This window comes from Plecotus auritus (genome assembly GCF_963455305.1).
Source record: "Plecotus auritus genome assembly, chromosome: X".
Classification (NCBI taxonomy): domain Eukaryota; kingdom Metazoa; phylum Chordata; class Mammalia; order Chiroptera; family Vespertilionidae; genus Plecotus; species Plecotus auritus.
The window spans coordinates 84,632,826-85,786,258 of NC_137784.1; the positions used below are offsets into that span (position 1 = coordinate 84,632,826).

General features: G+C 40.0%; 6 protein-coding genes and 1 pseudogene across 10 annotated transcripts; 2 read left to right on the forward strand and 5 right to left on the reverse strand.

Annotated features, from left to right (window-relative positions):
* Positions 1 to 380: 380 nt before the first annotated feature.
* PSMD10 (proteasome 26S subunit, non-ATPase 10) lies at positions 381 to 7,889 on the reverse strand. Of its 2 annotated transcripts, none has more exons than XM_080653964.1 (5): positions 7,690 to 7,889; positions 5,164 to 5,262; positions 3,787 to 3,933; positions 3,526 to 3,692; positions 381 to 1,330 (listed from the first exon to the last, which is right to left on the reverse strand). In XM_080653964.1, the coding sequence occupies exons 1-5, from the start codon at positions 7,801 to 7,803 to the stop codon at positions 1,177 to 1,179; spliced, it is 681 nt and encodes a 226-aa protein (XP_080510090.1). In that variant the 5' UTR covers positions 7,804 to 7,889; the 3' UTR covers positions 381 to 1,176. The 2 variants fall into 2 exon arrangements, with proteins under 2 accessions (XP_080510090.1, XP_080510091.1); XM_080653965.1 differs by having other exon boundaries at positions 3,605 to 3,692; positions 7,690 to 7,879.
* A 69-nt stretch (positions 7,890 to 7,958) lies between these two features.
* ATG4A (autophagy related 4A cysteine peptidase) lies at positions 7,959 to 91,725 on the forward strand. 2 transcript variants are annotated; one of them, XM_080651976.1, is made up of 13 exons: positions 7,959 to 8,110; positions 51,607 to 51,717; positions 54,303 to 54,374; positions 56,815 to 56,913; positions 59,859 to 59,960; positions 60,134 to 60,206; positions 81,575 to 81,654; positions 82,418 to 82,605; positions 82,727 to 82,805; positions 87,389 to 87,534; positions 89,054 to 89,110; positions 90,558 to 90,666; positions 91,178 to 91,712. In XM_080651976.1, the coding sequence occupies exons 1-13, from the start codon at positions 8,101 to 8,103 to the stop codon at positions 91,246 to 91,248; spliced, it is 1,197 nt and encodes a 398-aa protein (XP_080508102.1). In that variant the 5' UTR covers positions 7,959 to 8,100; the 3' UTR covers positions 91,249 to 91,712. The 2 variants fall into 2 exon arrangements, with proteins under 2 accessions (XP_080508102.1, XP_080508103.1); XM_080651977.1 differs by lacking the exon at positions 82,727 to 82,805 and having other exon boundaries at positions 7,987 to 8,110; positions 82,418 to 82,498; positions 91,178 to 91,725.
* Positions 91,726 to 94,018: 2,293 nt separating this feature from the next.
* Positions 94,019 to 598,303, reverse strand: COL4A6 (collagen type IV alpha 6 chain; the record flags this gene model as incomplete). Its single annotated transcript, XM_080653123.1, has 46 exons — positions 94,019 to 94,699; positions 96,919 to 97,205; positions 98,497 to 98,688; positions 100,707 to 100,823; positions 101,754 to 101,900; positions 103,410 to 103,508; positions 103,698 to 103,859; positions 104,191 to 104,307; positions 109,427 to 109,552; positions 109,856 to 109,927; positions 110,710 to 110,817; positions 110,911 to 111,018; positions 111,534 to 111,608; positions 112,213 to 112,276; positions 114,123 to 114,304; positions 114,764 to 114,889; positions 115,331 to 115,474; positions 116,209 to 116,379; positions 117,989 to 118,150; positions 118,544 to 118,765; positions 121,103 to 121,210; positions 121,526 to 121,597; positions 125,878 to 125,931; positions 128,645 to 128,828; positions 129,359 to 129,538; positions 130,320 to 130,480; positions 132,183 to 132,281; positions 133,284 to 133,433; positions 134,565 to 134,672; positions 135,722 to 135,791; positions 137,013 to 137,066; positions 137,564 to 137,608; positions 138,904 to 138,963; positions 146,871 to 146,924; positions 147,992 to 148,084; positions 149,102 to 149,143; positions 149,326 to 149,361; positions 150,138 to 150,200; positions 152,920 to 152,955; positions 154,610 to 154,678; positions 181,453 to 181,569; positions 187,123 to 187,167; positions 188,719 to 188,853; positions 377,493 to 377,576; positions 598,041 to 598,092; positions 598,293 to 598,303. 46 exons carry the CDS (start codon positions 598,301 to 598,303, stop codon positions 94,439 to 94,441), a joined length of 5,124 nt encoding a protein of 1,707 aa, XP_080509249.1. The 3' UTR covers positions 94,019 to 94,438.
* On the reverse strand, positions 317,237 to 318,380 carry LOC308239445 (sorting nexin-15-like; annotated as a pseudogene). Its single transcript has one exon. The product of its transcript is annotated as a sorting nexin-15-like (transcript).
* Positions 598,304 to 599,951: 1,648 nt separating the features above from the next.
* COL4A5 (collagen type IV alpha 5 chain) lies at positions 599,952 to 965,110 on the forward strand. 2 transcript variants are annotated; one of them, XM_080651978.1, is made up of 51 exons: positions 599,952 to 600,373; positions 717,624 to 717,683; positions 740,412 to 740,501; positions 753,887 to 753,931; positions 757,585 to 757,629; positions 758,438 to 758,500; positions 760,498 to 760,551; positions 761,657 to 761,683; positions 764,195 to 764,275; positions 766,683 to 766,745; positions 771,789 to 771,824; positions 771,913 to 771,954; positions 772,112 to 772,204; positions 772,679 to 772,732; positions 772,830 to 772,886; positions 773,178 to 773,222; positions 775,362 to 775,415; positions 777,115 to 777,156; positions 779,167 to 779,299; positions 788,721 to 788,894; positions 789,233 to 789,316; positions 793,125 to 793,217; positions 794,907 to 794,977; positions 796,748 to 796,939; positions 797,732 to 797,900; positions 801,706 to 801,798; positions 801,897 to 802,001; positions 803,001 to 803,098; positions 804,361 to 804,511; positions 816,810 to 816,923; positions 825,456 to 825,623; positions 826,518 to 826,607; positions 829,652 to 829,801; positions 841,850 to 841,948; positions 843,305 to 843,394; positions 844,025 to 844,164; positions 863,725 to 863,851; positions 871,192 to 871,272; positions 873,112 to 873,210; positions 873,703 to 873,753; positions 874,995 to 875,184; positions 892,259 to 892,406; positions 895,006 to 895,078; positions 895,214 to 895,285; positions 896,121 to 896,249; positions 950,658 to 950,756; positions 952,245 to 952,457; positions 959,708 to 959,885; positions 961,808 to 961,922; positions 963,718 to 963,890; positions 964,997 to 965,110. In XM_080651978.1, the coding sequence occupies exons 1-51, from the start codon at positions 600,293 to 600,295 to the stop codon at positions 965,076 to 965,078; spliced, it is 5,076 nt and encodes a 1,691-aa protein (XP_080508104.1). In that variant the 5' UTR covers positions 599,952 to 600,292; the 3' UTR covers positions 965,079 to 965,110. The 2 variants fall into 2 exon arrangements, with proteins under 2 accessions (XP_080508104.1, XP_080508105.1); XM_080651979.1 differs by having other exon boundaries at positions 874,995 to 875,180; positions 892,273 to 892,406.
* Positions 639,627 to 640,085, reverse strand: LOC308239692 (ubiquitin-conjugating enzyme E2 N-like; the record flags this gene model as incomplete). Its single annotated transcript, XM_080652506.1, has 1 exon — positions 639,627 to 640,085. The coding sequence occupies one exon, from the start codon at positions 640,083 to 640,085 to the stop codon at positions 639,627 to 639,629; it is 459 nt and encodes a 152-aa protein (XP_080508632.1).
* Positions 965,111 to 1,003,944: 38,834 nt separating the features above from the next.
* On the reverse strand, positions 1,003,945 to 1,008,541 carry IRS4 (insulin receptor substrate 4; the record flags this gene model as incomplete). The annotated part of the gene is made up of 2 exons (XM_080652910.1): positions 1,003,945 to 1,004,000; positions 1,004,746 to 1,008,541. The coding sequence occupies 2 exons, from the start codon at positions 1,008,539 to 1,008,541 to the stop codon at positions 1,003,945 to 1,003,947; spliced, it is 3,852 nt and encodes a 1,283-aa protein (XP_080509036.1).
* Between the last annotated feature and the right edge of the window lie 144,892 nt (positions 1,008,542 to 1,153,433).

Below are 1,153,433 nucleotides of genomic sequence, written 5' to 3' on the forward strand. Positions count from 1 at the left end.
AGCTACTGGTCATGAAGTCTATGACCCCAAATTAATGTAAGTTTGTGGGCTCACTTACTTTAAGCAATATTTGAAGCACAAAGTTCAAAATTAAAAAAATAATTTGAAGAGTCACTTGGAGGTCATTAGATTTTATGACTAGTAATCATTTAAGAGCATTTCCCTAAATTGAGATCAAGTTTACACTTATTAATTTCCTTTGACTCCATATTTAATTAGCAATTCAGAAAATTACTGTTTTTTTTAAAGATTTTAAAATGCCTCAGTTCAAGCTTCACTAATTTTATTGACTTTAGAGCTACCAAAAACTGAGAAATGTTTTTTATGGAGGACTTTAAGGTTTTAGTGGGTGTTTAACTGATTTGAAAGAAAAATTGGGAGATTCTCTCAACATTTTATTTTTTTAGTTTCTGAAATACAAATCAAAGTACATTTTTTGTAACAAAGCATGTTAACTAGCTTTACATTCTTTTCAATACAGGATGACTTAATATAGGTACTTTAAAACTTCCTTTTTAAAAATAACACATTTTATGGAGGGAAACAGCTTATTAAAAAGATACATGGGTACACAGGCTACCATTTTATTATTTTAGTGCTTCTGAATACCAAACTTGGAATAACAGGCCCTCCAACTGAAAATTTGGTCCTCTAAAATATATAAGTATTCCTCCCATAACAAAAATAAATTAAACGTACTGCTGAAAAAACAGCAATTTTTGGTATAGGCCTCTGAGTGAGCTTGCAAAACAAATTAGGATGTGTTTCAACTAGACAGAAGGAACATTCTAGAATCCACCTTAAAACATTCCGCAGAACAACTGGCCTGAGGCTACTGGGGTTGTTCTACCTCAGAGGGGGACAGAGGGTGCAAGTGAGAGTGCTAAAGTTTCACAATAGCCACAGAATCACTTACTCAAAATTAACCAAAATTCTATATAGACTATACAACAACAGTAGAACAATTTCAACAGTTATTACAAGCCTAGAAAGCAAATTGTAAACTCAGAAGAACAAATATCTCAGCAGGAACAATATTCAAAATGTTTTTAAGACTTTTTGAAGGTGAAAAAAACTTCATCATTCATAGATGATGTCTTATGCACAAAGTACATTTGTTTCCAGGACACTGGGGACAACCACAAAACATACAAAGTAAGAATAAATCCAAGCTGTTTAACCTTCCACCATTCCCTTGAGTGTTAAACCCAGCCCACCTTTGGCCACTTGCAGGGGTGTCTTTTCTTCTTTATTCTCAATGTAAATACTTGCTCCATGGGACACCAGCAGTTTTGCTTCTTCTACTCTCTCCTCATCACAGGCTAAGTGTCTGAAATTGAGGACCACAAAGACTGATAAATCACTACTACTTCTACATAATGCTAGGACTTACTGATGGGTATTCTATAGCACATATTATTAGGTAGTGTGATATTAGAAAGCTATTTAATCAGGAAAGCAAAATCAACTTGCATGGGGAAGAGTGTTTATAAGTTAAAATTCAGTAAAATAGTCTTAGAATACCAGATCATAAATCATAATTCTGGTCCTAAGGCAATAAAAGAAAGGATCTAAATGTCAGCCTAAGAAACAACTTCCTTATTCTACTGAGATTAGAAGTAATTTTCATCAAACACATGCAATCACATTCATGGTTGGAATTTAGAAAAGTCCCCATTCATAATCTTCTTAAAAGGATTTTATATGGTTTATATTTTGGAAAAGCATTTTGAAAGAGTTTATCTCATTTGATCCTTATAACTACCTTGGTATTACTATTAACATTTTACAGTTGAATTGTGATAGTAGTTAAAGTCCTTGCCTATGATGACATGACTGAGGAGTAATTGAAAGAACTTTTCTGGGCATTTATAGTTTGCCAGGCAGGGTATTAGACACTTTACCTGTTATTTTATTTAAACCTCACAACAATCTACTGAGGAAGGAATTATTATCCTCATATTATAGATGAGGAAGTTAAGACTCAGGAAGGTTAAGTAACTACTCAAAGTTACTTAATATAAGTATTTAATATAGCTGGTAAGTGGCTGAGTTTGTAAATCCTAGGCTGTTCCCAGACCCTATACTGCTTGACTTCTAGATTTCTCCAGGCCACTGTGCCTTTCTTGTTATGGAGAAAAGAGCTATATGCAAGTATTTCTAAATGGAGACACTCAGAACTACAGAAAAGATTTTTAAAACTAAGAGTTAAGAAAACATTATTTTTTTATAAGTTGCTTTAAAGTCAAATTAGAAAAGGTTGAGTCTCACTTTAGACTAAAAAGAAGACATTTCTGGTTCAAAAAAGTCACCATTCAATAAAGAAGAAGAAAAATGGACAAGAATGCAGAAAAAAATATCAAGGTAGATGATGGCTTCAGGCCTTAAACAAAAATCAGTTACAAATGGATTTGAGTTAAATGAAAAACAATGACAATAAATATCAACTACAACCTATGGTACAATAAAATACCGGTGAATATTTAACTAATTTCAGGGTGAGGAAAGACTCTCTAGTCATGAGGGAAGATTAATAGGTTTGACTACATAGTGACTTCTGTTATTTTAAAAAAAAATCATGAACAACATGAAAAGACAAACTGGAAAAATATTTTCAACTAACATGGCAGAAGGCATATTTTTACTATGTCAAGTCAAAGGTACTTAAAAAACCAGTAAAAAAATTTAATTCCCCAAAAGGAAATAAAAAGGGACACAAAGTTATAATTTATAAAAGAAATGGCATTAGTTGTAGGCATTAAAAATGTTTCTATTCACTGTTAATAAAAATGTATTGCATAAAAATGGTAAGTGGCTGAGTTTGTAAACTATGAAATACCATTTTTCATACAAAAAAAAGGATATTTTCGGTGTTGGTGAGGGGGTAATAGGCACTCTCAAACTTCTGTTGGGAAGGTACAATGATACTCCTCTGGAAGCAATTTAGCAATATATAGCAATAATCTTAAAATGTGTGTATTTGTTGACCCAGCAATTCTACTTCTAGGAGTCTATACTAAGGCAATAATCAGCAATATGGCCAAAAACTTTTGTATATAGTTGGTCAATGTAGCATTATTTATAACAGTGGAAAACTAAAAAAAACCCTTTAAATATACAGTAATATAGGAATGATTAAGTTATGAACATCCATAAAATTGAACTGTACATGTGACAAGCAACCATTCAAACATGTTTTAAAAATACTTAATAACACTAGGTGAAAAGAACAAGATATAAAATTACACGCACAGTATGATCCCAATAAAAAAAAAGTAAAATATGCAATTGCATATAAAAGACTGGGTGGAAATACATAAAAATGTTATCAGTGGTTGATTCTGGGTGGCAAGATGATAGGCATTTTTAAATTTTATCTTTATATTTTTGTGTACTTTCAAATGTTTTTGCTATAAACATGTATTACATTTATAAGCACAATAAAAAAAAGGAAACGATGTGTAATAATTAATGCAAGGGGGCTAATATCAGGTAGAATACAAATGACTGGTACTTGTCACTTACAGAGGAGTGTTACCCTCAGTGTCTTGGATGTTTGTGGATGCTTTGTAGTACAGAAGGATATGAATCATCTTCAAGTTACCCTTGGCTGCCGCCCGGTGCATAGCTGTAGCCTCATAATGGTCCTTAGCATCTGGATTAGCCCCGCCTTCCAGTAACATGACAGCAATCTGGAAAGAAGGAGAAGAAAACAATGCAGAGATATATTTGTGTTTGCGTAGAGGTTCAGAACTCAAAAGAAGTTGCCTAGGAATAAAACCCTACCTCATGCCTGTTTTTGGAAGCTGCATAATGTAGGGGAGTACAGCCATTTTGATTGACAGCATTCACTTGAGCACCTCTTCCCAGAAGGGCTCTTACAATCTCATCCCGGCCAGCAGAAGCGGCAATATGAAGAGGAGACCAACCAGCCTGTAAAAGAGGTGGGCCATACAAAACCAGGGGAGAAAGGCACAGGGATTAATACTAACATTTAGGCAGGGTTTACAAAGAGCTGAAAGACAATATAAAAAAAATTATGGGTGGGGTAAACCCAAATTAATTTAATAAAACAACCATGTAATGACAAAAACAAAACAAACAAACAAACAAACAATAACATTCTTCCTTTTCCCCTCATTAAGCACTGTAGAAAATTTGGAAAGCAGATGTATACAAAAGAAAAGAAAAACCACCCATAATCCCATAATATAGAGGTGATTATACTTAAGACTAATTCTAATGTATTTTCAAATTGGGATCATAGAATATCAAGTTCTGTGAGTTGCATTTTCCACAATTTCCACTTATTATTTTGTTGTGAGAATTTTTCTGTCATTCTTTAGAATCATAACTTTATTGGTTACATATTATTTTATCATATGGACACACCTACAGCATCCAACTGTTCCTCTATTAAATTGTTCTTATTTCTTTGCTAATATAAGTATTACTTCAGGTAGCATCCTTGAAAAGGAATCTCTGCCTACAAAAAAGTTTGCATCCTTATTATTCACAAGTCTTATCCTAATACTAGAAGCCTGGTACACAAATTTGTGCACAGGTGGGATCTGGCCAGCCCACCCCAATTGGGGCCAGCCGGCCAGAGGGAGGGGCCGTGGAAGGTTGGCCAGCTGGCCCCACCCCTGATTGGGGTGTGGGGGGGCAATCAGGGGCGGGGCTGGCCAGGGGGAGGGGCCAAGGGAGGTTGGCCGTCCCTGTCCCCATCAGGCTGGTTGGCCGGCTGCAGTGCGCATCATAGTGACCAGTTGTTCCAGTCGCTTGGCTTTTATATATATATAGATAACCAAAATCATTACATAAATCTCTACATAACAAAAGAGATATCTAGGTCCTCATAATTCAGGCACTATTTACCCCCCAGAAATTTCCAACATAATAAAAACGGTCTGTAGTCTATTAGAGGTCATTGTAATAAGCCTTGATCTGCATGTTTACCTTAAATTACAGGGTATTAGTAGCAAAACTAATATTTTAAAATAATGCAACCACTAGTCCTGTGCTTGGTCACCAGGACCATACTGTAATTTCCTAGTAACAAAGGTTACAATTTTATTTGTAAGCTTAATACTCAGGCTTCAGTAAACAACAGTCTGGAGTCTACAGATAACTGGGAATTTATCAACTCTATCTAGTACTCACATCATCTTTATCATTCACTGGCACTCCAAGTTGCAGCAAGAATTCAACAATTTCTGTATGTCCCGCTGAGCACGCCCAGTGCAATGCAGTTCTGCTATCCTACATGGGAAAGAGAGAAGCAATAAGATCAACATTCTTGAAGAGAAATAGAAGAATTAAGGTAAGAAAGCAGAAAACGGTAAGATTGGGCCCAGCAAATCTATAGTTTGGAAACTAGAAGTGGAGATCACTGGATCCTCAGGTAGGTAACCTTAAACCATATTATTACTAATATAAGACAGACCAAGGTTTTAGTTAACATGGTGAGAAACTGATTTGAATGCTTGTGGCAGAAATAGAGCTTTGACTGTTTACTATTTAATTATGTACACTTTTATGTCAGACACTTTGCTAGATGTACATATGTCTCATTTAATCCTCGCGATCCTATACAGTGGATATTATCCCCATTTTACAGATGAAGAAACTAAGACTCCTCAGGGTAAGCAACTAATCCAAGGTCACACAGCTAGTAAATGGTGAAAGTGGGACACAAATTGCTGTCTGAATCCAAAATTTCGAGATTCTCTAGAAAGAACAAATGTATCTTGTGGGGAAGAAATGTTAATAAATAGTTGAGATTATCTGCATATCCATCTAAAAACACACACCACACACAGAATTTATTTTTTTTAAAAAAATAAGCTGGGAGTTAGTCATATTTTTCTAAGGGAATCCCTTTTTGCATTGACTTCTATATTTTTAGCCCTAGGTAAAAGAAAATGATATTTTAAACTTTATGGCAAGAAGTTCCAACACATAAAAATAGAGGGAATATAATAGCAACCCATATGCCTATCACCTAGATTTAATATTTTGCCATATTTGCTTCATCAAATATTTTCCTTGCTGTTTTTTTTTTTAAAAAAACAAATCCTAAATATCATAACTTTTCATCCCTAAGCATTTCGATATCTAAAAAACAAAGATACTTTCCTACATAGCTCTGAGACCGTTATTATACCTATTAAAATTAGCACTAACTCTAAAAAATTAAAAAATTAACACTAACTCCTTTATAACATGTAATACCCAGTCTGTATTCAATTGTCCCCCAAATGTCTTTTTTGTTGTTGTTGTTGTTAATCCTCACTCGAGGATATTTTTCCATTGATTTTTAGAGAAAGTGGAAGAGAGAGGGAAAGACAGAGAAATATCAGTGTGAGAGAAACACATTAATTGGTTGCCTCCTGCAACTGCCCCAACCAGGGCCAGGCCACGGAGGAGCCTGCAACCGAGATATGTGCCCTTGACCTGAATCCCGGGACCCTTTGGTCTGCATGCCAATGCTCTATCCACTGAGCCAAACCGACTATGGCCCCCAAATGTCTTTTCAAAGTTGGCTTGTTTCAATCAGGATCCATACAAGGTCCACAAGTTGCATTTGGCTATGTTTCTTATGTCTCTTGATCTTGAATAGCTCCCCCCTTTTTATGCCACTGACTTGATGAAAATGGTTGGAAGTACTATTTGACCTTAATTTAACATTATTAAATTAAAATATTAAATATTGCCAGACCATATGAAGATAAATTAGGCAAAGGTAAAACCATTTTTCAGGTTAAGCAATAAAGGAAAGTTCCAGGAAAAAAGGTCTCCTGACTTCTAATTCTCTTCCCAAAGACACAAAAAGGAGATCTCTAAGTATGTGACACTGTCTCACTAGTGCTTAGCATGGTGCCTGTCAAATAGGAGGCAATCTATAAATATTGTTGGCTTACTAAGGGCACTGTGAATCTTGCTTGGAAACAGGGTGAATGCATGAGGGTCCTTTGAGCAGGAGGGCAGAAAGAAATACTTCCCAAAGTCCATTCACTTTTGTTCTGCCTCTGCCTAGCATGCCCATTTCATCCTCCAAGGAAATCCCACTCATCCTGCAAGGCCTCACAACCTTTGCAAAGCCTTTTCAATTACAACATTCGGCTTTTTAAAGGGAGATTAAAGCAGGTTCTCCCATTACATGTTCTGAAAGTTCTACGTAAACTTCTCTCCCGAGTTTTTAACCTCAATTTGTAATCGGACATTTGATTTGGGAGTACTATATGCATCTCCTCTTCTTCCACTCCACTGTCTCCTCAACTCTAAGCAAACTGTCTAGCACTGAAGAGGCGTTCGGTTACTCGTGTTTCGTTGAATAAAATCACTTGTAAAAGTAAAGGCACCCATATTTTTTAAAGCTTTCCTCCTCAGGGACATCTCAAAAGATTGGGCATTTCTGAGAAACACAGTAAACGTTCTAGAAATATCCAAAATTCAGGGAGCTAAGTACCGGGCTAAAAATAAAAGAAAAGAAAATAAATCTGAGGATTGCTGGACTAGTTCCAATCGCCCAATTCTGAGTCCTGAGGTGACCCAGGGTGAGGATGGGGCGACAGGGGCGGGGATCTGGCCCTCAGGAAATCTGCCTCCGCTTGGGCCGCGCCAGGCAGCCACGTTGGTCTCTACGTCACCGCTGCCGCCTGAGAAAAGGCCCCAGCGCTGCTTTACCTGGTCAGTTCTAGTAGCCAGGGATTTATCGGCCAGGATCTCCTCCTTCAACTCCTGCAGCTTTCCGCTGTAGGCCAGATTGCAGACCATTAGGTTAGACACAAACCCCTCCATTTCGTTTTCCCAGGATCTCCGTACAGTAGGACCTAGACCTCACGTAGCCGCCTCCTATTGCCAATCAAAAGAACTGACAGAGCTCCACCAATCACCGACCTTCCCCGTTCCGTCCCTCCTTTCCCCATCGCAGGGTGCCTCTGGGAGTTGCAGTTTGAGCTCCATTCCAGGCCGGGAGGCGCCTTTGCCGCTCTTATCAACTCTGCCCCTAGCAGCACAAAACTACAAGTCCCAGGGTCCTTCGCGGCCACCTTAGTCAAGTGGCCAGTGGAATTGGCCCAGGATGACAGCTGGAGAATGGAGTCAGGTACTGGGACCCGCTTCGTGGGGAACCGGGGTGGGTGGTCGCTGAGGGGCATTGAGTTGGCGGCGCGAAACGGGTGCAAAATCATGGCAAGAGAGTTATGGGAGCCTAGAGGTCCTGGCGGACGGGGAGCCTGACCTGCAGTGGCAGGCGGAAGGGACAACAGTAGGAGCTGAGTATTATCTCCTGAGTTCTTACTGGTGGCTTTGGCCACCCTCCCCCTCTCTGCCGCTAGCATAGGACTGGAAAGAAGTCGGGATTAATTATTTTGACATCTTGTCGGAGAGACATCAGGACAGAATTCTGTCACAGCAGTGATAACATTTGGCACCACAGTAAGGTGATGAGCCAGGGTGATGCCAGAGGCAGGGTGTGATGCCATAGGAGCCCTCAGTGAGTTCATGGCCTGGTAACATCACAATTTGATGAGGGTCATCTTGATACTGTGGTATGGTGTTGGCCCTTTAATATTGTGGTTATAACGATGACATCGAGGCTTTGCTAGAACTATGCTAATAGTGTTTCTGTTTATGGAAATCCCAAATAATGCCATAGCAGAAGAGATGCAAGGCTTATCCTTTATAGGGCATATCCAGAAGGACAGTATGTCAAAACTAGTTAATGATACGAGTACACTCAAGAAAGAGAATGATTGTATTTATCTTGTTATGGTGTAGAACACGGCTTTGGCAAACTTTCTGTAAACAGCCAGATAATAAATATTTTAGGCTTTGCGGGCCAAAAGGCAAAATCCTGGATAATTTGTAGGTACTTATATAACGAGAGAAAACAAATTTTAACAAATGTTTAGTTATGAATTTCAAAATATAATAGTAATAATAGAGTACTTTTTGGTAATACAGGACTACTAGTGTGAATAATGGAATGGGGGGGGGGCTAAATTTGTTTAATTGGGGCTCACAGTAAGTGTTCCCTATTATCAAAATTGTTCCAAATGTTCATCTGTTAATACTGATAGATAATGATATTTTACCCATTTCATTTTGTAAATGTCTTTTCACATAGATAGGGACTTCCAAATACTGATATCAATCCAGAAACATATTCTTGTTAACTTTTGAATACATTTTTATTTCAGAATAACTTTAGATTTGTAGAAAAGTTGCAAAGATAGTAGAGTTCCTGTGTACCCCTCACCCATTTCCCCCTATTGTCCTTTTCCTATTTTTAACAGCTTTTTTTTGTGATATATTTTACATATCATAAAATTCATCCATTTCAAGTGTATAATTAAATTATTTTTAGTAACTTACTGAATGGCTCAGCCATCATCATAATCAGTTTTAGAACATTTTCACTCCCCCAGTAATATCCCTCATGCTCATTTCACTCGCCCAGTAATATCCCTCAGTTAATCCTTATTCCCACTCCCTGCCCCAGGTAACCAGTAATCTTCTTTCTGGCTCTATAAATTTGCCTATTCTGGACATTTCATCTAAATGAAATCATACAATATGGGTCTTCTTTGCCTGGCTTCCTTCACTTAGCATAATATTTTTGAGGTTCATCCATATTATAGCATGTATTTGTACTTTATTGCTTTTTATTGCCGAACAGTATTCCATTTTATGGATATAATGCATTTCGTCTATCTACTCACTAGTTGATAGATATGCAGGTTGTTTCCAATTTTTGGCTATTGTGAATAATGCTGCTAAGTGCATTTGTGTGCAAGTCTTCATGTAGACATATGTTTTCATTTCTCTTCAATATATGCCTAAGGCTGGAATTACTGGATCATATGGCAAATTTATGCTTAAATTTTCAAGAAACTGCAAAACTGTTTTCCAAAGCAGCACCACTATTTTGTATTTCCAACAGCAATGTATGGGGGTGTCTATATCTACACATCTTCACCAACATTTCTTATCATCTGTCTTTTTATTATAGCCATGCTAAATGTGTGTAAAATGATATCTCATTGTGGTTATAACTTGCACCTCTTTAATGACTAATTATAATGAGCATATTTTTGTGTGCTTATTAGTCATTCGTATATCCTCTTCAGTGCAGTATATGTTTATATATTTTTCCATTTTTAAATTGAGTTTTTGTCTTCAGTTTCTTTTTATTGTTGAGTTGTAAGAAGTATTTATGTATTCTGGATATAAGTCCCTGTCAGATATATGAAATGTAGATATTTTCTCCCAGTCTGTTGCTTGTCTTTTCATTTTCTTAATGTTGTCTTTTGAAGTGCAAAAGGTTTGAATTTTGATGGGGTTCAATTTATCATTTTTTCTTTTATGGACCATGCTTCTTGTTGTACACTTTTTATAAGTGTGCAATTTAATAACTATTAGTATACTTTAGAGCTGTGTTATCATCACCACAATCTTATTTAAAACATTTCCATCACCCCAGAAGGAAACCTCATGCGCATTTTCAGTCACTTCTCATTTCCACTCCCAGCCCTAGGCAACCACTCATCTGTTTTCTGTCTCTATGGATTTTCATTTTCTTGACTAATATAAATAGAATGATACAATATGTGATCTTTTGTTTTTGGCTTCTTTCACTTTATCCAATTTTTATTTTTATTTCTTTATTCATTTTTATTTCCTTTTATTGATTTTTAGAGAGAGGGAGAGAGAGAGAGAGAAAGAGAGAGAAAGAAATATCAATCGATTGCCTCCCATATATACCCTGACCAGGGATTGAACCCGCAACCTGGGTATGTGCCCTGACTGGGAATCGAACCTCCCACGTTTTGGTGTATGGGATAATGCTCCAAGTTAGCTACATAGTCCAGGGCAATTTTATGCAAATTTTACTATGTATCAGTACTTTGTTCCTTTTTATGGCTGAATACTATTCTATTGTATAGCTATACCATATTTTATCTACCCATTCATCAGTTGATGGGCATTTGGGTGGTTTTTACCTTTTATTTATTATTAATAATTCTGATGTAAACATTCATGTACAAGTTTCTGTGCAGACATATGTTTTCATTTCTCTTGGTACATATCTAGGAGAAGAATTGCTGGGCTACATGGTAAGTCTGTGTTTTGCTTTGTGAGGGGTTGACAGATTCCTTACCAAAGTGACTGTACCATTTACCCCTTCCACCAGCAATGTATGAGGGTTTGAATTTCTCCACATCTCTCCCAATACTTGTTAATGTCTATCTTTTTTTACTATAGCCATTCTAGTGGGTATGAAGTGATATCTCATTGTGACTTTGTTGCTTTGACTTTTGACAACTATAGGAATTGTAGAAAGCATGTTGTAATCATTTGTGATTCAATGTTAGTTGTTGAAATGACTTTCCTACAGTATAAGTTTCACATGTAAGTGCTGTTTTGCCTTGTAATTCTAGGTTGAATGAATTAAGAAACATTATAAAGTCTGCAGCAAAAGCTACTTATCAGAGGCATTCAGTGTTTGATAATAGTGGTTGAGGGCTCTTCTAACAGTTTAAAAATGTAAAAGTCATTCCTACCTTACTTACCATACAAAAAACACAAAATGGACTTAATTTGACCTGCCAGATGTAGTTTGCTGATGATTGGTATAGAACAAAAGTGTCTTGTATGTAGTAGGTGTTCAATAAATATTTATCCAGTTGATTACAGAGGTACAGCAGGCCTATTGTGTGGTATTCACAAAAGATTGGATATAGTAATATATCACCATAATAGCACTTCAAGGAATTGGATTTGATTGTTAGAAACAGCTGGAAAAACAACTCTAAGTGCCTCACCTACTGAGCGACTTGTTTGGGTAATCTTGTTTTATAGACAGGGTGTTGTGCTTTTATTTTATTTGATATGACACGGTGGTTAACTTTCAATTCTGAGTTTCTTAAGTTCAAGGGTGAGGTACCCCTTGACTTTTAGAAAGCTACAAGACAAAAGGATCTCTAAGGGAGAAGTCCACTTCTTTTTGTCTCTAGCCCCAAGTCTTGGAGGAATAGCAATCCCATATTTTATTTATCTATCCAGAGTCAATACGATTGAATTTTCCCTGTTGCCTTTTCTACTGCTCACCTACATTTGAGGTGGTAGTTCAAATGAAGCCAAGTTCATTTTTGTGACTTCCTGAATAATTTTAACACGTTAAGCCCCATGTCAGTCACTGGTGAATGACACTATATTTTCCGTCTGGAAGACAAAACAGGTTGGGCGCTTAACGTGCTAAGAATAGTTAACATTTATAGATTACATATTCAGATATTGGGCTTATCTCATTTAATCCTATGAGGTAGGTACTATTTATTATCCTGCAGGCCCAACTTTTAAAAAATGAGAATACAGGTACACAGAAGTGAAGGAACATGACTAAGTTCACATGATTTAGTAAAAGTTAGAGCTAAACTGGAAATGCAGGACTATTCTGCCCCAAAGCCCTAGCATTTAACTACTCCAACGTACTGCTCAATTTTGCCAAAGATGAAATTATGTATAAATGCAAACCTCAAATAATACAATACTAGTTCCTGTAAGAGCTCTTTGGGCTTTTAATTCTGCCTGTGATTGTGGGGAAATTACATGTTTTTCATATTCTAAAACAATGCTGTCCAATAGAACTCTGTGTGATGATGGAAAAGTTCTATATCTAAGTTGTTCTAGTATGGTAGCCACTAGTCACACTGTGCACTTGAAATGTATCTAGGAACTAAAATTCTAGTTGTATTTAATTTTAATTATTTTAAATTTAAATAGCTTAATGTGGTTAGTGGTTATCATTTTGGACAGTGCAGAGAGAGACAATTTCTCCCCATTTGCTCCTTTCTAATTATTACGAAATATTTTATCCAGTGCAAATATTTTTCCCCATAGCACAACTGGAAATGAATATATTCTCCAGTGAAACAAATGTGAGGACACCCCACAGAGTGCATATGGAAATCAATGACCTGTATGACAGTTATAGGAATAGATTCTGGGTTATCCAGAATGAAACTTCTCTATTCCCACCACTTACTAAAGTTTGAACAACTGGCCCAAAGACCCTTCACAATTGACATTTTATTGTGCGCAGATGTAATTTGTTTATGTGGCTTTTTGCAAGTACTCCACAATCGCCAGTTGCCTAGTTTAAGATGAGTTGTTTTAATCAGTGGCTCTAATATTTTAAGCACATATTTGATGCTACAAATTAATGTACTTGGTATTGTATGTCACTGGCTTATACAAACCTTCCCCATTTGAAAGCTATCCTTTCATAAAACTGCCATATTTTTACAGGCAATTATAATAAAACATTTTATTTACTTCTTGGGTTTTAGCTTCCATGCTCTTGTTTCTGAGCCATTTGCTTTATAAGTGTTTTATTTTTCAAAAAATTTTAATCCTCACCTGAGGATATGTTTCCATTGATTTTAGAGAGAGAGGAAGGGAGAGAGAGAGAGAGAGAGAGAGAGAGAGAGAGAGAGAGAGAGAGAGAAACATCAATGTGAATGAGAAACATTGATCAAATGTCTCCCACACATGCCCCAATCAGGGATGAAACCCGAAACCTGGGTATGTGCCCTGACCAGGAATTCAACCTGCCACCTTTTGGTGTTCAGGATGGCGCTCCAACCAACTGAGTCATCCGGCCAGGGCTCTTTTTAAACTTTTTATTTAGAATAATAAAATATTTACAAGAAATTGCAAAAATAGTACTGAAAGGCTCCATATACTCTTCATCTGGTTTACCCCAAACATTACATTTCACATAATTATGATATGATATGGGAACCAGGAAATTGACATTGGAATTATGTGTGTGCACTTCTATGTTATTTTATCAGATATATAGATTTGTGTAACCATCATTGCAGTCAAGATACAGACATATTTCATCACTAGAAAGCTACCCTTTTATAGTCACACCCACCACTCACCCCACCATCTATAATGACAAATACTGATTTGCTCTCTATAATTTTGTAATTTTATATACATTGAATCATAAAGTATATTACTTTCTCCAATATTTTGCACTTAGCATAATGATCTTGACGTCCATCTAACTTGATATGTTTATCAATAGTCTTGTTCTTTTTTTATTACTGAGAAGTATTGCATTCTATGGATATACTACACTTTTAGTTATTTCCAGTTTTGGAATTTACAAATAACACTGTTATGAATATTTGAGTATAGGTATTTTGTATAGCTGTAAATTTTCATTTATCTGATATAAATGCCCAGGAAACTGATTGCTAGGTCATATGGTAAGTTTATCTTCAAATTTTATAGAAACTGACAGACTATTTTTCTGGAGTAGGTATACTGTTTTACATTCCCATCAGCAACGTATGAGAGATCCAGTTTCTCTGCATCCTCACCATCGTTGTCATTGTTTTTTATTTTAGCTGTTCTAATAGGTGTATAATGATAGCTTATTATGATGTTATTTTCATTTCTCTAATGGCTAATGATGGTCAACATCTTTTCATGTATTTATTTGCCATCCCTGTATCTTCTTCAGTGATACTTCATGTCTTTCAATGTGTGTATTACTCTGATTGATTTTCAAATATCAAACCAGCTTTGCATTCTCAGAATAAATCCACTTGGTCATAGTATATAAATTTGTTTATAGATTACTGAATTGTAATTTTGAAAAGCTATTATGTTGTTAAGGATTTCTGTGCCTCTAATTGTTAATGATAGTGGCTTATTATTTATTTTTGGTACTGTCTTTGTCTGATTTGGGTATCAATGAAATATTGGCCTTATAATAAGAATTGGGAAGTATTCTCTCCTCTTTTATTTTCTGGAAGAGAAAATATTGCTGTTGTAATCAAACCTGCAACCTGGGTATGTGCCCCGACTGGGAATTGAACCAACGACCTTTCAGTGCACAGACAATGCTCAACCAACTGAGCCACATAAGCTTTGTAATATTGCTGTTGATTCTCTTTTAAGTGGCTGAAAAATTCTTCTGTGTAACCATTTGGTCCTGGAGATTTCTTTTTGGGGAGTTTTAAAAATACAGAGTCATTCAGTGGGTATTATTTTCATTTTGTTGATGGTTTCCTTTGCTGTGCAAAAACCTTTTAGTTTGATGTAGACCCATTTGTTTATTTTTGTCCTTTGGTTTTCCTTGCCTGAGGAGATATGACAGAAAAAAATATTGCTATGAGAAATGTCTGAGATTTTACTGCCTATGTTTACTTCTAGGATTTTTATGGTTTCAAGTCTTAATCCATTTCGAGTTTATTGTAGTGTATGGTATAAGAAGGTTGTCTAGTTGTATTTTTTGCACATATCTGTACAATTTTCCCAACACCACTTATTGAATAGACTACCTTTACCCCAATGTATGTTTTTGCCTCCTTTGTCAAATATTAATTGACCATAAAGGTGTCGATTTATTTCTGGGCTCTCTATTCTGCTCTATTGATCTACATGTCTGTTTTTATGCTAGTAGCATGCTGCTTTTTAAATTTTATTTTTCATTGAATTTATTGGGGTGACATTGTTTAATAAAATTATACATATATTTTTAGGTATACAATTATATTATATTGTGTTGTGTGATCACCACCCCAAGTCAAGTCTCCTTCCATCACCATTTATCTCCCTTATACCCTCCTCTATGGCCTTGTAATATAGTTTGATATTAGATAGCATGATGCCTCTAACTTTGTTCTTCTTTTTCAAGATTGCTGTGACTATTCTGGGTCTTTTGCAGTTCCATATAAACTTTGGGATTATTTGTGCTAGTTCTGTGAAATATGTCATTGGTATCTTGATAAGAACTGTGTTGAATCTGTATATTGCTTTGGATAGTATGGACATTTTAATGATGTTAATTCTTCCTAACCATGAACACAGTATATGCTTCCATTTATTTGTATCGTCTTCAATTTCTTTCTTCTGTGTCTTATAATTTTCTGAGTACAGGTCTTTTACATTCTTGGTTAAATTTATTCCTTTGTATTTAATTTTTTAAAAAAGCAATTGTGAATGAGATTGTTTTCTTAGTTTCCCTTTCAGATAGTTCATATTGGTGTATAAAAATGCAACTGAGCCGTGGCTGGTGTGGCTCAGTTGATTGTCTGTGCACTGTAAAGTCGTCAGTTTGATTTCCGGTCAGGGCACATACCCAGGTTGCAGGTTTGACCCCAATGCCTAAGCAACCAATCCATGTTTCTCCTCTTCCCTTCCCTTCCCTTCCCTTCCCTTCCCTTCCCTTCCCTTCCCTTCCCTTCCCTTCCCTTCCCTTCCCTTCCCTTCCCTTCCCTTCCCTTCCCTTCCCTTCCCTTCCCTTCCCTTCTTCCTCCTCCTCCTCCTCCTCCTCCTCCTCCTCCTCCTCCTTCTTCTTCTCTCTCTCTCTCTCTCTCTCTCTCTCTCTCTCTCTCTCTCTCTCTCCCCCCCCCCCGCCTGCCCCCTCTTGCCCCTCTTCTTCCCCCTTCCTCTCTTTCTCTCTGAAAAAAATATTTTAAAATATGCCACTGATTTCTGGATATTTACTTTGTATCCTGCTATTTTACTGAATTTATCCGTTCTAGTATTTTTTTGGTGGAATCTTTAGGGTTCTTTATATATAGTATCATGTCATTTGCAAGTAATGACAGTTTTACTTCTTCCTTTCCAATTTGGATGCTGAAAAGCATTGAACTTTGTCAAATGCTTTTTCTGCATTTATTGAAATGATTATGTGATTTCCCCTCTTCATTCTGTTAATGTGGTATGTGGTATATCACATTGTTTGATTTACATATGTTGAGTCATCATTGCTTCCTAGGGATAAATCTCACTTGGCCATGGTGTGTGATCTTTTTAATGTTCTGTTGATTTGGTTTGCTAGTATTTTGTTGAAGATTTTTGCATCTATATTTATAAAGGATATGGGCCTGTTGTTTTCTTTTCTTGTTTTTTTTCTGGTTTTGTATCAGGGTAGTGCTGGCTTCACAAAATGAGTTTGGAAGTGTTCCCTCCTTTCCAGTTTTTTGGAAGGGTTTGAGAAGGATTGGCTTCTAAAGTTTTTCAGAAAGAATAAAGTTAATTCTTTAAAAGAAGTTATTTAAATGTTTGATAGAATTCACCAATGAATTTACTTGGCCTTAGGCTTTTCTTTGTTGGTAGATTTTTGATTACTGATTACATCTCCTTAGTAGTTATAATTATCTTCAGATTTTCTGTTCCTTCATGATTTAGTTTTGGTAAGTTGTATATTTCTAGCAATTTATCCATTTCTTCTAGATTATTCAATTTGTTGACATATAATCAATTGTTCATGTTTGTCTTTTATAATTCTTTTAATTTCTATGGCATAAGTTATAATATATCCTCTTTAGTTTCTGATTTTATTTACCTGAGTATTGTCTTCTTTAGCTAATATAGATAGCTAAAGCTTTGTCATTTTTTTTTATTAAAAACAAATTAGTATTATTTTTAAATTTTTTTTCTATTCTCTATTTTGTTTATTTCTGCCCTAATCTTAATTATTTCCTTCCTTTTGCTAACTTTGGACTAAGTGTGTTCTTTTTTTTTTTAGTTCCTTGAGGTATGATGTTATATTGTTTATTTGAGAACTTCCTTCTTTTTAAGTGTAGGCATTTATCAGTACATGCTTCCCTCTTAGTACTGCTATTGCTGCATTCTATAAGTTTTGGATTGTGGTGCTTTCATTTTCCTTTGTCTCAGGATATTTTCTAATTTCCCTTTTGATTTCATCTGTGACTGGTTGTTCAAGAGTATGTTTTTAAATTTCCACGTATTTGTGAATTTTCCAGTTTTTCTTCTGCCATTAATTTCTAGTTTCATTCCATCGTGGTTGGAAAATATTGTTGGTATGATCTCAATCTTTCAAAAATTGTTAAGAATTGTTTTGTGACCTAATGTGATCTTTCCTGTAGAATGTTCTGTGTTCACTTGAGATGAATATGTATTCTGTTGCTATTGGGTGGAATGTTTTATATGTGTCTGTTAGGCTCATTTGATCTATAGTGTTGCTCAAGTATTTTCTTTCCATATTGATCTTCTGTCTGAATATTCTATTCATTTTTGAAAGTGAGGTGTTGAAATCCTCTACTATGATTGTGTTTCTGTCTCAGGGGCCACTAGGCATCTAATGTATGCCAGCTCCCCATCAGCACCCAATTCGTGTGAGACAGATACCAGTCCCTCAGGCAGCCCTCCAAAAAATCAGAACATTGGATACACATTCCACTCCTCTTCTTCCCTCTTGAGGGGTAAGTTTCAAGTTGTGCACCTTCTGATTGCACTGAGCCATGCAAGCCCCGGTAAACTGCCCTCTGCTCTTTATTTTCAGTGGTCCCCAGGCATCCAAGCTATATCAGTTCCATTAGTTCTTTGAGGGAAGTGAGACAGATACCATTTCCTTGGGCAGCTCTCTGAAAAGCCAGAATGTTGGAGCCATGCTCCTTTCTTCACTTTCTTCCTGGAATTGTGGGCTGGGGCATTCTCTTCTGGCATTGAACTGTACCAGCTTGGGGGAGGGCTGATGTGAGTAAAATTAAATTGCTCTTACCTGTTCCAACGTGGCTGTTCTCAGCTTTTTGTTCATCTTGGGTTCTGTAACTTCCTAACTGGATTCTAGAAATCTTATATAAGTGCTTTGGTCCATATATTGTTGTTAAATTGGTATTTCTGTGGTGGGAAATAAGGGCTAAGATATGCTATTCTGTCATCTTGCTTGCATGCAACATATTTTGATATGTTGTATTTTTGTTTTCCTCCAGTGCAATGTATTTTTTTTTTACTTCCTTTAAGACGTCCTTTTTGACCAATGGATTATTTAGAGGTGTGTTGTTTAATTTCCAAGCCAGACTGTCTTCTTTCTCTCTTTCAAAGTTTTATATATATATATATATATATATATATATATATATATACACACACACACACACACACACACACACACACACACACACACACACACTAGAGGCCTGATGCATGAAGATTCATGCAAGAATGGGCCTTCCTTCACCTGGCTGCTGGCACCACCTTCGCTCAGGCCTGAGCCGCCTTTCCACCTTCCCACGCTGCCCAGAGGCCTGGAGCAGCTGGGGTGGTGCGAAATGCCTGCGTCATCTCCATGGTGATGACACAAGCGTCCCACCCTGCCCCCCGCCACTTGGCGCCTGCATATGCAAATTAACCCACCATCTTTGTTGGGCTAATCTGCATACTAACTCCTGATTGGCTGGTGGGTGTTGTGAAGGTACGGTCAATTAGCATGGTACTCTTTTATTAGGTAGATATATATCTCCTATATAATAAAAGCCTAGTGTCCAGTCGACTGGTTGGCCATTCAACCAATCAAAGCATAATATGCTAATGATATGCTAAGGACACTCAACCGCTCGCTATGATGTGCATCGAACAGTCACTATTATGCTGAGAACCAAGATCAACAGTAATTAATATAAATGTGAGAAGCCTGGTCAGAAGGCTGAACTGGGTTCCTTTGATATTCCAGGGTGAATATTTGCATTTTATTACCTACTGCTGACTCAATGGCCTAAAGCAAACTCCCCCAACCTGATAATCTTACTGTTTACTAAACATTACCATTGATATATCTGTTTGCATTCCTAAAAGGCAATTGTGTATTCTAGTAAATAAAAGCAGATGGGAATGGAGACTCAGTGGAATTTGACTATTACAGTTAAGCTTTCCCTGGCTTCCCCCATAATTTCAAATTTATATTTCTTGTCTTGTGTATCAATTTGCACGTCAGCTCTTTCTTCAAGCCTTTGAACCCGAGGCCACACTGGCCGGGCTTTTTACACTATTATGTGCACTGACCACCAGGGGGCAGAGAATCGACTGGTCAACCAGTTGCTATGATGTGCACTGACCACCAGGGGGCAGACACTCTGACTGGTAGGTTAGCTTGCTGCTGGGGTCTGGCCAATCAGGACTGAGCGAAACAGGCCAGACATGCCCTGGAGCTCTCCTGTAGTCCCTCCGCGGCTGGCCAACCTCCCATGTCCCTCCCCTGCCCCAATCATACACTGATGGAGTCCCTCAGCCTGGCCTGTGCCCTCTTGCAATCCGGGACCCCTTGGGGGATGTCAGAGAGACGATTTCAACCCGACCCCACAGGCCAGGCCGAGGGACCCCACTGGTGCATGATGGTGAATGAATTTGTGCACTGGGCCTCTAATATATATATATATATATATATATATATATATATATATATATATATATATATATATATATTATACCAGTGTTATATACAGTATACCAGTGTTCTTAGCTGTACTTACTGGGAAGAATAAAAAAGGTGTATCTAGTTTATCTTTTCTTAGAACCAGAACTTGTATAAGTGGTTCCTTAAAGAAAATATGGGTGGTGTGTCAGTTATTGCCTTTCTCCCTATAAAAGTCTAGTTAAGAATGGGTAAAATCAACCTGGCTGCTATTTCTCAGTGATTGAGTGTTGACCTATGAACCAGGACATTAAGTTCCCGGTCAGAACACATGCCAGGTTGCGGGTTTGATCCCAATAGGGGAGTGTGCAGGAGTCAGCCAATCAATGATTCTCATCATTGATGTCTCTCCCTCTCTCTCTCTCTCTCTCTCTCTCTCTCTCTCTCTCTCTCTCTCTCTCTCTCTCTCTCTCCCTCTCTCTCTCTCCCCCCTCCCTCCTTCCCTCCCTCTCTTTTCCTCTCTGAAATCAATAATAATGTATTTAAAAATGGGAATATCACTTTGACCCCCTAAAATATAGGCATACTTATATTTTACACTTTTTAACTGTTTTTGTAAACACATAACAAAAAAATTACCATCCTAACTAATTTTAAGTGCCCAGTACAGTGGTGTCATGAAACAGATCTCCAGAACTTTTTCATCTTGCAAATCTAAAACTCTATAGCTATTAAACAACAACTTACCTATTCCTTAGTCCCTGGTAGCCACCATTCTGCTTTCTGTTTCTATGAATTTTTTTTTTTTTTCAAATTTTTATTAAGGTATTATATGTGTACATATCTTACCATTGCCCCCCACCCCCACCCCACTCCCATACATGCCCTCACCCCCCAATGTTTTGCATCCGTTGGTTACTCTTATATACATGCATATAAGTCCTTCAGTTGATCTCTTATTTCCCCCACCTCTCCCTAACCTTACCACTGTAATTTGACAGTCTGTTTGATGCTTTACTGCCTCTGTAACTATCTTTTTGTTCATCAGTTTATAATGTTTTTCATTATCCCCAAATGAGTGGGATCATGTGGTATTTTTCTTTCATTGACTGGCTTATTTCACTTAGCATAATGTTCTCTAATTCCATCCAAGTGCCTACAAATGGTAGTAATTCCTTCTTTTTTACGGCAGCATAGTATTCCATTGTGTAGATGTACCATAGTTTTCTGATCCAGTCATCTGCTGATGGGCACCTAGGCTGTTTCCAAATCTTAGCTATTGTAAATTGTGCTGCTATGAACATAGGGGTGCATATATCCTTTCTGATTGGTGTTTCTGGTTTCTTAGGATATATTCCTAGGAGTGGGATTACTGGGTCAAATGGGAGTTCCATTTTCAGTTTTTTGAGGAAACTCCATACTGTTCTCCACAGTGGCTGCACCAGTCTGCATTCCCACCAGCAGTGCACGAGGGTTCCTTTTTCTCCGCATCCTCGCCAACACTTGTCGTTTGTTGATTTGTTGATGATAGCCATTCTGACAGGTGTGAGATGGTATCGCATTGTTGTTTTGATTTGCATCTCTCGGATAATTAGTGACTTTGAGCATGTTTTCATGTGTCTCTTGGCCTTCCTTCTGTCTTCTTTCGAAAAGTTTCTATTTAGGTCCGTTGCCCATTTTTTTATTGGATCATTTATCTTCCTTTTATTAAGTTGTATAAGCTGCCTGTAGATGTTGGAAATTAAACCTTTATCAGTGATACCATTTGCAAATATGTTCTCCCATACAGTGGGGTTTCTTGTTGTTTTGTTGATGGTTTCTTTTGCTGTGCAAAAGCTTTTTATTTTGATGTAGTCCCATTTGTTTATTTTCTGTTTGGCTTCCATTGCCCTAGGGGCAGTATCACTGAAAAAGTTCTTTTGGCAAATGTCTGAGATTTTGCTGCCTGTGGATTCCTCTAGTATTTTTATGGTTTCCCGTCTTATATTTAAGTCCTGTACCCATTTTGAGTTTATTTTTGTGTATGGTGTAAGTTGGTGATCTAGTTTCATTTTTTTGCATGTATCTGTCCAATTTTCCCAACACCATTTATTAAAGAGACTGTCTTGACTCCATTGTATGCTCATGCCTCCTTTGTCAAATATTAAGTGCGCATATTGGTTTGGGTCGATATCTGGATTCTCTATTCTGTTCCATTGATCTATATGTCTGTTCTTGTGCCAGTACCAGGCTGTTTTGATGACAGTGGCTTTGTAATACAGCTTGAAATCTGGTATTGAGATCCCTCCTACTTTATTCTTCTTTCTCAGGATTGCTGTGGCTATTCGGGGTCTTTTTTTATTCCAGATGAATTTTTGGAGAGTTCTTTCTAGGTCTGTGAAATACGCCGTTGGTATTTTAATGGGGAGTGCATTGAATCTATAGATTGCTTTGGGTAGTATGGACATTTTAATGATGTTGATTCTACCAATCCATGAACATGGTATGTTCTTCCATCTGTTTACATCTTCCTCTATCTCTTTTTTCAGTGTCCTGTAGTTTTCCGCATATAGGTCTTTTACCTCCTTGGTTAGGTTTATTCCTAAGTATCTTAATTTTTTTGGTGCGATGGAAAATGGGATTGCTTTTTTAGTCTCTCTTTCTGTAAGTTCATTGTTGGTGTATAGAAATGCCATAGATTTCTTGGTGTTAATTTTGTATCCTGCTACATTGCCGAATTCATTTATTAAGTCTGTTAGTTTTTTGATGGAGTCTTTCGGGTTTTTTATGTACAATATCATGTCATCTGCAAATAAGGACAGCTTTACTTCTTCTTTTCCAATTTGGATGCCTTTTATTTCTTCTTCTTGTCTAATTGCAGTGGCTAATACTTCCAGTACTATGTCAAACAGGAGTGGTGAGAGTGGGCATCCCTGTCTTGTTCCTGTTCTTAGGGGAAATGGTTTTAGTTTTTGCCCATTGAGTATGATGTTAGCTGTGGGTTTATCATATATAGCTTTTATGATGTTGAGGTATGATCCTTCTATTCCCACCTTGTTGAGAGTTTTTATCAAGAAAGGGTGTTGGATTTTGTCAAATGCTTTTTCTGCATCAATTGATATGACTATGTGATTTTTATCTCTCAATTTGTTTATGTGATGTATCACATTTATTGATTTGCGGATATTGAACCATCCTTGCATTCCTGGGATAAACCCTACTTGGTCATGGTGTATGATCTTTCTGATGTACTGCTGGATCCTATTTGCTAGAATTTTGTTGAGGATTTTGGCATCTACATTCATGAGGGATATTGGCCTGTAATTCTCTTTCATTGTGTTGTCTTTATCTGGTTTTGGTATTAGGGTGATGCTGGCTTCATAGAAGGAGCTTGGAAGTGTTCCTTCCTCTTGAATTTTTTGGAATAGTCTGAGGAGGATAGGTTTTAGTTCTTCCTTGAATGTTTGGTAGAACTCTCCTGTGAAGCCATCTGGCCCCGGGCTTTTGTTTGCCGGAAGCTCTTTGATGACTGCTTCAATTTCTTCCATAGTTACTGGCATGTTGAGCTGTTTAGATTCTTCCTGATTGAGTTTTGGAAGGTTATATTTTTCTAGGAATATGTCCATTTCCTCCAGGTTGTCCAGTTTGTTGGAATAGAGTTGTTCGTAGTATTTTTTAACAATCCTTTGTATTTCGGCGGGATCTGTTGTTATTTCACCTCTTTCATTTCTGATCTTGTTTATTTGGGTCCTCTCCCTTTGCTTCTTGGTGAGCCTGGCTAGAGGTTCATCAATCTTGTTTATCCTTTCAAAGAACCAGCTCTTGGTTTTGTTGATCTTTTGTATTGTTTCTTTGGTCTCTATGTCGTTTATCTGTGCTCTGATCTTTATTATTTCCTTCCTTCTGCTTACACTGGGCTTTTCTTGTTGCTCTTTTTCTAACTCTTTGAGTTGTTGGGTTAGGTAATTTATTACCCCTGTTTCTTGTTTTTTGCAGTAGGCTTGTAGAGCTATGAACTTCCCTCTCAAGACTGCTTTCGCTGTGTCCCATAGATTTTGGATTGTAGTGTTTTCATTGTCATTTGTTGTCATGATGTTTTTTATTTCTTCTTTGATCTCTCTGGTAACCCAGTCATGGTTTAATAGCATGCTGTTTAGTCTCCATGTGTTTGATTTCTTTGGGTTGTTTTTATTGTAGTTGATTTCCAGTTTTATGCCACTGTGGTCTGAGAAGATGCTTGATATGATTTCTATCTTCTTGAATTTGAAGAGACTTTGCCTATGTCCCAACATATGGTCTATCTTTGAAAATGACCCATGTGCGCTTGAGAAGAATGTATATTCTGTGGCTTTGGGGTGAAATGTTCTGAAGATGTCAATTAATTCCATCTGGTCTAGTGAGTCATTTAGGATTGATGTTTCTTTGCTGATGTTTTGTTTAGAGGATTTGTCCAATGGTGATAGTGGGGTATTAAAGTCTCCTACTATGATTGTATTGCTGTCAATGTCTCCCTTGATATCCTCCAGGAGTTTTTTTATGTATTTGGGTGCTCCTGTATTGGGTGCATATATGTTTACCAGAGTTATTTCTTCTTGTTGGATTGCTCCCTTTAGTATTATGAAATGGCCTTCTTTATCTCTTGTTATGTCCTTCAGTTTGAGATCTAATTTGTCAGAAATAAGTATTGCTACCCCAGCTTTTTTTTCAGTTCCATTTGCCTGGAAAACCTTTTTCCATCCCTTCACCCTCAGTCTGTGTGCGTCTTTTTTTCTGAGGTGGGTTTCTTGTAGACAGCAGATATATGGGTCGTGTTTTCTTATCCAATCTGTTACCCTATGTCTTTTGATTGGGGCATTTAATCCATTTACATTTAAAGTTATTATTGATAGGTACTTATTTGTCGCCATTCCTATTCTTTACCCCTGTGTTACTTCTTCGCTTCCTGTTTCTTTCTTTCTTTCTTTCTTTTTTTTTTTTTTTTTTTACAGTAGACCCTTTAGCATTTCTTGCATTGCTGGTTTGGTGGTAATAAATTCCCTTAGTCCTTTTTTGTCTGTGAAGCTCCTGATTTCACCTTCAATTTTGATTGACAGCCTTGCTGGGTACAGTATTCTTGGATTCAGCCCCTTCCTTTGCATGACTTTGTATATTTCATTCCATTCCCTTCTGGCCTGATGAGTTTCTGTTGAGAAATCAGTTGCTAGTCTGATGGGGGTTCCTTTGTATGTAACTTTCTGTCTCTCTCTTGCTGCTTTTAAGATTCTTACTTTGTCGTTGGTGTTTGCCAATTTAATTATAATGTGCCTTGGCGTCGGTCTTTTGGGGTTCATTTTGCTTGGGACTCTGTGAGCTTCTTGGATTTGTGTGGGTTTTTTCTTCCCTATATCTGGGAAATTTTCTGTCATTATTTCTTCAAAGAGGTTTTCTATTCCTTGCTCAGCTTCCTTTCCTTCTGGAACCCCTATTATGCGGATGTTGTTTTGTTTCGTGTTGTCCCAAAGTTCCCTTAGACTCTCCTCCTGCCTTTTAATTTTTTTTTCTAGAAGTTGCTTTTCTTGGGTATTTTTTTCCATCTTGTCTTCTAGCTCACTGATGCGGTCCTCTGCTTCTTCTAGTCTACTCTTGATGCTTTCTATTGAGTTCTTTACAGCAGCGATGTCATTTTTCATTTCTTCTTGGTTCTTCTTCATTTCCTCTTGGTTCTTGCTCATATTGTCGAATTTGTCTTCCATTCTTTTCAGCCACCTTATGACCATTTCTCTGAATTCTTTTTCTGGAAGGTTGCTTGCCTCCATTTCGTTTACTTCCTTTTCTGGTGATGCCTGCTTTTCTTTCATATGCGGGCTGCTTCTTTGTCTCCCCATGGTCTCTCTTCTCTGGGTGTCTGGTTATGTAGTTCTCTCTCTCCTTTCCGTGGTGGAGTGTAGAGCTTCTCTGAACCCGTGTGCTTGCGCCAGTTGGGGAGCGTTGTTCTGGGGCTCGCAGCTGTTCCTGGGGTGCCGCAGTTGTGGATTCTCAGGTTTCAGATAAGCTCCACTTTCCGGATCAAGATGGCGCAGACTCCGCGTCCAAGCCCGCAGCTCCGGGAGGGGACCCAGCCGCAGTTCTTGCTGCCAGGTCAGGGGAACCCCGTTCAGCAGTCCCCCACCTCCTTCTGGAATTCAGCTGTCTCCCAACCAGCCAACAAACACTCCTTGCGCGACCCTCAGCTGTTCTTTCTTTCTGCTCCGGGACAAGGCTCGGAACACGTCTGTCTATTCCGCCGCCATTATTCTCCTCTCTATGAATTTTTACTAGTTTAGCTATCTCATATAAGTAGAATCACATAGCATTTGCCATTCTGTGACTACCTTATTTTACTTAGCATAATGTCCTCAAGTTTCATCCATGTTGTAGCATATAACAGGATTTCCTTCCTTTTTAAGGCTAAATAATATTCCATTGTACATATATACCACGTTTTGTTTATTCATTCATCCATTGATGGAATTTGGATTCTTTTCTACCTCTTGGCTACTGAGTATCATGCTGCTATGAACATGGTGTTCAAGAATCTCTTTGAGACCTTGATTTCAATTCTTTTGGATATATACCCAGAAGTGGAATTGCTGGATCATACAATAGTTCTTTTAATTATTTGAGGCACCACCATACTACTTTCCATAGTATTTACAGCATTTTACAGTCCTAGCAACAGTGCAGAAGGTTTCCAGTTACTCCACAACCTTAATAACACTTGTTATTTCCTATAGTCATCCTAATGGATATGAGGTAGTAGCTCATTGAAGTTCTGATATACATTTCCCTGATGATTAGTGATGTCGAGCATCCTATTATATGCTTGCTGGCCATTTGTATATCATCTTTGGAGAACTGTCTATTTAAGTCCTTTGTTGATTTTTAAAAATCACGTTATTTGATTTTTTGTTTTTGAGTTGTAGGAGTTCATTATATATTCTAGATATTAACTCCTTATCATATATTATTTACAGATATTTTCTCCTATTCCATAGGTTGCCTTTATACTATGTTGATTGTGTTCTTTAATATAGAAAAGTTTTAAAGTTTGATGCTACCCATTTGCCTTTTTTTTCCTGTTCTTACGTGCCCTTTTGGTATCATATCCAAGAAACATTGCAACATCCAATGTCATGAAGTTTTTTTCCCTTTGTTTTTTTCTAGGCATTTTATAGTTTTAGGCTTTATGTTTAGGCCTTTAATCCATTTTGAGTTAATTTTTGTATATGGTCTATGGTAAGGTTCCAACTTCATTCTTTTTCCATGTGGATATCCAGTTTTCTAGCACCATTTGTTGAAGAGACTCTCCTTTTCCCATTAAGTGGTCTTGGCACCCTTGCCAAAGACCATTTGACCATATACGCAAGGGTTTATTTCTGAGCTCTCCGTTCTATTCAGTTGTTCTATTTATCTGTTTTTATGCCAGTACCACACTGGTTTGATAACTATAGCTTTGAAATATATTTTGAAATCAGAAAATATGAGTCCTTCAACTTTTTTCTTCTCTTTCATTTTTTTGGGGGGAGTGTCTGGGGTCCCTTGAGATTCCTTATGAATTTTAGAATGGATTTATCTATTTTTGCAATAAAATGCCATTGGGATTTTGAGGTATGGCATTGAATATGTAGATCACTTGATAGTGTGGACATCTTAATATTAAGTCTTTCAATACATGAACACAGATGTCTTCCCATTTACTTGTGTCCTCTAATTTCTTTCAGTAATGTTTTGTGGTTTCCCATTGGTATACTTCTATATACTACATTAAAAGTTGACAATCAAGTAAAATTCTTTGTTAAACCATGCTTTTCCAGTAATTTAAGAGTGCAGAACTATGGATGGGGTACCATTCATTGTTCCCACAAATTTTTTGCTGCTTATTACAATGGCTGCTCATATGAAAATCTCTGCTGTTTCAGGCATTGAAGCTTTAGCTAGCTTCTTTATGGCTCCTTTATGGGGCCAGGGTCTGCATCCTGTCCTTCCCTTTATTCACTATAATTAAATTTACCTTAAGACTAGTCCTCTTTAATAGTGATTCTGAATCTGAGGTCCTGGCAGGACTGCTTAATGGTGAAAGTCAGGAAAGGCGGAACCAGGTTTTGGATGGAGACACTTCAATGGAAAGTAATCATGAGCTCTGCCTCCTCCATGATGCCTTCTCTGACTATGCTATCATCTTTTTCAGAATTCCTATAACACTTTTATCTACTGTTACATCTCAACATTCAACTTGTCTTACCAAGTAGAGTAAAACCTCAGTTACTGGACTTTCTTAGAATAATGCATTTTTAATAATGAGGGTTTCCAAATGGCTCATGATTTCCTCTATTTAAGCACCATAAGCTTTTAGTATTTTATCCATCCTGAATGGAATTTTTCAAAAAAATTTAAACAAAGAAACAATCTACTCCTCTGGCACCTTATTTAGCATTTATGGACATAACAAACTTTTTTATTAAGAATCATGATTGCCCTAGCTTGTTTGCTCAGTGGTTAGAGCGTTGGCTGGTGGACTGAAGGGTAATGGGTTCGGTTCCAATCAAAGGCAGGTACCTCAGTTGCAGGCTCAATCCCTGGCCCCTATCGGGGCACTATGGGAGGCAACCAATTGATGTGTCTCTCTCACAGTGATGTTTCTTTCTCTGTCTCTCCCCCTTCCTTCCACTCTCTCTAAAAGTCAACGGGGAAAAATATCCCTGGGTGAGGATTAACAGCAACAAGAAAAAGGATCATGATTATGACTATCTGTTGTTATATTATGGCATAATACAGTGGTAGTCTAAGGCCTATTGAAATGTGATTTAATATTTGTCCCTGCACTAAATGGTTCCAGACCATTTATAGCCTCTCTCTCTCTCTCTCTCTCTCTCTCTCTCTCTCTCTCTCTCTCTCTCTCTCTCTCTCTCTCTCTCTCTCTTCTCCACATTAGATTTTCATGATTTTCTGGTCAGTTGCTCCATCTTTCTGCTGTCAATCTACTTTTGTAAAATCCAGCCCCATTCCCTATCTAAGTAGGCTCAACAAACACTTTTTAACTGGGACTTGATCCCTGAATGTAATGTTTCTCAAGGATCTTGAGCAGTTAAGGATTTATTTTCTCTAGTCTGTTTTGTTTGTTTATCTACAGGCTTGCTCTAGTTTGGATAGTTTCTCTGTGGGACTAAGAACAAAATATCCAGGAAGAGAAACCACTGGTGCTCTTGAAATCAAATGACTCTAATTTTTCTTTCTGTTAATCTCTTCTCACACTGCATGGCTCTCCAGTCAGGGCTTTCCTGCTGTGCCTTCTGGAAAGAATAGTTGGTGACAGGAAGCATTTTGAGGCAGAAATGAACTTCAGAGAAATGAACTTCAAAAGTTGACACAAGAAAAGGCATCCTCCATTTGGGGCTCTCTGATGGAGTATTCAGGGCTCTGACAAGGAGTTTAGAGTCAGGAGCATTTAAAAATTTTGCTATAGTTGTCATGATGGATGGCAGAGGATAAAAATGGGAGTAGCCTTCAGGGGTAGTTACTGTGAAATTCATAATGGAGAGGGAAAACTATTGTTACTGAAGAGGTCCAAAGTTCTAGAAGTGTGAACTGAATATAATGGATATTACATAGCTATAGATATGTCTAAATGTCATAATTATGAAAAGCAAGGAAGGTAGTTATTAATTGTACTAGTATTTCCCTGCGTATAGCTATTTTGAATATTTACCATATTGGAATTATTTTAACTTTTCAGAGGTGATAGAATTTGAGTGTACTTGTTGATCCTGACTCTCTGGTGAAATATAAGATATGTGAAACTAAAGTATAAGCTTTGCAATTTAAGTATATTTTCTGTTGGCCACACCCAAGCACAAATTCTAATTAAACACTTAGCTTTGGGGTTATTAACACTTCTTTAAAGTTTACAAACCACTTCCACATCCATTCTCTCATGTGATCTCACTATAGACCTGTGGGGAAGTTATATATCCATTTTGTGGATAAGGAAAGGGAATCTTAGCTTAAAAGACTGGGCCAAGGTGACTTGGTTAGTAAAAGGCAGAGCATAAATAGAAGCCAGCTCTTCCATTTCATAAGCCAGTATTCTCTTCAGTCTAGTATGCTTTCTCTCATTATATTAGGGGAACAAATTCAATATATTTCTCTGATGAAAACCAACTAATGCTATAGTAGTAAATAAGAATTAATAAATTTGTGAACTTATAATCAAAGTGAGCCTATAAAATAGATAACATTTTGGAATGCTATAAGTTGAAAAAACCAATAAATTGGCATTAAATCTAAGTAATATTTGAATCCACAAACTGCTTGCACTGGGATTTGAAGTGTGTGTATTCAGGGAGGTGGAATAAATTCAGAAATATATCTCTACTCCTGATAACAAAAGAATTTTTGTTGTTAGCATAATTTTGACCTGTATTGCCAATCTGTATAAGAAATAAATCCAATATGGAGACTTACTTTTTTTTTCTTAAATTGAGATATACCTTATAGACTTTAAAGTGTAGAAACCTTGAGTGTACAGCTCAATGAAATTTTATACATGTGCAACCTCTACCCAAATCAAGATATGGAAATATTCCTGGCCGCCCAGAAGGTTCCCTCTTGTGTCCTCGTAGTCGACACACCCTCCCAAGGGTTACAGCTATTCTGACCACTATCATCATAGATTAGTTTTACCTGATATCAAACTTTATATAGATACTATCATACCTTAATGCAGGGGTCCTCAAACTTTTTAAACAGGGGGCCAGTTCACTGTCCCTCACACCGTTGGAGGGCTGGACTATAGTTAAAAAAAACACCTATAAACAAATTCCTATGCGCACTGCGGGCCCGGGATGAGCCAGCTGCTAAGCAGGACAGGCAGCGGCACCCGGCAGGCTGGATAAATGTGCTCGGCGGGCCGCATGTGGCCCGCGGGCCGTAGTTTGAGGACCCCTGCCTTAATGTAATAATTTGTCTCTGTCTTTTTTTGATTAAAATATCTATGAGATTCATCCCTGTGTTTTGTATAGTATTAGTTTGTTGTTGTTGTTATTGTGTACCATCCCATCTGCGATTCCCCACAGTTAGTTTATCCATTGACCTGTCTTAGTTCAAGCTGCTGTGACAAAATTTCATAGACCATATGGCTTAAACAACAAACATTTATTTCTCACAGTTCTGTAGGCTGGGAGGCTCAAGATCATGGCACTGTGAGATTCAATGTCTGGTGAGGTTCCCCTTTCTGATTTTTAGACAGCCACCTTCTTACTGGGTCCTCACATGTTGGAGAAAGTTCATCAATCTTGTGCCTCATTTTTAAAAATTTATTTATTGATTAAGGTATTACATATGTGTCCTTATTCCCCCATTACCCCCCACATCCCATTCATGCCCCCACCCCCCTGTTGTCTGTGTCCATTGATTAGGCTCATATGCATGCATATAAGTCCTTTGGTTGATCTCTACTCCTTACCCCCACCCTCCCCTACCTTCCCTGAGGTTTGACATTCTGATTGATGTTTCTCTGTCTCTGGATCTATTTTTGTTCATCAGTTTATGTTGTTCATTATATTCCACAAATGAGTGAGATCATGTGATATTTATCTTTCTCTGCCTGTCTTATTCACTTAGCATAATGCTCTCCATCTCCATCCATGTTGTTGCAAATGGTAAGAACTCCTTTTTTACCACAGTGTAGTATTCCATTGTGTAGATGTACCACCGCTTTTTAATCCACTCATCTGCTGATGGGCACTTAGGCTGTTTCCAAATCTTAGCTATGGTGAATTGTGCTGCTATGAACATAGGGGTGCATATATCCTTTCTGATTCGTGTTTCTAGTTTCTTGGGATATATTCCTAGAAGTGGGATAACTGGGTCAAATGGGAGTTCCATTTTCAGTTTTTTGAGGAAACTCCATACTGTTTTCCACAGTGGCTGCACCAGTCTGCATTCCCACCAGCAGTGCACTAGGGTTCCTTTTTCTCCGCATCCTTGCCAGCACTTGTCATTTGTTGATTTCTTGATAATAGCCATTCTGACAGGTGTGAGATGGTACCGCATTGTTGTTTTGATTTGCATCTCTCTGATGATTAGTGACATTGAGCAGGTTTTCATATGTCTCTTGGCCTTCCTTCTGTCTTTTTGAAAAGTGTCTATTTAGATCAGTTGCCCATTTTTTGATTGAATTATCTTCTTTTTGTTAAGCTGCTTGAGTTCCCTGTAAATGTTGGAGATTAAACCCTTATCGTTGATATCATTGGCAAATATGTTCTCCCATTTAGTGGGCTATCTTGTTGTTTTATTGATGTTGTCCTTTGCTGTGCAAAAGCTTTTTATTTTGATGTATTCCCATTTGTTTATTTTCTCTTTAGTTGCCATTGCCCTAGGAGAAGTATCAGTGAAGAAATTGCTTTGGCATATGTCAGAGATTTTTCTGGCTGTGGATTCCTCTAGTATTTTTATGGTTTCTTGTTGTATGTTTAAGTCCTTGATCCATTTTGAGTTTATTTTTGTGTATGATATAAGTTGGTGGTTTAGTTTCATTTTTTTTGCATGTATCTGTCCAATTTTCCCAACACCATTTATTGAAGAGACTGTCTTGACTCCATTGTATGTTCATGCCTCCTTTGTCAAATATTAATTGAGCATAGTGGTTTGGGCCAATTTCTGGGTTCTCTATTCTATTCCATTGATCTATATGTCTGTTCTTGTGCCAGTACCAGGCTGTTTTGAGAACAGTGGCTTTGTAATACAGCTTGATATCTGGTACTGAGATCTCACCTACTTTGTTCTTCTTTCTCAGGATTGCTGAAGCTATTCGGGGTCTTTTTTTTTTATTCCAGATGGAGAGTTCTTTCTAGGTCTGTGAAATATGCTGCTGGTATTTTAATGGGGAGTGCATTGAATCTATAGATTGCTTTGGGTAGTATAGACATTTTAATGATGCTAATTCTCCCAATCCATGAACATGGTATGTTATTCCATCTGTTTACATTTTCCTCTATCTCTTTTTTCAGTGTCCTGTAGTTTTCTGCGTATAGGTTTTTTTTACCTCCTTAGTTAAGTTTATTCCTAGGTATCTTAATTTTTTTGGTGCAATGGTAAATAGGATTGCTTTTTTAGTCTCTCTTTCTGTAAGTTCACCATTGGTGTATAGAAATGCCATAGATTTCATGGCGTTAATTTTGTATCCTCTTACATTGCCGAATTCATTTATTAAGTCTATTAGTTTTTTGATGGTGTCTTTCGGGTTTTTTATGTACAGTATCATGTCATCTGCAAATGAGGACAGCTTTACTTCTTCTTTTCCAATTTGGATGCCTTTTATATCTTCTTCTTGTCTAATTGCAATGGCTAATACTTCCAGTACTATGTCGAACAGGAGTGGTGAGAATGGGGGCATCCCTGTCTTATTCCCGTTCTTAGGGGAAATGGTTTTAGTTTTTGCCCATTGGGTATGATGTTAGCTGTGGGTTTATCATATATAGCTTTTATTATGTCCAGGTATGATCCTTCTATTCCCATCTTGTTGAGAGTTTTTATGAAGAAAGGGTGTTGGGTTTTGTCAAATGCTTTTTCTGCATCAATTGATATGACTGTGATTTTTATCTCTCAATTTGTTTATGTGATGTATCACGTTTATTGATTTGCAGATATTGTACCATCCTTGCATTCCTGGGATAAATCCTACTTGGTCATGGTGTATAATCTTTCTGATGTAGTGCTGGATCCGATTTACTAGAATTTTGTTGAGGATTTTGGCATCTATGTTCATGAGGGATATTGGCCTGTAATTTTCTTTCATTGTGTTTGTCTTTATCTGATTTTGGTATTAGGGTGCTGGCTTCTTAGAATGAGCTTGGAAGTGTTCCTTCCTCTTGAATTTTATGGAATAGTCTGAGGAGGATAGGTTTTAGTTCTTCCCTGAATGTTTGGTAAAACTCCCCTGTGAAGCCGTCTGGCCCCGGGCTTTTGTTTGCTGGAAGCTTTTGATGACTGCTTCAATTTCTTCCATAGTTATTGGCCTATTGAGATGTTTAGATTCTTCCTGATTGAGTTTTGGAAGGTTATATTTTTTTAGGAATATGTCCATTTTCCTCCAGGTTGTCCAGTTTGTTGGAATAGAATTGTTCATAGTATTCTTTAACAATCCTTTGTATTTTGGTGGGGTCTGTTGTTATTTCACCCTTTAATTTCTGATTTTGTTTATTTGGGTCCTCTCTCTTTGCTTCTTGGTGAGCCTGGCTAGAGGTTCATCAATCTTGTTTATCCTTTCAAAGAACCAGCTCTTGGTTTTGTTGATCTTTTGTATTGTTTTTTGGTCTCAATGTCGTTTATCTCTCCTCTGATCTTTATTATTTCCTTTCTTCTGCTTACACTGGGATTTTCTTGTTGCTCTCTTTCTAACTCTTTGAGTTGTAGGTTTAGGTAATTTATTACCATTGTTTTTTGTTTGTTTGTTTGTTTTTGCAGTAGGCTTGTAGAGCTATGAACTTCCCTCTCAAGACTGCTTTCGCTGTGTCCCATAGATTTTGGATTCTTGTGTTTTCATTGTCATTTGTTTCCATGATGTTTTTCATGTCTTCCTTGATCTCTCTGGTAACCTAGTCATTGTTTAATAGCATGCTGTTTAGTCTCCATGTGTTTGATTTTTTGGGATTGTTTTTATTGTAGTTGATTTCCAGTTTTATGCCACTGTGATCTGAGAAGATGCTTGATATGATTTCTATCTTCTTGAATTTGAAGAGACTTTGCCTATGACCCAACATATGGTCTATCTTTGAAAATGACCCATGTGCACTTGGGAAGAATGTATATTCTGTGGCTTTGGGGTGAAATTTTCTGAAGATGTCAATTAATTCCATCTGGTCTAGTGAGTCATTTAGGATTGATGTTTCTTTGCTGATTTTTTGTTTAGAGGTTTGTCCAATGGTGATAGTGGGGTATTAAAGTCTCCTACTATGACTGTATTGCTGTCAATTTCTCCTTTGATATCCTCCAGGAGTTTTTTTATGTATTTGGGTGCTCCTATATTGGGTGCTTGTATGTTTACCAAAGTTATTTCTTCTTGTTGGATTGCTCCCTTTAGTATTATGAAGTGGCCTTCCTTATCTCTTTTTATGTCCTTCACTTTGAGATCTAATTTGTCAGATATAAATATTGCTACCCCAGCTTTTTTTTTCATTTCCATTCGCCTGGAAAACCTTTTTCCATGTCTTCACCCTCAGTCTGTGTGTGTCTTTTTTTTCTGAGGTGGGTTTCTTGTAGACAGCAGATATATGGGTCGTGTTTTCTTATCCAATCCGTTACCATATGTCTTTTGATTTGGGCATTTAATCCATTCACATTTAAAGTTATTATTGATAGATACTTATTTGTCGCCATTTTTATTCTTTACCCCTGTGTTCCTTCTCCGCTTCCTATTTTTTTTTTTTTTTTTTTTTTTTACAGCAGACCTTTTAGCATTTCTTGCATTGCTGGTTTTGTGGTAATAAATCCCCTTAGTCCTTTTTTGTCTGTGAAGCTCCTGATTTCACCTTCAATTTTGATTGATAGCCTTGCTGGGTACAGTATTCTTGGATTCAGACCCTTCCTTTGCATGTATATTTCATTCCATTCCCTTCTGGCCTGATGAGTTTCTGTTGAGAAATCAGTCACTAGTCTGATGGGGGTTCCTTTGTAGGTAACTTTCTGTCTTTCTCTGGCTGCTTTTAAGATTCTTTGTCGTTGTTTTTTGCCAATTTAATTATAATGTGCCTTTGCATCAGTCTTTTGGGGTTCATTTTGGTTGGGACTCTGTGCACTTCTTGGATTTGTGTGGGCTTTTTCTTCCCTATATCCGGGAAGTTTTCTGTCATTATTACTTCAAACAGGTTTTTTAATTCCTTGCTCAGTTTCCTCACCTTCTGGAACCCCTGTTATGCAGATGTTGTTTTGTTTTGTGTTGTCCCAAAGTTCCCTTAGGCCCTCCTCCTGCTTTTTAATTTTTTTTTCTAGAAGCTGCTTTACTTGGGTATTTTTTTCTACCTTGTCTTCTAGCTCACTGGTGCGGTCCTCTGCTTTTTCTAGTCTACTCTTGATGCTTTCTATTGAGTTCTTTACAGCAGTGATGTCATTTTTCATTTCTTCTTGGTTCTTCTTCATTTCCTCTTGGTTCTTACTCATATTGTCGAATTTGTCTTCCATTCTTTTCCGTCACCTTATGACCATTTCTCTGAATTCTTTCTCTGACAGGTTGCTTGCCTCCATTTCATTTACATTTTTTTCTGGTGATGACTGCTTTTCTTTCATATGCGGGCTGTTTCTTTGTCTCCCCAGGGTCTCTCTTCTCCAGGTGTCTGGTTATGTAGTTCTCTCTCTCCTGCATTGATTTAAAGGCACAAATTACAACACAACAAGGCACAACGCACAAGGTACTGGACACAAATGTATTCACAATACTAATAACCCTAAATAAAGGTGACCACCAGAGAAAGGCAATTTAGGGGATAGGAGAGAAAGAAAAGGAGAAAAAAATAATAATAATAAAAAAGAAAGGAATGCCATTATGAAACTGGGAAAAGGAAAAAAAAGTAAGAGAGAAAAGAAAGAGAATAAGAAAGAAAAGGGGAAAAAACTATATATATGGGGAGAAAACTCGGATAGAACAGCCACTAATCCCAGCAAATGCCAGCAACAAGTACCTGGAGATGAATACAAACTACAAAGAACAACTAATATCAAGTGAGGCAAGGGAAAACAGAAACAAAAAACAAACAAAAACAAAGCAAACAAAAAAACAAAAACAAAAAAAGAATAAGCAAAACAATCTCACAAACAAGCATAAAAAATTGATATAATCAACATTCAAGCAAACAACAAAAGGACAGAGAGAAAAACAATTTTTTGGATAGTGAAGACAGAGAAGAGAGAGGTGTGTATGAACTTGGAGCAGGGGATTGGAAATTAGATATATAACTGGGTAAAATTTTAACAGAGGGTAAAAAGAAAGAATGGGGAAAATCTAAAGCAGGAGAAGGGTAAGAGAACAAAAGGGGAAAAGTTAGGAAGAGAGTGATGGCATGAAGGTATAGTTGAGATAGAGTAGAATGATGCTAAAGGAAAAATGAAAATAGAATGTAGAACACTAATCTCAAAGTCAAATAAAGAGAAAATAAAATGACACTTTTTTTTAAAAAAAAGGTAAAATAGTAGTAGTAATGATACTGATTGAAAATAAAAATGTAATAATTAAAAAGTTAAAATCAAGTGAGGAAAAAAGAAAAAAATTAGTTTCTTAAGTAAAAGATGAAAAAAAATAAAATAAAAATAAAATGTGCAGTAGTGAAGGTCATTCACTTCCTCTATTGTTCTGTTTGGCAGGCCTGTTTCCAAGTCAGGACAGTATTGAAGTTCCCTGAGTTCCACTGCTCCTCAGTGTTGTAAGCCAGTCCTGATTTTTAAGCAGGCAGTGTGTCTTGCTTTTTGTATTCCTTTAATTGTGATTACACAGAGTCAATTTGTGATTCAGCCCCTGGGTGGCAGTGTTTCTGGATTGACCTCTGGGTCTATAGGTCCTCTCTAGCCTGTGCTTAGATCCTGCTTTCCCTGTGGCACTCAATACCGGTTTGTGGGAGTGGGCTGCCCCAGAGCTGGTTCTCCGACGGTCACTCCCAGCTCTGATCCCCAGGTTCCAGAAAAACAACTTTCCCCTGCAGTCTCCAAGGGTGTCCCCAACTGTGTGATCCCATGCACTGGGCTCAGCAATCAGAAGCAAGGATTTAAAGAGGAGAAAGCGCAAGTGTGGGAACTCCGGGGCTGTGCACAAGTCTGCGCAGTCCTTCCTCCCCCCCCCCCCGACCCCTGTGCCCAAGCAGCCAGCACACTTTTAAAATTTTTAGGCTGTCCTTCTGCGTCAGATCAAAATGGGTTGCTTTTTAGAGATCCCCTCTGTTAGCAGCTCTGAGGACCCTCTTCCACATTCACGGATCACGCCAGCCCCAACAGGCATGGATTTTTATAGGCGCAGACTTCCCCCAGACCTCCAGCTCCCACAGTGCGTGCGTTTCTCTGTCCTGCTGGGACCAGAGACCTCACCCTATCCCAGGCGAAATCTGACCTTTCTGTGGTGGAATGTAGAGCTCCTCTGAATCCGAGTGTTTGCGCCAATTGGGTGCCGGTGCTCTGGGGTTTGCAGCTGTTTGGTGGGTGCCGCAGTTGTAGATTTTCAGGCTTCCGATAACATCCACTTTCCCCTTCAAGATAATCTTGTGTCTCTTATTAGGGCACTAATCCCATTTATGAGGGCTCCACCCTCATGACCTAGTTACCTACCAAAGGCCCCACCTCCTAATACCATTACATTGGAGATTAGGACTTCAACATAAGAATTTTGGGAGGTTACAAACATTCAGTCTATAGCACCTGTGTTCATAGACATTTGAGTTGTTTATAGGTTTTGGATATCATGAATAAAGCTGCTATAAACATTCATTTGGTGGACATAAGCACTCATTTTTATTAGATATAAACGTAGGAGTGAAATCTTTAGAGTAGGTGGAATAGCAAGACATTTTATTTATTTTTTTTTTTTATTATTTTTTTTTAAATATATTTTATTGATATTTTACAGAGAGAAAGGGAGAGGGACAGAGAGCTAGAAACATCGATGAGAGAGAAACATCGATCAGCTGCCTCCTGCACACCCCCCACTGGGGATGTGCCCGCAACCAAGGTACATGCCCTTGACCGGAATCGAACCCGGGACCCTTCAGTCCGCAGGCCGACGCTCTATCCACTGAGCCAAACCGGTTTCGGCAGCAAGACATTTTAAACTGAGAATTACTTTAACTTAGGGTAATTTAACTTAGCATTAATGAAAGAACTGAAGGCTGAGTTTCTTATAAGAATACCTACTTTATGAAGAGCCATAATTGGAGATTAATGTGAATCTCGGTTTTGTTTAGCAGTTCAAGATTCTCTGCTTGCCAGATATTAGAGAGCATTTTTGCTATGGTTGTTGGGTTGGGTCTTTCATGCTTGTGGGTAGATAGATATTTATTTTTCTGGTGTCTGGTACATTGAGTACTCATCAGGGATGAGGAGCCATTATATTGCAAACTATCTTTTTTTGGATGGAGTCAAATTGTCTTTTCTTGGGCAGTTTGGCTCAAGGGATAATAAAATAACATAGGAAAATGAAGTTCACTTTACAGAAATTTGCCTTAGGGCCAGGGTCAGCAAACTGCGGCTTGCGAGCCACATGCGGCTCTTTGGCCCCTTGAGTGTGGCTCTTCCACAAAACACCACGGCCTGGGCAAGTCTATTTTGAAGAAGTGGCATTAGAAGAAGTTTAAGTTTAAAAAATTTGGCTCTCAAAAAAAATTTTAATCGTTGTACTGTTGATATTTGGCTCTGTTGACTAATGAGTTTGCCGACCACTGCCTTAGGGTTAACTTTAATAAATCTTTTGTTTTGAAAGTGAAGATTCACATGTAATTTTATGTTATCACAAAACTTAACTCTGGCAGTGTAATTTTACATTACATCAAAGGTAAAGAGTTTTAAAACATCGTATGTCTGCTGGCAACATTTACTAATGAAGTGTGATATTGAAAGGGTATGGGCAAAATTCCTGTGGTCTAGGAGGCGGGTGAGGTGGTTGTAAATAGAGGAGAAAACTGGGAAAGTGCTTCAATGAAGAATAAAGTTTCTGTAAAGGACTCAGAATTTTTCCCGTTCTACTATACTACTGAGTGTGCCAAAATACAGAGACCCACCTTAACCCCTTCCTTGATAAAGATGGTTACTTCAGGTTGTTGTTTTTTTTAACAGAATTTTATTTGATAATGAATATTAAAAAATACCCTAGGTTTTGCATTACTGGCAATTACTTGTTGTATCACTTCTGTTCTAAAAATAGTGAAATACCTAGTCTTCCTCCTGGGTGCTTTTGAAACTCTTTGGGGACTACATGAAGCCTGGGAGTAAGCCCAGAGTCCTTACCAAGGCTTCCAAGACGAGCATCTACTATCTCTTCCTTTCCAGCCTTAGCCCTTGACAGTCTCCATGCAGCATCACTATTCCATAGTCTCTCAGCCCTTGGTATTTTGGTACAAGCTTCTCTTCTGCCTGGAATGTTCCCCCCGCCCCCTGCCCAATTCACTTAACTCTAATCCTTTAAGGCCATCACCTTTCTTCCCAAAGCCTTCTCTGTACCCCAGACTGGCTTAAATGAATGACCCTCTTCTATGCTCCCTTATCCCCCTGTGCATATAGGTACTGACTATACTATATCAAAATGAACTTCCTTTCTCTCTCTCTTCCCATTAGACTTGAAATTGCTTAAGATATGTTGCTATCCTCAGGGCCTAGCATAGTGCCATTCATAGGATAGGCACTCAGTAAAGGATTGTTAAATTGATGTTTGGATGGACATATAAATCAGCTTTTAGACCTTTGTTAGTGTGCCTACTCATTCCATAAACATTTGATAGGTATTAAAGGACTACTAATGGCAGGCGCTATGATCAGAGCTGTAAAGGATACAGAGATGAACACTACATGGACTGAGATGGGAGTTTGTTTCAAGAGCAGACAGATAACATGCCTGCAAATAATAATAATCTGAAGTACAAAGTGCCCAGTGCCATAAAGGAGATATAAATAAAGGACTATAGTGGCTTAGAAGAAGGAGCAAGTACTAAATTGAGGAAGAAGTGTTCATAGAGAAAGTGGCATTTGAGGTAGGATAGGTGCAAGAAGGACATGAATGAGCAAAGAGCCTCCAGTGTATCATGTGATTTGTTTTGTCTGAAAAGAGTAGCTTTTATGAAGGAATAATGAGCAGTGGGGAACAACTAGGAATGTGGGAAGTGGCCATATTGGAGAGGACCTTAAATGCCAGGCTGATGAGTTTGTATTTGATTTTTATCAGTTGGAGCAATCTCGGAAGCCCATGGAAGTTTTTGACGTGGGTAGAGATATGCTTTAAGAGTCTGATAATGGTGTATTTTAGTATTTTCTTAGTAAATCATTATTAACTAATTAATTGCTAACCTTATAATTACTTTTACTATAAACAATGTGGAAAAACCCCAAGGTCTGTAGCTCCTTGACTTTTTTGCATTAGTCTTTTCTCACTGGAAATCTAGATGAGGTAAAAAAAATTATATGACCCATTAGTTCTGAGAAATGATAATTGAAATTGACAGAGGAAAGAAACACTAGCAAGACATAAATGGCTCATAAAAATACATAAACATATAAAGTGTTTGCTTAGGAACCGTGTCCAAAATGTTGCCTTCAGCTGTCTGGAAAAATCCAGACACAGTATATGAATTATATTGTTAACATTTATTCCTTTGGGGTAGTTTAGATCACTTCCAGTTAAAAATAACTATACTGTTCTAACCTCAGGCTGTCTACTCTTACTCCCCCGCTTGAACAGTGGGTACCGCATTGTCAGTTTGTTTTATAGTATGTTATATAACCAGAGCATCTGGTTTCTTGCTGCCTTAGGCCAGGCAGGCCTTCACTGTTTCATGCCTGGATTTTTACAACTTTCTCATTGTTCGCTCTGTCTCCAGTGCCTCTAATCTAGCTATATGACCTTGGGCAAGTCATATAACCTTTCTGATATTCTGTTCTGTTAACTCTAAAATGGAAGTAATGATTCTTGCCCTGCCTATCTCAAGGAGCTGTCTTGTGAAAGCAGTTGAAAACTGTCAGTGGCTTTACTAAGACTTGGACTCTACTGATTGGCTTTATACCCTGTACAATCTAGTCCCAAGCCACCTCTCTAATCTCATTTCTCAACATTCTCTAGGATCTACTCCTCCTCTCAGACACACACAAACTTAAGGTGTTCTCCTCATCTGGAACATTCTCCCTCTTATCTCTGCTCATCCAAATCTAAGCAATAATTTAAGGGCCAGTTCAAATACTACACCCTCTTTGAAATATTCCCTGATGACTCCAATGCTCATCGGTTTCCACCTTTGCTGAATTTTGACAGCATTTAGTTATTATCAGTATTTGCTTATTTGTTGTTTTTTATTATAAGCTCTTTATTTACCCAAGGCTCATTTCTTTACCTAAGTTGTGATTTTATGATGCTTTAGTTTGTTCATTTAACATTTAGTGAATGTTTGAGGATGTTTCCTCTATTCCTCACAGGACCAAGTGTAGAACTTAGAAATAATAGTTGGCTCATTTATTTAGAAGTTTACATAACACACTCTCTTAAGAGAGAGACAAGAGAACCCATCTTTTCTTCCTAGTGCTTGGAGTACCCCTCCTAACAATTTACCCTATTTCCACCTCCTACAGAACCATAGAAAAGCCATTAAGATGGGACTGTCAATAGGAATTTCTGTGATTATAGATCTCTTTTATAGCTGTGCTATCCAATATAGTAGTCATTAGCCATATATGGTGATTCAGTGCTTGAAATGTGGCTAGTGCAACTGAGTAACTGAATTTTAGTTGTATTTAACTTTAATGTAAATAGCTGCCTGTGGCTAGTGGCTACTGCATTGGACAGCGTAGGTCTAGATCAGTGGCTTTCCAACTTCTTTTATCTAACAGTACAATGAGAAATACATTTTATATAGCAATACAGTTTACATATACACAAATTTTATGAAACAATAATCATACTATTATGTATACTATATTATTATATTTTCTGTTCTATTAAATTCCATTTAAAAAATTCTGTTTGCAATCCACTATAGATTTCCTAGACCATTGATGAGTTATGGTTTGCTCATTGAAAAACACACTGCACATTTTATAGGTGGAGAACCTGAGGCCTAAAGAAGTACAGTAGGTTCTGCAAGGTCACATAGCTAGTTTTAGAGTGGAACTAAAAATTAGGGTTCATAGGCTAGAGATACTTTTAAGAGGGGTGAAGAGTGATTCTTCCTTCTGTTAACCATGCCCCCCAATTTTATTTTGATATTGGACAAAAATCATTTGACACACTCTTTATTTTGACTAAATATTATCATGGTGTCTTGCTTCCTGCATGAATCATGAGTTCTATATTTGAGTATTGGTGCATTTGGGTTTGAAAAATGCCCAAAATCAAAGTTACAATATAATGGAGGCTTACTTTGGACCCACTACATGACTTGGCAGGGACACTAATATGAAACTACCTCCTGGGGAATAAAACCATGCTTTCTACTAGCAGGTTAATCCTTAAGGACAACAAAACCTATTGATTAAGAATCAAGGTGATTCTCACCTCAGTTTGTAGAATAGTTGCCTTGAGTCTTGAATTGTAAAGCCAAGCAAGTAATTTTTTCTCCATCCGTCCATTCTTTGTATGCCTTATCAACAAAGAGAATCTTTACAAAAGTGGTATCTTCTTGTTTTTCTGAAAATGCATTACTCCAAAAAGAGCAGTTATCCTATCAAAAGAAAAAGAGACAGCAATTTAGAATTCAGTGGTCTTCATGTTAGGTGCATTCCTGACCAGTTTGTGAATGGAATCCCTTTTCCTTATGGATATATCTCAATGCATTTCAGTCAGCAGACAGGAGGCAATAACTTGTCCTTAAATGAAAACAACAAAAATATATGCTAAGATCTGGAAACAGCCAAAGTGCCTATCAGTAGATGGATGGATAAAAAAAATCCGTGGTACATTTATAAAATGGAATACTATGCAGCTGTGAAAAGGAAGGATCTTTTATACTTTGAGACTGCATGGAGGGACCTGGAGATGATTATGCTCAGTGAAATAAGCCAATCATAGAAAGACAAATGTCATATTATCTCACTTATATGTGGAATATAATGAACATAATAAACTGATTTATAAAATAGAACTAGAGGCATAGAAACATGGAACAGACTTATGAATCTCAGAGGGAAAGGGGAGAGTGGGGTGGGAAGAGATTAACCAAAGAACTTATATGCATATATTTAATGCCCATGAACTCAGACAATAGGGTGGTGAAGGCCTGGGATGGAGCTGGGAACTGGGTGGTGTGGATCAAAGGGGAAAAAGACACCTGTAATACTTTCTTTTTTTTAAAATATATTTTATTGATTTTTTACAGAGAGGAAGAGAGAGGGATAGAGAGTTAGAAACATTGATGAAAGAGAGACATCGATCAGCTGCCTCCTGCACGCCCCCTACTGGGGATGTGCTCGCAACCCAGGTACATGCCCTTGACCGGAATCGAACCTGGAACCCTTCAGTCCGCAGGCCGACGCTCTATCCACTGAGCCAAACCGGTTAGGGCATACCTGTAATACTTTCAACAGTAAGTGTTTTTTAAAAGGCAATAAGCTTTTCAAAAGCATCATTTTAAGGGAAAATAAAAAAGTCCAATTTTGCATTACATTTGATTCTTACCACCATAGTCAGTAGCATGAATTGACTGAAATCTCTAAGAAATGTTGTATTTTGTGGTGTCAAGTTGAAAACCAAAGGGCCTTATCACTTAATAATTGTTGCTTGACAAAAGGACTGGTTATCCCTTTGCTGACTTGCCCGGCAATTTGTCAGGTGCATGCAGCCTCCTGTGCTCCACCACCACTAGTACTAGACAGTTAAATAGAATTTCATAAAGTCTAGTTGAAAGCTAACCCTTTGGTTGAGATTCTCAGGTAAGTCAGAAAATGATAATGTTCTCTTAGGACAGTGGTCGGCAAACTCATTAGTCAACAGAGCCAAATATCAACAGTACAACGATTGAAATTTCTTTTGAGAACCAAATTTTTTAAACTTAAACTTCTTCTAATGCCCCTTCTTCAAAATAGACTCGCCCAGGCCGTGGTATTTTGTGGAAGAGCCACACTCAAGGGGCCAAAGAGCCGCATGTGGCTCGCGAGCCACAGTTTGCCGACCACTGTCTTAGGATATCAGAGTATATCATGGCCTACAGAGAAATCATTTGTGTATTTTGCATTATATGACAACTTGGCATCATTAAGCTATGACTTGCTAAATACGTTCAAGAAAATGTGCAGTTTTGAACATGATAATCCTCCTTGGGAAGCTAGGAATTGTTGTCCCATCTCTTTTTTAAGTTCTTGGTTTTCAGAAAAGCACAGCACTGGTAGGAAGAGAAATGACGATGGACAGGGCCTGTGTGCAGGCGAGTAGAGGCTGAGAAGACCAGGACACTAAGTGGTCCCAGGAGGAAGGGGGTGAAGCCACATTTTAGGCTGAACTTTGTTCTTCTAGATTCCTCTTGCCTTTCTAGCCTCTGCTAATCAACCTACTATCTACCATGCCCCTCTTCACAATCTCTGTGCTGGTTGACTTCTTCACTTTTTTTTAAACCTTTCCTTCCTTTGTTGACCAAGTCCAGGAGTGTAGCATGTTCTAGCTAGACCTAGCTTATTATCTCCCTACCCCACACTATGTTTTTCTGCTACCATCTCATTACCCACACTTGAAAACTTCAAGTCATTTTTGACTCTCATTCTCCTCGGCCCCACCCCACACTTAGTTGCTTGCCAAATCTTTTTGGTGTTTCCTCAACCAGGAATTTCCTCCCTTCCCTTTTCCCACCTATGTCTTATTTTCATTAAGGCTCAGCTCTGATGCCACCTTTTCTAGGTTGTAGAAGGCCCATTCATCCCCAGTTGGAATGAATCATTTGTTGCCTTCTATATCACTTAAAAATATTACTTATGTTACCAAATGCAAGGGGTTTGTCTCTTGGCGATCATAACCTAATGAATCTAGACCAAGACAGAATATGAACAAGGAAAGTTTATTTGCAGCAAGTAAGAGAGCACTGGGGATGATTCCCAAAGCAGTGTCTCCAAATACACAAGGTTAATTGCTTTTATTGGGACTAGTTATGTATATTCATTAAAAAGAGACAGGTCATTATATGCAGAGGCTAGGTCATTCTAGCATAGGGGCAGTAAGGGAGCATGCTTTCTCTTTTATCACATTTATAGAAAATGGTAGGTAAGCTCTGCTTGGGGAGGGTAATTTAGTATTATGATTAAGCAGGATCAGTATTCCGTTTAGGCATCCTTATCTGGTTTCAATAGGAAAAGGGTGTTATTGTTTTGTGGTCAGTCAGGGAACATCCTTTTCCTGCAAGACAGCTCAGCAAAGATTGTTAGTTTCACAATTGACCAACCCTTTTAACCCCATTCTGATTACACTTATTTGTTTATTAGAGAAGAATGAAGAAGAATACCAACTATAGTGACCTTCTTGTTGGCCTGAGAGGGGCTGAAGATCAAGAGGAAAATTCTTTGACTACCATTTTGGCCAGAGCCATCCCAAAGGAAGCAGCACAGTTCTCACAGGCTTTAAGGGGCGGTATTAATTTGACAAGATGGCTGGGTAGTGACTCATTGAGACAGGGTTGGTGATAGAGAAATACTTTTTATTTTTTCAGCCAGTACTAAAAAAAGATCCAAGGATTATATGCATAAATGTTGTACATTCATCCAATGCCACCTTTCCTCACCCCAACCAGGGGAATGCCAGAGAGGCTGCCTCTTTCTCACACTTCTCTCAAGCTACTTCTTTTCTGATTTTCTTTCTCTTTCTAAGCTATACTGGGCATTCATTTTAACCTGATTTCTCCTGCATGTGAAGGGTAGAGAGTAGGGTGGGAAGGTACACAGTGTGATTTTATGCCACCTCAGTCCACCACCTCCTGGGGATGGTCTGACCTGGGTGATCATTTTTAGCCTGGTATGTCTTGGACATAGTCCAGGGACTAAGGCCAGTGACAGAAAGGCTAAGATAGCACTGGCTCTCTGGCAGTTTCAGCAGTGATGAGTTTACACTGGTGAACAAAATGGCTTTCTCATTTCTAACTTCTTCAGGTTTGCTATACTGCCAAGACTATACCTTTAATAATTAAAACATCTTGAGGAGAAAGGCTATTTAAATCCCTGAAAAATTGGATTTCTGTAATATGTTTCAAGAAAGGCAGTATCCCTGGGTAGATGTGTTTCTAAAGTTATAACTACAAACAAATTATAGCTTCAACTTGTAAAAATTATGCAAAATGTAACTTCAACCTCCAACTAAATGTTCTGAGCAGATGAACCTGTTTTCATGACCAGATATGGCTCATTTATTTTTGGGAACATTTATTTTTATGAAAACAGTATGCTCCTGCCTTAGAAAACAAAGCCAAAAGAAAACAATTTGTTCTTTCAAGTGAGTTAAACATATCTGACAATGCCATTTTTACAGGAAACCATGAGGCTTTTAGGGACTGCTTTGGGAGAGACCCTGCAGCTACTTGTAGCTGCACAGAAGGACCCCTGCCTTCTCTGAGCTCCTCTTCCATAGGGTATGAGGAGACTTCAAGAGTTGAGAGGAGAAGGTATGTGCTGGGTGTCTTAGCATTGAAGTTGATGTATTGTTCTCATAGAAATAACCATCAACTGTAAAATATACTATCAATTTGATTTTTCTGGTTATAATTTAAAATAGTATTTTGGGCGCTGGCTGGGAAAACTATTTATTGTCTGCAATATTATTTCCCTCAGAAAATTTATTTAAAGAGAATTTTTAAAAAATTCTTTATTATTTAAATTATTACATACTAGAGGGGCCCGGTGCATGAAATTTGTGCACTGTGGTGGTGGGGGGGGGGTTGCCCCTCAGCCCAGTTTGCACCCTCTCCAATCTGGGACCCCTCAGGGATGTCTGACTGCCGGTTCCCAACTGCTCGCCTGCCTGCCTGCCTGCCTGATTGCCCCCAACCACTCCCCTGCCAGCCTGATCGACACCTAACTGCTCCACTGCTGGCCCGATCGCCCCCAACTGCCCTCCCCTGCTGGCCTGGTCACCCCCAACTGCCCTCCCCTGTCGGCCTGGTTGCCCCCAACTGCCCTCCCCTGCAGGCCTGGTCGCCCCCAACTGCCTTCCCCTGCCAGCCATCTTGTGGTGGCCATCTTTGACCACATGGGGGTGGCCATCTTGTGCAAGGGTGTGAGGGTCAATTTACATATTACCTCTTTATTATATAGGATAGTATTACATACATCTTCTTTTCCCCCCATTGACCTTGCCCCGGCCACCCCACCCCTCAGCACATGCCCTCATCCCCCTGGTGTCTGTGTCCATTGGGTTATGCTTATATGAATGGATACAAGTCCTTTGGTTGATCTCTTACCACCCCCTCCCCATGAGGTTTGATGGTCTGTTTGATGCTTCTCTGTCTATGGATCTATTTTTGTTCGTCAGTTTATGTTGTTCATTATATTCCACAAATGAGTGAGATCATGTGGTATTTATCTTTCTCTGACTGGCTTATTTTGCTTAGCATAATGCTCTCCATGTCCACCCATGCTGTTCCAAATGGTAAGAGTTCTTTCTTTTTTAAAACAGCATAGTATTCCATTGTGTAGATGTACCACCGCTTTTTAATCCACTCATCTGCTGATGGGCACTTAGGCTGTTTCCAAATCTTAGCTATGGTGAATTGTGCTACTATGAACATAGGGGTACATTTGTCCTTTCTGATTGGTGTTTCTGATTTCTTGGGATATATTCCTAGAAGTAGGATTACTGGGTCAAATGGAAATTTCATTTTTAATTTTTTGAGGAAACTCCATACTGTTTTCCACAGTGGCTGCACCAGTCTGCATTCCCACCATCAGTTCACGAGGGTTCCTTTTTCTCCACAACCTCAAGAGCACTTGTTGTTTGTTGATGATAGCCATTCTGACAGGTGTGAGAAGGTACCTCATTGTTATTTTGATTTACATCTCTCAGATAATTAGTGTCTTTGAGCATTTTTTCATATGTTTCTTGGCCTTCTGTAGGTCCACATTCAAATAGTGTCTAAGTCCTTTGCCTATTTTTGATTGGATTATTTATCTTCCTTTTGTTATGATGTATGAGTTCCCTGTAAATTTTGGAGATTAGGCACTTATCAGATATAACATTGGCAAATATGTTCTCCCATGCAGTGGGCTTTTTGTTCTTTTGTTGATGGTTTCTTTTGCTGTGCAGAAGCTTTTTATTTTGATGTAGTCCCATTTGTTTATTTTCTCCTTAGTTTCCATTGCTGTAGGAGCTGTATTGGTAAAGATATTGTCTGCTATTTTGGTGCCTATGGATTCTTCTAAGATTTTTATGGTTTCCAATCTTACGATTAAGTCCTTTATCCATTTTGAGTTTATTTTTGTGTATGGTATAAGTTGGTGGTCTGGTTTAATTTTTTTGCATGTATGTGTCCAATTTTCCCAACACCTTTTATTGAAGAGACTGTCTTGACTCCATTGTATGCTCTTGCCTCTTTTGTCAAATATTAATTGAGCATAAGGGCTTGGGTTGATTTCTGGGTTTTCTGTTTTGTTCCACTGGTCTGTATGTTTGTTCTTGTGCCAGTACCAGGCAGTTTTGAGAACAGTGGCTTTGTAATATGGCTTGATATCTTGTATTGTGATCCCTCCAATTTTGTTCTTCTTTCTCAAGATTGCTGGGGCTATTTGGGGTCTTTTTTATTCCATATGAATTTTTGGAAAGTTTGTTCTAGGTCTGTGAAATATACCATTGATATTTTAATGGGGATTGTTTTAAATCTATAGATTTCTTTGCGTAGTATGGACATTTTAATGATGTTGATTCTACCAATCCATGAACATGGTATATTCTTCCATCTGTTTATGTCTTCCTCTATCTCTTTTTTCAATGTCCCATAGTTCTCCCATTGCAGGTCTTTTACCTCTTTAGTTAAGTTTATTTCTAAGTATCTTAATTTTTTTTTGTGCAATGGTAAATGGGATTTTTTTTTGTTTCTCTTTCTATGAGTTTGTTATCTATATATATATAAAAGCCCAGTGACCAGAATGGTGGAACGACCAGAATGACTGGTGGCTATGACTCGCACTGCGGCAGCCAACCAGCCTGATCTGGACCCCAATTGGCCACCCTTCAGCCGGCCTGGCCCCTGATCAGCCCCCCACACTCCAATCGGGTGTGGGGCTGGCCAGCCAACTGCCCACAGCCCCTCCTCCCAGCTGGCCCTGCCCCTGATCAGGGTGTTGGGGGCTGATCAGGGGCCAGGCCGGCTGGCCAACCACCGGTGGCCCCTCCCCCCTGCCAGCTTGGCCTGATGGGCCCCCATCGGGGCAGGCCGGCTGGACCCTACCCATGCACGAATTCATGCACTGGGCCTCTAGTTGGTGTATAAAAAGGCCATAGGTTTCTGAGTGTTAATTTTGTATCCTACTACATTGCTGAATTCATTTATTAAATCTAGTAGTTTTTTGATGGAGTCTTTAGGGTTTTCTATGTACAATATCATGTCATCTGCGAATAATGACAGTTTTACTTCTTCTTTTCCAATTTGGCTGCCTTTTATTTCTTCTTCTTGTCTGATCACTATGGCTAGCACTTTCAGTACTATGTCAAACAGGAGTGGTGAGAGTGGGCATCTCTGTCTTGTTCCTGTTCGTAGGGGAAATGGTTTTAGTTTTTACCCTTTGAGTATGATGTTGGCTGTAGGTTTGTCATATAAGGCTTTTATTATGTTGAGGTATGATCCCTCTCTTCCCACCTTGCTGAGAGTTTTTTAAAGAGAACTTTTGAGATAAAAATCCTTCATAGGTCAGTCTTGACTCTTTTGGCAGATACCAGTGGTACAAAAGTGAATTTTAACCCCTCCTACATTACATGGTCATAAACTCTGAGACTGTGGCCTATGTCTTACAAGGTTTAATTATATTTTATTCTGTTACTTTATTTTGATAGATAACCATAGTCATTTGTGAATCCCAAGAACTAGTTATACAGAGTAGGGCAAAAGTAGTTTTACAGTTGTTCATGTCTAAAATAATACAAAAGTTAATAAATAATAATGCAAGAATAAACTGTTTTGCATACTCACAACTGTAAAACTATTTTTGCCCCACCCTGTATTTATCATCAGCTGCAAGATCCTACTTTGCAGAAGTCATATATGAATAAAATAACAAATAAAAGTACCATTAAAACATTCAGTCTTCCAGCTAAAATATTACATTTTCACAGTTGTATAAACTTTGAGGCTTGTCATAGCCCCTTCCAAGTCATTGGCCACTAGAAACCTTACAATATTCCCTGTGACGTGGGTAAGAGTTATGTATTAAGGTATTATTGTATTATCTTGATAAACTCATCTTAGGAGAAGCTAGATAAGTGGCTATTTACTAAGAAGGCCCCATGAAAGAAAAGGTTTTGAGTTAACTATAGCCAAGTAATTATTAAGATGGGGCGCTAAATAGGGCCTTGATAAAGGGAAGGTCAAAAAAGGTGGTCAAGAGGAAATCCCTTTACTAAAGGATTTTGTGGTCTGTGATTGTCTCTGTTCCTCAAAGAAAAGGATTTGCTTCTATTACTTTGGAGCTCAGCTCATGACCTTTCACCTTCAGGACAAAGGTAATAATCAGTAGACTACAGAAGCAAGCCCCTTCTGTTAAATTTTGCCTGAGTTTCTTCCCTTTAATTTCAGTTTTATGCAAGTATGAAAACCAAATTACTATTTTTGCTGACTACCTAGAAGAATTTCCAGATACAAATGACCTGGTATGGATCTTGGGGAAACAGCATCTCCTTAAAACAGGTAAGGTTTGGTTGCATTTGTCTGTGAGAACCCAAATGAAGTGGGTGCTGAGGTCAAGGTGTTATATGGTTTTCCTCCTTGGGTTAGCAGAACATGACCTTGATAACTGTTAATCCTACTCTCTAGCTGACTTACCTGGCAGTCAAAGAAGTTTAAGCTTCAGGCCCTTCCCTTGTAGAGGCCTCTTTCAAGACCTTAAGAGGCCCTTGCAGCATGTTCATATGGTCGTGTTTGTACAATTTGAAAAGGTCATATATTTGTCTTCTTTCCCCTAAAGGAGAACCCCTGAATTCTATAAGACTCAGGTTTCAAAAAGCATGGACCCACTCCTGGTATCAGTAACCAGTATCTAGTCTTTGATGTCTGGGCTACATACTTTTCATTCCTCACATGTCCTTTTCTGTCTAGATTAAAGCACTGGGGACTTCTAAACAGCCCACGGCTGTCAGAAACGATATCAGACACCTAGAAGTACTGTAGTTTGATATATTTTGCTGATTGTAGCCCTGTTTTACTTTATTCTGATTGTGTATAGAACATACAGCTAGATAGATGGAAAGGAAGCTTGAATTTGTCTTTTTGTTATTGTTGTTAACCCTCAGCCAAGGATATTTTTTCCATTGCTTTTTAGAGAGAGTGAGAGAGAGAGAGAGAGAGAGAGAGAGAGAGAGAAACATTGATGTAAGGGAGACACATTGATTGGACACATTGATTGGTTGCCTCCTGCACAGGAACCGACTGTGGCCATGGATTGAACCCACAACCCAGGTATGTGCCCTTGACCTGGAATCACACCTGAAACCCTCCAGTTCACAGGCCAATCATCTAACCACTGAAATACACTGGCTAGAGCTGAATTTGTCTTTCTTACCCTTATATTCTCATAGATTGGGAAAGACCTTTAAACCTAAAACTGCTAATGGCCCTATACCCAGATAAAGCCTGAGCTTGGAGAGAGGCAACTCTGATTTTGTATCTGTCTGAGGAGAGGCCCCAGCATGGAGGGAAGAACAGGAAGCTCATCAAAAAGCAGGAAAGGAAGTTAGGCATTTTGTAGCTCCTCCTGAGTCTGGCTTCATAATTTTGTTGGGAGAAGACTGAACAGTGGAGAATGACCAGGGTTAGCCATTAGGAGAATTTTTCTATTCAGACTCTTCTCCTACCTTAGATAAGTCATTTTCTCTTTCTGGAGCTTAACTCCCTTCACTAGCACATAAAATGAAGGGACTGAAGCTCATCTCTTCTAGTTCTGCATTCCATGACAACAGAAATCACTAGGTTGTCTAGGTTGTCAAACATACCCATATTCAAATGTTAAGTTGCAAAATGACTTTCAAAGTGAAATTGTTAAAATGTCCATACAACTTCCCCAAACTTTGTAGCATATAGGGAAGGTGGGAGGTGTAGAAAATATCAGAGGAAGGAGTGACTGGTCTTTACATTTTAAGAGGAGGCATATATAATAGCAGCTAACATTTATGCAGGCTTACTACATACTGTAGCATCTAAGCACTTTCATGTGTTATCTTGTGGAATGCTCACAACTCTATGAAGTAGGTGCTCTCCCCATTTTATGGATGATAAAAATGAATCTCAATGATAGGGCTACACAGTTGGTAAGTAGAATAGTCAGGGTTCAAACCCAGGCAGAGTTTGACTCCAGGAATCTTACTCTTAACCATTATATAGCTGCTTCCCAAAATGTGCCAGACACTGTGGACATGAAGGGGAAGGAAAATCCAGACAGTAATTTTCTGATTAGTTAAAAGGAAAGGCAAGGGAGAAAATAGAAACTATAGACTGATACTGAATTTCATTTTTTTCTTTTAAAATGCAATGGCTATAAGTACTATACAGAATACAAACATGGATATGTTGTTGAAAAAGGGGAGATAGAAGACTAAGAAAGATAGAACCACATCTAAATATTGATGGGAACATGGAAGCCATATTTGTGGCCATCGAAATAAATTTGTCATAAAATACAAGAAAGCATGCTTTCAAAATAGACAGACATTTATGATGTTACACATCCATTTAGATTGCAAATGCTAGTTGTACTAGGTGGTATTGACACATTGCTTACATAATTAATTTGCTTAACGGGGCACTTTCATTTTAGTTAAACATGTCCACATGTGTACACCCCACCACACACACACCCATACCCAGTTTTAGATAACAGAAAGTGAGTACTGATAACAGATTCAGTCAAATGTTATCAATTAGGCAGGGCTGATTGCCTTGTTAGTTGGTTATCTAGGATTCTTGCTTTCCCTATTCTTTGTCTTATGGCCATGACCCCAGTGTTGGTACCTGCCAAGACCATGGAGTTCAATGGAAAAGTGACAGAAGCCACCCAGCATCATTGTACTAGCCAGTGGCTCTTGTCAAAACATAGGCAAGGGGAAATGTTGAGATTATTTGGTTAAAATGAGATTGGGTTTCTTATGAATTTCCCTAGCCTCATAATAATGGAATTATCTGGTTATTTGAAAATGAGTTTGCTGCTGGATCAGAAATCAAAAGCAGATATCTTTAGATGGGATGTGGTGATTTAATTTGAATTTCACATTTAATTACAGAAAAATCTAAGCTGTTGTCTGATATAAGTGCTCGTCTATGGTTTACATACAGAAGGAAATTTTCACCAATTGGTAGGTATATGATTTGTTATACTGTGCTTTCTTCCTTGTACATAGCTTGCCTGAAGTTTTCAGTGAGTTCACAGAAATTCCAAATTAGCAGCTCACTATGATTAAGAATTTTATTTAGGAGAGTATTTAAGTCTTACACTTTATGCAAATGTTTCATTGCCAAGGAACCTCATCATGTATGGCTCCATAGTGTTAATGTGTGATGCCAGGATACTTTTGAGTCCACCTCCAAGTGTTCGGGATCTGGGTGGTATAATTTATTTTACTTCTGAGAGTAAGGAAAAAGTCAGACTTTTAATTTGGGCAATATTTATTAAATTATAATCTACTGCTTTGTGTAGCTACTTGATTATTAAAGGCAATTGTACCTGAAGAAAAGAAAGTAATTCTTTTGATTGTTTCCCCCTATGAACTGAGAACACCTTGCCACTGGGAGATGAATTAAGATAGATTTCTTTGGCCCTAATTCTAGGTTTAGAGTACCAGCTGCTGTCTAGAAAGAAAGAAAAAAAAAAAAAGGACAGTTCAATAAGCTAAGTGAACATGCTCCCTGTAGAGAAAATTTCTAAAATGTTTTCAAGTAGGGTGACGTATTCCTGGTATCATGGCCCTGTGGGAAAAGATTACCAAAAACCCAAATGGTGGAAGCTATTCTCCTAACAGGAAACCTGTCTGACCAATTTTGATGTAGGACTGGACCTATTAATTGGCTTCAGATCAATTTTTCTGATAAAGTACCATAGATGAAGTCCACACAGACATTTTTTAAAATCTCTGCAGGAAGTACCTGAGCAGTAAAACAAATAAAATAGCTATTTTTTAGTACCCAGTGATTCTAAACTGTTAACTTTCTCTGGTGAAGAGGTCTTCGTAAGACTTGAAGACATTTGCAATTCAACTCTGGCAATGTTTTGGCATTCGATGCTCTCTTCTTTATGTGAGCTTCACTGAATCTTTTCCATACTAATCTGGCTGGTAATCCCAATATGAGCAAGAGCCAAGGGCTCCTCTTCCAGCTCCCAAGTTGGCTCAACCTTTCTCTTGTTACTGTAGCAACTCTCATTCAATCCCCACAGCAAAAGGAAAGGGGCAGCCACCTTGGCTCACTTGTCTTATAAGGTTGATGGCCCCCTTTAAAGTTACTTTTGTGAGATCATGCTTATAGTATACTTGTTCACTTCCATATTGGGATATGAAAGCAATGAAAGCAGAATGTCTCCTCTGCCATCCAAGTTATCTGATTTCATTGGTACCATGATAAAGGATAGTGAGCTCACCCTGGCCACATTTGTGGGATTTTTGTTACATCAAGTGTTCTTAAAATGGAACTCTTTGTATTATTTCATTTATTAACTGGTTTTGTGCCTTTTTAAGATATAGTACATTTTAATTTATTAATAGTATTCTTTTAATATATATTATATATATAATGTATTATATATATAATGTATTTATTGTCAAAACATAGGTAGGGAAATGTTGAAATTATTTGGTTAAAATGAAATTGGGTTTCTTATGAATTCCAGAGAGAGGAAGGAAGAGGGAAAGAGAGATAGAAGCTGCCTCCTGCATGCCCTACACTGGGGGGTTGAGCCTGGAACCTGGGCATGTGCCTTGATCAGAAATTGAACCATTACCTCCTGGTCATAGGTAGATGCTCAACCACTGAACAACACTGGCTGGGCTATTAATAATATTCTTAATTGTGACCTTACTCATAACACCAAATATTTCCATTATCCTGAGTGGGTTGTAGAGCACTTTCCCAGATACTCTCTCACTTAATTCTTATAATACCCACTGGTAATAGCCAGGGTATATGCTATTATCCCCAGTCTATAGTTGAGATTTAGATTTAGAGACTGGTCTGATGCCCAATTTAAGACTCTTTCCTCTATTTTACATTGTCCTTCTTGCTATTCAGATCTTTATAATGTACATTTAGAACAGTCAAAAGTCTTCCAGATATCTTTGACCATTTTGATGATTGCCTTTGGTAGCATTTATTTCTTAAGTAAGGTAAGATGGGTTTCCCTGAAAGGTGAGCTGTGCAAAGCCAGGTTTGGTCAAACAGATGATTATATGGCATAGACTAAGTGTTGGTGGTCATACATTGCACTCGTCTACCAAAATTGCATGCATACCTAGAAGTCTCCAAGCAGAAAACATAAGGGGCAGGTTCTGTTCATTTGTTTATTTTGTTTTTGACCATAGAACCCATTTTAGTTAACTTAGCATTAACTTTGCAAGTTCCACCCTATAACAAACGCTGTTTGATATCTGGCTATACCTCTTATCTCTTTTCAGAGTGTGTGTGTGTGTGTGTGTGTGTGTGTGTGTGTGTGTGTGTGTCTGTCTTGTATGATTCCCAGATATGCTGATTGTTTTGGGAAAGGGTAATTTCAGGAACTCATATTTATTGCCATCCATTTGCCAACAGGAGGAACGGGCCCTTCATCAGATGCTGGCTGGGGATGTATGCTACGCTGTGGACAGATGATGCTGGCTCAAGCCCTTATCTGCAGACACTTGGGAAGGGGTGAGTTAAATTTGTTCTCTAAACTGCCTTAGAGACCTCTTCAGTAGCGCTTACTGCTGGTGTTTTCATATTTGTGGTGAAATTGAGGAATACTCACTAACGGAGCTACAGGTCCTAAAAGTGCTCCATGTAAGCTCAAGTGGTGTGGTTGACAAGTTGACAAAGTCTCCCATGAGAAGGAAATAGGCGACATTTCCTTGTGAATCACCAAGCCAGAGGGACAGGTGTGAACATTGTACGTTGAGGCAGGTGTGTCATTTAGTTTCCATATTCGTCATTGTTTGACTGAGTCCTTAAACGGGTCACATAACAAAGGGAGCAGGAGGAAGGGCGTGGTGGTAGGTCTGTTTCTTGACCTCATTTAAAATATCTGCCTGGCAAAGGATGTAAATGACATAAAGGAAATGCCTAATGAGAGAGCGGGTGCTATTTTGGTTTTGGTTCACTGAAGATGTCCATTTGATGATTAAGGGATCCTTAAATTACCTTCGTCAATAAACTATTTTATTAAAATCATTTCAGTAATCATTGTTGGAACTCTTGAGTGTTGCTTTCTTTTTTAAAAATATGTCTTTATTGATTTCAGAGGGGAAGGGAGAGAGAGAGAGAAACATCAACAATGAGAGAGAATTATTGATCGGCTACCTCCTGCACGCCCCACAATGGGGATCGAGCCCACAACCCAGGCAAGTGCCCTGACCAAGAATCAAACCATGACCTCCTGGTTCATAGGTTGATGCTCAACCACTGAACCACACTGGCTGGGCAATTCTTGCTTTCTTAAGATGAGTGCTTCCCTGTGGGCATCTGTAGGGTAACCCTGACTGGATGCCAGTTTTGGCAATTGAATGAAAGACCAGTTTAACTTGAGGATGAAGGAGTGAAAGGACACCTTAAATGAGATTTGCTGCTGAAATCATTGAGATTCAGAGAATGGAAACATTATTCCTTTTCCCCACTGTGCAACCTCACACACCCTGCTGCCATTATCACAAATGATTGTGGAAGGGTCTGGGGAGATTTGAGGGCCTAATTCCTTCTTTTTGGGGTTTAGGATATCTTGTGCCTGCTTTTTGTTTATCAGATGAAGAAACTGAGGCTCAGGAAGTAAGGTGACTTGCCCAGGGTCAAACAGCTAGAAAACATAGATTTGCGAATATAATGCAGGACTTCTGACTCCTTGTTCAGAGATGACTCTATGGTACACTTACTTCTTGAAGAAGATTCATTCTTACTATTTAACTTTTTCTCACTTATAGTATGTTTTTATTGATTTCAGAGAGAGGAAGGGAGAGGGAGAGATAGAAACATCAATGATGAGAGAGAATCATTGATCAGCTGCATCCTGCACGCCCCACTCTGGGATTGAGCCCACAACCCAGGCATATGCCCCAACCAGGAATCAAACTGTGACTTCCTGGTTCATAGGTCGATGCTCAACCACTGAGCAATACCGGCTGGGTGACTTTTTTTCATTTATAAATGAGAAGATGTTTCTTCGGGGGTGGGGGGTGGGGATAAGATATCAACCAAAGAGCTTGTATGCGTATAAGCACAACCAATGGACACAGACGATGCAGGGGGTGAAGGCCAGAACTGAGGGGCAGGGGCAGGCTGGGAGAGGACAATGGCGTGGGGGGGAAGGGGACATATGTAATACTTTCAAGAATAAAGAATTTTTAAAAAAGATGTTTCTTCTGCAAGTAAATTTTGTGAAAAGCAAACTGGGAAAAAAAAATCCCAGTAAGCAGTCACAATTGTTTTAATGTAAAAGCAAATAGCAGGAAGGATTTGGGAATAGATTTTGTAGCAAAGATGAATTAGAAGATGTAATTTGTGAAGAAGTATTTTGTTGTGTTTCCTATTTAGTTATTGAGGTGGATTCACTTATCACCATCATCAGAAACTATTTAGTGGTACTTAGCAGCCATCTAATCAGGATTTCCCCAGACTTGGACAATTTGATAGCTGATGAAAAACAGTTGGATACAGATAACCCTCTGAAGTCTGTGCTGAATATGAAGTTTAAGACTTTGGTTTCAGAAATCCTCAAAGCAAAGAGAATGGGAAGACTCTGGAGATAATGGCCATTGGCTTCAAGTAAATTTAAGTTGTGAATTCAAACTCTTTCTAAAACCTCAGGAGATAAATCTATGTCTTGGAAGCAAACCAAGCCTCAGAATTCTGTCCCATTAGACAGAGTTCCTAGAGCGGAGGGATGGGAGCAGTGCATCCTGTCCATAGCAGTGATTATGGCAAGTTTTTGCAGTTGTCCTCAGTAGCATTGGGGGTTGTGCCTAAGTCATGGATGGGATCCCTACAGATGTGATTATTTTGGTTTTGGTCATAAGGAAACCTTGAACACTGATAGCAAAGGTATTTGTTTTTGCAAAGCTCAGTGTGGACTTTTTAAATGGCAGCATGCAATTTTTTAAAGCTTCCTTAGCTCTGAATTTTGTATATTCCCCTGTGAACTGTTGTGTGTCAGAATAGCACTTCCCCCATGAAACTCTTTTGGTAATGCTGCCAAAATATAAGGACAAAGCCATTGCTGTCTGTGTGGTGATGAGACACTGGCATCTAGGTGATATACAGATATGTTGCTGGGTTTTGTGTGACCCCCTGGTCACTGAGTAGCTGACCAGAAAGGCCTTTATGAGACTGTTTTCATATAATATTTACCCACCTCTAGCCCTGGGGCTAAGTCAATTCCTTGGTCAACTTCTTGTTTTGCTTTTACTTTACACCTATCGAGTCTTTAAAAGTAATCAGTTTCCAGATGCCTTTGTCATCAAAATTGAAGATATTTAGGAATGATCAAAGTTGGTCATTCCTGCCATTAAGATATAACTTCTTTGTTGTCCTCCTAACCTCATGGTTATAATAAGAGTTCAGAGAAGTAATAAGAAATTATAACAATAACTTAACTCTTTTTTTTCTAAAAGACTGGAACTGGGAGAAACAAAAAGAACAACCCAAAGAATACCAGCGGATCCTACAGTGCTTCTTAGATAGAAAAGACTGTTGCTACTCTATCCATCAAATGGGTAAGGTCACATCAGTGGTTTAAAGACAATGCTTGTACCTGTTCTTCTTGTCCCCTGCCTTGTATGTGGCTCCACTAAGTTGTCCACCTGTTTATTTATGCAGAAAGTTTGGATTTTGTGGCATGCTGGGAGACCTTTTTCTAACATGTTAATTTTTTTCCACATAAAAACAGCGCAAATGGGTGTAGGAGAAGGAAAGTCAATTGGCGAATGGTTTGGACCAAATACAGTTGCACAGGTGTTAAAGTAAGTAAGAGTCTGGCATTCACTTTATTATACTACTAGAGGCCCAGTGCACGAAATTCATGCATGGGGGTATGTGTCTCTCAGCCCAGCCTGCACCCTCTCCAATCTGGGACCCCTCGAGGGATGTCCAACTGCCCGTTTAGTCCCAGGTAGGATCGGGCCTAAACGAGCAGTTGGACATCCCTCTCACAATCCAGGACTGCTGGCTCCCAACTGCTCGCCTGCCTGCCTTCCTGATTGCCCCTAACCACTACTGCCTGCCAGCCTGATCACTCCCTAACCACTCCCTTGCCAGCCTGTTTGCCCCTAACTTCCCTCCCCTACAGGCCTGGTCCTCCCCAACTGCTCTCCCCTGCAGGCCTGGGTCCCCCCCAACTGCCCTTCCCTGCAGGCCCGGTCGCCCCCAACTTCCCTCCTCTGCTGGCCTGGTCACCCCTAACTGCCTTCCACTGCAGGCTTGATTGCCCCCAACTGCCCTCCCTTGCAGGCCTGGTCCCTCCCAACTGCCCTCCCCTGCTGGCCTGATTGCCCACAACTGCCCTCCCTTGTAGACCTGGTCCCTCCCAACTGCCCTCCCCTGCAGGCCATCTTGTGTCCACATGGGGCAGTCATCTTTGACCACATGGGGACAGCCATCTTGTGTGTTGGAGTGACGGTCAATTTGCATATCATTCTTTTATTAGATAGGATTAGTTAGGATAGAGGCCTGGTGCATGGGTGGGGACTGGCTGGTTTGCTCTGAAGGGTGTCCCGGATCAGGGTGGGGGTTCCCTTAGGGAGTGGGGTGGCCTGGGCGAGGGGCCTGTGGTGGTTTGCAGGCCGGCCATGCCCCCCAGCGACCCAAGCGGAGGCCCTGGTATCTGGGATTTATTTATCTTCTATAATTGAAACTTTGTAGCCTTGAGTGGAGGCCTGGGCCCGCCAGGGCAGATGGAAAGCTTGGCTTCCTCCATTGCCAGGGGCAACCCAAGCCTCCTGCTCTCTCCAGCTCTGTGGCTGCTGCCATTTTTGTTGGGCTTTATTTATCTTCTATAATTGAAACTTTGTAACCTTGAGCGGAGGCCTAGGCCCGCCAGGGCAGGTGGAAAGCTTGGCTTCCTCCATTGCCGGGGGCAACCCAAGCCTCCTGCTCTCTCTGTGGCCGCAGCCATCTTGGTTGGGTTAATTTGCATACTCGCTCCTGATTTGCTGGTGGGCGTGTCTTGTTGGGTGTAGCAGCAGTACGGTCAATTTGCATATTACTCTTTTATTATATAGGACTAGTATCTCTTATGCCTTCCTCCTCCGCCAACTCAATGTGTCATCAACCTATCTATTCTTGCCATTCCACTAAGTAAGCCATCCCACTAAACCAGCAAACATCTATACCATTTCTTAGACAGTTTTTTGAAATGTGTAACTGGGCATAGCTGTCTTGGTATATCAGAGGTATAGTCATTGGTACCAGTATATGTAGAGGTACCTCAGGATACATTTGGTATCCCCCACACTCCACAGATTGGTGCTCATGTGCCATCAGCATGAGGGTCACTTTGAAGCCAAAGTATTCATACTAAGTGGGGGAGACTGAGCCAGCCTAGGCAAGACATGGACTCCCACCCTATATAGTATTATAAAAACCCCACTCATTTATTTATTTATTCATTCAACATTTACTGGGTGCCTTTACTGTGCTAAGTGCTTGGTGTACAGAAATGAACTAGACACACTCCTTGCCTCAAGGAACTCATGACTTATTGGAGGAGGCAAACCCCAAGGGAGTCTTGGAATCAGTCTGTCATCTCTTAGCAGACTTCATGTGCCCCAGTTTAGTAATTTTGCACTTGTTCTGTTAAATTCCAAAATTTACCTCCCACAGCAAGAGGCAAGGTGGAGAAGCCTGGACCAATGTTTAGGAAGTGAATGAAGTGAGTGGCATCAGGACCTACACCTGCAGGCCACCTCGCCTGTTATCACTCTCCTTCCTGACAACATATCACCAAATGAAAACTCCATGAGGGCAGAGCTTGTATTTGTCTTGTTCACTGCTGGAACACTAGCACATAAAACTGCCTGGCACACAAAGTGCTCAATAAATATTTGACGAATGAATGAAAATGGTAGCCAGAATCTGGGGTTGGATTTAGCATCAGAAGACTAAAATCATTGGGCCTCCTTTGGTGTAACCTATTTCAATTCTGGGCTCTCTGGAGCATGATGGAGGGACCTGATCCATGCAAAGTACAGATGGGGTACTGATTCAATTATTAGTCAGTCTTCAATGAACTAGAACACATTGTAAATGTGCTTGCTATGGGAGTTGGATTTCCTGGGGACCTAAGTGAAACCTATATCTTGGCTTTACTTTTTGCTAACAATATAGTATGTCTGAGGCCACTTTCTTACCTTAGTCTGTAGTACCTTTTGGAGCATCTTTGACTCTGCTGAGGTTTTTGCAGTATTTCGGGAGCCACTGTAGGAACCCAGAGTAGAAAGTATAGACGATTAGAATGGCTGTGCTGAGTCCAAAACCCAGCTTGAAATGGTTGGTTTTTAAGTGATATCCCTCAGAATTTGCTTCTTTATTCTAAATATTGAGGTTCCCAACAACAAACAAATGGAAACATACATTTTTAAAAGTATTTAACTAGGTTCTGATACATAATTGTTATCAGTAACAGCAGTGTGTAGTATCATTATTATTATTTTTAAAAAATTATTTATTGTTTAAAGTATTACATATGTCCCCCTTTTCTGCCATTGACCACTTCCGGGCCACCCCCATGCCCCAGGACATGCCCTCACCCCTCCTAGTGTCTGTGTCCATTGGTTATGCTTATATGCATGCATTCCAGTTTTTCGGTTGATCTCTTATCCTCCCTCCACTGCCTTCCCTCTGAAGTTTGACAGTCTGTTCGATGCTTCTCTGTCTATGGCTCTATTTTTGTTCATCAGTTTATGTTGTTCATTATATTCCATAAATGAGTGAGATCATGTGATATTTATCTTTCTCGGACTGGCTTATTTCACTTAGCATAATGCTCTCCATGTCCATCCATGCTGTTGCAAATGGTAAGAATCCCTTCTTTTTTACTGCAGCGTAGTATTCCGTTGTGTAGATGTACCGCCCTTTTTTAATCCACTCATCTGCTGATAGGCACTTAGGCTGTTTCCAAATCTTAGCTATGGTAAATTGTGCTGCTATGAACATAGTGGTGCATTTGTCCTTTCTGATTGGTGTTTCTGCTTTCTTGGGATATATTCCAAAAGTGGGATTACTGGGTCAAATAAGAGTTCAATTTTTAATTTTTTGAGGACACTCCATATTGTTTTTCACAGTAGCTGCACCAGTCTGCATTCCCACCAGCAGTGCACGAGGGCTCCTTTTTCTCCGCATCCTCACCAGCACTTGTCGTTTGTCGATTTGTTGATGATAGCCATTCTGATGGTTGTGAGATAGTATCTCACTGTGGTTTTGATTTGCATCTCTCAGATGATTAGTGACTTTGAGCATGTTTTCATATGTCTGTTGGCCTTGTATATGGCCACTTTTGAAAAGTATCTGTTTAAGTCCTTTGCCCATTTTTTTTTATTGGATTGCTTATCTTTCTTTTGATAGGATGTACGAGTTTCCTATAAATTTTGGATATTAGACCCTTATTGGATATAACATTGGCAAATACGTTCTCCTATGCAGTGGGCTTTCTTGCTGTTTTGTTGATGGTTTCTTTTGCTGTGCAGAAGCTTTTTATTTTTATATAGTCCCATTTGTTTATTTTCTCTTTAGTTTCCATTGCCCTAGGAGCTATATCGATAACGATATTGCTAAGACATATGTCTGATATTTTGCTGCCTATGGATTCTTCTAAGATTTTTATGGCTTCCCATCTTACGTTTAAGTCCTTTATCCATTTTGAGTTTATTTTTGTGTATGGTGTAAGTTGGTGGTCTAGTTTCATTTTTTTTGCATGTATCTGTCCATTTATTGAAGAGACGGTCTTGACTCCATTGTATGCTCTTGCCTCTTTGTCAAATGTTAATTGAGCATAATGGCTTGGGTCAATTTCTGGGTTCTCTGTTCTGTTCCACTGCTCTATATGTCTGTTCTTGTGCCAGTACCAGGTAGTTTTGTGAAGAGTGGCTTTGTAGTATAGCTTGATATCTGGTATTGTGATTCCTCCAACTTTGTTCTTCTTTCTCAAGATTGCTGGGGCTATTTGAGTTCCTTTTTTATTCCATATGAATTTTTGGAGAGTTTGTTCTAGGTCTGTGAAATATGCCATTGATATTTTCATGGGGATTGCATTAAATCTATAGATTTCTTTGTGTAGTGTGGACATTTTAATGATGTTGATTCTACCAATCCATGAACATGGCATATTCTTCCATTTCATTATGTCTTCATCTATCTCTTTTTTTCAATGTCCTATTGTTTTTCTGGTTGCATGTCTTTTACCTCTTTAGTTAAGTTTATTTCTAGGTATCTTAATTTTTTTGGTGCAATGGTAAATGGGATTGTGTGTTTGGTTTTTTTTTTTTGGTTGTTGTTTGTTTCTCTTTCTGTGAGTTCATTATTGGTGTATAGAAAAGCCACAAATTTCTGGGTATTAATTTTATATCCTACATTGCTGAATTCATTTATTAAATCTACTTGTTTTTTGATGGATTTTTTTAGGGTTTTCTATGTGCAATATCATGTCATCTTTGAATAATGACAGTTTTACTTCTTATTTCCCATTTGGATGCCTTTTATTTCTTCTTCTTGTCTGATGGCTATGGCTAGCACTTCCAGTACTGTGTTGAACAGAAGTTGTGAAAGTGGTCATCTTTGTCTTGTTCCTGTTCTTAGGGGAAATGATTTTAGATTTTGCCCATTGAGTATGACATTGGCTGTAGGTTTGTCATATAAGGCTTTTATTATGTTGAGATATGATCCCTCTATTCCCACTTTGCTGAGAGTTTTTATCAAGAAAAGGTGTTAGATTTTGGCAAATGCTTTTTCTACATCAATGGATATGATTATGTGATTTTTCTCTCAATTTGTTTATGTGATGTATTACGTTTATTGATTTGGGGATATTGTACCATCCTTGCATCCCTGGAATATATACCATTTGGTCATGGTGTATGACAGTGGTCGGCAAACCGCGGCTCGCGAGCCACATGCGGCTCATGATCCGCGGTTTGCCACTCTGTTGACTAATGAGTTTGCTGAACACTGCCTTAGGGAAAAACACTTTAAAAACATTTTAATAATGTACTAATGTCTTTAACCTGAAGTCAAAACTTCTGGGTAAGGGTAATGACTTACAGCAGTGGTCGGCAAACTCATTAGTCAACAGAGCCGCAGTTTGCCGACCACTGGTGTATGATCTTTCTAATGTAATGCTGGAACCAATTTGATAGGATTTTGTTGAGGATTTTATCATCTATGTTCATCAGAGATATTGGCCTGTAATTTTCTTTCTTTGTAGTATCTTTATCTGGTTTTGAGATTAGAGTAATGGTGGCTTCATAGAAAGAACTTGGAAGTGTTTCTTCCTCTTGAATATTTTGGAATAGTCTGAGGAGGATAGGTTTTAGTTCTTCTTTGAATATTTGGAAGAACTCCCTTATGAAGCCTTCTGGCCCAGGGCTTTTGTTTGCTGTAAGTTGTTTGATTACTGCTTCAATTTCCTCCATAGTTATCGGCTTATTCAGATTTTTTTATTCTTCCTGATTGAGTTTTGCAAGGTCGTATTTTTCTAGGCATATGTTCATTTATTTTTGGCTGACCAGGTTGTTGGAATAGAGTTCCTAATTTTTTTTTTACAATCTTTTGTATTTCTTTGGGGTCTGTTGCTATTTTACCTCTTTCATTTCTGATTTTGTTTATTTGGTTCCTCTCCTTTTGCTTTGTGGTGAGTCTGGGAAGAGGTTCATCAATCTTGTTTATCCTTTCAAAGAACCAGCTCCTGCTTTCATTGATCTTTTGTATTTTTTTTTTTTTTTGTCTCTGTGTCATTTATTTCCACTCTGATTTTTATTATGTCCTTCCTTCTGCTCACTCTGGGCTTTTCTGGTTGCTCTCTTTCTAATTCTTTAATTTGTAGAGTTAGATAATTTATTACCAGTTTTTCTTGTTTTTTTTGAGGTAGGCCTGTAATGATATGAACATCCCTCTCAGGACTGCTTTCAATAAATTTAGGATTGTTGTGTTTTCATTGACCTTTGTTTCCAGGATGTTTCTAATTTCTTCTTGGATCACTTTGGTAACTCAATCATTCTACATAATAAAAGGCTAATATGCAAATCGACTAAATGGTGGAATGACTGGTCGCTATGACGCACACTGACCATCAGGGGGCAGACACTCAATGCAGGAGCTGCCCTCTGGTGGTCAGTGTGCATCCACAGGTGAAGCGCTGCTAAGTCAGAAGCCAGGCTCATGGCTGGCAGGCGCAGTGGTGGTGGCGGGTGCCTCTCCCACCTCCACAGAAGTGCTAAGGATGTCCAACTGACAGCTCCTGGACTGCGAGAGGGTGCAGGCCAGGCTGAGAGATGCCCCCTAGTGCATGAATTTCATGCACTAGGCCTCTAGTTGTTTAATAACATGCGATTTAGTCTCGAAGTGTTTGAAATATTTTTATTTTTATTGTAGTTGTTTTCTAATATGCCATTGTGAGTTGAGAAGATGGTTGATATGATTTTAATTCTTGTGAATTTGAAGAGACTTTGCCTGTGTTCCAATATGTGGTCTATCTTTGAAAATGTCTCATGTGCACTTGAGAAGAATGTATATATTGTAGCTTTGGGGTGAAATGTCCTTCTGATCTAGTGAGTTGTTTATGATTGCTGTTTCTTTGCTGATTTTTTTTGTCTAGAGGATTTATCCAGTGATGTCAATGGGGTATTAAAATCCCCTACCATGATTGTATTGCTGCCAATCTCTTCCTTGATATATTCCAGAAGTTTTTTTTGTTTGTTGTTGTTGTTTGTATTTGGGTGCTCCTGCATTGGGTGTATATGTGTTTACCAGAGATATATCCTCTTGTTGTAGTTGATCCCTTTAGTATTATGAAGGGGCTTTCCTTATCTTTTCTTATGGCCTTCACTTTGAGGTCTATTTTGTCAGATATAAGTATTGCTAACCCAGATTTTTTTTTCATTTTCATTTGCCTGAATAATATTTTTCTGTGTCTTCACTTTCAGACTGTGTGAGTCCCTTGTTCTGAGGTGGGTCTCTTGTAGACAGCATATATTTGGGTTATGTTTTCTTATCCATTCAGCCACTCTATGTCTTTTGATTGGAACATTTAATCCATTTATGTTTAAGGTTATTATTGATAGGTATTTGTTTGTAGCCATTTTTATTCGTTTTTAAATTTTTTTTCTTAATTGATTAAGGTATTACATATGTGTCCTTATTCCCCCATTGTGCACCACCCCCCACTCATGCCCTCACCCCCATGGTGTCTGTGTCCATTGATTAAGCTTATATGCATGCATACAAGTCCTTTGGCTGATCTCTCGTCCTTACCCGCACCCTCCCCTACCTTCCCTCTGATGTTTGATGGTCTGATCGATGCTTCTCTGTCTATGGATTTGTTTTGTTCATCAGTTTATGTTGTTCATTATATTACATAAATGAGTGAGATCATGTGATATTTATCTTTCTCTGACTGGTTTATTTCACTTAGTATAATGCTCTCCAGTTCCATCCATGCTATTGCAATTGGTAAGAATTCCTTCTTTTTTACCACAATGTAGTATTCCATTGTATAGATGTATCACAGTTTTTAATCCACTCATCTGCTGATGGACACTTAGGATGTTTCCAAATCTTATCTATGGTAAATTGTGCTGCTATGAACAAAGGGGTGCATATATCCTTTTTGATTGGTGTTTCTAATTTCTTGGGATATATTCCTAGAAGTGGTATCACTGGGTCAAATGGAAATTCCATTTTTAGTTTTTTGAGGAAACTCCATACTGTTTTCCACAGTATCTGCACCAGTCTGCATTCCCACCAGCAGTGCACGAAGGTTCCTTTTTCTCCACATCCTCGCCAGCACTTGTCGTTTGTTGATTTGTTGATGATAGCCATTCTGACAGGTGTGAGATGGTACCGCATTGTCGTTTTCATTTGCACCTCTCAGATGATTAGTAACTTTGAGCAGGTTTTCATATGTCTCTTGCTTCCTTCTGTCTTCTTTCAAAAAGTATCTATTTAGGTCCATTGCCCATTTTTTGATTGGGTTGTTTATCTTCCTTTTGTTAAGTTGTATGAGTTCCTTGTAAATGTTGGAAATTAAACCCTTATCGGTGATAACATTTGCAAATATGTTCTCCCATGCAGTGGGCTTTCTTGTTGTTTTATTGATGGTTTCTTTTTCTGTACAAAAGCTTTTTATTTTGGTGTAGTCCCATTTGTTTATTTTCTCTTTAGTTTCCATTACCCTAGGAGCTGTATCTGTGAAGAAATTGCTTCAGCATATGTCTGAGATTTTGCTGCCTTTGGATTCCTCTAATATTTTTATGGTTTCCCATCTTATGTTTTTTTTTTAATTTAATAAATATTTATTGTTCAGATTATTACAATTGTTCCTCTTTTTCCCCCCATAGCTCCCCTCCACCCGGTTCCCACCCCACCCTCTGCCCTCATCCATAGGTGTATGATTTTTGTCCAGTCTCTTCCCGAATCCCCCACACCCCTTTCCCCCCGAGAATTGTCAGTCCACTCCCTTTCTATGCCCCTGATTCTATTATATTCACCAGTTTATTCTGTTCATCAGATTTTTTTATTCACTTGATTTTTAGATTCACTTCTTGATAGATATGTATTTGTTGTTCATAATTTTTATCTTTACCTTTTTCTTCTTCTTCCCCTTCTTAAAGAATTCATTTCAGCATTTCATATAATACTGGTTTGGCAGTGATGAACTCCTTTAGCTTTTTCTTATCTGTGAAGCTCTTTATCTGCCCTTCAATTCTGAATGATAGCTTTGCTGGGTAGAGTTATCTTGGTTGTAGTTTCTTACTATTCATCCCTTTGAATATTTCTTGCCACTCCCGTCTGGCCTGCATAGTTTCTGTGGAGAAATCAGCTGACAGTCGTATGGGTGCTCCCTTGTAGGTAACTAACTGTTTTTCTCTTGCTGCTTTTAATATTCTCTCTTTGTCTTTTGCTCTTGGCATTTTAATTATGATGTGTCATGGTGTGGTCCTCTTTGGATTCCTTTTGTCTGGGATTCTCTGCGCTTCCTGGACTTGTAAGTCTATTTCTTTCACCAGGTGGGGGAAGTTTTCGGTCATTATTTCTTCAAATAGGTTTTCAGTATCTTGTTCTCTCTCTTCTTCTGGCACCCCCATAATTCTGATGTTGGTACGCTTGAAGTTGTCCCAGAGGCTCCTTACACTATCTTCATATTTTTGGATTTTTTTTTCTTTTTGCTTTTCTGGTTGAGTGTTTTTTGCTTCTTTGTATTTCAAATCTTTGACTTGATTCTTGGGATCCTCTAGTCTGCTGTTAGATCTCTGTATAATATTTTTTATTTCAGTCAGTGTATGTTTAATTTCTAGTTGGTCCTTTTCATATCCTCGAGGGTCTCGCTAAATTTATTGGCCTTTTCTAGAAAATTCTTGAAAAACCTTATAACTGTGGTTTTGAACTCTATATCTAGTCATTTGCTTTCCTCCATTTCTTTCATTTGTGATCTGTTTCTTTGTCTCCGCATTTTGGCTGCTTCCCTGAGTTTATAGAGTGGCTTTGTGTGCTAGGTGTCCTATATGGCCCAGTGGCACAGCCTCCCCAGTTACCTGACGTGAACACTCTTGTGTGCTGTGTGCACAGTCTTGTTGTAGTTAAGCCTTGATTGTTGTTGGTATCACTGGGAGGAATTGACCTCCAGGCCAATTGGCTGTGAGGATCAGCTGTGCCTATGCTGGGAGAACTTCTGTGCTGGAGACACTCTTATGAGAAAAGACTTGCAAAAGCCTCTGTGCTCAGCTTGGATGGGGCCGAGTCTCACGGTAGAGCAGACAGCATTGGTTTCCCGTAAGCCCTTCCTAACTGGCCCCTGTGTCTCAGTGTCCCGTGGTAATCGCTGCAAGCACCTCTGAGAGAAAGTTGCTCTTGAGTTCCACCCGCTGCCAGACAGTCCAGTTTCTCCCCGAATGAGTCTGGGTCCCCAGAGTCTCACCTGGAATTGGATTTCAGTGCAGTCGGGAGCTTTTGTCTCCCTCCCACTTGAGAAAGCCAGCCGTGCACTCAGATGTCAGTCCTCTCCATGCACGCGTCTCAGTACTTCTGTCTCCTGCAGCCCCTCTGAGTCTCAGTGTGCTTTTCTCTTTCCTTCTAGTTGTAGAATTTCCACTCAGCCAGCCTTCCTGTGGTTCTGGATGATGTCCGTTTTGTCTTTTAGTTGTAGTTTTGAAATTGTTGTGGGAGACAGCAGTTTAGTTGTTTACCTATGCCACCATCTTGGTTTCTCCCTCCTATCTTATGTTTAAGTCCTTTATCCATTTTGAGTTTATTTTTGTGTATAGTTTAAGTTGGTGGTCTAATTTCATTTTTTTTTTTGCATGTATCTGCCCAATTTTCCCAACAGTATTTATTGGAGAGACTGTCTTGACTCCATTGTATGTTCTTGCATCCTTTGTCAAATATTAATTGAACTTAGTGGATTGAGTTAATTTCTGGGTTCTCTATTCTATTTCATTGATCTATATGTCTGTTCTTGTGCCAATACCAGGCAGTTTTGAGAACAGTGGCTTTGTAATACAGCTTGATGTCTGGTATTGAGATCCCTCCTACTTTGTTCTTCTTTCTCAGCATTCTTGCAGCTATTCGGGTCTTTTTTTTATTCCAGATGAATTTTTGGAGAGTTCGTTCTAGGTCTGTGAAATATGCCATTGGAATTTTAGTGAGGAAAGCATTGAATCTATAGATTGCTTTGGGTAGTATGGGCATTTTAATGATGTTTATTCTACCAATCCATTTACACGGTATGTTCTTCCATCTGTTTATGTATTCCTCTATCTCTTTTTTCAATGTCCTGTATTTTTCTGGGTACAGGCTTTTACCTCCTTAGTTAAATTCATTCCTAGGTTTCTTAATTTTTTTGGTCCGATGGTAAATGGGATTGTTGTTTTAGTCTCTCTGTAAGTTCACTATTGGTGTATAGAAATGCTATAGATTTCTTGGCGTTAATTTTGTATCCTGCTACATTGCGGAATTCATTTATTAAGTCTAATAAGTTTTTTTTTTTGCTGGAGTCTTTAGGGTTTTCTATGTACAGTATCATGTCATCTGCAAATATGGACAGTTTTACTTCTTCTTTTCCAATTTGGATGCCGTTTATTTCTTCTTCTTGTCTGATCTCAATGGCTAGTACTTCCAGCACTGTGTAGAACAGGAGTGGTGAGATTGGGCATCCCTGTCTTGTTCCTGTTCTTAGGGGAAATGGTTTTAGTTTTTGCCAATTGAGTATGATGTTGGCTGTGGGTTTGTCATTATGGCTTTTATTATGTTGAGGTATGATCCTTCTATTCCTACCTTGCTGAGAGTTTTTATCAAGAAATGGTTTTGGATTTTGTCAAATGCTTTTTCTGCGTCAATTGATATGACTATGTGATTTTTATCTCTCAATTTGTTTATGTGATGTATCACGTTTATTGATTTGCGAATATTGTACCATCCTTGTATCCCCGGGATAAATCCTACTTGGTCATTGTGTATGATCTTTCCGATGTACTGCTGGATCCTATTTGCTAGAATTTTGTTGAGGATTTTGGCATCTATGTTCATGAGGGATATTGGGCTGTAATTCTCTTTCATTGTGTTATCTTCATCTGGTTTTGGTATTAGGGTGATGCTGGCTTCATAGAAGGAGCTTGGAAGGGTTCCTTCCTCTTGAATTTTCTAGAATAGTGTGAAGAGGATAGGTTTTAGTTCTTCCTTGAATGTTTAGTAAAACTCCCCTGTGAAGCCGTCTGGTCCCGGTCTTTTGTTTGCTGGAAACTTTTGATGACTTCTTTAATTTCTTCCATAGTTATCAGCCTATTGAGATTTTTAGAATCTTCCTGAGTGAGTTTTGGAAGGTTGTATTTTTCTAGGAATAAGTCCATTTCCCCCAGGTTTTCTACTTTGTTAGAATAGAGTTGTTCATAGTACTTTTTTAAACAATCCTTTGTATTTCTGTGGGGTCTGTTGTTATTTCCCCTCTTTCATTTCCAATTTTGTTTATTTGGGTCCTCTCTCTTTGCTTCTTGGTGAGCCTGGCTAGAGGTTCTTCAATCTTCTTTATCTTTTCAAAGAACCAGCTCTTGGTTTCATTGATCTTTTGTATTCTTTTTTTTTTTTTTTTTGGTCCCTATGTCATTCATTTCTGCTCCTTCCTTCTGCTCATTGTGGGCTTTTCTTGTTGCTCTTTTTCTAATTCTTTGAGTTGTAGAGTTAGATGATTTATTACCATTTTTTCTTGTTTTTTTTTTTTGAGGTAGGCCTGTAGAGCTATAAAATTCTCTCTCAGGACTGCTTTCATTGTGTCCCATAGCATTTGCATTGTTGTGTTTTTATTGTTATTAGTCTCCAGGATGTTTTTAATTTCTTCTTTGACCTCATTGGTAACCCAGTCATTGTTTAATAGCATGCTATTCAGCTTCCAAGTGTTTGAATTTTTTGGAATGTTTTTATTGTAGTTTATTTTTAATATTATGCCATTGTGGTCTGAGAAAATACTTGATATGATTTCAATCTTCTTGAATTTGGGGAGACTTTGCTTGTGACCCAATATGTTGTCTGTCTTTGAAAATGTCCCATGTGCTGTTGAGAAGAACATACATTCCGTGGCTTTGGGGTGAAATGTTCTGAAGATGTCAATTAATTCCATCTGAGCTAGTGAGTCATTTAGAATTTCTGTTTCTTTGCTGATTTTTTGTTTATAGGATTTATTCAGCGATGTCAGTGGTGTATTAAATTCCCCTACTATGGTTGTATTGTTGTCAATCTCTGCATTGATATCTTCCAGGAGTTTTTTTAATGTATTTGGATTGTCCTGAATTGGGCGCATATATATTTAGGATGGTTATATCCTCTTGTTGTATAGATCCCTTTATCATTATGAAGTGGCTTTCCTTATCTCTTGTTATGGCCTTCACTTTGAGGTCTATTTTGTCAGATATAAGTACTGCTGCTGCAGCTTTTTTTTTTCATTTCCATTTGCCTGAAAGATTTTTTCCATCCCTTCACTTTCAGTCTGTGTGAATCCCTTTTTCTGAGGTGGTTCTCTTGTAAACAGCATACATATGGGTCATGTTTTTTTTTATGCATTCAGCCACTCTATGTCTTTTGATTGGAGCATTTAGTCCATTTACATTTAAAGTTATTATTGAAAGGTACTTGTTTGTAGCCATTTTTATGTTTTGTGCCTGTGTTCCTTCTTACCTTTTTATTTCTTCTTTTTACACCAGTCCTTTTAGCATTTCTTGCATTGCTGGCTTGGTAGTGATAAACTCCCTTAGCCTTTTTGTTTTCTGTGAAGCTCCTTCTTTCCCCTTCATTTTTGAATGATAGCCTTACTGGATACAGTATTCTTGGATTCAGTCCCTTGCTTTGTATCACTTTATAAATTTCCTTCCATTCTTTTCTGGCCTGGTGTGTTTCTGTTGAGAAATCATTTCATAGTCTAATGGGAGATCCCTTGTATGTAACTTTCTGTCTCTCTGTGCAGCCTTTAAGATTCTCTCTTTGTCCTGAATGTTTGCCATCATAATTATGATATGTCTTGGTGTGGATATTTTTTTGATTCATCTTGTTTAGGACTCTCTGTACTTGTGTGACTTGTTTCTTTCCTACATCAGGGAAGTTTTCTGACATTGTTTCTTCAAATAGGTTTTCTAACCCTTGTTCCTCTTCCTGTCATTCTGGCACCCCTATTATTCGTATGTTGCTTCATTTCATGTTGTACCAAAGGTCCCTTAGGCTCTCCTCCTGTCTTTTAATTTTTTTCTCCAATTGCAATTCAGTTTGGGTGTGTTTTGCTTCCCTGTCTTGTAATTCGCTAATTAAGTCCTCTGCTCTCCTAGTGTACTGTTGAAACTTTCCATGGTGTTTTTTACTGCAGCTATATCACTCTTTATTTCTTCTTGATTCTTATATAAGTTGTTGATTTTTTCATCCATCTGGTTTATGAACTATATGACCCTTATTCTAAATTCTTTTTCTGACATATTGCATGCCTCCATTTCACTTAGCTGCTTTTATGGTGATTCCTTCTTTTCTTCCCTTTGGGGGTTTCTTTGTCTACCCATTTTTGTTCTTACCAAAGGATCTAGGTGTCGAGTCGTGCAGGGGCTGAACCTTGGGTGGTAGTAGCTCCTATGGTGGCAGCTGCTCCCTGGGTGGTCACGGCAGCAGCTGCTCCTCAGTTGTCAGCAGCTCCTCTGGCTGCTGGGGGCAGGCTGTTCATGCAGCTGCTGCTCCTCAGATGGTTGTGGGCTGCTCACGAGGCTGCTGCTCCTTGGATTGGGGCAGATTGTGTGTGGCTGCTGCTCCTCGGATTGGGGTGGGCTGCTCATTTGGCTGCTCCTCCTTGGACAGGGCCAGGCTGCTCACGGAGCCACTGCTTCTTGGATGGGGGCATGCTGCTTGTGGGGGCTGCTGATCCTTGGATGGTGCAGGTTGTTCATGAGGCTGCTGCTCCTTGGACAGGAGCATGTTGCTCACAGGGCTGCTGCTCCTCATATGTGTGCAGGCTGCTCGTGTGGCTGCAGCTCCACAGATGGGGTATAGCTGCTCATGGGGCTGCTGCTCCTCGGATGGGGGCAGGCTTCTCACATGGCTGCTGCTTCTTGAATGGGTGTGGGCCGCTTGTGGAGCTGCTTCTCCTCAGATGGGGGCGGATTGCTCACGTGCCTGCTGCTCCTCAGACAGGTGTGGGCTGTTTGTGAGTCTGCTGCTCCTTGGACAGGGGTTAGCTGCAGTCAAGGTTGCTGCTCCTCGGATGGGGTGGGGCCGCTTGCACAACTCCTGCTGTTCAGATGGGGGCAGGCTGATCGCGGGGCTGTTGCTCCTCAGACAGGTGCAGGCTGCGTGGGCCTGCTGCTCTTTGGATGTGGGCGGGCTGCTTGTGCGGCTGCTGCTCCTTGGGTGGGGGTGGGCTGCTCCTTGGATCAGGTTGGGTTGCTCTATGCAGCTGCTGCTCCTTGAATGGGGGCAGGCTGCTTGCAGAGCTGCTGCTCCTCGGACAGGGGTGGGCTGCTCACTTGGCTGCTGTTCCTCGTACAGGGGCGAACTGCTCATGCAGCTGCTTCTCCTCAGTCAGGGGCGGGCTTCTTGTGTAGCTGCTGCTCCTCAGACAGGGTCGGGCTTCTCCTGAGGCTGCTGCTACTCAAATGGTGTGAGTTGTGCGCGTGGTTGCTGCTCTTTGGACGGGTGCAGGTTGTGTGCCGCTGCTGCTCCTTGGACAGGGGCGGGCTGCTTGCACAGCTGCTGCTTCTCATATGGGGCCAGGCTGCTTGCATGGCTTCTGCTTCTCTGATTGGTGTGGGCTGCCTCTGGCTGCTGCTCCTTGGATGGGGGCAGGCTGCTCATGTGGCTGTTGCACCTTTGATGGGGGCAGGCTGCTCACGAGGCTGCTGCTCCTCAGATGGGGGTGTGGGCTACTCACACAGGTGCTGTTCCTTAGACAGGGGCAGGCCATGTGAGGCTGCCGCTCTTGGGCCTGGGGTGGGCTGCTCGTGGGGCTGCTGCTCCTCGGATGGAAGTGGGCTGCTCATGTGGCTGCTGTTCACATGATCGCAGTGCCCTGGGCTAAAGCATTGGGCCCTTCAGAGGGGAGTGCACTTTGGAACTCACAGGAGACTGCACCCGGGGTTGCTGGAGTCTCAGTGACTGTGGGACCACAGCTGAGGCAGAAGGTCCCTGGTGGGTGTGGCTGTAGACTCCTGGGTGTTATCTGAGGGCACCCTGGCTGGAGATGAGGCTGGGCTCCCAGTCCCAGCAGCTCTCCCCTTCAAAATGGCAAGGCCTCTGAGGAAGAGCTGGCCGCTCTGGGACTGTTTGCAATGGTAGTAGAGGCTGCCTGGTTAGGCGAGCCTGGTTAGCCTGCCCCCAAAGGTCCTGTGGGATCTAACTGTGCCTCACTCACACACACACACACACACACACACACACACACACACACACACCCTCCACATGACTACACACTACTCTTTTTGCTCCCTCCCTCCCTCACGCTATCTCCCTCACTGCCGCCTTCTTCCTGCCTCTGTAGTTGCATCTGAAGTGTTATTGACCCATTCATGGATGGAGTCTCCTCTCTGGGTGTCTGGTTATGTGGCTCACTCTCTACCACATTGGCCAAACAGGTTAAAATTCACCTCGACAAGACATGACACAAAGGGAGCAAAACATGAATGTACTCATGATACTGATAACCCAATATAAGTGACCACCAGAGAAATTAGGGGAGAGAGAAGAGCACAAATGATATCAAAGAGAGAAAAAAATGGTATGAGGGAAAAGAAAAAGAAAAAAAAGGAAGAAAAAGAAAAAAATATATATATGTGTAGAAAACACCAGAGAACAAACAGATAAACCAAAACATACAAACATCAAATTCCCAGTAAAGAGGGTGGGGGCAGAATCTTATATACAGAAAGTAAGGGTAAGAATTGGATGAATATGCAGAGGACCTCACTTCAGTATAGAGGAAGTAGAAAGAGGATGAGTGGATAAGAAGAAAAAGAGAAGAAAAAAAATAATAAAAATTTTAAAATAATTGATTAAAAAATAGGATAAAAAATAAAATAAATTAGAATGATGAAAAAATAATGTGAAAAGAAATATGAAATAAAGAAACAAATGAAGAAAGGAAAATAAAGAAAAAAGAGATAACAAAATAATAATAAAATAAAATAAAAATGAAAAAGTGAAGTGTCATTCCTTTGGCTGGTTTAAGATCCCACTCTTTTGTACTGTCTGCGGCTTCTCAGTTTCCTGGGACTGAAGGCCTCTCTTTGTGACAGTCCCTGTGGACTCTCATGGACTATTCAAATTTTTTTGTATCCTTTGTGCCACTCAGTGTGTAGTCTGGGTGTGCCTGGAGACTGGAGGGAGGGGCTAGCTCTTCCGGAGAAAATGGCTGCCTTGGTCCCGCATGTCCGTTATGATTCAGCGCCAGATTTGTGGCAACCACTCCCAGACCCTCTCCTCACCTCAGCCTCTCCCCAGACTCCACAAGTCTTCACCTCCACCAGCACCTCAGCCACAGGTGAGTGTCCGTATCCAAAAGGTCCTATGAACTAGGTTCAGTGAAGAAAAGCAAAGACCAAAAAGAGGGGAAAGAGCTGTGCCACTGCGAGCCCCTCTCCTTTTGGCACAGCACGGCCTGGGCAGCCATCCAGAATGCCCCCTCTGGGATCAGTCTCTCATGACTGTGGACCCATTCTAGAATCCTCTGCCACCAGCAGTCCTGCAGACGCTATGCCTGTGATGTGGCCTCGGTGCTGTGCGGTTTCCCTCTTACCCTCTGGGCTCGGAGGTCTCGCACTTCTCTCCAGCCCAGATCCCTGATTTTACCATTCTCCAGGTGTCCTCTGCCTTTCCTGGCTGCGAACTGTCTCACCAGCTGTGTTTACTTTGCCAATTTGGGATGGATGTTATTCGATTTAGTTGCTCATTCTATCTGCTCTGGGACAAGGATTGGGACACGCCTATCTATTCTGCCGCCATTTTGTCTCTCCCATTTTATTCTTTATGCATGTGTTTCTTCTTCACTTTCTATTTCTTTTTTTTACACCAGTCCCTTTAGCATTTCTTGTATTGCTGGCTTGGTAGTGATAAACCCCCTTATCCTTTTTTTGTTTGTGAAGCTCCTCATTTCCTTTTCAATTTTGAATGATAGCCTTGCTGGATAGAATATTCTTAGATTCAGTCCCTTGCTTTGCATCACTTTGTATACTCCATTGCATTCTTTTCTGGCCTGATGTGTTTCTGTTGAGAAATCATTTGATAATATAATGAGAGGTACCTTGTAGGTAACTCTCTGTGTCTCTCTTGCAGCCTTTAAGATTCTCTCTTTGTTGTTAATGTTTGCCATTGTATATGACGGGGTTTCTCTTTTTCACGTCCAGCATGGAAAGAGAGATGATCCGGTTCTTCGAGTAGAGGCGGCTGGGGATTGAGAAATAAAAGAAAAAAAGAGACAAGACACAAAGATAGAAGGAAAAATCTGGGAACCGGGTGGGACCGCTGCCCTCTTCTGCTGGAGAGACAATGACCCATAGCCGATGCAGCATGTTTATTTTATACCCCCACATACCAGGAAGTTTCACCAAAAGTCAAGACAAAGGAGATTATTTGCATTCTTGAGTAGGCCCGAGCATTCTTGGTGCTTGACTGGATTTACATATCAAAAACCCACTACCCCACCTGGGCTGAAATGAAGGTCAAGCTGATAACACCCTTGCCTTTTTGGCAAAGCGTGTTCCTAGGGTGTGGCTTTGCCTGTCGCCTTCGGTTCAGCTGACAATAATTAAAGAATGCCCATGTGCCTTCCCAGGTGCTGTCTACAATTGTAATTATGACCTTTTTTGGTGCGGGTCTTTTTGGGTTCATCTTGTTTGGGACTCTCTGTGACTCTTTTCTCCCCCAAATCAGGGAAGTTTTCTGTCATTATTTCTTCAAATAGGTTTTGTAAACCTTGCTCCTCTTCTTGTCCTTTGTACAACCCTGTTATATGGAAGTTACATCTTTTTATGTTTTTCCAAAGCTCCCTTGGGCTCTCCTTCTAGGCTTCCTAATTTTTTTCTCTAATTGCTGTTCAGATTGTGTTTTGTTTTTTTCTGCCCTGCCTTCTCACTCACTAATTCAGTTTTCCACTTCCGGTCTACTGTTGAAACCTTACATTGTGTTTTTTGTTGTAGCTATATCATTTTTATTTCCTCTTGATTCTTACATAAGTTGTTGATTTTCTCATCTATCCGGTTTATGAACTGTATGACCCTTACTCTAAATTCTTTTTCTGAAATACTGCATGTCTTCATGTCATTTAGTTCCTTTTCTGGCGATTCAGCCTTTTCTTTCCTTGGGGGGTTGTTTTATTGTCTCCCCATTTTTGCTGTCTCTTTCTGGCCCTGGGTACTTTGCTTGGAGTTTGAGAGGTTAAAGACCCTATCAGGGCAATGGTCTGGAAATCGTTAGCCCAGTGGCTGGGACTGCCTTGAGTCTCACACCTTTATTGTTTAGGCTCTGAGTTGTATCCCCTTCTCCCTCAGATCTGGACCCTCAGTTGTCTGTTTCAGATGCTTGTGGTGGTGGGAGCACGTGCACAGTTTCTCTGGTGTTTGATTCCCAGTGAGGACCCAGAGCCATCTGGCATGCAATTCATGGTGCGGCCCTGGCATCCATAGCAGGGTGGCACCCTAGGTCCCTCTGGCAGCGCTCTTGCAGCGAGGTCCTCTGGCAACTGGCTGGGCACACCAGTTTGCTCTGGGTCACCCTGGCAGCACTGTTATGTGGTCTGAAGTGAGGTGTGTGCTCTGGGTAGGCCCTACAGGACTGTCCCAGGGGCGGGGAGAAAGCAGGTGTGGGTTGCTCTGGGTCCCACAATCAGAGCTACCCTGTGGACCTAAGTGAGGCATGCACTGGGTTGCTGTGGATCGCCCCTCCCAGGCTGAGGTGAAGTGGGCATGCATTACCTGGGTCACCCCATCAGGGCTGTCCAGGGGCCTGGGATGAATAGGATACCAGTTGCTCTGGGTCACACAGGTTGCTTTGGGTCACACAGTCCCTGCTCTCCTGTGTCCCGGAGTGGGGCATGCTCTGGGTTGCTCTGGGTTGCCCTGGCAGCAGGTCCTGGGGTTTGGGATTGAGCAGGTGCTGGGTGGCTGTGGGTCAGGCTAACAGCACAGTTCTGGGGTCCCAGGCATGGGTGGGCCACAGGATTGCCCCAGGCTTGCATTTACTGTGAGGTCTTGGAGCTGGATCTTAGGATTCTGGATCCCTGCAGGCTGGTGAGGAGGCCTGGTGCGGGAGCTCACTCTGGCGGTGCACGCTCCCTGCAGACCCCTGGAAGCCTGCTGGTAGGTACTGCACCACTCACTGCCTGGGCATGGTGGTGGTTCCATGCATGTTATGGATGGCAGGTGGCATTCTCTAGGCATCTTCTGCCCTTCCTTATTGACAATTGTCTCCTCAGCTGTTCTAATTTGTTAATTCAGGGTGGATGTTCTCCAATTTAGTTGCTTTTTTAGCCTGGCCCTAGGAGGAGGTGGAAAACACTGCTGCCTATTTGGCAACCATTTTCTATTCTCCTCATCATTATTTTTGAGGAAGATAATATGTTAAAATGAGTAAAATAAAAGTATAATAGTAATTAACCTCTTTCTGATAGCTACCGTGGTTTGGGAGAGAATACTTTTTCTTTTGTCAAGTGAGACTGGACTTTACCCAGGAATCTCAGAGTAGCCAGGTTAAACTTGTTTTCTTTCAAACTGGCAAGAAGAGAAGATAAAGGAGAAATAATCATGGTACTTTTTTGCTCAGACCTCAGATATGCTCTCAAAGGGGCTTTCTTTCTAATCTCTTGGGTCATGCAACTCAACATGTTCTCTCTCTTCAGCCATGCACCCAAAACCACTTGCAGCACAAATGTTCTTAAACAGCATTCTTATGGCATGTGGGGATGGATATGAGCAATCACCTGTTTCTCTGTCTCTCTCTGTCTCTCTGGATTTTTCTGGGTTGTATTCTCTGTATTATCTATCATCCCAAACAAATATATATATATATATATATATATATATATATATATATATATATATATATGTATATATGCATATATGTATATATATATGTATATATGCGTATATGTATATATGTATATATATGCGTATATATGTGTATATATGTGTATATATGTGTATATATGTATATATATGTGTATATATGTATATATGTATATATATGTATATATATACATATATATACACATATATATATATATGTATATATATATAATGACAGTTCCCATTTACTGAATAAAGCAATAAATCAGAATATCTTTTATTTAAGGAAAGAAAACAAAACTTATTGGGAGCAGATGCATCGGTAACTCTTCTCTTTAACCCAAGAGGAGTAACATCATCCTGTGAGGTAGACTTTTCCATTTTGTAAAGTAGGGCTTCCTTTTCAAGGTTCAGAAACTGTGACTTTGTGGCATACTCAAGGTCCCTAAACATGGAGTGTTCCAGCGCTCACTTGAAGGATCCAGAGCTAACCTGAACCCCAACCTCTCTGAGGCTCAGTGTTCAGTGACTTCAGGAACACTGGGCATGGATTATATTGCTTCCTGCTGATATTTCTATCTTCCTCAATTGTGACTTCATTGTACATTGCTTTGCAGAAAACTTGCTTTATTTGACGAATGGAATTCCTTGGCTGTTTATGTTTCAATGGATAACACAGTGGTAATTGAAGATATCAGTGAGTCCGCAGTCTGTTTACCTTTCTGGGTTGTGGGTGATGAGGTCCTTCCTCACCATTCAGAAATCAGGGGTGAGAGATAGAAATATAGATAGATATGCAGGAAGATAGAGGCACAGACAGAGGCAGAGAGACAGATAGACAGACAGACACACACACACACACACTCACACTCACACATGCGCACTGACTCTGGCCTGCCCCATTAGGGCAACGGAGCTTAGGGGAGCACAGGACCCTGGGTAATCATCCCCTGCACCCCTTTTTTCTCTTTCCTATCAGCTTTATGAAAGGAAGAAAACAATTAGAGGATCTTTGCTGCTCCTCGGTGCAGTACCAGACCTTTTCCTTGCAGGACACCTCAGTGTGGATAATTAGTTAAACCACCAACATGTCTTCTGTGGAGACTGTCCCCTAGTCTAGCCCTGTGCTCCCCATCATGGATTTAGAGAAACCAAAAGACACAGTCCCTCTCCCAAAGGCCCTTGCAGACTAGTTGAGAAATGAGATTCTCTCAATGAACCCATGATATCTGACAGAAGGTAAAGGAGTGCTCAATTGCAAGAAAGAAGAGAAGTAAGGGCTGGAAGAGTGGCCTGGGCTTCCTGTGGGAAGTGGGACGACCTGGGTCCTGGTGGCAGACAGAGACAAAGGCCTTCTAGGCAGGGGGTGTCATGTGAGGTCTCCCTTAGTTTTGACCTTGGCATACCTGTTAGGGTTGGATACCCCTAATTTACCCAGCTCTATTGTCTTCTGTTTCTAGAAAAAATGTGCCGCATCCTTCCCTTGAGTACTGATACAGACGGTGGGAGTCCCCCCGACTCTCTGAATGCTTCGAATCACAGTAAGGCCACCTCTGCCTGCTGCCCAGCCTGGAAACCCCTGCTGCTCATTGTGCCCCTCCGCCTGGGCATAAACCAAATCAATCCTGTCTATGTAGATGCATTCAAAGTAAGTCGCTCCTTTTTCCGAGCCCATTGTTGCCTGCCCATCACATCGCCATGTGAGCACAGAGATCCGTGAGCAGCAGTCCACAAGTGAATTGAGAATCTTACATTCTCTTTCCCTCTAGGAGTGTTTTAAGATGCCACAGTCTTTAGGGGCATTAGGAGGAAAACCAAATAATGCCTATTATTTCATAGGATTCTTAGGTAAGAAAAGAGGAATCACAAGTAAGTCATTATGGGCTAAGGGAGGGTGGGCAGAAAGTTTGCATGGGAGACCAGGCAATTCCAATTAGGGGGCCTAGTCCAGCTTGGAGACGCTGTGGTCTCTGGTCAGCTCTTTCTGTCTCTGGCCTGATCAGTGGAGAGTAATACTTCTGTATGCCTGACATAGAGCAGATCCCCCTTGAATGTCTCCACTTCCTTGACTGTTTATAAGATGATTTCACACTGCTTTCCTACGGGACCACCTCAAGGTCACAACATTGCTTCAGCTCATCTCTCTTTTTCCTGTGGGGCTCAGGGTGGTAGAGTGTCACTCTTCTGGCCTTGTTGATCTCTGTCTTACTAGGGCTCAGGCATTTAGTCCAGGGGCCATCCTCTTCCGCCCCAGCTCCATGCAGCTGGGCCTGCAGGCTCATTGTTCAGAGCCATGACTCAGTGGGAATTAGAAGAGGAAAAGACAGATATCCCTTTTCTGATAATGGGGGCTAAGCTTTAAAACCACTAATCTGATATGGACCCTAACAAGTAGACTGACATTCCCTGCCTAGGTTGACACCTCTGGAAACCGAACCACCTTATCCACTAGTTGTGACCAGAGACACTTAAGGCTCTTGGCACACAAGGTGAGCTAGTCCAGTGCTTCTCAAATTTTAATATGCACAAGGTGTTGAGAGCTTTTTAAAATACATGTTTGGTAGGTCTGGGGTAGACCCTGAGATTCTGCATTTCTAGTTAGGTAGTGCTGGAGCTGCTGGTATACACACTACATTTTGAGTACCAAGGGCCTAGACACCTGATTAGTGCTGAAGAGCACCAGGAAGGGAGTGATGTGGTTAGGGAAATTTGGTACAGGACACCTCTCACAAGAGTGGAGTGGTCTGAAACTGGACCTTGAAGGAGATTGCAAGGGACAGCCTTACTTTGGCAAGGGAGAGCCAGAGCAGGTATGGGGGATGGTATGAAGGACATACAGAGGACAGGGTGAGGTGGGCTTGGTCATCCTCCAGCATCTCCTTGGAGATTCAGGGAGGTGATGTGGAGTGAAAGCAGACATACCTGTTGTTGTATGCTAGTCTCCCACTTGCTAGCTGTGTGACCACCAGAAGAGAACAACTCTTTCAGTCTCAGGTTCCTATTAATGGAAAATGGGGCTAACATCTCACTCACCATGTTGTCACATCAGGGTAGAGCACTCAGCAAAGAGTTGGGCATGTAGTATATACTCAATAAAAGGTGGCTCCACCCTGCCTGACCTCAGCATCTCTTTCCTTTTTCTTTCTTTAAGGCTAGTGTTTCTATACAGTTGCCTCAGCTCTCTCTAATGCTGCTATCTATTGGCCAAGCCTAAGAACTACAGCTTGATGGAAAATTGGGGGGCCTTATATTTTTCTAAGTACAAAAACTTAGTTATATAAATTTCAATGTCTCCTGTTTCTAAGTTTTTGGGTTACTGTCAAAGAAATGCTGCAAAAAGCTATTTCTTATTATTTGTGTTTGAGGACAATGTTGACACAGATTGGAAAATAATTTTGGAAGGATCTCAGTGAATAGTGTATACAACTCCTGGGTTTCCTGGCCTCCCTTATCCCAACTTTCCCAGACAGAATTTGCCAAGATAGAGAAGCTTTTCTGTTTCCTAAGGCCACTGGGGTGACTTTGTGTAGTTTGACTACTCATGGAAGAGGTGTGGACAATCCTCAGTGCCAAAGATAGAGGTTTACATGGTGCCCACTAACTCTCAAAAATCTTTTGTTTAACCTTCACTCCACAGTCCCCTCAACTCCCCTTTTCTGACTTACCCCCTTAGTGTATTAGTTGGGGGGGTGTCCATATTGGTAGAATGTCTGAAGGGAGGGAACAGATGAGAACTGCCATTTTCTAAACAGCTGTTTTATGCCAGAGACTCTGCAAAGTGTTCTCTCTCTCTCTCTCTCTCTCTCTCTCTCTCTCTCTCTCTCTCTCTGTAGATAGATATGGATATAGACATAGACATATAGATAGTTATATATAGATACATAAAATAGGTAGATAATTATATATAGATGTATAGATATATAGTTATATATGGATATAGATAGATGGATATAGTTAGCATAACACCCCTGTGAGATAAAGATTTTTATTTCCATTTACACCTGAAGAAACTAAGATTTAGAGGGGTTGTGTTCTTAAGATCACCCAACTAGAAAGTAGTGAAGCTAGGATTTGATCCCAGTTTGGTCATCCTTGTCTACCATACCACATTGCTTCCCTGGTGCTCTCTTGCCTGATGGGAAGCTGGGAGAAGCTCTTGCTGTGAGAAACTCTGGCCAAGGTGAGACTCTGACTGTCAGATTTTTCCTGCATAGAGGGGAGATATTTGTCTCCTAAGCTTTAGTAGGGGTTGCTAAAGGAGATCTGTAGTGTGAACTCTGTGTTTGCAGTTGGTTGAATAGCCTGCCTCTTCTGTTCAGGCCTTGTGAGAGACCTTAGTTTAGTTCCCACATCATTTCTAGGACTTTTTAGATTTTATTTTCTTTCTTTTTTAATCCTTATCTGAGGAAATTTTTCCATTGATTTTTAGAGAGGGTAGAAGAAAAAAGAAAGACAGAGAGAAATATCCATGTGCGAGAAACACATCGACTGGTTGCCTCCTGCACATGCCCTGATCAGGGCCCTGGCTGGGGAGGAGCCTGCAAATGAGATATGTGCCCTTGACTGGAATCAAACCCGGGACCCTTGGGTCCACAGGCTGATGCTCTATCCCCTGAGCCAAATCGGCTAGGCTAGATTCATTTTCTCTCTCTCTCTCTCTCTCTCCCCCCCCCTCTTAAATCTAGTCTTTTTTATTTTTATTTTTTAATTTCAGAGAGTAAGGGAGAGGGAGAGAGGATAGAAACATCACGCCCCCCACTGGGGATCGAGCCTGCAACCCGGACATGTGCCCTTGACTGGAATTGAACCCAGGACCCTTCAGTCTGCAGGCCGACGCTCTATCCACTGAGCAAAACCAGCTAAGGCTGCTATATCTCAAGTACTCTTGGAAACAGGGCACACAGGCAGAGAGGACACTGCTATTATTCTCAGAACCTTAATTAGAAACATTCTGGAAGAATGATGCTTAATTATAACCCTGCTTTGGATTTATATTTTCTTGTGCACAACTTCATTCTCTTCTTACCTCTTAGGCTTCCCTCTAAACATCCTGGTTGTTGCTCTTCATTGTAACTTGAAGCCTTTTTTATATAATCAATGTCACCCACCTGTAGTCTGAGGGAACATGTACCTTGACTTTCCTAAAATAAATCATATGGCAGCATTGAGTTTCATACACTCTCCAACATTTATTTATAGAGAAATACTTTTGGATCTAAGCAAGATACTTCTATGACTTGTATTTGTATTGTGTTTTAGGCATTTCACAGAGGTGAATTCTTCTCATTCTTATAATACCCTATGAGGTCACTGGAGCAGGCCCAATGACCCCAGTTTAAAAACAGAAAAATTAAGACAGTGATTTAATAGGCTTGTCCTAGGTCTGTGATAGAGACAAGTTGAGCTTTCATCAGACATCAGAAACACATTCTTTTCCAACAGAAGCACTTAGATGTGCCCAATACACTCCTGGATGCCATTCTAGGAAAGGTCTTTATGGCATCCCTTCCCAGCCCATCCTCCTGCTATATGCAGGTCTTTCTTTGGTTGCCTAACTCAGTTTAAAACACAGAAGCCTAGGTGGTTCTCAGGTCTGTACAGTGAGGTTAGGGTGTTCCCTTAGACACTTTTGCCTACTCAGTATGCCACTAGTGAGCATTAGGGAAACTCTCAGCCCTTTGAAAAATAGAGATTTTATTATCCTAAACCCCTCCTAGGTAATTATTGGGCTGGACTTTTTCAATTTAATGAAGTATGGTATTTCTCTTATTTGTAAACATTGATCATCTCAAAGTGAGTTTTCCCTGCAAGGTATATCTGTAAAGATGTTAATGTGACCAAGGCAATGCTTTCCAACAGGGATTACTAACTTGCTAACAGGGACTAACTTGCTAGCTAATCAATACCAGAAGTCAGCTTCCTGGTATCTCATCCATAGCAAAGCTAGCATTCCCATTTCTTTTGGAGGCCAAGGCCTTTCTCCTTACCAGATGTGCTCTCTGACTATAGCTCTGAGAACCAATGGTTTCGAACTAGATGCTTTCCAATGTTGAAAGAGGCAGGAAACCCCCAATGGCACCTGAACTCACAGCCTGGTGATTCTACCTACCACCTCTTTGCTACTGCTGCTCACAGAGCTTGCCATGTCATCTGTGATCTCTCATCCCCACCTTTTCCCAAACTTGTCGCTTTCCATTTTTGGAGTTGGACTTTGAGGAGATGTGAATGCTAGGGCAAGTCTTCTCATTGAATGTTTAGATTTGGGTGTGGGTGGCTTCTTAGGTATGCTCACCTTAACTCGGGCTTTCTATCATCTCATTTTCATTGTCACCAAGGGAGGGGTTAGGGAAACCAGAGCGCCTCCTCCCAAGGACAACAGTGGAGCCAGGGCAGGTGGTTCTCTGAAGGTTAAACATGCCTCATTTCAACAGGTGATGAGCTCATTTTCCTGGACCCTCACACAACCCAGACCTTTGTTGACACTGAAGAGGATGGAACCATTGATGACCAGACTTTCCATTGTCTGCAGTCGCCACAGCGAATGAATATTCTGAACTTGGATCCTTCCGTGGCATTGGTGGGTGTCTGAAGGTTGGGTGGGCCATGAGATACACTGCCGCCCTATTACAGATTGGTTCCCTGGGTATTTTCCAGGTATCTAGGTAGGGTGGCCAGAGTATATTAACTTACCACCCTCATGAGAGGTAGTGTGGAATAGTGAGGAATGAGTGGACCTTGAAGCCAAACTGCTCAAGTTGGAATTCAGGCCCTGCCACTTGCTAGCAATGGGCTTAGGGGGAGTCTCTATACCTTTCTGAGTCCTTTGTAGGGTTGTGTGAGGTATGCTGTGCATAAAGCACTTAACACAGTGCCTGGGGCATTGTGACTATTCTATTAATGTTAGTTATTATTAGTGTTACCATCTTTCACACTTTTCCTTCTCACCCTCTAATTATTGCCACACAGGCCAAGGGAATAATGTAGGGCCATGGTCGGCAAACTGCGGCTCGCGAGCCACATACGGCTCTTTGGCCCTTTGAGTGTGGCTCTTCCACAAAATACCACGGCCTGTGCAAGTCTATTTTGAAGAAGTGGTGTTAGAAGAAGTTTCAGTTTAAAAAATTTGGCTCCCAAAAGAAATTTCAATCGTTGTACTGTTGATATTTGGCTCTGTTGACTAATGAGTTTGCCGACCACTGATGTAGGGTATCAGTAGGGAGGGAGAAGGGGGCAAGATACGCTGGGTAGACAGTGCCAGTTTCTCTGGGCACACAATCCAGGAAGTTGCAGCCCCTCCCGCCCCCCAGTAGTATGACTGCTGTCTACATACATTGAGGGGGCAGCCACTGTGAAGTACCAGTGGTTCTGAGGTCTGTCTGCATCCTTTCTTCTAATTGTTAGGGCACCAGAATCCAAAAAGTCCTCCTTTTTTCTTGGACCATTCTTTTACTACTATATGATAGCTCTGAGGATGGAGATCGAGGCTGATGGTTCTCTTTATTCTAATAATTTCCTTAAAGTAAAATCACCTTATTAAAATTCCCTAGCTAAAAGTGCTATTTGGATTTTGTTTACTGGTTTAATTGACTTTTCTTTATAGATGTGTATATTTTTACACTAAATGTAATGGAATTAACCTCACACTGGAGATTGGGCTTTAAGTTACTATATCTCACAATATGAGGGGAGAGTATATCTCACAGTATGAGGGGAGAGGGATATGGAGGGAAAGGGACAGGGAGAAAAAGAAAGGGACAGAATAATAGAGAGAAGCAGAGATACTGGAGAAACAGAGGGAGAGGGAGATGGAGAGACCTAAGGAGAGAGAGAGAGAGATAGAAAGTGGGATGGGAGAGAGAGAATGAGGGGGAAGGGAGAATGAATGAGCAAATGTTTGTGTCCAATTGAGGCAATGATCTAGGAGAGAGATAAGCCCAACCAATATTCCTCCTAACTGTTGGGAAATCACATCCAAGGAGAGTGGCCCACATCCCACATTGTAACTCTGGGCCAGTGGCTCCATCTTGCAGTACAGGGAGGGCCTTCCTTGGTGCCCCTGACCAGTTCTAAGTTGTGTTCTTTTGCTTTTCTCCAAGGGATTTTTCTGCAAAGAAGAAAAAGACTTTGATAACTGGTGTAGCCTTGTTCAAAAGGTAAAGGTATATGTTTTTCTTAGTCTTAAAAACAAAAGTTATTTAATGTGATTTCTTTTCAAGACTTTTTCATAGTAACATAAACCTAGCCTGAGATGACTTTACTGCAAGAGAAAGAAACTAAGATGTGTTAAATTGCATATAACTTTGGGGAACCAAAGAACATCTTTTGTTAGAAATATGCTTAGTAAGTCAAGTGAGCAACATTTTTAGCTTCTTATTGTTTTATCTCATTAAGCCTACGAGTCATGAAATATTTAACTAATATTCTACCATTTTAACCTAAAAGTGCCAATTTCATATGGCTTAGCCTAAGTTTTTTTTAATCTGTTCAGAACATTGAGATGATTGAAGAAACTGATCTACTTTGCTATTTATTTAGTTTAATGTACTGTATTCCATTTACAGTTTAATGTACTATATTCTATTATGGTTTAGGGGTCTTGCCTTTCTATTCACTGTCTTATTTATATAAAATATAGCCATGCTGCTACTTAAAGGAAAGACAATTTGGAGAAATCTGTGTAAATACTAAAGCAAGCTATTCTTTTTTTTTTGTTGATATTTTGTGTAAAAGGGTAGTTATTGTTTTGCTGGATCACCAATCTTTGTATCTGCTTCCCTCATTCTGAGCTTCTAACACATACCAAATATGTGAAAGACATTGATAAACACTTATTGAAAAAAATGAAGGGAGGTAATAGGGAGTAGTTTAAAGGGCCCTGGATGGGATAGCAGGAGACACAATGTTCTCCTATTTACAAAACAAAGAGATTGGAGAAATGGGAGCCCAGAGCCTCTTGTAGGTGTAAGGAGGGAAGATTTTTCTTCACAAGTAAGCAAATAATTAACACTGATGTCCCTAGCTGAATCTAAAACCCCAGTTAATAGTTAGCTGAGACATAATGGATACTTATTGTCTAAAAGCAATACTTATATTTCACGATGCAGCAAAACTATATATCACATTTAAAGTTAGAAGAAAAATTTTCTGATAAGACTGTACCATTTAAATTAGGACATATACTGTAAGTGTTGGACTAAATGGAAACCATGCCAATATGTATCAGTATTTCTCTTGGGCCAGATTTTATTTGATTAATTAACATTTCTTTGGAGCCAACACTTCAGGAACATCTCACCCCTAAATTGAGTTGAGTCCATGAAACTGGCATATGACCTGAACCTCATGATGGAGTTTGGTCAGTGAGTACTGGCCTTCTATCAGATACTCCCTCCATTGACCTTCCCTCCTGGCCAACAGTTTTAGAATTGAAGAGGGCTGGGTCTTTAGATGGGTCAAATAGAGGATGGGAATATTTGCTAGTTCTTTGCTTTCACCTTTCAACAATCAGGCTACTCTCTTGGGCCTTGGGGTCATAGGTTGCCAATTGGACAGAAATAAAGTGACTCTGCAGTGTTTATAACTAGTTCTATGTCTCCTCAGGAAATTCTAAAGGAAAACTTAAGGATGTTTGAATTAGTTCAGAAACATCCATCGCACTGGCCTCCCTTTGTACCTCCAGCCAAACCAGAGGTAACAACCACTGGGGCAGGTAAGTGGTTGTTCAGGAGCTCTTCAGCCAGCAGACCCACGTGTAGCAATTGGTTTATGACATAGAAGCAATCATCTGACAAGTCAAGGAATGGTGCTTCTGATTATTTAAATTCTCTGATGAACTGATACTGATGTCAAAGAATGATAATAGCAGAAAATGAGCTTAGTGCAAAAGTTCCATATAAAATAAAAATGACTAGACATATTTTTTAATAGTCTGGTTCAGAATAACAAATCAGAGGCCATGGGTGAGTCAAAAGGTGCCTCCAAGTTGTTACAGAACCTCCTCATCATCACGTGAATAGGACTATGAAACAAGTCTGGTTATTTTGATTCTTTAGAGAGAATTTCTAATACTTGGCAGTGATCCTATCTGTAAGTCTCCTCCACCAAAGCTTTTCTTTAGAAAAAAAATTTAAAAATGCATAGTCTTCCCTACTGAGTAATGTATTGATTGTTTTAACTTAAGCATCAAGCTTTTCTTCTTTCTCATTTCTGTATTCTCACAGAATTCATTGACTCTACAGAACAACTAGAGGAGTTTGACTTGGAGGAAGATTTCGAGATTCTGAGTGTATAAAATAGTAGGAACTCAACCTTAAGATTTTTCTTCCATCTGGCACCAGAAGAACATGAACTCATTACATAAAACTTTTGTAGTCAGCAAGTGCCTGTTATGCCAACAGCATACAAACTTGATAGCAATCAATCATGACTGAGCCAATCACCACTTCTCAGAAAAAGACGTTTAACAATCCTCCCCCAGAAAGAACTAGAACAATCATGGGATCTAGGAGCAGAAAGATTAGGAGCCATTCTTTGCTTCCCAGCTTGTCTTACTTGGCCATAGCGACTCTGCCGCTACTGAAATGAGGAGGTGGACTTCTGGAAGATAGACAGCAACTCCCACCTTGCTTCAAGCACCAGCAGATGAGAGATGGTTACCTGTGTTTCTGCACCCTTTTAGGTGTGACCTCTTTTGGGCTAAATACTAAGAAGCAGTCTGTTCTTTTGCTCTAATAATAAAGTGATTACACCAGGGAGAAAAAGTTCTTGTTAAATTATTTGAATATATATTTTAATTAATTATAATTAATATCAAAAAGTTTGTCTAAGAAATTATGTCAGATGTGGACTTGTTGATCTCCTGACTCTTTGGGGGAACCTTATTTTAATGAGTCACTGTTCCCTTCTTTACTGATACTTTTGTCAGTAAAACAAAAGTATTTTTTAAAACCTGCCCTTAAATGAAATCATGATCGCTTAGGTCAGGGGTCAGCAAACTTTTTCTGTAAAGGCCAGATGAATGTTTCAGGCTTTGTAGGCCATGTCGCCTCTGTCTCAGCTACTTAACTGTGCTGTTTGAAGTACAAAAGCAGCCATAGACAATCTGAGCCTGGCTGTAAACCAATAAAACTATATTTACAAAAATAGATGGATGGCAAATTTAACCTACAGTCTGTAGTTTGCCAATCACTGACTTAAAATGTTGACTTTTGTTTGGGAAATTAAAAATCGTGTTTGAATTAGACTCCATTTTGCTTGACAGCCTTATTAGAAAGGATTATTCATGTGGTGACCTTTAATCTGTGTATCATATACAATTCCAAACCTTTTAAGGACTAGTGACATACTAAATTTTAAAGCACATTTTCCTATTGTCTTTGCCACCAACTCTCCTGTGTGGTTGCACCTCAAGTCCCAGCGGTGTTTTCCCCGTTTCTTCTTGCCCACTTAACCTGTATGCATTTCACTTGCATCCTCAACCAAGTTGTGAGGAAGACCAGCAACTGGGGTTTGAAAGCTAGCACCAACCCAAGGTGTGTTTCTTGTATATTTAGAAATATTATAACACTTGTTTTCTTAGATTCCACATTTTCCTTTTTTCCCCCCAGTAGGTAATATATTCCAGTGGTTCAAAATTCAAAATATTCAAAATGGTATTCAGTGAAATGTTGCTTCCTCCCAAGTTTCAGTTCCATTTCCTGATGCTCCTGTTATTATTTTTATCTTTCCAATGGATATATTTTATACTATACAAACATACGCATATATATCTTAGATTTGATTTTAATGACTTTAGCATTTCTCTACTGTTGATTTATTTGAAAATGATCCTGAGGTACCAGAAGTATGGGAACTCCTTTCTTGAATTTTAGCATGGGACGAAAAGCAGTTATAGGCTTATTTGAAACAGGTTTTGGGTTTATTGCCTATTAGAGGACTCTTTCTGTTCTTTGACTTTACTTGTATTTTTTCCTGTCTCAATGTTTTGTTATAAAGCTCAATTTGTAGTAACAGGAGCCCCCATGGCCCTAAGGGGGACTCATGAATTGCAATGAGATGTACTTTAGAAAAGTTTTCATCAAAGAACATCAAGAGTCAATTGTTCATGTTAAATTCCTTTTATTTGCTATGTACAGAGCTGACAACCATGTATTTTACTCAGAGAGGAGGTGAAGATAACAATAATTCAGATTATACTGATTATGTTTTGTTTATGTTGGCACTGTTTACATATTTAAGGAAACAGAATCATCTGGAAGGAATTGCCTCATGTCAACATATCTAAGTGTTCTGGGAAACTGATAAAGAAAATGGTTTAAAAAAATCTCCCCAGACAGAACACAATGCACTTTATAGTCCACTCAGGCTTGCTTTAGGTCTACTAACTGCTAAAGAGAGGTGTGTGTTAGATTTTTATGAGGTTTTAAAAATATTAAAATAGCTTAACAGGCTACCTCTAAAAGAGCAATTGGAAGGACATTTTAATGGAAAGTCTCTTACAGTCTCAAAATGCAAAGGAATCAATAAATTGCAAGCTTCTGCAAGCTTCAGTTTGCCACATTACACACATCTGCATGGCATTTGGATGAAACAAGGACTTCTGAGAAATTGGGACAAGGGATTTACCTTTTTGTTCCTGGAGTCAAAAGTAAAATTCATACCTCCTTACCCACCCACCCTTCTATCCCTGGCCTGGGAGAAAGGGCTGTGGTTCTCATTTCCCTTTTTGGGCCTGGCCATATTTGGTGCATCCTCCACTCTACTCTGGACCAGGCCAAGTAATAGGTCTCTGCCTGGAGAGGGAGCTGGCAAGAAGGATGTGATTTGTCTAGGACCATATTAAGTTAATTAGCCCTTCTTGGCTTCTGGCCTTCAAACCTCCCTAAGCAATATGGGGTCCAGTCGTGTTTACTCTCGAAGGAGTCAAAGCTCATCCTAGACTACTGGCTAGCACCTCATTCCAGCTCTGCTGCCTGCCTAGTGGGTTTTCTTGAAGGGTGAAGGCTTGCTCTATGCAGGCCCGACTCATCCATGAATACTTAGCCAGGTAATTTTTTTTTTTTCATGTGGAAACACTTGGTTCTGGTTTAAGCCAAATAATGTGTTGTGACCTCTAGACATAAAGAAATTACTTAACAGTTATAGAACCACTTTGTGATCAAGATGGTGAAGAAAGCTAGCAGCTTTCTAAGAAACTGGCAGTCCAGCAGGTCTTTCTGAGGTCATGCAAATATCCGAATCAAACAGTAGCTCCAGGTTTACTGAAATGGGACAGCAGATCTCAGCAGGGTGGGTTCACCCATTAGGCCTCCAATATCCATTAGGTGGCCAGTATCCAGTAGTCCAGCCCAAATGAAACTCCAATGTACAACTTTCCAGATAGGAAAATGCGTTTAGGCCTTTCTTCTTCAAATGGTTTGGGTTTGTGAGGTGACCGTTCTGTGGAGGAAGGGACAGCAAGGGGCAGAATGGCAGGGGCCACCCTACAGGCTTTTCATACACACCTGGCAGCGGCTGACTCGTGTGTGGAGCTGCCCAGCTTTCAATGTTTCTGGTACAGGTTCCTCCCCAAACTGCTGCTTCTCCTCCACTGTCGTCAGCCAGAAACTGTACTTGTTGGCAAAGTAGTGGCAGGTACCCTGGGCACCACTGCACTCAATGAAAGGAGTGGCTCGAAAATCCTCTAAGCAGGAGCCAGGTGAGACCAGGGACTGGCCTCCACCCTCGGTGCCAGCAGCAGTGTGCTGAAACAGATAGGGGTGAAGTGTGAGCTGGGCCCATGGCAGATGATGGACACTGTTGCTCCAGGAGGAACATGTGCTTCCTTCCTAAGCTCAGGCCCCTTGGCTCATCCCTAATGTCTAGCCAGATGACCAAAGACTGTATTTCTGGACCTAGACTGCTCATCCTCCCTTGTAGTAGCCTCAGGGCTAGTAGATCCCTCCAAGATTCCTGGTGCCCACCCAACCCACTGTGCATGGCTGCGACCACATCTCAGCCAGTTTCCCAAACTGCTGCTGCCTCACAGAGTTCTGAGGTGTGCTCGGTGTGCCCCCCACCCCCAATTCCATGGGCAAATAAGTGTTTGGCTGAATTAAGGGGAAAAAAATCAATAGGTTTCGGAATGCAGTTCTTCTCAGAGCCTGTCTACTTCAAGCCCCAGGTGGTGTACACCAAGAAGGAAAAAAGCATGCAATACTCCACAAAGTGGTTAAACCATCGGTCCTTCCCCCAAACATATCTATTAATAGCTCTGAATTTACCTTCATTAGAACTTATATTTTCAATCTGTACCACGACCTTTAGAGTGAGATATAGTGTTTGTTACCTGCTATGTACATGTAGGCCTCAGATTTAGCCTAATATTCTGGTCCTCACTTCAGGAAGCTCCTGCAGCACTCAGTTTCAGTATTTCCTCATCAGTATCACTCATGAGCCAATAATCTTTGGTCACAATACCCGTAGACAAAAGATTCTCTCTCCACTCCATCCCCTTCTCCATCACTTCAGCTGGGTTATTATCTGGACCACAGGAGGTGGGGAGGCCTCATACACACCCAGGTCAGGAAATGGCCAATGGGACAGATGCCCAGGTTGGATACACAGTAACACCTTACTTTGCAGAACTTTGGGGAAGTGTGTCTCTATAAAAATGACCTTTCCTAATAAATGAAGTATCAAAGTGTTCCTCATTTTGATCCTCAGGTAGGGCTTTCTAGCATGAATGACACATTACCCTGCCTTACTAAACAGCAGACACTGTATTTTACACTTTACAGATGACCCAGGTTTGTTGCTATGAGTGTTGGCTTTTGTTTTGGAGGAAGGATAATGCAGGGACCCTGTACCAAGAGACACAAATTGTAGTTTTTGGGTGGCCTTTGAATTGTTTTCTCCCTCTTTTCTCCCTTTTAGTGGGCATGTCTAATTGCTTCAAGATGCCCTACTAGGCACTCCAAATTCCCACCCTTACACATTTTCAGAAAAATATAACATTCTAGTATGTTACAATTAAGTTTACAGTAAGAGTAAAGAAATTCTGAATAAGGGTTTAAGAGCACACCCATGAGCAAAGCACATGATAGTTCATACATAACTTTTCTACCATTCCTTGTGGAAGCTCAGTGGACAGAACTAAGATTGATGGGTGAGTAATTCTGTATTACACTGGGACAAACTGCCCAATTCACAAAGACTGCAGTTTGGTAATTCTTTGAAGATACTCTCTTACCACCTCACCCCTGGTGATTTAGCGAAGACGCTCTGGCGAAGCAGGTACTTTAGTGGGTTCACATTGATTTGCCCTGGGAGTTATCCTGTCCCTAAACCTGATCTTTAACTCATTTAATGTGCCCACTTATTCATGGAATGTCATGTGAAGGACTTAATGCTGTCTTGGATTTACTGATGTTCTCAGCTCTTTGTTATCAAGATACAGCGTGGCTGGCCATTGCCTTCCCATCAAAATGGCAAGGCAGCAGAAATCCCATCAAGGACATGAAAATACAACATGCCCTCATCTGAGCTTTTTTGGAGGAGGTGGCTAGAGGGAGTGTGGGCACAAGAATGGGAGTGGAATGCCCAGACTGACCAGTGAGAGTGTGTCCCAGCCCTAAGTAGGGACAGCCTGTCCCTCACTGTCCATCCAAATTGTGTGGTTCCTCCTCCTTCCCTTGCTTATGGCATAACTGAAGGAAGCATAAAGATGCCAGGGCTTATGCCTGTGAAGCATTCTCACCCTGAACCACTGGGTGCAAACTGTTCCTTTCTGCTCACACTTGTAATTACCTGTCACTCATGCAAACGTGGGCTCTCTGGTCTTTGGCCAAACCCAGGCCAAGCATTTCCCTTCCTTCCAAACTCTGTGGTTTCTACTCTGTGTCCCTTAAAACTGGAAATCAGTCTGAGAGACTCTCCCAGAGATCCCTGCCCTCTGCCTCTACAACAGAGACAGAGGCCTTACCATGAGAAAGGAGTACCCCATCCAGAGGCTGTGCCAGCCAAGGGGGCACTGCGGGATGGTGACATCCTGGCTGTGTACAGCAATGGCTTGCGAGGGTGCCTCACACACAGAGCAGCGGCTGATATACTGGGGGATCTTGGTCTGGCCGATGGGCATCATGGGGATGGGGGCGGTGGTTGAGAGCCAGTAGGACTTATCATTGCGCCTGGCATAGTGACACACTTCATTGATGTTGCAGTAGATGAAGGGCATGGTGCTGAAGTGGGGCAGACAAGAGCCAGCAAACCCTGGAAGGAGAGAAGGTGGACAGGAGCAGGGCTGGGGCTATGTCCAGGGCTACTAGGACTTGGCTGGATGGTGGTTTGTGTTTACATCCAACTGTTTGTGCCAGAACAGGGACACCTCTCCTTACTATCCTGGAACACTGTACACACACTAAAATCTGTTGATCAAATCCTATTTTCAATGCATCAGGGAAGTTTGATAATGAAAATAATCTATACTAATAAAAGCCTAGGTGGCCCTTGCGCCCTTGTGTCATCACAAGATGGCCGCCCCCCATGTTGTCACAAGATAGCTGCCCCCACATTGTCACAAGATGGCCACCACAAGATGGCTGGCAGAGGAGAGCAGTTGTGGGCGATCAGGCCAGCAGGGGAGGGCAGTTGTGGGCGATCAGGCCATCAGGGGAGGGCAGTTAGGGGTGACCAGGCCAGCAGGGAGGGCAGTTGGGGGCGACCAGGCCAGCAGGGGAGGGCAGCTTGGGGCAACAGGGCTGGCAGGGGAGGGCAGTTGGGGGTGATCAGGCTGGCAGGGGAGCAGTTAGGAATCAATCAGGCTGGCAGGGGAGCAGTTAGGGGGCGATCAGGCTGGTAGGCAGAAGCGGTTAGGGGCAATCAGGCAGGCAGGCAGGCAGGCAAGTGGTTATGAGCCAGCAGTCCCAGATTTTGAGAGGGATGTCTGACTGCTGGTTTAGGCCCAATCCCACAGTCAGACATCCCCCGAGGGGTCCCAGATTGGAGAGGGTGCAGGCTGGGCTGAGGGACCCCCCCCCAGTGCACAAATTTCATGCACCCGGTCTCTAGTATTTTTATAAACTGAATAATGACTCCTTAATTAATCTGCTTTATAAAACCAGCATTTAATAGAGTGAGTCTACTTTTCAGAGTTAGCATACCTGTAGAAAATACAATTAATTCTTGGGTAAGCATCATTGCCCCACAGGTCATCTTATTGTTACTACTAATAATCACTAACATTTTTGAATATTTAATATGTGCCAAGCATTGTTCTAAACATTTTACGTTGGGTGATTCATGTAATCCTTACACCACCTTATGAGATAGGTACTAGAATGAGCCTTGTTCCATTCAGGAGGGAACAGAAGCTTGCAGAGGTTTAATAACTTGTCCCCAGGTACATAGCTAGTGTTAGAACCCAGACCTGTCTGACTCTAGAGCTGGTGCTTGTAACCCACTACCCAATAGTGGCCCACCAAGGGCTGGGGGTAGTGAGGAGCATGACTCTTATTTTTTGTGGGGCAGATGGCCAGGTCTGGCTGTCAGAGTCAGTACCTACCCAAGTCTTGGTTGTGGGCTTTCTCCTGCCCCTCCACAAATAGCAAGCTGTAACCCACCCATAGCTGGGTCATCTCAGCAGGGCACAGGGGCACCTGTTTCGACTGGCTGTGTTTCACCAAGGTGTAACCCACTCTCACGCTCTGTCCAGGCAATCCAGCCCTTCCAAAGGGGCCCTGTTTTCCTGGAGGACCTGAGAGACAAAGAGTGGAAAAGGGTGAGCCAAGTGCAGCCAATAATAACAGCAGCTACTCACTTTTTGCCGAACGTTGAGCACGGCACAATTTCATCACCTCAATTTGTAGATAGGTAAATTGAGGCTCAGAGGTCCGACAACTAGCAAGTGGTGGAGCTAGAACATCAACTCAGATGTACAGTAGTCCCCCCTTATCTGGGATTTTGCTTTATGCAGTTTTGGTTACCCATGATCAACCACAGTCTGAAAATATTAAATGGAAAATTTGAGAAATAAGCACTTCATAAGTTTTAAGCAGTTGTGCGTCATTCTGAGTAGTAGCATGATGAAATATTGTACCATCCAGCTCTGTCATGCCCAAGATATGAAGCATCCCCATGTACAGCATCTCCACACTGTATATTCCTTGACCATATTCACTTAGTAGTACTCTCAGTTATCTGGTCAACTATCAAGGTATTGCATTATTTGTGTTCAAGTAACCTCTATTTTGCTTAATCATGACCCCAAAGCCATTCACATAACTTTTATTACAGTATCCTATATAATGAAAGCCTAAGTGGCATCACACCCTTGCACAACGCCCTTGTGTGATGTTGTCACAAGATGGCTGCCACAAGATGGCTGCCACAAGATGGCCACCACAAGATGGCCACCACAAGATGGCCGTGCGCACAGCGGAGGTAGGGTCAGGTGGTCACTCCATGCAGTGAGGCTTGGGGGTCCCACGGCTCTGAGCAGCGCAGAAGAGGCCGGTCCTGGTGTCTCCACTGCCTCATGCGGAGGAGGCATGTCTGGGCGGAGGAGGCAGGTCACGGCAGGGAAGGGCAGTTGTGGGTGATCAGGCCAGCAGAGGAGGGCAGTTGTGGGTGATCAGGCTGGCAGGGGAGGGCAGTTGGGGGTGATCAGGTTGGCAGGGGAGGGCAGTTGGGGGCGATCAGGCTGACAGGCAGAAGCAGTTAGGGGCAATCAGGCAGGCAGGCAGGCAGGTGAGCAGTTAGGAGCCAGAGGTCCCAGATTGTGGAATCGGGCCTAAACTGGCAGTTGGACATCCCCCGAGGGGTCCCAGATTGAAGAGGGTGAAGGCTGGGCTGAGGGACCTCTTCCCCTTGCATGAATTTCATGCACCAGGCCTCTAGTATTGTTATAATTGTTCTATTTTATTATTAATGTTGTTAATCTCTTACTGTGTCTAATTTATAAGTTCTACTTTATCATTGGCATGCATATAGGAAAAAAACAGTATATATAGAATTCAGTACTCTCTGTGGTTTCAGGCATCCACTGGGGGTCTCAGAATGTATTACCCACAGATAATGGGGACTACTGTACCCAGTTACAGAATCCCCATTTTAAAAAGCATACTGTCCAGCTTCCCTCCCATAGTCACCTGGCTTTGGTTCTCTAAGAGGGGGCAAGGGAGGATTCTTCTTGGGCCAGCCTTGCAGACTCTTATAGTAGGTAACCAAGTACCTTTACCTGATGAATCAGAGGCAGCAAAAGCAGAGTTGGGATTATGGGGCAAATTGCACCCTCCTCTCCTGCCTGAGGAAAATGATCATACTACTTTCCCACCGAGCCTCAGAACTGTTCTCTACTCAGGACAACTGATTTGCTATCTCTGATATAAAGATGGGAAGTAAGTAGAAAAACAACCATACCTGGTCTCAAATTTTCTTATCTCTTGTTCCACCCCCCTCCCACCCACATCACAATCCCTAGGTAGAAAAGGGGAGATGCGGGACAGGAGGCCATGCTATACAATAGAGTCAGGGGTCTTAAGAGCTGGAAGACAACCCAGAAAAGTATTTGGAACATACCTTTCTCTTTAGGAATATAGGGCTCTAATCCTTCACAGGCTCAGAGGGAATGAATTAGAGTTAAGTTTTCTAGTCTCTGGGTAGTGTCAAGCTTTACCACTAAGTTCCCTAGTTCTCAGATTTGAGATTTTAACTCACCACCAAGCCTTAAAACCTCACAAAAGCCCTCTGCCCCTAGTGCTGACATTGCCAGACCTTCAAATCCTGGAGGTCCTTGCAGTCCAGGGAGACCGGGATCACCAAGAGCCCCAGGTGGGCCAGGGAGCCCACTCAGGCCATCTTTGCCAGGGATGCCAGGTAAACCTTTGGAGCCTACAAAGAGAGAAGACCCACAACAGGTTACTCATTATGGAGGGTCTGAAGGAGGGGACTCATATGTCATTCCCAGGACTCACCAGGAGAGAACGCTCTGTCCATAATGTTTGCACTCACATTGAGCTCAGGGCTGAGCTTCCCGGGCTAGTCCTTAGTTCATGGTGGGGCATCTAGGCCCTGGGACTGCACTCTAAACTTAGCCCTTCTGAGCTGCTTCACACCTATTTCCTCCTTCCTTCCTTTTATACTCCCAACAATGCTGGGAAGAATGCAGGGCCACTGCTGGCATCCCATGCCAGAAATGAGGACATTGAGGCTCAGAGAGACTGCTAACTTACTCCAGTCAAGGGGAAAACTGGGATTAGAAGCCGGGTTTCCTGTTCCCCAGCCCTGGGCTTTCTCCATTGCTTTTCACCCCCCTCCAGACTCCTTCCTCTCAACAGCATGTTAGTGAGGGTCAAGCTGTTTTGAGTAGCTGTTATGCTCTGCCCAGACAGTTTCTAAACCAAGTACAACTGCTGGTTCTGCTGGCCATTCCTCCTAGCAAGAAGTTTGGCAACTTGCCCTAACTGGTTTGGCTCAGTGGATAGAGCATAGGCCTGCGGACTGAAGGGTCCCAGGTTTGATTCCGGTCAAGGGCATGTACCTTGGTTGCAGGCACATCCCCAGTAAGGGGTGTGCAGGAGGCAGCTGATCGATGTTTCTCTCTCATCGATGTTTCTAACTCTCTATCCCTCTCTCTTCCTCTCTGTAAAAATCAATTATATATATATATATATATATATGTTTGGCAACTCTTTGAGGAGCAAAGGAAATGCTTGAGGAAGGTGCCCCCTGGAGCTGGGCTTTCCAGCCAATTTGTTCAGCCTCTCACCCAAGACTGTCTTAGTTACCAGAGAAGTCATCTTTCTCTTGAATTATCCTTACCTTGTAGGCCTACAGGGCCTTGAACTCCAGGATCCCCCGTGAGACCAGGGATGCCATTGATGCCCGGGACACCCATGGGTCCAGGAGGAGCCTGGATGGCTTCTGCAATTGGTGTTTGGCCCAGAGCACCTTGGGGGCCAGAAAAGCCTATGGGCAGGTGGGAGGAATGGAAATGTCAGGTGGAGGCTAAGGAGGCAGCCTTCCTTCTGCCTCAAAATCACCAGCTTTCTGCCCTTCCTCTTTGTCCCCACAATCTCCACTGAATGCCACCAGAATGGCTCTCACCACACTTTACATAATGTCCTATTTACCCATCTACCTTCCCAGTGGACTGGTAGCTCCTTGATGACAGGGGCTAAATTGTATTTATCTTGTCTTCTCAGGGCTCAGCACAGGGCCTGGTATATGTTGTAAATATGGTAATCTGAGGCTTGGCTTGGGACTGGGGTAGTTAGTTTACTCACTCACTGGTCAGAACACAGTGCCAAGGAGGCTGAGGGGATGCCTTTAATTCCTGAGGTTCAGTTGGCATCACAGCCTAGGGCCCCAAATGCAGGCAGCTGGCTTACTATTAAAGCCAAACAAGCCAATTTGCTTACTAATTCATTGAACAAGTATTTCTTGAGTGCCTACTGTGTAAATCAGGGACTAGATCAGTGAATAAGACAGATGTTTATGGAGGTTATGGTCTGGTGATAAAGATGAAAAATATATAATCTGACAAATACCATTAATATTACGGCAAATCGTGAGAAGTGCTACAAAAAAATGAACAGTGCAGTGACAATGGGAGGCAGGAAGGGGGCTATGAAGTAGAGAACCTGCTTTAGAGAGAGTAGTAAGTGTCATCTAATAAGCATTGACATTTAAACTGAGACCATTGAAGCATTAGAAAGAGCTGTGGTGGGGGGCAAAAGTATTCCAGGAAGTAGAAGTAGTGTGTACAAAGCCCAGGTGTTTTTGAATAACTGAGAGAGGCTAGTGTGGCAAGAGCACAGTGAGCTACGAAGGGAAAGGGCTGGTGATGAGAATAAGGAGGGAGGCATCACATAGGGCTTTGTGGTCATAGTTAATTTATTTATATGCCATAGAAGTCAGTGGATGATTTAAGTTTTTATAAGATCTCTCACCACTGTGTGGAGAAATGATCACTAGTGGAGGTGCACAATGGAAATAGGGAGACCAATGAGCAGGTCACTGCAGTGATTCATGTGGGAAATGTTGATGGCTTGGACCTGGGTGGTAGTGGTGGAGGTGATAAGAGGTGAGTGGATGCAAGGCACATTTAGGTGACACAATCCTCAGGGCTTGCTATGTGTGTGAGTGCCAGAGGTGGTGGTAAAGGATGGGAAAGATGGTTCTTCATTTCTGGATTGAGCAAATGGGTGGGTGGTAATGTGAATACAAATCCAATACCCACTAATGTAGAATGAGGAGACCAGTGGCAGGATCCATGGGGGCAAAGCAGCAGTGGCTTTCAGTCCTGGTAGCTGATGGAAGCAGAAATATTGTTAACCTGCCCACCGGAGGATCTTGATCCAACTGTTTTAAGCATCCAAGCTTTCTTGGCATGGTGTGCAGTGACTTCTGAAGGAAAAATAACCCCAGACCCCTCCCTCGAGCTTATGATCAGCTTAGCACATACTCTCAACTCACCTCTTCGGCCTGCCTTTCCCTTCATCCCAGGAAATCCTGGGTCTCCAGGTGGGCCAACCTTGCCTGGAGTCCCCATGAAGCCAGGCTCACCTCTTATGCCTGGCAAAGTCCAAAGGAAAGCAAGTCAGAACTTGGCATGAATGCTGGGTGTGGGGAGTAGAGACTAGGCAGAGATGAGGGTGGGAAGAGTATTATCAGCTGGTCTCTCTTCAGAGGGCTATAGGAAGGAGCCGTGTCTGACTGTAGAGTGGGAAAGGGCCCAACAGCCAGCCAAGCAAGCAATCATACCTTTCAGTCCTAGCTCTCCAGGGAGGCCAGAGAAACCTGGAATTCCTTGGTCTCCCTTCAGCCCTTTAGGACCAGGAATTCCAGGGAAGCCAGGGTCTCCAGGGTCACCTTGATTCGAAGATGGCCCAGGGGAGCCTGGGGGGCCTGGGAGGCCTGGGTGGCCTAGGAATGAGATGGGAAGAGGAATAAGTAAGGCCAAGTGAGCAGGAAGTGACCACTGCTGAAAGCCTTGGGACTGATAGGAATTCAAAGCTTATCCCAGGGCAGAGAATGTTCTCTGGCGTCTGTGGGGTTCCAGTGCCCAGACCTTCCCAAACCCTTTTAGCAAAAAGCAGCCTGTTCCAGTCCTCCATGTTCCTGCTAGGGGAGGGAAGTGAAGCTGAGCAGGCCCATGCAATCCAGCCATAGAGATGGGGCTGGACTGTATATGGGACCACCCCAAATTCCAGACAAAAGGTGATGGCCAGCCCTCTTTTGGGCTTCCTGTCTTTACCTCTTTCTCCATCTAGGCCTGGTCGTCCAGGGTCTCCAGGTTGTCCTGCTATGATTGACGGCAAGGAGAGGCCTGGGGCACCAGGGGGACCAGCAGGGCCTTGGGGACCTGGGAAACCTACAAAGGACAAATAAAAGGAGCTGCATGGACTTTGTGTGCCCAGGAGAGGGCCAGGCTCTCTCAGAGAAAATGGATATTTACACAGAAATTGGGAGACCTTAGGTCAGGGGTGGGCAAACTTTTTGACTCGAGGGCCACAATGGGTTCTTAAACTGGACCGGAGGGCCGGAACAAAAGCATGGATGGAGTGTTTGTGTGAGCTAATATAAATTCAAAGTAAAGGAGCGGAGGGGAGAGCAAGAGAACCGGATAGAACAGCCGGATGCGGCCCGCGGGCCGTAGTTTGCCCAAGGCTGCCTTAGGTAGTTGCCAGAGGAACAGATGCCAGCAGAGGGCTCTTCTCCCTTCATTCTATTTTGGCAGTCAGCAGATGAAGTAGCTGACAGGGCTCAGAGAGCCCCCTTCCCCTCCCAGCAGGTGCTACATTTAACTGGGATAAAGCTTTGAAAATTTCTAGCTCCCCAACTTCACTAGAAATGAAAATATTTTAATTTCCCTCAAGTCAGGGAATAAAATGCATGACTGCAGCACATGGAATCGATGTTTCCCAAAGTGTTTTTAAATCTACTCTTCCTGTAGCACATTTCATTAAGTTAGCCAGTTATGTCTGATGTTGTTCAGAAAAGCTTATAGATGGAAGCACAGTCCCCAACCAGTCAGAATAGACACCTGCTGGGTCAGAATGGAGGCGCCCAGGGTGCTGTGCTTCCTGATGTCTTCTAGAGCTAACTTCTAGAGCTTCTAGGCAAACCAAAAAACACTTTTATAGGTAATTCATATTAACTGAATGCTTGCTTAATTGAGCTTAGAGAACCAATTTCTCTACTAAATCCCTTTCTCATTTTTTGGCCAAAGAGAATAGTTATTTATTAGAGTAGATACAGAATACTTGTTTGCTACATTTTAATACTGCCTTACAAGTTTTCTGTTTGTGAAATGATCTCTATTATAATATGTTCAAAACAAAAAAGTTTAACTGGTAACAGATTTATTTAATATATACACATTGAATATGTAGATGGTACTCTTGATGGAAAAACACATCAAAGTCATACAAATGTAGAAGTTCACTTACTTTTAGCATGGAAGAAATGTGCTTATTACTTTGGTGTATTCTAGAAGATATTCAATAAAGAGAAGTAGATTTAAACTGGTTGATAAGATATCCTGGTGGTTGAGATTATTTTTTGTTTATGACAAGAAAATTCAAAAATATTAGTTGCATTTTATTTTTTGACAAGCTGACTATATTAATGCTGAATTTCTCATATTTAGTAAGGAATAGTAAAAGTACACCCATAAAAACTTGTAAAGAAAGATAGCAGACTGGTTAATTTAGGTGTTTTTAATTGAATGCTGAGGAAATATAAAGAAAGAAAAATAAATTTCAAGAAAAGTCTCCAATTATTACAAGTCTGAAAAAGAAACAAAATAAAAATACAAAGAACAAACAACTAGTTGCACAGCCACATGGTACTACTTTTAATATTCTCAACTGTTTCTTGATAAACCTTGGAAGTTATTTTCATTTTCACAAAAGTAAATATCTGAAAAGCAAGAAATATTGTTTTTTTTTCCTGAAAAAATTGCTGAAATTGTGCAAAACCAGTAAATGAGACAACATATATAGTAGACTAAGTGTGGGCAGCACACTGATTATAAAAATTCCCATTTCAGTTTTTGGAGCCACCTCCTTTTTTTTAACTGTTTCTTTATTTTATAATTATATAAATTTACCATTAAATCTGAAATAAAATACTATTAACCTCAAGAAGTAGAAAAAACAACCACTTAAATCAGCATATGAAAACTCAAGATGGCATATTTTCCCAACTCATTCCTGTGTCAGAGCATTAAAAAAGCCTAAACATACAAATTCAGCTTCTAAATATTTAGTACAAATATAAAAATGAATGATGTAATTTGAAGTTATTTATATTATTACTAGAGGCCCGGTGCATGAAATTCGTGCACTGGGGGGAGGTGTCCCTCAGCCCAGCCTGCACCCTCTCCAATCTGGGACCCCTCAAGGGATGTCCGACTGCCCTTAAACGGGCAGTCAGACATCCCTCTCACAATTCAGGACTGCTGGCTCCCAACTGCTCGCCTTCATACCTTTCTGATTGCCCCTAACCGCTTCTGCCTGCCAGCCTGATCACCCCCTAACCACTCCTCTGCCAGCCTGATTGATGCCTAACTGCTCCCCTGCCAGCCTGTTTTCCCCTAACTGCCCTCCCCTGCAGGCCTAGTCATCCTAACTGCCCTCCCCTGCAGGCCTGGGTCCCTCCCAACTGCCTTTCCCTGCAGGCCTGGTCACCCCCAACTTCCCTCCTCTGCTGGCTTGGTCACCCCTAACTGCCCTACCCCTGCAGGCTTGATCGCCCCCAACTGCCCTCCCTTGCAGGCCTGGTCCCTCCCAACTGCCCTCCCCTGCTGGCCATCTTGTGGTGGCCATCTTGTGTCCACATGGGGGCAGGATCTTTGACCACATGGGGGCAGCCATCTTGTGTGTTGGAGTGATGGTCAATCTGCATATTACTCTTTTATTAGATAGGATAGAGGCCTGCTGCACAGGTGGGGGCCAGCTGGTTTGCCCTGAAGGGTGTCCCAGATCAGGGTGGGGGTTCCCTTGGGGCATGGGGCGGCCTGGGCGAGGGGCCTGTGGTGGTTTGCAGGCCGGCCACGCCCCCTGGTGACCCAAGTGGAGGCCCTGGTATCTGGGGTGTATTTATCTTCTACAATTGAAACTTTATAGCCTGGAGCGGAGCCAAGCCTTCTGCTTGCTCTGTGGTGGCAGCCATTTCTGTTGGGATTTATGTATCTTCTATAATTGAAACTTTGTAGCCTTAAGCTGAGGCCTGGGCCGGCCAGGGTGTGCAGAAAGCTTGGCTTCCTCCATTGCCCGGGGCAACCCTAGCCTCCTGCTCTTTCCAGCTCTGTGGCTGCCCCCATTTCTGTTTGGGTTTATGTATCTTCTATAATTGAAACTTTGTAGCCTTGAGTGGAGGCCTAGGCCAGCAAGGGCAGGCGGAAAGCTTGGCTTCCTCCATCGCCGGAGAAATTCAAGCCTCCCTCCTGCTCTCTGTGGCCGTAGCCATCTTGGTTAGGTTTATTTGCATATTTGCTCCTGATTGGCTGGTGGGTGTGGCTTGTGGGTGTGGCTTGTGGGTGTAGCGGAGTGATGGTTAATTTGCATATTACTCTTTTATTAGATAGGATAGGGTCCAGGGTTGTTTTAACAAGTTTCCTTAGGGGTAAACCCTCATTTTACATGGATTTCTATGATCAAATCAGAGATAAGTTCCTATGGGTGGAGGAATTATAATATTTGCTTTTAAAACAAATTGTTTTTATTAGATATTGAGAAAAGCAGAAGAAAATTTATAAATAATCTGTAAAAAATAATCCAGATACAATGAACATCTGTTCCAACCCCCCAATTATTTAAGAAAAAGAAGATAGCATTACTTTTCCTTCAAAGATCCCACCAACTTCCCTCCCAATTAGAGGCACTCACTCCTGAATTTTGTGTTCATTGTTCCTTTTTCATCACTGTTTGACCATGCTTATTTGCATTCTAAACAATATTTTGGTTGTTTTTGCTTAGTTATGAACATTTAGCAATGGAATTATACCAAATGCTTTCCTCTGGTACTTACCCTCCCCTTCCCCAACATTATGTTACTGAAATGTATCCATCTTGTCATGTGCTGTTTACTGTCTTTGTAATTGTGATTTTATTACCTCAGATAGCTAAAGGAAATTAATAACTTAATGACCAGGCATTCAGAGTCCAGATTTGAAAACAGAAGAGGCAATGCCCCTGTGCTTCTATTCAGGTTCCCTCTTCTCTATTTCCTGTGAAAGAAGTCAATCTCCCTATAGGCCTAGACCCTGTTTGAGCCCTCATTTTGGAGAACCTGCTGGCTTTTAGAAAAGAACAGGTTGGTCCAGACCAAAGGAAAGAATAAACAGGAACAGCAGACGCACCAATATAAAATAAAGCAAGAAATGAATTAATGTATGAATGAATATAGATCCTGGAAAACATATGCACATTATACAAACATACACATTATACAAACATGCACATTATACAAACATGCACATAAGTAAGTAAAATATGGGACCTCGGACCCCAGAACTATGAGGAATAGAACAGTTTGCAAATATTTTCCCTCAGTTAACATATAATGATATAATGGCCAACATTTCTTGAGCAACGACTATATGCCAGATGCTGTGCTAAGTGCTTTTGTATACATTACCTTACTCCTCATTGATTCCTCATCAAACCTCTGCTGTGGATTCTCTTATTATGTTCATTTTATAGAAATGGAAAACTGGGGGTCCATTTGGAACCAAGGGGCAAGTAACTTCCTTGTTCAAGTTCATATAGCTAGTAAGAGGTAGAGCTGGAATTTTAATTAATCGGTGTGACAACAGAGCCCATACTCTTAGCCATTTCCTGTTTTGTACTGAGTGGGATATATATGGGTCTTCAGAACATTCCTAAGGAGAGTACAATGATCAAAACTCACTCTCACTATTTGAGAGGTGAGGAAAGGGAGGCTCAGAATGAAACTTCAGACAATGTGTGAGTCAGGGGCTGAGATTAGGGAAAAATCTGCTTTTTAGTAAACCCAACAAATCCTAATTGTGTGCCTGTTGTGTGCTTGTCATAGAGATACATTTATCCTCTTAGTCTTGGACTCCTTCCAGCAGCCACACTATCTTCCTAGGGCCTTGGGATTTCCATTCACACTGGACACTGAGGAATTTCTGACAAACCACTAAGTGGACAACCCTGTCCCTCAGGACCATTAAATTCAGGCTCTGGGCCAAGTGTGCAAGAGAGGCCCTTAGTTTAAATAAGGGAGGGTATCTGGAGGCTAGAGAGCACTCTATCAACTCCTCCCTCAAACCACTTCCCAGGATAGCCCTAGGCATGCCTACCTTATTTTCCTCAGCAGTCTGCTCCACTGGATTCTGAGATTCCCAGAGATGTGAAGACATGCACAGCTCAACCCTGTGAGCTGCATGGCCCTGACAAAACCCAACCCTGGCTCCCCAACCAGGCCTTAGCTTCTACAAGGCCTGATTTGGGGCCACTCACCTTGGTCACCTTTTTGTCCTTTCATGCCTGGCTTGCCTGAGGCTCCAGTGCCAATTCCTGGAGAACCTTTTTCTCCTTTGGGACCAGGCAATCCAGCTGGACCTGGCACACCAGTTATACTAGGTCCTAGGAGGAGAGGAGAACAGAACTCAATGTGTGTGTGTGGGCGGGGAGGGGGATGAGGCCCTCATGTATAGCTCAATTATTAGGGGCCTGCCTGAAATAAGAGGAAGGAGAGCTCATTTAAGTAGAGGGACAAACCCTATCCTCTTTCATCCACATATCAAGGCAGTCCAAATTGCGGACTAACAAAAAAATCTAGAAGTCCAAGCATATGGGATACACCACAGTCAAGAGCTCATGGCCAGCCCCTGACAGGCTTCTATTAGAGCTGATGTTCTCTTTCTTGCCCTTGAGGATCTTCCTTACCTGGAGTTCCATGGGTACCCTTGGTTCCTGGAAGCCCATTTAGCCCATGTAAACCAAGAATTCCAGGATAACCTAAGGGGAAAGAATATCAGAAATGGCTTTAGCAACTCTAAATCATGAAGGGCCAGCAAAAGGTCTTGTCCCCAAGGGCATTGCAAAGTCCTCATTTAAAAAAAGTGTGAGAGGGAAAGAGAAACATGGAAGAGAGAGAAACATTGATTGGCTGCCTCCTATACGCCTCCTTCTAGGGGTCAAGCCTGTAACCCGGGCATGTGCCCTGACAAGGAATCAAAGTTGCGACCTCCTGGTGCATGGGACAATGCTCAACCAACTCAGTCACACCAGCCAGGCTGCAAAGTCCTCATTTTAAAGGTCATGGTCTTTCTTGAGGCATTGCTTAATGCCGTAAGCAAGACTAGACCACTCTTCACCTATACACTCCACCCTAAGTTTTCCTGACTCTTATTAGAAACCTGTATAGCTTTAAGAACTGAATGATAGATAATTAGGTTTCTTTAAGAAGAATTCAGAGTAGCAATGCCAATACCTTGAATTGCCAACTCCCAGAGACTCACTGCCCAATCTCTAAGTCAGGGAAAGACTTTTATATGCCATGGCATTGACCTTCCCTGATAATTCTTCTCTCCATGAATTCTATGTTCTTATGTTCCCATGTATACTTGTCCTCCTTTCTTCCTCTTCATCTTCCTTTCCCATTATCCCTCACGTGGCCCAGTAAATGGCTCTTCTGAACATGGCTTAACCTGAGCTAGTGTCTCCTAATAAAAAGTAGTTGCTGTCCTTTTTTGAGGGAAGGACACCTTACTCCACTGGCTTCTCCGAAATACACATACCTTTAGTTCCTATTAGGCCAGGTGGTCCCAGGGGCCCAGGTGACCCTGGGTGGCCTGGAGAACCTGGAAGTCCTGGATTTCCTTTTATGCCTGCAATCCCAGGGAGTCCTAAAAGTGAAACCAAGGCAGAAGTTCAAAATGGGTCATGCCTTGAAGGTAATCCTATTTTTTTCATAATAAAGTTGTCATGTGGCATGGTACCTGGGGAGCCAGGAAGGCCAACATCTCCAGAAATACCAACTTTCCCATCTTCACCTTTAATTCCAGGAACACCCATATCACCAACTAGTCCAGATTTTCCTTTCATACCTACAAATCAAGAAAAATGCTGAGTGATCAGGTCAAATTTTGGGCAGTGCGTTCCTCCTTTACAGAGGGAGAGGAAGAAGTTGAAGCCACTTGAACTGTCAAGATGGCTAGATCCAATGAAGAAACTCTGAAAAGGATCATAGCAGCTGTCTTCACATTTGAAAAGTGCTGCCCAATTGAAAAGTAAGTAAACTTGTTCTGAGTGCCCCCAGAAGTAAGATCAACAGGTGGAAATGTTCGAGAAGCAGTTTAGATAACTATAAACTAAAGGGGTGGGTACCATTATTTCACAGATCTTAGACTTATCCCATATAAGGCTACAAATCTTGAAAAAAAGAGTAGGCTGGTTTGCTTGGGGAAAACTGTGTGCTGCCTGTGAGTGGATACATGTCAGGTAGGAATTTTTCTGCACTGGATAGAAGTTGTAGAACTTGGGGCTGACCTCCAAAATTCCTTTCACTCCTAAGTTTTTAGGAGTCTGTGAGACACATGAGACAAAAGCACAGCAACCTTACCTTTCGAGCCAGGTTCCCCAGGTTGTCCCTTAGGTCCTGGGCTACCAGGAAGTCCAAGTGTCTGGCCTTGATCTCCTGGGGATATCAAAACATTGTTCAAATGTTGAGGAGAAGTTATAGCTCATTTTATCAAAAGGAGATCTTTTTAAGGCAAAAATCTTTCCAGATTCAGTATAGCCAGAAGAGCTCCTTAACAAAATTACCCATTGGGTTAAAAGTGACCAATCATCAACAAAGGGCTGAGATGCTACCAGGCTGTTGGCATGAAATGATGATACACACAGCATATCTCCATTGGAAAATACATCACTAGACCCAGTTCGGGCAGAGAAGATAATGGAAAGGGCCCTAAAACATCACCAAAATGGAACAGTGATGACAGCAAGAATGGGAATTATCCTGCTCAGTGGATTGGGTTCAGTAAGGGAAGAGACACTTAGAGCCTAGGTTCCCCTCTGCTGCTGAGTCTGGAAGGCAGGAGAGTTGAACGCACTGTTTGTCACATGTCTTTGAGGAACAAAGACTGAAAAGGGGGGGTTGGCCGAAGGAGAAATGTAAATCAACTCACTTTCTCCTAAACACAGAATATTACCCCCCACACACCAGGAAAGCCCTAGGACTACTAGAAATTCACCTTGCTCTGGAATAAAAACACATTAAAAGAGAAAGCACTCCTTACCTTTTGAACCTGGGAGGCCAGATACTCCTGGGAGCCCAGGAGCTCCACTGAGACCCTGCAAACCCTTCAAAGCAATATAGGGATCATTATTTCTGCCCATAACTCAGGGCCTTCCATTCTTACACCCACTCCCCTCCCTGAGCCACTGCCAGAGGTGTCTATCATGTACTCTGTGGCAGGAGTGGACTGGTGGAAGAGGGGTGTGACATCCTGCAGAGGGGAATATTATGAGCAATGGATTGAAATTCATCCTTGGGGTATTTTTTAGGGGAGGGATTTGATCTGTGATTAATCTGGGTCTTATCATTCATAACTTCCTAATGCCTATTAAAGTTGGAATCTTGGCAAATCAAGGTGTTATAGCAAGTCTCTTAGAAAATACAGAACATGACAGTCAGGCCTGGCTCTAGGTGTGCTATGCAGACAGTTGGCTACCACTGCCCATGACAAACCTCTGGAGCCATTATGCACAAGAAAAGGTATTGCTTCACTATGCGAGGCTAGCCATCTGCCATAGGTTCAGCAGGGAACATAACGTCTTTCTGTCACCAGGTAACAAGCTGTATATGTGTAGGTTCACAGAAAAAACTGCTTCATTAGCTAATGTCCAACACACTCTGAATCTGGGAAGTGGCATGTCAGCTGCCACCAATACTATTCTCCTGGTATCTGGTATGGTTTTGATTCATTTTGAGATGTACCCAGTAAAGAAATGTGCTACCTAGTGCCTTGGGTGGAGTCTGAGTTCTATACTGGGTCACTGTGGTCACCAAACTACTGCTTAGGACATCCCCTCCATTTGCCTGGCTTTTTCCTGCACATTGCATGTCTACTAATTCTAGCCTTTGCTTATGCTCTGACTCCTCCCGGAATGCTTTCCACTTTGATGCCATCCCTCCCAGTGTGTGAGTAGTCAGGACCACCCAGTTGAGAACTATTTGTTTTGAAATTGCTTCAGGTGTGTGTGTGTGTGTGTGTGTGTGTGTGTGTGTGTGTGTGTGTGTGTGTGTTCTCTCTACCAGATGGACTGATTCTTTTAAAGGACAAGGACTTTGCCTGCATGGAGCATGGGTGTTCTGTGATTCAATTCATTTAGTCCCTTCAATACTACTCCTATTATTGCTACTATTTATTCATAGTCTGTCATGCACCCCAGATGCAATGCTAAGTGCTTTACGTGTACCATCTCACTTGACCTTCACTTCTGTCTGAAGGAGGTATGATTATTCCCATTTCTTACAGATGAGAAAAGTGAGGCTTGGGCAAGTTAAGCAATATGCATAAAATCACAGAGCTAATAAATGATGGAACTAAGATTTAAACCCAAGTCTCATTGTTAAGCTTACTCTACCACTCTGCCTTTTAAGAACCCAAACAAACTAGATTTGATTATTTGCCAGCTGTTGTCTCTTGTGGAGGCAACAAAGACCTTTCTGAAATCAAAACATCATGAAGCCTGTACCAAATTCTTATGATGTACCAAACTCAATGGATGTGGGCAGTGGGGTGCAGACTAAAAAGCACGTGAGGCAGTTCTTGTTCTCAAGTCCCAACAATCTCACATAAAATCAGACCCACACAGGGCCAATAAGTAATGAGAAGGATAGTGTGCCAGCATGGTGGAAGCCCAGGGACTTCTGGAGGAGCAGGCACCTGGGATGGAGCCTGAAGGATGGGCAGGTATTAGGCAATTGCAGAGGAGGAAGTCAGCCTTGTGGGGGAGATAGCATGAACAAAGGCCCAAAGGAGCGGATGTTCAGGAAAGGATGGAAAGACCTATGAAACTCAGAGGGCTTTGTCTAGGGTGACCTGGGAAAGGGGTCAGGATCAAAATGGTAGGCAAAGGAGACATATCCTCTTGCTGCAGAGGACCTTTCCTGGTGGGGAGAGAAAAATCTGTGCACACATACACTTTCTCCTGGCATTCCTGGGAAGCCCGAGATTCCAGGTAAGCCTTTCTGGCCGGGTAATCCCCGCAGTCCTGTGGAGCCAGGGGAGCCTGGTTTCCCAATAAGTCCTTTGATGGTATTGGGGAATCCAGGAGCTCCAGGCAAGCCTGGTGGCCCATGGAGACCAGCCTTTCCTTTCTCACCTGGGAAAAAAGCAAATGGCTTGGAATGAGACTCTGGGCAAGAGAAAGGTGCAGGTGCCCTGGGTTGCAGACAGGCAAAGTAAAGCTTGGGGACAGCATGGAGGTAAAGGTGGGGGTGGGGTGGTGTCTTCAGCCTTATGAAGCACCAGTAAGGTCCAGCCCTGCTCTAGTATTGGGAAAGCTATTCAGTGCCCATGCCCTACCATCTGCAAGGCTCCTCCAGGGGTACAACAGTCTGTGGTTCAAAAACTCAGTTAAACAGTGACAGTGAAAATTGGCAGTCTCAAAGTCCAGGTGCCCCTCAGGCTCATGGAAGGTATCCTCTTAGGATCCCCTGCCAGCACCCACACTGACACTCTGGGGAGTCTTGGAGAGCAGGGCCTTTTCTCAGGAAGGGATTTGAGTTTGGTTCTAAAATCTTCCTGGGGCATTTCTCCTGCCCAGTCCCTGCCCCAGCACCTCTGGGTCCAGAAAATCCATCCAATCCAGCTGAGCCTCGAGAGCCTTTGTCTCCTTTGAATTGAAGGTTCAGCATTGGAGGTCTTAGACTGGGAATTCCAACTGGCCCCGGATCGCCTCTGTCTCCTGCAGGGATGGAGATCATGAGATCCTCATGAGTGGAAGCTCAGACAAGGGGTTAGGCATGAGCTGACTTTTCATATCAGCTCTTCCCTCCACCACACCCAAGCACCATTTCTGGGCCCTTCCAGCTTCTTCGTGCCCCTGTTTTCCCAACTTTGCATTTATGTGCATGCTCTATCCTTTCATAAGCCCAAACTCCACAAGCAACTTTAGACTGTACTCAAAACCATCCTCTGTTGAGCATCTGGGAATGTATGACAAGGCCTCTAACATGCAGTGGTAACAGAAGAAATTAGGTCTTTTGATTTAAAAGAATTTCATTCAGAAGCCTTAAATCTTATCTAACACAGGATTGGTACAAGCCACATGGATGACAAAGCTGACAAACAAAATGTACCTTGGGAAGCATGAATGGCAATTCCAGAATTCAATTCCCCTGCTCACCTTTTTCACCAGGGCTACCAGCCCTTCCAGATGGTCCCATTTTTCCAGCCAACCCAGGAATTCCCTTTAATCCACTTGCACCAGAAATCCCGGGGAGACCTGGCATCCCTGGAAAACCTATCAGTCCAACAGACCCCTTCTCACCTGTTAAGAAACAAGAACTTCTATTATTATCCCTGTTTTAGTGCATACAAGGAAATAGAAGCTCAGAGAAGTTAACTAACTTACCCAAAGTCACACAGCTAGGAAGTTGCAGAAAAGAGATTCAAACCCAGGTTTCTTTAACTTCAAAGCTTCAACTCTTAGTCATTACACATTATACCATTTCCCTGAACAGGGACATGACACTAAGCAACAAAATGGAAAGACGAGGTGGACACCTGTTTTATGATTTGTCAAAATAAAGCTCATGTGTGGAACACACACAAAAAAGCCCAGGGCCAGGAGGCAGGAAGATTAGCTCTAGTCTGGCACTGTTACTAACCAGTTGTGTGACATTAGACCACTCACTTCTCCCTGTATAAAACGGAAATGCCTCTCACCCAACCTCTGGTGTCTAGCAGGATATGAGAACAGAAAATGAAAACTACCGGGCTCTGTGGTAGGGGTGATCCTACCACAGATGAGTAAACAATGAGTAAACCCAATGTGGCTACGACTGTCTTGGGCTTTGCTGACTATGCTATTCAGGCCAGTGTCCCAACCAGCAGGCAGTGAGTGTGACTCTTAGCACTAGCCTTGTCCAACTATCTTGTCACTAAAAGCCCTGCCCACCTCCCTCCTCATCCCCCTTTCCTAGGCAGAAGGGAAGGGCAATCTGGGCAGCATGGATGCTCCTTTGTGACACCCACTAGTGCCTTTCTGATCACTTCACTTACCCTTCCAACCTGGCAGGCCTGGCAGTCCAGTATCCCCTGGCAACCCTGAGTTCCCCAGGAAGCCAATTAACCCTGTAGATCCTGGAAGGCCTTTCAGCCCAGGCAGACCTCTCTTTCCAGTTGATGCAGGGGGACCTGTTTCACCTTTTGGACCTTTCTTTCCAGGATGTCCTGAATCACACAGGAGAGAACACAGGACAGCTGTGAAGTAAGACTGTTCATATCTGGACCACTGCCTATTCTCATGGCTTCTGATTATTTTAGTAAATGGTCCTTTAAGAATGGATTATGAAGGCTGCTAACAGGCAGAGGTCTTAGTTGGCCAACACATTAGCACCTACCACCCAGAGTGTCACACCATGGCTATTAGTTCCAGCATGGCACTGTAGCTGGCAGGGCACACAAACCCCTTTTGATTATAACTTCTTCACCCTTTATGAATGTGGTTTAAACTTTAGCCTCTGAATGGAGCTCTCTAAAGCCAGGGTGGCAAATGGACTCTAATTTCCTGGATCTTCCAGTCTGAATCACTCCACAATGGCTGTTTCCTGAGCCAATCGGTGAAGTAGAGGTTAAAGCTGATTCATTGTGTTAGCTTCCTAGGGAGCCGTGGATTCAGGGATGCCCTTTTAATCCCTCATTCAAGCAGTTAAATCAACCAGTTACTTGGCATTAAGGTTGAAAGACCTCCTAGTGCCAAGTACTGTAGAAATCCCCAAGGCCCATTTGGTTTTCTAGGTATTCTGAGACTTCTTTCACCATGCATTATGTTGACCAATGAAATTAATCTCCTGAGCCTCTGCCAAAGTGGAATGTTCAGGTACAAAGCAAGGAAATTAAAAAACCAAAGGATTAAATCAGTGTCGACAGAGGTATTTGGACCTCTGAGGATCTAAATGAATGGCTGACTTGGCTTTCTATGGATTGAAAAGCATCAAGTCGCTGAAAGCCCCAAGATTCTAATGGGAGGCTGTGAAGGGGATTCCATAACAAGAGAAGGAAATTCAATGGGGTCCAATCCCACAGCATGAGTTCAGGGACCCCTGGCTTTGCCAGGTTATAGTGTATACTAAGATAATTCCTTGAGTACAAAGCAAAGTTGGTGGGGATGTTAGTCTGTGAGCTTAAGTGTCATTTTCTCACCTGGAAAACCTATGTGAAGACCCCAGAAACCAGAGGACAAAGGGGATAAAAAGCATATTAGTGGTCCTGTACTTCGACTTCAATCATTTGGACAGGAGTAAGGAGAGATGATATAGTCACTGAGGTAGGGTAGGGAGGGTGGTGCAAGAAGAAGACAAGCTGCAAACACTAGGCTGGAACCAGCAGTGTCAGATCCCACTGCCCAGTGAAAGACACTGTGGCCATGGTCTTCAGAGACATGCTCCCCTGAGAGGGAGGCCACCATGCAGTCACACTACGCTTGAGCTTCTCCTTCAACCCAATGACTCCCCAGGTCCCCAGTGAAGGCAATGGAGATGGCTAGACACCCCTCCACAGCAAGGGGAAGGCAGGAGGGAGACTGAAGCATGATAAGGGAGTAGGAGGTCATGGGGAGAGCCAGGGTGGGATTTGTGGCAATATTTTGGAACCTAAACTGCAGAAATCTGTTCTGCTTGGTATTTGAGGGCAACTTGAGATTTGAAACTTGAGAGGTTAGGAAAGTGGTCTCCTTCTCAACTCTGTCCATGTCACACTGCTGCTATTGACCTTCAGGGCACCAGGAGCCAGGGCCTAGCTTAAATCTGGCAAGCTGGGTCTTCATCTCCAAAGGACCTACCTGAAGTGCCTGGAAAGCCTGGTGCTCCTGGTAGCCCAGGTTTGCCCTTGATGCTGGGTAAACCAACAGTCCCGGGGATACCTGGCTGTCCCACGTGGCCTGGTGTTCCAGGGCTGCCCTGCTCACCTTTGGGACCTAGCGAGCCCGACTTTCCAGACAAACCTAATGAAAGGAAAAGGTAGATGAGCATAGCCTGTTTCAATGATGGCAGGGCCACGTTACCAAACCAACTGCCAGTGGAAAAGCTGGTCCCAGATATATCCCAGGTGCCACTGTAGTCTCAACTCCAGCATTGTTGCTATTCCCAGCAGTTAATAAGAGGATTTGCAAGAGACCTGACTATTGATTATGGTTACTTCTGGAATTACTAAGACAGGAGAATAAATTCAGGCAATTTAATAAAAACATTCCCCAAAGAGGACAGAATAAAGTGACTTTTCATTTTAATCCCCTCATTAACCCATCGCCCCAGATTCATGCAAATGTTCATGCAAGTATACTGGTTACAGAAAGGCTTTCTGTTAATTGTTAAATAAGTGAGGCAATAAGAGTCACCCTTGGGTCCTGGAAGGCCAGAGTCTCCAGGAAATCCTCTGTCCCCTGGCAATCCCTGTAAGCCTTGCTCCCCCGGAGCACCAATTTCAGCACCAAAGATGTCACCAGGGACTCCCTTGGAACCTGGTAAACCTGGATTGCCAACTTTGCCAGGCAAGCCATCTTTTCCAGGGAGCCCAGGAAACCCAGGCAAGCCCTTATCACCACGAGGTCCAGGAAATCCTAAACGTAAACAGGCAAAAATAAAAGGCCATGGAGATTTAGAAGCCATAGATCTGGGTAGAGGTATCTGAAACAGATTTTTTCTACTATGAAAGTGAACATATCAATAGTGTGTGTCATGAATCTAAAAAAACAAAACAAAAACAAAGCCAACAAATAAATCAAGTTAAAACAGACAAAAACCCCCAAGATACAGAGATCAGATTGGTGGTTGCCAGAAATATGGGGTAAGGGATATGGGAAATGGGTGAAGGGGGTCAAAAGGTACAAACTTCCAATTATAAAATAAGTCATGAGGATGTAACGGATAGCATGGTGACAATCGTTAATATTACTGTATTGCATGTTTGAAAGTTGTTTAGAGTAAATATTAAAGGTTTCATCACAACAATAAAAAATATGTAAGTATGTATGATGAAGGATAGTAACTAGACTTATTATGGTGATCATTTCACAACATGTACAAATATTGAATTATTATGTTATACACTTGAAATTAATATAATGCTATATGTCAATTATACCTTAACTAGAGGCCCGGTGCACGAAATTCATGCACTGGAGGGGGGTGTCCCTCAGCCCGGCCTACACTTTCTCCAATCCGGGACCCCTTGGGGGATGTCTGACTGCTGGACCATAGGGATTGGGCCTAAACCAGCAGTCAGATATGCCTCTCTCAATCCAGGACTGCTAGCTCCTAACTGCTCACCTGCCTGCCTGCCTGATCGCCCCTAATGATCTCTGCCTGCCTGATCACCCCTAACCGCCTTTGCCTCAGCCCTGCACCTGGGACCCAGGCTTCCTTCCTCCTGCCAGCTGCAGGAACCCAGGACCTGGGCTTCCCTCCCTCTGGCCAGCCGGAGGCACCCGAGACCCGGACTGATTTCTCCCAGGACCACGGGCGGGTGGCTTCTCCCGGGCGTCAGCTGCTGGTGCCTGGGACCATGGGTGGGCAGCTTCTCACAGGCCCAGCTTTGTCAGGAAGGACAACCAAAAGACGTCCAGTCTAATTAGCATATTACCCTTTTATTAGTATCCTAATATATAAAAAGCCAGGGGCCGTCATGACCAAAACAACCTGACGGATGACTGAATACAGGCTGTGTGGGGCAACAAGGCTGGCAGGGGGGTTAGTGAGGGATGACCAAACAACTGAACAGCAGGCTGCATGGGGCGAGCAGGCCGGCAGGGGGGGCAGTTGGGGGTGACCAGGCTGGCAGAGAGGGCAATAAGGGGAGACCAGGCCAGCAGGGGGGCAGTTAGGGGCGACCAGGCTGGCAGGGGGGCAGTTAAGGGCAGTCGGATATTCCCTGAGGGGCCCGGATTGGAGAGGATGCAGGCTGGGCTGAAGGGACCCTCCCATGCACGAATTTTGTGCACTAGGCCTCTAGTAGATAATAAAAAAGAAACATATTTAAAAATAATAATAGTGTGTCTCATATTTCTCTTGAAGATCAGGAGTCTCTGGTCCTGGGAGGACTTGCTTAGAGACAGGGACTGCACCATATAACCTGGAGGAGATTCTAACTCATTGAGGCCAGGCCTTGGGCAGAACCCAGAAACTCAGGGGCTCCTACAGTAGCTAAAGTGACGGGTTACACCCATGACCTCATTCAAAGGCCCAGTCTCTACTGGAGTTGTCAAACTCCTGCTGTCATGCTTCCCTCTTTTCTGGGTCATGGAAGGAACTGAGGCACCGATAAAACTCAGGGCACATAGCCCAAGATGATCTCTGTGCTGTAGAATAGAAATGGGTCTTAAACCAAGTCCCCTGGGGCAGAGTTACTTGGTAAAACTCAGATCGCTGGGCCCACCCCAGAGCTTCTGATCAGTAGCTCTGCCAAGGGGCCAAGAATCTGCATTACTAACAAGTTTCCAGGTGATGCTGATGCTGCTGGCCCAGGTTTGAGAACCACTGGTGCAGTATAGAACAATGACACTCAGGTTGAAATATCAGGGTATGAGTTAAGGGATAGAAATGGAAAACTTCCCTCTGACTCATTTGAATCTCTCTGACCTTTAAGGAGTTGATCCAGGAAACTGCCATAGATCTGGTAGCCAGATAAACTAATAGAGTCCTAGCTCTGTCACTAGTGGCTTTGTAATCACAGACAATTCACTTTTCACTTTTTCCCCAGTTTCCTCATCTGAAAGTGAAGGTATTGTCTATTGCCCTCATATGCTGTGATGTTGCAGCTGTAACCTAACTTCCTGCCACTGGTAGATGGCTACTATACCAGAGCACAAACCTAACTTCCTACAACTGGTAGATGACTATTACAGTCCAAATGCACACACACAAAAGCAGAAGCAGAGTGGAGAAGCTTCTTTCCTTACCTGACAATTCAGGGAGGTGAAGTGATCCTGGATTTCCGGACTCTCCTTTATTTCCATGTGGTCCAGGCTGGCCTGGAGTTCCAGGGAGGCCGGGGGCCCCTTTAGGACCTGAAAACCCAAATAGTGAGGGGAAAGGTGAGTTAGTGTGGTTAGGTAGGATCTGTGGTGTTCATTCAAGAATCCTAGAGTCTTGGAGGGCATCTCTTTTATATATTTTTAAATTTGAATTTTAGAGAAAGAATAAGGGAGAGGGATAGAAACATTGATGAGAGACTCTCCAGCAGCTATTCTATTTTCTCAATCTTCAAGGCTGCCCTCTCAGGAGAGATGTGGACCCCAAAATGCTACTGGGCTACACTCTGCTTCCTTTGGCTTATGACGCTGGCAAGTGTGCTCATGGCTTTCTCTGGTCTCATTCCATACCTGGGAATCCGGGAGCTCCTGGGAATCCGGATGGACCATATGGCCCAGGAATAATACAAGGCAAGGTGATACCTGTAAATGGTAACAGGTAAACATTTGGTGATCCCACTGAGTCAGGAATGATTCCCGCCCTCCCCCCCCCGCCCCGCGAATGCTCCTTTACTTCCATTCCATCAAATGGGACAACCAAGTTCTTCCCACCCAGAAACTGGAGGCCATGCAGAAGAATCCTGACATCAGAGGCTCTTGGGAGTTACCCCTAATGCAATTGCTTTCAGATAAGAATGTCCCTAGTGTCCAGGTGCCAGGATGTCACTTCCAAAACCATCAGTGTCCAGTGCCAGGCAGTCATCTCTGTAGCAGATGTTACCTATAAAGATTTCCTAGCAGTGGCCTGTGCAGGAACAGTAACAAATGGAAATGGCCTGCTCACCCTGCCCTCAGATGGAGCCTCTCCCTAAGATGGAAGCTTAGGGTTAATCCTAAGTATCCATTATGCCCACATTACAAGGGTTTGAAGCCAAGACCCTCAAGTTCACATGTCTTCCCAATTTTTGGAATGAGTTCTTTTGACACACCTCATTTGGAATCTGTTGAAGTCTTTTGACTGTCCTTGGTGAGATATACCTATAGATTTGTACCAGGCAAACACTGAAGGCCATTCTCTTGCCCACACCAAACACTGACCCTTCCCTCAGCTCATTTAAAACCGCAAACTCTGCCACAGAGGGAGAAGGGGCAGTCAATATTAATATTCAAGACATTAAAATTGGCATGCATAGCCCTTCTAGCAAATTATTCATTGCTCATTCATAATGCAAATATAAAGAGTCTATAAGATCACAGAGGGGAGGTTTAATAAAATATTGGTGAACAAATTAAGTGTTGGTTCCCTCAAGTTCCATTTACAAACAATTGCTATGCTAATTAAAATTAGTCTTGCCTATTCATTAAAAGAATCCCTCAAGGTCTGCTTTAAGCCATGGAGCCAACAGTTCTAACAAACTTCTATATCTTTTGCCTGTACTTAAAATCAGTCTTAAACTTCATTTCTTAAAAGACATGTATACAGCTCTAACCAGTTTGGCTCAGTGGATAGAGCATCGGCCTGCAGACTCAAGTGTTCCAGGTTCGATTCCAGTCAAGGGCATGTACCTTGGTTGTGGTTAATTGAATTTTAGAGAAAGAAGAAGGGAGAGGGATAGAAACATTGCAGGAGGCAGCTGATTGATGTTTTTCTCTCATTGATGTTTCTAACTCTCTCTCCCTCTCCCTTCCTCTCTGTAAAAAAATCAATAAAAATATATATAAAAAGACATGTATACAACCTATGATTCAGACTGCTTACTCAACTGGCTGGCATTTCCCCTCCAATCCCACTTCTATTTTCTACTATGAAGACTTGATGGCATTTTTAGCCTACTTGTTCTATTCCTAAATCAAAATTGAAAATTAAACAATATAATATACTAGAGGCCCAATGCATGAAATTCGTGCACGGGGGGGGGGGGGGGTTGTCCCTCAGCCCAGCCTGCACCCTCTCCAATCTGGGACCCCTCAAGGGATGTTTGACTGCCCGTTTAGGCCTGATCCCACTGGGATCGGGCCTAAACGGGCAGTCGGACATCCCTCTCACAATCCAGGACTGCTGGCTCCCAACTGCTCACCTGCTTGTCTTCCTGATTGCCCCTAACCGCTTCTGCCTGCCAGCCTGATTACCCCCTAATCACTCCCCTGCCAGCCTGATTGATGCCTAACTGCTCCCCTGCCAGCCTGTTTGCCCCTAACTGCCTTCCCCTGCAGGCCTGGTCACCCCCAACTTCCCTCCTCTGCCGGCCCGGTCACCCCGAACTGCCCTCCCCAGCAGGCTTGATCACCCCCAACTGCCCTCCCTTGCAGGCCTGGTCCCTCCCAACTGCCCTCTCCTGCTGGCCTGATCACCTACAACTGCCCTCCCTTGCAGGCCTGGTCCCTCCCAACTGCCCTCCCCTGCAGGCCATCTTGTGGTGGCCATCTTGTGTCCACATGGGGGCAGGATCTTTGACCACATGGGGGCAGCCATCTTGTGTGTTGGAGTGATGGTCAATCTGCATATTACTCTTTTATTAGATAGGATAGAAGCCTGGTGCATGGGTGCGGGCCAGCTGGTTTGCCCTGAAGGGTGTCCCGGATCAGGGTGGGAGTTCCCTTGGGGTGTGGGGCGGCCTGGGCGAGGGGCCTGTGGTGGCTTGCAGGCCGCCCACGCCCCCCGGTGACGCAAGCAGAGGCCCTGGGATCTGGGATTTATTTATCTTCTACAATTGAAACTTTGTAGCCTGGAGTGGAGCCAAGCCTTTTGCTCACTCCGTGGCAGCAGCCATTTCTGTTGGGATTTATGTATCTTCTATAATTGAAACTTCGTAGCCTTAACCGGAGGCCAAAGCAGGCCAGGGCTGCAGAAGCTTGGCTTCCTCAATTGCAGTGGGCAACCCTAGCCTCCTGCTCTCTCCAGCTCTGTGGTTGCCGCCATTTCTCTTGGGCTTTATTTATCTTCTATAATTGAAACTTTGTAGCCTTGAGTGGAGGCCTGGGCCAGCAAAGTCAGATGGAAAGCTTGGCTTTCTCCATTGCCAGGGAAACCCAAGCCTCCCTCCTGCTCTCTGTGGCTGCAGCCATCTTGGTTGGGTTTATTTGCATATTCCCTCCTGATTGGCTGGTAGGCGTGGCTGGTGGGTGTAGCGGAGGCATGGTCAATTTGCATATTAGTCTTTTATTAGATAATATTAGATAGGATTGGCTTAAGAGGTGGACTCTGAAGCCAGACAGACCTTTTTGTATCCTAGTTGTGCTACTAACTAGTTGTATGGGCAAGATACTTAACCTCTCTAAGAATCATGTAAATTAGAGCTATTTGTCTCATATGGTGTTTATGAGGATTATTTGAAAAAAATGCTAATAGTGCCTAGAATCCTGGTATGTGCCTAATGAATAATAGTTTTTATTATCTTACTTAAGAAAAAGTACTTAGAACAACTCCTGCAAGGTCATCCCTGGTTTCTATCACCGGTCAGGTTAATGACACTACTTTCTAGCCTGGGCAGCAACTTTCTGTCTTCTAAACCTCAGGTTCTTATAGCCATATTTCCATAGGTGGAGAGATGGCCATAGGCCTGACCTTCCTCCATAGGTGGCCACACCCATCGCAATCCTGCCAGACACTGAGATGATGGACCTATTTCTGAGGGTTATTTCCACTATGGAAATATGCTCCATGGGCAAGCACCTCAGGATGACATACCAATCCTATTCTTGCCTCCAGCCTAAGTCCTTTGGACTAGACTGAAAAACTGCCTCCTAGATGGTATCATGAGAGGGATTCTGCAGAAGACTCTCTTGCCCCAATAATTTCAATAGACTTCAATGTGTCAAACACTGCAATTTCATTGCTTTATGTCTTAATAAACAAAATGGGTAAAATACAGTTATCTCTGGATTGACTCCAAACATAAATCAATCCATCCTTAATTTATCAGATCAGTTTCATAGATTTTTTTTCACTTGTGACAGCCAGATAAAGACAAAACCTTTAGAGGACAGGACAGAGGACAGGCACTTGGATAGGAAAAATAATGATAAAAGGGAAGATGAATAGAAACCAGAAGAAATTAAAGACATACTTCCCTTTTGCCTCAGGCCAGTCCTGTACACCACACAACACATGTATTGAAGCAGAGGGTCAACATCCTGAGAAGGTAAGGACTTTAAGTCATACTGGCATCTGGTTCTTTTACTTTATGTCCCCGTCTTCTACTTTACATTCCTGAATTCAGAGCCTTCTCCCCAACAAAGCAAAAATTGGTTTTACCCATATTCTGTTTTATAATTGTAACAAATGACCTAATTATTCAGACTTTTCCCAATTAATGCCAAAATTCTCAGAATAAAAAGCACCTTTGGTTACCAAGATTCTAACATCTTAATTTACTCTGGACCCAATGAATAAATATCAGACATACATGGGTCCTTTGAGGTACCTCTCAAGGCAAGTTATAGCCCCAGCTAAGTTCAGAAAATGAAGGTGCTCCAGGTAGAGAACAGCAAGCCATCAACATGCATGGTGAAGGAAATCAGCCCCTCTGGAGACTGCATGCCTGCTTACCCCTGTACTCCCTCCCAGAAGGTATGTGCCAAGAAGCCTCTGAAGCAGTTTCATGTTAGCCTTTGCACCCCAGCCTTAGGATCATCTTTCCCCAACCAGGGGCTGCTCAGTGTAGTGCTCAAGCCATTGTGAGTGTGTGAGATAAAGGTGAACAAAAAGGAATTTTTTTTCTAACATTGATGTTTGAGAACCTCCTGACCTAGCTAGCTCTCACCTCCCTCAGTGTCTAAGTCTCCTTTACCAACCTTCCTTCTGCAGCAGCAGTCACCTAGACCAATCAAGTAAAGAAGAAAATTAAACCAGGACAGAAGTTCCTTGAGACCCAAGGGAAGTCTTATCTGCAGCCCAGGTATATCCACCAATCAAATTCCCTGTCTGGATTGAGTGGAGAGAGCTGGCACCCTCACAAGTCAAGGGCACACTTCAATAATAATGAGGGTGATGTATTACTATGAGCATCTGGATCAGAGCCTCTTTGGAAACAGCCCATGTTTTTGTTAGCCCAGGGTTTGTAATAATTCACACTACAAGGTTGAAAGGCTTCTGATGACTACATCCCCTTTCCTGGCAAGGCAGTTGTCCTACCCTGGGCCACCACTGGCTGAAATGAGTACATTTAGAAACAGTATCTTCATTTTTCATGGCAATAGCTACAATGCAAATGTCTGGGGTGCACAGGTTATATGTTGGTAAAATGGTGTGGAAAGAAAGCTAATGCTCTTAATTTAAGTAATTTGGCGGCGGGAAGGGAAGAGGGGAGTCTTGGTACTGCAACAAGAACATTTTCTATATAAGATGTCTCATAGACTATAATTTACTATATCACTATATTCCTAAGAACTTTCTGTGTCCAGTGACTAGTGAAGTTTGGGATAGAAATGGTCCCATAAGCTTCCTTCTGTTGACTCAGAATGTTGAGAATATCCAAATTTGGGTGTGTGTAATTTTATAACTAAATCAATCAACTAAAGAAGAAAATTAGGGGGAATAAGGACACATATGTAACACCTTAATCAATAAAGAAATTAAAAAAAAAACAAAAAAGAGAAGAAAATTAAACCAGGACAGAACAGAAGTTCCTTGAGGCCCAAGGAAAGTCTTATCTGCAGCCCGAGTATACACACATGTTATTATAATTCAGTTTAAAACCTAGTTGCCTGCAAAATGTGTTGACTTAGAATCAAGATCCAATTGTTGGAGGGGTAGTGGAATGATCATGATTAATGTCTCTGAGAACAGAGCTGGAAGCAAAGCTATAGGTAACACCAAAACTTCCAAAGGGAAGAATGATTTTGTTTTATAAAATATCTCACAGCTTTCATAGGAATGTGTGACCTGAAACGATTTGATTTTTAATAATCTTGAATTGTCCATTTTAACCTGTACTATTATTGTTCTTATACAAATTCACACAATTAGATTTTAAAATAAATATAATTTTTCTAGACCTGGTGTCTTTCTCCCTTTTTTTAGGTATTTATTCAATGTGACAAGGTGGAAAGAGGAGAAACAGGTCTAAGAAATAGCCCCTTGGTTATTGAGAAGGCCCTTTCTTTCGCAAATATATATTAGTCTCCTATAGAACAATTCTACTATAAGAGGGACGTTGAGAAATGCTAAAAAGTATTACTCACTTTTCCTAGTATCCAGAGGCTTATAATTCAGTTGGGAAAAGTGAAAGCATAAATGGAAGTAATTATATAATTTAAGTGGCAATGACATCTGTGGAGGTCAAGGGAAGGCTTAGTAGAAGAAGTAGGGATTATATTGAACCCTGATAAATGGGTAGGATCTGACCATATAGAGAAAAGAGGAAGGGCAGTCTAGAAAAAGGCAACATGGACAAAATCTTGGAGTTAGAATTGAACATGTGTTTGGGGATAGTGAAAAATACTGTTGTTTTATTTTAAATCATGAAGAATGTGAATAAGGTAAGGCTAGAAAGGAATTCAGACATTATTCAGTAGAGATCACTTGTGGCTTTGGACTAGGGGGGTAAAATGATGTTATCAGTACTTTATAGATATTAAATTGGCAGCAGTGTTCATAGTAGTATTGGGTAGGAAAAGTCTAGATGTAGGCGATGAGAAACTACTTAGCAAGTTGTTGTCATTGAGTCTCCTAACTATCCACCCACTTGTTCATCCATCCATCCTTCCACCTGTCCTTTCAACCATATATTTATTCCAACAAGCATATAGGTGTTTAATAAGTGAGGCATGAAATAATGACATCGTAATAGCAAGAAGAGGAAGGGAAGAATATGAAAACATTCCAAATGAATAACAGATAAATGTTAAGTTTTCAAACTTCAGATGACTATAAGGAGTGTGATACCACTAATGGAAGCACAAAGGTTGTGGAAACATAGAAGTTGGGACAAAGAGCTATTCTGACTGTCTGGAAGAAGGCATTATATTAACATAGTACCTTTAAAATCCATAAGCAGGACTGTCACTCATTATATTTCCTGAAATTCTAGTAGAAAAAGAACTTACATAAATGGGAGGAATTTAAGATATAAAATGGAGGTTACACTAGATACAACTATGTTCTCTTCTCAATCTGAGATCTCATGACTTAAGGAAAGGTTCTTCCCTGCTGATGATATTACCACACAATGTATGGGCCACCTTGTCCAGTATCCCACTCATTACTACAATGCATTCGTAATAAATGGTCATTCAGCTTCTGCTTGAAAATTTCCAGGGATTATGAGGTCATAACTTCTCAAGGCAGCTCTGTTACATTTTTAGACTGCTCTGTTAGGAAGTTTTTCACTAAGTAGAGCTGAAATCCATATTGTTCTGCATACCACAATACAATTACAATACTTTTTCCACATGAAAACACTTAGAAGACTAAAAGTAGTGATTATAACCAAGTCGCCTCTTCTGACCCATTTCATGCAGCTGGGTTATTTGTATTCTCTACAAGGGGTTAGTTTCTTAAGTCCAAAGCTATCTGACTCCCTGACTCACCTGGAGGCCCAGGGAGGCCCATTTCCCCTGGTAATCCATCTATTCCTTGATCTCCAGGAGGTCCGCGAGGTCCAGGAGACCCTGGTAGCCCAATTCCTGGGGGGCCAGGAGAACCACTATGACCTTTTTCTCCAGGAAGCCCTGGGAACCCCTTTTCACCTGGGAATCCCTGTCCAGCATCACCCTAGAATAAAAGCCCAATTTAGAGATTTATCTGGAGAGTTCTCTAACAATAAGAAAGAGGTAGCCAGTGTGGCTAATACTTTTTGGGGGGTTAAAGTTCTCTACCACTCTATCAATTAAGTCCTCTGAGTATAGGTAGTGGAGATGATGAAGCTTGTCAATCCTGGGTGATCTGATAATGCAAAATGATCTAGATCAGTGGGGGACAGGGGCAGAAAACAGGAGCAGGATAACAATCCATGGGGTCACAAAAAGCAGCTGGATTACTTGCAAGGGAAAGCTACTGAGAAGCTGAAGCCTTTTAAGTGATATGGTCAATTGTTACTGGCATTTATCAAATGAAACAATGACCAATACTTAGAAAAAAAGATTTCCATTTTAAAGAAAAGAAAAACACAGAGCAAAAAGTGTCCATGGCAGAGGAAGAGATGTTTTACCCTGTCTCATGGTCTAGTGTCCATCAGAATAACCCTTCCCCCAAGTCAGGTGTGAGGATTTATAGAGCTAATTACCCAGAAACAATCAACTTACCGGAAAGCCTGGCAGACCTAGTAAACCTGGTAATCCGTCCTTGCCTGGTACTCCTGTCTCTCCAGGGAGCCCCTGAGGGCCAGAATCACCCTGCTCTCCTGGCTTCCCTGATCTTGTACTGAGGGTTGATTCTCCTTTCTCTCCTTTGGGACCTGTAGGACCTTGAGGCCCAAATAAACCCTGACAAATAGACAAAGGGAAAGATCAAGAGACAAAAGGGAATGAGCACACTTCATAGAATTCTAGCACCTAGCATTAGTCTGACCTAAAGCAGGTCCTTGGGTACATTTTGATACTGTTCTGGGTACTTGGTTATGTTGTCATTTTGTATTATAATTGACTTTATTTTCTTATCCTTTCTAAATTTTGAAATCTTTGAGGATGGTAACCTTGTCTAATTCCAATTTTATCTTCAGGGCCAAGCACAGTGCTAGGCAAATGCAAATGATTTTGTGGAAGGAAGGGAAGGATTAAGAGAGGGAGGAAGGGAAGGAATAGGTTAAAGCAGAAAGGAATTTGAGATCATCTACCCAAATACTTCACATTACAGATAAAGCTTTGTTATATCCCCACTAGAGGCCCAGTGCACAAATTTGTACATGGGTGGGGTCTGGCCAGCCCACTCCATTGGGCTGGGCTGGTGGGAGGGAGGGGCCATGGGCAGTTGGCCAGCCAACCCCATCCTTGATTGGGGTGTTGGGGGCCAACTGGGGGCTGGATCTCCTCTGGGCCAGCCAGGGAGAGAAGGGGCCGATTTGGGCCCGGATCGGACTGGTTGGCTGCCACAGTGCACATCATAGCCACCGGTGTTTCTGGTCGTTCTGGTCATTCAGCCGTTCTGTTATCTGGGCTTTTATATATATAGATTTTTTTATGTGTTTTAGAAAAGTGATTGTTGAGGAGTGAGGGGCATTTGAGAGCTCTCATTGTGCCCTTGGGGCCAAAGTTTGGCCAGACTTACTGGAGACCCTGATGGGCCCTGTGTGCCTCTAGAGCCTGGATCTCCTCTGGCTCCTTTAAGGCCTGAAAGGCCTATATGACCTGGTGGCCCAGGTGGGCCTGGCTCCCCTGGTGGTCCACTGTTGGAGATAGCACCATCACAAGCACAAAATCCCAAGTCCCCTGGGAGAAAATAAAAGACAATATTAAACAAGTGAGCCTTCTTTCCAAAAAGAAGGAAGACCTGACTGTGGTAATTCGTGATTTAAGTCCATGGAGACAATAAAAAGGCCTGTGAACAGATTTAAATAAACTAAGTTCCCTCTTTATCAAAGTACATCTGTGCTAATGATTTGGATTTAATTAGTCTGGAACTAATTAAACATCAGTGTGTGTAATGTGTAGCAGATTTGGGAACCGCTGACCCACACTAACCAGCTAACGGTCTGGAATCCAAGCCACTTAAAGATTCTCTTCACAAAAATGTCTTTTTCCCCTGTCTTTTGTACACAGAGATAAATGTCAAATAAATTAACAATAGAGATTGCAGCAAAGCACCTTTGAATAGGTATCAAGGAGTCACTAACCCTACAGCCCAGCCACCTATACCTTCCATGCTTACAGTCAGGAAAATAAGAATCTGGGCCAACATGGGTGACTTTTGAGTTCCCTTAAGATCCCAAATGGTCTTTTCTTACATTTAGAAAAGTGATAATTCCTGAAACTCTGAGAGAACAGTCTGTTCTCCAAATTAGCATTCCTCAAGTATGATCTATGGACTTTCTGCCTAAGCCACCTGTGATGCGTGTTTATAAGGCAATTTGCTGGGCCTCAACTCTGCTACACATGAGACACACTGATGTTTAATTAGTTCCATACCTAGTCAATCAGACCCTCAGAAGGTCAGACCAAAGAATGTAATTTTTAGTAATTTCCCCTAGGTGATTCTCATGTACAATGAAGGTTGAGAATCACTATCACTGTTAGAGAAATCCTTCTGAACCCATGGGAATATAGAAGGGGAAGCATTAGAGTTGTCCCTCTTTTAGGAGGGAGAATGGTATCAAGAAGTACACCAGCTCTATAGTGAGTCAGGGTAGGGCCAAAGTTAATATCCTAAGTAAAGTCTTGCAATTTAATGTCCTTGTCCCCAAATAACAGGGCAACAAGAAAAGAGAGGAGTAAATTGGAACCTGTCTGTTTGAGCTTGAGGAAAGCTGTGAATTACTTGAGAGAACAAGAACAATTTTAGATACCTGAAACCAGTAGGCCATCCCCAAACCTCTCTTGAGCCAGTCGTTTCACCTCTTCCTTCATCTCTTCCTCTACCCTGGCCTGGACTGGAACTATAGTGAATTGATTCAACTAAGCTTTAGCATCTCCCCTCAGAGTATGAAACAAAGGAATAACCCAAAGGCATCAAGAAGATGAAGAGAGGCATGCAGCTGAATCAGTCAGTCCTTCAATATCAGTTGGGGGCTGAAGTTGTTTTTATGGAGCCAGTTGGCTTTTTCAGAGTGCCAGGTCTTGACCTGTTCAGAGTTTTTTTCATTCAGGCTGAAGGTAATACATGACTTCTAGCCTTGGCCTTGCAAACTGGGAAATGTTGCATCATGTGCTAGTTAACACCCTGGGCTGCTAGCATAGTTTCTGCAGGTGGGTGAGTAAGAGTAGCCTCTAAGTCACTTTTTCCTATGTGATCTCAATTGTCAACCTCTGTCTTAGAAGCCTAAATCTAACACTTCTAATAATCCTATGCTCAAATCCCCAGTCAAGATCCAAAATTGCTTCTGTTCAGGTATTTAAGGCTGTTGGTTTGCTCATTCCCTGGAAAGTCTTCTCCAGGGAGTTTGAAGAACAAATAAACCCAAGGGGACAGAATCACCTTTTACTCCTTTGAGACCTTGGTTTCCTTTTGGACCTCGTTCTCCTCGGAGACCAGGAAATCCTAGCTCTGTGCTCTGTAGGGTTCCAGGCTCAAATGCTGGACCTTCAGAAAAAAAGAAACATAAAATATTGGCACCTTACATGAGCCTGGGCTCATTTGAGTCAGCACAACAGCTCAGTCACCAAGGCTTGGGTTCTCAAGGCTCAAAAAATGATATTAAAAAAAAATCCAAGACAGGGACCTAAAGTCTACAGTAAGTCCATCTTCTGTTGGTTTGATTAACTCTACTACTAGTTATAAAATGTCTACCAAATTCTAGGCACTGGACCAGATGCGAGGGATACGGGAATGTACAAGGCAGTTTCAGTAACTCAGAAGTCCCAATGTCTATTCCAGAAAGGGCTCTTAGGACAAAAGAGGAAATGGGTGCAAGCTGCAGTGGTCATGGGATTTAGGTTTCAAAGAGACATGCTGGGCATATTTCCATCCTTTCTCTTAGAATCTAGAATCCCATACTCAAGTATAAGATCTACAGAGAATAAGCCCTGTGGAGGCTTTTAGCAGCCACCTTAAGATTCAAGCTCGGCTTCCCATATCTCAAGCCCTCAGTCTACCCTTGAGGACCAGAAAAAGTTTGAAAGAGTCAATGCTTCTTCTTTGGGAACTGCAAGCCTCTGCCTAGGGACTGAGGACAGTGAAGAGTAAATGAGTACAGGACAAATATGTAATACCTCAATCAATAAAGAAATTAAAATAAAAAAATTAAAGGAAAACTCCATGCTGAAAATAAAAATAAATAATAATAAAAAAAGAGTAAATGAGTACAAAAGTCGGAAGGCATTAGGTAGTGTTTGGTCATCAAGGTGGCCCAAGTTTGCTTGTTCCTTGATGAATATTGTGACTGCTGTGGTTGCTAACTTGTAGAGGCAAGGCTCTGACTCAGAAAGAATGGGGCCTTCATCACTGCAGCTCTGTAGTTATCACGTGTCCTGGCTTAGCTACTACACCTGTGCAATGCTCCTTCCCTCAAATGTCATGACTGTTTTGCAGTCTGGATCACACCTGAGTCTCAAGACCAAAGAGAAATGAACAACTTACCAGGTGAGCCTGGTAGGCCTGGTAGACCTGGTAGGCCTGGCAAACCATCTTTGCCAGGAAGGCCAGATGCCCCAATTGTGGTTTGGCCTGGGTTTCCTTTGTTCCCTTTCAGGCCTGGAACTCCCTGCGGCCCTGGATCACCTGACACACCTGGAAAAAACAAGCGCACACAAAAATACTAATCACATCACCCCACTTACTTTTTAGGGGTATTCTACTCAGTGGCATAACATTGGAAACTAAACTATAAGGGAAGAATTTGGGAAAGCATTTGCCCTTCTCTTGCATCGAAGTTAAAAAGGTCCTTGAGAATCACCTAACCTAACCTCTTGAGAAATTAAGGCCCAATGACATGAGAAAAATTGGTCAGGGTGCAGAGCTTCTTAGTATCAAACCTCAGAGGGAAACCTGGGTCTCAAGCCTCTCATTTCTTGATTTTTTTTTTTCCAGTTTGGTGCTGCGATCAGCTGTACTTCTTCCAAGTGGCTGCTTTAAAAGCACAGGAATCTTTACAGAAGCTCATCCCCAAGGAATTTAGAAACTGGTGCCTTTAAAGTAATGTCGGAGCCCTAGCTGGGTGGCTCGGTTAGTTGAACATTGTCCTGTACACCAAAAAAGGTTGCAGGTTGGATTCCCAGTCAGGGTACATATCTAGGTTACAGGTTTGATCACTGGTTGGGGCTCTCACATTGAAATTTCTCTCTCTCTCTCTCGCTTTAAGATAAAATAAATACAAGTAATGTCTGAGTATTTATATTTGGAACATCATTGCCTCCCAGACTCTGGCATGCCAGTTCTATTTTTGTTACTATAGAATGCCATATGGGTGTGCCCCTCAGGTGATTGCTTTATGGGTACTATCCATAGGATGCTGGGGCCATTTAGTGCCTGAATTATGCACAGAGTAAGGGTCTGGGTACCAACTTTCCTCTGAGCTTTTGTTAGGGCCTTCTGTCAAGCATCAACTGGATGGCACATCCTCAGAAGAATGACAGGGCTCCAGCAGTCTAACCCAGGTTTCTATAGCTGCTGAAAACCTCAATGACAGTCTGGATTGCTTATTTAGCTATGGCACATTATTGAGGCCAAAGGAAAGTTGTCCACCCAGGCTTACTCCTCATATACATTAGCCTTGGGCTGGCAGTGAGAACCTAACTGACTAGTCAACCTTTCCTTTGACTTTGGCTAGGTATGTAGTAGACCAGAGATATAGAAGGGGATACTGGACACCAGAGTAGAGAGATAACTGATCTGTGCAGGAGGTGGGTTAGTTTGTTTTACCTGGTAAAGCTGGTAATCCGGGGATTCCAGAAGAGCCAGGCAGGCCCTGGATGCCTTCATCACCTTTAAGTCCTGGGAGGCCTGGCATACCAGGGTCTCCAGGATAACCTGGCATTACAATGAAATAAGAAAGAAGTAAGCAAACCCAGAGGACACTCACAAATGCCACAAAATGCCTAAGAAGAGATACAAGGAGATGTCTTCAGGTAGAGGTGCCTTTCTTGCCCTTCGTACTAGTAGGTCTCTCCCAGATGCTAATTGCCTCATGTGATAGTGGGTCTACTTGAACCAAAACTCAACTAGTGTTCAGAACTGCTCTGGCCAGAGTTTGCCTCCCATGGTAAGATTTGGCAAGTACTATGAAGTTCCTTCTACTACTAGTAATCTGCTATAATGCCTCAAATGTCTACCATTTGGGTTAAGGGGTTGAAGTCTATTATTCATGTTATACACATAGGTTTTTTGGGAGAGGAACAGAGGAAGACACTGTTAACTGTTAACGTTTCAGCTTCAATGGGTTTATCAGACAGAGCTTGAGCCTGAGAGGATGAGGGGATAAAGATAAGTTAGGAGACCCAGATTGAAGAGGCACAATAGTAGAAGCCTTTGGTCAAACAAGAAGTAGCTGGAGAGAGTGGGCATCTGGATTTTTGGAGAAGGCAAAGGGAATAGTTAGGCACATACAGTAACTAGAAAAAGGAGAGGTGAAGACAAACTTTCAAAGCATCATACTCAACCAGTTGCTCCCCCAAGAATACATTTTTATTTACAATGAAATTGTCAAGCTCAAGCATGCATGGGATCATGTAGCTGAGAACCTGTGTCCCATAGTATCAGGCTGAAGTCAGCCTAGCTGGGGAGGATATCAATCCTTCCCTAAGCATCACTAAAATAACCATTTTAGCAAATCCAGGCCCAACTAACTCAAACCCTAGCCTTGGTAGACCTAACACAAAAATGGAGTAGGGTTTGGCTTGTTTCCCCAAGACATTGGAGTTAGCTTCACTCCCCAAGTTCAGGACCCAGGAGGAACCCTTGGGAGTGTTGGGTTTAGCAGCAATCTAGTGGCTAACAAAAAATTCTTTAAATAATTACAAGGGATATAGAATTTAACTCTCTGTCTTTTCTTCTCTGCTCAAATCAATGAAAAATTGCACCTGAGATCACAGCACCATCTGTATCGATGTAAACATCTGGGCCTGGCAGGCCAACACCACCCTTTTCGCCCTGCAGGGATTAAATACATTAAACACGAATATTTATGTGACCTCATCACCCAAGACCTATGTGTCCTCAAATCCATTCCCCAGAAAAGTTAAAGGTTTCTCCTTCTTTAAACCCTGATTTCTAGGGTCAACTAGTCCATAGGTTAATTTCAAAGTCCTATCAATTTAAGATGAAGGCAACACAAGTCAGGTCAGAAGTCTGATACTCAATTGCAACCCTGTCAAGAACAAGGGATCCCAATTTTATTTTGCAAACTGACTCCAGGAAAACCTGCCTTGGGCCTGGCAAATATATCACAGAAATAGATAACATGGCTGCACTCAAGAGATGCCAAGGGGGGAGCAGTGTTTCAACATTTTTCCCACTCTCAGCAGGCCTGGGACTTTGCTATTGTCACTGCTCTTGTTAGTGAATGATGTCAGGCAGAAGAAGTCAAAGGAGTCCTAATTGTAACCCCAAAGGGACTCAGGTACCATAATCAGATACAGTGGCATATTCAGAGTGGGGTGGTGGGAATTCTCTGTCCTAGGTGCAGGCAATAAGGGGATGCACTGTCAGTAGAGAATTTAAGAACAATAATAAAACTGAAAAGTTGGCAATTCTAAGCATTGTCAATAAAAAATATTCCTCCTTGAAGGGATGGATTTGCTACCATGTTCCCCTCCCATTTAGTCTACCACTTATCAAGTAATATTAAATAATGCTATCAGCTTTGTGTATTAAAGTAGGATGCATGCATTTCATGTGAAAAGGATGACACCTAAAATGTTAAAATACTTTAAAAATACTTTATTTCATATGTAGGCTTTTGCTATGGTCTGAATGATTGTGCCCCCTTCCCAAATTAATGTTGAAAACTTAATGCCCAAGGTGATTGTATTTGGAGGTGGGTCATGAGGGCAGAGCTGCCCCAATTAGGATCAGTGCCATTATATAAAAGGCCCAATAAGAGCTAGCTCACTCTTTCCATCATAATAGGACACAGGAAAATGTAGGCAGTTTGCAAGCTGGAAGAGGGCCTTCACCAGAACTCAACCATACTGGCACCCTGATCCCAGACTTCTAGTCTCCAGAACTGTGAGCAATAAATTTCTGCTGTCTATAAGCTACCCAATCTATGATATTTTGTTATAGTAGCCTGAATGGACTAAATAGCATTTTTGGTAATTCTTTACTCTTTCTTCTCCCCAATCCTGGATTTTTACTTCCCAACAACATTACCTTAATTCCTGGCAATCCATTAAGCCCAAGGAAACCTGAGGACCCCTTCTTGCCCTGTGACAGAACATAGTTACAGCTAAGTTGAATGTCTACATAAGAGGGGCTGGTGTTTGGATTAGACCAGTGCAAATGGCACAGGGACGTTGGCTGGCATTCAAGGGTATGTATGGATCCTACCTGACTCTGTAATCTGTTACAGAAGGCCATATGGCACACTAGGTAGCCAACTTGCATGCTTGGAGGTACAAGGGCCAAAAGACTAGAGGTAAATATAAGCAGGCTGGCCTTGCTAAGCACTGATAACATGTTAAAGAAGTATGGCCGTACCATATAGCATGCCATGGCATGGCACCAAACTTGACACTGGATACTCATCTTCTTGGTTGCAAACAAAGAAGAGAGTGGTTGAGTTTATACCAATCAAAGCAGGTGGAAAATTTGCATTATAGGCAATGTCTTCCTTTTAGATTGGTGGGCATGTTAAGAAAAGTGATGGGACCTTTTGATTCAGATTTTATGCACCAAGGCTTTAATAATATTAACCAAAATACCTGACTCCCTGGAGGTCCTTGGTCTCCTTCTAAACCCATGGGACCCTGTAAAGAGAAAAAAAGGCACGCTAGAGAAAGCCACTAGATTTACATAACAAAGCTATCCAACTGAGTTCAGGATTTAGCAGCTCCTAAATCAGGTGAGAGAATGTTCCTAGACCTGGTCCAATGACTTCTTTCTAAGTACTAATCCATCAGGCTGAATAGCCACACAGAGCATTTTTAAAGAGCTAAATAAATGGAAACATTTTAAGCACTAGGTGGAATTTGGTAAAAGGGCTGGGTGGTCTTATACTTAGTCTGCATTAGCTTCAAGTCATTAGATTTTTAAATAGATTGTGGGAGGGCCGCTTGTCTCTCACTCCAAACGCATAATTTGTTGGTGATTGTGCCTTTTTCAGATAAGGGAGTAGGGAAAAGAAGATAAAGAAATGGCAGGGTAATGGATGAACATTGCTGAAAATTCTAAAGACTCTTTAACAAGCTTCATGATGAAGCTAAAACACAATTCTTTAAGGCTAAGGTTGGACATTTGCTTACAGTGTAAGACCCAAGTGTGTGAAGTTTTTTTTCCACTTGAAGTGAGATTATTACTGGAAACTGTTGACTCAAAACATCACCACAATCTAGAACTTCTCAGGCTTGTTTCTGTTCTATAAAAATTGCACTTGGACCTCTTTCTCCCATTTCTGCACCCCCCCCCCCCCAACTCTCACCCTTGCCCATATTCCCACAGAATAGAATGGAATTAAAGCAAGACAACAGTCACATAATTCTTTAGCCCAGAATGGGAACAAGGGGAGCAAATAGTCTAAGTAGTCACCTATATAGGGGGTACATCATTCTTTATTCAAAGGAGCCATTACTTCAAGGGAATGGGTAAAAGTGGAGAGAAGGTAATCTTAGGGGCCTGCCAGAAGGCTGAGGAAGAGAAAGAAAAGCTTAAGTGGCCCTATCAGGTTTGGCTCAGTGTACTGAAGGGTCCTGGGTTCGATTTTGATCGAGGGCATGTACCTCGGTTGCAGTCTTGATCCCTGACCCTGGTTGGGGTGCATGTGGGAGGCAACAAGTCGATGTATTTGTCTCACATTGATGTTTCTCTCTCTCTGTCTCTCCCCCTCCCTTCCACTCTCTCTAAAAATCTATGGAAAAATATCCTTGGGTGAGGATTAACAACAAAAAAAGTGTCTAAAACAAAAACTAATAAAAATAATTATTAAAAAAGAAAAGCTTAAGTGGCCATAAAGTTACATAACATAAATATGAAAACAGGAAATAAAATGGATCAGGTGACTTAACAGACCCAGATAAGCAACATTCGAGGTTCCTACCTTACTTACCCTAGGTCCTGGCAAACCAGAGATGCCTTTTTCTCCTTTTTCTCCTGCAGTTCCAAATCTCTAAAGGGAAAAAGAAACCATAAGTTATAACATTCATTTCCTCATAGGTCTCCTGGTTCCATCCAAAGCACAGTGGTCATTTCAAACCATCTCCATTGTTCCACTGGGGAGGCTCACAATGCTGAGTTTCCTGTCACTTCTTGAGAAGCACATAGACCTGAATATAATTTGGACCATTCATTCAAGGTTACATTTTGGTTCTAGAAGTAATGTCTTATCCCTCAAACAATATTGCATATATTTATAGTAACATGGACTAACAGCATAGAAATGATAAAATATCTGACCCCATTGATTTTGCAGATGGGGAGAATAACACTCAGAAGGGCTAAGCATCTTGTATGGGTTACATAATCAGAAAGCCAGGTTGTCAGACTTCCATTCCAGGACCCTTGTCATGAGAATAGGCTTCCTTCCACCATCTAGGAACTTGGTTCTTTGACCCTCAAATAAAGAATTGTGTTAATTCTTGGTGGTCAATACTAGAGGAGATATGATGATTACAATATCCTTCTCAGTGGGAAGTCTTTCTATCTTGGTGTGGTCTAGAGTCCTGCAGGCCCTAGGAGCATTCCAAATGGAGACTGTGACATGGTTTCCAATCCCTCTTGCCCTGCTTACAAGAGATGAGGGCTTACAGACTTGGGCATGACTGGAGGATTCTCTATGAAGAGGCAGAAATCAAAAAAAGCAGAGTGAGTGAGAAAGAGCTTTCTCTGCTCTGAGTCTAAGGCAAGCACCTTCTGAGCCCCAAGATACAGAAGAGTTGATTACATAAGTGGGTGAAGACTTTCCCAGCAAACTGAATCAAAGCCATTTTGTTATTGCTTAAAATTGGACTTTCTGGAGTATAGATTTTGGCAAACAAAATTTAAGCCTATTATGAGAGTAAAAGAGGCAGTGAAGCGTTCTTACATGTAAGCTTGTGAAAGACACTAAATGTTGTGGCACATTACCTGCTGTCCTCTTGATGTGACCTGGCTCAACTGGTTGAGAAGGCACTGTACAAATCCTGTTTGTCGTTTTCTTTCTCTTATGTACTAAGAGTATTCCCACAGGTACTGAAAACTAGCTGAATAGCCCTTAGCTTTATAGGCCCAAGGTTTTTTTGTTGTTTTGTTTTTTAATGTGGATTGTTTTGTTGTGTTTTTATTGGGGGAGAGTGTGTGTCTGAGAATGGTCTGATTCAAAGCAGGCTTTGGTTTCTATTTGTCTTTCTCTACATCTGCAGTTGTGTGTCAAATAGCTCAGACTGCATGCTGAATAGGATTTCTATTCAAAAGGCCTGCAGGTCAAACTGAATGCAAAACTTATTTGAAATCTCAGTTCTGGATCTCAAATTGGAAACCAATGCATGCTGCCACCTGGTAAAATGTGTCTATTGGCCTCTGAAGTGAAGTACTAGTACTTCATGCAATGTTCTCTGTCCTGTCTATGGAAGCTATGGCAACTCAGGATGCCCCAAACTGTAAAAGCACTAAGATGGGTTTTATAGTTGGCAAGCAGAAGGTTGATACCACACTCACTTCTGTCTCCTCAAGGCACATTACTACAGGCTGAATGCATACAAGGTCCCATACATACTTGTTGAATTAAATGGAATAATTGCCCAGAGGACAAAACTGTTTCAAAAGGTGAAGGAGTGTCTAGGAACTGTCTTGTGCTCCCCCCACACACATATCTTGCCACAGTTTTAAAGACAAGGGGGCCTTGTTTTCCCTTCTTCCTGTGGTCTACAAATCTTTTTCTCAGAGAGAAGATCTGAGAACTTGCACTACAATGTGAAAAAAATAAACACATAAGTTTAAAAAGGAAAAAAATAATTTGTGAGTGTGAGTTAAAGCCCATACAAAATAGATGACTTGGCAAGATATTGGGCTGTAGGCTCAGCTTGTCTCCAGCACAGGGAGGCATCATACAGGGCCCTGCTGAACAAGCTGTTCTAGCAAGAAGTCCTAGGACCTGTCCCTGTCACAGCTAGTCCTCTTCATGAGCTTTCCTTTATCTACTGCTCCCTCACTCCTTCTCACCATTGGCTCATTAGCACACTATCTTGACTATTTATAGATCTGCTCTCCAGGGCCCTGATATACTGGTATTTTTGGTTTAAGGATATTAGTCAATTTTAGTCACTTGGCCAGAAATAAGGGGGAACGACACAGTCACTCGGTCAGGGTGGGAAGGATGGTGAAAAAAAGGCAAGCTGACTTACAAAATTAGTCACAGTGATGTAAAGTACAACACAGGAAATATAGTCAATAATAAAAATATGTATGGTGACAGATGGTTCCTAGACTTATGGTGGTGATCACTTTCTAAGGTATACACACATCTAACCACTGTTGTACACCTGTAACTAATGCAATATTGCATATGAACTTAATTTATAATCCTATCTAATAAAGAGGAAATATGCTAATTGACCCTCACGTCATCACAAAGATGGAGGTGCCCACAGCCAATAAGGAGGGAATATGCTAATTAACTGCCCTGCCCTCAAAGATGGTGGTGCCCACAGCCACAAGATGGTGGTATCCAGTCCCCTCAGTTCTGCTGGGGCGGCAGGTGCTCCCCACACCTGCTCCAGAGTTCCCCAGTCCCCTCAGCCCCCCAGCCGCCCAGGGCCAGCCCAAGGCACAGCCAAGCCTCGGATGGTGGCTGCCCAGCCACCCAGGGCCGCCCGAGTCTCAGATAACCAGGGCCGGCCAAGGCTTGCACTGCCTGCAGTGGCAACAGCAGAGGTGTGATAGGGTGTCGCCTTCCCCTGATTGCTGGGTCGCCTCCTGCCCCTGAGGGCTCCCAGACTGTGAGAGGGGGCAGGCCTGGCTGAGGGACTCCCCCTTCAGTGCATGAATTTTCATGCACTGAGCCTCTAGTTAGATATAAAAATAAAAGTTAAAAATGGGTACAGTAAAAAGAAAACAAAGAAAATAAATAAGCAAGGTACAAACACTAGGCTGGAACCAAGAGGTGTCAGACCCCACTGCCCAGTGAGAGACACTGTGGCCATGGTCTTCAGAGACATGCTTCCCTGAGAGGGAGGCCACCATGCAGTCACACTATGCTTGAACTTCTCCTTCAACCCAATGACTCCCCAGGTCCCCAGTGAAGGCAATGGAGATGGCTAGACACCCCTCCACAGCAAGGGGAAGGCAGGAGGGAGACTGAAGCATGATAAGGGAGTAGGAGGTCATGGGGAGAGCCAGGGTGGGATTTGTGGCAATATTTTGGAACCTAAACTGCAGAAATCTGTTCTGCTTGGTATTTGAGGGCAACTTGAGATTTGAAACTTGAGAGGTTAGGAAAGTGGTCTCCTTCTCAACTCTGTCCATGTCACACTGCTACTATTGACTTTCAGGGCACCAGGAGCCAGGGCCTAGCTTAAATCTGGCAAGCTGGGTCTTCATCTCCAAAGGACCTACCTGAAGTGCCTGGAAAGACTGGTGCACAATTGAAGGAGAACACCATCTACCTAGTAGCTGCCTCAGATCCACTCAATAGGTACCTCAGGATTTACCAGTTTCTTCTCTCTCTCCTCATCTCTTCCATTTTGCCCTGCCGTGTGTTTGCTAGTTCCCTGGACAGACAACACACAGGTGCATGATTCTGACAATATTCATGGTAGTATCTGTGGTCTATGAGTCTGAGTATGCTTCTGGGGACACTGGGGTGAAATGGGTGAAGCTGGGACTGAGCCAAAAATCAGGGATATTTGGTTACTGCAAAGGGTGCAGGAGAAAAAAGGTGAGGCATACATATGTCAGGTTGGCCACTTGTCAGAAATTGCTGCAAATATTTAGGATCATATGAAAGGGAAACAAATTGTTAAAGAGAACAATTTGGATTCCCTAAAGATTTCCATTCTCAACTCTGCCTTGTGTGGATAATTGGAAGTTTATGTGTGGGGTTTGGATTTCAGAAGTGTGTTTCCTCTGAAAAGCCCAAAGTATCTCAAACATATTACCACCTTTCTTCTCACAAATTTTCTCTTATAAGACACATAAGGTACCTATGAATGTTCTCATTAAGCAGGTAGAGATGATAAGAGTGAAGGAATTACATGATTTGGCAAGTTTTCATATCAAATCTATTCCAAAGTGGGCTGAAAACTCTGGTTTCTTGATTCTCAACATCTGAAAATAGGTGTGTTATATACAGAGAGGCATTTTTCAGCTTGGGATGTATTTACAATCAACTGGAGTTTCTATTTTTCAGCCCACATTGTGAAACACTGGAAATGCTGAGCTTCAAATGGTATTGCAATCTATCACCCTGCATTGTTGTCAGCCAGTCTCTTTTTATTTTACAGGACAAAAGGGAACAGGGTGAAAATGAAGCAGGGAGAATTATTTGAGGTAGACCCTGGAAGAGAATGAGAGGGAGGGAGGAAGAGTGAGCCAGTAAAGCCAGTAACACCAAAGATCCACCACCATAATGACAAGAATGAACTGGACTGTAGGTGGCAGTGTGGTATGGGGGAAAAGTTCTGAGTTGGATAGAAGTAAAGAAAGCTGAATTTCTGTCTCAGTTCTGCTAATAATTTGCTGTGCGACTCTGGACAATCAATCCTCTTCATCCGTTCAGGCCATGGTTTCCTCATTAATAGAAGGAGATAAGCCCAGCCCACCTTGCATACCTCACAGGCATCACTGGAGGTGACTAGAATCTATGTGAAATGCTCACAAAGGAAGGTTCAAACCTTTCTTCCTAGCACACTTGCAAAGTACTTTATATCTGTGCTGTCCAATGAGCTACTATGTTATTTTAAATTTTTAGTAGTCACCTTAAGAAAGTAAAGTAAGCCGAAACCGGTTTGGCTCAGTGGATAGAGCGTCGGCCTGTGGACTGAAGGGTCCTGGGTTCTATTCCGGTCAAGGGCATGTACCTTGGCTATGGGCACATCCCCAGTGGGGGGTGTGCAGGAGGCAGCTGATTGATGTTTCTCTCTCATCGATGTTTCTAGCTTTCTATCCCTCTCCCTTCCTCTCTGTAAAAATATCAATAAAATATATTAAAAGAAAAGAAAGTAAAGTAAGTAGGAGATATTAATTTAGTAACATTTTATTTAACAAAATATATGGTAAATATTGTCATTTCAACACTGAAGTAAAAATTGTTAATGAGACATCTTAGATTTTTTTCTCATACCCAGTTTTTAAAATCGGGTGTGTATTTCACACTTATGGCACATCTCATTTCAGACTAGCCACATTTCAAGGGCTTAGTAGCCATATGTGACTAGTGGTATCATTTTGGACAGCACAGTGTTATATACTTTGCAAAGGAACTCTACATACATTGAGAGTTGGGCCTCATTGAGAGTATGCCCAGTGCTATATTACAGATATACAAAGAGCTTCAGAGACTTGAAAAAGTCCCAAAACTGGAGCTGAGTCTTAAGCCCAGATGTCTTGTCTCCAACAGTAGGGTTCTCTTCCTTTCTGATTTATTAGATGCTGAGCTGATTATAATCAAGGACATTGAACACGTGATTCTCTGCTCTCCTGTGTTTCTACGGAGTAATAGGATCATCATGGAAACAACCTGTGACACTGCCTCTACTGGCTCTGTTTTCTGGCCTCCCAGAGAGACACAGTGTTTCAAAGAAATGTAGAGAAGCAGTACAGTCATCCATCCCCACTTTGCCAGCAAGCAGTCATGTTCATTCATCTTCGATTCGTCCATTTCCTTCCCTACCCCTTCATCCAACCCATGAAAATCTTGTCAGCTTCTCCTTCGAAATACATCTTATGATTTAAGAGCCATATCAACCAGATGTAATGTGTGGGCCTCATTTGGATTCTAATTCCAGTGAGGCAATTATAAATAATATATTTATGAGACAACCACAAACCTGAATTCTTTCTTATTAACTGATATTAAGCAATTACTAATAATTAATTACTGATGATTATATTGTCATTATGCTTTTAAAAAGCCCTTATCTCTTAGAAATGCTGAGGTATTTATGATGAAATGATATGTCTGTTATTTGCTTCAGACTGGCTATGAGTTGGCAATTATTGACTTTTGTGCCATTATGCCATTCTCTCTACTCTGTATATGTTTAAAATGTTCTATAGTAAAATATTTAGCCCTAGCTGGTTTGGCTCAGTGGATAGAGCGATAGCCTCTGGACTGAAGATTCCCGTGTTTGATTCTGGTCAAGGGCACATGCCCGAGTTGCACGCTTCATCCCCAGTAGGGGGCGTGCAGGAGGCAGCTGATCAATGATTCTCTCTCATCATTGATGTTTCTATCTCTTTCTCCCTTCCTCTCTGAAATCAATAAAAATATATTTTTAGAAAGTTTAAACTTTTTACATTTTGAATGCATGCACTTCTTTCCATTTTCATTGTTATCACCCTAGTCCAAGCCACTGGACTGCTGTAATAGCCTCTGTTTGCCACCTCACTCTCCCCACTTTCTCCACTCCCCCATACCCTCCAACCAGAGTGATCTTAAAAATACAAGTCAAAGACTTCTAATAGATTCCTGCTACATTTAACATAAATGCCATACTTGACCAATAAAAGTCTCCATGATCTAGATACTCTCTGCCTTCTAATGCCTGGTTCTTGGCCTTGCTCACTCAGCTCCCATTCGTTCAACTTCTTGATGTTCCTCAAAAGCTCTGAGCTTTTTCCAAACTTACGGTCTTCATACTTATGGTTCCCTCAGCTAGAAACAAACTTCCTGATCTTCACATGATTTGTTCCCTTATAATATGCATTTCCTCAGAGAGGCCTTTCTTGATCATTGTCCAAAGTAGCCCAACCCATTCCCCATCCACATTCCATCACTTTACTTTTTTTATTGTCTATGTATCCCTTACCATTTGTTTACTTGTTTATTGTCTGTCTCTTCCCTCATTTTCCCATTAGAATGTACTTTCCTCAAGGACAAGGACTTTTAATTATTGAACTGTTATTACTCTTATAGCCTCAGAGTCCAGCAGAACGCCTAGCACATATGGGCCCTCAAAAGGTTTTTTGAGTGAAAGATACAAAGGCAGACAGGAAAGTGAAGATACGATTACTAAATTTAACTCCCATTTACTGAACAATTGATAAATGCCAGACATGTGTTAAGTCCTTTTCATTAAGTTAAGAAATTTGTCCAACCCTAGCCAGTTTGGCTCAGTGGATAGAGCATCAGCTTGCAGACCAAGGGGTCCTGCGTTTGTCTCTGGTCAAGGGCACGTACCTCAGTTGCAGGCTCCTATCCAGTCTGGGCCCTGGTCGGAGCTCTTGCAGGAGGCAACCAATCAATGTATTTCTCTCACATTGACATTTCTCTCTGTCTCTCCCCATCTCTTCTACTCTCTCTAAAAATCAATGGAAAAATATCCTTGGGTGAGGATTTAAAAAAAAAGAGAGAAAGAAAAAGAAACTTGTCCAACATCACATAGCTAGAAACTGGTGAAACCAGAAGTCAAGCCTAGGTCTGTTTTAACTCTAGAGCTTGAGATAATAAACTCTAAGATATATATTCTCATGAAGAGTCATGATAATGTTCCCATGGGTTCAAGAAACAAGAACATTTCAAATGGTCTGACTGGAGTGGCTTAGTGATTGAGCGTCGACCTAGGGACCCAAGAGATCACGGTTCGATTCCCTGTCAGGGCACATGCCTGGGTTGTGGGCTCGATCCCTAGTGTGAGGCATGCAAGAGCCAGCTGATCAGTGATTCTCTCTCATCATCGATGTTCCTATCTCTCTCTCCCTTCCTCCCTAAAATCAGTAATAAAAATATATTTAAAAAAACATTTCAAATGCCTTCTAATAATGAAGATGGTGGAATTCTCTACAATAACCATAGGAAGAAGTCTTCCTGTTAGCCTTCTATTGCTATAGCTTTTGTCCAATCAAACACTATATAGATATTGACCAAATAAAAAGACTTACCGGAAGTCCTGGAGGGCCAATTGTTCCTGGGGAACCCTGAAGCCCTAGTTCCCCCTGAAAAAATAAGCAAAGCTTAGTGAGTAGCAGCAGGAAGCAGTGAACTTGAAGGAGATAGCTCTCTTGAGCTACTTGGGCTGGGCTGTGGGAAACCAATGGGGTATCAGGATTGGGGCACCAAAGGGTGGTGCAAATTACAGACTGAAAAAAATCAATGGTTTTGGGAGAAAGAGTAACAATTACATGCTATTTTTCCTATTGTGCCCTGGAAGGGATCTCTAAAATTTGGGAATGATCAGGATGCAGGTAATCTTTCATATGCTCATAAACTGTTTCTAATCAATGGATACTTCCTATAAACCTGGAGAAAACCTGGAGCTATTGTTTGCACAAAGACAAACTTAAAGAAATGGGACTAAACACCTTCTCCTGGCTGGATGCATTGACCACAGGCACAGAATCATAAAACTTAAGAAAATCCCAGGAAAGAAGGGAATGCAGATTACTGAAAGATATCTCGACAGTTTAATAGCATACAGCCATTTAAATACACCCATATGCACACTCACTCATATCAAAATACAGAGTATAACACATATTGGCAATAGGTCTACAGCTTCAGCCTTGATAGTTCAGATCAGGTAAATTAGGGCATCTACTGCCAGTTGGTGACAATATATCCTTTTTGGTATGCTCAAGTTTTAAGGAAAAATAACAAAAAAAGATACTGCAAAACAACAATTTATATTGTATGTGCTCTGTCACAATCTTTGGGAACAACATAAGTATTGGGAAAGTTGGGAGTTAGGAGGAAAAACCCAACTATTCAATATTTAAGTTATTTAGCATCTTGATAATTGGATCTGCAAAACTGAAACACAGAAAATAATCACTTAAATGAATAATCAGAAACCCAAGCACACTCATATCCACATACCAAAAAACAACCTTTTAAAAAAGCCTTTCATGAGGGACAAAACAAAGAAGGCTTTACCTTCACTTCCAAACAAAAATCCATTGCTCAGGACCCACTACCCTTCTAGTGTGGTCTGGTTATTTGAATTGAACTTTGGTATTAATAGGAAAAAGCTTATTAACTTTTCCTGTTCTTAAATATTCACTACCTTAGATCCTTTCTTCCCTTTGGGAAACCCCATGAATTCCAGTTCTCCGGTAGATGGTGGGGGTCCTGCAGGGCCAGGGAGACCAACACCCCCCTGTAAGATCAAAAGGAACTTTAAGTAAAGCAGAACCACACAGACCATTTCTCCAGAGGGTGGGTTTGTCCTCTGTATGTAACTAACAAATAAACTGTCCATTACTTTGGTCTCTTCACCCTCACCCTTGCATCAATGAGGAAACAAAACTATCAGTGCCAAGGAGTGAGAATAATTATAAGCCTGTCCAAATGCATTTTGTACCAGCACTGCAGAAGAAGGAAGCAAGATAAAGGAAGCTGCAGGTTCATGCTTGCCATGGTCATGCATAAGGGTGTTTAGAGGAGAGCAAAAAAGGGGTTTGAACAAGGTGAATGAATGGACACTTCTCTGCAACTGTGATCAGACTGTTATTGGTCTAATCTTTGTCAAAAGAACAAGCAGAGGCAGTGAAGCTCATGTTAGAACATTGGCAGCTGAATTTGCTCATTGGAGGCAGTGCAATCTACAAGAGGCACTCATGAAGAGGGGAAAGAACAATCTTGCAGTCTCTCTTGAGGCTCCCAAATCACTATAGAGGCAAATAGAATGAGGAAGGGGAGCTACAAGAGAATGGTGAAAGCATGGTTAAGGAAGCAAGAGAGAGGAGATGGAAAGAGAGAGGAAGAGAAGAGGAAGCAAGAGGAGGAAGAGGAAAGAAGAAGGAAGAAGAAAAGGAAGGAAGGAGATAACAAGCCAAGAAAAGAAAAGAGAAGGTCACACAGTACACAAATACCCCGGTGGAAGGAAGAGGTAATATATTTCAAGAAAGTATATTTGTAAGACATCCCCACTTCACAGGTAGGGAGCAGGAAGACTACAATATTTTAAAGGAGAAAGACCACAATATCCTATGTGTGGCATGTGCACATGCAGCCCTCAAGGGACCCCACCAGAAGATCCATGTGGGGTGCAAAATGCTCATTTCCCAAGGCAAAGATTCAAATCCCCTTACACAAGCAGGCACAAGGTTGTAGCCAGAGACATTTTTTTTGGAGCATATGGAATACAGATTGTATTTTGCGAAAATCTATTTACCTTTTCTCCTTTCTCTCCTTGGAAACCTAACCCCATATTCCCCTGGGGTATGAGCACAGGGAGGAAAAACAAAATCAATTACTAAACAAGTTCCAGGAACTTTAGTAGGAATGGAGTCTTTTTTCCCGCCCCAGAAAGTGCATTTAATCAAACCAGAATATCTCTGGGGAAACATGATTACTTAATGGTAGGAGGCCAAATGTCCCAAGACAAAGTATACTTACGTCAAGACCAGGGAGACCAGGGGGGCCTGGAGGACCCTATATTAAAAATGAAAGGAAACAGCACTTTTTAGTTTCAGACATGAAGAATGTGGGCCTGTTGAGAGTCTTCCACCCACGTTGGTATAGCCTGGCATTGGTGAAGCAAACTCTAGCTCCCTCTCTCAAGGTTCCAATCTCCCAAATTGACCCAATAATCACATTCATGTTAAGATAGTGAAGGTTTCATGTGTCATTCCTCCCAATAGGCCAATGGTGACCTTTGGTGAAGGTAAACCAAAGTAATCAGTGGTAGGATTTCATGCACGGGAGAGGGAAAAATCTGGGGCAGGGCTTTCCCAGAACCACACAGATGACTCTGTGCTTTTCCTATGCCAGCTATGATAAACAAGATTGGTATCAAAAAGATAGGTAGGTAGAGCTTTCCAAGTTGCAGTGTTGAAAAGGATTTTGAAAATTCTTCTGTGCTCAGGGTAGGTGATGCTGGTGGTAGTATGATTAATTAGCAGCATCAGGGGAGTGGATGGTAACAATAGATATGCCAGGTATCTGCCATCTCTGGGCTATACTTTAGGTTGATCCAGACTAGGTGACTTTGGAAGCACAGAGTGAATAGTCAGATTGACTCTAATAAATAAAGACAATACATAGCTCCTTATAAAAGCATACTTTATTTTAATCCTCCAGGAAAGGAAGTTGCCTTCTCCACTAGAAGAACCTACATTTACACAGGTGCACATTAAATCAATAGCCTAGTGGGTAAAGCATTCATGTGAATGAATTCTATGATCACATGGTAGATTTAGGTTACTTACTTGAAATCCTGGTGATCCTTTAGGTCCTACAGCTCCTGGAGCGCCGGGTGTTCCTCGTGGGCCCTAGAGAGACAAGTTTTTACTAAGGTCATAAAATCAACACAGTTTCTCAATGAAAATGAAAACATTTGCCCACAAAAACTGCACAAGAATTCTCATATTAATTTTATTCATAGTACTAAAATATTGGGAATGTCCTAGGTGTCCACTGATACAAGAATTGATAAGTGAACTGCAATACATACAATAAGATAAATAATAGTAAAGCATAACAAACTACTGATATATGAACCAATGTGAATGAATCTCAAAAATAATGTGCTAAGTAAAAAAAGTCTGACCCTAAAGGCTACATATTATATATTATTCCCTTTATATGATGCCCTACAATAGAAAAAAAAAACTGATTTAGGATGGAAAAAAAATCACAATAGTGGTTGCCTTTGGGCTGAGGTGGGGGCAGGGATTGACTAGAAAGGGACAGGAAAGAACTTTTGAAGGTGATGGGAATGTTTTATACCTTAAGAGGGCTTTGGGTTACACAAGGGTACACATTTGTCAAAACTCATCATATGCACACTTAAGATTTGTGTATTTTATTGTATGTAAATTTTACATAGAAAGAAAAACTGTAAACAAATTTTGAAGTCTAGCTAACGATAGGCATGCAATTTACTTTAACATTAGTAAAAATGAGATGGAGTGATGGATGGATAGATAGATAGAAATGGGATAAAAAAAGTATAGTAATATATTAATGGTTAAGATGTTCACTGCAAAATTCATCCAATTTTGCTGTATATTTGAAATTTTTTCATATTAAAGTGATGTAAAAAAAGGAAAATTTAAAAAAGGAATCAAAACAATTACATTAATATCAGGTAAACTAGAATTCAAGGCAAATAATATTACCAGAGATAAAAGGGGGCATTTCATAATGATAAATAGGTCAATTCATCAAGAAGATATAATAATCTTAGATGTGCATGCATCTAATAGCAGAGCTTCAAAATATATGGAGCAAAAACTGACAGAAATAGACAAATCCACATTATAGTTGAAGATTTTAATATCCTTCCATCAGTAATTAATATAAGTTAGACAAAAATTATCAGTAAGAATATAGAAGATCCAAAATACATTAATACCTTGACCTAGTGGGGTTTTTTTAGATCACTATACCCTAAACCAGCTGAATACATAGTCTCTTCAAGTGCATATGGCACATTCAGCAAGATAGGTCCATATTCCAGACCATAAAACAAACCCCAACAAATTTAAAAAAGATTGAAGTCATACAGAGTGTGTACTCTAACTGCAAGGAAATCAACTTGAAATCAATAACAGGAAGATATCTAGAAAGCTGCCAAATGTTTGGAAGTTAACACATATTTGAAAGGAAAAATCATAAGGAAAACTAGAAGATATTTTGACGTGAATGATAATAGTGATGAAATTAAAAACAAGACAATGAAATCTGAAGAGAAAGATGGTATGGGGAAATGTATAGCCTAATTAAAATTAGGAGCAGTAATAAGGTGATATGTGCTTAGGTAAGGGATGGAGAGGCCAAGTGAAATCAAGACTTAGATAGGTGCAAGAAAAACCAGGGCTTTGAAGTTTCCCAGGGATGTATGATAATAGAACATTGCTTTGACAATAATTAATAACCTGTGATCTCCTTACTGATCACAAATCTCGTACTCAGTCACCAAACTCCCCTCCTCAAATCTACATGGTTTATTTATCATGCCTGTGTATGTACATAAACATTGTACCTTTGCAGGTAGGGAAATGATTTCTAAGAGAAGCTATGCAGCAAATATAGTTATTCTACAAATTTAGTTAACACACCACCTAAACCAACTGTTTAGCTGTAGGGGACTGGGTGTCCTTGGTCCTTACTCATTCATCTATGCTTGCATGTGTACTTGTATACATCTTATTTATTGCCTATCTTTTCTCACACTGCTCTCTGTTTAGAAAGCTTCCTCCCATTGCCAGTCAGCCTAAACATCATCCATACTTCGCAGAGGCTATCTTCTCTATCTTAAATATAAAGTCTTTCATGATGTATGCTTAGGTGGACAGCATCTCTTTCTCAAAGCTTTTGTGGAATTTTTATGCCACATTCCTAATAGTGTTTCACATCCTGGGTCAGGGAGGGGGCAGATACCATATCTGCATTGTCTCAGGGATCACTCGTAGAATTTTTTTGAGAGTACGTGCTTAGTATCTGTTCTGGAATAAAGCAGAAAGGAAGGAACCCTGATATAGGCAATAACAAAGAAAGGAGGGGCTTTTCTTAAGCCACTTCAAAGGAAAATGATGACAATGTAGAAACTCAAGGAAAGCAGAAAGCTCTTATTAATACAACTCACGGATTTTCATGGACTCACTATTATTTAGAGTCCCTAAAATTTGTTTTATACAGAATACTTTTTAAGAATAGTGTTGTACTTTTGTTTTACCGACGACACTCTCAACACACAGGAAACACTTAGTAAATGCTTGCTGAATGAAATGCAAAATTCTGTACCAGGGAGTATGCAGTTTCCTGGTCTAAAGGTCTAAAAGCCTGCCTGCTGTGTAACTTTGAGGTGGACAGTCCATCCTATCAGTACTTTCTCATCTGGAAAAAGACAATAATGTGACCCATTTTCTATGGATTTTTATTGAGAAGGTCTACAAAGACCTTCAAACACTGAAGGGAAGAATGAAAAGGGACAATCAGTAACTGTTGACTAAACATTGAGAACTCAACACATAAGTAACAACTTACAGTGATTCCGTCTAGTCCAGGCAGCCCAGGATCCCCCTGAGAAACAGAAAAAGGCAGAACAGTGAAGAGATTAATAAACCAAGTCTGTGGTATTTCATAGATAACTAACCTAAAGTGCATGGGCATAAAAACGCTTTGCTGAAGCTTAGTCCTCTTCTGTCAGGTCCTGTGTCTTAAATAATGTATGAATTGGACATATTCAACCATTTACTTTTTTCCTGAGAAAAGTCTAGACTCTAAAAGGCAAATATTATAGCCTTGGTTGAACAGGATTTCATATTTTACTTGGATTAATTAATTTTTATTTTTTTCTAGGAACTTATCAATTAGAAACTGCTTCTGTGGGCTGGTGATTTCCCTTCTCTTTTGGAGGAAAACAAGCCACCTTCCCATGTGCCCTCATCCCCAGAGAATCTATGCCCATATATATACAATGTAAATCAGACATTTCAAGAGAGAATCCACAGAGTATACAGTCTTTGATTACATTTTAATTACTTTGCACCATCTTAAGTCACTGTATAAATCTATAATATAACCATCTTTGAAAATTGCTGCGTTCTACTGGGTCCAAGGTCTCTTTTATTTTTGGCCAAACTAATCAATGTTTGCTGTGACAATGGCCATATTTTGATACCTGCTAGTCTTACTGCACTTGGCTTATGGTAAAAAATCAGCTCTCTGCAGCATGGAAAGAACACTAACTGGCTGTGTGAATCTGAGCAAGTCACATAGCCTCAGTATACCTCAGTTTTTCTATCTATAAAATGAGCAACATGAATCTAACAATCATGAGGTCTTTCCCAACTCTTACATTTTATCTTCTGCTGTGGCATCTACAGCCAAGAGCTTGAATACTGTGCCTTTGTCAGCTCTCATCCACCCACCCCCATCACTCCATTCCAAAGTGACTTCCAATGTTCCAATGTTCTGGGTTCTGTGCGTGGATGGAAGACAGAAAGGTGCCATCCTCAGCTGAATGTGCTTGGATGCATCTTCCTCTCATGTTGGACACATAGATTCTGATTTCCTAGCAAGGAAATGATGGGCTCCCTTCCCACTCTTTAAGGGAAATAGGGTCAATCATTTGTCAACAGAGTTTATTGAGGGCCCATAGGATACCAGGCAGTACAAACCAAGAATTCAGTCACAAGAATACAGAAGGTTTTTATCAATGAAAAGATGAAAGTTTTTAACCAGCTGCAGAGTTGATGGGCAATTTTTGCAGACAGCCAGGGGCCCAGCTAAGGGTGATGGGCCTGGGTTCAGGGACAGAAAAGGGCAGGGCCAGGATCCTGGGCTGGTGGCCATGCTGAGATGGGCAGAGACATACATGGCTTCAAACCAAGGTATGCAGACATCAAGGATTCTAGAGCAGACAAAAGGTATCTGCCTCCAGGAAATGTCTCGGCTTGTCAAAGAAAATGATATGCATGCAAACTGTTTGCTGATCTGTCTCTTATTTTTGGTCTAGATCCTATATAGCAAATATCTTTAACAGTATGGTTACAAACATTTCTGTCAGTGTTTCTACCACAAAATGCTCAGGGTCCTTTTTAAATACAGCTTGGTCTGCTCCTTAAATAGAGACATAGATGCTAGTTCTGGAAATGTTTTTATTGGAGCTGGGGCCCAATCTGGGGGAGCTCAGCTTGTAGCCCACTCAGTGGTCTGCCTTAGAGGCTCTTACCTTCATTCCTTTGAAACTACCTTGGGTATGGACAGGTTCACCTTTAGATCCTTTCTGACCAGGAAGCCCCTGAGTAAAATCAGAAAAAAACTTGTGAAAACATACACACACAGAGTTTTGTTAATAGGATGTGTTTCATCCTCTGATCGGATAGAGGATGAAACAGCAAGAGGCTGAAATTATATGGATTATTTTATGGCAGAATTGGCTATGCTAAGGGCCAAAGTACATCCCCCGAACAGCTGCTGTGTCTCAAAATCATATGCCCACTCTCCTAATTCCAAAATCTCTAAAGGGATTAGAAAGGAGGAGACTTTGAATCTATTCAGAGCAGTCAACTTTTTCTGTAAATAACCAGATAGTAAATAATTTAGGCTTTGCAGGCCATATCTGGGTTCTGTCCTATATAGTTTATCTTTACAATCTTTTAAAAATGTAAAAAGAAACCACAGGTCAAGGGTCACGTTAGCTGGTTTTCTGACCCCTGGTCTAAGAGATATCTACAAAACTATCTTCATCTTGTGCTGCTACCACACAACTTCAACTTCAACACCTGTCTAAGAGGCCAGTGTGTCTCACTAACACAGAAAACAGTTCCAAGTATGCCCAACCCATCTATCAACCAGAAATTTACTGTCTCATTGGCAGATGCCAGCTAACGTCTGCTAGATGTTGTCCTGTTGGGGCAAGTCAATGTCCCCATACTTAATGGGAAGTCAGGATTAGTACTGGGGGTAAGGTTAAACTTTGGGTACTGAATCATTGAGTGAATGATGATTTTTTGAACTCAAAATTACAGATATATTAAAAAGAACAATGTGGTCCCAAAAGCACAAACCAGTTTCTTTCCTAATACTTCCTGTTTCCCCTTATACTTGTGGCTACTACTTTCATCAAAGAAATGTCAAATAATATCCACTCAGGATTTAGCAGGGTTATTAAGGTTCTGTTTAGTAAAATACATGTCCAAGTTCCTATTTAGGCTTGAAGAGAGGTTTAGGGACAGGATTAGGTTTTACTTTTTTCCTTTGACTCTCAGATGTTCATTACCTCAGGATTTCTTTTCCTACTGTTGGGGGTAGCACTTCCTTTATTTCCTGGATATTCACTTTACTCACACATATGTGATTTGCTCTCCTCTCCTGTTGCCATGGCAGTGTTTGAAGAACTTTGTGACATAAACAACTCATACTATGTTGGTAATACAACCCTCCCACCAATTGCTGCATATTGGTTTGATCCTTAGATGTCTAGGCTCTTTATGACAAGCTAGGGCTTGTACTTTGTATGTATGTCTCACTTTCATATTTTATTTTATTAATTTTATTTTTCCCATCACCATTTATTCCCCCTATAACCTCTTCCACCTCCTCCCACTCCTTCCCTACATTATCACCACACTGTTGTTCCTGTCCATGAGTTCTTCCTCTTTTTTTCCTTAATCCCTCCCACTCCCGCAACACTCTCCCCCATCAGAGCTGTTTGCCTTCTATCTATAAATCTGTTTCTATTTTGCTCAGTAGGTCAGTCTGTTCATTAAATTTCACATATGAGTGAAATTGCATGGTACTTATCTTTCTCTGACTGACTGATTTCACTTAGCATAATGGTATCCAGGTCCATCCATGCTATCACGAAGGGTAACATTTCCTTCCTCTTCACAGCCGAGTAGTATTCCATTGTGTAATGTACCATAGATGTTTTTAAATTTAATTTAATTATTTAAATTGTATTTTATTGTTTAAAGTATTACAAATAGTAGTACATATATCTCCTTTCTCCCTCCCCATTGCTCTTCCCCCAGCCTCTCCTACCCCCTGGCACATGCCATCAACCCCCAACCCCCGCCCAGTGTATTGTGTCCATTGGTTATTCTTATATGCATACATACAGGTCCTTCGTTTGATCTCCTACCTCCCCTCTCCAACACTCCCCAGCCTTCCCGCTGTAATTTGACAGTCTGTTTGATGCTTCTCTGCCTCTGTATCTATCTTTTTATTCATCAGGCTATAATGTTCTTTATTATCCAAAAATGAGTGCGATCATGTGGTATTTTTCTTTCACTGCTGGGCTTATTTCACTTAGCATAATGCTCTCCAGTTCCATCCATGCTGCCACAAATGGTAAGAATTCCTTCTTTTTTATAGCTGCATAGTATTCCATTGTGTAGATGTACCATAGTTTTTTAATCCACTCATCCGCTGATGGGCATTTAGGCTGTTTCCAAATCTTAGCTATTGTGCTGCTATGAACATAGGGGTGCATATATGCTTTCTGATTGGTGTTTCTGTTTTCTTGGGATATATTCTTGGAAGTGGGATTACTGGGTCAAGTGGCAGTTCCATTTTTAAATTTTTGAGGAAACTCCATACTGTTCTCCACAGTGGCTGCACCAGTCTGCATTCCCACCAGCAGTGCATGAGGGTTCCTTTTTCTCCACATCCTCTCCAGCACTTGTCATTTGTTGATTTGTTGATGATAGCCATTCTGACAGGTGTGAGGTGGTACCTCATTGTTGTTTTGATTTGCATCTATCGGATGATTAGTGACTTTGAGCATGTTTTCATGTGTCTCTTGGCTTTCTGAATGTCCTCTTTCGAAAAGTGTCTATTTAGGTCCTTTGCCCATTTTTTGATTGGATTGTCTATGTTCCTTTTGTTAAGTTGTATGATTTCCCTGTAAATGTTGGAGATTAAACCCTTATCAGAGATAACATTGGGCAAATATGTTCTCCCATGCAGTGGGCTTTCTTGTTATTTTGTTGATGGTTTCTTTTCTGTGCAGAAGCTTTTTATTTTGATGTAGTCCCATTTGTTTATTTTCTCCTTAGCTGTTCTTGCCCTAGGATCTGTGTCTGTAAAGATATTGCTATGACATATGTCTGCAATTTTGCTGCCTATGTAGTCTTGTAGGATTTTTATGGTTTCCTGTCTTACATTCAAGTCCTTTAGCCACTTTGAGTTTGTTTTTGTGTATGGTGTAAGTTGGTGATCTAGTTTAATTTTTTGCATGTATCTGACCAAATTTCCCAGCACCATTTATTAAAGAGGTGGTTTTGGCTCCATTGTATGCTCTTGCCTCCTTTGTCAAATATTGAGAATAATGGCTTGGGTCAATTTCTGGGTCCTCTATTCTGTTCCATTGGTCTATATGTCTGTTCTTGTGCCAGTACCAGGCAGTTTTGAGAACCATGGCTTGGTAACATAGCTTGATATCTGGTATTGTTATCCCTCTAACTTTGTTCTTCTTTTTCAGGATAGCTGTGGCAATTCGGTGTCTTTTTTTATTCCATATGAATTTTTGGAGAGTTTGTGCTAGATCTTTGAAATATTCCATTGGTATTTTAGTTGGTGTTACATTGAATCTATAGATTGCTTTAGGTAGTATGGACATTTTAATGATGTTGATTCTACCAATCCATGAACGTGGTATGTTCTTCCATTTGTTTATGTCTTCCTCTAACTCTTTTTTCAATGTTCTGTAGTTTTCTGAGTACAGGTCTTTTACGTTCTTGGTTAAGTTTATTCCTAGGTATCTTAATTTTTTTTGGTGCAATGGTAAATAGGATTTTTTTTTTCATTTCTATTTCTGTGAGTTCATTATTGGTGTATAAAAAGGCCATAGATTTCTGGGTTTTAATTTTGTATCCTGCTACATTGCCAAATTCATTTATTAGGTCTAATAGTTTTTTGATGGAGTCTTTGGGGTTTTCTATGTATAGTATCATGTCATCTGCAAATAAGGACAGTTTTACTTCTTCTTTTCCAATTTGGATGCCTTTTATTTCTTCTTCTTGTCTGATTGCAATGGCTAGTACTTCCAGTACTATGTCGAACAGGAGTGGTGAAAGTGGGCATCCTTGTCTTGTTCCTGTTCTTAGTGGAAATGGTTTCAGTTTTTGCCCATTGAGTATGATGTTGGCTGTAGGTTTGTCATATAGGGCTTTTATTATGTTGAGGTATGATCCTTCTATTCCCACTTTGCTGAGAGTTTTTATCAAGAAAGGGTGTTATTTTGTCAAATTCTTTCTCTGCATCAATTGATAACATTATGTGATTTTTGTCTCTCAGTTTGTTTATGTGTTGTATCACATTTATTGATTTGCAGATATTGTACCATCCTTGCATCCCTGGAGTAAATCCCAATTGGTCATGGTGTATGATCTTTTTAATGAATTGCTGAATCCGATTTGCTAGAATTTTGTTGAGGATTTTAGCATCTACGTTCATCAAGGATATTGGCCTGTAGTTCTCCTTTTCTGTGTGATGTCTTTATCTGATTTTGGGATTAGGGTAATGCTGGCTTATAGAAAGAACTTGGAAGTGTGCCTTCCTCTTGATTTTTTTGGAATAGTCTGAGGGAGGATAGGTTTTAGTTCTTCTTTGAATGCTTGGTAGAACTCCCCTGTAAAGCTATCCAGACAAGGGCTTTTGTTTGCTGGAAGATTTTTGATTGTTATTTCAATTTTTTTGGTAGTTATCGGCCTATTCAGGTTTTTTGATTCTTCTTGGTAGCTTGTATTTTTCTAGGAATATGTCCATTTCATCTAGGTTGTCCATTTTGTTGTAATAGAGTTGTTAATTGTATTTTTTGATAATCGTTTGTATTTCTGTGGGATCAGTTGCTATTTCGCCCCTTTCATTTCTGATTTTATTTATTTGGGTCCTCTCTCTTTGCTTCTTGGTGAGCCTGGCTAGAGGTTCATCAATTTTGTTTATCCTTTCAAAGAACCAGCTCTTGGTTTTGTTGATCTTTTGTATTGTCTTTTTGGTCTCTATGTCGTTTATCTCCACGCTGATCTTTATTATTTCCTTCCTTCTGCTTACACTGGGCTTTTCTTGTTACTCTCTTTCTAACTCTTTGAGTTGTAGGGTTAGGTAATTTATTACCATTGTTTCTTGTTTTTTTGAGGTAGGCCTGTAGAACTATGAACTTCCCTCTCATGACTGCTTTCACTGTGTCCCATAGATTTTGGATTGTTGTGTTTTCATTGTCATTTGTTACCATGATGCTTTTTATTTATTCTTTGATCTCTTTGGTAACCCAGTCATTGTTTAATAGCATGCTATTTACCCTTCGGAGGTGTTTGATTTTTTCATTGTTTTTGTTGTAGTTGATTTCTAATTTTATGCCATTGTGATTTGAGAAGATGTTGATATGATTTCTATCTTCTTGACTTTGAAGAGAGTTTGCCTGTGACCCAATATATGGTCTATCTTTGAAAATTTTCCATGTGCACTTGAGAAGAATGTATATTCTGTGGCTTTGGGGTGAAATGTTCTGAAGATGTCAATTAATTTCATCTGATCTACTGAGTCATTTAGGATTGATGTTTCTTTGCTGATTTTTTTTGTTTAGAGGATTTGTCCAATGGTGATAGTGGGATATTAAAGTCCCCTACTATGACTGTATTGCTGTCAATCTTTCCATTGAAATTCTCCAGAAGTTTTTTTTATGTATGTGGGTACTCCTGTATTGGGTGCATATATGTTTACCAGAGTTATACCTTTTGTTGGATTGCTCCCTTTAGTATTATGAAGTAGCCTTCCTTATCTCTTGTTATGTCCTTCACTTTGAGATCTAATTTGTCAGATATAAGTATTGCTACCACAGATTTTTTTTTTCATTTCCATTGGCCTGAAAAACCTTTTTCCATCCCTTCACCATCAGTCTGTGTGAGTCCTTTTTTCTGAGGTGGGTTTCCTGTAAACAGCTGATATGTGGCTCATGTTTTCTTATCCACTCTGCTACCCTATGTCTTTTCATTGGGACATTTTATCCATTTACATCTAAAGTTATTATTGATAGGTACTTGTTTGTTGCCATTTTTATTCTTTACCCCTGTGTTCCTTCTTCACTTCCTCTTTCTTCTTTTTACAGCAGACCCTTCAGCATTTCTTGCATTGCTGGTTTGGTGGTAATATACTCCCTTAGTCCTTTTTTGTCTGTGAAGCTCCTGATTTCACCCTCAATTTTGATTGATAGCCTTGCTGGGTACAGTATTCTTGGATTCAGACCCTTCCTTTGCATGACTTTGTATATTTCATTCCATTCCCTTCTGGCCCGATGTGTTTCTGTTGAGAAATCAGTCTGATGGGGAATCCTTTGTAGGTAACTTTCTGTCTCTCTCTGGCCGCTTTTAATATTCTTACTTTGTCATTGGTGTTTGCCAATTTAATTATAATGTGCTTTGGCATCAGTCTTTTGGGGTTCATTTTGTTTGGGACTCTGTGAGCTTCTTGGATTTATGTGAGTTTTTTCTTCCCTATATCAGGGAATTTTTCTGTCATTATTTCTTCAAACAGATTTTCTATTCCTTGCTCAGTTTCCTCTCCTTCTGGGACCCTTATTATGCGGATATTGTTTCATTTTGTGTTGTCCCAAAGTTCCCTTAGGCTCTTCTTCTTCGTTTAGTTTTGGAAAATTGTATGTTTCTAGGAATTTATCCAGTTTTTGCAGATTGTCCAATTTGTTGGCAGATAGTTGTTCATAATATTTTCTTACATTCCTTTGTATTTCTTTGGTGTCAGTTGTTACTTCTCTTTTGTTTCTGATGTTAATTATTTGGGTCCTCCCTCTTTTTTTCTAGATTAGTCTGGTTAAATGTTTGTCAATCTTGCTTATCTTCTCAAAGAATCAGCTTTTGGTTTCATTGATTTTGGGGGGATTTTTTTTAGACTCTCACTTATTTCTGTGCTGATCTTTATAATTTCCACCCTTCTCCTCAGTGTGGGTTTTGTTTGCTGCTCTTTTTCAAGTTCCTTTAGTGTAAAGTTAGAATGTTTATTTGAGCTTCTTCTTGTTTCTTGAAATAAGCCTGTAATGCTATGACTTTACCTCTTACGACTGATTTCCCTGAGTCCTATAGACTTGGGTTGCTATTTTTTTAATTTTCATTTGTTTCCAGGTATTTTGATTTATTATTTGATCTCTTTGTTAACCCATTCATTATTTAATAACATGTTATTTAGCCTCCATGTCTTTGTGTGTTTTTCAGTTTTCTTCTTGTGATTGTGTTCAAGGCTGTTTGTGTTCGCGAGTTTCAGTTTTATATCCCACATATGAGTGAAATGATATGGTTCTTAGCTTTTCGCAACTGACTTATTTCACTTAGCATAATGTTCTCAAGGTCCATCGATGTTGTTGTAAATGGCACTATTACATACTTTCTTATGGCTGGGTAATATTCCATTGTGTATATGTAGCACATCTTCTTTATTCAGTCCTCTATAGCAGAACATGTTCGTTGTTTCCATGTCTTGGCCACAGTGAATAATGCTGCAATGAACACAGGGGTGCATATATCTTTGTGATACATGTTTTCAAGTTTTTTTGGGTATATAACCAGGACAGGGATTGCTGGGTCATAGGTAGCTCTATTCTTAATTTTTTGAGGAACTGCAGACTGATTTCCATACTGGTTAAACCAGTCTACATTCCCACCAACAGTGAATGGGGGTTTCTTTTTCTCCACAACCTCTCCAACACTTGTTATTGCGTGTCTTATTGATAATAGCCACTCTAACAGGTGCGGTGTGGTATCTCATTGTAGTTTTGATTTGCATTTCTCTAATTGCTAGTGAGGTTGCACATCTTTTCATATATCTACTGACTGTTCATAAGTCTTTTGGGGAGAGGTATATTTTCAGGTCCTCTACCCACTTTCTGATTGGGTTGTTTGTTTGGTATTGAGTTTTATGAGTTCTTTATATATAGTTCTTTACATATTTTGGAAATTAAACCTTTGTCAGAACTACTGTTTGAAAATATCATCTCCTATCTTGTTGGTTGACTCCTTGTTTTATTATCAGTTTCTTTTGCTTTGCAGAAGTCTTTTAGTTTTATATAATCCCATTCATTTATTTTTGCTTATTACTTTCCTTGCCTTTGGGGTCAAATTCACAAAATGTTCTCTATGACCAAGGTTCATAAATTTGGTACCTATATTTTCTTCTATGTAACTTACTGTATTGGGTCTTATATTTAGGTCTTTGATCCATTTTGAATTAATTTTTGTACATGAGGATAAACTATAATACAGTTTCATTCTTTTTGTTTTTATTTTTTTAATTTCTTTATTGATTAAGGTATCACATATTTGTCCTCATCCCCCCATTCCCATCCAAAACCCCTCCCCACGCATGCCCCCACCCTCCTGTTGTCCGTGACCACTGGTTAGGCTTATATGCATGCATACAAGTCCTTTGGTTGATCTCTCCTCCTTACCCTCACCCTGCCCTACCTTCCCTCTGAGGTTTGACAGTCTGATCGATGCTTCCCTGTCTCTGGGTCTTTTTTTGTTCATCAATTTATGTTGTTCATTATTTCCCCCAGATGAGTGAGATCATGTGATACTAGAAATACACTTATAAGAACCGAAAATGAGATAAGCAATAATGGTTATGTTGAGAGGCAAATGAATCATTCTGTAGAGAGTTTCTTTCTGGGCCAACAGTTCTTTTGAGTCCCAGTTTCAATGTCAAACAGTTCCTTATGTGTACAGCAATGATATTTCAGTTCTGGATGGTGGACAAATAAATGGTGGTAATGCAGGTCCGACCCTCTCTGGTTTGGTCCTGGGCAACCTGCAGAGATGCACAGCTGCTGACTGCTAGTATGGCAAGGCGTTGTCAGCGTCTTCCATCTCTGGACTGTTTCTCTTCTGTCTTCATGGCTGGAGCAGTCCTGTCAATTCCTCTCTGTTGCAGGAATCCACATGGTCTTGGAGTTGTTTTCTGAAAATATACAAACATATTCTCAACCAAAAGTTAATAAAGGAATCTTTTCTATAAATTTGACTTGGGATCCTTTTTCATTTTTTGTCCAAATGATTTTCCCTTGGCTTGTTTTGACACCATGTGTGTTTTTCATGGATGTCTTGCTGTTAGCATTACAAATTTGCATGTGGCTTTTCAGTTTTCCCAGCACCATTCATTGGAGATACTATCTATACTCCCTTATGTGTTTATGACGAAAATTATCTGTCCATATACATATGATTTTATAGCTAGGCTCTATATTCTGTTCCATTGATCTTTGTCTGTTTCTCTGGGAATAGCATATTCTTTTGATTATCATAGCTCTGTAGTATAATTTGAAGTCAGGTAGTATGATAGCTCCAGCTACATTTTTTTATGATTTTTTTGTTCTATTTCTTTAAAAAATGAGTTGAGATTTGATGGGGATTGCATTAAATCTGTATGTTGCTTTGGGTAATATGGCCATTTTAACTATGTTGATTTTTCCAATCCATGAGAATGGGATATTTTTCCATTTTGTTGTGTCTTTTTCAATCTCTTTAAATAATGCTTTGCAATTCTCGGTATATAGGTCTTCCATGTTCTTTGTTAAGTTTGTTCCTAGGTATTTTATTTTTGGTTGCAATTGAAAAATAATTTTTTTTCATTTCTTTTTATGAAGTTTTGTTGTTAGTGTACATGAAGGCAATGTATTTTTGTACATTGATTTTGTATCCTGCAACTTGACTGTATTTGTTTATTGTTTCTAATAGTTTTTGGTAGAGTCTTTAGGGTCTTCTATATACATAATCATGTCATTCATACAAAGTGACAGTTTTACTTCTTCCTTTCCAATTAGGATGCCTTTTATTTCTTTCTCTTGCCTTATTGCTCTGGCTAGGACTTCTAGCACTATGTTGAATAAAAGTGGCGAGAGTGGACATCCTTGTCTTGTTCTTAATCTTAGAGGAAAAGCTTTCAATTTTTCACCTTCAAGTATGATATTAGATGAGGATTTATCATATATGGCCTTTATTATGTTGAGGTACATTCCTTCTATTCCTATTTTTATTGAATGTTTTAATCATAACTGGGTGTTGTATCCTATGAAATCCTTTTTCTGCACCTATTTTTAAGATTATATGTTTTTTGTCCTTTTAATGTGGTGTATTACATTGATTGATTTGTGTATGTTAAACTATCCTTGTGCTATAGAATGAACCCCTCTTAATTGGGATACATAGTTTTTAAATGTATTATTGTATTCCACTTGCTAGTATTTTGTTTAGCATTTTTGCATCTGTAGTCATTAGATATATTGCTCTGTAGTTTTCATTTTTTTGTGTTATCCTTCCTAGATTTTGGTAAATGGGGTATATTGGCTTCATAAAATGTGTTAGGAAGTATTGCCTCTTCTTCGTATTTTTTTTGGAAAATTTTGAGAAAGATAGGTTTTAAATCTTCTATAAATGTTTGGTAGAATTCACTAGCAAAGCCATCAGTCCTGGACGTTTTGGGAGGGGAGGTTTTTGTTGGTTGTTTCAATTTCCTCACTGCTGATTGGTCTATTTAGATTTTCTAATTCTTCATGACTTAGTCTAAAAATGTTATATATTTTGAGGAACTTATCCATTTCTTCTAGGTTGAATTTGGTGGCATATAATCTTTCATAATATACTAGTATGATGCTTTGTATATCTGTAATATCTGTGGTGACTTCTCCAATCTCATTTATGATTTTGTTTAATGGGTCTTTTCCACTTTTTCCTTAGTGAGTTTAGCCATGGGTTTGTCAATTTTATTAATCTTTTCAAAGAACCAGCTCTTAGTTTTATTATTTTTTGTATAGTCTTTTGTTTTCTATTTCACTCAATTCTGCTCTAATTTTTATTATTTCCCTTCTTCTGCTGACTTTCGTTTGCTTTTGTTATTCTTTTTCTAGTTTTTTAAAGATGTGATGTTAGGTTGTTTACTTGGGATTTTTCTTGTTTCTTGAGACAGGCCTGTAATGATATAAACTTCCCTCTTATTAATGCTTTTGTTGCATCCCAGAAATTTTGACATGTTGTACTGTCATTCTCATTTGTCTCTATATATCTTTTGATCTCATCTTTTATTTCTTCTTTGACCTAGTCATTTTTTAGTAGTATGTTGTTTAATCTCCACATATTTGTGGGTTTCTTTAATTCCATTTTGCAGTTGATTTCTAATTTCAAGGCATCATAGTCAGAGAATATTCTTGGTGTAATATCAGTTTTCTTGAATTTGTTTATGTTAGTTTCCAACATATGGTCTATCCTTGAGAATGTTTCATGTGCATGGAGAAGAATGTACAATCTGATATTCTGGGATGAAAAGTTCTGTAAGTGTCAATTATGTTCATTTGGTCTAGTGCGTTATTTACAGCTGGTATTTCTTTATTGATTTAGTGTTTGGTGGTTCCACTAGAGCTGTAAATGAAGTATTAAGGTCCCCAATCATGATTGTGTTTTGATATGTTTCTCCTTTTAGTTCTGTGAGTAGTCGTTTTATATATTTTGGTGCTCCCTGGTTGGGTACATATATTTTAAGGAGTGTTACGTTGTTTTTGTTTTTGTTGATGTAGTGTTCCTTTTATCATTATAAAGTATCCATCTTTGTCTCTTGTTATCTTTATTCTGTCAGATATAACTATGGCTACCCCTGCTTTTCTGTGGATGTTATTTGCTTGGAGGATCATTTTCCACCCTTTGAATCTACCTTTGTCTTTGCAGCTTAGATGTGTCTTTTGTAGGCAGCATATGGTTGGGTTTTGCTTTCTTGATCCACTCTGTTACTCTGTGCCTCTTTATTGGTGAATTTGGACAATTTACATTAAGGGTAATTATTGATGTACGAGGATTTCCTATAGCCATTTTATCTTTTGTCTTCTGGTAGCTCTGTGCCTCCATTGGTTCTTTTCCTTTGTGTTTCTGTCTGTTGTTTTTATTTGGTTGCTATTCCATACTTCTTTCCTCTGTTTCCTCTTTCTTTAAGCTATGTGTCCTGGTTTGGGGATTTTTGTGTGTGGTTAGCATTAGGTTTTTAAAAAATAAACTTGCATATATACAGCATTTTTTTGTTTTTGTTTTGAGTGCATCTGATCTTCATCCTCCTTTGCCAGTTCAGACATTTTTATGTTTTTGTTGGTTACAAATCCCTTTTTATGCTGTAAGTTTTTTTGTTGTTATTAATAGTAGTGTTATGACCTTACGTTCTTTGTTTCAGGAAGAATAACTCCATTGAGTATTTCCTGCAATGGAGGTTTTCTGGTGATAAAATCCTCCAGCTTCTGTATGTCTTGGAACGTCTTTATTTCTCCTTCATATTTAAAGGATAATTTTGCTGGATATTTTATTTGCGCCTGGTAATCTCTCTCTTTCAGATGTCTGAATATTTGGTTCTACTCTCTTCTGGCTTTAAGAGTTTCTGCTGAGAAGTTGGATGAAATTCCGATGGGTTTTCCTTTGTATGTCACTTCCTTCTTTTTCGGCCTGCTTTGAGAATTTTTTCTTTGTCATTATTTTTTGATAATTTTAATGCAAAGTGCCTTGGAGAGGGTTTCTTTGGATTTAGGTAACAAGGTGTTCTGTTTGCTTCTTGGATTTGAGGATCTAGTTCTTACCATAGGTTTGGGAAGTTCTCATCCACAATTTGTTTGAATAGACCCTCCTTTCCCTTCTCTCTCTCTTCCTCTTCTGTCATGCTTATTATTCTAATATTGCTTTCTCTGATGGAATAATATAGTTCTCATAGACCTCTTTCATTTTTCTTTATGTTCAGGTCTCTTTCTTCTTCCCTCTGAGTCATTTGTATATTCCTATCTTCAATATCACTAATTCTTTCCTCTATCTGTTTGGCTCTGTTCTATGCTCAGTAGTTTACTCTTAATCTCCTTAATTACATGCTTCATTTCCAGGATTTCTGATTGGTTCCTCTTTAAAGTTTTAATCTTTTTAGTAAAGTATTCATTTTGTTCAATTTGTTTTCTGATGCATTGAATTACCTGTCTATATTTTCTTGCATCTCATTGAGTATTTTCATAACTGCAATCTTGAAATCTCTGTCATTTATATCACATATTTCCATGTGCACCAGCTTGCTTTCTGCAGATTTATTTTCTTTCTGATCATCATCATTACTGTGGTTATTAATTGTATTTGCTGTTCTCCTTTGTCTAGACATGTATATCTGTATATATTAATGGCTTATAACAGCTTTCTCTGAAGATGTCTTTCTACTATTTTCCAGTAGATGGTGTTGAATCACACTATATATATATATATATATATATATATATATATATATATATATATATATATTTTACCTCTGTGATCTCCCAGACTACCTCCATGGCTTCTGTAAGATAGTGCAGCCATGTTGCTGGGGTTGGGTTTTGTTTTGCCCTCACCATATTGGCAACCCTGGATCTCTTGGGGTCCTACCACAAGCACCCCAGCTGAGGATCTGTCACAATGGAAAACAGTGGTTCTCCTGCAATAGCTCTTCATTTACAGATAATATGCTTTTAAACATGCACCAAGGGCAACAGAAGGTGAGTTTTGGGAGTCCAAGTGGCGGATGGCAGGGCTCTGTGGTTCTTTTTCCTTACCTGGTACACCACCGCCCAGCCCTACAGTGGAGAGCCACATGGCAGAACCCTGTGCTTTGTCAGGCCTCTGCTGGCTCAGTCACTGTTTGCTCTACTCGCCTTGCTGGACTGCCCCCTGAATCTCTCTGTTCCTCCCAGCGTGAGCTCTGCCCTTTCTTCCTTTCTTGTCTCCCCATTTATTCTTGGTTGCCCAACTTTAGATGTTTCAATATGCAGGTCTCTCAGGTATGGCTCTGTACCAAGTAGGAAATTATTTGTTGAATTATAGTTGGTTAATGTGTTAAAATTTCAGTTGGAGAAGCCAAGGGGTTCTCTCATGCTGCCATTCCTCTGATGTCACTTTGTCTTTAACTTTTGTCATTTTAATGATGATGTGTCTTGGTGTGGACCTCTTTGGGTCCACATTGCTTGGGGCTGTGCTTCCTGAACTTGTATGTCTTTTTCCTTCACCAGAGTAGGGAAGTTTTCAGTCATTATTTCTTCAAATATGTTCTCGATCCCTTGCTTTCTCTCTTTTCCTTCTGGTTCCCCTATGATGTGGATGTTGTTACGGTTCATGTTGTCCCAAAGTTCCCTTAAATTATCCTCATTTTTAAAATTCATTTTTATTTTTGCTGCTCTGGTTGTTTATTTCCACTTTGTCTTCTAAATCGCTGATGTGATCATCTACTTCATTGTGCCTACTGTTTTTTCCTTCCAGTGTATTCTTTATTTTAGATATGGCATTCTTCATTTATGAGTGGTCCTTTTTATGGATTCTATGTCCTTTTTAATGCTGTTGAACATCTTTATAATCATTATTCTTCACTCTATATCTGATAAATTGCTTACCTCCATTTCATTTAGCTTTTCTTCTTGAGAATTCTCTTGTTCTTTCATTTGGGTCCTGTTTTTTGTCTCCCCATTTTGGATGCCTCTTTGTGTTTGTTTCTATGTATCAGGTAGATCTGCTATGACTCTCAGTCTTGGTAGGGTGGCTTTATGTAGTAGGTGACCTGTGGGACCCAGTGGCATAGTCTCCTTGATCACCTGAGCTGGGTGCTCTAATAATGTCCCTTGTGCCTGTTATGTGGGCCCTCCTGTTGTAATTGAGTCTTGATTGCTATTGGCCTATTCATGCATGTTATTGACCCTCAGGCTGGTTGACAGTGAGGCTCAACTCCCAACACATTGTACAAGATACTATGCAGATGCTGATCATATGAAGAGGAATCTATCTCAGCAAGGTTTGGTGCCTGCTTAGATTTCCCTGGATATGCTGCTTGTGAAGCCTATTGGATCTTGCTCTGTTATTGTCTGAATATGGCCACTGGGTGTATTGGTTCTGGGCCTCTTCAGAGGGACTCTGGTGCAGGCCAATGTCAGAAGCTTTTTTTCATTGTCCTTGGGCAAACTGTTTGGAGCTATCAGTGATTCATAGCTTGTGGCTCCCTCTGATGGGCCTGGGTGCATATGGAAAGGAGTAAGATGCACACCAAAGTTTGCTTTTATTAGCACTGGGTCCAGAGGCAGGTTGGCAAAAGTCTCAAAGCACTCAGATATCTGCTTCCAACTGTAAGCTGTCTGGCTCAGTCACTAAAAGAGATTCTGGCTGTACTCCTCAGCAAGGTGTATGCTCCACAGGGTGAGGTGAGAAGCATTCCAGCTGATGGGGCTATTACTTCCTCCCAGTGTGATGTTGCATGTAGGGGAATGCTCTGCCCAAGAAATATGGCTTCTGTGGTATGGGGGAATGACTCAGCATGAGGATCCTGGTGTGTGACCTCTTAGCTCTCTCCCCAGAGCCACCAAAACGAGACTTTCCTCACACAACTCTAGTCTACTCTTCCCTCTCTCCATTGGAGCCCAGGGTGAGTGGCATTTCTAGCTGTTTTTCTATGGTAGAGAGAAGCTCCACTGCTTTTCACAGCCAGATGTTATGTGGGTGCCTGTTTTGGTGCTGTGGCCTCGGGAGCCCAACTTGTGGTTTAGACCCCACACTTCTCTGGACCCCCTGAAGCTGATATATCCCTTCAGAACTTCAACTGCTGCCCATGAGTGCCCAGCCAGCCTCCTCATCCCTCCACACCTCCTACCAGTCTCAATGTGGCCACCTCTGTAAGTCCTTGGTTATAAAGATTCTCTCCAGCTAGTCTTTAGTACATTATTCAGGATGATTTTTCTATGCTTTAGTTGTAATTCCAGTTTGGTTCTGGGAGGAGGTGAGTGTAGCTTCCATCTACTCCTCTGCCATCTTGGATCTCTCTGTATATGTCACTTTTTGACATATATATCCACACCCATAACATGGTCACTGAAGATAAGGGTGCTGATCTTTTAGTAAAATGCCAATCAATTAATGCAGCTTGGTTCTGTCTAATAGTATTATTTATAGCTTAATATACTATATCTGTATACTCATTAGCTTAGATTATTTTAAATGAAGTTGAGAATGGCCTAGAAATGTGCTATTTTTCTCTATCCAGCCACCTATAAAAGCAGCCTTACAAGGACACAGTATTTATTAGAAATCCCTTAGATTCTAATATTTGATCTCTATCTGGATAAAAGAATTAAATAAAAGTGACACCAGAATCCAACAAATGCTTTATCAATCCCAGAATCAAGGGTTTGATGTGCAGTGGGAAGGGGGAGGGGAGTAACTGTAGGGAGTGGCTATAGGGTTAAGCCTCAGACTGACCAGGGCAGGGCCACAAACAAGTCCTAGCTTAATTAAGCTTAATTAGTATAATTAAGCTTAACCTTATAGCCCTCCCTAGTTCCTTCCTAGGTAGCTAATGGGCTATGGGAGGTGCAGCAAGTGCTGCCAAAACAAGGTGAAACTCACAAAAACATTGTGAACATGTTGACCACTACCCTTGTTTTGATCTCACTATAAAATAAAGCCTCAGCTTGCAGGCTGGGTCTTTCTGTGTCCTCATCCAGGCATGGGAGATCCGCCAAGCTCCAGCTGTACTCTCTTGTCTCTTTTCTTTAATCCTTCACCACCCCACCTCAGGCTCACCGAACTCATGGCTGTGCTGGTGCAGCACAAGTAACTATGTCATAGAGTAGGATTTTTCAAACTATTTCTCATTAATGATACTTTGGGACAGATCATTCCTTCATGTTGGAGAAAGGATTGTCCTGTGCCAGTAGCACACATCCAGTTTTTGATAACCAAAATGTCAACAATAACTGTCAAATGCTTCCTGAATGGACAATATCACCCCTGGTTAAGAATCACTGGTATATACTAAGCTTGCCAAGCCTTTTGGGCCATTGTTAGTACTTCTATGATCCTACATAAGTCTTCCAAATACTGCATTTCCCAAAGTTGCCTTATATGGGAACATATCAAGTAGCACAAGTGTGTACTTTGCTCTGAAATTTACTAGTTTTAATAATCTTGCCAACTCTAAAAATATTATTAAAAAATAACCCTGAGAGGAATCTACAACAACACCACCCAGGAAATAGCTGCAAACCCAGGAACACCAGAATCCAAGCAGCACGAATACGTGGACTTGGAGGAGCTCTGCATCTTCTCACGGAAACATCAGATTTCACCTAGGATAAGGAGAGAGAGAACTACATAACCAGACACCCGTAGAAAAGAGATCATGGGGAGACAAAGAAACAGCCCGCATATGAAAGAAAAGCAGGCATCACCAGAAAAGGAAGTAAACGAAATGGAGGCAAGCAACCTGTCAGAGAAAAAATTCAGAGAAATGGTCATGAGGTGGCTGAAAATAATGGAAGACTAATTCAACAGTATGTGTAAGAACCAAGAGGAAATGAAGAAGAACCAAGAAGAAATGAACAATGACATTGCTGCTATAAAGAACTCAATAGAAAGCATCAAGAGTAGACTAGAAGAAGCAGAGGACCGCATCAGGGAGCTAGAAGACAAGGTAGGAAAAAATACTGAAGCAGAGCAGCATCTAAAAAAAGAATTAAAAACTAAGGAAGAGAGCCTAAGGGAACTTTGGGACAACATGAAAGGAAACAACATCCACATAATAGGGGTGCCAGAAGGAGAGGAAACTGAGCAAAGAATGAAAAACCTGTTTGAAGAAATAATGACAGAAAACTCTGATATAGGGAAGAAAAAACTCACATAAATCCAAGAAGCTCACAGAGTCCCAAAGAAAATGAACCCCAAAAGACCAACGCCAAGGCACATTATAATTAAATTGGCAAACACCAACGACAAAGTAAGAATCTTAAAAGTGGCCAGAGAGAGACAGAAATTTACCTACAAAGGATCCCCCATCAGACTAGTGACTGATTTCTCAACAGAAACACATCAGGCCAGAAGGGAATGGAATGAAATATACGAAGTCATGCAAAGGAAGGATCTGAATCCAAGAATACTGTACCCAGCAAGGCTATCAATCAAAATTGAGGGTGAAATAAGGAGCTTCACAGACAAAAAAGGACTAAGGGAGTATATTACCACCAAACCAGCAATGCAAGAAATGCTAAAGGGTCGGCTGCAAAAAAGAAGAAATAGAAATTTCTAAACAAAAAATCAGCAAAGAAACATCAATCCTAAATGACTCACTAGATCAGATGGAATTAATTGACATCTTCAGAACATTTCCCCCCAAAGCCACAGAATATACATTCTTCTCAAGTGCACATGAGTCATTTTCAAGATAGACCATATATTGGGTCACAGGCAAAGTCTCTACAAATTCAAGAAGATAGAAATCATATCAATCATCTTCTCAGATCACAATGGCATAAAACTGGAAATCAACTACAATAAAAAAATCCAAAAAAAAAAAAATCAAACACCTGGAGGTAAATAGCATGCTATTAAACAATTACTGGGTTACAGGAGAGATCAAAGAAGAAATAAACATCATCATGGCAACAAATGACAATGAAAATACAACAATCCAAAACCTATGGGACACATAGAAAGCAGTCATGAGAGGGAAGTTCATAGCTCCACAGGCCTACCTCAAAAAACAAGAAACAATGGTAACAAATTATCTAACCCTACAACTCAAAGAGTTAGAAAGAGAGCAACAAGAAAAGCCCAGTGTCAGTAGAAGGAAGGAAATAACAAAGATCAGAGTGGAGATAAACGACATAGAGACCAAAAACAAAACAAACAAACAAACAAAACAAAACAAAACAAAACAAACAAACAAAAAAAAAACAAGAGATCAACAAAACCAAGAGTTGGTTCTTTGAAAGGATAAACAAGACTGATGAACCTCTAGCCAGACTCACCAAGAAGCAAAGAGAGAGGACCCAAATAAACAAAATAAAAAATGAAAGAGGGGAAATAACAACAGACCCCACAGAAATACAAAGGATTGTTAAAAAATACTATGAACAACTCTATTTCAACAAATTGGACAACCTGGAGGAAATGGACATATTCCTAGAAAAATACACCTTACAAAACTCAATCAGGGAGAATCTGAAAATATCAATAGGCCAATAACTATGGAATAAATTGAGGCAGTCATCAAAAAGCTGCTAGCAAACAGAAGACCAGGGCCAGACGGCTTCACAGGGTAGTTTTACAAAACATTCAAGGAAGAACTAAAACTTATCCTCCTCAGACTATTCCAAAAAATTCAAGAGCAAGGAACACATCCAAGCTCATTCTATGAAGCCAGCATCAATCTAATACCAAAACCAGAAAAAGACAACACAATGAAAGAGAATAATAGGCCAATATACCTCATGAACATAGATGCCAAAATCCTCAACAAAATTCTAGCAAATCAGATGCAGCAGTATATCAGAAAGAGCATACACCATGACCAAGTAGGATTTATCCCAGGAATGCAAGGATGGCATAATATGTGCAAATCAATAAACGTGATACATCATATAAACAAATTGAGGGAGAAAAATCACATAGTCATATCAAGTGATGCAGAAAAAGCATTTGACAAAATCCAGCACCCATTCTTGATAAAAACCCTCAGCAAGATGGGAATAGAAGGATCATACCTCAACATCATAAAAGCCACATATGACAAACCCACAGCCAACATCACACTTAATGGACAAAAACTAAAACCATTTCCCCTAAGAACAGGAACAAGACAGGGATGCCCACTCTCACCGCTCCTGGTCGACATAGTACTGGAAGTACTAGCCATTGTGATCAGACAAGAAGAAATAAAAGGCATCCAAATTGGAAAAGAAGAAGTAAAACTGTCCTTATTCGCAGATGACATGATACTGCACATAGAAACCCCTAAAGACTCCATCAAAAAACTAACAGACTTAATAAATGAATTCAGCAATGTAGCAGGATAAAAAACTAACACAAAGAAATCTATGGCATTTCTATACACCAAAAGTGAACTTACACAAAGAAAGACTAAAAAAGCAATCCTATTTACCATGGCACCAAAAAATTTAAGATACTTTGGAATAAACTTAACTGAGGAGATAAAAGACCTATAGGCAAAAACTACAAGACACTGATAAAAGAGATAGAGGAAGACATAAACAGGTGGAAGAACATACCATGTTCATGGATTGGTAGAATCAACATCATTAAAATGTCCATACTACCCAAAGCAATCTATAGATTCAATGCACTCCCCATTAAAATACCAACAGCTTATTTCACAGACCTAGAACGAACTCTCCAAAAATTCATCTGGAAAAAAAAAGACCCAGAATAGCCACCGCAATCCTGAGAAAGAAGAACAAAGTTGAAGGGATCTCAATACCAGATTTCAAGCTGTACTACAAAGCCACTATTCTCAAAACATCCTGGTACTGGCACAAGAACAGACATATAGACCAATGGAATTGAATAGAGAATCCAGATATTGACCCAAACCACTATGCTCAATTAATATTTGATAAAGGAGGCATGAACATACAATGGAGTCAAGACAGTCTCTTCAATAAATGGTGTTGGGAAACTTGGACAGTTACATGCAAAAAGATGAAACTAGACCACCAACTTACACCATACACAAAAATAAACTCAAAATGGATACAGGACTTAAACATAAGATAGGAAACCATAAAAATACTAGAGGAATGCACAGGCAGCAAAATCTCAGACATATGCCAAAACAATTTCTTCACCGATACTGCTCCTAGGGCAATGGAATCTAAAGAGAAGATAAACAAATGGGACTACATCAAAGTAAAAAGCTTTTGCACAGCAAAAGAAACCATCAACAAAACAACAAGAAAGCCCACTGTATGGGAGAACATATTTGCAAATGTTATCAACGATAAAGGTTTAATCTCCAACATTTACAGGGAGCTCATACAACTTAATAAAAGGAAGATAAATTATCCAATAAAAAATGGGCAATGGACCTAAATAGAATCTTTTCGGAAGAAGACAGAAGGAAGGCCAAGAGACACATGAAAACATTCTCAAAGTCACGAATTATCTGAGAGATGCAAATCAAAACGACAATGCGATACCATCTCACACCTGTCAGAATGGCAACCATCAAGAAATCAACAAACAACAAGTGCTGGCAAGGATGCGGAGAATAAGGAACCCTCGTGCACTGCTGGTGGGAATGCAGACTGGTGCAGCCACTGTGGAGAAAAGTATGGAGTCTCCTCAAAAATACTAAAATGGAGCTCCCATTTGACCCAGTGATCCCACTTCTAGGAATCTTTCCCAAGAAACTAGAAACACCAATCAGAAAGGATATATGCACCCCTATGTTCATAGCAGCACAATTCACCATAGCTAAGATTTGGAAACAGCCTAAATGCCCATTGGCAGATGAGTGGATTAGAAAACTATGGTACATCTACACAATGGAATACTACACTAATATAAAAAAGAAGGAATTCTTACCATCTGGAGAGCATTATGTTAAGTGAAATAAGCCAGGCAATGAAAGAAAAATACCACATGATCTCACTCATTTATGGAAAATAAAGAACATTATAACCTGATGAATAAAAGACAGATACAGAGGCAGTAAAGCATCGAACAGACTGTCAAATTACAGTGGGAAGGCTGGGGAGTGTTGGGGAGGGAGGGATATAGATCAAACAAAGGACTTGTATGCAAGCATATAAGCACACCAATGGACACAAGAAACGGGGGTGGGGAGGGGGATGAGGGCATGCTACAGGGAGTAGGGGAGGCTGGGAGAAGGTCAATGGGGAAATGAAAGGAGATATATGTACTAATATATGTAATATTTTAAACAATAAAAAAATATAAAAAGGACCCCAAATAGCTGCAGCAATCCTGAGAAAGAAGAACGAAGTAGGTGGGATCTCAATACCAGATTTCAAGCTGTATTACAAAGCCACTCTTCTCAAAACAGCCTGGTACTAGCACAAGAACAGACATATAGGTCAAGGGAATAGAATAGAGGACCCAGAAAACCACCCAAACCACTATGTTCGATTAATATTCAACAAAGGAGGCATGAACATACAATGGAGTCAAGACAGTCTCTTCAATAAATGGTGTTGGGAAAATTGGACAGATACATGCAAAGAATGAAACTAGACCAATAACTTACACCATACACAAAAATGAACTAAAAATGGATAAAGCACTTAAACATAAGATGTGAAACCATAAAAATACCAGAAGAATCCATTGGCAGCAAAATCTCAGACATTTGCCGAAGGAATTTCTTCACTGATACTGCTCCTAGGGCAATGGAAACTAAAGAGAAAATAAACAAATGGGACTACATAAAAATAAAAAGCTTTTGTGTAGCAAAGGAAACCATCAACAAAACAACAAGAAAGCCCACTACATGGGAGAACTGATTTGCCAATGTTATTACTGGTAAGGGTTTAATCTCCAACTTTTACAGGGAACTCATACAACTTAACAAAAGGAAGATAAACAATCCCATCAGAAAATGGGTAATGGACCTAAATAGAAACTTTTCGAGAGACGACAGAAGGAAGGCCAAGAAACATATGAAAACTTGCTCAAAGTCACTAATTATCCGAGAGATGCAAATCAAAACTACAATGTGGTACCATCTCACGCCTGTCAGAATGGTTATCATAAACTAATCAGTAAACAAGTGTTGGCAAGGATGCAGAGAAAAAGGAACCCTCGTGCACTGCCAGTGGGAATGCAGATTCGTGCAGCCACTGTGGAGAACAGTATGGGGTTTCCTCAAAAAACTAAAAATTGAACTCCCATTTGACCCAGTGATCCCACTTCCAGGAATATATCCCAAGAAGCTAGAAACATCAATCAGAAAGGATATATGCACCCCTATGTTCGTAGTAGTACAATTTACCATGGCTAAGATTTGGAAACAGCCTAAGTGCCCATCAGCAGATGAGTGGATTAAAAAATGGCGGTATGTCTGCACAATAGAATATTATGCTGCACTAAAAAAGAAGGAATTGCTACCATTTGCAACAAATGGATGGAACTGGAGAGCATTATGCTAAGTGAAATAAGTCAGTCAGAAAAAGATAAAATTCACATGATCTCACTCATCTATGGGAAATAATGAACAACATAAACTGATGAACAAAAACAGATCCAGAGACAGTGAAGCTTCGATCAGATTGTCAAACCTCAGAGGGAAGGTAGGGGAGGGTGAGGGTAAGGGGGAGAAATCAACCAAAGGATTTGTATGCATGCATATAAGCCTAACCAGTGGACACACTCAACAGGGGAGTGAGGGCATGAGTGAGGGGGCGTTTGGAAGGTAATGGGGGGATGAGGACTAATATGTAATACCTTAATCAATAAAGAAATTAAAATGTAAAAAAAAAAAACCTTCCAGCAAACAAAAGCTTGGGGCCAGATGGCTTCACATGTGAGTTTTACCAAACATTCAAGAAGAACTAAAACCTATCCTCCTCAGACTATTCCAAAAAATTCAAGAGGAAGGAACACTTCCAAGCTTATTCTATGAAGCCAGCATCACCCTAATACCAAAACCAGGTGAAGACAACACAATGAAAGAGAATTACAGGCCAATATCCCTCATGAACATAGATGCCAAAATCCTCAACAAAATTCTAGCAAATCAGATCCAGCAGTACATCAGAAAGATCATACACCATGACCAAGTAGGATTTATCCCAGGCATGCAAGGATGGTACAATATCCACAAATCGATAAACATGATACATCACATAAACAAATTGAGAGATAAAAATTACATAGTCATATCAATTGATGCAGAAAAAGCATTTGACAAAATCCAACACCCTTTCTTGATAAAAACTCTTAACAAGGTGGGAATAGAAGGATCATACCTCAACATCATAAAAGCCACATATGACAAACCCACAGCCAACATCACACTCAATGGGCAAAAACTAAAACCATTTCCCCTAAGAACAAGAACAAGACAGGGATGCCCACTCTCACCGCTCCTGTTCGACATAGTACTGGAAGTACTAGCCATTGCGATCAGACAAGAAGAAGAAATAAAAGGCATCCAAATTGGAAAAGAAGAAGTAAAACTGTCCTTATTTGCAGATAACATGATACTGTACACAAAAAAACCCGAAAGACTCCATCAAAAAACTAATAGTCTTAATAAATCAATTCGGCAATGTAGCAAGATACAAAATTAACGTCAAGAAATCTATGGCATTTCTATACACCAATAGTGAACTTACAGAAAGAGAGACTAAAAAAGCAATCCCATTTACTATCTCTCCAAAAAAATTAAGATATCTAGGAATAAACTTAACTAAGGAGGTAAAAGACCTATATGCAGAAAACTGTAGGACACTGAAAAAAGAGATAGAGAAAGACATAAACAGATGGAAGAACATACTATGTTCATGGATTGGTAGAATCAACATCATTAAAATGTCCATATTACCCAAAGCAATCTATAGATTCAATGCACTCCCCATTAAAATACCAACAGCTTATTTCACAGACCTAGAACGAACTCTCCAAAAATTTATTTGGAATAAAAAAAGACCCCAAATAACTGCAGCAATCCTGAGAAAGAAGAACAAAGTAGGTGGGATCTCAATACCAGATTTCAAGCTGTATTACAAAGCCACTCTTCTCAAAACAGCCTGGTACTGGCACAAGAACAGACATATAGATCAATGGAATAGAATAGAGGACCCAGAAATTGACCCAAACCACTATGTTCAATTAATATTTGACAAAGGAGGCATGAACATACAATGGAGTCAAGACAGTCTCTTCAATAAATTGTGTTGGGAAAATTGGACAGATACATGCAAAGAATGAAACTAGACCACCAACTTACACCATACACAAAAATTAATGCAAAATGGATAAAGGACTTAAACATAGGCAGGAAACCATAAAAATACTAGAGGAATCCACAGGCAGAGAAATCTCAGACATATGTAGAGGCAATTTCTTCACCGATACCGCTCCTAGGGCAATGGCATCTAAAGAGAAAATAAACAAATGTTTTTTTGAAAAATATATTTTATTGATTTTTTTCAAAGAGGAAGGGAGAGGGAGAGAGAGTTAGAAACATCGATGAGAGAGAAACATCAATCAGCTGCCTCCTGTACACCCCCTACTGGGGATGTGCCTGCAACCAAGGTACATGCCCTTGACCAGAATGGAACCTGGGACCCTTCAGTCCGCAGGCTGACACTGTATCCACTGAGCCAAACTGGTTAGGGTATATTAAAAGCAGCAAGAGAAAAACAGTTACCTACAAGCGAGTGCCCATACGATTGTCAGCTGATTTCTCAACAGAACTATGCAGGCCAGATGGGAGTGGCAAGAAATATTCAAAGTGATGAATAGCAAGAACCTACAACCAAGGTTACTCTACCCAGCAAAGCTATCATTCAGAATTGAAGGTCAGATAAAGAGCTTCACAGATAAGAAAAAGCTAAAGGAGTTTATCACTGCCAAACGAGTATTATATGAAATGCTGAAAGGTATTCTTTAAGAAAAGGAAGAAGAAAAAAAAGGCAATGATAAAAATTATGAACAACAAATACATATCTATCAACAAGTGAATATAAAAATCAAGTGAATAAAAAATCTGATGAACAGAATAAACTGGTGAATATAATACAATCAGGGGCATAGAAAGGGAGTGGACTGACTATCCTTGGGGGGATAGCGGTGTGCTGGAGGGGTTGGGAAGAGACTGGACAAAAATCATATACCTATGGTTGAGGACAGTGAGGGGGGGTTAAGGGGATGGTGTGGGGTGGGAACTGGGTGAGGGGAGCTAAGGGGGTAAAAGGAGGAACAACTGTAATAATCTGAACAACAACAACAACAAAAAAAACCCAAAACAGAACAACAGGGAAGCCCACTGTATGGGAGAACATATTTGCCAATGCTATCACTGATAAAGGGTTAATCTCCAACATTTACAGGGAAGTCATACAACATAACAAAAGGAAGATAAACAATCCAATAAAAAAATGGGCAACGGACCTAAATAGATACTTTTCGAAAGAAGACAGAAGGAAGGCCAAGAGACATATGAAAACCTGCTCAAGGTCACTAATTACCCGAGAGATGCAACTCAAAACAACAATGCGGTACCATCTTACACCTGTCAGAATGGCTATCATCAACAAATCAACAAATGACAAGTGCTGGCGAGGATGCTGAGAAAAAGGAACCCTCGTGCACTGCTGGTGGGAATGCAGACTGGTGCAGCCACTGTGGAAACAGTATGGAGTTTCCTCAGAAAACTAAAAATGGAACTCCCATTTGACTCAGTAATACCACTTCTAGGAATATATCTCAAGAAACTAGAAACATCAATCAGAAAGCATATATGCACCCCTATGTTCATAGCAGCACAATTTACAATATCTAAGATTTGGAAACAGCCTAAATGCCCATCAGCAGATGAGTGGATTAAAAATCTATGGTACATCTTCACAATGGAATGCTATGCTGCTATAAAAAAGGAGGAATTCTTACCATTTGCAGCAACATGGATGGAACTGGAGAACATCATGCTAAGTGAAATAAGCCAGGCAATGAAAGAAAAATACCACATAATCTCACTCATTTATGGAAAATAAAGAACATTATAACCTAATGAATAAAAAGATATATACAGAGGCAGTGAAGCATTGAACAGACTGTCAAATTACAGCAGGAAGGCTGGGAAGTGTTAGTAATGGGGGAAAGAGTTCAACCGAAGGACTTGTATGCATGCATATAAGCACAGCCAATGGACACAAGACACTGGGAGGGGTGGGATGAGGGCATGTGACAGAGGGTAGGGGAGGCTGGGGGAAGGTCAATGGGGAAAAAAGGAGATATATGTACTACTATTTGTAATACTTTAAACAATAAAATGAAATTTAAAAAGAAGGAAAAAAATAATCCTAAGTAGTGTAGCATGTATCACCCTTCTGCAACTGGTATTATTCTTTAGACTTCTAATGTTGTGGTGCTGCCAGCACAGACTTCTAAATTAGACAAGGGGCTACAGTGTTTTCCCCATAGATGCTTAATGAGATCTCCAGATTGGATAAAAGGGCACACTTTGAGGAAAGCAAAACCATTTGAAATAATATACAAAGATCTGGAAGCATACAGGTGGTCCGAGCAGCCCATGATAGCCATCAGGGCCTGGAAATCCAACAGCTCCTTGAGTTCCATTACAGCCATCCAGGCCAGGTGGGCCTCTGGGCCCTGGCTGTCCAGGGTGTCCCTGTTTAAGGAGAAAAGAAGGGGTCAAGTCAGGCACAGGACTCTCAGCTACTCTCTAATAAACTCATCAGTGAGAGGATCCAAGCATGCTGCCAAACTCTGGCCCTTGTTCATTCTTAGCCCCTTCACTGATGTTCTCATAGCTTTCCTTTATACTCAGGTGTATGTTGCTTATAACAGTTCAGTGTTATCCCTTCCAAAAGTGGTAATGCTTTATAGGATCCAAACTGAAACCAAAGGGATCAAGAACGAAGCGATGGCACACTCAGGGCATTGCAACCTCACCTTCCCTGTGTACAAAAATATACTAAGTTGGGGCTTAGCTCTCTGGAAGCTGAACTGTTACCAACATGGAATCATGACAGGCCTTAGGACTCCTCAGAACAGAATGCAGCCTGGGAAACCTGGGATGGCTTTCTGTATTGAAAGCTTTGCATAAGAAATTATGCTGAATTTTGGTCAACTGAGCAGAAGCAATTTTCACAGCAGCACCTCTCCTGAAAGCAGCTTGTTAAAAAATAAGCTGGTCCTGGAAAAATTACACTTTCAATCGTATTTTATCATCATCACATATCAAGCTATTGCTTCAGTTAGGACAGTGGTCGGCAAACTCATTAGTCAACAGAGCCGCAGTTTGCCGACCACTGATACGGAATGCTGTCTTCCCCTCTTCTCCATACTCACCAATGCGGCAGTTGATTTGCTGGGCTATTAGTAATCATTTATATACAGTTGGTATGATTTCAATAATTTTTCAGAGTTGGTCTTTCTTGGTGCATAAAGCATACTTTTTTGGTAGGAAATATCTTTTTTAATCTATCAAAAGCAGGTTGGGTATTGGGTAAGCAGCAAAGAGATGACATAAAAGACCAGAAATCTAGATAGGTCAATAAAAGGTAGACTCCCACCCTCTCTCACACACTTTTTAAATCCAAGTATATATACAAAGATTTGAGGGAAATATGTCACGAATTCAAAAGTCAACTTTTCAAATTATTAGAGAAAACAAACTTTTATTAAATTCTTATTGAGAAAATGCTCCATAGAATTGTTTCATTTTTATTAAGTTGTAGGAGACAAACAGTCTGTTAATACAAAAGTACGATTTTATACTGCTAGACTCATAGACTACTAAGTCTAAAAGAGTGGTCAGTAAACTTATCTTTTCAGTAAACTTGCTGTAATCTGTGCTTTCCAGACTCATGTGATGATTTTTACTTGCACTGGGGAAACTGAGACAACTTATTAAGTCATCATTTTATTACCAAATGAGATGGCTATTCTTATTTTCCCCCTGAAGATCTACATTCTACCTTCCCCAAATCTGTGCCTTGGGAGGCTGACTTTTATGGACAGCACTGTGTAAGCTCCATTTCCCTTTGATTCCTAGTTTTATTTGGCACTAGAGCAGGAGGAGAAAGAGCACATGCTATTTATTTCCCTTATGCCTTCCTTGGCTATATCTCTGGAAATGGCCACATTTCTGTACGAGCTTAGCTCCTGTTGGAAAACCGTTATTTCATGGCTCCAGGTCACACAAGGTTCCAGTATTACCATTGCTTCTTTCCCCTTTGGTCACAGGGGTGATAACAGCATTTTGTTAGTTGCTTCACCATCCATTGTTGTTTCCGTTAATCCTGACCTTTAAATCCTTTAAATATACCCTTTACTCAACTCTTGTGTTAACTTTTTCAAGTGTAGTACGTATTTCTTCCTAGGATCCTGGCCACCACTTTAAAATGTCCCAGCTAAGCTTGCTAGAAGCAATCTCTCAGGTGAGTAACAGGGATGAGTTAAGGCAAGACAACAGGCTGGCTCAGTATTAGGGGTTTTACAGTAGTTCTGTTTGACACCAAAATCTTTGTTTTATTCTTGCACATTGGTATCCACATTTTTTTCTTATTCCCAATCCTTCTGTAGTTTTCTTGCCTGAACTACTGATATCTCCTATCTGCAGGATTCCAGGGACACCTGTTCTCTCTTTTCTACCTTAGCCAAATTCTCTGGGATTAATCTCTGACTTCTGACAGACCTGTCAACCCTTTCTTATTCAGCTGACACCATGGGATGGTGGATAAAGCGTTTGAGTCAGTCAGACTTATACTACAATCCTAGCTTTTCCACTCCCCAAATTAAGCCTCAGTTTCCTCATCTATAAAATGGAGATGAATAATACTATCTCATAGGGTTGTTGTTAACATTAAAATAAAATTTAAAATTTATGGTTAAAATTCCATGAGACTGTTTACTACACAGGAGCTGAATAAATAGTAAGTCTTCCTCTCTCAAGCAAGTCAGCAAGGATAAGCCACTAGGCTGAGTTCTGTCTCCTCTCAGCTCTCAATACCACAACATTTCTGGCACTTTGACCTTTCTGGTTATTGCTAGTGATTTTTCATATGTGTGTGCCAGCTCTTCATGAGAATGTAGCTTTACTAGTAGCTTTTTTAAGGGAGAAAACAATGGTTTTATATAACCACAAGTGTCTGGGCACATAGAATAGGAGGATCTGCTGTATTCCAGAAAAGCAATGCTCTTCAGAACCCATATTTCAAAGGAATAGTTTCCATTTGGTGAGCACCATGTGTTCACTTTGAAGATATAAATCTGGTGTGTTCATTTATGAATCTTTAGGCAGAATGTTTAAGATTGACTCCATGGGAAAAGCTAAACATAAATTTCAAAGGAAGACTTGAAAACTTATTCTTTCAAATTATCTGAACTAAAAACACTTGAAAATCATACATTTCTTGAAGGTGCCAGCAGCCTCAAACCACAGCTCTGATATCATTAAAAGCCACAGCCCTACTATCCCTAGTCTATGTTGTTTTAATGTCGAATATGTTGATGAATGCTTATTTGTCCACTCTCTCAATAGGTTGCTGTGCCCCTCAGTGAACAAAATTGGATGATCATGAAATGACTACTTGATCCTTCATGTTGAAATTGTCTACATGACAGCAAAAATGGAGTTTTGGGAGTGAAACCAGTGGCATACATGTTAGCGATCAGCCATTATTAAGATGAAAATCAGGTCTTTGCAGTGATCCAGTTTAGTAAGATGTGTTTGAGAAGCTGTTGGTTTCAGCCAAATTGCTTAATAAATGCCACTGGAAGTTGAGAAAAATAATGTCTGAGTAGGCCAAAGTTGTCTGTTTTATTCCTCTGTTTGAGGGAGTCCTGTCAGTCTGAGAACTGTTGCTTTTATAGGTTCTGGAGGTTGGAATCCATTCCCCAAATAATTTTAGAGTTCCTGGTATATGCTGAATTCAGCCCCGGGGTCTCTGAGGCCCCAGAGAGGAGCAGAAAACATATTTGTGTTTTCAAGGAGCTAAATAATACTATTACACAAGACAATCAATATCATTGGCCATATGTAATAAGGAGCTAGAGGGTGTGGGGCAGATATCAAGGACTCCTGGAAAATTGCAGATGGAAGGAAGAGGTAAGCAGTAAACATAAGGTGCTTAATAAATTCACCATGAATAGCTGGAAGAGAGAGGATGAATGGAGAATAATTTCATGGAGTAAGTGAAGCAATCAAAAGTCAAAAGTAAAGGTATAAAACCTTTGGTCAAGGGAAGGGCCAGTGAAGGTCCAAGGGAGTGGAGGCTTGTACTGGGAGCAGCATGCTTATCTGGAGGAATCTGGACACCTGCAACTCATTCTCCCAAGCAGTGAAGTCCCAAAGAGAAGTGATCAATTCCTGCAAGCCTTAGTGCTCTCCAAGTTATGAGTTGCAGGCAGGAATGTCCAGATGGACTCTGGGGCAGGTTCCAGCTCAGAATTGCAATCAGCCTCTGCATCACAGGATTCACTTCCTTCCATCCCCCATTAAAAAGAGACTACAGGAGGAAGGGGATAGTACCACTGAGATCTCTAAATCTCCCCACTCATCTCTGGTGAAGCCAGCTCCACCAGGATGAACGGAAGAGGCAGCCTCCAGTTTGCTAGTTTCCCTTACCCACTAGCTTCTTAAAGATACACATTCTGAGTGGAGACTATGCATAAAGTGGCTATAGGAACACAGGCATGAGACAATGCCAGGGGACATCACAAAAGAATGACCAACCCCATACACTTACAGTATTTCCCCACTGGCCTATTTCTGTGCATTTGGCAGGGTCTGCACTTAAATAAAATGCAGATATCTGATGGCTGGTTTGTTGATACATGTAACAAATACAAGGTAAGTGACCCTTCTATTCTCAAAATTCATAAATGTATACTAGATCTGGAGAGGAAAGGGATTAGATGATTATATCTTTACTAGAGGCCTGTTGCATGAAGATTCATGCAATAGGCCTTCCTTCCCCTGGCTGGCGGCACTGGTTTTCCTCCAGCACTCGGGACCCAAGCCTTTGCTCTGGCCGGAGCCTTCAGTCTTTGCTGTGGCCAGAGCCTTCAGTCTTCACTGCGGCTGGAGCGCAGCTCCTGTAGTTCCCTCTGCCCCATGCCCACCCCCTCATAACAGGCATCCTGCCCTGCCCGGCTGCTCCGTGCCTGCATGTGTGCTGCCCAGAGGCCCAGAGTGGCTGGGGGGTGGGGCTGCTGCTGTCTTTGTTGGGTTAATTTGCATACTCACTCCTGATTGGCTGGTGGGCATCGTGAAGTGATGGCCAATTTGCATATTTCTCTTTTATTAGTGTAGATGGGTAGAGCTATATATTTTTTCTGTATCCTCATAGTAGAGTGTTAGTACATATAGCAGGTGCTCATGAAATACCTATAGACTGGCACAAAGAGATTTGAACCTCCTTCCCTAATACTAGATGATTATGTAGTGTCACACAAGAAGCTGTTTTGTCTAGGGCTTCCACACAAGATTTGGTTCTTCTCTTAAATAAGGTTGAAAACCATTGCTATAGACAAACAGCCCAGGCTAAAGTTTAAATATATAGAGAAGTGCCAAAGGACATAACTAAAAAGTGAAGTAACAAGTACAAACACTGTATTTTAAAGGTTGACAAAATGTTTCCATGTGATCTCCAGTGGTGAGATGAGTAGGGATATGAGATGAAAATGAAGAAACTATGCAATTGGGTTGGATGAAATGGGAGAAGATGTCTGCAGGCACCAAACTCCCCACTTATCTCCAGCAAAGCCAGTTGTTCAGGATGGATGAAAGAGGCTGATCTTTGGAGTAGTCATTTTGTACAAACTAAAGGGAAATTCACTCTGAAATGAGAGGAGTCTGAAGAGAATAAATTATCGGAACAAAATGTATCAAGATATTTTTCTACCCAATTTCATGTACTTTCTTAAATTTCTTATAATGAGTATGTTCGTGCTCTAATGTGACACTGACTCTACACTTCAGAGCCAGTCTCTTATTCCCATTTAAAGCTTCCCTCAACCTACAATACCTATCTCATTTTGCTAAGATATTGGTGGCTTCTTATATTTTCACATGTCTCAGCACCCCCAACTGTTTCATTTGGTGCTGCTTATAACTGAATCCCAGGGAAACTGTGCAACCACTGCCCAAAGGTGCTTAAGTTATGAGGCAGAACCTAGAGGTGATATTTTAAAATGCCTTTGTGGACACACTCACCGGAATCCCATCAATGCCAAGAAAACCAGGAACTCCCATAGGACCCTAAAAATAGGAGTAAGGAGAGGAAAGTTAAAGACAATCCAATTGACCTCCATTTTATTTAATGAATTTTTCATGTAATTCATGACCTAAGTTGTTAAGAAGCATTTTATACCTCCTCTTCCACATTGCTTCCTACTTCAGTTTGAAGTGATCACTTGCCTCTACCTGAAGTCTCAGACCCATGTGTATTATGAGATCAGTTCTTGTCTTAGGCAATGTGGTGTAAGACCTAAAAGTATATGCTGCCCTGACATCTGGGCAAACCAGGACGTCCTCAAATGTTCTAACCATAAGTCCACCTCTCCACTCTGCTCCTGTAGATAGGGTCTCCTAGGCAAATGACCATCCTAATCAAACAGACCAGATGCAGTTTCTGCTTATCCCTGAGCAGTGGGTTTAGTTCCCTGCTGGCCCATTGAATTAGTCAAACAAGCCAATCACATTCTCCCTCAGGAACCAAGGGATATCTCACCTTCTTGACCCTACAACATCTGTCTCCCATAGCCACTTCTGGTTTATTTTGATCCCAATGGCAACCCTTGTGTGGCCCTACAGTGTAGTTCTCCCCTGTGCTGGGAATATACACTGATTGGCCAGATTATTATGATCTCTGAACCCATAATAATCTGGCCACTCAGTGTATATCCTATAGAATAAAAGGCTAATATGCAAATTGTCCCCTCGACCAGGAGTTCGACCAGCAGGCAGGCCGGCCAACCGCCCATGTCCCCTCCCTCTGGCCAGGCTGGCTGGATCCCACCCATGAACGAATTCATGCACTGGGCCTCTAATATATATATATATATATATATATATATATATATATATATATATATATATATGTACACACACACATATATATATACTTAGTGGCCAGATTATTATGCATTCAGAGATCATAATAATCTGGCCACTCAGTGTATGCAGCTAATAAACCTGTTGTACATCCCTTCTGTTCAATGTCAGGTGTCATATTTTTGGCCATCCCCAGAACCCTAGGGTGAGAGTCCCTCCCTCACCAGTGGGGTGAAGAGGAGGTGACAAAAATCAACAGGGTACATAAACTGAACACTAATCTCAGTCAGTCAGCCACCATGACAAGACCAATCTCCTTAATTGCATATATTTTCCTATATTTGTGGCCCAGATTGCTTCTAAGCATTGTGAGCCCTTGCTTCCAAATGGCCTTGCTTTGAATTCCTGACCTCTACTGCCCAGATGATTGGAGTTTTGACTCATATCCACTTCAAACCAACATGACTTCACAACACAGTGAGCCCATTTGTCTAGCAAGTAGTTAATACATCCACTTTATTGTTTGCTTCTCATAAGAGTCTCTCCAGAAATGGGCTGATCCATTAGTAGCACACCACTCAACCGGCTGATCCATTAGTAGTACACCACTCAACCTGTCTCTTATTAAAACATGTAGCCCAGCACCATAGTATTCAGGATTAGTGTTATTTCCACAACAGAACTGAGATTTAGAACCTTTCACCTTCATACTTGTGACCCATAAGTCAAAGAAAAATCAAGCTTTGGTGCTCTTACCTTATCTCCTTTTGGTCCATATGCTCCCAGAGGGCCTGGGGAGCCCCTTTCTCCTTTGAACCCTGATAAACCACTAGGGCCAGCAAATCCTTGAGGACCTGTTTGACCCTGAATTCCAATGGGTCCTGGTTGCCCCTACGATGGACAGAAGGAGTATAATTAGTTACCAAAGGACTTAACATCAACACTGCTCATTTTCCCATGCACAAAAAACACTGTCATCACTTCATTAAATAATTTTGGCTTAGAGATCTGTGAAGTATGCCAAAGTTCCAGACACAGATCAGAAAAGGCTATTTTAGGGGTTGCTAAAATTATTTTGATAGAACATATTTTATAAGCACATTTAATAAGATTCATGTGCACCAATATCCTTCAACTTTGTACTTCTTAGGAGATTAGTTATTCAAGCTGGATAATAATGTCTGCTTCATAGTTAATGCCAGGTCATCCATCAGATTGTCAAAATAACAAAAGAACAGAACGCTGGAGAGTATCATGACATTTTGTAACTCACATCCAAATGGCCAACCACATGCTTTCTGTGAAATCCATAAACAGCTGTGCTTTAAAGAACACTGTCTCCAGGGTCAGAGAGGGGGAACCCAGAAACCCATGGGCTGACCAATATGTCAGAGCACATCTTTGTTGGCAGACTTTAGGACCCCATCAGTGCAACTGGAAACAGATGCTCACAGGGAACACACACACACACACACACACACACACACACACACACACACACTGTTTATTTGCTTCCTCCCTATCTCCCTTCCCTTTACTCCTGCCAACTGCACATTGTAGAAGGTGTAATATCCAAGGAGGCTGAGAATATGCATCAAGTACCAATTATGATAGCGAGAGGAAGCAGCTTGAAGATTTTGAATGCCCTGGTTATAAAGTATCTGTAGCCATGAAGTCTGAGAGTTCAGGCTGACATTTTAAAGCTGACTGAGACAGAGAATTAACTCCAGTGGGTGCCACACAGTGGACTAGTCTATCATTTAGAACAAACACCAGCAGGGACTGAATTTTCTTGGCAGAAAAATGAAAACCATTAGTAATGTTCATTACCTTTCAGAGAACACAACACCATATCAGTTAGAAAGCCTATTTTCATAAATGTTTTCCATCACCACCTCTCTGTGCCTTTACTGACTGCCTGCAATTTCCTACATATCTGTGAAAAGCTCTGAGAAAAACCCATTAAACATGCCCTTTAATATTCACCTTCAAGTTTTACTTTTTAAAAGCCTGAAAAAAGGACAGACCGTTTATGTGGTGGCTAGAGTCATATACTGGAGATGCAAGTCAACACCAGCTGTATAGGGCTTTTAGAGTACAATTTCCAATGTCAATTAGGTCCATGAAGATCTAGGACTCTTGTAAAAAAGTAAAATATGCTCTTCCCAAGGAGATGCAGTTCCCCAATATCCAACATACACACAGCCTACAAATGACACTAGGGTTCAGACTTTTTAATGAGCTCATCTCTGGGAATGATGGGGTGGGAGTTGAGCTTTCACTTTTTATGCTCTTACTCTCAGTTGTTGAAATTTTATTTACAACGATTCTGTTATTTATTACTTTTGTGAATATACACTGAGTGGCCAGATTATTATGATCTCTGAATGCATAATAATCTGGCCACTCAGTGTATATCCTATATAATAAAAGGCTAATATGCAAATTGTCCCCTCGACCAGGAGTTCGATCAGCAGGCAGGCCGGCCAACCGCCCATGTCTCCTCCCCCTGGCCAGGCTGGCCGGACCCCACCCATGAACGAATTCATGCACTGGGCCAGATATTGAGTATATATACTGAGTGGCCAGATTATTATGCGTTCAGAGATCATAATAATCTGGCCACTCAGTATATATATATATATATATATATATATATATATATATATATATATATGAAACTAAAAAGAAAAAGAACAATACTTTAAAAAAGTAGTGCGGGGATGCTGTTGAGAATTCAAAGTCTAAAATGTAGGCCTAAGCTTTCAAGACTAATGTACTCATCAAAACCATAACAAACAGTACATGTCTGGAACCTAGCATAAATGGTATAAGAACACAAGGAAAGTGTTGGACATGCAGTTGGTAATGCTTACATTCTGTCCATGACTCGGGTGGGGAGGGTGTGTTGAGAGGGAGTCATAGGCCACACTGGAAAGGCTGAGTGGGCCCCAGCTGGAGTGGGCCTGGAAAGCAAGGCAGGAAAGTTAACAAATTGATGTGGTGGGAAGTAGGGAACCCTTAGAAGATTGGGGTCAGGGAAGGATGGGAGGAAGGCTTTGTGTTTCAGGGCTGAAACTCATCAAGGAGCATTCAGGAGAACATGTGTGTGTCAGCATGAGGCCAGGGCAGCCTGCCTGAGGCTGGAACAAGGGAAACAGATAAGAAGCAGCTGTTGGGGGAGGAGGGGACTATTTGGTGGGAGGATTGGGGGGGGGGTGCAGGACAAGCTTCTCAAAACCATGTTATTACTAGCAGAGAGGTTGCAGTCGGGGCACAGAATGTTTGACCCTGCTCAAAGCTTTCCTGCATCGAAGAAAGGAGGTGGAGTGCATGATAAACCATTGAACAGCTACTAAGAGAGAAGATTGTGGTGTCACCCAATTCCCATCTTGCTCACATCACTACAGCTTGAGCAGTGCCTGGCATGGGCACATGGGCTGGCACACTCCAGCTCTGGTCTCTTGCCTTTTTTGAGTGCATGATCAGCAAGAGTAAGCAATGAGACTTAGGAGTGAGGCGATTCCAGTGCTGGACTTAACAGGAAATCTGATTCCATCCAGAAAAGGCAGGGTTCCATGGCCCATTTCCTTTCCCTTTGCTGGGTGTGCATGGTGAATTTGCCACAGTTGCAAATCTGACTCCTCAGTTCCAGCCAGAGAACTTAAAGTGAGTCTCTTAAAGAACTCATGGGTACTTTGAATTCTAATTCTTTTTCCAAAAAGGTATTTGAAATGGCACTCCTCAAAGGAAGGTGTACTTCTGGGCTGTCCCCAGCTAGAAACCTCTCAGACTGACCAAAGGGCCAGAAGCAGGGCTTGTGGGATGTCTTGAGGCCTCTGGGGCACTGCTCGGAACTGCCTTCTTAGAGTGGTTTCAGGCCCTTCTAGAGCCTACAGTCATAAGATATGAGACAAGGAGCCTTCCCACCTCCTGAGGTCCTTTCATTCAGTGGTACAGAGCACCACAAATAATTGAAGATGGCAAAGAAAAAAATAAGAGACATTTCTTTTTTGTGTTGCTTTGTCAACCATTTCTAGATATGCAGAGTTTGTACTTATAGCTATATGATCTTTTTATCATATCTCTAATGCATAGGGTTTCTGTTTTAGTGCCCAGTGTACTGCTGAAGCTTAATACTGTACTAAATTGGGGGGATTTTCCTCCAAAAAGCAATCAGTGTCACTTTTCATATTGGCCAGCAGAGGTCAGTGTGAAAACATAGTGGCTACAGATAATGAGGTGGGTGGGCCTCACTACAGAGAAAAATAAATCAAATCTGTGTCACAGAAGTCACAGAATGTTCAAGCAGGAAGGGCCCTTAGAGACCATTCGATCCAGCCTCTATTTTATACATTTTGAAAAAAAGAAGCCAAGAGAAATTACTTGTTTAGGTCACATAGCTACTGAGGAACAGTGTGGGTCTCTAACCACATTGCCCCTGCCAGTTTGTGGCTCTTTCCCTGTTTGCCAGTGGCAGATGTCCTAGGGGGTCCTTGAGTCTGGCTCCCTAATCCCAGGCCCGCCCCTGGGACTTTCCCCATCAGTAGGCTGCAGCAGCCAGATGCTCACACATCATTTCTCTCTTCCTAACACTGATCATTTCACAGAAACAATCTGAAACACAATCACTGTTTGGGCTGCTAGCAGAATATCAATGGGCTTGGACCAATGCCCTACACTGATACATGTCATTTATTTTGGCAAATAGACCCAAAGAGGGCAGAAGGGACACCCCCAAGTCTTTCCAATAAGCTCTTCTGACTCCATCTGCTCAGGATTTTTCATATACACATCAGGGTCTAATTCTCCAGAGAATGAGTTGGGACTTGTGCCCAAGGCCAGAAACTGCAGGTTCACAACTGCAGCCAGGCTGGCTGCCTTCTGATGACTACAGTGGGTTGAGGTCAGTATATATATAATTAAGGTATTAGATCAGACCACACACACCCATAGCCCTAGTCCCAGCCCCAGATAACTGGAGTAACAGGCCCAGAAATAAGTCTGCATATAAAGTACTACACATATGCAGAAATAGCATCTAAGAATCTGAAAAATACATGCCTCAAATTAGGTAGGACTGTGAAACTGATAGGGGGCTGACTTTTCATTATGAGGGCCTTTCCTGCCTTTTTATCCCTCCCCCAACTTTCCAGTGTCCTCTTATAAAACTAAAATTTGTTTCTAAGGAAGAATTTGAAACTCATTCCCACTGAGGCATAAATGACTGACAACAACTTAGACTCTAAGTCTTAGAGCTTTACTTCTCAGGGGGATTTGCATTTTAATGGAGAGTAAAGCATTAAACTAGGGGATGCAAATGATATTTATAAAGCATAACAGAGACAAGTGGTGGGCACAGGCTTTCCTATGGATCCAGTTATATTAAGGAGGTGGTGCAGTGCTGTTAGGTGGTATCATGGGGTAGGCTCTGGAGTCAGACAGACCTGGAATCAAATCTGCTTACTGCCATTTCAAAACTATGTGACCTTAGTGTAAGGAGTTAAAGCAGAATTAGGTAGACAGGGTAAGGGGTTGAAGAAAGAGGAATCATGGAGCTAGCTGAAACCACAAAATGTTTTGCAGAAAAACAGGGTGTTTTGAGACAAGGATGTTTTTCTTGCAAGAGCAAAATGAAATGTTGCAAAAAAGGCCAGGAACCAATCAGAGAGTGGCACAAACAGACAAAAAGCAGGCCTTTAGCAGGCATAAGGGGAAGAGCAGAATACTTCTATAGCAATCCATGTAGGTCCCCTCCCGTCCCGAGTGGGAAGCATGTGTTTGCTTGCAATAAATTCCTGCCTTGTTTGAACTCCTCTGGTCTGTGGCTTCATTTTTAAAAATATGTTTTTATTGATTTCAGAGAGGAATGGAGAGAGTGAGAAAGTTAGAAACATCAATGATGAGAGAGAATCATTGATCGGCTGCCTCCTGCATGCCCCCTGCTGGGGATTGAGCCTACAACCAGGTATGTGCCCTTGACCGGAATCGAACCCGAGATCCTTCAGTCCAGGCCAATGCTCTATCCACTTAGCCACACTGGCCAGGGCAGCAGCTTCATTCTTTGATTCCGTAAGACATGACCCTGGGAAGAATTCCTGCTCACCAGTTCTGGTATCATTATGCAAGTGACTTAACTACTCCAAGTTTCTAGAGCTCTGAGCAATAATAGCTCTGGTGTAGGGTTATTGTGAAGATTTGAGTTAATGAATTTAAAACACCTGGTAGATGGCATAAAGTATCTGTTCCATTTCCTCTTTAGATATCATTTATGATAAAATGGAGAAATTAAGATTGGGTACTTAATGCTCCTCTTAAGCAGAAGATGCACAGACATTATTGAGAAACCATCTTTGGGACAGAGATGTGTGCCTAGGAATGAGAAGTATCTGTGAGAGCATTTTCCCTTTTAGCCCTGGTGTTTTTGCTCTATAGGCACTTGGCTCTTCAGCATCTGCTCATTCTCCTAACAGGACCTCATCTACATGTTAATGACTCCCAAATCTGAACCTCTAAACCAGATTTCTCTTCTCAGCATGCCTGGTCTTACAGACAATTGCTTATCAGACCTCTCCTACTGGATATTCCAAGTCAAACCCAAAATGACCAAAGCTGAACTCATAATCTTCCCCACCCCCATTCCCCAAACCAGCTCCTTCCTTTTGAGTTAATGGAATAAACTCAGTAAATGTCAGTCCATCCATAAAGTTGATTAAGCTAGAAACCCACAAAGTTGATCAAGCCAGGAACCCAAGTGTCCTCCATGACCTCATCTTTTCCTCATCTTCCACATCCAATCTACCAGCAGGAACTATCAATTCCACCTCCAAAATGTAACTAAAACCTGTCCATTTCTCTCTGTCCCTATGGCTTTAGTTCATGGTCTTCCTCACCTCTACTCTAGGGGCTTTCAATAGCCTCCCAATTGGTCTGCCATCTTCTAGTCTTACTTTAATCTCTCCTGGCATCCTGACCCAGGGCCTTTGTACATGCATGCCTCTGCTTTCCTGGATATCTCCTGTTTATAATTCAGGCTCCAATAAAAATACCGGCTACTCCAGGGAGTTTTCCATAATTACTCCCACCCACAATATGTGCTGGGTTGCCTGTTTGTATCCATACCCCTGAACAGATTGAGCTTCTTGAGGATAAGACCCATGTCTTTCTCCCCACTGAATCACCTGTACTACATACAATGCTTAGTACACAATGAGTACGCAGTAAATGTTTTCTGAATGAATGGAAAAATGAAAGCGTGAATATACACACTGAGAATCCAGTGGCCCAGGTATAGCAATATCTTCTTTGGAAGTCTAGATAGCTGAGCACGAGTGCAATAAAGAACATTCTGATCATAGAACCACAGAAAAGAGAGATGCACATGACAGGAAATCATCCAGTTCAGGATGCAGAAGCTGAAGCCTAAAAAGGGAAAGAGACTTACCCAAGTTCATGTAGTATTAACTCTCTCTCTATATATCACAACAGGAAGAGAATGGAATACCAGACACAGAGAACCCAGTGAAGAGGCTGTTATCTCCAGAAGAGAAATAATGGTGACCTGCTTTAGATTCATGGAAGTGGAGATAGGTAGAAGATAGATTTGAGAGATAGCTCAGAGGCTAAAAATGACAATACTTAGTGCTATATTGGAATTGATAGGTAAAATAGAGGGAGGTGTGAAAGATGACTTCTAGGTTTCTTGATTGGGAAACTGAATGGATTTCTTGACTGACATAAGGAAGCCTAGGAGAAGAGTTTCATGTGAAAGATGAAGAGATGGGGGCTAAGATGCATAGGGACCATTTAGGAAAATGTTCAGTACCCGTTTCTCCCACCAGACTGGAAGTTCTGAGAGGGCAGGGAGTTCAGTTGACTTGTTTGCCATGGTATCTCTGGAGCTGCAGTGTCTGCTGTGCAGTAGACAGTCAAAAGATAATTGTGGGGGGTAAAGCATAACTATATAATGAATGAAAATACAGAATTAAATGTACATTTGGGTATCTTTGACAAGGACACTTCCAAGTCTCATTAGCTAGGCAATGGTGGGCAATGTCTTGCCCACAGGCCATATAAGGCCCACAAAATCATTTGGTTTGGTCCTTCCAAGGTATTAGGGGTGAGTTAATTAATGTTTGACCAAATATAGCAGCCTAATTTTTAAGTTGATAATTTTGTATGGCCCGTGAATGATGTTATAAATATCCAAGTGGCACTTGGTAGGAAAAAGTTTCCCCATCCTGAGCTAGGGGAAAATGAGATTAAAAGACTTTGTTGTTATCCTGACAACTCCCTTGTGGTCTTTGGGGAAAGGGGAGCAGAGATCCCTGACCTCCAGCCTAGGAACTAGGTGACTTAAATTCTATAATTCGTTCCTACTTTCCAACTAGAATTCCAATCTGAGCTATGGGGCCAGGGTGGAGGGGATACAATAACTTAACAAATTCTGGCCTAATTTGTTGTGGTCTCTCTCCTAGCCATGAAATATATTGTAAGAAAGAAATTAATGATAACACCCATAAGGGCAGAGTACTTAAGAAACTTCAAAACACTTTTCCTTTTGACTTCCTTTAGAGCAGTGGTCAGCAAACTCATTAGTCAAGAAAGCCAAATATCAACAGTACAATGATTGAAATTTCTTTTGAGAGCCAAATTTTTAAACTTAAACTTCTTTTAATGCCACTTCTTCAAAATAGACTAGCCCAGGCCATGGTATTTTGTGGAAGAGCCACACTCAAGGGGCCAAAGAGCCGCATGTGGCTCGCGAGCCGCAGTTTTCCAACCACTGCTTTAGAGTATCACAATATACTTGTGGGCACCAAACTGAAAAGTGGTTTAGTCATAGGGCTTGGAAATGTCACACAGTTGGTCAGTGGCAGAGTTGGAGTCAGGGCCTCCCAATCAACTCTGTGCTCCATCTGTTGGAACAAATGGAGACAACCATTAATGGAACCCTACAATCCACTCCCCTAGTAACAGCACTAATGAGCTATAATTGTCTGCAGAATAAGGAAGAAAGGACACTAGTAGGTGAAGAATATGTCTAGAGTATGTCAGATAAAGACTCATATCATACAGATATACAGACCCGTTTCATGACCCAGGAAGACCGGTTCAGCTTGAAGCTGTTAGCATCATCTGCAATTTGACTTTTCCTCTATCAATAAAAAAGCAATCAGTGTTTATCAAAGAGTGAACCCCCTAAATTCTCAGTGTCTACCATAGCTAAGAAGCTATATAAAAACTTGCTCTCAACATCCAAGTGAAAACACATTTATTTTCTGTTTTTTTTTTAATTTAAATTCTTTATTGTTTAAAGTATTACATAGGTCACCTTTTCCCCCCTTGACCTCTCCCTGGCCACTCCCCCCAACCAGCACATGCCTCATTCCCTACTGTTTATGTCAATTGCTTATACTTATATGCATTCATACAAGTCTGGTTCTTAAGCTATAATCAGTGTTTGAAGCAGCCAGCCCAGGCATGAAGACATGCATCTTCATGTCTTGTTTGCAAACACACACACACACACACACACACACACACACACCTATTCCACTGGCTACTGTCAACATGTTGAAATTTTTAGAAAGACACCTTCCAGAATGATAAAGTTAATTCTTGCTGGACAGCACTCTACATCCCTCCCTTCTATCTGTTTATTCACATGTCTCTCTAAAACATAATAGTGACCTTTTTTATTTTTATTTTTTTAATTTAATAAATCTTTATTGTTCAGATTATTACAATTGTTCCTCTTTTTCCCCCCATAGGTCCCCTCCACCCGGTTCCCACCCCACCCTCTGCCCTTACCTCCCCACCACTGTCCTCATCCATAGGTGTACGATTTTTGTCCAGTCTCTTCCCGCATCCCCCACACCCCTTTCCCCATGAGAATTGTCAGTCCACTCCCTTTCTATGCCCCTGATTCTATTATATTCACCAGTTTATTCTGTTCATCAGATTTTTAATTCACTTGATTTTTAGATTCACTTGTTGATATGTATTTGTAGTTAATAATTTTTATCTTTACCTTTTTCTTCTTCTTCCTCTTCTTAAAGAGTACCTTTCAGCATTTCATATAATACTGGTTTGGTGGTGATGAACTCCTTTAGCTTTTTCTTATCTGTGAAGCTCTTTATCTGACCTTCAATTCTGATTGATAGCTTTGCTGGGTAGAGTAATCTTGGTTGTAGGTTCTTGCTATTCATCACTTTGAATATTTCTTGCCACTCCCATCTGGCCTGCATAGTTTCTGTTGAGAAATCAGCTGACAATCGTATGGGTGCTCCCTTGTAGGTAATTAACTGTTTTCTCTTGCTGCTTTTAATATTCTCTCTTTGTCTTTTGCTCTTGGCATTTTAATTATGATGTGTCTTGGTGTGGTCCTCTTTGGATTCCTTTTGTTTGGGGTTCTGTGCGCTTCCTGGACTTGTAAGTCTATTTCTTTCACCAGGTGGGGGAAGTTTTCAGTCATTATTTCTTCAAATAGGTTTTCAGTAACTTGCTCTCTTTCTTCTCTGGCACCCTTATAATTCGGATGTTGGTACGCTTGAAGTTGTCCCAGAGGCTCCTTACACTATCTTCAAATGTTTGGATTCTTTTTTCTTTTTGCTTTCCCAGTTGAGTGTTTTATGCTTCTTTGTATTTCAAATCTTTGATTGATTCTTGCATTCCTCTAGTCTGCTGTTAGGTCTCTGTATAATATTTTTTATTTCAGTCAGTGTATGTTTAATTTCTAGTTGGTCCTTTTTCATATCCTCGAGGGTCTCGCTAAATTTATTGGCATTTTCTAAGAAATTCTTGAAAAACCTTATAACTGTGGTTTTGTACTCTATATCCAGTCGTTTGCTTTCCTCCATTTCTTTCGTTTGTGATCTGTTTCTTTGTCTCTGCATTTTTGCTGCTTCCCTGAGTTGGTAGAGTAGCTTTGTGTGCTAGGTGTCCTATATGGTCCAGTGGCTCAGCCTCCCCAGTTACCTGAGGTGGACACTCTTGATGCACCACTTTGTGGACTGTGTGTACAGCCTTGTTGTAGTTAAGTCTTGATTGTTGTTGGTATCACTGGGAGGAATTGACCTCCAGGCCAATTGGCTGTGAGGGTCAGCTGTGTCTACACTGGGAGAACTTCTGTGCTGGAGACAGCCTTATGAGATAAGACTTGCAAAATTGCAAAAGCCTCTGTGCTCAGCTTGGATGGGGCAGAGTCTCAGGGCTGAGCAGACAACCTTGGCTTCCTGTCAGCCCTGCCCTATGAGGCCCATGGGTCTCAGTGTCCCGTGGTAATCGCTGCAAGCACCTCTGAGAGAAAGCCGCCCTCGAGTTTCACCTGCTGCCAGACAGTCCAGTTTCTCATCCAATGAATCTGGATTCCTAGATTCTTGCCTGGAACTGGAGTTCAGCGCAGTTGGGAGCTTCTGTCTTCCCCCCGCTAGAGAAAGCCAGTGGCACACTCAGCAGTCAGTCCTCTCTGCGCACACTCGAGCGTGCGTCTCCAAACCTCTGTCTTTTGCGGCTCCCCTGAGTTTCTGTGCGCTCCACTCTTTTCTCGACAGTCCAGACTCCCCCCGTATGAGCCTGGGTCCCTTAGGTCTTGCCTGGAACTGGGGTTCAGTACCGTCGGAACTGGGGTTCAGTACCGTCAGAACTGGGGTTCAGTGCAGTCGGGAGCTTCCGTTTCCCTCCCACTAAAGAAAGCCAGCCAGGCACTCAGCTGCCCGTCTTCTCTGCGTGCGTGTCTCTGTACCTCAGCCTTTTGCAGCCCCTCTGAGTCTCCATGTGGCCCTCTTTTTCCTTCTAGTTGTAGAATTTCCACTCAGCCAGCTTTCCTGTGGTTCTGGATGATGTCTGTTCTGTCTTTTAGCTGTACTTTTGAAATTGTTGTGCGAGGCAGCAGTTTAGGTGTTCACCTATGCTACCATCTTGGTTTCTCCGTCACCTTTTTTTTAGCTAAGCACTTACTAAGTTCTATATATTTTAATCCATCTCCTTTAATCCTCTAACAGCCCCCAAAAGGTGGTTATTAGTCTCATTTTAAAAAGAATGAAACTGAAATATAGAGAGGATAAAGAACTTGCCTGGGGTTACACAGTAAGCAATTAGTGAAGCTAATTTTGGTGATACCAAAGCCTCTGTTTCTTCCACCAAGCTACATTGTCGCTCTGGGTTGAATAATGTTCAGAATATAGAAAAACAAGCCCAGTTGATGAGGGACAGTAAGAGGTATTCTGGGCATAAAATGTTATTTTCATTGATAACAGAAAAATTTATCTCAATTTTCCCAATCTTTTCATTGGAATGGTAACTATTAATAGAAATTCAATTAATGGAATTAATAAATTAAGTCATAAAAGGCACTTCAAGAATGGCACTACCTAGAACTTAAAATGATAAATTTATTTTTGTTCCACAATCAAAGTAGCCTCCTTAATTGGCCTGTGGGCAATGGATAGTTTCCTAGGCCTTTGTAGACAAATTCTGGTGTGCAATGAGTTCCCCAATGCTAGCATATTAAGTTAGGTGCAGAAAAGGGTATACAGGCACAGTGTACTAATTTGATGCTCATTCTGCTGAGCAAAAATTGGAGAATTTTGTCTTTAAACATGTTATAGTTTCCCATACCCCTGGGAATGCCAATAATTGTTAAAAATAGGATGAAGCAGCGATGTCTGCTAGATAGAGCTATAGCAGATGATGAAGAATTTTTAGGTCTTCTTTTGCTCTATAACATGTTCATAAAAGCACATCAGAAACCAGAACAAATATGACTTTTGTGATAACATTATAATTGGGGATTAAAAGAAACAAAAATCAAATAAAAATGTAAACATGACTAATAGCCATAAAAATAAAATAGAACAACCAAACACCTCTGTAATCATTACAAATGTTTCAATGAGCCCCCATATTCCTTCAAATGTGCATACAGTCTACACAGAATGCCAATGTGCTACAAAGTGTATACTGAGTTTTCAGAATGAGAAAATAAATATAGCTCTACTTGAAATGAATTTAACTTAAAACTAATATATGAGTTGAAAAATTTGCAACACTTAATTTGCCATAATTTTCTTTGACTTCTTAGAATTTATTTATTTATTTATTTTAATATATTTTATTGATGTTTTTACAGAGAGGAAGGAAGAGGGAGAGAGAGTTAGAGACATTGATGAAAGAGAAACATCAGTCACCTGCACACCCCCCACTGGGGATGTGCCCGCAACCAAGGTACATGCCCTTGACTGGAATCGAACCTGGGACCCTTGAGTCCGCAGGCCGACACACTACCCACTGAGCCAAACTGGTCAGGGCCACTTCTTAGAATTTAAAAGGGCAATAAGCATGTGATTTGATTGCACAAGCCTTTTTTAGTAAACTTGGATTGATGTTGCCTTTGCCTCTCAAAATTCTCCTGTTTAATGAAGAATCATAAGGTTTAGGTCCCATTTCTTGCTCTCATTTTCTAACTGTATGATCTTGAGAAAGATAATCTCAAGATCATACAGTTAATCAGTTAATCTCCAGGCCTTCGTTTTTTTCATCAGCAAAAGGGGAATATTACTTGTCACCTTATGTTCTGGATTGCTTTGAGCATCAATTGAGACAATGTATGTGAAAAGGGGCTGAGGCATCATTCCATTTGCAAATATTTGCTTTTGGAGAAAAAATTCTACTAAACAAACCCCCAATTTTCAAAATACTCTCCACAAACCTCATTTTTTGGGCTCATAAGGCAGTAAGCCCTTAAATGAGGGGGAGGTTTCAATAGAAAAAAAAATTGAATGAAAAGAGGAGAATTTTTAAAATTTAATTTTATTATTGACAGTATTACAGGTATCCCCCAACTCCCCCCCTTTTTACCTTCCTCCTTCTAGCTCCTGCCACAACCTAGGCCTTCACCAAACTATTGTCTGTGTCCATTGGTTATGCATATATGTATACGAGTTCTTTGGTTAATATCTTTCCATACCCCCCTTCCCTCTGAGATATGTCAGTCTGTTCCATGCCTCCATGTCTCTGGACCTATTTTGTTCATCAATTTATTGTGTTCATTAAATTCCACATATAAGTGATATCATGTGATATTTGTCTTTCTCTGACTGTCTTATTTTGCTTAGCATAAATGCTCTCCAGGTCCATCCATGCTGTTGCAAAGGGTAAGAAATCCTTCTTTTTTACAGATACATAGCATTCCATTGTGTAAATGTACCACAGCATTTTTTTTATCCACTAATCTACTGAGGAGCTGAATTTAAAGCTGTTGAAGGTGGGGGCACATTGTCTAGCACAGGAATCTCATTATAGTTTAAAAATGATTGGCCCTACATTATTATCCTATTATTGTAGTTTTAAAAATATGTGGCTTATTCTACTTAATTAAAAAAATCATTGATTGTTTGATTTTAGAGGGAGAGGAAGGGAAAGAGAGAGGTAGAGAGAAATATCAACTAGTCTTTCTACCCATTTATGCATTCACTACTTGACTCCTGCATACACCCTCACAGGGGACTGAACCTACAACCCTGGCACATTGGGACGCTCCAATCAACAGGTATCTGGTCAGGGCCTGCAGTTTATTTTAAAATACACGGTTTAATTATGACCTGGAGCCAATCTTTTTTTCTTTTTCTAGCAAAACATAGCCATGGCTTTATAATAAAAATCAAAGTGAAACAGGAATTGACAGAAATTCACTTCACAACAATTTTTGCTATAGTGTATCTATTCCATTAGACAAGGAATACTTGTAGCATTTTTCTCTGACATAATAAATTACCCACCATTGATATACTGAACAACCTTTGGTCTAATACTGAGCTGGCATGAACTGATTGCTTCTGGATCAATGTTGGATCCCTGAGTCTCTGGTGAGAAGCCATCAAGTTTTGCGAATGGAAGATAACAGGGAGTAACCAACTACTGCTCCTTAAGCAGAATGAGAAAAAGAAGGATAAAATCAAAGAACTTCCCTGTCAGGACTCCTTTGCCAAAGAAGTCAGGGAGCTCTAAAAGTGGAGGGGAGAGAAGTACAGGGAGGAGAAAAACTTACATATTCTCAGTGGTGTTCTCTTGAAAACCGACACCCCTGTATTCATTTAGAACCAGAGGAGTATGCATATACACACCCATGCAGATAAAGAGATACACATTCCAACCCAAATACATGTGTGCATAGGCACAGGAGTCGGCTAAAATGGTAGGACCTGCTGGTATTCTCTTATAGCCCACCATACACCTCCCAGCCAGCCATGAATTTGAATTCAAGAAGTTGGGATAATTTACAGCTTCTCCCATCAAATATATGCAATGATCCCTATGGATAAGCAAAGTCATCTACACAGATAGATGCAGGCCAAAAAGGACATGAAAAGGGGGTCTGGAGGGTGAGGACTGAGGTGAAATTAATCTCTTGGTGCAAAAGATAAGATGGGCTATGGTAGTGGGAGCAGATGTGGTATAGATCCGTGGTCGGCAAACTGCGGCTTGCGAGCCACATGCAGCTCTTTGGCCCCTTGAGTGTGGCTCTTCCACAAAATACCACGGCCTGGGCGAGTCTATTTTGAAGAAGTGGCGTTAGAAGAAGTTTAAGTTTAAAAAATTTGGCTCTCAAAAGCAATTTCAATTGTTGTACTGTTGATATTTGGCTTTGTTGACTAATGAGTTTGCCGACCATTGGTATAGATGAAAATAAAAGCTCCATAGCTATTAGTGGCATCAATAAGAGCTACAAGCTTGCCTTGGAGAAGTGCTTCAGATTTTAAAGTATTTGCATATCTATGACTCCATTCAATGTTCATAATAATCCTATCCACAATGTACTAGAGCAAGTAATTAAGGCCCAGAGATTAATTAACTTGTCCATGGCCACACAGTTTATGACCAGCAGAGCCAGATTTTCTTATTCTATATGGTACTCTTTCCACTACTCCCTTTTTTTTTATAATATATTTTTATTGATATTTTACAGAGAGGAAGGGAGAGGGATAGAGAGCTAGAAACATCGATGAGAGAGAAACATCGACCAGCTGCCTCCTGCACACCCCCTACTGGGGATATGCCCGCAACCAAGGTACGTGCCCTTGACCGGAATCGAACCCGGGACCCTTCAGTCCTCAGGCCGACGCTCTATCCACTGAGCCAAACCGGTTTCGGCTCCACTACTCCCTTTTTAAAGTAACAGGTCAATTCTAGGTCAAATGTTTCCAAAAAATGTAATAAAACTCCAACAAAAACCCTAGGTCTGGAGCTTACTGAATGCTCTTGACCCTTCCCATCCTCCTCCTTGCTGTCCAGTGGCACTTTAAAAAAATCTAGGTTTGGTATCATGGGCTTTTAGCCCAAGTGAAGCCATTTTGGGCCTGTGGTTCTCTCTTTATTTTTTATTTATTTATTTATTTATTTATTTATTTATTTATTTATTTTTCTTAGTCTTCACTGAAGGTTATTTTTCCATTGATTCTTTTTATTAGAGAGAGAGTGAAAGGTAGGGAGGGAGGGAGAGAGAGAGAGAGAAACATTGATGTGAGTGACATATTGATTAGTTGCCTCCTGCATGCTCCCCCAACTGGGGTCGGGGATCAAACCTGCAACCCAGGTACATGCCCTTGACTGGGAATCAAACCCATGACCCTTTGGTGCACAGGCCAATGCTCTAACCACTTATCGACACTAGGCAGGGCCAAGTGGTACTTTTATTAACCAATTAAGTAGATGTACAAAGGACAAAGAACTGAAGTCAATCCACTCAGTCCCTTCATAAGTCATCAATTCAGTAAATATTGTACCAGCCATGGTGCTACATGTTGTGAGCACAGAGATGAATGTAACATGGGCCTTGACTTCCCAGTCTGAGACAGAAAGATGAATTATGTACACACAAGGCAGAAGACAGCAGGAGGGAGATAATTCTGAACCCAAGGAATGTTCATAGGTTTGTCTTAGAGACAAAGGAGGGTCCACTATTCCTCCAAACTATAGAGTGAAGGAGAATGAGTAAAGAACAAGACCCAAGCCGAAACTGGTTTGGCTCAGTGGATAGAGCGTCGGCCTGCGGACTGAAAGGTCCCAGGTTCGATTCCGGTCAAGGGCATGTACCTTGGTTGCGGGCACGCCCCCAGTAGGGGGTGTGCAGGAGGCAGCTGATGGATGTTTCTCTCTCATCGATGTTTCTAACTCTCTATCCCTCTCCCTTCCTCTCTGTAAAAAATCAATAAAATATATTTTTTAAAAAAAGAACAAGGCCCAATACAAGTTTTGGTAAGTCTGAAACACTGGAGAAAGTCCATTTCAAATTGACCTCAATTTTCTCAATAAATGTAGAAAGTCAGGTCACAGATAGAGAGTGAAAGTAGTTGAGGTAGAGAATGACTGGAATTGGCCAGGAGGAGATGCTGTGGAGAACATGGCAGGAAGTCAATTATTAGAAACGTGTGAAAGGCTGCCAAGCAGCCCTGAGAGCTCTGCTGACACTGGAAAACATGTCTTTGTGGGGGAAACTTCCTCAAACAATACTTGGCAGCTCAGGAGCAGGAGCAGGCAAAGCAGGTGGGGTTTTCCAGAGTTAGGCACTAGCACGTATGTTAGAAGTACTGGGGTTGAGGTAAAGGGATAATTCCAATAGAAGAACATGAGAGCATTGTTGACATAGCTAATCTAGTGGTCCAGGCTGGAGAGTGATCTGGAGAGGAGCTAGCAATTCCTGATAAACGAATGATTAGAAAATTTGGCATTGTTCAAAGTGAGAAGTCAGAACTAGTTATAGATATGAATTAGTACAGCATTTAGTACTCGAGTCAACTCTGTCAAGACAAATCTGAAGCTAGAGAGAGTAACCTGGGAATCCACACATAGAAAAAAATCCAGCAGACTGTTAACAATGTGAGGCCACATCTCCCCCAGGTTGAAGCCCTTGTAGTTGGGTCTAGTATCCAACTCAAAGGGAGATGCAGAGATAATGGTGCCAAGTCCCAGGGCAGAGTCAATGGCATGTGTAGGAGGGGAGCAGGTAGCTCACATGTTCACAGCTCACTAAAGACTCCCATTTTGTCAGAGTTTTTGGTTCTCTTTACCTTCCCCAATTCCATAGTGTCATTTACATTTTTGTTATATCTCACTCTGCCCAACTGTTCCCTTAGAGATAGTAGCAGGTAAAGCACTTTAAACAACTTAAAACAATTGTCTGGAGCCCAGAGAAAGCAGAATTAGGGATAAATCAGGAAACTATTCTGAGAGGAATCCAGGTGGAAAGTTGGGGAGGAAGGGAGTGGCAGCTGGAAAAGGAAGCTAAATGAGACAAACCCTTGGACCTGGGGGAGAAAGAGATGAAAAGGGAGCTGGCCTTTCCAGGGATCTGGTTTGGGAGGTTATCTAGGCAGGAGGCTCCACGAATTCCTTATCTTTCTATTCATCACACTTTTTTCATTCTCTGATTTTAAGGGGATTTTAAAAGCTTCTAGATCTGGTGCTGGCAATCTTTCAGAAAAAGTTAACAGAATTCTATAGAAATAAAGTCCCCAATGAAGCCTGCCATAGCCAAGAGTAGCACCAATTGTCTTCTAAAGCAGAGTGATAAAAAAATCTTCAAGTACTTTCTCTTTCAAAGCTTTGAGTGCTTCAGGTCCTTTGGCCTGAGAACCTAGCAGCTAATTGCTTCTCTTGACTTGCTGACTGACAAAGAGGTTTCTTTGTTAGTCCAGTTTCACCCAGTCTCTGGAAGCCAGAAGAAAAAGTGAGGGAGTGTAATGTGCGGAGGGAAACTCTAGTAAGTAGATCTTGGAGGGGGAAGATCTCCCAAAGGCAAAGCAAATGAGCATGATTAGGGGAAAGGTGTGAATCAAGGCACAGCAAGGCTAGCTTTCAATGACAGGTAGGCTTCACCAGGGCTTAGAGGAGCCCTCCTAACCCTTGGGACCCTACTTGGTAACTCTCCTCCCTCTCATTTACATCTTCTGGACTGGTTGCTTTTCTTTGGTCTTTAAAATGTGCTCTGTTCTGCCAGACACTAAAATTTAAAATAGCCCTGGCTGGTTTTCTCAGTGGTTAGAGTGTTAGCCTGAGCACCAAATGGTGGTGGGTTCAATTCCTGGTCAAGGGCAGGTACTTTGGTTGCAGGTATGATCCCCAGGCCCTGACAGGGCATGTGCAGGATGCAACCAATCGATGTATCTCTCTCAGATCCATATTTCTCGCTCCTCTCTCTCTCCCCACCTCTCTCCCTTCCTCTCTTTCTAAAAATCACTTGACTACAATTCCCCACAGGCGATAACCATATCTCTTTACCACCCTCCCAGAACAAACCTCTTGATAGACTAGCAACACTCACTGCTTCCACTTTCTTCTACCACTTTCTCCAACCCCTGGCAATCTGTGCCTACATACTTCTCTCGCTTGAAAGTACTCTCTGAAACAACCAGTGACCTCTGCTAAATTCTAATCCCATAGACTTTCTTTATGGCATTTGTCATTGCTAATCACTCGTTTCCCTTCTGAAACCCTCTCCTTGGCTTTCATTGCACTATACTACAAGTTCTTCAGTCTTTTTATTATTTCACAATCCTCTTCACTTGCCCCTTCCATTCTGCCCAAAGGGTATTGCTCCTCTCCTGTTAATTTCATCCACCTTCTACAGCTTCTAATAAATCCTCTATAAAGACCAGACACCACTGTAATTTATTTCTAAGGTCCTGTCTATTTCCCAAATCCATGTCCACACCACTCTTATTGGTTCTCTTTGGGACCAATAACTAGAGCTTAGCTCAGTCCCTCATTACTTGTCACCCACATAGTGACAATAGCCACTGGAAGTTATCTATGTGTCCAGTTAAACTTTGCTGCAATCTATCTAACATTCTGGACAGTAATCGTCCCATATCTGATCCTATTGCTTCTCTGTGCAAAACTGTAAATCATTCCCTACTACTTTTGAAATAAAACCTATACTCCTTATCCAGGCATTGAAAGTCTTTCACTATTCAACATCCACCTGTTTTTGCAGGCTTATTTTCTACTAAACACCCATAGCTGCCCAACCAGGCATAATAATCTCCTTGTTGTTACTTAAATTCATCCTGCATTCTTTCACCAGCTGGCTTCCAACAGAGTGGTTTCTTTGCCAAAATTAACCTTTCTTCCAGAATGCTCTACCAAGGCTCTGTCCATCCTTCAAAGTTGAGCTCAAATCTGACTTCTTCCAAAAAGACTTCTCATATTTCTCTGGTTGGAACTAATGTATCTTTATAATAAGACAATTTTTTTCTTTGGAATTCAGCTGTAGAGAGCTGAGTTAATTATACCCCTCATTTTATAGCAAAATATCATCATTAGTCCATATAAGACCTCTCCTTTTATTATTTTCCTTCATCCAAATCTCCCTCTCTCATTCCTGTTCCATCACAGGAACCTTCTGCAATGTATTTGATGGAAACATGTAAGTTCAGGAGATATATATATATATATATATATATATATATATAACCAATAACAAATATATATATATATATATTTGTTATTGGTGTGCGTGCGTGTATTTAAATTGATGCAAATTTTATTGAAATATTTTTATTCTATTTCTTATTTTTTCAAGAGAATATTTTTAAGATCTATATTGCTATTTGCACAGCTACTTTATTGCTTCTAATTATTATTAGTATGCATAATATGCATTCACCATACTTTATTCCCTCACTGGTGGACAACGTAGTTTGCCTCCAATCCCTTACACAAATGATTCTTTCGTAAATATCCTCATAAGCCGCCAATTTTAGAACCATGGAGAAGTTCTCCAAGATACATAGTCAGGAATGAGATTGTTGGGTTGTAGTGATATATACATAGTTACTGTCAATAAGTGCCATCATATTGCTCTTTAAAAAGTTATCCCAGTTGATACTCCCACCAACAATACACAGGAGTTTCTTCCCCCCCTGCAACATGCTCACAAGCACTGGTATTATTTGACTTTTTAATTTGTGTCAATTTGGTGAGTATAACTGGGTATCTCACTGTTATTTTAATTTCTATTTCTCTGAACACTAGTAAGATTGCTCATCTCTTCATATGCTTGTAAGTCAAGCCGATTACCCCTTCTGTGAGTTTTCCATTCTGTGAATATACTTTGCCCATGTTTTCTTTTGTATTCTGTCTTTTTTGTTGTTGTTAATTTACCAGATATCAGTGCCTTGTTAGTGTCAGACATTGCAACTATCTTCTAGTCTATCATCTGTCTGTTAACTTTGTCTATGGTGTCCTTCATTGAATTGAAAGTCTTAAGTTTGATGTAGTAAACTTCATGACCTTTTTACCTTATGTTTTGCATTTTGGGGTCTGATTTATAAAGTCCTACAACATTTCAAATTATAAAGAAATTCTTCTACATTGATAGTTTTATCTTTCACATTTAGGCTTTTAATCTACCTGGAGGTCATCTTCATATATGATATGTGGTAGCAATCCAACTTTATTTTCTCCATATAGCAGTGTTTCTCAATCTTTTCCAAGTCATTACATAGAGATTATATGATAGTATGTTCTCGGCATCATGTGGTAAACTGATGGGGCTGCTTAGGGCCAGAGGTAGAGACCATCAGCTCAGAGCTTTGGCCACTTTAGGTCTCTCTTGACTATCCTAAGAGTTAAGGGTATCAAGAGCTCCACACTCCATAATCCATTTATGACTTGCAGTGTGACAGACTGATTGGGAAGCTCTGTCACATTGTGATCCACTCTTTCCAATACCAAACAATCCATCCATCTTTTGCTGTGAGATTGCACTGATCTTATCGTCTGTTTTTGAGCTCTAAATTCCATTTCTTTGGTTTATTTGCCTTTTACTGTGCTGGTCCTACAGATGATGATGATGGTGGTGGTGGTGATGATAATGATGATATCTTTGCAGCATGTCTCACACTGTAGAAGGGCAAATCTCTCATCTGTTCTTTTCCAAAACTGACTTAGATATTCAGACAATTACTATTTTTATAAATTTTAGAATAAGTTTTTAAAGTTCCTTAAAATACCCCTGCTGGTATTTTTATTGGAATGACTTTGAATTGATAGACTTGGGAAAAATTTACATCTTTAAATGATAAGTCTGCCAACATGGTGTATCCCACTACTTATTTAGAACTTTTATGTCTATTAGTAGAAATTAAAATTTTTATTTGTAAAATGTTTGTTAAGTGAATTACTAACAAAAAAGATATGTTACAGGTTTTCATTGTTGTGGCTGTTACTGTGAATGGTGATTTTACATACAGAATTTTGTACTTCTATTATTATATTTAGAGTGTGCATTGAAGTAGAATTCTATGTCTAAGGAAATGGTTCCCTAATTGGGCTTGGAACCGCTAAAGACAGGTCTTTAGTCCACCTTTCTTTCCACTACTGTGCTTTTTGCATTAGTATGTGCTCACTTAATATTGGCTGAACTGAATGCGTCAGAAATTACCATTCATGTAATTTTCTGGCAAAAGTGACATGTGATTCTTATTTTAAAATAAACTACATGTTACTTCAAATTAGATATTAGAGGAAAGACATTACTAATGTACAGTTTTGACTTTTGAACCACATTAATGTTTTATATACCCCCCAAATTATATTCAATTATGAATGATAGAGGAAGAAGGGTCTCTGAAACTGAATAGAAACAAAAACAAAATATGTTAATTGTGGTAGGTAATACCTGGGAGTAGGCATATGGGAGACTTCTGAAGTGATGATACTAGTAAATGTTCTATATTTTTATCTGATTGTTGATTATATGGATGTATTAACTTTGTAAAATTATTTGTGCTGTATACTTATGATTTAGGGACATTATATATGTAATATATAATTTAAAGTTGTAAAAAATAAAAAAATGAGACTTATTACAGAGGTTTACAAGTAACCTAAATGTAAAAAACATTTATTATAATGCCTATGCATACTAACTTCTAGAGTTCATTGTATGTCAAGTCTGTGCTAAGCATCTCACAAAGATGGTATAATTTAATGCTCAGAAAACTCTTATGAAGGAGGCACATTATCATTCACACTTTATATATAAGGGAAATGAGTCAAAGACAAGTTAAATTACTACTTACAGTTATTAACTTGGAAAATGTGTATCACAGTGAATATATAACAGCTTAAAACCCTGAAAGAAAAGCACCCTCTGAACAAGTCACTTTCAAAGTATCATAATCATGGTGAGGGGGTGCTCTATTGTATCTTAGCTGTCATCATTTCTAAAGGCTCAATCTAGGAGCTCTGAAGAAGAAAAGGGTTCTAGCTCTTACTATCTTCAGTCAAACTGTTCAGTCTTTCCAACCTTCTTTCTAAAAGAATGGGTCATAATATAATCAATATTTTATTTTTTAGTAAACCTTTTATTTTGGAATAAACTTAGATTTCCCATATACACCATACCTCCATAACCTGGTTTCCCCTAATGTTAACATCTTACATAACTATTGTACATTTATCAAAACTAAGAAATTAAATTTGCTATGATACTATTAACAAAACATACTTTATTCAGATTTCATCAGGTTTTATATTAATGACCTTTTCTGTTACAAACCAGGATACTTCATAACATTTAGTAAAATGCACTACATTTAAAAATTTGTGGTAAGATTAAAAATGGCAGCAGAGTAAGTGGATGCTGCACCAAGGAACAAACTGGAATTACAACTAAATTACAGAAAAACTTCCTGAATAATCAATGGAAAACTCGCAGGAGAGAACCCTGATACTCGAGGACCAAAAGTGGAGACTGCATAGAGACTGGTAGGAAAGGTGGAGGCGTGAAAGGCCTAGCTGGGTGCCCACAGACAGCAACTGAAGTCCTGGAGAGATATCTCAGCTGTGGGGGTTGCCACTTAGAACTCTCAGATCTAATACCCAAGCTGGGCCCCCCAGCAGAGCACCAAAACTGAGAAGGGTACCCACATAACATCTGGCTGTGAAAAGCAGCCAGGTGCTGTCTGCCAGGGAGTGGCAGCTGAAAATTCAGGAACCCTCTTAAAGGGCCAATGCACAAAATCCCCTGTGGAGCCACATACCTTGTGCTCCAGCAGAGGAAGGGTGAGGTGGACTGGAGCTGTGAGAGCAGAAGCTAGGACTAGGGACTCAGGGGATAGAGCTCAGAAGGCAGACACCTCAAGTTTCCTGGGCTGAGTCATTCCCTCATGCAGCAGGGGACATCTTTCTTTCTTTTTTTTTTTTTTAATATTTTATTGCTTTTTTACAGAGAGGAAGGGAGAGGGATAGAGAGTTAGAAACATCGATGAGAGAGAAACATCGATCAGCTGCCTCCTGCACACCTCCTACTGGGGATGTGCCCACAACCAAGGTACATGCCCTTGACCGGAATCGAACCTGGGACCTTTCAGTCCGCAGGCCGACGCTCTATCCACCGAGCCAAACCGGTCAGGCTAGCAGGGGACATCTTTCCTCACATAGACATCTGCCTTGCCTGGGGGGAAGACAGTTGATATACCCTATTGGAAAACACCTTACCCTGAGGCCACTTAAGAGTTTAAAAATAACAGACTCCAGGCAGAAGCAACTGCCCCACCCTGTTGAAAAAACTCTCACCACAGCTGAGGACAATTTCCTGGGGGACAATTCAAGTCAGAATCCTAACAGTCTGTAGGCAGAGGTGGTCTCTGGAAGCTTTGATTCTTTGCCTGAACTAATTTATAAGAGACAGCCTTAAACACAGGCCTGCACTAGAAATTGAGAGGTGTAGAGGATCTACCTAATACATAGTAACAAACTCAAACAGACAGCCAAAATGAGACAAAGAAACAGCCCCTAAATGAAAGAACTAGAGAATCCTCCAGAAGAAGCAATAAATGAAGCAGGGATAAGAAATTTATCTGGAACAGAGTTCAGAGTAATGATGGTAAAGGTGCTCAACAGCATGAAAAAAGATATAGTAACTATGAAAAAAGAACAGTCTGAGATAAATAATGACATAACACAAATAAAGAACACATTGGAAGGAACACACAGCAGATTAGGGGAAGCTGAGGATTGAATCAATGAATTAGAAGACAGAGCTGAAAATATTACTCAATCAGAGAACCAAAAAGAAAAAACAAATAAAAACAGGAGGACAGCTTAAGGGAGCTGTGGAACAATGTGAAACGTAACAATAATAGAATAATAGGTGTGCCAGAAGAGGCAGGAAAGGAGAAAAGAATAGAGAACGTATTTGAAGAAATAATGGCAAAAATCTTCCCTAACCTGGTAAAGGAAAAAGTCAAACAACTTCAGGATGCACAGAGAACCCCAAATAAGAAGAACCCAAACAGGCCCATGCCCAAACACATCATAATTAAAATGCCAAAAATAAAAGACAAAGAGAGAACCTTAAAGTCAGCAAAAGAAAAGAAAACTGTTACCTACAAAGGAGTTCCCATAAGGCTGACACCTGATTTCTCATCAGAAACTCTACAGGCCAGAAGGGAATGGCATAAAGTACTCAAGGTAATGGAAAGCAAGGATCTGAGACCAAGGTTACTATATCCCACAAGGCTATCATTCAAAATAGTCAAATAATGAGCATACCAGACTAAAAAAGGCTAAAGGAGTATATCACCACCAAGCCTGCATTACAATAAATGCTAAAGCGACTGCTATAATGAGAAAAAGAAAGAGAGAAACCTAGCCATATAGAATTAAAATGGCAATAAATAAGTACCTATCAATAATAACCCTAAATGTAAATGGATTAAATGCTCCAATCAAAAGGTGTAGGGTAGCTGAATGGATACATAAACATGACCCAACTATATGTTGTCTACAAGAGACCAACCTCAGTACAAAAGACTCACACAGGATGAGAGTGAAGGGATGGAAAAAATTTTTTCCATGCAAATGGAAAAGAAAAGAAAGCTGGAGTAGCAATACTCATATCTGACAAAATAGACTTCAAAATGAAGGCCATCACAAGAGACAACAAAGGTCATTACATAATACTAAAGGAATCCATCCAACAAGAGGATATAACCCCGGTAAACATATATGCACACAACATAGGAGCACCTAAATATATATATATATATATATAAATCCTCACATAGACATCTGCATATATATATATATATATATATATATATATATATATATATATATATACTTCTAGAGGACTTTAACAGAGAGATCGACAACAACAATATAGTTATAGTAGGGGACTTTAACACCCCTCTGACTGCACTGGATAGATCTTCCAGACAAAAACTTAACAAGGAAACAGAGACTCTAAAGGACACACTGGATCAGATGGATGTAATCGAGATTCATAGAACATATCACTCCAATGAAGCAGAATACACATTCTTCTCAAATGCACATGGATCATTCACAAAGATAGACCACATGTTAGGACACAAAACAAGTCTCTACAAGTTCAAGAAGATTACAATCATATCAAGCATCTTCTCAGATCACAGTAGAATGAAATTATAAATCAATTACAGTAAAAACACCCTAAAACATTCAAGCACATGGAGGCTAAATAGCATTTATTAAGCAATGAATAGGTTACCATCAAGATCAAGAAAGAAATAAAAAACAAATGAAAATGAACACACTATGACCCCAAATCTCTGGGACACAGCAAAAGCTGTCTGCAGAGGGAAATTCATAGCACTATAGGCATACCTCATAAAATAACAAAAATCAGCAATAAACTTTTTAACCCTACAACTTAAAGAACTAGAAAGATAACAGCAAAAAAACCCAGAGTAAGTTGAAGCAAGGAAATAAGATTAGAGCAGAAATAAATAACAGAGAGGCTAAAATAAAATACAAAAAATCAATGAAACCAAGAGCTGGTTCTTTGAAAGGATAAACAAAATTGATAGTTAGCCAGACTGATCAAGAAACAAAGAGAGAGGACACAAATAAAAAAAAATCAGAATACAAAGTGGATAAGTAACCACTGACACCACAGAAATACAAAGGATTGTAAGTAAATACTATGAACAACTATATGCCAACAGGCTGGATAAAGTGGATGGAATAGACAAATTCCTATAAAAATATACTCTCCCAAAACTAAGTCAGGAGGAATCAGAAAACCTAAATAGGCCAATAACAACTGATGAAATAGAAGCAGTAATTAAAAAACTTCCACCTAACAAAAGCCCAGGTCTGGACAGGTTCACAGGGGAGTTTTACCAAACATTCAAAGAAGAACTAACACCTATACTCTGCAAACTATTTCAGAAAATCCAAGAGGAAGGAACACTTCCAAACTCTTTTTATGAGGCCAGCATTATCCTAACTCCAAAACCAGATAAAGACACTACAAAGAAAGAGAATTACAGGCCAATATCCCTGATGAACATAGATGCTAAAATCCTCAAGAAAATATTAGCAAATCATATTCAGCAATATATTAAAAAGATTATACACCATGATCAAGTAGATTTATTCCAGGGATGCAAGGCTGGTACAATATTCACATATCAATAAACGTGATAAATCACATAAACAAATTGAAAGACAAAAAATCAAATGATCATATCAATAGATGCAGAGAAAGCATTTGACAAAATCCAACACCCATTTTTGATAAAAAAAAAAAAGAAAACTCTCAGCAAAGTGGGAACAGAGGGAGCATATCTCAATATGGTAAAGGCCATATATGACAAACCTACAGCCAACATCATAGTCAATGGGCAAAAAAATAAACCATTTCCCCTAAGAACAGGAGCAAGACAGGGGTGTCTACTTTCACCACTCCTGTTCAATAGACATAGTACTGGAAGTGCTAGCCATAGCAATCAGACAAGAAGAAGAAATAAAAGGCATCCAAATTGGGAAAGAAGCAGTAAAACTGCCATTATTCACAGATGACATGATATTGTACATAGAAAACCCTAAAGATTCCATCAAAAAATTCTAGACTTAATAAATGAATTTGACAATGTAACAGGATACAAAATTAATACCCAGAAATATGTTTTTTTATACACCAATAATGAACTTACAGAAAGAGAAACTAAAAAATCAATCCCATTTACCACTGAAACAAAAAATTAAGATATCTAGGAATAAACTTAACTAAGGAAGTAAAAGACCTGTCCTCGAAAAACTACAGGATGGAGAGACCCAAGATAGTGACCAGCAAGAAAGTAGGGAGGGAGAGTTTGTGAGAGAGTGAGGGATTGATAGAGGAGTGTGTGGACAACTATATGGTGTGTGTGTGAGTGAGAGCTAGGGACAGATCCTGCAGGTCTTCCAAGGGGCTGCCAAACTAGGCAGTCTTAGATGGCAAGACTCCACTGCCACTGCAAACACTCCAGGGACAGCCAGCGTGGGCACAGAGACCATGCCAACTTGAAGAACATAACTGCTTGAGACTAGGATCCTAAACTCACCACTACTCAATCTGGTCTCAGATGCAAACTGGAAGCCTACAGCCACTCAGGTCTCAGACGCAAACTGGGAGCCTACAGCCACTCAGGTAAAAGACCTACAACCACAGCTGCAGACACAAGGACACAAAGACCCCAGGCACCCCGACTGCAGATTTCTGAGAGTCACAGAGCCAATCCCCATCCCTGCTGGTTCTAAGGCAGTGGCCTAAGAACTGCCAGCCCCTCTCCACTCAAACAGGCCTCCTGCCCACACACAGCAGTGGCAGCTCTACCTGAATTTGAGCCTGGGTGTGCGGACATGGAAAGTTTGTTTCCCATGCCCACACAGGGAGGCTGTGCTAAATTTGAGCCGGGGAGTGCCAACTTGGGGAGTTTGTTTCCTGTGACCATACCCTGGACCCGCTCAGGGAGGCAGTGCTGAATTTGAGCCTCAGAGCATGAACTTGGGGAGTTTGTTTCCCGTGACCAGACCCCGCACCTACGCAGGGAGGCAGTGCTAATTTGGAGCCTGGGTGCGCGAACTCAGGGAGTTTGTTTCCTGTGACCAGACCCTGGGCCCACGCAGGGAGGCTGCACTGAATTTGAGCCTGCGTACATGGACACGGGGAGTTTGTTTCCTGCAGTGCACACCTGCGGGACCAGGCCACATGCCCACACAGGACAGCAGAGCCACCTGACCTTGATTCAGGGCAAGCGCACATGGAAGGCTGTTTTCCACAGGGCAGGAGTGGACCTCCTGCCGACACAGTGCGACTGTACAACCTGGTCCCCCAAGAAGACTGGAGACCCTGATTCTCCATGTGAGAGGCAGCACTGAGCACCAGGGACTTGACTCTCTTTCTCATCGCATGCACCTGGGACCCCTGATTCCCAGTGCATTCACACTAAGAGCCAGTGACTCCAATTCTTGGTGAATGCGCACACAGGGAGCCTGATTCTTGGCACAATGCCACCCCAAGCAACAGAGACTCTAATACTCAATTCTTGGCACAGGCACAGGGGGTCTCTGACTCTTGACATGCGCTAGGGGATTCTGATTTTCAGCACATGCCAGCGGGGTCTCTGTTTCAGCATGGCACAGGCGGGGCCCCTGATTCTAGATGCACACACGAGGCCACACTAAGCACCTGTGACTCTGATCCTGGGAGAGCATGGCTCCCACAAACCCACAGCAGCCACATGTCTTGGTGTCAGAGCTCTTCAGTGACACCCTGGTGGTGCAAAGCTCCCACTGCACATGGCTCAGGCCCCCACAACTTGAGATTTGAACCTTCTAGTGATAGTTAGAGTGGGGCGACAATGAAACAATCCCCAGAGGAAAGAAAATGAGGAATTGCCAAGAAATTAAATAAGTGAAAAAGAAGCATGCAACATGATAGAAAAAGAATTCAGAGTAATGGTCGTACAGTTCATACACCAGATGGATGAGAAATGAACAACCTATGCAAAAAACCAGGAAGAAATCAAAAGTGATATAGCTACAATCAAAAACACCATGGGAGGTTTCAACAGTAGACTAGAAGAAGCAGAGGAGCAAATTAGTGAGTTAGAAGATAAGGTAAAGAAACAAGCCAAATCTGAACTGCAACTGGAGAATAAAATTAAAAAGCAGGAGGAGAGCATAAGAAAGCTTTGGAACAACGCAAAACGAAGTAACATACGTATAATAGGACTGCCAGAAGGACAAGAAGAGCAGCAAGGATTAGAAAATCTATTTGAAGAAATAATGACAGAAAACTTCCCTGACATGGGGAAGAAAAAAGTTACACAAGTACAGAGAGTCCCAAGCAAGATGAATCCCAAAAGACCCACACCATGACAAGTCAAAATTACAATGGCAAATGTTAACGGCAAAGAGAGAATCTTAAAGACTGCAAGAGAGAGATAGATAGTTACCTACAAAGGATCCCCCATCAGATTATCAAATGATTTCTCAACAGAAACACATCAAACAGAAGGGAATGGAAGGAGGTATATACATTGATGCAAAGCAAAGGACTGAATCCAAGAATATTCTATCCAGCAAGACTATCAATCAAAATTGAAGGGGAAACCAGGAGCTTTGCAGGCAAAAAAAGGCTAAGGAAGTTTATCACTACCAAGCCAGCAATGCAAGAAATGTTAAAGGGAATGTTGTAAAAAGATGAAATAGAAAGGGAGGAAGGAACACAGGCATAAAATACAGAAATGGCTACAAACAAGTACCTATCAATAATAACATTAAATGTAAATGGATTATATGTTCCAATCAAAAAGACATTGAGTGAATGAATGGATAAGAAAACATGACCCATACATATGCTGTCTACAGGAGACCCACCTCAGAAAAAGGGACTCACACAGACTGAAAGTGAAGGGATGGAAAAATATCTATCAGGCAAATGGAAATGAAAATAAAAAGCTGGGGTAGCAATAATTATATCTGACAAAATAGACCTCAAAGTGAAGACCAGAACTAGAGATAAGAAAGGCAGCTTCATAATTCTAAGGGGATCGATAGAAGAAGAGGATATAATTCTGGCAAACATTTATGCACCCAATGCAGGAGCACCCAAATACATAAAAAAACTTCTGGAAGATATAAGTGGTGAGATTGACAGCAACACAATCATAATAGGAGACTTTACTACCTCATTAATGTCACTGGATAAATCCTCTAGATAAGAAATTAGCAAAGAAGCTTCTATAGTAAATGACTCACTAGATCAGATGAACTTAATTGAAATATTTAGAACATTCCACCCCAAAACTACAAAATATACATTATTCTCAAGCACACATGGAACATTTTCAAAGACAGACCACATATGGGGACACAGGCAAAGTCTCTCCAAATTCAAGAAGATTGAAATCATATCAAGCATCTTCTCAGGTCACAATGGCATAAAATTAGAAATCAACTACAGTAAAAACAATCACAAAAATTCAAACAGTTGGAAGCTGAATAGCACACTATTAAACAATGAGTGGGTTACCAAAGAGATCAAAGAAGAAATAAAACACATGCTGGAAACAAATGAAAATGAAAACACAACAATCCAAAATATTTGGGACACAATGAAAGCAGTCCTGATAGGGAAGTTCATAGCATTACAGGCCTACCTCAAAAAACAAGAAAAAAAGATAATAAACCATCTAATTCTACAACTTGAATAATTTGAAAGAAAGCAACAAGAAAAGCCCACAGTGAGAAGAAGGAAGGAAATAAAAAAGATCAGAGTGGAAATAAATGACATAGAGACAAAAAAAAGATTGATTATCCTCTAGCCAGGCTCACCAAGAAGCAAAGAGAGGGGACCCAAATAAACAAAATCAGAAATGAAAGAGTTGAAATAACAGCAGACCCCAAAGAAATATGAAGAATCGTAAAAAAATAAATAAATAAATAAATACTATGAGCAACTCTTCTCCAACAAACTGGTCAACCTAGAAGAAATGGACATATTCCCAAAAGAACACGACCTTCCAAAACATAGCCAGGAGGAATAAAAAAATCTGAATAGACCAATCACTATGGAGGAAATTGAAGCAGTAATCAAAAAACTTTCAACAAACAAAAGCCCTGGGCCAGACGGCTTCACAGGGGAGTTTTATAAAACATTCAGAGAAGAAATAAAACCTATCTTCCTCAGACTATTCCAAAAAATTCAAGAGGAAGGAGCACTTCCAAGCTATTTCTACTAAGCTAGCATTACCCTAATACCAAAACCAGATAAAGACAATACAAAGAAAGAGAATTACAAGCCAATATCCCTGATGATCATGGACGCCAAAATCCTTAACAAAATTCTAGCAAACCAAATACAGCAATACATTAGAAAGATCATACACCATGACAAAGTGGGATTTATTCTGGGGATGCAAGGATGGTACAATATCCGCAAATCAATAAATGTGATACACCATATAAACAAACTGAGGGATAAAAACCACATAATTATATTCATTGATGAAGAAAAAAAAAACAAAACATTTGACAAAATCTAACTCCCTTTCTTGATAAAAACCCTCAGCAAGGTGGGAATAGAAGGATCATACCTCAGCTTAATAAAAGCCATATATGAAAAACTCACAGCCAACACCATACTCAATGGGCAAAAACTAAAACCATTTCCACTAAGAACAGGAACAAGACAGGGATGCCCAATATCACCACTCCTGTTCAACATAGTACTGGATGTACTAGTCATTGCGATCAGACAAGAAGAAGAAATAAAAGGCATGCAAATTGGAAAAGAAGAAGTAATACTGTCCTTATTCATATATTACATGATATTGTACATAGAAAACCCTAAAGACACCATGAAAATATTACTAGACTTAATAAATGAATTCAGCAATGTAGCAGATAAACAGCAGCAATGATGCAAAATAAACACCTAGAAGTCTATAGCTTTTCTATACACCAATAATAAACTCACAGAAAGAGAAATTAAAGAAACAATCCCATTTACCATTGCAACAAAAAAATTAAGATACCTAGGAATAAACTTAACCAAGGAGATAAAGAACCTGTACTCAGAAAATTCCAGAACGCTGAAAAAAGAGATAGAGGAAGACATGAACAAACGGAAGAATATACCATGTTCATGGATTGGTAGAAGCAACATCATTAAAATGTCCATACTACCCAAAGCAATCTATAAATTCAATGAAATCCCCATTAAAATACCAATGGCATACTTCAAACACCTAGAACAAATTCTCCAAAAATTCATCTGGAATAAAAAAAGACCCCGAATAGCTGCAGCAATCTTGAGAAAGAAGAATAATGTTGGAGGGATCACAATACCAGATATCAAGCTATACTACAAAGCCATTGTTCTCAAAACTGCCTGGTACTGGCACAAAAACAGACATATAGACCAGTGAAACTGAACAGAGAACCCAGAAATAGACACAAGCCATTATGCTCAATGAATATTTGACAAAGGAGACAAGACCATACAATGGAGTCAAGAAAGGTCTCTTCAATAAATGGTATTGGGAAAACTGGACAGATACTTGCAAAATGAAAATAATCTAGACCACCAACTTACACCATACACAAAAATAAACTCAAAATGGATAAAGAACTTAAACATAAGATGGGAAACCATAAAAATCTTAGAAGAATCCATAGGCAGTAAAATAGCAGACATTTGTCATAGTATTATATTTAACGATACAGCTCCTAGGTAATGGAAACCAAAGAAAAATAAACAAATGGGACTATATGAAAATAATAAGCTTCTGCACAGCAAAAGAAACCATCAGCAAAACAACAAGAAATCCCAGTGCATGGAAGAACCTATTTGCCAATGTTATCTCCGACAAGAAATCCCACTGCATGGGAGAACCTATTTGCCAACATTTACAGTGAACTCATACAATTCAACAAAAGGAACATAACTAACCCAATGAAAAAATGGGCAAAGGACCTAAATAGATACTTTTCAAAAGAGGACATTCAGAAAGCCAAGAGACATATGAAAACATGATCAAAGTCATTAATCATCTGAGAGATGTAAATCAAAACAACAATGAGGTACCACCTCATACCTGTCAGAATGACTATCACCAACAAATAAACAAACCACAAGTGCTGGAGAAGATGTGGAGAAAAAGGAACCCTCCTTCACTGCTGGTGGGATTGCAGACTGGTGCAGCCAGTATGGAAAACAGTATGGCGTTTCCTCAAAAAATTAAAAACGGACCTTCCATTTGACCCAGTAATACCACTTCTAGGAATATATCCAAAGAAATCAGAAACACCAATCAGAAAGGATATATGCACCCCTATGTTTATAGCAGCACAATTTACAATAGCTAAGATTTGGAAACAGCCTAAATGCCCATCAGCAGATTAGTGGATTAGAAAACTGTGGTGCATCTACACAACGGAATACTGCTCTGCTATAAAAAATAAGGAATTCTTACCATTTGCAACAGCATGGATGGAACTGGAGAACATTATGCTAAGTGAAATAAGCCAATCAGTGAAAGAAAAAATACCACATGATCTCACTCATTTATGAATAATAAAGAACATTATAAGCTGATAAACAAAAATAGATACAGAGGCAGAGAAGCATCAAAAAGACTGTCAAATGACAATGGGAAGGCTGGGGAGGGTTGTGGGTTGGGAGGAGGAAAGAGATCAACCAAAGGACTTGTATGCATGCATATAAGCATAACCAATGGACACAAGACAATGGGAGTTGGGTGAGGGCATGTGCCAGGCGGTAGGGGAAGCTGGGGGAAGATCAATTGGGTAAAAAAGGAGACAGAGGGGAAAAATATGGCAGCGGAATAGACAGACGTGTTCTGAGCCTTGTCCTGGAGCAGAAAGAAAAGAACAGCTGAGGGTCGCACGAGGAGTGTTTGTTGGAAAGTTAAGGGACAGCCAAACTCCAGGAGAAGGTGGGGGACTGCTAGATGGGGTTCCCTTGACCGGGCAGCCCCCACTGTGGCTGGGTCCCTCCCAGAGCTATGGGCTCGGATGCGGAGACTGTGCCATCTTGAAAGGGAAAGTGGAGCTTATCAGAAGCCTGAAAATCCACAACTGCAGCACCCACCGAACAGCCGCAAGCCCCAGAACACCGGTCTCCAATTGGCGCAAACACGCAGATTCAGAGGAGCTCTACACTCCACCACAGAAAGGTCAGATTTCGCCTGGGATAAGGTGAGGTCTCTGGTCCCAGCGGGAGGGAGGAACGCGCGTTTTGCGGGAGCTGGAGGACCAGGGAAGTCTGTGCCTAGAAAAACCCGTGGCTGTTGGGGCTGGCGAGATCCGTGAATGTGGAAGGGGGTCCCCAGAGCTGCTAACAGAAGGGATCTCTAAAAAGCAACCCATTTTGATCTGATGTGCAGGGACACCCTAGGAATTTCAAAGGTGTGCTGGCTGCTTAGACTTGCGCACAGACCCATTGTTCGCAGACTTGGGCTTTTTCCTCTTCAAATCCTTGCTTCTGATTACTAAGCCCAATACATAGGATCACCCAGTTGGGAACACCCTGGGAAACTGCAGGGGAAAGTTGTTTTTCTGGAACCTGGGGATCGGAGCGGGGAGTAACCATCGGAGAGCCAGCTCTGAGGCAGCCCACTCCCACAAACCGGTAGTGAGTGCCACAGGGAAATAAGGCTCTAACACTGCCTAGAGAAGCCATATATAGACCCGGAAGTCAATCCAGAAACACTGCCACGCAGGGGCTGAATCACAAATTGACTCTTGTGTAATCAAAAATAAAGAAAGAGGAGAGAGAAAAATGGCGGCAGAATAGACGGACGTGTCCTGAGCCTTGTCCCGGAGCAGATAGAGGGAGCAGCAGAAATGAGTGGAATCCAGACTGAATTGGCGAAGGAGGCGCAGCTGGTGAGACAGTTTGCAGCTGGGAAGGGCAGAGATCCCCCTGATAGAGGTAAAGTCAAAGATCTAGGCAGTAGAATCTCCTGGACCTCTGAGCCCAGGTCAAGGAGAAACTACACAGCGCCAAGCCGCATCCCTGAGGACAGGCAAAGTGTCTGACTAAAAAAAAAAAAAAAGGGTCCACAGGACTGCGGGAGGTAGGGGATTTTAGACCTTGGAGTCCGGATTTGGGATCTGAGCTCTAAGGCAGCCCTGAAGAGCTTCCGGACTGCGCAGTGCCGGCAAGAAAGGAACTTGCAGAGAAGTGATCCCTCCTCGCGCTGGGGCCTGCGCCTTTCTTCACTGAACCTGGTTCGTAAGACCCTTAGGATACAGACCCTTACCTGTAGTAGTTGAGGTGCAGAAGAGAAAGTGGGGTTGTGGAATCTGGGGAGAGTAGGCAGTGGATGGTCCAGGAGAGGTGGAAGCGAGTCTGGTGCTGAGTCATATCTAGGCCCTGTCACCATTTTCTCCTGAGAGATAGCCCCTCCCTCCAGTCTCCAGGCAACCAATATAGCCACACCCAGATCCCACACTGATTAACACCATGGAATATGAATACTCCCTGAGGCCATAGGATCTGCCCTAAAGAGAAATCTTTAGAAGTTAAGCACCTCAATTACACAGCTACACTGCCAGAGCCCTTCAGAGTACTTCAGTGTGCCTCACTGGCAAACTTACCGCGGGTGCTCCTGCGAGCTGCCACTGGGAGTAAGCACCTATCCACCACAGGTGCAGCAGTGAAAGCTGAGTCTGCCCACCCCATAACTACAGAACTCTGGGCATCACAGTCACACCTTTACAGAGTGCAGGCTCCCTGAGCCACATCACCCCAACAGACAGTTCCTTGGTGCCACTGTGAGTCCCCACTGGGCACACGTGGTTTCAATTAAGGGTGCAAGACAGCAAAAATTGGGATATTCCCCTCCATGGCTGCTGACTTCTAGACACTGCAGTTGTGCCTCTCAAGCTCGCAGGCCTACATCAAGAGAACCCAAATAGCTCAAGTAGGGAGCTACACTAGATTACCAAGCCCAGGAGAACTGAGAGATTACACCACTAGCACCATCACCAAAAGAACCAGGGTAGCAAAGCAATTGGATCTACAATTAAAACATTACAGGAAAACATGGGGAGACAAAAAAGCAACTCCCAAAGGAAAGAAAAAGAGGAATCACCAGAGAGGGAGTTAATGAAATTGAGGCTAGCAGCTTAACAGAGAAAGAATTCAGAGTAATGGTTATAAGGATGTTTAAATGGATGGATGACAAATACACACAACTCAATGAGAACTATAAGGAGCTGAATGAGAATGTCACCAACATGAAAAGAAACAAAGAAAAGATGAAGAATGACATAGCTGCAAAAAGAACACAATGGAAGGCTTAAACAGTAGACTAGAAGAGGCTGAGAACCGCATCAGCGAATTAGAAGACAAGGTAGGAAAAAACACACAAACACAGCAGCAACTGGAAAGAAGACTTAAAAAGCAAGAGGAGAGCCTAAGGGAGCTTTGGGACAACACAAAACGAAACAATATTAGAATAATAGGGATACCAGAAGGAGAGGAAGAGAAGCAAGGAACAGAAAACCTGTTCGAAGAAATAATGACAGAAAACTTCCCTGATATTGGCAAGAAAAAAACTATGCAAGTCCAAGAAGTACATAGAGCCCCAAACAGGTTGAACCCCAAAAGACCGACACCAAGACACATCATAATTAAATTGGTGAACACTAACGACAAAGTAAGAATCTTAAAGGCTGCCAGAGAGAGACAGATAGTTACCTACAAGGGCTCTCCTATTAGAATATCAAAGGATTTCTCAACAGAAACAAACCAGGCCAGAAGAGAATGGAATGAAATATACAAAGTGATGCAAAGCAAGGGTTTGAATCCAAGAATACTATACCCAGCAAGGCTATCATTCAAAATTGAAGGTGGAATCAGGAGCTTCACAGACAAAAAAGGGCTAAGAGAGTTTATCACTACCAAGCCAGCAATGCAAGAGATGCTAAAGGGACTGCTGTAAAAAGAAGAAAGATAAAGGCAAAAAGAAACACAAACACTAAGGAAAAATATGACAACATACATGTACTTGTCAATAATAACATTAAACGTAAATGGATTAAATGCACCAATCAAAAGACATAGAGTAGCTGAATGGATAAGAAAACATGACCCATATATTTTCTGTCTACAAGAGACCCCCCTCAGAGCAAAGGATTCACACAGACTGAGAGTGAAGGGATGGAAAAACATTTTTCAGGCAAATGGAAATGAGAAAAAAACTGGGGTTGCGATACTTATCTCTGATAAAATAGACCTCAAAGTAAAGGCCATAACAAGAGATAAGGAAGGCCACTACATAATACTAAAGGGAGCAATTCAACAAGAAGATATAACTCTGGTAAACATATATGCACCCAATGCAGGAGCACCCAAATACATAAAAGAACTCCTAGAAGATATCAAGGGAGAGATTGACAACAATAAAATCATAGTAGGAGACTTTAATACACCACTGACATCACTGGATAAATCCTCTAGACAAAAAAATCAGCAAAGAAATAGCAATTCTAAATGATGCACTAGATCAAATGGACCTAATTGACATCTTCAGAGCATTTCACCCCAAAGCCACAGAATATACGTTCTTCTCAAGTGCACATGGGACATTTTCAAAAATAGACCACATACTGGGTCACAAGCAAATTCTCCCCAAATTCAAAAAGATTGAAATCATATCAAGCATTTTCTCAGACCACAATGGCATAATATTAGAAATAAACTATAATAAAAACATTCCAAAAAATTCAAACACTTGGAAGCTGAATAGCATGCTATTAAACAATGATTGGGTGATCAACGAGATCAAAGAAGAAATTAAAAACATCCTGGAGACTAATGACAATAAAAACACAACAATGCAATTGCTATGGGACACAATGAAAGCAGTCCTGAGAGGGAAGTTTATAGCTATACTGGCCTACCTCAAAAAACAAGAAAAAATGCTAATAAATGATCTAACTCAACAACTCAAAGAATTAGGAAGAGAGCAACAAGAAAAGGCCACAGTGAGCAGAAGGAAGGACATAATAAAGATCAGAGCAGAAATGAATGACATAGAGACCAAAAAAAAAAAACAATACAAAAGATCAACAAAACCAAGAGCTGGTTCTTTGAAAGGATAAACAAGACTGATGAACCTCTAGCCAGGCTCACCAAGAAGCAAAGAGAGAGGACCCAAATAAAAAGAAATCAGAAATGAAAGAGGTGAAATAACAACAGACCCCACTGAAATACAAAGGATTGTTAAAAAATACTATGAACAACTCTATTCAAACAAACTGGACAACCTGGAGGAAATGGACATATTCCTAGAAAAATATAACCTTCCAAAACTCAATCAGGAAGAATCTAAACAGCTCAATATGCCAGTAACTATGGAAGAAATTGAAGCAGTCATCAAAAAGCTTCCAGGAAACAAAAGCCCGGGGCCAGATGGCTTCACAGGGGAGTTTTACCAAACATTCAAGGAAGAACTAAAACCTATCCTCCTCAGACTATTCCAGAAAATTCAAGAGGAAGGAACACTTCCAAGCTCCTTCTATGAAGCCAGCATCACCCTAATACAAAAACCAGATAACGATAACACAATGAAAGAGAATTATAGGCCAATATCCCTCATGAATATAGATGCCAAAATTCTCAACAAAATTCTAGCAAGTCGAATCCAGCAGTACATCAGAAAGATCATACACCATGACCAAGTAGGATTTATCCCAAGGATGCAAGGATGGTACAGTATTTGCAAATCAATAAACATGATACCTCACATAAACAAATTGAGAGATAAAAACCACATAGTCATATCAATTGATGCAGAAAAAGCATTTGACAAAATCCAATACCCTTTCTTGATAAAAACTCTCAGCAAGGTGGGAATAGAAGGATAATACCTGAACATAATAAAAGCCATATATATTACAAACCCACAGCCAACATCATACTCAATTGGCAAAAACTAAAACCATTTCCCCTAAGAACAGGAACAAGACAGGGATGCCCACTCTCACCACTCCTGTTTGACATAGTACTGGAAGTATTAGCCATTGCAATTAGACAAGAAGAAGAAATAAAAGGCATCAAAATTGGAAAAGAAGAAGTAAAACTGTCCTTATTCGCAGATGACATGATACTGTACATAGAAAACCTTAAAGACTCCATCAAAAAATTACTAGACTTAATAAATGAATTCGGCAATGAAGCAGGATACAAAATTAACGCCAAGAAATCTATGGCATTTCTATACACCAACAGTGAACTTACAGAAAGAGAGACTAAAAAAGCAATCCCATTTACCATCGCACCAAAAAAATTAAGATACCTAGGAATAAACTTAACTAAGGGGGTAAAAGACCTATACGTGGAAAACTACACGACACTGAAAAAAGAGATAGAGAAAGACATAAACAGATGGAAGAACATACCATGTTCATGGATTGGTAGAATCAACATCATCAAAATGTCCATACTACCCAAAGCAATCTATAAATTCAATGCACTTCCCATTAAAATACCAATGACATATTTCACAGACCTAGAACAAACTTTCCAAATATTTATCTGGAATAAAAAAAGACCCCGAATAGCTGCAACATTTCTTAGAAAGAAGAACAAAGTAGGTGGGATCTCAATACCGGATATCAAGCTGTATTACAAAGCCACTGTTCTTTTTTTTTTTTTAAATATATTTTATTGATTTTTTACAGAGAGGAAGAAAGAGGGATAGTCAGAAACATCGATGAGAGAGAAACATCGATCAGCTGCCTCTTGCACACCTCCTACTGGGGATGTGCCTGCAACCAAGTTACATGCCCTTGACCGGAATCGAACCTGGGACCTTTCAGTCCGCAGGCTGACGCTCTATCCACTGAGCCAAACCGGTTTTGGCCAAAGCCACTGTTCTTAAAAGAGCCTGGTACTGGCACAAGAACAGACATATTGATCAATGGAATAGAATAGAGAACCCAGAAATTGACCCAAATCACTATGCTCAATTAATATTTGACAATGGAGTCAAGACAGTCTCTTCAACAAATGGTATTGGGAAAATTGGACAGATACATGCAAAAAAATGAAGTTAGATCACCAACTTACACCATACACAAAAATAAACTCAAAATGGATAAAGTGCTTAAACATAAGACGGGAAACCATAAAAATACTAGAGGAATCCACAGGCACAAAAATCTCAGACATATGCCGAAGGAACTTCTTCACTGATACTGCCCCTAGGGCAATGAAAACTAAAGAGAAAATAAACAAATGGGACTACATCAAAATAAAAAGCTTTTGCACAGCAAAGGAAACCATCAATAAAACAACAAGAAAGCCCACTGCATGGGAGAACATATTTGCCAATGATATCAACGATAAGGGTTTAATCTCCAATATTTACAGGGAACTCATGCAGCTTAACAAAAAGAAGATAAACAACCCAATCAAAAAATGGGCATCTGATCTAAATAGACACTTTTCGAAAGAAGACAGAAGGAAGGCCAAGAGACATATAAAAACCTGCTGAAAGTCACTAATCATCAGAGAGATGCAAATCAAAACAACAATGCGGTACCATCTCACACCTGTCAGAATGGCTATTATCAACAAATCAACAAATGACAAGTGCTGGCTAAGATGCGGAGAAAAAGGAACCCTCGTGCACTGCTGGTGGGAATGCAGACTGGTGCAGCCACTGTGGAGAACAGTATGGAGTTTCCTCAAAAAACTAAAAATGGAACTCCCATTTGACCCAGTGATCCCACTTCTAGGAATATATCCCAGGAGACTAGAAACACAAATCAGAAAGGATATATGCACCCCAATGTTCATAGCAGCACAATTCATCATAGCTAAGATATGGAAACAGCCTAAATGCCCATCAGCAGATGAGTGGATTAAAAACCGTGGTATATCTACACAATGGAATACTACGCTGTGGTAAAAAAGGAGTTCCTAGAATTTGCAATAATATGGATGGAGATGGAGAGTATTATGTTAAGTGAAATAAGCCAGGCAGAGAAAGATAAATATCACATGATCTCACTCATTTGTGGAATATAATGAACGGCATAGACGGATGAACAAGAACAGATCCAGAGACTGAGAAACGTTGAACAGCACGTCATACCTCAGGGAAGGTAGGGGAGGGTGGGGATAAGGGGGAGAGATCAACCAAGGGACTTGTGTGCATGCATATGAGCCTAATCAATGGACACAGACAACAAGGGGGTGGGGCATAAGTGGGGGGTGGGGGGTTATGGGGGAATAATTTGTGTTTTTGCCTCCCTGACAAAGTTTATATAAAGTTACAAAAATAAATTGACAGCCAGTTTGAAACTGAATTGCCATGGCCTAGAGCAAAGAATATCCTTACATGATATTATTCTACAATGTCATTATAATTTTAGATATTTTACAACAGCATATTGTACAATTATCCCAAACAAACTTACAAACTAATTTTTGGAATGTTTGGCAGCAATTTAAAAAAAATAAAATAAAGAGGACATGAAAGGACTTAATCCCTTTCAGAAGGAATTAAGGCACTGGGAAGGCACCTGAGCATTCTATATTGGCCCCTCTTGCCTTTTGTGCCAAGAGGGACACTCTTCTCACAATCCAATTGCCCTCAGCTGTTGCCTGAGATTTCTTTTCATGCTGAGCTTGAAGCCTCATGGTGGCTGGTACCATGGATCTGTCTCTCGCCCAATTGTGTGAGCTGGGCCCTCCCTGGAGAAGAAACCTGAGTTCCCCGAGATATGTGATCAGTTCTGGGGCCCCGCCAGCAGGCCAGGGGATCCCAAGGCAGGTGCTGGGCGTGGAGGCCATGGGGGCATAGGCTACCAAGGAGACAGAACTGAACCTCACATCATCCTGCTTGGCCCCAGAGGATGACTGGTTAGCCAGAGACGGGTAAGATTCCTCAGGGAAGGAACAACCTAAGACAGGCACAGTCGCAGAGGGACCATCAGGAGAGAACTTGGGGATCATCAGAGGTGGGGCACAGACCCCCACCCTCCCAACCTTGCAGGGGCCTGAACCCTCGCCCCGTCTGAGGGAGGTCTCCTGCTCCCATGGCTGCTTTGCTTCCCACGCCCAGCTCAGATCGGGACACAGGTGACAGACAGTGTGACTTGGCCCAGCTCAGATTGGGACCCAGGTAACAGACAGAGACTTGGCTGACAGCAGCTGCCCTATATCTAAATCCAGCCTAGCACCAGGAATGCTCAGGGCCTACTCAAGAATGCAAATATTCCTTTCCACTAATATTTACAGGGTAAACTAAGATTGTTGGTAGAGTATTAAATTTGACAGTAAAATAATAATCAAGTTTTCAGATTAAATTAAATAGGCCAATTCAAATAAGTGAATATTCAAGAAAATTTAATTGTACTGGACAAAAAGCTGTTCCTAAAGTGTTAACTAAAATTTCTATTGGTAGTTCATCTCATGGTAAAATTCCTGAACATGCAATGAAACTGAAGCAGCCATATTTTTGTGCAAAAAATTAAAATTTAAAGTTATCAAGACTGCATTATAAAATTTACAAAAGCCTCCATTAATCAAAAAAGGGGGGGTAGTAGGGTAATATCATGTAAGGAAAAATATCCTATAAGTAAATTACATCTAGAAAATTTTTACTTTACAAAATTAATTTTTATTTGTAATGCTAACAGCAAGACACCCATGAAAAATACACATGGTGTCTAACTAAGACAAAGGAAAATCGTTTGGGCAAAAATAAAAAGGATCCCAAATCAATTATATAGAAAAGATTCCTTTATTAACGTTTGGTCGAGAATATGTTTGTATATTTTCAGAAAACAACTCCAAGACCATGTGGATTCCTGCAACAGAGAGGAATTGACAGGTCTGCTCCAACAACGAAGACAAGAGGAGAAACAGTCCAGAGATGGGAGACGCTGACGACGCCTTGCCACGCTAGCAGTCAGAAGCTGTGCGATGCAGCAGCTTGCCTAGGACCAAACCAGAGAGGGTTGGACCTGCATTGCCACCATGTGCTCACCATCCAGATATCATTGCTGACATGTACACATAAGAAACTGTTTGACATTGAAACGGGGACTCAGAACTGCTGGACATTGAAATTGGGACTCAAACATTTTTTGTTATTATATGTTTATTTCTAGTCTGCAGAGGCAAGATTTTTTAAAGGAAAGAAAAGGGGGAAAATAGATACAGAAGCAAAGAAGCATTGAACAGACTGTCAAACTACAGCAGGAAGGCAGAGGAGGTTTTGGGGGGGGCTGTAAGAGATCAACTGAAGCACTTGTACGCATGCATATAAGCATAACCAATGGATAAAAGACACTGGGGGGGCAGGTAAAGGCATGTACTGGGGGGAAGGGGAGGCTGGGGGGAGGTCAATGGGGGAAAAAAGAGACATAGGTACTACTATTTGTAATACTTCAAACAATTAAAAAAATTTAAAAGAAAAAAAATAAAGGAATACGAAAAATTAAGACACAACGCCTGCTTAAAAATCAGGACTGCATTACAACACTGAGGAGCAATGGAACGCAGGGAACTGCTATACTCTCTGGACTGAGAAACAGCCGGGCCAAACAGAACAATAGAGGAAGTGAATGACCTTCACTACTGCACATTTTATTTTTTTTATTTTTTATTTTTATTTTTTTATTTTCATTTTTTGCATCTTTTACTCAAGAAACTATTTTTTTCTTTATTCCTCACTTGATTTTACCTTTTTAATTATTACATTTTTATTTTCAATCAGTATCATTACTACTACTATTTTACCTTTTTTTTAAAGTATCATTTTATTTTCTCTTTATTTTACTTTGGGATTAGTGTTCTACATTCTATTTTCATCTTTCCTTTAGCATCGTTTTACTCTATCTCAACTCTACCTTTATACCATCGCTCTCTTCCTAACTTTTCCCCTTTTGGTATCCTGTTCATCTTACCCCTTTCCTGCTTTAGATTTTCCCTATTTTTTCTGTTTATCCCCTGATAAAATTTCACCCTACTTATATATCTAATCTACAATCCCCTGCTCCAAGTCCATACACACCTCTCTCTTTGCTGTCTTAACTATACAAAAAATTGTCTTTCTCTCTGTCCTTTTGTTGTTGTTTGCTTGAATGTTGATTATATTGAATTTTTATGCTTTTTTGTGAGATTGTTTTGCTTATTCTTTTGTTCGTTTGTTTGTTTGTTTGCTTTGTTTTTGTTTGTTTTTTGCTTCTGTTTTCCCTTGCCTCACTTGATATTAGTTGGTGTAGTTTGTATTAATCCCCAGGTACTTGTTGCTGGCATTTGCTGGGATTAGTGGTTGTTCTATTGGAGTTTTCTCCCCATATATAAAGTTTGTTCCCCTTTCTCTCTTAGTCTCTTTCTTGTCTCTCTTACTTTTTTTTTCCTTTTCCCAATTTCATTTTGACACTCCTTTTTTCTTTCTTTCTTTCCTTTTCCTCTTCTTCTTTCTATCCTATCCCCTAATTTGCCTTTCTCTGGTGGTCACCTTTATTGGAGGTTATTAATATCGTGAATACATTTCTGTTCAGTGCCTTGTGTGTTATACCTGGTTGTGTTGTATTTTGTGCCTTTAAATCAATGCAGGAGAGAGAGAACTACATAACCAGACATCTGGAGAAGAAAGACCATGGGGAGACAAAGAATCAGCCCGCATATGAAAGAAAAGCAGGCATCACCAGAAAAGGAAGTAAACGAAATGGAGGCAAGCAACCTTCCAGAGAAAGAATTCAGAGAAATGGTCATAAGGTGGCTGAAAAGAATGGAAGACAAATTCAACAATATGAGAAAGAACCGAGAGGAAATGAAGAAGAACCAAGAAGAAATGAAAAATGACATCACTGCTGTAAAGAACTCAATAGAAAGCTTCAAGAGTAGACTAGAAGAAGCAGAGGACTGCATCAGTGAGCTAGAAGACAAGATTGGAAAAAATACCCAAGTAGAGCAGCTTCTAGAAAAAAAATTAAAAAGCAGGAGGAGAGCCTAAGGGAACTTTGGGACAACACGAAACAAAAAAACAACTGCATAATAGGGGTTCCAGAAGCAAAGGAAACTGAGCAAGGAATAGAAAAGCTGTTTGAAGAAATAATGACAGAAAACTTCCATGATATAGGGAAGAAAAACCACATAGAAATCCAAGAAGCTCACAGAGTCTCAAGCAAAATGAACCCCAAAAGACCGACGGCAAAGCACATTATAATTAAATTGGCAAACATCAACGACAAAGTAAGAATCTTAAAAGCAGCAAGAGACAGACAAAAAGTTACATATAAAGGAACCCCCATCAGACTAGCAACTGATTTCTCAACAGAAACTCATCAGGCCAGAAGGGAATGGAATGAAATATACAAAGTCATGCAAAGGAAGGGTCTGAATCCAATAATACTGCACCCAGCAAGGCTATCAATCAAAATTGAAGGTGAAATCAGGAGCTTCACAGACAAAAAAGGACTAAGGGAATTTATTACCACCAAACCAGCAATGCAAGAAATGCTAAAGGGTCTGCTGTAAAAAAAAAAAAAAATAGGAAGCAAAGAAGGAACACAGGGGTAAAGAATTAATATGGCGACAAATAAGTACCTATCAATAATAACTATAAATGTAAATGGATTAAATGCCCCAATCAAAAGACACAGGGTAACGGATTGGATAAAACAATAAGACCCATATATCTGCTGTCTACAAGAAACCCACCTCAGAAAAAAAGATGCACACCAATTGAGGGTGAAGGGATTGAAAAAGTTTTTCCAGGTGAATGGAAATGAAAAAAAAAGCTGGGGTAACAATACTTATATCTGACAAATTAGATCTCAGAGTGAAGGACATAAGAAGAGATAAGGAAGGCCATTTAATAATACTAAAGGGAGCAATCCAACAAGAAGAAATAACTATGGGAAACATATACACACCCAATACAGGAGCACCCAAATACATAAAAAATCTCCTGGAGAATATCAAGGGAGAGATTCACAGCAATACAATCATAGTAGGAGGCTTTAATACCCCAATATCACCATTGGACAAATCCTCTAAACAAAAAACCAGCAAAGAAACATCAATCCTAAATGACTCACTAGACCAGATGGAATTAATTGACATCTTCAGAATATTTCACCCCAAAGCCACAGAATATAGATTCTTCTCAAGTGCACATGGGTCATTTTCAAAGATAGACTATATATTGGGACATAGGCAAAGTCTCTTCAAATTCAAGAAGATAGAAATCATATCAAGCATCTTCTCAGACCACAGTGGCATAAAACTGGAAATCAACTAAAATAAAAACAACCCAAAGAAATCAAACACATGGAGACTAAACATCATGCTATTAAACAATGACTGGGTTACCCGAGAGATCAAGGAAGAAATAAAAAACATCAGGGCAAAAAATGACAATGAAAACACAACAATCCAAAATCTATGGGACACAGCGAAAGCCGTATTGAGAGGGAAGTTCATAGCTCTACAAGCCGACTGTAAAAAAACAAGAAACAATGGTAATAAATTACCTAACCCTACAACTCAAAGAGTTAGAAAAAGAGCAACAAGAAAAGACCAGTGTAAGCAGAAGGAAGGAAATAATAAAGATCATAGCAGAGATAAATGACATAGAGACCAAAGAAACAGTACAAAAGATCAACAAAACCAAGAGCTGGATCTTTGAAAGGATAAACAAGACTGATGAACCTCTAGCCAGGCTCACCAAGAAGCAAAGAGAGAAGACCCAAATAAACAAAATCAGAAATGAAAGAGGTGCCGAAACTGGTTTGGCTCAGTGGATAGAGCATCGGCCTGCGGACTGAAGGGTCCCGGGTTCCATTCCGGTCAAGGGCATGTACCTTGGTTGCGGGCACATCCCCAGTAGGAGGTGTGCAGGAGGCAGCTGATCGATGTTTCTCTCTCATCAATGTTTCTAGCTCTCTATCCCTCTCCCTTCCTCTTTGTAAAATATCAATAAAATATATTTAAAAAAAAAAGAAATGAAAGAGGTGAAATAAAAACAGACCACACAGAAATACAAAGGATTGTTAAAAAATACTACGAACAACTCTATTCCAACAAACTGGACCACCTGGAAAAAATGGAAATATTCCTAGAAAAATATAACCTTCCAAAACTCAATCAGGAAGAATCTAAACAGCTCAATATTCCAGTAACTATGGAAGAAATAGAAGCAGTCATCAAAAAGCTTCCAGCACACAAAAGCCCGGGGCCAGACGGCTTGACAAGAGAGTTTTAACAAACATTTAAGGAAGAACTAAAACCTATCCTCCTCATACTATTCCAAAAAATTCAAGAGGAAGTAACACTTCCAAGCTCCTTCTGTGAAGCCAGCATCACCCTAATACCAAAACCAGATAAAGACAACACAGTAAAAGACAATAACAGGCCAATATCCCTCATGAACATAGATGCCAAAATCCTCAACAAAATTATTGCAAATCGGATCCAGCAGTACATCAGAAAGATCATACACAATGACCAAGTAGGATTTATCCTGGGGATGCAAGGATGGTACAATATCTGCAAATCAATTAACGTGATACATCACATAAACAAATTGAGAGATAAAAATGACATAGTCGTATCAACTGATGCAGAAAAAGCATTTGACAAAATCCAACACCCTTTCTTGATAAAAACTCTCAACAAGGTGGGAATAGAAGGATCATACCTCAACATAATAAAAACTATATATGCTAAACCCACAGTTAACATCATACTCAATGGGCTAAAACTAAAATCATTTCCCCTAAGAACAGGAACAAGACAGGGATGCCCACACTCACCACTCCTGTTTGACATAGTACTGGAAGTATTAGCCAGTGCAATTAGACAAGAAGAAATAAAAGGCATCCAAATTGGAAAAGAATAAGTAAAGCTGTCCTTATTTGCAGATGACATGATATTGTACATAAAAAACCTGAAAGACTCCATCAAAAAACCAATAGGCTTAATAAATGAATTCGGCAATGTAGCAGGATACAAAATTAACACCAAGAAATCTATGGCATTTCTATACACTAATAGTGAACTTACAGAAAGAGAGACAAAAAAGCAATCCCATTTACCATCGCACCAAAAAAATTAAGATACCTAGGAATAAACTTAACCAAGGAGGTAAAAGACGTATACACGGAAAATTAAAAGACACTGAAAAAAGAGATAGAAGAAGACGTAAACAGATGAAAGAACATACCCTGTTCATGGATTGGTAGAATCAACATCATTAAAATGTCCGTACTACTCAAAGCAATCTATAGATTCAATGCACTCCCCATTAAAATACCAATGGTATATTTCACACTCCTCGAAAGAACTCTCCAAAATTCATCTGGAATAAAAAAAGACCCTGAATAGCCACAGCAATCCTGAGAAAGAAGAATAAAGTAGGAGGGATCTCAATACCAGATTTCAAGCTGTACTACAAAGCCACTGTTCTCAAAACAGCCTGGTACTGGCACAAGAACAGACATATAGACCAATGGAATTGAATAGAGAATCCGGATATCGACCCAAACCACTATGCTCAATTAATATTTGACAAAGGAGGCATGAACATACAGTGGAGTCAAGACAGTCTCTTCAATAAATGGTGTTGGGAAAATTGGAGAGATACATGCAAAGAAATGAAACTAGATCACCAACTTACACCATACACAAAAATAAACTCAAAATGGATACAGGACTTAAACATAAGACAGGAAAACATAATAATACTAGAGGAATCTACAGGCAGCAAAATCTCAGACATATGCCGAAAGAACTTTTTCACTGATACTGCCCTTAGGGCAATGGAAACTAAAGAGAAAATAAACAAATGGGACTACATCAAAATAAAAAGCTTTTGTACAACAAAAGAAACCATCAACAAAACAACAAGAAACCCCACTGTATGGGAGAACATATTTGCAAATGTTATCACTGATAAAGGTTTAATCTCCAGCATGTACAGGCAGCTTATATAACTTAATAAAAGGAAGATAAATGATCCAATAAAAAAATGGGCAATGGACCTAAATAGAATCTTTTCGGAAGAAGACAGAAGGAAGGCCAAGAGACACATGAAAACATGCTCAAAGTCACTAATTATCCGAGAGTTGCAAATCAAAACGACAATGCGATACCATCTCACAGCTGTCAGAATGGCTATCATCAACAAGTCAACAAATGACAAGTGTTGCGAGGATGCGGAGAAAAAGGAACCCTCGTGCACTGCTGGTGGGAATGCATACTGGAGCAGCCACTGTGGAGAACAGTATGTAGTCTCCTCAAAAAGCTGAAAATGGAAATCCCATTTGACCCAGTAATCCCACTCCTAGGAATATATCCTAAGAAACTAGAACCACCAATCAGAAAGGCTATATGCACCCCTATGTTCATAGGAGCACAATTTACAATAGCTAAGATTTGGAAACAGCCTAGGTGCCCATCAGCAGATGAGTGGATCAGAAAACTATGGTACATCTACACAATGGAATACTATGCTGCCATAAAAAAGAAGGAATTCTTACCATTTGTAGCAACCTGGATGGAGTTGGAGAACATATTGCTAAGTGAAATAAGCCAGTCAATGAAAGAAAAATACCACATGATCTCACTCATTTGTGGATAATAAAAAACATTATAAACTGATGAACAAAAAGATAGATACAGAGGCAATAAAGTATCAAACAGACTGTCAAATTACAGCGGGAAGGTTAGGGAGAGGTGGGGGAAATAAGAGATCAACCGAAGGACTTATATGCATGCATGTAAGAATAACCAATGGATGCAAAACATTGGGGGTGATGGCATGTATGGGAGTTGGGTGGGGGGGCAATGGTAAGATATGTACACATATAATACCTTAATAAAAAAAGGAGACATATGTACTACTATTTGTAATACTTTAAAGAATAAAAAAAAGGGGGGGGGAAAGACTGAAATAAACTGAAAAAAAAAAAGAAAAACTACAGGATGTTGAAAAAAGAGATAGAGGAAGACATAAACAAATGGCAGAATATACCTTGTTCATGGATTGGTAGAATAAACATCATTAAAATGGCCATACTCCCCAAAGCAATCTATAGATTCAATGCAATCTCCATTAAGATACCAATGGCATATTTCACAGACCTAGAATAAACTCTCCAAAAATTCATATGGAATAAAAAGACCCTGAATAGCAGCAGCAATCCTGAGAAAGAAGAACGAAGTTGGAGGGATCACAATACCAGATATCAAGCTATATTACAAAGCCACTGTTCTCTAAACTGCCTGGTACTGGCACAAGAACAGACATATAGACCAATGGAACAGAACAGAGAACCCAGAAATTGACCCAATCCATTATGCTTAATTAATATTTGACAAAGGAGGCAAGACCATACAATGGAGTCAAGACAAATCTCTTCAATCAATGGTGTTGGGAAAATTGAACAGATACATGCAAAAAAATGAACCTAGATCACCAACTTACACCATACACAAAATAAACTCAAAATGAATAAAGGACTTAAATGTAAGATGGGAAACCATAAAAATCTTAGAAGAACTCAGGCAACAAAATATCAGACATATGTTATAGCAATATCTTTATGATACAGCTCCTAGGACAATGGAAACTAAGGAGAAAATAAATGGGACTGCATCAAAATAAAATGCTTCTTCACAGAAAAAGAAACCAACAAAACCAGACAGCCCACTGCATGGGAGAACATATTTTCCAATGTTATCTCTGATAAGGGTTTAATCTCCAAAATTTACAGGGAACTCATACAACTTAACAAAAGGAAGATAAAGAATCCAATAAAAAAATGGGCAAAGGACCTAAATAGACACTTTTTGAAAGATGACATACAGAAGCCCAAGAGACATATGAAAACATGCTCAAAGTTACTAATCATTCAAGAAATGCAAATCAAAATGACAATGAGGTATCATCTCACACCTGTCAGAATGGCTATCATCAACAAATCAACAAATGACAAGTGCTGGTGAGGATGCGGAGAAAAAGGAACCCTCGTGCACTGCTGGTGGGAATGCAGACTGGTGCAGCCACTGTGGAAACAGTATGGAGTTTCCTCAAAAAGTTAAAAATGGAACTCCCATTTGACCCAGTAATCCCACTTCTAGGAATATATCCCAAGAAAACAGAAACACCAATCAGAAAGGATATATGCACCCCTATTATGGTAACCATGCCAGGTCCCAGGAGAGTCAAGGCTGGTAGGAGCACAGAGGCCTTGTTATCAATACTACAGAATGCCTAAAGGCTGCTCTGGGCATGTGCCTACACAGAATGTTTAAGGACTCTCAGTCCGAAGAGCTCAGATGGGACTATGATGTTAGGCCGTTAAGTCTAGGAGGCAGCGTGTGGCTGCTCAGATAATAGCTTTGGGTACAGAGACTGATGCTGCTTTATGGGAAAGATATATGTTCACCAGCCAGTGTCTGGCTGCCTGCCTGTATGGACTTTGCTGTGACTACAGTTCTTGTCTGATGGCTATATGGCCATGGGCTTCAGCAATAAAGACGCATTTTTATATACCCACAACCTCTCATGCCTTCTCTGTCTAAGACCTGGTGTCCTATGAGGTCCAGCCCCAGGTAGAGGGGCTCGGATCCAACACCTGTTACTAGTGAGCAGAGGATAAAGGAGGAACTTGGACTAAGTTCCCAACAGTTAGTACAGTGGGCAGGGTTCCAGAAGAACAGCCCTGGTGTAGTTGGATAGGATAATTTAGAAGAATACATGAACTCAGAACAACTCCGATGTACTCAGAGCACCAGAGCTTGTGCAGGGATCCTGCTGTGTGCTCCTGACACCTATGTTCATAGCAGCATAATTTACAATAGCTAAGATTTGGAAACAGCCTAAGTGCCCATTAGCAGATGAGTGGATTATAAATCAGTGGTACATCTACACCAAGCATGTCAAATTCGCAGCCCAGGCCGCATGTGGCCCACAACAAAAATTTTTGTGGCCCAACCAATGTAATGGTATGTAAAAACGTTTTAATAAAATTTTCATAACTTAATTTTTACTATATTCTGTTATACATAATTATTAATAACGAACTACAATGTTCGCTAATGACTTATTACTATAATCGTGTTGCATTCATTTCCCTTACGCGCCTTATGCGCAGGCGCACCATTTCTCTCCACTAATTCTAGCAGCAAATATTTTAGCAGCTGATTGCAATGTCATTAGTCTTGGACTGACTTGTTTGGTGTGTGCAACAGGAAATATTTTCCTTTTGGAGAAGAAAAATAGGTTTATTTGTGTTACACTTATTAATTTGTGCAGTTATTCAGTGTCTGGTAAGTTAATGTTCAAGGAAAAATATTAATTTTTATTAAAATGTTCTATTATTTTATGTTAACAATTACTTATTTCAGCTCTTTGTATTCAGTATGTCTCTATCAAAATAAACTTACATTCCTATGAAAATTGAATCTTTTGTTTTTTTGCAGCCCACATAAACTTAAAACTTGTTTATTTGGCCCGTGTTAGCCTTTGAGTTTGACATGCTTGATCTACACAATGGAATACTATGCAGCTGTAAAAAAGAAAGAACTCTTAACATTTGCAACAGCATGAATGGATAAGGAGAGCATTATGCTAAGTGAAATAAGCCAGTTGGAGAAAGATAAATATCACATGATCTCACTCATTTGTGGAATATAATGAACAACATAAACTGATGAACAAAAATAGTCAGAAAAAAATGTTTTAGAATAAAAGTAATTCTGGTTTTTGCAGATTTTTAATATTGCCTACATCTTTTGCGATATTATACTATGTTAGTACAGTTTTGGTAATATTATTATATTTAAGATCTTTTTATTGAGATATTAATGTTTATTGCATGTAATATTACCATATTCAAAATCGTTTTTTTAAATAAAGCCTAAAAAATTTAAAACTACATAACAAAATTTACCAGTTCAACTAATTTTCAAGTATACAGTTCTTGTGATTGTCTAACCACTATCGTATATACCAAAACTAATAAAATATAAACTGTAATTGAAAAATAAAATTAAAAAAGAAAAGTGTACAGTTCTGTGGCATTAAGTAATTTACATTGTTATGTGACCATCATGACCATCCATCTCCAAAACATTTTCATCTTACCCAATTGAAACTAATATAAGACATTTTTACAACAGCAAAGAACACCTTTGTCCAGAGTAGCTGGAGTCAAAGGAAAGATTTTCTACCGTGCAATTAACAACAACCTTGTAACAAGACAAAGAGGTTGTTATATATGGAAACCATGGAAAAAGCTAAGCATGAACAGTATGAGCAATACTTATAGAAAACATCTAGATTGGGTTAGTAGTAAACCCTCTTCATAAACAAAAACTTTCGCAATAAAAAACTAAGCAACCCATTTCAGTGAAATACATAGCCTGACCAAGGAGCTGCAAATGGTTTTGAGAGAAAATAATTCTGTGAAACCAATCCAAAAGCAAACCAATCATCAGAAAAAAGGGACTTATCTATACCTGTTTTCAGAAGAGAATCTGTGGTTACCCAGCAATGTGCATGACAACTGAGAAAGTGATCAGACTCTAGTTCACTACCTCATGTACTCTGTTCTGTATCATCAAGCAATTGTCAGAAGATTGAATAGTCAAGCACCTGGTATTGGAGATAATCCAATAGTATGTAAAGAGCTCACAAAACTATTGTTGCAAGTATTTGACTATATAAGGAAGAAGATTCTCTAGAATAGAAACATGTTAGATGCTCTCAATCAGTGCTTCTCAAACTGTAATGTGCATGTGAATCACCTGGGGATCCTATTACAATGCAGTCTCTGATTCAGCAGGTCATGGATGAGACCCAAGAGTGCATTTCTCATGACCTCCATGGTGATATTGATGCTGCTGATCTATGGGCTGCAATTTTAGTAGCAGAGTTCTAAATTAGTAGTTCTCAACTTGGCTGCATATTGGAAACACCTGAGGATCTTTTAAAACGACTGCTGTCAGGGTCCTCTTTTCAGAGACTCTGATTTAATTAATTGGTTTAGGGCAGGGGTCCTCAAACTTTTTAAACAGGGGGCCAGTTCACTGTCCCTCAGACCATTGGAGGGCTGGGCTATAGTTTAAAAAAAAACAACTATGAACAAATTCCTATGCGCACTGCGGGCCCAGGACGAGTCGGCTGCTAAGCAGAACAGGCAGCAGCACCCGGTGGGCCGGATAAATGTCCTCGGCGGGCCGCATGTGGCCCGCGGGCCGTAGTTTGAGGACACCTGGTTTAGGGTATCCAATGGACTGAATTGTATTCCCCTAAAATTAATATGTTGAAGCCGTCATCTCCACCACCTGACTGTACTGGAGAAAGGGTCTTTGAGGAGTTTATTAGGGTTAAATGAGGTCACAAGGATGGAGCCCTGATTAGAAAAAATTGGTGTCCTTATAAGAAGATGAGGAGATATCACTGTTTTCTCTCCATCATGTGAGAACACAGCAACACAGCAAGAAAGTGTCCATTTGCAAGCCACAAAAGACCTCTCACCAGGACCAGACCATGCTGGGATCCTGATCTTGGGTTTCCAGCCTTTAAAATTGTAAGAAAATAAATTTCTGTTGGTTAAGCCACCAACTCCATGATATTTTGTTCTGATAGCCCAAGCTAAAACAGGGTGAGGCCTGGGTACTGAGAGTTTAAAGAGCTCCCCAGGTGATTCTAATGTGCAATCAAGGCTAAGAACCTGTGCTCTAAGTTGTAGTTGAAGTGAATGCAACATCAAAATTGCATCACCCTCGCACTCATGTGAACACAAAACCTACTCCATATGCTTGGAGAAGCATCAACACACATCGCTGATTCATTACAGAATAGGCAGGAGTCCCTCTCCTGCTCAAACAATTTAGTCATATTCATCAAAGACATGAATGTCCAACCCAAAAGTTGGGGGCAGCTTTTGTGACATTTAATAAAATGTCAGCTGTCATATTTTTTTCTTATAGTTCTCTTCAGGAGAAAGGACAATATAATGATTTGTATTTTCTGTTTATGGGCTTAACTAAGACATATAGTCCTCTTACTTGAATGGGCATATGGTAAGTCCTGTGAAGAATGAGCTCTTCAGATATGTTCATCAACATTTTTTGCTTCCTTCATAGGAGACTGAAAGGAGAGCTATCAAACACTGTCCTTTGATGACACCAAGCAAGGCTGCACTGGTATAATGTGTTATTTAGTGTTTGCTTTTAAGCATTTTTAGAGTTAGAGTGTTTGGAATCAATATTGCATTTGTTCAGAAAGTAATAAACTTGAAAGACTTTTACAACAAAGTCAAAGAATTGAGAGAGATGAATTGAAGTATTTTGTTGGTTATCTACTGTGCATTTGGGGTCACCAATCATAAAAAAACCAAAACATACAACTGTGAGGTCACTTTGCTTTGGCTCTGTTTATCTTTGGCTGAACCAATAATACTCCAATTCCATAAACCTCAGGGAACCTGGAAACACACCTAAGCAATTGACCTGACCAAAACACACCTAAAAAATTGGCATGGCTGTTGACAAACTGATCCATAGGGCAGTCCCTAATCATTGGAACTTCCACTGGATTCTTGGGAGGGTTCAATGAGAAATCTTCAATAGGAAACTGCTTTGAGAAAGGATTCAGTACTAGGTGAATATGATCACAACATGGTGATTAGGTTGTGGGAATATTTGATTGTGCTGAAATGGTTGGTATGAGTAAACTTTAGGCTGGTTCAACAGTCCTATCACTCCTTTCCCACATGCAGATAATAAAGAAATATTAATGAAAGTTCCTAATGGTGTCCCTGGATTTACTCTTTCGCTAGTTAGCTCCAGGCACTCATCCAAAAAAGAGCCAGCTTGAATGGCCACAAAGCTGGGTTTGACCCACAGCAAAGAGATGTCTGTTTTCAGATATCATTCAGGTGTTCCTTGGCCACAGTAGCAGAGAGTAAAAAGAAGACCTTCCTGGGGTACCAGTCACATGCTACAAAATGCAAGAGCCTATAGAAATTCTCTTCCAACCAACAACTTGGCAGAAGTAGGGTTTTCTTCTTTAACTGAGAAATGGGCTGGGAGTAAAATCACAGAGGAAACACTCCATCTGTACACGTGACAGGACAATAAAGCAACTCTGTCAAAACTTTCCCAACTATCTTAAAATAAGCAGACTATTTAAAATTGATTTCAGAGAGGAAGGGAGAGGGAGAAGGAGATAGAAACATCAATGATGAGAGAGAATCATCATTGGCTGCCTCCTACATGCCCCCCCCCCCACCGAGGATTGAACCCGAAACCCAGGCATGTGCCCTTGCCTGGAATCGAACCCAGGACCCTTCAGTCTGCAGGCTGGCCCTCTATCCACTGAGCCAAACCAGCTAGGGAAGAAGTAGACTATTTTAACAGAAGGGTGCTGTATGCACCCACACACAAGAACAGGTCAGTCCAATTATACTGCAAATGTTTTTGTCCAAGAAGCCTCCTTCAACTGTCTACGTATTGATTCTCTCAGTCTTCAGACTCTTTCAACAGAAGGCTCAACTGTGAGGTGTTTACTTGTCATTAATTAGCTCAATTAAATGGTTCACTGAGAGGAGAGAAGACCATGTTATTGTAAGCATTCACAGGAGTCCCACTGAAGGAACTCCAGGCCTAGTGGATAAGACTGAAAAGCTGTATATGCCCAAATGTTCTCCTATCCAACCCCAGAAAATCTTGGCCATTGTCCTCTGCATTTACTAGTAGCAAAACAAAAGTTCCAGACTGCTGAGCTCTGTGTAAAAGTGATCATTTGTCCTAGCCACAAGATGTGGAAGTTGCCTATGAAATAAGCTTTTGTGATCATCTGCAGGTGAGCCATCTCAAAAAAGGAAGGCACAGACTACATATTTGTATACGTAGGTGGAATTAGTGAGCAAACCTTATACCCTGTCCTCAAAAGGCACACATTTTAGCACAGGAAACAATGTAGTACTTTGGTCACTGTTGGTTGGATCCAGTTTAGGTCCCAGTGACATGAATAGGGAATTCAAACTCCACAGTCTAGTATAGTTCTGGGCAACATGGTAAATGTATTCTAGATTTCTTAGCAATCAAATAGCTGGCAGAGGATCTAAGAATTGAGAGGTCAATGTAACCTTTCAACAGAGGCTCAAACAAACACTTTAATGGACTACACAGAAGCAATCCAAGAGGGAGATAAACATGTCAAATCCAAGCTACTGTTGTCTCTATTCCTTTTTCTTTTTTAAAAATATATTTTATTGATTTTTTTACAGAGTGGAAGGGGGAAGGAGAGGTATACAGAGTTAGAAACATTGATGAGAGACTGAAAAGGAAGATGGCTGCTGATGGGAAGGCAGACTGCAAGATAGTGCGTGAGTGAGAAAACGAAGGGAGAGTGTGTGGACCCACGGGGAGTGTTTGTGAGTTGAGGGACAGCTATACTTCAGGGGACAGTGGGGGATTGCTGGACGGGGTTCCCCTGACCAGGCAGCCTCCACTGCTGCTGGGATCCCTCGCAGAGCGACCAGCTCTGATGTGGAGACAACGCCATCTTGAAGGGGAGAGTGGATGTTGTCAGAAGCCTGAAAATCCCAGGAATATACAACAACGGGCACCCAGCGAACAGCTGCAAACCCGGGAATACTGGTCCCCAAGAGGCACGAGCACATGGATTCGGAGGAGCGCTGCACCTTCTCATGGAAAGGTCAGATTTTGCCTGGGATAAGGTGAGATCTGTGGTCCAGGAAGGAGAGAGAAATGTGCACAGCAGGAGCTGGAGGACCTGGGGAAGTCTCCGCTCAGAAAAGTCCCCCGGCCTTTGAGGCTGGCATGATCCATGAATGTGGAAGGGGATCCGCAGGGCTGCTAACAGAAGGGAACTCTAAAAAGCAACCCATAGCTGAACTGGGCGCAAAGGCCAGCTTAAAAATTTTAACAGTGTGCCGGCTACTTAGACCCAAGGGGAGAAAAGACTGCACAGTCTTGTGCCACAGCGCTGGAGTTTGTGCACTTACTCTGGCTCTTTTCTCTCTCTCTTTCTTTCTTTTTCCTCTTTAAATCCTTGCTTTTGATTACCAAGCCCAACTCTAAGAGACTGCAGGGGAAAGTTGTTTTTGTGGAACCTGGGGATCAGAGCAGAGAATAACAATCAGAGAACCAGCTCTGGGGCAGCCCATTCCCCCAAACCGGTATTAAGTGGCACAGGGAAAGAAGAATCTAAGCACTGGCTAGAGAGGACCTATAGACCCAGAGGTCAATCCAAAAACACTGCCACCCAGGGGTTGAATCACAAATTGACTCTTGTGTAAACACAAATAAAGGAGTATAAGAAACAAAGAAGTACTGCATGCTTGAAAATCAGGACTGTGGCCTACAACACTGAGGAGCAGTGGAATGCAAGGAACTTCAATACTGTCCTGACTAGGAAACAGGTGAGCCAAACAGAACTGTAGAGGAAGTGAATGACCTTCACTACTGAACATTTTTATTTTTATTTTTTCTTCATCTTTTACTTAAGAAACTATTTTTTTCTTTTTCCTCACTTGATTTTACCTTTTTAATTATTACATTTTTATTTTTAATCAGTATTATTACTACTACTATTATACCTTTTTTAAAAAAGTATCATTTTATTTTATCTTTATTTTATTTTGGGATTAGTGTTCTACATTCTATTTTCATTTTTCCTTTAGCATCATTTTACTCTATCTCAACTTTACCTTTAAGCCAACACTCTTCCTCACTTTTCCCCATTTGTTGTCTGTTTCTCTTACCTTATTCCTGCTTTAGATTTTCCCTATTCCTTCTTTTTACCCCCTGTTAAAATTTCACCCTACTTATATATCTAATTTCCAATCCCCTGCTCTAAGACCATACACACCTCACTTATCTTTCTTCACTATCCAAATATTTTTCTCTCTCTGTCCTTTTGTTGTTGTTTGCTTGATTGTTGATTATATTGTTTTTTATGCTTGTTTGTGAGATTGTTTCACTTTTTCCTTTTGTTTATTTTTTTGGTTTTGTTTTTGTTTGTTTTTTGCTTCTGTTTTCCCTCACCTTGCTTGATATTAGTTGTTTGTAGTTTGCATTCATCTCTAGGTATTTGTTGCTGGCATTTGTTGGGATTAGTGGTTGTTCTATTGGAGTTTTCTCCCCATATAAATAGTTCTTTCCCCTCTTCATTTTTATTCTTTCTTTTCTCCCTTATTTTAATTTTTTCTTTTCCCAACTTAATTTTGGACTCTTTTTTTTTTCTCTTCTTCTTTCTTTCTTATGTCCTAAATCTCTTTATTCTGGAGGTCACCTTTATTTTGGGGTTATTAGTATCATGAATATATTTGTGTTCAGTGCCTTGTGCGTTGTGCCTTGTTGTGTTGTAATTTGTGCCTTTAAATCAACACAGGAGAGAGAGAACTACATAACAAGATACCCAGAGAAGAGAGATCATGGGGAGACAAAGAAACAGCCCGCATATGAAAGAAAAGCAGGCATCACCAGAAAAGGAGTAAATGAAATGGAGGCAAGCAACCTGTCAGAGAAAGAATTCAGAGAAATGGTCATAAAGTGGATGAAAACAGTGGAAGTCAAATTCAACAATGTGTGCAAGAACCAAGAGGAAATGAAGAAGAACCAAGAAGAAATGAACAATGACATCGCTGCTATAAAGAACTCAATAGAAAGCATCAAGAGTAGACTAGAAGAAGCAGAGGACCGCATCAGGGAGCTAGAAGACAAGGTAGGAAAAAATACCCAAGTAGAGCAGATTCTAGAAAAAAAAATTAAAGAGCAGGAGGAGAGCCTAAGAGAACTTTGGGACAACACAAAATGAAACAAAATCTGTATAATAGGGGTGCCAGAAGGAGAGGAAACTGAGCAAGGAATAGAAAACCTGTTTGAATAAATAATGACAGAAAACTTCCCTGATATTGGCAAAAAACAAACAAACAAAAAAAAAACTCACACAAATCCAAGTAGCTCACAGAGTCCCAAGCAAAATGAACCCCAAAAGATCAATGCCAAGGCACATTATAATTAATCTGGCAAACACCAACGAGAAAGTAAGAATCTTAAAAGTGGCCAGAGAGAGACAGAAAGTTACCTACAAAGGATCCGGCATCACACTACTGATTGAATTCTCAACAGAAACAAATCAGGCCAGAAGGGAATGGAATAAAATATACAAAGTTATGAAATGGAAGGTTCTGAATCCAAGAATACTGTACCCAGCAAGGCTATCATTCAACATTGAGCGTGAAATCAGGAGCTTTACAGAAAAAAAAGGACTAAGGGAGTTTATTACCACCAAACCAGCAATGCAAGAAATGCTAAAGGGTCTGCTATAAAAAGAAGAAATAGAAAGTGAAGAAGGAACACAGGGTTAAAGAATAAAAATAGCAACAAACAAGTACCTATCAATAATAACTTTAAATGTAAATGGATAAAATGCCCCAATCAAAAGACATAGGGTAACTGAATAGATAAGAAAACAGGAAACCCACCTCAGAAAAAAGGACTCACACAGACTGATGGTGAAGGGATGGAAAAAGGTTTTTGAGGCAAATGGAAATGAAAAAAAGCTAAGGTAGCAATACTTATATCTGACAAATTAGATCTCAAAGTGAAGGACATAAAAAGAGATAAAGAAGGCCACTTCATAATACCAAAGGGAGCAATCAAACAGGAAGAAATAACTCTGGTAAACATATATGCACCCGATAAAGGAGCACACAAATACATAAAAATACTTCTGGAGTATATCAAGGGAGAGATTCACAGCAATACAATCGTAGTAGGGGACTTCAATACCCCACTATCACCATTGGACAAATCTTTAAACAAAAAATCAGCAAAGAAACATCAATCCTAAATGACTCACTAGACCAGATGGAATTAATTGACATCTTCAGAATATTTCACCCCAAAGCCACAGAATATACATTCTTCTCAAGTGCACATGGGTAATTTTCAAAGATAGACCATATATTGGGTCACAGGCAAAGTCTCTTCGAATTCAAGAAGGTAGAAATCTGCCGAAACCGGTTTGGCTCAGTGGATAGAGCGTCGGCCTGCGGACTGAAAGGTCCCGGGTTCGATTCCGGTCAAGGACATGTACCTTGGTTGCGGGCACATCCTCAGTGGGAGGTGTGCAGGAGGCAGCTGATCGATGTTTCTCTCTCATCGATGTTTCTGGCTCTCTATCCCTCTCCCTTCCTCTCTGTGAAATATCAATAAAATATATTAAGAAAAAAAAGAAGGTAGAAATCATATCAAATATCTTCTCAGATCACAATGGCATAAAACTGGAAATCAACTACAATAAAAAAATTCCCCAAAAATCAAATACCTGAAGATTAAATAGCATGCGATTAAAGAATGACTGCGTTACCAGAGAAATGAAAGAAGAAATAAAAAACATCATGGCAACAAACGACAATGAAAACACAACAATCCAAAATCTATGGGACACAGTGAAAGCAGTCCTGAGAGGGAAGTTCATAGCCCTACAAGCCTACTGCAAAAACGAAGAAACAATGGTAATAAATTACCTAACCCTACAACTCAAAGTGTTAGAAAGAGAGTAACAAGTAAAGCCCAGTGTAAGCAGAAGGAAGGAAATAATAAAGATCAGAGAGGAGATAAATGACATAGAGACCTAAAAAAACTATACAAAAGATCAACAAAACCAATAGCTGGTTCTTTGAAAGGATAAACAAGATTGATGAACCTCTAGCCAGGCTCACCAAGAAGCCAAGAGAGAGGACCCAAATAAGCAAAATCAGAATTGAAAGAGGAGAAATAACAACAGACCCCACCAAAATACAAAGGATTGTTAAAAAATACTATGAACATGGAGAAACCAAGATGGTGGCATAGGTAAACACCTAAACTGCTGCCTCGCACAACAATTTCAAAACGACAACTAAAAGACAAAATGTCTGTCTCCCAGAACCACGGGAAAGCTGGCTGAGTGGAAGTTCTACAACTAGAAAGAAAGAGAAAGGAGCATTTAGACGTGCACAAGCACTGAAAAGCTAAGGTATGGAGGCACACGAATTGGGCTGGCGGCAGGTGTCTGGGTGTGCTGCTTCTTTCAACCTGAAGGGAGACAAGCTCCTGATTAATCTGAACTCCAGTTTCTGGGGAGATGCTGGGGACCCAAACTCCTATGGGGAGAAGCTGGACTGTCTACCATCGGGTTGGAAAGTGAGGGTGACTTTCTTGCAGAGGTGTGCCCAGCAATTATTGTTTACTGCACTGGGGCGCGGGACACGGGGACTTGGAAACGTGGAAATGCAGAGACAGCTGACTGGCAGCCATTGCTGTTTGCCACTCCCTAGCCTAGTGACTCCCTGAGACCCCGCCCAGCACAATCTACAAACCCACCCAAGCTTCACACAGCGGCTTTTGCATATAAATAGCCTGCACTATCACAGCTTAACCTAACAAACTGCAGCTCTGGTCAGACAGCTCCAAAACATCCAAACCCCAAGTAAGGAGGAGAAAACTGTAGTTCTCACTATAGCTCCTGCTGGGTGGTCTCAGTCAGTAGCTGACCAGAACCCCATTGGAGATGCAGAAGCAAGTGTATCTAGGGGTCAACGTGAGATGACACCAGATTTCAACTACTCACATCCATAAATGACACATTCAAGAGGCAGAATCAGTGAGCACCAAAGCCCCACTGATGCAAGTCCTGCCCCCTAAGCATGTCTCCAGGGCAGCAGTTCTTCCATTATAGAAACAGCGGGTCCTGACAGTCATTGGCCTGGAGGTCAATTCCTCCCAGTGACACCAACAACAATCAAGACTTAACTACAACAAGGTCGTACACACAGTCCACAAAGGGGTGCACCAAGAGTCTCCACCTCAGGTAACTGGGAGGCCAACCTACTGGCCCACATAGGACACCTAGCACACAAATCCACCCTACCAACTCAGGGAAGCAGTGAAAATGCAGAGACAAAGAAACAGATCACAAACGAAAGAAATGGAGGAAAACAAATGACTGGATATAGAGTTCAAAACCACAGTTATAAGGTTTTTCAAGAATTTCCTAGAAAGGGTCGATAAATTCAAGGAGACCCTCAAGGATATGAAAAAGGACCAACTAGAAATTAAACATACACTGACTGAAATAAAAAAAATATTATACAGAGACCCAACAGCAGACTGGAGGAACACAAGAATCAAGTCAAAGATATGAAATACAAAGAAGCAAAAAACACTCATCCGGGAAATCAAAAAGAAAAAAGAATCCAAACATTTGAAGATAGTGTAAAGAGCCTCTGGGACAACATCAAGCGTACCAACATCAGAATTATGGGGGTTCCAGAAGAAGAAAGAGAGCAAGATACTGAAAACCTATTTGAAGAAATAATGACTGAAAACTTCCCCCACCTGGTGAAAGAAATAGACTTACAAGTCCAGGAAGCGCACAGAACCCCAAACAAAAGGAATCCAAAGAGGACCACACCAAGACACATCATAATTAAAATGCCAAGAGCAAAAGACAGAAAACATTAAAAGCAGCAAGAGAAAATAGTTAATTACCTACAATGGAGCACCCATACAATTGTCAGCTGATTTCTTAACAGAAACTATGCAGGCCAGACGGGAGTGGCAAGAAATATTCAAAGTGATGAATAGCAAGAACTTACAACCGAGATTACTCTACACAGCGAAGCTATCATTCAGAATTGAAGGTCAGATAAAGAGCTTCACAGACAAGAAAAAGAATTCATCACCACCAACCCAGTATTATAAAGGAGTTCATCACCACCAACCCAGTATTATATGAAATGTTGAAAGGTATTCTTTAAGAAGAGGAAGAAGAAAAAGGTAAAGATAAAAATTATGAACAACAAATACATATCTATCAACAAGTGAATCTAAAAATCAAGTGAATTAAAAATCTGATGAACAGAATAAACTGGTGAATATAATAGAATCAGGGGCATAGAATGGGAGTGGATTGATAATTCTTAGGGGGAAAGGGGTGTGGGGGTGCGGGAAGAGACTGGACAAAAATCGTACACCTATGGATGAAGACAGTGGGAGGGAGGTAAGCGCAGAGGGTGGGGTGGGAACCGGGTGGAGGGGCGCTATGGGGGGGGGGGGAAGGAGAAACAATTGTAATAATCTGAACAATAAAGATTTATTAAATTAAAAAAAATACTATGAACAACTCTATTCCAACAAACTGGACAACCTGGAGGAAATGGACGTATTCTTAGAAAAGTACAACCTTCCAAAACTCAATCAGGAAGAATTGAAAAATCTCAATAGGCCAATAACTATGGAAGAAATTGAAGCAGTCATCAAAAAGCTTCCAGCAAACTAATGCCTGGGGCCAGACGGCTTCACAGGGGAGTTGTACAAACCATTCAAGGAAGAACTTAAACCTATCCTCCTCAGACTATTCCAAAAATTCAAGAGGAAGGAACACTTCCAAGCTCACTCTATGAAGCCAGCATCACCCTAATACCAAAACCAGGTGAAGACAACACAATGAAAGAGAAATATAGGCCAATATCCCTCATGAACATAGATGCCAAAATCCTCAACAAAATTCTAGCAAATCGGATCCAGCAGTACATCAGAAAGATCATACACCATGACCAAGTAGAATTTATCTCAGGGATGCAAGGATGGTACAATATCCGCAAATCAATAAACGTGATACATCACATAAACAAATTGAGAGATAAAAATCACATAGTCATATCCGTTGATGCAGTAAAACCATTTGACAAAATCCAACAGCCATTTTTGATAAAAACTCTCAACAATGTGGGAATAGAAGGATCATACCTCAACATAATAAAAGCCATATATGACAAACCCACAGCCAACATCACACTCAATGGGCAAAAACTAAAACCATTTCCCCTAAGAACAGGAACAAGACAGGGATGCCCACTCTCACCACTCCTGTTCGACATAGTGCTGGAAGTATTAGCCATTGCAATTAGACAAGAAGAAGAAATAAAAGGCATCCATTGGAAAAAAAAAAAAAGAAGTAAAACTGTCCTTATTTGCAGATGACATGATATTGTACATAAAAATCCCGAAAGACTCCATCAAAAAAATATTTGACTTAATAAATGAATTCGGCAATGTAGCAGGATACAAAATTCATGCCAAGAAATCTATGGCATTTCTATACACCAATAGTGAACTTATAAAAAGAGAGACTGAAAAAGCAATCCCATTTTCTATCACACCAAAAAAATTAAGATACCTAGGAATAAGCTTAACTAAGGAGGTAAAAGACCTTTACATGAAAAACTACAAGACACTAAAAAGAGTTAGAGAAAGACATAAACAGATGGAAGATATACCATGTTCATGGATTGGTAGAATCAACGTCATTAAAATGTCCATACTACCCAAAGCAATCTATAGATTCAATGCACTCCCCATTAAAATACCAATGGTATATTTCACAGACCTAGAAAGAACTCTCCAAAAATTCATCTGGAATAAAAAAAGACCCCGAATAGCCACAGCAATCCTGAGAAAGAAAAACAAAGTAGGGGGGATGTCAATACCAGATTTCAAGTTGTATTACAAAGCCACTGTTCTCAAAACAGCCTGGTACTGGCACAAGAACAGACATATAGACCAATGGAATAGAATAGAGAACCCAGATATTTACCCAAACCACTATGCTCAATTAATATTTGACAAAGGAGGCATGAACATACAATGGAGTCAAGACAGTCTCTTCAATAAATGGTGTTGGGAAAATTGGACAGACACATGCAAAAAAATGAAACTAGACCACCAACTTACACCATACACAAAAATAAACTCAGAATGGATAAAGGACTTAAACATAAGACAGAAAAATACTGGAGGAATCCACAGGCAGCGAAATCTCAGCCATATGCCTAAGCAATTTCTTCACTGATACCACTCCTAGGGCAATGGAAATTAAAGAGAAAATAAACAAATGGGACTACATCAAAATCAAAAGCTTTTGCACAGGAAAAGAAACCATAAAAAAAAAACAACAAGAAAGCCCACTGTATGGGAGAACATATTTGCAAACGTTATCACTGATAAAGGTTTAATCTCCAACATTTACAGGGAACTCTTACTATTTAATAAAAGGAAGATAAATGATCCAATAAAAAAGTGGGCAATGGACCTAAATAGATATTTTTCAAAAGAAGACAGAAGGAAGGACAAGAGACGTATGCAAACATACTCAAAGACACTAATTATCTGAGAGATACAAATCAAAACGACAATGTGGTACCATCTCTCACTTGTCAGAATGGCAATCATCAACAAATCAACAAATGACAAGTGCTGGGGAGGACGCTGAGAAAAATGAACCCTCGTGCACTGCTGGTGGGAATGCAGACTGGTGCAGCCACTGTGGAAACAGTATGGAGTTTCCTAAAAAAAACTAAAAATGGAACTCCCATGTGACTCAGTAATACCACTTCTGGGAATATATCTCAAGAAACTAGAAACACCAATCAAAAAGATATATGCACCCCTATGTTCATAGGAGCACAATTTACAATATCTAAGACTTAGAAACAGCCTAAATGCCCATCAGCAGATGAGTGGATTAGAAAACTATGGTACATCTACACAATGGAATACTACACTGCTATAAAAAATAAGGAATTTTTACCATTTGCAGAAGCGTGAATGGAACTGGAGAGCATTATGCTAAGTGAAATAAGCCAGGCAATGAAAGAGAGATACCACATGATCTCACTCATTTATGGAAAATAAAGAACATTATACCCTGATGAACAAAGAAATCGATACAGAGGCAGTAAAGCACTGAACAGACTGTCAAATTACAATTGGAATGCTGGGGAATGTTTGGGAGAGGGGGAAAGTGATCAACCGAAGGACTTGTATGCATGCATATGAGCACAACCAATGGACACAAGACTCTGGGGACATGGGATGAGGGCATGCGACAGGGGTAGGGGAGGCTGGGGGATGGTTAATGTCGGAAAAAAAGGAGATATATGTACTACTTTGTGTAATACTTTAAACAATAAAATAACACTTAAAAAAAGTAAAATTAATGAGAGAGAAACATTGATTCAGCTGCCTTCTGCACACTCCCTACTGGGGATGTGTCTCCAACTAAGGTACATGCCCTTGACTGGAATCAAACCTGGGACCCTTCAGTCCGCAGGCCGACACTCTATCCACTGAGCCAAACTGGTTAGGGCTCTATTCCTTTTTCATAACTGTTTCCATGGTACTAATCACTTTAGTGCCTCTAAACAAGTTGGGGGAATATTTTTCCCTTTTTTAAATTTAATAAATCTTTATTTTTCAGATTATTACAATTGTTCCTCTTTTTTTTTTCCCCATAGCTCCCCTGCACTCGGTTCCCACCCCACCCTCTGCCCTTTCCTCCCCACCCCACTGTCCTCATCCATAGGAGTACGATTTTTGTCCAGTCTCTTCCCGAACTCCCCACACCCCTTTCCCCTCGAGAATTGTCAGTCCACTCCCTTTCTATGCCCCTGATTCTATTGTATTCACCAGTTTATTCTGTTCATCAGATTTTTATTCACTTGATTTTTATATTCACTTGTTGATAGATATGTATTTGTTGTTCATAATTTTTATCTTTACCTTTTTCTTCTTCTTCCTCTTCTTAAAGAATACCTTTCAGCATTTTATATAATACTGGGTTGGTGTTGATGAACTCCTTTAGCTTTTTCTTATCTGTGAAGCTCTTTATCTGACCTTCAATTCTGAATGATAGCTTTGCTGGGTAGAGTAATCTTGGTTGTAGGTTCTTACTATTCATCACTTTGAATATTTCTTGCCACTCCCGTCTGGCCTGCATAGTTTCTGTTGAGAAATCAGCTGACAGTCATATGGGTGCTCCCTTGTAGGTAATTAACTGTTTTCTCTTGCTGCTTTTAATATTCTCTCTTTGTCTTTTGCTCTTGGCATTTTAATTATGATGTGTCTTGGTGTGGTCCTCTTTGGATTCCTTTTGTTTGGGGTTCTGTGCGCTTCCTGGACTTGTAAGTCTATTTCTTTCACCAGGTGGGGGAAGTTTTCAGTCATTATTTCTTCAAATAAGTTTTCAGTAACTTGCTCTCTTTCTTCTTCTGGAACCCCCATAATTCTGATGTTGGTACGCTTGAAGTTGTCCCAGAGGCTCCTTACACTATCTTCAAATGTTTGGATTCTTTTTTCTTTTTGCTTTCCCGGTTGAATGTTTTATGCTTCTTTGTATTTCAAACCTTTGACTTGATTCTTGCATTCCTCTAGTCTGCTGTTAGGTCTCTGTATAATATTTTTTATTTCAGTCAGTGTATGTTTAATTTCTAGTTGGTCCTTTTTCATATCCTTGAGGGTCTCGCTAAATTTATCGGCATTTTCTAGGAAATTCTTGAAAAACCTTATAACCATGGTTTTGTACTCTATATCCAGTCTTTTGCTTTCCTCCATTTCTTTCGTTTGTGACCTGTTTCTTTGTCTCTGCATTTTCGCTGCTTCCCTGAGTTGGTAGAGTAACTTTGTGTGCTAGGTGTTGTATATGGCCCAGTGGCTCAGCTTCCCCAGTTACCTGACATGGACACTCTTGGTGCACCACTTTGTGGACTGTGTGTACAGCCTGGTTGTAGTTAAGTCTTGATTGTTGTTGGTATCACTGGGAGGAATTGACCTCCAGGCCAATTGGCTGTGAGGGTCAGCTGTGTCTATGCCAGGAGAACTTCTGTGCTGGAGACAGCCTTATGAGATAAGACTTGCAAAATTGCAAAAGCCTCTGTGCTCAGCTTGGATGGGGTGCAGTCTCACTGCTGAGCAGACAGCCTTGGCTTCCTGGCAGCCCTGCCCTATGAGGCCTCTGGGTCTCAGTGTCCCTTGGAAATCGCTGCACGCACCTCTGAGAGAAAGCTGCCTCGAATATCGCCTGCTGCTAGACAGTCCAGTTTCTCCCCTGATGAATCTGGATTCCCAGATTCTTGCCTGGAACTGGAGTTCAGCGCAGTCAGGAGCTTCTGTCTCGCTCCCGCTAGAGAAAGCCAGCGGCACACTCAGCAGTCAGTCCTCTCTGTGCACACTTGCACCTCCAGACCTCTGCCTTTTGCAGCTCCCCTGAGTGTCTGTGTGCTTTTCTTTTTTCCTGACAGTCCAGATTCCCCCCTGTATGAGCCTGGGTCCCCAAGGTCTCACCTGGAACTGGGCTTCAGTGCAGTCAGAACTGGGGTTCAGTGCAGTTGGGAGCTTCCGTCTCCCTCCTGCTAGAGAAAGCCAGCCAGGCACTCAGCCCCCCATTCTCTCTGTGCGCGTGTCCCCGTACCTCAGCCTTTTGCAGCTCCTCTGAATCATCGTGTGCTTTTCTCTTTCCTTCTAGTTGTAGAATTTCCACTCAGCCAGCTTTCCTGTGGTTCTGGATGATGTCCGTTTTGTCTTTTAGTTGTAGTTTTGAAATTGTTGGGCGAGGCAGCAGTTTAGGTGTTTACCTATGCCACCATCTTGGTTTCTCCTCATTTTTTCCCTTTTTATATCAAAAGAATTCTGGGACCACTAACTGTTCCATCTCCATTTTCTTAATTTCTTTCAAGTATAATAGAGTTAGGTAGATCTGGGTTGAAATTTCAGCTGCTTCACTAGCACCTACTATCTGTATAATCTTGGGTCAGATAACCTATCTACATCTCCATTTTATCTTCAGTTCAAAATTAATAATAGCATCTACTTGTCTGGGTTCTTGTAAGGATTGGATGAGATTCATTTGTATCTGTTAAAGTTCTGAGCTACAAGCAACAAAACTTAGTTCTACATATGATCTAGAAATCAGGTGTCAAATGGTAAAAAGCTTAAGCAAAAAAAAAAAAATTCTGTCCAGTCACCCAGAAATATTTGCACTTCTGGTCCATTTTCCCAGGTATCCCACTTTTCTGTTGAGATTAACTTGATAAATTTATTTGAAGGGTAATGTATTAATGGCTGATAATGTATTTAATGCCTGACTCCATTCCTACATATTAATGGCTGAAATAGAGACCTTCAGTGGAGTGATGAATGATTGTCAGTGTAGACACTAACAGGTTTGGCTGGGGAGATCTGGGTTTGATACTTCTTCATGTCTTTCATATCACAATCCAAAAATGAATAGGAAGAAAAGGAAAAATGAGGCATCAGGGTTTTTCACCATACAATGAGGTCAAGTGCCAGTTCGAGGTCAGAGTAGTCACTACAGCCCTGTTCTCTGCATTCTTCTGCAGTGCTATTTGTCTTCCATGACACTCTGCCTCCTCCTTTTTTGGAGCCTGCAGTGTATATGTAATATATAATCCGTGATTAAAATGCCTTCCATAGCAGTTACATTTTGGTTGCAGTGACATAAAAGACAGGGAGCTTAAAATACTTCAAAATTCTAATAACTCTGAATTTGAGGATATATTTGTAGCAATGGGCCAACCTCCCTCAGGCTGTGAAACTTCAAATGAAACTCCAGGAACACAGAATGACATTCCATTCCAATCTCTGTTCAGCAGGAAGTCTGGAGGATCAGTGAGAAAGCCAGCTGGCTAAGCCAGGAAACCATAAATTTCCAAACAATTTCTATAGAGCTCTACCTTTTACTTAGTCTTTTGGGTGGTGGTAAAGGAGCTATGACAGCTGGAGGTAAAAATTAAGACCCCTGAAAACTCCCTGAGAAGGGATCAAATGAAAAGCAACAACAAAAATGTCCCAGGACTCTTAGTGTTAAAAACTTCCCTCCATAACAAAGTGGTGGATGCTCATTGGGCAAACATCCTGAGATGAACTCGTTACCTATCTCAATTTCTCTAGGCTAAAATCTATGAAATAATTAATTCCATCCCCCTTGTCATCAATTGCATGATGTAGAGAAGTTCATGTGCATTGATGACAAGGCTGTCAACCTCTTCATAAAGCTCCATTCCTTTGTATCCATAGGCTCCCCTTCTAGTCTGCTTATTCTCTGGAGGACAATACAATCAGGGCTTAAGTGATTCCCAAGGCCCGTAGAACCCCTCACAATGCCCCATGCTTCCTGCCCTGAGAGCCCATAATTCATGACCATGCAGATACATGAATTATACACTTGGCCAGAGATTAAGCCTGGTCTTTTGTACAACAACCTCTGAGGTCTGGGGAAGATTTGACTTGTCGGGATCTGTGTTCATTCTGCCTTGATGAGAGGCAGAGCAAAGTGGTTCTGGCTGTACAATCCCACACCTCAGGGTGTGATAATCAGCAAATTGCAGACAAGGAATTGGCTATTGTCCCATTCTCATTGTCTGGGGCCCAGGCTGAACTGTTCAGTGGCTGGCAGGCTGTTTTTCTGGCTCCAGATGGCAAACCGTCTCTTGCCAGGCAAGCCAAGGAAGAAGAGCATCCTGAGCTGTGTTGCCAGCTGCAAAGGGGTCATGGAGGAATTTTCAAGAGGCCAAATGCACAGAGCTAAGTCTACCCAGAATCCCACATGGGGAAGCGAGGAGAGAAGGATCTGAACTCAGTTTCCTTGGATTTAAAATCAAATATTTAGGTAGAGCTGGGAGACTGAGACAATCTTTTAAACAAGAAAAAAACCAAATAGCCACTTCAAACCCATTCCTTAACATGTCAATTGAGTAGCCTACATATGTGAGTCACTTAAAAATCAGACATGTTTAGATTTACAGGGGCTTTCGTATGCTAAATGTGAGCTGTCTATTGTCTGAAGGACAATACTCTTGTCTTGGTTAACCCCTGATATCTCTGCTCAGATATCTTTTCCGCAGAGAGACCTATACTGATGCCATGACCTACTTTAGATCCCTTTGTTATTATTTCTAACTATATGTATTATTTTTCTTTCATGGTACTTATGGTGATTTTTAATTATCTATATTTGCTTTGCTCATCTGTTCAACAAACATTTATTACACCTTTACTGGCTTGGTTCTAGACTCTGCAGATACACAGTGAACAAAACAGACAAAAGTCCCTGCTCTCATATAGCTTATAATATAGGAGGAGAGATAGATGTACAAAGACAATGTTATGTTATATAGTAAATAAAGGCCACAAAGTGAATTCTCATGCCAAAAAATTTTGCAAGAAGTTTTATGCTGGTCAGTGTATATACCTATAATGCACAGTAATGAGCTAATTATCTTTCTCATTTTTTCCTAGTTCAGATAAATATGATCTTAACCCATAATAACAAAGTTGTCATCAGCAAAGGAAATAATCATCCTTAAAGTTATTTCCCTCTGTTAAATAAGAAAAGTGCTCATACTGTATTATGTTTATACCTCTATAATAACATTTACCTCTTAGAATTGTGATTGTTAATATCTTGGTTTCCATCTGTCACTGGGTATTCATGTGCTTGAGGACAGAGATTATGTCTTATTCATCTTTGTATCCCAAGAACCTAGCCAGATAGTCAAGAAATATATGAGAAATGAGAATCTGGACTTTATCATAGGTACTGAGACCACCGAATGATTTGTGTGGAAAAGTGCAGGAGCTGCCCTAGCCGGTTTGGCTCAGTGGATAGAATGTTAGCCTGCAGAAGGGCCCTGGGTTCCATTCCAGTCAAGGGCACGTACCTTGATTGCAGGCTTGATCCCTGGCTGGGAAGCAACCAATCAATGTGTCTTTTTCTCTTTTCTCTGTGTCGCTCTCTCTCCCTTCTACTCTTTCAAAAAAAATCAATGTAAAAATATCCTTGGGTAAGGATTAACAGAGAGAGAGAGAGAGAGAGAGAGAGAGAGAGAGAGAGAGAGAGAGAGAGAGAGAAGTGCAGGAACCAAGTAAGAATAGAGGATGTATCCAGCTCTGTGGAGTCCAGGCCAAGCTGGAGTAGAACTAGAACCACCACTTCTTTCACAAGCTAGAGAAGGTACTCCTTTAGTGCATGGGAATTTTGTTTTAGGACTTGTGGGCTCCTATGGGCCTGGTCTTTCAGGGAACTTAATTTATTAAGGCATTTATTGGAGAATATATCATATCTTTTATGTAATGATACCTCTTGGAATATGGACTATACAAGTTTACAAAACTGCATGGTTCATTGAGGCCTAAGGGGAAAGACATTTTTCTTTTTTTATATATACTTTTTTATTATAGAGGCAAAACATACACAGTGTAGAAAATTTAAATATTTAATACATTTTCAAGATAATGTTATAGTGATGCAAATCTTTCTAAATTATCAGAGGCAAATATCCTACCTCACAAGATAGGGTCACGTGGAGATGACAGAAAATCTTTCTTTGGACTAGATGGGCCACTGAGTCTTTTTTCCAGTAGATAATTTTTCCATGTCCTGAGACTGTAGTTGTTGGAGGTGTAGAACATTGACTAAATTAGTAGGGATCCCTGAATGCTACCTAGAGGCCTCCCCACTCTCTCCTGGGATATATCCCTGACTTCTCAGATAATTTTCCTGTCATATATGATTCTTCCTAACAAAAGAAAAGTCATAAATATCCAAGTAAAGGTTCTGGCCTATCAAGATTTTACTGAGCATTTCAGTGGAATATCTGTAATCCTATGGGATCACTTAATTTAAAGGAACTGATTTTCACTCTACAGTCTACTTCCCTAAGGTGACTGCAATAAGGCTTCAACAGAAGCACTCCTAGATATCAGGGGACTCTTATAGTTTGATTTAAGTTAACACACTCCAAGTCCCAAAGAATGTGACACATTGATATGCTAACATGCAAGGTGAAAAATTGGTTCCTGTCTAGGAAAGAAAAAAAAGAAAATCAACCAATTGTACATGATAAATGTACATTGATTTGAGGCTAGAATGGCCACTTTATACAACTCACAAACTTCTCTAAATCTTGTATCAATAGTTGTGGTAACAGCAGTGGGCACTCTGAATATACCTACATCTATTAGTTTTGCTTATCGTGGGAGACTGTGCAGAATGGAAGAGGGGTCAAAGGGTGGTATATGACAGAATCAGGGAGACTGGGGAGGAAAGACTGAAGGGCATGGGGAAATTAAGCTTGAAGAAACCACCAGTAAGGTAAAGAATTTTGTTTACTTTATCTTATCTGGGCAAATCCTGAACTTCTTAACTCCAGAGATTAAAAAGCAACAATGGAAAATGGTGCTTCAGGGAAGAAGCAAACCCTAACCAAGTTTTGTATAAACTCTTCCCTAGATCTGCCAGGAAAGCTTTCTGAAAGTAGAAAGCCTTAAGAAGGCTCTATCCCTCTTGAGAGCACACTTACAAAAAAACCCCTAGTGTTGGTTTTGCTGATTGCTCAAGCCTTTCTCAGTCTCACAGGGAAAAAGAAAAAGGAAGGGCACCCCAGAATGGAGGGGGAGGACTACTTACTGAAGTCAACTGTCTGCAATGTTCTGCTCTGATGGCCTGCTGTTTGAATTGGACCAAATAGAGGGTCTGTGTTACCTAGAAGAGTCTGTGTTAGTGCTCCATACTTGAGTGATACTAAAATTTAGAGCAGCATTTCTCAAAATGAGGGCCAGGATGCCCTTGGGAATCAATGGAACTTAAAAAAAATGACTGTTGGTTCAATAAAGAGACTTGGTAACAAAATATACTTTTTTGCTTGACCACAGCCTACCACAAACAATACAGCATTTAGAGGCTCTTTTATTTTCCATGCCCTTCTCCCTACTTTCCCTTAACTTTATTAAAATCAAAGTTTTGTATGTACTGGAATCTGTTTTTCAGTTGTCCCTTGTCACACTGCTCTGCCAACCTCACCCTGCTAACAAGCCCTGACTCTTTTTCTTGCCCACATTCATTTTTTTTCATTTATTATTATTATTATTATTTTTTAATTTCTTTATCGATTAAGGTGTTACATATGTGTCCTTACATTCATTTTTTACATTTTCTCCTAGTTATCTGGCAGCTAGCACATTCAGCCTCTCTTCCAGTTCTAAGCTGTTCGGACAACAATGAATCATGGCCCAAACCCAAATAACATACTCACAGATGCCGTCACAAAGCCTATAAAATTAGGTTAAATGACAAAGCCTTCATAGGAAATTAAGTGTCTTCAGTATTAGAGATAAAGTTGCTATAAAGTCATCATAAGGCAGGAGGAGGGGGTAGTGGGATATTTCTTCCAAGAAGCAGTAAGTAAAGTATCCTAGCCAGTGAGGTAGAAGACTTACTCTTAGTTATACCATCAACTTTCTATGATCATAAGTGAGTACCTCTATTTCTTTGTATCTCAGTTTCAATATTTGAAAAAGGCTTATTAGTGAAGTCAGCCCTCTTTCAAGGACGGATACCCAAACCATGTTTTGAGGTGATGCCTGGATAATTTTTTTTATTATAATAGTTTTATATACATTCTATATTACATTTGGAAAATACTGATTTTCCATTTCCAGTTTCATTTAAAAATAAGTTTAGCTTGGTAAAATCACAAACCAACTTAAAGAAAAGCATTTAGTAAAATAATGAGTACTACATATAGCAATAGTGAAGGTATTTTGTGAATTTTCATTTGGATTTGGTGAAGAATGGGCTAAACTACTCCTACTGACTCTAGTATTCTGAGTCAATTAAACAATAACAACTAATACTTTACAACATTTATTATGTGCCAGCCATGTGCCAATGTTCTAAGAAATATATATATATATATAATCATGTAATCTTCACTACAACCTTATGAAGTAGACACTATTATATCTGTATTTTACAGATGAGGAAACTGAGATATAGAGGGACTAAAAACTTGTCGAATGTCATACAATTTAAGAGTCAGAGCCAGAATTTGAACTTGAGCAGATTTGATCCAAGAAACTACACTGTTTAACTGCTACAACCAGTGTTTCAAAAAGTGTGGATGCTGAATGAGCAGCATCACAATTATTTGGGAGCTTGTTCTAAAGTCAAATTATCAAGTCCCTACCTCAGATCTACTGAATCAGAAAATCAAGGGAGAGGAGCCCAATAATCTAAGTTTTAACAAGCCCTATATGTGATTCTGACACACACATTTGAGTGTGCACTAAACTGCAATGCACTATATTGAGACAATGCAACAAGTGTGGATTGATGGAAAAGTGATTTGGATGGAAAATTGAGGTAGAATGAAGGTTTATGCAAGACCGAAGAGAAAAAGGAGCCAGATTAATGAAAGATTATGGAAACAGAATGGAATAGGAAGAAAGCAGAGTAGCTTGGGGTCACAAAGAAAAATGAGGATAGATATCTCTCAGAGGACTGGAAGAAAAAGAAATGGACCCAGGCAAGAAGAAGCTGATACCTTGAACTTTCCCCCATATGATAAAAATTTGATTAATAGCTTTTAGTGATGGTTGAGAGGAACGAACCAGGTTTTGAAGAAAGAGGTATTTGGTTTAAACTGCTGTGAGCCACACCATTGACATGAGTGAAATAATATTTACTTAAAGTGCTTAGATCAGAGGAGCAGCTGGGGATGAAGATTTTCCAATGAACCAAGCCCAGTGTTTATTAGGATATTGTGGCAACCATGAAAATATGCAACTCATATATGCATAGACAATGGACAAACATTAGTGCGGGGAAGGCCTGGGGAGGGGGCAAGAATGGGGTGGGGGGAGTCAATGAGGGGGGATGGGAGACATTTGTAATACTTTGAGCAATAAAGTTTAAAAAGAAAGAAAATGTGCAACTCAGATCTCTTGCTTTGGGGAACATAATTGAGAGAGAGCCGTAGCTGCTGACCCTCCAAACCCATCACAGCATTTGAGCTGAGGCCACACTTCCAAAGGTCAGTTCCCAGCCAGTGACTGAGTGTGGCTCATTCCTGAGGGTCTCTTCTAATGGGTGACTTTGGCTTGAGGCCTTACTACTTGGCTTGGTCAAAACTTTTCTTAGAACTGTGCTGCAATCTGAGACTCTACTTGTCTAACCTTCTTTCCTTCCCTCTCTTCTTCACAGGCGTTGAAACTGCACTGTGATCTGACAGCCCCTATTTCCTTTGGCTCCCTTCCCTTTTTTCTACACAGTCACATAACTCAATTAATCTCTTACATATAATTCTGTCTTGGAATCTGCTTTATAGAGGTCCCAAACTAATAAAGTGTTCTTCCCAATCATGATTTTCTGTATTAGTGAAGATGTGGATTCTGAAAGTATCTCAGGGTTGGGTTTGAGATTAAGAGTAATATGCATGGAAGGAAGTACATGAGAGTAGACATGGGGATTCTGATAGTGTTAATCCTGGACCTTTACAACAGGAGATCTGCTTCATTCAGATTTCCTCAGAAATGTAAAGACAAATGTCAGGCATTAATGAATTAGCATTTGTAAGGCTCATCTTTATACTGGTTTTGTTCTTTTATGTGGATTCCACAGGAAAAGAATAAATTATATGAATGAAATGGTGGATCCTAGTGTGGGATGAGCTATCTTTACTCTTAAATGATTAGGAGATTTCTGATTTCATGGGAAAATGAGTATGGCTGTAACAGCAAGATTGAGAAAGAAAAATGATTTGTCAGAAGTTGAAGGGGCCAATGTTGGCAGTCAGATTTTCCTTTTCAAAGAGTGTACACATACTACATTAACTCTATGGAGGAGGTAAATATCCCTTAGAGAAGTAATAACTTGGGAGCCAGCATCTTATAAGAGAAGATATGTACACATATAATACCCTAATAAAAATTTGAAAAAAAAGCTAAAACACAGCAAAAAAAAAAAAAAAAAAAAAGAAAAGAAAAGAAAAGAAATAGATCTCATTAGGGATAAACTGTGGGGTCTCACTGAAAAAGGAACTGAGATTACATAGGAAAAACCCGAACTATTACAACTTTACCTTTTACACTTTTTCCCTGCTGGGAGGACACTCAGACCCTCTTCTCTGTCAAAGCCCCCTGGTGTCTGGCCCACTTTTACTAAGATCCCAGGGTATGGCAGGAACCAAGCCAATCTTGCAAATGTATAAGTCACTAAACTGAAGGTGCATCTTCCTATGGAAATTGGGATTTCAGGCGCCTCTTACTCATGCTTCAGAAGAGCTGAGCATCTTCAGACACATTGATATTTAATTTACCTAAAAAATTATAAGAAATCAATTGTAAAAAAAGGAATCTTTGAAACACAACAAAAAGTTAAAAAAGGAAGGAGGTTAAACTACTATAATACAACTTTCTGCTTAGTGGGAATTTTCAACAGCAGGGGAAACTTCAGGATATAAACACATTTCTAAATAAAGGCACTGAATATTTATTCAGAAATAGATATAACTGGCAGTCAAATGATAATACCATTAACCAGAATCAGACCTTTCTCCTGATTGTTCATTTAGAGTAATTATATTATTTAATAAATAATAATAATGGCTCTCATTTTGTGAATCATTTAATTGCCAATATAAAGAATCATTTAGATCATAAAGACAATCTCAAGAACTGGTAACCAAGACTACAATGTTCCCGCTGTTGCTTCTGATTAGAATAGTAGGCTTCTCTCCTCTCTACTGAAACAGTGAGGGCTCAAGTCTTAGATACTTTCTGACAATAATATCAATGTTATTAGACTTAATAAACACAGTTTTGGCATAGGAGCAACCTCTATTGAAGGCACAGACCATAAATAAGAAGAGCAAATTATTAGGTGGAGAGCAATACACTAACAAAGGCAATTTGCTAGTGGTAACAATAAAAGTCATATTTGTTAATCAGTACTACTACACACTCTAGCAGGTCCTGCTAAGGTAGGATTGTTATTTCAATTAATGGGCTACTATTTCTTCCTTTCAATCAGGTGGGACTGGACACAGATATCTGGAAAACATGCAAGACCAATTTATTGGAAAATATACCAAATAACCTGTTTGGATATGGCTATCCCACACACCAATAGATTAACCCTGTTTAATAGCCAGGCCAATGCAGTCAAATAAAAATTATTTCCAGTAAACTCAAGAGTGATGATAATCCTGCACCAAATATCCAAGGTACAATTAGCACATGGTGGGCTGGAGGCAGTGTCTTGCTGAGTCAGGAGCCTGGAATTGAGTCCCATTTTTGCCACCAACTGACTTTGTAACCTTGTACAACTCCAACCGCCCACCCCGCCCTTATTTAAGCCTCAGTATTTTCATCTATAAAATAAGATTCAGTGATCTTTAGGGTTCCTTTCAGCTCTAGAGATATATGTATTTACTATGTTGTTGTTTCTTACAAATTGATCATGGCCATATGGCAAAAATTAGAGAGGGGAAATAAGTTTCATCTTAAACATTTTCAGTTAGTTGCCTTAATTGTTGGATACTGGCTGCCTAGAACACTGTGTGGAGAATTCTGAGGCTAGGTCCAAGCTCAGCAGGAAAGAAAGACAAAGACAAAGGAACAGGTGGGGAGTGATAGATTTCATGCCATGGATTTACCATCCCATACATAAATAATGCCATTTAGGTAACTGGATCATATTAGTTAGAAGCCTCCCATTGTAACCCATGGAAGTGGATATAGCCAGTACCATTGTTAATCATCTAGAATTTTACTGCCCTATATGGTAGCCACTGATCACATGTGGCTGTTACATTTAAGTTAATAAAGTAAAATAAAATTTAAAATTCAGTTTCTCAGCCACATAAGCCACATGTCAAGTGCTCATAGTTACACGTGGCTAGAGGCCATATTATCTACACCACAGATAAATAACTTTCCATCATTATAGAAAGTGATATTGGATGATACTTCTCCAGAGAGTTTAAATATTACAACTGGAGTGGGTAGGAGTTTCAAAATGGCTTAGAGAATGCTTCCATGAAAATTCAGAGCTGGAAGAAGTTTTAAAATTTGAATTCATAACCTTTATCTTATAGTTGAGGAAACTGAGGCCCAGAGAAGGTCACACAGCTAATTTGTAGCAGAGTTGGGGATAAAATCCAGGTTTCTTGATTCTGAGGCCCCTGCTCATTCCATGATCCTGGTAACATACCTAGAGTATTTCCTAATTACTCTAGTATCTCACGGTAAACTCCCACCAATATTAGTAACTCTAGTACAGTAGCCAGATGTTCCCATCATCTCCCCTCTGCCACTTATATTTTAGAGAGGAAACATCAGGAGAACACTGAATGGGGTTGGAGGTGGGAGGAGTATGCAATTATGCAAGTAAATACCTAGCTCCAGAATTAAGAGTAAACATTCCAACTGTTGTATAAATATTTAACCCAAGTCATACATCTGGGCCCCAAAGAAGGTTTGTTCTTGGCATTTACAATTAAGATGGATACATCCCCTGACACAATGTTAATACTAATCTTTCTTGAGTGTAAACACATCCGAGGATATTCCACACTGAATGTAAATGTATAGGAAGAGATTATATACTGGAGAGCCAGATCTTGGCGAAACTACAATTGTCTATGCTCAGAGCACATGGATGGAGACATTGGAACAGCAAAGGGTTTGTTGGGTCCTGTTTTCCATGGGTGTGGGAAAGGAAATAGTCTTGTTTACGAGGGTGATTAGCCTGTCCTCCAGAGAATTGGCTGTTGGGATGCATTTGGATGGGTCCAAGGTTGGATCCAACCTCCCATGGCAGTTCTAGGATGGTATATTTTCATTGGCTACCATTCCCTTGATTACCCCAAATCAGATGCTGGAGCTACAGAGATGGTGAGGCCCCAGTTCACTACTCAAAGGACTCACATTGCTCTTCAAAGCAGGTTACCTTTACGAGGAAGTCCTATAAAGGAACTTCAAGGAAAAGCCAACTTGTATTAATGAGAGGGGTTAGTCTTCTAAACCTCAGACTCTCTTTGTGAGATCATATTTAACTCTCTCTTTTGGTGTAATTTCTCCACCAAAACAGTCATGGCTCTTCCTTCCTGAGAATATTGGAGGTATCAGTCCTGTAAGTTCTGTTTATATCCCAAAAGGGAATTTTGAAATCAAATACATTAATCATTAATGATGGAAATTTAAGGCTCAGTGAGGAAAGAAATGTTATTTTTGAAAAAGCATTTTGAGGATGAAGATAAGTTCTGTTGGACTCTGAAAATCTCACCATTTTTGGTGTGACTGAACTGCAAGACTGACTGTTGTTGTCTGTCTGTCTTACACAACTAATGTAAGGCAGAGAAATATAAAGGCAAAGTTTCTAAAGAAAAGGAATCATATATCTTCCATTTGCTTCAAACGGGACCAACAAGTTGATGGGTTTCAGGACATGCTACCCCAAAATATGGCACCTTGACATATTCAATATTTTAAGCTTAAGGAATTTGAGAAGACAACAGAAGGAGGAAGGTCACTCTGACTTTCTCCCATTTTTCTCTCCTAAAACAGGTCAGAAAACCCTCCTGTGAGAGGTACCCTCCCTGTACCTGGAGGAAAGGAACATCTTGTCTCTGAAGACTAAGGGACACTAAGAAGAATCGAAACAAAAGGGCCTTGTTAAATTTTCCCCAGTACTACACTTACCTCATACTTAGCCTATCCTATTCCTCCACAACTGCCCATTTTTTATCAAAACTAGTATTAAAATACACAAGTCTTATCATTTCTTCATGTCTTAATTTCATAATGAAGGCTCCATTGTCATGTAAAACTTACATTAAATACATTTGTATGCTTTATCCCTGTTAATCTGTCTGATATTTTAATTTGCAAACCCAGCCAGGGGCACTAAGAAGGTCAAGAAAAACTTTCCTCCTTCACAAGAGCCAATCATGGGTAGGCAGTTAAATTGTATATTTGCTCCTATTAATACACAGTGAGGGGCCTTACAGACCTCTAGCTTTAAATACAACTTTGTCTTTATAACAACTCTGTTTCTTAAAGGCATCAATCACTGGATTGATTGGAATCTACATTTTATAAACACTGTGATGCATTCAGTAGCTACTTGTTTGGAAAAAAAAGGTGAATGATTACAGCCAGTGTTTACTAAGTCCAAGAAGACCCATAAGAAAAGCACAACCATCATAAATGATATATTCTGGTAGGTAAACAAGATTTGGGAAACAGAAGCACTACCTAACATCAAGCAAAAATGCTAGACAAAGTCAGGGACTAAATCCATAGGAAATCCATACGGAAACAGAAATTAAATCCACTGTATGAATGTTATGATATTTCTGCGTCACACTTCATAGAGCATCAATTCTTAGTTTTAACTGCACATTAATATCATCCATGTTTCACCCTAAAGAGTCTGACTTAATAGATGTGGAGTTTGCCCTAGACACTGTTGTTTTTTATTTTTATTTTATTTTAATTTTTTAAAAATCTGAACCCAAGGATATTTTTCCATTGATTTTTTTTTAGAAAGGGGGAGGGGGACAGAGGAGGAGGAGGAGGAGAGAGAGATAGAGAGAGAGAGAGAGAGAGGAACATTGATGTGAGAGAGACACATCGATTGGTTGCTTCCCATATGGTCTCCGACTGAGGCTGGGGATCTAGCCTCCAACTGAGGCACATGCCCTTGATCTGGAATTGAATCCATGACCCTTTGGTCCATGGACCGATGCTCTAACCACTGAGAAAACTGGCCAGGGTAGCACTGTTGTTTTTGTTTATTAAAATATATATATTTTTTGATTTCAGAGAGTAAAGAAGAGGGAGAGAGAGATAGAAACATCAGTGATGAGAATCATTGATCGGCTGCCGCCTGCATGACCCAAGCATGTGCGCTGACTGGGAATCAAACTACGACCTCCTGATTCATAGGTTGAAACCCAACCACTGAGTCTCACAGGCCGAGTGACACTGGTGTTTTTATTTCATTTTTTTTCCATTTATTTATTTTTATTTTTTTATTGTTTAAAATATTACATATATTAGTACATATATCTCCTTTTTTTCCCCATTGACCTTCCCCCAGCTTCCCCTACCCCCTGTCACATGCCCTCATCCCACCCCCCCCCAGTGTCTTGTGTCCATTGGTTGTGCTTATATGCATGCATACAAGTCCTGTGGTTGATCTATATCCCTCCCTCCCCAACACTCCCCAGCCTTCCCAGTGTAATTTGACAGTCTGTTCGGTGCTTTACTGCCACTGTATCTATCTTTTTATTCATCAGGTTATAATGTTCTTTATTTTCCATAAATGAGTGAGATCATGTGGTATTTTTCTTTCATTGCCTGGCTTATTTCACTTAACATAATGCTCTCCAGGTCCATCCATGCTGCTGCAAATGGTAAGAATTCCTTCTTTTTTATAGCAGCGTAGTATTCCATTGTGTAGATGTACCACAGTTTTTTAATCCACTCATCTGCTGAAAGGCATTTAAGCTGTTTCCAAATCTTAGCTATGGTGAATTGTGCTGCTATGAACATAAGGGTGCATATATCCTTTCTGATTGGTGTTTCTAGTTTCTTGGGATAAATTCTTAGAAGTGGGATTACTGGGTCAAATGGGAGTTCCATTTTTAGTTTTTTGAGGAAACTGCATACTGTTCTCCACAGTGGCTGCACCAGTCAGCATTCCCACCAGCAGTGCACGAGGGTTCCTTTTCTCCACATCCTCGCCAGCACTTGTCGTTTGTTGATTTGTTGATGGTTGCCATTCTGAGAGGTGTGAGATGGTACCGCATTGTTGTTTTGATTTGCATCTCTCGGATAGTTAGTGACTTTCAGCAGGTTTTCATATGTCTCTTGGCCTTCCTTCTGTCTTCTTTCTAAAAGATTCTATTTAGGTCCGTTACCCATTTTTTTATTGGATCATTTATCTTCCTTTTATTAAGTTGTATAAGCTGCCTGTAGATGTTGGAGATTAAACCTTTATCAGTGATAACATTTGCAAATATGTTCTCCCATACAGTGGGGTTTCTTGTTGTTTTGTTGATGGTTTCTTTTGCTGTGCAAAAGCTTTTGATTTTGATGTAGTCCCATTTGTTTATTTTCTCTTTGGCTTCCATTGCCCTAGGACCAGTATCGGTGAAGAAATTGCTTTGGCATATGTCTGAGATTTCTCTGCCTGTGGATTCCTCTAGTATTTTTATGGTTTCCTGTCTTATGTTTAAGTCCTTTATACATTCTGAGTTTATTTTTGTGTATGGTGTAAGTTGGTGATCTAGTTTTTTATTTGCATGTATCTGTCCAATTTTCCCAACATCATTTATTGAAGAGACAGTCTTGGCTCCATTGTGTGTTCATGCCTCCTTTGTCAAATATTAATTGAGCATAGTTGTTTGGGTTGACATCTGGATTCTCTATTCTATTCCATTGGTCTATATGTCTGTTCTAGTGCCAGTACCAGGCTGTTTTGAGAACAGTGGCTTTGTAATACAGCTTGAAATCTGGTATTGAGATCCCACCTACTTTGTTCTTCTTTATCAGGATTGCTGTGGCTATTCAGGGTCTTTTTTTATTCCAGATGAATTTTTGGAGAGTTCTTTCGAGGTATGTGAAATATGCCGTTGGTATTTTAATGGGTAGTGCATTGAATCTATAGATTGCTTTGGGTAGTATGGACATTTTAATGATGTTGAGTCTACCAATCCATGAACATGGTATGTTCTTCCATCTGTTTACATCTTCCTCTATCTCTTTTTCAATGTCCTGTAGTTTTTGCCTATAGGTCTTTTACCACCTTGGTTAAGTTTATTCCTAGGTATCTTAAATTTTGGTGCTATGGTAAATGGGATTTTTTTTTTAGTCTCTCTTTCTGTAAGTTCACTATTGGTGTATAGAAATGCCATAGATTTCTTGGCATTAATTTTGTATCCTGCTACATTGCCGAATTCATTTATTAAGTCTATTAGTTTTTTGATGGAGTCTTTCGGGTTTTTTTTATGAATAATATCATGTCATCTGCAAAAAAGGACAGCTTCACTTCTTCTTTTCCAATTTGGATGCCTTTTATTTCTTCTTCTCGTCTAATTGCAATGGCTAATACTTCCAGCACTATGTCGAACAGGAGTGGTGAGAGTGGGCATCCCTGTCTTGTTCCTGTTCTAAGGAAAAATGGTTTTAGTTTTTGCCCATTGAGTGTGATGTTGGCTGTGGGTTTGTCATATATGGCTTTTATTATGTTGAGGTATGATTCTAATATTCCCACCTTGTTGAGAGTTTTTATCAAGAAAGGGTGCTGGATTTTGGCAAATGTTTTTTCTGCATCAATTGATATGACTATGTGATTTTTATCTCTCAATATGTTTATGTGATGTATCACGTTTATTGATTTGCAGATATTGTACCATCCTTGCATTCCTGGGATAAATCCTACTTGGTCTTGGTGTATGATCTTTCTGATATACTGCTGGATCCGATTTGCTAGAATTTTGTTGAAGATTTTGGCATCAAAGTTCATGAGGGATATTGGCTTGTAATTCTCTTTCATTGTGTTGTCTTCAGCTGGTTTTGGTATTAGGTTGATGCTGGCTTCATAGAATGAGCTTGGAAGTGTTCCTTCCTATTGAATTTTTTGGAATAATCTGAGGAGGATAGGTTTCCGTTTTTCCGTGAATGTTTGGTAAAACTCCCCCTTGAAGCCTTCTGACCCCGGGCTTTTGTTTGCTGGAAGCTTTTTGATGACTGCTTCAATTTCTTCCATAGTTATTGGCCTATTGACATATATAGATTCTTCCAGTTTGTGTTTTGGATGTTTATATTTTTCTAGGAATATGTCCATTTCCTCCAGGTTGTCCAGTTTTTTGGAATAGAGTTGTTCATAATATTTTGAACAATCCTTTGTATTTCTGTGGGGTCTGTTGTTATTTTTCCTCTTTCATTTCTGATTTTGTTTATTTGGGTCCTCTATCTTTGCTTCTTGGTGAGTCTGACTAGAGGTTCATCAATCTTGTTTATCCTTTCAAAGAACCAGCTCTTGGTTTTGTTGATCTTTTGTATTGTTTTTTTTGGTCTCAATGTCATTTATCTCTCCTCTGATCTTTATTATTTCCTTCCTTCTGCTTACACTGGGCTTTTCTTGTTGCTCTTTCTAACTCTTTGAGTTGTACGGTTAGGTAATTTATTACCATTGTTTCTTTTTTTTTTCCTTCGGCTTGTAGAGCTATGAACTTCCCTCTCAATACTGCTTTCGCTATGTCCCATAGATTTTGGATTGTTGTGTTTTCATTATCATTTGTTGCCATGATGTTTTTTATTTCTCCTTTGATCTCTCTGGTAACCCAGTCATTGCTTTATAACATGCTATTTAGTCTCCATGTGTTTTATTTTATTTTTTTGGATTGTTTTTATTGTTGTTGATTTCCAGTTTTATGCCACTGTGATCTGAGATGATGCTTGATATGATTTCTATCTTCTTGAATTTGAAGAGACTTTGCCTATGACCCAACATATGGTCTATCTTTGAAAATGACCATGTGAACTTGAGAAGAATGCATATTCTGTGGCTTTGGGGTGAAATGTTCTGAAGATGTCAATTAATTCCATCTGGTCAGTGAGTCATTTAGGACTGATGTGTCTTTGCTGATTTTTTGTTTAGAGGATTTGTCCAATGGTGATAGTGGGTTATTAAAGTCTCCTACTATGATTGTATTGCTGTGAATCTCTCCCTTGATATCCTCCAGGAGATTTTTTATGTATTTGGGTGCTCCTGTATTGGGTGCGTATATGTTTACCAGAGTTATTTCTTCTTGGATTTCTCCCTTTACTATTATGAAGTGGCCTTCCTTATCTCTTATTATGTCCTTCACTTTGAGATCTAATTTGTCAGATATAAGTATTGCTACCCCAGCTTTTTTTTTTTCATTTTATTCGCCTGAAAAACCTTTTTCCATCCCTTCCCTTCAGTCTGTGTGTGTCTTTTTTTCTGAGATGGGTTTCTTCTAGACAGCAGCTTTATGGGTTGTGTTTTTTTTTTATCCAATCTGTTACCCTATATCTTTTGATTGGTGCATTTAATCCATTTACATTTAAAGTTATTATTGATAGGTGCTTATTTGTCACCATTTTTATTCTTTACCCCTGTGTTCCTTCTTTGCTTCCTATTTCTTTATTTTATAGCAGACCCTTTAGCATTTCTTGCATTGCTGGTTTGGTGGTAATAAATTCCCTTAGTCCTTTTTTGCCTGTGAAGCTCCTGATTTCACCTTTTGTTTTGATTGATAGCCTTGCTGGGTACAGTATTCTTGGATTCAGACCCTTCCCTTGCATGACTTTGTATATTTCATTCCATTCCCTTCTTGCCTGATGAGTTTCTGTTGAGAAATCCGTCACTAGTCTGATGGCGTAACTTTCTGTCTCTCTCTGGCTGCTTTTAAGATTCTTACTTTCTCGTTGGTGTTTGCCAGATTAATTATAATGTGCCTTGGCATTGGCCTTTTGGGGTTCATTTTGCTTGGGACTCTGTGAGCTTTTTGGATTTGTGTGGGTTTTTTCTTCCCTATAGCAGGGAAGTTTTCTGTCATTATTTCTTCAAACAGGTTGTCTATTCCTTGCCCAGTTTCCTTTCCTTCTGGAACCTCTATTATGCGGATGTTGTTTTGTTTTGTGTTGTCCCAAAGTTCCCTTAGGCTCTCCTCTTGCTTTTTAATTTTTTTTTCTAGAAGCTGCTCTACTTGGGTATTTTTTCCTACCTTGTCTTCTAGCTCACTGATGCGGTCTTCTCCTTCTTCTAGTCTACTCTTGATGCTTTCTATTGAGTTCTTTACAGCAGCGATGTCATTTTTCATTGCTTCTTGGTTCTTCTTCATTTCCTCTCGGTTCTTTCTCATATTGTTGAATTTGTCTTCCATTCTTTTCAGCCACCTTATGACCATTTCTCTGAATTCTTTCTCTGGCAGGTTGCTTACCTCCATTTCATTTACTTCCTTTTTCTGGTGATGCCTGCTTTTCTTTCATATGTGGGCTGTTTCTTTGTCTCCCCATGGTCTCTCTTCTCCAGGTGTCCTGTTGTGTAGTTCTCTCTCTCCTGTGTTAATTTAAAGGCACAAAATACAACACAACCAAGTGCAATGCACAAGGCACTGAACAGAAATGTATTAACAATATTAATAACCCCAAGTAAAGGTGACCACCAGAGAAAGGCAAATTAGAGGATAGGAAAGAAAAAAGAAGAAAATAAAAAAAGAAAGAAAGGAGTGTCTAAATGAAATTGGGAAAAGGAAAAAAAGTAATAGAGAAAAGAAAGAGAATACGAAGAGGGGAACACATTATATATATGGGGAGAAAACTCCAATAGAACAGCCACTAATCCCAAAAAATGCCAGCAACAAGTACCTGGAGGTGAATACAAATTACAAACAACAACTAATATCAAGCAAGGAGAGAGAAAACAGAAGCAAAAAACAAACAAAAACAAAACAAAAAGAAACAAAAAGAACAAGTGAAACAATTTCACAAACAAGCATAAAAATCGATATAATCAACAATCAAGCAAACAACAACAAAAGGCCAGAGAGAAAAACAATTTTTTGGATAGTGAAGACATTTAAGAGAGAGGTTTGTATGGACTTGGAGCAGGGGATTGGAAATTAGATATATAAGTAGGGTGAAGTTTTAACAGGGGGTACAAAGTAAGAATAGGGAAAATTTGATGCAGGAAAAGGGTAAGAGAAACAGCACAACAAAAGGGGAGAAGTGAAGAAGAGAGTGATGGCATAAAGGTAAATTTGAGATAGAGTAAAATGATGCTAAAGGGAAGATGAAAATAGAATATAGAACACTAATCCCAAAGTAAAATAAAATGATACCTTTTTTAAAAAAAGGTAAAATAGTAGTAGTAATAATACTGATTGAAAATAAAAATGTAATAATTAAAAAGGTAATATCAAGTGAGGAGAAAAGAAAAAAATTAGTTTCTTAATTAAAAGATGAAAAAAATTAAAAAAATAAAAATAAAATGTGCAGTAGTGAAAGTCATTCACTTCCTCTACTGTTCTGTTTGGCACGCCTGTTTTCTAGTCAGGACAGTACTGCAGTTCCCTGTGTTCCACTGCTCCTCAGTGTTGTAAGCCAGTGCTGATTTTTAAGCAGGCAGTGTGTCTTAATTTCTTGTATTCCTTTATTTTTTATTACACAAGAGTCAATTTGTGATTCAGCCCCTGGGTGGCAGTGTTTCTGGATTGACCTCTGGCTCTATAGGTCCTCTCTAGCCAGTGCTTAGATCCTGCTTTCCCTGTGCTATTCAATACCAGTTTGTGGGTTGCCCCAGAGCTGGTTCTCTGATGGTTATTCCCTGCTCTGATCCCCAGATTCCAGAAAAACAACTTTCCCCTGCAGTCTCTTAGGGTTTTCCCAGTTGGGTGATCCTATGTATTGGGCTTAGTACTCAGAAGCAAGGATTTAAAGGGAAAAGAAAAAACAAAAACAAACAAACAAACAAAAGAGGCAGAGTAAGTATGCGAACTCTGGGGCTGTGCGCAAGTCTATGCAGTCTTTTTTTCCCCCTTGGGTCTAAGCAGCCGCCACCCTTTTAAAATTTTTAGGCTGTCCTTTTGTGTCAGATCAAAATGGGTTTCTTTTAAGAGTTCCTTTCTGTTAGCAGCTCTGAGGACCCCCTTCCATATTCACGGATCACACCAGCCCCAACAGCCACAGATTTTTCTAGGCGCAGCCTTCCCCAGGTCCTCCAGTTCCTGCAGTGTGTTTGTGTTTCTCTCTCCTGTTGGGAGCAGAGAGCTCACCTTATCCCAGGCGAAATCTTACCTTTCTGTGGTGGAGTGTAGAGCTCCTCTGAATCCGCGTGTTTGCGTCAGTTGGGGACCGGTGCTCTGGGGTTCGCAGCTGTTCGGTGGGTCTGCAGTTGTAGATTTTCAGGCTTCCGATAACATCCACTTTCCCCTTCAAGATGTTGCGGTCTCTGCATCCGAGCCGGTCACTCCGGGAGGGAACCCAGCAGCAGTGGGGGCTGCCCTGTCAGGTGAGCTCAGTCCAGCAGTCCCCCACTGTCTCCTGGAGTATATCCCTCAACTCACCAACAAACACTCCCCATGCAACCCTCAGCTGTTTCTATCTGTTCTGGGACAAGGCTCGGGACACGTCTTTCTATTCCGCCGCCATTTTTTCCTCCCTGCCCGACCCTGGTGTTTTTAAAGTTCTTCCCAGGAAATGATGATGTGCAGTCAGGGTTGAAAATCACTGTTCTAGACTACAAGGTTATACTCAAAATTCTCATTAATTTGAGGCATCAAGTATAGTTTAGTGCAGTGGTTCCTGTGAATTAAAAAAATATATATATAGGAGAAAAAGATGACGGCTGGCAGGACGGAAGTGAGGGAGAGGATGTGAGTGAGTGAAGGGATGAAAGGAGAGTGTGTGGATGTGTGTGGTGTGTGTGTGAGTGAGTGAGGGACAGTTAAATTCTGCAGGAGCAGCAGGGGCTTGCAGACCAGGCTCTCTTGAACAAGGAGAGACTACTATCACTGCAGGCACTCCCCAGAATGCGGGACTGGGGCACGGAGCCCACACCATCTTGAAGGGAAGAGTGGCTTCTTCTAGGAACTCATCAACACCAACAGTCACCCAGGCCTTGGACACTACCTGCAACCGGGCAGCCACTCCAGCCAAAATGCTGCTGCCTCACCCACAGACTGGTGGACCCTGGGACCTCCACCTTCAAAGGTGCACTGCTCCCACAGCAGTGAGTGTGACTTCCCCCTCCCCAGCGGCACACCTCCTGACACCACAGTCATGTGTTTCCAGTGTGCAGGCCTCCTGGGCACACCACTCCACTGGCAGCTCTTGGATGCTGCTGTGAGCCCCCACTGGGTGTGATTTTGTACAGACAAGGGCATGCTGCCCTGCAGTAGAAATTTTGAATCCCCTCTTCCTGAATAACTGCCAACAGACACCCCAGCTGCTCAACGTCAGTGCCAGAGCACCTCAGAGTGCATCAGAGCTCTGCGCTGGCAAACGCACTGCCACAGTCGTGCATTTTCAGTGCACAGGCCATCTGAGCCCATTGATCCAAAGGGCGCACTTGGGAGCCGCTGTGAGCCCCCACTGGATACGATCTTGGACAAATAGGGATGCACTCCCCCAGCAGTAGAAATTCTGAATTCACTCATCCTGGATACCTGCCCACAGATACCTCGATTGAGCTGCTTCAGTGCCAGGGCCCTTCAGAGTGCATAAGTGCACCATGCTGGCAAATGCACCACAGGTGCCCCTGTGAGACACCACTGGGAGCGCCCGTGTAAACAATCACAGGCGCAGCAGCAACAAACTGAGTCTTCCCACCCCACAGCTGCAGAACTCTGTACACTACAGTCGCCTGCTTTTCCAGCGCATGGGAGTCCCAAGCCCACCGCTCCACGGGAAGCTCTTAGGTGCCACTGTGATTACTGCTGGGTGTGCACTTATACAAACAGGGGCACACTTCTGGGCTGTAGAAACTCTGAATTCCCTCTTCTGGGATAACTGCTCACAGACACCTCGATTGGTGGCTTCAGTGACAGGGCCCTTCAGAGTGCATCAGTACACCCTACTGGCAAACACACAGTGGGTTCCCCTGTGAGCTGCCACTGGGGGTGCATGTGTTCAACCACGGAAGCAGCAGCAAAAGCTGTCTGACCACTCCAGAACTACAGAACTCTGGACACCACAGTCACGCATTTCCAAAGTGCAGGTCTCCTGAGCCCAACCACCCCAACAGATGGCTCCTGGGTGCCACTGTGAGTCCCTGCTGGGCATGCGTGATTTCAACCAAGGGCACAGGACAGCAAAAATTGGGACACCCCCCTCCATGGCTGCTGACTTCCAGACACCACAGTTGCACCTTTCCAACTCGCAGGCCTACATCAAGAGAACCCAAATAGCTCAAGTAGGGAACTACGCTAGATTACAAAGCCCTGGAGACCTGAGAGATCACACCAATAGCACCATCCCCAAAAGACCTTGGGTAGCAAAACAATCAGATCTACAATTAAAATGTTACAGCAAAACATATGAAGACAAAAAAGCAATCCCGAAAAGAAAGAAAAAGAGGAATCACCAGAAAGGGAGTTAAATGAAATTGAAGCAAGCAACATGTCAGAGAAAGAATTCAGAAAAATGGTTATAAGGATGCTCAAACAGCTGGATGACAAATACACACAACTCAATGACAAATACACACAATTCAATGAGAATTATAAGGAGCTGACTAATAATGTCACCAACATGAAAAGGAACCAAGAAGAGATGAAGAACGACATAGTTGCAATAAAGAACACAATGGAAGGCTTAAACAGTAGACTAGAAGAGGCTAAGGACCACATCAGCGAATTAGAAGACAAGGTAGGAAAAAAGGAACAAACACAGCAACAACTGGAAAGAAAATTTAAAAAGCAAGAGGAGAGCCTAAGGGAGCTTTGTGACAACACAAAATGAAACAACATTCGCATAACAGGGGTACCAGAGGGAGAGGGAGAGAAGCAAGGAATAGAAAACCTGTTTGTAGAAATAATGACAGAAAACTTCCCTGATATTGGCAAGAAAAAAACTATGCAAGTCCAAGAAGCACACAGAGTCCTAAACAAGATGAACCCCAAAAGACCGACACCAAGACACATCACAATTAAATTGGCGAACAACAATGACAAAGTAAGAATCTTAAAGGCTGCCAGAGAGAGACAGAAAGTTACCTACAAGGGATCTCCTATTAGAATATCAACTGATTTCTCAACAGAAACACACCAGGCCAGAAGGGAATGGAATGAAATTTACAAAGTGATGCAAAGCAAGGGACTGAATCCAAGAATACTATACCCGGCAAGGCTATCATTCAAAATTGAAGGTGGATTCAGGAGCTTCACAGACAAAAAAGGACTAAGGGAGTTTATTACCACCAAGCCAGAAATGCAAGAAATGCTAAAGGGACTGCTGTAAAAAGAAGAAACAGAAAGGCAAGAATAAACATAAGCATTAAGAATAAAAATGACAGACAAGCACTTATCTATAATAACATTAAACATAAATGGAATAAATGCTCCAATTAAATAGATAGGGTAGCTGAATGGATAAGAAAACATGACCCATATATTTGCTGTCTGCAAGAGACCCACCTCAGAACAAAGGATTCACCCAGACTGAGAGTGAAGAAATGGGAAAAAAATTTTTAGGCAAATGGAAATGAGAAAAAAACTGGGGTTGCAATACTCATATCTGACAAAATAGACTTCAAAGTAAAGGCCATAGGAAGAGATAAGGAAGGCCACTACATAATACTAAAGGGAGCAATTCAACAAGAAGATATAACTCTGGTAAACATATATGCAACAAACACAGGAGCACCCAAATACGTAAAACAACTCCTGGAAGACATCAAGGGAGAGATCAATAGCTACATAGTCATAGTAGGGGACTTTAATACCCACTGACACCACTGGATAAATCCTCTAAACAAAAACTCAGCAAAGGAACATCAATCTTAAATGACTCACTAGATCAGATGGACTTAATTGACATCTTCAGAATATTTCACCCCAAAGCTACAGAATATAAATTCTTCTCCAATGCACATGGGACATTTTCAAAGATAGACAACATATTAGAACACAGGCAAAGTCTCTGCAAATTCAAGAGGGTAGAAATCATAACAAGAATCTTCTCAGATCACAATAGCATAAAACTAGAAATCAACTACAATGAAAAAATCAAACACTTAGCATCTGATTAAATAATGATTGGGTTATCAAAGAGATCAAGGAAGAAATAAAAAGCATCCTGTAAAGAAATGACAATGAAAACACAACATCCAAAATCTATGGGACACAATGAAAGCAGTCCTGAGAGTGAAGTTCATAGCTCTACAGGCCTACCTCAAAAAACAAGAAAAAACGGTAAAAAATTATCTAACCTGCAACTTAAAGAATTAGAAAGAGAGCAACAAGAAAAGCCCACAGTATCGAGAAGGAAGGAAATAATAAAGATCAGAGTGGAGATAAACAACAAAGAGACCAAACAAACAAACAAACAAACAAACAAAAAACACACACAAAAAAACAAAAACCAAAAACTAATAAAAAACACCCCAAAACAATACAAAAGATGAATGAAACCACGAGCTGGTTCTTTGAAAGGATAAATAAGATTGATGAACCTCTAGCCAGGCTCACCAAGAAACAAAGCGAGAGGACCCAAATAAACAAAATCAAAAATGAAAGAGGTGAAGTAACAATTGACCTCAATGATAAACAAAGGATTGTAAAAAAAAAATAGTATAAAAACCTCTACTCCAAAAAACTGGACAACCTCTAGATAATGAACACATTCCTAAAAAATATAAGCTTCCAAAACTCAATCAGGAAGAATGAAAAAATCTGAATAGGCCAATAACTACTGATGAAATTGAAACAGTAGTCAAAAAGCTTCCAGCACACAAAAGCCCTGGACCAGATGGCTTCACAGAGGAGTTTTACCAAACTTTCAAAGAAAAACTAAAACCAATCCTTCTCAGGCTATTCCAAAAAATTCAAGAGGTAGGCACACTTCCAAGCTCTTTCTATGAAGCCAGCATTACCCTAATCCCCAAACCAGATAATGACACCACAAAGAAAGAAAACTACAGGCCAATATCCCTGATGAACATACATGCTAAAATCCTCAACAAAATTCTAGCAAACAGGATCCAGCATTACATTAGAAAGGTCATACACCATGAACAAGTGGGATTTTTTCCAGGGATGCAAGGCTGGTACATTATCCACAAATCAATAAACGTGATACATCACATAAACAAATTGAGAGACAAAAATCACATAGTGATATCAATTGATGCAGAAAAAGCATTTGATAAAATCAAACACCCTTTCTTGATAAAAACCCTCAGCAAAGTGGGAATAGAGGGATCATCCCTCAACATAATAAAAGCCTTATATGACAAAACCACAGCCAACATCATACTCAATGGGAAAAAACTAAAACCATTTCCCTTAAGAACAGGAACAAGACAGGGATGTCCACTTTCACCACTTCTGTTTGACATAGTACTGGAAGTGCTAGCCAAAGTGATCAGACAAGAAGAAGAAATAAAAGGCATCCAAATTGGAAAAGAAAAAGTAAAATTGTTATTATTCACAGATGACATGATACTGTACATAGAAAACCCTAAAGACTCCATCAAAAAATTATTAGTCTTAATAAATGAATTTGGCAATGTAGAAGGATACAAAATTAACACCAAGAAATCTATGGAGTTTTTATACAGCAATAGTGAACTTACAGAAAGAGATATTAAAAACCAATCCCATTTACCATTGTACACAAAAAAAATTAAGATACCTAGAAATAAACTTAACTAAGGAGGCAAAAGACCTCTACTCAGAAAACTACAGGATGCAGAAAAAAAGAGATAGAGGAAGACATGAACAGATGGAAGAAAATAACAGATGGATTGCTAGAATCAACATCATTAAAATGTCCATTCTATCCAAAGCAATCTTTGGATTCAATGCACTCCCCATTAAAATACCAACAGCATATTTCACAGATCTAGGAAGAACTCTCAAAAATTCATCTGGAATAAAAAAGACCCTGAATAGCTGCAGCGATCCTAAGAAAGAAGAACAAAGTAGGAGGGATCTCAATACCAGATATCAAGATGTATTACAAAGCCACTGTTCTCAAAACAGCCTGGTACTGGCACTAGAACAGACATATAGACCAATGGAATAGACTAGAGAACCCAGAAATCGATCCAAACCACTATGCTCAATAAATATTTAAGAAAGGAGGCAAGAACATACAATGTAGTCAAGACAGTCTCTTCAATAAATGGTGCTGGGAAAATTAATTGGTCAGACACATGCAAAAAAAAATTAAACTAGACCACCAATTTACACTATACACAAAAATAAACTCAAAATGGACAAAGGACTTAAATGTAAGACGGGAAACTAAAAATATTAGAGGAATCCACAGGCAGCAAAATCTCAGATATATACCGAAGCAATATCTTCACCGATACAGTTCCTAGGGCAATGGAAACTAAAGAGAAAATAAACAAATGGGACTAGAAAATAAAAATCTTTTGCACAGCAAAAGAAACCATCAACAAAACAACAAGAAAACCCACTCCATGGGAGAACATATTTGCTAATGATATCTCTGATAGGGGTTTAATCTCTAACATCTACAGGGAACTCATACAACTTACCAAAATAAAGACAAACAACCCAATCAAAAACTAAAAATGGAACTCCCATTTGTTCCAGTGATTCCACTTCTAGAAATATATCCCAAGAAACTAGAAACACCAATCAGAAAGGATATATGCACCCCTATGTTCATACCAGCATAATTTATAATAGCTAAGATTTGGAAACAGCCTAAGTGCCCATCAGCAGATGAGTGGATTAGAAAACTATGGTACATCTACACATCTACTCTGCTTTAAAAAAGAAGGAATTCTTATCATTTGCAGCAGCATGGATGGACCTGGAGAGCATTATGCTAAGTGAAATAAGCCAGTCAGTGAAAGAAAAATACCACATGATCTCACTCATTTATGGAAAATAAAGAACATTATAACCTGATGAACAAAGATAGACACAGAGGCAGAGAAGCATCGAACAGACTGTCAAATCACAGCGGGAAGGCTGGGGAAGCAGGGGAGGGGAGTTAAGAGATCAACCAAAGGACTTGTATGCATGCATATAAGCATAACCAATGGACGCAAGACACTGGAGGTTAAGGGCATGTATGGGAGTGGGGTGGGGGGGGCGATGGGGGGATATGGACACATATGTAATACCTTAATCAATAAAAAAAAGGGCAATGGACCTAAATAGAAACTTTTTGAAAAAAGACATAAGGAAGGCCAAGAGACATATGAAAACATGTCCAAAGTTACTGATCATCCAAGACATGCAAATCAAAATGACAATGTGGTACAATCTTACACCTGTCAGAATTGCTATCAGCAACAAATCAACAAATGACAAGTGCTGGCGAGGATGCGTAGATAAAGGAACGCTCGTACACTGCTGGTGGGAATGCAGACTGGTACAGCCACTGTGGAGAACAGTATGGAGTTTCCTCATAAAACTAAAAATGGAGCTTCCATTTGACCCAGTGATCCCACTTCTAGGAATATATCCCAAGAAACCAGATACACCAATCAAAAAGAATATATGCACCCCTATGTTCATAGCAGTACAATTTACAATAGCTAAGATTTGGAATCAGCCCAAGTGCCCATCAGCAGTTGAGTGGATTAAAAAACTTTGGCACATCTACACAATGGAATACTATGCTGATGTAAAAAGGAATGAATTCCTACCATTTGCAACAGCATGGATGGAGCTGATCAGCATTATGCTAAGTGAAATAAGTCAGTCAGAGAAAGATAAATATCACATGATCTCACTCATTTGTGGAATATAATGAACAACATAAACCAATGAACAAAAACAGATCTAGATACAGAGAAGCATCTATCAGATGGTGAAACCTCAGAGGGAAGGTAGGGGAGGGTGGGGGTAAGGGGGAGTGATCAACCAAAGGACTTGTATGCACTCATCCTAATATATAAAAACTCAGGGTCTGAAACATACAAAACGACCGAAGGCTCGACTAACCAGAAGTCAGTGCTGGATTGCTGTGACGACCCAGCACTGACTACCTCAGTTGCAGGAGCCCGAACCCAGTACTGACTGCCGAGGGGGCTGTGGATCAGGTCCAGAGAGAGACCTGGGGAGAGAAGCATGGTCTGATCCAAAGCCTCGGTGGCAGCTGTTGATCAGCACTTGCCTCTCTCTTTCGCTCCGGCCTGGCCAGCAGCCGTGCCTCTCTTTCTCTGGGTCTCCGCTAGAGCTGCTGATTAGCCCCGCCTCTCTGATCAGGCCCGTTGATAGGCCTAGAGACACTGACTGGCATAGAAACTGACCAATCAGAATCAAAGCTGGGTCAAGTGTGAGGAGCCAATGGCTGCCTAGGAGGCAGAGCTTTTGACGCTGACTGGCATAGAAACTGAGCAATCAGAACCAAATCAGGGTGAAGTGCGAGGAGCCAATGGCTGCCTAGGAATGGGAGCTTTTGATGCTGATTGGCATTGAAACTGACCAATCAGAACTAAATCTGGGTGTAGTGCGACGAGCCAATGGCTGCCTAGGAATGGGAGCTTTTGATGCTGGCTGGCATAGAAACTGACCAATCAGAACCTAATATGGGTGAACTTTGAAGGCAGAACCTAAGGTGGAGGCTGAGGAGGGGTTTTAAGGGCAATAGCTGTTTGGTGTAAGGTGTAAGAAAGCAGTTCAATTTTTTAATGACCAGTTTGGCAGTATAGTGCATATGGCTGGCTATCAGTCCAGATATAGGGATTATGTATTTTTGTCTGCCAAGAGCATCTCCTCCTGATGAAAAAAGCTTCCTCCTCCCCATTTAAGCAATCCTATTCTGTATAATCTATCTATACTACTAAAAGGGTAATATGCTAATTAGACCAGGTCGACTGGCCATCTTATGGAAGTCCAACTTCCTTCTGGACAAAGCCCTGGTGGTGGGGGCTGAGGCAAAGGCCATTAGGGGAGATCGGGCTGGCAGGGAAGGGCAGTTGGGGGCAAGATCAGGCCAGCAGGGGAGGGCAGTTGGGGGCAAGATCAGGTCAGCAGGGGAGAGCAGTTAGGGGCGATGAGGCAGGCAGGCAGAGGCAGTTAGGGGTGATCAGGCAGGCAGGCAGAGAGGTTAAGGGTGATCAGGCAAGCAGGCAGAGGGGTTAGGGGCAATCAGGCAGGCAAGCAGAGGCCGTTAGGGGTGAGTAAGCAGGCAGGCAGGTGAGCGGTTAAGAGCCAGCGATCCCAGATTGTGAGAGGGATGTCTGACCATAGGGATCAGGCCTAAACCGGTGGTTGGACATCCCCCAAGGGGTCCCCTATTGGAGAGGGTGCAGGCTGGGCTGAGGGAACCCCCCCCCCAATGCACGAATTTAATGCACTGGGCCACTAGTATAAGCATAAGCAATGGACACAGACAACAGGGGGTGAGGATGAGGGCAGGACTTGGGGCATGGGGGGACAATGGGAGAATAAGGACATATTTGTAATACCTTAACCAATAAAGAAAAAACAAGAAAAAAATTAGGGACAGAGCGTCGTGTGTATGTACAAGAAAAGATGCAGAAGAGGTTATTGTTATTTTGAAATAAACAAAAAAATATATATTGGGACCTATCACCATACTTCCAAATTAAAATTTTTAGCAGTTGATCCCAGGAATCCACACTTTTACAAGCTCCCTAGATCATTCTTATGCAGCCAGCTTGTCAGGACCTTGGTGGAGGAAGTTCACTTAAGAACTACTGAGTTAAGTTATTTGCATGTCTGTGATGGTACAAAGCAGTAGCTCTCAACCCTGGATGATCAGATGCCTGAATCTCACCTCCAGAAAACCTAATTTAATTCATCTGGCCGGACCTCTGGACCAGTATTTTTTCAAAGCTCCCAGTAATTTGTATGCAATCAGGTTAAGGAACCAGTTGCTTCAAGCAAGAGTGGCAAAAAAAAAAAAAAAATAGTAGCCCTTGGACATGTAATTTCATGTCAATGGCAGACATCATTAATCTATTCTGGCATTCTTTCTTGCAGTGCCTATATGTGGCCTCACAATTCTTCTCACTATATTATCCTAGGCACACTTCAATGCATAGTGTGGGCAGGCAACTACTGTTTGCCATCTTTATCTTAGAGCCTGCCTGGCAGAAATCTAATAACCTGTGGAGAGCCTTTACTGGCTTTTGTTTCTAGGTATAGTACTTAAGTGTCTTGGTTGTTTCCCAGGGCACAGTTTTTTTTTTTTAATTTCTTTATTGATTAAGGTATTACATATGTGTCCTCATCCACCCATTACCCCTCCCACCACCCCCCGCCCAAGGCACTGTTTTGAAGCAGGAGGAGTGGAAGCCAGAGGAAGGTATAATAGAGATTATCATATAGCTACCTGTACTACCCAGTGAAGTACTTTTAATCCTATCTTCTGCTACAAGTAGAAAGCTTTATGTAGAGTAATTTATCTATTCATGTTGGGATAATGGAGGACCTCTGTATGACCTTCTAATATTAAGTGCATAGGAAACACTAAGCATAAAGGGAGTTCACTCAATATTTACAATCAAGATGAGAATTGTTTGTACATTCTAATCTACTTTCCATAAACATTCTTCCTATTGATGGTTGTCTTATCACAGGACTCATACCCAGCCCGCTGAACCTTTGTTCCAAGTTATGGTTTATGGGAGAGCACTTGAGCTTCAGAATGAAACTTCTCTTGCTATGCTGCTTCCTATTTTGGAGAAGACAGTCTAAGTGGGCCTGAGGTTTCAGCAGTTTCTTCTGCAGCTGATAATTAATGTGGTATGTGAGGAGGGCAGAAATAACATATTTTTTCATCTAAGAAAGGGCCTCTTTCCCTGGGGCCTTTTGTTTCAACAATGCAGAACAAAGAACAGCAGGAATACAGAGCTTTCCCCCTTGGTAACCTGCAATAAAGCACCTTTAAAAGCAATAGATCATAATTCTGATTAGGACTGGAGAGATAAGTGTACGTTGAGCATGCCAAGGATCCAGAGTCTATAAATAAGGAAATCTCTGTGAGAGGCAAGTAGCCTGGAATTTAAGGGAAAGAGGAGGGGCTTTGGAGTCAGAATATGTTGAGTGGTTCTACCACTTAATAGCTGTGTGACTATAAAATGGAGGACTATAATAATATCTTTCTCATAATGTGGTGGAAAGATTAAGTTAGATAGGGATAGCTTTCTAGAAAGCCTCTTAGAACAGATCAGTGGCTGACAAACAGTAGCACTCAATTAATGGTAGCTAGTATTATTATTTGATCAGGTCACTATAATGCTTAGATACACAATTCAAAATCCATACTAGCTTTTCTTAAGGGTGACTCCTAGACAATCAGCATCAGAATGACATGGAGGAGCTCATTAAAATGCAGATTCCTAGGTGACATTCTGGGTCTAAAGAATCAGAATTGGGCTTGGAAAGGAGCCATTTTATAGCAAACACTTTGAGCAATTCTGCTTCATATTTAACTTTAAGAACCACTGATCTGCATAATAGGACCAATTTTATCTGACTTGTTTGTCTCACAAAAATTACAACTAATTCATATTGGGAAAATTGTGTATAGGTGCTTCAGACAAACAACATTATAAACTTTCAAAGTGGTATTAACTAACATAATTTAGATGATAGGAAAAGAGATGAAGTGAATTTTAGGATTTCAGGTTCAGGAGAAATACTTTTTCTCTGCCTTAGTTATTTCCCTCTTTATCTAAAGTATGTTTTGAATGGATTCCACAAAGATTGTTTAATAGTGTTGTTTAATATATATATATGTATATATATGTATATATATATATGTGTATATATACTATAAGCTAGGCACTGGTGACATTTTGGCAGTCAATAAGAGAAGGCTTCTGCCTTCACTAAACTTACATTTTAGTTGGAGAACACAGATAGTAAACAATTTAAAAAGTTGTGACTAAAAGATCATTCATTTATTAATTTATACACCCACTCACTCTTTTTCAATAAACATGGAATTTATATCTAGAGGAAGACAAAAATTTCAAGTAATTACAAGTCAATAATATATGGGACTACAAAGAAATGCATGGTGCTAAGGGATTGTGTCAAGGAAAATCAAGAAGGCCTAATACAAAGGTGATTTTTATAGAGAGTGATATTTGAGTTGTCAACTGGAGGATGAATAAGATGTGGGAGAAGAAACAGTAGATGATAAGCATTTCAGGAAGATGCAGTGTGCTGAAAACCCAGAAGTTGAAGAGAACATGATACATTTGAAGATATTGAAATGGCTGCTGAGGACAGTGCTATAGACTGAATGTCTGTGTGCCTTTCAAATTAATATGTTAAAACCTACTTCTCCAATGTGATGGTATTTGGGGTGGGACTTTTGGGAGGTAATTAGCTCATAATAGCGGAGCTTTCATGGATGGGATTAGCACCCTTATAAAAGAGATGCCAGAGAGCAACCTCACCCTTTTCACCATCTGAGTACATAGCAAGAATATAGTCAGCAAACGTGCTCTCATCACACACCAATTCTGCTGGTACCTTTATCTTGGACTACCCAGCTTCCAGGACTATGAGTAATAAATTTCTGTTGCTTATAATCCACCAAGTCTATGGTATTTTTGTTATAACAACCCAAATGGACTAAAGCAGATTGGAGGGGAGGAAGAATGTCACTAGAATATGGAGAGGAAGACAGGGTCACCAGATCTTGGTGGCCCACAGTGCTATGATAAAGAGTCCAGATGTTATTCTTAGGACAATGGAAAACAATTGAAGATGTTTGGAAGAGGTTTCTAATCAGAGGAGTAATAAAACCCATATGCCACATTAATAGGCAGAATAATACCTCCCCTAACCCAAAGCTGTGCACATCTTAACCTCCAGAAAATGAGAGAACAAAATGGCATAAATAATAAGGGCATTTCTAAGGCATGACTCAGAACTATATGTACTATAGTGGCAAAGGTAAGCTGCTATGGCTAGAGAAGAGATTGTTGAAGGTAGACATGAACTGAACCTGATGAATGGGAGAGATTTGGAGTTAATGAGGTCATTCATTTTGGATGGAGGGAAACACATGAGTGGGGTGGAAAGCTTAAAATGAACATGAGCACGTAGGAAAATGGATCATGAGCAACCTATACTTCTCTTTACTCAGTGGAAATACCTGTTTTGTTGCTAGTATTTTGATGTTGGAAAGCCATAATAACAAGCTATTGCTGAAAAATCACTTTGTGGGATGGGTGAATGGGTGAAAGAGGAGATACAATAGTCACAAATCAAAGGCAATCTGAGGAAAAAGGTTAGAGGAAAAATGAAGTTAGTAATGGCTTAAATATTCTGTATTACAAATGAACAAAGAGCTAGGTGTTCCTGAGTCCAGAAACAGGAATATGTTGAGAAGCCCCTGCCCAGAAAGTACAGCTTTTGAAATGGAAAGAGATAATAGAAATAGCCTGAGAGCTTTATGAAGACACCCTATATCTGTGCTGTTCATCAGTGTGGCCTTAGTTTAGCATTTGGTATACTGCAGGTGAAATGGTAGCAACATAAATATGATGCTTCTCAGACTAGTCCCAGATATTAAGTGCAAATCTTGTGTCTAGGGTACCTGAAAGTATAAAGGGCTCAGATTTCCTATAAGCACAGTTGCAGGTGGGTGGTGGTTAGGGATTTGTTGTTTGTAATAAACTTGGTTCAACCTCTGCCTTAGTTTCCTATTACTGCTGTAACAAATTACTTCACACCTAGTAGCTTGACAACATACATTTATTATCTTACTCTTCTCTAGGTAACCAAGTCTGAAATGAGTCTCCCTGGTCTAAAGTCAAAGTGTAGGCAGAATAGCATTTCTTTCCAGAGGCTTTAGGGGATAATCCATTCCTTTGCCTTTCTAGCTTCTGGAGGTTGCCCCTATTCCTTGGTTCATGTTCCCTTCCTTCATCTTCAAAGCTATTAACATCAGCCAAGTCTTTCTCACCTCAAGTCATTCTGAAACTTTCTCTTCAGCCTATCTCTTCCATTTGCCTTTGTGATTACATGATTACATTGGGCCAACCCAGATAATTTAGATAATCTTCCCATTTCAAGGTAAACTGATTAGCAACATTACTTCCATTTTCAACTTAATTCCTCCCTACCATATAGCCTTACATGTTCACATTTTCTGGAGGTTGAGATGTGGACACCTTTGGGATGGGGTAAGCATTATTCTGCCTATACAAGCTCCCATCCATAAAACTGTTAAATATACTCTACTGGATAATGTTCCCTTCTTGCAAGCCCACAACATATAAAGTACTTAACACAATACATTAATCACATAGTAAAAAATCTGTTGTATAACACTATCAGAACAAGTAATTGAATGCTTAAAATGAAGAATCATATAGTAAAATAATATATATGATCCTTAAGCATTTTATGTCAACCTAAAACATACAAATGTATATCCATTCACAAACCTGGTCATGTGATGTCAGGCCAAGGCCCCCTTTTTGTGTGTGGATGCTCTGGCTGGAATTTCAATCTCTTTCTTCTATAAGTTACATCCCTAATATATCCTATTTGACTTCCAGCTTCAGGTTTTCTTTTTTTCTACTATAAGGAAGTTTTTATTTTTTTTAATATATTTTATTGATTTTTTACAGAGAGGAAGGGAGAGGGATAGAGAGTTAGAAACATTGATGAGAGAGACACCAATTCAGCTGCCTCCTGCTCACCTCCTACTGGGGATGTGCCCGCAACCAAGGTACACGCCCCCGACTGGAATCGAACCTGGGACCCTTCAGTCCGCAGGCCAACGCTCTATCCACTGAGCCAAACCAGTTAGGGCTATAAGAAAGTTTTTAAAAGCAACTTTATTAATTTTTTCCCAAAGCATTGCACTTAGTTTCCATGGAAGCAGTAGATTCCATTTTATACTCATATTTAATAAATTTACATTGAGTTACTTAATTATATTAGCAAGTAAAACTGGCATAAATGGGTTTGGCAACAAAACAACTAATTCTTGGTAAGTGCCAACTCAACACATTTGAGCAGAAATGTAAAGGTCGACCAGAAGGTAGCTTATTACACATGAGTGTTCCTTGTGCCCTAAGCATTGTCAGTATACACTGAGTGGCCAGATTATTATGATCTCTGAATGCATAATAATCTGGCCACTCAGTGTATATCCTATATAATAAAAGGCTAATATGCAAATTGTCCCCTTGACCAGGAGTTCAACCAGCAGACAGGCCGGCCAACCGCCCATGAACCCTCCCCCTGGCCAGGCTGGCCGGACCCCACACATGCACGAATTCATGCACTGGGCCTCTAGTATATATATACTGAGTGGCCAGATTATTATACTTTCAGAGATCATAATAATCTGGCCACTCAGTGTATATTTCAGTAGAAAAGAAAAGCATTAACTTAATCCAAGTCAGGTAAGTGGAGGTCAGTGAAGGGAGCTTTTACTATATTTAAAAGATATTACAAGAAAAGGACAATCAATAGATACTATGTAGTCTCAATTACTCTTATACTCAATTCCTTTCTGAAAGTCCTCCCCAAATGTGCATCAGCTAATATTAAAAGTAGTTGATATTTATTTAGTGCTTATTATGTGCCTAGCATTATGCCAAGTACTTCAGTAAACATTTATTTAATACAACAACCATATGAGGTGGGATTGTGCCCATTTTATAGATGAAATAACTAAATTTTAGAGTTAAGAAACTTGCCAAATGTCATACATCAAAAAAACATTGAAGCCCAGAAGTCCAGATTTAGAACCCAGATTTATTACTATTATACTATGTTGCCAACTATCAGATGAGCAAGTCAGGAATTGTAGCATGTTATACCATACTGTCAGCTGCCTCCTTACTTCCTCTTCATAGTCCAGTGATGGATCATTCAAAAACAGGAGGCAAAACATCAATGGCAATGTCCCTAGGCAAACTTCTTTGTTTCCTTAGCCCCTCAGACATGGTAGCTGTATAGCTCTCTTTTCCTGGTGATGAGTCCAAAAGGTACTCAAAAACCAAAAGCAGACACTGAATTTATTGAGGGTCTTTATCAGCAACAGCTATTTTTTTTCCCCCAGCAGCACCTTTTTTTTTTTTCCTTCAAAATTTTCCTTATTTACTTTCCCTCTCAATTCAGTAAGGGCAACCATCATTCTATCTTGGGTTCTCCACTATAAAGTGACATTCATTTACCTTCTGCCTCCAGAAATCATTCCATGGGTCTTTGGAGAAAGAGGTCAGAACTCAATCTCCTTGTTCTGGCTGAGCAACATTAGCCCTTAGAAATCAAAGATATTAGGCAAAGCCTCCGTGAATGTTAGAGCTGGACAGCCATGTCAGTGAGCTTCTGGAAGTTATGCTGCAGGGGGAAAAAAGACCAGGAAAAAGAACTGTGCTAAGGAAAAAGATGGGGGTGTGCTTTCAGAGAATGGGTTCATTAGACCTCTGTCTAGAAGGTTCATGTGAAGCAAACACACTGTCAGTGCATGGTGGCCAGAAACCCAGAGGAGGAGAATTTAAAGTCAAATAGTACTTTCTACCTTTAGGATACCAATTTTACAAGTGTATCAAAAGCCAGAGGCCTAGGGTTGCCATGGAGACTCACAACTGAAAAAAATCTTGCAGGCTATATCAGAGATACCATCTCAAATTTCTTCAGGCTAGGTTTGAGCAGCTTGGACTAAAATTATACCCAGACGAGACTGGACAGGATGGAGCAGTTTCATGATTTGTCATGATTTGAGGGCCACTAAAAGAACTCTCTACAGAAGGCAGACAGGGAAGGGCTAAAAGAAAACTAGCCTAGACCTATTAACATCTAAGTGAAGCTCAGAGTCAGCTATAAGCATGTTGACAGATTCAGGTGATTATAATACTACCATTATTTAAAAAATCATAGTATGTTGGGGTGTGAGGTCACTCTGGTCCAAATACAATGTGACCTTTGAATTTAAAAAAATGATCTATTTTTATTAAAAGTGGAGAGTTGTTATGTCTGTGTCAGGGATAGGAGAATTTGTGTCTGTGTTTCAGTAGGTGGAATTTCATCCATCTTCCAGCCCCAGCCAGGTCCAGGTGGAAGAGTAGATGGTAATGACTCTGATGACATTCGCCAAATCCCAATGCCATAAGGGAGAACAAAAGAAGAACATGCCATGCAGGTTCATCCTTGAAGAGAAATGAGCCATAGACCTTCAACTAGCTGAAAGAGCATATTAGTATGCAATAGAATCATGGAATTCAGTATGGCAAAAAAGCAGATAGCATTAGAATTCACGGGAATTTGGTTTACATTCCAGCACTACCCAAATTTTCTGTTGACTTTGAGCATATCATTTCATTTCTCTGGGTCTCAGATTTCTCATCTGTAAAATGAGAACAGTCATATCTGCCCTACCTACCTGTGGAAGACTGCATTATTGACCCAATTCTTTGCTCCTTCCACTATCTGTGCCAGCTGACTCATTTCTTCCTTAAAATAAGTGGAGCATAACTCCCATTCATTGACTCCGGGTTCAATGACATAATTTGCTTTGACAAATTGGATGTGGAAGTAACAGTGAGCCAATTCTACTTACTCTTGCATCTCTGCTTTAACCATGAAAATAACATGCTCAGGCTAGCCCATGGTTCTAGAAGGAGAGTGAAAAACACATGAAGCACAGCTACTCCCAGCCTAGACCAAGCAACCCCCAGCTTGCCACAGACTCATGAATGGCCAATGCCCAGCAAACCTACAGACTGGCAAGAAATAAATGTTGTTTTAAGCCACTGAATTTTGGGGTGGTTTGTTACATAGTGGCAGCTAACTGATATGATAACTTGGAGAGGCTATGTGAGTTGTAAATATGATGAGATATGAGAGTACTTTTCAAAATTTCTAAGGTTTATACAAATTCTATGGACTGTTCTAAGAGTGACCAACTAGCTTGAAGGTTAGAAAGCTAAAGTAAAGTGGAATTTTGTCAAGTTCTGTTACTGTAGGTTTTAATTGACAGGGTCCCCCTTGATATAAGAAAACTAGGAGAGCTAAGTCCCAAGGTTTCACTCCAGTTAACTCATCCTGAGGCCATGGTCCCTCCTGAGTTCTTGTTCGGGCACTTGCAGAAGAACAAAGCATAGAGTAAAAGGAGATAAAAAAGGAAGATTTAATGAGAAGCCTTGCAGACCTCTTCAGACAGCAGAACAGGATACCAACAGCTCTTCACTCTGCCTCTTCAAATACTTGTTCTGTTCACTGAATCGGCCATAAAATTAATCAGTGTTGATGGAGTCTTGTGGGTTGTGGCCAACAGCCTTGCTGGGCAATAATTCTGTCAGCTCTCTATTCCAAGCAACTGTCTCTAAGAGTTCCAAAAGCTAAACACAGGAAAACCACACCAGCCACAGGCTTCATTAACCAATAAACTCTTGATGGAAAGCAGGATCTCACACAGTTGTTTCTGGTATAAAACTCACCCAAGGAAGGGGGAACAGTTGTACTTAAAAATCCCATTGGGCTGACTAAAGATGCTCCTATCCTTTACAATATACTTCAGAGTTTGGGTCAGATCAGTATTTGTACCAATAAAATAAATAGCAGAAATGATATTTAGAAGGCCTTGGCAAGAAAAGTATAAGTAAATATAAGAGCATAGGCAGTGATATTTTGAGAAGTAATATTAACTGTGCTCTGTAGAATAGAAAGTAAATTATTTACACTCCTAAGGATTCAGAGCAGACTTAGCCATTTAAGGGAGGGAGGAACGACCATCTGCTATTCTAGCTACAAATGATTAGCTTACATGTCACATTCCAAAGCTTAAACCACAGCCAAAAATATGAACCAGATACAGACCCAGAAAGTTCCATTGAAGGGGCCTATAATGGGGGAACAAATTGTGTGCTCTGTATACTGGCAGCTGGGATTGCTAATTCTCATATCATGCAACTTTCCAAAGGGAGTTCTTTCCTTAATAAAGAGTGAGAAACAAGCGAAAAACTTTATTTCCACCATGTTTCCCTTGTGAAACTCATTCTTCATCCATTTACCATGGGCAAAGGAAAGTCTACAGTGGATGGATTCCCTAATCAGCTGCCTTCAGGGATACCCAAGAACACCTGAAATCTAATTAACCAGTTTACCCTTCCTATAATTGCAATGTCAAAATAGACTCTTTTTGACCAAATTCCTTATTACCATTATACCATACCCAAAGCTTGAAACCCTTCCCATATTTTACTCCCACATCTGGTAAGTCCTTCAAATTTGCCTTTTCTTCAGGTACATCTCTTGATTTGTCCTGCTCCTCTACCATTCCTCTGCTCTGCCCTATGAAAGGCTGTTTTTCCTCATGCTTGGTAACTGTAACAACCTCTAAACTTCATGTCTTCTAGACTTTCTCTAACTTTTCTTCATGTTGCACTCAGGTCATCTTCCTAATCTACCATTTTTTTTAACATTTTTTAAATTTTATTTTATTGTTTAAAGTATTACATATATTAGTACATATATCTCCTTCCCCCCCCACATTGACCTTCCCCCAGCCTCCCCTACCCCCTGTCACATGACCTCATCCCACCCCCCCAGTGTCTTGTGTCCATTGGCTGTGCTTATATGCATGCATACAAGTCCTTCAGTTGATCTCTTCCCCCCTCTCCCCAACATTCCCCAGCATTCCCGCTGTAATTTCACAGTCTGTTCGGTGCTTTACTGCTTCTGTATCGATCTTTTTGTTCATCAGGATATAATGTTCCTTATTTTCAATAAATGAGTAAGATCATGTGGTATTTTTCTTTCATTGCCTGGCTTATTTCACTTAACATAATGCTCTCCAGTTCCATCCATGCTGCTGCAAATGGTAGGAATTCCTTCTTTTTTATAGCAGCGTAGTATTCCATTGTGTAGATGTACCATACTTTTCTAATCCACTCATCTGCAGATGGGCATTTAGGCTGTTTCCAAATCTTAGTTATGGTGAATTGTGCTCCTATGAACATAAGGGTGCATATATCCTTTCTGATTGGTGTTTCTAGTTTCTTGGGATATATTCCTAGAAGTGGGATTACTGGGTCAAATGGGAGTTCCATTTTTAGTTTTTTGAAGAAGCTCCATACTGTTCTCCATAGTGGCTGCACCAGTCTGCATTCCCACCAGCAGTGCACGAGGGTTCCCTTTTCTCCGAATCCTCACCAGCACTTGTGGTTTGTTGATTTGTTGATGATAGCCATTCTGACAAGTGTGAGATGGTACCACATTGTCATTTTGATTTGCATGTCTCTGATAGTGACTTTGAGAATGTTTTCATATCTCTTGGCCTTCCTTCTGTCGTCTTTTGAAAAGTTTCTATATAGGAACTATTTTTCTACGGGATCATTTATCTTCCTTTTGTTAAGTTGTATGAGTTCCCTGTAAATGTTGGATATTAAACCTTTATCAGTGATAACATTTGCAAACATGTTCTCCCATAGGGTGGGCTTTCTTGTTGTTTTGTTGATGGTTTCTTTTGCTGTGCAAAAGCTTTTTATTTTGATGTAGTCCCATTTGTTTATTTTCTCTTTAATTTCCATTGCCCTAGGAGAGGTATCGGTGAAGAAATTGCTTTGGCATATGTCTGAGATTTCTCTGCCTGTGGATTCCTCTAGTATTTTTATGGTTTCCAGTCTTATGTTTAAGTCCTTTATACATTCTGAGTTTATTTTTGGGTATGGTGTAAGTTGGTGGTCTAGTTTCATTTTTTTGCATTTATCTGTCCAATTTTCCCAACACCATTTATTGAAGAGACAGTCTTGGCTCCATTGTATGTTCATGCCTCCTTTGTCAAATATTAATTGAGCATAGTGGTTTGGGTTGATATCTGGATTCTCTATTCTATTCCATTGGTCTATATGTCTGTCCTTGTGCCAGTAACAGGCTGTTTTGAGAACAGTGGCTTTGTAATACAGCTTGAAATCTGGTATTGAGATCCCACCTACTTTGTTCTTCTTTCTTAGGATTGCTGTGGCTATTTGGGGTCTTTTTTAATTTCAGATGAATTTTTGGAGAGTTCTTTCTAGGTCTGTGAAATATGCCATTGGTATTTTAATGAGGAATGCAATGAATCTATAGATTGCTTTGGGTAGTATGGATATTTTAATGATATTGATTCTACCAATCCATGAACATGGTATGTTCTTCCATCTGTTTATGTCTTCCTCTATGTCTTTTATCAGTGTCCTGTAGTTTTCTGCGTATAGGTCTTTTGCCTCCTTAGTTAAGTTTATTCCTAGGTACCTTAATTTTTTTGGTGCGATGATAAATGGGATTGATTTTTAATCTCTCTTTCCATAAGTTCACTATTGGTGTATAGAAATGCCATAGATTTCTTGCTGTTAATTTTTTATCCTGCTACATAGTTGAATTTATTTATTAAGTCTAATAGTTTTTTGATGGAGTCTTTAGGTTTTTTTTGTGTACAGTATCGTGTCATCTGCAAATAAGGACAGTTCTACTTCTTTTTTTCCAATTTGGATGCCTTTTATTTCTTCTTCTTGTCTGATCGCAATGGCTAGTAATTTCAATACTATGACGAACAGGAGTGGTGAGAGTGGGCATCCTTGTCTTGTTCCTGTTCTTAGGGGAAATGGTTTTAGTTTTCGCCCATTGAGTATGATGTTGGCCATGGGTTTGTCATATATGGCTTTTATGATGTTGAGGTATGATCCTTCTATTCCCACCTTGCTGAGAGTTTTTAACAAAAATGCTGTTGGATTTTCTCAAATGCTTTTTCTGCATCAATTCATATGACTCTGTGCTTTTTATCTCTCAATTTGTTTATGTGATGTATCACGTTTATTGACTTGCGGATATTGTACCATCCTTGCATTCCTGGGATAAATCCTACTTGGTCATGGTGTATGATCTTTCTGATGTACTGATGAATCCGATTTGCTAGAATTTTGTTGAGGATTTTGGCATCTATGTTCATGAGAGATATTGGCCTGCAATTCTCTTTCATTGTGTTGTCTTTATCTTGTTTGGTATTAGGGTAATGCTGTCTTCATAGAATGAGCTTGGAAGTGTTCCTTCCTCTTGAATTTTTTTGGAATAGTCTGAGGATGATAGGTTTCAGTTCTTCCTTGAAAGTTTGGCAAAACTCCTCTGTGAAGACGTCTGGCCCCAGGCTTTTGTTTGCTGGAAGCTTTTTGATGACTGCTTCAATTTCTTCCATAGTTATTGGCCTATGGAGATGTTTAGATTCTTCCTGATTGAGTTTTGGAAGGTTTTATTTTTCTAGGAATATATCCATTTCCTCCAGGTTGTCCAGTTTGTTGTAATAGAGTTGTTCATAGTATTTTTGAATAATCCTTTGTATTTCTGTGGGGTCTGTTGTTATTTCTCCTCTTTCATTTCTGATTTTGTTTATTTGGGTCCTCTCTCTTTGCTTCTTGGTGAGACTGGCTAGAGGTTCATCAGTCTTGTTTATCCTTTCAAAGAACCAGCTCTTGGTTTTGTTGATCTTTTGTATTGTTTCTTTGGTCTCTATGTCGTTTATCTCCGCCCTGATCTTTATTATTTCCTTCCTTCTGCTTACACTGGGTTTCTATTGTTGCTCTCTTTCTAACTCTTTGAGTTGTAGGGTTAGGTAATTTATTACCATTGTTTCTGGTTTTTTGCTGTAGGCTTGTAGAGCTAGGAACTTCCCTCTCAAGACTGCTTTCGCTGTGTCACATAGATTTTGGATTGTTGTGTTTTCATTGTCATTTGTTGCCATGATGTTTTTTTATTTCTTCTTTGATATCTCCTGTAACCCAGTCATTGTTTAATAGCATGCTATTTAGTCTCCATTTGTCTGATTTTTTTGGATCGTCTTTATTGTAGTTGATTTCCAGTTTTATGCCATTGTGATCTGAGAAGATGCTTGATATGATTTCTATCTTCTTGAATTTGAAGAGACTTTGCCTGTGTCCCCATATGTGGTCTATCTTTGAAAATGACCCATGTGCACTTGAGAAGAATGTACATTCTGTGGCTTTGGGGTGAAATATTCTGAAGATGTCAATTAATTCCATCTAGTGTAGTGAGTCATTTAGGATTGATGTTTCTTAGCTGATGTTTTGTTTAGAGGATCTGTCCAATGGTAATAGTGGGGTATTAAAGTCTCCTACTATGATTGTATTGCTGTCAATCTCTCCCTTGATATCCTCCAGGAGATTTTTTATATATTTGGGTGCTCCTGTATTGGGTTTGTATGTGTTTACCAGAGTTATTTCTTCTTGTTGGATTGCTCCCTTTAGTATTATGAAGTGGCCTTCCTTATCTCTTTTTATGTCCTTCACTTTGAGATCTAATTTGTCAGATACAAGTATTGCTACCCCAGCTTTTTTTACTTTCCATTTGCCTGAAAAACTTTTTTCCATCCCTTCACCCTCAGTCTGTGTGCGTCTTTTTTTCTGAGGTGGGTTTCCTGTAGACAGCAGATATATGGGTCATGTTTTCTTATCCAATCCGTTACCCTATGTCTTTTGATTGGTGCATTTAATCCATTTACATTTAAAGCTATTATTGATAGGTACTTGTTAGTCACCATTTTTATTCTTTACCCTTGTGTTCCTTTTCTTCACTTCCTATTTCTTTCTTTCTTTCTTTTGTTTGTTTTTTTGTTTGTTTGTTTGTTTTTTTACAGCAGACCCTTCAGCATTTCCTGCATTGCTGGTTTGGTGGTAATAAACTGCCTTAGTCCTTTTTTGTCTGTGAAGCTCCTGAATCCACCTTCAATTTTGAATGATAGCCTTGCTGGTATAGTATTCTTGGATTCAGTCCCTTGCTTTGCATCACTTTGTAAATTTCATTCCATTCCCTTCTGGCCTGGTGTGTTTCTGTTGAGAAATCAGTTGATATTCTAATAGGAGATCCCTTGTAGGTAACTTTCTGTCTCTCTCTGGCAGCCTTTAAGATTCTTACTTTGTCGTTGGTGTTTGCCAATTTAATTATGATGTGTCTTGGTGTCAGTCTTTTGGGGTTCAACTTGTTTGGGACTCTATGTACTTCTTGGACTTGCATAGTTTTTTTCTTGCCAGTATTAGGGAAGTTTTCTGTCATTATTTCTACAAACAGGTTTTCTATTCCTTGCTTTTCTTCCTCTCCTTCTGGTACCCCTATTATGCGTATTGTTTCGTTTTGTGTTGTCCCAAAGCTCCCTTAGGCTCTCCTCCTGCTTTTTAAGTCTTCTTTCCAGTTGCTGCTATGTTTGTGTGTTTTTTCCTACCTTGTCTTCTAATTCGCTGATGCGGTCCTCAGCCTCTTCTAGTCTACTGTTTAAGCCTTCCATTGTGTTCTTTATTGCAGCTATGTCATTCTTCTTCTCCTCTGGGTTCCTTTTCATGTTGGTGACGTTCTCATTCAGCTCCTTATAGTTCTCATTGAGTTGTATTTGTCATTGAGTTGTGTGTATTTGTCATCCAGCCATTTAAGCATCCTTATAGCCATTACTCTGAATTCTTTCTCTGATATGCTGCTAGCCTCAATTTCATTTAACTCTCTTTCTGGTGATTCCTCTTTTTCTTTCCTTTGGGGATTGCTTTTTTTGTCTCCCCATGTTTTGCTGTAACATTTTAATTGTAAATCTGATTGTTTTGCTACCCTGGTTCTTTTGGGGATGGTGCTACTGGTGTGATCTCTCAGGTCTCCTGGGCTTGGTAATCTAGCGTAGCTTCCTACTTGAGCTATTTGGGTTCTCTTGATGTAGGCCTGCGAGTTGGGAAGGCGCAACTGTGGTGTCTAGAAGTCAGCAGCCATGGAGGGGGGTGTCCCAATTTTTGCTGTCTTGCACCCTTGATTGAAATCATGCATGTCCAGCGAGGACTCACAGTGGCACGAGGAACCATCTGTTGGTGTGATGGGTCTCAGGAGGCCTGCTTTCTGGAAAGGCATGACTGTGGTGTCCAGAGTTCTGTAGTTGTGGGGTGGGAAGACTCAGATTTTGCTGCTGCACCTGTGGTGGATATGTGCACACTCCCAGTGGAGGGTCACAGGTGCATCCGAGGTGTGTGTGCTGGTGAGGGGCTCTGAACTACACTGAAGGGCCCTGGCACTGAAGCTACGTAATTTAGGCATCTATGTGTAGGTATCCAGGATGAGTGAATATAGAATTTCTACTGCCAGGGGAAGTGTGTCCCTTTTTGTCCAAGATCACACCCAGCAAGGACTCACAGCAATTCCCATTAGCACCCTGTGGATAGATGTGCTCAGGGTGCCTGCCCATTGAAAATGCATGCACAGACTGGTGGTGCATTTGGCATAGAGCTCTGATGCACTTTGAGTGGCCCTGGTGCTGAAGTTAAGCAGCTGGGGTGTATGTGGGCAGTTATTCAGGAGGAGGAAGTTCAGAATTTCTACTGCGGGGCAGCGCATCCTTGTCTGTACAGAATCACACTCAGCAGGGGCTCAAAGCAGCTCCCCAGAAGACCCTGTGGATATATGGGCTCAGGATGCCTGCCCTTTAGAAATGTGTGCATCTCTGGAGGTGTGTTTGCTGGCGTAGAGCTCTGATGCACTCTGAGGGACCCTGGCACTGAAGTTACACAGCTGGGGTGTCTGAGGGCAGTTATTAAGGCAGAGGAAATTCAGAATTTCTACTGTGGGGCAGTGCGCCCTTGTCTGTACAGAATCACACCCAGCAGGGTCTCCCCATGGCTCCCAGGTGCTGCTTATGGAGTGGTGTGCCCTGGATGCCTGTGCAGCTGGAAACGCGGGAAAGTGGTGTCTGGAGTTCTGCTGCTGGGGAGGGGGAAGATGCACTTACTGCTGCAAGAAAGGTGCACCTTTAGAGGTTGAGGTCTCAGGGTCCGTGGGTCTGCAGCTGTGGCAGCAGGATTTTGGCTGGAGTGGCTGCTGGGTCACGGGCAGTGTCAAAGTCCTGACTGGGTGGTGGTGCTGATGAGTTCCTAGAAAAGGCTGCTGTCCCCTTCAAGATGGCATGGGCTCCATGCCTGAGTGCTGCAGTCCAGGGAGTACCCTCAGTGGTAGTAGTCTCTCCTTGTCCAAGAAAGCCTGGTCTGCCAGCCCCTGCTGTTTCTGCGAGATTTAACTGTCCCTTACTCACTCACACACATACCACACACATCCACACACTCTCCTTTCATACCCTCACTCACTCACTTCCTCTCCCTCACCTCTGTCCTGCCAGCTGCCATCTTTTTCTCTCCCTCATCTACCATTTTGAAGAATTAATTCATCCTCCTTTTCAAGGAATGGGAACAACTCCTGGTTTCTTATGGCATAAAAATCCCTGTGTTGCAGCCCTGTTACTCTAATTTACTGTATCAACCACCAACTTCAGGCTGGTGCCTGGAATACTAATTTCCAGTTTTGAAACTTCTCAAGCCATTTCTTTCACTTGGAATGCTCCTTGAGACCTTCTCAATACTCCTAGCACCCCATGTATGCAGACCCAGCCTCAAGTTTGTATATCTTATGGAATACTCTAATAATACTAATTAGATAACTGGAAATTTAATTAAAAAACAATGAAAAAACCCCAAACAACAACAAAAACAAGATAAGCAGGAGGATTCCCATTCTTCTTACTGGTAGTCTTCCTATTGGTGGTTTATTCAGCAATGCATTTTTCACACATCCTTCCTTTTCTATTTCAATATGACCACTTTTATTCAAGATGGTACTCTCTACCTCTATCTTCCAGAAGTTTTCAACATTGACTGTTTATTAGAATCACTAGAGGTCCGGTGCACGAAATTCGTGCACGGAGGTGTGTGTCCCTCAGCCCAGCCTGCACCCTCTTCAATCTGGGGCCCCTCTCACAATCCAGGACTGCTGGCTCCCAACTGCTCGCCTGCCTGCCTTCCTGATTGCCCCTAACCGCTTCTGCCTGCCAGCCTGATCACCCCTTAACCACTTCCCTGCCAGCCTGATTGATGCCTAACTGCTCCCCTGCCAGCCTGTTTTCCCCTAACTGCCCTCCCCTGCAGACATGGTCACACTTAACTGCCCTCCCTTCAAGCCTTGTCCCCCCCAACTGCTCTCCCTTGCAGGCCTGGGTCCCCCGCAACTGCCCTCCCCTGCAGGCCTCATCACCCCTAACTGCCCTCCCCTGCAGGCCTGGTCCTCCCCAACTGCTCTCCCCTGCAGGCCTGGGTCCCTCCCAACTGCCTTTCCCTGCAGGCCTGGTCACCCCAAACTTCCCTCCTCTACTGGCTTGGTCACCCCTAACTGCCTTCCCCTGCAGGCTTGATCGCCCCCAACTGCCCTCTCTTGCAGGCCTGGTCCCTCCCAACTGCCCTCCCCTGCTGGCCTGATCACCCACAACTGCCCTCCCTTGCAGGCCTGGTCCCTCCTAACTGCCCTCCCCTGCTGGCCATCTTGTGGTGGCCATCTTGTGTCCACATGGGGGCAGGATCTTTGACCACATGGGGTCAGCCATCTTGTGTGTTGGAGTGATGGTCAATCTGTATATTACTCTTTTATTAGATAGGATAGAGGCCTGGTTCATGGGTGGGGGCCAGCTGGTTTGCCCTGAAGGGTGTCCCGGATCAGGGTGGGAGTTCCCTTGGGGCGTGGGGCGGCCTGGGCGAGGGGCCTGTGTTGGTTTGCAGGCCAGCCATGCCCCCTGGTGACCCAAGCGGAGGCCCTGGTATCTGGGGTTTATTTATCTTCTACAATTGAAACTTTATAGCCTGGAGCGGAGCCAAGCCTTCTGCTTGCTCCATGGCGGCAGCCATTTCTATTGGGATTTATGTATCTTCTATAATTGAAACTTTGTAGCCTTAACCGGAGGCCTGGGCCAGCCAGGGTGTGCGGAAAGCTTGGCTTCCTCCATCACCAGGGGCAACCCTGGCCTCCTGTTCTTTCCAGCTTTGTGGCTGCTGCCATTTCTGTTTGGGTTTATGTATCTTCTATCATTGAAACTTTGTAGCCTTGAGTGGAGGCCTAGGCCCACAAGGGCAGGCAGAAAGCTTGGCTTCCTCCATTGCCAGGGAAACCCAAGCCTCCCTCCTGCTCTCTGTGTCCATGGCCATCTTGGTTGGGTTTATTTGCATATTCGCTCCTGATTGGGTGGTGGGCGTGGCTTGTGGGCACAGCTTGTGGTGTGGCGGAGTGATGGTTAATTTGCATATTACTCTTTTATTAGATAGGATTCTGGGTAACTTTTAAAACACTAGATACTCAGGTTGTACCCAAGATAATTAAATCACAGATTGTGGGGTTGGTGAATCTCAGGTATCAGTATTTTAAAAATTGTTCCAGGTAATTTTAAGGTTCAGAACCACTATATTCTCCTGCCAGGTTTTCCCCACCTTTTGGTTCTCTCAACTGTACCATATTTTACTACTGTTTAAATTATCAGCTCTAAGTGTTTCGTTCTTTTATTCAAGATCTTTCAATGATATAGCTCTCTCTATCTCTATCTCTATCTCTATCTCTATCTCTATCTTTCTATCTGTCCCTCTATCTGTAAATCATCTATATAATCTATATTTATACCTCTATCATATATATATATATATATATATATATATATATATATATATATATATGAATATGTATGCTGTATTAAATGAAAAATGTAGGATAGAGAAGAATATATGGTATGTTTAATTGTAAATTTTACATGGGTATTATTTTTCTTTTGCTATACAACAAATTTCCACAAACGTAGCTATTTAAATTTAGCGTAAAACAACACAAATTTATTGACATAATTTTTAGGAGTCCAAACATGATTTAACTGCTGCTAAGGGTCTCTCACTGTTTTAAGATGTAGGTTTTATGATCAATCAGGTATGGTTAGGTCAACAAATAGGGGATGACAATTATTGAAAAGATAATTTGTTACTACAGGCCCCAAGAGGAGGGGCACAGCATGCAACATGGGAAAGCAACAGGATCTGTCAAGAGGCAGAAGTGAGGGGGAAAACATGGGCAAGAATCTTTATTGTAGTTACCATGGGAAAGGCAAGGCAAAGAAGAGTAAGCGGATTTAGAACTGGCCAGTTTAAACAAATTCAGAGGGCTCTGGGTTATAGAAACTGTCACTAGTTGTCTGGTACCTGGGCTTGGGATAATTAAGGCAGAGGAATATTGCCTCCTGGAGTGTAAGATTCAGATAGATAGGGTAGTTCAGATATGGGGTCTGGATTTGTTGGTTTGCATATGAAAGGAACCCTCCTGGGCAAGTTATTTTCTCTCTCTAAGGACTGCCTAGTACTGAGAAAGGGAGTATTTTCTCAGATAGCAAATCCCAAAGATCAAAGCATCAAGAATATAAAAAGTAAGAATATATAGTTAAATACATTCACCGGATTGAAATCTCGGTATCAAACAAGGCTGTGACCCAAGCTCACTACTTATTGGCAGAATTCAGTTCCTTGTTGTTTTAGGATGGAGGTCCCTGATATCTTGCTAACTGATTGCTAGGGGTCACTCTCAGCTCCTAGAGACTGCTCTCAGACCCTAACTACATGGTCCTATCACAAAACAAAGATTCTTAAGACAAATACCATATGATCTCACTTATATGTGGAATCTAATGAAGAGAATAAACTGATGAACAAAATAGAAACAGAGGCATAGATACATGGAACAGACTGACAGCTGTCAGATGAGAGGGAGAAGGGGAAGACTGGATGAAAGAAGGTGAAGGATCAGCCAACGAACATATATGCATAACCCATAGACACAGGCAACAGTGTAGTGATGGCCAGTGGGAAGAGGGATGAGGGCTGGGTGGAGGTAGGCAAAGGGAGAGAAAGTGGGGAGCATCTGTAATAGTGTCAACAATAAAAAAAAAACAGTTGGAAATTATTATATAATGCAACTTAAGTATCTCATCACCTTTCCCATATTACATAAGTTAATCAAGACTGACAGAACGTCATATTTACAGGTCTGCAAAACTCAAGGGAAGAAGATTATATAGGACATATAGGCAGGGAAAAGGCGTCTTAGAATTCTGCCTTCCATAATTTGGAATTATTTATATGTATATATTTGCATTGCAGAAAAGTTTGGAAAAAGTTCATTAATCATCTCTTTTGAGGGGTTTTCAGATGGTATTATTTTTAGACATTAATTTTTATTCTACAAAGCACATATTATTTAGGAGGCAAGGAAGAAAATTGTAAAGGAAGAATGGAAGGAAGGAAGGTAGGGAGGAAGGAAGGAAAGAAAGAAAAAAGAAATCAAGAGCCTTCAGCTGCTTACTGAACTAAGCATAAATTCATTGTCAAAAAAGGTTCTCCATAACATAATGCCAACTCTGTAAAAGGAGTCATTTTCTATTACTCCTTCAAATGATCCCTTATTTAAGCTAAACGAAGTACCCTGGCCCTCATTTTACCCTGTCCTTTTTTCTACATATGGCACACTCATATTACTCTACTGTTTTCATTTCTGTCAAAATTCTACCCATCCCTCAAAGCCAATTGCTATCTCCTCTGCACTATCATTTGTGATCCCACTAGCATGAGGTGATCCTTCTTGCTTTGCAATTCCTGAGCAATAGATCATAGGGGTTAAGCTCCCAAACTCTAAGGTCATACATAGCTTAGGTTCTACTCCTGGTTCTTGTTACTTTCTAGCTGGGAAATCTGAGGTAAATTGCTTAACCTTTAATAAGTCAAGACCATTGCTCAGACGAGATAAATCAATTGGGAAAAGAGCTTTAAGCCAAGGGAAATTAGCAGAGTTGGAACACTGGAATTGAAGCATCTAAGTCAGAAATCCAAAGGAAACAACATATGCCTTTAGAAGGAAATAAACTGTGTGGGACTGAGATTGGGATGAGGATCCAGATGAGTGGAGCTTTGAAGTTCAAGCCCAAAATGTAACCTTTGCCTTGGAAAGTTACCCAGCCAAAGTCACAGACACTAAATATAAAGCAAATGTTCCATGAAACCAGGCAACATCATCAGTAATGCTTTCAGACTCTTTCTACAAAACAGAGGGTTCTTCCTATTTAGATGTCTTTGTGGTAATGTATGAGAATGCTAACTCCAGGTAAAGAAATTTCATTTGTGTTTTTTTGAGAGTTGAATTTACCCCCAAAAAACCAACCATCCCTTTTGACATTTTTTCCTCCAAACATGCTAGTCAGATTATGAGAGGCAAAGCAAAGAACAGTATTTTCCAGCCCTGTACTTAAAAGAAACCTAGTACCAAACTCCCTGTTCTGGTAGAGTGGGGCATATTGTCAAACATTGCCAGGCTGCCAGGGAAGTGAAGGCTGTGCCTTGGCTCCACCATACGATATATGAAACTGACATTACTCTGGTAAACCATGTTAATACACCCTGGACCTGGATTCTAATTAACAAATTCTCATTTTCTTTGGCTATATAATAATTGGGAGCCACATCATTAAAATATACCACTTTATTAAGATGTACCCTTTAATTAGCACCTAATATTTTACAGATACTTTACACACATGATCTCAATTAATTCTTACAATTATACAAGTTAGGTATTCTTATCTCCTTGTTGAAGGATAAGGGCCCATTTGTGGGTAGCAAAGTGCAAGGCTGAACAGTATCACCCATTGATCTTACCTTCCTCTGGTCCCCCTGCAGTAACTCAGGATACCGCAAAGCAACTTCCTTCTGCTCCTAAGACAAGTGGCTTTTCCAAAGACAGCAGGCCACTGTGGCATTTTAGCAGTGTCTGCTGATAGTTTGATTGGCAGTATGGAGAAATGGATCACTAGAATCAGAAAACTGAGGGTTTGCAGCTTCTAATTATATGTGGAGCCTCAACCAAGTTCCCTTCCTTTTCTGGGGCTCTGCTTTCTCATCTGCAACATGATAGGATAGGACTAGATTTATGGCTTGAAAATGTTTGAAAACTATGGAACCTTTGTTACATAAACAAAATCTTATGTAAAGTCAAATCAGTGACACTGGTTAAAAGGGGTGGAGGCAAGAAGAGCAGAGAGGCAGGCTTTGTAGCACTCTGCTGTATCTCAGGGCTTGAGGGTTGACTGTTTGAAAACACAGTTGTACTAGTTTATAACTAAAGGTCCTTTCCAGCTCTAACATTTGATGGTTCATAAGGTGAACAGTTTACTCTTAGGTTTTCCAGTGCATTTTCGCTTCCCTAAGCTGAAAATAGATCATCATCCAAGATGGGGACCATGACATGCTCCCCTTATATTTCTAATCCAGTAGACAATTTTATTAATGCTCTTCACTTCTAAGATTCATTTACACCTCTGGAGACAGGGAGAGCAGACTTAAAGGCTACAGGTGTGGCTATCAGATAAAGACAGTTGCCAAAGTCTTATGCTTTGTTACTTAGCTCAGTGCTGTACACTTAATAGGAGATGTTAATACCCCATTAACATCACTGGATAAATCCTCTAGACAAAAAATTAGCAAAGAAACATCAATCCTAAATGACTCACTAGATCAGATGGACTTAATCAACATCTTTAGAACATTCCACCCCAAAACTACAGAATATACATTCTTCTCAAGCGCACATGGGACATTTTCAAAGACAGACCACATATGGGGACACAGGCAAAGTCTCTCCAAATTCAAGAAGATTGAAATCATATCAAGCATTTTCTCAGATCACAATGGCATAAAATTAGAAATCAACTACAGTAAAAACAATCACAAAAATTCAAACAATTGGAGGCTGAATAGCATAGTATTAAACAATGAGTGGGTTACCAAAGAGATCAAAGAAGAAATAAAACACATACTGGAAACCAACGACAATGAAAACAGAACAATCCAAAATCTATGTGACACAGAGAAAGCAGTCTTGAGAGGGAAGTTCATAGCATTACAGGCCTACCTCAAAAAACAAGAAAAACTGATAATAAACCATCTAACTCTGCAACTTGAAGAATTAGAAAGAGAGCAATAACAAAAGCCCAGAGTGAGAAGGAAGGAAATAAAAAAGATCAGAGTGGAAATAAATGACATAGAGACCAAAAAACAAAACAAAACAAAACAAAACAAAACAAAAAACAATACAAAAGATCAATGAAACCAAGAGCTGGTTCTTTGAAAGGATAAACAAAATTGATGAACCTCTAGCTAGGCTCACCAAGAAGCAAAGAGAGAGGACCCAAATAAACAAAATCAGAAATGAAAGAGGTGAAATAACAACAGACCTGACAGAAATAGGAAGAATCATAAAAAAAATACTATGAGCCACACTACTCCAGCAAACTGGTCAACCTAGAAGAAATGGACATATTCCTAGAAAAATACAACCTTTCAAAACTCAACCAGGAGGAATCAAAAAATCTGAATAGGCCGTAACTATGGAGGAAATTGAAAGAATAATAAAAAAACTTCCAACAAACAAAAGCCCAGGACCAGACACCTTCACAGGGGAGTTTTATAAAACATTCAAAGAAGAAATAAAAACCTATCTTCCTCAGACTATTCCAAAAAATTCAAGCGGAAGGAGCACTTCCAGGCTCTTTCTACAAAGCCAGCATTACCCTAATACCAAAACCAGATAAAGACAATACAAAGAAAGAGAATTGCAGGCCAATATCCCTGATGATCATGGACGCCAAAATCCTCAACAAAATTCTAGCAAACCAAATACAGCAATACATTAGAAAGATCATACACCATGACAAAGTGGGATTATTCTGGGGATGCAAGGACGGTACAATATCCGCAAATCAATAAATGTGATACACCATATAAACAAACTGAGGGATAAAAACCACATAATTATATTCATTGATAAAGGAAAAAAACAAAACATTTGACAAAATCTAACTCCCTTTCTTGATAAAAACCCTCAGCAAGGTGGGAATAGAAGGATCATACCTCAGCTTAATAAAAGCCATATATGAAAAACTCACAGCCAACATCATACTCAATGGGCAAAAACTAAAACCATTTCCACTAAGAACAGGAACAAGACAGGGATGCCCAATCTCACCACTCCTGTTCAACATAGTACTGGATGTACTAGTCATTGCGATCAGACAAGAAGAAGAAATAAAAGGCATCCAAATTGGAAAAGAAGAAGTAATACTGTCCTTATTCGCATATTACATGATATTGTACATAGAAAACCCTAAAGACACCATGAAAATACTACTAGACTTAATAAATGAATTCAGCAATGTAGCAGATAAACAGCAGCAATGATGCAAAATAAACACCTAGAAGTCTATAGCTTTTCTATACACCAATAATAAACTCACAGAAAGAGAAATTAAAGAAGAAATCCCATTTACCATTGCAACAAAAAATTAAGATACCTAGGAATAAACTTAACCAAGGAGATAAAAGACCTGTACTCAGAAAATTTCAGAACGCTGAAAAAAGAGATAGAGGGAGACTTGAACAAATGGAAGAATATACCATGTTCATGGACTGGTAGAAGCAACATCATTAAAATGTCCATACTACCCAAAGCAATCTATAAATTCAATGCAATCCCCATTAAAATACCAATGGCATACTTCAAACACCTAGAACAAGTTCTCCAAAAATTCATCTGGAATAAAAAAAGACCCTGAATAGCTGCAGCAATCTTGAGAAAGGAGAACAATGTTGGAGGTATCACAATACCAGATATCAAGCTATACTACAAAGGTATTGTTCTCAAAACTGCCTGGTACTGGCACAAAAACAGACATATAGACCAGTGAAACAGAACAGAGAACCCAGAAATCGACAAAAGCCTCTATGCTCAATTAATATTTGACAAAGGAGGCAAGACCATACAATGGAGTCAAGACAGTCTCTTCAATAAATGGTGTTGGGAAAACTGGACAGATACTTGCAAAAAAATGAAACTAGACCACCAACTTACACCATACACAAAAATAAATTCAAAATAGATAAAGGACTTAAACATAAGATGGGAAACCATAAAAATCTTAGAAGAAGCCATAGGCAGAAAAATAGCAGACATTTGTCATAGCAATATACAGTGTTTAACGATACAGTTCCTAGGGCAATGCAAACTAAGGGAAAATAAATGGGACTACATGAAAATAATAAGCTTCTGCACAGAAAAAAAAAAAAAAACATTAGCAAAACAACAAGAAATCCCACTGCATGGGAGAACCTATTTGCCAATGTTATCTCCAATAAGGGTTTAATCTCCAACATTTACAGGGAACTCTTACAACTTAACAAAAGGAACATAACCAACCCAATGAAAAAAATGGGCAAAGGACCTAAATAGATACTTTTCAAAAGAGGACATTCAGAAAGCCAAGAGACATATGAAAACATGCTCAAAGTCATTAATCATCTGAGAGATGCAAATCAAAACAACAATGAGGTACCACCTCACACCTGTCAGAATGACTATCATCAACAAATCAACAAAGGACAAGTGCTGGAGAGGATGTGGAGAAAAGGAACCCTCCTTCACTGTTGGTGGGAATGCAGACTGGTGCAGCCACTGTGCAAAACAGTATGGCATTTCCTCAAAAAATTAAAAATGGAACTGTCATTTGACCCAGTAATACCACTTCTAGGAATATATCCCAAGAAATCAGAAACAGCAATCAGAAAGGATATATGCACCCCTATGTTCATAGCAGCACAATTTACAATAGCTAAGATTTGGAAACAGCCTAAATGCCCATCAGCAGATTAGTGGATTAGAAAACTGTGGTACATCTACACAATGGAATACTGTGCTGCTATAAAAAAGAATGAATTCTTACCATTTGCAACAGCATGGATGGAATTGGAGAGCATTATGCTAAGTGAAATAAGCCAGACAGTGAAAGAAAATTATCACAGGATCTCACTCATTTATGGATAATAAAAAACATTATAAATTGATGAACAAAAATAGATACAGAGGCAGAGAAGCATCGAATAGACTATCAGCGGGTAGGCTGGGGAGGGTTAAGCAGGGGGAGGTAAGAGATCAACCGAAGGACTTATATACATGCATATAAGCATAACCAATGGATGAAAGACATTAAGAGGTGGGTGAGGGCATGTGCTGGCGGGTAGAGGAGGCTGGGGAAAGATCAATTGGGGGAAAAAGGAGACATATGTACTACTATTTGTAATACTTTAAACAATAAAAAGTAGGTGTTTAGTAAATATTTGTTATGTACTTGTTTTCTCAAAGGGAATGTTAGCCCTGTGGTATCAGTACCTTAAAATGAACATCCTCATTTGGCCATAGGTCCTCTAAAATTCCGAGAGGAAGGCAAATCTCAAATACTATCATTTTATTCTCATCAATATCTACAGCTGACCACTGTGTAATCTGACATTCTGATTACAGGGAATGGCAGGACACAGTGCTTTATAGCTGGAGTCCTTTAAAAAACACATTAAAATCTACAATGACAATCATACAAAGTAACAAGAACATATTAGAGGCTTCCAAGAAAAAGAGGTCTGGAGAGGAAGATAGAGCTTCTTTATTATTTCTTTTTAAAGAATATGTTTTAAAATTTTTTATTGATGAGAGAAAGAGAGAGAGAGAGAGAGAGTTGTTGTTCCACTTATTTATGCATTCATTGGTTGCTTCTTATATGTGCCCTGACTAGGGATCGAACCTTTGACCTTGGTGTATCGGGACAGCACTCTAACCAACTGAGCTCCCCAGCCAGGGCTGATAGAGCCTCTTTAATCGAGAGTGCTGGGCAAGGAAGATTGTTAGATACTAATTTTCTCTTTGAAAAGATGTTTGGGTTATACAAGACAACATCTGAAGAAGAGCTGCACTTGAGAAATGTGAGTGAGATGAAGAAGTCCAAAATGCAGAACCAGAAAGAATTGTAACATGTTCAATAGGTTTAGTGTTATATTTATTGATTTGCTAATACTAGTACTGCTCTATTGCCTTGCTTGACTAGTAGAGGACAAGTAGCTCTTGTGCTTTAGGTTTAATCCACTAAAAAGAAAGATACAAAGACATAAAGCTGAATTGTCCTTTTGAATATTACTGGGTGAAATTCCCAAGAAAATTTTTCTTAAAGACCACAGAAAAACTCTTTGATTTGCCTCATTTGGGGTAAATCACGATTTGGATCCAAACACTTTAGAGATCTGGAGCCAATCAATTCAAAGGATGTTATGTTTTCAAAATAATTAAAAGAGGGGTCAGAAAGACAGGCACACAGGTAGCAAAAGTTTGCAATTTACAGTCATTGATGGTCATGTATTCACTCTGATCTTTTGATAGTCATGGTCAGTGAGAGGTTAGTTAAAATAAATGGAACAAAATTCTAGTTTTCAGAGCTCATAAAGCATGGAGATTCAAACAAATCTCCACACCTAACAAAGGTTTACTTCTCACCTTCACCTGGAAAACAACTTAACCTCTTCATATCCATTTCAAATTGGGTGAGAACACCAACCCAAGCCAATGAGTTATCTTCCCTTTACATCAAGGCTCCACCCCTACCCTCCATTGTATCCAAACAGCAAGGTCTCACTGAAAAAAAATGGTACCTGAAAAATAGAATTTTGTCAAGTCAAAATCATCTGTTCTTTCCCATGTGGCCCAGATGGTATATACTCTGGGTCTACTGAATGCCTAATGAGAAGTCAAATTAGGCAGGATACAGAAGTAAGTGACTGTGTTCACTGAATTTACTCCATTGTAACTTTTATGGACAGATTCATATTAGCAGAACCCAAAGGGAAAGAGTCTTTGCTTGAGGTCACAATCTGTCCAAATCAGCATTTAAGTTGCATCCCAACCTCTTCCACCAAAGCAATTCTCTAGGTTGTTAGTTTGCTGTACAAAACCCCTATGATTTTTTTAAATCTTTATTGTTAAATGTATTACATATGTACCCTTTTTTTCTCCCATTGATCCCTTATAGCCTATCTCTACCCCTACAAAATCCCTATAAATGGTATACTTTAAAAATCACTATTATTTGATGTAAAGAATACTGATGGTGGTGATACTAATAATAGAGAACAGTGTGATTACAGGAGGCAAAAGCTTATATGGGGGCAGGGGGAAGCAGACATGTAATACTGCAGTGTCTGAGCAAAGGTTGTTAAAGCAACCAAAGCCATTAGCAACTAGAAAATGCTTAGCCCTGAATTCCTACATATGTTTTGGTCTGATTTGTTTAAGACAGGATACAGAGATAGTGCAAATGCTCTGTTGGAATATTCAGTGAGCCAGCCATACACTTGGTTGGTATCTTGAAAAACAAAATGCCATTTTTCAGCAATACTTTCTTGTCTGACTAAAACAGATTAATTGCGTGTCCACCTACAATCTCTTAAAAATTGTGGCATCCACTTTGGCATTATGAGAGCAACCATACCCCCAGAAATACTGTTTAAATTGATCAACAAGTGTAATAACCAAGGTATTTGAGATTTAGGAACTGTTGTATGGCCAACCAAAAGAAAATCTGGGTAGGAGTTACATGGTCTGTAGAAAAGATTGCATCTACCATGTGCCAATTTTTTTTCTTCACCATGGAGAAGGGATTAGGATTCCAGAGCATGTGATAGGGATTTCCTCATAAAAGCTGTTTTCAGCTGCAGGTGTTGTAATTTTATTAGGAAAGAAAGTTAGCTGTTTCAGGACTAGGGCATAAACACATTGAATGACCCTGGTTTTTTGGCCAGGATAAACATAGGCATAAGTTAAACAAAATGTTAAACTCCAACTCTAGCTTGGTGTCATTGATTGGGGAAATGGAGCAACTCTGGCAGGTTGAGATAAACTCAAAAGTATATGGAGGTATGAGGGCTGAAAGTCAAACAACACCAAAAAATTAGACAGATTTTTAATTTTTGACAACCAAAAACACTGAGGTGCAATCTCATTATTTTTGTGTGTGTTTTAATAACATTGTATTTTTAGATACTTAAATTTCATATCATTTTCAACAGCCACAGGACATCATTCTTTTGATTTTTTTTCAACTATTAAAAAAGGATAAAACCATTCCAGCTCATGGACCTTACAAATAAAGGTAGTGGGCCAGATTTGGCTGCAGGCCACAGTTTGCAGACCCCTGTTCTAAGTGGAAAAACAGAGAATTTAATGACCAGACCTATTACTCACACAGCAAGATAGAGTCAGGCAGGGATAGAAGTGTGAGTCCCTGATTTCACAGGAGTGGTCAGAGAGCTTAGAAGTCATTATTTTTCTCATTCTTGGTCCATTTACATACAGAAATGGCCTCTGGAATTACAAGACCTGGAGATAGGGCCAGGCCCCAGGGAAAGAAGTGAGTGGCTGATAGTGCTGGGGCACCTGTCCTGGGGAAGTGTCCACTCCCTCCCAGGGTGGGACTTTGTATAAGGTGCATGTGCAGGATTTCCTCTACCCACTTAGGTACTCGGCTGCTTTCTTTACACCTTCTCAGTGGGCATACGATTTGTTACCAGGAACTCCCCGAAGCAGGATGTGCACACCTCCTGGTTACCCTGCAGAGCTGAAGGGTAGTCACCTACATTCTGATCCTGCAGGGCCTGAGTGATGAGCACTGTGGCTTGGCTCAGGTAGGCAGGCTTGGCCCTCCTTCCTCATCATCTTCCTCCTCCTGGCTTCCAGGGTTCCTGGTCCAGACTCTCAGACTGCCTCCATTGTTGCCAGGTCACCTATGTGGATAGGATTGGGGCCTTTGACCCCTTCCTTGGAGAAAGGGTCAAAGAAGGCAAGCTCATCTCAATGAGACAGGAGAACTAGACACCTCCTTAGTGCTCCCACAGTTAAAGAAAATATCCAGGTTCTCCTGAGAAGGACTGGATGGCAGGATGTCTGCTGACACCTCCAACTTATCAAGGCCCCTTTTCTCTGCAGAGAGTGTGGGGCAACCAGTAAGCATCAGGTGGCATCTGGGGGGCAGTGTGGGGAATAGAGGGGGGTGGCAGAATATGTAAGTCTCTGGATACTTTGGAGGGCCATATCACTTCCCCACCACAGAAGAACTTGAGTTGAGGGCTGCTGTTGAGTGCAGAGATATGCACAGTAAAGTGAAGTAAGTTCTCTTCCTGCTTTCACAGCTCCTCAATCACAGAGGCTTCGAATCTGCCAAACACCTGAGCCCTGGGGGAACTCCTCCAGGTGGTGGTTTCAGTGTGTGTAGGCCAGGTCTCTGTGCAACTTGCAGAAGTCACTGTACTACTTCCAGACCACCACCTTTTTTGACATCCTCTGGGTCCCTCTTTGAGATGGACTGTGCAGTCGGTCATTTTGTACTCAGTGTAGCCCTTGGAGTGGGTCCAAGGATCAGAGACTATGTAGTGACACAAGAAGTTGTCCCTTGTCATGGCAACCTAGCCAGGGCAGAGCTAACCACTAGCCAGTCTCACTATTTTTAAGCTGGAAGCCATAATGTTATTCAAACTGGATCAGAACCTCTCCTGCATTGATATGGGTTTCAACTTGAAAAGTGATGGCTACTTGTTCCCCTATTTTAATTCTCCCATTTTTTGCTAAGTGATAAATCTGACATTTTAGCTGGGCACCTAGCCACACTGAATAAAAACTACAATTCTTGTTCTCAATTTCAGATGAGTATGACCCTGAAACTAAATTCTGGCCTGTGGAATATGAGGGAAAGTGATGTCATGTGATAGAATTTTAAGTGTCTTTAAATGGAGGGACATACTGTTTTCACCTAGTTTCCAATCCTTCCAGTTGGAATAAACATATGATGGCTGGAGCTAGAGCAGCCATTTTGCACCATAAATTGGAAATTATATGTTGAGAATGATAGAGCAACAAGACCTAAGGAACCTTGTTATCATGGAGCTGCCATAAAAGTCTCAACTGCCTACATTGACTTTTATATCATCTCAGGCATTGAGTTTTTCATTTCTAGAAGTTCTATTTGGGAATTTTTAATGTTTTTCATGTCTTACTTAACATGTTCAATCTTTCCTCTAGCTTCTTAAACATTTGGAAAACAGTTAAATAACGTTTGGAAGTCTTTGTCCACTAATCCTATAATCTGTATTATTTCTGAGTTGGTTTTGATTGATTTTTTTCCTTATTATTTCTTTCCTTCTTCTTTTGAATGCCTAGTAGTTTTCAATTGGATGTCCTATGTGAATTTTATCTTATTGGATAATGGATATTTTGTATTTCTATAAATAGTCTTGGGCTTTTTCTGGAACACAGTTAAATTACTTGCAAACAGTGTGGTCTTTTCAAGGCTTTTAAAAAATCTTTATTGTTGGAAGTATTACATATGTCCCCATTTCCCCCCCCCCACCCCGCTATTGACTTATTCTAGTCTGCTCCTGTCCCCTGTTTCAGGCCTTCACCACCCTATTGTCTGTGTCTATGGGTCACGCATATATGCATACAAGTTCTTTGGTTAATATCTTCCCATTCACCCACCCTCCCCTGCATTCCCTCTGAGGTTCCACAGTGTGTTCCATGCTTCTAAGTCTCTGGATCTATTTTGTTCATCAGTTTATTTTGTTCATTACATTCCACATATGAGTGAGATCCTGTGATACTTACTAGTATCTTTCTCTGACTGGCTTATTTCATTTAACAGGTCAATCCATGCTGTTGCAAATGGTAAGAGTTCTTTCTTTTTTATAGCTACATAGCATTGCATTATGTAAATGACCTATAGCTTTTTTATTCACTCATCTGCTGATGGGCACTTGGGCTGTTTCCAGATCTTAGCTTTGTAAATTGCGCTGTTATGAACACAGGGGTGCATATATTCTTTCTGACTGGTGTTTCTGATTTCTTAGGATATATTCCTCAAAGTGGGATCTCTGGGTTAAATGGGAGTTCCATTTTTAATTTTTTGAGGAAACTCCATGCTGTTTTCCACAGTGGCTGCAACAATGTGCATTCCCACCAGCCGTGTACTAGGGTTCCCTTTTCTCCACATCCTTGCCAACACCTGTTGTTTGTTGATTTGTTGATGATAGCCATTCTGACAGGTGTGAGGTGATACCACATTGTCGTTTTGATTTGTATCTTTCAGATGATTAGTGACTTTGAGAATTTTTTCATATGTCTCTTGGCCTTCTGTATGTCCACTTTGGAGAAGTATCTATTTAAGTTCTTTGCCCATTTTTAAATTATATTGTATTGTATGTCTTCCTTTTATTAAGTTGCCTGAGTTCCCTATATATTTTGGAAATTAACCCCTCATCAGATGTATCATTGGCAAATATGTTCTTCCATACAGTGGGCTCTCTTTTTATTTTGTTGATAGTTTCTTTTGCTATGAAGAAGCTTTGTATTTTGATGTAGTCCCATTTATTTTCTCCTTAGTTTCCTTTGCCCTAGGAGATGTATCGGTAAACATATTGCTATGAGAGATGTCTGAGATTTTGCTGCGTATGGTTTCTTCTAAGCTTTTTATGATTTCACCACTAACATTTAAGTCTTTTATCCATTTTGAGTTTATTCTTCTGCATGGTGTAAGTTGGTGGTTTAGTTTGATTTTTTTTTTTGCATGTATGTGTCCAATTTTCCCAACACCATTTATTGAAGAGACTGTCTTGACTCCATTATATGCTCTTGTCTCCTTCGTCAAATATTAATTGAGCATAATGGCTTGGGTTGATTTCTGGGTTCTCTGTTCTGTTCCATTGATCTATATGCCTGTTTTTGTGCCAGTACCAGACTGTTCTGAGTACAGTGGCTTTGTAGTATAACTTGATATATGGTATTGTGATCCCTTCAACTTTGTTCTTCTTTCTCAAGATTGCTGTGGCTATTTGGGGTGTTTTTTTTTTTTTTTTGGTTCCATATACATTTTTGGAGAGTTTTTTTCTAGACCTGTGAAATATGTTGTTGGTATTTTAATAGGGATTGCATTGACTATAGATTGCTTTGGGTGGTATGGACGTTTTAATGATGTTGATTCTACCAATTCAAGGCTTGTTTTTAAATTCATTAGGCAAATCTAGAGCAGCTTTGAATGTAGGACTAATTTGGCACCACTATTGAAGCAAGACCTTTTGAGTACTCTGATGATCTGTGAATTGAGATTTTCAATTTTGGCTAGTAGGAACCGGCTATTCCTTATGTGATCTCTGAGGAGTTTTTCTTCCTGCTCATTTTGGGTGGTACTTTTCCTGGTCTTATATACATGTGTTGATTAAAATTCAGCAGAAGATTCAAGGAGAATTCTGCAGATCTCCAGAGTTCTCTTTCTGTTGCAGCTCTTTGCCTCAGTACTCTGTCTTACAAATTTTAGCTGCCTTGGTTTTCCCACCTTCTCGCTCCTTCTCCTAATCCACCTGGCCCGACCTAGGTTTCTGCTCCCTGCATCACTGCCTGGGACCTCTCTCCAGGCAGTAAACTGGGATAATCCTAAGGCTCACCTTGTTTCTTTCCTACCTCTCAGAGATCACTGTTTTTGTTGCCTGATTTACAATGTCTGAAGACTATTGTTTTCACTTGCTTCAGGCAAGAGGGTAAATCCAGTCCCTGATACTCCATCTTGGCTAGAACAATGGGTTTTTACACCAGAGAGAAATAAATGGCTGTATTGTCTAACCCACTATTATTTTGCATTTTCTGTCATTTGCAACCAGCCTAATCCTAACAAATATAGAGCCAATCCTTGATTTATTCAGAGCAGTTTCTGACTTTAATATAGAGAAGCTAATATTTTTAGAATAACCAGAGACTTGATTAGCATCCAAGTAAAGTCAAATACCTGGATGAAAACTGAAAGCTCTGTCGTTTCCTAAGAGAAGAGTGGTGCTTAAGCAGCCAAATCAATTCCAGTGGTGCCAGTTGACATAATAAAGTAAAATTTTTGCTTAGTGAGGTTATTTTTTCATTCATTCAGACAAAACAATTGGAGAGAAGCTTATTCAATAAACTTTCCTTGGACACTTACTGTAGTCTAAGCAGCTATATTCTAGGGATATAAATATGTTTAGGCTGGGACAGAAGTCTTTATCAGCAGTTCACAAGTTAGATAAGAAACCCCTTATTTAGAATAGCTCATAAATTTGGCTAAGAGGCTTAGTGCCAACTTTTTAAAAATATATAAATATCATCTTCTATTTTTTCTTTTATTTAGGGAAAATGCCTTTTCAACCCATGGTTTCTCAGTGAACCATATAAATTATGCTTTCAGTAATAAAGTAATTTATACTTTCAGCATAAAGTAGTTTCTCCTGGAATAGGATATTCACACAAACTGAAAGTTTTACTAGTATCAATGTAGTGGAGAAATAAGTTGGACACCACCCTAACCACATGATTAAGGTGAACATTACCAATAATGAAAAAAATGACATCATGTTCCTACTGTTGGGAGGCACTGGGAAGGACATAGCATTGTAGGAAAAAAAAAACACACACGTTTAACCTTAATGCATTAATGAGAAATAATCAGACAAATCCAACTGAGACATATTCTGCAAAACAACTGGCGTGAACTCTTAAAAATATTGGTCATAAAGAAAAACAAAAGAAAAGATGGGATCTGGGGTTCTAGATTAAAGGAAACCAAAGAGACTGATAACTAAATGCAATGCATAGTATTTTATTAGATTTTACATTAAAAATACCCAAAGCTATAAGGACATTTTTGAAACATTTGCGAAGTTTGAATGTAGACATTATATCTATAAATTAGAGGCCCGGTGCATGAATTCATGCATGGATGGGATCCCTCAGGGTGGCCTGAGATTGGGCCCCAGCTCCTGCCCCCAAACTCGCATCCCTGCAGCCCCGCCTGGCACCCCATCTTGGCCTGGTGTTGCCCCCTCACCTGCTCCACCATCTCGCCTGCAGGGCAATCAATTGGTGCCAGGCCCCTCGCCCAGCTCCCTCAGTGCCTGGAAGCCAGGCAGCAGCCCCGCCCCCTGCTGTCGCCACTGGTCGCCAACTGTGGGGCAATTGGCTGGGCGATCACGCCCCCACTAGTACCCGCCTTGCCTTGGCACCGTCTGCTCACCTGCTCCACCATCCCATCGTGGTCCTGCTCTCGTTGGGGCCCATCAGGGCCGGCAGTGCCTCCACTGCCCCCCGCTGCCAGCGCCAATGTTCCACGTCACCGATGCCCACCATGTTCTGCGCCACCCCCCTAGTGGTCAATGCACGTCATAGTGAGCAGTCAAACTCCTGGTCTCCCGGTTGAACGACTGCCCGAGGGGACAATTTGCATATTAGGTTTTTATTATATAGGACTAGAGGCCCGGTGCACAAAATTCATGCATGGGGGGGTCCCCTCAGCCCAGCCTGCACCCTCTCCAATCCGGGACCCCTTGGGGGATGTCTGACTGCCAGTTTAGCTGGGCCTAAACCAGTAGTCGGACATCCCTCTCACAATCCAGAACCACTGGCTCCTAACTGCTCACTTGCCTGCCTGCCTGATCGCACCTAATTGACCCCCATGCTGGCCTGGTCACCCCCAACTTCTCCCCTGCAGGTGTAGTCACCCCCAACTGCCCCCCCCACCCACCGGCCTGGTTGCCCCTTAGTGCCCCCCCCCCGTCGGCCTGGTCACGCCTTACTGCACCCCCTGCAGGGGTGGTTGCCCCCAACAGCCCCCCACCAACCTGGTCGCCCCTCACTGCCCTCCCATGCCAGTCAGGTCACCCTCAACTGCCCCCCCCCTGCGGGCCTGGTAGTCCCATGCAGCATGCTGCTCAGTTGTTTGGTCACCCTTCGCTAACCCCCTGCCGGCCTGGTCGCCCCACACAGTCTGCTGCTCAGTCGTTTAGTGATCCCTCACTAACCCCCCTGTAAGCCTGGTTGCCCCACACAGCCTGTTCGGTCATCCGTTTGGTTGTTTTGGATGCAATGGTCATTTATATATATATATATATATATATATATATATATATATATATATATATATATAGAGAGAGAGAGAGAGAGAGAGAGAGAGAGAGAGAGAGAGAGAGACTAGAGGCCTGGTGCACAAAATTCGTGAATGGGGGGTGTGTCCCTCAGCCCAGCCTGAACCCTGTCCAATCTGGGACCCCTTGGGGGATGTCTGACTGCTAGTAGGATCGGGCCTAAACGGGCAGTCGGACATCCCTCTCACAATCCAGGACTGCTGGCTCTCAACTGCTCACCTACCTGTCTGCCTGATTGCCCCTAACTGCTTCTGCCTGCCAGCCTGATCACCCCAAACCACACCCCTGCCAGCCTGATCGACGCCTAATTGCTCCCTTGCTGGCCCGATTGCCCCCGACTGCCCTCCCCTGCTGGCCCGGTCACCCCTAACTGCCCTCCCTTGCCAGACTGGTTGCCCCTAACTGCCCTCCCCTGCTGGCCTGGCCCCCCACAACTGCTCTCCCCTGCAGGCCTATTCCCCCCAACTGCCCTCCCTTGCAGGCCTGGTCCCTCCCAACTGCCCTTCCCTGCTGGCCTGATCGCCCACAACTGCCCTCCCCTGCTGGCCATCTTGTGGTGGCCATCTTGTGACCACATGGGGGTGGCCATCTTGTGTGTTGGAGTATGGTCAATTTGCATATTACCTCTTTATTATATAGGATTATATAGGATTGTATCAGTGTTATACTTACTGAGTGTGTTGACTATACTGTAGTTATATAGGAGAATGCCCCTTTATTCAGAAGATTCTCACTCAAGTATTTAGGGGTGAAGAGTCAAAGTATCTGAAATTAACTTTCAAATAGTTCATAAAAATAAAGTAATAAAACAAATATGAACAATATTAAGAATTCATATATATAGGTGAAGGGTATTTATGGATGCTTATTGTTCTACTATAGACCCAGTGCATGAAATTCATGCCCCGAGGTGTGGGAGTTCCCTCAGCCCGGCCTGCGCCCTCTCACAGTCCAGGAGCCCTTGCCAACCGTGAGCCAGCTTCTGGCTGAGTGGTACTCCCCCTGTGGGAGCGCACTGACCACCAGGGGGCAGCTACTGCATTGAGGGTCTGCTCCCTGGTGGTCAGTGTGCATCATAGCGACTGGTCATTCTGCTGTTCAGTTGATTTGCATATTAGCTTTTTATTATATAGGATTCTTCTAACTTTTCTGAAGATTTGGAAATGTTTAAAATTGAAAGTGGGTGTGAAAATGAAAAGCTTGTGACAAGTACAACAAAGTTTCTTTAATCCCTATTATAGATGTTACCTTTGGCTTTACTGAGAGGTTTCATGGGAGGCCAGACCAGGACTTGCAGGCAGTAACCGGAAGCTTATCTGTTCCTCTGAGCCTTTCTTTAAGTTGTCCCATAGTCTGGAATATCCTAAACCATTACTTTGCATACCATCTCCCTCCCTTTTTCATTTATTAAAACCATGCTCCCTGAATAATGTCCATACTTTAATTCTCACTGAATTTATATAAACTTAAGAAAACAACTGAGTCAAAGTTAGTATTCTGCTTCTAGTGGTGTGTTGGAACTGGTATACACTGGCTTGTACTGGCTAGCACTGGTTTACAGTAGCCCATCATATTGGTAGTTTGAAATCAGCCCTAGCAGAAGTATTTACAACATGGATACCTGTGCATGCTACAGGGCCCCTCTCACCCCTCTCCCAGAGCCAGTGGTTAAACATTTACCAGAACACTACTGAGTTTAATTCTTAACCTGTGAGAGGTGTCATTCAGACCTTATAACTGTTTTACAGCCTTTCCAAAGGATCCTGAAATCATCTGAGAACTGCTAACTAAATATCTATAATAATAAAAGCATAATATGTTAGACTGGACAGTGGAAAGACCTTCTGGACAACCTTCCAGATGAAGCCAGGGCTGTGAGGGCTGAGTCCCTTGCATGAATTTCATGCATCGGGCCTCTAGTCCCATATAATGTTCCTTGGTAGCTGCTATTTAGTCCAAGAGTAGGCTTTGACTATACTGAATATGTAGGTAGGAAAAAGGTAATTTACAGTAAAAAGAAAAAAATAAAAGTTAGCTATACCCTTATCAAAAAGGCTTTTTACTGGGTGGCAACTTAATGAAGTGGAAAAGAGTGCTGGACCAAGAGACAAATAGCCCTATCACTTAGTGACTAAATTTAACCAAGGCAATTAACCTCTCTGAGCCACAATTTTCTCATCTGTAAAATGGGAGCATTAATAGAAGTACTTATCTCACAGAGTTGTTATTAGGTGGTGTGGTATTTTCTAATTGAGACAAGAAATCAATCACATATAACCATCAGTGCTAATTTTTAATGAGTATTTACTAATTTATTTAGACATATAATCTTACTTAGACTTTACCACAATTCTATAAATTTGGACTTATTAATACTCCCCTGATCTTAGAACTGTGTCCAAAGCAATGTAGTATGTACCCAATAAAAGTTTATTTTTACTGTAATCCCTTGTGTTTGTGAATAATTGAATTTAGTCTGCATAACAACATGGTGAACAAGCAAGGTAAGTGTATATAGCCTTAACTAAGCCTTAAATTATCTTAATAAACAGCAGAGCAGGAAGAATAATTACACCCTTTGAACTCGCAGTTTAGTCTCTGCTTCTTGAGTTACTTTGCTTATGATACTACCTATTTCCCAGGCTCCATTTTCTTGAGTCGGGGTGACCAACTCATATCAGTTTGCACAAGAATTTTCGTTTTAATTGTGTCTTGGGAAACTCCTTAGTACTAGGTAAATCAGGATAATTGATCACCTAATTTGAGATTACCTTCCCATACACAGAACACACTCAGGAATCTTCCTAAGAAAATGTATCTGGCTCTGCTACCCAACTGTCACCTCATTCCTTCAGGTCTCATTAACAGCTTATTTAAGAATACTTTCTTTTTTTCATTGATGAGAGAGAGAGAGAGAGAGAGAGAGAGAGAGAGAGAGAGAGAGAGAGAAATATAACAAAAAACATAAACTGATGAACAAAAATGGATCCAGAGACAGAGAAACATTGATTAGACCATCAAACCTCAGAGGGAAGGTAGGGGAGGGTCAGAGTAAAGGGGAGAGATCAACCAAAGGACTTGTATGCATGCATATAAGTCTAACTAATAGACACAGACAACAAGGGGGTGAGGGCATGAGTGAGGGGGTTGGGGGGTAATGGGGGGGTAAGGACACATATATAATACCTTAATCAATAAAGAAATTAAAACAAAAGAAATATCAATGTGAGAGAAAAATATTGGTCAGTTGCAACCTACAACTTGGGCATGTGCTATGACCAGGAATCCAACCCATGATGTTTCGGCACTTGGGATGATGCTCTAACCAACTGAGCCACAACAGCCAGGGCAAGAATACTTTCTCATTTTTGTGGGCTCCTCTTCTTTTGCCTGTCCAACATTTCCCCCATAATTTTACAACTTGGTGATAGCCAATGGTAATTTTTAGTGTATGCTCTTTCAGTCTTTTTAAAAAGTTGAATATGTTCTGTTTAATGTGGAAATAAAGAATCTTTTTATTGAAAAAAAGTTGGCTATGTACTGTAATTATCATTACAAACTGTCATCATACTGTATAAATACTTGTTTCCCATAATTCTCATTTAACATTATATCATAAGAATTTTTCCAATTCATTAAACATTTTTAAAGAAATATCATGTTAATAACTATATGATATATGATATATGATATATGATAATAACACTGCAAGGGATATAATATATCTATACTAATAAAAGAGTAATATGCTAATTAGACCGGGGGACCTTCCGGAGACTTTCCGGACATCCTTCCGGACAAAGCCAGGGGCTTGGCGGGCCTGCAAGCCACCCCCAAATGGCCCTCAGCCCCTCACCCAGGCTGGCCACACCCCCCAGAGGGGAGCCTCACCCTGATGGGGGCGTGGCCAGCCTGAAAATGCCCTTAGCCCTTTGCTCAGGCTGGCAACACCCCCACAAAGACCCCCCCACCCCAATGGGGGCATGGTTGGCCTGCAAACCGCCCCAGCCCCTTGCCCAGGCCAGCCCCACCCCCCAAGGGGACCCCCACCCTGATCCGGGACCCCCTTCAGGGCAGACCAGCTGGCCCCCACCTGTGCACCAGGCCTCTATCTTCTATACTAATAAAAGGGTAATATGCTAATTAGACCCGGAGACCTTCTAAGAGACCTCCTGGATGTCCTTCCAGACAAAGCCATGGTGGCAGGGCTGAGGCAGAGGTGGTTAGTGGTGATAAGGCCAGAAGGGGAGTGCAGTTGGGGGCAAACAGGCCAGCAGAGGGGCAGTTGGAGGTGACAAGTCAGCAGGCAGAGTGGTTAGGGATGAACAGGCAGGCAGGCAGGTGAGTGGTTAGGAGCCAGCAGTCCTAGATTGTGAGAGGGATGTCCGACTGCCGAGGGACCCCCCCCCCCATGTACAAATTTCATGCACCGGACCACTAGTATATATATAAAATATCAATGTGCCTATATAATTGATTTCAGAGAGGATAAGAGAGACAGAAACATCAGTGATGAGAGAGAAATTGATTGGCTGCCTCCTGCATGCCCCATACTGGGAATAGAACCACGATCTTTTGGTTCATAGGTAGATTCTCAACCACTGAGTCACAGTGACCAGGCCATATATTGTTTTACTTAACCATTCCCCTATTATATGACATTTAGGCCTTTCCCATCCTATCTAATAAAAGAGTAATATGCAAATTAACCATAACTCCATTACACCCACAAGCCACGCCCACCAGCCAATCAGGAGCAAGTATGCAAATTAACCCAACCAAGATGGCTATGGCCACGGAGAGAGCAGGAGGGAGGCTTGGGATTACCCGGCAATGGAGGAAGCCAAGCTTTCCGCCTGCCCTGGCCAGCCCAGGCCTGCACTCCAGGCTACAAAGTTTCAATTATAGAAGATAAATAAATCCCAACAAAAATGGCAGCAGCCACAGAGCTGGAGAGAGCAGGAGGCTAGGGTTGCCCCGGCAATGGAGGAAGCCAAGTTTCCGCAGCCCTGGCCTGCCTTGGCCTCTGCTTAAGGCTACAAAGTTTCAATTATAGAAGATAAATAAATCCCAACAAAAATGGCTGTGGCCACGGAGCAAGCAGGAGGCTTGGCTCCACTCAAGGCTACAAAGTTTCAATTATAGAAGATAAATAAATCCCAGATACCAGGGCCTTTGCTTGGGTCACTGGGGGGCATGGCCGGCCTGCAAACCAACACAGGCCCCTCGCCCAGGCCACCCTATGCCCCAAAGGAACCCCCACCCTGATCCAGGACACCCTTCAGGGCAAACAAGCTGGCCCCCACCCATGCACCAGGTCTCTATCCTATCTAATAAAAGAGTAATATGCAAATTGACCATCACTCCAACACAAAAGATGGCTGACCCCATGTGGTCAAAGATGGCTTCCCCCATGTGGACACAATATGGCCATCACAAGATGGCCAGCAGGGGAGGGTAGTTGGGAGGAACCAGGCCTACAAGGGAGGGCAGTTGGGGGTGATCAAGCCTGCAGGGGAGGGCAGTTAAGGGTGACCAAGCCGGCAGAAGAGGGAAGTTGGGGGTGACTGGGCCTGCAGGGAAGGACAGTTGGGGGGGACACAGGCCTGCAGGGGAGAGCCCAGGCCTGCAGGGGAGGGCAGTTAGGGGTGACCAGGCCTGCAGGAGAGGGCAGTTGGGGCAAACAGGCTGGCAGGGGAGCAGTTAGGCATCAATCAGGCTGGCAGGGGAGTGGTTAGGGGGTGATCAGGCTGGCAGGCAGAAGCGGTTAGGGGCAATCAGGAAGGCAGGCAGGTGAGCAGTTAGGAGGCAGCAGTCCTGGATTGTGAGAGGGATGTCCGACTTCCCAGATTGAAGAGGGTGCAGGCTGGGCTGAGGGACACCACCGCCCCCCCCCCCCCGTGCATGAATTTTGGGCACCGGGCCTCTAGTTTTTTAATAGTAAAAATAGGGTTCTGATGAATACTTTAATTCATTAATATTTCTATACTGCGTTGATTATTTCTTTCAATTAAATTTATGAGAGTGAAATTACTGGTTCAAAGGATTTGAACATTGTTTTGTTGTTGTTAATTTTCACCCAAGGATATTTCCCCCCATTGATTTTTAGAGAGACTGGAAGGGTGTGGGAGAGACACAGAGAGAGCAACATCAATGTGAGAGAGACACGTCAATTGGTTTGCTCCTGCACACCTGCAACTGAGGTATAAGTGCCCTTGACTGGATTCAAACCTGCTACCCTTCAGTTCACAGGCTGATGCTCTAACTACTGAGCAACCAGCTAGGACAGATCTGAACATTTTTAAGACAATTGATACATACTGCCAAAATGCAAAGAGGATTAACTGGGAAAGAAAATTGCCAGTATTAGATTTGGAGACATATTTGGAAATGGTTTGAAAAATATGTCGTTAATTGTGGCCCTTCATTTTATAAATGGCTCTGTGGAGAGGACTTAGATTACTTTGGAAAGCACTTTAAGGTTAAAATATAAGAAGGTGAAAATCTATAGTAGTACATATAAAAGCCTAAGCGACTGACCAACCAGCTGACCCGCCAACCAGCTGACCATCTGGTAGTTATGATGCACACTGACCACCAGGGGGCAGATGCTCAACACAAGAGCAGAAACCACAGGTATGGAAACATGGAACAGACTGATGAATCTCAGAGGGAAGGGGGAAGAGGAGAGGGCAGGAAGAAATTAACCAAAGATCTTATATGCATACTAGAGCCCCGGTGCACAGATTTGTGCACCAGTGGAGTCCCTTGGCCTGACCTGCAGGGATAAGGCCAAAACTGGCTCTCTGACATCCCCTGAGGGGTCCCGGATTGCGAGAGCATAGGCCAGGCCGAGGGACCCACTGGTGCATGAATCCATGCACCGGGCCTCTAGTATGTTAATAAAATATTTAATCAATGTGTATTATATTATTTGTTTTTGATGGCATTTCATCTTTAGATGAAAAAGATGATATAGCAGAGACCCTTTTTATAATCATTATATAGAATATATCTGTGTCCATTATAAGGTGTATGCCTTAATTTTATTATTTAGAATTTTTATAGACCTACTGTAATTGTATTTTTGCTAATATGACAAATTGTTTATCATATTTTAATTTATTTTATACAGTGTCCTTGGTCTGAAATATAGCTGCGATTATAACATTGTTCTTAAGGAAGCAATCTTCTTTGGATGTTACTTTTAGGGTTGCATTTACAGTAAAAAGTGGGCACCACTTATACCACCATTCTTTCATCCTCCCAGTGATCACTAGAGGGGGAAAAACATTCAGAGGTAGCTCAGAGCATCTTTCCATCCTCCAAAAGGACCAAGAAAGTTTCTAACAGAGGCTACCCACTTAACACTATCACACTCTTCAGTTATTTCCTGCTTAGGCTAATTCTATAGCATCCAGACTCCATCCTTGCAAAATGGGGCCATCTCTTAGAATTATCCTTTAATTTACCAGAAAGTTACAGAGGCCTTTAAGAAAGAAAGAGGCATCTCCTCCTGCTTGTTGCATTTTCTTTATAGATCAAGGGAAGCAGATATGAAATTTAAAGGTAGGAGCTATTATTATATTTGTGACCACTGAAAATTAGACTATGTAAGGTAATCAAGATAAAATTTCCAGGACACACGTATCTATAGGACAAAGTAAACTTTTGTGCAGCAGCAAGAGAAATAAAAACCAGGGAAAATCTTTGCAGTAACCTTCTTCAGTACAACCCAGAATCTCTCATAGCCCCTCCCTGATAGTGTCAGTCCCATCTCAGACTCTTAGTGTAATCCTGGCTTCATACAGTAGAAAAATCTATGCCCCTCACTTCAATAATTCTCTGGCTAAGCAGCAAGTCAGCTTTATGGCTGGGATCATTTTATCCTTGTCTCCAAGTCTCCAAGTATGTGGTCTGTGGTTACCAGCAGCACTCTAGTGGAGTGGTTAAGGGTATGAATGTTGGAAACAAACAGATCTGAGATTTAATCCCAGCTTCACCACTATCCAGCTCTGCTACCCTTGGTTTCCCTAAAATGGGGAGGATAATAATAACTCACCCTTATAACATTGTTGTAAGAATTAAATTAGATAATTAATGCATAGTAAAGCCCTTAGCAAAGTGTCTGGTATACAGCAAATACTACTAATTAATGGCAACTATTAGTATTAGTCAAGTTCAGGTCTCTGTTACTTGCTCTTAGATTGTGAAGTGGCATCCTGTGGTTTGGACCTTTGCTGACTGGTCAACCTGCTCGTGTTTGGATTGGGTGTTGGAATTGATGTAAACCCTAAACTGATAACCTGGCCTGAAATCTATATTCCAAATTCTCATCCCAATCTGCTAAGTTTAAAATAGACCATCATACTCTCAAATATATTTATTTGGGTCTTTGGTCTCTAGCCAACCACACAGGACTGCCAGGACTACCTGACACTGGACAACTCCTGGGTATGCTCGATATACTATAGGTCAAGTGAACTTTTGCTTTTGTTTTTTATTAAGGTATTATATGTGTACATATCTTACCATTGCCCCCCGCCACCCCACTCCCATACATGCCCTCACCCCCCAATGTTTTGCATCCGTTGGTTACTCTTATATGCATGCATATAAGTCCTTCAGTTGATCTCTTATTTTCCCCACCTCTCCCTAACCTTTCTGCTGTAATTTGACAGTCTGTTTGATGCTTTACTGCCTCTGTATCTATCTTTATGTTCATCAGTTTATAATGTTTTTCATTATCCCCAAATAAGTGAGATCATGTGGTATTTTTCTTTCATTGACTGGCTTATTTCACTTAGCATAATGTTCTCTAATTCCATCCAGGTGCCTACAAATGGTAGTAATGATTGTATTGCTGTCAATCTCATCCCTTCCTTCTTTTTATGGCAGCATAGTATTCCATTGTGTAGATGTACCATAGTTTTCTGATCCAGTCATCTGCTGACGGGCACTTAGGCTGTTTCCAAATCTTAGCTATTGTAAATTGTGCTCCTATGAAAATAGGGGTGCATATATCCTTTCTGATTGGTGTTTCTAGTTTCTTAGGATATATTCCTAGGAGTTCCTAGGGATTTCTGTGTCAAATGGGAGTTCCATTTTCAGTTTTTTGAGGAAACTCCATACTGTTCTCCACAGTGGCTGCACCAGTCTGCATTTCCACCAGCAGTGCATGAGGGTTCCTTTTTCTCCACATCCTCGCCAACACTTGTCGTTTGATTTGTTGATGATAGCCATTCTGACAGGAGTGAGATGGTATTGCATTGTCGTTTTGATTTGCATCTCTCGGATAATTATTGACTTTGAGCACGTTTTCATGTGTCTCTTGGCCTTCCTTCTGTCTTCTTTCAAAAAGATTCTATTTAGGTCCATTGCCCATTTTTTTATTGGATCATTTATCTTCCTTTTATTAAGTTATATAAGCTGCCTGTAGATGCTGGAGATTAAACCTTTATCAGTGATACCATTTGCCAATATGTTCTCCCATACAGTGGGGTTTCTTGTTGTTTTGTTGATGGTTTCTTTTGCTGTGCAAAAGCTTTTTATTTTGATGTAGTCCCATTTGTTTATTTTCTCTTTGGCTTCCATTGCCCTAGGGGCAGTATCAGTAAAAAGTTCTTTTGGCATATGTCTGAGATTTTGCTTCCTGTGGATTCCTCTAGTATTTTTATGGTTTCCCGTCTTATATTTAAGTGCTGTATCCATTTTGAGTTTATTTTTGTGTATGGTGTAAGTTGGTGATCTAGTTTCATTTTGTTGCATGTATCTGTCCAATTTTCCCAACACCATTTATTGAAGAGACTGTCTTGACTCCATTGTATGCTCATGCCTCCTTTGTCAAATATTAATTGCGCATATTGGTTTGGGTCGATATCTGGATTCTCTATTCTATTCCATTGATGTATATGTCTGTTCTTGTGCCACTACCAGGCTGTTTTGAGGACAGTGGCTTTGTAATACAGCTTGAAATCTGGTATTGAGATCCCTCCTACTTTATTCTTCTTTCTCAGGATTGCTGTGGCTATTCGGGGTCTTTTTTTTATTCCAGATGAATTTTTGGAGAGTTCTTTCTAGGTCTGTGAAATATGCTGTTGGTATTTTAATGGGGAGTGCATTGAATCTATAGATTGCTTTGGGTAGTATGGACATTTTAATGATGTTGAGTCTACCAATCCATGAACATGGTATGTTCTTCCATCTGTTTACATCTTCCTCTATCTCTTTTTTCAGTGTCCTGTAGTTTTCCACATATAGGTCTTTTACCTCCTTGGTTAGGTTTATTCCTAAGTATCTTAATTTTTTTGGTGCAATGGAAAATTGGATTCCTTTTTTAGTCTCTCTTTCTGGAAATTCACTGTTGGTGTATAGAAATGCCATAGATTACTTGGTGTTAATTTTGTATCCTGCTACATTGCCGAATTCATTTATTAAGTCTGTTAGTTTTTTGATGGAGTCTTTTGGGTTTTTTATGTACAATATCATGTCATCTGCAAATAAGGACAGTTTTACTTCTTCTTTTCCAATTTGGATGCCTTTTATTTCTTCTTCTTGTCTAATTGCAATGGCTAATACTTCCAGTACTATGTCAAACAGGAGTGGTGATAGTGGGCATCCCTGTCTTGTTCCTGTTCTTAGGGGAAATGGTTTTAGTTTTTGCCCATTGAGTATGATGTTAGCTCTGGGTTTATCATATATAGCTTTTATTATGTTGAGGTATGATCCTTCTATTCCCACCTTGTTGAGAGTTTTTATCAAGAAAGGGTGTTGGATTTTGTCAAATGCTTTTTCTGCATCAATTGATATGACTATGTGATTTTTATCTCTCAATTTGTTTATGTGATGTATCACATTTATTGATTTGTGGATATTGTGCCATCCTTGCATTCCTGGGATAAACCCTACTTGGTCATGATGTATGAGCTTTCTGATGTACTGCTGGATCCGATTTGCTAGAATTTTGTGGAGGATTTTGGCATCTACATTCATGAGAAATATTGGCCTGTAGTTCTCCTTCAGTGTGTTGTCTTTATCTGGTTTTGGTATTAGGGTGATGATGGCTTCATAGAACGAGCTTGGAAGTGTTCCTTCCTCTTGAATTTTTTGGAATAGTCTGAGGAGGATAGGTTTTAGTTCTTCCTTGAATGTTTGGTAAAACTCTCCTGTGAAGCCGTCTGGCCCCGGGCTTTTGTTTGCCGGAAGCTTCTTGATGACTGCTTCAATTTCTTCCATAGTTACTGGTATACTGAGCTGTTGAGATTCTTCCTGATTCAGTTTTGGAAGGTTTTATTTTTCTAGGAATATGTCCATTTCCTCCAGGTTGTCCAGTTTGTTGGAATAGAGTTGTTCGTAGTATTTTTTAACAATCTTTGTATTTCGAAGGGATCTGTTGTTATTTCACCTCTTTCATTTCTGATTTTGTTTATTTGGGTCCTCTCTCTTTGCTTCTTGGTGAGACTGGCTAGAGGTTCATCAATCTTGTTTATCCTTTCAAAGAACCAGCTATTGGTTTTGTTGATCTTTTGTATTGTTTCTTTGGTCTCTATGTCGTTTATCTCCACTCTGATCTTTATTATTTCCTTCCTTCTCCTTACACTGGGCTTTTCTTGTTGCTCTTTTTCTAACTCTTTGAGTTGTTGGGTTAGGTAATTTATTACCATTGTTTCTTGTTTTTTGCAGTAGGCTTGTAGAGCTATGAACTTCCCTCTCAAGACTGCTTTCGCTGTGTCCCATAGATTTTGGATTGTAGTGTTTTCATTGTCATTTGTTGCCATGATGTTCTTTATTTCTTCTTTGATCTCTCTGGTAACCCAGTCATGGTTTAATAGCATGCTGTTTAGTCTCCATGTGTTTTATTTCTTTGGGTTGTTTTTATTGTAGTTGATTTCCAGTTTTATGCCATTGTTGTCTGAGAAGATGCTTGATATGATTTCTATCTTCTTCATTTGAAGAGACTTTGCCTATGTCACTACATATGGTCTATCTTTGAAAATGACCCATGTGCACTTGAGAAGAATGTATATTCTGTGGCTTTGGGGTGAAATGTTCTGAAGATGTCAATTAATTCCATCTGGTCTAGTGAGTCATTTAGTATTGATGTTTCTTTGCTGATTTTTTGTTTAGAGGATTTGTCCAATGGTGATAGTGGGGTATTAAAGTCTCCTACTATGATTGTATTGCTGTCAATCTCTCCCTTGATATCCTCCAGGAGTTTTTTTTATGTATTTGGGTGCTCCTGTATTGGGTTCATATATGTTTACCAGAGTTATTTCTTCTTTTTGGATTGCTCCCTTTAGTATTATGAAGTGGCCTTCCTTATCTCTTGTTATGTCCTTCACTTTGAGGTCTATTTGTCAGATATAAGTATTGCTACTCCAGCTTTTTTTTCAATTCCATTTGCCTGGAAAACCTTTTTCCATCCCTTCACCCTCAGTCTCTGTGCATCTTTTTTTCTGAGGTGGGTTTCTTGTAGACAGCAGATATATGGGTCCTGTTGTCTTATCCAATCCGTTAACCTATGTCTTTTGATTGGGGCATTTAATCCGTTTACATCTAAAGTTATTATTGATAGGTACTTATTTGTCGCCATTCCTATTCTTTACCCCTGTGTTCCTCTTGGCTTCCTATTTCTTTTTTTTTTTTTTACAGCAGACCCTTTAGCATTTCTTGCATTGCTGGTTTGGTGGTAATAAATTCCCTTAGTCCTTTTTTGTCTGTGAAGCTCCTGATTTCACCTTCAATTTTCATTGACAGCCTTGCAGGGTACAGTATTCTTGGATTCAGACCCTTCCTTTGCATGACTTTGTATATTTCATTCCATTCCCTTCTGGCCTGATGAGTTTCTGTTGAGAAATCAGTTGCTAGTCTGATGGGGGTTCTTTTGTATGTAACTTTCTGTCTCTCTCTTGCCGCTTTTAAGATTCTTATTTTGTCATTGGTGTTTGCCAATTTAATTATAATGTGCCTTGGCGTTGGTCTTTTGGGGTTCATTTTGCTTGGTACTCTGTGAGCTTCTTGGATTTGTGTGGGTTTTTTCTTCCCTATATCAGGGAAATTTTCTGTCATTATTTCTTCAAAGAGGTTTTCTATTCCTTGCTCAGCTTCCTCTCCTTCTGGAACCTCTATTATGTGGATGTTGTTTTGTTTGGTGTTGTTCCAAAGTTCCCTTAGGCTCTCCTCCTGCCTTTTAATTTTTTTTGTAGATGTTGTTCTACTTGGGTATTTTTTCCCCATCTTGTCTTCTAGCTCACTGATGCAGTCCTCTGCTTCTTCTAGTCTACTCTTGATGCTTTCTATTGAGTTCTTTACAGCAGTGATGTCATTTTTCATTTTTTCTTGGTTCTTCTTCATTTCCTCTCGGTTCTTACTCATATTGTTGAATTTGTCTTCCATTCTTTTCAGCCACCTTACGACCATTTCTCTGAATTCTTTTTCTGGAAGGTTGCTTGCCTCTATTTTGTTTACTTCCTTTTCTGGTGATACCTGCTTTTCTTTCATATGTGGGCTGTTTCTTTGTCTCCCCATGGTCTCTCTTCTCTGGGTGTCTGGTTATGTAGTTCTCTCTCTCCTTATTCCAGGAGAAATCTGACCTTTCCGTGGTGGAGTGTAGAGCTCCTCTGAGCCCGTGTGTTTTCGCCAATTGGGGAGCGATGTTCTGGGGCTCTCAGCTGTTCCGTGGGTGCCACAGTTGTCGAACTTTTGCTTTTTTGATGAAAGCAGGGAATCACTGTAGTTTCTTAAAGATGGAAATTCTGTGACTGCTGTGAGAAAAGCAGTCAGAGATTTAATGCCAAAACTAATCTTTATGCTTTTAGTTAATTAAACTGGCAAGAATTTGCAGCAACCATGTAACTTGATTGGTATACTAGCTCTCACACTATCATTCACTTTCTTGCATAATAAATACTTTTTATCAAATTTTGCCTTGTGGGCAGGCAGCCTAGGGAGATTGTAAGTGATATAACTTGATGGGTACTCTATAATTCCTCTTCCTACATATTCACTGATGTCACCAAAGTAACTACCACCATTTACTGAGCATGTACTGTCTTTCAAGGTATTGCATTATATCTTTAGCATACATATGCAACTTAGCCTTAATAGCAGTCCTATGATGTATATACTATTATTATTTCTATTTTATAACTGAGGAAAGTGAGGCTTGCATGGGGTTAACTGCCTACATTTAGCTTTGGGAAACCAAACCAGAACTTAAAATCTAAGCTTGCTGCCAAAGTTTTGTTCATATAACTATGCTAAATAAGTCTTACTGTTAAACAAAAGACATCACATGATCTCACTTATATGTGGAATCTAATAAACAAAATTAACTGGCAAATAAAATAGAACCAGAGGAATGGAAACATGTAACAGACTGATGAATCTCAGAGGGAAGGGGACAGGGGGTGGGAAGAGATTAACCAATGAGTTTATATGCATATATGTATTGCCCATGGACACAGATAATAGGGTGGTAAAGGCCTTGGGGGGGTGGAAGCTGGGTAGAGGAGGTCAATGGGGAAAATGGGGGCAACATCTATAATACTCTTAACAAGAAAGATAATTTTTTTTAAAAGTAAGCCTAAAAGGAAATAAGAAATTAAGGTTTTATAAGTCTTTTAGACCTTCACTGCAAATTAATGTCACTAGCTGAGAGCAGATTTTGCCTGGGAACTGTATGCTGTGTATTAGTGTGTGTAGGAAGGAGGTAGAGGCAGGAGGAGGGTGGTTGCACTGAAGTCATCAACCCCTTTAGGGACAAAGGATAGGAAGGCAGGAAGAGAAAAACAAGAAAGTTATAATTTTTCCCATGGGTGTCCCTAGTAATGAAAATGATAATGAACCATGGTACCAGTAAAAGACCATCAGGATCAATAAAGGGATGTATGGGATTGGGGGCAAGAGAGATCTGCTTTGATTCTTAGCTCCACCACTTATGTGCTGTGGGAACTTGGCAAATCATTTAACCTCTCTAAATCTTGGTTTACTCATTTGTAAAATGGGATTTAAAATAAATACCTACTCTCCAAGGCTACTGTAAAAATTAAATGAGACAGGGTGATGAAATATAATGGAAATAGATAGTTGTGATGGTTGGGCAACCTAGTGAATATACTAAAAACTACTAAATTGTCCACTTACAAAGGGCAAAATTTGTGGTATAATATTTATATCTCACTAAAAATATTAAATGAGACAGCATATATAAAATACCTAACACAATGCCTGGCACAAAGTACTGTATAAATGGTACAACTATTATTCTCTCATCCTATATAATAAAAGGCTAATATGCAAATCGATCGAATGGCGGAATGACTGGTAGCTATGACTCACACTGACCACCAGGGGGCAGACGCTCAATGCAGGAGCTGCCCCCTGGTGGTCAGTGCGCTCTGACAGGGATAGCACCGCTCAGCCAGAAGCCAGGCTCACAGCTGGCAGGTGCAGCAGTGGTGGCGGGAGCCCCTCCCACCTCCGTGGCAGCACTAAGGATGTCTGACTGAGCAGGCCTAAGCCATCAGTCAGACATCCCCCAAAGACTCCTGGACTGCAAGAGAGCACAGGCTGGGCTAAGAGGACCTCCCCCCCTCCACCCATGCACAAATTTCATGCACTGGGCCTCTAGTTGTTATATATTATCCTTGTAATTTTGATGATGATGATGATGATGATGATGATGATGATGAAAAAGATGACAATCATTATGTCTGAGAGCTCTGAAAGCAATACCTAGAAAAATAATACATCTCTGTGAGCAAATTAATCAAAGGAGGATATGAGTGGGTGGTTTCTGGATACATTTAGGTCACAGATGGGATTACTAGGCTAGGAGCTCATTTGGCATCTATAGGAGGCTCAGGGGAGCCAGGCAGCTAGCTCACCTTTCCAGAATGAATAACAATTTCCCCCTGGGCTCTATCAACACTTAATTCAGGAGCCTTGGCTATTTGTGGATCCATATGGATATTAGAGAATCTTTGACAAATAATAGAGCTTCCAAAAGCCACCAACAGCATAGTCAGTTGGAAAATCACAGTGGCCTTTATGTCACCTCTGTATTTATTAAGCACCTACTGGAAGGCTTAAAAAATAAGATTGTTGTTAAAAATACATTTACAAACTTTAGAAACAAAGTTAATTTTTAAAAGTACTTTGACTTGATGGCAAGTTCAAACTCAAAGAAAATAAATGCTGAATTGCAAATAGTAGTATTAACATAATTCTTTTTGAACTCAATTATTTGGGTTTTGTACATTTGAAATATTATTTGGTTATTTATGTTAGCCAGATGAAAATTGTTCTCTGCACTTGGGCAGGTCCCATCTGGCAATTTTCTGATAGGCTGACCTATCTGAAACAAATATTGGTTATTGCATATGGGCTGTAATGTAAGTAAGCAGGACTGTAGGTTTTGGATGCTCAGGGTTTTTTATTTAATAACATTTCTTAGTCTGGGCCCAAGCTGTGGACATTTTGTTTGGAGTAGGTGGCGAAGAAGAGAAAGGAAAATCTAGCCATCATTTAATGCTCCAGTTGGCAGTACTTAGTGACATGGATATTACAAATACTAGGTATTCTATTTTTAATGGAAAAAATCTGGTTCAAATAGCCTGAATGGTTATTACCTCATTTTCACTCAAAATCCTACCTCATTATGTTATTAGAATGATCAGTGACAATGAATGTTTTCAATGTTTACAAGTTTTCTAATAAAACTTAAGTTGCTTGCTTTTTCTAATGGCTATCCCCAAGGGATTAAATTCTCAGGCTAATATAAATACCACTTGCAAATTCTTAAAGATGGTGGTAGAAACTGATTTGTGTACAAAGTTGCTCAAAGTTCAAGATGACTAAAAATGAAGTTCAACCAGTACTGTAAGTAAAGTGAATTAATGTTTCTCACTCTGTCAAACCTAACAGATAAGCTCTGATGATGCTATTTTGGCCACGGTCCCACTTCTCTCCCATACCTGGGAAAGGAGGAATTGGAATGATTAATGGGTGATTACTGCTACTCCCTACTTTTCATAGTCCCATCATTTATGAATAGGGGAGTGAAAATGGCTAGGACTCCTTTCTGGATACCGATTCCTATGAGCCTCTAGTCACCAACCCCTACCCCCAATCAAGCTCTTCTAAACCTATTGCTCCTCTAAGATCTTGTTCCAGTCTCATGCTCTTATCAACTACTCTTGTTTGTAGCAAACTGTTTTTATATTATCTGGACTTGAATATATAGTCTTCTATTGAATAAAGCTCTATACAAGGGAAGACCAAGATAAGTTAAAGATTAGTTCCACACTCAAGGGACTCATAGTCTAGTAGGGGAGAATAATAATATCAATAACATCAATGATAACAGTTGTAGTAGTGGTAATGATGACCACTTATTAAGTCCTTAAGGTGTGCCAAGCATTTTACACACATGATCTCATTTAGTCCTCACAATAAATATAATTCATTCATTTAACAAAGCAAAACAAATCAGATCAAATTCATCTCTTCTTAGAGAAAAAGATATTGAGAAGCTTTCTCCATTGAGGTAGGAGAATCAAAGAAGTGGTATCCTGAAAGTCTAGCAAAGAAAAATTTTCAAGAAAGAAGGAATGAAAATCCATTTCAATTGCTGATGGCAAGTCAAGTAAAGTGAGGACCGAGACAGCTCTGGTATGTGTGAGAATATTGGGGTGGTGGTGGAGGGATTGAGCAAAAAAGAAAAAAAGAGAGAGAAGTCGTGGATATGGACAATAGTGTGGTGATGTGGGTGGAGGGGGTGGGTAGAGGTGGAAGAGGGCATACAGGGGATAAATGGTGATGGAAAAAGATGAAGACTTAGAGATGATCATTGAAATTAACAAAGCAAATGTTATTGGTGACCTTTATAAGAAAGGAGTGGTGCCAATGAAACCCAATTGAGAGATAATGGGAAAAGTGAAGATTTTGAGTATAAACAACTGTTTTAAGGAGTTATACTGTAAGGGGAGCAGAGAAATGGGACAGAAAGTATAGGAGAAGATGGAGTTAATGGAGGTATTGATAATACTAATAGGCAATAATTAATAGAGCACTTATTTTGTGCCATAAACTATGCTAATTGCTTTATATTTATTATCCTATTGAATTATCATAATAACCCTGTGAAATAGATGCTATTTATTACTTCAGGTCACAAGCGAAGAAACTGAAACTCAGTATGGTTCAGCTGTTTGTTTAACACAGGGTTTCTGAACCTAGACACTATTGGCATGTTGGGCTGGATAATACTTTGTTGTGGGGGTCAGTCCAGTGCATTATAGGATGTTTAGCAGCATCCCTGTCCTCTATCTACTACCGTGTTTCCCCAAAAATAAGGCATCCTCCGAAAATAAGACCTACTTACAGGTTTCCTTCTGAGTGAAATATAAGGCATCCCCAGAAAATAAGGCCCCCAGGCTCTGTCTCAGAATGAAATTTAATTTACCATAAACTGGTCGCTAGGGCCACCCCAACTGGCGTCTAGCAACCAGTGACGTTACGCGGAGTCCTGACGTCACTGCTGTGTGGAGGCGGAGCGGAGGTCGGAGTGAGCGGTGAGCGCGGGGCGGGAGAGAGGAGGAGACTTTCGCAGATGCATGTAGAAGAACAGGAGGATTAGAGCGGACGGGACGCGGCGAAGGTGGTGAGTGCTGGTCTGTCTCTGGTGACACTACCTGATGCTTGCGGCCGCCTTCATGATGACTGAAGGTTCTCAGTCAGTGGCAGACCCTGCTCCAGCCCAGATCCAGGCCCCAGAAAGCCCAGTGACAGTCCCCAGGCAGGCCCCAGGGGGTAAATGTCTGATAAAGGGGTAGGGGGGATGTCTGGTGAAGGTGTTCAGTGGCACAGGGGTGGGGGGAGGGGGATCACTTAAAATGACACAGGAGAATCAGAGGGGGCAATCAAAATGACACAGGAGGATCAAAAGGGGTTACTAAAATGGTAATCCCCCCTCTGATCCTCCTATGCCATTTTGATTCCCCTCTCTGATCCCCCCTGTGTCATTTTGAGTGATCCCCCTCCCCTCACCTTGATACCCCAATTCTTTTTTTTTTGCCCCTAGAAATGAGCGCAAAAAGAAAAAGCTACTCCGTGGAGTACAAGAAAGGAATCGTGAAAGACTCTTGGGGCCAAAATCTTACTGCTTTCTGCAAAGAGAAGATGTTGAGTATCCGATTGGTCCGAAAATGGCAAGCAGAGTATGGTAACCTCATTGAACAAGTGGACAAGGGAAATGCTAAAAAGCGCAAGTGTGGATCAGGTCGGCAACCATTATTTTCTGAGCTGGAAGACCTGATCTGTGAATGGGTTGTTGACAGGAGAGCAAAGGCTTTGGTTGTGAATAGGGCTCAGATTCAAGAATTTGCCCTTGCAATGGCACCACAGTTTGACATAGCCCCCGAAGACTTCAAAGCATCACAACACTGGCTGGATAATTTCCTTCAGCGAAGTGAACTGTCTTTAAGAAGATCTACAACATTGTTTAGGTTGGAAGATACTCAAGTTATTAAGCGAGCACTTGCATTCAAGTCCTTTATTGATGATGCTGACTTCTCTAAATACAATCTTTCCAACATGATTGCTATGGATGAAACTGCAGTGTTTATGGGCCAATCATCTCAAACAACAATTGAACAGCGGGGTGCCTCCTTAGCGTACATTCCCTCCACTGCTTACGAAAGTGCACGTGTTTCCTGTATTTTGGCAATTCATCTGGATGGCACTAAAATCCCACCTTTAATCATTTCTAAGGGCAAGAAGGAAAAGATTGAACGTGTTTTGGGCGTTTTTATTCTTGAAACTGAAAAAGCCTGGGCCACACAAGCAGTTATAAGGAAGTGGGTTGATTTAATGCTGCCGCTTGTTATGCGAGGGAGCCAAAGAGGTCTGCTAGTCTGGGATGCAGCCAGCACTCACCACGCTAAAGACATGAAGACATTTCTTCACGAAAGAAAAATAGATCAGATAATGATTCCTGCAGGAATGACGGCCTATCTCCAGACTCTTGATATTGCAATAAACAAGCCATTCAAAGACAATTTGCCCATGGAAATTAATGACTACATTGAAAATAGAATGGAGAGAAATCAGCGTGGAAACTTTGTGAAACCTAAACTGCAAGAAGTTGTGACTTGGGTGAAGAATTCATGGGAGAAAATCACTGACAGTTGATTTTCAACTGTTGAAAATCACTGCGAGCAGGCTACCTTGACAAGAATTACTCATTTAAAGACAGTGCTATTGCTAAACATGACAGATTTGGTCCACTGATTCTGAAAGAAATGGAGTCACAAGAAATTCACCAGGAAATTCAGGAATTGGATTGTTATGATGATGTTCCAAAAGATGATGACATGATTGTCATTGAATAAATGAGTAAATTCTTGATACTGTAGGATTCACAGTTTGTCTGGTTTGTGTTGACAACTACCGTACTACCGTAGCATATACAGGTAATAAATTTCCTTTATTTTCATTTAACAATAAATGTGTACCGTATTCTTCTTCATGGAAAAATAAGACATCCCCTGAAAATAAGACCTAGCGTGTCTTTGGGGGCAAAAATTAATATAAGACACTGTCTTATTTTTGGGGAAACAGGGTAGCTGTCAATAGGATCCCCCCCCCCCCACCAATTATGGCACCCAAAAACATTTTCAGACCTGGCCAAATATTCCCTGGAGGACAAGATTGCTCCTGATTGAGAACCTTTGGGTAAAGATCACACATCTAGTAAGTGATGGAGCCGGGCCTTAAAGGATTGTTTTATCTGGCTCTAAAACAAATGCTCTCAGCCACAGTACATATTTGTACTACGAAGATGGCACATTTTTTCCTACCCTGTTCTGGGTACCTGTGAATCCCTGGGAACTATTTCTGCCCACTTGGGGTTAAGGGAATTTCTGCTCACACATTCCATGGTTCAGGCTTGCATAAAATCTATCTATCTATCTATCTATCTATCTATCTATCTATCTATCTATCATCTATCTATCTATATCTATCATCTGTCTATCATCTATCTATCTATCTATCTATCTATCATCTATCTATCTATATCTATCTATCTATCTATCTATATCTATCTATCTATCATCTGTCTATCATCTATCTATCTATCTATCTATCTATCATCTATCTATCTATCTATCTATCTATCTATCTATCTATCTATCATCTCTTTCCTCTCTCCTTTCCTCTCCTCTCTCTCTCTCTGTCTCTCTCTCTGTCTGTCTCTCTCTCTGTCTGTCTGTCTGTCTCTCTCTCTCTCTCTCTCTCTCTCTCTCACACACACACACACACACACACACTCACACACACACACTCACACACACATGGCTTTTATAATCGAGAAAGGGGGTTAAAAAAACAAAACTTCATAGAGTTATATCTCTACCTCACTCTGGACTCCCATATGGAAGATGAAATGGTATAACTGGATGATCCCTGGGGTGTCTTCTGGCTCTGTCATTCTGGAGTCTAATACCCTCACTTTTTCCCTAAGTAAACACTCATTTGGGGGTGGAGAAAGAGACATTTGAGGGTTTTCAGTTTGGAAGGTGGTCCTAAGTTCCCAGGCTGTGTTTGTTTTTGTGTTGTGTTTGCTTCTTCCCAACTGCATCCTCCCATCACTAAGGACCAATGACCACTCTCATTTGGGCCATGAACATGGCAGGGTGGCAGATCAGTGGTTCATGACTGCCCTGAGCCACTCCATTAAAGGTGGCCACCTCCCCCTTGGGTTGCAGAAGAAATTCTGTCACCCCTGCTAGAGACACCATCTCCTTCCTAGCCAGGCAGGGTCCCCTTCTCTTAGTGGCAGCCTTGGGAAGTGACCCTAAGAGGGCCACTCTGAGACCCCCACCAGCCAGGTGCTTTGGGGCTGGTTGGGGTGGGAGTAGTCACTGTGCTTGGGGATCCTATGAGGGAATTTCTGGGGATGATGTGAAGAGCCCTTGAGGTGACTGCCCCTGGGATGGATCAAGTTCCCCTGAGGAATCTGGGAAACTGGGACTGATGGAGGCCCTGTGGGGGCTGGTCAAACTATGGGCCTGGGGGCAGTTTGCCAGTAGGCTGTAAGTGAGCCTGGGGGAAATGAGGGGACAGGGGTTGTGGGGGCTCTGTGACACTTCACTGTTTGGTTTTCCCTAAGGACCTTGGAGGACTTCAAACCAGGCTCCTTATTTCATGAGGGAGGGTGGAGACAGGTTTCTATCCTGCTCTCATAGCTCGAGCTGGGTTTGGACTAGAGTTGGAAGGTAAAACTCAGAAAGAAGTTTTTCTTACTCTGGGACCAATCACTTGGAGCCATGGACCCCCACTTCCAATAATGAATTTTTCAGGAGATTAAACTCAAAACCCAGCCTCTGTTAGGCATCATGAAACTTCAGGTGTTTTTTTTGCTGGTGAGCCTCTATGAATCTCTATGTTTCTATCCATGTAAAGGTGGGTACCTTTGGGGTTTGTGGGGATAAATATTAGTATGTTTGGATATATAGGTTTAGGTATATTTCTGAGTTCGTGGAGTGGCTGAATGAGTTTTAAGAATAATAAATGTTGCTCTAAATGGACATGTGTGGCTTTTCTCTCTAGGTATGCTCAGTTAATAATTCTTCAACCTATTTGCAAAGGCTATGTTTAACCCCTGGCGCCCTTCCCTCCCAGAGCTTTGTGAAGTTTAAGGCTCTGTTCTTACAGCAAAGGGGCCCTGTCTAGGGAGCCTGTTCAGACCTGTTTCTTCCTTTTGTTTGCTTTCTTTTTGTCTCTCTCTTGGGAAACCTGGCTCCTGAACCCTGGTTACCCCTCATTCCATTCTGGGCCCCACAGCATGTTTCTCCACAGCTCTCTCCTTTGCACATAGCTTTACTGGCATTCCCCCAGCAACATGTAAAGTGGGCAGAAATCACTGACTGGTGTCAGCTCCAAGCAGGAACCCAACTAAAACAGTGGAATGCCAAGTCACTACAATTACTTGAACTAGCAAAGACTTGTACAGGGACAAACACCACAGTTTCTTTGATATGGATGATAACCAAATATATATCCCTGGGGGTCTAAAGAAATGAACATTTTTCTTTGTTTTTCAAAAATTAAAGAGTAAAACTAAGCTTGTAAAACTGAGGATACAAAGTGTAAAAGCTATCACAGCAAAGCTAAGTGCACAGTAAGAGTCTGCTATGGTCACAGTGGATAATTCAGGGTAAGGGCACAATTCTAAGGTACTCTGTAGATTTATCCACTGACCATGTTTAAAAATCTGTTTTATGTGAAACAATGTCTTCCTTCTTTAATAATTTCCCACCCCCCCTTTCACTCATAACTTCCAAAACAAAATGTGTCAAGTAGGAAGGAAACAGATGCTCTTTCAGAACCCATTGAGTTGGTTTTCTCACTGGGCACTATAGTATCTGCAGGAGCTTTTAGCATCACATGGAGAGAAGCATCTCATAGTCCTTTCTGTAATCAAGACAGGGTTACCTCAGTTCTGCTGATTCCACTTGGGTTTGGGCTGAATTTTCATCAGTTGGGATCAGTAGGGACGAACCAATGAACATAGTGGTTTCCAAGGAGCTACAGGAATGTGAAGGAAAAGAACTAGCACAATCTTGCAGTTAATTAAAAAATAGAAAGGTGACACATCCATCTAAAATGAAGACAAGCCCTGATCATCAAATCACTATATTAGGTAAATGTGTCTGTGTATGTGTTCAAGATCAGAAAGAATCATTTAAAGAAAGATAGGAGCTGAGCAGCAGAAAATGCAAACTTTCCATTTTGTTGTGTTAGGAAATTTTGGACATGGCAAGCTCTAAAAATAAGGAGTGTTCTATTTGCCTATCATGTCTCTTCCTCCTATCCACTCTGCTCAACCCCCACCAAGTTAATTTTCCTAAGAAACAATTTTGCCATAGTGTTTTAAAAAAGAGTTTCTTAATCATGCTAGTCCATACCAATCTCTCCTTTTGAGAACTTGTTCTTTACCATTCAGACTTTCAGTCCAGATGCAGTGCTGTATAGTTAAGTGTGTGTGTGTGTGTGTGTGTGTGTGTGTGTGTGTGTGTGTGTGTTTGGTCTCCATAAATAGAGGTCTAGGGTCTAGTGCTTATAACCTTTGCATTCCCCACAGTGCCTGCACCAATATGTAGCCCCCAGAATGCTTTTTTGTTGTTCTTACCAGTAATCCTCACCCGAGGATATTTTTCTACTGATTTTTAGAGATAGTGGAAGGATGAGGGGGAGGGGGAGAGAGGGGAGAGGAACATTGATGTGGGAGAGACACATTGATTGGTTGCCTCCTGCATGCACCCCAAACCAGGGCCTGGGATCAAACTTGCAACCCAGGTATGTGCCCTTGACTAGGAATCAAATCTGAGACCCTTTGGTGTGTGGGCTGATGCTCTACCACTGAGCCACACATGCCAGGGGTCAGAATGCTTTTTTAAATGTTTGTCTAGTGGGCTTGAAAGTCACACAACACAGTAAGAAAAATAAAATGTAGAGCATAGCCTAGGACCTGTATCTCTAAAAGTAAAGGTAATCATTAAGTATTGGCCATGTGCCCCACTTGTTAAAATAAAAGCTTTTTAAAAAAGATGATAATGAAGCAAATTTCTGCAAAGCAATGCACATTTTCACCCACTGACTCGTATTATAGCTTAAGAGAAACACCATGCAATTAATTTTGTTAAACATTCTTGGAAGACTTCCATTAATAGAAGTCTTCTCAGAATAGACACCAAATTACTTTCCTGACATACACTTGGTAAGTTCATGTACACACATTTTTAACTCCATTGCAGTATAGTTCATATAGTGAGTGGCCTACATACAGGAACAGACACGAATCAGAACTGTAAAAAACTGATATGACTCCTCACAAAACTTAAATCACAGATGAAAACTGGCCTTTCCATATGCATGGATTTAATTTTCTTAAAAGGCACTGATATTAGGAAAACATTTTAACAAGGATATGAACAGATGTTACACATGCAGCCTAAGTTACTTCTCACTGGGGCAGGGATAGGATGATTAATTTGTTGATATCTGGTCTACATCTTCTTAGCAGATTTTATTCACTACAAGTATTTCTCCATTCACAACAATGCAACCACAATGAGTTTAACTGATTATGATAATGGGATTAAAAGCCCATCCCACATGGTATAAAGAACAGTGAGTAGGAGAATGGAATATTTGGTTCAATCTCAGCAATGAGACCTACACGGGACCTTGGGAAAGTATCTTAAACTCACTGAAATTGAGCCTTCTAAGTATTTTCATATTTAAGGCAAGGGAAAGGGAATTCACAAGCATGCTGGGAAATCCTTTTGTAAACTATACTAGAGGCCCGACGAAATACATGCAAGGGGCTCAGCCCACGCAGCCCCGACTGCCTTGGCCAGACCTTGCAGCCCCTCCCAGCCTGGGCCAGCCCTCACAGCCCTGGCTTCATCCCGAAGGTCATCTGGACGGCTGTTTTGCTGTTCAGTCTACTTAGCACATTAGCTCTTTATTATATAGGATAAGCCACTTGGGGCTTGGATTCAACCTCCCAAGCTTGAGATTTTATGGTTTTTAAATTTCTTTGCTGTCTCACTTCTCCCAACTTCTGAGATCACCATTGCTTGATTTTATATAAAGTTGTCAAGGTGAAGCTCCAAAGTTGGTGGCATGGCTGTTCTATAGGGAAAGAGCAGAAGTTTATGAATATTTATTTTATTTTATTTTTTAGAATAGCTATGCTTTATTTTTTAAATTCTTTATTGTTGAAAGTTTTACATATCTCTCCTTTTCCCTCCATTGACCTCTCCCTGCCTGCTCCCACCCCTCACCACATGCCCCCAGTAGAAATATTTTTCCCTTCTTCAATGTTGTTTTGCCTCTGTTTAGGGATACCCATCTATTTAAATATGGTCTAGGCCAGTGGTCTCCAAATATTTCTGATTGAACACACTTTTCTTGTTAATCATGATGGCTTTATTATATTATTAGGTAGTATTTCAAGGCATAATATACACTTAAGGAAAGATCTTTCCTATTTAGAATGGTTGTAAATCCATATTTCATACAGTCTTATTGACTATTTTTGCATTCCCCTTTTGCCAACTTCTTGTCAAGTATAATTAGATTGTTGTGGGTTTTGCTTCATAATGAAGCTGATGAAAATACTATAGGAGTAGGAGAAGTGTGAGCACTGACATTTCCATATACTTATATTGTCAGTATTATCTTCAATATGTGGTTTATTTGCATGAATCTTAAGTTAATTGTCCATTTTGTGAGGGTTAATGCAGTTAGATAATATAATATACTAGAGGCCCAGTGCATGAAATTCATGTAGGGGGGGTGTCTCCTCAGCCCAGCCTGCACCCTCTCTAATCCGGGTCCCCTCGGGGAATGTCCAACTGCTGGTTTAGGCCCTCTCACAATCCAGGACCACTGGCTCCTAACTGCTCAACTGCCTGCCTGCCTGATTGCACCTAACTGCCCCCCCTGATGGCCTGGTCACCCCCAACTGCCCCCTCTGCAGGCGTGGTCACCCCCAACTGCCCCCCCCACCAACCTGGTTGCCCCTCATTACCTCCCTCTGCCAACCTGGTCACCCCCACTGTCCCCCCTGTAGGCCTGGTAGCCCCATGCAGCCTGCTGCTCAGTCATTTGGTCGCCCCTCACTAACCCCCTGCTGGCCTGGTTGCTTTATGCAGTCTGCTGCTCAGTTGTTTGGTCGCCCCTCACTAACCCCCTGCTGGCCTGGTTGCTTTATGCAGCCTGCTGCTCAGTTGTTTGGTCGCCCCTCACTAAACCCCCTGCTGGCCTGGCTGCCCCACGCAGCCTGCTGCTCAGTCATTTGGTCACCCCTCACTAACCCCCCTACTGGCCTGGTAGCCCCATGCAGCCTGCTGCTCAGTCATTTGGTCGCCCCTCACTAACCCCCTGCTGGCCTGGTTGCTTTATGCAGTCTGCTGCTCAGTTGTTTGGTCGCCCCTCACTAACCCCCTGCTGGCCTGGTTGCTTTATGCAGTCTGCTGCTCAGTTGTTTGGTCGCCCCTCACTAACCCCCTGCTGGCCTGGTTGCTTTATGCAGCCTGCTGCTCAGTTGTTTGGTCGCCCCTCACTAAACCCCCTGCTGGCCTGGCTGCCCCACGCAGCCTGCTGCTCAGTCATTTGGTCACCCCTCACTAACCCCCCTACTGGCCTGGTCGCCCCATGCAGCCTGCTGCTCAGTCATTTGGTCACTCCTTACTAACCCCCCTACTGGCCTGGTCGCCCTATGCAGCCTGCTGCTCAGTTGTTTGGTCATCCCTCACTAACCCCTCTGCCAGCCTGGTCACCTCACACAGCCTGTTCGGTCATCCATTCAGTTGTTTCAGATGCGATGGTCACTTAGCCTTTTATATATATAGATGAGTCCACTTAACTGAGATGAAGGGAAATAGCAACATCTCTGGTACACATACAGAAAAAAGATGAGGGCCTCATGGTCACCCCTTCCATTTTGTGGGCTCCCACTTTTCCCTCAGAATATCTTACAAATCATATGTAACAGGAAAGCCAGGAACAGACCCAGCGGAGAGGATGTCAGTGGCAATATGTATTACATATTTGAAAGGCTTAATAATAGTAATTAGTAATAATTAATTAGTAATAATAATTACTATTATTTTTACATAGCACTTAGTGTACTACACTGTTTGAACCACTTTACATAAATTAAATAATTTATTCCAAATTTTAATTTATTTCTATATTTTATCAATTTAAATAGAAGTTGTAATATTTTCTTTTGTTATCCAAATAGATTGACTCACATGGTAGCACATATTACAACTTCTATTTGAACACACTTTTTAGTTAAAAAAAAACTGAGCATGCCATTTTGAAGACTATTAATCCAGGTTCTGAGATTTAGAATCTCTGGATAAGTGGGATGCTTCTATAAAGTACAGTGCAGCAACTCTTTCCAATATCCTGCTGCTGTGGTTTAATACCTGCTGACAAATGGCAAAAAAATGGATTAGTGACAAGTCTAGTCAACTGGAAGCAGAGGGGAGAAACTGGGTGAGGAGGGAAATGGAAATGAGGGATGGAGAGCTAAAAGTGCTGGGGCAAGAGGGAGGAAAGCCTGGAAGGAGAAAGGAGGAAGTTAGACACAGGAGGAAAGAAAGAACAAGGAGAGGAAAGGAGTAAACAGCTGGAGAAAACAAGGAGAGGAAAGGATATGTCACACATTGACATGCAAGATGTTTGGTGGCCCATATCTTAATAGCTAATGTCTCTGACATATGGATAAGCAGGGCCAATACAAGGAAAACAGATTTCCCTAAAGATTTATGCACACAATTTCCCCCCAGGTATGCAGAGTGAACCTGCCTCTTCTCATCAGAGAGGCACATGACAATTATTCATTCAATGCAAGGATAAGACAATACTAAATCTAAATAATGGGTCTCTAGAACTATAGAGAGAATAATTCCTAGGCAGGGAAGATATTTTGGGAGTATGGATGATAATATATCCTCATGATTCTTTTCAAATCACACCAGCCATAACCAAGGACAGAGAGCACTCCACATTCCTGAAGGATTGCAGGACCTGTTAGGACTTTAGCTATTAGGAACTTCCAGCATCAGCAGTAAAAAAGCCATAGCAAACAATTTACATCTGAGGCAGCTGCCAAGATACCACTCCAGAGGGTAGAACACTGTCAAACATTGCCCTCTACATCTCACTGAAACACTAGAAAGCATGATAAGACACTCTAAGGGTAAGGAGCTGTCATGGTACAGTAACATGGAGTCTGACTTAAATAATCAGAACTGGTGTGTTCTTCAAGATCATCCATCCCAAACCCTTCATTTAATAATGGGCAAATTGACACCCTGAGAGGAGAAAGAACCAGTCCAATGTCATCCAGTTGTCAGAGCTCAGATATGGCACTTATGTTTCTGGATATCTAAAGAAGTACTCTTAACTCTATACCTGTGTATTTATCTCCTCTCCCAGATGCTTGGCTCCTCTATAACTGAAGCCTCCCTCACCAGCACAGATAACATATCCTCCAAATCCCAAACTGTCCCATTATGATCAAAGAAGGGATTAAGATAACCATGAACATCTGTTGGGCTACAATTGCATCTTGAGTCAGTGCCGAGACACTAAGTTTTAACATTATCATCAATTCTTGACAACTTAAATAACTATATTTAAATACACAGGGACCCGAGAGAGAAAAAATGGCGGCGGAATAGACAGACATGTTCGGAGCCTTGTCCCGGAGCAGAAAGAAAGAACAGCTGAGGGTCGCACTAGGAGTGTTTGTTGGCGGGTTGGGGGACAGCTGAACTCCATAAGAAGGCGGGAGACTGCTAGACTGGGTTCCCCTGACCTGGCAGCTCCCACTGCGGCTGGGTCCCCTCCCGGAGCTGAGGGCTTGGACTCGGAGTCTGCGCCATCTTGGACCGGAAAGTGGAGCTTATCAGAAGCCTGAGAATCCACAACTGCGGCACCCACAGAACAGCTGCGAGCCCCAGAACAACGCTCCCCAATTGGCGCATACACACGGGTTCAGAGGAGCTCTACACTCCACCACGGAAAGGTCAGATTTCGCCTAGGATAAGGTGAGGTCTCTGGTCCCGGCAGCGCAAGAGAGGAACGCGCATTTTGCGGGAGCTGGAGGACCAGGGAAGTCTGTGCCTAGAAAAATCTGTGGCTGTTGGGGCTGGTGTGATCTGTGAATGTGGAAGGGGGTCCTCAGAGCTGCTAACAGAAGGGCTCTCTAAAAAGCAACCCATTTTGATCTGAAGTGCAGGGACACCCTAAGAATTTCAGGGGTGTGCTAGACTTACACGCAGCCACGGAGTACGCACACTTGGGCTTTTTCCTCTTGAAATTCTTGCTTCTGATTACTAAGCCCAATACATAGGATCACCCAGTTGGGGACACCCTGGGAGACTGCAGGGGAAAGTTGTTTTTCTGGAACCTGGGGATTGGAGCGGGGAGTGACCATCGGAGAGCCAGCTCTGAGGCAGCCCACTCCCACAAACCTGTAGTGAGTGCCACAGGGAAAGAAGGCTCTAATACTCCCTAGAGAGGCCATAGATAAACCCGGAAGTCAATCCAGAAACACTGCCACCCAGGGGCTGAATCACAAATTGACTCTTGTGTAATCAAAAATAAAGGAATACGAATTAAGACACACCGCCTGCTTAAAATCAGGACTGGCTTACATCACTGAAGAGCAGTGGAACGCAGGGAACTGCAATACTGTCCGGACTGAGAAACAGGCGTTCCAAACAGAACAACAGAGGAAGTGAATGACCTTCACTACTCCACATTTTATTTTTATTTTTTATTTTTTTATTTTCATTTTTGGCATCTTTTACTCAAGAAACTAATTTTTTTTTTCCTCACTTGATTTTACCTTTTTAATTATTACATTTTTATTTTCAATCCGTATTATTATTACTGCTATTTTATCTTTTTTTTTTAAGTGTCATTTTATTTTCTCTTCATTTTGTTTTGGGATTAATGTTCTACATTCTATTTTTATCTTTCCTTTAGCATCATTTTACTCTATCTCAACTCTACCTTTATGCCATCACTCTCTTCCTCACTTTTTCCTTTTCGGTGTCCAGTTTATCTTACCCCTTTCCTGCTTTAGATTTTCCCTATTCTTTCTGTTTACCCCCGTTAAAATTTCACCCTACTTATATATCTAATCTCCAATCCCCTGCTCCAAGTCCATACACACCTCTCTCTTCGCTGTCTTAACTATCCAAAAATTGTTTTTCTCTCTGTCCTTTTGTTGTTGTTCGCTTGAATGTAGATCATATCGAATTTTTATGCTTTTTTGGTTGATTGTTTTGCTTATAATTCTTTTGTTTATTTTTTTGTTTGTTTAGTGCTTCTGTCTTCCCTTGCCTCACTCAATATTAGTTGGTGTTGTAGTTTGTATTAATCCCCAGGTACTTGTTGCTGGCATTTGCTGGGATAAGTGATTGCTCTATTGGAGTTTTATCCCATATATATATAGTCTGTTTCCCTTTCTCTCTTAGTCTCTTTCTTGTCTCTCTTATTTTTTTTATCTTCTTTTTTACCCTTTTCGCAATTTCATTTTGACATTCCTTTTTTTTTCTTCTTCTTTCTTTCTTTTTCCTCTTCTTCTTTCTCTCCTATCCCCTAATTTGCCTTTCTCTGGTGGTCACCTTTATTGGAGGTTATTAATATCGTGAATACATTTCTGTTCAGTGCCTTGTGTGTTGTACCTGGTAGTGCTGTATTTTGTGCCTTTAAATCAACGCAGGAGAGAGAGAACTACATAACCAGACACTCAGAGAAGAGAGACCATGGGGAGACAAAGACACAGCCCACATATGAACGAAAAGCAGGCATCACCAGAAAAGGAAGTAAATGAAATGGAGGCAAGCAACCTTCCAGAAAAAGAATTCAGAGAAATGGTCATAAGGTGGCTGAAAAGAATGGAAGACAAATTCGACAATATGAGCAAGAACCAAGAGGAAATGAAGAAGAACCAAGAAGAAATGAAAAATGACATCGCTGCTGTAAAGAACTCAATAGAAAGCATCAAGAGTAGACTAGAAGAAGCAGAGAACCGCATCAGTGAGCTAGAAGACAAGATGGAAAAAAATACCCAAGTAGAGAAACTTCTAGAAAAAAAAATTAAAAGGCAGGAGGAGAGCCTAAGGGAACTTTGGGACAACACGAAACAAAACAACATCCGCATAATAGGGGATCCAGAAGGAAAGGAAGCTGAGCAAGGAATAGAAAACCTATTTGAAGAAATAATGACAGAAAATTTCCCTGATATAGAGAAGAAAAAACCCACACAAATCCAAGAAGCTCACAGAGTACCAAGCAAAATGAACCCCAAAAGACCGACACCAAGGCACATTATAATTAAATTGGCAAACACCAACGACAAAGTAAGAATCTTAAAAGCGGTAAGAGAGAGACAGAAAGTTACATACAAAGGAACCCCCATCAGACTAGCAACTGATTTCTCAACAGAAACTCATCAGGGCAGAAGGGAATGGAATGAAATATACAAAGTCATGCAAAGGAAGGGTCTGAATCCAAGAATACTGTACCCAGCAAGGCTATCAATCAAAATTGAAGGTGAAATCAGGAGCTTCATAGACAAAAAAGGACTAAGGGAATTTATTACCACCAAACCAGCAATGCAAGAAATGCTAAAGGGTCTACTGTAAAAAAAAAAAAAAAAAAGAAATAGGAAGCGAAGAAGGAACACAGGTGTAAAGAGTAGGAATGGTGACAAATAGGTACCTATCAATAATAACTTTAAATGTAAACGGATTAAATGCCCCAATCAAAAGACATAGGGTAATGGATTGGATAAGAAAACATGACCCATATATCTGCTGTCTACAAGAAACCCACCTCAGAAAAAAAGACGGACACAGACTGAGGGTGAAGGGATGGAAAAAGGTTTTCCAGGCAAATGGAACTGAAAAAAAAGCTGGGGTAGCAATACTTATATCTGACAAATTAGATCTCAAGCTGAAGAACATAACAAGAGATAAGGAAGGCCACTTCATAATACTAAAGGGAGCAATCCAACAAGAAGAAATAACTCTGGTAAACATATATGCACCCAATACAGGAGCACCCAAATACATAAAAAAACTCCTGGAGGATATCAACGGAGAGATTGACAGCAATACAATCATAGTAGGAGACTTTAATACACCACTATCACCATTGGACAAATCCTCTAAACAAAAAATCAGCAAAGAAACATCAATACTAAATGACTCACTAGACCAGATGGAATTAATTTACATCTTCAGAACATTTCACCCCAAAGCCACAGAATATATATTCTTCTCAAGTGCACATGGGTCATTTTTAAAAATAGACCATATGTTGGGACAGAGGCAAAGTCTCTTCAAATTCAAGAAGATAGAAATCATATCAAGCATCTTCACTGACCACAGTGGCATAAAACTGGAAATCAACTACAGTAAAAACAACCCAAAGAAATCAAACACATGGAGGCTAAACAACATGCTATTAAACCATGACTGGGTTACCAGAGAGATCAAAGAAGAAATAAAAAACATCATGGCAACAAATGACAATGAAAACACTACAATCCAAAATCTATGGGACACAGTGAAAGCAGTCTTGAGAGGGAAGTTCATAGCTCTACAAGCCTACTGCAAAAAACAAGAAACAGGGGTAATAAATTACCTAACCCAACAACTCAAAGAGTTAGAAAAAGAGCAACAAGAAAAGCCCAGGGTAAGCAGAAGGAAGGAAATAATAAAGATCAGAGCAGAGATAAACGACATAGAGACCAAAGAAACAATACAAAAGATCAACAAAACCAAGAGCTGGTTCTTTGAAAGGATAAACAAGATTGATGAACCTCTAGCCAGGCTTACCACGAAGCAAAGAGAGAGGACCCAAATAAACAAAATCAGAAATGAAAGAGGTGAAATAACAACAGATCCCGCCAAAATACAAAGGATCGTTAAAAATTACTATGAACAACTCTATTCCAACAAACTGGACAACCTGGAGGAAATGGACATATTCCTAGAAAAATATAACCTTCCAAAACTCAATCAAGAAGAATCTAAACAGCTCAATATACCAGTAACTATGGAAGAAATTGAAGCAGTCATCAAAGAGCTTCCGGCAAACAAAAGCCCGGGGCCAGACGGCTTCACAGGAGAGTTTTACCAAACATTCAAGGAAGAACTGAAACCTATCCTCCTCAAACTATTCCAAAACATTCAAGAGCAAGGAACACTTCCAAGCTCCTTCTATGAAGCCATCATCACCCTAATACCAAAACCAGATAAAGACAACACAATGAAGGAGAATTACAGGCCAATATCCCTCATGAATGTAGATGCCAAAATCCTCAAGAAAATTCTAGCAAATCGGATCCAGCAGTACATCAGAAAAATCATACACCATGACCAAGTAGGGTTTATTCCAGGAATGCAAGGATGGTACAATATCTGAAAATCATTAAATGTGATACATCACATAAACAAATTGAGAGATAAAAATCACATAGTCATATCAATTGATGCAGAAAAAGCATTTGACAAAATCCAACACCCTTTCTTGATAAAAACTCTTAACAAGGTGGGAATAGAAGGATCATACCTCAACATAATAAAAGCTATATATGATAAACCCACAGCTAACATCATACTCAATGGGCAAAAACTAAAACCATTTCCCCTAAGAACAGGAACAAGACAAGGATGCCCACTCTCACCACTCCTGTTTGACATAGTACTGGAAGTATTAGCCATTGCAATTAGACAAGAAGAAGAAATGAAAGGCATCCAAATTGGAAAAGAAGAAGTAAAGCTGTCCTTATTTGCAGATGACATGATATTGTACATAAAAAACCCGAAAGACTCCATCAAAAAACTAACAGACTTAATAAATGAATTCGGCAATGTAGCAGGATACAAAATTAATGCCAAGAAATCTATGGCATTTCTATATACCAACAGTGAACTTACTGAAAGAGAGACTAAAAAAGGAATCCCATTTTCCATTGCACCAAAAAAATTAAGATACTTAGGAATAAACCTAACCAAGGAGGTAAAAGACCTATATGCAGAAAACTACAGGACACTGAAAAAAGAGATAGAGGAAGATGTAAACAGATGGAAGAACATACCATGTTCATGGATTGGTAGAATCAACATCATCAAAATGTCCATACTACCCAAAGCAATCTATAGATTCATTGCACTCCTCATTAAAATACCAACAGCATATTTCACAGACCTAGAAAGAACTCTCCAAAAATTCATCTGGAATAAAAAAAGACCCCGAATAGCCACAGCAATCCTGAGAAAGAAGAATAAAGTAGGAGGGATCTCAATACCAGATTTCAAGCTGTATTACAAAGCCACTGTCCTCAAAACAGCCTGGTACTGGCACAAGAACAGACATATACATCAATGGAATAGAATAGAGAATCCAGATATCGACCCAAACCAATATGCGCAATTAATATTTGACAAAGGAGGCATGAGCATGCAATGGAGTCAAGACAGTCTCTTCAATAAATGGTGTTGGGAAAATTGGACAGATACATGCAACAAAATGAAACTAGATCACCAACTTACACCATACACAAAAATAAACTCAAAATGGATACAGCACTTAAATATAAGATGGGAAACCATAAAAATACTAGAGGAATCCACAGGAAGCAAAATCTCAGACATATGCCAAAAGAACTTTTTCACTGATACTGCCCCTAGGGCAATGGAAGCCAAAGAGAAAATAAACAAATGGGACTACATCAAAATAAAAAGGTTTTGCACAGCAAAAGAAACCATCAACAAAACAACAAGAAACCCCACTGTATGGGAGAACATATTTGCAAATGGTATCACTGATAAAGGTTTAATTTCCAACATCTACAGGCAGCTTATACAACTTAATAAAAGGAAGATAAATGATCCAATAAAAAAATGGGCAACAGACCTAAATAGAATCTTTTCGAAAGAAGACAGAAGGAAGGCCAAGAGACACATGAAAACATGCTCAAAGTCAATAATTATCCGAGAGATGCAAATCAAAACGACAATGCGATACCATCTCACACCTATCAGAATGGCTATCATCAACAAATCAACAAACGACAAATGTTGGCGAGGATGCGGAGAAAAAGGAACCCTTGTGCACTGCTGGTGGGAATGCAGACTGGTGCAGCCACTGTGGAGAACAGTATGGAGTTTCCTCAAAAAACTGAAAATGGAACTCCCATTTGACCCAGTAATCCCACTCCTAGGAATATATCCTAAGAAACCAGAAACACCAATCAGAAAGGATATATGCACCCCTATGTTCATAGCAGCACAATTTACAATAGCTCAGATTTGGAAACAGCCTAGGTGCCCGTCAGCAGATGACTGTATCAGAAAACTATGGTACATCTACACAATGGAATACTATGCTGCCATAAAAAAGAAGGAATTACTACCATTTGTAGGCACCTGGATGGAATTAGAGAACATTATGCTAAGTGAAATAAGCCAGTCAATGAAAGAAAAATACCACATGATCTCACTCATTTGGGGATAATGAAAAACATTATAAACTGATGAACCAAAAGATAGTTACAGAGGCAGTAAAGCATCAAACAGACTGTCTAATTACAGCGGTAAGGTTAGGGAGAGGTGGGGGAAATAAGAGATCAACTGAAGGACTTGTATGCATGCATATAAGAGTAACCAACAGATGCAAAACATTGGGGGGGGAGGGCATGTATGGGAGTGGGGTGGGGGGGCAATGGTAAGATATGTACACATATAATACCTTAATAAAAATTGGAAAATAAATAAATAAATAAATACACAGGGACCCTTGGTTTTTTACCTCCTTCCCCTACTGCCACCCAATGGTTACTTCCATGCACAAACACTATTCTCTCCCCGCAAGGAAGAGGAATAAGGGAAACTCAAGACTATTAACTTTGCTTAAGGTTAAGAGTTTTTAAATAAAGGTTTGGTGTAGAGAAGGGTGAAATTAATGTCAAAAGAGAAAGTTTGTGATTATCCTTGACTCACAAGTGTTCATAAATGTTCTCATCTTGGAGGAAGAACAAATTGCTGGGGGTAAAACAAAAACATTTTGCCAACTCCCTCCATGGGTAGGCACAGAGTAAGAATCAACCAGACAAAAGAGGAAGTCAGGTTCAAAAACTCAGAGAAGTTAGGCAGAGCAGATTCACAAAGTAATCTGTTGGAACCAGAGTGTGGGAAAGAGCTATGGCCTTTACAGCTAACAGGGTCCAAAGAAATATAAGAAAATAGCTTCCATTGCTCTTTGCCTTCTTTTGGTAGAAAGGAATCCTCCTTAGACAGGAGACTTGCATTTGCTTCACAGTGACCTAACAGCTAATCCAGGATGTGGAGAGTATGACTGGAACCATCCAAATTAGCTTTTTGGTTGCTCAGTCCTTCATGAAACAGTTTGTAGTGCTTAGTGTTTCGGCATCTAAGAAGACCTAGTTTCTGCCCTTTAGTTCTTAAGATTGTGGAGCACAAACAAGTCAATAGACTGCTGTAGTTCAGCATTAGAGAAATAAGAAAAAGTGTAGATAACCTGAGCCTTGCAGGTAGTGGAAAGTTACATAAGGAGGTGAAGTCTGTTCAGTTTTAAAGGATGGGTAAATAGAAGCAAGTCAGAAGAGAAAGGGTAAAGTGAGTGATGAAGAGTAAAGGAGTAGCAGGTGTAAAACCTGGAACATATTAAGAAAACAGCAGATTTGGTGAATTGTGAATAGTTCACTTCATGTATATGGTTTTGTTTTGTTTTCTGAAGGAGGAGTCTCTTAGTGATGACAGATAATGTTGGAGAGGTGGTAAAGGGCCAGGCCATGGAGGACTTTGTAAGTGCACTAGAGTTAAGATTTTATTATGAGATTTATGGGAAGCCATTGAAGGATTTTAAGCAAGAGTTTCATGATTATATTTGTGTTTTAGCAAGATTATGACAGCAAAGTGGCAAGTGGATGGGAAAGAGTGAGACTGGAGGTTAAGGGACCAGTCTGGAGGCTATTATGGTTGTTCATGCAAGAAATTATACAGGCCTGGATTGGAGCAATAAGTATGGAATAAAGTGGATGGATTTGAGCTCTATTTATGAAGATGAATGGACAGAATTTGATGAGTTAGAGATAATTGCGGGAAAAGGGGAGAGAAGACAAGAATGATTCCCAGGATTCTGGCTTGACCAATGGCATGCATGGTGCTAAAATGGGGAAGAAATAAGTAGGACGTGGGAAGGAACACATCTGGTGGGGGTTGATGGTTGAATTCTGTATGAGACATGTTTATGGTGCCAGTGAAAATCCAAGCAGAGATGTCCAGAAAGAAATTGACAATCCTGACCACAAGATAAGGAGAAAGGTCTAAGCTAGAGATGAATATTTAATATTTGTCATTGTATGTGTGGTAGCTTAAATCCCTGGAATGTATGAAACCCCACTGTGAGAGACCTACAGTGAGAGGTGGGATGAGGCCAGAACCCTGGGAAGTCCCATCAAAATAGAAAAACAACTAAGAGAGAATAGCATTATGACATCCATAATTTAAAAATCCAGCACTGCAAACTGTTTCATGAAGGACTGAGCAACCAAAAAGCTAATTTGGATGGTTATGGTTCCAGTTGTACTCTCCACATCCTGAATTAGCTCCTAGGTCACTGTGAAGCAAATGATAGTCTTCTGTCTAGGAAGAATTCCTTTCTGCCAAAAGAAGGCAAAGAGCCATGGCAGCTATTTTCATATATTTCTTTAGACCCTGTTATCTGTAAAGGTCCTAGGTCTCTCCCACACACTGATTGCAACAGATTACTTTGTGAACCTGCTCTGCCTAAATTCTCTGAGTTTTTGAAACTGACTTCCTCTTTTGTCTGATTGCTTCTTACTCTGTGCCTAGCCATACAAGAAAGTGGGCAAAATGTTTTTGTTTTACTCCCAGAAATTTGTTCTTCCTCCAAGATGAGACCATCCTATATAATAAAAACCAATATGCTAAGTGTCTGACCATTCATTCGACCATTCGACCAGTTGCTATGATGGGCACTGACCACCAGGGGGCAGACGCTCCGACCAGTAGGTTAGCTTGCTGCTGGGGTCTGGTTGATCAGGACTGGGCCAGACAGGCTGGACACAACCTGGAGCCCTCTTGTGGTCCATCCCTGGACGCAGTTGTGCACTGGTGGGGTCCCTTGGCCTGGCCTTCGCCCTCTCGCAATCCAGGACCCCTTAGGGGATGTCGGAGAGCCGGTTTCAGCCCAATCCCCACGGGTCAGGCTGAAGGACCCCACTGGTGCATGAATTCTAGTTTATGAATAATTGTGAGTCAAAGGTAATCACAAACTTTCTCTTTTGACATTGATTTCAGGAACAGATAGATTCAGGAAATAAGGAGGTATCTCTTGCAGCAGAGAAGTCAAGGAATATATGAATGAAAAATTTCCATTGGATTTGGCAACAAGCAAGTTAGTGGTGACCAGTGTTAGCAGTGAGGCCAGCTCATAGAGGGCTGAAAAGTGAGTAGGCAATAAAGGGAAGAAGCTTTGTGCAGGCAACTGGAGCAAGGCCTAGCCACCCAAAGAGGTCATGTGCAATATAGTCTATCACTTTGAAGCAGTAGAAGATAAGGACATTGGTGTGTGTGGTAGTGGTTTGGCAGGACAGGTGTTTAGGGATACAGAGGGAGGAGGGAAAGATGTACACAGAAATTGCCTAATTCAGAAAAAAATGGAAAGGCCTCTTCATAGCCATGGCAGCAGTCAGCTGACACAGGGAATGCCAGCTGTTTGCAGGAAGAGAGTAAATTGAAGGCCTAGTGTTGTCTTTTTTATTGGTCGTCTTTTTTTTTTATTGATTAAGGTATTACATAATGTGTCCTTATCCCCCCCATTGCTACCCCCCCTGCTCGTGCCTTCATTCCCCTAGTGTCTGTGTCCATTGGTTATGCTTATATACATGCATACAAGTCCGTTGGTTGATCTCTTCCCCTTTCCCCCACCCTCCCCTACCTTCCCTCTGAGGTTTGACAGTCTGATAGATGCTTCTCTGTCTCTGAATCTGTTTTTGTTCATCAGTTTATGTTGTTCATTATATTCCACAAATGAGTGAGACCACGTGATACCCATCCCTCTCCAACTGACCCACCTGGCCTAGCACAATGCTCTCCAGGTCCAGCCATGCTACTGCAAATGGAAGGAGTTCCTTCTTTTTACAGCAGCATAGTATTCCATTGTGTAAATGTACCACAGTTTTTTAATCCACTCATCTGCTGATGGGCATTTAGGCTGTTTCCAAATCTTAGCTATGGTTAATTGTGCTGCTATGAACATAGGGGTGCATATATCCTTTATGATTGGTGTTTCTAGTTTTTTTGGATATATTCCTAGAGTGGGATCACTGGGTTAAATAGGAGGTCCATTTTTAGTTTTTTGAGGAAACTCTATACTGTTCTTCACAGTGGCTGCACCAGTCTGCATTCCCACCAGCGGTGCATGAGGGTTTCTTTTTCTCTGCATCCTCGCCAGCACTTATCATTTGTTAATTTGTTGATGATAGCCATTCTGAGATGTGTGAGATGGTACCTCATTGTCGTTTTGAATTGCATCTCTCAGATGATTAGTGACTTTGAACATGTTTTCATATGTCTCTTGGCCTTCAGTATGTCTTCTTTCAAAAAGTATCTATTTAGGTCTGTTGCCCATTTTTTGATTGGATTGTTTGTCTCCCTTTTGTTAAGTTGTATGAGCTTCTTGTAAATTTTGGAGATTAAACCCTTATCGAAGATAACATTGGCAAATATGTTCTCCTATGCAGTGGGCTTTCTTATTGTTTTGCTGATGGTTTATTTTGCTGTGTAGAAGTTTTTTATCTTTATGTAGTCCCATTTGTTTATTTTCTCTTTAGTTTACATTGCCCTAGGAGTTGTATCGGTAAAGATATTGCTTCAGCATATGTCTGCGATTTTGCTGCCTGGGGATTCCTCTAAGATTTTTATGGTTTCCCGTCTTACATTTAAGTCCTTTATCTATTTTGAGTTTATTTTTGTGTATGGTGTAAGTTGGTGGTCTAGATTCATTTTTTTTGCGTGTATCTGTCCAATTTTCCCAACACCATTTATTGAAGAGAATGTCTTGATTGCATTGTATGCTCTTGCCTCCTTTGTCAAATATTAATTGAGCATAGTGGGTTCTCTATTCTATTCCATTGGTCTATATGTCTGTTCTTGTGCCAGTACCAGGCAGTTTTGAGAACAGTATGAAGGCCTAGTGTTTAATGCACCTGGGCTCTGGAATTCATGAGAAATACATTTTGTGACAAGGAAGCAGCAAAATGCAGGTAGGAGATAAAGAATTAAGAAACCTAGGCTCTTTCACATTAAACTCAGGCTTGTCTTATAAACTGTCTAGCAAGTACATAGCTTCCCAAGCTATAAATCTGGGGCAAATGGTCCTTATCTAAGGGACAATCCAAACATTCCTTGTGGTTGGGTGTTATCCGATCTAATGAAAGAGTAATATGCAAATTAACCATCATTCCGCTACACCCACAAGCCATGCCCACCAGCCAATCATGATCAAGTATGTAAATTAACCCAACCAAAATGGCTGCAGCCATGGAGCGTGCAGGAGGCTTGGGTTTCCCTGGCAATGGAGGAAGCCAAGCTTTCCGCACACCCTGGCGGGCCCAGGCCTCCACTTAAGGCTACAAAGTTTCTATAGAAGATAAATAAATCCCAACAAAAATGCTGGAGAGAGCAGGAGGCTTGGGTTGCCCTGGCAATGGAGGAAGCCAAGCTCCTGCAGCCCTGGCCTGCCTTGGCCTCCGCTACAAAGTTTCAATTATAGAAAATAAATAAATCCCAACAAAAATGGCTGTGGCCAAGGAGCAAGCAGGAAGCTTGGCTCTGCTCAAGGCTACAAAGTTTCAGTTATAGAAGATAAATAAATCCCAGATACCAGGGCCTCTGCCTGGGTCTCAGGGGGGGCAAGGCCGGCCTGCAAACCATGACAGGCCCCTCGCCCAGGCCACCCCACGCCTCAAGGGAACCCCCACCCTGATCCAGGACACCCTTCAGGGCAAACAAGCTGGCCCCCACCCATGCACTAGGTCTCTATCCTATCTAATAAAAGAGTGATATGCAAATTGACCATCACTCCAACACACAAGATGGCTGACCCCATGTGGTCAAAGATGGCTGCCCCCATGTGGATACAAGATGGCTGCCACAAGATGGCCAGCAGGGGAGGGCAGTTGGGAGGGACCAGGCCTGCAAGGGAGGGCAGTTGTGGGTGATCAGGCCATCAGGGGAGGGCAGTTGGGAGGGACCAGGCCTACAAGGGAGGGCAGTTGGGGGTGATCAAGCCTGCAGGGGAGTGCAGTTAGGGGCAACCAGGCCAGCAGGGGAGGGCAGTTAGGGGCAACCAGGCTGGCAGGGGAGCAGTTAGACATCAATCAGGCTGGCAGGGGATTGGTTAGGAGGTGATCAGGCTGGCAGACAGAAGTGGTTAAGGGCAATCAGGAAGGCAGGTAGGCGAGCAGTTGGGAGCCAGCAGTCCTGGATTGTGAGAGGGATGTCCGACTGCCCGTTTAGGGCAGTCCTAGTAGGATTGGGCCTAAACGGGCAGTCAGACATCCCTTGAGGGGTCCCAGATTGGAGAGGGTGCAGGCTGGGCTGAGGGACACACACCCCCATGCACAAATTTTGTGCACTGGGCCTCTAGTCTATGATATTGGTCCTTTACATGGCATGGATAATTAGGAGCTCACCATGCTGTATATTAACACCAGAACACTGTTAAAATAGGGAAAATCTAAAATAGTATTAAGGAATAGTAGGCTCAGAACAAAACAAACAGTCCTACCTGCTCCCAACTCAGACAAACATGCACTGATGAAACATAATGCTTTCAAATCCAGTAGGGGAAACGGGAAGGGATAGAAATGTCAAGCTAAAATGGTTTGTTTAATCCAATGGCAGAAAAAAAATACCAGGGAAGAGAACAACTCAGAAGAGTTGTAGATAAGAACACCTACTCCAAAAAGAAAACTGAAGTCAAATATTAAATCAAAATTTAAATATGCAGGGGAAAACCCCTTTATTTAACATTACCAGGTATGCCATTTTTTTAATGTTGACATTTTCCTAATGTACATTAATAAGGTTGAGTCGTTAACAGGCTAGTGATCTTGGACAAATCACTTACCAGATTATTTGTAGCATACAGATAATAATACATAACTTGGGAGGAGAAGATGCTTTGGAAAGTACAAAGCAGTGTACCAACACTAGGAAAGGGCTTTTACAGGTAAAGCATACCTTTGAGAAACCAGTTCAAGATAGCTTAAGCCAAAAAAAGTTGGATTGCAGGTGTTCAGGAGTGCTAGGTGTTGTGTAAATGTCATAGTCAGTTCAAAAGGATTTTGGCCCTGATGTAATTGGGAAATAGGACATCCCTACTCTTGACTCATGAAATAGTTTGGTCTGGTTCAATAATTTGAACCCAGAAACTTCAGACTTCACAAATAAGCTTTTGGAAAACATGTTCAACTGTGTGGACTCTTAGTCTTTTAAATATTGAAAAACAATGTGTGGTGATATTTTATTTTCTTCATGCCATGCTCCTTCAACCACTCATGTTTTCAAAGGAGAAGCCAGACTTGGGATCCAGATGTTGGGAACCCAAACAAGGGCTCCTCGCAGAAGAAACCCATTGACTTCCATCTTCAAAGGCCAAAATCTCAACCAGGGGTTAAACCATGAGGTCGTTATAGGCACGTTTGCCTGCTGTAGGACTAACCTCCATTTAGCAATATATTAAAATTTTCTTTTAAAGTCTCCTGAACCCAACAAACAGTCCAGAGCTGCTTCTCATTTTCCTGCCAGTGGGGTCTGACCAACTACTTCCTGCCCCAACAATCAATCAGGAAATGCCCTTTGTATCAAACTTGAAATCTCATGTGTTTCCACTTGGGCCATTTTTATTTGCCATATCTTTGCAGATGTAAAGTAAGTCAATAAGAATCACCCCTTAGTAAAGTGGACAGAGGATATGTCCAGGAAATTCACAGAAGACATACAAAAGTGGGGAAGAAAAGATGATGGCTGGCAGGACAGAGGTGAGGGAGAGGAAGTGAGTGAGTGAGAGGATGAAAGGAGAGTGTGTGAATGTGTGGTGTGTGTGTGTGTGTGTGTGTGAGTGAGTAAGGGACAGTTAAATCCAGCAGGAGCAGCAGGGGCTGGCAGACCAGGCTCTCTTGGACAAGGAGAGACTACTAACACTGTGGGCACTCCCTGGACTGCAGAACTCAGGCATGGAGCCCACGCCATCTTGAAGGGAACAGTGGCCTTTTCTAGGAACTCATCAGCACCACCACCCAGTCAGGACTTTGACACTGCCCATGACCCAGCAGCCACGCCAGCCAAAATCCTGCTACCCCAGCAGCAGACCCGTGGACCCTGAGACCTCCACCTCCAAAGGTGCACCATTCTCACAGCAGTAAGTGCATCTTCCCCCTCCCCATCAGCAGAACTCTGGACACCACATTCGCACTTCTCCAGCCATGCGAGCATCCAGGGCATGCCATTCCTTAGGCAGTGCATGGGAGCCACTGGGAGCCCCTGCTGGGTGTGATTCTGTACAGAGAAGGGCACGCTGCCCCGCAGTAGAAATTCTGAATTTCCTCTGCCCGAATAATTGCCTGCAGCAGACACCCCAGCTGTGTAACTTCAGTGCCAGGGTCCCTCAAAGTGCTTCAGATCTCTGTGCCAGCAAAGGCACAAGCAAACGCACCACCAGCCACAGTCCATGCGCATTTCCAACGGGCAGGCACCCTAAGCCCATCTATCCAAGGGGCACCTGTGGGAGCTGCTGTGAGTCCTTGCTGGGTGTGAACTTGGACAAACAGGGACACACTCCCCTGGCAATAGAAATTCTGAATTCACTCATCCTGGAAACCTGCACACAGACACCCCAGGAGCATAACTTCAGTGCCAGGGCCCCTCAAAGTGTGTCAGAGCTCTGTGCAGGCAAAAACACCACCACAGTCCACATGCATTTCCAGTGGGCAGGCACCCTGAGCCCATCTATCCACAGAGTGCTTGTGGGAGCTGCTGCGAGTCCTTGCTGGGTGTGATCTTAGACAAAGAGGGACACACTCCCCCTGGCAGTAGAAATTCTGAATTCACTCATCCTGGACACCTGCCACAGATGCCGCAATTATGTGGCTTCAGTGCCAGGGCCCTTCAGAGTGCTTCAGCACCCCTCACTGGCAAACGCACCACAGGTGCCCCTGTGAGCATCCACTGGGAGCGTGTGCATATCCACCACAAGTGCAACAGAAAAGCTGAGTCTGCCTGCCCCACAACTACGGATCTCTGGACACCACAGTCATGCCTTTCCAGAGGGCAGGCTTCCTGAAACCCATCACCCCTACAGACAGTTCCTGGGTGCCATTGTGAGTCCCCACTGGGCACATGCAATTTCAATCAAGGGCGCAAGACAGCAAAAATTGGGACACTCCCCCCGCTCCACGGCTGCTGACTTCTAGATACCACAGTTATACCTTTCCAGATCACAGGTCTACATCAAGAAAACCCAAATAGCTCAAGTAGGGAGCTACACTAGATTACCAAGCCCAGGAGACCTGAGAGATCACACCAGTAGCACCATCCCCAAAAGAACCAGAGTATCAAACCAATCGGACCTACAATTAAAATGTTACAGCAAACATGGGAAGACAAAAAAGCAATCCCCAAAGGAAAGAAAAAGAGGAACCACCAGAAAAGGAGTTAAATGAAATTGAGGCTAGCAGCGTATCAGAGAAAGAATTCAGAGTAATGGTTATAAGGATATTTAAATGGCTGGATGACAAATACACACAACTCAATGACAAATACACACAACTCAATGAGAACTATAAGGAGCTGAATGAGAACGTCACCAACATGAAAAGGAACCAAGAGGAGATGAAGAATGACATAGCTGCAATAAAGAACACAATGGAAGGCTTAAACAGTAGACTAGAAGAGGCTGAGGACCGCATCAGCGAATTAGAAGACAAGGTAGGAAAAAACACACAAACACAGCAGCAACTGGAAAGAAGACTTACAAAGCAAGGGGAGAGCCTCAGGGAGCTTTGGGACAACACAAAATGAAAGAACATTCGCTTAATAGGGATACCAGAAGGAGAGGAAGAGAAGCAAGGAATAGAAAACCTGTTTGAAGAAATAATGACAGAAAACTTCCCTGATATTGGCAAGAAAAAACTATGCAAGTCCAAGAAGTACATAGAGTCCCAAACAAGTTAAACCCTAAAAGACCGACACTAAGACACATCATAATTAAATTGGCAAACATCACCAACAAAGTAAGAATCTTAAAGGCTGCCAGAGAGAGACAGAAAGTTATCTACAAGGGATCTCCTATTAGAATATCAACTGATTTCTCAACAGAAACACACCAGGCCAGAAGGGAATGGAATGAAATATACAAAGTGATGCAAAGCAAGGGACTAATCCAAGAATACTATACCCAGCAAGGATATCATTCAAAATTGAAGTGGAATCAGGAGCTTCACAGACAAAAAAGGACTAAGGGAGATTATTACCACCAAACAAGCAATGCAAGAAATGCTGAAGGGTCTGCCGTAAAAAGAAGAAATAAGAAGCGAAGAAGGAACACAAGGGTAAAGAATAAAAGTGACCACAAAGAAGTACCTATAAATAATAACTTGAAATGTAAATGGATTAAATACCCCAATCAAAAGACACAGTGTAATGGATTGGATAAGAAAACATGACCAATATATCTGCTGTCTACAGGAAACCCACCTCAGAAAAAAAGACGCACACAGACTGAGGGTGAAGGGATGGAAAAAGGTTTTTCAGGCAAATGGAAATTAAAAAAAGCTGGGGTAGCAATACTTATATCTGACAAATTAGATCTCAAAGTGAAGGAGATAAAAAGAGATAAGGAAGGCCACTTCATAATACTAAAGGGAGCAATCCAACAAGAAGAAATAACTCTGGTAAACACATACGCACCCAATACAGGAGCACACAAATACATAAAAAAACTCCTGGAGGATATCAACGGAGAGATTGACAGCAATACAATCATACTATGGGACCTTAATACCCCACTATCACCATTAGACAAATCCTCTAAACAAAAAATCAGCAAAGGAACATCAATCCTAAATGACTCACTAGACTATTTGGAATTAATTGACATTTTCAGAACATTTCTCCCCAAAGCCATAGAACGTATATTCTTCTCAAATGCATATGGATCATTTTCAAAGATAGACCATATATTGGGTCACAGGCAAAGTTTCTTGAAATTCAAGAAGATAGAAATCATATCAAGCATCTTCTCAGATCACAATGGCATAAAATTAGAAATCAACTACAATGAAAACAATCCAAAAAAATCAAACACATGGAGACTAAATAGCATGCTATTAAACAATGACTGGGTTATCAGAGAGATCAAAGAAGAAATAAAAAACATCATGGCAACAAATGACAATGGAAACACAACAATCCAAAATCTATGGGACACAGCGAAAGCAGTCCTGAGAGGGAAGTTTATAGCTCTACAAGCCTACTGCAAAAAACGAGAAACAATGGTAATAAATAACCTAACCCTACAACTCAAAGAGTTAGAAAGAGAGCAACAAGAAAAGCCCAGTGTAAGCAGAAGGAAGGAAATAATAAAGATCAGAGTGGAGGTAAATGACATAGAGACTAAAAATAAAAAAATACAAAAGATAAAAAAACCAAGAGCTGGTTCTTTTTAAGGATAAACAAGATTGATGAACCATTAGCCAGGCTCACCAAGAAGCAAAGAGAGAGGACCCAAATAAACAAAATCGGAATTGAAAGAGGAGAAATAACAACAGACCCCACAGAAATACAAAGGATTGTTAAAAAATACTATGAACAACTCTATTCCAACAAACTGCACAACCTGGAGGAAATGGACATATTCCTAGGAAAATACAGCTTTTCAAAACTCCATCAGGAAGAATCTAAACATCTCAATAGGCCAATAACTATGGAAGAATTTTAAGCAGTCATCAAAAAGCTTCTAGCAAACAAAAGCCCATGGCCAGATGGCTTCACAGGGGAGTTTCACCAAACACTCAAAGAAGAACAAAAACCTACCCTCCTCAGATTATTCCAAAAAATTCAAGAGTAAAGAACACTTCCAAGCTCCTTCTATGAAGCCAGAATCACCTTAACACCAAAACCAGATAAAGACAACACAATGAAAGACAATTACAGGCCAATATCCCTCATGAACATAGATTCCCAAATCCTCAACAAAATTCTAGCAAATCGGATCCAGCAGTACATCAGAAAGATCATACACCATGACCAAGTAGGATTTATCTGAGGGATGCAAGGATTGTACAATAGCCACAAATCAATAAACGTGATACAACACATAAACAAATTGGGAGATAAAAAGCACACAGTCATATCAATTGATGCAGAAAAAGCATTTGAGAAAATACCGCAGTCATTTTTGATAAAAACTCTCAGCAAGGTGGGAATAGGAGGATCATACCTCAACATAATAAAAGCCATATATGACAAACCCACAGCCAACATCATACTAAATGGGCAAAAACTAAAACTATTTTCCCTAAGAACAGGAACAAGACAGGGATTCCACTCTCACCACTCCTGTTCGACATAGTACTGGAAGTATTAGACATTGTGATTAGACAAGAAGAAGAAATAAAAGGCATCCAAATTGGAAAAAGTAGAAGTAAAACTGTCCTTATTTGCAGATGACATGATATTGTACATAAAACCCGAAAGACTCCATCAAAAAATTATTAGACTTAATAAATGATTTCGGCAATGTAGCAGGATACAAAATTAACGCCAAGAAATCTATGGCATTTCTATACACCAATAGTGAACTTACAGAAAGAGAGACTAAAAAAGCAATCCCAATTACCATCGCACCAAAAAAAAATTAAGATACCTAGGAATAAGCTTAACTAAGGAGGCAAAAGTTGTATACGCAGAAAACTACAGGACACTGATAAAAGAGATAGAGGAAGACATAAACAGATGGAAGAACATACCATGTTCATGGATTGGTAGAATCAACATCATTAAGATGTCCATACTACCCAAAGTAATCTATAGATTCAATGCACTCCCCATTAAAATACCAACGGCATATTTCACAGACCTAGAAAGAACTCTCCAAAAATTCATCTGGAATCAAAAAAGACCCCGAATAGCCACAGCAATCCTGAGAAAGAAGAACAAAGTACGTGGGATCTCAATACCAGATTTCAAGCTGTATTACAAAGCCACTGTTCTTAAAACAGCCTGATACTGGCACAAGAACAGACATATAGACCAATGGAATAGAATAGAGAACCCACATATCAACCCAAATCACTATGCTCAGTTAATATTTGACAAAGGAGGCATAAATATACAATGGAGTCAAGACAGACTCTTCAATAAATGGTGTTGGAATAATTGGACAGCTATATGCAAAAAAATGAAACTAGACCACCAACTTACACCATACAGAAAAATAAACTCAAAATGGATAAAGGACTTAAACATAAGACAGGAAAACATAAAAATACTAGAGAAATCCACAGGCAGAGAAATCTCAGACATATGCCAAAGCAATATCTTCACTGATACTGCTCCTAGGGCAATGGAAACTAAAAAGAAAATAAACAATTGGGACTACATCAAAATAAAAAGCTTTTGCACAGCAAAAGAACCATCAACAAAACAACAAGAAAGCCCACTGTATGGGAGAACATATTTGCAAATGTTATCACTGATAAAGGTTTATTTTCCAACATTTACAGGGAACTCCTACAACTTAATAAAAGGAAAATAAATGATCCAATAAAGAAATGGGTAAGGGACCTAAATAGAGTATTTTCGAAAGAAGACAGAAGGAAGGCCAAGAGACATATGAAAACTTGCTCAACGTCACTAATTATCTGAGAAATGCTAATCAAAATGACAATGCGGTACCATCTCACACCTGTCAGAATGGCAACCATCAACAAATCAACAAATGACAAGTGCTGATGAGGATGAGGAGAAAAAGGTACCCTCGTGTACTGCTGGTGGGAATGCAGACTGGTGCAGCCACTGTGGAGAACAGTATGGAGTTTCCTCAAAAAACTAAAAATGGAACTCCCATTTGACCCAGTAATCCCACTTCTAGGAATATATCCCAAGAAACTAGAAACACCAATCATAAGGATATATGCACCCCTGTTCATAGGAACACAATTCACCATAGCTAAGATTTGGAAACAGCCTAAATGTCCATCAGTAGATGAGTGGATTAGAAAACTATGATACATCTACACAATGGAATACTATGCTGCTATAAAAAGGAAGGAATTCCTATGATTTGCAGCAGCATGGATGGAACTGGAGAGCATTATGCTAAGTGAAATAAGCCAGGAAATGAAAGAAAAATACTACATGATCTCACTCATTTATGGAAAATAAGGAACATTATATCCTGATGAACAAAAAGATCAATACAGAGGCAGTAAAGCATGTAACATACTGTCAAATTACAGCGGGAAGGCTGGAGAGTGTTGGGGAGGGCGGGAAGAGATCAACCGAAGGACTTGTATGCATGCATATAAGCACACCAATGGACACAAGACACTGGGTGTGGGGTGGGATGAGGGCATACCACAGGGGTTAGGGGAGGCTGGGGAAGTCAATGGGGGGATAAAGGAGATATATGTACTACTATATGTAATACTTTAAACAATAAAATAAAATAAAATAAATACAAAAGTGCAATGGATATATGAAAAGATGCTTAACTTCACACATATTCTGTGAATTGGGATAATTTTAGTCCACATTAGCAAAAATATCAAGTGCTGGCAAGGGTGTAGAAACATGGGCACTCTTCTACAATGCTGATTCCAGTGTAAATTATAATAGCTACTTTGTGGGGTAATTGAGCATTAGCTTTGAAAATTAAAAATGCCTATTGCACTTACATATGGTAATTCTAATTTTTAGTATCTATGCTTGAGATCCATACAATGTTGCCTGTTCAAGGACTTCCACTGCTGCACTACCATTTTTTAAAATAGCAAAAACTTTATAACAACCTAAGTGTTCATCAAAAGGGGAATGGCTGGACTAAACTATGGGGTAGAGAAGAAGATTTTAAGGACATATTAAGTGGAAATCAACAATAATAAGGCACAGAAGATACACATATGATTATATTTTGAGGGGAAAAAACAGAAAATGAAACTTTTTAATACATATTTGTACGTGTCTCTGATTATGCACAGAAAGAGACCAGAAAGACAATAGTGGGACTGAGAGAGCATCAAGGGAGACTTTTGTATTGTCTTCATTGCTTGCTGTGGAAGATGATATGACTTTCGGTGGTGGGGACACAATGCAATATGCAAGGGTTGGCAAAAGTTTACAGTTGTAATACATATACATAATCCTATATAATAAAAAGGTAATATGCATATAGACCAAATGGCAGAACAACCGAACAAACAATCAAAGCATAATATGCTAATGATATGCTAAGGCTGCTCAACTGCTCGCTATGACATGCACTGACCACCAGGGGACAGACAGTCAACTGGTTGACCAGTCGCTATGATGTGCACTGACCACCAGGGGGCAGACAATCGACTGGTCGACCAGTAGCTATGATGTGCACTGGCCACCAGGGGGCAGATGCTCCAACTGGTAGGTTAGCTTGCTGCTGGGGTCTGATCAATTGGGACTGAGCAAGATGGGGTGGACATGCCCTGGAGCCCTCCCGCAGTCCCTCCCTGGCGTGATCCTGCACCTGTGGGGTCCCTCAGCCTGGCCTGCACCCTCTTGCAATCTGGGACCTCTCGGGGGATGTCAGAGAGCCAGTTTCAGCCCAATCTCATAGGCCACTTCCCTTGGGAGGGCACCAAACCCAGGGCTCATGGCTGGTGAGCGCTGCTATGGCAGCACGAGCCTCTCCCAACCGGGACTGATTGGGCGCGAGCCAGCGGCACGCACAGTGGGTCCAGGGTGAGTGGGAGCAGCAGGTAGGAGCTGCAGGCGGCGTTGGACTGCGGGTTTTGGCCCGATCCCTGCAGGCCACCCAGAGGGACCCCACCTGTGCATGAATTTGTGCACCGGGCCTCTAGTACAAGAATAAACTTTCATGTAATCATAACTGTAAACCTACTTTTGCCCTTCCCTATACAGTTCATGTATCATAGAAATGTACACTTAAAACGTATATAATCTATTAACCAATGTCACTCCAATACATTTAACAAAAAATATAAAAGAATGTATTCATATATTTATTGCAGAATTATATTTTATTTTTTTAAATTATAGAAAGATGTTTCCCCCCCCCCCCCAATGTTTTTATTGATTTCAGAAAGAAAGAAAGAAAGAAAGAAAGAAAGAAAGAAAGAAAGAAAGAAAGAAAGAAAGAAAGAAAGAAAGAAAGGGGGAAGAGAGATAGCAACATCGATGAGAGAGAAACATCTATTGGCTGCCTCCTGCATGCACCCTACTGGGGATCGACCTTGCAACCCTGCAATTTGGGCATGTGCCATAACTGGGAATTGAACCGGGGACCTCTTGGTTCATGGGTCAATACTGAGCCTCTAGAATTATTTTTCCTAAAGTATTTCCTGGTTGTAGATCAGAGACAAGGGCATGGGTCTTGGTGGCTACAGTGAACATAACTTACCTGGGAGGCAGTAGTGAGTAAAGTAAATAGGGGAGAAATCAAAGGACCCAGAATTACAAATAGTACAAATTTGTAATCAATTTTCTGTATGACCCCAGAAAGTCATTTTCCCTTTCAGAGTCTTTGTACAATCAGTGGATAAGTTGAGAAGCTCACTACGTTACCTTCCTTTTCTGATATTTTATGATTCTCTAGGTCTATGCTTTTAATGTAAAATGGGTCTGGTTATTTTTTATGACAAGATGGCTTTTTTATTTTCTTCTTTTAATTCTGGCACAGTTTGACATTTCACTTTACTGCAAATGGAAGATGATTAAAGAGAAGGTGGAATAGTCACTCTGTTCCCCATTTGGCTGTTTTTGAGGGTTTTGTTGACCTGTTTGTGTTACCTCCCTTTGACTGAGTAAGCTCTTAGGCTTGTTTGAGTGGTATGAAAGTGCAAATACAAGGCTGAAAGTTGAAAGATCTGAATTCTATAGTGTGGCCATAAATTCTGGAAACATTTATTTTTTTTACAGATTGAACCTCCCTTTGAATAGTTTCCTGAGTTACACTAGGGATGCAGATTTATTCCGTAAAAATCAGAAATACAAATAACCACACATGTATATACAAGTATTGATGGAAATGCTGCATCAATGCACTGTGTTTGTTGCATTTGCACATCAATTTGAACTGTGCATTGCTAATAGGGGACACTACATTGAATATATTACATAATATTTTAAACATATTCTGTTTTAATATAATATTTATAAATCACTCTTTTTCTATACTCACTTATATTTTTGGACTTTGTAGCTACCATGCATTCTTGATATTGGATGAGTCATATTTTTACTCTGAAGATAACAATTGGACCACTTAGTCCCCAGAGTGATAGGAAAGAACCACATGGATATAAATGAGCTATAACAACTTTACATATCTAAAAACATATCATAATCTGGTTCTGTACAACCTAACTGGCTTTTGCAAATACTCCAGATGAAACCTCGAGGAAACCTTGGCATTGAGTCAATAAAGGAAACCTCTTCCTGGTCCCTCAGAGACTTTGACCAATTTAATTCTGCCTATCATTAGTTAGCAAAGCTTCTTCCAGCTGGTCATCATCGCTTTGCTTGTTCCATAGTGTCATAAGAGGAAATTCTAAGCAGTTTAATTCTAAAGAAAACACACACACTTCAGATAACAGTTACTGTAACTGTTTGTCTTTCAACAATGAAAGAAGCAACTTACTCTCACTCCTTTCTCAGGATAGCATTTACAGCCCCAACTGCAGTCTTGGCCTCCACATGGCTTTCCATAGGATTTCTTCTCTCCCTATTGAAAAAAAAAAAGAAAGTTAGTAAACCATGTGAAACAAGAATCAATGTTGCCCCAAGGAACTTAACCCTTGGCCACACTTCTTCTAACCAATTAAATTTATTTGATGGTGTCATGAGTTACATGAAATAAAAAGTCATCTTAAGTTTGCACCCTTTTAGGTCAGGTTTATACCTCACTCAATAGCTAGTTTGGTAGCTGGTTTGTGGCTCAGATACCCCCTCATTGGTAGAAATTCTAGTCACAAAATACAAGAGAATTTCTTTACATGCAGCTCAAAATATTAGTAGACCCTTGACATAGCCTTGTGCCTCACTGGACTTACGTATTTTCAATTATTGAGAAAACAGTGGCTGTAACAGAGAATTTGAAAAAAATCAAGTGCTAGAAACACTTGCAGTGATAGATAAAAATGGGCACTCTGTATTCTGGTCTCAGAATTGTTCTCCTCAGGCTCTACTTTTAATACACAATTCAAATTTTACAATGACACCCCTATGCCCAGTTAGTCAGATCCAAATTCCTCAGGTGATTTTGTACAGTATCCTTCAAATTATATAACTTCCTTTTTTCTTCTGTGTTAATATGTTGTTGTTGTTGTTATTATTATTATTATTATCTGAATTTCTACAAGACCCCCTGCATGCTCCTGACATGTGTTGACCATCTCCAACTTCATCTTCTCACTATCTCCCTGGCTTACTTTGCTTCAATTCACTGGTATTCATTCTCTTTAAAAACTTAAGCCTGTTTCTGCCTCAGGGCCTTTGCCCTAGCTGTTACTTCAGCCTGGAATGTTCTTCCTTAGATGTTTTTATTGCTGGCCTCTTTTCATCATGCTGGTCTCAGTTCAATCCTGACCACTCAACCTAAGGTAGCCCCTAGTTACTTGCAATCATATTCCTTATCTTTTCCACATTAAGCATTCTGTCTGCCCCACTAGAATGCAAGCTCTCTGTTAGTAGGGACTTTATCTATTTTGTCCAACACTGTATCCCCAATGTCTAAAACAGTGGATGGCGCATAAGGAATGTTTGATGACCACATGAAAAGAGCTGGAATTTGAACCAAGGTCTAACTCCAGGGTCTTAACCTTAGCCCTTAGTGTTTTCTATGTTCTTTATCTAGCAGACACTTAATGTGAAAACTCAAAAATGAGGAAACTGCCATTCTGACACTAGCCACTTTGAAAAAAAAATCAAAACATAAATTTTAACTATTACCTGTAATAAGAACTTTATCGCTGGGATGGATTTAGTATCATCTAACCTTTTGTTTAATTTTTGCTGTTTATTTTATAAAAAAGAAGGGAATATTTATGAGCCAGCCTCACACTTAATCATTCTTGCCTCTTTATTGTGAGCTCTTTCCTAATTTCCAAGGAACACTGTGAATTTCTTAGATGGTCTCTTATATCTTTAGATATTCCCACAGCACTTTATTACCACAATACCTCAGTAATAAGGTAATGATGGCAGAGCTATGACAAAATATTGCTATTTTAAATTCCAAAAATCTTCCTGATAACAGAGAACTTGAAAAACAACTTTGATATGTGACATGATAAGTGCTATTGTACACTTTGCAGTTTGCCCTCCATTTTATGGTATATAGGATAGGCAAGTTTTCATAAGGTGAGATCAAGAGGTACTGTAGGAGTAGGAAAATGGGGGCTGGCAGAGAAGAGAAAATAGAAAGAGTAGCATTCAATTTAGCCTTTACCTATGTTGTCATTTTCTCTAATGTTGAGTGCTACATTTATTCAGATAATGTATAATTTGTATTTGTTTTCCAAATATTTCTGTACTTTTCAAATAGCCGTCAATGAGCATATATCATTAGTAAGAAGAAAAAACAATATGTTACTAAATGATAAAAGTCATCCACTTGAAACAAAGAGGACTCAACAGGCACTGCCAAAGTTGAAGTGGTATCTGTTTTGAACTTTGGCCAACTTCCAAACAATGACTTTTAGGTGTCCCATAAAATCTGTCTGTCATGAATCAAAAGTTTCCTGATCTCTAGCATGCAGCTAACAGACAGGAAATCATCACTGTCCTCTGTCACTGAGGAAAGTAACCAGAGAAACCTCACAGGCCACAAACAATTTCCTGTAATGCCAGCTCTGGCAGTTCTCCCAGGAGTCTTTAGTTACAGTGAGGGGGAGAGGCATAAAAGGAGTGGCTTCCAGGGAACATGACAGGGCCAGGCTCCTGGGACATCTCTGCCCTAACTTGGTTTGTCTGGGTTCACTCCAACCCCTGTTTAGCCAGGCCATGTTACTGGTGTCATTCCCATGCTGGAACGCTCTGCCCCTTCCTCTCAAAATCCAAGCCCTCTTTATACCCTCAGATGCTAGTATCAGTAGGTCCTCAGGTTATGTCGGAGATCTGTTCCTATGGCGAGACATAATGCGATTTTCGCCCACCTACATAAGCACCTATGTCACTCACATGGAGCACATACACAGCAATAATGAAGTGAAACAGTAAAAAAATTTTAAAAGAAAGATAATGATTCCTGACCTTTACTTGTGGTAAATAAATAATAAACATAAAGCACATATGTATATATGTCAAAATGATGGAACTTTTTTTTTTTATAAATAAATAGGAGATGGCAACGTAACCATGAAACAACGACGTAGGTCAAGTCCAACGTAACCCGAGGACTGCCTGTACGTGTTCTTAATTGCCCGTGACTGTGCTTATGTTCCTCTTAACAAGAACTACATACATTGGGCAACCCAATAGCATGGAAAGTAGAACAGAACAGGGCGATTTGGTGAGCACTATCTTTGCCACCACTGCTATGTAAATAAACCTACAAAACTAGATGAGATCACCAAGGAAGTGAATGTGGATAAAGGGAAAAGAAGACATTCTAGAATTGAGCAGTGTGGCACTTCAATGTTAAGAGAATGGCAGGAGGTACCAGAGAAGAAGTAGCCCTTTTGGTAGAGAGAGAAGCAACAAAGAAGGGGGAACTAGGCAAAAAGTGATAAACTGTGCTAAATTATTGATAAGTCGAGTAGGATGAGGTATAAGAACACTCCAATGGATTTAGCAATATGCTGACCTGGACCTGAGCAATTTCAGGAAAAAACAAACAAACAAAAAACTAGAGAAATTTGGTAGGACTCCAAGGGTCCACTTGAGGGTAATAAATTTAAAGGAACACCATTTATAAACATTGTGAGGTTTCCTTTAGCTTCTTCAGCCATGTGGGTACACATGCACATTAGCAAAGGGTTGGATTTAACCAGGGTTGAGTTCTGCTAGATGAGAATGATAAAGGAAGAGAGGGGCAAGGGATTAAAAGGTATATGGAAACAAAGTAATTATAATGATAGACCATGGAATTTAGGTTTCCTAAAGAGGAAACTGAGCATAGGCAGTGGATCAGAGGCAGTAAACAAAGGTAGTCGATCTTTTGCCTATTTTTTAATTAGATTATTTTTTTTTTTTTTGGTGTTGAGCTGTACAAGTGCTTTATAAAATTTGGATATTAATGCCTTCTCAGATGCATCATTGGTGAATATCTTCTCCCATTCATGGTTTGCCTTTTCATTTTTATGATGATTTTCTTTGTTGTGCAAAAACTTTTTAGTTTGATATAGTCCCATTTGTTTTTCTTTTGTTTCCTTCTCCCGAGGAGATTTATCAGAAAAAATATTATTAAAAGAAATGTCTGAAATTTTTCTTCTAGGATTTTTATGGTATCTAGTCTTACATTTAAGTCTTTAATCCATTTTGAGTTTATTCTTACATATTATGTAAAAAATGGTCTACTTTCATTTTTTGCATGTCTGTCCAATTTTTCCCAAAACATTTAGTGAATAGACTGTCTTTACCCCATTGTATGTCCTTGCTTCTTTTTTCAAATATTAATTGACCACATAGATGTGGGTTTATTTTTGGGTTCTACTCTGTTCCATTGACATGTAAGTTTGTGTGTGTGTGTGTGTGTGTTTTTTTTTTTTTTATGGCAGCACCATGTTGTTTTGATTACTATGGCACTGTACTATAGTTTGATATTAGGTAATGTGATTCCTCCAACGTTGTGCTTCTTTCTCAGCATTACTGTGGCTATTTAAAAATAATCTACAGCATAGGAAATATAATTAATGACATTGTAATAAGTATGTACAGTGCCAGTTAGCTACTGGAAATATCAGGGGAAAAACTTTTTAAAGTATATGATTGTCTAACCACTATACTGTATACCTAAAACAAAATAATACTGAATGTAAACTGTAATTGAAATATTTTTTTAAAAAAATTTAAAAAGGTAGTACAATAAATGGATGATTGATTCTGGTGAGGTTGAAGAAATATATGGGTTTTAGGATTGTAACCAAGTCTCAGAAGAAAGACGAGGGGGTGCTGTAAAGAGGCAAGGGCTTGTGAATACTCTACCTAATACAAAACAAGACAGTCCTCAGAATATAAGAACTTCTTGAATTAGCTCAATAAATGGCTGTTGAAATGGACACTCCTTACAATTTTCATACAACATAAAATTATGCTGTTTCAATAACATCAGGTTTCTTTAAGACACCTAGACACCTTTCACACCAAATACCATTTGATTTTCTACCACAAAACTGAAATAGGTACTTTAGATATATGGGTATTTGTAGAGACATTCACAAAACCACAATGATTTCATTATCCCTTCACCTACCCTCCTAGACAGTGAATTCTTCTGAGGAGACCTTGGTATGTTCACTGTAAGGAAAATCTAAGCCTCAATTTCCTTAACTATAAAATAGGAATAAGACTATTTTAACTCCTAGGATTTTGTTGGGTTAGAGGTAATGCCCCTAGCAAAATGATTGGCAAATATAGTATTCTCAATGTATGTTAGCTGATATTATTTATAATTACAGCATCTATAGTACTGTGCCTGAAAATATATAATAGATGCTTACCCAATGACTGATTCATATTTTAAGAATGAGGAAATGGAGTTCCAGCTGTTGATTACTTCCTCAACATAAGAAGTTAAGTAACAGAGTTGTGATAAGAAACCAGGTATCCTCATTCTCTGCTTATTGTTTTTTTTTTCCCCACTAGATCTACTCCCACTAGCTTCAGAAATTAGCCTGAAAGTAAGAAGTCAGGAAAAGAAGCATCTCAAGAGAAGTTCCTTTTTCCTTTTGCCTTTTAAAAAATATCAACATTGGAAGAAACATGGCTGCCGACAGGAAGGCAGACTGCAAGATAGTGTATAAGTGAGAGAATGAAGGGAGAGTGTGTGGTCGCACGGGGTGTGTTTGTTTGTGAGTTGAGGGACAGCTATACTCCAGGGGACTGTGGGGGATCACTGGAAGGGGGTCCCCTGACCAGGCAGCCTCCACTGCTGCTGGGATCCCTCCTGGAGCGACCAGCTCTGACACGGAGACCACTCCATCTTGAAGGGGAGAGTGGATGTTGTCAGAAGCCTGAAAATCCCGGGAATATACAACAAAGGCACCCAGGGAACAGCTGTGAACGCGGGAACACAGACCCCCAAACAGCGCAAGCACACGGATTCAGGGGAGCTCTGTGACTCCTCACGGAAAGGTCAGATTTTGCCTGGGATTAGGTGAGGTCTGTGGTTCCAAAAGGAGAGAGAAATGCGCATGCTGGGAGCTGGAGGATCCGGGAAGTCTGCACCCAGAAAAGTCCATGGCCCTTGGGGCTGGCATGATCCGCAAATGTGGAAGGGGAGGGCTGCTAACAGAAGGGAACTCTAAAAAGCAACCCATAGTTGAACTGGGCGCAAAAGGGCAGCCTAAAAATTTTAACAGTGTGCCGGATGATTATACCCAAGGGGAAAAAAGACTGCACAGACTTGCACTGAAGTGCCAGAGTTTGCGCACTTACTCTGGCTCTTCTCTCTCTCTCTCTCTCTCTCTCTCTCTCTCTCTCTCTCTCTCCTCTTTAAATCCTTGGTTTTGATTACTAAGTCCAATACATAGGATCACCCAATTGGGGACACTTTAAGAGACTGCAGGGGAAAGATGTTTTTGTGGAACCTGAGATCAGAGCAGGGAATAATGATCAGAGAAACAGCTCTGGGGCAGCCCATTCCCCCAAACCGGTATTAAGTGCCACACGGAAAACAAAATCTAAACACTAGCTAGAGAGGACCTATATTACCTGAGGTCAATCCAGAAACACTGCCACCCAGGGGTTGAATCACAAATTGACTCTTGTGTAAACACAAATAAAGGAGTATAAGAAACAAAGAAGTACTGCATGCTTGAAAATCAGGACTGTGGCCTACAACACTGAGGAGCAGTGGAATGCAAGGAACTTCAATACTGTCCTGACTAGGAAACAGGCGAGCCAAACAGAACAGTAGAGGAAGTGAATGACCTTCACTACTGCATTTTTTTTCATCTTTTATTTAAGAAACTATTTTTTTTTCTTTTTTCCTCACTTGATTTTACCTTTTTCATTATTACATTTTTATTTTTAATCAGTATTATTACTACTACTATTTTACCTTTTTTTAAAGTGTCATTTTACTTTCTCTTTATTTTATTTTGGGATTAGTGTTCTACATTCTATTTTCATCTTTCCTTTAGTATCATTTTAATCTATCTCAACTTTACCTTTATGACAACATTCTCTTCCTCACTTTTCCCATTTTGATGTCCTATTTCTCATACCCTATTCCTGCTTTAGATTTTCCCTATTCCTCCTTTTTACCCCCTGTTAACATTTCACACTACTTATATATCTAATTTCCAATCCCCTGCTCTAAGTCCATACACACCTCTATCTTCTCTCTTCACTATCCAAAATTTTTTTCTCTCTGTCCTTTTGTTGTTTGCTTGATTGTTGATTATATTGGTTATTTTATGCTTGTTTGTGAGATTGTTTCACTTTTTGTTTTTTGGTGTGTGTGTTTTGTTTCTGTTTGTTTTTTGCTTCTGTTTTCCCTCGCCTCACTTGATATTAGTAGTTGCTTGTAGTTTGCATTAACCTCTAGGTATTTGTTGCTGGCATTTGTTGGGATTAGTGGCTGTTCTATTGGAGTTTTCTCCCCATATAAAAGGTTTTTCCCCTTCTTCTTTTTTATTCTCTTTCTTTTCTTTCATACTTACTTTTCCCTTTTCCCAATTTCATTTTTGCACTGTATTTTTCTCTTCTTTCTTTCTTATCCCCTAATTCTCTTTTCTCTAGTGGTCACCTTTATTTGGGGTTCTTAGTATTGTGAACACATTTGTGTTCAGTGCCTTGTGTGTAGTGCCTTGTTGTGTTGTATTTTGTGCCTTTAAATCAACACAGGAGAGAGAGAACTACATAACCAGACACCCAGAGAAGAGAGATCATGGGGAGACAAAGAAACAGCCTGCATATGAAAGAAAAGCAGGCATCACCAGAAAAGGAAGTAAGTGAAATGGAGGCAAGCACTGGGTCAGAGAAGGAATTCAGAGAAATGGTCATAAGGTTGCTGAAAAGAATGGAAGACTAATTCAACAATATGTGTAAGAACCAAGAGGAAATGAAGAAGAACCAAGAATAAATGAAAAATGACATCACTGCTATAAAGAACTCAATAGAAAGCATCAAAAGTAGACTAGAAGAAGCAGAGGACCACATCAGTGAGATAGAAGACAAGGTAGGAAAAAAATATCCAAGCAGAGCAGCTTCTAGAACAAAATTTAAAAAGCAGGAGGAGAGCCTAAGATAATTTTTGGACAATGCGAAACAAAACAACATCTGCATAATCAGGGTGCCAGAAGGAGAGGAAACTGAGCAAGGAATAGAAAATCTGTTTGAAGAAATAATGACAGAATACTTCCCTAATATAAGGGAAAAAAATAACACAAGTCAAAGAAGCTCACGGAGTCCCAAACAAAATGAACCCCAAAAGACTGATGCCAAGGCACATTATAATTAAATTAGCAAACACCAATTACCATGTAAGAATATTAAAAGCGGCCAGAGAGAGACAGAAAGTTACCTACAAAGGATCCCCCATCAGACTAACTACCGATTTCTCAACAGAAACACATCAGGCCAGAAGGGAAAGGAACGAAATATACAAAGTCATACAAAGGAAGGGTCTGAATCCAAGAATACTGTACCCAGCAAGGCTATCAATCAAAATTGAGGGTGAAATCAGGAGCTTCACAGACAAAAAAGGACTAAGGGAGTTTATTACCACCAAACCAAAAATGCAAGAAATGCTAAAGGGATTGCTGTAAAAAAAAGAAATAGGAAGCGAAGAAGGAACATAGGGGTAAAGAATAAAAATGGCAACAAACAAGTACCTATCAATAATAACTTAATATGTAAATGGATAAAATGGCCCAATCAAAAGACATAGGGTATTGAGAGGATAAGAAAATATGACCCATATATGAGCTATTTACAGGAAACCCACCTCAGAAAAAAGGATGCACACAGACTGATGGTGAAGGGATAGAAAAAGGTTTTTCAGGAGAATGGAAATGAAAATAAAGCTGCGGTAGCAATACTTATATCTGACAAATTAGATCTCAAAGTGAAGGACATAAAAAGAGATAAGGAAGGCCACTTAATAATACTAAAGGGAGCAATCCAACAAGAAGAAATAACTCTGGTAAACATATGCACACCCAAAACAGGAGCACCCAAATACATAAAAAACTTCTGGGGGATATATAGGGAGAGATTGACAGCGATACAATCATAGTGGGGGACGTTAATACCCCATTATCACCATTAGACAAATCCTCTAAACAACACATCAGCAAAGAAACTTGAATCCTAAATGACTCACTAGACTAGATTGAATTAATTGACATCTTCAGAACATTTCACCCCAAAGCCACAGAATGTACATTCTTCTCAAGTGCACATGGGTCATTTTCAAAGATAGACCATATATTGGGTCACAGGCAAAGTGTCTTAAAATTCAAGAAGATAGAAATCATATCAAGCATCTCTCAGATCACAATGGCATAAAATTAGAAATCAACTACAAAAAAAAAAAACAATCCAAAAAATCAAACACATGCAGACTAAATAGCATGCTATTAAACAATGACTGGGTTACCAGAGAGATCAAAGAAGAAATAAAAAACATCATGGCAAAAAAACGACAATGAACACACAACAATCCAAAATCTATGGGAAACAGTGAAAGCAGTCTTGAGAGGGCAGTTTATAGCTCTACAAGCCTACTGAAAAAAAAAAACAAGAAACAATGGTAATAAATTACCTAACCCTACAACTCAAAGAGTTAGAAAGAGAGCAATAAAAAAGCCCAGTGTAAGCAGAAGGAAGAAAATAATAAAGATCAGAGTGGAGATAAATGACATAGAGACAAAAAAAAAAATACAAAAGATCAAAAACCAAGAGCTGGTTCTGTTTAAGGATAAACAAGATTGATGAACCATTAGCCAGGCTCACCAAGAAGCAAAGAGAGAGGACCCAAATAAACAAAATCAGAAATGAAAGAGGAGAAATAACAACAGACCCACAGAAATACAAAAGATTGTTAAAAAATACTATGAACAACTCTATTCCAACAAACTGGACAACCTGGAGGAAATGGACCTCCTAGAAAAATACAGCCTTCCAAAACTCAATCAGGAAGAATCTAAATATCTCAATAGGCCAATAACTATGAAGGAATTGAAACAGTCATTAAAAAGCTTCCAGCAAACAAAGCCCAGGGCCAGATGGCTTCACAGGGGAGTTATACCAAACATTCAAGGAAGAACTGAAACCTATCTTCCTCAGACTATTCCAAAGAATTCAAGAGGAAAGAACACTTCCAAACTCATTCTATGAAGCCAGTATCTCCCTAATACCAAAATCAGATAAAGACAACACAATGAAAGAGAATTATAGGCCAATATACCTCTTGAACCTAGATGCCAAAATCCTCAACAAAATTCTAGCAAATTAGATCCAGCAGTACCTAAGAAAGATCATACACCATGACCAAGTAGGATTTTTCCAGGGATGCAGGGATGGTACAATATCCGCAAATCAATAAACATGATACATCACATAAACAAATTAAGAGATAAAAACCACATAGTCATATCAATTGATGCAGAAAAAGCATTGACAAAATCCAACAGCCATTTTTGATGAAAACTCTCAGGAAGGTGGGAATAGAAGGACCATACATCAACATAATAAAAGCCATATATGACAAACCCACAGCCAACATCATACTCAATGGCCAAAACTAAAACCATTTCCCCTAAGAACAGGAACAAGATAGGGATGTCCACTCTCACCACTCCTGTTTGACATAGTACTGGAAGTATTAGCCATTGCAATTAGACAAGAAGAAGAAATAAAAAGCCTCCAAATTGGAAAAGAAGAAGTAAAGCTGTCCTTATTTGCAGATGACATGATATTGTACATAAAAAACCCGAAAGACTCCATCAAAAAACTAACAGACTTAATAAATGAATTCGGCAATGTAGCAGGATACAAAATTAACGCCAAGAAATCTATGGCATTTCTATACACCAATAGTGAACTTACAGAAAGAGAGACTAAAAAAGCAATCCCAATTACCATCTCACCAAAAAAATTAAGATACCTAGGAATAAACTTAACCAAGGAGGTAAAAGACCTATACAGGGAAAACTACAGGACACTGAAAAAAGAGATAGAGGAAGACGTAAACAGATGGAAGAACAAACCATGTTCATGGATTGGTAGACTCAACATCATTAAAATGTCCATACTACTCAAAGCAATCTATAGATTCAATGCACTCCCCATTAAAATACCAATGGCATATTTCACAGACCTAGAAAGTACTCTCTAAAAATTCATCTAGAATAAAAAAAGACCCCGAATAGCCACAGCCATCCTGAGAAAGAAGAACAAAGTAGGTGGGATCTCAATACCAGATTACAAGCTGTATTACAAAGCCACTGTTCTCAAAACAGCCTGGTACTGGCACAAGAACAGACATATAGACCAATGGAATAGAATAGAGAATCCAGATATTTACCCAAACCACTATGCCCAATTAATATTTGACAAAGGAGGCATAAACATACAATGAAGTCAAGACAGTCTTTTCAATAAATGGTGTTGGGAAAATTGGACAGATACATGCAAAAAAATGAAACTAGATCACCAACTTACACCATACACAAAAATAAACTCAAAATGGATACAGGACTTAAACATAAGACGGGAAACCATAAAAATACTAGAGGAATCCACAGCAGCAAAATCTCAGACATATGCCGAAAGAACTTCTTCACTGATACTGCCCCTAGGGCAATGGAAGCCAAAGAGAAAATAAATGGGACTACATCAAAATAAAAAGCTTTTGCACAGCAAAAGAAAGCATCAACAAAACAATAAGAAACCCCACTGTATGGGAGAACATATTTGCAAATGTTATCACTGATAAAGTTTTAATCTCCAACATCAACAGGCGGCTTATACAACTTAATAAAAGGAAGATAAATGATCCAATAAAAAAATGGGCAACGGACCTAAATAGAATCTTTTTGAAAGAAGACAGAAGGAAGGCCAAGAGACACATGAAAATATTCTCAAAGTCACTAATTATCCGAGAAATGCAAATCAAAACGACAATGCGATACCATCTCACTCCTGTCAGAATGGCTATCATCAACAAATAAACAAACAAGTGTTGGCGAGGATGTGGAGAAAAAGGAACCCTCATGCACTGCTGGTGGGAATGCAGACTGGTGCAGCCACTGTGGAGAACAGTATGGAGTTTCCTCAAAAAACTGAAAATGGAACTCCCATTTGACCCAGTAATCCCTAGGAACTCCTAGGAATATATCCTAAGAAACTAGAAACACCAATCAGAAAGGATATATGCACCCCTATGTTCATAGCAGCACAATTTACTATAGCTAAGATTTGGAAACAGCCTAGGTGCCCGTCAGCAGATGACTAGATCAGAAAACTATGGTACATCTACACAATGGAATACTATGCTGTCATAAAAAAGAAGGAATTATTACCATTTGTAGCAACCTGGATGGAATTAGAGAACATTATGCTAAGTGAAATAAGCCAGTCAATGAAAGAAGAATACCACATGATCTCACTCATTTGTGGATAATAAAAAACATTATAAACTGATGAACAAAAAGATAGATACAGAGGCAGTAAAGCATCAAACAGACTGTCAAATTACAGCAGGAAGGTTAGGGAGAGTTGGGGGAAATAAGAGATCAACCGAAGGACTTATATGCATGCATATAAGAGTAACCAATGGATGCAAAACATTGGGGGGTGAGGGCATGTATGGGAGTGGGGTGGGGGGACAATGGTAAGATATGTACACATACAATACCTTAATAACAATATATATAAAAGAAAAAAAAGAAAGTAAATACCACATGATCTCACTCCTTTATGGAAAATAAAGAACACTATAACCTGATGAACAAAAAGATCGATATAGAGGCAGTAAAGCATTGAACAGTCTGTCAAATTATAGCTTGAAGGCTGGGGAGTGTTGCGAGTGGGAGAAAGAGGTCAACTGAAGGACTTGTATGCATGCATACAAGCACAACCAATGGACACAACACACTGCGGGGGGGGGGTGGGATGAGGGCATGCAACAGGGGATAGAGGAGGTTGGGGAAGGTCAATGGAAAAAAAAGGGAGATATATGTACTACTATGTGTAATACTTTAAACAATAAACTAAAATTAAAAAATAAATAAATAAACAAAAACAAAAACAAAAACATATAAAAATCTACATTGCTTAACTAACTTATTATTTATACTGTTTGTACATTTCCTGAACAACCTTTATAGATGATTTCATAACTGCTTTAGAAACTGACAAATTTATGTCCATTTTTCAGATTTAAAAAGAAAACTTGAGTCTTAGAGAATTGGTGTCACTTGCTATTTAAGTGACAAAGCAAGGACAATTATTCTCTTTACAGTGCACAGCTAAACTTCTAAAATAAAATGCCAATACAAAATGATAAGTTGCCCTTTAATAACTTTTATTCCCTGCCAATGGCCTCAGGATGCAGAAACGCAGAGACGCCTCTTTGGCTAGAAGCCAGTTCATGCGGCCACATTCAAAATATTGGCTACCACTTAATGAGCATCTACTATGTGCCAGGTTAAGTACTTCACTTTTGTTACCTCCCAGAACTGACCCAACTACATTGTGAGGTAGGCACTATTACAACCATCATTTTACAGATAAGGGAAATGAAGCTTAGAGGGGTTAAATAGTTTGCCAACCTAAGGCCAGATAGCAAATGAGTGGCATAAATTGAAACCCAGTTTTGACTGAACATCTTAGTGATCCAAAATGGCGGTGAAGTGGAAGCTACAATGACACTCTCCCAGGAGAAAACTGGAATTACAACTAAAATACAGAAAAACCACCCTGAAATATCAACTGAATATTAGCTGGAGAGAACCCTGATAATCAAGGATGAAAAGTGGAGACTGCATAGAGACTGGTAGGAAGTGCGGAGATGCAAAAGGGCTGGCTCGGTTCCCACATACAGCAGCTGGAGTTCCATAGGGATATCTCAAATGTGGGGGGTTCCCCCTGAGAACTCTGGGGTCTAAACCCAAAGCTAGGCTCCCCAGCCCAGAGCACCAGAACTGAGAAAGGTGCCCACATAATATCTGGCTGTGAAAAAGAGCAGGGTTGCTATCTGCCATCGAGAGATGACTGGAAATGCAGACAACCTCTTAAAGGGCCAACACAAAATTTTGTGTTCAGCTACTCATCTTGGGCTATGGCAGAGGGAGGGCAGAGTGGACTAGAGCTGTGTGACCAGAATCCAGGTTTGGGGGCTCTGGTATTAGAGCATGGAAGGCAACTACTCCAGTTTCTTGTGCTGTGTCATTCCCTCATATTTTAGAGGACATCTTTCTCGGGCAGACCTTTACCATCCAGGCAGCTTTTGCCTGGAAGGGAAGAAATTGCCCCACCCTGTTGGAAGACCTCTTGCCCCATCCTGTGGTCAATAGTCTGAGGTCAATCAAGGCTCATAACAATCAGACTGCAAGCAGAAGCGGTTCTCTGGAGGCTTTTGAGTCTTTGCCTGATCTCCTTCAAGGCCCAGGACTAGAAAAAGTAGACCCTGGTGAACATCTTGGTCTTTCCCGAAGTCATTCAGCCCCAGAGGAGTGAGCCACTAGCTACGAATTGTTAATAGCCCCAAACAGGGTACTCAGGGTCAGTTAGAAACAGCATTTCACATTGTCCTGAACTAAATATTGGGAGTAGTAACAGATCCACCTAATACATGGATACAAACACACAAACAGCCAAAATGGGGAAACAAACAAACAAACAAACAAACAAAAAAAACAAGCTCCAAATGGAAGAAGAGAATTCTCAAGAAGTGGAGCTAAATGAAATGGAGATAAGAAATGTATCAGATATAGAGTTCAGAATAATGATGGCAAAGATGTTCAGCAGCATGAAAAAAAATATACAGTAACTATGAAAAAAGACCAGTCGGAAATGAAGAATGACATAGCACTAATAAAGAACACAGTGGAAGGACTATACAGAAGATTAGGGGAAGCTGAGGATCATATCAGTAAATTAAAAAAAAAAAAACAAGGTGGAAAAAATCACTCAATCAGAGAACCAAAAAGAAAAATAATACTTTAAAAATATATTTTATTGATTTTTTACAGAAAGGAAAGGAGAGGGATAGAGAGTTAGAAACATCAATGAGAGAGAAACATTGATCAGCTGCCTCCTGCACACCTCCTACTAGGGATGTGCCCACAACCAAGGTACATGCCCTTGACCAGAATCGAACCTGGGACCTTTCAGTCTGCAGGTTGGCACTCTATCCACTGAGCCAAACCAGTTAGGGCAAGAAAAATAATATTTAAAAAATGAGGACAGCTTAAGGGAGCTGTGGGACAACATGAAAATGTTACAATATTCACTTAATAGGTGTCACATAAGGTGAAGAAAGTGAGCAAGGTAGAGACAAACTGCTTGAAGAAATAATGGCAGAAATATTCCATAACCTGGTGAAGGAAAAGTCATACAAATTCAGGAGGCACAGAGAGTCCCAAACAAGAAGAACCCAAAGAGGCCATGCCTAGGCATGATTAAAATGCCAAAAGAGGCCATGCTCAGGCCTAATTAAAATGCCAAAAATTAAAGACACACAGATAATCTTAAAGGCAGCAAGAGAAAAGCAATTTGTTACCTTCAAAGGAGATCCTAAAAGGGTTTCAGCTGATTTCTCATCAGAAACTCTAAAGGCCAGAAGGGAATGGCATGAAGTTTTCAAGGTAATGAAAAGCAAAGATCTGAAACCAAGATTACTATATCCAGCAAGGCTATCATTCAAAATAGATGGTAAATAAAAAGCTACCCAGAAAAAAAAAAAAGGCTAAAGGAGTTTATCACCATCACACTAGGACTGAAAAAGTGCTAAAAGGACAGGTATAATGAAAAGAAGAAATACATATATAGAGAAACATAGGCAAAAAGAATTAAAATGGCAATAAATAAGTACTTATCAATAATAACCTTAAATGTAAATGTAGTAAATACTGCAATCAAAAGAATGGATATAAAAATATAACCCAATTACATACTGTCTACAAAAGAACCACCTCAATATAAAAGACTCACAAAGGATGAGAGTGAAGCGATAAAAAAAAAAAATTCACATGCAAATAAAATGATAAAAAAGCTGGTATAGCAATACTCATATCTGAAAAAATAGATTTCAAAATGAAGGTTATCGCAAGAGACAACAAAGGTCACTACATAATACTAAATAAATCGATCCAATAAGAGGATATAACCCTGGTGAACATATAAGCACACAATATAAGAGCAACTAATTATGTAAAAAAAAAAAAAACACAAAAAACTTCTAGAGGACTTTAAGGGAGAGATTGACAACAATACATAGTAAGGGACTTTAACACTCCCATAATTTCACTGGATAGATCTTCCAGACAAAAACTTAACAAGGAAACAGAGACTCTAAATGACACACTGGATCAGATGGTTTTATTTGAAGTTTACAGAACATTTCACCCAAAGCTGCAGAATATACATTATTTGCAAGTGCACATGGGTCATTTTCAAAGATAGACCACATGTTTGGACATAAAACAAGTCTCTACAAGTTCAAGAAGATTGAAATCATATCAATAATCTTCTCATATCACTAGGGAATGAAATTAGAAATCAAGTACAGTAAAAACACCCCAAAACATTCAAACACATGGAGACAAATAGCATGTTATTAAACAATGAATGAGTTACCAACGAGATAAAGGAAGAAATCAAAAACTTTATGAAACAAATGAAAATGAGCACATAACAATCCAAAATCTCTGGAACACATAAAAAGCAGTCCCGAGAGAAAGTTCATAGCACTACAAGCATACTTCAAAAAACAAGAAAAATTAATAAACTATTTAACCCTACAACTTAAAGAAATAGAAAGAGAAAAACAAGAAAAGCCTGGAGTAAGTAGAATAAAGCAAATAATAAAGATTAGAGCCAAAATAAATGACATAGAGACTAAATAAATAATAAAAAATATCAATGAAACCAAGAGCAGGTTCTTTGAAAAAATAAACAAGACTGAATAACCATTAGCCAAATTAATCAAGAAAATGGAGAGGACCTAAATAAATAAAATCAGAAAGTGGTGAAATAACAACAGACACCACAGAAATGCAAACGATTGTAAGAAAAAGCTATGAACAGCTATATGCCAACAAGCTGGGCAACCTGGATGAAATGGACAAATTCATAGAAAAATACAATCTTCTAAAACTGAATCAGGAAGAATCAGAAAACCTGAATAGGCCAATAACAACTGATGAAATTGAAGCAGTAATTAAAAAACAAAAAACAAAAATAAACTCCTAGCAAACAAAAGCCCTGGTCCAGTTGGCTTCACAGGGGAGTTTGACCAAACTTTTCAAGAACTAACACCTATATTCCTCAAACTCTGGTAAAAAATCCAAGAGGAAGGAATACTTCCAAATTCTTCTTATAAGCCCAGCATTATCCTAATTCCAAAACCAGGTAAACACACTACAAAAAAAAAAAAAAAAAAAAGAGAGAGAGAGAGAGAATTAAAGGCCAATATCGCTGATGAACATAGATGCTAAAATCCTCAACAAAATATTAGCAAATCACATCCAGCAATACATTAAAAAGATTATATAACATGATGAAGAGGGATTTATTCCAGGGATACAAGGCTGGTACAATGTGCACAAATGAATAAATGTGATACGTCACATAAATAAATTGAAAGACAAAAATCACATGATCATATCAATTAATATAGAAAAAGCAACAAAATCCAACACCCATTTTTTATTTTAAAAAATCTCAGCAAAGTGGGAATAGAGGGATCATATCTCAACATAATAAAGGCCATATATGGCAAATGTACAGCAAACATCACATTCAATGAACAAAAACTAAAACCATTTCTCCTAAGAACAGGAACAAGACATGGATGTCCAATTTCACCACTCTTATTCTACATAGTACTGGAAGTCCTAGCCACAGTGATCAGACAAGCAGAAGAAATAAAAAGCATCCAAATTGGCAAGGAGGAGCTAAAACTCATTATTCACAGATGACATGATATGTACATAGAAAACCCTAAAGACTCCACCAAAAAAACTGCTAGAGTTAACAAATGAATTTGGCAAAGTAGCAGGATATAAAATAACAGCCAGAAATCGATGACATTTTTTATACACCAATAATGAATTGTCAGAAATAGAAACTAAATAAATAATCCTATTTACCATTGTAAGAAAACTTATGATACCTAGGAATAAACTTAACTAAAGATGTAAAAGAGTGGTACTTAGAAATCAACAGGATGTTGATAAAAGTGATAGAGGAAGATATAAACAAGTGGAAAAATATGCAGTGTTCATGGATTGGTAGAATTTACATAATTAAAATGTCCATACCACCCAAAGCAATCTATAGATTCAATGCAATCCCTATTAAAATACTAAGAGCACATTTCACATATCTAGAACCAATACTCCAAAAATTTATATGGAACCAAAAAAAAAAAGACCCTGAATAGCAACAGTAATCTTGAGAAAGAAGAGCAAAGTTGAAGTAATCACAACACCAGATATCAAGTTATACTACAAAGCCACTGTAATCAAAAGAGTCTTGTACTGGCACAATAATAGACATATACTGTAGATCAATAGGACAGAATAGAGAACCCAAAATTGATCCAAGCCATTATGCTCAATTAATATTTGACAAAGGAGGCAAAAGCATACAGTGGAGTCAAGAAAGTCTCTTCAATAAATGGTGTTAGGAAAATTGGACAGATACATGCAAAAAAATTAAAACTAAACCACCAACTTAACACCAATAATAAACAAGAATAAATTCAAAATGGATAAAGGACTTAAATGTAAGCCATGAAACCATAAAATATCTAACAGAAACTATCATAGCATTATGCTTGTGATACATCTCCTAGGGCAAGGGAAACTAAGGAGAAAATAAATAAATGGGACTACATCAAAATAAAAGACTTCTGCACAGCAAAAGAAACTATCAACAAAATGAAAAGGTAGTCCAGTGTATGGGAGAACATATTTGGCAATGATACATCTGATAAAGGGTTAATATCCAAAATATATAAGGGAATGCATACAACTTAATAAAAGGAAGATAAACAATCCAATTAAAAAATAAGACAGGGATCGAAATAGACACTTCTCCAAAGTGGACATACAGATGGCCAAGAGACATGAAAAAATGCTCATAGTCACTGATCATCAGAGAGATGTAAATTAAAACAACAATGAGGTATCACCTCACACCTGTCAGAATGGCTACCATCAACAAATCAACAAATGACAAGTCCTGGCAAAGATGTGGAGTAAAGGAAACCCTAGTACCCTGCTGGTGGGAATGCATACTGGTGCAATCATTATGGAAAACAGAATGGCATCTCCTCAAAAAATTAAATATGGAACTGACATTTGACTCAGTGATCCCACTTCTAGGAATATATCCCAAGAAACCCAAAGCACCAATTAGAAAGAATATATGCACTCCTATGTTCATAGCAGCACAATTTACAATAGCTGATATCTGGAAAACAGCCCAAATGTCCACTGGTAGGTGAGTGGATGAAAAAGCTGTGGTACATTTACACAATGGAATACCATGCAGCAGTAAAAGGAAGGATCTCTTACCATTTGAGACAGCATTGAGGGACCTGGAGATTATTATGCTAAGCACAATAAGTCAGAAGAACACCAGTATCACATGGTCTCACTTATATATGGAATCTAATGAAGAAAATAAACTAATGAACAGAATAGATCCAGAGAATAGAAGCGTGGAATAGACTGTGAAATATCAGTGGGAAGGCGGGTTGGTTGGCTGGGTGGGAAAAGATCAATGGAAGAACTTGTATGCATATATACATAACCCTGGACACATATAATAGGGTGGTGAAGGCCTGGGACAGGGCTTGGGGGTGGGCTAGAAGGGGTCAGTGGGGGAAAAATGGGGACACATTTTAATAGTAAAGATTTAAAAAAATCTTAGTGCTCTTCCACTTAACCAGGCCCCCATTAACTTCATCCTAGGTTTCTGAACTGGGTTGTAATAATACAGAAAGTATGGTTTCGCTTTGAGCAAATTCTACAACAAAAACCTTTTAATTAAAATTTAAACACATGCACATATTTAATGTGCACTTACCTTTCAAGAACAGCTCCCTATGAGTTTATGAATGAAAGGCTCCTGATAGAGAAGGAAGTGAATGATCTGTGGGAGCTGGCTCCCTACCAGGTGGAACTTGTACTCACACTTTATTTTAAGGTTGAAACTGACACCAGACATTGCTGAATAGTTCAGGAAGGCATATCCCTCCAACGTCTGACTGTGATCACACACATACACAAATACAACTGTCAGGGTCAGCAGTTGGGTAGAAGAACAGGCATGCTATATTTCACTTGGTAAAGCCCTTCCAGCCAGAATGAACCAGGGACAAACCACTGTTCAATTAGACATTAAAGTGAATTTCCCAAGCAAATGCTTAACACACAAATAGACAAACTAAATGTTGACCATAATGTTCTTAAAATAGATGCTTCCCTTTCCTTTGCCAGCTAATACCTAATAAACAGCTATGAAAGAACAGCAATTTCTAAGATCAGTTAATGGGAGCAAGTGCAGAATCTTTACACTTTAAGGCTAGAAGGGGCCTGAGGCCCAGAGGCCCAGTTCACACTTAGAGTGAACAAATTTAGCAAATAAAAATTCAGGGTGCCAAGTTAAATTTACATTTCAGAGAAACAACAAAGAAAATTTTAGCATAACTATGTCGCTATTTAGCATGCAATGTTTGGGATATACCTACACTAAAAATCCACTTTAGTTTTGTATCTGAAATTCAAATTTATCTTGGCATCCTATATTTTATCTGGAAATCTTACAGTAGTACCATGACACACATGTGACAAGTTTAGTTGTTAGGTGTATCAAAAGTAATTATTAGCAAAAATATTCAGAGTACAAATTCTGCAAATTTTTAGAGGGTATTTAAGTTTCTTTCTGTAATTTACAATCTTACTCATTTGCATTCTGATATGCTCTCCAAAGCAGGATGGGAAGGTAGAGTTATATTTAACATTGTAAGGATTAGATCCATTCATTTTTGTCAACAAATATTTATTGAATGACTGCTGTGTGTGCCAGGCACTGTGCTAGGTGTTCCAGATATGATGATAAAAAATTGAATACAACTTGTACATGAATGTTTGTAGCAACTTTATTAATAATAAACCCAAAGTGAAAAGAGCCTACATTTCCATCAGTAGGTGAATGGATAAACAAGTTGTGGCATCTTATCTAATAAAAGAGGAATATGAAAATTGACTGTCACTCCAACACACAAGATGGCCACCCCCATATGGTCAAAGACGGCTGCCCCCATGTGGACACAAGATGGCCTCCACAAGATGGCTGGCAGGGGAGGGCAGTTGTGGGCAATCAGGCCAGCAGGGGAGAACAGTTAGGGGCAACCAGGCTGGCAGGGGTGGACAGATGGGAGTGACCAGGCTGGCAGGGGAGGGCAGTAAGGGGTGACCGGGCTGGCAGGGGAGGGCAGTTGGTGGGGACCAGGCCTGCAGGGGAAGACAGGGGCGACCAGGCTGGAAGGGGTGGGCAGTTAGGGGTGACCAGGCCAGCAGAAGAGGGCAGTTGGGGGGGCAGGTCTGCAAGGGAGGGCAGTTGGGGGGGGGTACCAGGCTTGCAGGGGAGGGCATTGGGGGGGGACCAGGCCTGCAGGGGAGGGCAGTTGGGGGGGACCAGTCCTTCAAGGGAGGGCAGTTGGGGGGGGGGACCAAGCCAGCAGGGGAGAGCAGTTAGGGGCAACCAGGCTGGCAGGGGTGGGCAGTTAGGGGTGACCAGGCTGGCAGGGGAGGGCAGTAGGGGTGACTGGGCTGGCAGGGGAAGGCAGTTGGGGGGACCAAGCTGGAAGGGGTGGGCAGTTAGGGGTGACCAGGCCAGCAGAAGAAGGCAGTTGGGGGGACCAGGCCTGCAGGGGAGGGCAGTTGGGGGGTACCAGGCCTGCAGGGGAGGGCAGTTGGGGGAACCAAGCCAGCAGGGGAGAGCAGTAAGGGGTGACCGGGCTGGCAGGGGAGGGCAGTTGGGGGGAATCAGGCCTGCAGGGGAAGACAGTTAGGGGCGACCAGGCTGGAAGGGGTGGGCAGTTGCGGGGGGACCAGGCCTGCAGGGGAGGGAAGCCGGGGGAACCAAGCTAGCAGGGGAGGTCAGTTGAGGGCGAGATCAGGCAGGCAGAGGCAGTTGGGGGTGAGATCAGGTGGCAGGGGAGGGCAGTTAGGGGTGATCAGGCAGGCAAGCAGAGGCAGTTAGGGGTGATCAGGCAGGCAGGCAGAGGCAGTTAGGGGTGATCAGGCAGGCAGGCAGGTGAGCAGTTAGGAGCCAGTAGTCCCAGATTGTGAGAGGGATGTCTGACTGCCAATTTAGGCCCAATCTCACAAGGATCGGTTCTAAACCGGCAGTCGGACATCCCCCAAGGAGTCCCCGATTGGAGAGGGTGCTGCCTGGGCTGAGGGACCCCCCCCTCCATGCACGAATTTCGTGCATGGGGCCGGAAGTATTTCTATAATGGGACACTATTAAGGAATTTAAAAAAAAAACACAAACGATTGAGACATGTAACTATATGAATGAATCTCACAAACGTGTTTTTGAGTGAAGCAATCCAGATACATAAGAGTATATTCAGTATGAATCCACTTATATTTGCTCTAGAATAGGTAAAGTGAATACATGATGATAGAAATCAGAATAGTAGTTACTCCAGGGGTGGGGGGTGAGGTTCACTGAGGGTATAAGGGGCTTTCTGAGATGATGGACATATTCAAATCTTATTTAGGATGATATTTATGAGTATATACATTTATCAAAACTTATGAAACTATACAATTATAATCAGTACATTTTATTGTTTACAAACTATAATTCAATTAAAAATAACTATAAGCCATCATGGAGCTTACATTTTTGTGTGGGATACAGATAAATATAGAAATATTTAAAGAATAATAATTGTGAAAAGTGTGATGGAGAAAAATAGGATGCTATGAAAGTTTACAATGTTTCAGTCATCAAGATGTAAGGATTATTCTTTCATTCATTAAATATTTAATGAGTGCCTACTCTATGCCAGGCACTGGATTATATGCTGTGGATATACTGTTAAGTAAAATAGATTAGATACCCTGCTTTATATTCTTGTAAAGGAGATAGGCATTAGAAAAATATTTTTTTATTTATAATTGTGCTATATGATACAAAGGTGACCAATGGAAGAATATGAAAACATAAAACGGGGGCATTTGGACTCCTTGGTGGGATCAGAAGAAGTTTATGTAAGCAAGTATGGTTAAACTGAGGTCTTAAGAATGAGAAACTGTAAGTGGATGCTGCAAGGACATGCTCCCAGGAACAAACTGGAATTACAACTAAAATACAGAAAAACTTCCTGAATAATCAATGGAAGACTCACAGGAGAGAACCCTGATACCCAAAGACCAAAAGTGGAGACCACATAGAGACTGGTAGGAGGAGTAGAGACACAAAAGGGCTGGCCGGGCACCCACAGACAGCAACTGAAGTTCCAGAGAGATATCTCAGCTGCAGCAGCTTGCCACTGAGAACTTTGGAATCCCTAAACTGGGTCCCCCAGCAGAGAGCACCACAACTGAGAAGGGTACCCATATAACATCTGACTATAAAAAGAAGAAGGGTTGCTGTCTGTCAGGGAGTGATGGCAGAAAATTCAGTCACCCTCTTAAAGGGCCAATGCACAAAATTCACCTTGTGCTCTGGCAGAGGGAGGGCAGAGTGCACTGGAGCTGTGTGAGCAGAAGCCAGGATTGGAGTCTATGGGGTTAGAGCTCAGAAGGCAGATACCCCAAGTTTCCTGTGCTCAGTCATTCCCTCACACAATGGAGGACATCTTTCCCAGACATTTTTCTTGCCTGGGGGAAGATAGTTGACTCACCCAATTGGAAAACACCTTTCCCTGAGGCCACTTAAGAGACTAAAATTAACAATTAGACTCCAAGTAGAAGCACTGCCCCCGCCCTGTTTAAAAAAAAAAACCTCTCACCACACCTGAGGACCATTGACTGGAGGCATTCAAGACAGAATCCTAGCAGTCTGTAGGCAGAGGCGGTCTCTGGAGGCTTTGAGTCTTTCCCATTCTAGTTAGTTAGAAACAGTGTTTGACAATGTCCTGTACTAGAGATTGAGAGGAGTACATCTACCAAGTATGTAGACACAAACCCAAACAGACAGCCAAAATAAGGAGACAAAGAAACAACCTCCAAATGAAAGAACAAGAGAATTCTCCAGAAGAAGAGATAAATGAAGCAGAGATAAGAAATTGATTTGAAACAGAATTCAGAATAATGATGGTAAAGATGCTCAACAACATGAGAAAAGATATAGTAACTATGAAAAAAAGAACAATCAGAAATAAAGAATGACATAACACAAAGAACACATTAGACAGAATGCACAGCAGATTAGGAAAAACTGAGGCTCACATCAGTGGATTAGAAGACAGTGTTGAAAAATATCTCTCATTCAGAGAACCAAAAAGAAAAAAAAATTTAAAAAGCAGAAGGACAGTTTAAAGGAGCTGTGGGCCAATGTGAAACAACAATATTAGAATAGCAGGTGTGCAGAAGATGCAGAAAGGGAGAAAGGGATAAAGAACTTTGTTTGAAGAAATAATGGCAGAAAACTTCCCTAACCTGGTAAAGGAAAAAGTCACACAAGTTCAGGAGGCACAGAGAACCCCAAGCAAGAAGAACCCAAACTGGCCCACCTGCAAACACATCATAATTAAAATGCCAAAAATAAAAGACAAAGAGAGAATTTTAAAGGAGCAAGAGAAAAGAAAACTGTTACCGTGTTCCCCGAAAATAAGACATCTTCTGAAAATAAGACCTACTTACAGGTTTCCTTCTGAGTGAAATATAAGGCATCCCCAGAAAATAAGGCCCCCAGGCTCTGTCTCAGAATGAAATTTAATTTACCGTAAACTGGTCGCTAGGGCCACCCCAACTGGCGTCTAGCAACCAGTGACATTACGCGGAGTCCTGACGTCACTGCTGTGTGGAGGCGGAGCGGAGGTCGGAGTGAGCGGTGAGCGCGGGGCGGGAGAGAGGAGGAGACTTTCGCAGATGCATGTAGAAGAACAGGAGGATTAGAGCGGACGGGACGCGGCGAAGGTGGTGAGTGCTGGTCTGTCTCTGGTGACACTACCTGATGCTCGCGGCCGCCTTCATGATGACTGAAGGTTCTCAGTCAGTGGCAGACCCTGCTCCAGCCCAGATCCAGGCCCCAGAAAGCTCAGTGACAGTCCCCAGGCAGGCCCCAGGGGGTAAATGTCTGATAAAGGGGTAGGGGGGATGTCTGGTGAAGGTGTTCAGTGGCACAGGGGTGGGGGGAGGGGGATCACTTAAAATGACACAGGAGAATCAGAGGGGGCAATCAAAATGACACAGGAGGATCAAAAGGGGTTACTAAAATGGTAATCCCCCCTCTGATCCTCCTATGCCATTTTGATTCCCCTCTCTGATCCCCCCTGTGTCATTTTGAGTGATCCCCCTCCCCTCACCTTGATACCCCAATTCTTTTTTTTTTGCCCCTAGAAATGAGCGCAAAAAGAAAAAGCTACTCCGTGGAGTACAAGAAAGGAATCGTGAAAGACTCTTGGGGCCAAAATCTTACTGCTTTCTGCAAAGAGAAGATGTTGAGTATCCGATTGGTCCGAAAATGGCAAGCAGAGTATGGTAACCTCATTGAACAAGTGGACAAGGGAAATGCTAAAAAGCGCAAGTGTGGATCAGGTCGGCAACCATTATTTTCCGAGCTGGAAGACCTGATCTGTGAATGGGTTGTTGACAGGAGAGCAAAGGCTTTGGTTGTGAATAGGGCTGAGATTCAAGAATTTGCCCTTGCAATGGCACCACAGTTTGACATAGCCCCCGAAGACTTCAAAGCATCACAACACTGGCTGGATAATTTCCTTCAGCGAAGTGAACTGTCTTTAAGAAGATCTACAACATTGTTTAGGTTGGAAGATACTCAAGTTATTAAGCGAGCACTTGCATTCAAGTCCTTTATTGATGATGCTGACTTCTCTAAATACAATCTTTCCAACATGATTGCTATGGATGAAACTGCAGTGTTTATGGGCCAATCATCTCAAACAACAATTGAACAGCGGGGTGCCTCCTTAGCGTACATTCCCTCCACTGCTTACGAAAGTGCACGTGTTTCCTGTATTTTGGCAATTCATCTGGATGGCACTAAAATCCCACCTTTAATCATTTCTAAGGGCAAGAAGGAAAAGATTGAACGTGTTTTGGGTGTTTTTATTCTTGAAACTGAAAAAGCCTGGGCCACACAAGCAGTTATAAGGAAGTGGGTCGATTTAATGCTGCCGCTTGTTATGCGAGGGAGCCAAAGAGGTCTGCTAGTCTGGGATGCAGCCAGCACTCACCACGCTAAAGACATGAAGACATTTCTTCACGAAAGAAAAATAGATCAGATAATGATTCCCGCAGGAATGACGGCCTATCTCCAGACTCTTGATATTGCAATAAACAAGCCATTCAAAGACAATTTGCCCATGGAAATTAATGACTACATTGAAAATAGAATGGAGAGAAATCAGCGTGGAAACTTTGTGAAACCTAAACTGCAAGAAGTTGTGACTTGGGTGAAGAATTCATGGGAGAAAATCACTGACAGTTGCATTGCAAATGCACTGCGAGCAGGCTACCTTGACAAGAATTACTCATTTAAAGACAGTGCTATTGCTAAACATGACAGATTTGGTCCACTGATTCTGAAAGAAATGGAGTCACAAGAAATTCACCAGGAAATTCAGGAATTGGATTGTTATGATGATGTTCCAAAAGATGATGACATGATTGTCATTGAATAAATGAGTAAATTCTTGATACTGTAGGATTCACAGTTTGTCTGGTTTGTGTTGACAACTACCGTACTACCGTAGCATATACAGGTAATAAATTTCCTTTATTTTCATTTAACAATAAATGTGTACCGTATTCTTCTTCATGGAAAAATAAGACATCCCCTGAAAATAAGACATAGTGTGTCTTTGGGGGCAAAAATTAATATAAGACACTGTCTTATTTTCGGGGAAACATGGTACCTACAAAGGAGTTCCCATAAGGCTGACACCGGAATTCTCATCAGAGTTCACAGTAATAATGGAAAAATGCTCAATAGCATGAAAAAAGATATAGTAACTATGAAAGAAGAACAGTATGTTATAAAGAATGACATAACACAAATATACCATGTTCATAGATTGGTAGACTCAACAGCATTAAAATGTCCATACTACCCAAGTCAAAATACAGATTCAATGCAATCCCCATTAAAATACCAATGGCATATTTCACAGACCTAGAACTAATACTCCAAAAATTTGCATGGGATAAAAAAAGAACCCGGATAACTGCAACAATTTTGAGAAAGAAGAACAAAGTTGGAGGAATCACAATACCAGATTTTAAGTTATACTACAAAGCCACCATAATCAAAACAGCCTGATACTGGCACAAAAACAAGCATATAGATCAATGGAACAGAACAGAGAACCAAGAAATCAACCCAAGCCATTATGCTCAATTAGTATTTGATAAAGGAGGCAAGAGCATAAAAAAGAGTTAAGACAGTCTCTACAATAAATGATGTTGGGAAAATTGGACAGATACATGCAAAAAAAAAATGAAACTAGACCACCAACTTACACCATACACAAAAACAAAATCAAAATGGATAAAAGACTTAAATGTAAGTGGTGAAATAATAAAAAGCTTAGAAGAAACCATAGCCAGCTAAATCTCAGGCATAGCTCATAGCAATATATTTACTGATACATCTCCTAGGGCAAAGGAAACTAAGGAGAAAATAAACAAATAGGACTATATCAAAATAAAAAGCTTCTGCAGAGCAAAAGAAGTCATCAACAAAATGCAAAGATAGCCCAGTGTATGGGAGAACATATTTGGCAATTATACATCTGATAAAGGGTTAATATCCAAAATGTATAAGTAACTCATACAACTTAACAAAAGGAAGACAAACAATCCAATTAAAAAATGGGCCAAGAAGACGGTGACCTGAAAGAAGGTAGGTAGGGAGAGTGTGTGAGAGAGTGTGGGAGCAATAGAGGAGTGTGTGGATGTGTGTAGTGTGTGTGTGAGTGAGAGCTAGGGACAGTTAGATCCTGCAGGTCTTCCAAGGGGCTGCCAAACCGGGCAGTCTTAGACGGCAAAACCCCACTGCCACTGCAAACACTCTGGGGTCAGCAAGTGTGGGCACAGAGACCACGCATCTTGAGGAACAGAGCTGCTTGAGACTACGATCCTAACCTCGCCACAACCCAATCTGGCCTCTGATGCAAAACGTGATGCTACAGCCACTTGGGTAAAAGACCTGTGACCACACCTGCAGACTCACGGACACCAAGACCCCAGGCACCCCAGCCACAGATTTCTGTGAGTTACAGAGCCAATCCCCCTCCCCACCAGCCCCAAAGCAGTGGCATAGGAACTGCCAGACCCTCTCTGCTCAAACAGGCCTCCTGCCCACACACAGCAACAGCGGCTCTACCTGATTTTGAGCCTGGGTGTGCAGACATGGGAAGTTTGTTTCCCATGGCCAGACCCCATGCCCATGCAGGGAAACTGCACTGAATTTGAGCCTGAGAGCGTGGACTTGAGGAGTTTGTTTCCCGCAAACGGACCCTGAGCCTACACAGGGAGGCAGTGCTGAATTTGAGCCTGAGAGCGTGAACTTGGTTTGGTTGTTTCCTGTGATCAGACCCTGCACCCACGCAAGGGGGATGCACTGAATTTGAGCCTGGGTACACAGACACGGGGAGTTTGTTTCCCTCAGTGCACACCCGTGGGACCAGATGCCATGCCCACACAGGACAGCAGAGCCACCTGATTTTGATTCAGGGCAAGAGCACACGAAATGCTGTTTTCCGCAGGGCAGGAGTGGACCTCCTGCTGACACAATGCTACTGTGGAACCCAGCCCCCATGCAGACCTGGGACCCTGATTCTCCGTGTGAGAGGCAGCACTGAGCACCAGGGACTTGACTCTGTTTCTCATTGCATGCACCTGGGAACCCTGATTCCCAGTGCATTCACACTAAGAGCCAGTGACTCCAATTATTGGCACATGCACACACAGAAATCCTGATTCTTGGTGCCAGGCTGCCCAAGCAACAGAGATCTGATACTCGATTCTCAGCGCAGGCACAGGGGGTCTCTGACTCCTGACATGGGCTAGGGGATTCTGATTTTTAGCACACACCAGCAGAGTCTCTGTTTCAGTGTGGTGCAGGCAGGGACACTGATTCTAGGTGTCCACACAGGCCACACTAAGCGCCTGTGACTGTGATCCTGGGATAGCGTGGCTCCCACCAACCCACAGTAGCCACACATCTTGGGGTCAGAGCTCTTCAGTGACACTCAGGGGGTGTGAAGCTCCCACTGCACATGGCCCAGGCCCCCACAAGTTGACATTTGAACCTTCTGGTGATAGTTAGAATGGGGCAACAATGACACAATCCCCAGAGGAAAGAAAATGAGGAATTGCCAAGAAAGGAAATAAGTGAAAAGGAAGCATGCAACATGACAGAAAAAGAATTCAGAGTAATGGTCTTACAGTTGATATATTGGATGGACGAGAAATTAAACAACCTATGCAAAAATCAGGAAGAAATCAAAAGTAATATAGCTACCATCAAAAACACCATGGAATATTTCAACAGTAGACTAGAAGAAGCAGAGGACTGAATTAGTGAGTTAGAAGATAAGGTACAGAAACAAGCCCAATCTGTACAGCAACTGGAGAAAAAAATTAAAAAGTAGGAGGAGAGCCTAAGGGAGCTTTGGGACAACGCAAAATGAAGTAACATACAGATACTAGGGCTGCCAGAAGGACAAGAAGAGCAGCAAGGATTAGAAAATGAAAAAATAATGACAGAAAACTTCCCTGACATGGGGAAGAAAAAAGTGACACAAGTAGAGCGAGTCCCAAGCAAGATGAATCCCAAAAGACCCACACCAAGACAAGTCATTATTACAATGGCAAATATTAACAACAAAGAGAGAATCTTAAAGGCTGCAAGAGAGAAACAGAGAGTTACCTACAAAGGATCCCCCATTAGATTATCAAATGATTTCTCAACAGAAACACATCAAGCTAGAAGGGAATGGAAAGAGGTATACAAAGTGATGCAAAACAAAGGACTGAATCCAAGAATATTCTATCCAGCAAAACTATCAATCAAAATTGAAGGGGAAACCAGGAGCTTCACAGGCAAAAAAAGGCTAAGGGAGTTTATCACTACCAAAGCAGCAATGCAAGAAATGCAAAGGGAATGCTGCAAAAATAAGAAATAGAAAGGGAGGAAGGAATAGAGGCATAAAATACAGAAATGGCTACAAACAAGTATCTATCAATAATAACATTAAATGTAAATGGATTAAATGTTCCAATCAAAAGACATCCAGTGAATGAATGGATAAGAAAACATGATCCATATATATGCTGTCTACAAGAGACCCACCTCAGAACAAGGGGCCGACACAGACTGAAAGTGAAGGGATGGAAAAATATCTGTCAGGCAAATGGAAATAAAAAAAAGCTGGGGAAGCAATACTTATATCTGAAAAAAATAGATCTCAAAATGAAGACCATAACAAGAGACAAGAAAGGCCAATTCATAATTCTAAAGGGATCGATACAAGAAGAGAATATAACTCTGGTAAATATTTATGCACCAATGCAGGAGCACCCAAATACATAAAAAAAAAAAAAAACACAAAAAACTTCTGGAAGTGATCAGGGGTGAGATTGACAGAAACACAATCATAGTAGGAGACTTTAATGCCCCATTAAAATTAATGGATAGTTGCTCGAGACATAAAAATTAGCAAAGAAACTTCAATCCTAAACAACTCACTAGATCAGATGGACTTAATACACATCTTTAGAACATGCCACCCCAAAACTAGAGAATATATATTCTTCTCAAGTGCACATGGGACATTTTCAAAGACAGACCACATATTGGGACACAGGCAAAGTCTCTCCAAATTCAAGAGGATTGAAATCATATCAAGCATCTTCGCAGATCACAATGGCATAAAATTAGAAATCAACTACAGTAAAAACAATCACAAAAATTCAAACACTTGGAGGCTGAATAGCATAGTATTAAACAATGAGTGGGTTACCAAAGAGATCAAAGAAGAAATAAAACACATCCTGGAAAACAACAACAATGAAAACAGAACAATCCGAAATCTATGGGACACAATGAAAGCAGTACCAAGAGGGAAGTTCATAGCATTACAGGCCTAACTCAAAAAAAAAAAAAAAAAAAGAAAAAAGAAAAAAAAAAAGAAAAAGAAAAACTGATAATAAACCATCTAACTCTGCAACTTGAAGAATTAGAAAGAGAACAACAAGAACAGCCCAGAGTGAGCAGAAAGAAGGAAATAAAAAAGATCAGAGTGGAAATAGATGACAGAGACCAAAAAAAAAAAAAAAAAAAAAAACCACAAAAAAACACAAAACCAAAAAAAAAAAAAAAAAAACAATACAAAAGATCAATGAAACCAAGAGCTGGTTCTTTGAAAGGATAAGCAAGATTGATGAACCTCTAGCAAGGCTCACCAAGAAGCAAATAGAGAGGACCCAAATAAACAAAATCAGAAACAAAAGAGGTGAAATAACAACAGACCCCACAGAAATATGAAGAATTGTAAAAAAATAATTTGAGCAACTCTACTCAGGCAAACTGGTCAACCCAGAAGAAATGAACATATTCCTAAAACTCAGACAGGAAGAATAAAAAATCCGAATAGGCTGATAACTATGGAGGAAATTGAAACAGTAATAAAAAAATTTTCCAACAAACAAAAGCCCTGGACCATATGGCTTCACAAGGGAGTTTTATAAAACATTCAAAGAAAAAATAAAACCTATCTTCTTCAGACTATTTCAAAAAATTCAAGAGGAAGGAGCACTTCCAAGCTCTTTCTACGAAGCCAGCATCACCCTAATCCCAAAACCAGATAAAGACAATACAAAGAAAGAGAATTACAGGCCAATATCCCTCATGAATGTATATGCCAAAATCCTCAACAAAATTCTAGCAAATGAGACCCAGCAATACATTAGAAAGATCATATACCATGACTAAGTGGGATTTATTCCAGGGATGCAAGGATGGTACAATATCCACAAATCAATAAATGTGATACATCACATAAACAAACTGAGAGATAAAAATCACATAGTCATGTCAATTGATGCAGAAAAAGCATTTTGACAAAATCCAACACCCTTCTTTGATAAAAACGTTAGCAAGGTGAGAATAGAAGGATCATACCTCAACATAATAAAAGCCATATATGACAAACCCACAGCCAACATTATACTCAATGGGCAAAAACTAAAACCATTTCCAATAAGAACAAGAACAAGACAGGGATGCCCACTCTCACCACTCCTGATCGACATAGTACTGGAAGAACTAGACATTGCGGTCAGAAAAGAAGAAGAAATAAAATACATCCAAATTGGAAAAGAAGTAAAACTGTCCTTATTTGCAGATGTGTGGTTGCACAGGGAGTGTTTGTTGGTGAGTTGAGGACAGCTATACTCCAGGAGACTGTGGGGGACTGCTGGACAGAGCTCCCGTGACCGGGCAGCCCCCACTGCTGCTGGGTTCCCTCCTGGAGTGACTGGCTCAGACACGGAGACCACGCCATCTTGAAGGGGAAAGTGGATGTTATAAGGATCCTGAAAAACCTGGGGAATCTACAACTATGGCACCCACTGAACAGCTGTGAACCCGAGCACACCACACCAGTCCCAAAGTGGTGCAAGCACGCGGATTCAGAGGAGCTCTACATTCGCTCATGGAAATTAGAGAGAGAACTACATAACCAGACTCCCAGAGAAGAGAGATCATGGGGAGACAAAGACACAGCCCACATATGAAAGAAAATCAGGCATCACCAGAAAAGGAAGTAAACGAAATGTAGGCAAGCAACCTGTCAGAGAAAGAATTCAGAGAAATGGTCATAAGGTGGATGAAAAGATGGAAGACAAATTTGACAATATGTGTAAGAGCCAAGAGGAAATGAAGAAGAACCAAGAAGAAATGAAAAATGACATTGCTGCTGTAAAGAACTCAATAGAAAGCACCAAGAGTAGACTAGAAGAAGCAGAGAACCACATCAGTGAGCAAGAAGACAAGGTAGGAAAAAATACCCAAGTAGAGCAGCTTCTAGAAAAAAAATTAAAAAGCAGGAGGAGAGCTTAAGGCAGTGGTCGGCAAACTCATTAGTCAATAGAGTGGCAAACCATGGCTCGCGAGCCGCATGTGGGTGTGAGCTGCAGTTTGCCGACCACTGGCCTAAGGGAACTTTGGGACAACATGAAACAAAACAACATCTGCACAATAGGGGTGCCAGAAGGAGAGGAAACTGAGCAAGGAATAGAAAACCTGTTTGAAGAAATAATGACAGAAAACTTCCCTGATATAGGGAAGAAAAAACCCACACAAATCCAAGAAGCTCACAGAGTCTCAAGCAAAATGAACCACAAAAGACCGATGCCAAGGCACATTATAATTAAATTGGCAAACACCAATGACAAAGTAGGAATCATAAAAGAGGCCAGAGAGAGACAGAAAGTGACCTACAAAGCATCCCCCATCAGACTAGCGACTGATTTCTCAACAGAAACACACCAGGCTAGAAGGGAATGGAATGAAATATACACAGTCATGCAAAGGAAGGGTCTGAATCCAAGAATACTGTACCCAGCAAGGCTATCAATCAAAATTGAAGGTGACATCAAGAGCTTCACAGACAAAAAAGGACTAAGAGAGTTTATTACCACCAAACCAGCAATGCAAGAAATGCTAAAGAGTCAGCTGTAAAAAAGAAGAAATGGGAAGCAAAGAAGGAACACAGGGGTAAAGAATAAAAATGGCAACAAACAAGTACCTATCAATAATAACTTCAAATGTAAATGGTTTAAATGCCCCAATCAAAAGACATAAAGTAACTGATTGGATAAGAAAACGTGACCCATATATCTGCTGTCTACAGGAAACCCACCTCAGAAAAAAAGACGCACAAAGACTGAGGGTGAAGGGATGGAAAAAGGTTTTCCAGGCAAATGGAACTGAAAAAAAAGCTGGGGTAGCAATACTTATATCTGACAAATTAGATCTCAAGCTGAAGAACATAACCAGAGATAAGGAAGGCCACTTCATAATACTAAAGGGAACAATCCAACAAGAAGAAATAACTCTGGTAATCATATACGCACCCAATACAGGAGCACCCAAATACATAAAAAAAAACTCCTGGAGGATATCAAGGGAGAGATTGACAGCAATACAATCATAGTAGGAGACTTTAATACCCCACAATCACCATTGGACAAATCCTCTAAACAAAAAATCAGCAAAGAAACATCAATCCTAAATGACTCACTAGACCAGATGGAATTAATTGACATCTTTAGAACATTTCACCCCAAAGCCACAGATTATACATTCTTCTCAAGTGCACATAGGACATTTTCAAAGATAGACCATATATTGGGTCACAGGCAAAATCTCTTCAAATTCAAGAAGATGGAAATCATATCAAGCATCTTCTCAGATCACAATGGCATAAAACTGGAAATCAACTACAATAAAAACAATCCAAAAAAATCAAACACCTGGAGGGTAAATAGCATGCTATTAAACCATGACTGGGTTACCAGAGAGATCAAAGAAGAAATAAAAAACATCATGCCAAAAAACGACAATGAAAACAAAACAATCCAAAATCTATGGGACACAGTGAAGGCAGTATTGAGAGGGAAGTTCATAGCTCTACAAGCTTACAGCAAAAAACCAGAAACAATGGTAATAAATTACCTAACCCTACAACTCAAAGAGTTAGAAAGAGAGCAACAAGAAAAGCCCAGTGTAAGCAGAAGGAAGAAAATAATAAAGATCAGAGTGGAGATAAATGACATAGAGGCCAAAGAAACAATACAAAAGATCAACAAAACCAAGAGCTGGTTCTTTGAAAGGATAAACAAGATTGATGAACCTTTAGCCAGGCTCACCAAGTAGCAAAGAGAGAGGACCCAAATAAACAAAATCAGAAATGAAAGAGGAGAAATAACAACAGACCCACAGAAATACAAAGGATTGTTAAAAAATACTACGAACAACTCTATTCCAACAAACTGCACAACCTGGAGGAAATGGACATATTCCTAGAAAAATATAACCTTCCAAAACTCAATCAGGAAGAATCTAAACATCTCCATAGGCCAATAACTATGGAAGAAATTGAAGCATTCATCAAAAAGCTTACAGCAAGCAAAAGCTCAGGTCCAGACGGCTTCACACGGGAGTTTATACCAAACATTCCAGGAAGAACTTAAACCTATCTTCCTCAGACTATTCCAAAAAATTCAACAGGAAGGAACACTTCCAAGCTCATTCTCTGAAGCCAGCATCAACATAATACCAAAACCAGATAAGACCAACACAATGAAAGAGAATTACAAGCCAATATCCATCATGAACATAGATGTGAAAATCCTCAACAAAATTCTAGAAAATCGGATCCAGCAGTACATCATAAAGATCACACACCATGACCAAGTAAGATTTATCCCAGGGATGCAAGGATGGTACAATATCTGCAAATCAATAAACGTGATACATCACATAAACAAATTGAGTGATAAAAATCACATAGTCCTATCAATTGATGCAGAAAAAACATTTGCCAAAATCCAGCACCCTTTCTTGATAAAAACTCTCAACAAGGTGGGAATAGAAGGATCATATCTCAACATAATAAAAGCCATACATGAAAAACGCACAGCCAACATCATACTCAATGGGCAAAAACTGAAACCATTTCCCCTAAGAACAGGAACAAGACAGGAATGCCCACTAACACCACTCCTGTTCTCCATAGTACTGGAAGTATTAGCCATTGCAATTAGAGAAGAAGAAATAAAAGGCATCCAAATTGTAAAAGAAGAAGTAAAGCTGTCCTTATTTGCAAATGACATGATAGTGTACATAAAAAACCCGAAAGACTCCATCAAAAAATTATTAGACTTAATAAATGAATCCGGCAAGGTAGCAGGGTACAAAATTAACGCCAAGAAATCTATGGCATTTCTATACATCAACAGTGAACTTACAGAAAGAGAGACTAAAAAAGCAATCCCATTTTCCATCGCACCAAAAAAATTAAGATACCTAGGAATAAACTTAACTAAGGAGGTAAAAGAAGTATACGCAGAAAACTACACAACACTGAAAAAAGAGATAGAGGAAGATGTATACAGATGGAAGAACATAGCATGTTCATGGATTGGTAGAATGAACATTATTAAAATGTCCATACTACCCAAAGTAATCTATAGATTCAATGCAATCCCCATTAAAATACCAACGGCATATATCACAGACCTAGAAAGAACTCTCCAAAAATTCATCTGGAATTAAAAAAGACCATGAATAGCCATAGCAATCCTGAGAAAGAAGAACAAAGTAGGTGGGATCTCAATACCAGATTTCAAGCTGTATTACAAAGCCACTGTTCCCAAAACAGCCTGGTACTGGCACAAGAATAGACATATAGACCAATGGAATAGAATAAAGAACCCAGACATCAATCCAAACCACTATGATCAACTAATATTTGACAAAGGAGGCATGAACATACAGTGGAGTCAAGACAGTCTCTTCAATAAATGGTGTTGGGAAAATTGGACAGATACCTGCAAAAAAATGAAACTAGACCACCAACTTACACCATACACAAAAATAAACTCAAAATGGATAAAGGATTTAAACATAAGACGGGAATCCATAAAAATACTAGAGGAATCCACAGGCAGAGAAATCTCAGACATATGCCGAAAGAACCTCTTCACTGATACTGCTCCTAGGGCAATGGAAACTAAAGAGAAAATAAACAAATGGGACTACATCAAAATAAAAAGCTTTTGCACAGCAAAAGAAACCATCAACAAGGCAATAAGAAAGCCCACTCTATGGGAGAACTTATTTGCAAATGTTATCACTGATAAAGGTTTAATCTCTAACATCTACAGGGAACTTATACAACTTAATAAAAGGAAAATAAATGATCCAATAAAAAAATGGGCAACGGACCTAAATAGAATCTTTTCGAAAGAAGACAGAAGGAAGGCCAAGAGACACATGAAAACATGCTCAAAGTCACTAACTATCAGAGAGATGCAAATCAAAACGACAATGTGGTACCATCTCACACCTTTCAGAATGGCAATCACCAACAAATCAACAAACAACAAGTGCTGGTGAGGATGTGGAGAAAAGGGAACCCTCGTGCACTGCTGGTGGGAATGCAGACTGGTGCAGCCACTGTGGAGAACAATATGGAGTCTCCTCAAAAAAACTAAAAATGGAGCTCCCATTTGACCCAGTAATCCCACTTCTAGGAATGTATCCCAAGAAACTAGAAACACCAATCCTAAAGGATATATGCACCCCTATGTTCATAGCAGCACAATTCACCATAGCTAAGATTTGGAAACAGCCTAAATGCCCTTCAGCAGAAATAAAAGTCATCCAGTTATCTGCAAATCAATAAACGTGATTTATTGATGTATAGAAAAGCAATAGACTCTTGGGTGTTAATTTTATATTCTGCTACATTGCCGAATTCATTTGTTATGTCTAATACCTAACCCTACAACTCATATCTCCTCTTTTTTTGGTACATCTACACAATGGAATACTACCCTGCTATAAAAAAAGAAGGAATTCCTACCATTTGCAGCAGCATGGATGGAACTGGAGAGCATTATGCTATGTGAAATAAGCCAGGCAATGAAAGAAAAATACCATGCCGAAACCAGTTTGGCTCAGTGGATAGAGCGTTGGCCTGTGGACTGAAGGGTCCCGGGTTCGATTCCGGTCAAGGGCATGTACCTTGGTTGGGGGCACATCCCCAGTGGGAGGTGTGCAGGAGGCAGCTGATCGATGTTTCTCTCTCATCGATGTTTCTAGCTCTCTATCCCTCTCCCTTCCTCTCTGTAAAAAATCAATAAAATATATTTTTTTAAAAAAAGAAAGAAAAATACCACATGATCTCACTCATTTATGGAAAATAAAGAACATTATAACCTGATGAACAAAAAGATAAATACAGAGGTAGTAAAGCACCGAACAGACTGTTAAATTACAGCGGGAAGCCTGGGGAGGGTTGGGGAGGGGGGGAAGAGATCAACCAAAGGACTTGTATGCATGCATATAAGCATAGCCAATGGACAGAAGTCACTGGTGGGGGGGCTTGGGATGAGGGCATGCGACAGGGGGTGGGGGAGGCTGGGGGAAGGTCAATGGGGAAAAAAGGAGATATAAGTATTACTATATGTAATACTTTAAACAATAAAAAACAATTAAAAAAACTACTAGATATAACAAATGAATTCGGCAATGTAGCAGAATATAAAATTAACACCCAGGAGTCTATGGCTTTTCTATACACCAATAATGAACTCACAGAAAGAGAAATTAAAAAAGCAATCCCATTTACCATTGCAACAAAAAAATTAAGATACCTCGGAATGAACTTAACCAAGGAGATAAAGGACCTGCAATCAGAAAATTTCAGAACGTTGAAAAAAGAGATAGAGGAATACATGAACAAATGGAAGAATATACCATGTTCATGGACTGGTAGAATCAACATCATTAAAATGTCCATACTACCCAAAGAAATCTATAAATTCAATGAAATCCCCATTAAAATGACAATGCCATACTTCAAAGACCTAGAACAAATTCTCCAAAAATTCATCTGGAATAAAAAAAGACCCTGAACAGCTACAGCAATCTTGAGAAAGAAGAACAATGTTGGAGTGAATCACAGTACTAGATATCAAGCTATACTACAAAGCCATTGTTCTCAAAACTGCCTGGTACTGGCACAAGAACAGACATATAGACCAGTAGAACAGAACAGAGAACCCAGAAATCGACACAAGCCATTATGCTTAATTAATATTTCACAAAGTAGGCAAGACCATACAATGGAGTCAAGACAGTCTCTTCAATAAATGGTGTTTGGAAAACTAGACAGTTACTTGCTAAAAAAAAATGAAACTAGACCACCAACTTACACCATACACAAAAATAAACTCAAAATGGATAAAGGACTTAAACATAAGATGGGAAACCATAAAAATCTTAGAAGAAGCCATAGGCAGCAAAATAGCAGACATTTGTCATAGCAATATATTTGATACAGCTCCTAAGGCAACAGAAACTAAGGAAAAATAAACCAATGGGACTACATGAAAATAAAAAGCTTCTGCACAGCAAAAGAAACCATCAGCAAAACAACAAGAAAGCCCACTGCGTGGGAGAACATATTTGCCAATGTTATCTCCGATTAGGGTTTAATCTCCAACAATAACAGGGAACTCATACAACTTAAAAAAAGAAGAAGAAGATAAATAACCCAAACAAAAAATGGGAAAATGACCTAAATAAACACTTTTAGAAAGAGGGCATTCAGAAAGCCAAGAGATATATGAAAACATGCTCAAAGTCACTAATCATCTGAGAGATGCAAATCAAAACAACAATGAGGTACCACCTCACACTTGTCAGAATGGCTATCATCAACAAATGACAAGTGTTGGAGAGGGTGCAGAGAAAAAGGAACCCTCCTTCACTGCTGGTGGAAATGCAAACTGGTGCAGCCACTGTGGAAAACAGTATGGCATCTCCTCAAAAAATTAAAAATGGAACTCCCATTTGAACCAGTAATACACCTTCTAGGAATATATCCCAAGAACCTGAAACACCAATCAGAAAGGATATATGCACCCCTATGTTCATAGCAGCACAGTTTACAATAGCTAAGATTTGGAAACAGTGTAAATGCCCATTAGCAGATGAGTGGATTAAAAAACTGTGGTACATCTACACAATGGAATACTATGCTGCTATAAAAAAGAAGGAATTCTTACCATTTGCAACAGCATGGATGGAACTGGAGAGCATTATGCTAAGTGAAAGTAGCCAGTAAGTGAAAGAAAAATACCACATTATCTCACTCATTTATGGATAACAAAGAACATTATAAACTGATGAACAAAAATAGATACAGAGGCAGAGAAGCATAAAACAGACTGACAAACGACAGTGGAAAGGCTGGGGAGGGTTGGGTGGCTGCAGGGGGGTGGTAAGAGATCAACTGAAGGACTTGTATGCATGCATATAAGCATAACCAATGTACACAAGACACTGTGAGGGGGGTGAGGGCATGTGCCATGGGGTAGGGGAGGCTGGGGGAAGGTCAATTTGGGAAAAAAAGGGACATATGTACTACTATTTGTAATACTTTAAAAAATAAAAAAAAATTGGCCAAGGGCCTAAAGAGACACTTCTCCAAAGAGAACATATAGATGGCCAAGAGACATATGAAGAAATACTCAAAGTCACTAATCATCTGAGAAATGCAAATCAAAATGAAAATGAGGTACCATCTCACACCTGTCAGAATGGCTACCATCAACAAACCAACGAAAGACAAGTGCTGGTGAGGATGTGGAGAAAAGGGAACCCTAGTACATTGCTGGTGGAAATTCACACTGGTGAAACCATGATGGAAAATAGTATGGAGTTTCCTCAAAAAATTAAATATAGAACTGCCATTTAATTCAGTGATCCCAATCTTAGGAATATATCCTAAGAAACCCGAAGCACTAATCAGAAAGAATGTGTGCATCCCTATGTTCATAGCAGCACAATTTACAATAGCTTAAATCTGTAAACAGCCCAAGTACCCATCAGTAGATGAGTCAATAAAACATTTGTGGCACATTTATACCATGGAACACTATGCAGCAGTAAAAAAGAATAATCTCTTCCCTTTGAGACAGCATGGAGGGACCTGGAGAGTATCATGCTAAGTGAAATAAGTCAGTCAGAGATAGACAAGTATCACATGATCACACTCATATGTGGAATCTAATTAATAAAACAAACTGATGAATGAAGACAAAGTAGTAAAATGGAATAGCTGAAAGATAGATCTCTTTAAGTAGAATATTGGAGGCAATAGGTGGATCTTAATGGTATAGAGAGACTGATTTAGAGGGGCTCTTAAATGATGTGCTTGGATTTTGGAATTTGCAGGTAAGAGTCATCACAGGTATTTGAAAGGAGATCCAGATACTTGGAAGCATGGAACAGAGTACAGAATCTCATAGGGAAGGTGGAGGAGGGTGGGTGGGTAGGAGATAATCAACCAAAGACCTTATATGCATATATGCATAAACCTTGGACACAGACAATAGGGTGCTGAAGGCCTGGGGCAGGTGGGGGGGAGAATGTGGGGGATGAGTGGAGGGTGTCAATGGGGGAAAAAGGGGACATATGTAATCCTTTCAACAATAGAGAATTATTTTTAAAAAGAATGAGAAAGCAACTAGATTAAGAAATGAGAGTGAGGTAGAGGATCTTCCTTGCACAGGGAAAAATATATACACATGCCCTGTGGTGAGAGAGAGCATGGCAAATAGGAGAAACTAAAAGAAAGCTAGAGTGACTGAAAAAAGAAAGTAAAGGGGAAAGTGACAGTAGATGATACTGTATAGGCAGGCAAAGACCTACTCATGCAGAGTCTTGTATGCCATGTTAGGGAGGTGGGTTTTTATCCTCAGGGCAACAGGAATAGAATAATTTTAAGAAAGGAATAACATGATCAAATTGATAGTTTAAAAAATTTTTTTCTAGGTGCAGTGTGGACAATGGACAGGAGAGGGTGATAGTGAGGTGGAAGACCAAGAAGGAGATTGTTGCAGTGAGAGAAGATGGTAGGCTGAACAATGATTATGGCAGTTGGATAGGGAGAAATGAATGGAAGCAAGATATATTTAAAGAGAATGGATGTGACCAGAAAGGGACAAGACTAGAACGAACGCTTTCTCACACAAAGTTCACATTATTGAGTATCTTTAGCTGCTGAGAATAAAGGTACTGTGTTGGCCACTATAGAAAAAAAGGCAAATCTTTAGAAAACATTTATTGTACTCAAGGAACACAAGGCCTAATGAAGGAAATAACTACAATAAAAAGAATTGTCATTGGAAAAGGTATTGATACCTTTATAAAACTTAGATGTGATTATGTCCTGTCTCCTTTCAAAAACCTTTGATGACTCTTACCTGCAAATTCCAAAATCCAAGCACATCATTTAAGAGCCCCTCTAAATCAGTCTCTCTATACCATTAAGATCCACCTATTGCCTCCAATATTCTACTTATAGAGATCTATCTTTCAGCTATTCCATTTTACTACTTTGTCTTTCATGGCTCATCCATTTCTCTGGAAACCCTAGCCACATTCTTTCTTTTTCCTTTTTCATATATGATACCTTCTCACATCCTTTATTAAATGGCACCTTCCCCCTTCCAATAATATAACTGTTTATGTTTTATTATGGTATTCATTGTCATTGTCCACTGTAACATCCTCCCTTTTAACGACTTCAGAAAAATTGTGATGGTATTTTTATAATAAAAATATATGTTTTTCTGAGTGATTAGTCTGAGTGTCAGTTTCCTTAGCTGTGCAATGCATGGTGGGGCTGTATGTTATTCTATGTGCTGTGTCTACTCTTGCTACTAGACTTCAGGTATATAGTGTCATGGGCTTTAGAGGCTTGACCCAAAGCCTTTTCACTCATTTGCAATGTGATGCCTTCAGGAAAATAATCCCAAGTTGAAAACAAAATCCTTTAGGGTTTATATCTGGGAGCCTAAGTTAGAATGAAAGACTTGATAAGCTTTCTACAACTTGAACCTACAGGAATAGGAAGAATTAGGGGAGAAACCAAGATGGCAGCATAGGTAAGCACCTAAATTGCTGCCTCGCACAACAATTTCAAAACTACAACTAAAAGACAGAACAGAAACCATCCAGAGCCACAGGAAAGCTGGGTGAGTGGAAATTCTACAACTAGAAGGAAAGAGAAAAGCTCACAGAGAATTGGAGGTATGGCAAAGGGTCTTTGTGTGCACAGAGAGGAAGGGCAGCTGAGAGCCTGGCTGACTTTCTCTGGCGGGAGGGGGAAGGAAGCCCTCGACTGCACTGAACCCCAGTTCCAACTGCACTGAACCTCAGTGGACCCAGGCTCATACAGGGGGAGTCTGGACTGTCAGGTAGAGAGAAAGGCACCCGGAGACTTGGAGACCCGGGGGAGACCCGGGGGAGCCCCGGCGGGCAGGGGTCTGGAGGCGCATGTGCCAGTGTGCACAAAGACTGCGGAGGTTGCCACAGGCTTTCCCTAGTGGAAGGGAGTTGAAAGCTCCTGACTGCACTGAGCCCCAGTTCTGACTGCACTGAACCCCAGTTCCAGGCAAACCCCTGGGGACCCAAGCTCTTGCGGAGGGAATCTGGACTCTCAGGTGGAGACTCGGGAGCCGGGGAAGGCAGAGGTCTGGAGGTGCGCGCATGCAAGGGCAAGGCTGACGGGAAGCCAGACAGTCTGCTCCGCCCTGAGACTCCACCCTATCCAAGCTGAGCACAGAGGCTTTTGCAATTTTGCAAGTCTAATCCTAAAAGGCTGTCTCCAGCACTGAACCTCTCCCAGTGTAGACACAGCTGATCCTCACAGCCAACTGGCCTGGAGGTCAATTCCTCCCAGTGATACCAACAACAATCAAGACTTAACTACAACAAGGCTGTACACACAGTCCACAAAGGGGTGCACCAAGAGTATCCACCTCAGGTTAACTGGGGAGGCCGACCCACTGGGCCATATAGGAAACCTAGCACACAAAGCTACCCTACCAACTCAGGGAAGCAATGAAAATGCAACGACAAAGAAACAGATCACAAACGAAAGAAATGGAGGAAAACAAATGACTAGATATAGAATTCAAAACCACGGTTATAAGACTTTTCAAGAATATCCTAGAAAAAGCTGATAAATATAATGAGACCCTCAAGATATGAAAAAGGACCAACTAGAAATTAAACATACACTGACTGAAATAAGAAATATTATACAGAGACCCAACAACAGACTAGAGGAACACAATAATCAAGTCAAATAATTGAAATACAAAGAAGCAAAAAACACTCAACTGAAAAAGCAAAAAGCAAAAAAAAATCCAAAAAGTTGAAGATAGTGTAAGAAGCCTCTGGGACAACTTCAAGCGTACCAACATCAGAATTATGGGGGTGCCAGAAGAAGAGAGAGAGCAAGATACTGAAAATTTATTTGAAGAAATAATGACAGAAAACTTCCCCCACCTGGTGAAAGAAATAGACCTCCAAGTCCAGGAAGCGCACAGAACCCCAAACAAAAGGAATCCAAAGAGGACCACACCAAGACACATCATAATTAAAATGCCAAGAGCAAAAGACAAAGAGAGAATATTAAAAGCAGCAAGAGAAAAACAGTTAATTACCTACAAGGGAACACCCATATGATTGTCAGCTGATTTCTCAACAGAAACTATGCAGGCCAGACAGGAGTGGCAAGAAATTTTCAAAGTGATGAATAGCAAGAACCTACAACCAAGATTACTCTACCCAGCAAAGCTATCATTCAGAATTGAAGGGCAGATAAAGAGCTTCACAGATAAGAAAAAGCTGAAGGAGTTCATCACCACCAAACCAGTATTATATGAAATGCTGAAAGGTATTCTTAAAGAAGAGGAAGAAGAAAAAAGTAAAGATAAAAATTATGAACAACAAATACATATCTATCAACAAGTGAACCTAAAAATCAAGTGAATTAAAAACCTGAGGAATAGAATCAGGGGCATAGAAAGGGAGTGGACTGATAATTCTCAGGGGGAAAGGGGTATGGAGGCGTTCAGGAAGAGACTGGACAAAAATCATACACCTATGGATGAGGACAGTGGCGGGGAGGTAAGGGCAGAAGGTGGGGTGGGAACCAGGTGGAGGGGAGCTATGGTGGGAAAAGGAGAAACAATTGTAATAATCTGAATAAAGATTTATTAAAAAAAAGTATTAGGATTCCAGGATGGCTTCAGCTTGCTGAAAACATCTTAACAGACTGTTTATCTATTATTGAGTCCAGATAATCAAGGACACTGCTCTTTCTGTCTTTTGTACCAGGGGGAGGAAATCTAACAAATGCTCAGTTGTGGTGGACAGTGAGTCCATGTAGAGTTCCACCAACAGTAGCAACTATAAGAAGGAGACAGAATAGGAGACAAATACGGGTTGTTTCCACAAAGAATATTCATCTAGATATTTAGCTCATGATATGGGTTTACTGATGTAGATAAGGCTAAAGATGTTTTGCTTTGTTCAGAGATAAGGAAAGATAACATGGGATGGAGCCTCTAAACTGGAAAAATAGAATGGCTCATAGCAAATCCATCCCTCATGACTAGAAGAAAAATGAAGGAATCCCCCCTCCCCGCCAGTACAAAACCCAATAAATAGCAGACTAAGATCTCTTTCTTCATTTGCCAAGAACAGCATGATACTTTTACCTAATTTTATGGCAGCAATTTTAAACTCTAAATTCTTTCACAAGTTAATTTTAATTTTGCTCACATGGTGAGCAAGACAAACCAACTTGTCACGTATGCCTGCATTTCTATAAATAGGAGAAACAGCCCTAATCCCTTTTTATATGCAGAAAATAGAAACTAGTCAAATAGTCTACTTGGTTGGTGGGAACACACTTTTAAAAGTATCATGATAAAAACAAAACACTAAAGCATTGTATATCATAAGCAAATTTCAAGCTTCAGTCCAAACTTTTTGTCCTTAGCCAAAGTCCACAAGCAAAAGAGTGGTCTAGTACTTCTGTCTGGCATTGAAACTCATGTACTTTCTTTTAGTTTCTAGGCAAAGTGACATGCAAAACTGATTTCAGAAAGCCCATTTGTAGCAAGGCCTAAGCTATATCTTTGGTAATTTATTTATAATATACAAATTAACAAAGTTCACTGAAGAAGAAATAGATAATCTGAATAGTCCTATATTGATTTTAAAAACAGAATTTATAATTAAGCTCTCCCCACAAAACAAAACAAAATAAATAAACAACCCTAAGCCAGATAATTTTTCTGGTGATTTCTACCAAGCAATTAAGGAATAAATAATACCTTGTACACAAACTCTTCCAGAAAATTGAATATGAGAGATTGCCTCCTAACCCATTCTATGAGTTAAGTATTGCCATTACAGATTACTATCATTCAGGAATATAGACACAAAAATTCTTAACAAAAATTTAGAAAATTGATTCCAATAATATATAAAATGATGATATATTATGACCAAGTATAGTTTATCCCAGGAATGGTAGGTTGGCTTAACATTGAAAAATTCATATATTAGCAGGCCAAAAAGGAAAAAAAAAACACTATCTCAACATTTATTCCTGACAAAAACTCAAAGCAAAGTAGAAACAGAAGAAAACTTCTTCAATCTTCTAAAGGGCATCTATGAAATCTCTTACAATTATACCTAATTGTGAAAGTCTGAATGCTTTCTACATTAAGTCTTAGAACAAGGAAAGATGTTCACATTTATACTTCTATTCAACATTGTGCTGGAGGGTCTAGCAAGTGTGATAAAGCATAAGAAAAAACAGGGCTTGAAAGGAAGATGTAGATTCATCTTTTTAAAAAGTGATCTGTATTGTTGAAAGTATTACAGATATTTGCCCCTCTCAGGCCTTCACCACACTATTGTCTGTGTCCATGGGCTATACATAAATGCATATAAGTTCCCCAGTTAATCTCTCCCTACCCCCACCTTCCCTCTGATATTTGTCAGTCTGTTTCATGCTTCTATGTCTCTGGATCTATTTTGTTCATCAGTTTATTTTGTTCATTAGATTCCACATATGAGTGAGATAATGCAATACTTCTCTTTCTCTGACTGGCTTATTTATATCTATTTTAATTCACAGATGACAATGTAAAAACTTCTGCAGCTACCAAAAAAAGCTGTTAGAACTAATAAAGTGAGTTGAGTAATGTTTGATGATGCAATATTAATATTAAAAATCAATTATATTTCTATATTTAACCACAAACAATATTAAATTGAAATTTAATATTGATCATGATAGTAGCATCAAATATAGGAAACACTAGAGACAAATCTGACAAAATATGTGCAAAACCTGCACACTGAAAATTTAATAGTTAAGAAAATTGAAGATAAATGGAAAGCTATTGCTAAGATAAAATTTTCCCCCAACTGATCATCATAGATTCAATGCAATTTAAAAATGCATAGGAAATGCAAAAGAATTAGAAAAGCCAAAACAACTTTGAAAAAGAAAAAAACCTTAGAGACTTATAGGACTTAATTTCAAAGATGCATTATGAAGCTACAGCAAACAAGACAGTGTATTATTGACATAGAAATAGACAAATATATCAATGAAACAGGATAGAGAGTTCAGAAATAGACCCACACATACATGGTGAATTGACTTTTGACAAAACTTCAAAGGCAATTCAGCAGAGAAAGGATAGTCTTCAACAAATGGTGCTGGAATAATTGGACATGCATATGCTAAACAAACAAACAAACAAACAAATATACCAATTTGATCTGTGCCTTACACCATATACAAAAGTTAACTGAAAATTGATTGTAGATCTACTAGTAAATGTAAGCCCAAAACACTAAAATTTTCAGTGGAAAAATTAGGAGAAAATCTTTGTGCCCTTAGATTAGGCAGATATTTCTTAGATACAACACCAAAAACTTGATGTAAAAAGGGAAAAGATGAGATATTGAACTTCATCCAAATTAAAAACTTCTACTATTTGAAAGATATTCTTGAAAAAAAATGTAGACAAACTCTGGACTAAGAGAAAATATTTTCAAATTATATATCTCCTATTGGAATATTATTATAGGCAATATCATGAATGAATATCAAAATTATAATGCTAAGTAAAGAAGCCAGTAAAGAAAAGCATATATATTCTATATTTCCATTCTCATAGCATTCTGGGAAATGTAAATTAATCTATAGTGATGGACTGTAGATTGGTTATTGCCCAGGAATGTGGGCAGTGAAGTATGAGGGGAAGGATTACAAAAGATCATGAGAAAATATTTAGGGGTGGTGGATATGTTCATTATCTTTATTGTGGTGATGGTTTTATGGTTGTACACATATGTTTATACCTATTAAATTGCACACTTATAGGTCTTAATTTTAAAGATATATTATGAAGCTACAGTAATCAAGACTGTAATTTATTGTATGTCAATTATACCTTAGTAAAGCTGTTTTTAAAAACTAATAAGTTATTTGAAGAAACTCCATACTGTTCTCCACAGGGCATGAGTGGGAGGTGGGGAGTGGGGGAGCAATGGGAGGATAAGGACACATATGTAATAACTTAATCAATAAAAAGAGAGAGAAAAAAAACCTAATAAGTTAGCCCAGCTGGCATGTCTCAGTGGTTGAGTGTCTACCTATGAACCAAGCGGTCACAATTCAATTCCGGGTCAGGGCAAATGCCTGGGTTGCGGGGCTCAGTCCCCAGTGTGGGATGTGCAGGAGGCGGCCGATCAATGATTCTCGCTCATCATTGATGTTTCTGTTTCTCTCTCCCTCACCTTTCCTCTCTAACATAAATAAAAATATATTTAAAAAAACAAGCAAAACAAAACAAAACTAATAAGTTACTCAAAAGGATTCAAGAGATCATCTGAACAGGCTTTCACTGGCAAAATTAAGTGGTGAATTAGCATCAATAATGATAACTGCAATGAATTAAATGCTTAAAATATTTAGAACTCCATGAGTCCATAATGGTACTTTACCCCAAACCTCCCAAATAAAAACCCTTCACTGGTCACCTTTGGAGGATGCTAGGAAAATAACTAATTGTTTTTAAAATTGGTTAAAATAAAAGGAAGTGGTGGTGGAATCAAGCATTTAACCTGCCTTTCCTAAATGAATTTAGGGTAACCATAAAATTTAATGAAATAATATTTCTACTAAATGAAAAGACAGATTTATAGAATATTATTAACAGATGCTAACATCATGGAAAGAGAAACAAGCAGACATTGCAGACATTCTATGCCTCATGATGAAAGAATGAAACATCATCTGATGAAATAATCTTGGAGAGAGAGAAATGGAATATGATCAAGTCTCAGATCTAACTACCAATACTGTAAAATAGTATTATAGTAAATGTACAGGAACAGCAACCAACAACCAAAACTGTGGGAAACTCTTACAGCACAAATGATAAAGTTCTTTCAACAAAATATTGCAGGGAGAAAAACAGAGATTACGTGGAAACCAATTATTAAGGTGGTTTAAGAGAGTTACCATTCAATTGCAATGTAGGAATTTATTTGGCTAGTCAAATATAAGAAAACAAAACCATTCATAAAACAATAAGGAAATATGAACACTCACTAAATGTTTGATTACATTATGGAATGATTGTTAATTTTTTTGTGTGTGTGATAATAGAATTTTGGATGTTTTTATAATTTATTTTTAAGCGATAGATAATGAAATACAGATGAAATGAAATGATCTTTGGGATTGGTTTCAAGTAATTGAGATTGGTGAGAAGTGGGGATGCATAAAACAAGATTGTATGAATTGGCAAATTTGGAGCTGAACAATTGGTATGTGGAAAGAGTTTCATTTGCTATTCTATTTTGTATATATTTAAAATTTTCTATTAAAAAGCATTTCAGAAAAAGAATTTAAGTTTCTGAGTTGGTGAATGGATGTATGAAGGTGAATGATTAGATGTGAGAGGTGAAAGAGAAAGAGGAGTCAACAGAGAGTAACAAGGAGAATGGTAATGTTATTTGCTGAGAATGGGAAGCATGGAATAGGACCAATGTGTGTGTGTGTGTGTGTGTGTGTGTGTGTGCATGTTTGTGTAGAGAATGAGGTTAGTTCTGGACACAATGAGTTTGAGGTATCTTTGAGCAGCCAGGAAAACATGTTTAAGTAATTAGATATATATGGAATTGGAGCTTAGAAAAGATAGTTGGGCTGAAGAATAGAATTTTGTACATGGATGACATTGTGTACAGAAAGAATAGGTCCTAGGACAAAGGCTTGAGGAACACCCACATTAAAGAACTGAGTAGGGCCTGAATTTTAAGAATACAATGCACAATGGGACAAAGAGTGCTCACACTTTAGCTAGGGAGATAGATTTAGGTAAGTGCTATAGGCTTGGTACTAGCTCAGATACAATATTTTTTAAATAGTTATATGCTTTTCACTTCCCTCCAATACCCCTCCCTTTTGGTGACCACCAATTTGTTCTCTATATCTATGAGTTTGTTTCTGTTTTATTTGTTCATTTATTTTGTTTTTTAGATTTCACATATAAGTAAAATCATATTGTATTTGTCTTTACCTGACTTATTTCACTTAGCATAATACCCTTTAGATCCAATAAATGCAAAGATTTTATTCTTTATATGGCTGAGCAATATGTCCTTGTATATAAGGTGAATGGGATTAAGAAGTACAATTTACCAGTTATGAAAATAGCCTTAGGATGTAAAGTACAACAAAGGAAACAGCCAATAATCTCTACAGTATATATAAAAGCCTAAGCAACTATTCGACTGGTACCTATGATGCGCACTGACAACTAGGGGTCAGACGCTCTGACCGGTAGGTTAGCTTGCTGCTGGGTCCAGCCGATTGGGACTGGGCCAGATGGACTGGACACACCCTGAAACTCCCCCGCAGTCCCTCCCTGGCCTGCCCTGATTGGCCCCTCCCCAGCTGGCCAACCTCTCATGGTCCCTCCCTGGCTGGCCCTGATCACCCTGATCAGGACTGGGCGAGACAAGCCGGACATGCCCTGGACGAATCTGTGCACTGGCAGGTTTCGGCCCCATGCCCATAGGCCAGGCCGAGGAACCCCACTGGTGCATGAATCCATGCACTAGGCCTCTAATATTAAAAGAACTATGTATGGTGTCAGGTGGGTACTAGATTATTCGTGTGATAACTTCATAAAGTATATAAAGGTCTAAGCACTATGCTGTACACACAAATCTAATGTAATATTGTATGTCAACTGTGATTGAAAAGTAAACTAATGTAAAATGAAAAATAAAATTTTTAAAAAATAAAATAAAAGTCATATGCTGCTTTGTGTGGCTTTGCAAGTATTCTATGGGCATTAAATAGTCTTTCTGCCAAGATTATAAATTACTCCAGTGCAGGGAGTCAGAAGAGAACTTGCATCTTTAGGAATATGTGGAATTCACATTTTCAGCCTTCCCCAAAATACTTCCCAGGGTCAGCCTTTTTGACGGGTGGTACATACAAACTAGGCATTCATAGAGCTTGAACAATGAGGAGGCAAGTCTCCAGGAGGTAGAAGGCTGGGGACAGGTTACTGCCATAGCTTATAAGTACATTGTCTAACTGAGCCCCAAACAGCTGTCAAAGTGAAAATTGGGATGATCAGAGGCTTTCATGTGCTTGGTTTTCACTGCACAGCTACATCAAGCAACTTCTCCATCCCTAGACTGGTTCCAGATATTAGGCCAATATTAAGGAGAGGCCCTGGTAACCTTGGGGTTTCTTACACCATCACCACTTTGTCATTACGCACTGTGCACAAGGCCAAGATTCAATAAATGTTTGTTGGATTAATACATTCAATCAATAGGTTTAAAAATCAGGGTAGTCTAAAGAGAGGAGGTTAATCTATTTTTGCCTAGTGTCAAGATTTCCCCTTCAGAATTAAGTAAATTTTCCATTTAAAGACAAACTTTGAGTGCCAGTATGTTGGTAAGTGTTAAGGGCATTAGGTGGTTTCCTTTTTTATTTTTCAATTATTGTTTATATTCAATATTATTCTGTATTAGTTTCATGTATGCAGCATAATGGTTACACAATCATATTTCAAGTACCTATCTGGCCCCATACACAGTTATTATAATATTATTGACTCTATTCCCTATGATGTAGTTTACATTACAACTGGGTGTTTTTCTTGTGGCTTTGTTTTCCCATTTTGTCCAACCTTTTCCCATGTACTTTGTCATATTTTGCCACATTGTACAAATATATATAACAAGAGACCTCTTCTCTATATTTCCAGAGCCTAGCTCTGTGCCTGGTACATTATTAGCAGGTGGTTGAATTAGTCAGGGTTCTCCAGAAAAATAGAACTAAAAGGATGTGTGTGTGTGTGTGTGTGTGTGTGTGTGTGTGTGTGTGTGTGTGTGAGAGAGAGAGAGAGAGAGAGAGAGAGGCAGAGAGAGATTACTTATCTATTTATCTTCCTATTTATTTACAAGAAATAATTGACTCACAAAATGTGGGAGCTGGCAAGTCTACATACTTCAGGGGTGGTTGGCAGAATGGAGACCCAGGGAAGAGTTTATGGTGCAGTCTCAAGTCCAAAGACAGGCTGGAGGCAGGATTTCATCTTCCTTGGGGAACTGCAGTCTTTCTCTTAAGGCCTTCAATTGATTGGGTGAGGTCCACCAACATTATGGAGGGTAATCTGCTTTACTCAAACTCTACCGATTTAAAAGTTAATCATATCTAAAAAATATATTCACAACATCTATACTGGTGTTTGACCAAACATCTGGACACCATAGCGTAGCCAAGTTGACTCATCGCATATTTACTTCTGAACAGCAAGTAGAAAATACAGAGGGCAAACAAACATCATGGAACACCAAGTCGCTGGTTCCTTTCTAACTAGACAAAATAGATTTTCAGCAAAGTGAAATATGAAATGGATGTAATGGTGGTACAGAGGCAATAAAGTAACATGAGCTGGCATTCTTTGAATGGGATTCTTGTCCTTGCTTTATCATTAACTGACTAAGTGGCCTTGGGCAGCTCACTTTACCTTTCTTGTTTTTGCTTTACCAACAGGAAAACATGACCCCAGAAATTCTTTAAAGTAAGGAGAGTATAGAAAATTGAAGACTTCAGATATATCTCAGTTCAAATCTTGGTTCAAAAACTTACTAGTTATGGGTAAGTTACTTCTGAACTCCAGTTTTTCCAGCTGCCAGATAGTAATAGGGATAATTATCTCACAATGGGATGTTTATGAAAATAACTAAGACAAATCGAGTGCACAATATACAATAGATGTTAATTCTTTTCTCTGTCCCTCTCCCTTTAGACTGAAATACTATATGGTTCTGTGTAAGTGGAAAATTAATCTCTCTTAGGAAAATATAACTTCCAACAGATATACTAATCATAAGCAGGAAACTCAGAAGATCCATTAGAGATTATAATCTCAATATGCTCTTATTATGAGGGAATTTCAATTCATTTGGAAAGAATATTTGATATTCTTTCAGATAAGGCTAAAGTCCCTTGGCTCATTAACTCCCATGGGCCATGTGGATGGCTTGTGGATTGTGGGAAAGCAGGAAGGTCAAAGCCATGGGCATCTCTGTAGTAACAGACAGAGGGTTGGTTGTTTACTATGTGTTTAGCACTGTGCTTGCATTGTTTCATTTAATATTCACAACAAACTAACAAAGACAGGTAGTATTATTAACATCCCAGTGTTTACAGATGAGGAAACTGAGGCTCAGAAAGATGGGACAAATTTCCCAAGATTACACAACTAATAAACACAGAATTGGAATATAATCCCATGTCTGTTTTGAATAAGATCATACAGTTTTAACTACTCCATTGAATTTCCTATTCTTGAAAAATGTCTCTTTTAGAATCCAAAATGGTGGTGGAGTAAGTGGAAGCTACACTGACACTCTCCCAGGACCAAACTGGAAATACAACTAAAATACAGAAAAACCACCCTGAAATATCAAGTGAAGACTAGCTGGAGAGAACCCTGATAACCAAGGATGGAAAGCAGAGACTGTATAGAGAATCGTAGGAAGTGCAGAGGAACAAAAGGGCTGGCTGAGATCCCACAGATAGCAGCTGAAGTTTCTTGTGGATATCTCAGCTGTGGGGGGTTCCCATTGAGAACTATGGGGTCTAAACTCCACGCTGGGCTCCTCAGCCCAGAGCACCAGAACTGAGAAAGGTACCCATAAGACATCTAGCTGTGAAAAGCAACAGGGTTGCTGTATGCCAGCAAGAGATCGCTGGAAAAGGAGCACCCTCTTAAAAGGCCAACATATAAAATTTCATGTGCATACACACACCTTGGGCTCTGGCAGAGGGAGGACAGAGTGGACTGTAGCTGTGTGAGCAGAAGCCAGTTTTGGGGGTTCTAGGGTTAGAGATTTGAGGGTAGCCATCCCAGTTTCCTGTGCTGAGTCATTCTCTTATACTGCAGAGGACATCTTTCTCCAGCAAACCTTTGTTATTTAGGCAGTTTCCCCACCCTGATGGAAAACCTCTTGTCCCACCCTGTGGTCAATATTCTGAGGTCTATAGAAACTGAGTGTCAATGGGACTGCAGGCAGAGATGGGTCTCTGGAGGCTTTAAATCTTTGCCCGATTTAATCCTGGGCCCAGGGCTATGAAAAGCAGACCCTAGTGCACATCTTGTCCTTTCCAAAAGCACCCAGCCTGAGCAGAGAGAGCCACAAGCTGTGGACTGCTGATAGCTCCAAACAGGGTACTCAGCGCCAATCATAAGCAGCATCTGACATTGTCCTGCACTAGAGATAGGGAGTCATAGCAGCTCTACCTAATACACAGACAAAAACCCACAGGCAGCCAAAATGGGGTGACAAAAATCAAGCCCCAAATGAAAGAACAAGAGAATTATCACAAAGAAGTGCTAAACGAAATGAAGATAAGAAATTTATCAGACAGAGAGTTCAGAATAATGATGGAAAAGATGTTCAACAGCAGGAGAAAATATATAGTAATTATGAAGAATGGCATAGCACTAATAAAGAACACAGTGGAAGGACTGCATAGCAGATTAGGGGAAGCTGAAGATCATATCAGTGAACTAGAAGACAGGGTAGAAAAAGAAATCTCTCAATCATAGGACAAAAAAGAAAAAAAACAATTAAAAAACAGGACAGCTTAAAGGAGCTGTGGGATAACATGAAACGTAACAATCCTATATAATAAAAGCATAGTATGCACATTTTCCTCTTCATTGGGAGTTTGATTAGGGGGTGGGGCTGGCCGGGGAAGGAGGGAGGCCCCGGCCTGTAGCTGGAAGCTGCTAGGGACCCTACTAGTGCATTAATTTCATGCACTGGTCCTCTAGTATTCACATAAGAGGCGTTCCAGAAGGTGAAGAAAATGAGCAATGGAGAGAGAACCTGTTTGAAGAATAATGGCAGATAAATTCCATAACCTGGTGAAGGAAAAGTCACACAAGTTCAGGAGGCACAGAGAGTCCCAAGCAAGAAGAACACAAAGAGGCCCATGCCTAGACATAGCATAATTAAAATGCCAAAAAAGAAAGACAAACAGAGACTCTTAAAGGCAGCAAGAGAAAAACAATTTGTTACCTTCAAATGAGATCCTAAAAGGGTTTCAGCTGATTTATCATCAGAAACTACAGGCCAGAAGGGAATGGCATGAAGTACTCAAAGTAATGGAAAGCAAGGATCTGAAACCAAGATTACTATACCCAGCTAGGCTATCATTCAATAGAGATGGTGAAATGAAAAGCTACCCAGAAAAAAAAAGACTAAAGGAGTTTATCACCACCAAACCAGCACTGCTAGAAATGCTAAAGGGATAGAAATGAGAGAGAGAGAGAGAGAGAGAGAGAGAGAGAGAGAGAGAGAGAGAGGCATAAACAATTAAAATGGCAATAAATAAGTACCTATACATAATAACCTTAAATGTAAATGGATTAAATACTACAATAAAAAGAGATAGGGTAGCTGAATGGATACAAAAACATGAATCAATTGTATGCTGTCTACAAGAGACGCACCTCAGAACAAAAGAGTCACACAGGATGAGAGTGAAGGCATGGAGATTTTTTTCTTTTTCTTTTTTTTAAATTTCTTTATTGATTAAGGTATTACATATGTGTCCCTATCCTCCAATTACCCCCCAACCCTCCTACTCATGCCCTCACTCCCTTGTTGTCTGTGTCCATTGGTTAGGCTTATATGCATGCATACAAGTCCTTTGGTTGATCTATCCCCTTTACCCTCACCCTCCCCTACCTTCCCTCTAAGGTTTGACGGTCTGATCGATGTTTCTCTGTCTCTGAATATGTTTTTGTTCATCAGTTTATGTTGTTGATTATATTCCATAAATGAGTGAGATCATGTGATATTTATCTTTCTCTGACTGGCTTATTTCGCTTAGTATAATGCTCTCCAGTTCCATCTATGCTGTTGCAGATCGTAAGAATTTCTTCTTTTTTACCGCAGCATAAAATTCCACTGTGTAGATGTACCACAGTTTTTTAATCCACTCACCCGATGATAGGCACTTAGGCTGTTTCCAAATTTTAGCTATGGTGAATTGTGCTGCTATGAACATAGGGATGCATATATCCTGTCTGATTGGTGTTTCTAGTTTCTTGGGATATATTCCTAGAAGTGGAATCACTGGGTAAAATGGGAGTTCCATTTTTAGTTTTTTGAGGAAACTCCATACTGTTCTCCACAGGTGCTGCACCAGTCTGCATTCCCACCAGCAGTGCAAGAGGGTTCCTTTTACTCTGCATCCTCGTCAGCACTTGTCATTTGTTGATTTGTTGATGATAGCCATTCTGACATGTGTGAGATGGTACCACATTGTCGTTTGATTTGCATCTCTCAGATAATTAGTGACTTTGGGACTACATCAAAATAAAAAGCTTTTGCACAGCAAAAGAAACCATCAACAAAACAACAAGAAAGCCCACTGCATGGGAGAACGTATTTGCCAAAGTTATCACTGATAAGGGCTTAATCTCCAACATTTACAGGGAACTCATACAACTTAACAAAAGGAAAATAAACAACTCAATCAAAAAATGGGCAACTGACCTAAATAGATACTTTTCAAAAGAGGACAGAAGAAGGCCAAGAGACATATGAAAAATTTTTTTTCTATGAAAATGGAAATGAAAAATAGGCTGGGGTAACAATACTCATATCTGGCAAAATAGACTTCAAAATGAAGGCCATCACAAGTGACCATAAAGTTCACTACATAATAATAAAATGATCAACAAACAAGAGGATATAACTCAAGTGCACGAGTCATTCTCAAAATAGACCACATATTAGGACACAAAACAATTCTCTAAAAGTTCAAGAAGATTGAAAATATAACAAGCATCTTGTCAAATAAGAAGGGTATGAAATTAGAAATCAAGTACAGTAAAAACACTCACATTCAAACACATGGAGGCTAAATAGCATGTTATTAAACAATGAACGGGTTACCAAAGAGATCAAAGAAATATAAAAATCTTCCTGGAAACAAATGAAAATGAATAAAAAAACCCTAAAAATATAGAACACAGCAAAATAGTCCTCAGAGGGAAGTGAATAGCAGTACAAGCCTACCTCTAAAAACAAGAAAAATTAAAAATAAATTATTTAACCATACAACTTAAAGAATTAGAAAAAGAACAACAAGAAAAGCCCAGAGTAAGCAGAAGGAAGCAAATAATAATGATTAGAGCAGAAATAAATGACACAGAGGCTAAAAAATATACCCCCCCAAATCAATGAAACCAAGAGCTGGTTCTTTGGAAAGATAAAATTGATGAACCATTAACCAGAATCTTTAAGAAACAAAGTGAGAAGACCCAAATAAATAAAAGCAGAAAGTGGTGAATTAACAACAAACACCACAGAAATACAAATGGTTGTAAGAAAATACTATGAACAGCTATACTGCAAAAAAGTGGACAACGTGGACAAAATGGACAAATTCCTAAAAAACAAAAAAACAAAACAAAACATGACAATCTTCTAAAATTGAATCAGAAAAAAATCAGATATCCTGAATAGGCCAATAACAACTGATGAAAATAAAAGCAGTAATAAAAAAAACAACTCCTAGCAATCAAAAGCCCTAATCCAGGTGGCTTCACAGGGGAGTTTTACCAAACTTCCAAAGAACAACTAACACCTACCCTCCTCAAACTATTCCAAAAAAATTCAAGAGGAAGGAACACTTCCAAATTCTTTTTATGAAGCCAGAATTATCTTAATTCCAAAACCAGATAAACACACTACAAAGAAAGAGAATTACAAGACAATATCCTGAGGAACATAGATGTTAACATCCTCAATCAAATGTTAGCAAAATGGATCCAGCAATATATTTAAAAGAGCATACACCATGACCAAGTGGGATTTATTCCAGGGATGCAAGGGTGGTACAATATTCACAAATGAATAAATGTGGTACATCACATAAATTGAAAGACAAAAATCACATGATCATATCAATTGATATAGAAAAAGCATTCAACAAAACCCAATATCTATTTTTGATTTTTAAAAATCTCAGCGAAGTGGGAATAGAGAGATCATATCTCAGCATAATAAAGGCTATGTGACAAACATACAGCCAACATCACATCCAATGGGCAAAAACTAAAACCATTTCCCCTAAGAACAGGAACAAGACAGGGATGTCTGCTTTCACCAATCTTATTCAACATAGTACTGGAAGTCCTAGCCACAGTGACTAGACAAGAAGAAGAAATAAAAAACATCCAAATTGGAAAGGAGGAGCTAAAACTCTCATTATTTTCAGATGATGTGATATGTACATAGAAAACCCTAAAGACTCTACCAAAAAACTGCTAGAGTTAATAAATGAATTCAGCAAGGTAGCAGGATACAAAATTAACATTTAGAAATCAGTGGCATTTTTATACGCCAATAATGGATTCTAAGAAAGAGAAACGAAATAAACACTCCCATTTACCATTGCAACAACAAAAAAATTAAGACACTTAGGAATAAACTTAACTAATGAGGTAAAAGACTTGTACTGGGAAAACAACAGGGCCTTGATAAAAGAGATAGAGGAAGATATGAACAAGTGAAATAATATACTTTGTTCATGGATTGGTAGAATTAACATCATTAAAATGTCTATACTACCCAAAGCAATGTATAGATCCAATGGAATCCCTGTTAATATACCAATGGTCTATATCACAGATATTGAACCAATACTCCAAAAATTTATAAGGAACCAAAAAAGACCCTGAATAGCTGCAGCAATATTGAGAAAGAAGAACAAAGTTGGAGGAATCACAATACCAGATATCAAGTTATATTATAAAGCCACTGTAATCAAAACTGTCTAGTACTGGCACAGGAATAGGCATATAGATCAATAGACCAGAACAAACATCAACCCAAGCTATTACAGTCAATTAATATTTGGCAAAGGGGGCAAAAACATACAATGGAGCCAAGACAGTCTCTGCAATACATGCTGTTGTGAAAATTGTATAGATACATGCAAAAAGAAAATGAAACTAGACCACCAACTTATACTATGCACAAAAACTCAAAATAGATACAAGATTTAAATGTAAGTTGTGAAACCATAAAAATTCTAGAAGAAACCATAGGCATTAAAATCTCAGACATCTGTAGTATGAGCAATATGTTTATTGATACATCTCCTATGGTAAGGGAAAATAAGGAGAAAATAAATAAATGGGACTACATCAAAATAAAAAGCTTCTGCATGGCAAAAGAAACCATCAACAAAATGAAAAGGTAAACCCAGTGTATGGGAGAACATATTTGGCTATGATACATGTGATAAAGGGTTATTACCCAAAATATATAAGGAACTCATACAACTTAACAAAAGGAAGACAAACAATCCAACGTAAAAATGGGAAAAGGACCTAAATAGATACCTCCCAAAGCACACGTACAGATGGCTGAGAGATATATGAAAAAATGCTCAAAGTCACTGATCATCAGAGAGATTCAAATTAAAATGATAATGAGATTTCCCCTCACATCTACCAGAATGGTTACCATCAACAAATCAACAAATGACAAGGGCTGGTGAGGATGTGGACAAAAGGGAACCCTAGTACACTGCTGGTGGGAATGCACACTGGTAACAGCCATTATGGAAAACAGTATGGAGTTTCCTCAAAAAAGTAAATATTGAACTGACATTTGACACAGTAATTCCATTTCTAGGAATATATCCTAAGAGAACCAAAACACCAGTCAGCAAGAATGTATGCATCGCTCTATTCATAGCAGCACAATTTATAATACCTAAGACCTAGAAACAGTCCAAGTGCCCATAAGTAGATGAGTAGATAACAAACAAACAAACTGTGGTACATTTACACCATGGAATACTATGCAGCAGTAAAAGGAAGGATAGTTTACCTTTTGAGACAGCTTTGAGGGGCCTGGAGAATATTATGATAAGTGAAATAAACCAGTAAGAGAAAGGAATATATCACAAGATCTCACTTATATGTGGAATCTAATGGACAAAATAAACTGATGAATAAAATAGATCCTGAGACATAGAAGCATGGAACAGACTCTGAAATCTCAGAGGGAATGTGTGGGAGGGTGTATGGGTGGGAAGGGAACAACCAAGGAACTTGCATTCATATATGCATAACCCAAACAACCTTATTCCACAGATGAGAAAACTGAAGCTCAGAGGATCATACCCACAATCAGGATCATACAACAAGTAACTAGCAAAGGCAGGATTCAACTCAAATTTCAAAGCCCTTGTTTGTAACCACTATGCTGGGGGGTCCCTCAGCTCGGCCTGCCCCCTCTTACAGTCCAGGAGCCCTCAGGGGCAGGAGGCGACCTGGTGATCAGGGGAAGGGAATGTCCCATCACACTTCTGCTGCTGCCACTGCTGGCAGCACAAGCCACGGCCTGCCCTGGTTACCTGCACCTCGGGCTGGCCCTGGGCAGCTGGGCAGCTGCCATCTGAGGCTTGCCTGCGCCTTGGACCAGCCATGGGCAGCTGGGCAGCCACCATCCAAGGTTTGCCTGTGCCTCGGACCAGCCCTGGGCGGCTGGGGGGCTGAGGGGACTGGGGGACTTCAGAGGCAGGCCCATGGAATGTCCGAGCCCACCTGGGGGCAGGCCTGGCCTGGCCATGCACCTGCCACCCCAGTGGGGCTGAGGGGACTGGGAGCCACCATCTTGTGACTGTGGGCGCCACCATCTTTGAAGGCATGGCAGTCAATTAGCATATTCCCTCCTTATTGGCTGTGGGTGCCGCCATCTTTGAGGGTGTGACAATCAATTAGCATATTCCCTCCTTATTGCTTGTGGGCCCCGCCATCTTTGAAGGTAGGGCAGTCAATTAGCATATTCCCTCCTTATTGGGTGTGGGTGCCACCATCTTTGCGACGGCGTGAGGGTCAATTAGCATATTCTCTCTTTATTAGATAGGATGGCATTATTCAATAAATTTAACATATAATTACCATATGACATAGCAATTCCATTGCTAGTTATATGTCAAGAAGAACTGAAACAGAATCTTACACACCAATATTCATGGAAGTTCTAGTCACAATAGACAAAAAGCAAAAACTACCCAGATGTCTATCAACAGATGAATGAATAAACCAAATATGGTATATATCCATACAGTGGAATATTATCGAGCCATAAAAAGGAATGAAATTTTGATATAGACTAAAATATGGATAAATCTTAAAAATATTATGCTAAGTGAAATGGGCCAGACACACAAGGCCACACATTATATTATTCAATTTACATGAAATATTAATAATAGGCAAATTTATAGATTCAAACAGAGATTAGTGGTTCCAGGGCCTGAAGAGATGAGAAAATGGGGAATGAGTGCTTAATGGGTATGAGGTTCCCATTTGGTGTGGTGAAAAAATTCTGGAACTAGATAGTTGTGATAGTTGCACAACGTTGTGAATGTACTTAAATGCCATGGAATTGTACACTTAAAAATGGTTAAAATGGTAAATTTTATATGAATTTCACCACAGTACAAAGCAGTCAAGTCGTTTATTGGCCACTGATTTCCCCTGTGCCTAAATTTGTGGGTTTTGCTCTTTAAAGCATTTATGAGTGTCTCCTCTCTGCTAGCCCATAAACACTCTACCAGGGGTGGGCAAACTTTTTGACTCGAGGGCCACAATGGGTTCTTAAACTGGACCAGAGGGCCAGAACAAAAGCATAGATGGAGTGTTTGTGTGAACTAATATAAATTCAAAGTAAAGGAGCAGAGGGGAGAGCAAGAGAACCCTCCGCTCTTTCGGCTCCGCGGGCCGGATAGAACAGCCGAACGGGCCGGATCCAGCCCGCAGGCCGTAGTTTGCCCACGGCTGCTCTAGGCTCATCTCCCCCTCTCTACTGTAACTCCTACTGTCCTTTCCCTATTCCTCTTGGACCTGGTGTCTCTTCCCTCCTTCCTACCAAAATAAATTTTAGCCATCCTTCACAATCCAGCTCTATCCATGAACTTCCCTGATTATTTATTCTCTTCCGCTTCTAATCAGGAAACCCAGATTGACCCACTTTATTTTTAAATTAACATTAAATGTTAACATTACACAACTGTTTCTAAAACAATGCTTTTTGGTTCTCAGGCCAATGTCCTATTTAACACCTCACTGTCTCCTACAGCACTTAGAGTTGTCAGATAAGTTGGCATATATATTCTGGGAAGGGTTCCTGGAAATTAGCCTTATTTCTCCGGTAAGACTGTCACTTCTTGATGATAATATCCATTTCTTATACATCTTTGAATCACCCAACATGTGTTGGCATATAATAGATGCCCAACAAATTATTATGATGAATGATCTACAAATTTTTACAACCTCTCTCAAACCTGTTGTTTGCATTAAAATAGGACAATATAAACCATCACTTCATCGGAAAGGAAATATCTATTTATTCTACTGTGTTTTACTTTCTAACAAATTAAAATCACATGAGCTCTTACTACTAAAGCAAGGAGTAGACAGACGCTTCAAAAAGAGCCAATTTGATGTAGTAATTAAGAGCATATGTTCTAAATCAGAACAGACACAGAAATAAATCCCATGCTCACTATCTTTGAAATCTTGGACAAGTTACCTTACTTCTCTGAGCCTCAGTTTCCTCATCGGTAAACATGGGATATTTATAATAGTATCTATCCTTGTCTTTTTGTTGTGAATATCAAATTAGATAAGGAAGCATAGGGCCAGACACATATGTTAGTATTTATAATTAACAATTGCTTTCCCCAAACCTCCTTCTTAAGGAAACAGTTTATTCATTGACCTTGTGTTCAGGGAAGCATTCAGCGTAGTCATCTATAGTATGGTAGGTTCAACCATTGGGCTGTAAATAGTGGCATCAGGACCCAAATATATACATTAGGAAGGTTCAATAATCAAATCCAGGAAAATGTAGGCTGATGCTTTGATACTCTAATTACAATCTATTAAGTCCAATTAACTGTGCCAGCCAGATTCCTTTTGGAATAACTACAGTGTTCCTAAGCCTGAGAACAAATTGGAACTAGAATGAAGGGCTAGTTTGCATCCTGGAAGATGAACAAGCGTCTGTTCATGGCTTACCAACTGATAATAGAGAAATCAGTGGATGGGAATGAGATGATATTCTCAGTGTTTAACAATAAGAATAAGCCTTTTATGTCCCTAAACTTTATGGGTCTCCTGGACACATGGTTGTTCATCAATTTTCTTCAAACATCTGATTGCCCATGCATGCCAAGACAACTGCCCATGTTTCGGTAGACTGGCTCATGCCTAGGCACAGGAATTTGAGGCTGAAGAGTGAAGTTACATGAGTTGGAAAGAAGTAGGAAATTCAGAACAAGAAATGGCCTGGGGAATTGAAAAGCTGTTATCTTTGTAAAGAATTAGCAATGGACACACACCCCTCTTTTAGACTGGTCTTGCTCAGGAATCCAAACCTGTGTCAGCATAACTAGAGGATATAGAAAGCCATTGGGAATGATTTGGGATTGTAAACCCCACAGTTGGTAGATAGTTGGCTGCTCTCATAATGTATTATATTCACTTGAAGGATTACTTTCCTAAGGTCAGATAGTTTTGTTTGCCCCTTTGGATGAACTCTCTCTAGTCCTTCTGTGATAGGCTGTGATTCTCAAAAGCCATGGTTAGGAATGAGTTTGCCCTATTGTAAGCAAGTAAATAAGAACCTTTCTTGGTCTGGTATTAGAAATGGTTATACCTGTATTTGTTTTGAAGGTAGACACTAATCTGATTATTGAGTTTTGAAAATAATAGAAATCTTGACTGAATTTGGACTGTTGATAGTATGCAAAAGGACAAAGGATGGGCAGGAGAGATAGGATTTTTATTTTCTAGCTAAGCTTCACAAGAGTGATACAGAACATCTTGTTTGACTCGTGCACAAATAGATGTCTCTGATTTTCCACTCATACTGAACTTCCCCTGTGGCCATGTATCTGTTTCCTCCCTTCCAAAAATGTTGGGAACCAGAATTCGTTAATCACTACCTCTCACTTGTGGAAGGTAATGTAGTTGATGTGAAGAGCTAGAGAATCTTTCGGGAAAACCAGGAATGGTTGACAGAGAACCTCAGAGAGTTTGGCAGAAGCCTGAGTCCAGAACTGTACTTTCTGTCTAAATTAGACCCATGGCTTTTGAATTCCACACAACATTCCTGCTATGTTGTTTTAATTTATAGAAATAATTCTACAAGGTTCCTCTCCAAGGTCAGGGCGGTTTCCATGGCATCCTGAGTTTTGTCCACTCATCTCAGGAGGCTTCATTCAGCACGTCCTGGAAGAGAATATGGCCACCACGCTGGTTTTGCAATTTTAAGAGACACTTAGCGCCCTTGAGCTTCTTCTCTGCCAACTCGCAGAAGAAGTGGCCCACGTCGTTGAGAGGCACATCGTCCCAGTTGAAATGCAAGCCCAGAGAGAGTTTCTGGCAAGATTCTGAAAGGACTGCTTTGTGACCTCCCAAGGCTGGTTTACCATCTGAGTGGAGTGAACTAACTAGAAACAGCTCTATAGCCCGGCACCACAGGGAAGGTGCTCTTGAGGAGGAAGACCTGGAGGAGCAGCAGCTGCATGCAGCCCAAACCCTGCACCTGTCTGAAGAGCAGCAGCTGTGCCGCAAGAGCAGCCAACCGCCTTCCAAGGAGCAGCAGCTGTGCAAGCAGCCCACCCCCTTCTGAGGAGCAGCAGCTGTGTGAGTAGACCATCCCTTTCTGAGGAGCAGTAGCTGCATGAACTGCCTGCCCCCATCCTAGGAGCAGCACCTGTGTGAGCAGCCCACCCCCTTCTGAGGAGCAACAGATGTACGAGCCGCCAGCCCACATCCGAAGGGCCGCAGCTGTGTGAGCATACCACCCACATCCGAGGAGCAGCAGCTGTGTGAGCAGCCCACCCCCTTCTGAGGAGCAGCAGCCACATGAGCAGCCTCCCCGCATCTAAGGAGCAGCAGCCACATAAGCAGACTGCCCACGTCCAAAGAGCAGCAGCCCTGTGCAGTCCTCACTGGTCTGAGGAACAGCACCCACACACAGCCTGCACCTGTCTGACGAGAAGGAGCTGGGTGAGCGGCCCGTCTCTGTCTGAGGAGCATCAACAGCATGAGAAGCTCACTCCCATGCGAGGAGCAGCAGCCGCATGAGCAGACCACCCCCCGTCTGAGGAGAAGCAGCTGCACGAGCAACCCGCACCTGTACAAGGAGCAGCAGCCCTGCAAGCAACCTTCCCCTGTCCAAGTAGCAACGGCATCACGAGTAGCCTGTCCCATCTGAGGAACAGCAGCAGCATGCAGCCAGTCCCCATCTAAAGAACAGCAGCCACATGAGCAGTAGCAGCAGCCACACGAGCAGCTGGCCCTTGTCCAAGGAGCAGCGGACACAAGCAAACCCATCCCCATCCAAGGAGCAGCAACCTCATAACCAGCCCACCCCCGTCCAAGGAACAGCAGCAATATGAGCAGCCTCCGCCACCAGCCAGAGGAGGCACCACTGCTGCGAACAACACCCACCAGAGGAGATGCTGCCAACTGAGAAGCAGCTGCTACCGTAACCGCCCAAGGAGCAACCGCATCCAGAGAAGCCACTGACCCCAAAGGAGCAGCACCTGCACAGCTCGACATCTAGATCAGTTGGTGAGACCAAAAATGGGTAGACAAAGATACCCCCAAAGGAAAGAAAAGGAGGAATCACCAGAAAAGCAGCTAAGTGAAACAGAGGCATGCAATATGTCAGAAAGAGAATTCAGATTAAGGGTCATAGAGTTCATAAAAAAGATGGAAGAAAAACTCAACACCTTATGTAAGAATCAAGAAGAAATGGATGAAAAAATCAACAACTTATGTAAGAATCAAGAAGAAATGAAGACTGATATAGCTGCAATAAAAAACACCATGGAAAGTTTCAACAGTAGACTAGGAGAAGCGGAGGACCGAATTAGTGAACTATAAGACAGGGAAGCAAAACACAGCCAAACTGAATTGCAACTGGAGAAAAAAAAATTAAAAGACAGGAGGAGAGCCTAAGGGAGCTATGGGACAACATGAAATGAAGCAACATACGAATAATAGGGGTGCCAGAACAACAGGAAGAGGAACAAGGGTTAGAAGAACTATTTGAAGAAATAATGTCAGAAAACTTCCCTGATGTGGCAAAGAAAAAAGTCACATAAGGACAGAGAGTCCCAAACAAGATGAACCTGAAAAAACCAACACCAAGACACATCATAATTACTATGGCAAATATTCAGGACAAAGAGAGAATCTTAAAGGCTGCAAGAGAGAGACAGAAGGTTACATACAAGGTTGCTCCCATTAGATTATCAAATGATTTCTCAACAGAAACACATCAGGCCAGAAAAGAATGGAAGGAAATTTACAAAGTGATGCAAACCAAGGGACTGAATCCAAGGATACTCTATCCAGCAAGGTTATCATTCAAAATTGAAAGGGGGAAATAAGGAGCTTCACAGACAAAAAAAATGCTCAGGGAGTTTATCACTACCAAGACAGCAATGCAAGAAATGCTAAAGGGACTGGTGTAAAAAGAAGAAATAAAAAGATAAGAAGGAACACAGACACAAAAAATAAAAATGGCTACAAATAAGTACCTTTCAATAATAACTTTAAACGTAAACGGAATAAATGCTCCAATCAAAAGACATCGAGTGCCTGAATAGAGAAAAAAACATGACCCATATATATGCTGTCTACAAGAGACCCAACTCGGAAAAAGGGACTCATACAGACTGAAAGTGAAGGGATGGAAAAACATCTTTAAGGCCAATGGAAATGAAAAAACAGCTGGGGTAGCAGTACTTATTTCTGACAAAATAGACCTCAAAGTAAAGGCCATAACAAGAGATAAGGAAGGCCACTTCATAATAATAAAGGGATCGATACAACAAGAGGATATAACCCTGATAAACATATATGCACCCAATGCAGGAGCACCCAAATACATAAAAAAAACTCCTGGAAGATATCAAGGGAGAGATTGACAACAATACAATCATAGTAGGGGACTTTAATACGCCATTGACATCAGTGGATAAGTCCTCTGGACAAAAAATCAGCAAAGAAACATCAATTCTAAATGACTCACTAGATCAAATGGACCTAATTGACATCTTCAGAGCATTTCACCCCAAAGCCATGGAATATATGTTCTTCTCAAGTGCACACGGGACATTTTCAAAAATAGTCCACATATTGGGTCACAAACAAAGTCTCCCCAAATTCAAAAAGATTGAAATCATATCAAGCATTTTCTCACACCACAATGGCATAATATTAGAAATAAACTATAATAAAAACATTCCAAAAAATTCAAACACTTGGAAGCTGAATAGCATGCTATTAAACAATGATTGGGTGATCGATGAGATCAAAGAAGAAATTAAAAACAGCCTGGAGACTAATGATGATAAAAACACAACAAATGCAAATACTATGTGACACAATAAAAGTAGTCCAGAGAGGGAAGTTTATAGCTCTACAGGCCTACCTTAAAAAAAACAAGAAAAAATGGTAATAAATCATCTAACTCAATAACGCAAAGAATTAGAAAGAGAGCAACAAGAAAAGCCTACAGTGAGTAGAAGGAAGGAAATAATAAAGATCAGGGAAGAACTGAATGACATAGAGACAAAAAAAAAATACAAAAGATCAATGAAACCAAGAGCTGGTTCTTTGAAAGGATAAACAAGATTAATGAACCTCTAGCCAGGCTCACCAAGAATCAAAGAGAGAGGACCCAAATAAACAAAATCAGAAATGAAAGAGGAGAAATAACAACAGACCCCACAGAAATACAAAGGATTATTAAAAAATACTGTGAACAACTCTATTCTAATAAACTAGACAACCTGGAGGAAATTGACACATTCCTAGAAAAATACAACCTTCCAAAACTTACTCAGGAAGATACTAAAAATCTCAATAGGCTGATAACTATGGAAGAAATTGAAGCAGTCATCAAAAAGCTTCCAGCAAACAAAAGCCTGGGGCCAGACGGCTTAGGAGGAAAGTTTTACCAAACATTCAAGGAAGAACTAAAACCTATCCTCCTCAGACTATTTCAGAAAATTCAAGAGGAAGGAACACTTCCAAGCTCCTTCTATGAAGCCAGCATCACGCGAATACCAAAACCAGATAAAGATAACACAATGAAAGAGAAATATAGCCCAATATCCCTCATGAACATAGATGTCAAAATCCTCAACAAAATTCTAGCATATTGGACCCAGCAGTACATCAGAAAGACCAAACAACACCATGATCAAGTAGGATTTATCCTGGGGATGCAAGGATGGTACAATATCCGCAAGTCAATAAATGTTATACATCACATAAAAAAATTGAGAGATAAAAATCACATAGTCATATCAATTGATGCAGAAAAAGCATTTGACAGAATCCAACACCCTTTCTTGATAAAAACTCTCAGCAAGGTGGGAATAGAAGGATCATACCTGAACATAATAAAAGCCATATAACCCACAGCCAACATCATATTCAATGGGCAAAAACTAAAACCATTTCTGCTAAGAAGAGGAAAAAGACAGGGATGCCCACTCTCACCACTCCTGTTCAACATAGTGCTGGAAGTACTAGCCATTGCAATCAGACAAGAAGAAGAAATAAAAGGCATCCAAATTGGAAAAGAAGAAGTAAAGCTGTCCTTATTTGCAGATGACATGATACTGTACATAGAAAACCCGAAAGACTCCATCAAAAAATTATTAGACTTAATAAATGAATTCGGCAATGTAGCAGGAAACAAAATTAATGCCAAGAAATCTATGGCATTTCTATACACCAATAGTGAACTTACAGAAAGAGAGACTAAAAAAGCAATCCCATTTACCATCGCACCAAAAAAATTAAGATACCTAGGAATAAACTTAACTAAGGAGGTAAAAGAAGTATACGCAGAAAACTACACGACACTGAAAAAAGAGATAGAGGAAAACATAAACAGATGGAAGAACATACCATGTTCATGGATGGGTAGAATCAACATCATCAAAATGTCCATACTACCCAAATCAATCTATAAATTCAATGCACTTCCCATTAAAATATCAATGGCATATTTCACAGACCTAGAAAGAACTTTCCAAAAATACATCTGAAACAAAGAAAGACCACGAATAGCTACAGCAATCCTGAGAAAGAAGAACAAAGTAGGTGGGATCTCAATATCAGATATGAAGCTGTATTACAAAGCCACTCTTCTCAAAACTGCCTGGTATTGGCACAAGAACAGACATATAGGTCAATTGAATAGAATAGAGAATCCAGATATCGACCCAAATCACTATGCTCAATTAATATTTCACAAAGGAGGTATGAACATACAATGGTGTCAAGACAGTCTCTTCAATAAATGGTGTTGGGAAACTTGGACAGTTACATGCAAAAAAAATGAAACTAGAACACCAACTTACACCATACACAAAAATAAACTCAAAATGGATCAAGGACTTAAACATACGATGGAAAACCATAAAAATACTAGAGGAATCCATAGGCAGAAAAATCTCTGACATATGCCAAAGCAATTTCTTCACTGATACTGCTCCTAGGGCAATGGAAACTAAAGAAAAAATAAATAAATGGGACTACATCAAAATAAAAAGCTTTTGCACAGCAAAAGATACCATCAATAAAACAACAAGAAAGCCCACTGCATAGGAGAACATATTTGCCAATGATATCAATGATAAGGGTTTAATCTCCAACATTTACAGGGAACTCATGCAGGTTAACAAAAAGAAGATAAACAGCCCAATCAAAAAATGGGCAAGTGATCTAAATAGATATTTTCAAAAGAAGACAGAAGGAAGGCCAAGAGACATATGAAAACCTGCTCAAAGTCACTAATCATCAGAGAGATGCAAATCAAAATAACAATGTGGTACCATCTCACACCTGTCAGAATGGCTATTATCTACAAGTCAACAAATGACAAGTGCTGGTGAGGATGTGGAGAAAAGGAACCCTTGTGCACTGCTGGTGGGAATGCACACTGGTGCAGCCACTTGTGGAGAACAGTATGGAGTTTCCTCAAAAAACTAAAAATGGAACCCCCATTTGACCCAGTAATCCCACTTCTAGGAATATATCCCAAGAAACTAGAAACACGAATCAGAAAGGATATATGCATCCCTATGTTCATAGCAGCACAATTCCCCATAGCTAAGATTTGGAAACAGCCTACGTGCCCATCAGCAGATGAGTGGATTAAAAAACTGTTGTAACCTGCTGCGATGCACAGCTGCTGACTCCTAGCGTGGCAAGGCGTCGTCAGCGTCTTCCATCTCTGGACTATTTCTCCTCTTGTCTTCGTGGTTGGAGCAGACCTGTCAATTCCCCTGGTTGTCTAGGACCATACCAGAGAGGGTTGGACCTGCATTGCCACCATGTGCCTGCCATCAAGATATCATTGCTGACATGTACACTTAAGGAACTGTTTGATATTGAAACGGGGACTCAGAACTGTTGGACATTGAAATTGGGACTCAAACATTTTTTGTTATTATATGTTTATTACTAGTCTGCAGAGGCAAGATTTTTTAAAGGAAAGAAATGGGGAAAAAATAAATACTGCGGCAAAGAAGCATTGAACAGACTGTCAAACTACAGTGGGAAGGCAGGCGAGGTGGGGGGGGCTGTAAGAGATCAACTGAAGGACTTGTACGCATTCATATAAGCATAACCAATGGATACAAGACACTGGGGGAGCAGGTAAAGGCATGTACTGGGGGGTAGGGGAGGCCGGGGGGAGGTCAATGGGGAAAAAAAAGGAGACATATGTACTACTATTTGTAATACTTTAAACAATTAAAAAAAATAAAAACAAACAAACTGTGGTACATCTACACAATGGAATACTACACTGCGGTAAAAAGAAGGAGTTCTTACCATTTGCAACAACATGGATGGAGATGGAGAGCATTATGCTAAGTGAAATAAGCCAGGCAGAGAAAGATAAATATCACATGATCTCACTCATGTGTGGAATATAATGAACAACATAAACTGATGAACAAAAATAGATCCAGAGACAGAGAAACATCAGTCAGAACGTCAAACCCCAGGGAAGGTAGGGGACAGTGGGGGTAAGGGGGAGAGATCAACCAAAGGACTTGTATGCATGCATATAAGCCTAACCAATGGACACAGACAACAGAGGGGTGGGGGCATGAATGAGAGGTTGGGGTAATAGGGGAATAAGGACACATATGTAATACCTTAATCAATAAAGAAATAAAAAAATAAATAATTCTACAATTAAGTAAAAACCAATATTAAGACCTGTATAATGTCACTTCTCATTGTATTGTCTCCACCTGACCCTTGCCCTTTTCATCACCCTTTCCTTTTAAAAAAATATATTTTTATTGATTTCAGAGAGGAAGGGAAAGGGAGATAGAAATACTAATGATGAGAGAAAATCATTGATTGGCTGGCTACTGCATCAATCTGCAACCTGGCATGTGACCAGAATCAAACCCTGACCTCCTGGTTCCTAGGTCAATGCTCAACCACTGAGCCACGCTGGCTGGGCTTTATCACCCTTTCCTTTTTGATCTGTTCTTATACCACACTAGCTCCCTTCCTAGTCTCTTACTCTTCCCAGAGTAATTACTCTCTCCAAAATGTGGTTCTTAGCAGCCTTGTCCAAGCCCCACCCTTCCAAATGTATGCAGCTATTTACAGCGGGAGTCAAAATCCTAATTTTTATCCACATTCTTACAGATAACCTTCTCCTAACCATAGCTTTCACTAAAAGTAAACAGTCTTCTTGTGGGTGATGCAATCTGCTTAGGAAATGAACAGGTTTTTACCTCAAAGCCGGGAGCACAGGCTTCAGAGACCTTCATATTTTTCATGGCCTCTGTCCTGAACTGCTCTCTTAGACCTACCTTGCACTCCACATCTTGGCCTCCTTTTAATCTTTTTGGCTTCTGCCCTCATGACTCATTTTCCCTACACAGTCTTGCTTGAATCTGATTCTTGTTTAAACTTCTCTGTTTTTGAGCTATCTGATTTCTTCCATAATAATGATTCCAACTCATTCTCCTGCTATGTTGCAGTTGAGTGTCCTGGATAAACATCTTATTCAATTATCCTCCAAACTTATGCACAGGGCCCTGAAACTCTGTTCAAATCTTACCCCCTCTGAACTTCTTTGGCTACTGTTCCTGGACCACATTTAACACTTACCATATGTAGCTTTGTAATGTAATATTTTGATATTAATTTATTTCATAGATATTAAGTGCTTTTCATATTATGGTATACTAGGAATGTGCAAAAAAAGTTATTCTCCAAGGGAAAATTGGATAATTCAATAGAACTTCCTGCAATGCTAGAAATGCTCTAAATCTGTGCTGTTCGGTTCAGTAGACACTAGCTGTATGTAGCTATTAAGCACCTGAAAAGTGGCTTGTTAAACTGAGGAACTAACATTTGAATTTTACTTAACTTTAAATCATTAAAAAATTTTTAAAATATATTTTATTGATTTTTTACAGAAAGGAAGGGAGAGGGATAGAGAGTTAGAAACATTGATGAGAGAGAAACATCAATGAGCTGCCTCCTGCACACCCCCTACTGAGGATGTGCCTGCAACCAAGGTACATGCCCTTCACTGGAATTGAACCTGGGACTGTTCAGTCTGCAGGCCGATGCTCTATCACTGAGCGAAACTGGTTAGGGCTCATTAAAATTTATATAGACACATGTGGTTAATGGCTACCATGCTAAACAGTGTTGATATCATGTATATATTAGGAATGGATTCCTTGGGTTGAAGAGTGTGTGCATTTTAGTTTTACTAGATATTGCCAAATGTTTTCCAAAATGGTTGCCCCCAAAATGGAAAAAAAAACCATAAAAATATTCAACAACAGACAAAAACACATTATGATTATATGCATACAATGGAATACTATTTAACAGTTAAAATGAAAGAAACAGACCTATAACATAGATAAATCTTCAGAAATAATGTTGAATGAAAACAGAAGGCTGTAGAATGTTGTCTCATATAATTTACATTAAATTTATGAACATGTAAAACAATACTCAAGGAGAAACCAAGATGGCGGCATAGGGAAACACCTAAACTGCTGCCTCGCACAATTTCAAAACTACAACTAAAAGACAAAACGGACATCATCCAGAACCACAAGAAAGCTGGATGAGTGGAAATTCTACAACTAGAAGAGAAAAGCACATTGAGACTCAGAGGAGCTGCAAAAGGCTGAGGTACCGAGATGCACGCGAGCAGAGAGGACTGGTGGCTGAGCATGTGGCTGGCTTTCTCAAGCAGGAGGGAGATGGAAGCTCCCGTCTGCACTGAACTCCAGTTCCAGACGAGACTCTGGGAACCCAGACTCATTCGGGGAGAATCTGGACTGTCAGGAAAAGAAAAAAGCACACTGAGACTCAGGGGAGCTATGGAAGGCAGAGGTCCGAAGGCGCTCGCGTGCGCGGAGAGGACTGCTGAGTGCGCGGCTGGCTTTCTCAAGTGGGAGGGAGATGGAAGCTCCCGACTGCACTGAACTCCAGTTCCGGACAAGACTCTGAGAACCCAGACTCATTCGGGGAGAAACTGGACTGTCTGGCAGTGGGCGAAACTCGAGGGCGGCTTTCTTTCAGAGGTGCTTGCAGCGATTACCAAGGGACACTGAGACCCAGGGGCCTCATAGGGCAGGGCTGATGGGAAAACAAGGCTGTCTGCTCCTCCCTGAGACTCCGCCCCATCCAAGCTGAGCACAGAGGCTTTTGCAAGTCTTGTCTCATAAGGGTGTTCTCCCAGTGTAGACACAGCTGATCCTCACAGCCAACTGGCCTGGAGGACAATTCCTCCCAGTGATACCAACAAAAATCAAGACTTAACTACAACAAGGCTGTGCACACAGTCCACAAAGGGGTGCACCAAGATTGCCCACCTCAGCTAACTGGGGAGGCTGAGCCACTGGGCCCTATAGAACACCTAGCACACAAAGCTACTCTGCCAACTCAGGGAAGCAGCAAAAATGTGGAGACAAAGAAACAGATCACAAATGAAAGAAATGGAGGAAAGCAAACGACTGGATATAGAGTTCAAAACCATGGTTATAAGGTTTTTCTAGAATTTCCTAGAAAAGGCCGATAAATTTAGCGAGACCCTTGAGGATATGAAAAAGGACCAACTAGAAATTAAACATACACTGACTGAAATAAGAAATATTATACAGAGACCTAACAGCAGACTAGAGGACTGCAAGAATCAAGTCAAAGATTTGAAATACAAAGAAGTAAAAAAACACTCAACCGGAAAAGCAAAAAGAAAAAAAGAATCCAAAAATTTGAAGATAGTGTAAGGAGCCTCTGGGACAACCTCAAGCATGCTAACGTCCAAATTATGGGGGTGCCAGAAGAAAGAAAGCAAGATATTGAAAACCTATTTGAAGAAATAATGACTGAAAACTTCCCCTACCTGGTGAAAGAAATAGACTTACAAGTCCAGGAAGCGCACAGAACCCCAAACACAAGGAATCCAAAGAGGACCACACCAAGACACATCATAATTAAAATGCCAAGAGAAAAGACAAAGAGAGAATCTTAAAAGCAGCAAGAGAAAAACAGTTAATTACCTACAAGGGAGCACCCATATGATTGTCAGCTGATTTCTCAACAGAAACTATGCAGGCCAGACAGGAGTGGCAAAAAATATTCAAAGTGATGAATAGCAAGAACCTACAACCAAGATTACTCTACCCAGCAAAGTTATCATTCAGAATTGAAGGTCAGATAAAGAGCTTCACAGATAAGAAAAAGCTAAAGAAGTTCATCACCACCAAACCAGTATTATATGAAATACTGAAAGGTATTCTTTAACAAGAGGAAGAAGAAGAAAAAGGTAAAGATAAAAATTATGAACAACAAATACATATCTATCAACAAATGAATCTAAAAATCAAGTGAATAAAAAATCTGATTAACACAATAAACTGGTGAATATAATAGAATCAGGGGCATAGAAAGGGAGTGGACTGACAAGTCTTGGGGGAAAGGGGTGTGGGGGGTGCGGAAAGAGACTGGACAAAAATTGTAAACCTATGGATGAGGACAGTGAGGGGGGGTAAGGGCAGAGGGTGGGGTGGGAACTGGGTGGAGGGGAGCTATGGGGGGAAAAAAGAGGAACAATTGTAATAATCTGAACAATAAAGATTTATTAAATTAAAAAAAATACTAGATCCTTTTGAGGAATGTATTGGAAGTATAACAACAATCATCAGAATGACAAGCATCTGAAATAGTTCACTAAAAATAAAGTTCCTTCTCTTCTGGGAGCATACAACTTACTAGTAGGGAGGAAGGACAGGAGGGAAGGTGATATCTGTATATTTGCACAAGTGACCATCTTATCTAATAAAGACAGAATATGCTAATTGACCATCATGCCCTCACAAAGATGGCAGAGCCCACAGCCAATAAGGAGGGAATATGCTAATTGACTGCCACACCCTCAAATATGGCAGCACCCACAGCCACAAGATGGCGGAGCCCAGTCCCCTTAGCCCCACCGGGGTGGCAGGTGCGTGGTACGGCCAGGCCTGTCCCCAGGCGGGTCCTGCTGCTCCACGTGCCTGTCTCCAGAGTCCCCCAGTCCCCTCAACCCCCCAGCCGCCCAGGGCCAGCCCAAGGTGCAGGCAAGCCTCAGATGTTGGCTGGCCAGCCAATGCCCAATGCGCAGGCAAGCCTTGGATGTCGGCTTCCCAGCTGCCCAGGGCCGCCCAAGGCTCAGGTAACCAGGGTCGGCTGAAGCTTGCACTGCTGGCAGTGGCAGCAGTAGAGGTGTGATGAGGGTGTCGCCTTCTCCTGATCCCTGGGTCACCTCCCACCCCTGATGGCTCCCAGACTGTGAGAGGAGGCAAGCCGGGCTGAGGGACCCCCCTCCCTCCAGTGCATGAATTTTCGTGCACCGGGCCTCTAGTACTTTATAAAGGCCATGAGAGGAGAAAACTATTCAGAAGCTTATAGGGGAAGGATTCTCATATTTGTCTTTGCATACTTAGAACAGATTTTGACAGTTCGAGGGTCAAGGCTTTTAGACAGAAAGGTCAATAGTTACTAAGTCACAGGGTTTGTGAGGCTGATTGAGAGCCATGGGACAGGGGATGTATCAGAGTTCTCTACTATTAGACCCATTTAAACTCTCAGTAGGTTGTGTTTTATGCACCCTAATATACAACAGTGTCTTAAATGTATGCAATAATATTTATACAAGTTGTTCTCTCTACTTGGAAGTTACAATATTCTTCACGCCACCCTTAAAATATCTAATTGTAGATTCACCTCTAATGTCACTTCTTCTGAAAAGCCTTTTCTACATGACCCAGACAAAATTAATCACTCTTACCACTGAACAAACATTCTGAAAAAAATGGCAGTGACTTGGGGTCAGAAATGCATTTTTCTCTTCCATTTGAGAGTTGTACTAGGTTATACAAAACATCCAAAGAAGACCCAGGAATGCACCCCCCCCCCGACTTAAAAAATATGATAAATAAAATTGAAGCACATTAGATAAGATTAATGAGATTTGAAGTCACCTTAAAAGAGACAGCAGAGTCTCTAGGTTGAGAACCAGTTCGGACAGTAACCCAGTCAATGTTATTATCATATCTTTAAAAAGACAGTCTATTGGGAAGAAAAAGGTCAGTTGAAAATATTGAGAATCAGGATTTTCTAAAGACTTATTTTTAAAAAGAAGGGAAAAAATAAAGTGTACCTTGAACATTTTCTTATGACAAAAAAAGAAAATCAGGATTTTCAAAAGGAAATCCTTAACAGTGCAGCATTGCCAAGATCAGCAAGATCCTCTGGCTTAAGAATTCTACTTTTCATTCACTGAGGTCAGCATAACCTCATCCTGAAGATGAGTGGATCTGCCCATTAGATATGGTTGTCAGAAAATATTAGTAATATACAACCTACTCCCCTTGCTGCAGTGGCATACACACCAAGTAACTTTCCTGTTATCTTTTGGCTTCCCACATAGATTTTCCCACAGGCAGAAGACTCATTCATGTGACCATCTGGTTCTTCTCAGGAGTTATTTTTTCTTATGCTAAATGAATAAATTAATTTTCTAGTTTATGTGTCCACCTCTTGTGAACTTGGCTAGTCTTGGTGTATCCTAAGAAGATTATGTACTCCCCATGGACTGACAACATTAAGTTCCCAAGAGGGAAAATCTTAGGGCCAGGTTTAGAAATGTGGGGAAGTAAGGTGCCAAACAAAGGACCTTGTAATCTTTCCCTAAGAAAACTACTAAGCTGAAATGTTAGGCTCCAAATCATAAAAATACTAGAAGAAAACAAACAGTAAAACTTTGGACATTTCTCATAACAATATTTTTTTCTGATTATCTCCTCAGTCAAGGGAAACAAAAGAAGAAATAAACATATGATATTACATCAAATTAAAAAGTTTTTGCACAGCAAATGAAACAAACCATCAATAAAATGAAAAGACAACCCACTGAATGGACGAACATATTTGCCAATACATCTAATAAGAGGTTAACACCCAAAGTTTATTTTAAAATTTATAAAACTCAACACCAAAAATTCAAAACAATACAATTAAAACTGTGCAAAGGATCTGAATAGACACTTCTCCAAAGAGGAGACACAGATGGCCAATGGACACATGAAAAGATGCTCAACATCACTAATCATCAGAGAAATGCAAATTAAAACCACAATGAGATATCCCCTCACACCTGTCAGAATGGCTATCATCAATAAATCAACAAACAAGTGTTAGCCAGGATGTGGAGAAAAGGGAATCCTCTTGCACTGCTGGTGGAATGCAGATTGGTGCAGCCACTGTGGAAAGCAGTATGGAGTGACCTCAAAAAATAAAAACTGCTGTCCAGCTGGAATAGTTCAGTTGGTTGAGTGTCAACACATGCACCAAAAGGTTGCTAGTTCGATTCCTGGTCAGGGCACATACCTGGGTTTCTGGTTTGTTCCCCAGTTGGGGAGCTTAGGGAACTCAACTGATTGATGATTTTCACATTGATGTTCTCTCTCTCTCTCTCTCTCTCTCTCTCTCTCTCTCTCTCTCTCTCTCTCTCTCTCTCCCCTCTCCCTCTCCCCCTCTCTCTCTCTCCTCTCCTCTCCTCTCCTCTCCTCTCCTCTCCTCTCCTCTCCTCTCCTCTCCTCTCCTCTCCTCTTCCTTCTCTCTATGCATGTCCTTGGATGAGGATTAAAAAAAGAAAAGAAATAGAACTGCCTTATGACCCAGCATTTCCACCTTTGGGAATTTATCTGAAGAAGCCTGAAACACTAATTTGAAAGAATCTATGCACCCCTATATTCATTGCAGCACTACTAACAATAGCCAAGATTTGGAAGCAACCCAACTGTCCATCAGTAGATAACTGAATAAAAAATTTGTGATACATTTACATAATGGAATACTACTCAGCCATAGAGAAGAAGGAACTCTTACCTTTGCAACAGCATGGATGGACCTGGAGAGCATTATACTAAATGAAATAAGCCAGTCAGAGAAAGACAAGTACCATATGATTTCACTTATATGTGGAATCTAATGAATAAAATGAAATAACAAGTAAGATAGGGACAGATTCATAGATAGAAAGCAGGCTGACAGCTGTCATGGGAGTGGGTGGCTGGGTGTCAGGAGTGGAGAGATTGAGCAAAAAGAAAAGAAAAAGAAAAAATGCATGGACGTGGACTACAGTGTGGTGATTACCAGGGGAAAGGGCATGGTGGAAAGAGAGAAGAGGGTATAGGGGGGATAAATGGTGATTTATGGAGACTTGACTTGGGGTGGTGAACACACAGTAGTGTACAGATGATATATTATAGAATTGTGCACATGAAGCCTGTATAATATTGTTAATCAGTGTCACCCCAATAAATTCAATAAAAAGGAAAAAAGAACACTGCTAAGCTATCACCCCCTTTGAACCTAAAATACACTGCATTCTGTGAGTGGGAACAGCAATGGCACATTCTATGGATGATTTAATCCAGAGATTTTGGGGAAGGCATCTTCTGCTAAATTCTTTGGGCCTATAGTAGGGCAAAGCATAGCACTTGGCTAGGTAAGTACCCAATGGTTACGTATTAAATGAAACTGACTCTATGTTCCCTCTAAATGGTGGAATTAGAGAGTTGTATGAAGTTGGTTTAAGAGGAAGAAAAGTGGATTTTTTTCATTTATTCAAACAAATATTTAAGAGTGCCTAATGTATGCTAAATGCTATATTATGTGCTGAGGATACAGTGGGAAACAAGATGGATGTGGCTTTTGTCTTCATGGAATTTACATGACTCACAGAGCTATTTCATGTGACCAGCTTATAGAAAAGTACTACACAGTAGTTTTGTATGTATGTAGATATGCCCTAGGTGTCTTATCAATCTATAAATTTCAGAATTGTAATAAACACTATGAAGAAAAGAAGGATTAATATAAAAGCTAAATTAGATGAGTATTCAGAATGGTCAGCCTCCTTGCTTAATGTTATTTAAACTAGGCCTGAATTAGTAGTTAGCCATAGAAACAAATGGGAGAAAGAGCATTCCAGGAAAGGGGAATAAGCAATATGTAGGTTCTAAGTTGGGAAATAGTTTAGTGTAGTCGAGGACATGAAACTGTAGCTAGAATGTAATAAGCCAGGAAAAGATGGGTTGAGCTGAGCTTAGAGATAGAAGCCAAGAAAGTCTGTACAGAACTTTGTGGGCCATCCTGATATTTGTGGGAAGCAGTGGCACTGACTTACGCAGATCTGTATTTTGAAAAAAAATTATTCTAACTGTTCTGTAGAGGATATACTAGAAGAGGACAGTGGGTAGGGGAGACCATTAAGAGGTTGATGTAGAAATTAAAGCTAATGATGATGGTTACATAAAATAATGAGTAGAGATAGAGAGACAAGGACAGATTAGATAAATGTAATATGAGATAGTAGTCAAAAGATTTGGTAAGGAATGTGATATGGGGAATGGAGAGGAAGAAATCAAGGATTATATTCAGGTTTCTCCTTGAGCAAACAGGTGGATGATAATATCATTCACTGTGATAAAAGGATAACGGAGAAGGGCCAGGTTGGGTTTATATGGGGAGGGGAAAGGAGAATGTTTTTTGTTGAGTTTGAGATATCTTTGAGAGATCCAAAATGAGCTATTAAGTAGGTAATCTATATATGTAAAAGGCTAATATGCTAAGTGTCCAGCCGACCAGTATCTATGATGCACATTGACCACCAGGGGGCAGCTGCTCAACGCAGGAGCTGCTGAGCTGCAGTGACTTGGCAGCAGTGTTTCTCGGGTGATGCACCCTGAAACCATAGGAGCCCTATTCCTCACGGGGCTGCACAATTCCACCTTCGGCTGTGGGTTATGTTATTGCTGGAGCACTGTCGGCCCCGAATCTGGTTTATTGCACACTTGCATTTGCGTTCCACACCCTGTATGACAGCAACTTTGCAGAGTGCCTTCTTGCACTCCAGGATCCCTCAGGGGATGTCAGAGAGCTGGTTTTGGCCTGATCCCTACAGGCCAGGTCGAGGGACCCCACCTGCCGGAGGGAACCCGCTCACTCTGCAGATGCTGGGGAGGGACCATGGGAGGTTGGCTCCAGGACATGTCTGGCCCGTCTCACCCATTCCTGCCCCGTTGGCCACCTTCTAATTAATTTCCTTTCAATGTGCACAAATCCATGCACCAGGTCACTAGTTCAATATATAATCTTCTAACTGCTCTTCCTCCTCAGTTTTGCCCCCTCCTGGCAGTGAGTCATCCTTTGTAAAACATAAGTTAATAATGTCTGTCCTCTGCTTAAAATTCTCCAAAGCTTCCTCATTTTATTCAGAGTAAAGGCCAAAGTCCTTACAATAGCCCACAAGATACTACATGATCTTCTCACTCCCTTTTAAAACTCTAACCTTATCTACAACTCTATCTTCTATTAATTTTAATCTAGCCACATTGGCCGCCTTGTCAAACTCTCACTGTTGGACCTTTGCATTTGTTGCTCTAGGGACATTTTTCTTCTATAATTCCACAAGGCTAGTTTTCTCATTTTCTTCAAGTATTGGCTCAGATCTCACCTGCTCAAAGAAGCCTATGCTGCCCACATTATTTAATATTGCTACTTCCTTCCCAGCACTTTCAACCCCTCTTACCCTGTTTTAACTTTCCTTTTTACTATATATAGATAGCACTTACAACCTCCTGGCATACTATATAATTTACTAATTATATGTATTGTGTTTTTTTCCTCCCAATGTAAGTGAAATAAATGCTATTATATGTTTTGTTTAATGATAAAACCAAATTGCCTAGAACAGTGCCTGGCACACAGCAGGTACTTGATAAATGTGTTTAAGGAATGAATGCAAAAGTGGGTTTGGAACGCAGAGCAAAGTTCTGGATTAGAGATATAACTTTGGAAGCCATTAGCATACATGAGATTACTAAACCCATGGGGATGATTAAAATGGACTATGGCCCTAACCAGTTTGGCTCAGTGGATAGAGCATCAGCCTGTGGACTCAAGGGTCCCAGGTTCGATTCTGGTCAAAGGCATGTACCTTGGTTGCAGGCACATACCCAGTAGGGAGTGTGCAGGAGGCAGCTGATCAATGTTTGTCTCTCATCGATGTTTCTAACTCTCTGTTTCTCTCTCATCAATGTTTCTAACTCTCTATCCCTCTCCCTTCCTCTCTGTAAAAAATTAATAAAAAAAAATAAAATGGACTATGATATAAAGAAAAGAGAAGGCAGCTTAGGACCAAGCCCTGAGAGACTACACCATTTAGATATCAGAGGAAGTGAGGTTACTAAAGTGAATAGGAAGGAACTTCCAGAGGGGAAGGAAGAAGATAGACAACTTTGTTGAGTGCTGATGAATAATAAGAGGGACAGAAGTTACCACTGTACTTAGGAACAGTTTATTCAGTGTTAGTTCAGGCTCCTAACTTCTTGTCTAGATCTTTGCAGTTGCTTTGCAATAACACCCTGCCCTTTGATTCTCCCTTTTCCTTTATATCCAGTATACCAAAATCAGAGTAGTATTCCTACAAACAAATTGATCAATATTTACTGAAAACGTGGAAAGAACAAAAGAATTATAATCTGAATAATTATCGACTAATAGAAGTATGTTCTTGTGCAAGCCAAATTAATCTCATTGTTACTCTGTTTATCCAACTAGAAAGTAGGGATAAGAACAACTGCTGTTTCATGGGATTAGCATGTAGAGCTAATGAAATGATGAATACATAACATCTGGGTATTGCATCCATGCAATTTGACAATATTTTCATGGAATGTGGTCAGATTTGGTCTAGGCCTGCCATCCTTTACCAGGATTCCTAGGGACATCTGAAGTACAAACACTGTTTATCCCACAAAATTGTATTTACAGGCATAATTAACAAAATGTTACACAGTGCACACAAATGATAGGTGAGGGAACGAACTGCATCGGGACCATGAAAATCCCCATGTAGTATTATCCTTTACAGCACACTCCACCCACCATCCTTTTACTATCTACCAATTACCATGTTTCTCCCTTATGCTAACCTGCAAGACTGTGAGGTGGTGGTAACATCTTTGCTGGAAGCTCCTGGTTGGAACTGACCTGAAGGAGCTGACTTTGTTTTCTTCTAAGACCTTCAAACGAGGTTGAAGTTTGTTCTTTCCCCAGATCTCCCTGCAGCACCTACCAAATCTTGAAGGCAGGCAGGAAATATTTATCTTCTTTCCAAAGCCATAGCCCAGTTGCCCAGGGATGAGAGTGGTCTGAGTGGAGTGGGATTATGGGAACTCAGGCTGAGATCAGATTGTCTCTGCTTTCATAGGCCACACAGTGATTTGCAGACCGCCCCCCCCCCCCACCCCACAGCCTTGCACAAACCTCCTGGTTTAGTCTATAGCTAAGGCTTAGAAGTTGTTAACCCTCACTAATTTCTCCAGAGGGAAGGAAGATCATTCTCTTTGCTTGACAGTTGTTTCTTTTCTTCTTTCCCTCATTCAGAGTGTCACAGCTTCTTCTGGGGACTACCTTTCTCCACCTCCTGACACCTCCTATAAATCTTGGCCTTGGGTTTTAAATTTATGTTAATACTAGAGTTAACATTCAGGGTGTTGCTTTGGTAAATATAAAGCCCAATTTAAAGGCACTATTATTGGCTACTTATTAGGAGCATGACACTGTGCTAGATGTTGTCTTTGAAGACCAAGATTCACTTACCCACAGAAGTGTATGTGTCAAGGGAGCAAAAATTGCACATATTTATTCAGCAATTATTTATTTAACACCTACTTCATGTCAGGCATTGTTTGGCATTGGAGATATAACAATGAACAAAGCAGACACAGATTCCTACCATCACAGAGTTTACATTAAGTTGAAAATAGAATTAAGTTTAATACACATATCAGAATACAGAATAAAGTACAAAGACAATTCTGTATTCAGATGTAGCAATAACTGAAGAAATAGCAACACAGTGTGAGGGGTCAAGCATAAGTTTTAGGGTCAACCTGGATCTAAGTTCCCCTTAATCTACTTTATTACCTGTGTGCCTTGGAGAAGTAACTTAACTTTGCTGAGCCTACTGTTTATGCACCCCTATGTTAATAGCAGTGCTATTTACAGGAGCTAAGATCTGGAAACAGCTCAAATGCCCATCAGTAGATGAGTAGATAAAAAAGCTGTGTTACATTTACACAATGGAGTACAATGCAGCTGTTAAAAAGAAGGATCTTTTCCCCTTTGAGACAGCATGGAAGGCCCTGGAGAATACTATGCTAGCAAAATAAACTGGTCAGAAAAAGATGAGTTTCACATGATCTCACTTATATGTGGAGTATAATTAACAAGATAGATTCAGAGACATGGAAACATGCAGCAGACTGATGAATCTCAGAGGGAACTTATATGCATACTAGAGGCTCGATGCATGAAGATTCGTGCAAGAATGGGCCTTCCTTCCCCTGGCTGCTGGCACCACCTTCACTCTGGCCAGAGCTGCCTTTCTGCCTTCCCACGCTGCCCAGAGGTCCAGAGCTGCTGGAGCAGTGCAGAACGCCTGCGTCATAGCCATGGTGATGACGCAAGTGTCCAGCCCCACCCCTAGCCGCACGGTGCCTGTGTATGCAAATTAACCCGCCATCTTTGTTGGGTTAATTTGCATACCAACTCCTGATTGGCTGGTGGGCATCCTGAAGGTATGGTCAATTTGCGTCTTACTCTTTTATTAGTGTAGATATGCATAACCCATGGACACAGACAATAGTGAGGTGAAGGCCTGGAGAGGGGGCAGGAGTAAGGTGGAGGGAGTCAAGAGGGGGAAAAAGGAGACATCTGTAATACTTTTAACAATAAAGATAATTTTTTTAAAAGAATCTAGATCAACCAAAGGACTTGTATGTATGCATATAAGCCTAACCAATGGACACAGACACCGGGGCGGGGGGAGGTGAGGGCATGAGTTGGGGGGTGGGAGAGCAATGGAGGTATAAGGACACATATGTAATACCTTAATCAATAAAGAAAAAAATAAAAAAGAATCTAGTCTTTAAATTGAAGATAAATATACATATCTTACAGGGTTTTAGTGAGAATCTATGATAAATTATGCAGAATAAGCTTAGAACATTTAGTTTCTTTCTTGTTCTAGATCAGGGGTGGGGAACCTTTTTACTGCCAAGGGCCATTTGGGTATTTATAACATCATTCCCAGGCCATACAAAATTATCAACTTAAAAATTAGCCTGCTATATTTGGTCAAACATTTAATTAACTCAACCCTAATGCCTTGGCAGGGCCAGACCAAAGGATTTCATGAGCCTCATACAGCCTGTGGGCTGTACTTTCCCCACCACTGTTCTAGACACTAACTCTACGCATATTTCATGCCTATGGATCTTTAGATGTTTGAACTGAAAATCAGAAAAATAAGCAAAATACTTAATATCTCTGACTCTCAGTTTCTTTATCTGTAAATTTTGGGTTAGAATAATTATCTCCTAGGGTTATTGAGAGTTAAATAAAATATGAAAAGCCCATAGTATAGTACCTGTCTCATAGCAAGTTATCAAAAAATGGTCAATGGCTACATAGACTCATATCTAGTGTCTAAAAGTGACTTTAATAACTCAACTATCAAGTATTTATTGATAAAATCTACTTGGCAGAATATTGTGAGTATTAAAGAAGGCAACTCATATGCCTGGCCCAATATCCACACACACATAAAGCTCATATTACCTATTCCCAAGAAGTCTAACTGAAAAAAAAATCCAAGCCCAAGACCCCACAATGGGTGATTCAAAAGTGTTGGTCATACTCTACCAAAAACCACATGCTCTCTCTCTCTTTTTTTTTTTGTGGAAGCAAAAGAGCAGAGTAGAAGAAGCTAAATAAAGGTGAACTAGGACAGTGGCAAGAAGTATTTCAGTATATAGAAGTTGGGAACTTTGGGTAATGTTCAAGAACATATAACTTAAAATATATGGCTGTTAAATTTTGCAGTTGTGATAACTGTATTGTAGTTATTCAAAAAGACTCTTTATCTGTTAGAGCTAATACTGAAATATTTATGGCTTAAATTTTTAAATGTTATATTTTTATTTAAATTGCATTAAACTTTTAAATTTAGGAATATAAATACTTTAACAGTAACCTGGTTTTCTAGCAAAGATATATGGCACAATTGATACATCATAAACACATACATTTATTTACAAGTTATATTTTAACCGAGGTTATTCTTCTATTCCTACCCTATTACAATTCAAACAAACACTATCAACTCAATTAACCAAGATTTATTGCATACCTATTATATATGTGTAAAACTGGTTGTTGACAATCTCTCTATATAAAACCCTAATATGCAAATAGACCAAACAGTGGAACAACCAAACTGAACAACTGAACAACTGGTTGCTATGACATGCACTGACCACCAGGAGGCGCATGTGGAACCTGGGGGCATCAGCAGCAGGCGGCAGAGTGTGGAATGTGGCAAGATGGTAGAACAGGTGAGCAGGGCGGGGCGGGGGGGTGCGCGCCAGACCAAGGCGGGGCGCTGGTCACTGTCATTTGGGCGAGCCTCTGGTGGTTACTGAAAATTCGTTGCTCCTGCACACTGCAGTCCTGCCCAGTACTCACAAACACTGCTGGTGCTAGAGCTGCCACTCACACCTGCTGCTGGCGCCCGGCACTGGACCCAATGGCTTGGCGCCATCAGAGGGTGAGAGCAGTGGCTGCCGGCCCTGATTGCCCCTCAGAGGTTCTCCACCTCCCCCTGCTCCTGAGGGGCAATCAGGGCCAGCAGCCACTGCTCGCACACACTGCTGGCAATGGCCCCACTCACACCAGCCTTGCTCACACCCACAGCTGGCGCTGGAACCATGGCTCACACCTGCTGCTGGTGCCTGGTGCCAATCCTGATCACTTGGTGCTGTCAGCAGGTGCAAGCAGTGGCTGCTGGCCCCGATCACCCCTGAGAGCTTCTTCACCTCCCCCTGCTCCTGAGGGGCGATTGAGACAGCAGCCACTGCTTGCACCCGCTGATGGCACTGGCTCCACTCACACCTGCTGGCACTGGCCCCAATTGCTTTGCACTGTCAGTGGGTGCCAGCAGGGCTAGCGCCATCAGAGAATGGGAGCGGGGCTTCTGGCAGACAGGGGACTGATGGCCAGGTGGGGGCAAGGAGGATGGGCCGAGACCAGCCCTTGTGCCCACCATAGCCTCATGGCCCATAGTTCCTTTCAAGGTGCACGAATTCGTGCACTGGGCCCCTAGTATGTGCATAAAAAAGGTAGACTCAATTCAATTTAACAAACATCTTTTATGTGTAAGTCACTAAAATTTGGCTCCTGCCTTCATGCCATATAAACCAAGGGGACAGTAGCATGGTGAGATTGGGGATGTGTAGATAAAAATTTAGGGCAGTAAAAAATTGGTTGAGCTTCTCAAAGTTCATTTTTGTTTAGATGGGATGTCTAATTACAGAATTAAAGTTACTGCTGTTAATACAGCTGCTTTCTCTCAAGAAAACAAATAAGCAAACATTACCTAAGAAGAATAAATATTCTTAGCCATGGTGGCATATAGGTTTGAGATCAGAGATGAATAGAATTTGGGGATTGGAAGAGACCTTAAATTTGAGATTTGGTTCCACTGATGAATTAACCCTTAATTGAAATAGAAAACAGTACATTCATTATCCAGACACTCAATAAATGTTCAGAGTGACTGAGACACCAAACAGATTATAATAAACTTTGGTTTTATTCTTCTATTCCAAATTAGGATGAAAATGAACATAACTTACCAGTTATTTTTGGCTGCAAAGGCAAAAAGCCAAAAAAGGTAGAGTTGGGTGAGGGAGGGAGGACAGGGCAGAGTTAAGTTGCCTACCATTTAAACATAACTAGCCATTAACCAAAGATGGCCCAATCAAGCAGTATGAAAGAGCAACAAAACAAACAAACAAACAAACAAGTATCCTCCCATCTGCTTTCTTCATTCTACTTGGCAGAATCTCAGCATTGGAGAAGATTTTAGAATATAAAAGATTTGTGAGGCTAAGCACAAAGGATACTTTAAACCTTTCTTCAGCAATTTAAGTCACACATTTAAAACTATATTATCGATAATTCATTTCCAGTTAATCTTTATGAGAAAAGAATGCTTTAAATTAAAACAGTATTGTATGATCAACCATGATTTGTTTCTGATTCAAGATCTTTTGATTTTGGATTGACAAATTTATTTACAAATGGGCTTTCTGGGGTTCAGAGAGTTACTTCATAAATCATGTCCCTATGTGAAGACCATATCCATTTTCTTCCATCAAGAGCACTGAGACTTTTACAGGTAAGAATCCAGACATAAACGCACATGTGGGTGGGCATAATTTATATTTCCATTTTACATATAAATTAACTGCAAACTGGGGGTTACTTAGTTGAATACTAACCATGGGGAATAAGTGAGGGGATTATTGTGCCCCATTTATTAATATTAATGTTAGTAATAGGCCCCACCCTGGATTAAGTGTCTACACTAAACTAGAATGTATCATATAGATAGGCCGGAGATATGTTCCTAACTGCTGCCCACTCAAGTTAGGATTTTATTGCTTGACTTTGAGCCCTCTAAGCAAACAAAAGTTGTCCTACTTGTTTTTAATCTGCACTTAACCAAAACTTCAAGTACTATGATCCTTCCCCCATCTCTCCCATCCCACAAGACTTCATTAACCAAGCAAATTTGTTTTCAGATGATTTTTAATGTGTAATAATGAAGAGTGGATTTTAGCACTTATTATCCACAAATGGGTTAAAATTACCAAAACAGTTGAAAGTCAGCATAATTACTATTTATCTAGATAAAACACATGTAGTCATTTTCTGGAGCTTACAGAAGGGCATGAGTTATAGGACAATCTGGAATTGTGGACAAGGTACTTACATGTTGAAGCCTAAATTAATAAAAGCTGAGCAATAGCTAACAGCTCAAACATAGGAGATCAGCATTAATAAGATTAATTCTAAGACTACTGTTGTACATTTACTCAACTTGGTTACAAGGAGAGGTGTGTACATTTTATCCCCCTTTATGCATATGGAACACATTAAATGGAGAGGGGCAACGGCAACATCTGGTAAGTACAGGTGAGGCTAATACAAATTGTATGGATTAGCGATTATTGCCCTGAGTCAAGAGATTTGGGAGGAATGCATGATCAAGACTGTGATAGCAGTAGTGGTACTCTACTTGCTATCTTCAATGGCATGATGTTAATTTTCATCATCTTTGTCACAGATGTGAAGCATCTGTCTAAAACAAAATGGTTCTCAACTCTTGATGAACATTAGAATCTCTTGGGGAGCTTTGAAAAATCCCATTGCCTAGGTGCCATCTTAGAGGAATTAAATCAGAATCTCTGGAGTTGGGACTCAGGTATCCATATTTTTTAAAGCTCCCCAGGTAATGCCAATGTGCATCCAAACTTAACAGCCACAAAGTTTAAATGTGATTCACAAGGATTAAAGCAACACAATAAGGGGAATCAGGGACACCTTTGCTTTGGCACTGACATTTAACTGGAAGGTCTGCTGTCTCTCTGCCTTGGGATCACTACCTTACAACTGGAACCATAAGGACACTGCCTTCCCCGTGGTGAAAATAGCCAACATTTAATGGGCATTTACTTTGTGTCAGGCACTGTGTGTGAAGCACTTCATGTGCTCTTTCTTATGACATGCCTATGAGGGATATATTATCGTTATTGCCCTTTTACTGAGAAAGAAACCAAGGCACAGACAGTGGAACTGATTTTCCTAAGGTCACACAGCTAGTACTCTCAAATCCTCTAAAACTAAAAAATAAATCTGTTGTCTGTCACAAACTGTCCAGAGGCCTTGGTTCTCCTTTGTCACATTGTTTTCCCAACTAAAAAGATAACTTCTCTCTGGAGGGAGCCTGACAGTCTACCTTTATTAATAACGATGTGCCATGAAAAATGTCAGCATAAATCAAATATCCCCTATTTATATATATGCAATTTACTGCAACTTTAAGCAACTCCTAATTAAGAGGTACATTTCCCAAAACATTTTGTGTTTATTAATCTTTAAACTTTGGCCTTCAAGTAGGGCATCAAACTCAGAAAAAATGGCAGAAGAAGATCTGTCAAGAAAATCTATAGTTGAGACTAAGAGACAAAAGCAAATATTCTAGAAAGGTCAGCTACTTTACCTCACCTCTTGGCAATTTCTACTGGCTACTCTTCCCAAACTTAATAATGAGCATCTATTTCAAAAAGAATCATGAATTTCCCAGTGATCTAGCATTTTTATTGACTGTTAAATTTTTCTAGGGCATTGTTTCACTAAAATCAAGACTGAGTAGAGGGAATGAACAAATTCCATTTCTAACAGTGCCCCACTGGGCTGGACATGTGTGAAGGATGGATAGCCCCAGGACACCAGATCAGACTGTTGTATGGTGAGCTGCAGTGAGGCAACCCCAAGCAGGGAGGCCAGAAGAAAACCCATTAAAACTGCTCTGAAGCCCCACTTCAAACAATAGGTCTGAGCTTCAGGCAGCAGGAAACAAGCAGCAGGCAGGCCAGGCTGGTTAGAGCAATAAGGGAGTATAGGAGGGGGTTGTTTTCTGAGCTCCAAAATGACCTCAGGTCTCACAGACAGAGTCCCAGTCAACCACCATATCAGCACAGCTGCAACTGTATCTCAAAAACAGTCTTTGTGTATACAGTGATCTATGAACTGAAAAGGGCTGAGACTATCACTCTGGTCTTTTTAGCCCCATTTGTACTCACAGATAAAAATCCCTATGTATAGTATTATCTTCAAATGTGTGTATAACATCAGCATAAATATAGCTAACATACCATTTCCCTGAATATAAATAGAATAGTGGGACCTGTACATAGAAGATAATAATTTGTGATATCTTTTTATTTTGTAAATTTTCTTTACAGTAGAGCCATTTTTGTTAAAAATCTATCTGAATAAAAGAAGAGAAAATATTAGAATTATGTATACTAAAATGTTAGCCAAGTTTATTATCTCTTGATCTTGGAATAACAGATGAATTTTTAAAAACCCATTTTGTTTTATTTGCTTGTATTTTTAAAATTTCCTAAAATAAACATGTTTTAAAATAAATTTTATAAGGGTTTTGTTATATAATTTTTTTAAAATATATTTTATTGATTTTTTACAGAGAGGAAGGAAGAGTGATAGATAGATAGTCAGAAACATCAATGAGAGAGAAACATCGACCAGCTGCCTCCTGCACACCTCCCACTGGGGATGTGCCCGCAACCAAGTTACATGCCCTTGACCGGAATCGAACCTGGGACCTTTCAATCCGCAGGCTGACGCTCTATCCACTGAGCCAAACTGGTTTTGGCTGTTGTATAATTTTAAAAGTGAAAACAAGCAACTTCTAATAAATGCTTTAATTTATCCTCAGTTTCAAAAATATTATTTGAGAAAAAGAATTTGCATTTCTAAATATAGAATATAACAATATATTTATGTACCATTTGGGGGAAAAGAGTCTATAAATAAGTCACAAGAGGCCCCTGGCAGGGGCTTTCTCTGTAATAGAGCCAGTGCTAAACTCTAAAAGAAAAGTTGGCCAGAATATCAATTCTACTAAATTTCAGAATCCTGGCATTTAAGAAAGGCTCATTTTTCCCTTGATTATTGGCATCTTACCTTGGAACAATACTCTGACTTTGGTTCCTCATTCTCTTCAAAGATGGAGGCAGTGTTAGAGCCAGCTCACATCAGTTCAAGACTATGGACTGTGCACATTTCTTCCCAACCTTTCATTCAGTGACATCACATTGATGCCTTGAAATCAGTCTTAGTGGGAGTATTTATACTGTGGAAATTGGCAAATGCTACAAATTATGAATTTCTCCTCCTCCCATAGAGAGCTAGTTGTTAAGCATGGGAATATTTAATTTCCTCCTAATTTAGCAGAGCCATTGTTTGTCCAATGCTTGAACTGGAGAGTGAAAACTTTTATTTGTATCAAAGGAAATCTTTATTACTGTAAAAAATGCAGAGGTTGGATTCAATCTCTTGGCTCTGTCATTAGTAAGCTGGGGTATTTCACTCTCCCTCCTGGTCCTCAGTTCTTTCATCTCTACAATGGGAGCGCTAGACTATATCTAAGGTCCCTTCCAGACATGGAGAGCTTATGATTCAGTGTGGAAAGGCAGTGGTTAAAGCCTCCGACTTGGGAGAAAAGGCAGCTCTTGGATTAAATCTTGGCTCTGCATTTACTAGCATTTGTTATTGTTGTTGTTTTTGTCCTTTTTACAGAAATGGACACTGATGGTCAGAGATGTTAGGTCACTTGCTCAAGGATCTACAGCTAATAATTATTGCAAAGCCAGAAAGCCTCTCCAAAAGAGACCAACCCAGATACCACCTGAAGGTATCAGACTATATTTTTTTCAGAAACATGAGCGACAGAGCAATTCTGTTGATTAGACAGTACAAGGGTAGTTAAAAAGGAACTCTGGAACAAAAGCGCTCTCATAGATTTATATATATATATATATATATATATATATATATATATATATATATATATATATAATGCAATAAATATGGAGTAATGGTGGCTAAATCCAAAAATTTTCTACAGAAATTAGCCTAAATCAAGAATAATATTTTGGAAAATATACAATTTTATCTTCTCCCTAAATATTTTGGAATAGGACCAATCCTATACATTCTTGTAGAGCAGTGGCTCTCAAAATCTAGTTCCCAAACCAGTAGCATCAACATCACCAAGGAACTTGTAAAAAATGCAAATTTTTAGGCTGCTATCCCAAACCTACGGAGTCAGAAAATTGGCAGCAACCACCTTCTCTCAAGCCCTATATGTGCTTGAGAACCAGTTTGAGAACGAGTTGTAGGGATAGGTGGAAACAATGAAAAATATGATTTCATTTCAGGTGTCTAAATATATAAATATATTGCTCTGACATGTTTATGGGTGGATACAATATAAGTGAATATTTGAAATGCTACAGTTTAAAGAAATATTTAAATCATTCTTCTTTCTATAAGCAACAACTACATCTTACAAAACACTAAGCTCCATTACTTTCTGCCACACATCCAACCGTCTCCCAAAACACTGAAAAATAAATGATGTTCAAAGGACCTTAGTACTTAGCATTGATTTTGTTTCTGGTTTGGAAACAGTGAGGGTTTGGATAGTTGACTGGTTTTGGTAGTTGATTCCCAAAATCTAGCCCATTTCTTATCAAGAGCCAGAACTCACAGTTTTAGCCAACAATGAGCTTATATTACAGAGCCTCAGCAAGGATAGTCAGTCCTTCAGAATGAAGTCTGTTCTAGTGCATAATTGTATGTTTTCTCCACAATTAATTCTTCTGCAGCCAAGAGGAGCCTCAGAGGGTCCCAATCAGCTCTCAGGGGCACATCCTAGTACTCTGACTTTGCTTCATTTCAAGACACATTACCGTCATTCCCAAAAGAATTGGGTCTTATTGACAAGTTATTTTTAATTACTAAGGTGAAATTAAATAAATTTGTGTTCTGGAAAGATGTAATAGCCACTGTTATAAATGTTAACACTAGTTCTTTTTGGGGTTGGCATGGGATATTTTTTTCTTCTTTATATCTGTACTTTTATTTAAAAATAAATTATTTTGTAAGGACTATGATTTACATTTTCAAGTACCATATGATTTCACTTATATGTGGAACCTAATGAACAAAATAAACTAACAAAATAGAAACATACTCATAGATACAGAAACCAGGCTGACAACTCTGGGGGCTGGGTGAAAAAGGTGAAGAGATTAAATGAAGACAAAGAACTTCACAGACACAGACAACAGTATGGTGATTACCAGGGGAATGGGGGCTAGAGGGGATAGAATAGGGTATAGGCAGATAAATGGTGATGGAAGGAGACTTGACTTGGGGTGGTGAACACGCAATACAATATACAGTTGATGTATTATAGAACTGTACCATTGAAACGTACATAATTTTATCAACCAATGTCACAACAAATGTAATAAAATTTTTTAAAAGGAAAAAATTTGTTTTAAACTTTGTGTATGTGTGGGTTTGTGTATCTGTGAACGTGCTGGAAGCATGAGTAGGGAGAACCTCACATCCACACCTTGAGCAAATAAAACCTGTGGTTGTGATCTACTGCTAAAGCACATGGCTGCATTGCCTCTGTGACAGATCCCAGATAGTAAAACCCTTACAAGCTGTACCTTGATTTCAAGGCAGATATTTTAAGATGCTAATGGAAGCTTTGCTTATTGTGGGGCAGAAAGAAGGGGGGAAAACAAGAACAAAGAAATAAAATTATTTCCAACTGGGACAAATAGTGAGGTTATATGCTAAGGAAAACATTTTAAGCTGTTTTCCTTCAGGCAGTAAGAAACAAATTAAACACACACACACACACACACACACACACACACACACACACACTGGCAAGATAGTGAAACAAGCTGTCTATATATTCACTGCATGAGGCTTGTAATCAAAGATAATTTCTGACTGAGAGCATACTGGTAGGTAAAATATCCTTTACAAATTGCCTGGGTAATTACCATCATATTACAAAACCTCTTCTTCCCCCATCAACGTGGCAAGGTCTTTGGTACATAGGAATCTTAGAACACTTTTAGTCTGCAGTCCTTGCTTTCAAGTTAGGTGAACACAGGCAATAGGAGGAGTATTTGTGAAGCTGTCATGAAGTGTGTGTGTGTGTGTGTGTGTGTGCGTGTGTGTGTGTGTGTGTATGAGCATGCATGCTAGGGAACTTGTACACATGCTTCTTACCTGGTTGTTCCCTCCAGTTTCTTTCCTCTGTCTCCAGATAGAAATGGAGAAACACAGCTAACCCATAAGATGCAAATCCTAAAAATGGGTTTAACGTGAATACAACTCAACATTTTACTCTTAAAGGTGTAAATAGCAAAGAGCTCCTCTCAAAAGTGGGCTTTTACTTTGCCAGAAGCAAGGAGTCAACATGCTTTGTATACATGCTTCACAAAATCCTCTTGACAAACTTTTAAGGTATTAATCTCTTAATGAACAAAACCTGTACTCTGGGAGTCCCATATATTGAACTCTTATTATGTGTCTAGCACTGGGTTACATTCTTTCTATGTATTATCTCACTTAACCCTCACTACATGAAAATAAGGTTGAGAATACTTCTGAAATATTTAGTGGTGTGGTAGGTAGTCCTTGAAAGCTACAGCATATACCTGACACTAATTTTTGGAGCATCAACTTTAACTTAAAACAGTATTTTTGAAAAAATATATTGTAATTGATTTCAGAGAGGAAGGGAGAGGGAGAGAGATAGATACATCAATGACGAGAGAGAATCATTGATAGGCTGCTTGCCGCATGCCCCACACTGGGGACTGAGCCCAAAACCCAGGCATGTGCCCTGACCTGGAATTGAACCGTGACCTCCTGGTTCATAAGTTGATGCTCAACCACTGAGACATGCCAGCCAGGCTAAAAGAGATCAACCAAAGGACTTGTATGCATGCATATAAGCATAACAAATACACTGAGTGGCCAGATTATTATGATCTCTGAACGCATAATAATCTGGCCACTCAGTGTGTGTGTGTGTGTGTGTGTGTGTGTGTGTGTGTGTGTGTATTAGAGGCCTGGTGCATGAATTCGTGCATGGGTGGGGTCCGGCCAGCCTGGCCAGGGAGAGGGGACATGGGCGGTTGGCCGGCCTGCCTTCTGGTCGAACTCCTGGTTGAAGGGACAATTTGCATGTTAGCCTTTTATTATATAGGATATACACTAAGTGGCCAGATTATTATGATCTCTGAATGCATAATAATCTGGCCACTCAGTCTAGACACAGACAGTAGGGGGGTGAGGGCATGTGTTGGGGGGTGGGAGTGGCCGGGGAGAGGTCAATGGGGGGAAAGGGAGACATATGTAATACTTTAAATAATAAATAATTTAAATTAATAAAAAATTAAAACAGTATTTTAAATATTCAAACACAATTACATTATGTGTTGTAATAATGTAATTATTTTTGAAGAGTAAGCATGAGAATGGAACTTATGGTAAATCCTTTGGGCCACCATGCTAAGATCACTAAGGAGTAGGTGCTTACTGCTCTCTCACTGGCATCATGCTATGTTATACTGCGTCTAAACAAGGTAGCAGGCAATTCTTACCTATCGTCTTGTGAGATTTACTAGAACTTGAGGCTCCTTGTGAGAATGTCTTAATTAAGGGAATGTGTATTTTTTTTCCTCTTATCAATTCCCCATTTGTGGAATTTCATTATATTGTTTCCTTGGCCTCAGGGTAATAGGCCACTGCTTCAAAGAGGGGATGGTGAGGGCACTGAGTTTTCTGACAGGGTAGCTGAGCTATGCAGGGGAGTGGTGCCAAGAAATAAGAAAGGACAGACAAGTCCGCAGTCTTCAGCGTTTTGTATCTTATTTTTATCACGACAAAACACACGAGAAAACAGGCTTCATTATATGGAATACCTCTTGACCAGCCTTGCCAGATACATCTGTCCTTTCCGCCTCTATGGCCTTGTGAGATATGTGAATCAACCTACAGTTCATTTGTGATTCTACAACTATTTGAATACCTACATGGAAGTTTTGTGTGAAGCCTCAGGAAGATGAAAAAAAGATTAGGAAAAAAGGCTAAAGGAATTCCCAACCCCAAAAGATAACTTCCCACTGAGGTGGTATTTAAATTGGCTTTTAAAGATGGGAAGAATTTCATTAGTTTAAAATTATAGAGCGAGGCAGAGGCATTCCAGAGGGAAGGAACAGCATAGCAAACATTCGGTGGGGGAAGGTGTAGTGGAAAAGATTGAGTCCAAAAGGCACAGGGACTTACCAAGGAAATACAAGATTAAGCACTGCAGGATATCTGAGATTAGAGTAGATTATGGAAGTGGTGGGAAAATAAACTAGAAAGAGATCTTGAAAGGGTTTTGCTGTCAGACTAAAGGGCATGGCTTTATTGAACTGACAGGAAAGTACCATTAAATGTTTTGATAGAAAGTGATGCTATAAGACAAGTGATTTAGAAAGATTAATACAAGGGAACTGGAAAATGAGAGAATCCTTACAGATAAGATAGATTAAGGTGCTATGCAGAATGCAAAAGTAATGTTAAGTTATAGTCTTTTCCCTCTAGAACAGCCGTGGGCAAACTACAGCCCGCGGGCTGGATCCGGCCCGTTCGGCTGTTCTATCCCGCCTGCGGAGCCGAAAGAGCGGAGGGTTCTCTTGCTCTCCCCTCCACTCCTTTACTTTGAATTTATATTAGTTCACACAAACACTCCATCCATGCTTTTGTTCCGGCCCTCCGGTCCAGTTTAAGAACCCATTGTGGCCCTCAAGTCAAAAAGTTTGCCCACCCCTGCTCTAGAAGCATCTCTCTATGTAAAAGCCTAAGAGGCCATTATGGCAAAATGACCAGGATGACCGGTCGCTATGACACGCACTGAGCAAGCAGGCAGGCAAGTGGTTAGGGGTGAACTGGCAGTCAGACATCACCCGAGGGGTCCCAGATTGTGAGAGGGCGCAGGCTGGGCTGAGGGACCGCCCCTCCCCCCGCTGTGAACAAATTTCATGCACTGGGCCACTAGTATATTCATAAAAACTACAAACAACAAATACATGAAACAATTCTGTGCTGCTCAGGGCAGTTCTATAAGAATTTTATACTAGAGGCCCGGTGCACAGATTCATGATGCACCAATGGGGTCCCTCAGCCTGGCCTGTGCCCTCTTGCAATCCGGGACCCCTCAGGGGATGTTGGAGAGCCAGTTTTGGTCCGATCCCCACAGGCCAGGCCGAGGGACCCCACCGGTGCATGATGCCTCTAGTATGCATATAAGATCTTTGGTTAATCCCTTCCTGCCCTCCCCCTCCTCCCTTCCCTCTGAGATTTATCAGTCTGTTCCATGTTTCCACGCCTGTGCATTGAGCGTCTGTCCACTGGTGGTTATTGTGCATCATAGCTACCTGTCGAATGGTCAAATGGCTGCTTAGGCTTTTATATATATAGATGACAATGACAACTGACTAATGAGTTTTGAAAATTTGTATTTTTTTTCCACAAATGATACTTTCTGTGACAACTACTCTTACAGACATACTGCAGCCCTGAATTTTCAACCCTGTAACCTGGACTTCCTTCTTTCCTCATATTAACACACCCTCATTCACCAGAAGGTAAAAGAAAAGGCTTTCCAACAATAGCCTTTTTCTTAGTGTAGTCTTTACATTCTCTTTCCTCACTTCATTTAACAAACTGATCTTTATAGGGTAGCAAGGCCTCAAAGCTCATTGACATATAAAGTTGTGAGGCTAAAGAAAAAGAAATTTATTCATATAGGGGACAAATATTGGGTACCTGCTGTGTGAAAATGACTGCAAAACGCTCTAGGGATACTATAATAAACATGGCAACATCATACCCTTTGAGATATCAACATCTATCCAGGGACACCCTTGGGAACAGAGAAGAGAGTGACCAGCATTATAAGGTACCCATTTTGCAATGACCACTATAGGAGTCACTAGCATTGGATTTTCCAAGCAAGTGCTAATGGCATTCTCTGTCCTATCATACATAAACTATTAAAAATGTGCAATTTTTTCACATTAATGAAATATTGGCAATGTAATTTTAGGTCCAAAGATCAACACATATTAATTGAATACTGCCATGGGTTATGCACAACTATATGGATACATTGGTGAACAGGGCAGAGAAGGTCCCTTGTCTCATGGAGCTTATGTTCTGGTGAGAATACTCAGATAATATATTAATAAGCCAGATAATTTTAGAGAGTGGACATAAACAATGGATGAAATTACAGGTGATATGATAGACCATGGCAGGAAAGAACCTACTTTAGATTGGGTGGTCACTGAAGGAATGACATTTGAGTGAACATCTTCATGATAGTAAATAGTTAGCCAGGAAAATCTCTTAGGGAAGAAAGTTATGAATAGAGGAAACAGCAAATATGGAATTTCAGAGGCAAATAATAATATTAACTATGTGACCAGCACTGATCAAATGCTTTACAGATTAAAATAATTTAATTTGCACCACAACCTCACAAAATATATATTATTAATAATTCCAATTTTCAGAGGATGAAACTGAGACAAAGAGAGGTTGCAAGACTAGTCTAAAATCAATATATATAGTAAATGGCAGGTGTAGACAATCTTGCTGGAAAGTCCCTATCTTAACTATATTGTAGGGAGGAGTTACTGAAATACAATAATCTTTCCTTAAGGGCTAGAATTGTCACAGAACATACTAAAAAGTCTTAGAAAACACCTAGGAAGTTTTGGGGCTAACTTATTAGACGGGCTGCTAGGAAGCAGGTAATTATGAGCAGTGAATGAACTCTGAGTATGGAGTGAGTATGCAAATTAACCCCAAAGATGGCAGGTTAATTTGCATATGCAGGCATCCAGTGGCCTGGGTCCTAGGAACATCCTCGGGACCCAGGCTGCTCCAAGCCTATAGGCCTGCACGTAGGCCCTGAGCTTCTGGGGTCCCAGAATGCCCCTGGCCACTCTTAGCCTACCAGCCTTGGCACAGATTGGCCTGGGACAGGGCAGCAGAGGCTTGAGCAGGGCCTGAGCAGAGCCTGGGGGGCCCTGCACAACGCACGGCAGAGGCTTGATCGGAGTGGGGGTGGGGGCTGCCCAAGCCATGACGGAGGCTTGAGCAGGGCCTGAGCGGAGCCAGGAGGCCCTGCCCAAGCTGTGGCAGAAGCTTGAGCAGAGGTCGGGGGGGGTGGGGGTGCCAGCCTTGGTTTGCCAGCAGTCCTGCCTCTGTGCGTGAGCTGCAGAGGAAACACCTTTTCTGACTGCTCATTGGCTAAGCTCCCTGTACACCACTGATAATGTTCTTGGTAGCTTGGGTAATAAGAATCCAAAAAGGTGCCGAAACCGGTTTGGCTCAGTGGATAGAGCGTCGGCCTGCAGACTGAAGGGTCCCAGGTTCGATTCCGGTCAAGGGCACGTACCTTGGTTGCGGGCACATCCCCAGTAGGAGGTGTGCAAGAGGCAGCTGATCGATGTTTCTCTCTCATCGATGTTTCTAACTCTCTGTCCCTCTCCCTTCCTCGCTGTAAAATATCAATAAAATATATTAAAAAAAAAAAAAAAGAATCCAAAAAGGTGATCTAGGGTTTTTCCACCACACTCCTGGAGGAAAAAACGAAGGTCCACTGCTGGAGGGCTAAGAAATGTCATATCCTGCTCTAGCGGGTTTGGCTCAGTGGATAATGCCTCGGCCTGCCCACCGCAGGGTCCGGGTTAGATTCTGATCAAGGGCATGTACCTAGGTTGCAGGCTCCTCCCTGGCCGGGGCCCAGGTCAGGGCTCATGCAGGAGGCAACCAATCAAAGTGTCCTTCTCACATTGATGTTTCTCTCTGTCTTTCCCTCTCCCACAGTCTCTAAAAATAAATGGAAACATATCCTCAGGTGAGGATAAAAGAAGAAAGAAAGAAAGAAAGAAAGAAAGAAAGAAAGAAAGAAAGAAAGAAAGAAAGAAAGAAAGAAAGAAAGAAAGAAAGAAAGGAAGGAAGGAAGGAAGGAAGGAAGGAAGGAAGGAAGGAAGGAAGGAAGGAAGGAAGGAAGGAAGGAAGGAAGAAATGTCATATCCTATGAAAGATACATCTTGAAAATGCCTAAAGAAAGTTGTCATTTTTTCATGGTGAAGGGACTGGAGTCTGTGTTGATGAAAACACCTTGGGGGCTGCAGTGGCTGGCAGTGGCTGCAGCAGCCAGGTGATGGGGCTGGCACCTTCCCCTGATCAGCCCGGTCGCCTTCCATGGGGGAGCGGGCCTAAGCCATCAGTAGGACATCCCCTGAGGGCTCCCAGTCTGTGAGAGGGGGCAGGCTGGGCTGAGGAAACCCCCCCCCCAGTGAACGAATTTCGTGCACCGGGCCCCTAGTCTATTAAAATAATAAGAGCAGTAGTAGCACATTTCATCTGAAAAAAACAAAAAAACTAAAAATACCAACACTCATGAACTCATTACACTTATGCTATAAGAACAAAGTGTTCTTTTCAATTCCTTTTAAGGAGAAAAAAAGGATTTTGAAGTCTGAATAATTTTTGCCCACCCCAACTCATTTTAGACTGTCCTTTATTCCTTCCATGGTTTTCAATATTATCTTCTCTACATACATACATATGTACAAACAGGCAAGTATAGATAATTCATTCAGTGAATGCTTACAATGATGAACAGAGAGCTTGAAAATACATAGGACTGGGGCAAAAGTGAAAGAAATGTTTGAGCTGGAAAATAACTGGTAGAGTTTTATCATAGTACACACTGGGAACAGGACTATACTATACAAGATTCAAACAGCTACAGCGGATAGGTTACAACTCCTCTACCTGTTATTTCACAGTTCCTAGCACAGAGCTAGGTGGCTTCTCAGTGAAAACATGAAACAATATATATTTTTTATTCTTTGTTGTTGAAAGTTTTACATATGTCTCCTTTCCCCCCATTGACCTTTCCCCGCATGCTCCTGCCCCAGCACATGCCTCCACCCCTATTGTCTGTGCCCATCGGTCATGCTCGTATGCATGGATACAAATACTTAGGTTCGTCTCCCCTCTCCCTTGCCCCTGCCTTCCATCTGAGGTTTAATGGTCTGTTTGATGCTTCTATGAATCTGGATCTATTTTTGTTCATCAGTTTATGTTGTTCATTATATTCCACAAATGAGTGATCATGTTATATTTATCTTTCCCCAACTGGCTTATTTCACTTAGAATAATGCTCTCCAGGTCCATCCATACTATTACAAATGTTAAGAGTTCTTTCATTTTTACCACAGCATAGTATTCCATTGTGTAGATGTACCACAGTTTTTTAATCCACTCAACTGCTGATGGGCACTTAGGCTGTTTCCAAATCTTAGCAATTGTAAATTGTGCTGCTATGAACATAGGGGTGCATATATCCTTTCTGATTGGTGTTTCTGATTTCTTGGGATATATTCCTAGAAGTGGATCACTGGGTCAAATGGGAGTTCCAACTTTAATCTTTTGAAGAAAGTCCATACTATTTTCCACAGTGGCTGCACCAATCTGCATTCCCACCAGGAGTGCATGAAGGTTTCTTTTTTTCCACATCCTTGCCAGCACTTGTTATTGGTTGATTTGTTGATGATAGCTATTCTGACAGGTGTGAGATAGTACCTCACTGTCGTTTTGATTTGCATCTCTTGGATGAATAGTGACTTTGAGCATGTTTTATATGTTTCTTGGCCTTCTGTATGACCACATTCAAAAAGTGTCTATTTAGGTCCTTTGCCCATTTTTTGAATGGATTGTTTATCTTCCTTTTGTTAAGTTGTATGAGTTCCCTGTAAATTATAGAGATTAAACCCTTACCAGATGTAAAAATGGCAACTATGTCCACCATGCAGTGGGCTCTCTTGTTGTTTTGTTGATAGTTTCCATTGCTGTGCAGAAGCTTTTTATTTTGATGTAGTCCCATTTTTTAATTTTCTCCTTAGTTTCCATGGCGCAAGGAGATATATCATTAAAGATATTGCTATGAGATATATCTGATATTTCGCTAGGTATAGATTCTTCTAAGATTTTTATGGTTTCCCATCTTATGTTTAAATCTTTTATCCATTTTGAGTTTATTTTCCTGTGTGGTGTAAGTTGGTGATCTGGTTTCATTTTTTTGCATGTGTCTGTCCAATTTTCCCAGAAAAATTTATTGAGGAGACTGTCTTGACTCCATTGTATGCTCTTGTCTACTTTGTCAAATATTGAGTATAGTGGCTTGGGTTGATTTCTGGGTTCTCTGTTCTGTTCCTTTGGTCTATATGTCTGTTCTTGTGCAAGTATCAGGCAGTTTTGAGAAAAGCTGCTTTGTAATATAGCTTGATATCTGGAATTGTTATCCCTGCAACTTTGTTCTTTCCAAGGATTGCTGTGGCTATTCAGGGTCTTTATTTATTCAATATAATTTTTTAAAATATATTTTATTGATTTTTTTACAGAGAGGAAGGAAAAGGGATAGAGAGTTAGAAACATCGATGAGAGAGAAACATCGATCAGCTGCCTCCTGCACACCCCCCACTGGGGATGTGCCCACAACCAAGGTACATGCCCTTGACGGGAATGGAACCTGGGACCCTTGAGTCTGCAGGCCAACTCTCTATCCACTGAGCCAAACCGGTCAGGGCTCGATATAAATTTTTGGTGAGTTTGTCTTAGGTCTGTGAAATATGGCTTTGGTATTTTAATGGGGATTGCATTGAATCTATAGATTGCTTTGGGTAGTATGGACATTTAAATAATGCTGATTCTACCAATCCATGAACACGGTATATTCTTTCACTTGTTATATCTTCCTCTAGTTCTTTTTTCAACATCCTGTAATTTTCTGAGTACAGGTCTTTTACCCCCTTAGTTAACTTTACTAGTATTCCTAGGTATCTTTTTTTTTTTTTTTTTTTTTTTTTTTTTTTTTGCTGCAATGGTAAATGGGATTGTTTCCTTAGTTTCTCTTTTTGTGAGTTCATTATTGGTGTATAAAACTGCCATGCATTTCTGGGTGTTAATTTTGTTTCCTGCTACATTGCCGAACTCACATATTAAATCTAGTAGTTTTTTGATGGAGTCTTTAGGATTTCTTATGTACAATATTATGTCATCTGTGAATAATGACAGTTTTACTTCTTTTCCAATTTGGATACTTTTTATTTCTTCTTCTTTTCTGGTTGCTATGGCTAACACTTCTAATACTATGTTGAACAGGAGGATTGAGAGTGGGCATCCCTATCTTGCTCGTGTTCTTACGGGAAATGGTTTTAATTTTTGCCCATTGAGTATGATGTTTGCTCTAGGTTTGTCGTATAATGCTTTTATTATGTTATGTATGATCCCTTTATTCCAACTTTGTTGAGATTTTTTTTTCAAAAAAGAGTGTTGGATTTTGTCAAATGCTTTTTCTGCATCACTTGATATGATCATGTCATGATCATCACTTGATATGATCATTTGAACATTAAGTTTTCTTCATTAAGATAAATATCACATGATCACTCATTTGTGGAATATAATGAACAACGTAAACCAATGTTTATGTGATGTCTCATGCTTATTGATTTTTGGATATTGTGCCAGCCTTGCATCCCTGGAATAAACCCCACTTAGTCATGGTGTATGATCTTTTTAATGTATTGCTGGATGGTATTTGTTAATATTTTCTTGAGGATTTTACCATTTCTATTCATCAGGCATATTGGCCTGTAATTCTCTTTCTTTGTAGTGTTTTTATCTTGTTTTGGGATTAGGATAATGTAGGCTTCATAGAAAGAACTTAGAAATGTTACTTTCTCTTGAATTTTTTGAAATAACCTGGGGAGGATTGACATTATTTCATCTTTGAATATTTGGTAAAACTCCCCTGTGAAGCTGTCCAGACCAGGATTTTTGTTTGCTGGAAGTTTTTTGATTACTGCTTCAATTTCATCCATAGTTATCAGCCTATTCATGTTTTCTGATTCTTCCTGATTGAGTTTTGGAAGATTGTATTTTTCTAAGAATATGTCCATTTCTTCTAGGTCATCCAGTTTGTTGGAGTAGAGTTTTTCGTAGTATTTTTTTACAATCCTATGTATGTCTGTGGGGTCAGTTGTTGCTTCACCTCTGTCATTTCTGATTTTGTTTATTTGGGCCCTCCCTCTGTGTTTCTTGGTGAGCCTGGCTATAGATTCATCAATATTGTTCATCCTTTCAACAAACTTGCTCTTGGTTCTATTGACCTTTTTTTTTCTCTATGTTATTTATTTCAGTTCTGATTTTTATTATTTCCTTCCTTCTACTTACTCTGGTCTTTTATTGTTGCTCTCTTTCTAGTTCTTTCAGTTGTCAGGATAGATAACCTTTTTTTTTTTTTTTTTTTTTTAGGTGGGCTATGAACTTCCCTCTTAGGACTGCTTTTATTGTTTCTCATAGATTTTGGGTTGTTGTGTTTTCATTTTCATTTGTTTCCAGAAAGTTTTTAATTTCTTCTTTGATCTCTTTGATAACCCATTAATTGTTTAAAGCATGCTATTTAGCCTTCATAATTTTGACTGTTTTTCTTGTAGTTGATACCTAATTTTATGCCATTGTGACCTGAGAAGATGCTTGATATGATTTCAATCTTCTTGAATTTGTAGAGACTTAGCCTGTGTCCTATAATGTGGTCTATCATTGAAAATGTCCCATGTGCACTTGAGAAGAATATATATTCCTTAGCTTTGGGGTGGATAGTTCTGAAGATGTCAATTAATTCCATCTGATCTACTGAGTCACTTAGGATTGATGTTTCTATGCTGGTTTTTGTCTAGAGGATTTATCTAGTGGTATTAATAGGGTATTAAAGTCCCCTACTATGATTGTATTTCTGTCCATCTCTACCTTGATATCTTCCAGAAGGTATTTTATGTATTTGTGTGCTCCTGTATTGGGTCTATACATGTTTACCCAAGTTATATCCTAGTGTTGAATCAATCTCTTTAGTATTATGAAATGGCCTTACTTATTTCTTGTTATGGCCTTCACTTTGAGGTCAATTTTGTCAGGTATAAGTATTGCTACCTCAGCTTTTTTTTTTTTTTTTTTTTCATTTCCATTTGCCTGAAAAAAACTTTATCCATTCTTTCACTTTCAGTTCTATGTGAGTCCTTTGTTCTGAGGTGGGTCTTTTGTAGACAGCATATATATGGGTCATTTTCTTATCCATTCAGCTACCCTATGTCTTTTGACTGGGACATTTAAGTCATTTATGTTTAAGGTTATTATTTATAGGTACCTTTTTGTTGTCATTTTTATTCTTTATGCATGTGTTCCTTCTTCCCTTTCTATTTCTTATTTTTACAAGAGTTCCTTTAGCATTCTTTGCATTGCTGGCTTCATGGTAATAAACTCCCTTAGCTGCTTTTTTTTTTTTTTTTTTTTTTTTTTGCCTGTGAAGCTCCTGATTTCCCCTTCAATTTTGACTGATCACCTTGCTGGATAGAGTATACTTGGATTAAGTCCCATGTCTTGTGTCACTTTGTATACTTCATTTCATTACCTTCTGACCTGATCTGTTTCTGTTGAAAAATCAGGTTATAGTCTAATGGGAGATCCCTTGTAGGTAACGTTCTGTCTCTCTCTGGCAGCCTTTAAGATGTTTGTCATTGATGTTTGCCAATTTGATTATGATGTGTCTTGGTGTGGGTCTTTTTGGGTTCATCTTGTTTGGGACGATGTGCTTTTTGAAATTATGTGACTTTTTTCTTCCCCAGATCAGGGAAGTTTTCTGTCATTATTTCTTCAAACAGGTTTTCTATTCCTTGATCAGATTCTTCTCCTTCTGGTGCCCCTATTATATGGATGTTGTGTCATTTTGTGTTTTTCCAAAAGCTCCCTTAGACATCCCTCCTGCTTTTTAAGTGTTTTTTGTTTTTTTTTCAGTTGCTGCTCTGCTTGGGTGTTTTTTTCTACATTGTCTTAAAACTTGCTGATTTGGGCCTCAGCTACTTCTAGTCTACTATTGAATCCTTTCATTGTGCTCTTTATTTCAACTATGTCATTCTTCATTTTATCTTGATTTTTACACATGGTGAATTTCTCATCCAGCCTTTTCAGCATCCTTATAACCATTACTTTGAATCATTATCTGACATATTGCTTGCCTCCATTTCATTTATTTCCTTTTCTGGTGATTCATCCTTTTCTGTCATATGGGGGTTGTTTCTTTGTCACCCTATTTTTGCTGTTACTTTGTGATTGTTTCTATGTATTATATCAAACTTCTATGTCATCCAGATTTTTTGAATTTGTCTTATGTAGTATATATTTTGTGGGACCCAGTGGTTTAGTCTCTCATGTCTTCTCAACTGGTTATTCTATGGATTCCCCCTACTTGAGATATTCAGGTTCTCTTGATGTATTTGGGTCTTGAATGTTGTTGTCCTGTTCATGGATGGAGTCTCCTCTCAGGGTGTCTGATTATGTGGTTCGCTCTCTACCTTGTTATGCCAACCATTGTAGAGGTGCTGACTGAACAGCACAAAATACAACACAAGACATGACACAAAAGGAACAGACACAAATGTACTCAAGACACTTATAACACCAATGGAATTGACCACCAGAGAAAAGAGAATTAGGAAAGAGAAAGGAGAACAAAAATGATAATGAGAAAAGAAAATAAGGTTAAGGAATTGGATAAATAGGGGAAGGGTCATGGTTTAGTATTGAGGAGGGATTAAGAGAATGAGTGGATAAGAGGAAAAAATTTAAAAAAAATTATTGAAAAGGAGAATAGAGGAGAGAGCATATAGGCATAAATTTTGGAAGTGAAACTAATTAAAAAATTATGAGCGGAAAAGAGCAAGAAAGGGGAGGAAAATAAATAAATAAATTGAGTAGCAAAGAAAGAGAAGAGGAACTGGAGTAAGAGCAGGGGAGAGGTAATTAGATATATGAATAAGCCTACAGAAACTACAATAATAATAAAACATCAATTAAGCAGATATAGAAGATCACCTTTAATAAGGGGTAAAAAGAAAAAAATGGAATAACTAATGCAGGGAAAGGAGAAGAGAAACAGGACAAAAAAGGGAAAAACTAGGAAGAAAAAGGTGAAAATAAAATAAAATAACAATAACAATAAATAATACTAAAAGTTTAAAAAAACATTAAAAAATAAAAAAGTGAAGTTTAGTTCACTTCAGTTGCATTTTAATACCCCATTTGGGCTGGTTTAAGACCCCATTCTTCTGTTCTGACTGCCTATTCTGGGCTCCCTGTTAGGTATTTAGGTGCTGACCAACATCAGGCACTGTCTTGGGTGATGCACCTCTCTTCTTCTTGTTTCTGTCTCCACAGGCCTTGTCTGCAAGCAGGCGGGACCAATCTGCCTGCTTTGCCTCTCTGCCAGCTGTCAATCTTAATTACTTAAGCGTCTGTTTCTGTCAGGGCTTTAGGTGGGGCTGGTGTTGTTTCACTATCCAGGGATCAGATGGATGTATTTTCCCAAACCCAGGGCCACTCCTCTGTAAATGTCCCAAAATATAACTCTGGCCTTGGTTGGTCAGAGATCCTTGTATGAAGACTGGTGGGGTTGTCTGGCAATCTGGAGCTTTTATCAGTCTGATTCCCAGAATAGTGGAGTGGACTGACCCCTCTTCCAACCCAGACACTGAGGGCTCTTTGGGGCTATTCAGAGCCTTTGTTTCCTTTGTATAGCTCAAAATGCAGGCAGCGTGTGGCAGGCTGTATTCCCTGCCTTTAAACCACTGGGAGGGACTAGCTCTTCTGGGGAGAAATGGCCGCTTAGGTTTGGAGGATTAGGAAGAGTCTTGGCCAGTCTTGCTGCCCTCTTCCCTCCCCAGCCTCTCCTCAGGCTCCACAAATCCATGACTTGCCCTGCATGAGAAACTTAGGTGAGTTTTTGCAGCTGAAAAGTGCTATATTCTGGGTTTAGCGAGTAAAAGCAAAGGCAAAACAAAATGGAGGCAAGCAAAAACACCACGAAACTGCGGATTTCTCTCTCTCCGGCACCAAGCCACTCAGGCCGCTTTTCAGGCCGTCTTTTGGGGAACAGCACCCCGCAGCTGCATTCCCAGGTCTAGATTTCCTGGGCGCCAGCAGCTCTGGGGTTTTCCTTTTCACAATTGGGTATTATGCCTATCACCAAGTGATGCGGCTTTGGTGCAATGCAGCCTGCACCTCAAGCTCTCAGCCTGGGGGCTGGGCATCCCTTTCCAGTCCAGATCCCTGCTCCTATCATTCTTCAGGCGTCATCTGCCCTTCCTTATTGAAAATTGTCTCCTCTGCTGTGTCTAATTTGTTAATTCCAGGTGGATGTTCTCTGATTTAGTTGCTTTTTCCAGCCTGGTCCCAGGAGGAGGTGCACAATATGTCTGCCTATTCGGCTGCCATTTTTTCTCTTAATGATACAATATTTTGACTCCATTGCAGTTCGGGCCCTAAAATGTCATTTAAAGTTGGAATTTGTTAAAATTTGACTTTCATTCCTTGCCTCAGTTTTCATAGGCGACTGCCACTGATATAAGACAATGACAACATATAGATGGTCATTCTTTCATAAAACTGCTTCTGGGGTTACTCATTCCCTTACAGGATGAAGTCTAACTTCCTTACCATGACATGCAAGGCCCTGTATGTATGCTTCTCTGACCTTCTCTTGTTACCTCCACCAACCGCCTTTTACACTAAAAGTCCCTCTATTTCATCTCCTTCTTTTTGCATACATTGTTACTTTTCCATGCAATACCACCATTTCTTCCTTTCCTTTCTCCTCCCTCTGCCCTTTCTCCTGGATAACTCCAACTTGTCAAATCTTCCTTGGGAATTTTTAGAAGAGTAACTCTGGAAGTTAAATATATGATGGGCCAGAGCAAGGTTAGCTAGGGACTGAGAAGTTCCCTAGTTAGAAAGGTATTTTATAGACTTTCAACCTCTTAAAATCACTTGTAACTATGTCTAAAAAAAACTGTTATAAATAATTGATAAAGTACCAACTTTTACAAATGATGGAAAGCAGATTCAAAGTTATTTCTATGTAATATCACTTGCACTCAGGTTCCCCAAGAAGTCTTGTTTGACACTTCCCACACAATTTAGGGCATTGTAGACTCCTGCAGCACTCCAACACATATAATTTATAGCTTTGTTTTGGAACTACCAGTTTTCTTGTCTGTCTCCCTTACTAGACTGTGAGTTCCTCAAGAGCAGGGAGAATATATTATTCATTTCTGTATTTCCAGGTCCAGGCACAACATGTGGGACAAAGTAGACATTTGCTAAATGGGAGCATGAATTTGACAGGTAAATGAAAAAACAATAGTAAAAATTCCTTTAAGATTTAGTATGGCACCCTGGCTGGTGTGGTTCAGTTGATTGAGCATTGTCCCAAGCACAGGTTCAATTTCAGGTCAGGGCACACACCTGGGTTGTGGGCTCAATCCCCAGTAGGGAGTGTGAAGGAGGCAGCTGACTGATGGTTCTCTCTCATCAATGTTTTTCTCTCTCTCTCTCCCTCCCACTTCCTCTCTTTCTTTCCAAAATCAATAAAAAACATTAAAAAAAAAAAGAATTAGTATGGCTTCACCTTGTTTTACCTGTAACATCTAAGTAGACCTAAGTTCAATGTATAATTACTCTTAATAAATTGTCTCATTTCATTCTATTGGTTATCATAAAACTCAATCAATATTTTTTTTATTTTAGAGACTGCAGACAAAATAGGCCAGAAGAATTTCTTCATCACTTGCATTTTGAATCCCATGAGCTGACAACATAGTATAACATAAGGTATGGGTAGAATAAAGTAGCTGAAATAGAAAGTTGGGAGTTCAGATCCTTTCCAAAGAGTGGCATTTCTAGACCAGGCATGACAAGAGGGCATAAGTTGTAAAGAGCTTCAGAGTCCTAGGGTGTGGCAAAATTAGGTTTACAGTTGTGAGTACATGAAACAGAGTTTATTCTTGTATTATTTATAAACTAGAGGCACTGTGCACTGGTGGGGTCCCTCGTCCTGGCCTGCAGGGATCAGACTGAAACCAGCTCTCTGATAGCCTCTGAAGGGTCCTGGATTGTGAGAGGGCACAGGCCAGCCCAAGGGACCCCACAGGTACATGATCAGGGCTGAGGAGAGCTCTAGGGCATGTTCAGCCTGTCACACCCAGTCCTGATTGGCCGGACCCCAGCAGCAAGCTAACCTACGGGTCAGAGTGTCTGCTCCCTTGTGGTCAGTGCACGTCATAGTGACTGGTCTAATGGTCGAACGAATGGTCTGACACTTAGCATATTAGGCTTTTATTATATAGGATTATGGTATTATTTTCCCTATGGACAACTGTAAACCAACTTTTGTCCAATGATTAGTTTCAACATGGTCCAAGACAGAGCAGAACCGCAAACCTGCTTTGATCTATCCACAGCATTCAAAAGATGTTATCCCCAAGTCCTTGTTAATCAGTGATCCCCCCCTTTTCCTGTATCATCAACCCCTTAATGTCTACTGACTCCTTCCCCCTCCTTAAAAAAATGTACAAGTTTCCTGCATCATTTAATTTTATCTTCAACCTAACACCATAAAGTATCCAATATCATTACCCTCATTTCAGAAACGAGAAAATTGAGGACCAGAGAAAGAAGTAAATTATCCAAGAAAACACAGATAGTAAGTGATCAGATCTGGCAGTCTTATCGATATATGTTTGACACCAAAGTCCTTGTTTTTAACCACTATGCTAATATTACCTTCTTATCTTACTCAGGGAAGTTGCAATTGTAGGTTTTCCCCTAATTACCATGTCTTCCAAGTTTATGGAGGACAACTGTCTCCACTATCCATATAATACTCTACCTTGTACTAGGAGATTTATGATCATGCCTATCCCCAATCATCTATACTAATAAAAGGGTAATATGCTAATTAGACCGGATGTCTTCCAGACGTCCTTCCTGACAAAGCCAGGCCCCAGCAAATGCAGTCCCGGGCGCCTGTGGCTGCAGCCAGCCTGTGCGAAGCCGCCCGCGGTCCCAGGCGCCTGCAGCTGGTCCAGGTGAAGTCGGCTCGGGTCCCAGGTCCCTGCGGCTGGCCAGAGGGAGGGAAGCCCAGGTCCTGTGTGCGGGGGCCAAGACAGAGGCAGTCAGGGGCGATCAGGCAGCCAAGCAGGCGAGCGGTTAGGAGCCAGCAGTCCTGGATTGCGAGAGGGATCAGGCCTAAACCAGCAGTCAGACATCCCCCAAGGGGTCCCAGATTAGAGAGAGTGCAGGCTGGGCTGAGGGATACCCCCCCCCACACACACACCCATGCATGAATTTCATGCACTGGGCCTCTAGTTTCTTCTTAAAATTCAACACATGGCTCAGGTATTAGAGTCTATTTAGCATATCTTTAGGTAAATCAGCTACATTCAGAAAATGTTATTAAGTGCCTACTAGGTGCCCATACTGTGTTTCAGAATTCAAAACAAGTTTTTGGTTTAAAGTTGAAGCAATATATAAATATTAAATACAGGATACTGGGGAGTAGGCATGAGTAAGCAAAAGTACAGTATTCATTTTAAATGTTCACATATTCAGGATAATTAAAGGACAGAGGCTGTCATCATTTGCTTTTGGGCAGTATAGATTTCAGGGAAATACCACCTGCAGAACATATTTATAGTTAAGGAAATAAAAAATTTACCCTGTGTACATATCTTATTTGTGTAGAGTCAACAGATGCAATCTAGAATTCCTATATTCAGAGCAGCTGCTAAAAGGCTAGACCCAGATGGATAAAAGTCATTAACTTCAAGAAGGAAATATTTCTAAGCACACCAACAGCCATGTCAGGAAGGCACCAAATGTTTTGGTCTGTATGGTGGCTGCCATCAAATAATCCCAAATTCCAGAGATCTATCCAGTTTTCTTTCATTTCAATTGCTAGGATCCCCACATCCTTTCATTCATGCCAATATCAAACTGTCTCACTTTTCCATTCTGTTCAACTATGAGCATACTCTACATGAAGTTATCAACCCATTAATCTAGTGTGTACTATGTACATAGTACTGTTGGGTACACAAAGACATATCGTATAAGGCAGCTTTGGGCTCCATGTCTAGGGAGCTTACAAACTACTAATGTTTGGGAGATAAGAATAACTCACATGTAAAGATTACAGTAGTCCCCCCTTATCCATGGTTATTGCTTTCCACAGTTTCAGTTTCCTGCAGTCAACCATGGTCTAGAAATATTAAATGGAAAATTCTAGAAGGGAACAATACATGAGTTTTCAGTTGTGCACTATTCTGAGTAGTGTGAAGAAATCTCATGCCGACCTGTGACTTCCCTCTAGGATGTGAATAGTCCCTTTGTCCAGTGTATCTATGCTATGTATGCTACCTGCCCATTCATCACTTATCCATCTGGGTTATCAGATTGACTGTTGCAGTATCATAGCTTGTGTTCAAGTAATCCTTATTATCCTATATAATAAAAGCCTAATATACAAATCAACCAAACAGAGGAAGGACTGGTGGAACAACCAGTCGCTATGATGCACACTGACCACCAGGGGGTAGATGCTCAACGCAGGAGCTACCCTTAGCCTGCACTCCCCCTGATCGCCCCACTGGTCACCCCACAGATCAGCCCTGATCATCGGCCAGGCCTAGGGACCCTACCCGTGCATGCATTTTGTGCACTGGGCCTCTAGTACTTAATAATGTCACAAAGCAAGAGTAGTGTTGCTGGCAATTAGGATATCAAAGAGAAACTTCCTTTAAGTAGAAAGGTGAAATTTTTGACTTAATAATGAAATATTAAACTTATATGTTGAGGTTGCTAAGATCTATGATAAGAATGAATATTTTATCTGTTAAATTGTGAAGAAGGAGGAAAAACACATATGTATTTTTTGCAGTTGTACCTCAAACTGCAAAAGTTATTACCACTGTGTGTGACAAGTTCTTAGTTCAAATGGAAAAGGCATTAAATTTTTGGGTGTGTAAGACATGAACAGAAAGTGTGTTCCAATTGATGGCAACATGTTGTACCAGAAAGCATTGAACTTATACAAAGACATAAGCAAAGGATCTCCTGAAATGAGTGAAACCAAGCCATTTACTGCAAGTAAGGGATGGTAACACAGATTCAGGAATAGGTTTGACCTGAAAAATATAACACTTACTGGAGAGATTGTGTCTGCTGATGATTCAGCTACTGCCACATTTCTGACAGTTGAAGAAGTTGAATAAGGAGAAAGGCATATATAAGGAACATTAATAGTATATATAGGGTTTGGTACTCTCTGCAATTTCAGACATGCACTGGGAATCTTGAAATTTGTCCCCCACATTTAAGTGGGGGCTACTGTACTACGATATACTGTCCTAATCTATCACATGCTAAATGAGAATATAGATAGGCATATAAGATTTCAGAAGAGGGAACAGAGGTAGGTGTTTGGGGATAAGCATATTGAGGGCAGTTTAATGAAGGTGTTGTCACCTGAACTCTTTTTAAAAATATATATTTTTATTGATTTCAGAAAGGAAAGAGAGGGAGAGAGAGAAAGAGAGAGAGAGATCAATGATGAGAGAAAATCATTAATTAGCTGCCTCCTGCATTCCCTCCCCACCACCACCCACTGGGGATCGAGCCACAATCTGGGCATGTGCCCTGACCGGGAATCAAACTGTGACCTCCTGGTTCATAGGTTAATGCTAACCACTGGTCCATGCCTTGCTGGGTTCACTCAAATTCTTGAAGGACCAATGGGTTATGATTAAAGAAGGGGGGGGTCTTTATAAGCAATGGCAGATGAAAATAATTCATTGGAAAGAGAAGGAATGAATTTGGAAAACTAGACTCGGGCTAGATCAGGGAGGTCTTGTGTTCTCAGTACATAGTCTATCTGTCATCCTATACAAACCTGAAAGCCAGATCTATCATGATGATAGTCTACAGGATATCTAAAACATTGATTTACCTTTCAAAAGAATGTTTTTATTGATTTTGGAGAGAGAGGAAGTGGGAGAGAGATAGAAACATCAATTGGCTGCCTCCTGTGCCTTGACTGGGAATTTAACCAGTGACCTCTTGGTGCTTGGGGCAGCACTCAATCCACTAAGCTACAGCAGCTTTGCTGATTTACCATTTTTAATTTTGTGGAAACCATTCCCCATGACCTCTCCATGTAATATTTAATTATTTTTCTGCTATCACTTTTAATTCTCTTTTCAATTATATTTTCCCCTCTGGTTGATTAAAAATATATTTATGTTAAGAACCCTCAGCTTCAATGCCTTTATCCCTTAGCAGTCACAACCTGAAAAGATACTAGTGCCAATCACATTGTACTCAGCTTAACTGCACAAATAGATTATTTTTCTAACACAAAAATTATCTGGAGAGATAATGAAAAGGATAGGGGAGGAAGTTATGAGAAATAGAATCCAGAAGACAACTTTATATCACTAAGGAAGCTATACTGGTTATCATAATAATAGCAGATATTTATAGAAGGCTTTTATCCTGAAGATTCCCAGAGCCCCAAAACAATGAACACTTGGGGTAAATATATTAAAGTAGCTACACAGACATCTAAGAGAGGAAGCTCTCTCTCCAAAGCCCAGTGCACTAAGTCATTCCTGAGATAGCATTCAATTTTAGCAAAGCGATTTTAAAGGAAGCTGGATGGAACTTCCAAGTCATAAATCTGGACAGCATGCATAAAGAACACCCCAAAATCTTTTCACAGGAGAGAGTCTGGGAACAACAGGTTGCCCATAGTCATCTTAAGTCTCATGCATTAAGATCACAGCAACTTTGGAATGCAGTGAAACCTCACTGATTTGAGATAAAATAAGTTCAAAATACCATCAGATATTGTTTTATATCTTGAAACCACAAATTTAACATACTAACACATACTTCTAAATAAATTTATTCAATAAATATTTAGTCAGAGTATATAAGAAGAGAAGAAGGGTTTACAATCTCTTCAGAATTTCAAGCCACTCCATTAATAATAAAGAGTATGGTTTTCCTGTTCTAGTCCTGGATCTAACATTAAGCAGCTCTATGATTTGGACATGTAATTTGGCATCTCTGGATTCAATCTCATCAAACTTGGTGTGAGTGTGTGTGTGTGTGTGTGTGTGTGTGTGAGAGAGAGAGAGAGAGAGAGAGAGAGAGAGAGAGAGAGAGTTGTATGGTATATAACAACTCTTTAGTAAATCTTTTGCCTGTGTGGAATAGCCACAGGTAATTTGGCTAAAGGTCGCCATTTGGTTATAAAACCTGAGAAATACAATCTACTAGACAGCATGAAGCTTCCCACTTACAACAAGTTTAAGGGAAAAATAAAAAATGGAGCAGATTCCAAGATTTCAGAACTTGTACAAATGGGTAAACACTAAAGAAATATTGATGTATATTCATAGAGGTAAGCTAGATGTTACAGGTCATCTAGTCTAGTTTTCAAATGATTCCTTGGACCATCAAGATTTCTTGAGCACATATCAAGAAAAAACATTCAACTTATGCTGGTATAATTACAGTTACTGGGAACTCTCTCTCTCTAGGTGGCCTATTGTACCTTTGGAGAGCTCAGACTATTAGATGGCTTTTCTTCATATTCAGATTAAATTTATTTTCTATATATTAAACCTATTTATCTTAGCTCAAGTCCTTGTGGCAATATAAATTAAGGTTAATCTCTTTTCCCAATGACAGTACTTCAAATATTTAAAGATAGCTAACCTGTCCCAGAAGTGTCCTCTTCTCCAATCTCAATAGCCACAGTTCCTTCATCTGCGCTTTCACTTCCCAAGCCAGTCTCTTATGAAGACAAGTCAGTTACCTTACATATGTAAGTTACTACTCATAAACTACACAGGACTACTCATAAACTTTGAGGTACCATCTAACCATTGCAGAAAAATGCAGAGCAATCATATCTCATGGTCTGGAGACTAGACTGTATTTACTTCTTTGGATGCAATGTGATAGTACCACAGTTCAAAACAAAGATGAACCTCCTTAAACTCAGAGTGGCTCAAGAGACTTGCAGTAGCACACAAGAGAATAAACTATAGCTGGAGGCAACATGGACCTATTGGAAGAATGTGAACACAAAGCAGGGTTGGTATTGTAGGCATTTTGTAGAGGGGTTTTGGTGGGGCAGCAATATTTTCCTCATTTCTTCTGAGTTTTGAAAGTCTACGACTTCGTGAACCAACTGACATCCTATAATATTTCATAAATATTTGCATCTGGGATTATCAGAACCTCTTTAGAGTTTCCTCAAAAGTTGAATCAGCAAATCAAGTTCCTGCAAGGAATCTAGTGCCCTAGTGGTTTCATATAGGAAGATCTTTCCCAAGTAGGGAAGCAGGTGAGAAAAATAAAATGTAGCTGGGGCCTATTTTCAGCTCCCAGACATTGGCATAACTTATAGAAGAACAAGGCTTGGAATTTGGGTGTCCAGATCCCAAACTACAAGTCTTATCTACATAGGTACAAGCTTATCGCAATACCAAGCACACATACTTGAACCTTCAATTTTCAGACACCTGTATGACTGCTATCTGTGAAGGGGGCCTTCAAGGGTTCTTCACTCATCTGAAACATTCTGTCTGTGTATAGATAACACAGATCAATTGGTTCAGAGCCTTTAAAGTTGTGTTTTGATTTTGCCATTCTGAGAGAGAGGTTTTTCAGTTGGCACATTTTCCTCCCTCACCATAGTAGCTCCTTGACAATTCTAATCAAGACTGCAAAATCCAGAGCAAATTAAAAGACACTTTGCATATACCTTGAAGAAACAATTTTGTTTCTTTCCACAGTCAATTTAAGGAAGTTGTATTGAGTGCATGCTATAACATAATAATATCTGAAAATCACTAAGAACTCCTATTTTATAATTAAAAGAAAAAAAACCTTAAGTTTCTTAGTGTTATACGAATTATATAGAACCTTTTGTATTGTGATTTTCAGCCTAATTTTGATCCTTATCTCCAGCCATCCAGATTCCTCTGCCCCCCACCCCAGCACACACATATATCCTACATAATGTAGCCACAGCAGGCTACTTTCTATTCCCTAAATATATTGTGCAGTGTGTGTGTGTGTGTGTGTGTGTGTGCGCGCGCACACACACACACACACGCACTCATGCTATTCCCTCTCTGTGAGAGACCCCTGTCTACCTGGGAGTTCAAACTCAACTTCCAAATTTAATCTTAATTTCTTTCTGTAACCATTACTATCTCCTCACTTACCAAATTAGTCAATCACTCAACTGCAAATTCAAGGCAACACTGTTATAACATTGACTAAAGTTTATTAAGGTTACTTGCTTATGGTCATATTTATTTCCACTAGTCTATTAGGCAGAGGATCTCTGTCTTAGCTATCCTCATATTTCTAATAACTAGTGAAGTGTCTGAAACAGAGTAATGTTTGGGAAATGTTGAAGAATGAAAGGAAGGAAAGAAGGAAAGAAGGAAGGAAGAGAGGAAGGGAGGGAGGGAACAAACAAACATAACCCTCCCTTTACTAGACCCTGAGCTTCTTTAGGATACTATATCTTACTCATTTTTATACCCACAGTGGCTTGTACCCACAGCAGATCCACAATACAACTCTGTGGAATTTAAAGCAGGTTAAAAATATTCCTAAATACAAAATCATTAAATATATGGCTGCCCCCAAGTGCTTACTGTCTCAAAATTTAAAAGAATAGTTTAACTGGGAAGTAATTCAGTAATAAGACAAACAACCCCAAGTGCTCTAGAGGTTCAGAGAGGGAAGAAGTGAGTGAGAGATGGAGTTGTGTAGGATAACACTTATCAAACTGTATTGTGCAGTGGGTAATTTGTTAAAATTCAGAAGCTGATTCAGTAGGTCTGGGAGGACCAAAATGTTAGCTGCATTAAAACTCTTTTGAGATCATGTGATACTTGTCTTTCTCTGATTGGCTTATTTCGCTTAGCATAATACTCTCCAGGTCCCTCCATGCTGCCACAAAGATTAAGAGATCCCCCCCCTTTTTTTTACAGCTGCATGTGGGTGTGGGGTGGAGGGGGTCAATGGGGAAAAAGGGGACATCTGTAATACTTTCAATAATAAAGACAAATTTTAAAAAACCTCTTCCAAGAAGTTTGGACTTTCCATTGTGATTTTTAAAAAATTCTTTATTGTAGAAAGTATTACCTAAACATTGTTAATTCTTAAGCAAGAACTTCATGTATCATCTTCACACTTTATATTGTTACAAATATGTTCTGTTTATAAAACTCATTTTCTTATGTATAATTGTTGTCTGATCTTCAAAACAACCTGAGAGTTAGGTCAAGTGTTTTGTTTTCATTCCCATTTTACAGGATGAGGAAACTGAGGCTCACAGAAATTAAGTTACTTCCCCAAGGTTATCCAAACTTGAATTAAAGACAGAATTCAAACCAAGGTTTTATGACTCCCATTCCAAAGTAATTGTTCATTACATCATGCTGCAGATTGCCACTTTAAACCAGAGGGTCTTATAAAGGGGCACTTGTGAAATTATCTTCACATTATTCCAATCTCTAACTTCAGCTCATTATCTGGTTCAGGAAAATCTGCCTTTAGAATTTTAATTCTCTTACCCAAAGGGCTATTGATTTTCTTCTAGTTATTGAAGGATTTCTCCCTGCCCTCTCCATTTCCAGGTTAAAGAAGAATAAAATTATTTGAGTAGGAATATGTGGAGGGACATGCTAATCTACTTTGTTTGAGAAAATGAAGTGGAACCAGTTTGAGTCTCTCTTTTTTTATAATGTTTTTTCTTTATTGATCAAGGTATTACGTATGTGTCCTTATTGCCCCATTACCCCCCCCACTCATGCCCTCACCCCCCTGTTGTCTGTGTCCATTGGTTAGGCTTATATGCATGCATACAAGTCCTTTGGTTGATCTCTCTTAAAAACAGCATCACCCTCCTCCCAGAGGCCTTGCTACTGTAGTTTCACTTGTGATGCATCTTTATTTATATCTCTTAGTCTGGAGAATTGATCACTCTGTTATTGCCTATTGTGATCTTACAGGAGTCTATTGTTCCCCAAATTTCCATTCTTTAGAGATTCTTTTTGGGGGGGAATTTGCAGGGCTAGGGGACTAATAGTGTGACACTGTGTCATACTTTCTGATGCCTTCTCTGTAGTTGCAAAGAAAAAAATATGCCATCTTGGAATTAAATGGGTTCAAATTCTATCTAAGCAGGTCACGAATGAGGAAATACTTTTTTCTACAAAGGAGAAGAGAGAGATGGATTCAACTGAAAGGTCTACAGAACTTGTTTCATCATACAGGTCAGAGAAACCTAGCAGGTTATCACCAGCATTTCACATCTGATTCATTTCTAACATATCTTTTGATCATTAGACAGTACCAAATTGAGTTTGTGTTTATCTTGTTACAAATTATTTAGGAAATTAAAGTTATTAAAGATATGTGACCTTGGGTTAGTCCCTTAACCTCTCTTAGTCTCAAATATCATTATTTGAAAAGGGGATAATGAATTATATCTATCTTGTAGAAATGTTGTCAGGAGTAAATGGGTTAATTTACACAAGGCGCATTGAACACTGTCTGGCACCAGAGTAGGCAGTCAGTAAATGGTGGCTAGTACTCTCCCACTCATTCTCATGGTTTCTCTGAAAAGAACATGAAAGGAAACTTAGGAAGATCTGAAAACTCATTCCTCTGCCTTTATAGAGAGGAAACTGGAGAACAGAGGTGTTATCTGATAAATTATAATTGCAAAGAACCAAAGTAGATCATTTGGATCAGTGATTCTCACTTTCTGGACTGAAACTCACAGTAAGAAGTAGATTATAAATAACTTTACAAAACATGTATTTCCAGTAATGCAATTGGAAATTTTCATTTTATTCAATTCGTGTCTTATACATCCCATTCTATTGCATTAGGAGGAAAATGCTGGTCAGGATCCATATAATTAATTTTAATAAATAGAAATGGGTTTTGTTCAATCTACAGTTTGAAAAATACTGATTTAGATGCTCCCAAACTCCATTTCCATCAACCAAGAAAAAAATAGTTCTTGCTCATACTATTTAGATTATTGATCTTACTTGTCCTTCAAAATTTAGTCTACATGCCTCCTCAGAAATCATTATCTGATCATTATGGTCAATATCATGTTCCTTTCTTGTATGATGCCATCTGAACAATTTCTTTTCTTCAAAAGACTTATTACAATTGCTAATTATATATTTATCTGTGATTTTTTTTCAATTAATATGTCTCCCCCAATGGAATGTAGGTCCATGAGGATAGTAACCTTGTCCATATTTTTCATTAGTATATTTTAGCATCTATCCCAGACAAGTACTTGGTTCATAGTAAGAACTCTATAAATATATGATGAATGAATGAATGAAAAAACTAATAAATGAATGAATAAGGTACTCACAAACCTGTATGCAAACCTGGTAAGTCATTAACCTACTATGAAATAAATAGTTGGCTTTGTTTTTCAAATTGAAAGATGTGGTGAAGTTTTGTTAAAAACTGTTTCTTCTAGTCTGGCCAGTGTGGATCAGTTGGTTGAGTGTTGTCTCATGCACCAAGAGGTCACTGGTTCAATTCCTGATCAGGGCACATTCCTGGGTTGCCAGCTTGATCCCGTGCAGGAGGCAGCTGATCTATGTTTCTCTCCCATCAATGTTTCTCTCCTTCCCTTCTTCCTTCTTCTTTCTCTAAATAATCAATCAATGTTTCTCTCCTTCCCTTCTTCCTTCCTCTCTCTCTAAATAATCAATACAAACATATTTTAAAAAACTGTTTCAGAGAACCAAAATGGTGGCGGAATAGAAAGACGTGTCCTGAGCCTTGTTCCAGAGCAGATAGAAAGAACAGCTGAGGGTCGCATGAGGAGTGTCTGCTGGAGAGTTAAGAGACAGCTATACTCCAGGAGAAGGTGGGGGACTGCCGGATGGGGTTCCCCTGACCGGACAGCCCCCATTGCTGCTGGGTTCCTTCCCAGAGCCACCAGCTCGGACGTGGAGACCACGCCATCTTGAAGGGGAAAGTGATTGTTATTGGAAACCTGAAAATCTACAACTGCGGCACCCACCGAACAGCTGTGAACCCCAGAGCAGCAGTCCCCAATCGGTGCAAACACGCGGAATCAGAGGAGCTCTACACTCCACCACTGAAAGGTCAGATTTCACCTGGGATAAGGTGAGGTCTCTGGTCCTGGCGGGACAGAGAAATGTGCGTACTGTGGGAGCTGGAGGACCAGGGGAAGCCTGAGCCTAGAAAAATCCATGGCTGTTGGGGCTGGCGTGGTCCATGAATGTGGAAGGGGGTCCTCAGAGCTGCTAACAGAGGGGATCTCTAAAAAGCAACCCATTTTGATCTGACACAGAAGGACAGCATAAAAACTCTGGGAGTGTGCCAGCTGTTTGGACACAAGGGAAAAAAGAGGATTTCCCAGGCTTATGAGGAAACCCGGAGTTCGCACACTCGCACTTTCTCTGCTTTGAATCCTTGTTTCTGATTACTGAGCCCAATACATAGGATCACCCAGTTGGGGACACCATAGGAGACTGCAGGTGAAAGTTGTGTTTCTGGAACCTGGGGATCAAAGCGGGCAGTAACCATCAGAGAACCAGCTCTGGGGCAGCCCACTCCCACAAACCGGTATTGAGTGCCATAGGGAAAGCAGGATCTAAAGCAAGGCTAGAAAGGACCCATAGACCCAGAACTCAACCCAAAAACACTGCCACCCAGGGGCTGAATCACAAATTGAGTCTTGTGTAATCACAAATTAAGGAATACAAGAAAGTAAGACACACTGCCTGCTTAAAAATCAGGACTGGCTTACAACACTGAGGAGCAGTGGAATGCAGGGAACTGCAATACTGTCCTCACTGGGAAACAGGTGTGCCAAACATAAAAATAGAGTAAGTGAATGACCTTCACTACTTCACATTTTATTTTTATTTTTCATTTTTTTGTTATTTTAATTATTTTTTTCTTTTTCATCTTTTACTTAAGAAACTATTTTTTTCTTTTTTCCTCACTTGATTTTACCTTTTTAATTATTACATTTTTATTTTCAATGAGTATTATTACTACTACTATTTTACCTTTTTTTTAAAAAAGAGTCATTTTATTTTCTCTTTATTTGACTTTGAGATTAGTGTTCTACATTCTATTTTCATCTTTCCTTTAGCATCATTTTACTCTATCTCAACTCTATCTTTATGCCATCACTCTCTTCCTAACTTTTGCCCTTTTGTTGCCCTCTTTCTCTTACCTTTTCCTGCCTTAGATTTTCCCTATTCTTTCTTTTTACCCCCTGTTAAAATTTCACCCTACTTATATATCTAATTTCCAATCCCCTGCTCTGAGTTCATACACACCTCTCTCTTCTCTGTCTACACTATACAAAAATTGTTTTTCTCTCTGTCCTTTTGTTGTTGTTTGCTAAAATGTTGATTATATCATTTTTTTATGCTTGTTTGTGAGATTCTTTTGCTTATTCTTTTTTGTTTTGTTTTCATGTTTGCTTTGTTGTTGTTTTTTGTTTTTTGCATCTGTTTTTCCTCGCCTCGCTTGATATTAATTGTTGTTTGTAGTTTGTATTCATCTTCAGGTACTTGTTGCTGAAATTTGCTAGGATTAGTGGCTGTACTATTGGAGTTTTCCCCATATATACAGTTTGTTCCTGTTTTCTTCTTATTCTCTTTCGTTTCTCTCTTACTTTTTTTTTTCCTTCTCCCAATTTCATTTTTGCACTACTTTCTCATTTTTTTCCCCTCTTCTTCTTTCTGTCTTATCCCCTAATTAGCTTTCTCTGGTGGTCACCTTTATTTTGGGTTATTAATACTATGAATACATTTCTGTTCAGTGCCTTGTGTGTGGTACTTGGTTGTATTGTATTCTGTGCCTTTAAATCAACACAGGAGAGAGAGAACTACATAACCAGACACCCGGAGAAGCAGAGACCATGGAGAGACTAAGAAACAACCCGCATATGAAATAAAAGCAGGCATCACCAGAAAAGGAAGTAAACGAAATAGAGGCAAGCAACCTGCCAGAGACAGAATTCAGAGAAATGGTCATAAGCTGGATGAAAAGAATGGAATACAAATTCAACAATATGATTAAGAAACAAGAGGAAATGAAGAAGAACCAAGAAGAAATGAAAAATGACATCGCTGCTATAAAGAACTCAATAGAAAGCATCAAGAGTAGACTAGAAGAAGAGAGGACCGCATCAGTGAGTGAGAAGACAAGGTAGGAAAAAAATACCAAAGTAGAGCAGCTTATAGAAAAAGAAAATTAAAAAGCAGGAGGAGAGCCTAAGGGAACTTTGGGACAACATGAAACAAAACAACATCTGCATAATAGAGGTCCCAGGAGGAGAGGAAATGGAGCAAGGAATAGAAAACTTGTTTGAAGAAACAATGACAGAAAACGTCCCTGATATAGAGAAGAAAAAACCCACACAAATCCAAGAAGCTCACAGAGTCCCAAGCAAAATGAAACCCAAAAGACCAACGCCAAAGCACATTATAATTAAATTGGCAAACGCTAACGACAAAGTAAGAATCTTAAAAGCAGCAAGAGAGAGACAGAAAGTGACATACAAAGGAACCCCCATCAGACTAGCAACAGATTTCTCAACAGAAACACATCAGGCCAGAGGGAATGGAATGAAATATAAAAAGTCATGCAAAGGAAGGGTCTGAATCCAAGAATACTGTACCCAGCAAGGCTATCACTGAAAATTGAAGGTGAAATCAGGAGCTTCACAGACATAAAAGGACTAAGGGAATTTATTATCACAAAACCAGCAATGCAAGAAATGTGAACGGGTTTGCTGTAAAAAAAAAAGAAATAGCAAGCAAAGAAGGAACACAGGGGTAAAGAATAAAAATGGTGACAAATGAATACCTATCAATAGTAACTTTAAATGTAAACGGATTAAATGCGCCAATCAAAAGACATAGGGTAATGGATTGGATAAGAAAACAAGACCCATATATCTTCTGTCTACAAGAAACCCACCTAAGAAAAAAAGATGCACACAGACTGAGGGTGAAGGGATGGAAAAAGGTCTTCCAGGCGAATGGAAATGAAAAAAAAAGCTGGGGTAGCAATATTTGTATCTGACAAATTAGATCTCAAAGTGAAGGACATAACAAGAGATAAGGAAGGCCACTTCATAATACTAAAGTGAGCAATCCAACAAGAAGAAATAACTCTGGTTATTTATATAAACATATATGCACCCAATACAGGAGCACCCAAATACATAAAAAAAAAAACTCCTGGAGGATATCACAGGGGAGATTGACAGCAATACAATCATAGTAGGAGACTTTAATACCACACTATCACCATTGGACAAATCCTCTAAACAAAAAATCAGCAAAGAAACATCAATCCTAAATGACTCACTAGACCAGATGGAATTAATTGACATCTTCAGAACATTTCACCCCAAAGCCACAGAATATACATTCTTCTCAAGTGCACATGGGTCATTTTCAAAGATAGACCATATGTTGGGACATAAGCAAAGTCTCTTCAAATTCAAGAAGATAGAAATCATATCAAGCATCTTCTCAGACCACAACTGGAAATCAACTACAATAAAAACAATCCAAAGAAATCAAACACATGGAGACTAAACAGCATGCTATTAAACAATGACTGGGTGACCAGAGAGATCAAGGAAGAAATAAAAAACATCATGGCAACAAGTGACAATGAAAACACAACAATCTAATATCTATGGGATACTGCGAAAGCAGTCTTGAAGAGGAAGTTCAGAGCTCTACAAGCCTACTGCAAAAAACAAGAAACAATGGTAATAAATTACTTAACCCTACAACTCAAAGAGTTAGAAAGAGAGCAACAAGAAAGCCCAGTGTAAGCAGAAGAAAGGAAATAATAAAGATCAGAGTGGAGATAAACGACATTGAAACAAACAAACAAAAAACCCCAAAAAACAACAATAAAAAAAAGAAAACAACCAAGAGCTGGTTCTTTGAAACGATAAAAAAAATTGATGAAACTCTAGCCAGGTTCACCAAGAAGCAAAGAGAGTGGACCCAAATATAGAAAATCAGAAAAGAAAGGTGAAATAACGACAGACCCCACCGAAATACAAAGGATTGTTAAAAAATACTACGAACAACTCTATTCCAACAAACTGGACAACCTGGAGGAAATGGACATATTCCTAGAAAAATATAACCTTCCAAAACTCAATCAGGAAGAATCTAAACAGCTCAATATGCCAGTAACTATGGAAGAAATTGAAGCAGTCATCAAAAAGCTTCCAGAAAACAAAAGCCCAAGTTCAGATGGCTTCACAGGGGAGTTTTACCAAACATTCAAGGAAGAACTAACACCTATTCTACTCAGACTATTCTAAAAAATTCAAGAGGAAGGAACACTTCCAAGCTCATTCTACGAAGCCAGCATCACCCTAATACCAAAACCAGATAAAGACAACACAATGAAAGAGAATTACAGGCCAATATCCCTCATGAATATAGATGCCAAAATCCTCAACAAAATTCTAGCAAATCGGATCCAGCAGTACATCAAAAAGATCATACACCATGAACAAGTAGGATTTATCCCAGGAATGCAAGGATGGTACAATTTCCGCAAATCAATAAACGTGATACATCACATAAACAAATTGAGAGATGAAAACCACATAGTCATATCAATTGATGCAGAAAAAGCATTTGACAAAATCCAACACCCTTTCTTGATACAAACTCTCAACAAGGTGGGAATAGAAGGATCATACCTCAACATAATAAAAGCTATATATGATAAACCCACAGCTAACATCATACTCAATGGGCAAAAACTAAAACTATTTCCGCTAAGAACAGGAACAAGACAGGGATGCCCACTCTCACCACTCCTGTTCCACATAGTACTGGAAGTATTAGCCATTGCAATTAGACAAGAAGAAGAAATAAAAGGCATCCAAATTGGAAAAGAAGAAGTAAAGCTGTCCTTATTTGCGGATGACATGATATTGTACATAAAAAACCTGAAAGACTCTATCAAAAAACTAACTGACTTAATAAATGAATTCGGCAATGTAGCAGGATACAAAATTAACACCAAGACATCTATGGCATTTCTATACACCAACAGTGAACTTACAGAAAAAGAGACTAAAAAAGCAATCCCATTTACCATCGCACCAAAAAAATTAAGATACTTAGGAATAAACTTAACTAAGGAGGTAAAAGACCTATACGTGGAAAACTACAGGACACTGAAAAAGAGATAGAGGAAGGTGTAAACAGATGGAAGAACATACCATGTTCATGGACTGGTAGAATCAACATCATTAAAATGTCCATACTACCCAAAGCAATCTATAGATTCAATGCACTCCCCATTAAAATACCAATGGCATATTTCACAGACCTAGAAAGAACGCTCCAAAAATTTATATGGAATAAAAAAAGACCCTGAATAACCACAACAATCCTGAGAAAGAAGGATAAAGTAGGAGGCATCTCAATACCAGATTTCAAGGTGTTGTACAAAGCCACTGTTCTCAAAACAGCCTGGTCCTGGCAGAAGAACAGACATATATATCAATGGACTAGAATAGAGAACCCAGATATCGACCCAAACCACTATGCTCAATTAATATTTGACAAAGGAGGCATGAGCATACAATGGAGTCAAGAGAGTCTCTTCAATAAATGGTGTTGGGAAAATTGGACAGGTACATGCAAAAAAATAAAACTAGATCACTAACTTACACCATACACAAAAATAAACTCAAAATGGATACAGGACTTAAACATAAGACGGGAACCCATAAAAATACTAGAGGAATCCACAGGCAGCAAAATCTCAGACATATGCCGAAAGAACTTCTTCACTGATACTGCTCCTAGGGCAGCCGTGGGCAAACTACGGCCCGCGGGCCTGATCGGGCCCGTTCCGCTGTTCTATCTGGCCCACAGAGATGAAAGAGCAGAGGGTTCTCTTGCTCTCCCCTCCACTCCTTTACTTTGAATTTATATTAGTTCACACAAACACTCCATCCATGCTTTGTTCTGGCCCTCCAGTCCAGTTTAAGAACCCATTGTGGCCCTCGAGTCAAAAAGTTTGCCCACCCCTGTCTAGGGCAATGGAAGCCAAAGAGAAAATAAACAAATTGGACTACATCAAAGCAAAAAGCTTTTGCACAGCAAAAGAAACCATCAACAAAACAAGAAACCCCACTGTATGGGAGAACATATTTGCAAATGTTATCACTGATAAAGGTGTAATCTCCAACATCTACAGGCAGCTTATACAACTTAATAAAAGGAAGATAAATGATCCAATAAAAAAATGGGCAATGGACCAAAATAGAATCTTTTCGAAAGAACACAGAAGGAAGGCCAACAGACACATGAAAACATGCTCAAAGTCACTAATTATCCGAGAGATGCAAATCAAAATGACAATGCGATACCATCTCACACCTGTCAGAATGGTTATCATCAGCAAATCAACAAACAACAAGTGTTGGCGAGGATGCGGAGAAAAAGGAACCCTCGTGCACTGCTGGTGGGAATGCAGACTGGTGCAGACACTCTGCAGAACAGTATGGAGTTTCCTCAAAAAACTAAAAATGGAACTCCCATTTGACCCAGTAATCCCACTTTTAGGAATATATCCTAAGAAACTAGAAACATGAATCAGAAAGGATATATGCACCCCTATGTTCATAGCAGCACAATTTACAATAGCTGAGATTTGGAAACAGACTAGGTGTCCATCAGCCGATGACTGGATCAGAAAACTATGGTACATCTATACAATGGAATACTATGCTGCCATAAAAAAGAAGGAATTCTTACCATTTGTAGCAACCTGGATGGTATTGGAGAACATTATGCTAAGTGAAATAAGCCAGTCAATGAAAGAAAAATACCACATGATCTCACTCATTTGTGGATAATAAAAAACATTATAAACTGATGAACAAAAAGATAGATACAGAGGCAGTAAAGCATCAAACAGACTGTCAAATTACAGCGGGAAGGTTAGGGAGAGTTTGGGAAAATAAGAGATCAACCAAAGGACTTATATGCATGCATATAAAATAACCAAGGGATGCAAAACATTGGGGGGTGAGGGCTTGTATGGGAGTGGGGTGGGGGGGCAATGGTAAGATACACATATAATTCCTTAATAAAAAAAAATAAAAATAAAAACTGTGGTATATCTACACAATGGAATACTACGCTGAGGTAAAAAAGAAGGAGTTCCTACCATTTGCAAAAACATGGATGGAGATGTAGAGTATTATGTTAAGTGAAATAAGTCAGGCAGAGAAAGATAAATATCACATGATCTCACTCATTTCTGCAATATAATGAATGGCATAGACTGATGAACAAGAACAGAACCAGAGACTGAGAAACGTTGATCAGAACCTCAAACTTCAGGGAAGGAGGGGGTCGATGGGTGTAAGGGGGAGAGATCAACCAAGGGACTTGTGTGCATGCATATTAGCCTAATCAATGGACACAGACAACAGGTGGGTGTGGCATGAGTGGGGAGTGGGGGGTAATGGGGGAATAAGAACACAAATGTATAAAAATAATAAAATAAATAAAATAATTAAAAAAATAGAAAAGAAATTGTGAGGTAACCAGAACCCCAAGAACGCCTGAGAACGTCTTTCTTGCCATGCTAGCAGTCATCAGCTGTACCGTAATATTACCTGGGGCAAATGGGGAAGTATTTTGGACTTATGTTCCTGACCCTTCATGGGTAAGAGCCCTTAGGTAAGAGCCCTTACCTGGGCTGATCCCCTGCCTAATGTAGTCACCAATAATACCAAACACCTTGGTCATCCAGGAAGACATTGGGTGGGGCTAGGAAGTATAAATACACAGGGGTAGCCACCCAGCCTCCCTTTTGTATGACACAAAATCAAACCACTGCTCCTTTGTGTGTAAAATTAAAGAGAGGTTTCTGGCTTGCGTGGACACCAAAAGAAGGGGCTATCACTACTTGCTCCTGGGAGAGGTGCAGAAAATGTAACTAAGACCTTGTCTATACAAAAAGAAATTGACAGCCAGTTTGAAATGAAATTGCCATGGCCTAGAGCAAAGAATATCCTTACATGATATTATTCTACAATGTCATTATAATTTTTCCCAGATTTGTATTACCCCCATTACCTATAATAGTACCTCGCACCCCTGGGAATCAATAAAAAATCATCTTTTTGGTGCTTGGAGACAAAAGTAACACATCTCTTGATATTTTAGAATTACAACAGCATAATGTACAATTATCCTAAACAAACTTACAAACTAATTCTTTGAATGTCTGGCAGCAATTTAAAAAGGACACGAAGGGATTTAATCCCTTCCACTGTATAGAGGGCACCCTGGGAAGGCACCAGAGCATTCTATATTGGCCCCTCTTGCCCCTTTGGCCAAGAGAAACCCTCTTTTCACAATCCAATTGCTCACAGCTGTTGCCTGAACTTTCTGTTCATCCTGAGGTTAAAGCCTTGTGGTGGCTGGTACCATGGATCTGTCTCTTGCCCAGTGGGGTGAGCTGGGCCCTCCCCGGAGAAGAAACCTGGGTTCCCCAAGATACGTGATCAGTGCCTGGGGCCCCACCAGCAGGCGAGGGGATCCCAAGGCTGGTGCTGGGCATGGAGGCCACGGGGGCATAGGCCACCAAGGAGACAGAACTGAACCTCACATCACCCTGCTTGGCCCCTGAGGACGGCTTGTTAGCCAGAGATGGGTAAGATTCCTCAGGGAAGGAACAACCTAAGACAGGCACAGTCGCAGAGGGGCCATCAGGAGAGAACTTGGGAGTCAACAGAGGCGGGGCACAGACCCTCACCCCCCCAACTTTGCAGGGGCCTGAACCCTCACCCCTTCTGAGGGAGGTCTCCTGCCCCCATGGCTGCTTCGCTTCCCATGACCAGCTCAAATAGGGACCCAGGTAACAGACAGAGACTTGGCCGACAGTAGCTGCCCTCTCACTGCAACAGGACTTGTTTGAGTTGTCTTGTACCCATGGTGTGGGGAAGTGGGTTTTTGATATCTAAATCTAGCCTAGCACCAGGAATGCTCAGGGCCTACTCAAGAAGGCAAATAATCCTTCCCACTAATATTTACAGGGTAAAATAAGATTGTTGATAGAGTATTAAATTTGACAGTAAAATAGTAGTCAAGTTCTCAGACTAATTTAAATTAGCTAAGTGAAATAAGCGAATATTCTAGAAAAATTAATGGTACTGGACAAAAAGCTGTTCCTAAAGTGTTAACTAAAATTTTTATTGGTAGTTCATCTCATGGTAAAATTGCGTAACATGTAATGAACCTAAAGCAGTTATATTTTAGTGCAAAAAATTAAAACTTAAAAGCTATCAAGACTACATTATAAAATTTCCAAAAGCCTCCTAATATTTAAATCAAAAAAGGGGGGACAGTAGAAGAATATCATGTAAGGAAAAATATCCTGTAAGTAAATTACATCTAGAAAATTTTTACTTTAGAAAATTAACTTTCATTTGTAATGCTAACAGCAAGACACCCATGAAAAATACACATGGTGTCAAAATAAGCCAAAGGAAAATCGTTTGGGCAAAAAAAAAAAAAAAAAATGAAAAAGGATCCCAAGTCAAATTTATAGGAAAGATTCCTTTATTAACTTTCAGTCGAGAATATGTTTGTACATTTTCAGAAAACAACTCCGAGACCATGTGGACTCCTGCAACAGAGAGGAATTGCTCCAGCCATGAAGACAGAAGATAAACAGTCCAGAGATGGAAGACGCTGACGACACCTTGCCATACTAGCAGTCAGCAGCTGTGCGTCGCGGCAGGTTGTCCAGGACCAAACCAGAGAGGGTCGGACCTGCATTACCACCATTTGTCCACCATCCAGAACTGAAATATCATTGCTGACATGTACACATAAGGAGCTGTTTGACATTGAAATTGGGACTCAAAAGAACTGTTGGCCCAGAAAGAAACTCACTACAGACTGATTCATTTGCCTCTCAGCATAACCATTATTGGTTGTCTCATTTTCGGTTCTTATAAGTGTATTTCTAGTATCACATGATCTCACTCATCTAGGGGAAATAATGAACAACATAAACTGATGAACAAAAACAGACCCGGAGACGGGGAAGCATCGATCAGACTGTCAAACCTCAGGGAAGGTAGGGGAGGGTGGGGGTAAGAGGGAGTAATCAACCAAAGGACTTGTATGCATGCATATAAGCCTAACCAGTGGTCACAGACAACAAGGGGGTGGGGGCATGTGTGGGGAAGGGTTCGGGAGGGGAATGGGGGATGAGCACAAATATGGGATACCTTAATCAATAAAGAAATTTAAAAAAATAATAAAAAAAACGAATAAAAAAACTTTCTTCCAGTAGACTAAGCTGTATGATTGCTAGGATCACATCTGGTTTTGCTTCTCATTGCACTCTAGAACCAATATATATATATATATATATATATATATATATATATATATATATATATATATATATTAGATATATTAGATAGATATAGATATAGATAGATTGGATTTCTGAAACTCTTCCAAATTTTATGAAATATTTCCAAAGTGAACCTAATGATTGTAAATGGCCTCATGCATCAAGCTTTTAGCAGCACAGATATTACAGAATGTCAGAGGTGGATGAAACCTTATGCATCAATCATTGGTCAGCAAACTTTCTCTGCAAAGGGACAAATAATAAATGGTTTTAGCTTTGGATACCATATGGTCTCTGTCGCAACTACTCAACTCCGCTGTTGTAGTTCAAAACCAATCATAGACAATACTTACCCCACCAGTAAGCATAGCTGTATTCAAACAAATCTTTATTTACAACAACAGATGGCAGACTGAATTTGGCTGCAATTTTCTGACCCTCTCTAACTCTAATCCAACCCTGACTCAACTCAAATATTTTATTGCCGAGAACAAAAAATGACTATTAGAGGAAATGGCCTGTTCAAGGTCACACTACTAATAAATGACAAAGCAGGGCCCTTCAACTTCTAACTTCAATTCTCATGACACCACGTAGCAGCCGTGTTTTAGGATCTGCCTGCTTCAGTCCTGGTGTTGGTACTATGCTGCCTTGTTTTTTGAAACTAAGGAATTTTACCTTAAATATGATTTGCATAGGTGGTTTTTCATTTTTACTTTTTATTCTATCATCCATGTAATGTAAAAGCTTTGAGAGGACCAGTTTCACAGAGAGGTTACTCAAGTCCTTCTATTTGGTTCATGTTCCTGGAATTCTGCCTCCTCACATATACAGAAAGGATGTGTACTAGGTTCTCTTAGGCAAAATGTTCTGGCTTCTGTGGTATTAGGGCTAGATGGAAAAACAGGAAGTGAAAGCTCCATTGTAACATGCCCTCCCATACATCTTACCCAGCTCTCTTACAAATCATTTAGTAGCAAGGAGTCACTAAGTTCCTAATGCATAAGCAGCACAAAACTAGTTTTGGGAGGGGAGGAATGATGTGGATGAGAATATTAATAGCAGGTAACTTTTATGGGTTCTGATTATATGCAAAGCACATCATATATAGCTTTCTTAATACCTCATCAACACTTTAAGTAAGGATCAGATAGACTAAATTGCTTGTATTGAAATCAAATTTTGTCTATGTCAAAACCCTGGGCTGTCTTTGCAACTATTACTGCTATTAAGGCCATAGATTCCTGAACACTCTTCTAAGACTTGAAGGTAAAATATTGAAAGTACCTAGCCCAGTGTCAAGCACATAGTGTGCACTCATCTGTTCTTATTACCCACCACTCTCTCACTTGCTCACCCACAGACCCATACAAATATGTCTCTGATCAGCACTCCCAGAACAAGCGAAGCCCTTTCACACCTCTGTGCCTCTGCATGCACTATTTTTCCTGGAATGCTTCCCACCACATGTCCTCTGCTCTACTAAGCCTCAGCTCAAGTGTCACCTCTTCCACGATAGTTTCCTGATGCCTTTGGAGACACTAAATCAGTTTCCCCCCATAATTTCCCCACCCAGCATTTTGTTCAGCTCTCTATTATTGGACCTAGTAAAGCACCTATTCTCTGATTTATCATACTATGAAGTACACTCAGACAGAAGCTATGTTATTGATTTCATTTTAAAAATAACATCTATTGTGTATTTTTAATACAGAAAAGTATAAAAGTATAAAAAGGGGTAAAGGACCATAATTTGTCTCCCAGAAACCTCTTTTGGTCTTTAAGAAAATAAAGCAATACATGAACATGATAGGAAAATTCAAACTGTACAAAAAAGGTATAAAATAAAAAGTGAAAGTCTCTCACAAGCCACCCTTGTCCCAGAAGAAATGTTTGTTAACGGTTGCTTGCATAGCCTACCAGAAAAACATTTGTGTGTATATACATATACTATTTTGCACAAAAAGTGATTTTTCTGAACACAGAATTTTGTACCTTATTTATTCCATTAATTACATATCTCAGATATTTTACTCAAATCATCACATATAGATCAACTTCATTCTTTTAAGTAGCTACATAGAATATTATTTGGAATGAATGTAAGTTAGTTAATCAATCTCCCATCTGTGGACATTTATGCTTTTCTATATCTTACTGTTATAAGTGACACTGCAATAAAAATGCATATAGTAACTTGTGAAGTGGGGAAGTACTCTATTTCATTGAATTAACAATGCATCCCAATTTCAGATATATTAAAACATGTATAAAATGTACATTTATAAAATAAATGTGCATCTTAGAATTGATGAAATATTGTATATTTGTGGGACAATCTCCAAGAAGTGGAATTGATGGGTCAAAGAGTATGTGAATTTAAATTTTTGATGTGTTGCAAAATTGCCCAACAAAAAGGCTACATCAATTTCTGTTTTAATTTTTCCTTTTTATTGTATTTATTGGGGTGACACTGGTTAACAAAATTATACCAATTTCAGGTGCACAATTCTACAACATATCATCTGTACACCAATATTTTAATTGTCAAAGAAAATGATTGTCTCTAACTTACATTCATAAAGGATAGTTTGAAATACTGCACTAAATGTCCTCTCAAACTTGCAACCTTGAGATACTCTGATTCCCTGTGAAATTTCAACATCTAATTGGCTCCAGCAAATTAGAAATTTTCAAATAATGTCAATTCACAGAGAAAGTTTTCCGTTCAAAGCAGCATCTCTGAGCCAAAGCACAACAATACAGACAATAAGGCCAGATGCACGGTTGGGGGTTTTATACAAGAAAAACACTCCCTTCTTCTGCAGGAGCAGCTGAAATCACTCAGAGATGAAGCAAGAGTTCAGCTCTATTTGCCCTCTCTCCTAATCTTGCTTAGATGATCGCTTTCTTAGATTTTTGAACTATTGTTTCAGGCAGCCCCCAAATATGACCCAAACCATGCATCTCCTGATAAAAGATCTATCTTCTCTAGGAAAATGTTGCCTCATTTTATCCATCGATCTGGACAACAAAAACCTGTGCATGAAAGCAATGCACATTTAGCTGACTTAATAGCTTTGAGTTGCCGTTGTTGTCTCCTTGGACTTGAGATAGGTAATTCCTCACCTTCATATAGATCCAATTGTTGCCAAGAGTGAGATGGCTGGTGCAGTTCCTCACTTGGAGAAGTGAGTTTATTGGCATCTTTAGCAGAGTGTTCACTTAATCAAAGGTCCCAGAGAAGAGCAGATAAACAAAAGCACATTAATTTACTAGGATATAACAAATATTTATTGAGCAACTATCACATGTCAGGCACTATCCTAAGTGCCAATGGTACAGCAGTGAGTATCCCAAACCCCTGCCTCTGTAGAGTCCACATAATTTGTGTGTGGGGGAATGAGGGGGAGTGGAAAGACACAAACAATAAATTAACTATATAAAATTTATAGCAGGACAGGCATTGACTAGCATTGTGAAGAAAAATAAATCAGGGGCAGAGGATAAAGGGTTGGTTTAGCTATCATTTACTGAGCATCTATTATATGTTAGATTCAATGCCAAATATGTTCTATATAGGATGAAAAGAAAGAGAGGGGGTAGGAGAATGGGACTGAGGAGGAAGACAGCAGCTTCACTTAGCTTAAGTTTGTCTTTGGAATCAGATAGAAGGCTGACACTGCCCAGCTTCATTACAGAGTAGTGGACAACCAATAATGGAGAAGATAAAGTGAGCCACTTCTCAGATGTCCATGGTTTTAAGTCTTCTTCCTAGCATGTATTCCAAATTTATTTGTGTGGCTGTTTCAATATCAGACATATTCCTGCTGTGATATTAAGTACCAATACAGCAACCAAAGGTTAACCTATACTCTTTGGAATGACCTATAGAATTCCTCTTCTTCCAATTATACAAGTAACTAAGTGTACAGAGAAGAAGAGCTTTAGTGCAAGGAGTGTGTATACAGTGATAGAGGTTGCATGTGCTAAAAAAAAATAGGTGAATGCTATGGGAATATGAGTTAGATCAATGTACACCATGGCAGAGGCACTACCTGGAAAAAATATAGCATGGGAGGCAGAGAAGAAGAGTGTGTGACTAAGTGTAAAAGATGGAAAAAAGAGGAAGAACCAAAGCAGGGAGAAAAATTCAGTTGCACTGCCTCAGATCATAGGAAACAAAAAATGAAAATCTGCACTTAGATTTTAAAGAAGCATTATTCAAGCTATGGAAATGGTTAAAGTGTGTTTTTTTAAAAAAATTAATATTTATTGTTGAGATTATTACAGATGTCCCTCTTTTTTCCCCCCAAAGCTCCCCTCCATCCGGTTCCCACCCCACCCCAGGCCCTCACCACCCCAACCTCTGTGTCCATAGGTAATGCATACATGCATATAAGATCTTTGTCTAATCTCTTCCTGCACCCCCCTCACACCCCGTTTCCTCTGAGAATAGTCAGTCTGTTCCATTTCTATGCCCCTGATTCTATTCCATTCACCAGTCTATTCTGTTCATCAGATTTTTAATTCATTTTATTTTTAGATTCACTTGTTGATAGGTATGTATTTGTTGTCACTTTGTTGTTCATATTCTTTTTATCTTTACCTTTTTCTTCTTCGTCCTCTTCTTAAAGAATACCCTTCAGCATTTCATATAATACTGGTTTGGTGGTGATGAATTCCTTTAGCTTTTTCTTGTCTGTGAAGCTCTTTATCTGACCTTCAATTCTAAATGATAGCTTTGCTGGGTAGAGTAATCTTGGTTGTAGGTTCTTGCTATTCATCACTTTGAATGTTTCTTGCCATTCCCTTCTGGCCTGCATAATTTCTGTTGAGAAATCAGCTGACAGTTGTATGGGCACTCCCTCATAGGTAACTAACTGTTTTTCCCTTGTTGCTTTTAAGATTCTCTCTTTGTCTTTTGCCCTTGGCATTTTATTTTATTTTTTTTCAAATTTTTATTAAGGTATTATATGTGTACATATCTTACCATTGCCCCCCACCCCCACCCCACTCCAATACCTGCCCTCACCCCCCAATGTTTTGCATCCGTTGGTTACTCTTATATGCATGCATACAAGTCCTTCAGTTGATCTCTTATTTCCCCCACCTCTCCCTAACCTTACCGCTGTAATTAGACACTCTGTTTGGTGCTTTACTGCCTCTGTAACTATCTTTTGGTTCATCAGTTTATAATGTTTTTCATTATCCCTAAATGAGTGAGATCATGTGGTATTTTTCTTTCATTGACTGGCTTATTTCACTTAGCATAATGTTCTCTAATTCCATCCAGGTGTCTACAAATGGTAGTAATTCCTTCTTTTTTATGGCAGCATAGTATTCCATTGTGTAGATGTACCATAGTTTTCTGATACAGTCATCTGCTGACGGGCACCTAGGCTGTTTCCAAATCTGAGCTATTGTAAATTGTGCTGCTATGAACATAGGGGTGCATATATCCTTTCTGATTGGTGTTTCTGGTTTCTTAGGATATATTCCTAGGAGTGGGATTACTGGGTCAAATAGGAGTTCCATTTTCAGTTTTTTGAGGAAACTCCATACTGTTCTGCAGAGTGTCTGCACCAGTCTGCATTCCCACCAGCAGTGCACGAGGGTTCCTTTTTCTCCGCATCCTCGCCAACACTTGTCGTTTGTTGATTTGTTGATGATTGCCATTCTGACAGGTGTGAGATGGTATCGCATGGTCGTTTTGATTTGCATCTCTCGGATAATAAGTGACTTTGAGCATGTTTTCATGTGTCTCTTGGCCTTCCTTCTGTCTTCTTTTGAAAAGATTCTATTTAGGTCCGTTGCCCATTTTTTTATTGGATCATTTATCTTCCTTTTATTAAGTTGTATAAGCTGCCTGTAGATGTTGGAAATTAAAACTTTATCAGTGATAACATTTGCAAATATGTTCTCCCATACAGTGGGGTTTCTTGTTGTTTTGTTGATGGTTTCTTTTGCTGTGCAAAAGCTTTTTATTTTGATGTAGTCCCATTTGTTTATTTTCTCTTTGGCTTCCATTGCCCTAGGGGCAGTATCACTGAAAAAGTTCTTTTGGCATATGTCTGAGATTTTGCTGCCTGTGGATTCCTCTAGTATTTTTATGGTTTCCCGTCTTATATTTAAGTCCTGTATCCATTTTGAGTTTATTTTTGTGTATGGTGTAAGTTGGTGATCTAGTTTCATTTTTTTGCATGTATCTGTCCAATTTTCCCAACACCATTTATTGAAGAGACTGTCTTGACTCCATTGTATGCTCATGCCTCCTTTGTCAAATATTAATGCGCATAGTGGTTTGGGTCGATATCTGGATTCTCTATTCTATTGCATTGATCTATATGTCTGTTCTTGTGCCAGTACCAGGCTGTTTTGAGGACAGTGGCTTTGTAATACAGCTTGAAATCTGGTATTGAGATCCCTCCTACTTTATTCTTTTTTCTCAGGATTGCTGTGGCTATTCGGGGTCTTTTTTTATTCCAGATGAATTTTTGGAGAGTTCTTTCTAGGTCTGTGAAATATGCTGTTGGTATTTTAATGGGGAGTGCATTGAATCTATAGATTGCTTTGGGTAGTATAGACATTTTGATGATGTTGATTCTACCAATCCATGAACATGGTATGTTCTTCCATCTGTTTACATCTTCCTCTATCTCTTTTTTCAGTGTCCTGTAGTTTTCCGCATATAGGTCTTTTACCTCCTTGGTTAGGTTTATTCCTAAGTATCTTAATTTTTTTGGTGCGATGGAAAATGGGATTGCTTTTTTAGTCTCTCTTTCTGTAAGTTCACTGTTGGTGTATAGAAATGCCATAGATTTCTTGGCGTTAATTTTGTATCCTGCTACCTTGCCGAATTCATTTATTAAGTCTGTTAGTTTTTTGATGGAGTCTTTCAGGTTTTTTATGTACAATATGATGTCATCTGCAAATAAGGACAGCTTTACTTCTTCTTTTCCAATTTGGATGCCTTTTATTTCTTCTTCTTGTCTAATTGCAATGGCTAATACTTCCAGTACTATGTCAAACAGGAGTGGTGAGAGTGGGCATCCTTGTATTGTTCCTGTTCTTAGGGGAAATGGTTTTAGTTTTTGCCCATTGAGTATGATGTTAGCTGTGGGTTTATCATATATAGCTTTTATTATGTTGAGGAATGATCCTTCTATTCCCACCTTGTTGAGAGTTTTTATCAAGAAAGGGTGTTGGATTTTGTCAAATGCTTTTTCTGCATCAATTGATATGACTATGTGATTTTTATCTTTCAATTTGTTTATGTGATGTATCACATTTATTGATTTTCGGATATTGTACCATCCTTGTATTCCTGGAATAAACCCTACTTGGTCATGGTGTATGATTTTTCTGATGTACTGCTGGATCCGATTTGCTAGAATTTTCTTGAGGATTTTGGCGTCTACATTCATGAGGGATATTGGCCTGTAATTCTCTTTCACTGTGTTGTCTTTATCTGGTTTTGGTATTAGGGTGATGCTGGCTTCATAGAAGGAGCTTGGAAGTGTTCCTTCCTCTTGAATTTTTTGGAATAGTCTGAGGAGGATAGGTTTTAGTTCTTCCTTGAATGTTTGGTAAAACTCTCCTGTGAAGCCGTCTGGCCCCGGGCTTTTGTTTGCCGGAAGCTCTTTGATGACTGCTTCAATTTCTTCCATAGTTACTGGCATATTGAGATGTTTAGATTCTTCCTGATTGAGTTTTGGAAGGTTATATTTTTCTAGGAATATGTCCATTTCCTCCAGGTTGTCCAGTTTGTTGGAATAGAGTTGTTCGTAGTATTTTTTAACAATCTTTTGTATTTTGGCAGGATCTGTTGTTATTTCACCTCTTTCATTTCTGATTTTGTTTATTTGGGTCCTCTCTCTTTGCTTCTTGGTGAGCCTGGCTAGAGGTTCATCAATCTTGTTTATCCTTTCAAAGAACCAGCTCTTGGTTTTGTTGATCTTTTGTATTGTTTCTTTGGTCTCTATGTCGTTTATCTGTGCTCTGATCTTTATTATTTCCTTCCTTCTGCTTACACTGGGCTTTTCTTGTTGCTCTTTTTCTAACTCTTTGAGTTGTTGGGTTAGGTAATTTATTACCCCTGTTTCTTGTTTTTTGCAGTAGGCTTGTAGAGCTATGAACTTCCCTCTCAAGACTGCTTTCGCTGTGTCCCATAGATTTTGGATTGTAGTGTTTTCATTGTCATTTGTTGTCATGATGTTTTTTATTTCTTCTTTGATCTCTCTGGTAACCCAGTCATGGTTTAATAGCATGCTGTTTAGTCTCCATGTGTTTGATTTCTTTGGGTTGTTTTTATTGTAGTTGATTTCCAGTTTTATGCCACTGTGGTCTGAGAAGATGCTTGATATGATTTCTATCTTCTTGAATTTGAAGAGACTTTGCCTATGTCCCAACATATGGTCTATCTTTGAAAATGACCCATGTGCACTTGAGAAGAATGTATATTCTGTGGCTTTGGGGTGAAATGTTCTGAAGATGTCAATTAATTCCATCTGGTCTAGTGAGTCATTTAGGATTGATGTTTCTTTGCTGATTTTTTGTTTAGAGGATTTGTCCAATGGTGATAGTGGGGTATTAAAGTCTCCTACTATGATTGTATTGCTGTCAATCTCTCCCTTGATATCCTCCAGGAGTTTTTTTATGTATTTGGGTGCTCCTGTATTGGGTGCATATATGTTTCCCAGAGTTATTTCTTCTTGTTGGATTGCTCCCTTTAGTATTATGAAGTGGCCTTCCTTATCTCTTGTTATGTCCTTCAGTTTGAGATCTAATTTGTCAGATATAAGTATTGCTACCCCAGCTTTTTTTTCAGTTCCATTTGCCTGGAAAACCTTTTTCCATCCCTTCACCCTCAGTCTGTGTGCGTCTTTTTTTCTGAGGTGGGTTTCTTGTAGACAGCAGATATATGGGTCATGTTTTCTTATCCAATCCATTACCCTATGTCTTTTGATTGGGGCATTTAATCCGTTTACATTTAAAGTTATTATTGATAGGTACTTATTTGTCGCCATTCCTATTCTTTACACCTGTGTTCCTTCTTCGCTTCCTATTTCTTTTTTTTTTTTTTTTTTTACAGCAGACCCTTTAGCATTTCTTGCATTGCTGGTTTGGTGGTAATAAATTCCCTTAGTCCTTTTTTGTCTGTGAAGCTCCTGATTTCACCTTCAATTTTGATTGACAGCCTTGCTGGGTACAGTATTCTTGGATTCAGACCCTTCCTTTGCATGACTTTGTATATTTCATTCCATTCCCTTCTGGCCTGATGAGCTTCTGTTGAGAAATCAGTTGCTAGTCTGATGGGGGTTCCTTTGTATGTAACTTTCTGTCTCTCTCTGGCCGCTTTTAAGATTCTTACTTTGTCGTTGGTGTTTGCCAATTTAATTATAATGTGCCTTGGCGTTGGTCTTTTGGGGTTCATTTTGCTTGGGACTCTGTGAGCTTCTTGGATTTGTGTGGGTTTTTTCTTCTCTATATCAGGGAAATTTTCTGTCATTATTTCTTCAAATAGGTTTTCTATTCCTTGCTCAGCTTCCTTTCCTTCTGGAACCCCTATTATGCAGATGTTGTTTTGTTTCGTGTTGTCCCAAAGTTCCCTTAGGCTCTCCTCCTGCCTTTTAATTTTTTTTTCTAGAAGTTGTTCTACTTGGGTATTTTTTCCCATCTTGTCTTCTAGCTCACTGATGAGGTCCTCTGCTTCTTCTAGTCTACTCTTGATGCTTTCTATTGAGTTCTTCACAGCAGCGATGTCATTTTTCACTTCTTCTTGGTTCTTCTTCATTTCCTCTTGGTTCTTGCTCATATTGTCGAATTTGTCTTCCATTCTTTTCAGCCACCTTATGACCATTTCTCTGAATTCTTTTTCTGGAAGGTTGCTTGCTTCCATTTCGTTTACTTCCTTTTCTGGTGATGCCAGCTTTTCTTTCATATGCGGGCTGTGTCTTTGTCTCCCCATGGTCTCTCTTCTCTGGGTGTCTGGTTATGTAGTTCTCTCTCTCCTGCGTTGATTTAAAGGCACAAAATACAGCACTACCAGGTTCAACACACAAGGCACTGAACAGAAATTTATTCACGATATTAATAACCTCCAATAAAGGTGACCACCAGAGAAAGGCAAATTAGGGGATAGTAGAGAAAGAAGAAGAGGAATAAGAAAGAAAGAAGAAGAAGAAAAAAAAGGGTGTCAAAATGAAATTGGGAAAAGGGAAAAAAAGAAGAAAAAAAAGTAAGAGAGACAAGAAAGAGACTAAGAGAGAAAGGGAAACAGACTATATATATTGGGGATAAAACTCCAATAGAACAATCACTTATCCCAGCAAATGCCAGCAACAAGTACCTGGGGATTAATACAAACTACAACACAAGCTAATATTGAGTGAGGCAAGGGAAAACAGAAGCACTAAACAAAGAAATAAACAAAAGAAGAATAAGCAAAACAATCTCACAAAAAAGCATAAAAATTCGATATAATCTACATTCAAGCGAACAACAACAAAAGGACAGAGAGAAAAACAATTTTTTGGATAGTTAAGACAGGGAAGAGAGAGGTGTTTATGGACTTGGAGCAGGGGATTGGAGATTAGATATATAAGTAGGGTGAAATTTTAAAAGGGGGTAAACAGAAAGAATAGGGAAAATCTAAAGCAGGAAAGGGGTAAGATAAACAGGACACTGAAAAGGGAAAAGTGAGGAAGAGAGTGGTGGCATAAAGGTAGATTTGAGATAGAGTAAAATGATGCTAAAGGAAAGATAAAAATAGAATGTAGAACATTAATCCCAAAACAAAATGAAGAGAAAATAAAATGACACTTAAAAAAAAAAAGATAAAATAGCAGTAGTAATAATACGGATTGAAAATAAAAATGTAATAATTAAAAAGGTAAAATCAAGTGAGAAAAAAATTAGTTTCTTGAGTAAAAGATGCAAAAAATGAAAATAAAAAAATAAAAAATAAAAATAAAATGTGGAGTAGTGAAGGTCATTCACTTCCTCTGTTGTTCTGTTTGGCACGCCTGTTTCTCAGTCCGGACAGTATTGCAGTTCCCTGCGTTCCACTGCTCTTCAGTGATGTAAGCCAGTCCTGATTTTAAGCAGGCGGTGCGTCTTAATTCGTATTCCTTTATTTTTGATTACACAAGAGTCAATTTGTGATTCAGCCCCTGGGTGGCAGTGTTTCTGGATTGACTTCCGGGTTTATCTATGGCCTCTCTAGGGAGTGTTAGAGCCTTCTTTCCCTGTGGCACTCACTACCGGTTTGTGGGAGTGGACTGCCTCAGAGCTGGCTCTCCGATGGTCACTCCCCGCTCCGATCCCCAGGTTCCAGAAAAACAACTTTCCCCTGCAGTCTCCCAGGGTGTCCCCAACTGGGTGAACCTATGAATTGGGCTTAGTAATCAGAAGCAAGAATTTCAAGAGGAAAAAGCCCAAGTGTGCGCACTCCGTGGCTGCGCGTAAGTCTAGCACACCCCTGAAATTCTTAGGGTGTCCCTGCACTTCAGATCAAAATGGGTTGCTTTTTAGAGAGCCCTTCTGTTAGCAGCTCTGAGGACCCCCTTCCACATTCACAGATCACGCCAGCCCCAGCAGCCACCAATTTTTCTAGGCACAGACTTCCCTGGTCCTCCAGCTCCCGTAAAACGCGCATTCCTCTCTCGCGCTGGGACCAGAGACCTCACCTTATCCTAGGCGAAATCTGACCTTTCTGTGGTGGAGTGTAGAGCTCCTCTGAACCCGTGTGTTTGCGCTAATTGGGGAGCGTTGTTCTGGGGCTCGCAGCTGTTCCGTGGGTGCCGCAGTTGTTGCCCTTGGCATTTTAATTATGATGTGTCTTGGTGTGGTCCTCTTTGGATTCCTCTTGTTTGGGGTTCTGTGCACTTCCTGGACTTGTAAGTCTATTTCTTTCACCAGGTAGGAGAAGTTCTCTGTCATTATTTCTTCAAATAGGTTTTCAATATCTTGCTCTCTCTCTTCTTCTGGAACCCCCATAATTTGGATGTTGGTATGCTCGAAGTTGTCTCAGAGGCTCATTACACTATCTTCATATTTTTGTATTCTTTTTTCTTTTTGCTCTTCTGGTTTGGTGTGTTTTGATTCCTTGTATTTCAAATCATTGACTTGATTCTCGGGATCCTCTAGTCTATTGTTGAATCTCTGTATATTATTCTTTATTTCAGTTAGTGTATGCTTAATTTCTGACTGGCCCTTTTCCTTTTTTTTTTTTTTTTTTTTTTTTTTTTTTTTTATTCTCACTAAGATCCTTGAAGGTCTCAGTAAGTTCCTTGGAGGTTTCTAGAAGATTCTTGAGTAACCTTATAACTGTGGTTTTGAACTCTATATCCAGTAGTTTGCTTTCTTCCATTTCTTTCATTTGTGACGTGCTTCTTTGTCTCTGCATTTTGGCTGCTTCCCTGTGTTTGTTTCTATGTATTGGGTAGCTGCTAAGTCTCCTTGAGTTGATAGAGTGGCCTTGCATGGTAGGTGTCCTTTAGGGCCCAGTGGCTCAGCGTCCCCAATCACCTGAGATGGATACTCTTGGTGCACCCCTTTGTGGACTGTTTTATTGTAGTTGAGCCTTGATTGTTATTGGTGTCACTGGGAGGAAATGACTCCAGGCCAATTGGCTGTGGGGACCAGCTGCGGCTAAAGTGAGAGAGCTGCTGTGCAGGAGACACCCTTATGGACCAGGACTTAACTTCAGTGGGGCTTTGGTGCTCACTGAGTCTGCCCCTTGAGTGTGTTGCTTATGGATGTGAAGAGCTGTAATCTGGATGGTCTCACACTGACCACTGGGTACACTGGCTCTTTGGTCTCCAGGGAGGTGCAAAACCAGCCTCTGCCTGGGGTTATCCAGCAGGAACTACAGAGAGATCTGCAGATTCCTCCTCTTTGTATCCGGTTTGGAAGTGTCCAGATGAGGCCCAGCTGTGAAGCAAGGCAGGCTGGTGCTGGTGCTGGTGCTGGTGCCAGTTCCTGGGCCTTTTATTGATAGCTTTGGGGTTCTCTGACCCAGTTGCAGCTTGTTTGACAGGTTTTAAGCTGAGAAAGGACAGTCCATTCATATGCAAAAGCTGCTGCCCACAGCTTGGGTGGGGTTGTAAATTTGGTGGGGTGGAGTCTTAGGGAATCACCAGGGCAGAGCAAACAGAAATGGCTGCCAGTCAACCCTGCACCAGGGAGGTCAGCATGATAACAATGACCGCTGGGAGCACTTCCGTCTGGAAGAAAGGTGTCCCCAAGTTCCTGCCCTGATGCCATTTAGTCCAGTTTCTCCCCATATGTGTCTGGGTCCCCCAGATCCTCGCCCTGCACTGGAGCTCAGAGGAAGTGGGAGCTTGTAAATTTAGTTTGTGGTGCTGGCCTTTTAGGAGGAGCAGCTGAGTCTCCAGCAGCCTGTGTGTCACTCAGCTCCAATCTGCACTGGTTTTTAGTCTGTAGTTCTTACTGCCCATAGGGACTTCTTTTCCCAGCTCTGGGACCTTGGGCTGGTGGTCTGGTGTGGGGCTGGGACCCCTCGCTCCTCCAGGCGGCCTCGGCAGAGGCGATCTCCCTCCTGATTAAAAACGCAGCACACCCAGGTGCTGGATCATTCCATTCCGTGCCTCCGCACCTTCTACAAGTCTCAGTCTGCTTTATTCTTTACCTCTCTAGCTGTAGTACTTCTACTCAGACAGCTTTTTCAGGGTTTTGGATGATAGCTGTTCTGTATTTTAGTTGTAATTTTGATGTGGTTGTGGGAGGCAGCAAGTACAAGCGTTTACCTATGCCGCCATCTTGGTTCTCTAAAGTGTTTTTTAAGTGCTTTGCAAAATCAAGAAAACTAATAGTCATTTTTTCTCATTGAGAAAGGATGGGCCTCTCAACATCAAAGAATGGCCACTCTTTTGAATGGAGCAGCTTCCCACCGCAGTACCTGGCTCCCTTAATCTCAGTAACTACAATAAATGCACAAGCCCTCTTTTGTGTGGAACTCTTACCTAATCAAAACTAATCACCAAACAGATCTTTGCCTAACATATCTGAGTAACAGAGCTGAAGTCTTTACCCTAGCAGAGGCCCCCAGTAAGCCCGTGTGAATGAGAGAAAGGGTAATCAGGGTTGCCTGGCTATGAGAAATGACTTCCTCAGTATTCTGTTAAAACTCTTTACATTGACAGGAATTAAATCAGATACACCCACAGGCATTTGGAGAGCAAGGATAGAGTCCAATTCTCTACATCTAGATTGATTAGCACCAGGCAGATCCAGATACTGACAAATTGAAAAGAGCCAGATGTCTCAAAACTTATTTTCTGTGAGGGGAGCTGAGGTCTGCAATGGGAACTGAGGAAGTTTAATAGTATGGGGGAGGGGCTGTTGTGTAAGCTGACATGGAAGCCTCCAATTTAAAGATGATGAAAACTCATTCTCTAAGGAGGAACTAAAGAGGCTCCTTTGTGTAATCTAACTTGTCTAGCAAAATAGTCAAAACAGGCCAGGGTTCCAGTAATTAGGACCTACATCAGTAAATGGCTACCATTTATTGAGTGTTTATGGCAAGCCAGGTGGGTGCAACATGTTTTGCTCAGATTCACTCATTCAGTTTTCAAAACAAGCCTATTAAGTACATTATTCCAATTTAAATAGTTCAAAAATTCTGGCACAGAGAAGTTATGGAACTTGCCTGAAATCACAAGTAATTGGATAAATTGGGATTCATACCTTGGCCAGGTTTATTCAACTCCAAAGTTTGTGTTCTTTCTACTAAATGATATCAACTCCCAAGGAATTTATCTAATGGCATTTGATACAATATTTTCTCTCTCATGTGATTTTTTCTCCACCCACAGATTTTCTTTATTATGTTCTTGGGCTTTAATGTTAGGGCTTAATAAGGTTTATTCATCTCCCCTATAACCTTCTCTCTTTCTTTAGCCATCAAACTTATTGACTACTTGAGAACCTGACTGAATATAAAATTTAAAACTCACTTCTGAGGAAGCTTTCAAATCCTAGAATGTGTTGGTTAGAAATCTCTTATGTAGTCCCAGCTTCTGCATTGTGGAGAGGGTAACCTAAATTTCTAAGATGGGAAGTGACAAGCCAAAGGTAAAAAAGCTAAAGAATGGTGAAGTTTTCATCAGGACTAAACCCAGGTCTCCTGAATCTCAGTACAGCACTCTCTTTCCTACAATTTCCCTCTCCCTATTTCCCCACCCTCTTCTTTGATTAAGCTCTCCTTCCTTGATTAAGCCTATTATATCTCCTCCCGACCCCACAAGTCCATCCAACACACTTCATTTTGTTCATTATTACCCAAAGAAGGCCCTCTACATCAGTTAAGGCTGTCACCTTAAACTCACTTCAATTCTCATTTAATTGAGAGTCCTTTCACACATATGCATAATGTTTTCAGCTTACAGTTTTTTATAACTAGCAGAACATCCTCAGATCCATCAGCTCCTTTAAAAGTGTTTCTTTTATATTCTTTTGTATCCCCCATAGACCTTAAAGGTGCTTATTAGACATTGGTTAAACTAACGAATAGTATCTACTTAAAAAACAACAAATGCTGTTAAAATAATATATTCTCCCCCAAGAGAAAATAAATCCAGGTAAAAAGACTCCTTATCAGTTACCTTTAGAATTTGAAAAAGTATAAACTAGTTAATTAACCCTTGGAAAAGGCTTAGATAAGAATTTGTGGATGTTAATTAACACCAAGCCTTACACAGACCAAAGGCAGAGTGGTAGGAAAATATTTTAAGCAAATTTTGTTTTCAAGAGAGTATGATTAAGTGAAAACCAAATATGCCATATTTATAACATTACATTTATCTGCTAAAACTAGTCAGACTAGAAGCAAAGAGGTCGTGAAATTTATGGAAGCTAATCTTCAAAGGAGCTCTCTGCTTAATTCTCAAACATATATATATGGCCCAATGCACGAAATTCGTGCAAGGGGCTCAGCCCTCACAGCCCCAGCTGCCTTGGCCTTCACAGCCCGGCTTCGTCCAGAAGTTTGTCCGGACGGTCATTCTGCTGTTCGGTCTAATTAGCATATTAGCTCTTTATTATATAGGATATATATATACTGAGTGGCCAGATTATTATGATCTCTGAATATATACATATACATACACACACACACACACACACACACACACACACACACATATATATATATATATATTAGAATATATATATATATATATATTAGAGGCCCAATGAATTCATGCATGGGTGGGGGTCCAGCCAGCCTGGCCAGGGGGAGGGGACATGGGCGGTTGGCCGGCCTGCCTGCTGGTCGAACTCCTGGTTGAGGGGACAATTTGCATATTAGCCTTTTATTATATAGGATATACACTGAGTGGCCAGATTATTATGCGTTCAGAGATCATAATAATCTGGCCACTCAGTGTGTGTGTGTATATGTGTGTGTGTGTGTGTATATATACACACTACACATTTGTTTGCTGTATATAATTCACTAATAAGACTGTCCCTAAAATACGGGTATGCCTGTCATTTTAGTCTTTGAAGGTAATTTAAAAAGGTGTATAAATCAAATCCTGTTTTCAGTACAGAAAGAAAGTTTCCACTGGTGAGTGAATTCTACAGTAAAGTAAAAAACAATCCCCTCATTTATTCATTTAGAAAATAACCTTCTGCCTTTTTAATCACAAAGTCCCTGGACAAGCAGTTTGACCAGAAAAAGAAAAAGAAAAAAGAGCTACACTCTCCCAGTATAATCCAAAAAGGAGTAGCAATTTTAGGTGTTTTTTTTTTAAGTTAATAATACTTCATTCATTATACTGATTAGAACTTCACACTTACTATAAGGGTGACAGTAAGGGCTGACCATCCAAGACACAGAAAAATTGTTATTATCAGCACTTGGCAGAATTTCATTCAGCTATTTGAAATCAGAAGAGAACTATGTGATCCATTTTTAAAAGGCCTGTAGCCTCTTTTAATAAAATATCCAAAAGCATTTTCAAAGCGTTAAGTAAGTATATTGGAAAGAAAGTACAATGAAGGTGTCTTTTCTGAGATGTCTGTCCCCTGGAAACCATTCCCATCCAAGTTGGCTCAAGGACTTAGTATCATTTTAAGTAATCAAAGGGAAATCTCTAGGATTTCTCATCTAATTTCCATCTCCAGGGAAGTGCCTTCTTCACTCAGCTATGTCAAAGGGGAAGAGAATTTCTGGGAATGTAAGAAGTAAATGATTTACACTATAGATTTTTCAATTATTTTGATGGTGCTTGTCTCAGGAATTAGGTGTCTTTTTTCTTTTCTTTTCAAATTTGGTATTTAATGAAAGAAGCCTGTCTGTGTGGGTATGTGTAACAATCTACCTCTTTGGTGAATACCACTAATCTGCAATGCCTGGTAGGCTTCTCCTTAACAGTTCAATGGTTACAAATCACTGATCTCAGAATCTGGACAAATTTCACTGGAAAATGAAAGAAAACAGTATTATCCTAAAATATATTTTCTGTTCTGCTTGTGGAAGAGACATTTTATAATCAGAATTAGTGTGAGTTTAGAAATTTAATATGATATCAGAGATTCTTAGAAAAGGGTACCAACATCTTGCTTTTAACACCCTTCTTTGTATTCTGGAATAGAATAGGTGTCCTATTCCAGCACTATTTTTTTCTTCAAGTATCTTACTATACCAGTCAGGCTCCTACCCGGTTTGCAGCCTTTGTAGTTCTCAAATTTGAGGCCATTTGCTTCCTACCTGCAGCCTCAACCATGCTCCAAACTACAGGAAAAATCTAAACAATTGTTTAGAGGTGGGGAGTAATTAAAGAATTATGAGTGTCTGGAAGAGACCTCGTCACCAACTTATATGCTTGTTAATAATGGAAACTTGATCCCTCTATCCTTTCCTGAATTGTTTATGTTGCCTGAGTTTCATAGTACTCTTAGCCCAGTACCCTAGTATTTGTAGGATTAAAGTCATGCCCTGTGGGATGGATATACTGGTATATAGTCCTTAGAACAAGTCACTGTTAAAAATCTCTCTGATATGCATGCAATTTTTCATTTGATGTCATCACTTATAGAGAAAAAAGTTTGAACTGTTTATAAACCTAAGCATCAGAGTCACTTGAGTTTCTTTTCAAACAATAAACATTTATTTTTCTTTTACAGTTTCTATGAGTTAGGTCTTTGAAAGCAGCCTACCTTGGAGGTTTAGGCTCTGGGTCTCACATTAGACTATAATCAAGATGTCAGCTGGGGCTTCAGGCATTTGAAGGCTTGCCTAGGGATGAAGGAAGCCCTTTAAAAGGGCCTCCCTTGCTCTGGCTGGTGTGGGTCAGTTGGTTGATGATTGTTCTGTGCACTGAAGGGTCAGCTGGTTTGATTCCCTCCATCCTTTCCTGAATTGTTTATGTTGCCAGAGTTTCATAGTACCCTTAGCCCAGTACCCTAGTATTTGTAGGATTAGAGTCATGCCCTATGGGATGGATATACTGGTATATAGTTCTTAGAACAAGTCACTGTTAAAAATTTGAGTCAGGGCACATGCTCAGGTTGTGGGGTAGATTCCCCAGTCCCCTGTTGGGGTATTTGTGGGAGGCAGCTGATTGATGTTTCTCTCTCACATTGATGTTTCCCTCTCTTTCACTCTCCTTCTACCTTCCTCTTTCTCTAAAATCAATAAAAGAATATTTAAAAATAAAGTGGCTTACTCACATGATTTACCAGTGATCTAAGAGGCCAAAATGGAAGCTGCAATGTCTTTTATAACCTAGACTTGAACCTCACATAGTGTCACTTCTACCATATTTTGTTGGCAACACAGACAGGATTTGAATCAATGTAGGAGACAACCACACAAAGATATGAATAACAGGAGTTGATAAATATTGGGTGTCATTTGGAGACTGGCTACCACAGGCACAGAACAAAGCAAAGAAGGGTGGAAAATGAATTGGGTGTAGTTGGGAGGTAGTGAAAATCAGATAAAAACCGGCACCCTGCATTGACCACCTTATTTAAAATATTTGTATGCATTCCTGCTATTCTGTATCCCATTACTCTGTTTTATTTTTCTTTACAGGACTTAATGCTACCTGAGAAATTACATATTTATTTTTTAACTATTTTACTTTCTGATTCCTCCATCAGAATACAAATTCCATGAAATAAGTGACTTAGTCTATTTTGTTCCCTGTTGCTACCTAACAACCTTCAATTAAGTATTAGTATATTTGAAGGTATAACACTTGAGTTTTTCTTTTTTAATTTATCTTTATTGTTGAAAGTCTTACAGATGTCCTTTTATTCCCATTGATGCCTTCCACCCCACACCCACTCCTCCCAGGCCTTCACCACACTATTGTCTGTGTTCATGGGCTATGCATGTATACATATAAATTCCCCAGCTAACCTCCCTCCCCTATCCCTGCTTTCCTTCTGAGATTTGTCGGTCTGTTCCATGCTTCTATGCCTCTGGAACTATTTTGTTCATCAGTTTATTTTGTTCAATAGATTCTACATATGAGTGAGACCATGTGTTGCTTATCTTTTTCTGACTGGATTATTTGGCATAGCATAATATTCTCCAGGTCCCTCCATGTTGTCTCAAATGGTAAGAAATCCTTCTTTTTTACTGCTGCATAGTATTCCCTGGTGTAAAGGTACCACAGCTTTTTTATCTACTCATCTACTAATGGGCACTTGGGCTGTTTCCAGATCTTATCTATTGTAAATTGCACTGCTATGAACATAGAGGTGCTTATATTCTTTCTGATTGGTGTTTCAGGTTTCTTAGGATATATTCCTAGAAATGGGATCATTGGGTCAAATGGAAGTTCCATTTTTAATTTCTTGAGAACACTACATACTATTTTCCACAGTGGCTGCACCAGTGTGCATTCCCACCAGCAGTGTACCAGGGTTCCCTTTTCTCCACATCCTCACCAACACTTGTCATTTGTTGATTTGTTGATGATAACCATTTTGTTAGGTCTGAGGTGATACCTCATTGCTATTGTTTTTTTTATTGATTCCCAAGAGGAAGGGAGAAGGAACAAGACGTAGAAACATCAATGATGAGAGAGAATCATTGATCATCTGCCTCCTGCATGCCCCCCACTGGGGATCAAGCCCACTACCCAGGCATGTACCCTGACTGGGAATTGAACCATGACCTCCTGGTTCATAGGTTGATGTTCAACCACTTAGCCATGCCAGCCAGGCAAGTCATTTTAATTTGCATCTCTCTCATGATTGGTGACTTTGAGCATTTTTTCATATGTTTCTTGGCTTTCTGTATGTCCACTTTGGAGAAATGTCTATTTAGGGCCTTTGCCCAATTTTCAATTAGATTATTTTTCTTCCTTTAGTTAAGTTGTATGAGTTCCTTATATATTTTGGAAATTAACCTCTTACTGAATGTATCATTGGCAAATATGTTCTCCAAATAAGTGAAAGAATACACCATGTCCATGGGCTGGTAGAGTTAACATCATTAAAATATCCATACTACTCAAAGCAATCTATAGATTCAATGCAATCCTTATTAAAATACCAACGGCATATTTCACAGATTTAGAATAAATAATCCAAAAATTTATATGGAACTAAAAAAAACCCTGAATAGCTGCAGCAATCTTGAGAAAGAAGAACAAAATTCTAGGGATTACAATACCAGATATCAATTTATACTACAAAACCAATGTACTCAAAACAGTCTGGTGCCGGCATAAGAACAGGCATATAGGTCAATGGAACAGAACAGAGAACCCAGAAATCAACCCAAACCATTATACTTAATTAATATTTGACAAAGGAGGCAAGATCATACACTGGAGTAAAGACAGTCTCTTCAATAAATGGTGGTGGGAAAATTGGACAGGTACGTGCAAAAAATGAAACTAGACCTCCATCCTATACCATATAGAAGAATAAAATAAAAATGGATAAAAGTCTTAAATGTAAGTCATGAAACCATAAAAATCTTAGAAGAAACCATAGACAGCAAAATCTCAGACATCTCTCATAGCAATATGTTTATTGATACATCTAAGGTAAGGGAAACTAAGGAGAAAATAAACAAATGAGACTACATAAAAATAGAAAGCTTCTGCACAGCAAAAGAAACCATCAACAAAATTAACACTTGAGTTTTTAAAAGTTCCAGATTTCCTATCCCATCCTTAGAATTCTAATTCTAGAAACCTGGAAATCTATATTGTTCTAAAATACCCCAAGTGCTTTTGTAAGCATCCAGGTTTTGTAAATCAGTGCTCTAAACAATATGAAAGTTGTCTTTGATACTCTAAATGGCCTGTCTTAACTAGAGGGTGTCTGGAAGTAGAATTGACTATTGGAATGGGGAGAGAGAGAGAGAGAGAGAGAGAGAGAGAGAGAGAGAGAGAGAGAGAATATAGTGGGTTTAAGAGGGAATTTAGTTGACCAGGCAGTACAATATTTCATTTATGCAACATCTATTGAGCATACCTGGGTTTGCAAATAATACCCCCAACATTACCTGTAGCCTTACTCCCTTTGCTGCCTACTCAGAATGCAAATAAGCACCAGTGAATTTATTATAAAACAGAATTTACTGAAGTTTAAAAAATATATAACCTGGAAGACATTACAGAATCTTGATTATGTTAATATGCATTTTTAATATCAATGTATATGGAGAATCTACTGGACTTGTTTCCCAGTCTTATATGATCCCAGACCCATTTTTCTAAGAAAGTCTTGTGGGAAATACAAACAAAACAACTCACACAATCCTCCACATACTTTATCTCCTCTTTTTTGCCCTCAAATGTAGAGGACTCTAAGGAAGACTGTGATGTCTTAGAGCATGTTTGGCAAACTATGGTCCCAGGGTCAAATCCAGCTGCCACTTATTTTTGTAAGTAAATTTTTTTTGAAACCCAGACATACTGTTCTTATTTTTTATTTTTTAATATTATATATGGTTGCTTTCATGCTATAAGAGCACAGATGGATAGTTGTGACAGAGACTGTATAGCCTACAAAGCCTAAAGTATTTACTACCTGGCCCTTTACAGAAAAATTTGCTGACCTCTGCCTTAGGCAAGGCACAAACTTCATGGAAGGAACATGGTCTCTGAATAACTGCATGGAACCAAGTTCCTCCATGAACTCACACTGGACCTTTATTTTGTTAATCCCCTGAAATTTGGGGTTTATTTGTTACTGCAATTGGCCTAACATATTGTAAAGGGATGTGGATATTCTGCTTGCTCCTCCAGATTGACTCTCCACTATTTTCTACTGTGTTATATGCCCAAGGAGAATGCCCACACTTTTGTGAATTGTCTCTTCATTAAATTCTCTTTAGTCTTTTGAGTGTGTCAACTGCATTTTACTGAGATTCTGACTAATGCAAGGGATGACCTTGAGTCTGTTTTATTTATATTTAAAAATCCACAAATTTTAATATGTTATTTGCAGTATACCCCATAGCTGATAGGAACACACTAGTAGTAAGTATTATATCATATCCAGGTGAAAAATACCAGATTTCTCCTCATACCACATCTAAAATAATGTTTTTAAAAGGCTCTCAAGGCTGAATGGTACAGAAAGAAAAACATCCCCCAAGGAGTTGAAGATTCAGAGTTTTCTATTTGCTGTGCCCTCTGACTCCCTTTGTGTCCTCTCACTTCATTTCCAAAGACCAAAACTCTTCAGAAAATTTAACCTTGTGGTCCTTCTTATAAATTCCTCTGCTACTAATATTTGGTAATGATACCAAGAATCCATTAACTAACCCAACACATTAAGGATTCAGCATGGAATCTCCTGTATTTATTTATTATCAATATTTCTTTAGCAGAGGAGTTTCTGATGTCAGTCCACTATTTTAAGAAGACAATCTAATGGAAATCTTAATATATTTAATCAACATAGATTAAATTTAAGAAGATGATTTCTTATTTCTGTGAATTAAAAATGTTGTTGATATTCTTTATTATATGAAGTGATCTCTACAGCTTAAGGGGGTTATCTCAGTAAACTAGTTCTTAAATAGCAGAATTGCCAAGTGAATGAAAAGTGCTTAACTAACTTTCTTTTTGAAAACTAGATTTCTTCAGGGCTGAAGACATAGATCACGCACTGGCCAGAGTGAATAGTGAGGTCTCCATTGGCCCACAAGTTATTTGCTGAGCTTTATAATGGACAGAGGATTGGATACACATTGGAACTAGGAATTTTTCCACAAGGAAACATCAATTTCAATCCAGAACAATCTGTAGTATTGAGTAACTTTTGGAATCTTTTTTACCAGTACCAATCTGTCTCATCTTTTATTCAATAGCTCCCTAAAAGAAATTTAGAGGCAACTCTGGAACACCTAGGGCAAATCCAACTTGAAAATTATTTGCCACTTTGTTACCTCTTCAGTTTACAAACTGTCCTTAGAAAATTGGAAAACTGTCCAGATTTTCAACTCTTTTTGAAATTACATTATAAAGAACACTAAACCAGAAATCAGGAGCTCAGGATTCTTGAATCACTAAGTTGCTCTGTATCCTTGAACAGATTACCAAATTAGTAGAAACATCAATTTCCTCATCTGTAAAAAGAGGATAATAGCTCTGGCTGGTGTGGCTCAGTTGGTTGGGCATTGTCTCAGGCACCAAAATGTGAAGTCAAGGCACAGGTTCAGGTTGTGGGCTTGTCCCTGGTAGGGGATGTGCAAGAGGCAGCTGATCAATGTCTCATTCTAATATCAATGTTTCTATCTCCCCCTTCCTTCCTGTCTTTCTAAAAATCAATTTAAAAAAGAGGATAATAATAACCTATTTCATAAGGTTGTTGAAAGTATTCAAAGAGATATATGCATGTAAAGTGTTACAATGCCCTGTACATAGTGAGTACAATATTTTTAAGTGGCAATACTCCCCAAATTGACATAGAAACAATGCAGTTCCATCAAAATCCCAGATGTTTTCTTTGTAGAAACTGAGAAGCTGATTCTTAAATCCAAGGCAAATAGAGATAGACTCAGATAGAGAGCAGACTGACAGTTGTGTGTGTTGGGGGAGAGCAGGGGGCTGGGGGGTAGAGGATTTGAGAAAGTAAGAAAAAAAGAGAAAAAACTCCTGGACACAGACAACAGTGTGGTGATTTTCACGGGAATGTGGGGTGGGGGGAGGTGAAGAAGAGTATAACGAGGATAAATGGTGATTGACAGAGACTTGACTTGGGGTGGTGTACACACAATACAATGTAAAGATGATGTGTTGTGGAATTATGCACATGAAACCTGCATACTTTTGTTAACCAGTGTCACCCCAGTAAATTCAATAAAAAGAAAAAGGTTAAAAATCCATGTGGAATTGCAAGTATCCCCAAATAGGCAAAACACTTTTGAAAAATAAGATCAAAGTTGGAGTATTCATGCTTTCTGATTTCAAAACTTACTACAAAGCAACAGTAATCAAGAAGTATAGTAGTGGTGTAAGACATGAAAATAAATGAAATATAATTGAGACTCCAGAAATAAACCTATACATCTTGATCAATTATTTTGACAAGGGTGCTAATATCATTAAAGGGGGAAGGAAGTCTTTTCAACAAATGATGCTGAGATGACTGGATATCCACATGCAAAAGAATGAAGTCAGATCCTTGCTTCATATCATATAATACAAAAATAAATTCAACATTATCAAAGTCCTAGATATAAGATACAAAACTCTTAGAAGAAAAAAGGGATAAATCTTCCCTTTCTTATATACTAGTATGACTTTTAAAAATGAGCAAAAAAGAAAAAAAATATATAGACTCTATCAAAATTAAAAATGTTTGTGCCAAGGACATTGTGAATAAATTAAAAATACAATTCAGGGAAGGAGAGAAAATCATATGTCTGATAAGGAGCTTGTATCTAGAATATGTAAAAAACTTTTACAACTCAATAATAAAAAGACAACTCAATTAAAATGAACAAATGAACTGAATAGACATTTCTCCAATGAAAATTTATAAATGGCCAATAAGCACATGAGAAGATGCTCAACATCATAGCTATTAAGGAAATGCAAATCAAAACCACAAAGAGATTCTACGTCACACCTACTAAGATGGCTATAATTTAAAAAGTCATATAATAACAAGTGCTGACAATGATATGAAAAATTGGAACCTTCATAAACTGCTGGTGGAAATGTAAAATGATACAGTCACTTTGGAAAACAGTCTAGTAGGTCCTTAAAAATTTTACATAAAGTTATCATTTGACCCATCAATTGTACTCCTCGGTATATACTTAAGAGAAATGAAAACATGCCTATATAAAAACTTGTACACAAATGTTCATAGCAATATTATTTATAATATTTTAAAAGTGGAAAATTCCAAATACTCTTAAACTGATGAATAGATAAACAAAATGTGACATATCCATATAAAGAAATATTACTCCACCATAAAACATGGATTAAGTACTGATACATTCTACAAGTTAATGAACCTTGAAAATATTATGCTAGATAAGTGAAAGAAGTCAGTTATAAAACACAACATATATTTATATGAAATGTCCAGAATAGGCAAATTTTTAGAGACAGAATATAGATTAGTTGTTGCTTTAGATTTGGGTAGGTGTTATAGAGGGGCAACTATTAATGGGTATGGGTTTCTTTATAATATGGTGAAAATGTTCTAAAATTAACTGTGGTGATTGTTGCACATATCTGTGAATGTACTAAATATCATTGAATTGTACTCTTTAGGTGAACTGAATTATATATTATGCAAATTATATCTCAATAAAGCTGTTACCAAATAATTATAAAGAAATAGCTAGGTTGAATGTAAAAGAATGGGAAAAGTACTCCTTGAAAACACTGATCACAAGAAAGGGGTGTACCTGTATTATTACTTTTAACCTGTAGCTATATTATTATTTTAAAACTGTTTAGTTCCTTGAAGTCAGGGACCAAATATAACTGAACCATGGACTCCTAATCTTGTATAACACCTGACATATAAGAGCATTTATTATCTACTTGTAAAATCTCTGAATTGTTCACTGATCATTAAAATTAATAGTAAATGCTACTTGCAGCAACATAAATGAGTCTCACAAACGTGATGAGACAAAAAGCTAGAAATAAATGCATACATTTACCCTGTATGATTCCATTTTTTATGAAGTCCAAGAACAGTCAAAACTAATCAATGGTGATAGAAGTTATATAGAAATGAGTGTGGTGCAATTCTGGAAATGTTCTATATCTTTATTTAGATGGCTGTTTTATATATTGAACTGAATAGTTATAGTTTGTATACTTTGTGTAATGTGTATAAAAATTGATACTAAAATTATACATATATAAATGAACATTATAAACCGATGAACCAAAAGATAGATACTCAGTAAAAATTGATACTAAAATTATACATATATAAATATAGATTCTGGGGTTCTATGTTGCCATACATTACTTTCTTTAGAAAGATATATTTATGTAGATTATTGAGGAAATCTTGTTTTTATGTTAATAGCATCACCATCCCACCCCAGCCTTGGTCAATTTACACTGCTTGCCTTCATCTCTTAATACACTGCAGAAAAAAGAAGAATATCCTTTCCTAGCAAAGACTAACATGTTACTTTACGACTTTCCACATGCTACCCTGAACATCAGATTTTCACAGTTTAAAGTGGGAAAAACTTATCAGTTTGCGTATTGAGGAAGAATATTATCCACAACAGCAGATCCTGTGTGCACTATGGAATGTGCCCCATCGGCTGAAAGGATCATTCTTTAGGTAAGGAGCAAAATCATCCAATAGCATTCATCAAGCTTAAATAAAAAGTACTATAGAGGGGGAAATATCACAATGAGTGAATACTATAAAAGTATGTACCATATATTTGTTATTTTATTTTTTGAGCCTCATTTTATTTATTTTGTATTGATTAAGGTATTACATGTGTACATGTCTTCCCATTGCCCCCCACCCCACTCCCATACATGCCCTCACACCCCAGTGTCTTGTGTCCATTGGTTATGCTTATATGCATGCATGCAAGTCCTTCGGTTGATCTCTTATCTCCCCCACCACTCCCCAACCTTTCTGCTGTAATTTGACAGTCTGTTTAATGCTTTACTGCCTCTGTATCTATCTTTTGGTTCATCAGTTTATAATGTTCTTTATTATCCATAAATGAGTGAGATCATGTGGTATTTTTCTTTCATTGACTGGCTTATTTCACTTAGCATAATGCTCTCCATTTCCATCCAGGCTGCTGCAAATGGTAAGTATTCCTTCTTTTTTATAGCAGCACAGTATTCCATTGTGTAGATGTACCATAGTTTTCTGATCCAGTCATCTGCTGACGGACACCTAGTCTGTTTCCAAATCTCAGCTATTGTAAATTGTGCTGCTATGAACATAGGGGTGCATATATCCTTTCTGATTCGTGTTTCTAGTTTCTTGGGATATATTCCTACAAGTGGGATCACTGGGTCAAATGGGAGTTCCATTTTTAGTTTTTTGAGGAAACTCCATACTGTACTTCACAGTGGCTGCACCAGTCTGCATTCCCACCAGCAGTGCACGAGGGTTCCTTTTTCTCTGCATCCTCGCCAGCACTTGTCTTTTGTTGATTTGTTGATGATTGCCATTCTGACAGGTGTGAAATGGTACTGCATTGTCATTTTGATTTGCATCTCTCTGATAATTAGTGACTTTGAGCATGTTTTTATATGTCTCTTGGCCTTCCTTCTGTCTTCTTTCAAAAAGATTCTATTTAGGTCTGTTGCCCCTTTTTTTATTGGGTTGTTTATCTTCCTTTTATTAAGTTGTATAAGCTGCCTGTAGATGTTGGAGATTACACCTTTATCAGTGATAACATTTGCAAATATGCTATCCCATACAGTGGGCTTTCTTGTTGTTTTGTTGATGGTTTCTTTTGCTGTGCACAAGCTTTTTATTTTGATGTAGTCCCATTTGTTTATTTTCTCTTTAGTTTCCATTGCCCTAGGAGTGGTATCATTGAAGAAATTGCTTCGGCATATGTCTGAGATTTCTCTGCCTGTGGATTCTTCTAATATCTTTATGGTTTCCCATCTTTAATGTTTAAGTCCTTTATCCATTTTGAGTTTATTTTTGTGTATGGTGTAAGTTGGTGGTCTAGTTTCATTTTTTTGCAGGTATCTATCTCATTTTCCCAACACCATTTATTGAAGAGACTGTCTTGACTCCTTTGTATTTTCATGCCTCCTTTGTCAAATAATAATTCAGCACAGTGGTTTGGGTCGATATCTGGGTTCTCTATTCTAGTCCATTGGTCTATATGTCTGTTCTTGTGCCAGTATCAGGCTGTTTTGAGAACAGTGCCTTTGTAATACAGCTTGAAATCTGGTATTGAGATCCCACCTACTTTATTCTTCTTTCTCAGGATTGCAGTGGCTATCCGGGGTCTTTTTTTATTCCAGATGAATTTTTGGAGAGTTCTTTCAAGGTCTGTGAAATATGCCATTGGTATTTTAATGGGGAGTACATTGAATCGATAAGATTGCTTTGGGTAGTATGGACATTTTAATGATGTTGATTCTACCAATCCATGAATACGGTATGCTCTACCATCTATTTATGTCTTCCTCTATCTCTTTTTTCAATGTCCTGTAGTTTTCTGTGTAGAGGTCTTTTACCTCCTTAGTTAAGTTTATTCCTAGGCATCTTAATTTTTTTTGGTGCGATGGTAAATGAGATTGCTTTCTTAGTCTCTCTTTCTGTAAGTTCACTGTTGATGTATAGAAATGCCATAGATTTCTTGGCATTAATTTTGTATCCTGCTACATTGCTGAATTCATTTATTAAGTCTAATAATATTTTGATGGAGTCTTTAGGGTTTTCTATGTAAAGTATCATGTCATCTGCGAATAAGGACAGTTTTATTTCTTCTTTTCCAATGTGGATGCCTTTTATTTCTTCTTCTTGTCTAATTGCAATGGCTAGTACTTCCAGTACTATGTTGAACAGGAGTGGTGAAAGCGGGCATCCCTGACTTGTTCCTGTTCTTAGGGGAAATGATTTTAGTTTTTGCCCATTGAGTATGATGTTGGCTGTGGGTTTGTCATATATGGATTTATTATGTTGAGGAATGATCCTTCTATTCCCACCTTGCTGAGAGTTTTTATCAAAAATGGGTGTTGGATTTCGTCAAATGCTTTTTCTGCATCACTTGATATGACTATGTGGTTTTCATCTCTCAATTTGTTTATGTGATGTATCACGTTTATTGATTTGCGGATATTGTACCATCCTTGCATTCCTGGGATAAATCCTACTTGATCATGGTGTATGATCTTTCTGATGTAGTGCTGGATCTGATTTGCTAGAATTTGTTGAGGATTTTGGCATCTATGTTCATGAGGGATATTGGCCTGTAATTCTCTTTCATTGTGTTGTCTTTATCTGGTTTTGGTATTAGGGTGATGCTGGCTTCATAGAATGAGCTTGGAAGTGTTCCTTCCTCTTGAATTTTTTGGAATAGTCTGAGGAGGATAGGTTTTAGTTCCTCCTTGAATGTTTGGTAAAACTCCCCTGTGAAGACGTCTGGCCCTGGGCTTAGTTTGCTGGAAGCTTTTTAATGACTGCTTCAATTTCTTCCATAGTTATTGGTCTATTGAGATGTTTAGATTTTTCCTGATTGAGTTTTGGAAGGTTGTATTTTTCTAGGAATATGTCCATTTCTTCCAGGTTGTCCAGTTTGTTGGAATAGAGTTGTTCATAGTATTTTTTAACAATCTTTTGTATTTCTGTGGGTTCTGTTGTTATTTCTCCTCTTTCATTTCTGATTTTGTTTATTTGGGTCCTCTCTCTTTGCTCCTTGGTGAGCCTGGTGAGAGGTTCATCAATGTTGTTTATCCTTTCAAAGCACCAACTCTTGGTTTTGTTGATCTTTTGTATTATTTCTTTGGTCTCTATGTCATTTATCTCCTCTCTGATCTTTATTATTTCCTTCCTTCTGCTTACACTGGGCTTTTCTTGTTGCTCTCATTCTAACTCTTTGAGTTGTAGGGTTAGATAATTTATTACCATTGTTTCTTGTTTTTTTGCAGTAGGCTTGTATAACTATGAACTTCCCTCTCAAGACTGCTTTCACTGTGTCCTATAGATTTTGGATTGTTGTGTTTTCATTGTCATTTGTTGCCCTTTTTTTATTTCTTCTTTGATTCCTCTGGTAACCCAGTCATTGTTTAACAGCATGCTATTTACCCTCCAGCTGTTTGATTTTTTTGGATTGTTTTTATTGTAGTTGATTTCCAGTTTTATGCCATTGTGATCTGAGAAGATGCTTGATATGATTTCTATCTTCTTGAATTTGAAGAGACTTTACCTGTGTCCTAATATGTGGTTTATCCTTGAAAATGTTTCATGTGCACTGGAGAAGAATGTATATTCTGTAGCTTAGGGGTGAAATGTTCTAAAGATATCAATTAAGTCCATCTGATCTAGTGTGCCATTTAGGATTGCTGTTTCTTTGCTGATTTTTTGTTTAGTTGATTTGTCCAGTGGTGTCAGTGGGGTATTAAAGTCTCCTACTATGACTGTATTACTATCAATCTCTCCCTTGATATCTTCCAGAAGTTGTTTTATGTATTTGGGTCCTCCTGTATTGGGTGCCTATATGTTTACCAGAGTTATATCTTCTTCTTTAATTGCTCCCTTTAGTATTATGTAGTGGCCTTCCTTATCTCTTGTTATGGCCTTTACTTTGAGTTCTATTTTATCAGATATAAGTATTGCAACCCCAGCTTTTTTCTCATTTCCATTTGTCTGAAAAATGTTTTTTCATGCCTTCACTCTCAGTCTGTGTGAATTCTTTGTTCTGAGGTGGGTTTCCTGCAGACAGCAAATATATGGGTCATGCTTTCTTATCCATTCAGCTACCCTATGTCTTTTGATTGGTGCATTTAATCCATTTACATTTAATGTTATTATTGACAAGTACATGTTTGTTGTCATATTTTTCCTTAATTTTTGTGTTTCTTTTTGCCTTTCTCTTTCTTCTTTTTGCAGCAGTCCCTTTAGCATTTCTTGCATTGCTGGCTTGGCAGTGATAAACTCTCTTAGCCCTTTTTTATCTGTGAAGCTCCTGATTCCACCTTCAATTTTGAATGATAGCCTTGCTGGGTATAGTATTCTTGGATTCAAACCCTTGCTTTGCATCGCTTTGTAAATTTCATTCCATTCCGTTCTGGCCTGGAATGTTTCTGTTGAGAAATCCGTTGATATTCTAATAGGAGAACCCTTGTAGGTAACTTTCTGTCTCTCTCTGGCAGCCTTTAAGGTTCTTACTTTGTCGTTGATGTTTACCAATTTAATTATGATGTGTCTTGGTGTCGGTCTTTTAGGGTTCATCTTCTTTGGGACTCTATGAGCTTCTTGGACTTGCATGGTTTTTTCTTGCCAATATCAGGGAAGTTTTCTGTCATTATTCCTTCAAACAGGTTTTCTATTCCTTGCTTCTCTTCCTCTCCTTCTGGTACCCCTATTATGCGAATATTGTTTCGTTTTGTGTTGTCCCAAAGCTCCCTTAGGCTCTCCTCCTGCTTTTTAAGTCTTCTTTCCAGTTGCTGCTATGTTTGTGTGTTTTTTCCTACCTTGTCTTCTAATTCGCTGATGCGGTCCTCAGCCTCTTCTAGTCTACTGTTTAAGCCTTCCATTATGTTCTTTATTGCAGCTATGTCGTTTTTCATCTCCTTTTGGTTCCTTTTCATGTTGGCAACATTCTCATTCAGCTCCTTATAATTCTCATTGAGTTGTGTGTATTTGTAATCCAGCTGTTTAAACATCCTTATAACCATTACTCTGAATTCTTTCTCTGATATGCTGCTAGCCTCAATTTCATTTAACTCCCTTTCTGGTGATTCCTCTTTTTCTTTCCTTTGGGGATTGTTTTTTTTTTTTGTCTTCTCATGTTTTCCTGTAATGTTTTAATTGTAGATCCAATTGCTTTGCTACCCAGGTTCTTTTGTGGATGGTGCTACTGGTGTAATCTCTCAGTTCTCCTGGGCTTGGTAATCTAGTGTAGCTTCCTACTTGAGTTATTTGGGTTCTCTTGATGTAGGCCTGTGAGCTTGAGAGGCACAACTGTGGTGTCTGGAAGTCAGCAGCCTTGGAGGGGAGTTTCCCAATTTTTGCTGTCTGGCCCCCTTAATTGAAATCACGCATGCCCAGTGGGGACTCACAGTGGCACCCAGGAACCGTCTGTTGGGGTGATGGGGCTCAGGGGCCCTGCACTCTGGAAAGGCATGTTGTTTCCAGAGTTCTGTAGTTGTGGGGTGGGCAGACTCAGCTTTTGCTGTTGCACCTGTGGTGGATAGGCGCTCACTCCCAGTGGTGGCTCACAGGGGCACCCGCGGTGGTATGTTTGCCTGCGAGGCATACTGAAGCACTCTGAAGGGCCCTGGCAGTGTAGTCGTGTAATTGAGGCACCTGTGGGCAGGTATCCAGGATGAGTGAATTCAGAATTTCTACTGCTGGGAGGGAATGCACCCCTGTTTGTCCAAGATCACACCCAGGGAGAGCTCACAGTGGCTCCCACGAGCGCCCTGTGGGTAGTTGGGTTCAGGGTGCCTGCCTGTTGGAAATTCGCATCTGTGGAGGTGCGTTTGCTGGCACAGAGCTCTGACACACTCTGAGGGGTCCTGGCACTGAGGTTGAGCAGCTGGGGTGAATATGGGCAGTTATTCAGAAAGAGGGAATTCAGAATTTCTACTGTGGGGAAGCCCGCCCTTCTCTGTACAAAATCACACCCGTAAGGGCTCCCAGTGGCTCCCAGGTGCTGCCTATGGAGTGGTGTGCCCTGGATGTCTGCACGAATGTTTTGTCCGGAGTTCTGCCGCTGGGGAGGGGGAGGTTGCACTTACTGCTGCAGAGCAGTGCACCTTTGGAGGTGGAGGTCCCAGAGTCTGCGGGTCTGCGGGTGGGGCAGCAGGATTTTGGATGGAGTGGCTGCTGGGTTGTTGGGCAGTTCCAAAGCCTGTCTGGTTGGTGGTGCTGATGAGTTCCTAAAAACAGGCCATTCTCCCCTTCAAGATGGCCTGGGCTCCATGCCAGAGTCCCACAGTCCGGGGAGTGCCCACAGAGGTGGTAGTCTTTCCTTATCTAAGAGAGCCTAGTCTGCCAGCCGCTGCTGCTCCTATGGTGCTTCAACTGTCCCTTACTCACTCACACACACACACCACACACATCCACACACATCCACACACTTTCCTTTCATACCCTCACTCACTTCCTCTCCCTCACCTCAGTCCTGCCAGCCGCCATCTTCTCCCACCCGTATATTTGTTCTTAACCCAGTAACTAGAGCACATTACATCTGCTAAAATAGAAATGACTTCAGTTTACCCTGTCATTCTGTTTAAGTACTTTTCACATTTCCTTCACTTTTTTATATGGCCTGAATTATATTTTATATTTGCCTTTACAGTTTGCATGATGACTGGAACGAATGTACTATGCTTGTGAAAGCAGATGTTTTACATTTTCTGAATTTAACTTCTGTCCAAAATTCCCTCACCAAAGCAGTCCAAGATACATTCAACTAGCTTTTCCAAAGAATCCCATAATAAGAGGGACTGACCTCATTTCCTTTCCAGGTTAACCAATTTGTAGTTTTATGATGAATCAGAACAAACACAATTCATGTGCCTCATATTTCTCATTGAAACATGGTTGATCCAGGGAAGTTTTAACCAGCATTAAACCATTCATGCTGTCTTTCTGGACATTCTTATAAACATTTTAAAATGTTATTTCCCTCTCCTCCTTTTACATGATACCCCTTTATCATTTCCAAAAGTCTGCGGAAATGGCAGAAAAATATTAACTATTCAGAGGAAACTGTCAATTGTTTATGAAGTAATAGAAATTAGAGAAAAACTGCTTTCTCCAGGTATGTGAGAGCACTAGCCTGTACCTGTGCCTCTAGCTGTTCACACATTCCTCTGTTATGGAATTCAGATCAGAAACTCTGTCCCCCACTTCCACTCCTCCTACTATTTCCACCCTCACTTCTCAAGATTTCCCAAGAATGAATTCACAACTTTGGAATGGAGAAGGTGAACGGAGCTCTTTCTTTACTCATCTTAACTTCTGTGCACTGGCTTGAGTTTTCCAAAATTGAGTGATTTCATCAAATGTGTTGGGACAGAGGTATTCTCGCTCATTAAGTGCACCCCAGCACAAAGGCATTTCTCTTATCTAAAGTCTGTAAAGTCTGTGGCCCAATGGCTGAACTCCTGGCAGTGAGATACCTATAGAAATTCTGTTAACTCTTTCCAGACAGAAAGGTCTGATTCAGCACTACCACTCCATGCAAAATGACCCTTCAACAGGGTGGTTGGGGGAAATAAAGCTTACAATTCAAAAACAATTTAAGGCACAATTCACTTAAGATTCATAAAATGATGTCATTCAGAAGGTGAGTCACAGGAAGACAGTACAATTATGACTGGGAAGTCAGGGTAGCCAATCAGTGCAATTCTACCAGGCACTCTCTTTTTGCATGTTTCTTTCAAGGCCTAGCTCAAGGTTCACCTGATCCAAGAAGCCTTCCCTGACCACTAAAGTAAATTCTGAATTCTCTCTCTTCTGATCAGTTATTGCTTGAACTTGACACTTACTTTTAAATTATTTCTATGTGTAATGACATTCTATGCATGTATATCATGCCTTTCTATATAGGCTGCAACTTTCTTGAGAATAGGAAATGTGTCTTACACTTCATATCTTCCACAAAGGCATTTATACACATAGTAGATTCTGACTCTTCAACCAAGAAGATCATCTCCCCTTCACTAAGCCAGACTCCATCTATTTTTCAAGATCCACCATAAATAAACATGTAATCCACATAAGAATAATGAATTTTCTAATGTAAATGCAGCTTCAAGACAAGTCCTTTAGCCCTCTCTTCTAATCAGATTGCCAGACCCTAAGGCTCTCTTGTATGGAAATTCTAATTAGCTAAAATGGTGATGATTTGTTCTCTTTTTCAAAAAATATATTTTTATTGATTTCAGAGAGGAAAGGAGAAGGAGAGAGAGAGAAAGAAACATCAATGATGAGGGAGAATCATCAATTGGCTGCCTCCTGCAAGTCCCACACTGGGGATCGTGCACAAACCGGGCATGTGCCCCAACTGGGAATCAAACCATGACCTCCTAGTTCATAGGTCGATGCTCTACCACTGAGCCATGCCAGCTGGGACTGATCTGTTCTTAAAGGCCTTGTCCAACCTCAACAAAGGGAGGTTACTCACTTAATGTTCAATAATTTTTATTTTCTTTACCATTTATTGTGGTTGCTTAAATATAGTTAGCATTGCACCTTTCTTTAGTTCTTTTTGTTACATATTGTTTCTCATATTATTAAATTATTGGATGATTGGGATCAGCATTTTCTATTTCTGTTTCATCTATCACAACACTTGAATGTAGTGCTGGGTGCATAGTAAACACTCAAAATGACATTAAATGAATACAAGATATTCGGAACAACGAAAATGCTAGGCAAAAGAAACACGATTAGGTAAATCAGTCTCTGCCTATTCTTGGAGGTCCACTTAGTGTTGTTCAATTTTAAGTGCAAACATATTTCCCTAAAAATGACACCAAACAAAAAAATTCCATTGGAGTTTGTTTAAACATGGCCAATTAGACAAGATGTGCTTTTTTGAAAGAATTAATTAGTTGACATTTCATTTCAGGATGATCAATTGAAGCACAAAATGAACAATCATGTATTTAGTGAGCTCCTTTTCCATGCAAGACCCTGTGTTAGGGGATGTGAGAGTTTAATCCCCAAATGGGTGACTTATCCTTAAAATTATTTTGAAAGAAAAAAGCACAAAGCCCTGAGGAATATATAATAAAATAGTTAAATAAAGCTTATTTTGCTCAGTCAAAAAGTACTCTCCCCACCCTGCCCTTGCAGCAAGAACAGAGTAATAATGAATCAATCTTTGCAAACCTTTGGCACTGCATATCTATTTCAAGCATTATCAGATTCTGAGTCATACTTTTGCAATTAGTTCTGCAATTTCCCCCTCATTTTATGTGAAGAATCAGACTCTTAGAAATCCTACAGTTGGTAATGCATCGGAGGTTGTCCAGGGGTTCTGCTCCTGTGTGTGTGTGTGTGTGTGTGTGTGTGTGTGTAAGTGCACGCACATGCACATGCACACCATGAACTCTTTGGCAGTCTGGTAAAGGCTTTGGACACTTTGGACACCTTCTCAGAATAATCTTTTTAAAAGCATAAACTAAAATGCACAACAGTGATTCTTATTATTTAAAGTTCAAAAACATGCAACCCTTAACTAATCTATGTTGTCCCAATTCAGGACAAGTATTACCCTTGGGGGTTCTCATTGGAAGAGAGCAGGAGGGGCCATTCTGGAGTGGTGGTAATATTCTTGTTTCTTGTTCTGATGCTAATTATATATTTATGTTCACATTGTAAAATTTCATTGAGCTATACAATTATGATTTGGGTACTTTTCTGGATTCATTTTCAACTTCAATGAAAATTTTAACAATAAATGACATATGTGATTAAAAAGAAATCTGTTATATTGAAATACAATTCTATCCACAGACTCTTAATGGTTCCTCTCCCTAGGTTAAGAAACCAGAAAAAAAGAGATAGAAAAAACACAAAGATATGAAACAGGAGCCCCTTACTTCTAAGAGTTTATAATCTGATTGATGAAAAAACACTGACAAACCTGCAATTTGAAGAAACCAATAAGTTTACTTGATAAGAGCCAATGAGAAGGAAAGCCAAAAGAGAAAAGTGGGAATACCTACTTTGATGCTATAGTGTCAGAGCAGAAAAATTAGAGAATGTGGAATCCATGCTGTCAATGAAAGGTGTGAAGAGTTTGAGTAACTTGAAGGGTTGAAAAGAGAACATTATTCTTGCAGTATGGAGAGTCAAGGTCTTGGGAGGCTTTGCATCTATTTGGCCATAGTGAAGTAGGCATGTTACTAGGTAGTATGAAATAAAGCTGATGATTACTGCTGGGTACTGAATGGGAAGATAATTTTGTACCTGGAGTTACTAAGAGGAAACCATTGAGGAATTGTTAGCAAGGCAGTAACAGAGAATGCTGTTTTATGACATCATTCATTTCAATTTAATAAACATTTCCAGCCCTGATTGGGTAGCTCAGTTGTTTGGAGCTTCATCCAGATATGCCAAGGTTGTGGGTTTGATCGCCAGTCAGGTTACATACAAGAATTAACCAATAAATGCATAAATAAGTGGAACAACAAATTGATCTCTCTCTCTCTCTCTTCCTCTCTCACTCTCTCTCCCTTTCTTTTTCTCTCTCAAATCAATCAATAAAAATTGTTTTAAACATTTTTCTCAATGCTTGCTAGGTTTGATGTTCACTAGACTCTTCCATGGTTAATTGTTTTAAATATACCCGATGAGTATCTGTTTTGTGCCTTTCATAAGTACTAGAATTGTCTAACATTGCCAATTTACATTTACATTCCAAGTTGGTATAAATTAGATGGCTATTTATTCAAGCACTGACTTTTTAGATATTACAAATCAAGCAAAACTGTGGCAAAAAGACAATAAGATACGTTCCTATTTGGGTCAGGAATATGCCTCAAAGTTTTCAGTTAGATTATTTCCAGGCATACTATTTGTCCAAGTGTTTCTCCTTCAGGCAATGTTCTTTTCAACACACAAAATGCTAGGGCTGTATAGAAGATGAGGCACTCAAGAAAGGCAGATTTTAATAACCACTGAATTAGCCTAATGATTCACCCTAGTGTAACTTATTATTAACCACGTGAAAACTTGATAATGAAAAAGGAGCATAGAAAAGTCCTTCCAAGTATATGAACCCAGATAATGGAGGAGCTTCCAAACTTCCCAGCCTACTCTGTTTTCCTATTGTCTAACATGAAGGTCACACTGAGTTTTAAGTTAATAATGATCTATTTGACATTGAGAAAGATAGTGGAGATGGCTAAATTCAGGGAGTTTACTTGTTTCTTTCAGTGCCTGAAAGCTATTCTATCTTTGTCATCATGACTACCAGTAAAGGCATGCTTTATAATTTCTATAAGACTACCCAGACTACATGCCTGCCAATAAAACATTTTTTCTGAAGACCAACACTAAGCCCCCTTTATTATGAGGTGAAGGTTAGTAAGGATTAGTATTTGGTAGGAAATTATGTCTAAGACAACTCTAAAGAAATGGTTTCTCTGAAGCATTTACTGCTGGGCTAATATTTTGCTGTTACTACCTTTAGGAAATAGAAGTCTTCTAGATTCATAATTTAATTCTGCTCTTTCTCCTTTCCCCACCTCTCCTCACCTCCTCCCTGCTCTGCTCCCCTCTTCTCTCCTTCTCTCTCCTCTCCTACTTTACTCTCTTCTCTCCTCAGAGTGTTTTAAAGTGTAAGACTTCTTTACTGTAATGTATAAAGACTGTCCATACATATCACTTACAGGTGATACTGTCTCATTACTAATTTTATCTTGGAATAGTATAATTTATCAGCATTTTAATAGTCACTCCCAGATTTTCATAGCCCATTTATTTTTGCCCTTAGCTCAAGACTAAGAATACATCTCAGAGCACTGATGAAAGGAATATGTTTTCCATCTCTGCTCCAAGTATAGCAGAGTGAAACTGCTAGGATTCATGTCACCTGAACCACAGTGTAAAAAACTTTTTATAATTTCCATGTGTTGCAGAAAATCTGTTTTAGAGCTCTCAGAAGGCCAAAAGAGAAAGCTTTGACTTTTTTCTTGAAAAAGATCCAAGTAATTATGTGAGTGTGTTTGTTTATATTTATACCCTCCCCACCCACACACACACAAACCATAGATAATCTTTAGCTTTTTACATACTAACTAGAGGCCTGGTGCACAAAATGTGTGGATGGGTAGGGTCCCTAGGCCTGGTTGGTGATCAGGGCTGATCTGTGGAGCAACCGGTGGGCCTCGTCTGCATCTACCTTGGCCTGGCACTGCCCACTCACAGGCCCTGCCCCCAACTACCGCCACCAGTCGACATCTGTGGGGTGACCGGTGGGGTGATCGGGGCCCCCACTTGCACCCACCTTGGCCTAGTGCTACCTGCTCTCCTGTTCCACCATCCTGCTGTGGTCCTGCACTCGTCGGGGCCCATCAGGGCTGGCAGTGCCTCCACTGCTGCCAATGCTGGCCATGTTCCGCGCTGCCCCTGGTGGTCAGCACATGTCTAACTCCTGGTCAGTCGAACTCCTGCCCGTGGGGACAATTTGCATATTAGCCTTTTATTATGTAGGATGTTTTAAGCTTTTTCACATATTGTAAATGTGTTCCCAAATGTTGCATTTGCCTAATAATCTTTTTCAAAATATATTTTAAAAGTTTAGAAAGTCCAATGTATCAATATATTCTTTATAGCTTTCATATTTTCATGACAGTAGTCACTCCCTACTTCACAGAGGAATATTTCTCTGCGTACTCTTCTGGGATTTTTCAGGTTTTATCTCTTACATTTAAAACTTTACTATACCTGGCATATATTCTAGTGTATTGCATGCAATACAAATTGGATTTTTCAAAATTATTAGTCAAATATTAATCAATAAAGGAAAAATTTTAAAAAAAATTTAAAAATCTCCCAAAACTGATTTGAGCTGCTACCTCTACTACATCTTAAGTTAAAAATATGTACTTTTAGCTTGGCTGGCATGGCTCAGCATCTACCTATGGTTGAGCATCTATCAATGAACCAGGAGGTCACAATATATGTGGGCTCAATTCCCAGTGTAGAGTGGGCAGGAGGCAGCCGATCACTGATTCTCTCTCATCATTAACGTTTCTCTCTCTCTCTCTCCCTCTCCCTTCCACTCTAAAATCAATAAAAATATTTTTAAAAATATGTACTTTTATGTGTTTGAAATTGGAAAGTTCTTGCCTTTAGAAATGCACATGTCCTCTGACTTAGCAATTTCACTTCTAATTATGTATCCTAAAGAAAATCATAGATAAGTATAAAGCCTCAGCTATAAAAATGTTCATCATAGCATCCTATATAATAAAAGCCTAATATGCTAAGTGTCCGGTTGTCTGGTCAGCCATTCAACCAATCAAAGCGTAATATGCTTATGATATGTTAAGTCTGCTCAACTGCTCACTATGACATGAACTGACCACCGAGGGGCAGAAAGTCAACCAATTGATCAGTCACTATGATGTACACTGACCACCAGGGGAAAGATGCTACAACTGGTAGGTGAGCTCGCTGCTGGGTCCGGCCAATCGGGACTGAGTGAGACGGGCCAGACACGCCCTAGAGCCCTCCCCACGGTCCCTCCCTGGCTGGCTAACTTCCGCATCCCTCCCTGGTCCCAGTCGTGCACCAGTGGGGTCCCTTGGCCTGGCCTGCACCCTCTCGCAATTTGGTGCCCCTCAGGGTATTTTGGAGAGTTGGTTTCGGCTCGATCCCGCAGGCCAGGCCAAGGGACCCCACTGGTGCACACATTTGTGCACCGGGCCTACCTATCTATATATATAAAAGCCTAAATGACTGTCGCAACTGAAACAACCAAATGGACGACCGAACAGGCTGTGTGGGGTGACCAGGTGGGCAGGGGGGTTAGTGAGGGAAGACCTGACGACTGAACAAGCAGGCTGCATGGGGCAACCAGGCTGTGAGGGACAACAAAATGACTGAGCAGCAGGCTGCGTGGGGTGACCAGGCCAGCAGGGGGGTTAGTGAGGGACGACCAAATGGCTGAGCAGCAGGCTGCGTGGGGCGACCAGACCGGCAGGGGGGTAGTTGGGGGTGACCAGACTGGCAGGGGGGGGCAATGAGGGGCAACCATGCTGGCAGAGGGGAGCAGTGAGGGGCAACCAGGCTGGCAGGGGGGAAGTTGGGGGCAACCAGGCCAGCAGGGGGAGCAGTTAGGGGCAATCAGGCAGGCAGGCATGTGAGCAGTTAGGAGCCAGTGGTCCCGGATTGTGTGAGGGATGTCTGACTGCCGGTTTAGGCAACGATCAGGCCTAAACTGGCAGTCGGACATCCCCCGAGGGGTCCTGGATTGGAGAGGGTACAGGCTGGGCTGAGGGACCGCCCCCCCCGTGCATGAATTTTGTGCACCGGGCCTCTAGTAGTTATTTATAAAAACTTACATTTCAAACAACCTAAACTGTCTAACAATATGGGAGTAACAATATGAGAGTAAATTATGATAGAGCCATTTGATATGATTCAGTATAGTCATTACATGATGATGTATAAAGCTGTTAGAGATATGAAAAATATTTATGATGTTGATAAATTAAAATAAGAAGTTACAACAAAGTAGTATGCACAGTATGATCACATGTATATTACAAATGTACAATCATACATAAAAACTATAAAAATGTTAATCATAGCATCCTATATAATAAAAGCCTCATATGCTGTGTCTGCTTGTCTGGTCAGCCATTCAACCAATCAAAGTGTAATATGCTAATGATATGTTAAGGCTGCTCAACAGCTTGCTATGACATGAACTGACCACTAGGGGGCAGACAGTCAACCGATTGACCAGTCACTATGATGTGCACTGATCACCAGGGGGAAGATGCTACAACTGGCAGGTGAGCTTGCTGCTGGGTCTGGCCAATCAGGACTGAGTGAGACGGGCCAGACATGCCCTAGAGCCCTCCCAAAATGTTAGGGATTGTGGACTTATGGATAATTTTACTATTCTTTGTGTTTTTCTGTATTTTCCTACTTTTTACAATAAAGATATATTATGCTTTGATCATGAAATTAAGTTTTATTTTTAAATGAGATAGAATTCACAATATTTCCATTTTAACAGGGAGTAACCACACTGAAATCTGAGACATAGAATTTATTGCTTGTTGCTTTAAAAATGGTTTAACCTTTATAAAGTGAAAATCTCTTTACTGAAAGGAGCATATATATTTTTCTCCTCCTTGAATCTATCAATATGGTCAATTACATATACACTGAGTGGCCAGATTATTATGATCTCTGAAGACATAATAATCTGGCCACTCAGTAGTATATATATTAGAGGCCCAGTGCATAAATTTGTGCATGGGTGGGGTCCGGCCAGCCTTGCCAGGGGGAGGGGACATGGGCAGTTGGCCGGCCTGCCTGCTGGTCGAACTCCTGGTCAAGGGGACAATTTGCATATTAGCCTTTTATTATATAGGATATACACTGAGTGGCCAGATTATTATGTGTTCAGAGATCATAATAATCTGGCCACTCAGTGTATATGTCCTATTATTAAAATTAACTAGAGGCCCAGTGCATGAAATTTGTGCATGGGGATGGGTCCCTCAGCCTGGCCTGCACCCTCTCCAATTTGGGACCCCTCGGATTGTTGCAGAGATCAGGACTAAATCAGCAGTTGGACATCCCTCTCGCAAATCCGGGATCTCTGGCTCTTAACCGCTCACCTGCCTGCCTGCCTGATCGCCTCTAACCACTCTTCCTGCCTGCCTGATCACCCAACTGCTCTCCCCTGTTGGCCTGATTGCCCCTAACTGTTCTGCCTGGCTGCCTGATTGCCCCTAACCACCTCTGCCTTGGTGCCTGCCACTGTGGCTTTGTCTGGAAGGACATCTGGTCTATTGGGTCTAAATAGCATATTACTCTTTTATTAGTATAGATGCTTTATTCCTGGGATAAATACAATATGTCATGATAAATATTTCTTTTTTATATCTGGAGTAGGGTGGAGGGAGATATTCCCAGTTTTTTTAGTTTCTGGAAGAATTTCTGTAAAGGTTGGGATAACTTCTTTCATGAAGGTTTGGCAAAATTTTATCTGCAGAATTCATTTCTTTAATAATTATTCTTCTAATAATTTATCCACTTCATTTGGATCAAAACTTAATGGCATATAAGTTATTCATAACATCCTCATTTATTTTTAATATCTAGTGTATCTATACTTATGTACTGTTTTTTAATTATTCATATTGATTATTTGTGACCTTTTTTTCTTGGCAAAGGTTTTTCAGTTTTATTGTTATTTTCAAAGAAACAACTTTTGATTTTAATGATGTTCCCCACTGCACATTTATCTATTTAATTAAGTTCATGTACTTTTATTTTCTTCAATCTTCTACATTTAGTCTATTTTTTCTAACTTCTTAAGCTAAATGTCTTAAGCTAAATGATTAATTTTTTAGTCTTTTTTATTATAAGCACTGAGTACTATATATATTTTCTATATAGATCTTTTACTGCATCTCACAGTTTTTATTTGTTGGAATTTTATGGTCATTCAAATCTAATTTTTAATGTACTTTATGATTTCTTTTTTAAATGTGTGTTTTTAATATCTAAAGGTCTGAGAACTAGAAAATTTTCTTTTTCTTGTTGACTTCTAACTTAATTTCAGTATTGTAACAGAATATGTTCTGTAGATATAGATTTTCTTGAATTTTGTTGTAATTTGCTTTAAGGCACAATACACAGTCAATTTTTATGTTCCATATGTGGTTGATAAAAATGATTATTCTCTATTTGTTGGGTATGGTGCTCTATAAATATTAATTTTATCAAACTTGTCAATTAGCTTATTTAAATGTTCTATAAATTTGATAGTTTTTTATCTGCTTTAAGTATCAATAACTGAAAGACACATTTTCAAATATGCTTCTAAGATGATAGGTTCTCCCCCCACACACACACCCCCGGGCTGAATGTGTGGGATTTTATTTTATTTTTTAAATCTTTATTGTTGAAAGTATTATAGATGCCCCTCTTTTTCCCCCTCATTGCCCTCTTCCACCTGGTTCCCACCCTGCCCCAGGCTTTCATCACCCTATTATCTGGTCCATAGGTAATGTATCTATATATATAAAGCCAGGGTCCGTAATGTCCAAAACAACCAAAGGGATGACTGAATGCCAGGCTGTGCACACAGCAGGCTTGGGTGGGCGGGGACTGGTGAGTGGGCTGAACTGCTGACCTCTCAGAGAGAGAGAGAGAGAGAGGTGGGGTTGATCCGCAGCTGCCCCAGGCTGCTAGTGAGGCCAAGAGAGAGAGAGATGAGCCTTTGCTTCTCTCTCTGGGCCTCGCCAGAAGCCGAGCCTCTCTCTCTCTCCAAGAGGTCAGCAGTTCAGCCCACTTGCTAGCAGCCTGGGGCGGTTGCTGATCAGCCCCACCTCTCTGATCAGGCCCCAAGACGCTAACTGGCATAGAAACCAAAGAATCAGAACCTAATCTGGGTGAACTGCGAAGGCAGAACCTAAAGTGGGGGCTGAGGAGGAGTTTTAAGGGCAACAGCTTTTTGGTGTAAGGTGTAAGAAAGTGGTTCAATTTTTTAATGACCTGTTTGGCAGTATAGTGCATATGGCTGGCTATCAGTCTAGATATAGGGATTATGTATTTTTGTCTGCCAAGAGCATCTCCTCTTGCTGAAAAAGGCTTCCCCCCCTATTTAAGCAATCTTATCCTATATAATCTATCTATACTAATAAAAGGGTAATATGCTAATTAGACCAGGTTGACCGACCATCTTCCAGAAGTCCGACTTCCTTCTGGACGAAGCGATGGTGGTGGGGGCCCAAGGCAGAGGCAGTTAGGGGCAATCAGGCCAGCAGGGGAGGGCAGTTAGGGGTGATCAGGCAGGCAAAGGCAGTTAGGGGGAGATCAGGTCAGCAGGGGAGAGCAGTTAGGGGCGAGATCAGGCCGGCAGGGGAGGGCAGTTAGGGGCAATTAGGCAGTCAGGCAGGTGAGCGGTTAGGTGCCAGTGGTCCCAGATTGTGAGATCCTGCAGGATCAGGCCTAAACTGGCAGTTGGACATCCCCCAAGGGGTTCCTGATTGGAGAGCGTGCAGGCTCGGCTGAGGGAATTCCCCACGTGCATGAATTTCATGCACCGGGCCACTAGTATCTATATAATAAAAGCCTAAGTGACCCTTAAAGCGGAACGACCAGAATAACTGGTCCCTATGATGCGAACTGACCACCAGGGGGCAGATGCTCAACACAGGAGGTGCCCCCTGGTGGTCAGTGCACTCCCACAGAGAGAGTGCTGCTCATCCAGAAGCCGGGCTCACGGCTGGTGAGTGCAGTGGTGGTGGCAGGAGCCTCTCCTGCTTCTGTGACAGCACTAAGGAGCAGTGGGCCAAGCAGTAAGGAGCAGCAAGCAGGCAGGAGGTAAGGAGTGAGGGGTACTGGACTGCAAGAGGGATGTCCAACTGTGGGGAGCAGAACTTAGCTGGCAGTCGAACATCCCCCGAGGGGTCCCGGATTATGAGAGGGTGCAGGCTGGGCTGAGGGACACCCCCTCAGTGCACAAATTTCATGCACTGGACCTCTAGTCTATATATATAAAAGACTAAGTGACCAGCTGACTGGCCAACTGGCCAAAGCTATGATGTGCAATGACAACCAGGGGACAGATGCTAAATGCACAGGCATGGAAACATGGAATAGACTGATGAATCTCAGAGGGAAGGGCTAAGCAGGGAGGGCAGGAAGAGATTAACTAAAGATCTTATATGCATACTAGAGGTCCGGTGCATGGATTCGTGCATCAGATTTGTGCACCGGTGGGGTCCCTCAGCCTGGCCTATGGGGATCAGGCCAAAACTGGCTCTCCAACATCCATCCCCCAAGGGGTCCCGGATTGCAAGAGGGCACAGGCCAGACTGAGGGATCCCACTGGTGCACAAATCTGTGCACCGGGCCTCTAGTCTATATATATAAAAGGCTAATATGCTAAGTGTCTGACCATCCGACTGGTCGCTATGATGCACACTGACCACCAGGGGGCAGATGCTCATGCAGGAGCTGCTGAGCTTCAGTGACTTGGCAACAGAGGTTCTTGGGTGAGGCACCCCAAAACCAGAGAAGAGGGAGCCCAATTCCTCAGGGGCAACATGATTCCACCTTTGGCCATCGGTTATGTTGTTGCTGGGACACTGTGAGCCCTGAATCTGGTTTATTGCACACTTGCATTGGCGTTCCACACCCCGCATGACAGCAACTTTGCAGAGTGGCCTCTTGAACTCTGGGACCCCTCAGGGGTGTCAGAGAGCCAATTTCAGCCCGATCACCGTAGGTCAAGCCAAGGAACCCCACCTGCTGGAGAGACCTCGCTCACTCTGCAGATGCCGGGGAGGGACCACAGAAGGTTGGCTCCAGGGCATGTCCGGCCTATCTCACCCAGTTGTGCCCCATTGGCCACATTCTAATTAATTTCATTTCAATGTGCATGAATCCATGCACCAGGTCACTAGTATGCATATAAGATCTTTGGTTAATCTCTTCCTGCCCCCACAACACACTGAGATTCCTCAGTCTGTTCCAGATTTCCATGACTCTGATACTATCTTATTCATTAATTTATTTTGTTCATTAGATTTCTTGTTCATTTATTTTGATTTTTAGATTCAATTGTTGATAGATATTATTTATTGCCATTCTATTGTTCATATGTTTATCTTTCTTCTCCTTTTCCTCTTCCTCCACCTCCTCCTCCTCCTTCTTCTTCCTCTTCCTCTTCCTCTTCCTTTTCTTAAAGAACACCTTTCAACATTTCATGTAGAACTGGTTTGGTGGTGATGAACTCCTTTAGATTTTTCTTGTCTTGGAAGCTCTTTAAGTGATCATCAATTCTGAATGATAGCTTTGATGGGTAGAATAATCTTTGTTATAAGTCCTTGCTCTTCATCACTTTGAATATTTCTTGCTACTCCCTTCTGCCCTGCAAAGTTTCTGTTGAGAAATCAGCTGACAGTCATATGGGCACTCCCTTGTAGATAGCTAACTGTTTTTATCTTGCTGCTTTTAAGATTCTCTCTTTGTCTTGAATCATTGGCATTTTAATTATGATGTGTCTTGGTGTGGGCCTCTTTGGTTTCCTCTTATTTGGGACTCTCTGTGCTTCCTGAACTTGTAAGTTTATTTCTTTTTTTAAAATAAATCTTTATTGTTCAGATTATTACAATTGTTCCTCTTTTCCCCCCATAGTTCCCCTCCACCTGGTTCCCACCCCACCCTCTGCCCTCACCCCTCCCCACTGTCTTCATCCATAGGTGTACGATTTTTGTCCAGTCTCTTCCTGAACCCCCCACACCCCTTTCCCCCTGAGCATTGTCAGTCCACTCCCTTTCTATGCCCTTGATTCTATTATATTCACCAGTTTATTCTGTTCATTGGATTTTTTATTCACTTGATTTTTAGATTCACTTGTTGATAGATATGTATTTGTTGTTCATAATTTTTATCTTTACCTTTTTCTTCTTCTTCCTCTTCTTAAAGAATACCTTTCAGCATTTCATAAAATACTAATTTGGTGGTGATGAACTCCTTTAGCTTTTTCTTATCTGTGAAGCTCTTTATCTGACCTTCAACTCTGAATGATAGCTTTGCTGGGTAATCTTGGTTGTAGGTTCTTGCTATTCATCACTTTAAATATTTCTTGCCACTCCTGTCTGGCCTGCATAGTTTCTGTTGAGAAATCAGCTGACAATCATATGGGTGCTCCTTGTAGGTAATTAACTGTTTTTCTCTTGCTGCTTTTAAGATTCTCTTTGTCTTTTCTCTTGGCATTTTAATTATGATGTGTCTTGGTGTGGTCCTCTTTGGATTCCTTTTGTTTGGGGTTCTGTGCACTTCCTGGACTTTTAAGTCTATTTCTTTCACCAGGTGGGGGAAGTTTTCAGTCATTATTTCTTCAAATAGGTTTTCAGGATCTTGCTCTCTCTCTTCATCTGGCACGCCCATAATTTGAATGTTGGTACACTTGAAGTTGTCCCAGAGGCTCCTTACACTATCTTCATATTTTTTGGATTCTTTTTGCTTTTTGCTTTTCTGGTTGGTTGTTTTTTGCTTCTTTGTATTTCAAATCTTTGACTTGATTCTTACGATCCTCTAGTTTGCTGTTGGATCTCTGTATATTATTTTTTATTTCAGTCAGTGTGTGCTTAATTTCTAATTGGTCCTTTTTCATATCCTCGAGGGTCTCACTAAATTTATCAGCCTTTTCTAGAAAATTCTTGAAAAACCTTATAACCGTGGTTTTAAACTGTATACAGTCATTTGCTTTCCTCCATTTCTTTCATTTGTGACCTGTTTCTTTGTCTCCGCATTTTGGTTGCTTCCCTGAGTTGATAGAGTGGCTTTGTGTGCTAGGTGTCCTATAGGGCCCAGTGGCTCAGCCTCCCCAGTTACCTGAGGTGGACACTCTTGGTGAAACCCTTTGTGGGCTGTGTGCACAGTCTTGTTGTAGTTAAGCCTTGATTGTTGTTGGTATCATTGACCTCCAGGCCAATTGGCTGTGAGGATCAGCTGTGTCTACTATGGGAGAACTTCTGTGCTGGAGACACCCTTATGAGACAAGACTTGCTTCAGTGGGGCTTTGGTGCTCACTGAGTCTGCCCCCTGAGTGTGTCCCTTATGGATCTGAGGAGTTGTAATCTGGATGGTCCCACTCTGACCCTTGGGTACACTGGCTCTTGGATCTCCAAGGAGGTGCTAATTTATCCTCTGCCTGAGGCCACCCAGTAGGAGCTAGGGAGAGATCTGCAGATTCCTCTCTTTGGGTTTTGGAGGTGCCCAGATGAGGCCCAGCTGTGAAGCAATGCAAGCTGCTGCGGGGCCTTGGACCTTCTTTTGGATGTTCTGGGTCTCACTGACTCAGCTGAAGTCTGTTAGGTAAGTTTAGAATTCAAAGGACCAGGGCATTCATATACAAAAGCCTCTGTGCTCAGCTTGGATGGGACAGAGTCTCAGGGCGGAGCAACCAGTAATGGCTTCCCATCAGCCTTGCCCTAAGAGGCCGCTGGGTCTCAGTGTCCCATGGTAATCACTGCAAGCAAATCTGAGAGAAAGCCGCCCTCGAGTTTCACCTGCTGCCAGACAGTCTAGTTTCTCCCTGTATGAGTCTGGGTCCCCAGAGTCTCTCCCGGAACTGGAGTTCAGAGCAGTTGGTAGCTTTTGTCTCCCTCCTGCTTGAAAAAGACAGCCGCGTACTCAGTTGCCAGCCCTCTTTGCATGCGCACCTCAGTACCTCTGCCTTTACTTCTGCACCTCCTCTGAGTCTCAGTGTGTTTTTCTCTTCCCTTCTAGTTGTAGAATTTCCTGCCCTGATGCCAGACAGTCCAGTTCCTCCCTGTATGTCCCTGGATTCCCCCAAAGCCACCACCTGGCACTGGACCTCAAAGGAAGTGGGACGTGTACGTTCATGCATGGGCCCTTTAATAGGAACACCTGAAACTCCAGCAGCCTCCATGTCACTCAGCCACAATCCCTGCTGGTTTTTACAGCCCAAAGTTACAGGGACTTGTCTTCCCAGCTCTGGAACCCTTGTCTTCCCAGCTCTGGAACCCTTGTATTCCCAGCTCTGGAACCCTGGCCTGGGGGCCTGCTGTGGGGGTGGGACCCACTGCTTCTCACGGGAGGCCTTGGAGATATTCCTCCCGATTATAAAAACATCACACATGGGTGTCTGACCAGACTGTTCCGTGTGTCCACCCCTCCTACCAGTCTCAGTGTGCTTTCTTCTTTACTTCTCTAGTTGTAGGACTTCCATTCAGACAGATTTCAGTCGGTTCTGAGTGATGGTTTTTCTGGATTTTAGTTGTAATTTTGATGTGGTTGTGGGAGGTGGCAAGTCTGATGTTTACCTATGCCACCATCTAGGTTCTCTCCTAAGATGGTAGTTTTTTAATTTATTCTTCCATCAGTATTAAATTTTGCATTCCATTTTGATTGTAAACTGATCTGCTATCAGTCTAACTGTAGTTCCTTTATAAGGATAGATCTCTTTCTGCTTTTAATATCTTCTTTTATGTTGATGATGTACTGAAGTTTCACTATATGTGTCTAGGCTAGGATTCTCTCTCACTTTCTCCCCATCCGTATCTATCTATTTCTATTTCCATTTCTATTTTTATTATTTCTATTTCTCTATTTCCCCCATCTGTTTAGAATATATTGTGCTTCCTGAATTTGAGTAGTTATGTCTTTCATTGGTTCTGAAAACTTTGAGTGAATACGTCTACAAATACTGCCTTCTCCTTTTTGATAGATATAAACTAAGTGCTCACATTTTGTACTCCATCTCTTTTTTTTCACTCCAGCTTCTCTTATTTATCTCTCTATTGTAGATAATTCTTCTAGGTGTTTCTTCTATCTTACCAATTTTCTCTTCACCTATGGTTTGAGTTGTTTTGACCTTTCAGTGAATACTTATTTAAATAAATATATATTGCTCATTTCTAATAATTCAGTTTCACTTAATTATTTATCAAATTTTCCAGGTAACTCCTAATTGTCTTTTGTTGCTTGCTAATATTTATGAAATATACTTAACTTTTAAAAATATTTCATACATAAGTATTCTGAATATCTGAAATCTCTTCAGGAATATAAATCTGCTCATTACTGTTTCTGTGGACTCTCACTTATGGTGTCTTATTTTTTTAGGTTCTTGGTGATTTTTTATTACTGTGAACTCACATCTGCTTGTCCATGAACTGTTAAAAAATTACAGGCCTAAATTGGAAATTTTTCAAAGAATATACTTATTTGTTTCTCATAGAGAGAAAGGACACTATTAAGCTGGTACCACCATAATCCCTTCATGTGTCCTGGTTTAATTTGGGAGTCTCAGGTTCATAGTTCCTTTCCCTGTGATCCCAATCTTGCTGCTATTTCAAGTATTAGTGAAATAAAAGCAAAACTACGATGTTATCAGTATTTCTACTCAGAAATCTAGCTTTCTTGGAATCCTCCCTCTACTTTCTGTGATCCCAGCAATGCACAAAAGCTATACTCTATCCAGGATCTTGTTGTTTTTCAATTATTGAATATTCCCAGTATGTCTATTACATCATATGGCTGGAAGCAGAAGTGTATGGGTAATGCTAAGTTTTATGTCCAACCATTATATTAAATGCCTTGACTCTTTGGGCTCAAATAGACTACTACAAACTGCTATATACTGCACCTCTAATAATTTTCTAAAATGCATAATTTATCTTCCATTAAAATAGTGTAAATTATTAAACTTAAAGAATTGACAAATTAGCAACAAATGCAGTCTGCCTTACCTGAATATTTGACTTGGCAGAGAGATAGTCATATAAGAATTGTTTGTGGTAAGCTTATCAAATCTAAGCAAATAAAAGTTTTCTCTCTTTTCTAGCTTCTGAAGGAGGATCTTCACCCCAACCAACTTCCAAATGGCCCCATTCAAGTTCCCCCTCCACTCTTGCTACAATGTTTAATCTATGGAATTCCACTTCACAACCAAATGTACTAGAATAAAGGTGTTCCACAAATGGAGAGAAACCTGTATGCTTTTATGATAATTATATAATAAATATTATTTTATTTTTCAATGAATCAATTGTACCTTGTTTTAATAAAATGATAACTTGGCAATAACTTCATTTTTCACTTTTAAATATGCAAACTTTATTATTTTAAATTTTAATTACATTCACTAGGGTGATATTGGTTAAGAAGATTATGTAGTTTTCAAGTGTGCATTTCTTATTTTTTAGGGTATGTTGATTGATTTTAGAGACAGGAAGAGAGAGAAAGAAAGAGAAACATCATTGTGAGAAACTTCAATTGGTTGCCTCACATACAGGCCCTGACCGAGGACTGAATCCCCAACATTGTTGGTATACCAAACGATGCTCTAACCCAGTGGTCGGCAAACTCATTAGTCAACAGAGCCAAATATCAACAGTACAACGATTGCAATTTCTTTTGAGAGCCAAATGTTTTAAACTTAAACTTCTTCTAATGCCACTTCTTCAAAATAGACTCGCCCAGGCCGTGGTATTTTGTGGAAGAGCCACACTCAAGGGGCCAAAGAGCCGCATGTGGCTCATGAGCTGCGGTTTGCTGACCACTGCTCTAACCAATTGAGCCATGTAGCCAGGTTGCATACTAGACTTTAAATACTTTGAGGGCAAGGACTAATGGCAGTGGTGGTAATAGTGATGGTTACACAATGTTTTTGGAGTGAAGGAAGGAAGGCATAAAAAAAGGAAGGGAGGGAGGCAGGAAGACAGTAGCTCTCTAATTGTTTAAGCAATGGCAATATGAATTTGCCTACTGTATTGTAAGAACAGGTTGTATTCATATACAACTATCAGGGTTTTATGATATCTGTGGATTTCACTATCAGAAACCTCAACTCTGGGAGCAAATTACATGTAATCAAATGACTTCACCATGACTGCTAATGACTTTTAGATGGCTGCTAAAAGCAATTTTTATAACCAGAAACTGTAAAGTCTAAAATAAAATATTTGTTGCTTTTCCCATGAGTGATTAATGCTAAACACAAACTTACAGCAGGGCCCCAAATTGTGGTTTGAGAAGGTGGGTCAGTGACCTCTTAGTGACGGTCGAGCAGTAGTAATTTACTTTTTACTTTTTTTTTTTTTTTTTTTTTTAGAGAATAGTAAGGTTTTCAAAATCTGGAGGTACCAGCTGTGAAACTGAGAAACTCCTTCTTTACAAAAAGGTTGTGACCACTGAAAAAAAATTATAGCAATGCTGGAGATAATGGGGAGAAAGACCAAGAAGAAAATTTAATTATACCTGGGATGGTGATTAGGAGTGATGAGAATTTTTTTAATACAGAGAAATAAACTTGAATATAATTCATCAAATAGTTTATGAACATCTGCTACACCAGGAAATATAAGGAATATACAAATAAACAAAATATAGTCCCTACTCTCAAAGAGTTCATAATATGTTAGGTGAAGACTTTGGAGAAATCTAGTCAGACATCTACACCAATGGTTTCTAAATTGTATGCTATAGAAACTAAAGTTAGTATCTGACAGAGATGAACATAAAAAATTAAGCATTTTACAATGTTGTAAGATACATTTGAAAAAGTGTTTCCCACCAAACAGTGAAGATATAAGGAGCTAAGGAATCTGTTAATCAAATCAATTGCTAAATTATTTAAGGAATGCAAACTGATGTAGCTGCTGCTGCTGGTGCCCATGATAGTGCCAACTAGTATTTACAAAATGGTTATTATGTGCCAGGCATTCTAAAAAGCCTGCAATATTTTGCAAAGACTTTACATACAAAGTCTTATTTAACCCTCATAACACTTTGAGATAGGTATTATTATAAAAATAGGGAAACCAAGACTCAGGGAAATTAACGGCTATAAGTCCCCACAATTTTTTTCTATTAATATTTTAAGCCTCCAGATCAGTTATTAAAACAAACAAATAAACTGAAACTATGTGCAATTACTGTATCTATGTAAATTTTACTTTTTAAAAACTATGTAGAAAATATTTTCCCTGGGCTGGGTATGATCTACCCTTCTGTATATCTTAAGCAGCTTATTCTAAACCTGTCCCTTGAAATCTTCTCCAAGTTCCTCCTTCTATAACTTAGGAGAAAGATCCTTGGGGAAGGTGACAAGTTGAAAATAAAGAGTTTTTCAGGTGGCTGTTGAGGGCCTGAGGGTGTTTGGGAAGTGATCTCAAGGGCAGGGACCCAAAGTTCTGGAAGTAAACATTGTCTAGTAGGCCTAACAGTGGAGAAGTCAGAGGGAAATACTACTGTATGGTTGCTAACTCATTGTACTTTATATCACTCCTTACCGATTTTGTACCTCTCTGTAGTTTAAATTCCCTGATTAACCAATTTCTCATTTATTGACCACCTACTCTGAACAAAAGCACTTGGTGGGTATCTAAGATAGGATATATTCAAACTGTTCAGGCACACAAAGATGTTTTCATTTCAGATGGGGAAGCAGACATATATAAAAGGTAATATGCCAGATATCTGGACAGTTGGCCTTTTCTAGGGTTTTCCAGAAGATATTGATATATAACTTTCTCAATTAAATAAACACATAACATTTGCTAGTCAGTAGTAGTAGTTTCTGGATAAAACATGAAAAAAATCGAAATCTATCAAAGTTGGAAGATAACTTAAAGGCCATAGTCAGTTTCTTTAGTAAAGGGACTGGGTACTATAGTTAAAAACAACTAACCCCATCCACTAATATGTTAGCCATAAATACATAATTAATATAATTGATCAATAAATATATCTTCAACCACTGATTACCACCATTTTAGGTTAAACAAAGTCCTGCTTTGCACCCCCTGCCCCAGCAAGACTCCAGACATTTATGTCACTTCAACACCTCAAATTTCTATTTTCTCAAGTGATGTTTGCATCAAGAACTCAATTTCCATCTCAAATGCATAACAAATGAGATGTGTGTTTTTAAAGCTTCCACAGATAATATTTACTCCTAAGCAAACCCTACACCAGCCCACCTGGGACAACAATCATTTTCCAAACTTGTAATAACTGTTTCTGTCTAGACATCAACTCATACTAAAAAAGGCAGAAGAAGCTGTCAAAGGGTAAAAAAAATCAGCATCTGAAAAGATGAAGAACTTGAGCACAGCAGAGGTAGATGAGAAATAAATAAATTGTACACAAGAAAGATAAGCCCAGAGGTAGGCTAAGGCAGACACTAGTAAATATCTTCTATTAAAAATCTTACCAGTAAATCATAATTAATACCAGAATAATAAAGTCTTTTTGAGGAAGTATATTTTACTCGGCAAGTGGACAGTGCCTTAAAAATATAACAAAACTACAGAAATGATTAATGAATATGATGTTTACCCTTTAATTTCTTCTAGCTGCTAATTGATGATAAGTGGTAGGCAATTTTGTCTCCTCTGAGATAGGAAAGGGAGGTGTCTGAAATAATAAAACTTTAAAGTTCTTTGGGGCCTTGTGTACACATTCACTGTTATGTGGAAACTTGGCTACAAATTTGTGAGGTGTGCAGGGCAGATACTGTTATCACTATTTTGCAAAAGAAGAAACTCAGGAAGAGGTGAATTGCCTAAGGCCACAGTGGTAGGGCCAGAGATCATTCATTTGGTTCTCAGGAAGTTTTCATTACCCCCAGCCCCTTGAAAGAAAGTGCTAGATAAGGGTACTAGGTCATCTATGAATTTAATGTACTTAGGGTATTCTAATTCAATAGCAGGAAAAACAGAAAGTGATAAGTACTTTAACTGCCTTATAACTATAACTATCTGTAAATCCAGAGTGTCTGTACATACACCAGAGTTCATACTTAGAAGATTAAGTTTTATTTTTAAAACCTGCAGGCATTTCAAGTGCTTGTTTTAGCTTCATGTTTTTCCCTCTACTACTGTATTTGGAGGGAGAGGGAGCTAAATGATGTGGATAAGAGTGGGATCAGAGGGAAGAAGAGACATTTATGGGGCCCATGCAAGGGAGGCTACAGGGGTGCCTATTTCTTTTGGAGAGGGGTGCATTTCATATGCTAAAATAGGCATTTTCACAAAATCATGCCTAGATCTTAATGAAGAGGAGCAAGGGATAAGTCTTATCAGGGAAAAAGAAAAGACTGGCAGGGATAACATTAGTGTTTGTTTTAATTGAAAAGCAGGAAATGTGTTTTGGAACTCATCCAAAATGCTTACCCAGTTAAAGAAGTGAGAGATGGTGTCAGTAGATCTGTGGGCTTATCTAGTTTTCCTGAAATAAATACTGTATGTAAATACTGGCTTATTACTACTCTCTCTATATTAGTTAGAGGATCTGGCACAACACAGGACAAAGAAAGACTTACGTTTTCTCAGAAATATGAGATGCAGTGCAGCACACTGGACAGAGTTTCTATGTTCTTCTCACTGGAAATTTGAAAAGAGTTTCTCACTGTTTAACATACCTTAAGCCTATTGTGTGAAGGAGCACTCTATTAAATCCAGGACTGGCATAAATTTAGAAATAATGAAGTAGAGGTGAAGCATAAGCGTGCTTCATCAGCATGATGTACCATTTGAGGAGCCATTTTAGTTTTGTAGAACTGTGGAAAGATCACTTCACCCCACCTCTGCCCCCACTAAGTTGACAAAAGCACTAAATGCTTTTGCCTCTCCTGTGGTCTTCTGGCACCCAACCACATCAGGCACCAACTCCATTGAATGAAAAGGGAACCCAGTTGACATTGAAACAAACTTCCAGAATTCTGATAGCCAGTATGTATAATGACCGAGTGGGTACACACCTGTTATCCAACGAACCACTGCATAATAAAGGCATTTCTCTAGTCCAGAAAGCAACACACTGAATTTCATGTTACAGCTAATTCAAAAATATTCTGGTGCAATTAAATAGCACAGCTGGGAGTCCCATGAAATTGATTTGGTATATGCGTGCCAAATAATCAAAACTGAGGAAGTAACTTTCTTTCGAAAGGTCTTGTTAGTCATTGCTTGGCAGTCTATATCATTTGACCCTTTTGCTCTTATTTGGGGAAAGCTGAAAGTTTGTAATAACTTATTGTGGAATTTGGAAGAGTAGGTCACATATCCTGAATATTTAGTAGTCTTAAAGGCACACAAAAGGATTGCTATATTCGTTAAAGTAATACAAGGTATAAAGGCTTTATTTGGTGACTTCATGTTAGAATTAGCACCACAATCCCACAAAAATTAGTTTGTAAAAATATGAATCTCCAAATGAAAGTACTAAAGTTAAAATTCAGGTGTAAGATGATAGGCTTAATCTCAACACATTTAAAAGGAGAGGAAATAATCTATTTGTTGGAGTTGAGTCTATGTATTGTCTGGCTTACAAAGTTAATCATAACACTGGGGGGTAGGGTCAGTTCAGTCCATCTGAGCTGATTCAACATGCTCTGCAGGACAGCAAAAGGAAGAGATAACTTGACCTGCCATGGTTCTAGCTGCATTCAGGCAGTTTCCACTGCTTTGCCAGAAATAAGATGTAACTGACCTTATCTGGCTTCTAGAGAGTCCAGTTGGAACTGGTTCCCTAGCTGAGGTTCATGGCACGCTAGAGACAAAGACTGAAGGCACTGTAGGAGTTAAAAATCTATTACTACTGGTTTTCTGGGACAGTGTGAATAATATCTAGTGGTTCTCATCTATAAAAAGCTGTTCAGAACCATCACACCCTCAGGAGACACTAATTAAAGATTTCATTCTCTCCCAACCTTACCAAGTACATGGGTTGAGGGTTAAACCTACGGCCACCAAACAGAGCAAAGGGAAACTCATAGAAACATAGAAAATGCAGTATATGATGATTTTTTTAATGGAATGCTATAATGAAACCTCTCAGAGATATGCTCACTAGTCAGTGACTAATAAGTTGAGGAGGAAAAGATTACAGTCAATCTGTTAGCTACAAGAGTAGGTCACATATCTTGAATATTTAGTAGTCTTAATGGCACACAAAAGGATTGCTATATTCATTAAAGTAATACAAGGTATAAAGGCTTTATTTGGTAACTTCATATTAGAATTAGCACCACAATCCCACAAAAATTAGTTTGTAAAAATATGAATCTCCAAATGAACTTTAGAATAGATTCATGGGTCTATTTGAAAAACTTTGACATAAGACAGTTAAATCTTATTTTATAAAAAAGCTTTCTGATAATGTATTGTTATTTTAAAAGACAAATACTGGTAAAAGAATTCAAAATGAGTATAAGAAAAAACAATCAGAAGGATTATTATCAGTTTTATATTAGAAGAATGTTTCTTAAACTTAAGAACTTGTAGATCTCCAAGAATATATTTGCTGACACCCAAAGGTTGATGGACAACAATATGAGAAACTTGATTTGATATAATGGATAAATACTGATAAAAGGATGCTGGCCCACTTGCATCTAAGAATTTCTTAGGAAACTGGTTGGTAACATCTGTGGTTGAGCTATTCTAGTGAAATAAATATTTTGGATACTATTTTCTAGTGGTGTAAATAAATTGCCTTTCTTTATGTAAAAGCCTAATACTTATACTTACAGTTGCCATAAAAAAGGCATTAAAACATTTCACAGTCGTGAAATGTAAATTATTATAATAATCCTTATAACTTTCTCATAGTAGATTGGCCATGAATTGATAATTGTTGAAGCTGGGTGATAGGAACATGGAATCTTATTGTATCACTAGAGGCCCGGTGCACGAAATTCGTGCAAGGAGGGGGGGGTTCCCTCAACTCAGCCTGCACCCTCTCCAACTGGGGACCCTTGTGGGATGTCTGACTGCCATTTTAGGCCCAATCCCAGGGATCGGGCCTAAACCAGCCATCAGACATCCCTCTCACAATCTGGGACCACTGGGTCCTAACTGCTCACCTGTCTGCCTGCCTGATTGCCCCTAACTGCCTCTGCCTGCCAGCCTGGTCACCCATAACTGCCCTCTCCTGCAGGCTTGATGTTGCCCCCAACTGCCCTCCTCTGTTGGCCAATTTGGTTCTGATTGGCCAGCGTCAAAAGCTTCGCCTCCTAGGCAGCCATTGGTTCCCCACAGCACGCACCTTTGGTTCTGATCGGTCGGTTCCTATGCCAGTCAGCATCTCCAGGCCTATCTCTGGGCCTGATCAAAGAGGCAGGGCTTAACAGAAGCCCCCGTGGAGGCCGGGAGAGAAAGAAAAGCCTGGCTGCTGGTGAAGATCAGAAAGAAAGAGGGAGAGAAAGAGAGAGGTAAGTACACTGATCAACTGCTTCCACTGAGGCTGCAGATCAGACCCTGACTCACTTTCTGGGTCTCAGCCACCTGGGCAGTCAGTGCTGGGTCACCAGGCTGCAGCCTTCCCCAGGCTTTAGGCTTGGGAAGCGGGCACCCCCACCCCTCTAATCGCAGACTTGGCCCCTTCCCACCGAGGCTTTAGGCTTGGGAAGCCCCCCCCCCCCACTCCGATGGCCGGCTGGGAGTGACCTGGGTGCCTAGGAGGTTACCGGGATCCAGGTATGTGTGCAAATTAACTGCCATCTTTGTTGGGTTAATTTGCATACTCACTCTGATTGGCTGTGGGCATAGTGGAGGTATGGTCAGTTTACATGTTTCTCTATTATTAGGTAAGATTCTCTCTGCTTTGTTCATGTATATAATTTACCATGAGGAAAATATTGACATAGTAGCTAAATGACTATAGCAAAGGACTCTGTGAGAAAATATTATGGAAGATATTCTATCACCACATATATATCACAGGTTGATATTGGCTTGGACTTGCACTAACAACCAGTGTCCTCATATATCTAGCCCTGTGCTTCTATATATGATAATAATTCGGGTTTTACCATTGGAAGAGTACTCAAAATACCAGAAGACAAATTGGAAAAATGCAGAACATCATTCTAATGGGCTTTGTGTGGTATTATTTGAAAAGTTTCCTTCTTCCTAACCTATAATTTATGCAGCAGTCCCTCCTTATCCATGGGGGATACTTTCTGAGAACCCAAGTGGATGCCTAAAACCATGGATAGTATACTGGTAAACAGGTTGGGGCAAAAGTAGGTTTATAGTTGTGAGTATGCAAAAGACAGAGTTAATTCTTATATTATTAGTACTAGATGACTGATGCATTGGAGGGGGGTCCCTCAGCCCAGTCTGTGCCCTCTCACAGTCCAGAACCCCTTGCTCCTTACTGCCTGCATGCTTGCTGCTCCTTAGAGAGGCTCCCACCGCTGTGCTCGCCAGCCGTGAGCCCAGCTTCTGGCTGAGCAGTGTTTCCTCTGTGGGAGCACACTGACCACCAGGGGGCAGTCCTGCATTGAGCGTCTACCTCCTGGTGGTCAGTGCACATCATAGCAACTGGTCATTCTGTCCGTCATTCTGCCATTCAGTCGATTTGCATATTAGGTTTTTATTATATAGGATTTTATTAATCATTGTATTATTTTTCATATATGTATGTTTCATATATAGAACAACTATAGACCTACTTTGGCTCCTCCCTGTACTATGTCTTATCCTATACATACATACCTATGATAAAGTTTAATTTAGAAATTAGTCACAGTAAGAAATTAATAGAAAAATAAAATAGAACAATTATAAAAAGATACTATAATCTTATATGAATGTGGTCTCTTTCTGAAAATATCGTACTGTACTTACTCTTCTTCGTTTTTGTTGTTTTTTTTGTTAATCCTCACCTGAAGATATTTTTTCCATTGCTTTTCAGAGAGAATGGAAGGGGAAAATGGAAGGGGAGAGAGAGAGGGAAACATTAATGTGAGTGACGTATCGATTGGCTGCCTCCCGCAAGCACCCAAACTGGAGGTGGGGAGTGAACCACAACCAAGGTACATGCACTTGACCTGGAATCAAACCTGTGACCCAACACTCTAACCACTTAGCAACACTGCCCAGGGCTGGACTAACCCTTCTTTTGATGATGTGAGATGATAAAATGCTTATGTGGTGGGATGAGGTGAGGTGAATAACATAGGCATTGTGACTTAGCATTGGGCTATTATTGACCTGATGATGTCAAAAAGGAAATCATCTGCTTTTGGGTGATCCTGGATCATGGAGCAATATTGTTGTCAGTGGTTGAATGTCAGGTGCATGTAATGTCAATGGTTGGGGAAATTTAATATTTTAAGATTGGAGTTGATCATAGGTATTTGAAACTGGAAAGCGAAATTGTGGATAAGGGAGACTACCATATTTTTAAATCTATATAAATACTCAATGGTGTATCTTCTAGTAATCCTGGGTAGAGGTTCATAGTACCTGAAGATACTCTGGACCACCCATGTCTTATTTGGTTGATATCTTGACAAGAACTCTGTGCCTGTGTGTAAAGATTTGCCTTTATATTGGGGATGTCTCCTTTATTACCTATGATTTTTACTGGTAGTCACCTTGACTTAGACCTTCTCCTAAGCCATTATCAACAGTAAATCGGGTTAAGACAAGAAGCATCATTGAAGAGCTTTATAGTAAACTATACATGAGAAGAACCCACAGCAGTTCACACAAAAAAACAAACTTCAAATTGACAGAGGTTGACACAACATATTCATTAATGCTCTCACCAGCCTATTCATGCTATTTGTTAAATTAAATCCTTTGTCTCACATTCTAAATAATAGTAAGAAATAAACCTGGACTTGGAAAAAAATGGCGGCTGAATGGGCAGACCTGTTGTGTATCTAGTCCTAGGGCCAGACTGGAAATACAACTAAATTGGAGAACATTCACCCGGAATTACAAACTGAGGTCCAGCTGAGGAGTTGACCTATAGCAAAGAAAGACAGAAAACACCTAGAGACAGGTAGGAAAGGTGAGGTCAAGAGAGGAGCGGGCCCAACCCCCAGGGGTGGCAGGAGGAGCCAAGAGAGAGGACAGAGTGCTGCATTATGGGAGAGCCTGTTCCCTCTGAAAATAGAAGCCCGGAACCGAGGCTGGGTTCCACAGCTGGGAGCAGTAGAGCCATGACCTGCAGCTGCACATGTAACATCCAACTGAGAAAGGAAAAAAGTGGCAGGGCTGCTGACTGCTGGAGAGGCTGGAGTTGAGACCGCAGCTACTGTGAAAGGGAAATGTGGCATGGCAGCTGGCCCACGCGGAGTCTGGAGCCGGTGGAAGAGAAAGCCACAGTTTTATTGTTGCCATTTTTTCTTTAAACCCCGAGAGTAGGAGTTTTCAGTTGAAACTACTCACCCAAGGCTTTGGTGTAGGAAGGGAGGCATGGACTTGAGGTGCCTGAGGAGAGGCAGGGGAGTGAAGTAGGGCAGGGAGATTTGGAAAATCAGTAGCCAGATGTCCTGTATTGGGTCATTCATATGCTTCTAAACCAAAACGGCCATTTTTTCCTGAAAGGAACTAGCTGCTCCCAATAGCCAGAGGGCAGGCAAGGAAAAAATAACCACCCTAGGTGATACAGCCTGCTGCACCCTGCATTTTGACCTTTACAGAGGAAACAAAGGCAAAGACCAAGCTTATGGGTTTGAACACTCTCTAGAAGTCCTCAGAGACTGGATGGGAGAAGTGGCCATCCACCCCACTATTTTGGTAACTAGACTAACAAAAATTCCAGGGTCCCAGCTGACCCCATAGGTATCCATATAAGGATCTCTGTCCAAACAAGGGCAGAGTAATATTTTGGGACACTCGCAGAGGAGTAGCTTTGGGGCAGGAAAACACACCCACCATTTTCCCTGAAAGCTAAATAGCAACTCCCCCACCTAAAGCCCTGTCAGAAACAGACTTTTGAGTGGTTGAGATTGATACCTGGCTAACAGGCAAAGGTGGGCAGAGGCAAAGCCCAGGGAACCATGGGAACTTTGCTGAACCAGCCCTGTGCCCCATGTGGCTAACAAATCTACTTTAGGGGTCAGATTGATCCCTCCTGCTTGCAGCCAAGTCCTGTGGAGACAGACAGAAGCGTTGGATTGGTGGATCACCCGAAGCTTCAAGCAGGTTGCTAAAAGCCAAAAGACAGGTCTGGACAATGGTTAGCACCTAAGTATCTAACAGGAAGCCCAGAATTGGCAGACAGAGCAGAAGAGTGGATCCTAAGTAAGCTCCCATTGGGCATTAAACTCACCTGAAGCAAAAGCCACTTCACTTTTTTTCCTTTTCTCTCTTCTCTTTTTTCCTCCTGTTTTTCTTCTCTTTTCTCCTTTTTACCTTTTCTCTTTCCTTCTTTTTTTTTCTTTTTAAAAATTATCTTCTTTATACATCTGCTTTACTGATTAGTTATTATTCTAGTCTCTGTGGTTTCGTTCATATATCTAATTTTCCTCTTCCCTTTCCCTACTCAATTTTTCTTTTTCTTTTCTTTTTTTCACTACCCAATTTTCCCCTTCTTTTCTTTCTCTTTTCTTTTTCTCCTGATTTATTTCTTTTTTCTATTCCTTAATTTAGATCTATCTGCTTTCTCCTCTATTTTCCTTTCCGAAATTGTTTTCGTCTTTTTATTTTTATTCTCCCTCCTTTATTGTAAACTGTTTTCCTTCCCCTATTGCTCTAACTCTTTATTCTTATCTTCTATATTTAAGCTCTGTATCTACATATTCAGTCCCCATTTTTCTTGTTGGTTTTTTTGTGCTTTTTTGTTTGTTTTGTTGTGTTTTTTTTTCCTGTATTTTGATTTTCTTTTTTTTTCTCTATTATTCTTGCTCTCTTTTCTCTTTCCTAATTCTGTCTTCTCTGGTAGTCACATTTTTTGGTGTTATAGAGATCTTGTATACATTTTTGTTTTGTTAATACTATGTCATTTTTTTGTCTTGTTGTATTCTTTTCTGTTCAGTCAGCACCTCCACAACAGCTTGCATACAAGGTCAGGGTGAGCCACATAGACAGACAACCTGAGAGGAGACTCCATCTATGAATGGGACAATAACGTTCAAGACACAATTATAATAGGAGAACCAAAATAAATCAAGTAGCGGTCTTTCCTACAACACCCAGCTCAGGAGATATGAGAGACTGCACCACTGGGTCCCACAAAACACCAACTACATAAGACTACCCAGAAAATCTAGGTGGCATAGCAGTTTTATCTAATACATAGAAACAAATAAGAGACAGCAAAAATGGGGAGACAAACAAACAGTCCTTAAATGAAAGAAAAAGGAGGAATGACCAGAAAAGAAACTGAATGAAATGAGGCAAATAATTTGTCAGACAAAGAATTCAAAGTAATGGTTATAAGGATGCTCAAACATCTCATGGAGAATTAGAATTATAAGGAGTTGAATGAGAAATACACCAACATGAATAATAATCAAGAGGAAATGAAGAATGACATGGCTGAAACAAAGAACACCCTGGAAGGATTCAAGAAGCTGACTATAAAAAGACTACAAGAAGCTGAGGACCGAATCAGCGAATTAGAAGACAAGGTAAACAAAACAAAACAAACAAACAAAAAAAAAACACCAAAAAACAACAACAACAAAACAACAACAACACCCCAGCAGAGTAGCAATTAGAAAAAAATTAAAAAGCAGGAGGAGAGTTTAAGGGAGTTTTGTGACAATGTGAAATGAAGCAATATCCACATAATAGGGGTGCTAGATGGAGAAGAAGGTGATCAAGGAATAGAAAACCTATTTGAAGAAATAATGACAGAAAACATCCCTGACTTGGGGAAGAAAAAAGTCACACAAGTCAAGGAAGCACAGAAAGTCCCAATCAAGATGAACCAAAAGACCCAAACCAAGACACATCATAATTAAAATGACACACATTACACACAAAGAATCTAGAATGCTGCAAGAGAGACAGAAATTTACCTACAAGTGACATTGAGTTAGACTATCAGCTGATTTCTCAATATAAACACATCACTCCAAAAGGGAGTAGCATGAAATATACAAAGTAATGAAAATGAAGGGACTGAATCCAAGAATATTCTATCCAGCAAGGCTATCATTCCAAATTGAAGGTGAAATCAGGATCTTTGAAGACATTAATAGGTTAACAGAGTTTATTACCACCAAACCAGAAATGCCCAGAAATCCTAAAGGGACTATTGTAAGAAGAAGAAATAGAAAGAGAGGGAGGAACAAGGCATAAAGAATAAAAATGGCAACAAACAAGTACCTATCAATAATAACCTTAAATGTAAATGTTTTAAATGCTCCAATGAAAAGATATAGGGTTACTGAATGGATATGAAAACATGACTCATATATATGCTGTCTACAAGAGACCCACCTCAGAAGAAAGGACTCACACAGACTGAAAGTGAAGGGATGGAAAAAAATTTCAGGCAAATGGAAATGGAAAAAAAAAAAAAAGCTGGGGTAGAAATACTTATATCTGACAAAATTGACCTAAAAGTAAAGGCCAAAACAAGAGATGATGAAGGCAACTCCATAATACTAAAGGCATCTATACAACAAGATGATATAACTCTGGTAAACATATATGCACCCAATATAGGAACATCCAAATACATAAAAAATCTTCTGGAGGACATCAAGGAAGAGATCAATAACAATCCTATATAATAAAAGTCTAGTATGCAAATTTGTCCTCTCAACTGGAGTTCTTCCGGGAGCTTGACTAGTGGGTGGGGCAGCTGGTGGAAGGGAGGGAGGCCCTGGCCAGTGGCAGTGGCAGGTGGTCGGAGGAAGGGAGGGAGTACCCGGCTGGCAGCCAGCAGCCTCTAGGGACCCTACCAGTGCACGAATTTCATACACTGAACCTCTAGTACAATCATAATAGGGGACTTTAATACCACAGTGACAACACTAGATAAATCTTCTAGACAAGAAATTAACAAGGAAACAGCAATCCTAAACAACTAACTAGATCAGATGGAACTAATTGACATCTTCAGAACATTTCACCCAACGTGATAGAACATATATTCTTCTCAAGCCACATGGGAACTTTTGCAAGATAGACCACATGTTAGGACACAGGCTAAGTATCTACAAATTCAAGAAGATTGAAATCATATCAAGCATCTTCTCAGATCACAATGGCATGAAATTAGAAATCAACTACAATAAAAACACTCAAACACATGGAGGCTAAATAGCATACCATTAAACAATGAAGGGTTTACCAAAGAAATCAAAGAAGAAATAAAAAACATCTTGGAAACAAATGAAAAGGAAAACACAACAATCCAAAATCTATGGGACACAGTGAAAGCAATACTGAGAGGGAATTTCATAGCATTACAGGCCTACCTAAAAAACAAGAAAAATTAATAACAACTATTTAACCCTACAACTTAAAGAATTAGAATATAGAGCAACAAGAAAAGACCAGATAAGTAGTGTGGAGAGTGGCACAGTGTTTGGACAAGTTCAAGCCTCGGACTAATGAGAGGGCATGGTCGTCTCATGGCAAAGCCATGTGCACATCCCAGCTTGGAGGGCAAAGCCCTCCCAGCACAATTATAGCCAAAGGCTACAGTTGTAAGCTTGACCTTAGGTCTGAACCTGTAGTCCTAGGTAACTAAGGGATGTGGGCTGCGGCAGGTGCAGCAAATAAAGCTTGATAGACTTCTCAGGTGCATGTAATTAAGTAGATTTGAAACGCACAAGAACATTGTAAATATCTTGACCATGCCCTTGCTTTGCCTCATGGGATCTGACTATAAAATAAAGACTTTGCCTCATGGGATCTGAAAATAAAATAAAGGCTGTGGCACCATCTCTCCATCCGAGAACAGTGTCCCACCTGGCCCCAACTGTATTCTCTTGTCTATCTTCTTTAATCTGTCACTGCTCCTCTTCAGGTTCCCCACTGGCCGTGCTGAGCATGGTTCAAAGTAGAAGGAAGGAAATAATAAAGATCATAGTGGAAATAAATGACATAGATGAGAAGAAAAAACAATACAAAAGATCAATAAAAACAAGACCTGGTTCTTGATTTTTGAAAGGATAAACAAGATTGATGAACCTCTATCCAGACTCACTAAGAAACAAAGAAAGATGAACCAAATAAACAAAATCAGAAACAAAAGAGTTGAAGTAATAACTGAAACCACAGAAATACAAAGGATCATAGAAAGGGGGAAAAAAACCCACAAAAAATTATGAACAACTCTATTCCAACAAACTGGACAACCTGGATGAAATGAACATACTCCTAGAAAAATACAATCTTCCAAAACTCAATCAGGAAGAATCAGGAAACGTGAATAGGCTGATAAATACTGATGAAATTGAAGCAGTAATAAAACAACTTCTAGCAAATAAAAGACCTGGTCCGGACAGCTTAACAGGAGAGTTTACCAAACATCCAAAAAAGAACTAACCCATATCCTCCTCAAACTATTCCAAAAAATTCAAGAGGAAGGAACACCTCCAAGCTCTTTCTTTGAGGACAGAATTACCCTAATCCCAAACCAAATAAAGATACTACAAAGAAAGAGAATTACAGGCCAATATCCCCAATGAACATGGATGCAAAAATCCTCAACAAAATTTTAGTAACTAGGATCTAGCAATACATTAAAAAGATCACACACCATGACAAAGTGGAGTTTATTTGGGGATGCAAGGCTGGTACAATATCTGTAAATCAATAAATGTGATACATAAATTAACTGATTGCAAGACAAAAATCACATGATCATATCAACTGATGTAGAAAAAGCATTTGACAAATTCCAACACCATTTCTTGATAAAAAAAAAAAAAACTCGCAGCAAAGTGGGAATAGAGGGATCATATCTCAAAATAATAAAAGCCTTATATGACAAACCTACAGCCAAAATCATACTCAATGGGCAAAAACTAAAACCATTTTTCTTAAGAAGAAGAACAAGACAGGGATGCCCACTCTCATGACTCCTGTTCGACAAAGTACTGGAAGTGCTAGCCATAGCAATCAGACAAGAAGAAGAAATAAAAGGCATCCAAATTGGAAAGGAGGAAGTAAAACTGTCATCTTCACAGAGGGCATGATATTGTACATAGAAAACCCTAAAGACTCCATAAAAATGCTAGATTTAATAAATGAATTCAGCAATGTAGCAGGATACAAAATTAATACCAAGAAATCAATGGTATTTTTATACACCAATAATGAACTCTCAGAAAGAGAAACTAAAAAAATCTCATTTACCATTGCAACAACAACAAAAAAATAAGATACTTAGGAAAAAACATAACCAAGGAGGCAAAATACCTGTACTCTGGAAACTACAGGATATTGAAAAAAGAGATAGAGGCAGACATAAACAAGTGAAAGAATATACCATATTCATGGATTGATAGAATCAACATCGTTAAAATATTCATACTACCCAAAGTAATCTATAGATTTAATGCAATCCCTATTAAAATATCGACAGCATATTTCACAGACCTAGAACAAACTCCAAAAATGTGTATGGAATAAAAAAGATCCCGAGTAGCCACAGCAATCTTCAGAAAGAAGAACGAAGTTGGAGAGATCACAATACCAGATATCAAGCTGCACTACAAAGCCACTGTAATAAAAACATCCTGGAACTGGCACAAGAACAAGCATATAGTTCAATGAAACAGAACAGAGAACTCTAAAATCATCCCAAGCCATTATGTTCAATTAATATTTGACAAAGGAGGCAAAAACATACAGTGGAGTCAAGACAGTCTCTTCAATAAATGCTGTTGGGAAAATTGGACATATACATGCAAAAAAAAAAATGAAAGTAGATCACCAACTTACACCACACACAAGAATAAACTCAAAAAGGATAAAAGACTTCAATGTAAGATATGAAACCATAAAATTCTTGGAAGAAACCATAGGCTGCACAATCTCAGACATCTCTCGTAGCAATACAGTATGTTTACTAATACATCTCCTAGGGAAATGGAAACTAAGGAGAAAATAAAAAATGGGACTACATCAAAATAAAAAGCTTCTTCACAGCAAAAGAAACCATAAACAAAATAACAAGAGCACTCACTGCATGGGAGAACATATTTGCCTATGATACATCTGATAAAGGGTTAAATCTCCAAAATATATAGAGAACTCATTCAACTTAACAAAAGGAAGACAATCCAATTTAAAAATTGGCGAAGGACTTAAATAGACACTTCTCCAAAGTGGACATACAGAAGGCCAAGAGACATTAAAAAATGCTCTAAGTCACTAATCTTCTGAGAGATGCAAATCAAAACAACAATGAGGTAACCTCACACCTGTCAGAATAGCTATCATCAACAAATGAAAAGTATTGATGAGGATGTGGAGAAAAGGGAACCCTAGTACATTGCTGGTTGAAATGCAGACTGGTGCAGCCTCTGTGGAAAGTTTCCTCAGAAAAATTAAAAAGGGAAATACCATTTGACCCAGTGATCCCACTTCTAGGAATATACAGTATACTTAGAAATTAGAAGCACCAATCAGAAAGAATATATTCACCCCTATGTTCATAGTAGCACAATTTAAAATAGCTACGATTTGAACATAGCCTAAGTGCACATCAGCTGATGAGTGGATTAACAAACTGTAGTACAATTACTCAATGGAATACTATGTGGCTGTAAAGAATAAAAGAACTCTTACCACTTGTAAAAGCATGGTTGGACCTGGAGAGCATTATGCTAAGTGAAATAAGCTAGTCAGAGAAAGGTAAGTATCACATGATTTCATTCATATGTGGAATCTAATGAACAATATAAACTGATGAACAAAAATAGATCCTGAGACACAGAAGCATCAAACAGACTGTTGAACCTCAGAAGGAAGGCAGGGGAGGGTGGGTGGGTAGAAGTCAACCAGTGAATTTGTATGCATTACCCATGGACACAGAAAATAGGATGGTGAAGGCCTGGTATGGGGCATGAGGGTGGGCTGGAAGAAGTCAATGGGGGGTAAGAAGGGGACATATGTAATACTTTCTACAATAAAGATTAAAAAAGAAAGAAATATGTAATAACAGTGCATACAATGCCTTATTCTAGATTGAGAAGCAGCAGGGGTGGTGAAAGTCCTTTGAGTCTTATAGATAGGATCATGCCATTGATTTATTTAGAGCCAGTTATTGTTTCAAGAACAAATGCAAACTTGTCAACATAGGAATCCCAGAAATCTGATTTTATGACATGGAATTCATCAAAATACTCACAAGGAGACATTTAAATGGAAAATTCCTTCTGCTCAAGATTAAAGACCAGAGTCTGTTGTTACCAGTCATCTCTGGGAGTAAATTACACAGCCACCAGTTATGCAACTTTCTTTATAATAGGACTTGGTGTAAGTAATAAAAAGAACACAGATTGTGAGTCAGAAAACCTGAGTTCTAGTTAGGTTCCTCTAATATTAACTAACTACATAACCTCGGGCAAGTCATTTAATCAAGTTTTTATGGTCAGAGAATCAGAGAATTATAAATTTCTGTTACTATAACAGTAAAAACAGAAGGTGAGGAAGAGTCCAAAAGACAACATTTTATGGAAACAAAACCATTCTAAGCTAATATCTCTTTATATCACTGCAGCAAACAATTGCAAAAACACCAAAGAGGCAGAAGGAATTAAAATCAAGGGGGTGGGACCTTGTATTAAGCAACCCAGCCTACAGTATGCACAATAATTACCAAACTGATAAGTAGTTTGATTTCTGCAAAAGCAAGGAAACATGAATGAATGAAATTGAAAGGAAGTGACTTAGCAAGATGTCCCAAGGAAAGAGAAGGTGCTAGGTGATATCTTTCTACAGGGTACAGTAAGTAATAGTGTGACTGAATATTTCTAGCTCTTCACCTTCAGAGCACATATTAGAATTGTAATTCCTGGCCTCCACTGGTGCCTGATCAAGTCTGACCTATGGTATATCAGAAAAGTGACATGTGTCACATGCAGAAATAAGATTTAATTGGTAGTGCAGTGTGAGATCTCCAGAGCTCTCTTTCTCTCTGACAGGACAATCAGCAATGTTCCAGATGGTGGCTACTTTATCTGGGTCCTAGTCTAAGGCCCACATAATATTTCCCAGGTGATACATGATGGGCATGCAGTGTAAACAATAAACTTTTGTTATTTTGAGACACTGAGGTATTGAGAGTCTTTTGCTACAGCAACATAACCTACCCTAGCCTGACTGAATGGATGGCAATTATGAAGTCAAGTACTCTACCTAACAGAGGGCAAAGATAATTTGACTGTTTTGCTCTTGACAGATGGGCCTCAATAAGGGCTTTGGTGCATCTCAGAGGCCTTGCCCTCAAATATTGTAAGGTTCTCTTATGCATATGAACAAAAGTATGTCACTGTTACTGGCAGCTAATAGTGGACATGAAAATAAAGAGGACAGCATAGGACAGGGTAGGCTCAGGGGACTGGTAACTTGATATAAATTCTTCCTGTCATTCTGTTTCAAGTAAATAGAGACGGAAAGTCATATGGCTCTTCAATGGCCTATCCAGAATAACTGGCCCTCAGCCAGTTTAAAGCCAGCAGGTGTCCTTCACAATAGAGTTGGCACCTTCATTTTTCAATCTATTTAGTAGCAGAGTGGGCAAAAGCTGAACAAACAAGGAAGGGAGAACTACCTTTTTACCATCTGAGCCCTTAAAAGTAACCAGGCTGAAAATAGTGTTATAAACTTTGGGGAATGACATTTAAAATATATACATATCTATGCAATTTAAAACTAACTAATAATTTATTTTCTCTTGAAGACTCTAAGGATCATTGATCCTGTGCTAATCTGAACTACTTATAGGTATACGGCTACTACTAAGATAATGCACAACACTGCAGGAAACTGAGGCAGTAATTACAGGTTGTCTTCTTGGCATGACTTCTGTCCATTAGTAACACCTTAAATAGGGTGTTTGGATATGAAGAGACACACCACAGTGGTACGAAAGCTGTCAATATTAGCTACAATTTACTAAACACTACATCAACCAGGCAATTTATAAGAACCTTATAGCTCTGTTCCTCACAACTATATGAAGCAGGTATTATATTTTTCAAGTGAGCAGACTAAAGAATGTAAAAAGAAAGCCGAAGTGAAGGAGAAATTATAGAAGGAGAAGTGAGTCCAAGAGTAAGATGCTATTGGTAGTGCAATGAGGATAAGGACTGAGAAGTAATTGAATTTGGTAATTAGAAAGTGACCTTTAAGAAAGCAATGTCAGTAAATTGGATGGGGAGAAAGCCAGAATACAAAGAACTAAACAATAAAGGAGTGGCAGGAAAGGATATACACTAACTGTAGGCTATTTTCCCCCATGAAATCTGGTATTTTACACACACTTGTCTTTATCCATATAAATCTCATCAAAGTGATGAACTGATGGACCTTCCCCAGAAAAATACCTCAATAAGGGCTTTGGTGCATCTCAGAGGCCTACATATCTAATTTTGTATACAATTTCAAGGCATTTATAAATCCACCTAAAACCAACGTAGGGACCCTAGCTTAGGAATGAATGATATATACCAAATTCAAGATGGTGGATATGGGGCTGTGGGCGTGGTACATAGGTGGTTTTAACTACATTGGTAATATTTTATTTCTTAGGTTGAGTTATGGTCCCATGTTCATTATATTATTTTCATTGCATTATTACATATGTTCATTTTTTATTTTATATAATATTTATATGTATTATAACTTTTTTGTTGCCTAAAATGTTTCATAAACTTTTTAAATAGAATAAAATGATTATACAACACAATATCTTTTTTGTAGGAAGTACACACACTAAAATATTTCAGTCATGTGACATCACATTGGCAACATACTCTCAAATTGATAAAGAAAATAATTTTGTACTATACTTTGAAACGTTGCTGTAATTTTGAGATTGTTTCAAAATGTGAAAAGACAGGTAACACTAAACAGTAAACAAACTTACAAATAAAAAACCTTAACTAAATATATACTCTCAGTGGTATACAGGAGGGAATAACCAATGTATACATTTACACAGAAATGTACACATAGAAATGCACAGAGATATCCTTCAAAATAGAGAAAGGGACTGCTATTAATTTGACCCTAAAGTACACTGTTTTATGTCAGAATGCTCTTTTTCCTACTAGCTTAAGTTCTGACTGAGAGAGTATAAACGGGCTATCACAGACATTAGGGAGAATGGGAGCTTCCATCTCCTCTCATGGCTTCAAGGCTGAAGGGCTCAGACTGAAGGCTCAAAACAGTTGCTGGACATCAAACCAGAGAAAGCTACATATCTCTTTCAACTTGACCATTATGTCTTCAATTATTCTGGCAGCCCATTAGGGAGAGATTTGGGAGATGGGGGAGAAATATAATGTTTTAACTGAATAGGCATCTCAATGATGTAATAACTTCTTGACCAAGGGAAGTATAAAAGTGGTGATTTAGGAAGATCATATATAGAGAGGGAAAAACTAAAGGCAAAGACTGTGATTAGAGTGTCAGCATTTATAACAAAAATATTAAAAATGAATAAAAAATATTATGTGTATTTGTATTTGATAGGTGTATTTATGCTAGATATATATGATACAAGTAGTTGTATGTTCAGGTAATTGTCTGGCATAAGAGTGGGCAAAAGACTCATTGATCATGTCAGTATTTCCTGAAAACAGCATATGTGGGAGGCAATAGGTTGATGTCTCTTCTCTCTCTCTCTCTCTCTCTCTCTCTCTCTCTCTCTCTCTCTCTCTCTCTCTCCTCTCTCTCCTCTCTTTCTCCCTCCCCCTTCCTCGCTCTAAAATCAATTTAAAATAAAAACCTCTTTTTAAAAAATAAAAAGGTCACTCAAAGCTTTACAGAGCAAGAAAAAATACCACTTAATTTTTGCTCCCTCCCACAGAGAAAATATGTCTCCCAACGTATTAATTCAGTCTCTTGACCAGAGATCCCAGACATTTCTGAGAAAGCATGGTCTCTCTGAGGTAAATGCTGTAGAGATTTTATGGCCAGGAAAATTTCCTCTGAGCAGCACCAATTCCCCTTCAGTATAAGGAGACCAGATTGAAAGATAATGGCAAACGTTGCCCTATTGTTATAGACAAAGGGAAAGTGGGACTTCAAAGATGCCTGTGGAGGTATCTTCAGACATAATCTTTAGTTGGGAACCTGTTTCCACAGGAGGTCACAAAGTTAGAGCAGCATAGGTAAAGTGGCTTTGGGGAAAGTGGAACAATTATGACAATTCTCTTTTTTCTCCTCTAGGAAGCTTGAAATACAAATTCAACACATAATTAGCAATTTTCTCTAAAGTGCCCCTCAAATGGCTTACAACCCATTTCTAGTAAAGAAGCTATCACAGTGAGTGGTGGGAGAATAACAATAGTCATAATTTTAGAGTTAATATATTTAGTGGTTTCTCTAAGGCTATAGTTAGTGTTGGAGTCTGTATTTGAACCTGGGAGCATTTGGCTCAAGATTCTAAGATTTTATTTTTTAACCACACTGTAATCGATAAAGGGAAAATATCAGGAAATAGACATCTAGCCTTAAACATGGAACCCCAAAAGAGCTGAGAAATGACACATACCTCATGTCTTGCCTACATTTTATAAACCTGGATGGGACAGATGTGTACCACAGGAGTGATCCCTTCATGTACTGTATAAAGGGCTTGTCACTGTTGGACACAGAGTCAGTGGCCAGTAATTATCATACAGCCTATCATACCTCACCCAGAGAAAAACACCTTAGCTTAGGCATGAGGCAAATGCTCTGAGAAGTCAGGGAGCAACTAAGAGTGCAGGGCAGTTCTGGCCCCTTCCTATTCCTCCAGCCTCATAACATGCAGTGCTCTGCCTCCCTCCCTCCACTTTATCTTTCACCTGCTCCAGCCACACTGGCTTAATGCGTGCCATCGTCTTTCAAACAATAGGGATGATCACAGTGTTTTGGCACATAGTAGGCACTAAATAAATATTCACTGAAGGAAAGAAAGAGGAAAACAAAGGAAGAGAGGATAGAAAGAAGGGGAGAGAAGGCGACGTATGTAATATTTTAAACAATAATTTTTAAAAAAAGGAACAAGGGGAGACTTCAGGAAAGTATTCACTAAAGTGGACCTTCATGGAAATATAATATGTTCACCTGTAGAGACAGGAGGAAGGCAAAGAATGAGAAAAGGACAGTGTTTCAAACAGAAGGAAAAATATCGTATGTTGATCCACCATCAAAGTATAAGTGTGATCTAAAATAAGAACAATAACAGGAGATGGGGACAGATGGGTAGGCAGAGCCAGATGATAACAGGTATAGGGAGCTTTTACAAATGTTAGAATAGCAAAATTATATTTGTATTTTAGAATAGGCCCTTTGCTTGCAGAGAGAAGATGTATTAAAAAGTGGATGGGAGGCAGGGGATGGCTGAAACCAGAGCGATTAGATTTGTTGTGGGAATCCAGATAAAAGATGACAAAAAGTCTGTTTTAGAGAGACAGCACAACATAATGAGTTTTAACCCAAATTCTACTCTTTGCTAGATTTGTGATTTTGGATAAATCAGTTAATCTCTCTGGGCTGAGAATATTTTCCCTATATATTTCATAGGGTAGGCTCGTGCAAGTAATAACATAATATTGAATAAGTGCTTTGCAAACTTAAATATGGGAAATCATATGTCATTATTAAAGTGGTGGGATAGGGGGAAAAAGAGGAGGGAGCAATTAAGAAATATCATCATTCTTATAGACATACCATCTACAAAAGAGTCTTGTCTGACAGCTCCCTTTTTCTCATCTTGTCATATATCAGTCGTCAAAATTGGGAAATGCTTTTTAACAAGGTTCTTATTTTTCCATCAAAGCAATTGGTATTAGAGTTAGCATAATCAGTGGTCGGCAAACTGCGGCTCACGAGCCACATCCGCGGTTTTCCGCTCTGTTGACTAATGAGTTTGACGACCACTGGCACAAGTAATTCCTAAGATAGACAGGGAAAAGGCACTTGTTACAGACCATTAGGAGTAGATCTGTTTAATCATTTGATATTCATTATTGATCACCTAATATATACTTGGCATTATCCTCTACATTGTTAATACAAGGATGTAGAGGGCAATATAGCCATATAAGCACAGGAATGTCACAACTATAGTACATAGTAGGTGCTACCAAAGGGGCTCAAAGAACCTTAGAAGCACAAGGGATAGAAGAATGCTTATTTATGGAGAGGTCATGACATTTTATCTGGGTAAAGAATGAGTAAAAGTTCACTAGGTAGAGGAGAAGTTGTAAAAGATGGAGAAAGTCATTCCAGATACAGAGGCAGCTTATGCAAAAGTAAAGAAATGTAACAGAACATAAAGTGGTTTGGGAATGGAGAGAAGTTCAATCTGAATAATGTGTAATGAGCACTATCAATTTGAAAAGGATGGGTGTCAGGAAAAAAACAGAGACATAAGGCTGGAAAAGTAGCTAGGTTCAGATAATAAAGAGCCATAAGTATGCTAAGCCAAGGAGTATGTATTTTAATCCTGGAAGAAACAAGAAACCAAAAAAGGTTTTAAATCAAGAGATAATACAATTGGACTTGTTGTTAGTGAAATAACTCTGGTGGCAGTGTAGAGATTAGAATGGAGTCAGTAGGTAAGCACACACACACACACACACACACACACACAAACAAACAAACAAACAAACAAACAAATCCTAGTTAAGAGGCTATTTATGTGTGCTGATGAGGATGGAAACCAACATAATATAAATGGAAAAGCTGTATTCTACCAGTTTTTGGTGAAACTAACAGAAGTTAGTGAGAAAAATGGAGATAATGAGAATTAGTGGCTGATTCTATAGTTTCTTGCTTGAAACTGGGTGGGTGATGATGCCATGTATCAAAGATAAAAAAATGATAGCATCAGGTTGGAGTGTCTGGAAGAACTAGAAAATAGTTTTATTTTTGGATACACTGTGTTTGGGGCAATACAAAATAAAAATAGCTGACATTGGTTGAGTGCTTATACAAAGCTCTAGTTTTTGTGTTTTTTTTTTTAAATATATTTTTATTGATTTTTTACAGAGAGGAAGGGAGAGGGATAGAGAGTTAGAAACATCAATGAGAGAGAAACATCGATCAGCTGCCTCCTGCACACCTCCTACTGGGGATGTGCCCGCAACCAAGGTACATGCCCTTGACCGGAATTGAACCTGGGACCCTTCAGTCTGCAGGCCGATGCTCTATCCACTGAGCCAAACCAGTTAAGGCTAAGCTCTAGTTTTAAGTAACTTTGTATATATCAATTTATGTATATACAGGAACAAGAGCTTAGTAGGTTTAGAACTTAAAAGAGATGTCTAGCTTAAAAATATAAATTTGGAAGTCGTCAATATATAGGAGGCATAGTTAATACTACTGAGGCAAGAAGAAGGCAAAGGTTAAAATGCTGAGGAAACCCACCATTTTGGGACCAGGGAGTGATGGAAATTATAAGCTTCACGTTGGCAAAGAACATGCCTGACTTGTTCACTACTATGTCACCAGAGCCTGGTATACTGTATGGGATACAGTGGTTGCTCAACCAATAAATGTTGAATGAGTAATATAAAAATATCAGGGAAGTATAAGAAGAAACAATAAAGCATAGTGTCTTGGAAGCCAAAGGAGGAAAGGTAATTTCAGAATGAATGTAAAATGCCAAACACTATAGAAGAGAAGTCAGATGGAATGAGGACCACAAAGAAACCATTGGGCTTGTCATTAGTAACTTAAAAGACAGTCGTTTTGGTGGAGTAGAATCAGTCTAAATTTTAAGAGGCTTAAGGTTAAATAGTTGTTGAAGAAGAGTAGACAATGACCAGGAATTAGGTAATAATATGATTGAGGTGGTTAGAGTTACAGAGAAAAAACAAAGCCATGCTTTTTTAAAACATGTTTTTAAAAGGTGACATATGTAATACTTTAAACAATAAAGAATTTAAATTTTAAAATTCGAATCCAAAATTTTATATAAATTAAACTCAAGCCTTTTCTGACAAGGTCTTTTATCAGGATGTTATGTAGGTCAGAAAGGATAGAAGTTACGATCAATTCTTATTATCAAAGTGAAATAATTTTTCGCTGAGTTTAAGGGACTATGGCTCCTCAAAACAAAACAAAAAACTCTGAAACAAACAAAAATTTCATATTGATCCAAATCAGAAAAGTAAATTTTATTAGAAAGTAGACATACTTAAAAATCACAAATTCTTTCTGTTTCAATCTATATGTTTGTGTTTAGAAATAGTCACCCATTTGCAAATATTCCTTGACTACCTAAATTGTAGTAGTCAAGAATATTGACTCCAGAACCCAGTGACCAGGGTTTTACATGCCCCTTCTTCTGCTTACTAACTGTGTGATCCTGGGCACATCAATAAACTGCTCTGTTTCAGTTCTTTGCCTGTAAAATGGAGATAACTTGCCATAATGGTTGTATCCCTCCCCACAAAACTCTCTTAGATCCTGTTATCCACACTCCATTCTCCCACTCCCCATGCCCTAAGAATAAATTTTATTTTACAAATTAAAAAAAAAACAAAACAAAAACAAACAAAAAACCATGTTTTTATATCATAAGAAGACTTCAGTATTGTTTGTAGAAATAAAAAAAGAAATCCTGGGAGAGAGAGAGATTAAAGATGGTAAGAGAGTGGATAATTGTTTTAAGTAATTTTCTCATCACTGTTTCCTTTGGGCATGCTTATCAGGTTTTCTATATACAGTAAGTTAGACTTTAAACAAGTTAGAGCCCCATGATCTGCCTCAATGGGACATTTATTTAAGCTTAAAAGGACTTAATGATTTTTTCCCCCTTAATCCTCACCCAAGGATATTTTCCATTGGTTTTTAGAAAAAGTGGAAAAGATGGAGGGGGGAGAGAGAGAGAGAGAGAGAGAGAGAGAGAGAGAGAGAGAGAGAGAGAGAGATTGGTTGAGCTCCTGCATATGCCAGACCAGACTGGAAATGAACTACAACCCAGGTAAGTGCCCTTAACCAGGAATTGAACCCAAGACCCTTTGGTGCAAGGGTCGACACTCTAACCACAGGCCAAACACCAGCCAGGGCAGGACTTAATAATTTAATTCAGCATGTTGCTTTCTTATGTTTTCTACTAGGTGCCCGGTGCATGAAAATTCATGCACTGGACGGGGGGTCCCTCAGCCAGGCCTGCCCCCTCTCACAGTCCAGGAGCCCTCATGGGCAGAAGGCAACCTGGCAATCAGGGGACGGTGGCATCCCATCACACCTCTGCTACTGCTGGTTACCTGAGCCTCGGCCAGCTCTGGTTACCTGAGCCTTGGGCAGCCCTGGGCGGCTGGGCAGCCACCATCCGAGGCTTGCCTGCACCTCGGACCGGCCCTAGACAGCTGGGCAGCTGCCATCCAAGGCTTGCCTGTGCCTCGGGCTGGCCCTGGGCAGCTGGGAGGCTAAGGGGACTGGGGAACTCCGGAAACAGGTGCAAGGAGTACGGCCTTGTCATGCGCTTGCCGCCCTGGTGGGGCTAAGGGGACTGGGAGCCGCCATCTTGTAGCTGTGGGTGCCACCATCTTTGAAGGTGGGGCAGTCAATTAGCATATTCCCTCCTTATTGGCTGTGGGTGCTGCCATCTTTGAGGGAAGGGCAATCAATTAGCATATTCCCTACTTATTGGCTGTGGACACCACCATCTTTGATGGTGAGGAAGTCAATTAGCATATTCCCTTCTTATTGGCTATGGGCACTTCCATCTTTGCAATAGCGTGAGGGTCAATTAGCATATTCCCTCTTTATTAGACAGGATATGTTTATGTCATGCCACCTATACAGCCTAGGACAAGTCTATACTATAAGCATGGGTGGTGAAATTGTTGAGTTATCCATATAATACATGCAAGCAAAAACCAATATATATTTGATATTTGAGGTCAATTTATTTGTTTCATTCTTATACTAATGAAATAATTAGGGGAATATCATATTTTGCTCTTATGATATGGCTTGAGTATGAGTTTATAGAATATGGGAGTATATTTACTGAAGACTTAATATGCTTAATATCTAAAAGATTGTTGGCATTTGTAGTCATTACAAATACTCTCCCATGTCTGAACAAGCCTCAGAAAGTGACACTTTATTGTAAAAAAACAATTGCATAAACTAAGGGTTCTTTATTAATGTCATGTATTACTTTAGCAATATAGTGAAGCCTATGGATTACTATTTAAAATAATCCTATCTAATAAAAGAGTAATATGCAAATTAGCAATCACTCCGCTACACACAAGCCACGCCCATAAGCCAATCAGGAGCGGATATGCAAATAAACCCAACCAAGATGGGTACAGCCAGAGAGCAGGAGGGAGGCTTGGGTTTCCCCAGCAATGGAGGAAGCCAAGCTTTCCGCCTGCCCTTGCTGGCCTAGGCCTCCACTCAAGGCTACAAAGTTTCAATGAGAGAAGATACATAAATCCAAACAGAAACGGCAGCAGCCATGGAGCTGGAAAGATCAGGAGGCTAGGGTTGCCCCCGGCGATGGAGGAAGCCAAGCTCTCCACACACCCTGGCCAGCCCAGGCCTCTGCTTATGGCTACAAAGTTTCAATTATAGAAGATACATAAATCCTAACAGAAATGGCTGCCGTCACGGAGCAAGCAGAAGGCTTGGCTCCGCTCCAGGCTACAAAGTTTCAATTGTAGAAGATAAATAAACCCCAGATACCAGGGCCTCCACTTGGGTTGCCAGGGGGTGTGGCCAGCCTGCAAACCACCACAGGCCCCTCGCCCAGGCTGCCTCATGCCCCTAGGGAACCCCCACCCTGATCCAGGACACCCTTTAGGACAAACCAGCTGGCCCCCACCTGTGCACCAGGCCTCTATCCTATCTAATAAAAGAGTAATATGCAGATTGACCATCACTCCAACACACAAGATGGTTGCCCCCATGTGGTCAAAGATCCTGCCCCCATGTGGACACAAGATGGCCACCACAAGATAACCAGCAGGGGTGGGCAGTTGGGAGGAACCAGGCCTGCAAGGGAGGGCAGTTGGGGATGATAAAGCCTGCAGGGGAGGGCAGTTAGGGGTGATCAAGCTGGCAGAGGAAGGAAGTTGGGGGCGACCAGGCCTGCAGAGAAAGGCAGTTGGGAGGGTCCCAGGCCTGCAGGGGAGGGCAGTTAAGGGTGACCAGGCCTGCAGGGGAGGGCAGTTGGGGGGGACCCAGGCCTGCAAGGGAGAGCAGTTGGGGGGGACCAGGCCTGCAGGGGAGGGCAGTTAGGGATGACCAGGCCTTCAGGGTATGGCAGTTTGGGGTGACCAGGCCTGCAGGGGAGGGCAGTTAGGAGAAAACAGGCTGGCAGAGGAGCAGTTAGGCATCAATCAGGCTGTCAGGGGAGTGGTTAGGGGGTGATCAGGCTGGCAGGCAGAAGCAATTAGGGGCAATCAGGAAGGCAGGCAGGCGAGCAGTTGGGAGCCAGCAGTCCTGGATTGTGAGAGGGATGTCCGACTGCCCGTTTAGGCCTGATCCCACTGGGATCGGACTTAAACGGGCAGTCGGACATCCCTTGAGGGGTCCCAGATTGGAGAGGGTGCAGGCTGGGCTGAGGTACACTGCCCCGCCCCCCCATGCATGAATTTCGTGCACCGGGCCTCTAGTACTATATAATAAAAGGGTAATATGCAAATCGACCGAATGGCGGAACGACCAGTCACTATGACGTGCACTGACCACTAGGGGGCAGATGCTTAACGCAGGATCTGTCCCCTGGTGGTCATTGCGCTCCCAAAGGGGGAGCACCACTTAGCCAGAAGCCAGGCTCACAGCTGGCAAGCGAAGCGATGGTGGGGTGGTGGGAGCCTCTCCCGCCTCTGCGGCAGCACTAAGGATATCCGACTGAAGGCTTAGGCCCAAGGGCTCCCAGACTGCAAGAGGGTATAGGCCGTGCTGAGGAACCGCGCCCCCCCCCGGGCTGCATGCATTTTGTGCACCTGGCCTCTAGTACTATATAATAAAAGGGTAATATGCAAATATATCTAATATATATATATTTATTATTTTATTTTTAAAAATATACTTTTAATTGTTGATAGTATTACAGATACCTCCCCTTTACCCCCATCCTCCCAGCCCTTACCCAGCCACCCCAGGTCTTCACTACCCTATTGCTTGTGTCCATGGGCTATGCCTATACGTATATAAGTTCCTTGGTGTGTGTGTGTGTGTGTGTGTGTGCATATATATATATATATATATATATGCATATATATATATATATATATATATATATATATATATATATATAAATTCCTTGATTCCTTGATACATACATATATATATATGTATGTGTGTGTGTGTGTATACACTGAGTGGCCAGATTATTATGATCTCTGAACGTATAATAATCTGGCCACTCAGTGTATATCCTATATAATAAAAGGCTAATATGCGAATTGTCCCCTCAACCAGGAGTTAGACCAGCAGGCAGGCCGGCCAACCACCCATGTACCCTCCCCCTGGCCAGGCTGGCTGGACCCCACCCATGCACAAATTCATGCACTGGGCCTCTCTCTCTCTCTCTCTCTCTCTCTCTCTCTATATATATATATATATATATATATATATATATATATACTGAGTGGCCAGATTATTATACATTCAGAGATCATAATAATCTTGCCACTCAGTGTATATCTACACTAATAAAAGAGTAAGATGCAAATTGACCATACCTTCACAACACCCACCAACCAATTATGAGTGAGTATGCAAATTAACCCAACAAAGATGGTGGGTTAATTTGCATACACAGGCACCGAGTGGCCAGGGGCGGGGTGAGACGCTTGCATTCTGCACCACCCCAGCTGCTCCAGGCCTCTAGGCAGCTTGGGAAGGTGGAAAGGTGGCTCTGGCCGGAATGAAAGTGGTGCCAGCAGCCAGGGGAAGGAAGGCCTATACTTGCACGAATCTTCGTGCATCAGGCCTTTAATATATATGTGTATATATATACACACACATACACACACATACTAAAGGCCCAGTGCATGGAATCATGCACTGGTGGGGGGGCGTGGGCTGCGGAGATTGGTGTGCTGTGGGAGCGCCACTCATCTGGGTCAGCCGAGCGGTTGTGGCCCCACCCTCTGAGGGAGCACACTGACCACCAGGGGTGCAGCTCCTTCATTGAGCATATGCCCCTGGTGATCAGTGCCCATCATACTGACCGGTCATTTTGCCATTTGGTCGATTTGCATATTAGGCTTTTATTATATAGGATATATATATATAATCCTCACCCAAGGAGTGAGGATATTTTTTTCCATCGATTTTTAAAGAGAGTGGAAAGGAGGTGGGAGGGGGGAAGAAAGAAAGAGGAACATTGATGTGAGAGAGACACATTGATTGGTTAATTGGTTCACTCCCACAAGCACCCTGACCAGGACTGGGGATCAAACCTGCAAACCAGGTACATGCCTTTGACCAGGAATCGAGCCCTTGACCTGACCCTCCAGTGCAGAGGCTGATGCTCTAACCACTTAGCAATGCTGGCCAGGACCAGAATAATATTTTTAAATGTATTCAATAAAGTAAATGGAATTTCAATAGAAACCAATTATACTAAAATCTAATCGTCAAAATATATAAGAAAATAAATTTGTGATATTGTAATATATCTGCTTCTTTACTAACACATTAAATAATAATATCTATTTCCCCCTCCTCTATTGTCTTAAAATGTGTTTGTATTCAACCTACCAATAATGTAACTACATTAACATCCATGTATTATCTTTTTACGTAACCTTCTGATAATTCACTTGATGATGTACTTACACATCCCTATCAGTATGTCCTTTCATCCCCAGATATATATTATGTACATATATATGTTATATGTTGTGATTATTCATAGCTAGGTGATTTAAGATACTTGCTAGCAGACAAAGCAGAAGATTGCTTACTGTAAGAATTCATGAAAAGATAAGCCACATACTGGGGGAGAATATTTGCAAATCACATATATGGCAATACTTGTATCCATAATATAAAAAGTACTCGTACAACTCAATAATAAGAAGGCAAAGTACTCTTATAACTCAATAATAAGAAGGCAACCCAATTTTGAAATAGGCAAAAAAAAAATGAATGTACATTTCTCCAAAGAAAATGTGTAAGTGGATAATAAGCCCTTGAAAAGATTCTTAAGACCACTAATCATTAGGAAAATGCTAATAAAAACCATTTCATATCCACCACAATGGCTATAATCAAAACAAGACAATGACAAATGTTGACAAAGAATATGGAGAAATAGGAATTGTTAGATATTGCTGGTGGAAATGTAAAGTAGTACAGTCACTTTGGAAAACTGTTTTGCAGTTTCTTAAAAAGTTGAAGGTAAAATTTTTTAAAAGATCCAGCAATTCCATTCTTAAATATCTACTGAAGAGAAATAAAATATATGTCCATACCAAAATTTGTAGATTAATGTTCATAGCAGCATTATTCACAATAGCCCCAAATGCAAAGTGCCCAAATATCCTTTAACTAGTGAATGCATAAATAAAATGTGGTATAGCCATAATAAAATGCCTACTAAAAAAAAGAGTAAAATACTGATATGTGCTACAACATGAATGAACTTCAAGAGCATTATGCTAAGTGAAAGATGCCAAACACAAAAGATTACATATTATATGATTCTATTTATATAAAACTAGTGGCCCGGTGCATGAAATTCGTGCATGGGTGGGGGGGTGTTTCTCAGCCTGGCCTGCACCCTCTCCAATCTGGGACCCCTTGAAGGATGTCTTACTGCTGGTTTATGGGGATTGGGCCTAAACCAGCAGTCAGACATCCCTCTTGCAATCCAGGACTGCTGGCTCCTAACTGCTCACCTGCCTGCCTGCCTGCCTGATTGCCCCTAACCACTCTGCATGCCGACCTGCTCACCCCCAACTGCCCCCTGCCACCGGCCTGCTCACCCCCAACTGCCCCCTGTGCCAGTGTGCTCGCCCCCAACTGCCTCCCCTGCCAGCCTGCTCACCCCCAACTGCCCCCTCTGCTGGCCTGCTTGCCCCCACTTTCCCTCCCCACTGGCCTGTTTGCCCCCAACTGCCCCCCTGCTGGCCTGCTCATTCCAAACTGCCCCCCCCCGCTGTCCTGATCACCTCCAACTGACCCCCACTGATGGCCTGCTCGCCCCCAACTGGCCCCCCTGCTGGTCTGCTTACCCCCAATGGCCCCCTCCCTCACCAGCCTGACCACCCCCAACTGCCCCCCGTGCCAGTATGCTTGCCCCCAACTGCCCCCTGCTGGCCTGCTCACTCCAAACTGCCCCCCTCGCTGTCCTGATCACCTCCAACTGACCCCCACTGATGGCCTGCTCGCCCCCAACTGGCCCCCCTACTGGTCTGCTTACCCCAAGAGCCCCGCCCCCCACCAGCCTGATCACCCACAATTGCCATCCCATCCTGGCCTGATCACCCACAACTGCCCTCCCCTCTTGGCCTCTAACCACCTCTACCTCAGCCCCGCCACCATGGCTTTGTCCAGAAGAATGTCTGGAAGGTCTCCTGGAAGGTCTCCCAGTCTAATTAGCATATTACCCTTTTATTAGTATAGATAGAGGCCTGGTGCACCAGTGGGGACCAGCTGGTTTGCCATGAAGGGTGTCCCGGATAAGGGTGGGGGTTCCCTTGGGGCATGGGGCGAGCTGGGCGAGGGGCCTGTGGTGGTTTGCAGGCTGGCCACGACCCTATGGGGTGAGGGTCCCTCCTGGGGGGCGTGGCCAGCCTGGGTGAGGGGCTGAGGGCTGTTTTCAAGCTGGCCACACCCCCTTCAGGGTAGTGGTCCCCGCTGGGGTGCCTGGTCAGTCTGGGTGAGGGGCTGATGGCTCTTTGCAGGCTGGCCACGCCCCCCAGTGACACAAGCTCCCAGCCCCTCCTTTTTTTTTTCAGTGCCTCCTTGAGGGGAGGCCAGGGCCGGCTAGAAGCATGTATCTGGGATTTATTTATCTTCTATAACTGAAACTTTGTAGCCTTGAGCTGAGGCCAGGGCTGGCAGGGCAGGTGGGAAGCTTGGCTTCCTCCATCGCTGGGGGCAACCCAAGCCTTCTGCTTGCTCCAGCTCCATGGCTGCCACCATCTTTGTTGGGTTAATTTGCATACTCACTCTGATTGGCTGGTGGGTGTAGCAGAGGTATGGTCAATTTGCATGTTTCTCTTTTATTAGATAGGATGTCAAGAAAAAAACAAACCTAAGGAGATAGAAAAGTAGATTCATGTTTGCCTGAGGTTGTGTGTGGGAATGGGGATTAACTGTAAGTGCATATGAAGGATCTCACTGGGGTGAAAACAATATTCTAAAACTGGGTATCATTATAGATGCACAGCTTGGTAAATGTACTAAAAATAATTGAATTGTATAGATAACATGGATGAAAATTATGGTATGTAAATTACATTTCAATAAAGGTTTTAAAAGAAAATGTGTGTAGAAACACAGGCCCCAGCAAGGCAAATACTCTTAATCCCAATAGTAGGATTTCTCCATATCTGAATCACAGTGGAAAGAATCAATCTACACAAGTTAAAATTTTAAGAAAAAAAAAAGGTATTTCAATCTGAACTTGATTTGAATGTGGCTAAAGGCATTTTACCTATGTTCTTTGCAGAAGGGACAACTGATACATGTATTCTTCCCATTGCCCATTCTCCACCCAAATAACTCTCCCAGTAGGCCTTGACTTTTAAATATGTTTGATTGTATTAGAGCCTTTCCTGAAGAAAATTGGAAACAAAACATAAGGACCCTAGCCACTTTGGGACACATTTTAACTCCTAGACATGTTGACCTATGGTGAGATACAGATCTTTCTAGTCTTTTCTCTAACACAATGTATGCACATGAAGATAATTATTTATCATCAAGTATCCTATTTTTTTAAGGAACTCAATGACTACCATTGTCTGAGAAAGTAAACTTCTAGAGAGTTAGAGAGACTATGTTTAGATAAACTTATGTGTGCTGTGCCTTAGGCAGTTAATAACCAAAAACGTTTATGGATATTCTGAAATCCTAAGATCTATCACATTCAAATAAATTGTGCAATATTTCAACTGAATAAAGATCATCACTCCTTTAAAAGAAATTTAATGGAAATTCATTTATTAATCCTCGATTTTAACATTTAGCTTTCCATCCCTTTAATAAAGAGTACTGCTTTATAAACTCTGACAAAGAAGGAACTCAAAAGCACCTAAATGAATATATCTTAAATGCTCACCAATATTCCATTATTGGCAATTTAACTCTCACAGTGAAGACACTTTCTCACAGTGAAGCACAACACAGTTCCTGTCAATCTATTCATAATAGTTATTTTTAATATCAGTCAAAGGAGGTACAGAGAAATAAAATGTTTAAAACCATCTGAAAGGTGAAAAAAACATTACAAACCCAGAGGATAAACTGCAATTGAGAGTAGATGAGAAACAGATGAGAGTAGATGAGAATCCAATACAAAGAGTGCAATGAAAAAGAAAAACTTCCCTTCAGAAAAGTCACCTTCTGAGAACTTACCCTTTGTCTCTCCTCTTTCTCTTCCATTTTTCAAAAAATTAAAGGAAGCAGCTCTGGACTTAAGGCAAGAAAGTACTGTCAGTGAATCTCAAGGTTCATTTTAGTCTTACCAAAGAAGATCACACTGACAGAAGGTGACATTATAGAACAATAAATAAAAAGCTTACCAAAGCAGTGTTTGATTTTGGAGACACACTTCAATGTTCTAATAATTGAAGGCATCATCCTCTGCTGACTTTTAATGACATCAAGTGACAAGGTGCAGTGTTTGGGAAGTCTTCAGCTATTTAGAATAATTTCTTAGTGCTTTTCCCAAAAGTACACTGAATATGATCAGCCAGAGTCTGAAAATAAAGGTTTCACTGGAGGGTATTCTGCCCAAGTGTGATATTTTCACAAGTGCAAGGTTCCTGGACAAATTATTAACTAATCAAAACCTGGCATTTTCAATACATGTAGTATTGAGCCTCAAGGCAACACATAACTAAACTTGTATACTGGAGGAATCAGATGGAGAAGTGTGCAGAACCTGAGATCAATACATCTGTTTACAAAGTCTAGAATTTACTTACATAAGAGCTGACATTCTGAGTTAAGAGGCCACAAAACGTTAAAATTCGAGATTCCTGGCATCATCCTCTTTTCATAAGGGAAACTATTTCACATCATTCTGATATTTTCTTGAAGACATATGCCAGAACAATGTAATCAATTTTTTTCCACAAAGGCATTATGTAATTTTAATGGGTTGAATTGTGTTGCTTTATAAATAGGATTTTAAAATATTTAAATAGAGCCAATCAGTTAAAATTGTCAAAACCCACAAGGTAAATATTTTATTCATTTGTTATCTATATAGTGTATGGCTGGCTATTATTAAGAGGTGTTTTTTAAATAGAACAGTGAAATAGTAGTCAATAGTGGAACAACTTCATATTTGAACTCAATAGTTAACTTTATTTCTGTCAGCATAAGTAGCTAGTGAGACTGGAAAACTGCAGCATCTCTGATTATTCAGAGCTCTCTACCTTTGATAAATTATCCTAGTAATTCCATTAGAGGTCTCTCTAATTTCTGGGGTCCATTAAACTTTTCTTGATCAAATGTCTACAGAAATTCCTTTGCCTGAAATCACTAGTTGATTTTATGTAAGATATCTAAACAGCCTATTAAATGCTAACTTTAAACTGTTTTCTATTCTAAACCACTTTAATTTTATGCATAAAATAAAACACACAGAAAACCAATAAAATAAAACATCAGGCAGAAATTGAACATTACCTAGTGTTATCAGTTCAGTTCAGGTAGACGAATCCAGATGTTGTCACTGTGTATTGCCAAAGGACTCACTAACACTTAAGCTCACCTCCAATAACATTTGCGGCACTTTCAAGTCCCACTCCTTGTGCTCCCTTCAACTCTCAAATTTGTGTGCCAAATTCATGTTCTTGTAGACCAGGGAAAATTACATTTATTCTGCCTTAGATACTGATGCAGAGAAAGGCATCAGATGTCAGTCATCTCAAGTCGTCCAGTAAAGGTTCCTGTGTCTCTTGTGTCTTCTACTTCTATTTTCCCAAACCATTACAAAGTTTTGGGACAGAAATATGTCTGATTCCCAAAGGCATTAGGCTGACACTCTGCTATTCCTCTCTAAGAATGAGGAATAGAAATGAGAGTGATGTGACCCTACGTTTTGTGGGGGAACCCTCTATAATCCCCCTAACACAAACACCAGAGGTGGGATGGGGTGGGGGTCAAAGGAGGAGGGAAAGGTCAGGAGAAGAGACTCACCGCTCTGGCAAGTTTCTCGCTCAGGCAAAACGTAATCAGGAGTAGCCACAACCTGAAACAGGAGGGAGGGTGAGTAACATGGGCTTTCTAAGGCTCCAGAGTCCTGCGTCTGTCCACAGACCCCCCCCCCATCTTTTGCTGCTTGACTCCACTTTCTCTGCAATGACAGAACTACAAGTATGTATAGTCTCAGTTTGGCAAAATAGTCCAAAGTAGGAAAGAGGAAGGGAGGTCAGGGCAGCAACAGCTCACCCACGGCGCATGCTTTCGGATCCTCCAGAGCAGGGTCCCAGGAGACTGCTAAGTGGCTCCGAAGCCCAGGCTCATCTGGGCTCCGCTGATGCTTGGAGGCTGCTTCCTTATTCAGAAGGACAGGGTAGGGGAGGGAAGTAGCTCACTTCGGTAGAAACTAAATTCAGCTCCTAGATAAGAAGTGCCCTAAAGGGAAACACGCTCAGCAGTGCCCGCTACAACTTGCAGCACTCAAAAGATAGTTCCCAGCACCAAGAGAGGAAGGAATGGAAGGGAAGGGGGCGGGGTTTTCTGCTGTCAATCATCCACCTTACCTTGGGCAGCCGGTAGTCTTTCTCATTTTGGGGAACCTCTATCACAACATTCCCACGCATCTCCACAGCTTCATGCACGGCTCATAGAGACCTATACTCTAAGATATAAGCAATTATGCATCACACACTTCCATGAGCCACTGTTAACTGTTACAATGTAACACACATATAGATTAAGGCACAGGACTTTTATGTAGACAAGTGGGCCCCAACATGCCCTTTCAGGCTTGCCCAAATGCATATAACACTCATTCCAACCGATTTTATACTAAGCCCCTGGGAAGTAGGGGTGGTGGTGGTGCTGCTGCTGATAGTTCCTGGAGTTGTAAATCTACCCTAAACTGAGTAGAACATAAGGGTGAGTGGGACCCCATGAAATAGCTCTAAAGCCTTGAAAGACTCTAAAGTTATAAATTCTAGGATCTGAGATAACAGAAATGTTCTGAAGAATTCTTCAATAAATCCCATAAGACCCTCCAAGGAGTCCACATCCAAGTATTTTCTGGACATGTTGGTACTTAAAAAAAAATCTATGTACCAAAATTAAAAAAATAATAATGCCCAGGTCTTTTTGGGAGACGTCTATACAACTGCCATCAACTCAATATAAATATTTCTAGTTAGGTGTTTGTGTTACTTTTAAGGAAAATTGCCTGACAGCTACTAATTCTCTGTCCTAAGTCCCTCTGAAACACAACTATAATGAGAGTGAAAAACTTTCAGGCTAATTCAATATAAGAGGTAAATATTATGGCATTCATTGTAGCTAAGTAAAAATATATGACTGTATTTCAATAACATTCAACCATATAATTATTATTTACTGAATGCTCCCAAATCTCATGTATATAGCTCCCAATAAAGTCTTCACATAAATATCGATATGTTCATTTTCTTAATTCTTTGATTATAAGCATATATTTACTTATACAAATATATTTATAATATTTTCACATATTCTCTTGTATGTAGAAACTCTTCCCTGCGAAAGGGTGGAAGAGAAAGAACACCAGCAGCTCAAGGAGCAGCGACCAAACTTTTTCTAATCATTAACCGTAAAAAGATCCGTTCTCCATGAGATGCATCCGCTAAAAAAATAGTCCCAACTCAGGTCTACTTCTAATTGGCTTGGGTGCTCACACCAATGAGAGTTGAACTGGGCAGGGAAGAGTAGTATCCACGGAAAGTGCAAGTGAACAAATAGAAAAGCTTCTCGGTTACACTCACAGTGATCAGTCATCTGGTCAGGGAGTTTCCCTCCCCCAAATAACTGAGCGTCACTCCCTCGCAGGTTGCTGCTGCAGTCTAAAGCTGTGGCGGAGTGATCCTCAAATTCCCCAGAGCTGATGGGGAGGGGGCGGTGCGGGGGAAGACAGGCAGGAAAGTAGATCTGTGGGATTTGTGTGAGGAAAAAGTTTGCAAGTCTGGACAGCAGGGAAAAGTACTCCCAAGAGACCGGCTTTGGGAAGGGGAGGGGGGAGGGAAGAATAGCTTCTTCTTTTTTCCCCCCTCCACTCTATAAAAGCTGCTTTCTCCTCACCTAAGCCGACCTGCACAATTGGGGCACCCTAGCTCTCCCTCTCAGGCTCTAGCTCTCACCCAATAAACCCTCAAGATTATGTCAATTGGCCAGAGCCAGCCAGGGATTTCGTGTAAGTGCTGAGGAGCTGCTGGAGCCGGAGAAGAATGAAACTTCATGGAGTCAGCCTGGCAGTCTGCTTGTTCTTACTGGCCCTGAGTCTGTGGGGGCAGCCTGCAGAGGCTGCGGTAAGTCCTTCCTTCTCCCCCCCAACCCCCCCACCCTACCTCATCACCTCACTCTCATGCTGAAATCACTTTTTGTTCCCTTCCCTTCTTTTATCTTTAGCCATGGCTAGAGAATTCAAATTTGTCTTCACTTGTTTAAGAAGAAACATTATTTAAATTTAACGCTGGTAACTCAAGCTTTCTGAATTCAACGGAGATGTGTAAGTGTTTAAAAATAGGGCTGCTGGCTTTCCTGCAGCTAGCTGCTCTGGGGACTAGAGCAGAGCCTGGGGCAGAGAACTAAGGCTAATAGATCACTAGGCTCTGGTAGGTATTTAAAACTTTTCCTCCCCACCGTCAGCCCTGGGGTGTTTCCCAGCCTGCCTGCTGGCTAACCTTTTCACTAGTTGTACCCAACCCACGCACTCTAAACTTTGTCTATAGTTTGATATTTTGGCTTTTCTAATTTCGAGCTTCCATCAAAATGTTAAGGGCGCCCATGAAGTTTTTCCCCTTTCCCCTTTCCTTAAGCAACTTGAACCTACCCTAACCTTTGGTCAGTAGAGCCTCTGTAGAGACTGTGTTCCCCTTTTGGCATCCTTTTTGCAAATGCTCAGGTAACATACCAGGAAGAATGAAGTAAAGAGGATGGCCTCAGGCTTCCAGTCTTCTGAGTTTTTTGTTTGTTTTTTTTTAAGTTCTGGGGTTTTGTTTGTTGTTTACTTTTTTTTTTTTTAACTTACTAAGGCACCTGAACAAATTGAGAAGTTGCCCATCACCTATTTAAAGGAAAAGTTATATTTTTTCCAAAGGAGAATGAGTGTTCTGATTAAAAGAGAGCGGAGGAGAATGCACGTGTGAAATGACAGAGCAAAAAGTTCCACTCTGTTTTAGGAATGTAGAATTTAAAACCTCTATAAATCTCCTAAAAGGGTATCTGGCTAGTCCCACCCACCATCCTTCTGGGTATGAGAGGCAGATGTAAGGAATGAATGGCTTTGGCAGAGAAAATGTTCTTCAGCCTAAAGCCCATCATCCTTAGTTTCACTTAACCTCTAAAGAGTTTAGAAAGTAAAATATCTCTGTAAGAATATTCAAGAAACTAATAAAAACAATTGCCTGGTGGGGAAAGTGGATGCTTTAGGAATAAAAGGTTGAAGAAAAAAAGAATTAAGTATGCATCAAATTATTTAAAAGTTATATTTGAGTGATCATAATAAGTGGTTTTAAAAACACTTCAGTATGAGATCATGGCTTAGGCCTTCACATGGTCGAGTGACTATCAATTCTTTATATGTTATAGTTTATCTGGGTCCACTTTTAAGTTAGCTATCTAGCTTCTCTATGCACTCAGTATGACACGGATAACATTGCCCTCCTATCTTCCAGAAACTGTGTAGATAGGAAGGCTATCTTTCATGTTATTCCAAGTACATCATATAATTATGATAGCACATCTGTTAAAAAGCTATGTGTATAAGTATTTTAAATTATATATATTTGCCATAATTTATTCTCCATCAAAGTAGATAGATGAGTTAAAATTGCTTTGTTGATTTAGAGCATTTTAATGGAGAAAGGTTTAGTCACTTAATAGTGCTACAGACTCTTGGATAAAAGTACAATTATGTTGTTGAAAATAGTTATTTCTAAAAACATCTTCTAGGTAGGTGCTTACTGCTTATGGCATTTGGCCTGGGGCAAAGATTTTATAGATATTTCATTAAATATTTCAATTTTTTTCTTTTGACATTGCTATTAATAAATGTGCAGCAGATACCAATCATACATGTATGTACAGAAATACTATACATCAATTTATATTAAATCCAATTGTATTAAAATGTGATTTCTTTTTATGGTTGACAACACTTGGCAGCAAGCCTATTTTCTTGGAACTTTTTAAGATTAAGTGTTCATGCCGAAACCGGTTTGGCTCAGTGGATAGAGCGTCGGCCTGCGGACTCAAGGGTCCCGGGTTCGATTCCGGTCAAGGGCATGTACCTTGGTTGCAGGCACATCCCCAGTGGGAGGTGTGCAGGAGGCAGCTTATCGATGTTTCTCTCTCATCGATGTTTCTAGCTCTCTATCCCTCTCCCTTCCTCTCTGTAACATATCAATAAAATATATTTAAAAAAATTAAAAAAAAAGATTAAGTGTTCATGAAGAAATTACAGAAGACACCATGGAAGGGTTTTTTTTTTCCCTTTTTTCCTCCAGTATAATTTTTTAAAAATATATTTTTATGCATTTCAGAGAGGAAGGGAGAGAGATAGAAACACCAATGATGAGAGAGAATCATTGATCAGCTGCCTCCTGCACATGCCCTACTAGGGATTGAGCCTGCAACCCAGGCATATGCTCTTATCAGGAATCTAAATGTGACCTGGTTCATAGGTCAACACTCAACCACTGAGCAACACTGGCCAGGATCCTTCTATATAGTTTTTAAAGAACATTTTATATTACATTTCTCTATCATTAGGGTATTGTGCCTTTAATAAAACCAGGGGTTTGATTTTTCTGCTTCATGCATCAATATCACAGTTAGATGAATGTTTTAATCATCTCAAAGATATGAACAGTATCTGCTCTCCATACTAGTGACGGGGATATTGGTGACCTTATCCAGAGTAAACTGGATGGTAGTGGGGCTGGTTGTTGATTGAAGTAGTCTAGTATTGGGATTTTTATAACAGGAAGAGCAGTGCTACTTAAATTGCTTTAGTTTTTCAGTTAAGTGATTTCTTCATCTTTGAAGTCATGCCAAATGGGGATGTCACAAATATGTGGAACATTTTTTTAGGTAGAGTATATATTAGGTGGAATAAAGTAAGAACCTTTATTCTGAAAGGTTAGCAGTAAGTGAAAAAGGCAGCTTTAGGTTGGAAAAGTAATTTCTAGTGATGGAGATAATGTATTATACCTGTATTGACTCACTGTCAGTAGGATATGCACTCCTTCTTTATGTATGTGGTATCTCCCTTGTGATCAGAGGCAACAACTCATTAAAGGTTGTAGTGTGGTTCAGGGCCACGGAACAGTTTTTCCTCTATGAAGTATACTGCTCAATAGAAATAATTTGTCAGTATTGTTATCATAACTTACATTTGTGAGTTTTTACTATGTGCCAGGCACTGTGCTAATATGCTGATATACATGACCATCTTTAATTTTCACAAAAGACCTATGAGATATATACCATTGATGTCCCCACTTTACAGATCAAGAAGCTACAGATCATAGAGGTTAATTTTCTGAAAATCACTTAGGCAATAAGTTGTAGAGCTGGGAATTTGAATCAAGGCAGTTTGATTCCAATTTCTTTACCCTAACAACTGTCCTATACTGCCTCCTTTGTATGTACTCTATAGAGATTTATTTGCTGTTCAGAGTATTTGGATCTCTGCCAATTTTTTTTTTTAAGTGAGGAAGGGAGAGACACTGGAGGTGAAATGGAAATGATAAAATGGGGATTACATCTCTTCCTGCTGATAATAGGAGAAGTGGCATGGTATAATGTAAATAGATTTGGGCTTAGAATAAAATGATCAGAGTTTGATCTCTATATGCATGTGCATATAGACAGAGATCATTTAAAAGCAAACTAGAGCAATTGCTTATTGCAGGTTATATGATTGTATAAAATCACATATATAAAAGGTCAGATTTATAAAACAAATTTAATTTGTCACAGATGATTATTTTGAAGAATGATTTGCCTTATCACTTTTTAATTATTTGTTTTTCATAATAAATTTAAGTATACTGAACTACTTTTCAGGTGTATTTTTATTGTGATGAAACAGGGTATATTTGTTTAAGATGCCCAGTTCATTTTTGTTGTTTTTACAAATTTATCTACCCATCATATCCAACTCTATTCACTCAACTATCTATATGTAGTTTTGTGCATATGTTTATATATGTATCTATTCTGTGACTATGCAAGAGTGTTTACATAATTTCTAATGTGTTTTTATTTGGCTTTTGATGTCTGTATATGCAACACATTAGACTCTTTACCTGAGTTAACTATGATAACTTGGTTAAAGTTGTGTCTGCCAGGTTTATCCACTGTAAAGACACTATTTTTTCCCTTTGTAATTATAACGTGAGCAAATCTTGTGAGTATATGGTGTAATATTGTGAGACAATGTAAATATCCCTCTCATCAAAATTTTGCCCACTAATTTTAGCATCTATTGAGTATTCTGGCCTAATTGATTCTTACTGTGATATTTGCCAAATGTTAATTTTCAGTTTGTAACATTTTTTTGCATTTTAAATTTAATTTTAAATGTAACAAATAACTTTAACTTCTCTGCTATTTATTCAGTTGTTTATTTATAGCAGTATGAATTTATGATACTTGTTTTATTCTAAGTGTTATAATGACTTATGCTATTTTTACTTTTTTTTCTGATGTTACCCCAGATTTGGCCAATAGGAGCCCTTTTCAGTTGACTCCTGTCTCCAAGGAGCTATAGTTTTTTAAATTGGGTAATTGTATATAGAGATCAAGATCTCGATGCTTGGAATGCTCATTGCTGCTGGGGTGTCATTACTTCTAGGCCTTTTCAGCAGACAAAACTAGGAAATACATGTATATACACATAGACACATACACACATCTATTTTTTAAACATCTCTCTCTATATGTGTATATATATACATGTATACCTACATATGTGTATATATATATATATATATATATATATATATACACACACACATGTACATACATATATATTTGATATATATTTGTGTATGTGTTAAAAACATGAATTTGTACTGATACCTCTGATTCCATACAAGATCATGGAATAAACATACATCTTTGATATCATGGGATCTCACTGCTTTCTGGTATCCTCAGACATATTTTGTGGAGGTCTCATAGAGTCTTTAAGAGCTTGGCCTTTGGAATTAGACCTGCAGTTTGAAGATGTATGACCTTCAGCCAAGTAGTATCCTCTTAGCCTTACTAGTAATTTCCTCATTGGCAAAAGAGGGCCAGTTGTATGTTCCTGACAGATTCTTTTGAGGATAAAATGAGAGAAGTTATGTAAAGCACTTAGAATGGTACTTGGCACATAGTAAATGCTCAATAAATTTTAGATTTCATTATTGCCATTACAACTATTTATTTACTCACCATCTGTTATTGTATTAACTCAAATTATCTGTCTGATTTTCAAGGACAATCATTATCTTTCCCTTCATGTAACCTTATTTTTCATTACATTTTACAGTATACTCCCTCCGTTGTAGCCTAGATGAGCTTTCCTACAATCTCTTAAGCACTACATACATATTTTGGCTTTTTATTAGAATACTATGGATGCAAATATTTGCTAAATTTTGGTATAATGTTTACATTCATTCAGAAGGTATTTATTCAGCAACACATAAGTACTTAAGAATTGTATTTATGTTATTCATGGACATGTACTGTCCACAAAATCATTTTGTGTTAGACACAATGAATAAAACTAAATAAGATAGACAGGGTCCCTGCCTTCATGCTAGTGAGAAAAAATAAATAGCCCTTCTATTAAAGTTTTTTTACTATTATATCAATTGCTGATTTTATCCTTTTTTGAACATGTGTGATATTTAGCCTCTTTTTCTCTAGTATCTAAATGCATTTTGTTCTAAAAGCATTTTATTTCATGATAATTTATCTGTTCTCTCTATTAATTATAGTATCTGCGAAGACAAGACCTGTATATTTGTTCATTCATTCAATCAATTTACATGTTGATTTGGTCTGATAACAAAAGTAATACATGATCAGTTTTGGAAACTTTGAATATATAGAACATTACAAAGAAAATTATCTGTCTACAATTCTATCAACAGCACAGAAATACCTCTATTACTGGTTTGCTGATTTTCCTTCTTATATATCTAATTTCTTCTTTAAAAAGTAAATTGGTGACATTACCTTTGCAACTTTATAACAAATGCATTGATTGTATTTGTGTGAGTCTATTTCTGAACTCTCTTATGTTGTATTGATCTATACTCTATCTTTTCACCAATACCATCCTGTCTTGATAACTGTCATTTTATATTAAGTGATAAAATCAGGTACTATGAGTTTCCCAACCTTTTAAAAATTTCACAAAATTGTTTTGTCTATTCTAGTTTCTTTTCATACAAATTTCAGAATCAGCTTTTTAAGATCAGCAAAGAGGCACACAGCTGTGTAGCTTTTTATCTAATCTGAACACTCTTTTAATTCATGTAAAATACATTAAAATTTACCTTCTTAGTTAAAAATTAAAATAAAAAATAAATTGGTTAAGATAAAAAATTAGGAGTAGTCTACATACAGTTTTATATATTAATGTTTTTCACTTATGAATAATTTTTCATGTTATTAAAATTATTAGTTTTAAAATATTTAAATGATTGCATATAAATTATACATACCACAATTTACCTGTTCACTTTTGTACAATAATATATTTTTAAATTTCAAGTTTTGAAAGCCATTTTAAGAAATACTGCCATGAACACTTTTTTATTCCCTATTTTATATTATCTTATTAGTACTTCCTCCATCATTGGGGAATTAGTGGGTTAGAGGCCATCAGTATTTTTAAAGTCTTTGGTATGTGCAATAAACCCTGACATTTAGAAAGGCTATATCAGCAGGTAAGTTGTGATAGCTAATTTTTTATCATTTACTATGTTATATCCTATTAGGTAGATCATACTATTCCCATTTTTATGTACAAGGAATTCGAGGCCCAGAGAGTAGTTAAGTAACTTGTCGAAGGTCACACAGTTAATAAATGATTGCTCTAGAACTTGTTAATGAGTTTTTCCTCAGTCTCTATTTTATATATGACAGATAATACAGAAAAATAAATCCATGTTGAAAAGTTCAATAATTCCCACTTCCCTTTCCATTATCTCTTCCTGTGACTTGTCACTTGAGTTTATTCTAAAGATAGGCTCACCACCAGACCATCCTTTAATAACTTTTCTGTAATTTCCCATTAGTCCTTAAGGACCTAAATTTTAATTTTTTGTACCATATGTGTCTCCCTACATTTCTCCCTTGGACATAAGATGGTGCCTGCCTTCCATCAATACCTCCCCCACTTGCTTCTTCCTAGCTACAGCAATGGTATAACATACTCCAAACCCACTGACATTCCCTCTCCCCAAGGAGTTTTGGAATACATCTGAAATGGGAGCTCCTCTTGCCCACCCTCCCTAACCCCTTTCTTAGCCCTTACCACATAGCTGCCCATAAGGCTTATATTTGTTTGTTTGTTTATATATTTATTGTCTAAAGTTTTACATATGTCTCCTTTTCCCCTAATTGACCGCCCCCCTCCCCAAGCCATTCCCACCCCGGGCAAGCCCCCACCACCCCAGTGTCTGTGTCCATTGGTTATGCTAATATGCATGCATACAAGTCCTTTGGTTGCTCTCTAACCCCCACCCCGCCCTACCATTTGTCTCTGGATCTATTCTTGTTCATCAAATTATGTTGATCATTATATCCCACATATGAGTGAGATCATGTGATATTTATCTTACTCTGAGTGGCTTATTTTGCTTAGCATAATGCTCTCCAGTTCCATCCATGCTGTTGCAAATGGTAAAAGTTCCTTCTTTTTTCTAGTGGCATAGTATTCCATTGTGTAGATGTACCACAGTTTTTTAATCCACTCATCTGCTATTGCGCACTTAGGCTGTTTCCAAATCTTAGCTATTGTAAATTGTTCCGCTATGTACACAGGGATGCATATATCCTTTCTGATTGGTGTTTATGGTTTCTTGGGATACACTAGTAGTCCTAGAAGTGGGATTACTGGGTCAAATGGCAGTTCCATTTTTAACTTTTTGTGGGCACTCCATACTGTCTTCTACAGTGGCTGCACCAGTCTGCATTCCCACCAGCAGTGCAGGAGGGTTCCTTTTTCTTTGCATCCTCACCAGCACTTGTTGTTTGTTGATTTGTTGATGATAGCCATTCTGACAGGTGTGAGATGGTATCTCATTGTTGTTTTGATTTGCATCTCTTGGATGATTAGTGACTTGGAGCATGTTTTCATATGACTCTGGGCCTTCTGTATGTCCCCTTTCGAAAAGTGTGTATTTAGATCCTTTGCCCACTTTTTGATTGGATCGTTTGTCTTCCTTTTGTTAAGTTGTATGAGTTGTAAGTTTTGGAGATCAAGCCCTTATTGGAAATATCATTGGCAAATATGTTTTCCCATGCAGTGGGCCTTCTTGTTGTTTTGTTGATGGTTTCTTTTGCTGTGCAGAAGCTTTTTATTTTGATGTAGTCCCATTTGTTTATTTTCTCCTTAGTCTCCATTGCCCTAGGAGCTGTGTCTGTAAAGATATTGCTACGGCATGTGTCTGCTATCTTGCTGCCTATGGAATCTTGTAGGATTTTTATGGTTTCCCGTCTTACAATAGCTGTGTTTTTGCCTAGTTCTTTCCCTTCCTTTCATCCCTTCCTTAGTGATACTCCAGTACCTTCCCCTCATTAATTGCTAATTTATTTTTTCCACTTTGGGATGATACTATTCTATCTCCCATCTCCTTTTATTGATTTTAGTAAGAGAGGAAGGGAAAGGGATAGAGAGAAACATCAATGAGAGAGAAACATTAATAGGCTGCCTCTTGCACACTCCCTACTGGGAATCAAGCCTGCAACCTGGGTACGCGCTCTGACCAGTTATCAAACCAGTGACCAATATACACTGAGTGGCCAGATTATTATGATCTCTGAATGCATAATAATCTGGCCACTCAGTGTGTGTATATATATATATATATACACTGCTCAGCTGGCTGCTCCTTAGTGCTGCCACTGAGGCAGGAGAGGCTCCTGCCACTGCCTCTGTGTTCGCCAGCCTTGAGCCTGGCTTCTGGCTGAGTGGTACTCCCACAGGGGGAGCGCACTGACCACTAAGGGGCAGATCCTGCATTGAGCGTCTGCCCCCTGGTGTTCAGTGCATGTCATCGTGACCGGTCATTCTGCCGGTCATTCCGCTATTTGGGCGATTTGCATATTAGGCTTTTATTATATAGGATTCATTGGTTGATTGTTGTATGTGCCCTGACTAGGGATCAAACCCACAACCTGGCATATTGGGACAACTGTGCTACCTGGCCAGGGCCTGCATTCATTTTTTTGTACCACTCCCACTTTACCTTCTCTTCCTGTTTCCTAGCTAGCTAAATGACTTTATTGCCTTATGCCAGCATTGCAGTTTGTGCAATTCAAATTCAGTCCTCTGCAAAATCACAAATTGTTATGCATTATGGCTTTTCCAGGTGACATTTGAATAGCTGAACTTTAAGCTTTTAAATGATAGGGCTCTGTTCTTGTCAAATTACTTTCCAGAATGGTTTTACCAAGTATACTCCTATCAGTAGTGTATATGAGTACCTATGAGACAGTCAATAATTTGTTTCTATCTAGTACAGTGACTATGGAATTGATGTTCAATAGATTGCTAGTTGGTCAGCCAATCTGGTCTTATCCTCTAATGATCTTTCTTTTTAAAATGTAATCATTCCATTATTTCATCCACTCTGACAACAGCAACCATGGGACAGAACTAATTTTTGAAATATTCTCTCTAATTAACATTATAAATGAACCACCCAGCCACTTAACTAAATCTTCATTACAAAGATTCATTTTTAATAGCAGAAATTCTTGAGGATTTTGGACAGGTATCTTTAGTATAATCTCTAATACATAGGCTTCTCTCATTTTAACAAACCCAACTTTCATTGTATGCATCGGTGCTTGAGTTTATTTACTTTTATAATCTGTCCAGGTCCAACTGTCCTTTGTTCCTTTAGCAGCTTCTGCTGGCCTTTAACTAAAAGTGTAGTCTGTGATGGTACCTGCTACATTATTGAAATGAGAACCCTAAATCCCTTGCTTTCTGCTAACCAAAGGCAAATGTTATAAAATAAACAGGCTTTTTGCTGAATTCAATTTTTAACTTATTTTTTATCTTACCAAATCTGATTGTAAACATTAGATTTACTTATTAACTTGTAGAGAGACTTAAGCACCATTTATGAGTAAGTACTAGTCAGGTTAATGAAATTGGTTTTATGACAGTAAATTCTAAAATAGGACTTTAAGAAATTCTGTTGGCATTTGTATATTTTATAATCAAGGAAAATAATAATCTTTCTACATATTATGAGAACTGGCTAATTTGCTTCCAAAATGTCTTATAGTATGTATGACATTAATCAAATATTGAATGAAATAGTGGAACTTTGGATAGTGGAGGAGGAATTGTGTTAAGAGTGGGATACTAGTGAAAAATTGTTTAGTGTATTCTATATTTTGAACCCTACAGGACTTTGCTCAAGGAGGAGAGGTCCATCTCTTTCCATAATCTCATTATCTAATTGATATGGTAAAATATTTCTGTGTGTGAATGATAGGCATAATAGTGCCTTTTCATATCACATAGATTGTTTTCTGTTGCAAGTGGTAGAAAATAGAAATTCAACTGTCTTACAGTAAGGAAAAATTTTAGCTTTCATAACAATAAGTTTGGAGGTAGAGTATATCCAAGGTTGACTAATTCCACCAAATGATGACCCAGTTTCTTTCCACTTTCTCCTTTGTCACACTCTGCCTATCAGCTCACTTTCTCCGATTAGTGTCCATTATGCAAGATGGATGCTGCAGTTCCAGGGTTCACATGCAAATACCACAATGTCCGGTACAAGAAGAGTATGAACTGTTCATTTGTGTCCCTTTTTATCAGCTATGAAAACTTCTCAGGAGTCCACCCTGAAAATATCCCTTATATCTCATTGGCTAGAATTGTGTTATATGTATATGCTTACAACAACCAGTATATTGGCAAGTGGAATCAGACCATAAAGGCAGAGTTAGACCAGTGACTTACCTAACCTCCCTCCTGCCCCCAACAAAGCACATTGCTGCTTGGAAAAGTTGGAGAATGGGAAATCGGAATAAAATCAAAGTTCTTTTAGGAAGAAAGAAAATAGTTCTTGCTTCATGACCTCATCACTTTGTCCTCATGATCAGTTAAATAAAAGGATTGTAAGAGATTGATATATTTGTTAAATGTAAGATGTTTTACTTAATAGGGAAATGAATGTTTTGTAGAATTTTAAAATTGAAAGATGTTGACGTTTTACATAATTATAGACATTTTAGAGCTGGAGAACATTAAGGATCCTTTAGGTGAGTAGTTCTCAAAGTGCTGTGTGTGGACCCCTGGGATTCCTGTGATCCTATCAGGAGGAACATAGCTATTTTAACAATAATATGAAGGCCATTTTGCCTTTCTCAATGTGTTGACATTTGCACTGGTGGTGGGTAAAACCGAAGGACTTGTATGCATGCATATAAGCATACCCAATGGACACAAAACACTGGGAGGGAGGTGAGGGCATGTGTAAGGGCGGTTGGGGAGGCCAGGGAGAGGTTAATAGGGGAAAAAGGAGACATATGTACTACTATTTGTAATACTTTAAACAATAAAAATATTAAAAAATAAAATTATGAAAAAAAACTGCTAGTGCAGTGTATCAAATTATCCTAGTATAGGCATAACTCATTTTTTTTGCAGTTTGCCTTATTGTACTTCACAGATGTTGTATTTTTTATAAACTGATAGCAAGGCCCTCTGTCAGAAAAAGATTATGACTCACTTAATATCCCTGCAGTTGTATTCTTCATACTCTCAGGGAATAAAAAGCCATTCTTACCTAAGAACACCCTCATTGTAGCATTAATTTTATTAAATCTTGTCTCATTCCATCACCATTTATTCCTGATTTACCCTCTTTTACCTCTCCCCACCCCATTTCTCTCTGGTAACCACCATGCTGTTGTTGATGCCATGAGATTTTTTTTTCTTAATCCCTTCACCACTTCTTTTTAACACCCTATATGGCAAAATAAGAAGTATACAAAATCAATTCTGTATGTTGATGTAAGATTGTTGTTTCTAGGAAAAGCATGTGTGCAGTTGTTTGAGTTGTGGTCTGAACTAGCTGATTTTTGCATGGAACACATTTTTACTTGAAAGAGAAATTGAGACAAATTATGGTTATTTAATTTTGGGTATTTGGCAGGCATTTTCTTGAAAATGAGCAAAGCGAGTCTATAACTTCAAGGAAAACTACAGGCAATATTTGTTACCAATCAAAAAAATTGAGATTTTCAAGTAAGAATTCAAATTTTAGAAAACTTACATCTGTCACTGTGAGCTTTACAGCTTCCCAAAACTTAGCCTTTTCTAATGAGATTGGTAATTATATTAATGTGTACGATTTTTTATATTGTATAGTAAAATGTGTTAACATTTAAAAGTTCTGCAAATCTCAGTGAACTAGTATTTTCCAAATGACTAATGCATGATGTTATAAAATTACGCATGGGTAAAAGATCCATTCAAAGGTAAGATAGATCAATGAGTTTTAATGTACCAGTAGTCAATTATATAAAGTTAATTAATAAGGTTTCATATTCTGTATTACAATCAAACAAAGAGTCTACCACTTGTAGAGCTTTGGTATAGTATCAAAGAATAGCCACAATTATCTTAGACTATTAACATACTGTTTTCTGACTATATAACTGCATTAAGCCAGATTTTCTTCATATTTTTCATCCACAATATATTGTAACAGAGTGAATGCAAAAGCAGTTATAAAGATCTAGCTGTGTTATATCAAGGCAGACATTAAAGAGATTTACCAAAAAAGTAAGACAATTCCTTTTCTCATTTTGTTTTGTTTTGAAAACTCTATTAGTTATAAAAATACATGATATATCTTAACGTGTAATGAGTTCATTATTGTCAGTTTTAAATGAATGAATAAATAATTATTTAAATTACTACTCAGTTTTATTTTATATGGTACATATTGATAGATATAGTTCACATAAACAAAATTTCTTGGTGTCCTTACTGACTTTTAAGAGAATGAAAATGTCTTGAGACCAAAATTTTTGAAAACCACTACTTTATAAAGAACAACTTCATTTTATAGGAAATTGTCCTGATTGATGAATGAGGCAGTTAATTAGTTTCAGAGGCAGAGATGGAATCTTATTCTAGTCATCTTGCCAGTATACTACATTAGTTTAAAAATTGGTGAGCTAATAATATGATTTTGTAATTGTATTCATCCTAGTAGATGAATAAATGGAGATACTAGACTCATATCTTTCCTACCATCTTCAGTCTAATTGCCAAATAAGAAAAAATATCAATATATAAATCACAGTAGAGGACACACTAATGAAGAAAGGCACTGAGCTAAGATTATAGTTTTTTTTTTAATTGTATTGAATTTATTGGGTTCAACATTGGTTAATAAAATTATATAGATTTTAGGTGTACAATACTATATTATCTGTATATTGTATTGTGTGTTCACCACCCCAAGTCAAGTTTCCTTCCATCACCATTTACCCTCCTTTACCCTTTTCTACCTCCCCCACACCTTTTCCCACTTGTAATCACCCCAAAATAAAATAAAATTAGTAATTTTTAGATACTAATTTGAAAAATCCATGAAACCAGGGTTTTTGTCTTGATATCTTTGTATTCACCACACTACATATAGTTGGTTCTCAGTAGCCAGTTGTTGAATCAATTTTGAATTTAGGCAAAGGGTAGATTTATTTGGATAGCACCAAGAGGCAAGACATGGAATCAGTGGGTTAATTTACAGGAACTGTTAATGTCAATAATTTTCTATTGAGCTATTTAGAAATGGGAATGCCTGATTTAGGAAGGGAATACCACTTCCTACTCCTATCCCCTATCCTCAAGTAATCACTGATCTGCATTCTGTACCTTAGTTTTATTTTAAAGAGTTATATGTAAATGAAGTCATATGGTATGTCCACTTTCTTTGTTCTGGCTTCTTTCTCTCTGCTTTTGAGATTCATCCAGGCTGTGGTGAATATCCACAATTCATCATCATTATTATTATTTTAATTATTTAATTATTTAATTGATTGATTTTACAGAGAGAGGGAAGGAAGGAGAGGGGAGAGAGAGAGAGAGAGAGAGATGGAGAGAGAGAAAGCTTGATTTGTTGTTCCACTTATTTATGCTTTCATTGGTTGGTTCTTGTGCCCTAAATGGGGGGAGGGCGGGGCAGGAATAAAACCCACAGTCTTAGTGCATTGGGAGGATGCTCCACTGGGAGGGCCATAGTTCATTATTTTCTTGCTGAGTAGTATTCCACTGTATGGATATAATAGTTTGTTTTGCTATTCACCTGTTCACAGACATTTGGGTTGCTTCCAGTTTGTTGCTATTACTGGTAATGCTGCTATGAACATTTTATTTTTGCATTTTAACACTTATTTTATTTTTTAAAAAATCTTTTCAATTACAGTTAACATTCAATATTATATTTTATTATCTTCAGGTGTATGGCATAGCGGTGAATAGCTCAATTATTTTTTAACAATTGCAGGTCAAGATATAGAACATTTCCATTACCCCAAGCTCCATAATGCCCCTTCCTTTTCAGTGTGTTTTGTGTCTTCCATAAGAAATCTTAGAACTCCAAGGTTCCAAAGGTATCATATGTTTTCTTCTAGAATCTTTATATTTTTATATTTTTAGAGTTTATCTTTAGGCCCATTTTTTTTCCCTACCTAACCAGTTTTTTCCAATACCATATATTGAAAAAATCCCTTTTTAATTGATTTGCTTTGATGATTTCATTGAAAATCAACTGAATGTATATGTATAGGTTTAGGTAAGGACTCACTAATCTGTTCTGTTTATGTTTGTCTATTCTTATGCTAATATCACACTTTCTTAATTTTTGGCATTATAATAACTCATTAAATCTTATACTATAAGTCCTTTAAATTTGTTCTTTTTTTTTTTTTTAAATATATTTTATTGATTTTTTACAGAGAGGAAGGAAGAGGGATAGATAGTCAGAAACATCGATGAGAGAGAAACATCGATCAGCTGCCTCTTGCACACCTCCTACTGGGGATGTGCCCGCAACCAAGTTACATGCCCTTGACCGGAATCGAACCTGGGACCTTTCAGTCCGCAGGCTGACGCTCTATCCACTGAGCCAAACCGGTTTTGGCAAATTTGTTCTTTTTAAGATTGACTATTTATTCCATATAAATTTTGGATTCAGAGGAGAACCAAGATGGCGGCATAGGTAAACACCTGTATTTGCTGCCTTCCACAACCACATCAAAATGAAAACTAAAATACAGAACAGCTATCATCCAGAACCACGGGAAAGCTGGCTGAGTGGAAGTACTACAACTAGAGAAATAAAGAAGAAAGCACACTGAGACTGGTAGGAGGTGTAGAGGCTCAGAATGGGCTAGTCTGGCACACAGGTGTGCCGCTTTTTTAATCGGGAGGGAGATTGCCTCTGCGGAGGCCCCTGGAGGAGCAAAGAGTCCCAGCCCCACACCAGACCACCAGCCCAGGGTCCCAAAGCTGGGGAAAGAAATTCCTATGGGCTGTAAGAACTGCGGACTGTAAAAACCAGTTCAGATTGGGGCTGAGTGACACATAGGCTGCTGAAGACCCAGCTGCTCCTCATAAAAGGCCAGCACCATGAACTGAACTTATAAGCTCCCACTTCTTCCGAGCTCCAGTGCAGGGTGAGGCTCTGGGGGGCCCAGGCACATACGGGGAGAAACTGGACTGTCTTGCATCAGGGCAGGAACTTGGGGGTGGCTTTCTTCCAGACAGAGGTGCTGGCAGAGGTCATTGTTCCCATGCTGGGACCTCCCTGGTGCAGGGCTGACTGGCAGCCATTTCGGTTTCTGTTTGCTCTGCTCTGGTGATTTCTTGAGACCCCCGCCCCACCCAATTTACAACCCCACCCAAGCTGTGAGCAGCAGCTTTTGCATATGAATGGTCTGTCCTTTCTCAGCCTAAAACCAGTCAAACAAGCTACAGCTGGGTCAGGGAGCCCCAAAGCTATCAATAAAAAGCCCAGGAACTGGCACCAGCTCCAGCCTGCCTTGCTTCACAGCTGGGCCTCGTCTGGGCACTTCCAAACCCGATACAAAGAGGAGGAATCTGCAGATCTCTCTGTAGCTCCTGCTGGATGGCCCCAGGCAGTGGCTGACTTTGCACCTCCTTAGAGATCTAAGAGCCAGTGTACCCAGTGGTCAGTGTGAGACCATACGAGATTACAACTCTACACATCCATAAGTGACACACTCAAGGGGCAGACTCAGTGAGCACCAAAGCCCCACTGAAGTAAGTCTTGGTCCATAAGGATGTCTTCTGCACAGCATCTCTCCCACTGTAGCTGCAGCTGGTCCCTACAGCCAATTGGCCTGGAGGTCAATTCCTCACAGTGAAACCAACAGCAATCAAGGCTCAACTACAACAAGCCTGTGCACACAGCCCACAAAGGGGTGCACCAAGAGTGTCCACTTCAGGTGATTGGGGAGGCTGAGCCACTGGATCCTATAGGACACCTACTACACAAGGCCACTCTGTCAACTCAGTGAGACTTAGCAACTACTCAATACATAAAAACAAACACAGGGAAGCAGCCAAAATGCAGAGACAAAGAAGCATGTCACAAATGAAAGAAATGGAAGAAAGCACACTACTGGATATAGAGTTCAAAATCATAGTTATAAGGTTACTCAAGAATCTTCTAGAAACCTCTGAGGAACTTAGTGAGACCTTCAAGGATCTTAGTGAGAATGCCAAAAAAAAAAAAAAAAAAAAAAGAAAAGAAAAAGGACCAGTCAGATATTAAGCATACACTGACTGAAATAAAGAATAATATACAGGGATTCAATAGTAGACTAGAGGATCCTGAGAATCAAGTCAATAATTTGAAATATGAGGAAGCAAAAAACACTGAACCAGAAGAGTAAAAAGAAAAAAGAATCCAAAAATATGAAGATAGTGTAAGGAGCCTCTGGGACAACTTCAAGCATACCAACATCCGAATTATGGGGGTGCCAGAAGAAGAGAGAGAGCAAGATATTGAAAACCTATTTGAAGAAATAATGACAGAAAACTTCCCCCACCTGGTGAAAGAAATAGACTTACAAGTCCAGGAAGCACAAAGAACCCCAAACAAGAGGATTCCAAAGAGGACAACACCAAGACACATCATAATTAAAATGCCAAGGGCAAAAGACAAAGAGAGAATCTTAAAAGCAGCAAGGGAAAAACAGTTAGTTACCTACAAGGGAGTGCCCATACGACTGTCTGCTGATTTCTCAACAGAAACTATGCAGGCCAGAAGGGAGTGGCAAGAAATATTCAAAGTGATGCATAGCAAGAACCTACAACCAAGATTACTCTACCCAGCAAAGCTATCATTTAGAATTGAAGGTCAGATAAAGAGCTTTACAGATAAGAAAAAGCTAAAGGAGTTCATCACCACCAACCAGTATTACATGAAATGCTGAAGGGTATTCTTTAAGAAGAGGAAGAAGAAGAAAAAGGTAAAGACAAAAATTATGAACAACGAAGTGACTACAAATACATATCTATCAACAAGTGAATCTAAAAATCAAATGAATAAAAATATGATGAACAGAATAAACTGGTGAATGGAATAGAATCAGTGGCATGGAAATGGAACAGACTGAGGATTCTCAGAGGGAAGGCGGTGTGAGGGGATGCAGGAAGAGATTAGACAAAGATCTTATATGCATGTATGTATTACCTATGGACACAGAGGATGGGGTGGCAAGGGTCTGGTGTGGGGTGGGAACTGGGTGGAGGGGAGCTATGGGGGGGAAAAGAGTGACATCTGTAATAATCTCAACAATAAAGATTTTTAAAAATTAAAAAAAATTTGGATTCATCTTGTAAATTTCTGCTGAGAAATCTGTTGAGATTTTTGTAGGGATGGCAACAATAATATGTATCAATTTAAGGATAATTGAAATCTTAAAATTATTGTTTTTTTTCTAATACATGAACACAGTACATCTCCCCATTAATTCAGATATTCTTTAATTACCTTCCTCATAGAAGTCTTGCACAGCATTTGTTCAGCTTCGTCCTATGCATATGCTTGCTTCTACGTTAAAGGATATAATCTTTAAAATTTTATTTTTTCAGTTGATTGTTGCTAAGATATAGATATATAATTCATTTTGTATTGATATTCTTATCCTGAGATATTACCATTTTTTTCTTTTTTAGGATATGATGTACTTATTGTAAAATTCACCCATTATATGCAAAGTTCCCTGAATTTTGAGAGATGCATGCAATAGTGTAAGTGCAGTCTCTAATCAAGATATACTAGAACAGCATTGCTGAATTATTCATTAGATGTAGCAGTTACTTTATATTTTCCATGTACGTAATCATATCATCTGAAAATAAAGAAAATTATACTTCTTATACTTCTTCCTTTGCAATCTGTATGCCTCATTTCACTGGCTAGGACCTTCCCTACAAGTTTTATAAAAGTGATAAGAGAAGACCTCCACTTTTGCAGGGAAGATACTAAATATTTCACGTTTGTGCTAGCTGGCTTTACGTTTCTCCATTCATTCTTATTGCTGACACTTAAAAAAAGTTAAAATTTTGGCAAGAAATAATTTGTACCTATTTAAACAGTCATACTTTCAAGAGCTCAGCTGACCTGCTAGGTGTCTGAGTAGCCAATTAAAACAAGCCAAAATGAAATTAACAGGCAAGCTTATAATTGCTTCCTGTGATTGTATAAGCAAGAGGCTAAACTAGGGTTAAGTGCCAACTCCCATTCCCATTTACATTTTTCTCCATGCAGTGGCTTTAGATCAGTGGATCAGTACAGATTTGGGGGTCAAGTTGCGTCACTGAAGGTGCCTCAAACAAAAAGTTCCATCAGTTTTATGGACCTAGGGGCCTAGTGTAGGAAGGGGAGAAAGGTTAGCAGTGGAAATATACTGAGTACTGAGAGTGGAGAAAAGTGTATTCAAAATTTTCCCTTACTTTCTCTGCTATGAACATGAACAAGTTTTTGTGTGGACATATGCTTTCATTTTTCTTGGGTAAATATCAAGAAATGGAACTGCTGCGTTATATCAAATTTTATTTTTAACTTTACAAGAAACTATCAAATTGTTTGCCAGAGTGGTTTTACTGTTGTACATTCCACCAGTGTATATAAGTTCTAGTTGTTCCTCATCCTTGCCTGCATTTTCAATCAGTACTCTTAATTTTAGCCATTTTGCTATCTAATTATTGCTATCTCCTTGGAGTTTTCTTATAGTTAACTTTTTATTTATATCCCAACATTTACTATCTTTGGTGTATTGTTCTGTGAGTTTTGATAAAAGCATACAATCTTGTCAACACTGCCATTTTCAAGATTCAGAACAATTAGTTCCTCCACTTAACCACTATTCCTGGTAATCATGCATCTATTTTCTGTTCCTGTAATTTTACCTTTTTCATAATGTCATATATATCAGATCATCTAGTATGTCACCTTTCTTTTAAATTTTATTATTTTTTTGAATTGCAGTTTGACTTTGGTATTATTTTGTATTAGTTCCAGGTGTACAGCATAGTGGTTAGATAATCATATACTTTACAAAGTGCTCCCCCTCAGAATTTCCAGTACCCATCTGGCACCATACATAGTTATTCTGATATTATTGACTATATTTTCTGTGCTATAACCTTTTGAGTCTAGCTTTTTTTCTCTTAAGGTAATAAATCTGAAAATTATTCATGTTCTGTAAATCAGTGGGCCATTTCTTTTTTAATGTTTTTTTTAAAATAATTAAGTGGTAACAGCTCTATATAGTCTGGATATAGCATCTTTGATATGTACATGTTTTGTAGCTATGATCTCTTATTTGGTGACCTTTCATTTTCTTAACTGGCATTTTCAGAGAATAAAAGTTTAATATTTTTTTATTTTATATTAAACATTTTTACAGTTGACATTATTGCAGGTGTACCCTCTTTATCCCCCTTTGCCCATCTCCACTCACTCCATCTCCCCCTCCCTTGGCCTTCAACAAACTATTGTGTGTGTCCATGGCATCATCCACATGGACCTTGATTAACAACTCAAGATCCTTAACCTCCACTTCCTGAGGAAGCTCCTGGAGGCCTGAGGCAGGCCAGGAGGATGGACTTTGGTAGACATCTGGCAGATAAAGGGTGTCCCTCCTTCCTTCTATGGCCCTTGGCTCTGACATCGTGTACAGGCATGGAGCAGACACTAGCCTGTTTTCCTTTCTGGGTTCTTATCATCCTCTCTGATATTCATGGCAATCAGAATCCTCCCCTAGGCCCCAGCTCCATAAAACTGAAGGAATTTTTTGTATTCCCCTTACTGGATTTGCTTTTATGTTAGGGTCTTTCAATAAAAAGTTGTCAAAATTTTAAAAACAGTTTAATTTTGACACAGTCCAGTTTATCACCTTTTTCTGGTTATGGCTTTGTGTCCTTTATAAGAAATCTTTTACCACTCCAAAGTCACTAAAATTTCCTTCCAGGTTTGCTTCTCAAAGTTTTTTTTATTGTTTTAGCTTTCAACCCATTTAATTATTTTGTGGTGTTTGATAAGGGTGCTGGTTCAGTTCCTCCCTCCCCCATGTGTTTAACTTGTTCTAGCACCATTGATTGAAAAGATGATCCCTTCCCCATTGAATTGCCTTGGTATGTTTCTTGAAAATGAATTAATGTGTGTGGGGGTATATTTTTGGAGTCTAACTTGCTCTATTAATCTATATTTCTATCCTTATGATAATACTACACTGTCTTCATTACTATACTTTTATAATAAGGCTCAAAATTAGGTGGTGCTAATTCTCCAAATTTGTTCTTTTTTCAAAATTTAGATCCTCTTTCTTCTTCATTCTATTCCTCTTTTTCCTCCTTCTATTTCTATTTCTATTATTCCCATTCCTATCCATTCTCTTCTGATCCTTCTCCTTCCCCTCTTTCCTTGTATTTCTATATAAATTTTACAATCAGGTTGTCAGTTCTTACAAATAAAACTCCTGGATTGTGTTTAATCTGCAAATAATTTTGGGGAAATTTATGTCTTAACAATAATCAGTATTCTGATAAATTAACATGGTATATAATAAAATATTCTTTATTAAAGTCTTTTTAACATTTTCTCAGTAATGTTTTAAACTTTCAGTGTGTAGGTCTTATACATACTTTGCTAAATTTATCCCTAAATATAAATGTGTTTGAATAGAATTATTAATGGAATTATTTTTTATTTTCTATTTTTAATTATGTGTTGTTAACATATAGAAATACAGTTTAATTGATTTTTTCTATTGGTCTGTATACTGCAATCTTATTAAATGAATTTATTATTTTTGGTAGCTCTTTTATGGTTAACTTAGAACTATTTACATACATGATTATGTATTCTCTGAATTAAGAAAAATTTACTTCTTCCTTTCTTGTCTGCATACTCCTTTACCCCCCCCACCCCCATCTTATTATTAAGATCTTTAGGAAAATGTTTGATGTAATTTTGAGACCACAGTCTTTGGTAACTTTTTTCAATGTCTGAAAACATTTGTTTCACATATTTTGTAGTTTTTTGGTTGTTTATGACAAGATAGCAAGTCCAGTAGTAATTGTTCCAACATAGCCTGCTTTTTTTTCTGCTTTCATTTCACTGCAGTGAACATTTTTGAACAAAATAGTTTGCATTTCAGATTACTTCCTTTGAGCAGACTTCTAAAACTAGATATTGCCATCTATATACATATATCTCTATCATCTATCTATCTATCTATCTATCTATCTATCTATCTATCTATCTATCTTTTTATCTATCTATCTATCTATATCTATCTATCTACTAGTATCTATCTTTATCTGCCTATTTCCCTACTTACTGATTCATCCATCTGTCTAAATCTATAGTATAGAAGTTGCCTCAGGAGCAGTGATCATATTTTCTACTTCTTTTAATACCTCATGTCATCTAACCTTTCATTTAATTAATGGAAAGTAAAGTTTTTGTTATTAATTTTCTCATACACAGAATATCCCTTTAAGCACAGGATAGAGATATTTCTGGTCTTCCCAGTGAAGTTTAAGGGAAGAGAACACTAGGATTATTGTCATAGTTTTTATTTTCTATTACCTTATTTTACTTCATTTAACTGTCTTATTTCTCTTTGATAATGCTGCAGGAAGCAAATAAATAAATAAATAAAATATTTTAGAAAATATACAGTAAATTTTATTTAAACACTAATGGCCCAGTGCATGAAATTTGTGCATGGCGGGGAGTGTCCCTCAGCCTGGCCTGCACCCTCTCCAATCTGGGATCCTTCGGGGGATGTCCGACTGCTGGTTTAGGTCCGATCCCTCTCACAATCTGGAACTGCTGGCCCCTAACTGCTCACCTCCCTGCCTGCCTGATTGCCCCTAACCACTCTGCCTGCCAGCCTGCTTGCCCCCAAATGCCACCCCCACTGGCATTCTCGCCCCTATCTTCCCCCCTTGCCAGCCTGCTCGCCCCAACTGCCCCCCACTGGCCTGATCACCCCCAACTGCCCTCCCCTCCTGGCCTGATCGCCCCTAACTGCCTCTGCCTCAGCCCAGCCACCATGGCTTTGTCCAGAAGGACGTCCGGAAGGTCTCCCAGTCTAATTAGCCTATTACCCTTTTATTAGTATAGATATATTCTTTTTATTGAATTTATTGGGGTGACACTGGTTAACAAAATTATGCAGGTTTCAGGTGCACAATTCTACAACACATCACCTGTACAATGTACTGTGTGTTCACCATCCCCAGTTAAGTCTCCGTCCATCACCATTTATCCCCCTTATATCCTCCTTCACTCCCCCTCCCAGCAATCACCACACTAGTGTCTGTGTCCATGAATTTTTATTTTGATAGTAGGAAGGTTTTATTCCTAACTTTCTTTCATTTTGACTTAATTTTATAGGAGAGATGTTTGAATAATGACCCAGTAGGAAATGGCCTTATCCATTTTGAATTAATTTCGTTTCAGGAAGCCCTGTGAAATATGAAGCATTTACAGTAGTCCCCTTTTATCTGTGGTTTTGCTTTCCACGGTTTCAGTTACCTTTGGTCTGAAAATATTAAATTTCCCCATTTATTGACATTGTCTACTCCTGACATCCAACCATGGACACTGTCATGGCTCAACGATTCAGGATGCAGATGACCCCCCTTCTATCATCATCAGGTTAATAGTAGCTTAAGGCTACATCACAATGCCTACATCATTCATTTCTATTCATCTCAACAAGTGGGTACTCTGTTATCTCACATCATTATAAGAAGGGTGAATACAGTACAATAAGATAGGTATTTTGAGAGACCACATTCACATAATTTTTATTACAGTATATCATTATAATTGTTATATTTTATTATTACTGTTGTTAATCTCTTCCTTTATAAACTAACTAGAGGCCCAGTGCATGAAATTCGTGCACAGGGGTGGGGGTTGTCACTCAACCCAGCCTGCGCCCTCTCCAATCTGGGACCCCTTGAGGGCAGTCGGACATTCCTCTCACAATCCAGGACTGCTGGCTCCCAACTGCTCGCCTGCCTGCCTTCCTGATTGTCCCTAACCGCTTCTGCCTCGCCAGCCTGATCACCCCCTAACCACTCCCCTGCCAGCCTGATTGATGTCTAACTGCTCCCCTGCCAGCCTGTTTGCCCCCAACTTCCCTCCTCTGCCAGCCTGGTCACCCCTAACTGCCCTCCCCTGCAGGCTTGATCGCCCCAAACTGCCCTCCCTTGCAGGCCTGATCGCCCACAACTGCCCTTTCCTGCTAGCCATCTTGTGATGGCCATCTTGTGTCCACATGGGGGCAGGATCTTTGACCACATGGGGGCAGCCATCTTGTGTGTTGGAGTAATGTTCAATCTGCATATTACTCTTTTATTAGATAGGATAGAGGCCTGGTGCATGGGTGGGGGCCAGCTGGTTTGCCCTGAAGGATGTCCCGGATCAGGGTGGGGGTTCCCTTGGGGTGTGGGGCGGCCTGGGTAAGGGGCTTGTGGTGGTTTGCAGGCTGGCCATGCCCCCCGGTGACCCAAGTGGAGGCCCTGGTATCTGGGATTTATTTATCTTCTACAATTGAAACTTTGTAGCCTTAAGTGGAGGCCAAAGCAGGCCAGGGCTGCAGAAGCTTGGCTTCCTCCATCACCCGGGGCAACCCTAGCCTCCTGCTCTCTTCAGCTCTGTGGCTACAGCCATTTTTGTTGGGATTTATTTATTTCCTATAATTGAAACTTTGTAGCCTTAAGCAGAGGCCTGGGCCAGCCAGGGTGTGCCGAAAGCTTGGCTTCCTCCATCGCCGGGGAAACCTCCCTCCTGCTCTCTCAGTGGCTGCAGCCATCTTGGTTGGGTTAATTTGCATACTTGCTCCTGATTGGCTTGTGGGTGTGGCTTGTGGGTATAGCAGAGTGATGGTTAATTTGCATATTACTCTTTTATTATATAGGAAGTTTATATATGTATGTATAGGAAAAAGTAGAGAATATATAGGGTGCAGTGCTATCCACGAATTCGGGCATCCATTTGGCACATACCCCCTCAGATAAGGGGTAACTGCTGTACTTAAACTTTAGAATTCCTAGCTGCCTACAAATGAGCCAATTTGTTCTAGTTTTAGGGTCACGTTTATTTTCACAGTTTTGTTTCAAAATGAAGGACTTGGCTTCTTTTATGCTGTGATTCTTAAAATGGAGGTGTATAAAGGGCAGGAAAATGGGAACTGAAAGAGACTTTGCTTGGGGCAATGGGCACACAGTGCAGTGTGTAGATGATGTTTTGTTGAATTGTGCACTTGAATCCTGAATGTTTTTGTGAACCAATGTCATCCCACAAAATTCAATAAAAAATAAGCTAAACATTTTCTTCAGATTGTGGGTATATTGAAAGTTTTCACTGTCTGGCAAAATTCATCTCCCTAGGTTTTGTATTTCCCCATCACCCATTCCCTTCACTTTTTTTCTTGCAGTTCTTATGGCCAGTTGAGTTCTTAGGTTTTTAAAATAATTTTTACTTGAGTGAGTATACTCAATTTATAGTAATTTGGTTAATAGTGAATAAATTCATTCTTAGCTCTTACCTCTCCCAATTCTATTTGTTTGCTTATCTTTTGCAGCCTATATAGGCATTCCATTTTTCTCTACAGTTGCAGTAAAAACTTCTTTTTGTTGTAGCATAAGCTTATTAGACCTTATTACAGCCTTTATGCCTTCATTTTTGTATACTGTGTAATGGAAAAAAACCACAGACTAATGTTGTAAAATAACAAGTGAGGTTAAACTGAGAAAGGTCACCTTTCTTAGAGGCTGAAAAAGAGGGTCATCTTCAGGGATTTACATTTGTTTCTCTGACTAATTTGACTGATATGTTTGAATTTGCAGATTGACAACCCTTATATTAAAAACATGGATTTATAAACTGATCTATATTTTAGAAGATTTTTACACCCATATCCTTATTTTTTTCTGTACGTTGTGATACCCAGATAGGGAAAAGGAAGTATCTTTTTCTTCAGATGGTTAAATCATTATGATTTGAAATTGAAAATATGCTATAAAACAAAAGTAAGTTCAAAATCAGGTCTTTCTGATTTTCATGAGGTATTGTACACATTATATTACCCAGGCTTTATTTTAAAATCAAGTCCTGATTTAATTAGAAAAAGAACTGAAAGTATTCAGAGGTAAGAGCAATTAAGATATTTCAGATTATAATATTTTTCTTAGTTTTGCTTACGTGTCTACTTATTCATCTGTATTCTTACTTCACAGTACTTAAAAATTCTGTAAATATTTTTATTGAGTTCAAATATTTATGAAATCATAAATTATTATAGAAGACAGGAGTATAGAATTAGATTCCCATTAAATCACAATGAATATAAATGTGTACTCAAGGGAACAATAACTTGGTTTGTTTTGAGCAGAATACTCAAGGGCCTAAAGTTTCATCTTTCCCTATCATTGTCCTTAAAAAATGCAACATCAGCCTAAATATGATGTATTTTTTTGCATTAGAGTAGGACTTCTCTATGATAAATGTTTATTCAAAATTAAATGGAGAAAAAGAACTTAGGGCACGAGAGTGAAATTATAGGTCCTTTTTAATTTTTATTTATCTGTATTTTCTCAGTAATGTATAGTACATGCTTATTACTTTTGTAATGAAAATGCTTTAAACATATTTATTTTTAATTCTTTATTGTTGAAAATATTACAGGTTTCCCTCTTTTCCCACCATTGACCACCTCCACCCCACACCTGCCCCCCAAGGCCTTCGTGGCACTATTGTCTGTTACTATGGGTTATGCATATATACATAAAAATTTTTTGGTTAATTTCTTCCTGTTCCACTCCCCACTTCCTTCTGAAATTCCTCAGTCACTTCCATGCTTCCATTTCTCTGGATCTATTTTGTTCATCAGTTTATTTTGTTCATAGTTTATGGCTCCATATTTCAACATTTTTCAGATTTAAAAATTTAACATATTTTACTAAACTAATTTTTATGCCATCATTCTTATTAAAGGAAAGGAAGGCTAGGTGCATTGCTGAGAACTAAAACATGATTTTAGTTTTTTAATCATAATTTCAGGTAAATTTTAGAGGGGTTCTTTAGCTGCCTTTCTTCTTTTTTTATTTATTTATTTTTTAAATATATTTTATTGATTTTTTACAGAGAGGAAGGAAGAGGGATAGAGAGTTAGAAACATCGATGAGAGAGAAACATCGATCAGCTGCCTCTTGCACACCTCCTACTGGGGATGTGCCCGCAACCAAGTTACATGCCCTTGACTGGAATCGAACCTGGGACCCTTCAGTCCGCAGGCTGACGCTCTATCCACTGAGCCAAACCGGTTTTGGCAAGCTGCCTTTCTTAAAGTAGAAATTCAGTGGGGGTTTTTTAAAGTAAAAATTTTTAGATGTTGCCAGTAATAAATAATAACACAATGCCAGTAATAATTTTGTCATTGAGCACAATGAAGAGAAATCATCTTTAATTTGTATGCATTCTCTCATATAAAGGGTAACATGTATTCTCCTTTTCTTTTCCCTACTGAGTGATAAACATCTTTCTACTTTTCATGTTATCAACCCAAAAAACAGTGATTTTGAATGCTGGAGACAACTATTTTCACTTATATTTGGACAAAATGTGTAATGTATGTATGAAACCTGTGATTTTATTTTAAGGCCTTGTGAATGTATCCAAAATCTTTATATAAATTGGCACAAATGTTGCTATAAAATATAAATACCTTTCTGCTAAAAAAAAGGAAAAATTTTAAACATGTATGATTTAGCTGAGTGTTTTCTGATTGAATTAGGAATATTCAAGATTTATAAAGTATTATAGTACATAGTCAGTCTCTACTAAACACTTATAAGCGCTATAATTTATTCCAAAGCCTTGATAAAATTATTTTAACTAATTTATGCTGTTTCTACATATTGACTGAAAATATTGGATCATATTATCTGTTCCTGCCCCAATCCCCACCCAATCTTACAATTTTCCTAAGGAAATAATTGTGTGAGCCTCAATGAGGGTTTGAGTTGCCACCATTGCCAAGCTTCAAGAGAGGGTGTGGCAGAAGTGAGATAGACTTTTTTTTCTGAGTTAAAAATCTTTTATTTATTTATTTATTATCTAAAATTTTACATATGTCTCCTTTTTCCCTGATTGAACCCTCCCCACAAGCCATTCCCACCCCAGGTTTTTTTTGCTGAGAGGATGATGATTTTTCTGATTCTATCTAAAAAATGGCAAAGGTGATTGCAGCTGAGAAAAAATGTGAGTGGCATCTCACTAGGCATGATGTAACTATCCTCTTTTATAGAATTCTGCACATTCTTAGTCATTCCGTTGTCAGGTAGTCCAGATGTAGTGTGGGAGGTACATTTAGCTTCTCCACATTGTTGTAGTAATTTATCACAGCAAATTGTTGAAAAGAGCATGGGTTGGAAGTTAGGTTAGACTTTAGAAATGGGGGTAGAGAGAAAATGCTCAGAGAATTTATCCTGGCCACAAAAGGTTTAGGAATTAGAATGAGGCTTTAGCATTTTGGTGTTTTGCAGTAGTAGGACAAATTCTTCCCTTTTTATGGCAGTAACCGCCCCCCCCACCACCTCTCTGCAATAGGTAGTTCTAAAGTTACTATTGTAGTATAGTGTAATGGTTTAGTTTAGACTAGAGCATGGACATTGACATCAGGCTTGGTTTAAGTTAAGACTCTTCCAATTAAGGTAATATTATTATTCTAAAATGTCTTAATGCATAACACATTAAGTGTTCAATAAATGAGAGCTGTGATTTTACACACGATCTATATTCTCTTCCAGTATAGTTTAGTGAAATCTAATTGCCTTTTCTTAGGCACAGTAATTTGTTTTCCCTTTTGATCAGCTTTCTTCATCTCTGGTCTTTACCATAAAGTAGAAAGATGACTTAAACACACATTTTGTTTGATTGTTTCTACAGGCATTGGCTAGACATTATGTCATTTAAGTATACATATACTAATACCTGCTATATTAAAAAACAGATATAATTCCTTAAATAGTGTTGTATGACTAGAGTTAAAATGGTCCAAAAGAGAGATAGGAAAATTGGGGGAGTGGGAGTTGTAGAGAAAATTAAAACTAATGTCTAAACAAGAAAGTTGGTTTATCTTTAGACATAGAGAAAAACTGTTAAAACTACTCTGCCCACTTTGCTTTTCTAGAAACTTCTTAAGGTTTTAAAGTAATAAATTATTTTGTGGCAATTAAATATTTAGATAATTTCAGTATAGATATATATGTCTGTATGTATATATTACATATATGTAAGTTTGTTATTCCTAAACAAATTTTGTAGTTCCTTCACACCCAAAGGAAATTTAAATAAATACTTTGAATATTTCAGGAAATACAGCATGCCATTTAGTAAATTTAAGTGAACAAGTGAATAACTTAGCTATTCCAACAATGTTTTGCCTCCGCATTCCTTGGCACAAACTGGGACCTCAGTGAAGTGTTCCTCATGGGAGTTGCCTGTGATATCTTACTGAAGAGGATCAAGTCCTAATTCAGGCTCCCCTCCCTTCTGTTTTATTAAAATCAACTTTATTACAGTGTAATTTGCATACAGTAAACTGAATCCATTTTATGTATATAGTTTAATAAGTTTTGACAAATGTATATACCCACAACAAGATAGTTTTATCATCCCCAAAATTTCACTTGTTTTCCTTTCCCTGTCCCTGTATCCTGGAAGCCATTGATCTGCTATCTTTTCTATGAACATTTGTGTACAAGTCATTTTGTACTCATAATAGTCATTTCTCTTGCGAAAATGCAAAGGAATGGAGTGTATAATGTATTTAACTTTATAAGAAACAGCCAAAATATTTGTCAAAGTGATAGAACTATTTTACATTCCTACAGCAGTGTAATGGATCTTTTCAATTATAGCTATACTAGAGGCCCGGTACATGAAAATCATGCATGGGTAGGGTCCCTAGGCCTGGGCATCGATCAGGGCCGATCAGGGCCTTCTGGCTGCTGGCTGGCGCCTTCCTTCCCCTGGCTGCCGGCCTCTGGCCAGAGCCTTCCTTCATTCTGCGCCGCCCCCTGGTGGTCAGCACACATCATAGCAAGCTATCGAACTCCTGGTCTCCCAGTCCAACTCCTGTGGGGACAATTTGCCTATTATCTACCTAATAAACGAGTAACATGCTAATTGACCGTACCTTCGCAACGCCCACCAGCCAATCAGGAGTGAGTATGCAAATTAACCCAACAAAGATGGAAGGTTAATTTGCATACACAGGCGTCAAGCAGCCGGGGGCGGGGCGGGACGCTTGCTTCGTCGCCATGGCGATGACGCAGGCATTCCTCACCACCCCAGCCACTCTGGGCAATGTGGGAAGGTGGAAAGGCGGCTCCGGACAGAGCAAAGGCGGTGTTGGCAGCCAGGGAAAGGAAGGCCCATTCCTGTATGAATCTTCATACATCGGGCTTCTAATATATATAACTGTATATTAGTAGATATGAAGTGGTATCTTATTTTATTTACACTTTCCTAATGCTTACCATATGCTTATGTATCATTGGCCATTCATATATCTTATTTTGTGTAGTGTCCCATCTAATATTTCTGTATTTTTTATAAATTTCATTGCTTATATTCTTAAACTAGAGGCACAGTGTACGAATTTGTGCATGGGTGGGGTCTCTTGGGGTGGCCTGCGGAGATTGGGCCCCAGCTCATGCCCCCAGCCTTGCAGCCCCAGTTCACACCCCCAGCCTTGCAGCCCCGCAGCCCCACCTGGCACCCTGCCTTGGCCTGGTGCCACCCCCTCACCTGCTCCACCATCCCTCCTCTGGGGCGATCGATTGGGGCTGGGCCCTCCGCCCAGCTCCCTCAGCACCTGGGAGCTGGGCAGCAGCCCCGCCCCCTGCTGCCACCGCTGGTCACTATCTGTGGGGTGATCGGCCGGGTGATCAGGCCCCTGCTCACACCCGCCTCGGCCTGGCGCCACCCACTCACCTGCTTCAGCATCTTGACTCACTCTTGTCGGGGCCCATTAGAGCCAGCAGTGCCTCCACTACAGCCCATTGCCAGCGCTGCATCACAGCTGATGCCCACCATGTTCCATGCTGCCCCCTGGTCGTCAACGCACATCATAGAGAGCAGTCGCACTCCCAGTCTCCAGGTTGAACGACCTCCCGAGGGGACAATTTATATATTAGGCTTTTATTATATAGGATTGAAAGAGTCCTTTTTATATTCTGAATGGAAACTACTTTATTTGTTACACACACACACACACACACACACACACACACACACACACACATACACACACACCCCTTTTGGTGGGTTGCATTTTCTTTTCCTTAACAGTATATTTTAATTAGGAGTGTTTTAAATTTTTGATAAAATCCAGTTTATCATTTTTATTATTATTGCTTTTTAGGTAATGTGTAAGAAACCTTTACTAGTACACTACAATTTTAAATTTTGCCTATTCTTTCTATGGGTTTGGTGCTTTTAGCTTTTGAACCCATTAGCATTGTTTATGTGTGCAGTGTAAGTTAAGGATTCTGCTTCAACTCTTAAAAAATTTATTAAGTGAAATTAACATAATATAAATTTAATAATTTAACATGAGCAGTTCAATGACATTTAGTCCATATACCTTGTGTGCAACCACCACCTCTATCTAGTATCAAATATTTTTATTACTCCAAAATAAAACTTCATACTCAATGAACAGTTTCTGCTATTTCTACCCTACCAGCAGCCCCTGGAAACCACCAATTTGCCTTCTGCCTCTATGGACTTACCTATTCTGAATATTTCATATAAATGTATTCCTATACTATGTGATCTTTCTAGTCTGGTTTCTTTCACTTAGTGTAATGTTTTTGAGGTTCATATAACATTATATGAAGTATCAGTACTTAACTTTTTATAGTGGAATCATATTGCATTGTATGAATATACCATATTTTGTTTATCCATTCATTCATTGATGGGCATTTTGGCTGTTTACCTTTTGGCAATTGTAAATAATGCTGCTATGAACATGTGTGTACATATATTAGTTTAAATACCTGTTTTCAATACTTGGAAGATAATTACTAAGTGTAGAGTTACTGGCCATATGGTAATTCTATCTTTAAGTTTTTGAGGAACCGAGAAACTTTTTCACAGTGTCTGAACTATTTTACAGTCCCCCTAGCAATGCATGACCATCCTAATTTGTCCACATCCTTTCAATACTTGTAATTTTCTGTATACTTATTTTTATCATCCTAGTTTGTTAATGAAGTGATTTTTCATTGTGGTTTTTATTTGAAATTTCTTAATGATTAATGATTTGTTCATCTATTTTTAAATTTTTAAAATTATAGTTGACATTTGATAATATTTTATATTAAGTGTACACCATAGTGGTTAGACAACAATATACTTTACAAAGGGTTTCCCAACTGACAAAATATGTACTTATTACCATATTATTGACTCTATTTTCTATGCTGTACCTCATATCCCCATAACTACTTTGTAACTACCAATCTGTAATTCTCAATCTCTTCACCTTTTCCTCCCAATCCCCAAAACCCCTCCCCTCTGGCAATTATCACTCTGTTCTCTGTATCTATGATTCTGTTTCTGTTTTGTTTGTTCATTTTATTGTTCTTTAGATTCCACAAATAAGGGAAATTATGTGGTATTTGTCTTTATAGGAAATATACACTGAGTGGCCAGATTATTATGATTTCTGAACGCATAATAATCTGGCCACTCAGTGTATATCCTATATAATAAAAGGCTAATATGCGAATTGTCCCCTCAACCAGGAGTTCGACCAGCAGGCAGGCCGGCCAACCACTCATGTCCCCTCCCCCTGGCCAGGCTGGCCAAACCCCACCCATGCACGAATTCATGCACTGGACCTCTAAGTGACCAGATTATTATATGTTCAGAGATCATAATAATCTGGCCATTCAGTGTATGTCTCTTTTTTCCCCTATTGACCTATCCCTGGCCTCCCCTACCACCCAGCACATGCCCTCACTCCCCCACCCCCAGTGTCTGTGTCTATTAGTTATCTTTATATGCATGCATACAAGCCCTTCGGTTGATCTCTTACCCCTCCCCAACCCTCCCCTGCCTTCCCACTGTAGTTTAGTTTGACAGTCTGTTAGATGTTTCTTTGTCTCTCTATCTACTTTTTCATCAGTTTATGATGTTAATTATATTCCACAAATGAGTGAGATCATGTGATATTTATCTTTCTCTGAATGGCTTATGTCACTTAGCATAATGCTCTGCAGTTCCATCCATGCTGTTGCAAATGGTAAGAATTCCTTCTTTTTTACAGCAGCGTAGTATTCCATTGTGTAGATGTACCACAGTTTTCTAATCAACTCTTCTGCTGATGGGCATTTAGACTGTTTCCAAATCTTAGCTATTGTAAATTGTACGGCTATGAACATAGGGGTGCATATATCCTTTCTGATTGGTGTTTCTGGTTTCTTGGGATACAGTCTTAGAAGTAGGATTACTGGGTCAAATGGCAGTTTCATTTTTAATTTTTTGAGGAAATGTCATACTGTTTTCAACAGTGGTTGCTTCAGTTTGCAAACCCACCAGCAGTGTAAGAGGGATCCTTTTTCTCTGCATCCTCGCCAGCACTTGTTGTCTGTTGATTTGTTGATAATTGCCATTCTGACAGATGTGAGATGGTACCTCATTGTTGTTTTGATTTGCATCTCTAGGATGATTAGTGACTTTGAGCATGTTTCATATTTCTCTCCACCTTCTGTATGTCCTCTTTTGAAAAGTGTCTATTTAGGGCCTTTGCTCATTTTTTTTATTAGATTGTTTATTTATTTATTTATTTGTTAAGTTGTATGAGTTCTCTGTAAGTTTTGGAGATTAAACCCTTATCGGAGATAACATGGGCAAATATGTTCTCCCATGCAGTGGGCTTTCTTGTTGTTTTGTTGATTGTTTCTTTTGCTGTGCAGAAGCTTTTTATTTTGATGTAGTCCCATTTGTTTATTTTCTCCTTAGTTTCCATTGCCCTAGGACAGTGGTTGGCAAACCGCAGCTCGCGAGCCGTCACAGTTTGCCGCTCTGTTGACTAATGAGTTTGCCGACCACTGCCCTAGGAGTTGTCAGTAAAGATGTTACTACAACAAATGTCTGCTATTTTGTTGCCTATGGCTTCTTCTAAGATTTTTATGGTTTCCCGTCTTACATTTAAGTTCTTTATCCATTTTGAGTTTATTTTTCTGTATGGTGTAAGTTGGTGATCTAGTTTCATTTTTTTTTTGCATGTGTCTGTCCAATTTTCCCAAACCATTTATTGAAGAGACTGTCTTGACTCCATTGTATGTTCTCGCCTCCTTTGTCAAATATTAATTGAGCATAATGGCTTCTGTTGATCTCTGGGTTCTCTCTTCTGTTCCATTGGTCTATATGTCTGTTCTTGTGCCAGTACCAGGCAGTTTTGAGAACAGTGGCTTTGTAGTATAGCTTGATATCAGGTATTGTGATCCATCTAACTTTGTTCTTCTTTCTCAAGATTGCTGCAGCTATTTGGGGTCTTTTTTTATTATTCCAGATGAATTTTTGGAGAGTTTGTTCTAGATATTTGAAGTATGCAGTTGGTATTTTAATGGGGTTCTCATCGAATTTATAGATTGCTTTGGGTAGTATGGCCATTTTAATGATGTTGATTCTACTAATCCATGAACATGGTATATTCTTCCATTTGTTTATGTCTTCCTCTATCTCTTTTTTCTGCATCCTGTAATTTTCTGAGTACAGGTCCTTTACCTCCTTGGTTAAGTTTATTCCTAGGTATTTTAATTTTTTGTTGCATTGATAAATTGGAATGTTTTTGTTTGTTTCTCTTTCTGTGAGTTCATTATTGGTGTATAAAAAAGCCATAGACTTCCCGGTGTTAATTTTGTTACATTGGGTCCTCTCTTCTTTGCTTCTTGGTGGGCCTGGGTGTTAATCCTGCTACATTGCTGAACTCATTTATTAAGTCCAATAGTTTTTGACGGAGTCTTTAGGGTTTTCTATGTACAATATAATGCCATCTGTTAATAATGACAATTTTACTTCTTTTCCAATTTGGAAGCCTTTTATTTCTTCTTGTTTGATCGCTGTGGCTGGCTAGTACCTCCAAGTAGTATGTTGAACAGGAGTGGTGAGAGTGGTTATCCCTGTCTTGTTGCTATTCTTAGGGGAAGTAGTTTTAGGTTTTCCCCATTGAGTATGATGTTGGCTATAGGTTTGTCATATATGGCTTTTATTATGTTGAGGTATGATCCTTCTACTCCCACCTTGCTGAGAGTTTTTCTCAAGAAAGGGTGCTGGATTTTTTCAAATGCTTTTTCTGCATCAATAGATATGATTATATGTTTTTTATTTTTCAATTTTTTATGTGGTCTATCACGTTTATTGACTTGAGGATATTGTACCATCCTTGAATCTCAGGAATAAATCCCACTTGGCCATGGTGTATGATTTTTTTATGTAGTGCTGGATCTGATTTGCTAGAATTTTGTTGAGAATTTTGGCACCTATGTTCATGAGGGATATTGGCCTGTAATTCTTTTTCTTTGTATTGTCTTTATCTGGTTTTGGGATTAAGGTAATGCTGACTTTGTAGAAAGAGCTTGGAAGTGTTTCTTCCTCCTGAATTTTTTGGAATACGCTGAGGAAGATAGGTTTTACTTCTTCTTTGAATGTTTGATAAAATTCTCCTGTGAAGCCATCTGGTCCAGGACTTTTGTTTGCTGGAAGTTTTTTGTTGTTGTTGTTGTTTTTTTTTTTTGTTTGTTTGTTTGTTTTTTTTTTTTTAATTACTGCTTCAATTTCCTCTGTAGTTATTAGCCTATTCAGATTTTTTTTATTCTTCCTGGTTGAGTTTTGGAAGGTCATCTTTTTCTAGGAATATGTCCATTTCTTCGAGGTTGACAAGTTTGTTGGAATAGAGTTGCTCATAGTATTTTTTTATGATTCTTCATATTTCTGAGGGGTCTGTTGTTATTTCTCCTCTTTCATTTCTCATTTTATTTATTTGGGTCCTCTCTCTTTGCTTCTTGGTGAGCCTGGCTAGAGGTTCATCAATCTTGTTTATCTTTTCAAAGAACCAGCTCTTGGTTTCATTGATTTTTTGTATTTTTTTGTCTCTATGTCATTTATTTCTGCTCTGATCTTTATTATTTCCTTCCTTCTGCTCACTCTGGGATTTTCTTGTTGCTCTCTTTTTAATTCTTCAAGTTGCAGAATTAGATGGTTTAGTAACAGTTTTTCTTGTTTTTTGAAATAGGCCTGTAAGGCTATGAACTTCCCTCTCAGGACTACTTTCACTGTGTCCCATAGATTTTGGGTTGTTGTGTTTTCATTGTCATTTGTTTCCAAGATGTGTTTTATTTCTTCTTTGATCTCCTTGGTAACCCAATTATTGTTTAATAGTATGCTATTCAGCTTCTAAGTGTTTGAATTTTTTTTATTGATTTCAGAGAGGAAGGGAGAGGGAGAGAGAGATAGCAGCATCAATGATGAGAGAGAATCATTGATTGGCTGCCTTCTGCACACGCCAGGGATCCAGCCTGCAACCCAGGCATGTGCTCTTGACCAGAATTGAACCCGAGACCCTTCAGTCCCCAGGCTAATGCTCTATCCACTGTGCCAAACCGGCTAGGGCTAAGTGTTTGAATTTTTATTATTTTTATTATAGTTGATTTCTAATTTTATTGTGATTTGAGAAGATGCTTGATATGATTTCAATCTTCTTGAATTTGTAGAGACTTTGCCCATGTGCCAATATGTGATCTATCTTTGAAAATGTCCCATGTGTGCTTTAGAAGAATGTATATTCTATAGCTTTGGGGTGGAATGTTCTAAAGACGTCGATTAAGTCCATCTGATCTAGTGAGTTGTTTAAGATTGCTGTTTCTTTGCTGATTTTTTGTCTAGAGGATTTATCCAGTGATGTTAATGGGGTACTATGATTGTATTGCTGTCAGTCTCTCCCCTGATAGCTCCCAGAAGTTTGTTTTTTTTTATGTATTTGGTTGCTCCTGCATTGGGTGCATATGTGTGTACCAGAGTTGTCCTCTTGTTGTGTCTATCCCTTTAGAATTATGAAGTGGCCTTTCTTGTCTCTTGTTATGGTCTTCACTTTGAGGTCTATTTTGTCAGATACAAGTATTACTACCCTAGCTTTTTTTATTTCCATTTGCCTGAAAGATATTTTTCCATCCCTTCACTTTCAGTCTATGATAGTCCTTTGATCTGAGGTGGGTCTCCTGTAGACTGTATGTGTGTGTGTGTGTGTGTGTGTGTGTGTATATATCATGTTTTCTTATCCATTCAGTCACTTGATGTCTTTTGATTGGAGCATTTAATCCATTTACATTTAATGTTATTTGCCTATGTTCCTTCCTCCCTTTCTATTTCTTCTGTTTACAGCATTCCCTTTAGCATTTCTTGCACTGCTGGCTTGATAGTGATAAACTCCCTTAGCCGTTTTTTGTCTGGGAAGCTCCTGATTTCCCCTTCAATTTTGATTGATAGCCTATTACTGAATATCAAATTAAAGAATAAAAGCAGCTCCCTTAGCAAGTACTAGAGGGTTAAATATAAGAATAAGTAACTGAGAATTTGACACTCTCAAAGGAAGAAGCCTTTCTTTTTTTTTTTTTTTTTTTTTAAATATATTTTATTGATTTTTTACAGAGAGGAAGGGAGAGGGATAGAGAGTTAGAAACATCGATGAGAGAGAAACATCGATCAGCTGCCTCCTGCACACCCCCTACTGGGGATGTGCCCGCAACCAAGGTACATGCCCTTGACCGGAATCGAACCCGGGACCCTTCAGTCCGCAGGCCGACGCTCTATCCACTGAGCCAAACCGGTTTCGGCAGGAAGAAGCCTTTCTGATGACACTTATGCAAAATGGTAGGTTGAGATTTGCTCATTGGGTCTATAAGGAAGTCTCAAATGTCTCAGCAAACCCCAAATGCTGATCAGATTGGTGCTTGCTAATAACACCCTTCAGTGATTACATGAATTTTCAGACAAGAACTAAGAAAAGTGTCATAACCCAAATGCCTGTCACAAATGTTGTTCAACATGGGAAAGTCCTACACAAAATCTGTCACACTCCTGCTTTGCTGGGACTCTCATGTACAGTAATTTTCAAACATTGTGGCAAGATACCAATGCTCATCTAGCTAATTAGACAACACAAACACATTTATTTCAAATTTCAAGGGGGTAAAAAAAGTTAAGATATGATGTTTTATGCATGCTCAGGGCCAACTTAAAAATACTCCATTCAGTGACATCATAACACAAATTTGCATCAGTGAAAAGAAACTGGCATAATCCACTTCTTACCATTCAACTTGTCAGATGGTGAAGACCAAAACAGAATATTTCACTAGTTTTAATTTTTAAATATGATTGTCACATTGGGAAAATGAAATAAACACAGTAAAATATACTGTACAAAGGCGAAGTAGAATAACAAAAAATATTTTACTAAAACATAAGATTTACAAAGTTTCCAGATAAGCCATACAAAATGGTCACAAGCTTTTCTTGAAGGGGGGATTCTACATTTGACAACAAAGTCACAATGTTATTTGTGAGGGCCATGGTGTTTGTTTAATGTTCCCATTTTGGTTCAAACAATCAAGCTTGTCCACTTACAGCATCTAAATAAAGTCAGACTTGGCTAGAGAGCATATTCTAAAGAACTGGTTAGCTGCTTTTAGCCAATGCATAGATCATCATAAAAAGGGAGAAAGGAGCCCATAAAATTAAAATTGAACTAGTTACTCCCTCAAAAAAACCCCAAAAACCTACACCCCTGCAGCTAACCCTGACAAGTACCTTCATTCATAGTGCTTTATACTTAAACCATGATAGGGGCAAATGAATAAAAGCAGAGAGTGGTCACTGCTTTTAAATGTTTTATAACAGTCCAGATGGTACTTCTAGCCTCTGTTCATGCTTTATAACAGTGAATCAGGAGAAGACATAGATTTGCTAATGTGCATTTAACCACCAAAGGACTGAAGATGTCTGGGCTTTTGTTCTGTAACTAACTAATGGCCCGGTGCACAAAATTCGTGTACGGGGGGGTGGGAGGTTGTCCCTCAGCCCAGCCTGCACCCTCTTCAATCTGGGACCCCTCAGGGGATGTCCGATTGATGGTTTAGGCCTGATTACACAGGGATCCCTGCGGGATAGGGCCTAAACCGGCAGTCGGACATCCCTCTCATAATCCAGGACCACTAGCTCCTAACCGCTCACTTGCCTGCCTGCCTGATCGTCCCTAACCACTCTGCCTGCTGTCCTGATTGCCCCCAATTGCCCCCCCTGCTGGCCAGCTTGCCCCCAACTGCGCCCCCCCCCCCGCTGGCCTGTTTGCCCCCAACTGCCCTCCCTGCCAGCCTGCTCACCCCCAACTGCCCCTCCCTGCTGGCCTGATTGCCCCCAACTGCCCCCCTCTGCTGGCCTGCTCGCCCTTAACCGCCTCTGCCTCAGCCCCGCCACCATGGCTTTGTCTGTAAGGAAGTCCAGAAGGTCTCCCGGAAGGTCTCCTGGTCTAATTAGCATATTACCCTTTTATTAGTATAGATGTTCCTAAGACTGTGCCCATTAAATGCAAACAAAAACGGAAGAAGTCTTGGCAGAACAGGAGAAATGATGCACACTTGATGATAAGATTGATTTAAATATTATTCATGGCATATAGCCTAGTCCATGCTCTAGCTGTTTCTATGGCTTGGGCTTCATTGGTTTTCCATTGTTCTGCTACATCATTTGCTAATGGGTCATCTGGATTGGGAGCACTTAACAAAGCCTGTATCGATAGCAGAACTGTGTGAAACTTCAGTGCTGGGGACCACTTATCTTTCAAAATATCTAAACATATTCTTCCCAACTTGTCTACATTAGGATGATAAGTTTTGGTTATGAAACATACTTTAGGTGCTGCCATTGGGTATTCTTCTGGAAGGAATAGTTCAAGTTTAAAAGTCCCTCCCTCAAAGGGGGAATCCTGGGGGCTAGCAATGACCACATGAAAATAACCGGCATTGTTCTCATTTGGTTCTGCTTTAATGCCAGGAACTGGTTCTGCCAGCAAACGCTGGGTTTCCTTGATAATCCTGCAGGGCAGCCCATCCATCTTGTCAGATGCCAAGTTTGGCCTCGGTCTAGTCTCCGGCTCCGCTTGCCTCACGCACGAGTTTGCAGTGATTGTTTTAGTCATATAAGAGCCTGGTCATGTTTTATCTCCTTAGGGAGGTGGTTCAGGGACTAAAATTTTAGTAATTTTATTGAGCAGGGAAGCTAATAGAGGAAAATTAGGAACCTATAGTCTGCAATAACCAGCCAAGCCTAGAAATCTACAAAGCTTCCACTTAATTGTGTGTGTAGGAAATTCCTGGATTACCTTAATTCCTTTTGGAGGCAGCTGAATTCCTTCAGAGATTAGATCATGTCCTAGGTCAGTGGTCGGAAAACTCATTAGTCAACAGAGCCAAATATCAACAGTACAACGACTGAAATTTCCTTTGAGAGCCAAATGTTTTAAACTTAAACTTCTTCTAACGCCACTTCTTCAAAATAGACTCACCCAGGCTGTGGTATTTTGTGGAAGAGCCACACTCAAGGGGCCAAAGAGCCGCATGTGGCTCGCGAGCCACAGTTTGCCAACCACTGTCCTAGGTAATGAACAGTATCTAAAGATAATTGTAATTTTTCCTTAGAGAGTTGTTTCCTTTTCCAGATATCTGTTGCAGTCAATAAATGGAACCTTTTATGAACACCTCTTTGGTAACTGAGCACAAGAGGTCATCTGTATATTGTAAAAAGGTTTATTTCCCCTGGGGAATTTGAGGGTGCTTAAATCTTGGTGAAGTACTTGGGAGAAATAAGAAGGGACCTCAGGGAACCTTTGTATAGCTGCCCAGGTATACTGTAAATGGTTAATGTAGCCAATGATAGGAGTGATATATTTTTAGTTCTCTACATCTCCAAGCTAAAAACTCCATTTAATGTTGAGTTCTAGTTGTTCTTTAAATATGTGGATACCAATCTTTTATTATCCTATATAATAAAAGCCTAATATGCTAAGAGTCCAGTTGCCTGTTCAACCCAAGTGTAATATGCTAATGATATGTTAAGGTCATTCAACTGCTCACTATGACATGCACAACCACCAGGGGGCAGACAGTCGACTGGTTGACCAGTTGCTATGATGTTCACTGACCACCAGGGGGCAGATAGTCAACTGGTCGAGCAGTCGTTATGATGTGCACTGACCACCAGGATGCAGACGCTCCGACCAGTAGGTTAGCTTACTGCTGGGGTCCGGCAGATCAGGACCGAGCGAGATGGGCCGGACACGCCCTGGAGTCTTCCTGCAGTCCCTCCCCAGCTGGCCAACCTCCTGCATCCCTCCACAGCCCTGATTGTGCACCGGTGGGGTCCCTCGGCCTGGCCTGCTCCCCCTCACAATCCAGGACCCCTCATGGGATGTTGGAGTGTTGGTTTCGGCCCAATCCCACAGGCCAAGCTGAGGGACCCCCCCCCCCCCGCCACTGGTGCACAAATTCATGCATCATGCCTCTAGTCCTATATAATAAAAGTGTGATATGCTAAGTGTCCAACCAATTGGTCAACCATTCAGTCAACTGCTCAACCAGTTGCTATGATGCACGCAGACCACCAGGGGGCAGATGCTCCAATCAGTATGTTAGCTTGCTGCTGGGGTCTGGTGGATTGGGACTGGGTGAGAGGGCTGGACATGCCCTGGAGCCCTCCTGCTGTACCTGCCCGGTGGGCCAGCCAACCTCCCACAGTCCCTCCCTGGCCGGCCCCCATCGGCCCCAATCAGCCCGATCACCAGCCAGGCCAAGGGACCTCACCTGTGCATAAATTTGTGCACCAGGCCTCTAGTATATATATGTTTTGGTAAAGTTTTCTTCCAATCTGTTGCCTGCCTATTCAAATTTCTTTTTTTTAATTATTAATTTTTTTCAATTACAGTTAACAATCTTATTTTGTATTAGTACAGCATAGTGATTAGACAATGGTGTTTTTGATGAGAAGTTTTTATTTTTAATGAAATCTAACTTACTATTTTTCTTTTCTTTTTCTTTTTTTGTATTTTCTGTATCTTGTCCATCCAACAAATTGCTTCTTATACTAAGGTCACAAAGATAGTTCCAATTTTTTTCTATGAGCTTTAAAATTTTATCTTTTATATGTAGGGGCATTATTGATCTTGAAGTAATTTTTGAATGATATGAAAGAGGGACTGACATTTTGTTTTAAAAATATGAATATCTTGCCCTACTCGGTTTGGCTCAGTGGATAAAGCGTCGGCCTGTGGACTGAAGGGTCCCAGGTTCGATTCCAGTCAAGGGCATGTACCTTGGTTGTGGGCACATCCCCAGTAGGGGGTGTGCAGGAGGCGGCTGATCGATGTTTCTCTCTCATCGATGTTTCTAACTCTCTATGCCTCTCCCTTCCTCTCTGTAAGAAATCAATAAAATATATTTTTTAAAAATATGAATATCTTGTTTCATCAAAATTCGCTGGAGAGATTTCTTTTCCCAATGAAAGTTTCTGGTACTATTTGAATTTATTTGTGTGTGTCTAATTTTGGATTCTCCATTTTGTTTCACTGGCCTATTCATTCACTAATATCACACTGTCTTTCTTGTGGAAGCATTATAGTGAGTTAGTCTTAAAATCAGGTAGAGTTAAGTATACAACTTTCCTCCTCTTTGTCCATTTCTACAAATTATGGGAAAATTGATAGCAATATTTAGATTCTAATACATAAACTAGCATATATTTCCATTTAATTAAGAACCTTCTAATTTTTCTAAGCAATATTTTATTACTCTTTCTATATAAGCGTTGCATTCTCATTAAGTAATTCATGATTTTAGATGTCATTGTAAATATTATTATTTGAATTTTTATTTTTTAATTGATTTAGTATTATTTTGATTTTTATATAATTACTATTTATACTGTGATATTACAAAAGTTACTTATTTAGATTCAATAGTTGTTTTAAAGATGACTTGGAATTTTCTACATTTAACAATCACACCATCTATATAATAAAAGCTAAGTGACCTTTACAGCAGAATGACCAGAACGACCAGTCACTATGATGCACACTGACCACCAGGGGGCAAACACTCAACACTCAGAAGCTGCCCCCTGGTGGTCAGTGCACTCCCACAGGGGGCGCACTGCTCACGGCTGGTGAGCATAGCAGTGGTGGCAGGAGCCTCTCCCACCTCTGCGGCAGTGCTAAGGAGCAGCAAGCAGGTGGGCAGATGGGTCCCAGACTGCGGGAGGGATGTACCACTGCCGGCAGGTGGACATCCCCCAAGTGGTCCTGGACTGTGAGAGGGCGCAGGCTGGGCTGAGGGACACCCCCAGTGCATGAATTTCATGCACCAGGCCTCTAGTCTTCAAATAAAATAATTTTATTTTTACCTTTCCAATCATTTTACCTTTTTTTGTTAATTCTCACCAGAGGATATTTTTTCCATTGCTTTTCAAAGAGAGTGGAAGGGAGGGAGGAGGAAGGGAAGGAAGGAGGAAGAGAGAGAGGGGAAGAGAGAGAGGTGGGGGAGAAAAAGGGAGAGAGATTTGAGAGAGACACATTGACCTTGGTTGCCTCCTGAACTTGCCCTGGCCAGGGGGACCCAGGGAGCGAACCTGCAAACCAGGTATGTGCCCTTAATCAGGAATCAAATCTGCAACCCGCTGGTGTGCTGGCAGACGCTATAACCACTAAGCACACCAGTCAGGGCTTATTTTACTTTTTTTTTTTTCTTATGCAATGGCTAGGCACAATGGCACAGTGTTGAATAGAAATGATGAGAGAAAATTTATGTCTGTCCCCAATTATAGGGAGAAAATTCTTCAGTGTTTCATTATTAAGTATAATGAATGCAAATTTTTCAGTGCAAATTATTATGGTGAAGAAATTACCTTGTACTTTTAGTTTGCAGACCATTTTTTAAAAGCATACATTTTTATTGATTTCAGAAAGGAAGGGAGAGGGAGAGATAGAAACATCAGTGATGGAAGAGAATCATCGCCCCCTACTGGGGTTTGAGTCAGAAACCAGAGCATGTGCCCTGACTGGGAATGGAACTGTGACCTCCTGGTTCATGGGTTGAGGCTCAACCACTGAGCCATGCCGACTAGGCTGGCGACTATTTTTATTATGGATGATGTTGAATTTTGTCTAATGAACATGTAATTTTACATGTAACAGATTCCTTTAGTCTGTTAATGAATAGTATTTATTTATTTATTTTTTTATTGTTAAGCCAATGTTGCATTTTCAAAATTAACCACCACTATTTTACCAAGGTGTAATAGTGTACACACACACACACACACACAATGTAGTCAGTTTGGTAATATTATATTAAATATTTTTGCATCTTTGTTCTTGAGGGATTTTTTTTTTGTATAGTAGTCCCCCTTAATTTATGAGGGATACATTCCAAGGCCCCCATTGGATGTCTGAAACAGCATATACCAAATCCTAAAAATACTATATTTTTCCAATACATACATATCTATGATAAGCTTTATTTTATACATTAGGCACAATAACAGATTAACAAAAATAATAATAAAATAGAAAATTATAGCAATATAGTGTAATAAAATTTATGTGAAACTGGGTCTCTCTTTCTCACAATATCTTAATATACTGTAGTTACACTTCTTCATGAGATGATAAAATGACATGTTGAGTCAAGAACTAGCATCTTTTCACTTAAAGGAAGCACAGTAAGATATTTCTTTGGCATATCTGAATTGCCCGAATCATTGCTCTTGCACCTTGGGACCGTTATTAAGTAAAATAAGGGTTACTTGATTACTTGAACACAAACACTGCTTTACGGTGACAGTCAATCTGATAACCATGACATCCAACAAGTGATTAATGGGCAAGTAGCTGTACAGAGCATGTGTATGCTGGACAAAGAAATGATTTACATCTTGGGCTGGACAGAGTGGGGATGGCATGAGATTTCATCCCACTACCCAGAATGGCATGTAATTTAAAAATTGTGAGTTGTTTGTTTCTGGAATTTTTCACTTAAAATTGTCCAACTGCAGTTGACCTCAGGTAACTGAAACCACGGAAAGCAAAACTGCAAATAAGGGAAGGAATACTGCATTATATTTTCTTGTAATTTATTTGCCTAGTTTTTGTATCAATGTAATAGAGGCCTTCTAAATGAGTGATTTTCTTCCTACATTTTCTAAAAGTGTTTACAGCATTGGTATTTTTCACTTAAAAAAAGTTTAATATTTTCATTTGAAAGTAAATGATTGCCAATTCAATTATGATGTTCTTTTTTTATAAGACATATCTATGTGTATGAGAATTTATAAATAATCCTATATAATAAAAGGCTAATATGCAAATAGACCAAATGGCAGAACAACTGAACAACCAGTCGCTATGATGTGCGCTGACCACCAGGTGGCATGTGCGGGACATGGCAGGCATTGGCAGCAGGCGGCAGAGTGTGGAACATGGTGGGCATTGGCCACAGTGGGATGGTGGAGCAGGTGAGCGGGGGCACCAGACCAAGGTGGGGCACCAGTCACTGTCATCGGGGCAAGCCTCTGGTGGTTACTGAAAATTCTTTGCTCCTACATGCCACAGTCCCACCCGGTGCTTGCACCTGCTGTTGGCGCTGGCCCCACTCGCACTCACTGCCAGTGCCAGAGCCACTGCTCACAGCTGGTGCCAGCGCCCAGTGCCAGCCCCCATCACTCGGTGCTGTCAGTGAGTGTGAGCAGCGGCTGCCGGCCCCGATCACCCCTGAGGGCTTCTCCGCCTCCCCCTGATCTTGAGGGGCAATCAGGGCAGCAGCAGCCCCTTGCACCCACTGATAGTGCTGGCCCCAATTGCTCTATGCCATCAGCAGGTGCGAGCAGGGCTGGAGCCATCAGTGCATGGGAGTGACAGGAGCAGGGCTGCTGGCAGACAGGGGACCAGGGGCTGTGGTGGGAGAGGCTGGGTGGCGGCACAGAGGATGGGCCAAGACCCACCCCTCTGCCCACCACAGCCTCGCGGCCCACAGTTCTTTTCAAAGTGCACAAATTTGTGCACTGGGCCCCTAGTATTATACAGTATAATATACTAGAGGCCCAGTGCACAAAAATTCATGCATTGGGGAGGGGTGTCCCTCAGCCCAGCCTGCCCCCTCTCACAGTCCGAGAGCCCTCAGGGGATGTCCTACTGATAGGTGCAGTCTGGCCTCCCTCTGCGGGAGGCCATCAGGATGATAAGGGGAAGGCACCTCCCCCACCACTCTGCTGCTGCTGCCACTGCCACTGGTGGCCACCGCAGCTGTTGGCCCTTGGCCCTTGCAGCCGCCAAGGTGTTTTCATCAACATCAAACTCCAGTCTCTTCACCACAAAAAAATGACAACTTTCTTTAGGCATTTTCAAGATGTCTCTTTCATAGGATATGACATTTTTTTATTTCATTTTTTTATCCTCCCTGAGGACATTTTCCCATTGATTTTTAGAGAGCATGGAAGAGAGAGGGAAAGACAAAGAGAAACATCAATGTGAGAGGAACACATCAATTGGTTGCCTCCTGCATGAGCCCTGACCTGGGCCCACGATGCAGCAGCCATAGGGGCTGCTGATCAGGCCCTGCCTCTCTCTCCCGGCCTCACAGCAGCTGCAGTGGCTGCTGATCAGGCCCTCTTCCTGTGCAGGTACGTGGAGGCCCCTGCCATGGCCCTGCCCCCGATGCTGCAAGTCCCTGCCCACACACGCCTGCTGTGCATGCAACCTGCTGATCGGTCATTACTGTGACGGCATCCTGGACAATTTGCATATTCCTCTATTATTAGTATAGACTAGAGGCCCGATGCATGAAGATTCATGCAAGAATGGGCCTTCCTTCCCCTGGCTGCTGGCACCACCTTTGCTCTGGCCGGAGCTGCCTTTCTGCTCCTGCCCGGAGCCGCCTTTCCACCTTCCCACGCTGCCCAGAGGTCCGGAGTGGCTGGGGTGGTGCAGAATGCCTGCGTTGTTGCCATGGTGATGACGCAAGCATCCTGCCCTGCCCCTGGCCACTTGGCACCTGCATATGCAAATTAACCTGCCATCTTTGTAGGGTTAATTTGCATACTCACTCCTGATTGGCTGGTGGGCATCACAAAGGTTATGGTCAATTAGCATGTTACTCTTTCATTAGGTAGATGATATATACTAAATGTACTAAATACACTATTATATTATCTTATATAAATTATATAATAAACCATATCATATATATTAGGTACATACATAATATATGTGCATGCAAATATATATATATATATATATATATATATATATATATATATATACACACACACACACACACACACACACACAGATACACACATAAATGCACATTTACACTGAGAGGGACAGATTGATAGACTCTGGTATTTGATACATTAATATATCAGTGCAATCCAATTTTAACTGTTTAACAAATGTTGGGAGTTTGGGGATATTTTTGTTTTTTTTTAATAGTTTTTGGTATTTTTATATATTTTTTCTAGACTGAGAATATCACTTTATAGTTAAAAAGGAAAGAAAAAACCTGAACTGTATTTGTTCTTGGGAATTAAAAAATAAAGGATTTCTTAAGCTATAACAGGCACATTTGAGAAATCACTATAATACTATGTGGTAATTAAAATTCTAGTGATGTTCACATATGAGATCCCCCTCCCTAACACCAAACCATTAGTGATGTCTGAGTAGGTGTAGAATTTCAAGTTCCTATGGAAATTGCCAAATGATTAAGGAGACATTTACGCTCTTTGGAAATAAGTCCAAGTTTTTTTTTTCTTTGTCTTCAAAGGCTTAAAGAAATGAAAAACTTCACAGCAAAATGCACTTTTTCCCCTTTGATTTAGAGCACGGAAGGCTACCCAATGTCAGGAGACATTGGAAGAATTTGGCTTGATTTTCTAAAGTTGTTTGGGAAGGGTAAGGGAAATGAGAGAACAACTTAAAAGAAGCAACTAAATCTGGTTAATGTAGCCAATAATAAAATAAAAATTTTAGAACATGTAATCTATTGTGATTGCTCCAGTTTTCCAGGCCAATTAAGAAATAATCTTTATTGCTCAAAGTCTCAAGACATACTGGGAGAAATGCATGGATACTTAATCAGATACCTGTAAAAATAAGTGGGTGACAGTTTAGAAGTGCTATCTAAACTGTTTAACTACTTATTTGACCTTTAACAAAGGTATATGACAACTTATAAGTTTTAGAAGTAACATTGAGAGCACAAAAATTACAAGACTTTTTAAAAAGGTTCATGTAGCCCTGGCTAGTGTGGGTCAGTTGTTTGGAGCATCATCCTTGTGCACCGGTAGGTTTTGAGTTCAATTCCCAGTCAGGGCACATACCTAGGTTGCCATTTGATCCCCAGTCGGGACCCATAGATGTTGGTAGATCTCTCGCTCTCGCTCTCGCTCTCGCTCTCTCTCTCTCCCTCTCCTAAAAATGAAAATAAAAATAAAAGATGCCTGTGTATCCAGCCGTAGGCAAACTACGGCCCGCAGGCCGGATCCGGCCCGTTCGGCTGTTCTATCCAGCCCGCGGAGCCGAAAGAGCGGAGGGTTCTCTTGCTCTCCCCTCCGCTCCTTTACTTTGAATTTATATTAGTTCACACAAACACTCCATCCATGCTTTTGTTCCGGCCCTCCGGTCCAGTTTAAGAACCCCTTGTGGCCCTCGAGTCAAAAAGTTTGCCCACCCCTGGTATAGACAGAGATTCTTCCAATAAAATTGTGGAAAGATATATAATAATTATAAGTCTATTTATTTGGGCTGTTTCATATCAACTGTGAGGGGTGAGTATAGCAAGAGGAGTGGGACCAGATGACTAAGGAAGGATGACAGGTTGTTGGGAGAAAAACTGGAAAAGAAATGATTAGAGAAAAATTCTCTAAGGGTATTGGGCATAGAGTGAGGACAGGTTTTTCTTTCTCCTAACTTACAAATTTGTGTGATTTTAGGATGTTCCTATAAGCATCTGTACCTAAAATATATTATTGTCATCTGGCCAGCATGTCTCAGTGGTTGAGCATCAACCATGAACCAGGAGGTCACGATTGGATTCCTAGTCAGGGCACATGCCTGGGTTGCAGGCTCAATCTCCAGTGTGGGTCATGCAGGAGGAAGCTGATCAATGATTCTCTCTCATCATTGGTGTTTCTATCTCTGTCTCCCTTCCTCTCTGAAATCAATAAAAATATATTAAAAAATAAAAAATCTTATTGTCAGATAAGTTTAGGATTAAATGATGCTAGGGACAAATAGTGAGGCCATGATAATATGAAGAAAAAATGAAGGAAAGGAGTAACATCTTATTTGCCCGATTTCTCCAGCTCAGTATTTCATAATGTGTAGTCGGAAGAGTACCCACAGTTGTGTCACTTGAGATACTTACTAAATACAGTCCTGAACTCCACTTCAAACTTAATGAAATTCTGAGCCTTTGAACCAGGGATCAGCATTTTTAACAAGTTTCACAGATGACTCATAGCAAAGGAAATTTTGAGAACTGCTGCTATCTAGTATATAAGGCTGATTTGTTCCCATTGTTTCTAATCCATCACTCTCCTCCTTTTTCACCAATCATCAGCACCCTTTAAATACACATGTGAATAATTTCTTTCACCTGGAATAGATGTCACTTATTTAAAAATTGTTTTGCCTTATCACTCCTTTTTTCAGTGTATTGCTTATAGCTTTTTGATGTTATGCCAAGGTACCAAATTGAATAATGCATATTTAGGTAAGAAAGTAGTACAGGGCAAGTCACCTAGTTTGTGAATTAGCTTAGGCAACTACCTGTTGGACAGTTGTATCACCTTGTGGCTTTATTTCCTCTGCTCATTATTGGGTACACTCTAATTGTTGTGAAGTTATACATAAAGTTTATTTACTTTTAGTCGGAATGATCCTAACCAGAAAGCTATCTGCTGTGATTGTTATGGAACTAAAGTAGTGTGAGAAAGTTACCGTGAGCCATGACATAGTTTTGTAAATGAACTTTCAGGTATATATTACTACAAAGTGTTTGGGACATTACATATCTTAGTGCTTTTTGTAATTTAGGTATTTGGTACTTTGAAAATTTATAGAAAGAATTCTACTTGTCTTCTTTTTCCCCATATTAGGCAATCATCAACGTCTTGTTGGATTATTTGTGTTTCCTTCTTTTACTTTGATTATTTAAGAGAGAAAACCAAGGAAGAAGAAACTGGAGTTCCTACAGTGGTGAAAATTGAAGTATCACCTTTGTTTTTTTGCATCTAGATCATTGATGAATATGGACAGGACCTAGAAAGTATAGACTAAAACCAATATATGGGGCAGGTTTCAGAAGTAGATTGTTTGTTAGTCCAGATATCCATGTAGTAAGTAAGCATGGTTGCAAGTGTGGTAGGTATTATTCACAAGTGAGTTGAGTACAGTAAATATCCCCAAACTCCCAACATTTGTTAAACAGTTAAAATTGGATTGCACTGATATATTAATGTATCAGGAGCCAGAGTAGCTGGTAGTAGGCAATATGGAGAAATCCAAGTAAACATTAATTTTGGTGGTAGAATTGGAGTAATGATAAAAAAAAGTTTTACAGTAACCACTGCCTAGATTTTACTATTAAATTTTGCTATATTTGTTTTATCTATGTGTCAACTTATCAATTCCATTATTTATCCGTTATTGCATATTATTTTTATTTATTTAAAAGAAAATTTTGGACAGGCATCCCAACATGCATCAGAAGAATTAATATTAAGATGACAATACTTCCCAAATTGATTTAAGGATTCAGTGCAATATCCATAAAAATCACTGTGGGCTTCTTTGAAGAAATTGAGAAGCTGACCTAAAATTCATATGGAAATGCAAGAGACTCTGAATATCCAAAGCAATTGTAAAAAAGAAGATCAGCTTGAGGACTCACACTTGCCAATTTCAAACTTACTATTAAGTTAACATAATCAAGACTGTGTAATACTGACATAAGGAATGACATATAGATCAATGGAATAAAATTGAGAGTTCAGAAATAAACCCTTATTTATATAACCAATTGATTTTTGACATAGGTGCCAAGACAAATAGATAGAGAAAAGAATAGGCTTTTCAACAAATGGTATTGTGTCTGCATGCAAAATAATAAGGTTGGATCTCTACTTTCACCATATACAAAATTTATTTAAAAATGAATATTTTAGCCGAAACCGGTTTGGCTCAGTGGATAGAGTGTCGGCCTGCGGACTGAAGGGTCCCGGGTTCGATTCCAGTCAAGGGCACATACCTTGGTTGCGAGCATATCCCCAGTAGGGGGTGTGCAGGAGGCAGCTGGTTGATGTTTCTCTCTCATCGATGTTTCTAGCTCTCTATCCCTCTCCCTTCCTCTCTGTAAAATATCAATAAAAATATATTTAAAAAAATTAAAAAATAAAAAAAAAATAAAAATGAATATTTTATATGAAACTACAGGCCTGGTGCACAAAATTCGTGTGTGGGGGGTTGTGTGTCCCTCAGCCCAGTCTGCACCCTCTCCAATCTGGGATCCCTCTCACAATCCAAAACTTTTGGCTCCCAACCGCTTGCCTGCCTGCCTGCCTGATTGCCCCTAACTGCTTCTGCCTGCCAGCCTGATCACCCCCTAACCACTCCCCTGCCAGCCTGATCGATGCCTAACTGCTCCCCTGCTGGCCCGATTGCCCCTAACTGCCCTCCCCGCCTGGTCACCCCTAACTGCCCTCCCCTGCTGACCTGGTTGCCCCTAACTGTCCTCCCCTGTAGGCCTGGTCTCCCCCAACTGCCCTCCCCTGCTGGCCCAGTAACCCCCAACTGCCCTCTCCTGCAGGCCTGGTTCCTCCCAACTGCCCTACCCTGAAGGCCTGGTTCCCCCCAACTGCCCTACCCTGAAGGCCTGGTCCCCCCAAACTGCCCTCCCTGCAAGCCTGGTTTCCCCCAACTGCTCTCCCTGCAGGCCTGTCCCCCCCCCCCCAACTGCCCTCCTCTGCCGGCTCAGTCACCCCTAACTGTCCTCCCCTGCAGGTCTGATCACCCCCAACTGCCCTCCCTTGAAGGCTTGGTCCCTCCCAACTGCCCTCCCCTGCTGTCCTGATCGCCCACAACTGCCCTCCCCTGCTGGCCATCTTGTGGCAGCCATCTTTGACCACATGGGGGCGGCCAACTTGTGTGTTGGAGTGACGGTCAATTTGCATATTACTCTTTTACTAGATAGGATATACGGAATAAGCAAATCTATAAAGACAGAAAGTAGATTAGTGGTTCCTCAGGGCTGGGAGGGTATTGGAAGAAAACAGGGAGTGACAAATGTGAACAAGTTTTCTTTTGGGGATGATGAAAATATTCTAAGATCAATTGAGATGATGGTTGCAAAACTCTCTGAGTATATACTAAAAACCATTTAACTATACAGAAATCATGGCCTGATAAGCTGTTAAAGAAAAACAAGTAAATTGCAGAAATCAGTTCATTTCCCCCTAATACTTCAACACATATATTATTAGTATACATTTAACATTTCTTTACATATTTTTCTTTTGATGTAAAAATTATGTAAATTGAAATGCATATATCTCAAATGTGCATTCACTGAGTTTTGACAAATTCATATACACCTGTGTAACCCATTTCCTTCACATATTATATAGATCATTAAACTCACCCCCAGGAAGTTCCCTCTTGTCAACTTCCCCAGTTAATTTTCACACATATCCTAGGCATTCTTTGATCTTTGATCTGATTTTTTTCACCACAGAATCATTTTGCCTGGTTTAGTATTTTGTATAAGTAGTACCATACAATAGATACTTTTTCTGTAAGACTTTCACTCAGACTTCTATTTCTGAGTTTAATTAATGTTTCATTCCTTTAATGGCCGAGTCATATTCCATTGTATGAATTTATCAAAGATAATGATACTCAACTGTCCTCTTTAAATTATCTGGATATCATGTGTAAAACTTCAATGAATATTTCATTACAAGCCATTTTGTGGACCTATGTTTTTATTTCTCTTGGATAAATATGTAAGAGTGGAATTTTTGGGTCATAGGGGGAGTATATGTTTATCCTCATTTAAAAAAAAAGTCCTGCCACAGTTTTCCCAAAATGGTTGTGCTATTTTACATTATCAACTATGTATAATTCCAATTGTTCCACAGTCTCTACAATATTTTATGTTGTTGTTCTTTTTATGTTTTTACTTAGATGAGTATATAGTACTATCTCTCATTTTGCTTTTAATTTGCATTTAGCTAATAACTAATGATGTTGATCAATTTTTCATATCCTTTTTGCCATTTGAATATCTTCTTTTGTGAAGTGTCTGTTCAAATTCTGTGCTTGTATTTCCATTAGGTTGTTTTTATCTTTGTTGTTGAGTTATAAGAATTTCTTTTATGTCCTAGCTATCAGTTTTGTCAGGTATATGTATTATGAATAAGTTTTTCCATTCTCTGGCCTGCACAATCATATTCATGATGACATCTTTTGGTAAGTAGACATTTTAAATTTTGATGAAATCTTATTTATCAATTTTTTTCTTTTGTGATAGTTTCATTTTTGTCCTGTCTAAATAATATTTGACTGACTTCAAATCATAACAATGTTATGCTATATACTTCTCTAACAACTAACTGTGTCTTTTAGCTTTGATGTTTTTATCAATGATCCATTTCAAATACTTTTGTATGAGATAGGGATTGAGGCCCAGTTTCTCCCATAAGGATATCCCAGAACCATTTTTTGAGTATATATGTTTTCCCTATTTGGTTGCTTTGGCAACAGTATTGAAAAATTCAATAAACTATCCTATATAATAAATAGGTAATATGCAAATTGACCATCACTCCACCACACAAGATGGCCAGCAGGGGAGGGCAGTTGTGAGCGATCAGGCCTGCAGGAGAGGGCAGTTGTGGATGACCAGGCCAGCAGGGGCAACCAAGCCAGCAGGGGAGAGCAGTTGGGGGCAACCAGGCTGGCAGGGGAGGACAGTTGGGGGGGACCAGGCCTGCAGGGGAGGGCAGTTAGGGGTGACCGGGCCACCAGAGGAGGGCAGTTGGGGGTGACCAGGCCTGCAGGGGAGGGCAGTTGAGGGGGGACCAGGCCTGCAGGGGAGGACACTTAAGGGTGACCAGGCCAGCAGGGGAGGGCAGTTAGGTGTGACCAGGCTGGGAAGGTAGGGAAATTAAGGGAGAATGGGCCAGCAGGGGAGGGCAGTTGGGGATTACCAGGCCTGCAGGGGAAGACAGTTAGGGGCAACCAGGCCAGCAGGAGAGGGCAGTTGTGGATAACCAGGCCAGCAGGGGCAACCAAGCCATCAGGGGAGAGCAGTTGGGGGCAACCAGGCTGGCAGGGGAGGACAGTTGGGGGTGACCAGGCCTGCAGGGGAGGGCAGTTGGGGGGGACCAGGTCTGCAGGGGAGGACAGTTAGGGGTGACCAGGCCTGCAGGGGAGGACATTTAGGGGCAACCAGGTCAGCAGGGGAGGGCAGTTAGGGGTGACCAGGCCAGCAGGGGAGGGCAGTTAGAGGCAATCGGGCCAGCAGGGGAGCAGTTAGGCATTGATCAGGCTGGCAGGGGAGTGGTTAGGGGTGATCAGACAGGCCGGCAGAAGCGGTTAGGCGCAATCAGGCAAGCAGGCATGCAGGCGAGTGGTTGGGAACCAGCAGTCCTGGATTGTGAGAGGGATGTCCAACTGCCCATTTAGGCCCAATCCTAGTGGGGTGCCAGATTGGAGAAGGTGCAAGCTGGGCTGAGGGACACACACACACACACACACACACACACACACACACACACCCATTCACAAATTTCGTGCATCGGGCCTCTAGTATTGTGTATAATTGATTTATTTCCTAATTCTAATGATGATACCATAGTCTTTTTAAATTGAATTATTTTGGGTGACATTGGTTAATACAGTTATATAGGTTTCAGGTACACAGTTCTATAAGACAACATCTGTATATTATACTGTGTGTTTACTACCCCAAGTCTAGTTTCCTTCCATCACTATTTATGCCCCATTCACCCTTTTCTACCTCCCCAACCCCTTTCCACTGGTAATCTCATATTGTTCCCTGTGTCCATCAGAATTTCTTTTTTTTTATTTGCTTAATCCCTTCACCCTTCTCACCTACCTTCATCCCCTTTCCTCTGACAGCTGTCAGTCTGTTCTCTGTATCCATGAGTATGTCTCCAATTTGTTTGTTAGTTTATTTTGTTCATTAGATTCCACATATAAGTGGAATTATATGGTACTTGTTTTTCTCTGACTGGCTTATTTCACTTAGCATAATGTTCTCCAAGTCCATCCATATGGTCACAAAAGGTAAGATATCCTTCTTTTTTTAAATCCTCACCCAAGGAATTAGGATTTTCCATTGAGTTTTAGAGAGAGTGGAAGGTAGGGGGAGAGATATATATAGAGAGAAACAATGATGTGAGAGAGAAACACATTGATTGGTTGCCTCCCACATGTTCCCCAACTGGGCAGGCATTGAACCTGCAACCCAAGTAAGAACCCTTGACTGGGAATCCCACCCACAACCCTTCAATGCACAGGCCAATGCTCTAACCACTAAGAAATGCTGGCCAGGGAAGATTTCCTTATTTTTTAGGACAAAATAGTACTCCATTGTGTCAATGTACCACAGCTTTTTCCCCACGCACCTACTGATGGGCACTTGGGCTGCTTCCAAATCTTGGTTGTTATAAATAATGCTGCAATGGACATAGAGATGCATATATTCTTTTGAATTAGTGTTTCTGGTTTATTTGGATATATTCCCAGAAGTGGAATCACTGAGTAATAAGGCAGTTCCATTTTTATTTTTTGAGGTAACCCCATACTGTTTTCCACATGGCTGCACCAATTTGCATTCCCACCAACAGTGAATGAGAGTTTGCTCTTCTCTACACTTTGCCAACACAAGTTGTTGATTTTTTTAATGATAGTCATTCTGATGGGTATAAGGTGATAATCTCATTGTGGTTTTAATTTGCATTTTTCTGCTGATTAGTGACATTGAGCATCCTTTTATATGTCTACCAGAGGCCCGGTGCATAAATTTGTGCACCGGTAGGGTCCCTCAGCCTGGCCTGTGCCCTCTCACAATCCCAGGACCCCTTGGGGGATGTCAATCTGGCCTGCGGGGATCAGGCAGAACCGACAATTCTACATCCCCCAAGGGATGTAATAGTGCGCAAAGTGGCAGGCAGCTGGGGAAGAGCCCAAGCCCTGGCCGAGCACTGCCCCACTCCCACTTATCATGGCCCAGCTGTGCCGGCCGCTGCTGCTCGGTAGAGGTAGTGCTGCCTCGGAGGTAGGAGAGGCTTGTGCCACCACAGCTGCACTTGCTAGATGTGAGCCCACTGTGGGAGCACACTGACCACCAGGGGGCAGCTCCTGCATTGAGAATCTGCCCCCTGGTGGTCAATGCATGTCATAGCTACCGGCCAAGCGGTCAATAGGTCACTTAGGGTTTTATATATATAGATTAGCCATTTGTGTGTCTTCTTTAGAGAAGTGTCTATAGGTGTTCCCCAAAATGTATACACACTAACAGCTGATAACTCACTTAATTTTGAAAATGAACTGTGTGTTAATAAACACTGACTTTATAACCATTCACAGTGTGTATACATTTTTTGAGGACACCCCATATTCAGGTACTTTGCCCATTTTTAAATTGGATTGTTTGATTTTCTGATGTTGAGATTTATGAGTTCTTTATAGATTTTGTATATTAACACCTTATCTGTTACATCATTGGCAAATGTGTTCTCCCATTCAGTAGGCTGTCTTTCCATTCATTTGGTTGATGGTTTCCTTTGCTTTGAAAAAAAACTTTTTAGTTCAATGTAGTCCCATTTGTTTATTTTTCTTTTGTTTCCCTTGCCCAAGGTGATATATCAGAAAAAATATTGGTACAAGAAAAGTCTAAGATTTTACTGACTATGTTTTCTTCCAGGATTTTTATGGTTCAAATCAAGCATTTAAATCTTCAATCATTTTTTTTTTGTTTATTCTTGTATGTGGTGTAAGAAGGTGGTCTAACTTCATTTTTTGTATGTCCAATTTTCCCAACACCATTTATTGAATAGATTATCTTTTCCCCATTGTATGTTCTTATCTCCTTTATCAAATATTGACCATAAAAGCTTGGGTTTATTTATGGGCTCTCTATTCTGTGCCATTGATCTCTTTGTTTGTTTTCCTGCCCCTACCATGATATTTTGATTATTATGGCATTGTAATATAGTTTAATATCAGATAATGTGATTATTCCAACTTTATACTTCTTTTTCAAGAATGCTGTGGCTATTTTAGGTCTTTTGTGGTTCCATATAAATTTTTGAAATATTTGTTCTAGTTCTGTGAAATATGCCATTGGTATATTGATAGGAATTGCATTGAGTCTATAGATTGCTTTGGGCAGTAAGGGCATTTTAATGACTCTAATTCTTATCCATGAACATGGTATATGTTTCAACTTATTTGTATCTGCTTCAATTATTTTTTTCAGTGCCTTATTATTTTCTGATTACAGGTGTTTTACAACCTATTCCTAGGTATTTTTTGTAACAATTGTGAATGGATTGTTTTTTTAGATTCCCTTTCTAATACTTCATTACTGGTTTATAAAAATGCAGTTGAATTCTGGAGATTATTTTGTATTCTGCTATTTTACTGAATGCATTTATCAGTTCTAGTTATTTTTTGGTGGAATCTTTAGGGTTCTCTATATACAGTATCATGTCATCTGTAAATAATGACAGTGTTCCTTCTTCCTTTTCAATTTGAATGCCTTTTATTTTATTTTTAAAAATGAGTTTTATTGATTTTATGGAGAGAGGAAGGGAGAGGGATAGAGAGATAGAAATGTCAATGAGAGAGAAACATCATTGATTGGCTGTTTCCTGCATGCTTCATACCGGGGCAGGTATCCTGACCAGTAATTGAACCCAGGGACCTCTTGGTTAGTGGATCGATGCTCAACCACTGAGCCACACTGGCCCAGCAGGATGCCTTTTATTTTTTCTATTTATTTGTCTATTTGCTGTGGCTAGGACTTCAAGTACTGTGTTGAATAAGAATGGTAAAAGCAGACATCTCTGTCTTGTTCTCAATCTTAAGGGAAACACAGTTTTTGCCCATTAAATATGATATTGGCTTTGGGTTTCTCATCTATGGCATTTATTATGTTGTTGTATTTTCTTTTAATTCCCACTTTGCTCAGAGTTTTTAATGTTAAATGGGTGCTTGATTTTGTTTATTTATTTACTTATTTAATTATTTTGTGGGTGCTGGATGTTATCAAATGCTTTCTCTGCATCTATCTATATGATCATGTGGTTTTGATCCTTTATTTTGTTTATGTGATGTATCATGTTTATTGATTTGCAGATATTGTACCAACCTGGAATTACCAGAATAAATTCCACTTGATCATGGTAAATTATGACATTTTTTATGTATTGCTGGATCCAGTTTGCTAATATTTTTTGAGGATTTTAGCATTTATGTTCATCAGGAATATTGGCCTATTATTTTCTTTCTTTGTAGTATCTTTATCTGGTTTTATAATTAGAATAATGCTGGCATCATAAAGAGGAGTTTAGAAGTTTTCACTTGAAATTGTTAGAATAGTTTGAGGAGGCTAGGTATTAATTGTTCTTTGAATAATTCGATAACATTTGCCTGTGAAACCATCTGGTTCAGGAATCTTGTTTGTTAGAAATTTTTTTTTTAAATATATTTTATTGATTTTTTACAGAGAGGAAGGGAAAGGGATAGAGAGTTAGAAACATCGATGACAGAGAAACATCGATCAGCTGCCTCCTGCACACCCCCTACTGGGGACGTGCCCGCAACCAAGGTACATGCCCTTGACCGGAATCGAACCTGGGACCTTTCAGTCCGCAGGCTGACGCTCTACCCACTGAGCCAAACCGGTTTCGGCAAGTTAGAAATTTTTTGATTACTGCTTCAATTTCACTGGTTGTCATCTGTCTGTTCAGATTCTCTGATTTTTCCTGATTCACTTTTGGCAGATTGTATGTTTTTAGGAATTTACTTATTTCAGATTGTCAAATTAGTTGGCATAGAGTTGTTTGTAATATTTTCTTAGAATCCTTTGTATTTCTTTTTTGTCAGTTGTGACTTCTACTTTTTCATTTTTTATTTTATTTGGCTCCTTTCTTTTTTTCTTGATGAGTTTAATTAAAGGTTCTTCAATCTTGTTTTTCTTTGCAAAGAACCAGCTCTTGGTTCCATTGATCTTTTGTATTTTTTTTCTTTTTTAATCCTTACCACAGCATATATCTTTCATTGATTTTAGAGTAAAAGGCAGAGAAAGAGAGAGAGAGACATTGATATAGGAGAGAAACATAGCTCAGTTGCCACCCTTATGTGTCCAAACTGGGGATCAAATCTGAAACATGGGTATGTGCCCCGACCCATTACAGGAATTGAACCCGCTACCTGCCAATGTACAGGATGACACTGCAACCAACTGAACCATACCTACCAGGGTTGTATTTCTTTTTACTCTATTTCATTGATTTCTACTCTGATCTTCATTTTTTCCATCCTTCTACTCACTTTGCACTTTCTTTGTTGATATTTACCCAGTTCCTTTAATTGTAAAGTTCGAATGTTTATTTCATATTTTTCTTGATTCTTCATGTAGGCCTTTTATTCTATGAATTTCCCTCTTAGGATTGCTTTTGTTGTGTCTAGGAGATTTTGAGTTGTTTTCTCATTTTCATTTGTTTCAAGGTATCTTTTGATTTTTTTCCCCTTGATCTCATTGTTAACCCATTTATTGTTTAGTAACATGTTATCTAGCCTCCATGTCTTTGTGTGTTTTTTCATGTGTGTGTGTGTGTTTTTCTCTTGCAATAAATTTTTAGTTTTATACCATTATGGTCAGAGAAGATGTTTGATATGATTTCGATGTTTTTAAATTTATTAAGACTTGATTTGTGGCCTAACATGTGGTGTATCCTGGAAAATGTTCCATGTGCACTTGAAAATAATGCATATTCTGCTGCTTTGGGGTAAAATGCTCTGAATATATAAATTAAATCCATCTGATCTACTGTATCATTTAAGGCCACCATTTTTTGTTGTTGATTTTCTGCCTGGAAGATCTATTTATTGATGTCATTGTGGTCTTAAAATCCCCTACTATGACTCTATTATTGTAAATCTCTCCCTTTATGCCCATCAAAATTTGCTTTCCATATTTAGGAGCTCTTAAGTTTGATGCATAAATGTTTACAAATGTTAGAGTATCTTGTTGGGTTTCTCCTTTTATCATTATGTGCTGTCCTCCTTTGTCTTTTACTATAGCCTTTGTTTTAAAGTCTATTTTGTCAAATATAAGTATTGCTCCCCCAGGTTTTATTCCTTTCTATTTGCATGAAATATCTTTCTCCACCCCTTTAATTTTAGTCTCTGTGCATCTTTCATTCTTAGGTAGGTTTCTTGTGGACAGCATATATATGGGTCTAACTTTTTATCTATTCAGCTATGTTTTATCTTTTTATTGGAACACTTAAGACATTTACATTTAAAGTGATTATTGATAGGTTCGTATCCATTGCCATTTTATTCTTTTAACTATGTTCCTCTGTCTCCTCCTCCCCCTCCTCCTCCTCCCCTTCCTCCTCCTCCTTCTCCTCCTTCTCTTCTTTTTCTTTTTCATCTTCGTCTTCATCTTTGTCTCCGTCTCCACCGCTTTCTTCTAGCAGGCTCTTTAACATTTTTTTTAACACTGGCTTGGTGGGTAAAACAACTCCTTTAGCTTTTTTCTTGTCTTGGAACCTCTTTATTTCTCCTTCAATTTTATATGATAGCCTCACTGTGTAAAGTAGTCTTGGTTGTATCTCTGCTTTTCATTACTTTGAATATTTCATTCTAATCCCTTCTGGCCTGAAATTTTTCTGTTGAGAATCACCTTATGGGAGCTCCCTTGTAGGTAACTAACTATTTTTCTCTTGCATCCTTTAAGATTCTCTTTTTGTCTTTGCCATTTTAATTATGATGTGTCTTGGCATGGACCTCTTTGGGTTTATCTTGGTTGGCACTCTCTGTGCTTCCTGTACTTGTATATCTTTTTCCGTCACCAGGTTAGGGAATTTTTTGGTCATTATTTCTTCAAATAGGTTCCTGATCCCTAGCTCTTCCTCTTTTCCTTCTGGTATTCCTGTGATGCACATGCTGTTATGCCTCATGTTGTACCAAAGGTCCTTTAAATTATCCTCATTCTGTTTAATTATTTTTTCTTTTTGGTGCTCTGACTGGGTGTTTGTTTTTTTTTCCTATCTTGTCTTCCAAATCTCTGATTTGACTTTCTGCTTCATTTAACCTATTGTGTTTTTCCCCCAGTGTATTCTTGATGTCAGATATTGTATTCTTTATTTCTGACTGGTCTTGTTTTGTTTTCCTTTTTAAAATCCTCACCCAAGGTAATGTTTTTTTTTTTTTTTTTTTTTAATTTTAGAGAGAGAAGAAGGGATGGGGAGAGAGAGAGGGAGAGAGAGAAAGAAACATCTATGTGAAAGAGAAACATGGATTGGTTGCCTCCTGCACGTGCCCTTCAGTGGATCGAATCTGCAACCTAGGTGTGTGCCCTGACTGGGAATCAAAACCACAACCTTTTGTATATATGAAGATGCTCCAACCAACTGAGCCACCTGGCCAGGGTCCTTTGGTTATGTTTTTTATGTCCTTTTTCATTCTGTTTTAGTTCTCACTAAGGTCCTTAAGCATCCTTGTATATATTACTTTGAACTCTATATCTGATGCATTGGTTGCCTCCATTTTATTTAGCTCTTTTTCTGGAAAATTGTCCTGTTCTTTTATTTGGGCCTGTCTTTGTGCCTTCCCATGTTTGATGCTTCTTTGTGTTTTTCTCTGTGTTTTAGATAGATCTCCTATGACTCCCAGTCTTTGTGGTTTGGTCTTACGTACTAGGTGTCTTGTGGGACCCAGTGGTGCAGTCTCCTTGCTCACATTAACTGGGTGCTCTAGGAATGTCCCTTGTGTGTGTTATGTGGACCCTCCTGTTGTAATCGAGTATTGATTGCTATTGGCCCATTCATGCATGAGATCAACCCTTACGCTAGCTAGCTGACTGTGAATCTCAACCCTGACCACAATGTAAGAGCTGTTGTGAAGGTCTGACCACACAAAGCTGAATTCACCTTGGCACAATTTGGTGTCTGCCTAGATCTCCCCTTGGATATGCTGCTTGTGAAGATAATTGGATCCTGTCCTGATGTTGTCTGAAGCTGGCCACTGGGTGTGTTATTTCTGGGGCACTTGGGAGAGACTCTGGTGTAGGCCAATTTCAAACACTGTCTGTACCTGGTCCTGGGCAACCTGTTTGGAACTATCTCGATGTGGCTTCTTCTGTAAATCTTTGGTTATAAGACTTTTCTTCAGATAGTCCAGTTGGTTACTCAGCAAGATTGTTCTTTAAATTAATTTTAATTCCTATTTGGTCCTGGGAGGTTAGTGTAGATGGTATGATATCAATTATATATAATTTGCACTATAAAGGACTTGGAAACATATTAACATGTTACCAACAGCTGTCTTTAGATACCACACAGTCTTAATTACTATGTCTTAATAAGTCTTGAAGTTAAGTTTGTGGCTACTCTCCACGAGATTAAGCAAAATAGCCTGGCTGCTGTGACTCAATGGTTGAGCATCAACCTATGAACTAGGAGGTCATGGTTTGATTCCCAGTCAGGGCACATGCCTGGGTTACCAGCTTGATCCCCAGTAGGGGGTGTGCAGGAGGCAGCTGATCAATGATTCTCCCTCATCATTGATGTTTCTATCTCTCTCTCTCCCACTTCCTCCCTCTCTGAACAATAAAAAAGAGATTAAGCAAAATATATAAAAAAGAAAGCAAGCTTTTAATTAATCCTATCTAATAAAGAGGGAATATGCTAATTGACCATCACTCCATCACAAAGATGGCTGCACCCACAGCTGAGGCCAAGTTTTCTTAAGGAACCTTAACCAGCAATCAGCAGGGACTTGAGGCCACGCCCTCCCCCACCCCCATGGGGCTTGACAGGGGACCTCAGGCCATGCCCCCTACCCGGCAGGGTTTGACAGGAGACCTCAGGCTGTGCCCCCCACCTGGCAGGGCTTGACGGGACCTCAGGCCATGCCCCCTGCCCTGGCATCAGGCTGGGGGACCTCAGGCCAAGCCTCCTGCCTTGGCACCAGGCTGGGGACCTCAGGCCACGCCCCCCACCCAAAAGGGCTTGATGGGGACCTCAGGCCTTGCCCCCTGCCCTGGTGCCAGGCTGGGGACCTCAGGCCGCAACTCCCACCCCAGAGCCAGGCCAGGGGACCTGAGGCCACGCCCCCCGCCCAGTGGGGCTTGACGGGGGACCTCAAGGTGCACTTCCTGTCCTGGTGCTGGGCTAGAGGACCTCAGGCTGCTCACCCCACCTCAGTGCCAGGCCAGGGGACCTCAGGCTGAGCCCCCCATCAGGTGGGGCTTGACAGGGGACTTCAGGCCATGCCCCCCACCCAGGCACCAGGCCGGGGGACCTCAGGCTGCCCCCCCCGCCCCAGTACCAGGCCAGGGGACCTGAGGCTGCGCCCCCCTGCCTGGTGGGGCTTGACAGGGGACCTCAGGCCATGCTTCCCACCCAGCGGGGCTTGACAAGGGACCTCAAGGTGCACCCCCAGTACTGGATCAGGGGAACTCAGGCCACACCCCCCGCCCATTGGGGCTTGACAGGGGACCTGAGGCTGTGCCCCCCTCCCAGTGCCAGGCCGGGGGACCTGAGGCTATGCCCCCCTGCCTGGCAGGGCTTGACAGGGAACCTCAGGTCATGACCCCCACCCAGAGGGGCTTGACGGGGAACCTCAAGGCACGCCCCCCCACCCCATCTGGGGTACCTCAGGCCATGCCCCCCATCCTGGCACTGGGCCAGGGGACCTGAGGCTATGCCCCCTGCCTGGTGGGACTTGACCAGGGTGGGACTGGCCAGGTCTGGATCTAGCCCAATGGGGTTGGGGGGCAGCCAGGTCTGGGTCTCACACGATTTTGAGGCACATGTGGGTGGGCAGGGACTTGACTCTGGGTCCTGTGGTGCGCTCCAGACTCTGACAGGAGGAAGGATTTCATATCCATTTTACTAATTTTCTTTCATCTCTGACACTTCTATTATAGAGAAAGGGCAAATAGGAATATTAAATTATTTCCTCTAATTAATCCCCTTTTAATGTGCACGAATTTTGTGCACTGGGCCACTAGTTTATTATAAATGCCTTCCTCTTCCTAAAATGAAAAGTGGTTTAATTTTAGTATTTTTAGCTTGGCTAAATGAAATATTATAATTTTTAGGAAGTCATTAACATTTACTGAGACACTATTCTAATACATGCATAATTTGGGGCATAATCCTTAGGAATATTTGAACCTCGCATTAGGTAACCTCTCCTGAATCTCTTAGACTCAGGCATCCAGGATCACTGCACTTGCTTTGTACTATTCAACTCCAGAGGGTGCCATTCACATTGGCATAGTTAGAACAACAGTGTGGTGATTGCAGTGGGGCAAGGGGGTGGGTGGAGGTGAAAGAGTAAATAAATAAATAAAAAAACAAACAAACTTAAACTAAAAAGAGAGATTAGAAGAAAGAGATGAAAGATAAAGAAAGATATATGAGAGATATATATGTATCAAATGGTAGCTCATCACATGTCTGGTATCCTTTAGATAGGCTAGAAGAATTGGTTTCAAATATTTATTGTAAATGCATCAATAAAGTAAAGCAGTTAAAAGTGGAGATTCCGGCCCTAGCCAGTTTGGCTCGGTGGATAGAGCGTCTACCTGCGGACTCAAGGGTCCCAGATTCAATTCCGGTCAAGGGCATGTACCTTGGTTGTGTGCACATCCCCAGTAGGGGGTGTGCAGGAGGCATCTAGTTGATGTTTCTCTCTCATCGATGTTTCTAACTCATTCTCCCTCTCCCTTCCTCTCTGTAAAAAACCAATAAAATATATTTTTAAAAAAGTGGAGATTCTCTGCCTAAAGTATATGTATGTTAAGATCACCAGAGCTCATTCCCTTCACATCTGTGCTTCTCCTACTCACAGTCCCCAAAGTTAAAATCTAGCATATTAGGCTATTATGTTTCATCTTGAAGTATGGACTTTTAGAAGTTATGTGGTAATAAAAAATACTGTGCCATGTGCCAAAGTGGAAAATATATATGTTTATAATTCTTTAAGCTTTTTTTTTGCCATTAAAGCAATTAACAATTGTCTTCTATTATTGCATCTCCAGTTGATTTTGACCATTGGGAAACCTGAGTGTAAATAGATTTCTTTACAGACATTATACATATTTGAGGTTGCTGACATCTATGTAGTTAAAATTAATGTAATGAATAAAGTGCAATTTTACACATACACATACTAACACTGTATTTTCTTTATTTTTCCTTTTCTCCCAATTTATTTCCATGTTCTGATAACTAAAAGATGCTCAAAAAGTTGATATCAGCATGATCACCTCATTCAGAAGCTATGATTTCTCCTAGCAAGCTAGAAATTCAAAAGTGCTGTCTGTTTCTATTATCTAAGTAGGAGAAAATAGAGAAGTTTGCTGATATATTTTTTAACTATTTTTCTATCCATGGGTGTCTTGCTAGGCCAGCTGTACATTGTAGTTCGTTATTAATAATTATGTATAACAGGATATTGTAAAAATTAAGTGATGAATTTTTTATTAAAATGTTTCTTACATACCATTATATGTTTTTATTTCCTATTGTTTTTATTTTATTATAGTAACTGAATTGCCTGTGTATTTCTCCAACTAAATTGCCAGGTAGCTGAAGGCAGGTTCTGTGTACTATATTCATCATCCTAAGTACTTCTCCTTGCTTTTTTTAAAAATATATTTTATTGATTTTTTACAGAGAGGAAAGGAGAGGGATAGAGAGTTAGAAACATCGATGAGAGAGAAATATCGATTCAGCTGCTTCCTGCACACCCCCCACCGGGGATGTGCCCGCAACCAAGGTACATGCCCTTGACCAGAATCGAACCTGGGACCCTTCAGTCCGCAGGCCGATGCTCTATCCACTGAGCCAAACTGGTTAGGGCTCTCATTGCTTTTTGAGATAGTAAAGCATGCAGTGAAGGTTTATGAACTTGAATTATATACAACCCATCTCTTGATGTACCTACATATTGCAGAGTTTAGGAATATGGTCACTATTCTCTCAAGAACAAAGAGAAATTCCATTTTACAAATCTAGCCATAAGTGAAGAGTGTTCGTTTTGTTCTGATTTTGCTTACACATATATATTTACCTCTTGTTATACCAGATGAGCTATTTGAATTGCTTTTCTGATTTTCTGGTATGCAGTATTTATTTCACTGTGTGTTTTTTTTTCCAATTCAGTGTTGCATTGAATTCCGTTTGTAGATGGCTAGCCAGTAGACTTTGATTTCTAAAATTGTTTCACTAGTTTATGTATGGTTCGTAAAGCACATCACCTTGCACTCTGGTATTCATTCATTAGAAATGGACTGGCAATAGAAATCAGGTACAGACCCTTGCTGGATATCTCATTTGGTTAGAGGGTCATTCTCTGACACCAAGGTTGCAGGTTCTATCCCTGGTCAGGGTACATACAAGAATCAACCAATTAATGCATAAATAAGTGGACAACAAAAATCAATGTTTCTCTCTTGCTTTCTCTTTCAAATCAATAAAAACATTTTAAAAATGAATGCCATGTTAACAAACTTTATTAAATAGCAAATTTCCAGGTTTTTTGCTATTTGTATTAAAATAAAAGCTCCCCCTATTCCCAAAGTATGTAAGATATACTGTGACTCTTTCTGCCTGGAAAGGTTTTCCATCTTCATCTCCCAGATGTTTTTCAAATCATCTCTTTCTTACCTATACTTCCACCGGTTTCTCTAAGATGGGGTTAAGTAAAGGACAGACTTTTGTCATGACGAGAACATAAAGTGATACTAAATTTTGAGTAGTATATAAAGTAAAGCTGCTTTGGAAATAATGTTCTATTTGAGTGACAAATATTGAAAAGTACTGTAAGCTTTAATATTAGAGGAAGTTTTAAGTTTTCTAAATATTGACTTGACAATTACCAGCCTGTTGCATGGAGCTGGATTTCTTGTGATTTGGGATGGGCTGTGGTAGTGGGTGGTATACGATTTCCCAACTTTGATATGTGATTTTATGTAATAAGTGCCTTATAATCAAGCATATTAAAAAGTCATTGTTTTTCTTTTCTGTTGATTATAAGTGAAACTGTCAGAACTGAAGCACTCCTGCTTTTTGTGATTGTACTAAAATAAGGTTTTCCTCATTTCTGCCCATGATGGAAAATACCATAGAGGCTTTCATGCACAATACTTGCCTTACTCAAAGTGGTAGGAAGGTTTCCTGCTTTGCTGCCTGTGAAATCAAGATCATAATAGGTCCTCCTACCATGAATACCAGCTGCTGAGATGATCAGCAAGTAATTCTGTCAGAAATGCACAGGAAATGTTGGTCTACTCAGTGTAAGGGCAAGAAATTTCTTTTTATCTTTCTGCCAGTAAGCAACAGGAAGGCCTAGGGCATGTTAGTGCATTTTTACACTGGCATACAGCCCTGAAGTTGGACTCACTGAGTCTTGCATGCATTTAGAACACAGGTTTTGACGGCTTCATTGGAGGAATTCCAGACATACTTATGCTCAGCACATTTCTGAAGTTTTTATTCTTATTATCATGGTACCATGGTCTTTCTTTTTGTTTCTTTTACCTGTGATGTTAGTACTTTTCTAAGGCCAAGTTAAAACAAAAACTACAGATAAGTTCAACTTGTGCTAATCCCTTTACATTTATGGAACTACTTTACTTCAATCCTAAAAAAGGTGTTGCAACTCCGGATATGTCTCTACAGGCCTGGGAGAACAGAAGGCTGCAGTGCTATCAGTAGCCAGCCCTTAAAAATCTCATTGTGCCATGGCTGGTGTGGCTCAGTTGGTTGGAGCTTTGTCCTGCGCACCAAAGGGTCTCGGGTTTGATTCCTGGTCAGGGCACATACTCAGGTTGTAGGTTTGATCCATGATCGGGACACATACGGGAGGCAACCAATCTATGTTTTTTCTCACACATCCATGTTTCTCTCTCTCCCTCTCCCCTCCTCTCTCTCTAAAATCAAACATGTCCTCTGGTGTGGATTTTTTAAAAATCTCATTGCCACAAAATCAAGATTTATCGTCTCAATTTTCTTTTCAGTGCAGCCATAGTTTTGGTTAGCTCATTTGTGTGAAAGTCAATCACTTTAAATCATGTTGAAAGTTTTTATAATATTCAGAAATAAGTTAAAACAAAAAAATCCAATGATTTTATTGTGTTATACATGTTTATCATCCCATCACTCTGGACCACTAATTTTTAGTTGGGAAGTTTTGGATACTTTCTTCCAGAGTTAGTTGCTGAACATTTGAGGTAAAAGACAAAAATGTAAGTTCAATTAGTAGTTTACTATGTAATCCTAAATCAAGTAATTTAAGCTCTCTGAACCTCAATTTCTGTATCTGAAAATATAGAAAAGTATACCTGCATACATCACAGCATTATTACTGAGAAGACCAAATATGATATGTTATAGCATTTGTAAGTTGTAAAGTGCTATACAAATGTTGGTTATCAGTTTTGTTTTGCCACCATTTCAGCCCCCCCCCCCACACACAGCTTAAATAAATCTATCCCATGCATATTATCCTTTAGTGGCATGTTATATATGATAGTATCACTTGCGAATGTGTGTTTCATTTTATTGCTGATCACCAGATTTTCTTACCAAGATTTCATATTGAAAATAAATAATAATCGTTACAGCAGAAAGAATTTATTTATAAACACCACTTATCTCCCCCTATTCCCAAACTAAAATAACTTATTTCAGTTTGAACAGAGAAAAATCAATATTTCTTCTGATGCTTATATTATAGCTTTTAAGAAACAATTTTAAGTAATTCACTGGATTGGTCTCATTTTAAGATGCTTTCAATCTGTCAATGCTTAAGTTCCCATTTTTGAATTTTCTTTGTAAGGGACATAAGCAGGTTAAATCTCTTACTGCAGAAGTGTCTTAAACCTTTCTACTATGGGCTGACTTTATGAGGTCATCATCATTGGAGGTTTTAATTAGGTGGGCTGAATGGCTAGAAATGTTTTAGGAGGATATCATAGATATATAGAGTTGAATACTGGAAGCTTCTAATTTTGCTATTCTGTGATCCTTACTTGTATTTATTTTCAAAGTTAGATCATGAACATGCTTATATACACTGAGTGACCAGATTATTGTGATCTCTGAATGCATAATAACCTGGCCACTCAGTGTATCAGTGTGTGTGTGTGTGTGTGTGTGTATATATATATATATATATATATATATATATATATATATAGAGAGAGAGAGAGAGAGAGAGAGAGAGAGAGGGGCCCGGTGCATGAATTCCTGCATGGGTGGGGTCCGGCCAGCCGGGCCAGGGGGAGGGGACACGGACAATTGGCCAGTCTGCCTGCTGGTCGAACTCCTGGTTGAGGGGACAGTTTGTATATTAGCCTTTTATTATATAGGATATACACTGAGTGGCCAGATTATTATGCGTTCAGAAATCATAATAATCTGGCCAATCAGTGTATACTAGTACTTATTTTCTTCAAACATTACTTGTTCCATCTAAAAGCTTTGGAAATTCTTGTTAGGGGAAAAATTATAAGAATGGCATGTGAAAAAATACATTTTCTGTGTGTGTTAACAGTTTTTCTTTTTATATTTTAAATTAAAAAATTATGTGACATTGGTTAATAAAATTATATAGGTTTCAAGTGTACATTTCTATGATACATGATCTGTATATTGCATTGTGTGCCCACTACCCAAAGATAAATCATCTTCTGTCACCATATATCTGGTCCCCTTCACCTTTACTATCTTCAACCCCCCTAATTACCAGTTTTCTAAGCATTGTTTTCTCTTCTGAATGCTCATAATACTTTGTTTACGTTCATCTTAAGTTATTTATTTTATTCTGTCTAATAAATACTATTTTTTTATTTCTCTAATTCCTCTAAAAGGTAATAAATCTTCTGAGGAGATGAGATGTTTAATAATCTTCATACATCCCATATTAATTTGTAGAGTCAGACTCAATAAAAAATTGTCATATTGAATTTATGGTTACTGGCCTAAAATTGGGGGGAAAGTTTTCTGATATACATAGCTTACACTTGGTTTCTTTCGTATCTGTCAATCACAGAGTCTACCCTTAACAAATGTCATTTTGATTTAGAATAATTTTCTAATGTAATAATTTTATTTACACAAATGTCATTAACAGCACTTAGTGAAACCTCCCCATTTCACATATTTTCAATGGTATCCAAAAGTATTTAAAATAAAAAAAAAACTTTACCCAAATAGGCATAGTTTTCCCATCCTAAATGTAAAATCACTAGGGCTATTTTGAGTAATTTATTTGTGATTTTTAAAGTTAAAATACTTCTGGTAATGAAGTATTTGGTAATTTGTCCAGATTAGATGTCAGAATAGCTTCATTGTCTGAAAACTAATGTCTTTAAATCTTTAGGCTCAATTTGATCAACATTAGTTTATGAGCATCCTTAAAGTATGCCAGACTTCTGCCTGGTAACCTTTCTTAGGCTTCTTACATCCTTTCTCCATCCTTCTTCCATTCCTATTGGGGGAAAAATGAAGATATTTAAAACTAAATGAGTGTATCTTTATTCTTTAGATATCTTAAAAATTGTAATGTTTTTAAGCAAGGAAAACAATTGACTATGTTAGTATTGGTGAATTACATGTCACAGTCATATTTTAATGAGTCTCATATTTTTAGTTCTAGGTTTGTAGAAGGTGGCAGGTGTTGCCTTGGTTAAAAGCCTTCAAACTTATTAATGTGTTAATCTATAATTTGATTTTTTAAGAAATACCTTTTTATGATAGTGAGGATAATATGTTCCCTCTTCATAGAAAATCTGGCAAAATACCTTGGCTCAGAATTGAAAGTACATGAGAATCAGTTTGAAATATTGGAAAAGTCAAGATACTGATTCTAATTCTGGCTCTGTCATTGAATAGCCCTCCATTTCTTCATGATTAAAATGAGGAGTGTGGATTAGGTAATTTTATAACCTCTTTCAACACCGCTAACACTCCTTTATTTATAGCATTTATTAGGAAGAAGTATCAAGATTTGTTTATGAATTGCAAGAGAATATCAAATAAAGAGATATAATAAAAGTTACATAACATGTTTAGCTCTGGACTGTTAAATAATGATGAATCCATCTCACCTCCCCCCCACCCCCCAATGGAGGCTTTGGGTCAAAAATAGCCAGGTCAAAGATGACTTCTGTTTTGAAATCTCAAATTTAAATTAATATATTTTAGAGTTTATTAGAATCATGGGAGTAGCCATTGTATGATATTGTGGCACAGTTTTATATTGTGTTATATGATTTTAAAAGTACAACTAATAGTAAAAATCATCAGTTTCTCTCCTCATCCCTTTTGACTTCATCAGTTCCTTGAGAACAAAAATTTGTAAATAATTTTTGCTTTATTAACATATTACCTACTTACTTTGTGTTGTGACAAATGAGGTGCTCTTTCTGCTATCACCCTTAGCTCTCTTCTTCCATCTCTTCCCAATATGTCATGCTGTTTTCAATTAAATCAATAAGCAATGTCTACATTATTTTGAATATGTAAGTATTATGAACATAATATGTTGCTTGTTTCAGAGCCTGGTAAAAGTGTATGATAATAGTTGTTTTATGTGTGGCTCTTTTCAAAAAAGTCTCTAATTCTATTTCTTACATTCTTAAATGCATTTGTTATACTCTTTTGTTTTTGTTGTTTTTTGTTTTTCTTTTTTTCAAAAGCTCCAAATATCTAGTTCCCTCACTTTTTTCCCTGGGAGAATACTCTGGGAACACCATTGTAAGTGGTCTCTTTTATATTTTCTGATTTTGTTGATGGTATATAAAAATATAATTTATTTTAATATACAGAATTTATGCCCAGCAACTTTGATAAACTTTACTAATTCTAATTACTTTGTATATTCTCTTTTATTTTCTAACTATGCAATCATATTATCTGTGAATGATATTTTTGTTTCTTCCTTTTGAAATCTTTTCTTTCAACAATGGCTAGGGCCTAGGTTAAATCCAACTTTGTCAGATTTTATTTAGGACTTTTGTATCTATGTTAACTGGTAAGATTGACCTCTGATATTCCTTTCACACTCAATACTGTTTAGATTTGTGTTTTGCTTCTTTTATCCCTCCTCTTCTGTTTTCTGGAAGAACTTGGTTAGATTTAAATGACTTGTTCTATCTTAATTGCATTGTGGTCAGAGATCATGTTCTGTATGAATTCTCTTCTTTGAGATTTGCTTAGACCAGTGGTCGGCAAACTCATTAGTAAACAGAGCGGCAAACTGCGGCTCGCGAGCTGCATGTGGCTCGAGAGCCGCAGTTTGCCAACCACTGGCTTAGACTAACCTTAAATCCCATTGTATGGTCAGTTTTTATAAATATTCAAGGTGTGCCTGATAGTAATGTGCGCTCTTAATTTGATTAGTACATTTTTTTGCGTATGTTTACTAGAAGTTTATAATGATCTTCAAATCTTTCTACATCTTTTTTAGAAAATTAAATCTTTATTGTTAAAAATATTACATATATCCCATTTTCCCCCCATAGACCCCTTTTTGCCAGCCCCTCTGACCCCAGGCCTTCACCACCCTATTTTATCTCTGCCCATGGGTTATGCATATATGCATACAAGTTCTTTGGTTGATCTCTTTCCACCCTCCCCCACCTTCCCTCTGAGATTCTGCAGTCTATTCTATGCTTCTATGTCTCTGGACCTATTTTGTTCATCAGTTTATTTTGTTGATTAGATTCCACATATGAGTGAGAGGCTATTTTATGTGTTCTACCAATAATCAGAAATCTGTTTAAATATTGAAATTATGATCATGGATTTGTCTCTTTCTCCTTGTAGATCTGGTACTTTTAACTATTTTAGGATTTTTTAAGTGTATACAAATCTACCAAATCTTTTATCATTCTGAAGTGACCCTCTATTACCTTTCATAATGCTTTTTGCCTTAAAGTCTATTTTGTATGAAATTAACATAGCTACACCAATTTTCTTCATTTATTATTGGTATGATAGAAGTTTTTCATATTTTATTTGAACCTTTCCATGTAACTGTATGTTTTAGATGTCTCTGATTAATAGTGTACATATTTCAATTTGCCTTCTTTTTGCAGTCTTAGGATATTTGTTTTTTAAGTTTTTTTTATCAATGTATTTGTCTACCTAACTTTTCAGTAACAATCCTATCTAATAAAAGAGTAATATGCAAATTGACCATCACTCCAAGACACAAGATGGCCACCCCCATGTGGTCAAAGATGGCTGTCTGCATGTGGACACAAAATGGCCACCACAAGATGGCCTGCAGGGGAGGGCAGTTGTGGGCAGTTAGGGGGTGACCAGGCCAGCAGAGGAGGTCAGTTGGGGGTGAGCAGGCTGGCAGAGGAGGGCAGTTGGGGGAGACCAGGCCAGCAAGGGAGGGCAGTTGGGGGGGACCCAGGCCAGCAGAGGAGGGCAGTTAGGGGTGACTGGGCCGGCAGAGGAGGGCAGTTGGGGGAGACCAGGCCAGCAGGGTACGGCAGTTGGGGGGGACCCAGGCCTGCAGGGGAGGGCAGTTGAGGGGACCAGGCCTGTAGGGGAGGGCAGTTGGGATGGGCAGGCCTGCAGGGGAGAGCAGTTAGGGGGGACCAGGCCTGCAGGGGAGGGCAGTTGGGGACAATTGGGCCAGCCGGGGAGCAGTTAGGCATTGATCAGGCTGGCAGGGGAGTGGTTAGGGGGTGATCAGGCTGGCAGGCAGAAGCGGTTAGGGGCAATCAGGCAGAGGCAGGCGAGCGGTTGGGAGCCAGCAGTCCTGGATTGTAAGAGGGATGTCCGACTGCCCATTTAGGCACGATCCCACCGGGCAGACATCCCTCTCAACTGGTCCCAGATTGGAAAGGGTGCAGGCTCGGCTGAGGGACACCCCCCCCCATACATGAATTTTGTGCACCGGGCCTCTAGTCTTAAATAAGTTGAAAGATATAATGAATACCAGTGTATTTTCCCTCTAGATTCAACAGTTGTTAGCATTTTGACACATTTGTTTTATATTTTTATGTCTCTAACTCCCCAGTGTCTGTGTGTGTCCATGTATTTAATGATTCTGTAAGTATATTGTAAGTATTTATGTGTGTGTACACATTTTTGCTATGCTATTTAGAAGTAATTTTCAGATATCATCACACATTACATACCTAAATACCTCAGCATGCATCATGCCTCATCAAAAAGAACACTATACTGTGTAAATATATTATTACTCTACTTAAAAACTAACAATGATTTTGAAGTATAATCCAATATACAAGTCATATTCAGATGTTCTTAATATTCCCAAAAAGTCTTTAATAGCTATTCAGGTACTACATTTGTTTATTTTCTTAAATTTTTAAAACTCTGAAATGTGTTGGAAGAAAATTTTATATAGATTTCTTTTATCTCTTGACATCTTGAGAGAAGAATAACTGTCTCTTTGTTCTGGACTATTTTTTTTTCAGGGATATTTGTATAGGGAACAACTTGGGAAACAGAGATAGTATCTCCTTTTGGAGGAAAAGCCAGGTGTGTTTACTGTCCAGTATAATAAAGATAAAGTATCAGAGCAAAGGTCAAGCAAGCTTACTGTCCATTATACAATATGTGGATTCCCCAAAACATTCAGTTTCTCTCCTGTAACAATACTGTGTATATGAAGGCATTACTTTGTCCTCTTCTTGTCACCCTGTGGGAACTGGAGCCCAAGGAAGCCTGGGCTATTGATGTAATAAATTGTCTGTTATCTCTGATTTAAGTCTTGTCTTTCTGCCAGCATCCATAAACTATGACAGGGTAACTTGTTAGGTTCCAAGTAGAGAACAATCTCAGGCCCTTCACAATTCTCGACAGAGTAGTACTCCCGAATTTTATTTCATGACACTGACTTTTAACAGCTTCATTGAGATATAATTAACATAAACCTCACCCACTTAAAGCTCACAATTCAGTCATTTTTAGAATGTACAGAGTTATGCCACCACCACCAAAATCAATTTTTGAACATTTTTATTATTCCCAAAGGAAACACACATCCCTTAGCTGTCATTTCACATGCCTTCCTCCCTAATTCCCCAGCCCTAGGCAAACACCAATCTAGTTTCAGCCAAGTTTGTCTATTCTGGAGATTTCAGATAAAATAATGCTACATGTGGAATTTGTGTCTGGCTTTTTTCACTTACCATAACGTTTTCAAGGTGTACTCATATGGAAATGTGAATCAGTATTTTATTTCTCTTTATTGCTGATAATATTCCATTGTATGCATGTACTTCATTTTGCTTTTGAATCCATCAGTTGATGTATACATTTTAGTCTATTCTGGATAGTACTATGAACATTCATGTACATACTTTATGTAGATATATGTATCTATTTGGATTAGGAATGTATCTCTGTGTGGAATTGCTGGGTCATATGTTTGCTTGAGACATTATTGAATGGTTTTTTTAAACATTTGCACCATTTTTCACCCCCACTAGCAATGTATGAACTTTACAATTTCTTTGGAGTCCTTGCTAACACTTGCTGTTGTCTGTTTTAGAGTTATTGCTATCCTACTGTATGTGAAGTGGAATGTCACTGTAGTTTTGATCTACATTTTGCTGATTGTTAAAGACATTGAACACGTTTTTGTGTGCTTAATGGACATTTGAATATCTTTTTTTGAGAAATACCTATTCATATCATTTGCCTATTTTTAAAAAAAAATTTATTGTTTAAAGTATTACATATAGTATTACATATGTCTCCTTTTTCCCCCTTTGACCTCTCCCCGGCCACCCCCACCCCCCAGCACATGCCCTCAAATGCCTAGTGTCTGTGTCCATTGGTTATGCTTATATGCATATATACAAATCCTTTGGCTGATCTCTTTACCACCCCTGCCCCCACCTGCCTTCCCTTTGAAGTTTGACGGTCTGTTCGATGCTTCTCTGTCTCTGGATATATTTTTGTTCATCAGTTTATGTTATTCATTATATTCCACAAATGAGTGAGACCATGTGATACTTATCTTTCTCTAACTGGCTTATTTCACTTAGCATAATGCTCTCCATGTCCATCCATGTTGTTGTGAATGGTAAGAGTTCTTTTTCTTTTACAGCAGCATAGTATTCCATTGTGTAGATGTACCACAGTTTTTTAATACACTCATCTGATGATGGAAACTTAGGATACTTCCAAATCTTAGATATTGTAAATTGTGCTGCTATGAACATAAGGGTACATATGTCCTTTCTGATTGGTGTTTCTGATTTCTTGCGGTATATTCCTAGAAGTGAGATTACTGGGTCAATTGGGAGTTCTATTTTTAAGTTTCTGAGGAAAATCCATATTGTTTTTCATAGTGGCTGCATCCCCACCAGCAGTGCAAGAGAGTTCCTTTTTCTCCACATCCTCGCCAGCATTTGTCATTTGTTGATTTGTTAATAACAGCCATTCTGACAGATGTGAGATGGTATCTCATTGTCATTTTGATTTGCATCTCTCAGATGATCAGTGACTTCGAGCATGTTTTCATATGTCTCTTGGCTTTCTGTATGTTTACTTTCAAAAAAGTGTCTAAGTCCTTTGCCCATATTTTGATTGGATTGTTTACCTTCCCTTTGTTAAGATGTATGAGTTCCCTATAAATTTTGGAGATTAGCTCTTTATCAGATAAAACATTGGCAAATACCTTATCCCATGCAGTGGGCTTTCTTGTTTTTTTGTTGGTGGTTTCTTTTGCTATGCAGAAGCTTTTTATTTTGATGTAGTCCCATTTGTTTATTTTCTCCTTAGTTTCCATTGCCATAGGAGATGTATCGGAAAAGATATTGCTACAACATATGTCTGATATTTTGCTGCCTATGGCTTCTTCTAAGATTTTTATGGTTTCATGTCTTATGTTTAAGTCCTTTATCCGTTTTGAGTTTATTTTTGTGTATGGTGTACGTTGGTCTAGGTTCATTTTTTTCGCATGTATCTTTCCAATTTTCTAACACCGTTTATTGAAGAGAGTGTCTTGACAACATTGTATGCTCTTGCTTCCTTTGTCAAATATTAATAGAGCATAATGACTTGGGTCGATTTCTGGGTTCTCTGTTCTGTTCCATTGGTCTATATGTCTGTTCTTGTACCAGTGCCAGGCGGTTTTGAGAACAGTGGCTTTGTAGCATAGCTTGATATCTGGTATTGTGATCCCTCCAATTTTGTTCTTTTTCAAGATTGTTGTGGCTATTTGGGGTCTTTTTTTTCCATATGCATTTTTGGAGAGTTTGTTCTAGGTCTGTGAAATACACCGTTGGTATTTTAATAGGGATTACATTAAATCTGTGGCATGATTTGGGTAGTATGGCCATCTTAATGATGTTGATTCTACCAATCCATGAACACGGTATGTTCTTCCATTTGTTTATGTCCTCTATCTCTTTTTTCAATGTCCTGTAGTTTTCTGAATACAGGTCTTTTACCTCCTTAGTTAAGTTTATTCCTAGGTTTCTTAATATTTTTGGTGGAATAATAAATGGTATTGGTTGTGTATTTTTGTTGTTGTTTGTTTGTTTCTCTTTCAGTGATTTCATTATTGGTGTACAAAAAACCCCATAGATTTCTGGGTGTTAATTTTGTATCCTGCTATATTGTTGAATTCATTTATTAAAGATAGTAGTTTTCTATGGAGTCTTTAGGGTTTTCTATGTACAATATCATGTCATATGCAAATACTGACAGTTTTACTTCTTCTTTTCAATTTGGATGCCTTTTATTCCTTCTTCTTGTCTGATCGCTATGGCTAGCACTTCCAGTATTATGTGGAACAGGAGTTGTGAGAGTGGGCATCCCTGTCTTATTCCTGTTCTTAGGGGAAATAGTTTTAGTTTTTGCCCATTGAGTATGATGCTGGCTGTAGGTTTGTCATATAAGACTTTTACTATGTTGAGGTATGATATCTCTATTCCCACTTTGCTGAGAGCTTTTATCAAGAAAGGGTGTTGGATTTTGTCAAATGCATTTTCTGCATCAATTGACATGATTATGTGATTTTTGTGTCTCAATTTGTTTATATGATGTATCATATTTATTGATTTGTGGATAATGTACCAGCCTTGCATCCCCGGAATAAATCCCACTTGGTCATGATGTATGATATTTTAATGTAATGCTGGGTCCCATTTGCTAGAATTTTGTTGAGGATTTTAGCATCTTTGTTCATCAGAGATATTGGCCTGTAATTCTCTTTCTTTGTAGTATCTTTATCTGGTTTTGTGATTAGGTTAATGCTGGCTTCATAGAAAAAGCTTGGAAGTGTTCCTTTCTCTTGAATTTTTTGGAATTGTCTGAGGAAGACAGGTTTTATTTCTTCTTTGAATGTTTGGTAAAACTCCCCCATGAAGCCATCTGGCCCAGGGCTTTTGTTTGTGGAAGTTTTTTTATTATTATTACTGCTTCAATTTCCTCCATAGTTATCTGCCTATTCATGTTTTTTTATTCTTCCTGATTGAGTTTTGGAAGATCATATTTTTCTAGGAATATGTCCATTTCTTCTAGGTTGAACAGTTTGTTGGAATAGAGTTGTTCATACTATTTTTAAAATTTTTTTTGTATTTCTGTGGGGTCTCTTGTTATTTTGCTTCTTTCATTTCTGATTTTATTTATTTGGGTCCTCTCTCTTTGCTTCTTGGTGAGCCTAGCTAGTGATTCATTAATCTTGTTTATCCTTTCAAAGAACCAGCTCTTGGTTGGTTTTCTTGATCTTTTGTATTGTTTTTTTTGGTCTCTATGTCATTTACAAGTATTTCTGCTCCGATCTTCATTATTTCCTTCCTTCTGCTTACTCTGGGCTTTTCTTGTTGCTCTCTTTCTAATTCTTTAAGTTGTAGAGTTAGATAATTTATTGCCAGTTTTTCTTGGTTTTTTTTTTGAGGTAGGCCTGTTTTGCTATGAACTTTCCTCTCAGGACTGCTTTCACTATATCCTATAGATTTTGGATTGTTGTGTTTTCATTGTCATTTGTTTCCAGGATGTTTTTTATTTCTTCTTTGGTCTCTTTAGCAACCCAATAATTGTTTATTAACATGGTATTTAGCCTCCAAATGTTTGAATTTTTTATTGTTTTTATTGTAGTTTATTTCTTTTTTTTTATTTTTTTAATTGTTTGAAGTATTACAAATAGTAGTACATATGTCTCCTTTTTTTTTTCTTCCCCATTGACCTTTCCCCGGCCTCCCCTTCCCCCCAGTACATGCCTTTACCTGCCCCCTCCCCCCAGCGTTTTTTATCCATTGGTTATGCTTAAATGCATGCATACAAGTCCTTCGGTTGATCTCTTACAGCCCCCCCCCCCCGCAACCTCCTCTGCCTTCCCACTGTAGTTTGACAGTCTGTTCAATGCTTCTTTGCCTCTGTATCTATTTTTTCCCCATTTCATTCCTTTAAAAAATCTTGCCTCTGCAGACTAGAAATAAACATATAATAACAAAAAATGAGTCCCAATTTCCATGTCCAACAGTTCTGAGTCCCCATTTCAATGTCAAACAGTTCCTTATGTGTACATGTCAGCAATGATATCTGGATGGTGGGCACATGGTGGCAATGCAGGTCCGACCCTCTCTGGTTTGGTCCTAGGCAACTTGCTGCATCACACAGCTGCTGACTGCGAGCGTGGCAAGGCGTCATCAGCGTCTTCCATCTCTGGACTGTTTCTCCTCTTGTCTTCGTGGTTGGAGCAGACCTGTCAATTCCTCTCTGTTGCAGGAATCCACATGGTCTTGGAGTTGTTTTCTGAAAATATACAAACATATTCTTGACCAAAAGTTAATAAAGGAATCTTTTCTATATAATTGATTTGGGATCCTTTTTATTTTTGCCCAAACGATTTTCCTTTGTCTTATTTAGACACCATGTGTGTTTTTCATGGGTGTCTTGCTGTTAGCATTACAAATGAAAACTAATTTTGTAAAATAAAAAATTTTCTAGATGTAATTTACTTATAGGATATTTTTCCTTACATGATATTACCCTTCTATCCCCCCTTTTTTGATTAATGGAGGCTTTTGTAACTTTTATAATACAGTCTTGATGACTTTAAATTTTAATTTTTTGACAAAAATATGACTGCTTTAGTTTCATTGCATGTTCAGGAATTTTACCATGAGATGAACTACCAATAGAAATTTTAGTTACCACATTAGGAACAGCTTTTTGTCCAGTACAATTAAATTTTCTTGAATATTCACTTATTTCAATTAGCCTATTTAAATTAATCTGAAAACTTGATTATTATTTTACTGTCAAATTTAATACTCTACCAACAATCTTAATTTACCCTGTAAATATTAGTGGAAAGGATTATTTGCATTCTTGAGTAGGCCCTGAGCATTCCTGGTGCTAGGCTGGATTTAGATATAGGGCAGCTGCTGTCGGCCAAGTCTCTGTCTGTTACCTGGGTCCCAATCTGAGCTGGGCCAAGTCACTGTCTGTCACCTGTGTCCCGATCTGAGCTGGGCGTGGGAAGCAAAGCAGCCATGGGGGCAGGACACCTCCCTCAGACGGGGTGAGGGTTCAGGCCCCTGCAAGGTTGGGGGGGTGAGGGTCTGTGCCCCACCTCTGTTGATCCCCAAGTTCTCTCCTGATGGCCCCTCTGCGACTGTGCCTGTCTTAGGTTGTTCCTTCCCTGAGGAATCTTACCCGTCTCTGGCTAACCAGTCATCCTCCGGGGCCAAGCAGGGTGATGTGAGGTTCAGTTCTGTCTCCTTGGTAGCCTATGCCCCCTGTGGCCTCCATGCCCAGTACCTGCCTTGGGATCCCCTGGCCTGCTGGCGGGGCCTCAGCACTGATCACATATCTTGGGGAACTCAAGTTTCTTCTCCAGGGAGGGCCCAGCTCACACGATTGGGCGAGAGACATATCCATGGTACCAGCCACCACGAGGCTTCATGCTCAGCATGAACAGAAAGCTCAGGCAACAGCTGAGAGCAATTGGATTGTGAGAAGAGGGTCCCTCTTGGCACAAAAGGCAAGAGGGGCCAATATAGAATGCTCAAGTGCCTTCCCAATGCCTTAATTCCTTCTGAAAGGGATTATATCCTTTCATGTCCTTTTTTTTTTTTTTTTTTAATTGCTGCCAAACATTCCAAGAATTAGTTTGTAAGTTTATTTGGGATAATTGTACAATATGCTGTTGTAAAATATCTAAAATTTTAATAACATTGTAGAATAATATCATGTAAGGATATTCTTTGCTCTAGGCCATGGCTATTAAATTTCAAACTGGCTGTCAATTTCTTTTTGTAACCTTTTATAAATTTTGTCAGGAAGGCAAAAACACAAATTATTTCCCCATAACCCCCCACCCCCTACTTATGTCCCACCCCCTTGTTGTCTGTGTCCATTGATTAGGCTCATATGCATGCACACAAGTCCCTTGGTTGATCTCTCCCCCTTACCCCCACCCTCCCTTACCTTCCCTGTGGTATGACGTGCTGTTTGACGTTTCTCAGTCTCTGGATTTGTTCTTGTTCATCAGTTATGCTGTTCATTATATTCCACAAATGAGTGAGATCATGTGATACTTATCTTTCTCTGCCTGGCTTATTTCACTTAACATAATACTCTCCATCTCCATCCATGTTGTTGCAAATGGTAGGAACTCCTTCTTTTTTACTGCAGCGTAGTATTCCATTGTGTAGATATACCACAGGTTTTTAATCCACTCATCTGCTGATGGGCATTTAGGCTGTTTCCAAATCTTAGCTATGGTGAATTGTGCTGCTATGAACATAGGGGTGCATATATCCTTTCTGATTCGTGTTTCTAGTTTCTTGGGATATATTCCTAGAAGTGGGATCACTGGGTCATAAGGGAGTTCCATTTCTAGTTTTTTGAGGAAACTCCATACTGTTCTCCACAGTGGCTGCACCAGTCTGCATTCCCACCAGCATGCACGAGGGTTCCTTTTTCTCCACATCGGCGCCAGCACTTGTCATTTGTTGATTTGTTGATGATAGCCATTCTGACAGGTGTGAGATGGTACCGCATTGTTGTTTTGATTTGCATCTCTCTGATGATTAGCGACTTTGAGCAGGTTTTCATATGTCTCTTGGCCTTCCTTCTGTCTTCTTTCGAAAAGTGTCTATTTAGATCAGTTGCCCATTTTTTGATTGGGTTGTTTATCTTCTTTTTTTGAGTTGCATGAGTTCCCTGTAAATGTTGGAGATTAAACCATTATCGTTGATATCATTGGCAAATATGTTCTCCCATGCAGTGGGCTTTCTTGTTGTTTTATTGATGGTTTCCTTTGCTGTGCAAAAGCTTTTTATTTTGATGTAGTCCCATTTGTTCATTTTCTCTTTGGCTTCCATTGCCCTAGGAGCAGTATCAGTGAAGAAGTTCCTTTGGCATATGTCTGAGATTTTTCTGCCTGTGGATTCCTCTAGTATTTTATGGTTTCCCGTCTTATGTTTAAGTCCTTTATCCATTTTGAGTTTATTTTTGTGTATGGTGTAAGTTGGTGATCTAGCTTCATTTTTTTGCATGTGTCTGTTCAATTTTCCCAACACCATTTGTTGAAGAGACTGTCTTGACTCCATTGTATGTTCGTGCCTCCTTTGTCAAAAATTAATTGAGCATAGAGATTTGGGTCAATTTCTGGGTTCTCTATTCTATTCCATTGATCTATATGTCTGTTCTTGTGCCAGTACCAGGCTGTTTTAAGAACAGTGGCTTTGTAATACAGCTTGATATCTGGTGTTGAGATCCCACCTACTTTGTTCTTCTTTCTCAGGATTGCTGCAGCTATTCGGGGTCTTTTTTTATTCCAGATAAATTTTTGGAAAGTTCGCTCTAGGTCTGTGAAATATGTCTTTGGTATTTTAATGGGCAGTGCATTGAATTTATAGATTGCTTTGGGTAGTATGGACATTTTGATGATGTTGATTCTACCAGTCCATGAACCTGGTATGTTCTTCCATCTGTTTATGTCTTCCTCTATCTCTTTTTTCAGTGTCCTGTAGTTTTCCACATATAGGTCTTTTACCTCCTTAGTTAAGTTTATTCCTAAGTATCTTAATTTTTTTGGTGCGATGGTAAATGGGATTGCTTTTTTAGTCTCTCTTTCTGTAAGATCATTATTGGTATATAGAAATGCCATAGATTTCTTGGCATTAATTTTGTATCCTGCTACATTGCCGAATTCATTTATTAAGTCTAGTAATTTTTTGATGGAGTCTTTAGGGTTTTCTATGTACAGTATCATGTCATCTGCGAATAAGGACAGTTTTACTTCTTCTTTTCCAATTTGGATGCCTTTTATTTCTTCTTCTTGTCTGATTGCAATGGCTAGTACTTCCAGCACTATATTGAACAGGAGTGGTGAGAGTGGGCATCCCTGTCTTGTTCCTGTTCTTAGGGGACATGGTTTTAGTTTTTGCCCATTGAGTATGATGTTGGCTCTGGGTTTGTCATATATGGCTTTTATTATGTTGAGGTATGATCCTTCTATTCCCACCTTGCTGAGAGTTTTTATCAAGAAAGGGTGTTGGATTTTGTCAAATGCTTTTTCTGCATCAATTGATATGACTATGTGGTTTTTATCTCTCAATTTGTTTATGTGATGTATCACGTTTATTGATTTGCGAATATTGTACCATCCTTGCATCCCTGGGATAAATCCTACTTGGTCATGGTGTATGATCTTTCTGATGTACTGTTGGATTCGATTTGCTAGAATTTTGTTGAGGATTTTGGCATCTATATTCATGAGGGAAATTGGCCTGTAATTCTCTTTCATTGTGTTATCTTTATCTGGTTTTGGTATTAGGGTGATACTGGCTTCATAGAAGGAGCTTGGAAGTATTCCTTCCTCTTGAATTTTCTGAAATAGTCTGAGGAGGATAGGTTTTAGTTCTTCCTTGAATGTTTGGTAAAACTCCCCTGTGAAGCCATCTGGTCCCGGGCTTTTGTTTGCTGGGAGCTTTTTGATGACTGCTTCAATTTCTTTCATAGTTATCGGCCTATTGAGATTTTTAGAATCTTCCTGAGTGAGTTTTGGAAGGTTGTATTTTTCTAGGAATGTGTCCATTTCCTCCAGGTTGTCTAGTTTGTTAGAATAGAGTTGTTCATAGTATTTTTTAACAATCCTTTGTATTTCTGTGGGGTCTGTTGTTATTTCACCTCTTTCATTTCTGATTTTGTTTATTTGGGTCCTCTCTCTTTGCTTCTTGGTAAGCCTGGCTAGAGGTTCATCAATCTTGTTTATCCTTTCGAAGAACCAGCTCCTGGTTTTGTTGATCTTTTGTATTGTTTTTTTGGTCTCTATGTCATTCATTTCTGCGCTGATCTTTATTATGTCCTTCCTTCTGCTCACTGTGGGCTTTTCTTGTTGCTCTCTTTCTAATTCTTTGAGTTGTTGAGTTAGATCATTTATTAGCATTTTTTCTTGTTTTTTGAGGTAGGCCTGTAGAGCTATGAACTTTCCTCTCAGGACTGCTTTCATTGTGTCCCATAGCAATTGTATTGTTGTGTTTTTATTGTCATTAGTCTCCAGGATGTTTTTAATTTCTTCTTTGATCTCGTTGCTCACCCAATCATTGTTTAATAGCATGCTATTCAGCTTCCAAGTGTTTGAATTTTTTGGAATGTTTTTATTATAGTTTATTTCTAATAGTATGCCATTGTGGTCTGAGAAAATGCTTGATATGATTTCAATCTTTTTAAATTTGGGTAGACTTTGCTTGTGACCCAGTATGTGGTCTATTTTTGAAAATGTCCCATGTGCACTTGAGAAGAACGTATATTCTGTGGCTTTGGGGTGAAATGCTCTGAAGATGTCAATTAGGTCCATTTGATCTAGTGCATCATTTAGAATTGCTGTTTCTTTGCTGATTTTTTGTCTAGAGGATTTATCCAGTGATGTCAGTGGTGTATTAAAGTCTCCTACTATAATTGTATTGTTGTCAATCTCTCCCTTGATGTCTTCTAGGAGTTTTTTTATGTATTTGGGTGCTCCTGCATTGGGTGCATATATGTTTACCAGAGTTATATCTTCTTGTTGAATTGCTCCCTTTAGTATTATGTAGTGGCCTTCCTTATCTCTTTTTATGGCCTTTACTTTGAGGTCTATTTTATCAGATATAAGTATCGCAACCCCAGCTTTTTTCTCATTTCCATTTGCCTGAAAAATGTTTTTCCATCCCTTCACTCTCAGTCTGTGTGAATCCTTTGTCCTGAGGTGGGTCTCTTGTAGACAGCAAATATATGGGTCATGTTTTCTTATCCATTCAGCTACACTATGTCTTTTGATTGGTGCATTTAATCCATTTACGTTTAATGTTATTATTGACAAGTACATGTTTGTTGTCATATTTTTCCTTAGTGTTTGTGTTTCTTTTTGCCTTTCTCTTTCTTCTTTTTACAGCAGTCCCTTTAGCATTTCTTGCATTGCTGGCTTGGTAGTGATAAACTCTCTTAGCCCTTTTTTGTCTGTGAAGCTCCTGATTCCACCTTCAATTTTGAATGATAGCCTTGCTGGGTATAGTATTCTTGGATTCAGACCCTTGCTTTGCATCACTTTGTATATTTCATTCCATTCCCTTCTGGCCTGGTGTGTTTCTGTTGAGAAATCAGTTGATATTCTAATAGGAGATCCCTTGTGGGTAGCTTTCTGTCTCTCTCTGGCAGCCTTTAAGATTCTTACTTTGTCATTGGTGTTCGCCAATTTAATTATGATGTGTCTTGGTGTCGGTCTTTTGGGGTTCAACTTGTTTGGGACTCTATGTACTTCTTGGACTTGCATGGTTTTTTTCTTGCCAATATCAGGGAAGTTTTCTGTCATTATTTCTTCAAACAGGTTTTCTATTCCTTGCTTCTCTTCCTCTCCTTCTGGATCCCTATTATTCTAATATTGTTTCGTTTTGTGTTGTCCCACAGCTCCCTTAGGCTCTCCTCTTGCTTTTTAAGTCTTCTTTCCAGTTGTTGCTGTGTTTGTGTGTTTTTTCCTACCTTGTCTTCTAATTCGCTGATGCGGTCCTCAGCCTCTTCTAGTCTACTGTTTAAGCCTTCTAATGTGTTCTTTATTGCAGCTATGTCGTTCTTCATCTCCTCTTGGTTTCTTTTCATGTTGGTGACATTCTCATTCAGCTCCTTATAGTTCTCATTGAGTTGTGTGTATTTGTCATTGAGTTGTGTGTATTTGTCATCCATCCGTTTAATCATCCTTATAACCATTACTCTGAATTCTTTCTCTGTTAAGCTGCTAGCTTCAATTTCATTTAACTCCCTTTCTGGTGATTCCTCTTTTTTTTCCCTTTGGGAGTTGCTTTTGTGTCTCCCCATGTTTTCCTGTAATGTTTTAATTGTAGATCCAATTGCTTTGCTACCCAGGTTCTTTTGGTGATGGTGCTACTGGTGTAATCTCTCAGTTCTCCTGTGCTTGGTAATCTAGTGTAGCTCCCTACTTGAGCTATTTGGGTTCTCTTGATATAAGCCTGCAAGCTTGAGAGGCACAACTGCCGTGTCTAGAAGTCAGCAGCCGTGGAGGGGAGTATCCCAATTTTTGCTGTCTTGCACCCCTAATTGAAATCACACGTGCCCAGTGGGGACTCACAGTGGCACCAAGGAACTGTCTGTTGGGGTGATGTGGCTCAGGGGGCCTGCCGTCTGGACAGGTGTGACTGTGATGCCCAGAGTTCTGTAGTTATGGGGTGGGTAGACTCAGCTTTCGCTGCTGCACCTGTGGTGGATAGGCGCTTACTCCCAGTGGCGGCTCACAGGAGCACCCACAGTAAGATCACCAGCAAGGCCCACTGAAGCACTCTGAAGGGCCCTGGCAGTGTAGCCTTGTAATTGAGGTTCCTAGCTTCTCAGGGAGTATTCAGATTCCATGGTGTTATTCAGGGTGAGATCTGGGTGTGGCTATATTGGTTGCCTGGAGACTGGAGGGAGGGGCTATCTCTCAGGAGAAAATGGCGACCAGGCTTAGATATGACTCAGCACCAGACTCGCTTCCACCTCTCCTGGACTGTCCGCTGCCTACACTCCCCAGATTCCACAAGCTCACCCCTTCTTCTGCACCTCTGCCACAGGTAAGTGTCTTTATCCTAAAGATCCTACAAACTAGGTTCAGTGTAGAAAGGCGCAGGCCCCAGCGCGAGGAGGGACCGCGTCTCTGCAAGTTCCTCTCTTGCCGGCACTGTGTGGTCTAGCAGCTCTACAGGGCTGCCTTTAAGCTCAGATCCCAAATCCAGACTCCAAGGTCTACAATCCCCTACCTCCCGCAGTCCCGTGGACCCCCCCCCCTTTTTTTTTTCCAGTCAGACGCTTTGCCTGTCCTCAGGGACGCGGCTTGGCGCCATGTAGTTTCTCCCCAACCAACCTTCTGGGAACAGAGGTCTGGCAGATTCTACTGCCTAGATCTTTGATTTTACCTTTATCGGAGGGATCTCTGCCCTTCCCAGCTGCAAACTGTCTCACCAGCTGCGCCTCCTTCACCAATACGGGCTGGATTCCACTCGTTTCAGCTGCTCCCTCTATTTGCTCCGGGACAAGGCTCAGGACACGTCTTTCTATTCCGCTGCCATTTTGTCTCTTCTGTAGTTTATTTCTAATACTAGAGGCCCGATGCATGAAATTTGTGCATGGGAGGGGCATCCCACAGCCCGGCCTGCCACGACGCAAACATTCCGTGCCTGGCCTGGCCCTTCTGCCTCTGGGCATGGAACGCTTGCCTCATCATTGGGGTGATGATGCAAGCGTTCCATGCCCAGCCTGGCCAAAGGCCCCCAAGTCACCATGGCCCCTCCTCCAGCTGCTTCGTGCCTGCTGCCCAGAGGCCCTCTGTGGCTGGGGTGGAACGCTTGCCTCATTGCCGCAGTGACAAAGCAAGCATTCCGCCAGGCCGCTCATGTTGCCCTCTCTCAGTGGCCGCCCCCCGAGGACTGGGGGACTCTGGGGGAACTAAGAGGACTGGGTGCAGCCATTTTGTGGCTATGGGTGCTTCCATATTTGTGGTGGAGTGATGGTCAATTTGCATATTCCCTCATATTAGATAGGATTATGCCATTGTGATCTGAGAAGATGATTGATATTCAATCTTGTTGAATTTCAAGATACTTTGCCTGTGACCTAATATGTGATATATATTTGAAATATCCCATGTGTATTTGAGAAGAATGTATATTCTGTAGCTTTGGGGTGAAATGTTCTGAAGATGTCGATTATGTCCTTCTGATGTAGTGAGTTGTTTGGGATTGCTGTTTACTGTTTTGTTTCGTTTTTGTCTGGAGGATTTATACAGTGATGCCAGTGGGGTATTAAAGTCCCCTACTATGATTGTATTGTTGTCGAACTCTCCCTTGCTATCTTCCAGAAGTTTTTTTTTTTTTATGTATTTGGGTGCTCTTGCATTGGGTTCATATATGTTTAACAGAGTTATATCCTCTTGCTGTATTGATCCCTTTAGTATTATGAAGTGGCCTTCTTTATATCTTGTTATGGCCTTCACTTTGAGGTCTGTTTTGTCAGATATAAGTATTGCTACCCTAGCTATTTTTTATTTTCATTTGCCTGAAAAAAAAATTTCCATCCCTTCACTTTCAATCTGTGTGAGTCCCTTGTCCTGAAGTATTTTTTTTTTTGTAGGCAGCATATATATGAGTCATGATTTCTTTTCCATTCAGCCACTTGATGTCTTTGGATTGGAGCATTTAATCCATTTATATTTAATGTTATTGTTGATAGGTACTTGTTTGTATCCATTTTCATTCTTTATGCCTGTGTTCCTTCTTCCCTCTCTATTTCTTCTTTTTACTACAGTCTCTTTAGCATTTCTTGCATTGCTGGCTTGGTAGTAATAAACTCCATTAGCCGTTTATTACCTGCGAAGCTCCTGATTTCCCCTTCAATTTTGAATGCTAGCCTTGTTGGATAGAGTATTCTTGGATTCAGTCCCTTGCTTTCCATCACTTTTTATACTTCATTCTATTACCTTCTGGCCTGATGTGTTTCTGTTTAGAGATCATTTTATAATCTAATGCGAGATCCTTTGTAGGTAACTCTGCCTCTCCCTTGCAGCCTTTAAGATTCTCTCTTTGTTGTTAACATTTGCCATTGTAATTACAACGTGTCTTGGTGAGGGTCTTTTTGGTTTCATCTTTTTTGGGACTCTCTGTGCTTCTGTGACTTTTTTCTTTCCCAAGTCAGGGAAGTTTTCTGTCATTTTTTCTTATAAAAAGGTTTTCTAATCCTTGCTTCTCTTCTTGTCCCCCTGGAACCCCTATTATATGTATGTTACTTTGTTTCATGTTGTTCCAAAGCTCCCTTAGGCTTTCCTCCTGCTTTCTAATTTTTTTTCTCCAATAGCTGTTCAGATTAGGTGTGTTCCTCTACCCCAGTGGTCAGCAAACTCATTCGTCAACAGAGCAGCAAACCGCGGCTTGCGAGCCGCATGTGGCTCACGAGCCACAGTTTGCTGACCACTGCTCTACCCTATCTTCCAACTCACTAATTTGGTCCTCCACTTTGTCTAGTTCACTGTTGAAACTTTCCATTTTGCTTTTTATTGTAGCTATATGATTTTTATTTCCTCTTGATTCTTACACAAATTGTTGATTTTCTCACCTATCCAGTTTATGGTATGACCCTTACTCGGAATTCTTTTTCTGACATATTGCATGCCTCTGTTTCATTTAGTTCCTTTTCTGGTGATTCATCCTTTCCTTTCTTTGGGGGTTGTTTCTTTGTCTCCCCATTTTTGCTCTCTATTTCTGGCCCTGGGCACCATTCTTGGGGTTTGAGAGGTTGAAGACCCTATCAGGGCAATAGTCTGGAAATCATTAGCCCAGAGGCTGGTTCTTCCTTGAGTTTTATGCCTTTATTGTCTCTGCTCTGAGTTGTATCCCCTTCTCCCATGGATCTGTTCCCTCAGTTATCTGCTTCAGGTGCTCAGGATGGATGGAGTGCGTGCACTGTTCCTTTGGTGTACGAATCCCTGTGAGGACCCAGAGCCCTCTGGCATTCTATTTTCTGTGTGGCCTCCCACCCATGGCAGGGTGGCACTCTAGGTCCCTCTGGCAGTGCACTTGTGGCACAGTCCTATGGCTCCAGGCTAAGCACACTGGCTTGCTCCCGGTCACCAAAGCAGCACTGTCCTGTTGTCTGGAGTCAGTCATGTGCTGGGTGCTCCAGGTAGCCCCTGAAGGACTGTCTCAGGGGCCGGTGATATGTGGGTGTGGTTTATTCTGGATAGCACAGTCAGAGCTCCTCCATGGCCTGAGTGGAACATGTGCTCGATTACTCCAGGTTTCCCCAGCAGCAAGACCCTGGGCTCTGGGTGGAGTTTGCACAGTTTGCTCTCGCTTTCTTGTAGCCCGGAGTGAGATATGCACTGGCTTGCTCCAGTTCGCCCCTCCTCAGTGTTGAGAGGGGGCAGGTTGCCTTGGGTCACTCAGTCCCAGATCTCCTGTCACCCAGAGTGAGGTGCGAGTTGGGTTGCTCTGGATTGCCCCAGCAGGACTGTCCCAGGGGCTAGGATGGAGCAGGTGCGGGTTGCTCTAGTTCACACAGTCAGAGCTCCCATGTGGCCCTGAGTGAAGTATAAGCTTGGTTGCTCCAGGTCACCACATCAGGGCTGTCCAGGTGGCCAGGGTGGAGCAGGCAGTGGTTGCTCTGAGTCACACAGGTTTCTCTGGGTTGCAGTCCCTGCTCTCCTGTAGCCTGGAGTGGGATGTGCTCTGGGTTGCTCCAGGTTGCCCTGGCAGCAGGTCCTGGGGCTTGGGGTGGAGCAGGTGCCAGGTGGCTTTGGGTCAGGCTAGCAGCACAGTTCTGGGCTCTGTGACAGGGCTGGAGCACAGGGTTTCCCCTGGCCTGCATTCCCTGTGGGGTCTTGAAGCAGGATCCTAGGATGCTGGGTCCCAGCTGGCTGGTGAGGAGGCCTGGTCCAGGAGATCACTCTGACAGCATGTGCTCCCTGCAGACGTCTGGGAGCCTGCCAGGAGGTACTGCGCCACTCACTGCCCAGGCATGGTGGCGGTTCCACATGGGTTATGGCTGGCAGGCAGTGTTTTCTATGCATCCTCTGCCCTTCCTTATTGAAAATTGTCTCCTCAGCTGTGTCTAATTTGTTAATTCAGGGTGGATGTTCTTCGATTTAGTTGCTTTTCTGGCCTGGTCCTAGGAGGAGGTACACGGCACTGCTGCCTATTTGGCCACCATTTTCTATATCCCTTTGCCTATTTTTAATTGGGTTATCTGCCAGTGAGTTAATAAGTTATGAGTTCTTTATAACCTAGCCTTGGAGGTTCAGTGGTTGAGCATTGATCTATGAACCAGGAGGTCATGGTTCAATTCCCAGTCAGGGCACATGCCCGGGTTGTGGGCTCTATCCCCAGTAGGGGGCATGCAGGAGGCAGCCGATCTATGATTCTCTCTCATCTTTGATGTTTTTATCTCTCTCATCCTCTCCCTTCCTCTCTCTGAAATCAATAAAACATTTTTTAAGAAGAGTTCTTTATATATTTTTGTGAAAGTCCCTTATCATATACATGATTTGCTAATATGTTTTCCCATTCTATGTGTTTTCTCTTTATTTTCTTGATAATCTCATTTGATGCACAAAATTTTAAAATTTTGATGAAAACTTTAAAGAAAAATGTATGAAATTAACAAATATATATCTATTTTTTTTCTTTTATCATTTGTGCTTTGGTGTCTTTTCTAAGAAGTCTTTAACTAAAGGTCAGAAAGTTTTTTCTCCTGTGTTTCCTTTTAAAAGTTTTATAGTTTTAGATCTTGCATTTAATTGGCAATCCAGTCTGAGTTAATTTTTATGTATGGTGTAAGGAAGAGGTTTAAGTTTATTTATCTGTCTGTGGCTATCTATAAATAGTCCCAGCAATACTTCAGAAAAAAAATTTCCCTTCAGTGAATGTTCTGGAAACTCTTATCAAAAAGAAATTCACCACAGACATATGGGTTTATTTTATTCTATTGATCTATATGTCTAGCCTGATGCCAGTAATACACTGGTTTAATTATTGTAGCTTTATAGTAAGTTTCGAAAATGGGAAGTGTGAGTCCTCCAACTTTGTTCTTTTATAAGAATGTTTTGAATTTTTTAAATTGGTCATTTGGTAATTAGGTCCATATTTGAATTTTGAGGTTCCTTGTAATTCCATATAAATTCAATGGTAATTTTAGGATTAGGGTGTTCATTTCTGCAAAAACAGACATTTGAATTTGATAAGGGTTGCCTTGAATCTGCAGAAAAATTTGGAAGCATTTTCATATTAGCAATATTGAGTCTTCTAATCCATGAATATGGGTTATTTTTCATTTATTTACTTCATATCTGAATTCTTACAACAATGTTTTATAGTTTGAGTGTAAGTTTTATATTTTTAGTTAAATTTATTCCCAAATATTTTATTTTTCTTTACGCTATTGTAAATTGACTTTTACTTAATTTCATGCTAGTATGTACAATACAACTAAGTTTTTGTATATTGATTTTATACCTTGAAACCTTGTGAATTTATTAGCTTTAAAAAGATTTTCTTTATATAAGACTATGTCATATGTGAAGAGAGATAGCTTTACTACTTCCTTTTTAATATGTGGCTTTTTTTTTTTTGTCTAAATGTCCTGGTTAGAACCTCAAGAAAGATGTTGGAAAGAAGTGACAGAGTAGCCCTGGCCTGTTTTACACAGTGATTAGAGCAGTGGCCCACAGACGGAAGGGTCATGGGTTAGATTACTTATCAAGGGCACATGCCTCAGGAACAGGCTCCAATCCCTGGTTCCCATCTGGGTGTGTGCAGGAGGCAACCAATGTGTCTCTCTCATATAGATCTCTCTCTCTCTCTATCTATCTATCTCTCTCTATCTCTCTCTCTCTCCCCCTCTCTCTCTTTCCCTCCCTCTCTTCCCCTCCTCCATCTCCTCCACTCTCTCAAAAAAAAAAATCAATGGAAAAATATCTTTGGGTGAGGATTAAAATAAAATGAGTCAGCAGAGTAGAGATCCTTGTCTTGTTTCTGATCTTGTAGAGAAAGAAGTCAGTTTTTAACCATTAATTGTGATGTTAGTTAAGGGTTTTGTGTTGTTTTTAATCAGGCTGAGGAAGTTCACTGCTATTCTTACATTGGTAGTAATCTGTTCTCCTTTATTCCTGATTTTAATAATTTTAGTCTTTCATTCAAACAGTATTTCAATCACAACTCAATAACTTTAGTCTCTCTCTTGATGGTTTGTCAATTTTGTTGCTCTTTTTTCAAGAACCACCTTTTGGTTTATTTGATTATATATTTTTCTATTCTCTATTTCATTAATTTCTACTTAAATCTTTATTATTTCCTTCCTTTTCCTTCCTTTGTTAGTTTGCATTCTTTTCTAATATCTAAAAATGGAAGGTTAGTTTACTGGTCTAACATATTTTAATATAGGTATTTAATGCTATATATTTCCTTCTAAGCACTACTTCAAAGGCATCCCATATGTTTTGTACTTTTAATTTCATTTATCTCATAGAATTTCTAGTATACCTTGTGACTTATATGAACCAAAATTAGGAATAAATTGTTTATTTTCCACATGTGAATATCTCAAATTTCTTCTTGTTATTGATTTCAAATTTCATTCAATTGTCATAAGAACATATACTTGTGTGGTTTCACTAATTCTAAGTTTATTAAGGTTTATTTTATGTTCTAGCATATGATCTATCCTGGAAAATATTATATGAATTCTTCAAAAGAATGTATTTATGCTGTTGTTAAATAGAATGTTGAATAAATGTTCTTGGGGCCTAGTTAGTTTATATTGTTCAAGTCTTCTATTTCTTTGTTGATCTTCCTTGCTATTCTACCCATTATTGAAAGTGAGGTGTTGAAGTCCCTGTCTATATTTATTAAATTGTCTATTTCTCACTTGAGTCAGTTTTTATTTCATTAATTTTGGAACTATTTTGTTAAGTGCATCTAAATTTATAGTTATATCTTCCTGGTGAATTGAAGGTCTTATAATTATAAAATGTCCTTCTTTATCTATGGTAATATTTTTTTGTTTTATAATATATTTTGTCTTTTTATCATTATATTCACTTCAGCTTTCTTATGATTGTTGTGTTAGTCAGTTTTTACTGCTTTCATGAAGTACACCAAACTGCTAAAACTGGGTGGTTTATAAACAACAGAAATTTATTTCTCACATTTCTGGAGGATTAAATTTCTACATTAGGTTTCAAGTATGATTAGGTTCTGGTGAAAGTCCTTTTCTGGTTGCAGACTGCTGACTTTTCCTTGTATCCTCACAAGGCAGAACAAGGCTAGGTAGCTCTTTGGACTCTTCTTATAAGGGCATTAATCCTACTCATGAAGCAGTTACCCTCATTATCCTATTACCTCCCAAATACCCCATTTCAAAATATCATAACAGTGGAATTAGGATCTCAACATATGAATTTGGAAGGGGGTAGGGAACATTCAGTCCATTGCTGTCACTGTTTTCATGATTTTCTTATTTCCATCCTTTTACCTTTAACCTTTTTGTATGTTTTAATCTAATGTGTTCTCTTGAAGACATCTTTAGATATTGCTTTTTAAAAATATCATCTGGCAATCTTTGACTTTTGATTGGCTTATTTAACCTAGTCACATTCAATCCTATATAATAAAAGGCTAATATGCAAATCAACTGAACGGTGGAACGACCAGTCACTATGACACGCACTGACCACCAGGGGCAGAAGCTCAATGCAGGAGCTTCCCTCTGGTGGTCAGTGTGCTCCCACAGGGAGAGCACCACTCAGCTAGAAGCCAGACTCATGGCTGGCGAGAGCTGCAGTGGTGGTGGGCCTAAGCCAGCAGTTGGACATCACCTGTGGGCTCCCAGACTGCAAGAAGGTGCAGGCCAGGTTGAGGGACCCCCTGAGTGCATGTTTTCGTGCACCAGGCCTCTAGTATTATTTATATAATAGAATTTTTATCTGTAATTTTACTTTTCTTTCTGCATTTCTCATGGGTTTTTGTTCTTCTCTTCCTTTAAAGCCTTCATTTTTATTAAGAAAACATTTTCTATTTAAATATAATTCCTCTAATTATTTTCTTAACTGTATTTTGGGGTTTTTTTAGTGGTTGCTCTAAAGCTTACCATGGGCATCATAACGTATCATAATATACCTAAGATTGATAGCAAATTAATTGCATTGAGATATACAAATATTACTCCTATGAAACTCTTTCATTTTCCTCCTCCCTGTGCTATTATTCTTATACATATTACATCTATATATGTTACAAACAAAAATACATTATTATAATTAGAATGTTATATAACTGCTTTTAAAGAAGCTAAAAAAAAAAAAAAACAAGGAAAGCAAATATCTCTATATATAAAACCCTAATATGCAAATGGACCAAACAGTGGAACAACTGAACAACCAAATAACCGAATAACTGGTCACTATGATGTGCGCTGACCACAAAGGGGGCGTGCGTGGAACTTGGCAGGTGTTGGCAGCAGGTGGCAGAGCGTGGAACATGGCGGGCATCAGCTGTGGTGGGATGGTGGAGCAGGTGAGCAGGGGCGCCAGACCAAGGTGAGGCACCAGTCACTGTCATCTAGGCAAGCCTCTGGTGGTTACTGAAAATTCTTTGTGCCCACGCACTGTGGTCCCACCCAGTGCTCTCATGCACTGCTGGCGCTGGCCCCACTCGTACACGCTGCTGGCACCCAGACCAGCCCCAATTGCTCAGCACCATCAGCGGGTGCGAGAGGCAGCTGCAAGCCCCAATTGCTCCTCAGGGGTTCTCCACCCCCATCAGCTCCTGAGGGGCGATTGGGGCAGCATGCCACCGCTCACACCCGTTGACAGTGCTGGCACCGCTCGCACTCACTGCTGGTGCTGGCCCCAATCTCTCCGCACCGTCAGCAGGTGTGAGCGAGGCCAACACCGTCAGTGCGTGGGAGCGGCAGCAGCAGGAGGGGGGCTGGCAGCAGAGAGGGGGCAGTGGTGGGAGGGGCAGGCAGGGGTGCAGAGGATGAGCTGAGACCCGCCCCTGTGCCCACCACAGCCTCGTGGCCCACATTCCCTTTCAAGGTGCATGAATTTGTGCACTGGGCCCCTCGTACATTTATAATTAGTTATGTTGAACTTATTTTAACATTACAACCTTATTTCTTATTTTCATTTGTTCCTGTTAATTCAAGTTATTATCTGTTATTATTTTCGTATTTCAATACAGCTTTGCTCTCACCAAACTCCTTTGTTGTGTTATTGTGAAATATATTACATTTCTGTATTTTACAGGCCCAAAAGTACCATTATACCCATATCTTTTATGTAATCACTTTTTAAGTCACTGAAAAGAAGATACAGAAATAGGCATGTATACTTTCTTTTACAATTGCACATTTCTGTTTACCAGTACTTGTGTGTGTGTGTGTATGTGTGTGTGTGTGTGTGTGTGTGTGTGTGTGTGTGTGTGAGAGAGAGAGAGAGAGAGAGAGAGAGAGAGAGAGAGAGAGAGAAAGAGAGAGGGGGGATAATTACTGATAGATAAAAATTATTATATTGATTCACTTGTTTTCAGCTTGAACAACTTCTTGTAATATTTTTTGTAGAGCAGATAGTTCTGATAGCAATGAAAGCACTTTGTGTTTGTTTACTTTGGAATGTCTTTGTTTCACAATATTTCATATGGAAATAAAACTCTGGGGAATTTCCAAGATGGCTGCAGAGTAGCTAGAAGCTGTTCCCACTTCCTCCCAGCCTCAAACCAGATATACATAGCAATCAACCCGAAAACCCAATTTAAGGCTAGCTGTTCAGAAATATTATAACCAAGGAATATAGAAGTAGCCACCTACAGACTGGTAAGGAGGGCAGAGAAGTGGAAAGGAAGAGCCACATCATACAGGTGCAGTGGTGACTGAGAAACTGGAGAGATACCATGGCTGCACAACTCCTGCCCTCTGAAAGCATGGGGTCTTAACCCCACATGGGGATCTCCAACTCAGAGCAACAGAGACAGTAAAGGAGCCTTCAGGGTGTCTAGCAGTGTGAGTCAGTGGCATTTGGTCAGCCCACACCCTCCCAGGGGAGTGCACCAGCATGGAGAGTGCACTCTGGACTCTTGACTGCTAGAGAGGCCATGCTGCCTTACTTAGGTCCTGTGGAAAGGTCTGCTGGCTACACCCAGAAATGACTTTAAAAGGCCCTCTGTTTTCTGGGGAAACTTTTGGCAGGGACCCAGACAGTGAGGCTTGGGAAAAAGATATGATCTCCACCTCAAGCACACAGCCAGTGTCCTGCCCCCACCTGTTGGGCCACTGGTCCTGAATCATCCTGATGGGTTCAGTGGCACAGGGAAGCAGTGCTGAGACTTTCACCCCTATCCTACTGGATTTGGCATGTGGGGTAGCCAAAATTTTGGCCTTGTACTGCTGGGTACAGAGCCCAAGAGGAGCTGGGACTTTTGGACCTGCCCTGCTGAAATCAGCCATGAGATTAGAGTGCCATGCAAGGATGACCTTTGATGTGTCCTGCTTTGTTTGGTGGCATGGGGTTTGGTGAGAGGGTTTGGGAGATGCACAGAGCTGGGATTTCTGTACTGAGTCTTCTGGGGAGGCTTCTGTCTTGGAACTAGATGGGCGAGTGCTAGGCTGTGTGACTGCATTACAAGTAGGCAAATCCAGGCTCCTGTGCCAGTTCAGCCTGCACTCCACAGGGAAGCAGAAGTTCCAACTCCACTCCTATAGATTGTGGGCACCACCCCCAACAGGAGATTCTTTGAATCAACCCTGCCATGTCCTGGATAACTCCACTGGGTGAAGTTCTGGGGAGGAAAGGAAAGTGGTTCAGATCTGGGACATTCAAAGTGTGAGTTCCTCGGAGGCTATCATCTGGGACCAGGGAGAAGTACTTAGCCCACTCATGTTGACTGAGAATGCATCAACTTCAACGGGAGACTCTTTTTATCTATCTCCCTGAGTCCAGGGCAGCTGAGTATGATCCTGCAGAGGGGATGGCTGGCTGTACCCAAATTGAACCAGCAGCAAACCCCCTTAGACAGAAGTAGAGTTGGAGACTGGCAGAGACGGAGGAGTTTGACTTTGAACTGGGGGCTACTTTCCCCTCATTGAGTGCCTGACTGAGTGGTCCCCAAGTAGGGGACCCACTAGCCCAATCTTGGCTAACCTGGGCTCAGCCTACAGTCTCTCTTCAGAAGGCTCTGGAGAAAGACTAGGCTAACTCAGCAGAGAGGCAGAGTAGCTGACAAAGTGGAGGTAGACCTGAGGAAGCCTCACTTTCTTTTACAAATCTGCCTCCCACACTAAGCTGGATGAAGCCAACCCTTTTACACAGATTGTCCCCTCACATGTACATTCAGATTTCATAGATGCAGATACAGTGAATAATGTGGTATCTATAGAAAAGTAGCCCAAAGCCAGCTAAACACAATGCTTGACAGTGACCTGTACCTGAACCCCACCCATTTGATCTTAGAACCAACACAACCAGTGGTGGGCTTCAAACAACACCAGAGCTCAACTCACCAGGTACACAAATAGCACATGCAAAGGGGAATTCTGGCAGGCACCAGAACCTGCTGGGAACAACCCAACCTTGGGGTACAGCCCCTGCACAGCATCTATTGTACAGTAATGGAGGATTATCCTTATAGTCACCTAGGCCGAAGGGGAAACAACCTATGAAAGGGCCAACAGCATCAAACCTCAACTACATCAGGGGGTGAACATAAGCCACATGAAAAATTCCTGGAGCAAACAGCTGAAGTGATCTGGAAGATCCTGAGCCCAACAACATACCTTGAGATGGCATCTGAACATCGTGGTTGGGGTTGAGTCTCACAGTAAGCCAGCCTGAAAGTTGATCCCACCCACAAATGGACCAATAGAAGTCAAGACCCAATTACAAGAGGTGTGCTCACATAACCCACACTAGGGACACTCCTAGAGTACACAGTTCAGATGATCCAAGCGATGGCATCACTGGATCCCACAGACACTTACTACGTAAGACCATCCCACAAAGACTGAGAGTCATAGCAGATCTATCTAATATATAGAAACAAACACAAAAAGATAGCCAAAATGGGGAGGTAAACAGACAGCAAAAGAAAGAAAAGGAGGAATCTCCAGAGGAAAAATCTAAAAGAAATGGAGGCAAGCAATTTATCAAATAGAGAGTTTAAAGTAATGATTATAAGGATGCTTAAGGAACATAATGAGAACTACAACAGCATGAGAAAGGGCATAGAAACCATGAAACAGAGCAGTCAGAAATGAAGCATACCACATCTGACACTAAGAATACACTGGAAGGAATAAAAAGTAGGTTAGATGAAGCAGAGGATCAAATCAGAGATTTGGAAGACATTGTGGAAAAAAATACCTAATCAGAGCAGCAAAAATAAATAAATAAATAAATAAATAAATAAATAAAGATAGTTTAAGGGAACATTGGGACAACATGAAATGTACCAATATCAATATCATATGGAAACCAAAAGGAGAAGAAAGTGAGCAAGGGATATAGAACCTGTTTGAATAAATAATGGCGGAAAACTTCCCTAAACTGTTTAAGGGGAAAGTGATAAGTTCAGGAAGCATAATGAGTCCCAATAAAGATGAATCCAAAGCAACCCACATCAAGACACATTGTAATTAAGAAGGCAAAATTTAAAGACAAAGAATCTTAAAGGCAGCATGAGAGAGACAGCTATCTACAAGTGAGTTCCCATAATGCTGTTAGCTGATTTCTCAACAGAAACACTTCAGGCCAGAAATGATTGGCATGAAGTATGCAAAGTAATAAAAAAACAAGGATATGCAATGAAGACTATATTCAGCAAGGCTTTCATTTAAAATTGAAGGTGAAATAAAAAGCTTCCCAGAGGGGAAAAAGGCTAAAGGAGTTCATTTCCACCAAACCAGTATTGCAATAAATGTTAAAGGGACTGCTTTAAGTAAAGCAAGAATATATATATATATATATATATATATATATATATATACACACACACACACACATACACACACACACACACACACACACACATATATATATATATATATATATATATATACACACATATATATATTAATATAGATATGAAGAAAAATAAGTACCTATGAAAAATAACATAAAATGTAAGTGGATTAAATGTTCCAATTAAAAGACAGGGTAGCTGAATGGATAAGGAAACATGACCCATATATATGCTGTCTACAAAAGACCCACCTCAGAACAAAAGATTCACACATGCTGAAAGTAAAGGAATGGAAAAAAGTATTTCATACTAATGGAAATAAAAAAGAAAAGCAATAGTAACAATACTTATATCTAACAAAATAGATATCAAAACAAAGGCCATAAAGGAGACAAAGAAGGTCACTATATAATACTAATGAGATCAATCCAATATAGAAGCACCTAAATACTCATATATGAAGAAAATCTTGGTGGCCTTTAAGGGAGAGATTGACAGCAATACAGTCATAGTCAGGGATTTTAACACTCTACTGTCATCAATGAATACATCTTCCAGACAAAAAATCAACAAGGCAACAGCAACCTTAACCAACACACTAGATTGGATGGATTTAATTGATATTTACAGGACATTTCATTCCAAAGCAGCAAAATATACATTTTTCTCCAGTGCACATAGAACATTCTCAAAGATAGAATACATTTTAAGACACAATATAAGTCTTAAAAATTCAAGAAGATTGAAATAATATAAAACATCTTCTCAGATCAAAGTGGCAGGAAACTAGAAATCAACTACAATAAAAAAAAACTCAAAAACTTTCAAACACATGGAGTCTACATTACATGTTATTAAATAATGAATGGGTTGCCAAGGAGATCAAGGAATGAATAAAAAATTACCTGGAAACAAATGAAAGTGAACACACAACAACCCTAAATCTGTGAGACACAGCAAAAGCAGTCTTGAGAGGGAATTTCATAGCATTACAAGCCTACCTCAAGAAGAAAAAAAAAATCTCAAATCAATGATCTAACACTACACCTAAAATAACTAGTAGTAACAAACAAATCCCAGAGTAAGTAGAAGGAAGATCAGAGTTGAAATAAATGATTGTCTACAACTATATATAATATATAATATGTAATATATAATATATAAAATCATTGAAACCAAGAGCTGCTTCTTTGAGTAGATAAATAAGATTGATGATACCTTAACCAGATTCATTAATAAAAAAAGAGAGAGGACCCAAATAAATATAATCAGAAATGAAATTAAAGTAACTGACATCACTGAAATACAAAGGACTGTAAGAAAATATTATGAACAACTATATGCCAACAAATTGGACAACTTGGGCAAAATGGACAAATTCCTAGAAACTTACAATCTTTCAAAACAGAATCAGGAAGAATCAGAAAACCTGATTAAACCAATTACAACTAATGAAATTGAAGCTGTAATCAAAAAGCACTCAACAAACAAAATTCCTGGACTGGATGGCTTCAGAGGACAATTTTACTAAATATTCAAAGAAGAAATAGCAACTATTCTTCTCAAACAATTCAAAAAAATTCAAGAGGAGGGAAGACTTCCTAGCTCTTTTTATGAGGCCAGCATTATCCTAATTCCCAAACTAGATAAAGATAATGCAAAGAAAGAAAATTATAGCTCAGTTTCCCTGATGAGCATAGAAACTAAAATCCTCAACAAAATATTAGCAAATCAGATCCAGCAATACATTATGAAGATCACACACCATGATCAAGTGGGATTTATTCCAAGGAAATAAGGTTGGTACATCATTCATAAATCAATAAACAAAATGAAAGATAAAAACCACATGACCATACCGATAGATCCAGGAAAACAAAAAGCCTTTTCCTTAAGAGCAGGAACAAGATAAGAATGGGCAAAACAAAAAGCCTTTTCCTTAAGAGCAGGAACAAGATAAGAATGTCTGCTTTTATTACTATTATTCAACAAAGTACTGGAAGTCCTAGTGAGAACAATCAGAAGAGAAGAATAAAAGGTATCCAAATTGGAAAGGATGAAGTAAAACTGTCAACATTCACAGATGACATAATATTGTACATAGAAAATCCTAAATACTCCACCAAAAACCTACTAGATCTAATAAATGAACTTGGTAATGTAGCAGGATACAAAATTAATATTTAAAAATTAGTGGCATTTTTATACACCTATAATAAACTATCAGAAAGAGAAACTAAGAAAACAATCCCACTTAATACTGCAACAAAAAAATAAGGCACCTAGCAATAAATTTAACCAAGGAGGTTATACTCAGAAAACTATAGGATACTAAAGAAAGAAACTGAGGAAGATACACATAAGTGGATGTGATACTGTGTTCATGGATTGGAAGAATTAACCTAATCAAAATGTTCATACTACCCAAAGCAATCTATAGATTCAATGCAATTCATATTAAAATACCAATGGCATATGTCACAGATATGGAACAAATATTTTAAAAAATTATATGGAACCCAAAAAGACCCCAGATAGCCTCAGTAATCTTGAGAAAGAAGAACAAAGTTGGAGATATCACAATAACTGATATCAAACTATACTACAAGATCATTGTAATCAAACAGCCTGGTACTGTCATAAGAATAGCATCGCTGGAGGTTGCCCAGGACCAAACCAGAGAGGGTCGGACCTGCATTACCACCATTTGTCCACCATCCAGAACTGAAATATCATTGCTGACATGTACACATAAGGAACTGTTTGACATTGAAATTGGGGCTCAAAAGAACTGTTGGCCCTGAAAGAAACTCACTACAGACTGATTCATTTGCCTCTCAGCATAACCATTATTGCTTGTCTCATTTTCGGTTCTTATAAGTGTATTTCTAGTATCACATGATCTCACTCATCTAGGGGAAATAATGAACAACATAAACTGATGAACAAAAACAGACCCGGAGACAGGGAAGCATCGATGAGACTGTCAAACCTCAGAGGGAAGGTAGGGGAGGGTGGGGGTAAGGGGGAGAGATCAACCAAAGGACTTGTATGCATGCATATAAGCCTAACCAGTGGTCACGGACAACAAGGGGGTGGGGGCATGCGTGGGGAAGGGTTCGGGAGGGGAATGGGGGAGTGAGCACAAATATGGGATACCTTAATCAATAAAGAAATTAAAAAAAAAGAATAGGCATATAAGTCAATTTTCAGAACAGAGATCCCAGAAACAAACCTATGCCTTTATGGTCAGTTAATATTTGTAAAAGGAGGCAAGAGCATACAATGGAGTCAAGACAGTCTCTTCAATAAATGGTGTTTGGAAAATTGGACAGACACATGCAAAAAAATGAAACTAGTTCACCAACTTACACCATACACAAAAATAAACTCAAAATGGGTAAAATGTTAGTTGCAAAACCATAACAATTCTAGAGGAAATCATAGGCAATAAAATCTCCAATATTTCTTGTAGCAATATTTTTGCCTAGACATCTCATAGGGCAAGGGAAACAAATGAAAAAATAAACAAATGGAACTACATCAAACTAAAAAGCTATGCACAGCAAAAGAAACCATCAACAAAATGAAAAGGAAACCCACTATATGGTAGAATATATTTGCCAATGATATATCTGATTGGGGTTAAATTTCAAAATATATAAAGAATGTATACAACTCAATAAAAGGCAGACAAACCAATTAAAAATGGTCAAAGGATCTAAACAGGCCCTCACAACAGTGTGGTGAGGGTCAAATGGAAGGGGTGGTGGGGGCTGGGTGGAGGTAGGCAAAGGGGGGAATGGAGACATCTGCTATATTGTCAACAATAAAAAAAGTTTAAAAATATGAAAATTTTCTTGGCCAGTGTGGGTCAGTGTGTTTGTCAATTGAACTGTGACCTCCTGGTTCATAGGTGAACATTTTCCAAACGTTTTGTCTGTATGCTACATTGTAGATGTTATAGTTGTGTTCTTTACTTTCGCCAAGTATTTTAACTTTAATAAATTTCTTTTCTGCTGTATCTAGTCTACTGTCATGCCCACCTATAGAGTTTTAAATTTCAAAGTTTTTACTTCTAAAATTTATATTTTATTTCAATTCAGCTGTTACTTTTTTATGATTTCCTGCTCTCTTTATTATTTTTAAGTTTTGTTTTTTTAAAATATATTTTATTGATTTTTTTACAGAAAGGAAGAGAGAGGGATAGAGAGTTAGAAACATCGATGAGAGAGAAACATCAATCAGCTGCCTTCTGCACACCCCCCACTGGGGATGTGCCTGCAACCAAGGTATATGCCCTTGACCGGAATCAAAACCGGGACCCTTCAGTCTGCAGGCTGACGCTCTATCCACTGAGCCAAACAGGTTAGGGCTATTATTTTTAAGTTTTTAAAATTATCTTTAATAACCCTATATAATAAAAGCCTAATATGCAAATCGACCAGTTGGTGGGGGGCGGGGCCAGAGAGTGGGCGGTGCCAGGCCAGCCAAGGTGGGTGCCAGCAGGCAATTGGGTGGAGGAGATATTGGGGGGCAGGAGCTGTCCCCTGGTGGTCAGTGTGCTCCCACAGGGGGAGCACTGCTCAGCCACAAGCCAGGTTGACGGCTGGCAAGCACAGTGGCAGTGGCGGGACCCTCTCCTGCCTCCATGGCAGAGCTAAGGATGTCCGACTGATGGCTAAGGGCTCCCGGATGCATGAGGGCCCAGGTTGGGTGAGGGATTGCCCCCAAGTGCACGAATTTTTGTCCACTGGGCCTCTAATCTTAAAATAGTTATTATATACTAGAGACCCGGTGCACGAAATTCATGCACAGGGGGAAGGGTGTCCCTCAGCCCAGCTTGCACCCTCTCCAATCTGGGACCCCTTGAGGGATGTCTGACTGCCCTCTCACAATCCAGGACTGCTGGCTCCCAACCACTCGCGTACCTGCCTGCCTGATTGCCCCTAACCGCTTCTGCCTGCCAGCCTGATCACCCCCTAACCACTCCCCTGCCAGCCTGATCAATGCCTAACTGCTTCCCTGACAGCCCGATTGCCACTAACTGCCCTCCCCTGCTGGCCCGGTCACCCTGAACTTCCCTCCCTTGCCAGCCTAGTCACCCCTAACTGCCCTCTCCTGCCAGCCTGGTCACTCCTAACTGCCCTCCCCTGCCAGCCTAGTCACCCCCAACTGTCCTCCCCTGCAGGCCTGGTTTCCCCCCCCCCCCAAACTGTCCTCCCCTGCAGGCCTGGTCCCCCCCAACTGTCCTCCCCTGCAGGCCTGGTTGCCTTCAACTGCCCTCCCCTACAGGCCTGGTTCCCCCCAACTGCCCTCCCCTGCTGGCCTGATCGCCCACAACTGCCCTCCCCTGCCGGCCATCTTGTGGTGGCCATCTTGTGTCCACATGGGGGCGGCCATCTTGTGTGTTGGAATGATGGTCAATTTGCATGTTACCTCTTTATTATATAGGATTATATGTCTACTAATTCCAAATATCTTAAATCTTTGCTTAGTAGTTTCTGCTATCAGTTGTTCCTCCTGGTTTCTGATTATGGTATGTTACTTCCTTGTATACTTAACGAATTTTGAGTCGGATATCTTATTTTACTTTCAAATAGGATTTTTAAAAATTCTTTGATGTTTACTATGAAGGTATGTTCTTCTACATAGGACTTTTATGTATTTCAGCCCAGCCTGTGGAATGTCAAAGCAGTCTTAGTCCACTCTAAATTTGCAGTTTGAGGTCAGGGGGCTGCCCAGCTAAATGATAATTTGGATTGCAAATAACTATGAGGTCCAGAATTTGGTTATAGTTTCTTAAGGATTTCTCACTTCCCCCCATCCTTCTCTGATGAAAGCTAAGAAATATATTTTCTTAAATTTCTCTAGGGATAATATTGTGGGTACTTTTATATATGGTACACCCTTACATTGAAGCAATTATGAAACAAGTATCTCAAATTCTCCAAGTTTACTAAATGGCCTCAGTGCAAAAATAGTTTCACTAGTCCGTTTATTGGGCTTTCCCTCTCCAACATTTTGGCCTGATAAATTCTATATTGAAGAAAGCGGAGATGGAAGTGTAGATAAACACAGGTACTTGCCACCTCCCACAACCACATCAAAATTATAACTAAAATACAGAACAATCATCATTCAGAACTGCCTGAAATCTGGCTGAATGGAAATCCTACAACTAGAGAAGTAAAGAAGAAAGTACATCAAGACTGGTAGGAGGGGCGGAGGCACAGAAGAGACTGGTCCTAAACCCATGTGTGGCATTTTTTTAATGGGGCGGGATATCTCCAAGGCCTCCTGTGAGAAGCAGAGGGTCCCAGTCCCATATCAGATCCCCAACCCAGGGTTCCAGAGCTGAGAAGAGAAGTTCCTGTAACTTTGAGCTGTAAGAACCAGCAGGGATTGTAGCTGAGTGATGTGGAGGCTGCTGGAGTCCCAGATGTTCCTGTTAAAGGGCCTGTGCATAAACTTACACAGTCCCCCTTCATCCGAGCTTCAGTGCCCAGTGGAAGCTTTGGGGCAATTCAGGGACATATGGGGAGGAACTGGGCTGTCTGGCATTGGGGAAGGAACTCCAGAGCAGCTTTCTTCCAGACAAGGTTGCTCACGATGGTCATTGTTCCTGTGCTGGGACCTCCCCCATCACAGAGTTGACTGACAGCCATATCCAGGTTTCCATCAGGATGGCCCACACTGTTTGCTCTGGTGATTCCCTGGGACTCCATCCCATCCAATTTTCAGCCAAACCCAAGCTGTTTGCAGCTTCTTTTCCATATGAATGGGCTATCCTGGCTCAGGCTTCAGAGTTTGCTAAAATCTCTTAAACAATTAGTGACTGGAGTCAGCATGCCTCAATCATATCAATAAAAGGACCAAGACTTGCCACTAGCACCAGCCTTCCTTGCTTCACAGCTGGGCCTCGCCTGAGCATTTCCTAGCACAATACAAGTAGCAGCCATCTGCGGATCTCTCTGTAGCTCCTATTAGGTGGCCCCAGGTAGTGCCACTACATTGACTTTGCCACTACATTGCCTTACATTGCCAGGAGACCCCAGAGCCAGTACACCCAATGGATAACTTTAGATCATACCAGATTACAACTCTACATATCTATGAGTGAGATACTCAATGGGAAGACTCAGCACCAAAGGCCCACTGAAGCAAGTCCTGCCCCAAAATGGTGTCTCCTGTACAGCAGCTCTTCCATTATAGATGCTGCTGATCCTCACAGCCAATTGGCCTGGAGGTCAATTCCTCCCAGTGATGCCAACAGCAATCAAGGCTTAACTACAACAAGACTGTGCACACAGCCCACAAAAGGGTGCACCAAGAGCGTCCACCTCAGGTGACTGCGGAGGCTGAGCCACTGGGCCCTATAGGACACCTACCACACAAGGCCACTCTATCAAGTCAAGGAGACTTAGCAAATACTCAATACATAAAAAACAAACACAGGGAAGCAGCCAAAATGTGGAGACAAAGAAACATGCCACAAATGAAAGAAATGGATGAAAGCAAAATACTGGATACAGAGTTCAAAACAATGGTTATAAGATTACTCAAGGATCTAAATGAGCACTTCAAAGGACTTAAGGAGAGCTTCAAGGGACTTAGTGAGACTTTCAATGATCTTAGTGAGAATGTCAAAGACATGAAAAAGGACCAGTCAGAAATTAAGCATACACTAACTGCAATAAAGAATAATTTGCAGGGATTCAACAGTAGACCAGAGGATTCTGAGAATCAAATCAACAATTTGTAATATGAGAGGCAAAAAACACCCAATCAGAGAGTAAAAATAAAAACAATCCAACAACATGAAAATAGTGTAAGGAACCCCTAGGACAACTTCAAGCATACTAACATTTGCATTATAAGAGTGCCAGAAGGAGAAGAGAGAGAGCAACATATCGAAAACCTATTTGAAGAAATAATACCAGAAAACTTTCCCTACCTGGTGAAAGAAATAGACTTACAAGTCCAGGAAGTGCAGAGAGTCCCAAACAAAAGAAACCCAAAGAGGCCCACACCAAGACACATCATAATTAAAATGTCAAGGTTAAAGACAAAGAGAGAATCTTAAAAGCAGCAAGAGAAAAACAGTTACCTATAAGGGAGCACCTATACAGCTGTCAGCTAATTTCTAAACAGAAACTTTGTAGGCCAGGAAAGCTATCATTTATCATTACTCTACCCAGCCTAAGTTAAGTTAGGATCAAGGAAACCTTACTGAGCCAGGAGTGACAGGAGAACAGAAGCAGACCACCATTTAGGATATTACCCACCTTAAAATTCTGTTGACTCACTAGTGCCTGCTTCCCAATTCTGAGAACACATGAGCCATTTACTGTGCATGAGGATAAATGGGCTGGAGTTGGAATGGGGCAGGGGTGGGGGAGGCGGGAGAGTAAGTGAGGGTTAGATAAAGAGCGTCACAGACAAGAAAAAGCTAAAGGAGTTCATCACCACCAAACCAGTTATTACATGAAATGTTGAAGGGTATTATTTAAGAAAAGGAAGAAGAAGAGAAAAGAAAAATTCAGAAGTTCAGAATGGCTATCATCAACAAATCAACAAATGACAAGTGCTGGCGAGGATGTGGAGAAAAAGGAACCCTCATGCATGCTGGTGGGAATGCAGACTGGTGCAGCCACTGTGGAGAATAGTATGGAGTTTCCTCAAAAAACTAAAAATGGAACTCCCATTTGACCCAGTGATCCCACTCCTAGGAATATATCCCAAGAAACTAGAAACACGAATCAGAAAGGATATATGCACCCCTATGTTCATAGCAGCACAACTTACAATAGTGAAGATTTGGAAACAGCCTAAATGCCCATCAGCAGATGAGTGGATTAAAAAAACTGTGGTACATCTACACAATAGAATACTACACTGCAGTAAAAAAGAAGGAATTCTTACCATTTGCAATAGCATGGATGGAACTGGATAGCATTGTGCTAAGCGAAATAAGCCAGAGAAAGATAAATATCACATGACCTCACTCATATGTGGAATATAATGAACAACATAAACTGGTGAACAAAAACAGATCCAGAGACAGAGAAGCATCAGTTAGAATTCAGACATCCTCAAACTACGGCCCGCGTGCCACATGCGGCCTGCCGAGGACATTTATCCGGCCTGCCGGGTGCCGCTGCCTGTCCTGCTTAGCAGCCAACTCGTCCCGGGCCCGCAGTGCGCATAGGAATTTGTTCATAGTGGCTTTTTTTTAAAAACTATAGTCGGGCCCTCCAACGGTCTGAGGGACAGTGAACTGGCCCCCTGTTTAAAAAGTTTGAGGACCCCTGATGCTCAAACCTCAGAGGGAAGGTAGGGGAGGGTGGGGATAAGGGGGAGAGATCAACCAAAGGACTTCTATGCATGCATATAAGCCTAACCAGTGGACACAGACAACAGGGGGATGAGGGCATGATTGGGGGGGGGGGGTAATGTAGGGATAAGGACACATATGTAATACCTTAATCAATAAAACCAATAAAGGAAAAAAAGGGGGGATCCAGAAAAAAAAGTTCAAAAGTATGAAAAATAAAATGGCAGTATATACATATCTATGAACAATTGAATCTAAAAATCAAAATAAAGGAACAAGGAATCTAATGAACAATATAAACTGATGAATAAAATAGAATCAGAGGCATGGAAACATGGAACAGACTGACGAATCTGAGAGGGAAGGGGAGGCAGGAAGAGATTAACCAAATATCTTATATGCATTTATGCATTACTTATGGACACAGATAATAGGGTGGTGAAGGCTTGTGGTAGGGTGGGAACCAGGTGGAGGTGGGCAATTGGGGATATCTGTAATACTCAACAATAAAGATTTTTTAATTAAAAAATCCTATATTGCTCCTCTTTGATGCTTTTAAGATATTTTTACATTTTGAAGCATCTTTAGTTAGTTTCATTTTAAGCAGCCATACCAGTCTGGATACCTAACAACTACTTTATTGAGGTATTTCTTATTGCTCCATGACATCAATTGGTAGTATATATTTTGTAACACCTGAATCAGAATCATTCAGAAATGTTTATTAAAATTTTAGAATCTGTTAGCCAACCTCATGCTTACTGAAACAGAACCTCTAGGATGGTATCCTAGTATCTGAATTTAAGGAGGTTTTTTAAGTATTCCTAATGTGTACAGAAGTTTGATTTTATTTGTACTTTAAAGTCTTATATTTTGTATTTTTTATTGTAGGAGCTTGAGATCTGAATGTATTGTTTTGTATACTTGTTCTAGCACCATATGTTGAACAATCCATTATTTTTACATCTATTTGATATGCTAACTTTTATTATATTTCAGGAGTGTGTGTGTGTGTGTGTGTGTGTGTGTGTGTGTGTGTGTGTGTGTGTCTATTTCTGATTTTTCTATTTTGGTCTATTGAGCTGCCTAATCTTTGAGCAATACCATGCTGTTTTAATTAGTGTTGACTTATCATGTGTTTTTCTATGTGATTAAAAATATCTTCCTTAGTTTTTATTTTATGATTTTCTACCACAGTAAAATATTTAAGACATTACTCTAATTGCATCATTTTCTTGCTTCAACTGTCTTTGGTAACTTCGTATAATTAAATAGGTTTTTCTACAGTTTTTGAAAAAGTTCTTTAATTAGCTGTATCTTCTAGTGTACTTTTCCACATTGACTTAAGAAATACTTTAGATTGGGGTACTTAATGTTTATTTTACCTGACTCATTGCCCACAAAATTTTTATTTTAATCTTAGTGCTAAGTATGCCCATATTTATTCTAGATGTCTTTCTGTCTATCCTTCAGAATTGAAGTCAAGTTATTTACCTTCTCTACAGAGCTCTCATGAATACTCCCAGGCTCAAGGAAACCCTCTTAACTTTTATAGCAATTATTTTCTATACCACTTATTTTTACTTGGTAATTACTACTGATCTGTAAAATCTGAAAGCTACCTAAAAAGATCGTTCTGTCTATCTCTGTCTTCTTACCAAAGTGAAAACTGAGCATGAGTATATGGAATGATCATAGTCTCCTAATGACTCAATTGCTGAGGTAAACTTAGGATGTATTTCTTGTATTTTAGAGTTCTTTCTATTAACATTGTTTGCTTTATCATTATTCCATTGTGTTTTATTTTTATTTGTTTGGGCCTAGATTTCTTCTTTAACTAGATTGGAAGTTCCTTAAAGGCAGGGCTCATGTCTACACATTTTTTTACAAGTCATAGCCCTAATACTATGCCTTTATTTATTAGGCACCTAATTGATATTAATAGATATTGGTAAAAAGCTAACCAGATGTCAAATTGAGGCTATTTCCTCATGGGCATCCTATATAATAAAGAGGTAATATGCAAATTTACCATCACTCCAACACACAAGATAGCTGCCCCCATGTGGTGAAAGATGGCCACCCCCATGTGGACACAAGATGGCCAGCAGGGGAGGGCAGTTGTGGGTGATCAGGCCTGCAAGGGAGGGCAGTTGGGGGTGACTGGGCCAGCAGAAGAAGGCAGTTGGGGGTAACCAGGCCTGCAGGGGAGGACAGTTGGGGGGGGGGGATCAGGCCTGCAGGGGAGGGCAGTTGGGGGCAACCAGGCCTACAGAGGAGGGCAGTTGGGGGGGGGACCAGGCCAACAGGAGAGGGCAGTTAGGGGTGACCGGGCTGGCAAGGGAGGGCAGTTGGGGGGGACAAGGCCTACAGGAGAGGGCAGTTGGTGTGTATGTGTGGGGGGGAAACCAGGCCTGCAGAGGATGACAGTTAGGGGTGACTAGGCTGGCAAGGGATGGAAGTTCAGGGTGACCGGGCCAGCAGGGGTGGGCAGTTAGTGGCAATTGGGCCGGCAGGGGAGCAGTTAGGCATTGATCAGGGTGGCAGGGGAGTGGTTAGGAGGTGATCAGGCTGGCAGGCAGAAGCAGTTAGGGGCAATCAGGCAGGCAGGCAGGCGAGCAGTTGGGAGCCAGCAGTCCTGGATTGTGAGAGGGATGTCCCAAATTGGAGAGGGTGCAGGCTGGGCTGAGGGACACCCTTCCCCCTGTGCATGAATTTCGTGCACCGGGCCTGTAGTCACTATTATAATTGCATGGAAAGTGACATCTAGTGTTTGGCTTGTGTATTACAATTGCTTTTTTTTTTTTTAACACAGGTAATGATTATTTTAAATTTTTTTAATTTTCAATTACAGGTTACATTCAGTATTATTTTTATGAGTTTCAGATGTACACATTAATGGTTAGACAATAATATATTTTATAAAGTATTATCCTCGATATTTACAGTACCCAACTGGCACTATACATAGTTATTATAATATCATTAACCATATATTCCCTATGATGTACTTTACATCCCCATGAGTATTTTGTAACTACCAATTTTTATTTGTTAACCTCTTCACATTTTCGCCAAGTACTCCAAACTCTGAATACTAGAGTTTTTATAACCTAGATGGAATAAACAAAATATAAATTAAATTTTTAAGTTGAATTAAAAAAAATTGTAATTACCAGATGTCTTAAGTAGTGACAGTTATAGTGAATCAGTATTCCTGAAATTGATAAGTTTGGACTTTGAAATCTAGAATTCATGTTTACACAAAGTAATATTATATATTTTAAATTCACTTCTGTTCCTGATACACTGTTATGTAATTTTTGTGTATGGAAATTATCCTTCCCATTAGAGAGCAATAATATACTACTGTCTTTGTATCTCTACCTGCACCTAACATAACATAGTGACAGTCACATAACAGGTGGATCAAATAAGTATGTGTTGAATTAGTTATATATGTTTGAAGGATCGATGTTTTATTCATCTTTATTGTCTAACAAGTTTTCTGGACTCTAATAATACTCAATTAATGTTTGATGAGTAAGTCTAAATAAATCTATTTAACCTGTAATGTGGTTGATGTATAATACCAAAACATGAGTTCAAAACATTGTCATCTATGTATAATAAATAATGGCTGCATAACAGATTTTAGATTGTAAATGTGGCAAACAGGGCATAGCTCACTTGGTTAGAGTGACATCCTGATATACCAAGGTTGTGGGTTCAATCTCCAGTCAGGGCACATACAAGACACAATCAATGAATGCATAAATAAGTGCAACAACAAATTTCTCTTCTCTCTCTCTCTCTCTCTCTCTCTCTCTCTCTCTCCCTCTTTCTCTCTTTCTCTCTTTCTCTCCATTCCCCTTCCTCTCCCTGTCTCAAAAAGAAAAACAGAACAACAAAAAAACACAAGAAATGTCACACACACATATTTTTAAATATATTTTTATTGATTTCAGAGAGGAAGGGAAAGGGAGATAGAGATAGAAACGTCAGTGATGAGAGAGAATCATTGATCGGCTGCTTCCTGCAAGCCCCCTGCTGGGAATTGATTCCCGCAGCCACAACCGGGGCATGTGCTGTGACCAGAAATTGAACTGTGACCTCCTGGTTCACATGTCGACGCTCAACTATTAAGCCATGCTGGCCGAGCACAAACATATTTTTCTGGAACAGCCTCTTGGAATGTAAGTGAAAAATTCCCCCGACATCAGGCCATTGTTGTTTGTTCTTATAATTAGTAAAAGGAGTTTCAGCATGTTACAGGTTCTAACTAAATGAATGACCTCAGTACTTCAATAAGAATTGGGGAAGAAAATCTGGTCATGAGTGGAGTAAAGAAAAGCATGGAATGTTGGGAAGGAAGCTAAGTTATTTTTTAAGTTATAGGCTCCCAAGGCTGAGCATTGATAAACATTATTTGGTATTTACTTTACATAAAAGTTTCTCTTATTTGATGAGAAGCATGTTATCTTACTGTACATAAATACTGAGGTATCTGCCTATGTTAAACTAATTACTATTTATTTTTTCTAAGCCATTAAGTTTCATGCCGGAGTATAGTTCTAGAAGGCAGAAGTCATCTACTATCTTCTTGTTTAATAGATCTTTATTTTAAAGGAAGACATTTTTCTGGCTTCAGGAACTCAATTATTTTTTTTTAATTTAATAAATCTTTATTGTTCAGATTATTACAATTGTTTCTCTTTTCTCCCCCCATAGCTCCCCTCCACCCGGTTCCCACCCCACCCTTTGCCCTTACCTCCCCCCACACTGTCCTCATCCATAGGTGTACGATTTTTGTCCAGTCTCTTCCTGCACCCCCACACCCCTTTCCCCCTGAGAATTATCAGTCCACTCCCTTTCTATGCCCCTGATTCTATTATATTCACCAGTTTATTCTGTTCCTCAGATTTTTAATTCACTTGATTTTTAGGTTCACTTGTTTAAAGATATGTATTTGTTGTTCATAATTTTTCTCTTTACTTTTTTCTTCTTCCACTTCTTAAAGAATACCTTTCAGCATTTCATCTAATACTGGTTTGGTGGTGATGAACTCCTTTAGCTTTTTCTTATCTGTGAAGCTCTTTATCTGACCTTCCATTCTGAATAATAGCTTTGCTGGGTAGTGTAGTCTTGGTTGTAGGTTCTTGCTATTCATCACTTTGAATATTTCTTGCCACTCCCGTCTGGCCTGCATAGTTTCTGTTGAGAAATCAGCTGACAATTGTATGGGTGCTCCCTTGTAGGTAATTAACTGTTTATCTCTTGCTGCTTTTAATATTCTCTCTTTGTCTTTTGCTCTTGGCATTTTAATTATGATGTGTTTTGGTGTGGTCCTCTTTGGATTCCTTTTGTTTGGGGTTCTGTGTGCTTCCTGGACTTGTAAGTCTATTTCTTTCACCAGGTCGGGGAAGTTTTCTGTCATTATTTCTTCCAATAGGTTTTCAGTATCTTGCTCTCTCTCTTCTTCTGGCACCCCCATAATTCTGATGTTGGTACGCTTGAAGTTGTCCCAGAGGCTTCTTACACTATCTTCAACTTTTTGGATTCTATTTTCTTTTTGCTTTTCCGGTTAAGTGTTTTTTGCTTCTTTGTATTTCAGATCTTTGACTTGATTCTTGCGTTCCTCTAGTCTGCTGTTGGGTCTCTGTATAATATTTTTTATTTCAGTCAGTGTATGTTTAATTTCTAGTTGGGTTTTTTTTTTTCATATCTTCGAGGGTCTCGTTATATTTATCGGCCTTTTCTAGGATATTCTTGAAAAGCCTTATAACCGTGGTTTTGAATTCTATATCCAGTCGTTTGTTTTCCTCCATTTCTTTTGTTTGTGATCTGTTTCTTCGTCTCCCCATTTTTCACTGCTTCCCTGAGTTAGTAGGGTAGCTTTGTGTGCTAGGTTTCCTATATGGCCCAGTGGGTCGGCCTCCCCAGTTAACCTGAGGTGGACATTCTTGGTGCACCCCTTTGTGGACTGTGTGTACAGCCTTGTTGTAGTTAAGTATTGATTGTTGTTGGTATCACTGGGAAGAATTGACCTGCAGGCCAGTTGGATGTGAGGATCAGCTGTGTCTACACTGGGAGATTTTCGGTGCTGGAGACAGCCTTATAGGATTAGCCTTGCCAGATTGAAAAAGCCTCTTTGCTCAGCTTGGAAGGGGTGGAGTCTCAGGGCAGAGCAGACAGTCTTGGCTTCCTGTCAGCCCTGCCCTTGCGTGTGAGTCTCCAGACCTCTGCCTTCCGTGGTTCCCGAGTTTCCGCCTTACAGTCCAGATTTCCCCCGTAAGAGCGTGGGTCCCCAGGGGCTCGCCTGGAACTGCAGTTCAGTGCAGTCGGAACTGGGGTTCAGTGCAGTCAGGAGCTTCCAACTCCCTTCAGCTAGGGAATGCCTGCAGCAACCTCCGCAGTCAGTCTTTGTGCGCACTCGCGCCTCCAGACCCCTGCCGCCGTGGCTCCCCTGAGTCTCCGAGTCTCTGAGTCTCCGTGTGCCTTTCTCTCTACCTGACAGTCCAAACTCCCCCTGTATGAGCCTGGGTCCACAGGGTTTCACCCGGAACTGAGGTTCAGTGCAGTCGGGGGCTTCCTTCCCCCTCCTGCCAGAGAAAGCCAGCCAGGCACTCCGCCGCCCTTCCTCTCTGCACGCGCGTGTCTCCGTTCCTCAGCCCTTTGCAACTCCTTCTCCATGAGCTTTCCTCTTTCCTTCTAGTTGTAGAATTTCCACTCAGCCAGCTTTCCTGTGGTTCTGGATGGTGTCCGTTCTGTCTTTTAGTTGTAGTTTTGAAATTGTTGTGCGGGGCAGCAGTTTAGGTGCTTACCTATGCCGTCATCTTGGTTTCTCCGATGGGAATACCAGCTAATTTTCAGGAACTCATTATTAATATAAGTGAATAAAATAGTAGTAGTATTATAAACAGGCTGTGGGAATAATATTTTCAGTAAATCTTGAAGCTGATAAGACTGTGCTACTAGAGATGAGAGAGTGGGGGCAAAGAAAAGAATGGTGGTTAAAGATAGTATTATGTATTTTATGCCCCATGATTGCTCAAGAATGTAGAGCAGAAACAACTTCTTGTCTAGTTGCCAAGGTTACTGCTAATATGGATTGATAGGTAATTTCTTACAAGAGAAGATAGGAGGAAAAAGGGAGTTCCTAAGAGTTTGGACAGTGGCAAATCATATTACAGAGAAGTTTTATGAATTTCTTATTCATTTTTTAAAAATATATTTTTGCTTTAAAATTATAAAAATCTGTTATATAACATGTGTTGGCAAGGATGTGGATGAAAGGGAACCCTTGTGCACTGTTGGTGTGACTGCAAATTGGTGCAGCCACTATGGAAAACAGTGTGGAGATCTCTTGAAAAACTAAAAATAGATATATACCATATGACCTAGCAATTCTACTCCTGGATATTTATCTAAAGAAAATGAAAACCTTAATCTGAAAAGATGTATGTACCCTTATGTTTATTGCAGCATTATTTACAATACCCAAGATATTGAAGCAATTGAGGTGTCCATTGATAAATGAGTGGATGAATGATATATTTACCTGCACAATGCAATATTACACAGCAATAAAAAAGAATGAAATATTGCCATTTTTGACAACATGGGGGTTTTAGAGGGCATTTTGCTAAGTAAAGTAAGTCAGGTTGAGAGAGACAAATACCATATAGTTTCACTTATATGTGGAATCTAAACAAACAAACAAAACAACACAAAAATAGACTAATAGAAACAGAAATCAAAGGGATGGTTACTCAAAGGGAGGGGGTGAGCAGATGAATGAAAAAGGTGAAGGGGGATATAGTCAACAATATTTTTCTGGTATTTTTTTTACAAATTTGAATTGTTGAATTCAGTTGAGATGTTAGTCAGAGTCTGGTTTTCAGGTTTATATTTAATGATTTTTCTCCCCATTTATCTTTCTTTATAGGCTTGCTATGGGTGTTCTCCAGGATCAAAGTGTGATTGTAGTGCTGTAAAAGGAGAAAAGGTAAGATCTGAGATGGGCCTTTGAAAACATAGGAAAAACAGAAAAATAATGTTTTTAATATGTTTTTTTAAACAGGGTTTCTACCTCAGGACCTAATAAGTAAAATGAACTCTATTCTAGGACCTAATAAGTAAAATGAACTCTATTCTAGTGCTTATTGTAGGCAGTTGTAAGGATTAGACTAATTGTTGCAGGGGTCAGAACATATTTTCTGTAAAAGGCCATAAAATAGATGTTTTAGGTTTTGTGACCCAATAACGTCTCTTGTCACATATTTCTTTCTTCTTTTTAAAATATTCTTTTAAAAGTGTAAAAAACATTTTTAGCTCTTGGACTATATAAAACAAGCTTCTGACTGCATTTGACTTGAGATCTATAGTCTGTCAACCTCTGATCAATCTTGTTGAAAGCACTTAATAACCAAAAGAAGGGGAAATCACTTAAGAAGGAACCAAACATTCATTAGGCTACTAATCTGTGCTGGATACCATGCTAGACAATTTTGTGTACACTTATGTAGTCTATGTAAGTTAATGATTGGTGAATCTCTATTTTTATCTCACTTTTCCACAATAGCACCCCTGTTTTATACATATGATGATTACAAAGTATTGGTGAGGATTAAATAGCATAAACCTAGCCACTATGAGTCAGTGACTCACATTAAAATTGGAAGATTAAAAAGAGATAGTGAATTGTGGCCCTATGAGAGTTGTAAGGAGAAAGGAGATTATACTCTACTTTCCACTCTTTGTGCTCAATAAATATTTTTGAATAAACAAGCGAATGCTACTAATTACATATGAAAAAGTTTGGGACACTATCTCAAGACCATATTCTGTTTAGGAATATAAAGGTTCACTGGCATATTAATGTGTTTAAAAGTCCTGGAGTAAAGAAACCTTTTTTTTTTTTTTTTGCAATGTTATATTTCCGAGCTCCATTTCATCATGTAACCCACTTTTCTCTTACCAGACCACCTATTACAGTAGTCCCCTTTTATTCATGGTTTTACTCTCCATTGTTTTACTTACCCACAGTCTTCTGAGGTTAAAAAATATTAAATGAAAAAAAAAAACACAGAAATAAGAAACTCATAAGTTTTAAATTGTGTGCCATTCTAGGTAGAATGATGAAATCTTGCACCATTATGCTCCATCCTGTACAAGATATGAACCATCCCTCTGTCCAGGGTATACATGCTGTATACACTATCTGTCCATTAGTCACTTACTAGCCATATCACCAGAAGGTCAGTAGTTGCCTAACACTACATCAGAGGACTTATGTCACCTTACTTCATCTAGGAATTGTATCATATATTATCACAAAAAAAGGGTGAGTACAGGATACTAAGATATTTTGAGTGAGAGAGACCATGTTCGTATAACTTTTATTACAGTATATTGTTATAATTGTTCAATCTTATTATAAGTTATTATTGGTAATCTACTGTGCCTAATTTATGAATTAACCTTTATCATAAGCATGTATGTATGAGAAAAAGCTATGTATAAGGTTCAGTATTATATGTGGTTTCAGGCATCAACTGAGGGTCTTGGAATGTACCCCCATGGAAAAAGTGATACTACTATATATTAATCAAATAGTGTTATGCTGAATATCTATTTGAATAACATAGTTTGAGGGGAGTAGTTTTATAGTAAATGGTGCTATCTGTAATGGTAAATAAAATAAGAGTGATTCCTTCCTGATATTGGTACAGTGACTTTTATCTAAGTCTTCTTGAGATAAGAAGCATACACTCTGGACAAAATATAATAGCTATTTAATGGCACAGGAGAGTGACCAAAAATAACAAAAAATGAGAAAAGATTTTACCCTTGAAAGAAAGGAAGTTCACTGGGCAAGTTTGCATTTATGTTGCTTTTCTCCTGAGTGTACTGTTCAGTCTACATGGCATAGGATGGTCAGAAACCAGACAGGATGCCACAGTCTTACTGGCTTGAGAAGTCAGAGGACAGAAGTGAGGATGCCAGAATGGCTTTGAAGTGATGGGAGTTATGCTGAAATGAAGGGAGCCACAAAGGGGATAGCAAAAAAATGCTGCTTCTAAACTCCACACAAATTCTTGGTTGAATCCTGAAACTTACATGTAAAGGATGATTCATACAACCCAGCAAAAAGGAATGGCTAGAAGACTGCAATAACTAAACAAAATTTAATTGCTGTCCAGTGAAGGGAAAACAGGGTTTTAAGGTTTAGTTTAGCTGAGTTAACTATTTCCTTAAATAAAATTTCATTACTTTCCAGAGGCAGAAAAATAATCCAGGATGTCTACATATTAACTACAATGTCCAATATGTAATTAAAACTTACTAGACATAAGAAGTAGCAGGTAAAAGTGACCCATAGTCAGAAAAAGATCAGTCAGTGATAACTAACTTGAAATAACACAGATGTTAGAAATTCTAAACAGAGATTTAAAGCCAATGGAATAAATATATTTATTATTTTAAAGGGAAATCAGCTCAGAATGAATGAACAGAGAATCATAACAGAGCACTGGAAACTGAAAGAAATAGGAAAATCTATATTTAAAAGCAAAATATAAGAGCAATTTACCAGATGGGCTTTTAATAGCAGGGTGGAGATGACTGAAGAAAGGGTCAGTGAAATTAAAGATTCATTTGAAGAAAGATCCAATCTGAAGAACAAAGAGAAGGAAAAGAATAAGTCCTCAGTGACCTGTGAAAAAGTATTAAATGATTTAATACAAATGTAAATGGAACCCTATAAGAACAGGAGGGAAAAACAGGGAAGTAAAAATAATAATAATTAATGAGGCATTAGTAATGGCAAGCATTTTCCACACTTGGTGAAAAATATAAGTTTACAGAAAAACATAAATTTAAGAAGTTCAGCACAACCCAAGCAGGATAAAAACAAAGAAAACTACACCCAGGCACATCATAATGAATCTACTGAGAAAAAAAAAATCTGTGATTAAAAGAAAATCTGAAAGAAGCTAAAGAAAAAATACACATTATATACTAGTACTGGGGCACAATAACATAACTAAGGATAGACAGAATTCTCATCAGAAAGAATGGATAATGTACAACAATATAAAATCATCATTGAGTTTTATGAGTTCTTTATATATTTTGGAAGTTAAACCTTTGTCAGAGCTACTGTTTGCAAATATCAACTCCCATCTGGTTGGCTGCTGTTTGTTTTGTTGTCCGTTTCTTTTGCTGTGCAGAAGCTCTTCAGTTTGATATAGTCCCATTCATTTATTTTTGCCTTTACCTCCTTGCCCTTGGGGTCAAGTCCATAAAATGTTCTCTACCATCAAGGTCTATACCAAACAAATAACAGTCCAATCAAAAAGTTGGCAGAGGACCTGAAAATATACCTCTCCCAAGAAGACAAACAGCCAATAGATATATGAAAAGATGTTTAACCTCACTGACAATCAGGGAAATGCAAATTAAAACTACAATGAGATACCACCTTACACCAGTTAGAGTGGCCATTACCAACAAGACAAGCAACAAGTGTTGGAGAGGTTGTGGATAAAAGGGAACCCTCATTCACTGCTGGTGGGAATGTAGACTGGTACAACCACTATAGAAGGCAGTCTGACGATTCCTCAAAATATTAAAAATAGAGCTACCATATGTCCCAACAACCCCAATCCTGGGTATATACCCGAAAAACTCAAAGTAATTTATATGCAAAGATATATGCACCCCTGTGCTCAATGCAGCATTATTTAAGGTGGCCAAGAGTTGGAAACAGCCAAAGTGCCCTGCAATAGAGGAATGGATAAAGAAGATGTGGTTCATATACACAATGGAGTACTACACGGCCATAAGAAAGGCTGAAATAGCGTCATTTACAACAACATTGATGTGCCTTGAGAAAATTATGCGAAGTGAAATAAGTCAGACAGAAAAAGCAAGAACTATATGATTTCACCCATATGTAGGATATAAAACTGAAACTTATGGACACAAACTGCAGTGTGGTGGTTGCCAGAGGGAAGGGGTAGTAGGAGAAAGGGGTCCTAATATGAGGTGACAGGAGATTTGACTTTGGGTAGTGGGCACATGATCCTATATACATATTTTGTAAATTAGTAATCCACACATGAAACCTATATGTTCATGTTGACTAATGTCACCCCAATAAAATTTAATTTAAAAAATCATCATTGAAAATATCTGCATATACAGTGAAAATACACATAAAAATAAAAGCAAATTTAAGACATTTTCTGGTCATAAAACATGAGAGAATTTTTCATCAGCATACTTGCACTAAAATAAATTTCTTCAGGCTGAAAGACTGTTTAAACCATAACAACAGAGCTTCAAAAGCATAACAAAAGCCCTGGCTGGTTCAGTTGGTTGCAGTGTCATCCCAAACACCAAAAAGTTATGGGTTTGATTACCAGTCAGGGCACATACCTAGGTTGTGGGTTCAATTCCTGAGTGGGATGCGTACAAGAGGCAACTGAACATCGATGCTTCTTTCTCTCTGAAACCAATAAAAACAACAACAGCATATCCTCAGGTGAGGATTAAAAAAAAAAAAAAAAGCGTGACAACAGAAGCCCAAACTGACAGAATTAAAGAGAGAAATAGACAAATCCACAATCATAGTTGTAGATCCTAATATTCCTATCTGTCATTGGCAGAATAACTATGAAAAAAATTTGTAAAGGCATAGGTGATTAGAACTACACTACTAACAATCTAGACCTAACTGACATATACCAGGTGTACCGGTTAATAATGCGGATTTTGTAATCAAAGAACACACGATAATTTCCAGAGAAACATCAAAAGTTCTTTATTCAAAGTAATGTCCATCGCTAGCTACACATTCCCCCATCTTTCAGGTAATTTGTGGATACCGTCCCAATAGAACTTTTCTTGTTTTGAGGCAAACCATTAAGAGACCCAATTTTCCACTTCTTCGTACATTTTGAAGTGCTGCTCAAAAAGTGCGTGTGCCATCAATCGGAACACATGGTCATCTGAAGGAGCAAGGTCTGGTGAATATGGCAGGTGGGTTAATACTTCCCAGGCAAGATCTTTTAACTGGTTTTGAAGTGTGTGTTATCATGAAGCAAAATTACTTTGCAGTGTCTTCTGGCACATTCTGGTCGTTTTATGATCAAAGCGTGGTTCAAATTGATTATTTGTTGTCAGTAGCAATCAGTATTAAAGGTTTCACCTCGTTTTAGAAACTCATAGTACACCACACCTTCCTGATCCCACCAAACGCAGAGTATTGTCTTCTTTCCGAAGCGATTTGGCAGTCGATGTTGATGGTTGACCTGGATTAACCCATGATTTTGTGCGTTTGGGATTCTCAAAATAAATCCACTTTTCATCACCAGTCACAAAAAAAGACTTTCTTTCATGCCGTTGAAGCAACATTTTACTGATGACTTTTTCAGTTTTCCATTTGTCTTTCATTCAGTTGATGTGGCACCCATTTTCCTTTCTTTAAAATCTTTCCCATTGCTTGTAAACGATTGGAAATTGTTTGCTGAGCAATGTTTAATCTTTCTGCAAGTTGTTTTTGAGCTTGACATGCATCTTCATCCAATAATGCTTGTAATTGTTGATCTTCAAACTTTTTTGGTTGACCTGGACGTTCTTTGTCTTTCACATTGAAATCATCACTTTTAAAGTGTTTACTAGTAAACCAGTGTTCACAAGTATCTTGAGATGGAACATGTTCACCATAAGCTTCCCGAAGTATATGATAACTTTCAGCAGCACTTTTCTTCAAAATAAAGTAATGAATTAAAACTTCCCGCAAATGCTCTTTTTTTGGCATGAAATTTGACATTTTTAAGCGTAAAAATACCTATGATGTTAACACCTTCAGAAAATTTGACATATGAAATTTTGAAGCTTGCTGTCAATACAACAAAATAGCATACATATCAAATCGCATATATATCAATATACTAGTATGTGTAACTCCACCTATTGAAAAAAATCCGCATTATTAACCTGTACACCTGGTATAGAGTCCTATATCCAATAACTACAAAATGTAATTTTTTTCAAAGACATATGAAATTTTCTCCATGATAGACTATATAATGGGCCATAAAATGAGACCCTATCAATATCAAAAGATTGAAAACATCAGTATAGTATACTAGTATTATCTTAGCACATGGAATGAATAAGAAATCACTAATAATAAGATCTGTCAAAAATCCCTAATTATTTAGAAATTAAAAAGCACCATTATAAATAACTGATAGAGCAAGAAAGAAATCACAGGGAAAATTAGAAAATATTTTAAGTTGCATAATGATTGAAATGAAACATACTGAGAATAGTGGGATTGAGTTAAAGCAGGGCTTAGTGAAAATAGCTTTAAATACTTATTTTAAAAAATAAGAGAGATTTCAAATCAGTGATTTAAGTTTCCCAGTTAAGAAGCTATAAAAGGGCAAGCAATTTCAATTTAAAATAAGAAATAATGACAAAAGGAGAAATAAAAATATATGGACTAGAAAATAATAGAAAAACATTATACAGCCAAAATTTGTTAATTGTTTGTTAGCATGACTGATAAGACAATAGAAAATGCAAGTAACCAATTTTAGGAATAATAATACAAATATGAAAAAAATAAGGGAATATTATAAACAACTTTACAACTTTATAACAATAAATTCAACAACTTAGTAGAGATGGAAAAAATAACTTGAGAAACAACATGACCTAAAACTAATTTACAAACTAACTCAAACACAATATGAATAGCCCTATATTTACTAAGGAAATTGAACTCTCAAACACTTCCCACACACAAAAAATTTCAAACCAAAGTTTTCACTGGTGAATTATATGAAACATCTATATAAGAGACTACATCAATTTTTCATAAACTCTTTCAGAAAATAGACTGATGCCCAACTAATTTTATGAAACTAATATGTCCTATTACCCAAACTAGACAAAGACAAAATTACAAAATCATAAAGCTACAACTAAATTTTTCTCATTTTATCATAGATGCAGAAATCCTTAACAAAATTTTAGGAAATCGGATCCATTAGAATATAAAGTGAATAATATATTATTACTAAGTGGGGCTTATGCCAGGAATGCATAGTTGGCTTAACATTGAAAATCATTGAAAATCAAAAAACACCAATCAGAAAGGATATATGCACCCCTATGTTCATAGCAGCACAATTTACAATAGTGAAAATTTGGAAACAGCCTAAGTGTCCATCAGCAGATGACTGGATTAGAAAACTGTGGTACATCTACACAATGGAATACTATGCTGCTGTAAAAGGAAAAGAACTCCTAACATTTGCAGCAGCATGGATGGAGCTGGAGAGCATTATGCTAAGTGAAATAAGTCAGTCAGAGAAAGATAATTATCACATGATCTCACTCATTTGCGGATAATGAGCAACATAAACTGATGAACAAAAACAGATTCAGAGACAGAGATGCATCGATCAGATGCTCAAACCTCAGAAGGAGGTAGGGGAGGGTGGGGGTAAGGGGTAGAGGTCAACCAAAGGACTTGTATGCATGCATATAAGCATAACCAATGGACATAGACACCAGGGGGGTGAGGGTATGTACGGGAGTGGGGTGGGGGGCAATGGGGGTATAAGGACACATATGTAATACCTCAATCAAAAAAAAAAGAAAAAAAGGCAAAGAAAAAATTGTAATCTACCATATTAAAAAAATAAAAAATTAAAACTTAGTATAAGCCCACCATATGATTATCTCAATAGATGCAGAGAAAACATTTAACAAAACTCATTATCTGTCTCTGATTAAAAAAAAAAACTCTCAGCAAATTTAAAAGGGGGGGGGGGTTCTTGACCTCAAGGGACATCTAACAAAGCCCTTCAGCTTAAATTATGCTCATTGGAGAAAGATGGCATTCCTTTCTCCTAAGATCAGAAACATGTTGTTCTCACTACTTCTATTTAAATTTGCCAGTGAAGTAGGATGAGACTACTGGAAAGGAAGAAGTAAAACTGTATCTTTTTTTTTGTAGATGGCATGATTTGTCAATGTAGAAAAATTAATGGGCAATACTAAAATGCTCTTAAAACTTGTGAGTTTAAAAAGATCACAGAATAAACAAAACCAATAAAATAAAATCAATAAACCAAAAATCAGTTACATTTCTATGTTCTAATAATGAAAGAAATAGGAAATTGGAATTATAAAATCATCTTTCATATTAGCATAAAATTTTCAAACACACAGGAATAAATCAGACAAAATGTGCAATTCCTGTACACTAAAAACTACAAAAATATTGTTGGCAGTAATAAAAGAAGATCTGAATTAATGGAAATATATATCATGTTCATGAAGATTCAATACAATTAATGGGACAATTCTCTCCAAATTTATCTACAGATAAAATGCAATTCCAAGACAGTATAAAACTACAGTAAACATGATAGGAGAAGGAAAGACATACAGATGAATAGGACAGAATAAAGTGTCCACAGTTGTATGATGAATTGATTTTTTTGACAGAAGTGCAAAGGCAATTCAGTGGAGAAAAATAATCTTTTCAACAAATAGTACTGAAAGAATTGAATATGCACATTGAACAAAAATGTACTTTGACTCATTGTTTGAACTTTCTATAAAAATTAACTCAAAATAGATCATAATTCTAAATTTAAACCTAAATCTATAATTCCTTCAGAATAAATCATAGGAAAAAATCCTTTTGCCCTTTAGGCAGATATTTCTTATATTTTACACCAAAAACATGATCCATAAAAGAAAAGACAAATTCTATTTCATCAAAATTAAGAATTTGTACTTTTCCAAAGACATTGTTCAATAAATGAAAAGACAAATCACAGTTTAAGAAAAAAATATTTGCAAATCACATATCTAATATAAGTCTTGCATCCAACATATAAAAAGAAATCTGAAAAAAGGTGAAGAGATTAAAGGAAAAAAACCTCATAGACACAGACAAACAGTATGGTGATTACCAGAAGGAAAGGGGGATGAAGGTAGGTAGAAGAGAATATAGGGGGGATAAATGGTGATGGAAGGAGACTTGACTTGGGTTGGTAAACACACAATACAATATAGATGATATATTATAGAACTGTACACCTGAAACCTACAAAATTTTATTAACCAATTTCACCCCAATAAATTCAATAAGAAAGGAAATCTCAAAACTTAATAAAAAATCCCCAAATAATATTAAATTAGAAACAAATTGGCAAAAGATTTTAAGAAACTTCACCAAAGAATATTTATAAATGGCAAATAAACATATGAAAAGTTATTCAACATTATTAATTAGGGAAATGCATAATAAAACCATAATGAGGTAGTTCTGTAAACCCATTAGAATGTCTAAATATTAAATCAGAAACATATCAAGTATAAGCAAGGATGTGGAGCAACTAGAGCTATCATAGATTGATGGTGTGAATCTAAAATGCTGCATACACTTTGGAAAACATTTTGGCAGCTTCTTGAAAAGGTAAACATAAAATTATAATATGACCCCATCCTCTTAGGTCTTTACCAATGAGAAATGAAAGTATATGTCTACATAAAACTTGTATCTGAGTTCATGATAGCTTCATTTGCAATAGCCAAAAACAGGAAACAACTCAACTGCCATTACCAGATGGATGAATAAAAAAATTTTAGTATATTTATACAGTGGAATGCTACTCAGCAATAAAAAGGGGTGAACTATTGATACACACCACAATAGGTCTGAATCTCAAAATAAATATGCTGAGTGAAAAGTTAGACAAAATGAGTACATTCTGTGTAACTCCATCCTATATAATAAAGAGGTAATATGCAAATTAACCCTCACAAGATGGCTGCCTATGACCAGGCTGGCAGGGGGGTTAGTGAGGGACAATCAAAAGACTGAACAAGCAGGCTTGGTTGGGTGACCAGGCCAGCGAGGGGGGGTGCAGTTGGGGGTGACCAGGCTAGTAGGGGGGCAGCTGGGGGTGATTAGGCTGGCGGGGAGGGGCAGTGAGGGGCCACTAGGCCCGCAGGGGGGTCAGTTAGGGGCAACCAGGTCAGCAGCGGGGTGCCGTTAGGGGTGACCAGGCCGGAGGGGAAGGGGGGGCAGTTAGGAGCTATCAGGCTGGCATGCAGAGGCAGTGAGGGGTGATCAGGCTGGCAGGCAGGTGAGCAATTAGGAGCCAGTGGTCCAGGATTGTGAGAGAGATGTCCAACTGCCGATTTAGGCCCGATCCATCGGACATCCCCCAAGGGGTCCCGGATTGGAGAGGGTGCAGGCTGGGCTGAGGGGACCCCATCCCCCATGCACGAATTTCCTGCACCGGGCCTCTAGTTTATATATAATTCTAGAAAATGCAAACTTCTATAGTGACAGAAAGCAAATCAGTCTTTGCCTGGGGTGGGGCTAGATAGATAGAGGTATGAGGAAGATATTTTAAAGTGGTGAAAAGAAAAAGTTTAATATTTATAATGTTCATTTTAATATTTTTGGTTAAAGACTTTCTATTTTAGAGCTGTGTTAGTTTCACAGCAAAACTTAAAGAAAGATACAGATATTTCCCAGAGACCCCTCTGCCCCCATACACATACATAACCTCTCAAACCCTCTTACCCCCCACCACAGTAGTACACATGTAGAAATTGATGAATCTACATTGATGCATCATTATCACCCAAAGCCCATAGTTTACCTTAGTGTAAACTCTTGGTATTATTCATTCTGTGGATTTGAACATGTAATGATATGTATCCATCATTATATTATCATACAGAGTATTTTCACTGCCCTAAAAATCCCCTGTGTTCCACCTATTTATCTACCCTCACACCCACTTCTGGCAACCAATGGTCACTTTACTATTTCAATAGCTTTGCCTTTTCCAGGTTGTCATATAGTTAGAATCAGACAATATGTAGCCTTTCTAGATTGGCATCTTCACTTAGTAATGTGCATTTAAAGTTCCTCTATGCCTTTTTATGGCTTAATAGATCTTTTATTTTTAGTGCTGAATAATATACCATTGTCTGGATGTGCCACAGTTTCTTTATCCATTCACTTATTAAAGGATATCTTAGTTGCTTCCAAATTTTGACAAATGTGAATAAAGCGGTTATAAACATTTGTGTGCAGGTGTTTGTGTGGACGTAAGTTTTACACACTTTTGGGTAAATACCAAGGAGTGCTTTTGCTGTATCATATGATAAGAACATATTTAGGGTTTTTTCATCTCTTTTTTATTATTGATTAAGGTATCACATATGTGTCCTTATCCCCCCATTGGCCCCCCTACCCCACTCCCGTTCATGCCCTCACCCCCTGGTGTCTGTGTCCATTGGTTATGCTTATGTTCATGCATACAAGTCCTTTGGTTGATCTCTCCCCCTTACCCCCACCCTCCCCTACCTCCCTCTGAGGTTTGAGCAGCTGATCGATGCTTCTCTGTCTCTGGATCTGTTTGTGTTCATCAGTTTGTGTTGTTCATTATAATCCACAAATGAGTGAGGTTATGTGGATATTTATCTTTCTCTGACTGACTTATTTCGCTTAGCATAATGCTCTCCAGCTCCATCCATGCTGGTGCAAATGGTAGGAGTTCCTTCCTTTTTACAGCAGCATAGTATTTCATTGACCATTGCACCAAAAAAATTAAGAAACCTAGGAATAAACTTAACTAAGGAGGTAAAAGACCTCTACTCAGAAAACTACAGGACGTTGAAAAGAGATGGAGGAAGACATAAACAGATGGAAGAACATACCGTGTTCATGGATTGGTAGAATCAACATCATTAAAATGTCCATACTACCCAAAGCAATCTATAGATTCAATGCACTCCCCATTAAAATACCAACAGCATATTTCACAGACCTAGAACGAACTCTCCAAAAATTCATCTGGAATAAAAAAAAAAAAGAGCCTGAATAGCTGCAGCACTCCTGAGAAAGAAGAACAAAGTAGGAGGGATCTCAATACCAGATATTAAGCTGTATTACAAAGCCACTGTTCTCAAAACTGCCTGGTACTGGCACAAGAAAAGAGAACCCAGATATTTACCCAAACCACTATGCTCAATTAATATTTGACAAAGGAGGCATGAACATACAATGGAGTCAAGACAGTCTCTTTAATAAATGGTGTTGGGAAAATTGGACAGATACATGCAAAATAAAATGAAACTAGGCCATCTACTTACACCATACACAAAAAACAAATTCAAAATGGATAAAGGACTTAAACGTAAGATGGAAAACCATAAAAATATTAGCGAACATATTTAGTTTTGTAAGACACCTCCAACTGTCTTCCAAAGTAGCTGTACTGTTTTGCCTTCCCACCGACAATGGATGAGAGTTTCTGTTGCTCCACACCCTTGTCAACATTTGCTGTCATCACTGTTTTGTATTTTGGCCATTCTAATGGGTGTGTAGTAGAATCTCATTGTTGTTTTAATTTGCATTTCCTTGATGCCAAATGTGGAGCATCCTTTCGTATGCTTAGTATCTTCCTTGGTGATGTGTCTGTTAAGTCTTTGGTCCCTTTTTAAAATCACATTGTCATCTTACTGTTGAATTTTAAGAGTCCTTTGTATATTTTGGATAATAGGTGTTTATCAAATGTATCTTTTGCAAACACCTTTTCCTACTCTGTGGCTTGTATTTCTCGTTGACATTATCTTTTGCTGAGTGAAGTTTTTAATTTAATTGAGTATAGCTTATCAATTATTTCTTCCGTGCATTATGCATTTGTTTTTCTATCTAAAAAGTCATCGCTATATCCAAGGTCATCTAGGATTCCTCCTATGTTATCCTCTAGGAGTTTTATAGGTTTGTATTTTACATTTAGGTCTCTGACCCATTTTGAGTTAATTTTGTGAAGTTGTAAGGTCTGTGTCTAGATTCATTTTTGCATGGGAAGTTCAGATGTTCCAGTAACATTTCTTGAAATGATTAAGAAATTTTTTTGTTAGTGACAGTTATGTTTATTATTAATTGTTACATATATGAAAAAAATTTCAAATCATATACTTTTAATATGTGTAATTTATTGTATACTAATCATACTACAGTAAAATTGCTTTTTGAAAGTAAGTTTTGGACACAGACAACAGGGGGGTGAGGGCATTAATGGGAGAGTTGGGGGGTTAATGGGGGAATGAGGACACATATGTAATACCTTAATCAATAAAAAAATTAATAAATAAATAAATAAATAAATAAAAGTAACTTTAACACAAAAATAATATAACATATAGATTCTGCTGAAGGATTGTGTCCACATGCACACTGCTAAAAACAAACAATACTAGACACCTAATGAGAACAAGAAATTAACCAGTTGACAATCTAAAATTCACGTCACAGTCAAACATTACCTAAACAAAATTTGTCCCTCTACCAGTGGCATCAGCATTTAATGGGAGCTTGTTAAAATGCAGATTCTTAGATATCAGAGCAGACCTATTCAATCTAATTCTGGGGGTAAGGCCTGGTAATTTGTGTTTAAGCAATCTATCCAAATGGTTCTTATGCAAGCTTGACAGTTGCTAAAGAGCCATATTCTTGTTATCCTAATTATAGTACATCAGATATTTCTTTGTGCTATATAATTACAAAAACAAAATAGAAATAACACAAAAATATTATAATCATGTTATCCAATTCAATCATTGTTTTCATTTGTCCATTAAGGTATTGCCTCATCCATATGTTTATATAATGTTTACATTTTACAATATTATATTCTAATCCATATTATATTATAATCTAAAATAATTTTAATCTTAATTGACATTATAGTAGTTTATCCTAATTTTAATTTTTTCTATACACAGAAATCAAGTATTTTTCTGTTTGTACCTTCCTTGAGAAACTATTCTTAAAATAATTTTTTATTCTCATGATCATGTACATTCTTATTGTGATTATAAAGTCCCCTTCCTATAAAAAAAATAACATTTTTGTGAGTGAGTTCTTTTGAGTCACAATCTAGGCTCTACTTCTAAGTAAATTTGTCTGTTATCCTTTTTAATACTAGTTTGTTATATATGATCCAACTTTATCACAAAATGTCATTCTTTGTATAATTTCTATTAACTTTAACTCTTATTTTTTCTGAATTTTGGGCAACAACATGTGCCATACATTTTATATAATCCATTAAGAAAGTTCATTCATTGAATGAATATTTATTGAATATTTTTTCTGTTGGGCATTAGCAATACAATGATGAAGAGAGCATGATTGATTAGCTTAAGAGGTAATAAAGATGGTGGAGTCAAGATTTTAACAAATTTCTGCCTGAGGTAACTGGATTGCTTTATTCCTGGAATAAGGAAGAAGGTAGAAAGTTAATAAATTCAATTGTTTGTTTATATTAAGCTTGCTTTGGGGAAAATTATAAAACTTCTCTTTGTGCTAACTCTTCATCTGTAAAATGGAAATTGTATTTACCTCATATTGTCATTGAGAGGATTAAATAGGATAAAAACACAGAAAGAATTTAGAATAAACTCTGGCATGTAGAAAATAAATAATACATTTTCGCTGCTATTATTGCTGTTGAGTTGTAGTTGCCTGTGTGATATTCAAGTGGAGATATTTAAGACAGTTGCCCCTGTGAGCTAAGCTTTTAGGAAAAAAATGTGGTGATATTTGAGATTTCTCAGGGAAAGAGAGAGAAAGGATCAGAAAAGGAATCCAGAATAATACCAATATTTAAGGGATAGGGAGAGAGAGAGAGAGAGAGAGAGAGAGAGAGAGAGAGAGAGAAGAAGAAGAAGAAGAAGAAGAAGAAGAAGAAGAAGAAGAAGAAGAAGAAGAAGTTTATTTCACAAAGAAATGCAAGCATAATTTTTATCCAAATATGGACAGGAAGCAAAAACCAGGTGTGTGTTTTTTTCAAGTTTGACCCTCATATATAGACACATTATGCCATTTTCTATGTTTGTGTTAGCAAATTAATATAAAATCTAGATTAAATTATTGCCTGACAGCCGGTAGCAAAGGGTAGGCACACAACAAATGCCTGCTTCCTACCATCTATATTAAGAATTAGGTAAAGGACCTCCTTCACACTCTCCTCATGGAAATCTCTATAGTTTCTACTGCAGGAAACATTCTACCTTTCTAAGGCTAGGGATTGGTCCTGCAATTCTTTTGGCTACTCTCCAGGAGTTCCCCTTCTATCTTCCTTGGTTATTTTAGTCAGCTACATCTACATAGGACCACATTATCTATACTATAAAAGGCTAATATGCAAAGTGTCCCCTCAGGAGTTCGACCATGAGACCAGGAGTTCGATTGCTCACTATGACATGCACTAACCACCAGGGGGCAGTGCGGAGATGGTGGGGCACTGAGGGAGTGAGGGAAGGAGGAGGCAAGGAGGCAGGGAGGCAAGGGGCAACCTCGTGGTGGCAGCACGTGGGTGGTGAGGGAAGGGTGAGGCGGGGAGATGGGGAACCTGATCAGCCCTGATCACCGGCCAGGCCTCCGAACCTGACCCGTGTACAAGTTTCGTGCACCAGGGTTCTAGTTTGACTATAGTGTGAGGAGATTTCAAAATATATAATTTTTTTAAAATAAATCTTTATTCAGATTATTACAATTATTTCTCCTTTTTCCCCCCATAGCTCCCCTCCACCCCTTTCCCACCCCACCTTCTGCCCTTACCTCCCCCCCACTGTCCTCATCCAAAGGTGTATGATTTTTGTCCATTCTCTTCATGAACCCCCCATACCCCTTTCCCCCTGAGAATTATCAGTCCACTCCCTTTCTATGCCCCTGATTCTATTATATTCACCAGATTATTCTGTTCCTCAGGTTTTTAATTCACTTCATTTTTAGGTTCGCTTGTTGATAGATATGTATTTGTTGTTCATAATTTTTCTCTTTACTTTTTTCTTCTTCCTCTTCTTTAAGAATACCTTTCAGCATTTCATATATTACTGGTTTGGTGGTGATGAACTCCTTCAGCTTTTTCTTATCTGTGAAGCTCTTTATCTGCCCTTCAATTCTGAATGATAGCTTTGCTGGGTAGAGTAATCTTGGTTGTAGGTTCTTGCTATTCATCACATAGAAAATTTCTTGCCACTCCCATCTGGCCTGCATAGTTTCTGTTGAGAAGTCAGCTGACAGTCGTATGGGTGCTCCCTTGTAGGTAATTAACTGTTTTTTTCTTGCTGCTTTTAATATTCTCTCTTTGTCTTTTGCTCTTGGCATTTTAATTATGATGTGTCTTGGTGTGGTCCTCTTTGGATTCCTTGTGTTTGGGGTTCTGTGGGCTTCCTGGACTTGTAAGTCTATTTCTTTCACCAGGTGGGGGAAGTTTTCGGTCATTATTTCTTCAAATAGGTTTTCAGTATCTTGCTCTCTCTCTTCTTCTGGCACCCCCATAATTCTGATGTTGGTACGCTTGAAGTTGTCCCAGAGTCTTCTTACATTATCTTCAACTTTTTGGATTTTTTTTTTTTGCTTTTTGCTTTTTCGGTTGAGTGTTTTTTGCTTCTTTGTATTTCACTTCTTTGACTTGATTCTTGTGTTCCTCTATTCTGTTTCTGGGTCTCTGTATAATATTTTTTATTTCAGTCAGTGTATGTTTAATTTCTAGTTGGTCCTTCTTCATATCTTCGAGGGTCTCGTTATATTTATCGGCCTTTTCTAGGATATTCTTAAAAAGTCTTATCACCGTGGTTTTGAATTCTATATCCAGTCGTTTGTTTTCCTCCATTTCTTTCGTTTGTGATCTGATTCTTTGACCCCGCATTTTCACTGATTCCCTGAGTTGGTAAGGTAGATATTTGTGCTAGGTTTCCAATATGGCCCAGTGGGTCTGCTTCCCCAGTTAACCTGAGGTGGACACTCTTGGTGCACCCCTTTGTGGACTGTGTGTACAGCCTTGTTGTAATTAAGTCTTTATTGTTGTTGGTATCACTGGGAAGAATTGACCTCCGGGTCAGTTGGCTGTAAGGATCAGCTGTGTCTATGCTGGGAGAAGCCCGGTGCTGGAGACAGCCCTATAGGATTAGACTTGCCAAACTGCAATAGCCTCTGTGCTCAGCTTGGATGGGGTGGAGCCTCAGTCTTGGCTTCCTGTCAGCCCCGCCCCTGCGCGCATGTGCGCTTTCAGTCCTCCGCCTTCCCCAGCTCGAGTCTCCACCTGAGAGTCCAGACTCCCCCCACAAGAGCGTGGGTCCCCAGGGGCTCGCCTGGAACCGGGGTTCACTGCAGTCAGAACTGGGGCACAGTGCCGTCAGGAGCCTCTGACTCCCCTCCACCAGGGAAAGCCCGCGGCAACCTCCGCAGCCCTTGTGCGCACCGTCGTGGGCGCGCTTTCAGTCCTCCGCCTTCCCCGGCTCACGGGTCGCCGCCCGAGAGTCCAGACACCCCCACAAGAGTGTGGGTCCCCAGGGGCTCGCCTGGAACTGGGGTTCACTGCAGTCAGAACTGGGGCTCAGTGCAGTCAGAATCCTCTGACTCCCCTCCACTAGGGAAAGCCTGTGGCAACCCCCGCAGCCTTTGTGCGCACCAGCGCGTACGCGCGTGCGCACTTTCAGTCCTCCGCCTTCCCCGGCTCCCGAGTCTCCGCCTGAGAGTCCAGACTCCCCCCACAAGAGCGTGGGTCCCCAGGGGCTTGCCTGGAACTGGGGTTCAGTGCAGTCAGAACTGGGGTTCAGTGCGGTCGGAGGCTTCCTTCCCCCTTCCGCCAGAGAAAGTCAGCCAGGCTCTCAGCCGCCCTTCCTCTCTGCGCGCATAAAGCCCCTTTGCCGTACCTCCAATTCTCTGTGAGCTTTTCTCCTTCCTTCTAGTTGTAGAATTTTCACTCAGCCTGCTTTCCTGTGGTTCTGGATGGTGTCCATTCTGTCTTTTAGTTGTAGTTTTGAAATTGTTGTGCTAGGCAGCAGTTTAGGTGTTTACCTATGCCGCCATCTTGGTTTCTCCTCCACAATATATAATTTATTGGTATATGATTTATGAAACTAGCACCCTCTAATTTCAATTTCTAGTTTATTTCTTTCTTATCTGTAACCCAGACAGCAATTATGCTTATTGGAAAATATAGCTCTCTTCAAGCATTATCCTCAAGTTTTGGCTGAGATATGCTCTAAATACTAGCAGAGATCCCACAGAAGGAAATCTACTAGAACTAGATTTTTTTCCCTTCTAAATTCCTTTCTGACTGGCACATGTGATCAGATTTCTACTACCAGTTCTACCAGGAATGGGCTATGTAATGATTTGAGGCAATTCAAAACTAAAACTTTTAAATCTTTTCTTTCTCTTTTCTCCCTCTATTTCCTTCAAAATAATTAAGTAGAGGTTGTTGAATACTAAGTTATCACAATTATATGACTAATTAAAATTAAAGGAGATATATTTATAGAAACATGTAGTAATATGTCAATAATAATTGTTGTCAAAACTACAGGAATGTTTAGCCCTACTATTAATTGACTAACATTTGCTTTATTGGTTTTGAAGTAGTAAGTGGAAACTGACCAGAGTAGACTTTTCCAAGTATTTATATACACTGAGTGGCCAGATTATTATGATCTCTGAACACATAATAATCTGGCCACTCGGTGTGTGTGTGTGTGTGTGTGTGTGTGTGTGTGTGTGTGTGTGTATTAGAGGCCCAGTGCCTGGCCAGGGGGAAGGGACATGGGCGGTTGGCTGGCCTGCCTGCAGGTCGAACTCCTGGTCGAGGGGACAATTTGCATATTAGCCTTTTATTATATAGGGTATACACTGAGTGGCCAGATTATTATGCGTCAGAGATCATAATAATCTGGCCACTCGGTGTATATACTAGAATACTAGAGGCCTGGTGCACGAATTCGTGTATGGGTGAGGTCCAGCCAGCCTGCCCCAATTGGGATGAATCAGGGCTGGGCTGGCATGGGAGAGGGGCCGTGGGAGGTTGGCCGCCAACCCTGACCCCGATCAGGTCCCTGTCGGGGCCGGGCCAGCCAGTGGGGGCGCTGTGGGAGGTCAGCTGGCCCTGCCCCCGATGGGGGTGGGGGGTGCTGATCGGGGGTGGGCCGGCTGGGGAGAGGGGCCACGGGAGGTTGGGGGAGCGAATCAGGGCCCTATCAGGCTGGTTGGCCACCGCTGTGGGCATCATAGTGACTGGTCATTTTGTTTGTTCTGGTCGCTTAGCTTTTATATATATAGATTATAGTATGATTCCATATAACAAGGAATTCATTCTGTACAAAATTATCCAAGATATCTAGACTAAACTTAGTATTTACCACACACATGTGCACACACACACTCACACATACACACTGGGGATATCAATAAAAGTCTACTGTATCATAACCTCTAGGGGAATGTGCCTCCAATGGCCCATTTATTAATTGTCTTGTAGATGCGGATGCTTTGTCTTTTTTAGGTGCTGCCTAGGCTGTCACTGTGGATAGAATCTAGTGAGAGGGATCCCAGATGAGGTCCAGAATCTCTTGGCAGAGACTCAGCCTTTAAGCCTTAGGAAAGCAGAGGAACTGCTTGCAGCCCTATAGTTGGGTACCTGTATTATGAGGCTATGAGCCCTTGGGATTTTTAAACTTAGTAGTGGTGAATTTGTTTTCTGTTGAGGTTTATACTCTTACTATGATTGGCTGTAAGCAAGCTAACTAACCCTAATGTGTTGATTAAATTATATATATATATTAATACATATGGAAGGTCTGCTATCCCCACCTAGCTGGCTGTACAGATATGCACAACAGGCAGCCTTAGATTCTGATAAGATACTGATGAGTAGACACTCAATGGTAGGTAGGCAGCTGGTGGATGTATAAATAGTGATAAGATACTGATGAGTGGAGCCCTAGCCAGTTTGGCTCAGTGGATAGAACATCAGCCTGCAGATTGACAGGTACTGGGTTTCAGTCTGGTCAAGGGCACATGCCCAGGTTGCAGGCTCGATCCCTAGTAGGGGCGTGCAGGAGGCAGCCAGTTTTTTTTTAATAAATCTTTATTGTTCAGATTATTACAATTGTTCCTCTTTTTCCCCCCATAGCTCCCCTCCAACCAGTTCCCACCCCACCCTCTGCCCTTAACCCCCCACTGTCCTCATCCATAGATGTATGATTTTTGTCCAGTCTCTTCCCACACCCCCACACCCCTTTCCCCCCGAGAGTTGTCAGTCCACTCCCTTTCTATGCCCCTGATTCTATTATATTCACCAGTTTATTCTGTGCATCAGATTTTTTAGTCACTTGATTTTTAGATTCATTGTTGATAGATATGTATTTGTTGTTCATAATTTTTATCTTTAACTTTTTCTTCTTTTTCCTCTTCTTAAAGAATACCTTTCAGCATTTCATATAATACTGGTTTGGCGATGATGAACTCCTTTAGCTTTTTCTATCTGTGAAGCTCTTTATCTGCCCTTCTATTCTGAATGATAGCTTTGCTGGGTAGAGTAATCTTGGTTGTAGGTTCTTGCTATTCATCACTTTGAATATTTCTTGCCACTCCCGTCTGGCCTGCATAGTTTCTGTTGAGAAATCAGCTGACAATTGTATGGGTGCTCCCTTGTAGGTAACTAACTGTTTTTCTCTTGCTGCTTTTAATATTCTCTCTTTGTCTTTTGCTCTTGGCATTTTAATTATGATGTGTTTTGGTGTGGTCCTCTTTGGATTCCTTTTGTTTGGGATTCTCTGAGCTTCCTGGACTTGTAAGTCTATTTCTTTCACCAGGTGGGGGAAGTTTTCTGTCATTATTTCTTCAAATAGGTTTTCACTATCTTGCTCTCTCTCTTCTTCTGGCACCCCCATAATTTGGATGTTGGTACACTTGAAGTTTTCCCGGAGGCCCCTTACACTATCTTCATATTTTTTGGATTCTTTTTGCTTTTCTGGTTGGGTGTTTTTCACTTCTTTGTATTTCAAATCTTTGACTTGATTCTTGCAATCCTCTAGTCTGCTGTTGGATCTCTATATATTATTTTTTATTTCAGTCAGTGTATGTTTAATTTCTAGTTGGTCCTTTTTCATATCCTCGAGGGTCTCGCTAAATTTATCAGCCTTTTGTAGAGAATTCTTGAAAAACCTTATAACCGTGGTTTTGAACTCTATATCCAGTCATTTGCTTTCCTCCATTTCTTTCATTTGTGACCTGTTTCTTTGTCTCTGCATTTTGATTGCTTCCCTGAGTTGACAGAGTGGCTTTGTGTGCTAGGTGTCCTATAGGGCCCAGTGGCTCAGCCTCCCCAGTTACCTGAAGTGGACACTCTTGGTGCCACCTTTGTGGGCTGTGTGCACAGTCTTGTTGTAGTTAAGCCTTGATTGTTGTTGGTATCACTGGGAGGAACTGACCTCCAGGCCAATTGGCTGTGAGGATCAGCTGTGTCTATGCTGGGAGAACTTCTGTGTTGGAGACACCCTTAAGAGACAAGACTTACAAAAGCCTCTGTGCTCAGCTTGGATGGGGCGGAGACTCAGGGCAGAGCAGACAGCAATGGCTTCCTGTCTGCCTTGCCCTAAGAGGCCCCTGGGTCTCAGTGTCCTGCGGTAATTGCTGCAAGCACCTCTGAGAGAAAGCCGCCCTCAAGTTTCACCCACTGCCAGACAGTCCAGTTTCTCCCCGAATGAGTCTGGGTCCCCAGAGTCTCGCCTGGAACTGGAGTTCAGAGCTGTCGGGAGCTTTTGTCTCCCTCCCAGTTGAGAAAGCCAGCTGTGTACTCATTTGCCAGCCCTTTCCACACGTGTGCCTCGGTACCTCTGCCTTCTGCAGCTCCTCTGATTCTCAGTGTGCTTTTCTCTTTCCTTCTAGTTGTAGAATTTCCACTCAGCCAGCCTTCCTGTGGTTCTGGATGATGTCCGTTTTGTCTTTTAGTTGTACTTTTGAAATCGTTGTGCGAGGCAGCAGTTTAGGTATTTACCTATGCTGCCATCTTGGTTTCTCCTCCAGCCAATTGGAGATTCTCTCATCATTGATGTTTCTAACTCTCTCTCCCTCTCCCTCTCTGAAATTTATATATATATATATATATATATATATATATATATATATTCTAAAGATACTGATGAGTGGACCCTCAATGGTAGGTAGGCAGCCCTCCTTTGCTGGTGTTAATAAGTGCTATGGTCAGAACTGGAACTTGAGTCCCAATTCAAATGATAATTCTGAGTAGATGAATTATTAGTGGTTTTCTCTTTATTTTTGTTTTCTACAATAAATGTATTCATTTTTTGTAATAAATTTATAATTAGGAAAACAATTCATGTTCTAGATAATGCCTTTCTGGCTTATTTATCTCCAGTCAGCCAATGAATTTCCATTGTGGATAATCCTGCAACTCTTATACTCTATAGCAAATCTGAAAGCTTCTCTGATTTTTTTACTTCTTTTCATCCCTGCACCATACTTATTTCATTTAACCTTTGCAGACCCATTTTCCTGAGTTGATGACCATCTTTCCTGTTAAACTTTTTATGTCAGTATGGTTAAACCTCACTTCATCACTGATATGCTTTTTACTTTTACAAGAAAACATGAGATTACATGACCATATGTGATATAAATTCACAATGATTTGTGTTTTATCACTCATATATTAAAGGTTTCCCCACATTAGTGGATTCTGTATGTTTTGTATTATTAAATTATTTTCTTTAAATAGTTGTTTGATCCTTCTGATTCTCAGTCATTACTGTGCTTGAAAATTCATAAATGACCTTACCTTTCATTCCTTTTTAACTGCAGGGGGAGAGAGGATTTCCAGGTTTGGAAGGCCATCCAGGTTTGCCTGGATTTCCAGGTCCAGAAGGGCCTCCAGGGTCTCAAGGACAGAAGGTATGTGTCAAGTTTCCAACCAGTAATACCAGAGGAATTAAGCCAGGTCACATATAGAAATAGGTGTCAAATCAACTAAAAAGTTGTTGACTTATAGCCAGAAACTAATATTTAAATAAAACAATAGAATAGCTAAGTGTCTATCATTGGTTTAAAAAAATGAATATTCCTGCCATAATCAAATGCTTTTGGAAGATGCTGTTAATTGTATGTGATAATTGAGATTCTTAACAAAAATTAAGTTCTGTCAGGATTTTACCTGAACTGAAGAAAGCTGAATTGCCAGGTATCATAGTAGCTGATTAAGACAGACAAATTGAAAGTAACAGTGAAGCTTTTAGCCACTGATTGTGACAGTATAAGCAAAAAGTTAAACCAGAAAAAGTGTCCACTTCCCCACCGTTCCATTTTTTTTCCTCAGGGAAGAGCACCAGTGGGGGTCAGATGGATCAGCACAGATATGGAAAATTGTTTTACTGCTGAGAGAGCTTGGAGCAAAAAATTCCTGCTCTTTTTCATGGACCTAGGGGTGGGGTGGGGGAAGGGAGAGGGGAAAGAGTTGGAGTGGAAAACTACTAAGTCAGAGTACAGAAAAAGTGTCCTCAAGGTTCCTCCCTCCCTCTTCCCCTGTCTTTTCACACAGGCTCCAGAGGCCTTTCAATGCAAATATGCATAAGAGCATGAGCAGTCAGGGGGCCAGAGTCCTTGACTCCAACTTCCTTCAGCTACTGCTAGGTATAGGATATGCACCAAGTCTGGTGTAGGATGGGCAGCTGTCCCAAGTGAGGTCTACAACAGGCCTTTGTAATTGTCTGTAGTTGGACCTGAAAAATCATACATATGATTTTAGCTAGGAGTCAGACGTCTCAATTCCATTCCTTGATATTTCAGGACCCATGTGAGAAACATAGGCTACCCCATTATGAAACTAAATGGGTTGGGCTTTTAAGGTAAAAAAGCAGGGTAATTAATCTGAGGCCACAGTAGATAATGGTCATGATTAAAATCATTCCAAGTCTGCCTGCGGGATTGAGTGTAACCATGAGCTCTAACCATTGCCAAGCCAGGAATAAATGACCCATAGCCCCCAAGATCTACTTTAGAAAGTCAAGAGTCTTTTTTTCTTAAATCTTGTGTTAGACATTTCTACTTTGCCAGTTTCAGTGATCTCAGTGCAACATGAAGTGCTGGCAATAGCAAGACTCCTCCTTGGCTGGCCAGCAGGAAGTTGAAGGCTATGCTGTTATTCAACACTACTTGGGCAAGAAGTTGAGGCCAGCTTTTTGTGCTTCCAAAGCTGAAGTAGTGTCATTAATGGCTTCAGTAGAGGTAAAGGACAGGGTACAAACTATGTTTTCTAATTGAATAACCCTGACATTGAGAAAAGTTGCCTGGAGCATACGCATGAGCAGATAGTAATATCACATGACAAATCTCCTGAGTAACTAGAGTCTACCTGGTTTTGGAGTTCTCTTTTTATTCTACTTAATGTGATATGCTCAATGGGAGGGGCTTGTTTGAATATGTGGAAGTTTTTTATGAATGCCCCATAAGTAAATGTTACATTGGTAGGAATATCGAAGGCCTTACTTTTAGAAAAGAAATAATACCTAAAAGGGGGCACACAAAGTGCTGGGAGTTTGAAAGTCATTAATTACCATGGGGCAATCAGTCAGAAGACTTTCCTGGTGGGTAGTGTCCTTTAGTGGAATTGTAAAATTTGTGTATCGTGGGGGCAAGTATAGGAAAGGAGAAGCCCACCTCTATGGAGGTCAAAATAGCCCCAATGGGGCTCTGTTCCCAGAAACTTCAGCTAATCTCATCTCAGAAAGGAACAAGTTGACATCTGAGGAGGCATTTTGTTTCTGCAGTGTCAGAATCCAACTGTGGCAATGCAATCAGGTCCAGTGTAATAACTTTGGGGTATCTGAGGTATTAATTCCATATTTAGATAAGTGTCCACTTATTGCATTTAGTGGCACAGCAGTCAGACATTAATCTGCCAGGTTGGGTTGTAGGTGACATATAAAGCAATTTGTCAAATTTAGAGTGGTGTCAACCACCTGGGACAGGAGTTTCAATGAATTTGGTGAAGTGGAAGTCTCACAGGTTATTCTATGGTAGAGAAAGAAGAGAGAATAGATCCATCTGGCCTCTCCTTCAATTCCCAGGCTCATGATCCTGAAGGTGCTATCATCCTATCAGTTGGAAAGACTTTTCCCCATTGATTGCAATGTCGGCAGTCTCTCCTATACCATGAGCAAAGATGACACCTTAGATGTATGTTAATATGGGGAATTGTAAGATTGGGAGAAATATATATATTTTTTAAATGTCTCTTTTGGTTCATTGCCCTTTACCATCTGTATTAGGTAGATTGGTGAACTGATATATGAAAGGGCATCTTCAGTTCATTTGCCTGGGAAGGAAAGTTGTTTTAAAACTCTTAATTTTTTTCCATGTAATCATGTCATTAGAGTATGAAGGGATTCAAATGCATACTCATTAGGTAATCATCCCAATAAAGGAGAAAATTAATTTAAATTCATAAATACATTTTAACACTTACATATACCAGAGCATGGAGTGTAGGGATATGGTTGAGTATGATCTCTGAGGAGGTGGCATTATATCAAGGTAGTTTTGTAAGATTTAAAAATGTTAGGTTTGATAGAGCAATTGAATCAATACCCCTTCCCCGGGAACTGAGTTTCAGGCCATTTTGCAATGGACATTCCCTTTCGCTGAGACCACATTCCACTTGCTAAGACCATTATCTCTCCCCTCCAGAGCTGCACAGAGAATTCTCTGCCTAGAAAAAGCCCACCAAAGTCCTTTAAAAACCTCTGACGCCTGTCACTGGGGGCTGGCGCCACTTTGGGATTCAACCACCTGGTGTGCAGATGATCAAATAAATTTGGAATCCCTCACCATTTTGGCCTGGTGCATTCTTCCTTCGGTGACCCTAACATTTGTTGCTGAAACATGAGGGGGTTCCATGGGACATCGTCCAGGCTTTGATCACTCTGAGTTTGCTACTCAGAGAGCCGTAGGCAGTGGCAGCTCGTCCTGGGCTTATCTCTGAATCCTACTCGGGTGACTCGACTGCTGGCCTTGATTAGGCCTCCCTCCCTTATGGATCCTCCTAAACCAGCCAAGGAGGATGCCTAATTGGGAATCTCTCCTTCTCCATTGCTGATAATCCCTTACCACTTTAGCCTCATGCGTTCCTCCTTCAGCGACCCTAAGAAAGAGCAGAAGGGACCTGTGTTAAACAGTTATAAAGTTATAAAGTTCCTGAATAGAACTTTAAGGAAAAGGCAAGATTCTAAATGACTGTATAGACTTGAAATAGATGAAACACTCTAGAGAATTCCCTTGTCCAATGAGGTGCAAAAACAACAAAATGTTTCCTGTGCATCCAGGAGTGGCACATAAGTAGCAGAGAGAAGTGAAAGAGTCATGTGGATGGAACTGAACACAACTCAGTGGCAATCCATGCAAGCTATTGGCATGAGACATCTCAATGAATTCCTGCTTGGACTAGACCAGTAGTCGGCAAACTGTGGCTCGCGAGCCACATGCAGCTCTTTGGCCCCTTGAGTGTGGCTCTTCCACAAAATACCACGTGTGGGCGCGCACGTACAGTGCGATTGAAAATTCGTGGCCCATGCACAGAAGTCGGTTTTCGGCTCTCAAAAGAAATTTCAATCATTGTACTGTTGATATTTGGCTCTGTTGACTAATGAGTTTGCCAACCACTGGACTAGACTGTTTCACCCTTCAACAGCATGGAACTCCTCAAGCTCCCCATAGTTTAGGCAGTCTTGTGAAAATGAGATGGGAACTCCAATTGACTGAGAGAAAATTTCAGCTATATTAGTGAAATGAATGCTTTGAAACAGAAATTAAGAGTCCAAATTTGGCAGCACATCATGTCCAGCATAATAAGAAACTATAGAAAAATAAATTTTTATTTCTTGCATCTGAGTTTACCTCGGATTAAGGGCTGAATTCCATGCACACGATGCTGAGAGGTAATAATTTTAATAAAATTGTGTCAGATTTAAAAAGTTAACTATATCAGAATTCATTTGGAATAATTTAGCATTAGCTGGGACTAATCTACAGTAGTATGATAATTTTTTAAGGTGTGGTTGTATGCAGTTTAAACTTAGAAAGCATTCCTGTTGTTTGCTTTTATTCCATTTTAATATGCATAAAATGAGAAGGTTAGACTGCTTTCTAAATTTCTGTGATTCTGAATTTGAAGCACTTTGTCTCCACTATGACTTCATGCTTTCCCACATAGCCAAATTTATACTTGTTATGTGATTGGGAATTATGGTACATGTGTATATGTTATCATATATACTAAATCTGCATACTCCTATATATGAAAGTTAAATGTATAAAACAAATATACATATACACATATACACATATATGTATATGTATATATAAATGTTTCCAAAGCATTTATCTATTATTAAAAATAAAGTTTCATTGCTGGTCTTGTAAGAGCTATACAGTTTTCCTAAATATATACCTATAACTGCTGCAGTTCACCTATTTAAAAAATTTGGAATTCTATTCATTTTTATTCCTAAGACCACCTCAAATTTAAAGGCTACCTTATTGTATGTTTAAAGTATATTATAACAGTGTGGTAGTTAATAAAACACTATTTTTTTTCTTTTGAAAAATAAATAAATTTTAATTAATTTTTAGTAGATATACATTCACTTAATTCAAAGTAAATTAACATAAGAAGGTATACTTGGAAAAAAAATAATCTTTCTCCCTAACTGGTTTGGCTCAGTGGATAGAGCGTCGGCTTGGGGACTGAAAGGTCCCAGGTTCGATTCCGGTCAAGGGCATGTACCTTGGTTGCGGGCATATCCCCAGTAGGAGGTGTGCAGGAGGCAGCTCATCAATGTTTCTCTCTCATCAATGTTTCTAACTCTCTATCCTTCTCCCTTCCTCTCTTTAGAAAAGCAATAAAATATATTTAAAAAAATCATCTTTCCACCTGTGTCCATTAGCCACTGAGTTCTCCATATCCCTAATAGGTACCCATTTATGTTATTTTCTTGCAGATGTAACTCAGATATACTTTTAATTACTTTTGTTTATAAAATGGTAGTATATTTAACACATTATTTTACATTTGCGTTTTACTTAGTATACTTGTAGATATCCATATCAGTATACAGAAAATCTCATTATGTTTATAACTGCTTTTTATTTCATTGTGTGTATAAACCATGATTAAGCTATTCCCTCTTTATGATAATTTAAGTAGTTTTCAAATTTTTTTTATTAAAAACAGTGTTACTAAGATATACAGTTTTCAATTATAGTTTACTTTCAATATTATTTTGTACTAGAGGCCTAGTGCACAAAATTCATGCAGGGGGTGTGTGTCCATCAGCCCAGCCTGCACCCTCTCCAATCTGGGACCCCTCGAGGGATGTCCGGTAGGATCGGGCCTAAATGGGCAGTCGGACATCCCTCTCACAATACAGGACTGCTGGCTCCCAACTGCTCGCCTGCCTGCCTTCCTGATTGCCCCTAACCACTTCTGCCTGCCAGCCTGATCACCCCCTAACCACTCCCCTGCCAGCCTGATTGATGCCTAACTGCTCCCCTGCCAGCCTGTTTGCCCCTAACTGCCCTCCCCTGCCGGCCTGGTCACCCCTAACTGCCCTCCCCTGCAGGCCTAGTCACCTCAACTGCTCTCCCCTGCAGACCTGAGTCACCCCTAACTGCCCTCCCCTGCAGACCTGGGTCACCCCTAACTGCCCTCCCCTGCAGGCCTGGTCACCCCTAACTGCCTTCCCCTGCATGCCTGGTCCCCCCCAACTGCCCTTCCCTGCAGGCCCAGTTGCCCCCAACTTCCCTCCTCCGCCAGCCTGGTCACCCCTAACTGCCCTCCCCTGCAGGCTTAATTGCCCCAAACTGCCCTCCCTTGCAGGCCTGGTCCCTCCCAACTGCCCTCCCCTGCTGGCCATCTTGTGGTGGCCATCTTGTCTCCACATGGGGGCAGCCATCTTTGAACACATGGGGGCAGCCATCTTGTGTGTTGGAGTGATGGTCAATTTGCATATTACTCTTTTATTAGATAGATTGGTTTCAGGTGTACAGCATACTGGTTAGACAATCATATACTTTACACAGTGATCCCCTGATATTTCCAATACCTGCCTGGCACCATACATAGTTATTACAATATTATCGACTGTATTCCCTATGCTGTACTTTACACCCCCATGACTATTTTGTAACTGCCAATTTGTACTTCTTAAACTCTTCACCTTTTTCACCCAGTAAGATATACAAGGCTAATAATTTTATTTTCCCCAATAAGGTATTATATCTGTAAGATTATTAGAAGTGGTATTGCTGAATCAGATGGTACACATATTTAAATATTTTTATGAATATTGCTCCACAAGAAGTAATATGGTTAATTCTTTTTATTTTTCAATTACAATTTACTTTCAATATTATTTCTATTGGTTTCAGGTATACAGCATAATGGTTAGACAATCATATTATATGATTTATTCTTTTTTAATATTTTTAAAAATTGATTTTTATAGGGAGAGGGAGAGAGAAACATTGATGTGAGATGTCTTATTTCTGTCTTTAGGGGGAAAACACAAAATATTCATTGTGCAAATGGTCTTCTACTTGTTTAAAAATAGAATTAAGTTTTCTTAAATCTTATTAGAAGTACATCTATTGTGGAAAGAGTAGAATATTAAGGTTTTGTAAAAGCAAGGTATGGTAGGCAGAATAATACCCACCCCCTAAAGATATCCATGACATAATCCTCAGAACAACTGAAATTAAGGTCGCAGATGGAATTAAAGTTGGTAATCAGCTGGTCTTAAACAAGGGAGATTATTCTAGACTAGAGGCCCAGTGCACAAAATTCGTGCATGTGGCGGGGGTTCCCTCAGCCCAGCCGGCACCCTCCCCAATCTGGGACCCCTCAGGGGATGACTACTGGCTCCTAACCACTTGCCTGCCTGCCAGCCTGATTGACACCTAACCACTTCCCTGCTGGCCTGATCACCCCCAACTGCCTTCCCCTGCCAGCCTTATCACCCCCAACTGCATCAGGGAGGGGGCAGCAAAAAATAGAAGACATCCCTCCCTATTGCACACAGACCCTATATACAGGTCCACCTGGCCCAGGCCAGCGGGATGCTTGGCACATTCTCGGATCCCTGCTCAGGGGTGGGAGGTGTGACTGGTGGTAGCACATGTGAGAGGGGACCTCCAGGTGGCCACTCTGGTCCTAGCTACTGGTCCTGGTACTTCCTGGTCCTCAGATCCTTCTTAGTCCTGCCTGCAGCCCTGGTCCCCCTACCTGGCTTAGCCTCCCCTCTCCATCCTGGCCTCAGATGGCCCTCTTGGCTCCTGGGGGCTCTGTCCTCCCCTCCCAGCCTGGAGGTCCCGAGGGGAGGTTATGGCTTCTCAGAGACTCCCCGGTAGCCCTGTCACTCATGTTCACACAGGGGAAGGGGGTGCGTGTGGCAGAAGCACCTGTATAAATGAGGGTGCAGGGGCAAGTCCTCCAGGGTCACTTGGACAGTTTGCTGATGATGCACATCAGGGCTGTGTTCTTGTCCTTGAGGCATTGGTTGTCAGCCTGGAGGTTAGACAGGCCCTTCAGCTCCTCTTTCAGCTCAGCAGCCTTGTGCTCCAGGGCCCTGCACTCAAATCTCTCCAGCTCCAGGAGGGCTGGCGTCTGTGCAAAGGTCTCCTGCCTCTGCGTGTTGCGCTCCAGTTCCACCTTGAGCTGCACCAGCCAGCAGCGTGGTCTCCGTCAGGGCCTCAGGAAATCTCTCATTCTCAACACGCATCTCTGTGTAGAGCTTCCTGAAGCCCCCCTTAGGCTCTTCTGATTTGGGCTGGGGTTCTGGGTTGAGGGCCTGCTGTCACTGGGGTGAAGGGCTGGATTCTGGGCTGATGTCCACTGGCTTCATCTCCTCCACATCCACAGGCCCTCTGTTCTCCTTGCCAACTCTGTGGTACTCCCTGGAGGCCTGTGGTCCCTGTCCCTGCCCATCAGGCGCCTCTACTCTCTGGGCAGGGCCATTAGAATTCTCAACCCCAGGGACTCGGGGCTGCCAGGAAGGGTCCAGGCTCTGTGCAGCCCACTCTTGATTGGGATGGGAGAGTCCGATCAGGGGCAGGCCAGTGGGGGGAGGGGCTGCGAGGTTGGCCAGCCCCATCCCCTGATTGGGCTGGTTCGCTGGCTACAGTGGGTGGCGTCAGTTCACTGGAGCGGGTGCGAGCTGCTGCCACCCATGGGAGGTGGGAGGGAGCCACCACTGCCCACGGTAGCTGGGAGGAGGGACCATGAGGTCAGTAGTTCAGCCCACTTGCCAGTCAATGCCACTTCATGACAACTGGTCGTTTGGTTGTTTCAGTCCTCATGGCCCCTGGCTTTATATATATATGGATTGTATGTGTGGTCCTAGTGTAATCACAAGGGTTTTTTAAATGTATAAGAAGAAGGCAGAAGAAGCAGTGTCAGAGTGACTCAAGTTATAAAGAATCATTCAGCCATTACTGGCTTTGAAGATTTAAACAGGCCATGAGCTGAGGAATGCTGGTGGCTCTAGAACAGGGGTAAGGAACCTTTTTTTCTGCCAAGGGCCATTTGGATATATATAACATCATTCGAGGGCCATACAAAATTATCAACTTAAAAATTAGCCTGTTATACAAATACATATCTATCAACAAATGAATCTAAAAATCGAGTGAATAAAAAATCTGATGAACAGAATAAACGGGTGAATATAATAGAATCAGGGGCATAGAAAGGGAGTGGACTGACAATTCTCGGGGGGAAGTGGGTGTGGGGGGAGGTGCGGGAAGAGACTGGACAAAAATTGAACACCTATGGACGAGGACAATGGGGGGGGGTAAGGGCATGGGGTGGGGTGGGAACCAGGTGGAGGGAAGCTATGGGGAGAAAAAAAGAGGAACAACTGTAATAATCTGAACAATAAAGACTTATTTTAAAAAAATTAGCCTGTTATAATTTGGTCAAACATTTAAGTAACTCACCCCTAATGCTTTGGCAGAGCCAAACCAAATGACTTTGTGGGCCCTATGCGGCCCTCAGGCTGGACATTTCCCACCCCTGCTCTAGAAGTTGGAAAAAAAGATAGGAAATGGATTCTTCCTCTAAAGCCTTCAGAAAGTAACACAGCTCTGCCACTGGAACACCTATCATACTTCTGACTTCCAGAAATGTAAGGTCGTGCTGTTTTAGCTGCAGTGTTTATAGTAATTTATAACAGCAGCATAGGAAACAAATATGCAAGGTAACCTTTTCTCAAAATAAAACTTTTCACAGAAGCCCCACATAAAACAGATAAAAACAGAGCTGTGCTAATTGAAGGAGGGCTGTGTCATGGTGATAGAGGAGGATGGACAGGCCCTTCAGCTCCTCTTTCAGCTCAGCAGCCTTGTGCTCCAGGGCCCTGCACTCAAATCTCTCCAGCTCCAGGAGGGCCGGCCTTTTTATCATATAATAACTTACCTCAGTACTTTCCGTTTCAATAATACTAGTAAATACTTTCTCCTTGGGTATGTAAATTTCTCAATAATCTTCACTAAGGTTCACAAAAAATTTAATTATCTCATTTTATAATAAAAATTGGTGTGAGTTGAGTAGTTTAGAAACTACTTTTGTAAAATAACATGTCCCAGTTTAATAAAAGCTATCTAAAGCTACAGGCAGCGACCTACTAGGTATGAATTCCACTGAAATTCCTGCCTTTGTCGCAGAATAAGGTTTTCTTTATTTAATTTTTGAAGGAAATAATTTTAAAAACTTAGACAAGACTTTATATTTTAAGCAATGTGATTGTAACTATAAATGGGTAAATAGATTAATACATGTGGGGAGCCTCTTTTGCATGGAGTCTATAGCAAAAGTTAGAAAGGAAAGTCTATGGTTCTTTCTTATTCCTTCTTAAGCTCTGCCAGTAGAAAGTGCCTATAAAACAAAGCAGAGGTTTAAAACAGCAAACTGAAGAATAATACATATTTGGACTAAGAGATGATGATACTTATTACCAACATGGCAAACAGATTAACAAAATATAGACACTGCCTAGATTTTCAGCACTTATTTTGTTTAAGCCTAAATGATTCAAGAAATATCTACACCAATATCTCATTTTTGGTTTTTTGAATGATTTATAATTCACTTCACAGGTATAAAGTTTCTTCTATAAGTCAGTAGTTTCCTTACCTACATTAATAAAAGAGAACAATGCTAATTGACCATACCTCCGCTACGCCCACAGCCAATCAGGAGTTATATGCAAATTAAGTCAACAAAGATGGAAGGTAAATTTGCATATTCAAGAGGGGCGGGCTGCACCTGACACCACCTGTGGGGTCCAGTCCACCATGGGGGACCAGGCAGGCCAGGCGGGCTGCACCTGACTCCACCCACTGGGTCGAGGCCGCGATCGGTAACCAGGCAGGCGGGGGGGGGGGGGGTCCAGGCAGCCATCAGGGTCAGGCAGGCCTGGTGGGCAATGCCTGATGCAGCCCACGGGGTCCAGGCAGCCATCGGGGACCGGGCAGGCCTGGCGGGCAGCACCTGACGCCACCCGCGGGGTCCAGGCAGCCATCAGGGTCAGGCAGGCCTGGCAGGCAGCGCCTGATGCCACTTGCGGGGTCCAGGCCGCCATCGGGGACCTGGGTAGGCGGGGGTGGCCAGGGTCTCTGGGATCACTGTCTGCCCTCGGGCCGCCTGTGGACACTGGCGGAGCAGGCCGGGGTTGAACATTTTAATGAAAATGGGATGCCTGTGCCCCGGCCCACCGCGCCCCGTCCCTGGCAAGGAGAGGGCAGTGGGCAGTTAGCAGGCACCAGGGCTTGGAAGGGACTGGGAGCAACCTGCAGGCAAGCTACCAGGAAGAGGTACTGAACCATGATGAAGCAGAGGGCTGGCTGATGGAGGTGCGCAAAGGTGCAGATGAGTCGGCTTTTGCTGGCGCTGAGCTTGAAAAGCGCATCGACAGCCTGATAGACTAAATCGACTTTCTGAAGAAGGTGCATGAAAAGGAGATGGCCAAGCTGCAGGTGCAGATCCAGTATGCTCAGATCTCCGTGGAGATGGACATGTTCTCCAAGTCCGACCTCTCTGCCGCGCTCAAGGACATCTGCGCCCAGTACAAGAAGCTGGTTGCCAAGAACATGCAGAATGCAGAAGAATGGTACAAGAGCTGCTTCACCATGCTGACCGAGAGCAATGCCAAGAACACCAACAGGGTGCGCGCCGCCAAGGAGGAGGTGTCTGAAAGCCGCCGCCTGCTCAAGGCCAAGACCCTGGAGATCAAAGCAAGCCCAGGCATGAACTAAGCTCTGGGAAAGCAGCTGTGAGAGCTCTAGGATAAGCAGAACTCCTATGTTAGTGCTATGCAGGACACAATCAACAAATTAGAAAATGAGTTGAGAACTACAGAGTGAAATGGCATGATATTTAAAAGAATACCAGGACCTCCTCAATGTGGCTTTGGACATTGACATTGCAGCTTATAGGAAACTCTTGGAAGGTGAGGAGACCCAGCTCAGTTTCACCAGCATGGGAAGCATAGCCAGTGGCTACTCCCAGAGTTCCCAGGTCTTTGGTCGACCTGCCTACAGTGGTTTACAGACCAGCTCCTACTTGATGTCCGCTCACTCCTTCCCTTCTTAATACACCGGCCACGTCCAGGAGGAGCAGATCGAGGTGGAGGAGCCATTAAGGCTGCAAAAGCCGAGGAAGCTAAGGATGAACTCCCCTCTGAAGGAGAAGCTGAAGAGGAGGAGGAGGAGAAGGAAGTGGCTGAGGAAGAGGAATGAGAGGAAGAGGAAGAAGGTGCCAAGGAAGAATTTGAGGATGCAAAGGAGGAAGAAGAAGCAGGTGAAGGTGAAGGAGAAGATGCCCAAGAAGCTGAGGATGAGAAGAAAGATGAAGGTGCTGGGGAGGAGGCAAGCAACCAAGAAGAAAGATTGAGCCCCCTTTTCCTTAATTATTAAAGGAATAATCCTCCTGAAACCAGGTCAACCCTGTCACCAACCAAGCAGTTGAGTTCCCGATACTATATGAATTAAGAAGTCAATATATATAACATTCTGAGGTGACTCAGGTTGGACATTAAATGTTGTGCTATGACTTTTCTCCTTATGCAGAGTATCTGTTTGCTTGCAGAGTGGCTTCCTGGCTTGCTGCCAGCCTGTGCATGGTCCATGCTTATGAGTTCAGGATCTATGACAATGTGAATAATTCAGATGTTTACAATAAAAACACATGAATACATGAATTCACTGATGTTAATGTTAAACTTCATGGAACAAATAGTCCTTTGAATCTTTGGTGGTTAGAAATTAAAGACCTCAACTCATGTGCAATAAACAGTAAATAAAGTTACACTGAATGACAAAAAACAAACAAACATTAGGGGCCAGGAAACGTTCAAAGAACTGGGGAACCATTCCCAAATCAGGAAGGGAAGTCACAGGGTGTATATTACTGCTATGAATACAGTATTTCCTACTACTTACAACATATACAATGTAATGTATTAGATGCCTTCCTATTGCATGAAGTATGTATTCTCATAGAGTAATACTGGTACATATGTTATAGTTATGGCAGTATGTCCTATCCTATCTATATTAATAAAAGGGTAATATGCTAATTAGACCATGAGACCTTACAGAAGTCCTTCCAGACAAAGCCATGGTGGCGGGGCCAAGGCAGAGGTGGTTATGGGTGATCAGGCCAGGAGGGGTAGGCAGTTGGGGGTGATCAGGCCAGGAGGGGAGGGCAATTGGGGGTGATCACGCCAGGAGGGGAGGGCAGTTGGGGGTGATCAGGCTGGCGGGGGGGCAGTTGGGGGCCAGCAGGCCGGCAGAGGGGACCATTTGGGGGCAATCAGGCCAGCAGGCAGAGTGGTTAGGGGTGATCAAGCAGGCAGGCAGGTGAGCAGTTAGAAGCCAACAGTCCTGGATTGTGAGGGGGTTGTCCGACTGCCAGTTTAGGCCCAATCCCACAGGGGTCTCAGATTGGAGAGGATGCAGGCCGGCCTGAGAGACACCCCCCCCCCATGCACGAATTTCGTGCACCAGGCCACTAGTCAGTAAATAAAGGCCTTTCTTATTTTTATCATGTAATAACTTACCTCAGTACTTTCCGTTTCAATAATACTAGTAAATACTTTTTCCTTGGGTATGTAAATTTCTCAATAATCTTCACTAAGATTCACAAAAATTTAATTATCTCATTTTATAATAAAAAATGGTTATTTGAGGGCTATTTGAAGGGAAAAACTAAGTATGCTGTATTTTTTCAGGGTGATGATGGAAATCCAGGGCCACCAGGACCAAAAGGGATCAGAGTAAGTGATATGTGCTTGTATGTCAAATATGTTGTTGGTAAAAACAGAGAAAAAGCAAATGAAGTGTTATGAGACAACAGAAGAAAAGACTCACATAGAAATGCAAAAATATTCAGTCTTTAAAAAGTTAAAAGTAAGAGTTGGTATATGTCTACAATTAGCCCTTAGTATTTGGATAGTTATATTTACATATACAGATGTCTATACACACTAATGTAAGAAGATTTTAAAGTAGCTTATGGTTAAAAATCACAAAGTGATTCATTCTAACAAATTGCCAATTCACTTAAAATACTAGTATATATCATACAAATGGTTTAAACCAGAAATTCCCAATCATTGTGATCATCTCAGTCCTCTGGTTTAACAGGGCTGGGCCCTCAGACTGTGTACCCTCCCAGTGTTATCATATACACATACTATAGTTTTGTGTATCTTGAAGAGAATACATGGGAATCAATGGTTTAAACCACTGTGTTAAAGAGTAACTATTTTTTGGAAGAATACAACATTACTTCAATATACTTAAAAACTCATTTCATATTCAGATTTCCTCAATTGTCTCAAAGATGTCTTTTTATAATTGATTTGTTCTAACCAGAATCGAAGCAAATTACATATATTGCATTTGGTTGGTGTATTTATTAAACTTCTTTGCCATGCCATTGGAGAAACTGGGTCATTTGTATTGTACTATGCTCCACATTCTGAAAGTAGCTGATTGTTTATTCATTATGTCATTTAAATTGTTCCTCTGTTCCCCCATATTTTCTGCAAATTGGAGGTTGCCTTGGAAGAAGCACTAGAGAACTTTCTGGGGATACAGAAAGAGCTGTACACTTAAGATTTGTGAATTTTACTCTATGTAAATTATACTGCAAAAAATAAAGGAAACAGAAACATGTACCAATAAAAAAATCCTTGATGTGTTTGTAACCATCAAGTGTGTGGTTCAAAACATTTCTCAGAAGAATTATATATATATCGATCACTTCAATAAAGTTTTGTGACTAGTGAAAAAAATAACACTTTATAGGTCATGCTATGTACTCACTACTCAATTACTTCTTATGGCCCAAATATCTGTCTAATCCCCCTTTTTATGCTAGGTTTAATCAGTGGTCTCAGGATTATGAGCCTGATTCTGCCAACAAAAATGTCCCCATCAGCTTTCACTTAGTGGTTTAGCATCCATCCATGATCATTGTCTAGATCCTTTTTTTTTTCAGAGTTGCAAAGTGATGATTTTAAAAATTCTATTAACCCTTCATTTATTAACTAGAATTCTAATTTATCAGCTGGAATTCTAATAGGGTAATGAGTTGCTATACCAGCAACTTCAAGTGATAATGAAGGAAGGTTTTTTTGAATGTATTATCCTTATATACACATGGAATTTATTAGTTTCAAACAATTGTGCTCATTATTCTTTTATATATATATTTATTTGTTATTGTTTAAAGTATTACATATGTCACCTTTTTCTCCCATTGACCGCCCCCTGTCCACTCCCACCCCTGAGGGCAAGCCCCCACCGCCCCAGTGTCCCTGTCCATTGGTTATGCTAATGTGCATGCATACAAGTCCAAATTATGCTATCATTGGTCTGCGGATGCCCTTTCAAGTTGGTCCCTGTCCTGTTCCCTTTTGACAAAACTCTATTGATCTTTGATAACTTCCTTGCTTTCTGATACAAGACCCTTCAGGCTTATTTTGTACATTTTCTCTCCAGATCTGTAATTGGCCATGTCTCTGATTTCAGGTTCTTTTTAGTGAAAAATGTGATTTAGATATAACAGTCTGAATATTAGGGGTTTTCATTGCTATTGGATTTGTCATTGTTTTAATGTCTTTTCAATGGACAGAATTAGAAAATAGATATTTTTAAGAGAAAAATATCATGCATTCATATTATTCCAATTAAAATTTAAAATAAAAAGGTTTTTGTATACTTATTCTCTCCCTGCCAGCTCTCTCTCCTTAAGGTGAAAATTTTGATTCTAAATGACATTGTACCCTACAATATACCTATGTTCCTATGTTAGTTTCAAATAGTAATTTACAAATTAACAAAATAACAATTTCAATTTTAATGGTGAGAGTAGAATTCTTAAATGCCATTATTTTTCTTTTCCTTCTTTGAATTGACTAATTTCACAGAGGAATTATAGTCAACATATTATGTTTTTAAAGCACTTGAAGTAATTATTTTCTCTATATTGTTATGCCAGCAACTTGATATACATTAAGTTCATTGGTTCAAGTTTGTTTGCAATTTTTAATGATTTCCTTTTACCTCATTTATTTTTTATTTTTTAATATTTTAAACATTTACATTGTTCTATAAGGTAAGGCATAGTCAGGGATGTTCCTTATCCATCCTTGCCATCCCCCCATTCTGTTCCTTCCTTCTCTTTAGATATAATCATTTATATTATTTTTTGTACATCTTTTCATTGTTTAGTATCACTACCCTTCTTATACGATGGTAGCATATTATATATACTATTTACACTTTGCTTCTTTTACTTAATAGTATTGCATCCTGGAGACCACTGTACAGAAATCTTCCTCATTCTTTTTAACAGCTGCATGGTTTTACATTATGTAAATTTACCATAAATTCTTTAGGCATGTTCTTATTGTTTCTAATCTTTAGCTATAATTATGATTATATATTCATTTCTAAAGTTAAGCTATAATGCTTTATTGAATAAACTTGAATTTCATATTTTGTTTCATAATTTCTAGTATTACTTTGGAGTAAACCCTTAGAAATGAGTTGCTTCAAAGGATAAATACTTGAGTACTTTTGCTAGATACTTCCAAATTTCTCTCCATGGCATTTGCATCCCATTAGGAGTATATGAGAATACCTTTTTCCCATACCCTCACTTACAGAGAATATTGTCAAATTTGTATTTTTGATAATCTTTACAGGGGAATTGATTGAAGAATTTTTGGGGTGATCACATTGATAATCTCTGGTGCAGATGTATTTGCCAGTTACCTATCTCTGCTGAATTCAATATCCATCACAAACCTTGGAGAACCACTTTATCTTTTATAAAAGACATTTTCTTCAACTCCTCCTCCTCCTCCTCCTCCTTTTTTTTTTTTTTTTTTTTTTTTTTGTTAATCCTCACCAAGGATATTTTTCCATTGATTTTTAGAGAAAGTGGAATGTAGGGGGAGAGACAGAGAGGGAGAAACATCTATGTGACAGAGACTCAATTGGTTGCCTCCCACGTGTGCCCTGACAGAGGCTGGGGATCGAGCCTGCAACCGAGGTACGTGCCCTTGACCAGAATCGAACCCAGACCCTTCAGTCCTTGGGCTGATGCTCTATCCACTGAGCAAAACCAGCTATAGCTAGAAAAGACATTTCATCCATTAATTTTCCGCCTCTTACTAAGTACAATGAAGACAATGCTCCTTCTAATAGGCGTTTCTTCTGTAGTTTTCTATAGAGACTTTTAACATGTATAGGAGTTTTTTCTATGATGTGTAAAAGAACAGTGAGTGGCAATAATCAGTGAGACACAGTTTATTCATTGCATTTCTAAATGTAATTTTCACAATTCCCTTAGGTAGGTTATTATTTCATTTTTACTAATTGTGATTTGGTTCAAGGAATTTATTTCTTCTTATAGGGTCCTCCTGGACTTCCTGGATTTCCAGGTACACCAGGTCTTCCAGTAAGTACGATTTGGATCTTATTTTTAAATCCCTTAAAAAGAATTATAAGATTTCTTTTTTATGGCTGAATAACATTCCATTGTCTAAATGTACAACAGCATTTTTTTATCTATTCATCTACTGATGGGCACTTGAGCTACTTCCAAATCTTGGCTATTGTAAATAGCACTACAATGAACATAGGGGTGCATGTATTTTTTTCTGATTGATGTTTTGGCTTTCTTTGGATATATTTCCAGAAGTGGGGTCATTGGGTCATAAGACAGTTCCATTTTTAATTTATTGAGGAAACTCTATACTATTTTCCACAGTGGCTGTACCCATCTGCATTCCCACCAACAGTCCACATACTTGCCAAGTCAGAGAAAGACAAATACCACATGATTTCACTTATGTGTGGAATCTAATAAAATAAAAACAATAGAAACATATTCATAAATATGGAGAACATACTGACAGCTGTCAGAGGGGAAGGCATTGGGGGACTGGGTGAAATAGGTGAAGGGATTAAACAAAAAACAACAACATAAAAAATGTCATAAACACTGATGACGGTATGGTGATTTGGTGACTACCAGAAAGAAAGGGAGTAGGGGGAGGTAGAAGAGGGTAAAGGAGGGATAAATGGTAATAGAAGGAAACTGGATTTTGGATGGTGAACGCACAATACAATATACAGATAATGTATTATAGGATTGTATACCTGAAACCTATATAATTTTATTAATCATTGTAACTCTAATAAATCTAACAGTATTTTAAAATAATCTAAGAAATATTATATATCTGTTATATCACTTTTCATAGGGAATGCCAGGCCATGATGGGGCCCCAGGACCTCAAGGTGTCCCTGGATGCAATGGAACCAAGGTGAGATCTCAACTTAAGTTTAGGTAATATAATGGATAATAATAGATTTAAAAATCTAAATAAATCAATATTTAGAATATTGAAGAAGAGATATAATGTTTCATGTCTAGGACATACATAGCTGTGTGTTCTGAGTTAACATTTTCAATAATTTGAAACATCAGTAATGCTTTAAGTTTAAGTATGTGTAAGTAGCTGGGACATTGCATTGAACTGAAGATTACTTACGAAAACCTTTTCTGACTTTAGTGTAATGTAAGATGAAAGTTAAAAAGGAATTAGTATGTGTGTGTGTGTGTGTGTGTGTGTGTGTGTGTGTGTGTATATATATATATATATATATATACACATACTATATACAGTATATATATACACTATATACAGTATATATACACACTAGAGGCACAGTGCATGAAATCATGCATGGGTAGGGTCCCTAGCAGCCTCCGTTCCCCCAGCCACCTGCTGTCGCTGCCACTGGCCCTGCCCCCTGGTCAAACTCCTGGTCAAACTCCCAGTCAAGGTGACAATTTGCATACTAGGCTTTTATTATATAGGATGTTTTCAATATTACATCAGTTGTTAAAATTAATACGTATGAATGAGTGTCATTCATTAGCTTTGCTTTTTAAAAAATTAGGTACAACTTAAGTTTTCCAATAGTTCATGTTTTTAAACTGTTTTCTGCCTTACTTAATAACTTCCTTAAGAAAAAATTGTAAAAATCTTTATGTAATAGAACACATCAATTTTTACTATAAACTATTAGTATGAAACTCTTTTCTGTTAGTGAAAATGATGAGTTTAACAATTTAAAAAGAAATATGAAACATTACATATGATAAACATTTTTTTCCTGACCTGCTTTTCTTGTTTTTAGTCATATCTTGAGCAATAAACAGACCACTGGCCCAAGTTTTAAATTTGAAGACAAAATATTATTTATAATGAGAATACTATGTTATATGATTAAAGGGATAATTTTTTTTTTGTAAAGCAACAACTTAGCAGATTTCATAATTAGTTTGTATTTGAGGCCTCCAATTATATGAACAACAAAATTTTTAAAATGGATTTGTTATGTATACTTTTAGATAAAATGGTTTCTTATATTTCTTACTGTACAACTAATAGAATGAACCCCAGACATGGAACCAGAAAATATCTTGTCTTGTTTTCTGTCTTCTAAATTTAATGTTCAGGCCACTTCCTTTCTCTCTGAGCCTACCTTTTCCATGTGCAAAAAGTGGTGAAGAGAGGGTATTGGACAATAATTAAAGGCACACAGACCAAATAATTTTACTCTTTTAAACCTCTGATAAGGTTGTTTCCAGGATTACTGTGGCATACAGGTATTTGAAAGGAGGGTGCATTGGGGTTCTTCTACAACAACTTTAGCTTTTGTTTTCTAAACCAAATGTCCATAGTAGTACATTACAATAATGAGTAAGAACAAAATTGGTGCCTAGAAAACATAATGACCTGCAATTTCTAGAACTATTGCTATCATTGTCCTCTTGGTGATATTAATGGCATTCTTACCATATTTTTCTCTTAGCAATAAATAAATAAATAAATAAATAAATAAATAAATAAATAATATTTTGCAATAAAAGAAAATACAATAAGACAGTTAAAATAAGAATCTATAGAATACATGGGCAGGAAATTGGGGCAAATCATTAACTATTAAATGTGATTATGGCCAGGAATCTGGTGTGATTGTCTCAAAATGGATTTGTCAGAATAAAATAACAGAAGATCGTTTGTCTTTATTTTTTTATTGGGATTATTGAATAGGGATAAAAGTATCTTAGACGTTTGACATAATCTGGATAGTTGATACTGAAATGATTGGAAAGTGAAGGCTAATGAATTTTTGGCAATCTGATATGTTTTAAAATGGCTTTTACAGAAATCTTTTCAATAAATCATTGTTTGCTGGTGTAGCTATGCTTTCTTTCTTGTTCCTCATGCTCTTTCTTTTTAACTCCTAGGGAGAACGTGGATTTCCAGGCAGTCCCGGTTTTCCTGGTTTACAGGGTCCTCCAGTAAGTTATAAAATTTGGGATTGTAATGAACACAGGAATTGACAGAAGAAGCAGGAGTGCAGAAAGTGAGCTTGGTGCATTCATGTGGAACAACAATAAATTTTAAAGTAGTAAGCTAGAAAAGGTTTTTTAAAAACCAAAGTTTGTAGTATAGCTCTGTGCTGGGTGAAAGCAAGGATTCTGTTATTTAATACAGGGTGGGGTAAAAGTAGGTTTATAGTTGTGAGTATGTGAAACACAGAGTTAATTCTTGTGTGTTTTTTTTTAATTTTAATTATTGTATTATTTTCCATACGAACAGCTGTGAATCTACTTTTTTCCACCCTATATAAATGTCATCTCTAAGTATCCTAAGATACATTGTACTCAGAATGACCCTATAGTCATCTATTCAATTTGGACTCTATTTGGAAAGCATTACACTCATCTATAATAATAAAAGTATAACATGCTAATTAGATCAGACAGCCGAACGACCTTACGAACGTCATTCTGGATGTTCTTCCAGACAAAGCTGCAGTGGCGGGGGCCGAGGCAGAAGTGGTTAGGAATGATCAGGCAGGCAGGCAAGCACTTAGGGGCATCAGGCAGGCAGGCAGAGGCACTTAGGGGCAATCAGGCAGGCAGGCGAGCAGTTAGGGGCATCAGGCAGGCAGGCAGAGTGGTTAGGGGCAATCAGGCAGGCGAGTGGTTAGGGGGATCAGGCAGGCAGGCAGGCAGAGGTGGTTAGGGAAGATCAGGCAGTCAGGCAAGTGGTTAGGGGCGATCAGTCAGGGAGGCAAGTGATTAGGGGTGATCAGGCAGGCAGACAAGTAGTTAGGGGTTATCAGGCAGGCAGGCAGAGTGGTTAGGGGCGATCAGGCAGGCCAGCTGTTAGGAGCCAGTGGTCCCAGATTGTGAGAAGGATGTCCAACTGCCAGTTTAGGCCCAATCCCACAGGGATCCCTACAGGATCAGGCCTAAACCGGCAGTCAGACATCCCCCGAGGGGTCCCGGATTGCGTGAGGGTTCAGGCTGGGCTGAGGGACCCCCCTATCCCATGCATGAATTCCGTGCACTGGGCCTCTAGTATATATATAACAATATATTTTATTTTTAATAATAGGGACCTCCTGGGATTCCAGGTATGAAGGTAAGCATCTCATGTTGGGAAGGAAAACATTTTGAATAAAATATTTGGAAAGCCTGCAACTTCAATCCGATAACGTCACTGACTTCTGTCTTAAAAATGTATGCTTCTAGAAGTTGGGCAGTTACATACTTACAAGCTCTCCTGAAGCAGTCTCCTTTGTTCCTGTGGATTTAATTACCTCCTATATACTGATACACTTATAAATATGTATATCAGACTCAAATTTCTTTTCTGATACCTTTAGTCCTCATTACATTTTTATACAATTGACTACCTGCTCTCTCAAGAAACTCATTTCCCCTGTATTCTGTGACACTACCCTTCCCTGATTCTTATAATCTGAATCTCTGTGCATTCAGTAGTGTTGTGTGCAAGCTCATACTATCCTACCCAGCGGGTATTAGGGCACAGTCTGACTCTCTCTTCTCTTATATGCCTAGCAATATTATTAATGCTCATTGTATTTTTACTATTTAGTTACTGAATACCTACATTTATATCACTAAAACAGACTTTTCTTCTGATCTAGATGCCTCCCTGACATCTCTACTCAAATATTTCTCAGACATTCAAATTAACAAGTTCAAAGTTAACACAGCCCAAAATAAACCTGTTCTTTTCTCTGGCTTCTCCATCTCTAAAATTTGCATCACTATATATTATGTACACTATTATATAAGCCCCAAAACTTACATTTTTTACTTCTTCACATACCTCTACCCCCTCATTTCATTATATCACTAAATACTGTGAGTTTTGCCTATAAAATATATCTTAAATTTACCCGCTTTTCTCCATCCCCACTGCCACTAAGCTAACTATAATGTCTCATATAGACTATTGTAATAGCCCCTTAACTAACCCCTCTCTCTCTCTCTCTCGTTGTTGTTTTTTGCTATGCTCCCCGACCTTCAAAACAGATTTAATCTCTACAAAACAGCCAAGAATGATCTTTTGAAAATGTATATCAATAGTTTTATCTTCCTGCTTATAAACCTTCAAGAGCTTCCCACTGCATCTAACCAAGTGCATCTAACACTGTTTTCCTGTAAGACCTGCATGTTCTGGTCCCTGCCTACATTTTCAGCTTTATCTTTAAGCCACTTTTCCCTTATGTCACTGATCACACCACTCTTCATTAAGTTATTTGTATGACCCAAAACTCCTCCCTTTCAGGGTTCTTTCACTACCTAACACTCATCCCCGATCTTCACCTGGATGACGCCTTATTATTCTTTAGCTCCCAGCCTAAATGTTACCTTCAGAGATTGTCCTTCTGTGCCTGCCCACACTAAATTAATTTCCTTCACTATTTTTAATTGAAATATATTTCACATAGAACATTTTATAAACTTAAGGTGTACATGTTAATTTGATACATTTATATATAATAAATGTCATTATAACAATAACTAGAGGCCCGGTGCGTGGGGTCCCTCCACCTGGCCTGTGGGGGTCGGCTGAAACCAGCTCTCTGACATCCCCCAAGGGGTCCCGGATTACAAGAGGGTACAGACCAGGCCGAGGGACCCCACTGGTGCACAATCGGGGCCAGGAAGGGACCACAGGAGGGCTCCAGGGTGTGTCCAGCCCATCTCGCCCAGTCCCAATCGGCCAGACCCCAGCAGCAAGCTAACCTACCAGTCAGAATGTCTGCCCCCTGGTGGTCAGTGCGCATCATAGTGACTGGTCGAACAGTCAAATCGTCAGACACTTAGCATATTAGGCTTTTATTATATAGGACTAGCACCTCTATCATGTCACATAATTATCACTTTGTTTGTTTTCCAATCCTCACCTGAGAATATGCTCCCATTGATTTTAGAAAGAGAGGAAGTGGGAGAGAGAGAGAGAGAGGACAGAAACAGACACAGAGAGAAAAAGAAAAAGAGAGATGTGAGAAAGAAACATGGATCGGTTGCCTCCCACAAGCACCTTGACCAGAGATCAAACTGCAACCTAGGTATGTGCCTGACTGGGAGTCAAACCTGCAACCTTTTAGTATACAGGAGGATACTATAATCAACTGAGCCACCCGGCCAGGGCAATTGTAATTTATTTTTAATCCTTCACTATTTCTTTATCATGTACTATTTTGCTTTTCTTCATTGCCCTTAACAGAACATTTGGTCATCTTATTTGTTTACATGTTATGCTCTTCATTCCCCCAGTATATTGTTAGCACCATGAGAACAGAAATCTTGTTAATCTTTTTCACTAATGAGTACTGAGAGCCTAACACAGTTCTTGGTAAATATTAATATTCAATAATTTTTAATGAATTAGTAACTGAAAGTATCACAGGCTCTTTTAAATAATTTTACCTCAGTATACTCTGGCTACTTCCTCACTTCCCATTAAAAGGCAAATTTATTCATGTTAATTATTGAATTGCCTAATCTTTCAGGACATTCATGTGACAAATTAAATTCTCAGATCATTTTTCATGCTCTTGCCAGTTTTCATGTATCATAGCTGCTATTTATAACTTTCATTGATCGTTTCTTTCAGGGTGAACCAGGTAGTATAATTATGTCATCACTGCCAGGACCAAAGGGTAATCCAGGATATCCAGGTCCTCCTGGAGTACAAGTAAGCATCCAGTTATTTTCTTCTTTGCAATATTGATATAATCAAATCACAGCATCACTTTTTTTCTTTTTAGCTTTTACTTATAGAAATTATCATTTGAAGTTTGATAGACATTGCATGTACTTCTATCTGAAGATAAAAGCAATCTGGACCAGGGAGAATTTTAAGAAGCACTGCTTTGTTGTGTTTGGGTTTTTTTTTTTTTTCTACTTTTCTATATAATTTCCATAGAGATACTGGTTTTATTATTTGGCAGCAGAAATAAGCTTCTATATTTTTATTTTTGTGATGTGGGAATCAGTAGGGTAGCAGGATTCGTCTTAATAATTATAAATGGTCTGATTAAAAAGAATATCCTAGCCGAAACCGGTTTGGCTCAGTGGATAGAGCATCGGCCTGCGGACTGAAAGGTCCCGGGTTCGATTCCGGTCAAGGGCATGTACCTTGGTTGCGGGCACATCCCCAGTGTGGGGTGTGCAGGAGGCAGCTGATCGATGTTTCTCTCTCATCGATGTTTCTAGCTCTCTATCACTCTCCCTTCCTCTCTGTGAAATATCAATAAAATATATTAAAAAAATAAAATAAAATAAAAAAGAATATCCTAGATCTTCCATTTAAGGCATTAGAAGATGTCATTTGTAACACTATCAGTTATGCATATTTTAGGCTGAAGGAATACAATTGATGCATCAACTACAATCCTAAAAAACAGTTATATTAGCCTACAGATAACATATATGCATAGAGACAGTAATAATTGGAGTATTTGTAGATTAGGAAGTCAATTTCTTGAGGTTTATATTTGTAAGGATTAATCCCTTTGCCAAAAACAAAAATCAATACTTTCTAATATTTGATCAGTAACATAAAATGTCAAGGACTTTTTAAAACTACCTTCTCATATCATACTTATCACCCATCCATATGCTCTTAAGTACTTTCAACTTTACCCTTATCATTTATAAATTTATATTATGTAATATTTGAAAAAATAGCAGAATTCATGCAAAATATATGTATGTTATGAAGCGTAAATACCCAATGAACACCTGTGACCCCAACACAACATGTAAGAACTAGAATATTACAAATAATTTTGGATCAACCTGTGGTTTCTGCCTTCTTTCAAGTCATAACTGTCATCTCGGGTATTCCATTGCTTCTTTTTTTTTATTGTTTAAAGTATTACATATGTCTCTTTTTTCCCCGATTGACACCCCCGCCACTCCCGCCCCCCAGGACATTGCTTCTTAAAAATAGTTTTTCTATATATATTTTTACATATAAACAATAGAATACTTATAGTTTTGCTTTTAAAATAATATAATACGTATGTGGTTTTCTACAAAATTTTCTATTTGATATGTTAAGATTCATCTATATGATTGTATGTGGCTCTAGTTCATTCAGTTTCACTTCTACAAAATATTTCATTGTGTAGCTATACTACAATTTGTTTCTCCAATCTCCTATTGTCGAATATTTGGGTTGTGTCAGGATTTTTTAAAATTAAAAACAATTCAGGAATTATAACTAGATATACAATTGCTAGATTTGAAGGGAGTCAATTTTTTAAATGTTTAAGATGCTAAATTGTGTTCCACAAAAATTGCATCATTTTCTTATTTTTTCCAGTTATTATCACTTCCTTTGTCATCTTTAATCTTATTTCATTGATTCTAAACAATTGAATCTAAACATCAAAATAAACAAGCAAGCAGAACAGAAACAGACTCATAGATACAGAGAAAATATTGACGGTTGCCAGATGGGATAGGGGTTAGGGGTGAAAAGGTGAAGGTTTTACAAAATACAGATTGGTTGTTACAGCATAGTTGAGGGTATGTAAAGTACACCATAGGGAATATAGTCAATAATATTCTAATAACTATGCATGGTGTCAGATGGGTATGAGATTTATCGGGATGATCACTTAGTAAGTTATACAATGTCTAACCATTGGGGTTAACACCTGAAATTAATATAATAATGTATGTCAACTGTAATTGAAAAATTTTAAAAAATGATTAAAAAATAAAAATTATAAAAGCCACCTTGAAACTACTAGCTTTCCCTTCCCAGTTCTAGCATAAGACCACTACTCAATGCCCATCTTTATCACTTTATTTTCTAAAACTTCCTTATGATGTGTTTGTTCCACATTTGTTATCTACCACTGTAAAACATAATTTTTCTAAAAGCTTCATCCATCTGTCTAGTTGATTTTTTATAATTATTCAATCCATTTATTCTTATATTTTTTAAACATTAGTTATTATATTACAGAATCAAAATTGTAGAACAGAATTCTGGCAACTACTTAAGTTTAAATTTCATTCATTTAGTTCTTTGTATAACAGTGAGTGTTTTCTTTTTCTCTCATCCTTTTTTTCTTCCTTTATAACAGGGCCCAGCTGGTCCCATTGGTATACCAGGGCCAATTGGTTCTCCAGGACCACCAGGTTTGATGGTAAGCTTACTTGTGTAATTTCATTTTTCCCACTTTCATTTTGATTTTCTTCTCAAATAGTAATGTTATGTATATTATTTGAAAGTGCAATGCATTTTCAATGTTCACAATCTAGAATGTTCTTATTAACGAGAGATTTAACAATGTCATCATGACCAATATATGCTAAGTAATAGCTCCATTTTATAGATGGGAAAAATGAGGGTCACAAAATGAAAGATTTAAAATAAAGTTTTTTATTTGTTACCTCTTGATATGTCAGTGTTGAAGTCAGTTCTGGCCATTTCATGAAGTCTTCCACAACAGTTCTCTAGTTGATAAAACATGTTTCTTCAAACTGAAGTTTTCTTTTTAAGAGGAACAAAAAAAAGTATTTACAGAAAAAATCAGCTGTGATTTCTTAGGGGCCTGTGACAAAATTGTAGGCCTGGTGAGATTAGTGAACACTCTGCAGTGGGATAAGAATGTGTGTACCCCAGGGAAGAAGCAAAAACTTCTAAAGACGGAATGTGCAGGCAGACTATTAATTTACTACCTCTATGGATACTCATATTTTTTACTATAATAAATTCTAAGTATTTTTACTACTGAAATACTCAGGTTTAATTCAACTCATGTTTTGGACTTAACAGCTTTGTGGTGCCATCTTAATAAGGCAAGAAAATTGTACTTCAGTCAAAGTAATTTCTCAGGTGCTACTTTATCATCTGCCATGTATTTAAGTGACAGTTTTCATTATACATTTTTGCCTATGACAAAACTGGTTCTTTATTGTTAAATATCAGAAGAATCTATCAGAAAAGATTGTGATTACTGATTTCCTGGAAATATTTTTTTAAAGAGGATTAGAAACCTCCTTTATTTAGTTTGTTTTAGTTGTAGACATGCTGCAAAGCATGAGACAGGGATGTGAAACTTTTTCTTAATTCTGTTGTTATAACATTGATATACACTAGGTGTGTTGTTATACCTTACATTTCCCTAACTTTTGTGGCACATAACTCATTCATTCTGCACTTCTAAATGTCCTTTCAATTAACGCTGATTCAACAGGTGAAGCCAAGACTTAGAAATGCCACCAAAGTACTATATGTAAATAAATAGGTCCCTTGATAGCAAGAGATGACACACTTGGGCAGACAAATGCCTATTTAACTTTTAAAACCTTGTAACATTCTCATATATACAAAATCAGATCACATAAAAATAAAACTGTACTAAAATATTTAACACTAGAGGCCCAGTACATGGATTCATGTACTGGTGGGGTCCCTCAGTTTGGCCTGCAACCTCCTGCAATCTGAGAACCCTCAGGGGATTTTGGCAAGGCCTGCAGGGATTGTGCTGAAACTGGCAGTCGGACATCCCCCAAGGGATGTAGCAGTGCAGGAAGCGGAAGGCAGCCCAGGGAGGAGCCCAAGCCAGGGCTGGGCATTGCGCTGCACCCGTTCATCCTGGCCCCACTGCACCTGCAGCCACCACTGCTCGCTGCTCAATAGTGGTGCTGCGGAGGCGGGAGAGGCTCGCCAGCTGTGAGCCCGGCTTCTAGCTGAGCAGCGCTCCTGCTGTGGGAGTGCGCTGACCACCAGGGGGCAGCTCCTGCATTGAGTATCTGCCCCCTGGTGGTCAGTGTGTGTCATAGCGACCAGTCAATTGCTCGTTCAGTTGCTTAGGCTTTTATATATAAACTAGAGGCCCGGTGCACGAAATTTGTGCACTCGGGGGCGTTCCTCTTAGCCTGGCCTGCGCCCTCTCGCAGTCCAGGAGCCCTTGGGGAAGTGGACCTAAGCCATCAGTCGGACATCCTTAGCACTGCTGCGGAGGCGGGAGAGGCTTACACCACCGCCGCTGTGCTCTCCAGCCGTGAGTCCAGCTTCTGGCTGAGTGGCGCTCCCCCTGTGGAAGCACACTGACCAGCAGGGGGCAGCTCCTGCATTGAGCGTCTGCCCCTTGGTGGTCAGTGCACATCATAGCAGCCAGTTGTTCCACCATTTGGTCAATTTGCATATTAGCCTTTTATTATATAGGATGTCATTTATTGATTTCTTTATTTTTATTTTTCTCTTACTCTCCACTTTTCTTTTTATTAAAAAATCAAGTATGTTATATTTAAATCATCTATCCTCAATTTTCATTAATATACCATCATTTTCCCAAGATACGAAGTTTCAGATTTTCTTTGGAGTACTTTTTCATGGTTCTAGGTTTAACAAAACTGTTGAAAACTTAAATTCCACTCTAGCTCCCTGAATTCTCAAGACTGTTGCTAATGTAAATATATATATACATTATGGCTAATATGCAAAGTGTCCCCTTGGGAGTTCTACCGGGAGACCAGGAGTTCGATCACTTGCTATGATGTGCGCTGACCACCAGAGTGATGTGGAACAAAGGAAGGCCCCAGCCAGCAGCCGGCAGCCAGGGAAGGAAGTCCCAAGCTGGCATCCAACAACCTGGGAAGGAGGGCCCCGGCTGGCAACCGGAAGGCCCCGATCAGCCCTGATCGCCGGCCAGGCCTAGGAACCCTACCTGTGCAAGAATTTGTGCCCTGGGCCTCTAGTTTTATTATAAAATATTTAGTCAAAATTTTATATTGCTTTTGTATGCACATAGCTTTAAGATTGCGTTTGGAACCCAGAAATAGACCCAAGCCATTATGCTCAATTAATATTTGACAGAGGCAAGAGCATACAATGGAGTCAAGACAGTCTCTTCAATAAATGGTGCTGGGAAATTTGGTCAGATACATGCAAAAAAATGAAACTAGATCACCAACTTACACCATACACAAAAACAAACTCAAAATGGTTAAAGGACTTAAGTGTAAGATGGGAAACCATAAAAATCTTAGAAGACTCCAAAATATCAGACATATGTCATAGCAATATCTTTACAGATACAGCTCCTAGGGCAATGGAAACTAAGGAGAAAATAAACAAATGGGACTACATCAAAATAAAAAGCTTCTGCACAGCAAAAGAAACCATCAACAAAACAAAAATAAAGCCCACTGCATGGGAGAACTTATTTGCCAATGTTATCTCTGATCAGGGTTTAATCTCCAAAAATTACAGGGAACTCATACAACTTAACAAAAGGAAGATAAACAACCCAATCAAAAAATGGGCAAAGGACACTTTTCGAAAGAGGACATACAGAAGGCCCGGAGAGGCATATGAAAACATGCTCAAAGTCACTAATCATCTGAGAGATACAAATCAAAACAACAATGAGGTACCATCTCACAACTGTCAGAATGGCTATCATCAATAAATCAACAAATGACAAGTGATAGAGAGGATGTGGAGAAAAAGGAACCCTCCTTCACTGCTGGTGGGAATGCAGACTGGTGCAGCCATTGTGGAGAACAGTATGGAATTTCCTCAAAAAGTTAAAAATGGAACTCCCATTTGACCCAGTGATCCCACTTCTAGGAATATATCCCAAGAAACCGGGAAGACAAATCAGAAAGGATATATGCACCCCTCTGTTCATAGCAGCACAATTTACCATAGCTAAGATTTGGAAACAGCCTAAGTGCCCATCAGCAGATGAGTGGATTAAAAACATGTGGTATACACCAGTGGTCGGCAAACTCGCGAGCCGTGGTTTGCCGCTCTGTTGACTAATGAGTTTGCTGACTACTGCATAAGGCATTACCCTTACCCAGAAGTTTTAACTTCAGGTTAAAGACATTAGTACATTATTAAAATGTTTTTTAAGTGCTTTTCCCTAAGGCAGTGGTAGGCAAACTCATTAATCAACAGAGCAGCAAACCAAGGCACATGTGGCTCACGAGCCGCAGTTTGCCAACCACTGGTATACACAATGGAATACTACGCTGCTATAAAAAAGAAGGAACTTTTACCATTTACAACAGCATGGATGGAACTGGAAAGCATTATGCTAAACGAAATAAGCCAGTCGGAGAAAGATAAATATCACATGATCTCGCTCATATGTGGGATATAATGATCAACATAAACTGATGAACAAAAATAGATCCAGAGACAAGGGGCAAGGGGAGCGGGGGGTTAGAGATCAACCAAAGGACTTATATGCATGCACATTAGCGTAACCAATGGACACAGACACTGGGGCAGTGAGTGCTTGCCCTCAGGGGTAGAAGTGGCCGGGGGGAGCATCAATTGGGGAAAAAGGAGGCATATTTAATATTTTAAACAATAAAATAAAATTTAAAAAATGATTTCTTTTGTCAATAAAACTATACCATCTTTCACAAAATTCTAAACAAATTAAGAACTGTGATGTAGAACAAATATTATACCTGGCAAAACAGGTACCAACACATTAGTTTATATTATATCAAAAAAAAGTTTTGCCAAAACTGGTTTGGCTCAGTGGATAGAGCGTCAGCCTGCGGACTGAGGGGTCCCAGGTTCGATTCCGGTCAAGGGCATGTAACTTGGTTGCGGGCACATCCCCAGTGGGAGGTGTGCAGGAGGCAGCTGATTGATGTTTCTCTCTCATCGATGTTTCTGACTATCTATCCCTCTTCCTTCCTCTCTGTAAAAAAATCAATAAAATATATATTTTAAAAAAAGTTTTAATGGTCCCAGATATATTAGTATACTCAACATCTAAGCATACACTCAGGGGAACAAAAAATCAAAAGCAAATGAAACAAAAATTATGATACAAATGACCATATCTATAATTCCACTCAATCTTTAAGTATGAACAAGTCCTGTAAACACATCTTTTTAGAATTAGAGCATTAATTGCCTTATGTTACCTAAATTAACCTATAATTCTGACATGAGAAATTTGACGTTTGTTGACATTAACTTTTGTACTTACTTTGGCATTGGTGTCTCTATCCATCCTTGTATGTCTTCCCCTGCCCACTCGTATCCTGACATGAGAAATCTCCACATTGATCTACTTTGTTTAAATTATTTAAAATGTGTGTCTGTCTAGAAAGCAATGAGGAAAAATAGAAAATATTATTTTGAAACAAAATAATTTTTAAATAAACATTAATATAACACTTGTTTCCTTTTCTGTGTCTTCTATTCTTAGGGCCCTCCTGGTCCACCAGGACTTCCAGGACTAAAGGTATTTTCTTTTTCTTTACATATTTTATTTGGTGTGGATTGTTTTTGTTATTGTCAATGAGATTTTAAGCTGAAACCTATCTCTTCAGGGTAATATGGGCTTAAATTTTCAAGGACCCAAGGGAGAAAAGGTGAGTAAAGATAAAAGGGGATCATTCATCCCCAAGTTTGTTCCTTTCATAGTCATTTGAACTTGTCATTTTGCCTCTTGTCACTTTGCTTACATGTTATATTTTTTTGTGTGTGTAAATTATGAAATATCACATTCTTATTTTATCTTGCAAATAGGGTGAGCAAGGTCTTCAGGGCCCTCCTGGGCCACCAGGGCAGATCAGTGAACAGAAAAGACCAATTGATGTAGAATTTCAGAAAGGAGATCAGGTGAGTGTGTGGAGAGAAAATCAATGAGCATCTGCTATAAAAGTGTCATTCCATTAAAATTCATTATAAGCTCTAATGTGATTATGTTATTTTAAAAATAACAAGGATTTGAGATAATTAAATATTTAAAGAACTTGATTGATGTATAATATATATACCATATAATCCATCCATTTAAAGTGTAAGATTACATACTTTCAACAAAAAAAGATAAAATTTTAAAAATCATTAATACTTTCATTTTAAGTGTTGTCTTGTTATTTATCTCAAAACTTGGCTTGACCATCCACTAAAAATTAAATGAAGTGAAAAAGATGGTCCCTTTGCCTAGCAGATTTCAACTTTGAATTAAAAACATCCTGTTATCTTTGGTTATACTACATGAGTCTATAGTTCAGTTTCATTAAAGCATTTCAAGCTAGTTGTAGCATTAATAGTATTAATAGTGCTTTCTTTTCTTCTACTACTACACAGGGACTTCCTGGTGAACGAGGGCCTCCTGGACCTCCAGGGATGCGTGGTCCTCCAGTAAGTAACCTAATTTTTTTTTAGCATCATTTAATATAAATTGGTATTAATATATAGTATTCCATGAACCAATGTAAAACTATTTTTGTGTGTCCAGGGCCCTCCAGGTGGTGTGAAAGGTGAGAAGGGTGAACAAGGAGACCCTGGCAAAAGAGTAAGTGTTATAATTACTAATACTCTGCAAAATTTTTAAATATATAAGTATAATTTTATTCTTTCCTTTTAAGTCCTACTTTCATTGCTTCAAAATGTCACAATTGAATACATAAAATATTATTTTATTTAAGTGGTGTTATAATATTGAAGTCTATTTATTTATTATAATATTGAAGTCCAAAAAAATCTACCTAATATAGTCCAAGTCAGGAATAAAGGTTGTTAGGTTCTTTAACCTCATACTTCCTAAATAACAAGTTTATATTCTTGCATTCTTTGAATCCTATAGGGTAAACCGGGCAAAGATGGAGAGAATGGCCAGCCAGGAATTCCAGTGAGTAAAGTCCATTCCCCCAGAAAAAAAAAAAAAAAAAAGAAGGCAAGGTCAGGAAGCAGGATGGCAAAGAGGCTTATATTTAGAATAGTTTAAATGAATGGAAATTACTCTTTTTCTTTTGAACATGAATTTGAAATTCCTATGTTTTTGTGTCAGATTTTTTGAAACCAAAATCTGATTCTGTATTTTATTTTTTAATTAAATTGATTGCAGTTATCTTGATTAATAAAGTTATATAGGTTTTAAGTGTACAGTTCTATAATACATCATTTATATATGGCATTGTGTATTTATCACCCTAAGTCATATTTCTCTTTGTCACCATATATTTGACCCCCTTTACCCATTACTACCAAACCTCATTCTCTCTGTTAACCAAACTTCATTCTCTCTGTTAACCATCATACTATTATCTGTGTCTATGAGTTGTTTTTTGTTTGTCTTCATTGTTCATTATTACTTTTGGTTTTATATTCCACTTATCAATGAAATCATATGGATCTTGATTTTTTCTGTTTGACTTATTTCGCTTAGCATAATATTCTCAAGATCAATCCATGTTGTCACAAATGGCAGTATTTCATCTTTTCTTATTGTTGAGTAGTATTCCATTGTATGTATGTGTACACACACACACACACACACACACACACACACACACACACGTATGTTTAAGCCGGATTTTTAAGTCAGATTTATTGAGATATAATGTTTGTACTGTAAAATGAATCATTATTAACATACAGTTATGTGTTTATTGACAAATGCATACATCTGTGTTACCAACTCCATAATCAAAAACAATTCCATCATCCTCAAAAGTTTCCTCACACTCCTTTTTTCATAGTCATCCCATCCCCTCCATCCCAACTTAAGTCTCCAGCAAAAATTGATCTATTCTTTGTCCCTATAATATTACCTAGTCCATAGTATCATACAAATGGAATAATATTGTATATAGACTTTGAAGTTTATTCTTCAGTTACACAGTTTACATTCAATATTATTTTGTATTAGTTTCAGTTGTACAGCATTGCAGTTAGACAATCATATAGTTTACAAAGTGGTCTCCCCAATACTTCAATTACCCACCAGCACCATACATAGTTATCACTCTGTTCTCTGTATCTATGAGTCTTTCTGTTTTGTTTATTCACTTATTTTGCTTTTTAGACTCCACATATGGACCTAGAAGGTATTATGCTAAGTGAAATGAGTCAGACAGAAAAAAAACAAATACAACATGAACATAAGTTTTTTAAGTAAAAGTTTTGACAGATAATTCAAATTACTAAAAAATGGAGAAACATTTAAAACATGTCAGTCCAGGAACATTATTTCAAGCAGCCTTAATATTAAGAGTATCCACAGTAGATATTAAAAGAAGTTTTCAAGGACAGATAGGAAATTTGATGACATTTGAAGAGAATTTCAAAGGAAAAGGATTATTCTTAACAGAATAATGGAAGTTGGAAGCAATAAAATCACATAAATTTATTTACAGGTAATTTTGCTGAACAGGCAGTCCTCAATTTATAAACTACAGATTCACAAATGGCTTAAACATATAAAATAGTATAAGAGGAGGCAAATTCAGGGCCTCAGTTCCTGGTTTCTTTTGGAACATTTTGTCTTTGTTTAATGATTAGCAGCCATGATATTCAACAACTTGCCTGATTGTTTTCTATAGCTATACCTAGGGAAAAGGCTGTTCTCTGCATTGGGAGAACTCAAATTAGGTCAAACAAAGGTAGTCTTGCCAGTGGGGTCTTTTGGGTAACCACCATACAAGTGAAATAATGACACTTCTGTGGGAAAGGATCTTTGAAAAAGCTCCAATCCAGTTCATTTTCTCTTCCAGTTGTTGCCAGGCTATTGTTTTTAACCTTGAATCAGTACTATTGGTTTTTGAAGCTACTGCGAAGCTGAGGAGGGATGATGGGAATAGATAGAGCAAATTAAAATGTCACTTGTTTTCAATAAATGCTTCCTGGATGGCTGCAAGCCTTTGGCTAATTTCTAGAGTTCTAAAAGGGTTGACTCCAGCTATTCTTCTTTTTTATGGAGGGGAGGATTTGGAGATTCCCTTACTTCATCATTTTTGCTGATGTCACACTGTCCTCTATGTTTTAAAAGGGTTTGCCTGGTGATCCTGGTTACCCTGGTGAACCAGGAAGGATTGGAGAAAAGGTAAGACTTTTAATACTTTGAAGTGACTGATTTTATACTAGTTATAATAATAATTCATTTATCTCCCAAGACTGAGTTATAAATGAAAAGTTCTAAATAACTAGCTTTTGTATTCAAAACATACATTCTTTATCCATCCTTTGATGTTGCCTTCTTTTTTCAAATACCACTTCCTCTGAATTTTCATCCATTGTTCTAAATGACAGTCCATGAAAAATTGTTTAATTTTAGCATTTCCATTGTGAAAAGTTGATGCCTTTACTTTAAATATGTATCTGCAAAACTTTTGTTCTCCAGAAAAAAGATTCAGCACTATTTTAGTGAGGTCCTCCTACTAAAAAGGCTTATAGGTTATGACTTTAGAATGTCTTCACAAAACATTTCCATTCTGTATGCAATTGTTGTCTAGAAGTCTGTGACTAATTCTTTGCTGTTTTTTCTTTCATTTGGCTATGCAGCCTGACTGTAGAAATTTATTTAGTTGCCTATTTTAAAAGTGACTTTGAAAGAATGTATGAAGCGCACAATTCCCATATATATAACAGATCACAAAATATCCAGTTTTCCAATCTCTATGGTCTCTAATTGCTTTGTATGAAAATCCAAACTGAAAAACTTTGTTTTGCAGGAAAGGTGTTACAAACTTAAATGTATTCTGAGGGCACTATTTAAATGGTGATTTATCTCAAAATTATATCTGAGTTTTATCTTGAAGTAAGAGGCACAAGTAGAATAAAGGAAATTACATATACTCAGAGAATACGGTTGTTTTTCAAGTATTAAGTAAAAAGTTATAGGACAGAGTAACTTTTTTCATTGATTTGAGAGAGAAACATTGATTGATTGTCTCCCATAAGCAATCAAACCTGTAACCTGGGTATGTGCCCTAGCTGATAATCGAACCTACTATCTTTTGGTGTACAGTCGATGCTCCAACCAACTGAGGAACACCAGCCAGGGCTAAGACAGAACAACTTTTTAAAGTAAAAAGAGCTTATAGATAGGTTTCTATAAACAAGTCTAGAAAAAGAGTAGAGTTGTGGGAGAGAAATCTATTCTTGGGTCTTGGCCAGTAGAGTAAAAATTGAATACTGTGTTCTTCATGCTGTTTTAGCTAGTGGTTAAGGGTAATAGTTTTGTCTGGATTTGTTTTTCATTAACTTCTAAGTGCAAAGTCACAAAAGTAATTATGATTTATTAGCTATTCCTGATTATACTTAAGTCCATCAGCTATAATATATCTGTCAATAATGGAAATTACACTAAATTTATGACCTTGACAAGTTTTATGAAAAGAAACATGACTAAACATATAAATATGTAATGGTTTAAACTAATTATATTGGTACAAATTTTTTATTCGGTATCTTCTTTATAAAATATTTAAAGTTTCTTAGAAAATATGAATTTTAAAATTAAAGGATGTTAGAGCTAGAAATACCTTAGAATCCTGCCCTAGAGATAAGACAGAGAAATTAATTTATTTGGTCAAGATTGTATAGCTAGTAAATCTGAAACAGCATCACAGGTCTTCTTAGGCTTAGCTCACTACTGTTTTGTTTACCTCATGATATAGTTTTTGATATATTTTATTATGGATTTCTGGGACTCTATGAATCTTAGTTATCTGTTATGTTTTTGAAGAAATGGATGTTTCAATGTGACTTTTACTAACCTATTTTAAAACTGTATTGAACAGGGCCAAAAAGGTGACATTGGCCCACCTGGCCCTCCTGGACTTGTAAGTTTTTTTAGTCTTCATTTATCAAATGTATTAATTAATTTTCATTTTTGTGCCTTAATTATATACTATGTACCCTTTCCTAATAGAACACAAAATTCCAAGTCATTATCAATTTCTACTGTCTTAAAAATATTTACATCTAAAAATGTTAGTGATGTTGACCTCAAAGTCTTTGTATTGTTCTATCTGTGTATTACGTCTCCACAGTAAAGTTCCAAAATTATGAGATTGGGTTGTTTTGCATCATGATTACCAAATCATTTTTCAAGTAACCAGCAGGTGGTGCAAGTGTTGCTTACAAAGTTTCAATAAAAGAAACTGTTGGGGAACTAGGAATTGGTCATTTCCCCTGCAAAGCTCAAGGTAAAGAAGAATTTGATCTAAGGAGGTTTTCTCATTTGTTATTGTCTGAGTCACACCTCTTTTTCCCTTGAGTGTGTGCTTTTAGGGACCTTTAATAACAAATGTAGCAAACTGCTTCAGGAAATAATAATTGGGGAATTTACAGATCCTCTGTCATGTTTGCATTCACCATGAAATTTAAATCAAATATATTTTTATCTTATTAAGAATAAAATATCATGTTGCAATTTGACAGATTGGTTTTTCTTTGGCTGAAATTTGGTAAGACTCTTGACTTTAAACTGTATTAAATCTGCAACGTGCAAGTGCCATGAAACCTATGTACTCAGATATAATTATATTCTTTTTCCCATAGTGAGCTTCAGATATTGATATTTAGTACCTTATTAAATCTAACGAGGATATACTTTTTAAAATATTATATAATTTTATTCACTTTAATTTTAAAATCAGTTTTAGTACTCTAAGAAATCATTTCTTTATCAAATAAGATGATAAAATTTTGATGAAGATCAGAAGACATGGAAATTTTGAGAATCAGTTCTTTCTAGCATCTCACTTTCCCCTTTGAATTGCTATCCCAATTCTAGGTCCCACAACTTTCAGTGTTCTTTTGTCTGAATGTTTCTTATATCCAGTGAAATATCACACTTTTCCAGTAGGTGTTGATTTGTAACTTGGACTGATACTTTCTTAAATCTAAAGCTTACTAACCTTTATAGCTCTATGAGCTTAATTTCTTTGTATTTATTTAGTATGAAATCCTTTAGATGCTAAGGTTCTAAGAAGAAAGAGAGAAAAGGAATAATCAGTTCATTGATTTTAATCAATAAAGTCTTCCTGGAAGAGATAAGGTTTCTTTTTCTTTTTTTTTTAAGAGAAAGAAAAAAATGGGTTAATAAAGGGAAAGGTTGGAAGAAGGCATTACTGATATTTAAAATGCATATTAAAAAATTAAAAATAAAATGGCATATTCAAAACCAAAGACAAGGATGTGCAAGTTGCATGAAGTGGTTATAATCAGATAGACCTCACTCTACTAAAAATTCATCACTAGTAATAGCCAGAGATGAAAAAGGTAAGAAAGGTATTGGAAGTAAAAAGTGACTTGACAAAGTACAGGGTTAAAAATAGCATAAGTTATAGTAAGAAGTAGTGAACAATTTTGAGTCTTTAAACACAGAAAAATTAGGTTTTGAGGAAGCATATCCTAGCAATAGATTTGGATTCAAGAGGAAAAATTCAAAGGTGCTTCTGTTAGTCCAAGTGTGAGGTAAGGATAGTAACTGTGGCAACAGAAAAGAAGAAGGAAAACTAGAGAGACATTTGCAGTAAAGACTGATCAGGCTTAGGTTAAGTGATTGCAATGAATTGAATGTGTATTATAAGGCAATATAAATCTAAAATAATGATAGCTCTATAAACCTGGAGCTCAGGAGAGTTGTAATATCATAACTGGTTTTTTATTTCTAATCAGTTAAAGGAGTGATATAGAATTTGACTCAATCTTTGTAATGGTCAATGATTTTGCATCTCAGCACTTTGTGAAAATGATGACGTTATAATCAGATGTAGCTGCTAGGTTATCTTCTGGAGAACGAGATTCTGCTTTTTTGAGTTCTTTTTCTTTCTTTTATAATAAAGGTAATTCCTAGGCCTGGGACTGGTGTAACTGTAGGAGAAAAAGGAAATATGGGATTACCTGGCTTGCCTGGAGAAAAAGGAGAACAAGGATATCCTGGAATACAGGGTCTACCTGGCCTTCCTGGACCTCCAGGTAAAAGGGACTGTACTAATGCTCTTGTGTTTGTGTTATGGAATTGGCACAAAAAGGCAACAGTCAAACACTCGGAGGTTTCAGGAGAGACCTTAATCAAGCAGTGCTGATGGCTCAGAGGATACAAAGATCCAAAGCCTGAGCAAGTGATACAATGAGATTGCCCCATATATACTGTATATTCCTAGGTTTCTTTGTTTTCTGTTTCCTAACTACCAGGCTTTTGTGGTGGGCTTCACAGCTCCTCTTCAGTCAGTTAGAATGGGGAAGTTAGATTGTATCTAAATGCCTGTTCTGTGTAGTGCCTCTAGCTAAGCTGTTACACTATTTTGTTTATGGCCCATTGTAAATTGGGAGTAATTAAGAAAATAGGTCTTGTAAAACCAGATTCTTAAGAAAGGACAATGACTTAATCATACGCTACCAAGAATGTACTGATTAACAGATTCAGGCTGCTAGTCTTTCTATATCCTTTCTCATTTGTAGCTTCTTTACTAATCCACATATACAATATTATCATAATAGAAGACATGAGTATCTTTTAATTGACAGAAACTTCCCCACTCTTACTATAGACTTTCTCAACAAATCAACAAACGACAAGTGTTGGCAAGGCTGTGGATAAAAGGGAACCCTAGTACACTGCAGGTGGGAATGCAGACTAGTGCAGCCATTGTGGAGAACAGTATGGAATTTCCTCAAAAAGTTAAAAATGGAACTCCCATTTGACCCAGTGATCCCACTTCTAGGAATATATCCTAAGAAACCTGAAACACTCATCAGAAAGAATATATGCACCCATAGATTCATAGCAGCACAATTTACAATAGCTAAGATTTGGAAACAGCCTAAGTGCCCATCAGCAGATGAATGGGTAAAAAAATAAAAAAATAAATAAAACAACTTTAGTACATTTATACAATGGAATACTATGCGGCAATAAAAAAGGAACTCTTACCATTTGCAACAGCATGGATGGACCTGGAGAGTATTATGCTGAGCAAAATAAGCCCGTCAGAGAAAGATAAGTATCACATGATCTCACTCATATGTGGAATTTAATGAACCAAATAAACTGATGATCAGAAATAGACCCAGAGACATAAAATATTGAACAGACAATTAAACCTCAGAGGGAAGGCAGGGAAGGGTGTGTGGGAAGGGATCAACCAATGAACTTATATGCATATATACATAACCCGTGGACACAGACAATGGTGTGGTGAGGGCCTGGGCGAGACAGGAGTGGTCTGGAAGAGGTTAATGGGGGATAGTATATTTTACTTTAAAAATCCCATTTCAACTTTTTATTAATAAATAATAGCAAAAAATTCCATGGTTCAAAAAGTAATCATTAGCCCTAGCCGGTTTGGCTCAGTGGATAGAGCGATGGCCTGCGGACTCAAGGGTCCCGGGTTCGATTCCGGTCAGGGGCATGTACCTCGGTTGTGGGCACATCCCCAGTAGGGGGTGTGCAGGAGGCAGCTTATCGATGTTTCTCTCTCTTCAATGTTTCTAACTCTCTATCCCTCTCCCTTCCTCTCTGTAAAAAAATCAATAAAATATATTTTTTAAAAAAGTAATCATTACACCTTCCATGCTCTTGCGAAAGGGAATGCTGTTGTAATAATGCCTAATTTTGTAAGATTTCCTGTATATAAAAAAATAGCACTATTCATTTAGAATGATAGAAAAATCTACCTAGAAATCTCTATGATGATTTTGCTGTGCAAAAAAAACCTTGGGACTCATACTGAGTTTTATATCATTCCCTTGTTGAAAGTACACAGTATAGTGGAACATGTATAATTTGACCATAAATTGAGCACTGTCCTGGTCTAGCATGTTAACGTGAATGTTCTCTGAAATGAAGTGATAGTACTGATTTATGTAAAATTTGAAAAAGCATCTGATACAGTACTTGGCACACATACACTGAGTGGCCAGATTATTATGATCTCTGAACGCATCATAATCTGGCCACTCAGTGTATGTGTCTGTGTGTGTGTGTGTGTGTGTGTGTGTGTGTGTGTGTGTGTATATATATATATATATATATATATATATATATCTCAGAGGCCCGGTGCATGAATTCCTGCATGGGTGGGGTCCAGCCAGCCTGGCCAGGGGGAGGGGACATGGGCAGTTGGCTGGCCTGCCTGCTGGTTGAACTCCTGGTCGAGGGGACAATTTGCATATTAGCCTTTTATTATATAGGATATACACTGAATGGCCAGATGATTATGCATTCAGAGATCATAATAATCTGGCCACTCAGTGTATATGTTCAATAAATTACTATTCCTTTTCTTCCAAAAATATTTGGCTAATGAAAAATTAACATAATGAGATGAGAGGCACTCAGTGATCCTCCTCAAAAGAGAAGTGTGGGTCTCATTTTGGTTTAACTAATTATCTGATTTCAAGATAGTGGCTCTAGCTGGTTTGGCTCTGTGGATAGAGTGTCGGCCTGAGGACTGAAGGGTCCCAGGTTCGATTCTAGTCAAGGGCATGTACCTTGGTTGCAGGCACATCCCCAGTAGGGGGTGTGCAGGAGGCAGCTGATCGATGTTTCTCTCTCATCGATGTTTCTAACTCTCTATCCCTCTCCCTTCCTGTCTGTAAAAATCAATAAAATATATTTAAAAAAAGAAAGATAGTGGACTAAATACATACTGTGTCTGGAAAATTGAGATAAAGAAGTCATTCAGGATGAAGCAAAAAATTAGATAGTATGAAAGAAAAGTTAAGAGACATAATAGAAGTTTCAAAATCCACCATGAAGGAGTTCAGGGAGGAAAAAATTGGACAAGAGGCAATATTTGAAAAATTAATATCTGAGAACTTTTATATATTAAAAAGACATGATTCCCTGTGAAAAGACTTATCTACATATACAGTCTAAAAGCCCAGCAACTGAATGGTGGAACTACCAGAACAACAGGTCGGCCAGTTGCTATGATGTGCACTCACCACCAGGGGGCAGACACTCAATGCAGGAGCTGCCCCCTGGTGGTCAGTGCACTCCCACAGTGGGAACACCACTTGGCTGACCAGGATGAGCAGCGCTCCCACAGCAGGCCAATCACTGCAGGCCACACCCTCACCAGTGCACAAATCCATGCACCTAGTAAGTTATTAAACAAGAGTAAAATAATAATAATACATAAATATATAACTAGATACATTGTGTGGATATTTTAGAATTTAAGGATATAAAGAAACTCTTAAAAACTGTCTGAGAAAAAAGTCAAATTACTTACAAATTAATGAGGGTTAGAGGAAGTTAATGTAACACATGTTCAAAGTGATAAGGAATTTGGGATTCTATATTATATTAACTTACCATCCTACTATGAAGATTGGATTCTTGGGAAGTTCATCACCTCCAGAACTTCTCTGGAGGTTTTATTCTAGGCAAGGACATGAATTCAAGATGAAATTTGGGGTGGGGGTGGGTATGATGTAAGAATCAATAATTAGAAAAGATATTATTAAAGTATATTAAATCTAAATAACTATTGATGATAAAAATCAGGTGTTTTAAAGTTTTCTTCATTTTTATTGAATTTAATAGGGTGATGTTGGTTAATAAAAGTATATAGGTTTTAGGGTTTAATTCTATAATACAGCATCTGTATATTGTATTGTGTGTTTACCACCCCAAGTCAAGTCTCCTCCATCACCATTTATCACCCCTTTACTCTCTTCTATCTCCCCCCAAACCCTTTTCCTTCTGGTAATCACCAGACTGTTGTCTTTTTCTGAGATTTTTACTTAATTCCTTCATCTTTTTCACACAACCCCTTCTAAAACCCTTTCCCTATTATTAACTCTTTAGGTTTTTAGAAAAACATAGGTTTAAAATTTTTAATAGTAACTGCTAGAGAAGAATAGAAATAAAATGCATGACTTACACAATAGTTAAGGGAAAAAACATGACCAAAATTTTTGATCTATGTAATACAAGTTAGGATTGGGACAAAATAGACACATATAAGTGAAAAAATAATTAAGGATATAAACGGTATGTTGGGGTTTCCTAATCGGAGGGGGGACTGAAACAGGAATTTTAGGGGAACATGGGCAGGTTTAGCGAATTTTTAGAATTGGGGTCCATGGAAAAAAACAGGGTTACAGACAGGGAGAAGGTACATTTCCATAACACAAGGAAGCCAGGAGCAGTTACATTTACATAAGATAAGGGAGCAGCAACAGGTATATTTCTATAAGATAAGGGAACAGGAAGTAGCCAAAAAAGGTCTATGTTTACAAAATAAAGAAGAAGGAAGAAGCCCAGAGGAAATAGGAGGACAATGAGGGAGAAGAGCCTCAGGAGTCACTATGGTAACCAATTGGAAAGGGAATATTGACCAATCAGAGGGGATATCAGGACACAGGAACTACAGCCTGTATAAACTATGGAAACAGGAAGTCAGTGGGACCCTTTCCCCCTTCCCACATGGGGGTCCATTCTGTGGGACTCTTTCCCTCTCCCCACGTGGGAGTCTGTACTTGTTCTTCAATAAATCTCTACCTTTGCTATAAAAAAAATGATTTGAGCAACATAATCAAGCTGTGCATATTAGGGAGGGAGAAAAACTGTGTGCAACAGAGAGTGTACATTCTTTTCAAACACATGAAGCATTTATATAAATTGATTCTATTAGAAAAGTAAAAAAACCCTTAAAATTTTATGCAAGCCATATTCTGTGACCACAGTGAAATAAAGGTATAAATGACTAACAGAAAGCATCAGATGTCATTGTATTTATAAATACACATTTGTAAATAATTCTAGAAGTAAAAAGGGAAAAGAAATGAAAACGATCAACTATTGAATGCTAAATTACATCATATTGTAGGAAATGCTGTCAACTATTTCGCAGGAATGAGACAAACACTTGAAACTGGATCGGCAAGGCAAATTTACTTCTGCGCAGAAGGGTGCTCCTACCAGCTGGAAATCATGGGCAAAAGCACACCGAACAGGATGTCCGTTTGGGTTTTATTTCCTGATGCGGGGTCTGCCCTGCCCCTCACTCTGAACTCTGACCTGATTGGTCAGGGTTCAGAGCTCGGATTCCCATTATTGCTGGATTGGCTAATTCAGAGGAAGGGGAAGGTAAGGCAGAACCTAAGATGGTGGCCCCTTGAAAGAATCTGAAGATCATATCAAAATGGCGGGACCTAAGATGGTGGCGAGCTCCTTTCTTTGACAGAAAAGATTCCTGGTTCACTCTCACAATATCAAAACTCATTGAAATAGACACGGTGGTACTCTTAATTTTAACAAAATTAGGGATAGTAAAAATAAATGAGCTAAGTGGAAAAATAAAAAGGAATGCAAGGACAAACAAAATAAAATGAAAAACTTTATAAAGGTAAAAATAAAACAAACAATATAAAGGCAAGAGGAGGCACAAATAAAATCAGTAAAGAAAAATGATTATTGCCATAAATACAATTAAATTTTTTAATTACAAGATAAATGTAAAGCTATATCAATTTATTTGAAATTCTAGATTAAATATACATTCCTTAAGAAGCAGAAAACATAAATTAGCAAAATTGTCCTGAGAAAGTATATTTCTAAATCTAAGTATAGATAAATTACCATAGAAGATTTTGAAATGTTAAAGATCTCTATTGGAAAGCATTGGTATTATGGTTGGTTTTATAGATTTTTTTGCAATGAATTCTACCAAGCTGTTGAGCATATAATTCTCATATTTTAAAAACCATTTCAGAACATTTTTAAATAAAGAAAACTCAAGTGCATAGCATTGATACCAAAGAACCAAGGAGATAACACTAGAAATAATTATACAGTAAATCAATCTCATTAATGTACACAGAAAAATTAATCCTAAAAAAATATTATCAAATTAAGCCAACCTAAGATTACAAGGATGGTTCAACATTACTGTAGTTGACTACATGGATAGATTAAAAGAAAATAGGCCAATAGATACAGAGAAATCAGTCAATAAAATTTAATATCCATTGATTGTTAAAAGGAAAAAAATCTTAAAAGTTAGATACTTTAACTTGATGAAACTATGTACTTCTTACAGGAAGTACAGGACTGTAGATGAAATGTCATACTTTGTGGTGAAACATCAGGAACATCCTCATCAAGCAAAAAAAAAAAAAAAAAAAGATAATGATACTCAGAGCCACCGATACTATTTGTTCTTATACTGGTGATCACAGCCAATACACTAAGTCTAGAAGAAAAAAAGAGGTGTAAGGATAGAAAAAGAAAAACACACCAAATGGTTATCCACAAACCCAGAAAGTCTGAAATAATCAAAGGGCAAATTACCAGAACTTAGAATGTTTGCAAGGTGGACAGAAATGAGTTGCATACTTAAATAATTTGCCTTTTCTATATCAGCAATAAAAATTTAAACATACAACAGAAAAATTCTAGTTAAAAATAGTAATAGCAGTAAAATTCACAATAGTAATTAACTCATGAATAAATCCAACAAAAGATATGTAAGAACTCTGCAGAATTTTTAAAAGGTATATTTTTATTGATTTCAGAGAGGGAGGGAGAGATAGAAACATCAATGATGAGAGAGAATCATTGATTGGCTGCCTCCTGCATGCTCCTTACTGGGGATCAAGCCTGCAACCTGAGCATGTGACCTTGACCAGAATCCAAATTGGGACCATTCAGTCCACAGGCCTAAGAGCTATCCACTGGGTCAAACCAGCTAAAGCATCTCTGCAGAATTTTGTAAAATATCCTATCTAATAAAAGGGTAATATGCAAATTAACCATCATTCCGTCACAAAGGTGGCGGCACTCATAGCCACAAGATGGTGGCACCCAGTCCCCTCAGCCTCACCAGAGTCCCCCAGTCCTGAGGGGGCTGCCACTGAGAGTGGGCAGTGTGAGCGGCCTGGCAGAATGCTTGCTTTGTTGCCGTGGTGACAGAGGGTTTTTCGGCAGTGGGTGTGGTGCGGCCCCGGTGGGATGCTTACTTAGTTGCCGCGGCAATGCTCCAGCTGCGGAGGGCCTCTGCTGGATAGGGGGACCAGCCCGCAGCCACCACAGCCGAGCGCAGGCCAGAGAGGAGATGGTGGGTCCACCTCCCATGGAAGCAGTGTGGCTCCCTCCTGGCGCCCACACTCACTTCCACCTCCTGTGGAAGCTGCATGGCTCCTGTGGAAGCAGTGCGGCTCTCAGCAACGTGCTGCATTTCCCGCCAGCTCCCGTGGAAGCGGCAGGCAGCCTACTGCATGCAATATCATGCGATGGGCTACTAGTTATTGAATAATATAAAATTGATAAATGAATGGAGAGATATATTTTATTATTACTTGATGTGAGAACTCTATATTATAAACAGAAGATTCTACCAAAATTTAATCTTTAAATTCAAATTAATCTAATTAAAAATCCCGATACTTTTTACAATGAAACTAACAAGCTGATTGTAAAATTTATTTAGAAGAGTATATTTGTAAGTGTAATGAAGATGGTTTTTAAAAAGAACAAAGCAGGCCCCAGGCCTTCAGGATCTCCAGGTGATAGAGGACTCCAAGGAGAATAAGGAGTGAAAGATTTGATCCTCCTTACCAGTTCTGAAATCACTAGAGGCCCGGTGCACAAAATTCATGCATGGGGGGGGGTGTCCTTCAGCCCAGCCTGCACCCTCTCCAATCTGGGAACCCTCAAGGGATGTCCGACTGCCCTCTCACAATCCAGGACTGCTGGCTCCCAACTGCTCGCCTGCCTGCCTTCCTGATTGCCCCTAACCGCTTCTGCCTGCCAGCCTGATCACCCCCTAACCACTCCCCTGCCAGCCTGTTTGCCCCTAACTGCCCTCCCCTGCAGGCCTGGTCCCCCCCAACTGCCCTCCCCTGCAGGCCTGGTCCCCCCCCCCCAACTGCCCTCCCCTGCAGGCCTGGTCCCCCCCCCAACTGCTCTCCCCTGCAGGCCTGGGTCCTCCCAACTGCCCTTCCCTGCAGGCCCAGTTGCCCCCAACTTCCCTCCTCTGCCGGCCTGGTCACCCCTAACTGCCCTCCGCTGCAGGCTTGATCACCCCCAACTGCCCTCCCTTGCAGGCCTGGTCCCTCCCAACTGCCCTCCCCTGCTGGCCATCTTGTGGCGGCCATCTTGTGTCCACATGGGGGCAGGATCTTTGACCACATGGGGGCAGCCATGTTGTGTGTTGGAGTGATGGTCAATTTGCATATTACTCTTTTATTAGATAGGATAGAGGCCTGGTGCATGGGTGGGGGCTGGCTGGTTTGCCCTGAAGGGTGTCCCAGATCAGGGTGGGGGTTCCCTTGGGGTGTGGGGTGGCCTGGGCGAGGGGCCTGTGGTGGTTTGCAGGCCGGCCACGCCCCCCGGTGACCCAAGCGGAGGCCCTGGTATCTGGGATTTATTTATCTTCTACAATTGAAACTTTGTAGCCTTGAGCGAAGCCAAGCCTCCTGCTTGCTCCATGGCCACAGCCATTTTTGTTGGGATTTTTTTATCTTCTATAATTGAAACTTTGTAGCCTTGAGTGGAGGCCAAGGCGGGCCAGGGCTGCAGAAGCTTGTCTTCCTCCATCGCCGGGGGCAACTCAAGCCTCCTGCTCTCTCCAGCTCCGTGCCTGCTGCCATTTTTGTTGGGGTTTATTTATCTTCTATAATTGAAACTTTGTAGCCTTGAGTGGAGGCCTGGTCTGGCCAGGGTGTGCAGAAAGCTTGGCTTCCTCCATTGCCAGGGAAACCAAAGCCTCCTGCTCACTCTGTGCCCGCAGCCATCTTGGTTGGGTTAATTTGCATACTCGCTCCTGATTGTCTGGTGGGCGTGGTTTGTGGGTGTAGCGGAGTGATGGTTAATTTGCATATTACTCTTTTATTAGATAGGATTGTAAAGCTGTAGTAATGAAAAAGTGTGTCAGTGGTGTAGGAATAGATAGAACAGAAGAATGTCCAGAAACAGACATATGGAAACTTTGAAATGCCTATTTTTCTCTTTCTAAAGACTTTCTAGTATTTTTAAGATTTAAAAGATCACAGTATCAAAGAAGAGTAGGTAGAGAGTTATTAGTATATTTCCAAATGTAATAAAGCTACTTTCAATTATTCTTTCTTACACACAAACTGGTACTTATGGTATTTGAAACTTTTCATCCTTTCTCCAGATATTGATTCTCATAGAAAACAGTAAGAATATAACAGGCATTATACATTAAAGTATATCTTATCATTATTTAATGTCTCATTGAGAACTAAAGTAATATCCCTAAAATAAGATAATTTTGATCATTTAAATGTTTTTTCATCCTCCCTCCCCCCCCCCATAATGTCTCACAAAACAGCAGAATATACCTCTGAAGACAGGAGGCAAAATAATGCTAACTCTGTGAATTGTTTCTTCTCCTGCAACTCAATTTTTTTTTAATCTTAGGGACTGCAGTTATGGGTCCTCCTGGTCTCCCTGGTTTTCCTGGAGAACGGGGACAGAAAGGTGATGAAGGTCCACCTGGAATTTCTATTCCTGGACCCCCTGGATTTGATGGACAGCCTGGGTCTCCTGGCCTTCCAGGGCCTCCTGGCCCTCCAGGTCCTCACATCCCTCCTAGTAAGCTATTCTTTTCTCCTAAGCTCTATTGTTGTTGTATTTTGTTTTCATTTATAAGTAAATCTGGTGGAAATTCACTATCATTCTTTGTGTTTCTGTTATCTAAGTGATTCTACATGAACTTCTACTTTTGATTTTTAGTGATTCTTTGAGGTTTAAATTTGCTCTTCAAATTCTCACCAATATTGTATCTTCCCTTTGCTTACAGGTAGTGGTATTACTGCAGAGAGTAACTAAAAAGATGTCTTTTTTTCTAGCCTGTCAGGCTTTTTTGTTTGTTTGTTTAGTCTTCTGGACATTTCACAACAATTAATTTGCTATCTTTTATCTTACCTCAGGTGGTGAGATGTGTGAACCAGGCCCCCCAGGCCCTCCAGGATCTCCAGGTGATAGAGGACTCCAAGGAGAACAAGGAGTGAAAGGTTTGATCCTCATAATTATTCCTTCATTCTTTCAAATCATTAGCAAAATCCCCTATATCCTCCACCCTATCTCAGCCATTCACTCCATGGACATACCTAAGACCATTTTATTTCCAATAGTACACACTTCCATAACCTTGATTTCATTAGTCCCATTTTCTGACCACTGTCTCTATCTTTTTACTTACTAACTAATAAAGTGACTCCAACATTACTTTAACCTCAGTAAGACGTACCAACTTTGACTATCACTCAACGTTTTGGTGTTTTTTCTTCCCTCTTAACCTACCTTAAATTCCATGATCAATTCATTATAATCAATTCCATGTATAAACCCTTGACTCCTTTACCCTCCACTCACTTCGTTGTACTCACTTGGGAGAAAAACAGCCCTGGTGAGTCCAAATTACCACCTCTTATAAGCCTGCATCTTCTCTTCATACTTTTAACACTTCCTCTTCCATTCTCATTTTAAGATTCTGACTTTGCTTCCTCTTTCACTGACCATTTGAAGCAATAACAATAGAACTTGCTCAGATTGCTATGACATTTACCCACCTACTTGCATCTGTGCCCGTATATTCTGCCTTCTTGCCTATTAATGTTAATACTCCTATTCAAAGCCTATATAAAATCTATCTTCTCCCTATATTCTGTGCCTTGCTTTTTACTTGTATCTTTTCTTGCACAGAAGTTATTAATTAAAAGAATTCCTATTATTAATGTCATTTTTTATTGTTAGTACTGTTTATGTCCTGTTTAGAATATTTGCTAACCCAAAGGACCTGATAATTTTTTTCCTAGAACTCTTACCAGTTTGCCTTTGTGTTTTCATCTTTAGTCTATCTTCAATTTATTTGGGGGGAGGGAGGGAGGATGGAAAGAGAGAGAGAGAGAGAGAGAGAGAGAGAGAGAGAGAGAGAGAGAGAAATGTTGATATGAAAGTGAAACATTGATCAGCTGCGTCCTTTGCACCCCCTACTAGGGCTTGAGCCCACAACCCTTGCAGGAGCCCTGACCAGAAATCGAACCTGTGACCTGTTGCTGCATGGGATGATGTTCAACCAACTGAACCACACCATCCAGGGCTGTCTTCAATTAAATTTTGTGCATAGTTTGAAGCAGGGAATCAAAGTTCATTTTTTCTCATATGTATATCCAATTGATTCAATACCATTGTACAAAAGAGCATCATTTTCTTGCATTAGCAATTTTGTTGTAAATCTTATGACTATTTATGTATGAGTCTGTTTCTGACCTCTTTATTTTGTTCCATTGTTCTACTTTTTCTCCTTACACCAATTCCAAACTAAATTATTATACCTTTATCTTGGCTTACTTTACATTTTCATGTGCATTTTAGAATTATCTACCCAACTTTTAATTTTGGAATATTCCAGACTTCTGGCCTTGTTTCCTCTTCTCTTCTAAGCTTATTCATTAACTCTCAAGATTTTATATACTATCTACTTGCCAATGTCTTCTACATTTATGTTTTCTGTCCAGATACAAGTCTTTTCCTCTAGATTAGTATATCCAACTGTCTACTTAACATTTTAAACTTCACATCCTGATTAAATTGAAGTCTTACCTCTACCACCTCCTTCCCCATAATTTTGCCAGTAACATATTTTCCTTCTTATTAAAAGCAGGCCACTCTAGCCTTCTGATTGCTTGGGCTAAAAACCTTGACATCACCCTTGATTCCCCTCTCCTTTTGGATTCTGTATGTGACACATGATAAAATCTCATTGGTTTTACTGTAAAATCTGTTCAGAATTAAACCAATTATCATCATCTTCATTGGTGTCACTCTGGGATGAGTTGCCATTTCTCCTAGATCACTGCAGCAGTAGCCACTTAAACGGTCACCCGGTTTCTACCCCAGCCAAAATCCTTCTTTTAAACCTTAAGGTATACCATGCTGCTTTTCTGTTTAAATTCTTCTACTAGATTCTCATTTCACTCATAGTTATAGCCACAGTATTTATGGTGCTTGTGTGATGTTTTATGATATGCCACTCATTATAAACTGTTAACTTTCTGACCCGGTTCTCCTTTCTCACTCTTCTCCAAAAATCCGGTCTCCTTAATTTAGCCTAGAATACTCTATACTTATTGTGCATGTACCACATCCTTTAAGTTTTTTATTATGTATCATCTTCTCACTAAGGTCTGTCCTGACCGCCCTATGTAAAATTGCATGCTGCGAACTATCCTTAGATGTCCAATCCATTTATCCAGCTCTACATTTTCCTGTAAACATAACATGTATGTGTATATATATATATATATATATATATATATATATATATATATATACATACACATATATACATATATGTGTGTGTGTGTGTGTGTGTATATATATATATATATATATATATATATATATCCTATCTAATAAAGAGGGAATAGGGAATATGCTAATTGACCATCACTCCATCACAAAGATGGCTGCACCCACAGCTGAGGCCAAGTTCCCTTAAGGAGCCTTAACAAGCAATCAGCAGGGACCTGAGGCTACACCCTCCCCCGCCCCTGTGGGGCTTGACTGGGGGACCTCAGACTGCACCCCCCGCTCAGCAGGGATTGACAGGGGACCTCAGGTACACTTCCCATCCTGGTGCTGGGCTAGGGGACCTCAGGCTGCTTCCCACGCCCCAGCGCCAGGCTGGGGGACCTCAGGCCACGCTCCCCACCAGGTGGGGCTTGACAGGGGACTTCAGGCCACGCCCCCCACCCTGGCACCAGGCCAGGGGGACCTCAGACCATACACCCCACCTGGCAGAGCTTGACAGGGGACCTCAGGCTGCACTCCCTGCCCCAGCACCTGGCCAGAGGACCTGAGGCTGTGCCCCCCTGCCTGGCTGGGCTTGACAGGGGACATCAGGCCATGCCCCCCACCCAGTGGGGCTTGATGGGGACCTCAAGGTGCACCCCCAGTGCTGGGTCAGGGGAACTCAGGCCACACCCCTGCATAGCAGGGCTTGATGGGGGACCTGAGGCTGCACCCCCCCACCTGGCAGGGCTTGACAAGGTACCTCAGGCCATGCCCCCCACCCAGTGGGGCTTGACAGGGGGTCTCAGGCCATATCCCCCACCTGGTGGGGCTTGACGGAGGACCTCAAGGCATGCCCCCCACCCTGGTCTGGGCTGGAGGACCTCAGGCCTCACCCCCCGTCCTGTTGCCAGGCCAGGGGACCTGAGGCTACGACCCCTGCCCGGCAGGGCTTGGCAATGGTGGGACTGGCCAGGTCTGGATCTAGCCCAATGGGGGTGAGCCGGCTGGGTCTGGGTCTCACATGATTTTGAGGTGCATGTGGGTGGGTGGGGACTTGACTCTGGGTCCCGCGGTGAGCGCCAGACTCTGACAGGAGGAAAGTTTTCATATACATTTTACTAATTTTCTTTCATCTCTGACACTTCTATTATAGAGAAAGGGCAAATAGCAATATTAAATTATTTCCTCTAATTAATCCCCTTTTAATGTGCATGTATTTCATGTACCAGGTCACTAGTATATATATAATTTGTCACCTTCATTATTTATTATTCCTTTCTGTTAGATTGTGAGCAACAGGGAGACATGAATTTTTCTCTGATCTGTTTGCCAATGTATCACAAACACCTATATTGCTCAGCACACAGTACGCACTCAGTAAATATGTATCAAAGAAATCTATTATAGATATAGGCTTCTCTAAATACACTGTTAGGTAGTAATATTGTTCCTTAGTGCTAACTTCTTTAGACCTTATCTAAAGAAGGTAGATGAGTAATATATTTTTATGATGGTTTTCTCTAGGTGACAAAGGTGACACTTGCTTCAACTGTATTGGAACTGGTATTTCAGGGCCTCCAGGTCAACCTGGTTTGCCAGGTCTTCCAGGTCCTCCAGGTAAAAACATCCTGCCTCTGGGCATCATGTTAAAGTATTTATTGGCTAGGTTTTAGTGAGCTTGTAGCTTCAGAATAATGCCAGCTTCTCATTTTATAGCTAGTCACTCATATCCTATATAATAAAAGGCTAATATACAAATTGACCGAATGCCAGAATTACCAGTCACTATGATGCACACTGACCACCAGGGGAAAGATGCTCAATGCAGGAGCTGCCTCCTGGTGGTCAATGTGCTCCCACAGAGGGAGTGCTGCTCAGCCAGAATCCAGGCTCACGGCTGGTGAGCACAGCAGCGGTGGCGGGAGCATCTCCCACCTCCACTGCAGCACTAAGGACCCCTGGGGGGTCCGGACTGTGAGAGGGTGCAGGCCGGGCTGAGGGACCCCCCCTCCCAGTGCACAAATTTTGTGCACCAGGCCTCTAGTTCATAAATAAATATGAAGTGCCTCTATCTGCTATGAAATAAGTTATGCTCTTGTTTCTAATAGCTGAAGCTACCAGCAGTTTTTATTAAAACATTTTGACACTATTCGTCCAAGAAAAATATCTCCCCTATTTTCTATATGGTGAGAAAAATTACTTATATAACATCAGACTTCTTTCTTCCAGAAAATTGGGGTATACCTGACCCCTGAGTATATTTTCCAGTGGTAGAGCTTAGTTATTGGGGATGTATCACATGTTGTCATGAAGGAATTGGACTTCTACAGGAGTTTGGTAACCAGTAGCCAATATTCCTCTTTTATATGTAATTTCTTTTTCATGTGTCTAATCAAAACCATATTTAATATCCATTGACCCACAAATCTTTTACTCAACTACCTCTTGGAATATCTCAATATTATATTATCTTGAAATCAAACTTTATGTCTATGTCAGGGCTTAAACTAGACACCAGATCTCTTACCTTTCTGTCCAGTGTATCTGCCAAGGAAACCATTTGGTACTTGGAAAGTCTTATAATTGCCGCTAGAAGTTAATAATCTAGCCTTGTGCCTTCAGTATAATGGTTCTCAAACTTGCGAGTGCATCAGAATTACCTTGAGGGCTTGTTAAAACCCAGATTGCTGGGTCCCACCCCCAAATTTTCTGATTCAGTAGATCTGGAGTGAGGGTCCAATAATTAGTAATTCTAACCAGTACTCATGTGATGCTGATGCCACTGATTCAGGGACCCATTTGGGGAATGCCTACTTTAGTAATATTTCCTCTAGTCATTGAGTACCAAAAGTTTCTCATAAACCAAATTTTAGGTAGTGACAAACTAAATAAAGAGTTGATGAGGATCTAGGAAAATTGCTTAAGTCAGAACAAAGAAAGATGCAGACTTTGCCCTTATCTCCTTCTCCCCTTGGCAGTGGGATGGTTAAAAGAGCCTCTGTGCATAGTGCTTGCTAGCTGTGAACTCTTGAGAGGATTTAGAGTTGGAAGTACCTGAGAATACAATATTGTATATAACATGAAATGTTAGATTTACTTAAAAAGAAGAATGATTTCTTCATTCTTAGAGCATAAAATCAGAAAACAAAAATGTGACCTGTTAAATGGGATTGAATGGGGTTCTGATTTTAAAACTTGACTTGCTGACTTAATGATTTTTATATGCTTTGTCAGTGATTCAGCTTCAAAGCTCACATCATTGTGTGTGTGTGTGTGTGTGTGTGTGTGTGTGTGTGTGTGTGTTAGGATCTCTTGGTTTTCCTGGACACAAGGGTGAAAAAGGACATGCTGGTGAAACTGGTCCCAAAGGATTAAGAGTAAGTTTTGAGTATATTATACTACAAAATAAGTTAAAGAAATCCACTTACACTTTGATTTTCACTTGTGGCTATATATTAAAGAAGTTTAGTTTTTCTATTAAATTTGATTTATTTGATTCCTTGATTCTCCCTGACTCACAGGACTCTCTTGATTAATACATTTGTACACTAAATGTTATTGGGTGGGTTGATGGGGTAAACTGGAGAAAGGAAAGTTTTAGAAATACAAAGAGCCCAGCCATTTTGGCTCAGTGGTTCAACATCGACCTATGAACCAGGAGGTCATAATTTGATTCCCCATCAGGGAACATGCCCAGGTAGGGAGCCTACAAGAGATGTCTGATCAATGATTCTCCCTCATCATTGATGTTTCTATCTTTCCCTCTCCCTTCCTCTCTGAAATCAATTATATATATATATATATATATATATATATATATATATATATATATACATATATATATATATATATATATAGCTAATATGCTAAGTGTCCTACCATCCAACTGGTAGCTATGATGTGCACTGACCACCAGGGAGCAGACGCTCAATGCAGGAGCTACAGTGACACACACTGGCCATTTACAGAGAAATGGCACTGTGGACCTGACACCCACAAAGCAACACTTGGCTTCTCCCAAGTGAGCTGCCATCACCCCGGAGCAATAGACCACCAAATTGCAGCTGATGCTGCCGAGACCCCATGGCACAAAATACAGCCCACAGCCCAGTACCCGGTAATGATGTCATATAGCAACACCTGGCTTCCTCTCCCTAGCGACTAGCCTCCTTGGAGTTTCTTTAGCCCAGGAACATGACTTGCTTTATAGCCAGGTGGAAACATTTTACACTTTAACTTAATGTCTGTGAAGCATTTTCCTGTGCCTCATATCGTTTGATCGTCACAGAAGTCCTGGAGTAGGTAGATAGGAGACTTGATGGAATCCTATCTTCTTTTCATTAGCCAGAAAATGGAGATTTAGAAAGCTTAGAAACTTGACCCAACTGAAAAGAAGTAAGAAATGGTGGACCTTGAAAATGACTTCAGGTTTTCTCACTATGCAGAATATTGTCAAACACTGCTGCAGTTAAATATTTCACCCTTTGTTCTCCCTGCGTGATCTACAATAATTATCTGGTTCATGTTGATATTTACTGCAGTGTTTCTGACAATTACCTAAAAGAGAAGTTGGGATGCTTCACTGGGCTGGAAAAAGTTTAGCTAAATCAGAAAGCAGGTCTAATTAAGCAAGTTTATTCTATATATGTAAAAGGCTAAATTGACACATGCATGCACGATACATATAAAGCTCTCGCTGGCACCAATCACATGCTTGTGTTTCTATCTGTCATTGTTGATTGTGAATTTGGTTGACACTTCTATTATAGAGAAAGGACAAATAGCGATATTAAAATATTTCTCCTAATTAATTTCCTTTCAATGTGCATGAATTTATGCACCAGGCCACTACTAATATATATATATATATATATATATATATATATATATATATATATGTATGTATATGTATATATATATATGTATGTATGTATATGTATGTATATGTATGTATATGTATGTATATGTATATATGTATATATGTATATATGTATATATGTATATATATGTATATATACAGTATAGATATGTGTGTATATATATATACACGTGTGTTATGTATGTGTGTGTGTGTGTGTGTGTACATAAAAAGAAAGTGATTTTCTCTTTCATTTTCCCCTTTTCCTTTATTTTCTTTATCCCTTCAGGGCATACCAGGAGGTCCTGGTGCTCCAGGCTTTCCTGGACCTAAAGGTGAACCTGGTGACATCCTCACTTTTCCAGGAATGAAGGGTGAAAAGGGGGAGTTGGGTTTCCCTGGTTCTCCAGGTCTCCCTGGTTTACCTGGCACCCCTGGACAGGATGGATTGCCAGGGCTACCTGGCCCCAAAGGAGAACCCGTGAGTTGGTTTGATATTCTTGGTTTTCTAATGTCAAATTGTTACTTAGGGATGTTTCCCTAGGATATGCTTGTTGCGACATAAACACCTGATCAATGTGTAAAAGAAAATGATTAATATATAGAAATGGTACTTTGTAGGGTTTCTTTACCACTCTTTTCTCTCAGTTGTTTTATCCATTTCTTATTTTTAACCCAGTTTTATACTAAGTAATATTAGCTATGAATAGGTGGGCAAAATGTTAAGATGCTTGTGGGTCAATGTAAGGTTCCCCTTCAATTACCCCACATGCCCTTGTCTGGGTTTATTTAGACCTAACGGCAGAAGTCTAATTTGCCTTTTATATATAGTAAGCTTAGAGGTTAGTGTGATTAGGTAGCCATTGTTAAATGTGTTATGGAACCTAAATGTTGAGCATAAATGAACAGACTTACTTTGTGTGCAACACATAGCCCAGAATATTTAGGTAGAAAGTGTTATTTATAGCAAATATTAGATAGACTGTAAACTTCTTGACATACTAGAATATAAACTTCATTAGGGCAAAGTGTTTTGTTTATTTTTATTCTTTATCTGTATCACCAGCACCTGGCACATAGCAGGAGCTCAAGAATATTTGTTGAAGGAACAAATAAGTGAAGTGGTCACACATACCATTCCATAGCACACACTTATACAGCTTGTAAGAACTATTTATGGCTGTATCATTTCTCTAGTTGTATTCAGTAATACCAACCTACAGAGAGTTAGTTGTTATATCTATGTTTCTGTATTAAACTTTTCCCTTTTCAGGGTGGAATTGCTTTTAAGGGTGAAAGAGGTCCTCCTGGGAAGCCAGGTTTGCCAGGTCTCCCAGGGAATAGAGGGCCTATGGGCCCTATTGGTATTGGCCCTCCAGGCCCAATGGGTGAAAAAGGCATACAAGGTGTGGCAGGAAATCCAGGCCAGCCAGGAATACCAGGTGAGTATGATTGCTTTGTTTTTAATTTGGTGCTTAAAAGAAGAAATGTGTTATCTTTGGCCACTCTTAACTTCCTTTCATAAGAGATATTTGGGCTTTTCAGAACTCCTTAGCAAGGAATACAATATGTGTGCTTTTATTATGGGTGGGTTCCTCTTTAAATGTTTTTCTGAATATCTTCATTTTTATTGTTTCTGTTGTTTTTCTTTCTACATCATATATATATATATATATATATATATATATATATATATATATAGTATTGATTTTAGAGAGAAAGGGGGAGGAGATATAGAAACATCAATGATGAGAGAGAATCATTGATCAGCTGTCACCTGCATGCCCCTTACTGGGTATGGAGTCCACAACCCGGGCATGTGCCCTAACTGGGAATCGAACCATGATCTCCTGGTTCAAAGGTCGATGCTCAACCACTGAGCAACTCCAGCCAGGCTGTTTTTGTTGTTTTGAAGTACAAGATACATAATGCAAAGTTTAGCAAATAATTTTATTGGGGACACACATGTAACTACCACACACATCAAGAAACAGAAACAGAACATTGCCAGCATCCTAGAAACCCCCATTTTCCTCTGTCCCTTCCTAATCATATCCCTTTCCATTTCTCCAAGAGAAACCACTGTCTTGACTTTTGCATAGTATCCTTCCATTTAAACCCTAGTGTCATCACTTAAATATGAATTCCCAAACAAAGTATTTTAAGCTTTTTTCCAATTTTTTATTGATTAAGGTATTACATATGTATCCTTATCCCCCATTGCCCCCCACCCCACTCCCATACATGCCCTCAACTCCCTGTTGTCTCTGTCCATTGGTTATTCTTATATGTATGCTTCTTTTTGAACTTTATATTAATGGAATTGTAAGATAAGTATTATTCATGTTAACTCTGTGTATAGCTACAGTATATTCATTTTCATTGCTGTTTAGTATCTTGTGTGTGTGTGTGTGTGTGTGTGTGTATCACAGTTGATGTATCCATTCTATCATTAATGAACAATTGGCTATTTTATAATTCAGACCTATTATAAATAATGCTTCTGTGTACACTCTGGTATATATACCCTGGTGTACATGTGCCCACACTTTTCTGGGGGCAAGCATCAGCAAATTATAGCCCATGGATTAAAACTGGCCAAACACTTTTGTCATGAATGAAAGTTTTATTTGAACACAAGCATTCACTATTGACTATGGTTGCTTTTGCACTACAACTGCAGCATTGGGCAGTTATGATAGAAACCATATGGTCCACAAAACAGAAAGTATTTACTGTCTGGTCCTTTACAGAAATAACTTTGCTAGTACCTGGACTAGGGTGTCTATTTAAGATTAGCATTTTCAAGGCATAGAATAAATGCATCTTAAGTTTTACTGGATAATTCCAAACTATATCCAAAGCAATTGTACCAATTTATATTTCTATCAGAAGTATTGGAGATTGCTTATTGCTCTACATCATCATAAACACTTTGTATTGTCACACTTTTGTATTTTTGCCAATTTTTTGAAATGTGATATATCTCATGGCAATTTTTTGTATCTCTCTGGTTACATTAAAGTCTAGCACCTTTTTATATATTTACTAAACATTTTCATTTCCTTTTATGAAATGTCGATTCAAGTGTTTTCTCCCAACAAAATGTATACACACTTTGAATGATTATAAGGTCATTGTTTATTAACATAAAGTTCAATTTTAAAATTTAAAAGAATCTACAGAAATTAATAATTTATTTGTCAATGCCTGTTTTCAAACTGATGATGTTCTGGTCCAGACACTGCTGATGACACAAAGCAATGGAATTGCAAACACCAATAATTATTTCTTTGCTATTTGTGCATCTTTAATTCATTGACTGTTGCTGGTTTTGTACTATAAAAACTTTATAATTTATGTTTCCCCTTAAAAAACAGTCTAGTGGCCCTTTAGTATAAATTTCATTTGTTCAAAGCTTACTTGGGCTTCATCCATTATTTCAAATCAGTTAAATCTGAAAAAGAGTGAAAATTAGGTGAATTATCAGCTGGTAAAGTGTGTATACATTTTTTGAACCATATGTATATTTATACACGTACATACAGGTGTTTCTATGGAAAATAGTACAATAATCCTATATAATAAAGAGCTAATATGCAAATGGTCATCACACCCTCACGCCCTCACACCATAATGGCTCAGACACTCAACACTGGGGAGAGAGGAATGGGGACCAGCCAGGTACAAATGAGCTTGTGATAAAGGAATGGGGACCAGCCAGGCTGTGGCCTGGGAGAGGTACAAGCCACCCATCCCACAGTCCTGGGTGCCAGTGGCTGCGACTGTGCCTGTGGCCCAGGAGAGGGACAAGCTGCATGCCTTGCAGTCCCGCATGCCAGCAGCTGCACCTGCGTCTGTGGCCTGGCCTGGGAGAGGTACAAGCCACCTGCCCTGCGGTCCCAGGAGCCAGCAGCTGGGGCTGTGACCCAGGAGAGGGGCAAGCCACCCACCCCACGGTCCTGGGTGCCAAGAGCTGTGCCTGTACCTATGGCCTGGGAGAGGGAGAAGCCACCCACCCCACAATCCCAGGTGCCAGCAGCTGTGTCTGCACCTGTGGCCCAGGAGAGGGACAAGCCACCTTCCCCGTGGCTCTGGGCGCCTGTGGCTGCGGCCTGGGCGAAGCCGCTCGCCCACGGTCCCCTGCGGCTGCGGCCGGCCCAGGTGAAGTCAGCCCGGGTCCTGGGTGCCTGCGGCTGCCCAGAGGAGGGAATCCTGGGTCCTGGGTGAAGATTGAGGCAGAGGCAGTTAGGGGTGAGCAGGCCAACAGGGGAGCAGTTAGGGGTGAACAGGCCAGTAGAGGAGCAGTTAGGGGCAATCAGGCAGGCAGGCAGAGGTGGTTAGGGGCAATCAGGCAGGCAGAGGTGGTTAGGGGTGATCAGGCAGGCTGGCAGGTTAGGAGCCAGTGGTCTCAGATTGCGAGAGGCAGTCGGACATCCCCTGAGGGGTCCCAGATTGGAGAGGGTGCAGGCCGGGCTGAGGGACCCCCATGCACAAATTTCATGCACCGGGCCTCTAGTTAATAAATAATAATACAAGAATAAACTCTGTTTCATATACTCACAACTGTATACCTACTTTTGCACCACCCTATATATTTTATGTATTAGTTCTCTTCTGTTAGCTATTCAAAATTTTTACTCGCTATGGCTTGTCATTTTCACTCTGTATGGCATCTTTAATGGACAGAAATAAATTAAAATGTCAAATTAATCAGTCTTTTCTATCATGGTTAGTGCTTATAATTTCATGTTTAAGAAATTCTTACTGAACCTGAGCCCATTTTAAGTCATTTCAATTAATAAGAAATAGGTGTACTTGAACTTTGCACATATAAAATCTTAAGGGACCATTAGTTTACTTCAATTTGATTCTTTAGGGCTCTTTTGACCTATATTTAAAATATTTTTATAGATGCCATCTTTAATCATGGAAGCTTTTTTAAAATGTATTTTATTGGAGTGACATTGGTTAATAGGATCATAATAAGTTTCAGGCATAGATTTCTATCATACAAGGTCTATATATTTCACTATGAAAGCTGTCATCTACTTTTTTCTTTTTGAAATTTCATTCTTCTGTTTGGTATCTTTCCTGAATATATAATATGTGATTGTTTTTCTTATAGTATAGATTTTTGTTAGATTGCATTTTCAAAAGACTATACTTTCTCTTTTGTGTTTTTAATTAGAAGATATATTTAGTCAAGAGAACACTTATTCACTATTGATTCCCATTTGCCCTTAGGTCCTAAAGGTGATCCAGGTCAGACTATAACCCAGCCAGGGAAGCCTGGCCTGCCTGGTATTCCAGGCAGAGATGGTGAAGTAGGTCTTCCAGGTAGGTGAGGAATGTATTTGACCAGGTCTTCAATACTTATTGGCTTCTTTATATGAAGGTTTCCCTTTAAAAAAAAAACCTGTTGCTTCTCTCCTCAGGTGATCCTGGACTCCCAGGCCAACCAGGCTTGCCAGGAATACCAGGTAGCAAAGGAGAGCCAGGTATCCCTGGAATCGGGCTTCCTGGACCACCTGGTCCCAAAGGTATGTAGGAATGTGTAGCAGGCAGGGTAAGTTAACTGGTTAGTATGACATTATTCTTTAACATAGTTTAGTTAACAATAAAATACATAAAGTGTGCCTTTTTTCTACGTATTATAAAGAATATAACTGAAAAGTCACAGCATGCATGAACTATAATTTAATTTTTCTTTTTTTAAAATAGTCCAGACAGACAAGAAAATGTCTAAATCACAGATATTTAAAAATTATATATAAGCTTTAAAAATCACAGTAATTATTATCTTTTGTGTTCATCATTGTATTTTCAGGGCTTAGAACAGTTCCTAGAACATAGTATGCAATCAATACATGTTTGTTAAATGAATGGATTGCATTAAACAGAAAACATATTTATTGCACACATGTAACCAAATAATGCTTTATTCTAAATCATATTCTCTTGACTTCCTGAAATTTTAAAAAGCTGTTGCTTCAGTTCGGTTTTATTCCTCACAAAATTTATTCTCATGAATGGCAAGAGTGTGAATTCTTCTGAGATTAGTGCCAAACATATCCTTACTCACTTACACTAAATGACTTAGAGTCAGATTTGATTTTTTTTGTGTATATATGTGTGTAATATCTGCAATTGTTTTTAGCTCATTTCCAGAATTATATGGTAGACATTTTGTATACTATATTTAGATGTAAGCAGAAGAAAATATTTTCTGCATTTTTGTGTGAGATTCATTCCTTATGCTCAGTTTTGCCTCATAATAGCCTTCATTCCAGTTTAGAAGAGCATATCTTCCACACATATTAGCCCTTTGTGAAAACGATAGGACCATAAGGTGATTGAGAGAGAATACCAAATATATGTAAAGCTTGATCTTAAGTAGTCATCTAAAATGTCATTGTGGTTTTAACCTCATTGCAGTCACTAAGCATGATTGGATAGGGTAAACATTGTTCAGTTGGGAGTTTGGGTAACTTTCCTATAGTGTCTTCTATTTGGAGATTTAAAATGACATCATTTTACAGGTTTTCCTGGAATTCCAGGACCTCCAGGAGCACCTGGGACACCTGGAAGAATGGGTCTAGAAGGCCCTTCTGGGCCACCAGGCTCTCCAGGACCAAAGGTCTGGAACATTTGTTCTTTTCCCTTTTTTTTATTTCCCCCACCTTCTTTAGCCTTAGCTTTCTATTTTGACTTACACATCATCCCAAGTCTTCACTAGATAACTAAACTTAACTGATTATATTTTCATTAAAAATATTTAACCCAAAACAGTCTTTAATAGTCCAAGAGGTCATATTTGAAGCAAAAAAAATTTTTGAACCTGTTTTACAGTGACCAATTATTTAATGAAATAGGAGATTATAGATGAAAGAATACAATCACCAACTCCCCTGTGCTTCTCTGTAGCATCACCAACCCATTTTATGTTCATCTGTACCTCGCTGTGATGATTGGTTGAAATGCTCTTGAATATCATGTCAAGAACTGTTCCTCTGTCCCAGTTCTTTCCCAAATACACACTGCAAATCATGGCTATCAACTTTTAATGATTATGATGATGATAAATGTGTTTGAATTACTTTCCATTACTTTTAATATATCTTAGCCAATTTAAAATTTTGTTCAGTCAACCTTCAGCAAACTGCTATGGTATGTATTTATCCTAACTGTCCCTCTATTTTCGGTGCTTAATTAATTTAAACTTCCTGTGTTTCCACCATTACAACTTTTTCCCATGGGAAGAACTACTGACCATGACACCATCTCTCATGAGAAGCAACTTCTTTATTGATTAATTATTTTTATTTTATTATAAAACTTTTCAAATGAACAAAAAAAATAAAAGGAATAATACAATTAACTTTCATATATCCATCACTCAGATTTCAAATTATTAGGATTTTATCATATTTGCTTTATCTATTCCCTCTTTCTTTGCTGAAATATTTTAACTTAAATCTCAAAATCATGTCATTTTACCTAAAATACTTCAGTATTCATCTCTAAGTAAGTGGACATTTTATACAAAAAACACAATGCCATTACCATACTTAGACAAATTAAAAATAATCATCTAATACTCAGTCTATTATCACATTTTCTCACTTGGGTTTAGTCTCATGCTCTCTCAGTTATCTTTTTCTTGTCCTGAAACCAGTCCAAATCATTTAATTTGTTTTACTAAGCCTCATTTCCCATCCTTCCAGATGTTCTCTCCAACTTACTAATTACTTTTCATTTAATTACTCTATTCCATCACCCATGGGTGTGTGTGGGGGAAGTATTACCTTGTATTTTCTGCTTTAAATTCTCTCTTGTAAACAATCAATACTGAAAAAGTCATAGGAGTTTTTGTTGTGTTTTGTTATGTGTACGCTCTAGGGAGAACCAGGATTTGGGCTACATGGGCCACCTGGGCCTCCAGGACTGCCAGGATTCAAAGGAACACTTGGTTCAAAGGGGGATCGTGGTTTCCCAGGACCTCCAGGTCCTACCGGACGCACTGGATTGGATGGGCTACCTGGACCAAAAGGTATGGAACCTGTTGCTACTTCTCAATCTGCTTTTAACTTTTATAGATATTGAAACTATTGGGAAAGCTTATGGGTGATAAGCCCAATTAACTAGAAAGTCTATGCTGCCACTTCTTTTTTTTCCATCCTTCATTGATATCGTTGTGTTTTATTGTGTAAATAATATAATCATATATGTGCAAAAGTAACACTGAGAAATCTTCCTTTTACCTCATCTCCACCCACTCTGTTCCTCCCCATTCCATATGTACCCGTTTTTAGTTATTTATTTAATTAGTTCTAGTGTTCCTTCAGACAAATATAAACCAATAAAAATATACTTTTATTTCCTTTATCAAAAGATAGTGTACTACTTTTTGACTTTTTGAACTTTACTTATTTTGTTAAATTATATGCTAGATATCACTCCATGTCAGTATATAGAGATCTTTATTTTTTACAAATAGCTTACTAATTTTGAATTGCTTGGTTATACCATAGTTCATTCTAACAGTTACTGGTTGTTAGATTGTTTTGAGTTTTTTTTGACAACTTTTTTTCTTATTAGAATTAACATAGCAGTAAATAACCTTGCATACATGTTCTTTTATATGGGTACAGGTGTGATAGCAGAATAGAGTAAATAAAAATGGATTTTCTGAATTAAAGTATAAATGAATCCCTAGATATTATTATATTCCTCTTAATTTGTACCATTTTACACTCCCAGCAGCAATGTATGAGTATTCTTGTTTTCCCACAGCCTTGATAAGTATGTTGACAAACTCTTGGATTTTTGCCAACCTGATGGAATAAGTAGGTATCACAGAATAGTCTTGTAAACATTTTATTGAGAAAATTTTCGAACGGAAAAAAATAATTGTACAATGAAAACCCATCTATCCACCACCTAGGTTCTACAATTAACATTTATCTTTTTGACAACATTTTAATTTTTAAATTTCTATATATAATGTAGAAAGAATTTTACAGTGACTACTATACTGTATACCCATCATTGATATTCTATTGTCAACATTTTACTATACATGACTTATCACATATCTATCCATTGCTTTCTCCATTCATTGACTTATTTTTTGATGCATTTCTTTTGGGGGGGGGGCTTTCTTTTTTCCTTTATGGATTTAGGTATTACATATGTTTCCTTCCCCCCCCCATTGTTCCCTTAGCCCCCACTCATGCCCTCACCCCCCTGGTGTCTGTGTCCATTGGTTAGGCTTATGTGCATGCATACAAGTCTTTTGGTTGATTTCTCCCTCTTACCCCCATCCTCCCCGACCTTCCCTCTGAGGTTTGACAGTCTGATCAATGCTTCTCTGTCTCTGGATCTGTTTTTGTTCACCAGTTTATATTGTTCATTATATTCCACAAATGAGTGAGATCATATGATATTTATCTTTTTCTGACTGGCTAATATCACTTAGCATTATGCCCTCCAGTTCCATCCATGATTTTGCAAATGGTAAGAATTCCTTCTTTTTTACCGCAGTGTAGTATTCCATTATGTAGATGTACCACGGTTTTTTAATCCACTCATCTGCTGATGGGCACTTAGGCTGTTTCCAAATCTTAGCTATGGTAAATTGTGCTGCTATGACCATAGGGATGCATATATCCTTCCTGATTGGTGTTTCTAGTTTCTTGAGATAGGTGCAGCCACTGTGGAGAACAGTATGGAGTTTCCTCAAAAAACTAAAAATGGAACTCCCATTTGATGCATTTCAACATAAATTGAAATAGCCATATACTTCTTCCTAATTACTTTAGCATGCATATCATAACTACAATTGTATGGTTGTTCTTTCTCTTTTAATATAAATTTCACATTAAATGAGATACACAAATCCTAAGGGTACATTTGCTTGATTTTGATAAACACTTGTGTAACCAAATCTTTATCAAGTTATAATCCCATAAATTTCCCTTCTGTCCTTTTCTAGGTCCCCACCCCAACATCCACACTGTCAACTATATTATAATGACTTTTATCATAAATTAATTCTACCTCTTCTAGACTCCATGTGGAGTCATACAGTATGTCTTTTCTTTGCAAGTTTTTTTTTCACACAGAATATTGTTTTTGCAATCCATCCATGTTATTGTGTATATCAGTAGTTCTTTATTTTTATTATTATATCTTTTATTTATAAACTAGAGGCCCGGTTAACAAAATTCATGCATGGGGGGGTGGGTCCCTCAGCCCAGCAGCATCCTCTCCAATCTGGGACCCCTCAGGGGATGTCTGACTGCTGGTTTAGGCCCGAGTGGGATTGGGCCTAAACAGGCAATTGGACATCCCTCTCAAAATCCAGGACCACTGGCTCCTAACTGCTTACCTGCCTGCCTGCCTAATCGCCCCTAACCACTCTGCCTGCCAGCCTGGTCACCCCTAACTGCTCTTCCCTGCTGGTCTGATCCCCTAACCACCTCTGACTGAGCCCCTGCCACCGGGGCTTTGTCCGGAGGGATGTTCAGTCTAATTAGTATATTACCCTTTTATTAGTGTACATGGTTACTGAGCAATGCATTCTGGGGAACATGGAGAAGAGGCCAGATGACTCAGAGACCAGGGACTGGACAGGAAGCTGGAAGGTCTGGTCTCACTCAGCAGAGGATGGGCCTTGGATCATGGGAGAGGCCTGGGCTGTGTTTAGGTCTGAGGAGCCTCCCTCCTCCAGGCACCACTTGCTCAGTGGCCTCCCACACACACCACGACCAGGGTTCAAACCTGCAACCTTTCAATGTACAGGACAAAGCTCCAAGCAATGGAGCCACCCGGCCAGGGCAGTTATTCTTGGCTTTTATTTTATTTTTTACTTTTTAAATTAAATCTTTATTGATGAATGGTTTATATAGGTCCACTTCCCCCCATTAACGTTTTCCAGCCTACAACCCCCCAGGCCCTCACCACCCCATTGTTTGTGTCCAGGGGTGATGCATATATGCACACAAGGCCATTGATTTATCTCTTCCCACCCACCCACCGTCCCCCGCCTTCCCTCTGAGGTTCCACAGTCTGTTCATGTGTCTGTATCTCTGGGTCCATTTTTGTTCATCAGTGTATTTGGATCATTAGGTGTTAAAAGTGCTCTGGTTGTGATCACTTGGGTTTTCTAAAGATGCAGTCATATCACGTACAAATCTTTTTTCTTTTTCCAAATGTACTTGTGGACACATTGGGAATATAGATACCAGAAATAGAAGTCTGTGAATTAGTTGGGAATAGGATGCTTTTTCTTTCATGACGTTGTGTACATGATCCTGTGCTCCCGCTGTGTTGACAACACCGAGTACTGTGGCTGCAGGGAGGCTCTCATTGGCAACTCATCCACATAGAGCCATAGCCCCCTCTCCATCAGCCGCAGCTCCCAGGACTGACGCATGCACCCCTCAGAGAGGTGGGGGCACTTGGCCACCTCCCGCAGGCTTGCCCCCTGTCATCACCTGGTGGGGCCCACCTTCCGCATATCCTCCTCTTGTTCCTACTCCCAGGCCTTTCCATGCACTTCCTCTCACCCAGCCCCCTCCCTCCTCCCGTCATGTCCGGAGCCCCAGGTGCTGTCCCTGCGAGGTCTGTGACACTCCCTACCGGACCGTTTCATCTTATTCTTCCATGGCGTCCAGTGTTTCTTCTGCCTCGTTAACTTGGTTTGAATCTGAACGGAAATGGCTCCATCTTCTATTCCTTTTGTGTCCTTTCCTCCCCTAAGTTAATGTCCTGTCCTTAGTATGTGGCTATGAGATGTCTCTGTGACTAAACAGGGAAACCTTTCACGTTTCTCTTTCCTTTCCTTTCATCTCAGGATAAGTGAGCTCTGCGGTTTGCCTGGGACCAAAGGCCCTGAGAATACAATGCTGAGCCCTCTGAACTCATTTTATTCCTTATTGTATTATTGGATTCCTGGGGTTGAATTAAACAGGAAAACAGAAGAAAATATACCCTTAGATATACAATCTGAGTTATTACCCGGAGATTTCCTTGGGAGTTGACCCTGAGGCATGAGACACATGTGCTTATTGGTCAGTTTCCTCAACTATGGAATGAAGGTTGAACCTGCCCCTCGGATCCTTTGGAGGTTGGATGTGATGCATCCAGAGGGATTAACTGGTGGCTCAGAGAGTAAGATCAGAAGTCAACGACACTTGTTTCCTTTACCCGGACAGAGTTAGAAAAACACAACTCTTTTTATCATAACACCAGGAAGGGCTATGCCTGTTGGAGGAGATGCAGGGAACCAGGGCTGCCCCCTTGCTCCTGCTCCACCCTCCCTCCCTCCATCCCTGCACTGGCCCAGCCGCCTGGCTCGGCCCCTCCCCCATCCCGCAGGGAGGAGCATGTGCAGTTTCTTGCAGACACGGAAGCAGCTGTGGAGTAAGGAGGTGGTGGTTTTTCCCAAGGAGGGTGTTTGTGCTTTAAAGCTGATGCTCTCCGTCCACCTCCCAGCAGTGAAGGCTGAGGGTCGCTGCAGGCGCTGAAGTCATTGTTGAAGTCTCTGCTCTGGAGCCTTTCACAGTGGTGAGTCCGTATCCCAGGAGGCTGTGCAGTGGAGGCACCATGTTCCTTTCAGAAGAAACTTAGAATAGATCGGAGCCTGACAGCTGGGGGGAGGGACCAGGAGGTCTGCCTTGCACCCACTGGCCAAGGCCAATCCCCAGTCCCACTCTACTGCCACCCAGCCTGGTTCCCCATGGCTCTCCGTTTGCCATCCAGCGATAGAGCCTGCAGGCCGGGGGTGGGGGTGGGAGAGGGACCGAGAGGTGCTCCATGTGCCTCCTGGTGACCGGTTGTTTGGTCGTTTAGGTCATGATGCCTCTGGCCTTTTATTATTATGATACTAGAGGCCTGGTGCATGAAATTTGTGCACGGGGGCGGGGGTGTGTCCCTCAGCCCAGCCTGCACCCTCTCACAATCCAGGACTGCTGGCTCCCAACTGCTCGCCTGCCTGCCTTCCTGATTGCCCCTAACTGCTTCTGCCTGCCAGCCTGATCACCCCCTAACACTCCCCTGCCAGCCTGATTGATGCCTAACTGCTCCCCTGCCAGCCTGTTTGCCCCTAACTGCCCTCCCCTGCAGGCCTGGTCACCCCTAACTGCCCTCCCCTGCAGGCCTGGTCACCCTTAACTGCCCTCCCCTGCAGGCCTGGTCCCCCCCAACTGCTCTCCCCTGCAGGCCTGGGTCCCTCCCAACTGCCCTTCCCTGCAGGCCTGGTCGCCCCCAACTTCCCTCCTCTGCCAGCTTGGTCACGCCTAACTGCCCTCCCCTGCAGGCTTGATCGCCCCCAACTGCCCTCTCTTGCAGGCCTGGTCCCTCCCAGCTGCCCTCCCTTGCTGGCCACCTTGTGGTGGCCATCTTGTGTCCACATGGGGGCAGGATCTTTGACCAAATGGGGGCAACCATCTTGTGTGTTGGAGTGATGGTCAATCTGCATATTACTCTTTTATTAGATAGGATAGAGGCCTGGTGCACGGGTGGGGGCCAGCTGGTTTGCCCTGAAGGGTGTCCCGGATCAGGGTGGGAGTTCCCTTGGGGTGTGGGGTGGCCTGGGTGAGGGGCCTGTGGTGGTTTGCAGGCCGGCCACACCCCCTGACAACCCAAGCAGAGGCCCTGGGATCTGGGGTTTATTTATCTTCCACAATTGAAACTTTGTAGCCTGGAGTGGAGCCAAGCCTTCTGCTTGCTCCGTGGTAGCAGGCATTTCTGTTGGGATTTATGTATCTTCTATAATTGAAATTTTGTAGCCTTAAGCAGAGGTCTGGGCCAGCCAGGGTATGTGGAAAGCTTGGCTTCCTCCATCGCTGGGGGCAACCCTAGCCTCCTGTGCTTTCCAGCTCCGTGGCTGCCACCATTTCTGTTTGGATTTATGTATCTTCTATCATTGAAACTTTGTAGCCTTGAGTGGAGGCCTAGGCTGGCAAGGGCAGGCGGAAAGCTTGTCTTCCTCCATTGCCGGGGAAACCCAAGCCTCCCTCTGCTCTCTGTGGCCATAGCCATCTTGGTTGGGTTTATTTGCATATTCACTCCTGATTGGCTGGTGGGCGTGGCTGGTGGGTGTAGCAGAGTGATGGTTAATTTGCATATTACTCTTTTATTAGATAGGATACTGAAGTTTCTTTATCCATTCTATGTTGATGGGCACAGGACTGTGTCGTTTTTTACTATTATGAGTAAAGCTGTTAAGAATAATCTTTTAAAAGTCTTTTCATGGATATGTGCTTTCATTTTGCTTGGGCAAATTTCTAAGAATAGAATTATTGAGTCATAAGATAGGTGTATGTTAGTTGTATAAGAAACTACTGGAGGTTTTTTCAAAATGGTTGTACCATTTTAGACTCACACCAATATTGTGTGAAAGTTTCAATTGTTCAATATTCTCTCCAATATTTGGTGTTATAATTTTTTTCATTTTTGAATTTTGGTAGATGTGTTGGTAATATATTTTGGTTTAGCTTGTATTTCCCTAATAACTAAAGATGTTGAGCTCTTTTACATATACTGATTGATAATGTGCAGATTCAAAAATATTTCCCTTTTTTAAAATATGAGTTGTTTCTCTTTGTATTAAGCTGGAAGTAATCTTATATCGTGCATATTGGTCTGTTGTCATACTGGTTTATGAGTATTTTATCCCTATCTGGCTTGCCTATTCATTTTCTTTTTTGGAGAATTTTTAAAATAGTTTATTGAGCCAATCTGATGACATATACCAGAGAATAAGCTCTCAAATGTTCCTGCCTAGTCATTTTCTTATTAGTATATTTTGATAAACAAAAGAATTAATTTTACTGATATTTCATTTTTCAGTTTTTTTCTTATATAATTATTATTTACTATGTTTTATCTAAGAAAACTTTCCCTGTCTCAAAGTTGCAAGGATATTCTATATTTTATTTTGTAAATTTTATAGTTTTAACTTTTATGTTTGATTATCAACCATCTCAAATAATTTTTTATTTTTTTAATTTAATTTAATTTTTTTTGCATTTTAATTTCTTTATTGGTTAAGGTATTACATATTTGTCCTCATCCCCCCATTACCTTCCCCAACCCTCCCCACTCATGCCCTCATCCCCCTGTTGTCTGTGTCCACTGGTTAGGCTTATTCAAATAATTTTTATTCAGCATCATTTGCTTAAAAGAACTCCCTCCCAATTAGAGTACTTTGGTATCAATGTCAAAGATCAAATGACTATATATGAGTGGGTCTATTTCTGTGTTGTCAGTTCTACTTATCTATTTTATTTTCCTTAAGTCATTATCAACAGTTTATATAAATGGCTTTACAGTAAGATTGAATGCCAGGTAATGTAGGTCCTCTATTTGGTTCTTCTTTTTTAAAGAATTTCTTTAGATATACTAGGTCCTTTACTTTTACTGTTAGGGTAGTTTAATTTTTTATTTACATTATTATGAGTAAAATTGATCTTTTCACATGTTTAAAGGACACATATTTTTTTTCTGATAAGCTGATCATGTCCTTTGCTAATTTCTCTATTGGTTTCTTATACCCTCTTGATTTTGATCCACCTAATTATATATAGGAATAGACTTGGCCTAGCTTTTGTGGCAATTTTTATTCCTTTCTGGTTTACAAGGAATTGGACTCTACTGGTTAATATTTTGGCTCCCAGAGAATAATTTGTATAGCTTAATGCTTCTGAAACATGTTGGATTGATTCCCATTAAAGCAATAAGACAACATCACCCAACTTAACCATGATAGATTCTGCCACCCAACGCCTCAAACTACCTCAGTACAAATTATCCTTAAGAGCTCCGTCTGCTAGCAAACAATTCAGGTCAACTATAAATGGTAACACTCAAAGTTATAGGCAATGTTTCCCACCAATTACTTCCCCCAGCTTAGACCTGTGACCATAAAAATTATAGATTGAGACATTCCAATTAATAAGCTATGTAGCAAGCAGTCTCTATGAAAATTACTCATCCATTGTATTTTGTTTATAAAAATGTCCTTGAGACAGGGGTTGGGAAGAAATGGGTTGAAGCCTATTTTAAACAGCTTCTTAACAGCATTTGACTGCTCTTGGAAAAGAAGTATAGAACCCTCATATTTTAATAGGAACCATTCTCAAATATTAAACCCCAGTACAGTTCCTCAGGTACTAGAAGAAAAAGAATTTGGGATTTTCTGCCATGTATTGCCTTCATTCTCAAACATTTATTATATTCTTATTCTGTGCCAGGTACTACTTGAATCACTAACAGTGGTTCTCAACCTTTCTAATGCCGCGACCCTTTAATACAGTTCCTCATGTTGTGGTGACCCCCCAACCATAAAATTATTTTCGTTGCTACTTCAAAACTGTAATTTTGCTACTGTTAGTGAATCGTAATGTAAATATCTGTGTTTTCCGATGGTCTTAGGCGACCCTGCTAGCGGTTCTCAACCTGTGGGTCGTGCTGTAGAGCCTAAGACCATCCGATGGTCTTAGGCGACCCTGCTAGCGGTTCTCAACCTGTGGGTCGTGCTGTAGAGCCTAAGACCATCCGATGGTCTTAGGCGACCCTGCTAGCGGTTCTCAACCTGTGGGTGGTGCTGTAGAGCCTAAGACCATCCGATGGTCTTAGGCGACCCTGCTAGCGGTTCTCAACCTGTGGGTCGTGCTGTAGAGCCTAAGACCATCGGAAAACACAGATAGCCTAAGACCATCGGAAAACACAGATATTTACATTACGATTCACTAACAGTAGCAAAATTATAGTTTTGAAGTAGCAACGAAAATAATTTTATGGTTGGGGGTCACCACAACATGAGGAACTGTATTAAAGGGTCGCGGCATTAGAAAGGTTGAGAACCACTGCACTAGAAACACAAAGGCATAGACTCTGCTCTTAAATCTCAGAGACTGCTTTCTCTTATAATAAAATTGAAGTGGCATTATACTATGAGAGTGGTTATTTCAATAAGAACTTTTATGGATACGTATCAGTAATGTTTTAGATCAATATACAACAGCCAAACCTCAGCAAGCAGATAATAATAAAAGTTCACCTACCAGGCACACTTTATACCAGTGGCTGGCTATTAGAACTTAGTAACTAAAATATAGGAGAGATTTAGGCACGACTTTTAAAGTGACATAGTGATCAATTATTAATTAATTAGACGAATACACATAAAGAAAGAACTATATGAGAAAGAAAATGTGCTTAAGATGAAACATTAGATTCAGATTAAACAAAAAAGAAAAAATATGACTTTGGGAGTATTCACTTTGGTTTATTTTTTAAATTAAATTTATTGGGGTGACATTGATCAACATGATCATATAGGTTTCAGGTGTGGATTTCTATATCACACTGTGTGCCCACAACCCAAAGTCAAATCTTCTCCTATCACCACATATTAGGACTCTCTTCTCCCCCCACCCCCTTCCCTTTAGAAACCATCACACTGCTGTTTGTGTTCACAAGTTTCAGTTTTATATCCCACATGTGAGTGAAATCATATGGTTCTTAGCTTTTTCAAATGGACTTATTTCACTTAGCATAATATTCTCAAGGTCCATCCATGTTTTTGCAAATGGCAGTATTTCATTATTTTTATGGCTGAGTAGTATTCCATTGTGTATATGTACCACATCTTCTTTATCCAGTCCTCTATCACAGGACACTTAGGTTGTTTCCATGTGTTGGCCACCATGATTAATGCTGCAATGAACATATGGGGTGCATATATCTTTTCAAATACATATTTTTGAGGGTTTTTATTTGGATATACCCAGGAGAGAGATTGCTGGGTCGTATGGGTCATATGGTAGCTCTATTATTAATTTTTTGAGGAATTTCCAGGCTGCTTTCCATAGTGGTTTTACCAGTCTACAGTTTGGTTTATAATTTACTTTTGTTCAGGTCCTCATCTAAGGTGCCTCAGTAGGCTTCATTAAGGAAATGCCATTTGAACTGAATCTTTAAAGAAGGATGTTCCAGGTAGCTGGAATAATGTACAAAAGTATCATTGTGAAAAGTAGAATTGATGTGTTTGGAAATATTGAAAGAAATAAAATATACCTTGAAAAATCTATAAAATATCTAGAAATCAATAAGAAAAATGTGCCTAATGTATTTGAGGGAAAAAATAAAACTCTATAAGCAACATGAAAAATGGTAGAATTAATTCAATGATAAATTATATGTAGGGATAAAAAGACTCAATGATGTCAACTCTTCCCAAGTTTGTCTATAAATACAATGTATTTTCAATGAGAATTAAAGTAGGAATATTTTGGAAGCACTTGGCATATCAGATTCTAAAGCTTAATGTTTATCAAACATATAATAAAACATGTTACAAAATTATTGTAATTATAGCATTGTGAACCAGTGCTGGAACAGACAAGTAGTAAACCGGTATATAATAAAGTTCAGAAACATACTCATGTATACACGGAAACTTGGTCTTTAACAGAAATTGCATCATTATTCAATTGGGAAAGAATAGATTTTTTAAAAGTTGGTAATTGAGTAAGTGGTCTCAACTAAATAAATCCCCAATACACAATATATAAATAGGAATTAAAGTAGTAAATATTAAAAGCATTTTTTTAATTATGAGAAACTGTGGAAGGTCAGGAGAGATAGATTTTTGTGGCACCTTAAGATAATACAATTTCGGCAGCTCTCTTTTTAAAAATATGTTTTTATTGACTTTATAGAGAGAGGAAGGGAGAGAGAGAGAGAGAGAAACATCGATGTGAGAGAGAAAAGTCAATCGGTTGCCTCTAGTACACACCCTGAGTGGGGATTGAACCTGCAACTTGGGCGTGTGCTCTGACCAGGAATCAAACCTGCGACCTTTTGGTGCATAGGACGATGCTCAACCAACTGAGACACACCAGACATGGATGACATCTCTCTTTAATAAAGAGAATTTAAAATTACAGATAGAAAATTGAGATACGGTAATGCCCAATATCAGGTGGCCTTCAATCCAAATAGACTTTTCGTGCTCATTCAACTACCCTGAGCCATACTTGGCATTGTCTTCATGTAGAAAGATACAAGGATAAGATCTACAGTGTTGTTGCAGGGCAATGCCAGGAGTTTCTCTTCAGCATAACTCCTCAACATTAACATTTATAGAACACTCCATCCAACAAGAGCAGAAAACACATTCTTTTTTAGTGCACACAGAAAATTCACCATGATAGACCATAATCTGGGCCATTAAACAAACTTTGGCAAATTAAAAGTATTTATATCATACAGTAGATTCTCTTACCATTAACAGATTTAGCAAGAAATCAGTAATAGAAAGCTATCTGTAAAAATCCTGACATATTTAGAAAATAACAAAAATACTTTTAAATAATCCATTGATCAAAAGGAAAGTATTTTGAATTGAATTAAAATGAAAAAAAAAACATATCAAAAGTTGTAGAATGCAGATCAAGAAGTTATTAGAAGAAAATTCACATGTGAAAAAAAATGTATTAGAGAAAAGAACAATCTCAAAAAAGTATCTAACTTTTTCCCTTAAGAAATTAGACAAGAAAAACAAAATAAAGAAGACAAGCAGAAGATAGAGCAAAATAACTATAAGAACAGATATCAGTGGAATTAAAAACTGAAAAACAATAGAAAAATTATATGAGACCAAATGAAGTTCTTTGAAAAGATCAATAAAATGGAAACACCTCTATCCAGGCCAATCAAGAAAAAAGAGAAGAGACATATTACCGATATTAGGAATGAAAGATAGAACATTATTACAGAAATTAAAGGAGTAACAAGGGAGTATGACAAACAACTGCACACCCATAAATTTGACAGCTTAGATGAAATGGATGAATTTCCTGAAAAGTACAAACTACTGAAGCTCACTGAAGAATAAATAGATAATTCAGATATTTATTAAAGAAATTGAGTTTGTTGTTAAAATTATCCCAACCAAGAAAACTACAGGTTCACTTGGCATCACTGATAATATTCTAGCCAACATTTAAAGAAGCAATAACACCAGTTACACACTATTTCTTTCCCAAAATAGAAGTGGATGGATTGCTTCCCAATCATTGAATGAGGCCAGCATTACCCTAATATCAAAACCAGGCAAAGGGAAAAAATGCTACAGACCAATGTCCCTCATGAACATAGATGTAAAAATCCTCAAGAAAATATTAGCAAAGCAAATCCAACAATAGACTTTCACAATTTGATTTTTGACAAAATTGCAAAGTCACTTTCAATAGAAAAATAAGTATTTTCAATAAAGGGTGCTAAATCAATTGGGCACCTAATATGCAAAATAAAACTATATTTATTTCTTAAAGGTGACGTTGGACCAAATGGACAACCTGGGCCAATGGGACCTCCTGGGCTACCAGGAATAAGTGTTCAGGGACCACCAGGTCCACCAGGGATTCCTGGACCAATAGGCCAACCTGGTAAGATTGAAGTAAATGTATATTTTGTAGTAGCACTGATTGTATAGATGTTGTTTACCTCTTCAAAATGTGTAACCTATGTAAGACTTTCTGAAAGAGATTTGAGAGGTAACATGTCTACTTGTATAATTAATTAATCCATGATATTTTTCCTCCCTGTTCATTTAAATTTGATCTATTAACTATAATGCTGTTTTATAATTGCATATATTGTCACAGCATATAATTGTTGGGCTAGTTGGAGTCTTGGAATCACAGACCTTAGGATGTCTAGTGCTGATTATTTCAGACCTGAGTAGCTAGATGTACTAGTACAGTATTAATAGACCTTGTTATGTGGAACCTTTTTAACATTTCTTAACACATGAGAACTAGAGTTAACATTCTGCTAAAATATTTTTTGGCATTCTCATTCTTTTTTAATAAAATGATTTGAATTTTCTTCTCTTGTGCGCATAAATTAGCAATCACTTTACAACTTATAAGCACTCTAAACTCTTTTTAAAAAATCCTCACCTGAGGATATGTTTTTATTGATTTTTAGAGAGTGAGGAAGGGAGAGAGATAAACACCAATGTGAGAGAGAAACATCAATGGGCTGCCTCCCATATACACCCTGAAGAGGGATTGAACCTGCAACACAGGTATGTGCCCTGACTGAGAATCAAACCCACACACTTTTTGGTGTATGGACAACGCTCCAACCAACTGAGCCACCCAGCTAGGACTAAACTCTTTTTATATAGATATGCAAAAAAAGCTTTTGTCAGCTTGTACTGTAAAAACACTTGTGTGAGGGTTTACAACTCGTAAGCACTCTAAACTTACTTGAATTTGTGGATTCTGAGCCATCTGGTGATGTGAATTCTTTTTATCTTAATCTAAGTAGGCACAGTCTTGGTTACTTTTGAGCCAACATTATGTTATTGTAAAACACTGTAATAATTCATAAAATTAAAACAAATATGGAACATTTAATCATTACTTAATTCGTTTGAACACATCAGATGAAAAAACACACAGTTTAGATGTACAGATATTGACTCTGAACAAAGAAAATATATTTTCTGACCTTAAATGGCAGTAGGTATTTTGTTATCATGCTAAAAATCTAGAAATACCAATTAACAATATAAAAATCCTAGAAAGTAAAGTTTACTTTTGTTTATGTCCAGTTTAAAAATTTTACTTTATGGCACATGGTACCTTTCATATGGCCCCTAACATGTCACTATTGATTTAACAATGAGAAAATTTACAGTGTGACTTTGAAGCAGATTTTTTATTATTTTTATTATTTATTTATTTATTTATTTATTTATTTTTAATTGTTTGAAGTATTACAAATAGTAGTACATATGTCTCTTTTTTTCCCCCATTGACCTCCCCCCAGCCTCCCCTTCCCCCCAGTACATGCCTTTACCTGCCCCCCCTCAGTGTCTTTTATCCATTGGTTATGCTTATATGCATGTGTACAAGTCCTTCAGTTGATCTCTTACAGCGCCCCCCCCACAAAACCTCCTCTGCCTTCCCGCTGTAGTTTGACAGTCTGTTCAATGCTTCTTTGCTTCTGTATCTATTTTTTCCCCTTTTCTTTCCTTTAAAAAAATCTTGCCTCTGCAGACTAGAAATAAACATATAATAACAAAAAATGTTTGAGTCCCAATTTCAATGTCCAACAGTTCTGAGTCCCCGTTTCAATGTCAAACAGTTCCTTATGTGTACATGTCAGCAATGAGATCTGGATGGTGGGCACATGGTGGCAATGCAGGTCTGACCCTCTCTGGTTTGGTCCTAGGCAAGCTGCTGTGTCGCACAGCTTCTGACTGCTAGCGTGGCAAGGTGTCGTCGATTTTTTAAAAGTAGCTGTTTCAACACTCATGAAAAAAAAAAATTCTATCATAACAGAGAGATCTTAAGAAAAAAACAATTAATTTTTAGGATTTTCCATTATAGTCTTGGCCTGCAGTTCCACAAAGATGGCTAAAATGAATTTATCATTTCTTGTATTTTGTAATTTCTTTTTTTAAATTTCTTGGGGTAACATTAGTTAATAAAATTATATAGGTTTCAAGTATATAATTCTATAATACATCATTTGTATTTTGCATTGTATATTTACCACCCTAAGTCAAACCTCCTTCTGTTACAATATATTTGATTCCCTTTACCCTTTTCTACCTCTCCTACCTCCTTCCCTTGGGTAACTACCATGTCTGCGTCTATGAGTATTTTGTTTGTTTGTTTGTCTTATTTGTTGTTTTCAATTTTATATCCCATAGATGAGTGAAATCATATGGTTCTTAACATTTATTTTATTTCCCCAAATTCATGTGGTTTTGAAAGCATTTTGAATTTTTAAATCACAGCTGAGCAGGAATAAAGAAACGACTGTTAACACCATTCTGAACAAAATAAAAATACATTTATACAATGTTTCATTTGTCTAATTTTCTCTCCCTCTCTTTTTAATTGATGGCTATGTGGGTGTATTTATTTATAAAGTATAGATAGGATGGGCAGGGAGAAAAGTAATGGTGCTGAATTTAATCTCTCCTCTTTCTTCTGTAAATACGATATGGGCAAAAGTAGGTTTACAGTTGTGGGTACACATAACAGAGCATATACTTGTATTATTATTTATTATTTATTGTATTATTTATAATTATTCTTCACATACTTTTGCCCACCATTCTATATGCTTTGCCATAGAATTCAAGATCTTAATATTTTTCAACAAACAAATGAAGTTAACAATAACTGGCATGAAAATGTATCCAATGCATTCATATTAACACAGAAGTTTTCTCAAATCACAATTTTTTGCCACAAAATAGACCACATTTTATATTTGATACATATGTGCTCAACTTTTAGAGTACATTTTATTAGATCACCAAAGCAGAGTATTATCTTAGCCCATTTCAAAAATATAATCACTTTTGTTCATCTGTCTCAATAGCAGGGAGATCAGCAAGGCTATTTATTACTAATATCTTTATATCCCTGACTTATACTGCATAGTTGAAATTCTAACTACCAATTTTTTAAATAAGAATTTTATTTAATATGCTTATGCTTTCATCTTCTAATAGAAAACTTAATGGAAAGTGTTTTGTATTATCATCTCTCCAGAGTAAAATATTCTCATTATGCATTTCAGACTTTTCTTTTTACTTGTTTTCTGAGATTATTTAATTAAGTTTTACTATTTTTCATTCTCTCTTTTAAGGCAAGCTATACAGTTTAATATGTGTTTATAAATTAAGGACCTGTTGAATATCAGTCCCTCATTTGACAGCAGGGAAATAAAGAAAAATTCCAAGGGACAAAAAACAAAGTGCTTTTTCATTCCATGCAGAAATAGAAGTTTTGGATTCTTATTACTTGACTTGGCCATTAGCTAAAAGATTACTGCTTTAATGAATCTTTCTAGAGATCACTTAAATATACTCACTTCCAAGTCCACAGTTTGTTATAATGCTTGTCTAGTCTCGGGAAAAATTACGTGGCTTAATGGTTCAAGTTCATCATGACTAATGTGAATCAAATAAAGATTTATTAATGTCATTTTCATAGATGAAGGAGAGTACATTACAGTTTTTAAATGTTAGTGGCTATAAAACCCCTGGGCTGTGGGGTGTGTGTGTGTGTGTGTGTGTGTGTGTGTGTGTAAACTTCTCACAGATAATACATGTTTTTGAAATTTTCCTTTTTTTCCATTAACTAGTTCCATTTACCTACCAATAAATTTAAAGTACTTATACAGCCCTAATGTACTTGACCTCCATAGATATATCCATATAATTCCTATTATTGTATAAGGAGATTCAACAGAGCTTTTGAATTTATCTGCTTTCTTCATCCTGATTATACCAGAATTACTATTCCTGGCAGTATTCATAGAAAAAATCAATGCTGTTAAAAGTACAGCATAGTATTTTTAATACAATAAATAATAACAATAAAGAAAGAAATCTTGAGGAGAACCAAAATGGCGGCATAGGTAAACACATATACTTGCTGCCTCTCACAACCACACCAAAACCACAACTAAAAAGCAGAATAACTACCACGCAGAACCACGGGAAACCTGGCTGAGTGGAAGTTCCACAACTAGAGAGGTGAAGAAAGCCCACTGAGACTGGTAAGAGGTGCAGAGGCACAAAAAGTGCTGGGATCTGGATGTGCTGCTCTTTTAATCGGGAAGGAGATACAAGATCCTGCTTGCTCTGAACTCCAGTTCCGGGCAAGACTCTGGGGGACCCAGGCACATACGGAAAGAAACTGGACTGTGTCATCGGGACAGGAATGCGAGGGCAGCTTTCTCTTAGAGGGGCTTGCAGCGATCATTGTTCCTGCACGGGGGCGCGGGAGGCGGAGAACTGGGGACTTCTCTGGTTCAGGGCCGACTGGCAGCCATAGCTGTTTTCTCCGCCCTGGTGATTCCCAGAGACCCCACCCCACGCAATTTACAACCCCAACCAAGCTGTGTGCATTGGTTTTTGCATATGCATAACCTATGCTTTCACCTAAAACCTGTCAAACTGCAGCTGGATCAGAGAGCCCCAGAGTTTCCAAAAGAATGCCCAAAGCATGGCCAGCCTTGCTTCACAGCTGGGCCTCAGCTGGGCACTTCCAAACCCCATACAAAGAGGAGGATTCTGCAGATGTCTCTGTAGCTCCTGCTGGGCGGCTCCAGACAGTGGCTGACCTTGCACCTCCTTGGAGATCTAAGAGCCAGTGTACCCAGTGGTCAGAGTGAGACCATCCAGATTACAACTCTTCACATCCATAAGAGACACACTCAAGGTGCAGACTCAGTGAGCACCAAAGCTCCACTGAAGCAAGTCCTGCCCCATAGGGGTGTCTCCTGTGCAACAGATCTTCCAGGGTAGAAACAGCAGGTCATCACAGCCAATTGGCCTGGAGGTCAATTCCTCCCAGTGATACCAACAGCAATCAAGGGTTAACTACAACAACACTCTTCAAACAGCCCACAAGGAGGTTCACCAAGAGCATCCACCTCAGGTGACTGGGGAGGCTGAGTCACTGGACCCTATAGGACACCAACCACACAAGGCCACTCTATCAACTCAAGGAGACTTAGCGGCTACCCAGTACATAGAAACAAACACAGGGAAGCAACCAAAATGCAGAGACAAAGAAACAAGTTACAAATGAAAGAAATGGATGAAAGCAAACTACTGGATATAGAGCTCAAAACCAGTTATAAGGTTACTCAAGAATCTTCTAGAAACCCCTGAGAAATTTAGTGAGACCCTCAAGGATATGAAAAGGGACCAATCAGAAATTAAGCATACACTGACTGAAATAAAGAATAATATACAGAGATCCAACAGCAGTCTAGAGGATTCCAAGAATAAAGTCAAAGATTTGAAATAAGAAAAAGCAAAAACACCCAACCAGAAAAGAAAAAAGAATCCAAAAATATGGAGTGTAAGGAGCCTCTGGGACAACTTCAAGCATACCAACATCCGAATTATGGGGGTGCCAGAAGAAGAGAGAGAGAAAGATACTGAAAACCTATTTGAAGGAATAATGACAGAAACTTCCCCTACCTGGTGAAAGAAATAGACTTACAAGTCCAGGAAGTGCAGAGAACCCCAAACAAGAGGAATCCAAAGAGGACCACAACAAAACACATCATAATTAAAATGCCAAGAGCAAAAGACAAAGAGAGAATCTTAAAAGCAGCAAGAAAAAAACAGTTAGTTACCTACAAAGGACTACCCATATGACTGTCAGCTGATTTCTCAACAGATACTATGCAGGCCAGAAGGGAGTGGCAAGAAATATTCAAAGGGATGAATACCAAGAACCTACAACCAAGATTACTCTCCCCAGCAAAGCTATCATTCAGAATTGAAGGTCAGATAAAGATCTTCACAGACAACAAAAAGCTAAAGGAGTTCATCATCACCAAACCAGTATTATATGAAATGCTGAAGGGTATTCTTTAAGAAGAGGAAGAAGAAGAAAATAGGTAAAGATAAAAATTATGAACAACAAAGTGACAACAAATACATATCTATCAACAAGTGAATCTAAATATCAAATGAATAAAAAAATCCGATGAACAGAATAAACTGGTGAATAGAATAGAATCAGGGGCATAGAAAGGGAGTGGAATGACAATTCTCGGGGGGAAGGGAGTGTGGGGGGTGCGGGAAGAGATTGGACAAAAATCTTACACCTATGGACGAGGACAGTGGCGGGGGGTAAGGGCATGGTGTGGGGTGGGAACTGGATGGAGGGGAGCTAAGGGGGGGGGGAAGAACAACTGTAATAATCTGAACAATAAAGATTTATTTTTAAAGATGAACAAATAAACCCATAAAAAAAGAAAATCTTACTTTGTACATGTAGGTTGCTTAGTCATAGCCATCCACTAATAATTATTGAGTTCTCTGTCCCTAACCTGTTAAGGTATAAATCAAATTAATTTTTAAATTCTAACTAACCTGAGAAGCTTAAATTCTAAAATGATTAATCAAAGCAATAAACGATCAAAGATAAGCAAAAGTGTAAAGCTGATCAACTTCAAAGGCTATTACTTTTTCTGAATGTAAATATTTTATTGTGTCTCTATTGGCAAATACCTTTGATTTATAGAATATGCTATATGAATATCTGACCTAATATCTAAAATAAATGGTTTTATTTTTTATGATAGTAGCAAATCAATATCTAATAATTTATATTTGTAAACATTTTTGTTCTAATCTTTACATGATTAGCTTTGTTTCCTAACCCAATGAATCTTTTGCAACTTGCTTCTTTGGTTGCTCATCTTCTTTGGTTGCTGCTGAACTGTAACACTCTGCCTCTTGAACTTCAGGTCTACCAGATACTGTAGTTTTTTCTCAAAAGTCCTACCTTAAAATGAAAGCTTTAAACATAAATATCAAACATGATTTCTCCAGACTTAAGTCTGGTTTCTTATAATTATTTTGTAGAAGTGTTTTCTTGGAACAGATTTCAAAGGACAAACAGGTATCTTGAAAACTCAGCTATTAAAAATTACTTGAGTTATCATATAAAAACAAGCAATGATCCGTATAGGGCTGTAATAGTGCTTATTATTAGATATCTCATCATACTTCACAAATATAATAATATAAAATTATACTATAAAATGGCAGCATTAGAACCATCACCACTGTGCAAATTAAAAGGAATTCTCTGATCTTCACATTGAATTTTATCAGTTTAAGGACATACTGGTATATGACATTAAACATATTAAAATTCCAGCATTTTGATCTCTTGTAAAAAATAATTATATATGAATCTCCAAGAATAAAATTATATCTTACTGTTAAAGGGACACTTGGAATGGTCACCTGCTCAGCCCTCAGCTTCCAGTCAGTTATGGCATATCTCCACTTAACAGACAAGGACCAACATTGTTAAATGACTGAGTCACATAGCTGATAGGTACTGGAGTGGGAACTCACACCATATTTGTAGTGTAATATTTTTCCTTTAACATATTCTTTTTAACTACCTTGGTGTTTTGTGGGGGGGTTTTTTTAGCAGTTCCATCTTCTAGAAAGTTACTAAGGTTATATATTTTGTAGTGTCATATCTTTTTCTGTAAAATGTTGGCTGGAATACTGAGAAACAAAACAAAATCTAAAAATAATTATTAAAACATAATATACAAAGCCAAAATAAAGTCAAAGGGTGTGTGTAACTGACTTACTCGGTAATCACTTGTATGGATTATAGAAATATATCCCAATAATTTATAATACCTTAGAGCAATGCAAATCCAAGGGCCACTGTTGAATCGCAAAGTATTTGTTACCAGTCTACATTGGAATTAGTATTAGAAGAAATTAAAAGTAAGCATTTAGAAACTTCTATTGCAATTGGACAGTGTAATTCTCTTTGTTAACTATAATAACCAAAAGTTAAGCTTGTATTTTGTTTGTCTTTTTATTTTATTTTTTAGTAATCTTTTTGTATTTTATAAAAAATACTAGTGGACTGGTGCACGGATTTATGTACATTGAAAGGAAACTAATTAGAAGAAATATTTTAATAACATAACCCATGGCTGAAGGTGAAATCACAGGGCCCTGTGAGGAATCGGGTGGCGCACCCCAGAACCACCGCTGCCAAGTCACCACAGCTCAGCAGCACCTGCCTTGAGTGTCTGCCTCCTGGTGGTCAGTGCATGTCATATGTACCTGCCAGTTGAACAGTTGGATGGTCACTTAGCCTTTTATATATATAGATTAGTCCATGATGGACTAAGAATTAAGAAAAGACTAATCTTTCATCATAAATAATTTGAGAAGTACTTTCTTAGAGAAATATACATGAAAGTCCTAAAGTTCAGTTGTTAGGTCATTTTATATACATGATGTCAAAAATATATTTTTAACTCACTGTTAGGTTTGTTATGCATCAGATTCTATTACTTGTTTGCTAGCAAAATAACTAGATACCTCTCTTAAAATTGCTTTAATAACTTGTTAACATTGGTGTTGTCTTAACTAGGCTTGCATGGAATACCAGGAGAGAAGGGGGATCCAGGGCCTCCTGGGTTTGATGTTCCAGGACCCCCTGGTGAGAGAGGCAGTCCAGGGATCCCTGGAGCACCTGGTCCTCTGGGACCCCCAGGATCGCCAGGTCTTCCAGGAAAAGCAGGCACCCCTGGATTTCCAGGTAATTTGTTTAAAGTTTTCTCTGGTTTTGGATTCAGGCAATTAACTGATATGACTAGTATATTATCATCTTGTACTTTTCTGGATTGACACTGTTCCTTAAGGAAAAGTGTTAAATGTATTTGATTTCAAGAAACTGAATTTGCTATTTGTATTATATTTTCTCTGTGAGAATTCTAGTTATATATTGCTGTATAACAAATAACCCCAAAATTTAATGGTTTAAATAAACCATTTTATTTTGCTCAAGATTTTGTAGGTCAGGAATTATGGGATGCCTTAGTGAAGTCATTTAACTCTGCTCCACATGACACCAGCTGGAGTAGTTGGGGATGAAGGATTTACTTCCAAAGATGGCAATTCTTTGGTATCTAGGTATTCCTTAGCCTCTTTACATGGTATCTCATTATCCATAGTGCCTCCTCACATGGCCTGGGCTGCTCACATTATGGTAATGTCAGGGTAGTTACCTTCTTTTCAGGGCTACTGGTTTTCAAAGGAGAGAATTCCCCAAACCAAATGTGAGTGTTTAAGAGCCCCAGATGGAAACTGCAAGACTTATTATGCTCTCACATTGGGAGTCATACAGTGTCACCTAATCAAGATCAAGTCACAGAGTCAGCCCAAATTCAAGGAGAGAAGGCTACACAATGATGTGTATACTGGGATATGTTTTTTATTTGTGGCTCGTCTTTGGAGGTTAGCTTCCACATTGAGTCTTTTTATTCATTGCTTTTGACAATAGTGGTCACTAAGGTTACAATAGTTGAAAAGCGGTAAAACCTAGTGGTTTCCCTCCAAATCTCAATAGTTTTCCAGTTAATATCTTACAACATATCTTTTATCTTTCTAAGATCAAGGAAAGGTAAAAGTTACTTATTGATATTCTTCAAAGGTACCAAAGGTGAAATGGGTATCATGGGACCTCCAGGCCCACCAGGACCGTTGGGAATTCCTGGCAGGAGTGGTGTTCCTGGTCTCAAAGGTAATATTCAGTTTGCTGGCAGATGCATATAAGAGAGAAGATTAAACATCACTTTATTTCATTACGGAATATTTTTATTTGACTATGTAAATGAGCTACAGTTACTTGTATTTGGTTTCTATGTGATATGGCATTTAAATATGTCCTATTTTCAATTTAGTGGAATACTTTGTTGTGTTTTTTTTAGTTTCTTTTTTTTTCTTTTTTTTAAATTTATTTATTTTTTTAATTGTTTGAAGTATTACAAATAGTAGTACATATGTCTCTTTTTTTCCCCATTGATCTCCCCCGCAGCCTCCCCTTCCCCCCAGTACATGCCTTTACCTGCCCCCCCCCAGTGTCTTTTATCCATTGGTTATGCTTATATGCATGTGTACAAGTCCTTCAGTTGATCTCTTACAGCCCCCCCCCACAAAACCTCCTCTGCCTTCCCGCTGTAGTTTGACAGTCTGTTCAATGCTTCTTTGCCTCTGTATCTATATTTTTCCCCTTTTCTTTCCTTTAAAAAATCTTGCCTCTGCAGACTAGAAATAAACGTATAATAACAAAAAATGTTTGAGTTCCAATTTCAATGTCCAGCAGTTCTGAGTCCCCGTTTCAATGTCAAACAGTTCCTTATGTGTACATGTCAGCAATGATATCTGGATGGTGGGCACATGGTGGCAATGCAGGTCCAACCCTCTCTGGTTTGGTCCTAGGCAACCTGCTGTGATGCACAGCTGCTGACTGCTAGCGAGCGTGGCAAGGCGTCGTCAGCGTCTCACATCTCTGGACTGTTTCTCCTCTTGTCTTTGTGGTTGGAGCAGACCTGTCAATTCCTCTCTGTTGCAGGAATCCACATGGTCTTGGAGTTGTTTTCTGAAAATATACAAACATATTCTCGACCAAAAGTTAATAAAGGAATCTTTTCTATATAATTGATTTGGGATCCTTTTTATTTTTGCTCAAACGATTTTCCTTTGTCTTATTTAGACACCATGTGTGTTTTTCATGGGTGTCTTGCTGTTAGCATTACAAATGAAAATTAATTTTGTAAAGTAAAAATTTTCTAGATGTAATTTACTTATAGGATATTTTTCCTTACATGATATTACCCTACTATCCCCCCTTTTTTTGATTAATGGAGGCTTTTGTAAATTTTATAATGCAGTCTTGATAACTTTAAATTTTAATTTTTTGCACAAAAATATGACTGCTTTAGTTTCATTGCATGTTCAGGAATTTTACCATGAGATGAACTACCAATAGAAATTTTAGTTACCACTTTAGGAACAGCTTTTTGTCCAGTACAATTAAATTTTCTTGAATATTCACTTATTTCAATTAGCCTATTTAATTTAATCTGAAAACTTGAATATTATTTTACTGTCAAATTTAATACTCTACCAACAATCTTAGTTTACCCTGTAAATATTAGTGGAAAGGATTTTTTGCATTCTTGAGTAGGCCCTGAGCATTCCTGGTGCTAGGCTGGATTTAGATATAGGGCAGCTGCTGTCAGCCACGTCTCTGTCTGTTACCTGGGTCCCAATCTGAGCTGGGCCAAGTCACACTGTCTGTCACCTGTGTCCCAATCTGAGCTGGGCGTGGGAAGCAAAGCAGCCATGGGAGCAGGAGACCTCCCTCAGACGGGCAAGGGTTCAGGCCCCTGCAAGGTTGGGGGGGTGAGGGTCTGTGCCCCACCTCTGATGATCCCCAAGTTCTCTCCTGATGGCCCCTCTGCGACTGTACCTGTCTTAGGTTGTTCCTTCCCTGAGGAATCTTACCCGTCTCTGGCTAACCAGTCCTCCTCCGGGGCTAAGCAGGGTGATGTGAGGTTCAGTTCTGTCTCCTTGGTAGCCTATGCCCCCGTGGCCTCCACGCCCAGCACCTGCCTTGGGATCCCCTGGCCTGCTGGCGGGGACCCAGAACTGATCACATATCTCAGGGAACTCAGGTTTCTTCTCCAGGGAAGGCCCAGCTCACACAATTGGGCGAGAGACAGATCCATGGTACCAGCCACCACGAGGCTTCAAGCTCAGCATGAAAAGAAAGCTCAGGCAACAGCTGACGGCAATTGGATTGTGAGAAGAGGGTCCCTCTTGGCACAAAAGGCAAGAGGGGCCAATATAGAATGCTCAAGTGCCTTCCCAGCACCCTAATTCCTTCTGAAAGGGATTAAATCCTTTCTTGTCCTTTTTTTTTTTTTAAATTGCTGCCAAACATTCCAAGAATTAGTTTGTAAGTTTGTTTGGGATAATTGTACAATATGCTGTTGTAAAATATCTAAAATTATAATGACATTGTAGAATAATATCATGTAAGGATATTCTTTGCTCTAGGCCATGGCAATTCAATTTCAAACTGGCTGTCAATTTCTTTTTGTAACTTTATATAAACTTTGTCAGGGAGGCAAAAACACAAATTATTCCCCCATAACCCCCCACCCCCCACTTATGCCCCACCCCCTTGTTGTCTGTGTCCATTGATTAGGCTCATATGCATGCACACAAGTCCCTTGGTTGATCTCTCCCCCTTATCCCCACCCTCCCCTACCTTCCCTGAGGTATGACGTGCTGTTCGACGTTTCTCAGTCTCTGGATCTGTTCTTGTTCATCGGTCTATGCCATTCATTATATTCCACAAATGAGTGAGATCATGTGATATTTATCTTTCTCTGCCTGGCTTATTTCACTTAACATAATACTCTCCATCTCCATCCATGTTGTTGCAAATGCTAGGAACTCCTTTTTTACCGCAGCATAGTGGAATACTTAGTTTGGATACCATGAAACATGGTAAATAATGACATACAAGAATTAAATTTTCATTTTATTTACAGTCACTATAGTTGTCAAAGAATCTCAGAAGAAAGAGGGATTGTCATTTGAGTGTAAAAATGTGTGTGAGCTCAAGTTATTCATAGATAATAACCAAGGTGCCTAAGTGTTTTGGGTGGCCGGTGGCCTACCAAACTATGAAATGTATGAATAATGTTTGTATATATTAATCCTGGATGTATAAATCTGATAATGTTGTGTGTTCCCCACACATGTCTATTTTAGGTGATGATGGTTTGCAAGGTCAGCCAGGGCTTCCTGGTCCTATAGGAGAAAAAGGTGGTAAAGGAGAGCCTGGCCTTCCTGGCCCTCCTGGGCCAATGGATCCAGATCTGCTGGGCTCAAAAGGCGAGAAGGGGGAGCCTGGTTTACCAGGTAAGTGAAGGTATTACTCATTAATACATTTTCAGATATATCTGAAGTTCAATTTTTGATATCATTAAAAGTGACTTGTAGTCCTAGATTCACCAACAGAAGGTGCATCAATTTTTGTAATGAAAATTAATTTTCACTTGATTTATACTATTTCATTGATCTACTTTTGTTTGAGTATTTTATTTTTAGTTTATCTGTCACAAACTGAAAGGTTTTAAAATAAACTTAGGCAGTCACCTTCAGGCCTTCCAGAATGTATTATAGGGTGTAGCTGAGAGAAAAAGATAGTCAGAATCATTTGGAAAACAGATTATAGTATTTAAGAAATTTCCTGGTCCTTTAATTTTCTCCCCTTGAAACCGGATGGGGAAGAGTGATACATTATTGTCCTGCAGTATTTTGATATCCATATCATATAGTGCTTTGAAATACAGTTTATTGTTATTTTATCTTGGCAGAATAAACAAGTACTGGACTATGAACAGCCAAACTCTGTGTGTGTGTCGGGGGGGGGGGGGGGCGGGGGAGTCACTTAATGTAGATCTAGAGAACAACTGTGTTTATATAGTCACTTTATTAGAACCAATTAAAGTATGAAGTACTATAACATTTATTTTTAAATAAAAATTCTTTCTTATTTTTATAAAAGTATGACATTCATAGCAATACGTCAGAAAATATGGATACACACAAATTAATAAAATGCTTACAATCCAATCTATCTAGAATAGCCTTTCAAATAACATGGAACTTTAAAACAGGCCTCGTTTATTTGCAGCTTGTAGTAAAGTTTGTGGCTCTTTTTGTGTTATAACCATTACTATTGTCAGTCCAGGTGTGCATGTGAGTGTGTGTATGGGTATATGTGTATACAGATGTTATAAATTTCCTTATGAGAAAGACTTGGTTGGGGTCCTTCCCTCAAAATGTGTTTAAGGCATTACTGTAATTCTGTGTATAGTTACAGAAGATTCAGGACCACTTAATTTTTTTATTATTTCTAAAACTAGAGGCCTGGTGCACAGAGTCATGCACTGGTGGGGTCCCGCGGCATGGCCTGTGGAGATCAGGCAGAAACTGACAGTTTGACATCCCCCAAGGGGTCCCGGATTGCGAGAGGGCGCATGCCAGGCTGAGGGACCCCACTGGTGCATGAATACACGCACCACGCCTCTAGTATGCATATAAGATCTTTGGTTAATCTCTTCCCACCCTCTCCCCTTCCCTCTGAGATTCATCAGTCTGTTTCATGTTTCCATGCCTTTGCATTGAGTGTCTGCCCCCTGGTGGTCAGTGCACGTCATAGCTCCCGGTTTAACAGTTGAATGGTTGCTTAGGCTTTTATATATATACTAGAGGCCCAGTGCACAAAATTTGTGCACGGAGGGGGGTTCCCTCAGCCCAGCCTGCACCTTCTCCAATTGGGGACCCCTTGGGGGATGTCTGACTGCCAGTTTAGGCCCAATCCCTGTGGCCTAAACCAGCAGTTGGACATCCCTCTCTCAATCTGGGACTGATGGCTCCTAACTGCTCACCTGCCTACCTGCCTGATTGCCCCTAACTGCCTCTGCCTGCCAGCCTGATTGCCCCTAACTTCCCTCCCCTGCTGGCCTGGTTGCCCCCAACTGCCCTCCCCTGCTGGCCTGATCTCGCCCCCAATGGCCCTCCCCTGCTGACCAGTTCTTGCCCACAACTGCCCTCCCCTGCTGGCCTGATCTCGTCCCCAACGGCCTTCCCTGCCAGCCTGATCTCGCCGACAACTGCCCTCCTCTGCTGGCCAATTTGGTTCTGATTGGTCAAATTCTATGACAATCAGTGTCAATAGCTCCGCTTCCTAGGCAGCCATTGGCTCCCCACAGCACCCACATTTGGTTCTGATTGGTCGGTTCCTATACCAGTCAGCATCTCTGGGCCTATCAACAGGGCATGATCAGAAAGGCGGGGCTGATCAGCAGCCCCAGTGGAGGCCTGGAGAGAAATGGAGGTGCAGCCACTGGCCAGAATGGGAGAGAAAGAGAGAGGCAAGTGCTGATCAAAAGCTGCCACAGAAGCAACAGATCAGTCCCTGCTTCTCTCTTCAGGCCTCTCTCTGGCCCTGATTCACAGCCCCCTCAGCAGTCAGTGCTGGGGCACCACGCCTGCAGCAGAACTGACTTCTGGTTGGTCGAGGCTTGGTCGTTACTGGTCATTACAACCCAGGGTTTATATATATTAGGACATAAATGATATATCTTTCTTGAATTATTCCCTGCAAGACTTCTCTTTAATTTTATTCTTTCTGTAAAATAGAGTTAGTAAAGACTCTATACTTGCCTCTAATATAGGGTTATTAAAGATGGAGAATATAAGAAATAGCTTAGAGATAATCTGCCCCAAATCCTTCATTTTACAATGTAAAATTATTAAGCACAAAGAGGAAAGTGGCTTAAGTGAATGCTCTGAATTCATAATGGTAACTAAATAAAAAGGAGAGCCTATTAGTGTGAGTCCAGTGCTGTTGCTTTATACTATGTCTGAGTATAAATAGTTTCTGTATTTCTCACAGGTCAGAATCTGAGTAGCTTGCTTTGCCAAATTAATTTTTATGTTAATTTCTTTTTTAAAAATCTTTATTGTTCAGATTACTACAGATTTTGCTCTCCCCCCCATAGCTCCCCTCCGCCAGGTTCCCACCCCACCCCAGGCCCTCGCCACCCACTGTCCAGGACCATAGGTACTGCATACATGCATATAAGATCTTTGTCCCGTCTCCTCCTGCACCTCCCACCCCATTCTCCCCGAGAATTGTCAGTCCACTCCATTTCCATGCCACTGGTTTTATTACATTCACCAGTTTTATTCTGTTCATCAGATTTTTTATTCATTTGATTTTTAGATTCACTTGTTGATAGATATGTATTTGTTGTCACTTTGTTGTTCATAATTTTTATCTTTACCTTTTCTTTTCTTCTTCTTCTTCTTAAAGAATACCCTTCAGCATTTCATATAATACTGGTTTGGCAGTGATGAACTCCTTTAGATTTTTCTTATCTGTGAAGCTCTTTATCTGACCTTCCATTCTGAATGATAGCTTTGCTGGGGAGAGTAATCTTGGTTGTAGGTTCTTGGTATTCATCCCTTTGAATATTTCTTGCCACTCCCTTCTGGCCTGCATAGTTTCTGTTGAAAAAATCAGCTGACAGTTGTATGGGTGCTCCCTTGTAGGTAACTAACTGCTTTTCTCTTGCTGCTTTTAAGATTCTCTTCTTGTCTTTTGCCCTTGGCATTTTAATTATGATGTGTCTTGGTGTGGTCCTCTTTGGATTCCTCTTGTTTGGGGTTCTCTGCACTTCCTGGACTTGTAAATCTATTTCTTTCATCAGGTAGGGGAAGTTTTCTGTCATTATTTCTTTTTTTGCATTTTAATATCTTTATTGATTAAGGTATTACATATTTGTCCTCATCCCCCCATTACCTTCCCAAAGCACCCCCCACAGTCATGCCCTCACCCCCCTGTTGTCTGTGTCCACTGGTTAGGCTTATATGCATGCATACAAGTCCTTTGGTTGATCTCTCCCCCTAACCCCCACCCTCCCCTACCTTCCCTCTGAGTTTTGACAGTGTGATCAATGCTTCCCTGTCTCTGGATCTGTTTTTGTTCATCAGTTTATGTTGTTATTTCCTATAGATGAGTGAGATCATGTGATATTTATCTTTCTCTGACTGACTTATCTCACTTAGCATAATGCTCTCCAGTTCCATCCATGTTGCTGCAAATGGTAGGAATTCCTTCTTTTTTAGCGCAGCATAGTATTCCATTGTGTAGATGTACCACAGTATTCCATTGTGTAGATGTACCACTCATCTGCTGATGGGCACTTAGGCTGTTTCCAAATCTTAGCTATGGTAAATTGTGCTGCTATGACAATAGGGGCGCATATATCCTTTCTGATTGATGTTTCTGGCGTCTTGGGATATATTCCTAGAAGTGGGATCACTGGGTCAAATGGGAGTTCCATTTTTACTTTTTTAAGGAAATGCCATACTGTTCTCCATAGTGGCTGCACCAATCTACATTCCCACCAGCAGTGCATGAGGGTTCCTTTTCCTCCGCATCCTCGCCAACACTTGTCGTTTATTTATTTGTTAATGATAGCCATTCTGACTGGTGTGAGTTGGTACCGCATTGTCATTTTGATTTGCATCTCTCAAATAATTAGTGACTGTGAGCATGTTTTCATAGGTTTCTTGGCCTTCCTTCTCTCTTCTTTTGAAAAGTTTCTATGTAGGTCCATTGCCCATTTTTTGACTGGATTGTTTATCTTCCTTTTGTTAAGTTGTATGAGTTCCCTGTAAATGTTGGAGATTAAACCCTTATCGGTGATAACATTGGCAAATATGTTCTCTCATGCAGTGGGCGTTCTTGTTGTTTTGTGAATGTTTTCTTTTGCTGTGCAGAAGCTTTTTATTTTGATGTAGTCCCATTTGTTTATTTTCTCTTTAGTTTCCATTGCCCTAGGAGCTTTATCAGTGAAGATACTGCTTCGGCATATGTCTGAGATTTTGCTGCCTGTGGATTCCTCTAGTATTTTTATGGTTTCCCGTCTGATATTTAAGTCCTGTATCCATTTTGAGTTTATTTTTGTGTATGGTGTAAGTTGGTGGTCTAGTTTCATTTTTTTGTATGTATCTGTCCAATTTTCCCAACACCATATACTGAAGAGACTGTCTTGACTCCATTGTATGTTCATGCCTCCTTTGTCAAATATTAATTGAGCATAGTGGTTTGGGCCGATTTCCGGGTTCTCTATTCTATTCCATTGATCTATATGTCTGTTCTTGTGCCAGTACCAGGCTGTTTTGAGAACAGTGGTTTGTAATACAGCTTGATATCTGGTACTGAGATCTCACCTCCTTTGTTCTTCTTTCTCAGGATTGCTGCAGCTATTCAGGGTCTTTTTTTATTCCAGATGAAGTTTTAGAGAGTTTGTTCTAGGTCTGTGAAATATGCTGTTGGTATTTTAATGGGGATTGCATTGAATCTATCGATTGCTTTGGGTAATATGGACATTTTAAAGATGTTGATTCTACCAATCCATGAACATGGTATGTTCTTCCATCTGTTTATGACTTCCTCTATCTCTTTTTTCAGTGTCCTGTAGTTTTTTGTATATAGGTCTTTTACCTCCTTAATTAAGTTTATTCCTAGGTATATTAATTTTTTTGTTGTGATGGTAAATGTGATTGCTTTTTTAGTCTCTCTTTCTGTAAGTTCACTATTGGTGTATAGAAATGCCATAGATTTCTTGGAGTTAATTATGTATCCTGCTACCTTACCAAATACATTTATTAAGTCTAATAATTTTTTGATGGAGTCTTTAGGGTTTTCTATGTACAGTATCATGTCATCTGTGAATAAGGACAGTTTTACTTCTTCTTTTCCAATTTGGATGCCTTTTATTTCTTCTTGTTGTCTGAGAGCAATGGCTAGCACTTCCAGTACTATGTTGAACAGGATTGGTGAGAGTGGGCATCCCTGTCTTGTTCCTGTTCTTAGTAGAAATCGTTTTAGTTTTTGTCCATTGAGTGTGATGTTGGCTGTGGGTTTATCATATATGGCTTTTATGATGTTGAGGTATGATCCTTCTATTCCAACCTTGCTGAGAGTTTTTATCAAGAAAGTGTGTTGGATTTTGTCAAATGCTTTTTCTGCGTCAATTGATATGACTATGTGATTTTTCTCCCTCAAATTGTTTATGTGATGTATCACGTTTATTGATTTCCAGATATTGTACCATCCTTGCATCCCCAGGATAAATCCTGCTTGGTCATGGTGTATGATCTTTCTGATGTACTGTTGGATCCCATTTGCTAGAATTTTGTTGAGGATTTTGGAATCTATGTTCATCAGGGATGTTGCCCTGTAATTCTCTTTCATTGTGTCGTCTTTATCTGGTTTTGGTATTAGGGTGATGCTGGCTTCATAGAAGGAGCTTGGAAGTGTTCCCTCCTCTGGAATTTTTTGAAATAGTCTGAGGAGGATAGGTTTTAGTTCTTCCTTGAATGTTTGGTATAACTCTCCTGTGAAGCCGTCTGGCCCTGGGCTTTTGTTTGCTGGAAGCTTTTTGATGGCTGCTTCAATTTCTTCCAGAGTTATCGGCCTATTGAGATTTTTAGAATCTTCCTGATTGAGTTTGGGAAGGTTGTATTTTTCTAGGAATATGTCCGTTTCCTCCAAGTTGTCCAGTTTGTTGGAATAGAGTTGTTCATGGTATTTTTTTAACAATCCTTTGTATTTCTGTGGGGTCTGTTGTTATTTTGCCTCTTTCATTTCTGATTTTATTTGGGTCCTCTCTCTTTGCTTCTTGGTGAGCCTGGCTAGAAGTTCATCAACCTTGTTTATCCTTTCAAAGAACCAGCTCTTGGTTTTGTTGATCTTTTGTATTGCTTTTGTGTTTTTTTGTCTCTATGTTATTTATTTCTGTTCTAATCTTTATTATCTCCTTCCTTCTGCTCACTCTGGGCTTTTCTTGTTGCTCTCTTTCTAATTCTTTGAGTTGTAGAGTTAGATGATTTACTACCATTTTTTCTTGCTTTTTGAGGTAGGCCTGTATAGCTATAAACTTCCCTCTCAGGACTGTTTTCACTGTGTCCCATAAGTTTTGTATTGTGGTGTTTTTATTGTCATTAGTTTCCAAGATGTTTTTAATTTCTTCTTTGACCTCATTGTTAACCAAATCAATATTTAATAACATGCTATTCAGCTTCCAAGTGTTTGAGTTTTTTGGATTGTTTTTTATTGTAGTTTATTTCTAATATTATGCCATTGTGGTCTGAGAAGATGCTTGATATGATTTCAATCTTCTGGAATTTGGGGTAACTTTGCTTGTAACCCAATATGCGGTCTATTTTTGAAAATGACCCATGTGCACTTGAGAAGAACCTATATTCCGAAGCTTTGGGATGAAATGTTCTGAAGTTGTCAATTAAGTCCATCTGATTTAGTGAGTCATTTAGGATTGCTGTTTCTTTGCTGATTTTTTGTGTAGAGGATTTATCCAGTGATGTCAGTGGTGTATTAAAGTCCCCTACTATGATTGTATTGTTGTCGATCTCTCCCTTGATATCTTCCAGGAGTTTTTTTTATGTATTTGGTTGATCCTGCATTGGGTGCATATATGTTTACCAGGGTTATATCCTCTTGTTGTATTGGTCCCTTTAGTATTATGAAGTGGCCTTCTTTATCTCTTGTTATGGCCTTCACTTTGAGGTCTATTTTGTCAGATATAAGTATTGCTACCCCAGCTTCTTTTTCATTTCCATTTGCCTGAAAGTTATTTTTCCATCCCTTCGCTTTCAGTCTGTGTGAGTCCCTTGTTCTGAGGTGGGTCTCTTGTAGTCAGCATATATATGGGTCATGTTTTTTTATCCATTCAGCCATGCAATGTCTTTTGATTGGAGCAGTTAGTCCATTTACGTTTAAAGTTATTATTGAAAGGTACTTGTTTGTAGCCATTTTTATTTATTTGAACCTGTGTTCCTTCTTACTTTTTTTATTTCTTCTTTTTACAGCATTCCCTTTAGCATTTCTTGCATTCCTGGCTTGGTAGTGATAAACTGCCTTAGCCTTTTTTTTTGTCTGTGAAACTCCTGATTTCCCCTTCAATTTTGATTGATAGTCTTGCTGGATAGAGTATTCTTGGAGTAAGTCCCTTGCTTTGCATCACTTTGTATATCTCCTTCCATTCCCTTTAGCTTGATGTGTTTCTGTTGAGAAATCATTTGATAATCTGATGGGGGATCCTTTGTAGGTAACTCTCTGTCTCTCTCTTGCAGCCTTTAAGATTCTCTTTTTGTTGTTAACGTTTTCCATTGTAATTATGGCGTGTCTTGGTGTGGGTCTTTTGAGATTCATCTTGCTTGGGACTCTTTGTACTTGAGTAACTTTTTTCTTCCCCATATCAGGGAAGTTTTCTGCCATTATTTCTTAAAATAAATTTTCTAATCCTTGCTGCTTTTCTTGTCCTTCTGGCAGCCCTATTATACTTATGTTATTTCGTTTTGCATTGTCCCAAAGCTCCCTTAGGCTCTCCTCCTGCTTTTTAATTTTTTTCTCTAGTTGCTATTCAGATTGGGCTTGTTTCTGTACCTGATCTTCTAACTCGCTGATTTGGTCCTCTTCTTCTTCTAGTTTACTGTTGAAGCCTTCCATGGTGTTTTTGATTGTAGCTATATCATTTTTCATTTCTTCCTGATTTTTGCATAGGTTGTTGATTTTTTCATCCATCCGGTGTATGAACTGTATGACCATTACTCTAAATTCTTTTTTGTCATGTTCCTTGCTTCTGTTTCACTTATTTCCTTACTTGGTGATTCCTCCTTTTCTTTCCTCTGGGGAATGCTTCGTTGTCTCCCCATTCTATCACCAGAAGGTTCAGATGTCGAGTTCCGGGAGCCTGGACCATGTGCAGTGGGAGTTTTACACCCACCAAGTGTCACTGAAGAGCTCTGATACCAAGATGTGCGGTTGCTGTGGGTTGGTGGGAAGCACACTCTCCCTGGGTCAGAGTCACGGGTGCTTAGTGTGGCCTCGTGTGTGCACCTAGAATCAGGGATCCTGCCTGTGCCATGTTGAAACAGAGAACCCAATGGCATGTGCCAAAAATCAAAGTCCCCTATTGCGTGTCAGGAGTCAGAGGCTCCCTGTGTCCATGCCGAGAATTGAGTATCAGAGTCTCTGTTTTTTGATGCTACCTCACACTGACAATCAGGTCCCTGTGTGCACATCCGCCAAGAATTAGAGTCGCTGGCTCTTAGTGTGAATGTACTGGGAATCAGGGATCCCAGTCGCACACAATGAGAAACAGAGTCTAGTCCAGCCGTGGGCAAACTACGGCCCGCGGGCCAGATCCGGCCCATTCGGCTCTTCTATCTGACCTGTGGAGCCAAAAGAGTGGAGGGTTTTCTTGCTCTCCCCTCCGCTCCTTTACTTTGAATTTATATTAGTTCACACAAACACTCCATCCATGCTTTTTTCCGGCCCTCTGGTCCAGTTTAAGAACCCATTGTGGCCCTCGAGTCAAAAAGTTTGCCCACCCCTGGTCTAGTCACTGGTGCTCATTGCTGCCTCTTGCGTGGAGATTCAGAGTCCCAGATCTGCTTGGGAGACCGGGTTGCACAGTCGCACTGTGTTGGGAAGAGGTCCACTCCTGCCCTGCGGAAAACAGCCTTCTCTGTGCGCTTGCCCTGAATCAAAGTCAGGTGACACTGCCGCTCAGTGTGGGCATGGGGTCTGGTCACATGGGTGTGCACTGCGGGAAACAAACTCCCCCTGTCCATGCACTCAGGCTCAAATTCAGCGCTGCCACCCTGTGTGGGCATGGGGTCTGGTCGTGGGGAACAAACTCCCCGAGTTCGCACGTTCAGGTTCAAATTCAGCGCAGTCTCCCTGCTTGGGTGCAAGGTCTGGTCATGGGAAACAAACTCCCTGAGTTTGCACCCCCAGGCTCAAATTCAGTGCTGTCTCCCTGAGTGGTCACAAGATCCGGTTGCAGAAAACAATCTCCCCAAGTTTGCGCACCTATGCTCAAATTCAGTACAGCCTTCCTGCCTGGGTGCGGAGCCTGGGCGAGGGAAACAGACTCCCTGGGTTCGCACGTTCAGGTTCAAATTCAGTGCTGCCTCTCTGCTAGGGTGTAGGGTCTGGTCATGGGAAACAAACTTTCTGGGTTTCCACCCCCAGGCTCAAATTCAGTGCTGTCTCCCTGCATGGGCGCAGGATCTGGTCACAGAAAACAGTCTCCCCAAGGATGCACACCTATGCTCAAATTCAGTACAGCCTCCCTGCCTGGGCACAGAGCCTAGTCGTGGGAATCAAATTCCCCGAGTTCACACGTCCAGGCTCAAATTCAGCGTTGTCTCCCTGCCCTGCGTGGGTGCAGGATCTGGTCGCAAAAAACAATCTCCCCAAGGATGCGCACCTAGAGTCGAATTCAGCAGTCTCCCTGCCTGAGTGCAGAGCCTGGTCGCGGTAAACAAACTTCCCATGTCCGACACCAAGGCCCAAAGTCAGTTAGAGTTGCCACTGCTGTGTGTGTGTGCAGAAAGCACTATTGTGCGGCCGGGGTCTGGCAGTTCCTATGCTGCTGCCGCGGGGGCAGCAGGAGAGGGGGATTGGCTTTGTGACTCACAGAAATCTGTGGCCAGGGTGCCTGGAGTCTTGGTGTCCCTGGGTCTGCAGCTGTGGTCACAGGTCTTTTACCAGAATGGCTGAAGGGTCCTGGTTTGCTACTGAGACCAGACTGGGTGGTGGCGTGGCTAGGATCCTAGTCTCCAGCAGTTCTGTTCTTCAAGATGGCGTGGTCTCTGTGCCGCCGGTGTCCTCCCTGGAGTGTTTGCGGTGGCTGCGGGGTTTTGCCATTTAAGACTGCCTGGATTGGCAGCCCCTTAGAAGACCTGCAGGATCTAACTATCCCTATTTCACTCACACACACACCCACACACATCCACACACTCCTCTATTGCTCCCTCACTCTCTCACACACTTTCCCTCCCTACCTTCCTACCGGTCGCCATCTTTTTTCCCTGTCATTATTTCTTCAAATAGGTTTTCAATATCTTGCTCTCTCTCTTCTTCTGGCATCCCCATAATTCGGATGTTGTTGTACTTGAAGTTGTCCCAGAGACTCCTTACACTGTCTTCATATTTTTGGATTCTTTTTTCTTTTTGCTCTTCCCATTGGGTGTTTTCTGCTTCCTCGTATTTCAAATCTTTGACTTTATTATTGGGATCCTCTACTCTACTGTTGAATTTCTGTATATTATTCTGTATTTCAGTCAGGGTATGCTTAGTTTCTGACTGGTCCTTTTCCATTTTTTTGGCATTCTCACTAAGATCCTTGAAGGTATCACTAAGTTCCTCATAGGTTTCTAAAAGATTCTTAAGTAACCTTATAACTGTGGTTTTGAACTCTATATCCAGTAGTTTGCTTTCTTCCATTTCTTTCATTTGTGACACATTCCTTTGTCTCTGCATTTTGGCTGCATCCCTGTGTTTGTTTACCTCCAGACCAATTGGCTGTGAGGACTACCTGTGTCTACAATGGAAGAGCTGCTGTGCAGGAGACACCCTTATAGGCAGGACTTTCTTCAGTGGGGCTTTGGTGCTCACTGAGTCTGCCCCTTGAGTGTGTCACTTATGGATGTGAAGAGTTGTAATCTGCCATGGTCTCACACTGATCACTGGGTACACTGGCTCTTGGATCTCCAAGGAGGTGCAAAGTCAGTCACTGCTTGGGGCCACCCAGCAGGAGGTACAGGGAGATCTGCAGATTCCTCCTCTTTATATGGGGTTTGGAAGTGCCCAGATGAGGCCCAGCTGTGAAGCAAGGCAGGCTGCTGCAGTCCTGGCCTTTGCCTTCTTTTGATAGCTTTGGGGCTTCATGACCCAACTGCAGTTTGACAGGTTTTAGGCTGAGAAAGGACCGGCCATTCATATGCAAAAGCCTCTGCTCATGACTTGGGTGGGGTTGTAAATTGGATGGGGTGGGGTCTAAGGGAATCTCCAGGGTGGAGCAAACAGCAATGGCTGCCAGTCAGCCCTGCACCGGGGAGGTCCCAGCTCAGGAACAATGACTGCTGCGAGCACCTCCGTCAGGAAGAAAGCCCAATGCCAGACAGTCCAGTTTATCCTCATAAGTGTCTGGGTCCCCCAAAGTTTCGCCCAGCACTGGAGCTCAGAGCAAGCGGGAGCTTGTATCTCCCTCCCGATTAAAAAAGCGTCATACCTGGATGCCAGCCTGTTCTGCCTCCACATCTCCACGCCTTCTACCAGTCTCAATGTGCTTTCTTCTTTACTTCTCTAGTTGTACTTCTTCCACTCAGCCAGCTTTCCCACAGTTTTTGGATGATAGTTGTTCTGTCTTTCAGTTGTAATTTTGATGTGGTTGTGGGAGGCAGCAATACAGGTGTTTACCTATGCCACCATCTTGGTGCTCCTCCTTTGCCAAATTAATTTAATGTATTAATAATATCAGCCTAACTTGTCTCTCTTATTCTCATCTTTGGAAGGTATACCTGGAATTTCAGGGCCAAAAGGTTACCAGGGTTTGCCTGGAGACCCAGGGCAACCTGGACTGACTGGAAAACCTGGATTACCAGGATCACCAGGTAGGTATAATAGACTACCTGTAGAAATTGGATAGCTGATCCTGAACCCAAAAAATTAATTATGTATTTGTCATGTGTGATGATATTTTGGATATGGTCATGGCAATATCCTTGAATAGCTACTGAAACATGGTGTTCTTTAGCAAAAATGTTGCCATTTGGCCCAAGTATCAATAGTCAAGACATGTAGGATGTTTTGCTTTGGTATTGTTTTCTTTTTGTGGTAGTAGCAGAGTTACACAGAATCAGAAGTATATCCAAGTAAGGTGCTGGGTTTTATTTACATAAATTGCAGCATAAGTAAATAAGACAATTATCTAGTAGGAGCCTTTAGACAGGGTCAATAATTATGCCATGTTAAACACATGATTTTAAAAATAGATGCTTATTTTTTCAAAAGTTTCAAGGGATGAAAATTTTACAATCTATCTTGGTAGTCTGTTACAGTATTAATTATGTATTCTCTTACAGTCAACATAGATTTTTTTCTTGTCTTAATTTTACCAATTTGACATTTCTAGGTCCCAAATGCAGCTTCTTGCTGCATTTGAAGCCATTTTCTTTTACTTGGGCCCCTAATGAATAAAGAGGACCAGGTCCCGTCTTCATAAGAACCCTTGAGGTCCGTTATTCTGCTTTAGACTCTGCACGACATTGCCTTAATGTAGTTGGAAAAGGAAATTATCTTTCTTTATATCCTTCACTTCTTCTGCTTTCTCGTCCCCAAGTTAAAGCAATTGTGAAAGAAAAAAATCAATGAAAAATTGATTAAGGCAACATTGGGGACCTTAGAGCTCAAGCACTTAAGCTCTAAGAAGAATGTGTGAGCAGAGCAGCCATGACTGTTGGAGGTGACAGTCCAGAACCGCTCCATCAATACTTAATCTACCCCTGGCCTAATGTACTGGGTTATATCATGACAGATTACCACTTTCCTCTTTTTGCTCTCACATAATCAGAATCTACATGGGAAAGCTACTTCAGAATATTTTAAAAACAGATTCATTATATTGTATTCATCTGTGATTAATACAGTAAAGTATATACAAATACAACAAATGAGACTTCAGGGTTTTGTAATAGTTTTTGGCAAGAAACAAGGTGTCCTTGTAAAAGTTTTTCATTTTAAAAATAAATTTGTATTAGGAGACCTCTATTATTGAGATTATATTGTAATATGATCTGAAGGAGATTTCTTGCCCATTTTATGCTAGGTTAAGTCTTTGGAACTTGATCATGTATTAAGATTGGATCCATCCAATTCCATACTTGCATTTTAATTATGATCCATTCCAGGAAACCAAGAAGCCTCAATATTGATGACTTGTCTTAATTTTACCAATTTGACATTTCTAGGTCCCAAGGGTAGCCCTGGTCTCCCTGGGGAGCCAGGACTTACAGGACCACCGGGACTTAAAGGAAACGTAGGTGATATGGGATTTCCAGGTGAGTAATGAAATCTCCCAAGTATTTTTTTTAAAATATATTTTATTGATTTTTTACAGAGAGGAAGGGAGAGGGATAGAGAGTTAGAAACATCGATCAGTTGCCTCCTGCACACCTCCTACTGGGGATGTGCCCGCAACCAAGGTACATGCCCTTGACTGGAATCGAACCTGGGACCCTTCAGTCCGCAGGCCGACGCTCTATCCACTGAGCCAAACTGGTCAGGGCTCTCCCAAGTATTTAGATCCACTAAAGGAAGATAGTTCACTATCTTTGTTATCAGAAAAGTGATTGGTGTGTATAGAATCAAACTGAGACAATATGTAAGTTAATTAGTGGGAAAAGCTGTCTTATTATACAAATATTTGAACTAGGAATTAAGGGACAGAACTTTAGAAACCTTAAAAGTAAAATTTTACAAACTTGTATATTTTTTCCAGCTGTACCTCCTTTCACTTAAACTTCCTATAGAATAGGCTTTTATAAGATCCTGATTGTAAAGCTCATTGTTATACAGCAGAATTTGTAGAGTTATTTAAAAAAAAATCTTTTGTTTGGTTATATGCATGACAGATATGACACAAATAAAAGGTATTTTGTAAAATATTGCATTTTACATGTTTTCAACAGGCCCTCAGGGTATAAAAGGGTCCCCTGGTATTCCTGGAGTTCCTGGACAACCTGGCTCCCCAGGATTACCTGGACAGAAAGGAGAGAAAGGTGATTCTGGTGTTTCAGGCATTGGTATTCCAGGTCTTCCGGGCACAAAGGTAATCCTATTCTAGACATATGCCTGAGCAGATGTGATTTTTCTATAATACTGTACTCATTCCTAATTCTTCATTAAATAAACTATAGACTGGAATAGGCAAGAATTCATTTCTTCTCTTTTTTCTTATTTTAATAAGGAGATAGGTTTTAGGGTTTGCAACCTGTGAAGCTGCAACCAGCACGGCTAGGGTTCAGGCTCTGGAGAAGGGCTGCACACAAATGAATACACTAGACAAGAAATATGAATTTAGAAATCATGGGGGGTCAGGCGAAGAACCTTTCTCTAGGGGAAAGGCTTCACTGGGGCCCAGGCCCTGTTAGCTCTTATTCAATTTTAGAATACACATCTTGCCCTTAGTCAAGCAGGCAATCTAGTAGCAGTCAGACTATCTTAAAGGTCAGTAAATATTAGTAAAGATTTACTTTGAAACTATTAGGTCAAGAAATTGCTTGAGTCACCATTGTCTCAACAGAACAATTGGTGCATAGCTTTTAGCCCTTGCTAAAGCTCAAGGTCCATCAGCCTTCTGAGTTCTCTGTTGCGCTTTCATGATAATATAGACCAGGGATCCTCAAACTACGGCCCGTGGGCCACATGCGGCCTGCCGAGGACATTTATCTGGCCCACCGGGTGCTGCTGCCTGTCCTGCTTAGCAGCTGACTTGTACTGGGCCCGCAGTGCGCATAGGAATTTGTTCATAGTTTTTTCTTTAAACTATAGTCCGGCCCTCCAACGGTCTGAGGGACAGTGAACTGGCCCCCTGTTTAAAAAGTTTGAGGACCCCTGGACAATGGATAGCTTCTAGCAGCAGCCAGTCCAAAAAAGGAGGGAAACTTCTGATAATCTTAATTTTTTTTGCATGTTTCAGTAACCCTAAGGCATATTTCTGCCTGCTTTTGGTTTTATTTACCCTTTTTAGTGATATGGTTGTTCGTCTTTGTCCAATTATTATTATTATCAATGTGATAAGACTTATAAAGGAAGTAACTTCAGCTTTTTTTTGTAACTTAGGCAATTAATAAAAGTGCAGTAGTATTCTTAACTGCATATCTGAGGTACTTCTTCAAAAATCAGTTTTCCATATCCCTCTATGCCCCTAGTCCATGAGAAAACTTGGTGATGTTGGACAAGCAATCAGATTTAGAACTTGTTTTAGAATCATGGACTCAACAAATATTTGATAACTTCTTAATTCTATGTAAAAAGATAATAATTCTTACTGATTTGTAGAAGTACCTTATAACTAGCAAAGTTGCATCTATTGTGTATAATATATATTGCAAATATTTGCTCCCAGTCAGTTGTTTGTCTTATAGTATTGTTTAATCATTCAGTTAGACCACAAAGCTAGAGAGTTTTTGAAGAGAAATTGTGTCACTCAACTTTCACAGACTTAGTGAAAATTCCCACTGAGATAAGAATTTACTGAATGATATTTTTAAAATAATTTATTTTTAATAGTGTACAAAGACTATAATTTACAATATATATGTGTATGTGTATGTTATAGATGGCTTATTTTTAAGACTCAAATTTACTCAATTTAAAAATCTCGGATATTGAGGAGCATCTTACAATGGAAAGCACCTGACAATTATAATTGGAAGCATTTTTATAATGTTATCGATACATAAAATGATGCTGCTTCTTCCAAATGTATATATCTTTTATTTACAGACATGAACTCTAGACTTAGCTATCGTAACTTAGTAAATTTTAGCTAGCTTTCCTTATTAGCCCATAAATATATTCCACAATGTCTTTCACTATTATATAGTACTAGAGGCCCGGTGCATGAAAATTCATGCACTGGAGGGGGGGTCCCTCAGCCCAGCCTGCCCCTTCTCACAGTCCAGGAGCCCTCAGGGGTGGGAGTCAACCTGGCGATCAGGGGAAGGCGATGCCCCATCACACCTCTGCTGCTGCCACTGCTGGCAGCACAAGCATCGGCCGGCCCTGGTTACCTGTGCCTCAGGCCGGCCCTGGGAGGCTGGGAAGCCTACATCTGAGGCTTGCCTGCACCTTGGGCATCGCCTGGGCAGCCATCATCCAAGGCTTGCCTGCACCTCAGGCTGGCCCTGGGTGGCTGGGGGACTGAGGGACTCCAGAGGCATGTGCTCGGAGTGGCCTGGCCCACCCCTTGCAGCACACCTGCTGCCCCGGCAGGGCTGAGGGGACTGGGTGCTGCCATCTTGTGGCTGTGGGCGCCATCATCTTTGTGGGTGGGGCAGTCAATTAGCATATTCCCTCCTTATTGGCTGTGGGCACCGCCATCTTTGCTACAGCATGAGGGTCAATTAGCATATTCCCTATTTATTACATAGGGTTTTTGTGTGAGTCAACCATAAATAATTTAACATTATAAGTAGTGAAATTGTTTCCACCCTTTCATTATTACAAACATATGTTGCATGTGATTTGATTCTTATCCATATCTTGCATACATATCATAATATTATTTGGTAAATATTGTCACAGAATAAATTCTGAGTAGGATTGCTAGAGCCTATCATATAAATGCATTTTTAATATTGATAGTTACTGACAAATTTTCCTGTCATATAGCTTTATAGCTTGATCAGTGTAATAAATTTTCTATTTTCTCTTATGTTATAAATATTGTTTTATCAATCTCTAATTTTGTCAACCTAATGGGTGAAAACTAGTGCATCATTGTTTAAATTTGACTTTTCCTCAAGTGATATTTCTTATGCTTATACCTTCTCTGCAAATTGTCTGTTCATACTCTGCCTCATTTTTAAGGAAGGGATTTGGTTATATATTTCCTAATGATTTGCAGAAGTACTTTATAAATAGCAAAAATGCATCCGTTATCTATTATATGTGTTCCAAATAGTTTTTCTCAGTAAGTTGTTAGTATTATAACATAGTTTACTATGTATTTCATCATGTAGAAGTTTAAATTTTTACATAGGTAAATTTTATACTCATTAATTATTGAAAAAAATATCTATTGAGTATGTACAGTGTGCCAGGTACTGTTTTAGGTACTGGAGATAGAGCATGAATGAAATGAACTCGAATCAATAAAGAAAAAAATTATATATATTAAAAACAAACAAACAAACAAACAAAAAAGACAGATGACAGACTCATAGAGAAGGCAGGATGATAGCTGTCAGGGGAGGACATTGAGGGATTGGGTTGGTGGGTGGAGGAATTGAGCGAAAAAGAAACAAAAAAGAGCCCAGCCAGCATTGCTCAGTGGTTGAGCGTCAACTTATGAACCTGGAGGTCATGGTTTGATTCCTGGTCAGGGCACATGCCAGGGTTGTGGGTTCGATCCTCATGGGGGGAGTGCAGGAGGCAGCCAATCAATGATTCTCTCTCATCATTGATGTTTCTATCTCTCCCTCACCCTTCTTCTCTGAAATCAATAAAGATATATTTTAAAAAAAGAGAGAGAAAAATCTGATGGGCACAAATAACAGTGTGGTGATTGCCGGGGAGAGGGGGAGTGGGGGGAGGTGAAGGAGGGGGGTATAGGGGGGAATAAATGGTGATGGAAGGAGACTTGACGTGGGATGGTGAACACACAATACAGTGTACAGGTGATGTGTGTTCGAATTGTGTACCTGGAAACTATATAATTTTCTTAATGAGTGTTCCCCCAATAAATTAATAAAAAGAAAAAAATGAAAGGAAGGAAGGAAGGAAGGAAGGAAGGAAGGAAGGAAGGAAGGAAGGAAGGAAGGGAAGAGAGAGAGAGAGAGAGAGAGAGAGAGAGAGAGAGAGAGAGAGAGAGAGAGAAAGAAAGAAAGAAAAAAAAGAAAGAAAGAAAGAAAGAAAGAAAGAAAGAAAGAAAGAAAGAGAGAAAGAAAGAAAGAAAGAAAGAAAGAAGGAAAGGAAAGAAGGAAGGAAGGAGAGAGAGAGAGAGAGAGAGAGAGAGAGAGAGAGAGAGAGAGAGAGAGAGAGAAAGAAAGAAAGAAAGAAAGAAAGAAAGAAAGAAAGAAAGAAAGAAAGAAAGAAAGAAAGAGAAAGAAATGAACTCACTGCCTGCGTGGAACTTACATCTAGTCAATAAACAAAATAAGTAAGTTTACAGTATGTTAGAAGATATGGCAAAAGTAAAGTGAGGCTTGGGAATAGGAATTGTTTAAAATTGTTACATTTTGAAATAGAGTATAAGGGAAAGCTTCTCTAATAACAGTTAATCAAGTGACCTCATGCAGTGAGGGAATCATTCAAATACACTGAGGCAGGAATACAGCTGACATGTTTGAGAAACATAAGTGAGGCTAGTGTGGATTAAGCAGAGTAAGTGAGATTGGGAGATCAAGTTGGTAATGGGGAGTAGATTATCTAGATCCTTGTAGATTATAGCAAGGGCTTTTACTGCTGAGTGAAATGGGAAGAGAGTGGAAGGAGTCACATAACTATAATTTAATTTTAAAAAATCATAGCTCCTGTTATGGAAATAAATCATAGAGGAATATGGATGAAAACAGTGAGACCAGTTATGGCACTATTTAAAATATAAAAAGTAGAAATGTTGATGGCTTGGATCAGGGTGGTGGTAGTGGAAATAAGAGATGGTCAGAATCTGAATATATTTTTTTAGGTCAAGTCAGCATTATTTGCTTATAGAATATGAGAAAGACCCTGGCCAGTTTGGCTCGGTGGATAGAGCGTCGGCCTGCGGACTAAAGGGTCCTGGGTTCGATTCGGGTCAAGGGCATGTGCCTTGGTTGCGGGCACATCCCCAGTGGGGGGTGTGCAGGAGGCAGCTCATCAATGTTTCTCTCTCATCAGTGTTTCTAACTCTCTATCCCTCTCCCTTCCTCTCTGTAAAAAAATCAATAAAATATATTTTTTAAAAAAAGAATATGAGAAAGAGATATCAAGGATGAATCTAAAATTTTATCTTGAGCAACTTAAAAGAATGGAGTTGCTACATAGTGAGATAGGAAAGATTTTGAGATAAGCAGATTTGGTAGGGAAGATCAGGAGCATTGGTTTCTGGCTGTTATGAAGACTTTTATATCATAAAATTATAAAATTGACCTATATAATTTTTTCAGTACTTTCCTGATTTTGTTTTTTACATTAACATCTTTAACCCAACTGACTTTTTATGTATGTTGTGTGAGGTGAAATTTCATTCTTTACTCATTGATTTGAAATGCCATTTAAAACATTTATAAATTTGTTCATACATATTTTTTCTTGACTCAGTGAATCTTAAAATTTGTGTAATAGAACCCAAATTGCCATAATAACTCACCTCTGAAATTATAATGGGTAGCAGCAGAAAATGCTTCAATTGGCAAATGTCCTCAATATATTCAACTCTTCAAGCAAGATGCTAGCTTTTAGATTTTCTATGCATCCTTCAAGTATATCTCAATAAGCAAATTCTATACTAATTTTGAATACTTGGAAAACTGACAAAACAAGGAAATTATGTATTTGAAGTACACTGTTGTTTCTTTCAAATGGTAGTATTTTATCTTAGAATGGTAACACATTGAAAAAATAACATTTCATAGCTCAGTTACACTAAGCACAGGGAATCCTTGCTTTGCATATTCTGATATGCACAAATTTGTTACCCCACTTCAGTTAAATAACATCAGTTCACAATAACATGATTCAAATTTTAGTTACCATGGTATATTACCTCTTCATAAGTCACTATGTAAATAACAGCTGTGCATCATTATCAGTGAACAATCATTTCACTTCTTCCAAATTATTTCAATGATAATCACAAAAATCGGTTACTCCCTTCATGCACTAATAGCAAACTATGTAATCATGTTGCCTCTTTGTCTCTAAATACACATGAAATTTAACAAAAATGGATAATAAAAGGGGAAATTGATCAATAAATATAAAAATGCAGCAAAACAACAAAAAGTGATAACACTGTAAGTGAACTTTAAGTCTAATGTAAATGCAATTATAGATTAAATAGCCAACAATAAGAATGTTGACACTGCCACCATTTGAGAGACTAAATGTGGAGCCAAAGAAGTTAATAAAGGCAAATGTACCAACAACATATGACTTTTTTCAATACAGTTATAACTGAAATCCAAAGGGATTTTAATGTATTGCAAAAAACCCTTTAAAGGTCATGGATCAAGCATATTTTCCCACTGATTATTAATATCTTTTTATATGCTGTCAACTTACATTTTCTTATTTATAGTGCCATACTATTGTATAAAACAAGTGATATATGATAAATGATGTATAATAAAGAAGGAGTAGAATATAATTTTCAGGAAACATAATAGTATGATTGGGGGATGGCAAGCACAAGAAAAAAATCTAAAATTATTGAGTTGTTAAGAAATAAGAAGGCATAAAGGGGATAAATGGTGATGGAAAAAATAAAAGAAAAAAGAAATAAGGATAGTGGTAAAAGGTCAGATGAGGACTTTATTTTAAATATATCATAGTTATGAGAGTATTTTCCTGTTAGTTAAAAGGTATAATTAATATAGTACAGTAAAAAACCTTTGAAAAGAAATCAGTCTGCAGAAATTTGAGTCTTGAGTCTGTTTATATAACCTTATAAGTCACTTACTTATTTTGCATCTCCATTACTTTGTCAGTAAAATCTATTTGAAAATAGAAATAGAATAATTATTTTACCTATTTTACAGAGTTATTGTGAGGCTTCAATTAGATTTAAAAAACACTTTTTAAATTATAAAGCACACTTACTTAGTATTTATCTGTGAAATGAGAGGGCTAGAATGGATGGTAATTAATATTTCTAAAACTCTTAAATTTAATGACTGGAACTATATGAATCTATAACATTATTTTTATTCAATTTTATTTTTATTTTTAAATATTTTTTTTATTTTTCAATTACAGTTGACATACATTATTATATTAGTTTCAGGTGTGCACCCCAGTGATTAGACATTACACATTACCTTAATAAGTGATCATCTCAATAAATCTCAAACCCCTCTGACCCCATACATACTTATAGAATATTATTAACTATGTTCATTATCCTGTACTTACATCCCCATGGTTATTTTGTAACAACCAATTTCTACTTCTTAATCCCTTTACCTTTTCACCCATCCCCCCAAACCACCTCCCACCTGGCAAACATGGAAATGTTCTCTGTATCTATTAATCTATTTCTGTTCGCTTGCTCATTTATTTCATTGTTGTTTTTTATTCAGTTTCTAATAGACATATTCATTGCCATTATATTATTTATACTTTCTATCTTTTCTTCTTCTTCTTAAAGAAGACCCTTTAACATTTCACATAATACTAATTTGTTGGTGATAAACTCCTTCAGTTTTTTCTTGTCTGGGAAGCTCTTTATCTGTCCTTTGATTCTAAATGATAGCTTTGCTGGGTAGAGTAATATTGGTTGTAGGTCCTTGCTTTTCATCACTTTGAATATTTCTTGCCACTCTCTTCTGGCCTGCAAAATTTCTATTGATAAATTAGCTAGCAGTCTAATGGGAGCTCCCTTATAGGTAACTAATGGTTTTTCTCTTGCTGCTTTTAAGATTCTCTCTTTATCTTTAACCTTTCACATTTTAGTTATGATGTGTCTTGGTGTGGGCCTCTGCATTCATCTTGTTTGGGACTTTCTGCATTTCCTGGACTTGTATGTCTATTTCCTTAACCAAGTTACAGAAGTTTTTTGTCATTATTTTTTCCAAACAGATTTTCAATTTCTTCCCCTCTCTCTTCTCTTTCTGGCACCCCCATGAGGCAAATGTTGGTACACTTGAAGTTGTCTCAGAGGATCCTTACACTATCCTCATTTTTTTTTTAATTCTTTCTTTTTCCTGTTCTGAATGGTATTTTTTGCTTCCTTATATCCCAAATCATTGATTTGATTCTCTGCTTCATCTATTCTACTGTTACTTCCCTGTAATTTATTCTTCATTTCAGTTAGTGTGTCCTCCATTTCTTACTGGCTCTTTTTATGGTTTCTGTAACCTTTTCCATGCTGCTGAAGTTCTAAGTTCATTGAACATTTTTATAACCAGTGTTTTGAACTCTGTATCTAGTAGATTGCTTGCCTCCATTTTGTTTTGTCCTTTTTCTGGAGTTTTGTTCCATTCTTTCATTTGAGACATGTTTCTTTGTCTCCTCATTTTTGTGACATCCCTGTGGTTGTTTCTATATATTAGGTAGAGATGCTATGTCTCTCAGACTTGGTAGAGCAGCCTAATGTAGTAGGTAATCTATAGTGTCAAGTGGCACAGCCTCCCTGATCACCCAAGCTGGGTACTCAAGTTGTGCCCCCTATGTGTGATGTGCACACCCTCCTCTTATAGTTGAGCCTTGATTGCTATTGGCATATCAATGGGAGAGACTGGTAGCAACTGCTGACTACTGAACCTCCAACCAACATGGAGGATCAGCTATGTAGGGGCCCACTGCTCTGGAGAGTATTTACTTCAGCAAGGCTCTGGTGCCTGCTTAGTCTGCCCCTTGAGTGTGTTGTTTGTGGAGGTGTTTGGGTAGTGGTGCTTTGATATATTCTGAAGCTGTCCATTGGGTGTGCTGGCTCTGGGGCTTACTGGGAGGTGTAGGCCAGAGTCATTTGCTGCCTGTCTTCTGACAAGGGCCACCTGGCATGATCTACAAAGCAATCTGCAGATAAATGCTACTTTTGTTGGGCTTGGAGGTGCCCAGGCTAGGCCAAGCTGTGAACCAAGGCCAACTGCTGCTAGTACCAGGCCTGGTACCACTTAGCAAGAGTACATGGCACACTGAAGCCAAATACTGATTGAGAGATTTTTAGGAAAATCTGAAGCATGAGCCAAGACAGGCCATTCTTATGGAAAAGTCACTGGAACCAGCCTGGGCACGCCTGATAGTTGGGTGGAGCAAGACCTCAGGGAAACACAGTGTGAGGCAAACAGTGTGAGCAAGGTTATTGGAGTATAAGATATGGTGCCCACCTCCTGGCTCTGTGGGGGAGGCCTCAGAAAAGGAACAATGGCCTCTGCCAGCACTTCCCTGTAGGAGAAAGCTGCCCCCGAAACACTCGTGCTGGTGTCGGACAATTCAGTTCCTCCCTGTATGTCCATGGTGCCTCTCAAGTTGCTGCTCCAGCACTGGAGCTCAGAGGGAGAGAGTCCATGTAGTCCATGCATGGGTCCTTTAAGAGGAACACCTGGGAATCCAGCAGCTCTCTGTTTCTCTCAACCTCAATACCCACTGGTTTTTATTTTTATTTTATCTTTAATTTTTTTATTGAGGTATAATTAACATACAAAATTATACTAGTTTCAGGTGTACAACCTAATGACTCTATATTTCTATATATTGCAAAATGATCAGTACAATAAGTCTAGTTAACATCTAGACTTACATAGATGTTATATACATTGGTACAGAATTATTTTTCTTATGATAAGAACTTTTAAGAGTTACTCTTTTAGCAACTTTGATATATGCAATACAGTATTAATAGTCACCATACTGTACATTAAATCCCCATGGCATATTTATTTTATAACTGGAAGTTAGACTGGCTACAGTTATCCTTTATTAAAATAAATTATCGCCTCCTTTTTAAAATATATATATCCTATCTAATAAAAGAGTAATATGCAAATTGACCATACCTCTGCTACACCCACAAGCCATGCCCACCAGCCAATCAAGAGTGAGTATGCAAATTAACCCAACCAAGAAGGCTGTGGCCATGGAGCGAGCAGGAGGTTTGGGTTTCCCTGGCAATGGAGGAAGCCAAGCTTTCCGCACACCCTGGCCAGCCCAGGCCTCCACTCAAGGCTACAAAGTTTCAATTATAGAAGATAAATAAATCCCAACAAAAATGGCTGTGGCCACAGAGCAAGCAGAAGGCTTGGCTCCATTCAAGGCTACAAAGTTTCAATTACAGAAGATAAATAAATCCCAGATACCAGGGCTTCCGCTTGGGCCGCCAGGGGGCATGGCCAGCCTGCAAACCACCACAGGCCCCTCACCCAGGCCGCCCCATGCCCCAAGTGAAACCCCACCCTGATCCAGGACACCCTTCAGGGCAAACCAGCTGGCCCCCACCCGTGCACCAGGCCTCTGTCCTATCTAATAAAAGAGTAATATGCAAATTGACCATCACTGCAACACACAAGATGGCTGCCCCCATGTGGTCAAAGATGGCTGCCCCCATGTGGACACAAGATGGCCACCACAAGATGGCCAGCAGGGGAGGGCAGCTGGGAGAGACCAGGCCTGCAAGGGAGGGCAGTTAGGGGTGACCAGGCCTGCAGGGGAGGGTAGTTGGGACAAACAGGCTGGCAGGGGAGCAGTTAGGCATCAATCAGGCTGGCAGGGGAGTGGTTAGGGGGTGATCAGGCTGGCAGGCAGAAACGGTTAGGGGGTGATCAGGAAGGCAGGCAGGTGAGCAGTTGGGAGCCAGCAGTCCTGGATTGTGAGAGGGATGTCCGACTGCCCGTTTAGGCCTGATCCTGCCGGGATTGGTCCTAAACAGGCAGTTGGACATCCCTTGAGGGGTCCCAGATTGGAGAGGGTTCAGGCTGGGCTGAGGGACACACCCCCCATGCATGAATTTCGTGCACCGGGCCTCTAGAATACACACACACACACACATATATATATATATGTACACACACACACACACATATATATATATATATTTTTTTTTCAATTAAAGTTGAGGTACAGTATAGTTTCAGGTTCATAACCCAGTGATTGGACATTTGATGGTGCAAGGTTTGTTGGGATGATTACTTTGTGGGTTATATAAATGCCCCAGTGGTTTTTACAGCCAGAAGTTATGAGGACTTCCATTCCTGTTACTGGAACCCTGGGCTGGGGGTGCCTGGTGTGGGGCTGAGACCCCTTGTTCCTCAGGGGGTACTCCACAACCAAGATATCCCTCAAGATTTTTATCTGCCTTTCATGGGTGTGAGACCAGCCTATTCCATATGTCTATTCCTCCTACCAGTCTCTATGTGGCTTCTTTCTTTATTCTCTAGTTGTAGGATTTCCATTAAACCAGATTTCAGGCAGTTCTAAATTATTGTTCTGTGGCTTAGTTGTAATTTTGATGTGGTTGTGGGAGGAGGTGAGTACCATGTTTACCTACACTGTCGTCTTCACCAGAAGTCTATAACATTATTTTACTACAGCATAATATTTCTAAACTCAATCGTTATTAAAATTTAATCATACTAAGATTCTAAGCAATCTCTATCTTAATCCCAGTTTGCGTTTTTGCTGAAATTGACAAGCAGACCCTAAAATTCATATGAAAATACATGGGACCCAGAATAACCAAAACAATCTTGAAAATAAAAGAATGAATTTTGAGGACTCACCCTTCTATATTTCAAAACTTATTATAAAACTTTAGCAATCCACTCTGTGTAATTACTTGCATAGGATAGACATAAGGATCAATGGGATAGATTAGAACCCAGAAATAAACCTATTCATTTTGGTCAATTTATTTCAACAAGGGTGCTAAGATAATTATGAAAAGAAAGAAAAATCTTTTTAACAAATGTTGCTAGAACAAGGGTCTATCTATATGCAAATTAAATAATTTGCACCTCCTAACTCATATCATAAACCAAAATTAAACCATAGTGGATAATTGACCTAAATATGAGAGCTAACACTACTGAAATCTTAGAAGCAAGCATGACTAAATCTTCCTGACCTTGCGTTAGGTTAATGATTTCTTAGATATGACATAAAAAGTACAAACAATCAAAGGAAAATATAAATTGGAATATGTTAATTTTTTAAAATTTTATGTTGTAAATTATGACATCAAGAAAGTAAGAGGACAACCCACAGAAAGGGAGAAAATATTTGCAAATCATGTCAGGGATTTTTATTCAGAATACATAAAGTACTCTTATATTCAATAAGAAAGCAAATAAACCAGTTTTTTAAATGGGCAATTTTAGTTGAACCTAACAGACATATATATAATATTCTTTCCCACAACAGCAAAGTATACTTTTTTAGGGAACATAGAACATTCTCATGTTAGGCCAAGCTCTACCAAAAAACTGAAAAGGTGGGAACACTTTCAAACATATTATACTAGTGGCCTGGTGCACAAAATTCATCCACATTAAAAGGTGATTAATTAGAGGAAATATTTTAATATTGCTATTTGCCCTTTCTCTATAATAGAAGTGTCAGAGATGAAAGACAATTAGTAAAATGTATATGAAAATCTTCCTCCTGTCAGAGTTTGGGGCACACCACAGGACCCAGAGTCAAGTCCCCGCCCACCCACATGCGCCTCAAAATCGTGCGAGACTCAGACCCAGCTGGCCCCACCCCCATTGGGCTAGATCCAGACCTGGCCAGTCTCACCCTTGTCAAGCCCTGCTGGACGGGGGGTCCAGCCTCAGGTCCCCTGGCCTGGCACCGGGGCGGGGGGCATGGCCTGAGGTCCCCCAGCCCAGCGCCAGGAGCGGGGCACAGCCTCTGGTCCCCCGTAAAGCCCCACTGGGAGGGGGGCTCAGCCTCAGGTCCCCTGTCAAGCCCCGCTGGGTGGGGGGCGTGGCCTGCAGTCCCCAGGCCTGGGGTGAGGTGGGCAGCCTGAGGTTCCCTGGCCTAGCACTGGGGAGGGGGGCCGTACCTTGAGGTCCCTCATCAAGCCCTACCAGGTGGGGGGCATGGCCTGAGGTCCCCTGTCAAACCCTGCCAGGCGGGAGGTGCAGCCTCTGGTCCCCTGGCCCAGTGCTGGGGCGGAGAGTGTGGCCTGAGGTCCCCCATCAATCCCCGCAGGGCAGAGAGCACAGCCTGAGATCCCCCGTCAAGCCCTGCCAGGCAGGGTGAGTGGCCTGAGGTTCCCCAGCCTGGAACCAGGGCAGGGGGCATGGCCTGAGGTCCCCCGTCAAGCCCTACGGGGTGGGGGGCATGGCCTGAGGTCCCCCATCAAGCCCTGCCAGGTGGGGGGCATGGCCTGAGGTCCCTCGGCCTGGTGCCAGGATGGGGGGCACAGCCTGAGGTCCCCTGTCAAGCCCCACGGGGGCGGGGGTGGGGGGGCGCAGCCTCAGGTCCCTGCTGATTGCTCATTAAGGCTCATTACTGGAACTCAGCCTCCCCTGTGGGTGCAGCCATCTTGTGTTATGGAAACCTCTGCCTCTGCTGTGGGCGCCGCCATTTTTTGTGGTGGAGTGATGGTCAATTTGCAGATTTCCTCTTTTATTTAGGATAATGTCAGTATTTTCCTGATTTCAAAGCCAGACAAAGATACTATAAGAAAACTACAGACCAATATCCCTTATGTATATTGATGTAAATTTTTTCAACGGAATACTAGTACATCAAATTCAATGGCATATTAAAAGAATTGTATACTATGATCAAGTGATATTTATTCCTGGAATGCAAAGATGGTTCAACATACAAAAGTCAATAATGCAATATATCCCATTAAGAGAATGAAAGGAAAAATCCACATGGTCATTACAATTGAAGCAGAAAAATCATTTGAAAAAAATTCAATGTCTTAATGATAATTTAAAAAAAACTCTCACCAAGCCCTGGCTGTGTGGCTCAGTTAGTTGGAGCATTGTTCCATACACCAAAAGGTTGAAGGTTTGATTCCCAGTCAAGGCACATATATAGATTGCAGGTTCAATCCCTAGTCAGGGTGAGGATGGGAGGCAACCAAATTGATGTTCCTGTCTCATATCAATGTCTCTCTCTCTTTCTGTCTCTCTCTCTCTCTCCTTTCCTCTCCCTAAAATCAATAACCATATCCTCTGGTGAGGATTAAAAATCAAACAAACACTCACCAAACTAGTAAACAGTAGTAGACTACCTGAACATAATTAAAGCCACAGCTATGAAAATCCCACAGCTAATATCATAGTCAATGGCAAAAGACTGAAAGCTTTTACTATTAGATCAGGAAAAAAACAAGGGTGGGTGCACATTCTAATCACTCCTATTAAACATAGTACTGGAAGTCTTAGCCAGAGCAATTATGCAAGAAAAATAAATTTCTCACTGAAATTTGTTCCTATTCAAAAACATTCGTGGAGACCTTTGTACCATGGTTAATATAAATCCCAATCTCCTGCAAGGTTTGATCCAGACCCATCTACCTGACCCCATGTTTCTTTATCAGTTAGGCTACTGAGGAAAGAAGGGTTATTGTTGGAAATACAGCCAGAGCATAATTATTGGACCGATGAAACATTATTGTATTTTTATGTATTAACTAGAGGCCTGGTGCACGAAATTCGTGCATGGAGGGGGGGTCCCTCAGCCCTGCCTGCACCCTCTGCAATTCGTGACCCCTACACCTTTTTCTTATCTAACTAACCTCTTCACATTTAAAAAAATTAACTGAAATATCACCTACTCTAGGAAATCCTCTTTGAACAAATGTATTTACAATCTGTATTAAGTATTTTCATAGTATATAATTCTTTTCCTTTAACAGCTACTTAGAGTGGATGCAATGTGGTTTTCATTCTTGAATCTGAATTTTTTCTTCTTGCTCTTGTAATAGCAAAGCTTATCCAATTTACATTTGCCCTTCAAGGGCTTATATTTGGTTCAGTTTCTAGTTGGCTCCCTGCTTTTTTTTCAAGCAATAAATTTGGGTTGTGATAGTAAGCTTCACTTGTAATCAAGCCTGTAGGTCTCCCTATCTGAATATTTCTATAATACCTATCACTTTAGCATAACAGAGATTGTGTTCATTTATAGAAAATAACAATAAATGTCACCTGATCATTTGATCTTCTAGTAATATTTTATAGCAAGATGTATTATTTTAGTAATTTTAACTATTACAAAACTGAGGCATACAGAAATAAATCACATTGAACAATAAAGAATGACTCAAATATCAAAGCATAGTACACTTAGGGCCTCCCTTGTCCTGTGCCTCAGATATCATAGCATAGTACACAGTTCACATGGGACTCAGCTTCCTTTAAAATAGGAAGGGATGCCATACTCATGAAGCAGCTACTTCCACACATACTTTTTTAATTTAATTCACAGCACATACTCTTTGTACTAATTATTGGAACGTCATCCTAACAATTGCCTCTGTTCGTCTCTGTATTATTGCCTTACATTCTGATGTTATTACTGTGCTTATCATCCACTCGCTCTAATAAGATTGTGAATTTTTTAAGGGCAGAGATCATGACTTGAGCTTGTGTTTCTCTGTCATGGTACTTAGATAAATACTCAAATGCCATCCAGTCCAAATGACTGTGATGAGAGAGGCCCACCGTTGCTGGAGACCTCTAATTTTTATTTAAGGGGCCTCACTTGTTCTGCGCCTTTACAGAGGGATGAGTAGGGGCTGAGGGAATTTGAGGGAACCCAGACAGAATTCTCCTCCTAAAAGATTTTGCTAAGCTGGAGCCCGGGACGCCAGGCATTTGTCCAATTAAAATCCGGACACACAGCAATAACAAAGGTACTGGTCTCCTACTGCTAATGCGTGGGGATCAAACCCCAGCCTGCAGGAACTCACCCCCGCTGTCAGGACCAGGCCACTGGGTAGACCTAGGCTGGTGCTCCTAACTCTGGGGAGAGGGAGACTTCCTGCGCTGCAGGCTAGAGGCCCAGGACTCGGACTCCGCGCCATGCGCCCGAACAGGTCCCTAGCACAGGTTGGTCAGCAGAGCAGCTTCTTCGCCTGGGATTGTGGGGCAGCTCAGCCTGGCCTGTTCACCCTGTGAACGCGGGGTGGCTCGGCCTGGCCTGTTCGCCCCGTGATTGCGGGGCGGCTGGGCCTGACCTGTTCTCACTGTGATCGTAGGGCGGCTCGGCCTGGGCTCACTGCTTTCCACCAGCTGCAGCTCGCCAGTCTCCTATGGGCTGGGGGGAGCCAACCAGTTGAGCCCACAGCATGTGGCAGCGGCTGTGAAGGTGGCCATGGCAACCCAGCACTGACTTCCGGTTGGTCAGCCTTTGGTTGTGATCAGTCATTACAAGTTACAACCCTGGGCTTTTATTATTAGGATTCTGTAAATGCAAAGTGGAAAGAAATGTAGGCTATTCGAACCCAGGGACGTTTCCTAAGTGTGAACGGTTTGGACAGGACCAAATTTCATGAACCTTTTTTTATACACGAAAGGTCTCCATAGACGTTTTGGACAGATATAAATATCTACTGACCCTGTGGAAAAGAGTACAGAGGGTCCTCAAAAAATTAAAAATGGAACTACCATATGATTCTGCAATATCACTTCTGGGTATTTATAAGAAAAAAAATACTAACCTGAAAAGATAAATGCACTCCCATGTTCAATGCAACATTATTTACAATAGCCAAGTTATGAAAGCAAATTAAATGTCCATTGATGGATGAATGAATAAAGAAAATGATATACATATATAAATTATATATCACATTATTAAGCCATAGAAAAGAGGGAAATCTTGCCATTTGAGAAAACATAGATGGACATTGAGGGCATTTTCTAAGTGAAATAAGTCAGAGAAAGACAAATACCATGTCATCTCACTTATACATGGACTCTAAAAGAATAAATAAATAAAATGAAAACAACAAGAAAAAATCAGCTGATGGATATACCAAAAGATTAGTAATTGCCAAAAGTGGGAGGGTGCAGGGGGGATGGGCAAAATGGGTGAAGGGAATTAAAAAGTAGAAGTAGACTCATAGATACAGAGAACAGAGTGATGGTTTTCAAAGGGGAGGGACTTTAGGGAACTGGGTGAAAAGGGGGAAGAGGCTCAGAAGTACAAATTTGGTAGTTACAAAATAATTATGATTATGTAAAGTACAGCATAAAAATATAGTCATTAATATTGTAATAAATACGTATGGTGCCTGGTAGATACTTGAAGTATCAGGGGAATCACTTTGTAAAATATACACGTCTCTAACTTTTGTGCTATACACCTAAAACTAAAACAAAATAATATTGAAAATAAACTGTAATTGACGAATAAAAATTTTTAATCCTCATTTGAGGATATTTTTCCATTGATTTTTAGAGAAAGTGGATGAGAAAGGGAAAGACAGAGAGAAATATCAATGTGAGAGAAACACATCCATTGGTTGCCTCCTACATACGCCCTTACCAGGGCCTGGGCGGGGAGGAGCCTACAACTGAGGTATGTGCCCTTGCCTGGAATCCAACCAGGACCCTTAGGTCCACAGGCCTACGCTCAATCCACTGAGACAAACCAGCTAGGGCAAAAATAAAATTTTAAAATTATAAGCTTCTAGCTATAAAATAAATGTCATGGGATGTAATGTACAACATGGTGACCATAATTAATAATACTCTTTTGTATATTGAAAGTTGATAGAGCTAATCTTAAATGTTTTCATCACAAGAACAAAAAATTTTTAACTATGTAAGGTGATAGATATTAACTAGATTTATTGTGGTGATCATTTTTCAAATGTATACAAATAACTAATCATTATGTTGTAGTTCTGAACTAATATAATGTTATATGTCTATTATAAAAGCCTGAAGAACAAATGTACATAATTGTGGTTTAAGTATATTCAAGTCATGTCTGGCCTTTGTTAGAAATGTAAATAAACCATAATTTCCCCTTTTCAGAGTGATTTACAGGATTCCTGGCCAGTTTGTTGATTCTCTGAGTGCTCTCTTTTATCTCTTCTTGCTTACTTTTTTTGAAGCTCATTGTTTTCTCTGAAAGCATATATGAATAATAAAAGTTTAGATAAAATTTAAACTATCAAATTTAGTCCTTTTCAGAAACCCTGGTAAAATATTTACTTTTTGTTTACAGTTTACTTGGTTTGAAGTATTAGGGCCATACGGTAGTGATAAGAACTGTATTGGGTAACATGTGAGGGTTGAAATTATAGATTGGGTTATTTGTGGAACTTAAACATACTTTACCACAGTTTATCTATTGCCTTATTGCCTTTCAGGTTTACTATTAGCAGAATATATGAATTTTCTTCTTGTATTTTATTTTGGCATATAAATGTCATTGGTTCATAAATAACAAGAAGAATAATGATATTTTATTCAAAGCTTTTCTGTGTGTAAATACCTAAGATGGAACCAATCCAATAAAAAATTTAGTTATATACCTATTATGTGTGTAAAACTGTGCTGACATTTGATTTATAAAGGTTTATACAAATGTATATATATATTTATATCCCAAGACTCTTAATTATTTTTAAATTGGTTGTAAAAGGCATAAGTTGAAAAGGCTTTTACTATAATGCAGAAACAATTGAGTCACAAATAAATGATCTTATTTGCCTAGTCAAGCATAATTGCTAAATTAAGAAGGAAGTATTCAGCAGATGATGTTGCACACTAACACGTTGTTGGGTAGGTCACAATCCTCGTGAGCAGAGCAGTGAACACTGTGATAGTTGTAAATATAAAGTTATGGCATGTTCTCATTGTTATTGGGAAAATTTTGTTTTAATTTGTGAAATTGGGTACGAATTTTTCTAAGGCTCCATTAGGAGAAAACTTAATGCAAATGTTCATTGAACAAAAATAGTTATACACAAATTGTCTCTGACCCCAAAGAAATTTTCAATGTAATTGAAGAGTGAAGACATGTATATGAAAAACCATTATAGACATGACAAAATAAGAACCTGAACTAAATTCTTAGGGTAAGCTCTATTTGTCTTGGTAGGTTTCATGGAGAAAATGGGATTTGAGATGTCCACTAAAGAGTTGATAGACCTCTTTATGTTAAAATGAAATAAAACTTTGCAGTAGACTCTACTGTAGCTTTGTTTGACATGCTTATTCTAAGCAATTAATTTTATTGTAGCATACTAGGGCTGATGATCACAGGTTCTGAAATCAGACTCTTTTGATCTAAATCCAAATTCCACCAGTTACCAGCTGAATCACTGTAAAATGGGGATAATAACAGTATATTTCTTATGGTGTTGTTAAGGATTAATGAGAATAATGCATCTGGAGTCTGACAGACATTGGTACAAATACCAGTTCTGCCACTTACTAGCAACATTAAGCACTTGACTTTTCCAAGATTCACTTTTCTTATTTACAAATGGACTAGAGGCACAGTTCACGAAATTCATGTTTGGGTAGGGTCCCTAGGCCTGGCTGGCGATCAGGGCTGATCTGTGGTGCAACCAGCGGGGCGATCAGGGGCCCCCCGCTGGCATCTGCCTTGGCTGGCCTGGCGCTGCCTGCTCGCCGGCCCCACCCCACACCGCTTCAGCCGGTCACCTCCCTCTGTGGGAAGAGACTGGCAGGGTGATCTGGGAGGGGGCCCCCACTGGCACCCGCCTTGACTGGCCTGGGGCCTGCGGGCTGGGGGCAGCTCCTGCATTGAGCTTCTGCCCCCTGGTGGTCAGTGCACATCATAGCTACCAGTCATTCCACCCTTCATTCTGCAGTTCATTTGATTTGCATATTAGGCTTTTAATTATATAAGCTATGATAAAGTCTAACTCAAAGGGCTGTTGAAATGATTAAATGAAGTGATTTATGTAAATCACTCAGTAATGTGCCTGACACATAGTAAAAGGTCTATAAATGTTATGTCATTTTATAATCTAACTACTGGGGAGACTTTAGTTTTATCTTTTTATTCAAATTTTTAGGGTGAACCTGGTCTGCCTGGATACCCAGGGAATCCTGGTATCAAAGGTTCTATGGGAGATACTGGTTTGCCTGGATTACCCGGGACTCCTGGAGCAAAAGGACAACCAGGCCTTCCTGGATTCCCTGGTAATATTCTTTTTCTTAAATGCTTCCTTCTCTCCTTCTTTATCTACTCTAACCTATATCATAGAGCAACTTATTTGGCAGACTTTTATTCTATTTTCCAATCAGATACTGACTAGCAACATAATTTTGAACTAGCTCTTTAAATTTTCTTTGACCAAATTTCTTTCTGTATAAAATAAGAATTATCAACTCAGCAGGACAATACCCTGTGGACATAGGACTATTTGATGGATCATTTTTCAATCTTTGACTGTTGGCCACAAGTCAATTAAGAGGTCTTACTATGTTTGTAGGTGATAATGTACATTGCCAAACCCTAGTCTGCTGTTGATTCTCTTAGAATGTACTCAGGTACACAGTGGGTGGCTATTGGTAGAACGAACAATCATACCATTCATTCAAACGACAAGGACTGTGTTATGCAAGCAAAAGGACTTAGTATTATAGACAAGAAGATAGCCTGAACTACATTGTTATAGTCCCTTTACTTTGGGTTAACAGTGAAATACTAGAGGCCCAGTGCATGAAATTCATACACTTGGGGGGCGGTCCCTCAGCCTGGCCTGTGCCCTCTTGCAGTCCGGGAGCCCTTGGGGGAATGTCCAACTGACATCCTTAGTGCTGCTGCAAAGGCGGGAAAGGCTCCCGCCACTGCTGCTGTGCTCGCCAGCCGTGAGCCCAGCTTCTGGCTGGGCGGTGCTCCCCTATGGGAGCACACTGACCAGGGGGCTGCTCCTGTATTGAGAGTCTGCCCCCTGGTGGTCAGTGCATGTCATAGCAACTGGTCATTCTGCTGTGCAGTTGATTTGCATATTAGCTTTTTATTATATAGGACTAGAAGCCTGGTGCACAAAAATTTGTGCATGGGAGGGGGGGGGTCCCTCAGCCCAGCCTGCTCCCTCTCACAGTCGGGGAGCCCTCAGGGGATGTCCTACTGATGGCTTAGGCATACTCCCCAGGTGGAGCAGGCCTAAGCTGCAGTCTGGCCTCCCTCTACGGGAGGCAAGCGGGATGATCAGGGGAAGGTGCTGCCCCCATCACCCCGCTGTTGCTGCCACTGCTGGCTGCCGCAGCCCCCAAGGTGTTTTCATCAACACAGAGTCCAGTCCCTTCACCATGAAAAAATGACAAACTTTCTTTAGGCATTTTCAAGATGTCTCTTTCATAGGATAAGACATTTCTTCCTTTCTTCCTTCCTTCCTTCCTTCCTTCCTTCCTTCCTTCCTTCCTTCCTTCCTTCTTTCCTTCCTTCCTTCCTTCCTTCCTTCCTTCCTTCCTTCCTTCCTTCCTTCCTTCCTTCTTTTCCTTCTTTCTTTCTTTCTTCTTCACCTGAGGATATTTTTCCATTGATTTTTAGAGAGCATGGAAGAGAGAGGGAAAGACAGAGAGAAACATCAATGTGAGAGGGACACTCAATTGGTTGCCTCCTGCATGAGCCCTGACCTGAGCCCCAGCCAGGGAGGAGCCTGCAACCTAGGTACATGCCCTTGACCAGAATCAAACCTGGACCCTGTGGTCCGCAGGCCGAGGCTCTATCCATTGAGACAAACTGGCTAGGGAAGGATATGACATTTCTTAGCCCCTCCAGTAGTGGATCTTTGTTTTTTCCTCCAGGAGTGAGGTGGAAAAACCCTAGATCACCTTCTTGGATTCTTATTACCCAAGTTACCAAGAACACTGCAAGTGGCATACCGGGAGCTTAGCCAATGAGCAGTCAGAAAAGGTGTTTCCTCTGCAGCTCACGCGCAGAAGCGGGACTGCCGGCGTGCTGCAGCTGGCAGGCCCTCTTCTCTCTGGGCCTGCGCCATCCATGGCTTGCCTCACCACGCACACAGTACTTTCCCACCCACCTGCTCATGCAGCCTCCTCTTGAGTGGTAGTGACGTTACGACGTCCCATACAATTTGCATATTACCTCTTTATATATATAGATTATATATATAGATAGATAACTTAATACAGTAAAGTGTACAGGAATATAAATGAATTTTTACCCATGTATATATCCATGTATCCACCATATATACCAAGTTATGAAATTGTTCCTTCATACCATAAAGTTTACACATTCTTCACAGTGAACCCACACCCCCAAGTAACCACTACTATGACTTCTATCACCATTCATTAATTTTGCCTCTTTTTGAAATTCATATAAATGGAATCACACAGTATATATCCTTGTGTCTGGCTTCTTTCACTCAACATTATGTCCATAAGATTCCTTTATCTTGTTGCATGCCTCAGTAGTTGTGTTTTGTTTTGTTTTTTAACAATGCTCTGTAATATCCCATTGAAGAATATACTGTAATCAATTACCCATTCTCCTGTTGATGGATTTTTGTGTTGTTTTCATTTTGGGAGTTAAGGGATTCAGAACAAGTCTCCCCAATATTTGCCACTTGGCATGGATTATTTTGAGCTGGAGGCCATTGAGACCCTGTGGGCTCACAATAAACTTTTACTTCTCTCTTAAAGAATTTAAATTGGGGACCTTGCCCATAATAAGGATTATTACCAGAAATAACTTTTTATGGCCTAACTATAGGTCAGGAGAAACATGTAATTACTGAGCATCTGCTCTTATTATCATCCTGCAAATTACCCTCCTCCCTTCTAAAGCCTCAGTTGCCTTACCTCATTCCTTAGCTCAGAATGCCATGTATGCCTCATTTTACCTTTCAGTATCTGAACCTCTCATGTATGTGGAGTTCCCATACACATGTATGTAACTAAATTTGGTTTTCTCTTTTTAATCTATCTCATATTGGAACAGATTATTAGACCAGTTGAAAAAATATAGAAGAGTAGAGGGAAATTTCATCAAAAAGATGCTATTAACATTCTTTGACATGATTTTGGTGGACATACGTCCTCATTTCTCTTAGACAAAAACTTAGTAATAGAATTACTGAATTATAGGGTCTATAGATATTTAAATTTAGTAGATGGTGTCAGTTTTCCAAAGTGGTTTTATAAATTACAGCCACACTTGCAATGTATAAAATGTCCATGGATGGCTCCTGGTGTTTGCCATGATCATATAGTGGTTATTATTTGTGAAATGTCCAGTTGGCCATAGCTTTGCCTGACTTGGTATTGTCAGTCTTTTTAATTTTCAATATTCTAGTGGTTATATAGAAGTATCTCAATAAAGTTTTAATTTACATTTTTTTAATGAATGATAATATTAAACATTTTTGCATATACTTATCGCTCATTTGTGTAGCATCATTTTGAAGTGATGCCTGCTCCAAGTCTTTTTCCTCATATTTTATTGGATGGTTTTCCTTTTATCTTATAGATTCAAGGCAGTTCTTTACATATTTTAAATGTGAGTCTTGTGTCAGATACATATATTGCAAATATGTTCTTGCTAAAAAAACAAATACATTCTTGCTGTCTCAGATTTACCTTTCATTCTCTTAATGCTGTTGTGTGATGAAAAAATTTTGTTAAATTCAATAAAGTCCAATTTATCAATCTTCTTTCATGTTTAGTGCTTTTTGTGTCCTATTCAAGAAATATTTATATACTCAAGTTTATGGAAATATTATTCTAATTTTTTACAAAGTTTAATGTTTAAGATTTTATATTTCAGTTTATGATCTGTCTCAAAAATATTTTATGGGGTGAAGTAGGGGTCCAGGTTTGTTATTTCCATACAGGTATCCAATTGCACCACACTGTTTTTGTGTGTTTTTTTTTCTCAAGAACCTAAGTTCTTTTGTTCTTTTCATCAAAAGACACCATAAAAAAAGGATAAGGAAGCCAGCACAGTAGGAGAAAATACTTGCAAAATATCTGACAAATGATGGCTTTCTGGGATATTTAAAGAGCTTCTACAACTCAATACTAACACGATATACAGTTCAATATTTTTAAATGGGGAAAACTTTAAACAGACATTTTATAAAAGAAGATATATGGATGGCTACTAAGCACATGAAAAATTGATCAATATCATTAACCATCAGAGAAATGCAAATTAAAACCACAATAAATTAACACTACATTCCTACCTGAATGGCTATTATTAAAGCAACTGATATAACCATATGTTGTACAAGGATTTGGAGCAACTGGAATTCCCAAATGTTGTTGTTAATGGAAAATGGTTTGGCAGGGATTAGATAGATAGATAGATAGATAGATAGATAGATATCAGCATATACCTACTCTCTGGCTTAGTTTTTACACTCCTATCTAGGTATTTACCCAAGATAAGTAATGACATATGCCTTCAAAAATACCAATGCAGAAATATCCATAAGAGCATGATTCAAAATAGCCAAAAACTGGAAGTAGACCAAGTTTCCATAAATAGAATAGAAAACCATAATAGCTAAAACATGACCAAATGTTCAACAATAGATGAATGGGGGGAGAAACCAAGATGGCGGCATAGGTAAACACCTAAACTGCTGCCTCGCACAACAATTTCAAAACTACAACTAAAAGACAGAATGGACACCATCCAGAACCACAGGAAAGCTGGCTGAGTGAAAATTCTACAACTAGAAGGAAAGAGGAAAGCTCACAGAGAATTGGAGGTACGGCAAAGGGGCTTTGTGCGCGCAGAGAGGAAGGGCGGCTGAGAGCCTGGCTGACTTTCTCTGGCGGAAGGGGGAAGGAAGCTTCCGACCGCACTGAACCCCAGTTCTGACAGCACTGAACCCCAGTTCCGGGCGAACCCCTGGGGACCCACGCTCTTACGGGGGGAGTCTGGACTCTCAGGCGGAGACTCGGGAGCCGGGGAAGGCGGAGGACTGAAAGTGCCCGCGCGCGCGCGCCAGTGCGCACAAAGGCTGCAGAGGTTGCCACAGGCTTTCCCTAGTGAAAGGGAGTCAGAGGCTCCTGACGGCACTGAGCCCCAGTTCTGACTGCAGTGAACCCCAGTTCCAGGCGAGCCCCTGGGGACCCACGCTCTTGTGGGGGGAGTCTGGACTCTCGGGCGGAGACTCGGGAGCCGGGGAAGGCGGAGGACTGAAAGTGCCCGCGCGCGCGCGCCAGTGCACACAAAGGCTGCGGAGGTTGCCACAGGCTTTCCCTAGTGAAAGGGAGTCAGAGGCTCCTGACGGCACTGAGCCCCAGTTCTGACTGCAGTGAACCCCAGTTCCAGGCGAGCCCCTGGGGACCCACGCTCTTGTGGGGGGAGTCTGGACTCTTGGGCGGAGACTCGGGAGCCGGGGAAGGCGGAGGACTGAAAGTGCCCGCGCGCGCGCGCCAGTGCGCACAAAGGCTGCGGAGGTTGCCACAGGCTTTCCCTAGTGAAAGGGAGTCAGAGGCTCCTGACGGCACTGAGCCCCAGTTCTGACTGCAGTGAACCCCAGTTCCAGGCGAGCCCCTGGGGACCCACGCTCTTGTGGGGGGAGTCTGGACTCTCAGGCGGAGACTCGAGCTGGGGAAGGCGGAGGACTGAAAGCGCACATGTGTGCAAGGGCAAGGCTGACAGGAAGCCAAAACTGAGACTCCACCCCATCCAAGCTGAGCACAGAGGCTATTGCAATTTGGCAAGTCTAATCCTATAAGGCTGTCTCCAGCACCGAACTTCTCCCAGCATAGACACAGCTGATCCTTACAGCCAACTGGCCTGGAGGTGAATTCTTCCCAGTGATACCAACAACAATAAAGACTTAATTACAACAAGGCTGTACACACAGTCCACAAAGGGGTGCACCAAGAGTGTCAACCTCAGGTTAACTGGGGAAGCAGACCCACTGGGCCATATTGGAAACCTAGCACAAATATCTACCTTACCAACTCAGGGAATCAGTGAAAATGCGGGGTCAAAGAATCAGATCACAAACGAAAGAAATGGAGGAAAACAAACGACTGGATATAGAATTCAAAACCACGGTTAAAAGACTTTTTAAGAATATCCTAGAAAAGGCTGATAAATATAACGAGACCCTCGAAGATATGAAAAAGGACCAACTAGAAATTAAACATACACTGACTGAAATAAAAAATATTATACAGAGACCCAGAAACAGAATAGAGGAACCCAAGAATCAAGTCAAAGAATTGAAATACAAAGAAGCAAAAAACACTCAACCGAAAAAGCAAAAAGCAAAAAAAAAAATCCAAAAAGTTGAAGATAATGTAAGAAGACTCTGGGACAACTTCAAGCATACCAACATCAGAATTATGGGGGTGCCAGAAGAAGAGAGAGAGCAAGATACTGAAAACCTATTTGAAGAAATAATGACCGAAAACTTCCCCCACCTGGTGAAAGAAATAGACTTACAAGTCCAGGAAGCCCACAGAACCCCAAACAAAAGGAATCCAAAGAGGACCACACCAAGACACATCATAATTAAAATGCCAAGAGCAAAAGACAAAGAGAGAATATTAAAAGCAGCAAGAGAAAAACAGTTAATTACCTACAAGGGAGCACCCATACGACTGTCAGCTGACTTCTCAACAGAAACTATGCAGGCCAGATGGGAGTGGCAAGAAACTTTCAATGTGATGAATAGCAAGAACCTACAACCAAGATTACTCTACCCAGCAAAGCTATCATTCAGAATTGAAGGGCAGATAAAGAGCTTCACAGATAAGAAAAAGCTGAAGGAGTTCATCACCACCAAACCAGTATTATATGAAATGCTGAAAGGTATTCTTAAAGAAGAGGAAGAAGAAAAAAGTAAAGAGAAAAATTATGAACAACAAATACATATCTATCAACAAGCGAACCTAAAAATCAAGTGAATTAAAAACCTGAGGAACAGAATAATCTGGTGAATATAATAGAATCAGGGGCATAGAAAGGGAGTGGACTGATAACTCTCAGGGGGAAAGGGGTATGGGGGGTTCATGAAGAGAATGGACAAAAATCATACACCTATGGATGAGGACAGTGGGGGGGAGGTAAGGGCAGAAGGTGGGGTGGGAAATGGGTGGAGGGGAGCTATGGGGGGGAAAAGGAGAAATAATTGTAATAATCTGAATAAAGATTTATTTAAAAAAAACAAAAAAAAACAAAAAAAAAACAAAAAAAAGTGACATGGTATTGAAAAAAAAAAAAAAACAACAATAGATGAATGGATTAAATTTTTTGATATATCTATACAATGGACTCCTGCCAGTTCTACTAGTTAAATATGGTGGTAATTATTTTTATTATGAATATATAATAATTAAAGCCTCTGGATAAATAAATTTAAATTGTAAATTTCTTAAAAGAACCAGCAAACACGAGCATCTTTTGGGGTTTTCTTTCTATTCTTCACTGTTTCTTTGCTAACACTATAAATTGTAAATTTGAGTTGTAGCTTTCAAAGAAATGCAGTTTTTCTTTCTTTCTTTTTTTTATTAAACTGAACTCTTTACTCTAGGAACCCCAGGCCTTCCTGGATCAAAAGGTATCACTGGTCCTCCTGGGAACCCTGGACTTCCAGGAGAACCTGGTCCTATAGGTAAGCATAAAAAAAGGGGGGTTGATATACTGTAAAACTAAGCCTCATGTTCATTTTGGGAAAGTCAAATCATTTCAGGGAGCTGTGAACATTTTCCAGACGATGAAATGGTGAGCATTCATTTAGCACTGTTTGTTAGGTACAAAGTGAATAGCTCAATAAAAAGTACATTAAATTGCCCAGCCGGTGTTTCTCAGTGGTTGAGCATTGACCCATGTACCAAGAGGTTGCCAGTTTGATTCCAGGCATGCAAGAGGCAGCCTGTCAATGTTTCTATTTCTCTCACTCTCTCTGTTCTTTTCTCTCTAAATCAACTACAAATATTTTTAAAACTAGAGGCCTGCTGCACGAAATTCATGCACAGGGGTGGGGGTGTCCCTCAACCCAGCCTGCACCCATTCCAATCTGGGACATCCCTCTCACAATCCAAGACTGCTGGCTCCCAACCGCTCACCTGCCTGCCTGCCTGATTGCCACTAACTGCTTCTGCCTACCAGCCTGATCACCCCCTAACCACTCCCCTGTCAGCCTGATCGATGCCTAACTGCAACCCTGCCATCCCGATTGCCCCTAACTGTTCTCCCCTGCCAGCCTGGTCACCCCTAACTGCGCTCCCCTGCAGGCCTGGTCACCCCTAACTGCCCTCCCCTGCTAGCTTGGTCACCCCCAACTGCCCTCCCCTGTAGACCTGGTCCCCCCCAACTGCCCTCCCCTGCCGGCCTGGTCGCTCCCAACTGCCCTCCCCTGCCAGCCCGATTGTCCCTAACTGCTCTCCCCTGCCAGCCTGGTCACCCCTAACTGCCTGCCCCTGCAGGCCTGGTCCCCCCAACTGCCCTCCCCTGCAGGCCTGGTTGCCCCTAACTGTCCTCCCCTGCCAGCCTGGTCCCCCCCAACTGCCCTCCCCTGCAGGCCTGGTCACCCCCAACTGCCCTCCCCTGTTGGCCTGGTCGCTCCCAACTGCCCTCCCCTGCCAGCCCGATTGCCCCTAACTGCTCTTCCCTGCTGGCCTGGTCACCCCTAACTGCCCTCCCCTACAGGCCTGGTCCCCCCAACTGCCCACTCCTGCAGGCTTGGTTGCTTCTAACTGCCCTCCCCTGCAGGCCCGTTCACCCCCAAACTGCCCTCCCCTGCAGGCCTGGGTCCCCCCGCAGGCCTGATCGCCCACAACTGCCCTCCCCTGCAGGCCTGTTTGCCCCAACTGCCCTCCCCTGCAGGCCTGGTCCCTCCCAACTGCCCTCCCCTGTTGGCCTGATCGCCCACAACTGCCATCCCCTGCTGGCCATCTCGTGGTGGCCATTTTGTGTCCACATGGGGGCAGACATCTTGTGTGTTGGAGTGCTCAATTTGCATATTACCTCTTTATTATATAGGATTACATAAAATTGTTGTCATGGGACCTTATTTTTTGGGCTCACTTTTTCCAGGGAGAGTTATTTCAAGTATCCTTTAACACATAGAAAATCTGATATTTTTTTACAATGGCAAGGAGTAATACTTTATTTGTTTACTAAATTATAAAGCAAATCACTTTCCTTGGCCCAATATAAGACCTATAATGCATCCTAACCCCACACCTTATTTTCTTGGATAGTCTAAAACTAGATTAAAATGAGAAACTGAAATATTTTGGTTAATGAATAAATGATAAAGCTATTTCTTATTCACATTACCCTTTATTTTTCAGGCTTTTTCATAATATTTTATAAATTTAAAGGAGTGTCTCAGAGGCACTTTTGTTTTTTGGATAGAATTATTTAAAGCTAGTATGGAAAAATGGGGAATATGGAAGAAAAAGGGAATTGGGAAAATAGATGTAACCTTCAATAGTATATTATTTAGGTAGTGGAGGTCATCGTGGGCCACCAGGGCCTCCAGGTGAAAAAGGCAAACCAGGTCAAGATGGTATTCCTGGACCAGCTGGACAGAAGGGTGAACCAGGTACTGTCTTTTTTCATTGTTTTTAATTTTCTAATTTCCCCCTTTTATTTACCTTAACTTTTGCCCTTTTTTTTTTTTACCTACAATGAAATTATATCTTCTTTCTTACCCTCTAAGCTACCACACAATTTCCCATCCTAATGACATTCCACTCTATCCTGAGAATGTGACCTCACATTTATCCATCAACTTGTTTCTCTCTTACGAAAAACTCCATATCTTTTCTTGCCCAATTTTTCGTGTCAAGAAGCTACCCAACTTTTAACAAGTTCTTTGGATGACCTCCTTTTATATGACATTAATCACAAATAGAATATATGTATATATAATTTTCTGATGAGGGATTGTAGTTCTCTGTTGGAAATAAACTTCTATATGGTTTATATAATATACATTGTAGCAGTTAATAAAAACCTAAATAATTAGAAGATAATCTGTCTTGTTTCAGTTATTATAATCTCTTTGAGAGTTGTTGGTTTAATCCTCTGACAGGCCAACCAGGCTTTGGAATCCCAGGACCCCCTGGACTCCCAGGACTTTCTGGTAAACTTTAATAAAACATGCTAAATAAGTCCATAAGTAGATAATATTCTACAGTACACTTATTTCCATCTCTACAATTTATTGTTATAAAATGCACAAACAACCCCAGAAAACTCAAAGCTAGAGTTACATCTTAAAAGCAGTTCTTAATTATCAATTTAATATGAGAAGTTGTACTATAGAAAAATGTGTTCTTAAAGAGATTTACATGTAGATATCTTTTCATTAACTTCATAAATAAATGCTGAGGAAATGATTCAGAAAGAAAGCAAACTTGTAGGAAGAGGTAGATTTCACTAAATTTTTAAGAGACTTTTAAACACTCTCTTACCTCCATGGAAACAAAACCAAGTTAATATAAGGAAACTGTAGAAATACATGCTAATAATAAAAATGTCACTTGAAAACTCCATGTTAATATACATTTTGTAAGAGTATGTGTGCACACACATCTACCTTCACTCACATGTTTTTACTCTCATTGTAAGCACCAAGTAATTAACTGAGTGATTGAATGTGTGTACAAATATATATATATACAGTATGTGTGTGTGTGTGTGTGTGTGTGTGTGTGTGTGTATGTATTTGTGTTCTCATATGACGATTTCCTATTTTATGGAGACATTTTTGAAACTACAGACTTATCTCCTAGAAATTCCAAGATCCTTCCAATGATCTCAACATAAAAGTTATGACTTTACTGTGCCACTGATATGTTGCTCTCCGTCATGTTGGTGGTATAGAAAAAATGTTGAGCACAGTTTGTCTAGATTGTGATTTTTAAATATTGGATAGATTGGTCTTTGAGGGCACATAGATATCATTGAAGATCTTTATCTTCCTAGAATCTTAAAACATTTGTTTTAGGAATTTCCTCCAGCCATCTTTAACCTATTCTTGCAGATACTGTATACTTTTCTATTTATTTCTAATTTTTTCTCACAGTTACCAGTCATATGATCATTGCTTTATGTCCTAATTCAAAGGGTATCTGTAAGGATGCAAGCTATTATTGTTTTTCTATTTCTAGGTATACTCTAGTAAACACTTCTGATAATAGATAAATATATTTAATAGGATGAATGGGCTTTTTATATGTGTTGGGGATTTGGTGAGAGATAGAAATAACCCTAGTATATTCCATTACTTGTTCTAATAAGTGCAAATAGCTTTAGCCTTATAGGCAAGCCTAATATTCAATATCATTTAATGTGTTCTCTAATGTCATTTTGCTTTCATAGGTCAAAAGGGTGATGGAGGATTACCTGGCATTCCAGGAAACCCTGGACTTCCAGGTCCAAAGGGTGAACCAGGCTACCCTGGTTTCCCTGGTGTGCAGGGTCCCCCAGGCCCTCCTGGTTCTCCAGGTCCAGCTCTACAGGGCCCTAAAGGCAACCCTGGGCTCCAAGGTCCTCCTGGGAGACCAGGTATGTACATGAGTAGTAGGGGAATGGTCCATTTATTAGTCCATTTATTTCATTTTGCTGGCAAGTTATTCAGTCTTTAGGACATTAGAATCTATAATCGAAGAACTTCTTATACGTAAATAGTTTGGTTTATACTTTACTTCATCCATTTCCATGGCATTTAATATTTTTTTCAGTAATGCCTTTCATAATTTCCTTAAAGTGTAACTAAAACAAACCCACATAGAGGAAAAAGGAAATAGTGATTTGTTAGTATTTTTATTAAATGTAAAGCTATACAGGTAACCTGCCAGCAAAATGCCATCTGCATTTTTAATGTGAGCTTCTCAGCATGTCATCACAGAAATCATTTTAGTTATCACTCAGTAGATGCTTGTGGTCCATACCAGAGTGTTGCTATGGTTCTGTCATATGATCAGCAAATGTCACCAAGCACAAAAAAATTTTATCTTCTCTATAAACTAGGCAATCCAACTTTCCTTCAACATCACAGCATGAGTAAATTGAATAGTGATCTCTTCATACCAGCTTCATGTCTATACTTCATTTGTCCTCTGTTAACTGCTCTAGTAGTCTCAGTTTTGCATCAAATGTTCACTTTTCAATTTGTGTCTGTGCTGTGTCATTTCATTTTACTAACTTTGGAAATGCTCATTTTCATCCTGAATTAATATTGCTGAGCCCAATCACTGGTAATAGATTATTAACAGATATTTGAGACTTGATATGCAATTTTTATATTTCTGGTAATCAAAAACTTGGCTTTCATTGATTTAAAAGATATGAGAAATTTAAGAAACAAAAATTTGTCTTTTTTTTTTCTCTGAAAGTCTTGACTCCTTTTAACTATATTTAAAAGTGAAAATTTTCATTTAAGTTACAGTAAACTCTGAAGTAATTGGAGTTACCTTAAATAAAATATGCTCTAAAAATATAAATTGATTAGGATCATATACTTTGTTCAGAGGATCATTTTATTTTTTTTTATTTTTTATCCCAGATTTATTGAAATATAATTGACATACAACATTATGTAACTTTAAGGTGTTCAATGTAATAATTTCATATATGTTTATAACTCAAAATGATTACCATAATAGTTATTTAACACATCCATCACCTCACAAAAAAAATTGTAATTATGTGAAGATCATTTTCAAAAACCAGTTTTTATCTGATCTGATTTGTATGTTTGTAGAGGGTGTTATTTAAAGCTTTACCTTGATTTTCTATTGAAGAAAACCAGTGACACTCCCTCAGCCACGTTAACTCTCTTGCATGTAATGTATTGACACAACACCTTGGTTGGTTATGCATGCAATAATTCAAATAAACCAAGCTATTTCCTGTTTTATGTTTTAATCAGCACTGTGGTTATTGCTCTTACTAGTAATGGAGCTCACTGTTGAACATTACTTTTAAATATGTCAACATAAAGACATTAGTCACAAAAGCTTTTTTAAAAAGTACTATTTCTAAAGAAATAATAACGAGAGTAGTTGAATGAAGCACACCTGATGAGTGTTTGTGACTTCTTGATTTGTTATAAACTATAAACTAAAATTGAGTTTTAAACCCAAATGTTCTCAGAACTCATTGTTTTTCTTCTGAGCTTATAGTAATGATTATTTTTTTAAATGTTTTTTGGCCTTTCAAAATATATCACATGTGCTGTTTTCATTTTAGTGGTGATAATTTGGTTTATATACAGATGCATGAAAATAAACTTTCAGAATATTTTTATTGAATTAAAATTTAACTTGAAAGAAGTTAGTAAAATGCTTTAGTTTCTTGATATTTCTAACAATTTTGATATTTTTCCTTTTTGATAATGATGATTTTGGGCCTTACTGAACTTTGATCCCTATCCAGGTCCTACAGGTTAGCTCCTTAACTCTAAAGTAGTAACTGCATGAAGTTTTAAACTTTTTAAATATTTATGTATATATTTATATACACAGATATATATATATATATCTATAGATATATAGATATATATATATATATATATATATATATATATATATATATCTGCAGATAATGTTTTTAAGTGTCTAAATATATTTTAAGAGTGTATATGCCAATTCAGTTCTTATATGTTTATCTATCTCTGAGAGGTGTCAGGAAAGTATAGTGTCCAGTGTTTATGTCTATTAACAGAAACTAAACTTAATTTACTAAATAAATAATTTAACATTTTAAAATGCATATAATTGTTTCATTTTAGTTGAAAATTTTACTACCCAAAATTATATTTTATAATATTTTACCTTTAACCTTTAGAGTAGAGTGTATTTCTAACTTTTGCCTTATACAGAATCTGTTAATGCAAATGAAATTGAACTCTCCTTCAAAAAGGCATTCTTTTTAAAACAATAATATGCATCACAGATCCTGCAAATATGCAGTTCTTGGTTTGCCATATATCTTGTAATTTTTAAAATGATCCTTTCTTCATTTTTGGGGTTGTCACAAAGTTCTAAATTCTACTGTTATGAAAATGGATTACTAGGCACAGAGTAAAAATTAAATCAATGCAACCTGCACAGATTAGAAACCTCTTAATCTTATTTTCATCATACACATATACACAGTACACATCAAAGAATAGTTACCAAGTGCTGTCCAATGAACAACTGCTGATTCATAGTGAAGGACACTCACCTAATCAGGAGTAAAAAGCACACAAAAAATCTCAGTGTGGTCATTACTTTCATGATAAATAATCCTTTAAAAAAGTTTCTAAGAAGGAACTAAAAGGAGAAAAAGTATCCTCCCAAGCTCTATTGGGGATACTAGGAAATTCTGGCTTCTTATTAATTTAAAATTCATAATTGTTAAAGTTGTTTTTTAGGAAGCCATCTATCTCTATTTGAATTGATTCTCTAGTTTCGTACTCTGCCCCTAAAATTTTTATTTTTATAGAATCATATAATATCCTATCTGGAAGGAACCTAACTTACATTTTTCAAAAAGATATTATTCACCAGTCACTTGTTAGTGATGGGAAGACATATTTTATTCAAAACTATTGCAACATGGGAAAGAGACTGTTAAAACTCGCCTCTGCAGCCACGCTGGTTTGGCTCAGTGGATAGAGCGTTGGCCTGCACACTGAGGGGTTCCGGGTTCGATTCTGGTCAAGAGCACATGCCCAGGTTGTGGGCTCGATACCCAGTAGGGGGCGTGCGGGAGGCAACCAATCAATTGTTCTCTCTCATCATTGATGTTTCTATCTCTCCTTCTCCCATCCTCTCTGAAATCAATAAATATATATTTAAAACACACACACACACACACAAACTCGCCTCAGCAGACCAAGGACAGGACCCAAGGATGAGGCCTAGTTGAGAAGAGGGCTCATAGAAGTTTAGTCAATAAAGTGGTCTTTATTATATGTGAGAAAACAGAGGTCCAAAGAGGTTAAGAAGCTTGCTTGAGGTCATAGTTGGGAATCTGACTTAAGGCTCCCCAGTGCTCACGTAAGTCTCTATTCTACTAGTAACACATATCATCCTTCCACAAAGATAGTTGTATGGCATGATGCTTATGATCTGGCCTCTTATTCTAGTTACAAACATAAGTGATGGAGCAAAGCTGCTCAGTCATTTTAGGAGACTTTGACATAGCAGACCGAGCTCTGCCTCCACTTTCTTGTTTTCTATTACTTCAAGATCCCCATCAACCCCTACCAATTGGTTTGTTATTCCTAAATGGATGTCACCAAAAATATTAAGGCAGGTGCATGCTATTTAAATATCACCAAGATACAGAGAAGACTAGAGTATACTTTGAAATAATTTTGAGTACTGCCCTTGTCTGACTTGCATAAAAATCTGCTGCCTTGATCACTTCCAAGCTTTACTATCAACTAGAAGAAAATTGCTTTTTTGTGAAGCAATAGAATATTTCAAAGGAAAAAAAAAAAGCACCTCATTACTTTAAAACTTATTTACCAGATGTGCTATAAATTACATAGTTATTGTAACCTGGTATCTGCAATGTTCTCTTTGCAACAGTTGAATAATGCAACTTTAAATGAAGGCTGGATTTAAAATTTACTAATCAGTTTATCAGTTTCTCTTACTTATTATGACTTATTATAGGACTTCATTTTTTTAAAAAATTTTGCTTTGCTTTTCAGTTTAGCTTTGTTAGGTCATTGAGAAATAATGGATTGAGAGCCTCATGTAGAAAATTGATTTGGCATACAACTAATTAAAATGTTACCTTTTATATATTAACATCTTAGAAGTTTTGCTATGATATGATCTAAAGTTTCCCTTGATACTTACTCAGACCAAAATACAATATATTTCAATGATTTATTTTTCTAAGAGTTTTTATTAATGGTTCTTCTATACTGAACACATGTATAAAATGCCTTTACTCAAACTCTGAATTATCTTAGGTAGGTATTCTAATTTATTTAACTAATTGTTTAGCCAGACTTTGCTCAAAACGTGTCTTGCTGTGTATGGTGTAGAAACCATTTAAACAAAATCTGGTTTTTAGCCTTCTGAATTTCAAATTATAAATTGCTTTAAAAGTTTTATTTTTAGGAAGTAATGGTAACATTTTATATTTATTTGACATGCTACCATTTATATCATATAATGTACTTTTACTATAAGCTCCTAGAGGGTAGAGTTTGGGTCTGGCTAATCTTTGTGTTCCCTGTAGCACTTTGCACATGGCAGATATCAGGTTGGTATGTTAAAAATTGAATCTTTAAAACAATTCTGCAAAGGAGGTTAGGACAGATATCACTATTTCCATTATGTGAATGAGAAGACAACTTAGAGAAATTGAATTGCCCCAAATCCCATAATTTAAGTAGCAGAGCCAAGAATAAATCCCATGTCTTCTAATTCCTAGGATTCAGTGCTTTAGCACCATTTATTTTCTCTGCTTACCTCAGTGTCTATAAATCATAGCAGGACTTGTAAGAAAAGTAAATTGTGTTTAAGTCAATTAATATTAACCAAGAATTTTCCTATATGTTGCCTTTTTATCTTTTTATATAATGATTCTTCTTTTAATAGTTAATAGCTTGATTTAATATGTGCATTGAATAATAATAAAGGAAATGTGATATTTTCTATAGTTTCGAGTGGGATAGTGCATGACAACATATTTTAAAGTATCCCTTCACTGATGATCTTCACTTTTTTTTCTAAAATTTGACTCTTTATTTTCAAGTTCAATGGTGAACAAATATATATTGGCTTTTTCTCTTTGAGTAACTTATAACAAGTAAAAATGCAAAGAAGAAAGCCTCTGGGTGAATTATGAAAAAAGATCAGAATGTTTCTCATCGAATGATTTTCAAAAAAGACAAACACAGTATAGCTGGTAATGGCCATTGCATACCAGCCTTTTAATCTGTATATTTAGTTGCCTATGATCTTTGTATTTTAGTCTAATGAGGCCTTTAATTCTATCTCCTTGGGGCAATCTGAATATATTAAGAAATTTGTACCTTGTGTTTTTACCAAAATTGCAGAAACTAAGATAAAAATTTATCCAAAAGTATCCCTTTGTGAAAGGAATGAAAAGCTATCAGTGAAATGGTACTATTTTGCCAACTTTAATGTTTTGAAATGCTAACTTCTGAAAAGCCACAGTAGCAGTGTTAACATGATGTTTTCGGTAGAATTTTCCATTTTGGGGATTAATAAAAACTAGCAACTTACTTCCTTGAATAATCTCTATTTGAAAATGTCTGGCTCTCTATACTCCAGTATGGCTCTGTTTGTATACTGAATATGCTGTGGGAATAATAAATGCTGGCAAAGAGGATTATTGTTTAACTTGTGCTATAATGTGAACCACTTCTAACTCAATCTTATTTTGTACTGTGTGATGTCTGATACTGCTAACATCGATCTTTGGGCTTTGGTGAACTCTGATCTTCCCAGGTTTTCAAGGTTAGACTCTTCACTGGTCAATTCTTTTTTTTTTTTTAATGCTTTGTATGTATGATAAGAAAAATTCACTTTTTTTTGCTGTAATTCAGAAGTCATTTAAGATTGTTGTTATGTTCAAATACTACCTGCTCTGGTATTTAACATTTTGATGAAGGTAATGTGACTTGTTTATAGTCAAGTTTGAAATCACATTAGGTCTTTGTGGTTTCAAGTATTTATATATATAAAAGGAAATCTGTACATAAAACATGTTGAATTTTAAATGGAAATACACTTATTTTTATCTTTAAGACTACATTAAGACATTTAGGGAAGCATCTAGCCCATTTGTAATCTTTGTACATTGATTTTATTTTCTGAAATTTTTGTTGCCTGAGATTGATCTGTGTTTTCATTACTATTTACAGTAAGAGAAGAGGGTAACTGTTGATTACTGTTAAAAATAAAACTTATATGTCCCTTAAGTCATTAGCAAATCATTAAATTAAATTTGAGAGACTCTAGAACAACAGGTCTGAATTAGTAGCAAATAAATTTCCCAATACTTAGTTTTAATTGCAAAAAGAGCATAGTCAATAACAAGTATAGTTCATTTCAAATGATAATGTTCTGATTACTTTTCAGACTGGGGAAGAAGGCAATAAAAGACTCATTTTTTTCCTATCTTAATCTTACCTTGTCATTGTTAGGCTGATTCAAAAATTGTTTATTTTTCTCTTGATAACTAATTTAATATCTGATTTCTAGACCAAACTATATATTATGAATGAAAATAATTTTGCTTAGAAAGTCCTATATAGGTAGTTTGGACTCAGTGGTTGTTTTTGTTTGTTTGTTTGTTTGTTTAAGTGTAAAGTACTCCAACCCTTTCTTTATGATTGGGAAGGGAATTTCTAAGTGTGTCTGTCTGGTTGCCTAGCTAGGGTGACTATATGACTTAAAATGTTAAAAGATAAAACAATTATTGTATTGTTATGGACCTTTTTCCTATCTCATGTACCAGATAGTGTTATAGTGTGAAATCACATAGAAATAGCTGAATGATTTAAAATGAGCTCATATTTTTAAAGATATAATTATAGTAATCCTATCTAATAAAGAGCAAATATGCTAATTGACTGCCACACCCTCACAAAGATGGAGGCACCCACAGCCAATAAGGAGGGAATATGCTAATTTACTGCCACATCCTCAAAGATGGCAGTGCCCACAGACACAAGATAATGGCGCCCAGTCTCCTCAGCCCCGCTGGGTCGACAGGTGCGCGGCACGGCCAGGCCCACCCCCAGGCAGGTCCAGCTGCTCCACACACCTGCCTCTGGAGTCCCCCAGTCTCCTCAGCCCCCCAGCTGCCCAGGGCTGGCCCGAGGTGCAGGCAAGCCTCGGATGTTGGTTGCTCAGCCAACGCCCGAGGTGCAGGCAAGCTTCAGATGTCAGCTACCCAGCCGCCCAGGGCTGGCCTGAGGCTCAGGTAACCAGGGCTGGCCAAGGCTTGCTCTGCCAGCAGTGGCATCAGCAGAGGTGTGATGGGGGCATCGCCTTCCTGTGATCGCTGGGTCACCTCCCACCACTGAGGGCTCCCGGATTGTGAGAGGGGGCAGGCTGGGCTGAGGGACCCCCCCTCCAGTGCATGAATTTTCATGCACCGGGCCTCTAGTAATAATAATAATTTAAAAAATCTTACATAATTCTTACTCTGTGCCAGGCACTGTGTTAAGTAATTTAGACATATTATCTTATTTAATCCTTGGAACATCATGATAAAGTATGCTGTTCCTACTTTAAAGTAAGAATTTCCACCTTTTTTTATTAAGGTATTATATGTGTACATATCTTACCATTGCCCCCCCCCCCACCCCACTCCCATACATGCCCTCGCCCCAATGTTTTGCATCAGTTGGTTACTCTTATATACATGCATATAAGTCCTTCAGTTGATCTCTTATTTCCCCCACCTCTCCCTAACCTTACTGCTGTAATTTGACAGTCTGTTTGATGCTTTACTGCTGCTGTATCTATCTTTTTGTTCATCAGTTTATAATGTTTTTCATTATCCCCAAATGAGTGAGATCATGTGGTATTTTTCTTTCATTGACTGGCTTATTTCACTTAGCATAATGTTCTCTAATTCCATCCAGGTGCCTACAAATGGTAGATATTCCTTCTTTTTTATGGCAGCATAGTATTCCATTGTGTAGATGTACCATAGTTTTCTGATCCAGTCATCTGCTGACGGGCACTTAGGCTGTTTCCAAATCTTAGCTATTGTAAATTGTGCTGCTATGAACATAGGGGTGCATATATCCTTTCTGATTGGTGTTTCTGGTTTCTTAGGATATATTCCCAGGAGTGGGATTACTGGGTCAAATGGGAGTTCCATTTTCAGTTTTTTGAGGAAACTCCATACTGTTCTCCACAGTGGCTGCACCAGTCTGCATTCCCACCAGCAGTGCACGAGGGTTCCTTTTTCTCCGCATCCTCGCCAACACTTGTCGTTTATTGATTGTTGATGATAGCCATTCTGACAGGTGTGAGATGGTATCGCATTGTCGTTTTGGTTTGCATCTCTCGGATAATTAGTGACTTTGAGCATGTTTTCATGTGTCTCTTGGCCGTCCTTCTGTCTTCTTTCGAAAAGATTCTATTTAGGTCCGTTGCCCATTTTTTTATTGGATCATTTATCTTCCTTTTATTAAGTTGTATAAGCTGCCTGTAGATGTTGGAGATTAAACCTTTATCAGTGATAACATTTGCCAATATGTTCTCCCATACAGTGGGGTTTCTTGTTGTTTTGTTGATGGTTTCTTTTGCTGTGCAAAGGCTTTTTATTTTGATGTAGTCCCATTTGTTTATTTTCCCTTTGGCTTACATTGCCCTAGGGGCAGTATCAGTGAAAAATTTCTTTTGGCATATGTCTGAGATTTTGCTGCCTGTGGATTCCTCTAGTACTTTTATGGTATCCCGTCTTATATTTAAGTCCTGTAACCATTTTGAGTTTATATTTGTGTATGGTGTAAGTTGGTGATCTAGTTTCATTTTTTTGCATGTATCTGTCCAATTTTCCCAACACCATTTATTGAAGAGACTGTCTTGACTCCATTGTATGCTCATGCCTCCTTTGTCAAATTTTAATTACGCATATTGGTTTGGGTCTATATCTGGATTCTCTATTCTATTCCATTGATTTATATGTCTGTTCTTGTGCCAGTACCAGGCTGTTTTGAGGACAGTGGCTTTGTAATACAGCTTGAAATCTGGTATTGAGATCCCTCCTACTTTATTCTTCTTTCTCAGGATTGCTGTGGCTATTCGGGGTCTTTTTTTTATTCCAGATGAATTTTTGGAGAGTTCTTTCTAGGTCTGTGAAATATGCCATTTGTATTTTAATGGGGAGTGCATTGAATCTATAGATTGCTTTGGGTAGTATAGGCATTTTAATGATGTTGATTCTACCAATCCATGAACATGGTATGTTCTTCCATCTGTTTACATCTTCCTCTATCTCTTTTTTCAGTGTCCTGTAGTTTTCTGCATATAGGTCTTTTACCTCCTTGGTTAGGTTTATTCCTAAGTATCTTAATTTTTTTGGTGCGATGGAAAATGGGATTGCTTTTTTAGTCTCTTTTTCTGTAAGTCCACTGTTGGTGTATAGAAATGCCATAGATTTCTTGGCGTTAATTTTGTATCCTGCTACATTGCCGAATTCATTTATTAAGACTGTCAGTTTTTTGATGGAGTCTTTCGGATTTTTTATGTACAATATCATGTCATCTGCAAATAAGGACAGCTTTACTTCTTCTTTTCCAATTTGGATGCCTTTTATTTCTTCTTCTTGTCTAATTTCAGTGGCTAATACTTCCAGTACTATGTCAAACAGGAGTGGTGAGAGTGGGCATCCCTGTCTTGTTCCTGTTCTTAGGGGAAATGGTTTTAGTTTTTGCCCATTGAGTATGATGTTAGCTGTGGGTTTATCATATATAGCTTTTATTATGTTGAGGTATGATCCTTCTATTCCCACCTTGTTGAGAGTTTTTATCAAGAAAGAGTGTGGGATTTTGTCAAATGCTTTTTCTGCATCAATTGATATGACTATGTGATTTTTATCTCTCAATTTGTTTATATGATGTATCACATTTATTGATTTGCAGATATTGTACCATCCTTGCATTCCTGGGATAAACCCTACTTGGTCATGGTGTATGATCTTTCTGATGTACTGCTGGATCTGATTTGCTAGAATTTTGTTGAGGATTTTGGCATCTACATTCATGAGGGATATTAGCCTGTAATTCTCCTTCATTGTGTTGTCTTTAGCTGGTTTTGGTATTAGGGTGATGCTGGCTTCATAGAAGGAGCTTGGAAGTGTTCCTTCCTCTTGAATTTTTTGGAATAGTCTGAGGAGGATAGGTTTTAGTTCTTCCTTGAATGTTTGGTAAAACTCTCCTGTGAAGCCGTCTGGCCCCGGGCTTTTGTTTGCCGGAAGCTCTTCGATGACTGCTTCAATTTCTTCCATAGTTACTGGCATGTTGAGCTGTTTAGATTCTTCCTCATTGAGTTTTGGAAGGTTATATTTTTCTAGGAATATGTCCATTTCCTCCAGGTTGTCCAGTTTGTTGGAATAGAGTTGTTCGTAGTATTTTTTAACAATCCTTTGTATTTCGGCGGGATCTGTTGTTATTTCACCTCTTTCATTTCTGATTTTGTTTATTTGGGTCCTTTCTCTTTGCTTCTTGGTGAGCCTGGCTAGAGGTTCATCAATCTTGTTTATCCTTTCAAAGAACCAGCTCTTGGTTTTGTTGATCTTTTGTATTGTTTCTTTGGTCTCTATGTCGTTTATCTCCACTCTGATCTTTATTATTTCCTTCCTTCTGCTTACACTGGGCTTTTCTTGTTTCTCTTTTTCTAACTCTTTGAGTTGTAGGGTTAGGTAATTTATTACCATTGTTTCTTGGTTTTTTGCAGTAAGCTTGTAGAGCTATGAACTTCCCTCTCAAGACTGCTTTCACTGTGTCCCATAGATTTTGGATTGTAGTGTTTTCATTATCATTTGTTGCCATGATGTTTTTTATTTCTTCTTTGATCTCTCTGGTAACCCAGTCATGGTTTAATAGCATGCTGTTTAGTCTCCATGTGTTTGATTTCTTTGGGTTGTTTTTACTGTAGTTGATTTCCAGTTTTATGCCACTGTGGTCTGAGAAGATGCTTGATATGATTTCTATCTTCTTGAATTTGAAGAGACTTTGCCTATGTCCCAACATATGGTCTATCTTTGAAAATGACCCATGTGCACTTGAGAAGAATGTATATTCTGTGGCTTTGGGGTGAAATGTTCTGAAGATGTCAATTAATTCTATCTGGTCTAGTGAGTCATTTAGGGTTGATGTTTCTTTCCTGATTTTTTGTTTAGAGGATTTGTCCAATGGTGATAGTGGGGTATTAAAGTCTCCTACTATGATTGTATTGCTGTCAATCTCTCCCTTGATATCCTCCAGGAGTTTTTTTTTTTATGTATTTGGGTGCTCCTGTATTGGGTGCATATATGTTTACCAGAGTTATTTCTTCTTGTTAGATTGCTCCCTTTAGTATTATGAAGTGGCCTTCCTTATCTCTTGTTATATCCTTCACTTTGAGATCTCATTTGTCAGATATAAGTATTGCTACCCAAGTTTTTTTTTCAGTTCCATTTGGCTGGAAAACCTATTTCCATCCCTTCACCCTCAGTCTGTGTGCCTCTTTTTTTCTGAGGTGGGTTTCTTGTAGACAGCAGATATATGGGTCATGTTTTCTTATCCAATCAATTACCCTATGTCTTTTGATTGGGGCATTTAATCCATTTACATTTAAAGTTATTATTGATAGGTACTTATTTGTCGCCATTCCTATTCTTTACCCCTGTGTTCCTTCTTTGCTTCCTATTTTTTTTTTTTTTTACAACAGACCCTTTAGCATTTCTTGCATTGCTGGTTTGGTGGTAATAAATTCCCTTAGTCCTTTTTTGTCTGTGAAGCTCCTGATTTCACCTTCAATTTTGATTGACAGCCTTGCTGGGTACAGTATTCTTGGATTCAGACCCTTCCTTTGCATGACTTTGTATATTTCATTCCATTCCCTTCTGGCCTGATGAGTTTCTGTTGAGAAATCAGTTGCTAGTCTGATGGGGGTTCCTTTGTATGTAACTTTCTGTCTCTTTCTTGCCGCTTTTAAGATTCTTAGTTTGTCGTTGGTGTTTGCCAATTTAACTATAAAGTGCCTTGGTGTCGGTCTTTTGGGGTTCATTTTGCTTGGGACTCTGTGAGCTTCTTGGGTTTGTGTGGGTTTTTTCTTCCCTATATCAGGGAAATTTTCTGTCATTATTTCTTCAAAGAGGTTTTCTATTCCTTGCTCAGCTTCCTTTCCTTCTGGAACCCCTATTATGCGGATGTTGTTTTGTTTCGTGTTGTCCCAAAGTTCCCTTAGGCTCTCCTCCTGCCTTTTAATTTTTTTTTCTAGAAGTTGCTCTACTTGGGTATTTTTTACCATCTTGTCTTGTAGCTCACTGATGTGGTCCTCTGCTTCCTCTAGTCTACTCTTGATGCTTTCTATTGAGTTCTTTACAGCAGCGATGTCATTTTTCATTTCTTCTTGGTTCTTCTTCATTTCCTCTTGGTTCTTGCTCATATTGTCGAATTTGTCTTCCATTCTTTTCAGCCACCTTATGACCATTTCTCTGAATTCTTTCTCTGGAAGGTTGATTGCCTCCATTTCGTTTACTTCCTTTTCTGGTGATGCCTGCTTTTCTTTCATATGCGGGCTGTATCTTTGTCTCCCCATGGTCTCTCTTCTCTGGGTGTCTGGTTATGTAGTTCTCTCTCTCCTGCGTTGATTTAAAGGCACAAAATACAGCACTACCAGGTACAATTCACAAGGCACTGAACAGAAATGTATTCACGATATTAATAACCTCCAATAAAGGTGACCATCAGAGAAAGGCAAATTAGGTGATAGGAGAGAAAGAAGAAGAGGAAAAAGAAAGAAAGAAGGGAAAAAAAGGAGTGTCAAAATGAAATTGGGAAAAGGGAAAGAAAAAAAAAGAGGAAAAAAAAGTAAGAGAGACAAGAAAGAGACTAAGAGAGAAAGGGGAACAGACTATATATATTGGGGATAAAACTCCAATAGAACAATCACTAATCCCAGCAAATGCTAGCAACAAGTGCCTGGGGATTAATACAAACTACAACACCAACTAATATTGAGTGAGGCAAGGGAAAAGTGAAGCACAAAACAAACAAAAAAATAAACAAAAGAAGAATAAGCAAAACAATCTCACAAAAAAGCATAAAAATTCGATATAATCTACATTCAAGCGAACAACAACAAAAGGACAGAGAGAAAAAAAATTTTTTGGATAGTTAAGACAGCTAAGAGAGAGGTGTGTATGGACTTGGAGCAGGGGATTGGAGATTAGATATGTAAGTAGGGTGAAATTTTAACAGGGGGTAAACAGAAAGAATAGGGAAAATCTAAAGCAGGAAAGGGGTAAGATAAACAGGACACCGAAAAGGGAAAAGTGAGGAAGAGAGTGATGGCATAAAGGTAGAGTTGAGATAGAGTAAAATGCTGCTAAAGGAAAGATAAAAATAGAATGTAGAACATTAATCCCAAAACAAAATGAAGAGAAAATAAAATGACACTTAAAAAAAAAAGATAAAATAGCGGTAGTAATAATGCAGATTGAAAATAAAAATGTAATAATTAAAAAGGTAAAATCAAGTGAGGAAAAAAGAAAAAAAATTACTTTCTTGAGTAAAAGATGCAAAAAATGAAAATAAAAAAATAAAAAATAAAAATAAAATGTGGAGTAGTGAAGGTCATTCACTTCCTCTGTTGTTCTGTTTGGCACGCCTGTTTCTCAGTCCAGACAGTGTTGCAGTTCCCTGCGTTCCACTGCTCTTCAGTGATGTAAGCCAGTCCTGATTTTAAGCAGGTGGTGTGTCTTAATTCGTATCCCTTTATTTTTGATTACATAAGAGTCAATTTGTGATTCAGCCCCTGGGTGGCAGTGTTTCTGGATTGACTTCCGGGTTTATCTATGGCCTCTCTAGGGAGTGTTAGAGCCTTCTTTCCCTGTGGCACTCACTACAGTTTTGTGGGAGTGGGCTGCCTCAGAGCTGGCTCTCCGATGGTCACTCCCAGCTCCAATCCCCAAGTTCCAGAAAAACAACTTTCCCCTGCAGTCTCCCAGGGTGTCCCCAACTGGGTGATCCTATGTATTGGGCTTAGTAATCAAAAGCAAGAATTTCAAGAGGAAAAAGCCCAAGTGTCCGAACTCTGGGGCTGCGCGTAAGGCTAGGCAGCCTGAAATTCTTAGGGTGTCCCTGCACGTCAGATCAAAATGGGTTGCTTTTTAGAGAGCCCTTCTGTTAGCAGCTCTGAGGACCCCTTTCCACATTCACAGATCGCGCCAGCCCAAATAGTCACGGATTTTTCTAGTCACAGTCTTCCCTGGTCCTCCAGCTCCCGCAAAACGCGCGTTCCTCTCTCCCGCCGGGACCAGAGACCTCACCTTATCCCCGGCGAAATCTGACCTTTTAGTGGTGGAGTGTAGAGCTCCTCTGAACCCATGTGTTTGCGCCAATTGGGGAGTGTTGTTCTGGGGCTTGCAGCTGTTCTGTGGGTGCCGCAGTTGTGGATTCTTAGGCTTCTGATAAGCTCCACTTTCCAGTTCAAGATGGCGCAGACTCCGCGTCCAAGCCCGCAGCTCCGGTAGGGGACCCGGCCGCAGTTGGTGCTGCACTGTCAGGGGAACCCGTCTAGCAGTCCCCCACCTTCTTCTGGAGTTCAGCTGTCTCCCAACTTGCCAACAAACACTCCTCGTGCGACCCTCAGCTGTTCTTCATTTCTGCTCGGGAACAAGGCTCGGAACACGTCTGTCTATTCTGCCGCCATTATTCCCTCTCCCAGAATTTCCACTTTTTAAAATTAAATTTATTGGGGTGACATTGGTTAATAAGAATATATAGGTTTCAAGTGTACATTTCTATGATATATGATCTCTATATTACATTGTGTGCTCACTACCCAAAGTCAAATCATCTTCTGTAACCATATACCCCATTTACCCTTACACCTTCCATCCCCTTCCCTCTGGTAACCACTATACTATTGTCTGTGTGTATGAGTTTCAGTTTTATATCACACACTAGAGGCCCGATGCATGAAGATGCATGCGAGAATAGGCCTTCCTTCCCCTGGTTGCCGGCACCCGGGACCCAGGCCTTCACTCTGGCGGCCGCCTTCCACCTTCACTCCGGCCCAGAACCACCTTCCACCTTCGTTCTGGCCCGGAGACACCTTCCACCTTCGCGCGCTGCCCAGAGGCCCAGAGCGGCTGGGGTGGGGCGGAATGCCTATGTCATCGCCATGGCGACAACACAAGCATCTCAGCCCGGCCACCGCCATCTTTGTCACGTCAATTTGCATATTCCCTCATTATTGGCTGTGGGTGCCACCATCTTTGTCGTGAAGTGACAGTCAATTTGCATATTCTGTCTTTATTGGATAGGATATGAATGAAATCATATGGTTCTTAGATTTTTCTGACTAACTTCCCTTAGCATAATATTTTCAAGGTTCCTCCATAAAGAAGATGTGATACATATACATAAAATAATTTCCATTTTAAAGAAAATTATGGTCAAGGAGATTAATAAACTTGCTAAGGTCAACAGCTAATGATTAATGGAGCTGGGATTCAAACCCAGCAATTTAGCTTCAAAGTCCAGCATTTTAAATCTAGATGCCATGCTGCCTTGTGAGAGTGTAGCCATTGTTTCTGGGTCTTAAGAGTATAGGAAAGGGAAGTAAGGTCTAAATTTTATTTCCAACAAAAAAATAACCCCTTTTAAAAGATGGCAACTAGATTTATGTTGTTTATCACTTAGTATTGTATACATATGTTAAATTACAATGTTGTACACCTGAAACTTATATAATATTGTATACCAATTTTACCTCAATAAGAAGGATAACACTTTGTCCAAATGTAAGCATGTACATGATATTTCCTACATATCTTCCTTTTTTGTTGAAACTAGTGAGAAACTAAAATTACTTGAGGAGAGAGAAAGTATAAGTGCTAGCTACTGGCTGATTATTAGTTAGGGCTTTATAATTATTTTCTTAATGCAGGACTACTTAATCTCAGCCTCAGCCACTGCTTAGCACTCTGCAAGCAAGTAACAGCTATTTCCCACTCTGTGATGAAAAATGTGTCTATTGATAACATCTCCTTTGTTGCTTTATTTAGAAAGCAAAGTTAAAACATAAAGAAAAGAGCTTAGCAAAATTCCATTTTTAATTATTTATTTATTCACAAGATATATGCAGCATTCTTTATTTTTCTTCAGAAAAATTTAAAATGTAAAGAATATGAAAACATTGTTAAAATAAATTGAAAGGTACTATATTGACAATTAATTTCTGACACTTTAAAATATTCCCATGTATTAAGCTTGTCACTAAAATGAAATTGAATAGTTTGCTTAAATAACTATCTTAATTGCATAGTAATAAAAGTTGAATAAAATAATTGCCTATGAGTAAAGCAATTTGATTTTAACCACATTGAGACAGTTAACTTAAATCTCTAATTGCCCTATGGCAGTGATTCTGAAAGAGTGGTTCAGAAGAACCAACAACTGTAGCTATAGGGCACTTGTTTTTGTAAAGGAAACTTGCTAGAATGCAAATTCTTGGGCTCCTCCCCAGCCTTACAGAATCCGAAACTTTTGGGGTGTTCCCAGGAATCTGTTTTAACAATCCTTCCTAGAGATTCTGATGCATGTTTCAATTTGAGAACAGTGCCCCCATGTGGTGTCTGTTTCCTTTGACTTAAATCAAACAAGAATTACAGAAGTAATTTTATTATAATGTTCTGAGTTCTTTCTTTAGATATGAGCGTACTGTATTTAATATATAATAAAATGAAATGAAAACTGTCTGCAAACCAGTGTTAATAATACAAATAACCCAGCCCAATTTACATTAGAGAGTCAGCATAAGCCTACGTATTTTAATATAGTCTGGATTTTATTCTGCAAACTAATAGGATTTAGATGGCTGATATTTAAAAAGCCTAACTTTTATGCTATGCTGACATGTGATCTTTGTTGTGCATTATCAAGGTCTACCAGGTCCAGAAGGTCCCCGGGGTCTCCCTGGAAATGGGGGTATTAAAGGTGAGAGAGGAAACCCAGGTCAACCTGGGCAACCTGGTTTGCCTGGTTTGAAAGGAGATCAAGGACCATCAGGACTCCAGGTAAGAAATAAGAGTAGATATTTGATGAGAAAGGGATGTGAGTGGTTGCAATGATAATTCCAAGCTGCATTATTTTAATTAGCATTTACTGGTCAAGCCTGTACACATAGTTCAGTGGTGAATTGCAAAGAAAGAAAAAGGCATGTTTTCTATCTTCTTCCAACTAAAGGGACTTTTGCCACCTAATAAAGCGTTCTTCAAAAGATTCTTTACCTGGAGTTTTTGGTATGTATAGTACTTAGATTTAAGTAACCTTAATTTCAGTGAAAGCAAATTTATAGAAGGAGACATATATATTAAGGCATTGCATGTAGAGGATTGCACTCAGAGGGAAGTAATTATGGTGAGTTGGGATATTTTAGACTTTGAAATTAGATGGTTCTAGGGTCAGATTTTTGCTCCACTGCATACTTCTGCTTTGTGCCTATTGGAAAGGTAGATACATACTTTGGGTTTCTCTCCTCACCTGCAAAAAGAGAGTAATAGCATATTCCCACATCTGTACTCATGCATTTTCCACCTTGGTTTGAGTGATCCAAAGAGTCACTTGCTTTTTTATGGATCCTCAAAGCTTCAATTCATTTAGGAGTATTGTTATCAGATTTGGCAGCCAACACAGTCTGGACTCTGTCTTTTAATTATGAGGCTGCTTTATATAGCAGGGTGGGGGGAATCTGAAGAAGCAACCTTTAAAGCTTTCCAATAACTAACCTATTTTTCTGATGGCATCACTATTTTTTTGTACACCTAGACTTAAAATTTTAGTTATCCCTTTATTCATTCTCTGTTCACTCTCTATTTACTTCTTACCTCATTCATTTACCATGTACTTCCAGTTCACATGTCATTATGTCTGATTCAAGACTGCCTGATACCAATATTTTATAAATCTAGTATTGTCAAGTTTTATTCATTTTCTTTTGTGAAAATTAGTTCTTACATTCCTAATTTTTTATTTGGAAGTAATGTTAAACGTATAGAATGCAAGAATGGTGAAACACCTCCCATGAACCAACTGTTAACGTTTTTCCCCATTTGCTTTCTCTATGTATGTTATATGTTGAGAATAAGTTGTATCTATCATGACCCTTTACCACTAAATACTTCAGTGCATAACATTTCTAAGATTAAAGAATTTTAATATAACCTCAGTATAGTTATAAACTTTAGGAAATTAAATATTCATACAATACACATGTTTCTACATTACATATTCCAATTGTGTCAAGTGATGAAGTAATGCCCTTTATAGCATTTTACCTTCCAATATAGAATCCAGACAAAATCATGCATTGCATTTAACTCTCATATCTCTTAATTATCCCTTAATCTCAAACAATTTCTAAACCTATTTTTTTCTTTCCTGATCTTGACATTTTTGGAGAAATATAGCCACTTTGCATTTTTTAAAAAATAGAATTTTCCTTCTTTTGTTTGCTGTTTCTTCAGGTTTTGCATCCCCAGCTGGAATACAACATGAGTGGTTTTGTGTACTTCTCAGATATGGAGGTTAAAGATGTTCATTTGATCCTCGTTGTTGATCTTAATTTTAATCACCTCATCAAGTTGTTATCTGGTTTCCCCAATATATTGTTACAATTTTCTCCATTATGACTACTAAGCAAAATGACAGGAAGGAACACATTAAGATCATGCAAGTACACTGCTCCTCTTCAAATCTCCCCTTAGATTTAATATCTATTTATGCTTTTTGCTTTAACCAGTCAATGGTGCGACATTGGCAAATTATGATTTCCCAACCCTTAGCACTACCTACACATATACTAGTCAGCCCTACTATAAGAGAGACTTTGATTTCTTCAATTTTTGTCTATTTATTATCAGTATGGGCTCATAAATTCTCTTTTTTGAATTATTTACAATTTTTAAATTAGCATTTCTTATTATGATGCTCAGATTCTCTTAGGTTTGGGAACCCCTGCAAGCTGGATCTTATGTCTTTCTGACATACATGCCCCTCTTTTTTTTTTAACCATTTTCTTACATTTTAGCATACTACAATGTTCCAGGCTTGCCTCTTTTATTTCCACTAATAATGGCTTTATTATCTGTTACTTATTTTTCCTTTAGGTTCACTCTAATGTTATTTTCAATTCTTCTCCTCCCCATAGTTTTCTTGGCCCTCAAACCCAATTAATTAATAGGCCCTACTATATTTTTTCCTAAGTCTTTCAAATGTCATAATTTTTGCACATGTGATTCTAATCCAAGCACTTATCACCTCAGGGCTACACTAAAAATGTAGCATCTTTGCTAATGATAATAAAATAATAGCTATCATTTATTGAACACACACCACATGCCAGGGAGTTTTCGAAGTACTTAATAATAACTATCACATTTAATCCTTACAGAAACCTCATAAAGTACATATTATTTTCTTTATAAGTGAGCAAACTATGAATCAAAAATGTTAAATAGTCCACTAAAGGTCACAGAAGCTAATAAGAGGCAAAATTGGGATTTGTATTCTGGAAGTTTGACTCTACAGCTAGTGCTATAAATCATTCTGCAATACCACCTATATCCTCGCTAGCTCCCCATTGTTTCTCTAAAATTAATTATTCTATTTATTCAGGGTAATCCTGGCCAGCCAGGTCTCAATGGAATGAAAGGAGATCCTGGTCTCCCTGGTGTTCCAGGATTTCCAGGTACTTGAAGGGATGTTTTAAGGTTCCCCTTTTACATTAAACACGTTTGGGACAAGATACCCACTTTATGACTTGGTTGGGCAAAGACTGTGGTCCTGGTGCTTTGTTGTGCAATTGTATGTACCTTCCTTGCAGGCATGAAAGGACCCAGTGGAGTACCTGGTTCAGCTGGCCCTGTGGGGGATCCAGGACTTATTGGCCCCCCAGGTAAGACTTATTCTTACAGCTAGTTATATCGGGACTTAAATGCATTGAAGAATTTGAAAGTTTGCATTCCTTCTTCCAAGCAAACTTTCAGAGTCTCAGACCCCAACAACTGAGAGGAAATAGACAGGACCTCCCTCTATTTACTATACTCTCAAGCTCTCTATTTTATTAATATAATATTGAGAGCAGGCCTTTTTATGTTTAAGATAGATGCAGGAACAGCAAGAATGCTTCACTTAGGTTTTTTTATTACCTATTACACAAAATTTCTCATATTCAATTGAACAGATCACAAAGCAAGTCACATAGGTATGTTTTAATATAGAAATTGGATTGTGGGTTTTTTTGTTTGTTTGTTTGTTTGTTTGTTTGTTTTTTGCTGAGAATTATAGAGGATGCCTGTAAACTGTGAAATAAGGCATCTACTAAATTCTTCTATTGGTTCAGTGTGTCTCTTGGAATTACAACAAAAAGGAACTGCAAATGATGTTAGAATTAAAATGGACTTGTCAGGAAAGAGAATTGTGTTCCCCTAACACCAATGTTCACAGATTTTAAATGAATTAGACTTTTTAGTAATTGAGTCGCACTTCAAAACTTGAAAATAGAGACAATATGCCTAATTTTTCCATTGACCCTAATAAAATGGTTTCTTCAGTCTTCTTGGTATATAGTGATAGTTTTCCCAAATATATCTGTTAAACATGGCAACATTCCTATACATGTAACTTGCTTCTTTCACACCAGTTATTATTCTGACCTTAAGTCACATTAGCATCTATTCCATCTGACCTTTCTTTTCCTTACCTTTAAAGTTGTGTGGTTTAACTTTTAGGTCCCCCTGGATTACCTGGTCCTTCAGGACAGAGCATTATAATCAAAGGAGATGCTGGTCCACCAGGAGTCCCAGGCCAGCCTGGATTTAAAGGTCTATCAGGACTACCAGGACCTCAAGGATTACCAGGTACTTTTGAAGATCATCTTTTTAAGCCTTATCTATTTGAGAATATTTCCCTAATTCTCCTTTCACTTGTCAGAGTTTGTCTCTGACAATAGGAATCTCAGAGACTGGTAGAATACCAGACCACCACAGGTTCCATTTCCTTTTTATTAAAAAAAATCAATTTCTCATGTCCTAACTTCTTTTATCCCCAGTTGAATTTCTTGTAGCTCCTCGAGGTAATCTAATTTGCATGATTAGTTTAGTGTTGTTTAAAACACTGTAATGAAATTTGTTAGGGTTACTGAAGGAGGAATGCATGAGGCCAAAGGGGGTAAAGAATTATGAATTTATTAGGTCATCTGGAAACCCAGATGGCCTAAACCCCAAAATGGTGCCAGCTCCCAAAGATGGGGAGTCAGAGGTTTTTAAAGAACTCTAGGCAGGCTTTTTCTGGGCAGAGAATTCTCTGTGCAGGTCTGGATTCTGAGAAAGTCAGGAGGGTAGAGCTAATGGTCTTAGCAAGTGGAATGTGGTCTAAGCAAGTGGAATGTCCATTGTGAAGTGGCCTAAAGGTCAGTTCCCAGGGGAAGGGATATCAATTCAATTATTTGATCAGACCTAACATCCCAGCCTTTTTGTTTTATAGAATAGGGACGAAGGTCATATCTTCTGTATTTACTTCCTGCTGAGGAGGAAGTCAAGGTCACAAGGGGGTTGGACTTTGATAGTAGTGACAAGGGGTCACAGAAGCATGAGTTTCCCAAGAGACTGGTTGGTGAAGGCTCAAAAACGGTCCTGTTGAGTGACTTGGCAGGTAAAAGCTGGTCCTGAGGCTACCACTGAGTCACTTGTCTGGTTTTGCTGCTTTTCTAGGCCTGGAGCTAAAATACAACTGAGGCCTACATGTTATCTTTAGGGAGGAAAAGATCAAGGTCTAAGTTGTCTTATGAGTGATATGAAAGGGGAGGATAGGTTATCCTGGGGGTGAGGTTCGTATTGTCCCAGTTTTGCCCCTTGCTAGATATCCAGAGCTTTCTTGTAGGTCCTGAGACAGGATTTCAAAATAGGATAGAGCAATGGTTAGGCCCCCATGCCAGTTCCAGCACCTGCTGAAATACCAAGGGTTATGAGGAGAGGGATTATCTAGACTTCCCTTTTGTATCGGATATGATGGGTTACGGAAACAGGTAAAGATTGATTATTGAGGGCTACATCTACATTGGGTGAGAGATGACAGTACAGGTTCCTGTCCAGTTAGTGGGGAGACAGATGTATGTGTTCTCCCCACAGAGGAAGAAGAATCCCTGATCATGGAGACAAGCTGAAAGGTATAGAGAGAAGAGGTGGACTAAAGGGTATGAGGTTCCTCTTCTATGTTCCATACTTGAAGCTGAGAGGGTAGTCTCCATGGCGCTACCAATAAGGGGTAACAGATGAGTGGTTGAGATTTCATTGCCGTGAAAGTGGGAGGGGAATGCTAGAATGGGCTGTTATCCAAGGGGAAAGTGAAAGGGAAAGAAAGGAGCAGTTGAAGCCTGGGGCCTGGTTGGTTGGATAAGAGGTAAAACAGACCGGCTGTAGGAAATAACCATTGGCTTTCAGGGAGACCTGGTAGTCAACCTATTGGGACCTATGGCTGTTTGGCAGTTCTAGGTCAAGCATATCAAACTCAAAGGCAAACACGGGCCAAATAAACAAGGTTTAAGTTTATGTGGGCCACAAAAAAACAAAAGTTTAAATTTTCGTAGAAATGTAGGTTTATTTCCATAGAAACATGCTGAATACAAAGGGCTGAAATAAATGAGTAATCGTTAACATAAAATAATAGAACAATTTAATAAAAATTAATATTTTTTCTTGAACATTAACTTACTAGATACTGAATAGCTGCACAAATTAATAAGAGTAATGCAAATAAACCTATTTCTCTTCTTCTCCGAAAGCGAAATATTTCCTGTTGCGCACACCAAACAAGTCAGTTCAAGATTAATGACGTGGCAATTGGCTGCTAAAATATTCGAAGCTAGTATTATTAGTGGAGAGAAATGGTGCACCTGTGCGTAAGGGAAATGAATGCAACATGATTATACTAATCAGTCATTAGCGAACATTGTAGTTCATTATTAATAATTATGTATAACAGGATATTGTAAAAATTAAGTTACAAAATTTTTATTAAAATGCTTCTTGCATACCATTATATTGGTTGGGCCGCAAAAATATTCGTTGTGTGCCACATGTGATCCGCAGGCCGTGAGTTTGACATGCTTGTTCAAGTTGACTGTGGTGTTGCAAGCTGATGATGGGAGATGGCCTATTGTTATATTGCCCTGTGACCTTGTAAAGCATAAAAGGGCTTGGGCGATTAGTGGGTGTGTAGAGTGATAGGACCTGTGACCAGGACAGAGGAAGGAGCTACCTTAGTAAGAGATAGAATATAAGTACAGAAAAGAAGGGAGCCTTGATTGCCTGGGCTGTAGGTCTGCCTTTTTGAGAAATATAGTTCCCTTTTCCTTTTATAAGCCAGAGTGATTTTTGCCTGATTCCATCTCTTGATTTGTATAGGGATGGTGGTATATGCTGAAGAGGAGAGGAAAAGGCAGAGCCAGCAATCCCTGGCAAAGGTTGGATTGGTCTGGTTTAGATGGGAATGGGTAAAATTAAGTGTTTGCTCGAGATGAGTGGAGGTGAGAAAGTTCCTTATGGGTATAGGAGAGAAGGGTTGGAATAGGATGATGAGAAGGAGAGCTAATCTTCACTTCCAGGGTCAGGATTGTCCCAAGGGGGGAAAGGGTATGTTCAGGATCTAGAAAGAATGAAATTTCAGCCCATAGGTAAGCGAAGTCCCCTTGGAGAAGGGAGTCCTATAGAAAGGTGAGAATCCTGATGCAAAGGGAGAGGGTGGGGGTAGTATCTAGGACCTGGAGGATTTGTATTGGGAAAGGAGGTGGGTTTTCAGAGAAGTCAGGGTTGATAGGGTCAGTACATAGGGGGCACATGAGTGAAGTCAATTTGCCTGTCTTGTCCATGGATTTGGCCCCTTGCCTGATGGGTGGGGAAACAAGGAGGTCTAATCTAACCTGTCCTTGGGGAGATACTGAGTAACAAGTAGAACATGTTTTGGTGAAATCTTGCAGTAAGAAGGCTAGGCTAGGACATGTGATGAAGAGTTTTAGGAGCTGTAAATGTATTTTATATGTAGGGAACTGTGAATACCCCATAAGATATCGTGGGCCTGTCCCTAAGGAAGGATATATTTTCCCTGAAATTTTAAACATGGATCTTCCTAAGTAGCTGCAAGAGCTAATAGGGACTGAAGTTCCTCTGGAGGGTATTTGGGTGTTATATGAGGTATAGCTAAGAGTTGAGGAGACGGGGGCTTCCTCTGAGCTGCTTCCTTGGCCTCCTGGTCTGCTTTGTTATTTCCCTATGTTACAGGATCATTCTGGACTTGGTGTCCTTTTCAGAGTATGACTTTTAAGAAGGCTAGAAAAGGGGAGAGAGGTTCCTAAATACCAAGCAGGAAGACCTGTTGAGGCTTTCAATGATAGTGTCAAGGACTGTCAATGAGCAGTAGAAATAAAGAAAGTCTAGGCTCAGCTATAAGGATTTAAGCAATAGGAGAGAGAACCTGGGTGAGGCTGCTTTAGCTTACTAGGAGAAAAGGGGTCCCTTCGGAAGTCAGGGGTGATCAGGTCCTGACTTACTGGACAACACAAACCTTCTACCCATTCACAAATAACCAGCTTTAGCCAAAAAGTAAACAACCAGCATTTACATTTATGAACACACTTTATTTATTTTATTTTATTTTACTGGTGTGTGTTTTTTAATTTAATCAGTAATGGGGATTGTATTTTCTTTTCAGAAACAAAGGAAATAACCATATGCCTTTTCTATATAGATCTAGTATTTAATATTAATAGATTGCTTAGTACTGAATTATTCTTGCAATCCTGGAATACATTCTACCTATGAACACACTTTTAACACACTCTTATTTTCAAGAAAATATACATTCAACAAGTACAAGAGACCTTCTGTAATAAAAGCTAAGAGCAGGTGAATTAAAATGTATCTAGCAATGAATGTTTCAGTATTTTATGCTATTTTAAAATATTTTAGATGTTTATCATTTAACCCAGCAATGCTCCAAAGCCTTTAAGTTACCAAAGATTTTGGAAAATTATGTATAGGCACTAGAGGCCCAGTGCAAAAAATTCATGCACTGGGGGGTGGGGAGGGGTGTTCCTCAGCCCAGCCTGCACCCTCTTCAATCTGGGACCCCTTGGGGGATATCTGACTGCCAGTTTAAGCCTGACCCTACATAGGTGCACCTCTCACAATCCAGGACTGCTGGCTCCCAACCGCTTGCCTGCCTGCTTGCCTTATCACCCCTAACCACTAGCCTGCCAACATGATCAACGCCTAACTGCTCCCCTGCTGGCCCGATTGCCCCCAACTGCCCTCCCCTGCTGGCCTGATCGCCCCCAACTGCCCTAACCTGCAGGCCTGGTAACCCCCAACTGCCCTCCCCTGCAGGCCGGGTCCCCTCCAACTGTCCTCCCCTGCAGGCCTGGTCACCCCTAACTGTCCTCCCCTGCCAGCCTGGTCACCCCTAACTGCCCTCCCCTGCTGGCCTAGCCACCCCCAACTGCCCTCCCCTGCAGGCCCGGTTGCCCCCAACTTCCCTCCCCTGCAGGCCTGGTCACCCCTAACTGCCCTCCTCTGCCAACATGGTCACCCCTAACTGCCCTCCTCTGCTGGCCTGGTAACCCCTAACTGCCCTCCCCAGCTGGCCTGGTCGCCCCCAACTGCCCTCCCCTGCCGACCATCTTGTGGTGGACATCTTTGACCACATGGGGGCATCTATCTTGTGCGAGGGTGTGAGGGTCAATTTGCATATTACCTCTTTATTATATAGGATATGAGGCTGTAGAAAAGCTGTGGAGAGGAGGGAGTAGGCCCAACAGCCTGGTCCTAGGTCTCTAGCCGCTTGGATTTAAAACTGCTACATTTTTCCTTAGAGATAACGTGCTAAGGTTTGGGTGATAATGAGTTCAGCTTCTGATAGTAGCAGGGCTTTTAAGTAAGCATTTGTAGTTTTGCAGTAAAGAAAGTTGTTCTTGTGAAGATGGCAGCTGGCAGGACGGAGGTGAGAGAGAGGCTGTGAGTGAGTGAGAGGGTGAAAGGAGAGTGTGTGGATGTGTGTGGTGTGTGTGTGAGTGAGTGAGGGACAGTTAAATATGGCAGGAGTAGCAGGGGCTGGGAGACCAGGCTCTCCTGGACAGGAAGAACCTACCACTGCTGCAGATACTCCTTGGGCTGTGGGACTCGAGCATGGAACCCACGCCATCCTGAAGGGGAGAACAGCCTCTTCTAGGAACTCATCAATACCACCACCCAGATAGCCCTTGGACACTGCCTGTGACCTGACCTGGCAGCCACTCCAGCCAAAATCCTGCTGCCCCACCTGCAGACCTGCAGACCCTAGGATGTCCACCTCCAAAGGTGCATGCCTCCCGCAGCAGTAAGTGTGACTTCCCCCCGCCCCAGTGGCAGGCCTCTGGACACCACAGTCATGCATTTCCAGCATGCACGCCTCCTGAGCCCACCTCTTCACAGGAAGCTCTTGGGTGCCACTGTGAGCCCCAGCTGGGTGCACTGTTATACAAACAGGGGCACACTGCCTGGCAGTAGAAATTCTGAATTCCCTCTTCCAGGATACCTGCCCACAGACACTTTGGTCGCACGACTTCAGCACCAGGGCCTCTCAGAGTACATCAGTGCGCCATGCTGGCAAACGCACCATTGGTGCCCCTGTGAGCCGCCACTGGGAGTGCATGTATCCACCCACAGATGCAGCAGCGAAAACTGAGACTTCCCACCCCACAGATGCAGAACTCTGGACACCATAGTCATGCTTTTCCTGTGCGCAGGCCTCCCAAGCCCACAGTTCCACAGGCAGTTCTTGGGTGCCTCCTTGAGCCCCGGCTGGCGTACTCATCCAAACAAGGGTGCACAACCCCGGCAGTAGAAACTCTGAATTCCCTCTTTCTGAATAACTGCCCACAGACACCTCGGTCGCATGGCTTCTGCACCAGGGCCCTTCAGAGTGCGTCAGTGCACCACACTGGCAAACACATCATGGGTGCCCCTGTGAGCTGCCACTGGGCACACACATATCCAACCATAGGTGCAGCAGCAAAAACTGAGTCTTCCCAGCCCACAACTGCAGAACTCCGGTCACCACAGTCATGCCTTTCCAGACAGCAGGCCTCCTGAGCCCCATCACCCCGACAGATGCCTCCTGGGTGCCTCTGTGAGCCCCTGCTGGGCACATGCGATTTCAACCAAGGGCGCAAGGCAGCAAAAACTACTGGGACATCCCCCTCCCCAACTGCTGACTTCTGGACACTGCAGTTGTACCTTTCCAGCATGCAGGCCCACTGAGCCCACTGCCCCTATGGGAGGCTCCTGGGTGCCTCTTGGTGCCCTGGCTGGGCGTACTCATATCCAAACAAGGGTGCACGGCCCTGGCAGTAGAAATTTGGACTTCCCCCTTCCTGGCTGCATACCCACAGACACGGCAGTCATGTGGTTTCAGCACGCAGACCCCCTGAGGCCACCGCCGCAGCAGGTGACTCCTGGGTGCCTCCATGAGCTGCCTCTAGGCACACTCATATCCAACCAAGGGATCAAGGCCCTGGCAGCAGAAACTCAGACTTCCTCCTCCTCAGCTGCCAACCTCTGGTCACTGCAGTTGAACCAATCCAGCACGCAAGCCCTCTGAGCCCACTGCCCTGGCAGGTGGCTCCTGGGTACCTCTCTGAGCAGCAAGGCACAACCTTGGCTGCTGGCATCCAGTCCCTGCAGTAGTGCCACTCCAGCACTTGGGCCCCCTGAGCCCACTGCCCTAGCAGATGGTTCCTGGGCACTTGTGTAAGCAGTCATTGGGCATCCATATCCAACCATGGGCACACATCCCCCAAAGCAGAAACTGGGACTTCTCCCCCCACAGTGCTGGTGGCACACCACAATAACTCCAATCCAGTGTGTTGGTCCCACAAGCACACAAAGCTTGCAGACAGCTCCTGGCCACTCTGTGTGCTGCCACTGGGCATGTGCCACTCCAACCAAGGGAGAATGGCTCCCTCAGGAGGATCCACAACATCCACCTCCCAGATACTTACCTCTGGACAGCCTGCTGCTGGATCCTGACCACTTCATGATAAAGAGAGGGAAATCACTTTGGCTAGAGTCCCACAGCCTCAACCACAGACTACGAGACACCTGCCCACCGCCCCCCTCACCACTGTCATGAGCTCAGGGACCCTTATAGTGCGTTGCAGAGTGACGCTAATCTAGCAAGACTCACACCACACTGGCCAAAGTAACAGTTCCTAAGCCTCAACCCCGAGACTCCTTCCTCCAAGGCCATGGACTTTGTGAACCCACAGTCCCACAGTGAGCACATAACAGTGAGACCTCAGACAACTTTTTTACACAAGAATCGGAACCACAGTCACATCCAAAACAGTTTATACAATGAAGCTTGGGGTGAGTCACCTGTGACAAGACTTCATACACAAACAAGAAACTAAAATTCAAGATCCAACTACATCAAGAGAACTCAACTCGCTCAAGTAGGGGCTCTACGCTAGATTACCAAGCTCAGGAGACCTGAGCGATTACACCAGTAACACCATCCCCAAAAGAACCTGGGTAGCAAAGCAGTTGGATCTAGGACACAGTAACAATTAAAACGTTACAACAAAACATGGGGAGACAAAAAAGCAATATCCAAAAGAAAGAAAAAGAGGAATCATCAGGAAGGGAGTTAAATGAAATGTAGGCAAGTAACATGTCAGAGAAAGAATTCAGAGTAATGGTTATAAGGATGATCAAACGGCTGGATGACAAATACAAACAACTCAATGAGAATTATAAGGAGCTGAATGATAATAATGTCACCAACATGAAAAGGAACCAAGAGGAAATAAAGAATGACATAGCTGCAATAAAGAGCACAATGGAAGGCTTAAACAGTAGAATAGAAGAGGCTGAGGACCACATCAGCGAATTAGAAGACAAGGTAGGAAAAAACACAGAAACACAGCAGCAACTGGAAAGAAAACTTAAAAAGCAAGAGGAGAGCCTAAGGGAGCTTTAGGACAACACAAAATGAAACAACATCCTCATAATAGGGGTACCAGAGGGAGAGGAAGGGAAGCAAGGAATAGAAAACTTGTTTGAAGAAATAATGACAGAAAACTTCCCTGATATTGGCATGAAAAACTACGCAAGTCCGAGAAGCACATAGAGTTCCAAACAAGATGAACCCAAAAAGTACAACACCAAGACACATCATAATTAAACTGGCAAACATCAACGACAAAGTAAGAATCTTAAAGGCTGCCAGAGAGAGAGAGAGAGAAAGTTACCTACAAGGGAACTCCCATTAGAATATCAACTGATTTCTCAACAGAAACACACCAGAAGGGAATGGAATGAAATATACAAAGTGATGCAAAGCAAGGGACTGAATCTAAGAATACTATACCCAGCAAGGCTATCATTCAAAATTGAAGGTGGAATCAGGAACTTCACAGACAAAAAAGGGCTAAGAGAGTTTATTACCACCAAGCTAGCAAAGCAAAAAATGCTAAAGGGACTGCTGTAAAAAGAAGAAACAGAAAGGCAAGAAGGAACACAAACATTAAGAATAAAAATGATGACAAACAAATACTTATCAATAATAACATTATACTTAAATTGATCAATTGCTCCAATCAAAAGACATATGGTAGCCAAATGGATAAGAAAACATGACCCATATATTTGTTGTCTGCAAGAGACCCACCTCAGAACAAAGGATACACACAGACTGATAGTGAAGGTTAGGAAAAAAAATTTTTCAGGAAAATGGAAATGAGAAAAAGCTGGAGTTGCAATATTTATATCTGAAAAAATAGACCTCAAAGTGAAGGCCATAACAAGAGATAAGAAAGGCCACCACATAATACTAAAGGGAGCAAATCAATAAGAAGATATAACTCTGGTAAATATATATGCACCCAATACAGGAGCACCCAAATACATAAAACAACTTCTGGAAGATATCAAGGGAGAGATTGATAGTAATACAGTCATAGTAGGAGACTTTAATACACTACTGACACCACTGGATAAATCCTCTAAACAAAAAGTCAGCAAAGAAACAGTAATCCTAAATGATTCACTAGAACAGATGGACTTTATTTACATAGTCAGAACATTTCACCCCAAAGCTACAGAATATACATTATTCTTCAGTGCACACAGGACATTTTAAAAGATAGACCACATATTAGGACACAGGCAAAGTCTCTTAAATTCAATAAGATAGAAATCATAACAAGCATTTTCTCAGATCACAATGGCATAAAACTAGAAATCAACTACAATAAAAACAATGAAAAAATAAAACACCTGGAAGCTAAATAGCATGCTATTAAACAATGATTGGGTTACCAAAGAGATCAAAGAAGAAATAAAAAGCATCCTGGAAGCAAATGACAATGAAAACAACAATCCAAAATCTATGGGACACAAGGAAATCAATCCTGAGAGGGAAGTTCATAACTCTACAGGCCAACTTCAAAGAACAAGAAACAACGGTAATAAATTATCTACCCTTTCAACTTAAAGAATTAGAAAGAGAGCAACAAGAAAAGCCCACAGTACCCAGAAGGAAGAAGATAATAAAGACAGCAGAAATAAGTGACATAGAAACAAACAAACAAACAAACAAAAAACAATAAAAAGGTAAATGAGGAGAAACCAAGATGGTGGCATAGGTAAGCACCTAAACTGCTGCCTCACACAACAATTTCAAAACTACAACTAAAAGACAGAACGGACATCATCCAGAACCACAGGAAGGCTGGCTGAGTGGAAATTCTACAACTAGAAGGAAAGAGGAAAGCTCACAGAGAATCAGAGGAACGTCAAAGGGCTGCGGCACGGAGACACGGGCGCAGAGAGGAAGGGCGGCTGAGTGCCTGGCTGACTTTCTCTGGCGGGAGGGGGAAGGAAGCCCCCAACTGCACTGAACCCCAGTTCTGACAGCACTGAACCCCAGTTCCGGGCGAAACCCCGTGGACCCAGGCTCATACAGGGGGAGTCTGGACTGTCAGGTAGAGAGAAAGGCACATGGAGACTTGGAGACTAGGGGGAGCCACGGCGAGCAGGGGTCTAGAGGCGCGCGCGAGAGTGCTCGCAGAGAAAACTGAATGCGGAGGTTGCTGCAGGCTTTCTCTAGCGGAAGGGAGATGGAAGCTCCTGACTACACTGAACCCCAATTCCAACTGCACTGAACCTCAGTTCTGACTGCACTGAACCCCAGTCCTGGGCGAGCCCCTGGGGACCCATGCTCTTATGGGGGGAATCTGGACTGTCAAGTGGAAACTCAGGGGAGCTGCGGAAGGCAGAGGTCTGGAGGCGCGTGCACAAGGGCAGGGCTGACGGGAAGCCAAGACTGTCTGCTCCACCCTGAGACTCTGCCCCATCACGCTGAGCACAGAGGCTTTTTCAGTTTTGCAAGTCTGATCCTATAAGGCTGTCTACAGCACCAAAAATCTCCCAGGGTAGACACAGCTGATCCTCACAGCCAACTGGCCTGGAGGTCAATTCCTCCCAGTGATACCAACAACAATCAAGACTTAAATACAACAAGGCTGTACACACAGTCCACAAAGGGGTGCACCAAGAGTGTCCACCTCAGGTTAACTGGGGAGGCCGACCAACTGGGCCATATAGGAAACCTAGCACACAAAGCTACCCTACCAACTCAGGGAAGCAACGAAAATGTGGAGACAAAGAAACAGATCACAAACAAAAGAAATGGAGGAAAACAAACGGCTGGATATAGAATTCAAAACCACGGTTATAAGGCTTTTCAAGAATATCCTAGAAAAGGCCGATAAATTTAGCAAGACCCTTGAAGATATGAAAAAGGACCAACTAGAAATTAAACATACACTAACTGAAATAAAAAATATTATACAGAGACCCAACAGCAGACTAGAGGAACGCAAGAATCAAGTCAAAGATTTGAAATACAAAGAAACAAAAAACACTCAACCGGAAAAGCAAAAAGAAAAAAGAATCCAAAAAGTTGAAGATAGTGTAAGAAGCCTCTGGAACAACTTCAAGCATACCAACATCAGAATTATGGGGGTTCCAGAAGAAGAGAGAGAGCAAGATACTGAAAACCTATTTGAAGAAATAATGACTGAAAACTTCCCCCACCTGGTGAAAGAAATAGACTTACAAGTCCAGGAAGCGCACAGAACCCCAAACAAAAGGAATCCAAAGAGGACCACACCAAGACACATCATAATTAAAATGCCAAGAGCAAAAGACAAAGAGAGAATATTAAAAGCAGCAAGAGAAAAACAGTTAGTTACCTACAAGGGAGCACACATACCACTGTCAGCTGATTTCTCAACAGAAACTATGTAGGCCAGATGGGAGTGGCAAGAAATATTCAAAGTGATGACTAGCAAGAACCTACAACCAAGATTACTCTACCCAGAAAAGTTATCATTCAGAATTGAAGGTCAGAAAAAGAGCTTCACAGATAAGAAAAAGCGAAAGGAGTTCATCACCACCAAACCAGTATTATATGAAATGCTGAAAGTTATTCTTTAAGAAGAGGAAGAAGAAAAAGTAAAGAGAAAAATTATGAATAACAAATACATATCTATCAACAAGTGAACCTAAAAATCAAGTGAATTAAAAATCTGAGTAACAGAATAAACTGGTGAATATAATAGAATCAGTGGCATAGAAAGGGAGTGGACTGACAATTCTCGGGGGGAAAGAGGTGGGGAGGGTGCAGGAAGAGACTGGACAAAAATTGTACACCTATGGATGAGGAGAGTGGGGGAGAGGTAAAGGCAGAGGGTGGGGTGGGAACCGGGTGGAGGGGAGCAATGGGGGGAAAAAGGAGAAACAATTGTAATAATCTGAACAACAAAGATTTATTTTTTTTAAAAAAAAGAAGGAAAAAAATCAATGAAACCAAGAATCGGTTCTTTGAAAGGTTAAACAAGATTGATGGACCTCTCGCCAGGCTCACCAAGAAGCAAGAGAGAGAACGCAAATAAACAAAATCAGAAATGAATGAGGTTAAGTAACAACAGACCCCACAGATATACAAAGGATGGAAAAAAAATACTATGAACAACTCTATCCCAACAAACTGGACAACCTCAGTGAAATGGACACATTCCTAGAAAAATAGAAGCTTCCAAACTCAATCAGGAAGGATAAAAAAAAACCTGAATATGCCGATAACTACTGATGAAATTCAAACAGTAATCAAAATGCTTCCAGCAAACAAAAGTCCTGGACCAGATGGCTTCATAGAGGAGTTTTACTGAACATTCGAAGAAGAACTAAAACCACTCCTTCTCAGATTATACAAAAAATTCAAGAGGAAGGAACATTTCCAAGTTCTTTCTATGAAGCCAGCATTAACCTAATTCCAAAACCAGATAAAGACACCACAAAGAAAGAGAATTACAGGCCAATATCCCTGATGAACAAAGATGCTAAAATCCTCAACAAAATTCTAGCAAACCAGATCCAGCATTACATTAGAAAGATCATACACCATGACCAAGTGGGATTTATTACAGGGATGCAAGGCTGGTACAATATCCACAAATCAATAAACGTTATATATCACATAAACAAATTGAGAGACAAAAATCACATAATCATATCAATGGATGCAAAAAAGGCAACTGACAAAGTCCAAAACCCTTTTCTAATTAAAGATGCTCAGCAAAGTGGGAATAGAAGGATCATACCTCAGCATAATAAAAGCCTTATATGATAAACCTACATCTAGCATCATACTCAATGGGCAAAAACTAAAACTATTTCCCTTAAGAACAAGAACAAGAGAGGGATGCCCGCTTTCACCACTCCTGTTCAACGTAGTACTGGAAGTGCTAGCCACAGCGATCAGAAAAGAAGAAATAAATGGCATCCAACCTGGCAAAGAAGTAAAATTGCCATTATTTGCAGGTGACATGATACTGTACATAGAAAATCCTAAAGACTCCATCAAAAATTATTAGACTTAATAAATGAATTCGGCAATGTAGCAGGATACAAAATTAATGCCAAGAGATTTATGGCATTTTTATACACCAATAGTGAACTTACAGAGAGATTAAAAAAAACAATTCTATTTACCATTACACACAAAAAATAAAATACCTAGGAATAAACTTAACTAAGGAGGTAAAAGAACTTTACTCAGAAAACTATAGGATGTTGAAAAAAAGAGATAGAAGAAGACATAAACAGATGGAAGAACATACCGTGTTCATGGATTGATAGAATCAACATCATTAAAATGTCCATACTACGCAAAGCAATCTATAGATTCAATGCAATCCCCATTAAAATACCAATAGCATATTTCACAGACATAGAATGAACTCTCCAAAAATTCATCTGGAATAAAAAAGACCCCGAATAGCTGCAGCAATTCTGAGAAAGAAGAAAGTAGGAGGGATCTCAATACCAGATATCAAGCTGTATTACAAATCCACTGTTCCCAAAACTGCCTGGTACTGGCACAAGAACAGACATATAGATCAATGGAATAGAATAGAGAACACAGAAATTGACCTAAACCATTATGCTCAATTAATGTTTGACCAATGAGGCAAGAATATACAATGGAGGCAAGACAGTCTCCAATAAATGGTATTGGGAAAATTGGACAGATACATGTAAAAAAAAATGAAACTAGACCACCAACTTACACCATACACAAAAATAAACTCAAAATGGAAAAACGACTTAAATGTAAGACAGGAAACCATAAAAATATTAGAGGAATCCACAAGCAGCAAAATCTCAGACATATGCCGAAGCAATATCTTCACGGATACAGCTCCTAGGGCAATGGAAACTAAAGAGAAAATAAACAAATGGGACTACATCAAAATAAAAAGCTTCTGCACAGCAAAAGAAACCATCAGCAAAACAACAAGAAAGCCCACTGAATGGGAGAACTTATTTGTCACCAATAAGGGTTTAATCTCCAACATTTACAGGGAACTCATACAACTTAACAAAAGGAAGATAAACAACCCAATCAAAAAATCGGCAAAGGACCTAAATAGACACTTTTCTAAAGAGGACATACAGAAGGCCAAGAGATATATGAAAACATGCTCAAAGTCACTAATCATCTGAGAGATGAAAATGAAAAAGACAATGCAGTACCATCTCACACCTGTCAGAGTGGCTATCATCAACAAATCAACAAATGACAAGTGCTGGTGAGGATGCAGAGAAAAAAGAACTCTAGTGAACTGCTGGTGGGAATGCAGACTGCTGCAGCCACTATGGAGAATAGTGTGGAGTTTCCTCCAAAAAACTAAAACTGGAACTTCCATTTTACCTAGTGATCCCACTTCTAGGAATATATCCCAAGAAACTAGAAACACCAATTAGAAAGGATATATGCACCCTTATGTTCATAGCAGCACAATTTACAATAGCTAGGATTTGGAAACAGCCTAAGTGCCCATCAGCAGCTGAGTGGATTAAAAAACTATGGTACATCTACACAATGGAATACTATGCTGCAGTAAAAAGGAACTCCTACCATTTGCAATAGCATGGATGGAACTGGACACCATTATGCTAAGCTAAAAAAGTCAGAGAAAGATAAATATCATATGATCTCACTCATTTGTGGATTATAAAGAGCAACATAAACTGATGAACAAAGACAAATCCAGAGACAGAGAAGAATCAATCAGATGCTCAAACCTCAGAGGGATGGTAGGGGAGGATGGGGGTAAGAGGTAGAGATCAACCAAGGGACTTGTTTGCATGCATATAAGCATAACCAATGGATGTAGATAACAGGGGGTGAGGATGAGGGCATGATTGGGCGGGCGGGGGGGGGGGGGCAATGGGGAGATGAGGACCCATATGTAATACCTTAATCAATAAAGAAAAGAAAAGAAAGTTGTTCTTTGGGAAAGCAGGGCGGGGGTTTTTGAGAAGGCATTGAGGTCAGAGCAGTTTGCAGAACATTAAAGGGGTGAGAATGCTGGCCTTGGGATTTAAAGGCTTGGTGAGGGGGACCCTTCACCATGTCATGTCATAGAGGGGCTTCTCAAGAAGACTGAATTTGGGAACTCAGAAGTGAGAGTACCCAAAGAGCCCAAGAAAGGAGAGTATTTCTTGTTTAGAGGAGGGGATAGTCATGGAGGAGATAAGGCATTTACAGTCTAAGGCAGCCGTGGGCAAACTATGGCCTGCGGGCCGGATCCGGCCCGTTCGGCTGTTCTATCCGGCCCGCAGAGCCGAAAGAACGGAGGGCTCTCTTGCTCTCCCCTCCGCTCCTTTACTTTGAATTTATATTAGTTCACACAAACACTCCATCCATGCTTTTGTTCCGGCCCTCCGGTCCAGTTTAAGAACCCATTGTGGCCCTCGAGTCAAAAAGTTTGCCCACCCCTGGTCTAAGGAATGGTGCAGCTTTGTAGGATGAGAGTGAAACCAAGGTAGGTGACTCTCGTTTGGGACAACTGGGCTTTATGAGGGGATGTGTCGTAGGTCCAGTTGGGCATTGAGGTAGAATGAGGAAAGAGTGAATGGGGATATTTAGTAAGATGCAGTATAAAAGTGAGGTGGCTAATGGTTGTGAGATTAATCCATCAACCCCCATAATAGAGACTGAGGAGGGGACAAGGGTCCCAGCAAATTTGGGGAGGGCAGAATAAGTGGCCCCAGTGTCGATTAAAAAGGAGATTGGCTTACCTGCCACCACAGTCATTACCCGAGGCTCTGTCCTGGTGATGTAAGTCTGTGGGGCCCTGTCAGGGCCTGGGCAGCTTTAGTCTTCAGTGGCCAGTCCCAAGAGGTCTGGGAGCTCCAAACCGGATCCAGAGGGCGGCCTTAGCCAGTCTGACCTGGAAGGGCCAGACTACAGTCTGATTTCCAATGACCTTCCCTTCCGCACTGTGGGCAGGGCCCAGGTGGGGGTCTTAGATTTGGACAGGACTTGATCCAGTGTCTTGTTTCATTTGAAGCATGGGCCTGGAGGAGGCTGAGCCCCTGACCTACCCTTGGTTGGAGGACCAGCACTTCATTTGGGGTTTGTGAGGGTGGTGGCTAGGAGCTGAAAGGCCTCCATCTGGGCCTCAGCCTTTGCCTGATCTCGCTTTTGTTTTTGGATTTGGGTCTACTCGTCTCTATTATTAAAGACATTAAAGGCTAGGTAAATGAGGTCTTTTTGAGGGGTTTGTGGACCTGTGTCTATTTTTCAAAGTTTGTGGCGTATGTCAGGGGCTGACTGGGATATAAAATGGGTGTTCAGAAGAAGGGTTCCCTCTGGGGAGGTGGGGTCTAAGGTGGAACATTTCTGTAAGACCTCCATGAAGCGGGAGAGGAAGAGAGCTGGTTTTCGTCAGTGCCCCAAGTGATTTCATTGTCATAGTTGATCACTGTATGAGTAGCCTTTCTGAGTCCGGTTATGAGAAAAGTGATTATATGGCTACAGAGCCAGTGCCCTGGTAAGTAAACTGATAGTCCCATCTCGGGTCAGTTCTGGGGACTGCATTAGTGCCAACAGGGTTTGCTGCCATATCCTATCTATGGAGGGCATTGGCTTGGTCCTGAGCTGCTAGCCAAATATACTCCTCTCCTTTTGGGTGAGAGAAAAGGGCAGGATGACTTAGATGTCCTGCCAGGTCAGGTCATAGGACTGGGTCAGGTACTCAATTCCTTAGTAAAGGTGGTTGGGTCTGTGGAAAAAGACCCGAGATGCCTCTCAATCTGTGTGAGGCTGGACATAGAGAATGGGACGTGGACTTGGACTATGCCCTCAGTTCCTGCTGCCTCCCTCAGGGGTGGAATGGGGAGGGAACAAAAGTGGCTGTTGAGGAAGGCATTCTTTGGGTGGCTTGAGAGCGAGTGTTAAATGGGAAAGGGCTGTTTTGGAGCTTGTGTTCTTGGGATTTGGGCTCTCAGGGGCTGGGGGAGAAGGTGGTTGCTGGTTAGGATTGTCTGTGTTTTGGGAATCTACTGCAGGTGAGGGAGGGGATGTGTAAGGGGCTGGTGGTCTGTGGTCTGCTGGGTCAAAAGTAGATTCAGAATCAGAAGTGTTAGGGGTATGATGTTTTGTGTGGAGAAAGATATGATGGGTAGAGCAGGACTGAGAGAGGATTGGGACTGAAGAGTGAAAAAGGCCTAGACATAGGCCATTGCAGTGACAGCAATTATCTAAATTGTACAGTGTTAAAATTGAAAGTGCTATTGTCAGGCCATTGAGACTTGTTATTTAATTTATATTGTGGCCAAACAGTGTTACAAAATAAAATGAGGTGGTTGGGTATGATCTCCCCTGTGAGTGTGCAGAGGGAGTGTAGCGTGGCCTACGAGATAGAAAGGGTGAGTGACAGACCAAAAATCCAAAGGTGACTGTTTAGGGCAGGCATCCCTGCTGCTAAACAAATCACCATGAGAAGTAACAGGTGACCATCTGGACTGGGCGGCCCCAATCCCGAAGGACCCAAAGCCAAACGACTGAGGAGTCTTTTGGCCTAGCGCTAGGACTTTTGAAATGAGAGACTTTCTAGAAGTCAGTGAGAGAGAGTGGGCAGAAGACTTGAGATGAGGGGAATGGTGGAACATCACTCACCTAGAGAAGACTGATTGGTGTGGGATGGAGGGTCAGCAAGGGAGAAGGAGAGATTCCTGATCCAGTGTCCTCCTTGGCTGGTTCGGGAGGGTTCATAATGGAGGGAGGCCTGATCGAGGCTGGCAATCAAGTCACCTGAGTAGGATTCGGAGGTAAGCCCAAGTCCAGCTGCCGTTGCCTACTGCTCTCCAAGTAGAAAATTTGGGGTGACCGAAGCTTGGGTTTCGGCACCAAATGTTAGGGTCACCGAAGGAGGAATGCACGAGACCAAAAGGGGTAAAGAATTATGAATTTACTAGAAGCCAGGTACACAACATTTGTGCAGTGGGGGGTGGGAGGGAGGGCACATCCCTCAGCCAGGCCTGCACCCTCTTGCAGTCCGGGACACCTCAAGTGATGCCCACTCCCCAGGGGGCCTAAGCCGGCAGGGAGACTTCCCCCAAGGGGTCCTTAGTGCTGCTATGGAGGCAAGAGAGGCTCCTGCCACTGCTGTTGCGCTCGCCAGCCATGACCCCGGCTTCTGGCTGAGCGGCGCTCCCCCAGTGGGAGCACCGCTCAGCTAGAAGCCGGGCTCGCTGCTCCTTAGCATTGCCTCAGAGGCAGGAGAGGCTCCCGCCATCACCACCGCTGTGCTCGCCAGCCATGAGCCTGGCTTCTGGCTGAGTGGCACTCCCTCTGTGGGACTGCACTGACCACCAGGAGGCAGCTCCTGCATTGAACGTCTGCCCCTGGTGGCCAGTGTGTGTCATAGCGACTGGTTGTTCTGCTATTCAGTTGATTGAATATTAGCCTTTTATTATATAGGATTAGGTCATCTGGAAACCCAGATGGGCTGAGCCCCAAAATGACACCAACTCCCAAAGACAGGGAGTTGAAGGTTTTTAAAGGACCCTAGGCAGGCTTTTTCTGGGCGGAGAATTCTCTTTGCAGGTCTGGATTCTGAGAAAGTCAGGAGGGTAGAGCTAATGGTCTTAGCAAATGGAATGTGGTCTAAGCAAGTGGAATGTCCATTGTGAAGTGGCCTAAAGGTCAGTTCCCAGGGGAAGGGATATCGATTCAATTATTTGATCAGACCTAACAAAATTAATTTGCATTTAAGATCTGCTATTTTCTCTATCCCAACTACCAAAAGTATAGAAACCTGATTTGGTGGGCCATTAGCTCCCCACTGTGAGGCCTCATGATTTAAGAACTAAATCCTATCTACTTGGCCATTTAACTCAATGTTTATAGCCAACTTTCATTATAAAAAAATCTAGAAATTAATTTTAGATTTTCTCTCTTATTAAGTGATTGAGTGGCAGTATTTCCATAAATAAAAGGTACCAGTCAGTAACAGCCTTATTTATGGTAGGATAGATAACAAAATGTGGGCCTTTTACTCCTATCTTGTTTTGAAGGCAAAGAGAATACAACTGTCATAGTATGGGAATATCCACAGAGGCACATGGATTGTTTAAAACTAATACTAAATCCTTGTTGGCTTCTTTTGTAATGATTTTGAGCTATTCTTTCATTTATCTGTATTAAAGACAAAACCAAGGGATTCCAACATGGGGGCTGGCAGGACTGGAGTGAAGGAGAGAGTGTGAGTGAGTGTGGAGACTGTGGAGTGAGTGCAGCAGTGGAAGCTGTGAGTGTGCAGACATCTGTGTATGTGTGTGTGTGTGTGTGTGAGAGAGAGAGAGAGAGAGAGAGAGAGAGAGAGAGAGAGAGAGAGAGAGAGTGTGTGTGTGTGTGTGTGTGGAATAGTCTGATGGTGCATACGGATGTCTTGGGGGTGGGAGATTCAGGCTCTCATGGCCAAGGAACCACTGCTACCTCCATAGCCACTCCCGGCCATGGCTCTGACTTGGAGACCAGGCCAACTTGAAAAATTTACAAGGTCCTCGTTGAGAGGAGGCTGTGGGGAGTAGCAGCAGCTAGGGTCCTAGCCTTGCCACCACCAAGACTCCCCGCAGCCTGGGCCCAAACCCACACACACTGGGCCTCTGACCCTGAGTGTCCACCTAGGATACAACCCATACCCTGTGTGCCTGCTGTATACATCACCTGGGCTGAACACCTGCAACAGACACAGCAGGATCTCTGCACACCTGGCACACACCCAGTCTGACCCCGTTCGTCTGAAAGGGGCCCAGCCTGGACCCTGTGCGACCACCAGGTGACTGCCACTGACCATGCAGGACTCTTGCCCCTGCTGTGCACTCACCCACTGCCACTGTGCTGCCGCCACCACCCTAGAGCCCAGCTGCTCGGCACCACCACCAGGGCTAGGGGGAAGGAACTACACTGAAGGCCAGGGAGGTGGATGTAGCCTCCACTGCCTTGGACCTACTAGAACTGAGGACCTGAGGAGACTGAAGAGGCTGTAGATCTGTGGGTGAGATGGGAGGGCCTGGGACTGAGAGAGGTGGCCCAGAGGGCACTGGCTGTGGAGACTGTGGAGTGGGTGCAGCAGTGGAAGCATGGGGCTGAAGTCCCTGGATAGAGTAGCACTAGCACCTGCCAAAGTGCAGCCTGGGGAGCTCCTCCTGACCAGTGGGAAGGGCCATGCCATGGAGCTCAGAGCCAACGTACACTGGAGGGGTCTGAAGGACACACCCAGCATTGATTCAGGGAGACCTTTTATTTATTGGAGGAACTCATGCTGGTGAGCAGAAAGGTGACTGGACAGTGGGACCAGAAAGGAGGATCGGCCCTGCCCACATGGAACGCAAGGAAAGTGCCCTCTTTCCCACCAGCAAGACTTCTGCTTCTGACCCAAAAGGCAGTGACCTGAGGCAAGGGGCAACACCCAGGGGCAGGAACTGTGTGCCCCTGCAGGTGACAGAGAGGAGGTGCCAGCAAACCAGACAGAGCTGAGGCATTAGAAGGAGGGGAAGGGCCTGGCAACCCTCCTATTGGCACCACCCCCAACACGAGTCTGATCAATCCAACACGGGTAAGACCAGCATACCTCCACAGAGCCCAGCTCCATAAGGGAAGGGAGAACAGCTCAGAACAGGGACAAACAAGGCATGAGACTCGAGGCAAACCCAGCCTCTGGGATAAGGAGTCCCTGCCCACTGGACTAGTAGGGGATTCAACCTACCGACCTCAATCAGGTTGCTCAGGGCCAGAAAGGGACAGTGATTCACACTGGCTTGCACCAGAGAAACTTTCAAGAGGCCTAGGATAGACATACCAAGGGACCAGACTCAACAACATCACAGCAAAATCCAGCAAACTCCACAAATAATGGACCCAAAGGTTTTTCACTGTGTGTGGTTTTCTGTGTGAGTAGGTGAGTGGCTATTTTTTTTTCTTTTCTTTTTTATGAAGGTATTATATGTGTATATATCTTACCATTGCCCCCCCACTGCCATACATGCCCTCACCCCCTAATGTTTTGCATCCATTGGTTATTCTTATATGCATGCATATAAGTCCTTCGGTTGATCTCTTATTTACCACACCTCTCCCTAACCTTCCCGCTGTAATTTGACAGTCTGTTTGATGCTTTACTGCCTCTGTATCTATCTTTTTGTTCATCAGTTTATAATGGTTTTATTATCCACAAATGAGTGAGATCATGTGGTATTTTTCTTTCATTGACTGGCTTATTTCACTTAGCATAATGTTCTCTAATTCCATCCAGGTTACTACAAATGGTAAGAATTCCTTCTTTTTATGGCAGCATAGTATTCCATTATGTAGATGTACCATAGTTTTCTGATCTAGTCATCTGATGACGGGCACCTAGGCTGTTTCCAAATCTTAGCTATTGTAACTTGTGCTGCTATGAACATAGGGGTGCATATATCCTTTCTAATTGGTGTTTCTAGTTTCTTATGATATATTCTTAGGAGTGGGATTACTGGGTCAAATGGGAGTTCCATTTTCAGTTTTTTGAGGAAACTCCATACTGTTCTCCACAGTGGCTGCACCAGTCTGCAATGCCACCAGAAGTGCATGAGTGTTCCTTGTTCTCAGCATCCTCGCCAACACTTGTCATTTGTTGATTTGTTGATAGCCATTCTGACAGGTGTGAGATGGTACCTCATTGTCGTTTTGATTTGCATCTCTCAGATAATTAGTGACTTTGAGCATTTTTTCATATGTCTCTTGGCCTTCTTTCTGTCTTCTTTCAAAAAGATTCTATTTAGGTCCGTTGCCCATATTTTTATTGGATCATTTATCTTCCTTTTATTAAGTTGTATAAGCTGCCTGTAGATGTTGGAGATTAAACCTTTATCAGTGATACCATTTGCAAATATGTTCTCCCATACAGTGGGGTTTCTTGTTTTGTTGATGGTTTCTTTTGCTATGCAAAAGCTTTTTATTTTGATGTAGTCCCATTTGTTTATTTTCTCTTTGGCTTCCATTGCCCTAGGGGCAGTATCAGTGAAGAAGTTCTTTCAGCATATGTCTGAGATTTCACTGCCTGTGGATTCCTCTAGTATTTTTATGGTTTCCCATCTTATGTTTAAGTCCTGTATCCATTTTGAGTTTATTTTTGTGTATGGTGTAAGTTGGTGATCTAGTTTCATTTTTTTGCATGTATCTGTCCAATTTTCCCAACACCATTTATTGAAGAGACTGTCTTGACTTCATTGTAGGTTCATGCCTCCTTTGTCAAATATTAATTGCGCATAGTAGTTTGGGTCGATATCTGGATTCACTATTCTATTCCATTGATCTATATGTCTGTTCTTGTGCCAGTACCAGGCTGTTTTGAGAACAATGGCTTTGTAATACAGCTTGAAATCTGGTATTGAGATCCCTTCTACTTTATTCTTCTTTCTCAGGATTGCTGTGGTTATTTGGGGTCTTTTTTTATTCCAGATGAATTTTTGGATTGTTTGTTCTAGGTCTATGAAATATGCTGTTGGTATTTTAATAGGGATTGCATTGAATCTATAGATTGCTTTGGGTAGTATGGACATTTTAATGATGTTGATTCTACCAATCCATGAACATGGTATGTTCTTCCATCTGTTTACATCTTCCTCTATCTCTTTTTTCAGTGTCCTGTAGTTGTCCACGTATTGGTCTTTTACCTCCTTTGTTAAGTTTATTCCTAGGTATCTTAATTTTTTTGGTGCGATGGAAAATGGGATTGCTTTTTTACTCTCTTTTTCTGTAAGTTCACAATTGGTGTATAAAAATGCCATAGATTTCTTGGCGTTAATTTTGTATTCTGCTACATTGCCGAATTCATTTATTAAGTCTGTTAGGTTTTTGATGGAGTCTTTTGGGTTTTTTAAGTACAATATCATGTCATTTGCAAATAAGGACAGCTTTACTTCTTCTTTTCCAATTTGGATGCCTTTTATTTCTTCTTCTTGTCTAATTGCAGTGGCTAATACTTCCAGTACTATGTCAAACAGGAGTGGTGAGAGTGGGCATCCCTGTCTTGTTTCTGTTCTTAGGGGAAATGGTTTTAGTTTTTGCCCATTGAGTATGATGTTAGCTGTGGGTTTATCATATATAGCTTTTATTATGTTGAGGTATGATCCTTCTATTCCCACCTTGTTGAGAGTTTTTATCCAGAAAGGGTGTGGGATTTTGTCAAATGCTTTTTCTGCATCAATTGATATGACTATGTGATTTTTATCTCTCAATTTGTTTATGTGATGTATCATGTTAATTGATTTGCAGATATTGTGCCATCCTTGCATTCCTGGGATAAATCCTACTTGGTCATGGTGTATGATCTTTCTGATGTCCTGCTGGATCCGATTTGCTAGAACTTTTTTGAGGATTTTGGCATCTACGTTCATTAGCGATATTGGCCTGTAATTCTCCTTCATTGTGTTGTCTTTATATGGTTTTGATATTAGGATGATGCTGGCTTCATAGAAGGAGCTTGGAAGTGTTCCTTCATCTTGAATATTTTGGAATAGTGTGAGGAGGATAGGTTTTAGTTCTTCCTTGAATGTTTGGTAAAACTCTCCTGCGAAGCCGTCTGGCCCTGGGCTTTTGCTTGCCGGAAGCTTTTTGATGACTGCTTCAATTTCGTCCATAGTTACTGGCATATTGAGCTGTTTAGATTCTTCCTCATTGAGTTTTGGAAGGTTGTATTTTTCTAGGAATATGTCCATTTTCTCCAGGTTGTCTAGTTTGTTGGAATAGCATTTTTCGTAGTATTTTTTAACAGTCCTTTGTATTTCAGTGGGATCTGTTTTTATTTCACCTCTTTCATTTCTGATTTTGTTTATTTGGGTCCTCTCTCTTTGCTTCTTGGTGAGCCTGGCTAGAGGTTCATCAATCTTGTTTGTCCTTTCAAAGAACCAGCTCTTGGTTTTGTTAATCTTTTATATTGTTTCTTTGGTCACTATGTCATTTATCTCTGCTATGATCTTTATTATTTCCTTCCTTCTGCTTACATTGGGCTTTTCTTGTTGCTCTTTTTCTAACTCTTTCAGTTGTAGTGTCAGGTAATTTATTACCATTGTTTCTTGGTTTTTTGCAGTATGCTTGTAGAGCTATGAACTTCCCTCTCAAGACTGCTTTTGCTGTGTCCCATAGATTTTGGATTGTTGTGTTTTCATTGTCATTTGTTGCCATGATGTTTTTTATTTCTTCCTTGATCTCTCTGGTAACCCAGTCATTGTTTAATACCATGCTGTTTAGTCTCCATTTGTTTGATTTCTTTGGATTGTTTTTATTGTAGTTGATTTCCAGTTTTATACCACTGTGGTCTGAGAAGATGCTTGATATGATTTCTGTCTTCTTGAATTTGAAGAGACTTTGCCTATGTCCCAACATATGGTCTTTCTTTGAAAATGACCCATGTGCACTTGATAAGAATGTATATTCTGTGGCTTTGGGGTGAAATGTTCTGAAGATGTCAATTAATTCCATCTGGTCTAGTGAGTCATTTAGGGTTGATGTTTCTTTGCTGATTTTTTGTTTAGAGGATTTGTCCAGTGGTGATAGTGGGGCATTAAACTCTCCTACTATGATTGTATTGCTGTCAATCTCTCCCTTGATATCCTCCAGGAGAATTTTATGTATTTGGGTTCTCAGGTATTGGGTGCATATATGTTTACCAGAGTTATTTCTTCTTGTTGGATTGCTCCCTTTAGTATTATGAAGTGGCCTTCCTTATCTCTTGTTATGTCCTTCACTTTGAGATCTAATATGTCAGATATAAGTATTGCTACTCCAGCTTTTTTTTCATTTCCATTCATTTGGAAAACCTTTTTCCATCCCTTCACCCTCAGTCTGTGTGCATCTTTTTTTCTGAGATGGGTTTCTTTTTTTTTTTTTTTTTTTTTTTTGCCTTTCCGAACTTTTTTTTTTAACCATATTAAATTTTTATTAAGGTATCATATGTGTACATATCTTACCTGAGGTAGGTTTCTTGTAGAGAGCAGATAAATGGGTATTGTTTTCTTATCCAATCCATTACCCTATGTCTTTTGATTGGGGCATTTAATCCATTTACATTTAAAATTATTATTGATAGGTACTTATTTGTCACCATTTTTATTCTTTACCCCTGTGTTCCTTCTTCGGTTCCCATTTCTTTTTTTTTTACAGCAGACCCTTTAGCATTTCTTGCATTGCTGGTTTGGTGGTAATAAATTCCCTTAGTCCTTTTTTGTCTTTGAAGATCCTGATTTCACCTTCAATTTTGATTGACAGCCTTGCTGGGTACAGTAATCTTGGATTCAGACCCTTTCTTTGCATGACTTTGTATATTTCATTCCATTCCCTTCTGGCCTGATGAGTTTCTGTTGAGAAATCAGTTGCTAGTCTGATGGGGGTTCTTTTGTATGTAACTTACTGTCTCTCTCTTGCCACTTTTAAGATTCTTAGTTTGTCGTTGGTGTTTGCCAATTTAATTATGATGTGCCTTGGCGTTGGTCTTTTTGGGTTCATTTTGCTTGGGACTCTGTGAGCTTCTTGGATTTGTGTGGGTTTTTTCTTCTCTATATCAGGGAAATTTTCTGTCATTATTTCTTCAAAGAGGTTTTCTATTCCTTGCTCAGCTTCCTTTCCTTCTGGAACCCCTATTATGCTGATGTTGTTTTGTTTCGTGTTGTCCCAAAGTTCCCTTAGGCTCTCCTCCTGCCTTTTAATTTTTTTTTCTAGAAGTTGTTCTACTTGGGTATTTTTTCCCATCTTGTCTTGTAGCTCACTGATGCGGTCCTCTGCTTCTTCTAGTCTACTCTTGATGCTTTCTATTGAGTTCTTTACAGCAGCGAAGTCATTTTTCATTTCTTCTTGGTTCTTCTTCATTTCCTCTTGGTTCTTACTCATATTGTCGAATTTGTCTTCCATTCTTTTCAGCCACCTTATGACCATTTCTCTGAATTCTTTCTCTGGAAGGTTGCTTGCCTCCATTTCGTTTACTTCCTTTTCTGGTGATGCCTGCTTTTCTTTCATATGCGGGCTGTGTCTTTGTCTCCCCATGGTCTCTCTTCTCCGGATGTCTGGTTATATAGTTCTCTTTCTCCTGCGTTGATTTAAAGGCACAAAATACAACACAACCAGGTACAACACACAAGGCACTGAACAGAAATGTATTCATGATATTAATAACCTCCAATAAAGGTGACCACCAGAGAAAGGCAAATTACGGGATAGGAGAGAAAGAAGAGGAAAAAGAAAGGAAGAAGAAAAAAAAAGGAGTGTCAAAATGAAATTGGGAAAAGGAAAAAAAGTAAAAGTCACAAGAAAGAGACTAAGAGAGAAAGAGGAACAAACTATTTATATGGGGAGAAAACTCCAATAGAACAACCACTAATCCCAGCAAATGCCAGCAATAAGTACCTAGGGATAAATACAAACTACAACACCAACTAATATCAAGCAAGGCAAGGGAAAATAGAAGCAAAAAACAAACAAAAACAAAGCAAACAAAAAAACCCAAACAAACAAACAAAAAAGAATAAGCAAAACAATCTCACAAAAAAGCATAAAAATTTGATATAATCAACATTCAAACAAACAACAACAAAAGGACAGAGAGAAAGACAATTTTTGGATAGTTAAGACAGCGAAGAGAGAGGTGTGTATGGACTTGGAGTAGGGCATTGGAGATTAGATATATAAGTAGGGTGAAATTTTATCAGGGGGTAAACAGAAAGAATAGGGAAAATCTAAAACAGGAAAGGGGTAAGATAAACAGGACACCTAAAGTGGAAAGGTTAGGAAGAGAGTGATGGCATAAAGGTAGAGTTGAGATAGAGTAAAACGATGCTAAAGGAAAGATGAAACTAGAATGTAGAACACTAATCCCAAAGTAAAATAGAGAAAATAAAATGATACTTAAAAAAAAGGTAAAATAGTAGTAGTAATGATACTGATTGAAAATAAAAATGTAATAATTAAAAAGGTAAAATCAAGTGATGAAAAAATAAAAAAAAATTAGTTTCTTGAGTAAAAGATGCAAAAAATGAAAAAAATAATTACAAATTAAAAATAAAATGTGCAGTAGTGAAGGTCATTCACTTCCTCTATTGTTCTGTTTGGCACGCCTGTTTCTCAGTCCAGACAGTATTGCAGTTCCCTGCATTCCACTGCTCCTCAGTGTTGTAAGCCGGTCCTGATTTTTAAGCAGGCGGTGTGTCTTAATTTCTTGTATTCCTTTATTTTTGATTACACAAGAGTCAATTTGTGATTCAGCCCCTGGGTGGCAGTGTTGCTGGATTGACTTCCGGATCTCTTTGGCCTCTCTAGCCTGTATTTAGATCCTTCTTTCCCTGTGTCACTGAATACTGGTTTGTGGAAGTGGGCTGCATCAGAGCTGGCTCTCCGATGGTCACTCTCCGCTCCGATCCCCAGGTTCCAGAAAAACAACTTTCCCCTGCAGTCTCCCAGGGTGTCCCCAACTGGATGATCCTATGTATTGGGCTTAGTAATCAGAAGCAAGGATTTGAAGAGGAAAAATTCCAAGTGTGCAAACAATGGGTCTGCGCACAAGTCTAAGCAGCCGCACGCCTTTGAAATTCTTAGGCTGTCCCTGCACGTCAGATCAAAATGGGTTGCTTTTTAGAGATCCCTTCCATTAGCAGCTCTGAGGACCCCCTTCCCCATTCACGGATCATGCCAGCCCCAACAGCCACGGATTTTTCTAGGCACAGACTTCCCTGGTCCTCCAGCTCCCACAAAACGCGCGTTTCTCTCTCCCGCCAGGACCAAAGACCTCACCTTATCCTAGGCGAAATCTGACCTTCCGTGGTGGAGTGTAGAGCTCCTCTGAATGCGCGTGTTTGTGCCAATTGGGGACTGGTGTTCTGGGGCTCGCAGATGTTCGGTGGGAGCCACCGTTGTGGATTTTCAGGCTTCTGATAAGCTCCACTTTCCCTTTCAAGATGGCGCAGTTTCCGCGTCTGAGCCCATAGCTCTGGGAGGGGACCCAGCTGCAGTGGGGGCTGCCTGGTCAGGGGAACCCCCTCTAGCAGTCCCCCACCTTCTCCTGGAGTTTAGCTGTCCCTTAAGTTGCCAACAAACACTCCTCGTGCGACCCTCAGCTGTTCTTTCTTTCTGCTCCGGGACAAGGCTCGGAACATGTCTGTCTATTCTGCCGCCATTTTTTTCCCCCTTGTTGGCTATTTTTGTTTTTTGTTGTTTCTTTGTATTACCCCTTTTTTTCTGTCTTCTCTTTTTTCTTTCATATCTCTAATTTCTCTTTTCTTTGATTCTATTCTTTTTGTGCCTCTTTTTATTATTTTTTTTATCATTTTATTTTATTTTTATTTTTCCTCCCTTTTACCTTGCCTATTTATATCTTATCTAGAGGCTGGGTGGATGGCATTTGTGCACTGGGGTGAGGTGGGGAGAGGCACAGCCCGGCCTTTGCCCTCTTGCAGTTTGGGACCCCTTACGGGGTCCTTAGCGCTGCCTTGGAGTTTAGAGAGGCTCCCAACACTGCCGCTGTGCTCGCCAGCCATGAGACCTGCTTCTGGCTGAGCAGCGCTCCCCCTGTGGAAGTGCACTGACCACCAGGGGGTAGCTCCTGCATTGAGCATCTGCCCTCTGGTGGTCAGTGTGCATCATAGCGACCGGTCGTTCTGCCATTTGGTTGATTTGCATATTAGGGTTTTATTATATAGGACTAGGGCCCAGTGCACCTTGAAAGGAATTGTGGGCCACGAGGCTGTGGTGGACAAGTGGTGGCTCAGGCATAGGCAGCAGGTGTGAGTGCCATGCAGGACTGCAGCACACTGGAGCAAAGAATGTTCAGTAATTACCAGAAGCTTACCCTGATGACAGCAACCAGCACCCCACCTTGGTCTGGCACCCCCCATCACCTGCTCCACCATCCCACTGCAGCCGCCGCCCTCCATGTTCCGCACTCTGCCGCCTGCTGCCGATGCCCACCATGTTCCATGCACACCCCATCATGTTCAGTGCACATCATAGCAACCGGTTGTTTGGTTGTTCTGCCATTTGGTCTATTTGCATATTAGGGTTTTATATATAGAGATATACCCGTTATTACTGTGTTTTAAATTCATTAACATTATTTCATTTATTTTCTGTTTCCTTTTCTTTTTTTGTTTTTGTTTAAAGTATTACATATGTCTCCTTTTTCCCCAATTGAGGCCCCCCTGGCCATAACCAACTCAGAGAACAAGCCCCCACTGCCCCAGTGTCTGTGTCCATTGGTTATGCTAATATGCATGCATACATTTTTCTTTGGTAGCTCTCTAACCCCCTCTCCCCAGCCCCTTGTCTCTGGATCTATTTTTGTTCATCAGTTTATGTTGATCATTATATCCCACATATGAGTGAGATCATGTGATATTTATCTTTCTCTGACTGCCTTATTTCACTTAGCATAATGCTCTCTAGGTCCATCCATGCTGTTGCAAATGGTAAAAGTTCTTTCTTTTTTATTGCAGTATAGTACTCCATTGTGTAGATGTACCACAGTTGTTGTTTTGTGTTTTGTTTTGTTTTAGACAAACTTCAAAATTTATTCATGATGAAAACTCTCAGAAAAATAGGACTTGAAAAAATTTTCTTCACTGATAAAGGGCATCTGTGAAAAATCTACAGTTAACACTATACTTAATACTGAAAGTCAAAATATTTTTCTCCTAACATCAAGAACACAATCAAGGGCTTCTATTTTTATCACTTCTTTTGAAAATAGTAATGGCATATGTAGCCAATGCACTAAGTCAAGAAAAGTAATATTCAATATAAAAACTGGGAATAACAGATGACATCATTTAGCATCTTATGAAAGGAAAATTTAACAGCTCTCAAAGTATTTGCCTAAGGCAGGCGTCCTCAAACTACGGCCCACGGGCCACATGTGGCCTGCCGAGGACATTTATCCAGCCCACCGGGTGCCGCTGCCTGTCCTGCTTAGCAGCCTACTCATCCCGGGCCCGCAGTGTGCATAAAAATTTGTTCATAGTTTTTTTAAAAAAACTATAGTCCGGCCCTCCAATCGTCTGAGGGACAGTGAACTGGCCCCCTGTTTAAAAAGTTTGAGGACCCCTGGCCTAAGGAATAAAAAATTGGTAAGACAAAGAATGTTTAAAATATATTCTGTCCAGGTTATAGGATTACATGAGTTTACCTTTCTTTGATTCTGCATAGTTTTTTTTTCTGCATGTATTTTTTTTTTTTTTTTGGTCCTAAGAATCTACCATTGTATTTTTTAAATGACATTGATGGAGATGATTGAAACCAAAATTATTATTTCCAGGAAATTCAAAAATTCAGAGCTCCCCTTTCTATTAATATTTTTTTAGTATTTTTATATTTCAATTTTTTAAATTTATTGTCTAAAGTTTTACATACATCTCCTTTTTCCCTGCTTGACCACCACTTCCCAAGCCATTTCCACCCTGGGCAAGCCCCCACCACCCAAGTGTCTGTGTCCAATGGTTACGCTAATATGCAAGCATACAAGTCCTTTGGTTGATCTCTAACGCCCCCTCCCCTGCCATTTGTCTCTGGATCTATTCTTGTTCATCAAATTATGCTGATCACTATATCCCACATATGAGTGAGATCATGTGATATTTATCTTTCTCCGACTGGCTTATTTTACTTAGCATAATTCTCTCCAGTTCCATCCATGCTGTTGCAAATGATAAGAATTCCTTCTTTTTTACAGCAGTGTAGTATTCCATTGTGTAGATGTACCACAAGTTTGTAATCTACTCATCTGCTGATTGGCACTTAGGCTGTTTCCAAATCTTAGCAATTGTAAATTGTGCTGCTATGAACATAGGGGTGCATATATCCTTTCTGATTGGTGTTTCTGGTTTCTTGGGATATAGTCCTAGAATTGGGATTACTGGGTCAAATGGAAGTTCAATTTTTAACTTTTTGAGGAAAATCCACAGTGGCTGCCCCAATCTGCATTCCCACCAGCAGTGCACAAAGGTTTCTTTTTCTCCCCATCTGCTCCATCACTTGTCATTTGTTGATTTGTTGATGATAGCCTTTCTGACAGGTGTGAGATGGTACCTCATTGTTGTTTTGATTTGTATCTCTCAGATGATTAGTGACTTTGAGCATGTTTTCATGTCTCTCGGCCTTCTGTATGTCCTCTTTCAAAAAGTGAATATTTAGATCCTTTGCCCATTTTTTGATTGGATCCTTTATCTTCCCTTTGTTAAGTTGTGTGAGTTCTCTGTAAATGCTGGAGATTAAACCCTTATCTGAAATATCATTGGCAAATAGGTTCTCCCATGCAGTGGGCTTTTTTGTTGTTTTGTTGATAGTTTCTTTTGCTGTGCAGAAGCTTTTTATTTTGCTGTAGTCCCATTTGTTTATTTTCTCTTTGGTTTCCATTGCCCTAGGAGCTGTGTTGGTAAAGATATTGCTATGACATATGTATGTTATTATGCTGCTTTTGGAGTCTTGTAGGATTTTTACAGTTTCCCATCTTACATTAAAGTCCTTTAGCCATTTTGAGGTTTTTTTTTTGTGTGTGTGTGTATGGTATAAATTGGTGATCTAGTTTCATTTTTTGCATGTATCTGACCAAATTTCCCCAGCACCATTTATTGAAGAGACTGTCTTGACTCCATTGTATGCTCTTGTCTCCTTTATCAAATATTAATTGAGAATAATGGTTTGGGTCTATTTCTGGGTTCTTTGTTCTGTTTCATTGGTCTATATGTCTGTTCTTGTGCCAGTACCAGTTTTGAGACCCGTGGCTTGGTAGTATGCCTTAATATCTGGTATTGTGATCCTTCCAACTTTGTTCTTCTTTCTCAGGATTGCTGCAGCTATTCAGGGTCTTTTTTTATTCCAGATTAATTTTTGGAGAGTTTGTTCTAGATCTTTGAAGTATGCCGTTAGTATTTAAATGGGGATTGCATTGAATCTATAAATTGCTTTGGACAGGATGGACATTTTATTGATGTTGATTCTATCAATCCATGAACATGGTATGTTCTTGCATTTGTTTATGTCTTCCTCTATCTCTTTTTCCAATGTCCTGCACTTTTCTGAGTACAGGTTTTTTACATCCTTAGTTAAGTTTATTCCTAGGTATCTTAATTTTTTTGGTGCAATGGTAAATAGGATTGTATTTTTGGTTTCTCTTTCTGTGAGTTCATTATTGATGTATAAAAAGGCCATAGATTTCTGGGTGTTAATTTTGTATCCTGCTACATTGCCGAATTCATTTATTAGGACTAGTAGTTTTTTTATGGAATCTTTGGGGTTTCTATACACAGTATCATGTCATCTGCAAATAAGGACAGTTTTACTTCCTTTTTTCCAATTTGGATGCCTTTAATTTCTTCTTCTTTTCTGATTGCTATGACTAGCACTTCCAATACTATATCGAACAGGAATGTTGAAAGCGGGCATCCCTGTCCTGTTCCCATTCTCAGGGGAAATGTGATTAGTTTTTGCCCACTGAGTATGATGTTGGCTGTAGGACTGTCATATAAGGCTTTTATTATGTTGGGGTATGATCCCTCTATTCCAACTTTGCTGAGAGTTTTTATCAAGAAAGGATGTTGGATTTTGTCAAAGGCTTTTTCTGCATTGATTGATATAATTATGTGATTTTTGTCTCTCAATTGTTTGATGTATCACATTTATTGATTTTTGGATACTGTACCATCTTTGCATCCCCGGAATAAATCCCACTTGGTCATTGTTATGATCTTTCTAATGTAATGCTGGATCTGACTTGCTACAATTTTGTTGAGGACTTTAGCATCTTTGTTCATCAAGGATTGGCCTGTAGTTCTCTTTTTTTGTGGTGTCTTTATCTGGTTTTAGAATTAGGGTAATGCTGGCTTCATAGAAAGAGCTTGGAAGTGTGCCTTACTCTTGAATTTTTTTGAATAGTCTGAGAAGGATAGCTTTTAGTTCTTCTTTGAATGCTTGGTAGAACTCCCCTGTAAAGCCATCCAGACCAGAGCTTTTGTTTGCTGGAAGGTTTTTGATCACTGCTTCAATTTCATCTTTTGTTATCAGCCTGTTCAGGTTTTTTTATTCTTCCTGATTGAGTTTTGGGAGCTGGTACTTTTCTAAGAATATGTCCATTTTGTCTAGGTTGTCCATTATATTGGAATAGAGTTGTTCATACTATTTTTTCATAATAATTTGTATTTCTGTGGGATCGGTTGTTACTTCACCTCTTTCATTTCTAATTTTGTTTATTTGGGTCCTCTCTCTTTGCTTCTTGGTGAGCCTGTCTAGAGGTTCATTAATCTTGTTTATCCTTTCAAAGAACCAGCTCATGTTTTTTTTTATCTTTTGTATTGTGTTTTATGTGTGTGTGTGTGTGTGTGTGTGTGTGTGTGTGTGTGTGTGTGTGTGTGTTTTGTTTTGTTTTTTGGTCTCTATGTCATTTCTTTCTGCTCTGATCTTTATTATTTCCTTCATTCTACTTACTCTGGGTGTTTCTTGTTGCTCTCTTTCTAACTCTTTGAGTTGTAGGGTTAGATAATTTATTACCATTGTTTCTTGTTTTTTGAGGTAGGCTTGTAGAGCTATGACCTTCCCTCTCAGGACTGCTTTCATTGTGTCTCATCGATTTTGGATTGCTGTATTTTCATTGTCATTTGTTGTCATGATGGTTTTTATTTATTCTTTTATCTCTTTGGTAACCCGATGATTGTTTAATAGCATGTTATTTAGCCTCCAGGTGTTTGATTTTTTTTCATTGTTTTCATTGTAGTTGATTAATACTTTTATGCAATTGTGATCTGAGAAGATGCTTGATATGATTTCCATCTTCTTGAATTTGAAGAGTCTTTCCCTGTGTCCCAGTACGTGGTCTATCTTTGAAATGACCCATGTGCACTTGAGAAGAATGTATATTCTGTGGCTTTGGGGTGAAATGTTCTGATGATGTCAATTAATTCCATCTGATCAAGTGAGTAATTTAGGATTGATGTTTCTTTGCTGATTTTTTTGTTTAGAGGATTTATCCATTGGTGTTAGTGGGGTATTTACATTATTACTGTATTGCTGTCAATCTCTGCTGTGATATCCTCCAGAAGATTTTTTATGTATTTGGGTGCTCCTGTATTGGGTGCATATATGGTATGTTTACCAGAGTTATATCTTCTTGTTGAATTGCTCCCTTTAGTATTAAGAAGTGGCCTTCCTTATCTCTTATTATGGCTTTCACTTTGACTTCTAATTTGTCAGATATAAGTATTGCTACCCCAGCTTTTTTCATTTCCATTTGCCCTGAAAAAGCTTTTTCTATCCCTTCACCATTAGTCTGTGGGAGTCCTTTGTTCAGAGGTGGGTCTCCTGTAAACAGCAGATACATGGTTCATGTTTTCTTATCCACTCAGCTACCCTAAGTCTTTTGATTGGGGCATTTAATCCACTTACATTTAATGTTATTATTGATAGGTAGATGTTTGTCACCATTTTTATTCTTTTTGCCTGTGTTCCTTCTTCCATTCCTATTTCTTCTTTTCACAGCAGTCCCTTCAGCATTTCTTGCTTTGCTGGTTTGGTTGTAGTAAACTCCCTTAGTCCTTTTTTGTCTGAAGCTCCTGATTTCACCCTCAACTTTGCTTGAGAGCATTACTGGTTACAATATTCTTGGATTCAGACCCTTGCTTTGCATGATTTTGTATATTTAATTCTATTCCATTCTGGCCTGATGTGTTTCTGTTGAGAAATCAGTTGATAGTCTGATGGGAGATCCTTTGTAGGTAACTTTCTGTTTCTCTCTGGCAGCCTTTAAGATTCTTATTTTGTTGTTGGTGTTTGTCAATTTAATTAAAATGTGTCTTGGTGTCAGTCTTTTAAGCTTCATCTTGTTTGGCACTCTGTGTGCTTCTTGGACTCCTGTGAGTTTTTCTTCTTACCAATATCAAGGAAGTTTTCTGTCATTATTTCTTCAAACAGGTTTTCTATTCCTTGCTCCGTTGCCTCTCCTTCTGGGACCCCTATTATGTGGATGTTGTTTTATTTCATGTTGTCTCAAAGCTACTTTAGGCTCTCCTCCTGTTTTTAAAGTTTTATTTTCCAGTTTCTGCTCTGCTTGGGTATTTTTTCCTACCTTGCCTTCTATCTCACTGATGCAGGCCTCTGCTTCTTCTAGTCTTCTGTTGATGCTTTCTATTGTGTTCTTTATAGCAGCGATGTCATTTTTCATTTCTTCTTGGTTCTTTATTTCCTCTGGGTCCTTACACATATTGTTGAATTTGTCTTCCATCCTTTTCAGTGTACTTATGACCTTTGCACTGAATTCTTTCTCTGACATATTGCTTGTCTCTATTTCATTTACTTCCTTTTCCAGTGATTCCTCCTTTTCTTTCATATAGGGGCTGTTTCTTTTTCTCCCCATGTTTGCTCCTCTCAGGGTGTCTGGTATGTAGCTCTCTCTCTCCTTCATTGACTTAAAGGCACAAAATACAACACAACAAGACACAATGCACAGGGTACCAAATACAGCTGTATTCATGATACCAATAACCCCAAACAAAGGTTACCACCAGAGAAAAGAGAAGTAGGGGAGAGAAAAGAGTGCAAAAATGATATTGAGAAAAATAAAATCTAAGAGAGAAAAGAAAGAGAAGAAGAAAGAAGGGGGGGAATACATATGTATATGGGGAGTAAACTCCAAAAAAACAACAGCTAATCCAAAAAATGCAAACAACAAACACCCTGAGATGAATGCAAACAACAAACAACAACTAATCAAAAAAATGCAAACAACAAACACCCAGCTGAAACTGAGGAGGCAGAGCTTATTTCCAGAAGGTAAGGTCAAGAAATTGAATGAATGGGGAAATGGCCACAATTCAGTATAGAGGAGGTAGAAAGAGAATAAGTGTATAAGAATAAAAGTAAAAAACAAGATGCAAAAAAAGAGAAAAGAAATATATATATATTAAAATATATATAAAAGAAAATTTATATAAAAGAAAATTTATATATATATAACTTTCCCTTTCTTTAATATATCTATGTATTCTTCTATTATTAGAAAAGGATAATAGAGAGTAGATAGGCCTGAGTTGGTGATTGGAATTAAGCTATTAGTAGAAGAAGAGAACAAGCGAGGAGAGGAAAAACAGAAGCAAAAAAACAACAAACTAACTAACAAACAATCAAATAAACAACACTAACAAGACAGAAAGAAAGAAATAAGGGGAAAAAGGGAAAAATTGGCTAATGAAGAAAGAGAAGAGAGAAGTGTGCCTGGATTTAGAGCAGGGGAAAGGAAATTAGATATACATGTAAGATCAATTTTTAACAGGGAGTAAAATGAAAGGATAGAGAAAAACTAAAGCAGGTACAGGGTAAGAGAAATAGGAAGAAAAAGGGGAAAAGTGAGGAAGAGAGTGTTGGCATAAAGGAAAAATTGAGATAGAGTAAAATAATGCTAAAAGAAAAAGAAAAATAGAATGTAGAATAGTAATCCCATAATAAAATAAAATAAAGAAAAAATAAAATATAACTTTTCAAAAAGGTAAAATAATAGTAATAATAGTAATAATAATAATTAAAAATAAAAATCTCTATATATAATAGCCTAAGTGACTGGAAAACCTGGTGGTCAGCTATGATGTGCACTGACCACCAGGGGGCAGGTTTTCAATGCAGGAGCTGCCCCCTTTTGGTCAGTGCACTCCCACAGCTGGCAGACCCTTAGCAGATAGATGGGCACCAGACACCAGGCTGATAGCTGGCGAGCAGCCGTGGTGGCATGAGCCTCTCCTGTGGACACTCCCCCTGCACACCCAAGTGGCGGCAGGCACCGTGGGGCCAGGATGAGAGGGAGCAGCACAGTGCCTAGCCTGGGCTCGGGCTCCTTTCTTTCTGCCTGCTGCTTCATGCACTACTTTGTGCTGTGTGGGGTCAATGCAGACAGTGGACAGGAGCCTGACGAGTTGGTGGGTAAGGCCAGGCTGCAGTGGCACAGAGGTCCACTGATGCCCACGGGCCACGCCGAGGGACCCCACTGGTGTACAAATCTGTGCACCAGACCTCTAGTACAATAATAAAAAAAGTAAAATCAATTGAGAAAAAAATTTTAGTTTCTTAAGTAAAAGATAAAAACTAAAAAAGTGAAGTAGTGAAGCTTACTCACTTCCTCTACTCTTATGCTTGGCGCATCGGTTTCCTGTCAGGTAGTCAGCACAGTGTTGAAGTTCCCTGCGATTCACCGCTCCTCTGTGTCACAACCGTATTCTCAAGCAGGTGGGATCTCTCTGCTCACTTTGTTTCTCTGCCTGCCTTCAGTTTTATTTACACATGAGTCAGTTTCTGACACAACCCCTGGGTGGCAGTGTTTCTGTATTAGTTTCCGGGACTAAATGGCCCCTCTGTGTAGTGTTTAGACCAGCCGTGGGCAAACTACGGCCCACGGGCCGGATCCGGCCTGTTCGGCTATTGTATCCGGCCCGCAGAACCGAAAGAGTGGAGGGTTCTCTTGCTCTCCCCTCCGCTCCTTTACTTTGAATTTATATTAGTTCACACAAACACTCCATCCATGCTTTTGTTCCGGCCCTCCGGTTCAGTTTAAGAACCCATTGTGGCCCTCAAGTCAAAAAGTTTTCCCACCCCTGGTTTAGACTCTTCTTTCGCTGCTGCACTTAATTCTGGGTTGGAGGCATGGACTGACCTAGAGCTTGTTTCCTGCTCATCTCTCCTTATTCTGATCCCCAGTTTCCACAAAAACAACTTTCCCCTGCAGTCACAGTGAGTGTTTTTAATTGGAAGATCCTATGTACTGGACTTAGCAAGCAAAACCAAGGAGGTAAAAAAAAAAAAAAAAAAAAAAAAAAGACAAAGGAGCTGCGCTGACTTGCATCATTTTCCCCTGGCACTGCGCGGCCTGTATAGAACTTCAGGCTGCCTTTCTGGTCACAGTTTCCCATGGTTGTGGGCTTATATCTAGAGTCCCCTTCTGCCAGCAGCCCTGTGGACCCCCTTCTACATTCGAGGGCTACACTGACCCTAAGGGCTGCGGATTTGGTGGGGCATAGTCTCCCTCTGAGGCTCTAGTCTCTGCTGCATGTGTTTCTCCCTCCAGCCTGGATCTGAGATCTCACCTCTCTCCAGGAGATATCTGACCTTTCCATCCATAGATTACCTCACCAGCTGTGTTTATTTTGCCAATTTTGGGTGGGTGTTATTCAATTCAGCTGTTCCTTCTATCTGCTCTGTGAGAAGGCGTAGGGCAGCCTTGGGCAAACTATGGCCCGTGGGCCGGATCTGGCTGTTCTATCCGGTTCTCTTGCTCTCCCCTCTGCTCCTTTACTTTGAATTTATATTAGTTCACACAAACACTCCATCCATGCTTTTGTTCCGGCCCTCCGGTCCAGTTTAAGAACCCATTGTGGCCCTCGAGTCAAAAAGTTTGCCCACCCCTGGTGTAGGGCCTGTCCATATATTCGGCACTGCTTTGTCTGCCCCTGGACAAACTTTTTAGGCACCCGCGGCCTAGGAGGCTGGAGGCTGGAGTCTTTGTGTTCATGGGTTCGCAGATGAGGCAGCTGGTCCCTGGGCGTGGAGGTTGTAGGGTCCTGGAAGGTATCCAAGGTCTCCCCAATTGAAGGTAAAGCTGGGCTTCCGATCACAGCCACTATCCCCTTCAAGATGGTACGGTCTCTGCTGCAGAACCAGCTGCTCCGGGAGAAATTTCAGCAGTAGTACAGGTGGCCTGGCTAGGGGATCCTGGTCTGCCAGTCTCCAAAAGTCCCGTGGGATACAGCTGCCCCTCACTCACAAAGATAGACACTCACTGCACATCCACGCACTCTCACTCTCGTTTGCTCTGTCACTCACACACTGTCTTGCAGCCTGCCATTCTGTTGGCCACCATCTTGGCTCTCCCAATGTACCAGTTTTTTAATCCACTCATCTGCTGATGGGCACTTAGGCTGTTTCCAAATCTTAGCTATTGTAAACTGTGCTGCTATGAACATAGGGGTGCATATATCCTTTCTGATTGGTGTTTCTGGTTTCTTGGGATATAGTCCTAGAAGTGGGATTAGTGGGTCAAATGGGAGTACAATTTTTAACTTTTTGAGGAAACTCCATACTGTCTTCCACAGTGGCTGCACCAGTCTGCATTTCTACAAGTAGTTCATGAGGGTTCCTTTTTCTCCACATCCTCACCAGCACTTGTCCTTTGTTGATTTGTTGATGATAGCCTTTCTGACAGGTGTGAAATGGTACCGCATTGTCATTTTCATTTGCATCTCTCAAATGACTAGTGACTTTGAGCATGTTTTCATATATCTCTTGACCTTCTGTATGTCCTCTTTCAAAAAGTGTCTATTAGGTCCTTTGCCCATTTTTTGATTGGGTTGCTTATCTTCCTATTGTTAAGTTGTATGAGTTCTCTGTAAATGTTGGAGATTAAACCCTTATTTGAGATAGCATTGGCAAATATGTTTTCTCATGCAGTGGGCTTTCTTGTTATTTTGTTGATCGTTTCTTTGGCTGTGCAGAAGCTTTTCTATTTTGATGTAGTCCCATTTGTTTATTTTCTCCTTAGTTTCCTTTGCCCTAGGTGCTGTATTGGTAAAGATATTGCTATGAGATATATCAGATATTTTGTTGCCTATGGAGTCTTCTAAGATTTTTATGGTTTCCTTTCTTACATTTAAGCCATTTAGCCATTTTGTGATTGTTTTTGTGTACGGTGTAAGTTGGTGATCTAGTTTCATTTTTTTGCATGTATCTGACCAAATTTCGGAGCACCATTTATTGAAGAGACTGTCTTGACTCCATTGTATGCTCTTGCCTCCTTTATTAAATATTTATTGAGCCTAATGGCTTGGGTCTATTTCTGAGTTCTATGTTATGATCCATTGGTTTATATGTCTGCTCTTGTGCCATTACCATGCAGTTTTGAGAACAGTAGCTTTGTAATATAGCTTGATATCTGGTATTGTAATTCTTCCTACTTTCTTCCTCTTTCTCAGGATTGCTGCAGCTATTCGGGAAATTTTTTACTCCAGATGAATTTTTGGAGAGTTTGTTCTAGGTCTGTGAAGTATGCCGTGGGTATTTTAATGGGGATTACATTGAATCTATATATTGCTTCGGATAGTATGGACATTTTAATGATATTGATTCTACCAATCCATGAACACAGTATATTCTTCCATTTGTTTATCTCTTCCTCTATCTCTTTATTCAATGTACTGTAGTTTTCAGAGTACAGGTCTTTTATCTCCTTAGTTAAGTTTATTCCTCAGTTTCTTAATTTTTTTGGTGCAATGGTAAATGGAATTTTTTTTAGTTTCTCTTTCTATGAGTTATTTTCCTATATAATAAAGAGGTAATATGCAAATTAACCCTCACACCCTCACAAGATGGCTGCCTATGACCAGGCTGGCAAGGGGGTTAGCGACGGATGACCAAACGACTGAACAAGCAGGCTGCATGGGGTGACCAGGTCGGCAGGGAGGTTAGTGAGGGATGACCAAACAAATGAACAAGCAGGCTGTGTGGGGCGACCAAGCTGGCAGGGGGGTTAGTGAGGGACAACCAAACAACTGAACAAGCAGGCTGTGTGGGGTGACCAGGCCAGCAGGGGGGCTGTGAGGGGTGACCAGGCTGGCAGGGGGGCAGTTGGGGGCAACCAGGCCTGAAGGGGGGCAGTTGGGCAAAACCAGGCTGGAAGGTGGGGCAATTAGGGGTGACCAGGCCGGTAGAAGGGGGCAGTTGGGGGTGACCAGGCCATCAGGGGGGCAGTTGGGGGTTACTAGGCCAGCAGGGGGGGCAGTTGGGGACAACCAGGTCAGCAGGGGGGGCAGTATGTGGTGACCAGGCTGATGGGGGGTGGCATTTAGGAGTGACCAGGCTGGCAGGGAGAGGGTAGTTGGGGGAGACCTGGCTGGCAGCAGTTACAGTTAGTGGCAACCAGGCCAGGAGAGGGGCAGTTAGGGGCAATCAGGCCAGCACGCAGAGTCAGTGAGGGGCAATCAGGTTGGCACGCAGAGGCAGTGAGGGTGATCAGACTGGCGGAAGGGGCAGTTAGGGGCGATCAGGCAGGCAGGCAGGTGAGCGATTAGGAGCCATCAGTCCAGGATCAGGCCTAAACCAGCAGTTGGACATCCCCCAAAGTGTTCTGGATTGGAGAGGGTGCAGGGTGGGCTGAGCGGACCACCCCCCATTCAGGAATTTCATGCACTGGGCCTCTAGTTGGTATATAAAAAGCCATAGATTTCTGGGTGTTAATTTTGTATCCTGCACATTGCTGAATTCATTTCTTAAGTCTAGCAGTTTTTTGATGGAGTCTTTGGGGTTTTCTATGTACAGTATCATGTCATCTGTGAATACTAGTAAGGACAGTTTGAGTTCTTTTCCAATTTGGATGCTTTTAATTTATTCTTCTTGTATGATCACTTTGGCTAGCACTTCCAGTACTATGTCGAACAGGAGTGGTGAAAGTGGGGATCCCTGTCTTGTTCCTGTTCTTAGGGGAAATGGATTTAGTTTTTTCCCACTGAGTATGATGTTGGCTGTAGGATTGTGATATAAGGCTTTTATTATGTTGAGGTATGATCCCTCTAGTCCCACTTTGCTGAGCGTTTGTATGAAGAAATGTTGTTGTATTTTGTCAAATACTTTTTCTGCATTGAATGATATGATTATTTGATTTTTGTATCTCAATTTGTTTATGTGATGTATCACATATATTGATTTACGTATATTGTACCATCTTTGCACCCCCGGAATAAATCCCAATTGGTCATGGTTATGATCTTTCTAAGGTAATGCTGGGTCTGATTTGCTATAATTTTGTTGAGGATTTTAGCATCAATGTTCATCAAGGATATTGCCCTGTAGTTCTCTTTCTTTGTAGTGTCTTTATCTGGTTTTGGAATTAGGGTAATGCTGGCTTCATAGAAAGAGCTTGGAAGTATTCCTTCCTCTTGAATTTTTTGGAATAGTTTGAGGAGAATAGGTTTTAGTTCTTCTTTCAATGCTTGGTAAAACTCCCCTGTAAAGCCATCCAGACAAGGGCTTTTGTTTGCTGGAAGGTTTTTGATCACTGCTTCAATTTCATCTCTTGTTATCAGCCTATTCAGGTTTTTTTCATTCTTCTTGATTGAGTTTTGGGAGCTTTTACTTTTCTAAGAATATGTCCATTTCATCTAGGTTGTCCAGTTTGTTGGAATACAGTTGTTCATAGTATTTTTTCATAATCAGTTGTATTTCTGTGGGATCAGTTGTTACTTCCCTCTTTCATTTCTGATTTTGTTTTGTTGCTTCTTGTGGAGTCTGGCTACAGGTTCATCAATTTTGTTTATCCTTTCAAAGAACCAGCTCTCGGTTTTATTGATATTTTGTATTTTTTTTTTTTTGGTCTCTATGTCATTTATTTCCACTCTGATCTTTATTATTTCCTTCCTTCTGCTTTCTGTGGGCTTTTCTTGTTGCTCTCTTTCTAATTCTTTGAGATGTAGGTTTAAATAATTTATTACTATTTTTTCTTGGTTTTTTTTTTTTTTTTTTTTTCAGGTAGGTCTATAGAGCTATGAATTTCCCTCTCAAGACTGCTTTCACTGTGTCCCATAGATTTTGGATTGTTGTGTTTTCATTGTCATTTGTTGCCATGATGCTTTTTATTTCTTTTATCTCTGGTAACCCAATGATTGTTTAATAGCATGCTATTCGGCCTCCAAATTTTTCATTTTTTTCATTGTTTTTATTGTGGTTGATTTCTAATTTTATGCCATTGTGATCTGAGAAAATGCTTGATATGATTTCTATCTGTTTGAATTTGGAGAGACTCTGCCTGTGTCCCAGTATGTGGTCTATCTTTGAAATTGACCCATGTGCACTTGAGAAGAATGTATATTATGTAGCTTTGGGGTGAAATGTTCTGACTATGTCAATTAAGTCCATCTGATCTAGTGAGTCATTTAGGATTGATGTTTCTTTGCTGATTTTTCATTTACAGGATTAATCCAGTAGTGCCAATGGGGTATTAAAGTCACCTACTATGACTGTGTTGCTTTAGATCTCTCCCTTGATATCTTCCAGAAGTTTTTTTTTTTTGTTTGTTTGTTTTTTTTATGTATGTGGTTGCTCCTGTATTGGGTGCCCATATGTTTACCAGATTTATATCCTTTTTTTGAATTGCTCCCTTTAGTATTTTGAAGTGGCCTTCCTTATAGATTCTTTTTTCTTCCTATACTAGTTCTTTTATCTTCCTTCTTGCTTCCATATAGACATTTTTTTCTTATACTTCTTCCTCACTTTTTCTTTAAAACCCCTCTATATCTTTGGTCTCATGTCTTATAGTATTCTTTTCATTCTTTGCTTTCTTTTTATTTTTTATGTTTTCCTTTTATTATTGCTTTATGTAGCTTGATTATCATGGTGTTTTTGTTTTGTTCCTGTTGTGTCTTGTTCTGTTCTGTCAGCATCTGTATAATGCTGGCATGGTAAGGTTATGGGTTAAGCCTCACTGTCAGTGAGTTGGAGGGGAGATCTTTCCTATGAAAGAGACTTTAACAATCAAGTCTCAATTGCAACAGGAGAGCCCAAATAATGCATCCAAGGGACATTCTTAGAGCATCCAGCTCTGTATATCAAAGAAACTGCACTACTGGACCCTTCAACACACTTCCTACATAAGGCCACCCCACAGAGGCTGGGAGGCATAACAATTCTATCTAAAATATAGAAACAAATACAAAAAAGGAGCTAAAATGGGGAGACAAAGAAACAACACCCAAATGAAAGTAAAGGGGAACTCTCCAGACAAAGAACTAAATGAAATGGAGGCAAGCAACTTATCAGACATAGAGTTCAAAGTAATGGTTATAAATATGCTTAAGAAACTTTGTGCAAATTGCAAGGAACTCAGTGGGAATTACAGCAGCACGAAAAGGGAAATAGAAACCCAGAACCGAGCAGAAATGAAGAATAACACATCTGACATCAAGAATGGGAAGGCATTAAAAGTAGATTGGATAAAGCGGATGATCCAATCAGTGATTTGGAAGACAAGGTAGAAAGAAATACCTAATTAGAGCAACAAATAGGAAAAAAATATATTAAAAAAGCAGAAAGATGGCTTAAGAGAGCTCTGGGACAACATGAAACGTAACATCTGCCTCATAGGAATAGCAGAAGGGGAAAAATGTGAGCAAGGAACAGAGAACCTTTTAAAAGAAATAATGATAGAAAACTTCCCCAACTTAGTAAAGGAAAAATTCATACTAGTACAGGGGGCACAGAAAGTTCCAATCAAGATGAACCCAAAGAGACCCACACCTGTCTAGACACATCATAATCAAAATGGCAAACATTAGAGACAAAGAAAGACTCTTAAAGGCAGCAGGAGACAAAGGAGTTCCCACTAGAACGTCAGCTGACTTCTCAATAGAAACACTTCAGGTCAGAAGAGCGTGGCATGAAGTATTGAAAGTAATGAAAAACAAGGGCCTAAATCCAAGACTATTTTATCCAGCAAAGCTATCATTGAAATTGAAGGTGAAATAAAAACCTTTCCTGACAAAAAAAGGTTAAACTAGTACATTACCACCAAACAAGCAATGCAAGAAAACTTAAACACATTGAGGATGGATCACGATAATTCTTGCTTCATATTACACAGTGTTTTACAAAGTATCATACTTTAAAAAGATATTAACTTGTAATAACATGTAATAAATAACTTTAAAATGCAGTAGGTATTTAATTTTAAAGTGTGCCTTTAACATTTATGTAAAATGTTTTTGTACTCATTCAGTAGAACCTTACCTGGCCACTGGGTAAAGCTAGCAATAAAACTACTGGTCTGCAATGTGTTAAAGGGATTTGTTTTAAGAGGATGAAGAGGAGCCCTAACTAGTTTGGCTCAGTGGCTAGAGCGTCGACCTGCGGACTTAAGGGTCCCAGGTTCGATTCCAGTCAAGGGCATGTACCTTGGTTGCAAGCACGTAATTAGTAGGGAGTGTGCAGAAGGCAGCTGATTGATGTTTCTCTCTCATCGATGTTTCTAACTCTCTATCCCTCTCCCTTCCTCTCTGTAAAAAAAACAGTAAAATGTATTTTTTTAAAAAAGAAGATGAAGAGGAGAGAGAAAATCACAGGTATAATGAAAATAAAATGGCAATAAGTAAAAAAATGGCAATAAATAAATACCTATCAATAATAACTTTAAATGTAAGTAGATTAAATGCTCCAGTCAAAAGACATAAGGTGACAGAATGGGTAAGAAAACATGACCCATATATAAGCTGTCTACAAGAGATCAACCTCAGAGCAAAAGATGCACAGAGACTGAGAGCAAAGGGTTGGAAAAATATTCCATGCAAATGGTAAGGGAAAAAAGCTGGAGTTGCAATACTTATATCTGACAAAATAGACTTCAAAACCAAGGCCATAACAAGAGACAAAGCAGAAAACTACATAATACTAAAGTAAATTATTTAATACAAAAATATAACTCTTGTAAACATACATGCAACCAATACAGGAACATCCAAATATATATTTTTAAAAAAACCTCCTGATGGACTTTAAGGGAGAGATTCACAGCAATACAGTCATGGTAGGGGATATTAACATCCCACTGACATCACTGGATAGATCTTCCAGACCAAAAATCAACAAGGAAACAGGGGCCTTAAATGATACACTAGATCAGATGGATCTAACTGATATTTACAAAATATTTCACCCCAAAACAACAGAATATACATAATTCTCAAGTGCACATGGAACATTCTCAAAGATAGACGAGATGTCAGGACACAAACCAAGTCTATACAAATTTGAGAAGATTGATATCTTACCAAGCTTCTTCTCAGATCACAATTAGAAATTAATGAAATTAGAAATTAACTACAATAAAAAACTCAAAATCACTCATATATATGGAAGCTAAATAGCATGTTATTAAACAATGAATGGGTTACCAATGAGATCAAGCAAGAAATTAAAAACTGTGCTTGCTTCGGCAGCACATATACTAAAATTGGAATGATAAAGGGAAAATTAGCATAGCCCCTGCGCAAGGATGACATGCAAATTTGTGAATCATTCCATATGGAGGAAATTGAAGCAGTCATCAAAAAGCTTCCAGTAAACAAAAAGCCTGGGGCCAGACAGCTTCACAGGGGACTTTTACCAAACATTTAGGAAGAACTAAAACCTATCCTCCTTAGACTATTTGAAAAAATTCAAAAGGAAGGAACACTTCCTAGCTCAGTGGTTGGCAAACTCATTAGTCAACAGAGTGGCAAACCACTATCCTAGCTCATTCTATGAAGCCAGCGTCACCTTAATACCAAAACCAGATAAAGATAACACAATGAAAGAGAATTACAGGCCAATATTCCTCATGAACATAGATGACAAAATCCTCAACAAAATTCTAGCAAATCGAATCCAGCAATACATTAGAAAGATCATACACCATGACCAAATGAGATTTATCTCAGGGATGCAAGGATGGTAGAACATCTGCAAATCAATAAATGTGATACACCACATAAACAAACAGAGAGATAAAAGCCATATAATCATATCCATTGATGCAGGAGAAGCATTTGACAAAATGCAACACCCTTTTTTGATAAAAACACTTAGCAAAATGGGAAAGAGGGATCATACCTCAACATAATAGAAGCCTTATATGACAAACCTACAGCCACCGTAAACTCAATGGGCAAAAAATAAAACCATTTCACCGAAGAACAGGAACGAGACAGGAATGCCCACTTCCACCACTCCTGTTTGACATAGTCCTGGAAGTGCTAGCCATATTAATTAGACAAGAAGAAGAAATAAAAGGTATCTAAATTGGGAAAGAAAACATAAAAATGTCATTAGTCGCAGATGACATGATACTGTACATAGAAAAGGCAAAAGACTCCATCAAAAAATTATTAGACTTAATAAATGAATTTGGCAATGTAACAAGATACAAAATTAATGCCAAGAAATCTATGGCATTTTTTAATACACCAATAGTGAACTTACAGAAAGAGATATGTATAAAAAAATCCCATTTACCATCGCATCAAAAAAATTAAGATACCTTGGAATACACTTAGCTAAGGAGGTAAAAGACCTGTACAAGGAAAACTACAGGACACTGAAAAAAGAGATAGAGGAAGACAAACAGAAGGAAGAACATACCGTGTTCATGGATTGGTAGTATCAACATCATTAAAATGTTCATACTACCCAAAGCAATCTATAGATTCAATGCACTCCCCATTAAAATACCAATGGCATATTTCACAGACCTAGAACGAACACTCCAAAAATTCATCTGGAATAAAAAAATACCCCAAATAGCTGCAGCAATCCTGAGAAAGAAGAACAAAGTAGGAGGGATCTCAATACCAGATATCAAGCTGTATTACAAAGCCACTGTTCTCAAAACAGCCTGGTACTGGCACAAGAAGAGACGTATAGACCAATGGACTAGAATAGAGAACCCAAAAATGAGACCTAAACCACTATGCTCAATTAATATTTGACAAAGGAGGCAAGAGCATACAATGGAGTCAAGACAGTCTCTTCAAAAAATGGTGTTGGGAAAATTGGACAGATACATGCAAAAAAATGAAACTAGACCACCAACTTACACTATACACTACACACAAAAATAAACTCAAAATGGATAAAGGACTTAAACATAAGACAGGGAACCATAAAAATATGAGAGGAATCCATAGGCAGCAAAATAACAGACAGATGCCAAAGTAATATCTTTTTATTAAATAAATCTTTATTGTTCAGATTATTACAATTGTTCCTCTTTTTTCCCCCCATAACTCCCCTCCACCCAGTTCCCACCCCACCCTCTGCACTTCCCCCCCCGCACTGTCCTCATCCATAGGTGTACAATTTTTGTCCAGTCTCTTCCCGCACCCCCCACACCCCTTTCCCCCCGAGAATTGTCAGTCCACTCCCTTTCTATGCCCCTGATTCTATTATATTCACCAGTTTATTCTGTTCATCAGATTTTTTATTCACTTGATTTTTAGATTCACTTGTTGATAGATATGTATTTGTTGTTCACAATTTTTATCTTTACCTTTTTCTTCTTCTTCCTCTTCTTAAAGAATACCTTTCAGCATTTCATATAATACTGGTTTGGTGGTGATGAAATCCTTTAGCTTTTTCTTGTCTGTGAAGCTCTTTATCGCCCTTCAATTCTGAATGATAGCTTTGCTGGGTAGAGTAATCTTGGTTGTAGGTTCTTGCTATTCATCACTTTGAATATTTCTTGCCACTCCCATCTGGCCTGCATAGTTTCTGTTGAGAAATCAGCTGACAGTCGTATGGGTGCTCCCTTGTAGGTAACTAACTGTTTTTCTCTTGCTGCTTTTAATATTCTCTCTTTGTCTTTTGCTCTTGGCATTTTAATTATGATGTGTCTTGGTGTGGTCCTCTTTGGATTCCTTTTGTTTGGGGTTCTGTGCACTTCCTGGACTTGTAAGTCTATTTCTTTCACCAGGTGGGGGAAGTTTTCTGTTATTATTTCTTCAAATAGGTTTTCAGTATCTTGCTCTCTCTCTTCTTCTGGCACCCCCATAATTCTGATGTTGGTATGCTTGAAGTTGTCCCAGAGGCTCCTTACACTATCTTCAAATTTTTGGATTCTCTTTTCTTTTTGCTTTTCTGGTTGGCTGTTTTTTGCTTCTTTGTATTTCAAATCTTTGACTTGATTCTTGTGATCCTCTAGTCTGCTGTTGGATCTCTGTATATTATTTTTTATTTCAGTCAGTGTATGCTTAATTTCTAGTTCATTCTTTTTCACATCCTCGAGGGTCTCGCTAAATTTATTGGCCTTTTCTAAAAAATTCTTGAATAACCTTATAACCGTGGTTTTGAACTCTATATCCAGTCGTTTGCTTTCCTCCATTTCTTTCATTTGTGATCTGTTTCTTTGTCTCCGCATTTTGGCTGCTTCCCTGAGTTGATACAGTGGCTTTGTGTGCTCGGTGTCCTATAGCGCCCAGTGGCTCAGCCTCCCCAGTTACCTGAGGTGCACACTCTTGGTGCACGCCTTTCTGGGCTGTGTGCACAGTCTTGTAGTTAAGTCTTGATTGTTGTTGGTATCACTGGGAGGAATTGACCTCCAGGCCAATTGGCTGTGAAGATCAGCTGTGTCTACGATGGGAGAATTTCTGTGCTGGAGACACCCTTATGAGACAAGACTTGCAAAAGCCTCTATGCTCAGCTTGGATGGGGCGGAGTCTCAGGGCAGAGCAGACACCAATGGCTTCCCCTCAGCCCTGCCCTAAGAGGCCCCTGAGTCTCAGTGTCCTGCAGTAATCGCTGCAAGCACCTCTGAGAGAAAGCCGCCCTTGAGTTTCGCCTGCTGCCAGACAGTCCAGTTTCTCCCCGAATGAGTCTAGGTCCCCAGAGTCTCGCCTGGACCTGGAGTTCAGTGCAGTTGGGGGCTTTTGTCTCCCTCCCGATTGAGAAAGCCAGCCGCATACTCAGTTGCCATCCCTCTCTGTGCGCGCGCCTCTGTACGTCTGCCTTCTGCAGCTCCTCTGAGTCTCAGTGTGCTTTTCTCTTTCCTTCTAGTTGTAGAATTTCCACTCAGCCAGCCTTCCTATGGTTCTGGATGATGTCCATTTTGCCTTTTAGTTGTAGTTTTGAAATTGTTGTGTGAGGCAGCAGTTTAGGTGTTTACCTATGCTGCCATCTTGGTTTCTCTCAAAGTAATATTTTCACTGATAAAGCTCCTAGGGCAATGGAAACTAAAGAGAAAATAAACAAATGGGACTACATCAAAATAAAAAGCTTTTTCGCAGCAAATGAAACCATCAACAAAACAACAAGAAAGCCCACTGCATGGTAGAACATATTTGCCAATATTATCACTGATAAGGGTTTAATCTCCAACATGTACAGGGAACTCATACAACTTAACAAAAGGAAGATAAACAACCCAATCAAAAAATGGGCAACAGATCTAAATAGATACTTTTCGAAAGAAGACATACAGAAGGCCAAGAGACGTATGAAAACATGCCCAAAGTCACTAATCATTGGAGAGATGAAAATCAAAAAGACAATGCAGTACCATCTCACACATGTCAGAGTGGCTATCATCAACAAATCAACAAATGACAAGTGCTGGCAAGGATGCAGAAAAAAAAGGAATCCTTGTGTACTGCTGGTGGGAATCCAGACTGGTGCAGCCACTCTGGAGAACAGTATGGAGTTCACTCAAAGAGCTAAAAATGGAACTCCCATTTTACCCAGTAATGGCACTTCTAGGAATATGTCCCAAGAAACTAGAAATACCAATGAGAAAGGATATTCACCCCTATATTCATAGCAGCACAATTTACCATAGCTAAGATTTGGAAACAGCCTAAGTGCCCATCAGCAGATGAGTGGATTAAAAAACTGTGGTACATCTACACAAAGGAATACTAAGCTGTGGTAAAAAAAAAAAAAAAAAAAGGAGTTCTTACCATTTGCAACAGCATGGATGGAACTGGAGAACATTTTGTTAAGCGAAATAAGGCAGTCAGAGAAAGATAAATATCAAATGATCTCACTCATTTGTGGAATATAATGAACAACATAAACTGATGAACAAAAACATATCCAGAGACAGAGAACCATTGATCAGACTATCAAACCTCAGTGGGAAGATAGGGGAGGGTGGGGGTAATGGGAGAGATCAACCAAAGGACTTGTATGCATGCTTATAAGCCTAACCAATGGACACAGATACCAGGGTGGTGAGGGCAACAGTGGGGGGTGGGACATAATGGGGGTATAATGACACATATGTAATACCTTAATCAATAAAGAAAAAAAAGAAATTAAAAACTCTTGGAAATGAACACACAACCACCAAAAACCGATAGGAGACAGCAAAAGCAGTCCTGAGGGGGAAGTTCAGAGCCTTATAAGCCTACCTTAAGAAACAAGAAAAAGTACTAACAAACTGTCTAACCCTGTAACTAAATGAATTAGAAAGAGAATAGCAAGAAAAGCCCAGTTGAAGTAGAAGGAGGGAAATTATAAAGATCACAGGAGAAATAAATGACATAGAGTCTAAAAAGAAAACACACTGCAAAATATTAATGAATCCAAGAGGTACTATAACAATGGACACCACAGAAATACAGGACTATAAGCAAATATTATGACCAACTTTATGCCCCAAAACTGAACAACCTGGGTGAAATAGACAAATTCCTAGAAACATACAATCTTCCAAAACTCAGTCAGGAAGAATCAGAAAACCTGAGTAGGCCAATAACAACTGATGAAATTAAAGCAGTAATTAAAAAACTACCAGCAAACAAAAGTACTGGACTGGATGGATTTACAAAGGAATTTTACCAAACATTCAAAGAAGAACTAACACATATCTCTTCAAACTTTTCCAAAAGATTAAAGAGGAAAGAACACTTACAAGCTCTTTTTACAAAGCCAGTATTATCCTAATTCCAGAACCAGATAAAGACACTATAAAAAAGATAATTACAGACTAATACCCCTGATGAACACAGAAGCTATAATCCTCAACATTTGTTCAATATATTAAATCTATCATACACCATGATTCAGTGGGATTTATTCTGGGAATGCAAAACTGGTACAATATTTGAAAATCAATAATTGTGATACATCACATAAACAAAATGAAAGATTAAAATCACTTCATCAATTGATGCAGAAAAAGCATTTGACAAAATCCAGCACCCTTTCTTCATAAAAACTCTCAGCCAGGTGGGAATAGAAGGATCATACCTCAACATAATAAAAGCTTTATATGATAAACCCACAGCTAACATCATACTCAATGGGCAAAAACTAAAACCATTTCCCCTAAGAACAGGAACAAGACAGGGATGTCCGCTTTCACCACTCTCATTCAACATACTACTGGAAGTCCTAGGCACAGCAATCAAACAAGAAGAGATAAAAAGCATCCAAATTGGAAAGGAGAAAATAAAACTTATTATTCACAGATGACACGATAAAGTACATAAAAAATCCTAAAACTGCCCTAACCGGTTTGGCTCAGTGGATAGAGCATCTGCCTGCAGACTGAAGGGTCCCAGGTTCGATTCTGGTCAAGGGCATATACCTTGGTTGTGGGCACATCCCCAGTAGGGGGTGTGCAGGAGGCAGCTCATCAATGTTTCTCTCTCATCAATGTTTCTAACTATCCCTCTCCCTTCCTCTCTGTAAAAAATCAATAAAATATATTTTTTAAAAAAATCCTAAAACTACTAGACCTAATAAATGAATTCAGCAAGATAGCAGGATACAAAATCAACACCCATAAATTGATGGCATTTTTAGACACCAATAACGAACTCTCTGAAAGAGAAACTAAAAAAACAATCCCATTTACCATTTCAGAAAAAAAAATATATATATATAGGAATATATATATATATATATATATATATATATATATATATATATATATGAATCAACTTAACCAAGAAGGTAAAAGACTCGTACTTGGAAAACTATAGGACATTGTAAAAGAAATAGAGGAAGATACAAATAAATGGAAGTCTATACCATGTTCATGGATTGGAAGAATTAGCATCATTAAAATTTCCATACTACCCCAAGCAATCTATAAATTCAATGCATTCCCTATTAAAATGCCAAAGGCATACTTCACAGAACAAGAACAAATACTAAAATATTTATATGGAAGCATAAAAGACCCTGAATAGCTGTATCAATTTTGAGAAGAACAAATTTGGAGGGATCACAATACCAGACATCAAACTACACTACAGAGACATTATACTCAAAATAACCTGTATTGGCACAAGAACTGGCATATAGAACAATGTAACAGAACAGAGACCCCAGACATAGACCCACACCATTGCGGTCTATATTTGTCAAAGGAGACAAATATTATGACCAACAATACAATGGAGTAAAGACAGTCCCTTCAATAAATGGTATTAGAAAACTGGACAGACATGCAAAAATATGAAACTAGACCACCAACTTATACCATACACAAAAACAAACTCAAAATGGCTAAAGGACTTAAATGTAAGAAAAGAAACCATAAAAATCTTAGAAGACTCCATAGGCAGCAAAATGTCCAATATATCTTGTAGCAATATCTTTACTGATACTGCAACTAGGGCAAAGGAAACTAAGGAGAAAATAAATAAATGGGACTACATCAAAATAAAAAGCTTCTGAACAGCAAAAGAACCATCAGCAAAATGAAAAGGGAGCCCACTGTATGAGAGAACATATTTGGCAATGATACATCTGAGAAAGGGTTAATATCCAAAATATATAAGGAATTCATACAACTTAACAAAAAGAAGACAACAATCCAATAAAAAATCGGCAAAGGACCTAAATAGACACTTCTGCAAAGTATGCATACAGAAGGCTAAGAGACATATGAAAAAATGCTCAAAGTCATTGATCATCAGAGAGATGCAAATTAAAACGACAATGAGGTATTATATCACACCTGTCAGAATGGCTATCATCAATAAATCAATAAACAACAAGTGCTGGTGGATGTGGAGAAAAGGAAACACTAGTTCACTGTTGGTGGGAATGCAGATTGGTACAACCACTATGAAAAACAGTATGGAGTTTCCTCAAAAAATTAAAAATGGAACTTCCATTGGACCCAGTGATCCCACTTCTGGGAATATATCCTAAAATCCCCAAAATACCAATCAGAAAGAATATATGCACCCCTGTGTTCATAGCAGCATTATTTACAATAGCTAAGATTTGGAAACAGCCCAAGTGCTCATCAGTAGATGAATGGATAAAAAAATGCTGTGGGACATTAATACAATGGAATACTATGCAGCTATAAAAAAGAGTGATCTCTTACCTTTGAGACAGCATGGATGGACCTGGAAAATATTATGCTAAGTGATATAAGCCAATCTAAAAAAGACAAATATTACACGATCTCACTTACTTGTGGATTCTAATGCACTAAATGAATTAACCAACAAAGTAAGACCTGAAGCATGGAGGCATGGAACAGACTGACATACCTCGATGTGGGGGTGGAAGGATGAGGAGAGAGAAACCAAGGAACTAATATAGTTATATGCATAGCCCATGGACATGGGCAATAGGGTGGTGAAGACTTTGGGGTGGTTAGTGGCTGGATGGAGGATGGTAAAAGGGGAGAAAATAAGAGATATCTATAATATACTGTCAAATATAAAAATGTATTTTAAAAAGACAAAACCAGATTATTAATTCAGTGACACCCAAAGACCTTAAGTCTCCTAGATCTGTCTGGATATTGAATTATTGTACTTATATTTTGAAACTTTATTTCTTTTTTCCTGTAGGTCCAATTGGTCCTCCAGGAGATCCTGGGCGAAATGGACTCCCTGGCTTTGATGGTGCAGGAGGGCGCAAAGGAGATCCAGGTCTGCCAGGCCAACCAGGTCCGACAAGTAAACGCTGCTAATGATACTATTCTTTACATCTTGGAGATGTCTGGACACATGACCTCCAATTGTAGCTGTGATAGCCTACTCTTGAGAGAGTGCAGTTACCTGGTATATCCTTTGCTGGGGAACAGATACAAGGATATTTGCCAGTATAAGAGAAGCATAGAAAGGTTGTTTTTATTTATGTGTTAAGAGCACTGGAAAACCCAGCTCTTTCTCAACATGGTGATTAGCTGTTCTGATCATTTTCAATATGTGTCCTGTGACCATCTTGAAACTATTGTGAATCCTTCCACATTTGAAAATATCACAATAGAGTACAATTTCCATTATAGAATTCAGTAAGTATAATTGCAAAGATTAAGTGATCCCCATAGAGCTTTGAGAGTCATAGTGTCTTCTCATACTGTGATGAAAAATTGATATGCATATTTTTGAAGTTACTCATTAATAGGTACTCCTCATAATATTGTATTGGTATCTACTAGATTTCCAATCTGTACTCAGCCTACTTCCAAAAATAATTTTATTCAATTTGCAAGAAAAATACACTAAAGATAACTAAAATAGGAATAAAATATTATAAACTGAAAATTTTTAATGTGTGTTAGCAACTCTAGATAACACAAATATAACTCTAAATATTATAAACATTAAAAAATGTGTACTGGTAAAAAATATTGTGGCAATAAGGCAAAGTGATGAAACTTATGGCCTTCCTAGAACTTAATCCCTGCCATTTCATTAACTGTATATCTAGGGAAGAAATAAGTCAGTATCATCTTCATCACATGGACATTGCTATTAAGTTTCCCCAAATGAAAATCTATGCACACAGTGGCCAAAGGCCTCTATATAAAGAAATTTTTCAAAGAACCTCAAATCAAGAGGCTAAATGGAGAAAGGGAACCAGAAGTAGATAGAAAATAGACATTTTTAAAAACCTTCTTTAGAGTGTCCTGCCTATTCTCTAAACAAAAAGGTATGCCTGAGAATAATTTCCCAGACATATTCAAAGGATAATGTTTTTAGCACTGAAGCTGGCAGACTGATGACAACCACACCCTTTCTTTCTTGTTGATGTACAAAACAGCAGGCTGAAATTTTATCATGGAGTTTGGACTCCTTTAGTACAGCAAGAGACTAGTTATCTTGCTGTACTAAACATACAGACTTCCCAACTGAACATCACTTTCTCCCATGTAATGTTACATTTACCCAGTATTTATTTAGTGCCTCATATAATCAACCAGTTCCAGGAGAAATAGATAGATATAGATATAGACATATGCATATTTAAATCTCTTTGAGGTCAGGGACCATATTTTATTTATCTCCAAAGAAGTGATATTTGACAGTGCTTTTATAGAAACAATAAATATTGACTAAATTAAACAAATGAGGTCATAATATTTTGTGAATAGACACAATAGTGGAACAGAACTTACTTAATCTTTTATACTAATGATTCCATGGAAATAGGTACCCGTGGTTTGGATGGTCCCCCTGGGCCAGATGGATTGCAAGGTCCCCCAGGTCCCCCTGGAACTTCCTCTGTTGCCCATGGATTTCTCATCACACGTCACAGCCAGACAACAGAAGCACCACAGTGCCCACAGGGAACTGTCCAGATTTATGAAGGCTTTTCTCTCCTGTATGTACAAGGAAATAAAAGAGCTCACGGTCAAGACTTGGGTGAGATAATTGGCATCTTATCTCTTACTATATATTTTGTTTTTGTTTTTAAAATCCTGTTGTGTTCTAGAGTAGCCTTGACCAAAATACATCTCTCTGTTCTTTTGGGACTTCCAAATTGAAGACCATGTCAAGGGCAACTGAATATGGGTTTTAAAAAAATAATATTCAATTTTAAACTCAAAGCATTAATTAGCCTAGTGTGAGGTACAATTCTTGGCCTAAGCAAGGCATTTTGGAAAGGGCCACATTTACTTTTTGTAGCTTAGTAGTTAAGGAAATAGATTCCCTGCGTTCTTTACAGTATAGCAGATACTTGAGTAGGTAGTATTTATAACTAATGAGAGATAGTTTCTTCTTCTTTGACACTGGTCTTCATCAAGTTGAAAGATAAGTTCTGAAGAGAATATTGATTTTAGGTCAAAGAAAAAAGTAGTCATTGCTTAATCATCCTAGTTTATAGTTCCTAAAATAAGTGCCTTATCTGTATAAAGTATTAACAGAGTACTTTAAAGCTATATAAAGCACCATATTAACATATAAATTCTACTTCATTTAAGGTGTTCACATGCATCTTCTCTGTACTAGGGTGGACACTTTGGTTGATGGGATGCAGCTGGACTGGATAATTCTCAAGACCTCTAACAATTCCCAAGATTTCTTTTTGCAGAATTTAAACTTTAGATTTCAAGGTCCCATTTTTTGACCAGGGGCTGCCTATTTTAGGGATCACTATCCCCTTTCCCTCTATAAAAACATTTAAGAAGGTATTTTGGATACCTAGTTTCTGGAGTCTCTGTGGTAAGAGGCCTACTGGGGTCTCTTTACCTGTACCATTCTGTGAAAACAGTTCTGTGGCAAGGGACCTCTGGGGGTCTGCTCTGATTACTCTGCTCCCAGGGTATATGGCCACACATGCCAGGCAATTCTGGCCTACTGGAGTAAGCTCATCCACTTACATGGAAGACAATAGTCACAAGTCATTTTTTGAAGCCAAATAAAGTAGGAATTTACCCAACAACTTTCTTCTCCCACTTCTACTTCCCTTTTTTCTTCTCCTTTTCATCTTTCATTTGCTACTTTTCCTTCCCTCTTCTGTTTTATTTATGTAACATCTTTTTCTCATTTTACAATAAACAAATTTTTGATGTGAAAGTGCTCTTATATTTATATAATTCTCTATTTTCTTTTTCCCATAAAATTATTTTCCTTTTAATTCATTCTCTTTTCACTGCCAGAGTCTTATATCCATAATCAATCTTGTATACTTCAAATCTTTAACCTATCAAGTCAACAAGAACCTTAGAAGTGTTTGAGCATTATGAAATTCAGAAATATTAGAGAAATAAAAAAAAATAGGACCTGCTAACCAGTATGTTATATAACTTATCAAAATACATGCATTTGGTCAAACAAGGGCTATCATAATATGCATTCAGTCTTGAAGGCTACAAACTGGCCCTGACTTGGAAGTGCCTCAGACATAGGAAGGCTCTGATAGGACCCAACATCCCTAGGGTGATCCTGATTGCAGAGTCTCTGCTAGAGCTCACAGAATTATAAAATTGGAGTTATCTGGCTAAGCAAAGAATAGAGGCAGTTATAGCTTTGAAGTTAAAGAAATAATCAGTTGGTCAAATAAATGCATAGTCTCTGTTGCATTATTGAAAGGATACTTCCAAGGCAATGATTTTACTTATATTTTAAGTTAGTTTATATTTTAAAAGCACTTTTTAAATCAAATGTGATCTTCACAAGTATGATCAAGAGAGATATAGGACAAGTTTTTTTTTCTTTTTATACACAAAACTAGTGGCCCGATGCAGGGATTCATGCACATTGAAAGGAAATTAAGTAGAATAAATATTTTAATATTGCTGTTCACCATTTCTCTATATTAGAAGTGTCAGAGATGAAATAAAATTAGTATAATATATAAATAATATATAAATTTATTAATAAATAAACAATAACAACATGATATAACAACAACAAAGACATGATATAAAACAATATTGATAAAAACAATGACTGATAAATGGATTAAACTTATCCTAATATCTCCCTGTATACCACATTAAGAGTAAAAACACTTTCACAGTGCTTGACTAATTTCCATTGTGATGAAGTATTTACAACTTTAACATCACACGCTCTTAGAACTTGAGAGAAAGCAACATATAACTGACCATGTCCGAAAACGGGTTCAGGTAGGAATATTCCTACTCTGTCTAGAGTTTGTCCTTGTGATTTATTAATAGTCATTGCAAATGCTGGCATCATGGGAAACTATCTTCAAATTAATTTAAATGGGAAGCCAGTGTCAAGAACAAATCAATTCTTGAAATCAGAACAACCTCTCCTTCCGCAGATGCTATTAATACTTAAGCTTTGATTATGTTAGGTTGCAATCATGTGATAATAAATCTAGTACCATTACAAAGGCCCCATTTACTATTAAGATTTCTCAGTAGCATGATGATTGCACCCACTTTCAATTTTAATTTATGACATGGCATTCCTGAAGGAGTAATACTATTAAGAAATTCTATGGGAAAATTTTCTTTTTGGGTATCATCATTGAATTGATGGAATCATCACTCAAATAGGTGTGAAAATCTCCATCGATTATATCCAAAATTTCTTCAGATCAAAACACATGTGTGATGGCATCAGCAAGAGCTTTATATGTATTGCACATGTGCAAGTCAATGTTTATTTTTAAATTGCCAGTGCACGTCATATGTACCGGTTGGTCAGTCGGTCGGACAGACACTCAGTTACTTAGCCTTTTATATATATAGACTAGTGGCCCAGTGCATGAAATTCGTGCACGGGGGGGTGTCCTTCAGCCCAGCCTGCACCCTCTCCAATCTGGGACCTCTCGGCAATCGGACATCCCTCTCACAATCCGGGACCACTGGCTCCTAACTGCTCACCTGCCTGCTTGCCTGATTGCTCCTAACCAGTCTGCCTGCCTGCCTGATCAACCCCAACTGCCCCCCTTTGACCTGCTCTCCACCAACTGCCCCCCCGTCGGCCTGCTTGCTCCCAACTGCCCCCCTGCTGGCCTGATCACCCCCAACTGCCCCCCCTGCCAACCTGTTTGCCCCCAACAGCCCCCCCACCGATGGCCTGCTCACCCCCAACTACCCCCCTTACCGGCCTGTTCACCCCCAAGTGCCCCCCTGCTGGCCTGATCACCCCTAATCGCCTCAACCTTGACCCTGCCACCATGGCTTTGTCCAGAAGGACGTCCGGAAGGTCTCCCAGAAGGTCTCCTGGTCTAATTAGCATATTACCCTTTTATTAGTATAGATGGCTAAGAGGTTAAATGACTTACTCAAAGCTACACACTTGGAAACTGATGGAGATAAGAACTTGAACACAATTTCTACCAATTCTGAATCCATTCATGTTTTAATCATTCCAATTTGTCATTCACTTTCACAGGACTTTAAGTCAGTCACCTCTCTCTGAGCCAGATTTTTTTTTTCTGAAAAATTGGAAATTCAGCCTAAATCAATGATTTTCAACCTGAGGAACTTTTAAAAAGATTCCTAGGTCCAATTCAAATTTATTGTAAAACAATTCCCAATGATTCTGATAATCTATGAGGTTTAAGAATTATTGGTGTTTTATCAGTCATCTTTAGTTTGAAATAAGCATACTCTTTTAAATACATGAAGAATAACCAAGGCATAATTTTAAAGGAATTCATTTTCAAATCCTCCACTTCCATGTTTTTGTCTTCTAAAGTTAAACTGCCTGTGTATGTTCTTTGGATATACACAGTTCCCTTTCACTATCACCCATTTCCCACTATATGAAAAAAAAATCATACTATGACATATTGCCTTGAAATGTGAAAGCTTCTGGGAGACAAATTCAAAGGGACAATTCAAAATAATAATTTTGTTCAGGGCTCTATTAACTGAGGTTCTGTTATTCACTTCTAATTGATCTCATTAAGAAATGCATTTCTGCCCTGGCCAGTGTTGCTCAATCATTTCAGTGGTTGGAGTATCAGCCCATGCAAGGAAAGGTCCCTGGTTCAATTCCTGGTCAAGGGCACGTACCTGGGTTGCAGGATCAATCCCCAGCCCCAGTCGGGGAACATGCAGGAGGCAACCAGTCATTGTGTCTATTTTATATTGATATCTTTTTCTCTCTCTCTCTCTATAGCTCTCTCTCTCCACCCCCTCACTTCCATTCTCTCTAAAAATCAATGGGGGAAAAATATCCTCAGGTGAGGATTAACAACAACAAAAAGAAATGAATTTCCAATAAAAGTTATATTTAGTAATTATCAAAACTTATGTATATTTTTATCTCTTGTGAATTAACAATAACTATAATGATGAAAATTCAAAATAAAATATTTGACATGTAAAGCCTTATGGTTGGGGAAAGTTGACTGCCATTTGACCCAGCAATCCCACTTCCAGGAATATATCCTAAGAATCCAGAAACACCAGTCAAAAAGAATATATGCACCCCTACGTTCATAGCAGCATTATTTACAATAGCTAAGATTTGGAAATAGCCCAAGTGCCCATCAGGAAATGATTGGATAAAAAAGCTGTGGTACATTTATACAATAGAATACTATGCAGCTATAAAAAAGAATGATCTCTTACCCTTTGAGACAGCATGGATGGACCTGGAGATTATTATGCTAAGTTGAATAAGCCAGTCAGAGAAAGACAAATATCACATGATCTCACTTATTTGTGGAATCTAATGAATAAAATAAATTGATCAACAAAATATGTCCAGAGGCATGGAGACATGGAACAGACTGACATACCTCAGAGGACGGGGAGAGATTAACTAAAGAATTTATAGACTTATATGCATAGCCCATGGACACAGACAATAGTGTGTTGAAGGCCTGGGGTGGGATAGGGGCTGGGTGGAGGGGAACAAAAAAGTTGGAAAAGGGGGACATCTGTAATGCTGTAAATAATAAAAATATATATTTATTAAAATATTTTTAAGTTATGTAATTTTTTCAGAGGTATATGATAGGGTGATCAATAAAAGACTTTCAAAAGTAAAAAATATATTAAGAAAAAACTGTGTGAGAGGTGTAATGGAAGTATAATTTCTAAATGCAACAGAAGCATTGAATAAATTCCAATTGCTAAAAACCAATTTATATACTTTTTAAAATGTTTGTTGTTAGATTTCAATTATCACACTGTATACATTTCAAAGTGATATAAAAGCTTTCGTTTTTTAAATATAAATATTCACCAAACACTAGAAAGGATAACTGGCAATTTTGAAATGTGGTTTGCAAAGCCCCATCGTCCAGTATAACATGTATACAAGGGTGGGTCTGGAACCCAGAGACAATAACAGATACCTTAATTACTAGAACAGTATCAACTTAAACTTCTGATGAAAATTTTAGATATCAACTTAAAAATGTGTGAGGGTACATCATTTTTCATGATTCTTTTTGTGAGTAAATGAGAAAAGAAAGGCCTGATCACTGGTACAGATAACCTCTATTGCCCCTACCAGCCCAGAAATTCAAAAGCTCTATTTCTTTTCTCTTGCACTCACTTCTTCCCTTTATCTTTATCTCTTACTTATTTTTTCCTTTTTATTATTCACCTGAAAACGTGTCTGTGGTTGCTATGTATATTGGTCAGCACTATAATTGTCCTTAGCCAAAGAGATTACAAAGCCACACAAGATACATCCTCTGGATGGCTTGTAAGAAGAGAGGGAAGCCTAGAGAGGAAATATTGATATGATATTATAAGGACTCAGTTTGTGCTCTTCACTTGTCAAGAATAAATCACCCAATATTCCTCATAAGATAACACCAGTTTAAAAACAGTGTTGGGGAATATATAATTAGCTACCACAATAAATGTCTACATAAATCCTATATAATAAAGAGGTAATATGCAAATTGACCATCATGCCCTCGCACAAGATGGCTGCCCCCATGTGGTCACAAGATGCCCCCCCATGTGGTCACAAGATGACCGGCAGGGGAGGGCAGTTGTGGGTGATCAGGCCAGCAAGGGAGGGCAGTTGGGGGGACCAGGCCTGCAGGGGAGGGCAGTTAGGGGTGACTGGGCTGGCAGGGGAGGGAGGGCAGTTGGGGGCAACCGGGCCTGCAGGGGAGGGCAGTTGTGGGCGACCGGGCCTACAGGAGAGGGCAATTGGGGGCAACCAGGCCTGCAGGGGAGGGCAGTTGGGGGCAACAAGGCCAGCAGGGGAGGGCAGTTAGGGGTGACCAGACCAGCAGGGAAGGGCAGTTAGGGGCTGTAAAAAATGTGGTGTGTGGATAATTTCTGTATGTGAAGAGGAATCCTATATAATAAAGACGTGATATGCAAATTGACCATCACACCCTCACATAAGATGGCCACCCCCATGTGGTCACAAGATGGCTGCCACAAGATGGCCAGCAGGGGAAGGCAGTTAGGGGCAACCAAGCCAGCAGGGGAGGGCAGTTGGGGGGAATCAGGCCATCAGGGGAGGGCAGTTAGGGAAAACCAGGCCATCAGGGGAGGACAGTTGGGGGTGACCAGGCCAGCAGGGGTGGGCAGTTGGGGGCAATTGGGCTGGCAGGGGAGCAGTTAGGCATTGATCAGGCTGGCAGGAGAGTGGTTAGGGGATGATCAGGCTGGTAGGCAGAAGCAGTTAGGGGCAATCAGGCAGGCAGGTGAGCAGTTGGGAGCCAGCAGTCACGGATTGTGAGAGGGATGTCCAACTGCCAGTTTAGGCAGTTGGACATCCCCTGAAGGGTCCCAGATTAGAGAGGGTGCAGGCCTGGCTGAGGGACACCCCCCCCCAGTGCACAAATTTTGTTCACCAGCCTCTAGTTATAATATATAACCTGAATCTAGAAATGTTAAAATGTGCATTTTATAATTGAAGAATTAAAGTACAGGGGTGGGCAAAAGTAGGTTTGCAGTTGTTCATATGAAAACTAATACAATAATTAATAAATAATAATACCAAAATAAACTACTGTTTCATGTACTAACAACTGTTAACCTACTATTGCCCACCCCTGCACATTTATTATCTAAGACATGTGATCAATGATTCTCTCTCATCATTGATGTTTCTATCTCTCTCCTTCCTCTCTCAAATCATTAAAATATATTAAAAAATAAATGTGGGCAAGTTTTTCTTTGAAAGATTGTTACTGTTTTAGAATAAACTAAAGTATCATCCTGATGAAGTTTTTTTTTCTTTTACTCCCCAATTCTTTCTAGGGACAGCTGGCAGCTGCCTTCGTCGCTTCAGTACCATGCCTTTCATGTTCTGCAACATCAACAATGTTTGTAACTTTGCTTCAAGAAATGACTATTCTTACTGGCTCTCCACTCCAGAGCCCATGCCAATGAACATGGAGCCCCTGAAGGGCCAGAGCATCCAGCCATTCATTAGTCGGTAAGACATTGGTATAGCTTTGACTTGTTCTAATCCTCAGTTGGCTTAGCTAGTCAGAAATGAGTCCAAAACTAATAATCTGATCAAACTTCTCCCAGGTTGGGTAGAATAGAGGTGTCTTTATAATATTTTTCAGTATTTAGTTTTATTTGTATTTATTGGTTATCTGTTTTGACCAAGCCTCCTGATAGACATAGTGCAATATACAAAGAGCTTACAGTCTAGTCATGAGGCAAATACAGATAAATTAATCTAATATGTATAAGGCTTGAGCTAAGTGCTGCAATAGAGCCAGTAAAAATGTTATGAGAGCATAGATAAAGGGATGTATATTTCTAACTAGAGAAATTGGAGTGACTATATGGAAAAAATGTGTTGGAACTGGTAAGTCATTGAAGGATGGGATAGACTTGAGACACAAGCAGCTATAAGGAGGAATTACATACAAGGCAGAGAACATGGAAATGGGTAGTAGATTGATGTATTTAGAACGTAGATTTTAAAGGTTGCATAGTGAGAAGGGAAATTGATTGGGTAGTTAGTTGGACCCAGATGGTAGCAGACATTCACTGTGTGATTTTAGTTTGGAATTTATTTGGTGTATAATGGGGAGCCCTGAAAAGTTCTTTACCTTCATTTTAGGGAAGAATACAGAATTATTGGTATGTAACATGGATTACAGAGGGGATAGTCCTAAAATAGAGAGATTGTTAGATTGTTAGATTGAAGCTAATGCAATAATCCTGGCAGGAGTAGATGGAACGCTCAGTGGGGTACATGTATCACTTTAATAGAATAAGATAGGATTTGGCAGTTGATTAGCTATGGGAAGGAGGAAGTGATACCTGAAGTTGGGAGCATGATTAAAAACGAGGAGGGTGGTACCATTAAAGAGATCTTCTAGATTTTTGTCAGGTTAGAACCCTAATTTAACTTGATATTCTAGGCATATTAGATATTGCCATTTTCATTCTGATCATAACTCAATTTATCTAGGAATCCAGCAACCATAAAGGATGAATTATTGGAAAATCTATTTTTTTCTCCCTTGAATATAAAGGTGAAATCTAGTCCAGCCCCTCTTAATAGCATATTCAGGATGCCCTTTTTTAATTCATTTGCCCAAATCCTTTTTGTTGAGTACCCTTGGTGTAGATACTATGGGAATTCATTTTTTGTGTGATTTTTGTCTGTCCCAATTATTTGGAGTAAAAGGTCTCCTAAAGGTATTCCCTCCTTTGTAGATAAACTTTGTCCATTGGTTCAATATTTCAAAAGTCCACTCATGTTCTTTATTATGGATTTGGTAGACTAAGCTGTATTTACTTTGTTGCTATTTTACTTGATTTTACACTAGTAGATTTAAGCCACATCTACAAGTGCCTGGTACCTGCCTAGCATTCTGGGTATCTAGTACTTCTCCAGATAGACCATATGGTTAACAAATACCTTTGGACCAAAGACAATGGGTGGGAATTGAGAAAGCATCTGTTTCTTGTCTTTTTCTAGTTTACCAGACATTGTTCTTACCATAGTTTCAGCATTACTAAATGTCTACCTTTCATTTGGGCACTTTAACAGCAAGCAGTATGTGCAATACACTAAGCCAACCTCTTATAGCAATTATGGCATTGACTATAGCAAGTATGAATTTAGGGCAGAACAGAAAATGAAAATGCTACAGCAGTGATTCTTTAGTTTCTTGAAAAAAAACTTACAATTTTTATTTATAACTTTGTTATGTATATTAGGAGACAAGGCGTATGCAAAAGCAATTCTCAAAGTGCATTTTCTCTTCCTTTTCTGAGCATTGAAGACACCTTAATCAGTTTCTATACCAGGATAGCAGCTAAAGAAGTGGGAATGCCATTTCCCACATATTGACTCTGTAGATTGTATTCCCTCTTACATTCCCTTACTAGATGTGCAGTGTGTGAAGCTCCAGCCGTGGTGATTGCAGTTCACAGTCAGACCATCCAGATTCCTCATTGTCCTCAGGGATGGGATTCTCTTTGGATTGGTTATTCCTTCATGATGGTATGACACATGCTTTCTTGTCTTTGTTATCATAGCTTACTGTCCATCATATCAACATTTCTTCCCAATATGAATAAACCCTGTCATTTGCATAATAAGAAGCTTGATCTCAAATAGCTGCTGTCCAAGCACTTTGTTCCCCCTTACACATTTTCTAGAACATCCTATCTAATAAAAGAGTAATATGCAAATTGACCATACCTCCACTACACCCACAAGCCACACCCACCAGCCAATCAGGAGGGAATATGCAAATAAACCCAACCAAGTTGGCTGCAGCCACAGAGAGCAGGAGGGAGGCTTGGGTTTTCCTGGCAATGGAGGAAGCCAAGCTTTCTGCCTGCCCTTGCTGGCCCAGGCCTCCACTCAATGCTACAAAGTTTCAATGATAGAAGATAAGTAAAGCCCAACAGAAATGGTGGCAGCCACGGAGCTGGAGAGAGCAGGAGGCTAGGGTTGCCCGCGGCGATGGAGGAAGCCAACCTTCTGCAGCCCTGGCCTGCTTTGGCCTCCGCTTAAGGCTACAAAGTTTCAATTATAGAAGATACATAAATCCCAACAGAAATGGCTGCCACCATGGAGCAAGCAGAAGGCTTGGCTCCGTTCCAGGCTACAAAGTTTCAATTGTAGAAGATAAATAAATCCCAGATCCCAGGGCCTCTGCTTGGGTCGCCCGGGGGTGTGGCCGGCCTGCAAACCCCCACAGGCCCCTCGCCCAGGCTGCCCCATGCCCCAAGGGAATCCCCACCCTAATCCGGGACACCCTTCAGGGCAAACCAGCTGGCCTCCAACCATGCACCAGGCCTCTATCCTATCTAATAAAAGAGTAATATGCAGATTGACCATCACTCCAACACACAAGATGGCTGCCCCCATGTGGTCAAAGATCCTGCCCCCATGTGGACACAAGATGGCTGCCACAAGATGGCCAGCAGGGGAGGGCAGTTGGGAGGAACCAGGCCTGCAAGGGAGGGCAGTTGTGGGCAATCAGGCCAGCAGGGGAGGGCATTTGGGAGGGACTAGGCCTACAGGGGAGGGCAGTTGGGGGCAATCAAGCCTGCTGGGGAGGGAAGTTAGGGGTGACCCAGCCAGCAGAAGAGGGAAGTTGGGAGTGACTGGGTCTGCAGGGAAGGGCAGTTGGGGGGGACCTAAGCCTGCAGGGGAGAGCAGTTGGGGGGGACTAGGCCTGCAGGGGAGGGCAGTTAGGGGTGACCAGGCCTGCAGAGGAGGGCAGTTAGGGGTGACCAGGCCAGCAGAGGAGGGAAGTTGGGGGTGACTGGGTCTGCAGGGAAGGTCAGTTGCGGGGGACCCAGGCCTGCAAGGGAGAGCAGTTGGGGGGTACCAGGCCTGCAGGGGAGGGCAGTTAGGGGCAAACAGGCTGGCAGGGGAGGGCAGTTAGGGGCAAACAGGCTGGCAGGGGAGCAGTTAGGCATCAATCAGGCTGGCAGGGGAGTGGTTAGGGGGTAATCAGGCTGGCAGGCAGAAGCGGTTAGGGGCAATCAGAAAGGCAGGCAGGCAAGCAGTTGGGAGCCAGCAGTCCTGGATTGGAGAGGGTGCAGGCTGGGCTGAGGGATACGCCCCTCCCGTGCACAAATTTCGTGCACCAGGCCTCTAGTTTTTTTTATAATCTGCCTGTTGCTTTTGTTGAGTATCCTTGGTGTGGATACTATTCTCTTGCCTGTGGCCCTAGTTCCTTCACTAGATTTGAATTTTTGGTGAGTTTAACACATACCTTTGAGTATCCACTAAGGTATGCACATGAGTGTCATGGCACATTTTTCCTTTTCTTTTCTAGCATACAAGTGCCGGGGCAGAGGGCTCAGGTCAAGCCCTGGCCTCCCCTGGTTCCTGCTTAGAAGAGTTTCGTTCAGCTCCTTTCATTGAATGCCATGGGCGGGGTACCTGCAATTACTATGCCAATTCCTACAGTTTTTGGCTGGCAACTGTAGATGTGTCAGACATGTTCAGGTAAGGTGCTTATGATTTTAGTTTAATTTAGGTCCTTAGCTTCCTTCAGAGATGCTAGGGAAAAGAGAGACAGTTCATGAATGGTTTATAACTAACAAATGTTTAAAAATTTATTGGAATGTGTTCTTCATTCTTGCTTGTTCTCCTCATATACCTAACTCATATCAGATAAACAAAGTTAGCTAATAGTAGGTATGTATGGTTTGAGATGGCTTGGTAATAATTCTTCAGTAGCAAAACAAGCAAATCAGGGAAAGTCATGTGACCTGCTCAATAACAAATGAGTAGCTGTTTAACTAGATGGAGGCCATCCCAGGAATTGAAACTATTATCTGTGTTCCCTCTGCCAGTCCAATGAACTCTTTTCCCAGGATGTTTTCAAGCCTCTCATTCAAGTGTTTTTATTAGGGAGAACACTTATAACACATGTACCTTAAGATACTTCAATCTATTGGATTTTATTCAGTTTAAATATATTTTATATGTTGCTTTCTTTGAATGTTTTCTTATGTGTTATCTTTATTCATTTCTTATGTATTATATATTATCATTTTATTCATCATTAGTTGCCCAGATTCTCCTGATTATAGGACTATTAGAAAAATTTATAAGAGGGAGATACAAATAGACAAAGATAATAGTGGTGCAGAAAAAAGTCATAAAAATACCTACCAGTAATTGTTCTTAGGTCATACTAGTCACTACACTTGATAATATTGTTCAAAAGTTAACCATTAGTCATCAGGAGAGCTCCTTCAATACAAAAATAATGTTTGCAGATGTGAGAGCGATCTGGCTGTGACATCTGTCACTCCATTGATCGCCAGGGTTGATTCAGCTGATCTGACTGGCTAGGCGGGTGTTCCCCTCCTCCCTCACCCATCCTTGTGTGTCCCTCAAGAAGCTGCAGCTGCACGCTCCGTTGGAAGAGGATGACCTTCCCTGAGAGTAGAGGACTGGTCTTCAGTCAAGGGTATACGAGTAGCTGCACTCCCCTGCTAGAACCTCCAAACAAGCTCTCAAAAATAATGTTTGCATGTGAATTTGAACCAATAATATAAATACCAGAAAAGGCTAATCTGATTGTCTTGTTTCTTATTTCCCAGCAAACCTCAGTCAGAAACGCTGAAGACAGGAGACTTGAGGACACGTATTAGCCGATGTCAAGTGTGCATGAAAAGGACATAATATTTTGAAAAGGTTCTTGTGTGATTTAAAATGTCATATATATATATATATATATATATATATATATGTAAAAGTCCCAGTATGCAATGTCTCACTGTCCCCAACTTTACCACTGTTGCCCAACAATGGTGCTACTATATATGACCAAGAAGGCATGCTAACTAGTAACCGTGAAGATTCAGATGTACCTCAGCAATGTGCTAGACCAAGGTCACTATTATTTTTCTACAAAGGAAATAAGGATATGAATTCACTTTTTGGGTCCAGAATGACTTTCTGTAAGGATTATAAAATGAAGATTATATATTTTGCCCAGTAACTAAAATGGCACGTCAAAAATTTAATTAAGGGAAGAATCTCACCGAGTAAAATAAAAGACTGCAGATTGGGGGAAGAATTATTTTTCATGGTGCTACTAATCCTACTCTATCTATGGTTTTTAATATAAAAGTGTTAAGCTTATTTTGCTCTGCAGTAAAGAATGTGTATATTGTGTAAACAGCCTTTTAACTCACAATATTGAGTCATTTAGATGTGACCTGATATAAGTCAATCTTTATAAAAAATATAGGAAACTCTAGAGTACAGAGAGCAGGGTTTTATATCCATGTTTATCAAAGTAAGAAAATTTATATTGCATGAAGTTACTACTGAGAGTAAATTTATTTTGAATTTTATCCCCTAAGTTCTTATTTGACTTTTTAAAATATAGGTTATTTTAGTCATTGTAATCATAATTTTAAATGTTTGTGTTATGTACCAAATTATAATATCTAATGGAGCAATTTCTTTTTTGCTATATTCTCCAACACACTCAAAACCAGTTGTCCCCCATTTTAATGTTTCTTACATTTTGTTTTGTTCACCCTTCACTAGGCAAAGTTCTCCTAAAATAATTTTGAGAAACAAAAATATACAAAAAATGATCATTCTTTTCTGTGTGCTTCTTATGCAAGAATTATTATTTTATGGCCTCTGCTTATACAAGAACTGGAAAGACAATACTTGGTTAGTCTCTTTTCAATTATAAAGCCAACTGATGTTTCTTACTCTTTTTTATTCTAAACATTTTATTATAAATAGTCATAGAATAACTAATTTCCCTAGCTGTCACATTCTCAATGCTTTTTTAACTCACCAATATCAATTTCATTAAAGATACCATATGTTGTAAGGATGGTTTGTTGTGTATGTCTTCAGTCTATGTGTAAAAGGCTGCACATTTACAGATAGACTACATGTCTGCATATCAATAAGTAGTCCTTTCTAGGAGTAGTATTTCATTTGCATTACTATACATAAGCACACAGAGAAGGAACATGAATTTACTAACTATAACCTCCATGAACCATATTGCACATGCAGTAACTTTCCTTATTTTGCTCCTGTCAGAAAAAATTTAGTCTGTGAATCATATGAACAAATATCAAGCTAGCTGGGTCATGTAGTATGTGGTATACTTATCCATTTAGAGAGGCTAGAAAGGTCAAAGACTAGGTAGAAAACATATAAGCTAAAACAGAACTCTGCTTAGCTTATAGTAATCAGTATAGTAAGAAGCCAGGCTTTGAGATTACTTGGTTTAAATATAACCTTGAGTTGATTATGTACTTTCAGATATGGCAGTGTTTGCCCACCTTAAGGCCAGCAGCAGCACAGAAAACTCCCCTATGGAGTGGAAAGAGATAACAGCCTAAAGACATTTTCACAAATACATCATTCTCCTGCTCTGAGAAACCAATATGTGTGCTAAGGTTTTTCTCATTGCAGTTCTATCAGTTTTTGCTTCATCAATTTTGATGATCTGTTATTAGGTGCATAAACATTTAAGACTCTTGATAAAATGATCTCATTATGATAATAGTAACATGGTAGAGAAAATGTTAATAGTCTTTGCTCTGAAATCTATGTAGATAGCAATATAGCCATCCAGCTTTGTTTGTGTTTGTGTTTGTAAAGTATATTTTTTCTCATCATTTTGCTTTTAATCTATTTCTGCCTTTATATTTAAAGTGTATTTCTTGTAGTCAGCATATAGTTGGATCTCACTTTCTTATTCAATCTAACAATCTTTGCCTTTTAGTAGACTGTATTTAATGTGGTTATTGATGTGATTTGGTTTAAATCTATTATCTTGCTACTTGTTTTCTATTTGTGCCATTGGTAATTTGTTCACTTTTTAATGACTTGTTTTAGATTGAGTATTTTCCTGATTCCATTTTATCTTCTTGGTGGCACATTAACTATAACATTTTGTTTCATTAATGACTGCTTTCAGGTTTAGGTATACATATTTAACTTATCACAATCTACATTCAAAGGTATATAATACCACTTCATGTATACTTAAAATGTTACAATAGTATACTTTCAATTCTCCCCTCCTGATCTTTGTGCTATTATTTTCATACTAGAGGCCTGGTGCACAAAATTTGTGCAGAGGCAGGCGGGGTGTCCATCAGCCCAGCCTGCACCCTCTCCAATCTGGGACATCCCTCTCACAATCCAGGACTGCTGGCTCCCAACTGCTTGCCTGCCTCTGCCTGATTGCCCCTAACTGCTTCTGCCTGCCAGCCTGATCACCCCCTAACCACTCCCCTGCCAGCCTGATCAACGCCTAACTGCTCCCTGACTGGCCCAATTGCCCCTAACTGCCCTCCCCTGTTGGCCTGGTCACCCCTAACTGCCGTCCCCTGCCAGTCTGGTCATCCCGAACTGTCCTCCCCTGCAGGCCTGGTCGCCCCCAACTGCCCTCCCCTGCAGGCCTGGTCGCCCCCAACTGCCATCCCCTGCTGGCCCGGTCATCCCTAACTGCCCTCCCCTGCTGGCCTGGTCACCCCTAACTGCCCTCCCCTGCAGGCCTGGCCCCCCCCAACTTCCCTCCCCTGCTGGTCTGGTCTCTCCCAACTGCCCTCCTCTGCTGGTCCAGTCCCCCTCAACTGCCCTCCTCTGCTCTCCTGGTTTCCCCCAACTTCCCTCCCCTGAAAGCCTGGTCCCCCACAACTACCCTCCCCTGCTGACCTGGTCTCTCCCAACTGCCCTCCTTTGCTGGCCCGGTCACCCCTAACTCCCCTCCCTGCTTGCCTGATCGCCCCCAACTGCCCTCCCCTGCTGGCCTGGTCACCCCTAACTGCCCTCCCCTGCAGGCCTGGCCCCCCCAACTGCCCTCCCTGCTGGCCTGGTCCCCCCCAACTGCCATCCACTGCTGACCTGGTCTTCCCCAACTGCCCTCCTCTGCTGGCCCGGTCACCCCTAACTGCCCTCCCTGCTAGCCTGATTGCCCACAACTGCCCTCCTCTGCTGGCCTGGTCACCCCTAACTGCCCACAACTGCCCTCCCCTGCAGGCCATCTTGTGTCCACATGGGGGCAGCCATCTTTGACCACATGGGGGCAGCCATCTTGTGTCTTGGAGTGATGGTCAATTTGCATATTATTCTTTTATTATATAGGACTAGGGGCCCAGTGCATGAATTCATGAACATTGAAAGGAACTGTGGGCCGCAAGGCTGAGGTGGGCACAGGGGTGGGTCTTGCCCCATCCTCTGCACCCCCCGCCTGGCCCCTCCTGCCATGACCCCCAGTCCCCTGTCTGCCGGCAGCCCCACTCCCGCTGCTGCCACTCAGCGAATGTGAGCAGCTGCTGCCCCGATCCCCCCTCAGGAACAGAGGGAGGTGGAGAAGCCCTCAGGGGTGATTTGGGCCAGCAGCCACCACTTGCACCCACTGCCAGTGCCGAGCAGTTGGGGTCAGCACTGGGCACCGGCAGTGGGTGTGAGCAGCGGGCAGGACCATGGTATGTGGGAGCAAAGAATTTTCAATAATGACCAGAGGCTCGTCCTGATGACAATGATTGGTGCCCCCCCTTGGTCTGGCATCCCCACTCACCTGCTCCAACAACCAACCGCGGCCGATGCCCACCATGTTCTGCATGTTCCCCCTGGTGGTCAGTGCACGTCATAACAACCAGTTGTTTGGTTGTTCCGCCATTCAGTCTATTTGCATATTAGGGTTTAGGGTTTTATATATATAGATACTGTAACTTTAATGTTGTAAACATCATTCTACATCCTTATTATTTTTGTTTAAACAGTGCATTCACTTTTTATTCTTTATATCTCATATACTATAAATTCACCCTCTCAATGTTTATAATTCTATATTTTTAGTATATTCACAAAATTACACAAGCATCATCACTATTAAATTCCAGGACATTTTCACCGCCCCAGAAAGAAAACTCCATATCCATTAGCAAAGACTCACTATCCCCCTATTTGTCCCTCCCCACAGCCTTTGACAACTACTTTTTTCTCTAAAGATTAGCATACCTGGACATTTTGTACAAATAGTATCATACAATATATTACTTTTTGTGCCTAGTTTCTTTCAATTAACATAATATTTTCAAGGCTTATTCATATTGTAGCATTGTCAATACTTCATGCCTATTTTTTTCATTGAGGTGAAATTCACATAACATTAAACTATTTTAAAGTGAACAAATCAAGTGGCATTTAGTACATTCAGAATGTGTGCAACCACCACCTCTATCTAGTTCTAAAACATTTTCATCATCCCAAAAGAAAACCTCTTACCCATTAAGCAGTAACTCCCTACGCCCTGAAGTCCTTGGCTACCACGAATCTACTTTCTGTTTCTATGGATTTACCTATTCTGGATGTTGTGTGTAAATGGTATCATTCAATATATGACCATTTTTGTCTGGTTTATTACATGTAGCATAATGTTTTCAAGGTTGATCCACATTATGTGTGAGTACTTCAATATTTTTTAAGTTTAATAATAACCTATTGTATAGATATACTAAATTTTGTTTATTCATCCATTGACATTTGGGGTTGTTTCCACCTTTTGATGGTTGTGTATCATGCTGTTATGAATATTCATGTACAAGTATTTTTTAATACTTGTTTTCAATTTTGGAGGGGTATATACCTAGGAATACATTTGCTTCATCATATAGTAATTCTACATTTAACTTCTTGGGAAAACTAAACTGGCAAACAATTTTCCACAGCAATGCATAAGTGTTTCATTTTTCCCACATGCTTACCAAAACTTATTTTTCCAATTTTTAAATTATAACCACCCCAATGGGTATGAAGTGGTATCTTATTGTGGTTTTGATTTGCATTTCCCTAAGAACTAATGATGCTGAACATCTTTTGGTATGCTTGTTAGTCTTTTGCATATATTCTTTAGAGAAATGTCATATATCCTTTCTGATTGGTGTTTCTAGTTTCTTAGGATATATTCCTAGGAGTAGGATTACTGGGTCAAATGGGAGTTCCATTCTCAGTTTTTTGAGGAAACTCCATACTGTTCTCCACAGTGGCTGCACCAGTCTGCATTCCCACCAGCAGTGCACAAGGGTTCCTTTTTCTCCGCATCCTCGCCAACACTTGTCGTTTGTTGATTTGTTGATGATAGCCATTCTGACAGGTGTGAGATGGTATCGCATTGTCGTTTTGATTTGCATCTCTCGGATAATTAGTGACTTTGAGCATGTTTTCATGTGTCTCTTGGCCTTCCTTCTGTCTTCTTTCGAAAAGATTCTATTTAGGTCCGTTGCCCATTTTTTTATTGGATCATTTATCTTCCTTTTATTAAGTTGTATAAGCTGCCTGTAGATGTTGGAGATTAAACCTTTATCAGTGATAACATTTGCAAATATGTTCTCCCATACAGTGGGGTTCCTTGTTGTTTTGTTGATGGTTTCTTTTGCTGTGCAAAAGCTTTTTATTTTGATGTAGTCCCATTTGTTTATTTTCTCTTTGGCTTCCATTGCCCTAGGGGCAGTATCAGTGAAAAATTTCTTTTGGCATATGTCTGAGATTTTGCTGCCTGTGGATTCCTCCAGTATTTTTATGGTTTCCCGTCTTATATTAAAGTGCTGTATCCATTTTGAGTTTATTTTTGTGTATGGTGTAAGTGGGTGATCTAGTTTCATTTTTTTGCATGTATCTGTCCAATTTTCCCAACACCATTTATTGAAGAGACTGTCTTGACTCCATTGTATGCTCATGCCTCCTTTGTCAAATATTAATTGCGCGTATTGGTTTGGGTCGATATCTGGATTCTCTATTCTATTCCATTGATCTATATGTCTGTTCTTGTGCCAGTACCAGGCTGTTTTGAGGACAGTGGCTTTGTAATACAGCTTGAAATCTGGTATTGAGATCCCTCCTATTTTATTCTTCTTTCTCAGGATTGCTGTGGCTATTCGGGGTCTTTTTTTATTCCAGATGAATTTCTGGAGAGTTCTTTCTAGGTCTGTGAAATATGCTGTTGGTATTTTAATGGGGAGTGCATTGAATCTATAGATTGCTTTGGGTAGTATGGACATTTTAATGATGTTGATTCTACCAATCCATGAACATGGTATGTTCTTCCATCTGTTTACATCTTCCTCTATCTCTTTTTTCAGTGTCCTGTAGTTTTCCGCATATAGGTCTTTTACCTCCTTGGTTAGGTTTATTCCTAAGTATCTTAATTTTTTTGGTGCGATGGAAAATGGGATTGCTTTTTTAGTCTCTCTTTCTGTAAGTCCACTGTTGGTGTATAGAAATGCCATAGATTTCTTGGCGTTAATTTTATATCCTGCTATATTGCCGAATTCATTTATTAAGTCTGTTAGTATTTTGATGGAGTCTTTCGGGTTTTTTATGTACAATATGATGTCATCTGCAAATAAGGACAGCTTTACTTCTTCTTCTCCAATTTGGATGCCTTTATTTCTCCTTCTTGTCTAATTGCAATGGCTAATACTTCCAGTACTATGTCAAACAGGAGTGGTGAGAGTGGGCATCCCTGTCTTGTTCCTGTTCTTAGGGGAAATTGTTTTAGTTTTTGCCCATTGAGTATGATGTTGGCTGTGGGTTTGTCATATATGGCTTTAATTATGTTCAGGTATGATCCTTCTATTCCCACCTTGCTGAGAGTTTTTATCAAGAAAGGGTGTTGGATTTTGTCAATACTTTTTCTGCATCAATTGATATGACTATGTGATTTTTATCTCTCAATTTGTTTATGTGAGGTATCACATTTATTGATTTGCGGATATTGTACCATCCTTGCATTCTTGGGATAAACCCTACTTGGTCATGGTGTATGATCTTTCTGATGTACTGCTGGATCCCATTTGCTAGAATTTTGTTGAGGATTTTGGCATCTACATTCATGAGGGATATTGGCCTGTAATTCTCCTTCATTGTGTTGTCTTTAGCTGGTTTTGGTATTAGGGTGATGCTGGCTTCATAGAAGGAGCTTGGAAGTGTTCCTTCCTCTTGAATTTTTTGGAATAGTCTGAGGAGGATAGGTTTTAGTTCTTCCTTGAATGTTTGGTAAAACTCTCCTGTGAAGCCGTCTGGCCCCGGGCTTTTGTTTGCCGGAAGCTCTTTGATGACTGCTTCAATTTCATCCATAGTTACTGGCACGTTGAGCTGTTTAGATTCTTCCTGATTGAGTTTTGGAAGGTTATATTTTTCTAGGAATATGTCCATTTCCTCCAGGTTGTCCAGTTTTTTGGAATAGAGTTGTTCATAGTATTTTTTAACAATCCTTTGCATTTCGGCGGGATCTGTTGTTATTTCACCTCTTTCATTTCTGATTTTGTTTATTTGGGTCCTCTCTCTTTGCTTCTTGGTGAGCCTGGCTAGAGGTTCATCAATCTTGTTTATCCTTTCAAAGAACCAGCTCTTGGTTTTGTTGATCTTTTGTATTGTTTCTTTGGTCTCTATGTCGTTTATCTCTGCTATGATCTTTATTATTTCCTTCCTTCTGCTTACACTGGGCTTTTCTTGTTGCTCTTTTTCTAACTCTTTGAGTTGTAGGGTTAGGTAATTTATTACCATTGTTTCTTGTTTTTTGCAGTAGGCTTGTAGAGCTATGAACTTCCCTCTCAAGAGTGCTTTCCCAGTGTCCCATAGATTTTGGATTGTAGTGTTTTCATTATCATTTGTTGCCATGATGTTTTTTATTTCTTCTTTGATCTCTCTGGTAACCCAGGCATGGTTTAATAGCATGCTGTTTAGTCTCCATGTGTTTGATTTCTTTGGGTTGTTTTTATTGTAGTTGATTTCCAGTTTTATGCCACTGTGGTCTGAGAAGATGCTTGATATGATTTCTACCTTCTTGAATTTGAAGAGACTTTGCCTATGTCCCAACATATGGTCTATCTTTGAAAATGACCCATGTGCACTTGAGAAGAATGTATATTCTGTGGCTTTGGGGTGAAATGTTCTGAATATGTCAATTAAGTCCATCTGGTCTAGTGAGTCAGTTAGGATTGATGTTTCTTTGCTGATTTTTTGTTTAGAGGATTTGTCCAATGGTGATAGTGGGGCATTAAAGTATCCTACTATGATTGTATTGCTGTCAATCTCTCCCTTGATATCCTCCAGGAGTTTTTTTTTATGTATTTGGGTGCTCCTGTATTGGGTGCATATATGTTTACCAGAGTTATTTCTTCTTGTTGGATTGCTCCCTTTAGTATTATGAAGTGGCCTACTTTATCTCTTGTTATGTCCTTCACTTTGAGATCTAATTTGTCAGATATAAGTATTGCTACCCCAGCTTTTTTTTCAGTTTCATTTGCCTGGAAAACCTTTTTCCATCCCTTCACCCTCAGTCTGTGTGCGTCATTTTTTCTGAGGTGGGTTTCTTGTAGACAGCAGATATATGGGTCATGTTTTCTTATCCAATCCATTACCCTATGTCTTTTGATTGGGGCATATAATCAATTTACATTTAAAGTTATTATTGATAGGTACTTATTTTTCGCCATTCCTATTCTTTACCCCTGTGTTCCTTCTTCGCTTCCTATTACTTTTTTTTTTTTTTTTTTTACAGCAGACCCTTTAACAGTTCTTGCATTGCTGGTTTGGTGGTAATAAATTCCCTTAGTCCTTTTTTGTCTTTGAAGATCCTGATTTCACCTTCAATTTTGATTGACAGCCTTGCTGGGTACAGTATTCTTGGATTCAGACCCTTCCTTTGCATGACTTTGTATATTTCATTCCATTCCCTTCTGGCCTGATGAGTTTCTGTTGAGAAATCAGTTGCTAGTCTGATGGGGGTTCTTTTGTATGTAACTTTCTGTCTCTCTCTTGCCGCTTTTAAGATTCTTACTTTGTCGTTGGTGTTTGCCAATTTAATTATAATGTGCCTTGGTGTCGGTCTTTTGGGGTTCATTTTGCTTGGGACTCTGTGAGCTTCTTGCATTTGTGTGGGTTTTTTCTTCCCTATATCAGGGAAATTTTCTGTCATTATTTCTTCAAACAGGTTTTCTATTCCTTGCTCAGCTTCCTTTCCTTCTGGAACCTTTTTATGCGGACGTTGTTTTGTTTCGTGTTGTCCCAAAGTTCCCTTAGGCTCTACTCCTGCCTTTTAATTTTTTTTTCTAGAAGTTGCTCTACTTGGGTATTTTTTACCATCTTGTCTTGTAGCTCACTGATGTGGTCCTCTGCTTCCTCTAGTCTACTCTTGATGCTTTCTATTGAGTTCTTTACAGCAGCGATGTCATTTTTCATTTCTTCTTGGTTCTTCTTCATTTCCTCTTGGTTCTTGCTCATATTGTCGAATTTGTCTTCCATTCTTTTCAGCCACCTTATGACCATTTCTCTGAATTCTTTCTCTGGAAGGTTGATTGCCTCCATTTCGTTTACTTCCTTTTCTGGTGATGCCTGCTTTTCTTTCATATGCGGGCTGTATCTTTGTCTCCCCATGGTCTCTCTTCTCTGGGTGTCTGGTTATGTAGTTCTCTCTCTCCTGCATTGATTTAAAGGCACAAAATACAGCACTACCAGGTACAACTCACAAGGCACTGAACAGAAATGTATTCACGATATTAATAACCTCCAATAAAGGTGACCACCAGAGAAAGGCAAATTAGGTGATAGGAGAGAAAGAAGAAGAGGAAAAAGAAAGAAAGAAGGGAAAAAAAGGAGTGTCAAAATGAAATTGGGAAAAGGGAAAGAAAAAAAAAGAAATAAAAAGTAAGAGAGACAAGAAAGAGACAAAGAGAGAAAGGGGAACAGACTATATATATTGGGGATAAAACTCCAATAGAACAATCACTAATCCCAGCAAATGCCAGCAACAAGTGCCTGGGGATTAGTACAAACTACAACACCAACTAATATGGAGTGAGGCAAGGGAAAGCTGAAGCACAAAACAAACAAAAAAATAAACAAAAGAAGAATAAGCAAAACAATCTCACAAAAAAGTATAAAAATTCGATATAATCTACATTCAAGCGAACAACAACAAAAGGACAGAGAGAAAAACAATTTTTTGGATAGTTAAGACAGCGAAGAGAGAGGTGTGTATGGACTTGGAGCAGGGGATTGGAGATTAGATATGTAAGTAGGGTGAAATTTTAACAAGGGGTAAACAGAAAGAATAGGGAAAATCTAAAGCAGGAAAGGGGTAAGATAAACAGGACACCGAAAAGGGGAAGGTTAGGAAGAGAGTGATGGCATAAAGGTAGAGTTGAGATAGAGTAAAACGATGCTAAAGAAAAGATAAAAATAGAATGTAGAACACTAATCCCAAAATAAAATGAAGAGAAAATAAAATGACACTTAAAAAAAAAGATAAAATAGCAGTAGTAATAATACGGATTGAAAATAAAAAAGTAATAATTAAAAAGGTAAAATTAAGTGAGGAAAAAAGAAAAAAATTAGTTTCTTGAGTAAAAGATGCAAAAAAAATGAAAATAAAAAGTAAAATAAATAAAAAATAAAAATAAAATGTGGAGTAGTGAAGGTCATTCACTTCCTCTGTTGTTCTGTTTGGCACGCCTGTTTCTCAGTCCGGACAGTATTGCAGTTCCCTGTGTTCCACTGCTCTTCAGTGTTGTAAGCCAGTCCTGATTTTAAGCAGGCGGTGTGTCTTAATTTCTCTTATTTCTTTATTTTTGATTACACAAGAGTCAATTTGTGATTCAGCCCCTGGGTGGCAGTGTTTCTGGATTGACTTCCGGGTCTATCTATGGCCTCTCTGGGCAGTGTTAGAGCCTTCTTTCCCTGTGGCACTCACTACCGGTTTGTGGGAGTGGGCTGCCTCAGAGCTGGCTCTCTGATGGTCACTCTCCGCTCCGATCCCCAGGTTCCAGAAAAACAACTTTCCCCTGCAGTCTCCCAGGGTGTCCCCAACTGGGTGATCCTATGTATTGGGCTTAGTAATCAGAATCAAGAATTTCAAGAAGAAAAAGCCCAAGTGTGCGAATTCCGGGACTGCGCGTAAATCTAGGCACCAGGCGAACTCCGGGGCTGCGCGAAAGTCTAGGCAGCCTGAAATTCTTAGGGTGTCCCTGCACTTCAGATCTAAATGGGTTGCTTTTTAGAGAGCCCTCTGTTAGCAGCTCTGAGAAACCCTTTCCACATTCACAGATCACGCTAGCCCCAACAGCCACGGATTTTTCTAGGCACAGACTTCCCTGGTCCTCCAGCTCCCGCAAAACGCGCGTTTCTCTCTCCCGCTGGGACCAGAGACCTCACCTTATCCCAGGCGAAATCTGACCTTTTGGTGGTGGAGTGTAGAGCTCCTCTGAACCCGTGTGTTTGCGCCAATTGGGGAGCGTTGTTCTGGGGCTCGCAGCTGTTCCATGGGTGACGCAGTTGTGGATTCTTAGGCTTCTGATAAGCTCCACTTTCCGGTTCCAGATGGCGCAGACTCCGTGTCCAAGCCCGCAGCTCCGGGAGGGGACCCAGCTGCAGTTGGTGCTGCACTGTCAGGGGAACCTGTGTAGCAGTCCCCCACCTTCTTCTGGAGTTCAGCTGTCTCCCAACTTGCCAACAAACACTCCTCGTGCGACCCTCAGCTATTCTTTCTTTCTGCTCAGGGACAAGGCTCGGAACACATCTGTCTATTCCGCCACCATTATTCCCTCCTCCTCATTTTTTGTCCTTTAGTTGTAGTTTTGAAGTGGTTGTGCAAGGCAGCAAGTTCAGATGTTTACCTATGCTGCCCTCTTGGTTTCTCCCCATTTGTTATTCTTGCTTATTTGTTTATTTAATGATCTTTCTTTACTAATTTTGTAAAAATGTGTACTTTTTGTCATGTGTCACCACTAAAGTCTCTGCTCAGCTAGATTAGTGTTCAGTTAATTACTTTATACAGATTTCTTTAAATATCAGCAGCCAATAAATCTCCCTGTTATTGCTGGGTGGCTCTATGGGTTCATTGGGGGCAAACCTTTAACACTCATCCAGGAAGTTAACAACTATCTTTTAACCTTTACTTTCTACTTGCATATAAGACTAAAGGTTAAGCAATTGTAAGAGCTTTGGGTCCTCTCAGGTATCTCATGAGCATGTGCAAAGTCCAGGGCATCCTCATATCACTACGCCTGTTCTTTTTCTTCAAGGTACACAAAAATATTTTAGAGCTTCTCAAAACCTCCTATGGACATATAATCCCCCAGATTTTTCTTTTAAGATTTGTAGTAAGCCTCTGTTTACCCCAACTGTTATCCATAGCCTCAGGCAGTTGCAGTATTATGCAACTAATAAGGATTAGTTTTGACAAATGTTCCCTTGGAAAGGTTTGTTTGCAATGGCAAAAATCTGTGTTGAATAAAGACAAGTCTTGTGAGAGGCAACCACCAAACAGGTCAATAATGACAGCTGTTTGGAAATGGAGCTTTGAAGGAGCTCCTAGCTTGTTTTGCCCCCTTCATTGACTGCCTGGTGGTCCGTTTTCTTTTTCTTATATAACAAATTTATTTTCTTATTTTTTATATAACAAATTTATTTTTATATAACAAATTTATTTTTTTAATAACAAATTTATTTTCTTACAATTCTAGAGGCTAGAACTGAAAGATCAAGGTGTCAGCAGCATTGGTTTCTTCTGAGGCCTCTCCTCATGGCTTGTAGCTGACCATCTTCTTTCTGTGTCTTCACATGGTCTTTCCTTTGTACAAATTTGTGTTCAAATTTCCTCATTTTATATGGACACCAGTCATAGTGGATTGGGGTCCACTCTAATGACCTCATTTTAAAATTAATTACGTTTATAAAGACTCTATCTCCAAACAGTCGCATTCTTTTTAAAAAATATTTTTTTTATTGATTTCAGAGAGGGAAAGGAGAGAGAGATAGAAACATCAATGATGAGAGAGAATCATTGATCACCTGCCTCCTGCATGCCACACAGTGGGGATCGAGCACACAACACGGGCATGTGCCCTTGACTGGAATAAGACACGGGACCCTTCAGTCTGCAGGCTGATGCTCTATCCACTGAACCAAACCAGCCAGGGCTACAATCACATTCTGAGGCATGGGGATTAGGAGTCAGAAAAAAGACTTAAAAATGGACACTTCACTGAGCCATTCTACATTTAGGAAGCCACACCATAGATGTAAATATAATTCCTCAAATTATAGTATCATACATTACTTTCTTATAATCTGCTTTTTTATGTTATATATTTTGATTTTTATCTATATATTTAAACATTGACAGCATCAATTTTATTTACTATCTAGTAGACTATCAGGCAGAAACATCATAATTTAATAATATTCCTATTTTTAATGTACTTTTTTGAACAAGACGTATATTTGTACAGTTCAAAAATCAAAAGTTTATAAAGGTAAACCCAGAAGTCTTGCTGCCATCCTACCACTTTCCTCATCAGTAACCCCTTTTATTAGTATGCTTTCAGTGTTTTCTAATACAAATACAAACTAATGCAAATATACATTCTTTACTTTTTTAATTTATTTTTTTTAAATTATGGATTGGATGTTTATATTTTTTTCTTTATTGACTAAGGCATTACATATGTGCCCTTATCCGCCCATTGCCCCCCACTCCCAACCCCCAACTCATACCCTCATGCCCTGGTGTCTGTGTCCATTGGTTAGGCTTATATGCATGCATGCAAGACCTTTGGTTGATCTCTCCCCCTTACTCCCACCCTCCCCTACTTTCCCTCTGAGGTTTGACGGTCTGATTGATGCTTCTCTGTCTCTGGATCTGTTTTTGTTCATCAGTTTATGTTGTTCATTATATTCCATAAATGACTGAGATCATGTGTTATTTATCTTTCTCTGACTGGCTTATTTCGCTTAGCATAATGCTCTCCAGTTCCATCCATGCTGTTGCAAATGGTAAGAATTCCTTTTTTCCACAGCAGTGTAGTATTCCATTATTTTAATCCACTCATCTGCTGATGGGTACTTAGGCTGTTTCCAAATCTTAGCTATGGTAAATTGTGCTGCTATAAACATAGGGGTGCATATATCCTTTCTGATTGGTGTTTCTAGTTTCTTGGGATATATTCTTAGAAGTGGGATCACTGGGTCAAATGGGAGTTCCATTTTTACTTTTTTGAGGAAACTCCATACTGTTCTCCACAGTGGCTGCACCAGTCTGCATTTCCACCAGTAGTGCACGAGGGTTCCTTTTTCTCTGCATCCTCTCCAGCACTTATCATTTGTTGATTTGTTGATGATAGCCATTGTGACAGGTATGAGATAGTACTGCATTATCGTTTTGATTTGCATCTCTCTGAAGATTAGTGAATTTGAGCATGTTTTCATATGTGTCTTGGCCTTCCTTATGTCCTCTTTTGAAAAGTATCTGTTTAGGTCCATTGCCCATTTTTTGATTGGGTTATTTATCTTTTTTTTATTAAGTTGTATAAGTTCCTTGTAAATGTTGGAGATTAAACCCTTATTGGTGATAACATTGGCAAATATGTTCTCCCATGCAGTGGGCTTTCTTGTTGTTTTGTTGATGGTTTCTTTTGTTGTACAGAGGCTTTTTATTTTTATGTAGTCCCATTTGTTTATTTTCTCTTTAGTTTCCATTGCCCTAGGAGCTGTATCAGTAAAGATATTACTTCAGCATATGTCTGAGATTTTGCTGCCTGTGGATTCCTCTAATATTTTTATGGCTTCCCATCTTATGTTTAAGTCCTTTATCCATTTTGAGTTTGTTTTTTCGTATGGTGTAAGTTCGTGATCTAGCTTCATTTTTTTTGCATGTATCTGTCCAATTTCACCAACACCATTTATTGAAGAGACTGCCTTGACTCCATTGTATGTTCTTGCCTCCTTTGTCAAATATTAATTGAGTATAGTGGTTTGGGTCGATTTCTGGGTTCTCTATTCTATTCCATTGATCTATATTTCTGTGGTTGGTTTTCACAGTGATTGAGCACTATTGGTTTTCTAGGCTGCCACAAATCTGGGAATAGGGAGATGAAAGTAGGGCAAATTAAAACACCATGAAGCTCACTATTCTTACTGATATCCATTCATTCATTCATTCATTCATTTTGGTTAATCTTCACCCGAGGACATTTTCCCATTGACTTTTAGAGAGAGAGAGAAAAACATCGACATGAGAGACATTTTGATTCGTTGCTTCCCACACCCACGCCAACCAGTGCCAGGGATTAAGCCTCTAACCGAGATCTGTGCCCTTTGACTGGAATCAAATCTTGGACCATTTAGTCCACAAGCCGACTCTATCCACTGAGCCAAACTGGCTAGGGCTCAATTACTTTTCTTGAGTAAACACTCCCCGGATTGCTTCAAGCCTTTTGTTAATTTCCAGAGTTCTGAAAAAGTTGATTCTAGCAATTTTTGTCAGTATTCTTCTTGCTTTTTAGGTGGCATTTTCAGAGGCCCTTATATTTCCACTGATGTCCTCAAGTATATTTTAAAGAGATTTTAATAATATGAAAAATAGTTTGTAAATTTAATTATATTGTTTCCAATTTCAGTGTACTTCATTCTGTTGTGTAGATATATAATTCCATCATGTTTCATTTTCCATGCATGAGAAACTTCCTTTCTTAAGGAGCAGCCTGCTGGTGAGGAATTCCTTCAGCTGTTATATGTCTGAAAAATCTTTATTTCATCTTCAATTATGAAAGTTCTTTTTACTGGATACAGAATCTAGGTAGACTCTTTTTTATCCTATCAGTAATTTAAAGGTGTTGTTCCATTGTCTTCTCACTTGTATAATTTCTAATGAGAAAGCTGCTGTCATCTTTATCTTTGTTCCTTTGTACATAATGTATCATAAAGTGTTTGAGTGTAGTTTCTTCATGTTTCTTTTTTTTTCTTCAAATTTTTATTAAGGTATTATATATGTACATATCTTACCATTGCCCCCCCCACTCCCATACATGCCCTCACCCCCCAATGTTTTGCATCCGTTGGTTACTCTTATATGCATGCATACAAGTCCTTCAGTTGATCTCTTATTTCCCCCACCTCTCCCTAACCTTACCACTGTAATTAGACAGTCTGTTTGATGCTTTACTGCCTCTGTAACTATCTTTTTGTTCATCAGTTTATAATGTTTTTCATTATCCCCAAATGAGTGAGATCATGTGGTATTTTTCTTTCATTGACTGGCTTATTTCACTTAGCATAATGTTCTCTAATTCCATCCAGGTGCCTACAAATGGTAGTAATTCCTTCTTTTTTATGGCAGCATAGTATTCCATTGTGTAGATGTACCATAGTTTTCTGATCCAGTCATCTGCTGACGGGCACCTAGGCTGTTTCCAAATCTTAGCTATTGTAAATTGTGCTGCTATGAACATAGGGGTGCATATATCCTTTCTGATTGGTGTTTCTGGTTTCTTAGGATATATTCCTAGGAGTGGGATTACTGGGTCAAATGGGAGTTCCATTTTCAGTTTTTTGAGGAAACTCCATACTGTTTTCCACAGTGGCTGCACCAGTCTGCATTCCCACCAGCAGTGCACGAGGGTTCCTTTTTCTCCGCATCCTCGCCAACACTTGTCGTTTGTTGTTTTGTTGATGATAGCCATTCTGACAGGTGTGAGATGGTATCGCATTGTCGTTTTGATTTGCATCTCTCAGATAATTAGTGACTTTGAGCATGTTTTCATGTGTCTCTTGGCCTTCCTTCTGTCTTCTTTCGAAAAGATTCTATTTAGGTCCGTTGCCCATTTTTTTATTGGATCATTTATCTTCCTTTTATTAAGTTGTATAAGCTGCCTGTAGATGTTGGAGATTAAACCTTTATCAGTGATACCATTTGCAAATATGTTCTCCCATACAGTGGGGTTCTTTATGTTTCTTGATTTGGAGATTTATTAAATCTCTTGAACCTGTGTATTTATAGTTTTCATTAAATTTGGAAAATTTTTGTCCATTATTTCTTTTTTTAAAATATTTTTATTGATTTCAGAGAGGAGAGGAGAGGAAGAGCGAGATAGAAACATCAACAATGAGAGAATCATTGATAGGCTACCTCCTGCACATCCCCTGCTTGGGGGTCGAGCCTGCTACCCGGGCATATGCCCTTGACTGGAATCAAATCCGGGACCCTTCAGTACACAGGCCGACGCTCTATCCACTGAGCCAAACCGGTTTGGGTTGTCCATTATTTCTTAATAGATTTTTGCAGCTCACCGTCACTTGCATGGACTCAACTTATATATTTTAGGACAAATGAAGTTGTCCCACAGCTCACTAATGCTCTTAATTTTTTGTAACTTCTTTTTTGTGTTCCATGTTGAACTGAATTTGTGCCATGACTTCAAGTTGAACAATTGTTTCTTCTGCAATGCCTTATCTCATCTAGTATTTTTTATCTCTGAAATTACAGTTTTCATCTCTAGCAGTTCTATTTGTCATTTACATCTTTTCTTTCTCTAGTTTACTCTTTATATATGTTATAACTTTTTTATGACCTTGTCTACTAATTCTATCATCTGTGTCATTTTTAGATAAATTTCTTTTGGTTTTCTTTGCATTATGGGTCATATTTTGGTTTCTTTACACATCTAGTAATTTTTAATTTAATACATTTTGCTTTTACCTTGTTGGGTGTTAGATATTTTGTAACACTATAAATATTCTTTGGTTTTGTTCTGGAACACAATTAAATTATTTGGAAGTTGTTTGTTCCTTTCAGATCTTGCTTCCATTGTTTTTTAGGTAAGTCTGGTACACTGTTCAGCTTAGGACTCATTTTTCCCAATACTGAGGCAAGACACTTATGAATACTCTATCCAAATTCTCATGAATATTGATGCTTTTCTTTATGGTTCGTAGAAACATGTCCAATTTCTGAGTCTTGGTGAGTGCCAAACAGTTACAACTAATTCTTTCAGATGGTTCTTTCTGTGGTCTCATATAATTTCCTCATGTTCTGGGGTAGTTAGTATTCAGCTGAACACTCAAGGGGGACCCTCTACAGATCTCTGGAGTTCTATATATGTGAAGCTCCCTCCTCTATGGTACTCTTTCTCATGAATTCTGACCACTTTGTCCTCCCCTGGTCTCAGAGGTACATCTTTTAAATCCAGAAGTTAACTTGGATTCCCCAACCCTGCACCATGGCCTGAAGTTGCTCTCAACACAATAAAACAAGACAATTATAGGGCTTACCAGGTGATTTTGTCATCTCTTAGGGATCACTGGTCTTTATTATTTTATGTCTACTGTCTTGAGAATCCCTGTTTCATATATTGAGGGCTTTCTTTGTAGTTTAGGTGGGAGGGTAAATCTGGTCTATCTTGGCCAGAATTGTAAGTCTTATATTTTATCACTTAAAATCACTTGATGCCAGCATAAATTATATATCCATTATAACAGTAGATAGAAATCATTCTAGAGGACTTTATTTACTATGCAGCACATGCATGGCTTACTATGTAGGGTCATCTGGTGTGTCTATAGTAATATGAATATATGTATTTGGATAGCCTAGTGATTTATTTCAGTTGTGATTTAGCAACTGGAGTTTCAGATAAAATGTTTCTCATTAATTTTAGCAAGACACAGTTTTTCTTTATCATAAGTAGGGAAAGTAAAAAAATGATTTTAGACTCTGAATTCACAAAAAGAAATATTTTGAGCATCATTGGTGTAATGAAGACATTTATTGATGATGGTGGTGGAGGAGAGTATCAAAACAGAAAGGGAGAAAAGAAAATCCTCCTTTCAAACCTTATATGGTAAATCTCATTTTTCATGGAGTATCATAGGTCATAAAACTCTGGAATAAGAAAAAATATTTCCAGTTATTTCATCCTATTCTTTTAAAAATATATATATTTTATTTATTTCAGAGAGGAAGGGAGAGGGAAAGAGAGATAGAAACATCAATGATGAGAGAGAATCATTGATCGGCTGCTTCCTGCACACCCCCTACTGGGGATCGAGCCCACAACCCGGGCATGTGCCCTTGACTGGAATCAAACCTGGGACCCTTCAGTCTATAGACTGACACTCTATCCACTGAGCCAAATCAGCTAGGGCTCATCCTATTCTTTTATTGACCTTTTATCAGGACACTAATAGCTAGGGAAATAGTTAACCTCTACAAAAAAGAGAAGTGTATTGATACAGAAGTAGTTGGAAAGGTAATAGGGCCTGGTGTATACCCTAAGATTCCCCATAATGCTAAACCCAATTCCATAATATCAGCTGTACACTAACCAAGAGTCAACTATAGTTTTCTAAGGTGTTAAGAAATAAAACTAGAACTCTTGACAAGTAAAATGTTGACCAAGTGTCATTGTCACACACCCACGGAAAGACATTGTAGTCTTGCAAAAAAAGGGTGGTTTTTTTTTGCATTTTCTATATCTTCCATGGGTTATATCTACTGTATATTTAATGTGACATATTTAGCTATAATGCTAAACACTGTCTAAGCACCACCACCAATACAGCCTGCCTTCCTGGAATGAGCATAATCTTAATTTAAATATGAAAAATAACAATATAAAAAAGCAAAATCAAACACATGGTACCTTAAATGCTGCAGAAACTTCAAGAATGTAGAAAACCTTCTTGGAAGTTGCAAGTGTAGAAGTACATAATGAACTGTAAGCTTCACATTTTTTCTGCAGACACATAATCTACTTTCCATTTCAATATTTCCTTGCTCTTTTTATTGAAATGCTAATTCAGATTACTGCCAGTGAAATATAAGACCTTATCATGGAAATTCTGAAATTGGAAAGCCAAGGAGGGGATTGCTTGTAGTTCACTTCTATGAACCCAAATGTTTAATATTAACTTAAACAAGTGGTCTCCTCCTACTCAGGATTTCATTCTAAATAGTTTTCTCCATTTATGTAGCATGGCAATGATGTTCCTGACACATTTCAATGTAGCATGCAACAGTGGTTCCTAATTGGTTTAGCATTTATCATGCACAAGAGACAGGAGGGAAGTTGCCTTATTTTTTACAGCTTAGTTGCATTTCTTATCTCTAAAGTACACTTAAGCAGCAAACTGAGACTCAAGGTTGCTGTCTAAAAATCAGCATCTAAGAACATGCATGTCTTGGAAGAAAATTCATTAGTTTTTCTAAGCAGAATATAGTTCAAACTTTTGTGTATTAATTTTGCATAATTTCTCTTTTGCATATTTTATAAATTAGGAGCCCTGATCTGACTTACCTACACAAATTTTCATACTCATATTTTTCAGGTTCTGCCATTGGGCAGTTTCATTTTAAAAACATTTTTTAAAAAAAGTATTTTGGTGCATTTCCAAGACACACTTAGGGGTCAATTAGCACCTAGTAATATTTTTCTAAGCAGTCACTGGAGGTGCTTAACTAGTGTATACTTAGGCATGTTTTACCTGACAAGTCTTCTGTGTAGGTTTTATGCTTTAAAGGAACAGTATCCCTCCACATTCTATAGTGAGCATGTGGTCGCTATGTATGAGACTAGTAGAGAATCTGAAATTCTTTTTTTTTCTTTATTGATTAAGATATTACATATGTGTCCTTATCCCTCCATTGCCCTCCCCACCCCCTCACTCATGCCCTCAACCCCCTGGTGTCTGTGTCCATTGGTTAGGCTTATATGCATGCATACAAGTCATTTGGTTGATCACTCCCCTTACCCCCGCCCTCCCCTCACTTCCCCCTGAGGTTTGACAGTCTGATAGATTCTGTTCATGCACACTTCAATGTAGATCTTTCCAGCTAGTGAGTTCTGGTGAATGTTGAAGCAGCCACACTAACTACCCTTGCTGTTCCAGGTATTCAAATCCTATTAAGATGAGAATCACCAAATGAGTATAAAAAGATCATATAAACTGATAAAGGCAGATGTGCCTATCTGTCTTTGAGGGGCTGATTGGGGTGAATAAAATATATTTGGACTATGCCCTGCCAAATAAAGATTGCCTCCCTTGAAGTAGGATGAGTTACATACATATAATCAGTTGACCACTGAGCAGCATGGGTTTGAACTGGGTGAGTCCATGTATCCAAAAATACATAAACTTTTTCAATAAATACTATAGATATGTTTGCTCTTCCTTATGTTTTTTAATGATATTTTCTTTATTGTAAGAATACAATATATAATACATATACATTGACAAAGAAGGCAAGAGCATACAATGGAGTAGTGAAGACAGTGTCTTCAATAAATGGTGTTGGGGAAATTGGACAGGTACATGTGAAAAAATGAAACTAGACCACCAACTTACACCATACACAAGAATAAACTCAAAATGGACCTAAGACTTAAATGTAAATCGTGAAACCATAAAAATCCTAGAAGAAACCATAGGCACCAAAATCTCAGACATCTGTTACAGCTTTTTGTTTACTAATATATCTCCTAGGACAAAGGAAACTAAGGAGAAAATAAACACATGGGACTACATCAAAATAAAAGGCTTCTACACGGCAAAAGAAACCATCAACAAAATGAAGAGAGAGCCCACTGCATGGGAGGACATATTTGCCAATGATACATCTGATAGTTAATTTCCAAAATATATAAGTAACCCATACAACTTTTAAAAAGGAAGAAAAACAATCCAATTGAAAAATGGGAAAAGGACCTAAGTAGACACTTCTCAAAAATGGATATACATAAGGCTAAGAAATATATGAAAAAATGCTCAAAGTCACTAATCATCCAAGAGATACAAATTAAAATGACAATGAGGTATCGCCTCACACCTGTCAGAATGGGTATCATCAAAAAATCAACAAATGTGTTGGTGAGGATGTGGAGAAAAGGGAACCCTCATACACTACTGGTGGGAATTCAGACTGGTGCAGCCACTGTGGAATACAGGGAGTTTCCTCAAAAAATTAAAAGTGGAATTCCCAGTCATCCCACTTGTAGGAATGTATCCTAAGAAACCTAAAACACTCATCAGAAAGAATATATGCACCCCTATGTTCATAGCAGCACAATTTACAATAGCTAAGACTTGGAAACAGCCTAAGTGCCCATCAGATGAGTGGATAAAAAAACTATGGCAGGGATACACAATGGAATATTACACAGCTATAAAAAAGAAAGAACTCTTATCATTTGCAACATCATTTATATACCTGGAAAGCATTATGCTAAGAGAAATAAGCCAGTCAGAGAAAGATAAGTATCACATGATCTCACTCATATGTGGAATCTAGTGAACCAAGTGAACTGATGAACAAGATAGATCCAGAGACATAGAAGTATGGAACAGACTGATGAACTTCAGAGAGAAGGCAACAATAGAGGGTGGGTGGGAAGTGATTAACCGGGGAACTTATATGTGCATAGCCCATGGACATAGACAATACAGTAGTGAAGGCCTGAGAGGAGTGGGTGCAGGGTGGAGGGGGTCAATGGAAAAACAAACAAAGGGGACATCTGTAATACTTTCAAAAATAAAGATAAATTTAAAAAAATATATATAATACATATACCATACAAAAGGTATGTTAATCAATGGTCTGTTATTAGTAAGGGTTCCAGTCAACAGTACTTAAGTTTTAGGAGAATATACATGCATTTTCAACTTCATGGGCATTGGTGCCCCTAACCCATGTTGTTGATGGGTCAACTGTGTGACTGTGTGTGTGTGTAAATACATATACATATATATATACTAGAGGCCCGGTGCACAAAATTCATGCATGGGGGGGTGTCCCTCAGCCCAGCCTGCACCCTCTCCAATCTGGGACCCCGCGAGGGATGTTCGACTGCCCATTTAGGCCCGATCCGGACATCCCTCTCACAATCCAGGACTGCTGGCTCCCAACTGCTTGCCTGCCTGCCTTCCTGATTGCCCCTAACCGCTTCTGCCTGCCAGCCTGATCACCCCCTAACCACACCCCTGCCAGCCTGATTGATGCCTAACTGCTCTCCTGCCAGCCTGTTTGCCCCTAACTGCCCTCCCCTGCAGGCCTGGTCACCCCTAACTGCCCTCCCCTGCAGGCCTGGTCCCCCCCCCAACTGCTCTCCCCTGCAGGCCTGGGTCCCCCACAACTGCCTTTCCCTGCAGGCTCGGTCGCCACCAACTTCCCTCCTCTGTTGGCCTGGTCACCCCTAACTGCCCTCCCCTGCAGGCTTGTTCGCCCTCAACTGCCCTCCCCTGCCAGCCTGGTCCCCCCCCCCAAATGCCCTCCCCTGCTGGCCTGATCACCCACAACTGCCCTCCCTTGCATGTCTGGTCCTTCCCAACTGCCCTCCCCTGCTGGCCATCTTGTGGCGGCCATCTTTGACCACATGGGGGCAGCCATCTTGTGTGTTGGGGTGACGGTCAATTTGCATATTACTCTTTTATTAGATAGGATAGAGGCCTGGTGCACGGGTGGGGGCTGGCTGCTTTGTCCTGAAGGGTGTCCTGGATCAGGGTGGAGGTTCCCTTGGGGCATGGGGTGGCCTGGGTGAGGGGCTATGGTGGTTTGCAGGCTGGCCACACCCCCCAGCGACCCAAGTGGAGGCCCTGGTATCTGGGATTTATTTATCTTCTATAATTGAAACTTTGTAGCCTTGAGTGGAGGCCTAGGCCGGCCAGGGTGTGTGGAAAGCTTGGCTTCCTCCATTACCAGGGAAACGCAAGCCTCCTGCTCGCTCCGTGGCCACAGCCATCTTGGTTGGGTTAATTTGCATACTCACTCCTGATTGGCTTGTGGGCATGGCTTGTGGGCGTGACTTGTGTGTAGTGGAGTGGTTAATTTGCATATTACTCTTTTATTAGATAGGATATATTATACACACACATATACACATATACATAAATATATAGATTCTAAATTATCTCTGTGGTTGTGGACAGTTTTTCATGTTAAAGACAGTTTACACCTTCCCATTGTGATATTATTTTACACACAACTTCTTGTGTGCATCAAATAAGGTCAAACTACACAATAAACTCAATTATCTGCAGATAGGTACTCCTTGTAGCTTGTGGATTATGCACATGATATAGTTACTGCCTCCCTACCCTGTGGCCCTTCTCACTCCACAGATCCCTTCCCATCACCCACTAACCATAGAGCAAGCACTGGTCACAAAGTTATATTTGCTTTCATTGCCTTTCTGTGTGGCAAGGGTGATAAAGAAGCATGGAAGCAATTATTTTTCTAGCATTTCCTTTAAACCTTAGGGGTTTTTTTATAAGGCTGACAATATAATTTGCTAATATATTCTTGATATCCAATTCATCCATCCTTCTATATTCTATTAATGCAAAAATGTTTTGTCTGTTCATTGGTATATTTCCCATATTTGCCTTCTCTTTGGTTAAAAATAAGTAAATTAAAAGGGAGTTATGTAAAGAACAAGAGTAAGTGGCAAGGAAAGGAGACAAAAGAAAATTGTAAATGATTGCCTTATCCTCATAGTCACTTCAAAACAGAATTCATACATTATCATGAATGATAAAAAAAAAATCAGGGAAGTTCTACTAGCATCACCTCCACATTTAGAGTATCAATAGTTGATGTTAACTCTATTTAAAAACCTCATTTCTAGACATAGTGTCTTTAACCCAAACCCCAAATTATCCAAAGTGCTTTATTCTGAAAAAAAATGCAGTCAGTTCCACCACAGAGCAGAAATATATATTTATAGTAATGGAGACAACACTAAGAAAAAATAATGAGTCTAGACACAAATAACTTTCATGAACACATTTATTTCGAGCAGCTCTATGGAAAGGCAAGTCTGATACACACACACACACACACACACACACACACACACACACACACACACTATACAGAGTTGCAATGTTGTCTCCCAAAACTGCAAACGGGATACAAAGAAAAGAGAGTATAAGAGTATTTACAAAGGAAGACAAAGCCAAAGCAACTCAAAGCACGTCTGTGAAGCAGAAATAGCAAATGAAATTATTAGAACTGTGAAGTTTTACGTTTTACTGACCAAGTGACTATGCCTGATACCAAATTAAATGTAGAGGTTGCACAAAAAATCGTTCCCTCATTGATATTTCTTAACAGCAGCATAAACCTGTAGCTGGAAGGTAAATGATATGTTGGTACACGTATTCTAAAAAGATTCTTCCAGCACAATGCTGAATAAATTAGTTGCATCTGTAAACTAAGAAGTAGTGTCCAAAAGATTGCATATGTGTTATGCTGTACCTGTGACTATTTGTACCTGTTCCTATTTGTATGTTCTGTTGTGTATGAGGTTTCCCATTCATTTATTCAGCAAGTGTTACATTTGTGCAGCACCCTGTTGGCAGCCCCTGGGCCTAATATGCAAATAAAGATATATAGCATTTTCCCCAAATAATCTTTCTTTCCACCATTTTGAATGATTATGACTTAACTTACTTGAAAATAAAATGGTGGCAGAAGGCTTGAAAAACAGCTGCCTAAAAGACTGCATTATTATCATAATGAACAAAAGCCACACTGCATTATTTAATTAGGTTGGAAAAAGAGAAGAGTCAAAAGGAGCTGAGGAAATTGATGCCTTAGCAGTGACCAGTAACTGGAGTAGTGATTGGTACTGCAGCCATATTTTCTTCTCAGTGACATTCACATGGGAAATAAAAAAGCCCCTCCCCCTCTATCCCTTTGGTTGGTAGGCAAGGAAAGATAATAGAAGCATACGTTAAAAGACATCAAAACCAAGTGGCAAAAAAACTTTAAGAAAGTATTATACTACTTCAAAGTTGCACATTAAATGCAAAGCAATTGCTTTAATAGAGTACAAACAGGTGCATCTATAGTCACATGTACACAGGTACACAAGGGTATGTATACACACAAATATGTGTGCGCATGCGCACACACATGCACATGTATGTGCGCACGCGCGCACACACACACACACACACACACACACACACACACACTAGCACTCCTACACTTCTACAGAAACTCATACCCACCTGTGGGATGATGAGGTTTGCCATTGATGGTACAAGTCATGAATTGCATGCCACCACCTAGCAAAGCTCTAAGCAAGCTTCAAGACCTTTGTACCTATCCTCTGTGATCACCACCTGTTAGTGTCCTGTTCTCAAAGGTCCAGGTTCCTAAAATCTTAATTCAGTTTCCATCAGAGGCAAGCAAAAACAGAAAGAGGTAGCTTGCCCTGATTTTTTTTTTAATTTGATACTTCTTACATAGGCTAATTTTCCAAAGGGAAACAAGGCCTTATAAGAGGTTCGTTTTGCTTAAGTTTAAGTCAGAATATTGTTTGATACATATGTACTAATTTCTTGAATATGAGAAACTGATCTATTTATAGGAGCCCTGGGCATAGGAGGGAGTGTGTGTGTCAAGGAGAGAGTCAGAAAGAGGGGGGGCGGGAATGGACGGTGAAAAGTGGGGAGGCCCAGAGTGGTAGAGAGGGGCTTTGTCAGGAGTTTTTGAAGAACTTTGCTTATTTTAGGGGGAAAGTATATGTTTCAAAATAGGAAAAAAGTTATGGTTTTGGAAATGCTCAATTTGCAAGCAGAACATCACAGTAGTGGTATAAGTGAGCAAGAGATCATCTGTTCCTCAGTTCTGCATTTACAATGTTGGAAATCCTAAACCAGGATATTAGTTTAGTTGATATTAAATGTGGATAGAATGTTGCACTTTTGCTAATGGGCAAAATCTGAGATAATCTGCCCTTCAGTACTGCCTTTAAAATATTGGAAATATTCCATCAAGATAACACTTTAGTTGACATTTAATTATTTAATCAAGAAATGTTTTTTCTCTATGTACTATGCAGAAAAAAAATCCAGATCATACCTACCTTCTCATGAACATAACTTTTATCTGCTCTTGTTTAAAAAAATGTTCAATTTCAAAACTAAATCTAAGTATTATACATCAGTAAAATTGATATTGGCCACATTTACACACATGTAAATTACATTTTTGTAGAGAGGGAAAAGAGTTACAAGATGCTCACTTTTACAGTATTCGCTTCCTTTCAAAGAGACAGATTGGGGAAGGAAACCAGAAAACAAAAACAAAATACAGTGTAAATATCTTAATTCAAAATTCACTGGATCCATACAGCAGCAGTATGAATGATCTGTGTTATGATCATTCAACTGCCAGCATCCACTCATAGGCTTTTAGAAATTCTGGTTGCTTTCTATTCAGAAGCCTCTGAATTTTCTTTCTTTTAGGCAGATCTGGAGTAGGCAAAGATGAAACTCCATAAACATCACTTTTCTTCTAAAATATGTTTTTGTGACGCTGTTATCACTCTAGGAAAAAAGATGACAAAACAAAAGGTAGTTGCATAATTAAAGTATGAAGTGTTCTCACCCCACCCTGTTTCAAAACAAAACAAAACAAAAATTGAACTAGTAGCTTTTTAAATATATTTTTACTAGAAGCCCAGTGCACAAAATTCATGCATGGGGGAGGGGGTGTCCCTCAGCCCAGCCTGCACCCTCCCCAATCTGGGACCCCTCGAGGGATGTCCAACTGCCCGTTTAGGCCCAATCCTGGTGAAATTGGGCCTAAACGGGCAGTCGGACATCCTTCTCACAATCCAGGACTACTGGCTCCCAACCACTCGCCTGCCTGCCTTCCTGATTGCCTCTAACCCAGCCGTGGGCAAACTACGGCCCGTGGGCTGGATCCGGCTGTTCTATCCGGTTCTCTTGCTCTCCCCTCCGCTCCTTTACTTTGAATTTATATTAGTTCACACAAACACTCCATCCATGCTTTTGTCTCGGCCCTCCGGTCCAGTTTAAGAACCCATTGTGGCCCTCGAGTCAAAAAGTTTGCCCACCCCTGCTCTAACCGCTTCTGCCTGCCAGCCTGATCATCCCCTAACCACTCCCCTGCCAGCCTGATCAATGCCTAACTGCTCCCCTGCTGGCCCGATTGCCCCTAACTTCCCTCCCCTGCTGGCCTGGTCAATCCTAACTGCCCTCCCCTGCCAACATGGCCGCCCCTAACTGTACTCCACTGCAGGCCTGGTTGCCCCCACCTGCCCTCCCCTGCTGGCCTGGTTGTCCCTAACTGTCCTCCCCTGCAGGCCTGGTGCCCCCAACTGCCTTCCCCTGCTGGCCCAGTCACCCCTAACTACCCTCCCCTGCTGGCCCGGTCACCCCTTACTGCCCTGCCTTGCCAGCCTGGTCACCCCCAACTGCCCTCCCCTGCAGGCCTGGCCACCCCCAACTGCCCTCCCCTGCTGGTCTGGTTGCCCCCAACTGCCCTCCCCTGCAAGCCTGGTCGCCCCCAACTGCCCTCCCTTGCTGGCCCAGTTGCCCCCTACTGCCCTCCCCTGCAGGCCTGGTCGCCCCCAACTGCCATCCCCTGCTGGCCCAGTCACCCTTAACTGCCCTCCTCTGCCAGCCTGGTCACCCCTAACTGCCCTCCCCTGCAGGCCTGATTGCCCACAACTGCTGTCCCCTGCCAGCCATCTTGTGGTGGGCATCTTGTGTCCACATGGGGGCAGCTATCTTTGACCACATGGGGGTGGCCATCTTGTGTGTTGGAGTGATGCTCAATTTGCATATTACTCTTTTATTAGATACGATTGATTTTCAGAGAGGAAGGGAGAGGGAGAGATAGAAACATCAATGCAACCCAGGCGCGTGCCCTTGACAGGAACTGAAACTAGGACCCTTCAGTCCACAGGCCGACGCTCTATCCACTGAGCAAACCGGGTAGGACTGACCTGCTAGTTTTTGAGAGCCATACTGAGGAGACTGCCTTGGCATGGACTTGCCTTACTCTGCTGACTGCCAGTGACAAACACCAACACAAGCCCAGGAAAGACACAAGGGCAATTATTACTTTTATCCCCAGGCTGCCACTCTGATATTTCTGGTACGTAGCAGCTTTGTACATGCATGCACTCACTGTTCTATTTCCTTTCTGCTGAGCTATCAAGTGACCTAGGCATTGGGCAAAGATTTTTTTTTTTTCTTATCCTACATCAAGCATGTCAAACTCAAAGGCTAACATGGGTCAAATAAACAAGGTTTAAGTTTATGTGAGCTGCAAAAAAAAAACAAAAGCTTTCATTTTATTTCCATAGAGACATACTGAATACAAAGGGCTGAAATAAATGAGTCATCGTTAACATAACATAATAGAACACTTAAATAAAAATTAATATTTTTTCTTGAATATTAACTTACCAGACACTGAGTAACTGCACAAATAAACCTATTTTTTCTTGTTCTCCGAAAGCGAAATATTTCCTGTTGCGTGCACCAAACAAGTCAGTCCAAGACTACTGAAGTGGCAATTGGCTGCTAAAATATTCGCTGGTAGTATTGGTGGAGAGAAATTGTGTGCCTGCGCGTAAGGCGCATAAGGGAAATGAGTGCAACCCGATTATAGTAATCAGTCATTAGCGAACGTTATAGTGCGTTATTGATAATGATGTATAATAGGATATTGTAAAAATTAAGTTACGAAATTTTTATTAAAATGTTTCTTACATACCGTTATATTGTCTGGGCCGCAAAAATATTCATTGTGCAATGGTAAGATATGTACACATATAATACCTTAATAAAAAAAATAAAAAAATAAAAATAAAATATTCATTGTGGGCCACATGCCACACACAGACCGTGAGTTTGACATGCTTGTCCTACATGCTTGATGATGTCTTCACCAGATTTTATAGCACATGTCAAAGAATTTAAGCACAGCCCTGGTGATAGTATCTAGACTCAATCACTGAATTTCTTCTGAAAGAGCAAAGTCATACCTGCAAAGGAGATTTTCTAGAAATCTAGATCTGTCTAATAAAAAGAAGTTCTGGTGTTACTCTCCTGGACTTCTGCTTCTTGAGAGGGTGCATAATTGGGAGTGGTGTAGAGGAAGGGGATCTGGTATATTGAAGAAAGCGCTGAACTGGAGAAGATGGGAATAAATAGTCAGCAAATTTATTATGGGATGCTAGTATTACTTTAAGATCAGATCACATCAAAGTACTAAGTAGTCTATTTCATTACAGCCAACCTAACAGAATCCACAGGAAGCATTCTCCAAAGTAGGCTTTGAGTACAAGATCTTGTATTAAACCAACAGTATACATTTTAACTATTCATTTTTTTATCCGAGGTTTTAAACATGTAACAGACTTGCAGCTGAATGTAGAATCAAAGGTCTCCATTTCCCTCCCACTTACTTGTGGCTATTAGTCATAATTCATTATAAAGAGCCATTCCTCCACATTAAAATGTTAAAAAAATAAATGCCCTAGATTAGTAAAGATATTAAGCTTTCCTGTCAGCAGTAGGCTTAGGAAACTGTAGACTTTATATATCAATCAAGTTTACACAAGATGAAAGGTGTCTGTGATAGCTATAGATGATTCTAGACTAGTATCACAGAATTTTGCAGATCCTTTAAGGCATCTCACCTAATTTTGTTTGCTACTTTGTTTTATTATAAAAGATATGTTCACATATATAGCACACTATATGTGCTTTAAAGAGGCTTTCTCACTAACCAATACAATACACTGTATTTCGTGTATGTTTTCTCCAGAAATATACGAATTAAATTCTATATAACTACCTCATCAATATTATACTAATCCTGAAATTAGGGATATTTGTTGTTATCAGAGTTGTTTTTCTTCTTTGTTGTTTTTTTTTTTAATGACTGAGGCTCTACTAAAAATTTGATTCGCCCTAACCGGTTTGGCTCAGTGGATAGAGCATCGGCTTGCGGACTGAAGGGTCCCAGGTTCGATTCCGGTCAAGGGCATGTACCTTGGTTGCGGCCACATCCCTAGTGGGAGGTGTGCAGGAGGCAGCTGATTGATGTTTCTCTCTCATCGATGTTTCTAACTCTCTATCCCTCTCCCTTCCTCTCTGTAAAGAAGCAATAAAATATATTAAAAAAAATAAAAAAAAATAAAAATTTGATTCATATTTCAATTGCTTTCCAATAACCTAAACCAAAGTTGAGTGAATGCTTGATAACATACTAAAATCTATCAAATAATATGTGGTTTCAAATATACTTTACAAAATATACTTGTCAACTCTTGATTAACCATGCTAGTAGAAAAGAAGAATGCTATCCAAAACTAGATAATCCAAATGTAATTTAATTTGCTTTTGAAATGCATTATGGGAAGTTGAGCCACAGGTTTACCTTTATAATCCTGTTTTACTTAGACTAATATTAAAATAAGTTTACATTACCTGTACACATTGCAAAGAACAAAATAAGGAAGTAACTCAGAAGCTTGCTAGCTGGCAAAAGTAAGCAATTCAGGAACAGTCTGCAAAATGAGTATGAAAGGGCTGACAAGCACATCTTAGTTCTGCCTTCTGTTCATTTTGATATCATTTCACCACTTGATAGGTAAATGATGATTCTTTTAATAATCTGGTCTGGTTTTCATTATTATTTCCACTTGATATTGACAGATTATAAATAATGACCATATTGGTATTCCTACTTTTTTATTAACCAAAGATCTTTTTAATGACCAGTTTTGCATCCCTTTTAATTGATTGCATCCTCTTCAAGTAATTCTTCTCTGTAGGAGAGAAAACCTCAATGGGCTCTAAATGGTCAAAACATTTTCCTACTTCTGCCCCCAAAACCTGGCAGGTATCATTATCTTCTCAAAAACAAATGAAGTAAACGTTTATATTTCAATTTGTATAATAATATAAACCTGAACATTACTCTTTAATATACTAATAAAGCACACATAACTCCAATATTCCTGGAAATTTGTAAAGTGAGCCAAGAAGGCAGTTTTCCAGGGCACTCCAGACCTCTTTATATGAATCATAAACATTCCTCTATTAGTTTGAAGCCCAAAACAGCAATGGTTCCCCTACCCATAGAAAGCCAAAACTGTAACAATATATCCTCTTTCCACTCTTCTCAATATAGTTGCCTTAGTTATCTTTTCAACTCAAACTTTCCTAGACCTCAAAAATATTTTTCAAGTTCTTCTGAAATTCCTCACTGTTTATTAATCCACATGCTATCATTTCAAACACTCATGACCACACAAACAGGGACTATCAAATAAAGTGTCTGAAGGCAAATAAATGGAAGAAAATGAAGAGAAATTGAAGCATATACCCCAAACATGAATGTATAATAATGTAATTATATTATTAGTTCAGCATTGCCTCTGTCCTATATATAGTTTATTTTTTCCAAATAAGAACAGATCATCACACTTTTTTGTGCCTTGTAAATAAATGTATAGGAGGATGATTCCCTAAGACAATAAAAACTTAAGTGCTGCCTTTCAAGAGTGAATACTAGCAATAATTGTTGCTAATCTTTCCAATGCCAATCATACCAGCCTATTATCTCCTTCATAGATCAGAACATCAGATATGCTTCTCCCCATGGTGGCAACAGTATGATGACAGACTTGTCAAAAGAATCTGTAAGGGAAATGGATGATGCTTGCAAAATTCTATCTCCTCAAAGGTCATCTCAATTGTTTCACACCTGCCCTTCACTAGACCATGGACCACATATGCATGTTCATTCCAGTCTTGATTATCTGGATACAAACTAGTTGGGGATCAGCTATAGGATTTTCATCCCAAGTCAGATTTTCTGCTACCTCCCAACACACCATTTTGCTATTTCACTCTGCTGCCTAGTCACTGCATACTTAAAGAATGCAAGTTACTAGAATTCTAATATAGGCCATCTCCAATTTACAAAAGAGACATATTCCAAGCCTCACTGTTTAGCTGACACTCAGAATAAAGTATCCCACAGAAAAAATGTTATAAATAAATGGTGTATAGGTTCATAGGTTCATCTACACATGCCTATATTAAACCTATGCAGTTCCTGAACTAATAAGAGAAACTATTTTGACTATGCCCAACCAGTACTTCTAACATAATTTCTGTGGAAAGAATATTTGAAGTTTATTTCTTTGAAATATATTTTTATTCATTTCAGAGAAGAAGGGAGAGGGAGATACAGATAGAAACATTAATGATGAGAATCATGACTGGGATTCAAACCGTGACCTCCTGGTTCATAGGTCAATGGTCAACCACTGAGCCATGCCAGCAGAGCTCAATTTGGGACTCCAGGAAAATATATCTTCTGGCTATGACAACAGGAATAGTATCCCCAAAACTCAAGCTTCTGAAATAATTTGGGCAAGATGGCAATGAAAGGAAACTATAGTAAGAACTTCAGCCACAATAAAGATTCTTTCATGGGGGCAAGGTTGGGTCTCTGAGTGTGAGGGCAGTGTTGTTATGCCTTCAAGGCTGGAGGCACAGCTTATTAAAAAGGAGGAATTAAAAATCACACTCATGGTCATTCTCTCAAGCACCTTGGGTGCACATGTGAATAATTTTCAAGGTGAATTTACAAACAGACTTCATTGCTATTCTATGTTTCAAGTTTACAAAGTAGAAAATTAGTAATCATACAGAAGCAAATTATATAAATTGTGAAAACTAGCTAAAGTGACTACAATGTATGAGGAATTAAGTATTCAGTAAAACCAGAAGGTCTGGCTAGCATCAAACATATTGTGGTCAATCCAATCATGAGACTATCTTTAAACACTGGCCCCACCAGCCTTGGTGCCAGCGAGTGAGAGTAGAGCAGGCAGCACAACCTTAGACGGGCAGAACAAAAAGCCCTGCAAAGAAAGTTGTTCCTGTAAGCTAAGCCTAAGCAGGCTGTGGACTAGAAGCAAGCAATATCTAGGGGAATAAGTCTTCTATGGGCCCTGTGGGACTCTCAGATTGGTCATTGTGCTTTCAGCCAGAGAGAGACTAAGAAGGGACATGTTACCCTGAAATTAGGGACACAAGGTCGGCAAAGGGCACATAGGTTAAGACATAATATAACCAATGCAACCCTAACCAATAAGAAAGGGGTGTCAGGAAGTTAGGGAAAAATAGCACTTTCTCACTGTACTAAGTAACTACCTAAGTACATATTTTCCATTAATTCTAAAAGGAATGAAGTCTTTAGTCAGAAATTTATAAGGTACTCTTAAAAAGAAGACAAATCTAAAATAGGATATATGTCTACATTTTAAAAAAATCTTTAAAAATACCTATTTCTCATGTTCAGCCTACATTGCCAAAAGATGTAAATGTAAAACCTGTAACTGCATAACCTTAACCAATGCAGAATTGCTAAATAATATATTTTAAGTTCATATGGCAAGCACATTATCTTGACAACTTTATCGATAGCTTTAAAATTAGCAATCTAATAGTGTGGTAAAAACTGTGTGTGTTGTAATATATTAATTTATTATACAAGGTGACCTTTTAAATCTCTCATTTCTCACTCAGGGCCTGGCAATGTTTTCCAATAAGTGATCCTCACCATCTAAGGGCCTAGTAGCACCTCTTAGCCAAAACATACTGTAGCCTTTAATCAAGCATTTTACAAAAGCTACTTTCCAATACTGCCAATAAAATGTCTGGGCTATTTTTACAGAGTCTTAAAGCATTAAAAGGGTGCTAAACAAAATGAATTTAATATTAAACAAGGATTTTTTTCTGCCCCAAGGAGAGGATTTGATTTTCAAGGCCTCTAAAATCTACTTGCCTAGCTGCCAAAAGCAAATTTACTTTTTAAACAAATAAAGAACACTTATTTCTACAGTGCTTTTTATTCTGCCTTCTCACTTTATCTTTTTTTGTCTACTGTGATGGTTTAGATTAAAATATCAGATTTTATACATATGGAAAAATGAAATTAAGAAGCTTTTGTTATAACTGGCAATGCCAATAAATTATTAGGAAAACCAAAGATACCCAACTTCAGTTAAGGAAATAGTCATTAATGGAAGTTTACTGAATGCATCCTCATTTCACTTTTCTTCCTTTCAATGTTTCCAGGGGTTCCAGATATATACACACACTATTTGTGTTTTAGAGGTACAAATTAGAAAACTCCTATTCAGATCAGATTTAAAACATTGAATTTTAGCATAGATAAAATTATTTTATTCTAAGAGCCATGGCCAACAACAGTTCAATAAAATGAAAATTACCCAAGTTCTGGCAGATGGTTCACAGTTATAACGCTCTGAATGAATTACCAAAATATTGCAACTTCCAAATTCAAGGAAATAGGAAAAGAACATATTTAACATTTGATTCAATGGCAGTGTGGTGTGCTGTGTCGACCAATGAGCTTGAAATCAGATGTATGGGTTTGATTTTAAGCTCTGCCACTTATCTCTTTGCTCATGGGAAAATTCTTAACACCAGCTTCAGTTCCAGTACCTACTTTTCCCCAGTAAAATAATGTGAATGCACTTTGCAAATTATAAGGCGATATGCAACTGTAAAGCAGTCCCTCAATCAAAAGTTGATAATTTAACAACAGTCCCTTTTAAATCACATACAATATTTCATATTTCTCCCAAATACTGGTTATCCTCATCTATTCCAACACAAAAAATTGGAGGTTACACTAAGAAGCCTGAGTTTGTCCCCACAAGAGCTCCTTATCAATGACTCGAGTATTTTAGTTCATGTTTGGCAATTAAAGAAATGAAAAGAAAGCAAGAGGTCTTCTTTGAGTTTTTATGCATGTTTGATATTCTGCTGTGCTCAATTAAGGTCTTAGTCCTTGTTTAAAGAAGATGTTTTGCTAATATCCCACATTTTTGCCTTGTAAGTATCGCTCTTAGAATGAACACAAATGAATAATGATTGCCAATAACTTAGTTGAATGAATTCTTCTTTAATTGTTATAGGTCAAATACCTCTACAACAAACGACTGTCCAATGTTGCCTAAATAAGTGACTCATCAATGGTGACTGAGAAATCTCTGCTATCTGGAGAATTTACTCTAATAATTAATAATAAGTCCAATACAACAAAAACAACGTGCTGCCTGGCTGGCGTGGCTCAGTGGTTGAGTGCTGACCTATGAACCAGGAGATCACAATTCGATTCCCAGTCAGGGCACATGCCCCGGTTGCGGGCTTGATCCCCAGTGTGGGGCGTGCAGGAGGCAGCCGGTCGGTCAATGGTTCTCTCTCATCATTGATGTTTCTATCTGTCCCTCTCTCTTCCTCTCTGAAATCAATAAAAATATATTTTAAAAAACAACAATATGCTCTCAGCACTTCTAATTTATGACAAGATCATTTGGCAGTAGTGCATGGAAAAGAAGCTTACACTTCCGTCATGTTAATAACAGTGTCTAAAATGTCAAAAGGCAATTAATACAATTTTTTCTTGCTTTTGAATACCAAGTGCTATCATAACATTGCTACTTTGAATAACCAATTCTCTCATTCCTCCTACAACTGCCCTTATCCACCTATCTCTAGAATGAAAAAAATCAGTGAATTTCTCACCTTAAGTCATTTCAAATTCTACACCAGATGCAGCAATAAAAAGACAAAAATGCACATGTGGGTCAAGAGTTAGACTAAACCATATAAGAAACGATATTCTCCTCCTAAATGCTAATGCTTATAACCCATGCTAATAAAATGTGAACACTTCACACTTTTTAAATTATTTCATTTATAAATGGTCAAGTCCAGGTTATATTTCTGGGTGTTTTTTTTAATTTTCTTGAATAAATGGCTTTTAAGTACTTACATATATGCTATGTGACTGTGGGAAATGAGATATATTTTAATTTTGTGTGACATGAACTAAGCAATCTCACTGCCTTATATAGTCTCACTTCATCTAACTTACATTCTAAACAGATTCCAGCTATAAAGATCCCAACTCTAAACAACCATATAAACAACTTTAAATGAAAGTAAAGACTAAAATGAAAAGTAGGTTTTGAGAACAGAGAACTTTAATTTAGCTTTGTGTTTCTAAAGTTAATAACAGTAACAACAATGATAATAGTTGTATAATAATTAATGTACAACACTTACTCTGTGCCAGGCACTATTTTAAGCACTTGCCATAAAATAAAATCACTTTTTGAGAGACATAACTGCTAATAAACACTGTGCCTTTATTCCTTTGTCAGAGCATATATTTTGATTTATACCATTAAATATAGTTTTAATGTTTGATAGGAAGGTGAAGAGAGAGCAAAAATGGGTGAAAATTACTCTATAGCCTTAGTAGAAATGAATCATAATTAACCAGCCTTCTTAACACTTCACACTCTACAGTATCAATTTACATTAAAATGGTAGCAAATCAATTCCTGCAGTGAGTTCTTTCTTTATATCCTTCCTTTTATATAGCTCAGTTAATTATGTCTTTGAATTATCCTCAGGACCAACCATTTTTGCAAGAAACTAAATCATTAGTTTAAATTGTTGAAAGTTCACTTCAGTGTTAATCCAACAACAAAATAAAATATATTGGTGAAGTGCTTTACCAATATATGTGCTTCCACATACATTCTCTTGTTTCAATCAAAGCCCTGCCCTCCCTGTGAAATACAGCCTCCTTGCTGTAGTCACTCAATACAGTTAGGAATTTCCTCAATGAAAAATACATATAGAGAACATTAAATCGTTAAAATAACTACAAAATCGATTGAAGTTATTTATAAATCAGTAACTTATGCTAAAATAATGACAATTGAATCTGGATAATCCTTGGAAAGTGAGGGTTTATTTAAGGTACAAGATTTCACTAATTTGAATCTTTGCTGAAACAAAAAGTATCGGAAAGTATAGACAAACCTCTGTGAAAACTTGTCCTTTCCATGATACTACAGGGACACGGGTAGCTATTAAATACCTACATCAATATCAGTAAGGGTGTCTTCAGCAGTTAGGCTCAAACAATATCTTGAGACCAATTTTGGGGTGTACTTTTAAAATAGATCTGTTCCTGAAAAGCTGATTATGAATTAAATTCTTAGAAATATAATTATATATTTTAAATGCATGGTTTGAGTAGTAGTGATGATCATGTGTGCATTTGTGTTGGGGGGAGGGCTCACAATTTAAAGGAGATCTGAATGAAATCCTTTGGCAAGATAAAGCATCCTTTTGTCCTTTTGATGATCACTCTTTAATGTGTCCATGCCAAAAATGAGTTTTTGTATGGCAAGTTCTCTAAAGCAGGAGGAGAGAAAGGGCGGGGGGAAGGGGGCAACACCTGCACTAAAGAGGAAGCTTGTTAGGTGACGGTTGTGATCAATCCCCAACTTGTTCTGCCTGATCAAGCACAGTGGGCAGAGTTCCAATCACAAAAGCATTCCAGAAAGCAAGCAAAGCAAAAATCTTCACTAAACTGACTACTGGAATGAAAACTGTTGGGGTCCATCCCTTCCCTTCATTGGGAAAGAAGCACATTCTACTAAAGAGGGAAGGCACTTGAGACTATGGAAACATCATTCACCTTCCAAAATCATTTCTTGAGAATATCTCCAGACACACTGATAACGATACTGCACAATGTACACAGGAGATTTACTCAAAGTCTTATTTTCAACTCTTGCTTATTTCTTCCTTTGGTAAAGGAATCCTTTAAAATTCTTCCACTGTTCTAGTAGGCTGCCCCTAAGGTCAGGTCTTCCTCTAGCCTTATTATCTTGCATTCCTGTATTTCCCAGAAGACACACCAATGAAGATGTTCTAAATGCTTTTTAAACCTTCGAAACAATATTCATACCCATTACCACGCTGTCACCATACCCTCTTTGGGGAGAGTTACATGAAGAAAATGAGGCACAGGGAAGGTGACTTACCTGTCACTTAGTGACAGAGAAAAAGAACACTCAAAGTTTCTGGCAATTTGTTCTGAGTGTAAAAACAATGGAAAAACACATTCCACAGCCAAATACTCTCTTCTTTTAATCACCTGTTGTTTTGCATTATTTATGCTTTGTTCCTTCCAGATATTCTTGGTAACAACTGAGATTTAACCTTCTTGGTAAATCACAGCAAACAAACATAAGGATGATTGTTTTTTAAAAAGAAACGTTCAGAGAAGAAAGTCATCCACTTCTAAATGTTAACAATTGATTTCTACTGCTTGATATTCTGTGCTCTTATTAAAATACCTGCAATTAACAATGGACAGTTATGGAAAAAACGCCCTTTACTTGTTGATTTGAAAATGAGTTCTTGGGATTCAATCTAAGGTGTCCTATTTGCATAAATCAGTAAGTGTTAAGGAAGGATATCTGAAAACACCCTCAAGCTACATATCCTTAAGTGATAATCGGTTCTTTCCAGATAAAGAAATGATAATTGGATTAAAACTTACGTTTTTGCAAAGATCGAAAGGTATTTCATACATAAAATTGAATTATATTTTCCATGCTAAATAGGCAGCAGCTAATGAAATATTAACTCACTTTGTAACTTTAAAGCACTTTACAAATATATTTTTATTTTGTCGTTGGATTAACACTGAAGTGAAGTTTCAACAACTTAAACTAAAACTAATTATTTCGTTTCCCTAACACCTTAATGTAGTAGTGCGTCAATTCATTAAGCACTAACCATGAACTTTAGGAAAATTAATTCTAAAATTACCAACCTCTTTGGGGAGAGTCGAACTTTTTGTCCTCAGGTCCGGCGAAGTCCATTCTCACGTATGTGTCTTCCTCGTCAGAATCTTCTCGCTCCGGGAGCCTAGGCAACCAGTCGCGAGGTGGTGGTGGGGGAGCGGCAGCTGCAGCAGCAGCCTCACAAGCCCCGTTCTCACCTCTGGCAAGGTCTGAAGATGGGTTTTGGGCTCTAGGGTTGGAGCTACCGGCAACGACGTGGGCACCCCTTACTGCTTTGGCACCAGCAGCATTAGCAACAGGTTGGAACCAGCAGGCAGAGGCAGCGTTAAATCCAGAGGCAGCCTCGAAGCCCGCGGCGGCTGCTCCCATGCCCGGGACCGCGGCGAGGGCGGAGGCGGCGGCTAGAGCCCGGCCTACAGCTAAGGTTGGCTCAGCGCCCACAGCCGAGGTGGAGCCTAGGGAGGTGTAAAGGTCTCTCTCCAGGCTGTCGGTAGGGAAAGCCGAGACAGCAGCTCTGGTGGATGCAAAGATACTTTGCGAACGGCTTTGTGTGCTTCTTCTCTCTAGCTCTTCTTCCTGCAGCAGCCTAGCTACAGGTGGTGGTTCGGAGCAGCGGCTAGGGGAGAGAGAAATGTCCATACAGCACTCAGAAAATGGGTCGACCACATAGATTCGACCTGTTTCAGCATCATAGCGAATGGCACGGTCACCAAAAGTCAAGGCTGGTGCCATTGCTGGGTTGAACGTCACTTCAATGTATTCACACTCTTCCTCATTAGCATTGCTACCTGTAGCACTGGTAAGAAGAGGCAGAAGTGGCCACCTAGCACCGTCCAGAAAGAAGCGGTTGGCACCTGAAATAGCTCTTAAAAGATTTGAGAGGACGTTTGCTGCATTTCGAAATGGCACTCTGAACTCAATATTCATGTAATGAGAAAAGGCTGACTGTCTGGGGTTAGCAATTATGCCCCAGGAATGTGGCAGTCCTTGAGTAAAGGGGGCTGGCGTATTACTACTTCTTTTAGTGAAGTCAATGTTGGCGTAGTCACTAAAGTTGTCAGCCTCTCTCTGCTCACGTGTGGGCTTTTGTGGTTTTGGCTCGATTTTCTTTTCTTTTGTAATAAAAGAAAGTCGGTTAGGTCTCTTAGCCTGGTCCTTGGGGGGCCCATCATCTGAAGGCTTTGGAGGTGAACTCCCCTCTCCAGGCTGTGAGATTGACTGGAGGGTAGCTTCAAAGCCCTTAATTGAAGGCTTTGAAGCTGCATATTTGGGACCCCTGATTGACGACCCTTCTTTGTCTAGGCCCTTCCCCAGGAGTTTTCCAGAGAACATTGGTACATACTCACTGTGGTCACTCTGTCCCAATGGGGAGCTCTGAAAAGTTTTTGGCAGAGAGAAGTAGGAGCTCCAACTTTTGGAGGAAGAGCCTCCCTGAGGATTTGGGGGTTTTTTTGGAATTGCACCGGCTCCAGGAGCCATAAACATGTAATCACTGTCACTGTCATTGTCCTTAGAGTTATCCTCTTTATCAGGATCAGATGCTTTTGGAGGAATTGGGGCAGGTGGTGGGATCACTCTGGGAAACATCATCATGTACCCTCTTGAATCTTCAAAAGAGGATCGAGAGTGATACTTTACTGAAGCAGAAACATTTTGAGGAGCCATTGGCATATAATCACTGGAGCTTTCCAGAGGGGCAGCCACCCCTGGCCTCATTGGCACGTATGGGTCGTCCTTATCTTCATTAAAAGCTCTGGCTCTGTGAGGACCCCGAGCTGCACCTTCCAGGGTCTCTGTATCTTTGACTTCTTTGCGTTCTTTTGTGGCTGCTCTGTCAGCACAAAAATAAAGTCGGAACCTTCCCCCAGACTTCCCTTTTCCACCAGTTGCTCCAGCTGGCGGAGGTGGAGGTGGTGGAGGTGGTGGCATTTCTTGTTGCTTGCTTTGAATTAACTTGCCAAAGTAGGATCTTTTCTTCAGAGATTTTGCCCATTCACCATTGCCATCGGAGTCTTTCCCACTTCCTGAGCCTTTGGCCCCTCCAGAGTTCTTGCCACCACCTAAATTATGGCCATCTCCTGGTCCCTGGCCACTACCTGAACCGTGCCCACCACTGGCTCCCTGGCCACTGCTGGAACCGTGCCCACCTGTGGGGCCCTGGCCATTTCCTGAGCATTGGTTTCCTCCTGCACCCTGGCTCCCTGAGCCCTGGCGGCTTGAACCCTGGCCACCACTACATCCCTGGCCACCTCCGGAGCCCAGCCCCCTGCCTGAGCACTGGTTTCCTCCTGAGCTCTGGCTACTGGAGCCTTGGCCACTTGAGCCCTGGCCACTTGAGCCGTGGCCACCTCCTGAGCCCCAGTTGTTCATGGGCATGTAGTCACCTGTGTTTCCTTCCTGACCCGCTTGGCCTTCTTCCCCAGAGTTGCCAGAACCGAAACTAGACGCTTCAGAAAACAGGCAAACTCTGTCGCTGGGGGTTTCTGCAGTCTGCCTAGCACGCACCCGGCAGGGTGCTAGGCGTCGAAAAAAGCTGGCTGGCACAGAAATCGTTCTCCTGGACCTGCGCGCTCTGGGCAGGTGCAGTCTTCCTCGCCTGGAGTGGGGCACAGGCTCGCTGGGTGTTACGGAGTGCCTGGTAAGGAGCATCTCGTCTTCTCCTTCACCTATGGCCCTGAGGTGGCAAAACTGTTCAAAGCGGGACCTTCTTAGCCAGCCTCCGGGCTCCAGCGGCACCATGTCCCGGTGCCTCCTAGTGGACAGCAGGGTTAACAGGTGGGCCCCAATGCTAATGCTGTAGCTGCGGCAGCGGGCTCGGTATTCGTCTGCACACAAGGCTTTCATCTTCTCCAAAAAGAGCTCATGCATATTTTGGGCCACCACACAGTCATCGACTTGCATCCAGAGCTCCCCTGGACCGATGACGGTGGACCTGCCGACTTCCAAGAAGAAATACTGCTCAGAGTGTCCGCAGCGACGGATGCTCAGGAGCTGGACGACCACACTGGCCACTTCGGTATTCAGCCTCACAAACACAACCTCCTCGTCGGTAAGACAGAGCCGGAACACGCCGCTCAGCTCTTTTCTATGCCCCAGCCCCCTGGGTTTGACTATTACCTGCCACACATCTTTGTAGAATGGTGGCTCCGCCACCGCTGGGGCCGCCAGCGCGACCGGCTCTCCATCCAGCTGCGCGCAGGGCGTGCCGCAGCGGCGGCGTTTGCTCTCGAGGATGAGGCGGCTGAGCAGCAAGTACCAGCTCTCTTGCTCCGACTCGTTTTCGGCCACCAAAGCAAAGTACTCATCCTGGGTGAAAAGAGCGATGAGATGTCGGTACCTTGCGTCGGCCCGCTGGCTCACGGAGAAGCACTGGTACAGGGTGATCACGCGCCGCGGCGGGATGAGCGCTGGGGCTGAGGCGCCTGAGGCGGCGGCTGCTGCTGCAGCGGCCGCAGCGCGGACACTGTGCCGGAACTTCCTGGCATTTTCGTAGTATTCCAGCCGAGCTGGGGCGTCGGCAGTCTCGAGTTTGAGCACGAAGTAGCGCCTGTGCCCATGCTTCTGCTTCCGCAGGTAGCCGTGTTTGCAGACTTCCTCGCCGACGGGGAGGTCCTCTTCATCAGACTCGGAGTGTGACCGGGAGCCAGTGGCGGAAGAAAGCCACATGGCTCCCGGACAAGAAGACCCGGTCCCAATGAGTGCGGTTAGGGTTCCCGAGGAAAGAAGTGGGGTGGTCCCCACTGCAGCTAGAGCTGCCGCTGTAGCCGCTGCTGCAGCTCTCAGTCTCCTTGTCGCTCGGTGGTGAGCGAAAGGGCAACTCGCCATGGTGATTCTGGATGTTTTAAGGTGAGCGAGGGGGAGGGGAGCTCCGGGAAGGGAGGGTTGGGGAAAAAGGCCGTCTACCTCTGTCCACCCGCCCCAGCCCCCTCCCGCTCAGCCCGCGCCCCCGCCTACTCCACTCAGAGCGCACAGCGGCGGGCAAAACAACACGTGACCGCAGCCTCACGCGGCAGCCTCCTCAGCTCCAGCTACTCGCGCAGTGAAGGGGCGCCTCGAACAGCAGCCAGAAAGAGGTGTGCAAGGGAGGGGGCTGCCGTCCCGAGAGGCGGGGCCACCTCCTACCCTACCTAGACCCTCTAGGTCAATCTTCGGACCTGTGGGCCACCTGGGGACCAACGGGAGGAGATGGGGCCCTCTGGCCACCCTGGTTCTAAGGAGGGGTCCACGAATGCACAGAAGGGCCCGAGAAGGCCTGAAGGAGCGGTGAAGAAAGTGGTTAGTGAGCCGATCCAGGTGGGGGCGCCACAGCCCAGGCTCTATTGGCTGGAGGGTGCAAGAGGTGACTGGAGGGAGCGAACCACAATCACTTGGGGAGACGCCAAGGAGGAAAGCTGGCACCGTCTTGGGACGGTTTGTTTGTTTATTTGGGAAATGAGAGCCAGGTGAAACTGTTACAAGGTTCTCATTGGATGTGATGGGAGCCAATGGGAGTGTCTGGGAGGAAGGCGGCCCTGAATTAGTTTGGGGGGCAGTAGGGGAGCTGAGGGGCTAGGGGGCGTGGCTTGGGTCAAGGAGTGGGCTCCGCTGTCTGGTTGTCACGCACTCAAGCGGTAAACAACCCTCTCCAAGTAGCTGTTAATAGTAGTGATAAACTCATGTAAATCCCTGAGCCACGGTGACCTGGGGACCGGACCCAGCCAAGCGCCCTCTTTTGCTCCCTGCCCTTCACATAAATTCTCTACTCCTATCATAGTCTGGTCTACTAGCTCCCGCCGCTCACCGCGCACCGAGAGCAGAGCGACTTGGGAGAAAGTGTGGGTATCCCCTGGAAACGTGTTAACGACCGAGGCTCTCAGACCTGCCACCAATTCCTGAGCCCTCTCAAGCCCTCCCGTGGCTCTAAGGCACACTAGCAACTGCGATGCCTTCCAAATGAGCATAATCTTTAACCAGAGCGCATTTCTAGCCCCAGGAAACGCAGGTTGGCTAAAGACGGTGTTTCTGGCTATTTGATTAATGGTGACTGAAAGCACAAATTTGGGGGCCTGCAAAGTATACAGCCGTGTGTGGGGGGGGGGGGCGGGGGGGATCAGACTCGAGTTTCACTGAAAAACAGCACTGTTGAGTTGTGATATTTTCCCGTGGGAGATGCTTGGAAAGGCGCCTTTAAGAACATTTCAAAATAAAATTAATTTCCCCTTTCCCTGAGTGAAACCGAAAAACTTTAGGAAAAGGAAAGCTCATACCTAGAACAAAGGATCATACGGAATACATATCCTACAATGTATTTCGCATCCCTCGCGTCAAGAAAAGATTTTTGTCGAATTTCAGTCTAAATTTGACACCACACAAATAAGAACTACTGCCTCCCTCATTTCTGGAAAAACTGCTGGAGTGTAAGTGCAACCTCCTGAAATGTTTCTCAATCTCTCAATCGCTTCCCTTCTCCCTTCTCTCCCTTCTCTCCTTTCCTTCTCTCCCTTCTTTCCCCTCTCCCCAGGATTTTAGGAAATGGGTCCATATTACACTACAATGCCAAAAGAGTGACTACAGTTGCAAAGACAGAATTGGGCTGAAGGAAAGGGAGAGGGACATATGGTATTTCTTTCTAAAGGAATAAAATATTGGTTCACCTTTGGCTTAGAGTAGATGCTTTGAAGGATATTATTTATAAAATATAACAGTAAGCAACTTATGCATCATATAACTAAACCATGTATGCATTATAAAAGTAAACCTCTTAAGAATTTGTTCTCTGTTGGAAACAGAATAAACATATTTCAATAAAGCGCTCCTTTTTGATGCTCCCGTTTGGTGAAAAAAAAAATGGTTTTGGTCATCCCCAAATATTAGAAACAATCATAACATTCTATTTGCTGCCACAGGTTTATAAGGGCAGTATATTCACAGGTGCTAGGAGCAGCCATGATTTCTGAAAGCAGCTAGAGGCAGAATGAGTGTGGATGTTGAGAAAGCCCTGACTGGAGCTGCTACCTATATGTTTCAGTTGCCTAGTCACATATGTAGAAGATTCCCTACACTTATAACCTAAATGATAATGTATAAAATAATTTGAGGTATTTATAATAGATATGATATTTCACAAGTCTTTCCAAGCACAGGGTTTTGCTTTAGATAGAAATGTTTTGAAAACAATGAAATGCATTTGCAAGTGCTTCGAATAAAAAAAAACATGACATTTTACATGTATTGAAAACGTTAAACTGCATGTTAAATAAAAATATGGAAAATACTGAAAATAATGTATTTTTAAATCCTAATTTATCTGAAGAATTTTTTTTTCACATAGAGTGGTAGCCATACAATGTATGTAATGTTGTATCTTGTTCTTTTCACTTAACATTCATTATATAACATGTCCTCATGTTATTACTGACGAGCCTAAACATCATTTAAAATGCAAAAATATTCCAGATATTTGTATATTAATGCACTTAATCATCCTTATGCTTTGAGGTATTTAGTTCATTTTCATTTTGTTCAATATTATATGCAAAGTTGCAGTGAACATTTTATACCTATAGTGTTTTTTAAATGCTTAGAATTACTCCTTTGGGGTGGAAACCAAGGAGTGGAATTACTGAGTTAAAAGGTATGATGCATTTTTTTTAAATTGCATAATTTTGCCCTGTCACCACACTGATTACCAGAATTGGACATTCTAATTTTTTAAAACATCACAGGAAAGGTGGATCAAATAGTATTCCACTGTTCTTTTCATTTGAATTTTTGTTTACTAGTGAGTTAAAAATTTTATGTATATATATGTATTTGCTGACAATAGATTTCTTGTGTTTTATGTTCTCTACCTTATCCATTAAATTCTTAGTGTGTTTTATGTGTGACTTGTTTACATAATAAAGATATTACAACTTTGTCATATTTGTTGCATGTTTTTTCCCAGTCTGTTGATGAAACACATCACATTTAAAATTGATTCTCTTCTATTTTTAAAAGTGTGCAAATTAGGCAAAATTAGGTTTGTAGTGCAGTTTAGAAGGGAGCTAGTGACAACCACAAATGTCACTCTGATCACTTCCAACCTTCTTTTAAACCATCATATATCTAAACTTATATGCTATGGTAAAGAGAGAAGTAACTTTGTTCTCATATCAGCAAACTATAAGAGTGCATCTACACTTGTAAATATTTTGTGGCACACTTAATACTTTGTATGACATTCTCTACTTTAGTATGAAACCTTTAGGATTAGTAAACATGTTAAAAACAGAAGTGTGAAAATACATTTAAATAATTACAGTGAAAAATTAACAATGCTGATCATCTGTACCAAAAGTGTATTATTTTGCTGTAATAAAATTGAATTAGAGATATAGTGTGATGTTTCATAGAGGGATTTCACTTTGTATGTCCCTACAATAGAAAAGAATTAGGCAAATATTAGTATTGTAAATAGGGAGAACGTGTGGGTAGAATAACATTATTTTCTTTACGTAGTTTCACCAAAGCTCAGTTCTAAAATTTGTCCAACACTAAAGCTCTCTGGAAGGGACTATCAATACTGAATTGCACCAGATGCTACAGATTATCTGACATATATTTAAACTTTCATCTTCCTAGACAACTTAATGATATAGAATAGTTGTTTAGTTTAGGTCAGGTTTCCTTGGGCAAAATAAATTGGAGTGGTGGTACAGACATCTAGATGGTTTAGGTAAAAAGTAAAGACTTTGTATCTGGCCTGAACTCACCAGACGGTTGCTTTAATGTTCTACTATTCTTTGGCTACAGACTACTATCTCTTAATTTTTTTGTTTTTATATTTAGGAATAGTTTCCCCAGGAAGCTAAATTTCTTTTCCATATCTAGTTATAGTTTCTGTAAAGTTTGGACTCTGAACCAAGAATCTCAAACACAGATTTTTAAAACAACAGATTAAAGGTAATAAAACCTGAAATATTTCTTATTTGTTTGCCAGTTTAGCTGAGGGGGGAAACAGCATTCCAGCTGGTATGTTACACCTAGAAACTAAGGTAAATGGATAAACACAGCCACAGTAATTTTCAACCACTTTCTACCTAATGAAGAAATATGCTTTTAAAGGGATTTGCTTTTAAAAGGAGTTTCCTATGAATCCTGTTTTAAGAAAGTAGTTGTTTAACTGAATTAAGTAGTCCATAGTAATAAAAACTCATCTTTTCCCCTCACATATATGATCATCAGTAGTCTAAATTCAAATTTACTAAAATAAAAATAGATAATAAAAGTATGGATTTACTTAGCTTAAAAATTAAACTGTTGCATTAAATATGGACATTATTCAAGAGAATAAACCCTAAGAGGAAAAAGTAACCAGTATAAAAGTACTATTATTCTTGCCCAATATATAAATTGTCCTTTAATAACTCTATTGTTTTTGTGAGCTAGCATCCAATTATGTTGATGAAAATGTGCTATATTTGATATTCAAGAATGATGCTAGTGGTGATTATTGCTTTCTCTGCATTTGGACATAAATAAAACCATAGACTATGAATGATGTGTTCTACACTATGCAGGAATAAGGGCAGCCCTGTGATTTGTGGCTGCACCCACTGCTTGCAGATGATGGCTTTGCATCTCTGCTTCTTTCTGTGCTACTCAAAACCTCTGCTGGAGAAAACTACCATCAAATGCCTGACTGCTGCACACAGAACAGATCTGTTTGCTGCTTTTGTTTCCATGAAGTCTACAGCTAAATTAATTAGAGCAAATGCATGGTTTAATTAGTCTCCTAAAGCTTTCCTGTTATCTTAGGAGTCAACTGAAAATTAACTCAGTAAAAAATCAAGCATTTCTCCCCACCTCCAAAAGATGAAACTTTCATTTTGAAATGACTTCTAGTAAGTAAACGAAATATCAGAACAATGAAATCTAGCATATTTCACATAACTTTCCATAACTTTGCTCCATATACATTTTCTATGCTAATATAAATGAACAATAACAATTTTAGCTTTATGCTGTTCCTTGTTGGTATACAGCAGCCTTGTTCTTACTGTTGAAAAGATTATCAGTTCATACTGCCTTGTCTTCAAAAATGAGAATCTTTATTTTATAAATTAAATAGGATCATTATATGGTTAAATTTGGTACTTTAAAGGAATTAGTATTAAAGACTTGCAGTTTAGTTACCTTTGGATGTTGAAGAAACCAGCTATCAGATTTAGGATGTAATATGTATTATGATTATCATCATTCCCTTTTCTCCACTCTTCACATGGCCCTGCAATATCTGTCAGTTTGAACTCTTTCCTTCAATTTCCAATCACTATCCTGGTTTGGTCTCTAATCAACTTTACCAGGATTGCTGAAATAGCCTTACCCTTCTTTGGTCTCCATAGTCAGAATATTTTCTCTTATATTTCACTTGAATAGTATCATTCTCCCTTTAAGGTTGTATAAAGAAAGTGTCCTCCTCCTTGTTTTTCTGCTCTGTCAGAATAAACACCTAATCCTAGCATATAAGTTTCCCTCTTCCCAATTGACATCATAACCAACACTCTTTCTCACTCCCTTGCTGAGCACAACCCACGTTTCCATTTTTCCAAATTTATTGCTCATTCTATTAAAATACATTCTCACTGCCTACACTTCAGTTGGTAGGTCTCTTTAGGGTATTCTACATATGATTTTATTTTCACTGTTACTTAGGCTATTTCTTGTATCTGAATATCCTCACCTCCTAATCACTGATTAATGTCAATCATCTTCCTCAATACTAAGCTTCCCTCACTCACAACCACTGACTAATTTTCATAATCCTTGCATGTATGTAGAGCTAAGGATTTCATTGTTATTAATTGATAAGGTCATATTATTGTTAAATGACAATTATTGTCAAAATGACTAACACTTTTCTACCACTTGGTAAATAGCTAGTGCCCTGAACTTTCTATCCGCACCCTCTCCCCATCTCCCACCAAAATGCTCTTACTCAATCTAATTGTCCTGGCTACTTTAGCCTTTCTTTCAGGACCTCCCACCTCTCCATTGTCCAGCCACTATAAGGTTAACTACAGGCACAGTAGTAGATTTCCAGGACCCTACTCTAGGACTTTGACTGACATACATTCTTTTTCTTTTTTTTTATTTTTATTTTTAAAATTTCCCTTTTTATTGAATTTATTGGGGTGACACTGATTAACGTTATACAGGTTTCAGGTGCACAATTCTACAACACATCATCTGCAAATTGTATTATGTTCACCAGCCCAAGTCAAATCTCTGTCCATCACCATTTATCCCACCTATACCATCCTCTACCTCCTCCACCTCCACCCCACACCCCACCACTGCAATCACCATACTGTTGTCCATGTCCATGAGTTTACATTCTGATTTATAGGCTTGTACTACATAGGTTGTTAAGTAGTTAAAAGTAATACCCTTGGAGATACTGGTAAAGAAAACCCATGAGTTGGGAACACTGTTCTAGACTATAAACACTTTGAGGACCAAGATTGGGAACTGTATCATATTCATCTTTGTATCCCTAATGCTTAGGACAGTGCCTGAAAAATCACCAGTACGTTTGTTTGAAGGAAGAAAGAAAGGAAGGGAAAGAGAGCGAAGGGAAGGGAAGGGAAGGGAAGGGAAGGGAAGGGGAGGGGAGGGGAGGGGAGGGGAGGGAGAGTGAGGAGAGAGGCGGAGAGGGGAGGGGAGGAAGCAGGGTGGAAGGGACAGAGGAAAGTAGGGTAGCAGGAGAAAAGAAATGTTCAAGATAGGTTTAAATGGCCACTGAAAACTATTTGATCCAAATTACATGTAATCACCCCCAAGCTCTTCATGACTGATAGCAAGACTTGATGACTTCTGCCTGATACTGCTTTCTCCTCAAAGGAATCATGCCCATTTTATTCTCTCATTCACCATGACTAAGCTAATCTTTTCCCATACGTATCCCTTTCCCATCTTGCAGTTTTCAGAAACCTCAGGAAATGTCTGTATCCTATTTCCCCCTACACTTTTAGTTCCTTTATTTGGGAACAAAGACACATTTCAACCTTGATAATTTAGAGTGATAAATATAAAATTAATGCTGGCTATAAACAGAGAGAGTAACGGTGATGATAAACTTTTATCAAGGAAGTACAAATCACTTCTTGACACCATTTTACCGCCCCCCCACCAAGAATGTAAACTCCATGTGCTCTGATGTGTTCTTCAATGCCTGACATATAGTAGAGATCCTCGATACTTATTGAATGAGTTAATGAAAATGAAAAATTGGTCTTTCAAAGTTAAATTAGAGATACATCATAGATCACAAGTACTTTCCATAGGGATCCCTTTCAGAATCTTCACAGAAATCTTCATATACCTGCTTTAGTTAAACATGCTCTTAAGCATCAACATTCATAATATGTCTAGATATATTTACAAATCTATTTCATAATCATTATTTTCCAATTTTTCTCTAATTGTTAATATTACAACACTTTTGCTTTCTATACCTTAGCAAATATACAGACAATTGTCATATACTATGAATTACATGAGTTTCTTTTGGCAAATCTTTAAGTTCAGTTAACATTTATTTAGAATGTTTTTGTTGGTAAAATGTGTTCTAAGTTCAAAACAACTGTCTTACAAACTGCTTTTGAAATTTAACCATTTTGATTTTCAAGGCTTTCTGTATTCAGTCTGTATTTTACTATCAGGCAATTGTTTATGTAATTTAAGTACTTTTCAGTTGCCTCATTAGTGGGTGCTTTATCTTCCTCATTGTTTTGTAAGCCCCCCTGAAGGCAGGGATTATGTTTTCCTACTTTTGTTCACCCCTTCATGGTGCCTAATACTGCATTGAACTCAGTAACTCCTTGTTGAATGAAGGATTTTACCAAAATGCAAAGTACTACATAAGGTGATGAGCCCAGAAGACAATGTATTTAAAACAAAACAAAACAATGAAACACCATTTAATCCCTTTCTTCAGTATTTAGGGCCACTGCACTTGAGATCATGTTGGAGACTACATTTGGTTTAAATTTGTTAAACATTCACTCCTCCCTTGTCAAACTTTTTCAGAGTTTTATTAAAAAAAAAAACAATACAGGATAATAAATCCTAATTATGAAAACATCAGCAGCATAATAAGCTTAAAATGTTTCACTCTTCATTAATTATATGTTCCTTTTCCCCCTAAAATACATCATTGGTTTATTACGAACTATTATGTAAAAAAAATTAATTTCGGTTCAGGAGTTAGGAAGTGAGATGTTTGTGCTTATTTACTTCAGGACCTTTTCCAAAGTTGGGACTAAGGAATCAATAGAGAAATAAGGAGGGAAAACTTTCATTTTTTGATCAAGGAACAATAGGAAAATTTAGACTCTGTCTCATAGTAAACTGCTCCCTTCCTTCAGTGACAATGCATTAAAAATACCTGGGATCTTATTTCTTAATCGGAGTGATGGTTATAGGGACATTCAGTATGTAGTTATTATTTGAACTGTACATTGCTTTTTATATACTCTTCTGTACATATGTTATATTTCACAATCAAAGAAAAGATACCTTAAAGAAAAATCTTGTCCAAACCTGGAAACATCAATATTGCACATTAATTCAAAATCTGGAACCAAGTATAAAACATCCCTTCCTTTTGTTAATTAGATTCAGAAAGGAATAATGTTAACATGTGAATAGAGTGTTTAAGAAATAGTTAATTTGCATCTGAAAAGAGGTGTCCCTTGGAAAGTGAAATTGGTGCTTTTAGAATTTAAAAAAAATCTAAGCTGAACAAAACGTTTTGTCTACTGAAAAAGATTCCTTTAAAGATAGCTTCAAGGTCCACCTGAAGACTTTTGTCACAAGGTTCAACACTCCTCTGGAATCTCTGAGGTGTTAAAAAACCAAAGCTGAGAGCACTCCAAAAAGTGAACCATGTAAATTGAGAAATCCTAATTCACAGTACCTAATAGTTCAAGATGATAAGTATCAGGGAAGACTTACTTTTCTCTTAAAGTTTATTTGTTTTCTATGACTTTACCTTCTTTATACGTGTGTGTAAATATAATTGTGGCTTTTAATGTACATTTTTTTTCTCATCAACAAGATTGTAAAATTTTTGAGTTCCGGGATAATCAATTGTCTTTCATGCTCCCTGCATGGCCTACCTCTGTGTTAATTACGTAATACTTTGGCTTGATTTGCAAATGCATATACTAGTATGTCACATTCTTATAGTTTGTGACTCCTTTGTCTCATCCATTTTATACCCAATAGAATGTGCTGGAGAATATAAGGATCACATTCTTCTATTTTGTAATGTATATGATCTAGAGGCAGTTATGACCACTAATTGTAAATTTAGTGTACTTATACAATTAAAAGATTGAAAAAAGTGAAAGCATTGTGTGATCTGGAATCTTTTAAACTATTATTAATTCTACAGATCAATTTTGGAAGTTTTCAGACACCCAGGTTGACATTTTGACATTCTGATCCTAAGTTAAAAAATAAAAGCTTACTCAACTTACTAGAACTATGGGTTTATGCCTATAATAAAAGCATGACCCAATATAAGGGAGATATTTCTTTAAACTTCTATTTACTTGAAACTGATTTACTATACAAGTCTTTCTGTGAATTGAAAGTCTTGTATGTTAAAAAAATAATCATCTGTAACATTTTGCAATGTTACAAATTATTTTTAGCAACTGTATAGCAATACATGTCTAAAAACTAGGTGTCATCATTCAGCATTGACTAAATGTTGATGTTTCATGATAACTACGTGTGTGATTTATCTTTGTTTTAAAATTTTAAGTACTCAGACATAGCAGACCAAATACTCATGAGTCAAACTTCTTTCTTTAATTCATTTGGGCCTCCTCACTAACTAGTAAACCTTGCTTTATGATTTTTTATGACATAATAGGACCAATATTTGATAATGAGCAGAATATTTGATTTTTAGCAATAAGGTGTGGAAAGTTCCATACTGCAACTTAGAAGTGGGTTTTAGTCTCATTTCTGAAACTTACTTTCCATGTGATTATTTAATCCTATTTATCTTTGTTTACTCTTTTGAAAAGAGGCTAGGAGGAAGTGATTTCTAATGTTTCTGAGACAGAAAGAGGACACACATATACATTCCAGTTTTTGTATATTCAGGTTGTTCCTTATTTTGAACCATCCACAGAGACAAAGCTTTACTGTGCCCTCAGATCAAGAATCTTAACAATTCAACATCAACTTAAATTATTAAACATAACTGTTTTTATCCCCTTTTCCCTTTCACTTATTTAAAAATATTTATCACAAATCAGATATGTTCCAGATAGTGTTTTTGATGTCCCTACTCCCATGGATTTTGCATTCTAGTAGGGTGTAGCCAAATAAATAAATGCCTAAGAAATTATGAGGTAGTGAAAAGTGCTGTTTTAAAAATGGAATTGAGTGATATGATAAAGAATGTAACTGTGTTGGGTGATCAGAGGTCTCTCTCAATGGAGAGGACATTTGTTCTGAGATGCAAATGCCAAAAAGGAGCTAGCCATGCAAAGATCAAAAGAAGAATTCCAGGCAGAGGAACAAAAGTACAAGGCACAAAATCAGGTGTGAGCTTCGAGTGTTGGAGAAACAGAAAGAAGGCAGTGTACTGGAGCATAGTGGGGTCAGAGAGCAAGGGCCCACATCAGGGAGGGGTTTGTAGATCAGGGTAAAGAGTCTGGAGTTTATTCTAGATGCAATGGGTAGCCACTGAAGAGGTTTCAGCTGGAGAGTGACATGAACTGATTTACATTTTAAAAAGGACACTAAGGCTGTCACTTGGATTGATGGTTTCCAAAAGTGGCAGCTGAGAGACCAGCTAGGAGAGTATTTCAGTGCTCCAGATAAAGATGCCTTAAACAATAGTGACAGTCATAGAGGAAGACAAAAATGGACAAATTTTGGATATAAAAGTATTTGGCACGTAAAATATGTAGAAGTTTCAGAGGGATTGGATTTAGGGGATGAGGGATAGGGATGAATCAAATATAATTCCTAGGTGTTTGGCATGAACAGGTTTAGTGGACATATTAACTTAATACAGAAAATAGAACCCATTGAACGTTAAATTCTATAGGACTTCATTTCTTTTTCCATCATTTAGTGTAGGCTCACGATTTTTGTATAACTGTAACAAGTGAAGCAAAAAGCTTAAAAAGTTTGATGTTATTCTTAACATTATTTCACACAAATAAGTCTATATATCAACATAATCTATAATCTTTGTCTTTTTCATGACTATATCATTCTTACACATTACTCTGGTATTCTTTTTTTATTTCAAGAAAAACAATTTTAAATATAATAATGTTACATGCAATAAACCTTAATATTTCAAGAAAGACGATCTTAAATATAATGTTACATGCAATAAACATTAATATCTCAAAAACAATTTTAAAAATAACTTACATGCAATAAACACCAATTATTCAACAAAAATGATCTTATATATAATATTACATGCAATAAACAATATTTCAAGAAAAAAGTATTTTAATTATAATAATATTACCAAAACTATATTAACATAGCATGAAATCACAAAAGTTGTAGGAAATTTTAAAAATCTACAAATAACAGGATTACTTCTATTATATTCTAAAACATTTTCCCTCTGGCTCTATTTTTGTTCATCAGTTTATGTTGTTCATTATATTCCATAAATGAGTGAGATCATAAGATACTTATCTTTCTCCAACTGACTTATTTCGCTTAGCATAATGCTCTCCAGGTCCATCCATGCTGTTGCAAATGGTAAGAGTTCCTTCTTTTTCACAGCAGCATAGTATTCCATTGTGTAGATGTACCACAGTTCTCTAATCCACTCATCTGCTGATGGGCACTTAGGCTGTTTCCAAATCTTAACTATTATTAATTGTGCTGCTATGAACATAGAGGTGCATATATCCTTTTTGATTGGTGTTTGTGATTTCTTGGGATATATTCCTAGAAGTGAGATTATTGGGTCAAATGGGAGTTCCATTTTTAATTTTTTAAAAAATAAATATTTATTGTTCAGATTATTACAATTGTTCCTCTTTTTTCCCCCCATAGCTCCCCTAAACCCTGTTCCCACCCCACTCTCTGCCCTTTCCGCCCACCACTGTCCTCATCCATAGGTGTATGATTTTTGTCCAGTCTCTTCCTGCACTCCCCACACCCCTCTCCCCCCGAGAATTGTCAGTCCACTCCCTTTCTATGCCCCTGATTCTATTATATTCACCAGTTTATTCTGTTCATCAGATTTTTTATTCACTTGATTTTTAGGTTCACTTGTTGATAGATATGTATTTGTTCATAATTTTTATCTTTACCTTTTTCTTCTTCTTCCTCTTCTTAAAGCATACCTTTCAGCATTTCATATAATACAGGTTTTGCAGTGATGAACTCCTTTAGCTTTTTCTTATCTGTGAAGCTCTTTATCTGCCCTTCAATTTTGAATGATAGCTTTGCTGGGTAGAGTAGTCTTGGTTGTAGGTTCTTGCTATTCATCACTTTGAATATTTCTTGCCACTCCCTTCTGGCCTGCATAGTTTCTGTTGAGAAATCAGCTGACAATCTTATGGGTGCTCCCTTGTAGGTAGCTAACTGTTTTTCTCTTGCTGCTTTTAATATTCTCTCTTTGTCTTTTGCTCTTGGCATTTTAATTATGATGTGTCTTGGTGTGGTCCTCTTTGGATTCCTTTTGTTTGGGATTCTCTGTGCTTCCTGGACTTGTAAGTCTATTTCTTTCACCAGGTGGGGGAAGTTTTCTGTCATTATTCTTCAAATAGGTTTTCAGTATCTTGCTCTCTCTCTTCTTCTGGCACCCCCATAATTCTGATGTTGGTATGTTTAAAGTTGTCCCAGAGGCTCCTTAAACTATCTTCATATTTTTGGATTCTTTTTTCTTTTTGCTTTTCTGGTTGGGTGTTTTGTGCTTCTTTGTATTTCAAATCTTTGAATTGATTCTTGTGATCCTCTAGTCTGCTGTTGGATCTCTGTATATTATTTCTTATTTCAGTCAGTGTATGCTTAATTTCTAGTTTGTTCTTTTTCATATCCTCGAGGGTCTTGCTAAATTTATAGGCCTTTTCTAGAAAATTTTTGAAAAACCTTATAACCGTGGTTTTGAACTCTATATCCAGTCGTTTGCTTTCCTCCATTTCTTTTATTTGTGACATGTTTCTTTGTCTCCGCATTTTGGCTGCTTCCCTGAGTTGATAGAGTGGCTTTGTGTGCTAGGTGTCCTCTAGGGCCCAGTAGCTCAGATTCTCCAGTTACCTTAGGTGGACACTCTTGGTGCACCCCTTTGTGGACTGTGTGCACAGTCTTGTTGTAGTTAAGCCTTGATTGTTGTTGGTATCACTGGGAGGAATTGACCTCCAGGCCAATTGACTGTGAGGATCAGCTGTGTCTATGCTGGGAGAACTTCTGTGCTGCAGACACCCTTATGAGACAAGACTTGCAAAAGCCTCTGTGCTCAGCTTGGATGGGGCAGAGTCTCAGGGCGGAGCAGACAGCAATGGCTTCCCGTCAGCCCTGCCCTAAGAAGCCCCTGGGTCTCAGTGTCCCACGGTAATCGCTGCAAGCACCTCTGAGAGAAAGCCGCCATCGAGTTTCACCCACTGCCAGACAGTTTAGTTTCTCCCTGAATGAGTCTGGGTCCCCAGAGTCTCACCCAGAACTGAAGTTCAGAGCCATTGGGAGCTTTTGTTTCCCTCCCAATTGAGAAAGCTAGCCGCGTACTCAGTTGCCAGCCATCTCTGTGTGCATGCCTCAGTACCTCTGCCTTCTGCACCTCCTCTGAGTCTCAGTGTGCTTTTCTCTTTCCTTCTAGTTGTAGAATTTTCACTCAGCCATCCTTCCTGTGGTTCTGGATGATGTCCATTTTGTCTTTCAGTTGTAGTTATGAAATTGTTGTGCTAGGCAGCAGTTTAGGTGTTTACCTATGCTGCCATCTTGGTTTCTCCTCCATTTTTAATTTTTTGAGGAAACTCCATACTGTTCTCCACAGTGGCTGCACCAGTCTGCATTCCCACCAGCAGTGCAAGAGGGTTCCGTTTTCTCTGCTTCCTCGTCAGCATTTGCCATTTGTTGATTTATTGATAGCCATTCTGACAGGTATGAGATGGTACTGCATTGTCATTTTGATTTGCATCTCTTGTATGATTAGTGACTTTGACCATGTTTTCATATATCTGTTGGCCTTCTTTTTTGTCCTCTTGTATTATTCTTATCACCCCTACTTCAAATTTGTATTAAAAAACAAAACAAAACTCTGTTACTTTAATTTTCAGCCAATTCTACACTACTTTCCCAGGTCTGTTTTTCATCTTTATCAAATATTTATTAAACAACTTTACCTTCTAGGTACTGACCCCATCATTTTATTATTTTTTTAAATATTGTGCAACTTTGGAGGTAATGTTGGAGCAGATTAGGTGCATGAAACACCTAAAAGTATTGAAGTTTTGTCTAATTGAGTTTCAAATATGTTATTAGGCCACTTTACAATTAATGCTGTCATACATAATATGAATTAACTAATGGTTCATAGCTATCTTCATGTTTGGCTAGAACTATAGTGTAGTTGTACCAAATGAGTATACGTATGAAGGTGGTTCATAGCTTTATAATAATCCATTTTTTTCAGATTATGATGGTGTTATCCTGGAACCTTGTTTGGAAACATTCAGTCTTTGATAGCTACCCAAATCAAACTTATTTGCCTTCTGCTGCTGTTATTTTTCAGCTGAGCATCTAAGGCTACATTGTTTAAAGTTTCTTTTTTTAATCCAGAAAGTCCTTAAATGCTTCTTTTGTTCTTGCTTATTTCCTCTCTGAATAGCGCTATATCTGCTTTCATCCATCCTTTTCATTTACTTTGCCAAGATCTATCTTGCCATTTAAAGTTAACTGGGACTCATAGAAGACATTAATGAAAAACTCCAAAAAGCTATTGGGCTTTCCATAGCAGCATATGATTGATAATCATGAAAAAGATAAGATGCGAAATTCCAATGCTTCTATTTAATCTGGAACTATACTTAAGTTGTAAAGTCCTGGCAGGGTTATATTTATGCTCCTGTTATCACTGCATTCAGGCACATGGTTTAAAAATTAAATGTCTCTACAAAGCTTGTTCTAAAAACAGCAGTCTCTTTTACCCACTTTCTCCTCTCCAGAGGCACTTATATTTAGCCTTTTATTGTTATATTTTGATACTTATCTCATTATATCTGAATAAATATTTATTACCATGTTTTGATTTTTAAGTTTTAGACATCTGTTAACACTTCAATATAGCATATGAAGATTTTGCTCTTTTTTTCAAATACACGCTCATACATAAACCATACACATGCACTCCTCCCATCCCTTAATTTTTCTAGCCTATCTAATAAAAGGGTAGTATGCAAATTAACCGTCACTCTGTCACAAAGATGGTAGCGCCCAGTCCTCTCAGCCCCGTGGGAGTCCCCAGTCCTGGGGGAGGGGGGGTTGGCACTGAGAGCGGGCAGCATGAGTGGCCTAGCAGAATGCTTGCTTTGTCGCTGCAGTGACGAGGCAAGTGTTCTGTGCTTGGCCATGGATGGGCCTCTGGACAGCAGGCGCGGAGCGGCCAGGCCCCACAGAGAGCTACCGATGCACAGATTCTGCCAGGGTTCCTGCGGCCCCACGGGGGTCCCAGCATCAGCTTCTTGTGGCTTCTGCTGGGGTTTCTGCGGCCCCACTTGTCCAGAGGCAGGACATCAGGGTGGCACTCCAGGACTCAGGGCCGTCCCGCGGTGTGCCAGCCATGCGTGGTGGGACTCTGGGACTCGGACCAGAGGGGCAGAGCCTGGAACCTTAGGAAGGAGCACAGGCACCGGCCATGTGGGTAGGGGCATGGCCTTGGCCTACCCCAGAGATTGCGGGAGGGGTAAACTCAGGCACAGGAATTCTAGAATTAAAAGCAGGGACATGGGCACAAGGGACAGAAGTGGAGTCAGCAGAATGAGTGTGAACACCAATAGAGAGGAGGGGCCACGGAGTAGTGTATGCAAGGACATACCCTGAACATGAGGGCGCTCCCAGTCTGTAGGGCGTAGCTTTGCTGCCCTCAGAGGCATCACAAAGATAGTCCTGCTAGAAGGAGGTTTGAACCCAGGCGGAGGGCAGGGGCGGGGTCAAGTTACCGCGCAGGTGCTAGAGACTGTGGAATAGGCTCTGAGCAAAGCTGAGGTGCCCTTAGGGGGCATAGCCAGAGCGTGGCTTAAAGCATTGTTGGGTGGATGGGGGCATAATGTGAATAAGCAAAATGACGTGACCAGAATGAGAGGTGTAGCGAGGTGTAAAGGGGCATAGCCAAGATGGCTGCCCACATGAACCTTAACCCAGTAGCAAGTGCAGGGGTTTGTGCTCAGAGCATTCAGGTAAGGTTCTACGGCAGGGGGGCAGGGGCGTGAGGGAGGGGTCCTAGTTCTTGCCTGATATTGCACAATGGGTCACTAGTTGTGCAAGTATAATAGGCTTTGCCTATGTAAACACAAATCACAGATGAGCCAGTCACTATACTATGTACTTTTAATTTCCTCTAAAACTTTGCATTTTCTTTGGAATTAATAATCATTTTTTGTTTATTTCTTTGGGCTATTATCACTAATTCACCAATTTATTCTTCACCTATTGTTTCTAAATATTTTATTTATTTATTTATTTATTTATTTATTTATTGAATTTATTGGGGTAAAGGGAACATAAATGGTGATGGAAGGAGACTTAACTTGGGGTGGTAAACCCAAAATACAATATACAAATGATGTATTGTAGAATTGTATACCTGAAACCTATATAATTTTATTAACCAATGTCACTTCACCTATTTTTAATATATGCTTTCAATTCATTTGGATACAGGAAATCCTTGTATTTTCTTTCATGTCCTATTAACCATATATTTTACTCTTTGTTCTATTGAGTTTTCCATTTCTGATTTCTGTTTTTTTTTTTCCATTTTCCAAGAGCTCTGTTTTTAATTCTCAAAAGCTTCTTTTAAAAATAGCATTGCAGCCCTGACTGGTTTGGCTCAGTGGATAGAACGTTGGCCTGAGGACTGAAGGGTCCCAGTTTCGATTCCGGTCAAGGGCATGTACCTTGGTTGCGGGCACATCCCCAATGGGGTGTGTGCAGGAGGCAGCTGATTGATGTTTCTCTCTCATTGATGTTTCTGACTCTCCCTCTCCCTTCCTCTCTGTAAAAAATCATAAAATATTAAAAAAAATAAAAATAAATAAAAATAGCATTTCATTATTTTTTTTTATATATTTGCAATATCTTCTATAATATCACTTGGGATACGATTATAGTTATAATTACTCTCTCTGCATGTGACAAAGAAAATTCATCGCCTCCTGATATCTTGAAAATGTGGAAATGTTTAGGTAGCAGGTGGTAAGGGCAGATTTTTCAGATAAGGAACTTGGACTTTTGTTAAAAGTAAAACAATTAGCTAGGACATCTTGGAAGTCAGACCACATGCTGCTGACTGAGCCTGAAGTGTTACAGAAATGGTTTTTAAAATGCAAATGTCAGTATATCTTTGGCTTTGTGTTGTTTTAGCTACTGAGTTGTCTTAACAAGGGACACAATGCAGTCCAGAGAAAGCCTAAGAGAGGCTTGTGGTTTGCAACCTAATTTTATTAAAATTCCTATCATTTGTAGAACTTTCAGAGTTGAAAAAAACGACAACCATGTTTAACAATCCAAAATAAAATAACGGTAGTCAATAAGACAGTATTAGCAGGAGATAAAATGTTGGCCCCACCCACTTTTCAGGAAGTTCCACTTAAGAGTTCTCTTCCTGAAGATGGGATTCAGCAATAAACAAAGTAAGGGAATTTTCCACTTAAAACTATTTTTTAGATGACTTTCAGGTGTCCACGATTGAGTTGAAGTAGAAAGGGTCGGACAAAAACACAGAGGCCAATAAATTTAAAAACAAACAGGTACAGGATTAAAAACTTAGCCAGGAAAGGATATTTGAATTGCTTACTCTCCCATGGGGCTGACCAGAAGTAATGATACTTGAAGCCTGGAATTTTCTTTATTGTTCTGTGTTTCTTTTCCCGCTTTCTTGAGATATATTTTACTTATTTAACATTGTGTAAATTGTACAATGTGTTGGTGTGATACACTGATGAAATAAAGACCTCCCCAAAATGGACAAATGTGTTATGTTCATGAATTGGGAGACTCAATATTCTCAATATATCAATGCTCCCGATAATGATCCTTAGATTCAGTGCAATCCCAGCCAAAATCTTAGCAAGGTATTTTGCAGTTATCAACAAGCCAATTCTAGAATTTATATGAAAAGCAAAAAAAATTAGAATAGCCAAAAATTTTGAAAAAGAATAAAGTAGGAGTACTCACACATTGTGAATTCAGAACTTACTGTAAAGTTACAGAAATTAAGGCAATGTAGTATTTCTGAAAGAACAGACTTATAAATTAGTGGAACAAAAGACAGAACCCAGAAGCAAAGGTGTAAAGGAGAAAGAGTAATCTTTTCTTTTTTACCGTATTCCTTTAAAAAGTGTTTTGATCACTAAACCATATTACCTGGCCAGTTGCAAAACACTGTAAGAACTATGTAAAAAAATTAGAAACTAAGAAAATCTAAATGAAAAAAATCTTAAGACAAGTGCTTGTAAATAAATACAGCTTACAGAAGCACAAATATGCCACAATGTTTCTTGCCTTCTTCCAAGCAAGGTATACAGCTAATATGAAAACAGTATCCAGCATATGAAGATATACTAAGATATTATTAGATGGGACTGATACAAACACCTAAAAGGAAAAAAAAAACACAAAACCACTAGAGCTTAGATATAACATTGCAGCATCTTAGTCAAGATTTAAGATGATTTGATGTTTTAATAAAGAAAAAATTTAGAGGTAATTAAATTTTCTCACTCAGAATATAAGATGAAACTCTCATCCATCTTTAAATTAGTGGTCATGTGAATACTAAAATTTTAATATTTTCATAATCTGATAATAGTTTCATTTTCTAACTTTTCAAAAGAGTAATCTTTTCAACAAAATGGACATCCAAATGCAAAAAGGTAACCTTGATTCTTGACCCATACCTTGCATTTTATACAAAAATTAATTCAAAGTGGACTGTAGACCTAAAGGTAAAACTAAAAACTAATATTTCCAGAAGAAAACATAGAAAAAAAATCTGTTAGCCTCAGTTAAAATTTTTTTTATAATGACACTAAACAAAAAAATCCATAGGGGAAAATCTGACTTCATCAAAATTTAATATTCTGCTTTGTGAAAGATGCTAAGGAATGAAAAGACAAGACAAAGACTGGGAGACAATATTTGCAAAGAGTGTACCTAGTCAAACACCTGGATGTAGAATATGTAAAGAATTTTTAAAACTCACTAAAAAGAAAACAAACAACACAAATATAAAAGGAGTACAAATTTTGGACAGACACATCACCAAAGAAGATATACAAATATGAAAAAACACATGAAAAAATGCTCAGCATCATAGTCATTAGTGAAATGCAATTTTAAATCACAATGGGATACTGATAGATATTTATCAGGTTGGCTAAAATAATAAAAATAATTACTGGCACACAATGTGCTGGTGAAGATGAGGAGCAACTAGAACTCTCATGCATTGCTGGTGAAATGAAAAATGGCAAAAGTCACTTTGGAAATAGCTTGTCAGTTTCTTATAAATTTAAACATATACTTACCATACAACCCATCAATCCCACTCCTAAGTATTTAGGCACAACAATAAAAACTAAAACTTGTATGTGAATGTGTTGCAGAAGACCAAAGAAAACCAAGGACGCTTCTGAGGAAAAAAAGGAGGGACACTGTTTAATATGCCAGCGGACTCAGGGAACAGCCTTCCAAATCTGAGTGAAGGAACATGCATGGGGCTTTCCTTTATATCTCCCTCCCTGTGATCTTTGTCCCACAAACATGGATTATGCTTCTGGTCCTTTTCGCGGGCCTTGCAAGAAGGCCCCCAGGTGTTGGGGATCTCCAGGCCATATCTGATGGTCTGGCCTGGTGTCAGCATTAATAACCCTCCCTCCGGGGCAGTGCACTGTTCACAGTAACAGGTTCTGCAAGACCAGAATCTGGGAAGGAGATAGGGACTTAATTATAGGTTATCAGGAATGTACACTGAGCTTGCTGGCTTGGATTCAGATCACTAGCCCCAAATATCAGGGTTACATTGGAATTAGCCCTTTTTAGCCTTCTCATTCCCCCCCAACCTTTGTCCCACAAGCTTCTCTTAGCCTTGTGGTACAATGACTACGGGATGTTATGGTGAACATGGACGACGACCGCTCTTAACTGCTTCCAGCTGGAAAGGGGCGATGATAAGGAGTTAGCATCCTGTGAGGGGTTTGTAGGGAATTCTGAAGTTTAAAGGCATTCCCGTCCAGTTTGCAGGCAGACAGAGGTAAGCAGCAGTCCCACGCACGTAGAATGTTCCTGCAGGGGAGCACCAGGTGGTGTTATCAGCCTTGAGGGTAGAGTTGCATAGTTCATCTGGGAGGCAACCTGTTGGATGTTGGCCCTGGGTACTGCTGAAACAAATAGGAGCAACATTAATTAGCTGCACATTGGCCGTGACAGGTCCTATCATTTTTTCCATCCAATACAATTTCCCCCCTCCCACGTGCATTTGGTAGTGGAGTCATAATATGCCACAGGCTGAGAAGTATAGCTAACAAACATCTGGCTTGATGGGGCTTTCCCATAAGCTACCCAGTCTAGCATATTTGGGTAGTGAGTTTCTAAGCAAGGACACGTGGCAGTGGTCCCTATGGGAGGCAAGTATGTGCTAGCTAATATTATTAGTGGGAGCATGTTATTCCCTCTATTTCTGTTCAGTGGGGGTCCACAACAGTGAAACGCTAGGACAAAGAGCAGTATCATGGCTATTCCTGCAAGGCAGATGTAGCCAAGGATGGCATGACAAGATGCAGTCCAGCAATCCATGATGAGGCCTTTGTTTCCTTGCTGTGTGGGAAGCAGTAATTTTATGGTGCTTCTGTGTTCCAGCAAGAACAGATGAGTTCTCCTCCTGTTGCTAGTCTTGGGTTCTGGCGGCACTCTTTAGGAGGAGATAAGAAAGAGAGATTAGTGTTAGGGTGAATTCAGCAGGGCATTTCTGAATTGCTTGGAGCAGGTTGATCAGCCAGATCCACTGTCTTCTTGAGGGTGATCCTCAGGGGGTGTTTCTGGTCAGAGGTCACCTTCCACTCTGGCTGGGCATCACTCGGCTGGTGGGCTGCCTTCACCCGGGAGTGGTGGGTCCAGGTATTCAGTCCTGCAACCTTGAGAGCTGTGGGGGTGGTTAATATGACTGGATAGGGTCCCTTCCAGATAGACATGAGGGGCTCCCTTTTCCAGTCCTTTACCCAAACCTGGTCTCCAGGTTTATAAGGATGTAAGGCTGTTCCTAGAGAGATGGGTAGTCTGTCAATAACCCACCTGTGTACCTCAAAGACAGTTTTTCCAAGTCCTTGTAGTTGTTTCTGGATTTCTAAGTTCCCTATTTCCCCCAAATCTCCCTTTGGCCGAATTAAGGGAGGGGGTCTACCGTATAGAATTTCAAATGGAGAGAAACCTACCCTGGCCCTCGGGGCACAGCGTACCCGCAGGAGTACAAGAGGCAAGATATCTGTCCAGGGTAAGGTTGTCTCTTGGCATAGCTTAGCCATAGTCTGCTTTAGAGTCCGGTTCATGCGTTCTACTTTCCCTGAACTCTGAGGCCTGTAGGCTATATGTAGGTTCCATTTAATTCCTAAAGCTTTAGCTACCTGTTGTATTATTTCTGCTACAAAAGCTGGGCCATTATCGGACCCTATGGTCAGAAGCATTCCATACCGTGGAATTACATCCTTCAGCAATGCCTTAGTGACTTCTCTCGCCTTTTCCGTGCGAGTGGGATATGCCTCCACCCAGCCTGAAAAGGTGCAAACAAAAACTAGCAGGTATTTATTTCCTCTGCTAGGCCCTATTTCTGTAAACTCTACTTCTAAGTCCTCAAAAGGAGCTTGCCCACAGTGCTGAACTCCTATTGGTCCCACAGGACTCTGTTTGGCATTGTTCTGAGCACAGAGGAGGCAACGTTGAGAGACTGAGGCACACAAGGAGGGAAGGTGGGCAATTAGGTATTATCTGCCTAACAAAGCTTCTAGGGCAGTCTTCCCTAAATGAGTAAGTTCATGCTGCTGGAGGACTACCTTATGGGCTAACTGTTCTGGGACATAGACCCTATGATCTGGGAGTATCCACCAGCCTTCCTTTGTTCTCTTGCCCCCTTCTGGCTGGGCCCATTCCTCTTCCTGAGGAGTGTACTTTGGAGGTTCAGGTAATTCGGAGGCCAACATGATCTGAGCCGGTGCTGCTTGTTCTTTGGCAGCCATCTTGGCTGCGGCATCAGCACGTTGGTTTCCTTCTGATACTGAGTCTTTCCCTTTCTGGTGACCTATGCAATGGATGACGGCTATATCCTTGGGCTCCCAGACTGCTTCTAGTAACTTTAAAATCTCATTCTGATTTTTTATTCCTTTTCCTCCGGCCGTCAAGAGCCCCCCTTTCCTTATATATGGCCCCATGGATATGCAGGGTAGCAAAGGCATAGCGCGAGTCAGTGTAGATGTTGGCACGCTTATCTTTACTGAGTTCTAAGGCTCTGGCAAGGGCCCGAAGTTCTGCCCTCTGTGCTGACCATCCTTCAGGAAGGGCCTGTGCCTCGATTGTCTCAAAGTTTGATACCACTACATATCCGGCTCGTCTTTTTCCTTCATCTAAGAAGCTGCTGCCATCTGTGAAAAATACCAAGTCCGGGTTTGGCAGGGGCCTATCCGTTAGATCTGGCCGGCTAGAATAAACCTCCTCTAGGACTTCCAGGCAACCATGCTCAGGGGCCCCCTCAGCAACGGGTAGAAAGGTGGCAGGATTAAGAGTTCTCACTGCTTCTAATCGTACCTGCAAGTTCTCACTTAACAGGCCTTGTTATTGAGTCATTCGAGCATGAGTCAGCCAGTGCTGCCCCCTTGCTTCCATCAGGGTGACAACAGCATGAGGTACTTTTACATTTAAGTTTTGTCCTAAGGTAAGCTTATCCGCTTCCTTGACTAACAATGCAGTGGCTGCAAGGGCCCTGAGACATGGGGGCCACCAGGAGGCTACTGGGTCAATCTGCTTGGAGAGATAGGCTACTGGTCTTTGCCAGGGTCCAAACTCCTGGGTTAGAACTCCTAGGGCTACCCCGCTGTTCTCATGAACAAAAAGATAAAAGTCTCGTGTCACATCTGGTAGCCCTAGTGCAGGGGCTTCAGTGAGCTTTTCCTTTATGGTGACAAAGGCTTTCTCCTGTTCGGGACCCCAGTTGATGGGTGCCTTCTCTTCTCCTTTTAAAGCTTCATAGAGAGGCTTAGCCAGATCTGAAAACCCTGGGATCCAAATTCCACAGAACCCTGCCGCTCCCAGGAATTCCCGAATCTGCCACGGGTGCTAGGGACTGGGATGGCACATACTGCCTGCTTCCTTTCAGTCCCTAGCCTTCATTTCCCTTGGGTGATCCGAAAGCCTAGATACTTGACTTCTTTCTGACAAATATGTGCTTTTTTTATTAGACACACAATAACCTGTTTCAGTTAATAGTCTCAGAAGGGCTCGTGTTCCCTCCCAGCACTGAGCTCGTGTGGAGCTGGCCAGTAGGAGGTCATCTACATTTTGGAGTAGAACACACCCCAAGTCCTGTCCTGGGAACTTAGACAGATCCAATGCTACTGCTCTACTAAAAAGAGTAGGGGAGTTCTTGAACCCTTGTGGCAGTCTGGTCCAGGTGAACTGCTCCTTGGCCCCTGTAGTTGGGTTTTCCCATTCGAAAGTGAAGAGAGGCTGGCTGGAAGGAGCTAATCTAAGGCAGAAAAAGGCATCTTTCAGATCTAGGCATGTAAACCATTCCGCCTCTGATGGGATGAGTCCCAGAAGAGTGTAGGGGTTCGGCAGTGCAGAATGCAGGGTTATACCAGCCTCATTAACAGCCCATAGATCCTGGACAGGGCGGTAGTTATTAGTCCCAGGCTTTTTGACAGGCAAGAGTGGCGTGTTCCATGGAGACCTGCATCGTTTAACAAGTCCCCACTGAAGCAGCCGGTCTAAGTGGACCTGGATTCCTAGGTGTGCTTCTCTCGGAATTGGATATTGGCAGATTTTAACAGGCTGTGCCCCAGGTTTAAGTCTATCAGCACCGGGGCGTGGTCCTTAGCCAGGCCTGGAGGATTTCCTTCAGCCCAGACCAGCAGGAATTCTTTTTCTAATTCAGGTTCTAATGGTGAGGCCTTTGACTGGGGGGTATAAAGTCTCCATTCTTCCTCCCTTTGCACTGCTAGGGACAGGATCATTGGGGAGGTCTCCTCACTTAGGTGAAGCTGTGCTGAGCCATTTGGAGCAAAAGTGATTTCTGCACCCATTTTGGCTAAAAGGTCTCTACCCATTAGAGGCACTGGGCAGTCTGGCAAGTACAGGAATTCATGAATTACTTGATGACCACCAAGTTGGCATCAGCGAGGGCAGCAGAATGGTCTATGAGTCTGATCCCCAGTAGCTCCAATAATGGTGACCTCCTTTCCTGAGAGAGGCGCTACTTTTTGAATGACTACTGAGTGCTCAGCTCCCGTATCAACCATAAAGTCCACAGTCTGGCCCCCAATTTTCATTCTGACCATGGGCTCGTGGGGGCATAGCTGAAAAGAGTCCGGTCTGTCCTAGTCAGAATCAGCCATTGCTAGCCCAATGAGATCTGCTTCGAGTGGCTCTGGTTGATAGTGACTGGGTGGAAAAGGGGGCCCAGTTTTCTTACTTTCATTCTTCCAGTGTCCTGTCTCCTTACAATAGGCACACTGGTCTCGTCTCAGGCTCACTCTTCCTTTTCCCCCTGATCTGTATTCTTGCTTCCCTTTCTGATCTGTCTAGGAGCTTGAGCCTCTAAAAGCCGCTGCTACTATATTGGCCCATCTTTGTATTCTCTTTTCTTCCTCCCTCCTTGCCACACTGTCTCGGTTGATGAAAACCTTGTTGGCTATCTCCAGCAGTTCAGTGGCATTCTTTCCTGGAAACCCTTCCAGCTTCTGTAATTTTATCCTGATATCAGGCTGGGCTTGGCCTACAAAAGCAGCATTTACCATGGTTTGATTTTCTGGGGCCTCAGGTCTAAAGGGGGTGTAGATCCGGTACGCCTCACATAGTCTCTCACAGAAAGCTGCTGGACTTTCGTCAGGCTTCTGGAAAACCTCAGATATTTTAGCCATATTGGTGGGCTTCTTGGCTCCGGCCCTGACCCCCTGGAGGAAGGCCAGACGATATCTTTCTAGCCTGGAACTTCCGTCTTCTGAGTTCGGGTTCCAATCAGGTTCCTCATCTGGGAAGGCCTCCCTTGCCCATCTGTCTGTATCTAATATTCCTGCCGAGGCCTGGGTCTGGAGCCACTTCCAAGCCTCTGATACTACTCTCATGCACTCCTCAGTGTTTTGGGGTTCATTTTAATACCATAGTCTCCATTGAAACCCTTTTCAAAATTTTTCAACATGCAATTAAGAACAGTGGGTTTACTTTGTCCCTATCCCATGATGATCGGTGGCGAGAGACAGACAAGGGAGAGGGTGACCTGTTTTCACAGATCCTCACTCAGATGCCCGCCTGGCCGCATCCCTTGGGAGCTTAGATTTGTCTTAGCTAAGGTGCACCCGTATAAACCCCGGGCCTGGTCACCTCCACGTGGGGGTGAGTCACCGTTATGCCATATGACAAATTGCGGAACCGCAGGTTGGGGCCCACTCGGACTCCGTAACGAAGGTCGTGGAGCCACACAAAGGATAAGAGAGGGCAGGCCCTCTCCCTCCACATTCACACACTTTCACCAGACATTCACTCAGAGTTTAAAAACACAGTCCACCTCCGATTCCTGACCAATTTAACTGATGAAGTCCTATGACTTCTGGGGAGGTGATCAAGCTCCCCCTTCCACTCACTGGAGTGGGCCTGACTGACTGGGGCCCCTACGTTACCGATTCTGTCGACAGGTCCAGAAGTGTCCGTCCACTTTCTCCAGATGCCGGCCGGGTCCTAGGTTGAGGTCCGGGAGCACCAGGAGTACCCCGGTTCAATTCTGCTAAAATCAGCAGGGCGCGCCTTCCGGAGGCCTATCCCACGCCCCTGGCCCCAAGCCCTGTCCCCTCACCGGAGGCCAAAAAAGCCAAGCACGGTTGGTTTCCCAGTATCAGGGAACCAGCTGTTGCAGAAGACCAAAGAAAACCAAGGATGCTTCTGAGAAAAAAAGGAGGGACACTGTTTAATACGCCAGCGGACTCAGGGAACAGCCTTCCAAATCTGAGTGAAGGAACACGCATGGGGCTTTCCTTTATATCTCCCTCCCTGTGATCTTTGTCCCACAAACATGGATTATGCTTCTGGTCCTTTTCGCGGGCCTTGCAAGAAGGCCCCCAGGTGTTGGGGATCTCCAGGCCATATCTGATGGTCTGGCCTGGCGCCAGCGTTAATAACCCTCCCTCCAGGACAGTGAACTGTTCACAGTAACAGGTTCTGCAAGACCAGAATCTGGGAAGGAGATAGGGACTTAATTATAGGTTATCAGGAATGTACACTGAGCTTGCTGGCTTGGATTCAGATCACTAGCCCCAAATATCAGGGTTACATTGGAATTAGCCCTTTTTAGCCTTCTCAAATGTTCATAGTAGTTTATTTTTTGTGATCCCCCTGAACTGGAAACAACCCAAATGTTCTTCAATTGGTGATTAAAGAAACAAAAAAAGTTTCATCTATACAATGGAATACATCTCAGCAACAAAAGAGAATGAAATGTTGACACAAGCAACAGCATGGATACATTATGTTAAGTGAAAGAAGCCAGACACAAAGTATGCATATTATATAATTCCACTTATAAGAATTCTGGAAAAGGCAAAAAATAGGGACAGAGAACACATCAGTAGTTGCCAGGGGCTGGAGTTTTGGAGAAGGCTTGACTACAAAGGGACACTAGAAGTATAGAATGTGGTGGTGGTTATATAGCTGCATGTATTTTAAAAACAATAAATGTGTTCAAAAAAGAGTAAAATTTCCTGAATGTAAAATATACATCAATTTATAAGTATAGGAGAATTAGAATAACAACAACAAAAAAGCCTGTGAATATTTAACTCCTTAGCCTCCCTCCTGCACTCCCAAGTTTTCACATATAGGAAATGGGCTATAAAATTTCTCAAGCTCCCATCCACCTAACTTCAACTTTCTATATACCCATGGAAGAAAATAGGCACGGAAAAATCATCAAAGTGTTGACCTGGGGAATATGAAAGAAAAGATGAGAGAAACATTACTATAGAGCAAAATTAGGGAATTTAAGATGAATTTATTTCACTACTAAGTTAAGGAGGGAATCACTACCACATATTCTCATTCTTACCTTGCTTGAATGGAAGCTTTTACTGTATTTTATATTGTTCTTATGCTACCATTTTTATTGGCTGTTTTGAGGGTGGAGTAAGGAGAGAAAGTAACGTGTCAATTACATGAAGTTGTCTCTATAGCATATCTAATATACTGCATGGTCTGTTTACTCCAGTTGATTATTTGTTTTGGTTGCAGTCTTTCATAAGAGAAAGTTACTAGGTTAACATTGGTTGTCTGCTCATATTAAAGATTGAGGAACTAAAATGTTGGTTGAGGTCTTATCTTTCTGGTAATTATAGATTTGGTAAGGCACACTAATTCTCCCACTGAGGACAACCACCAAAAATACATAATATGTCTTAAAATCTTCACTGGATCAGAAAATAAAGTAGTGAAGAAAAACTGGAATTGGATCAAAGGAGTAAATGGAAATTCAGAAATAATAGCTGCCCTTTTGGGGTTGCTCTTCCCCTTGGATGTTGTCAATTCTACAAGGCATGCATGGCAAAGATACAAAATCTAGACAGGTGAAAGAGTTCAAGACCTGCTAATAGCTAGGAGGCATGGGTAATTCTATATGTTTTGGGTTGGGACCCTGAAGGCTCTACCATAGAAGTAAGGGTAACCTTGAACTAGATGACTTCAGTAAAGATTGCAGCCTAGCTTCAAATCATATCAGTTCCTGAAATTATAGTGTAGTTATTTCATATTGTTATTTTTCACACGTGCTTGGCTAAAGCTAAAGCTAATTTTCTCTGGAGGAATATAACATTATCCTAAATTCCAAATTACTTCTATAAACAAATTTTAATTACAGTGTTTAATAGACAATTAAATTACACCAGGAAACAAAACAATATGAAGAAGAATCAGCAGAGAAAATAGACAATGGCAAATATCAGCAGGGGATACAGAAATACAAAGTATCACACAAAAATTTAAAAATGACTATATTTACCATGCTCGAGGGACTACAAGACAAGATTAAGAATTTCCACAGAAAACGAAAATCTATTTTAAAAAAGACATAGATATTTGAAAAATAACAAGATTGATACTTTATAATTGAGGAACTATTGTATATGAAATTAGGAATTTGGTGGATGTGTTTTAACAGCAGGTTAAGCCTCACTGAAAAGTAATTTGGTGAACTGAAAAATAGGTCAGAAAACAGTATCCATATTGAAGCATGAACAAAAGAAATGAACATAGAACCACAGATAATGCATGAAGGTATAATACAGGTTTCACTTCAATTTCAGAATGAGAGGAGAGAGAAAATGAAGCAGCAATACTTGTGGAGATAAGTGCTCTTGAAAATATATATTTTTATTTATTTTAGAGAGAGTAAGGGAGAGGGAGAGAGAGTAACATTAATTGGTTGCCTCCCCTATGCACCCTGTCCGGGGATCAAACCCACAACCTGGGTATATGCCCTGACCGGGAATTGAACCAGCGATGTTTCAGTGCACAGGGCAATGCTCAACCAACTGAGGCACACTGTCCAGAGCAATAAGAGCTTTTTGTTTTTCAATAAATAGTGAAGGAAGAATTAGAAAGCAATTTTAAAATAAATTTTATTCTTTATACCATATGTAAAAAATTAGTTTCACAAGGAGTGTTGATCTACATCTGAAAGCAAAGAAAGTAAAGCTTCTAGAAGATAATATAAGATAATATGTTTATGATATTAAGGGAGGGAAATATTTTTTAAACATTCTATAAAAGCACTGATGGGAGAAAAATTGTCAAAATTCAGAACTTCTATTCAGAAAAGCATTTGGAAAGGGAAAAGTGAACAATATGTGCCTACACATCTATAGAAAAATTGGCATAACACTCACTTCCAAAGAGAGAACATTCAAATGGCCAATAAACATATAAGTTATGAGGAAAATGTAAAAATCATAATGTGATAATACAATTGATCTAACCAAATGTCTAATGCCAAGTGTTGGCAAGGATGTGTTTTAACCAAAATTCTCAGATAATGCTGTGTAGAATAATGTGGTACAAACATTTTGCAAAACCATAAATATTTTACCATATCCATACCTTATTACCCAGAAAATGTATATTCCTAGTAAATATGTGTGCATTTGGGTATGAAGAAACATGTGCAAGACTATTCATAGCAGCATTATCTCAAAGTGTGGCTCCTGGAGAAGCAGCAGTGTCTGATAAGTGTTTAGAAACACAAATTCTTGAACTCTGTCCTGGACTGATCAGAAACTCTGGAGGTATGGGCCCATAAATCTGTGTTTTAACAAGCCTTCTGGATGATTCTAACACACTCTCAAGTTTGAGAACCACTGTTCTACAATGATTAAAGTGAATGAACTATAGTAATATGCAATGACATAGATGAATCTCACAAATATAATTTTGAGTATAAGAAGCCATATACAGTATATACTATATGATTTTACTCATATAAAGTCTAAAAATCAGGCAAAATTAAACAGTAATGTTTAGGGATTCATGCTAAGATAGTATAACAAGAAAGGCAATGCTTACCATAAAAATGAGTACAGTGGTTACTTTTAGGTGAGAAAGGAGTCAGTAGAGATTGGAAGGGACTCTGGTGGGTATTCTGGGGATGGTGGCAAATTTCCTTCAACTGAATGGTGCTTATTCATGTGTTGTTTATGATAATTCATTTCGCTATACTTCTTAGTTTTCTTTTCAAATATATTATATATGATATATCATATATATATACAATATTTCACAATAATTTTTAAAAACATTGTTGGAAGTCCTATGGCATTTTGAGGAGAAACCCCAACATTTCTTTCTCTAAAATTTATATTTTAGAGACTGGTTAGATTTCTAAGAAGAACCTTTAAATCTCTTGCCAGAGAAGCTTGAGATTTGCTTCCACTGTTCTGAGGATAGAGTGGGGAGAGAGTGGGCTTCCCACACAGTTGACAGTTACCACTTAATCCATCTGTTTACCTGAAATATTGTTACTTTTATCTGCTTTTCACTTTTTTTGCTTCTGGATTTATGTCTTTACACAATTCTTCTTACTGTTGCTTTAGTGGGGATTCAGGAGGGGAAAAACTAAAAGTATGGATTCAATTTCTCAGCTTTTCTTGAAAGTCTCTATCATTAGGACTTTATTGCCTGCTAGAAAACTTCATAAAGAAATACTATTTTTCTTGTGTTTATAACAACCATATTACATGGGCAATACATTCCCATTGAGAAAAACATAAATGTAAGTGAAAAATTAGTCATCTTTAGTCTTTTTTCATATTTTTCTTAATTACTAACATACTGTATCTATTATTATTTATATTTTCACTTAACTTTGCATCAACTGTGTATTTTCTCATGTTATTTAGACTGTAAGAGTGAAATCAGCAAGATAGCAGAATAAGAAGATCCCCTTGTTTATATCCCCTCTACAACAATAATTTGGCATCCATCCACAAAGTTATTTTGTAGGAGCTTTGGAATCCAGATAGTAGATTGACACTCTGGTAGAGACCAAGACTGAAGAAGACCATTTTGAGAAGGACATCCCATTCCCAAGTGGCAGGCTCTGCCACTGTTGTCCTGGCAAGAGACTAAGCAATAGTTCTGTTCTCTATGGACTCAGAAACAACCTCATTTAACCTTGGTCCTACCTCTAAGTGGCACCATCTTCCAAAGGACCTGACAGGAGTCACATCTGCCCTTTCAGGTAACAGGCCCACTAACCATGGTCCTGGTTATGGACCCTGAAACAGTCAGTAACCCAATGCTAGCCTCTCTCAGCTATGATCAGGGAGCAGTCCTGCCCACCTAGGGATCAACTGGGAGACACATCCATTTGTACTTCTAGAGGTAGATACAGAGAGCTTGGCCCAACTTTGGATCTTAAAGCAGTACTGTAAACTAGCTTCATTCCCTCCCACCTATGATCCAAGAACAGTCCTACCCACTCAGAGGCCCACAAGGAGACACACTTGTCAGTGCCCACAGAAGCAGGCCCACCAACCCAAGTCTGAGTGCATATCCTAAAGCAGCCTAGGAAACCAGCTCCTGATCCAATTAGGAGAATTTGTTCCTCCCTAGGATAATCTAGGAACCCACTGGGTCCCCTTCCATTATGTGAGGACACAACAAGGTTAATTGTCTGCAATCCAGAAGAGGGCCTTCAGCAGAATCTCACCATGTTGGCATCCTCAGAGTTCCATCTTCTGGAACTGTGAGAAATAAATTTTTATTGTTTATAAACCTAGTCTGTATTTTGTTATAGCAACCTGAATGAACTAAGAAAGATTTTGTACAACAAGTTAAACAATCAACAAAACAAAAAGGCAATCTAGAGAATAGAAGAAAATATCTGCAAACCATACACTGATAATGGATTAATATCCAAAATCTATATGAAACTCATATAACTCAATAGCAAATAAAACAAATAATTCTATTTTTAAAATTGTCAGAGGATCTGAGTGGACATTCTTCCAAATAATAGCCAACAGGTATATGTAAAAATGCTCAACACCACTAATCATCAGGGAAAAGCAAAATAAAACAATAATGAGATATTGCCTCATACCTGTTAGAATGACTATTATCAAAAGACAAGAGATGACAAGTGCTTGAGAGGATGTGAAGTAAAGAGAACTACTGATCATTGCTGGTTGGAATGTATTGGTACAGCCACTATGGAAAACAGTATGATGGTTCCTCAAAAATTTAAAAACACAATTGCTTCTGGGTATATCTCCAAAGGAAATAAAATTAGCATTTTGAAGAGATATTTGCACTTCCATGTCATTGCAGCATTATTCACAATACTAGAGGCCCAGTGCATGAAATTCATGTATGGGTGAGGGGAGGGTTCCTCAGCCTGGCCTGCACCCTCTCGCAATCCAGGACCACTGGCTCATAACTGCTCACCTGCCTGCCTGCCTGATTGCCCCTAACCACTCTGCCTGCCTGGCTGCCTGATCACACCCCCTGCTGTCCTGGTCACCCCTAACTGCCCTCCCCTGCCAGCCTGGTCGCCCCTAACTGCCCTCCCCTGCTGGTCTGGTTGCCCCTAACTGCTCTCCCCTGCTGGCCTGATTGCCCCTAATCGCCTCTGCCTCAGCCCCTGCCACCATGGCTTTATCTGGAAGGGTCCAGATGGATGTCCAGTCTGATTAGCATATTACCCCTTTATTGGTATAGATGGGGGGGGGCGGAAATAAATAGTGATGGAAGGAGACTTGACCTGGGCTGATGAACACACAATACAGTATACAGATGATGTACTATAGAATTCTACACCTAAAACCTATATAATTTTATTAACCAATGTCACCCAAATAAATTCAATAAAAAAGAAAAAAGTTACAATCAGTCTTGCAAGATTTCACAAGGGGAAAAAAATAAAAAATATATATGGCGTTTTTCCTACTAAATCCAGAAGCAACATATATATAATTTGTATCACTATATTTCCATTCTTACAAGGAACTTAATATACTTTTCCTCCAAAGCAGTTAAAAGTGCACATTTATAAATAAAAGTATTTACAGAAAGATGTTCTATTGGCATTGGCTTAATGTAAGAGGCCAAAGGCACAATCTATTTAGTGGTATAAAATTAAATGGTGAGAGTTTTGTCCTAAGCTCAAGTGAAAATTTAAAACATCCATTATTCTACCTAGGGAGAAAAATCATTTATGTAATGGCTTCTCAGTTTTTTCCAGATAAAGTTTATCATAGTACCTAACTTTACACCAAAAGGATATTAATTTTTAAAGTAATCTGATCCAAAAGAGATGTGGGTAACTGTCACTGTAAGATACTGGATTTTGTTAACTTAAAAATGTATTTAAAATAACAGCACTGACAATTTTGGAGAGAAAAAAATGAAAATAAGGTAAATGGCACTACAACCCATTGTGTTAGCTAACACCTCCATCATGTCTGTCACATAATTTTATTATTTCTTTTTCTGTGGTAAGAACATTTAAGATCCAGTCTCTTAGCAACTTTGAAGTATACACACAGTCTTGTTAACTATAATCACAATGCTGTGCATTAGAGCTCCAGAACTTATTCATCTTCTAACTGCATAATTTACACTTCTTGCTTAACAACCTGCTGAAGACATCTGTAAACACTGTCCAGTAGAACTTTTCAGAATGATGGAAATGTTCTGTTTCACACTGTCCAAACAGTAGGCACTTACTGGATTTTACATTTTTTTAAATTTTAATTAATTTAAATTTAGACAACCACATAATGATAGTGGATACTGTATTGGACAGCACAGCTATAGAATATCTACATATTCATTTTAATAATTTGCAGAGTACTTTGTTGTATGCATGTACTGTAAGTTGTTTAGCTAATATCTAACTGGTAGAGATAAAATACTTGCAATTTTTTGCTATTATAAACAACACTTCAATGAATCCTGCAAAGAAAAAAATATGTTGAAAGCATATTGGCTACATTATTATTCTGGTGTATTATCATTTCATACTCTTTTGCCAGTGCTACATATAATTTATTTGATTACTCTCATAATTCAATCATAGAACTAATTTGTTGTACATGGAGAAATATTCCATTAATTTAACATTCTGAGTATTTCTTTTTGGAATATTTTCTTAATGTGTAGGAACATTTTCTGACACAAGTTCCCTAGCACAGCTTGATATATTTTTATTCCACACCAATTATAAAGTACTCTCTTTTTGATAATAAGAAATGGATAATTTAGAAAATTATTGAGCCTTAGAATATTAGTGAAATTCTCAGAGAACCAACTTTATGTGATATACTTAAATTCATTTGTTCTTTTGTAGCGTAGTAATTTTATTTTGTTTTGCATTTTTTAATTTTGAAAATTAGCATACTTGCAAAAGAATGTATGGAAAAGTGTTTCTACAGTTGATTTTTTTAAAAAGTAAAAATCACAAGGATTCCCTTTCTCCACATTTTTGCCAACAATTGTTTGGTGATGTATTGATGATAGCCATTATAACAGGTGTGAACAGATATATCATTGTGGTTTTAGTTTGCATTTCTTTGATGATTAGTGACATTAAACATCTTTTAATATGTCCATTGGCCATCTGTTTATCCTCTTTGAGGAACTGTCTATTCAGGTCCTTTGCCACTTGTGCATAGTTGGTGGGAATGCAGGTTGGTGCAGCCACTATGGAACACAGTATAGAGGTTCCTCAAAAAATTAAAAATAGAACTACCTTATGACCCAGCGACTCCACTTCTGGATATATACCCAGAGAAACCCCAAACTCTAATTCAAAAGATTATATGCACCCCTGTTTATTGGAGTGTTATTTGCAATAGCCAATCTATAGAGAAAGTAAAAATCAACATCCATGATGTTGTATCTAAATATGTGTCATTAACAAATTCATTGCTTAGTTCTGACTGTTTTTGAAATTTATATACATAAATTCATAAGTATCTACTTTTTTCTGTCTGACTTCTTTCACTTAAATCATGTTTTGTTATTGATGATATTGTTTTATATTAAGGGATAAAGTTAAGTACATAAAGTACATTAATCTTTATTATATGTCATTGATTTTTAAAAATTTATGTATATACCTATATAGCCATCACCCTGATAAAAATAAGATTTTTCAGTAACGTATAAGAGTCCTGTGTAAACTTTCCCTATCTATAACCCCTTTACAGTAAACTACTATTCTGATTTCTAGCATAAATGGTTAGTTTTGATGGTTTCAGAAGTTCATTTGAATGCAATCATACAGTATGTGATCTTTTTCGAGTCTGACTTATTTTGCTTAAAGTTATGTATTTGAGGGTCATTCATGTTGCTGTGATGCCATTAGTGTACATTATTATTATTATCATTATTATCATTATTATTATTGAGTAGTATTGCATTATATGAGAAAACCACAATATTTTGAAGATGAATATATGGGTTCCTTTCAGTCCTTTGCTACTATAAAAAAAGCTGCTATGAGCAATTTTGTAACGTCTTTTTGTGGATATATGCATTCATCACATTGGGATTTATGCCCAGGAGTAACATTGCTAGGCCATTAGTCATAGAGTAGGCATATGATTAGCTTTGGTAAATATTTCCAAATAGTTTTCCAAAGTGACTATACAGCTTTACATTTCCAGGAGAAATGTATGAGAGTTCCAATTCTTCCACATCTTTTCCAACTGTTAGTGTTGTCAATATTTTAATTACAGCAATTCTGGTGGGTGGTATATCATTGTGGCATTTCACTGAGGACTAATGATGATGACCACCTTTTCTTATGCTAATTGGTAATTTATATAGACTATTTTGTAAAGCATTCTTTCAAGTTTGTTGCCATGTTTTTATTTTCTTTTTCTTATTAATTTGTATGTTTTATTTATATACTAGAGGCCCGGTGCACGAAATTCGTGCACGGGGGGGGGGGGTGTCCCTCAGCCCAGCCTCCACCCTCTCCAATCGGTGACCCCTCGAGGGATGTCCGACTGCCCGTGGGATCAGGCCTAAACGGGCACTCGGACATCCCTCTCACAATCCAGGACTGCTGGCTCCCAACTGCTCGCCTGCATGCCTTCCTGATTGCCCCTAACCGCTTCTGCCTGCCAGCCTGATCACCCCCCTAACCACTCCCCTGCCAGCCTGATTGATGCCTAACTGCTCCCCTGCCAGCCTGTTTGCCCTAACTGCTCTCCCCTGCAGGCCTGGTCACCCCTAACTGCCCTCCCCTGCAGGCCTGGTCACCCCTAACTGCCCTCCTCTGCAGGCCTAGTCACCACCAACTGCCCTCCCCTGCAGGCCTGATCACCCCTAACTGCCCTCCCCTGCAGGCTTGATCGCCCTCAACTGCCCTCCCTTGCAGGCCTGGTCCCTCCCAACTGCCCTCCCCTGCTGGCCATCTTGTGGCAGCCATCTTGTGTCCACATGGGGGCAGTCATCTTGTGTGTTGGAGTTATGGTCAATTTGCATATTACTCTTTTATTAGATAGGATACTTGATCTGAGTCACTTGTCAGCTATATGCATTGCAAATATCTTTAATAATGATATATTTTTAAACAACCTTACTGAGACATAATTCACAGACTACACAAACTACACATTTAAAATGTACAAATCAATGCTTTTTAGAGTTGTACAACCATCAACAAAATAAATTTTTGAACATTTTTATCACCCCACAAATAAATTTATTATCTATTAGCAGTCACTCCCCAGTGTCCCTAGTATCCCCAATCTCTGGAAAACAATAATCTGCTTTCTGACTCTGTAGATTTGCATATTCTTGAAGTTTCATATAGATGACTTCATATAATATGTGCTTTTTTATGACTGGCTTCTTTCATTTTGAATAATGTTTTTAAGGTCTGTTTATGTTGTGGCATGTATTAGTACTTGATTCTTTATTATGACTGAATATGGATATTCCTTGAATATACCATATTTTATTATCTATTCATCTGTTGATGGGCATTTGGTTTCTTTTCAATCTATAGCTATTATGAATAACTAGTGTTCCGGTGCACGAAATTCATGCATGGGGGGGGGCTGTCCCTCAGCCTGGACTGGACCCTCTCCAATCTAGAACCCCTCGAAGGATGTCCTACTGCCGGTTTACAGGGAATGGGCCTAAACTGGCAGTCGGACATCCCTCTCACAATCCGGGACTGCTGGCTCCTAACCGCTCACCTGCCTGCCTGCCTGATCGCCCCTAACCACTCTGCCTGCCAGCCTGCTCACCCCCAACTGCCCCCACCGTTGGCCTGCTTGCCCCCAAATGCTCCCCCCGCCAGCCTGATCACTCCCAACTGCCCCCCGTGCCAGTATGGTCAACCCCACTGACCCCCTGCTGGCCTGCTCACCCCCAACTGCTCCCCTGCTGGCCTGCTCACCCCCACCTGACCCCTGCTGCCCTGCTCACTCCAAACTGCCCCCCCACTGTCCTGATCACCCACAACTGACCCTCACTGATGGCCTGCTCACCCCCAACTGGCCCCCCTGATGGTCTGCTCACCCCCAACTGCCCCCCCTCACCAGCCTGATCACCCCCAATGCCCCCCTCACCGGCCTGATCACCCACAACTGCTGTCACATCCTGGCCTGATCACCCACAACTGCCCTTCCCTCTTGGCCTCTAACCACCTCTACCTCAACCCCGCCACCATGGCTTTGTCCAGAAGAACGTCTGGAAGGTCTCCCAGTCTAATTAGCATATTATCCTTTTATTAGTATAGATAGAGGCCTGGTGCACGGGTGGAGGCCGGCTGGTTTGTCCTGAAGGGTGTCCTGGATCAGCGTGAGGGTTCCCTTGGGGCGTGGGGTGGCCTGGGTGAGGGGCTGATGGCTGTTTGCAGGCTGGCCATGCCCCCCAGCAGGGACCCTCACCCCATGGGGGCATGCTCAGCCTGGGTGAGGGGCTGATGGCTGTCTGCAGGCTGGCCACGCCCCCCAGTGGGGACTCTTACACCATGGGGGTGTGGCCAGCATGGGTGAGGGGTTGAGGGTCATTTTTAGGCTGGCCACACCCCCTTCAGGGTGGGGGTCCCCACTGGGGTGCCTGGCCAGCCTGAGTAAGAGGCTGAGGGCCATTTTCAGGTTGGTCACACCCCCTGGTGACCCAGGCTCCAGCCCCTCCTTTTTTTTTTCTCCAGCCACTCCTTGAGCAGCGGCCAGGGTGGGCGGGAAGCTCGGCTTCCTCCATCGCTGGGGGCAACCCAAGCCTCCTGCTCGCTCCAGCTCTGTGGCCACCGCCATCTTTGTTGGGTTAATTTGCATACTTGCTCCTGATTGGCTGGTGGGCATAGCAGAGGGATGGTCAATTTGTGTGTTTCTCTTTTACTAGTGTAGATATTCTTATGAACATTTATTTACAAAATTTTGTATGGGCATTTTTTTTAATTTAATAAATCTTTATTGTTCAGATTATTACAATTGTTTCTCCTTTTCCCCCCATAGCTCCCCTCCACCTGGTTCCCACCCACCCTTTGCCCTTACCTCTCCCCACACTGTCCTCATCCATAGGTGTACGATTTTTGTCCAGTCTCTTTCTGCACCCCCCATAGCCCTTTCCCCCTGAGAATTATCAGTCCACTCCCTTTCTATGCCTCTGATTCTATTAGATTCACCAGTTTATTCTGTTCATCAGATTTTTAATTCACTTGATTTTTAGGTTCACTTGTTGATAGATATGTATTTGTTGTTCATAATTTTTATCTTTACCTTTTTCTTCTTCTTCCTCTTCTTAAAGAATACCTTTCAGCATTTCATATAATTCTGGTTTGGTGGTGATGAACTCCTTTCACTTTTTCTTATCTGTGAAGCTCTTTATCTGACCTTCCATTCTGAATAATAGCTTTGCTGGGTAGAGTAGTCTTGGTTGTAGGTTCTTGCTAGTCATCACTTTGAATATTTCTTGCCACTCCCATCTGGCCTGCATAGTTTCTGTTGAGAAGTCAGCTGACAGTCGTATGGGTGCTCCCTTGTAGGTAATTAACTGTTTTTCTCTTGCTTCTTTTAATATTCTCTCTTTGTCTTTTGCTCTTGGCATTTTAATTATGATGTGTCTTGGTGTGGTCCTCTTTGGATTCCTTTTGTTTGGGGTTCTGTGCACTTCCTGGACTTGTAAGTCTATTTCTTTCACCAGGTCGGGGAAGTTTTCTGTCATTATTTCTTCCAATAGGTTTTCAGTATCTTGCTCTCTCTCTTCTTCTGGCACCCCCATAATTCTGATGTTGGTACGCTTGAAGTTGTCCCAGAGGCTTCTTACACTATCTTCAACTTTTTGGATTCTTTTTTCTTTTTTTTGCTTTTTCGGTTGAGTGTTTTTTGCTTCTTTGTATTTCAAATCTTTGACTTGATTCTTGCATTCCTCTAGTCTGCTGTTGGGTCTCTGTATCATATTTTTTATTTCAGTCAGTGTATGTTTAATTTCTAGTTGGTCCTTTTTCATATCTTCGAGGGTCTCATTTTATTTATTGGCCTTTTCTAGGATATTCTTGAAAAGCCTTATAACTGTGGTTTTGAACTCTATATCCAGTCGTTTGTTTTCCTCCATTTCTTTCTTTTGTGATCTGTTTCTTCGTCTCCCCATTTTTCACTGCTTTCCTGAGTTGGTAGGGTAGCTTTGTGTGCTAGGTTTCCTATATGGCCCAGTGGGTTGGCCTCCCCAGTTAACCTGAGGTGGACACTCTTGGTGCACCCCTTTGTGGACTATGTGTACAGCCTTGTTGTAGTTAAGTCTTGATTGTTGTTGGTATCACTGGGAGGAATTGACCTGCAGGCCAGTTGGCTGTGAGGATCAGCTGTGTCTACACTGGGAGATTTTCGGTGCTGGAGACAGCCTTATAGGATTAGCCTTGCCAGATTGCAAAGGCCTCTGTGCTCAGCTTGGAAGGGGCGGAGTCTCAGGGTGGAGCAGACAGTCTTGGCTTCCCGTCAGCCCTGCCCTTGTTCGTGAATCTCCGACCTCTGCCTTCTGCGGTTCCCGAGTTTCTGCCTTATAGTCCAGATTTCTCCCGTAAGAGCGTGTGTCCCCAGGGGCTCGCCCGGAACTGCGGTTCAGTGCAATCAGAAGCCTCCGACTCCCCTCCGCCAGGGACAGCCTGTGGTAACCTCCGCAGTCAGTCCTTGTGCGCACTCGCACCTCCAGACCCCTGCAGCCGTGGCTCCGCTGAGTCTCCGAGTTTCAGAGTCTCCGTGTGCCTTTCTCTGCACCCGACAGTCCAAACTCTCCCTGTATGAGCCTGAGTTCACAGGTTTTCGCCCAGAACTGAGGTTCAGTGCAGTCAGAACTGGGGTTCAGTGCAGTCGGAGGCTTCCTTCCCCCTCTCAGAGAAAGCCAGCCAGGCACTCCGCCGCCCTTTCTCTCTGCTCGCGCGTGTCTCCATACCTCAGCTCTTTGCCGCTCCTTCTCCGTGAGCTTTCCTCTTTCCTTCTAGTTGTAGAATTTCCACTCAGCCAGCTTTCCTGTGGTTCTGGATGGTGTCCGTTCTGTCTTTTAGTTGTAGTTTTGAAATTGTTGTGCAGGGCAGCAGTTTAGGTGCTTACCTATGCCGCCATCTTGGTTTCTCTCTGTATGGGCATGTTTTAATTTCTCTTAGGAATATAGTTAGGAGTGAAATTGCTATATCATATTTCAACTCTATGTTTAACTGTTTGAAGAACTTCCACACCATTTTCTAAATTGGCTGCACAATTTTAAAATTCCCACTAACAATATATATGGATTTCAATTTATGTTTCTTCACTTTTAGGGAGCGGTTATAGGGTTAAGCCTCGGATTGACCTGCTGGCAAAGCTGCAAACAAGTCCCAGCTTAGAGGGCATAGCCCTCTTAGCATAATTAAGCTTGACCTTATGATACTCCCTAAATCCTTCCTGGGTAGCTAATGGGCTGTGGGAGGTGCAGCAAGTGCTGCCAAAACAAGTGAAATTCACAAGAACATTGTAACTATGGTGACCATTACCTTGTTTACCTCTGACTATAAAATAAAGCATCAGCTTGCAGTCTGTGGTCTCAGCCAGGCACAGAAGATCCACCTAGACCCAGCTTATTCGCTTCGTCTTTTCTTCATCCTTTGCCAGCCCCCCTCAGACTTGCCGAACCCTTGTCTGTGCTGGCGCAACACATTCACTAACACTTGTTATTATCTTTGTTTTTTATTATAGTCATTGGCTGTCAAGTACCATCTCATTGTGGTTTTGATTTGTATATCTCTGATGGCTAATGATATTGAGTATCATTCCATATGATTATTGAGCATTTGTATATTTTCATTGGAGAAGTGTATATTCAAATCCTTAGCCCATATTTAGTTGACCTTTCTTTTTATGAAAGCGTTGTAGGAATTGTTTATACACTTTGGATATAAATACCTTGTAAAGTATATGATATGTGACTAATTTCTCTAGTCCTGTGAATTGTCTTTGTACTTTCATCTTGGTGCCCTTTATTACACAGAAGTTTTCATTTTTATTATTTTAATGATGGAATTTTGATGAACAAGACAGGAGTTTTTAATGTCAATAAAGTCTAGTGTGTAATTTTTAAATTAATAGTGAATTTTGTGTTTAATTAAGAAATCTTCACCTATTTAAATGTCACGAAACTATTATTCCTTTATGTGTTCTATTTTTTGCTTCACTTTGTATTTAGAAATATGATCCATTTTGATTTAAGTTTCTCCATGGTATGACATAGTTATCAAGGTACTCTATTTCTGGAATCCATTTTCTTTCATTGATCTATTTGTCTTTCTGTCAATAGTACAGGGTTTTAATTATTATAGCTTGAAAATTAGTAGTATATATTCTCCAGCTTTGTTCTGCTTCAAGATTGTCTCAGTTATATTAGATCACTTGCATTTATGTAAATATTTAAAAGTAGCTTACCAATTTCCACAAAAATTGTTCCTGGGAGTTTGATTTGGATAACAATGAATCTGTAACTCAGTTTCTAAAAATCTTAACAATGTTTCAAATTCAAATTCATGAACAATGATATAACTCTCAATTCATTTAAGTCTATTCTCAGCAATGTTTTGTAGTTTTCATTAGACAGTTCTTATATATCATTTATCAAATTGAGTCCAGGCTATTTGATATTTTTGTTTTGTAAATTAAAAATTGCATTTAGAAAACAATTTTCGCCCTAACCAGTTTGGATCAGTGGATAGAGCATCGGCCTGCAGACTGAAGGGTCCCAGGTTCGATTCTGGTCAACGGCATGTACCTTGGTAGTGGGCACATCCCAAGAAGGGGGTGTGCAGGAGGTAGCTGTTTGATGTTTCTCTCTCATATCATCAGATGTTTCTAACTCTCTATCCCTATCCCTTCCTCTCTGTAATAAAAATAAATAAAATGTATTAAAAAAAACAATTTCAACTGTTTATTTTCAGTTTATATTAATACAATTAATTTTTATACATTGATTTTGTGTTCAGCTACCTTGCTAAACTGTCTTACTTATTCCAATAATTTATCTAGAGTTGCTTTTTATATTCTTAATATACTATATATTTTGTAATTAATGTTTTATGTTTTTATTTTTTATTTTCTTTATTAAGATATTACATATGTGTCCTTATCCCCCCATTGCCCTTCCACCCCCCCCCACTTATGCCCTCACCCACCCTGGTGTCTATGTCCATTGGTTATGCTTATATGCATGCATACAAGTCCTTTGGTTGATCTCTCCTCCTTACCCCCACCCTCCCCTGCCTTCCCTCTAAGGTTTGATGGTCTGATATATTATTTGTGAATGACAGCTTTGTCTTTTCCATTCCAATCCTTATGTATTTTATTTATTTTTCTCTGTTTTTATGCCTAAGCTTTTCACTACAATGGTAAATAGAAGTGGTAATAATAGTCAATTTTTATTTTGTTCATGATCTTAAAGGGAATATCTTCATAATTTATGAATTAGTACTAGAGGCCTGGTGCACGAAATTCATGCACGGGGGGGTGGGGGTGTCCCTCAGCCCAGTCTTCACCCTCTCCAATCTAGGACCCTGGTGGAATCGGGCCTAAACGGGCAGTCGGACATCCCTCTCACAATCCAGGACTGCTGGCTCCCAACTGCTTGCCTGCCTGCCTGCCTGATTGCCCCTAACTGCTTCTGCCCGCCAGCCTGATCATCCCCTAACGGTTAGGGCCTAACCACTCCCCTGTCAGCCTGATCGACGCTTAACTGCTTCCCTGCTGGCCCGATTGACCCTAACTGCCCTCCCCTGCCGGCCTGTTCACCCCTAACTTCCCTCCCCTGCAGGCCTGGTTTCCCCCAACTGCCCTCCCCTGCAGGCCTGGTCCCCCCAACTGCCCTCCCCTGCCAGCCCGGTCACCCCTAACTGCCCTCCCCTGCAGGCCTGATTGTCCCCAACTGCCCTCCCTTGCAGGCCTGGTCCCTACCAACTGCCCTCCCCTGCTGGCCATCTTGTGGTGGCCATCTTGTGTCCATATGGGGGTGGCCATCTTTGACCACATGGGGGCAGCCATCTTGTGTGTTGGAGTGATGGTTAATTTGCATATTACTATTTTATTAGATACAATACTCTTTTATAAATAATTTTTTGCAGATACCCTTTATCACTTTAAGATTTCTTCTATATTTAGTTTTATAAAAATTTTCTAATGAATGGATGCTGAATTTTATCAAATCTCCTATGTCTATTGAGATAACCACGGTTATAAGGCTTTTCAAGAATATCCTAGAAAAGGCCGCTAAGTATAACGAGACCTTCAAAGATATGAAAAAGGTACAACTAGAAATTAAACATACACTGACTGAAATAAAAAATATTATACAGAGACCCAACAACAGACTAGAGCAGGGGTGGGCAAACTTTTTGACTTGAGGGCCACAGTGGGTTCTTAAACTGGACCAGAGGGCCGGAACAAAAGCATGGATGGAGTGTTTGTGTGAACTAATATAAATTCAAAGTAAAGGAGCAGAGGGGAGAGCAAGAGAACCCTCCGCTCTTTCGACTCCGCGGGCCAGATAGAACAGCCGAATGGGCCAGATCTGGCCCGCGGGCCGTAGTTTGCCCACAGCTGGACTAGAGGAACACAAGAATCAAGTCAAAGTTGTTTGTTTTCTTCCATTTCTTTCGTTTGTGATCTGTTTCTTTGTTGCCCCATTTTCACTGGTTTCCTGAGTTGGTTGGGTAGCTTTGTGTGCTAGGTTTCCTATATGGCCCAGTGGGTCGGCCTCCCCAGTTAACCTGAGGTGGATACTCTTGGTGCACCCCTTTGTGGACCGTGTGTACAGCCTTGTTGTAGTTCAGTCTTGATTGTTGTTGGTATCACTGGGAGGAATTGACCTGCAGGCCAGTTGGCTGTGAGGATCAGCTGTGTCTATGCTGGGAGAAGTTTGGTGCTGGAAACAGCCTTATAGGATTAGACTTGCCAAATTGCAAAAGCCTCTGTGCTCAGCTTGGATGGGGTGGAGTCTCAGAGCGGAGCATACAGTCTTGGCTTCTGGTCAGCCTTGCCCTTGCGCGCGTGCACCCGCGCCTCCAATCCTCTGCCTTCCCCGGCTCCCAAGCCTCCGCCTGAGAGTCCAGATTCCCCCCCGCTTCTGTAAGAGCATGGGTCCCCAGGGGCTCGCCTAGAACTGGGGTTCAGTGCAGTCAGAACTGGGGTTCAGTGCAGTCAGGATCTTCCGACTCCCTTCTTCTAGGGAAAGCCTGTGGCAACCTCTGCAGTCTTTGTGCACACTGGTGCGGTGCTTCCAGACCCCTGCCCGCTGGGGCTCCCCCGGGTCTCCTCGGGGTCTCTGAGTCTCCGGGTGCCTTTCTCTCTACCTGACAGCCCAGACTCCCCCTGTATGAGCCTGGGTCCACGGGGTTTCGCCCGGAAATGGGGTTCAGTGCAGTCGGAACTGGGATCCAGTGCACTCGGGGGCTTCCTTCCCTTTCCCACCAGAGAAAGTCAGCCAGGCTCTCAGCCGCCCTTCCTCTCTGCATGCACAAAGACCCTTTGCCGTACCTCCAATTCTCTGTGAGCTTTTCTCTTTCCTTCTAGTTGTAGAATTTCCACTCAGCCAGCTTTCCTGTGGTTCTGGATGGTGTTCGTTCTGTCTTTTAGTTGTAGTTTTGAAATTGTTGTGCGAGGCAGCAGTTTAGGTGCTTACCTATGCCGCCATCTTGGTTTCTCCTCCTTCAATTCTTTTTAGTCCTTTTTTATGTTATTGATGTTCTAGAAGTTCTCAAAAAATGGGCAACGGACCTAAATAGACACTTTTCTAAAGAGGATATACAGAAGGCCAAGAGACAAATGAAAACATGCTCAAAGTCACTAATCATCCAGAGATGCAAATCAAGACAACAATGAGGTACCATCTCACACCTGTCAGAATGTCTATCATCAACAAATCAACATATGGCAGGTGCTGGTGAGGATGTGGAGAAAAACAAACCCTCATGCACTGCTAGTGGGAATGCATAGTGGTGCAGCCACTGTGAACAGTATGGAGTCTCCTCAAAAAATTAAAAATGGAACTCCCATTTGACGCAATAATCCCTCTTCTAGGAATATGTCCCAAGAAATCAGAGACACCATCAGAAAGGATATATGCACCCCTATGTTCATAGCAGCACAATTTATAATAGCTAAGATTTGGAAACAGCCTAAGTGCCCATCAGCAGATGAGTGGATTAAAAACCTGTGTAACATCTACACAATGGAATACTACACTGCTGTAAAAAAGAAGGAATTCCTACCATTCACAACAGCATGGATGGACCTGGAGAGCATTATGCTAAGCAAAATAAGCCAGGTGGAGAAAGATAAATATCATATGATCTCACTCATTTGCAGAATATAATGAACAACATAAACGGATGAACAAAAATAGATCCAGAGACAGAGAAACATCAAATGGACTGTCAAACCTCAGAGGGAAGGCAGGGGAGGGTTGGGGAAGGGGGTAGAGATCAACAAAAGGGCTTGTGTGCATGCCTATAAGCATAACCAATGGACACAGACACAAGGGAGGTGAGGGCATGTGCTTGGGGGGCAATGAGGGGGAAAAGGAGACATCTCTCTATATAAAGAGGTAATATGCAAATTAGGCCAGGACCCCATAAGGGGTCATGACTAGACAGGAAGAGGTTGCGTGCTCAGGTGAGGCCTGGAGCAGAGATGAGACAGAGACAGGGGGCCTTCCCAAGCCAGCACAGTGGCTTGGGCACCCCCAAGCAGACACAGGCAGGGGGACCAGTGCTGTGTGGCGCTGGCCTCACGGCAGCCATGGGCTGAGGCAGCTGTGAGGCCCGGGGCTCATGGCAGCCGTGGGTTCAGGCAGCTGTGAGCCCCGGCAGCTTTGAGGCCCTTGGGCTCAGTCAGCATGAGCTCCAGTGGTTGCAAGGCCCAGAGCTCATGGCTGCCATGGGTTCAGGAAGCCATCAGCCCCAGCAGCTGCAAAGCCCAGGGCTCACAGCAGCTATGGACTCAGGCATGCATGAGCCCTGGCGGCTGTGAGGCTTGGGGCTCATGGCAGGCATGCACTCATGGCAGCCGTGGGCTCAGGCAAGCGTGGGCTCAGGCAGTCTTGGGTTCAGGAAGCCGTGAGCCCTGGTGGCTGCGAGGCCTGGGGCTCACAGCAGCTGTGGGCTCATGGCAGCCATGGGCTCAGGCATCCATGGGCTCAGGCCGCTGTGAAGCCTGGGGCTCAGGCAACCATGGGTTGAGGCAGCCGTGAGCTCCAGCGACTGTGAGGCCTGGGGCCTCCCAGGAGAGGCCAAGCTGTGAACTTTTGCAGGCTGCTGCTAGTGCCTGGCCTGGGACCACTTACTAATGGGGCCTGATGAGGCCAGTTGCTACTTGTTTAAGAGATTTTAGGAAAGTATGAAGCCTGAGCCAGGACAGGCCATACATATGGAAAAACCACAGCAAACAGCGTTGGTGCGGCTGCAAATTGGGTGGGGTGCAGTGTCAGGGAATCAACAAGGTGGGATGAACAGTGTGGGCCAAGTTAATGGAGACTCAGAAATGACACTTACCAGCTGGCTCTGTGGCAGTGAGGTCTCACCAAAGGAGCAATGTCCTCTGCCAGCACTTTTGTCTGGGAGAAAGCAGCCTGAGTTCTTGCAATGATGGCAGACAATTTACTTCCTCCCCATATGTCCCTGAATCCTTTGAAGCCCTCTGCCCCAGTGCTGGAGCTCAGAAGGAGTGAGTCTGAGTAAGCCCAGGTGCAAGCCTTTTAGGAGGAATGCCTGGGAATCTTAGCAGCCTTCTGTCTCCTTCAGCCTCAATCCCTTCTGGTTTTTACACCCTGAAGTTTTGGAGATTTCTCTTTCTGGCACTGGAACCCTGGGCTGAGGCGTCTGGTGTGGGGCTGGGACTCTTTGCTCCTCACGGGGGACCTCCACCACCAAGATATCCCTCCTGATTAAAAACAGGCCACACATGGGTGTCGAACTAGCCCGTTGTGTGCCTCTGCCCCTCCCACCAGTCTCAATGTAGCTGCTTTTTTTTTTATTAATTTCTTTATTGATTAAGGTATCACATATTTGTCCTTATCTCCCCATTCCCATCCCGAACCCTTCCCCACACATGCCCCCACCCCCCTGTTGTCCATGACCACTGGTTAGGCTTATATGCATGCATACAAGTCCTTTGGTTGATCTCTCCCCCTTACCCCCACCCTCCCCTACCTTCCCTCTGAGGTTTGACAGTCTGAACGATGCTTCCCTGTCTCTGAGTCTGTTTTTGTTCATCAGTTTATGTTGTTCATTATTTCCCCTAGATGAGTGAGATCATGTGATACTAGAAATACACTTATAAGAACCGAAAATGAGAGAAGCAATAATGGTTATGCTGAGAGGCAAATGAATCAATCTGTAGTGAGTTTCTTTCTGGGCCAACAGTTCTTTTGAGTCCCAATTTCAATGTCAAACAGTTCCTTATGTGTACATGTCAGCAATGATATTTCAGTTCTGGATGGTGGACAAATGGTGGTAATGCAGGTCTGACCCTCTCTGGTTTGGTCCTGGGCAACCTGCCGCGACGCACAGCTGCTGACTGCTAGTATGGCAAGGCATCGTCAGCGTCTTCCATCTCTGGACTGTTTCTCTTCTGTCTTCATGGCTGGAGCAGTCCTGTCAATTCCTCTCTGTTGCAGGAATCCACATGGTCTTGGAGGTGTTTTCTGAAAATATACAAATATATTCTCGACCAAAAGTTAATAAAGGAATCTTTTCTATAAATTTGACTTGGGATCCTTTCTCATTTTTTGCCCAAATGATTTTCTTTTGGCTTGTTTTGACACTATGTGTGTTTTTCATGGGTGTCTTGCTGTTAGCATTACAAATGAAAGTTAATTTTCTAAAGTAAAAATTTTCTAGATGTAATTTACTTACAGGATGTTTTTCCTTACATGATATTCTTCTACTATCCCCCCTTTTTTATTTAAATATTAGGAGGCTTTTGGAAATTTTATAATGTAGTTTTGATAGCTTTTAAATTTTAATTTTTTGCACTAAAATATGACTGCTTTAGGTTCATTACATGTTACGCAATTTTACCATGAGATGAACTACCAATAAAAATTTTAGTTAACACTTTAGGAACAACTTTTTGTCCAGTACCATTAACTTTTCTAGAATATTCACTTATTTCACTTAGCCAATTTAAATTAGTCTGAGAACTTGACTACTATTTTACTGTCAAATTTAATACTCTAACAACAATCTTATTTTACCCTGTAAATATTAGTGGAAAGGATTATTTGCCTTCTTGAGTAGGCCCTGAGCATTCCTGGTGCTAGGTTGGATTTAGATATCAAAAACCCACTTCCCTACACCATGGGTACAAGACAACTCAAACAAGTCTTGTTGCAGTGAGAGGGCAGCTGCTGTCGGCCAAGTCTCTGTCTGTTACCTGGGTCCCAATTTGAGCTGGGCATGGGAAACGAAGCAGCCATGGGGGCAGGAGACCTCCCTCAGAAGGGGTGAGGGTTCAGGCCCCTGCAAAGTTGGGGGGGGTGAGGGTCTGTGCCCCTCCTCTGTTGACCCCCAAGTTCTCTCCTGATGGCCCCTCTGCGACTGCGCCTGTCTTAGGTTGTTCCTTCCCTGAGGAATACTTCTCTAGTTGTGGGGCTTCCACTCAGCCAGATTTCAGGTGGTTCTGTATGATGGTTGTTCTGTATTTTAGTTCTAATTTTGATGTTTACCTATGGTATATTTACTTATGCTGACATCTTGACCCACCTCAGTCAATATTTTTTTGTTGTTTGTGGTATCTATAATTAAGTACCCTATTTAATTTTGATGTTGTCAATTTCTGTCTTCTGTATTATTTTTATTTGATCAATCTTGACAGTATTTTTGTTAGTTTTATCAGTATTTTCAAAGAATAATATCCGTTCTTTATTAATTCTCTCTTTGCTTTTGTCTAGTTCATTAATTTATGCTTTTATTCATTACCATTTTCTTCTCTTTATCTTATCTCAGTTTATTTTACTGCTCTTATACTAACATTTTTTAGTTTTCATTTTCATTAATGTTGTGTTTTTTAAAGAACGTAATACACTTAAAGTTTAATACCATAAATAAAGACTAGCTTTTGCCCTAGCTAGTTTGGCTCAGTGGATAGAGCTTCGGCCTGCAGACTGAAAGGTCCCAGGTTCGATTCCGGCCAAGGGCATATGCCTGGGTTGTGGGCTCGATCCCCAGTAGGGGGCATGCAGGAGGCAGCCCATCAATGATTCTCTCTCATCATTGATGTTTCTATCTCTCCCTCTCCCTTCCTCTCTAAAATCAATAAAATATATTTTAAAAAAATAAAGACTAGCTTTTAAATCTTCTATTTTACTTATTAAAAATGTAAACATGAAAGAAAAGAATTCTCAATTCCTTCCACAATAATGACTAAATATATCAAAACAAAACAAAACAAAAATCATCCTTCAGGTAAGTTCTTTCTTCAGAATAAGTAGCACAGTCTTTATTAAAACATGCTAGTCCTCCTGGGCTGCACGGACATGGCATGAATGACTGGAGGTCACTATAAAATGGGTTTGAGGGCCTGTGACTGAAGTTCACCTCCTCCTTCTAGGACTGCTCAAATGACCTCAGAGACAGGCTATTCTCTTTCCACTCAGTATCCAAGGACATGGACTGTGCTAAGACATCAAGCACAAGACACTATGAGAAACATGACATGCAAGCTGTCATACTCTGCAAGCAGTTAGGAAGTCTTCATGTAGATCCCTCCAATACTCTCCTGAAAAACATCATTTTCCTTTACTGATTTATTAAGGATACTAATTTTTGTTAAGACCAAGTACACATTCTAAAATGTAATAAATTATGCTTAAAATTAGTTTCAGCCTAATATGTTGGCTTAGAGTTTATCAATATCTGAAGATGAAGCATAAATGAAGTTTAAGTAGTTTTAGGAAGAGACATAAATAAGTATAACTGAGTATTCTATAAAATTCGATATCAATATTATCTTCAATATTAGACAACTCACTGGTTGAAACAATATATACAAATGGGTAGATGCTTTCTCAGAATCTTTCCAGTTCTAATATTCTATGATTAATATTCATCCAGAATTGCTAAGTCACTGCTGGCTCTGATCCACCTCTTCTTATACTAATATCTTAAGTGAACTATATATTCTTGGAGCCATTTGGCAGTTCACCAGAGACATGATGACTATTTACCTATACATATTTCAATGCGTATTTTCTTTACATATTTTTATAACATAACCACACTGCAATTATCAAAATTAAGAAATTCCATTGTATATATGTATCACATCTTCTTTACTGAATCATCTATCAAAGGACATTTTTGTTGTTTCCATGTCTTGGCCAATGTGAATAATGCTGCAATGAACATAGGGTTGCATATATATCTGTGAATAAATGTTTTGGAGTTTTTTGAGTAGATGCCTAGAAAGGTGTTGTTGGGTCATATGGTAACTCTATTCTTAATTTTTGGAGGAACTGCCATACTATTTTCCATAGTGGCTGTACCAGTTTACATCCCCACCAGCAACAAATGAAGAATCCTTTTCCTTCACAACCTCTCCAATGCATCTTGTTACTTTTCTTGTTGAGAATAGTCATTCTAAGAGGTGTGAGGTGGTATCTCATTGATGTCCATTTGCCTAATTGCTAGTGAAGTTGAGCATTTTTTACGTATCTGTTGGACATTTTTATGTCTTCTTGGAAGAGGTATCTGTTCAGGTCCTCTGCCTATTTTTTTAATTGGATTATTTGTTTGGTGTTGAATTGTATGAGTTTTTTAATATATATTTTGAATATTAACTTCTTGTCTGAGCTGTTGTATGCAAATATCTTCTCCCATTTGGTTGGTTGTCTTTTGTTTTGTTGCTGGTTTTCTTTTTCTTTTTCTTTTTTTGCAGAATCCTTTTACTGTGATTAAGTCCCATTCATTTATTTTTGCCTTTACTTGCCTTGCTTTTGGGGTCTGATTAATAAAATCTTCTCTGAAAGCAACAGATGAACAAACATGAGAAACAAGCAAGCAAAAACTCATAGATACAAACAGCAGAAAGAAGGGTCGGGGGGGATAGAGGATAAAGAGGGTCAAATATATGGAGATGAAAGATTTGAAAAATGAAATATACAGATAATATATCATAGAATTATACACTTGAAACCTATATAATATTATTAACCAATGTCATCAAATAAATTTAAGTAAAAAGAAAAATACTTGTTAGGAAGATGGCTGCCAACAGGAAGGCAAGCTGTAAGATAGTGTGTGAGTGAGAGAATGAAAGGAGAGTGTCTATTTGTGAATGAGGGATAGCTATATTCCAAGGGACTGTTGGGGACTGCCAGACCAGTTGGGGACTGACTGGGCAGCCTCCACTGCTGCTGAAATCTCTCCCAGAGCGACTGGCTCTGCCACAGAGACCACGCCATCTTGAAGGGGAGAGTGGCTGTAATTGGAAGCCTAGCCTTACCTTCAACCAGGAAGAATCAGATACCAGCTGGGACCCTACAACCACAACACCCAGGGATCAGCTGTGAACCCACAAACACCGGGTCTCAAGCAGCGTGAATATGCGGACTTGGACGAGCTCTGCACCTTCTCACGGAAAGGTCAGATTTTGCCCAGAGGAAGGTGAGGTCTGTGATCCAGGCTGGAGGGAGAAATGCACGCAGTGAAATCTAGAGGTTCGGGGGAAGTCTGTGCCCCACAAAATCCACTGCTGTTGGGGCCAGCATAGTTCATGAATGTGGAATGGGGTCCACAGGGCTGCTGGCAAAGGGAACTCTATAAATCAACCCATAGCTGGGCTGGGCACAAAAAGGCAGCCTGAAGTTTTACCAGTATACCGGTTGCACTGTGCCAGGGGGAAAAGACGTGCGCAGAGTCGCACGCAGTGCCGGGATGAAAAAGTCTGCATGCTTGCTCTGGCTCTTTTTTCTCTTTAAATCCTTGCTTTTGATTACTAAGCCCAGTACATAGGATCACCCAATTAAAAACACTCTCAGAGACTGCATGGGAAAGTTGTTTTTGTGAAACCTGGGGATCAGAGCAGGGAGAAACAATCAGAAAACCAGCTCTGGGGCAATCTATTCCCCTAAACCAGTATTAAGTGCGGCAGGGAAAACAAAATCTAAATACTGGGTAGAGAGGACTTATACCCCAGATGTCAATACAGAAACACTGCCACCCAGGGGTTGAATCACAAATTAACTCTTGTGTAAATACAACTAAAGGCAGGCAGAGAAACAAAGAAATACTGCCTGCTTGAAAACAGGATTGTGGTTTATGACACAGAGGAGTGGTGGAATGCAGGGAACTTCAATACTGTCCTAACTACCTGACAGGAAACAGGCATGCCAAACAGACAGTAGAGGAAGTGAATGAGCTTTGCTACTGCACATTTTTATTTTTTTTATTTTTTTTATATTTTTTATTTTTTTAAATAAATCTTTATTCAGATTATTACAATTATTTCTCCTTTTCCCCCCCCCCCATAGCTCCCCTCCACCCCTTTCCCACCCCACCTTCTGCCCTTACCTCCCCCCCACTGTCCTCATCCATAGGTGTATGATTTTTGTCCATTCTCTTCATGAACTCCCCATACCCCTTTCCCCCTGAGAATTATCAGTCCACTCCCTTTCTATGCCCCTGATTCTATTATATTCACCAGATTATTCTGCTCCTCAGGTTTTTAATTCACTTGATTTTTAGGTTCGCTTGTTGATAGATATGTATTTGTTGTTCATAATTTTTCTCTTTACTTTTTTCTTCTTCCTCTTCTTTAAGAATACCTTTCAGCATTTCATATAATACTGGTTTGGTGGTGATGAACTTCTTCAGCTTTTTCTTATCTGTGAAGCTCTTTATCTGCCCTTCAATTCTGAATGATAGCTTTGCTGGGTAGAGTAATCTTGGTTGTAGGTTCTTGCTATTCATCACATTGAAAATTTCTTGCCACTCCCGTCTGGCCTGCATAGTTTCTGTTGAGAAGTCAGCTGACAGTCGTATGGGTGCTCCCTTGTAGGTAATTAACTGTTTTTCTCTTGCTGCTTTTAATATTCTCTCTTTGTCTTTTGCTCTTGGCATTTTAATTATGATGTGTCTTGGTGTGGTCCTCTTTGGATTCCTTTTGTTTGGGGTTCTGTGGGCTTCCTGGACTTGTAAGTCTATTTCTTTCACCAGGTGGGGGAAGTTTTCGGTCATTATTTCTTCAAATAGGTTTTCAGTATCTTGCTCTCTCTCTTCTTCTGGCACCCCCATAATTCTGATGTTGGTATGCTTGAAGTTGTCCCAGAGTCTTCTTACATTATCTTCAACTTTTTGGATTTTTTTTTTTGCTTTTTGCTTTTTCGGTTGAGTGTTTTTTGCTTCTTTGTATTTCAATTCTTTGACTTGATTCTTGTGTTCCTCTATTCTGTTTCTGGGTCTCTGTATAATATTTTTTATTTCAGTCAGTGTATGTTTAATTTCTAGTTGGTCCTTTTTCATATCTTCGAGGGTCTCGTTATATTTATCGGCCTTTTCTAGGATATTCTTAAAAAGTCTTATAACGGTGGTTTTGAATTCTATATCCAGTCGTTTGTTTTCCTCCATTTCTTTCGTTTGTGATCTGATTCTTTGACCCCGCATTTTCACTGATTCCCTGAGTTGGTAAGGTAGATATTTGTGCTAGGTTTCCAATATGGCCCAGTGGGTCTGCTTCCCCAGTTAACCTGAGGTGGACACACGTGGTGCACCCCTTTGTGGACTGTGTGTACAGCCTTGTTGTAATTAAGTCTTTATTGTTGTTGGTATCACTGGGAAGAATTGACCTCCGGGTCAGTTGGCTGTAAGGATCAGCTGTGTCTATGCTGGGAGAAGCCCGGTGCTGGAGACAGCCCTATAGGATTAGACTTGCCAAATTGCAATAGCCTCTGTGCTCAGCTTGGATGGGGTGGAGCCTCAGTCTTGGCTTCCTGTCAGCCCCGCCCCTGCGCGCACATGCGCTTTCAGTCCTCCGCCTTCCCCGGCTCCCGAGTCTCCGCCCGAGAGTCCAGACTCCCCCCACAAGAGCGTGGGTCCCGAGGGGCTCGCCTGGAACCGGGGTTCACTGCAGTCAGAACTGGGGCTCAGTGAAGTCAGGATCCTCTGACTCCCTTCCACTAGGGAAAGCCTGTGGCAACCTCCGAAGCCTTTGTGCGCACTGGCCCGCGTGCGCCTTCAGACTTCTGCCTTTCCCAGCTCGAGTCTCCGCCCGAGAGTCCAGACTCCCCCCGTAAGAGCGTGGGTCCCCAGGGGTTCGCCCGGAACTGGGGTTCAGTGCAGTCAGAACTGGGGTTCAGTGTGGTCGGAGGCTTCCTTCCCCCTTCCGCCAGAGGAAGTCAGCCAGGCTCTCAGCCGCCCTTCCTCTCTGCGCGCACAAAGCCCCTTTGCCGTACCTCCAATTCTCTGTGAGCTTTTCTCCTTCCTTCTAGTTGTAGAATTTTCACTCAGCCTGCTTTCCTGTGGTTCTGGATGGTGTCCGTTCTGTCTTTTAGTTGTAGTTTTGAAATTGTTGTGCGAGGCAGCAGTTTAGGTGTTTACCTATGCCGCCATCTTGGTTTCTCCCCTCCACATTTTTATTTTTTATCTTTTACTTAAGAAACTAAATTTATTTTTTTTCTCACTTGATTTTACCTTTTTAATTATTGTACTTTTATTTTTAATCAGTATTATTACTACTATTATTTCACCATTTTTAAAGTTTCATTTTACTTTCTCTTTATTTTATTTTATTTTATTTTGGGATTAATATTCTACATTCTATTTTCATTTTTCCTTTAGCATCATTTTACTCTATCTCAAATTTACCATTGTGCCAACGCTCTCTTCCTCACTTTTCCCCTTTTGTTGTCCTGTTTCTCTTACCCTATTCTTGTTTTAGATTTTCCCTATTCCTTCTTTTTATCCTCTGTTAAAAAATCATCCTACTTATAAATATAATTTCTGATCCCCTGCTCCAAGTCCATACGCACTTCTCTCTTCTCTTTCTTCACTATCCAATTTTTTTTCTCTCTTCCATTCTTTTTTGTTTGTTTTATTTTGTTTGGTTTTGCCCTTCTTTCTCTCTGTCCTATTGTTGTTATTTGTTTGATTGTTGATTAGACTGGGTTTTTGTTAGCTTGTTTGTGTAATTGTTTCTCTCTCTTTTTTAATTTTGCTTCTGTTTTTCCTCTCCTCGCTTGTTATTAGTTGTTGTTTGTAGTTTGCATTCATCTCTGGGTGTTAGTTGTTTGCATTTTTTTGGATTAGTTGTTGTTGTATTGAGTTTTCTCCCCATATAAATAGTTATTTCCCCCTTCTTTTTTATTCTCTTTCTTTTCTCTCTTACTGTTTTTCCTTTCATCAATATCATTTTTGCATTCTCTCTTTTTTTTAATCCCCTAATTCTCTTTTCTCTGGTGGTCACCATTATTTGGGTTATTAGTATCATGAATACATTTGTGTTCAGTGCCTTGTGTGTTGTGCCTTGTTGTATTGTATTTTCTGCCTTTAAGTCAATGGAGGAGAGAGATAGCTACATAACCAGGCACTGGAGAGGAGAGATCATGGGGAGACAAAAAAACAGCCCACCTACAAAAGAAAAGGAGGCATCACCAGAAAAAAAGGAAACAAAATGGAGGCAATCAATATGACAGAGGAAAATTCAGAGAAATAGTTATAAGGACGCTAAAAATGTTGGAAGACAAATTCAACAATATGTGTAAGAACCAAGAGGAAATGAAGAAGAACCAAGAAGAAATGAAAAATGACATCACTGCAATAAAGAACTCAATAGAAAGCATCAACAGTAGAATAGAGAAGCAGAGGACCACATCAGTGATCTAGAAGACAAGGGAGGAAAAAATAGCAGCATCTAGAAAAAAAACCTTAAAAAATAGGAGGAGAGCCTAAGGGAATTTTGGAACAACACGAAACGAAACAACATCCGCATAATAGCAATGACAGAAGGAGAGGAAGAGAAGCAAGGAATAGAAAACGTGTTTGAAGAAATAATGACAGAAAACTTCCCTGAGATAAGGAAGAAAAAACTCACACAAATCAAAGAAGCTCACAGAGTCCCAAACAAAATGAACCCCAAAAGACCAATGCCAAGGCACATTATAATTAAATTGCCAAACACAAGCGACAAAGTAAGAATCTTAAAAGTGGCCAGAGAGACAGAAAGTTAACTACAAAGGATCCCCCATCAGACTAGCAACTGATTTCTCAGCAGAAACACATCAGGCCAGAAGGGAATGAAATGAAATATACACAGTGATGCAAAACAAGGGTCTGATTCCAATAATACTGTACCCAGCAAGGCTATCAATCATAATTGAGGGTGAAATCAGGAGCTTCACAGACAAAAAAGGACTAAGGGAGTTTATAACCACCAAACCAGCAATGCAAGACATGCTAAAGGTTCTGCTGTGAAAAGAAGAAATAGGAATGGAAGAAGGAACACAGGCATAAAGAACAAAAATGGCGACAAACAAGTACCTATCAATAATAACTTTAAATGTAAATGGATTAAATGCCCCAACGAAGAGACATAGGGAAGCTGAGTGGATAAGTAAACATGACCCATATATCTGATGTCTACAGGAAACCCACCTCAGAAAAAAGGACTCACACAGACTGATGGTGAAGAGATGGAAAAAGGTTTGTCAGGAGAACAAAAATGAAAAAAAACGCTGGGGTAGCAATACTTATATCTGACATATTAGATCTCAAAGTGAAGGCCATAACCAGAGATAAGGAAGGGCACTTCATAATACTAAAGGGAGAAATCCAAAAAGAAGATATAACTCTGGTAAACATATATGCACCCAATACAGGACCACCCAAATACATAAAAAAAACAACTTCTGGAGGATATCAAGGGAGAGATTGACAGCAATACAATCATAGTAGGGAACTTCAATACCCCTCTATCACCATTGGACAAATCCTATAAACAAAAAATCAGCAAAGAAAGATGAAACCTCAATGACTCACTAGATCATATGGAATTAATTGACATCTTCAGAACATTTCACCCCAAAACCACAGAATATACATTCTTCTCAAGTGCAGATGCATTATTTTCAAAGATAGACCACATATTGGGACACAGGTAAAACTCTTCAAATTCAAGAAGATAGAAATCATATCAAAAATCTTCTCAGATCACAATGCCATAAAACTAGAAGTCAACTACAATAAAAACAATAAAAAAAAAGTCAAACACCTGGAGGTTAAGTATCATGCTATTAAAAAATCATTGGGTTACCAAAGAGATCCAAGAAGAAAAAAAAGCATCATGGCAACAAATGACAATGAAAACACAACAGTCCAAAATCTATGGGACACAGTGAAAGCAGTCTTGAGAGGGAAGTTCATAGCTCTACAGGCCTACCTCAAAAAACAAGAAACAATGCTAATAAATTATCTACCCATACAATTCAAAGAGTTAGAAAGAGAGTGAAAAAAAAGCCCAGCGTTAGTAGAAGGAAGGGAATGATAAAGATCAGAGTGGAGATAAACGACATAGAGACCAAAAAGACAATACAAAAGATGAATGAACTGGTTCTTTGAAAGGATAAACAAAATTGATGAACCTCTAGCCAGGCTCACCAAGAAGCAGAGAGAGGACCCAAATAAACCAAATCAGGAATGAAAGAGATGAAGTAATAACCAATCCCACAGAAATACAAACGATTATGAAACAATGATATGAACAACTCTATTCCAACAAAATGGACAACCTAGATGAAATGGACATATTCTTAGAAAAACACAAGCTTCCAAAACTCAACCAAGATGAATCAAAACACCTGAATAGGCCAATAACTACCGAAGAAATGGAAACAATGATCAAAAATCTTCCAGCAAACAAAAGCCCTTGTCCAGAGGGCTTTACAGGGGAGTTCAAGCAAGCATTTAAAGAACTAAAACCTATCCTCCTCAGACTATTCCAAAAATTCAAGACTAAGGCACACTTCCAAGCTCTTTATATGAAGTCAGCATTACCCTAATCCCAAAACCAGATAAAGACACCACAAAAAAGAGAACTACAGGCCAATATCCTTGATGAACCTAGATGCTAAAATCCTCAACAAAATTCTACAAATCGGATTCAGCAATACATTAGAAAGATCATACACAATGACCAAGTGGGATTTATTCCAGGGATGCAAGGATCGTACAATATCCACAAATCAATAAACGTGATATATCACATAAACAAACTGAGAGACAAAAATCACATAATCATATCAATTGATGCAGAAAAAGCATTTGACAAAATCCAACACCCTTTCTTGATAAAAACTCTCAACAAAGTGGGAATAGAGGGATCATACCTCAACATAATAAAAGCTCTATAAGACAAAACTACAGCCAACATCATACTCAATGGGAAAAAAAACTAAACCCATTTCCCCTAAGAATAGGAACAAGACAAGGATGTCCACTTTCACCACTCCCATTCGACATAGTACTAGAAGTACTAGCCATAGCAATCAGACAAGAAGAAGAAATAAAAGGCATGCAAATTAGAAAAGAAGAAGTAAAACTGTCCTTATTCGCAGATGACATGATAGACATGATACTATTCATAGAAAATCTAAAATACTCCATCAAAATACTACTAGACCTAATAAATGAATTTGGCAATGTAGCAGGATACAAAATTAACGCCCAAAAATCTATGGCCTTTTTATACACCAATAATGAACTCACAGAAAGAGAAATGAAAAAAGCAATCCCATTTACCATTGCACAGAAAAAATTAAGAAACCTAGGAATAAACTTAACTAAGGATGTAAAAGACCTGTACTCAGAAAATTACAGGACATTGAATAACGAGTTAGAGGAAGACATAAATAAATTGAAGAACATACTGTGTTCATGGTTTGGTAGAATTAACATCATTAAAATGCTCATACTACCTAAAGCAATGTATAGTTTCAATGCAAAACCTATTAAAATACCAATGGAATATTTCAAAGATCTAGAACAAACTCTATAAAAATTCATCTCTAATAAAAAAAGACCCTGAATAACCACAGCTATCCTGAGAAGAAGAAAAAAGTTGGAGGGATCACAATACCAGAAATCAAGCTATATTACCAAGCCATGGTTCTCAAAACTGCCTGTACCAGCACCAGAACAGACATATAGACCAATGGAACAGAATAGAGAACCCGGAAATTGACCCAAGGCATTGTACTCAATTAATATTTGACAAAGGAGGCGAGAGCATACAATGGAGTCAAAACAGTCTCTTTAATAAATGGTGCTGGGAAATATGGTCAGATACATGCAAAAAAAAATGAAGCTAGATCATGAACTTACACCATACGCAAAAACAAACTCAAAATGGCTAAAGGACTTGAATGTGAGACGGGAAACCAAAAAAATCGTACAAGACTCCATAGGCAGCAAAATTGCAGACATATGTTGTAGCAATATCTTTACAGACACAGATCCTAGGGCAAGAGAGACTAAGAAGAAAATAAACAAATGAGACTACATCAAAATAAAAAGCTTCTGCACAGCAAAAGAAACCATCAACAAAACAACAAGAAAGCCCAATGCATGGGAGAACACATTTGCCAATGTTATCTCTGATAAGGGTTTATTCTCCGACATTTATAGGGAACTCATACAACTTAACAAAAGAAGATACACAATCCAATCAAAAAATGGGCAAAGGATCTAAATAAACACTTTTCGAAAGAGGACATTTGGAAAGCCAAGAGACAGATGAAAACATACTCAAAGTCACTAATCATCCAAGAGATGCAAATCAAAATGACAATGAGGTACCACCTCACACCTGTCAGAATGGCTATCATCAACAAATCAACAAAAGACAAGTGCTGGAGAGGATGTGGAGAAAAAGGAACTCTCCTTCACAGTTGGTGGGAATGCAGACTGGTACAGCCATTGTGGAAAACAGTATGGCGTTTCCTCAAAAATTTAAAAATGGAAATGCCATTGGACCCAGGAATACCACTTCTAGGACTATATTCCAAGAAAACAGAAACACCAATCAGAAAGCATATATGCACCCCTATGTTCTTAGCAGCACAATTTACAATAGCTAAGATATGGAAACAGCCTAAATGCCCATCAGCAGATGAATGGATTAGAAAATTATGGTACATCTACACAAATGAATACTATGCTACTTTAAAAAGAAGGAATTCTTACCATTTGCAGCAGCATGGATGGAACTGGAGAGCATTATGCTAAGTGAAATAAGCCAGTCAGTGAAAGAAAAATACCACATGATCTCACTCATTTATGGATAATAAAGAACATTATAACTTGATGAACAAAAAGATAGATACAGAGGCAGAGAACAGACTGTCAAATTACAGCAGGAAGGCTGGGGGGGGGCGGGCAGAGTAAGAGATCAACTGAAGGACTCGTATGCATGTATATAAGCATAACTGATGGACACAAGACACTGGGGGGGGGGTGAGGGCATGTGCTGGGGGAGAGGGGGGGGTAGAGGAGGCCAGGGGAAAGTCAATGGGGGAAAAAAAGGAGACATATGTACTACTATTTATAATACTTTAAACAATAAAAAATTTTTTTAAAAAAGCCTAAGGACACAGGAGAACAGGGCTGTCCAGTTCCTTTAGCCAGGAAGGCCCTTAGCCCTCTCTTTCACAGAAACATGTGTCAGAGTAATTCATTCATCTGTTGCTCAGTGTCTGCTGCTCAGTCCCGGTAAGTGGTTCCCTGTGTGAGGACCCAGGAATACAACAAAAGGTGACAGAACCCTTGTAAACGAAGAGGAAGAAAAGTAACTGCACAGTAAGTCATTGGAGCCTGCTCAGGGTTTCCAAGTTCTAGGGCATTGTTTCTCAGCTAAGGTTTCATAATGGGACAACAGTTGTCCACAGAACAGCAGCAATATGTCACAGTGCTGAAACAGTTATTAAAGCAGGTGGTGCGGGGACCTTTTCCCCCTCCCTATTTGGGAGTCCATTCTGTAAGACTCTTTCTCCCTCCCCACGTGGGAGTCTGTACTTGTTCTTTAATAAATTTCCACCTTTGCTCTACCAAAAAAAAAAAAAAAAAAATCTGGTGGTGCCTCTGTTACAGAAGAATAACTAAAAAGCTTATTACAAACTGTTACAATTTACTAGAGGCCAGGTGCATGAAATTCATGCACTGGGGTGGGGGGTTCCCTCAACCCAGCCTGTGCCCTCTCACAGTCTAGGACCCCTTGCTCCTTACTGCCAGCCTGCTTGCTGCTCCTTACCACTCAGCTCGCTGCTCCTTAGCGCTGCCGCAGAGGTGAGAGAGGCACCTGCCACCACCTGTGCACTCTCCAGCTGTGAGCCCGGCTTTTGGCTGAGCTATGGGAGCACACTGACCACCAGGGGGCAGCTCCTGCATTAAGCATCTGCCCCCTGTTGGTCATTGCATGTCATAGTGACCGGTCGTTCTGATAGTTCTACTATAATGGTTGGTTAGGCTTTTATTATATAGACTAGGGGCCCAGTGCACGAATTGGTGCATCTTGAAAGGAACTGTGGGTCACGGGGCTGTGAGGCTGCAATGAGCACAGGGACGGGTCTCCGCCCATCCTCCATGTCCCTGCCTGGCCCCTACCACAGGGGCCCCCGTTCCTCTGTCTGCCGGCAGCCCCACTCCCGCCACCGCTGCTCCCATGCGCTGATGGTGCCTACCCTGCTTGCACACACTGAAGGCGCGGAGCTATTGGGGCCAGCACCAGCAGCAGGTGCAAGCAGTTCCAGCAAAGTCAGTGGGTGTGAGCGATGGCTGCTGCTCTGATTGCTCCTCAAGAGTAGGGGGAGATGGAGAAGCCCCCAGGGGCAATTGGGGCTAGCAGCTGCTGCTGCTTGCACTCGCTGACGACGCCAAGCGATCGGGACTGGCGCAGGGTGCAAGCAGCAGGTGAAAGCAGGGGCTCTGGAACTGGCAGTGGGTGCAAGCGGGGGCTCCAGTGCTGGCAGTAGGAGCGAGCAGGGCTGTTGACAGCAGCAGGTCAAGCAGAGGCTGCTGCCCTGATCGCTCCTCAGCAGCAGAGGGAGGTGGAGAAGCCCTGGAGGGCGATCAGCGCTGGCAGCCACCGCTCGCACCCACTGACAGTGCTGAGTGATCAGGGCCGGTGCTGGGTGCCGGCAGCGGGTTCCAGCGCAGGGCAGGACCATGGCACACAGGAGCAAAGAATTTTCAGTAACCACCTGAGGCTCACCCCAATGACAGTGACCGGTGCCCTGCCTTGGTCTTGTGCCCCTGCTCACCTGCTCCACCATCTGGCCATAGCCAATGCCCATCATGTTCCACGTGCATCAATGAACACATTATTGTTATCATTATTTTGAACAAACTGTTTACATGTTAGATCAATTAGGTATAAGAGAAATAAAATGTTTCATTTTACCTTCATATTTACTCCTTTTCTAATACCTTTTCTTTCTTTATGTAGATCTGAGTTTCTGCCCTAATAATTTATTGGGGTGACATTGGTCCATATAACCATATAGGTTTCAAGTGTACAACTCAACAAAATCATCTGCACACTGCATCATGTGCCCATTGCCCCAAGTGTTGCCTGTATCCTTTAAATCTGCAAAAATAATGCTTAATTCCACCTTGTTTGGAGAGTATTATCAAGATTAAAGTTTCAGTGTTCCACTTAACTTTCTGGGAGGCCATATTTTTACTACCTAACCAACTATTTCCCACTATTTGTCAGACCCTAAAAGGCATTCAAATATTTTTAAAATATTTGACACATTATTTTTGTTGTTTTCAGATGGAGGATAATTCTGGACATGTAGTCTGTTCTGTTGTTGAAAGTTTTGAGAGGGTAGAAAAACCAGATAAATCTGATAATCCTTAGGTAACTAATCTTTTTACATTTGTGGCTAGCTATAATATGAAATAGGAATGTATCTCATTACACTTTTTTAAATGCTATTCTAGATATAAAAGAAGTAAATTTCAAAGAAATATAATTTAATGTTGTGAAAGATCCAAATATCAATGTTCGGATTTCCAAATCTTCAACAGATTATTATTATAATTTAATATCTTAATTTATACAATATAAGAGATGAAACATACTTTATATTCCTTTCTGTAAACCTATTTGTACTTACAATGCTTAGGCTTTTAATACTCCTGAGAATCAATAGCACAATACTCAACAATTATGGAATTTGGAAAATATTAAGAATTTGGAAAAAAGGCATATAAAATTGAAATAATTATTCGTAATGCATAGATTTTTTTAAAATATATTTTATTGATTTTCACAGAGAGGAAGGGAGAGGGATAGAGAGCCAGAAACATCGATGAGAGAGAAACATCGATCAGCTACCTCCTGCACACCTCCTACTGGGGATGTGCCCGCAACCAAGGTACATGCCCTTGTCCGGAATGGAACCTGGGACCTTTCAGTCCGCAGGCCGATGCTCTATCCACTGAGCCAAACCGGTTTCGGCCGTAATGCATAGTTTTTGAACTGGTGTTCTAATTCTTCTACCTCTACGCTAAATATTTCTTTTTGAGAGTTTTTAAGAATATGCGTATTTTTTCAGTAGTGATTATAATTCTAAAAGAAAATTTATGATCTCAATTATGGCATTGGAACTGAAAAACAGGGTAGTTACAAAGAGTTTTATTTTTGGTGCAACCAAAGTCTAATCTATCACCATTGATGCCTCCAGTTGCAATTTGTCAACTACTATCTTCATTGTTTTAATTCCCAGATTAAAAACCTTTGCTATCTCCTCAATACTGAAAGTATAAACTTAAACTCCTTCCATACATAAAAGACCCTATAAAATTGGACACAGTCTGCTTTCCAGCTTCCTTTTCTATTACTTCCTTTCTGTATCTTCCTCAGTCTCCCATGTTCCAGCTATACACATCTTGCCATTCCCACATCATTTTGAGTCTATATGCATTTGGATGTGCTATTCCTTCTGCCTGGGATGTCCATTTCTTTCATGGACACAAGGACAAGTCATTCATTTTTCAAGTCTCAGCTCAAACATTACCTCTTCTATGAATGCTTATTTTACTTCTCCAGGCACAGTTAAGTTATTCCTTCCTTATAGTTACGGTATATCAGGTTGTAGTAACAGATAGAGCCCAAAATTGTATCACATAAACACTATATAATTTTTTTATGGTTAACATTTTAGGGATTTTCACGTTTGTGGGATAACTCTCCTCTATGTTGTCATTTAATACCTAAGCTGACAAAGCAGTCCAATAGTCAAAATGTGGATCCCTATTGCCCTGAATGTCAACATCCTAGTCATCCAGAAGGGAGAAAGTGCACAGAGGAGCATAAATGGGAGGTTTTAGAATCTAGACCGGAAATGGACATGTCACTACTGTTCACATTTCATTAAAAAGAACTTACTGACTTAGCCACATGTAACTACATTAGATGCTAGATTGTGGTCTAGTTATGTGCCCAAGAAAGGAAAAAATATTTTCTGAGAGATCTGTGATTTCTGCCATATTTGCCTAGACAGGGTTCCTATAACACTACTTATGCATATTTCCATTTTAATGCAATTATTTTTTATATGTTTATCTCTCTCAATGGCCTGGTCCTAAACTGCATTTCTTGAGAACTGGGACCTTGCCAGTATTCATAATTCATCTGCTCAATAAATGCTTATTAAGTGTTTCTGTGTGCCAGTGTCTCCTATTACCTATTACCGTATTCAATGCATGCTTATTAAATGAACGTATGCATAAATTAGAGAATAAATATTGATATCATCACAATTGGGTTGTGGTTGTGTAGCAGCAGCATCCTCTGCCATTCAAATAGAACAGATGTTTTCTCTGTCTTCACATAGCCTTTCTTCTGTGCATGAATGCAGAGACAGAGACAGCAAGAGACAGAGATAGAGAAAATGAACTCTCTGTTATCTCTTCTTTTTATTTTTTATTTTCTTTTTTTTATTGTTTAAAGTATTACATGTAGTGGTACATATATCTCCTTTTTTTTCCCCATTGACCTTCCCCTAGCCTCCCCTACCCCCTGTCGCATGCCCTCATCCCACTCCCCACAGTGTCTTGTGTCCATTTGTTGTGCTTATATGCATGCATACAAGTCCTTTGGTTGATCTCTTTCCACCCATCCCAAACACTCGCCTGCTTTCCCACTGTAAATTGACAGTCTGTTCAGTGCTTTACTGCCTCTGTATCTATCTTTTTGTTCATCAGGTTATAATGTTCTTTATTTTCCATAAATGAGTGAGATCATGTGGTATTTTTCTTTCATTGCCTGGCTTATTTCACTAAACATAATGCTCTCCAGGTCCAGAGATAGAGAGAATGAACTCTCTGTTATTTCTTCTTCTTCTTTTTTAAAAAAATATATTTTATTGATATTTTACAGAGTGGAAGGGAGAGGGATAGAGAGTTAGAAACATCGATGAGAGAGAAACATCGATCAGCTGCCTCCTGCACACCTCCTACTGGAGATGTGCCCACAACCAAGGCACATACCCTTGACTGGAATTGAACCCGGGACCCTTCAGTCCACAGGCCGATGCTCTATCCACTGAGCCAAACCGGTTTTGGCTGTTATTTCTTCTTTTAAAAAATATTTTTATTTTTAGAGAAAGAGAAAAGGAGAGGGAGAGACTGAAACATTGATGTGAGAGCAGAACATTGATCGACTGCCTCCTGCATGCCCCCTACCGGGGATCAAGCTTGCAACCCTGACATGTGCCCTGCCCAAGAATCAAACCTGCAACCTTTTGGTGCATGGGAAGATGCCTAACCAACTGAGCCACACCAGCCAGAGCTGTTATCTATTTTTATATTCTCATAAAGACACTAATCCTATCAGATCAGGACTGCACTTTTATGGCCTAATTTAACCTTAATTACTTCCTTAGAAACCCCATCTTCAAATAAGCCACATCTAAGGTTAGGACTTCAACATATGAAGTTTAAGGGGACACAAAAAAATCCATAACAAGCCATATCTGGGATCATAAAACAAACTGAAAAGAATTGAAATCATGCAGAGCATGTTTTTTTAACATAATGTGATCAGACTAGATTTAGTAACAGAAAACCAATAAGAAGGGTGAGAAACCAAGATGGTGGCATAGGTAAGCACCTAAACTGCTGCCCCGCACAACAATTTCAAAACTACAACCAAAAGACAGAACGGACACCATCCAGAACCACAGGAAAGCTGGCTGAGTGGAAATTCTACAACTAGAAGGAAAGAGGAAAGCTCACGGAGAAGGAGCGGCAAAGAGCTGAGGTATGGAGACACGTGCGAGCAGAGAGGAAGGGCGGCGGAGTGCTTGGCTGGCTTTCTCTGGTGGGAGGGGGAAGGAAGCCCCCGACTGCACTGAACCCCAGTTCCGACTCCACTGAACCTCAGTTCCGGGTGAAACCCTGTGGACCCAGGCTCATACAGGGGGAGTTTGGACTGTCAGGTAGAGAGAAAGGCACTCAGAGACTCGGAGACTCGGAAACTCAGGGGAGCCGTGGCGGCAGGGGTCTGGAGGCGCGAGTGTGCACAAAGACTGACTGCGGAGGTTACCACAGGCTATCCCTAGCGGAAGGGAGTCGGAAGCTCCTGACTGCACTGAACCCCAGTTCCGACTGCACTGAACCGCAGTTCCGGGTGAGCCCCTGGGGACCCACGCTCTTACGGGGGAAATCTGGACTGTAAGGCGGAAACTCGGGAACCGCAGAAGGCAGAGGTCTGGAAACTCGCACGCAAGGGCAGGGCTGAAGGAGGCCAAGACTATCTGCTCCGCCCTGAGACTCCAACCCTTCCAAGCTGAGCACAGAGGCCTTTGAAATCTGGCAAGTCTGATCCTATAAGGCTGTCTCCAGCACTGAAAATCTCCCAGTGTAGACACAGTTGATCCTCACAGCCAACTGGCCTGCAGGTCAATTCCTCCCAGTGATACCAACAACAATCAATACTTAACTACAACAAGGCTGTACACACAGTCCACAAAGGAGTGCACCAAGAATGTCCACCTCAGGTTAACTGGGGAGGCCGACCCACTGGGCCATATAGGAAACCTAGCACACAAAGCTACCCTACCAACTCAGGGAAGCAGTGAAAAATGGGGAGACAAAGAAACAGATCACAAAAGAAAGAAATGGAGGAAAACAAACGACTGGATATAGAGTTCAAAACCACAGTTATAAGGCTTTTCAAGAATATCCTAGAAAAAACCGATAAATATAACGAGACCCTCAAAGATATGAAAAAGGACCAACTAGAAATTAAACATACACTGACTGAAATAAAAAATATGATACAGAGACCCAACAGCAGACTAGAGGAATGCAAGAATCAAGTCAAAGATTTGAAATACAAAGAAGCAAAAAACACTCAACCAGAAAAGCAAAAAGAAAAAAGAATCCAAAAAGTTGAAGATAGTGTAAGAAGCCTCTGGGACAACTTCAAGCGTACCAACATCAGAATTATGGGGGTGCCAGAAGAAGAGAGAGAGCAAGATACTGAAAACCTATTAGAAGAAATAATGACAGAAAACTTCCCCGACCTGGTGAAAGAAATAGACTTACAAGTCCAGGAAGCGCACAGAACCCCAAACAAAAGGAATCCAAAGAGGACCACACCAAGACACATCATAATTAAAATGCCAAGAGCAAAAGACAAAGAGAGAATATTAAAAGAAGCAAGAGAAAAACAGTTAGTTACCTACAAGGGAGCACCCATACGATTGTCAGTTGATTTCTCAGTAGAAACTATGCTGGCCAGACGGGAGTGGCAAGAAATATTCAAAGTGATGACTAGCAAGAACCTACAACCAAGATTACTCTACCCAGCAAAGCTATTATTCAGAATGGAAGGTCAGATAAAGAGCTTCACAGATAAGAAAAAGCGAAAGGAATTCATCACCACCAAACCAGTATTATATAAAATGCTGAAAGGTATTCTTTAAGAAGAGGAAGAAGAAGAAAAAGGTAAAGATAAAAATTATGAACAACAAATACATATCTATCAACAAGTGAACCTAAAAATCAAGTGAATTAAAAATCTGAGGAACAGAATAAACTGGTGAATCTAATAAAATCAGAGGCATAGAAAGGGAGTGGACTGATAATTCTCAGGGGGAAAGGGCTATGGGGGGTGCAGGAAGAGACTGGACAAAAATCGTACACCTATGGATGAGGACAGTGTGGGGAGAGGTAAGGGCAAAGGGTGGGTGGGAACCAGGTGGAGGGGAGCTATGGGGGGAAAAAGGAGAAACAATTGTAATAATCTGAACAATAAAGATTTATTAAATTAAAAAAAACAAAAAAAGAAAACCAATAAGAAAATCTTCAAAGAGTTAAACAACACATTTCTGTACAATCCATCCTATCTAATAAAAAACTAATATGCAAATTAACCATCACTCCGCTACACCCACCAGCCACACCCACCAGCCAATCAGGAGCAAGTATGCAAATTAACCCAACCATGGAGAGAGCAGGAGGGAGGCTTGGGTTTCCCCGGCGATGGAGGAAGCCAAGCTTTCCACACACCCTGGCCGGCCCACTCCAGGCTACAAAGTTTCAATTACAGAAGGTAAATAAATCCCAACAGAAATGGCTGCTGCCACGGAGCGAGCAGAAGGCTTGGCTCTGCTCCAGGCTACAAAGTTTCAATTGTAGAAGATAAATAAATCCCAGATGCCAGGGCCTCCGCTTGCGTCGCCAAGGTGTGTGGCCAGCCTGAAAACCACCACAGGCCCCTCGGCCAGGCTGCCCCACACCCCAAGGGAACCCCCACCCTGATCCGGGACACCCTTCAGGGCAAACCAGCTGCCCCCCACCCATGCACCTGGCCTTTATCCTATCTAATAAAAGACTAATATGCAGATTGACCATCACTCCAACACACAAGATGGCTGCCGCCATGTGCAAAGATCCTGTCCCCACGTGGACACAAGATGGCCACCACAGGATGGCCAGCAGGTGAGGGCAGTTGGGAGGGACCAGGCCTCCAAGGGAGGGCAGTTCGGGGCAATCAAGCCTGCAGGGGAGGGCAATTACGGGTGACCAGGCCAGCAGAGGAGGGAAGTTGGGATGACTGGGCCTGCAGGGAAGGGCATTTGGGGTGACCAGGCCTGCAGGGGAGGGCAGTTAGGGGTGACCAGGCCTGCAGGGAAGGGCAGTTAGGGGTAAGCAGGCTGGCAGGGGAGCAGTTAGGCATCAATCAGGCTGGCAGGGGAGTGGTTAGGGGGTGATCAGGCTGGCAGGCAGAAGAGGTTAGGGGCAATCAGGAAGGCATGCAGGCGAGCAGTTGGGAGCCAGCAGTCCTGGATTGTGAGAGTGATGTCCGACTGCCCGTTTAGGCCTGATCTCACCAGGATTGGGACTAAACGGGCAGTCGGACATCCCTCATGGGGTCCCAGATTGGAGAGAGTTCGGGTTGGGCTGAGGGACACCCCCCCACCATGCACAGAACTGAATGAAATAAAACCAGAACACATCAAAATGATTGGCATGCAGGTAAAGCACTACAGAGAAGGAAATTTACAGAAGTAAATGTTACAAAATAGACAGGAAAATTCTCAAATCAATAATACACGTTTCAATAAATTAGAAAAGCAAAGCAAAATAAACTCAAAGGAAACAGAAGGAAGGAAATAATAAAGATAAGAGAAGAAATCAATAAAATTGAGAATAAGAAAAGAATATCAATGAATGCAAAACTGGTTCTTCAAAAATTCAATACAGTTGACACACCTCAACACTTACTCATGATTTTAAAAACTCTGTAAGTTAAGATCACAAAAAACCTTTCTCAGCTTGATAAAGAGCATCCACAAAACTTTCTTTCTTAAGGCTGCCATAATGTACCACAAACTGGATGGCTTAAAACAATAGTAGTTTGTTATCTCATGGTTCTGGAGGCTAGACATCTCAAATCAAGTGTCAGCATACAAATGTTGATAGCAGCTTTATTCCTAATAACCCCAAACTAGAAACAACTCAGATATTCTTCTATAGGTAGATGGTTAAATGAACTGTGTTGCATCCTTACCAAAGAACAGTACTCAGCAATAAAAATAAACAGACTGGATACATGCTGGATAAAAAAGGCTAATTCCCAAAGGTTACTATGGTATGATTCCATTTATATAATACTAGAGGCCTGGTGGCGGGGGGGGGGACGGCAGCGGCCAGCACCTTCTCGCAATCCAGGACACCTCGGGGGATGTACAACTGCCAGTTTAGGCCCAATCCCATGGCAGTCGGACATCCCTCTTGCAATCCGGGACTGTTGGCTCCTAATCGCTTACCTGCCTGTCTGCCTGATCACCCCTATCCACTTGCCTGCCTGCCTGATCACCCCTCACTGCTTGCCTGACAGCCTGATCACCCCTAACCCTCTGCCTGCTGGCCTTATCACCCCTAACCACTCTGCATGCCTGCCTGATTACCCCAAACTGCTTGCCTGCCTGCCTGATTGCCCTTAACCACCACTGCTTCAGCCCCTGCCGTGGCAGCCTCATCAGGAAGGAGGTCTGCAATGACATCCGGAAGGTCATTCAGCTGTCTAATCTAATTAGCATATTACAGTTTTATTATTATAGACTAGTGGCCCGGTGCACAAAATTTGTGCATGGGGGGTGGGGTGTCCCTCAGCCTGGACTGCACCCTCTCCAATCTGGGACCCCTCAAAGGGTATCCTACTGCCGGTTTACAGGGATCGGGCTTAAACCGGCAGTCGGACTTCCCTCTCAGAATCTGGGACTGCTGGCTCCTAACCACTCACCTGCCTGCCTGCCTGATTGCCCCTAACCACTCTACCTGCCAGCCTGCTTGCTCTCAAATGCCCCCTGCTGCTGGCCTGCTTGCCCCCAAATGCCCCCCTGCCAGGCTGATTACCCCCAACTGCCCCCCGTGCCAGCGTGCTCGCCCCCAACTGCCACCCCTGCTGGTCTGCTCTCCCCCACCTGCCCTCCCCACTGTCCTGCTCACCCCCAACTGCCCTCCTGCTGGCCTGCTTACCCCAAACTGCCCCCCTCCGCTGTCCTGATCACCCCAACTGACCCCCACTGATGGCCTGCTCGCCCCTAACTGACACCCCTGCTGGTCTGCTCACCCCCAACTGCCCCCTCCAACCAGCTTGATCACCTCCAATGGCCCTCCCCACCAGCCTGATCACCCACAACTGCTGTCCCATCCTGGCCTGATCACCTACAACTGCCCTTCCCTCTTGACCTCTAACCACCTCTCTACCTCAGTCCCGCCACCATGGCTTTGTCCAGAAGAACATCCAGAAGGTCTCCTGGAAGGTCTCCCAGTCTAATTAGCATATTACCCTTTTATTAGTATAGATAGAGGCCTGGTGCATGGGTGGGGGCCGGCTGGTTTGCCCTGAAGGGTGTCCTGGATAAGGGTGGGGATTCTCTTGGAGCATGGGGCAGCCTGGGCAAGAAGCCTGTGGTGGTTTGCAGGCTGGCCACGCCCCCATGGGGTGAGGGTCCCCGCTGGGGAGGGCGTGGCCAGCCTGGGTGAGGGTCTGAGGGCTGTTTTCAAGCTGGCCACACCCCCTTTGGGGTAGGGGTTCCCACTGGGGTGCCTGGCCATCCTGGGTGAGGGGCTGATGGCTGTTTGCAGGCTGGCCATCCCCCCCAGCGGGGACCCTCACCCCATGGGGGTGTGGCCAGCCTGGGTGAGGGGCTGAGGGCCATTTTCAGGCTGGCCACACACCCCAGCAACCCAGGCCCCCAGTCCCTCCTTGAGCAGAGGCCAGGGCAGGCAGGAATCTTGGCTTCCTTCATTGCAGGGGCCAACCCAAGCCTCCTGCTTGCCCCAGCTCCATGCTCACCACCATATTTGTTGGGTTAATTTGCATACTCTCTCCTGATTGGCTGGTAGGTATAGCAGAGGGATGGTCAATTTGCATGTTTCTCTTTTATTAGTGTAGATCAGGGGTGGGCAAACTTTTTGACTCGAGGGCCACAATGGGTTCTTAAACTGGACCGGAGGGCCGGAACAAAAGCATGGATGGAGTGTTTGTGTGAACTATTATAAATTCAAAGTAAAGGAGCGGAGGGGAGAGCAAGAGAACCGGATAGAACAGCCAGATCCGGCCCACGAGCCGTAGTTTGCCCAAGGCTGGTGTAGATGCTTAAAATTATTCCAAAGTTTGGTGAAAAAGAAAGGGTTCTCACCAGGTAGCTCAGCTGTTTGGAGTGTCATCCAGTACACCTAAAGTTTTCATATTTGATTCCCAGTCAGGGCCCATACCTAGGTTTTGCGTTCCCTAGTCAAGGTGTGTAAGGGAGGCAACTGATCCATGTTTCTCTCTCACATCAATGTTTCTCTCTCTCCTGTCCTCTCTCTAAAAATAAATAAAAACATATACTTGGGTGAAGATTAAAACAAAAACAAAAGAAAAAGCAAAACAGTGTTAGCTTCTAAAGAGTTGTAAGCTGTTTAAATCTATTAGAAGTAATTTTAAAAATTTGAAGAACACATATGCATAACCCATGGACATAGAAAACAGCGTGGTGATGGACAGAAGGAAGGGGGGGCCGTGGAGGGTAAGTGGAGGCGGGGCAGAAATGGGGACATTTGTAATAGTGTCAACAATAGAAATAAATAAAAAATTCATAAGAGGGACAACATCTAATAATACTTCATTTTTTGCAGGCAAAAAATGAGAAGCAGAATTATGAGAGGTACTACATGGATAGTAGCTCTAATGGTCAACTGTGCATTAGAGGAAAAAAAATAGAAATGGGGATAGCAACAGGAATAGCATTTTCTTTTTTTTTGGAAGCACTGTTGAATTTACTTCCTAAAGTTATAGTATTTTTACTGATATGTTGCTTTTGTATTTATCTGATGAAGTAATGCTACCAGATGAGTAAGCTACCAGAAAGATGTGGATCTCTAAATTGTGAGGGATTTCACAATCTATGTTGGCACTCTTTGGTTTGGTAGATTAGTCTTCTTTGGGGTCTGTGGTTCCTGCCCAATTAAAAACCCTTCAGGACAAAGGACCTAAATAGACACCTTTTGAAAGAGGACATACAGAAGGCCAAGAGACATATGAAAACATGCTCAAAGTCACTAATCATCCGAGAGATGCAAATCAAAACAACAAAGAGGTACCATCTCACACCTGTCAGAATGGCTATAATCAACAAATGACAAGTGCTGGAGAGGATGTGGAGAAAAAGGAATCCTTCTTCACTGCTGGTGGGAATGCAGACTGGTGCAGCCACTGTGGAGAACAGTATGGAGTTTCCTCAAAAAACTGAAAATGGAGCTCCCATTTGACCCAGTAATCCCACTTCTAGGACTATATTCCAAGAAAACAGAAACACCAGTCAGAAAGGATATATGCACCCCGATGTTCATAGCAGCACAATTTACAATAGTTAAGATTTGGAAACAGCCTAAGTGCCCATCAGCAGATGAGTGGATTAGAAAACTGTGGTACATCTACACAATGGAATACTATGCTGCTGTAAAAAAGAAGGAATTCTTACCATTTTCAGCAGCATGGATGGATCTGGAGAGCATTATGCTAAGTGAAATAAGCCAGTCAGTGAAAGATAAATACCACATGATCTCTTATTTATGGATAATAAAGAACATTACAAACTGCTGAACAAAATTAGAGGCAAAGAAGCATAGAACAGACTGTCAAACTACAGCGGGAAGATAGGGGAGGGTTGCGGGGGGGGGGGGTAAGAGATCAACCGAAGGACTTGTATGCATGCATATAAGCACAACCAACAGACGCAAGACTCTGGGGGCGTGGGGGACAAGGGCAAGTGCCAGGGGGTAGGGGAGACAATGGGGAGGTCAGTGAGGGGAAAAAAGAGACATATGTATTACTATTTGTAATACCTTAACAATAAAATAATAAATAAATAAATAAATAAATAAATAAATAAATAAATAAATAAATTAAATTAAATTAAATTAAATTAAATAAAAACCCTTCAGTATGGGGTGGAAATCTTTCCTCTTCAGGGAAATTTTTCAGAAAAACAAATTGCAAAGGCCAAAAAGCTGGCAGCATTTTTCATCTTGATGGAGATTATTTTAATTCTTCAGAATATTTTGTTTTACAAAGTGTATCAAAGAGTGTCAGTTCTATTCTGACAGAGGCATCACTGGGTTTAGGGCAGTGATGGAGGAGCTGTGGAAGAGAAGGGGGACATGTTTGACCTCCACAACATCTGAAACATAAATACTGAGCATTTTTTTCTCTCTCGTCAACATATCATGTTTATTTCAGGACTCTACCTTGTGATATTTATTCTGTTAGGTGGCTAATTGTGGAAGTACATCCCCAAAAGAAAATTGTTTTGTTTCTTTGTTTTGGTGAATGTAGGTCATCTTGAAAATCTTCCAGTTTTGTTTTGGCAACATATTATGCCTTTAAGCTGCTGTGCTTCTTAAAAATGTTGAGTAAATGGCACTTAAATGTATATCATTTACCATCATGTCTTGAATTCTGCCTGCCTGTTTATGATCTAATGTATCTGACTTTGTTACTTCAAATTTCATTTAGATTCAGGATTCTTCATTGTGGTTTTCTCGTTAAAGGAAAAAAACAAACAAACAAACTTTGTGGCTCTGCTGCCACTCTTTCATGCCTGAGTATGAATTTTGCATGATCATAAAGTGGCCCCACTGATTCTCTCATTCATTTCCTGCTTTTGATGACTTTAAAACACTTTTAATTTAACAATGCCTTTTAAGGTGATCCTTGAAATTATTTTAATAATTATTTTTACTTCACCAGCCACCCACACATTTAGAGATCCCCTGCTCTCTTCATGGTAGGAAAGTGTTGTTGTTTTTTCATTTTTGAAAAATATACTTTCCCTTACCCCTACTACCTCCTCAAGCCTCTTTTATTTTGTCATAGAGATCTTAGAAATTTTTAATTGCTAAATTATTTTTATCCACTGCAAATCTTTTTGGTCTTTTATTTTACTGAAGTATAATCGACATGAGACATAGTGTAAGTTTAATATATACAATATATTGATGATGGATTAGTATTTCAGTATGATTGCCATTGAAGAGTCGCTAACACCTCCATCACATCACAAAACTATCATTTCTTCTAGTGATGGGAACAACTGAGACCTATTAGGAACTTTGATGTTTATAATTGTTTTGTTGTCTATTATCACTGAACTGTATATTAGATCTCTATTATTTGTTTATCTACTAGTTGCAAGTATATACTCTTAAACAATATCTCTCCCATTTCCCTACCCCTAGTCCCCGGTTCCCACCATTCCACTCTCTTTTTCCCCAGTTCATTTTTTAGATATTTCATATAAGTGGTATCACACAGTGTTTTCTTTTTCTGTTTGACTTATCTCACTTAGCATAATGTCCTCAAGTTTCATCCACATTGTTGCAAATGGCAGGATTTCTTTTTTTCTTATTGTTGAATCATATTTCATTGTATATTTATACAATCTTCTTTACCAATTCTTCAAATGATGGCCACATAAGTTAACATATCTTGCCTATTGTGAATAATGCTGTAATAAACATGAGAGTACATCTATCCCTTTGATAACCTGTTTTCATTTTCTTTAAATATTTACCCAGAAATGGAATATTTGGACATACAGAAGGTCCATTTTTAACTATTTGAAAAACTTCCATACTGTTCTCCATAGTGGCTCAACCAGAATACAATTTCACCAATATGGCACAATGGCTATCTTTTCTTTACATCTTTGCTAACACTTGTATCATTTATCTTCTTAATGAAGAAGACATTCTTGTAGGTATAAAATGATTATAATTATATGTTTTGATTTGCATTTTCTTTTTTTCATTTAATCTTTATTGTTGAAAGTATTACATAGGTCCTCCTTTTACCCAAATAACCTCTTCGAGCCCACTCACGTGCCCCCCCCCTCGCCCCCCAGGCCCTCACCACCCCATTGTCTGTATCTAGAGGTTAGGCATATATGCATTCAAGTTCATTGGTTGATATCTTACCGCACACCCTCCCCTGCCTTCCCTCTGAGGTTCAACAGTCCGTTCATGCTTCTATGACTCTAGGTCTATTTTTGATCATCAGTTTATTTGGTTCATTAGATTACACATATGAGTGAGATAATGTGATACTTATCTTTCTCTGACTGACTTATTTCACTTAGCATAATGATCTCCAGATCCATTCATGCTGTTGCAAATGGTAAGAATTCCTTCTTTTTTACAGCAGCGTAGTATTCCATTGTTTAAATGTACCATAGTTGTTTTAGCCACTCATCTGCTGATGGGCACTTAGGCTGTTTCCAAGTCTTAGCTATTATAAATTGTGCTGTTATGAGCATAGGGGTGCATATATTCTTTCTGATGAATGTTTCAGGTTTGTAGGATATATTCCTAGAAGTGGGATGACTGGGTCAAATGGGAATTCCATTTTTTTTTTCTTGCGGAAACTCCATACTGTTTTCCAGAGTGGCTGCACCAGTGTGCATTCCTACCAGCAGTGTATTAGGGTTCCCTTTTCTGCACAACCTTGCCAACACTTGTCGTTGGATGATTTGTTGATGATACCCATTCTGACAGGTGTGAGGTGATATCTCACTGTCATCTCTCTGATAATTAGTGACTATGAGTATTTTTTCGTATGTCTCGGCTTTCTGTATGTCCACTTTGGAGAGGTGTCTATTTAGGTCTTTTGCCCATTTTTTAATTGGATTGTTTGTCTTCCTTTTGTTAAGTTGTATGAGTTTCCTATATAATTTGGATATTAACCCCTTGTAAAAAAATACTATGAAAAAATCAATTCCAACAAACTGGTCAATCTACAAGAAATGGACATATTCCTAGAAAAATATGACCTTCCAAAACTCAATCAAGAAAAATAAAAAAACCTGAATTGGCCCATAACTAAGGAAGAATTTGAAGCAGTAATTAAATAACTTCCAGCAAACAAAAGCCCTAGGCCAGAAGGATAAACAGGGGAGTTTTACCAAACATTAAAAGAAGAATGAAAACCTATCTTCCTCAGACTATTACAAAAAATTCAAGAGGAAGAAACACTTCCAAGCTCCTTCTATGAAGCCAGCATCACCCTAATACCAAAACCAGATAAAGACACAACAAAGAAAGACAATTACAGGCCAATATCCTGATGAATATAGATGTTAAAATCCTCAACAAAATTCTAGCAAGTCAGATTCAGCATTACATTAAAAAGATAATACACCATGACCAGGGGGAACTTATAATGGGGATGCAAGAATGGTACAATTTCTGCAAATCAATAAATGTGATACATCACATAAACAAATTGAGAGATAAAAATCACATAATCATATCAATTGGTGCAGAAAAAGCATTTGACAAAATCCACAATCCTTTCTTGATAAAAACTTTTAGCAAAGTGGGAATAGAAGGATCATACCTCAACATAATAAAAGCCTTATATAACAAACCTACAGGCAATATCATACTCAATGGGCAAAATCTAAAACCATTTCACCTAAGAACAAGAACAAGACAAGGATGTCCACTTTCACCACGCCTGTTCAACATAGTATTGGAAGTGCTAGCCATAGCGATCAGACAAGTAGAAGATATAAAAATCTCCCAAATAGGAAAAGAAGAATAAAACTGTCATTATTCATAGATAACACGATATTGTACATAGAAAACCCTAAAGACTCCATTAAAAAACCATGAGACTTAATAAATAAATTCAGCAATGTAGCAGGTTACAAAATTAACACCCAGAAATCTATGACTTTCTTGTACATCAATATCGAATTTGCAGAAAGAGAAATTAAAAAAAAAACACAAAAAACAACAACAATAACAAAAAAAATCCCTTTTATCATTGAAACACAACAACAACAACAAAAATTAAGATACCTAGGAATAAACTTAACTAAAGAGGTAAAAGACCTGTACTTGGAAAACTATGGGGCATTGAAAAAAAAGATAGAGGAAGACATAAATAGATGGAAGAATATACCGTGTTCATGGATTGGTAGAATCAACATCATTAAAATGTCCATACTACCCAAAGCAACCTATAGTTTCAATGCTATCCCCATTAAATTACCAAGGGCATATATCACAGACCTAGACCAAACTCTCCAAAAATTCATATGGAATAAAAAAAGACCCTGAATAGTCACAGCAATCCTGAGAAAGAAGAACAAAGTTGGAGGGATCACTCTACCAGATATCAAGCTATATACAAAGCCACTGTTCTCAAAACTGCCTGGTACTGGCACAAGAACAGACATATAGACCAGTGGAACAGAACAGAGAACTGAGAAATTGACCAAAGCCATTATGTTCAATTACAATTTGACAAAGGAGGCAAGAGCATACAATGGAGTCAAGACAGTCACTTCAATAAATGGTGTTGGGAAAATTGGACAGATACGTGCAAAAAAATGAAACTAGGACACCAACTTACACCATATACAAAAATAAACTCAAAATGGATAAAGGATTTAAACATAAGACAGGAAACCATAAAAATACTAGAGGAATCCACAGGCAGCAAAATCTGATATATGCCTAAGCAATATCTTCACCAATACAGCTCCTAGGACAATGGAAACTAAGGAAAAATAAACAAATGAGACTACATCAAAATATAAAGCTTCTGCACGGCAAAAGAAACCATCAGAAAACAACAAGAAAGCCCACTGCATTGGAGAACTTACATTGAGTGGCCAGATTATTATGATCTCTGAACGCATAATAATCTGGCCACTCAGTGTGTGTGTGTGTGTGTGTGTGTGTGTGTGTGTGTGTGTGTGTATATATATATATATATATATATATATATATATATATATATATGTATACACACACACACACATATATATATTATACATATATTAGAAGCCTGGTGCATGAATTCGTGCATAGGTGGGGTCCAGTCAGCCTGGCCAGGGAGAGGCGACATGGGCGGTTGGCCAGCCTGCCTGCTGGTCGAACACCTGGTCAAGGGGACACTTTGCATATTAGGCTTTTATTATACAGGATATACACTGACTGGCCAGATTATTATGCATTCAGAGATCATAATAATCTGGCCACTCAGTGTATTTGCCAATGTTATCTCTGATAAGTGTTTAATCTCCAACATTTACAGGGAACTCATACAACTTAACAAAAGGAAGATAAATAACCCAATTAAAAAATGGGGCAACAGACCTAAATAGACACTTTTCAAAAGAGGACATACAGAAGGCCAAGAGACATATGAAAACATGCTCAAAATCACTAAGTATCCAAGAGATGCAAATCAAAATGACAGTGAGGTAACATCTCACACCTGTCAGAATGACTGTAATCAACAAATCAACCACCAATAAGTGCTGGCAAGGATGTGGGGAAAAAACTACTCCTTGTGCATTACTGGTGGAAATGAAGACTGTTGCAGCTACTGTGGAAAGCAGTATGAAGATTCCTCAAAATATTAAAAATGGAACTCCCATTTGACCCAGTCATCCCACTTCTTGGAATATATCACAAGAAATCAGAAAAACCAATCAGAAAGCATATATACACCCCTATGTTTGTAGCAGCACAATTTACAATAGCAAAGATTTGGAAACAGCCTAAGTGCCCATCAGCAGATGAGTGGATTAAAAACCTGTGGTACATCTACACAGTGGAATACTATGCTGCTGTGAAAAAGAAAGAACTCTTACCATTCGCAACAGCATGGATGGACCTGGAGAGCATTATGCTAAGTGAAATAAGCCAGTGGGAGAAAGATAAATATCACATGATCTCACTCATATGTGGAATATACTGAACAACATAAACTGATAAACAAAAATAGATCCAGAGACAGAGAAGCATTGATCAGACCTTCAAACCTCAGAGGGAAGGTAGGGGATGGTGGGGATAAGGGGGAAAGATCAACCAAAGGATTTGTATGTATGCATATAAGCCTAACCAATGAACACAAACACTAGGCATGTAAGGCCTTGTGCTGGGGGGTGGGAATGCAGGGCAGAGGTCAATGGGGGGAAAAGGAGACATATATAATACTTTAAACTGTAAAGAATCCTATATCATAAAGAGGTGATATGCAAATTGACTGTCACACCCTCACAAGATGGCTGCCTACGACCAGGCCGGCAGGGGGGTTAGTAGGGACTACCAAACGACTGAACAAGCAGGCTGTGTGGGGTGACCAGGCTGGTGGGGGGGCCATGAAGGGTGACCAGGCTGGCAGGAGGTGCAGTTGGGGGCAATTAGACTGGCAGGGTGGGCAGTTAGGGGCAACCAGGCTGGTATGGGGGTGAGGGACAACCAAATGACTGAACAGCAGGCTACATGGGGTGACCAGGCTGGCTGGGGGTGGGGGGCATGAGGGGCGACCAGGCCAGCGGGGGGGGGGGCAGTAAGAGGCAACCAGGCCGGTGGGGGGCAGTTAGGGGTAACCAGGCCATTGGGGGGGTGCAGTTGGGGGCAACCAGGCTGTCTCTCCATCCGAGAGTAGGGGGGCAGGGGGGGCAGTTGGGGGTGAGCAGGTTGGCAGGGGGGCAGTTGGGGGCGAGCAGGCTGGTAGGGGGGCATTGGGGGTGATCAGGCTGGCAGGCAGAGTGGTTAGGGGCTATCAGGCAGGCAGGCAGTGACTGGCTAGGAGCCAGTGGTCCCAGATTGTGAGAGGGATCGGGCCTAAACTGGCAGTCAGACATCCCCCTAGGGATCCTGGATTGGAGAGGGTGCAAGCTGGGTTGAACGACCCACCCTCCCATGCACAAATTTCATGCACCAGGTCTCTAGTTAAAGAATAAATAAAATATAGCAAAACCTACATTTTATTATCACTTCCTCTCCTAAAATTCAATAACCAAGTCATTGCTATTTCTTGCTTTCTTGCTTAAACCTGTAAGCCAAACTCAATTGCTATTCTTCAGAAGTTATTTTAGATATTTCTGTTCTCTTAAAATCATATTCTTTTATCTAGATTCATATAAATCTTTTTATAGCAAATGCTCATTTGCTTTATGCAAAACTCAATTCTATATTTAATCTCAATGAAATTGTCATGAATTTATTTGTGGATAACTAAAATCTCTCCAAATTTATAACATTGCCTGATTTTTACCTTTGAGGCAAAATTGTGTTATTTTGATTAAGTATTCTGTAAATTAGACATTTATTAGCACATTTAAAAATCATTTCTTTGTACTCACAAAGTTTGTATTGACCTTTTCTTGTCTAAATATTCTGTTTATACTATGTATGTTGGCACTTAATAGTAACATATGTATCTCTCAGCTCAGGCTGGAGCTTCCTATAGTCTATGTGTAACTTAGGATCATAAACATTTCATTTAACTCCTTCTACCAAATTGCTGAAAAGCTAGTTATATATCATTACATGCTAGTTTAAATTGCAATTCAGCTATTAGTTTTTAAAGTTCCTAGAAAAAGTGTAAGGATATATGTGTGTATATTGTGCTCTTAATGTTATTTCTATGTGTCTCCATTGAGCATTTAAGAGGTTGGTACTTTTCCAAAGAGGACATACATATGGCCAATAGATATATGAAAAAATGATCAACACCAGTAATCATCAGAGAAATGCAAGCTATAACCACAAGGAGATATCACCTCAAACCTGCCATAATGGCTACCATTAACAAATCAGCAAAGAATAACATTGATGAAGATGTGGAGAAAAGGGGACGTTTGTGTACTGTTGGTGAGAATGGAAATTGGTACAGTCACTGTGGAAAGCAGTAGGGAGTTTCCTCAAAAAATTAAAAATGGAACTGCCTTATGACCCAGTGATCCCACTTCTGAGAATATATCCGAAGAAACCCAAAACACCAATTTGAAAGAATATGCACCCCTATGTTCATTGCAGTCTTATTTGCATTAGCCAAGATTTGGAAGCTGCCTGAGAGTCCATCAGCAGATGAGTGCGTAAAAAAGCTGTGGTACATTTACACAATGGAATACCACTTTGCCATAAAAAGAACACACACAAGGAAATCTTGCCATTTGGGACAGCATGGATGCATCTGGAGAGCATTATGCTAAGTGAAATAAGCCAGTTAGAGAAAGAAAAGTACCATATGATCATATGATTTCACTCATATGTGGAATGAAAAAATGAATTAACAAGCAAAATAGAGGCAGTCTCATAGAGAAAGAGCAGGCTGACAGCTGTTGAGGGGAAGAGAGTCTTGTAGGGGTGTGGAGGAATTGAGCAAAAAATAGAAAAACTCATGGACACAGACAACAGTGTGGTAAATGCTGGGGAGAGGAGAGTGGGGAGAGGTAGAAAAGGGAAAAGGGGGATAAATGGTGATAGATGAAAACTTCACTTGGCTGTGAATACACAATATAATACAGTGTACAAGTACATTGTAGAATTGTGCACCTGAAGCCTGTATAATTTTGTTAAGGGATGCCATTCCAATAAATTTCATAAAAAGGAAAAAATAAGTTAAAAATGGAACTGCCTTTTTACCCAGCAATCCCACTTCTGGGATATATCTGAAGAAACCCAAAACACTAATTCAAAAGAATACATGCATCCCCATTTTCATTACAGCATTATTTACAACTAGAAGCCCAGTGCATGAATTCATGCATGGGTGTGGTCTGACTGGCCTGCCCCAATAGGGGTCAATCAGACCCCAGGCCGGCAGGGGGGAGGGGCTGCCGAGGTTGGCTGGATGGCCCCACCCCTTATCGGGATGGGGGTGCAATTGGGGGAGGGACCAGTCAGAGAGAAGGGCAACAGGAGGTTGAGGAGGGAGCTGATCGGGGCCCTGATTGGCCAGTTGGCTGCCACAGTGCACATCATAGCAACTGCTCTTTCCCATCGTTCCCTCGTTTCAGTCACTTTTATATAGAGAGATAGCCAAGATCTGGAAGCAATCCAAATGCCCATCATTAAATGTGTGGGTAAAAAACTTTAGCACATTTATATAAGAAAATACCCCCTGACCGGTTTGGCTCAGTGAATAGAGTGTCGGCCTGCAGACTGAAGGGTCCAGGTTCGATTTCAGTCAAGGGCATGTACCTTGGTTGCGGGCACATCCCCAGTAGGGGGTATGCAGGAGGCAGCTTATCGATGTTTCTCTCTCATTGATGTTTCTAACTCTCTATCCCTCTCCCTTCCTCTCTGTAAAAAATAAATAAAATATTAAAAAATAAAAATAAAGACTTGGCTTGCAGGCTGTGGCGCTGTCTCTCCATCTGAGAGCAGCGTCCCACCTAGCCCCAGCTTTTAAAAAAAATACTACTCAGCTGTAAAATAAAACAGCGGTAAGGTTAGGGAGAGGTGGGGGAAATAAGAGATCAACTGAAGGACTTGTATGCATGCATATAAGAGTAACCAATGGATGCAAAACATTGGGGGGTGAGGGCATGTATGGGAGTGGGGTGGGGGGGCAATGGTAAGATATGTACACATATAATACCTTAATAAAAATTTGAAAAAAAAATTAAAAAATAAAAAGAAGGAAATCCTACCCTTTGCCACAGCATGAATAGACCTGGAGAATATTATACTAAGTGAAATAAACCAGTCAGAAAAAGATAAATACCAGATGGTTTCACTTATATGTGGATTCTAATGATCAAAATAAACTGAAGAACAAAATAGAAACAGAGGCATGGATACATCGAACAGACTTACAACTGTCAGAGGGGAGGGGTTTGGGAGACAGGATGAAAGAAGGTGAAGGGATTAGCCAAAGAACACATATGCATAGCCCATAGACACAAACAGTGTGGTGATAGAGGGAAAGAGTGGAGGTGGAGGTAGGTAAAGGAGGAGAAAATGGGGATGGAAAGAGACTTTCTTTGAGCAACGGGTGAACGATTCAGTGTGCAGAAGATGTTTTGTTGAGTTGTACACTTGAAACCTGTGTGGTTTTTCGAACCAGTGTCACCTCAATAAATTCAATAAAAAATGAAGTTAGCATCCTAGGTTGCCCTCAATTTTCTTTACTACTGTCATTGCCTTGACCCACTTTTCACTCATTTGTTTTGTTTCTTTTACTCTAATGGGATCTACATTGGTGTGCATATTATGATTTTTCTCCTAGCTTGCCTTACATCCTTTTCTTTTTAATACAGGAGTCCTGGTGACATTTTGTTTAAGGAGAGCCCAGCCTTCCTGTATAGCTTACAATAAGGAAAACCGTTTTTCTGGATTCTGCAGAAGTTGGAGTGCTCAGGTTTTTTTTTTTTTTCTCTCTCTCTCTGAGTGGAACTGTTGCTTTTTTTCACCATTTTTTTTATTTTGTATTGATTAAGGTATTACATGTGTACATATGTTCCCATTCCCCCCCCACCCCACTCCTATACATGTCCTCACCCCCAGTGTCTTGCGTCCATTGGTTATGCTTACATGCATGCATACAAGTCCTTCAGTTGATGTCTTTTCTCCCCCACCCCTCCCCAACCTTCCCGCTGTAATTTGACAGTCTGTTTGATGCTTTACTGCCTCTGTATCTTTTTGTTCATCAGTTTATAATGTTCTTTATTATCCATAAATGAGTGAGATCATATGGTATTTTTCTTTCACTGACTGGCTTATTTCACTTAGTATAATGCTCTCCATTTCCATCCAGGCTGTGGCAAATGGTAAGAATTCCTTCTTTTTTATAGCAGCATAGTATTCCATTGTGTAGATGTACCATAGTTTTCTGATCCAGTCATCTGCTGATGGGCACCTAGGCTGTTTCCAAATCTTAGCTATTGTAAATTGTGCTGCTATGAACATAGGGGTGCATATATCCTTTCTGATTGGTGTTTCTAGTTTCTTAGGATAATTCCTAGAAGTGGGATTACTGGGTCAAACGGGAGTTCCATTTTCAGTTTTTTGAGGAAACTCCATACTGTTCTCCACAGTGGCTACACCAGTCTGCATTCCCACCAGCAGTGCACAAGGGTTCCTTTTTCTCTGCATCCTCGCCAGCACTTGTCATTTGTTGATTTGTTGATTTGTTGATTATTGCCATTCTGACAGGTGTGAGATGGTACCGCATTGTCGTTTTGATTTGCATCTCTCGGATAATTAGTGACTTTGAGCATGTTTTCATATGTCTCTTGGCCTTCCTTCTGTCTTCTTTTGAAAAGTATCTATTTAGGTTCGTTGCCCATTTTTTTTATTGGGTCGTTTATCTTCCTTTTATTGAGTTGTATGAGTTCTCTGTAAATATTGGAGATTAAACCTTTATCAGTGATAACATTTGCAAATACGTTCTCCCATGCATTGGGCTTTCTTGTTGTTTTGTTGATGGTTTCTTTTGCTGTGCAAAAGCTTTTTATTTTGATGTAGTCCCATTTGTTTATTTTCTCTTTAGTTTCCATTGCCCTGGGAGTGGTATCAGTGAAGAAATTGTTTCGGCATATGTCTGAGATTTCTCTGCCTGTGGATTCTTCTAGTATTTTTATGGTTTCCCTTCTTATGTTTAAGTCCTTTATCAACTTTGAGTTTATTTTTGTGTATGGTGTAAGTTGCTGGTGTAGTTTCTTTTTTTTGCATGTATCTGTCCAATTTTCCCAACACCGTTTATTGAAGAGACTGTCTTGACTTCATTGTATGATCATGCCTTCTTTGTCAAATATTAATTGAGCATAGTGGTTTGGGTCAATATCTGGGTTCTCTATTCTATTTCATTGGTCTATATACCTGTTCTTGTGCCAGTACCAGGCTGTTTTGAGAACAGTGGCTTTGTAATACAGCTTGAAATCTGGTATTGAGATCCCTCATACTTTGTTCTTCTTTCTCAGGATTGTTGTGGCTATTGGGGTCTTTTTTTTTTTGCAGATGAATTTTTGGAGAGTTCTTTTGAGGTCTGTGAAATATGCCATTGGTATTTTAATGGGGAGTGCATTGAATCTATAGATTGCTTTGGGTAGTATGGACATTTTAATGATGTTGATTCTACCAATCCATGAACACGGTATGCTCTTCCATCTATTTATGTCTTCCTCTATCTCTTTTTTCAATGCCTTGTAGTTTTCCGAGTAGAGGTCTTTTACCCCCTTAGTTAAGTTTATTCCTAGGTATATTAATTTCTTTTGTGCAATGGTAAATGTGATTGTTTTCTTAGTCTCTCTTTCTGTAAGTTCAATGTTGGTGTATAGAAATGGCATAGATTTCTTGGCATTAATTTTGTATCCTGCTACATTGATGAATTCATTTATTAAGTCTAATAATTTTTTGATGGAGTCTTTAGGGTTTTCTATGTACAGTATCATGTCATCTGCGAATAAGGACAGTTTTACTTCTTCTTTTCAAATTTGGATGCCTTTTATTTCTTCTTCTTGTCTAATCGCAATGGCTAGTACTTCCAGTACTATGTTAAACAAGAGTGGTGAAAGCGGGCATCCCTGTCTTGTTCCTGTTCTTAGGGGAAATGGTTTTACTTTTTGCCCATTGAGTATGATGTTGGCTGTGGGTTTGTCATATATGGCTTTTATTATGTTGAGGTATGATCCTTCTATTCCCACCTTGCTGAGAGTTTTTATCAAGAAAGGGTGTTGGATTTTGTCAAATGCTTTTTCTGCATCAATTGGTATGACTATGTGATTTTTATCTCTCAATTTGTTTATGTGATGTATCACGTTAATTGATTTGTGGATATTGTACCATCCTTGCATTCCTGGGATAAATCCTACTTGGTCATGGTGTATGATCTTTCTGATGTATTGCTGGATCCGATTTGCTAAAATTTTGTTGAGGATTTTGGCATCTATGTTCATGAGGGATATTGGCCTGTAATTCTCTTTCATTGTGTTGTCTTTATCTGGTTTTGGTATTAGGGTGATGCTGGCTTCATAGAAGGAGCTTGGAAGTGTTCCTTCCTCTTGAATTTTCTGAAATAGTCTGAGGAGGATAGGTTTTAGTTCTTCCTTGAATGTTTGGTGAAACCATCTGGCCCCGGGCTTTTGTTTGCTGGAAGCTTTTTAATGACTGCTTTAATTTCTTCCATAGTTATTGGCCTATTGAGATTTGTAGATTCTTCCTTATTGAGTTTTGGAAGGTTATATTTTTCTAGGAATCTGTGTATTTCCTCCAGGTTGTCCACTTTGTTGGAATATGTTCGTAGTATTTTTTGATAATCCTTTGTATTTCAGTGGGATCTGTTGTTATTTCTCCTCTTTCATTTCTGATTTTGTTTATTTGGGTCCTTTCTCTTTGCTTCTTGGTAAGCCTGGCGAGAGGTTCATCAATCTTGTTTATCCTTTCAATGAACCAACTCTTGGTTTTGTTGATCTTTTGTATTGTTTCTTTGGTCTCTATGTTGTTTATCTCCACTCTGATCTTTATTATTTCATTCCTTCTGCTTACACTTGGCTTTTCTTGTTGCTCTCGTTCTAACTCTTTGAGTTGTAGGGTAAGATAATTTATTACCATTGTTTCTTGTTTTTGGCAGTAGGCTTGTAAAGCTATGAACTTCCCTCTCAGGAATGCTTTCGCTGTGTCCCATAGATTTTGGGTTGTTGTGTTTTCATTGTCATTTGTTGCCATGATGTTTTTTATTTCTTCTTTGATCTCTCTGGTAACCCAGTCATTGTTTAATAGCATGCTATTTAGTCTCCAAGTGTTTGATATTTTAGGATTGTTTTTATTGTAGTTGATTTCCAGTTTTATGCCATTGTGATCTGAGAAGATGCTTGATATCATTTCTATCTTCTTGAATTTGAAGAGACTTTGCCTATGTCCTAATATGTGGTCTATCCTTGAAAATGTTCCATGTACACTGGAGAAGAATGTATATTCTGTAGCTTTGGGCTGAAATGTTCTAAAGGTGTCAATTAAGTCCATCTTATCTACTGTATCATTTAGGATTGCTGTTTCTTTGCTGACTTTTTGTTTAGTTGATTTGTCCAGTGGTGTAAGTGGGGTATTAAAGTCCCCTACTATGATTGTATTGCTATCAATCTCTCCCTTGATATCTTCCAGAAGTTGTTTTATGTATTTGGGTACTCCTGTATTGGGTACATATATGTTTACCAGAGTTATATCTTCTTGTTGAATTGCTCCCTTTAGTATTATATAGTGGCCTTCCTTATCTCTTGTTATGGCCTTTACTTTGAGGTCTATTTTATCAGATATAAGTATCGCAACCTCAGCTTTTTTCTCATTTCCATTTGCCTAAAAAATGTTTTTCCATCCCTTCACTATCAGTCTGTGTGAATCCTTTGTTCTGAGGTGGGTCTCTTACAGACAGCAAATATATGGGTCATGTTTTCTTATCCATTCAGCTACCCTATGTCTTTTGATTGGTGCATTTAATCAATTTACGTTTAATGTTATTATTGACAAGTACATGTTTGTTGTCATATTTTTTCTTAATGTTTGTGTTTCTTCTTGCCTTTCTCTTTCTTATTTTTGCAGCAGTCCCTTTAGCATTTCTTGCATTGCTGGTTTGGTAGTGATAAACTCTCTTAGCCCTTTTTTGTCTGTGAAGCTCCTGATTCCACTTTGAATTTTGAATGATAGCCTTGCTGGGTATAGTATTCTTGGGTTCAGTTCCTTGCTTTGCATCACTTTGTAAATTTAATTCCATTCCTTTCTGGCCTGGAATGTTTCTGTTGAGAAATTCGTTGGTATTCTAATAGGAGAACCCTTGTAGGTATCTTTCTGTCTCTCTCTGGCAGCCTTTAAGATTCTTACTTTGTCATTGGTGTTTGCCAATTTAATTATGATGTGTCTTGGTGTCGGTCTTTTAGGGTTCATCTTGTTTGGGACTCTATGTGCTTCTTGGACTTGCATGGTTTTTTTTCTTGCCAATATCAGGGAAGTTTTCTGTCATTATTTCTTCAAACAGGTTTTCTATTCCTTGCTTCTCTTCCTCTCCTCTGGTACCCCTATTATGTGAATATTGTTTCGTTTTGCATTGTCCCAAAGCTCCCTTAGGCTCTCCTCTTGCTTTTAAGTCTTCTTTGCAGTTGCTGCTGTGTTTGTGTGTTTTTTTCCTACCTTGTCTTCTAATTCGCTCATGCAGTCCTCAGCCTCTTCTATTCTACTGTTTAAGCCTTCCATTGTGTTCTTTATTGCAGCTATGTCGTTCTTCATCTCCTCTTGGTTCCTTTTCATGTTGGCGACATTCTCATTTAGCTCCTTATAATTCTCATTGAGTTGTGTGTATTTGTCATCCAGCCATTTAAACATCCTTATAACCATTACTCTGAATTATTTCTCTGATAAGCTGCTAGCCTCAATTTCATTTAAATCCCTTTCTGGTGACTCCTCTTTTTCTTTCCTTTGGGGATTGCTTTTTTGTCTTCCCATGTTTTCCTGTAATGCTTTAATTGTAGATTCAGTTGCTTTTCTACCCAGGTTCTTTGGTGATGGTGCTACTGGTGTAATCTCTCAGTTCTCCTGGGCTTGGTAATCTAGTGTGGTTCCCTACTTGAGCTATTTGGGTTCTCTTGATGTAGGCTTGTGAGCTTGAGAGGCAAAACTGCTATGTCTAGAAGTCAGCAGCCGTGGAAGGGAGTGTCCCAATTTTTGCTGTCCTGCACCCTTAATTGAAATCACACGTGCCCAGTGGGGACTCACAGTGACACCCAGGAACCATCTGTTGGGGTGATGGGGCTCAGGGGCCTGCACTCTGGAAAGGCGTGACTGTGGTGTCCAGAGTTCTGTAGTTGTGGGGTGGGTAGACTCAGCTTTTGCTGCTGTACCTGTGGTGGATAGGTGCTCACTCCCAGTGGCGGCTCACAGGGGCACCCGCGGTATGTTTGCCTGCAAGGCACACTGAAGCACTCTGAAGGGCCCAGGCAATGTAGCTGCGTAATTGAGGCGCCTGTGGGCAGGTATCCAGGATGAATAAATTCAGAATTTCTACTGCTGGGGGGGGGAGTGCACCCCTGTTTGTCCAAGATCACACCCAGGAAGAGCTCACAGTGGCTCCCAAGAACGCCCTGTGGTAGATGGGTTCAGGGTGACTGCCTGTTGGAAATTCGCATCTGTGGAGGTGCGTTTGCTGGCACAGAGCTCTGATGCACTCTGAGGGGTCCTAGCACTAAGGTTGAGCAGCTGGGGTGAATGTGGGCAGTTATTCAGGAAGAGCGAATTCAGATTTTGTACTGTGGGCCAGCACGGCCTTTTCTGTGCAGAATCACACCCAGCAGAGTCTCACAGCTGCTCCCCTGAGCACGCTGTGGATAGATGGGCTCAGGGGCCTGCCTGTTGGAAATGCACATCTGTGGAGGTGCCTTTGCCTGCGCAGAGCTCTGATGCACTCTGAGGGACCCTGGCACTGAAGTTGCACATTTGGGGTGTCCCTGGGGAGTTATTCAGGAAGAGGGAGTTCAGAATTTCTACTGCAGGGCTGTGCACCCTTGTCTGTACAAAATCACACCCGCGGGGGCTCCCAGTGGCTCCCAGGCATTGCCTAGGGAATGGTGTGCCCTGGATGTCTGGGCTAATGTTTTGTCTGGAGTTCTGCTGCTGGGGAGGGGGAGGTTGCATTTACTGCTGCTGAGTGGTGCACCTTTGGAGGTGGAGGTCCCAGGGTCCATGGGTCTTTGGGTGAGGCAGCAGGATTTTGGCTGGAGTGGCTGCTGGGTAGCGGGGCAGTTCCAAGGCCTGTCTGGTTGGTGGTGCTGATGAGTTCTTAAAAAAGGCCGTTCTCCCCTTCAAGATGGCGTGGGCTCCTTGCTGGAGTCCTGCAGTCCGGGGAGTGCCCGCAGTGGTGGTAGTCTCTCCTTGTCTAAGAGAACCTGGTCTGCCAGCCCCTGCTGCTCCTACGGGGCTTTAACTGTCCCTTACTCACTCACACACACACCACACACATCCACACACCCTCCTTTCATACCCTCACTCACTCACTTCCTCTCCCTCACCTCCGTCCTGCCAGCCGCCATCTTCTGAAATCGGAACTGATGCTTTTTAGAAAGCATAGATATTTTGGCCTTTAATTTCTTGTCTTGGGCTCTAAATTTGGCCTCCAAGACTGTATTTTCTTATGTCTTCATATTTTAATGTGCAATGACCATTGGTTTTTCTGCCACCATCACTTGAGATTGCCCTGGCACATGTTATCCATGTGGCTAACATGGTTTCACGCTGTTACATAACCTTTATTATTATCATAGGCACAGCAGTCTATGCACTCTACAATTTAACCTATCAATACCATTTCTTACTGACTTATCTTGGAGATATACTCATTGTATATAGGACACAGTATTTTCTAAGGATATTTTTCTATTTAAGCCCAGCTTCTTTAAGGCTTTTTTCTCCTTAACACCACATTAAACTGCCCTCAGGGAAATGGGAATATTCCACAATAATCTACAAGCCCTTTGATACTGTTTGTATCTGCTACTTTTCCTGTGTTTACTGACAGATAATGAGCCTGTTCTACAGAGACCAAGAGTTCTTTAAACTCAGTGTTTATCTACCACAGTTTTCTGGGGTGTTATAGGTCCTACACTAATCCTGAAATTTTAAATTAAAGTTCGCTTGCCATAATAAATAGAGTGGTGTTCAGAGTCCAGAGTACTGACTTTGATTCCTAGCTTCAACTATACGTCCTTTAAACTATATAACTATATATAAATGTATATTTTAATTTAATAGAGTGATACTAAATGTACTATATGTTACTATATAACATATAGTATATGTAATACTATATTTTTATAATTTAGATTTTATAGACTCATAAAATATTAGACATGGATACAGCCCTAGAGATAATCTAATCTAAATACATATATTTAGAGATGACTATTCGGATTCTCCAAGAGGTTAAAAAAATTGCTTGAGTTCAGTACAGCTATTATGGCAGATCTGGAGCTAGGACAGAAGTGTCCTAATACAGTTCTCTGTGCTTTTTTAATTTCCTTTACTCAGTCACCAAGAATTATAAATTCTGCCTTGGAAAAGTGTTTGAATAATAGCTAACATTTTAAAATATTACTATGTGCCACATACTCTTCTAAGTATTTTACATGTATTCCCACATTTAATCATAACTGTAACCTCAAAATGTGTTATTTTATCTCCATTTTGGAGATTAAAAATTAAGGTTCAGAAAAGATTAAGTAATTTAGCAAAAGATGTGTAATATCAAAAGCTAATGAACTAATGTGAATAGTTGAATAAATGCAGTCTACCTTTAGAACTGATGTTATAAACCAATATTCATTATTGCCTCTTCTTTATTCTTTTCTCTATATTTCCATCATCATCAAAATAGGCCAGACCTGCAATTCCTCCTAAAGGATTTCCCTGCTTTCTTCTTGCTCTTTTCCTTGCAATCTATTCTTTTCACCTTGATCTGTTCAATATTCCTAGGTCACCACTTAATTTACATAATTTTATTATTTAGGAAAAATTCATGTTTCCTAATTGAATATCAATTTAAGTCCCAAATCCTATCCCTATTATTCAAGTTTCTCTAGAATATGTGCACTCTTAATTGTCCACTATTCACCAAAATGAATCCTTTGCTGTAGTCAGGTGAATGATTGGACAAAATCTTATTGCATTCAAATAAAGGAAATTTACAAGCTCATATAACTGAAAAATCCAGAGATAATTTTGGTTTCAGGCAAGTATTGACATAGTAGCTTAGTGATGCTACAAGGATCCAGGTTTACTCTGAATTTCTTCTATTGTGCTTTTAATGGTGTCCATATTAATCCTCAAGGTCCATATCATAGATCTTTGGCAACTCTATGTTTCCCCCACAACTCACATGTTATTTGGTTTTAAATGATTCAGAGCTTTGAATATTCAAAATATGTTAACCAATAGAAGAGAAAATCTGTGTTCCAACATTCCCAGAAAATGCACAGAAATGTACTCAGATAAGGTGCTTTCAGTGTCTACTTTGAATTAATTATTGGGCCCAGAAGAATATAGGCAGTAAGTCTTGTAGCCTTGAGTTACAGCCTGTTCCTAGGGCACTTTCTAATGCCATGAGAATGGAATTATGTTGCACACCCGGAGCTAGAGTCAACTTTGCCTAAAGCACTTGGCTGAGAGTTGTGGATGGAATAGTTTCCCAAACATGAATTCAGTGCTATTGCTAAAAGAAAGGATAGATTTTTGGAGGCACTCATCAAATGTGTGCTATAGTTTCCTCTCTCTACTTGCAATTTTCAAATCATTTCTCTGATGTTTAACTTAATTTTTCTCACTCTGCCTCATACCAATCTCTGCAGCCATACAGCCTGTACCATATTGTGTACTTTATACCTGGGTTTATATTGTTTTGATATTTTATATATGTACAACTTTTTAAAAAATATTTTTTATTAATTTCAGAAGGAGAGGGAGATAGAAACATCAATTATGAAAGAGAATCATTGATCAGCTGCCTCCTGCACACCCCTTATTGGGGATTGAGCCTGCAACCCGAGCATGTGCCCTTGACCAGAATCAAAGCCGGGACCCTTCAGTCAGCAGGCTGATGCTCTGTCCACTGAGCCAAACCAGCTAGGGCTATATATGTACACTTTTTGAACCCCCAAAACTATAAGTTCATTTAGGGCACAGACAATGACTTGTAACTATAGCCCACACAACATATAAAACAATCCTGCATTTGCAGCCAGTGTATACAAGCATGTGCTTGCTTGACTTGTTGACTTTTTGAGTTAGGTACAGTTACTTTATTAATTTTTGTCATCCTCAAGCTTGATGCTGATTGCTCTGGTTCACTCAGTCATTTGGGTTTCCACATCAGTCATGATAACCGAAATAAATTGATTATCTAGGTTTCAGTTCATTCATTGTATACTGATAAATAGATATAGCCTTGCTGATAAGTAGTACTTATCTGTATGTACTAAAGTCATGCCTCATAGTTCTGTGTATGTTTTTGAAGATGTGTCTTTTTGTTTAGCTATAGCTACCATTAAACCATTTCTATGGAAAACATTCTCTAATAATTGGTTTCATCTGCTCTTACTGGCAAGCACTTTCCATTTTGCAGTGTTTACTTGCGTTAAGCATTGTACCCTATTTGGTGTGCATCTACCTTAACCTTTTTCTATTTTGTTTTATTATGTTTTTCATGTCACATAATCAAACTTCTGGAAAACAGCATTAATACTGAGTGCAGTTCATCTTGTACAAATAATCCACTGTTAGCCTGATTTCCCCACAGTTAACTATTTCTCCAGATCAATGGGACTTTTACTTTCCTATTAAAAAATTAAATGTATCCCAAAGACTTGTCCTGCCTTTTCAAGATTAAAGTTTTGTTTTCTATTTATAATTTTTAAGAATTTTTACTGAATTTATTGGGTGACATTAGTTAATAAAATTATATAGGTTTCAGGTGTATAATTCTATAATACATAATCTTGTGTAGTGTGTTGTATGTGCACCACCTCATTTATCCTCCCTATATGCCTTTCTACCTCCTTCCAACCTCCTTTCCCTCAGGTAATCCATACTGTTGTCTGTGGTTATTCTTTTTTTTTTTTTTTTTTTCTTAATCCATCACCTTTTTCACCTAGCCCTACAACCCAAAATTCAAGATTAATGTTTCAAAAGCTAATGAAAAGATGATGTGGATAGTTGAATACCAGTGATTTGATTGGTATCCAAAGTAGGGTAATAGGGAGTATAAGATTTAGAGTCAGAAGATCTAAACTAGTGTCCTGATTATGCCCCATACATGATATTAGTAAATTCACTTATTTTGGAACTTAAGTTTCTTCCTAAGTAAAATGAAAAAAAAAAAAAAAACAACAAAAAACCCACAAAACAAAACATGATATCTACCTAACAGGATTTGGAAAGATAAAGTGTGTGGATAGGCCTTGGAAACTTTAAAATACTCCCACAAAACTTAATGAATACAATTGTAGCAAAGGAAATTTTGGAAAGTGACCTTTTTAAAAGGTATAATTGATTGTCACCCACTGTGATGGCTTTTTTAAAAACTGATTTCTTAAGAGAGAGGAAGGGAAGGAGAGAGAAACATCTTTGTGAAAACGAAACATTGATCAACTGCCTCCTGCCAGGGATTGAACCCGCTACCTGGGCATGTGCCCTGATCAGAAATTGAACTGGCAACTTTTTGGCACACCGGATGACACCCAATCAACTGAGACACACTCACCAAGACTGCAATGGCTTCTTATTGAGTTTAAGAGTGTTATTATACCTACAAGGCCTTGCATGATTGGGCTGCAGTCTCTCCATCTTCATTTTCTCTTCACCTCCCTACACTCTAGCTATATTCTTCCTCGCTCACTACAGTATTATGTCTTGAAGTATTTTATGATTTTCCTTCTGGAAATTTGAAGAAACTAGTTGTTCTTCCTGGAGTAGATTTCCCCCCCATTCTTCACCTATTATTACTCCAGTCCATTTTTCCAATCTCAAATGAAGTTTCACTTTTTCATGAAAGCAGAGATCAAGTCTGTTTTGTCCACTGCTATATTAGGCATTCAATAAATATTACTGACTGCCTGAATGAATGACAGGCATGTTATTTACTCCCCTCTCTACCCAATTTTAATTTGCAATGATAGAAGTATCATTTTCAATTCAATGTAACATCTAATTTAGACACTAAGAGGGTCATACATATTTATCTGATCATTTTAATATTTTGAAGGTATCTATTTTTATTGCATTTATTGGGGTTACATTGGTCAATAAAATTATATAGGTCTCAAATGTGCGATTGTATAATATATCTTCTATATATTTATTGTGTGCTCACTATCCAAAGTCTAGTCTTCTTCCATCGCCATTTATCCCCCATGTACCCTCTTCTACCTCTTGTATTCCCCTTTCCCTCTGGGTATCTATTTTAAAGCAAAACACAAAAATTTTCAAGTTACTGATAAATGGAGGTAAGCTCAAGTAACGATATAGATCTACAGTAAGATCTTCCTGTCTTGAAAAGTTTAAAGGAAATAAAATCTTCAGACTTAACTTTGAAAGATTTATATCTATAATAAAAGTGTAATATGCTAATTAGACCATATGTTCTTCTGTGCAACCTTCCTGACGAAGCCAGGGCTGTGAGGGAAGCCCAGATCCCGGATGCCTGCCAGTGGCCAGAGGGAAGCCTGGGTTCCGGGTGCCTGCTGGTGGCCAGAGGAAAGCCTGGGTCCCGGGTGCCAGAGAGAAGCCAGTGCTGGCAGCCGGGGAATGGAAGGCTTACTCTTGCACAAATTTCGCGCATTGGGCGTCTAGTAGGTTAATAAAGAACCTATAAACACAGAGTGGAAAATCTACTTCCAAAGTCTAGTACAAAGTAATCTTTGTTATTTGGAAAATGTTAACCAAGAGTTGTATTTGGTTTTTATTTCTTCCAAAGTTCTAAAGATTTCTGCTGTTCTTTCAACCATCAGATATTTCTGATCTCCTTTGATTTTTATAATACACAAGTATTTCATATTTATCAAAGAAAAAATATCCTCCTATCTAATAAAAAAAGTAATATGCAAATTGACGATACCTCCACTATACCCACAAGCCACGCCCACCAGCCAATCAGGAGTGAGTATGCAAATTAACCCAACCAAGATGGCTGCGGCCATAGAGAGAACAGGAGGCTTGGGTTTCCCTGACAATGGAGGAAGCCAAGCTTTCGGCCTGCCCTTGCCAGCCCAGGCCTCCACTCAAGGCTACAAAGTTTCAATTATAGAAGATAAATAAATCCCAGATACCAGGGCCTCCACTTGGGTCGCTGGGGGGCATGGCTGGCCTGCAAACCACCACAGGCCCCTCGCCCACGCTGCCCCATGCTCCAAGGGAACCCCCACCCTGATGCAGGACACCCTTCAGGGCAAACCAGCCAACCTCCACCCATGCACCAGGTCTCTATCTTATCTAATAAAAGAATAATATGCAAATTGACCATCACTCCAACACAAAGATGGCTGCCCCCATGTGGTCAAAGATGACTGCCCCCATGTGGACACAAGATGGCCACCACAAGATGGCCAGCAGGGAAGGGTAGTTGGGAGGGACCAGGTCTGCAGGAGGGGAATTTAGGGGTGACCAGGCCGGCAGAGGAGAAAAGTTGGGGGTGACCAGGCCTGCAGGGAAGGGCAGTTGGGGGGGACCCAGGCCTGCAGGGGAGAGCAGTTGGGGGGGACCAGGCCTTCAGTGGAGGGCAGTTAGGGGTGATCAGGCCTGCAGGGGAGGGCAATTAGGAGTGATCAGGCCTGCAGGGGAAGGCAGTTAGGGGCAAACAGGCTGGCAGGGGAGCAGTTAGGCATCAATCAGGCTGGCAGGGGAGTGGTTAGGGGGTGATTAGGCTGGCAGGCAGAAGTGGTTAAGGGCAATCAGGAAGGCACGCAGGTGAGCAGTTGGGAGCCAGCAGTCCTGGATTGTGAGAGGGATGTCCGACTGCCCATTAGGATCGGGCCTAAACGGGCAGTCGGACATCCCTCGAGGGGTCCCAGATTGGAGAGCGTGCAGGCTGGGCTGAGGGACACACACCCCCGTGCATGAGTTTCATGCACTGGGCCTCTAGTGTCTAATAAAAGGGTAATATGCAAATTAATCATCAATCCGCGACAAATATGGTGGTGCCCATAGCCACAAATATGGCGGTGCCCATAGCCACAAAGATGGCAGCATGGGCTGGAGGCACTGAGCCAGTGGAGCGGGCGGGAGGCTTGGCTTTCTTCGTCGCCAGGCGACGAAGGAAGCCAAGTCTCCTGCACACCCAGGCTGGCCGCTGAGGGAGACCTGTAGGGAGTGCAGTGGGGAGACATGTGGGGAGTGAGCGAGATTCCCTGTCTGAGGGTTCCAAATCTGCCATTGGTTCCTTTCACCACTGATTCCCCTCCTCGCAGTTATCCTCTATGTAAAAGCCGTTCTGTGCAAATATGTCATGTCCTTATGGGTGAATCCTAAACCGAATGAGTGTCACATCTGGGTAACCTAACTCTCGTTAGAAAAAGGACCTGGGAGGAGGGATTTAGGAATCAGGAAGCCATCGTGACCTGCTTGGTCTTCGGAACTGCTGTCAAACACAGGCAGTCTGAGACCCTCCCAAACACCACCTGAGCTAAACCTGAGAACCAAGATATTTTCAAGGCCCAAAGTTGATGGGGGTAAGGGGGCAGGGGAGCAAAGCAAGCAGAACAGCCAACTCAACCAAAGATGCAGGAGCCTAAGATAACGCAGAGAAATGTCCTGGCCACCAATGCTCTCCCGCAGACGTGGTGCCCACACCCAGCTCAGGGGAGGGGGTGTGTACGTGCAGAATTTAAGGCCACCAGCAGAAGGAAAAGTCGAAGCATGCCTAAGGATTTTTTGTACCTCTCACACAGTCGAGAAGCAGAGTCAGAATCAAGAAGCAAAGTCTTACCTCAGTGCTGGGGTGTTTAAAAGTATCTAGAAGGCAGAAACCAAGATGGCGGCATAGGTAAACACCTAAACTGCTGCCTCGCACAACAATTTCAAAACTACAACTAAAAGACAGAACGGACATCATCCAGAACCACAGGAAAGCTGGCTGAGTGAAAATTCTACAACTAGAAGGAAAGAGAAAAGCTCACAGAGAATTGGAGGTACGGCAAAGGGGCTTTGTGCGCGCAGAGAGGAAGGGCGGCTGAGAGCCTGGCTGACTTTCTCTGGCGGAAGGGGGAAGGAAGCCTCCAACCGCACTGAACCGCAGTTCTGACTGCACTGAACCCCAGTTCCAGGCGAACCCCTGGGGACCCACGCTCTTACGGGGGGAGTCTGGACTCTCGGGCGGAGACTCGTGAGCCAGGGAAGGCGGAGGACTGAAAGCGCGCACGCGCCAGTGCGCACAAAGGCTGCGGAGGTTGCCACAGGCTTTCCCTAGTGGAAGGGAGTCAGAGGTTCCTGAATGCACTGAGCCCCAGTTCTGACTGCAGTGAACCCCAGTTCCAGGCGAGCCCCTGGGGACCCACGCTCTTGTGGGGGGAGTCTGGACTCTCGGGTGGAGACTCGAGAGCCGGGAAGGCAGAGGTCTGAAGGCACGCACGTGCGCGCGCAAAGGCAAGGCTGATGGGAAGCCAAGACTGAGACTCCACCCCATCCAAGCTGAGCACAGAGGCTATTGCAATTTGGCAAGTCTAATCCAATAAGGCTGTCTCCAGCACCGAACTTCTCCCAGCATAGACACAGCTGATCCTTACAGCCAACTGGCCTGGAGGTCAATTCTTCCCAGTGATACCAACAACAATCAAGACTTAATTACAACAAGGCTGTACACACAGTCCACAAAGGGGTGCACCAAGAGTGTCCACCTCAGGTTAACTGGGGAGGCAGACCCACTGGGCCATATTGGAAACCTAGTACACAAATCTACCTTACCAACTCAGGGAAGCAGTGAACATGCGGCGTCAAAGAATCAGATCACAAACGAAAGAAATGGAGGAAAACAAACGACTGGATATAGAATTCAAAACCACGGTTATAAGGCTTTTTAAGAATATCCTAGAAAAGGCCGATAAATATAACGAGACCCTCGAAGATATGAAAAAGGACCAACTAGAAATTAAACATACACTGACTGAAATAAAAAATATTATACAGAGACCCAAAAACAGACAAGAGGAACACAAAAATCAAGTCAAAGAATTGAATTACAAAGAAGCAAAAAACACTCAACCGAAAAAGCAAAAAGCAAAAAAAAAAAATCCAAAAAGTTGAAGATAATGTAAGAAGACTCTGGGACAACTTCAAGCGTACCAATATCAGAATTATGGGGGTGCCAGAAGAAGAGAGAGAGCAAGATACTGAAAACCTATTTGAAGAAATAATGACCAAAAACTTCCCCCACCTGGTGAAAGAAATAGACTTACAAGTCCAGGAAGCGCACAGAACCCCAAACAAAAGGAATCCAAAGAGGACCACACCAAGACACATCATAATTAAAATGCCAAGAGCAAAAGACAAAGAGAGAATATTAAAAGCAGCAAGAGAAAAACAGTTAGTTACCTACAAGGGAGCACCCATACGACTGTCAGCTGACTTTTCAACAGAAACTATGCAGGCCAGACGGGAGTGGCAAGAAATTTTCAATGTGATGAATAGCAAGAACCTACAACCAAGATTACTCTACCCAGCAAAGCTATCATTCAGAATTGAAGGGCAGATAAAGAGTTTCACAGATAAGAAAAAGCTAAAGGAGTTCATCACCACCAAACCAGTATTATATGAAATGCTGAAAGGTATTCTTAAAGAAGAGGAAGAAGAAAAAAGTAAAGATAAAAATTATGAACAACAAATACATATCTATCAACAAGTGAACCTAAAAATCAAGTGAATTAAAAACCTGAGGGACAGAATAATCTGGTGAATATAATAGAATCAGGGGCATAGAAAGGGAGTGGACTGATAATTCTCAGGGGGAAAGGGGTATGGGGGGTTCATGAAGAGACTGGACAAAAATCATACACCTATGGATGAGGACAGTGGGGGGGGAGGTAAGGGCAGAAGGTGGGTGGGAAATGGTTGGAGGGGAGCTATGGGGGGGAAAAGGAGAAATAATTGTAATAATCTGAATAAAGATTTATTTAAAAAATAATTAAATAAATAAAAGTATCTAAAAATAGCAGTTCCATCACCTGCAGCACTTCCCGTGTCCAAAGAACTAACCCCGCAAACCTTGGCCTATCCGGAAGCTTGGTGCCACTGGAAGTTGCTGGCCCCGCCTTCTTCAGCATGGTGGAGAAAGGCTGAGAAGAGAGGCGGATAAGGTGGCTCCAGTGGTCCAAATCCTGTCTTTGTCTCTGTTACCTAGCCTCTGCCCCCTCCAGGACAGCCTCAGTACCAGTGCAGAGAAAACTTTGGAGAGGGTAGTGGTGAGGAGAATGCTTCTGACTCTGGATACCCAGTGAAACTGCTGTCAAGAGCCTTTCTAGGGCTGGCAGGTAAACGCAGCAATGAGGGAAGAATAATGTCTCAAAACAAAGAGGTTGTTTGTTTGTTTGTTTTTTTCATCAGCAAAATGTGAATATTACCTAAACCACAGACTTTGCGAGAATTAATTGAAATAAAATTCCAGAAATTGTATAACAGCCAGGCTGAAGTGGATAGGTTGGTTGAGCGTGAGCATGGTCCTGTGCATGGAAAGGTTGCAGGTTTGATTCCAGGTCAGGGAACATACCTGGCACATACCTGGGTTTCAAGTTGGATCCCTGGTCAAGGCTCCTAAGGAAGGCAATTGAAGGGATGTTTCTTACATTGATGTTTCTCTCTCTATATCCCTCTCTCTTCCACTCTCTCTAAAAATCAATGGAAAAATGAATTAATGCCATATCTACAGATGTGGATAATCTAAAAAGAAAAAAAAAAAGAAGTGGGGGGGGGGGCCCTAATCAGTTTGGCTCAGTGGATAGAGCCTGTGGACTGAAGGGTCCCAGGTTCAATTCCGATTAAGGGCATGTACCTTGGTTGCAGGCATATCCCCAGTTGGGGGTGTGCAGGAGGCAGCTGATTGATGTTTCTCTCTCATCGATGTTTCTAACTCTCTATTCCTCTCCCTTTCTGTCCATAAAAAAAATCAATAAGATATATTTAGAAAAAAAACGGTAAAAGAGATTGAATATGTACTGTATAATTTAGCGTGTAAAATAATATAACTTTTTTTTAATATATTAAAACAGGTAAACAGGGCTGGATGAGGCTTGCACTGCCGGCAGTTGCAGCAGCAGCGGTGTGATGGGGGCGTTGCCTTCCCCTGATCGCCAGGTCGCCTCCCGCCCCTGAGGGCTCCCGGACTGTGAGAGGGGGCAGGCTGGGCTGAGGGACCCTCCCCCCCCCAGTGCATGAATTTTCATGCACCGGGCTTCTAGTTAAACAATAACTCCCTGTGACCCTCTCTCACCAATTCTATGAACTTGATTATTGTAAGTAATTCTTATAACTGAAATCATACAATATTTTTCCTTTTGCATCTGGATTATTTCACCTACCAATGTTTTTAAGGTTCATCTATGTTGTAACATGTAAGTAATCTACTTAATTTTGTTACTTAAAAATATACTGTCACTGTATGTAGGTGACATAAAAATAAGAATGCATAGCACTCCATTATAATATGGATTCACATAATATAACCAACTGATATTGACATTATTTTCAATATCTTACCATTATAAAAAAACACATTGCCAGATATTCTCAAACATAAATCTTTTTATGTTTGTCTAATTATTTTCTAGAAGTAATATTCTTGGGTCAAATGATGTGCACATTTTAAAAGTGTTTGATACTTACTGACATAAGGCCCTTCAAGGTGATTGTCTCATTGAATACAGCCACCTTTGGTAGAGGAATGCTCTTTTGTATGTGCAGTTGATTATTTTTGCTGATCTAATGGGTGAAAAAGGAGTATTTTTTGTTTGCATTAATTTAATTTCCAGGCATTCTTAGTACAGTAGGTCCTCGGGTTACATCAGAGATCCGTTCCTATGGCGGAACATAACATGATTTTCGCCGTAAGTCGGAACCCACCTACATAAGCACTTACGTCACTCACATGGAGCACATACACAGCAGTAATGAAGTGAAACAGTAAAAAAAAAAAAAAAATAAAAGAAAGATAACAATTCCTAACCTTTATTTGTGGTAAATAAATAATAAAAAACATAAAGCACATATGTACATACGTCGAAATGACGGAACTTTATTTTTTTTATAAATAAATGGGATATGGCGATGTAACCACGAAATGACATACGTCGAGTCTGACATAACCCGAGGAATGCCTGTACTTTTTATTGTATTGTTGACTACTGTACTACTTACTTGATAAATTGCGTGTGTTTTGTCTCTTGCCCATTTTTTCCCTGGAATTGTGACCTTTTGATATCGATTTGTAAAATTACTTTGTATATCAATATAGTGTATATTTTATTATATAAGTTATATAATACCATTCTATAAAAATTAAGAAATACAGATGAGCAAGATGGCAAAAAAGCAAGTAAAATTCTATCATCCAGAGACCATTGTTGATATTATGGTATATATCTTACCAGAATTTTTTCATAAAAATGGGATTATAATATACATAAATCTATATAGAATTTATTTTATTTTATGGCATTTATTTTCTTTTAAATTTTATTTACTTTAAAATTTTTATATCAATAAACATACATGTATGCAGTTTGAATAGCTTGATAATTGTCTATTGAATTAGTGTCTAACCAATTTTTTGAATGAAATATACTGAACATCCTTATACACAAATCTTTTGACATTTGTCCAATTATGTCTTTAAATAAATTCTTAGAAAAAAGATTGCAAATTAAAAGTCTTTAAGACTTTTCGTACATTTCCAATTTGCCCTTCAGAAAAGTTATGACAATTTAGCTGCTTGTCATTCAGCTTTTAAAATACTGTCTATTTTCCTCCATCTGCTCAGCATTGAATACTTTCAATTTTTCTAAGCTTTGCCAACCTAATTGGCAGAAAATGTTATGTCATTATTTAATTTGCATTTAGCAAAGTTGGATTTGTTTGAACATTCTTTTACTGTGTATTGGTCATTTGTATTTCTTATTTTGTAAATTGCCTGGTTTTGTTTGTCCATTATTTTCACCCACTGTTGTATACATATTTTCCTGATTAATTAACAAGAACACATTCTATATTAATAATATTATTAACCCTCTCCAGTGTGGCTCAGTTGGCTGAGCATCATCCCATGCACTGAAAGGTTGCTGGTCCCATTCCTGGTCAGGGCACATTCCCAGGTTATGGGTTTGGTCCCTGGTTTTGTAGGGGAGGCAACAGATCAATGTTTCTCTTTCACATTGATGTTTCTCTCTCTCCTCCTCCTCCTCTTCTTTCCTCTCTCTGTAAAAACAATAAAAACATATTTTAAAAGAATATTGTTATAGTCTGAGGAGGATAGGTTTTAGTTCTTCCTTGAATGTTTGGTAAAACTCTCCTGTGAAGCCGTCTGGCCCCGGGCTTTTGTTTGCCGGAAGCTCTTTGATGACTGCTTCAATTTCTTCCATAGTTACTGGCATATTGAGCTGTTTAGATTCTTCCTGATTGAGTTTTGGAAGGTTATATTTTTCTAGGAATATGTCCATTTCCTCCAGGTTGTCCAGTTTGTTGGAATAGAGTTGTTCGTAGTATTTTTTAACAATCCTTTGTATTTCGGCGGGATCTGTTGTTATTTCACCTCTTTCATTTCTGATTTTGTTTATTTGGGTCCTCTCTCTTTGCTTCTTGGTGAGCCTGGCTAGAGGTTCATCAATCTTGTTTATCCTTTCAAAGAACCAGCTCTTGGTTTTGTTGATCTTTTGTATTGTTTCTTTGGTCTCTATGTCGTTTATCTGTGCTCTGATCTTTATTATTTCCTTCCTTCTGTTTACACTGTGCTTTTCTTGTTGCTCTTTTTCTAACTCTTTGAGTTGTTGAGTAAGGTAATTTATTACCCCTGTTTCTAGTTTTTTGCAGTAGGCTTGTAGAGCTATGAACTTCCCTCTCAAGACTGCTTTCGCTGTGTCCCATAGATTTTGGATTGTAGTGTTTTCATTGTCATTTGTTGTCATGATGTTTTTTATTTCTTCTTTGATTTCTCTGGTAACCCAGTCATGGTTTAATAGCATGCTGTTTAGTCTCCATGTGTTTGATTTCTTTGGGTTGTTTTTATTGTAGTTGATTTCCAGTTTTATGCCACTGTGGTCTGAGAAGATGCTTGATATGATTTCTATCTTCTTGAATTTGAAGAGACTTTGCCTATGTCCCAACATATGGTCTATCTTTGAAAATGACCCATGTGCACTTGAGAAGAATTTATATTCTGTGGCTTTGGGGTGAAATGTTCTGAAGATGTCAATTAATTCCATCTGGTCTAGTGAGTCATTTAGGATTGATGTTTCTTTGCTGATTTTTTGTTTAGAGGATTTGTCCAATGGTGATAGTGGGGTATTGAAGTCTCCTACTATGATTGTATTGCTGTCAATCTCTCCCTTGATATCCTCCAGGAGTTTTTTTATGTATTTGGGTGCTCCTGTATTGGGTGCATATATGTTTACCAGAGTTATTTCTTCTTGTTGGATTGCTCCCTTTAGTATTATGAAGTGGCCTTCCTTATCTCTTGTTATGTCCTTCAGTTTGAGATCTAATTTGTCAGATATAAGTATTGCTACCCCAGCTTTTTTTTCAGTTCCATTTGCCTGGAAAACCTTTTTCCATCCCTTCTCCCTCAGTCTGTTTGCGTCTTTTTTTCTGAGGTGGGTTTCTTGTAGACAGCAGATATATGGGTCATGTTTTCTTATCCAATCCATTACCCTATGTCTTTTGATTGGGGCATTTAATCCATTTACATTTAAAGTTATTATTGATAGGAACTTATTTGTCGCCATTCCTATTCTTTACACCTGTGTTTCTTCTTCGCTTCCTATTTCTTTTATTTTTTTTTAAAGCAGACCCTTTAGCATTTCTTGCATTGCTGGTTTGGTGGTAATAAATTCCCTTAGTCCTTTTTTGTCTGTGAAGCTCCTGATTTCACCTTCAATTTTGAATGATAGCCTTGCTGGGTACAGTATTCTTGGATTCAGACCCTTCCTTTGCATGACTTTGTATATTTCATTCCATTCCCTTCTGGCCTGATGAGTTTCTGTTGAGAAATCAGTTGCTAGTCTGATGGGGGTTCCTTTGTATGTAACTTTCTGTCTCTCTCTGGCCGCTTTTAAGATTCTTACTTTGTCGTTGGTGTTTGCCAATTTAATTATAATGTGCCTTGGCGTCGGTCTTTTGGGGTTCATTTTACTTGGGACTCTGTGAGCTTCTTGGATTTGTGTGGGTTTTTTCTTCTCTATATCAGGGAAATTTTCTGTCATTATTTCTTCAAATAGGTTTTCTATTCCTTGCTCAGCTTCCTTTCCTTCTGGAACCCCTATTATGCGGATGTTGTTTTGTTTCGTGTTGTCCCAAAGTTCCCTTAGGCTCTCCTCCTGCCTTTTAATTTTTTTTTCTAGAAGTTGCTCTACTTGGGTATTTTTTCCCATCTTGTCTTCTAGCTCACTGATGCGGTCCTCTGCTTCTTCTAGTCTACTCTTGATGCTTTCTATTGAGTTCTTTACAGCAGCGATGTCATTTTTCATTTCTTCTTGGTTCTTCTTCATTTCTTCTTGGTTCTTGCTCATATTGTCGAATTTGTCTTCCATTCTTTTCAGCCACCTTATGACCATTTCTCTGAATTCTTTTTCTGGAAGGTTGCTTGCTTCCATTTCGTTTACTTCCTTTTCTGGTGATGCCTGCTTTTCTTTCATATGCGGGCTGTGTCTTTGTCTCCCCATGGTCTCTCTTCTCTGGGTGTCTGGTTATGTAGTTCTCTCTCTCCTGCGTCGATTTAAAGGCACAAAATACAGCACTACCAGGTACAACACACAAGGCACTGAACAGAAATGTATTCACAATATTAATAACCTCCAATAAAGGTGACCACCAGAGAAAGGCAAATTAAGGGATAGTAGAGAAAGAAGAAGAGGAAAAAGAAAGAAAGAAGAAGAAGAAAAAAAGGAGTGTCAAAATGAAATTGGGAAAAGGGAAAAAAAGAAGAATAAAAAGTAAGAGAGACAAGAAAGAGACTAAGAGAGAAAGGGAAACAGACTATATATATTGGGGATAAAACTCCAATAGAACAATCACTTATCCCAGCAAATGCCAGCAACAAGTACCTGGGGATTAATACAAACTACAACACCAACTAATATTGAGTGAGGCAAGGGAAAACAGAAGCACTAAACAAACAAAAAATAAACAAAAGAAGAAAAAGCAAAACAATCTCACAAAAAAGCATAAAAATTTGATATAATCTACATTCAAGCGAACAACAACAAAAGGACAGAGAGAAAAACAATTTTTTGGATATTTAAGACAGTGAAGAGAGTGTGTGTATGGACTTGGAGCAGGGGATTGGAGATTAGATATATAAGTAGGGTGAAATTTTGATGGGGGTAAACAGAAAGAATAGGGAAAATCTAAAGCAGGAAAGGGGTAAGATAAACAGGACACCGAAAAGGGAAAAGTGAGGAAGAGAGTGATGGCATAAAGGTAGAGTTGAGATAGAGTAAAATGATGCTAAAGGAAAGATAAAAATAGAATGTAGAACATTAATCCCAAAACAAAATGAAGAGAAAATAAAATGACACTTAAAAAAAAAAAGATAAAATTGCAGTAGTAATAATACGGATTGAAAATAAAAATGTAATAATTGAAAAGGTAAAATCAAGTGAGGAAAAAAGAAAAAAAATTACTTTCTTGAGTAAAAGATGCAAAAAATGAAAATAAAAAAATAAAAAATAAAAATAAAATGTGGAGTAGTGAAGGTCATTCACTTCCTCTGTTGTTCTCTTTGGCACGCCTGTTTCTCAATCTGGACAGTATTGCAGTTCCCTGCATTCCACTGCTCTTCAGTGATGTAAGCCAGTCCTGATTTTAAGCAGGTGGTGTGTCTTAATTCGTATTCCTTTATTTTTGATTACACAAGAGTCAATTTGTGATTCAGCCCCTGGGTGGTAGTGTTTCTGGATTGACTTCCGGGTTTATCTATGGCCTCTCTAGGGAGTGTTAGAGGCCTTCTTTCCCTGTGGCACTCACTACCGGTTTGGGGAGTGGGCTGCCTCAGAGCTGGCTCTCCGATGGTCACTCCCCGCTCCGATCCCCAGGTTCCAGAAAAACAACTTTCCCCTGCAGTCTCTCAGGGTGTCCCCAACTGGGTGATCCTATGTATTGGGCTTAGTAATCAGAAGCAAGAATTTCAAGAGGAAAAAGCCCAAGTGTGCGCACTCCGTGGCTGCGCGTAAGTCTAGCACACCCCTGAAATTCTTAGGGTGTCCCTGCACGTCAGATCAAAATGGGTTGCCTTTTAGAGAGCCCTTCTTTTAGCAGCTCTGAGCACCCCCTTCCACATTCACAGATCATGCCAGCCCCAACAGCCACGGATTTTTCTAGGCACAGACTTCCCTGGTCCTCCAGCTCCCGCAAAACACGTTCCTCTCTCGTGCTGAGACCAGAGACCTCACCTTATCCCAGGTGAAATCTGACCTTTCCTTGGTGGAGTGTAGAGCTCCTCTGAACCCGTGTGTTTGCGCCAATTGGGGAGCGTTGTTCTGGGGCTCGCAGCTGTTCCGTGGGTGCCTCAGTTGTGGATTCTCAGGCTTCCGATAAGCTCCACTTTCCGGTTCCAGATGGCGCAGACTCCGCGTCCAAGTCCGCAGCTCCGGGAGGGGACCCAGCCGCAGTGGGAGCTGCCAGGTCAGGGGAACCCTGTGTACTGGTGTTGAGTTTTATGCTAAGTGAAATAAGGCAGTCAGTAAAAGACAAATACCATATGATTTCACTCATATGTGCAATTTAATGGACACACTGAACTACCAAGCAAAATACCAACAGACTCATAGAGAGCAGGCAGACAACCCCTGCTGGCATGGGGAGGGTTGAGAAAAAGGCTGGAAGGATTGTTTAAAAATTGTCAAAGTCCCCTACTATGACTGTGTTGATGTTGATCTCTCTTTTAAAGTTCCCCAAGAGAAGCGGAGGATCCAAGATGGCGGCGTAGGTAAACACCTAAACTGCTGCCTTGCACAACAATTTCAAAACTACAACTAAAAGACAAAACGTCTATCACCCAGAACCACGGGAATGCTGGCTGAGTGGAAGTTCTACAACTAGAAGGAAAGATAAAACAGCATTGAGGGGTGCACAAGCGCTGAAAAGCTGAGATACGGAGACGCGCTAATTGGGCTGGCGACGGGCATCTGGGAGCGCTGCTCTTTTCAACCCAAAGGGAGATAAGCTCCCGATTACTCCAAACTCCAGTTTCTGGGGAGACTCGGGGGACCCAAACTCCTACGGGGAGAAGCTGGACTGTCTGCCGTGGGGTCGGAAAGTGAGGGAGGCTAGCTTGCAGGGCTGCGCAGGAATAATTGTTTATTATGCTGGGGCGCAGGACGCGGGGACACGGTAGGAGACGCAGAGCCAGCTTACTGGCAGCCATCCCTGTTTGCCACACCCTAGCCTGGTCATGCCCTGAGACCCCGCCCTGCACAATCTACGAACCCACCCAAGCTCCAAGCAGTGGCTTTAGCATATGAATGGCCTGCCCTATCGCAGCTTAACCTAGCAAAATTGCAGCCCCGGTCAGACAGCTCCAAAACCTCCAAACCCCAAGCAAAGAGGAGATAACTGTAGTTCTCGCTGTAGCTCCTGCTGGGTGGCCTCAGACAGTAGCTAACCTGCACCCCACTGGAGATCCAGAAGCCAGTGTACCTAGTGGTCAGTGTGAGACACCAGATTTCAACTCCTCACATCCATAAGTGACACATTCAAAAGGCAGACTCAGTAAGCACCAAAGCCCCACTGAAACAAGTCCTACACCATAAGCGTGTCTCCAGCGCAGCAGCTCTTCCATTATAGACACAGTGGGTCCTCACAGCCAATTGGCCTGGAGGTCAATTCCTCCCAGTGTACCAAGAGCAATCAAGGCTTAACTACACCAAGGCTTTGCACTCAGCCCACAAAGGGGTGTACCAAAGGCGTCCACCTCAGGTGATTGGGGAGGCTAAACTACTGGCCCCTATAGGTCACCTACCACACAAAGCCACTCCATCAACACAAGGAAGCAGCAAAATGCGGAGACAAAGAAACATGTCACGAATGACAGAAATGGAGGAAAGCAAACTAATGGACAACATAGTGTTCAGAACCACATTTATAAGGTTACTCAAGAATCTTCTAAAAACCGCTGAGGAACTTAGTGAGACCTTTAAGGATCTTAATGAGAATGCCAAAAAAATGGAAAAGGACCAGTCAGAAATTAAGCATACACTGTCTGAAATAAAGAATATACAGAAACTCAACTGTAGATCAAAGGACCCCAAGAATCAAACCAAAGATTTGAAATATGAGGAAACCAAAAACACCCAACCAGAAAAACAAAAAGAAAAAAGAATCCAAAAATATGAAGATAGTGTAAGGAGCCTCTGGGACAACTTTAAGCGTACCAACATCCGAATTTTTGGGGTGCCAGAAGAAGACAGAGAGCAAAATATTGAAAACCTATTAGAAGAAATAATAACAGAAAACTTTCCCTACCTGGTGAAAGAAATAGACTTACAAGTTCAGGAAGCACACAGAACCCCATACAAGAGGAATCCAAAGAGGACCACACCAAGACACATCATAATTAAAATGCCAAGGGCAAAAGACAAAGAGAGAATCTTGAAAGCAGCAAGAGAAAAACGGTTAGTTACCTACAAGGGAGCACCCATACGACTGTCAGCTGATTTCTCGGCAGAAACTATGCAGGCCAGAAGGGAGTGGCAAGAAATATTCCAAGTGATGAACAGCAAGAACCTACAACCAAGATTACTCTACCCAGCAAAGCTATCATTCAGAGTTGAAGGTCAGATAAAGAGCTTCACAGACAAGAAAAAGCTAAAGGAGTTCATCACCACCAAACCAGGATTACATGAAATGCTGAAGGGTGTTCTTTAAGAAGAGAAAGAAGAAGAAAAAGGTAAAGATAAAAATTAGGAACAACAAAATGACATCAAATACATACCTACCAATAAGTGAATCTAAAAATCAAGTGAATAAAAAAATCTGAAGAACAGAATGGACTGGTGAATATAATAGAATCATTGACATAGAAAGGGAGTGGACTGACAATTCTCTGAGGGGTGCGGGAAGAGATTGGACAAAAAGCTTACACCTATGGATGAAGACAGTGGCGGGGGCTAAGGGCAAGGGGTGGGGTGGGGAATCAGGTGGAGGGGAGATATGGGGAGAAAAAAGAGGAACACCTGTAATAATCTGAACAATAAAGATTTATTTAAAAAAAATAAAGTTCCCCAAGAGTTTTTTTAAAAAATATATTCAGGTGTGATACAGAACCAAGATGGTGGTGTAGGTAAACACCTGTACTCTCCACTTACCACAACCACATAAAAATTACAATCAAAATACAGAACAGCATCATCCAGAACCACCTAAAAGCTGTCAGAATGGAAGTCATACTACTATAGAAGTAAAGAAGAAAGCACATTGAGACTAGTAGGAGGGGTGGAGGCACAGAGCAGGCAGGACTAGCACACAAGTGTGCTGCTTTTTTTTTTTTAATGGGGGGGGGGTGGCGAAATCATCTCTGCAGAATCCTCCCATGAGGATCAAGGGATCCCAGTCCCACACCAGAATGCAAGCTCAGGTTCCCAGAGCTGGGAAAAGAAGTCCCCATAACGATGGGCTGTAAAAACCAGTGGGATTGTGTCTGAGTGACACAGAGGCTGCTGGAGACCCAACTGTTCCTCTTAAAGGGCCTGAACATGAACTCACCTTACAATGTTGGGTTTTCTCTAAACTCCAGCAACAGGGCCAGGCTCTAAGGAACACAGACACTTATGAGGAGGAACTGGATTGTCTGGCATTGGGGCAGGAACTTGGGGGAGTCTTTCTATCAGATGGAGGTATTCTCAGGGTTCATTGTTCCTGTGATGGAACCTACCAGGTTGCAAGGCTGACTGGCAGCCATTTCTGTTTTTTCTGCCCTAATGATTCTCTGAGACATTGCCCCATCCAATTGGCAGCCCCACCCAACCTGTGTACAGTGGCATTTGCGTATGAATGGCCTGTCCTGGCACAGGCTTCAGAATTTCCTAAAATCTCTCAAACAAGCTGCAGCTGGGTCAGCAAACCCAAAAACTATTAATAAAAAGCCCCATATCCAGCACTAGCACCAGCCTGCCTTGCTTCACAGCTGGGCATCACCTGGCATTTCCAAACCCACGACAAATAGGAGGAATCTGCAGACCTCTCTGTAGTCCCTGCTGGATGGCCCCAGGATATGATTAGCTTATTCCTTCCCTGGAGACCCAAGAGTCAGTGCACCCCGTGGTCAGCATCAGACCATAACAGATTACAGCTCTACACATCTATAAGGAACACACTTAAGAGTCAGTCTCAGTGAGCACTATAGCCCCACTGAAGCAAGTCCTTCTCCACAGGGGTGTCTCCTGCATAGAAGCTCTCCCACTGTAGTTGCTGCTGGTCCTCACAGCCAATTGGCCTGGAGATCAATTCCTCCCAGTGACACCAACAGCAATCAAGACGCAACTACAATGAAACTGTGCACACAGCACACAAAGGGGCACACTTAGAGTGTTCACCTCAGGTGATTGGGGAGGCTGAGCCACTGGGCCCTATAGGACATCTACTACATAAGGCCATCTACTAACTCAAGGAGACATAGCAGCTCTACCCAATACATAGCAACAAACACAGGAAAACAGCTAAAATGTGGAGACAAAATTGTCACAAATGAAAGAAATGGAAGAAAGCAAACTACTGGATATAGAGTTCAAAATCACAGTTATAAGGTTACTCAAGATAACTTCATGAGAACTCCACGGGACTTAGTGAGACTTTTAAGGATCTTAGTGAGAATGTTAAAAAAAAAAAAAAAAAGGAAACAAAAGAAGAGAAAAGAAGGAAAAAAAGACCAGTTAGAAATTAAGCATATACTGATGGAAATAAAGAATAATATACAGGGATTCAACATATACAGGAATTCAACAGTAGAGCACAGGATTCAGAGAATCAAATAAACAATTTGCAATATGAGGAAGCAAAAAACACCCAATCAGAAGAGCAAAAAGAACCCAAAAATATTAAATAGTGAAGGGAGCCTCTGGGACAACTTCAAGCATACCAACATTTGCATTGTGGGGTGCCAGAAGAAGAGGGAGAGCAAGATATTGAAAACCTATTTGAAGAAATAATGACAGAAAACTTTCCTTATGTGGTGAAATAAATAGATTTATAAGTCCAGGTAGCACAGAGAGTCCCAAACAAGAGGAACCCAAAGAGAACCACACCAAGACACATAATAATTAAAATGCCAAGGACTAATGACAAAGAGAGAATCTTAAAAGCAGCAAGAGAAAAGCAGTTAGTTACCTACAAGGGAGCACCCATAGGACTGTCAGCTGATTTCTTAACAGAAATTTTGCAGGCCAGAAGGGAGTGGCAAACGATATTTAAAGTGATGAATAGCAAGGTCCTACAACCAAGATTACTCTACCCAACAAAGCTATCATTTAGAATTGAAGGTCAGATAAAAAGCTTCACAGACGAAAAAAAAAAAAAAAAAAAAAAAGGTAAAAGAGTTCATCACCACCAAACCAGTATTTGAAGAAATTCTGAAGGTTATTCTTTAAGAAGAGGAAAAAGAAGAAGAAAAAGATAAACATGAACAATAAAATGGCAACAAATACATATCTACCAACAATTGATTCTAAAAATCAAAATAAAAGAATAAGAAATTTAATGAGCAGAATAACTAGTGAATAAAATAGAATCAGAGGCATGTAAATGGAACATACCGATGATTCTCAGAGGGATGAGAGGTGGGGGCGGTGCAGGAAAAAATTAAACAAAGATCTTATATGCATATATGAATTACCTGTAAGACACAGACAATAGGGTGCCGAAGGCCTGGGGTGGGGTGGGAACTGGGTGGAGGGGAGTAAGGGGGGCGGAGAGGGACATCTGTAATACTCTCAACAATAAAGATTTAAAAACAAAAATCAAAGAAAAAAAAGGAAAAGAAAGTTTCACAGGGAGGGTGGTGAGGGAATGTGGAAGAGGGGATAAATGGTGATGGATAGACACTTGACTTGGGGTGGTGAATTCACAATAGAGTGTACAGTTGATGTGTAGAGAAATTGTGTACCTGAAACATGTATAATTTTGTTAACCAGTGTCACCCCAATAAATTTAATAAAAATCTCTCTATATAAAAGCCCAACGACCAGAATGGCAGAATGACCAGAATGACCAGAACGACCAGAACAACTGGTGGCTATGATGTACTGTGGCAGCCAATAAGCCTGATCTGAGCCCCAATTGGCGCCCCTACCCCAATCAGGGGCATGGCTGGCCACCAACTGCCCATGGCCCCTCCCCCAGGCCAGCACTGCCCTCGATTGGACCCCAACACCCTGATTGGGAACTGGGCTGGCTGGTCCACCACCGATGGCCCCTCCTCCTGGCTGGCCCTGACCCCAATCAGTCCCCAACACCCTGATCAAGGGCAGGGCCCTCTGGCCAACCACCAGTAGCCCCTCCCCCACACTTGCCTGGCCCAATGGGTCCCCATCAGGGCGGCCGGACCCCACCCATGCATGAATTTGTGCACCCGGCCTCTAGCTGTGACACACACTGCAGCTGGCCAACTGGCCCTTATCAGGGGGCAGCCCCTCCCCCAGGCTGGCCTACCCCCCATCGGCTCCCCCATTCTGATTGGGGTGGGGCTGGCTGGCCAACCAACTGAGGCCCGATTGGGGTGTGGGGCTTGTGGCCAATCTCCTGCAGCTCCTCCCCCTTGCTGGCCTGGCCTGATCGGCCCCCATTGGGGCGGGGTGGCCAGACCCCACCCATGCACAAATTCATGCACTGGGCCTCTAGTAAAATAATAAAATAAAATAAAATAAAATAAAATAAAATAAAGTAAAATAAAATAGATATATTTAGGTGCTCCACTACTGGGTGCATGTATATTTACAAGGGTTATATCCTCTTGTTGGATCAATCCCTTTATTATTATATTTTAAATATTTGTATTCATTTCATTGAGGAAGGGAGAGGGAGAGAGATAGAAACATCAATGATGAGAATCATTAATCAGCTGCCTTCTGCATGACCACACTGAGGATCAAGCCCACAACCCCCACATGTGCCCTGACCAAGAATAGAACTGTGACCTCCTGGTTCATAGGTTGATGCTCAACTATTGAGCCACACTGGCTGGGATGATCCCTTTATTATTATTTAGTGACCTTCTTTGTCTCTTCTGTGGCTTTTGCTTTGAAGTCTATTTTGTCAGATATAAGTATGGTCCCTCTCAGCTTTTTTTTTTTCTTTCATTTCCATTTACATGGAATATATTTTTCTATCCCTTCACTTTCAGACTTTGCTCTGAGATGGGTCTCTTGTGGATAGCAAATATGTGGGTTATGTTTTCTTATCCATTCAGTTACCCTACGTCTTTGGACTAGAGTATTTAAGCCATTTACATGTAAGGTTATTATTATTTCTCTAAGATTATCTTTATTTGCAGATAGTGTGATTATTTGGAGAATGAACTATAAAACTATTAGCTCTAACAAGAGAGTCTAGTAAAGTGTCCTATTACATTGTAACTATGCAAACTTATTAGCTTTCATATACATCATAAGTAAGCAATTTAAAAATCTAAGGAAAGAAATACATTATCTCAAAAGCAAAAAAAAGTAATGTACTTAGGCATAAATTTAACATATCTGCATAGGACACACAAAAAAACCTATAAAACTTTAGTAAGAAACCTAAAAAAAAATAGACTTTATTACATTGAAAGGCAAGTGTTTATGGATAGATAGACTCTATTTTTAAGTGTCAAATATGCCCCCCAATTCATTGTTCATTTTACAGTGGTATTTCTGTCAATCTTTTAAAGAAATTTAAATCTTTATTATTGAGAGTATTACAAATGTCCCCCTTTTTCAACCATTGACACCCTCCACCCAGTTTTCACCTGATCCCAGGCCTTCACTACGCTATTGTCTGTGTTCATAGGTAATGCATATATGCATATAAGTTTTTTGGTTAATCTCTTCCTAACCCACCCCTCGCCTTTTACCTCTAAGATTCATGAGTTGTTCCATGTTTCTATGCCTCTGTTTCTATATCATGCATCAGTTCATTTTGTTCATTGGCTTCCTTATTCACTTATTTTGATTTTTAGATTCAATTATATATATATATATGTATATATATATATGTATATATATATATATATATATATATATATATATATATATATATATATATATAGTCAGTTTATTGTTCATATCTTTTATTTTTCTTCTTCTTCCTCCTCCTTCTCGTCATCCTCCTCCTCCTCTTTTTAAACAATATCCTTCAACATTTCATGTAATACTGGTTTGGTTGTGATTAACTCCTTTAGTTTTTCCTTGTCTATGAAACTCTTTATCAATTCTAAATGATACATTTGCTGAGTAGAGTAATCTTGGTTGTAGGTCCTGTTAGTCATCACTTTGAATATTTCTTTCCACTCCCTTCTGGCCTGCAAAGTTTCTGTTGAGAAATCAGCTGATAGTCCTATGGGTGCTCCCTTGTAGGTAACTAACTGCTTTTCTCTTGCTGCTTTTAAGATTCTCTCTTTGCCTTTAACATTTTGCATTTTAATTATTATATGTCTTGGTATGGGCCTCTCTGGGTCCTCTTATTTGGGACTACCCTGTGCTTCCTGGACTTGTAAGTCATTTCTTTCACCAGGTAGGGGAGTTTTTCTGTCATTATTTCTTCAAATAGGATTTCAATTTCCTGTTCCCTCTCTTCTCCTCCTGGTACCCCCATAATGCAAATGTTGGTATGCTTGAAGTTGTCCCAGAGGCTCTTTATACTATCGTCATATTTTTGGATTCTTTTTTCTTTTTGCTCTTCTGATTGGGTGCTTTTTGCTTCCTCATATTCCAAATTGCGGGTTTGATTGTTAGCATCCTTGACTCTACTGTTTAATCTTTGTAAATTATGCTTTATTTCAGTTAGCGTATACTTAATTTGTGACTGGTCCTTTTTCATGTCTTTATTTTTTCAAATTTTTATTAAGGTATTATATGTGTACATATCTTACCATTGCCCCCCACCCCCACCCCACTCCCATACATGCCCTCACCCCCCAATGTTTTGCATCCGTTGGTTACTCTTATATGCATGCATACAAGTCCTTCAGTTGATCTCTTATTTCCCCCACCTCTCCCTAACTTTACCGCTGTAATTTGACAGTCTGTTTGATGCTTTACTGCCTCTGTAACTATCTTTTTGTTCATCAGTTTATAATGTTTTTCATTATCCCCAAATGAGTGGGAACATGTGGTATTTTTCTTTCATTGACTGGCTTATTTCACTTAGCATAATGTTCTCTAATTCCATCCAGGTGCCTACAAATGGTAGTAATTCCTTCTTTTTTATGGCAGCATAGTATTCCATTGTGTAGATGTACCATAGTTTTCTGATCCAGTCATCTGCTGATGGGCACCTAGGCTGTTTCCAAATCTTAGCTATTGTAAATTGTGCTGCTATGAACATAGGGGTGCATATATCCTTTCTGATTGGTGTTTCTGGTTTCTTAGGATATATTCCTAGGAGTGGGATTACTGGGTCAAATGGGAGTTCCATTTTCAGTTTTTTGAGGAAACTCCATACTGTTCTCCACAGTGGTTGCACCAGTCTGCATTCCCACCAGCAGTGCACGAGGGTTCCTTTTTCTCCGCATCCTCACCAACACTTGTCGTTTGTTGATTTGTTGATGATAGCCATTCTGACAGGTGTGAGATGGTATCGCATTGTCGTTTTGATTTGCATCTCTCGGATAATTAGTGACTTTGAGCATGTTTTCATGTGTCTCTTGGCCTTCCTTCTGTCTTCTTTTGAAAAGATTATATTTAGGTCCGTTGCCCATTTGTTTATTGGATCCTTTATCTTCCTTTTATTAAGTTGTATAAGCAGCCTGTAGATGTTGGAAATTAAACCTTTATCAGTGATACCATTTGCAAATATGTTCTCCCATACAGTGGGGTTTCTTGTTGTTTTGTTGATGGTTTCTTTTGCTGTTCAGAAGCTTTTTATTTTGATGTAGTCCCATTTGTTTATTTTCGCTTTGGCTTCCATTGCCCTAGGGGCAGTATCACTGAAATAGTTCTTTTGGCATATGCCTGAGATTTTGCTGCCTGTGGATTCCTCTAGTATTTTTATGGTTTCCCGTCTTATATTTAAGTCCTGTATCCATTTTGAGTTTATTTTTGTGTATGGTGTAAGTTGGTGATCTAGTTTCATTTTTTTGCATGTATCTGTCCAATTTTCCCAACACCATTTATTGAAGAGACTGTCTTGACTCCATTGTATGCTCATGCCTCCTTTGTCAAATTTTAATTGTGCATATTGGTTTGGGTCGATATCTGGATTCTCTATTCTATTCCACTGATCTATATGTCTGTTCTTGTGCCAGTACTAGGCTGTTTTGAGGACAGTGGCTTTGTAATACAGCTTGAAATCTGGTATTGAGATCCCTCCTACTTTATTCTTCTTTCTCAGGATTGCTGTGGCTATTCGGGGTCTTTTTTTATTCCAGATGAATTTTTGGAGAGTTCTTTCTAGGTCTGTGAAATATGCTGTTGGTATTTTAATGGGGAGTGCATTGAATCTATAGATTGGTTTGGGTAGTATGGACATTTTGATGATGTTGATTCTACCAATCCATGAACATGGTATGTTCTTTCATCTGTTTACATCTTCCTCTATCTCTTTTTTAGTGTCCTGTAGTTTTCCGCATATAGGTCTTTTACCTCCTTGGTTAGGTTTATTCCTAAGTATCTTAATTTATTTGGTGCGATGGAAAATGGGATTGCTTTTTTAGACTCTCTTTCTGTAAGTTCACTGTTGGTGTATAGAAATGCCATAGATTTCTTGGCGTTAATTTTGTATCCTGCTACATTGCCTAATTCATTTATTAAGTCTGTTAGTTTTTTGATGGAATCTTTCGGATTTTTTATGTACAATATCATGTCATCTGCAAATAAGGACAGCTTTACTTCTTCTTTTCCAATTTGGATGCCTTTTATTTCTTCTTCTTGTCTAATTGCAATGGCTAATACTTCCAGTACTATGTCAAACAGGAGTGGTGAGAGTGGGCATCCTTGTCTTGTTCCTGTACTTAGGGGAAATGGTTTTACCTTTTGCCCATTGAGTATGATGTTAGCTGTGGGTTTATCATATATAGCTTTTATTATGTTGAGGTATGATCCTTCTATTCCCACCTTGTTGAGAGTTTTTATCAAGAAAGGGTGTTGGATTTGTCTAATGCTTTTTCTGCATCAATTGATATGACTATGTGATTTTTATCTTTCAATTTGTTTATGTGATGTATCACATTTATTGATTTTAGGATATTGTACCATCCTTGCATTCCTGGGATAAACCCTACTTGGTCATGGTGTATGATCTTTCTGATGCACTGCTGGATCCGATTTGCTAGAATTTTGTTGAGGATTTTGGCATCTACATTCATGAGTGATATTGGCCTGTAATTCTCCTTCATAGTGTTGTCTTTATCTGGTTTTGGTATTAGGGTGATGCCGGCTTCATAGAAAGAGCTTGGAAGTGTTCCTTCCTCTTGAATTTTTTGGAATAGTCTGAGGAGGATAGGTTTTAGTTCTTCGTTGAATGTTTGGTAAAACTCTGCTGTAAAGCCGTCTGGCCCCGGGCTTTTGTTTGCCGGAAGCTCTTTGATGACTGCTTCAATTTCTTCAATAGTTACTGGCATATTGAGCTGTTTAGATTCTTCTTGATTGAGTTTTGGAAGGTTATATTTTTCTAGGAATATGTCCATTTCCTCCAGGTTGTGCAGTTTGTTGGAATAGAGTTGTTCGTAGTATTTTTTAACAATCCTTTGTATTTCGGCGGGATCCGTTGTTATTTCACCTCTTTCATTTCTGATTTTGTTTATTTGGGTCCTCTCTCTTTGCTTCTTGGTGAGCCTGGCTAGAGGTTCATCAATCTTGTTTATCCTTTCAAAGAACCAGCTCTTGGTTTTGTTGATCTTTTGTATTGTTTCTTTGGTCTCTATGTCGTTTATCTCTGCTATGATCTTTATTATTTCCTTCCTTCTGCTTACACTGGGCTTTTCTTGTTGCTCTTTTTCTAACTCCTTGAGTTGTAAGGTTAGGTAATTTATTACCATTGTCTCTTGTTTTTTGCAGTAGGCTTGTAGAGCTATGAACTTCCCTCTCAAGACTGCTTTCGCTGTGTCCCATAGATTTTGGATTGTAGTGTTTTCATTGTCATTTGTTGCCATGATGTTTTTTATTTCTTCTTTGATCTCTCTGGTTACCCAGTCATGGTTTAATAGCATGCTGTTTAGCCTCCACGTGTTTCATTTCTTTGGGTTGTTTTTATTGTAGTCGATTTCCAGTTTTATGCCACTGTGGTCTGAGAAGATGCTTGATATGATTTCTATCTTCTTGAATTTGAAGAGACTTTGCCTATGTCCCAACATATGGTCTATCTTTGAAAATGACCCATGTGCATTTGAGAAGAATGTATATTCTGTGGCTTTGGGGTGAAATGTTCTGAAGATGTCAATTAATTCCATCTGGTCTAGTGAGTCATTTAGGATTGATGTTTCTTTGCTGATTTTTTGTTTAGAGGATTTGTCCAATGGTGATAGTGGGATATTAAAGTATCCTACTATGATTGTATTACTGTCAATCTCTCCCTTGATATCCTCCAGGAGTTTTTTTATGTATTTGGATGCTCCTGTATTGGGTGCATATATGTTTACCAGAGTTATTTCTTCTTGTTGGATTGCTCCCGTTAGTATTATGAAGTGGCCTTCCTTATCTCTTGTTATGTCCTTCAGTTTGAGATCTAATTTGTCAGATATAAGTATTGCTACCCCAGCTTTTTTTTCAGTTCCATTTGCCTGGAAAACCTTTTTCCATCCCTTCTCCCTCAGTCTGTTTGCGTCTTTTTTTCTGAGGTGGGTTTCTTGTAGACAGCAGATATATGGGTCATGTTTTCTTATCCAATCCATTACCCTATGTCTTTTGATTGGGGCATTTAATCCATTTACATTTAAAGTTATTATTGATAGGTACTTATTTGTCGCCATTCCTATTCTTTACACCTGTGTTCCTTCTTCGCTTCCTATTTCTTTTATTTTTTTTTAAAGCAGACCCTTTAGCATTTCTTGCATTGCTGGTTTGGTGGTAATAAATTCCCTTAGTCCTTTTTTGTCTGTGAAGCTCCTGATTTCACCTTCAATTTTGAATGATAGCCTTGCTGGGTACAGTATTCTTGGATTCAGACCCTTCCTTTGCATGACTTTGTATATTTCATTCCATTCCCTTCTGGCCTGATGAGTTTCTGTTGAGAAATCAGTTGCTAGTCTGATGGGGGTTCCTTTGTAGGTAACTTTCTGTCTCTCTCTTGCTGCTTTTAAGATTCTTACTTTGTCATTGGTGTTTGCCAATTTAATTATAATGTGCCTTGGCGTCGGTCTTTTGGGGTTCATTTTGCTTGGGACTCTGTGAGCTTCTTGGATTTGTGTGGGTTTTTTCTTCTCTATATCAGGGAAATTTTCTGTCATTATTTCTTCAAAGAGGTTTTCTATTCCTTGCTCAGTTTCCTTTCCTTCTGGAACCCCTATTATGCGGATGTTGTTTTGTTTCGTGTTGTCCCAAAGTTCCCTTAGGCTCTCCTCCTGCCTTTTAATTTTTTTTTCTAGAAGTTGCTCTACTTGGGTATTTTTTCCCATCTTGTCTTCTAGCTCACTGATGCGGTCCTCTGCTTCTTCTAGTCTACTCTTGATGCTTTCTATTGAGTTCTTTACAGCAGCGAAGTCATTTTTCATTTCTTCTTGGTTCTTCTTCATTTCCTCTTGGTTCTTACTCATATTGTCGAATTTGTCTTCCATTCTTTTCAGCCACCTTATGACCATTTCTCTGAATTCTTTTTCTGGAAGGTTGCTTGCCTCCATTTCGTTTACTTCATTTTCTGGTGATGCCTGCTTTTCTTTCATATGCGGGCTGTGTCTTTGTCTCCCCATGGTCTCTCTTCTCTGGGTGTCTGGTTATGTAGTTCTCTCTCTCCTGCGTTGATTTAAAGGCACAAAATACAGCACTACCAGGTACAACACACAAGGCACTGAACAGAAATGTATTCACGATATTAATAACCTGCAATAAAGGTGACCACCAGAGAAAGGCAAATTAGGGGATAGGAGAGAAAGAAGAAGAGGAAAAAGAGAGAAAGAAGAAGAAAAAAAAGGAGTGTCAAAATGAAATTGGGAAAAGGGAAAAAAAGAAGAAAAAAAAAAGTAAGAGAGACAAGAAAGAGACTAAGAGAGAAAGGGAAACAGACTCTCTATATTGGGGATAAAACTCCAATAGAACAATCACTTATCCCAGCAAATGCCAGCAACAAGTACCTGGGGATTAATACAAACTACAACACCAACTAATATTGAGTGAGGCAAGGGAAAACAGAAGCACTAAACACACAAAAAAATAAACAAAAGAAGAAAAAGCAAAACAATCTCACAAAAAAGCATAAAAATTCGATGTAATCTACATTCAAGTGAACAACAACAAAAGGACAGAGAGAAAAACAATTTTTGGATAGTTAAGACAGCGAAGAGAAGAGGTGTGTATGGACTTGGAGCAGGGGATTGGAGATTAGATATATAAGTAGGGTGAAATTTTAACAGGGGGTAAACAGAAAGAATAGGGAAAATCTAAAGCAGGAAAGGGGTAAGATAAACAGGACACCGAAAAGGGAAAAGTGAGGAAGAGAGTGATGGCATAAAGGTAGAGTTGAGATAGAGTAAAATGCTGCTAAAGGAAAGATAAAAATAGAATGTAGAACATTAATCCCAAAACAAAATGAAGAGAAAATAAAATGACACTTAAAAAAAAAAGATAAAATAGCGGTAGTAATAATGCAGATTGAAAATAAAAATGTAATAATTAAAAAGGTAAAATCAAGTGAGGAAAAAAGAAAAAAAATTACTTTCTTGAGTAAAAGATGCAAAAAATGAAAATAAAAAAATAAAAAATAAAAATAAAATGTGGAGTAGTGAAGGTCATTCACTTCCTCTGTTGTTCTGTTTGGCACGCCTGTTTCTCAGTCCAGACAGTGTTGCAGTTCCCTGCGTTCCACTGCTCTTCAGTGATGTAAGCCAGTCCTGATTTTAAGCAGGTGGTGTGTCTTAATTCGTATTCTTTTATTTTTGATTACATAAGAGTCAATTTGTGATTCAGCCCCTGGGTGGCAGTGTTTCTGGATTGACTTCCGGGTTTATCTATGGCCTCTCTAGGGAGTGTTAGAGCCCTCTTTCCCTGTGGCACTCACTACAGGTTTGTGGGAGTGGGCTGCCTCAGAGCTGGCTCTCCGATGGTCACTCCCCGCTCCAATCCCCAGGTTCCAGAAAAACAACTTTCCGCTGCAGTCTCCCAGGGTGTCCCCAACTGGGTGATCCTATGTATTGGGCTTAGTAATCAGAAGCAAGAATTTCAAGAGGAAAAAGCCCAAGTGTGCGCACTCCGTGGCTGCGCGTAAGTCTAGCACACCCCTGAAATTCTTAGGGTGTCCCTGCACTTCAGATCAAAATGGGTTGCTTTTAGAGAGCCCTTCTGTTATCAGCTCTGAGCACCCCCTTCCACATTCACAGATCACGCCAGCCCCAGCAGCCACCGATTTTTCTAGGCACAGACTTCCCTGGTCCTCTAGCTCCCGCAAAACGTGCGTTCCTCTCTTCCGCTGGGACCAGAGACCTCACCTTATCCCAGGCGAAATCTGACCTTTCCGTGGTGGAGTGTAGAGCTCCTCTGAACCCCTGTGTTTGTGCCAATTGGGGAGCGTTGTTCTGGGGCTCGCAGCTGTTCTGTGGGTGCCGCAGTTGTGGATTCTCAGGCTTCCGATAAGCTCCACTTTCCGGTTCCAGATGGCGCAGACTCCGTGTCCAAGCCCGCAGCTCCGGGAGGGGACCCAGCCTCAGTGGGAGTTGCCAGGTCAGGGGAACCCCGTCTTGCAGTCCCCCACCTTCTTCTGGAGTTCTGCTGTCCCCCAACTTGCCAACAAACACTCCTAGTGCGACCCTCAGCTGTTCTTGCTTTCTGCTCCGGGACAAGGCTCGGAACACGTCTGTCTATTCCGCCGCCATTTTTCTCCTCCCAAACATTTTCTTAAGTAAACTGTTGCTTGTCCTTTTTCATGTCTTTGATGTTCTCACTAAGATTCTTGAAATTCTCACTAAGCCGCTTGAAACTCTGATTAAGTTTCTTGAATATCCTTATAACTTTTTTTGAACTATGTATCTCTTAGTTTGCTTGCTTCCTTTTCATTTAGTTCTTTTTCTGGAGATTTCTTCTGTTCTTAGATTTGTGACATGGTTCTTTGACTCTGCATTTTGGCTGATTCCCTGTGTTTGTTTCTATGTATTAAGTAGAGCTGTTATGTCTCCTGGAGTTGGTAGTGACCTTGTATAGTAGGTGTCCTGTAAGGCCCAGTGGCTCAGCCTCCCAAGTTATCTGAGCTGGGCACTCTAGGTGCAGCCCTGTGTGGCTGCATGCACAGTCTAGTTGTAGTTGAGCCTTGATTGCTGTTGGTGTCACTGGGAGGAATTGACCACCAGGCCCATTGGCTGTGAGGACCAGCTGTGACTATAGTGGGAGAGCTGCTCTTCAGGAGACACCCCTATGGAGAAGGACTTGCTTCATTGGGGCTTTGGTGCTCACTGTGTCTGTCCCCTGAGTGTGTCACTCATGGCTGTGTAGAGTTGTAATCTGATGTGGTCTGATGCTGTTCACCAGGTGCACTGGCTCTGGGGCCTCTTGGGAGGTGCAGTCAACCACTGCCTGGGGCTACCTGTTATGAGCTACAGAGCAATCTGCATACCGCTGCTACTTGTGTTGGGCTTGCAAGTGCCCAGGAGAGGCCAAGCTGTGAAGCAAGACAGGCTGCTGCTAGTGCTGGGTCTTGGGACTCTTACTGAGGGCTATGGGTCACCCTGATGCCAGCTGATGCTTGTTTGCAAGATTTTAGGAAAGTCTTAAGCCTGTGCCAGGACAGGCCATTCATATGGAAAAGCTGCTGCAAACAGCTTGGATTGGGCTGCAAATTAGATGGGGCTGGGTCTCAGGGAATCACCACGACAGAGTAAACAGTGTGATTCAGGTTAATAGAGATTCAAATACAGGGCCTGCCCATGAGCTCTATGATGGTGCAGGTCTCAGCATAGAAACAATGAACCCTGTGAACACCCCTGTCTAGGAGAAAGCCACCCCTGAGTTATTGCACAAACCCAGACAATCCAATTCCTCCATGCATGTCCCTGGATCCCCCCAAGCTGTTGTCCCAGAGCTGTAGCTCAGGAGTGAGTACTAGTAAATTCATGAGCCGGCCCTTTAATAGTGACTGCTAGGTCTTGGGCAGCCTCTGTGTCACTCAGCCACAATCCCCACTGGTTTTTATTTTTTATTTTATTTTATTTTAATAAATCTTTATTGTTCAGATTATTCCAATTGTTCCTCTTTTTTCCCCCCATAACTCCCTTCCATCTAGTTCCCACCCCACCCTCTGCCCTTAACCCCCGCTCTGCACTGTCCTCATCCATAGGTGTACGATTTTTGTCCAGTCTCTTGCCGTACCCCCACACCTCTTTCCCCCCGAGAATTGTCAGTCCACTCCCTTTCTATGTCCCTGATTCTATTATATTCACCAGTTTATTCTGTTCATCAGATTTTTTATTCACTAGATTTTTAGATTCACTTGTTGATAGATATGTATTTGTTGTTCATTATTTTTATCTTTACCTTTTTCTTCTTCTCCCTCTTCTTAAAGAATACCTTTCAGCATTTCATATAATCCTGGTTTGGAGGTGATGAACTCCTTTAGCTTTTTCTTATCTGTGAAGCTCTTTATCTGACCTTCAGTTCTGAATGATAGCTTTGCTGGGTAGAGTAATCTTGGTTGTAGGTTCTTGCTAGTCATCACTTTGAATATTTCTTGCCACTCCCTTCTGGCCTGCATAGTTTCTGTTGAGAAATCAGCTGACAGTCGTATGGGTGCTCCCTTGTAGGTAACTAACTGTTTTTCTCTTGCTGCTTTTAATATTCTCTCTTTGTCTTTTGCTCTTGGCATTTTAATTATGATGTGTCTTGGTGTGGTCCTCTTTGGATTCCTTTTGTTTGGGGTTCTGTGGGCTTCCTGGACTTGTAAGTCTATTTCTTTCACCAGGTGGGGGAAGTTTTCGGTCATTATTTCTTCAAATAGGTTTTCAGGATCTTGCTCTCTCTCTTCTTCTGGCACCCCCATAATTCGGATGTTGGTATGCTTAAAGTTGTCCCAGAGGCTCCTTAAACTATCTTCATATTTTTGGATTCTTTTCCTTTTTGCTTTTCCGGTTGGATGTTTTTTGCTTCTTTGTATTTCAAATCTTTGACTTGATTCTTGAGATCCTCTAGTCTGCTGTTGGATCTTGGTATATTATTTTTTATTTCAGACAGTGTATACTTAATTCTCGTTGGTCCTTTTTTCATATCCTCGAGGGTCTCACTAAATTTATTGGCCTTTTCTAGAAAATTCTTTAAAAACCTTATAACCGTGGTTTTGAACTCTATATCCAGTCATTTGCTTTCCTCCATTTCTTTCATTTGTGACTTGTTTCTTTGTCTCCACATTTTGCCTGCTTCCCTGAGTTGATAGAGTGGTTTTGTGTGGTAGGTGTCCTATAGGGCCCAGTGGCTCAGCCTCCCTAGTTACCTGAGGTGAACACTCTTGGTGCACCCCTTTGTGGGCTGTGTGCACAGCCTTGTTGTAGTTAAGCCTTGATTGTTGTTGGTATCACTGGGGGGAATTGACCTCCAGGCTAATTGGTTGTGAGGATCAGCTGTGTCTACTATGGGAGAACTTCTGTGCTGGAGACACCCTTATGAGACAAGACTTGCTTCAGTGAGGCTTTGGTGCTCACTGAGTCTGCCTCCTGAGTGTGTCCCTTATGGATTTGAGGAGTTGTAATCTGGATGGTCCCACTCTGATCCTGGGTACACTGGCTCTTGGATCTCCAAGGAGGTGCTAATTTAGCCTCTGCCTGAGGCCCCCCAGCAGGAGCTACGGAGAGATCTGCAGATTCCTCTTCTTTGTTTGGGTTTTGGAGGTGCCCAGATGATGCCCAGCTGTGAAGCAATGCAAGCTGCTGTGGAGCCTTGGGCCTTCTTTTGGATGTTCTGGGTCTCACTGACTCAGTGGTAGGAAAGTTTAAAATTCAAGAGACCAGGCCATTCATATGCAAAAGCCTCTGTGCTCAGCTTGGATGGGGTGGAGTCTCATGGTGGAGCAAACAGCTATGGCTTCGTGGGGCAGGATCACAGGGCGGTGCAAACAGCGATGGCTTCCCATCAGCCCTGCCCTAAGAGGCCCCTTGTTCTCAGTGTCCTGCAGTAATCGCTGCAAGCACCTCTGAGAGAAAGCCGCCCTCGACTTTCGCCTGCTGCCAGACAGTCCAGTTTCTCCCCATATGAGTCTGGGTACCCAGAGTCTCGCCCGGAACTGGAGTTCAGAGCAGTAGGGAGCTTTTGTCTCCCTCCTGACTGAGAAAGCCTGCTGCGTACTCAGTTGCCAGTCCTCTCCACGCGCATGTCTCAGTACCTCTGCCTCTTGCACCTCCTCTGAGTCTCAGTGTGCTTTTCTCTTTCCTTCTAGTTGTAGAATTTCCACTCAGCCAGCCTTCCTTTGGTTCTGGATGATGTCCATTTTGTCTTTTAGTTGTAGTTTTGAAATTGTTGTGCAAGGCAGCAGTTTAGGTGTTTACCTATGCCACCATCTTGGTTTCCCCCCCACTGGTTTTTGAACTTATAGGGACTTCTCTTCCCAGTGCTGGAATCCTGGGATGAGGGGTCTGGTATGGGGCTTGGACCCCTAGCTCCTCATAGGAGGCCTCCATACTCTAGATATCCCTCCCATTTAAAAAAACGCCACACATGGGTGTTGGACCAACCCATGCCATGCCTCCTCTCCTCCTACCAGTCTCAATGTGCCTTTTTATTTACTTCTCTAGTTGTAGGACTTCCATTCAGCCAGCTTTCAGTTGGTTCTGAATGATGGTTGATGCTGTATTTTAGTTGTAATTTTGATGTGGGAGACAGCGAGTACTGCATTTACCTACTCTGCCATCTTGATTCTTCTAAGGTTATTATTGATAAAATATTTATTTTAACTAATTTAAAATGAATAATAATAAACTCATATGTTAAAAAATAAATTTTGAAAACTACATTTTCAAAAATTACAAAATTGATCAAAATGAGACATGATTTTACCTTTTTGCAGCTATTAGAAGACAATTGGATCTTCATATCTGCTTCTCATTGAATCTATTGTGAAAATTCACTCTTATGTAAACTTATAAGAATATGAAAGTGAAAAAGGTAAATAACATTTTAGTACTACTATAAAACGAGTTTTGACCTCATAACCCTTGAAAAGGTATTGAAGATCCACAAATGTCCTCTGATTGCACTGTGAGAACAGCAGTTTAATACAATTAGTGTAGAATAATTGACACAATATTTATGAAATACTTAGTATGACCCAGACACTGTGCTTAATGTTCTGCATACATCATTTATTACTGTCTCCATTTTACAGATGAGGAAACAGAGGTTCAAGAAGATTAAGAGGTTCATATCATAATGGTAGCAAATGGCAGATTTAAGATTCAAACCTAGTATTTTTGCCTCTAAAGCACAGGCTTTCTTCACTGTACTGCAACCCCATTTTAACTGATTGTTGAAATGTGGCCATAGAACCTACTTTCATTCAGTAGTTGTAAGAAATAGGATGTTATATTTTTTGAGCAAATAGAGATTTTATATAACTACTATTTTATTTCATGTGTTTCAAATTTACTCCTGTTAAAATTGAGATGATGACTGAAGTAATGCATACATTAATGTTTGTAGAAGTGCATGCTAAGTGCTTTAGAAATTCTTGCTTTCCCTGTGTTTTTAAATCTAGAGCACAAGTACTCTCCAACTACCTTTTTATCCCTCAGTATCTCTTGCAGGAAAGGATCAATAAAACTTATTCACACTTAGATGTTAGGGATTTAATGATATTCCTTTGAGAAGTATTTTACTACCTGAGGGTGGAGAATGGCTCTTACTCATCTTTGTAAACCCAGCAATTTGTACACCATCTGGAGCAGTCAGTGTTCAATAAATATTCATTGCCTTTATAGAATAATGGGAAGTAAAAAGCCAAAGAGGGAGTTCTTAAAACCAAAGAAAGAGTTAAATTTCAGTCATCAGTAGAGGAAATATATCTATGTGACCCAACAAATCACAGCACCATGGAAACTGCAAATCTAATGGCATGGAAAGACAGAAACATTTGCTTTCATGTAAATGCACTTTATATTCAGTTTTTATTTGTCTATTCTAAAAACTCTAGAAAGTAATCTTTTAAAATGTTAAAATCAGCCCAGTGAGCATGGCTCAGTGGTTGAGCATCAACCTATGAACCAGGAGGTCACGATTCGATTCCGGTCAGGGCACATGCCCAGGTTGCGGGCTTGATCCCCGGTGTGGGGCATGCAGGAGGCAGCTGATCAATGGTTGTCTCTCACCATTGATGTTTCTATCTCTTTCTCCCTCTCCCTTATTCTCTTAAATCAATAAAAAAATAAAAAATGATAATAAAATAAATAAAATGTTAAAATCAGCTGTGAATTAACACCATTAAAAATGAATGTTTTATAGATAATCATATACTTTACAAATTTTTCTCCCTGACATTTCCAGTAGCCACCTGGCACCATTTATAGTATTACAATATTATTAACTATATTCCCTATGCTGTACTTTATATCCTCATAACTACCAACTTGCACTTCTTAATCCCTTTACCTTTTTTACTTAGTCTCCCAACCCCCCTCCACCATAAACTAATATAAAATAATACAGAATATAAACTGTAGTAGAAAAATATAATTTTTAAAAGCCAGTTTAATTGAACAACATGAAAAATAAGAAAAGAGAAGGAAATACAATCAGTATTCAAAAGCAAACAAAATGGGCAGGGGAGGTTGGAGGGGTAGAAGAAATCAACCAATGAACTCATATAAGTGTATGCATAACTCGTAGACACAGACAATAAGGTGGTGAAGGCTTGGAGGGGGTAGGAGTGGGAGAGGGCAATGGGGGGAAAAGGGAAATATATAATACTTTCAACAATAAAGATTTACTTAAAAAAAGACCCAAAGCTGAATAATATACCACATTTCAAAATCACAAGATCTTATAAGAATATTATAAATGCAAACAAAATGAATATATTTTGAAACTGCTTTTAAGAAAAAAATTACCAAAATAAAATAGAGATAATTGTTTTAGGAATAATGGCATGATTTATATGAAGAATATTACAAGAAAGACTAAATTTAATTTTTTAAAAATTTAAATTTATTGTTTAAAACAGAAAGAATTATATATATTATCTCAAAGGATTTTTTCCCTTTAGCTTCCAACACTTCTAATAAAGTAAGACACTTGTCTTAAAACAAACAAACAAAAACAAACGCAAACAAAATGAATATTTTTGCTATTTTATTTATTTTTATGCTCTTGGAGAAATGAAAAAGTGTTTAACTCCATTTCAATTTAGTGATATTGTTAATTATTTCTCTCTTCAAAGGTTTGTCTTTATTATAACTTCTGTAATAATCAAAACAAAACTCATCATCATCTTTTCCATTCGGAATTTTTATCTAACCCAAGAGGGAAGAGGTCTAGTCATTGTGGAAAGGAACACAATCAGGACATGGCACTAAATATGCGTTCTTTTATAAACTAGCTTCTGCCAGATATAAATAACAGTTTTGTCTAGAGCCAAATTATGTTCACATTGAATGCCCCATTTTACCTGCAGAGGAATAATGCAAATGACAATTTGTGTGGTGCTTAAGGAAAAATGTTTTAATTTAAAAGGTGAAAATAACCATGCTAAAAGTAATGGCTTAAAGCTAGAATGAATTCTAAAAATGCTGATGGAGTTTGGCTTATAATTCAGGCAATATTATTAAATCATTTTTTTGTGTATTTGCAATTTTTCTAACTTCCTCTTCTATATTTCTAAGCCCAATGCTGAGTTTGTCCATCTATAAATAATGACTGGTAGACAACGTTATTAAGTTTTGTCTTTTGGTGTGGCTGTTCTCTAGAATACTAAAAAATACCAATTTCCTATCAACCTCTAGGGTAGATGACTATTGTTATAAAATCCAAGGGACAACGTGCCCTACCCATGTGCTTGTCAGTAAAAGATCAGCCTCAAGATTTCAGCTATTAATTATACAAGTTTCTTAGATACTTGGAATCCATTATCACTGGAAGTCACTTTCTATGCATATTTATGTCTTATTTGCACTCTGGGATTTGGATTTCTTATCAAGCTGGGTACAAGGAGTCATCATGGATGTGCTATAATTACCCTGAATAAAGTGGTTTCTATATCATAAAAATATTTAAATGTGAGCAGGATTTTCTTTTTTTTCATCACTGTAGTATATATGTCTGAATTACTGAGCTAATTGCATTCAGATAAGTAATTGTAGGTTAAAGTAATAGCACACTGTGGATCTTGCTAAGCATGTTTCTCATGCAGCAAATAAAAATGGTTAATATATTATGGTTACTTTTCTTAACATTTTTTTTTCTTCCTAAAAGCCCAGTTTTGAGTAAAAAGGAGGTAAAATTCTTCTATCCCACTCCTGCTGTTTCCTATCATGTGAAGGCCATCACTATAATGCACTTGGATTCTTTCCACCCTCTACTACTCTTTGCAATGAGAGATGGAGTGAGATGGTTAATTAAATTTGTATAGCCTCCTTGCTTCTTCCTGAAAATTAGCTATATCCTCTTTTTATCTTCTTTTGTTTTTATAAGGGAAGAACTCTCCACACACCCCATGTGGAGAGTTCTGAGCCTATAAAGTATTGCCTGTGTTTGGGTACATATCTCTGTTAATTCTGGAGTTCAGTATCAGGAAACCTTCTTGACCAATATTATAGGCTATATCTTCCAGATTATCCCTTATCCTATCTAATAAAAGAGTAATATGCAAATTGACCATACCTCCACTACACCCATAAACCATGCCCACAAGCCACGCCCACCATCCAATCAGGAGCGAATATACAAATAAACCCAACCAAGATGGCTGTGGCCACAGAGAGAGCAGGAGGGAGGCTTGGGTTTCCCCAGCAATGGAGAAAGCCAAGCTTTCTGCCTGCCCTTGCTGGCCCAGGCCTCCACTCAATGCTACAAAGTTTCAATGATAGAAGATAAATAAATCCCAACAAAAATGGCGGCAGCCACGGAGCTGGAGAGAGCAGGAGGCTAGGGTTGCCCATGGTGATGGAGGAAGCCAAGCTTCTGCAGCCCTGGCCTGCCTTGGCCTCCACTTAAGGCTACAAAGTTTTAATTATAGAAGATAAATAAATCCCAACAGAAATGGCTGCCACCACGGAGCGAGCAGAAGGCTTGGCTCTGCTCCAGGCTACAAAGTTTCAATTGTAGAAGATAAATAAATCCCAGATACCAGGGCCTCCGCTTGGGTCGCCGGGGGGCGTGGCTGGCCTGCAAACCACCACAGGCTCCTTTCCCAGGCCACCCCATGCCCCAAGGGAACCCCCACCCTGATCCAGGACACCCTTCAGGGCAAACCAGCCAACCCCTACCCATGCACCAGGCCTCTATCCTATCTAATCCTATCTAATAAAAGAATAATATGCAAATTGACCGTCACTCCAACACACAAGATGGCTGCCCCCATGTGGTCAAAGATGACTGCCCTCATGTGGATACAAGATGGCCACCACAAGATGGCCAGCAGGGGAGGGCAGTTGGGAGGGACTGGGCCTGCAAGGGAGGGCAGTTGTGGGTGATCAGGCCAGTAGGGCAGGGCAGTTGGGTGTGATCAAGCCTGCTGGGGAGGGCAGTTAGGGGTGACCAGGCCTGCAGGGGAGAGCAGTTGGGGGGACCAGGCCTGCAGGGGAGGGCAGTTAGGGGTGACCACGCCTGCAGGGGAGGGCAGTTAGGGGCAAACAGGCTGGCAGGGGAGCAGTTAGGCATCAATCAGGCTGGTAGGGGAGTGGTTAGGGGGTGATCAGGCTGGCAGGCAGAAGCGGTTAGGGGCAATCAGGAAGGCAGGCAGGCGAGCAGTTGGGAGCCAGCAATCCTGGATTGTGAGAGGGATGTCTGGGCCTAAATGGGCAGTCGGACATCCCTCAAGGTGTCCCAGATTGGAGAGGGTGCAGGCTGGGCTGAGGTACACCCCCTGCCCCCCATGCATGAATTTCGTGCACCAGGCCTCTAGTTAGTTATAAAGGCTCATTGTTTTGTCTCTTTTTACTATAGATTCAGAATTAAGGTAAGGGAAGGTGACTTCTCTAAGATGCTAACACCAATTTCCATCATCTAACTACTGAGGCATTCTTTCTAGTGCTACTTATTCTCCCATTTGCCTGTCCATTCATCTTCCATTCTCTTACTACATACCTGCCCACCAAGCCACATACCATCTGATAGAACTACAGTTATCACTATGTTTACTGGTAAGTGGTGTAACCTTGGAGCTTACCTAGGAAGAAACTCAATACACTAGCAACTAAATTTTAAAAATCAATAATGAAATTGTGGCAAGGTTTTCCCTAGGGCAGTCTGTACTCAAAATTGTCCAGGTCTCCTTGACCAAGGGGACAGGTAATGAGGAAGAAAAAGTAATTTCCTTTGTAAGCACTAAAATTATTTGAAACTTTTATATAAACAACATCACAAAATTTTCAATTATCTTCAATGTAATTGGATTATTTCTCACTTCCAACATATTTTCTTGGGACTTTTTTTCCAGATTGAATGATACCTCCAATGTACATTGGAATGTTATTTTACTATAATCAGGCTTAATAATATGAAAAGAGGTTGGGTGGAACAACATGGTGTGATTTTCTTCATGACTTCCTTGTCTGGATGACTCTGGGTTCATGCCACCCTAAAGAATGCCATGATAGAGGGGTACATACATGCAAATTGTTCAGACCAATAGATACACCTGGCCAAAGTGTCATCACCATGCCACCATGAATTTCATGGGTGGCAAAAAGCTTTGGATCTGAACACTCAAATAAAACAAGCATTCATTCTATTTCTAACATTTGCATTTCTCTGCTAAATATATTGGGGAATATGAAGATGCTACTCACATAGGGCAGTGTATTCAATCATATAGTCCTGAAACTTTCTTAAAGCTATCCCAGAGTTCAGAGTGTGCACCAGAGATGCCACAGATGCAAGACATTCACAATGTAAGCAGTGGGTCCCCAGTAACTTGAATTTCAGCTCTAGGTCATATAATATGAGGTATAACCTCTGACAGTTTTTTTGAACATCAAATCTTAGATTTAAAGAACCCTTAGAGATTACATAGACTAGCTTCAATTCAATGTAGGAATCTTCACTACAATATCTCTTACAGGTAGTCATGTAATCTCAACTTCAGTATCTCTAGTGATAGTAAGTTAACTACCTCAACAAACAGCATGTTATGTGTTTATAACACTTGTACATAAAATTGGATGCTGTGTGTGTATTTATATATACACTGAATGGCCACTTTATTATGATCTCTGAACGCATAATAATCTGGCCAATCAGTATATATTAGAGGCCCGGTGCATGAATTCGTGCATGGGTGGGGTCCGGCCAGCCTGGCCAGGGGGAGGGGACATGGGCAGTTGGCCAGCCTGCCTGCTGGTAAAACTCCTGGTTGAGGAGACAAGTTGCATATTAGCTTTTTATTATATAGGATATACACTGAGTGGCCAGATTATTATGCATTCAGAGATCATAATAATCTGGCCACTCAGTATATATATAATTTATATGTTTATGGTTTTTTTACAAAATTTTTTAAAAATATATTTTATTAATTTTTTACTGAGAGGAAGGGAGAGAGATAGAGTTAGAAATATCGACAAGAGAGAAACATCATTGTGCCCACAAACAAGGTACATGCCCTTGACTGGAATCGAACCTGAGACCCTTGTGTCTGCAGGCCGATTCTCTATCCATCAAGCCAAATTGGGTAGGGCTGTTTTACAAAATATTGAGCTAAGTTCATATTACCAGAGCAACAGGCAATGTGGCATATTATGGTTGTTGAACCAGTTGGTTACCAATGGTATCCATAAAAGATAAGGATATACATATAGTCTCAACCCCCCAAAAAAGGAGAAAATCTTAGGGGCTTCTCTGCTAACTTTCAGCAAGTGTACTTCTTACTAGAATTAAGCACTGGTTGTCTGGCTACCAAAAACACTTTAGCTGCCATGCTTTCAGAGTATATGAATGTTATAGAAAACATCTTTCTGGACTCTATATTATCAAGGAAGATGAAAAGCATCTACAACAACTGAGACAATGTTATAAAAAAAAAACAAAGACATTTTTATTCTAATAACATAGAAAGAACTCAAGCTAAAGCAAGACTGCCAACCTTTCTATTTTATCAACTATGGACTTGTATCTAGTGATCCTAAAATAAAGCTCTGCTCATATTAAATTTTAGTTGAATGCATCACAGATGAGGAAAAGAAGGAGAAATTTTAGGACTCTGACCATTGAGGTATATAGCATATTCAACAGAGGTAAGGCCTTTTACCCTGGGGATCAGGTTTGATTTTTAAAACAGCAGCAACATTTTGAGATCCATGGGATAAAGATGTCATGGCTAAAGTTATCAAAGGCAGAGTCATGGGGGAGCAGTGGGAGAAATGTTCACAGAAAAGGAAGAAAAAAAGTGGAATTACTTTCCTACTGTAATTATAATATGCTAAGTGTCTGGTCATCCTGGTTGTCTGTTCAACCAATCAAAGTGTAATATGCTAATGATATGCTAAAGCTGCTCAACTGCTTGCTATGACATGCACTGACCACCAGGGGGGCAGATGCTCCAACCGGTAGGTTAGCTTGCTGTGGGGGCCTGGGCGATCAGAATTGAATGAGATGGGCCGGACATGCCCTGGAGTCCTTCCGCTGTCCCTCCCTGGCTGGCCAACATCCTGTGTCCCTCCCTGGCCCTGATCGTGCACCAGTGGAGTCCCTTGGCCTGGCCTGCACCCTCTCGCAATCCAGGCTGAGGGACCCCCTCCCTCCGAGTGCACAAATTTCATGCACTGGGTCTCTAGTAAATATATAAAGCAGATAGTAGTAGATATGTGACTCTAATCACAACAGAGTGAACCAGACCACCTTAAAAGTTATAAATTACATGAAGGATCCAAGAACACTATTGGAAGCAAGGGGATGTACTACAGACTTTCAGGGCAGCTAACTCTGTTCCTAAGATTACCCTATTGAAGATATTGAGGAATTAAATCAAATATGGCCAACCTGAAAGTGTGCCATCTTTCAGGAGCATTCATCCAGGATGTGTCAAAGACCTGTAAAGACTTAAAAAAAACTTTTGATTACTATCCATTCTTATTGGTTCTTATGATGCCATCAAAAATTAGGGAGATATCATTAAAGATTATGAAATTTGAGGAATAAATCAAAGGATCTGGGAACCAAGGAACACAAAGTGTTTATTTGCGGCGGGGGGAGGGTGTGTTCCTATTTTTTCTTTTCAAAGATTAGGCCTTTAGAAGAAGAGTAAACAGGATCTGGAAGGCAGCTGTCTAATTATGTAGATTGTGTCAAATAACAGAGACAAATTCCCAGATACACTTCTAAATCCAGTTACAATGGAGAATAATAAGTATAATAGAAAGTGAAAAAAATCAAAGTTTAAGAGTTACCTTGTGATTAATACAAGAAACCAGTTGGAGAGTGTACTAGTCACAATACTTGTGTCCACAGATGTTTGTATGCTAATGCCAATAAGACAGTATATGTAATAAAGTGAAATTTGTATTAGAACTCAGGATATTAAATGTGAGCTCATCAGTATCACTGAGAACTGATGGAATACAACTTCTGGCTGGAAACTGTAGTGGATTCTAATAAAAAAGACCTATTGTGAGAAAACTTAGAGAAAAATTATATCAATACTATGTACATCTGTTAAAAATTCATTAATTATAGTATAATAAAGGGGGACATGATAGAATTCTCTGGTCAGTTCCACCAGTCATTCTTAAAAATAGATATAGACCTGTGTTTGAGGAGGGTCATATTATGAAGGGACTCAAATGAATGCTTTGTGAACATCAGATGAGGGAACTAGGGAAAGGACAAGAGGCTTTGTTTTGGACTTGGAATTTGAATCCCAACTCCATTACTTGCTGGCTGTGTGACTTGGGCACTGAGCCTCATTTAGTCAAATCAATGGTTGTTTATTTTAGCTCCTGCCATGTGTGAGGCATTCTGCTAAGCATTGGCTCTATTATGGTGACATAAACAAGCAAAGTCCTTAGACTTACAGAGTTTTAGTTTCTTCATCAGTAAAATGGTGTTAATAATAGCACCTACTTTATAAGAATATTGTGAGGATTAAATGAGATGGTCCATGTTGCATGAAGATGATTGGGCTCAGTACACAGTACTGAGATTTAGTAGATGTGCCATAAACAGTAATTCTATATACACATATGGATGCGTAAACGTTTTACTTCAAATATCCAAATGAATGGCCTATAGAAGACGGGATAGGCTTTTCTGTATGTTAGAACTAAGAGCTATGGGTACAAGCCTCAGGGATGGTCAAATTACTACTCAGTAGGGGAAGATTTTTCTCATAGAACTGACCAAAGATAAAATGAGTTACTTCAGAAGTTTAAAAGTTCCCCAGTGTGATAAGTAATAAAGCAGAGGGTAAATAGCTTCCTGACAAATATGTGCCCTATTTTAATTCTCAATTGTGTGGTCCCAGTGTGTGCAAGCTGCATGGTGCAATTAGAGGCAAAGAAGACAATGGTCTTTCTTCTGATTTTCCTATTCCAGATGAGGCCAAATGGGGTTTGCTTTTTAAACTGAGAGACATGCCCTGACCGGTTTGGCTCAGTGGATAGAGCGTCGGCCTGCGGACTGAAGGGTCCCAGGTTCGATTCCGGTCAAGGGCATGTACCTGGGTTGTGGGCACATCCCCAGTGGGGGGCGTGCAGGAGGCAGCTGATCGATGTCTCTCTCATCGATGTTTCTAACTTTCTATCCCTCTCTCTTCCTCTCTGTAAAAAATCAATAAAATATATTTAAAATAAAATAAAATAAAATAAACTGAGAGACAATGCCAGGAAGAGGATGAGGCAAGAGAGTCACTCAGGGTGCAAAATTTAAGGAGGCACTCATTCTCAAGGGCATGCAAGTATATGGTTGGCAATTGCATGATCCTGAAAGTGAATGCCTTCTTAAATTTTGTATCTTAATCATTTCTATTGCCTCATCCTAGTTCTAGCTGTGTTGATATATTGGGACAATAAAAAATGGGTTTTGTTGAGAATTATTTTTAAACAACAGTGACATAAACTTTCTCGGGTTCAAGTATCTTGCTTGCCAGTTGTGGCACTTCCCAAACCTGTTTTCCCCTGAAGATTGATGAGCTAGAGGCATCTCTTACTTCTGAGTGACTCCATCTAGTTCATCTGCTGCTCAGGTGACAGTGCTGACAGGACATGGAGTACACAGCATTCTGCACCTGGTGAAAATTTCAGTACTGAGGAAGTCTCCAGGGGAACACTCCCTGAAATAGATAACTTTCCAAAAAAGACATGTTTATGGCTTCTCTCTCACCCCATAGGTATGTGCATATTTGTCTCTGTCACCAGAGATGCTTCTAATCTAGGGTTTCACAGTTTTCATCTCCTCATTCATCTCTAAGAATCCTTTCTTCCCCACCCTTTTTACTTAACCTGAAGCTGAAGATGTAGTACTGAATTCTTTGGGTCCCTTGTTCAGGTGCCTGGGATCTAGCATAGGGACATCCAGGCTTTGAAAGAGCCCTGCCCAGAATACCTTTGCCAGGACTCAAATAAACTAGAGAGCTTGGTGAAGAACCTCCCGGAGAAGAACTGTCCTGAGAGTACAGGTATTGGGGTGAGAGAGCTGGAAACCTCTGTTACATGTAACTTTGCTTCTCTCTACATCTCTGCTATGCCAGAGAGGGAAAGATGCCACCCACACAGTCTGAAGTGCTTGGCATGGGCAAGTCTGCTCCAACCTGGAAAACAAGTCTTGGGGTTATTGGGTTGCCGTATTTAGAATAGTACTCACTTCCTTATTTTCCCTTATGTTTGTCGGGAGGATTGCAGGGAGCACAAAGGGGAATATAATGAGAGTCTGGGTTGGCAACCAGAATGGGAGATATTCATTGAATACTCCTATCCCTACTTCCTTCATGACCAACTGCTGTTAGTAGGGCATTGTATGCTGACTATCAGAACTTTTGGGGTTAAATGGTGAAGAGGATCCCTGAATAGTCAAGCTATAGGATCATACAATTAATATTGCTGATCAAAGAGAAGACACAAAGATTTCTTCTAATTCCCACCTTCTGGGGAAGAGAGTCATAGTATCAAGAGTAAGAAAGGATTTTACCCAGAGCTGGATGAATATTGAGCACTCCTGGCTCACTGTTTTGTTTTTAGTAAGAGCACTTTTAAGTAAGATATAGAGTGAGTAAGTACATAAAATGTTGTCCACCCCAGCTCCTGACAGTTTATCCAAGGACAGTTGTCTTGCTTGGCTTACTATACAGTGACCCCCAATGATATGCCAAATTTGCAAGCAGCTCCACAGCTGAAGCCTGACACATGCACAAGCTGCCTATACAGCAGCCACTCATGCTGTGAGGCCAGGATTGGGGCGGGGTGTAATCTGGCTGTTTGGACAATTGAGTAGTTGGAAAGAATTGGAGCTAACATAAGGGTTTTAACAAAGAGATAAGTATCATGTATAATTAGCATTATTATGCACCTGTTAAGGCTCTCAATCTTAAATAGGACTATATCTCCCTTATTTATACTCTAAATCTGTTAGTAGACCACTTTTCATATATTCAAGTACAATCCTATTACAAGGGTTCTTTTATAACCCTGATTTCCATGTTACTGTAGATGGTCCATTATAACAGAGCATTGTATTTATTTTTCCAAATTTTTTTTATTGATTAAGGTATTACACATGTGTCCAAATCCCCCATTGCCCCCCACCCCACTCCCATACATGCCCTCACCACCCAGTTTCTTGCGTCCATTGGTTATGCTTATATGCATGCATACAAGTCCTTCAGTTGATTTCTTACCTCCCCCGCTCCCCAGCCTTCCCGCTGTCATTTGACAGTCTGTTTGATTCTTCTCTGCATCTGTATCTATCTTTTTGTTCGTCAGGTTATAATGTTCTTTATTATCCATAAATGAGTGAGATCATATGGTGTTTTACTTTCACTGACTGGCTTATTTCACTTAGCATAATGATCTCCAGTTCCATCCATGCTGCTGCAAATGGTAAGAATTCCTCCTTTTTTATAGCAGCGTAGTATTCCATTGTGTAGATGTACCACAGTTTTTTAATCCACTCATCTGCTGATGGGCACTTAGGCTGTTTCCAAATCTTAGGTATGGTAAATTGTACTGCTATGAACATAGGGATGCATATAACCTTTCTGATAGGTGTTTCTAGCTTCTTGGGGTATATTCCTAGAAGTGGGATAGCAGGGTCAAATGGGAGCTCCATTTTTAGATTTTTGAGGAAACTCCATATTGTTCTCCACAGTGGCTGCACCAGTCTGGATTCCCACCAGCAGTGCACAAGGTTTCCTTTTTTTCTGCATCCTCGCCAGCACTTGTCATTTGTTGGTTTGTTGATGATAGCCATTCTGACAGGTGTGAGATGGTACTGCATTGTTGTTTTGATTTGCATCTCTCTGATGATTAGTGACTTTGAGCATGTTTTCATATCTCTCTTGGCCTTCCTTATGTCCTCATTCAAAAAGTGTCTATTTAGGTCCTTTGCCCATTTTTGATTGGACTGTTTATCTTCCTTTTGTTAAGTTGTATGAGTTCCCTGTAAATGTTGGAGATTAAACCCTTATTGGTGACAACATTGGCAAGTATGTTCTCCCATGCAGTGGGCTTTCTTGTTGTTTTGTTGATGGTTTCTTTTGCTGTGCAGAAGCTTTTTATTTTGATGTAGTCCCATTTGTTTATTTTCTCATTAGTTTCTATTGCCCTAGGAGCTGTATCAGTGAAGATATTGTTTTGGCATATGTCTGAGATTTTACTGCCTGTGGATTCCTCTAATATTTTTATGGTTTCCCATATTACATTTAAGTCCTTTATCCATTTTGAGTTTATTTTTCTGTATGGTGTAAGTTGGTGGTCTAGTTTCATTTTTTTTTGCATGTATCTGTCCACCTTTCCCAACACCATTTATTGAAGAGACTGTCTTGACTCCATTGTATGCTCTTGCCTCCTTTCCAAATGTTAATTGAGCATAGTGGTTTGGGTCAATGTCAGGGTTCTCTATTCTATTCCATTGGTCTATATGTCTGTTCTTGTGCCAGTACCAGGCTGTTTTGAGAACAGTGGCTTTGTAATACAGCTTGATATCTGGTATTGAGATCCATCCTACGTTGCTCTTCTTTCTCAGGGTTGCTGCAGCTATTAGAGGTATTTTTCCCCAATTAAATGAATCTTTATTATTCAAATTATTACAGATGTTCCTCTTTTTACCCCCATAGCTCCCCTCCACTTGATTCCCGCCCCCTCAACCCCAAGCCCTTAACTTCCACCATTGTTCTCATCCATAGGTGTAAGATTTTTGTCCAATCTCTTCGCGCACCCCTCTTGCCCCCTTCCCCCTGAGAATTGTCATGCCACTCCCATTCTATGTCCCTGATTCTATTATATTCACCAGTTTATTCTGTTCATCAGATTTTTTATTGAATTGATTTTTAGATTCACTAGTTGATAGATATGTATTTGTTTTCACTCTGTTGTTCATAATTTTTTTTTCAATCTTTTCCTTTTTTTTTTTAATAAATCTTTATTCAGATTATTACAATTATTTCTCCTTTTTTCCCCCATAGTTCCCCTCCAGCCATTTCCCACCCCACCTTCTGCCCTTACCTACCCCCCACTGTCCTCATCCATAGGTGTATGATTTTTGTCCAGTCTCTTTATGAACCCCCCCATACCCCTTTCCCCCTGAGAATTATCAGTCCACTCCCTTTCTATGCCCCTGATTCTATTGTATTCACCAGATTATTCTGATCCTCAGGTTTTTAATTCACTTGATTTTTAGGTTCACTTGTTGATAGATATGTATTTGTTGTTCATAATTTTTATCTTTCCTTTTTTCTTCTTCCTCTTCTTTAAGAATACCTTTCAGCATTTCATATAATACTGGTTTGGTGGTGATGAACTCCTTTAGCTTTTTCTTGTCTGTGAAACTCTTTATCTGCCCTTCAATTCTGAATGATAGCTTTGCTGGGTAGAGTAATCTTGGTTGTAGGTTCTTGCTATTCATCACATTGAAAATTTCTTGCCACTCCCGTCTGGCCTGCATAGTTTCCGTTGAAAAGTCAGCTCACAGTCGTATGGGTGCTCCCCTGTAGGTAACTAACTGTTTTTCTCTTGCTGCTTTTAATATTCTCTCTTTGTCTTTTGCTCTTGGCATTTTAATTATGATGTGTCTTGGTGTAGTCCTCTTTGGATTCCTTTTGTTTGGGGTTCTGTGGGCTTCCTGGACTTGTAAGTCTATTTCTTTCACCAGGTGGGGGAAGTTTTCGGTCATTATTTCTTCAAATAGGTTTTCAGTATTTTGCTCTCTCTCTTCTTCTGGCACCCCCATAATTCTGATGTTGGTATGCTTGAAGTTGTCCCAGAGTCTTCTTACATTATCTTCAACTTTTTGGATTTTTTTTTTTGCTTTTTGCTTTTTCGGTTGAGTGTTTTTTGCTTCTTTGTATTTCAATTCTTTGACTTGATTTTTGTGTTCCTCTTGTCTGTTTTTGGGTCTCTGTATAATATTTTTTATTTCAGTCAGTGTATGTTTAATTTCTAGTTGGTCCTTTTTCATCTCTTCGAGGGTCTCGTTATATTTATCGGCCTTTTCTAGGATATTCTTAAAAAGCCTTATAACCGTGGTTTTGAATTCTATATCCAGTCGTTTGTTTTCCTCCATTTCTTTCGTTTGTGATCTGATTCTTAGACGCCGCATTTTCACTGCTTCCCTGAGTTGGTAGATTTGTGTGCTAGGTTTCCAATTTGGCCCAGTGGGTCTGCCTCCCCAGTTAACCTGAGGTGGACACTCTTGGTGCACCCCTTTGTGGACTGTGTGTACAGCCTTGTTGTAATTAAGTCTTTATTGTTGTTGGTATCACTGGGAAGAATTGACCTCCAGGCCAGTTGGCTGTAAGGATCAGCTGTGTCTATGCTGGGAGAAGTCCGGTGCTGGAGACAGCCTTATAGGATTAGACTTGCCAAATTGCAATAGCCTCTGTGCTCAGCTTGGATGGGGTGGAGTCTCAGTCTTGGCTTCCCGTCAGCCTTGCCCTTGCTAGCACGTGTGTGCCTTCAGTCCTCTGCCTTCCCGGCTCCCGATTCTCCGCCCGAGAGTCCAGACTCCCCCCACAAGAGCGTGGGTCTCCGGGGGCTCGCCTGGAACTGGGGTTCACTGCAGTCAGAACTGGGGCTCACTTCAGTCAGAACTGGTGTTCAGTGCCGTCAGGAGCCTCTGACTCCCTTCTGCTAGGGAAAGCCTGTGGCAGCCTCCGCAGCCTTTGTGCACACTGGCGCGAGCGGACTTTCAGTCTTCCGCCTTCCCCGGCTCCCGAGTCTCCGCCCGAGAGTCCAGACTCCCCCCACAAGAGCGTGGGTCCCCGGGGGCTCGCCTGGAACTGGGGTTCACTGCAGTCAGAACTGGGGCTCACTTCAGTCAGAACTGGGGTTTTGTGCCGTCAGGAGCCTCTCACTCCCTTCTGCTAGGGAAAGCCTGTGGCAGCCTCCCGCAGCCTTTGTGCGCACTGGCGCGAGCGGACTTTCAGTCTTCCGCCTTCCCCGGCTCCCGAGTCTCCGCCCGAGAGTCCAGACTCCCCCCACAAGAGCGTGGGTCCCCGGGGGCTCGCCTGGAACTGGGGTTCACTGCAGTCAGAACTGGGGCTCACTTCAGTCAGAACTGGGGTTTTGTGCCGTCAGGAGCCTCTCACTCCCTTCTGCTAGGGAAAGCCTGTGGCAGCCTCCCGCAGCCTTTGTGTGCACTGGCGCGAGCGGACTTTCAGTCTTCCGCCTTCCCCGGCTCCTGAGTCTCCGCCCGAGAGTCCAGACTCCCCCCACAAGAGCGTGGGTCCCCAGGGGCTCGCCCGGAATAGGTGTTCAGTGCAGTCAGAACTGGAGTTCAATGCGGTCGGGGGCTCCCTTCCCCCTTCCGCCAGAGAAAGCCAGCCAGGCACTCCGCCGCCCTTCCTCTCTGCGCGCACAAAGACCTTTTGCCGTACCTCCAATTCTCTGTGAGCTTTTCTCCTTCATTCTAGTTGTAGAATTTTCACTCAGTCAGCTTTCCTGCGGTTCTGGATGGTGTCCGTTCTGTCTTTTAGTTGTAGTTTTGAAATTGTTGTGCGAGGCAGCAGTTTAGGTGTTTACCTATGCCGCCATCTTGGTTTCTCCCCCATAATTTTTATCTTTACCTTTTTCTTCGTCCTTCT

Bases quoted from the DNA above. Each gene is read 5' to 3' on its own strand.
- PSMD10 (XM_080653964.1), bottom strand. From the start codon at position 7,803: ATGGAGGGGTTTGTGTCTAACCTAATGGTCTGCAATCTGGCCTACAGC. The intron at 5,263-7,689 runs GTAAAGCAGCGC...TTTCCCATGTAG, and splicing joins TGGCTACTAGAACTGACCAG to GATAGCAGAACTGCATTGCA. The intron at 3,693-3,786 runs GTAGGGTTTTAT...CCTTCTTTCCAG, and splicing joins CTTCCAAAAACAGGCATGAG to ATTGCTGTCATGTTACTGGA.
- ATG4A (XM_080651976.1), top strand. The intron at 56,914-59,858 runs GTGAGTTAAATT...TTTTTCTAAAAG, and splicing joins CTGCAGACACTTGGGAAGGG to ACTGGAACTGGGAGAAACAA. The intron at 89,111-90,557 runs GTAAAGGTATAT...ATGTCTCCTCAG, and splicing joins GGTGTAGCCTTGTTCAAAAG to GAAATTCTAAAGGAAAACTT.
- COL4A5 (XM_080651978.1), top strand. From the start codon at position 600,293: ATGAAACTTCATGGAGTCAGCCTGGCAGTCTGCTTGTTCTTACTGGCC. The intron at 779,300-788,720 runs GTAAAAGGGACT...TTTTAATCTTAG, and splicing joins TGGCCTTCCTGGACCTCCAG to GGACTGCAGTTATGGGTCCT. The intron at 793,218-794,906 runs GTAAAAACATCC...TGTGTGTGTTAG, and splicing joins AGGTCTTCCAGGTCCTCCAG to GATCTCTTGGTTTTCCTGGA.